The sequence below is a fragment of the Cydia strobilella genome, chromosome 16, assembly GCF_947568885.1.
Source record: "Cydia strobilella chromosome 16, ilCydStro3.1, whole genome shotgun sequence".
NCBI classification, from domain to species: domain Eukaryota; kingdom Metazoa; phylum Arthropoda; class Insecta; order Lepidoptera; family Tortricidae; genus Cydia; species Cydia strobilella.
The window spans coordinates 4,047,549-4,988,950 of NC_086056.1; the positions used below are offsets into that span (position 1 = coordinate 4,047,549).

The 941,402-nt window shown below is 38.0% G+C and overlaps 28 protein-coding genes, 2 long non-coding RNA genes and 1 pseudogene across 43 annotated transcripts; 19 read left to right on the forward strand and 12 right to left on the reverse strand.

The window, feature by feature from the left end:
• The first annotated feature begins 322 nt into the window (after positions 1–322).
• LOC134748369 (homeobox protein prospero) lies at positions 323–126,968 on the forward strand. Its single transcript, XM_063683154.1, has 7 exons — positions 323–850; positions 7,553–7,609; positions 48,793–48,851; positions 94,936–97,440; positions 99,472–99,633; positions 120,610–120,754; positions 122,278–126,968. The coding sequence occupies exons 4-7, from the start codon at positions 95,006–95,008 to the stop codon at positions 122,455–122,457; spliced, it is 2,922 nt and encodes a 973-aa protein (XP_063539224.1). The 5' UTR covers positions 323–850; positions 7,553–7,609; positions 48,793–48,851; positions 94,936–95,005; the 3' UTR covers positions 122,458–126,968.
• A 14,939-nt stretch (positions 126,969–141,907) lies between these two features.
• Positions 141,908–158,320, forward strand: LOC134748511 (fatty acid synthase-like). Its single transcript, XM_063683304.1, has 21 exons — positions 141,908–142,058; positions 142,543–143,309; positions 143,390–143,620; positions 144,027–144,654; positions 144,749–144,942; positions 145,180–145,408; positions 145,487–145,737; positions 145,841–146,068; positions 146,170–147,025; positions 147,624–147,721; positions 147,869–148,057; positions 149,856–150,257; positions 150,604–150,780; positions 150,931–151,667; positions 151,740–151,882; positions 152,233–152,353; positions 155,324–155,523; positions 155,916–156,323; positions 156,513–156,826; positions 157,366–157,758; positions 157,961–158,320. Exons 1-21 carry the CDS (start codon positions 141,908–141,910, stop codon positions 158,318–158,320), a joined length of 7,077 nt encoding a protein of 2,358 aa, XP_063539374.1.
• An 866-nt stretch (positions 158,321–159,186) lies between these two features.
• Positions 159,187–160,835, reverse strand: LOC134748120 (protein UXT homolog). The gene is made up of 2 exons (XM_063682819.1): positions 160,185–160,835; positions 159,187–159,418 (listed from the first exon to the last, which is right to left on the reverse strand). The coding sequence occupies exons 1-2, from the start codon at positions 160,622–160,624 to the stop codon at positions 159,397–159,399; spliced, it is 462 nt and encodes a 153-aa protein (XP_063538889.1). The 5' UTR covers positions 160,625–160,835; the 3' UTR covers positions 159,187–159,396.
• Positions 160,836–162,499: 1,664 nt separating this feature from the next.
• On the forward strand, positions 162,500–170,904 carry LOC134748350 (NAD-dependent protein deacetylase sirtuin-2-like). Its single transcript, XM_063683128.1, has 7 exons — positions 162,500–162,774; positions 162,846–163,097; positions 164,462–164,668; positions 165,279–165,428; positions 166,141–166,333; positions 167,021–167,213; positions 167,886–170,904. The coding sequence occupies exons 1-7, from the start codon at positions 162,660–162,662 to the stop codon at positions 168,117–168,119; spliced, it is 1,344 nt and encodes a 447-aa protein (XP_063539198.1). The 5' UTR covers positions 162,500–162,659; the 3' UTR covers positions 168,120–170,904.
• Positions 170,905–177,023: 6,119 nt separating this feature from the next.
• Positions 177,024–187,214, reverse strand: LOC134748357 (DNA repair protein RAD51 homolog 1). Its single transcript, XM_063683136.1, has 8 exons — positions 186,859–187,214; positions 186,489–186,688; positions 185,810–185,957; positions 184,481–184,588; positions 183,576–183,676; positions 181,266–181,395; positions 179,667–179,804; positions 177,024–178,598 (listed from the first exon to the last, which is right to left on the reverse strand). Exons 1-8 carry the CDS (start codon positions 186,946–186,948, stop codon positions 178,491–178,493), a joined length of 1,023 nt encoding a protein of 340 aa, XP_063539206.1. The 5' UTR covers positions 186,949–187,214; the 3' UTR covers positions 177,024–178,490.
• A 1,593-nt stretch (positions 187,215–188,807) lies between these two features.
• Positions 188,808–195,166, forward strand: LOC134748122 (kelch-like protein 8). The gene is made up of 5 exons (XM_063682821.1): positions 188,808–189,120; positions 189,212–190,224; positions 190,858–191,024; positions 193,279–193,458; positions 194,638–195,166. The coding sequence occupies exons 1-5, from the start codon at positions 188,983–188,985 to the stop codon at positions 194,874–194,876; spliced, it is 1,737 nt and encodes a 578-aa protein (XP_063538891.1). The 5' UTR covers positions 188,808–188,982; the 3' UTR covers positions 194,877–195,166.
• Positions 195,167–195,621: 455 nt separating this feature from the next.
• On the reverse strand, positions 195,622–208,103 carry LOC134748512 (sodium channel protein Nach-like). Its single transcript, XM_063683305.1, has 10 exons — positions 207,909–208,103; positions 205,577–205,783; positions 204,020–204,197; positions 203,494–203,639; positions 202,025–202,160; positions 200,962–201,111; positions 200,526–200,718; positions 199,591–199,777; positions 198,425–198,540; positions 195,622–195,753 (listed from the first exon to the last, which is right to left on the reverse strand). Exons 1-10 carry the CDS (start codon positions 208,094–208,096, stop codon positions 195,629–195,631), a joined length of 1,626 nt encoding a protein of 541 aa, XP_063539375.1. The 5' UTR covers positions 208,097–208,103; the 3' UTR covers positions 195,622–195,628.
• An 11,880-nt stretch (positions 208,104–219,983) lies between these two features.
• LOC134748360 (protein doublesex) lies at positions 219,984–476,404 on the forward strand. Of its 6 annotated transcripts, none has more exons than XM_063683142.1 (6): positions 219,984–220,532; positions 309,148–309,288; positions 400,672–400,865; positions 464,753–466,715; positions 467,085–470,387; positions 470,516–476,404. In XM_063683142.1, exons 1-3 carry the CDS (start codon positions 220,037–220,039, stop codon positions 400,842–400,844), a joined length of 810 nt encoding a protein of 269 aa, XP_063539212.1. In that variant the 5' UTR covers positions 219,984–220,036; the 3' UTR covers positions 400,845–400,865; positions 464,753–466,715; positions 467,085–470,387; positions 470,516–476,404. The 6 variants fall into 6 exon arrangements, with proteins under 6 accessions (XP_063539212.1, XP_063539210.1, XP_063539211.1 ...); XM_063683140.1 differs by lacking the exons at positions 464,753–466,715; positions 467,085–470,387; positions 470,516–476,404 and adding exons at positions 313,518–313,599; positions 317,734–317,787; positions 319,385–319,552 and having other exon boundaries at positions 400,672–400,809; XM_063683141.1 differs by having other exon boundaries at positions 464,753–470,387.
• LOC134748374 (uncharacterized) lies at positions 335,270–358,668 on the reverse strand. Its single transcript, XR_010128406.1, has 2 exons — positions 358,564–358,668; positions 335,270–335,324 (listed from the first exon to the last, which is right to left on the reverse strand). It is a non-coding gene; the product is annotated as an uncharacterized LOC134748374 (long non-coding RNA).
• On the forward strand, positions 447,214–447,594 carry LOC134748513 (uncharacterized). The gene has a single exon (XM_063683306.1). The coding sequence runs from the start codon at positions 447,214–447,216 to the stop codon at positions 447,592–447,594; it is 381 nt and encodes a 126-aa protein (XP_063539376.1).
• A 158-nt stretch (positions 476,405–476,562) lies between the features above and the next one.
• On the reverse strand, positions 476,563–539,799 carry LOC134748345 (unc-112-related protein-like). Of its 2 annotated transcripts, XM_063683118.1 has the most exons (12): positions 539,523–539,799; positions 490,268–490,499; positions 489,242–489,471; positions 488,450–488,673; positions 487,617–487,830; positions 487,310–487,497; positions 484,829–484,967; positions 483,452–483,550; positions 480,743–480,964; positions 479,708–479,944; positions 476,837–479,558; positions 476,563–476,797 (listed from the first exon to the last, which is right to left on the reverse strand). In XM_063683118.1, exons 1-11 carry the CDS (start codon positions 539,670–539,672, stop codon positions 479,358–479,360), a joined length of 2,136 nt encoding a protein of 711 aa, XP_063539188.1. In that variant the 5' UTR covers positions 539,673–539,799; the 3' UTR covers positions 476,563–476,797; positions 476,837–479,357. The 2 variants fall into 2 exon arrangements, with proteins under 2 accessions (XP_063539188.1, XP_063539189.1); XM_063683119.1 differs by lacking the exons at positions 476,563–476,797; positions 476,837–479,558; positions 479,708–479,944 and adding an exon at positions 480,371–480,441.
• Positions 539,800–540,497: 698 nt separating this feature from the next.
• Positions 540,498–544,755, forward strand: LOC134748348 (uncharacterized). 2 transcript variants are annotated; one of them, XM_063683123.1, is made up of 3 exons: positions 540,498–540,742; positions 540,898–541,926; positions 543,178–544,755. In XM_063683123.1, exons 1-3 carry the CDS (start codon positions 540,685–540,687, stop codon positions 543,747–543,749), a joined length of 1,659 nt encoding a protein of 552 aa, XP_063539193.1. In that variant the 5' UTR covers positions 540,498–540,684; the 3' UTR covers positions 543,750–544,755. The 2 variants fall into 2 exon arrangements, with proteins under 2 accessions (XP_063539193.1, XP_063539194.1); XM_063683124.1 differs by having other exon boundaries at positions 540,901–541,926.
• A 345-nt stretch (positions 544,756–545,100) lies between these two features.
• LOC134748361 (ATP-dependent Clp protease proteolytic subunit) lies at positions 545,101–794,747 on the forward strand. The gene is made up of 2 exons (XM_063683146.1): positions 545,101–546,079; positions 794,731–794,747. The coding sequence occupies exon 1, from the start codon at positions 545,324–545,326 to the stop codon at positions 546,062–546,064; it is 741 nt and encodes a 246-aa protein (XP_063539216.1). The 5' UTR covers positions 545,101–545,323; the 3' UTR covers positions 546,065–546,079; positions 794,731–794,747.
• On the reverse strand, positions 548,366–552,338 carry LOC134748366 (peroxisomal multifunctional enzyme A-like). The gene is made up of 3 exons (XM_063683151.1): positions 552,256–552,338; positions 549,706–549,871; positions 548,366–548,598 (listed from the first exon to the last, which is right to left on the reverse strand). Exons 1-3 carry the CDS (start codon positions 552,256–552,258, stop codon positions 548,396–548,398), a joined length of 372 nt encoding a protein of 123 aa, XP_063539221.1. The 5' UTR covers positions 552,259–552,338; the 3' UTR covers positions 548,366–548,395.
• On the forward strand, positions 554,282–556,950 carry LOC134748575 (ribosomal RNA processing protein 36 homolog). The gene is made up of 4 exons (XM_063683368.1): positions 554,282–554,483; positions 555,065–555,309; positions 555,481–555,761; positions 556,662–556,950. Exons 1-4 carry the CDS (start codon positions 554,412–554,414, stop codon positions 556,799–556,801), a joined length of 738 nt encoding a protein of 245 aa, XP_063539438.1. The 5' UTR covers positions 554,282–554,411; the 3' UTR covers positions 556,802–556,950.
• Positions 557,818–572,997, reverse strand: LOC134748358 (uncharacterized). The gene is made up of 8 exons (XM_063683137.1): positions 572,847–572,997; positions 569,078–569,101; positions 568,547–568,752; positions 566,847–566,976; positions 566,475–566,639; positions 565,637–565,815; positions 559,354–559,460; positions 557,818–558,846 (listed from the first exon to the last, which is right to left on the reverse strand). Exons 1-8 carry the CDS (start codon positions 572,890–572,892, stop codon positions 558,738–558,740), a joined length of 966 nt encoding a protein of 321 aa, XP_063539207.1. The 5' UTR covers positions 572,893–572,997; the 3' UTR covers positions 557,818–558,737.
• LOC134748339 (papilin) lies at positions 610,382–697,428 on the forward strand. The gene is made up of 24 exons (XM_063683109.1): positions 610,382–610,534; positions 673,596–673,675; positions 674,182–674,325; positions 674,692–674,885; positions 675,665–675,896; positions 676,134–676,274; positions 676,555–676,876; positions 677,088–677,374; positions 678,075–678,277; positions 678,545–678,728; positions 679,107–679,311; positions 679,976–680,169; positions 680,775–680,943; positions 681,294–681,441; positions 681,966–682,172; positions 689,214–689,406; positions 689,764–689,940; positions 690,754–690,882; positions 691,660–691,800; positions 692,410–692,622; positions 693,473–693,613; positions 694,283–694,497; positions 695,288–695,422; positions 695,900–697,428. The coding sequence occupies exons 2-24, from the start codon at positions 673,618–673,620 to the stop codon at positions 696,152–696,154; spliced, it is 4,287 nt and encodes a 1,428-aa protein (XP_063539179.1). The 5' UTR covers positions 610,382–610,534; positions 673,596–673,617; the 3' UTR covers positions 696,155–697,428.
• Positions 698,627–730,439, forward strand: LOC134748470 (egl nine homolog 1). Its single transcript, XM_063683271.1, has 7 exons — positions 698,627–699,541; positions 702,657–702,776; positions 711,160–711,240; positions 721,702–721,841; positions 722,481–722,597; positions 723,434–723,498; positions 728,734–730,439. Exons 1-7 carry the CDS (start codon positions 698,675–698,677, stop codon positions 728,760–728,762), a joined length of 1,419 nt encoding a protein of 472 aa, XP_063539341.1. The 5' UTR covers positions 698,627–698,674; the 3' UTR covers positions 728,763–730,439.
• Positions 734,430–741,152, forward strand: LOC134748137 (dynein regulatory complex protein 9-like). Its single transcript, XM_063682841.1, has 10 exons — positions 734,430–734,587; positions 736,238–736,377; positions 737,462–737,532; positions 737,958–738,126; positions 738,355–738,501; positions 738,961–739,066; positions 739,471–739,581; positions 739,976–740,059; positions 740,351–740,482; positions 740,921–741,152. The coding sequence occupies exons 1-10, from the start codon at positions 734,486–734,488 to the stop codon at positions 741,107–741,109; spliced, it is 1,251 nt and encodes a 416-aa protein (XP_063538911.1). The 5' UTR covers positions 734,430–734,485; the 3' UTR covers positions 741,110–741,152.
• Positions 741,722–825,157, forward strand: LOC134748346 (serine/threonine-protein phosphatase 2A 56 kDa regulatory subunit delta isoform-like). Of its 3 annotated transcripts, XM_063683121.1 has the most exons (12): positions 741,722–741,960; positions 742,091–742,138; positions 767,374–767,554; positions 810,494–810,693; positions 811,021–811,224; positions 813,432–813,562; positions 818,374–818,491; positions 818,980–819,092; positions 819,778–819,940; positions 820,762–820,991; positions 822,134–822,335; positions 824,988–825,157. In XM_063683121.1, the coding sequence occupies exons 2-12, from the start codon at positions 742,091–742,093 to the stop codon at positions 825,138–825,140; spliced, it is 1,743 nt and encodes a 580-aa protein (XP_063539191.1). In that variant the 5' UTR covers positions 741,722–741,960; the 3' UTR covers positions 825,141–825,157. The 3 variants fall into 3 exon arrangements, with proteins under 3 accessions (XP_063539191.1, XP_063539192.1, XP_063539190.1); XM_063683122.1 differs by lacking the exons at positions 741,722–741,960; positions 742,091–742,138; positions 767,374–767,554 and adding an exon at positions 767,899–767,912; XM_063683120.1 differs by lacking the exons at positions 741,722–741,960; positions 742,091–742,138; positions 767,374–767,554 and adding an exon at positions 805,309–805,821.
• On the reverse strand, positions 773,696–780,172 carry LOC134748365 (uncharacterized). Its single transcript, XM_063683150.1, has 3 exons — positions 779,706–780,172; positions 777,876–778,076; positions 773,696–774,470 (listed from the first exon to the last, which is right to left on the reverse strand). The coding sequence occupies exons 1-3, from the start codon at positions 779,815–779,817 to the stop codon at positions 774,334–774,336; spliced, it is 450 nt and encodes a 149-aa protein (XP_063539220.1). The 5' UTR covers positions 779,818–780,172; the 3' UTR covers positions 773,696–774,333.
• Positions 825,158–825,577: 420 nt separating the features above from the next.
• On the forward strand, positions 825,578–832,430 carry LOC134748372 (uncharacterized). Its single transcript, XR_010128404.1, has 2 exons — positions 825,578–825,675; positions 826,007–832,430. It is a non-coding gene; the product is annotated as an uncharacterized LOC134748372 (long non-coding RNA).
• A 574-nt stretch (positions 832,431–833,004) lies between these two features.
• Positions 833,005–845,829, reverse strand: LOC134748106 (protein phosphatase 1 regulatory subunit 21). Its single transcript, XM_063682801.1, has 8 exons — positions 845,647–845,829; positions 845,385–845,579; positions 844,998–845,132; positions 843,140–843,370; positions 842,585–842,668; positions 841,623–841,949; positions 840,386–840,481; positions 833,005–839,707 (listed from the first exon to the last, which is right to left on the reverse strand). The coding sequence occupies exons 1-8, from the start codon at positions 845,710–845,712 to the stop codon at positions 839,564–839,566; spliced, it is 1,278 nt and encodes a 425-aa protein (XP_063538871.1). The 5' UTR covers positions 845,713–845,829; the 3' UTR covers positions 833,005–839,563.
• Positions 845,830–846,281: 452 nt separating this feature from the next.
• LOC134748467 (DNA polymerase iota) lies at positions 846,282–848,463 on the forward strand. The gene is made up of 2 exons (XM_063683265.1): positions 846,282–846,451; positions 846,541–848,463. Exons 1-2 carry the CDS (start codon positions 846,441–846,443, stop codon positions 848,351–848,353), a joined length of 1,824 nt encoding a protein of 607 aa, XP_063539335.1. The 5' UTR covers positions 846,282–846,440; the 3' UTR covers positions 848,354–848,463.
• Positions 848,464–848,872: 409 nt separating this feature from the next.
• Positions 848,873–854,554, reverse strand: LOC134748414 (conserved oligomeric Golgi complex subunit 2). Its single transcript, XM_063683199.1, has 6 exons — positions 854,330–854,554; positions 854,013–854,240; positions 852,996–853,842; positions 851,898–852,103; positions 850,427–850,866; positions 848,873–849,166 (listed from the first exon to the last, which is right to left on the reverse strand). The coding sequence occupies exons 1-6, from the start codon at positions 854,405–854,407 to the stop codon at positions 848,893–848,895; spliced, it is 2,073 nt and encodes a 690-aa protein (XP_063539269.1). The 5' UTR covers positions 854,408–854,554; the 3' UTR covers positions 848,873–848,892.
• A 1,913-nt stretch (positions 854,555–856,467) lies between these two features.
• On the forward strand, positions 856,468–860,306 carry LOC134748415 (odorant receptor Or1-like). The gene is made up of 8 exons (XM_063683200.1): positions 856,468–856,869; positions 857,510–857,644; positions 857,913–858,081; positions 858,292–858,404; positions 858,682–858,781; positions 858,920–859,024; positions 859,572–859,727; positions 860,184–860,306. Exons 1-8 carry the CDS (start codon positions 856,523–856,525, stop codon positions 860,262–860,264), a joined length of 1,206 nt encoding a protein of 401 aa, XP_063539270.1. The 5' UTR covers positions 856,468–856,522; the 3' UTR covers positions 860,265–860,306.
• Positions 860,307–863,227: 2,921 nt separating this feature from the next.
• Positions 863,228–883,538, forward strand: LOC134748486 (uncharacterized; annotated as a pseudogene).
• A 968-nt stretch (positions 883,539–884,506) lies between these two features.
• Positions 884,507–907,312, reverse strand: LOC134748472 (spastin). 5 transcript variants are annotated; one of them, XR_010128413.1, is made up of 11 exons: positions 906,727–907,312; positions 905,870–906,040; positions 904,399–904,557; positions 897,332–897,513; positions 895,912–896,097; positions 894,915–895,029; positions 894,408–894,550; positions 893,396–893,586; positions 892,784–892,983; positions 892,232–892,559; positions 884,507–891,594 (listed from the first exon to the last, which is right to left on the reverse strand). XR_010128413.1 is itself a non-coding variant. In XM_063683273.1 (11 exons), the coding sequence occupies exons 1-10, from the start codon at positions 907,178–907,180 to the stop codon at positions 892,396–892,398; spliced, it is 1,977 nt and encodes a 658-aa protein (XP_063539343.1). In that variant the 5' UTR covers positions 907,181–907,312; the 3' UTR covers positions 884,507–891,594; positions 892,386–892,395. The 5 variants fall into 5 exon arrangements, 1 of the variants encoding a protein (XP_063539343.1); XR_010128412.1 differs by having other exon boundaries at positions 895,912–896,109; XM_063683273.1 differs by having other exon boundaries at positions 892,386–892,559; positions 895,912–896,109.
• Positions 907,313–907,812: 500 nt separating this feature from the next.
• Positions 907,813–915,320, forward strand: LOC134748161 (tryptophan--tRNA ligase, cytoplasmic). The gene is made up of 9 exons (XM_063682868.1): positions 907,813–907,983; positions 908,199–908,343; positions 908,661–908,729; positions 909,270–909,429; positions 910,198–910,380; positions 911,113–911,290; positions 912,123–912,329; positions 913,294–913,425; positions 914,534–915,320. The coding sequence occupies exons 2-9, from the start codon at positions 908,217–908,219 to the stop codon at positions 914,693–914,695; spliced, it is 1,218 nt and encodes a 405-aa protein (XP_063538938.1). The 5' UTR covers positions 907,813–907,983; positions 908,199–908,216; the 3' UTR covers positions 914,696–915,320.
• A 4,091-nt stretch (positions 915,321–919,411) lies between these two features.
• On the forward strand, positions 919,412–923,251 carry LOC134748487 (uncharacterized). Its single transcript, XM_063683287.1, has 4 exons — positions 919,412–919,746; positions 920,346–920,537; positions 921,776–921,908; positions 923,131–923,251. Exons 1-4 carry the CDS (start codon positions 919,470–919,472, stop codon positions 923,249–923,251), a joined length of 723 nt encoding a protein of 240 aa, XP_063539357.1. The 5' UTR covers positions 919,412–919,469.
• A 2,647-nt stretch (positions 923,252–925,898) lies between these two features.
• Positions 925,899–937,832, reverse strand: LOC134748437 (uncharacterized). The gene is made up of 5 exons (XM_063683221.1): positions 937,597–937,832; positions 935,930–936,060; positions 935,203–935,358; positions 927,295–927,370; positions 925,899–926,011 (listed from the first exon to the last, which is right to left on the reverse strand). The coding sequence occupies exons 1-5, from the start codon at positions 937,751–937,753 to the stop codon at positions 925,899–925,901; spliced, it is 633 nt and encodes a 210-aa protein (XP_063539291.1). The 5' UTR covers positions 937,754–937,832.
• Between the last annotated feature and the right edge of the window lie 3,570 nt (positions 937,833–941,402).

Sequence of the window (941,402 nt, forward strand, 5' to 3'; positions counted from 1 at the left end):
CGCGTTCCCATGTGTACGCGATTTTTGTTTTTATTTTTTTTGCTGAGTTGAGACAATATTTGTAGTTTGACAGTATTGAATGATTAAGTCCTAAATAGTTCTTATGAATGCTCATGAAATATGATTTACGACGTCGAGTGATGTGATTTCCGAGTAGAGAAAATGTAGCACGTAAGGCGGCAAACGTCTTAGCGGCAAGAAAACGCCCAAACGCTCGAGACGGTGGGGCGGGCGGCTCGGGCCTAATTTGTCTTAGGCGGAAAAATCGCTCGGCGATTACAAGTGGCTCGTAACGAAGTCGGGTCGGGCGGGGTGGGGCGGTCGGGGCGGCGGGCGCGGGCGCGGGTGGCGGCGCGGCCGGTCGCGGGGCCGTCTCAGTCGTCCGTCTGGAGTCGACGCGGCCGGCCGGGCCGCGCGGCGAAATATACGTTCCTCGTGCTCTTGTGATCATAAAATTTAAAATAATAACAAAATTCAAAATAAATTAACCGCGTCTAATCGAAAATATTTTTAGGCTAAAACCCTCGACCCTAAATTTTTTGACCTAAACTGTTGGTGGAAAAAAGTTTTTTGCAAAATTTTTAATATTTATGTCGGTTATATTTGTAAAGAGAATTAACGTTTGGCAGTTATCGAGAATATTTTTATTTGATATTTTATTTTCTTATCGGACCGAACTCGAGTGAACGATTGATAGCGTAGTTTAGCTTAAGCGTTGAATTAATGTTAAGGACTAGTTTGTAATTAAGACTGACACAAATATACTCGTCTATAGAGTAAGTTAGTTATTGGGACTCATGTGATACTTTGTGCGGACATAAGTGTTATACGTCATCATCTTTGGACCAAGGTTGTGATCTAAAGATTGTTTAATTATTAAATTGTTTTTAGCGTAGTTTTTTAGTGTTATTCTTTTTATGTTGTTGATATTATTTTGTATTTTTTTTGTTCGCTAGGTTATTACTTAAAGTGTAAATAAGTAATTCTTCTGTTTTTGTGATCGCAAAAAGAGCGGCTGAGCGCTAAAGTTAGCATTTTACAGAATCCGACGGGTTACTTACTTTACTACGATTTTTCTTAAGTTTGCTTTAGATTTTCTATAATTTATTTTTGTTTGATAGTTATAAGAATATTAATTGTAATGTGTGATTACGTGTACGCTATATTTATTGTACCTATATTTGTTGTTTCAAATGTTTTAAATAAATATTTTTTATTTTGTTTTATTTTTATTTTCTGTAGTCTGTAGGTGTGATTTTAGTAGAATCTTAGAAAATGCCTTATTTTTTATTCTAGATTAATACAGACATGCACACTGATAGAAACGTTAATGAAAAATATCAATTACAATGTCGTTATAGTATTGGTATATACTTATGCTAAAAAAGACGTTAATCCTAAAAAAAATAGAATATTTTTAGTTTTCTTTTCTTTTCTTAAGTTGTTTTAAACATTTCAAGTGAATTTATTAAAGGAAAAGACACTAAGAACCTGTTTTGGACCCTAAATGGAATAAATCACCACGAGAACTGGTTAGCGCACCCCAAGCCCGTCGGGACGGATGAATTCTTTCCAGAAAGCGCTCCGCAGCTATCTGGCTAGAATTTTAAAGATGGCTTCTTTTAGGTTTAGTTCATCACTTTACATTAAAAATAATGATAATTCTGTTTTACAAACAGGTATAGTGAGACGAGTATATTTTTCATGAAAACTAAATATCCGTTATTAAATGTTTTTAAGCGAAATCCGCAGAAGCTATAAAGACGTTTGCTGCTGCGATTGCTTGGGATATTTTGTTAATTTTTCTAGAATAAAAACTATTTTAGAGTAATTTAAATAAAATATACTTAAATTCATAACGTTGCTTGTCGTAAAACTAAAAAAGTTAGAAAAATAGATCAAATATTTAATACATTGCAATTTAATATATTTTAATTTGCATATTAAGGTATGATACAGGTATTCTGAACAAAAAAATTGTAAACCGTGTCTACTTACAAATACCTAAAATCTGATTTTCTTATTCCTGTTTAGTAGTGCTCGGTTTTTTTTTTGAGTAGTTAGTAGAATTTGATTGCTAGTACAATTTGACATTTTGTAAATGCTGGTAAGTTGTGTTTCCAATCTGTATGTACCGTTTTTTTTTCGTTCATTTCAAGGGTGCATTCCTGAGCTTAAATCAAGTTACTTTCTCAAAGACACCGGTATTCTAATTATTAAACTCCATTTCGGAGATTGGTTAGTGGTTAGTACGAGTTCATACATTTGCTAATAAACTTAAGTACAACAATTGATGTCCGAAATGACATTGATATGTCACAGTTTTCAAATTGTTGTTTGAATTAAATGTAATGCCCGTGTTACAACAACGCTACTGCAAATTGCAACATTAAATTACTATTTATGAAATAAAAATATAAAAAATTGTTTAAATAAACTATGCCATTTAGTTTTTTAAACGAACTTACCCATACCCCGAAGTTAACGGAATTAAATAAAAACACGATGTATAGAAGAGGAATCACTTGCTATCAATTTTACTGGAAGTCAAAGGATTTTTAAAACGCCCAAATGCAAAATTATAACAGGTACCGAGCAAACAGGTATCGAATATTTGGATCCTACATTTTTAAATATGGCTTGTCTCCTAACGAGTCAAATCAGTTACCCCTTATGAAACGTCAGAAGAATTGCTATTATTAATAAATTATTAATAAAAAATAATTATTAATAAAAAAAGAATCCACGTCATTTATGTTTTGCTAATTTTGTAATCGTTGAAAGCTCAATATTTGACTGAAAGTATTAGTCATGAATGTTCGTTAAATTGGTTTTACGATTGCTGTGGGATTCGGTCTGTGTTATCTCACCTCTCCCAGCGTATGAATTACAAAGACAAGTGATAGTGACCTGTTTTCATCCTTTGGTCTTTCTAAATTGCAAATTTCATCATAATCGATTCAGAAATAAAGTCGTAAAACAGTAAGATACGAGTAGATAGACAAAGTAAATTTTGAATTACAAAATATAATGTTCATAATATATTTGATTTATAAAGATCGATTGAATACTAGCGACCCGCCCCGGCTTCGCACAGGGTGTAGTATATTTAGTATCAACATTGCACCCTTGCGAAGCCGGGGCGGGTCGCTAGTTATACATATAAACCTTCCTCTTGAACCACTATCTATTAAAAAAAACCGCATCAAAATCCATTGCGTAGTTTTAAAGATCTAAGCATACATAGGGACAGCGACTTTGTTTTATACTATGTAGTGATTATTAATAATACGATAGGACTTGACTGACCAGTTATAGTAACAAAGGTAGATTTTAAAGCGTAAATAAAGCATTTTCAGCTCTTAGACAAGGTTTTAAAATCATAAAACTAGATGGCGCCATTAAATAAGAATATGTTTAAAATGCTGTTATTATGCTTTATTTATACTTTTGTGCATCATGCCATAAAAGCAGTAGGTGACAAATTTTATACCTACGTATAAGGCTAAAAATTAAAAATTTAATATATTAAAAAGCCACGCGAGGACCGCGGTATTGTAAGGAGATTGTTTGTCTGAACATTTACTAGTCTGTGCCTCTACGAAGCATTTTTGTTACATACCAGGAAACCCACGCTCTCGGCTACGACGTAACGCTATGACTGAATGAATACCAGTAAAATAAACGGGGGGCTTCTGTGATGCCCCCTACAAATTTAGCGAGCTCTAAATTGTGACGTTTTCAACCAAAAGGTACCACATTGTCGCTTGTCGATAAGGTTGATTTCGAATTGAAGCTATATGGAAATAGCGCCTTATTAACAACCGACAATAAGTACCCTTTTGGTTGAAAATGACACCTATTATCACATAATATTCTTACTCAAATCTCAATATACTCAGACGTTACGATTGTTTCGCAAATTTGTTTCTTTTTTATGCTTTAATAAATATAGGCGTATAATAAATATAGGTTTATATTAATTTATTAAAATAATTAGAACTTTATTTTTCTACTGAATCCTGGCGTCACACTGTTTTGAAATAAATATGTTGACATCGAAACCGTGCAAGTAAGCCATTAGGATAACTTTGAAAACGGGGTAATTTAGAAAATCGCAAATATCAACTAAACGAGAAACACTTCAGCAATAGCAAAGAGCGGTACTGTCATAGTAAATTTTGTAGCCACAGTAAATTCACTCCCATCTATCGACACACGATTAAAACTAAAAATAAAAATACCAAAAAATGTATATATACATGGATAAATGTTATTTTTATTTGCATTAATTATTTTTATATGATTTCGACCCATGTTCTTTCACTGATATGAATTAAAATTGTTAAATAACAAATAACAAACAAAACCGTCAACGCCATCTGTTTGAGCATCAAATTTTCTTGATTTTTGAGGCACGTTTCTTCCTTAGACGGTATCCATCTAATTCGGAGTTACATAGTTTATGGCAATAGTAACGCTGCGTCTTGCGTATGCGAACAACTCGCGAATGCGAAGCGAAGCGGCGCGGCGCGGCGGGCCCACGGCGTTCGCGTTCGCAACGAGATTGCCCACGTAGGACACTTCTATAGGTATCAGAGGATTGATTCACACCGCGCCGCATCGCTTCGCTTCGTAGTTCGCCTACGTAGTACGCTGCGTAAGCATGATTTGGTACCATGGTAATCATGGTAGTTTAAGTGTTGCCTAAGTACCCTAATGCACCTTACGGGGTAAAATGGACCCCGTGTCGTAAACGTCAATTCTTACAAAATGATTTCCTAGGACGGCTATTAATTTTATGCTCTAAACTAAAACTCGCACTCAATTCGCCTTTGTATACGAAATTAACTATACAGGGTTTCTAAAAAATTAGTGCATTCCCGTTGCCAGGGAGGTTTTGGGATTATACTGAGCAACTTTTACTATGGGATCAACCACGAAATCGCGAAAAAAAGATTACCCTCCCATAGAAAATGGACCAACCAAAATGTATGAAACAGCCAAATTTTTTTTCGCGAATTCGGGGTTGATCTCGTAGTAAAAGTTGCTCAGTATAATCCCAAAACCTACCTGGCAACGGGAATGAACTTATTTTTAAGCCACCGTGTACAAGTACTAAACTGTTTTTTTTTTCCTTTACCTTGTCTTATCTTTTTATGCGTAGGAATATTTTATCTATCATTATTTATCTATATCCCATATCAAAATAACTATCAAACTCTTTAAAACGGCATTATTCATCACTACATACGAAAAAATCTCCACAATTACAAATGTAGCATTTACTTTATCTAGAAAGCGTTTAAACTAAAACAAGGATTTTAATAATTAAGTTTACTTAAAAGCGCCACCTATAGCCGAATAGCGGAACTTGTATGGCAGGGTTAAGTATACCATCATAGTTAACGTTCATGCCCACTGCGTTTCCGTGGTTCGGGTAAGTTCACATAGATGGCGCTAATAGCAAAGCCGCACGCGCACCATTGATGTTTTAGGTTCATACTGTAGATGTCGCTTCTAGCTTCTAGTTAACATCTTACTTAAACAAATTCAGTCGAATTCTTCATATCAATCAGTTTACTGAAGATTATTTAGATTTTTACCCAATTGTCTTGATTTAAAACACAAATTATATATTTGTTTAGGTGCAGTTTTAAAATAAGTGATAGGCTAGTTTTAATATTGTATAAAATTCAGACCAATTCAGACTGATTAAAATTTATAAGTAAATAAAAAAGATAGCAACATAGCAAGTGTATACAAAACCCTTTGAATAGGAAAATGTGGTCATATATTTTGTGTGATTTTTATGCCATCTACATCTGAAATAATGAACAGAACAGAAGTAATAGTGAGCATATTCATTCATAGATGGCGTCACCGGTTCTCGCTGGGTGTATATTTTAGAAGCACTTTGGTTACAGTCGATATTAAATACAGACACGGACAAAGTGTCAAAAATATGTACACACGACCTTATTGCCCGTGCAATAAGATAGTGTGTACATATTTTTAGTCTTAGTTGCTGTCCGTATCAGCAAGTATCAGTACATATTTAATGCCTTGGTCATACTTAAATCTTTAATATTATGTACAGTTATATATAAATCATTTATATTTTTTGCTTTCATAAGTTACTAATCAGTAAGTTACTAATAAAAAAAGCGTTTTTAAATAACAAGACACGTCAATATTGTTTAACTTATTTTTAAAGGCAAAAAATAACCGGAAATAGTCGATCGCAGCCGAAGTTACCTAATGTCATTAAATAATTTCACTCGCACGCATGACTAAAACAAGTGAGTCTAAACCGTGAAATTATTTAATGTTTGTATGTCTCACAACAGTTTAAATTCGATTACCTAATGTCAGTAGGCGTCTAAGAAGTTTAGAGGGAGGAGCCTAACTACTAAGAAAGGGGGCGTGGTGGCAAGACGTTATTGGGCGCTCGCAACTTCACTTTTACGAATAAAATAAAAGCGTTTCTTTGCATTTTGTGAGATTGATCAATTTATTGTTGCAATTGAGTGTTTTATCTGTTTACGGAAAAGGCAAAATAAAGAGTTTATAAGTTATTTAACCTTTTCGACGCCGCGTCAAACACAACATAAGACTTTGTTTATTGTTAACCGCGTCAAACATGATGTTAAAATGATACATAGTACCAACGCCTACCGTTTTCGGGTATTATATTAATAAATTAAATATAAATGCGATAAAAGTTACAATTGATTTGGTGTGCTTTCTGATTTGCATGGCCCGTGTAAAGATATATTTTCTGTGAATTTATTTTATATTTGTATATTTTTGAATTCGTAGATTTGAAACACTGACAATGTCAACATACACTTATAGATATTTATGCAGCTGTCGTAACCTCCTTTCTTTTTTCCTCAGTTTGAAACGTAATAACAGCATTTTCCACAGTCCAATAACAACTTGAAACGTAATAACAGCATATACCCCGCCCGCGTCTCGCGACGCCCACGCGGCACACCCACTTTCTTACAAGACGTCGCCGCCCCTCTCCGATCATACGCCAATATTATAAATGTACCTTTGTAGCATCAAAAGTAGCGGATCAAACTGCGCGCCAAAAGTATCTACTCATTTCCTAACAGCTCGACAAAAAAAGATAGGTATATCTCTATAGGTATGTAGAACAATTATGGACCATTTTTAAATTTTTTAGTCGATGATTTTATTTGTCACATTTTGATAAAAATTGGTAGGTATGAAAGGCCCCTAATTCTGGTCGGAATAAATACGAAATCCAAATTTGGGACAAAAAAATGTTGTTTCTTCCGCTACTATTTAGGTATGCTGACTGTAGGTTATTTGATTCTCAGAAATTACGTAAAGTAAAGCTGAACTGATTTGGATTTAATTAGCTTTACCAATGATTTTAACCCAGAACTTAGATTTTGTATTACTTGTTGGTGCATTCCTAGACGTCAGGGGGTTATCTGTTATGCAAAGATTTCTTTGATTGTTAATTAACATTTCGTTAATTTATTCGCATGACATTGACAGTTCCGTTTTTTGACAGATAACCGTCGATCGGCATCCACAGGGCGACTCCACACTACGTAAATTAAAAAAAAAGGTAAGTGGATAATTAAATATCTTCTTCGGTAAAACCGATGCTATTAATAATATAATTATATTAGATCTATTGCCCTTAGATGTTACACGTATTTTTCTTGACGTTTCAAATTTCCCACTATGCCCATGGGCTTGAGATAACTTATTATAATTATGGCTATAGTGCGTCTAAGCTTACTTTGCATCAACTTTGACGTGACAAACTGTGGGAGTGCCATTATATCGCCATTTTGACGTTTATTGTAACTTTTCCACGGTCACTGCATAGTTTGTACGACTTAGAGTTAGCCAAGCTAAGTTGACAGCGGTTTTGATAGTTAAGACGGTGCAAGTGTAATGTCTATGCAGTTTTGCAGCTGGCAGTACATACTAACCTTGGCTTGTGCTGTAGGTACTTGTGTAACTGAATTATATTTGATCTTTGTATAAATTTTTTAAGTGAAAACCTGTTAATTGGCGCTGTAATTCTATTGTAGTTCATAGAAATATTTATAGCTGTTGGTTTTCCATTTAAAAATAAAATAAATAAAATAATCTCATAGAAGTTTGACGTTTAAAATGACACTTGCACCGTCTGGGCCTGCATATACCTCTCAAGTAGAAATTGAAAAAAAATCTGAATTGAATTGAATTTTGGAGGGAAATTGTATTTGGAGAGAAAATTTAACAATCTACTGCCAGTGAAAGCGAATCAATCGAAAGCCAACTCACCCCGTATCTGCATGTCGAACAGCTGGTCGGTACCGACACTCTCCAACGGCGAGCTGATGCTGTATAGTGGCTGCGGCGAGGGTTTTGAGCACACAAATCCACAGTTTTAACACATTTTGGATTTATCACGACGAACGAGCTTGCGCATACGAGAATGAGCGGCCATCAAATCTGTCTACGTTCAACTGGCTTTTAATAAACGTAAAAAATATTCGAAAAGCTTCCCTACCTACTGTCGCTAATAAATGTGTTCCATTTTAGATATATAGAATGACATTTCTCAACAAAAAAAAAAACAAAAAAAAAACTAAACTAGATAATAGATATGGTGCCCGGAACCATCAATAGTCTCTAGGACATTTCCTTCAAGTATATTTAGGTTGGGCTTAATTTAAAAAATAATTGAAGTAATATGTTTTTACCGTATATTACTTAAGTGTTACATTTCTAAATAAATTAATGTGCTAAATTATAAACTGAAATAGATATTTCTGTGGATATCATACACTAAAGAAAAAGTGACCAAGTCCACCGGTGGCCGAGGCGGGAATCGAACCCGCGTCTTCAGCTTACGCGGCTAACGTCCTGAGTCCTGACTATAAGACCGCCGGCCGCCAGTTGTTGGTCGAGTGGCAGAGGGTCTCGGCCACCGGTGGACTTGGTCACTTTTTCTTTAGGTCAGTTTATAATTTATATGTATATAGTAGTGTGACTACTAAAAAACAAATCAAAAACTATTGTTCCCTAGTTGGATCAATGTGCTAAACTTCCGAAAAACGTTAGGCACCTAAATAGTAGCTAGGTCTAAATCTAGCTTATTTTATTATTATTAATTATGTATTTATTTTAATTTTGATACATATACAATACAATACATAAAAATCTCATATTATTATAAATAAAACTAAATACCTACTACTTTGAATCGTTTGTTCTTGAGTCGGATCCATCTTCTTATGACCAAGAGCATACGCATTTTCGTATTTAAAAGTTTATCATTTGATATATATAGTTGGTCAAACCAATTTCTCAGTCAGTAACAACCAGGAAAATTATATTCATCCCTTTCTTTTGGGCGCTAGTACTAGTGTAAGACAAAGATGGTATGATTATCTCTGTCTATGTTTGAAATGAGACAGTCCTTTCACAAACTATAGTTATATTTAAAAAAACAGTCTTTCTTGTTTCCTTGCGCTTTTATCGTCTCGGGGCTGTGGTATACTGGTTAGATCTGGTGTTAGTTTTCGAAATTCAAAAGTAAGTGTAGTATGCCCAACTTTCAGAACTAATAATATTGGATCCCTTACAAAATGAAGCGTTTCCAGATCGTTTTCTCGTCCAGAGTGGATCTTTTCTTTTCTCTTTCCCCCAATTCGCGCACGCGCCATCTGCCGGCGCCACCTGGACACACAGCACTAGCATAAACAATTATACAGTATATCATCTTGGATCTGACCCCTTATTAATTAGCGCGACTTGCGTTGTCGCGCGCGACTCCAACTTAAAATCGAGCTTTACCTACGTATGCAGTCGCGGACGGCAACGCATTGTGTTTCTTTAAAACGAATGGTATCTACAGTTTTTTAAATCGCGAAAAAATATTTGCCTGTTTCATACATTTTGGCTGGTCCATTTTCTATGGGAGGGTAATTTTTTTTCGCGATTTCGTGGTTGGTCCCATAGTAAAAGTTGCTCAGTATCCGAAAACCTCCCTGGCAACGGGAATGCACATATATTTATGTTTTAATGTTTGACTCTCACAGAAGTTTTATAGTTAAAATGTCAGAATACTGGTTACCACTGTACTGTGTCCCCTCTCGTGCAAGACGCATTGTTACCCACATTACATTATTATTATTATTGTAATTATGACCTTTCACAACCCCTGCCAGTGACATCTTGCAAGTCCATTTTGACGCCACTCTGAGTTTGATAATTCGTACGCGTGTGTACTATAGACATCTAAAATTTACCTTTCATCATCATCATCATCATGTCAGCCGATAGACGTCCACTGCTGGACATCTGCCTCCCCCAAGGCTCGCCACTCCGACCGATCCTGTGCCGCTCGCAACCACCGAATTCCCGCGACCTTCACCAGGTCGTCGCTCCATCTTGTCGGAGGCCTACCGGCAGTTCGTCTTCGTAATTTACCTTTATCTTATTTTAATTCATATTAGTTATTAATTTCGTTTACGTAGTACCACTGTATATATCTTGTATGTAAATAAATTAATTATTTTTATTCATATTTATTTTATATTTTATTATGTATTCATTATTTAGTTACGTACATAATTATACTTAGGTAGCACTTTACTTCGAGGATATTTTATTTCTAATATCATTTCTTAAAGACGAGTATGCGTACCATTAACACTTTCAGTGCCCAGCGCCCATTTCCAATAATAAACGAACACACCTAGCGTGTTCTTGATAGTGAATATATATTAAAAAACATTAATAGTATAAATACCTAACCTGCTCTCAAGAACAAAAAAAATGCGCCACTTTTCTATGGAAATTCGATTAACATTGGCCTGTTTTGTTTGCTTATTCTGTTCTCGTCAGAAAGCGTGCGGAAAGCGTCAACTTTCGGCCCGCTGCGCTAAACGAAGTTGCCGCTATCCGGCTCCGTTAAACAGAAAAATAGTATACACATTACACACCACAGCCAGTAAATAAGAAAGCCTCAAATAATTTCATGTACTGACTGACTGTAATGTACCTGTTATTGACTACTTACCTTATCTAATTGATTATCTACTAAACTGCTAATAAAACTAAAATCCCGACCGGATCTTCACCGTTGTATGTAAGTATGTATGTGTGTAAGTCCGAACCGTGACGCCCACCATTGGCTCACTTCCGCTTCCTGAAGCCACGGCAATTACCACGTTAAGGTTTGTACACCTGAATGTATGGAAATGTAGGAGGGGTCAACGGCTTGTCATTTGTTTACTATTTATGGAAAATACATAGTAGAATTAGGGAATCATTGATTGTGTTGATTATACTCGTATTCAAAGAAAACGAAATAAAGATCGTGTATTTCATGAAATTACCCAGTTATCTTATAAAATTATAAATCATATACTTTAATCATAATCATATAAACATAATATGTGACTTTTTCAACCAAAAGGTACCACATTGTCGCTTGTCGATAAGGTTGATTTCTAATTGAAGCTGTATGGAAATAGCGCCTGACAAGCGAAAATAAGTACCCTTTTGGTTGAAAATGGCACATAATTTATTTATAAAACCAATTTACACGTCAATTTACCTATACCTATAACATAAGGTTATTTTTATTTTTATTACTACTTGCCTTCATATTTTTTAATAAATTCTGGATATCAGCGTTACAGTTACAGCGTATTAGTGTGTCAAGAAAACTAATATATAATATTATAAATCCGAAAGTGTGTCAGTCTGTTACCTCTTCACGCTTAAAACGCTGAACCGATTTAGACAAAATTTGGTATGGATATCTCCATACCAAGTTTAGGCCCCGATAAAGGACGTAAGATAGTTTTTATCAATCATCATCATCATTCGCGGATGTTGCGGGCAGAAGCTAGGAAGGTGTTTTTTATAATTTTAAGTTTTCTATAAGCCAAAAAATTGGCAATTCACTAACACATCCAAACAAACACATTAAGCTCTTAAACAATACAAGATGCACAAAAGAAGCGCACAAACAAAGCGCCAAGTTGTCGCAAATTGCTCGCGAGGCGACGCAAATTGAATGCGGAGGTGCAAACAGGCGGAGGGGCGCGCGGTTGGGGGGAAACGCGGCGGCTTAAAAACGCAGAATAGAAGACAAGGATTTCAATTTAATATTCGTTTGAAAAATAGGAGAGGGCATATTTTTATGTGTGTATATTTTTGTGTGTGCTTTATTAAGGCAAAGTAAAAAGAAACAACAGGTCGTATATTAAAAAGTGACCTGCTTCAGGCAACGTTAGTGTAGTAAAAATAACTTACAGAACATGCTGAAAAGGTTACGCCTATAGTAAATTATAAAAATGATTTCACTTATACATATAAGCATAATTAAATCAATAAATAAAATGATAAAACCGTAATCTTATATCGTATTTATTATAATGTCGTTTGTAACGTTAGGACGTAAAATTGTAGCAATTTAAATACTAACAGGAATAGAGAATTCTAACATTGCAAAACCAAACCGGCTTGACAAAATTTTACGCCTATTCCCGAAACCTGGCATCTATCCCGTTTTTCAAGATTCTTATATTTATGTACATTTGTGTCACTCGATATGCGCCAAATAAAATGATTTTAACACAAAAAGATTTACGCGGAGCAACAATACACGACGAATTCGAATAAATAAAAAAGTCGAATTTCAAGAAACGCTTAGCCCAGTATCCGAGCGTTCCCGTCCAAATCGGCCACTCGTGTGTCCCCACCACAAGTGTGCTTACACGCCAACTTGCCTGACACTTCCGCGCCGTCACCCGCGAATAAACGCTCATAGTTGCTAACTTTTCGCATTACCCTCAAATGCCTGCGGCAAAAACCTAATTAACAAAGCGTCTTGGTTCGCAGGAATCTTAAAGTTTTAAGGCAATTTGTGCTTGAATTTTATCACATGTGTAAACTTGTGAAGATAGGGGGCGCCGATACGTAAACTACGCAAAGTATTTGGTAAAGTTACTTTCAGAAAGCGCGATCCAATTGGAGCAATTTTAACACCTACCACAAAAATATTTACAAAAGTTAACTTAGCTCACGACCAAGTCATTAAAAAAAAGCAAAAAATTAAAAGTGCAATTTAAGATATAAAAATGAAATTCCAACGATAATCAAATGACCAAACCACTATTTTTCAAGAACTTGGCGCTGCACAATAAAAAAATGTATTACAACCGAATTCTCTTTTCAAAAACCCAAGTCTATTCGTACGTTCCAAAGCATAGAAATATCTAGTTCACATTGAAATACATAAAGCGCGTTCCGTTCCACGTAATGATCGCTAAGATTCCCGCTCCATCGCGCTCGGTTCTTAATTCGAACGCTCTTTAATGAGATCCACCTTCGTGTCTACGTACAATGGATTATGATGCGTGAGGTTTCTTTTTTTATTCCTTTTTTCGACGTTGACTCTATTCACGCAGCGTTTTAAAAGATGGAGTTTAAGTAATGATTCTCGACTGAAAGGTTTAATTTTGTTAGTGCTTAGGTACGACTCGTTTAACCTAACTCTTAATTATGAACTTTTTTAATGCGACGTGACGAAATAAGAAATGCAAGGTGTTCTTACATGGGAGTTGATGGAGCTGCTAAAATTAAAAATAAAAACGCATTAAACTGATTTGCAAGACCGAAGTGATCCCAAAATGTGTCCAAACTGTAGTTTTTAGGGTAGTAGTAGGGTAGTAAAACGGGACCATATTACTAAGACTCCACTGTCCGTCTGTCCGTCTGTCTGTCACCAGGCTGTATCTCATGAACCGTGATAGCTAGACAGCTCAAATTTTATTGAAAATGGAGCGCGATTGTAAATAAACACATTGCATTATATTCGTAAGACATAATCAGAGTGACTTTTTTGTGGTTCGACTTTTCCATTGAACATTGTTTTAAAAAGATTAAGTACTAAACTTCGTCTTATTTTCTATTGCTTCTATGATTAATATATAAATTGATCCATTATCCATGCTATCTAAAATTAAAAAAATGTCTCAACTGCCTATTTCCTGCAAACTTCAGTAACTGAAGCGATCTACCTCTCCGCTTACTTTTAAAAGGTCTTAAAGACGTTCAGCGCCCACCGCTTAAAGTTTCGTATCTGATTGTACCGTTAATGTAGATTCTTAAGAATTCCTCACTTCAACAATACATCCTTCCGGATCTAAGTGTACTGTTCTACTATTACTTCCAAAAGGGCTTAAGAACGTAGGTTCATCATAAGTTTATACGTCGTTCTGGTTGTAAGCGGGCCGTTAATGGAGAGGTCTCTAGTCTTTGACGGGGGCCTTTCACGTTCCTTTACACGCGATGACGAGATAAAACACTCTGTCTTGCTTCCCATTGCTCTAAAAGTCTAACGCTTATAGTTGAACCAGTGTAAAGATCTGTTTACACCGGATGCGTGTATGCACGGGCGCGTTGTTATATATAGACGATTATGAGACATGGCACACCGCTTGCTTCACGTGTGAATGCACGGCTCTAATGTTTTAGTGTACTTACGTCTACGCACACGCAGTGTGCTCTGACCTTAGTCCTAAGATTTTTTGATTTACATTCCATTACTATTTTTAGGGTTCCGTACCCAAAGGGTAAAACGGGACCTTATTACTAAGACTCCGCTGTCTGTCTGTCCGTCTGTCACCAGGCTGTATCTTATGAATCGTGATAACTAGACAGTTGAAATTTTCACAGATGATAGAATAGAATAGAATAGTTTTTATTCGTAAACACACAGACAATAGACATACATTAAAAGAACATAGTGAAAATAAAGTGTCACGAAATGGCCCTGCTGCTGCTGCTGGCGACTTCCAGCGCTGATCTTCCGATGAGACCATCAAGTGAGAATTACGGAAGGATGGTATTTCTATTGCCGATATAACAACACATACTAAAAACAGAATAAAATAAATATTCAAGTATTTAAGCGTAATGGTACGGAACCTTTCGCGCGCGAGTCCGACTCGCACTTCGCCGGTTTTTTCATACTTAGACTTTGTACGACGATAACGGAATAGAAGAGACGAAATATGTAATGGAAGTTCAGCTTCTGAGTATCGACTTCGATCCTGATTCAAAGTAAAAATAACATAAAAATTCCCAAATCTGAGAAAAAATTGCCTCCTCCTTTTTGGTACGGACGGCTAAGGAATGGAATGCGCTCCCGCCATCTGTATTCCGTGATCAATATGACCTCGGTCTCTTTAAAACAAGAGTGAATAGGCTGTTACTGAACCGGTGAGCTCTATCTTAGGCCCTGTCTTCACTTTCCATCAGGTGTGACTAGGGCCAATCGCCGATCAGTTTATAAAAAAAAAAAAAACAAAAAAAAAAGTATAGTATACAACTTAAAATAAAACGGCTCTTATACTGATTGAACTGAGGGAGCGACTCGGTGAGCGGTTGGAATAGGAACACTCAGAAGATCCGCTCAGCCCGTCCTGGTTTTGAAGATTAAAATTTAGTTTTAGAAATAATTTCATAACGAGCTTTTCATGGTAGCTGTAGTGAAGTTGTTCGCGGACAATTTCACTTCTTCACTTTTTATCTTATAAGAAAAATCAGTACCGACAATAACTGCATTTTCATATGAATATGAAAATGCGGTTATTGCCGGTGCTGATTTTTCTTATAAAAAGTACAAGTTGGTTATCTTTTTTTGCTTGCTTGATTATGTTTAATCATCTTCTTCCTCGCGTTATCCCGGCATTTTGCCACGGTTCATGGGAGCCTGGGGTCCGCTTGACAACTAATCCTAAGAATTGACGTAGGCACTAGTTTTTACGAAAGCGATTACCATCTGACCTTCCAACCCAGAGGGGGAAACTAGGCCTTGTTAGGATTAGTCCGGTTTCCTCACGATGTTTTCCTTCACCGAAAAGCGACTGGTATAAATATCAAATGATATTTCGTACATAAGATCCGAAAAACTCATTGGTACGAGCCGGGGGTTTGAACCCGCGACCTCCGGATTGAAAGTCGCACGCTCTTACCGCTAGGCCACCAGCGCTTCTATTATTATGTTTAATGTCAGGCTTTATTAGAAATTAATTAAACTACATTATTGAATCTGCAGGCAAAAGCACCTAATTCAGTATAATAATATTGCTATTTTCTGGCTGTCGCATCGTAGCAAAGCCAATAAAACGAAAACGACACTGGTAATATTAAGTGTCATTTCGATCAGTATAGCCTTTTCGCAATTTGTCAAAAAATTCAGTTTTTTTTTATTCTCGAGTCAAATCGAAATGAAACAAAGATTTAACTGGCAGTTGAAACTTGTATTAATATTTTAAAAAATAATTTATCAGCAAAATAATATTAACTCGTTTGAATATACCTTTGATATTAAAAATACAATAAACGTTTAATCTTATGCAATAATAACGAGTGCGATTATACACGCATGAATATCACCCTAATCACCCACTTCAGATAATAAATGGCTATTATTATTTATTATTAAAAGTCTTATTAGAATCACACAGGGGCGCGTGCCTTGTTAATTGTTTAATAGTTCGTGTAACAGTCTTATTATTATTAATAATAGTGTTGTCAGACGGAAAATCACAGTATTAGAAAATTGTAGTAGGATAGAGATTTTGGAAATAGGAAAGTAGAAAAAAACACTAAATACGTACCGTAAGATGTGACGTGCCTGAATTGCTCCGAAATTTTTAATTTAATTTAAATTTTAATTTTTTTTATATTGTGGTAGATATGTTAATGTCCCTAAATGCCAATTTGTAACACTTAAATGGGGTTGTGACATAGTTTTCATATATAAAATCTGTTGGAGCACAATTACCCAGTTGGGAGCAAAACAGGCACATTTTAAGGTCTATTCCAGTTATTCCCGAGTCACTTCCGACTGCGTATAAATCCGGAAATCGCGCATACTTCTATCTTATCAGTCTTCATTTGCGGAATTACCCGACATCGACATTCAAACGTGATTTGGAATTACCCGTGCACACCACAAAATATGAATACTATATGTTTTCCTTTTCTTATAAGTAATTAAATATTTTTATATAGATATGAAAACAGTTACAGTTTTTGGAGGCTCATAGTTCCTTAAAAAATCTAGTTTTTCAAAATATTTAAGTAGGTATGTACATAAAAATTGTATTTTTTTATTGTATAAAACTATTTTCCATGATGACATTAAGTATATAGAGAAACGGGGAACTACGATTGCAAGTACAGGTTCCTAAAGGAAAAATATCCGTTTACTATTTTGGTATTTACGGCGCACTAACACGTGTAAATTAGTGTAAACTGTCTAATTTGCTACAAATATTTGTCAATACTTACGCGTCTTATTATTATTGTCTCTGGTTATAGCCACCGTCACCAGTTGCGTCACTATAGTATTATTCCTCGCGGCATATCGGTATAATAGTACATATAATTAAATCGTATATAATAGTGACTACATATCTAATTTGCGGCTACGATATTTGGCAACACATACTTCTTATTATTTTGTCTCTGGTTCCATCGAACACCAGTTGCAAGTACATTATTATTCCTCGCGGCATATCGCACCTCGGCAGCAGAAGCGCGCCAGGTGTGAGCTCCCCCTAATGCAGCACAATACAGTAGGGCATTTCTTCTCTTACTTAATGTTTGCTTGTAAAGCGAGTTTTAATTAGGAATATAGGAACAGGATTCTGTTGGTTTAATGAATGTCAATTATCTAAATTTAAAGGAATAATTTAGTTATATATTACTTCGATACAGACAGACATCTCACATCAATAACCACTCTTTGAAATTAGAAAAAATATCTTCAAATGTTGTAGAAATCTTCTAAGGAATATTTTTGGCAATCATAAGGCCCACTTGCACCATTCCACTAACCCGGGGTTAGCTTAAAGTACAATTTGCCACTGGGTTAAAGGTTTAACCGCCTAACCCCGGGTTAGTGGGAGGGTTCAAGTGGCGCTAAGGGGTTAAAATGGTTAGAAGCCGATTCGAATAGGTATTATACTGGCAGGTGTCAGTTTGGTCAATGAAACCAGATTTGGAATTGATAAATTAATTTTACATTTTTATTTTTACTCTTACCATAGACTTATGTAACTCCGTGTAACTCAGTATAAAATAAATAAATACAGTCTATAAGGAAAAAGCGTGCCTCGAAAATCAAGAAAATTTGATTCTCACACAGATGGCGCTACTAACAATATCAACCTTTGGCCTATTCTCGGCTAGATGGCGGTTCCGTTTGTTATTTAACAATTTTAACACATATCAGTGAAAGATCATGGTTCAAAAATCAAAATCTACATACATTTTTTGATATTTATACATTTCATATTTATACATTAATAATAATATATATACATATATACATTTTTGATATTTTCAGTTTTAATCGTGTGTCGACAGATGGCAGTAAATTTACCGTGACTACAAAATTTACTAAGGCTTTATCCTACATATACTCCTTGCTCTACAATAAAATTATTTTACGAAAAACACATCTACTGTTATTTTCCCAACAGCGATGAAACTTATTATAGCAAACTCCTTATTATTTCTTGTTTTAATTGTGCCCTTACCTTTTCCTTTTGTTTTCGTTTAATGGCCGTTATTGTTCGCTCTGCTGTCTGCAAGATTGCTTTAAAAGAGGTTAATTTTTTATTTTCCCGCGATTTTTAATGTCACTGGCAGTTTTTGTTTTTTCAAATTGGAATGTTGACTTTTTGCCGTAAATGCTGGCTATTTTTTAAAGCTGATTTAATAAAGTTGCTGGTCGTTTATAGATTTTTTTCTTTTAAAATCTGCTTCTAGTTTGCAAGCTTATTTTTGTTTTAATAATAGAAATGATGGATAAATATCAATCGTATTATAAAGATTTCAACATAATGAGAATATTCTAGTTTCACTATCTATCAAAGTGAGTTCATGAGTCTGTGCGGGCCAGATGGCCGGGTGTGGGGTGTCTTGTGTTTGTCCGTCTGTCCCGGCTCTGATTACATTACATTCCAAACAGGACAAGGAAGTTTTAATTAAAAACTTCTCTTTGTATTAAGTGAGTCATTAAAAAATGCTACGTGATTTGGAAAGCGGGGAGGAAAATTGTATTAATAAGGGTTAATGCATCAAAACAGGACTGTTGAGATATTACACAGATATATGATGATTTCAGTAGGTAAAATGTACCAAATCTACAGTTGTCGGTAAGCGCGGTAAATATACATAGTAATCGAAATATAAGTGTGTCTTCTTAGTTCTTACTTAATACAAAGATAGATATAACTTCGTAATAGATGGATACAGTCTAAGGAAAAAACGTGCCTCGAAAATCACGAAAATTTGACTCTCGATCAGATGGCGCCACTAGTTTTGGCCTACACTTGTATAGAGGGCGTTGACTGTTTCGTTTGTTATTTATAATTTTAACGCATACAAGTGAAGGAACATGGGTCAAAATCATATAAAAATAATTAATGCAAATAAAAAAATAATTTATCCATATTTAAATACATTTTAACGTATTTTTTTAAATCTTCATTTTTAGTTTTAAAGTATGTCGATAGATGGCAGTGAATTTACAGTGGTTACAAAATTTACTATGACAGTACCGCTCTATCTTATTATATCCTCATTGATGTAAACTAACTTGAAAACGCGATACACGAAAAAATATATCGTAAAATGTTTCCGAAACGAATTTATTCTAAATAATTTGTACCTATTTTAATTGGTATTTGGATCATTTGCAAGAAAATATAAAAAAAAAACTTTTAAGAACACCTTTCCTATCTACCCCTCTCTACCCAAATTTACTTAAAAAATAAAGTTCATCGTCCTACAAGGGCCGCCTGCGCATCTGTTTGTTGACAAATACTTCCATATGACGGTTGGCGTTTGAAGGGTTAAAAGCATCATACTTAACATAACTTATAAGCATTTAATTGATATCAAATTGCGTATTGTCCCGAGTCTTTCGATTTAATAAAACGATATTAAAGGACAATCTTAAAAGGTACAGCCTTGGTTTGCCGATAATTATGTACCTAATAGACGGCAATATAAATAAACGTTGAAATACATAAAAAACATAAAAGCAAATATTGTCAGTGTTGAAACTTGTTTTTTTATGCAGTGATATTGATACTTAATACTGTAACCTGTATTCGATGAAAACTGAACGAGATTATCGCTTTGGTCACAGAATAAATTATAGTACTAGGTACAGAAGTTTCACTCTCTAGCAAAACGCGTCTATTACGACAATTATGACCGCAAGATGGCGCAAGCGCGAGCAGGCATCCGTTCCTTAGCGGTGCGCGGCAACTACTATGACTAGACACCAAAATTGGTGTAGGCCGCATGTACTTTGGTCTACTAGCATGTAACGATTAGTCTGTGCGGAAAAAGAGTCGCGGAATGTATTCGTTTTCATACATTTCACGACTCTTCTCTTGCACAGACTCTATCATCTAGAACTTTTTTTATAGTAAGGAAAATTAACTGAGTAGCTGTCTAAATATATCAATTGTTTTTGTTATTCTTTTGTCTTCCTTTTTTTTAATAAACATATAACACGCCCACCGCACCATCCTATAGAGGGCTATAGATCATCGCAAAAGGTGTAATTTTGCAGCGCGGGCGCCATATGTTCTTTTTTTAAATTGACTTGCGCCGTCATGGTTTATGCCAGTAGCAAATGACGAGTGTTCGTTTAATATTTTCAAACGTATGAATGACAATCGATTCCTACCGACCCAGGCCAAATATATCACTTATCAGTTATCACTTATCAGATAGACAAACGCCAAACTAAAAGTAATAAAAAAACCGGACAAGTGCGAGTCGGACTCGTCCACCGAGGGTTCCGGAGTTTTTAGTAGGTATTTGTTGTTATAGCGGCAACAGAAATACATCTGTGAAAATTTCAACTGTCTATCACGGTTCATGAGATACAGCCTGGTGACAGCCAGAAAGACAGACGGACAGACAGACAGACGGACAGAGGAGTCTTAGTAATAGGGTCCCGTTTTTACCCTTTGGATACGGAACCCTAAAAATGTATCGAGTTGACAGATGCAACGAAAAGTGACGCGATCGTTTCTGTACGTTATTGAAGGGTTCGATTTGCGTTTCCTGTAAGCACTCGTTACTTGGCTAAGCTTTCTGTCAACATAACGTTATCAAACCTAACACGAACTTACGATCAGTTAATCATCACCCCGCAAAATATTTCTAAGTATCCATACTAAAAGCGTGTGATAGTTAAAATGAGTTTCCTCACAAAAGACCCCAATAAAGTAATGTCGTTCTTTAACAAGTTAACATAACCTAAGCACCAACATTAGCCCTCTCAAATCCAACCCTAAGTGTTTATAAAAGTAACCACAAAGGGCGCCCACGCCTTAAGGTTGCACATGTCACGCTCCGTGGGGCGGAAAAGGCCCACTTAAGGGTTTGGGTGGGGCGCCAGTGTTGGCGGTAAGAAAATATAAAACAATAACATTTTCAGCCAGTTCAGACTGGCACTCCACAAAATGTATGATAAATGATAAGATGAGGTGGGGAGAAACATAGTTTAGTTTGCTCGGGGCAAGAAAAACCGTATGAGAAAAGTCCTTCTACGTAAGTATTTTTAAGTTAAATTTTATTTATACATTCGTTTTATTTTTAGTATTATCATTTAATTCGTTAACGTGAAATAGGTCGTTAATAATAAAAACAACTTAAAATTACCATTAATCTAAATCATCAATCATATAATTTAGTTTTTAACATCTTTAAAGGGGCCCACTAAGTATCAGTCCGCCGGACGATATCGGCCTTTCAGTTAGAATTAGAACAAAAATTTGACAGTTCCGAGCAACTGACAGGCCGATATCGTCCCTTCATATCTCTAACTGTTTATTTTCCCTACAAGAGTTCCTCTTGCCGCATACTCTCCGCTCACACTGTCGCTTTGCATGCATGAGTTTCCCTCCAACACTGGCGCCCTACTCCTTCTTCAGAGGGCCCCGCCGACACTAGCGCCCCACGTCTTTCAGGGTAATCGCCGACAAACTGTTTACCGTCTTGTGCAGTAAGACGTTAGGGGAGCTAGGGTTGCCGCTAACAACGTGTTAACATGAACGCTTTCGGTGTTGGTTGATTTATTGAGACATGAATCACATGAACGTTTCATTCGTAAACATAATGATCATTGATGTGATTTATTATGAATTTGTGGTTAATTTTTTTTTTTTTTTAATTTTTTTAGGAAACAAACAGTCACATACAGATAAGTTTAAACTTGCAGATATACAATAAGACCTATAGTTCCATTAAGACGATTCTCGCGGATTTGGCCTTGAGCGTCTCAGCGTCTCTGTACCCGCACCCCGCTCACTGCGATCGTACGTGAATTTCGTCTCGGTGCGGCGACTGCGGCGGAACGAGGTTCAAAGAATAACCTACAGCCCAGAGGCGCGCGGCATTTGGCGCTATACCTCGTATTTGTGTATCTTTTGCAGATATTTTGTTGTTTGACTATGAGTAGATCATGCGTGTAGAGGTCGTAAATTATAATAAAAATATATTCCCTTATGCATTATACTTTACAAGCCTCAATTAGTTAATTTGTGTTTTGTCTGATTCTTACAAATAAATATCTAAGTCAAATTGACGGATTAAGATTTATAGCTAAAGCTTGGTATGTACTAAATTGAGGCGTACAGTGCGTTTATTTTATACAGTTTTTTTTTATCCGTAATAAATAAATATAAATAATGCCATTAATAGTTAACTTATAAAATTAAAGTACCTACTAGCTTCATATACTACTACAAATATGTTATAGTTCGAAGTTTTCTCAATCATTACGTGGAAATATCATCATTATTAGGGTTCCGTACCAAAAAAAAAACGGAACCCTTATAGGATCACTCGTGCGTCTGTCTGTCTGTCTGTCTGTCCGTCTGTCACAGCCTATTTTCTCGGAAACGACTGAACCAATTAAGTTGAAATTTGGTGTATATATGTAAGTTTGTGACCCAAAGACGGACATGTAACGTAAACAAATTAATTTTAAACACTTTTGGGGGGTAAGAGAAAATAAAATAAAAAGTTTTTCAAACTATATCGTGTTACATATCAAGTGAAAGAGCTCATTGTGAGAATCTCAAACGTATATTTTTTATAATTTTAGGATAAACAGTCAATTCAATTCAATTCAATTCAATATATTCTTTATTCAAATAGGCCTAGCAACAAGCACTTTTTTTTTATAATTGTTTAGAAGTTATTCAAGAAAGTAGGCAAAAAATGAGCATTCCCCCCCTTTATCTCCGAAACTACTGGGTATAAAATTTGGAAAAAAATACACAAAATAGATCTTTACCTATAGATCACAGGAAAACTTATTAGAAATGAGCAGTCAAACGTGAGTCGGACTTAATTAAAGACATTTCACGCACGTTTCACATAAAAAATAAATTGTTTAATTTGAGTAATGTACGGAACCCTTGGAACGCGACTCCGACTCGCACTTAGCCGGTTTTTATTACAAGCGCGCCACAACCAAATCAGCGCTTTGCAGTTATTTATTTTTTAGTGGTTAACGGCTATGTATGATGAACCCCTGTGGACGTCAGCTGCCGCTCCGTTGATGGGTTGAGGAATGGCAGCCACCGAAACACGCAAAAAAAATTGTTATCGCCTCCCGCTTGATACTGTGTCAGATGATAGTTTAGATGCTATTGTGAATTAAAAAAATGGTCAGCCGGTTGTATCTCGGTGGACCGTCAGCTGGTCACATGAACATGTAAAAAAATCTTATCAGTCATCGCATCCCATTTCATACTTTGTCAGATGGTAGTTTAGATGATATTGTTAATAAAACAAATCGTCGGCCGGTTGTATCGCGGTGGAAAGACCGTCAGCTATTAAAACATTATTGTTAGTTTAAAAATAATTTTAATTGATTTAGCCGTTTAGTAAAAATAACCAAAGTTAGCCGCAAAATGGCCTGTTTTATTATTTTTATTACGGTAAAACTATAAATATCAGGAAAAAAGTTTAATTTTATAATTGTTGAACAATAAATGAAGATTCATATATATTTTTTTCATAATTTATTGGCCGGGATTTATAGGCCCGTGAAATCCAGAAGACAAACAATAATAAAATAATAAAACGTTTATTAACAGGCAAGGATCACCCATGAAAAATTTACAGACATAACTACAATTACACTATTTAACACTAATTACTACTTAACTAAACCTACAATAAACTTAATAGTAAGTTTTTCCCTAAATAAAAATACGATAGGCCGTTTTGCTAGTTCTTAATCGATTAAAATTATTTTTAAACTACAAAAACATTTTTTTAACAGGTACTATTCATACATACAACGTAATAGGTAATAGGTAGCTTATGTTAAATCAATTATTTATTGTTTCGAGATGGAATGGAACATTATTCAAAACGTAAAACTTGAATGACATTATAATATGTCGGTTAGAAAACATTTATTTATTTATTTCAAATGAAGTTTTCTCAAACATACGTATATTATAGTATAATATATACGGATATTATCATTACATTCATTGTAATAGACCGCAAAATACCGTGTTGCGCTCGCTAATGCGCGTCGCAACCAAATCAGCGCTCTGCAGTTATTTATTCTTTGGCCACAATAACTTCGATATTATAGCACTTTGCTTGTGCATAAGCGAACATAGTGCAAGGAAGGCACGGAGCGACGAGCGACACAGCCTCCTTGTCTCAAAGCTAGCACACGACTGCCGGCCACGCCATTTTCAGGCTGCATACGCATGAAATGTGGAAAAACGTTCGATTTCTTAAGAAAATATTTTTTGATTAAGAAAAGCTATGTTGCATTTGTAGAACCTGTTAAAACATTTTTGTTAGTTTAAAAATAATTTTAATCGATTAAGCCGTTTAGAAGTTATAAGCAAAGTTAGCCGCAAAACGGCCTGTCGTGTTATTTTTTTTTCGGTGAAACTACAAATTTCAGGAAAAAAGTCAAATGTTGCGATTGTTGTCCATAGAGTGAAGATACATATATATTTTTTTCATAATTTTTGGTTGACTCATTTAGAAGTTATAAGCTCTAAAAAGTAACAGTTTTTGGCTAAAAACTGCGCGAAGCGCCTTAATTATAACATACTGATATTGATAACAAGTAGAAACAGGGCTTGTTCGGCACTGCCTATAAATAGTATAAATAGGAAGATACACAGAAGTAACAAATTGTAGGTTTATTTCTTTAGTGTAAGGTTTAAAAAAATATACATACAGGTCCCACTGCTGAACATAAACCTCTATGAAGAGGGTTTGACAAATATCATAGTAACATCTTGAGGCGTATTCTGATTGTAATAACGGGTTATGAATTTTATCTGGATACGTTATGGATATGGATATTATCTGTCAGTGTCAAAAGTGACGTTTCTGGTTGAAGTAATGACACTTGACACTGACAGATCATATATTATCCATAACAAATACAGGTCAAATTCATAACCTGTTATTACTATCAGAATACGCCTCCTTGACACATTACGTGCTTCATTTTAGTGACAGTACATTCAGTTACTTATATGTAACTGTAGAGCGTTTTCACATTGTCCGATCCGATATCGGATGTCGGATGACCTTTTGGAGACACGCAGCTGCTATAAAGAGTACCCTATGAGATTAAGTAAGTTCTTCTGTTTTAAAGTTTTATTTTCTCAATAAACACTTATCAATGAATAAATAAACATAAAAACAATACACTCCTTTTTTGGGCAGTCGTGTAAAAATTGCACTTTTTACTATTTAGTTCTTTATGAACGACCATATGGAACAAAAGTGTGTGCGTGTAATCTTTACGCGCGATTGAAGTAAAACTTCTTTGACGATGACGTTTATCGCTATGTTGGTACATTGACGTGTGTCCTATTGTGCGTGTCACTACTGAGCGTTACTTCCGTCCGGAAAAAATCTGAGTTACCCTCTAGTCGCGCCTAAAGATGTTTTAGTTCAAAAAATCCGACATCCGCATCGGACAGTGTGGAAACGCTCTTATAGTAACTAGTTAAACTTGTTACACAGAACCATTGACATTACAGATCGTAAGACACTCACAGCAAGCAAACGTGTTGCATTCGATCAGTATTACTCATGGTACTATGGTACATCCACATCCATGAGTAAAGGGAGGCACCCGGCGCTCGATCTCGAGCCATCAAATATAGATTCCGGAACCTATATAGAGTACTTAAGTCGTACGGCTAACGCCAATGTGTCAAGATTGTCACAATCATCTAGGTACTAATTATTGCCTGCATTTTAGTTTTGTCAACTATGAACGTCACGCGTCTATTATTAATAAAAGGTCATTCGTATTACTTATGATTTGGTGACAACCCTAGGAGTTTCTTACCCCAACGTGCTAAGATCCACCCCTTGAGATTAGGGCGATCGAGATTGCTGTTTTTGTGATTTTTACGTCTAATTACACGTTTTATTAGAGTTAATTTAACTCAGTAAGTAAAAATCGCACTTAAACTATCGTGAGACATATTTCAAAATATTTATCAGTGCACGACGTACAACCGCCGCGGACACTCGTGCCTGAGGAAGGATTCCCAAAGAATCCGAAACATGTCGCCAAAAGGGACTAAAAATAATAGTGAGTAAAAACCGTACTGATAAATATTTTCAGTAAGTAAATTTGACCTATTTGAATTAAAATGAGAAACTAAAAGTTAGTTTTGAGACCTATCATGTCAGTCAGAAAGTGACGTGATTTTATGATCAAGCTTTGTATAACTAAATTCTCCAATATATTGTAAATTAAATACCTAATTATCTAGTATATTCAATAATGTTACCACCTAAAAAATAATTCTACAAAAAACTACCCCAAAAGTAATTTAAATGATTCCAGACCTTATAAACTTTCGATCAATAATATTACATTATACTTCCGGAGAAAGTGTTTTATCTATAATAAATCTACATTTTAACCCTTTCACCTTTCACTAGGTTCCTATGAGAGTAATCTCACCCCCTGAGTTCACACTTTTACTCCATTAATAACAAAGTGAAAGTTCTTATGTTATTAAATAATTTAAATATCAGCAAGATATTTATTAAAGCTTATCAATTATCAAAAATATATTTATTAAGAAGGGATGTCCAATTTGTCCAATAGTAATGTCGCTAACTCGGAATTGCATACCGCATACCCCGTAATGTCATTTTGACTTTACTTAATAGTTTACACAAATTACAATTCGTTAAAAATGTTAACGGCGTCATAGTTTTTCACATGGGTTTTCCAATTTTAGGCTAGAACAAGCTTCTACCCGCGACTTTGTCTGCGCCGGATGATGATGATGATTGATAAAAACTATCCTAATTCCTATGTCGTTCCTCGGGACACAATTTCATGTAATGCAGCGTCTTAAGTAAGCGAACAAATCGCGAACGCGAAGCGGCGCGTCGGGCCCACGGCGTTCGCGTTCGCAACGAGATCGCCCACGTAGCACTGTTCTATAAGTATCAAAGGATTGAATCACCCCGCGCCACATCGCTTCGCTTCGCGTTCGCGTGTTGTTCGTCTACGTAGTACGCTGCGTAATCGGGTCAGTGGTTTAAATACCTATGGAGAAGTTACAGACAGACAGGTAGAGTTACTTCCGCATTTATATATTAGTAGGGATTGTTAAGTTTTTTTTATTGTTTTCACATCATCATTCATTCATCCATTAATTTTTTCATTTAATAGATAATAGATATGAGTACGATACGGTATTACAATTTGTACATTAGATATATGCACAAAACTAGGTTAACAACATAACTACTCTCAATACGAAAAATAGATACGATACAAATATAGTGAAAATATCCAATGGTTGACCGACAAAGCTTTAATCACCAGCTGAGCAAAAAACGGCAACGTGTCAAAAAATAGCTAAACAAAAACCACAATGGCCACATTACAAGATCATAAAAACGCGAACAAAAAAACAAAAGGCATAATAGAAACAAAAACATGCTGGGAAAGTTTCGCGTGTGTGTAACATGCCGCTAGAGATGTGATACTAGTATCCGGTCAGCATTAAAACGGTAAAAAAGCACATTCACATATTTAAAATAGGGTATTTTAACGATTAGCAATAAAAACACTAACTTAACCTAACCTACATAATAATTTCACAGCAAACCAGCATTTTGATGTGGGAATTATTCTGCTGTACAAATTAGTATTTATTGATGAACTATTAAAAATATATCTTTAAAATACATTTTTTTTAAGTAAAACTTCTTTAGGCTCGACTAGAGGGTAACGCAGATTTTGATGGAAGTGACGCTCAGTAGTGACACACGCACAATAGTGATACACGTCAAAGTGCCAACATAGCGATAAACATCAAGAAGTTTTACTTCAGTCGCGCGTAAAGATTACACGCACACACTTTTTTTATTATTTCTAGCCTATTTTGCCAGAGCTAGATCCTAGGATTAGCTCTGCCGATAGGATGCTTCCTAATATCAGAAATGGAGGCACTATTTTGCACAAAAGCAACTCCCATGTCCCTCTCATTAAAGTGGAATCTACTGGTTTCCTCGCAATGTTACTACAAACATGTGACCTACACATCAAATAAAATTTCGTACTTATATGTATTAGGTGTTCGGTTAATATTGCAGGTGTTATATACGAGTTCGTCGTAAAAATAGAAACTGCCACCAACATACAGTAAGAGAATAATAGGCTATTAACTATTAGAATTAAGCCCAATTTACACGGCGCGAGAGCTTGATTACAATACATATGAATCCAGTCGTTAGACCAAATACCGCAGTACGTGTAACGAAAATATAACGTTATTGATCCGTCTAAATGGGGCCTTAGGCTGTGGCTCCTAGTTTTTAGGACGCATTTGAATTTATCATAGACATAGTATAGTCGTTATAGACATGAAATAGAGCGACCAGGGGTAAGAGAAATACATATTCATGTATTGACAGGTTAATGAATGGCCGCATAATCCTTTTTCTCACTCACTCTTATAAATTTTGGTATTTCGCCATCGCCTCCTACCTATGCTGCCATAACCCGACCATGAAAAAAAACCCGGTCGGTGATAAGGACAAAGCATGGCACTGTTTTCTTTTTCCTCTTATAGGAATCGCAATAAGACTATCTTTCTCTATCAAAGAGTGTCAGGCCCTTGGAATTTATGCTAGAATTATAACAGAACGTTGGCTCAGCACATCCCTACCAAAGACGGGCTCCGAGAGACAATCCTCTTAATCAGCGACAGACATTGTGTGGAACGGGGCCACGCATGCGTTGATTAGTCGTCACCATTGTGCGCTGGCTGTACCGAGTAATTAGAAACGAATAATTATATCATTAATATCTTTTAAGATGTTTATAAACACTGATATAAAAACACAGTTTAATTGCTCAATCTGCTACCTAATTTTCCCAATTGCTACCTGTTTTAGTATTAAACCAGATAAATTGGTTTAGGTAAATAATTATGATCTATGTAATATTTCTACGGCGTCGTATTATCCCTGTAATGGCTTTAAGACAACTCAGTTTTGCATAGACTTTCAAAAGACTATTTCGTTTTTAATTTTGTAGTTAAAACAACTACTGTAAAATCTAATCTGACCTAACTACAGCAAGCTCCCAACCCAACTATAGTTCAAAACTAATTCGATTTTTTTCGTTTACGTGTAAATAACGAAATTGATTAATATTATTAGAATATCGAAATAAAACAAAGAAAAAACTCAGACAACACCAACAATAAATTTGGTATTGATATGTTATTTCGTTTTGAACTTACGGACCACAGTTGCCGTACTTGACTATTTGTGTAGTTTTACAGTATTACGATTTATAGAATGAAGTAATCACAATTTTCTTTTTAATACAGATATTTTATGGAGTATATTCTTATTATGAATCTTATTTAACTACTCTATAACTAATAACTATAACAGTGAAGAAGATCTTGCGGCTCCTATTTCAAAACAAACATGAAAGCGGAATTATCCATTCATACTTACTTAAAGTTGAATAAACAATACCAAGCATAAAGGTAATACATTAAAGGTCAACTATAAAATAGCTGCACAAAACAAAGCCTCACATTAACAAACATATGAAGAACATCTTATATCAAAAGACATACGCAACGCACACTCAAAGGCCTCACAGCCACTAATTAAAAATAAATCACCAAAGACAAAGGGAGCTTTCGTTTTATTGCGCAAAAAAGAAAAAACCGCAAAAATACACAATAAAGACAATGTAAACAAGTTAGGGTACTTGAGTAGCTCATTATGAGTCAGATACGGTATTAGCTGTTTGAGCGCTCTGCCTCAACCATGGTTGAGCTTGTGCTCTGCTCTGAGCACGGATGGCTTGAAACAAAAGACATTAGTTGAGTCTTTGTTTAACCTATTTCGTCTACGCTTTTATTGTGATGAGTTGATTAATTAAGTCTTTACAAAGTTATTGTTTTAATGAGGCTGTTGTTACACGGTTTAGTTAGCGATAGTAGCGGGTCTTCAATTGCTAGATGCATTAACCATTTATAAATATAATAAAATTGTATAGTAAATTTTATTTGTATTAGGTAGCGTTTAAGTATGTATCAAAGCATACTTGTAAGCTTTGCAAAAGCTTTACCAATACATATATGTATAACAAAACGTTCGTAGACTCGTATTTTGTAATATTGTCATTATAGAATAAATTAAGCCTTAAATTATTAAAATGATAACAATTTTTTTATTAATACAAATACATGCTTGCGAGCGCCACTCGATTATCTTACAATCACATTTTATGCGTCTGAATATGCCTTTTAGATACACTAGGCATAAAAGCACAAGCAGTCCATCCCTATGCATAAACTACAGGAATACTCCAAGGGTCCAATTTAGGAACGTTACAATTATTTTTTACAAGTTTCTGTTGTTCTGTATTAGTTTGCCATGCCTACACTTGTCTCAAAAATTGTGCCTGGATCGGGCTCAAATTGAATTGATTCTTTTGTTTTAGACAACGAGCCTCGAGTGTGTTTTGTTTTCCCGAAATAGATTATGTCATAGGCTTCAGTATACTTCAGATTTGTTGGTTGCTTCGGGTTTCGTCGGGTAAAATCGGGAATGCATGGCTTGTTTGTAGTGTTGTACGTAGGTTAACTTTACAGGCTGATGATATTTTTATGCCTTAAAACATTATACCTTGGAGTTTCATGGGTTTTTAGTTGGCTATATGAATATAGGATTTAAATTGAGTTGATCTTGTTATGTATAATGTCCTTTTATTTTTTTATTGTCTCTTATTGTTAGCATTGCTTATTGCAGTTATTGTCTCTTTTATACCTACATTTTCTAGCACAAGATGTAAGGCCTATACTATACATATACTAAAAGTTTTAAAATATAACATATTCTCTTTTTGGGAAACAACAAAAATACACAACAACACAAACAGAAACAACAAAAACAACACAACACAACACAAACACCAACATTGTTGTTTTTAGTAACAAGAAAAAGTTTTATTCTCAAATAAAATATCGATAAAAGTGCTCGCATTTTGCAAACATATTTACGGACGTATTTTAAACGAATTTTTCAATAAAACCCAAAAAAAACACGCTAAAGTGGACACGAAATTCTCAGGAAAATTCGAATTACTCTATATTGTTTAATCTGTTAAAACCGTGTCAACACGGCGAGGGTGTGGCCATGAGGAAGCGGACGAACGGGCGCCGTAGAAAGATCGCGCAATGTATAGAGTCGAAACTTTCATTTAATAATGATTGTATTAAAAATATAATTTATTCCTTAAGTAAGTTAATAAGCGCTCTTTATAAAAAAACAATAAAGCAAAAAAAAGGTTCAAGCAAATATTTCTAACAAGAAAACATTTGATGCAATAATTTTTGCATTCATTTGCAGTATTTGTAACTACATAATATTAATAAAAAAAAGTCATCTACCAAATTAGTATTTTATATTTAAATACATACTTGGAGCACAAAAATAAGGTAGACCAAAACCATGTCTAATCATTCCTATTCTACGAACTAAAGACCACAGGATGTGCGCAGGACCATATCGCCAGTCTCATTCCAAATACCAAGCAAGCAATAAAGACGTCAAGCGAACCAATATAAGAGACATCTCCGCTTACCCATATTTGTCAACCATCTCAAGGTCAAATTTGACTGGTTTCGGAGAAGGTGCGCTTGCGCAAGGTATGGTTAGCCAGTTCCGCTTGTCACGGTAGGGCACGTGGGTAATGTGTTCCGCTGGAACCGGTAGTAAATGTTACAAAGGTTTAATTACTTCGGAACAAATGATGACTGGTTATTTAATTAAGTATATATCTGTTGCTAGTCGTTTTTTTGGTCGCTATTAGTTACAGATAGAAATATGCATTTTACTATGTTTTATTTAAATGGTGTTAAAATTTAAATAAATAGAAAACAACGCAGGAATCCAAGGAGCTAAGAAACAAATAGTCGAAATGTAGAGTCATGAATAATCACATCAAAATGGCAAAACCTAACCTACCTCAAATATAGTTTGTAAATGTTGATTAAACAAGAACATCTAGCTATGTAAAACCCCACACAATGTACAATTTTCAGGTTTAGTTTTAAAATATTTAAAAACCTATTTTAAATTTTTTTGATTTTCAATGCTGCTTTATCAGTATTTTTACTTAATTTCTACCAAAAACTTCTAAATGTCAGTGGTACAATGCTAAATCATCATCATTCAAATTAATATTGAATAAAAACCGGGATCGTATTATCAACATTGAAAACGCGTACAAACCCTATTCAATACTACCTTAAAAGGAAACAGCAAGTGTAAGTAAAGGAAATAGCAAGTGGCATCACACTTGCCATTTTCTTCGTATCGAGTGACAGATCGTCCGGTTATCGCGCGTCGCGTAATTATATGTTATCCGGTGTTTTGTGGCGCGTGCGGCGCATCCGGCGGGGAATCGGTATGTTGCTGGATGCTCATTGGTTTTCATTGTGGTTAATCTTATGAATATAGATAAAAAAAGAGGGAGGAATCTTGTATTTTCTTTATAGAATATTCTTTTTTGTGTTAGGTATTTGTTTTGAATTTACTCGGCTTTTAGCTGTTGTTTGTCGCATGCTATTATAAGTAAAATACTCTACAACAATGCCTTTATAAGAACGTTATTAGTAGGTAATTACTAATAATATTGAATCACTTTGCTAGCTGGGACAGGTATTAGATGCCGTTGTTCCTCAGCCTTTATCGTGTTTTTAATGTTTTGTGTGAATTAAATATGTACAAGTGTAAAAAATCTAAAAATCTAAAATCTAATCTATTAATAATATTTTGAAAAATCTTCCGCTTCCGCTCAACGCAAAGCCACACCTCACAATCACGATAGGTGTCATTTAGGGACAGCGTTTGGATTTATTGCATTATTAAATAATCGTCACTTAACACATCATTTGTCATAAAACAACAAAATTAAACATAAGCTTGAACTTTCTATCAGAGTCCACGATAATTACTAAACAAAATATTATCAATCTTTAGCCAGTTTTAAACATTATTAGGCTAACTTTTATAACTTGTTAAACAATGTGTTAATCTTTAAAACTTAACGATACTCATTCAATTCATTTAAAGGCGTTTATTATAATTATGAAGAGATAATTGATTTCACAGAAGACTAGAATATATAAAAGTCGCAAATAAATTAAAACATTCATAACCACGGAGTCCACGGAACCGATTAAAAGGCCCTTACACCACAATTAGAGCCCACCAAATGTCACTATGTTCTCAACAGATGGGGTCGAAACTTAGGGGTTGTTATCATCCCTTAAATAAAGCACTAACTGTGTATGACCCACAAATATACTTAGACCGTTTTTCTTTTAAAGTTAATAGAAATGATACTTATAAGAATTGTGCGATATTGATTCTTATTCGAAATAGTTATTGATTTCTTTTGAAGGGATTGTGTTGAGATTGATTATTATGTGATCATGATATTCATGATGCATTTGTGTTAATGCACACTATGCTGTATGAGAAAAACGTACTCTCCTCTTTCATAGAATAAAAAAAACACGTGAGGGATTTTAAAAGACTTTTGGAAGGTAAAAGACACTAAGTTACCTTCTTTTTTATACGTACCTTTAATATGTAGACCTAGGCATCAATTTATATTTAGGTAAGTACTCTATTAGTTAGATATGGTATTTTATACAATAGACTATTAATTAACAGAGTATGATTATTTCTTAAATAGGCAAAACTACACAAAAACAAACATGTAGCAAGATTTTATCTCTCCTTTGCAAGAAATATTGTACATAACACAAATGTATCCGTCAGTCGGTCACTATACTGTTTTATAGTAAAAAAAAAACTATGAATGACATACAATACCCTGAACAATTGAACATAGCGGGGTTGCGTCGATCGTCACCCATTCATTTAATTAGTAAGCAGTGACCTTGATATAATTAGCTGGGCAGTGCAAGGATATGATCAAAAATCGATGTACTTCCGCATGAATTTTCATTACATCATACTTCAACTGATAATTCCCATCGATATTATTTTAGTTTTTAGGAAATACGTTCCTTTGTCATAATAGGAGTTTATGTGACTGCTACATAATAAAAGGCATTAGAATACGAGTGTCGGTTTGTAAAACCAATAAAACGAATTAAATTGCTTGAAAAAAATAAAAGACAATCGCGGTGTTAAAAATATCCAAAGTAATATTTTTTTCAAGTAGCCATTACCAACATGGACCAACATGCTTAACGATCGATTATAGACATGAATCGATAGTTTACGCCGATTAAACTTACATAAATAACTTATCATTCACGCTTCTGCGTATTTTTTCAATCAAATAGAATGCCCCAATTTCTTTCATAGCAAATGTTCAATCAAGAATTGCAGGGCAAAAAACGAGAGCCCATGCGGGCAGCATATGTTCGCAAGGTGGAAGTGCACAATGGAACTCTTTCGAGAAAGGTGCAAATCTTCGAGAGCATCTTCAGTTTTTTCTAGTTCCGTTGTCATTTGTGAAGATAGCTTGAAGATTGATAAATGGTGACTTTTGTACTTTTCCCAACACACAGATACCTACAACTTGACGACAAAACACAAAGTACAAATTTAGCTAAGTCGGTCGTACACAACAGTAACAATGTGTAATATTTCTGGTAGGTAAATGCTTACCATAGAAATGTTATATCCACTGGTAAGTTACCCCAGGTAAGTATATAGAAATTCTAGAGATCTGCTCTGCTCGGTTGAGTAATCGCTAATCCCTTCTTTCACGTGCCAGTGTTTGATTTTCTCATAAGACGATCTTTTTCTGACGATTCTTTTTTTGACGACCGGTCTGGCCTAGTGGGTAGTGACCCTGCCTGCGAAGTCGATGGTCCTGGGTTCGAATCCCCATAGTACCCATAACACAAGCTTCCTTGGGCTTACCGTGGGACTTAGTCAATCTGTGTAAGAATGTCCTATAATAATGTTTATTATTTATTTTCACTTGGCTGAGATGTGTATAATTCTAAGCTTTTGTAGGAATGTCTGCTTCTCGTCTCTTCAATCCTGCCTTCCTTCTTCTTGTCGTGCCGTATCAGGTGTATCGAATAAATATTTAACCTAAGAGAAAATGGACCTCCTCTAAGATCGCTTAAAAAAATTAAAAAGCTGTTTCACAAGAAAACCGGTTTTCTTGTCACGAACTTTTGACTTAGCCTTTAGGCCCTTTAGCGCCCTGCCCGCGCAGCATGGTTTTCCCTATCACTAAGTCCGTCACTTTCGCACTCACATACTTGTTAGAACGTGACAGGCATGGTGATAAGCGTACCGTGCTACGACTCCTGCACGTAGGTATTTTTATTGTTTCGACAGGAGTCGTAGCACGGTACGCTTATCACCATGCCTGTCACGTTCTAACAAGTATGTGAGTGCGAAAGTGACGGACTTAGTGATAGGGGAAACCATGCTGCGCGGGCAGGCCATATACAAAATCAGTCAGTCAACAAATAAGCTCACGGTGACACACAATACTTTCACTAGTACAGTTATCACAAGGTGTCAACTCCAAAGCTCACATCTGCCTGCGCACGAGTCTCAACTCTCAAAGGTGCACCCTTTCTCCAATACATTCGATGTTTTTAAGTGTGTGTAAAGAAGGGCCTAAATGACGTGTTTTCAGTACTGATATAAGCCATTTTTTTAGATGCTGATCTTGCTGGAAGCTGATCGATTAGATTTATTTAATAGGGGTTTGTTAGTCTTCTGTTTCTATTTATTGAACCGTGAATTGACTATATGGCAGTTATTTATTTATATGTTGCTTTTTGGTGAAGGAAAAAGCAACTTGCAGACATTTGTAGAGGTATGTGTTGTTCCCAATTCGTACAAGTATGAGGATATAGCGTGGGGAAAGTTTATCTTGTTCAATTTAGTAAATAAATTATAATTTGCTCCAATAACTTAATGTCGTATTAAAAGTATTGCATACCTACGTTTCTCAATAAAAACACCTTGTCACGATGTAACCTAACATTCAAATATTAAAATCAACGCCAACAGACAGAAAAAAACACGAACAAAAAGTAATGCGTCCTTTTACCGCTGCACATTGTCTTCGGTTTCATACGTTGTCCACCATGCTAGGCCAGAACGTCGTATCTCATACAAGCCCGTTGGATACAAATGCCTTGTTGCCCATGACCATGGTCGCAGGGGTAATCAAAGGTACACAAAGCGTATCTGGCTCAAAGTCCTTTGCTTCCTTTTGTGGAGTAATTGGCTTTCGATTTGCGAACGCTTTTTCGGTTGTAAGATAATGATTTTTGGTTGAGTGTCTGGATTTAGTATTGGGGGCGTAAAGTCAAGAAATCAGAAGGAACAAAACTTTTTTAAGATATAGTAGGCAAACGAGCAGACGAATCGCCTGAGGGTAAGCGATTACCGTCGACTATGGACACCTGCAACACTAGAGAAACACCAGAGAATTTATGGGGCGCCGCGCGAAATTTTCGACGAAAGATGGCCGTCGCGTGTGTTTTTACCTTTTATCCCAATTACTTTTCTAACAAGCCAACTTTTACCTTTTAAGGTTTTGGTTAGATTCTGCCCTTGCCAAAATATACTAACTTAATATGAAAACTACATTCCGTTAGCGCCCAAGAGGGCCCGTTAAGAAACGGTGAGCCCTGTTCATGAGAAACTAAAAGTTTAGCTACAGGCTAAATTGTGATGACGTCACTGAAGTGGCAAGAAGACATGAGTTCTCGAGACTCAAGTGATATTAAATGCGCTCTAGACTGAATTATCTACTTACGATTTTTTTTAGTATTCTAGTCTGTTTACAAACTGCATCAACATAAGTATCTTACTCTATCTCTTCTTGCGTTGCCGTAATAGGTATTGTTTGTACGTTAGGTATTAGTTTCTTTTATCGAAGTATTCAATAAAGAGTATTTGTATTGTATCTTAATTCATTGAAACGATAACTTATTACTAAATCGTCTGTACCTATTTTACAAACAAAGCCACGTTTTACTTATATTATGATTAATTAGCAATTATTATGTAACTTTATAGATCGCAGTGTCATTGATGTCCAAGAATCGCTTTATCCAGCATCAAACATTCATGAATCAACGAATTTGCAAGACGCGTTCCAAAATTTTGAACGCAACCGTCAACGCCGACGCTCCCCTAGCGGCGCGGGCGCACGCGACGCAAAGGTGCGCACCAAAGGGGGCGAACCTCCCCTATTATCTTACCATTCAAGTCTGTTTGCAAGATAAAGGCAGGAACAGGGGGTGAAATTCTTTATTCCTCACCCGGATTTATTATTATTTTTTAGATATTATTACTGGTCGCGTGCGCATATGCCCCGCCACCCTACGTTTGTTTTGTTCGGGGATTATTGAAGGTTACATTAGTGGTTCGGGAATAATAATATTGATTCTGATGACAAGGTATCCTCTCATTCCTTTTTAAAATCAATATGTTACACATATTTAGCAGAAGCATGTACAAATGACTTAACCTATAAATCTCGGGGTAAAAAAACGGCAATCGCATCAAAACACCTTGCGACTTTGTATCAAAAGATCAATCCGATTCTGCATTAAAAAAAAATGCCTTATGTATTCATTTTCTTGACATTTATTGTCAGGAGATTAAAGCTCAAAATCGCACGACGGAACACTTTTAAGACGGCAATGGTGTCTTGAAAAAACCGAATTGCAACATTTGCAATATTTATTTTGCGGCGTCAAAAGCTGTGGTGTAAAGAATTAAAGTTCACTTTCGCGCAACCACGCATCGTCTTTAACTTTGTATCTCATCAAATGGAACATCCGCTCAGCTGATCTTACGCTCGCACCTACACTATATCGTAGTAAAAAGTCCCTTAGACAAAATCGAGTCATACTCTCAAGCATTTAAGATCTAAAACATCTTGAACGTATTCTTAAGACGGCATTAACTTAAAGCGCTGTTGTGTACGATTTAGAATCTTTTCACGTTTAAATTAGAGTTGAAATTGTGATGGTTAGCGAAGGCACGTGGATGATAAGATCACTACACATGTTGTTTGATCCGGTGTCAGAATGGGCGTATCAAATGTCTACGGTTTCATAACATGGCGCTTAAGACAATTGAATGGACCAGGTGGGTCTTTTTTCTGGTGTTACCTTCTGTGGTCTGGTTGTGGTTATCAATTTGTGTTCCGACGTTTGAATTTGGTAATATGTAGGAAGCTTTAAGATTAACAGTTCTAGGACTCGTATTCAGTAGTTTAGCAGACATACCTACTCGTACATCTGTTTCATTTTCTCTTAATAAAAGCAATTGCTCTCTAAAAACAAACCTAATATAACCTGTACTGTTTATTCTTTTGAAGTGCAAAACTGTAACATGTAGGTACCTAATATGCTCTATGTATCAGTGATTCTTAGACATTCTTTTCTGCTGTTTTATTTTATTTTCAATGTTCTCAATGTCTCCTGAGACCACAATATCTCAATTCAGAGCTGGATTATCTACAGGCCCTTTTAAATTCTCTGATGTCCATCTGGAATCTAGATAAACATCATACATATCTAAATTTATCAAGCGAATTGTCCAATCTGATTTTAAATTTTAGGCCAGACCGGTCTTGAATCGATTTCATTGCTACCAAGATTTCACTGGCTTCACTAGGTGGCCCTAAAACACTCAAAAATCGAAGAGTATCTATCCAATATGGCGGTAATCCGCTCGTGCCCCTCGGACCGGCGCGGGCGCAGCTGCAAGGCGCAGGCGCGGATCGATACGGCTTGAGGGTGCGAGGAGAAAGGGGATGCTATGCTTCTGTGGCTTGTTCGAGGGTACTTGTGAAAATACTATTAAGTACTTTATTGAGCACGATGTATATTCCGAGGAATAGGTACGTAAGAGGCAAAATATATCCCTAGAAGAAATTGATCTGTCTATATCTTAGGGTAATAATGGAGAGCGTTTTTGTAATGAGCCACATTCCTTTAAAATATGTAAATGATCAATTTTTTACGTAAAAAAGCAAGTAATATTTGATTTTGTAAGACGTAAGTTTCAATTGACAAAACATTAAGTAGACACAGGTACCTACCTACTAATCTACATAGTTACTTTAGTATAGCCTTAATTTATGAGAAAGGAAAGTACAAAAATATACCTACACTTAGGTTCTCAAATTTACCTAAATTAAATAATAAACACAAATATAATGAGAATTGTTTTTCGAATACGTACACTGTAAAAAATCTATAACAGACAGTTGTCAGACCTCTTCGCATTTTAATAATTCGCTAAAAAACTATTAAAAAAAGGAACAAGGTGTTAAAAAAACAAACATCAACAAACCATATTGGCACTACCGTATTCCAAAACCATTAATAACAGAAACCTGATCCAAAAACAGACATCCATCGATCATCGTATGCGCATCTTTGCAAACCGCGATCACTAAACATCCTATCTTAACTCGAAAATCAAAATAACATATGTCCTCGTATACATACACGCGATTCCAGACTATAACATCATCATAATAAAAAGTAATATGATGTAAAAAAAAACAAAAGCAACTCATGTCCGTTCTCGCGAGAATAGAATCGGAAAATTGTGTCAGTTAAGTCGTTTTGAAATGAAAATATGTGCGCACGCGTTGCAGATGCGAATCGCAGCCTTCGATTAGCCGTTTCGAATTTAAAAAGTTAAGTGGGTTCATTCATGCTTTGTGGCTCCTGTGTCGGCAGGGCAGGCTATTGTTTTGGTAGCATTTATTGTTTGTTTGGCTTGCTTGGTTTAAAGTAACACCGGTTAAATTAGTGTAGAGGTTGGCAAACTTAGGACTTTATGCCTAACGGGCTTTGCCAATCTAAATATCTGAACTGTGACACACTTTTATTGCTGACTGAACTTCTCATTTTCGTGAAAGATGTCCACGGCTGTTCACCAAGCCATTTCGAAAATCGGTTGCGTTTCCTTATCCAAGCCAATCTTACACCAGACCAGACAGACCGACCAGATCTACGAGATTTTAACAAGCTTTAACAAGAACCTACAGAATGTTACCTAGCTTTAACAAGAATCTACAGAATGTTACCTAGCTTTAACAAGAATGTACAGAATGTTACCTAGCTTTAACAAGAATGTACAGAATATTACCTAGCTTTAACAAGAATCTACAGAATGTTACCTAGCTTTAACAACAATCTACAGAATGTGACCTAGCTTTAACAAGAATCTACAGAATGTTACCTAGCTTTAACAAGAATCTACAGAATGTTACCTAGTTAGCTTTTAACTGATCCTTTGCCAAATTAAGACACTGATTAAAACATGTAGCGTTCTATTTCATTTAAAAGCCTTAGCCTAATCGGTAGTGCCTACGAAGCAGTTCCTGGTTCGAATTCTGGCAAGTACATTTATTTGTGTGTTCATCACAAATATTTATTCAAAAAAATAAGTGCATTCCCGTAGACATGGAGGTTTTGAGATTATACTGAACAACTTTTACTATGGATAGGACCAACCGCAAAATCGCGAAAAAAAATTTGGCTGGTCTATTTTCTATGGAAGGGTAATTTTTTTTTTCGCGATTTCGTGGTTAGCCCCATAGTAGAAGTTGCACTTATTTTTAGTCACTGTATAAGTATGTTTATCGTCGCCTAGTACCCATACTTAGTACAAGCTTTGCTTAGTTGGGGCTAGGTCGATCTATGTAAGATCATCCCCTTATATTTACGAGTATTTAAGTATAGCCTTAGGTATTTCAGAACATCGCTTCGCTTATGCTCAAAACAGATAGTCCACAGGTAACGAAAAACGTTACTCCCAACTGTTCAATACGACCACACTTGACCGCTCCTAGAACAATTGGACTTGAAAAACTGTCAGTCATTTCCGAATTTTAATGACGCGTTATCATTAATGACGGGAGCATTGGACCTTGTGCCAAAACCATAATACACGGAACCCACCCCATTTAAAAACCAACCTTATTTGTGACGATTTAAAGTTGGGATTGGCGTGGTAGTAGTTGCTAAGGGGAGGCCGGGCAGGTGTGAGGACAGATGTCTTGGAACTTGGTGCCATAAGGCCCAACGCCCTTAGCTCTGGCGTGTGCCGACGTTAATTTTATGCTTGATTACTGGTATTAATGAAAGATGAAGGGGATTAGAAATTAGATGGAGAAATGTATCGTATGCTGCGCATTCAAAAATACGAGGCGGGAATTATTAGGTTAGTATTAGTAAGTCAATGAAAACAGTTTTTTTAGCTTCTCTATTTACTAAGTATACTTCCTTTCTTACTGTGGTATTTCTGGTATTTATTCCTTACATTGCGGTAAAACGCAGCAGGAAAATACCCACAATAAGATGATCCGACGATCTGGTTAAGGTCGCGGGGAGCCGATGGATGAGAGCGGCGCAAGACCGGTCGTTGTGGAGATCCCTGGGGGAGGTCTATGGCCAGCAGTGGACGACTCTCGGCTGATATGATGATGATGATGGCTGTGGTATTTACTGTACCTACTGTAATTTAAAGACAATGTATAGATTAAGATTATCGAATGCGCATAATTTTTCTGTTTTTTTTTTTTTCAAATTAGAGATTTTATAACCTCAAAAGTAGTGGTAACTTTTTCTCTAAAATTAAATCTGAGTAACTATGTACTGAATTAGTGTAGTTTACATATTATTGTATCGCAATATTAGAGATCCCTAGCATTTGGGAAGAAAAATTACCAGTACTTTTTAGGTTAGAAAAAATCTAATCTTAAATAAACGGGGTAAACAAAATCAATTTGGGCATTCGTGAACATAATAGGTTTAAGTGACCTCAACCTTCTAAAATTGTTTTTTAAAGAGTTAAAAGAATGTGGCCAGCAGATACATAGTGCCCTAGATCTATCCTTTAAAGTGTCACTCTACTTATACCTACTAAAACGAGACTTGTAGTAACAGACAATCGTATTCGAAATCAACATATACACGAACCTCTAAAGCCTAAGATCAAATCCGCCTGTCGTGTTTGCCCATCTTACTCACATTGTAAACGTGACGTTTGGCCATTCACACACACACACACACACACGCACAACACAAGAACGTGTACGTTCATTCAAGAAACGCGTAGTGGGTAATGGTGAGACAGTAGTCTTGTTGTATTTCGTTGTATTGTCTCAAGGAGTGATACGAAAACTTAAACACTTATAAGGCAAATGCAATTTTATTTGTCAAAAAAAGCTACACTTTCTTCTTCTCCCTAGCGTTTGACCCGGCTTATTGCCACGGCTCATAGGAGCCTGGGATTTTCTTGGCAACTAATCCCAATAATTGGCGTAGGCACTAGTTTTTACGAAAGCGACTGCCATCTCACCTTTCAACCCAGAGGGGAAACTAGGCCTTATTGGGATTAGTCCGGTCTCCCCACGATGTTTAGCTACAGTTTAATAACTTTAAATGTTTTACAGTCGATTTTGCCTACAGCTTAGAAATCAATGTTACAACTCTTTAATTCAATGAAACATTTTTTCTGTTTTCTGACACAATTGAGCCTTCTGAGCGGCAGGCGACTAAATTTTATTAAACTTTTTAACAATTTATTGCAGTACCGGGACTGAAAGATATAAAACACAGGTAATTAGTAAGCGTACATCAAATTAAACATTAACTAAATAACTTGACTTGCACTGTCAGATTTTGATATAACATTACACAATTGATCCTTCTATTTTACTGTGTAACTCTGTGTGCTAGCAGTCTTACGTCAGTTCCTGTGACGTCACCGTCTTAAGTGGTCGTGGGACCGCCGTGAAGCGTCATACCTATATAATTACAGGGTATGATGTCATGTGATTCATGTTGCGTACGCGTTTGAATTACGTCTGACTTGTTCGTGTACAGAATTAATTGAATCAACAGACTTATGATTAACGTAATTATGTAATAGATTGTGTTTGCGGTTTTTTGGTATGGTTGTATATTTAACCTTTCGATAAGGATCCTGGCAATTTTTTTAAATATTTTTTTTGCTTTTTTCGAAAGCAATTTTTTTGACCGTTACACACGATTGTAAACCATCACACGCAATACAAAGATTCAGGATCAAATAGTTCCATAAACTTAACTGATTTTATCCCAAAAAATACGATTCTCATAGTTAACCGGGCATATTTTTCTGTAGTGATGCACTGGACTTTTTTTTTGGATATGTAAATTTAATGTTATTTGTGCCCAGAATCATGAGCTGATTCCATGCTCCTAGGAAAGAAACAATGTCCCAAAATTTTCATAAATTTTACGTACTTTCCATTTCGTTACCGCCGTACTCGGCCGTGCAAAGTGTTTGAAAAATGGTAACGGAATGGAAAAATAAACTTGGGACGCTTTTTTCCTCTTAGTAGGAACGAAGGAGCTCGTGATTCTGAGTAGGAAAAACATTAAATTTACCTATTTTGGAAAAAAAGTCCAATGCATCACTACAGAAAAAAATGCCTAACCACCAGACCACCACTTAGATGGTTGGCAGTCCTCGACTGTGCATTTCTCCAGAAACTTTCAGTCTCGCCCAGCTAAACTGTAGAATGAACTGTCGACTGCGGTATTCCCAGACCGAGACGATTTTCAAACCTTCAAGAAAAGAGCGTACTCCCATCTTAAATGCCGGCAACGCACTTAAAATACATCTGTTTCCATGGGTTCCATGGGGACGGTAATCGCTTACCATCAGGAGATTCAACTGCTCGTTTGCCTCCTATATCATGGAAAATTAAAAATTGTGGAATCATATTTCGTAACAACTCAAGGGCGTACCTTTTATCAATGAAATAGCACTATCACAGACACCCCAAACTCCGAAACCTAATGTTACATTCACAAGACAATATTATGACTACCACTGAAGGGGTGAAGATACCCTATAATTTGCCGGGTTACTTGATCAGGTCAAACGCAAGTGATTCACCGTCAGTGTGACTACAAATTGGTTCTTTCCGGTGGAAAGAAACGAGTCTGCTTGTAAACATCCGTAGTGCTAATACTGCTTTTGTGGTTGGGATTACGTTTTTTTTTTTGTAATTTGATGCAGTTTAGTTTGAATTAAATTGTAGATAGGAACAAGAACGGATCGGAAGACAATTTATAGGGCACAATAAGATATTAAGTGATATTGTTCTTGTAGTTGTATCCTTGAGAAGAATTTTTAGGACTATAAATAAAGGTAGCGTAGCAATGAGACTTGAATTGATGATTTCTTGATTTCTTATGATCTGGTACGTCAAAGGGGTAACTAATACATATTATTCTAGAGTAGATAATCCATAAAGAACATAGAAATCTAAGTATTGTTACTTATTTATTAACTTACCATAAACAGAATATGAGCAAATGTGTTCACATATTTGAAATTTGGTTCGATTTTGCTCATTTCATACAAAAGTTAGCAGTTTTCACACAAGACAGTTGTACCAATTTCGCCCGTTCACTATTAGGCTCCGATATATCTGAGAGCGACTGATGTTTTTTACTATCCGCGCGATGTGTAACTGCAACAGTAATGTTAACTGTTTATTTATTATTTCCTGACACACAAGTCGCGTAGTATGCCATTCCGCACACCTCGCTGGCTCCACAGAAAACCAGCGCCGTTGACAACGCTTAGTCGTGCCAACTGCATTGCTGAGTGGAGACCATTTCAGCCTCACATCATCCTTATCTGTTAGTTTTGTATTTTTCACACTTTCACTTTTTCTTTCTTGTTGTTATTAATGTATCTTTGTAATGTAATAATGTTGTGTTGCCTGAATAAATATTATTCTATTCTATTCTAACGCAACTGCTGTTGACATCCGAATGTCACCTTTAGATTTAATCCCTCCTCCTCCTTGCTTCGTTCTCCTCAGTGCTGAGGGTCGTGACCTCCTACGTGGAGCACATGATTCCGGATAGCAGATTTCCAGGCATTTCGATCTCTTGCGACTTCTAAGGCATCATGGACCTTGATGGATAGCGATATGCTATCTTGGTCGGACCTTTCCTACCGAACCAGGTTTAGATTTAATAAAAATAAAAAAAGCCTTTATTTCTTACAGAATTAATTAATTATACAGTTTCCAAAAGTAGTCTTGTAAGTAATATCATGAAAAAAGAGTGTAGCTATTTTAGTGTTAGTAAACTATGAGATAACAAAAAATATTATTAGAATATTAGAATATTATTATTTGATTCTTTTTCCCGTGAGTTATTCTGCAAGAACCCCTCTGCAGGTAAAGGCCTCCTCCAAGGTGAACCAATCGTCTCTGGATTTTGCAGTTTGCATCCAGCTTGGACCCGCTGTATGTTTGATTTCATCCTCCCACCGATTTCTGGGTCTCCCTTGCTTTCGTTTGCCTGGTGGTCCCCTACATTCGGTTTAGATTTAATACCGAACTAAAAACAAAAGTAGGAACATCATTCCGCACTCGTTTGTGTGCAACTGTATCACTTCAAACAATTCCACATCAATCACTCCCGCGTCTTGAGCTGTCAACGCAATTGGGCTAAAATTAAAGACATTTTTTTGGCCTGCGGGGGGCCAAGGATGCGGGAAGTATGGCCAATTTGGGCCAAGTAGTCCAATTCCAAGCTATTGTGTTGCAAGATCTCCTCGGCCCGCATGTTGGCGAAATAAATATTAATGTGTGCTTTGTTGTTTCGAGTGTGGGTGATTGGGTTTGAGACTGTTGAGTCTCTATTTGAGACGCTTATGGTAATAGGATTAGTTAGTTATTGTATTTTATAAATTTAATCATTATTTATTTATTCGATTATATATATATGTTTATTTAATATTTTTTGCTCAATACATGATGGTACAATGGCAGATCTAATGCCTTAAGGCATATATGCTCCACTATATATTAAACTAAATACATGCTTGACTTACACCTCTTTATATATATTTTTACATATTCCCAAACCACTCACTTCCACATCCACTTTCAAATTTTTCCTTGTATATTGTTTCTAATTTGTCCTAATTATTAGTTACTGCCTTTACTGTTCTGAGCTATCTTCTTGCCCTGGGCTCCACGGAAGACCAGCGCTGTAGCATATACCTATATGTTAGAGCATATGCTGAGTGGTGTCCATTTGTAGCCTCTATAGCAGCATCAATATTGTAATTATTGCATGTTAGTATAAGCTACTTGTAATTTTACGTGTTAGTGTATAAGATCTTCTTCTTTTTAAATTTGTATGGTGCTGTATGTAGATTTTTACAATAAACGTTTTCTATTCTATTCTATTCTATTAGAAAATAATTAAGGAGCGCGTAGCTTTCGGTGTTAGATTAAAATAATTGGTGTTGGTGAAAATGAACCTGAGCTTAGAAAACAAAATAGTGTAATTAGTCAGAGACAAAAATCTATTAAAAAAATTGCATTTATGTACCAGAAAGCTCCTATGAACAGAGAATGGCAGTGAATGTGTTAATTATAAAATAATTACCTACTGTTACGAAAATAATGATTTTATTTTTCCCCCTTATTCATACTTTACAAACCTCAATCAGTTAATTTATATTTTATATCTTACTTACAAATACATAAGTCAAAATTACAGATTAAGACAAACGATTATTAGCTAATTGAGGGTGTAGCGCGTTTATTGAATAACGCCATAAGTGTTCACTATTGCTTTAACATCATGCCATTCTTAAGATGTTTTCTTCAAAATTAACATTTTGCGCAAAATCCATCAGAACGCATAAAAGTCACCTTACGAAACGGTGTGTGCCTGCAATAAATTATTTAATCATAGATACTTAATTTGAATAAAACTTTTAAACCTTTATTATGTTTTCTGGAAAATGTGCTTAGTAGAACTAGTGCGTATCCACGAAATGTTATATAATTTTAAGGTATGGTGATTGATAATATTTGTTATATTAAGTTACTTATTAACAAATAATTAAACGGCAAATACGTACCATTTAAGTACCTATTACATATAAATTTAACAACATCGAGGCATATTGCACAGAGTAATAAACGACGAGCACACATTTCGCACTCCAAACCTCATAAATCAGCGTAAAAACGATACACTTACAAATTACTTCCGCTGCACAAGGGTTTCCTTTATTACCTAACCTCTTCTAAACGCAAAAAACGCAATAAAAGGTCAATGCGTATACGCACCTGGTCAGAAACATCTTTCGGTTTGTAAGCTGCGTATTGTTAATTTGACATAATTTTTATTGATTTCTTTTATGATGGTTGAGATGAAGAAATGGAATAAAGATGGTCAATTCAATAGTGTTTACTTAATCGTAGCCTTGAGTTGTGTTTGACACCTTGTCGTTGCCGCAAATATTAGTTTTTTCGATCTTGGACCTTAAAACCTATATTTTAAATGGCACCGAACAATATTTTTACACGAAAAACATTTCCGTATTTTTTTAATAATCTGATCAGATTTTCTTAGAATGTAACAATTTATTCTCTATATTTTAAAAGATAAATGAATTAGTACAATAAATAAAAAAATTGCAATTTTTTTTTACTTTTTCTTTTTCATACGGGCGAGAGGCCTACCTGACCTTTATAATCAAAAATTCTAATCTAAAAACAATAATTCCCTAAGATAAAACCTTTACAAAATTAACTATGTAAGAAACAAAAAACGGCGCACGCGCCGTCAGCGGGTGGTCCACACGTGCACCCCTATTGATCGATAGATCGATATCGATAATGCTAGTCGATAAAGGGTGAGGTGGGGTGAAACTTATCTTAGAGTTAACAAAATGTATTTATATCAGCTTTAGGTACTTGTTTGCCAAAATACTGATTTAAAGTGCTCATTTCTCTATTTAGTCATATCATATTAAAGGCCAGTCCAGACGGGACCATTTTTCGCCCAATCTGATTAAATTGTCAATTTAATCAGGTGGTGTGGCGTGGTGGCTCGCCGATTCCACCATGAAATTGTATACGTGTGAAAGCTTAATGAGATTGATGATTGATTTTTTTTTCTGATCATTTGTCAATTTGACCATTCCGGTCCTTTAGGCCATCTATCTAATACACATCTTATTCTATTGCCTAATATTTGTTGTTATATTTTTTTTATAAACAGGTTTTTCTTCTTTTTTCAGATCCATCGGAGGCCACGGGCATATTTTGGTCTAGATAAGTCTCAAAAATCACATTAATGGTAAGTTCTGTTTACATCTATACATTATTTAAGTAGCAACGTTCCAATACCTAAATCTTATTTTTTATATAAGCAACATACATTACAATCTATTCTTTGTACAAGTACACGTGAGTCGATCGTTCAGCTAATGATAGGTATAAATATATTAATGTTATACCTCATTGTTTGAATGACCGGATCACGTGTTGTTGTTTAAAATTATAGGTCCCAATGGACCATAGTTTATTTAATAAACTAAAGGTCTCCAAGTCAGCATTCAGCAGCGAAGGTAACTACGGGGCAAACGTACCTACATTCTAAAAAAACTTCGTAAAAAAGTAAATGTAAAGCAATTAGAATGAGAAATGTCGTGGCCAGATCTTAGAATTAATCATTTCATGATGTAGCTAGCAATTATTTCAGAAAAAGTCAAAGGTAACCTGCTAACCATATCATGTAGTGATATCAAATATTTATAGTAAAAAAGGGTCACTCACGTATTTTAAGTCGAAAACGCCAGTGGTTTTTAATATATTTAATATGTCTGTCTCACGGAAGTTTTGTTAATAACAGTGATATCAATTCTAAAATGGCATTTTATGAATCAAAATCTAAGATCTGGCCACGACAGAAATACCTATATATTTATTTGTACAACTATTAGATTAGTAGATACTTTTGCCACGTTATTTTAGTGTAAACTCAGCCTAAAGTGCAAAACCGGCCAGTCCCAGCGCTAACCGGTTTCGTCCACTTTTGTCCAGTTTGCAGCGGGATAAAATGGATCGGGTTTGTCTGTGGTCGGCAGGCGGGGCATGAATTTTGGAATAATCACGGGACGTGCTCATGGCGTAGGCGTGTGTGTAAAAAGCTATCTAGTACGCTAGTTGCTAGTGTACACTGTGCATAGGAAACAGAAACAAATTTGAAACGTACGTACGTCACGCTTTATGTCACTACGATGTCGATGATAATGGTGTTCAATAGTAAGTCAGAAGACTTCATAGCATAAGGAAGCTGTCAATTCTAGTATTGATTGCTAATATTTTTACCTGTTAACAGTTATTTAGACAGCAGGAGGAAAAACTAACCAATCATATAATCATGTTCTAAGCGATTTTAATAACAAAACTTCCGTGAGACACAGACATATTAAATATATTAATAACGGGTCACTCACGTATTTTAAGTCGTAAAACGCTCGACATGTTTCACCGTACCGAGGAGTGGCATCAGGTGCGGAGGGCTGCGGCCCGCTGTCTGCGCCGGTCCGTCACCGTCAACGCAAGCTCCTGATGACACTCCTCGGTACGGAGTGAAACATGTCGAGCGTTTTTCGACTTAAAATTCGTGAGTGACCCGTTATTAATATATTTAATATGCATGTTCTAAGCGTTATATAAATAAGACAAAGATAGGTAGAGTCCGTCCAAGCTAACTTTGAACAGAACAAAGTGAGGGAGTGCCATTATAAACGGCATGGTAGCTTATACTCTACAAAATTGATACAATTTAAAACTTTTCGCAGTTACAAATGGAGGTGGGGGAACGTGAGAAATAAATAAAATCGTTCAACCCTAACTTAGACGTCAGACGAGATGAACATACTGCTTTTATGATTACCTGTACGATATCAAATATATGTATACAAAATAAACCCTACTACAATCTAGCAAGGCACAAAAGTGTATAGTGTAACCATATCTTTGACGTCGATCGTAGGCTAGGGATGTCCAAAATTTCACCGTTTTTCATTACGCCTCCCCATTCGTAAAAGTTGTGAATATTTGAAGTCGAATTTTCGCGGCAACCTACCGCGGGCAGTAACTACATACATATAAATGTATGTCCGTCTGCACCTATTTTACTCGTGTATACGGAAGATTATCCGGTTATGTATTTTCACCGTCGTTGATGAACAGTTGAACACATGCAGGCTTTATTTTTGTAATTTCGTAATTTTATTAAAAAATTATCAGATTTTTTTTTAATACCTAGTGCTTATATGCTTTATTTATTTGCTAATTCCATTAGAAAATGCATTAAACCTAACATTTTATACCCAGTTACGTCAAGTCCAATTAGCTTATTATAAGTGCAAAATTGTGATGCATTTTAAATTCGACATTCAAAGTCAGCTGATTTGTTTTGTGAAATTATCAAAACTTTTAGTACAGCTATCCGATATGAATAGCTAACTATTAGACTGCTTTAGAACACAATACCAAACACATATTATTATAGTGATCCAGATCTAAATGAAATAAGATTTAATCAATTTTTGATAGAAAACGTCAAACAGTTAAAAATTCAAGAGATTCAAATCGGCCAACATTACTGGCTGGTAATCAATCAGTTTAAAATTCGAATCCCGAATTTCGCAGCCAATATTTTTAATCCGATAAGGCCAAGGCACGCGAACGTTCGAATTCCGAACGAAAACCGAACGTTGCAATTCGTCTATCTATGGTCTCCGATAAGACTTGACGCGGCCGTTATGAGTTTCTGATCACGCCTACAGGCCAGAATTAACGATCGTTCTTGTTCCCTTTTTGAATCGATTTTCGTGGAAATCAAAAATCAGTTTTACCACAGAATAAATAATAGTACATACTACGTTTAATTAGTAGTACTATGTCTAAAACCTATATTTTCTTTAATATATCTATCGATAGGTATTAGGTAGTTATACAGATGTAGGTATTGACTATGACTAACCATCTACATATATCAAAAGTGTAGAGTTATGTTGTTTATTAACTAAAAGTAGGTAGTCTTTTAATTAAGGGCACGATGGTAGGAATGGGAGGCAACCAGTTTACAAAATAAAAATATACAGACTACTGAAGCTTGTAAAAGATTTAACAATTTGCAAGCTAACAAAGTTCCAGCTCAGTCCGTTAGTGCAAATATTGATCCGTCTGAATGCACTTGATCCTGTAAGCAGTCTAATCAATATAAGTAGCCGGTACTTATCCCGAACGCCATAATTCCTTTAATAAAAACAGTGAAGCTCAAAGGGGGGAGGGGGGTGCAATGGGCTCAGAAAACTCACCCGTTGAATAGGAAAACGCGGCAATAGACAAATACGCTCGGGTCAGCCTACTCCCCTCACCCTCCCCACACATTTTCAAATAGTTAACGTTTTGCGCATCTGCGTTTTCGAAAATCGAACTTAGGTTCCAAATTTAAATTTAAACGGCAAATGATACTGGCATGAAATAAAGTCCTCAACTGTCAGATGCATACAGTCTTACTGGAGTTAGCAACGCAGAGGTTATAAATCTTGTCGATACGGGCTGACCAGCGCTGCTATTACCACCACTAGTCGACTCGGCCATCCAGTGTTTAACTGACCCAGAGAGATCGCTAAATCATTCGTCATAAAATATCATATTTAAACTGGTTTTGTTTGAACCCCGGTAGGCTACAGGAATACAGTGCCTCCCCCTGTAGTGGTATAGCTGAGCCTCTGCAAAAGTGTGCACCATAAATTTTATACAGATACGCGCGTGTGGTAAAACTGTGCGAGTGTGTGTGCGAAAATTCGTATTCGTAAGAGCAGTGGACATTGCCGCTTTGTATGCACCTAGAGTACCTAGCGTACCTAGGTCGGGCTAGGGTTCAGCACTAAATAAATTGATTGTACATACGTAACGCGTTTTATTGGCTGAGGTTAGTTACGTAGCCATTTTAAATGAGGTTTCACTTAATTACTTGAATCAATGAAGTCTGTCTATTGACTGTGGTTTTGAAAGTGTAAATGTCGATTGTTTTCGCGGTTTTGCTCATGTGTTTATTACAAACTAATCCAGAAACCAATACTAAAATCTTGTTTATAAGAATCTGTACTATTACAATATTTTTATAAGTAAGTAAATTATAATTTGATGATGATTGAAAAGACTTATAAGATCATTCATCCCGAACTATGTAGAAATTAAAAGAAATATATTAGTTAAATTATGACAACGAAAAATCGAAACATCGCTATCTACCCTTTATAGTCGTGTTTACTTTCCTCTAACAGCGAATCGGGATATATTTGGCTTTTTTTTCTCAGCTACCCTTGATGGTGGGTTTCCGTGCGGGTAGGTTCGAAAGAACGGGCCAGCGAGGCGTTCACGCTTGGCCGACGCCATTAAGTCTGCCAATAAAAATACTACCTTGTTTTATTTTTAAAGCCTTCCCTTACGCATAACACTACGCTGTCTACATTACACGACCAGCCTTAAGAGTAAATTAAATTGTGTCTATGCACAAGCTACTAAACCCCTTTCACAGAAGTGCGTATAATACGTAAATACGCTCGTAAGGGCGGTTTCAGACTAGCTCGTAATGCTCGTATATACCAAATGTAGGGAAAAGTAACGCGCGCGTAAGCTTGTAAAAACGCAATGTATGGAAATGCAACGCGCGTGTAAGCTCATACTGCCGAAACGACCGTATACGCGCAGAACACGCACGCACGTGGTAACGCACGCACGGACTAGAGCCTGAAACCGCCCTAAGGCTTGTCCAAATTGAAACAGCAAACTCAAACAACGACAAAGCAAATTTCAAATTTATCGCTGTCACTATGTGGATTGAAGTCTTGTCGTTTGCAAAAATGCATAAGAAGCAAGATGCAATAAATGTTACGGGTTAGAATTTTTTTCTCTAGATGCACGAATCATAAAAGACCAGTGTTCCGTGCGCGTAAGGCTTATGGTAAAGATATATCTACATGAGCGTGTTAGCCTTTTACAACCAGATATAAAGCTAGGTCTAGACGTGCGAGCAGTTTCATGAATTCAGCTTTGCGAACTTTACATGTAAAACTACTCTTTATGAGAGTTCTGTAGAACCTAAAAACTAAAACACTCAAAAATTCACCACCAATTCTTAATCTATACAAACTCCCAGCAAATAAGTCCTTTAAAATTCGACGTATAAAGTTAGCTGTAGACATGCGTCCGTTGTAAGCAAAACTAGCTCTAGATATGCGAGAAATTACAGCACTCACGGCCTATGGATGCGAGTTCGTCCTTTACGGCTAACAAACAAAGCGACTGCACTACGATACGAACTAGCCTTTTAGGGGCGAACGGAAATTACTGGACAGGAAGGCGTAGCTTTTCAGATTCCTAAATTAAAATCAAACGTAATAACGTCTAATAGGATGCTTGAGCAAAGTTAACAAATGTGAATAATTATTTTAAAAAGTTTAGACGTATGTCTTTTATTTTGATCGATGCAAAGAGGCTTAGTCTTGTGACTCTCGTGACATTTTTGTGTATTAACATTTTCTAAGATGTGTTTAATCAATATATCGATACCTGTTGCTGTATTTTTATACCTACGATAACATCGATTACCTAACTCAAATAGATTATCAGTGTGTCATGCAGGTGGTCATCACCAAGAAAATATAATCATAATTATTCACAGAATTTATTATGATTTTAGAAAGATTATTAACCAAAACAACAAAACCAACACAACAAAACCTCCCTAATAATCTACGAAATTCGTTAATCCCAATAGAATATCGACTCACGCACTTTTACATGCACTATATGCACAAAAACGCATCTCCAACCCCACCCCCCACCCCACGGCGGGCGGCTAGCCGTTCGCAATACCTACAGTACCACGTGTGTGTGTGTGTGTGTGCACACATGTAACTGCGTTTTAGCCGTGTATGTACAAGCTATTGGTTTTCTGTACTGGGCTTTAAATTTTGAATTCACAAAATGGTGATTGGTCGGCATTTTGTTTGGATAAGCAGACTTTGGTACGGTAATTCGTTCATCATTAAGGTGTGATTTGGATTTCATTTTTATAAAAGACAAAGATCAATTACCAATAAAAATAAATATAAAATAATTCCTACTTCGACAACACATTAATCATTGATACTATTTCATTAACATCATGATTAGATTATTAGATAGTTCTTATACTGAAAATAGTAAGTCAATTTCTAGCAAAAATAATACCAATCCTTTCTTCGGTATAATATTCAGTTGACCATTGCTTACGTTACTAGAAAGCGTCCCATAACTTTCAGTATAAATATTCGTTTACATTCTATATTTGAAATCGCTTGTTAAGTTTGTAACGAAAAATAATAGATAACTTTTACCCGTCGAAATATTACTGCAATTATCGACCTTTCCAAGTAATATAGTCATTATCTTGTGATAAATTCGATCATTACCACCAGACCAGAACACCTCAAGACAAACAGAAAACGATCGCTCTTCCTCATTATATCTACGAATGAAGTTATTAACAACGCACACTTCACTGAGCAACCGGACGACATACGACGTAATAGCCACCTAAGATCCTAATATCAATTTCGAAAGACAAGTCAAGCGAAAATTTCACATTCGAAGTTCGAAACCCGGAAGTGAGCCACAAAAAGTCAATCAACCTAAGAAATTTAAACTTGTCAATTCACGGTTCCTTTTCGGCCAGCATGACGAGCAATTTGAATTCGAATTTGGAACAATCGAATGGTTTCCTTTAAGACGTTTAATTGGATAGGGAGTTTGTAACTTTAGCAAACTCTGTTCTCCTTTTAGCATTTGGTTAACTGTAAACTTTATTGTGTGAAGGTAAAGGTTGATTTTGTCTTACACGTTAAGATTAATATGGAATTGCAAACATAGGTAATGAAAGTGATCACTGATCAGACAACACTTTGTTGTGAATAGAATTAGATATATGAATGAAAAAGCTATGTCATGGATAAAACATATGGTTACTTTTTAATGTTAATTCCAATTAGAGAATCAAAGATTCATTCTCGTTTCACCCCTTTCTGTTAACATGATTGTCCAAATTGTTTAAGACCAAAAGTATTTGTTGTCTGATAATAAATTGATTTAAATTTTACAGAATACCTACTAAAAACCAAATTAGAAAAATAATATAAAACTCTATATTCATTTGTAGAATCCTAAGAAATACACAAAATACTGTTTGGCATACAAAGTCACAAAGAGCCGTTTTAAGGTAGGTATCTAGATAATGTTTTCAAAGAATTTGCAACGCGAAAGTAACACCCAGCCCTGAAGTTGTAAGCGTCCTTAGACGTATGTCTAAATGATGAAAAATGAAAATGAAAATATGTTTATTGGTTCTTTACAAGTAGTTTACAGCATGGGATGGGATCTTCTTTTAAGCATTAGATATGCTTGTGAATGATAAAAAAGCTTAGTCCAAATTTGAATTTTTGATACGAGCTTTTATTGCTGACTGTACGTATATTTCAACAGGCAACAAATACTATGACTACTATGGGTGTGACTACTTAAGAAAACACAAATCAAAAATATCTAATAAAATAATTTGATTTGTTCCCAAAGTTGTGTAGGCAACTTATATTCATCGAGCTATTTGTACCAAACCCAAACACCGTCCTTGCGTTGTTCTATCACGCATCCTACGGCCACCTCCGGTGTTCATCATCAGATCAGCTCGATGGTATCATAATATTGCATTGTCACCCAACTTACATATTATATATGCATATGCGAAGTCTCAGCTTAATCGAATAATGAGAATTGAGTCTAATTTAGATTGTATGATACTAACATTGCTAGGTAAATTAAAGCTTGTAAAATTTAAAAAATGCAATTAAAACCGTATCCAAAGACGCTGCGTGCTCCAGTTTTGAACGTAAAGTAACGGCCAAGCAAGCTGTCGTGCCGTACCGGCCGGCATCTGGCGGTTTTCTGGCCTCGTGCAGTAACCGACTTTTTCTACACTACTGCCCCTAGAACGTTATTAGTACAACTTTATGACCTGAGGCCCATAAAAACCGTATTAGACTAATTATTAGGTACTTTACGAATTGTTAAATCCGTGGCAACACATGTTAGTCGGAAATCGTTTTAGAAATTGGTTCTAGAAAGCTTACAGGTTCCGATCTTCAAATGGGCTTGATTTACTCGTATACGGGCTATCTTGGAATATATGTTTAAGGTTCATTTGGAAAATAAGTACCTAAAGAAGGCCGTGCCGTGCCTACTTAGTGTGAATGGGTTCAAATTTTGCGTCCATGTTCGCTAGTACCTACCATAGATAAAACTGAACGTTCATATTAAACATAAGAAAAATAATAAAAACCGGCCAAGTGCGAGTCGGACTCGCGCACCGAGGGTTCCGTACTTTTTTAGTATCTGTCTAGCTATCACGGTATTCACGGTTCATGAGATACAGCCTGGTGACAGACAGACAGACGGACAGCGGAGTCTTAGTAACAGGGTCCCGTTTTTACCCTTTGGGTACGGAACCCTAAAAATAGAAAAACTATAAGCCTTCTTTAGCGCAGGTATAGTCGCCATCATATATATAAGAGCGGCCAAGATGCTCAAAAATATCTGAACAAGCACTTTATCGACGACAATAGAGGCGTGTAGAGGTGTGTTGATTTGTGAGGGCCTTGGCCGCTCCGATATATCTGATTGCGACTGTACCTTACATTTTAATGTAGGTGGTAAGGTTGTCATTTCATAAAGAATCTTAGAGAATCAGAAAAAAAAACATTCGATAATTTTCCACATGCTATAAGTATTAAGTACCTATAGGTTCGTAGAGCCGATGAAAAAAAAAACCCAATCCTTGTTCATGACACTAAATAAAAAATACTTATCACTTACTAAAACAAAAAAAAAGTTAAGCCGGACATTTCCTTGTAATTAAACATAAACATACATAAACCTTGTTGGCGCAACATAAGTACCAGCGAAGACCAGTTGACGGCACATGACGTCACACGCATACGTCACGGCTCCCCGTTCCGCGTACCTACATTTTAGACTGCACCGTACAGCCGAAGCGGCTACACATATCAATTATTTTATATAGATATATCGAGTACCTAAACGTTACTTGTACCTATTAGTTGTTAAGTTAATTAAAAGAAGATTAGTACTATCCTGGAGTTCCTTCATTCTACATCAGAAGAGCTTAATTGAGGAGTACACCGAACAAACCTAATTTATTTATTTACATATAAACATAATTGTATAACATCACACTGAAATTCGCTACACATATCCTAAAAGCAGCAGTCATTTATTATTTTTCCTTTTTCTTGTCTATTCAAAGCGTAATTAAATATAATCCAAACTGGGTTCACGTGTGGACACACCCTAATGACAAGCAAGCACGCGACCGGTAATCTTTAGACGCATCTTTTGCATTTATAATTATCTCTACGGAAATTTTATGGTGACGTAAATCATAAAAGATATAAATATGGCTTCAGGGTTTTCCATAATTATATGTTAAACAGTTCCGTGACTGATTAGACTAGTGACAAAGTACACTGCTTTTAAATCTCGCTGGTTAAGAAAAAAAAACTTATAGGACAGCATATTTTTTTGGTAAAACATTATTCTATATTTTATTAGAAGCTTATGGGAAGATTCCTTTCACACGATATTAAGAAATTAACGTATGTATGTAGGTATGTACATACCTACTTTTATACGTAAACAACAAAATATTACGTTTTTTAGGGTTCCGTACCCAAAGGGTAAAAACGGGACCCTGTTACTAAGACTCCGCTGTCCATCTGTCTGTCACCAGGCTGTATCTCATGAGCTTTGATAGCTAGACAGTTGAAATTTTCACAGATGATGTATTTCTGTTGCCGCTGTAACAACAAATACTAAAAAGTACGGAACCCTCGGTGCGCGAGTCCGACTCTCACTTGGTAGGTTTTTTTATCTAAAAGTTGTTTTTTTTTATATATAAATATTATTTGTGGTTAATATTACTTAAAAAAACTGTAAATACAAAAGAGAGAGAAATGTCAATAACTATTTAACTATAGATAGACCAATAAACAAAAAGACTACACGGGTTATTTTTTGTCGCCATTCTCGAAATAACATAATAATTCCCAAATCTCAAAAAAAAATAGTGTAAAACTTTAAATAAGAAGAAATAGTCATGTAGGTGTCCACAAAAATATGAGACAGGAAATAAATTCGGCAGCATCGTTAAGACACACGATATGACAAACAATATCCCCTAATTCCCACGGTACCCAGTTCAAATAACGTTAAAACAAAAGCCGACCTAAGACACGGCGACAATGGAACGTTAAGCGGCGAGAAATGACAAAAGAAACGTTTTCTGTAAGAAATGTAGCTGCTTGCGGTTTTCTGGGAGTTTAAGAAAATGGGTTAGGGGGAAAAGGTTGAGTTTTAAATCTGTGTTCAACATATGCTATATATGTGTCAAAAATGTATCCTTGAATAAAACGTGCATTTTGTATTCCAAGTCATACCAGGGGTGCGAAACTCCTTTCGGGTATTCTCGGCTCCGTTCCGCTTAGCATTGCTCCGAGCAATTATTAGGGTTGACTCACCTTAACGTTCCTTTGAGTGTACGACCACAGATAAGATAATGACCTGAATTTTGACAACCCTAAATAGCCGAAAGGGATAGTACCATGCATAAGAAAGGCACAGCATGATTCGTCCCTGAATCGCTGTCAAACTTCGGCTTTGTAAGAAGTTTCTTTTCTGTACGTTAGTACTATTACTTATTCTGTGGTCATACCTCTGGCGTGGAATGATAGTCCCTATGACAGTTAATTAAAAAAAAGCTGCCAGTCAAAATGTGTGTATTGTCCAGTCAAGGCATTAATAGACGACACACTTCACACACTAACATACATATACAGGACAGGACTATTATTCAGTAATCTTCGTCAAAATTATAGTGTCATCACTACTTCCATCTTCCTATGAATCATAACGTCACTTCCCATAACTTGACAATACCTCAAATCACTTACCTCAATCACCCACTCAATACTTCCTTCCTCAACGTCCCATAAGCCATGTCCCGGAGTTCCCAGGCGGTCGCCCGGGTAACGATAATGAGGTGTCACTTACAACCACTGTATGACCCTCCAAGATCATACGTTCGGATACTGTTGTAAAAGTAACCTGGCATGAAAAATTATGTTAACTGCAAGAGGTTATTCTATGAGTAATATTTAAAAAAAATTGTAGGGCAAGAAGGATTTTACTTTTTAATTTTTATGATGTCAACAACAAAATATCAATCACTCGTTACTTTTATGGTAAACCAACAGGACAGTTAGTGAAAGAGCTAGGCAAATTTAGGAAAAACCAAAGTAATTACGTAAAAGTGACAGTGAACAGTATATACGAAATTACTATATAAATATTTTGTAAAATGTATTACGTATATGGATATGTTAAATTAGTTTTAAGTAGTCCGATACTAAGTTACCACCTACTAGGAAATCAATACTGAACTATCTGACGAATCATCTGACTTAAGTGGTATAATAGAGCTAATAATCAGGTGAACATTTCGGTTGGGCTGATGTAGTGAAAAAAAGTTCATCTCATCATCTGACAGCCCACTATATTAAATCAGTTCGAGGAGACAGTATCCGAACGCAACCTGCGTATACGCACAGGAAGGAAGCGTAAGGCAAGCGCGTGTGAAGCGCGCATACGTCGTGAGAACCGAGACAGGTGGCTTGTTGTAGGAACTTAGTTTACTTTGACCACGAGGAAAATTCGAACGTACATTAATCAAAATTATCAGGGCCCGGAATTTTCGCGGCAATACTAGACTGTCGCAATCTTGCTAGAGTTAGAAACATTATTTTATCGATATCGATAGTTGTGTAATAGAAGAAAAAGACGGTCAACCAAATAAAAAGAATATTTCAACAAAATTAAATTGTGAGGTTTGTATAAAATTATATACAAACAGATACAATTAGTAGGTATACATAATTTAATAATATACATAATTGGCTTTATATTGATAAACGAGACTGTTTACTTCCATAAAGTTTGAGAAATTAATGATAATGATTTTCTACTCCTATCACTGTCAATAACCAAATATAATGTCATGTGCTGCTTTGTGCACTGACGTAGATTTCGAAGACGAAATTGCATCTGTTTCTATATAATATTATGAAAACCTTACGTAAATTTACTTATTAAATATATTTTTTAAATTAGTGGTGGGCCATTTTTTTTCTTCAATTACCCAACATATTTTTAGCTTCTTGTATAAAGCCGTAAAAAGTAAATTGATAATTAAGAAGACAGATTAAGGAGTTCTAATACTTGCTGGAACTAGTTATTTTCATATCAAATTAAATAACAGCACAGTTAAATATATACTTTAATATATTATGTTGTTAATAACAATAACGTTATTTTACGTAAGCCTGTTAGTACCTACTTAATAATTATAAATAAGGTATTTATTTAACATGTTATTCAACGTTTATCAAGGTTTGCCTTACCTTATTTGTGTATTATTAATTAAGTTGCATCGCAAAATGTTGACATAATAACATGTAAGTAGGTAATGTCAATCAAAATTTGCAATAAATAACTATAGGTTTAAATTGAAAAGTAAAAATGTAACGGAATGACAGATGCGGGACGATATTTATTTTTTTGTCAATTTTTAGTCAGAATTTGATAAAATTTGTGAATAAATATAGTTCCCTAATTATTAGACATAGACATAGACATAGACATAATTTATTGGTAATAAGGCATTACAGGTCACAATTTTTTGTTACTATTACATTACATGTGGTATTATTACATTGTACAATATAACGCTGCGTCTTACGTAAACGAACAACGAAGCGGCGCGGCGGGCCCACGGCGTGGCATTCGCGTTCGCAACGAGATCGCCTACGTAGGACACTTCTATAGGTATCAAAGGATTGATTCACCCCGCGCCGCATCGCTTCGCTTCGCGTTCGCGTATTTCACCCTGTGTCCTAAAAAACTTTATCTGAGTACGAAAACTTATGGTATTTATTGCACGTTGGCTACACACCCGTTCAACCTTTTAATCAACAGAAAACGCGAAAAGTCGTGAGTTCAACCCTCCTCGATGCGCAATAGTTGTAATAATTCTGGGTACAGAAATTTAAAAAAATGCTCAAAGATATCACAGTATCTTAGAAGTTGTTGAGTTAAGTGTTGAGACTCGTGTTTGCCATAGACGTAACCGTTTACTATTTTTTGCCACCGACGCAGTACATAAAAATCTCAGCCCAATAAAACAATGATTACCAGCATAGTGGAGGCCCCAGGATGATACATCACGATCACGAGGCAATGGCCACGACATCAATAAAAAGATCGCCGCGCCCGAAGATCGGGGAGCGACGACCTGGCGGTCCAAGGGAGGGGAGTACTCGGGATATCGTCATATTGAGGGCTCATGCAAAAATAGGAAAATGTGTAAGAAAATAAAACTTTCAAAAATAAGAACAAACAAGAAAAATAATCAAACGAAAACTAAAAATCACTCGTTGCCCGTAACATTAAGAATCTCAATATTTTCTATATTGATTTTAGAGAGCGCGCAACTCGCGCAAGACGTAGTCATCATGGTTAAAAAAAATCTAAATAATCACTGACCTCTGCGCGTGCGACTTACGCGCCGCCGGAAGGAATCAGGCGCACAATCTCGACGTCCGGAGCGCGCTTCCGGCGCGCTGTACCGTGTCCTGCGCGCGCGCCGGTGAAAGCCGGATCGAAAGCGTACGGAATAGGGCATCGGACTGCAATCTATATTATTTAACATATAACTATAGTTTTTTTTTAGCAATCTTTTTATTGAAAACGCTTATATAAAATATGTAGTAACTATTACTTATGAAACGAAGAAAATGTAAAGGATCATCTGTGATCTGAATAGGCAGAGGTATAAATATCTAAACTTAGTAGAATATATACAAAAAGTGGAGACTTCCTTACGACTACAATTTTTTGCTGTATAATGGTTACATATATTTGCTGTAACTTATTTTTCAAAAGTGTTTATCAATAAAAAGACACGTCAAGATTGTTTACCCTTTTTCTAATGCTAAATAAAACGAAGTATAGGAACTGAATCAAATTATTTTATTAAAATAAATAAACATTTATTTTATTGAAGAGCACCGTAAGATTTTAAGGATTGCATATACTCGGGAAATTAAGACGGGCATCTACCGTCGTGAATCGTGATCCAGGTGGCTTAGGGGTTATGTCGCCTGCCACGAATGCAGAAATTATTATTGATTTGAATGCGGAATGACTTATTTATTCATCAAAGAAATTAACAAGAAATTATCAATTAATTCTTGTATAGAAAAAACACAACACTAAATAAATAACCGAAAACGAAGCATCTAATAATTATAAAAATTTATTACTTACATTTCCAACAGCTGACGTCTTCGAATCACAGTACGAAATGAAGTAAAAATAGCTATTTCACCTTATAAATACCGGTACCGGTGTCCATTCTGCCCCGGTCTACCCCCACTAAGAGGAGACGGGACCGCGGGAGACGCCGGGAATAGACGTCAACAAAGCATATGGCAGTCCTTTGAGAAGGTCAGTTGTAGGTGGAATTAATTATAGAATAAAGTTTTCATAACAATGGAAAGTGATGGAAAGAGAGGGCGTCAGTTTGTTAAGAAGAAACTGTTCCTAGAAAAGGACACGAACGTCAGTTATGAAGAAACTGATACAAGGAGGAGGAATATATTATATTGAGTTTCACTCACACGATTTTCACTCATAATTTTATAACTAACACGGGACTTAAACGTAAGTTTGTACGCGATTAAGTCCCATGTTAGTTTGAAAATTATTAAGGAGGAGTATGTATGAACAATATGTACTTACATCAGGGTATACACGTAGTTCGGGCGCGCTCGGTTCATGATTGCAGGAAACGTTGAATTACAATATAAATGTCTCGTAAAATTACCTTTTTGAAGGTTTCTCCAGCAATGCAGTCAATTTTGTTTTGATTTGAATTAAATTTAATAGAAGTTGTACAGTGTACACTCGAGTTAATACACATCTTTACAAGCCAACTATGTCATGTTGGCTTGTACATTAATGTTTATGAACTCGACCGTACCTAAATTTGTTTTCAAAAACTAACTTAATTGATACATCATAATTATAGCGTAATTACCAATAACACATTCGTAATTCACAACACTTGTCCTATATACAGAACAAATCTCAAACTTACTCGCAGCAAAAAATCTGCATATACATACGCGAAATCCAAATATTTCAACGTATTTCAAAAAGACGAAAGTTCTAATAAACTTTTATGACATACGTCATTTGAGAACAGTAACGATAATGCGCGTCAATTTCTAAAAAGTCCCAAGTTACGTTAAAATCTCGGGACTTAATTCATTTTAAAATTAAGTAATTACGGCCACAAACACCTCCCTAATTGCTTTCCTTATAATAATAATTGGAGGTGTGAGCATTAATTATTCATTAGTGTGGGGCCTCAACTTGAGATACGCTAGTTTGGCGAAGAGGGCGTTTTACCGATTGCGGATAAGGTGGTGAAATTACCTGTATTTTTTTGCTAGCGAAACAAATTATCAAACTTGCTGTTATAGTTCTTCGAGTTTTTATACAGTGTGGTGGTACCATCGAGCTGATCTAATTAGTTGCCTGTTGAAAGAAAAGTAGGTACAGTCAGCGATAAAAGCTTGTATTAAAAATAGCATTTTTGACAAAAAACTTATTCTAACTCTGCACATACTTTGAAGTGACAATGTGTGGAAATGTCTCTATAAACTTCATATTTTTACATGAATTTCTCGTGTGTATGGTGACGTTTCCATACTCTGCCACTGCAATTTCGGTTCAGAGTTAGATAGGTCCGTCTAAGCTGTTTTAAGAATACTCGTATTAAGACATGTTTATATTCAATTTGGGCGGGGCACATTGCTCGCAGAACTGATGGCCGGTGGGGCCGGAAGGTTCTGGAGTGGCGTCCGCGTACCGGAAGACGAACTGCCGGTAGGCCTCCAACGAGATGGAGCGACGACCTGGTGAAGGTCGCGGGAATTCGGTGGTTGCGAGCGGCACAGGATCGGTCGGAGTGGCGAGCCTTGGGGGAGGCCTATGTCCAGCAGTGGACGTCTATCGGCTGACATGATGATGATGATGATGATGATGATATTCAACATATTCAGATATCTTGTAAATGATTCATTAATTCAGAAAGTAACGATTTTAAGGTTTTTTTTTACTCTTCAACACTGCAAAGTTAGACTACCATATTGTTAACAACAGTACTTTAAATGTCATGGCGAAACGAACCCATATTTACCAGAACTTTTCTCCTCTTTGAGAACCATCAACAATCTTAAAGTATAACAAAAAGTTAGCCCAAAAACCACATCGTTAGGGCTTCTGAGAAACACCGGTATAAATACAAATTTGTTTTACTGGAAGACGTGGAAATGTGTAAATTAATTGCCCTGGGTCTGAAACCGGGTATTTTCGTAAATAAAAGTCCGAAAAAGTGATCCTCTTGATTTCTGTACTTTGGAGGTTTATACCAATGATACAAAGAAACAGAATCGACACGAGGCAAAACAATAAAAAACCGGCCAAGTGCGAGTCGGACTCGCGCACCGAGGGTTCCGTACATTACACAATTTAAACAATGTATTTGTTATGTGAAACGTGAGTGAAAGGTAAATTGCGGTTTACGATTTATGACGTATTTAAAAAAACTACTTACTAAATCTCGTTCAAACCACTTTTCGGTGGAAGTTTGCATGGTAATATAATTTTTTTAGTTTTATCAATATCTTATTTTAGAAGTTACAGAGGGGGGGGGACACATTTTACCACTTTGGAAGTGTCTTCCGCGCAAACTGTTCAGTTTAGAAAAAAAAGATATTAGAAACCTCAATATCATTTTTAAAGACCTATCCATAGATACCCCACACGTATGGGTTTAATGAAAAAAAATTTTGAGTTTCAGTTCTAAGTATGGGGAACCCCAAAATTTATTGGTTTTTTTTTCTATTTTTGTGTGAAAATCTTAATGCGGTTCATATAATACATCTACTTACCAAGTTTCAAGAGTATAGTTTTTATAGTTTCGGAAAAAAATGGCTGTGACATACGGACGGACGGACAGACAGACAGACAGAAAATCACGTTTATTGTATGGGAGCCCCACTCAAATATTTATTTTATTCTGTTTTTAGTATTTGTTGTTATAGCGGCAACAGAAATACATCATCTGTGAAAATTTCAACCGTCTAGCTATTACGGTTCATGAGATACAGCCTGGTGACAGACGGACAGACAGCGGAGTAATAGGGACCCGTTTTTACCCTTTGGGTACGGAACCCTAAAAATACTTTGATTATAACTAAATAGTTACCTAAACAATACAGCCTTTGTCATTTCACCTACCAAGACGAATCGAGCGTCACTCATTAGTTAAACTCAGTTAATGTTTGGGCTATAGGAGGTGACAAATTACAGTAACATTTATAAAAATACAGGTATAAAAATACACCCAAAAATAATAGGTACGCTTTAAATACAACTTATTTATTTAAACTATGAATATAAATACGAGTATTTCACACGAACAATTATTCCAAGTCGAATTTAACTTTTTAGGTGTCCTTTTTAGGGTTCCGTACCCAAAGGGTAAAAACGGGACCCTATTACTAAGACTCCGCCGTCCGTCTGTCCGTCTGTCCGTCTGTCTGTGTGTCACCATGGCTGTATCTCATGAACCATGATAGCTAGACAGTTAAAATTTTCACAGATGATGTATTTCTCTTGCCGCTATAACAACAAATACTAAAAAGTACGGAACCCTCGGTGCGCAAGTCCGACTCGCACTTGGCCGGTTCTTTAAACTCCAATTTTTACGTGGTCTTAAAAAATTTTCATCGACATCATCACGAAGCGTCAGTGTCTTTATTTTCCTCATAATTTAGCAGCGGGTGGGGTGGTCGAGTGCCCCCCCCTGCAACCCTTCTCAAGAACAACATCGGGTTTTAATACAGTTCGCAGGGAGTTGCAGGGTTACGTGCAAAATTATATGCAGTTCTGTTTTATAACTGTAGATTTTGTGAAATAGTTTGCCGAACGATAACATAATTGGGATTGGGAATTTAGTATTTTTAATTAAGGAAATTGAATTAAAGATCAGATGGACATCGTAACATTCATAGGTTGGAATATAATGTCTACGTGTCGGTATCGGCATGTTTTTAACGCTTTCGAAAAAAAAATTTGGTACCTAAAAATTACGATTTTAAAAAATCTTGATACTTGCACTACTTTCTTTCTTAACTAGCATTAGAATGTAATAATGAAAGTTTTCGTGAGTATAAAAATCAAATTATATAATATTGTCTTCGGTTACCGCGATAGTTACTCATGAAATAAAACTATGAAAACGGATTATATCGCGTATATTGAATTTATAATACATCCCGACGTTTCGAACCCTTTACAGCGTTCGTGGTCAACGGGTGACCACGAACAGGTATAAACTGTACGGGTCACCCGTTGACCACGAACGCTGTAAAGGGTTCGAAACGTCGGGATGTATTATAAATTCAATATACGCGATATAATCCGTTTTCATAGTTTTATTTCAAATTATATCTTTTATTTTTCAAACAAAAAAAAAGGTTCTTACTTTTTATAAGCAAAATTAGCTGTACTCCCAGCAAAATGACTCATTTGTTAAAAAACCTTAAAATAATCGTCCAAAATGTCATCCAAGTTCAAGCCTCTTAGCAAAATTAAGGTACACAATGGCAACAAAGAACCGTTTACCGCTCCGGCTACAAAGGGCCGTGTAAAAGATATTATAGCCTAAATAAGAAACTAAGAAAGCGTATAGCTGACAAAGGAGCTCGCAAGGTGCGTGAAAAGGGCACAATGTCATGTATCAAGTTCACACCTAGCCGAGCGTGGGTACAGTCGGGCTACAAGGAAATAATGTTACTTTCTGTGTATTGCTTGGAGTTTTATTTTGTATAGGATCCGTCGTCTAACACAAAACGCACTTAAACATGTAAAAAATTATCGAATGTAGTGTTACTCTACATTTTGCATAAAAAGACTGTGTATTGCTTGGAGTTTTATTTTGTATAGGATCCGTCGTCTAACACAAAACGCACTTAAACATGTAAAAAATTATCGAACGTAGTGTTACTCTACATTTTGCATAAAAAGACTATTTGGCGGCACTTAAAAACAGGCAAGCCCTTTGCAAATTGGCTGTATATGTACAGTTAGAAGTTTTAAGAAGTTAAAATGTATATGTATGTATTGTATGTACCTAGTATGTACGTATGCATATATGTGCGTAAATAAATAAATAATAAATAAATATTATAGGGACATTCTTACACAAATTGACTAAGTCCCACGGTAAGCCCAAGAAGGCTTGTGTTGTGGGTACTCAGACAACGATATATATAATACTTATACAAATACTTAAATACATAGAAAACATCCATGACTCAGGAACAAATATCTGTGCTTATCACACAAATAAATGCCCTTACCGGGATTCGAACCCAGGACCATCGGCTTCACAGGCAGGGTCACTACACACTAGGCTAGACCGGTCGTCAAACGTGTGTATGTATGTAGTAGGAAGAACTCTTAAAAAAACCGGCCAAGTGCTAGTCTGGTTCGCACACAAGGGGTTCCGTACCATTATTTATTGTTTTTAGTATTTGTTGTTATAGCGGCAACAGAAATACCTACATCGTCTGTGAAAATTTCAACTGTCTAGCTATCACAGTCCATGAGATACAGCCTGTGACAGTACAGTGACAGACAGACGGACAATAGAGTCTTAGTTAAGTAATAGGGTCCCGTTTTTACCCTTTGGATACGGAACCCTAAAAAGCGTGAAAACGCTTTGCATATCTTACATACTGTTTGTGCGGAAAATACGGTAGCTGTACGGTATCTTATGTGGAATTACTGAACCCACTTAATTTAATAATATAATAATTATTGTATAACAGAGCATAAGGAACTCTCCTGCAATAGTTTTATTTATCTTTAACTTAAATATCGTGGTTTTCCTATAATTTATCCCAGCAGGATATTGGTTGGTAATACCCAATTAAATATTGCTAACTTAACTATTAAATTACTACATACTATACTTATAATATAAATCTCAACTTAATAGACAAAGTAAAGAGGGCTATCAATTTCCTCTCGCTTACATTTAAAAACGCTACAACAATAGTTTTTTCGATCCACCAACAGGAAAGTCTCTCTTTATTCTTCAAAAACAGATAGCAAGGTTGAATTTTATCCTCTGCAATTTGATGCAAATTCTGAATTGTTTATTTTACTGCACTGTACCTGAAAGCGACTCCTTCGCGGTAAGATTCCGAAACAAAGGAAAAGACAATACAAGTAATACAATATTGGTGGAGTGTGGGAAACAGAGCATTCCAGCCCTTTCCTTCAATTTGAGGTGGCAAGAAACAATGGAGACGCTTGAGGTTTTTTTTAATTGTTTTAAATTTTTGGGCTAGCGCAATTGTGGAGCGGTTATTGACAAAACTGACTTAGGATCAAAGACTTGGGCACTTTAAGGATAAAATTCAAAGAAATTTGACGACATAATTTGACCAAACGGTTTTCCTATACATGTTGGCTAAAAAATAAGTGCATTCCCGTTGCCAGGGAGGTTTTGGGATTATACTGAGCAACTTTTACAATGGGACCAACCACGAAATCGGGGAAAAAAATTACCCTCCATAGAAAATGGACCAGCCAAAATGTATGAAACAGCCAAATATTTTTTCGCGATTTCATGGTTGGTCCCAGAGTAAAAGTTGCTCAATATTTTAATCTAAGTATATTAGAAACGGCCTCCTAGCTAGGGTAGTGACCCTGCCTATGAAGCAGGAGGGTTCGAATCCCGGTCAGGCCATTTATTTGTGTGTTTATCACGAATTTGTTCCAGAGTTATGGGTGTGTTCTATATACAAGTATGTATATCGTCGCCTAGCCTAGTACCCATAGTACAAACTTTGCTTACAAGTAAGTAGCTAGGTAGTTTGGACCTGGGACCAGGTCGATCTAATTATCCCCAAATATTTATTTATATATTATTTAAAGTAATGAACTAGTCGTAATTAAGATGTATGTTCATAATTTTGTGATAACAATGAACGATGTTCCAGTATGAATGCTTGAATGCATCTCCCAGAATATAAAAACGCCTTCCGAATACGAAACGCAGAGCGCACTTTCCCCCAAATCGTTAGTTTACAATCCATCGCCGTCCCTTGCTTTTCTTTTTCCTTTTACAACTCTACTTGGGGGGTGTCTTACCCCTTTTGGGGGGTACTTGAGGCCCTTTATCTGTTGCAAGTTTGTATAGCGCAGCGGATGGACCCCTTCGGTGCATCTTGAGGGTCGTGGCGGTGAATACGGGATCTGGGCAGTTCGGTAAAAATCTGAAAGAATTATGTTTCTTAAATAAGTAGGTAAATGTAAAATATCGAACATGCATAATACACGCTTGGATTAGATTCAACGAATTGACAATTTTATTTCTTTATTGTACAACTTAATATTATTTTACACTCACCGTAAGTCATCGTGAAATTACTTGAAATTGTCAAATGAACGGAGATTCTGACCGACGTTTTATAACAAAAAAAATTTCGCACATTATTTACAAATAACGTCACTTTGACACAATTCCGTGATGTCAAGGGGCTTCAATGACCTAGTTGTTTGCACCTGCCAAACATTGCCACTGACAAAAATTATCACAATTTGTGATGTTCCTAAGTTTTTTTCCGTGTCATGGTATTTCACTCAGTCTCAGTACAAAAAGTACTGACGTTGGCTGAACTAGCATTACAAATAGGTACGAATGTTTCCAAGAAAATACGATGGTAGAAAATTATGCATTACAATCTGTATCTTCTTATTATCAAAAACGACGATCAATCCTCATTCCTCTGTCTTCGCTCCTAGTCATTTCAGAAAAGTCTGAGACCGTGTTTCCATAGTTTGCCCGCAACTTGCTACTACTTATGCGTGTATGCAAGTTAAGGGTATATTTTTTTTATTTCCTCCCCCTGGTCTGTCTGGCCATGGCCACAATACGTTGATTAATACCTACGTAGGCTGTTGAGGACTCTTTTCTTAAAGTTTCGCGTCTAGGTGCGAAGTAAGAAAAAAAATGGCGGTCGATCTTTGTGTTTTTTTATTTGAAAAAAAAATGTTTGATATTTATTTATGCCTTCGGGTGTTCAAATATTTAAGTGCATTTAAATTATTTACCAATTAGCAGTAGTTATTGAGTACGTGATTACATTGCTAAAAATAGACACATTTGTTATAGATAACAAGTATTATAGGTACTTACTACATAGATACCTACTTAAAATGTGTTTAACCTTACGTAGGTATAGAAAATACGTGTAGGTAAGAAGGTAGGTATTATTTACTCGTTATTGATTCTTAGATACACATCGGTGTACCTACACAATTATAATACATACCCATTATAATAAATAATAATATTCCTCATAAATTACTTTTATTATCTCAAGAGCCTAACTTGCGGTGAACAACCTGTCTAAGATATTCCACCCCATAACAAATAACTAAAACAATGAGAAAATATAATTATAAGCAGTAAAACGTCTCACTACAGAATGAAGTCGCTTACGCAAATAAAGGAGTTCATTAAGCGTGGTTACGCAGCTCTTTAACTATCCTCGGCTCTTTAACCATCGATTCTGCGAATTCCCGGCCGCGTCCTATTAAAACGGTGAAACTGCGGGAAATACGACGATCTTACGTTGGGTTCCCGATATTTTTGACTTTTTATTTCAGTACGCAAAAGTTACTTGTGCTGAGAGGACTGTGAATATTCTAATGCCTTGAAAACATATAATATTCTGTAATTGATACTTTAATAGATACGGATATATACCTATATTTAAAAAAAGTATTACGGACAAGGTGTAAACTTTTTTTTCTTATTTTTATTCTATCCGACTGAGCAGTTTATTTATTCTTGTTTCTTGCAAAAGTCCTTAACACATTAGGGCCCGAAACCCGCTCGGCGGGTTTTCTGTTCGTAGTAGATTTCCTCTACAAAGCGGGAAACGCTGGGATTGGCTACGAGCGTAGCGCTGTGAAAATATTGGCAGTGAATACGTTAAAATTACTAACAACACCACTCTAAATTGAACGTCGGTGGAACGTATGGCTTTGCAATTAAAGTTTACAAACTGTCAGTCATTGTTATGTGGATGATGATATTAGCAAAATTAAAATAAATATAGTGGACGATAAGATAAACCTAGTGTCAACTAAAATTTAAATCTCCCTGATAAAACCTGTAAGTTCTTGAAAACCTCCCGACCCCTAAATCGCAGGCTGCAAATAAAACTGTATGCCCACTAGCGTAACGGTAAGATTGACGGGGGGGTGGGTGGAAATTGTACGTGCGACGCGTCTTCAGGATGAGGTTTCATTTCATTTAGGAGACGAGCGACTTCATTTTGTAATTACTGTGACAATTAAGAAAAATAGAAGGTAGTGGCTTTTAATAGAAGTATTTAAAATGTCAGTAGATAGTGCGTATGTGTGGTACATTTTGGTGTAATTAGGTAGAGTACCTAAATAGCCTTATCGAATCGATAATGAAAAAATTATAAAACTAATATCTTAAATGTGTAAATACTAAATAAAATCCATGAACTAATGGCATAAAACATTTTAGCCTACATATATGAAAGATATGAGATGAGCTATATTAAAATCATCATAATATAACTTGGCTTTAAATAACAGCTTTTTAATGAAAAAAATTCCCATAACTATGAAATAAGTACTTCATTCGACTTCGTCCTTTTTGAAGCACATTCTCAGTTACGGCCTACAGCAAGTACTTATGAGCGTAGACTTTGCCGGGGAAGTTTCAAGCAGTTGTAGGCAAAGTGCGTTCTGAAATGGTTATTGCTATAGCAGCTTCATCGATTATGTTTGTGACACCATTAACATAATGGATTATCATTGCATTTATAAACACAAAATTTTCTCTCAATATAAATAAAAATTCATCGGGTCATACAAGCTGTTAACTATCGTCCAGAGGAGTTTTTTTTGGAAACTATGTATTATTCTTGTACTTTCGACGTCTACGAAGATACTCATGAGTTGCATGAATTATTAATTACTTAAGCTAATAAAAGTTTGAATGTTTTATTATAACATCAACGAAAATAAATATTATAATTATGTTACTTACCTACCTATGTAGCGGTACGTCACTAAATAATAAGATTGGAAAGAAAAATCCAACCACATGTTTTTTGTATTATTTCTTATAGCCAATATAAATAATAATGAATAAAAGGTCTTTTGACCTTAGTCACACCTGATGGAAAGTGAAGACAGGGCCTAAGATGGAGCTCATCTGTTCAGTAACAGCCACTCTTGCCTATTTCGGACACACATCCATAGTTGTTAGTTTTTACATCATACTTTCACTCGTAAAGCCTCAACTACTTAAAAAACATCTTAACCATGAACACTAACATAACTTGCAAAAAAACCTCCATGTCAACTCCTTACAGTTTCCTAAGTATGAATTATACCGCTCGGTTCGCTAAGGGGCGGATCCATTCATTCTTTTTGTAAGTACGATGAAGTCCACCCTGTGGGGGCACCCGACTTGAGAGGGAATATTTTTTTCTCGGATCGGCCTTGGAGGCTCGGCAATGATAGTTCGAGTTTCATTTTTTTTTTGTGTGTCGATAATGAGTGAATGGAAATCGGCAATTTCACGTTTTCTGTAAGGTGGGTAACTTCGAAAGCGGGATTATTTTGAAAATGGCGAATATCTATAAGAAGCACCTCATAATTTTGTAGTATTTATCGCTATAGCAACGCTTACCTAGGTATCTTGCTTACTGTTGCACCATAATAAAGTGCTTCTAGTTTAGTACATATTTGCCATATTCAAAATTACCTCGCTTTCGAAATACCCCAATGCACTTTACTTGTTAATGACAGTCAATAAAAACTATCTATTCAAATACAACGTTTATTTTATCACTTGAATGATTCAATCGGGTTGCAATTTCTGTGCAGATAACTTTATGCTCTATGAGACAGAACGAGCATGATATGGAAAAAAATGTTGCTATAAATGTTTTCTATAAAATTAAAGCTTATAAAAATAGATTGCGGACAAAAGATTAAAATAAAATAAAAACTTAAAAAATCGATAATTGTCATAGTGTCCCATCCCTACTCTCGCGGGCGGTAATGAACTGAATCTCTTAGAGTTCTTCACAGTTTCTTGAGGTGCATCTCTTAATGCAGCTTAGTTAACTCACATTCATCTTTTATATAACGGTTGAAAGATCACGCTTTTATGAAACTGTAATTATTTGCTGGAAAATACTGCCTGGCCGGTAAAAATAAGTCTTGTTATTAGTGCAAAGTGATAATTGTTGATAATTGGGGATATTACTGCAATGTTCTGCCACCAGAGTGCAGGGCTAGCCTTTTTAGTAAACCATAGAGTATATAACTTATACATACTGTACCTTTAATAGGTTTTTGACAAGTTTTCAGAGATAATAAAATATGACATTGATGCATCAAGGCGGTTTTGCTTACAGAGGACCTACCGGGAATCGCGAATCAGAAAATTCGCTATCTGCCTCTTTATCACTCGAATACGCACGAGTGACAGAGATGTTAGATAAAGAAATTTTCTTGTTTCACGATAGACCCTCAGATTATGGTAGTGGCGCCCTGGCGCCCCCTATGCAGAGTTTCGCGTAATATTCCCTGTTGGTGACAAGGCAATGTTGATTATATATGTATATGTTGAAGCATGTGAAAATCAGGACCATGAATAACAATTATTTGTAGTTTTAAACTGGTTTTGATACGACCTTGACAATCGTCTTGGTGATAGGCGCGTATCTCACGCCCGACTTTCACTTCATTTAGCATTAGCATGCACTAATCACTTCAAGGTCGTATCAAAACCAGTTCAAAACCGTAACAAATTGTTAAATTTGAATCGGATTCCAGGTTATTTTAGGAAAGAAAATAACATGAAGTACCTATGTTAGCATGTCTGACAAGTTTAACATACGTAAGTCGCAACTGCAGACGGGGGTTAGAACTTATTTAACCCTTAATCTGATGCGCTAAACGTTAGCGATCAACCGCCTAATTTGGACTATAGGGGAAATGTGGCCGTTGACATAGACATTAAACTGACAGCTAGTGTACATTATAAACAGACATATGTCTCATATATTAAAGAAAAAGTGACGAAGCCCTCCAGTGGTGAAGGCCGGATTCGAACCGGCGTCTTTAGCAATCCGGGCTAACGCCTTGAATCCGTAGGCCACCTCGCCACGGCGGTACCCTCCCAACTTGTAAATTCGTACGTAAGTGTGACAGGGAGGCAACACGTCGAACGTGGTTCGCGGTAGGCCCTCCTGATTTAGCAGTAAAAATCTATGGTAATTTTTTTTCTATCTGTCATTTTGACATGTGTTTGTTACAAAGAGACAATCTAAATTAAAAAATTCCAAATTTTACGATAATGACTGACGATGATGATGATTTTTTAATGTCAAGTAACTTGTCTGTAATAAGCTGTGCCCCAGGATCGCGTGGTAAGATAAGTGGCTGTTATCTTGTATGGTGCACTTACATCGGAGTTTAGTGTTTCCATCACGGCAAGTGCGTTTACAGGGTGTTTTCCCATTTGTCCCCGCCTCATGTATGACAACAAACAACTAACAATCAAAAACTAAAAATGTAACAACCTTCAAAGAAATCCATTTTTATATTGATTTAAACTAACACGATGTTCACTCATAATTTTTAACTAACACGGGACTTAATCGCGTAAAAACTTACGTTTATTTATGGCCTGACGTTTCGAACGTGACTTTACGTTCAGGCCATAAATGAACGTAAGTTTTTACGCGATTAAGTCCCGTTTTTGTTTAAAATTATAAATCCATTTTTTGTCTATTTTTTTAATTTATCTTGTAAATAATTATTTGAAAATAAAGTATATGTTCTGCTTCAAATCAAAGCAAATCTTGTTCATCATCACCATCACCATCAAAACAATTGTCAAATCTTGTAACTAAAATTGTCTACAATACTTTTGTGCCATTTCTGTTGACCCCAACTAAACGACTCTACGTATTGTACGAGTATTATATCACTAACTCTAGCTATTCTTACTAGTTCTAATCTAAACTGTCTCTAAATAACAACTATTACCAAGTCTGACCCAAGACAATCGCTCGTCTTAATCTAAGCACCAAACTTTGCACTTCTCTAAACTTTACCTGAGGGCTAAGATACCTTTTAAGTAAAGTCGCATTTGACTAGGAAGGTCGCATGTACATGCGACTTTTTGCCCTAACACGATTGTAGCAGAATTGTTGTGATAAGCTTCTTGTAAGTTTTGCATGTGTACGAGTACAACAGACATCGCGAAATGGTGTAAACAGACGAATGCGATTTTCAAAGCAGATCCGGCAAAGCAGTTATTTTTAGGGAAATTTTGTTAAAAATGTGGGATATGTAGTAGTAACGTCTTGCGTTACTTGTACCTTTCCCACATGATTAACAAAATTTTCCAAAAAATTTGATGTCAATTATTTTTTTACTTGAAATGAAAACGCTATTCGAAACATATTTTTTTTTTACAATTATGGCCTGGATGCGAGTCCTTTATAGCAAGACAATAATGGGAATGAATAGATGTTTTTCGTCGCATCTTTTTTTGCGATTTTTAATTTTTCGATTGTCGTTTGTCGATAAAGGATTTGTCACTTTTCTACAGTTCTAACTAAGTTCTAACTTTAACCTATTTTAAAAAAAAAGTTAAATTTTGATGACAGCTGTTCATAACAATGTGTTCACAAGATTTATCACCAGTAAGTAGTACCTAGGTGATTCATCACACTCGCATATGTGTGCCATATGACTTTAGTGCGTGGCCCAGACACCACAAGTAAATACGAGTATGACACATTAGCGCACGCAAATAGATTGTTCTTGGCTTAATTGTTCATTAAGGATATTTCCTTTTTACCAATTGTGAAATTTGTGACGCGTGTGCCGTGTTTACGACACTATAGTCTAGTCAATGAAGTTGCTGGTTTGAGATAAATCTAATCTTGTTCGCGAAATTGTGCAGTTAAAGTGTTAAACATGAAACATGAAAATGAGGCTTTATAAATATTTAAAACTTAATTTCAGAATATTTTTTCACTTTCATTCTTTACTGTATCATTACTTTCATTCTTATGGTCCTAATTTGAAAAACTATTTCAAAGACATATTTTAGGAGCAACGGGGCAATCTTTTATCATTTTTTCATTGTAAGTAATTTTTAATTAAATTACTATGAGTACATAGACACCCGCCGAAGCTGATAAAATTTTATTTCACAAAGAAAACCTGATTTTTACTTTATCTGAAAATCATTCCAATTAATCGCATCTCCTTAAAATGCATCAATCTTCAACTAACGAATGCCACAAAGCACTTAACACTTCAATTAAAATATGGGTCAATTAAAGTCGTCAAAGACGACGGATGTTGCAAAGGTTAAATCCATATCGGAGCGCGCGCGGCACAAGGACGTATCTGATTCGAGTGTGAAATGCAGATGCGACTTTTTTCAGCTAACGTTGTTGGGACATCCTCTCGCGTTTCCTGCTTACTGCTAATTGTAGCAAGTGTTTAATTCTCTTGGTTAAATTTGGCTAGGTCCGCATACGCTTCTAATAAAGCCGCGCTTTTTATAGCGAGAAATTCGAACTACATATATATACTACGGGATATGCCTGTTTTTGATATCTGAAATCTAATTTCAAACGTCTTCAGTGTCTTCGTTATTTTTTATTTAATGTTTTGGCTTATGCCGAATAGACAATTTTTAGCGCAGATTTTAATTAGAGAATTCTATATTAAAATGCAAGATTATACATATCCAGGTACTTAGATACCTACGTATATCAAAACGGTTGGTTACGTCACTATTTTTATAACTAACCTAGAAAAATATAAAATTTTGTTTGCTTTTTCACAATTACAGCTGACAAAAAACTCAAAAATTGTATAGAATAGTGGGGAATTAGCTCTAATTATCCTAATACTAACGGAACCTAGGTCACCAAATAACATCTAAAAATAATCGTCCTTGCGACTAGTCGCGCGACCGGTCGCCCAACTTCCGTTCTACTTAAATACTGATATTACTGTTGAAGCAAAAAGACATATGTAACAGTGAGACTTATATGGAGAAACGTCTTTATGCCTTAGGATGGAAGATACTGCCGAGGTGCGCGCATTAATTCAAGGAAAGTAAAATGCGACAATTCAGACGGTTTAGCTTTGTTGAAACAATTAGCTGTTAAGTTTAGAAGACAGCTGTAATAAGCATTTTAGTGAAACTTTTAACCTAAAAGCTTCCATATACTTAGAGGTACATGGTTATCCTACGCATTGTTGAATAACTTGAATAATAATGTATTCTGTCTTCGGTTACCGCGATAGTTACTCATGAAATAAAACTATGAAAACGGATTTATCGCGTATATTGAATTTATAATACATCCCGATATAATCCGTTTTCATAGTTTTATTTCATGAATAATGTATTCTGATTAATTTATTTTGGATTATTTTTTGTGTCAAAGCCTGCGTGTTACCCGGGTATGTCCTTTGGACCCGGGTATGTCCTTAAACTGCGTCCGGACCCGGATATGTCCTTAAACTACGTCCAAAAGAGAGGTATGGGCACTGTGAATGACATCTCGCTTTGTGTGGTAGGGCACAGGATAGCGGATGTCATTCCAGATCTAGAGCAGAGCCAAACTGGGGAAGTACCTCCACCTTACAGAAAACCGCAGCCAAATAACACTAGACCCTACTCATAGTGTTGTGTTCCTGCCGGTAAGTAAGGTTGTCAGAGCTCAACGACCGAGAGGAGTGTTAGGGTCGGCAACGCGCGTGTAATATTTCCGGTGTTGCAGGCGTCCATAGGCTACGGTAACTGCTTACCATCAGGCGGGCCGTATGCTTGATTGCCACCGACGTGGTATTAAAAAAAAAACCTCTTAAAAAGAAACGACTATGGTCCTACCAGTTTCCTTCACCCAGTAACCTCATAGCTAAGTTGTAGATACATCTTTTTTGCTAAGTTTAAGTATGTCTGTAATATTCAAACGTTCAGTAACAAAACGCATTAAGTTGCAAGCAATTTAACGCATAAATCGCCCAACATACCGGCCAACAACACAACACTAAGCCGCAGTTATTACCAGATATTACACTTACCAACAAACTACATTAAAACTGCAACAGAACTTGTGCCGTTATCCTACTCCATATGCATACGGTCATTTGAGACACACGGGCTAGAAGATATCAGGGGGCCTAGCCATCATGACAATCGTTAATAGAAAACGCCAATCAAAACTTAAATAATGAATGGAAATAGTCATGTGACTTTTCGTAAGATCTCTGTCATACCGATACATTTTTTTCTTTTCGTTTGGCGTCACCTTGGCTAGGCCCTATGTTCCTTTAAATCTCTTTTGGTTCGGAAGCTATAATATATCACACTATGTAGTATCCGATATAATATAATACACGGTTGCACAAGATCATAATTAAGTCAGCAATGTTTTATGAATTTTTTTTGTATCCTTCCAGTAATGCCAAAATTTCCGCATTTGAGAAAGTTCTGTAATCTCATTGGTTGAAAATGTCTATGTTAACAGTGATGTGTTTTCTCATATCCCTTGAACTGCATGTATTCTTACGCCCGTACACTTCAGTAGTTTGGACGGCGGCCAGGGATTTTGGCTTGAGGATGTCGTTCGCACCAACGTTTCAACTCAGTTAGTCCGCAGTTTGAACTTATGTCTTCATATTTTGCCAAGCGACGGTGGAATGGTTTTAGAAATGCGAAGCTATAAAATATGTAGCTTAGATAATACCTACTACAAGAATTGAGGTAGATGTCTGCAAATAGAGATTTTATTTCCTGATAGGTTTGATCGGACTAATCTGATCTAGAGATGATTCTTTACGGGTTCACAACATCGTGAATCACTGGGATAAATAAACCCAATTTGGAGTACGTATGCGTACTCTACGTTAGCTTTTAGATAGTAGTAAGGATGACTTACGTTAGAACAGGCCGGGTCCGATCCGGTTCAGCACGTATCTTTTGTCCCCTTCTAATTTCACGACTTAACGTTTATCCAATTGTCCCAAAAAACAAGTGACTAATTTGACATATCATAAAGACTCACAACATCCCGCGATCCTCAACTCACCAAGGATGTACGTCTGTTTAATGGCTCAATTGGTCTAATAGGAGCATCCTAGCGGCAGTCAAAACTTCCCTAACCCATTGCACTTGCACTTAGGACACTTCCATGTATGGCACAACAAATTGCTTCTTCCTTTCAAACAATCAATGTAAGGTGGGGATACACTGAAAGATATTTACGAAGTTTGAATTTATTTATTCAAATCCTGGTAAGGTCATTTCTTTGTGTGTTCATCACAAATATTTTACCTGAGTTATGGATCATTTCTATGTGTTTAAGTATTTATTTATATCTTTCTATAATATAGATCTGAGGCCGTCTAGCCACAAGCCTTTGTGAGCTTCTTCTTCTTCTTCAGTCGGTCCCTCAATGCTGAGGATCGTGACATCATGTCCTTCTGTTGAAGATCAGGTTCCTCCATAGGCTTTTTGAGCTTACCGTTGGTCTATCTCGATTTATGTAAGATTACCCCATAATATTTATTTATTTTCAGGGAAGTGTAGGGAAAAGTAGACGGGTGGTGCTTATGAAATTGCTGTAAAGCAAAAAAAAAATAGAAAAAAAGGAAAAAAGAAAAAAAGAGAAATTTTTGTTTTATTTTGTTTTGGGTAAGTACATTGACGCTTGGGGTAGTAATAAACTAACTTTTGGATTATATTAACTTAAAACTTACACAGATATATATAAAACCATTACACGCGGTAAAATATAAAATGTCTTTAATCCTCTTTAGAAACGGCTTATTTTAATTTTCCAATGTTTCGGCCTTGGTCTCAATAAATCTTATTTCATTTCGAAAGCCTACAAAAGAATAAATCGTGCGGCAGAATAAATCTTTTCCCTGTCGAAAATAATTAAATTCGTGAAATATGCTTATTTCTGTTAATGTTATATGACAACTGATACTGGTTCGTGCAAACCTACAGGAAACGAGTAAAATATCAATAGCAGATTAAGATTTTTTTCTCGAATTGGGCTCCAGGCAGTCGAACACACATACAGACATACACACGTACGTTTGTCTACATGATGAACTGTTTATTATAGTCATACACATCTTATTGTATGCTTAACTCGTTCGAGTCTTTCCTATACACATTGCAAAGTTAAGAGAATCAACAGTAATTTTTATGCTGCACCCATACACGTGGGATACATTATTTCAGTACTAAAGACTCAAATCAGTATATATGTATTCGAGTCGTGTAACTCGTGTATAGTCCACAAAAGAGACTTTTTTCTTTTTTTAGGGTGCCGTTAAAATTTTTACAGATGATGTATTTCTGTTGCCGCTATAACAACAAATACTAAAAACGGAACAAAATAAATATTTAAGTGGGGCTCCCATACAACGAACCTAATTTTATTGCCGTTTTTTGCGTAATGGTACGGAACCCTTCGTGCGCGAGTCCGCTCGCACTTGGCCGGTTTTTTTTTATACAGGAGGCAAACGAGCAGACAACAACCTGCAACATCAGAGGGGTGCCGGCCTTTCCCAGCTAGCAGTGACGTTAGCGACGTCATAATGACGTAATTATGACGTTGCTGACGTCATAATGACGTGATTACGACGTTGCTGACGTCATAATGACGTATTAATGCTACCTGAGTAAAGCTGTACGCTCTTTTCTTGAGGGTTTGAAGGTCGTATCGGTCCAGAAATACCGCAGGCGACAGTTCATTCCAATGCGCTTGAACCCTACCGTCTAGCATGAGTTGCGTTCTCGCGCGCGAGTTATGCTAGCAGCGGGCTGAGCACGGTAGCATTTTTATCGCCTGTCACCATGCCTGTCACGTTCTAACAAGTAAGTGCGAAAGTGACAGGCATAGTGACAGGTGATAAAAATGCAAACATGCTGAAACCGCAGGTCATGTGTCCCCCGCCTAACTCGCGCCGAGATTGACTAGAGTTCCGTCGCAAGCGGAGCGCGTGCAAGATTGTTTCCTCGTTAGGGGCCAATTGCGGCCCAGTTCCGCTCCTTGCGGGGCCCGAGGGAGATTGATATGTGACCAGAGATTTTATTTCATAGGTACATATAAACTAGTCGCTCTGTGAGCTGTAGACCTTGCGATAATTCGTAAAAAAATGTTACGACAAAAAATACTTCGTTGAGTCATTATCACAGCTTACTCTCAATGTTCTTAGGTGCCGTAGACCCTAATGACACTTAAGTCCGTCATACCAATTTCTACCATTTTGAACATTTTCAAATAAACGAACCGATATAAAAATATATTTAAATACTGAATCTGCTCACAAAATTTCACGAGAATCGGCTGAGAATTGCGACCTGTAGAGGAGAACATCCGGATACAAAAGCAGATTGCCCGAGTCAAAACGAAGACCTTCGCTAACGCTTCAATAAGTTGTTTCCAAAGTTCTGCTTCTTGCGGTGCTCTCGACCCTGGTATGTGACCACAAATTTTATTTTATAGGGACAATAGATATGTCCCGAAATCTGCCCATTGTGGTACAGTCAGGGTATTAAATATCAACAATTCAACATGGACAGTGCCAAAAATATGTATATACATATAAAACCCTATTGCCCGTACATTAAGGTGGTGGGTACCAGGGTACATATTTTTGGCACTTTGTCCGTGTCGATATTTAATACCAAAGATAGATATAACTCCGTAATAGATGGATACAGTCTAAGGAAAAAACGTGCCTCGAAAATCACGAAAATTTGATTCTCGATCAGAGGGCGCCACTAGTTTTGGCCTACTCTCGTATAGAGGGCGTTGACGATTTCGTTTGTTATTTATAATTTTAACGCATATCAGTGAAAGAACATGGGTCAAAATCATATAAAAATATTTAATGCAAATAAAAAAATCATTTATCCATATTTAAATACATTTTAACGTATTTTTATAAATCTTCATTTTTAGTTTTAAACTATGTCGATAGATGGCAGTGAATTTACAGCGGTTACAAAATTTACTATGACAGTACCGCTCTATCTTATTATATCCTCCTTGTTAATACCTTGACTGTACTCTTGACCTGTTCTATTGATATGTGGCCAGAAATTTTTTGTCTTTCTGATCTTTTATTTTGTCTAGTCACTCTAGACCCACGGTGCGACATTTTGTCCCTTTTTAAAACAAACAATCTATCAGCTCACACCGTCAGATTTTTTGCATACATAGATCAAGACAATCAAGGCAATGAAATTAATTATCTTCACGCATCTGCATACTTTTCTTAGGACAGCAATAACTTTTTACGGTGTCATTTTCGTATGCGTCAATCATCCCAAACCGGACCCAAATAAATATAGTTAAAATTTGACAACTGCGACCAAAAAATCTTTTGTGACATCGTAAACAAATATTATGACCGATAATGATGGGTTAACGAGTTGCAATAACAATAAACAAGGGTTATCCTTCAAAATAACAAAAACTAGCTGTCATTTCATTTCTAGGTTTTTACTTCACGATCGTTAACAAGAACGCCCAAAGTCCTATGAGACTTAAGTAAAGATACGGCTTTTTAGTGTGAAATGATAAAGTGATGAACGGAAATATGAGTAATGAGATAAAAATGTTTTCCTTCACAACAATGGCTGGTGTTACTGTCTTGATAAGAAACCCACCAGATGTGGTGTAGGGTTGTGTCGCGTGCGGATATAAGTCATGAGCGACTAGCTGTTTGCTTAGAAATAAAGTATGGTATTCACCAGCCTATTCCAGGTCCCCAAGTCACGAGTTCGAATCTCGCCAAAGACAGTGAGTTTTCCACTTTTTCTTTATTTCAAAGCATTGCAAACGTTTTTCCTTAATACAAAATTAGATTAGATATGTTTTCTATCTACTGTCGAGGAAACTAAGTAGGCTATATATGTATATATTATGCACGGGCGTGTATTGTTCCTAATTAGACATGATATTACCACGTAATAGTACCTATCTACAAATCAGCTGTCAGCTGTCAGCCATACATATAATTCTAGATACCTCTTTAGAGTCCTTTAGTTTAAGATTGGTTACTAGCTGTATTGTTTTTTGCCCGATTTTTGTATAAGACAAACTATACAAACAAAAAAATATATATTTATTTGAAATAGCTTTGAAAATCGATAGTATCTTTATGGAAAAAGTGCATAATTTTTTTGACAATTAGTACTATATAGTATAAAATATTAATTAGATGGTATAATAGCAGCTAGCTAAATCAGCTACCAAATTTCTTTGATTGTAGCTCTCTCTATACTTGCTGGTCTCTCATGTTTTATACCAAGCACCATGCAATATTAATTTGTAACGAGATATGTTTTATCAATTTTCTGTGCGACAGACGACGATAAGAAACAGTGTTTCGCAACAAATGATAAACATTGAAACGAGCTCGTAAGTGGGCGTAGTTAGGATTTTAATGGTGTTCATTATAGCCTTGATAACATTTGTGGGAGCAAATCTTTATTGGCCATTTTTATGAGTTTGTTGGAAACTTATTATAGGTACCTACTTAAAACACTTGTAGGGTTTAAAAAAAAGTTCGACTCGCAGTAAAAATACTAAAAGTTATGACTACAAAATGCTGTAAACTTCAGTATTTTTCCTGGATATTATATTTAAAATTTCTTCTGTTTTTCTTTTCAATACTTACGTATCAAACGACCTTTTAGGTATTTTTTCTTGAATATCCAATGCAAGGGTGACATAATTACTATATTCTGTTTTTTTATTCCGTAGACTAAAATGACATTTCATGTGGTACTAAGAAATGTCATGTCTTTCACATGAAACGTCATTTAGTTCTACGGAATAAAAAAACAGACTTTGGAGCTGTTAATCGGATTAAAAACTGAAATGTAAATGTATTTTTTGACTTCAATAGGTCGTGAATTATGTTATTACTATTTGAATTATAAAAAAAATGAGGTCGATGGATAATATAATCAGAAGATAACCTATTTCAAGGTATCATAATTATTAGGGATATAACATGCGATAGCATTTGTCTACCTCGCAGCATACCTTCTTACCTTAAAAGGGCGTTAGTACACCTAAGTTTACTAAAAACCCGCCATTTTCGCCTAACAAGTCTCCATGGCATGTCAAATAGCAAATAGCGTAAGTATGTACAGTAATTAGGATCGCATGTCGGCAGTGTCGTGGCCGTTCGTGGTCATATTCGTTGTATTGGCCATATGCCGTGTGATACCGGGTAGATAATGACGGCTAATAAGTGCCTGTCTTCCACGGGCCGTACGGGTGGGAACCTACCGATATCGATGCTCGATGAACTGATACTTGTTGCCGAACAGGAGCAGCCAAGTTGACAATCGATAAACGCCAAACGAAACGAACAAATGTATCGGGATGACAGATGCTACGAAAAGTCACGTATATTTCCATTCGTTATTTAAGTTTCGATTGGCGTTTCTATCAACGATTATCCTCTTGACTAGACTATGTATCAGGTTTCCTTAAGGGGCTACCCGAGGTTTTCATCGACTTTTGACAAGTTTTGAATCGTATCTCCTACTTTTGCACTACATACAGAATTATAAGACAAACGATTATCGGTTCTTTAATTCTTTATTTTGATTTTGAAAGAAATTAATACTTATGTATTTATGATTTTTTTAAGCATTGTCAAAAAAACACTTTTCGTATCTCGATTGCTTTGAAAGATCTTACATATACGAAATCTACATATTTGGGTTCGTATTAGACGTCTCTAAAAATTTGTCTAAGGTTTTAATTTTAAACTAATTATAATTAACACAAAAGTAATGGCCAGAAAACCAGTTTTTTGGCCTAATATTGTTCAACTTTGATGCCAAATATCTCGGAAACAATAAACTTTGAAGTAAATATGGGATGTGTATGGGATACTAGTTATATTATTTAAAACCGTTACTGTTAACATGATAAGCTACAAAAAACATTAGAAAACTAAGGGATTATTGGGTCATGGGATCCCCTTAACGGCCTCCTAGCCGAGCCGGTAGTGACCCTGCCTACAGAGTAGGAGGTCCCGGTTCCCTAGGTAAGTAAGTCTAATTTAGGTAGTTAAAAGATTGGATTTTTGAACACGATTTTTACACGGATAAAGTCGCGAACAAAAGGTAGCTTGAAGTAGGTATATTGAAACGGATCGCTTACGTATTTTAAGGCGAATCTTCTTAAAAAATCCTCCTCTTAAATTACGTGAGTGTCTCTGGTTTAAATATATTCAATGTGGCTGTGTCTCACGGAAATTTTATTATTAAAAAGCTAGCTTTTCTATAAAAAGCGAACTATCGACAAAGTGAAGTCCTGGTACATCCCTAGCCGATCTTATCGCCGGTTTTATTCTGGCGATACAGCGATAAGCCGGACTGTCCTTTTTCATAGAAGCCCACAGTAATGGCGCGGCACGAACACTTATAAGTTATGCATGCTGATTGCCGCTTCACCCTTTACTGCTCGTGTTTTGTCTGAATATTGATTTGTAAAGGTATCATATTAAAAATATCTACAAATAAGGAAGTAGAAAACGTTAGGAAAATTATGTGACACAAGAAATTTGTATTCATTTAATTTTAACAGTGCGCTTTTTCTTACTACCATTTTTATTTACTACTAAGCTTGAGCTAGAAGACCACCATTCTCGCATATGGGCCATACACATTTTATATTAAGCTTAACTCGTTCGCATCTTTTCTGTAGACATCGCAAAGGGAGTCTAAAGCTAATTTTAAGACTCCCAAATATAGAGAGTATTGGGGGTCGATTCTAATTTAACAATTTGTTATGGTTTTGGACTGGTTTTGATACGACCTTAACGATCGTCTCGGATCTAGACTCTATTTCATTTCGCATGCACCAGTAAAGCAACCAACCTTCCGTTCAGATTCTTGAAACAATGAAAATGTCGCGTTTTCATGCAACAAGATGGAAAAATTTACCATTTTTGTCAAGACTTAGAAATTATTCAATAAATGACTTGTTATTCAGAATACTCTTAAGGTCAGTAGTTCATGTCAAGTAGCTACCTATATCTACTTACGACGATTCGTATCATAGATCCTCTGTTTAATCAAAAAACGACTATGATTAATGATATATCCATCTCATACCGTTACAACAAACATCAATAAACTGTTTACATTAATACTGACGAGAGACCAGACCTTAAATTTTACAAAGCAATTAATCCAATATTTACACGATAATTTATGATTCTTCGCCGCCACGACTGTCAGCCATTTTGATTTTCGTTCGATTCTTCGCGCGCTTTATCGGTAAATCTAGCATGTCTAAGCGCTATTACCGTCCTGCGACCTTTGGCTTATTAAAAATGTAATGGTCACTTTTAATGCCCAGATATAATGATAGGGTAAAAGAACCTTTGTTCTATCTAGGTTTTTAACTTTACGTTGTCTAACTTTTACTAAGGCCGTTTAAGTTTATATACGATTATGTAACTTCCATTTGTGTATTACAATTCATTTGTTTTCACGATGACTCTATTGTGATTAATATAATACTTAAGTAACAGTCAGCAGCAGAAGTTGCAAAGCGGGCGAAGTTATCAAAATGAACTAAACGCTCAATAACAAATTATATCTACTCCCATAAAGAAAACTTGCCACCCGTTAAGACAATTTGCAATACCAATAATAATACAACATTGCACCACATGGTACCGAAAGGGGAAGTGCAGGAATGCGTGGGAACTGTTCACCCCCACAACCCCTCAATTATTCCCTTTACCCTCTATAATGACGTATGTACATAGTAAATTTAATGAGGTACACTCCCTTTCGAAGTAGAGTAATTTTAAAGACCGGTGACTTATGGTAACTGACCATATGGTCACAACGGTAGCGACGATGATTATCTATAGTAATTCTGTAGAATAATAAATGTGTGTATTTATTTATGAGTACTTGGCCGGTCAGAATTTAAAAACGAGTTTAAATTATTTAAAACTGTCTTCCAGATATATATCCAAATTTCGTATTGTTTACAACGTCAGTAAAAATTAAGCAACTTAACAGGCCGATATATAAATGCAGTTCACTCGATAGAAAATAACTAAAATACCACAAAATCTGTACCTCGCCTTAAAAATGCCTGTTGAAAAATCTTTTCTCATACTAAACCTCCACTTCCGCGCTAGCACCTGGTTTGCAAAGGGCAGGGAAAGCATTTCCGTCGTGCTGTCGACATCTCGTCACGCCTAATTACATGTCAAATATATTTACCTAGAAATTCTTCGCCTCATTATAAGGGAGTTCAAAAGTGAACATATATTTAATATTGATGTGGCTGTGGTTGACCACCGTCGACAGTGGTATGTCAAAAAAGTATGTATGTTCATTTGAGATTTTTATCGACATACTTGACGCCGCTTGAGGATTAGTAGTGCTTGATATGATGAAAGATTTTTCTTATGGTTTGATAATAAGACATTTTGTAAAATATCGAATGACAAATTCAAAGTAGGTTATCAGTTGTTACTTTAGTGTTAGTATTGACAAACCAATTTACGTATATTATCAACTGTTAAAAAAACAACATCAAGAAAGTCTGTATTACAAATTTTGCTGAGCAGGTTATTATATTAAACAAATTTTTATTCTGTCACGTAGGTACGGGAAGGCCGTAAATCTTAAAAACTTTTTCTTTTATCTGGCCTTGTCTTAATATTTTTCCCGCCAAACCATCGATATGTCGATAAATTCTAAGCACCAAACACACAACACTAGTGGTGCCCTAAGGGTGGATATCAACAGGTCGCAGGCCTGTGTGCCCGCTTTAGACAATGCTGGCTATAGTCTAGTCAACCTTTGGGAGCCAGTTGCTTAACCTAACATCTTAGGTTTTCTAACCGGAGGATGTGGGTTTGAATCTTAGCGCTTATAGTTTAGCTGCTAAATATAAGGAGAACTTTTTTCACTCACCATCGCCACCATCCCAAGCCGAAAAGTTCATATAATTTGAGCTAAACTATACGAATTTCTTATAATTTACGTACAATATATAATTCAATTGCCAGTTCCTAAGGAAAACATCGTGAGGAAACCGGACTAATCCCAATAAGATTTACATTCCTAAGTTGAAAGGTTTACCTATCGCAACGTGAAAATATTTTTTACCCAATGGTTCATTTGATCGGACGCATTTTTTTTTACGAAAACCGTCAGATTTTCAAAACGGTGGCAAAGGTAACAACCTACCTAACCCAATTGTTTCTCCAGGATGCCTTTTTCTAAAGTTTAGAAAATATTACGACTTTTGAGAAAAACTCGTTCGGTCAGAAAATAAAAATTTGGCAAATTTAACATCGGACAAACACTTGTCTGGGTGGACCCTAGGTACGCGTCTACTATCTTTGGATTTGAAATTTACTTTTTTTATGTCAAAATTGTTATGACGATTTGCTCATTTTATATTTATTTAACTGTACTTTTTTTTTATAATAAATACAAACACTTTATTTACATACAATATATATACAGTGGTACTATATTTGACTGTACTTAATTTGTTTTCAAATTCAACATGTGTCATCATCCCAATTGCGTGCACAGTGTCACGGGGACAAGACTATCTCCGAATATTTACGCATTTAATTTACTGGCCAATACAAGCAGCCGTTAGAAGTCCTCCACATTGTTGAAAACTAAATTATACCCTACTTAATTACGACTTTGCGTACAGGAATTAGTTGCAGTAGGGTCAGACACATTGCTTATTCATGGTGCCAAATCACCGGAACACACATTGCGATAGAGGGGAGTTGTTTTTGTTTTATGGTGCGATATGGAATCCATACTGGGGCTACACCGTTTTAAGTTCCGCACCTTAAACATTTTGTCATTTACGTGCTTAATTTTTGATACAAGTTTTCTCGCCGACTATAACAGGCAAACGAGCAGATGAATCATCTGATGGTAAGCCCTCGCGTCGCTCATGGACACCTGCAACACCAGAGGTACCTTTAAGATAGGGTTACGCCGGAAATACCGCGGGCGTTCATTCTACAGTTTAGCTGTGTGAGCCAGGAAGCTTCTGGAGAAACGCAGTTGAGGACTGCCAACTGAAGATGGAAATGTTCTCGCGTAGAGCAACGGCAGAAGGAACCGCCTTTATGAAGTTCATAACAAGGCAATGATAATATACCTAACTAGTACCAACATTGCAATATCAAGAATTGGCTATGTGTCAACAAAGAGGAAATAATAGGATAGAGCGGTACTGTCATAGTAGCCAAAATAAATTCACTGCCATCTATCGACACACGATTAAAACTAAAAACAAAGATGTATAAAAGCACCATAAAATCAATTTATATATGGATAAATGTGTTTTTTAATATTTGCATTAATTATTTTTATATGATTTTGACCCATGTTCTCTCACTGATATGCGTTAAAATTGTTAAATAACAAACGAAACCGTCGACGCCATCTATCCGAGTGTAGGCCAAAGATAGTGGCGCCATCTGATCGAGAATCAAATTTTCTTGATTCCGTGGCACGTTTTTTCCTAAGACTATATCCATCTATTACAGAGTTATATCTTATATCTTAGGTGTCAAGTTGGTGATGGGAGAAATACAAGAGACGCTGACGCACGACATGATTAAAATATGAACTTTTGTGATACATCTTCATACTATTGGCAAGCTGCCAATTGTCAAATAAGCAATATGTTGCAAACCAACTAGAGCGGCCCCACGGTCTTGCACGAAGCGAATAAGCGCATGCATTTTATCCTCAATCTGAAAAGCTAGTTAATACCTTCCATAGTTTTGCAACCGACAGTCCATCGACCTTAATAGAAACCTGAGCATAAAGCACCGGAAACACCGGAACAATATGAGACGCTCCACCGGCCATTTTGTTCAATCTCCACCGAAATGACCACAAATTACAGGCAAAGTTCATTACAATCACTATCTCGACACGCTGTATACTTCAACCGGCTTACACCCTAATTTAGACCTTAAGATTGAGCTGTTTAAGTTTATTTTTCGTTGACGCGATGAATTATGTTACGAGTATTCGATAGTTAGATGGTGATGGTATTATTTGGTTAAGCTAAAGTGAGTCATATTTGTATGGGGATAAAGAATGCCGTTTTTCGCATAGATCTAAGAGTACCTGCTCGTTTGCTGGTACATAATAGGCGTAGTGTGAGAAATGTAGTGGCAATATGATAAACTAGTATTTTTGGAAAACGGACAATAACAGATTGTAATTGTAAATTGTAATTCATCATTTAATTTGTACAGCTGTTCAAAAAATAAGATTAGTATTTAGTAATCCTTTTAAGATAGTATAAGTAAGGATTACTTTTTGAACAGCTGTACAAATTAAATGATGAATTACATATTGTAAATACTATTTACAAAATTGTGTATATTCCAGAAAATACGGACTACCTACTTATAGTACCTACTGATTGACTTTTAGCAATCATGATCTAGGCCGAACCAGATGCAATTGCGAAATTAAGTTAATTTCATTTCAGTTCATTCATTTAATGAACTGTGACCGTACTCCCATCTTAAAGGCCGGCCACGCACTTGCAACCCCTCTAGTGTTGCAGGGGTTTATAAACGTCGCTAATTGTTTACCAATTTTACCATCAGGCAATTCATTTGTTCATTTGCATCCTGTTATCCTATATCATAAAAAAAACCGGCCAAGTGCGAGTCGGACTCGCGTTCCAAGGACTCCGTACATTACACAATTTAAACAATGTATTTTTTATGTAGAAATGTCTAAAAAACCCGTAGGGGTCGGATCAAAAACTAAGTAATTAAGTCCGACTCACGCTTGACTGCACATTTCTAATAGGTTTTCCAGTGATCTATAGGTAAAGATCTATTTTGTGCATTTTTTTCAAAAAATTTGACCCAGTCGTTTCGGAGATAAAGGGGGGGAATGGTCAATTTTTGCCTATTTTCTTGAATAACTTCTTAACTGTTTATCTTAAAATTATAAAAAAATATATTTGAGATTCCCACAATGAGCTCTTTCATTTGATATGTAACACGGTATAGTTTGACAAAATTTATTTTTTAATTTTCTCATTTACTCATAATATAAGTGGCCCCCGTGTTTAAAACTAATTTGTTTACGTTACATGTCCATCTTTGGGTCACAAACTTACATATGTGTACCAAATTTCAACTTAATTGGTCCAGTAGTTTTGAAGAAAATAGGCTGTGACAGACGGACAGACAGACAGACAGACGCACGAGTGATCCTATAAGGGTTCCGGTTTTTCCTTTTGAGGTACGGAACCCTAAAAACAAAGAGGTGAAAATGGGGTTGACAATTCTGTTGCGGAGCCTAGTTGTTACATTTTTTTTATAATGAGATGTTGTTCGGCAACACAAGCAAAGCCCGTGACGGCGGTCGCAAGTGGCCGGTCACGCCATCGGAAGCAGCCCCATTGATACCATCTCATTGTCATCTAAATTGCGGATGTTGCCAGAGACGCGAGATGATGGAGTTTCCACTGTGACACGTTTTTCAGTCGGATATGTCCACTGTGTCACGTAATTTTTCAATGGTCCATTGGAGGAAATAGTGTCCACTGTATCACTAAAAGGTTGGTAGATGATGACAAGAATATAGGTAGGTATGATATGGTTTATTTATATGCATTGTTTTTTTCTTATTACCTTTTTTATTGAAACTAAAACCTTTATCCAAAACCCATTTAATACAACGGAATTCATTGATTCAATAGTTACGAAAAATGTTATTTTTTATCAGATACATTTAAAAGTCCCTTGATTTAGAATTCTTCATTATAATGATCTTATTGATAGGTAACTTATGCTATTAACAGCCCACTGTAATCAAAGCGCATTGGGTGTCCAGTTGTCCACTGCGTCACGCTTCTTTGAGGCCATACGAACGTAAGTACACTGACATCAGTATGTTATCATTTGGTACATGTACAAACAAGTACGAGGGAAATGCACGATAAGTTAATGACATCATTTGGATGTCAGTGTACCTACTTTCGAATTGACTTGTTTGTCAACGCGGGTATTTTATTTATCTTTTTTCTGTGGTGCTTGGGGGAGGATTTGTCAATAGAGGCGACTAGATAAAACCTTACCAATGGATAAGAAAATTATATTATCATACTTTTAAAAATGCATTTGCTATAACATATGGCTATTAAACGCTTCTGGTTTAAATTATTTCGCTTCCGAAGTTAACCCAATGTACCTTGCGTAATTAAGTATCGACACCAATTTACTTTTCGGATTTTTCTCTCATTTATAAATACATTTCGATCCACAATTTGGTCATCCAAATTATAAACAAATACACTCGAGTTAGTTGTGGACAATAATTGGATGATTTTGGACTATAGATAGATGCTTGGTTGGTTAATTACTTAGTTTTTCTGAATCTAGAATTTAAAAAGTGTAGTGGAAACACGGAAACACGGCGTGTCTCACAGAATTATTTCTGACATTTTTAGCTTCATTGTCCACTGGCAAACGGAGTCACGCTCCAAAAGGAATTAATGTCTGCTTTGTTAGGTGTGTCCGCCATTATCTGACATCTACTTACCTAGCACATAATATGGTTTTCATTGGTCGTTCATTTTAACACGCACGGGAGACTTTTTATAGTTTTTAAGATTTTATGCGTCGTGAATAGTAAAAAAACTGCCTAACATAAATACTGACTGAGTTTACTAATACAAGTCGTTCCTTCTAGATACTTATTTATACAAATCTAGGTATGGTCAAGGAAATTGATTTCTGTGTCAAAGTGCCAATAAGGGTGATGTTCGGATGGCAACTGCAGAGCTGCATTACGTTCAATCTGTCACTCATTTTGTCAAGAATATTGAAAGATACAGTGCCCGAGTCAAAGCCGCACCAGTAATGTCGCAACAGTAATGATTTCATAAATAAGGCAAGTAAATTAGATATATTTTGTTATTAAAGTACACGAATGATAAAAGTTATAGTCACAGCCAAAAAAGGGACGATTTTGTAGTCATTAGAAGATGACTCGATTTTCGTAACCGGTTATTCGAGTTGCCAATAATCGGTTATGACGAGCTTTGGTCAAAATAATCGGTTATAACCAATTATTTTGGTTACGGTTATAATCGATTCGCATTCTCTAATCCGAACGTCACCTTAACAGGAATGAGATCCCTAACCTTCCTATTAATTATCACTCCGACAAGACACAGAAATCAATTCTTTGACTGTACTTCCAATAGGTATTCTCGGTCTTATAGGAAAATCCAAGAAATCTTTCAAAGAAATATATCATAGTTTTGGCTTCTAATTCAAAGTAATTATACTTACCTGGCTACAATTCATTCAATATTAGTGTATTTCAAATTACAAGTCATTAAGAATTATCGGAACTATTATATGTGAATTGGTATCGATAGCGTGCAGTTTAGATCGCTTCGATAATAAAACGAATCTTTCTATGTAAATTTAACCACGATCGATGTAAGAACTATTTGAGAATATTAGTGATTCGATTATATCAGTTTATAAATGACTGTAATTTGTTGTTGGTACCTACCTACTTTTGATAGGAAAATGAATTTTCGATATTATTAATCCGCTTATTTTGCCATATATTGTAGGTATACCTAATAGGACTACAGAAAAATTAAGATGTTTTCTTTAACCTTCTTCAAAAATCTAGATTAAACACATTACTTAAGTATGGTTACTGAATGTACTATTGGAACGTTGCTACTTTACATTTGACTTAATACTTATAATATTCCTACTAATTCTACACCGAATGCATATTGCACGCCTTTTATAAAGTAAGACATTGTTCGGTGCGCGTGCGTCGCAAGGCAGGTGCTCATCGCTCCCCTCTCTTACAGAACGGGCAATGCGGCGCAAGTAGCGCGGTGGGGCCCAGCCCGCCGCCCGCTCGGCCAATCGCGGCGCGTCATGACATCGGAGGAGGAGGATACCCCCTACTCAGATAAGCTCCTAAAGAAACAGAAGCGCGCCAGACAGCGCGTGGACGCCGGCGAGCCGCGCAATTCTTACTCGACTCTCGCGACGAACGGTCTCGCGCCCGCGCGCTCCGCGATGAGTGGCGGTATTTACGGCGCCATTTTCGAGGGCCGACAACACTTCGGTCTGTTCGGTCCCGGCTACGCGCAGGCCGAGATGCTCAACGAGCTTCTCGGACGCCCGCCTAAACAAGAAGATGGCAGCGACGAAGCTGCAGGCGGTGGCATCGCTCACAGAGTGCTGCGAGATATTCTACAGAGCCGCAAGGAACTCATGCGGCTCTCACCGGACAACAATAACGTGATAGCGAATAATAACAATGACGAACCGAAGAATGAGAAGCGGTCGCCCGAGCGACCGACTTCCAGAGATTCCCGGCCGGATCTCGACGATGCTCTGCTCGCGTTGGACAGTGCCGGTGATTCGCGGACGTCGCCGCCGCCCGCGCAACCTCCGTCTGAACCCTTGCTGGCTCCTAAGTCGGAGCCCGAGGACCGCGACAGCGACGCGCAGCGCTCCTCCCCGCGGCCGCAGGATGTGAAACGTGCCCGTGTTGAGAACATTGTGTCGACCATGCGCGCAAGCCCCGCGCCGCAGCCACAAGTGAACGGATGCAAAAAGCGAAAACTGTACCATCCGCAGCAGCACGACGGTGCGGCTGAGCGGTACGGCACCAGCCACGGCAGCAGCGCGCAGACCGTGTCCGACGACTCGGAGGACGACGGCGACCGGCCCCCCATACAACAAAAGTTAGTAGAAAAGAATGCTTTAAAATCACAACTTAGAACTATGCAAGAACAACTAGCTGAAATGCAAGAGAAATATATGCAGTTGTGCAATAGAATGGGCCAGGACTCCGAAACGGCCGATAACGATGGCAGTGATGTAGAACAGACGGAAGATCCCGTTCCTAAATCGGAGCCGGCTTCGCCAGTGAAAGAGATCCCGCCTCCGATACCGACCAGTGCTCCTCCAAACATGCTGTCACAGGTTATGAGCAAGATGATGAGTGCGAAAATGCACGCACATGCGGCAGCGCACTTCCCCCCGGGTCTCAATGGCACGCTGCCCATGCTGCCGCACCTCCCAACCGAACATATGCATCCCCCACACCCGCATCAGCTCAACAATGCAGCCGCCATGTACCTCAACGTCAGCCAGAAGCTGTTCCTAGAACAGCAAGAGGCCCGTATGAAGGAAGCGGCTGAACAGCAACAGAACATGCAGCAGCAGAGGCCACAGTCCAACCAGCATTCTCCTCAGCAGCGGCAACTCGGCCAGACGCCCAAGCCTCCCTTGTCTTCAGAACTAGCTGAAAGATTAGACGCAATACGTAGCAATGCCGGTTCAGTCGGACCCGTCACTGGTGCCGACTTGGAAGGTCTAGCTGATGTCTTGAAAAGTGAAATCACGGCGTCACTGGCAAGCCTCATCGACTCCATCGTGACTCGCTTCGTGCATCAACGCAGAATCATGGGCAAGCAATCGGAAGCGGCGGCGGCGGCGGCGGAGCAGCTCAATAAGGACCTGATGAGGGCGACGCGACTGATCGAAAGAAAGTCTCCACAGCCGAAACCCCCAGAGAGACCCGCAGGACCGATGCCAGGTAATCCACCCGTCCATCCACCGCCGAACGGCATGCCCTTCCTGACGCATAACCCAATGCTTATGAATCAAATAAACGGTTCCCGGCCGCCCGGAGCGTTCCCGCTCCATGGCGACGGGCCCGGACACGGCTCTCACGTGCGGCCTCCGACAGGCATGTTCCAGACGCCGCCGAAGCCGATGAGCGCCATGTACCCGATGAACGGCCACTTCGAGCGCGAACCGAACCCCGAGCAGAACGAGGCGCTCAGCCTCGTCGTGACGCCGAAGAAGAAGCGTCACAAGGTGACGGACACGCGGATAACGCCTCGCACCGTCAGCCGGATTTTGGGAGAAGGCGTGGGGCATTCGCCGGAGAGCAAGTTTCCGGAGTCGCCGTCGCCGAGGCCATACCACGGAGGGATGGCGCTGCCGACGTCGGTGGCGATACCGAACCCATCGCTGCACGAGAGCCAGGTGTTCTCGCCTTACTCCCCGTTTTTCGGGGCGGGCGGGGGCCTGGCGCGATCGCCGCCGGCGCCCGAGCGCGACTCGCCGCCGCTGCCGCACGCACCGGCGCTACTGCACCCGGCGCTGCTGGCCGCGGCACACCACTCCTCGCCGGACTACCTGCGCCACCACCACGCACACGTGCCGCACCACTTGTCCATGCCGCACCATCCCCACATGGATGCTCAGGATCCTCACTCAGACTGCAACTCTACAGACCTGCCTTACGACGGAGTTCAGCCTACTATATCCTTTTCAAATAGAACAAAACATACTAACCATGTATCTTTCTTAACCATTTACAGCAAGAAAGTTTATCTCAATAGATAAAATATTAGTCACTCTATGTAGCTATAAAGAACTATGAAGTCTTAAATTTACTTACTAGAAGAAAAAAGTAGGACTCGACCATTAATTACAAGAGTAGTTTTTCTAAAAGCGGCTATAACAAACTAAATAAACACAACTATCATAAAACCTTTAGTAAATCGTACAATTAAAAACCGCACATAAATAGGCCCTAAAAACCAATTGTTTCAAAACTTGAGTACCTAACGTTAAACATTTATCCTTCTGATTAAACTTACGTACAAATGGTACAAATAATATGACGATAGATTGCGTTTTCCTTCAACTACACATATTAAATCACATTTAAAATCGGGTCTATCGCGAATTTATTTTGTTACCTTTATTTGCCGACGTTTCGACACAGGTTCCTTCAACTAGTCACGTATCGCTCGAAATTTCCTCAAAAGGCCGGCTGAAACTCGACTCTAAATACACAGTAATATCTTATTTCTTCACGAGGTATTTAACCTTTCGCTTCCTACTTAGCTCAGTAACCCCACAAATGCTGCGGTTACGCGTATTCTACGATTCCCACACAATTTAATTCAGTTTCAATTCTGCTTAGCACGCTAGAAAACGCAATACTTATTCACAATACCATATTGACATTTTTAAAAAATCAAGCAAAACTATTTAGCCAATAAAATTTGACATTTCACCACTAATATTCCTAAAACCCTTGATGTCCTTTATAAAGTACATCCTTAAGTTAAGTCTCGCCAAAAACTCCCAAAACAAAAAAGGCGTCGAAATATGACTGAATTGAGAATGCAACAAAATTTCAACAACTTGTTTTTTTTTTGTAAGTAGGTAGATGTATTTGTATAAAATAGTTTATCCTCCATTGCCCGTAACGGGCTAAGGCACATTATAAGATTAGATGCAAATGGATTAGGTATTTGTGGTGCTTCATCAGTACGATACAGGATAGGCCATTTAATCAGATTTAACCGCGCTAAGGAACTACGCACACACCGGCCTTGCCAGTCGAAGAAATGTTACGTTATACAAATACTGTCCTACAAGATCTGTTATATTATTTGACTGAGGAAAAACAATCATTACTTCTACTTATTATTTTTTTATAAAATGTCCATCCTACTGAACAATTTTTTTAAAAAAATGGAAAAAGGCGCGAATTTAAAAATTTACATGGGAGATCAAATCTTAGCGCCTAAATTTGCCGCCTTCTTCGATAGAAAAAAATTAAAGAAAGACTATAAATGTTTTATTAACTTAACCTATGCGATAAACTCCAGATTATTTAAGGTTTTTTAATAGGAAACGGACACAGTTGCGCAATGCCACCATTATGTAATCCATTTACAGTGGCTATTTATTTCGTGAGACTTGTTTATTTAATCAGCACGATATAATTATAACGATCGCTATTGATGGTCTTGGGTTATCTGGGGTCGGTACAAAGAACTGATGAACACATTTTAAATGCCACTTAGAGATTTAATTATGTATAATGTTTAAAAATAACTTCACGGTAATAAAGTGATAAAAAGTAATTTATCATGAACTATTAACATTTAATTAAACCACATCCTGTGATGAAAGTTTACTATTTTAAATCATACAGCCGAATAATTCTAATATATTTTCCTTCTTGCTGATGATTTATTGAGTTATAATATATACCTCCTATAATCTTATATATTGACATGAAGTATATAAACTGTGAATTAAAAAAAATATGATTTTTAGTACATTTTCCCATCACTGCCAAGTTTTTACTTGTACCCAATTATAAAAAGTGAACGTTGGGATTTTTGACGAATTCGTTTTGGTATTTTTTTGATAAAGGAATAATAGGTGAAATATATCACCGCGCTTCGGGCAATAGTCAATATTCGGTATTTCCTTTATTAAAAAAACATTCGAAAAAAATTTGCATGTACAAAATGTATGTTATAACGAACATTCCCGAAAATTCCTTTAACTCCACTGCACTCCTCAACGCTGACGCCGATGCACCTGCGGAAGGCGAAGCTGATGTTCTTTTGGGTGCGGTACCCCAGCTCCGCGGTCCTCAAGATGTACTTCCCCGACATCAAGTTCAACAAGAACAACACGGCTCAACTAGTCAAGTGGTTCTCCAACTTTAGGTAAGTCTCATCATACATTTATAACTTTTAAAATATACACTGCAGTTCTTATTTCTGCTTTCAGTATCCGAGGGCCGACTTCTATTTATTAGTCCATTTTTGCCATTTTTAGATAAATATGGTTTCTTATTTATCCCGCCCAGAATGAGCTCTTCAAACCAGTCAAATTTTATCCAAATACAACGAAAAAAATCTACAACAAGATAACAATCGGTCCATACATTACCTAATGCGTTTGTAACTAAATAAATATATATTTTTTTAATAAATGCTATATTAAGTAAACAAATCTTGAAAGTGTTCGAAATCTACGTTTTTAATGCCATAGAAGTAGATAAATAACATCTAACATCAGTAAATAGTAACTTAACTACATTTTGTACTTTCCGTGCTATTTCTGATTCTTCTGGGTTTTCCACACTTCCTTCTTTAGTTAGGTAACAATAAGATATATTTGTAACGGAAAACACTGAACCCAGAAACCGTTTTCATTTCAAGTGAGGATATGCCTACGAAACATGTAATAATTTACTTCTTTAAAACCGCATCGTATGTATTTATCGACATTACTCATGCGTATAATACGATAATCCACATAACAGGAAGGAGAAGTACCTAAATGTATGAAGTATTAACTGTACCTATTAATTATCGGAAGGGAATAACAAACTAAAGTTGTTTGATATGTCATGTCAATTGCCGATTTAGGTAATAACACTATATAATAACTAAACTAACTTTAAACACAGTTACAGTAACATACGTAACAAATTTCTAAGAAACGACCTACTTATATAAATCTACAATTAAACGCAATCCTAATTTCTAACTAACACTCACGAAAAACATCATGAGGCCTTTAACATCTTGACAGATGGTTTATACAGCGTCTGTATGCAAGGAACAACGTCTCTCGTGGCTGTATAAGCCAATGCGGGACGCCATTTGCTACCGTATTTATGGCAGCTAAAGTAGGGAGCCATTTCGGCAGTAGCATCAGGTGGATTGTGCGGAATTTGTGCATTTTTGCGCGTTTTCGAGCAAGGTCTTGAAACCATGTTGTCGTGAATTTCGCGACCTTTCGCGACGTTACCCCTCCATCCATCGCGATCTGACGCGAGCTACTCCCAAGTGTTCCTATGATGTCAAAAGTGACAATCCGGTCAATTCGAACAACGTAATAATTACTAGATACGAGAACAATACGAGATCTAATAGAAACGTTATAGTTTAGTTCTCAACTTATCTTTTGCATTTCTATTCGAGAAACCAATTGTCATTTCACGCTACAATTATTGTGACGTTTTGGGATATCCATTAGATGTCCATTGGATGTCTAAGTAATATTTTAAGCAAATCTTAAAGAAATCGTTCAAGAGGACATTCGGAATAGCGGAAATGTCAAATTTGACATGACTTTCTTAAATATCTCGTTATCGTTTCTGTTTCAAATCTAGTGGTTCATTAGATATGAGTTCAGTAGTTCATTGTTCGAATTGGCCCGCATGTCGCTTTCACGTAGTCTTTGAATCGCATCAAGGGACGAAAAGCATATTCTTATCCTAATTACATTAAGCCAAACTTATTAATTTTTGCTCATACCTACCGGAAAGCAGATATCTGTATAGAGACCGTCAAAAAGTTATTTTTTATTCCATTAAACATAGCATTTACATTCATAACAAGTTACTTTAAAGACTGACGTAAAAGTATTAGTCCCAACTCCTTTTCTTACAAATTAAACTACAGTATTAAAGCCTACACCAAAATAATATTTTTTCTTTTCCCCCCTTATATTAAAGTTCATAATTGAGTGATTTCTCCGAATCCCACGTGCAAGCTAAAATTTGTAAAATATTACCCCTTTAATAGGGTAAAACGATTGATTAATCCCAATCTGTGTAGTTTGAATCTAATAATAATGCTAGGGTTGTCAATTCACTATTTCCTGTTTACACGCGGGGTGCCACCCCTGGATTGCGTGCAAGTAAACAAATTAGAAAAGGAAACGGTTGTCTTAAATGGTTATTATGGAGTGAAATGTTAGAAAAGTTATGACATAAACTAAACGTTAACTAAACGGTAGGTTAACTGGAAGAGATCCCTGAAAGGGATAAGTTCGCCTTTGTACAAATGATGCGTTTTTCTCTTGTTTTATGTTTCTTTTTGTACAATAAAGAGTTTTACTACTACTACTATTACATAACGTTAATTGTGGGAGGAATATCGATCTTCATTTCGCTTCGGTAATATATTCTAGCGACGCCATTAGTCATACAAAATAATTATGTAAAGAGAAAAATATATAATTAGGAACTCATAATGTCGATTTAGATTTTACAAAAAAAACATTTTTTTTTTCTAAGATTAATAGCATCTTTCGCAGACGTTTCTGCTTGATATTACTTGATAGGGATGTCAGTTAGAACTTTGATCCAACGCCAACATTTTTTGTGATCCTTCCATAATATACTAAACACTTGCTTAGCACTCGTAGCCTCTCCATAGCCGTAGCTGTCGTAGCATTTCGTAGGTCTGCTACAAAGCGTAGACCATTTATTATAATAGTGTTGGTACTATTTTAGCTACATAAAAAAACTAGTTTTTTTTTTCATTTTAATCTGAATAAAAAATCTACTTTCTTTCAGATATTTTAAACGATTTAAATATTGTTGTTTGTTTGTTTTTCTTTGTTTTACCTAATTAATAAATACATATTTAAATATAATAAAATATTATTTGGAAGTTGCTAAAATGTTACTAGCTTTAGGCAAGTTTGTATTTAACCCCTACATTGTATTTGTCCATCATACGGTACATTTCGAAAACTAGTAAAAGGGTGAAAGCTTAAGTGTAGGAAAAATCCTATGTATTGATTGTGAGCCAATTTCCTCGTTATCAGAGATAAGAGTCACCTGGCCGACACGTGCCAGATAAGTCACCCTTCTTTGTATCAGTATGTACACAAACATATGGATTATACGAATTTATAATTGCTTCATTTGTTTTGGTATTTACACACTATTTAATGAACGGGGTATTTTTATGGCTTTATATTCAGTATATTGTGGCCTGTTTGATGTAAATCAATAAAAAAACAATGAACCACGTTTTTATTATATTTGCGTAAATCGAATGTCTTGGCAAATTATAACTATCCAACTGGTACCAAGGAAATAACTTGCTTATTAATACATATTTTTAATTTGGAAACCCAATTTATACAACAGCTTCCCAGGTAGCATTTATACATCATTATGACGTCGGCGACGTCATTATTACGTCATAATTACGTGACTATGACGTCGCTGACGTCACTTTGCTACCTGGGTTTGTATATTGCTGTTTATTAACACCGGTTTAAACTCCCTTATCCGCAACGTTTGTTTAAAATACTTCGTGTGTTGGGAAACCGAAAACTTGATGAAAAAATTTATATATTTAAATTTTTGAGTTATGCGGTTTACTTATTTATATTAATAGATGTATGTTTTCCGTTCAAAAGAGGAAAATATCAGAGATAAAGTGTTTATTTTCAATAAAAAGGTTTTCCCATTTATTCAAATTTTAGCCTGTATTATTTAATAGAATGTAAATCACAATAATTAAATAAACGTCTCTTAAATAAATACAAACAAAATTAGAAATGACAGATAACAAGTGTAAATGAAAATTGTACCACCAGATGGACATCAACATCATAAAATAATGGGCTAAGTTTATAGACTATATATTCATCAAACGACTAGTCGTTTTTAGGGTTCCGTACCCAAAGGGTAAAAACGGGACTCTATTACTAAGACTCCGCTGTCCGTCTGTCCGTCTGTCTGTCACCAGGCTATATCTGATGAACCGTGATAGCTAGACAGTTGAAATTTTCAGAGATGATGTATTTCTGTTGCCGCTATAACAACAAATACTAAAAAGTACGGAACCCTCGGTGCGCGAGTTCGACTCGCACTTGACCGGTTTTGAGTTAATCGCGAACATACACGCAGACAGACGAGGCGGGGACCTTACTTTATAAAATGCAGTGATAATTTAGTCATCGGACCGTGTATTTAAATTTATCAATGACAAATACATTGCAAAATAGCTCTGACGTACAAACAGCAACACTGTTAACTGTCCATCGGTGGACTTTATGCCTTTTGTAATAAGGTCCATCTATGAACAGCAGTGTGGGCGATGGTACGTGATCGTTACGATCAACTAAATCAGTATCAGTATCAGTAATGTCAAAAAGAAGTATCCACTTAGGGCGGCACATACTGCAACCCTGTGAGGTACAGAACATTACGGCCCAAAGAATCTGGAATTTTCTGGACTCAACGGGCATTAGTAACGAACTTTAAAGGGCCGTCACAATAGATCACTGCTTGGTCGACGTGACACTCACAGGCCCACAACACCCCAACAATAATAATAATAAAAACTAAATCAGTGTGCGATGTAACTAACGTATACATTTAATTTAGGTGCGTGTCAACAAGATGCCAATATCTAGTTAGGGTATAAAAGTACGATATCGATTGTAGTCTTTAGCAAACACTCGAAGCTCCGTTATCACCGACATTTTATATTAAAGCTTTCTGGTGCTATCTCAAGCTAGTATTATCTTTATCTAAGTGCGATATAGGGAACTTGGTAAAAGCATTGATAGCATATCTCCACAAGTGCCACTATCTAAAGTAACGATAATATTAATGAAAAACTTAGCTGTATTGCGAAATACGTCTGAAATTATTAAACATATAATGTCCTTTAGGATGGACAGTAAAAATATCTGTATTCCGTGATCAATATGACCTCGGTCTCTTTAAAACAAGAGTGAATAGTCTGTTACTGAAAAGGTGAGTTCCATCTTAGGCCCTGTCTTCACTTTCCATCGGGTGTGACTAGGGCCAATCGCCGATCAGTTTATAATAAAAAATATATATATATATATATATCATAAAACTTGCTTTAGAAAGAACAACTTAAGATATATTCGGGTAAATCGGAATGTTTAAAACGTCGAATAATAAAGAGACTGTACAAATAATGAAGTGAAAATGTTTAAATTCTCCATAAAATTTAAACTACTAAATTTAAGGATTTCAAAAAATTCCGTACCTTCATGACTTTATTATCTTTATTTTAAATCCACCTTCCAAGTCCACGATGGCGGACTTAGTCCATTAGTATTGTCCTCTAATGGCGGTATTGTGGACAACGGAAAACGGTCATTTCCTTCCCGATAACATCTCTGAAAGAACTGAAAGGGCGAGGGTAATTCTACAATCGCACGAACGTAATTACAAACTGAGGTGCCCGGTGCAAACTTACCCGATGGGGTTATTTTAAATTTATGACATCGATTTGAAAAAGTGGACATCGTCGTTTGTTTATTTTGAACTTTGTCGTAGATACCTACTACGACGAAAAGGAAAAAAGAAGGAAAAAAAAGGAGGAAAAGGTAGATGGACTGTGTGAAAGATGATATGAAACTAACGCAAGTGAATGATGAGATGACGGGTGACAGAGAGGTATGGAAGAAAAAGACATGCTGCGCCGACCCCAAGTGAATGGGACAAGGACAAGCGAATGATGATGACCTACTAAAATAAGTGCGGACTTGATGCCTGCAATTTCTTTTTTTTTTAAATAAAAGTATTGCAAGAATAAACAATCCAGTGAGTTTTTACATTTACAAACATACTACAGATATTGACAAAGGAGTTTCAAAATCACAAAAAAATGGTTGTTATCAAAAATGCTTCAATTAGGTAAAACGGCACCATTTATTTATAATATTACCCAACCGATATGGTATCGATCTTCTAATTATTAATTAACTAAATTAGCAGCACTCTCACAGATTACAGAAGTCAAACCTTTCGATAGCCTTCGATAAGGCACGATAAATCGTAACAATTAAAACGAATCCGTTAAAAACGAGCTGTTAGCTTTTAAAACGCTCGATTCCAAATTCAATACTTAAACAGTTGACAAACACCTAAAGCCCTCCACACACGACGCGACTGTCCACTTGTTAATGAGTATACGTGAAGAGTACTACATCAAAGTGCTCTTCTATCGTCTTACCAAGTAACGCCTCGTCGCGCCGTCTACCTTTTAAAAACATTTTCCCACCTAAATCTTTTCCAAGTTTTAATACGATTAAAGAAAAATATGACAATTTGGTAAGTACCTCAAAGGTTAAGAAAGGCTCAAAAGCGAGTACCTATTTAAATGGCGGCCAAATTCTTTCGTTTATTTACTCATCTTAAATATTAAGAATGTAAGCTTCAAAGTGAAGCAGCCGCCCTTAACCGCAACGCGAACTTTTCTCGGCCGCTTCCCGTCAAAAGTCTCTGGGGAGAAACAAACATCCTTTACGCAAAAGTCTGCAAAGACAAATTCTTTTGGCGTGTAACTCAAAGAAGTGCAGTGCTTTAACAAAGAGCTACTCGTAGAATTAGCCAGTAGCACTAATTAGTGAGTCGTTTAAGTTATTTCACTTAATTAAGTGGTGAAGTGGTCTAGGCCGGCCGGGTACGGCCTGCAGCTAGCGCTACAGTAAATTGTTAGGCACTCCAATTAATCTTTTTTACGTGCAAGTCGCGAGGGCGCGCTCACACGATCGACAACGCGTTTAGAACTGTTTAGTAACTTAATGCATACCAGACTTTACTTATATGACGTTCAAATAAAAAAAACCGGCCATGTGCGAGTCGGACTCGCGCACGAAGGGTTGCGTACCATAACGCAAAAAACGGCAAAAAAATCACGTTTGTTGTATGGGAGCCCCACTTAAATATCTGTTTTTAGTATTTGTTGTTATAGCGGCAAATCATCTGTGAAAATTTCGACTGTCTAGCTATGACGGACAGACAGACAAACAGATAGACAGATAGACAATATAGGGTTCCGTTTTTACCCTTTGGGTACGGAACCCTGAAAAGTAGTCATTTAGATTTCCTTACTTATCACATTTTAAATGTTATTTATAAATAACATCTGGGATGTTGTCCTTTTTGCTCAATGTTTACCAAAGAACATTTTTAGTGTGTAGGTATTATTTAATATTTATAAACTGAACTAGATATTTTATGTAAATCCTTACTTACGTGAGTTGCAAGTCCAAGGGAAACTTTATTAAATTTGTCATATTACTTCGGAAATATGTAAATGTACATTCACATTTACCCTTTTTAACCGATAAAGTTAACTTGAATTAAAAACTAAGGTAATTTCTGATAAGCGGTTGATTTCGTAAAAGCGAATGAAACCTCCAAGGACTCTTACAGAAACGTTACAAGCCGTACGTCGCAATTGCCACACGGCTTTTTAAGTTGCCATGTTTGCTTAATGCTAGTTCAATCATTTTAATTTAAAAACTGTATTTTACTAAAGCACGCTTTTTCACGCTAGTAAAGATACAGATACATGTACGTTTACTTTGCTTTCCTCACGAGAAACTTATTCTATAACCTCTTAGATTTAATTGGTTGGCTAATACACACTAAAACAGTCTTAACTAAATTGCAACCACATATTCGTGTTAAAAAGTGCATTAGAATTTCCGTCCTTTATAAAGGACATTTTTGATAACGTATAAGTGAGTAAGCTTTAGCGTGAGATGTGCCGTTTTTAGTACAGGTGTGTCAGAGTCTAATTTACGTGTTAACATTTTTAATAAGGCCGTAGGGCGGGAAGTGGCCGGCAGTTTTTACACCACGCTCGTACGAGCGCCGTAATTGCTGCGGCCCTCACGAAGGAAGCTTATGAGTAGTTTTCCTTCAAATCTCTGCTAATTACTCACAAGTTGACACTTCTTATTAGTAGTTTTTCTCGTGTACTAATTAAAGGACAAAACGTACTTCATGTTTCCTCCTTAGGTAATGCGTGATGGTTATTTATATTTTTTGGGAATTCTACCTTTTCGTACGTGTTAGGATTGGAATAATTGCTACAAAAATATTTTTAAATTAAACTTAAGTTAATACTATTGATAAGATTGATAAGATTGATAAGATTGATAATCAATTGAATTACGAATTTCCACGTGGTGATATTTTGTGAAGTAATTGAATTGAGACATTTACTGTACTTAGCATTTACCCGTTTTCATTTTTGATTACGATTAATCAAATTGAGAATTCTGTAAATGCTGAAATAATGAAAACAATTATGTACTCATTTTCACTAAAAAAGAACCAATTTCGCTAAGAAGACTCCAATAGCGTGAAGAACGTCACACCTCACCACTAAATTCCTGCTCACCTCCGAATTAAAGTTCAAACTCACGCGAGCATTGTCTAATAGGAGGGCGCGGCATATTTACATATCATGGCGATATACGCCATGATAAAATATTCTTTCACCAGCCTTTGCCGTTAATAATATAATTAAAACGACGCGCCTTACTTATCACTGTCATCAAGAAGCGGCCATATTTTTTAGTTCTAATTTTTAAATTCGGAACCGTTTCGAATCTCCATTTTATTGCTCGTGTCATTTTTATCACAAAATCATTTTATACCTGCCTAAAACAAGTTTATTTTTATACACTAGAATCTATCTAGAAATTCAAAATTTGTAAGGGAGATACATATTTTAAACTTTCCGCCTTTTTCTACTGACAACGGTTGCCAGAGTACATATATATTATATTTCTGATTAGTATGAGTAAGCGAACTTTTAAAGTAATGCTTAACATACCTGCATCGTCACAATCACAAATTACGATACGTTTGACTAAAATTACCTAATGGTTATTAATACTATATTCCTATTTAGATATTAGTAAGTGTATCAGCAAATAGAATCGCTTTGTCGATTGCAAACTACGCTAAAACGCCGTAAGTACATTCATAGACAAATATCCATTTTGTCCTTTATTTAGGACATAAACTGCTTACGTGCTTTACGTAGTCATGTTCATCAGCTAATGAAAGTGTAATTAGAAGAGTGGTGGTTTCTTCCGGCTTATCTTGTCTTCGGGGCATTACGTTTTTTAATTACCACGCCCTGGGCAATTAACTTTAAGTAGTTACACTACAGTTTTATTGCGGGCCCTACTTTGTGTTTCAAACGTGAAATGCAAAACTTGTTCATAATACCTATCCTATACTAAACTATACTACTATACTATACACATACAATGTACATTCGACACAATATTATTGTTTATAATAATAAATAATAAAAACAAAGACAGGAGGATCTGATCAGAATACCTACAATTTATGTATACCTACGAGATAATGGTAGAATTGTTTATTTATGAGATATTTTTAATACAATGTTTGGAAATGATGGATTCTAAGCAATATTTTTTTTTATATCTAGGCTAATTCTGAAGTCGTTATTATAATAGAAATCGTAGAGTATATATATGTAAGATTAAACAGCGGCATAAAATAATTTAATAGAAAAAATATTAACAAAATAATAGCATACCTACAAACTCACAATAATACTTATGTCCTATAAAAAGGCCACAATCATAATCATCTATTTAAAAAGAAAACTACATATAACCATCGAGTTATCACACATGCGAGGCCGCGCCTACAGTCTCGAAGGAGCGGGCTTCATTAGAGCTAGTGTACCGCGTACCTTAAAAAACTTAATATTGTTCTAATGAACACACGTTTGGGCGTGTTCGTCACGCGACTGGTCGACTCAGTGTGGGTAAGCCGCCAATTATATATATTTTTTTGCAAAATCTATGGTTTTTTTTTTGTTTAGTATGATTTCAAGTTGTTCTTAATCCTTAAGCTATATATGTACTTTAAATAGTTCATGATTTTTAGTTAACTACATAAATTTCAGTAACAGTTTGTCAAAATTCTAGCAATATATGTTTTTATGTTTATTATCGTTTAATTTTTTGTTATACGCTGGCAAACCCACCTTGTCAGTAGAAAAAGGCGCGAAATTCAAATGTTTTATAGGGAGGGCAACCCTTCGCGCCTCCTTTTTTTAAATATCAGCCTTTTTCTACTGACGGAAATGGCTTGCTAAACTATAGTTCAGAACTCTATGACTGGCAAACCAATTTATCAGTAGAAAAAAAAGGCGCGAAATACTATGAAAGATCGAACCTAAATGTAGGCAAACATATTTTTTTTCGCCATACTCTACTGAAAAAATGGTGAGTCAACATAGAAAAAAAAAACCAGACAAATACCAAAGACAAGTTCACAAACAATATTTTTCTACATTCTTAATAACCATAGCCGCTATCAATATTATCCTTGCCCACTGACGGAAGTTCTCTTATCTGTGGCACAGAAAACTGACCAATCACAGGAGATCTCTTACAGACCATCGCACTTGCAACATTCGTTTGTTCTTTCAAGTTTAAACAGGTCACGTTACGTTGGCGAAGACGGTTATTATTATTTTAATGTGGTTTGGTTTCCTTTTCTGATATGTCCTTTTTATATGACATTAGCGACGAATATGGTTTTCGTGATAACACTTTACCGTTAGAATAATGTGTATTTACCCTGTGATTATGCTAAGAAATAGTTAATTGTTACTTTAAAAGAATATAAAGACATAGAATTAAAGAATTACATAAAGGCATCACAGACTTCGATAAAAATGGTTCAAAAAGTAAATTTGGATGCAATAACACTTCACAGCAATGACATTAAACTACGTCAAAATGTATTTAAAGAACTGGTAAACTGTCTAAATGGCACTGACAGCTGTCATCGCAAGGAAACACCACGGAAAAACTGTAAAATTCACATACCATCAAATTTAGTACGGAAATTTTAAAATCAGCAAAATTAGCCAAAGCTAACTTGTATTATATATATTAATAAGGGGTCACTCACGTATTAAGTCACGTATTTTAACTTTGGCTTAAGACTAGTATCCAGATGTTTAAAAAAGCTTGTATAGCCGATCAAACAAGCAGTAGAAGGCGCGAAATACAAATTTTCTATGGGGCGAAAACCCTTCGCGCGTACATTTTTAAAATTTGCCGCCCTTTTTACTGGCGGAAATGGCTTGACAGACAATAGCCCGTTAAGAAGGGATCTTTGGCTTAAAAGACTAGTATCCAGGCCATCATGTTTAAAAAAAACTTGTAGATGCGTTCCGAAATCATTTTTTTTACCTTCATCGGTCTCGCGTATCCACATTAACTCATAACGATTTGATGACATCAACCTCCTTACGAATCAGCAGTAAAAGGCACGGCACGGGCCACATGGGAAATTATTCCAAGTGCCACGCTAACTGTCTCTCGGCCCGCCCTAAGACGTAATTAATTAACGCATGTGTACACACCTTTACTTCACGTTTTTGTTAATGTACACACGCCTTTATATTTTTGTGTCATGCACACATATGAACAGTTCTGTTGGAGTTTTTTATAGGGAGTTTCTGTATATATTAGGGATGTGTATAATTATGTTCTGAGCCTGAAGAACTTTATCAGTGATGTTTTAATTAGTACCAAAAAAGGTCGAGATTCACTTAAAACTGTCTCATAATCAGCCAACTAATACAAAGTTCAGGCAACCATGAATGGTCAGCTATGGCCTTAAAGGGACGTTTTAACCCTTTTTTCGCTTAACGCTGGTTGGGGTAATAAAATCTCGGAGGCACTCCAATGAGCTCAACTTTTGAAGCGCGGTACAAGACAGCGGGTCAGCAAGGGGGAGGCGCAGGGACGGAGTCGGGCGGGATCATTATTAGCCAATTATTATGTCTGTTTTTATAAAGCGATTAAAAATTAAAAATTAAATACGTGAAAGATTTTCTTGCTTGAGTAGGTACTTAGCTAATAACACTACCTACTCTAAGGGACCGACCACACCGGAACTAGTAATGTGTCTTATGCGTAGCGTATTTGTCATATACATATTTTGCTGAGTGACCGGTGCGTCAACGTTTTTTAAGGGGCCCACTGATTACCAGTCCGCCGGACGATATCGGCCTGTCAGTTGTTCGGAACTGTCAAATTTTTGATCTAACTGACAGGCTTATATCGTCCGGCGGACTGATAATCAGTGGGCCCTTTTAAGCAGCAGCGTGCCTGGTTTTTTATTTAACATGCATTTTGATTAAATACAATAACACACAATTTATATAAATACCGTAATAATATTTTTTAAACCTGTAAAAGTATTCCGCTGCTCTGCAGAACCATTTTTATCAGCGACCCCAATAAAATAGAATGCATAATACTTACAAAATATAATATGTCTATTTGATCGATATTTCGTTATGGTTACATCATTCAATACGCCGTAATTTCCTGAAACTGTAAAGAATAACTACTAATAAGCATAGTTAATATTAACTACGAAACATGTCGCCGATAAAAAAACAAAAATTTACCTGGAAACCTTAATCATAAGGTAAGCACAATATAAGCAGGCGGGCCGTATACTTGATTGCCACCGACGTGGAATAAAAAAAAAAGCAGGACGTTATATTAACCGGTTAATTTCATACGTAACTTGTACTAAAAGTGACTAAGATTGACAATACGAGTATGTAATATTTAACCAGATACGACTTGAGATTGAACAACAAATGTTATAAGTAATATTAGTCGTCTGATTTTCCTTTTATATGATTTCTATTCCGCGTTACTTTTTTAGGCTGACTGAACATTTAAAAATGTCTTATTTTACGATTCCATTAATCATCTCATATTATATTAATACCGTAAGTGTATTCGCGAAAGTGAGAATAATGCAAAGTACCCGCATTCGGTTGCTTAGAACGAGCGACCGACCGATAAGAAAGCAAAAGGTGTTTATGTGAAGACAAGTAGGTCAATAATGGCACTTTATCTTTTTTATAACTGTTAAGGCTTGAAAAAGCAGCATAACTGTGCATGTGTTTAGTCTTCACTGCAAGGCAACAAGTAGGTACACGAAAACTATGAAGATGTTTAATATTTAATAAAAAAATATTATTTTGAGGGATACAAACATTCTTCATAATCAATTCATAAAAATAAAAATTAACAAATAATTGCCACTTATAGTACTATAGTTACTATAACCATCCCAATATTAACCAATTGTATTGCCTTAGGAATTTTTACGAAATTTAATAGTGTTTGTCGATATGAAAATTTTTAAGCATTACAAATCAATGAAATGAGTCAGAAACGGTTATTTATTGCATAATGCAGCATGATTTTTGACGAATATGAAAATAGGTGGAAGAAATAACTAAGAAAAATGTTCACGCCATGATAAATGTACAAAAAATACAACTATAAGTGTAGACGCGCCAAAACCTGTCCGCAAAGGCTAGTAACGTGTCAATATAAAAAACCACCTCAGTCCACCCCTGGATCGGACGATGCAGTCTGAAAAAAAGTTTTTTCACTAACTGAAGCATTAATCCGCCCGGTATTAGTTTACTCGCTTTTACTATGCATGTGTGTGTACGTTGTGTATGAGTGCGGCGCGCCGTGCAACTTTCAGCACAGACTGAAAAAAAAAAACAGAGAGATCAAAGTTGCCGAAATTAACTTCTTTAATAACGACGAATATTTGGTAGTTGGATATGCTGGAAGTTTTATATTGAGGTTGATTTGACCGCTGAGTGTTACGTCGGTATTTGGAAGTTTGAATGTGGCAACTTTGTCGGTTGATGTGCAGCTGTTAACACATTGGGATGAAGTTTATATCGCTGTCACAGTGTATTTGCGTATAACGTAACTTAACAAAAAATAAGAGACACACAGATAACATCACAGTTTTCCTTTAAAACATTACAAAGCCTTTCCCTTCACGAATAGATACCTAATTGTACCAAGACAATGTTACACTTACAATTTTAAAAAAAATATTTCACCAACCGTCTATATTAGTTTTATTCCACTAGTAATTTGTATATCTCCTTCACCTTCCACATAATTATACTCTCAATTATTTCGGACGTACAGTGAGTTCATAAACATCTATACAAACCAACGTCCGAAAATATATTTACACGCGTCTAAAACACTGACAATAATATTAGAGGAAGTCTCTTTCTAATCAAAGGAATTGGAGAGAGACTTCCGCTAATATTATTAGTTACAAATTATCATGCAATCGGCCCATGGTCGTGTAAATATATATTTAGAACATTGGCTTGTAAAGGTGTTTGTGAGCACATAAATATAAATCCGTAAAAAGGTAGAGACTACACCTTACATACTCTATCCATTGCAGTCATCGGCTCTCCTCGAAAGCTGGACCGTCCACTCACACACACAGACGCACACACACAGGTGAACTCGCTTTAATAACCATTGTATTTGGGAACGATCGAAATGAGTGTTTCGAAATTCAAAAAGTCAGTGGTGTTTGGAAACTATTGCATTGGAACTAGAAGGGCGTAAGTTGGTTCGAATTTTGAAGTTATAACGCGTTTCGTTTTGAACGGTTCTAAACAAACGGTTATGAGTTTTGACGTTCATTATGTTCGGTTGGTTGGTAGGAAATAAGATGATATTTATAGGTTTATGTATCGTCAATTGTTCTTCTGCAATCACGTTTTCGTGTGTTTTGATGGTAAAATATGGCTGGCAAAAAATTAAAATTGGAAGATGGTTAGGACTATGCAAAATATAGTTTTCCTTAAGTTTAAAACATTACCTATAGAATAGGCCATACCGCGATGGAATGAAATAATGATTTATGACAATTAAATACGAAAATGAAGTCATAAATAGGTGGAAATATTAGCCGGAATCGGGTAGAGCGGTGCCTAGCCAAGGTAACAATCGCTTGCCTACGACAACGAAACGCTTTGTGTCTCTCTATCACTCTTCCATATTAGTGCGACAGTGACATTTGCGTTTCGTTCGTGATAGAGCATAAGCGATTGGCATGTTGGTTACGCACCCAGAGCCGCCAAGTAGGTACCTACTAATCCCACCCGAAATTACATTTTATTAAAAAAATTGTAATTTATTTATCGGCATTGCACACTAAACGTCCATTCCCTAAAAGTAATGTGTTCTTAATAACCCACAAACTATTTAATTCTTCGAACATTATCTCAGTACTGCGAATGCAACGCCCCTAATGTTATTATTAATAGTTAACCTATTTACGAAATTCCCACATCTCCCATCTCCCAATGGCGGTAAATCGGGTTCTGAGTGTAAGCAAGTCAACAATGAGCATTGTCCCCTAACGTCTTGGGGAAGACACGGGAATCTTAGAAGCGGCAAAATAAATTATACCTCTAACTTACACTCGAGAGCAGTGAAAACGTGTTACTTTGTATGTAAATTTCCATTGAGTGTACTAGTTGATTGTAACTGATTATTTGTAGGTTAAAATTGCTTCAACTACCGAATATAGAGTTTTGTATAACATTGTAACTTCGCATTTGAAAGTAATAAATACAAAAAAAATTTTGTTCTATTAAAAAAAGTTTTTTAAAGTTTGGTAAAACGTTATTCTCATACGTTTTTATTTAAGATTTATTTTAATCGTTACTGTGATCGGTTGAAGACGTTGATATTTACTGTAATTAATTAGCTTAGTACCGATAGTACCAACTTTACTTAATTCGGGATATTGATTCATGTAAGATTGTCCCTAAATATTGATTTATTTTATCTGATTTCTTCCCATATGATAAGGTACCTAAGGTACTTCGTAACTTCGTAACTCTATGGTCCCTTAAACGGAGTTCTCACGGGAATCGAATGCCTTGAGGGGGACCACAAGACGGTCTCCCCACTTTGCACATTGTGTTTACTTTTTTATTTTCTTTCTTGGGCATACATTATCAATTGACTTTAAATTTGCAATGACTCAAGATTTGGTTTTAAACGGATGGACTGCTTACAGTTACTAGGTACTCAGATGTTAATAAAATAGTGTCAGACCAAGATAACTCTACATGATTATTTTTAATCCTGGCCATTTAGAAAATGTAAATAACAATTTAAAGAGAAAAAACTGTTCTAATTTTAAAAACGGTCTATCAAAAATCGCGTCCGGATTCTTTTTAAAATTCGAAGGAACACAACTGTGACCCACCATCGTCTTTCAACTATAGTTTTTGCAAACGGCCAGCATCAAACAATGTTCCCCAAGACGTTGGCACATGCAGGTAGCAAGATGCGTTTTCTTAAGAAATCCCCATACATTTTTTGCACCAAAATCGAGTAAACTCCGAAGAAATTAAAACCGTAAAACTATATGATTAGAGTTGAATTTTAAGAACCGCATCAATTACGAGCGTTGACAATTGTTATATTTTATTTCGCTATATTGAATCCATCGAGCCATTTTAATTTAGACTATATAACCAACTATCAAAGATGATTTCACCTTGAACTTAGCTTTGCAAAGTCGTTGGATTTGAAAAGGTTGAATCGCAAAACGAACAGCTGATTCGGAATGTAACGGTTTTCGTTAAAAAAATACTTAATCAAACCAGCCAAACCTTGTGTAAGATTATTTTATTTGTATCTTTAGATACATTTTATTTGTATTTATAGTAAATGTGGTATTTCAAGATACGGTTTATCGTATCTTGAAATACTAGATTTACTCCGTTTTATATTTATCGAACAGAGATCCATGAGTCCATGATGCATAACATACGCTTTGGAGTTTATCTCCAAATCTACCATAGGTCCATAGAAGACCTAATGCTAGCTGAAAACTATGAGAGTACGTATTAATAATCTGTTTAAATGAAGAACTAACTTCAACTTTTTTGGAAAACAAAAGGGTTGTTCCACTTTAAGTCCCGTATCGTAAAATTGGGTACTTCTTTCAGCCCGCATCGGCCATGTGGGCACGCGAACGCTACTTGCTTACAAATTGCTTGAACGATCGTTATCTTGGTTTGTTATTATCTGAGTAGAAAGTTTGCATTTCCATACGAAGTTTGTGAAGGTGAAATTTGCAGTTTTCGCAATGCAAAGTCAATTTTACACGACGGGCGACTGATTGTGAGTGAGTCTAAGTGTGGTCTACGTAGACTGATGGGATACGATTTTTTCTTTATAGCTTATAGCATGGATCTATTAAAATCTACATAAAGTATTCTGGTGGGCATTAGTAGACTAAATTTAGACATAAAGACGAGGCATGTACGAGGGGCGTTCAATAAATTCTCGATATTGATATCTTACAACCTTTTTGAGTATTTCTTTTGTTACTGGCCACTAAGAGTCATTCATAGACTTTTAAAAAAAAAGTAAAATTCAAACCGATATGTTCTTGTTTTTCTGCAATTGCCGAACAAACGTGAGCACCATGAGCGATTTAACAATGTTAATTAAATTAGAGCATCGAGCCGTAATAAAATTCTTGACCAATCAGGGTAAAAATCAAAAAACTATAAAAGAAGAAATGGATTGTGTTTACCGTGAGTCTGCTCCTTCTTTATCTACCATTCAAAAGTGGTCAAGTGAATTTAAACGTGGGAGAGAGAGTATTGAAGATGATCCTAGACCAGGCCGGCCTGTAGTAGCTACTTCACAAGAAAATATTATCAAAGTGGAAAAACTTATATTGGAAGACGGCCGAGTGAAGGTAAAATCAATAGCTCAAATAACCGGTCTTTCTGTTGGTACCATACATGATATTATCCATTACCATCTTAATATGTCAAAAGTAAGTGCGAGATGGGTTCCGCGAATGCTGACACCGGTTCAGAAAGATATGCGAGTAGCTTGTTGTTCCGATTTTATTGACCTGTGCGGTGAAAATCCTGATGAGGTGCTGCAAAAGATAGTTACTGGAGATGAAACCTGGGTTCATTATTATGACCCAGAAAGTAAACAGGAGTCCATGCAGTGGCACGTTAAGGGTACAGCTCATCCCAAGAAGTTCAAGGTCATCCCTTCAGCTGGCAAGGTCATGGCCACAATATTTTGGGATTGTGAAGGAATATTACTGATCGATTACAAACAAAAGAGTGTAAATATCACAGGACAGTACTACGCTAATATTCTACGTCAATTAAGGGGTGCAATCAAAGACAAGAGGCGAGGAAAATTAACCAAAGGTGTTCTGCTTCTGCATGACAACGCCCCTGTGCATACTGCTCATATTGCCAAGGCGGCTATTCTTGAATCTGGGTTTGAAACTATTACTCACCCACCGTATAGTCCGGACTTAGCCCCCAGTGACTTCTTTTTGTTCCCCAATCTTAAAAAGGATCTGCGTGGAAATCGATTTTCTGACGATGAAGCGTTGAAGGCGGCAGTGGAGGAGCATTTTGACACCAAAGATAAAAATTATTTTTATGAGGGATTAAAAAAAATAATAGATCGATCTTTTAAGTGTATCAACATAGGGGGGGAGTATATTGAAAAATAAAAATATTAAACTTATCGTATTTGTTTGTTTTCATTCACATACCGAGAATTTATTGAACGCCCCTCGTAACAATACAATGTATAAAACGAGAAGAAAAATCAAAATGGAAAATCAAGACAGGCAGACACCAAAAACCCGACAGGTAACTATATAATGAACGTTGACTCAAAACTCAAACTATGCGACGTCAAACAATTAAATTTCAACTGACGAAACGCGAAACGAAGGCTAATGAACGATATCACTAGACGTGTGTCTGACACTTGAGTCACAATGAGAATAAAAAGTAAAAAGTACCAGGCTCAGGGGCGTCGAGGATTTGATTAGCCAGCTTCGCTTCGCTCAACTCGCTTCGCTTGCTTCGGTTCGCTCTTCGCTATCTTCGCTTCGCTTACGAGGGCGAATCGAGCATTCGAGACTCGCGAGGCTAATTACTTACGAGTTCGCATTCAGCCTTTTTCACTTTTGAAACTTGTGACGCGTAGTCTCGTGCGGTTTGTAATTGATTTGTGTTGGCTTTATTAAATTGTGCTCAGTTTATTAGCAAAGAAAAAAAATCTTATCGCGCAAGGAATTTAAGTTACAGAGCGGAACAAGGAAAACTTAATAAGTATTTCATTACCCAAATGTTTAATGTAGGTAATCTTGTTTAAAAGTATATTTTACACATGGCCACTAATTATTTTGTTTCATATTAGTCATTAAAATTCTAAAGTCCTTGTGACGCACGAAATTATCAGCATATTAGAATCATATTTCATTTTTACTTATGACGCACTTAGAGCCCACTTGAACTTTGTCCGACATCTGTTTATCGGACAAATAAGCTGAGACATCTGAAAGTAATTATAGTAAAAGATATCGAAGTATTACGCTTTACACTCGATACAAAATAAAATCAACTAGCGACCCGCCCCGGCTTCGCATGTAGTAAAAGCGTGATTTTTTCCGATATCAGTAGCAAACATATATTTCAACCAATTTATACAAAACCTTAACAAATTATACACCTAAAACCTTTCTTAAGAATCACTCTATTGATAGGTGAAAACTGCATTAAAATCCTTTCGGGAGTTTTTGAGTTTATCGCGAACATACAGACAGATGCAGCGGGGGACTTTGTTTTATAAGATGTTGTAGTGATGATATAGTTGGTCGAGCAAATGTTGTCAGTAGAAAAAGGCAGCAAATTTAGAAAATGTAGACGCGTAGGGATATCGTCCCATATAAAATTTTGAATTTCGCGCCTTTTTCTACTGACAAGATTTGCTTGACCATACATAATGTGACACATTAAATAATACTGCCCAAAATAAACAAATGACAAAATGCATGCAGTTTTTCTTATGAATCTTAAATACTTGAGGAGACTAGATACGAAAAGTGACGAACAAAAGAACTTAAAAAAAGATGTATGTATAATAAAACGTAAAAGTCTAGTTTTTTTAACACCAATTATCCAAAAGGCACATAGCACAAAAACGTCCAAATATAGTTCTATCAATGCGGTTAATCCCCTAATTAGGGCGGAACATTTCAACAGCGAAAAGACATCTAATTATTTAGGCACTTCATTTACTTAGTCAATTAGTGCCTTCGTCAAGTGCCAATTAAAAAGATAAGTGCGAGCGAGAGGTTCGAGCATCGACTCGACTCGACTTAGAGATACACGTACGGCTCGATAAACATTCGAGTGTTATTGGATCATGTGTCATATGATTGAGAGTGAAATGGTTGAGATTTTATTTTAGGTGATACAAATATACCCTTTTGTGGGTGGCGAATGGTTATTGAAATTCTGTCTAAAATTGTTAGTCATTGCTATTGTATTAAATATTAGGTTTTCCTTCTAATTTAATTTATACAAACAAAATAAATATTAAATACCTTCCTACATATTTCTGGGCGTTATTTCGGTTAGTAAAAAATAATCCTACCTATCCTTTATAGGTTATGGCGATTTTTTATTTATTTATTTAGATTTAAATCTTTTTTCGATTAGTTGTATACCTACGGTGGTGTTCGATTTAGACGATTTAGAAGTAACATCGTTTATAGATGAACTGCCTATTTTATCGGAATCAGTTGCAATAATATTTAAGCTTGTAATATATACTTTAAAATTTCAAATAGTTTTTGTCGATATTATACATTGACTTATTAAGATAATATATTTACACTTAGTAGACGTATGTTTCTCTTTATACATATAAAGTCCTCGAGGGTGCACGGAATTCGTGTTCATACCTACTGTATCTATATGTTAGTGTACGTTTCTTCAATAATAACGGTTTTTGCTATAAGGAAACAAATTCATATTGTTTTTATGAAACTATCACCAGAGGGCGCCATAAGCTCTTAAGGGATTACATATACCTACTTGAGAAAATTAGGCTCAGGCCGCCGTGGCCCGGGTGGCCGAGCAGTCTAGGCATCTGCCGCGAAGGCAGAGGACGCTGGTTCGAATCCAACTCTAGGCACTGGGCACTGTAAAATGTATTTTATATATGAAATCTATTTAATCGAATTTAAACTATCGTGAGACATATTACCTAGATTCTCCGAAACATGTCGCGCGAGTGACTAAAAATACGTGAGTGAAACCGCTAAGTTAGTTAAATCTATTTAAGTTAATAACGTTTTTTTTTCTTGTTTCCAGGGAGTTCTACTACATCCAGATGGAGAAATACGCCCGGCAGGCGATCAGCGAGGGTCTGAAAACGGCGGACGACATCCATGTCGCCGGCGACTCGGAGCTCTACCGGGTGCTCAACTTGCACTATAACAGGAATAACCATATTGAGGTGAGTTTTACACCAAATAATCACAGATACAAAAAAATCGGCCAAGTGCGAGTCGGACTCGCGCACGAAGGGTTCCATACCATTACGCTGAAAAACAGCAAAAAAAAACACGCAAAAAAAACACATAAATATTTATTTTATTCTGTTTTTAGTAATTGTTGTTATACCGGCAACAGAAATATATCATCTGTGAAAATTTCAACTGTCTAGCTATCACGGTTCATGAGATGAGACAGCCTGGTGACAGACAGACAGACAGCGGAGTCTTAGTGATAGGTTCCTGTTTTTACCCTTTGGGTACGGAACCCTAAAAACGACTTGACAAAACAGTTGTGTAATCGGGTAATTCCGAAAGGAAAAAACACTAAAAAAGTGGCGGATACTTTCGAAAAGGGACTTACGAGTACTTATTTTTAATTTTTATTATCGGGATTATGAAATTCCTAAATTACCAGAATACACTTGTCTTTACCTTCGTATGCCGTCATACGAAGGTAAAGACAAGTGTATTCTGTACAAAATAACAAAATCATTATAAAAATAGTTAATAGTTAAATTATCAAGCAGAAACGTCCGCAAACGATGCTATTATTAAGAGGCTCATTGGCTCATATATGGTGGAAATATTCGCTGTATTGAGTTAGGTCTTGGTAGCTCAGATGGCAGAGCACTGTACTAGTGATCCAGTGGTCGTGGATTCAAGTCCCACCCAAGACAGTGAATTTTTCCACTTTTATATTATTTAGTTTAGAGTTATCTCGATTTGCTTTCCTTCGGTTACTGAAAGTTTTTGACCACACAACGCCGTGTCATACCTTGGACTTATCTTCAACTAAAAAAGTTATGATATAAATAGTAAAGATTACATATGCCGGCACTATTGCAAATAACTTAGTTGATTGTAACCCTTCTGCAGTGTGAAAATAAACGTTCTGAGTTAAGAATAGGTTAAAAATATGAAAGGTTAGGGAACAGAGTTGAATGACATATTTAGAATATCACGTTAAATATAGTTGGTCAAACCAAATTGTCAGTAAAATAAGAACAAAAAAACTATACTCATCCTTTTCTTTTGGGTGCTAGTACTAGTGTAAGATAAAGATAGTATGATTCTATCTGTCTATGTTTGAAATGAGATAGTCCTTGACAAACTATAGGTATAAAACGTGGAAGGGTTGGATAAGAGTATATTAAGACAGCAACTTAAAACCAGGCTCCTATCCAAACCGAAAGACAAAGCGAAAATTGTAACAAAAAATGGAAAACTCGAGATTGCACACTTTACGTACGAGTACCAAAAGTCTTAACAGCTCAATTAAACAATAACAATTAGGAACATAAACGTGGCCCAGAGCGTATCTTTTGGGCGCCTCCGCCTCTCCGTCCCTCTGCGTCTGTTGCAAACTGAAAGAGTTCTCATATACAAACGAAAAAGTGACAAAGGGCTTAATAATTTTGTCTGTAAATTATATTATCTTGTACTAAATATACACATGCTAATAAGCACATTGTTTTATTTCCAGGTTCCGCCCAACTTCAGATACGTGGTGGAACAGACGCTGCGCGAGTTCTTCCGCGCCATCCAGGGCGGCAAGGACACCGAGCAGAGCTGGAAGAAGTCCATCTACAAGGTGATCTCGCGGCTCGACGACCCCGTGCCCGAGTACTTCAAGTCGCCCAACTTCCTCGAACAACTCGAGTAAGCCTCCCCGAGGCAACACGCCTCGAGCGGCCAGCTCGAAAAACAAAACAAAACTTTTGGAAAAAATGTTTCGCACACCAAAATTATACGACACTCGCATTTAGGCCTTCAGAATCAAAATTATTAATAAAAAAAAGTTAAATTAAATTATAAATTTTGAAGTTGGACGTGGGACGCGCGCAAGCGCTCTAGACAATTCATTAGGTTATCGAGTAAGAGAAAATTTAAGTCACCTAGAATTTTATTTCTGCACATAATATATTTCGCTATATATAATTATTATTATATTATTATTAAGTATTATCTTAAAAATGGTTTTATAGTTGTGTATATTATCTTAAAAATCATTTATTGATTTATTCTTTAAGAAAAAAAAAACGATTAATATATTAATTGCTTAAGTTTTGATTTTGGTTGTTTTTATTTTGTTTTCTATCCTTTTCCTTTCCTTCGGAGCAAGTTCCAGTTGCGTTGCATGTTGCGTTGGTTGTTGGCCATCGGAGGCACAAAATTGTCAACCCTTACCTCGTCTTAATTATTTTAGGGATATTTAACGTTAACCATAGTTATTAGTACAATAGAGCAGGGTTATTTTTCGATCCACAAATAAAAATAATATTTAACAAATTATTTTTATACTGATAGCCGGTTTTGTGTTCTTGCAGAGGATTTTACGATAAAATAGACAGACACAGAAATTCAAATAACATTACACATCTTTCGTTGATATTACAGTAAGCATCCTTGTTTGTATTAAAGTCTCGGCAGGTCGGTTCAAGTTCAGTTGTCTGACGACAGATAGGGTTAAGTTTATATTTGTTAGAAGAATAATCTTTTCCAAAAACGCGCCGGGCTTTGCGACGCGCGCGTCTTCCCCTCGACACTCAAATATACAATATGCTAATCCAAATCTTCATATCTATAACAGTTAACTGGGTATTCATGTAGTTCAGGTATTTACGTTTCCGAATTCTGTATTACATTTAGGAGTTTTTACAGTCAAGAGGGAAGCCGTCCGCCTCGCAGGCGGGCGCCTCGCGCCGGCTCTCACGCACTCATAGACATTCGAACCACACCCAAACAGAAAACAATAGTTGAAGGCAACACACAATAGACCAGACCCCATCAAAAACAATACAAAATCATACTACACCACTTTCGGCTGACATACACAAAAATCCACTGGGCCACCTCGTCCGATCAGAAGTGCCTTCAAAAATGTTGATTTTTTACAAGAAAAACTAATAAAATTAATTGAAAAGGGCCCTCAATAGTACCTACTGCCCAACCTAAGCCGGCGCGCGGCGTCCGCGCGACTTGCGCGTTCTAACGAACAGTATACATACACACACTATTATACTATAGAAGATTAATTAGTTTGATTCGTAGATATATGTAGCGCGGCGCCACGAGCGTCGCGCGGCGCGAGCCAGTCAAATACAGAGTCTGCCTCGCAAAGGCTAGCAGCAGTGCGAGGCAGCTCGGCCTCACCTGGCGCGTGCCGCGCGAGGCAACCAGCCCGCACAACTCGATGTATTTGTTATAACATGTAGATGCCGGCCGTCCGCCCCACGCAAGGAAACACTTTCCTTTTCACATCCTTGTTTCGACAGAAGACAAATTATTTTCACGCTTCCTATAGATATATTGATAGATAGTGTACAGAGATGTATAGCCATGTACATATACGATAGTTTTAATACAGATGACAATTATCGAGTTAACTATCTAGCCACAGTTTTAAGTGAACCACAATAGAAACGGGAGAATTGCGAATTGATTTGCGGAATTGTACAAATGTTATATCATCCTGATTTTCGAGTATGTAACCCGAGTCAGGCAGGCGGCCGGCCTAGCTAAGCAGGTGTAAGCATTTTTCATTTGATATTGACACGTTTGTTATCGTTTAATTTGTAACCATTTGAACTATTACAATAATATAAGAGTACCTCAGTTTAGGACGGACCAGGCGTCGACTGGTGTGCTTAGAATAGCGTTCAGGTTAGGTGAGAGATACGGATACTTTAAGACATCACATCAAACACGCAGACTCCTCCTTTTGGCAGCCGGTTTTAAGTTCCAAATTTCCCTAGTTGTCCGAATTCGAAGTTCGAATTCCCACCCATCAAACAGGCCAGCAATAGCCCGGTTTCAGTTCCCTTGAGGTTCTTCCCGTCAGTCGCCGCAGGGTGTCATATGTTACGTTACGATGTTTTTGTTAAATGTTGTCTGTTCCGTTCTTACCATAAATAATGACAATTTAGAGCTAAGAAGAATTTTCTAAAAGCTGACTGACACATCTTCAGCCATGAATTGAAGAATGGAATTGATTACGTTTACTCTAAAGATTTAAGTACAGACGCATTAGATTTAACTTTTTAGCTCTAAACTGTCAGCCGGAGTAATCCTTTAGTAAATAATGAATCCGTTATTCCGATCTCTCCATAGACTTCATATGTACTAGAAATATTCGCAGGCTACACACACACATTACAATAGAATATATTGATTTTCCATCGACAGTACTCAACCGAAACCGTATTTTCAGACTAGGAGCCGTGAACTTTTAGGATAGGTTTATAAGACAGAGGAACCATTTGAAAAAGTTTTCAAGCATGTTTTATCCGGATTTTTTACTTGAGCGATACACTGCGCAAGACCACAACGGATCGCGCGGTTCTTTATATCTAAGTTATTGGTTGACAATTTTCTAAATTAGTGTAAAGACTCAAGTTTGAAACATCGAAATATTAGTCCACAGTGATGCTGGGAGCTATCCCACGGAAAAAGTACAAAATTCGGTGTTGACTTTAAAACTCATGTTTGTATCTATAATGTATGTAGATTTATTGAAATTGCCCTTTCGGCAACGTCAGTTGGTTTGGAAGCTTTGTAATGTAGAGATAGAGTATTCTGTTTGGTATATTGATGTATGGGATATTTATGTTACTTACTCTTTTAGTACTTCGATTCCGTCTAAAGGTGTCGTTGGGCTATCATTATGAAAGATATATGTAATTATTTTCAAAATTAATTATAAATAAAAAACAATATAGAATGTATTTGGTTTCACGTTTGGGTATTATGGTTCCTAAATTTTCGAAAATTGTAATAGACTCTATTGTATGTAGCATTTCATTTTTGGAAGTTAGAAGACATATAGATGTACCAAATAGTTGTATCAACTTTTCTATACTTGAACAAATCATTAAGAAATGCTGAAATTTAGGTGATAATGTACTTAAGTATCATTTGTTTGTATCAAATAAACGTTTTCAAAATTGAGCACGGAATACTATTAGATCTCGAAACTGACACTGCCGACGCCATGTAGCGAGGCGTGTCCTCTTAATGTTTACACGATTCGTCGTAAGCAAAGATAATTTTGTAATGAAATTAAATTTAAACGAGTAAATGGAAACATATTTTCAATATCCTTGTGGTCTTCATCGACAGCGATCCACGTTTTGTTCGGCGTGCGCGCAGGCGGCGGGCGCGGACTCAGTGATAAATTAAAAATTAGTTACAAAATTTAAAAAAAAAACGAAATTATTTTAGTAGCGGCGCTCGGCGTACGCAAGTTTGACTAGTGTTTAGGCGTTCTTTCGGTATCCTCGCATTTCGGCTAAGTGTGGGCCCGCGGCCGCCTCGCCTGATATATTTAGTACAAATTTCATGATGTTAAGGTAACGAGGCTCAAAGCGTTTCTTTCGGGCGCCCCCGCCCCTCCGTCGCTCGACGTCGTGTATAAAATTTTATTCAAAAAGAGTATTTTTGTATTGAATATTTCTAAAGTGGGTGTAAAGATCAAAAAATTCATAAATTATAGTGTTGACAAAAATACGTTAGGTAAATTTAGAAAGTCATGCGTTTTTTGTATTTAATTTTAAGAATAGCGTCGGGATATTAAAAGTTTAGGAACAACCATTTGTAAATATGGGAGAGACGGGGCGAGGGGGGGCGGGGACGCATTATAGATAAAACAAATATTATAAATAACTTAAAGATGTTTATATGGTTCTGGATGTAAAAAAGATAAATTTAAAGGCGATTTTAAGATGGAATAATGTCGGTATTGGTCTCGGAATGGCTACCGGTCACTATTGTAATCTGTGGGCCTCAGACTCGAACCTAGTGTAACGACAAACCTAACCTAACTACGCATTAATATTACGGTTCTTAATACAATACTTATACATTAATATAATATCACATTGTCATAATGCTTTAGTTACGAGCGTGTGTCTTTTGTCCGTGAATGTTTAGCTAACCACTGTTGGTGTAATTTAGAGTAAAGTGGATCATTGTGGTTGGAAATTGTATCAAAAAGTCTAAATTGTCCCTCGGGGCTATCGCGAATTGCGACTCAACATTGGAAAACAATTGGCTATACTAAATCTGATCAAAATTCTGGAAGTAACGGTGATAGAGCATGGTGACTTGTTGATACCAGAGGGGTGTTTCTTCGTCAATATAACGAGTAATAACTAATAAAGCTAAGCTTTTATTTGACTTCTGTATTTTATTTATTGTCCTTCCCTTTTTACTGCTAAGATAAATCATATTATTATGAGAACTTTACACAGGAGAATTAAAAAGAATACGTATGTGAATACACAACTTTGGGAACAAATCAAATTATTTTATTAAGTACCTAGTCACACTACTATAGGTATATAAATTATAAACTGAAATAGATGTCATAAATATATTAAAGAAAAAGTGACGAAGCCCTACAGTGGTGAAGGCCTTCACTTTTTCTATCTATTTCAGTTTATAACGTATGTGAATAATAATGAAATTGAAAAAAAGCCTATTGAGACCTCAGTCAGTTTAGCCGACGATAAATGGAATCAGATCAACATTGACTGCACGAGCTGCCTCACGGAGCTCGTCTAGCGGGGCAAGCGATTGCCACTGACCCTGTACCAAGGTTGCCACGCAAGGCAACGGCCTCAGCGAGGCAACTCACTTGTAGTCACTCTGGCGTTTGGGGCTTGCAATTCGATTATTCTAATATGTCGAATGTTCGACCTGTTTTGATATTCGAATATTCAGCCGCTAAGTTTTCGAATATTCGAATATTTTTTTATTATTAGAAAATAGTTATTTGTTATACAAGGGTGCAAAGTTGTATTTTACCCGCGAGTGTGGAATTGAAACACGAGCAAGCGAAAGGATTCTATAGTTGAACCACGAGCGAAGCGAGTGGTTCTAAAATAGAAACCTGAGCGTAGCGAGTGTTTTAACACACGAGGAGTAAAACACATTTGCACCCGTGTGTAACACAAAACTTTTCACCTCACTATAGCGAGGAAAGTGCAACATCCACAGGCGTTAGATCATCTTTATCACTGGAATCACTCATTTTTTTACGATATTATAACAAAAACTCTGGAAATTCTGTATTTTACGTGAGAAGTTATTAAGTAAAAAATTTGTTGACAATGTTGACATTTCTGACGTATTAAATGTCAATGATGCGTTTTGAAATTGCATCGACTCAACTTGTGCGTTCAGAATTATACTTAACATCATTATTAAAAAACAAACATTTCTTATGGAACTTTAAGGTTTATGACATAGAATCATTAAATAAAGCTAAATTTAGATTTTTTTATTAGATTCTCAAACTATTCGTTTAATGATAATTAATATCGAACGAACCATTATTATGAGCGTTTTACGTTTTGTTATCTGTCAAGCTACTTAAACACGCTCCATCCAAGGTCAAATTACTTTCCCCACTAGTGGATAAAATGCGTTTTTCCGCGCTTGTTTTAAAGGATAAAAGACAACTTTCCGAGCTAGTGAGGGGAAAAATATCTTTCATCCGCTATAGTTATAGTTGATGTATGTTTTACCGGGTATTTACAGTGAATAGGGAACGGTAGGTACCCAAATGCGAAGAAAATAATATTTTACTGTGTTCCTCTCGATAGGCTTCGTGATATTACAGCTAAATCTAATAGTTTAACTACTTCTACCTGTGTGTGGTTACGCGAAACTATGAAAACTTGAGATAACTAGATAGGTATCCGGACGAGGTAAAAATAACTGCGAGGAGTTACGCATCTTAACTTCAGTCATAGAGTAACTTATACTAGAGCGGTACTGTCATAGTAAATTTTGTAACCCCAGTAAATTCATTGCCATCTGTCGACACACTATAAAACTAAAATTGAAGATTTGTAAAAATACGAAATATAGATAATTTTTTTTTTTTATTTGCATTAATTATTTTGATGATTTTGACCCATGTTCTTTCACTGATATGCGTTAAAATTGTTCAATAACAAACGAAACCGTCAACGCCATCTATACGACTGTAGGCCAAAACTAGTAGCGGCCTCTGAACGAGAATCAAATGTTCTTGATTTTCGAGGCACGTTTTTTCCTTAGACTGTATCCATCTATTACGGAGTTATATCTATTTTTGCTTGAGTTGAAAGAGATACGCATAGCTCAATCTCAAAAAAATCAAAAACGTTTATCTTAAAATATGGAATATCTCAGTTACTAGACATATTTTGTTTTTTTTTAAATAATTATGTTAAGCGTAATGCCTAAATTCTTTTTGCACTGGATATGCATATCTGTTATCTAAAGCAAAGATACCAAATATACGTCTGACACGCCAGTGTCGTTATGACAAACTATTATTTTATCATAACGACATAGTTCACGCTTTGCATCACAGATGGCGCTTTTATTAAAACTTATTATTGCCACCTGGCGACGGTTCGACAAACTAAATAGAACGCCCAAAGACAACGGTTCTTAGTTCTTACTTAATACAAAGATATATAACTTCGTAATAGATGGATACAGTCTAAGGAAAAAACGTGCCTCGAAAATCACGAAAATTTGATTCTCGAGGGCGCCACTAGTTTTGGCCTACTCTCGTATAGAGGGCGTTGACGGTTTCGTTTGTTATTTATAATTATATCCTCTTTGCTTAATATAATAAAATTAAAACACTTGTTTATTCAAGTTTCAAGTATGTAATAATAAATCTAGAATAAGAATCTTATTTTTCGTCATCTTATCCCCAATATTCTATCGTACTTATTCATGCAAATTTTAAGTTTCTTATTCTCATTAGGCAATAACTAGTCACCCCAAGTCCTTGAGTAGGTACTTTTGAAAATTCAAATGAACCAATTTGCCTAAAGGCAGGTTTTCAGCTGACAAACCTTCAAGGTGATCGGGCAATTGAGATTCACTACTTGAGGGTTGATTACTAATTTAGAAGGGGGAACCTAGGTACATATTAATTAGCAGCTAATACAAACGGATCGAAATATGTTGAGCGATTATGCGCTTAAAATAAATTGAGCACCTAAAACAGTGTGTAAATCCAATACGGGCAAAAAATAAACCAGAAATTAAAGATGCCTGCGCCTGCACAGCGTTCTTGCCCTGACGCGGGCGCTGACAAGACGCTGGAAAGACGTTGACGTTCGAAAAACGTTACTGACGTTGCATCGTCGCTGCGTGGCGCTGGTGAGACGCTGGCCCTCGATAAATGCTGCTGCCATCGCGCCGACGTTGACGCAACGCAAAAGTTGCGTCGCCGTCGCTGGCAAGACGACGACGCTCGAAAGACCGCCGCAGTTTGTGCGATGATAACCTCTTCTTTTGATTTTGTAGCCCCCATGACGAAAGGTGAATCAGCAACAGCGTAACTGCCCGCACGCGCGACACCGTATATGGCAGGATCGCCATGTAAGGTGAGGATTCGGAGTTAAGTAGAAACGAGTGTTCAGCTTAAACGATGCTTTATTACTGCACTGAATACATGAGTAAATGGTCCTTATATATATCCTATAAGCTACATACATAACTATATCTAGTATACACTACACGTTAGTGTGGGGTGGCCCTTAGTTCGTAGACACAACGACCTTCACGAAATAAGACGCCAGTATTCCAACAACCCCATAATGACTGACTGTATTGTATACTCTTCCTTAATTAAATCACGAAATATGAATAAGACGCGAGTTGGTACAGTGGCTGTTAACAGCCACTGAGTAGAAAGCGGTGCACACCGCTCGACACCCCTGAGCCGCTATACACCGGTGTTGCCCTTGAGCCATCCTCTATGTCGCTTTTTGTGGGGGCCCATCTTGTGAGGGCGAGTCACCGTCTGCCGGAAATAAAATTGCATTGCCATTTTATCTCAATTTTGCTTAGATGGCATTTCTGGTAACATTTTCACAATAAAATGTGCTGTCGGAATAAATACGAGGGCTGGGTGGTCAAACCCGATTAGTCTAGAACGTCTCTAACTAAGCACGTCACATGTAGTTCTAATTTCAAAAACCCATTTACTTATCGGGTTTTACCTTCGGATAATCGGGAATTGAGTGACGCTCGGGGTTAGCGGAGGCGGGGGAGGGGCGCGCTCACCTATCTTATGATAAGATAGGTGAGCGACTAATTGCAATTTGCATTGGTCAAGATAAGATTCTTATCTCGACCAATGCAAATTGCATTTAGTCGCACGCGCATCTCCGCATGACCGGTCGTGCGCTTCCGTGTTGCATTAGATCTCTCGTACACGCACGATCGCGAACGTGACCGTGACACACAACAATGTTTACAAACCGGGGGTACTATGAAATGGTGCGGGTATTCGTCAGTAGTGGCAGACCTCGCAGTGTACGTGAGGCTCAGAGACTTTACGAAGCAGACAGTCTTCCTCGACTGCGGAACGCTGGGCTACGAAATGTGTAGGTCTCTTGATAATCACAATAATGTGGGTAGGCCAAGCGATATATAAATAAAGTAGTCTATATGCTCGGTAATGGTCGTTTGTGTTTCTCCTGGCATGGCGCAGCCGGTTTTTATGGTTTAAAGTGATTAATTTCGTGATTCTGACTACTCATCAAGTGCAAAAAATAAACTGTGAGTGATTTGCGATGGAGTCGGCACAAATCCCATCACAGAATAAGTAATAGTATTATCATACAGAACGGCCACGCACCGCCCCGCCCCGACTCGAATTACCTCGCCCCGCGACAGCAGATTGACGGCCGTTTGCCGGCCGCTCAGTACTGTTTTTAAGCAACTTACTCAATGACGCAAGCCGCGTGTACAGACGTGCCGTTCACACATAGAAACGCAAGTGATTTTTGATGTATAGCGTGTCCGCCCTGTGCCTCCATCTCCGTTTTGTTTTTAGAACGGTATCGCGAGTGTAACTACGGGCAATCTCAGCAGACAGTGGTCAAAATGGCGGAAGTCCTTTGAAACATATTCAAAAGCATGTGAATTCGGCAAAAAGAGATGTACAACTTGACATATTATTGCATGTTATCGGGGAATAGTGCAGAGAAGTATATGACCAATTCACAGAAACGTTTGCAACAACAAAGGCCCTATTAGACAGATTTGATAAATATTTCTTACCTGCGAAGAACTTAACAATGGAGCGACAGAAGTTTTTTATGCGTAATGAATTTGACGGTGAATCGACTGAGCAATATACGTTTGAGCTAAAAAGATTGAGCTATAAGAAGAAGAAAAGATCACTGACTGCCGCCGTCAAAAACGACTCGGTTACGGCTACAATGGCACAATCAAGGCCAGCTTGAAGAAACTCAGCTTGGTGTTAAAACCGCCCCTTACATTTTGATAAATTAGATCCAGTTAAAGTTTCGAATCAGGATTCCGGCTATTACCTACTAGTTGGTTTTAGGTTGACTCTCATTAACGTTTGATTTGCGAAATGACCACGGTCGAACGCGAGCATTAGCGAGCCACATAGTTGGACATAAAAAGGATTCATACATTGTGGCGGGTACTCCTATTTTGAAAGACTTGTAGTCCCCTTTGGGCTTAAGTTCGTCCACAGTGCATGCTTGAGTAAGAGTAAGCAGATATGCCCGTATGTCCTCCGATCCTGAAGCCAATTCCACAGATGCTCTTGAACTTCCGATGCTCCACTTTGAATAGTATCCGGCCCGGCAGTGCAGCGGACGGAGGAGAACCGCTTTTTACTGCTGTTATCATCAGTTTTCTGAGATTTATCAGCAGACAGATCCTCGTAGTTTGCGACCTACCTTGATTTCTGGCCCGCCAGCAACAAGCTTGGGTAATTTAGTGACTTGGATGGCACGTCGCAAAGCGGCATGGATTGGGAATTGTCGCTTTGCAGTATTCACTCCGATGGCGGAGGGACTATTATTGTCTATGTTCCTGTAGTTTCTGCCTCTCATTCCAAACATTTGCCCCGTTCTCTACCTTATCATCGACCAGCAGCGACGCCGTCAACCTTTTATGGCCACATGGACAGGTATCAGTTGATTCCCACTCACTTAGTCTTCTGCGATAAAACTCGCAGCACATTCCTTGAGAGTGGTATAGAATTACATGTAGAGCGGCAGGTTATGTTAATCTACTTCACTCGAGTAAATCTAAAAAATCCCTAATTGCGCTCCCCTAGTCATTCATACAGTTTTAAATGGGTTTATAATATTTATAATAAATTATCTTTCTATTAAACGCACTGCTTTGAATATATTATCATTACCTTCTTAATTCGTTCATTACCTTCCCTAGTAAAATTGAAAGGAAAATAAATTAATGAAACAGATATCAATAATCATAATCATTTATTTGCACATAAATAGTAGATTGTTAACCAAGGGATGAAAGGCACTCATTTTTGCCGAGGTATTTTGGTGCTCGAACGCAGTGAGAGCGCCAATAGTCCGAGGCTGAAATGATGCCTTTCACCCGAGTTAAACACTCTACTTTTCATTTCGAATACGAGAAAAGTAAAGTGCATGTGTTTTTTTTTAAACATGAATAAGTATACATTTTTATAATATTTCTTGAAGGTACTTTCAATTAACAATTAAGGCAAAAGTATCGTTATTTATGGAATGAAAAGTCAAATATCGGAATGGAAATTGTATAACAAATCCATTTAAACTCTAATTTCAATTGTTTATCGTACAAAATATTAAAAAAATCGTACTTCGAACGTAAAATGCTCTAGTGCAGACACGTATCATTTTCTGCACACCTTTTAGAACAACAATGACCCTCTTTCAGAGCATGAGAAATGAAAAAGAGTTTTACATAGATATTCGAATGAATGAATGAATGGGAATGAAGTTTCGGAAGTTTTTGTCACCTAAGTCGGTTGACATCAGACCTTGATTTTGCAGAATAAACCACCTGAAAGGCAACACTAAAACACCTCATTTAAGTATAATTATAATAATGTACACTTGGCACGGCATCGGCACTTAGTGTATAAATCACTGGATGGCGATGAAGATTTATCTGAACCACACTCCTTTCCGACACGAGAGAACGTAGCTATTATATATAGTTATTTACGATACAAGTGCGAAAAAGAGGACATTCGAAACGAGTGGCGATAAATTAAAACACGACCGCCGGGAGTGTTTTAAATCGACACGAGTTGCGAATTACCTATTCGCACGTGTATCGTACAACGTTTTACAGTACATATGGCCCTTTAAACTTTCGACATATGCACGAAAAGTGCTCATTCCCGCACTAGTGCGAAAAAGTAGCACCATATGAACTGTAAAAGCTATTTTCGCCAACGCTCTTCACTGTCGTCGTCGTCCATGTTGACTTTATACCCGCAGCATCCTCAAGTCCACGGTCGCCATGTAATAGGAACTCAGTGGTACTTGGCTATAGTTTATGATGACATTGGGTACTTCACACTAGTCACGTAGTCACTTCCAATCCCCTCCATAATGCTAATAGTAATATATAGAGAGAGGAAGTCCCTTATCGGATGGAGATGTGTTTTATCCATTTATTAATCTATTAATCTGTAAATCGCTTAATACGTGGTATACGAGCAGGTAAGTACGTGTAGATAATGTAGATTGTCTACACGTGTACGTTTGCCTATCACAATGCGCAGTTAATATTAGGTATACTTTGAAAATTTATTGATACAGTCAATTTTAATCAATCCAGGGGCTCAAAACCCACTTTCCGAGTGGGTTTATAAATGGTGGTGGGTATTGGGTAGGTATGTAAGGATGAATGATAAAGAAAAAGTATAGGTAAGTAAAATAAAATCATAATTGATCATTACCAAAAAATAAAAGTTACTTTAGATTCTTACGTAATAAATAATAAATAGGGGGAGGGGGCCAGCCTGTTCTTATTTTTTCTTACATAGGGGCGGGAGGGGGTCAAAAACTGGCAAAAATCGTCTTACGTAATAAATGAAAGGCGCCGGAGACTCACAATGTGGTGTACAAAGAAATATTGTAAATTATATGTTTTAGTTGTGGATACATAAACATAACTGTAAATAAAATGTAAACGACTCGACCAACTCTCGCTGGGTGGTTGGACCAAGGGTCAGATGCAGAAGGCGGTAATTTTGGAGACGGCGCGTATAGTACGTCGGTTCCTCACTCTGCCTGCGGCCCTGATAGCGGAAGCCGCTCGACCCCTAATTACAAAGAAATACCGCAAATCGATGTACAGGTTAGCCGTTTGGCACACGCATACTAGAGGTCAAAGCAAAATTATTGACCCGCAGTTCCTAAAAAAATTTCCCCGGGGGTGGGAGTGGTAAAACATTATTTTTTTGTATGGAAAAAAAATCCAAAACCTATCGTGTGTGGTATCATACGAAAGGGCTTTTTGAGGCGATTCTAAAAATATATCACATCATTACATTTTGCTTTCTTGGGTTGGATATGAGGATATCACGTATCATTTGTGGTATATTGTACAAAAAAAATCAGCCATATCGTATCTGGAGGAGCCCAAACTTGGTATGTTTCGAAAATTATTTTTGTTTTAATTTAAAAAAATGGCCGAAATGTAATTCCCCGGAGGGGGGAAATTCTTTTAGGAACTGCGGGTCAAAATTTTTGTTTTGACCTCTAGTATGCGTGTGCCAAACGGCTAACCTGTACATCGATTTGCGGTTTTTTAATTCGAACGGGTTACACTATGACCACCGGCAGCTTTGGCCCTACTCCGCTGGTGGCGGCACCCATAATAGGTTAGGTTTTTTATAATGTCTTTATATGTTTTTAGGGTTCCGTAGGTACCCAAAGGGTAAAAGCAAGACCCTATTACTAAGAATTCTCTGTCCGTCTGTCTGTCTGTCCGTCTGTCTGTCCGCCGATAAATAAAGAGAATATTAAGTAATCAAGGTTAATCATGGTAAGACAACAATTTAATAATTAATGTGTAAATGTAATAATTATGTTATGCATGTTAAATATAATTATGTACCTGGATTGATTACTCATTATGGAAATAAAGAGGCTTATTATTGTTATTATATTTGTCCTCGGATTACATGGGCCTATGAATCCCGGTCTTTTGATAGGCTTGCGTGGGGATATAGATCCAACACGTAGAGGCCCCTTGGAGAGCTTTAATGTCATGTAGAACGCCTGCTGGAACCCGTTCACAGGTGCAACAATAGACACCCATGAACCGGTCGCAACAGGCATTGTGACTATTGTAGAAAAAGTGAACAGTATACCGGTCTATGGATTGAAGTTTGGGTGGACAATGAGACTGGGCTATTGTAAAGAAGTCCGGACACCTGCCATAACAATGCTAACACACGTTATCGAGGCAGGTGGTGACTTTTGCCGCTGACTAGATGGGCCCCTGAAACTGCCGTCGTGAAGACGACCAGGAGCAACACCGGTGTGAGCGGCTCAGGGGTGTCGAGAGGTGTGCGCCGCTTTCTACCCAGTGACTGATGTTAACAGCCACTGTGCCAATTCGCGTCTTATGCACCTTTCACTTCCACCCCTGGAGCATATAGCTCTTACGACTCCCCTCTGGACGGCCAATGAAGGCAAGCCAGAGCTGAGAGTCCTGCGGGTCCCCTTGGGGTCCACTCCGACCGACGAAGACATGCCGGAGACGGAGACCCTGACCGACTCTCTGGAGCACTCGGGTCCGTGGGGTCGTCACTACCCATCAGCTCGCCACGAGCTGCCCTGCAGGTTTATTATTATTATTATTAAGTAATCAGATTAAGCATATCATTAGAGAATTAGACGATAGGGATAAGATTGCAAATTGCAATACTGTGGAAATTGTCAAAGGCATTTGTCATCATTAGCCACGAATTACTGCTCAATAGATTAACCTTTTGGACGCCAATGACCGATTAGATATATATAAAATCGGTCATAGACCACAAAGCAACATAGACCTACATGCGTATGCATAAAGTTCAATTTCAGTTTTGACACTTCGGTGACGTGGCGTCTGGATGACAGCTTTTGTGTTTGACGCCATGGAGACTGTCATCCATAGTTTGACGCGGCGTCGAAAACGTTAAAAATGTACGGAATCGAAATCACTGCCCATGAACTATTTACCTCATTCTTGTCAGACCGTAAACAACAGAGTAAGTCCATTTTGACACAAATTTATCTCCCATTGAAAAACCTCTGTCAGAGCTATAGGTCCATAAAAGAGCTAATGACCTTCCACTGTCACTTAAGCGAAAACTCGTCGACATGTATATACTGCCTGTCCTAACCTATACGGCGCTCAATCTTGGTCACTTACAGAAAATCAGAAGTCCAAACTAAAGGTTCCAATCCAAAGCCCAAAATCGGGAGTTATGAAGAACCGGGAGAGGCCTCTACCCAGCAGTGGGACACTCAAATAGGCTCAGAAAAAAGGTCTATATGTATGTATGTATGTATGTAAACACTTTATTGTACATAAGACATTGCCCCCATATCAACTACAAAATCTGTATTTGCTAAGAGACAATTTGGAGCGCAATCTGCATATGTGTACAATAAAATAAACAAAATACTAAATATATACAATTTACAACTATATAAATGTAAAAAGTATTAACCGAGTGGCTTAAAATACTTAACTACGAGGAGACAGAGGCTCTGATATATTAAATTAAGTTGATATTAACTTAAACTCTAAAGTACCTACTTATCAGTTTTAATATAATAAGTAAGAAAATATGACATTTTACTTTACAGTACCTATTGTATAAGAAAATACCTATTGTGTAAGAAAAGTACGATATATAGTTCTATGCTTTACAGTACCTATATATAAGAAGTGCCGATTAGTACATCACCTCACCACCTGCACTCACACGATCTCATACACCTACACACACACATACACACTCACACACACACTCACACACACACACACACACATTTAATGTAGATAAAATTGTATTAGCTTAAGTTTTCTTTCTGCTTTTGTTAAACTAAAAACTACTTGTTGCTACGGAGGAGCGGGGCTTCCTGATACAGGTATAATATACTTAAAAGGAAGTCCCAACCTACTACCTTGTAATGTAACTTTTTATTAATGAAATAAAATATTTTCATTTTCATTTTCAAGACAGGTTAAGATACAATGTACAAAGGCGAATATAAATTAAGGGATAACCCTGTAAGGCAGTGTTTTTCAAACTGTGTACTTATCCAAAATTAAGGGGGTCGCGAAATTCAGCTTCGATAGAAGATTAGATTTTTGTAAATCCTAAAATTTTAAAGGATGTAAATGTACTTACAACAAATCATTTTTAGGTAGGTACATAAACTGAATTTATTTAATTATATTCAGTGTCTGTATTCAGAAAGAGCTTGTTTGATTTACATTTGTTGAAAATGTCAGCTCGCATAAATAAGAAGTAGCAAGGATATCAAAATTTTAAGGGCTTATTTTGCTAGATTAAGATATTTAGCCATTCTTTAAACCCAGAACGCACCAATCGAGATGGATACAAACTTCAATTTCAGCATCCTTCCCTTCCTGCAATTTCCAAAAGTATTTTTTTCAGTCGAGTTGAGATCAGCCACCTCAACGTACCTATTAAAAAATCGTATTTGAAATAGTCATGGTAATTTTTTCTAGTTTTTATTTTGTTCTGGGCGAAAATGTGGCTTCAAAATCTAACTTGCTTAACAAACATAGCGAAGAGAACTAATCGCCAAACGTAAACTATGCGTCGTTGCAGAATTCCGTTCGGATTCATCAGCAGCAGTTCCGCTTCATCAAATGTCACTTTTTTAATGTAAGTGTGTAACATGTATATTAAGCTGTGGACTATATGTAGGTTCTCTCGGAGTCGTGGGCCTCGACGCTGCTATCACAATACACGTCTGGCAGTTTCCTAAGGTGTCTCCAAGTAGATAAAGTATGTTAAGCTAAAGAAAGACTGGGCGCCAGCACACATAAAGCGTGCAAAAGAAGGAAGATTAATATGAGATGAAATAAACTATTGGTTGAGCTCAGTTACACATTTAATTACAATCCTTAAATAAATAGATGACGGGCAGTAGGCCTGATACAGAATCTACATACTTATGGTAATTATACTAGAGTGAACTATGCTATAATGAAACGTTAAACGTGATAAAGTCTATGAAGTTCCGTTTCTACGCTTAACACTTCACACTTGAAATCAAATCTAAGAGGCCACTATTATGTGTTCCTTGCTAGGTTAATTAAGTCTTAAAAGATCACTAAGAGAAATTAGAGTTGACCACACCTGAGACACGTGTTGCTACAGAGGCAGCAGAACTGTGGCCACGTGCCATCCCAGCGGCGCGCAGCAGACGGCAGGAGTCGCGACGATACGAAGCGAGACCGTCGTTGTGTATCCAGCCAGCCGTTCTACTGGTACGCCACAGTCGCGATGAACAGCACGGAGTCACAAGGACGATACCGCAAGAGCAGGCTGCACTAGCACGTTCCAGAAGACAAAGCCAGGTGTGCAGGGGCGTAAGAAAGGATCCCGTGGGGAAGGACCGGCTTTCAAGCTACAAACAAAATTACACATTGAAGCACATGTTGGCAAAATTGCATGGCCATGTGCACCTCGATTTCATCTTCCACGAAAACAGACCAGACAATAATTAAAACTCCTACATTACTCTACTACTCATGAGAAAACTATTAAATTTGACCCATGGTCATTATTGCCACGTATGCACAAAGACAAAGGAAAAAAACTACACTTTTCCATATTAAATCACAGTTCCTTACCCGGACTCTTGATGAAATTGTGGGTATCAACCTCTAACATGTTGACCCGAAGCCCATAAACCCTCCCTCGGTGGACTTGTTGTAAAAAGTAGTACCTAACACAAGTCTTTCAAATTCTGAGTGTCATTAAGGGATTGTCCAATTTGTCCATTTGACAGCAACGAAACGGCCAAGCCGTACTGTACGTTTGACCAAGATGTTGGCTTTATACAGTTAGAGCTTATAAAGTTAGGACTTACAGAGTAAGTCTTGGTACCTACTACGGGATCTGATAGCTTTTTAGTCTAAAAGCTTTATGCGCCTAGTCTTGGCATCACTTTACATGAAATGTTTTTGGTGGGATCGTATAATCCGCCGGATTACATTATAGCTAGCCTTTCAATAAAAAAAAACTTCAAAATTTTAAATTAAAAAAACAACTGAATTTGAGAACCTCCTTTTGAAATCTTGAAGCCAGTCAAAAATTGGTATGCGTATGCGTACCAAAACGCATATGTAAGTTATGTAACTGACTGAATAATAGAAAGGTGCGTTCCAGATTTTTTAAACAAGGTTTTTTGAAACAGTGTTGGGGTCGCGAAAGAATTTTAATGATCATAAAGGGCCGTGGCACCGTAGTTTGAAAAACACTGCTGTAAGGGATCTCTTCCAGTCAACCTTTGAGCAATATATATACAGATTACTAAAAAATAAACTGCCTCTTAATTAGCAAAAGATAAAAAAATATACCAGATAATTCAATGCTACTGTTTTACTGAATCACTCTTTATCAATCTATCTACACTTTATCAAGTTACTAGGTATATAAGTCTTGTTGTTTGCAAATCTCTCACAATTATTAAAAAAAAACTGGTATAGTATCAAACTATTATGAATTAAGAATTAAAAAAAAATACTTATATTATTTTTAATGAGATTTGAGTTCTTTAATTTAGAGTTAGTTGTGTATTTTGAATTATATTTATTGTAAGTTTTGACATTATCGGCCTGTTCTGAAAATAAGGTATGTATAGTATTTGACTGTATTTAAAATAAATTATTTTACACCATGCATGAAATAAAGCACCAGAAGATTAATAGAGGAACGTACACAGCTGTTATTTTTAGACACAATTTTTATTTTAAAACCCGTATAAAACTATAAAGAGTAGGTAATTTGATTGTGACGTCACATGCTAGTGTTTCATATAAATTCCATAGTAAGAAAATCGATTTGACAGTTCGAAAAATGAAACTGATTTGACTAGTAGTCAAATACCCTATTATTGTGGTATGCGTTATGCAAGCTATATCTGGTTTGTATAAAATGCTTTTTTACTCCCTTCTTTTTTTTGTATTCTCTTTTTTCCACTTAGTTATTGCATGTTAATTGTACTTTTGTGGACATCTGTTATTAGCTATGTTTTCTGTTCACTATGCTATGTATTACTTTTTCTATTGCTGTTGATTCCCCAAATAAATTAAACAAATAAACAATAATTAAATTACATTAGTAGCATAACATTGAAACTTTTTTCGCCGACTGTACCTACGTTTTTTCTACAGTCATCTACTACTTTTTGAGACGATTTTAATAAACCCAAACTCAACGAAGTAACGCTATTTTATCATTAATTTTCTGGGGCCATTTAAAGGGTGTAAACATGAGGAAACCGAATAATTTTAACAGCGTATTCCTGATCATGTTTAAAGACTACAATGTTCTATAAACTTTTCTGTAATTCACCTAGTTTCAGTTAATACCAATAAAAAAAAACAAGTTTTTATTGTTACATAGTGCAAAAGGCAACTAGGTTTTACGAAAAAAAAGTTAAAGTCGATTAAGTGACAAGTTTAAATTTACTTTTCATGTACATTGAAAAAATCGAAAAAACAAAACAAAAAAATATTTTTGCGACTGACCTAAACTCTTATTACATTTTTTCCTTCTTTTGGCCTTAGAAAAGCGTGGTTAAAATCTTTCGGGTTCCTCGTGAACACCTTGTATATGTCAAAATACCTACCACAATATAGTAAATTCATTTTGTATCAAGCAGAAACGTCTTGAAATAAATTAAAAGTGAAATAATTCACTGTCTTGGGTGGGACTTGAACCCACGACCACTGGACCCCCTGGACCACTAGTACTGTGCTCTGCCATCTGAGCTACCAATACCGTTACTGGTGAATTTCTAATTACTTATAGTTTCAACCCTTATAGTAAAGTTTCGCCATGTCTGTCTGTTCGAGGCTTTTCTCCGTGATCGTTACTGTAGTACTGTAGCCAGATAGACATACATACACATGCATTTTTAGTCTAAGCTGAAATGGAGACTATAGTAACTATAGTAATATATCCGAACCTCACGGAGTAAGGTACTATTTAAAATTAAAGTCCAAGCTAACTCTGTACTGAGAAATATTCCAGATCGTAAAAGATGCCAAGTGCGATTAAGGACGTCGCATCGGAAGTTGTGCTGACAGGACTGTCAGGCCGGCTGCCGGAGAGCGGCGACATAGAGGAATTCGCGCGGCATCTCTTCGCGGGCGTCGACATGGTCACCGTCGACGACCGCCGGTGGACGCCAGGTAACCACTCCGAACATATTAATATATTATTAAACCGGGTCACTCACGTTTATAAAGTCTATGATAGCTCGACATGTTTCGCTCCATAACGAGGAACATTTTCATAGAGCGCGAAAACGAGAGCAGTTTCTCGTCTCCCCTGCCGCCGCCGCGCGCCGAGTAAGCGGTCGCGGACATGCCGCGGAGGGCTGCAACCCGCAGCCTGCGTCGGGCCACCAACGCGGCCGCTCTATGAAAATAATCCTCGTTATGGAGTGAAACATGTCAAGCAATCATCAACTTTATAAACGTGAGTGATCCGGTTAATATATGTATTAACATGTCAGTGTCCCACGGTAGTTTTGTTATTTATTACAATAACCACTCCGAACTCGCCAAAAAGATTTAGGCACGTGAGAAAAGTGGGAGATCCGAAGTGTGTTTTTTTCTATAAAATTTCACTCTAGGTAGTTGTAGTGTTGCATCCACGAGCGTAATGTTTCAGGACTCTATGGATTGCCAAAACGGGGCGGAAAACTAAAGGACTTATCACACTTCGACGCGGCGTTCTTCGGCGTATCCAACAAACAAGCTGATCTTATGGACCCGACACTGCGGCTGCTCCTGGAGGTGACCCACGAGACCATAGTGGATGCAGGGCTCTGCCCCGCCGAGCTGCGCGGCACGCGCACGGGCGTTTACGTCGGTATCAGCCGCTCGGAAACTTTAAGCACATGGTGCATTGACTTTGACAAGATCAACGGCTACGCTATGACTGGCGGTGCCAGCGCTATGTTCCCCAACCGAGTTTCCTATGCCTTCGACCTGAAAGGGCCGTCGGTTGGTATAGATGCTGCCTGTTCTAGCTCTATGTACGCACTGGCACAGGCCGTGCACGACGTTCAGACGGGCCGTTGTGACGCCGCGATAGTCGCTGGCATAAACATTTGCCTCGACCCGGCAACGTCATTACACTTCCTTCGGTTGACCATGCTCTCACCGGATGGTCGTTGTGCCTCTTTTGATGAAAGCGGGCAGGGCTACGTACGTTCCGAGGCGGTGGTGGCCGTGATGTTGCAGCGCCGTCGCGACGCGCGCCGTGTGTACTGCACGGTGCGCGGTGCGGGCGTCAACAATGACGGCTACAAGCCGCAAGGCATTTCCTATCCCGCCGGCGCCATGCAGCGCCGCATCGCGCAAGAGACCCTTGAAGACGCCGGCCTGCACCCGCATGATATCGTGTATGTGGAAACGCACGGCACCGGTACCAAGGTGAGAATAGGATGACTTCACTCCAGTACTACATTATTACCTCGTAATAGGCGTTTAGTTATTCTGATAATACATTTCAGGTGGGCGATCTAGAGGAGGTTAACGCAATTGCGGAGCTTTATTGTAAGGACCGGGAGAAGCCGCTATTAATAGGCGCGGTCAAGTCCAACATGGGGCACGCGGAGCCGGCCTCCGGGCTGTGCTCCGTCGCCAAGATGGTGTTGGCAATGGAGCGTGGCGTCATCCCCGGGAACCTGCACTACAACAGCCCCAACACCGGCATCCCCGCACTCAGTGATGGCCGCATTAAGGTATATTATAATTATTATGAATGAATGATATCTTAGTCTAGGTTAAAGGTAATTGAAATCATTAGTTAATTGGGAGTAAATTAATTAAAACGATCATTTTGTTTTTTTGTTTTCATGCCATTAGTTTACGTCAATCAATAAGTTTTGTACGTATAATTAAGGATTATTAAACACTAATATAAGGATCAATTTATTACAATACGCCAGCTTTATTCGTTTTCAAGATACATATTTATTAAAGTAAATGCTAGACCGGGAACTTTTGCTCTCGAGGTATGAATTTTTGACTAAGTCGGATCGTAAAAAGAAGCATACTTAGGTATTTCTTTTGTTCATGAGTATTCTATGATACGTGTAGTATATGAGCAATATAAAAATATGCTATTGAATCCTCCATGTGATGCAGGTGGTTGACAAAAACACAACGTGGCAAGGCGGACTGGTGGCAGTGAACTCTTTCGGGTTTGGCGGCGCCAACGCGAATGTGATCCTAGAAGGAGGGCACGGGGGGCGGCCCCTGCCCGCGGAGTACCCGGTACCGCGCCTCGTGCTGGCCTCGGGCCGCACCGACGAAGCCGTAGAGAAACTACTCCGGCTAGCGGTGGATCATCCACGCGACGCAGAACTACACGCTTTAATAGACGCCGTGCATGCACGCACCATCGCTGGCCACCCGCGCCGCGGGTACGCCGTGTTAGACCAGGCGGGGCCTGTACTTGAGGTGCTTGAAAACGAAGGTGAACAGCGGCCGGTCTGGTTCGCGTTCAGCGGCATAGGCTCGCAATGGGCCGGCATGGCGCGAGAGCTATTACGGTTGCCGACATTCGCAACGAGTATCGCGCGCTCGGCTAAAGCGCTAGAGCCGTACGGCGTGGACCTGACGTACGTGATCGCTGAGGCATCGGAGGACGAACTCCGCAACCTTATCTATTGCTTCGTGTCCATCGCCGCCGTGCAGGTGGCTATGGTCGACGTGCTGCGTGAACTTGGCGTACAACCTGATGGCATCATTGGGCATTCCGTTGGCGAAGTTGGTCAGTTCCTTGCTCACAAAGTTAATTATTGTAAATTTTATACACTTAACTTTGTGACTTGATCCCGTTGACTTCCATTTATCTGTATAAACAGCTTGTGCGTACGCGGATGGGACGCTGACGGCTGAACAGACGGTGCTGTGCGCGTACTGGCGCGGGCGCTGCACGCTGGATGCGGCGCCGGTGCCGGGTGCCATGGCCGCCGTCGGGCTGTCCTGGGAGGAGGCCGCGCGCCGCTGCCCCGCAGACATCGAGCTCGCTTGCCACAACTCCCTTGACAGTGTTACGGTGAGCACGAACGACAAATCACGTTATTTTAATAATCGTTGAATTGACCAATAGCCGGGCTAAAAGACGTCCGGTACTGGACAAAGGGTTTTCATAACGATCGATAGTGCGCTGGCCTTAATGGTTCTCTGTGATTTTGTCTTTAAATCATCTTGTAGGAGTCTTATTGAATACTGTACCTACTGTGACATTAATAGTGTTTAATTAAAGTATTACATAAGAATATATTTGCAACAGATCTCCGGTCCATTAGCGTCTATGGAGAGATTCATAGAGCAGTTGTCCGCTGACGGCGTGTTTGTACGGATGGTCAACTCTTCAGGCGTGGCATTTCACAGCAAGTGCATCGCGGGTGCCGCGTCGCTGTTGCGCGACCGCCTTCAGCAAGTAATCCCTAATCCGAAGCCGCGCAGCACCCGCTGGCTTTCCTCATCTATACCACCGGACCAGTGGAACTCAAATTTAGGTGAGTGTCTAAATATACCTACCGCATGTGCCAGACCACAAATTAGAGAGTGACGACTGACCTCGGACCGGTTTACAGCTCGGCTGAGTGACGCAGCATACCACGTGAACAACCTAGTGTCGCCGGTGCGGTTCGCCGGCGTGCTAGCTATGGTGCCGAAACACGCGCTGGTAGTGGAGGTGGCGCCGCATGCGTTGCTGCAGGCAGTGCTTAAGCGCGCGCTGCCCGGCGCCGCGCACGTGCCACTCGTACGTCGCGACGCCCCGGACACGCTGCTCCATCTGCTGGTCGCCGTGGGCAAAGCCTATGCCGCCGGCGCGCAACCTCAGGTAACAGAAGCTTGAATTCTTTTCGACACTGTAGACAACGTTTTGGCTGAAATTGTACTTATATCAATATTAAAGTAAAATAACGATTTTTTTACGTTGTAAGGTATCGCGTTTATACCCGCCTGTGTGCTGGCCGGTGTCGCGCGGCACGCCCGGGCTCGCGGCGCATATCGGCTGGGACCACTCCGCCGAGTGGTGCATCGTCGACTTCAAGACCCCCGCCCGCTCTGGGGAGAATATCATTGAGTGCGACCTCAACAAGCCCGACGACGCATTTCTTGCTGGACATAACGTCGATGGTCGGATTATATTCCCCACCGCCGGATATCTTGTGAGTTTTGGCCCACCTGTTTAAGTACTACTAAATAAGAGTGTTTAAGTGAATCTAAACTGGTAGAAGATTGACTGATATTTTTTATTTGTTTGAAACAGACATTGGTTTGGCGTACGGTGGCAAAGATGAAGAATCTAGATATGGAGCAGGCGGCGGTGGTATTCGAAAATGTGAATTTCCATCGCTCTACCATCTTGTCACGCGAAGCGCCATTGCGATTCCTTGTCTCGCTGCTGGATGGCACGGGGGAATTTCAGGTCTGCGAGGGCGGGGACGTGGTGGCCACGGGCACGGCGAGACTCACCGCCGACCCCGCCGCCGAACGCCTGACTACAGCCGCGCTGGCCCAGGCTGAAGAAAAGCAAAACGATTCACCAGATTTTGACTCTGAAGACATTTATAAAGAATTTCGCCTCCACGGTTACAACTACAAGAGCGTGTTCCGCGGGATTAAGTATTCGAACGCACGCGGCACACGCGGCTTGCTCAAATGGGAAGGCAACTGGATTTCGTTTATGGACACGGTACTGCAAATGTCTTTTATTGGCGCGTGCACGCGTGACTTGCATTTGGCGTCACGTATACAGCGTGTAGTCATTGATCCTGTTGCGCATCGCGAGGCGGTGGCGACTGCAGAGGCCAGTACTGTGCCTGTTAAGCGTTACCCGACAATTGATGCCATTGTTGCTGGTGGTGTAGAGTTCAGAGGTTTCAGCACGTTATTAGTGCCACGTCGTACAAATATTCAAGCCCCTCCCAAGCTCGAAAGACATGCATTTGTACCCTACATCGGTGCGCGTTTCGATGACGGGAACGAGGAGCTCTCCAAAAGACATGCGCTCACTGCCACAATACAATTGGTGATAGAGAACTGCGGACTGCAGCAACTCGAGCTAACGGAGCTGGCGCTGCAGCGACCCGTGGACGCACTGCTGCTGCCGCACGCTTTACAAGGTATTAAAAATCAGATGCTACTCGTATATTAGGTATATCTTTTAGTTACATTACCGTTTAGTGACGTCACTTAGGATGCGTTCTGCACACTCGTGTTTTTGATTTATTTTTTTGTAAGTTAACAAAAAAAGTAATCGATGAGTTAGATCAAACATAATATTGCACATTTTTAGAAGCAATATTTTTAGTTTTTGTGCAAAAATGGTTAAGTACAACATTTTTTAAGTGCAAATATCTGCAAATATCAAGAATTTTTTTCTGGCAAAAAATCATGTAACTCGCAGTTAAGTACATTATTAAGTTACAAAATGAAATTAAATGTAAATATGTGTCTAGATTAAAATACGGCAACATATTTGTGTCAACCGTCTAAATAAGTACTATGAACAAAAATAAAATTATATTGTTTATTTAATATTCAAAATACAAAGATTTTGAAAGATCTCACGTTAAATTAGGGATGGGGGGAGAGGATCAAGGGAAATCTCGCGGCATCTCACAAGAAGGGCGGGATGGTCAAAAATCCTCAAATACACCTCACGCAATTAATGGACGCCCCTAATATTTATGCATTTCCATTGTTTCCATATTTGCGCAGTACTGGAGGTTCAGCCAGGTCTGCGCGTGAGCGCCACGCTGGCGGCCGGCGCCGACGCGCCGCAGTACGCCGCCGCCATGGACCCGCTGCGAGTCAAGGTACTTATCGATTTTCCAAAGATTTCAAAAGTAAAGATATAAGTTTCGTTTGACTTTTCTGTAACGATTGTCACTTGTCTTCTCAAACATTAACAAGATTTTATATCAAACATAACGTAGTATTCTATATGTGCAAAATCATTTCAGCTGTCGAAAAGGGATGCGGTGGGCCTAGAGAAAAGCCACTTGGTGCTGGGTGCTGACGTATTGAAGCGACACGGGACCGTGCTGGGCCCGGTCGCCGCGAGCTGCCACTTCCTGCTTCTGGATGAGGCCAAGCACTCGCTCGACTACCCTGCACAACAAGCGCTGGTCGCCGCCGCTGGCCTTTCCCTGGTGCTCTTTCACTACATTTTTTTTTTTACTTTATTGCACAGTAAGAATATACAGTGACAAAAGGCAGACTTAATGCTACACGGCATTCTCTACCAGTCAACCTTTAGGCCAAACAGAGAAACATAGTTGGTGCGGGGTATGTAAAGAACACTAAAACTAAATGCTTTAATAGACACAAATATAAATGTAATATGTAGATAAAATAAATATATAGGTACAACAATAAATATATAAATATAAATAAATATGTATATATATATATATATGTACCTGCTACTAACTTTACTATGCAGATACTTAATCGTGAGACTTTTCAAATAGATACTTGCGCAGCTTGCGCTTGAACGTCAACTTAGTCTCGGCTTGTCGTATGCTGAGAGGCAAATCATTCCAGAGACGGGTGGCTTGCACGGTGAATGAATTGGTCGTAGCACCAGAGCGGTGGTGCGGGATAGCTAAAATAAGTTTACGAGCGGTGCGAAGTTCGCATCCTGGTCGAGCAGTTACAAATTTAAATTTAGATCGCAAGTATTCTGGCGCCACTGGGTCAAAAAGAATGGAGAACAGGGTGCATAAAATTTTGAGACTTCTGCGCTCACGAATGCGAAGCCAGTTGAGTTGTCGGCGAAAGGCGGTTACGTGGTCATACAAGCGAAGGCCATAAATGAACCTAATACAGTTGTTCAATACTCGGTCGAGCTTGTCCAGTAATCCTTATTGTCAAAAATTCTTGTAAAAATAAGCGACTTCTAAAACTTTTAATGTCTAAAACTAACAATCCTATTCTAAATGACTATTATAAGCGATATGAAAAAATACTAAAAATATTATAGTAACAAAATCAAAAAAGCTGCACCATGCTTATGCCCATTCCTTGTTCCGCTACGGCATATTGCTTTGGGGCAACAGTACAATTGTAAACAGTCTGTTTATTGTAGTAAAAAAGGTGTAAATTATTAGGCTATAGCAAATATAAAACAAATGCAGAGCTGCCGTTCCTATTACAAAGAATCTTGACACATGCCTGCTTATAAATCTTTGAAGTATGTATGTTTGCAAAAGCCCATAGCCGTTTTTTCTTACAAGCCAAAGAACGACACACAAAGCCGCTAAACCTGCGACAGAATAACATCCGCGATATCCTCATCCAACCTAAAGTTATATCACTCAGGACCTCACATGATGTACATTAATATATATATATAAGTAACAAAATTCCACAAGCAATAAAATCAATAGAAACCCCCAAATCATTTGAAACCACCTTAAATAAATACTTATTAGATAAAAGTTATAACTCTCTGCAGGAGTTTTTCGATGATACTTCCCGAAAAAAGTAGAATGTTAGTTTTTTTTGCAATTAATTTTAAAATAAAAATAAAAATAAATAAATAAATCATTTATTCAGACGAGATAAACCCTATCTTACATTAATTTCTTCTGCCAAACTGCATGACAGTTTGTTGGCAGAGGGGACTCCCTTAAAACAGGTGGGTAGTCTTATCTAATTACATACTAAGTTAAACATAGCCTACTTAGGTACATCTTAGTGTTTACGGTAACTTCAATTTAACTTTGTCTAACAGAAACATTTTTATTTTACGCTTAAACATCCTAAATGACTTACATTCCCTTATATCATACGGTATATCATTATACAATTTTAAATATAAGTATGTATAAAAATAAATTGCTGTGCCCTTACAGGGTCTGTATTCCTGTAATACTATGAGCAATAAATATGTTTGAATTTTGAAACCGTGTAGCCAGTCCCCTATTAATGTATCATGTCGCGCAGGTATCACGAGTGCACGCCGGGTCGCGCGAGTACGTGCTGCTACGACGCACTCCGGCCGTGCCGACGACTAGAGTGGTGCTAGAGGTTCGCGATGACGACTTCGACTGGCTAAAGCCACTGCAGGATGCCATGAAGCGCGCCGAAACCGAGGACATGCGCGTGTATTTGTGGTCACGCGCGCCCGGCTCCGGCGTGCTGGGCCTGGGCAAGTGCTTGAGGCGCGAACCCGGCGGCGACCGACTCCGTGTTTACTACTTGCCTGGAGCGGACGCGTTTGACCCTGACTCGCCGGCGTACAATGAGCAAGTACGACGTGACCTAGCCTTCAACGTGCTGCGCGATACCGTCTGGGCCACTTGTCGTCATCTGCCGCTGGACGGTATTGCCGACCTCCGGGTACAGGTATGGCCAAAATTTTATCTAAGATTTCAAACCTTTCCTTTATCGAGCTACTTTTAAATTTAGTTATTGGGGGTCATCTATAATTTATTTTCTGACTAACTGTCAAAGTAGAACTTAATTACTTACTTAACGATTGAAATCGATAACTCATATAGATATTAGATACTTTCAAATCAAATGCTTTAATGTTTAGGTTTACATACATTTAATTAAGGAAACTGTAAGTCTACAATATTACTAACTACCCTTGTACCTAATGTTACATATACGAGACTGTTTGTTTCTTAATAAATAAAATAAAAATTAATAGCTTGTATTCAAATACTTACGACAAGTACATCTATAGGTGGAGCACGCGTACGTGGATACACTGACGCGCGGCGACCTGTCGGCGCTGCGCTGGATCGAGAGCGACCTGCGACACGCAACCGACCCTTGTCGCATATATTACTCGGCGCTCAACTTCCGCGACATCATGATCGCTTCCGGCAAGCTATCGCCCGTAGCAATAAAGGGGACGCTGGTTGAAAAGGTGAATTTCATAGTTACATGCCCCTTTTGTATATTTTTAATGTTGTTCTCCAGTACCAGTGTTGTTGTCCAGTTTGTGTTGTGTTGTCCTGTCCACTTCCACCATATATACCTTGACTTACGACAATAATTGTCTTTGCAGCAAAGTTGTATCCTCGGCTCGGAGTTCAGTGGCCGCTTGTCTACTGGCAAGCGCGTCATGGGCGTAGTTGTCCGAGGTTTGGCGAGCTCCGTAGTGCCTGACGTGAACTTTATGTGGGACGTGCCGAAACACTGGTCGCTGAAGGAGGCAGCCACCGTGCCGGTAGCGTATGCGACGGCATACTACGCGCTGGTAGTGCGCGGTCACATGCAGCGCGGCGAGGCTGTACTGGTGCACGCGGGTGTAGGCGGAGTGGGGCTGGCGGCCATCGAAATCGCGCTTTACGCCGGCTGCACCGTCTTCACCGCCGTGGACTCGCCCGACAAGCGCGCCTTCCTGCGGCAGCGTTTCCCGCACCTGTCGGATGCCAACATCGGAGACTCTCGCGACTGCTCGTTCGAGCAGCTTGTGCTACATCACACGCAAGGTCGGGGCGTCGACCTCGTGCTCAACTCACTCGCGGGCGACCAGCTGCAGGCGTCGCTCCGATGCCTCGGGGAGGGCGGACGCTTTCTCGAAATTGGCAAGGTGGACCTGAGCTCCAACACGGCGCTCGGTATGGCCATGCTGCAAAACAACACTACAGTACACTGCGTATTACTAGACGCATTGTTTGGCCGTGATCACCCCGAGAAGGCGGAGGTGGTGCGCTGCGTGGCTGACGGCATTGCCGCCGGAGCTGTGCGGCCGCTGCCTTCCACCGTTTATGATGACACCCAAATCGAGCAAGCCTTCAGGTATATTCAAACAAGCAACGATATATGATTACGGACCCACCCAACCCTTTTTAATTAATGTTTGCCTCGCAGGTACATGAACACGGAAAAACACGTCGGCAAAGTGTTGATCCGCGTGCGCTCGGAGGAGGTGAACAGCGAACTGGCGCCTGCGAAACTGCTGTCCGCGATGCCGCGCACCTACATGAACCCTGGCAAGAGCTATGTGCTCGTCGGTCAGTACCACTACTGCTAGTGGGTGTTGGTATCGTAACGATTTCCGCAATTTGGCCCGAAAACGTCATGCTATATGTTATAGCAATTAACTATTCTAGATTATATTAGCCATCTTACCATGTTAGAGATTTAGGGGCCCTTGCAAATACACTTCGTGCTTGTTCGATTCGATCATCAACATGTGTCGAATGATGGAGCTCAAGGGCAGCGCTTTAGATTCCTTTGGAGCCAGGTACTCTGTGCCAGTGTTAATTCTCTGTCTGGCGAGGGCGTAACATTTACCCTGTAGGTGTTGTACTGTCTTTCCCACGCATCACTTCTATAATTCGTCGTCTCATACATGTTGCAGGCGGGCTTGGCGGGTTCGGTCTGGAACTCGGCAAGTGGCTCGTACGCCGTGGCGCGCGCACACTCGTTCTTAATTCGCGTAGCGGCGTACGCACAGGATATCAAGCGTTGTGCATCTACAAGTAAGTCACGCTCCGACCCTTAATTCAAATAAGTAGGTATACAGTTTGAATTAACTTGCTAAAGGTGAAGTAGGTTCAGAGGTAAAAATAGGCGTTGCAAGTATTTTCATTTGACCGAATGCGATTTTTCTAAAAGACCGTTGAATTTTTAACGGGGTCACCAATCTAACCTGACCTAACCCAATGGTTTCTACAGGATGCCTTTTTCAAAAGTTTGGAAAATTTAATGGTTTATGAAAAAAATGCGTTCGATCAAATGAAAATTCGGCAAATGAAATATCGAGCAAATATAATTTGAAGTGCTTGTTGCTAGGCCTACATGAATGGATTATTCGACGTTCATGCCAATATCGTTTCTTCCTATTCGCAATTCTGCATTTCTGCACAATCTGAATTCGACACAATAGTATTTCACCACATTAGCTACTGTGCACAGTCATTATTTGTGTCAATTTGTGTACGGTAGCGATTCTTCCTGTTCGCAAATCTGCACATTCTGAATTCTACACAATAGTATTTCACCACATTCGCTATTGTGCACAGTCATTATTTGTGTACAGTAGCGATTCTTCCTGTTCGCAAATCTGCACATTCTGAATTCTACACAATAGTATTTCACCACATTCGCTACTGTGCAGTCATTACTTGTGTACAGTAGCGATTCTTCCTGTTCGCAAATATGCATTTTCTGAATTCCAGTAGTAGTTTGGCGCTTGAACGCAGTGAGAGCGTCAACAGTCCGAGGCTGAAATGATGCCTTTCACCCGAGTTAAACACTACTTTTCATTTCGAATACGAAGAAAGTAAAATGCATGTGTAACACGACTAAGAAAACACAACACACACATGTGGGAAACATGACTAAGTATACATTTTTATAGTATTTCTTGAGGGTACTTTCAATTAATAATTTAGGCAAAAGTATCGTTATTTATGAAATGCGGAGTTAAATATTAGAATGGAATTTGTTTAACAAATCCAATTAAACTAAAATTTCAATTGCTTATCGTAAAAAAATTAAAAAATCGTACTTGAAACGTAAAATGCTCTATTACAGTAACGTATCATTTTCTGCACACCTTTTAGAACAATAATGACCCTCTTTCACAGCATGAGAAATGGAAATAGTTATTTGTTATACATGGGTGCAAAGTTGTATTTTACCCGCGAGTGTGGAATTGAAACACGAGCAAGTAAAATATATTTGCGCCCGTGTGTAACACAAAACTTTTCCCCTCACTATAGCGAGGAAAGTGCAACATCCACAGGCGTTAGATCATCTTCATCACTGGAATCACTCATTTTTTTACGATATTATAACAGAAAACTCTGGAAGTTGTGTATTTTTACGCGAGTCGGTGAGAAAAGTTTTTAAGTAAAAAACTTGTTGACAATGTTGACATTTTTGACGTATAAAATGTCAACGATGCGTTTTGAAATTTCATCGACTCAACTTGTGCTTTCAGAATTATATTTAACATCATTATAAAAAAACAAACGTTTCTTATGGAATTTTAAGGTTTATGACTTAAAATCATTAAATAAAGCTAAATTTGGTATTTTTTATTAGATTCTCAAACCATTTATTTAATGATATTTAATATCGAACGAACCATTATCATGAGCGTTTTACGTTTTGTTATCTGTCAAGCTACTTAAACACGCTCCGTCCAAGGTCAAATTATTTTCCCCACTAGTGGATAAAACGCGTTTTTCCCTGCTTGTTTTGAAGGATAAAAGTCAACTTTCCGAGCTAGTGAGGGGAAATAGTTATTTACGATACAAGTGCGGAAAAGAGGACATTTGAAACGAGTGGCGATAAATTAAAACTCGACCGCAGGGAGTGTTTTAAATCGACACAAGTCGCAACTCCTCCTCCTCCTCCGTCGCAATTACCTTTTCGCACGTGTATCGTACAATGTTTTACAGTACATATGGCCCTTTAAACTTTCGACATATGCCCGAAAAGTGCTCTTTTACGCACTAGTGCGAGAAAGTAGCACCATATGTACTGTAATAGTACATTTTACAACTAGTGTGAAAAGAATGTCTTTTTACCACTAGTACCGAGGTATCTTGCCACGAGCTGAAACTGAAACTATTGGTATTGAGCTATTGGTCCATGAAACACCTCATGAAGGGAGACCTACCTCTATCACTCAAACGTAGGCTCATGGACATGTGCATACTTCCAGTCCTCACCTACGGTGCTCAGACTTGGTCTCTGACGGAAGCTCAGAAGTCCAAACTCGGGGTTTGTCAGAGAGGTATGGAGCGCAGCATATTAGGTGTGAAACTCGGGGATCGCATCCGGAACACCACGCTGCGCTCTAAAACCCAAATAATAGATGTAGCTCGGAAAGCGGACAAGTTAAAGTGGGACTGGGCTGGTCATGTCTGCCGCATGCCGAATGACTTGTGGGCCAAAATAACCACAGAGTGGGTGCCCCATGAGTCAAACCGGGGATCCGGCAGACCTCGTCGGCGATGGCGGGATAACTTGGACTCCTTTTTGAGCGACTGGCCAGATGTAGCTCAAAACCGGGAGGAGTGGAAGAAGAAGGGGGAGGCCTTTGCCCAGCAGTGGGACACAATAGGCTCGTAATAAATAAATAAAATCATTAGTAGAATCATACCACCAAACCAAACCAAAACCAAAAGTACCTATACAGCCCGCGATACGCGAGCTGCCGCAGCCCGCGATACCTTCATACTCGTGCGCGCCCCGGCCGCGGCCGCCGCGGGCCCGGCGCGGGTTGGTCAACGACACCTCCTCATAACTCATGAGGCCCTGGTACCTGCTCCGCGCTAAATTCAATGTTAACTGCGTTTCGAAAGTATAGTTTGGAACTAAAAAGTAAAAAGCACTAGTTCGAGAAATTGAGCTTCTCACACGCTACGCAGCCACAAAAAGTACCACTTTTTGAGCAACTGTATTAAAAAGATCTTTATCTCTATCTCTTGTTGTAGATGGCGTTCTGAGGGCGTGCACGTAGTTGTGTCATCGGAGGACGCGACGGCGGCGGCGGGAGCGCGCGCGCTCCTGCAGGCGGCGGCCGCGGCCGCGCCCATCGGCGGGATCTTCAACCTCGCCCTGGTACTGCGGGACGCCTTCCTCGAGAATCAGTCCCCGGAATCCTTCGAGGCCGTCGTCAAGCCCAAGATTTATGGTTTGTATCACGATATGGCAGTACTATAACCCTTTAAGGACCATGAACCTACGGGAAGTTCATGGTCTCACTGAGCGTGAGCGAGATTGATGTGCGTGCTCATGAAAGTAATCGATGAGTTTCCTCGAAACTGAAATTGCGCATTTTTAGAAGCAATTTTAATATTTTTTAACTTAATGTGCATAAATTGTTACATGTAACCAACTGGACCAATGTTCGTGATTTTTCTATGGATCGAAAGTTAAAAAAATAGTATTTGTGGAGTATTTGTCGGTTATATAGTACCAGACTACTCCTTCGTCCATCTTGAGCGTCCACCTCGATAATCGAGCTTGGACCCAGGTCTCCTTGCTAATTCGCCATGGCAGCTTGTATAAATAATCTACTTACAGCGACACGTGCGTTGGACATGGCGTCGCGAGAGCTGGCACCCGAGTTGGAGCATTTTGTGGCATTTTCATCGGTGACTAGCGGGCGCGGCCTCGCGGGCCAGAGCAACTACGGGCTCGCGAACAGCGCCATGGAGCGGCTGTGCGAACAGCGGCGCGCGGACGGGCTGCCGGGGTTAGCCGTGCAGTGGGGCGCTGTGGGCGACGTGGGGGTCATGACGACCATGCCGCACATCTTGGAGGTAGGCGGTACCGTGCCGCAGCGCATCGCCTCGTGTCTACAGACATTAGAAGCGTTGCTGGCGCTGCCGCACGCCGTAGTCTCGTCCATGGTGCTGGCCGATGAACTGCGCGCGCAGGACAAACCAACGCAGGCGCAGGACCTCGTGCATGCCGTTGCCGCTATAATGGGTACTTTTTTTATTTCAATTCAACTCAAACAAGAATTTTGCTTAAGTGCGTAATTCAATTTTGCTCCAAGCGTGAGATAAATTTACCTTGATTTTAATCATTTAGAGTGGAGCCCAAAAACTAAGCACAAATTTAAGTTCTATCCACGATTAGTTTCAAAGATAAAGGTTTAGGTTTTTTCGTCCGCAGGCATCAGAGACATTAATAAAGTGTCGGAAACGGCGACTTTAGTCGAATTGGGGATGGACTCACTGATGGGAACGGAGATTAAACAGACGTTAGAACGAAACCACGGCGTTGTGGTCAGCGTGCAACAAGTTCGCACGTTTACGTTCGGCAAGCTCCGCACTATGGCCGATGCAACCGCGCCCTCTGACTTTGTAAACCCGTCTAAACCTGAGAACTCGCTGGAATTAGGCTCTATAGAGCTTATACCCAAGCGAGTGCTCGTCAAACTTCAGTCGCAGCCAGGAATTAGTCCAAATGACAGGCCGGTATTTATGGTAAGATTTCGTAGGTATTTTAATCATTCGTAGTATATCTATGAGGATGGATACATAAAAAAAATGTACCTAAAACTTGTTAAATTCACTTATGAGATGCATTATTATTCCAACCTGCCTATTCCATACAAACATCAGCAGTCAACTTGTTTAATATACTCTCACGAATACAGTACAGACACGTTGGGTTGTCAAACGACAACAGTGATGGCTTCCAGAATTTAGTACTTTTTTTTATTTTTTATTTATTCTATATTAAAATCTTACATTACATCAGACAGAAAAGTGCCGTGAAACCCTGTCGGGTTTGTATCGATACTGCATTCGTGGATACATTTTACATTTAAACATTGTTGTGGTACATAGGAAAAACAAAAATTATATAAAGTTAAAAATGAGATTACCTAATTACAATAAGAGTTAACTAGGTACACTACGAGTAACTGGAACCACATACTTAAGCAAGCCCAGGATTTGGAATTGGAAAGCGATAAAATAAAAGGTTGAGCTGAGGAGGTAACAGTTATATCTGTCGGCAGGTACATACGACCGAAGGCTCAGTAAACATTCTCCGCCGGGTGGCGGCAAACGTGCGCGGCACAGTGTACGGGCTACAGTGCGCTAAACCAGCTCCATTGGACAACATGGTCGCTCTCGCAAGCTTCTACTTGAAGCAAGTACGCGCCACGCAGCCGCAGCCGCCATATTTTCTACTTGGCTTCTCTTTCGGCTCCAGCGTTGCCTTCGAGATGGCGCTGCAGCTGGAACAAGATGGTTGCGCAACACACCTCGTACTCGTTAATGGCTCACCTGCTTTCGTCGCCATGCATGCCACTAACGCCATAATGAAACGATCGATCTTGCTGCAACCAGACGACGCTGACATGCTTGCTTATATGGCAAAATTATGTTACGGCCTCGACTTGGCTGAGGTGGGTATATGAAATGGTAAAAGTTTTGCCATAAGCAACCTAATTCTACGCTACCGTACCTATAATACGAAACGTAGTAGACGCACTTATTATCAGCCGACGGCTTATTATTCACTTACTGCATAGCGTTACTGAGGTTCTATTAAACTTTTTTTGCTAAGTATATATTAATTATATGTGCATTGCATTGTGCATTTGGCAGGTGGCGAACGAGTTGGAGGGACTCCCTGATGGTGAGGCGCGTGTGTGCCGTTTATCGGAGATCATCACCGCTCGCGGCGTGCGCGCGGATAAGGATACGCTACGTATTGCGGCGACCAGGATACATCGCAGGCTGTCAATCGCCTGCCACTACAAACCTTCGTCGCGTCTGCGGGCGCCAGTCACACTCTTCAAAGCGAAAGGCTACCACAAGTCGTTGGGCGAGGAGTACGGGCTAAATGCTGTATGCGAGGAGTTGAATGTGCGGAAGATGGAAGACATCACGCACGACAGAATCCTTACCGGCGACTCAGCTGTCGCTATCGCGGATCACGTGTCCGAGCTACTTGCGCAATACTAATACCCGTAGTCCCGTATAGATTATAAAAACCGGCCAAGTGCGAGTCGGACTCGCGCACCGAGGGTTCCGTACTTTTTAGTATTTGTTGTTATAGCGGCAACAGAAATACATCATCAGTGAAAATTTCAATTGTCTAAATAATAAATAAATAATTGTAAATTGAGAAACCTTTTGTTGGATAACCCTCTGTACTCTATAAGTGAGTTCATGGAATTGAATTTGTAATGATATATGTGACGTTTTCAACAAAAAGGTACCACATCGTCGCTTGTCGATAAGGTTGATTTCAAATTGAAGCTATATGGAAATAGCGCCTTATTGACAATCGACAATAAGTACCCTTTTGGTTGAGAATGGCACATATGTAATTTTATTTGCTTCAAATGATTTTTTGTATTTTAAAAATGACATTTACTTGTTTTGCGATATTTTCACTATCACGGTTCATGAGATACAGCCTGGTGACAGACGGACAGCGGAGTCTTAGTAATAGGGTCCCGTTTTTACCCTTTGGGTACGGATACGGAACCCTAAAGAAAGCCGACTGAAGACGATTAGATCCCCTGAGTGTGTATATTAACATATGTACCTAGGTATTTTTGAGATGTGGGTCACAACGGCTCAACTACCTACATAGATTTACCTACTAAAATTGGAAGGCTAACTTAACAAGTTAACCTCGAAATTCTATATTTTTACACATAAAAAATTTCGATTTTGTTGAAAGCGTTGTTTTGTTAGATATAAGTATTTTATTTTTTATTCTAATATGGTGCCATTTATTTATTACATAAGACGAGTTAGGGGGTGAGGAGGGGGGTCGAACATGTCTTATTTTTTCTTACAAGGGGGTGGGAGGAGGTTTTCGTAGTTCTTACATAAGATCACAAAGATCACTGGACATACATTTTTTACAACTCTTAAGATAGTGATTGATTTTGTTTGCATAAAACAAAACTTTTCTGAGCTAAATATATTAACATACTTTTCACCACGCCAGCTTGTAAAGGCTGTCTTTATTTTTCAAAAACTGTGCAGAAAGTTGCATTTTATCCACAAGAGTTGTTTTTGTTTCCTCATGTTGGCTGATGGAATTGCCTGAAATAAATGATTATTTAATTTAATTTTATTTTATTTTTAATTTTAAGTATTCTGATTGATAAATATTAAAGCATTCATCGATTTGATTTGTAATGTTTCACAACTTTTACAATTAGTATTTTCCTTGGAATGGTGTGGTGAAATGTGCAGCAAAGTTTGTTTAACACTTATGCCTTGAAACCCTCACAACAGTCAAGATTTCACTTTTCAAGTCACTTGCTATAGTTGTGGCTTAGTCAATTTTAGACTTTTGATTGCTCAGGTATCACTAATACAATATTAGCGTAAAGGTTTAACGAACAAGTTTGTCCCCTTGTAAAACAAATAATAATAGTCTATGTTAACCTTTTGGCTAGTATTTATTATTATTCTAAAACACTATTTAGGCGACAAAAAGGTGTGGCTCCGTTGAATCATCCAGTCTTGTGTTGTGTTGTGTTGTGGTCCGGTGTTGTGTTGTGTTGTCTTGTGTTGGTCTTGTGTCTGGTGTTGTTTGGCAATGTGGTTAAGTCGGCCCATTTCTACTTAAAAAGTATACAGTCACTTTGAAACTCCTAGTGTTCATTGTGTTATGGCTCGACAACTACAAATACTACAAAGATAAAGATAAAGTGTAGTAGTGTAGTGTAGTGTGTAGTAGTAGTAGTAGTGATAAAGTGATTACTACTACTACTACTACAACTTATTGTAGAACAGCAGTTAGCTGTTTTTTGTAAGTAAGCTCTCGGCAAAGTGGTTCTATGAAGAAATGTAACTTAATTACTTTTTAGCTGCTTTTTCCTGCAGCTCCCCAATACCAAACAACATCAGCTTGACATGAGCCTTAGTCTTAGCACTCTGGTCTTTCAACTCCTCCGCTTTTCTCTCATACGCCTTTATTCTCACATCTAAATATTTCACAGCCTCTTCCGCAGGAAATTCTAGAAAATGATTCAATCCAACGTTTATTAGCATTCTAGAAGTGTCCGGAACTGAGGCCTCCATAAAAAAGTTGCATCCTAAGTTCACCTGAGTCTTGAAACCTTCAGGATGTTTTTCTTTTGAAGTCACCACCTCCAATGTGTGTTTTTGTTGAATCAAGTCGGTGATTTCAGCGTTGATTTGCTGCAGCCGCCAATCCACCTTTTTTAGATCTTCTTTCAAGACGTCGTTGATGAACGCTTCGTACTTTGCGATAGATTCGTCGATTTGTGTAGTGGCCATGGCGTTTAACAAGTTTTTAAGTACTGCTAAAACTTTTAAAATACTAGTTATTCTTTTAGTAACAACGCATTTTTAATTTCACACATTGCACCAAATGAAGATATCAGATTCAGATAGTACTAAACGACCATAGTAAAACTGAAACTATTAATTTTGAATATTAAAATGTACTAAACTCACTGCCTCAACAGACTTCACAAATCATAACACGGACGACATGTACAGTAGTGACACTAGTGACAGACAGTGACGGTTAATGACGTTTCTTGTTTTCTGACATTGTGACAGGTGTCGCTACGTGTGCGTACTAGCCCATAAGGGCCCTCCACACTCATGCGCGAATCACGGCGCGAAACCGCGAACGCGAATGTGGAGTCTAGTTCGCTATTAAGCGAAATCGACTCCACACTCGCGTTCGCAGCTACGCGCCGTGATTCGCGCATGAGTGTGGAGGGCCCTATAGACTTGATGTAAGTGACAAAATAGTCGCGGCGACAAAAGTTGCTCATGCGCGCATACCCCCTGTCGTCTACCCAGATTAAAACCCAGACCCAGACCCAGAACGGATTGTTTGTTGCTAATTGTTTGCTCCGGTTGCTCCGGCCAATTTTTTGTTGCCTAGTCTCCCGCTCCCCACCCGCGTGGGCGACCCCAGATTTGTTAAAACCAATTTTTTTTTGCACCCGAGAAAATTCGCAGTTGAAAAGCAGCTTTATTTTGATTTAAAAAAAAAACAGCTTTTCGACTGAGGTTAAAATGGCCGTAAAATACGGCGCACAAAATACTGGACGGAGATCTCCGGCCGAGGTAGATTTAGGGGTTTAGGGGTCTCTCTTACTCTCTATACCACGGATATAGAGTTAATAGTGTCGACATGAGAAGTCAAACTTGAGCGCTGCATCTCGTTCTAATTAGGGTGACCATAAGTCATATGTATATGGAATATAAGGATAACATGGAATATATAATTTGTCAAAGGACTGTCTCATTTCAAACATACAGAGAGAATCATACTATCTTTGTCTTACACTAGTACAAGCACCGAAAAGAAAAAAGTTTTTTTGTTCCTATTTACTGACATTGGTTTGAGTTTGACCAACAACTATATTAGTAGGGTGTGTCATTTTCTAAACAAATTGAAATTTTAAGTGGTCACGTTTTTTCATTTGTAGTCTCCCTCTTTCGCACACTCATGGTATGTTCATAAAGGAGGGCTTCCCTTTTGCACACTTCAGCTATTTTTAAGTGCGTCATTGTAGATCTGTAGTTGCAAATTTTTCTAATTTGCCAGCATTTTCTATTGACAGAAATGTGTCCTACCTATATAGAATCGATTACATTATATATAAATAGTTTGACAAACAGTTTCCGTAACAAAATATTATGTTAAAAAGAACGGCCCATTGACATTTTATTCACAATTTCTAATACCGTCAAACAAGCTAACTGCCTACAGGGTAATCGCCCCAACGTGAACAAATATTGAGGTAATTTTTACCGATATTGTATCCCCACGTTTATGACGTCATCTATGCAAAGAGTAGTATAATATATATCTATGTATATCCCTTACGGGCACATGCGGTAGGCCGCATCTATAGAAATATACTAGATCTATGGTTGGCCCAATATCATATAGGCAGACCAAAGGCAGAGTTTCTGTAGATCAGCCTTTTGTGCTTGTGTGGTGTGGAAAGGCCCTAAATCTATAGCCCGCTCCAGAGTGTGGAGTCTAGTTCGCTAATCTGCGAAATCGACTCCACACTCGCGTTCGCAGCTTCGCGCCGCGTACACGAGTGTGGAGGGCCCTTATTGTAATTAATGTTTACGAAGTTGGCTGAGATATTGGCGTACAGTACATTTAAATTAATTATATTATGTATTTAGAGCGATATCAATGTCAAAAGCATATAAATAAATAAGAAGTAAAACACTTATTAGGTTACATTTACACCGTCCGAAACTTTACAACATTACGTAATCATTGCTGAAAGGTGAAAACGTAAACATTCAGGAATCGTAACCATTTCCGAGAATGCGCTACGTTTATCTGTCAAAGAGGCCGTGGTTGAAGTGGACAAAGATTTGGAGTCGTAATTTACAATATTTACCAACGATGTCTGCCAATTCGCCACCCGGGACTAGCGATGGTAGCTATTTTTTCACCTATTTCTTGCCGGTACGCATAGGTTGAAGATTTAATTATGTTATTGACTTTCAGGAGAAGATTCTTTAGATGCGTCGACCGTCCCGCCAAATCATATAGAAACTATGGGCGCCCGCCTTCGGGATTTGGATGTAGACTCTATCCGTAGATACTTGGCTCAAAAACTCGGTTTCTATGAGCCTACGGAGCCGGCAGCGCCGGTAGAAAAGGTTTTAGATGAAGTCAACCTAGACGGCATCGTGAAATGGATCAAAGGATCGCGATGCAAAAACATTATAACATTGGCGGGAGCGGGCATTTCTACGTGTAAGTACCATTTATATTCAATCTGCATAACTAATTGAAGAGAATAATTTATGTAAATAAAATACATCATGTTTACAATCAGCTACTAAAGTGGAATATTTTGGTTACATACTGTTTATGTACAAAACAAATTCAAGGTCAATCAGTCTGCGCGTCAAATATGGAATTGTCCAGTTAGATTAGATTGCAAGCATTTAGTTACTTATTGAAGTATAGGTGATATACAACATTTTATTTGAAGGTTTTAATTTATCTGATATTTACTTGCTTACTTTGAGTCATGTTTTGTTTATTATTTTGGTAACTTCAGGGTTCGAAATTATCCAGATAATTATAGTCTTTGATAATTATCGCGATAATTATCTGATAAATATCCCAGGTATATTTATTTTCTTTGATATTTTTAGTAAATCTTCGTAAAGTTTAGGTTATTATCAAATCGATAATATTCAGGTATAAAAATCACGATAATTATCAAGATAACTATCATTGATAATTATCCTTTACTTTCATCGAATTTGACAACCCTAAATAGCCGAAAGGGATACTGCCATATATTAGAAAGGGATAGCATGATTCGACCCGCTGTCAAACTTCGGTATTGTAGGAAGTTTCCTTTCTGTACGGTAGTACTACTATTTATTCTGTGGTAATGCATCGCAAGTCGCAACCATGATGTGTTTTTCAGTTTATAGTTTTAAAATATATTGTTTGTAATATGTATGCTAGTTTTAACCTCGTAAGGCCCAATGTGCATTACTATGTACACTTTGTTTCAATCTAATTTAAACCTTACAAAAACTACATAAAGTAGTATTTCTTTTGTTTCATTACTTTGTAAAACAAACCAAAGTCACCCTAATATATTATACAACAAGGTTCAAATTATAAATAGGGAAACTGTGTATGGTGGGCCTTACGAGGGGTATTTATCTATGGGCCACTAGTTGCCTGGAATAAAGTTTTTTATTTCAATTCAAAACTATATTTAAATCTGCCTAGTAGTTTTTTAAAAGCACTACAAGTTTAAAGTCTAAAGCCAGCAAGAAAGTAAAAAAACGGCCAAGTGCGAGTCGGACTCGCGCACGAAGGGTTCCGTACCATTACGCAAAAAACGGCAAAAAAAAAACTGTTGTATTTGAGCCCCACTTAAATATTTGTTTCATTCTCTTTTTAGTATTTGTTGTTATAGCGGCAACAGAAATACATCATCTGTCAAAATTTCAACTGTCTAACTATCACGGTTCATGAGATACAGCCTGGTAACAGACGGACAGACAGACGGACGGACAGCGGAGTCTTAGTAACCCGTTTTACCCTTTGGGTAAAAACTATAAATTTTAAACATACCTATTTTCTTCCAGCGGCTGGAATCCCAGACTTCCGGAGTCCAGAAACGGGTCTCTACCACAACCTGCAGAAGTACAACCTCCCCGAACCGCAGGCCATTTTTGAAATCAACTTCTTCCGACAGAACCCCAAACCTTTCTTTCTGTTAGCCAAAGAGTTGTTTCCGGGAAGCTTCAAGCCTACTGTGTCTCACTATTTCATCAGGCTTTTACATGAGAAAGGTACTCATACTCATATACTGATAATTCCGCTACTTGACGCTAGATGTTGACTACGAAAATAATAGTCTTTCTGGTAACAAAACTGATCTATGGAGTGACCACTCTATGTCTACTTAATTCTCTTTGGTCTCAGACGTCTCAGTACAAAAAGTACTGAGGTTGACTGAAGTACAAATACGAACGTTTCCGAGAAAATACGATGGCAAAGGATTTTTTACTACATCTGAACATCTTCATCATCTTCCTCGCGTTATCCCGGCATTTCGCCATGGCTCATGGGAGCCTGGGGTCTGCTTGACAACTAATCCTAAGAATTGACGTAGGCACTAGTTTTTACGAAAGCGACTGCCATCTGACCTTCCAACCCACAGGGGGAACTAGGCCTTGTTAGGATTAGTCCGGTTTCCTCACGATGTTTTCCTTCACCGAAAATAGACTAGTAAATATCAAATGATATTTCGTACATAAGTTCCGAAAAACTCATTGGTACGAGCCGGGGTTTGAACCCGCGACCGATTGAAAGTCGCTCTTACCGCTAGGTCACCGGCGCTTTTTTTGTTCACTACATCTGAACATACAAGTGTAACTTAAAAGATAAATAAAATTCCAGGTCTTCTCCTCCGCCACTACACTCAAAACATTGACACTCTAGAGCGCGGCGCCGGCCTCCCAGAGGAGAAGCTAGTGGAAGCCCACGGGACTTTCTACACGTCCCACTGCATCGACTGCAGGAAGGAGTACCCTCTTGAGTTCATTAAAGGTACAATACTCTTCAAACACCACACGTACAGTATCAATAGTAGCGATGAAACAATTAAAAGATGTGTCCCGCCGAGTTTGTTGCCGGTCCCATATCCCCCCGATTTAAATCTTTTCGGGGCGGAGGTGTAAAGTTATGAACCGCGAGCCAGGCGCAAATTTCGTCAGTCATCGCCTCCCGGGCGAAAACTCGTATATAGTGGTTAACGGCTATGTATGATGAACCCTCGTGAACGTCAGCTGCCGCTCCGTTGGTGGGTTGTGGAATGGCAGCCACCGAAACGCGTAACACGGTCTTTCCATCGCGATACAACCGGCTGACGATTTGTTTTATTAACAATAGCATCTAAACGGCAATCGGTAAAATTTGGATAAAAGCTCTTGAAATTCTGTGAAAAATGTGTAAAGCAACATTTGAATAACTTTAATAACAACTTACTTGTACATAAAGTATGTACACAAATCCCAATGCCACTCGCCAAAGATCTATACCGACCAATTATTTTATATTATGCAATAGTACCGACAAAACGTCTCTGATTCACCCAGCCAGTTATGTTTTCATTTCTTATCACTGATCAGGGGCCTACCGCCAACCTTCTCGGTACGTTCGTGTTTTTGTTGCCATTCTATTCGATGATGAGATGATTTTCATGCACTGCTATTGATTGTAAATGAAGACTTAGGCTCTCCGAAACATGTTATTTCCACAGAGCATATATTCTCGGACCAAATCCCCATCTGCACCGCCTGCCCCGGCGTAGTTAAGCCTGACATTGTGTTCTTCGGGGAGAGCCTGCCAGACCGCTTCCAGGACTGCCTGCAGGAGGACTTCCAGCGCTGCGACATGCTCATCATCATGGGCTCGTCACTGGAGGTGCAGCCGTTCGCTTCCCTCATCGACATGTGAGTGACAGATCTGTAGTGAGGACATAGATAGATAAAAACTTTATTCATTTCCACAACATACATGGTACATAGAAAACATAGTGTTTGGAGAGAGCCTGCCAGGCTTCCAGGACTTCCAGCACTGCTAAAGGTCGATTTATATCTACAGAGTGTGCCCGGCACGTTTCGTGGCAGTCAAAACAATATTTTTCTATACAGGTGTCTGTCGGCGTCTGTGCGGCCGTGTAACGATAGATATAACATCCTTTCTTTTAAGATACTATGTTACTTAAGAAGAATTAATATTTTTTGTCCATTCTTTCGATCGGCATCATAAAATACGGGTGATTTTTTTTTCACATTTAAGTCGGTTCGATTCCCAGACGAAGCAAGTAATTTTGAGAAAATCTTTGAATGCAGTATTGCTAACTTTTAAAAATAACATAAAGTATTTCAGCAAAATATCCTATCTACGATATTTAAGGTACTTTTCCTTCATGTCCCATAGTTTTGGGACGCCCCGTATACCTGGCATTATTTTTCGTAAAATCGTATGTCGCGCATTATGTACGGTCGGTGCCCCAACTTAAGTAACCAAGTTGCCATACTAATTGTATAGAAAAGTGGATACTCATGTTAGGGAACCGACGTTCACATTCGGCTCATAAAAAGCACGCAGTTTATGAAACCTCCCGGCATCGGCAGGGTCCCCGACTGGTGTCCGCGCCTGCTCGTGAACCGCGAGAAGGCGGGGCTGCGCTCGCCGCTGCTGCGGCTGTGGGGGCTGGCGGCGGGCGGCCTGCAGCTGGACGGCGACGGCGACGCCACCAGGGACGTGGCGCGGCTCGGGGACTGCGACGCCGGCTGTCGGGAGCTGGCCGTGAAGCTCGGGTGGGGGGTGAGTGCTTTTTACATTTTAACTACGGATTGCAAACCGGACTGATTTTCAATTCAGCCGGATTTTGGCCATAATCCACAATAACAAATATACATGGTTCCTCTGTCTTTAATAGTATTTATGAAGTAAAGGATTTTTAAAATAAAATTTGCAACTACTACAATAAATTACTTTTTTTTTTTTTTAATAACCTGTATTATCCCACTGCTGGGCAAAGGCCTCTCCCTTAGATTTCCATGACTCCCGTTGTTGAGCTGTTTCCGGCCAGTTATTAGTGAAGGTGTCTAAGTCGTCCCGCCATCTCCGCCTGGGCCTGCCACGTCCGCGCTTCTTTTGCGGCATCCACTTGGTGGCTATACTAGCCCACCTATCCGGATGCATGCGGCAGACGTGACCTGCCCAGTCCCACTTCAGCCTAGCGGTCTTCTCCCCTACGTCAGCTATGCCTGTTCTGGAGCGCAGTGTAGTGTTTCGGATGCGATCCATCCTTGTGACACCTAGAATGCTGCGCTCCATTGCTCTCTGGCAAACCTTCAATTTGGACTTCTGACTCTCGGTGAGACTTTTTGTTTACGAGTAAATAATGTTAAGTGGGGTAAAAGAAGTTATGGGGCACGAGAAACACTTATAGGGAAAATAATTGTTAATGCTAATGTGTTAATTTGTTTCCAGGAGGAACTCCAAGCCCTGGTAGCCTCCGAGCACGCTCGGCTAGAGCAGGCGGGCTCGCTGTCCGCGCCTTACGCCCCGCACTCCCCGCACGCCGCGCACGCCTCGCACGCCGTGCACGCGCCGCACGCTGCGCACTCCCCGCACGCCTCGCACGCCGCGCACGCCCAACACGCCCCGCACGCACCGCACGTGTCGAAGCCGGGCGTCAGTTCACCGCTAGACCCTAAACTGTGAGCGTAAAGCTAAGGTCTGATGTATATCGAATACTTTACCGCAGCCACAATGTTCGTTTGCTCCTGAATGTGGATGTGTGCGTGTACATTTTCATATAGTTGAAATTCTCTGAGGTGATTCTTTGGCCTTAAGCCTTCGTCTGTTAAACTAGAGGCATTGTTTATTTTAAGCGGCGCGGTTAGCTCAATCCGTCAAGAGTGAGGAGCAACGAGCCCGTTTAAAAAGCAATTTTGCCTGTTTTTTTGGTTTAAAATCATGTAACAGCTCATTCGGAGATGACAACACGGATACGATCTTGGACAAAAAATTTTTAGCATGTGAGGTATTTTGCGAAGAAGCGCTGGTGGCCTAGCGGTAAGAGCGTGCGACTTTCAATCCGGAGGTCGCGGGTTCAAACCCCGGCTCGTACCAATGAGTTTTTCGTAACTTATATACGAAATATCATTTGATATTTACCAGTCGCTTTTCGGTGAAGGAAAACATCGTGAGGAAACCGGATTAATCCCAATAAGGCCTAGTTTCCCCTCTGGGTTGAAAGGTCAGATGGCAGTCGCTTTCGTAAAAACTAGTGCCTACGCCAATTCTTGGGATTAGTTGCCAAGCGGACCCCAGGCTTCCATTAGCCGTGGCAAAAATGCCGGGACAACGCGAGGAAGATGATGATGTGAGGTATTTTGCGATCGCCCTATCAATTTTATCGCTTTTGCGCAAATACGCCATCTACAAAAATATGAAAAATAACTGACGCACTTCGATTTTAATAGCGGATAATGGCGTTTAAAAGCTGAAAAGCAATTCATTCTGTCAATAAACAGTGCTTGCATAGAAAAAAAAGAAGTACTGTCTAATAAATACTTACTTACTTACTGCTGTGGCGCGACGACCCGAAGTGGATCTTGGCCTCCGACACCAAAGACCGCCATGCTACTCTGTCCAAAGCCGTTTCTGTCCAGTCGACGGCGCCGAGTTCGCTGAGGTCTAATAAATACAAAAGTTTAAGAGTGATCACAAATCGTATAATACGTCATATGAAAAGAATGACCAGGAAATTAAATATTTGAGATATGGCAATATGGGAAAACTGACCCCATATCAACCTATGGAAAATAAAATACACAAATGCAATGTTAATTTGGACGTTTATGATCACAATTTTCGCGTCTGTGTTAAGTAAGTTCTTGTTTATTTTAAATACATTTATTTATTTTTTGACTTGACCATGATTGTATCAATAAAATCAAATTTATTTTCGTATTTGGTTTGCAGTGTGGTTGCGCTTTCACCAATATTTAGACAAATCCCGGTAAAAAACCAAATAGTGATTGATTGAGTGTTTTTATTAATTGAGTAATATCGTCACTTTGTTGAACTGAATTTAGAAACTTTTTTACCTCGAAATATGCTACAAAACTAGCCAAAAATGAATTCAGCGCAACTTTTGTTTTAACTTAAAATTATTATTTTTAGCAAGCATTTTATTAATTGACCAATTTTACGCCTTAATACGATGGCATAAGGTTTATTTATGACCAGTTAAACGTGTCTTCATGGACTGGTAGACTATTAAAAGTCAATAAATGTATGATTGATTTATATAAAAAATATTAGAATTAAGTACTTATTTAGTCACCTTTGCTTAGCACTAGGACGTTATTTGGAATAGTTTTTTGATATTTCTCGACATTAAAATCATAAAACTTAGGAACAGTCTTACTTTAAAAATAGGTATACAGATGTAGTGTATAATTGTTTTCTATCCTATTTTCTCGGAAACGTTCGTATTTGTCATGCTACTTCAGTCAACCTCAGTACTTTTTGTACCGAGACTGACTGAAATAGCAACTATAGCAAGACATGTTCGTACGTTTCCGTGAAAATACGATGGAAAATAATTAGGCACTAAATCTGTACATAGTTTACTTAGCTTAGGCACACTGTTAAATATGTAGCTTCGTTCGCCATGGTATATCATAGTGTGTGAAAAGCCTTTCTTTCATCTTAGCGTATATCCCGGTTGCATCCCAAGCTACTGCTTTGCAATCCAGGGATCGCTGTGTGATTCGCCTATATCATGATAATAGTGCATCGTAATATAACTTTAATTTAATCGAAATTAAACTATCGTTAGACATATTTCAAAATATTTAGATCACTACGGTTTCACTCACTATTATTTTTAGTCGCTTTTGGCGGCATGTTTCGGACTCTTCTGGAGTCCTTCCTCAGGCACGACTGTCCGCGGCGGCTCTACTCCGTGCACCGTAGTGATCTAAATATCTTGAACTTTAATTTATTTTATTTTAGGACATTGTTTAAATAAGCGTTGTGTCAGTTTTAATAATGGATGAGAAAATAATTAATTTTATAAAATATTAACATCGAATTGGGAGTTTGTAATAACACATTCGCTGCCAGCGCGAGCGTAGCCGATACGTGAAAAACCGTATGTAGCGAAAAGCGCCTACGAACAGAACGCACCCATAATTAAGAGCGAGAAAGAGATATTGCTGTCTCGCTCTTAATTATAGGTGCGTCTTACACGCAACGCTTTTTAAGCTCTCGTGCGTATGGGGCCTAACGTTCGCTAAATTTTATCGTATGGGAAGTGTCATAGTTTTAATATAAAAACTTCCTTGAGACACAGACATATTAACCTTTTCGACGCCGTGTCAAACACAAAAGCTGTCATCCAGACGCCACGTCACCGAAGTGTCAAAACTGAAATTTAACTTTATGCATAATGCATGTAGGTCTATGTTGCTCTGTGGTCTGTGACCGATTAATCGGTATTTGGCGTTGAACCTACGGTGCGTATATATCGGTCATTGGCGTCCAAAAGGTTAAATATTTTAAAATGGATCACTCACGTATTTTAACCTGCCGCCTACGTCTACCAAATGCGGAAATTACCGATCAAAAAAGCCAAATACATTTGTCAAATTTTTTAAAATAAACGTATCCTCTATCTACCGCGGCCGGAGATCTCCGTCCAGTATTTTGTGCCCCGTATTTGTTACGTACGGAGATTACCAGTCTTGATACCCGCAGTCAAAAAGGGGCCCACTGATCACCAGTCCGCCGGACGATATCGGCCTGTCAGTTCTTCGAAATTTTTTGTTCTAACTGACAGGCTGATGTCGTCCGGCGGACTGATAATCCGTGGGCCCCTTTATAAGCATCAAAATACGTATATACGGTACGCTAGTCTCCGTCCTCGGTAAATAAAGGGGTGCTTTTTTTGCAGTTTGTAGATGACAGGTTAAGTCGAAAATTGCTCGACATGTTTCACTCTATACCGAGAAGATCATCGAGAGCTCGCGTTGGCGGACCGGCGCAGACATGTCGAGCGATTTTCGACTTAAAATACGTAAGTAACCCGTTTTAATATATAACCAACCTTCTTGGAGGATATAACCAACGGAGACGCCTTGTCTGTAATTTTCTGTACAAAAAAGTCTGCCAATTCTTGCAGGGCAGGGGAACGTCAAATCATAGAGTAACTTATACTAGAGCGGTACTGTCATAGTAAATTTTGTAACCCCAGTAAATTCACTGCCATCTGTCGACACACTTTAAAACTAAAAATGAAGATTTATAAAAAACGATAAAATGTATTTAAATATGGATAAATGATTTTTTTATTTGCATTAATTATTTTTATATGATTTTGACCCATGTTCTTTCACTGATATGTGATAAAATTATAAATAACAAACGAAACCGTCAACGCCCTCTATACGAGAGTAGGCCAAAACTAGTGGCGCCATCTGATCGAGAATCAAATTTTCTTGATTTTTCGAGGCACGTTTTTTCCTTAGACTGTATCCATCTATTACGGAGTTATATCTATCTTTGGTCAAATGTATAATTACATATGTAACGTCAAAATAGCCATGTCAGATAAACGTCAGTCCATATATTGTGTATGACCATTGGCCGACTATTTTCGACAGAGGGGAACGCCTGTTAATGGCTTCCCGCGTTTGGTTATATCCTCTTAGTATTTAATAGTCATAGTTCACTGCGGATGTGGTTAAATATCCAAGGTATATTATAGATGGCGCCAGCATAGATTTCCCCTGTTTCTAGTTTTGTTTGATGGTATTTGGGTTAAATATAATACTATTCGTTATTCGTAGGATTGACAGGTAAAACCTATGCTAGCGCCTCTGTGAAATACTTTTACCGGCCAATTGTGGTTGGTGCAACTTGCCTTTACAAAAATATTGTTATTATTCACAACGACGGGACTTAATCGCGTAAAATAAGTTTTAAATTTTAAATTTACCTACGGAAATATTGTTGTTTGTCAAAACGCTTTGTTTTACTTTTGTTGTTTTTTGTCTAAATTATATGTAATTGATCTGCATCATAAGACATTTGATGTAATCAAATGTCTTATGATGCAGATGTGTATGTATACTATTATAATTATATCTAAGATTTGTATAATTTATATTATTACGTATTATGAACATGGAATTGATAGTTGTATTAACTGTATCCTGGCCCTTTTAAATTAGTAGTGCTTAAAGTCATACCTACTTAGATATAACTTTGTATATATTCCCTGACTGGTACTATACAAGTTGATTTTTTTATGTCTGACTATATTCTGAGGGTTTGATATGTAGGTGATATATGTATACTGAACAACTTTTACTATGGGGCCAACCCAGAAATCGCGAAAAAACATCTGCTGTTCCATAGAAAACATTAACATGTAATAGGGAATATTACGCGAAACGCTGCGTAGGGGGCACTACTACCGCAATCCATCACAATCTGAGGGTCTACCGCGAAACTAGAAAATCGAAATTTCGTTATCTAACCTCTATCACTCTCGCGAGCGATGTAGAGGCGAATAAATAAATTTCGATTTTCTCGTTTCCCGGTAGGCCCTTTCTAAACGACTTTCTAAATTATCTGTGAAAACTTGTCAAAAAACAGTTTGAGGCACAGTATGTATAAGTTACTCTATGGTTTACGATAGGTGCTAGTGCTGCACTCTGGCGACAGAACATTGCAGTAATACCCCTCGCCGACATGTATGAGCTTTTTTTTCGCGATTTCGGGGTTGGCATAGTAAAAGTTGTTAAGTATGACCTACCCATTCACCCCTCAGTATCGTCAAACAAAATCAACCTGCAAGATTTAAAATGAATTATAATAAAATAATGAAAAATATTCTACGATACATTTTCGTTTGATTAAGAAAAACGTTTATTTTTATGTACTTGACTGTAACTTTTTTGTTGGTATCGGATTTTTACTTATACAGGGTGATTTTGTTAAGTCTATCATACTCTGAAAGGAGAACTTGTGGTACATACCTACTGGTCAACCTTGAAATCGAAAAAAGGGGCATAGCCAAATGAAAATCATTTGTAGTATTTAAAAGCTAATCGAAATTTAAATTATGTATGGAAATTGTGACTCGCCAAACTAACTAGATATAGCAAGGTCACCCAGTATATTTCTAGGTATATTCAAGATTCGAGTTACCTGGGTGCATAGCCAACCTGCTCTTTTACGCTCGGCAGCGAACGATACGCAACTGTCACTGTCGCACTAATATGAAAGAGTGATAGAGACATAAAGCGTTTTAATTTCGTTGTCGCAGCGCAGGCGAATGTCACCTTGGCTAGGCACCCTGCTTATGAATTAGGAGCCACTAGGCCAGGCAAATTTAAGTGATGTTTATATTACTATTTCTAAACAATATAGAGTATGTGAGTGAAATAATTTTCTCACAAAAATGTGTTCGTTCGTCACGGATAAAGTGCCAAAAATATGTGCACAATGTATGGGGAAAAAGGTCGTGTAGACATATTTTTGGCACTTGGGCCGTCGCGATATTTAACACCTTGACTTGACTGTACAGTCGCTATCTGAGATATCAGAGCGGCCAAGGTGCTCTAAATAATCTGAACATGCACTCTAAAGACAGCCTTAACAATAGGGGCATGTTCAGATATTTAATTCAGTGAACCGTACTTATAACAAAACAAGGTTGATTTTTGTGCAATAGGGAATATTACGAAAAACTCTGCGTAGAGGGCGTCACTAGCACAATCACACGGTCTACCGCGAAACACGCAAAAACGAAATGTCGGTTTCTGCCTCTCTTTCACTTGCTTATTCGATCGATAGAGAGGCATATAACGAAATATCGACTCGTCGCGTTTCGTGGTAGTCCATCTGTAAACAAACCGCTTTGGTGAAAACTTGTTAAAAAAACTGTTTAAGGCCTAGTATGTATAAATTACTCTATGGTTAAGTATGTGCACTAGTGCTGCACTCTGGCGGCGGAACATTGCAGTCATACTCCCCTATTAGTGAGTTTTGTCACCTGGCGATATAACTGTAATTATATTCTCATTTGTATATGTAATAGATGTGATTGTGTATAATGGGCTAGTTTTGCTATTTTTCCTATCTTCCAAAAAGGGTCAATCAATATATTATAGTTATTAGCGTATTGTAAATTGATAAACTGGGGAATGCTCGACCATTATGTTATGAATCTTTGTCAAAAGAATGTTAACTCGGCAAAACAGCTGAGCGGGTGAGATATGTTCAAAATGATCTATACAGCCAAAGACTTTTATTTTCGTAGTCGACATCTAGCGTGAAGTAGCGGAATTATCATTACTGCTACTCTCTTAAGATCATTCTGAACAAAACCCGCCAAGTTACTTTTGCTGCTAACTATAGTTGTGTGTTGAAGCCTAGTCAAAAGTCCCACTTTGTCGCTTACCATAAGGACGAGATTTGCTTATATCTTTTATATCTTAATACGAATAACCTGTCAAAGCGTCCTCATGGCAAGCGACAAAGTGCAACTTTTTGCTTGGAAAGATACTTTTAGACGTTATATTGATTTATATTTATTTCTTCCTCTTTTCAACCTTTTTGATTATTTTTGTGGCACATATAAATCTTGAATATGGAGGCAATTGAATTGAATTGGAGCCAGAACGTAATATTTTTAATTTTAGATGATTTTATTTATTACAAACGGTCGAGTATAAATATAAATCCCTGTAGGCATCTTAAACTTTTTATAAGCAAAGATGAATTGTTCGCTCGTTAGTCACATACGCATCGCCGATCCTTTAACCTTTTCGACGCCGTGTCAAACACAATAGTCACACTGACGCCACGTCACCGAAGTGTCAAAACTGAAATTGAACTTTATGCACATGCACGTTTTTTTTTTTCAAGCATACGGCCCGCCTGATGGTAAGCAGTTACCGTAGCATATGGCCGCCTGCAACACCGGAGATATTACACGCGCGTTGCCGACCCTTTAAAAACCTGTACACTCCTTTTTTGAAGAACCCCATACTGCAGCCCCTCGGGAAAACCTCGGCAGGGAGCTCATTCCATAGCCGAAGGTTACGCGGGAGGAAATTCCTCTTAAACCGCACAGTACGCGACCATTTAGGTGCTAGGGTGTGAGGATGAACACCCTGCCGATGGCGAGCGGTGCGGTGATAGAAAGCGGCCGTTGGCATCATGTCAAACAGTTCTTCAGAGCACAGCCCATTGTACAACGTAGGTCTATGTTGGTCTGTGACGGATTAATCAGTCTTTGGCGTTGGACCTGCGGTGCCGATATATCCGTCATTGGCGTCCAAAAGGTTAAAATATGTACAGTCAGCAATGCAGCTTAGCACCTTTGCATACAAACATCTATGCAGGGGGGTACCTTTTCTCTGCAGCTGACTATACACTCCTTTTTAAAGAACCCTATTTAAGCCCATAAAGAAAACTACCCCTTAACAGCTAGTTTTCGATTTTGCTTATAAGTTTACCATGACTAGGGCATAGGGTCTTATACCATATTAGGATTAATGGTTATAGAATTATTTATTTATTGTTTTTGATACTATTTGGGTAATGATTAGAAGCAATCTTGGTTGAGATATACGCCTTGTGCTTTATTTACTCATAAATGAACTGAATTCCACTACCATATAGGCCAATTGAGATTATAACGAAGTATAAGGTCAATACGGGTGTGACTGGCCATTGGAGCATTGATTAGTGTTTATTGCGAGTTCATACATAATATACATTCGCCGCTAAACGCAGTAAATGTATGAACTTGCAATATATACTAATCAATGTGTAAACAGGGCACAGTGTGAGGGCCCTAGTGAGTATTATATTCTTTGGTGAGGGGCCCGAGGGCCAGTCACACTTACCCGTTAGGAATCCGTATTGACCTTAGGCCTGAGATACACTTGTAAATTGTACTTACGTAAGTAGGGACACAGCTATGGTACATAATGAGAAATGAATATTATTACCTCATTCTCATTAGAAAAATAGCTTTGTCCCTACTTACGTAAGTAAAACTCAATCTTAGGCCAGGATTACACTTGTAAGTTTTACATACGTAAGTAGGGACAAAGCTATTTGCTAGAATGAGATAACGATATACATATCTCATTCTGTAGTATAGCTGTGTCCCTACTTATGTAAGTAAAACTTACAAGTGTAATCCTGGCCTTAGGCCTTAGTTATTATTTCGTTTGGAGCTTTTGTGCAATGGACTAATAGATAAAAATACACGATTAAAAGTATATCTCAATCAAGAGGAACTAGAAGTGTATTTAATTTTAGCGTTTTTAACAATACGAAGATATAAAATATTTTTTCATTGGATTATTTATTCAATTCTAATGAAATATAATGCTGAATGCTTCCGGCTTGTCATTTATGATATACACTTGTTGAAATATAGAAAAGCAATAGAAAATAAAGTTCAATTTATTGTCATATTTAAAATGTGTAAATAAAGGATTAATTCGTAAATACTTGTCACTTTTTATTACCTTTAAAACATCGATTTAGTCAACTTAGGTATATTTGTAGGATATAGAAATACCAGTGTATAATTCATATTTTTATTTGTCTAGCTGAGAATTACAATTACGTATTTACAATAAAATTAAAACGAGAAAATGGGACTAAAATAGCTAAATAATCAATATAGTTTGCAGCTTAAATTACAGTTTGTCCATAAAAAACAAATACCTACTACATTAAATGTTGTAGGTATAATTTTTTTATCAAGTGTCATCGCGCGAGTGCGCAGATAGACTCATGGTCAGCCTTTTGATTTTCTTTTCATACGCATAAAATGTCTTAAATTTTATCTTGAGAAATATAATTTAACTTATAGTTAGGCACTTCAGACAGTCTGTTTTGTTACACTTGAGGTACCGACGCGTTTGGAACATAAGAGGTAAAAGCCCCATAAGGGTTCCAAATACATTACAACCTCGATTATCCGAACCCTCAATCATCCGAACTCTGACTTAGTTTATCCGAACATTTTTTAGGTGTTTTATATCCCAACGTTAATTTGTACGTCAAATATTATTATAGTGTACTGTTTTTATGTAAAAAAATAGTTTTTGTTTCATGTCATCTCAAAAACCCGATTCTATTATCCGAACTGGTCTCGTTCCCAATTAGTTCGGATAAAGGTTCTACAACGACGAAATGTCTATTATCATTGCTTCTCAAGCTTTAAGAGCGGCCGCACACTAGCGTTTCCCGAGCGTCAGCGTCTAGTCAACTATGGCTGCTGCTCGACGCAACGTTGGCGCAACTGCGCAGCGACGCGATTTTCCATAACGCTGACTTGACGCCGACGCTAGAAAGACGCTAATGTGTGTGTTGGCCCCACAGAACACCTATTTCTAAAGAACTCGTATAGAGCAATGAGGGCTACCGCGTTTAATTTCGCCGCTAGCGCTAGTGTAGATAGAGGTCTTTCAAAATATCAAATGCATAAAAGTTTTGGGGGTTTCAAGCTTTTTTATCGGGAATTTTCACTCCTTATTCATAATTGTGGTACATCTTTGTCCATCTTCTATTTATCATGGTAAACAATAGATATAGCTCAATAAATGTTAGTGGTTTAAAAAAAGTGCCAACTAAAATATATGCAAAATAAAACAGGTTGAAAAAATTACACATTTAGACGTTAAAATACCTTTGCGTATATTAGAACGTATTGATTTTATAAAAATAAGCATAGAAGAATTTTGAGATCTGATTTTCTGGACCTCCATCTACAGTGGCGCCAACTGGTGAGCACAAAAACGGTAGCCCTCATTATTTCATGAAACCGATGCTGCCAAAAATACAGGGGTGCGGGGGACGTGAGCGAGTCCCGTGCCGTGATTGGTCCGTTCAAAGAAATGTGGTCCGCCGACTGAAGTAGGATTGGTGGCGTGATTCGAAATTTGAAAATTTATCGAGTAAAGCTACAGTATGCGTGGCAGAGGGGTAGCGGGACTATGCTATGTCTTTAGAACGTGGTCTGTGGTTGGGCCTATGGGCCTTCATCTACTCCTTGGCGTCCGTGATGCCCTCGGTGCTGATGCCGAACATGGCCTCCGTCTCGGGCAGGCACGGGCTGTCGTAGATCTTGCAGATGCGGTTGTCGCCGCGGCCCTGCATACACCAAATATTATAATTAGTGTACAGTCAACACTTTATACCTCTCTCGAATGATGGTTCCTATGGTTCTTTAAAGTCTCTTTTCGTTGGGATTAATTAAAAAAATATTGCAGAAATATGTTTTACCGTATTTTTATTACTTAAAACATAATGTTCTAAACTTCCAAAAAATATCTCCAAACATTTTATGTGACAGCTTGGGGACCATTATTCCATAAAAAAAAACGAAGACAATAGCTGTGTGTGTGTGTGTACATCAAATTACTTCAAATTGTATAAAAATATATATTGTAGATTTATCAGTAGGTAATCTAGTAATCTGTGGGCGATGTTGTTGGTTTCACACTTCATTATTCTTTGTACTCTATATTTTTGGGCCTAAACTACAGGTGTTACTGTTTTTGTGCCCCACATAAATTAAAAAAAAAGCGTAAAAATCTTGTAAAATCGGGACAACTTTGGATGGAGAAGCGGTCACGTGACTTCGTCCCCTTTCCGAACTACACTACTGATTTGACCCCCCCCTTCTCTTTGAAGTCTGCCTCATGTGACAGGCGGGCAACTACGGAGCCCGCACGGTCCGACATGCACTTGGCCGGTTAGTTTTTATATTTGAACGGGGTTTCTATTGTTTCCCATATAGTTTTCAGTCATAATACAAATGCGATCGTGGCCCACAAATGGACTCGCCGGAAGATCAGCGCCGACACTTGGGTCGGCATTATGCTGAGGCGAGCCCATTTCGTAAACACTACAAATATGATTTTTTAATTTTCCTTGTAATGCTAGTATGTAAGTTTATCACGAAAATAAATGATTTATGATTTATAATGTATTGTTTGTCCACATTTTCGTTAGTCATAATTTGGTTTTTCTCAGAAACGCGTAACTTTTCAGGATTGCCATGGAACAAACCTAACCTAACCTATCTATAGGATAACCTGAGAAAAATCCTGAATAGTTAACGGTTTCAGAATTATGACTAATGATAATATGACAATCATTATATTATGACTTTCAATAATTATGTCAAACAAAGGGACCCCATTTGAACGACCTCACCTTCCGCAGGTAGAGCCTGGTGGTGGAGGCGTGGGCCAGCACGTGCCCACCGATGGGCTTCTTGGTGTCCGCGTTGAAAACACCAACGCTGTCCACTTGAGCGACCACTTGATTGGTTATTATCACTGCTACGCCGAACTGTAATAATTATTACTATTTATTATTACTCATAATGACGGGACTTAATCGCGTAAAATAAGTTTTAAATAAGGTTCAACATTAGCGCCCCTGCTCTTTAATTTGTACACCAATGATAGCTAGCCATTACACGCACGGATTGGCCCGTCGGATCTGCCTGAAAGATGTCTGGCGGACACATCCGTCAATGTGTGGCGAGAAATAGACACAGATGGGCAGCGGACGGGCATCCGGCGGACAAATCTGTGTCTATTTCTCGCCACACATTGACGGATGTGTCCGCCAGACACATCTTTCAGGCAGATCCGACGGGCAAATCCGTGCGTGTATGGCTAGCTGATCTTCCCGATACCGTGTCACCGGGCGGACACGCTATACATCAAAAATCACTTGCGTTTCTGTGTGAACGGCACGTCTGTACACGCGACATGCGTCATAGTGTGAGTAAGTTGCTTAAAAATAGTACTGAGAGTACGCCAGAAGTCCGCCAGATTTGTGTCGCGGGGCGAGGTAATTCGAGTCGGGGCGGGGCGGTGCGTGACCGTTCTGTATGATAATCAGGCATCGTAAACTGCGAGCGAAATCCATTGAAGTACTAGGGTTGTTACTTAGTCAAGTGAAGTCAAAGTTCGTCATTTCAATGGATTTCGCTCGCAGTTGACGATGCCTGATGATAATACTATTATTTATTCTGTGACGGTGTCCAGGAAGTTTGTTTATGCCGCCGACATCGCCATTGCGCACCAACACGTGGGATTTCAGGTGTCGGAACAAACTAGCAAAGACCTAGAAGAGCTAACCCACTACTTCAATATATGGCGTCTGCGGCCTAATGCCAACAAAACGGAAGTGTCCACTTAAACAATAAGCTGCCTGCATACAACCCCAACGTTATTTTTGAAGGGAAGCTCTTCGCTACAACCCACACCCCAAATATCTAGGTGTTACCAGTCCTATGGAACTCTCCGCGCGAGATCGGATTTATACCTTCGAATCGCGTCCCCTTCACGGTACCAAGCCAGTTGGTTGCCACATGCGCTAACGCACGCACGTCACCGCGAGCTTTGGCTAAACAATGCACACACTGAAAAGGTCGATGTCCAACTGCGGAATACCATGAGGTGTATAACGGGGACAGTCAAATCGGCGCCTATCCGTTGGCTGCCAGCTTTGAGCCACATTCCACCTCCTCACCGATGACATAAATCACCAACCAATAGGGTTGGCAACCGTCAAAGGTTTGCATAGATGGCACCAGCATAGATTAAACCTGTTTCTATGAGATTTGGCTTAAAGGGCAATACAGGTCATAAAAAAAAAGATAATTTGACAAAATTCACAGGTAAAACCTATGCTGGCGCCTTCTGTAAAATACTTCGACCGGCCAAACCCATAATCAGTAATAATCCATGTTTTTAAACCAGTTATATACAAAATATATTTTATCAAAGCTGACATTACCTCATCAGCCAGACGGAGCAGCATCCGCATGAAGCGGCCCAGATGCTGCTGTCTCGGATTTAGCTCTCCCCGGCCTGAATAGTCGGTTCTGTAAAGGGCTGTGGCGCTGTCTACTATTATGAGTGAATATCTGTAACAACAGGCAAAATAATAAATGGTGTCCTCTTAAGTTCTCTCTTTAGTAGGTGGGCGTTGCCTAAAATAACACTGTATGTGCCGTGTGCGTGACGTGGTGGAATGTGCTCTAAAGAATTGTTTGACATGATCCCAACGGCCGCTTTCTATCACCGCACCGCTCGCCATCGGCAGGGTATTCATCCTCACACCCTAGCACCTAAATGGTCGCGTACTGTGCGGTTTAAGAGGAATTTCCTCCCGCGGACGCTCCGGCTGTGGAATGAGCTCCCTGCCGAGGTTTTCCCGAGGGGCTACAGTATGGGGTTCTTCAAAAAAGGAGTGTACGCGCGTGTAATTTCTCTGGTGTTGCAGGCGTCCATAGGCTACGGTAACTGCTTACCATCAGGCGGGCCGTATGCTTGATTGCCACCGACGTGGTATAAAATAAAATGTAAAATTTTCATTAAAAAAATTCGGACATTTTTTTTATCATCACGATTGAATATGCTAGTAATTCTGAGTTGAAAGAACCCAAAAACACCAGAATCTGTGAGAATCAGGTTTTCAATATTTACTTTAGAAAACGCCCAGGTGCACGTCACTATTTTTTTTTTTGGGGGCGTCCATTACGTGAGGCGCTTTTAAGGATTATTCGATCCCTACCCCATCGTGACTTCAGCATTTAACGTCGCTATCGCTAGAAGTTAGAAGCCGTGGAAAGCATGGAAAATGCGATTTTGTCGGTGAAATATTGCGTTTATGTATTTTGTTGCCATACAATTATTTTTTAAATAAAATGTAAGGAATCGAATGGTTTCATTCTTTTTTTCCTATTTAGAACTTAATTTTTTTTGTCTTGTATTTATTTATTAAACCCATATATTTTTTAAGTCTCCAATTTATTGTGATAAATTGCTCATTTTCTATCTATTTAGTTTTAAAATTCAACATGTGTAATATACCCTATTGTTAGCGACGTGCTCATATTTTATTATTTTGTATTGCTAAATGCTATGTTAATATATACTTAGGTAGATTAAGAAATCTAAACTTAAAAAGGGTAGTTTTAACGGTGGCCGCGAGCCGCCATTCTGGTTTTGTATGTGCGCTGTATGACGATTCAGTCGGTCCATGCTATCCGCGCGAGCGCACGTACACACACTGTCATTTTGAGTTCTTATTTTGTGTACGTATTGTGTGTGCTTTTAGAAATATAAGCTGTTAAAAGTTCTACTGTGTTCACCATTTCGCCGCGGCGAGACCCTATACCCAACACCTATTGTAACGTAATCTAAAGTATTCTATTAAGTCTTGATCAGGGACCGGACAACCCTTTCCGCGATAAAACCCTTTCAATGGGCGACACTTAAACACGGCTAACACATTGAAAGACTTTCCCTATTGAACCTTTGACTAACCCTTACCGAAAAGCTAACCAAAAATAAGGCTAGCTCTTAATCCCCTTTTCTTACCCTTATCTTTAAGCGCTTTTTATAAAGGTTTCCCTTTGCGTGAAAGAGACAGGATTAGTATATATCTACGCTACGGTAGTGTATGAAAAGGAAAGAAAATACGTGTCTAGTCAAAGAACGCCGCCGTCGCCGCCGACGATCGCTCGGATTCGAAGTAGTGTGTGCTTTATGAACAAGGTAGACGACTTAAATTAGCACGCTTATATGCTAAAAGGGAAGCCCTTTATAAGGCTAACCCTTATAAGGAATATGCAAGGTGTTGGTGAGCGGATGATAAGGGTTTTGTAAGGGTATTTAGGCTACCGATTACTCAAATGTGGTAGCTTTATATAAGGGTTTTTAAAACCAAAACAAAGGGTTTCGTCTGGCAAAGGGTATGGTGAGTTAAGCCTTATGCAATACCCTTATAAAACCCCGATAAGGGATAGCGGGCCGGTCCCTGGTCTTGATGACCTGTCTGGCCTAGTGGGTAGTGACCCTGCCTGTGAAGCCGATGGTCCTGGGTTCGAATCCCAGTAAGGGCATTTATTTGTGTGATGAGCACGGATATTTGTTCCTGAGTCATGGGTGTTTTCTATGTATTTAAGTATTTATATATTATATCGTTGTTTAAGTACCCACAACACAAGCTGTATTGAGCTTACCGTGGGACTTAGTCAATTTGTGTAATAATGTCCTATAATATTTATTATTTATTTATTTATTAAAGTACAGCAGGTACCTGGACTCGGCCATCATGGCGCAGGCTTGCAGCAGCAGCTGCGTCTGGTGGTCGGTGTTGTAGGCGCGCGCGTACGCCACGTTGTCCAGAACAGCGCCGCCCTGAATAAAAACCACAAATCGGTGTATTCCCATTTGTCCCCGTGGTGTAAGCTATTCGAATAAAAAAAACGCAAATCGATGTATTACAGGTTAGCCGTTTGGCACACGCAAAAGCAAAATTTTTGACTCGCAGTTCCTAAAAAAAATATCTTAGGTGCTGAAACATTTTTTTATGATTTTTTTTTTAAATCTATTGTGTGTGGTTTCATACGAAAGGGCTTTTTGAGGCAATTCTAAAAATTTCAGCCATTTTTTATTATTAAAACAAAAAGAATTTTCAAAACATACCAAGTTTGGGCTCCTCCAAATACGATATCGCTGATTTTTTTTGTACAATATACCACAAATGCTACGTGATATCCTCATATCTAACCCCAATTTTGAAAATAATTTCATTGTTTTTTTTTTTTTTTTTTTTTTCAATATTACAAAGTGAAACAGTTCTGCTTCAATACCAATTTTACGAGACTTATGGAACTATACTGCAGATACACGGTACATATTAATCATAAAATGATACGTGATATCTATATATCCAACGGAGAATACCTGTTTAACCCTTTAACTGCGCCTTTTCATCAGTTGGTATAGTTTGTTTAATTTTGACACAAAATATCAAGGTTAGGCTCAAGATGTGACGATCCACCTTATGGCGGTCGGCGCTTACGTCACTTAGCACCGCATTAGTATTGGTGCGTCGTTAATAATGGTGTAAGTGCCAACCGCCATAAGGTACCTTTACCCATGGAACGTCACAAATACTTATTATAGATTTATTTTAAGTTAGTAAACCGGCACCCTTACCTCCATGCCGTAGCGCTGCGCCACGGCCAGCAGGCGCTCCGGCCGAAACGTGCCCTCCGTGTCGATATACATGCACTTGCCCTCACCGCCCGACTGCTCAATCGGCAGCTAGAGAAAAGACAAAAATTTACAACAATAGGGTATTTGACTGTATTTAAAATAAATTATTTTACACTATGCATGAAATAAATCACCAGAAGATTAATAGAGAAACATAGACAGCAGTAATTTTTAGACACAATTTCTATTTTAATACCCGTATAAAACTATAAAGAGTAGGTAATTTGATTGTGACGTCACATGCTAGTGTTTCATATAAATTCCATAGTAGCGAAATCGTGTTGACAGTTCGAAAAAAGAAATTGATTTGGCTAGTAGTCAAATACCCTATTAAACCAGTGATATTTCATTTAAGTAATAGGGTAGTTGACAAATTTTTAAGTAATAGGGTAGTTGACAAATTTTTTTTAATGGTATCAGTCGATCAGGTTTGTTTTGAGGATCAAATGTCTGTATGGGACCTATTGTCTTAAAGCAATACAAGTCACAAATGATGGTCAAAGTCTGGCATTGCCACTTTACAGAGCAAACGCTCTAACACAAATGGCAACACATTGTGACGTCATTGTGTCACTTTGCTTAGAAGTCGTTCCGATCTACGGAAAACAAGGAAATTGCGATTTTGTCGGTGAAATGTTGCATAGATTCTACTGCTCACTGTTCTGTTGCTACTCACGGAACACTTTGCTGCCGCAGTTGTGACTACGGGCTTGGCCAATTTTTTTGTTTAATACTTAAAGCAATGTTTTACTGTAAAAGTGTAAAATTCCTGTTAGCATTTGAGTTACACTATATGTAAGTGTTTAAAATAATTGTATGTGTAATATTTTTTTTACAGATATTTTAATGTTGAGGACATTTCTGATTCTGGAAAGTACACTTTTGGCATTTCACTCATAGGAGTTCCATACTAGTGTGATACTGGGGCAGGAGTAGAGGCCCGTGGAGGGTTAAGAAATATTTTAAATATCATCAGATTTTTTAGTCTGATCAGATTCGCCCTGTGATCTGTTTTGCCTGTCTACTATACTTCTTCTACCTCCTTCCCTTAGTCCAAGTTTTATCTGGGGTCGGGCCTCCTTGTACGGCGGCGCCAGGACGCTCTATCCTGGGTTGTCATAGGGGTAAGGTTCTGGGCTTTCATCTCTCGCTTGATATTGGACCACCATGTGTCAGGAGGTCTTCCTCTTCCCAGGGATTTAGTGGGGATATTTCTCCTCGGTCTACTATACTTAAAAATGCAAAATCGTACTGTTTGCATTGTATTACCTGACAAGTGACTGCCAAAGTATGGCAGATCTGTGTTTTGCCCGTGCGGAACTCTCCAAATATCTCCGTGATGGAGCCCGTCTCAATACCTCCACCAAGCAGCCTGTCCAACTCTTTGGATCCTGTTGTTAATTGTATAATTTCTGCCCTGAAACATTTCGGTTATATGTTTAATTAATTACTTAGCTAGAAAAGTATACTTATCAATGAACATGGGGAAACAAACCCTGAGTAACTTTAAGGCTGATCAATAAAATAGTTAAATGGGTGAATCAACTTTTTCTTGTCACTCGTTGCCACGGTTACATTCTCCTGGGTCACTCTTTAAATTCCGATTTTATGGTAATTAAAATAACCAACCATCCATTTTTGTGGTAGATATAAGGCCTTTCCACTGAGCTACCACTAATAAGCATGTTTGTGGATCGTTATACAACATTCCGTCTAACAAACTGTGCTAATATTGTTTCCTGCCTGACGGGACACAATAACAACAAGAAATTGTTGATTCACCCAAATACCTAAAGTATTTAAATAATTCAACAATCACGGTTAAAATTCGGATTCAGGTACATAGTTGAAACTGCTGTTTGTATATGTACTTTTTTCTAGGTTAGTTAAATCAATACTTAAAGTAAATAAATCATAAATTACACATAATTAAAGCACATCAAAATACCTTTTCTGATGAAACTCTGTAGCAGTAGTAAAGCCCATGGGCACAAGTTTAGAAGCCTCTGCCAGTATTTTGTCCGCCTTTTGCTCCGAGATGCCTTTGATGGTAATCAGCCATTTCTTCGGTGCATATGCCACTGACTCAACCGTGTGGTACCCGGCTTCCTCCAGTTTTTTTATGTCTCCCGATGTGACACCATTGCCCTGAAAAAACATTATTATCCTCCTGAGAGCCAGGCGCAGTTGTTTTGATTTCGAATTTGCACCCATTTGCTAACTGGCTGGCTACACAGATTAAAGACAAATCTAGAGAACATCATAAGATCATAACAGATACTCAAGTCGTAAATGTCAGAATAATTAACTAAATATACCTCTAATTTAGATATCAACTGCGGTCCACACTCATCGGCATCTTCGTCCACTGACACAGTGGCGGCGGAGGCCGTGGCTATTGCAGACATCGCTCCAGAAAATACAACTAAACATCGAAATAAGTCCAGCAGCTGCTTGTTTCACTGTAGGACCCAAATGTATCAAATATCACGTCCACATGCACATATTATTCACAGAATTACGACTATGTGATAATCTGGCGATTTTGCAGTCAACTTGTAGTATTCCTGATATTTATAACACGTTTTCCACTATTTAAGTATTTTTCTTCGTAGCTATTGTTTAGTTCTGTCAACTATGTAGTGATTATATGCTCTTTGGCCACTATGGTCGATTATGGCATTTTTGGATTTTTTGGCCAAAAACATGTTCCAACCGATTAATCCAGAAAATATTGCAAAAAATAAAGTGTCAAAAGTTTCCCTCCAAAAAAAATCAAAGCCGAATGTACTTTAATTTATTTAAAAAAAAAATTTTCAGTTCAATAAAATTCAACCTTAATACACTGTATTAAAGCTTATTCTAACATAAATAGAAAACTAAAGTGGAAGATTTGTAGCAAAACTTTATTAGACCTGTGCTTTTTATTTTTATTCCAAATGGTACTAAAAAGTTTATAGGAACTCGCTAATCAGCGAACCAGGCTTCACACTCGCGTTCGCGGCTTCGCGCCGCGATTCGCGCATGAGTGTGGAGGGCCCTTATCAATTTACATCAGGTATAGTCGGTCAAACCAAATTGTCAGTAAATAAGAACAAAAAAAACTATTATAGTTGGTCAAACCAATTTGTCAGTCAGTAACAACCAGGAGAATTATACTTATCCCTTTCTTTTGGGTGCTAGTACTTATGTAAGACAAAGATAGTATGATTCTCTCTGTCTATGTTTGAAATGAAACAGTCCTTTGACAAACTATATATATTTTTATATTTAAATAAAACAACGAATTTGCTACACATGCTCAAATTTGTATAGTCAAAAGCTCGTAGTATACACATATAGAAATTGTCACACATTTATTTTAAATTTTATTTTATCTTTTATTAAATTAAAAAAAACTTTAAATAGAACGGACCTTGTAAAAAAAAATATTTATATACTATGTCTATGGAACGGACCCATAACGGACCCTCAACGGACCACTGTTAACATACTGTTAAAAATATTATCTTTGATTAGCCAATCATTAGGGACTTCCGGTTCGAGCGCCATCTTGATAGTTAGCATCGTGATTAATTACTTTGTTTTTTGCTTATTAATATTGTTTAAAGTGTAATATCGATAGCTTATTATACAGTAAACTAATGTGGTAGTGTGCAGTGAATGGAGAATTAATTTTGAAGCGCGTTTAACCACCATCTTGGAGTCAACGGCCGGTGGTCCACGTGCTTCTTGTAAAGTCTAGCTATCGATTTACAAGAGCTAACAAATCACCGTACACTGTCTTGTACAACCGTACAATTTTTGTCGTTTGTAAACCTCTCAATACCTTGATACTGGCGAAATAGTCCCACTGGGCTGAAGCCATAATTTTAAAAGAAGAAGAAGAAGAAGAAGCCAATCATTAGTGACATGGAGACTATATAAAGGAGCCAAATCTCTATGTATGAAAAGTGTCCATCAAAAAACAGTAATTAGGCGGCGCCACTATACACCGAAATACTACCAAAAACAACCTACGTAATTTGGTCGGGTTATTTCTTGCCTTATATGTGGTTCATGACGTTCATGTTATACTCATGTCCCAGAGCCTAACTAGCGCCACCGGAGAGATTATGAACTATTATTTAAAGCTGAAAGCGGTCACTTTTGCAACAATTCTGCCATAAGAGATTGGCGTCCTTTCTATACCATCCATAATTAGGGATCTTGGATGTCGTTAACGTAGTGATTATATGCTCTTTGATTTTGATGTCGTTGACGTTGACGTTTACCTAGTCGGTCGATTTGCAATTTTGCATATTTGCGCTGCATTGCATGTTGTTGCCGATGTTATCCTGTTTTCAATGAGAATTTCGTGAATTTATCCCAGTTTAAAGAACAGGAGTATTCTTTTGTCCCAAAGTAATATTCGTGGTTTAGCAAATTTATCTTAATAAGATATGGGGGAAGTTTCTTTGCTCATCGACGGCCAGGTGTTTAAAACGAAAAAAGAAGTTTTATCTGAGCACAGCGATTATTTTCGCGCTATGTTTAGCGGTAACTATGTGGAAAATGAGAAAAAAGAAATATCCATAGACGTAAGTATACTCACGGGACTTAAATAAAATAACAAATCTTTGATTCATCTTGCGAAAAATATTTAATAATATTTTAAGTATTCATTTGCAGGTGATTGACGCTGAATCTATGAAAATAATATTGCATTACATGAACATAGGTTTAATAGATCTCACAGAATATTCCTTATCCACTATTGGTGAGTTAGTAACTGCTGCAAACTTCTTACAAATCACAGAGTTAATTAAGCAAATAGAGTATACTTTGGAACTCCAAATATCACCAGCTAGCTGCATGGAAATCATGAATATCGCACAGAGTTCAGCATTTACTCAGATAGAACAACTATCCGCCACATGCGGTTTAATTTCATTTAAGTCTATGAAGCCAGATTACATTCCGAACTTAACCAAACTTTGCTGGTACCTGTCACACCCATATTTAAATGCTTCAAGTGAACTGGATGTATTTAACTTTGGCCATAAATGGCTTTTACAAAATGAAACTGGTGGTGATGCTTTACTAATTATTCTTGGTTGTTTAGACATTAAAAAACTCAATCTTTCCGATATAGCACAAATCAAAACTTGTATGTTAGAATACCAGAACAGCTTAGCTGCTAAAGTTGTTGAATGTCTTCACAATTTGGCTGTTCTTGACATGGAGTTGTCTGTAGTCTCAATACAATCGCAAGAAAATATGTTGACGCATACATATACAGAGAGAGTTTATAACGAAACCTTGAATATGGTTAAGGAAAGCCGATCTAGATCTTTAACTTACACTCCAGCTGTGCCAGTTTGGGCGATGAAGGACTCTAAGTTGGAGATGGTACCGCACCATATGTATACATTTAGGGAAAAAGTTGGTTTTGAGAACTGGTTGGAAGTTGCGGAGAAGAATCTTTGGGGTTGGAGCGTTGTGGGCTGGGGGCCGACGAAGATTGTGGTTGTTTGCGGAGAACATGGGCGAGGCACAGGGTTATTCATGAAGGATGTGAAAGTTTACGATGTGTTGAAGAAAGAGTGGGCTCGGCATGGAGTGGAGTTGCCTGCTCGCAGACATGGAGGAGTAGCCATTGTGGAGGATTCCCTTTATCTTATTGGAGGCGTAGGTGGGTTTAGGTTAGTTTTTGATAAATTAAAGTTTTGTGTTGTCCTTTATTTACTATCTGGATGACTGTCATTGTTGTTGTTGTTGTTTCTGTGAGTAAGTGAATCTTATTATATTATATTTTCCCAGAAATGAAACGCTGGAATATAATGATTTCTTTTAAAACTCCAATTAAAATAGTAAAATAATAATAATTTGTTTATTAAGAAATCTAGTCGAAAAAGGGACACCCCCCCACTTGCCTAAACCTTACTTTACTAATCTTCCTAAATCCAGTTGTTGTTTGCATTCCAAATGTTCCAGTTCAGACTCGTACTATGTTTTTGTTCTCTGGTCCACCATTCCTTACTGCAATAAAGTGGATTTCTCAATGTTGAACTTATGTAGAATTATAAACTGTAATAGATGTCATATATTAAAGAAAAAGTGACGAAGCCCTCCAGTGGTGAAGGCCGGATTCGGCCTATATATAGTAGTGTGACTATTTAAAACACACAAATCGAAATATTTAATAAAATAATTTGATTTGTTCCCAAAGTTGTTTATGTAGACTTCCGCATGTGCGGAGTTCAGTACACAAATGTTGATCAAATTAGACTAAGTGATACTGATATCACATAAAATATATGTAATTACAATTTCAGGGTGACATTGGATACTGCAGTGGTATACAACTTGAAACAGCGCTCACACAGGAAGATCGCTAAACTACCGGACGCCATACAGAACCCAGCCGTGTGCGCTCACGAAGGCACCATATACGCCGCGGGACACAACAATATATATAAGTACGAGGACTTGGGAGACACAGGTACTAGTTATAATTATATTTTACCCTAATTAAAGTCAGTGAAGTCAGCGGATGGAACAAAGCTCCAAAAGTATCTTCCATCGTGGAATACTTTTGCAGACAACCGTCTTATCTATTTGAAAAACTTAAGTTTTCGAAAGGTCATTTACGTGGTGCTCTCAGACTTCGGTACGCAACACAGTACGTCCGCTTTTCGTGGCAGCTTCCAAAATGCTGCAACGAAGTGTTGGAACAATTTACCGCCACCAATCAGAAACTGCAAATCCATTACCTCTTTTAAGTACAACCTTTAAAAGTATTTACTCACAGCCCAACAAGTTTATGTTCCGTTTCTATTCTGTTCTGTTTGTGTTTAGTTTAAATTTTTAATTTTGGGTGCCCTGAAATCCAGTGCCATGTCTAATAGACACGGCCTATGCTGAGCGGCATCCTTTATTGGTGTACTTTGTTGTTTTATGTATGTTTTTATTATTCCAAATAAATATTGTTCTATTTATCAGTACGGTTTTTACTCACTATTATTTTTAGTCGCTTTTGGCGACATGTTTGTGTAGGACGTATAACCGCCGCGGACACTCGTGCCTGAGGATGGATTCCCAAAGAATCCGAAACATGTCGCCAAAAGCGACTAAAAATAATAGTGAGTAAAAACCGTACTGATAAATATTTTGAAATATGTCTCACGATAGTTTAAGTGCGATGAAATATTGTTCTATTTCTATTCTATCTCTTTTACAGTTAGGGATATATCTCTACAGTTCGCGTTACAAAGTATCTGTCATAGTCATAGTCCAATTGTTAAGTTATTCGAGAATGGTAGGTGAGGGTGCTTCATAATCGCCTCTTTCTCAAATAACTTTTTAGCCTCTAAATTGCTATAAAAAATCAAACGAACAATTTCATTTGATATGTCACACGATATAGTTTACAAATTTTTGTCCTATTTTTGTCGCAAAAAGTGGCGCCCATGTTTAAAATTACGTTACGGACGTGTAACGTAATTATCCTTATACATATGGGCGCCACTTTTGGCTGCACCAACTCTCATATTTGTATCAAATTTCATTTCAATCGGTCCAGTTATAAATAAATTAATATTTTATACTTCGTCGGTGGTAAACAAGGATACGGCCCGCCTGATGTTAAGCAGTCTCCGTAGCCTATGCACGCCTGCAACTCCAGAGGAGATAATCTTACACAGATCGACCTAGCCTCAAACTAAGCAAAGCTTGTATTATGGGGAGTAGGCGACTATATACATACTTAGATACATATAAAACCGGCCAAGTGCGAGTCGGACTCGCGCACCGAGGGTTCCGTACTTTTGAGTATTTGTTTTTCTAGCGGCAACAGAAATACATCATCTGTGAAAATTTCAACTGTCTAGCTATCACGGTTCATGAGATACAGCCTGGTGACAGACAGACAGACGAACAGCGGAGTCTTAGTAATAGGGTCCCGTTTTTACCCTTTGGGTACGGAACCCTAATAATAAGATATAAGATAAGATAATATTTATTCATTTAAAACTTATGCTAATTGGTTTTATACAGTGGTAAATATACAATTTATACTAGTACATTCATAGATTCAACTCAAAATAGGTACAGGTCCCGGGTATGTCCTTAAACTATGTCCAAAAGAGAGGTATGGGCACTGCGAATGACATCTCGCTTTGTGTGGTAGGGCACAGGACAGCGGATGTCATTCCAAATCTAGAGCAGAGCCCAACTGGGGAAGTACCTCCACCTTACAGAAAACCGCAGCCAAATATCACTAGACCCTACTCATAGTGTTGTGTTCCTGCCGGTGAGTAAGGTTGCCAGAGCTCAACGATGGAGAGGAGTGTTAGGGTCGGCAACGCGCATGTAACTCCTCTGGAGTTGCAGGCGTACATAGGCTACGGAGACTGCTTAACATCAGGCGGGCCGTATGCTTGTTTGCCACCGACGTAGTATAAAAAAAAAGGTCAAGTTAAAAACTTTAATACCGAACGAATTTGTATTTTCTGTCGCTCATGGAAATTTGATAACAATACCTAAACTAAGTAAACAAATAATATCCATAATTCAAGCAAATATTCGTAATGAGATGAACATTCGATTCGAACCCGGGACGTCCTGCTTTGTAGGGTCAAACTGGGCTAGGAGCCCGTTAGGTTAGGTTAGGAGGGAGGGAATTGGCTGAAGTGATAGTGATACCCATACGGGTTTTGTTTCATAATTCTAATATCTACATTTTGTTTTTAACACAGATGGATGGATAACGGTAGTCGGCACACAGATCCGATCGAGCTGTATGGCGTCGTTCAAGGGCTACGTTTACTGCACGCAGAGCTACTTCAGCCACCTTTACCGCTTCAGGCCCGGAGTGGACGACCGGCTGTATGTGGTCACCCAGTTTACCAATCCACCGGCTACTTTTTGTAACTTAGGTAAGAAGGGTTATTCCCAGTAGTTATCACCAAGTTATTACTAGAAACAAGAGATAGTTGTTTGAACGGATACCAGATATTCGGCCTGACCGTCGGCCGAATATCCGGTATCCGGCCGTCGAATGTTCGGCCAGCGGAAGCTGTTGAGTTTTGCAGGTGTGCGTCGTGCAGGTTTTGACCTTCGCGCGGACTCATTTCTTTCTGGGTTCGTAACGAGTTTTAATATGATATTACGGAGTAACTTTGTTTATAGTAGGTACACGTGCGCTCGCGTATTTTGCTATAAACAAATAATACGTTGGATGTGTTGATTGAAACGTGTGGATTTTTAAATTATAATTAACACTACGATTATGACTGGGACTGTTTTTCATCTAATAGATCCAATTTGTTTACCCCAAAATCAAGCAAAATCACTATTCGGTATCCGGCCGGATAATAAAATAAGGGCCGGATACCATAAAGTAACCGAATATCCGGTGCATCTCTAGTTATAACCTCACTTTGGTCGAGCGCAATGTATGAATTTGCCAATCCTTGATTTGCCACTCGTCGCGACGCGCGCCGCTTGCATCCAGTCCGCGACCTTAGGAATAGGAACAAAGGTTTCTATGAATTCCAATGGGTCCATAAAATAGGTTTTTCACCTCACTCGCTCGCAAAACCTCAGTTTATAGCGCGAAATCTGCGTGCAAAAGTCTATTTTATCCGCTAGCGTGCAAAAGTCATTTGAACTTCGAACACGATGAATTACGGCAATATTACTTTAAATTTTTAATATGTGTGCTTTTCTTTTGTTTATTTTGTTTGGATTTGAGTGTGTTATGTCTTAAGTTTGATATGTTAAATAGAGGGCAAAATTAAATATAATTATTTTTATTGTTTTTCTTGCATCTCGCATTTTCCTCGCTGTAGTGAGGTGAAAAGTTGTGTGTTCCGCACGGCTGCAAAATTATTTGGCGTCTCGTGTCTTGAAAGCCTCGCTACGCTCAGGAATCTATCTTTGAACCATTCGCTTCGCTCACGGTTCAATCTTAGATTCCTTCGCTCGCTTAGCTTTCAGTTTTAACACTTACGCCAAAACTATTTCTAGCCAAGGAAGTAATTGACTTAATTTTATTTCATGAGTAACTATCGCGGTAACCGAAGACAATATTAATTTTATTTACTTTCTTTCAGGAAACCGTCTACTATTCTTCACTCGCTCCATGTGCGGTCAAGCCGACGTCCTAAACGTAGAAGAATACCTCGGAAATAGCACAGAAGAGAAGCCAAAGGTCATCTGGCGACAGAGCGAGAGCGCGATAAAGCTGAACGATGTAGCTGGCTCCTGTTCATTGGTGATGGCTGTACCACCATTATGGCCAGATAGTTCGAATTATACTAAGAAGTATTTAAAGAGGTATGAAACACAGTAATGTAACTGTTTAACGTTATTAAAATGTACATACAACTCATACAAGTCACTTCATACTAGGGTATTCTAATTGCTCACATAAGAGGATAGTGGACGACGGCTTCTACATACAAACGTAGTCCTCATTTTCCTCCCTGGATATTGACATTAGGGAAAATATTTTTACACAATTCATTGTGTATTAACCACAGTCATGTTTGGACGTTTGGATTTTTTAGATTTTTTTAATTTTTATAAGAGCGAAAAACTAATTTTATACAAATTATTAAAAGCTCTTAACTCTTGTAAAATAATTCTAACGAAGGGGCATAGCTGTTGTTAATATACATTTACTATGTTATACCTAAGTATGTAAATAAATAAATTTAAACTTTTTTGTTTTTTCGTTTTTTTAGGGTTCCGTACCCAAAGGGTAAAAACGGAACCCTATTACTAAGACTCCGCTGTCCGTCCGTCTGTCCGTCCGTCTGTCCGTCTGTCACGAGGCTGTATCTCATGAACCGTGATAGCTAGAGAGTTGAAATTTTCACAGATGTATTTCTGTTGCCGCTATAACAACAAATACTAAAAACAGAATAAAATAAATATCAAAGAGGATATAATAGGATAGAGCGGTACTGTCATAGTAAATTTTGTAGCCACAGTATAATGTATAAAATTTAATGTTTTTGTTGTGTAGGCTTCCATCACTATGCATTTAAGGATCTTAAGGGTTAAGAAGAAAGAGAGACCAAATAAAAGTATTACTCTTATTTAATAATATAATTTCCAATTCGAGCACAGAACTTGAATTAACCGTACGACGAAATAATAAACGATTTCGACTACGCTTATTATAGATAATCCGACGAGGATGCCTGCAAAACCGCCGACGTTACCTGAAGCAGTGCAAAAATACAATTTACATTTAGAAAAAAAAGAAAATCAATTTATTCAGGACGCTTACAGTATTGAATACAACACTTTTATTAATATAAAACATAAACACTGAAAAGGTCTCCCCTCAGCTTGATGTCAACATATATACAGATATACAGATCGTTATTGGTAAAATAAAATACATTTTGCAAGTCACTCAATTCTTAAAAATAAAATTATTATTTACAACCTTTCGGGTATCTTGACGCTGGTCTTCTGTGGAGACCTATCCAAGCGATCGCGTCAGTAACCGTAAACTTAACTAACTAACATTGGTTAAACTAAGAACAAGTTTGGAAACAAATCAAATTATTTTATTAAATATTTTGATTTGTGTTTTTTAAGTAGTCACACTACTATATATAAATTAAAAACTGTAATAGATGTCATATATTAAAGAAAAGTGACGAAGCCCTCCAGTGGTGAAGGCCGGATTCGAACCGGCGTCTTTAGCTATCGCGGCTTACGCCATGAACCCCTAGGCCACCTCGCCACGGCGGTACCCGTCCCAATTTCTCGACTATGCCAGCTCTAAGGGCAAGCAGTGCGCGCTTGCACCTCCTAAACGAATTCCTTACGTTGTAGCGAGAGCTTAGAGCTGGTCAAAGACGCCTAGTCTTACTAAGATGGCATATAGTCGTGAAATTGGGACGGGAACCGCCGTGGCGAGGTGGTCCCTAGGCCATGGCGTTAGCCGCGATAGCTAAAGACGCCGGTTCGAATCCGGCCTTCACCACTGGAGGGCTTCGTCACTTTTCTTTAATATATGACATTTATTACAGTTTTTAATTGGTTAAACTAAATTGAGATCAACAGATATTACAAATAAATATTAGGTACCTATTTCAATTTGACTTATTAACTATATATAATGTATGGCTTATTTAATAACATATTTGTAACTTGAGTTTATCACGTATTGCCAGGGGGGTGTCACTTCGCAGTTTAGGTACCTTTGGCCGGCGCGCCTCCCGGGCAGGCGTAAGGCAATGGGCTGCCACTCGACTCGCGCAAAATTTAAGATACATATAATGCCTTCGAAACCTAAATCTATAGATATTGTTCTGTTTACGGATGTCTGAATAAACGGAAGAACAAGGAAGCAGAAATAACATTTTTTTAAATTCCGAACTATATTGACCGACATATTTTCAAAGGAATAAGTACTTCTGTGGCATACCTACTTCCGTGAGAATCAGACATACTATCTCCGGATAAAAAAAATATGTTTACAGAATCAACGTTTGTAATTCCTACATATTTATCTTAAAAATAATAAATCAGTAGGTATAGGTACATAAACTTGTCAAGTGACAACCCCGTGCCGACACTCGCAGCTCGGTCATAAAACTGCGGCGCGCAAAGAAGATTCACGGTTCGTGCGCGGTTATAAGTTTCTAATTTTGCTTGCAGGCGGCGAGTATAGGTATAATATTATACCTAAATCTGACTTTTGTGAAGGAGTGAATTTTCTGTACGGTAGTACTATTAGTTATTCTGTGGTATTGCATTAAACCTTTGACTGAAGTCAGACAAAACTTAAAGTAAAGGTTGGCACTTACGAGTGATCTACTTCTTTGAACATGAACATTTCACAATTGCAGCAAGATTCAGTCAAAAACAGAAAACAACGGCACAAGCCCTCGAATGATGATCCATATGACAGTTCATTTTTAGGGTTCCGTACCCAAAGGGTAAAAACGGGGACCCTATTACTAAGACTCCGCTGTCCGTCCGTCTGTCTGTCACAGTCTGTCACCAGGCTGTATCTCATGAACCGTGATAGCTAGACAGTTGAAATTTTTACAGATGATGTATTTCTGTTGCCGCTATAACAACAAATACTAAAACCAGAATAAATGACCTTCAAACCTTCAAGAAAAGAGCGTATTCCCATCTTAAAGGCCGGCAACGCACTTACAACCCCTCTGGTGTTGCGGGTGTCCATGGGCGGCGGTAATCGCTTACCATCAGGTGATCCGTCTGCTCGTTTGCCTCCTATTTCATAAAAAAAAAAAAAAAATTAAGTAGGGCTCCCATACAACAAACGTGATTTGTTTGCCGTTTTTTGCGTAATGGTACTAAACCCTTCGTGCGCGAGTCCGACTCGCACTTGGCCGGTTTTTATATATGGCTTAGCTGTCACGTAAAATGTTTGTCGACGTTTTTTTGAAGTTTAACTCGCAAAGTTTAGAAATGTAACATTCACGTAATAAACTACGATGGAAACATATTTCTTCCATTATATTTTTTCTTTACCAACCAAAAGAGACTGGAAGGAACTGTCATAGGAACCATAATGCGAGAGGTACCTATAGTACTGTATTTAGCTGTGTGTGTAATCATTTACCTATACCACAGAATAAGTAATAGACTAATAGTATTATCATACAGAACGGCCACGCACCGCCCCGCCCCGATTCGAATTACCTCGCCCCGCGACAGCAGATTGACGGCCGTTTGCCGGCCGCTCAGTACTGTTTTTAAGCAACGTACTCACACAATGACGCATGCCGCCTGTACAGACGTGCCGTTCACACATAGTAAAACGCAAGTGTTTTTTGATGTATAGCGTGTCCGCCCTGTGCCTATACTATACTTTATAGCAGTTCTATATCTATGGATACGTACTCAGTATTTCATACCAGTAGGAGACCACATCGAGTCGGTCCAAGACTCCATCGTTGGTCGGTTGATAGATATACACAATCGCTAGATTACTTGATTGTGTGACGTTCAAGCCTTTCCTGGGGGTATGATAAAAAAATGCAACTTCAGGGACAGTCTTAAATCCTGGACTATTTTAGTCTAGCACCGAGCTTTCTTCTCCATACAAACGTAGTTACGCTCTCATTTTAAAACGACTAGCTAGATTGATTTGATACTTTGTACTTACAATAGGATAAGGTATGTCTATGTCCGTAATTATAATTTATGTAGCTTCAGATAGTTGAAAAAAATACAGCGAATTTAAGTTTTTTATATAAAACTTGTTTTTGCTCCATTTCGTTTGTTTTATAAACTAATTACAGACCTAGATATACCTCATGTCAGTGTATGTGCAAAGTTTCATTACCATCCAACACGTAGTTTTAAAATGAGAACGAAACTCTTTGTATGGGAAGGTGAAATTCGGCTGAGCTTGCCGGGGACTCTTACGGTGAGTAGAAGCGAGTTTTTTTTCAGTGAGTCTGAAACGACCCACTGAGCAGTCATGTATGGAGACTTTGACTAGTGGAGTTTAGCCAAAAGTTGAAAAAATACTCTGTATACCTAGTCCGCTTTTTTTAAAATGACTTTTTCGTTTAAGACGGTAATCTGTTAGTTAAACAGAATCCTTTGTTTCTTTTGTGCGTGCGGTCGCCCATTGTGTACCATTGAGTCTGAGCGCGTGCTACGGCGCGTGCCATTGTCAGAGACAATGGTACACAATGGGCGACGCACGCACAAAAGGAACAAAGGATTTTGTTTAACAGATTACCGTCTTAGACGAAAAAGTCATTTGAAAAGATGCAGACTATATCTCTATGGATAGATAAAGTTTTTTTGAATTATCTATTGCAAACAATTTAATTGCCGCGAAATCTGTGGCTGAACTTTCTGCGGTTTTCTGAACTATACTATAGGGTTTCTTCAAGAACGGAGTGTTGTTAGGCTTTTAAAGGATTGGCAACGCTTATGTGACGCCCCTGAAGTTGCAAGCGCTATCGCTATCTCGTTAATTTGCTCTCGAAAGAAGTCCATAAAATGATGGCATTTTAAACCGAAGGCGTTTCTTTTGGCCGCAATCTACTCACGCAATATTCGGCAGCACTGGCTGGTCTCCGAGTCCTCGATCCCTGATCGGAATCACGGAGGACTTGGTGTAGTGCTTCGTCAATTCGCAGTCCGGCAGACACTCGGGGCAGTAGAGTGAGTCTAGGCGCTCCATCTCTAGCCCGAACTTGGCGTTTGAGTTGAACGGGTAGAAATAGAGAAGTTTTTCTGAAACGCGTTTTGCAAATTGGGTATATCTTAAACCGAAATAAATGTATATGATACAAAGAAAAAAGTGACCGAGCCCTCCAGTGCCTAGGGGAATCGAACCAGCGTCCTCTGCAATCGCGGCAGATGCCTAAAACCGCTGGGCCACCCGGGTCACGGCAGCATGGGTCGAGTTTTCCCAAGTATATGCAATTCCTTAAGAGTCCCTGGCAAGCTCGGCCGAATTGCACCTTCCCATACAAACGGAGTTTCGTTCTCATTTTAAAACTACGTGTTGGATGGTAATGAAACTGCACATACAATGACATGAGGTATGTCTGTAATTAGTTTATATAGCTCCAGTTTATAAATGAAACGAAATAGAGCGAAAACAAGTTTTTCGAAAAACTTAAATTCGCTGTATTTTTTAACTATGGCATCTGAAGCTGCGTAAACTAATTAGATATACCTTATCCTATTGTAAGTACAAAGTTTCAGAGCAATCTAGCTGGTAATTTTAAAATGAGAGCGGAACTACGTTTGCATGGAGAACCGAGCTTGCCGGAGACCCGGGCTTACGGTCCCAATGGTCCCATTAAGGAATGTAGGTATGTTGTGTTTCACTTTGGGAGCATTCCATATGAGTGTCGCTTTTGAGAGTCCCAGGTAGCAAAGTGATGAGTGAGTAGCATAATGACGTATAAATGTTACCTGGGGTATAGTGCTGTGCTCGTTTAAATGCAAAGATCGAATATATGGGTATTGATACCTCTGTACTTGTTGAGGCACCACAGATCCGACAGTGAGCAGACAATCTCGCCATTGTTGCCGGCAGGCAAGAAGTAAGGCGTGCACTTGCAGAGAGAGCGGATGGTCTTAATCCTGCAGCGCGCAATGCATGCGCTATATGAGTACATGTCCCCGAAGTGTTCGGGAACCTCGTCGTGGAAGAGACATTTCCTCTGGAAATAACAATACAATATTTATTGTACCTATACCTTTTAAACCTAAAATATCTATACCTAAAAATAAATAGGTATAGCCAAAGGAAATGAAAGGTAAAAGTAACAACAGGCGGTCAATTTCTTTCAGACAAAAGTGGCACGACGTATTAGAAAGAAGACGTAGCGTAGAAAGTTCCCAATAAGGTGAAAAAACTTAAAACGCAGTATGCATGCTTATAGACTACTTGAAAGTTGACTCACAGTGCTAAGGGGGTACTTCCTGACTTCAGTCGTGGCGACCTGCTTGACTGATCGCAGCTCTAACACCATTACTTCATTAGGCTGGGACACGCGCTGCAGCACGCGCCCACCACTTGGATCCGCGAAGTGAGTTGGGTCGAACAGAAATACCTAAAACAATCAAAAATCTACTTTGTTACGGTGACAATATATAATATGAGATATTAGCGGCTCTCAGTTTGCCGACGTGACAAGGTACGAAATTGCACAGAAAAAACAAATTCCTGCACATACCTATTAGACAACAAATAAAATGTTTAGGCTCCATCAAGCACGAACTTAGTACGCGTAAGAATTATTTTTGGAAAAATAAGTACGTCATACGTTAAATCCTTCGATTCGTCCCAGAGCTACTCTTAGTCTTCGCGGAGGAGATCTAAACCACGATGCGTCCACATTTCCGAACAGATTCTAATAGTCGCTGTCACGAGATGACCAGACTACAATCTTACATCAAAACCTTCCACGCTCCGCAGAGGATAGGTATAGTCTCCCAGCAGCGGGTCTAACACTACGATGAGCCCGTGATACATGCCCGCCTGCTTCTCACTAAGTCATTGTCGCAGTCAGAAGATAACCAGACTACAATCTTACATCAAAACCTTCCACGCTCCGCAGAGGATAGCATAGTCTTCCAGCCGCGGGTCTAACAGTACGACGAGCCTGTGATACATGCCCGCCTGCTGCTTCTGACCAGGTTCTAGTCGCTGTCACAGGATGACCAGACTACAATCTTACATCAAAAACTTCCACGCTCCGCAGAGGATAGCATAGTCTTCCAGCCGCGGGTCTAACAGTACGATGAGCCTGTGATACATGCCCGCCTGCTGCTTCTGACCAGGTTCTAGTCGCTGTCACAGGATGACCAGACTACAATCTTACTTCAAAACCTTCCACGCTCCTCAGAGGATAGGCATAGTCTTCCAGAAGCGGGTCTAACACTACGATGAGCCCGTGATATATGCCCGCCTGCTTCTGATCAGGTTCTAGTCGCTGTCACAGGATAACCAGACTACAATCTTACATCAAAACCTTCCACGCTTCTCAGAGGATAGGCATAGTCTTCCAGCAGCGGGTCTAACACTACGATGAGTCCGTGATGCATGCCCGCTTGCTTCTGCCGCATCGCATTCCCGATCAGGTTGTTGCTTTTGTCTGGCCTGAAATAAAGGTCTTTGATAAAAAACCATGCAGTAGGTAAGAACTTATATCGCCGGTTTTCTTAAGTCAGTTCTTTACTCAATGAGATATTGTATTTGCAGATTGAAGCTAACTCTGCGTGGCATTCGTATTGACAAAGTGTGGCTATGTCATGCCAAATTTCTGTGATTATATATTATGATGTCTATAATGACACTGTTTCACTTTGTTCTATTAAAATGGATGCAAAGTTAGCTTGGACGAACTCTAAATAATAAACGATTTCAATGACCGATTTATAATTTTGCTTAACTTGTCTGTTGTAGTGCAAAATCAGTCTCTTTTTTTATGACAATTATGACGAATAAAGAAGAGCGAATAATGGCTTGTATTCTTTCCAACTTAAACGTTTCAGTTTTTGCGTCAAAATTCAATACCTAGGTAGGTACAATACAACTCAGTCAAACACGTTGGCACTAAAATACATTATAATAAAATCACCAGAGCCCGTATTATCATTATTTTAAATTTTCAATACCTTTTTGTAGTCTTAATGCTTCGGCCACGAAAAACGTACCAAACGAGCAAATCCTTGACGTGCTGGCAGCATCGACCGCAAATACGGCAGTACATTTTTTTCACAAAAATATGGTGAACGATGCTTCCGACGTTAAGCTGTTGAGCATATTCGCTTGGAGCGTTTTTCGTGGCCCTCGCACGAGTCTGTGAAAGATTTTACGAATAACAATAACCGTATGCGCATTGCTTGGTCGACGTAGCACTCAAAGGCCCATTATTATTATGTTCGTCCTTTACATAATCTCGGGACCATGAGGTCCCGGACGCGGTTTCGGGGCGTTCGTCCGCTTTCGTCTTAACAGCAATCGGTGGGTTCACATGGTTATGTGTGGCTACCATAAATATCAAATTTTGTAAACTTTTTTCACTCCACCAGCCCAAGCCCACAAGTTCACTACTACCAGCTCTATATACTGTAGCTTAGACTGTAAACGGATTCTAATAGAAGACGACACAACACAACACACATCGGATGACGCCAACACATAGGCACGACGCACACGCCAGCCTAAGCTGCCGGTCGCCTTCACTGCGGCCCCGAGACCTGGCCCCGCTCAATCGGTATCCCCAGGCGGTAAGGGTCGTGGAGTTAGATAACGGCCGGTAGCGATAAAGCTGGCCTACACCAGATCACACAGCCGTCCCCACAATGACGGCGAACTCATGCGGTGACTACTCATGCATGCTCCACAGCAGGGATGCGAAAGAGCCCCCTCACACCCTCCCAAAAGGGTGTCGAGAGAGAAACTCTGACTGGGATTCTAATATATATACCTGCCCATAGAGTTGTACTTAAGCACGTAGTTGAATGCGCAACAGTGCCCCAGAACAGTGCGCCGCATGGTGAAAATATGGCTGCAGTTCACTTCTTGTCCGTTCCAGGAACAACGCAGGAGCATTTCCTCGCATGATGGAGCCAGCTGTCAAATGACAACATAAATTACCAGACGTAGAAATATTCGACGTTACCTTAACTTAACGTTATAGGGATGAGAGGGGGATAATGTTATAGGGGGTTATATATTAACATTATAAAGTTAACTAGCGTCCCGCCCCGGCTTCGTACGGGTTACCAACAAATTATACACCTAAACCTTCCTCAAGAATCACTATTGATAGGTGAAGACCAAATTACGATAGAGAAGAGATATTATACATACACCAAATTGTGTAAACATATTTAATAATAAAAAAAATAAAAAATATTTTGTATAATGTTAATATATCCAGAGAGAAAAATGGAAAACGTTTGTATACATGGAGGTCGTTTACTATCGTCTTAAATAGGTAAATATCTTACCCGTTCCATTTCCTCTATATTTTTTTGTGAGTCCTCCGCGGTCTGAGCGGAAAACTTCAGGAGACGTAGTCTAAGAGATTCGTTGTAGGAATAGTCCAAGAGCCGACCGGCTTCCAACAGATACCATTCGATGTCTTTCAGGGTGGCGTTTGGTTGTTTTTGCCTTTGGTTTTGGTAACTGAAACGTGTCATAAGTATCTTAATGAAAGATTTCAATTAACAGAGTTTAAACTCCAGCGCAAGCGGTAGATGGCTTAATTTAAACCGGATAGGTGAATGCGTATGTGTGTGTTTATTAAGCATCGGTTTAACATGCAGTCACAATTTTGTCTTAGGCCTAAGAAGTTCACTTGTAAGTTTTACTTACGTAAGTGGGGACAAAGTTATTTAAAGTTTTCGTTAAGCTCGTTTTACTCAAAATCATGGGGCCTTTCGATCGTTTTAAAAGAAAAAAGTATACGTTTTTCTCATTCCGTTACCATTACTAAAGGGGCCCACTGACTTTCAGTCCGCCAGACGATATCGGCCTGTCAGATGTTCGGAACTGTCAAATTTTTGTTCTAACTGACAGGCCGATATCGTCCGGTCCATGGAGACTGTATATAGGAGCCAAATCTCTATGTATGAAAAGTGTCCATCAAAAAACAGTAATTAGGCGGCGCCACCATGCACCGAAATACTACCAAAAACAACCTACGTAATTTGGTCGGGTTATTTGTTGCCTTATATGGTTCATGTTATACTCATGTCCCAGAGCCTAACTAGCGCCACCGGAGAGATTAGGAACTATTATTTAAAGCTTAACGCGGACACTTTTACAACAATTCTGCCATAAGAGATTGCGATCCTTTCTATACCATCCATAGTCCGGTCCGGAGGACTGATAGTCAGTGGTCAGTGGGCCCCTTTAGTCTAATATGGTAAATATTACTTACATTTAGGCCTAATAAACCGAGAAAAATAAGTAAATAGCCATATTCTAAGCTAGAGTCCGTCAAAGTTGAACAGAACAAAGTGAGGGGTGTCATTATAAGACTAGAAATTTGACATTAGCGCTTTACCACAGAATAAATAATAGTCCTACCGTACAGAAAGGAAACTTCCTACTATCTTCCTACAGAACCGAAGTTTGACAGCGGTTCAGGGACGAATCATGCTGTCCCTTTCTAATATATGGCACTATCCCTTTCGGCTATTTAGGGTTGTCAAAATTCAAGTCATTAATCTTATCTGTGGTCGTGCACGCACAGGGACGTCAAGTTGTGTCAACCCTAATAATTGCTCGGAGCAATGCTGTGACGAACGAAGCCGAGAATACCTACCCGAAAGGAGGAGTTTCGCATCCCTGGCTTTACCATGCTTTACAAAGAGGCAAAGCTCGAGATATCGGGTCAGAGACATTGTCTTTGCAAATGCCATGCAGAGTTAGCTTAGTGCAGCGACAAATTGTGGCATTTCTATTACAAAAGTCACATTTTCAATGGACGATTATTGTGGCACTTTCACATTCTGATGCTTGCTAAGTCGGTGCATGGCTTGAATTCTAGCAACGCTTACATCTCCACCGCACGCTTCTTAACGGACTTCATACTAATCCGGTTAATATTGCACACGGCGACGGCAGGGAAGTCAATCTCGGCGATGGGGTACGTGGAAGAGTCCATGGTCACCAGCAGGGGGTTGCTTAATGTGGCCTTCCATATATTCATCAGCATGTAGATGAGAGCGGCGTAGGTGAGGCCGGTTAATATGGTCCAGAAAATTCTACAGGAAAGAAAAAAAATGTTAATATATCATCCTGTCTTGACCGGCTATGGCGACTGGATTTGTACTGGTTAGGCTTCGTCAGTCAGCTCTCAGAGGTCGCTGACAGTCTATTTTAGCAGCAACGAACGACCGCAGTCAACACATCAGCACTCCTCCGAAAAAATTGTAATTGATCATCAGCGCAGGTGGTCGGGCCTTTCACCTTCATATGGTATCAGTGCAGTGCAACATATCTTTATGAATCAAATCACGCTAAAAAGGAAATTGGTTTACGTTGGTTATGATAGGTAGGTTAGGTATAGGTAGGTAGGTTAGGTAGGCTTCTTTCGTTAAGAAAGTTTATCTTGTTCCTTTACCACCACTTTGGTTTTACCAAAGATAGATATAACTCCGTAATAGATGGATACAGTCTAAGGAAAAAACGTGCCTCGAAAATCACGAAAATTTGATTCTCAATCAGAGGGCGCCACTAGTTTTGGCCTACACTCGTATAGAGGGCGTTGACGGTTTCGTTTGTTATTTATAATTTTAACGCATATCAGTGAAAAAACATGGGTTAAAATCATAAAAATAATTAATGCAAATAAAAAAAATCATTTATCCATATTTAAATACATTTTATCGTATTTTTATAAATATTTATTTTTAGTTTTAAAGTGTGTCGACAGATGGCAGTGAATTTACTAAGGTTACAAAATTTACTATGACAGTACCGCTCTAGTATAAGTTACTCAATGGTTTTACCAAAGCACCGCACGGCATCACGGCCTTCTTTTTAGTTTATGGCCGGTGAAGGACGTGAAAAGAAAACAAACATCACGACACGCCACTTCAGATTACTTTAAAATGACATTTAAAAGATACAAGCACATCTGAAAATAAAATATAAAATTAATTACAAAACAAACGTTTTTTTAATATACTTTTAACCTGATTATAGTGAATCTAGTGAGAAAGGCCTGCTCAGTTGTGTCGCAAAATGCACAAAAGGAGAAGGTTCTAAGAAGAGCAAGGAAACCTGATTGGTAAGTCCGTATTTTTTTCAGTTATATATATTTGTCCTAAAGGTTAAAGTGACCAACGTGGACCACAAAACGGTGGACGGAAATGTTCTCAACTAGAGGATCAAATCAGATCTGGGGAATATTGTAACTGAAAAACAAAAAAAAACTGGTGGATATTAAACCTTTTGAACGCTTTTCCTTAAGCGTCAAGATGTGGCCTGTACATGCCAATATCTAGACTAGTGAATAACGAATCTAAACCTTCTCTGTCAGCAGGACAATTGCTTTGACAGCGTCCGCCATGACCACTTTAGTGGTCGCTGGCGTGCCGGGCACGCCAGCACACGACCTATTTAGAGATTCTTGGCGTCCAAAAGGTTAATACAACGCACAGTCTGTCGTCATGGAGATCGTCAGCAGGGAACGTGTTTAATGCAGATGTCTTTTTTTTAATAAATTTTAGTAAATTGTAATAGGTAGAGTTAGACCGTTCTGTGACTACACCAGCCAGCAGTTACTGGAAGGACTAAGAGGCGTTGGTCACAGAAGAGAGGGAGGGGAGGAGAGGCTCATCGAGCTTGCTTAAATGCACGTGCTGACACGATCCAGGCCGTCGGTCAGAGGCGTATGTCGTATGTGTCATGTCTGTCGTCATGGAGATCGTCAGCAGGGAACGTGTTTAATGCAGATATCTTTTTTTTTTACAAATTTTAGTAAATTGTAATAGGTAGAGTTAGACCAAGAAAAGTCTGCAACGATTTTGATAGCACACGCAGTGCAAGTGTTATTTTAAACGTCAAACTTCTATAAAATTATGACATGACGTACCTATAAATAACACTTCACGTGCACTGCGTATGCTATCACAAAATCTTTGCAGACTTTTCTTGGTCTACCTAGGGGCCTAGCTAGAGGATATGGCGCCCGGGGAGTCGTCATCAAATTTGCGCCCCCTTTTGCCCATTTCGGCGCCCCCCCCCCTTGGATAGCGCCGGGGCACTTGCCCCCTCTGCCCCCCCCCCCCCTCGTTACGCCACTGGGTCTAACTCTATATACTTGTAAGAGTTGTAAGTATAGACAGTTTGAGAATTAACTAAATATTTGTTTCGAATCCTTACCGATGCTTGATCGGGATGTCCCGCTCGCACACCTGCTTGATGCCCCCGAGTGAGCAGTGCTGCACATAATCCCTCAGCACCTGCGCAAAGCTCCGGCGCAGGACCATCTCCATACTCAGCCGGTTGGGATGGTTCTTGGCGTGTCTGTATTTTTGCCACCACGCGGATTTCATGTTGAACTTTTCCATGTTGATGCAGGTCCTGTAATATAGTTGAATCCGACCACGTTAAGTTTCCACTGACTTCGTAGTGACAATGCATTTGGCATGCCCAGATCATAGATTTTGATCATTTCATGAAATGCCATTTTAGAATTGATCACTTCATGATACGGTTAGGTTAGGTTTGACTTATTCATGATGTGGCCAACCGATTATTTTATGAAACGATATCTACATCATGAAATGATCAATTCTAATATCTGGCCCACAGATCTAGATTTTAGAATTATGCCTCGCCCCGTATACGTCGCTGACAAATTTGGACTGTGAGTAATTTACAGTTTCAAGGTTATTAATTCAGTAGCAAATTTTTGAAAAAGGCATACGAAGGGTTAAGTTTATACATAACTAGCTTTTGCCCGCGACTTGGTCTGCGTGGAGTTGGTAATTTGGGTAGCTTATTTTTTATCCAATCTGCTTTTTATCGATTCCCCATACAAACTTCCACCCCCCTTTTCACCCTCTTAAAGGATGACTTCTGGGATAAGTACTACCCTATGTCCTTTCCCGGGACTTAAACTATCTCTATACCAAATTTTAACTAAATCGGTTCAGCGGTTTAAGCGTGAAGAGGTAACGTACAAACAGACAGACAGACACACTTTCGCATTTATAATACTAGCTTTTGCCCGCGACTTCGTCTGCGTGGACTTAGTAACCCAAGTTAGAGTAAGAATAGCGCCTGGAGAAAGTCTTATAGCAATTATTCAATTTGAGCATATTATGCACACAAATTAGCAGACACTTCATTAATTATCTCAATTCCACCCCGCTTTTTACTTTCTTAAGGGATGATTTTCGGGATAAAAACTATCCTATGTCCTTCTCAGGGACTCAACCTATCTCTATGCCAAATTTCATCTAAATCGGTTCAGCGGTTTAAACGTGAAGAGGGAACACACAGACAGACAGACAGACTTTCGCATTTATAATTTTACTAGCTTTTGCCCGCGACTTCGTCTGCGTGGACTTAGTAACCCCAGCTAGAGTAAGAATAGCGCCTGGAGAAAGTCTTATAGCAATTATTCAATTTGAGCATATTATGCACACAAATTAGCAGACACTTCATTAATTATCTCAATTCCACCCCGCTTTTTACTTTCTTAAGGGATGATTTTCGGGATAAAAACTATCCTATGTCCTTCTCAGGGACTCAACCTATCTGTATGCCAAATTTCATCTAAATCGATTCAGCGGTTTAAGCGTGAAGAGGGAACACACAGACAGACAGACAGACTTCCGCATTTATAATACTAGCCTTTGCCCGCGACTTCGTCTGCGTGGACTTAGTAACCGCAGCTAGAGTAAGAATAGCGCCTGGAGAAAATCTCATAGCAATCTAAATTTGAGCATATTATCCACACAAATTAGGAGGCACTTCGTTAATTATCTCAATTCCACTCCGCTTTTTACTATCTTAAGGGATGATTTTCGGGATAAAAACTATCCTATGTCCTTCTCAGGGACTCAACCTATCTCTATGCCAAATTTCATCTAAATCGGTTCAGCGGTTTAAACGTGAAGCGGGAACACACAGACAGACTTTCGCATTTATAATATTATAGTATGGAGTATGGATTAGTTTAGTATGGATTTAAATGTCATGTATGCAGTATGACAATGTAAACAGTATGACAATTTCATGACTTTCATGTTTCTAAAAGAGGCAGACTACAAATGAAAAAACGTGACCACTTTTATTTTACTTAAAAAGTCAAATTAAAATATTCAATAAAATAATTTGATTTGTACCCTTGTTGAAGTTGCACATTATTCTATGAACTTACACAGTTGACGATATGACGATTAATAGAGAATCATATATTCCATCGCGTGTACAAGCGCCGGACTATTTTAATTTTTTAATTTCGTTGTTAATGATAAAATCAATTATAAACATTTAAAATTCTATGACATTCAGTTAAGTGGGGGCTAACGCATAATTGTATTTTTTCTACTCGTCGAGTATACCTATAATCTGTGCATTACAACTTCACATGCAACACTACAACCGTACTCTTTTCAACGTTGGATAGTCTATGGCACTCACTCAAGCATAAAAAATCATTTATTTATTTAGGGACTTTTAATCTTAACATTGCCTCTTCTGAGCTTAGTGCCGCCAAGATGCTTTGAAAAGCCTATTAATTAAGCCTATTAAGATTTAGTGACTTCATCAACAAACAACAATTCGTTCCGCACACATTCCATTCCACCGGTAACCGGTACATTGAACATCCTCTACAATATTACAAGCTTCGCAGTTCGAGGATTGCGCTTTTTCATCATAAAAGCGAACTTCTTTAGAGGAATGTGTCCTGGACGAAGTCTTAATCCTATCTCTTTTGAAATCTTAAAGTCGGTTAAAAAGTGTGGCCGAAGCAGTTAGCTGGGCGCCGAATGCCAAGTGGCACGTGCACGTTCCATACATTTTGCAAACAAATTTGGGATTGTAAAAGGCAAATTATGACAAAAAAATTATTTTGTAAGCTGTCGCTCTGTTTGGCGTATGTGTGGCCGCCTTTAAAGCGAGGCCGACCGCATCATTCGCATAATTGGCACTTACGTTGACAGCTCGATGTCTAAACTATGGATGGTATAGAAAGGATGCACATCTCTTATGGCAGAAATGTTGCAAAAGTGACCGCTTTCAGCTTTAAATAATAGTTCCTAATCTCTCCGGTGGCGCTAGTTAGGCTCTGGGACATAAGCCATATAAGGCAACAAATAACCCGACCAAATTACGTAGGTTGTTTTTGGTAGTATTTCGGTGTATGGTGGCGCCGCCTAATTACTGTTTTATGATGGACACTTTTCATACATAGAGATTTGGCTCCTTTATATAGTCTCCATGGTCTAAATTATATATGTGAGAACGACGAAAAAATGTATGAACACGATCTTTGACGTGATACTTTTTGAACAAAATGATGCATGTGCAATTTACTTACTGTACATAATTTCAATAGTACAGTGGAGCTACTTAAATTGTATTTTTTTATTAAATGCATATCAGTTATCACCACAGTCTTTCTGAAGGGCTAAATAGTGAGAAAATATTATACCTATACGATTTTCATTTTTCTTGCACTAGACTTATATTGACCGGGATATAGACCGTGATTACCTTTTGTATTATTTGTGAGCTCCCGATATTTCGACGCAGTTACATGCATCATGTTCACGGGGGGTTTTTCTTGCACTAATCCGAATTTTTCGTATGAAAGGTCCAAACGCTGTGTCTCGCTCCAACCTATGGCTGCCACTCGCCGCTGCCCCCGCCGCGCGATGTAGTGGCCGGGCCGTGTGGCTGCTACCCGACGCAACGTTGGCACAACTGCGCAGCGACGCCATTTTCCATAGCACTGACTAGACGCCGACGCTCAAAAGACGCTAGTGTCGTCTTTCTGAAGGTGACATTCGGATGGCAACTGCAACAGTACTATTGTGACAACTGGCGTTGATGCCGCCGCTGTATTTGTCAATTTTTTTTGATCAATTTCCTTTTTGAGGTCAAAATAGTGGATCTAGTGCCCTAGTCTACCTAACCCTTTTTTTTGTTATGAGGGAAAAATGCATTACGCATACCACTCGGGTGCGGGGGGTGTCCCAAATGGTTATGTGGGACTCCCGTCTAGGCTAATGAGGCCCACGGTGTATATACCCACTAAAAAACCCCTCATATGCCGCCTCGCCGCCCTATTGGTGGGGTTACGGGAACGCTTACGTACTCATCCGCGACTCCACCGGCGGCAGCCGCCCACGAGCGGCTCCTTCTCGAATGCCCGAAGGCCCTTCACGCTAGGCGTGCCAGATGGTACGACGCGCCTTCCTCCTCGGCTTCCGTTCTGTATTGTAGCGGACCCCCCCCCCCCCGAGCCCGCCACAAGGAAGCCACGGGCGCCAGAAATTTCCCCGGCGCCCGGCGACAGATCAGGTCTATGGTTCTGCCGCAAAACCACAACTCGGCTGCAGAGGTCAGGGAGAACGGCACATCGTAACACTGACACTCCTCTTCCTCTGCAGCCCCACCAACGCCGCTACAGCGGAACGGCCCCGCCAAGTTCGCAGGGGATAGGGAGAGTGGCGCATCGAAATACCATCACTCCTCTTCCCCTGCGATCCCACCTCGGTCGCCGAGGATAGGGAGAACGGCTTACCGCAATACCGACACTCCTCTTCCTCGACGGTCCACCTTCGGCGCATCACAAGCGGGCTAAACCGGCCCACTTGGAGCGTCCTCCTCGGGCCAGCCCGCGACCCAAACAGGCCGGAACCTAGGTGGGAACCTATGGCCGCCGCTTGCCGCTGCCGCCGCCGCGCGATGTCGTGGCCGGGCCGACAGAGTTGACTAGACGGCGACGCTCGAGAGACGCTAGTGTGGGGTGGCTTTTATAATGGTCGTGGGTGACCATGAACATTCTTTTACACTTTACCCCGCTTTAGATGCATACAACAGATAAGCTAAACCGTTAATTAGGTACATGTTGATGTAAATCTCTCCCCTTTGGCCTTGACATTGCATGCACGAGTACCTGTACGTACTGCATGGATTTATAAAACAGTAAGTTTTAACCTATACAAAGAAAATTACCATTTGAATTTAAAATCAATAATTAAGGGAATACGGTTGAATTTTGTTTTCACCACACCAGCTCGTACAGACTCTTTGTTTGTCAAAAAACTGATGAGGGAGTTGCTTTTAATCTACAAGAGTGGCAAAGTAATTAGATGTTTGTTTCCATGTTGAATGGTGGACTCTTTTAAGTGATGATTTGCCTTTAAACCCTCGCAACGCTTAAGATTCCATTTGTCAAACCACTCGCTACACTCATGGAATCAACTCAATTTTGGTATCTTTCGCTTGCTCGTGTATGAAGGTTATCAAGGAGTCTGTTATCAATGAGTCGCTAGCAATAGGTGTATGTGTGCAATGATTAAATTTCAGAGCCAACTGCTGTTTGGTGTTTATGTCCCATATCTTTTTCCGACTGGTTTATGGAAATGAAATCTAATATTTTAAACTAGTTTTTTATAATATGGCTACGATATTTTTGAACATGAATATTTTCTAAACCAAATGATATATCTGAACTGTACATTTATTAAAAATGAATTAGTAGTAACAATACAAGTTAGCTTACACAGTCTATATTACATAATTAAAAATTACATAAAATTACAATATTAAAATTTAATTAATAATTAAATCATTCAAGTATCCTTAAATGACTCGCATATATATGTATATATCTAGTTAAACATAATGACATCAGTTTTAACCTCTAACCTGATGTACCCTTCTTGTAAATGTAATTTTCAGTTTTTGCATGTTGGCTTTATGTCGACTCTACTGACTCTAAAACTGTAATTGTAACGTATTCTGGCAAATAAACATTTCTATTCTATTCTAGCTGAGCCGCCCAGAGGCCAATAAAAGGTCTCCTATTGCATTATATTTTGAATCTTTATTTTGACAAATCAAAATTGCATTTGTCTTGGCAAGTTTTGACTTTAGGAAACTAGAGGTTATAGGAAAATTCTTGTGACTTTCGAATCCATCATTTTACTAATGATTCATTATACGGGTGTGGCCTGTAATACGAGCAAATGGGGCATTTTCTATGAAAAGGGACCTTATTGTCGGTGCCGCTTACGCCGCACAACGTCGCGCGGCATTGTATTTATATCGGAGAATCGTTTATAATGACGTAAGCGCCATCGACAATAAGGTCCTTTTTTAAAGAAAATACCACAAATAATTAAACTGTAGGCTGTACTCCTCATACTGACCAACATTTGTTTAGCGACTTTTTAAAATAACTTGTTTTGATTTTTAATACACTAAAATTTATTCTAAGACGCAATGTTTTGCGAATTTTGTTATGTTTAAGGCGTGACAAGCGTGGCGTACACTAAAGATAATATATATATTTAATTTGTAAAAAAAATGGAAAGTCCAAAGACTTCATCATTTTTAAAAGTTATACCGAAATACCGGGATCCCGTCTTTTTTTGGCCATTTGCAATACCAGTATTTTTAAATGCAATACCGGGATCCTGGTGTTTTTAAAAACGTGCGAAATGGGCAATATAAACCCTCTATATCCATTAAAATAATCAATTTCGGCACACGTCAGTCGCATCAAACTAGTATCTCACTCTCATTTGGGACATTTTCTATGAAAAGGGACCTTATTGTCGATAGCGCTTACGCCGCACAGCGTCGCGCGCAGCATTGTTTTTATATCGGAGATTCGTTTATAATGACGTAAGCGCCATCGACAATAAGGTCCTTTTTTTAAAGAAAATACCACATTTAATCATTATTGAAACGCGTACCTATCTGAGTAGATCGTCATTCGTCGTGAGATAAATATCTGGCGATGAATATTTCTGGAAATCATGATAGTGATATGAATATAATTAGTTACCTATTTAAATATTGGCAGATACGGTAAACAGTAGAAAAAGAGCAGAGGACTGTATTAAGTTTTAAATTCATTGTAAGAAGTAAGAACTAAGCAATATCTTCTTTTTATGTAAAACATATCTATGTATTTCGTATTTTAACCAAATTATAATAATTTGCTAAAATTGGAGCTATGAAACGTTTCAAGCTTTAAGAAATATGTTTTGCCGACCACTATGTACACCAATAATTATTGCATTTTTAATTGCAAATATATGCGTTTTTTATAAATTATATATACTTTAAAAAAAACTAAATGCATAAAATAAGTCGTTTTAACGTTTTTCTGTTTTATCAAAACATGTGTTTAATAAAGTACACAAGCAACGGCATTGTATTATTCTGTATATTTCTTTGCCACCCATTGTACCGACTAATAGAATAAACATGTAAGTGATGTAACGTGTGACATTAAATTAGTTATAACAAAGACAGATATAACTCTGTACAGTAATAGATGGATGGGTACAGTCTAAGGAAAAAACGTGCCTCGGTAATCAAGAAAATTTGATTCTCGATCAGATGGCCCCACTACGTTTGGCCTAGTCTCGGATAGATGACGTTGACGGGTTCGTTTGTTATTTAACAATTATACCCTCTTTGGTTATAACGTTGAACTAAAAATCCGTAGCAGGCTAGGAGGATATAACCAAACGGAGATGCCACGTCTGTAATTTTCTGTACAAAAAAGTCTGCTGATTTTTGCGAGGGAGGGGGTGCAGATAGCGACATTATCTGATTTGATTGTCCATTGTCCTTTAAAACTATTAGAACTTATGTGGTGTAATATTTATCCTTTTTAATTCCCAATTTTTAATAAAACTCCGAATTCATAATAAATACCGGGATCCCGGGATTGATGAAGCGTTTCGGTATTAATACAGGTATTTCGAGAGGTGCGGTATTTGGAAGCCCTAGGCCACACCCGGTATAGCCATTGCGTACCTAATCTCATCTCAACTCACCCAAAAACATCCGAATAATCCCAGTACACCTTTAAAAATAAACGTAGTCAATTTAAAATCTTTTCATGTTTACTTGTAGCCAAAGATTATGTTGTAAAATTCAACAACCAGGCTCAAAATAGGTTCACAGTTTTTACCAGTTGTCATATCGGTATTTACTTTGACGGTACCGTCGTCGATTTTTTACTTGTCGATTGTTTCGCATGGTAATACCATGATGGGTGCTGTCGCGAGATGATTTGTCGATGGCGACAGCGATAAAAAATGTTATATCACGTATTCAGTGAAGGTAGACGGAGAGCTAGTAGAGAGATTAGCCGCAAAAAGATGCTATAAGTTAGTTGACTAAGATTGAGACCCAGGCCCAAACCTCTACTTATTGCACACCTTCAAATGTGACAACCAAAAGGTACCACATTGTCGGTTGTCGATAAGGTTGATTTCTAATTGAAGCTATATGGAAATAGCGCCTTACTGACTAGCGACAATAAGTACCCTTTTGGTTGAAAATGGCACAAATGATTTAACAACTCTGCCGGCCCGCCACTCTGAAGGTTTACCGCGTAAATTGCAAAATGAAATAGTTTGTTTAGTTTTTCACACAAAATATCAAGTTTGGGCTCCTTCATGTGATATATTTTTAGAACCGGCTCAGAATGCCCTTTCATTGAATACCACACACGATAGGTTTCCGAACAAAAAAATATTTTTTCCATACAAGATGACGTCATAACTCCTATCCTATTTAGGATTCCGTACTCAAAGGGTAAAAACCCTATTACTAAGACTCCGTTGTCCGTCTGTCTGTCACGAGGCTGTATCTCGTGAACCGTGATAGCTATACAGTTGAAATTTTCACAGATGATATATTTCTGTTGCCGCTATAAAAACAAATACTAAACAGTACGGAACCCTCGGTGCGCGAGTCCGACTCGCTCTTGGCCGGTTTTTTTATAAATTTTTTGGACTAAAGATTAATCGTGCCGATTTTCATAGCTTTAACGCCATTTGCAGCGTTTTTTGGCTATTAACCGCTATCACTATATGTGCCATTTTCAACCAAAAGGGTACTTATTGTCGCTTGTCAGTAAGGCACTATTTTTCCATATAGCTTCAATTAGAAATCAACCTTATCGACAACCGACAATGTGGTACCTTTTGAATGAAAACGTCACATATGTATAACTCGGTATAAGTTAAATACATGTCTAAGGAAAAAGCGTGCCTCGGAAATCAAGAAAAAAATATTCTCGGACAGATGGCGCCTGCACCTTTGGCCTATTCTCGGCTAGATGGCATTGCCGGTTTCGTTTGTTTAAAAAAAATTAACACATATTAGTGAAAGAACATGGTCAAAATCGTATAAAAATTATAAATACAAATAAAAAAATCATTAATACATATGTATATACATTTCATGACTCTTCAAAGTTAAGCACACCTGTAGTGATTTGGGTATTTTTTATAGCAATAAGTACGAGTAGATTTGTTCCCGGTTAACACTATTTGGTGAAGCTAAAGAGCATTAATCATTTTAATAACAAAACTTTCGTGAGACACAGACATATTGAACATACTAAAACGAGTCACTCACGTATTTTGAGTGGAAAATTGCCCATATTTCGCTCCATAACGGGGATCATCAACGGGAGCACGCGTTGGCGGATGCTCGTTATGGAGCAAAACACGTCGACATTTCCGACTTGAAGTACGTGAGTGACCCGTTTCAATATATTCAATAAGCATTTAATAATAATGGAATTTTAAACTGTTTACTGAGGTCGGTTCTTTATTGTTAAATAAAATCTTACAAAATGTTTAAATGACTATACAAAACCGACTTGCACTTACACAATTTAGCTGATTGCTATTAACAAGAAACGTGAAAATGTTATAATGTTTAAAAAGTTTAAAAATAATTACGCGCTAACGCACACATGAATGGGGACACATGCGATAGTGCGTGTGCCCGTGTATTAATACAGCAATACGCTTGTCGTTTTTTAGTGAACCTTACTGCGTCGTAATACGGTTTAGGAATGGGCAATTAATTGTGCCCACTATGGTACGCGACGGCACTTCACGCGCCCGCGATCCGCGTAGAGTGCACGCGGGAGCATTTGTTGCCGTGCGCGTTGCAGATGCGAAAAATCGCAATTATTTGTGTTTTTATATGTGTCTTACGCGCTCGACAGAAACCGGTGGAAGCATATAATACGCTCCAGATGTAATCCTGATGATGTCCTTAGACATGAGGGACCGACCCAGAGAGAGAGAGAGAGAGAAATGTGTTTAAATATCTTAATTGGATTCTAAAAATGGTAGTTCGATTGGCTTATCAACAACTCAATTTGTCTGGTCTTGAACTAATATGACTTAGACGATATTGGTTAGTAAATTGACAAATCGAACTGTTATTTTACTATCTGCTCAGTTAGACCAAGAACAGTCTGCAACGATTTTGATAGCATACGCAGTGCAAGTGTTATTTTAAACGTCAAACTTCTATGAAATTATGACGTATAAATAACACTTGCACTGCGTGTGCTATCAAAATCGTTGCAGACTTGTCTTGGTCTAACTCTACCTATCTACCTACGTGTGTCAGTGTCATCATCATTCGCTTGCCCTTGTCCCATTCACTTGGGGTCGGCGCAGCATGTCTTTTTCTTCCATACCTCTCTGTCACCCGTCATCTCATCATTCACTTGCGTTAGTTTCATATCATCTTTCACACAGTCCATCCACCTTTTCCTCGGTTTTCCTCTCCTCGTACCTCCCTCCACATTCATTCTTAATACCTTTCTCGTCACATGACTTTCATCCCTCCGCATCACATGCCCGTACCATGCTAGGCGATTTGCCCTTACCACCTTACTTATTTTTTGTGTGTCAGTGTAACATATTAAAATTTTATAAATAGGTAATGGTTTACCTACCTTTTATGAGTTATGCTAAGTTGGTGGTCAGTTTTTATAACCCAGACACCAAAAAGGACAGATTTTGGCAATCAGACTATTATTTTAGTATCTGAGGTATAAAAACAAGGTTAAGTTGCTATGCTATACAGCGATGCGTATTAAAAATGGCTCTAGAGTTGCGTAAGTTTACCAGTTCGCTAATTTGCTCGCGTGTATTAGGTAATACGATGTGCAACATGCGTGTAGTGCGTGAGATTCTCGGATGGCGCGCCAACGGTGCATTTGCTAAATGGGGATGCACCTCACGCGCCTTTACGGTTTATTCGATCGTGTGCAAACAGAACATCGCTATATAATGTTCATGGCGCTTTCTCGCTTACACAGCGGATTCGTAAGCGGATCTGCGTCCGTGTGACCGACGCCTTAGAGCGTCTGATTGTGACTCCACTTTTCAGGCGAGTGCTATCCTAGGTAGCTAACGTGCCAATCGTTTACGCTCTATAGCGAACGAAACGCAACTGTCACTGTCGCACTAATATGGAAGAGTGATAGAGAGACACAAAACGTTGCGTTATCGTAGCGCAAACGATTGTATTGTCACCTCGGATAGGCACCTTGTACTATATGACATTATCCTGAACATGAAACTTCCTAGCGTTGTGCCAACAAATGCTACTGCTCATTGCTAGTTGGGGCACTAGCTTTACGAAAGCAACTGCCCTTTCAAACAAAATTGGGATTAGTCATAGTCATAAATCCTTTACAATTACATATTATTATATCCAGTAAGCAATGCAAGCATGCATTAGTACGTATAATGGCGAATGGCCAACTGAACTTTGTGTATGAATGAATGCATGTACCGCATATGCGTACTATTTCCTACTCATATTCTCTAAAATAAGCTTATTTCATGATTTTTCTTATCATTTTTTTTTAAATATTTACCGATAATTTAATATAATATAAATATGACGGTTAAAAAGGTGGTTTAAAAACTTTGTTATTTCTTGCTTTTTCTATTTTCTATTGGAATTCTAAGTGCAATTTAAGCATGTTACCAACACTGACCGTGACCTAGTAAATTTCTTAGTGACAAGTAATGATTTTAAAGCCGACAAAAACAGTGTGACAAAGGGGATGGACTCCGGTTTGACACAAAACAAGCCGCAATACAGCTTATTGTTATAAAATATTAGATATTGAGAGATTATACCAGAGATTATCTACGTACCTTAAAATGCAAATGTGTGGAAGAAAGGGCACGGATTTATTTGCATGACAAGAATCATTAAACCCAATATCGGAATAATGACTGAAACGATTTCTCAAACTTCCGCACCCTATAATTTGTGAACACGAAATCCGCCGACCGCGTAAAAAAGTCGTAACTACATATGGATTCCAAGGGCGCTTATGGCGTTTTTCTTTTGAAAACTAAAGTGCATCTGCACGGGAGTAAATGCTCCGCAGACGGGGAGGGGCGCGGGGCGGAGCATGCACGGCAGTCACATTGTGGCCGCGCGCCGGGTCGCACGTGTTTCGCGTTATGGTGTCCGTAGGGCCGTGGCGGCGCCGCGCGCCGGACGACGACGACCGGTCGGAGCCCGGGGCTTCCAGCTCCGGCGTGCCGCGCGCCCCGCCGAATTGCGCGCGTTGCCGCAACCACCGGCTCAAAGTGGAGCTGAAGGGGCACAAGCGCTATTGCAAGTACCGGTACTGCAACTGCGAGAAGTGTAGACTGACGGCCGACAGGCAGAGGGTGATGGCGCTGCAGACGGCGCTGCGGCGCGCTCAGGCTCAGGACGAAGCTAGAGCGCGAGCGTCGGACTCGGGGCTCCACCCTCCGGGGATCGAGTTAGATCGGCCTGAGCCTCCTGTTGTGAAAGCGCCGAGGAGTCCCGTGATCCCGCCGCCGCCGCCGCGCTCCATGGGATCGGCGAGCTGCGACTCCGTTCCGGGATCGCCCGGGGTATCGCCGTATGCGCCGCACCCGCCGTCCGCGCCTCCTCCGCCGATGCCGCCGCTCCCGCCTCCGCAACCAGGTCTGTACGAAATTTAACTTTTTATGGTAGAGCTGGGTGACGCGTCCTAATTCAAAATAAGCGCAATAAACAAAATAGAGCTGCGACATGACTGGTTTAAAAACTTTGAATAATAAAACAATAGAGTTACAAGGTCCAATTTTCTATTGGAACTCCATAAGCTGGGTGCTGGGTTGGTGAATAGTGACGTAACCCAATTCAAAATAATTCTAATGTGCAATGTGCAACATAAAAATAATAAATCCAGAAAGAATGTTGATATTGGGGTAGACCATGTAAGTACAATGTATAGACAAAAGTGGAATTCATATTCCTTCAACTTTCCTATTAAGAGAATGTCCCCTGAAAGGTTATAAGCGCTAAATCTGGATTCAGCAAGTATTTCTTTTCTAAGAACATATATTTTTTCCGCAAAAGTGTTGAAGACTTTTTTGTGTAGATTTTAATCGACTAATATTGTCATAAAGAACTTTGATTCCGAGTAAAATGCAAATTTCTCCAAGATGGGACACATTTTCCAAGATGGTAGAGCGGTTTCCAAAATGTCAAATAGTGTGAACATGCAAAAGAGACCTTTAATTAACATACTTACCAAATTTAAGGACTGTTCTAGAGATTTCGAGGTTAGTCCTAATCCGATTGTGCTGAGCTGCGAAACAACCGGTTTAAAAATATCGAATAAGTAATAAAACAATATCGAAATTAATGTTTAACAACGTCTGCGAACGAAGCTAACGATGAACGGTGTCTCGCACAAGGCAGTAATTTTCCACTTTTAAATTTATTCTAAGCTTAAAACAATATCGAGTCTTAATCACCTTCTTATTAGACCACCGTATTAATTCCGAGTTATGGGCTAAAATTCGAGATTCGTAACAATCGTTTTTCCTCTCTGAATATTGACATTATGGAAAATATTTTCCTATTTTAACGTATATTAACGTTATTAACCCATAAATGCATAGTGAATGTATGTACACAACAAAAAACTTATAATTTTATGCATATAATTAGATAAAATATATTTTTCCCCTCACTAGCTCGGAAAGCCGTCTTTTATCCTTTAAAACAAGCGGGGAAAAACGAATTTTATCCACTAGTGGGGAAAGTAATTTGACCTTGGATGGAGCGTGTTTAAGTAGCTTGACAGATAACAAAACGTAAAACGCTCATAATAATGGTTCGTTCGATATAAATTATCATTAAATAAATGGTTTGAGAATTTAATAAAAAATACCAAATTTAGCTTTATTTACTGATTTTAAGTCCTTAAAATTCCATAAGAAACGTTTGTTTTCTAATAATGATGTTAAATAACGCGCAAATTCTGCACGCACAAGTTGAGTCGACGCAATTTCAAAACGCATCATTGATATTTCATACGTCAGAAATGTCAACATTGTAAACGAAATTTTTACTTTAAAACTTCTCACGTAAAAATACAGAATTTCCAGAGTTTATTGTTATAATATCGTAAAAAAATTAGTGATTCCAGTGATGAAGATGATCTAACGCCTGTGGATGTTGCACTTTCCTCGCTATAGTGACGCGAAAAGTTTTGTGTTACACACGGGTGCAAATGTATTTTACTTCTCGTGTGTTGAAACACTAGCTACGCTCAGGATTCTATTTTAGAACCACTCGCTTCGCTCGTGGTTCAACTATAGAATCCTTTCACTTGCTCGTGTTTCAATTCCACACTCGCTGGTAAAATACAACTTTGCACCCTTGTATAACAAATAACTATTGTCCTGTCTAATTATTTTGATCGTAAATTAATACACTTTCCGTTGTTTTATTCAAATGTGCGCAGTATTTAAGTTTAAAAAAAATACATTTCTTTTAAGACGAAATGGCAGAAAATTGGGAAAATTTGGAAAAGTTGATGATTTTTAGTATGTAATTTAGGCGGTTTTTTCGGGGTTTGCAATTATTTACATTTAAAATCTTTATTATAGGTATATTACAAATAGTATAATTTTCTAATGGTAGTAAGTATTTTTATATATCTTTTACCAATAATTGTATAAATTTACATAAATTATGATTTACCGTATGTAAATTCTAACACTGGTTTAGCAGTAAAAATCGATGTTTTAATTTTTTTTCTCAGAATCAGTAATCAATTATGTAAGACATATATTAATTTCAGGCAAAAAGAAAAAAACATGCAATTAAGGGCCATTTATGCATAGGTTCGTTTTTTCGATTAGGATTTTTTCATGATTGATTTTTTCTTATAAAAATTTGGCGCGAAAAACAAATTCCGTGCAAAATTTTAAATGTTCCTAACTCTTATAAGTAAAATTCAATCAAATTGTGCCTAATATTTTCAAAAATATTAATACCCGGAGAGGAAAATGTGGACTACATTTGTATGAAAAGGCGATTTCACGCGGCCGTCCACTTTCGTTTTAATATTAATACCTACGAGTAATTAAGGAATATGAGACAACAAAGAACAAAACTTATAAACTATTATTAAAATTAAGTATACACTAAATAAATTAAAATTTATTAAGTACCTATGTATAAAACTATATTATTTTTAAGGGGTCGATAATAGCGAACTTTTCTCTCAGGCAAATATAATTCAACCATCTTAAAATACACCTTTGGCAACGTCAATGTTTTTACGCTCTACATTTTTTTTTTTAATTTAAATAGGTATATGTGGAATGTGAATTGGTAATTATATATAGTTTGTCAAAGGACTGTCTCATTTCACACATAGACAGAGAGAATCATACTATCTTTGTCTTACACTACTACTAGCACTAGCACCCAAAAGAAAAATATGAGTATAGTTTTTTTTTTGTTCTTATTAACTGACAATTAATGGATGACCCCTTTAGCTACGGTGTCCCACCGGTCGGCCAAGGTGCACACCTTTCAGCTTGGGCAAAAATATATGAGACGTTTTCAACCAAAAGGTACCACATTGTCGCTTGTCGATAAGGTTGATTTCGAATTGACACTATATGGAAATAGCGCCTTATTGACAACCGACAATAAGTAACATTTTGGTTGAAAATCGGCACATATATGTTTTCGTATGTCCGGATGTTCTCCTATAGTTGCAGGTAGTGAATCTGAACCGATTCTTGTGAAATAAGGGCTACCGCGTTTAATTTCGCCGCTAGGGGCGCTAGTGTAGATCATGTAGATGGAGGTCTTTCAAAATGTCAAATGCATAGAAGTTTGGGGGGGTTTCAAGCTTTTTTATCGGGAATTTTCACTCCTTTTTCACAATTGTGGTAAATCTTTACAATCTTTCTTCATCTTTGATTAAACATGGTAAACATACTCATGGTACATCAATCAATAAATGTTAGTGGTTTGAAAAAGTGCCAACTAAAATATATGCAAAATTAAATACGAGACGGGTACGAGAGGGGAAGTTAATACAGCCCCCAGCGGTCAACTATTATGGAAGAAGGTTAAATAAATATTTAGTGCCTAGGCTGTTTAACGAAATAGGGTGGTTGAGAGATAAATCTAGGTTTAGTAAGCCGGTCCTTAAAAAGAGACTAAAAACATACCTTTTAGAAAATTGAACATTGGGAAAATTTATTTACTTATTAGGTATTTGTGCATGTTAGTTTTTAGTAGTAGTAGTAGTAAACTCTTTATTGTACAAATATACACATTAAAAATTACATGGTACAAATAATAAGATGTACAAAGGCGAACTTATCCCTATGAGGGATCTCTTCCAGTTAACCTTTGAGTAGATGAGAGGAGAAAGTGAAAAGAGGGTGACAAATGTAGCAAAATGTACAACAAGGTACCAGAAAGATAAAGGATATAAATACATACAAAATTAATAGGATAAACATATAATATATTACACAAAAAGGAATGGGGAAAATACACTAAAAATTGGAAAGAAGTAGAAAAATATAAAGCAACATACAATACAAATATAGGCATAGGTATATTTTTATGTTATATATAAGGATTACTGTCTCAGCTGTTAATTATTTTGTTCAGGTGCATGATTCCATTTTGTTATTGAGCGCTTCAATCGCCAACAAACTGGTTACAGTTTGGCGATGCATAAATTTTGTTTGTAAGCATGTACCCTTTGTGTAAATAAAAAAAAAAATAGTTTGAAAAAATTGCACATTTAGACGTTAAAATACCTTTGTGCATATTAGAACGTTTTTTTTTATGAAATAGGAGGCAAACGAGCAGACGGATCACCTGATGGTAAGCGATTACCGCCGCCCATGGACACCCGCAACACCAGAGGGGTTGTAAGTGCGTTGCCGGCCTTTAAGATGGGAAGACGCTCTTTTCTTGAAGGTTTGAAGGTCATATCGGTCCGGAAATACCGCAGGCGACAGTTCATTCCACAGTTTAGCTGTGCGAGGCAGGAAGCATTAGAACCTATTGATTAAAAATGAGCATAGAAGAATTTTGAGATCTGTTTTTCTGGACCTACATCTACAGTGGCCCCAACTGGTGAGCACAAAAATAATAGCCCTCATTTTGTGAGCAGTATCGATGATTAATTTATTTTTTTGTCGATTCAATTTTTGGTAATTTTTCAAAATGGCGGAGTCATAGATATTATTTATTCCGTTTTAAGCTGTGCTTGCGAGGTCTACAGCTCACAAAGCCTGTGTTTTATGGTTAATATTTTTCTCGTATCGGTGTGGTTTTTGTGTTTCACTCGGGCGGGAGCAAAATTTGTCGTAGCACGAGGAGTTAAGCAACAACTTTGCCCCCTTGTAAATCTTTGTGGGACACACTTATCCCACGTACGCAACGTATGCAATGCATTATGACAATCTGAACCCTGAAATTTGTATGCTTTTTCTTAGAAATATACTTTATACGCACAAATTTCAGGGTCCAAATTTCATATTACATACATTGCGTTGCTGGGGCTCAGTTTGTCCCTGACTGAGGTCCCTTTAAACCACTGAACCGATTTAGTTGAAATTTGGCATAGAGGTAGTTTGAGTCCCGGGGAAGGACATATGATAGTTTTTATGTCTGAAATCATCCCTAACGAGAGTGAAAAGGGGGGTGAAATTGAGAGATTTAATAAATTGCCTGATAATTGATGTCAAGCAATTAAGCTTATGCTCAAATTGAATGACTGCTATTACACTTTATGCAATAACTTAACTTACTCTAGCTGCTGTTACTGATGCCACGCAGATGAAGTCATTTAATCATTTATTTATTTATTTCTTGAAGTCGCGGGCAAAAGCTTAGTCATATAATAAACAGAATTTGGATCGACGTCGTTCACCCAAATCTTAGGTATAATATATTCAAATGACCTACCAAGGACGCTTATCGTCGCTTAGTTTATGATAAATGTAGCCAAACTTATCTGCGCGACCTGCCTCATTGACTCCCGAGTTGTGTCGCATGATATCAGAACGAGTACAATTACCTACTTTGTATTTATTTACTACACGGTATTTTACAAGATTAAATATTTATAGTGTCGGATCAAGTCTGCACACAGACATTGCGGTGACAGTAATCATCATCATCTTCGTGTTGTACAGTCGCCATCAGATGTATCGGAGCGGCCGAGGTGCTCACAAATATCTGAACACGCACTCTTCACACCTTGACAATAGAGGCGTGTTCAGATATATGTGAGCACCTTGACCGCTCCGATATATCTGATGGCGACTGTACCGGCTTTTTGTCACGGCTCATGGGCCCTGGGGTCAGCTTGGAGACTCCCAAGAAATGGCGTAGGTGCTAGCTTTTACGAAATCGATTGCCATCTGATCTTTCAACCCAGAGGGGAAGCCAGGCCTTATTGTGCTTAGTCCAGTTTCCTCAGAAATTTACACTATCTGTTATATACCTATAATAAAGATTTTAAACATATAATAATTGCAAACCCCGAAGAAAACCGCCTAAATTACATACTTAAAATCATCAACATTTACAAATTTTCCAAAGTTTCCGCCATTTCGTCTTAAACCAAATGTAATTTTTTTAAACTAAAATACTGCACAAATTATAATAAAACATCGGAAAGGACCAAATTGATTTTATTTAATAATGCATAAAATTATATATTTTTTGTTGTGTAGGGTGCATTCATCACTATGCATTTAAGGGTTAATTCGGTTACTTACATCCAAAAATGGGGAAAACATTCTTTTAAACGTATTTCTCACAAAACAGAATAATTAATAGAGTACTTACTGGAAGCTGGAGCGTTACTTTGTGGAAATCCATATTATGGCTGCTCTACACGATGGCCCAACGTAGGCTATAAGTGACGTAGCACGCAGCTATGCGGTGGAATGAGATAACATTATCACTTGCTCACTCTAACGCATAAATGCGTCCATTAGATTGGCCTACGTTGGCCATCGTGTAGAGGAGCCATTAATTAAAACAAAAATATTACTGTCCATTTTGGCGTCCGGGACGCGAGACCGTCAACATCTCCAGCATCTTCTGGCCCAAGATACACTTGTAACTTTAACCATAGAGTAACTTATACTAGAGCGGTACTGTCATAGTAAATTTTGTAACCCCAGTAAATTCACTGCCATCTGTCGACACACTTTAAAACTAAAAATGAAGATTTATAAAAATACGATAAAATGTATTTAAATATAGATAAATGTTTTTTTTTTATTTGCATTAATTATTTTTATGATTTTGACCCATGTTCTTTCACTGATATGCGTTAAAATTGTTAAATAACAAACGAAACCGTCAACGCCATCTATACGACTGTAGGCCAAAACTAGTAGCGCCCTCTGAACGAGAATCAAATTATCTTGATTTTCGAGGCACGTTTTTTCCTTAGACTGTATCCATCTATTACGGAGTTATATCTATCTTTGCTTTAACTTACGTAAGTAAGGACACAGCTATGAATGAGAGATGAATGTCGTTATCTCATCTCATTCTAACAAATAGCTTTGTCCCTACTTACGTAAGTAAAACTTACAAGTGTATCCTCTTAGAGAAACGAGACACTACGTGTCGAGTTTTGTACTTTTGGTACTGGTTATATTTATTTTTGCGGTAGGAGGATGGGAACTAATTGTACATATGTAAAAATACGCAAGTTAGTATAACGGATTGACACTATTGACTAGCACGTTTTTATTTCGCGGATTAGCAAAATAATGTTTTTGTTTTAACAAAACATTGAAAAGAGTCTTATAAATGTTATATTTGTCTACAAGATGGTATAACAAGAACATACAAACCTTCACGTATATAAATGTGACTTGTGTACAATGAATGTAATAATCAATAAAATTATTACACTGCAGTGATAAGAGGTGATAAGATAGTGTTGCACGAGCAAGGAGAGGAACTGACAAAGATGACATGGATCACATGGACAAGGACGGAGTTTTTATCTGCCCGTTGTTTTTTTAAAGTCCCTTATTTTCAAGGGTGCATTCCTAAGCTTAAATTAAGTAACTTTCTTAAAGAAACCGGTATTCTAATTAACTCCATTTAGGAGATAATCAATGATTTATTTCTATCTGATAAGGCCCCTACTAGCGTGTACACTTGCCTTAGGGCCTATTTACATATTGAATTAGTGTACATCTTAACCCTTAAACAGGCTAAGGGATATATATATTTCCCACATTACGGCACGACAAACATGTGTTCTATTTTCGATGAGTAAGACTGACATTCGATTGTCATTTTTGAAATTTCAGCCTGGTAAAGGGTTAAATGGACGCCCATTGAAAGGCTTTTATCGAGGAAAGGGTTGTCCAGTCCCTGGTTGGGGCCGTCTCTTAAAAACAAACTACGGTTGCATGACATGCGTGTAAAAGTTTTTACTTCGAGAATTCGGCAATGCCATAGACAATCAAATTGACTTTTGCCTTTCCCATTACCTGAACGTGTACTGTACACCTAACAAAACTGAACGCACGCCGCACTAATGCGTCATTTCTGATGGAATCAAAGCGGTGCCAATAACATTATACCCATTATCATTACCGGACTAGATCGCTAAACCGTTGCCAGATTAGAGTGCCAGTACCATTAGTTTCCGACGGATCCTTCATTCAGCGGGTGATCAGGAGGGCTAAGATGGTCGACTCTTTATCATTTGTCACCATGCTTGTCACGTTCTAACAAATATGTAAGTGCGAAAGTGACGCATGGCATGACAGGTGATAAAAATGCGACCATGACACCGCTGCAGTACGCAATTGATGTTCTTATTTGTCTACGTGACAGCGTGATAAAAACAATGTCAGTTAAAAAGTGCCACTTATTTTATCACGTGGATAAAGCTATCTTTAATTCGCCTGCTGACGGTAACCCGACATCTTAGCTTAGATTGTATTGTAGCTAAAAGTCACAGATAATGGTACAAGAGTTGCGCGGTTCAGAAACTGGTCGGCCATTTTGAAATGGGATTCATTCATTAAGTTGATATGCACTTTTGCAACTGTTTGTACATTATTCGGTAACTCTATCTGTCAAACTTGGCGGGATAATCTTTCTTAAACTAAATATCTTCGAGACACTTTTTCTCAAAGTTCAAGCTCTTTGGTATAATAAATGAATCACTTTATAAATTAAGTAGGGTACGCAAGCCGTCGGGAAAAGAGCGTCTTCACATTGTTCGATTTGTGTTTTGCATATCGGACTGTACTAATGTACATTAGCTGTACCTATACCGGATGTGGGATACGACGAGAAACAACTAAAATTTAAAAAGTGCCTTTATATTTACATATTTATCCATTTCATTAATAATTATTGTTCAAAATAAGGCTGTTTCTCTAGCGCGGCTGTTTTTTTCCATCCATCCATATTGAATCGGACGATATGAAAACTTACTCCTCAGAAATCTGTTTGTAATCGATTTCAGTTTCTAATTTAAGTATATATTTACCTAGTAGTGTGACCACGGCACACAAATCAAAATTCAATAAAAATAATTAGTTTTATTCACTAGCTCTGTAATCTGTGTTTTGCATATTGATAAGTATATTTACCTAGTATGTAGTGTACACAGAACACAAATCATAATTCAATAAAAATAATTCGTTTTATTCCCTAGCTCTGTAATCTGTGTTTTGCATATTGATAAGTAGTTCATAGCAACTGCAAACATTTACAATAATTATCAATTGGTGTAAACATGGATGTGTGTGTGATTCGAGACCAGTCTGCAAGGTAATCTGGAAGATAACGGCTCACTGCTGATAACAATGTTTGCGAATGCATTTATATTTGCTATTAGGTATAATTTTATTCATCTCTCGACCTTTATGTGGGTCAATTGTGACGTTGCACGGGTAAAGATACCGTATGTTGGTTTGAGCTTTCGTCGCGTAGCACCGCGTTAGTAATGATAACGGAATGGGAATAAACGTATACTTTTTTAGGGTTCCGTACCCAAAGGGTAAAAACGGGACCCTATTACTAAGACTCCGCTGTCCATCCGTCCGTCCGTCTGTCACCAGGCTGTAACTCATGAACCGTGATAGCTAATAGTTGAATTTTCACAGGTGAGGTATTTCTGTTGCCGCTTTAACAACAAATACTGAAAACTGAATAAAATAAATATTTTAAGTGGGGCTCCCATACAACAAACGCGATTTTTTGCCGATGTTTGCGTAATGGTACGGAACACTTCGTGCGCGAGTCCGACTCTCACTTGGCCGGTTTTTTTCCTTTTAAAAGGATCGAAAGGCCTCGTGATTCTGAGTAGAACTATCAGTTTTCAAAATTTAAAACATCAAAAACACACAACAAAAGAACAACAACAAAACAAAAGTGATAAAAACAGCTTCCAGTAAAATAGAGCAAGAACACCGTTTTCTAAAACACCTCGGCCTTTCTGACATATGTGTGTATGTATTACCGTCAGTATCAATAGTAGTAGATGTGAAACAATTTGCCAAAAGTATCTGCCACAATAGAATACTTTTCTAACTAATAAAATCTCTACGGTTCGTCTTCAATAGTTATTTGTTTAAAGGGGCGATATTATCAGTCCGCCGGACGATATCAGCCTGTCAGTTAGAACAAAAATTTGGCAGTTCCGAACAATTGACAGGCCGATATCGTCAGGCCGACTGATAGTCAGTGTCAATAAATAGTCTAATAGTCAGTGGGCCCTTTAAAAACTGACCTCTGGCGTTCCCCGCCTCGAACGATCTCCATATCCAAATTTCATCTAAATCAGTTCGGGTTCGGCGGTTTAAGCGTGAAGAGGTAACAGACAGACAGAGTTACTTTGGCATTTATAAATTTAATAATACATAGAAGGGATTTATTGACGCAACTAAAATGACATGAAAGTTAATTAAAACTGGGTTAATCTAGAAATAAAGTCTTATTTATTAACACCCTTTCAGTAACATTAACAATTTAAAGAAAGCTAATGCAGCACTCAAGACATTAAAAAAGCTATAGCCGCCATAGTTATAAACTTTACCCTTAGTCTCGCTCGCTCCTGTATCCCCGTCTCGCTCTCTTAAGGGGTGTAGGCCGGGGGTGGGGGCTATAAAAACGCGCCTATGGGGCGGGTTTATGTAAGGTAGCCGTTTATAGTAACCCCCGCTTATGTGGGATGGCGAGGAGCTGTCTTAGTATACAATGGAATATATAGGTACAGTGTGGAAAAAAATTATGGGCCCTGGAGGGAACGTAGCTTAAAACCTTCAGTTAGCTCATTATACTTAAAGGAAACAATCTTTTATTTTTACAAAGAAATAAAACTACATTCTTTTTTAGCTTTTTAAACATCATAATTACCTCATAGGTGATTTAAAATGCAGTAAGTATGTGTCACATGGTAGCAAAATTATTTCCATCTTGGGCGTGGCACACTTGAATCCCTCACTACGCTCAGTATTCTACTTTAGAATCCCTCGCTACTCTCGGGATTCTATTATAGAATCCTTCGCTTCGTTCAGGATTCAATGTACGCCCTCGCCGTAAATATGAAATTTTGCTCCCTTGTGACACAATCTACTATTTCTTCGCAAACGCTCTCTCTAGTTTCACAAGAAACAAAAACCTGAACCAGTCGCGACTGTTTTTAGATAATACCAGTAAAGCATTACCAACTATACCCCTATAAGTTTAGAGTATAAACTTGACTGTCACCGCATATCGAGGAAATGAGAGATGGAAAATTCTGGAAAACCAACGTTGCATTTACAAACTAGTTCTAGATGTTGAGGGTTTCCGTATTTTACCGATATTATGGCTAGTGTTATTCGTTTTCCTAAAGGGGCCCACTGACTATCAGTCCGCCGGACGATATCGGCCTGTCAGTTAGAACAAAAATTTGACAGTTCCGTACAACTAACAGGCCGATATCGTCCGGCGGACTGATAGTCAGTGGGCGCCTTAATGAACTCTTTAGGGCACTACTTAAACATGGTTCACGAGGAACCCGAAAAAATTTAACCACGCTTTTCTGAGGCCAAAAGAAGGAAAATTTGTAATAAGAGTTTAGGTCAAACTAGGCGAATTACAGAAAAGTATATAGGACATTTTAGTCTTTAAATATGATCAGGAATACGCTGTTAAAATTATTCGGTTTCCTTATGTTAGAATCAGAATCAGAATCAGAATCAAATGTTTTATTCGTGATAATCTTAAAACTAAAATTACATACAAAAGTATAACTAAAACATGGGAATTTATAAAATAGGTAGGAGTTGAAGTTGATGTTACACCGTGTATTGAACGAGATATGGACCGTAATTACCTTTTGTATTGTTTTCGAGCTACCGATATTACGCAATGTTACCCGTGAACAAGATGCATGTAACTGCGTCGAAATATCGGGAGTTTGAAAACAATGCAGAAGGTAATAACGGTCCATATGGGGGTTTTCAGAAAAAATGACTTTTTTTCAAAAAAACATCAACTTTTGTGTTATTAAGAAACTCAGAATCACGAGTACTATTGAATCAGACAAAGAAAAAATTGTCCCCAAACTTTCCCTTCCCATTTTCACCCCCATAAATGATAATTTCTGCGATAAAAACTACCCTTTGTCCTTCCCCGGGACTCAAACTATCTCTATACCAAATTTCAACTAAATCAGTTCAGCGTTTTAAGCGTGAAGAGGTAACAGACAGACATACTTTCGCATTTATAATACCTATTAAGTATGGATGTATGAACTCGCACAGCACGCTGCTTAAGGTGACATTCAGGTGACGACTGCAACCTGAATGTCAGCTTAAAGTAAAATAGGGGTTGGATATACAGGGTGATCAATCCAAATGGGTCAGTATGGAGGTCAGAAACTATGAGAGATAGCGAAATCTTTTCTTAGGAACCATGGCGTCGATTTTAGATGTAATAATAAAGACATTCAATCTTTTTTTTAAACTCTCATACATAACCGGGAATTCAACCTGGTCAATATGCTTTATGTAATCGCTTGTAGTATTTGTTTGTATAATTTATCCTGAAATTTAAATAAAAAATTAGAAAAAATTGAATGCCATCATCATCTTCGCGTTGTCCCGTCATTTTGCCTCGGCTCCTGGAAGCCTGAGGTCCGCTTGGCAACTAATCCCAAGAATTGACGTGGGCACTAGTTTGCTATCACATAAAAAGGCCTTATTGGGATTAGTCCGGTTTCCTCACGATGTTTTCCTTCACCGAAAAGTGACTGGTAAATATCAAAGATATTTCGTACATAAGTTTCGAAAAACTCATTGGTACGAAGCCGGGGTTTGAACCCGCGACCTTATTGCAAGTCGCACGCCCTTACCGCTAGGCCACCAGCGCTTAAAAACTGCCATTATTATTAAATCTAAAATCGAAGCCATGGTTCCTAAGCACAGATGTCGCTATCTCTCATAGTTTCTGACTTCTCCCTACTGACCCATCTGGATTGACCATGCTGTATAAAATTAAATTTAAGAAAACTACTTAAACGTGACTGTTTGTTCTTTTTACGTTATTTGAAGATATAGGCGGCGATACTCGATTTAAATTGTCTCAGAAGAAACAAATCGCAAAGTTAGATTTGACTGCATTATTTTGCCTAAAAACTTACACCATTTAATTATTACTATGTCTAATATTAATTTTTCTATCTTATATTTAATTATTGTACGAGATCCATTGAGTTATTATTACTTTAGAGACGACATACCAAACAATGAAATTGTCGCAATCGCAACATGTACCACGCGACTAAAATAAGCGTCGTAAGTGCCCTAAAATTCATGGCGCTTACGCGTTTAGGTCGCGAGATTCACGCTCCGCTTGGTGGTTTGTTGTCAAAACAACAACAGCTCAAAGATTTATCCATAATTTTTAGTCAGTGCGGAATGCAGCCTTTTAAGGGTCCCCCGCAAACTCGGTTCTCCATACAAACGTAGTTCCGCTTTCATTTTAAAACGACTACCTAGATTGCTCTGAAACTTTGTACTTACAATAGGATAAGGTATATCTATGTCTGTAATTAGTTTATGTAGCTTCAGATACCATAGTTAAAAAAATAGAGCGAATTTAAGTTTTTCATACAAAACTTGTTTTTGCTCTATTTCGTTTGTTTTAAAAACTATATAAACTAATTTCAGACCTAGGTATACCTCATGTCATTGTATGTTCAAAGTTTCATTACCATCCAACTCGTAGTTTTAAAATGAGAGTGGAATTACTGTATGGGAAGATGCAATTCGGCCGAGCTTGCCGGGGACTTTAAGTAAAATGTGTCGGTGTGGAATGCAGTCTTAAGACTACTTATTATTGACTTGTCTGCCTTCATTCGTTCATCCATTCCTTCCAAACATCGTCTTATCTTTGCAGTTTTTAATTCAATTAACGTTTGGCAACATTCGTCGTTCATTCACGAACCGATTTCCACTCTACCGCTATTACCAGTACAACCTGACCCATAAGTATTTTACAAACAGATATTATTTAGGTTCAGAGATATACTGGACTCCATTTGGAAGTTCTCTCAGCTTTACGACTGTGCCATTTAAAAATCACTTCTCGTGATTGCGGTTCCCAATCTTTGACAGTAAAAACTTAATTTGCTGCGCCAAATGCTGCGGTGCTTAATTCGCCGAATTCTGGCTGATTGTGATGTAACCAAATACTAACCCTACCACCATTTATAACCACTCACATTCAAACAATAAATAATTTGTATTGTATTGTATTGTATTGTATTGTACCTATTGCGGTAGAAATGTTTTGGTTACAGTTTTTAAGGCTAAGAGCGTTTTCACATCGCCATGTCGGATATGACATATGTGTTTTTCTTTATTTATTTATTCATTTCATAAATCATTTTTATAAAAAAATTATACCTATATACGCCAAAAAAGGCGAACTTATGCCATATGGGACTCTCCTGCAGCTGTGTTTTTCAAATGTGCCTTCCGACTTCCGATATCGGAAAGGTGCTTCCGATAATTTCAGCATTTTCAGCCATGTCGGAGCCCCCCGTCAGCTGTCGGACCGATAATATTTATTTGTGTGCGTATGTGTAGGCATAATGTTGTAGTGTGCGTGACCACTAAAGATGGCGCCCCCGCAGCCTGTCTACGCAGATGTAGGATCCTACATCCGATATCGGATCGAACAATGTGAAAACGCTCTAAGCCCCTTACAACAATGACTCGCTAAAAACTTAGCTGTCGAGTGAAATTAATTGACAGGTGGGACTAATAAGTACGAGCGAGATCCCGTAATTTTGTATCACACCAATAATAAATCAAGTTGGCATTTTTGGGGTTCCGTACCTCAAAAGGAAAAAACGGAACCCTTATAGGATCACTCGTCACCTGTGAGGGGGAAGTTGGAGCTTAAACACGACCCAATAGTAAAAGTGTCTTAGACAAGCGAAACGGCGGGCCGAATCACACAGTCGGAAAGGAAGAGCTTTAATCCTTGTGCTCTGCTAATTAGACTGCAAAACATTCTAAAAATTACCTACTTAGGTATATGTATTATGACTTAAATTGTAACTTTCTTCTATAGATAGAGATGATGTAGAATTGTAGAGTTACAACTCTACATCATCTCTGTAGATTCTATTTGTGCAGTGAATGTAGGATTACTAAGGTTAGTCTAGAAACTATTCTGGAGGCAGCCCTGCTCGCGCCCCGTTTACGACCACTCGTCATTAAAGCTTCCCTGTTCTGGGCGATAGGGGTGGCGCAAGGGCTGAAATTATCATTTATTTTAAGTTAGATATATAACTGTCAGAACTTTAATTTATTTTTTTACGATTTTTTCAGAACGTTGAACGTTGGGTGGTGGGTACGTAAATCGTTATAACCTATCCGAAGATAAATTTTGTTTTCTGCTGTAACTATTAATAATTTTCAATAAAGAGAGACGTCAAGATTGTTTTGTGTGACGTAAAAAGCGAAGTATAGGCTAGGAGGCAAGAAGACCGTCAAGTAAATAAAAAATGAAGTGGAAAATAGAAGTGACAACCCTAGCAGTAGGGTTGAGTTTTATAGCTCATAAAAGATTCGGGAGCGCTGGCGGGCAAGGTTGCTGCAACCGGACGAATGCAACCCTATTTTGTTTTCATCGCAGGTCGGTGCTGTCATCTTAGTACAATTTAATCTTACAACTAGAAATTGGACAGGTAGGTATATATATATATAATATATATATTATGTATGTATAAGTAGTTTTAATCTGTAACTTTTGGCTTAGAACTCATTCATCGCACTTCTGCCTGCCTGTTCCCCCTTGGAGGATGAAACCGCGAATCTAATGATACTTATAATAATTAATGAATATAAATAAAACAGCCCATTTATTCTATAACCAAAAATTATATTAATTTAACATATCAAGTTAAAACCCGGACAAGTGTGAGTCGGGCTCACCCACCGACGGTTCCGTACTTTTATAATTAATAATTTTTTATTGCATGAAAGTGAGTACAAAAGGTGTTAGTATATACAAAAGTCCATCACTATCTGCCGAGATCCAGCACACAATATATCTTAATTCTAAAACTACAACTAAATTAATTTAGCTATAACTTTACGATAGAAAATTAATAAATAACAAAACAGTCATTAAATTATAAGAACATGCTACTACAAACCTTTACATGCCAAACATTTTTTAAGGGAGTAAAATTGCTTGTTCATAAGCCATTCATGTAATTTTCTAAGGAATAGTGGTATTCTGTTCTTTTTAGTATTTGTTGTTATAGCGGCAACAGAAATACATCATCTGTGAAAATTTCAACTCTCTAGCTATCACGGTTCATGAGATACAGCCTGGTGACAGACAGACAGACGAACAGAAAAGTCTTAGTAATAGGGTCTCGTTTATACCCTTTACCCAAAGGGTAAAGTGACCTGTAACGCGCACTACAATTGTATTGCGGGTTACAAATACAACATTATTACTTTCCAGCGACGATATGTATGACAATAATGTGGGTACCTACGTATAAAACGTCAGTACCATCATGTCAACGACCATTTTCGATGACTTGATCGACATTGTCTTTTGGAATGCTACGCAATCCTTCGGCCTTTTTTGATTAAATATTTTTTTGTATTGATAATAAATTTTCTTGTATCTTTGGGAATCTTTTGGCATTTTTGTGGTAGGTAAAATCGTTCATAATTACGAAATTTTTTCTCCTTGTTTACATCGGTGAAATTCGATGACATTCAACATTTCTTGTCAAAGAGTACCTTGCCATTACAATTAGTACCACTGGAAATCCGCAACATGGCGAAGGGTATAATTTTCATCTTTATTTTGACAAATTTGAATCTGTTTTAATATGTACGAATACGACCGGTCTGGCCTAGTGGGTAGTAACCCTGCCTGTGAAGCCGATGGTCCTGGGTTCGAATCCCGGTAAGGGCATTTATTTGTGTGATGAGCACAGATATTTGCTCCTGAGTCATGGGTGTTTTCTATGTATTTAAGTATTTATATATTATATATATCGTTGTCTGAGTACCCATAACACAAGCCTCCTTGGGCTTACCGTGGGACTTAGTCAATCTGTGTAAGAATGTCCTATAATATTTATTTATTTATTTATTTATGTGTTGATTTGTGGGCGGCTAGACTACTAACTATAAACTGTGTGCTAAATTGCAACCAATCCGGTCTGCTGTTTTTACGTCAAAGAGTAAAACACATAATTATACCCATTCATTAACAACCTCACAAACATTCACGTTTGTTTCACGTCAACCGGGCCAAATCGGTGCGTATTAGAGTTAAAGGAAATTAAAGCTTATCTACTCTTACATTAGCTACAGTCCATATTCCATCGGAGTCTATCTCGCCCAGTGTTGTCAACTTAAAAAATAAATAACATGAAATAAATAAATATACGACAGACGAAAAGATAAAACCGGCCAAGTGCGAGTCGGACTCGCGCACCGAGGGTTCCGTACTTTTTAGTATTTGTTGTTAAAGCGGCAACAGAAATACATCATCTGTGAAAATTTCAACTTCCTAGCTATCACGGTTCATGAGATACAGCCTGGTGACAGACAGACGGACAGACGGACAGCGGTGTCTTAGTAATAGGGTCCCGTTTTTACCCTTTGGGTACGGAACCCTAAAAATGGTTACTCACTCACTGGAAATCTCAAACGAAGCGCAGTAATTTTTTTTTAAGTCATTCAATCAATCAATCTTTTATTGATAACAAGCGTTACACGTCATTTAACATTTTCATTCGTTTTTACAAAAGCAATTCCCATCTAACCGTTTGGTAATTTGACGTATTTTATGTAGCTAATCTTGACATCCGCGTCCGCGGATGTCCAGAAATCTGCATCCGCAACATTTGGTTTGTACGTATTTTTAGCACTTTGTCCGTGTTGATATATAAATTACAAGATGTTTTTAAGGCGAACGTTTTACCGCTAACCCATCAGATAAGCGTTATAAAAGTGAAAGTGAAAAGTTGCTAAAATATTAGAGGACGGTCTTTTGTTACAGAAAAAGTTGCCAAGTTGCCAAGTTCAAAAGTTGCTAAAAGCATCTAAGCTCTAAGCTGGTGGCAACCCTAGCGCTAGGATCGAGTTTAACGATTAGTAATTCGGGCACTGTCTCTATCGGGCAAGGTCGGTGTATTCATATTCCGATTGCTACTCAGCACAAGCGAGACGAAGGCCAATTAAAACTTGCATTTTGACACTAAAAATGTTATTTTGTTATCATATTAAATTATATCACATGAAGTTATTGTTACCATACTTTTAAATACTAACAAAATATGGACAACAATGTTCTAAAATAAAAACATTTTTTAGTTGGGGAAAAAAGTTGCCAAGTTGCACATTCCGGTGCTGTGCCTTCAAAAGTTGCTAAAAGCTACGCTGGTTTCAACCCTAGCGCTAGGATTGTGCTTGAGGTTTACGATAGGGAATTCGGGCACTGTCTCGGGCAAGGTCATTCATATTCCGATTGCTACTGAACATAAGCGAGACGGAGGCCAAATCAAATTTACATTTCGACATCAAAATTATACCTAAATGATGTCCTTTTGTTATCATTCGTCCGTGCGTCTCGCTCGCGCTAGTACTCGTACTTACATGTCCCTACGGATAAGTACGAGCGAAATGCACACGCGAACGATAGCATTCATTTGTGTCGTTTCAAAGCAAAAAGTCCCACTTTGTCGCTTGCCATAAGGACGCATTGACAGGTTATTCGTATAACAAGCAAATCTCATCCTTATGGTAAGCAACAAAGTGGGACCTAATGACTAGACTTCGACACATTTAGATATCATTTTCATTGCAAAATGTAAGTTTGATTTGGCTCCACGGACTCAGAATAACTGGCATTGTTATTTGCAAACTTTGTTGGTTGCAAGCAAACAACAACAAAAAGTTAACTAAAATTCGCCATTGAATAATAATATTTATTTATTTACATTAAGAGTCGTATATGAAGAGTCATATGTAGAGTCGTCAAGTTCCTCAAATTCATATTCATGGATATCAAAACTGAACTTTTTGTTTGGATAGGAAAAAAAAGTGTATGAGTTCTTTATGTTGGTTCTTTATGCTGGCATACGTGACATGACAAGCCTGGAGAATACGGTCTCATGTTGCGAATGGTGTTTTTCTCGGTGCTGCAACTTTGTAGCCCGGCAGTGTAAATACACTACGCACACACAAATGCGTTGCTAGAGGATCTTAGCTTTTCGAGAGTTGCTACATAAATATTAAAAAATATTATATTTTAGATACATTTATTTGTCTACCCCGAACATTTATATAAACTAATGTCGGGTAGTTTAGTGTTGTTTACCAATATCTCAATTACATTTTGGTGGGACGTCGGTCTTCCGTGACCACAGCTAGTGCAACCTAGCTGAAACGTTGGAAAGAAGGTAAAATAATGAAATTTAATCGCGTTTTAATTTTATTATGTGTACAAAACGCGAGAGTTTAAAGTGTTAAATATTAAGGTTGAATGTATGGGGACAATTTTTTTGGTTGCTATAATATATGAAATGGAAAATCTTCATGCTAATATACGAAAAAAATGCTGTGAATATGGACAGACAGACGGGGGTCCGTAGCTATTTCGGACCCCTTAAACTTCTGGTACGGAACCTTAAAATCAACGATGCATGACAAGTCAACCGCATCAAAATTATGGTAACCGAGATATACTTACAGACGGACAGACGTTACGGATGGTATCTCGTAAGGGCAGCGTAATGAGATAAAGATAAATTATGTGAACAAACTATTTTACTTAAGAGGGGGCTAGGCTAACGCTAAATTGTAGTTTTTATATTGAATCTTTACATGTTTCAATTTAACCTCGTGAGTCTAAATGTACATATTCGTTGCAATCTAATTTGAACCTTTCATGAAACAAATAAAACAAAAACAATTTCTATTGTTTCACTGCGTTGTAAAACAAACGAAATTCGTTCCAATTTATAGAACAAGGTTCAAATTAAAAATTTGAAAACTTTATATGGTGGGTCTTACGACAGGTTGAAAAAAATCAATCGAAAAAATCACGAAACGTCTAATTTTCATTTTCGTTTTAGTTTTATATCGTTACCCTATCGTTATCGTTGCCCATAGCAGTATAATTTGAGTATAATATAGTTAGTTATATTGCCGAGCGATCTGACAAGCAAAATTTAATACAAAAGTATATTTTCAAAGTAATTGAAATAAAAGGTAGAAAAAAAACCCCGCGCAATTGCCATTTCTTCCGTCGCAAATTTCGTGCGACGCGCCATATCTTTTGTCTCCTTATACTTTCCTGGCTTTACGCCCCCTCTTAAGGCTAATAAGGTCCTTTTCCCTTTGTTACCCTACACGGACGGTACCCTAAATATCCAACCTGTATATTTTACTTTAAATTACGGATGTTGGCAGAAAACCAATGAAGATAAAGCGACCACACGCGATCTAATTTTAGACTTTACGACTTTGGTGACAGGTTTTAGAATCGTTTGGCAATTCCGAACACCTGCTACGATACATTCAGATCGCGTGTACATTTGCATTATTTTATTATAAAACGTGTTTATGCAATCTTAGTTCTGATAACCTTTTAAAATGTATTGAAGATTGTAAAGAGGCTGGGACGAGGAATGTGAGAGTATTATATCTAAGTGTCTTTATTTAAAACAAGATTTTAGCTAACATTCCTTGAAATGGGTTTGAGAACTATCAATTGCATCATTCCAGGGCAGCTTCTTCAGCTTTACGTAGCTCAAGTCCGGTCGTGTACTGCAGCCACCTTTGGGATGGATCCGTCAGCCAGCCGCCTTAGATTCCATAGACAAATGCGCTAGGAAGCTTATTGGAGATGCGGGATTGCTAGAGGCTAGAGTGCAGAGCCTTGAACACCGTAAAAGATAGCTTGTTTATCGGTATTCTACAGGATACATTTCGGGGAGTGTGCGATGGGATTACATAATCTAATCCCTCCATCTCCAGTCTGCCACCGTGGGACTAGAATCGGACTTGCGTTTCACCCTTACGTCGTTACTCTGCCACTGATTCATCATGCGAACGGATAAGGAGTGGAATTCACTTCCTGCAAATCTATTCCCAGTCGACTTTAACTTGGATCTTTTTAAATCGATAGTGAATAGACATATTTTAGGTAATCATGATCCATCCTAGACTGCATCGGCACTTACCGTCAGGTGAGATTGCGATCAAATGCTTGCCTTTTTGTAATAAAAATAAAAAAATGCTTTCTTTAAGGCTGTTAGGGCATATATATAGACTCAGTTTTACAAGCTTTTATTTAACTAAGTAAGGAAAACGATGTATGAGTGAGCACTATAAGCTTACCAATTTTTTTAAAGTTATATTTGTCAGTTGTTGACAAAGAGCCCTTGCTATGGATAGTATGGATACGGGCGACCCTTTGCCCGCAGTGACTTAATGATAATTTTGCGTGGTTTTTACTTTTTACACACCATAATTGGGCATCACTATCACAAGAATAGAGATGCTCGGTTTGACAATTAGGCTTTATATTTGTGATTTACATGAAAGACATAAGGTCCCCGCAAAGATACGGGCGGCCAGTGTTGGCCGAACGCTAATGCCATTAACCATTAAAAATTAACAATTAAAAAGGTTAATGGCCATTAACCATTAGCCATTTAATTCGGATTAAAGTTAATTCGGATTAAAGTTAATTCGGATTAAATTTTTGAGACATTAATGGCCATTGAAGTTAATTCGGATTAACTTTAATTCGGATTAACTTCAATGGCCATTAAAGTTTCAAAAAATTTATTAGAATTACTCTCAATTGCATCAACGTCTAATAAAATTACATTCGTGATATTTTAAAATGAGACAGCAAAATGACCCTGACTGAACCCTGGCAGTAGCAGCAGTACCTACCTACTACCTAGTAGAATTCTGGTTTGGTGCAACACAGACATACGCGGTTTTGGTCATTTAAATCGTCTTGATGAGCACTTCGGAGAGCCGTACCCACGATAGAGCTGATGCTGAACCCTGGCAGTACCTAATGGATCTAAGGTTTGGTGCAACATAGGCACACGCTGTTTTAGTCATCCGACTCGTCTTGATGAGCACTTCGGAGAGCCATACCCATGATAGAGCTGATGCTGAACCCTGGCAGTACCTAATGGATCTAAGGTTTGGTGCAACATAGGCACACGCTGTTTTAGTCACCCGACTCGTCTTGATGAGCACTTAGGAGAGCAGTACCCATAATGGAGGTGATGCTGAACCCTGGCAGTACCTAGCGGAACTAAGGTTTGGTGCAACATAGGCACACGCTGTTTTAGTCATCCGACTCGTCTTGATGAGCACTTAGGAGAGCAGTACCCATGATAGAGCTGATGCTGAACCCTGGCACTACCTAGTGGATCTAAGGTTTGGTGCAACATAGGCACACGCTGTTTTAGTCACCCGACTCGTCTTGATGAGCACTTAGGAGAGCGGTACCCATGATAGAGCTGATGCTGAACCCTAGCAGTACCTAGTGGATCTAAGGTTTGGTGCAACATAGGCACACGCTGTTTTAGTCACCCGACTCGTCTTGATGAGCACTTAGGAGAGCAGTACCCATAATGGAGCTGATGCTGAACCCTGGCAGTACCTAGTGGATCTAAGGTTTGGTGCAACATAGGCACACGCTGTTTTAGTCACCCGACTCGTCTTGATGAGCACTTAGGAGAGCAGTACCCATGATAGAGCTGATGCTGAACCCTGGCAGTACCTAGTGGATCTAAGGTTTGGTGCAACATAGGCACACGCTGTTTTAGTCACCCGACTCGTCTTGATGAGCACTTAGGAGAGCGGTACCCATGATAGAGCTGATGCTGAACCCTGGCAGTACCTAGTGGATCTAAGGTTTGGTGCAACATAGGCACACGCTGTTTTAGTCACCCGACTCGTCTTGATGAGCACTTAGGAGAGCAGTACCCATGATAGAGCTGATGCTGAACCCTGGCACTACCTAGTGGATCTAAGGTTTGGTGCAACATAGGCACACGCTGTTTTAGTCATCCGACTCGTCTTGATGAGCACTTAGGAGAGCAGTACCCATGATAGAGCTGATGCTGAACCCTGGCAGTACCTAGTGGATCTAAGGTTTGGTGCAACATAGGCACACGCTGTTTTAGTCACCCGACTCGTCTTGATGAGCACTTAGGAGAGCGGTACCCATGATAGAGCTGATGCTGAACCCTGGCAGTACCTAGTGGATCTAAGGTTTGGTGCAACATAGGCACGCGCTGTTTCCGTCATCTGACTCGTCTTGATGAGCACTTAGGAGAGCGGTACCCATGATAGAGCTGATGCTGCACCCTGGCAGTACCTAGTGGATCTAAGGTTTGGTGCAACATAGGCACGCGCTGTTTAGGTCATCCGACTCGTCTTGATGAGCACTTAGAAGAGCAGTACCCATGATAGAGCTGATGCTGAACCCTGGCAGTACCTAGTGGGTCTAAGGTTTGGTGCAACATAGGCACACGCTGTTTTAGTCATCCGACTCGTCTTGATGAGCACTTAGGAGAGCAGTACCCATGATAGAGCTGATGCTGAACCCTGGCAGTACCTAGTGGATCTAAGGTTTGGTGCAACATAGGCACACGCTGTTTTAGTCACCCGACTCGTCTTGATGAGCACTTAGTAGAGCGGTACCCATGATAGAGCTGATGCTGAACCCTGGCAGTACCTAGTGGATCTAAGGTTTGGTGCAACATAGGCACGCGCTGTTTAGGTCGTCCGACTCGTCTTGATGAGCACTTAGGAGAGCAGTACCCATGATAGAGCTGATGCTGCACCCTGGCAGTACCTAGTGGATCTAAGGTTTGGTGCAACATAGGCACGCGCTGTTTTGGTCATCTGACTCGTCTTGATGAGCACTTAGGAGAGCGGTACCCACGATAGAGCTGATGCTGAACCCTGGCAGTACCTAGTGGATCTAAGGTTTGGTGCAACATAGGCACGCGCTGTTTTGGTCATCTGACTCGTCTTGATGAGCACTTAGTAGAGCGGTACCCATGATAGAGCTGATGCTGAACCCTGGCAGTACATAGTGGAAGTAAGGTTTGGTGCAACATAGGCACGCGCTGTTTTGGTCATCCGACTCGTCTTGAGGAGCACTTAGAAGAGCAGTAACCATGATAGAGCTGATGAACCCTGGCAGTACCTAGTGGATCTAGGGTTTGGTGCAACATAGGCACACGCTGTTTTAGTCATCCGACTCGTCTTGATGAGCACTTAGGAGTGCAGTACCCATGATAGAGCTGATGCTGAACCCTGGCAGTACCTAGTGGATCCAGGGTTTGGTGCAACATAGGCACACGCTGTTTTAGTCATCCGACTCGTCTTGATGAGCACTTAGGAGAGCAGTACCCATGATAGAGCTGATGCTGAACCCTGGCAGTACCTAGTGGATCTAAGGTTTGGTACAACATAGGCACACGCTGTTTTAGTCACCCGACTCGTCTTGATGAGCACTTAGGAGAGCAGTACCCATAATGGAGCTGATGCTGAACCCTGGCAGTACCTAGTGGAACTAAGGTTTGGTGCAACATAGGCACACGCTGTTTTAGTCATCCGACTCGTCTTGATGAGCACTTAGAAGAGCAGTACCCATGATAGAGCTGATGCTGAACCCTGGCAGTACCTAGTGGGTCTAAGGTTTGGTGCAACATAGGCACACGCTGTTTTAGTCATCCGACTCGTCTTGATGAGCACTTAGGAGAGCAGTACCCATGATAGAGCTGATGCTGAACCCTGGCAGTACCTAGTGGATCTAAGGTTTGGTGCAACATAGGCACACGCTGTTTTAGTCACCCGACTCGTCTTGATGAGCACTTAGTAGAGCAGTACCCATGATAGAGCTGATGCTGAACCCTGGCAGTACCTAGTGGATCTAGGGTTTGGTGCAACATAGGCACACGCTGTTTTAGTCATCCGACTCGTCTTGATGACCACTTAGGAGTGCAGTACCCATGATAGAGCTGATGCTGAACCCTGGCAGTACCTAGTGGATCCAGGGTTTGGTGCAACATAGGCACACGCTGTTTTAGTCATCCGACTCGTCTTGATGAGCACTTAGGAGAGCAGTACCCATGATAGAGCTGATGCTGAACCCTGGCAGTACCTAGTGGATCTAAGGTTTGGTACAACATAGGCACACGCTGTTTTAGTCACCCGACTCGTCTTGATGAGCACTTAGGAGAGCAGTACCCATAATGGAGCTGATGCTGAACCCTGGCAGTACCTAGCGGAACTAAGGTTTGGTGCAACATAGGCACACGCTGTTTTAGTCATCCGACTCGTCTTGATGAGCACTTAGGAGAGCAGTACCCATGATAGAGCTGATGCTGAACCCTGGCACTACCTAGTGGATCTAAGGTTTGGTGCAACATAGGCACACGCTGTTTTAGTCATCCGACTCGTCTTGATGAGCACTTAGGAGAGCAGTACCCATGATAGAGCTGATGCTGAACCCTGGCAGTACCTAATGGATCTAAGGTTTGGTGCGACATAGGCACACGCTGTTTTAGTCATCCGACTCGTCTTGATGAGCACTTATGAGAGCAGTACCCATAATGGAGCTGATGCTGAACCCTGGCAGTACCTAGCGGAACTAAGGTTTGGTGCAACGTAGGCACACGCTGTTTTAGTCATCCGACTCGTCTTGATGAGCACTTAGGAGAGCAGTACCCATGATAGAGCTGATGCTGAACCCTGGCAGTACCTAGTGGATCTAAGGTTTGGTGCATCATAGGGACACGCTGTTTTAGTCACCCGACTCGTCTTGATAAGCACTTAGGAGAGCGGTACCCATGATAGAGCTGATGCTGAACCCTGGCAGTACCTAGTGGATCTAGGGTTTGGTGCAACATAGGCACACGCTGTTTTAGTCACCCGACTCGTCTTGATGAGCACTTAGGAGAGCAGTACCCATAATGGAGCTGATGCTGAACCCTGGCAGTACATAGTGGATCTAAGGTTTGGTGCAACATAGGCACGCGCTGTTTAGGTCATCCGACTCGTCTTGATGAGCACTTAGAAGAGCAGTACCCATGATAGAGCTGATGCTGAACCCTGGCAGTACCTAGTGGATCTAAGGTTTGGTGCAACATAGGCACACGCTGTTTTAGTCACCCGACTCGTCTTGATGAGCACTTAGGAGAGCGGTACCCATGATAGAGCCTTACCACCTACCTTAGATCCACTAGGTATTGCCAGGGTTCAGCATCAGCTCTATCATGGGTACTGCTCTCCTAAGTGCTCATCAAGACGAGTCGGATGACCAAAACAGCGCGTGCCTATGTTGCACCAAACCTTAGTTCCACTATGTACTGCCAGGGTTCAGCATCAGCTCCATTATGGGTACTGCTCTCCTAAGTGCTCATCAAGACGAGTCGGGTGACTAAAACAGCGTGTGCCTATGTTGCACCAAACCCTAGATCCACTAGGTACTGCCAGGGTTCAGCATCAGCTCTATCATGGGTACCGCTCTCCTAAGTGATTATCAAGACGAGTCGGGTGACTAAAACAGCGTGTCCCTATGATGCACCAAACCTTAGATCCACTAGGTACTGCCAGGGTTCAGCATCAGCTCTATCATGGGTACTGCTCTCCTAAGTGCTCATCAAGACGAGTCGGATGACTAAAACAGCGTGTGCCTACGTTGCACCAAACCTTAGTTCCGCTAGGTACTGCCAGGGTTCAGCATCAGCTCCATTATGGGTACTGCTCTCATAAGTGCTCATCAAGACGAGTCGGATGACTAAAACAGCGTGTGCCTATGTCGCACCAAACCTTAGATCCATTAGGTACTGCCAGGGTTCAGCATCAGCTCTATCATGGGTACTGCTCTCCTAAGTGCTCATCAAGACGAGTCGGATGACTAAAACAGCGTGTGCCTATGTTGCACCAAACCTTAGATCCATTAGGTACTGCCAGGGTTCAGCATCAGCTCTATCATGGGTATGGCTCTCCGAAGTGCTCATCAAGACGAGTCGGATGACTAAAACAGCCTGTGCCTATGTTGCACCAAACCTTAGATCCATTAGGTACTGCCAGGGTCCAGCATCAGCTCTATCTTGGGTACTGCTCTTCCAAGTGCTCATCAAGACGAGTCGGATGACTAAAACAGCGTGTGCCTATGTTGCACCAAACCTTAGTTCCGCTAGGTACTGCCAGGGTTCAGCATCAGCTACATTATGAGTACTGCTCTCCTAAGTGCTCATCAAGACGAGTCGGGTGACTAAAACAGCGTGTGCCTATATTGCACCAAACCTTAGATCCACTAGGTACTGCCAGGGTTCAGCATCAGCTCTATCATGGGTACTGCTCTCCTAAGTGCTCATCAAGACGAGTCGGATGACTAAAACAGCGTGTGCCTACGTTGCACCAAACCTTAGTTCCGCTAGGTACTGCCAGGGTTCAGCATCAGCTCCATTATGGGTACTGCTCTCATAAGTGCTCATCAAGACGAGTCGGATGACTAAAACAGCGTGTGCCTATGTTGCACCAAACCTTAGATCCATTAGGTACTGCCAGGGTTCAGCATCAGCTCTATCATGGGTACTGCTCTCCTAAGTGCTCATCAAGACGAGTCGGATGACTAAAACAGCGTGTGCCTATGTTGCACCAAACCTTAGATCCATTAGGTACTGCCAGGGTTCAGCATCAGCTCTATCATGGGTACTGCACTCCTAAGTGCTCATCAAGACGAGTCGGATGACTAAAACAGCGTGTGCCTATGTTGCACCAAACCTTAGTTCCGCTAGGTACTGCCAGGGTTCAGCATCAGCTCCATTATGGGTACTGCTCTCCTAAGTGCTCATCAAGACGAGTCAGGTGACTAAAACAGCGTGTGCCTATGTTGCACCAAACCTTAGATCCACTAGGTAGTTCCAGGGTTCAGCATCAGCTCTATCATGGGTACTGCTCTCCTAAGTGCTCATCAAGACGAATCGGATGACTAAAACAGCGTGTGCCTATGTTGCACCAAACCTTAGTTCCGCGAGGTACTGCCAGGGTTCAGCATCAGCTCCATTATGGGTACCGCTCTCCTAAGTGCTCATCAAGACGAGTCGGGTGACTAAAACAGCGTGTGCCTATGTTGCACCAAACCTTAGATCCACTAGGTACTGCCAGGGTTCAGCATCAGCTCTATCATGGGTACCGCTCTCCTAAGTGCTTATCAAGACGAGTCGGGTGACTAAAACAGCGTGTCCCTATGATGCACCAAACCTTAGATCCACTAGGTACTGCCAGGGTTCAGCATCAGCTCTATCATGGGTACTGCTCTCCTAAGTGCTCATCAAGACGAGTCGGATGACTAAAACAGCGTGTGCCTACGTTGCACCAAACCTTAGTTCCGCTAGGTACTGCCAGGGTTCAGCATCAGCTCCATTATGGGTACTGCTCTCATAAGTGCTCATCAAGACGAGTCGGATGACTAAAACAGCGTGTGCCTATGTTGCACCAAACCTTAGATCCATTAGGTACTGCCAGGGTTCAGCATCAGCTCTATCATGGGTATGGCTCTCCGAAGTGCTCATCAAGACGAGTCGGATGACTAAAACAGCCTGTGCCTATGTTGCACCAAACCTTAGATCCATTAGGTACTGCCAGGGTTCAGCATAAGCTCTATCATGGGTATGGCTCTCCGAAGTGCTCATCAAGACGAGTCGGATGACTAAAACAGCCTGTGCCTATGTTGCACCAAACCTTAGATCCATTAGGTACTGCCAGGGTTCAGCATCAGCTCTATCATGGGTACGGCTCTCCGAAGTGCTCATCAAGACGATTTAAATGACCAAAACCGCGTATGTCTGTGTTGCACCAAACCAGAATTCTACTAGGTAGTAGGTAGGTACTGCTACTACTGCCAGGGTTCAGTCAGGGTCATTTTGCTCTCTCATTTTAAAATATCACGAATGTAATTTTATTAGACGTTAATCCAAATTGAGAGTAATTCGGATTAATTATTTGACTTTCATGCCCATTGAAGTTAATCCGAATTAAAGTTAATCCGAATTAACTTCAATGGCCATTAACGTCTCAAAAATTTAATCCGAATTAACTTTAATCCGAATTAACTTTAATGCAATTGGTTAATGGCGGAACTAATGGTTAATAAAATTGATCAATGGTTAATTAAAATTAACAATTACGGCCAACACTGCGGGCGGCCATATAGTTTACCTACTTATTACTCTATGCCCTTGGGTGAAAAAGTTTGGCGACATCGGGTCGGGATATCTCTGCTAGCATGCGTGAAATACACGCCCGCAAATGTCAGGTTAATTATAGACGTTTGTAATTATTATTTTAATTAATTGTTGAATGCGATGCCTCGGTCATAATTCATAATGTATTCCCGGCGAAAATTACCACTTGTCTACTTCGTTAGACTTCATTGGAGTAACTATAAATGTATATGCAATAGTTGTAGACTAATTCTGGTATTTTCTATAAAAAGGGACCTTATTGTCTATGGCGCTTACGCCATTATAAACGATGCTCCGAAATAAATACAATGCCGCGCGACGCTGTGCGGCGTAAGCGCCATCGACAATAAGGTCCCTTTTCATAGAAAATGCTTCAATTACAGTACCTAAGTAGATACTCGAAAACTCACGTAGCTAAAAGATGTTGATGTCAACTTTAGCCAATCTTCTCCGAGACCACGGGACAATGCCGACCTCGAAACGTCGGAGGTAGTTTTAAAAATTATGTATACGCGATGAAGTCCCGTTTTCGTAAATAATAATGTGTAAAAACCGACCAAGTGCGAGTCGGAATCGCGCACGAAGGGTTCCGTAACATTACGCAAAAACGGCAATAAAATACGACTTGCGGCTCTTTGGATCTGCAATTGCGGCTCTTTAACACACCCTAAGTACTTTTGTAGCCGCTATAACAACAAATACTAAAAACAGAATAAAATAAATATTTAAGTGGGGCTCCCATACAACAAACGTGATTTATTTTGCTGTATTTTGCGTAATGGTACGCAACCCTCCGTGCGCGACTCCGACTCGCACTTGGCCGGTTTTTGTTTTTATTTAAGCCCAACTAAAAGAGAACTCGATGAAGGAACTATCATTAGGCGCGAGGGTAGCGGTACCTAAACTCAATAATTAAAGGCTTGTGATGACGATGACCGTTGTGTACCTACAACGTGGCCGTTGGCACACGTGTTGATGTTAAAACAAAATTAAAATTTAATGTTAATTATTTACGACTGTTTAAACTTACTCATTGTAAAGTTAATATCTGACGCTATCTGTTAAAATACTCGTATTGTATAGGTATTTTTGTCATTGTACTTCTATAATCCGCTTACCAACTTCACATTCCTCACCTATTCATTGTAACAAAACACGCATACAACAAGATTGGGAAATCGTCCGACGCAAACTCGTAGCAACAAATAAATCATGTAAGGGCGATGTAGGAAGCTAAGAAGGTCTTACCAGCCTAGGGAATGCAAGCGGTACATTAAGGTGCAGTAATAGGGTCATTTCATTTCATTTATTTTGTTAAACATAGGTTACATGAAAGATGGTAGGGGAGACCGAGGTGAATTGTGACATAGTAGATCTTTTGGAATCTATTAACAAATAACAAGCTCGCGTTTGTTAGTTCAAGTTACTAGCTAACAAACACGTACTGTTGCGAGCTCGCTAACAGGTTTCAAAAAATCGACAATGGCACAACTCTCCTCTGTCACAAGTTACCTCGGTCTCCCCTAGAAACATAAATCGTTTGATCTCCATGTTTTTACCCACTATGCAGGTGTACAAACTTGTCTCGTGCGGTTATCAAATAAATGTATGCTTATGTTTAATGTCCTAACTGAAAACATAGTCATTAATATTAATACTAAGATTTTTTAAATGAGAGCGGAACTAAGTTTGTATGGGAAGGCGCAATTCGGCCGAGCTTGCCGGGGACTCTTAAATCGGCCCTGCAGTAGCCATCAGTAGCCAACTCGTAAAACCTACATTGCATTGGCTCACTGCGTTTACCGTTTCGCTTATGTGACTACTAATCACTGTTTAGTGTCTCTATGTTCATTTGTTTACTAGTAATTACCAATTACACGTAATAACAACACAAGTGATACTTTGGACGTATTTTGAATTATGTAGTTGCAGTTTAGTGCAGTTTGCCGTTGCACAAATGATAGTTACCGTCTATTGTTAAGTTAAACTTAGAAACAAATCACAAGTGGAAAAATTCACTGTCTCTTAAATCTTTGTCTGTATTTTGTTTCTAAGCTTAATAAAGTTAGACCAAGAAAATTCTGCAGAGATTATGACAGCACACGCAGTGCCAGTGTTATTTATACGTCATAGTTTCATAGGAGTTTGACGTTTAAAATAACACCTGCACTGCGTGTGCTGTCAAAGCCTCTGCAGACTTTCCTTGGTTTGACTCCTAGCATCGTTCGCAGACGTTTCTGCTTGACACCAAATTAATATATTATATAATCTATGGATTATAAATATTATACAAAATGCAAATATTATATAATATTTATAATCCATGCAGGGAGAGGTAGAAACGGGAGTTGGAAAGGCCAGACCTCGGCGGACTTTCTCTGATCAGATCGGGGAAATCCTGAAGAAAGGTCAGGTCAAGAGCACCCTAAACCGGCGAGCGTGCATGAGGAATGCTATGAAAGCGAAGGAAGTGAAAGAGGTATGTCAGGATCGTAGCAAGTAGAAATCCGTGGTCTCTGTAATCTATGCCCCTCCTTAAACGAAATCCTGGATACGCGCCTGTGTAACTGCTGCTGCGGTCACTAGGCGAATATAACTTTGATTTATGAATTCGCAAATTTTGACAGCACATTTATTATTTATTTATTTAAACTTTATTGCACAATACATGAAGGTACAAAAGGCGGACTTAATGCCATAAGGCATTCTCTACCAGTCAACCAATGGGTTAAATCAGAAAGATTAAGTACGTGCAGTGACTTTTAAAGTAAATGAATTTGTAACCACGACTAAATGAATATAAACTTATACAAATAAACATACATACATAGATACTAAACATATTTATGTACCTAGTGTGAATCACTAAGTTGACGAAGAAGAAAGTTTGTCAAGGAAATACTTGCGCAACATGCGCTTATATGTGAATTTGGTTTGCGCTTGTCTGATAGAGAGTGGGAGATCGTTCCAAAGTCTGATAGCCTGGACAGTGAAAGGATTGGACATGAAACCCGTTCGATGTTGGGGGACAATGAGCTTAAGGCTACGGGAAGAGCGAAGATCTGTGCCTAGACGAGGGGTAACAAATTTAAATTTTGAGCGGAGATAATCAGCACATTCTAGATCTGCTAAAAGAGAATAGTTGAAAGTGAACTTAATTAACTCATTACTGCCACGCCTCAATCAATGTGCAAATCACTAGATAAAATCAGTTGCAGCATATTTAATCAACCGTTACCTACTTCCGATTTTTAATATGATATTTTCGATCTCACTGTCCAAGGCCCTAGATCATGCAGCCGCGGTAGGCCTAAGAAGCGCTCGTCGAAGTCGTGATAGCGGACATGCAAGAGAACAAACCTGAGGATGCCGAAGACCGGGCAAAGTGGAGAAGATTTAGTAGGAAAGCGGACCCTGGCGCTAGGCCGGGAAAACACTAGGTTGAAGAAGAAGATTATAGCTGGTCATTTCAAAATAATAACTCAAAAATCCTCGCCATGCAGACTAATAAAAAAAATTAATACCTTTTCTTTGTAACCGAATAAAAAGCAATAACAAACACGAATAAAAAGGTTTCATTTCGCATCGCCCAGAAGTTACAAATCAAGGGTTATGTATTGGTTATAAAATTGCAACAAGTATAGTACGCTCGTAGGTATCTGCACTTGGTTTTATAGGTCATAAAAGACGTTTACGATTGGCATAATACCATCCGGCTAAAAGGGTTCGGGCGAGCACTAAAGTTGCATCGCGTACGTTAATTATAAAAGCAGACTTTATAGTTGCATATCTGCCATTCTCTTTTTTTAATTGGAAAATAAACTTTCGTTTTGCTGTGTGAAAAATGCTTTTGTGCCTGAAATTCTTAAGGACTCGTATACTTGAATTTTTTTAAGCTGACCGTATAGAACTATGAGCTCATCTCATGGTCCTAAACAGTCAGCTTAAAAAAAATCAATTATTTAGTAAAACTGCTCGATTTTACGTTTCTTGCAGTGGCGGAGCGTCATACTCATCTAAACGCACGCTAAATCTGATTTGTGATAAAAAAAAATTAAGAGCATGTAGAATAAAGTGAATAAACCTTCTTATGGCGTCCATTTAGTGGGTACTTCAGCCCACCGGTCCAGGTGCATTCGGCAGACATCTTACCTAGTCCCAAAAAAATCTTCATAGTCAGATATTGCCCATTGATAAATACCTTAAAAATGCATACATATCATTAAGAAATAATAACTTAAAACTAACAAAGAACTTGACACGAGTTTAGCGACCAGAAGTCCACATTCTGAATCGTCGTCTTACGTATAGAAAATTAAATAGAGCAGTATCCTAATGAGCCAACTAATTTATTATTTTTGTCTAAAGTGTCTGGGGGCCACTGACTATCAGTCCGCCGGACGATATCGGCCTGTCAGTTAGAACAAAAATTTGACAGTTCCGAACAACTGACAGACCGATATCATCCGGCGAACTGATAGTGAGTGGGCCCCTTACTCATAAAAACGTACGTTGTGACCTGTGATGTAACTACGTGCTGCGCCTGCGGTCCTCGATCGGCTAATCAGAATTCGTTGTATTATTAAATATCTTTTAAAATATTGATTTATTCAAATTTGATTGCACAAAATATATAAAACAATGTACAAATGGCAGACTTGATGTACCATTCTCTAGCAGTCAACAGTAGGATCAAACAGGAGAAAAAAAATATTGTGAAAGAGTGCCTATTTTACAAGAATTTATTTTGTTTCAGGTATGTTTCTAAAGTTACCAGAGTTCAACCATTACAGGTAAGTAGTGTGCTCAACGTAAAGCAAAGTAAGTGTGTAAAATAATAATTTACTAAAATAAAACAGACTGCTTTCACAATTGTATTGTACACACAACACAAGCAATGAATTCAGTACGACAATAAGACACGTGTTCTAAGTTACGAGTTGGCAGAAGTTTTAAACGTAAAAGTTTTCTCGTAAACGCGATATTCCTTAAACACACCTCGGAAATATGTACACGTGTTTCGCCGTATTGCAATTGCATAAGGTTGAAAAATGCATACATATTGTTGATGTCAACTGTTCCTAGATAAAGCTAAGGACGAAATTTCCGAGCACATAAGAAGTGTGGATCACTTCTCTTGATATTCATTAGACTTGTAAGAGAATATAAACGTACTACAAACAAGCCTAGTTTACCCCAAACAAGAATGTTGTCTGACGTGATACTATGGAAATTAAAAAAAAAAAAGTAATTTATTGTCGCAGTAAAAAAAAATAGTAGTAGGTACAATAAGCTTAAATTACTGCAGTATACAAACATACAAGGAACTAACTATATATATGACATCAATAAAGGTCAATATTGAGAAGACCGGCATATTAAATTTATTGCAGGTAAGACCGTAATAGGGCAAAAACTTGTATACTTACATCGCTTAGTCCAGTCAGAAAGGAAGAGCTTTACTTCTGCTCTTCCTACCTTCTGTAAGTGGAGTATGTGTACAAACGCAGGAGTTAAATGCGATGAAAGAGCTTGTAGACGGTCTTCCCTTATAGACGGTCGTCCCCACATTACGTCACTGTAATATTATTAACCCAAACGTCTCAACATATTCAAATGTGAATTTAACGAACTGAATTACAGTTTTTCATTCATAAAAAATAATTCTTCGACTACCTAGCCTACCTAGAAATAGTATAGTAGGTAATATATAGGTAATGATGAATGAGACGACATATTCATCAGAGCGTTGATCTTAGCGGGCTCGTTGTCTGTGGCACAGCTGCCTAAAGACTCGAACGATTGTTCCGTTTTAGGGTTCCGTACCCAAAGGATAAAAACGGGACCCTATTACTAAGACTCCGCTATCTGTCTGTCCGTCTGTATCTCAAGAACCGTGATAGCTAGACAGTTTTTAATTTTCACATATGATGTATTTCTGTTGCCGACGTAACAACATATAATAAAAACAGAATAAAATAAATATCTAAGTGGGCCTATACAACAAACGTAATTTTTTTGCCGTTTTTTTGCGTAATGGTACGGAACCCTTCGTGCGCGAGTCCGCCTCGCACGTGGCCCGTTTTTTTTTCATTACAAATCACGCCATTTTTGCGGAATCGTGAGCCGGGGACCGTCAACTGTCAGTTAGGTATTTTAGCCCAAGGCGTCGGTAATTTGGTGGTAATTTACCTTCACATTATTATACTAAACTAGTTATTTCTTTAAGTAGGTTGGGATTCGCTCTGGGGTATTCACAATTGTAATTTATACGTCTTTGCGATTTTTAAATACTTCTACTAAGTAATGGTAGAGAGACCTATTAAAAAGTTTGAGGACAGTGAATTTTTTTATTAGCAATAAAATGACATAATTATGTACCTACCTACATAGAGTACTTACATAGAGTCGGTCTAACGCAGCGTACTAGATAGGCGAACAACACGCGAACGCGAAGCGAAGCGATGCGGCGCAGGGTGAATCCATCCTTTGATACCTGTAGAAGTGTCCTACGTGGGCGATCTCGTTGCGAACGCGAACGTCGTAGGCGCGCCGCTTCGCTTCGCGTTCGCGAATTGTTCGCTTACGTAAAACGCACCGTTAGTCCGTCTTTGCACCGATATAAATAGAAAAAACCGGCCAAGTCCAACCGTCCACATACAGCATGCAAAAAATAGGTAATTTTTTTTTAAATACTACGTCGGTGGCAAACAAGCATACGGCCCGCCTGATGTTAGGCAGTCTCCGTAGCCTGTGTACGCTTGCAACTCCAAAGGAGTTACATGCGCGTTGCCGACCCTAACACTCCTCTCCCTCGTTGAGCTCTGGCAACCTTACTCACCGGCAGGAACACAACACTATGAGTAGGGGGATTTAGAGTTATTCTAAATAATCATCGAGTAAATAAAACATTTTATTATATTTGTAAAAAAAACATGTAGTGTTTTCATATGGAATGACACGTATTTAATGTGAGGTGTCAACTTATTACTTTTGACGACCGGTTTGGCCTAGTGGGTAGCTGGGTAGTGACCCTGCCTGTGAAGCCGATGGTCCTGGGTTCGAATCCCGGTAAGGGTATTTATTTGTGTTATGAACACAAATATTTGTTCCTGAGTAATGTGTGTTTTCTATGTATATATAAGTATGTATATCGTCGCCTAGCACCATAACAAGCTTTGCTTAGTTTGGGGCTATGAGGTTGATCTATGTGAGATGTCCCCTAATATTTATTTATTTACATTTCTACACATATTACAGTGCAATTTTTGTTTTGGTTTTGTTTTGTTAAGTATTATCTCATGCAACAAAAAAACTTATTTCTGACCCAACAACTTGGCATCGCCTAGACATCGTAAACGCGCGTGAATTATGATAATTGCAAAATTCTTCAATATATTACGTTTTAAACATTGGAGATCCCGACTTTTGTAGGGCCATAACCGAGTTCGGAGAATGTTGCGTCTCGCTCGCACGCGCACAGGCCGTAGTGCTCACGCGCACTTTAATTGCGCGTGCGTCTGGCATGTCATATTGACGTTTATTATTGCAACATTTTCTTATTGGGACTATTAGAAGAGGGTCTACGGGTCTGAATTGCTTAATTCAAATAAGGTACCTACGCCAAAGAGAAAGAAAAGGAAAGAAGAAGAGAAGAAAAGAGAGAAGAGAAGAGAGGAGAAGAGAAGAGGGGGTTCTAAACCCCCTAACGGACAAGATTTAAAAAAATATACGATTTAAGCCCGAAAAAAATACAAAGAGATGATGTTATAGGGTGGTCATTTTTGTCATAGAAAATCTAAGTGCCTTAGCGCCACTTGCACTATCCCACTAACCCGGGGTTAAGCGGTTAAACCGTTAACCCCGTGTCAAATTGTACTGGTAACCATGGTAACTCCAGGTTTAACCGGTTAACCCCGGGTTAGTGGAAAGGTGCAAATGGCTCTTTTAAAAGTTTTAAAAGGTTAACCTTGCCTACTTTCAAAATTGTATACTTTGCGTCCATGTTCGCTAGTAGTCGTACAGTCACCTGCAATAATATGTTACACAACTAAGGCTTCGAAAATGGCTCTGCAAATAAGATGGTGTCAGATATTTTTGCGGCTAAACAGTTGAAATTTTCACAGATGATGTATTTCTGTTGCCGCTATAACAACAAATACTAAAAACAGGATAAAATAAATTAAGTCGGGCTCCCATACAACAAACGTGATTTTTTTGCCGTTTTTTTGCGTAATGGTACGGAAAAAAATGGCAGCTTACAGGGTCTGTATTCTTGTAACTTGTAATACTATGAGCAATAAATATGTTTGAGTTTGAGTTTGAACCCTTCGTCCGCGAGCCCGACTCGCACTTGTCCGATTTTTTATTTCCAAACGTTTCATATTATCATATTTCATATTTATTTATTTGCAACCATGGTATTATAGATATTATATTACAAAGTCTGGATAGTTCCACATGGACCCTGTGAGGGCATAGCAATATTCATGCATACTTAGAATCTAATCTTAAATCTATGTTTGCGCTTACTACTGTTAAAGTAATACACCAATCATCATCAAATAAAGGATTTAATACAATAAAAACAGACATAACTTGGGAAACTTATGTCTGTTTTTATTGTATTGTAAAAACCAATATGTAAGACCAGTATTTACAAATGAACATGATTACAATGGAATAAATGATATTATATGATAAAAAAAAATGATATGATATGAACTCCACTAGGCGACGCCATTACGGCCCGGCCACGACATCGCGCGGCGGCGGCAGCGCCGAGCGGCGGCCATAGGTGGGAACGAAAGATCCGATCGCTGTGTCTCGCTCCAACCTATGGCCACCGCTCGCCGCTGCCGCCGCCGCGCGATGTCGTGGCCGGGCCGTTACTGCGATGCTCATCTGTCCAGTCCTTGCCGCGCTGTACTCGTAGTGATGTATCCATTTCCAATACCGATTGTATAGCTGCACTCGCGAAACTCATATCGGTTATTACTACAAAATCAATTGTAACTAGTACACAAACAAACAAACATTGAGAATAGTAGTTGTAAAGCAATCAGGCCAGGTTTCGCGACGTCACACATAATTTGCTGCGATACAATCGCTGCTCTACTAATTGCAAACATGCTCGTAAAAAATTAATTAACGCTATCGCTGGACTTAATGCGAATTACTGGCATACACCGTGGGCCCGAATAGACCGCTTTAAATTTTGATTAGATTTTGAAAGAACGAAAGAAAAATATTTTTCATTTCTCATGCTCTGAAAGAGGGTCATTGTTGTTCTAAAAGGTGTGCAGAAAATTATACGACACTAGAGCATTTTAAGTTCGAAGTACGATTATTTTTTTTACGATAAGCAATTGAAATTTGAGTTTAAAAGGGTTTGTTATACAATTTCCATTCGGATATTTGACTCTCCATTCCATAAATACTTAACGATACTTTTGCCTAAATTGTTAATTGAAAGTACCCTCAAGAAATACTATAAAAATGTCGTATACGTAGTTATGTCTTAAAAAAACATTCATTTTACTTTCCTCGTATTCGAAATGAAAAGTAAAGTTAAGCAACTCGGGCGAAAGGCATCATTTCATCCCTCGGTAAACAATCTACTATTTCTATTCTCATGCTCTGAAAGGGGGTCATTGTTGTTCTAAAAGGTGTGCAGAAAATGATACGTGTCTGCACTAGAGCATCTGATATTTGACTGTTCATTACATAAATAACGATACTTTTGCATAAATTGTTAACGAAAGTACCCTTAAGAAATACTATAAAAAATTATACTTAGTCATGTTTTAAAGAAAACACATGCATTTTACTTTTCTCGTATTCGAAATGAAAAGTAGTGTTTAACTCGGGTGAAAGGCATCATTTCTTCATCTTTCATCCCTTAGTTAACAATTTACTATTATTTACGAGCACGCGTAAACCAATTGGTTAATAACGTGTTAACAACAAATTAACTGAGCGAATAAATTTTTGTTCTGATTATATTAACAAGCTATTTTTAATATGATCTGTCAGCTGTTAAGTGAGATTTCTGGTTGAAGTAAATTTAAAGCTGACAATTGACATCATATTCATAACAAATGCAGATCAAATTCATGACCTATAATTACTATCAGAATAAGCCACTGGACTACATTTTTGGTCCTTAAGGCTCGCGGCCCGGCGGCTAAGGGCTCGCCCTGAAGGCTTGTTGTTCCATTCTTTGCAACCTATACAAAAAGTATTGTGAAATATTCAGTATTCAGTTTCCGATGAATGTCAACAATTACCTACCATGTGACAAGAGGGGCGAAAGCCTTATGTCACCTGAGTGTCTCTTTTGTCATCGATACAGGGTGAATTTTTAGACGACACACAATTTTTAATACTTATTTTCATTGCCATCGTCCACACAGTCAACACATTCACTGCGATTTCGTAGCGCTACGCTCGTAGCCGATCCCAACGTTTTCCCGCTTTGTAGAGGATAGTGACTACGAACAGAAAACCCGCCGAGCGGGTTCCCGGCACTAAAAGTGTTACCGACAATTCGTAAAACTATAGGTATTAAAGATCTATGTAACTCCGAAGAAGATGAATACAGTCTAAGGAAAAAAATGTGCCTCGGGAATCAAGAAAATTTGATTCTCGCGCAGATGGCGCGATGGATACCATCATTTGGCCTATTCTCGGCTAGATGGCGTTGACGGTTTCGTTTGTTATTTAACAATTTTAACACATATCAGTGAAAGAATATGGGTCAAAATCATATAAAAATACTAAATACAAATAAAAAAATACATTTTTTGATATTTTTATTTTTAGTTTTAATCGTGTGTCGATAGATGGCAGTAAATTTACAGTGACTACAAAATTTACTATGACAATACCCCTCTATCCTATATATTCTCTTTGCCTTTATGCAAACATAAGTCACACGAACGTAGCGTGGTTCTCCATACAAACGTAGTTACGCTCATTTTAAAACGGCTAGTTAGATTGTTTTGAAACTTTGTACTTACAATAGGATAAGGTATATCAAGGTCTGTAATAAGTTTATGTAGCTTCAGATACAATAGTAAAAAAAATACAGCAAAATTTATTTTTTCATAAAAAACTTGTTTTTGCTCTATTTCGTTTGTTTTATATACTAGAGCTTTATAAACACATATAATTGTATGTGCAGTTTTATTACAATCCAACACGTAGTTTTAAAATGAAAACGAAACAATTTGTATGGGAAGGTGAAATTCGGCCGAGCCTGCCGGGGACTTTAAGCAGAGCATTTAGGTCATTTATAAATCGTGTGCTGTTTAAATTCCCACCCTGTATTGCTACCTCAATGGTTTTTGCAGTTAAATTTGCCTGGTGGACAATTAAAAAGGACACCGTAATTTTACTCCAGAATTACGGAAAATAGGGCGCATGCCTGCCCACCAGATGGTCTTTAAATTTAAAGCTTTGTCTGACCTTACGCCATTTATAATTAGTCTCTGATAATTCAGCCAACATAATGTTTATTTGTCCTTATAATATGCTGTAGTTATCTTGTTAATGTGTTAGTTAATTAGCTTTGAGAAAGGGTTGTGAAGTTTAACGGTAGCAATAATTTCACATCCCATAACCTTTTTTTTAAATATGTAGTACATATTTATATCTTTGACAACGACATTGCCGCTTAACCTTTTTTTATTAAGTAGTTGTAATATCTACGAAAAAACATATTTTAAGAAACTGCAGTCATTTTAAATTATTCGGAATTAAAGTATGAAAATCACCGGGATCGTTACTTTTTAATTTTTTACTTTTTCGTTCTAAAACTGCCAATAGTCAACGGCATTACAATTATTTTCTTTCAGAGCGATTATTTCCCAAAATATTCACGTTGTCAAAAAATGTTTGTTTGTCAAAGGACCTCTATTCGTTTTGACAGACCTATCCAACGATATCCCACTCTGTTGAATTAAAGCGAAAAAAAAATCACACCTCCACTTTACGCGTAGGGCCTCCCCTACCTAAAAAAATTTTTTTTATTTATTGTACGACTGTCGGATTAATTCATTTATATATCCATGCCAAATTGCAGCTTTCTAGCACTAAGGATCACGGAGCAAAGCCTCGGACAGACAGACATACACAGATAGACAGACAGACGGACATGGAGAAACTACAAGTGTTCCTAGTTGACTACAGAACCCTAAAAAATAACCAAACCTAACATTAGAATTGAGATGTCAAACATTGCGATGTAATCTTAGTTCAGCTAAAGTTCAGATACGAGTAGATAACAGAAACTGACCTAATCTTCGAAGTTAGTAGTGAACCGTTATTATTATGTAGCTACCTACTGATCCAACTGTTTGGATCTATCAACCGACTTTACCATTTAACAGTGGTCAAATTACCTATAACAATACAATTATTATTTCCTAGGCTATCTAACAATAGAATCCATACTATCCATACTAATCCATACTAATATTATAAATGCGAAAGTGTATCTGTCTGTTACCTCTTCACGCTTAAACCACTGAACCGATTTAGTTGAAATTTGGTATAGAGATAGTTTAAGTCTCGGCGGTGAAGGACATAGGGAAGTTTTTATCCTAGAAATCCTCCTTTAAGGGGGTGAAAACGGTGGAAGTTTGTATGAGGAATCGTTAACGCCATTATGCGTAAAAAGATCATGTCCATCAGAAGCAGAATACAGGGGAGTGCCAACAGCATACTAAATATGTTAGCGGACAGGCCAGACAGTCTTTTACAAAGACATTGGATGTCCTCACTTATAAACCCCCATTCAGGGGATATATATTTAATAAATTAGTGTGTAATAAAAATAGTTTTAATATAAATAACCTAGCTTTTAAGTAACAAACTAACAAATTTGGAACACCGTATCTGAATAAAGAAATTATTTATTATTTATTTATTATTTATTTATTATTATATTGTCTTCGGTTACCGCGATAGTTACTCATGAAATAAAACGGGTGACCACGAACGCTGTAAAGAGTTCGAAACGTCGGGATGTATTATAAATTCAATATACGCGATATAATCCGTTTTCATAGTTTTATTTTATTCTCTTTATTTATTCTTTTTCTTATGTTAGGTTTTTTATAATATGCATATAAAAGTAAAATATAAAAACACTTACAAAACAATACAAAATACATATAAACAAATTATAAAAAACCTAACCTAGGGTGCCGCCAGCAGCGGGGCAGGGCCCAAGCTGCCGGTGGTCAGGGCCGCAGAGAGAGGAACCGGCGGACTATCCGCGCCGTGTCCAAGATCACCGCCTTCTGCATCTGACCCTTGATCCAACCACCTAGCGAGAGTCTCTCAAGGTGTTGGTCGAGACTCTTCGCTATGAGACCGTTCGCTGAAACGACTATCGGGACAATGATCGTCGAATCAACATCCCACATGGCGGTTATCTCGTGAGCCAAGTCTAGGTACTTACTGGACTTGTCCTTCTCGGCTTTCACGAGATTCTCATCATGGGGGATGGTGATGTCGACGAGCACGGCCCGGCGCTGCGATCGATCTATTATCACAATGTCAGGCTTATTGGCTACAATAGTCCTGTCAGTGATGATAGATCGATCCCAATAGAGCGTGGCACGACCATTCTCGAGAACTGGCACAGGTAAATACTTGTAGTACGGTACTTCGCAGTCCACAAGGCCGTATAGAAGAGCAAGCTGCTGGTGAATAATCCTGGCTACGAGATTATGTCTGTGCAAGTACTCGCCGTTAGCAAGATGAGAACAACCGGAAATGATATGCCTGAGTGACTCTCCGGGACGGCGGCATGCCCGACAAATGTCGACCGTACCGTCCTTCAGGATATATTTCCGATAGTTGTTCGTCATCATAACTTCGTCCGCAATTGCACAGGCAAAACCCTCGGTTTCTCCGAAGAGGTCCCCGAATCGTAACCAGTTCACCGACGCGAGCAGGTCTACATCGGGTCCCGTGAGGGCCTTGTAGAACCGCCCGTGTAGCACCTTACTCTCCCATACCGCCTTGCGGCCCGCAGCACTTTGTACCACAGGTTTGTGCCAGTTCTCGTTTGCCAAGGAGAGCGGCGTGAAGTGCCTGTCCACTGCCACCACATCACGATGCATCCCACACTCGTTGTTAAGGAAATAATTCCTGAGATTGCACACCTCGCGGTTGTGGAGATCTTTGGCGTTAAGGAAGCCTCGACCTCCACACTTCCGTGAGATGTACAATCTCATAACTGACGAGCGTGGGTGTAGCATACGGTGTGTGGTGAGCAGTAGACGGACCCTCCGATCCAGGGCGTCCAGCTCGGTCTGAGTCCACCTTAGTATGCCAAAGGAGTATATGAGTATGGGCATTACCCAGGCGTTGAAGGCGCGCACTTTATTGCCTCCTGACAAAAGACTGTTAAGGACTTTTGTGAGCCGACTGAAAAAGCGCTCCTTCACCGACCGTCTAATACCCTCGCCCTCAATACCCAACGACTGTGACATACCAAGGTATTTATAGGTTTCTGATTCAGAGATAGATCTGAAAGACATTGTCTCAGAAAGTTGTAAATTTGTTGAATTTACAACCTCCCCCAGCTGTACATGCATAACTGCACACTTATCGACACCAAACTCCATTCTGATGGCGGTACTGAAAACTTCTGTGGTTTTCAATAGCACCATCAAGTCTTGGTTATTTGGCGCAAATAGCTTGAGGTCATCCATGTACAGAAGGTGAGAAATGACTTCACCCTCTCTCCGAAGCTGGCAACCTAACCCTGAATCCTTCAGCAGGGTGCTGAGGGGATTCAGAGCTAGGCAGAACCACAGGGGACTCAGACTGTCACCCTGAAATATTCCTCGCTCGATCCTTATAAAGTCCTGCGGGCCAGGGCGGTCATCTCCACCTCCTGGTTGACGAAGGACTGTGATCCACTGCCTCGTACACGCACTTAGGAAGGATATTAAAGCTGCATCAAGTTTATACAGCTCCAATACCCTTCTCAGCCATGAGTGAGGTACCGAATCATAGGCCTTCTTATAGTCAATCCAGGCGGCCGAGAGGGCCCCCTTGTTCCGTCGAACTTGCTGGCATATGGTCATGTCTATGAGGAGGAGCTCTTTAGTACCACGGGACCCAACCCTACATCCATTTTGAGCGGAGGCCAAAATATTGTTAGCGACAATGTGCGCGTTAATTTTTGCTCTCAAAATGGATGTAAGGAGCTTGTAAAGTGTAGGCAAGCACGTGATGGGTCTGTAGTTCTTTGCTTCCGTGGTACTACCGGACTTGTGGAGCAGGAAGGTTACACCAGTTGTTAGGGAAGGTGGGAGGGAACCGAGCTCTAGGGCTTGTTGGAACTGCGTTGCCAACCGTGCGTGCGAGCATCGAAACCATTTTAGCCAGAAGTTGTGCAATCCGTCCGGTCCAGGACTTTTCCAGTTCTGGGTCGTACGGATGGCACAACTTACGTCATCGGGGCTGATGGTGATAGCCCCCATAGGTTCGATGTTCTCGCACTCACGTTCGACAACGTCTATCCAACCGCCCTCCGTGTGTTCCACAGGCACTGACCAGATGCTACGCCAGAAATCAGTCATGGCAGTAGCATCCGGTAGCCGCACGCCGGACACACGAGAGTCGGCTTCCTCCCACCTTCGGTACACCTTCCTTTGGTCACTTTGAAAAAGACGATTCTGCTGGAATCGATCCACACGCTTTCTGTAGCGGCGAATACGGTTTGCCCATGCATAGACTTTCTGCTTTAGAAAGTCGATGCGCTCTGTGACATTGGCCATGTAGTCGCGGGGCCTGACATCCGTCCCCGCGAACGCCTGGTTCACAAAGCGCATTACTCGGGGGCGGTTGTTGCCCCCCCTAAAGCAGATCAGCTTTGCAATGAGAGTCCTAAACGAGCTGATACGTCGCTCGATCCGCGCTTGCCATGCAGGGACACCTCCGGCGGTCCTAGGTGCACGTTCAGCGTCCGGAAACTTGACTCGAGCAACACGGCACGCCGCGATGGCTCCGCAGTACATGATCGAGTGCGTATCATCTAAATCTTTACTAGTCCGTAAATGTGGCTCTAGTAAAGCGTTTAGGGCTCCCACTAGCGCTAGATTGCGTCTATTTATAGGCAGACGTGGTAATCGTGGCCTAGAGTTGGTTGTGGCGCGATACTGCGTAATCGCCTCTTCCAAAGTCCTCCTCAGTTGCTCATTGGCAGATGTACTCACGCTCTGACTCGCTTATTTTATTTATTATTATTATTAAAACGCAGATTGGAAAAAAGTAAGCTACCCAAATTACTAACTTGTGATTCCCTAATAAATATTTGGTTAAATGGTGCTCTGGTGTTTTTACTCTTACAGTAGAAATATGATGATGATTGATAAAAACTACCCTATGTCTGTCCCCGGGTCTCTCTATACTAAATTTCATCTAAATCGAGCATTATTATTGTTTTAATTGACACCAGATTTCCGCAAACTAACATCGGATACAGTATATTGCTTCCTATCGAGTTGTGTTAGTAGCGCCTGTTTACAATGCAAGAATGGACACTGGTTTTGATGGAATTGCGAACTCAATCCCCGACCGAACGTATCACGGACACGGACACTGGGTCACTGCCGCCTTAATTGTTCAGGGACTCCCCACTCTATTGCCTACGCGCACACTATTCGCAACTTTCTGACTACGTGATAGAGTTTATATTCAAATTTCTATGCTCCTTGTATTTGTTTCGCGTAGCTATCATAATAGACAATTATTATTGTCAATTTGACGACATATGGAACATGGATGGTTATGACGGTTAACAATATTGTCGTGAATTTTAAATTGCGTTGTTAAGGTTACCTATGCACTTTGCTTTAATTATGTTTAAAAGGTTATGTGAAGTTTTCAGGGAAATGCCACCACATTGTCGGTCGTGTATAAAAAATGTTTTTGTTTTCGTGTTTTTGATGTTACTCCTGTTTGTCACATGGGCGAATTATTGTACATATTATGTATGTTTCATGTCGCCAATTTTATAATAAATAAATATATATATACCAGTGGCTTTGTGTACCGTAGACCTAGCTATAGGCTTCATAAGCTTAAAAAATGTAAAATAATTACGTCGGAAGTAGTCGGAATAATTGCGTTGCGCCAGTAGAGTCTACGTGAGTTCGCTTAGATTATTATCACAGCGAACTCACGATAGTCTTAAGTGCCATAGACTACTGGCACTTAAGTCCTTTATGACAATTTCCGTCATTTTGAAAATTTTCCAATAAACGAAACGACAAAAATCCTACCGAACTACCGAACCTGTTTACAAAATTGAGAAATCGCCGCTATACTTACTCACCCTCGTATCTGCAACACTCATTTGATGACAAAAACACCCGTATTCCGAATGAAAGAAAAGCGACATTTCCATCAAATGATTGTTGCAGATATGAGGTTGAGTAAGTATAGCGACGAAATGCGACCTGCAGATGAGAACATCCGGAACGAAAGCATTTTTGCCCATGCTGAAACGGAGACCTTCGCTAACGCTCAATTCGGTCAATTAAAAACATGCATTTAATAAAAATGAGTTATGGCGTTTTCTTGAATCTGTATGTACCTCAAATAAAATATATAAATTCTTATTGTAGTTGTTTTTATCACATTGTTATAGGATCGTATAAATAAAATGGAGGTGGTTCGTTTTACAGGCTCTATGTGGTCTGTAAGCACAAATAGGTCTCTTTAATACTTACGGTTCAACAGTCTGTTAACAATTGAATTCGTGTAACAGACCTCACCTCAACAATATAAGGTCCATAATAGGTCACTGAAGTGGGTTCCTTATCGCTACCTTCGGACTTAAAATACACTTTACGATTCATAAATTCACTTTTATATGAACATTAAATTCAACACATACTTTTATTTGTGATATATTTTACTCATTAGGTTCTGTGGGATTTAATTACTATTTTTTCTCTAATTAAAAATGTACATACTTGTGTTTTTGTTACTTTCTTGTAGGCGTAACGAAGAAAAGTAGATTAATTGTAATAATTTGATATTAAACGTTATGTCGTCTAACTCGTTAAATGAAAAATGCCTGTTTTTATTAGTACTACTGCAATTATTTTATGAACCTATATTATTTGCTCCGTGCCTTTTTATTTTTTGTTAACAATGTCTATATAGTCCTCCTCGACGGTTTCGATGACGGCGACCTCAGCAATTATGGATTACGCCTATTATGGGCTCGAATGTGGCTGGCCAGGCCGAACTTGGTCTTAAAGACTCTATTGCAGGTGCCACAATAGAGTTGGCCAGACGCGTTATACGTATACGCGTACGAGGGCTTCGGTCTTTCTTTACGTTGTTGGCGTTTGACATCTAAGGTATGTCTAATAAGAGTAATAAGGCTATTGATATACATAAGTATATTATAATTAATATTTTTATGTTAATTGTTGTTTGCTTACCAATAAAAAATAGCAATTAAAATTATAGTCAATAAGTATACTTTACTCAGCTTTAAAATGGTCGTTATTATACTTAGGTAACAAAGGTTTTTAAATCATTAGTTTGAAATTGCGTATTTTTAATATTCTACTTGCGTTCACAATCAATCAATATTTTTCTCTTAGTGTTTTTATTTCCTGTTGACTATGTCTAATTAGCTATTAGATGAATATAATATAAATTATTCTTATGGTTAATTGTTGTTTGTTTATTGTTAATAGTTTATTTTTATTGTAAATAGGTAAGTACTACGAGTACGACAATTAACAGTTTATTGTTGCTTAACCCCTTTGAATTAACTAAATAAATATTATAGGACATTCTGACACAATTGACTAAAGCCCCATCCCATAGTAAGCGTATTAGGCTTGTGTTGTGATTTGATAATATGGTATTTGACTGCTAGTCAAATCAGTTTCTTTTTTCGAACTGTCAAAACTATTTTGCTACTATGGAATTTATATGAAACACTAGCATGTGACGTCACAATCAAATTACCTACTCTTTATAGTTTTATACGGGTTTTAAAATAGAAATTGTGTCTAAAAATAACTGCTGTCTACGTTTTTCTATTAATCTTCTTTCCTATTCATGCTGAGTTGCTGTCTGTACATTCGCTATCAGATATATCGGAGCGGCCAAGGTACTTAAAAATATCTAAACATGCACTTCACCATCTTGATAATATAAGCTTTGTTCAGATATTTGTAAACCTTGGCCGCTTCGATATATCTGATGGCGACTGTACGAGGGTGACACAGACACACTCATATTTAATTTGTATTATATTATTATTGATTTTTCGTTCTAAATACGGCCCCAGGAACAGTTTTTATGGCTTTTTTACTGATTCCGCAAACTTGACATTTATTGTCCAAATAAACATGTTTCGTTTTGACGTATAATAAATGTGCCGTGAATTAATCCCCTGTTCGTTGGATACTGACTTCTGCTTGAATAGTTTAACTGTTTTTTTGGACTCGAAGTTAACAACCCTCAGGTTGATTTGTGGTATTTTTCTTACTTTACGCAAACACTTGCCCGTCCTACCCCCTCATTCATAAAACTTAAAATACTACTGTCCTTGATAAAAATGTGGTGGATAGAACATTCTAATCGGCACAGTAATGCGGCAACGAACGTCACTCATTTCATGAAGGAAATTAGTAGTCACAGCGCCCGCGCCAACGCAGCGGCAGCACGTCAGTACGAAATGTCACCTTTACGGCAGTCATAACAGCTGATTCAGAAGAATTTATAAAACTGGTGTGATATTTATATACATCACTTAATTTTTATTGACTTTTAACGTCAGCACTGTTGCACTATCTAACCAAAACAAAATTATACTATAACATAAGTATAAATAACGAATAAGACCAACAAAACATGAAGTAATAAAAAGGATGCGAATTTAACACCGGCAACTATTTAGGCATTTAGTTAAAGTTATCAGTAATGTTCGGATTATTGCACTTTATCACTGAATCACGGGGGTTTATGTCGCATTTGCATTTTATAGGTTCGGCGGTGAAATTAAAGTATTATAAAATGCGATTCGTTGCATTGCTCGTAAAATAGTTGGCGGTCGTAAAAATATTGGGAATAAAAAATATGCGTCATGCGGTTAAGGGCCTCGCAGTTAATATTATTATAAGTTTTAACAAAACAAGCAAAACTACATATATACATAATGCGGAAAGTTTCCAAAAAGTTGGAATAGTTTTCAGATATTTCTGGAAAATTTCGCAAGAAAAGAAAAGTTTCCGTTTACTAAAATGATTGTGGTCAAAATTATTCCATACGGAAAATTCGTAATTTTGGACACTTTCCAACGACACATCAGTAAGCAAAACGTTTGATAAACATATCATACCAGCCGGGCTAACACATGATTGGCACGAGAGTATCTCGCCGCGACATAGACTTCCCGTCCCCCTTTAATTCATTCAGTAAGTAAAAGACGGATGTGCTTGGCCTACAGTTGGTGTAACGCAAATACTTCAATAAGATAATATTGTATCCTGTTTGAAGTCGGTCTTCTTTTGTTTCTCTTTTTCTAATCTTGAATAACACTATACAACCCTCGCATAAAACTACTCCTAATTAGCTATTGTACCTCAAACCTTAATTGTGTCCATTAGTTCCAAAGCAAATTGATACTAACAATTGCCTAAGCCCACTTACCCTGTCACAGCTTAGAACAGTGAGAGCGATGTTCTCGTTAAATGCGGCGTCGTAAATCGTACAGCACGGTTCCGCAGTAGACTTACTGAGCACTTACTCTGTCGGGCTGGTCATTGTGCCGTCGTTGCGCGTGATTTCTTGGATAACCAAAGTTACTTGATCTCAGAAAACCGTAAGTAAGTAAGTAAATATTCTTTATTGCACCAAAATTATACATTTTACATACATGTAAAACTACAAAGAAATATTTAAAGAAAAAATAGAACCAGGTAACAACAGGCGGTCTTATCGCTAAAAAGCGATCTCTTCCAGACAACCTTTGGGTAGCAGGAAATGTAGAACTCATACAAAAGTCAACAGGTAGTGCAAAGAGCTAAATATGGAGACTATTAAACACAAACACATACTACAATTACAACTTATACATATAAGTATTAAAACAAAACCTAACACACAAATAAATATACAATACAATATATATATATATATATATATAATATATATATTATATATATGATCATTTACATTTTTTTGGTTTCATATGTATATGGTTCGAATTCATTAAACAGGCCATTCGGAAATAACACGTTTTTTTTACCTTCAAAGTAAAGTCTACCCTGATTGTTCTCTGAATGAGCTTTTTTGGAGTAAAAGAGTAAGATTCCCGCAATTTGCGAATTTCGGTTTTCGCGGTAGACCAGGTAATTGTGCGCAGGCAATTGGAAGGTCTGAACGAGTAATTGAGCTGGTTATTAAGGCATGTTTTATCTTTGTTAAATCTATATTTATTGTACTATTGTGTAAACACAAGTTTTTAAAGGTACCCTTTGACACCTGTCAAATAGCGAATGTATCCCATAGGGACGTTAGGGACACATATTAATTCTGAATTTAATACTTCCATTTCCCATTGACACTTGAAATAATTCTGATTTACGTTGCGTTTTTGATCGTTGATAGGAAATATTGTACATTTTACACCTAGTTCTGTAGTAGCACACAGTAAGGGAATGCAATCTCGCACTCTAAATCGAGATTGGGTATTTCGAGATATCTACCGTCAGACTTTCGAGATCGAAATTAATCTCGCCGAGATCGAGATTTGCCAAAGTAATTAAAAATGTGTTATTTTGATCAGGAATCTCTAAGAATTCCGTATATATTATACTACTTAATTAGGTAATGAGTGGAGCCAATCCTTCTAATCTAGGCTGTCATTCCGACATTAATTGTTTGTATGCGCGTTGACATGGATACGTCAAAACATTTTCAAACATACAGCGACTGACTGCCCTCAGCAAATTACACACATTGATACGTAAAGAGACATAAACCCTGTAGGCCGAGCACATGATTGACGCGACTGTATCTCGCCTTGAGGAAGACTACCCGACTTTTACTAACTGTATGAATTAAAGGGGGACGGGTAGTCTATGTCGCGGCGAGATACTCTCGCGCCAATCATGTGCTAGCCCGGCAGGACAGTTTGAGTCAGCAAAATCCTAACCACTTGGTTTCGTGATATTATACTTTAAACTTTGTCAACTTGTTCAAAAACCTGAATACTGAATATTACACCCAAACCATGCATTGCACATACACGTGTGGGGTTTAAATAAAAGCAGATTAAATATACATACACTCTCTTATAAAATACACTACAGTTTAAGAGCTGCCTACTTACAAATAAATCAAAATGATGTTAAAACATGTTTTTTTTTTGTGTTTTATAACCAAACCAAAAAGTCTGATTTCAAAGATAGTCAACTAATATCTTTAGGGGGTCAATTATCTCTGCAGCTGATTGTACTACAATATAAACAAAAACTTGTCAAGCAATATATTGATACAGCAAAACAAGAAATTGACCAAAATGTGGAAATTATGCTGACAATGTAAAAGTACCTTAGAGTAAAAAAAATCTATTTTTTTGGAAAATCCGTATAAGCTTCTAGTATTATTCGCAATATGGCCTGGATCCTAAAACTGTCAAGAAACCATGTTTATAGTGTCTGAGCACATACAAATGACCACTGCCTAAAATTGGAAAAATGTAAATTATATCTATACCAAGAGTCACACATACGAGTGTGTTACATCAAATGAAAGTTTATTAAATGTACTATGATTTATTGATACAGTATATATACAGCAAATTGCAAGCACGTTCGCACACATGCACGCACGCTCCCACGAACAGTTTGATACTTAATAAATAATATTTTTAATTACCTATCTCTAATTCCGTATTTTTCTTGCTCATCGAGCATAGAGTTTCGAAAGTATTACTATACTGTGGTTACGATAGGTTAGAAGTATTAAAGCCGTTGATTGAATACGTAAGGGGTCCACTGACTATCAGGCCGCCGGACGATTTCGGCCTGTCAGTTGTTCGGAACTGTCAAATTTTAGTTCTAACTGACAGGCCGATATCGTCCGGCGGACTGATAGTCAGTGGGCCCCTTTAGGTTTTGCGTTCTACGAAGCGTTACTCTACAACATAACTAAGCCAAACGGTTAGGAAAATAATAACTTAAAACTCCCCGTGGCTAAGTAATGATGTAAAATACTGACAAGTGTGTGGGGAGATTTTGGAATGTCATGACCAAACTGGACCGAACGTTGGAATGTCATGACAAGTATGCATAATAGTGTCGGACCCGTATAAGCTTTATAACCTTGCGCCGACTTGAACAGAAAAAAGTGAGTATAATACCTAATAAAAGTCATTTTTCATAGATATTTTTGATATTAATGATGAAATTGTCACATTTTGTCTTTGCAAATGCCAGCTTAGCTTAGTCCGACTCTATAGGTACTTACAGGCAATAGAAAACCTTATTGGAATGAGTTAAGGTTCATTTTAAACTACAATTGTTGACATGTATACAGTTCAGTGGCGGTCAAAATGTCGAGAAGGAAATAAAATTAACATCTAAAGTGCAATATTAATTTATTCGCCGGTGAAAATACGAGTAAAGTGGTATTAAGTAAGTGCCATAATGGGATCAGTTAAATGAGTTAAATTATAAACGGTATTAGATCTGTTGACCGTACAATATTTGCATATTTTCCCTATAGAAGCCCTAAAGGGTGAATCGCAATTTATTGACCGAGCGATAGCGAAGGTCTCCGTTTCAGCTTGGGCAGAAATTCCTTCGTATGTCCGGATAAGAACATTTTCGCTGTGATAATGACTCAACGAAGTAAGTATTTTTTATGTTTACATTTTTTCAGCTTAATTCGAGGTTGTAGACACTACCACAGGGCGGACACGCTATACATCAAAAATCAGTTGCGTTTCTATTTATGCGTGAACGGCACGTCTGTACACGCGGCATGCGTCATTGTGTGAGTAAGTTGCTTAAAACAGTACTGAGCGGCCGGCAAACGGCCGTCAATCTGCTGTCGCGGGGCGAAGTAATTCGAATCGGGGCGGGGCGGTGCGTGGCCGTTCTGTATGATAATACTATTACTTATTCTGTGAAACTACTACGGCTTACTATGGGTGACAACGGTCGAAAAGAGGACATTCGAAGTTTTGCGAAAATTAAATATTGTATACGTGTTTTCGAAATAGGGCGTAAAGAAATGTTTGTTTTGTTTCATTGCCGACAGGCGGGCGCCACTGTCGCACACACAGCCAATTAGGCCGCGGACTGGACGCGTGCGTCTTATACCATTAGAGCGTTTTCACATTGTTCGATCCGATGTCAGATGTCGGAAGGAAGTAAAATGTAAGCTATATGTTCTTCTCTGTATTGATTTATGCATTTAATATATCATTATTACCAAAGATAGATATAACTCCGTAATAGATGGATACAGTCTAAGGAAAAAACGTGCCTCGAAAATCAAGAAAATTGGATTCTCGTTCAGACGGCGCTACTAGCTTTGGCCTACTGTCGTATAGATGGCGTTGACGGTTTCGTTTGTTATTTAACAATTTTAACGCATATCAGTGAAAGAACATCGGTCAAAATCATAAAAATAATTAATGCAAATAAAAAAAATCATTTATCCATATTTTAAATACATTTTATCGTATTTTTATAAATCTTCATTTTTAGTTTTAAAGTGTGTCGACAGATGGCAGTGAATTTACTGGGGTTACAAAATTTACTATGACAGTACCGCTCTAGTATAAGTTACTCTATGTTATTACTAAAAAACGATAAATTACGCAAAAAAGGCGGACTTATTGGCACTCTCCTGCAGCTGTTTTTGTCATAGGCGCCTTCCGACATCCGATATCGGAAAGGAAAAGGCGCTTTCGATAAATTCACCCATGGAGCCCGTCAGCTGTCGGACGGATAATATTTGTTTGTGTGCGTATAGGCATAATGCTTGTTATAGTGTGCGTGACCTTTAAAGACGGCGCCCGGGCGCTCACCCGCGGCCTGACTACGGGGATGTAGGAACCTTAGTGTTGTGGATTTAAGCTTTGAGGCGTAAACTACAAGACTTGAGTCGCGACTGCTGAGCCTTGAAGCCTCGAACCTTAAAGCCTCGGAACCTTAACGACTCGAACTAAGAGTTCGTGTTGCTGCTTACGAGCAAAGAAACCTCGAGTCTTTTGGCCTCAAGCTTTAAAGACTCCTAAGCTTTGAAGGTTTAAGTCTGTAAGGTTTTTATTATAATATTCGTAAATTCTGTACACAAAAATAATCTGCAAAGAGAGCTCAACGTATTAGCTCTAAGCTTGACACAAGCTTTTAAGGTTCGGGGGCTTGAGCTTAAGAAAGCTAGAGTTCCCTATGAGGCCCGAGTCTTAAAGACTTCATTTTGACAAGTCATAAAAAGTTTGAGTCGTTAAAGGTTCTAAACCGCTTTGTGAGCAAACCTTTAACGCTCTAGCTTTCAAAGCTTGAGCCTTAAAGGTTCGCGAGTCGTTAAGGTTCAAAAGTCTTAAAGACTACATCCTGGATCCTACATCCGATATCGGATCAGACAATGTGAAAACGCTCTTACTTATAAACTGTGCATTTCAAATCCATAAATATATCTAAAACATACCTCATCCGAGTGTTCGTCAATAAAACTGTCAGTGTTTCCGTCTGTCCGTCACAATGTAACGTCTCAATGCAATTGGCGGGGATCTCGTAAATCCGACAATTAGGGGTAATAAGGGCAGAATTTGCGGACACACGGACGGCAAGTGCGGTCAACCACGTAATAGCCATGGTTACTTGGAATGCACCTTTTTAGGGTTCCGTACCCAAAGGGTAAAAACGGGACCCTATTACTAAGACTCTGCTGTCTGTCTGTCCGTCTGTCACCAGGCTGTATCTCATGAATCGTGATAGCTAGACAGTTGAAATTATCACAGATGATGTATCTCTGTTGCCGCTATAACATAATATACTAAAAACAGAATAAAATAATTATTTAAGTGGGGCTCCCATACAACAAACGTGATTTTATTTGCCGTTTTTTGCGTAATTGTACGGAACCTTTCGTGCGCGAGTCCGACTCGCACTTGGCCGGAAACGCACAAATATCAATATCAGAGATTCATGAGTTATAAAAATATTAACTCGTTTCAAAACTTGTCATATTTAGTGCCGCTCCAGCCAATCCTCAAGTAAATCTCACAACAAACATAAGTGCCTTGAGAGCGGCTCTGAAATTTCCTTCGCCAGCCTATTTAACCAACACTTTCAAGCTAACCAACCTAAGCTTAAACTCAAGACTCATGTATGTTGTACGGTAACAGAGATCACTATTAAATGGGTTTTCTGGACACAGCTGGTGGCAATAGCAACTGTTATCAGTTTATCACCTATCAGCAAACATAAGGGTACGATTAAGTACCTTGGTGAAATACACCGGTAGGAAATGACATTCTAATACCTAGTGATGGTATATTTTACTTGTTATTATAGTGAAGTAATTTATTTTAAGAGACGCCATCGTCAGCGTCATCCATTAAGTTTGACGAACATTTTCGAGCATACGGGGAAAAAAGTTTTATTATCAAATCAAGACATAGCTGTTTTAATCGATTCGGTCCGTGTGTCACGATTGGAATCCTTTGCGGCGTGGGAGATTCGTAAATCGCACAAGCATTCGCACTAAAGAAGCGTGCTTGGAGCTGTCAAACAGGCCTATTCGAAAGTACGCTGACATCAGAATGATATCCGAATCATGTTATTTAGTTACCCTGCATTTCGCTCGCACTTATCCGTACATGTATTGGCGCGGGCGAACGAAACGCACGATAACTTAACATGATTCAAACATCATTCTGATGTCAGGTTACGTTCGAATTGGCCTGATAGGTCTCGCAATTTAGAGAGACGAGTGGAAGTAAGACGCTAGTGGAGGACGCGTTCTCCACACGAACGTAGTCCCCGTTTTCCTCTCTACATTATGGAAAATATTTTTACATAATTCGATAGGGAATTTTCACTTAAAAGTGTACCATTTACTTTTTTTCGATAATCCACCAACTCAGAATTACTAGGACTATCGATTTAAAAAGAAAAAAAAAAGTCCCCAAAAAAAGTTTTGTAACGCATTTTCACATACATTTTGAATGGACCGTTACAAAACTGACACCCAAAATTTTTATAAAAAACTGGGGACACTTTTTCTTTGTCTCATTCATTAGTACTCCTGATTCTGAGTCAAAATAACCCAAAAGTTGATGAGTTTTCGAAAAAAAGTAAATGGTACCATTTACGACGGGTTAAACATCAACTTTGCCCCCTTCAAAACCATATAACTTACACAATTTGATGTAAACCAAACCAACCATTGCTATTATCGGAGCGGCCAAGGTGCTTACAAATATCAGAACACGCCTCTATTGCTAGAAAGCGAGTTTAGATATTTATGAGCACCTCGACCGCTCCGATATATCTGATGGCGACTGTACTGGACTATAGTTGGGTGGTTTTACGATAGGTACATGAGTCAAGTGTATAAATATTTCTCAAAAATATGTCCTATGGCCGCTATGGGACATATTTTTGAGTATGATGTGTGCCAGTGACGTAGCTAGGCGTCGGCGAATGGGGCCTTCGCCCACGGCCTCGCACTCAGGGGGGCCTCGCAAAGCCAACCTTTTTATTACCTTGGGACCTTTCCCAGGCCTCGCAGATGTGGTTTTCGCTCACCGCTAGATTGGTTCACGATATTGTGTGTGTATCTTTATACTTGACTATAGAACTATTATATAATCTGTGACTTTATAAACTACGGCGTTTGCACACGAAGTTACCTAAAATAACGAACTACGTTACGTAACTTGTAACGATTATTATTAATAAACTTTCATTTTAATTTTTTTAAGCGTGTTAAAAAAGATTTAAGCCATTTTACATACATGAGTGAACTTACGATTAACATGTCTCATTAACTATATATATTATTAATTCTCATTACTCAGTGTTAATGGGATTATTTTTGTTCGATATGTTGAATTACGTGGACTGTATTTTAATAATTTTTTAAGACGAGAAACGAGAAGTTATATCGCGGAACTTAGAGGATAGGCTGGGTCAACCGTTAGAAGCACTCACCTTGCTGAGCTGTAGATGATGGATCAGCTCTCGGCGATGACTGGCTTAGGATCCTCAGACTCGCGGCTTGCCCGGACTTACCTTGAACCCGAGTTACCTTCACCAGTCCAGCGTCGATGCCGCAATAAGCAGGATCAGCACTTCCTCAATTGAGCAGCCTTCCACAATGTTCCCACACGATTTGCACATAAAATTAACCTTTTACGTAAACGATACTATATTATTCCACGAGATAATTTAGCGCTGCACAATGCGCGATCCGACATGATACGTTGACGAAACGAGAAGGGAGGAAATCCTTTTTTTTTTTTTAAGTTTAAAACGATAGTGTTGCCATGCGAATTATTTTGAAGCTACAATCCTTAACATTTTCCGCTCACCAAAATACAATGTATTTTCCACAAGTTCGTACTGTTATTGACAACTGAGGATGAGATGGAAACGCTATGGCTTAGGGTTTATGTTCGTATTACTATTATTATTTTTTTACTTTGATCTACATCTAATTAAAACTAATATTTATAACTATGCAATAGTGAATATGCACTTTAGTTTTGCACAGGTAAAGGACACAGTTTAACTACCGGACGTTTAAGTTCGCCCGATTCTGTGCGAATTGTGACAACTCGACAAATCCCGTCACTCCCTGGATGGAGTTGAACCACCCGGCCAACTTTCCACTTCATGGGGCTACATTGCTCATTGACAATGAGCACGAGCGTCCCGACGACAATGTTTTTTTGGCTATCGAACCACTTGTGGCGCTGCTGCAATGTGTGCAGATATTCGAGGTGCCACTTGCGCCAAAAATCTTGATGGATCTTTTGCAACAATTTCCATCTCTGAAGTGGACCTAATTTCGCATCGACCATGTTGCTTTCAGGCAATATGGTGAGCGGCTCCAACGTAAGGAAATGTCCGGGGGTCAAAACTGACAGGTCGTTGGGGTCTGAGCTAATTGGGGACAAAGGCCGTGAGTTCAGCATCGCCTCAATCTGGGTCAAAATAGTATAAAATTCCTCGAATGTAAGGCGCTGAGAGCCCACGACGCGAGCGAGATGTGTCTTTACCGACTTTACACCAGCTTCGGCTAACCCAGAGAAATGTGGGCTGCCGGGCGGGTTAAAAACGACATTAATTTGTTCTGCACGTGAAGCCTTAGCCATGAAATCTTGGAGCATATTGGCTGCGCCAATAAAGTTTCGACCCTGATCGGAGATCAGCCTTGAGCATCGGCCGCGGCGCGATATGAAACGGCGCAGCGCTGCAATATAGGCCTCTGTCGTAAGCTCTGAAGCCAGCTCAAGATGTACTGCTTTGGTGGCAGTGCATACAAAAACGCAAATATACGATTTGAATGTGCGTAGACCACGGCCCCGAGCTAGGCTTGTGTCAAAGGGACCAGCGTAGTCGACTGCCGCTGACGAAAATGGTTTGATTTGATTGATTCGAAACGATGGTAAATTGCCCATTATTGGAGGAGATGCCGCTTTAGGCCGAGCGCGAAAGCATTTCATACAAGATGAAATAACCGTATTTATAGCCCTTCTTGCCGATAGAACCCAGAATTCTTGGGCTAACAAATTTTGCAACGTTTGCAATCCAGGATGCATAAACCGGTGATGGTAATCCTCAATAATCAGCGTGGTCAACCTATGATCACGAGGCAATAACAGTGGATGTTTCACATCGAACGACAGGTCTCCTTTAGAGAGGCGACCGCCCACCCTTAGCAATCCACGCTCATCCACGAACGGCGCCAATTTCCGCATGGGTTTCGATAGAGAGTGGGTGGACTTATCTGTCAACAAGCACCGCAATTCTGAAGCGAAGGCTCGCTCCTGGGCATGTTTCACGAAGAAATGAAGAACCTTCGTAATTTCTTCAGCCGACAGATTCGGATCTGTAATTTTCGACGATGAATTTTGCAAGTTATGCATGAACCGAAAACAATAAGCGAAAATACGCAATATGCGTTGTAAAGACGAGAATCGATTCAATATGTTATCGATCAACGATATATTAGAGGCTGTGAACAAACTGTAGATTTTTTGCTCGTTCGAAGCGGCTTGATCTGAAAAGATCTCAGATTGTGGCCAAGATTCTTGAGGATTAGACAGCCAAGTAGGCCCCGCCCACCATAGCGTATTCTGGATTAAATCAGCAGGTAACAAACCGCGGGAGCCGCAATCCGCTGGATTATCCGAACCAGACACGTGGTGCCAATTTTCAGGGGGGATGTTTTCCTGTATGTGTGCAACCCTATTAGCCACAAAAGTTTTCCACTTTGATGGACACGAACGAATCCAAGTCAGCGCGACAGTAGAATCTGACCAAGCGTGGATATCATCAAAGGTGTGAAAATCTTTCAAAGCTTCTGTAAACGAGACAACTAAATCCGACAACAAGACAGCAGCTAACAGCTCACATCTCGGAATGGAACATTTACGAAGTGGGGCCACCTTCGTTTTAGCGCAACAGAGACGCACGACAACGGATCCGTCATTTTGAACGACACGAAAATAAATGACAGCACAGTAACCCTTCTCCGATGCGTCACAGTACCCGTGAAGCTGTAACGATACGAAAGATACAACCATTCTACGGGGAATAGACAACGAACTCATTTCCGCCAATTGCAATTTGAATTTACGCCATTCTTGATCGATAGCTATTGGAACCTCACTGTCCCAATCGACACCAGAAACCCATAGAAGTTGAATTAAATATTTTGCGAAAAATACGACAGGCGACAATAGACCCAGAGGATCAAAAATACGAGCGATGTCCGAGAGGATCGATCGCTTCGTACAGCGACAATCATTCAAGGAGGTCTTGAATGTGAAAGTATCTTCCTTGGGAAGCCACGACAAACCGAGGATTTTTAACGATAGATCATGAACGTTTTCGAAATTGTGAAGTTGATCTGAATAAAGCTCTGAACCAGGCAAGCTTCCTAAAAATTCAGGGCTATTAGAGGTCCATTTGCGCAGGTGAAGCTGAGCAGACGATAATATTTCCACCAACTGTTGACGTAACACGACCGCATCCTCGACAGAGTCTGCACCTGAGACAACGTCGTCGACATACGCATCCCTAGCCAACACTACAGCACCTTGAGGAGCGCGAGACGAAAATTCCTTGGCTAATTTGGATATGCACCAGAGCGCCTGATATGGAGCACAGGACACGCCATACGTCACTGTGAGCAAACGATAATCTTTCACAGGGTCATCAGGTGACGGACGCCACAAAATGCGCTGGTAGTCGCAGTCCTGCAAATGGACAAGGAACTGCCGGTACATTTGTTTGATGTCACCGGTGAACACTACTGCATGCCATCGAAAGCGAGCCAACAAGTCAAATATGTTATTTTGCAATTTAGGGCCGGGCAGCAGTGTATCGTTCAAGGATTTCCCTGAAGAATCTTGGGCGCTGGCGTCAAAAACGCAGCGAAGAGGAGTAGTGGAGGAGTCAGGGCGCAAAATTCCGTGGTGGGGAATGTAGTAAAACTGCCCTTCAGACGACAAGGGAGGATCAACTTCCACCATGTGACCACAACTAAGGTAGTTGTCCATGAAATTGACATAAGCTGTCCGAAACTGAGGATTCAATTTGAATTTCCTCTCTAAATTAAAGAGACGCTTGAGAGCTATCTCACGAGAATTTGAAAACCTTGGTTTATCCTGAGGGTCGACATAAGTTAATGGTACTACCATCCTACCCTCGGGATTGCGACAATATGAAGTTTCCATTTGGTTTTCACACGACAATTCTGATTTCGACAAAACATTATTTTTGGGAGGATCTACGTTTTCCAATTCCCAAAAGCGCTTGATATTATTGTCTAATGAAAGACTCGACACGAGAAAGCACCTCTCCGTATCACCTTCTGAACCCTTATGACAATGTGAACGAGAAGTGTTAACGTTTATAGGGCACTCACCCATCACCAACCAGCCGAAAACAGTGCGGACAGCTATGGGCTCATCTGCGTTGCCCTTGACAACGCCAGATTGTAGTGCAGAAGCGAAAAGATTGACGTTAACCAACATGTCTATTGGTCCAGATTTGTGAAAAGACGGATCAGCGAGATCTAAATCCTTCAGATGCCTCCAAGAAGACACATTCAGTGGTTCTGGTGGCATATCAGGGCAGATCTGGGGAAGCACGAACGCTTCAAACGAAAATTTGCATGAGGAGTCCCCATTCGAAGGGACTATCTCACAATCGACAATTCCAAAAGTGTCAGTCGACGATAGACCAACACCGTTCACTGATGGTGAATTATTTCTAATTGGTATTCCAAGTTTTTTAGCGCACTTCAGTGTTACAAAGTTACAAGCCGAGGCATTGTCCATCAACATTCGAATCGGTACAAAATTATTAAATTTATTTTTTATCAGCACGATAGCTGTCGAGAACAAACTTGGTGCATTTGCATTATGCACAGCCAATGCCAATTGGGTCGGCAGAGTTGATGGTTCAACCTCTTTATCCTTTTCGAAATGCAATAATGTATGGTGTCTGTGCTTACAGATGCCACAAGTCACCAACGATTTACAATTTTTAACTGAGTGGGATGGCCGACAACAAAGTATGCAAAGTCTCCTCTCCTTAACTTGAGCGAACCTTTCCAATGGCCGCAGCTCCAAAAATTTAGTACAGTTATCCAATCTGTGTCCCGGTGCGGAACACATGACACAGTTGTTTACATTAGACACTGGCGGCACAAGGAGAGAAGGCTTAGCCTTATTCGACACTGGCTTACTATACACTGGTTTACTAGACAATGTTAAAGACTTACCACAGCTGTTTTCCAACGCCTGACTCCGCTTTTCAATAAACGACATTAATTTTTCAAAACTAGGAATTTCTGTGTTAGACTCCAGTTGCAACTCGAATGCTTCCTTAGTACTAACATCTAATTTTGACCAAAGTGTATGGAACAACATGAAGTTATTATCAGGCAATTGATACTTTGATAGAATTTCTAAGTTTTCCTTAAATGTTCGACATATTCTAACTAACTCCAATGCATTCTTGGACTTCGCTGCCTCACAGTTTAATATCCTTTCATAGAATATACCCGCAATGACCCTTTTCTTCTCAAAATGTGTTTTTAGTGTGTTATAGGCAATGAAATAATTTTCATCACATAATGGGTAATTTTTAATTAAGTCAAAAGCATGGCCGGTTACACTCGACAACAAATAGTGCAACTTTTCTACTGCTGGGATATTTTTACTGTGTATTAGCGAGTCAAAAATCTGGATAAACGATACCCAGTTTTCAATTTTCGAATCGAAAGGAACTATATTAATTTTAGGTAATTTAACACTCGAGCTTGAACTACAACTGTCACTTTTGTTTACTATATCTGGCTTTATTTCCGAAAAACGTATTTTTATGGACTTTACCATTTGTTCGAACTGTGATGATATTTCCAATTCACTTGACCTATCACCATTTGGAATCGCAGAAAGCAATTCAATTTGAAAGGCGTGAAATTCACTTTCAAGTTTACTTACATCTTGTAAACAATATCCTTGCAAATCGGAACTCTGTATATACTCCATCCGCACAAACGCATAATCCCGACCTACACGGCTCTTGTCGAAACTTTCGGTAGAATTCGCACCATTTGCCATGTTTATTTTGTAACAATATTTCTTATTTTGTATATTAATTCACTAAACTGATAGGTTATTTTGATTGGTAGGTTGTCAACAATGAATGACAATGACAGCTAAAAGTTGCGTTCAGAAATGTGACTAATTCGACACAAAGTTTTAGTCTATGAACTACACGCTCGCTAGTTTAACCACAGAGTTTAACTAACAGAGAAACGCCCGAGCCGAGTTTTCCAATCTTACCCTCAGATGTTTTTATATTACAATGAACAATTTATTCACAAAATTGGTTTTTAAAAGCGAAAATAACCACGGTCACCTTACAAATTATCCGGGTCGTGGACCAAAAATGTTAATGGGATTATTTTTGTTCGATATGTTGAATTACGTGGACTGTATTTTAATAATTTTTTAAGACGAGAAACGAGAAGTTATATCGCGGAACTTAGAGGATAGGCTGGGTCAACCGTTAGAAGCACTCACCTTGCTGAGCTGTAGATGATGGATCAGCTCTCGGCGATGACTGGCTTAGGATCCTCAGACTCGCGGCTTGCCCGGACTTACCTTGAACCCGAGTTACCTTCACCAGTCCAGCGTCGATGCCGCAATAAGCAGGATCAGCACTTCCTCAATTGAGCAGCCTTCCACAATGTTCCCACACGATTTGCACATAAAATTAACCTTTTACGTAAACGATACTATATTATTCCACGAGATAATTTAGCGCTGCACAATGCGCGATCCGACATGATACGTTGACGAAACGAGAAGGGAGGAAATCCTTTTTTTTTTTTTTTTAAGTTTAAAACGATAGTGTTGCCATGCGAATTATTTTGAAGCTACAATCCTTAACACTCAGCAACTGCCGCAAACATATCAATCCATAATAGTGCTTTTTTTTTTGTTACATGTGCATTTCACGCAAATATGCAAATATCGATCGGTTACCGTTACGGGCATTTTCACTTAAGGCGGTTCCCTGAGCCAGAAGGCGAAAAATCTCCTTATATGATAATGTTTTTCTAAGAGGCGCTGATATTCGTAGACGTGGAAAAAATATATGTAGTTCTTGACTATATTATTATCTTTAATATCATAGCTTCCGATACACGAATTATGACACTTCGCTCGATACACTTAATTCCCAATGTAACCTCTAACTCGGACTTTTAATCCAACTTTACTCGGTTATTAATTATACTACTATAAACAAAAAAAGAAGAAAAACCAATCTTAACTTAATTAGTAATTTCATAGCTTTCGAATTTCGATATTGTAAGGTAACGTTTATTAAATAAATAAAAATCGACAAAATTCGATCAAAATTGACACTTGGCGCGCAAGATCTTTCCCGTTCTTTCTTGCGAAATGTGACAGTGACAGCGGCAAACCGATGGAACAGCCTTAAGTGTACCATTTACTTTTTCACGAAAATCTAGCAACTTTTGGGTTATTTCTATCACGAGGACTATCGATTTAAAAAGAAAAAAAATATGTCCCCAAAATATCAGTTTTGTAACGCATTTTCACATACATTTTGTTTGGACCGTTACAAAACTGACACCCAAAATTTGTATGAAAAACTGGGGACACTTTTTTTCTCTGTATCATTCAATAGTACTCTTGATTCTGAGTCTAAATAACCCAAAAGTTGATGATTTTTCGAAAAAAGTAAATGGTATTTTTTTTCTGAAAACCCGCGAAAATTTTTACCGCGCCGAGCACACTTAGAAACGCACTTAGTTATCTGGCGACAAGGTTCAAAATGAATTATACAATTTATACATAAATATTTGTTACGCGCCGACATAAGTTTTGCTTCCAGTATTTTAGAAAAAAGTTATCCAGCCGTACAATCGGCGGCCAAGGTGCTCACAAATATCTGAACACTCCTCTATTGCCAAGGCGCTATAGTGCGTGTTTAGATATTTTTGAGCACTTCGGCCGCTCCGATGTATCAGGATCGTATCAAAACAGCGAAAACTAACAAATTGTTAAATTTTAATCGGCCGGTGTCTGGCCGGCATAAGGTTTCATTCATAATTTTACTATGTATACAGGATGTCCCAAAAGTACCACGTCACAGTGACAGCGAGGTAGGTCAACTCAAGGGAATCTAACCAGCCTAACATGACCCCAGTAAAAGTTGCATGGTTTTCGAGTTATTACCGAAATTAAAAAAAAATATTGAGAATTTAACATTTTTAGTACCTAATAGTAGCATCGATCACTCGAAAACCATGCAACTTTTACTGGGGTCATGTTCGGCTGGGCGGAATGCCTAACTGGATTACTCCGCGTAAAAACGCTGGTTAGGTTCCTCTTCAGTTGACCTACCTCCGGTGTCACTGTGACGTAGTTGTTCTGGGACCTGTATATAGCTAATTTGTCGCACCTTCGCTGCAAAAATTGGCTATGTCAGTCACCTGAGAGCGCACCAGCGGTAGAACACAGTCGCTGTGGCCGAAATGCGGCTAGGAGGAAAAGATGATGATTATGATGATACCACAGTTTGGCCAGTGCTGTTGCTGTTCATATCGATATTTTCAAAAAAGTTTGAATTAGAGAATATCACGAGAAATCACCGCTAGTGGCGTTACTGTTGCGCGATCAGTTCAAATGTAACTTTTAGTAATTTTATAGTAACAAAGACAAAGATTGGATAAATATATTTGAATTAAATAAACGTTTTTTCTCCTGATTCGGTCGGTAACGTCAAATCTTACAATCGAATCACCCACTTTTTTGTGACATTCATAAATCGAAATCGTTGACCCCTTTATAATTCTCACATGCGTAGTAATTGCAATATCTTACTTATTGATATCATTTTACCGATATATACTCGTGTCAATTTTTGCGTTGCTATAGGGAGCGTGCATAAACTGTAGGGGGCAGCACAGGAGACGTCAGATTTTTGGCGCGAGGCGTAAATGTGTAGTTTTTGCTTTCAAAGTAGCCCACAAGATGGCAGCACTTGCTTTGGCGTGAAGTGTCAATGTACATATGATGTACATGTTTATGGTTCCGATTCAGGCCACAAGATGGCAGACCCTCCAATGCGCACGGTCCCTATTCCTGGTATCATTTTATCTGTCAATCTCATGTCAATTTAGTTTGCCTGATTCTGGAGGCAAGTTTGACTTCCGGTTCGAGCGCCATCTTGATAGTTAGCATCGTGATTAATTACTTTGTTTTTTGCTTATTAATATTGTTTAAAGTGTAATATCGATAGCTTATTATACAGTAAACTAATGTGGTAGTGTGCAGTGAATGGAGAATTAATTTTGAAGCGCGTTTAACCACCATTTTGGAGTCAACGGCCGGTAGTCCACGTGCTTCTTGTAAAGTCTAGCTATCGATTTACAAGAGCTAACAAATCACCGTACACTGTCTTGTACAACCGTACAATTTTTGTCGTTTGTAAACCTCTCAATACCTTGATACTGGCGAAATAGTCCCACTGGGCTGAAGCCATAATTTTAAAAGAAGAAGAAGGAGGCAAGTTTAGTTATATAATTACATACATATATGTAAATACATATGTCATATGACGGTTCATCCGTTGTCTCAGGGCCATCCGGTGTAGAATTCGTGTTATAGTTTCAAAGAACCTATATTAGGTGCCCGTAATGTTTTGAATGTAAATTAGAGTCGGATTTCGCATAAACACAGAACAACGACTCTTGATACGGTTGAGACTTGCGAGAAATATGAATAAAAATATACTTTAATTTTTATCGGTGTTTGTAAGTATTTCCTTTAGGCAATAAGCCGGGTACCATTTAGGTTTTAACCCTTAAATGCATAATGATGTATATATGCATCGTAACAAATATATGTTTTTTTAAATACTATGATTTTTTTCTTTATTTTTCCCTCAATCTATACAACATGACACATCTATTTCAATTTATTAAAAAGTTATACAAAAAATCATGCATTTAAGGGTTAAATGAGAGGAATGAAATTCGGCTTAGTAAAAATTAGGCTATTTTAAGAATACACGATTCTATGTTAAGTATAGGTTAAGATACAATGTGATATGCAATAAAGATTATGAGTATGAATATATAGGTATCCAGGGTGGGCCCGGTAACACAAGCAGTTTTTTTTAATAGGCTTTAAGACAGCTTGTATTATTTGTGATTATTTTCAGATATGTATTTACAAAAAAAAAAAAAAACGAAAAAAGATTTATTTTATACCAACGTGCTGGATGTCAAAATATATTAGTGGCTTTATTTATTTATTTATTGAGAAGTTCCACAGCGTTTACATTAAATAATATCCAAAAAACATGAGAACAAGCATAGCCAATGAGCATTTCCATCACAGAAGGGTCCTTTAAAACAAAACAACAAAACAATTAGAGTTTTGAATGATTCACGGTTAGTTTCACTAGACTTATATTGACCGGGATATAGACCGTGATTACCTTTTGTATTATTTGTGAGCTCCCGATATTTCGACGCAGTTACATGCATCATGACCCGTGACGGGTGACCCGTGAACATGATGCATGTAACTGCGTCGAAATATCGGGAGCTCACAAATAATACAAAAGGTAATCATGGTCTATATCCCGGTCAATATAAGTCTATTGACAACAAAACAAATTCTTATTCTTTTTCTTCAAGTGCAATGAGGTCCTTTTTAGCTGAAAATTTTCTTGTTATTAGGGTTCCGTACCCAAAAGGTAAAAACGGGACCCTATTACTAAGACTCCGCTGTCCGTCTGTCTGTCACCAGGCTGTGTATCTCATGAACCGTGATAGCTAGACAGTTGAAATTTTCACAGGTGACGTATTTATGTTGCCGCTATAACAACAAATAATGAAAAGTACGGAACCCTCGGTGGGCGATTCCCACTCGCACTTGTCCGGTTTTTATTTTTAATGTTATTATGTCACTATATCACGTCACCCACAGTTAGTATTAGTTTTCTACTAACACGCTTAAAAGATGGTCCTTTATGGCCCCTTATATGTAAATGCAAAAACCGGCCAAGTGCGAGTCGGACTCGCCCACCGAGGCTTCCGTACTTTTTAGTATTTGTTGTTATAGCGGCAATAGAAATACATCATCAGTAAACATTTCAACTGTCTAGCTATCACGGTTCATGAGATACAGCCTGGTACAGCGGAGTCTTAGTAATAGGGTCCCGTTTTAACTCTTTGGGTACGGAACCCTAAAAACGATGATTCACCCGAACCAAACCTATATAAAACTAAGCTGCACAGACTTGGCGCCTGTACAGTTACCATCAGATATATCGGAGCGGCCAAGGTGCTCACAAATATCTGAACACGCCCCTATTGTCATGGCGCTAGGTGCGTGTTCAGGTATTTTTGAGTCCCTCGGCCGCTCCGATGTATCTGATGGCGACTGTACACAGGTGTGATCGAAAAGTTTCCCGGCACCGTTTAGCATGGTAATGGGCGTAATGATCCACTCCCGCGCATACGCAGTGCGCAGGCGTGCGCGGAATGTTTAACGCCCGCTGTGGACACTGTGGGTGGCTGTCACGAGTTATCGTGGCTGTAAGGTTCGATTAGTTTTTTGGCACATTTTTTTATCTTTATTCAAATATTGTAAGTTACAAGGATCTTTAAAGGGTAGAATCGTCACAATCACAATCAACCGCGATGCGGCGTATAATGTTATACTATACTAAAACTAGAAACTGACCCCTTATTCATACATACAATTGGCTCCATGCATGAATTTATTTTTATTTTTGGATTCATAATTTATATCGTTGGAACACCGGAAACCTTAACATTATTTTATTAAAAAATATTTAAAATGTTGAAAATTTTTGAGCGGTTGAAACGCTCATAATTTTTGGCGCGAATTCGACAGAGCGTGATGACGTGACACGTTGGGCGGCCCAACTGACGTTTGCTACTAATGACACTAATCTGTCGAACGCGTGACGTCACGTGGCGTTTCGAGCGTTTCGCTCACTAGCTTTTCGTGGGCAAATTTTTGTACTTTTTATTTATAATTTTAAGTAATTAAATGGTAATTTAAAAACGGAAATGCATTTGTAACATGATATAACGGTAACAAACATCCGAATAAAACATATTTCGTTCAAATATAAACTTCATGCATGAGGCTAATTATACAAGCCGCATTCGTTATGTTTTATTCCTTTCTTACAAACACATAAGTCAAAATGACAAATTAAGTTAAGACAAACAATTAATAACTAGGTAATTGACGATGACGCGCGTATACCTTAATGTTATCGAATAACGCCATAAACGTATTGTAACATCATGCCTTTACATGTTATGTGAACTCTTATTTGATACAATATTAGTAAATTATTAATATAAATATGTCCTTCTAATCGATGCTCGGTGACTTACCCTTTATAATAATATTTCATTCAGATTCATAAAAATTTGCAAAACTTTGTAAAATGTTGTCCCTTTCTAACAAACACAAATGGCGAAATGACGGATAAAGATAACAAATAACGAAAGCACAAACGATTATCAAGGGCTTGTTAGAGTTGCTAGACTTGATGAATAGGGATGGCTGGGGTGAATAAGGACAAAGCTTAAAATGTGATTTACCTGACAATTTCTTAAAAAATATCCACACAAATTGAATGATTCGATTGAAAATAATAGTAGATTTAATATGATACAATCTTTGTCGGTATTTTTTAAGAAATTGTCGGGTAAATCACATTTTAAGTTTTGTACCTATTCACCCCAGCCATCCTTATTTACCCCGGTTGACGGTATTTTAATTTAATTTGGCAAGTGGTTAAATGTGTTAACAGACATTTAACCACTTGCTAAAGGTGTTACAATTTGTCATGAAAATCATTAGTACAAGCTGTACGAGTCGGCGTTCAAACCCGCGACCTCTGGATTAAAGGTCGCACTTTAACCGCCAGGCTACCAGCAATTAGCAAATTAGCAATAAACCAGTATACGTACATAAGGCTTTATGTACCGGTTTATTTGTATAATAAGGTCAAACAAGAAATAATCATACAAAACAACAATTACTTCTTCTGTCGCAGATTGTTTAATTAAAATACAATGATAATGAAATAAACAATTCGAAAAGAATTGAAAAGGTAGGAAAATTTTTCTCATTCTCAATACAGCATTGTACTGAAATGATAACATTTTTACACAATACTTGGTTAAAATAGACAATTCCAATAAAAGGTAGGTTAGGTAATGATTCGCTCACTCATTGTTATAGTCCGAGGGATAACAATAGGAATTGCGACATCGTCCTTTTTTTGTTTACAAATATTGTAAGTAAGTTAGTACGCGTGTGCAAAGTAGTAATCAGCGAGGCCTTTCAAGGATAGCATAGATCATAGATAGAGTATAAATGTTGTACTATCACAGAATCAGAAATAGTATTTTCATAAAAAATGGCCACTAATCCGCCCCCAATTGAATTATCTATTAGATACTCAAATAAATAAAATAAAATAAGCCTTCATTGCTATTATACAGTAGTAACAACATTATTTTTTCCCCTCACTAGGTCGGAAAGCCGTCTTTTATCCTTTAAAACAAGCGGGGAAAAACGCATTTTATCCACTAGTGGGGAAAGTAATTTGACCTTGGATGGAGCGTGTTTAGTAGCTTGACAGAAACAAAACGTAAAACGCTCATAATAATGATTCGTTCGATATTAATTATCATTAAATAAATGGTTTGAGAATCTAATAAAAAAATACCAGATTTAGCTTTATTTAATGATTTTAAGTCATAAACCTTAAAATTCCATAATAAACGTTTGTTTTTTAATAATTATGTTAAATATAATTCTGAACGCACAAGTTAAGTCGATACAATTTCAAAACGCATCATTGACATTTCATACGTCAGAAATGTCAACATTGTCAACAAAAATTTTACTTAAAAACTTCTTACGTAAAAGTACAGAATTTCCAGAGTTTTTTGTTATGGTATCGTAAAAAAATGAGTGATTCCAGTTGATGAAGATGATCTAAAGCCTGTGGATGTTGCACTTTCCTCGCTATAGTGAGGGGAAAAGTTTTGTGTTACATACGGGTGCAAATGTATTTTACTTCTCGTGTGTTAAAACACTCGCTACGCTCAGGATTCTATTTTATTTCAACTATAGAATCCTTTCGCTTGCTCGTGTTTCAATTCCACACTCGCGGGTAAAATACAACTTTGCACCCTTTGTATAACAAATAACTATTACCACACCATCTGGTAAAGGCTCTCTTGATTGTTCAAAAACTGAGAAGGAAGTTGCATTTTGTTCACATGCGAGGCAAAGTAATCAAATGCAAATTTTGAGTTGTTTTCTTGTTTGCTGGTAGAATTGACTTTTAAATAATGATATTGAATGATAAATATTTAATAATATTCATTTTGAATCGATTTGCTTTGATTTTGTTTGATATTTTACAGTTAGTATTTTCCTTGTGTTGGTGTCGTTAAAACCGGCCAAGTGCGAGTCGGACTCGCGCACGAAGGGTTCCGTACCATTACGGAAAAATAGCAAAAAAAATCACGTTTGTTGTATGGGAGCCCCATTTAAATATTAATATTATTCTGTTTTTAGTATTTGTTGTTATAGCGGCAACATAAATACATCATCTGTGAAAATTTCAACTGTCTAGCTATCACGATTCATGAGATACCTAATAGCCTGGACGGACAGACAGATAAACGGACAGCGGAGTCTTTAGTAATAGGGTCCCATTTTTAACCTTAGGGTCATAGGGACCATCAATTGACACGAGAGGTATGAAAGAAAGAAAGAAAGAAAGAAAAGACATTTATTGTAAAGACCTTCTACAAACAGCGCCACTTCAGTTACAAAAAAGAACTTACTCACTAAACACTTAAAGTTAGGTACAATGGTAGTTATAGAAAAAGGAGTAAGGTAAGGGTTAATGAATAACAACAAATTTTGGCGCCGCTATAGTGGCTACAAAAGGACGCCACTCATCATATGCTCTGGTTTATACCACACACAACATGGTTTATATATAAATACCACAGCGCTGGTTTTCTGTGGCACCCCGGGCCGGAGGGTATCTTAGAACTATTTGGTATAGTAATAATATAAAAAAAAAATGTTTACTTCTCTGATATTAGCGATATTATATTTCCCATGGATTGTCCTATTAGGCTCCGCTAAAATGTGAGAACATTTTAATGTTTATTATTAATAAAACAATTAATTTTATTCTACTTGTATAATTTACATGTTAATGTGCTGGATTCAACAATTAATATACTTGATTGCATATATTATAATGGAGTTTGTCATTCTAATAAGATTTATTACGTTTTCTGCCTAGGGTTATTGCGATTTTTGCTATTAAATATAGTTTTTAATTATAACTCTTATAACGGGTCTCGGAAGTAATTACGGTACAATCAAGTGTTAAATTGCTCTTTGAAATTAACAAAAAAACTTAACATTCCGAAGATTCCATCTTAGGCCCTGTCTTCACTTTCCATCAGGTGTGACTAGGGCCAATCGCCGATCAGTTTATAATAAAAAAAAAAAAATTCTAACGGCATAAAACGTTTCAATAAAATACTCTACTTGTTTGCACAGATTTTGTACGACAGACAATATTCTGTGTGCTGATTACATCAATTTCAATTTCCTAAACCCTACCCTACCCTTATACTATAACTAAGAAAAGCTGTAAAAAGTAATGAAATAAACTCATTTGTATTTGTATTTTTATTTGTAAAATCGATCGAAGTTACCCCAACGCACCTCTCTGTGTAGTAAAAAATATAGACTAGAAATTTACAAAGCAACCCGCTCAATTATCGACCTTAATATTTAAACATGAAGATTCAATCTATGTCTACAACTATCTCGATCGCACAAGTTGCAGTTTCTACGCAATATAGCGTGCGTAAATGTTAATAAAAGTTTTTTTAATATCCGCCTGATTAGCAATTACAGACATAGTATGAGTCGTTGAAAAGCGCATAAACATTCCATATTGCCCATGTTAAAGATGGTAGTTTCATTAAACGCATATAGATCGTAAAACATTTATTAGCATTGCCTATAGCTTGTAAGAACCCTCTACCAGCTATTATTTAAGTAGCTACGAGTATTATACGTGTGTAATCAACATCAGAAACTTTTATTGACTTTATGAATAGTAATGGTCAGTAACATAAAACCAATTCAGTTCTTTTATACATCCATACTTAATATTATAAATGCGAAAGTGTGTCTGCCTGTCTGTCTGTTACCTCTTCACGCTTAAACCGCTGAACCGATTTAGTTGAAATTTAGTATAGAGATAGTTTGAGTCCCGGGGAAGGACATATAATACTTTTTATCCCCGAAATCATTCCTTAAGGGTGTAAAAAATGAGGTGGAAATTTATAGAGGGACCAATTTGGGGGTGAAAAAAGGATGGCTTTAAAAGCAGATTTGTTTAAAAATTAAGGTAAGTACCCAAATTACTAATTCCACGCAGTCGAAGTCGCGGGCAAAAACTAGTATTTAATAAAATCGTCAATTTATGTATAGGTACAGTCAACAATACTATTCGCTTAGCACCTTTGCATGCAAACTTCTATCACAGGGCGGACACGCTATACATCAAAAATCACTTGCGTTTCTATGTGTGAACGGCACGTCTGTACACGCGTCATGCGTCATAGTGTGAGTAAGTTGCTTAAAAATAGTACTGAGCGGCCGGCAAACGGCCGTCAATCCGGTGTCGCGGGGCGAGGTAATTCGAGTCGGGGCGGGGCGGTGCGTGGCCGTTCTGTATGATAATACTATTACTTATTCTGTGCTTCTATGCAAGGGGGTCCTTTTCTGACTGTACATATAATGTAAGTACTAACCCCCTCAATCATAAAACTTAGTAACCTCATACTAACATTAAGCTAATTTTATGGTTTAACTCGCGTATTTTTAGTCACTCGCGCAAGTTGAACAGTAAAATTATACAGTTCGTTGAAATCCCTGAGATCCACCCGCCATCATCTTGACGCTCACGATTGCTTAGGCAACTTTCGCAAACTCTAAGGTGGTCAAACACATTTAAAAAAAGTCTCTTCTGTCGACAATACAATAAAAGTTAACTACTCGTTTATGTTATTAACTAAAGCCAAGAACTAAAAAAAGAACTGAAAAAATGTATCCCGCCTGTAAGGGAAAAAATAGCTTTTGATTTTTTTTGCGATGTCTACAGGAAAGACGCTACCGAGTTAAGCATACTATAAAATATGTATGACCAAAGGGCGAGCGGTACACGCTTAAACAAAGAATTATATTTCCGACCTATTTCATTGTCACAGTAACAACAAATATGAAAGTCGCTAGAGACAGTAGAGACATACTATTGTCACTGTGACAAAGAGCAAAATGTGTAGGAAATTAAATTATGTGACTGTACCTCCATCCTAATCAACTTAGGGATTCTGGTATAGCGAGAGACGGATCGTTATTAAAGCGTGTGAAATTGCCACAGTGTCACGGCTTCCAGGTTTCCTGGGGTTATAAAAAGGCTTTACCGCCGAGGCACTAAACTCAAGTTTATCCCGCTTTTACGACGCGGGCAAGTGCCTCGGGACGAGGCAACTTGTCGAGGCAGGGAGAACAGACGTAATATTTAGAGCACGAATATTCTTTATTGCGCATTTGTAAAAAAGTGAAATAGCAGTGTTTGCATATCCCTACTTGCATAGGTACATCACTACATCAGAATCTAAACACAACCGAACAAACAGAATCTAAAGAAATCACAAAAAGTGTGAGCACCACGGGCTGCGTGGCCCTGTATTAAGTTTGATGTTCGACTTTTTAAAGGCAGGCCATTGTCTCTTTCGCTTCAACACGGACTCTTCTAGCTAGTAAGAAAAATTTAACTGATCTCCGATTAATTTGATCGAGGATGCATCCTTCCATATGCTAGTCACGTCCCTTTCGTACAGCTTCACTAATGCCTATGGCTATAATACACCAGATTGATTTATTGTATCCGAACCCTACTTACATAACCTTTGTAAATGCACATACTGCACATCCCATGCTAACCAAGTATTAGCCAGAAAGAATCGTAATAAAAGCAGTATAAGGTTGTTTTCTGTACGTTCTCAGCCGCGCTATGGGCGGGCCGAGTCTGACAAGTATTAATGATTATTATCTCTTAGTAGTGGCATCGTGTAAGTTGGTTTTTTATTTTGTCCTTGGTGTTGTTAAAGTAACTGTAATATAAGGTAGTTGTAGGAGTCAACACAGTTTTAGTTAAGAGGAAAGAGGACGGCCCGTTCTTCATCTTTTTCTCTGGATAATTTCTACACAATTTGAAGTATAGCTAAGCCCTACGTATGACGTTTTTCTATTTTTTGATTATTGTAAAAATTACTATTTGAAATTACCTTCAATGAAATTTAAAACTGTATCAAATGGAACAGAAATTGCTTTTGTTTTGTTTCTTTCGATTTTAAAACGAAACAAATTGAATTCTATTCTAAGACCATTGATTCAAATTTGACTGCCGAATTTTTTTGTATGGTGGGATATAGAGAATAAGTTATTGTGCTAATTGCTTAGCTATTGTATCGACCATTTATAAACCTTACTGCAACGAGATACGGTCCACCACCGGTCAAGCTGATTACATACTCCATTAAAACTGTGCGTGATTGTTCTAACCAGACGGTCATAAAGGCTAGTTCACACGTCCGGTGATAGCGCACAAGGGTCCGTGTTGGGAACAAGGATACAATGTGTAACAAGTGCTATTCCAATTGATTGCTAATGAGTGCGAAGACCAAATGCTTAGATGAAACAAACAGTTCATGTTTACATAAGTTACGTATTAGTTTCATTTTTCTTGTACAAGTAGCGGATAAGATTACGCGTTAAAATATCTATCTTTCTCTATTAACAGCTGAACAAACAGATATGTCTCTATATATACTCGTATGTAGAACAATTAGTCTGTAACAAATACTTTTACACGCGAACTGTAGAGATTTATCTTTATTTGGGTAAAAAATTAAATGTGGTAGATACTTTTGACGCGTTGTATCATAATATTGATACTGACTCTACCTACAGTACACCCTGTACAAGGTAAACCTGTCTTATAGGGATCAGGGAATAAAATATATAAGCAACATTAATAACACATCACGGCGGTCATTCTACGATCGTTTTACTACTTTATTAGACAGGTAAGGGCGGTTGTTTATATAAAATGGCTGAAAAAACATCGAACGTGGTGTCCTAACCTTAGTGTAAGCAAGTACGTCAAGCCAAAATCTCGAGGACACTAATACGGTTATAGGATTTTATGTTACATTTACCCCCCTAACTTCCAGTCATTATTGCAGTTCTGAATTTGGAACCTTCAAACGTTCCATTTGAATTTGTTCTTTTAGAAGGACATTGGGACTTGGAGCTCGTCCAGAAATCATGTGATCATATTTGGTCTACTTTTAATAATAATAAATAAATTTATTTGGCAGGCAAGAAACCCAATTTTTACAATTTACAAAAAAAACAAAAAATACAGTGCAAAATACTAAAACTTACAACCTAAAACAATGAAATAAAACATTTACAAACTTATGGTCTAAAGATGGCCGTTCTCGGACCGGTGCAGTTTTCGCCAATGTTTGTTAAATTCCCCGGTTTTAACCCCGGTTTGGTGATATTTGGCAATTGTAACGATGTAGTTTTTGGCCCACCCACTCCCACTCCCACTGTAGGTATAAAAAAAATCTTCCGCATCTTCAAGACAAAATTTGGTTTTGCGAGCTACATTAGGGCATTTCATAATCTGGATATGAATTGTTGATGGGGTCGCTATTGCTGGATGCGGCAAGGAAGATTGATTGATTGATTGCTAAGTTACACGTGATATCTTCTCTGACTCACCCCTATCCTTCATGATATTTTTCTAACCCCCATCCCCCATAAACAGTCACATGCCCTCAGGTTACACTGGTTCGCCTCGCGTCCGACTCACGCGCACTAAGCTTCTAGAACACTTGGCTACGTGACCGGCGCGCGCGCAGGATGCGATAACCGAACGAACAGGCCATTGTTTACCTTGTTTCCGATTTGCTGGGGATACTTAGCTTTTGCACACGTCACGCAGGAAAGTAGGACATTGCTGATTTCAGTGCTAAAAATCGCATGTACTCTATAACTCGCGTCGTATGATGAACCTATGGCAGTTCATACAAGTATCTTTTGGTTGTGCTTTATTAAAAAAAGTGGGCAATATAAGTTTTTACCGTATTTTTATTACTTCCTCCTCCTCCTTGCTTCGTTCTCCTCAGTGCTGAGGGTCGTGACCTCCTACGTGGAGCACATGATTCCGGATAGCAGATTTCCAGGCATTTCGATCTCTTGCGACTTCTAAGGCATCATGGACCTTGATGGATAGCGATTTTAAATGTTACATTTCTAAATAAATACATCGTGAGGAAACTGGACTAATCCCAATAAGGCCTAGTTTCCCCTCTGGGTTGGAAGCTCAGGTGGCAGTCGCTTTCGTAAAAACTAGCGCCTAATACGTCAATTCTTGGGATTAATTGTCAAGCGGACTTCTTGTTCCCATGACTCATGCTAAAATGCCGCTTAATGTTTCGCGGTAGGCCCTGTGATTGTGCTAGTGACGCCCTCTACGCAGAGTTTCGCGTAATATTCCCCATTTCACTTCTCACAAATAGGTAAGTAAAACCGCAATTAAACCAAATACCTTGTTATCTTTACAACCAATGGGAAGGGAAACTGAACGCGTTCATAATTATAAATGTAATTATATTACTTTGAAGCATAAAACAGTGTCTGCATTGATGAAAATATCTAGTCATCTATTTTGACGCTTAAGCTATTTTGAATAAAGTGTTGCTGTTATCTAGGCAGCGAAAAATTATAAATGACGTATGTTCAATTTATACTAGTCTGTAGTCAGGTTGTTTCAGTTTGTTTTCTTTAAAAAGACGTAAGTGATTGTTAGATCCATGTGTAGATACGTCTTTTGTGTATAAAAGTTGTAGTGACCATAAAATTCCAATTAGAGAGTTTATAACTGGGCGTCCGCTTTCGTTCAATAAAAGTGTATGAGAAAATGTGCATGTACGAGATAAGCTTCAGTTTATTGCGCTAAATTGGAATGGGAAGCTGCAGAAATATCTACAATGCTGATGCTGCGAAAATATCTACACAATATCGTTAAAGAAAAGCGTAAACGTTGTCTTTCGTTAAAGTAACGTCCAAACGTTGACTTGTGGATGTTTTTTAACGATACTATTGTACAACTGGAAACAAATCAAATTCATCATCATCATCATCATCATGTCAGCCGATTGGAGTCCACTGCTGGACATAGGCCTCCCCCAAGGCTAGCCACTCCGACCGATTCTGTGCCGCTCGCAACCACCGAATTCCCGCGACCTTCACCAGGTCGTCGCTCCATCTCGTTGGAGGCCTACCGGCAGTTCGTCTTCCGGTACGCGGACGCCACTCCAGAACCTTCCGGCCCCACCGGCCATCAGTTCTGCGAGCAATGTGCCCCGCCCACTGCCACTTAAGGTTTGCAATTCTGCGAGCTATGTCGGTGACCCTAGTTCTACTGCGGATATCATCATTTCTGACTCTATCACGCAGCGAAACCCCGAGCATAGCTCTCTCCATTGCCCTTTGCGTGACCTTGAGCCTTCTTATGAGGCCCATCGTTAGCGCCCACCCCAAATCAAATTATTTTATCAAATATTTTTATTTGTGTTTTTTAAGTAGCCACACTAGGCGCTATGTGTGAATTATAAACGGAAATAGATGTCATTTACTACTAAAGAAAAATTGACCAAGCCCTCTAGTGGCGGAGGCCGGATTCGAACCGCCGCCGTTTTTAGGGTTCCGTAGCCAAATGGCAAAAAACGGAACCCTTATGGATTCGTCATGTCTGTCTGTCCGTCCGTATGTCACAGCCACTTTTTTCCGAAACTGAGAACTATACTGTTGAAACTTGTTAAGTAGATGTATTTTGTGAACCGCATTAAGATTTTCATACAAAAATAGAAAAAAAACAATAAGTTTTGGGGGTTCCCCATACTGAAACTCAATTTTTTTTTTCATAAAACCCATACGTGTGGGATAGGTCTTCAAAAATGATATCGAGGTTTCTAATATAATTTTTTTCTAAACTGAATAATTTGCGCGAGAGACACTTCCAGTGGTAAAATATGTGTGTGTAGAGAATGATAAAACTAAAAAAAATATATGATGTACATTTACATTACCATGCAAACTTCCACCGAAAATTGGTTTGAACGAGATTTAGTACCTAAGTAGTTTTTTTTTAATACGTCATAAATCGTAAACCGCTTTTCTCCGTTGACATTTGGCTGGGACGTCACGAGGTCACGACGTCAGTCATCCGTGACCACAGCTGGTGAAACCCAGCTGAGACGTCGGATTTCTGGTAAAAATAATGAAACTACTTATAGCGCGGTAGACCCGTTCGTATCACTAGGTAAATGTGTGTACCTACACCCGTTCATACGAACGGGTCTACCTAGGTAAATGTGTGTACGAAACGCGAGTTTAAAGTGTTATTATTGTAGTTTGTAGCCTGGTCGTAACGTTAAGTTTATTTATGTTATTTTTACTTACTTATTATCAAGATTATCTTGGTACAGACTTTTTAATAAGATCGTTTTATTACAAGATAATTACTTAGGTAGGTACATATTCTCACACTTTGTGGAACCAGTTTATGGTTCTCTGCGGAATGAGCTGGCTGTATTTATCATTCAGAGGAGGACTACCGCTTCTCCTTAAAAACGTAGTCCCCATTTTCCTTTCTTGATATTGACTATGTGTATGGATTTTTTTTACTCAATTAGATGTATCAACCATAGCTATATGACCCTTCATTTGACTTAATTTTTTTTTATGAGAGGAGCAATAAAAAGAATCACACAATTTTTTGTAAGCTTTACACTCTAATAATAATTTAAAAATGACGTAAGCTGTACGTTGACGTCGCCTTATAGTTAGGTATCTATTAAGTTTGTGCAAAATAAGTAACCGTTACCTACTTATAAAAATATTTTAGAATCTTGTTTTAGTTATCATTTTAGTTGGCATTCTTCAAGAAGCGGTTATTTAGGGTTCTCAAGGGTCGGCAACGCTTAAGTGGCTCCTGTGATGTTGCTTATGTCCATGGGCGACGATGACCGCTTCCCATCAGGCGGCTCGTCTGCTCGTTTGCTGACTATCACATAATGAATGATCCTTCCGGCCGATTTCGACCATGGCGACCACTTCGACTCCTAGTAACTAGGAGCTAACTGTTACAGTTAGCACGGCGCTCGTGCGCCCGAATATGGCTGATGTAGCCGATCTTCGAGACGAACCCCCGTGCGTCCTTTTACTATCACATAAAAATAAGTTATTTCGACTATATTAAGAATATGACAGAATACAAGTTCAAAACTATAATAAAAGATACTTTAATAAAGAAAGGCTATTACAGAGTAGACGATTATTTAACAGACAAACACGTATAGTCTGATACCTTATCTACAGTTAAGCGTGGCATATATGTAATAATTTAAAATTTATAGACCTATATAAATATATAATTTTAATAGACCTATATATTCAATGTCAATTATTTTTAATTACCTGTTCTCTACAATTTTTTGACTTTAATAAAGTATTCTGTCATCAACATCTTCCTCGCGTTGTCCCGGCATTTTGTCACGGCTCCATGGGAGCCTGGGGTCCGCTTGGCAATTAATCCCAAGAATTGGCGTAGGCACTAGTTTTTACGAAAGCGACTGCCATCTGACCGTCCAACCCAGAGGGGAAACTAGGCCTTGTTGGGATTAGTCCGGTTTCCTCACGATGTTTTCCTTCACCGAAAATAGAATGGTAAATATCAAATGATATTTCGTACATAAGTTCCGAAAAATTCATTGGTACGAGCCAGGGTTGCAAGTCGCACGCTCTTACCGCTAGACCACCAGCGCTCTCTGTAAAAAAATATTCTGTAAGAATCTATTTAAAAAAAAAATTGATTATGATTGCACCTACACTGCCTACAGGTGGCCCAAAAACAGTACGTTGACAAATATTTTTACTGCGGCATTTTGTTGATGACTTAAAATTAAATTTACGCAAAATTAAATTAAATTAGAATATTATTGAGAAGATAATACGTTTTGTTTTAGTTAAATAATTGTAATTTTTAATGACATTTTGATTATGATTAAGTAAGAAAATTATTTTTTCAACGTATTTTTGGGCCACGCTGTAAAACAAAATAACTAATGTAAATCTGAACCTATTTGTAAGTAGGATTTTAAACGGTGCGTGGATCGTTACGGTCCGCTCGGCGCGGAGGCGCACCTCTCCCTTCCGCGCAAGCTGCTTGCCTTGCCGCAGCCGCGAAGGCGTTAGAAAAAAAAGCGGTTCTATATTCAAAGTTACACGTACGACCAATCGCGGCCGCGGTAGGCGTGACGGAGCGCGCTCATTGGCCGCCGCGTAGCACGTAGTGATGCGAACTCGCTCCATTATTCTGCGTTCTGCGTACTACGTAACGACTTATTGTGACGTTGTAGCTTTCTTTAATTGCTGTTAAGTTGTTAACGTTACGAATGTCTTTACAATTAATAAATATTTTGGTTATTAACTTAATATTTATTATGTTATAATGGTTTTTAAATTAGATAACGAGCTTTTTTTAAATTTATAACGTCGAAGCGGAAGGTTATTTTATAATAATATTGGCAATTTAAAATTGATAAATAATTAGCCATACGTAGATACTTACTAGACTCGCGTAAGTAATAATATTAAAGCGGTTTTTTTTCTGCGTATAAAAATCTTAAAACATATTGGCACTTGCATCTCTTATAACATTACGAAGTAGGTACTAATAGTATTGAGAGCCAATAATAAACAGTAATTTATATCCACGTTTCCATTTAAAATAAACATATAAACGACATTTTAAACTACAAGTCGAGATTTACGACCACATTAATTTTCTTGGTCATGGCTGCACTTTATTTTATACATTTTCTAAGTCGTAAATTTCAAATACGTTTTAATGGTAATTTTAGTTTGCACAGGTTATGACTTGTGGGTATCAATCATTTTTAATATTTTTTGCGGGTTGAAAAAATTGTGACATTTAGGTACCTCTGCCTCTAAGTAAAACATTTTTAGTCCGTGTTTATTCAGCTCCCAATCCGAGCCATTATCACCGATTAGGAAAAAATATCACAAGCCACTTCTCATACAAGATTACTTAGTGCGCTGTTTGCTGGTATTGGGTGGCCTCAACGGTTTTTGAGAAGAAAAGTCACATGGGAAATAAAAATAAAACATATACTAAAAGTAAGAGTTAATTTATGGCTATCTGTCCTGTAATGGTATGGTCATAACCCATTTTGTATGGGAAAATTTCTCGCTCGGAACGGCACAACTCTACTCCCGGACACTTCGGGAAAGATGGACAATTGTAAAAAAATTGAGACTTTTCAGGCTAATCTCAGTAGAAATAATTTTATATTCGTTTCATTTTAGAAAGTCAACTGTTCGAACTTTATGAAGAAATAAAGATTTCTTTAAATACATGTAAACTTATTTTTTTATCGTGTTCTAAAAAAAATCTAACTACCCCGGACTTTCGCTTGTTCAGTAATGTGTTATTTTTCAATTCCTGCTGATCTTTTTCGCAACTTGGCTAAGTTTTATTAGATATTCCCTGCTTTCGATTGGATTTTACCAGAATACATCCCTGTCGTGGCTAAGGTGGATATGACTTCACAAAAGATTGAATATGATATTATCGTTTTAGACTATTTTAACCGCATTCAACAAGGAATAAGGTTAAAAATTCAATATACATGTACTTCTAACTTATTTTGTAAATAAGTAACTGGTTGGCGGCTACGAGAACAAAAGCAGATAATAGGATTGTAATAATACAATGCCATTATTAGTACAGGTAAGTGAACAAGCTCAGTTCAATAATTTTTGACTATACCCTAATATTGCTAGCTTATTGCAGTGAACTAACGTGGAAGTGCACAGCTCATGAAAAATTATTAGTCTTGAAATGCGTTGTCAATTTGTCATACAAAGAAAATAGAGCAAGTAGAAGTTTTGTAAGTATATAAAATTGTTGTTGTTGTGTTGTGTGTTTGTTGTGTGTGTTGTGTTGTTGTTTGTTGTGTGTGTGTGTGTTGTGTTGTGTGAACCTTAAGTGGCAGTGGGCGGGGCACATTGCTCGCAGAACTGATGGCCGGTGGGGCCGGAAGGTTCTGGAGTGGCGTCCGCGTACCGGAAGACGAACTGCCGGTAGGCCTCCAACGAGATGGAGCGACGACCTGGTGAAGGTCGCGGGAATTCGGTGGTTGCGAGCGGCACAGGATCGGTCGGAGTGGCGAGCCTTGGGGAGGCCTATGTCCAGCAGTGGCCGTTTATCGGCTGACATGATGATGATGATGATAAAATTGTTTGTATTAATATTTCTAGCAACGAAAACTAGTACCAGACATAGATATATGTTACTTGAATGTTCATGTCACAATTCATAAAATTTCAGAATGTCGTTTTAAAATGGGACAGTAACTTCCGTTGTATGGCAGCGGCAGAGTCGTGACTAATTGCTACTACAAATTATTCAATAATAAACTGGAACTTTATTTAGCAAGAAAATAGAATATCATGGCAACAAAAAATATAAAAAAAAAAACAACTAAATACGCAATTAGGGCTAAGTGGGCTAACGCGTATGAATTCGCCGCTAGGGGCGCTAGTGTAGATGGTGGTCTTTTCCATAGTTCGAAATGTCAAATGTCACTTGTCACTTCAATGACTGATAGCTGTTCTTTAGTCTTTTGGACCACCATCAACAGAGGCGCCAACTGGTGAGCAAAAAAACGATAGCCCTCATTGAGACATCACGAATGTCACGATACTCATAATTACATCACGACTCATACGGGTTATTAAGATAAGATAATTTTGTTAGATAATTGTTCAACTCTGTACAATAATATTGACAGTTTCATAATTAGAACCAACAGTTCGTCAATGGCGGACATAAAATATGTCCCCTTTCGTCATAAAGGATAGTATTAACAAAGTCCGTAAAATGGATTACTTACTTTGCGTCCGCTATGTGGTGAATAACTTCAGTTTTCTACAAAATGCTTAAACAAGTAAATGCGTGAGGTTCTGAATAGGTACAATAAGTATAGTGCGCATACCTATTCAAAAATGTATTTAAAAAAACTCATACCGTCTAGGTTCCAACTTCTAAAACGAAACAATTGCCTCCGGAGCTTAGAAAGCTACCATGGTTACGTACCTATCTGTGTTACAATATGACATTCTTCTTTGGGGCATTCCTTTGTTACCTAGTGGAGTAGACGGTCATTTTCTGAGAATATGTCTGCGGTTGCGTCTAATTACCACGACTCTTTTCATACATTTTGTATGGGTCGCGTCAATTAGACCGCAGACACTTTTTTTTTTTTTGAGACACTGGAACATAAGTTCTTGAGCATATTAATATACGACAGGCGTGCTATACCCATGTTAGTACATGATTAATTGTACATAGAAAAGAAACACGAGAAACACAGTTACATATTCAATTAAGTACCTACATCAAAAAGAGAAACTTATCCGTGTATGGCAATGGGATTTATGGGATACATATGCATATGAATATTCAATGAAAATTATTGAGATATCTACGTGTTTGTAGTCTTTAGTTTTAGTACCGGTAGTTAAACAAACATTGCGCATCCAACGTGTCTAATACTACATTTGACACGTTGCTATAAACTAGAAACTTCGCGATTAGTTCCATAACCATAGCTAACTTTATATCCTTTGCCATTGAAGTGAAACATTTTAAGTTTTAGCCACAGAGTTGAGATATAGACAGAGGATCGCTTAAGACAAAATCTTCACCACTTAGATGGTTGGCAGTCTTCAACTGCCTTCCAGGCGCTTCCTTCCTCGCACAGCTAATCTGTGGACTGTGGAATGAACTGTCACCTGCGGTATTTCCGGACCGATACTGCCTTCAAAGTCTTCAAACCTTGAAGAAAAGAACGTTCTTCCATATTAAAGGAAAGCAACACACTTGCAACCCCTTGCACGGCCGCTTATTTTTGTAGGAAACACAAATCTAGAGGCGGTGTAGGCATATATTCAATTTTCCCCATTATGTAGCTCTTGATTGGATCTCTGCTTTGTCAGGCGAAATAGATTTTGAAGTTTGTGGTATTATTATTCCCGAAATAAATAGTATTTTTGTTTGTATTTATAGATTACCAAATAGTAATTTTAATGTATTAATGGAAAAGCTACAACTTCTGTTCAACAAACTAGTTTTACGTAACCGTAGATTAAATAACAAATATTTTATTGCAGGTGACTTTAATATAAATACGCTAAAACACGATAGCATGATGTACTGTAAACTACTCAAACAAGTTATTCGTTCATCAAAAATAATAAGCAACAATAGGTATTAACCTACGCGATTACGCAGCACTAATAAAACAGAAGCTACTTGGAGTCTGATTAAGCAATACATCTCCTCAACCAATTCTATAACAACTACAGTTGAAAAAGTTAAACTAAATGTTGAGGTTACAGACCCTTTAAAAATGGCAAAACTATTTAACGATTTTTATATATCACGTAACTATAATAAAAATATATCAAATAATAACTTCAAACCAATTTCGCCATCTATTTGTAAAAGTATATTTTTAGATCCAGTTGATGCATTTGAAATAAAGAAGGTAACGAGAGCACTAAATAAAAACCGGACAAGTGCGAGTCGGTCTCGCCCGCCTAGGGTTCCGTACTTTTTAGTATTTGTTGTTATAGCGGCAACAGAAATACATCTGTAAAATTTTCAACTGTCTAGCTATCACGGTGCATAAGATGTATCTCATAGACTAGCCTGGTGACAGAAAGACGGACAGCGGAGTCTTAGTAATAGAGTCCCGTTTTTAACCTTTGGGTACGGAACACTAAAAACACAAAATTCGGGTTACGACAAAATACCTGTAAAAAGAAATTAACGCATCACTAAATATATGTATAGCTGACCCATGCACTTGCTCATGTGATTAATCTGATTTTGCAAACTGGGAGTTTTTCAGATATGAAGACATTTTCCAGACAGAAACTAATATGAAATCCCAGCTATTGTACCTCTGCCCATCTTTCGACTCTGTGATTCTAACACATTTCCATGGCTTAAGAGCGTGACCAAGTGTCTGTTCTGACGTTGAATAGGTTTTTAGAGTCTGACAAAGGCACGTCGTAAAACGTCAATGTCCGGCGATGCGCGACCTCCTGACTCTATTTTATGACTAGTGAAGATCATAGCCTTTCCCCCGTAGACTGCGCATTGTGCAGCGTTTGAAGTCCAGGGTGCGTAGCCATCATGCCAATCTTTTACGGTCCGTAGCGAACGAAACGCAACTGCACACCGCACTAATATGGAAGATTGATAGAGAGATGACTTACGCTACGCTACGGAGCGTTAACGAATGACATGTTGGCTAAGCACCGAGCACGCATAGGTGTTATAAATGCGAGTCCTCTGCACCTTAGTTGAATCCTCCAGCATTTTATGTTACTGAACCGCATGTCATAGTAATAAGTAGTACTTTGTTTATATGCTTAATCAACGATGAAAAAAATTATCTTCATAAAAATCCTACAGAAACAAAATTTGTAATAGCCATACATACCTGAAGGCATATATTAACGATATTTTGTTGGATTCTAGTTTGTGTATAATACTAGAATCATGATATATTCGTTTAACTAAAAACATCAGCTAATAAAATTTATTTCCAATGAGGGCTATCGTTTTTTTTGTTCACCAGTTGGCGCCTCTGTTCAATCAATCAATTTTTCAAGTAGTATGGCTCCATCGATACTGTCGATGATTTCGCCAACGTCAAAGTGGGATCCACGTGGAATCGAATTAATATTTCTTGATTAAAACATATCGGCCATCGGCCATAGCCAGTGTACGGTAAACAATAAAATTATGGGCCTCTAGGGCTCTAGCCAGACACGGTTAGTGGTAGAAATACCAAATGCTCTTAGAGCACGACGTTGTTCGGTGGTTGTTGTAGTTGTCTCGTAAAACCGATAGCTGGATTTTACGAGAAGCACGTGGACTACCGGCCGTTGACTCCAAAATGGTGGTTAAACACGCTTTGAGATTAATTCTCCATTTACTGCACACTACCACATTAGATTACTGTATAATAAAGCTATCTATATTACACATTAAACAATATTTATGAGCAAAAAACAAAGGAATTAATCACGAGGCTACTATCAAGATGGCGTTCGAACCGGAAGTCCTCGGCGCCTCTGTTGATGGTGGTCCAAAAGACTAAAGAACAGCTGTCAGTCATTGAAGTGACAAGTGACATTCGAGATTTCGAACTTTGCGAAGACCACCATCTACACTAGCGCCCCTAGCGGCGAATTCATACTCGTTAGCCCTCATTCGCCATACTTCCGGTCATTAAAATGACTGGAGTATCATTGTAGAATATCTAGTGGACAAGTTATCTGCGCTTGTGATGTGCCGCGTCGATTATGTTTCTTAATCCTTGTTTATGGTCGTCTATTGTCGATATCTTTGTTTTGCTTTGTGTTGGCAACTGTGTGGAGTTCTTTCAGTTATTTTATGGACTTAGTGTCTCTGTGAAGACTTTTAATGCTTCCATGAACCGAATTGTCGGATAGAAAGATATAGTTTAGAGTATCCAGTTATTTTATTTTACAAAGTAATCTTTGATGGGTTTAAGTTATAGACTCAGTTACTGCAGTATGACGACTGGTCAAGGGGGATACCATGAACATCGATATTCGAAGATAGTCTTACTTCATTTCTAGTTTTTGCTGTGATTGAAGAGCATGGAAACAACCAGCTATTTTGTTTGATGTTTGAGTTGTCACAAACAACCTACAACGGCCATTTAATGTTCGGCAGGTACCTAACCTAGCGAAGGAAAGTGGGGACTGCGTTTGTAATGTTTATATGGAGAACCGGTCCTCCAGTATCGTCTTAACAAAGTGCTCCCAGGAACAATTTGAGTGTTTATTTTTATATGAATATACAAGTGGCTCTGTTTCACAGTCACTTCATTTTGTTTATAACAATTAACATAAACAAGGCCTTGACGTAAGTTTTAGTGACGTATGACGGTTCTACGAAATATTGTAAGGGCCATGGCGTAATTTGGAGCGTTACACTTAAGTCATTGAAGTGTTGGGTTGGGTACTTACCACTACTTACTTACTACTTACTAACCTAACCTAACCTAACCTAACCTTAACTTAACCTTATTGGATATATCCTATATCATTTCCTATTGATTATATTAGAAATGGATCGGACAGATGTGTTTTTAGGTCCGATAGATACTTATGAAAAATGGTAATGGAGATGTTGTAAATAAAAATAAGAATTAAAAAATAGTAAAATTAATAAGAATATTTCATTGTTCTAGTTGCTCTGGACTCCTTGGTAGAAAACTGCCACAAGCTGCTGGAAAAATTCCACTACAGCTGGGAGATGATGCCTCTCGTGCTGGTCATCCTTAACTATGCCGGCTCCGATCTGGAGGAGGCCTCGCGGAAGATTGATGAAGGTAAGTTTAAGTTTAAGTTTGCGTACAAATTTACCGACATTATAATGCTTACAAAATGTGCATGTGGAGCAGCTAATCCACCAGAATATACATAGAGATAGTGCGCTAAGGACTACTAGCAACGGACGCTGTTATTCTGGCACCGCCGTTGACGCCGCAGTCTTCTGGTAGTGATAATTTAAGATCCGTAATACTACGCTCACTTCCATTCGCTTATGTCGTACGGAGTATTGATATGGGGAAACTCGACGATTACGAAAACACAGAGTAGGTACTTTAGTCGGAGAGAAGTATTTGTCTAGCAAGATTGATAAAGGTAAGGGGCAAGTTGGGACCGGGTTCCACTACAGTCATCCTCAGGCCGGCTCCGACTTCGAAGCTTCATGCTATGAGGTACGTAATAAGCAGCTGGAGTTCCACTACAGATGGGATGAAGCTGGTGCTGGTGATTCTCAAGCTGGCTCCGATCTCGAGACCTCGCGCAAGATTGACGAAGGTACACCCTAGTTGTAACGAGGGACGGATGGCACAGTGGTGAAACACTACTACCCTGTTTATCAAAAGCTTGTAGCTTATAATACAAGCGGAACTCACTTTGTAACAGTCACTTTTTGAATTTTTTCAGCTTTTGTTAGAAAGGGACTTCCACTTGTATTACAAGCTACAAGCTTTTGATAAATAGGGCATAGGTATGTATAAGCTTTTAGTTATATGGTTATTTGTATTCTTATACTTTACTTTTAAATGCTGTGTTAAGCTGTAATGGCCAATGTCTTTTGTGGTTATAACGACTATGAAACAACTTGCACACTTAGATATGTCTTTTCGTTTAGCTGTGTCCTATGCATTTGGTTTTACAATGGGCGAACACTTCACGAAATAGACGTAATTCTAAAGATTATGCTTCTGACAGAAAACAGACATCAGCCCTTATTGTTTAGTACGGTGGCACTGTAATGTAAAACTGACAAGCCAAAATGTCAAGTCGATTTCAATATCCAAATCAACGAACTAGAATAACCCCAAGGGAATTGTGCCGGGAGTATTTAACAAATATTGTAAAGCCGCACAAGAGGTTTGACATATAGAATTTTATTTTAGCCAATCAAAACATTTATCGACCAATCACGATTTTTTTTTAAATAGCGGCGGGATATTCTATGGAGAAGGGATTGATTTCAGTGATATGTTATATCAGCTAATTGTCAGTCATATGGTCAGTCATAAGTCAAAAATGCACTGAGAGCTTCGTCTATATTTATTCCGTCACTGGTCCAAATGTGTAAATACAATATTTGTTTTTTTTTTATTACGTCTAGGACATTTTGGCTTCTTACTTTTTCACTATGTAATATAAATATAAGTACTACACATAGATGTATTGCTGCGCGTGCGAATGTCGGAGAAATGGGTTCGGAACATTTGAAATTGTGATTTAAGGTCATTTAAGGACGGTTACAGTAGAAAGTATAGAGCAGGGGTCAGTTTCTCAAAAACTTGTAACTTGTAATACAAGTGGAAGTCCTTTTCTAACAAAAGCTGTAAAAATGTGACACCCGCTTGTATTACAAGTTACAAGCGGTTTCACTTTTCGACAGCTTTTGTTAGAAAGGGACTTCCACTTGTATTACAAGTTACAAGCTTTTGAGAAACGGGCCCCAGGTAGAATACGTTCATACACAGAGAAGAAGTTCTTGAATTGAAATGCTTCAAGACAATCATAATTGAAAGTGAACTGGTTATGTGTCAACTTAATAAGGCGATTGAAACGTTAAATAAATGAGCCGGCATCCCGGCATCAGTGGCGAGGTGCCAAATGCGTAATTTATGTAAATATCCTGGTGCTTCACACTGAACTAATGGTCGCCACCTGCAATATTAATTCATAATAATCGTGATAAAAAGTAAGAAATAAGCTATTATCTAATGGAATTAGGCTGTGTCAACACTAACACCTCGCGTCGAATGATGGTGCCTATGACATTTATATCCTCTTAAGTCCCGCCGTCCATTTAAAGCTACTGTTACACATGCTGATTACTAGCACGAAAGCATGCTACTATTAAGCAATTGCTACTTAGTAGCATGTGTTTCTAAACGTTGCTAATAATGAGCATGCTCATTTTGAGTTTGCTAAAGAACTATAAAACTACAATGAAAGAAAGTTTCAAGTTAAAAAATGCGAAACTCAGGTTATATGGAGTAGCTGTCACGTAAAATGTTTATAGATATATTTTGGAAGCTCATCACATTAAAATTATTTGGACTTGTAACATATTGAGTAATAAAAACACGGTAAATTAATATTTTTGCCATATATCTTTTTTACTTATTAATTAAATCACTGAAATTATAATAATTAAGAGTCCACAACAAGCTCGGCCCAATTTCACCTTCCCATACAAACGGAGTTTCGTTCGAATTTTATAACTACGTGTTGGATAATAATGAAACTTTGCATATACAATAATACTTGTTTATACACATGGCTCCAGCTTATAAAACAAACGAACTAGAGCAAAAACAAGTTTTGTATAAACAACTTAAATTCGTTGTATTTTTAAACTATGGTAAGTATCTGAAGCTACATAAATTAATTAGAGACCTAGATATACCTTATCCCATTGTAAGTACAAAGTTTTAGAGCAATCTAGCTAGTCGTTTTAAAATGAGAGCGTAACTGGGGGTTTTCTGAAGAAATGGTACGTACTGATTACTTTTTTTTGCGAAAAACCATCAACTTTTGGGTTATTTATACACAAAATCACGAGTTCTATTGAATGAGACAAAGAAAAAAAGTGTCCCCAGTTTTTCATACAAATTTTGGGTGTCAGTTTTGTAACGGTTCATACGAAATCTCCGTGAAATGCGTTACAAAACTAACATTTTTCTGGGTTTTTTTTTCTTTGTGATCTTTATGATTCTGAGTAGAAATAACCCAAAAGTTGATGGATTTTCGAAAAAAAGTAAATGGTACACTTTTAAGTGAAAATGCCTAACTACGTATGTATGGAGAACCAAGCTTGCTGCGGCCTCTTAATTGCAGAATATTGAAGATTCTTTTAGCGGTTGTAGCGATAGGTTAGTTATCTTGGACCAACTAGAGATGTTTTTCTGTGTATCTACCCTTCATTAAAAAAAAAAAATTTTCTGTATATCCTTACTAAAGTTAGGTTAGGAAATTTTTCTCTAGAGTGGTCTAGACCAAGATGAAAAACTGGTACAAAAAAATCAACTCTATATTATATCATATAATTTAACCTAGGTACTAGGCCCCGTATGCACTAGGCGGACGCTTAGGCGGTTCGTTTGAGCGGCCAGCCGCCTGATGCGGTTGTCATAGCGGCTGACCGCTATGGCGCCAACCGCGATGAAACCGCGTTAAGCGGCTGGACCGCTCGGCGTTTTAGGTCCATTAAATTATTATTAGTTATTTTTTGCTTTACTATAAAAATTAATCACAATATTTTATTCTTAATCATTAATAAATTATTCTATATCTACTTGCTTAATAATATTGTAGTGGACGGACACGTCGGCGTCGACTACAAACTCATCGGCGGCTCGCCGCACACTGAATCGCCAGTGCGTATAAACAGGATGGCGGCCAGCCGCGAAGCGGGCCGTAGCTCTTTATTCAATCGCCGCGGTTTTGTGGCGGTTAAGTGCGTACGATTACAAGCGGTCGCATATTAAACTGGAAAAGTGGCTAGCCGCGCGGTTAGCCGCCTCCGCGGTTAACCGCTAGTGCGCAATGGCCCTTAGTTATAATACAAGGTTACATAAAATAAATGTTCCCAGTCCATTTCTTAATTTTTGTTGTGTTTATTAAAATTTTAAGGCTGCATTTTGTAATCATTAAATTTAATATAAAAAACATATTGATACAACTTTTTGACTATTCAAAAATTATGTAGAGTCAGACCAAACTATCACTGCATGGCATTTGAAATGGCAAAGTGTGGCGATGTCACCATTACTGTCAAATTTCTATGAATGCCGTTTATAATAACACTCCCACACTTTGTTCCGTTAAAATCGGTGCAAAGTTAGCTTGGACGGACTCTATGTAGCAAAAAAAATCCTACCTTAATCTGTCATGGTCATAAATGAACGAATTACAAAGTTTTTTTATTGTATTGACAGCTTATTACAATATGGCTTCTCCAAAATGCAGTCTCCGCGCCGCCATGCGAACGTTCAAACTGTGCGATTTCCATTGTCCCCAGGCAAAATGATCATCAACGATTACGCGAGGAAGCACAATCTGAACATCTTCGACGGGCTTGAGCTGCGAAACTCGACACGCCAGTACGGACTTTAATACAGTAATATTAGTTGTTTCCAAGACAAACATGGAAATATTGCTGGAACAATACACACACACTAACACTGTTAAACTGAAAAAAAAAAAAAAAACAAAAAAAAAATAGACCGACTTCCAAAAATCCATTCTCAAAAAAATCTAAACCGCTTAAAGAAACAGATTTAAAAAAAATTGTTTAAAGATTATCATATATCGTTTTTACGCAGTAATCGAATAAATTACTTTTATAATTTTGATATTTGTGAAAAATCATGAACCTCAATGAGATAAAATTAAAAAATAGTTTTTAAAATGTGAACTTAAAAATAACATTCCGTTTAGTCATTAAATTTATTTGAAAAACATATAGAAGAAACCTCTACCTATCTAATCTATCTATTTATCACCTGTAGCATCACTCAAAGTTAATCTGAAAAAGCTTTGGCTTTCCCACGAACTGTGATTTGGTTGAGTACTAATATATATATATATTATTTATATATTATATATATATTTATTTAATATTTATTTAGTACTATATATTTATGTATGCTAGTACATATTTATTTTATTGCATAATGCAATTGATGTATTTTAGTTATTCGTAGACGTTAATATTGTAGTTTTCCTTCTTAAATATTATTGTACGTTCTGTAAGTTTGTCTATCTATCTAATTCGAATTTTCCACTCATTTACTCTAAGGTTAGCTGGAAGAAATCCCTTATAGGGATAAGCTCGCCTTTGTACCTAAATTTATATGAATTTCATGTTATCAATTTTTGTTTTGTACAATAAAGTGATTTACTACTACTACTACTACTACTATTTATTTGTATATTATATGTATCGTTGTCTGAGTACTCACAACACAAGCCTTCTTGAGCTTACTTTGGGACAATCTGTAAGAATGTCATATTATACCTAATAAATAAAACATAAAAATTAAGAAATATAGTCTATATGTATTTGTAAGCTAAATGATCTGGTACACGCAATAAATCTTTCTATAAAAATATTGAAAACGAATTTCTAATAAACTCAATCATAAACCCTAGCATAAATCCAAAAATCAATATTTATTTTTTGATGAATATAAATTCAATTTCAATGTTATAACGATAATTTGTGATAATTTGATGCTCCTAACTATAATTTTTAATTTTTTTATAAGTTTTATTTGTAATTAAATATTTTAAAATTCCTTGTAGCTGTGTTGGCGTAAGCTCTAAACTTATAAAAGTATCTTCCGCAATAAACAATAAATAAACAGTGATGCGTTTATAAAGACAACTGCAATAAATACACCAATGTATACAACAAAACAATATAAACAGGCATTAATCCTCATGGCATTAAGCCCTTTTGTACGTTTTGTGCAATAAAGATAAAGTTGCGGGCGACTAGCGACTAAAGCCACTAATGACACTTCATAGACGCCATTTTATGAAACGTGAAGCTTCAACACTCAACAGTTTATGCTAATAATGACAGCTGGCACCTTAATATGTACGAGGAAGTAATTATCAGTAGATTATCAGCCAATTTGTATGAAAAATGTTTGTGTGGTTTCAAAAGGAATGTCGATCGGGTTGAATTTTATGAAATAGAATTGAATTAGATACAATTAAATATCATACAAACTAAAATACACCTAAATTATATGCTAACATTTAAAAATATAATACAATATACCAAAAATGTAAGTAAGTAAGGTATTGTAGGAGATTTATTTGCTTTAAATATTTATTATTATCTTTTGCTTTTAAATGCACTCGAGTCACTGCTAAATTGACTTGTTTCTAAGCCGCTTTCTAAATAGATTTGTATATAAAACTGTTTTTTTTTTTAAATGCATATTGGTCATAATATCGTTACGTTTCGTGTTACATTACTATAACATTATCCTAAGCACTGTAATGAGCATCTTTAAACGATTATTTAAGAACACACAAAGTCACAACCGTCCTCTGGCGTTACGCCAGCCCAGCCGAGTCACAATGTGATAAAGATTCTATACAGTAAGAACACACAAAGTCACAACCGTCCTCTGGCGTTACGCCAGCCCAGCCGAGTCACAATGTGATAATGATTCTATACAGTAAGAACACACAAAGTCACAACCGTCCTCTGGCGTTACGCCAGCCCAGCCGAGTCACAATGTGATAAAGATTCTATACAGTAAGAACACACAAAGTCACAACCGTCCTCTGGCGTTACGCCAGCCCAGCCGAGTCACAATGTGATAAAGATTCTATACAGTAAGAACACACAAAGTCACAACCGTCCTCTGGCGTTACGCCAGCCCAGCCGAGTAACAATGTGATAAAGATTCTATACAGTAAGAACACACAAAGTCACAACCGTCCTCTGGCGTTACGCCAGCCCAGCCGAGTCACAATGTGATAAAGATTCTATACAGTAAGAACACACAAAGTCACAACCGTCCTCTGGCGTTACGCCAGCCCAGCCGAGTCACAATGTGATAAAGATTCTATACAGTAAGAACACACAAAGTCACAACCGTCCTCTGGCGTTACGCCAGCCCAGCCGAGTCACAATGTGATAAAGATTCTATACAGTAAGAACACACAAAGTCACAACCGTCCTCTGGCGTTACGCCAGCCCAGCCGAGTCACAATGTGATAAAGATTCTATACAGTAAGAACACACAAAGTCACAACCGTCCTCTGGCGTTACGCCAGCCCAGCCGAGTCACAATGTGATAAAGATTCTAATGATTATATACAGCTACAAGTAAATTGACTCAAGGGAGAAGAGACTCAAAGTAAATATTCGAGCATCAAATACGATACGTCTTTTTCAGTTAGTACTATAAATTAAATTTACTACTAGATGAAACGACGCTCAGAGTACGTTGTGTTTCAAATTTCAATCAATGTATTAGATTGAGATATAAAATAAGACATGCGTGCGAAACGGGCTAATTATAAGAGGTTGATGACGCTGAGTTGATTATTTCAGTAGGTAACTAGCTAACTTGTTTCACTTAAAGGCAACACAGAAAAAGAAAAATGTCTGTACCAATTTGTAACAATCAGTTTAACTCAAAAATATGACCTACTTCGTCGTTAGTCGGGTAAATATGAGTATTTCCCTGCTGCATTGCAATACGCTCACGTTAAATAACAAAATTGCTATTAGATTAATAAAAACAAGACAAGAATTTAAATTCTTTAAAGACTTTTATTAAATCTTTATAGATATAGATAACATTATAACAACAGTAAGATGTTGGTAAAAAAAATACGCAACAGTCAATAAGTTTTTCTTAAAATAATATTTTTACAATCTACAATACTAGTAAAGCTACTTAAAAAATACGAGTCAGGCCAAGATAAGTGTGCAACGATTTTGATAGCACACGCAGTACATGAATACAAGTGTTATTTTAAACGTAAAACTTCTATGAAATTATGACGTATAAATAACTGATACTGCGTGTGCTATCAAAATCGTTGCAGACTTAACTAGGTCTAACTCTAGTTACAATTTAAAAAATATTTAAACGTTTAAAAAAGTTGCAATCGTAGTTCTGAGGTAAAATTACGTATCTTTTTTTGAAGTCGGTTAAATAACAAATATGGTAGGTATATATCTAAATCTATCTCGCTCCATATCATATAAAAAAACAATCAAAAAAATAATATTGTCTTCGGTTACCGCGATAGTTACTCATGAAATAAAACTATTATAAACTATTAACCTATTATATTAAACTATTATTAACTATTATAAATTCAATATACGCGATATAATCCGTTTTCATAGTTTTATTTCAATCAAAAAAATAATAACATCATGGAAGTCGGTGTCAAATCGGATAAAATAGGTAGCGGCAAAGCTTATAATTTTTAGGTACACTTTCACCAATTCATTTATCATGTTTCATATACTTATTATACCTACATTGTTGTCAATATCACACCTTAAATGTTAACCAAAATTCATCACACGTTGGATTTTAACCAAAATTCGACGAGAAACTTTATAACTTCATATTTTCACACACGTTTCTGTTTTAAAGCTTTTTTAACTTATGTTTTTTTTTGTTTGTATCAACCTATGTTAGTTTTTTTTTGCTTTTGCGAATGTTGTATAATGTTTTTGTTAATTTCAGCTCCATTTCGGATGGCGATGAAAAACGCCCACCGCAACCTAAGCAAGTTTCAAAGTAAGGTTCCATTTAAATCATCCAAAAATCGTTACAAAACACAAAATAATAAAAACGTAAATTCATGTTCCGAAACTGACCTTTGGTTTCTACACACACAGACCGAATTTGCAACGTTTTACCCCCTTTTTCCTAAAACTAATAATACCAATCAATCAATGTTAGGGCAATATATGATGCTGGCCGATGATTTAGCCAACGTCAAAGTGGGATCCACGTGGGATCGAAGCAAATAATCCAGGTTATAAATAAATTTCAGCCAGCGTACGGTAATATATCAACATTAATATTTAAAATGTTAAATCATGGTCTCTAGGGCTTTAGCCAGACACGCTTAGAGGTAGAGAACACCAATACAAGAGTAAACAAGTATACAATAAACAAGCACGGGTAAATTAATTTCATTCATTCATTCAAAACGACGCGAAAAAATCGAAATTAAACTATCGTGAGACATATTTCAAAATTTTTAGATCACTACGGTTTCACTCACTAGTAATTTTAGTCGCTTTTGGCGAAAAATACTAGTGAGTAAAACCGTAGTGATCTAAATATTTTGACGCGAGAAAAATTAAGTTTTGTCTCTTTTTAACAAAGGGGCAACAGCATTTTATAAAGATAAGGATTATTTCGCGTTAACGAGTATTTCACCTTATCGACGTTCCATTGTATTATAAACAACTTTCATTTATCCTTTAGCCGCCCAGAGACCTATAAAAAAGACACTATAATTAGATTTTTTATTCTGCCAAATTAAAATTGGCTACTTGACAGTTTTTTGTAAATAATGTCAATCGATCTTGATTTTCCTGAGGATCAAATGTCTATATAGGACTCATGGCATTAAAGCAACACTAAGGTCAGACATGAGAGTTAAAGTCTAACGCTCGCACTCGACGATTGAAACGCCTCTATCATGATATTGTATTGTGACGTCACATTACTGTAGTCTGTCCTAAATATATCAGATCAAGAAAATTGCTATTTATTTTTCCATAAAATCTAAGGAATCGAATGGTGCCTTTTTTCTATTTGGAAGCTTAAAAAAAACTAAAGTTTGAGACAGGAGCCTTGTATTTTTTTATAATCTCAATATCTTTTTAAATTTCACTTTTTTTGTAATGGATGGCTCATTTTCTATCCATTTGTCTAAATCTTGTTATAATATTCAACATGTGTCAAGTACCCAATTGCATTTGTCTTGACAGAATTTTAATTCGGGAGCGGCTAGAGGTTACAAAGACTTATAATTGATAAGAAATATGAGTCACGCTTATATCACTTGCGTACACTACGTATAGTAGCGAAGCGTTTACATACAATGTACCGAGGCTACAACGTTGCAAGTTCGGTCCACACAACACAATGTGTCATAACACATTAACAACAATGTTACACACCCACACATACTAATTTGCTAAGTTGATAAAAGAGTGGTGTGTCAGCCGACGAATCAGAACATCACTAACCCAGTCGTGATTTCATTTCCACAGTGACCGGACGAAGGTGGAGAAATTCGAAATTTAAAAAAAAGTGACCACATTTTATTTATAGTGATGTGCAAGTGATACAATTTTTATTTTGTTTTCTCTTGTAGGAAAATGCTGAGCGAGATTAATAATTTTAGTGGTGTGCTATCTTCATCGATGAAGTTGTTTTGCGAATGATACTATGTTTTTCAAGTGCTGTGTTTTGTGGACTGTGCGGTGACTGTACCTGTAAATAAGCTTCGTTGGACATTATGTCTTACAAATTGGATCTCATGGTAAGTGCTAGCATTACAACTTAACTCTGAGCGAATTCCTTTGACTCTTATGTCACATGAACCTATCCGCCGCCATTCACTCCAAGTTACGCTCTCGTAGATATAAACATTAAAATAACGTATATCTATGTCTGGTACTAGTTGTCGTTGCTAGAAATATTAATAAAAATAAATTAGAGCAAGTAAAAAAGTTCCACTCGCTCGTTTTCTTATATAGGAGCTTTTTGGCGGTTCGTGTGACTGAGTTATTAGTTTTTACGCTCAACGTCAGCGTCAAGGTAATTCGCTTAGATTTTCGTACCTAAGTCTACGTTAAAGCCTCGGTTTAAATCGACAAACGTGACAACGCGATACGACAGGTGATTTGACAAAGCAAGACTTGTCAATGGTATGAGTCGTATTCGCTTTCGTCGCTCATTTAGAAGAACGAGGCGTTTTCACTATTAACTATCTTGATAGTATCATTTACCCTTATTTATAAAGAAAAAAGTTAAACTTGTACTTTTTTCCCATTTATTGTTTTTCAGGTACCTATTTGAATAAAATACGATTTATCTGTCTATCTCTAAGTTACATATAAACTTTTAAAAAACTAGGATATTATGGTGGTGTATTGCACTGTCATCAAAAACAGTATTAAAAACACGAAGTCTTGAATCTTGTGTAAAAAAACTTGTAGTCTGGCAAGTGGCAAACAAGTTTTTCACTAAGTAGAAAAAAAAAAACTATAAATACGTAATTTTTTTTGAGTTTATAATACTAAGAAAAAATACAGTAAGATTCTCTTTACTTATGCTCTGTTGACAAACGACTCTTGCTCTACCTACCTACTTATAAATTTGTGAGAAACCAAGCCTTACTTTTCTTTATAGTTTATATACATAGGCCGGTTTTTTTTGGGGGGGGGGGGGGAGGGGGGGGGGGGCAAAAACTAACCACCCTGTAACGTCATTTTTCTGTTCTGTTCTCCTTAAGTATTTTAGGACTGGTGGTGATGGCATTATGGCTTGAATTGAGGATTTCTTATATTCGTAATATGGTCCGTAAAGTCCCCGGCAAATTCACCTTCCCATACAAACGGAGTTCCGTTCTCATTTTAAAACTACTAACGAAATTTTGCATATACAATGACACGAGGTATATCTAGGTCTGTAATTAGTTTATATAGCTCAAGTTTATAAAACAAACGAAATAGAGCAAAAACAAGTTTCGTGCGAAAAACTTAATATCGCTGTATTTTTTTACTATGGTATCTGAAGCTACATAAACTAAGTACAGACCTACTTTATCTTATTGTAAGTACAAAGTTGCAGAGCAATCTATTTAGCTAGTCGTTTTAAAATGAGAAACCTACCTACCTAATAAACACGAATATAAAACATATTTATATTCGTGTTTATTAGGTACTGATTATTAACAAATAACAAGTTACATTAATGAAACAATGTTGGAAACCGACGGTAACCGGCGCTATTAAAATTATCTCTTTAATTTTAATTACGCACACATATACATCGTTATAAAATATTTACGACTAAGCAACAAATAAAAATTTATAATTGCGAGCGTAGTAGTTATTTAATTAAATTTTGGGTTTCTGGACGTATTTTGCAAATTGCAAAAACAATTGTACTCAACTTTTTTGTGGGCAATTAAATATGAAATACCTTTATGAATGACAGATATGAAATATTGTTTTATTTTGCTTTTCAAAATAAAACTATTTAATATTAATAGGGCATCGTCCGTCCAGTGGCGCCCTCATTAGGGGATTGTGGTTTCTAATATACTATCGTGCCCCCGCCAAGACGAGCCAAGCGAAGCGCAACCTACCTTTTCTCGAAACGCTTCGTCGTTTTTTGAACCCTCATAACTTGGGTTTGGATTATACCAGATTAACAAAATTCTCGAGATATGATGTCAATAGTGGACTTATTAATCATAAAAAGTTTCAATTGCATAGCTCTTATATTTGAGATTTTATTGATATCTAAACAAAACGATTTCGTCACTCACTCACTGATGATCATTCATTAAAATTCTTAGGGTACTTCCTGAAGTCCTAGAAAGCTGAAATTTGGTATGTAATCTAGTATTAGGGCACAAACAACAGGAAAAACCCTAAAACATGAAACTTTTACCTCCCAAACCCTTAAACTAGGAGATGGAAGTTTGTATGAGACTTCCGCAAATTTTGATGCTAGAGGTCTGAAAATTGATATAGGGACTCCTTGTTATAAACAATAAAATAGATATTTTAGGATTGTTATTAAATCACCCCCCTTCCTTTAAATTAGGGGATGGAAGATTGTCACAGTAACCTACAAAAACTTGTGTAACCCTACCAAAAACATTTTCATGTAAAATATTGCCAAGACGACCTCGGCTCGACGATATGGCTCGCACCGGCAAAAATTTCGACTGGTACCGACGCGACGCCGCGATCTGGCCGCCGCTTGCCGGGTGGTTATGGCGTTTACCGCGAATGCAAAAGCTTTGGGTTGGCACCCCATCACTGGAGGATTTGGTCACTTTTTCTTTAGTATACGATATCTGTTTCAGTTCTGAATTGGCAATTCACGATTTTTTCTTATAGCACAAGATATAGCATGTAATACTCGTAGTGTATTATACTGCCCTAACCGCTTCTAATTATATGCAAGAAAAGCAAGACTAAATACATCATGCTTTTTATTTTAATACTTCATTTCACTGGTTCACACGCAAAATTGACGGACCGTAGAATTCATCAACAATAAACATCAATATATTATTATATGATTATGAATTTGAATGCAACCGATGCGTAACTTTAAATCGTTGGCACTGTTTCAAAATGAGTTACTGCTCTTATGCTATAAGCGCGGCAGTTTGTACGCGCTATTTTTCCTTTGACATACATATATAAGCTCATTTAATTAACATTTATTGACATTTGTAAGTGTTACATTTAACGGTGTTAAACGTACACCACGAAATGGGCAACTCAGCAAAATGCCGACTTGGAAGCCAGCGCTGGTTTTCTGTATCACAAAATACTTTACAATTGTACAAATCGACAATATTGTTACGTTGTAGATAATGTGTTACATGTACAATTATTACATACATATCAAAATACATACATAGCTCATTTTAATATGCCTAAATTGAAAAAGAAACCGGCCAAGTGCTAGTCGGACTCGAGCACTGGGTTCAGTACCATTACGGAAAAAACGGCAAAAAAATCACGTTTGTTGTATGGGAACAATATTTATTAACTTTTATTATTTGTTGTTATAGCGGCAACAGAAATACATCATCTGTGAAAATGTCAACTGTCTAGCTATCACGGTTCATGAGATACAGCCTGGTGACAGACAGACAGACGGACAGTGGAGTCTTAGTAATGTGATACCATAAATGAATTTGGCACTCCCGATTTATACGAAAACGATACCAAACCTGGCCTAGTAGCTTCACTGATGTAGATATCAAGATACAATTGAGAACCTCAAATAAACTTTCAATTGATGATATCTCGAAAACTATTCAAGACATCGAATAATTTGACTAAATTAAACTTGTATCTAATTAAATTAGATCGATATCGAATCGAACCGAAATCGATTAAATTTTAATCATTAGGACGCAGAATAAACGATACCAAATAGGTAACATTGTGATTGTGGCCCTATTACAGACAGACAAAATTTTCTTAGTGAGGCTATAGGTACTAATAGCCCTTAATGTTTCATTTTATGCTCAAACTATAAAGCTATGAATGAAACAATTTTACAACAGTTGTCATTTACTACATATCACTATATTATTCGATTCAGACAAGGACAGACAGAAAACAATAGTTAAAGATGCAGACTTTTTTTCAAACAAGTTATGCCCGCGGCATCGGCGATGTGAATTTGGGACTATGCCATGTTAAGATGGACTTCTTAAAATAAAATAGCCTAGATTCATCCTTAGAACGTTTTCACATTGTCCGATCCGATATTGGATGTCGCATACGACCACAAAGGTGCCAAATTTAAAAGTGCCTTTTTATATCTGTTTATCCACTTAATTATTACCTAATTATTGTTCAAAATATAGCGTTAATACAAAAAATTACGTACTTGCCGCCATAGGATGCTCTCTAGCTGCTGTTTTTTAAGGGTTCATCCGGCGTCCGATATCTGATTGGACAGTGTGAAAGCGCTCTTAGGGTTGAAGATTTTCATAGATTAACCGACCAAGTAACGAATTAGCTAAACCATCATATTTAAGAAACAAATTTATGACGTTTTGTAACCTTTTTATTTTGGCAAATATATTCCGACACACCCGGGCATGCATATTGCGAAGGGTGGTATTCCATCTGTCCAATCTTGGTCCAACGTGTATTTGCGTTTCACATTTTGCTTAATGAGAGAGTGAGACGCAATGCACATTGGACACAGATTTTCAACAAGTGGAATACCACCCCAAGAGCAATGGCTTGTCAGGAGGCCCCGGGATGTCAGGCCTTTGCACATAGCATGACCGGCCCGGGCCAGTACCGTGCCCGCACCGTCGCACTCCCGAGCCCCGGTCATGACGTAATGCTTTCCATAGAAAACAACGCGCCGGAAGCTCCGGCCCGGACACGGCCCGGTCTAACGTGAGTCATCCTTTATGCAACAGACATATAGTAACTTTCGTATTTTTCTTATATTCTTATACAGCACATTTTTTAAATACTTTATAAAATCAAATCAAATCTTTGTTTGTTTGCAATTGTATTTTACTGATCCGTACGAAATTCCAGAATCTCACGCACTCATTTACCGTTTCTTTACTAAATTAGCCACTTACTACATTGACCTTTTATCATCAACATCATAACTTAAAAGCTTTGCTCTTGTCGGTGGAGTAATTGCCAGTCCTTTCTTTCCTAAGCCAATCTTTTGATTTGCTCGTACGATGCATTCTCTTTTACTTGGCTCAGATATGAGATTCTAGGCTTTCCACTGCCTCTCGTCTTTTTCAATTTTGCCTTCCAGGATGTTTAGGAAAAGGTTGTCGTTTCGTATTAGGTGTCCTAACATCTTGCCTCTCCTATTCTTTATGGTATTTAATAAGCTTCGCCTTTCTCCTACCATATTCAAAACCTCTTCATTCGTCTTTCTTTCAGTCCAACTAATCCTTTCCTTTGACCTTTACAACAATAATATCTTTTAAATTATTGAAAACGACAACGAGCCTTATCAAGCCCTAAAATCATAAATCGAGCGCACTGTACCACAATTAAGGATTGTAAAAATGTTAAATCGTACCTTTTAATGGTCCAAGTTGTAAAACTGCAATAATACCGTGTGGTGCAGACTTCGCAGAAATGCTATAAAAAATTGCAATTTATGTTATGGCCCGTAGTATTGTTAGTTTTGTGTTGCCAACGTAATCCCTACTTAATATTATAAATGCGCAAAGTAACTGTCTGTATGTCTGGGCCCACTGACAATCAGTCCGCCGGACGATATCGGCCTGTCAGTTAGAATAAAAAAATTACAGTTCCGGACAACTGACAGGCCGATATCGTCCGGCGGTCTGATAGTCAGTGGGCCCCTTTACTTCTTCACGCTTAAAGAGATTAGTTGAGACCCAAAGAAAGACATAGGATATTTTTATCAATTATCATCCACGCAAACGAAGTTGCGGTCAGAAACTAGTGTTATAGGTTACTTTGAGAGCTGTGGATATACGCTAATACCCGCTTAATAAGATTCTGAAGGGACTACATCAAAAAACCGTTTTAAGCGGGAAAGCGTAGGTATAACCGTGCAAATAATTATTTGGTTCCGGTTTCAGCGTAAAATGGCGTATTACGTTGGAAATCGTATTCAACGTGGTCGTATTAGGCGGGTTCTACTCTATCTTATGAGTACCTCGTGAGTCTAAATGTACATATTCATTGCAATCTAATTTGAACCTTTCATGAAACAAATAAAGTAGCATTTCTTTTGTTTCACTGCGTTGTAAAACAAATGAAATTCGATCCAATTTACTCATAGAACAAGGTTCAAATTAAAAATTGAATAACTTTCTATGGTGGGTCTTACGAGGTTATACATATAAGAGAGTAGACTAAATTGTAATACCTATTTTGATACAACACAAAGTCGGGATACTGAAAAATGGACTTTACTCGTCGGTAGACTATCAAATAAAATTTATTTTTGTACAAAAATACAATTGAGCATATTCATCGTTATTTAGCTTTTCCTAATGCGGACATCACTTAAAAGTAACTAAGTAACTATATCTACATTACAATTTAGTTAAGTATTTATATTGGTCTATTATTGCCATAGACAATTAGATAGAGATGTGTGAATGAGAGGGTGGCCTTTGCTCAGATGTGGGATGTGGGACATCATAGGCTAACACATAATTATATTTTTTTACTATTTTACACTATATGGGAGTATTGGGAGAGATCGATACAAATACTCCAAATAAATGGTAGCTGTAACTGGCGAAAGGACCTGGCCTTAACACTGATACATTGTTTCATACCCCATCGAAGCATTCCAATTAAGACAACAGAATCGTAAAACTTAATTACTCGCCATCATACCCGTGGCCGCCATATTCCTACGTTTTAAATGTTAACAATTCTTCAACCAATCAGCGTCGTACGCGCTCGTAAAAACTACATCACTGCCTAGAAAACTGTACGGTAATGTGAACATTCTGATGATAGTTTGAATATGTCTGGACTTAGTGCGTTTTTGAAATGTGTGATTTGTGGGCGTTTAATGACTTCGTTGTTATGTTCTAAATGTTATATTTACATGTAGACACGTATCCTTTATTTTTACCTTGCTGCTAAAAGGGATAGAGAAAGTACATACATATTATCCTTTCCTGTCCCTCTCAGCTCTCACAGAAAGTGTTTTAAAAAGGATAGACGTAATAATAAATGATTTTTAAAATACCGGCCAAGTGCGAGTCAGTCTCGCGTTCCAAGGGTTCCGTACATTTTTTTTAATGTGAAACGTGAGTGAAATGTCTTTAAAAAACCCATAGGCGTGTGATCAAAATCTTACTAAGACTAGGCGTCTTTGGCCAACTTTAATGGCAAGCAGTACTTGCTTGCACTTCCTATACGAATTCCTTACGGAATTACGATATAGCTAGAGAGACTGGTGCTGCCATCTATCTAACTTCGGGAACAAATCAAATTATTTTTATTAAATATTTTGATTTGTGTTTTTGTGAATTTATGTATAGATGGCAGCACCAGTGAGAGCTGATACTTTTCAAATGCTGGAACAATTTCTATCAAATATCTAAGAACCATCGCAAGAAAACGTAAAAAACCGCACCGAAATCGGTCCATCCGTTGGAGAGCTATGTTGCTACAGACAGACAGACATTGGCGTCAAACATATAACACCCTTCTTTTTGCGTCGGGGCTTAAAAAGAGGTCCGAAATGGCCTTTTTTGCTTTGCGAACTTGGCTAACACACGATAGTGTACTGTACTAGATATTTGTACAAACCGCAACGTTGATTACCCGTATCCCCCATAGAATACCATTTGCCTGCGGTAGGTCGCCATAGGGATCATGACACATGTTGAATTTCATAACAAAATGTAGTTTGAAGTGTGTAAAAGTCCCTTCTTTTTAGTTTACATATAGGTACATGCATACATATAATCACCCCTATTACCCGGAGGGGTAGGCAGAGACCACGGATTTCCACTTGCTACGATCCTGACATATCTCTTTCGCTTTCTTCACTTTCATGACATTCCTCATACACGCTCGCCGGTTTAGGGTGCTCTTGAACTAGCCTTTATTCAGGATTTCCCCGATCTGATCAGAGAAAGTCCGCCGAGGTCTGCCACTTCCAACTCCCGTTTCTACCACTCCCTTTTACACTCTCTTTGTTAGGCCTTCTTTCACTCATTCTTTCCACGTGTCGAAACCATCTCAACATACCATTCTCAATTTTTGTCACTACACTTCGTTCAGTCCACACTTTTTTTTTTTTTATTAAAAAAGGCAAGCATTGGACCGCAATCTCACCTGATGGTAAGTGCCGATGCAGTCTAGGATGGATCATGCTTACCTAAAAGATGTCTATTCACTCTTGATTTATAAAGATCCAAGTTATAGTGGACTGGGAATATATTTGCAGGAAGTGAATTCCACTCCTTAGCCGTTCGCATGATAAAGCTGGATGCATAGCGCTTAGTACGAATCAGTGGCAGAGTAACGACGTAAGGGTGAAACGCAAGTCCGCGTCTAGTCCCACGGTGGCAGAATGGAGATTGGGGGGATTAAATTATGTAATCCCATCGCACACTCCCCGAAATGTATCCTGTACTTTTCCCTTCTTCTCCCTTCATCTTTTTTGTTTTTCATATATAACTCCTAAATGGTGGCCAATAGGGCAAGAGGCATAAAATGTTGTTATAGGTACATATAAGTAATCTACATAAAATGTTCTACGAAAGAGGTACGAAAGGTGTACACTTTGTCGCTAGGATCAATAGTCACAGCCAGAATTTGAGTTATATTAGCTGTCAAATTCGAAGCACGAATTTGTCTTAGACTTAACACATTTAATTTTCATTAGAGTTTGAGACCTCTAATGTCAGAATACTGCATCTTTTTAAACGGGTTATACAACTACATTAACTTTGTAGAGACCAGCACTTATCTCAGAAATTAGACATTTAAGTAGGTTATACCACACCTAAAATTATTGTGTACTGGCTTTTGACAGCGACTTCGTCTGCGTGGAATTAGTAATTTGGGTAACAAAATTTTTAAACAAATCTGCTTTTAAATCCATCCTTTTTTTCGACCCCAAATTGGTCCACTCTATAATTTTGCACCCCATTTCTTACTGGGATTATTTCGGGGATAAAAATCCCCATACTAACCTATCCCCATACCAAGTTTCTAAATCGTTTTAGCCGTTATTGATTCCCCATACGAATTTCAACCCCCTTTTCACCCCCTTGAGGAGTGAGTTCTGGGATAAAAAGTATCCTATGTCCCCGGGACGCAAACTATCTGTATACCAAATTTCAACTGAATCGGTTCAGCGGTTTAAGCGTGAAGAGGTAACAGACACACAGACAGACAGACATACTTTCGCATTTGTAATATTAGTATGTATTAAGCAGAAACGTCTGCGAACAGTACCACAATGCTTAGATTTATAGGAAAAGTGGAAAAACTCACTATCTCGGGCGAGACTCGAATTCGCGACTCCAGGATACCAGCCCTCCGGTACAAACTGAGCTACCGAGACACCCGTTTATAGCGGACATTTCAACCCAATCCATACTAATATTATAAATGCGAAAGTGTGTCTGTCTATCTGTCTGTCTGTTAACTCTTCACGCTTAAACCGCTGAACGGATTTAGATGAAATTTGGTATAAGAGATAGTTTGAGTCCCGGGGAAGGCCATAGGGTAGTCATTTAAGGGGGTGAAAAGGGGGTGGAAGTTAGTATAGGGAATCGATAAAAAGCAGATTGGAAAAAAAATAAGCTACCCAAATTACTAACTCCACGCAGACGAAGTCGCGGGCAAAAGCTATAGTACTTAATATGCGTCTTAGGGGTGCCTGGCTACCCAATTAACAGTAGGCGCTTAATATAAGGGTTAAAACAGATCTACATAAGCGCTTGTTTACTCCAGAGGTTCTATTGATGTTCTAAAAATAGAACTCCGTAATATTCCCGGATTGGGCACAATGGGCACATATCTTTCCGACGCTCTCTCTTTCGATACAGTCGAGAGTGATACAAGAAAGTAGCGATTGCGATACAAGGAACTATAAAATACTTTTTATGCCCTGTTTAGAAGCTTAAGTAAAAATTTCTGCTGCTTATTACTTTTATATGTAGATGTTAAGATTTTAGAATTCACTTAAGATGCATTATAGCGACCTGTTAAAGACCTTGATGTCACTAGAGCCTGTAAGCTAAGAATATGTAGCTAATCTACAGCCGTTCTATGTCTTTAGGTGATAAAATAAATGCTAAGTGTCGCCTAATTGTTTGTTAGGTAGCTAGGTTATACAGCTATGCAAATGTTAAGTTATGTAAAAGAGAAGCGACCGTAACAATAAGGTGATCTGTAAGCATGCATGATTACATGAAATACCTAAGTAATGGAAAGTTGATTATTACTGGATCGAATAAAATAATGCCTTTGTCTTCTAACGGCAATCAACGGCACCCTATGAGCATAGGCAGACTAGTAAATATTTAAGACGAACAAACCTTCATACAACAAAGCGTTCCGCGCCTCTCTTTTCACTAATTTACCATTTTAGTTTTAGGTATATGTACTTACGTTTAAAATCTGTCACTGATTTTATTCGTTTGTTTTTGGTCGCTGTGTAAAAACATAGCCTTCTAGGCATATTTAATCATTTAATGGCCATTTAGATTTCGAAACCATTTTTCTAAGGGCTTAAAATAATTTATGCTTTTTATCTAGTTTTGTGACTATTAATAACTGAGGTCAGTTAAGGTCAATTTTACGTTTAAGAATTATAAATGATGATGATATAGATGGCAGTTTTCATACGAAAATACATTGACTTGCACTTTTCTTAGACAATGTACAATGACTTAACAAGATCTTGACATTCAGTGATTGGATTAGTATATGCACCTCCCCTAGTAGCATTTTGGTACGGCATATGCACAGTATATGCACCTCCCCTAGTAGCATTTTGGTACGGCATTTTGTTGGGCCTATGTAAGTAAACAGAGGCCCAACAAAATACCTTTTTTTTGACGCAGGGGTAAATGCATTTACGCATCTCACCCCCGGGCTGGGGAAGCCCATTGGGGGGTGGTATGTGGGACTCGCTCCTCCTAAAACTTCCTCTGCTAACCAGAGGAAGAGGAGGAGAATACCCACTAACATCCCCTGCGGCGTTTCCGTCTATGCCGTTGAGGGGGGTGCTACTAGCGTCTTTTACAACTTTCTTGGCCACCTCCTGTCTCCATCATCAGATGAGCTACCATAATATTGCATTGTCACCTGACTTACATATGTACGCAAATTTTCAGCTTCATTTGAAGTCGGGAAGTGGGTCAAATTTAGCTTGCAAGTTTTGACCCGTAGATACATAGGTACATTGCAAGTTAAATAAAAGCTTGTAAAAGCGTAACAAATTGATCAGGAAAATCTATCTGAGAACGGTTGCTAACCAACTTTAAAATTGTTATAGATCGAGAGCAATGCGATGGGGTCATTTTGTGCTGAAATGTAAAAAAAACTAATTTTCATTACTATCAAGTGTATTTAGTTAGTTATGCTGGGCATTTTCCGCAAATCGACATCCAATGTGCCTATTTTGCGTGAAACGAGGTAGCGCTACTCTAACCACCCCAGCTCCTCCACGAAGCCTAGCCTAAGTCTTCAGGTTGCTAGTTGCCTCTTTTAGATTCTTATGGATTGCCTAGGTATATGTCTTCAATTCACTCCAGTACTTGTTGTGCAGTTGTCTGTGATGTTGTTCTAGCTGGTTGTGTATGTAGGATATTGGTAGAGGCATAATTGGCTCGGGTCAATATGGTGTTTCTGAACCTTTCCTGGCCAGTTCATCCGCTGCATCGTTTTATCAAGTGTATTATGCTATTGTACAATTAGATTGATAAAACATACTTCGTTTCAACTACTTATTATGTACATGATTATGTTAATTACTTGGCGTCTAAGTGCTTATTCATATACACGTGTAAGTCTAGGCCAATAAGTTATCAAAGATACTACACGGAAGGTCTTTTAGATCATATTGTGATTGTGGGACAGAACAGCAACACATATTATTTACCAAACCCCTTTATTGTTGTAATAAGGGATTTTTCCCGGTACTGGTTTTCTATACAAATAATACCAGGAACATTTTAGTTTCCGTGTAGGGGAGCCATATTATGGCTAATCTACACGATGGCCCAACGTAGGCCAAACTAAGGGCCGCAGCTACATATGCGGTGGAATGAGATAGCAATATCACTTGCTCCCTCTAATGCATAAATGCGTCCCTTACATAGACATAGTATATACAAGTAGTTATAAACGCGCCACCGAGCGACCGAGGGTAAAAGAAAGAATATTCATTATACAATTTGGGCAGCATAGGATTTTTTCTCTTTCACTCTTATAAATTTCGGTATTTCGCCATCGCCTCCTAGCTATGATGCCACCCGGTCGGTGATAAGGACAAAGCATGGCACTATTTTCTCTTTCCTCTTATAGGAATCGCAATATGACTATCTTTCTCTATCAAAGAGTGTCAGGCCCTTAGGCCCTTAGATTGGCCTACGTTGAGCCATAGTGTAGAGGAGCCATTACACAAACCGACCAAGTCCCACAGTGAGCTCAATAAGGCTTGTGTTGTGGGTACTAGACGACGATATAATAATTATAATGTATTTATAAAAATATAAACATACATATACCTACATATGTAGTTAGGAAACATCGATAACTCAGGAACAAATATCCGTGATAAACACACAAATAAATGCCCTTACAAGGACTCGAACCCGGGACCTCCTACTTCGCAAGTAGCGTCACTACCAGGGATCGAATACCGGTATATTTTTCATACAAATTAACCGGTATTCAATTTCGATATCTCGGTTGCTTATGTATATTTTTCCATTTCATTTAGGTGATCTGATAACTCATTGTCCTTACCGAAATACCATTCTACAATATCAAAGATATATTTCGAATGTTACGTGATATTTTGATTTTAAGTTATACCGGTAACGATCCCTGGTCACTATGACTGACTAATAAAACCGACTTGACTTTGACTTTGAAGGCCGTTCAACAAGTATTCTAAAATTAATTTTAATAACAAAACTTCCGTGAGACACAGACATATTAAACATATTAAAACGGGTCACTCACGTATTTCGGTCGGAGTGAAACATGTCGAGCGTTTTCGACTTAAAATACGTGAGTGACCCGTTTTAATATGTTTAATATATTTTAAAATTAAGTTAGTTATCTTTTAAGTACATTTGCCATTCAATATCACTTCAATTAATGTTTCAATTTAATTGCAATATTGCTCTTCGCAACCGTGTTGACCTGAGATAAAATATATCTCTGTTTACAAAGATAGTTTCATTATAACTCATTGTAATCTTACAGTCAGTTAAGTAGGTACAGTAAGCAGCAGAAGTTGCTAAGCGGGCGAGGTGTTCAAAATTACCTTGACACGCTCTTATTCTCGTAACAATTAAGTCGCGTCAAGATCATTTTAGAATAGACTACTTTATATTCGTAAACACACAGACAATAGACATACATTAAAAGAACATAGTGAAAATAAAGTTTTACGAAATGGCCTCCTCAGCATGCTGCTGGCGACTTCCAGCGCTGATCTTCCGGTGAGACCATCAAGTGAGAATCACGGAAGGTAATAGACAAAAATAAAGATAACATAATGGAAAGAAACATAAAATATGGTGAAAAATAAATTACACACAGTTTACACAAACTTATACAAAAAACAGATACATGACGACATAAGTACATGACACTAAATTAAAGTAGAATTGCACAGATCAACCGATGTACCGGTCCGGTCGGACCATATCGTGGCGCGACATTAAGCGTGCATAACTAGCGCCAGTGGTAGCTACACGACATTAAATTCAATGACAGAATTGATAAACATAATAAAGTGAGTGAATCTAATATTTTATATTTTGAACACCTGGTCCGCTTAGCAACCTGCTGCTGGCTGTACTATAAAATATTAATTACCCTTGTTTGACTGATGTTCTTCAAGGCAAGAATACGAGGAGATAAGATAACGTACCAGTTAAATATGTAGTTACAAAAATCGTCCTTTCAATATTTCAGTAAATCACATTTACAATCGGGTCTATCGCGAATTTATTTTGTTACCTTTATTTATTTACTAGCTTTTGCCCGCGATTTCGTCTGCGTGGAATTAGTAATTTTGGTACCTAAAATTTTAAACAAATCTGCTTTTAAATCCATCCTTTTTTGCACCCCCAAATTGGTCCACTCTATAAATTTCCACCCCATTTTTTACACCCTTTTAATGATTTCGGGGATAAAAATTATTCTATATCCTTCCCCACCTCAAACTCCTCCTCAAACTATCCCCATACCAAGTTCCATCTAAAACGGTTCAGCGGTTATTGATTCCCAATACAAATTTCCACCCCCCTTTTCACCCCCCAACCTATGTCCTTCCCCGGGACTCAAACTATCTGTATACCAAATTTCAACTAAATCGGTTCAGCGTTTTAAGCGTGAAGAGGTAACAGACAGACAGACAGACACACTTTCGCATTTATAATATTAAGTATGGATTTACCGACGTTTCGACTCAGGTTTCACTGGTCGTGGTCGCGGCTAACTGACGTCCTAGTCGGGCTAGCACAAATGATTGGCGCGAGAGTATCTCGCCGCGACATAGACTACCCTTCCCTCTTTAATTAATACAGTTAGTAAAAGACGGGTAGTCTATCTCGCGGCGAGATACTGTCGCGCCAATCATGTGCTCGGCCTACAGCAATAGCCCCGACCCAGCGATAGCGATAGACCCGATTGTAAATGTGATTTAGGTAATATGTGTTCAAAGTGCGAAGGTTTCAAATGTTATAGTATTTCAACTGGTTACGGTGGTTACGAAATCAAAATGCTGTAGTATTGTACCAAATATTGCTTATCAATTTTAAATAAATAACAACATATTCTGTTCCAAGTTGCCATGGTAACGCCAAAATATTTTCAACTGACTGCCCCAAGGAGCTTACACACACATTGAGGCGCAAACATGACGTGCGTAGATGAAAAGGACAATTCGACATTGATTGGTTTTTGTGGAGTCCCCAATCCGCATTGTGCTAACGTGGCTGCCTGTTGCCACGTGCAGTGGGACGTAAGTATATATATATATATATTTATTTATTTATTTAATCTTTATTGCACAAAAGAAAACCTTACAGTACAAAAGGCGGACTTAATGCCATAAGGCATTCTCTACCAGTCAACCTTAAGGCATACATATACATATATATACATATATATGTATATATATATATATATATATATATTTATATATATATATATGATCGTGATGATGATACAAGTTTAATATCACGAATTTTCGAATAAATGTCCGCAAGAAAATAGGAATAAAAAGCCACTGTACCCAGGCTATTTTTTCCGAGCCACTGTTTCCTACCCTACCCTTTTAGTCTTAGTAATCCTGCTTAAAAATAAAAATAAAGATTTTCTCTAAATCACATTTGACACTACATACATGCTAACCACACTGACACTTCTATGTCACAACTATGTGCAAGCATTAAATGTCTCTATAGTTTAAACTGTGTCACTAGTTATTTATTAATAATTAATTAGGTAAGTACTAACTTTCGACTATTTCATTATTTTCCACTGTTTTTTGTTGACGTGATCAGGTCCTGGCAGAAAATCAGTGCTTTTCCTAATGGGTGAAGCGTAATACTGAGCCAGAACCTTTTTGTTTTGCTGCGACGCACACAGGATTTTTATTTGTATAAAACAGTATTTTTATGTATTTTTTTCCTTTTCCTCTACATATTATGTAAAAATCGGTGTGACTTATTTGTTGTTGTAATTTTTATTTATTTTCTGGATTGTTCTGTGTACCTATGTCATTTCTGTATTTGAATATTTTGTGTGTATTGTGGCAAACAAATAAACAGTTTATCTATCTATCTATCTATCTATCTATCTACCCTACAGTTGAGTCGCTCGCGGCACAATTCCCGTGGGGTTATTTTTGAGCTCTAGAATAGAATAGAATAGAAAGTTCGTTATTGTTTATCATTTTTGTTACATACAAATATGTCCGCCAAAGGGGTGTGTCCTTAATGTAAAAATCTATACATTTATTTTATGTCGTGTAGCCAACTTACGGCTCACAAGAAAGTGTTATGTATGACCTACGTTAGTAATGTAATTACACTTTTTATTTTATTTTTATTAATTGTTATTTAGTTTTATTTTAAAAGATGTTCCCTCGAGGGTAGACTCCTTTTACTTAGCTCTAGAAGACTTCTATTAATTATTCTAATTCGTTGAATAAAAAAAAAATTGTATGTATTAACTTTCAGTGGAAACTGTTTTGGATGTGTTAAAATATCTTTCTAGACTAAGAATTGTATATGCTGTTTGTTTCCCTAATCAATAAAAAATAAAAATAAAACCTTATTCGGTGCAAAAGCAAACCCTACGTTTTAATTACGCGTTTTTTGTACGCAACGCAGAAACGGAATCATTGTACTACGTCCGAAGCCGTCCTGAATTACGCATGCTTTGTGGAACTCTTTATTGTACAGAATACGCAGATACAAATATGGTAAAGAATAGGCAATATAAAAGCGAGCTTTTCCCTTAAGGAGCCACAAGAGTACATTTGAGTAGTTGAGAATTGATAATGAATGGTAGACAAGTACAGTAGACTACTGTTCAGCGGGCGCAGCATGGTTGCATTTTTATCGCCTCAACTTGTCACTTTCGCACTTACAACTTGTTAAAACGTGACAGGCATGGTGACAGGTGATAAAAATACGACCGTGCTACGCCTGCAGTAGACTACAGAAATGTCGATAAAAAAATCAATACAGTACAGCCTCGCTAATCCGATGACCCGGTAATCCGGACGGCCTCGTCGTGGGCGCATCGCCGAAATTGGCTGAAGATAATGACTGTTAGTCCCGAAACTACGTTTCGCCGTTGACTAAAAGACCGTGCCCTCAAAATAAAGTGCGAAAATGAGAGCAAGAGTATTTATGTACTTAGTTTCATTATTATGTTAATAGGCTAGACCAGCCATTCTCAAAGTGTGCTCCGCGGACCCCTAGGGCTCCGCTAAGCCTCTGTTGGGGCTCCGCGAGAATACTTGACGAACACTCCACAATGACGAACGAAATTTTATAATTTGGGGCTCGGTCAAATATTTCGCTTTCCAAAAGGGTTCCGTCACCAAAAAAGTTTGAGAACCGCTGGGCTAGTCCGAAGCGAATCGGATTAGACTACAAATTTGTTGATATTTACAATTTTTCTTATGACTCGCAAAACAGAATAAAAGGAGAGACGTGTACCTACGGTGTCATTTTAATATAATTTATTCCAAAAAAAAACTTGCCTCGTTTTGGATATAATAAATTGTGGTGACGTATCTTCTACATATAATAGGTACCTATACAGTATACAAATAATATATATTAAATTTTTTTTTCGAGATTTGGGCGTTGGTCCCATAGAAAAAGTTGCTCAGTATGACCTAAACATTAACGGGTTTGAGTCATGTTTGAGTAAATGCTTTTCGTTCATTTACATACTGTATATGTATTGCGGAACTCTGTAGTTGTTATTTTTTTAACCCAATCACCATTAAAAACTTGTGCAAACATGATTACAGACAGACAAACAGACAGGTGACGGTGAAGCGAAGCAACATGCAAATTTTAAAATAGCAATCATGGACTTCGCTTTTACTGCTTAAAACTGGTACTGTAAAAAACTTTATTATTTAACCTTTCTATATCCTTTAGTATTGGCGTAAGGCTATAACATACAATGTAGGCCGCATTCTCTTTCTCTCTTAAATAAACTGTGGTAATGTAAAAGAGACGGCGAGATTTTACGACTTAGCAGCGAACGACTTTATGTTCCATTGATCGTTTTGCTGTGACTAATTTTATAATACCAGTCCTTATAGGCATTCTGAGAAACTATATTAATGTTATTTTATTACGCACTTAGATATAATAAGCATGACTTTGTAATATGTATGTAGGTAACATTAGTACTTACAAACTTGATAAACTATATTATTTCCTACTTTAATTACATCGATATTTTGAGTGGATAGAAATGATGTTCATAAACTTTATGCATCAAAACTATAAACATTTCTTGAAATAAAAGAAAAAAGAAAAATTCACATGCGCGACACAAAATCGCGGCTCAGAATTCAGCTCACCAACTGAGCTACCAAAGATTCGTGTGCGGGGAATATTTCAATCATATTTTTTTTACACTTACAGCATAGTGCGCTTTGAACCTATGTTCGTATTATTTTTTCTATCTATCTAATAAAAAAAAAAGAGCTACAATTGTAATTTGTAATGTACATTGGAGAGAGTTACGAGAATAAAGTCCGTCTAGTCTAAGCTATCTCTGCACCAACTTTGACAGAACAAAACGTGGAACTGTATAAACAGTTTACAAATAATTAATTTTACAAAGAACTAATCAATAAATAAACATTGAGCTCAACATTCGGTTAAAAATATTCATGATTTTTGTTGCAATTTGTATGACAATAGTTATTTGTTATACAAGGGTGCAAAGTTGTATTTTACCCGCGAGTGTGGAATTGAAACACGAGCAAGCGAAAGGATTCTATAACTGAACCACTAGCGAAGCGAGTGGTTCTGAATTAGAATCCTGAGCGTAGCGAGTGTTTAAACACACGAGAAGTAAAATACATTTGCACCCGTGTGTAACACAAAACTTTTCCCCTCACTATAGCGAGGAAAGTGCAACATCCACAGGCGTTAGATCATCTTCATCAACTGGAATCACTAATTTTTTTGCGATATTATAACAAAAAACTCTGGAAATTCTTTACTTTTACGTGAGAAGTTTTTAAGTAAAAATTTTGTTGACAATGTTGACATTTCTGACGTATGAAAAATGATGCGTTTTGAAATTGCATCGACTTAACTTGTGCGTTCAGAATTATATAAAATAACATAATTATTAAAAAACAAACGTTTATTATGGAATTTTAAGGTTTATGACTTAAAATCATTAAATAAAGCTAAATCTGGTATTTTTTATTAAATTCTCAAACCATTTATTTAATGATAATTAATATCGAACAAACCATTATTATGAGCGTTTTACGTTTTGTTATCTGTCAAGCTACTTAAACACGCTCCATCCAAGGTCAAATTACTTTCCCCACTAGTGGATAAAATGCGTTTTTCCCCGCTTGTTTTAAAGGATAAAAGACGGCTTTCCGAGCTAGTGAGGGGAAAAGACATTTGTTTATTTTTGATCGCGTGATGTTGTTTTATTTACCTTATATTAATAGTATTAATTTATATAACACTTAAAACTCTCGCGATTTGTACACATAATAAAGGTAAAATAATGAAATTTAATCGCGTTAGACCCGATAATGACATTAATTTTGTATTAATTTAATTTTCCACTCACGGCTAAGGAGTGGAATTCACTTCCTGCAAATATATTCCCAGTCCACTATAACTCGGATCTTTTTAAATCAAGAGTGAATAGACATCTTTTAGGTAAGCATGATCCATCCAGCGGTGAGATTGCGGTCAAATGCTTGCCTTTTTGTAATAGAAAAAAAAAAATGTTCGGGATCCCGCAAATACATTCGGCCCGCAATGTAAAGCAACGCACAAGTTACGAGATTTTCATTGTAACTGTCAACGCTTATTGGCAGTTACTATAGAAAGCTCGTATTTCGTAATGACATGTCATGTTTATAAGTCTCGTAATGTTTGCAGTACATTATTACTGCTCGATAAATTTTCAAAAAACAATTACGATAATTAAGTGTAACATAAAAAAAATCTTCTTAATTAATGATTACAAGGATACATTCTATATCTGGTTTAATTTAATTGCCCGTATTGAATTTTGCACACTGTGCTCGTACAAAATTATTAATAAAATAAAATAAAGATACGGTAATTGCGATTCCCTTAATTGCCATAAGTCACGCATGATATGCAATGCATGCAAATTATTAGCTGTTTCTATAACTATTTAACTAATTATCGATATTTACATGACGCAAAGGTTATCTAAGATATCAATAATAGCGGATATAAATCTCACCAAAAGTATCTGCCACAGTATCTAATAGTAACTAATAGTAATTTAGGATCACCTGATGGTAAGCGACTACCGCCCATGGACACCCGCAACACCAGAGGGGTTGTAAGTGCGTTGCCGGCCTTTAAGATGGGAGTACACTCTTTTCTTGAAGGTTTGAAGGCCGTATCGGTCCGGAAATACCGCAGGCAGTGTAATTTTATCCTGAAATAAATAAATCTAAATCTATAGGACATTAAGCTTACAGTTTAACTTACGTATTTTTAGTCACTCGCGAGTCTCGCGACGCGACATGTTTCGGAGAGTACATTTATTTATACGACATTCTTACACATACCGACCTACTTAGTCGTAAGCTCAATAAGTATTGTATTGTACTAGACGACGATACATTACAGTCTGGCTAAAAAATAAATACATTCCCGTTGCCAGGGAGGTTTTGGGTTTATACTGAGCAACTTTTGAGCCAACCAAATGATCGCGAATGATAGAACCCTCCCATAGAAAATGGACCAGCCAAAATGTATGAAACAGCCAAATTTTTTTTCGCGATTTTGGGGTTGGTCCCATAGTAAAAATTGCTCAGTATTATCCCAAAACCTCCCTGCCAACGGGAATGCACTTATTTTTTAGCCAATAAATACTTATTTATGTAGAAAACATCTATAACTCACGAACAAATATTAGTGATAAACACACAAATAATTGCCATTTCCCAAAGATTTCAAAAATAAAGATAGGCTCATATAATGCTGAGAGAACATACGCACCACAACGAACATGTGCATAAACGCGATTTGCGCGCCAACGAACTAGCCCACTTCGTAGTGCCCGTAAGGCCCGTCTTTACGAAGTAATATATAAGTCAATGCCCTTTCCAGAATTCGAACCCGGGACTTCCTGCTTTGTAGGCATGGTCACTATACCTCCTAGGTTAGAAGGTCGTCAATATCTAGATATACACAATATTTCTACAGTTCACGTTTAAATATTTGCCACAGTATAATTGTTTTACATATAAATACATACTTATTTATTCTTGCAAATTTATTAGATAATTAATTTGTTAATTAATTTTGATGCGTATAATTGCGATTTCGTTTTTTCGTATAACACGCGCAGTTCATGAACATTATTACCCGGCTCTAAAATATTATCAGTAATTACTAAATTACCGATTCCGATTGGTGCGAAGGTTGGGTAATCAGTGGGAAAAAGTTGTGATTGTGATTTTAGAATTTTTATACAAGTTCCACACACGGCCGAATTTGAGCAATGGTTTAAGAAGTCATCGATGTTGATATATGTGATTCCATACAATTAAACTGTACACCTAAATACTTTCTTAAACATTTTTACTACAATATTTACACTAATGTCCCTTTTTATTCGGAGCGCCACATGTACCCTTCAGTTAAACGGACATGTAATTAATCAGTGCGGTGACCACCTCTCGTCCTGTGTCACACACAAGCTACGCCGGTAGCAGAATTAGATGCACTGGATGTGTTTCATGCCTTAATAGTAAATGCAAACGAAATATATATAAAAAAAGAAGATATTTATTCGTGACGATCACAAAACATGTACGAACATGTACAGATAGCAACAGCAAGAAAAGAAGAAATAATTAAGTGTGCATCACGAAATGGAACCAACTCAGCATAATTCTAGCTATAAAGCCAGCGCTGGTCTTCCGTAGGGCCATTATAGTTATGTAACCTGAAGGAAGAGCGGCGCCACCCAACACAGGCATTTTGCTTACCGGGTGGCTCCATCACCTTACTCGTATATTATGGAATAAGTGTGTCTTACGCAATAAAGAATTTTGATTTTTTTTGAATTTTTGAATAGAGTAACTTATACTAGAGCGGTACTGTCATAGTAAATTTTGTAACCCCAGTAAATTCACTGCCATCTGTCGACACACTTTAAAACTAAAAATAAATATTTATAAAAATACGATAAAATGTATTTAAATATGGATAAATGATTTTTTTTATTTGCATTTATTATTTCTATGATTTTGACCCATGTTCTTTCACTGATAAGCGTTAAAATTGTTAAATAACAAACGAAACCGTCAACGCCATCTATACGACAGTTGGCCAAAGCTAGTAGCGCCCTCTGAACGAGAATCAAATTTTCTTGATTTTCGAGGCACGTTTTTTCCTTAGACTGTATCCATCTATTACGGAGTTATATCTATCTTTGGTAGGGCCCATTCGATGGTGCCACAAAAATCACAGAGCTAACCTAACCTAACACCACACGTATATCAGCACGGAAATTAAATGGTTGTCGCGCACTGACGCATGGCTTGTCAGAAGCGACAGCCACGGTGATGAAGTGACGGCCATTCAGCCCTCAGCATGCGTATAAACAGATAGATATAACTCCGTAATAGCCATGGATACAGTCTAAGGAAAAAACGTGCCTCATAAATCAAGAAAATTTGATTCTCGTTCAGAGGGCGCTACTCGTTTTGGCCTACTGTCGTATAGATGGCGTTGACGGTTTCGTTTGTTATTTAACAATTTTAACGCATATCAGTGAAAGAACATGGGTCAAAATCATAAAAATAATTAATGCAAATAAAAAAAATCATTTTATCTATATTTAAATACATTCTATCGTATTTTTATAAATCTTCATTTTTAGTTTTAAAGTGTGTCGACAGATGGCAGTGAATTTACTGGGGTTACAAAATTTACTATGACAGTACCGCTCTAGTATAAGTTACTCTATGGTATAAAGATGGATGGCGTTGTCCATGTGTAAAGATAAGTATCATTTTGTAACATCGTCGAATAAAAAAGATAGTAATTCATTACGCTGACAAGTACGACCATTTATCAGTATTGAATAACAAAATAAGTAACTTGTCGCCACGCATTGTTTGCAAACTAAGGTCTGTTTTTTTATTCCGTAGACTAAAATGATGTTTCATGTGTAAGACATGACATTTCTTAGTATCACATAAAATGTCATTTTAGTCTACGGAATAAAAAAACAGAAAGGTGCTATCACTAACAGTATTCCATGAGTGATTAATAGATGATGATGATGTCAAATTCTTATTAAAAACATGATATGTATTTATAGTGGCACTCCCACACTTTGTTTTACTAAAGTCACTGGAAACGTACATAGCTTAGACGGACTTTTTCTGCGTAATACAGGGTTTCTTAAAGGGGGTCATATTTTTATCACAAAACATGTACGAACATGTACACACAACAACAGCAGAAAGAAAATATAACATTTTTTTCACACTGCACCCACCTTAGGTAGCAAATTTCTGTTTGGCCCTGTGGTTGACAGGTAGAGAATGCCTCAAGGCATTAAATCCGACTTTTGTACTTTTTACTTGTTTTTGTGTAATAAAGTTTCAAATAAATAAATTGCCACATGTTTATTGCCACATCTAGAGCATGATGCACAGGTGCACTCGTATATCTTCGTTCCGAGGTTCCGGGGTGTTAAATTTATGCGGAAAACGATTTTAATTGATTTAGGACTAAATGGAACATTGTTGTAATGAATAATGAAAAAGGATTAGTTAAAGAGATTAGGGATCTTTTACTAATAAAAATAACATTTGAAGTAGCATCATACGATACTTTTGTTTAAACTTGACATATCGAAAAATAGCAACGCTTCGCTTCCCTTTCTATACCTTTCGTGTCGAAATCATGGTCGCTATGACGTCTTGGCCACGACATTGCGCGACATTGTAATACCTACGTAGTACGCTGCGTGTTGAACAAAGATAGATATAACTCCGTAATAGATGGATATAGTCTAAGGAAAAAACGTGCCTCGAAAATCAAGAAAATTTGATTCTCGTTCAGAGGGCGCTACTAGCTTTGGCCTACTGTCGTATAGATGGCGTTGACGGTTTCGTTTGTTATTTAACAATTTTAACGCTTATCAGTGAAAGAACATGGGTCAAAATCATAAAAATAATTAATGCAAATAAAAAAAAACATTTATCCATATTTAAATACATTTTATCGTATTTTTATAAATCTTCATTTTTAGTTTTAAAGTGTGTCGATGGCAGTGAATTTACTGGGGTTACAAAATTTACTATGACAGTACCGCTCTAGTACAAGTTACTCTATGCCATTATCTCACATCATCAATTTGGGGTTACCACAACAAGTTGTGTTTTTTCCCGTTTTTGACATATCAAATAGAGTAACATCGCTTGAGAAATTAGATTATCTCTCTATCTATATTTCAACTTTCTCTGTTTATAACTTTATTTATTCATTTCGAACAACAATAATATGTATAGTATGTATATGTAAAATAAAACTATGAAAACGGATTATATCGCGTATATTGAATTTATAATACATCCCGACGTTTCGAACTCTTTACAGCGTTCGTGGTCAACGGGGGTCACCCGTTGACCACGAACGCTGTAAAGAGTTCGAAACGTCGGGATGTATTATAAATTCAATATACGCGATATAATCCGTTTTCATAGTTTTATTTCATGAGTAACTATCGCGGTAACCGAAGACAATATTATGTATATGTAAGTTTATTTTCGGTAGTGTGTATTATTTATCGCTATATTTTTTGTTTTAAGTTACCTATTCTGCTTTTTTTTTTCAATGCCTGCACCTATCACTGTTTCTGTTTAGCCTGGTGGTTGACTGGTAGAGAATGCCTTTAGGCATTAAGTCCGCCATTTGTACTTTATTTGTTATATTGTGCAAAAAAGTTTAAAATAAATAATAAATAAATAAATAATCTAATCTGTTTTTTTATTCCTTAGACTAAAATGACGTTTCATGTGTAAGACATGACATTTCTTAGTACCACATGAAATGTCATTTTAGTCTACGGAATAAAAAGACAGAATATATTTCGTAGCATCACCAAATTCACCACGTCATTATTTTAAGGTTACCACAACAAGATGTATATAGTATAGTTTTCCTCTCACCTAACATTTGCATGTTCTGAAACTTCTGAAACCGCATTAATAAACAAACTCGGCAACAGTTGTTCCTCTGTCTCAAACTAACTTTTATCTGTGGTCTCAAACTTTTCACAGTATATTACAGTCAGTCAAATTTGAACCTTTCATCGTAAACATACAGTCTTAATTCGCTTGGCATAAAAAGGTGTGAACACAGTGAAACGGGCAACAGAAGGTCGTTTGAAACGAAGACTGCAGTTAGTACCAAATAAACTGTCTTTATATGTTGTATTGTTTAACAGTCTCAAATTAAAAGGGTGTATCTCCTTTTATTCTCGTATAGAGATACGGCTTTTTCGTTCAGTACAGTGAAGTGTCTAACTAACTCATACGGAATAATGGCAACGTTTGAGGCGGCGCATTTAAACCTATACGGATGGGAATTAATGATCGTAATAAAGTCTTTGATGTCTTTATAACTCGGAGACTTATTTCAAATTTCTAACTGTTATATATGTAGGTACAGAGTGGTAATTTTATACGGGCGTGTTTTGATGACAAATGTAACTATAATAACATTAAATTATATCCAATTGCAATATAGGCGCGAGATCAGAGGAGTTGGGCGCTGAAGAATTTGTGCGTTGGGCTTGGTCACCGCTTTCCCACGAAAGTGGCGTCGTCCACAAAAGTGACCGCTTCCATACAAACGTGGTCCGCATTTTTCTCTGGAAACTCTGGATATCAACATTATAGAAAATCATTTGATACAATTAGCACAATTAGTAGTGGAATTTGTTTTTCGCTTCCAATTATTATAATAATAAAAAAATCGAAAAAACTGAAATGAAGGGGCAATGAAATGATGGGGAGATGGTTAATAAACATCAGTTTGCAATAATAATTTCCATAATGTCAAGATGTATCCTCTTAATAAAAATTTGATGTAAGTTAACAGCTGTGAGCTGTATGATAAATCACTGTTCTTTCATGCCAGGCAATGTTACCTCGTTTATGTTATGTTTCAATGCACTGATCTCATTTTCTTATTTAAAAGATGTGGCCTTGACAGTCATAAATCAAGTGTAGTTTTTTTTGAACCCATACACACTTTTTAACCCTTTTTGATATATTTTTTATATTATTTGTTACACGGGACACCAATAGAGTACGATAAAGTGTTTTAATGTGAAAATTGTGCGAAGTTTAAGGACACTTATATCAGCAGTTACCAGTGAACACTTCATCTTAAAATTAAGTTTGCTTAAATTTACAAAAACAAAGCAGAAACATCTACCCTAAATTAAATTAAAACTTAATTTACACTATTACAAAAATATATAATTAGGTTTGCATCTACTATTAAACTTGGGTCAATAACTATCTTCTATTTTCAAATTTAGTAATCTGTTTCAAGTATGCTATCAGTAATTAAATATTAGTAACCCAAAAACCTGACCTACTGTAGCTCAACTGAGTACCACTGTGAAACGCACGAAAACAATCACGCTCGGACTCGTCGCCCCTCTGTCTTATTATGCTGTTGTAATTGTTTGTGGTCAGAGGCATATTCGTATTTTAAACACATGATACTGATAAGATATTTTTCTTATACAGGGTGGCTAAAAATAATTGCATTCCCGTCGCCAGGGAGGTTTTGGGATTATACTGAGCAACTTTTACTATGGGACCAACCACGAAATCGCGAAAAAAATTTTTCCCTCCCATAGAAAATGGACCAGTCAAAATGTATGAAACAGCCAATTTTTTTTTCGCGATTGTGGGGTTGGTCCCATAGTAAAAGTTGGTCAGTATAATCCCAAAACCTCCCTGGCAACGGGAATGCACTTATTTTTTAGCCACCGTGTATACTTGCAGTAATATACTGCCTTGGGTTAGACTCTAACCTAGTTGAGATTGAGAATGTACGAGAGCTCTCCACTTTTCCCGATCCAGCACCGTTTCCTGCCAATTATCGGCTTGAAGCTGTCGCAGATCCGCACACTGTCTCCCCAGCGGTATCTAGGCCGACCTACCGGGCGGCCACCAGTCGGTCTTCCCAAGTACGCCCTTTTGACAGCCTGATCCTCTCCGACGGCAAAAGGAGCAGAGGAAGGAGAAAGCTAACCTGGATAGACAACATTAAAAGCTGGTCCAATATTAATGACACTGCCAGTTTGTCTAGACTGGCACAGAACCAAGTTCCGTAAGATGGTCGCCGACATCCGCTGAGGATATGGCACAACAAGAAGAAGAATCCTCTCCCATTCAAATTAAGGTAATATGAGATCAAAGAGGATATAATAGGTTAGTGCGGTACTGTAATAGTAAATTTTGTAACCACAGTAAATTCACTGCCATCTATCGACACACTTTAAAACTAAAAATGAAGATTTATAAAAATACGATAAAATGTATTTAAATATGGATAAATGATTTTTTTTATTTGCATTAATTATTTTTATAATTTTAACCCATGTTCTTTCACTGATATGCGTTAAAATTGTTAAATAACAAACGAAACCGACAACAGAGAGTAGGCCAAAGGTAGTGGCGCCAAAGAATCAAATTTTCGTGATTTTCGAGGCACGTTTTTTCCTTAGACTGTATCCATCTATTACGGAGTTATATCTATCTTTGATGAGATTAATATCAAATATACCAAATTTAAACTCGGAATCGTCTTCCGAATGTCCCGTTCGGGACGGGCAGGTTTTCATGTCAGTGCGTAATTGAGAGTCTGATGAGACTTTTACGTTGATTGGAAATTTACGCCTCGTAGGGACGATTTAGTAACAAGTTTGAGCAATTAAAATTTTGTAATGACCCCTTTAGCCGCTCACACGTCAAACTTGCCAAGACATGTGCATTTGTACTAAAAAGACAGATCTGTCAGACAAATTAGGGCAACCGAACCGTTTTTTTGGTATCTGGGATGAAGTTGTTTCATTTTAAACCACAATTTCTAAACAAGTTTTATCCTATCCAATCTAGAATCTAGAACGTTTTACAGGCAGAAGCCATACGCAATAAAAGGGTTATGTAATAAAATCGGAAATTTTAAAACTACCATAAAGCCACGATACAGGCACAACAGTAAAACCCCGTAAGTCCGATATCGCGAAAGCCGGGTATCAAAACTTTTATAGCACCTTTTGTCTCGCTCGCTCTAACCCGGTTATAAAGAGATGACGATTCGCTGAAATTCATTGTTTGGTTTATGGTTCGACGGAGAATATTTTTATGCGTCTAGCGAATTGAATAGGTTTGCACGTAATATATGTATATTGTATTGTAACTAGTATCCTTCAATTATATATCCATGTTTAAAAATATTATGAGACGGTAAGCAATATATCTATTAAGTTCATGACACCTGACCGCCTATTATATGTCTTGCGATTTCGCGCGCGACTCCATATGTCAAGCGCTTCTTCAAGTATGGAGTCGCGCGCGACAACGCAAGCCATGGTAAGCGATTCTACTGATATGATGGTTGCACTTGTCTACGTGATAGCCTGATAATTAAGTATTTGTCTCTTTCGCGTACCTAGATAACGAGAAAATAAATTATCCGTACCGTACGTGAGTGGGTAATTAAACGTACTTGTAGCTCTCTTTGATTTTTTGTATGAAATTTCATATTTTTATCTTAATATTGTCTTCGTTTGCCGCGACAGTTATTCGTGAAATTAAATAGTTCAAAGGGATTATATAGCGTATAATGAATTTAAAATACATCCCCGCGTTTCGAGCGTTCGTGTCATGTTAAACGGGTTGTCTGAGGAAAAATAATATTCTCTGTCTAAATTACATTGTGTTAAACCACCCACATAACAACAATCATCACAAAATTAAGGCTAGTTACGCATGAGAAATGGACTTATAAAGCAAATTACACGACACACTAATTTGTTTGATGAGACTATATTATACTAAGAACTATATTGTTCCTTTATCAGATCACAACTGCCGGCCTATAGCCAAGGTGACAATTGCTATCGCTTCGACAACGAAACGCTTTGTGTCCTATTACTCTTCCATATTAGTGCGACAGTGACAGTTGCTTTGCGATCGCTACGAAGCATAAGCGATTGGCATGTTGGCTACGCCGCGCCGGCTACGCGGTCTGGATCGCATCTCTAACCTTTCATCTGTGGCTTATCAAAGATGTGCTATTTAAATAGTGACCTTGAAGTTCAATTTTTGAATTTAAAGTTGCCGCAAAAACTGATGCCCGATTCGGGTCACCCACAGATGAAAGGCTAAGCAATTATGATTAAGAATAATGTCATCAAAAGTTGGCTACTATTTATACACCAAGATGTTTGATTCTTCGACTAAATTCTATAGACTAATATTAAAATAACCTTTATTTTCACTGGACAGGACACACTCGCAAATCGAAGTAATTCCTTAATGCAACCGCCCAGCAAACCCATATCGTTAATTAAGTGCAGTAAAAAGTTCACAATATTTCAAACTGCAGCGTCTAAAGTAATGAAAAATGCTTCTGCTGAAATTTACGTTCAGGAGCGAGAATCTCGTAAATATATTCCGGGCCATAAAAGTAAAACGGGCGTATTGGGTTATAGGGTTTTTACACTGGGCGTACCTAACTCGATAGCGTACGATGCAATGCATTAGGAATTAGAGCAGTGCTTGCTAGGATTATTCGAACGGTTAGGTAAACCAGTATTCAGTAAAGTTGGTCAAAACTGGAGGTCCTGGGTTCGAATCCCGGTAAGGGTATTGTGTTTGTAACGAATATTTGTTCGTGAGTTATGGATGTTTTCTATGTATTTCAGCATGTATGTATCTACTAAAATATGTATGTACTCATTAGCGTCACCTAGTATCCCAATAACATAACTCATAGTTCGGGGTCGTCCATTAATTACATCATACGTTTACGGGGGGGGGGGGGGGGGGTCACGAAAATGTGACATGTTGTGACAAGGGGGAGAAGAGAGTCACAAACATTGTGACGTCACTTTAACTTATTTAAATTATTTTATTCGCTGTACAGTTAAATAATAAGTTTTTGGAACAATAATCGTTTTTAATCATTTAATTTTCTTTCCTACTCTGTTTTGGGTTATACAATTACTAATCATTCTTTTGTCAAAAATATTTTAATAAAATATTAATATACGTGACGTCACATTGAAAAAAATGTGACGTCACGGTTTCCCAAATGTGGCCAAGTGTGACAAGGAGGGGTTAAAAAATCTTGAAATTTGTGTGACGTAATTAATGGACGAACCCTTCGATCTGTCTAAGATTTTCCGAATGTTGGAAAAACAAAAATTCGAAAGCTTTGGTAATCGAAAGTATGGAAATCGAAATTTCCGTTACCAAAATGAAAATTTTCCTGAAATTTCCATGAATTTTCCAACTTTTTTGAAACTCCGCAACTTGCACATCTGCTACCTGGGGGACTAACTAAAATACAATCGTCGATAGAAAATGACATTCGAACCTTAAATAATGTTAAAAAAAGGGCACAGGCTTTTTGTAGCACATGTCGTCCCGATAAATATTTTCTTTTCGTAGCATATGTCATCCCGATAAATATTTTCTTTTCGTAGCACATGTCATCCCGATAAATATTTTCTTTTCGTAGCACATGTCTTTCCGATATAAATTTATTTTCGTAGCACATGTCATCCCGATACATATTTTCTTTTCGTAGGACATGTCTTTCCGATACAAATTTCTTTTCGTAGCACATGTCATCCCGATACATATTTTCTATTCGTTTTGCGTTCGTCGATGTACGATTGTCATTTAGGTAGTTGGTCAAAACTGGAGGTCCTGGGTTCGAATCCCGGTAAGGGTATTTGTGTTTATCACGAATATTTCTTCTTGTGAGTTATTGATGTTTTCTATGTATTTCAACTTTGTATCCTGGACAAAAAAGTAGAATACATTTAAGTCCACCTTATAGCCTCTACAACTTGGCTAAGCCCCCTGTAACCTGAGCGATTAACTCGCGTGCTCACGGTAAGCGATGGGAATAAGCTCAATCCGATCGGTCCAATTAGGTAAGTGGTTAAGTTGACTGTAAGAGATCGCTCATTAACGATAAGACCGTCTGTTGGTTTGCCTTTAGGTTTGTGTTTTATATCTTAATTCTCTGTCCATTTTATATCTTATATTTTATTGGGAAATAATGAGTTATACAGTATTGTGTTGTATAAGTAGGACAAAACTCCCAAAATTTTCATAGATTTAATTATTATTATTATAAAACCACCAACCTTATTATACAACCGTAATTTACGTTACTGATTATTACTATTTTAATTGTTATTGGGGTCCACTTTTTTCCCAATCTTAATCTAGATAATAGGGTATTTGACTACTAGTCAAATTAGTTTCTTTTTTCGAACTGTCAAAACGATTTTGCTACTATGGAATTTATATGAAACACTAGCATGTGACGTCACAATCAAATTTCCTACTCTTTATAGTTTTATACGGGTTTTAAAATAGTAATTGTGTCTAAAAATAACTGCTGTCTACGTTTCTCTATTAATCTTTTGGTGCTTTATTTCATGCATGGTGTAAAATAATTTATTTTAAATACAGTCAAATAGCCTATTGCACGCTAAACTAATACTAAACAATAAGTAGCGATTGATATTGGGAAATGGTTAATGGATTGCTTATATCACGCCAGCCAATAAAGTAAATGTCAATCTAATTTTCTTTCAATTCATGAATCTAGTATAACTGGATCGGGCATGAGGGGCGGGGGGAAATGACAGAACGGGATAGTCTCATGTATCTTTCAGTAGGAGTAGCAGAGAAAGCGGTGTTATTGTTTGTCCTTGTCACAGTCTCACTTTTTTTTTTATTCCCCACCGTAGATTTGTATAGTTTATGGTGGGCAACAGATCTAATCGACCAATCATATTGTCGGATTGCGTATGTTTTGTCCCTCACGGGCGCACGCGTATAGCTCATCTATGTAATGCTAGGTCTATGTTTCAATTGCTTTTCATCACGCTGCAATATTGGTACAATTAAATCAATCGGTTTGCAATATAACATTTAAAACTTTCGCGCACAGACCAAATAAAATGTGCAAAATTCTATGAAACTATGACGTTTAAATAACACTTCCACGTGTGTGCTATAAAAATCGCTGCAGATTTATCTTGGTCTAACTCTAATCGCGACAAAAATACGTTAACGACATCAACGCAATTTATCAAGGAAATTGACAAATTGACATCTCCCGCATCAACCTTGCAACCTTAAAGGGGCCCACTGATTATCAGTCCGCCGGACGATATCAGCATGTCAGAACAAAAATTTTACAGTTCCGTACAACAGAACTGACAGGCCGATATCGTCCGACGGACTGGTAATCACTCCCTTTACGATTACATAAACCCCAAGTTCACAATCATCCTGTAGATACCCAAGCTACAATCTTATCGATCAGCTAGTCCGTCATAGTGTTGCCATGGCTCTTATTGAGTCACAAGTTACGTTTAATGAAAAGTCACATTTTTATTGCAAAAGTCCACATTTTTGTCCTCGCATTCGGTATAAAATAGTAAGAAACCCGACCAAGTTCGGCCAAATCACAAGTCACGCATAATGTCGCACATGTCACAAAATAGGGTCAATAGTCACGAAAAATGTGACTTGACCGTTAAACGTAGACAATGTGAATTATACTGGTATTTTAGTTTCATGACGTCCCTTCAATAATAAAAATATTCTATCAATCGCCTTTCACCATTCTTGTTTAATCATGATTTGTCAGTCGCGATTTATTGAACAACAGAAGCCCTAAGATTTAAAATTTTCGCATTTTGAACACATTTTAAAACATCTTTAAACCGGGTCTATCGCGAATATCGAGAGGTCGTGTTCAGTTTTCCGCGACCACGACCAGTGACACCTGCGTCGAAACGTCAGAAATACAGATAACAAAATAAATTCGCGATAGACCCGGTTTAAATAATAATATGTTTTACTATTGTCTTCGGTTACCGTTTGTTTTTTTTTGTTTTTTTATAATATGTTTTAAATTTAATACAAGCCCTAATCTCTCATCAGATGTAGTCTGCATCTTTTCAAATGACTTTAAGACGGTAATCTGTTCCTTTTGTGTGTGCGGTCACCCATTGTGTACCATTGAGTCTGAGCGCGTGCTACGGCGCGTGCCATTGTCAGAGACAATGGTCCACAATGGGCGACCGCACGCAAAAAAGGAGCAAAGGCTTTTGTTTAAGAACCGTCTTAGACGAAAAAGTCATTTGAAAAGATGCACACTACCCTGTACCCAACCAAGCTACCTATCGATCAGCCAGTCCGTCACCCGTCCTCGCACTTTAATTAAACTGCGCCAACGTCACGACCGTTAAACGTAGACGGCCATTGTAAATTCCGCCGGAGTTTCAGTTTCATGGCTCCAACCGGAACCGGGCTTTTATGGGCTATTTCGGTTCAGACGTTTTGTTATAGCAATGCTTTTAAGGCACCGGTAAACATATGTGCTTTACGGTTTATGGAATATGCAGTAGTTAATGTTAGCTGGTCGTTCATGCAGATGTGGCTTGATTTGTTATGTGTGTGTTATTGGGAGTTATCCCATATTTTAAGTCGTTATGGGTTAGTTGGAATAGGCGTGGGAGCTCGGGAAATTATTGATGGTAAGATAGATCTACCGTTTATCTCAAGCGATCAGTAAAAAGTGTAATTTACTTGTACAAAATAGCTGGGGTTTGGGACTAAAACTTGTTTATATACTTATTACATTTTTATTTACTCAACGTAATACGAATCATCTTCATGCAGCGAAGCCTTCAACTAGTCCGCAGCTGACCATAATAACTGCTTACCAACGGCCTCAGTTAAACATTAGACTTATAGTAGGGGAGACCGAGGTGAGTTGTGACAGAGAAAAGTTGTGGCATTGTTGATTTTTTGGAACGTTTTAACTATTAGCGAGCTCGCAACAGTGCGCATTTGTTAGCTAGTAACTTGAACTAACAAACGCGCGCTATTGCGAGTTCGTTATTATTTAATAGATTCCAAAACATCGACGATGTCACAACGCTCCTCTGACACAACTCACCTCGGTCGTTTTTTAAAGCCTTATGACAAAGTTAACCAAGAACTCTGAAAAATAATTTTGGTATATAGTAGTCGGTTAGTTAGGTAATTTTTAGGTAAAGACTCATTTTGGGTCATCGCGCCAACCACGTCACTAAGTCATATACTAGGTATAGGGGCCGTCGTCAACGGAGTGTCGGGTGATCCAAATTCACTGAGGCGGAGGTGAGAGGAAACGTGCGGGAATCAACCTTCACTTTTTAATATGTTTTATTAGTCCCTTCTATATGTGGTTATCATGCGGGTCAAACTTACTCATTGTTGGGTTAAAGTAACCCGACTGAGCCCCAGTAGCATTTATACGTCATTATGACGTCCCTGACGTCATTTTGCTACCTGGGAGGTAACTTTGTCACCCTAAATCCAAAGCTACCCTGTATCTGAAAAACGGTTCCGTAGTGTAATCAAAACTTATTAATTACCTTGAACGGAACGGTTTCACACTGAAGTCGTAAACAAGTTTTTCCCATAAAATCTCACGGGACGTGCTAAGTCTAGCTTTTCTCGCAGTACTAGATGGACCTAAGAACCTTTTTACACTGCCAAAGGATATTTTCTTCGAGCGTACGAGTATGTACCTATGTATACACCGTATATACCGTTTTTCGGATTCAAATGTAGGTATGAGATGTCATTATACAACACTATACAACAATGAGGTCTACCGCATTTAATTTCGCCGCTAGGGGCGCTAGTGTAGATGGTCTTTCAAAATGCCAAATGCATAGAAGTTTTTGGGGTTTCAAGCTATTTTATCGGGAATTTTCACTCCTTATTCATAATTGTGGTAAATCTTTGTCCATCTTTGATTAATCATGGTAAACAGTGCCAGCTAAAATATATGCAAAATTAAACAGGTCGGAAAAATGGCACACTTAGACGTTAAAAAACTTTTGTGTATATTAGAACGTATTGATTTTATAAAAATAAGCATAGAAGAATTTTGAGATTCGTTTTTCTGGACCTACATCTACCAACCAACCAACCGGTGAACACAAAAACGGTAGCCCTCATTAGTCTCATTACATAAACGCAATAGTGCGTAGAGTACCTACGACTGTCAGATTTTGACTGTAAATCCTGACTTTTGTATTGCTCCAATGCAATGGGTCCCTATAGACATTTGATCCTCAAAACATTCAAAATTGATTGAGCAAAATAACATGTTTCGCGTTTCACTTTCTCCTAACCTAAAACGGCGATGTTCCCAAGACTCACAGTACAGATACGGCCTTTATGATACGGTAATATCACTTCATGTTTGCTATTCATAACGAGAGACGTGCTTCGGCATCGGCGTCCATTATCTCATTCACGCACGACAGAGACTAGTTAATAATTAAGGCTGTCTATCACACGATCCCCTTCGATATCTTTTCTCGTGACTACTAAGGTCGTGAAATAAATATACGGCACAATCGACTTGTTTTTAGCTGTTGTTCTGTCTCTTAAGCCGGGGGATAACAGTTAAAAAGATTTAAAATAGCCGTAAGCTGGCTCAATATTGCCTATACAATGGCAAACATTGCCTTGACTGAAGAAACGGAGATTAACTTGTACTTATACAGTTGCCTTTTTATAATCTTATAGTTCATAATAATGATTGCCTTATTCAGCTATTAAATAAATATATGGTGGGAAATATCGAGTGTTTACTTTTAATGTACCTATTCTATAATAAAATAAAAATTATTTACTTTCAGACAATTTCATTCCATATTTGTTATTACTCTGCCCATGTCACATATACAACAACACTGAAATTGACAGTTTTTATAATTTACTAGTCTCTGTAAATAAATACACATTCACCCCTATTCATGACTGTTTAACATACAGACGCTAAGATAGTGTATTGTATTGTAAGGTAAGCTGACCTCTATAGTCATAGCAATAGTATGTATTTGGAGGTCAGTTATTTTGGTAATTGTTTTGTAAATTGCTTGTTCCTGTCGTGTCATTTATTCAGAATGCAGAACTTTTGCTTTCTTCAAGAAAGTGCTCGCCTCTAGCTAAACTAATACAATGCATTTTATATCCGCCAAGTTTTTGTTCATGGTCACTGAAGTGAACAAAAACTTGGGTAAACTAATTTTCACAAAACCTAAAAAGAAAACCGACCTCAAAGAGGATCAAATATATTATTATCCCTTTTATATGCGCTAACAACTGATATGTTTGAAGTCGGCGCCAAAAGCCAAATAGTTACAATATTACAATATCGGTCAATACTACCAAAACTACAAAATGAACAGCTTTCTTTCTTTACGAACCGTGTCAGGGTCGGCAGTGACAGTATCTTGACGCTTTTAAGATTTCGCACTTTACTCAATAAAACATAGCAAAAACATTAAATATATTTGGCTAATACTCGAAAAATCTGCAACAACTTTTTAGACCAAGTTTGCAAGCCAAGCAGTTACTTGGTTTTCTATCCTACATACTGTTAGATATTTTCTAAGACTGTTCCTATTAGTAATATAGACTGGTTCAGTTGTAGGCTTGACAGCCTACATTGAGCCTAAAGTAGTAAAGTGAGTTAGACATATTATAGCCCTCTGACGTTGAGTGTATCTAAAGAGTTTATGGTATTATTGTAATTGAATCTTTTATAAGACATTATCAACGTTGTTATAAATATTGTTAATGTTTAATAGTTGATTAATACCAGTAAATGTCTAGTATTATATATTAGCATACCTAAAACTGTTGATTAAAACAAAACGCCATTGATATGAGGAAGAACGAAACGCAAGTGTCAAGAAGGGATATATAATATAAATGAGAACATTTAGAACGCTTTGTAAAAATAACATTAAACTACATATCATTCAGCAGATAAATATAGTTTTAATTGGTGAATCCGCCAGCTGTTATTAATACTACGAGTATAAACATATAGATCATAAACTAGAGACATTCCTGTAAATACATTAAATTAAATAATCGTAACTCAAGTAAATCGTACTGGCATTAAAATAAAAAAACCCTAATGCCTGGCGCATTCTAAACACGTCGGCGTAATTATGACTTAAATACCTGCTCTACTTCAAATGACTGAGTTGAGACGTTTTATTCTTAATTTATTGATATTGCTATATGGCGCCATTCATTTCCTACGTATTAAATTGCCAGTTTTTGCTAAAAACTCCTTCCTAACTTAATCGTGTTACTTAATAAAAAATGGCACCCGAATATGTTTATACTGTTGTATATCTAAAGTTTACGCAATAAAATAACGGCCTCACATTAAACGTACAAATGTCTACCAAATTTTTACGCACATTATACGGTGAGAATGAGAATGAGAAATTTATCACACAGCATACACATCATTATCACAATCGGTATCAGTTCGGTTCAGTTGAGTTTCTATGGTAGAAAATATTTCGCAGGTCACACAGTACATTTGGAATATGATAGTTGTATTACATAATTAAATATGATAAATAAAAAATACATTGGTCAAAATTTACAAATGTAAATCAGATATTCAGAAAATTGAATTCATTCTTAATTGACCTAAATAAATTCCTCATAAATTACGTCCCATTAAACAATTCTAATTCATCTGGAAGCTTATTAAGTACTCGAATGGCAGTAATATATGTGCTGCAAGATCGATAAGAACAGACAACAATGTTAAATATGCAATGTAAAGTATTAATTACTAAGTGTGAAACCACAGAAATTTACGTCATAGTAAAAGTCAAATAATACAATATTTAAACTCGATCAACAACTGGCCATAGTAACCGGAAAATTCCACATGTAACCACCGGAACGATTACATACACTGTACATACACACATGCAACAATTAATGTGATGTCGGAAGAGCATCCACGTGGCGAGAGCGGGACGGCGATGTAGTGAGCGAGATAGGTTATGAATGTTATGAACGGTCGGCGTACGCGCAGACGTTGAAGAACTTCGCAGAATAAATAACTACGTACAGAAATGTGGACATGATGTCCCTCCCTAATGGTAATATTCGGATACAGACTGCACCAGCGTTTATCGAGACTTATATCACAGATTATATAATTCAAATTGAAGTTTCCTGCAGCATTACAGCTGCATTGCGATGCAAACGTGCTGCCATCTGCATTACCACAGGAAAAGAAATTTAAGACGAAAGGGGACCACCGCCTCGAAACCGTTTTTCCATAGAAACGTATTTCCCATTTTCCTCTCTGGATATTAACATTATTTTTACATTATTTGATGTATTTTAATTATATGGTCGGGCCGTTTGATTTTTTTCGATTAGAGTTAGAAGCGAAAAACAGATTTGAAAGCTAACTTATCACACACACACATTTAACACTATGTTCTAGCAATAAATATATTTCATTTCATTTCATGTATATATAATCAAGCAAAAATCGAATAAAATCAAACGGTCGGGCAGGGCAGGTCTGATTAAAATTCATCAAATTCTGCATACATATTTTCCATTATGTCAATATCCTGGGATGAATATGACCAGTCAATTCGAACAACGTGATAATTACTAGATACGAGAACAATACGAGATCTAATAGATACGTTATAGTTTAGTTCTCAACTAGTTATCTTTTGCAGTTCGATTCGAGAAACCAATTGTCATTTCACGCTACAATTATTGTGACGTTCTGGGATATCCATTAGATATCCATTAGATGTCTAAGTAATATCTTAAGCATATCTTAAAAAGGTCGTTCAAGAGGACATTCGGAATCGCGGAAACGTCAAATTTGACATGACTTTCTTGTATCTCGTTATCGTTTCTGTTTCATATCTAGTGGATATCTAGTTGATATGTAGATCATTGGAATTGGCCCGTGAGGACTACGTTTGCATGGAGATTCGATTACATAAATAAATAAATAAATATATTTTTTTAATTAAATAATAAATAAATAAATATTATAGGACATTCTTACACAGATTGACCAAGTCCCACGGTAAGCCCAAGGAGGCTTGTGTTATGGGTACTCAGACAACGATATATATAATATATAAATACTTAAATACATAGAAAACACCCATGACTCGGGAACAAATATCTGTGCTCATCACACAAATAAATGCCCTTACCGGGATTCGAACCCAGGACCATCGGCTTCACAGGCAGGGTAATTACCCACTAGGCCAGACCGGTCGTCATTGCATTACATGCAGTGACTTAAAATTTTGTACCGGGATAGTAAGTAAGTAAATATTCTTTATTGTGCACCATAAAGTTAAAATAAAATACACAGAAAGCGAAATACAAGCTTAAGACTAGGTAACACCAGGCGGTCTTATCGCTAAAAAGCGATCTCTTCCAGACAACCTTTTATTATATTGAAACTTCGTGCCTATATTTTTCAAATTTGCCGCCTTTCTCTATTGATTTTTCTTTACCGCCTTGCCAGATACATCGGTATTATATGTACTCAAACTATGTCTGTACTGTACTGTGCTGTGCCCGACGTATGTCATTACAGTTACAAGATCATAGTTGATACTTAGTGTGATAGGTAATTATGCGCAAGGACATAAATAGTTCCCAGCTATTACGGCTCAGAGTAGATGATCTATAATTGATCTTAAATAGCGCAGCGGAGGCGCTTAGCTAATAAAACAAACTAGAGTTGCGGTGTCAGCATGGTTGCATTTTTATCACCTGTCACTATGCCTGTCACTATCGCACTTACATACTTGTTAGAACGTGACAGGCATGGTGACAGGCGATAAAAATGCGACCATGCTCAGCCCGTTGTCGTCTATTCATGCATAATTTGCGTTACCGTAAACCAAAGAGGATATAATAAGATAGAGCGGTACTGTCATAGTAGATTTTGTAACCACAGTAAATTCACTGCCATCTGTCGACACACCTTAAAACTAAAAATGAAGATTTATAAAAATACGATAAAATGTATTTAAATATGGATAAATGTTTTTTTATTTGCATTAATTATTTTTATGATTTTGATCCATGTTATTTCACTGATATGCTTTTAAATTGTTAAATAGCAATCGAAACCTTCAACGCCATCTATACGACAGTAGGCCAAAGCTAGTAGCGCCCTCTGATCGAGAATCAAATTTTCTTGATTTTCGAGGCACGTTTTTTCCTTAGACTATATCCATCTATTACGGAGTTATATCTATCTTTGCCGTAAACTTAGGTAACTATATATACTAGATACAGTATACTAGTCCTATACTAGGTACAACACAACTGATGATCTAGATTTTAACATTGGTTCGTAACAAGACTATGATTTGTACTCGTTACATTAATGTTGGAGCTATACTATATACAGAATACAGAATACAGAATACAGAATACAGAACTTTATTGGTAAAAGCAAATTTTACAGGTCATATTTTACATTTGTAAAAAAATATATGTACATATTTTCGTTAATATAATGAATTACATATTTCATAACATTTTTAAACTTAAAAAAACATTATTAGATTTAAATATAGTTAACATGAATTTTTTTTTTTAAATTACCATGCAGAAGTCAACGACCTCATCGAGTATTTATAAATTCGTCAATGCTGTAGAATGCTTTTTCTATAAGCAGCAGTTTAAGTTTAGATTTAAATACTTGGTTACTATTTAAGTTAAGTATATCTGAGGGTATAGACTATATATAGTCTGGAAGAGATCGCTCACAGCGATAAGACCGCCTGTTGCTACCCTTATTTACATTGTAAATCTGTTTAAAAAAAAATTGTTTCTCTGTGGTGCAATAAAGAATATTTATTATTATTATTTATTATACAATAATGCTTTTTCTATATTATATATTCAACTACGTGGATGACCAACGTCCAGGACATGAAGGAAAGTGGCCTGTCTGACGACGATGCTAAACAGCGTAATACTTATAGATGTTTCGGTTTCGTTTGTTGTTTAACAATTTTAACGCATATCAGCGAAAGAACATGGGTCAAAATCATATAAAAATTATAAATATAAATAAAAAAAAATATCCATATACTTAATATAAGTATATACATTTTTTGATATTTTTAGTTTTAATCCTGTGTCGATAGATGGCAGTACATTTACTATGACGGTACCCCTCTATCCTATATGTTGTCCTTGATAGTACCAAAGATAGATATAACTCCGTAATAGATGGATACAGTCTAAGGAAAAAACGTGCCTCGAAAATCACGAAAATTTGATTCTCGATCAGAGGGCGCCACTAGTTTTGGCCAACACTCGTATAGAGGGCATTGACGGTTTCGTTTGTTATTTATAATTTTAACGCATATCAGTGAAAGAACATGGATCAAAATCATAAAAATAATTAATGCAAATAAAAAAAATCATTTATCCACATTTAAATACATTTTATCGTATTTTTATAAATATTTATTTTTAGTTTTAAAGTGTGTCGACAGATGGCAGTGAATTTACTGGGGTTACAAAATTTACTATGACAGTACCGCTCTAGTATAAGTTACTTTATGATAGTACACAGTTACGTGATAACGTCCACTTACAAACATGAAAAATTCAATCCTAGTTGACCATAAAACAAAAAATAATGTAACGGACTCGCTAGGAAACTTCTACGAGAATTTATCGCTTTTTTTATTATTAAATATCGTTTATTACGCAACTCAGGTCCATAGAGATACATTACATAAGTACCTTGCAAACTAAACATACATACAATGTAAAAATCTTAAAACCTAAAAATCATTTCGACTCAGTTTTCTGCTATACGTGCATAGCGCTGTCTCTCACACCGCGTCAGCATGATAACTGCATAAAAGATAAGTGCATTGTGCATGTACTTACATTGTAGTCTGCTTACATAACATTAAGCAACGACGATGCGCGCAATCAGTCGGCGGTCAAGGTCAGTGGCAGCGGCAGCACGTGCATGTGTGCTTAATTTACGAAACGGCGTATATCCAATCAGTGTTGCCAGGCGTACGATAATTATCGTACATGTACCGACCGGCCTGGCCTAGTGGGTAGTGACCCTGCCTGTGAAGCCGATGGTCCTGGGTTCGAATCCCGGTAAGGGCATTTATTTGTGTGATGAGCACAAATGTTTGTTCCTGAGTCATGGGTGTTTTCTATGTATTTAAGTATTTATATATTATATATATCGTTGTCTGAGTACCCATAACACAAGCCTCCTTGGGCTTACCGTGGGACTTAGTCAATCTGTGTAAGAATGTCTCCTATAAATTAAATATAAAATATAAAAAAAATGTACGATAATTTGGGCTCCGGTACGATGTTCCAAAGGGCATTATCGTACGCAAAAATACTATAATTCCAGCCATTGGACGACACCACCAAAAACTGTAGTAATCCTCAGAAATAGGCTAAACTTAGTACCTTTTGGGTGTTTGGCTCCTTTGTTTGACAAGTTTGACATATCTATAATAATTCAATGTTTTTAAAAACAATAAAACTGCATCAGTGAATTGCTCTGATATTTAGATTAAGGTAATATTTTGTAATACTTGACTATTTCAAAGTGCTTGTTGCTAGGCCTATTTGAATAAAGAATATTTTGACTTTGGTATAAGTCAAAAACTGGCCAAGTGCGAGTCGGACTCGAGCACCAAGGGTTCCGTACTTTTTAGTATTTGTTGTTATAGCGGCAACAGAAATACATCATGTGTAAAAATTTCAACTGTCTAGCTATCACGAGATCCTGAGATACAGCCTGGTGACAGACAGACAGCGGAGTCTTAGTAATAGGGTCTCGTTTTTACCCTTTGGATACAGAACCCTAAAAATGTTGAAATTTCCTGTAAAGCGTTTGGATCTATCTCAAAAATACACAAATATAAAACTGATTTTTAATCAAAATACAGTATATTTTATATATAATTACAATAAATTATATTATTTATATTGCAAGAGGCAGATTGAAAAAATCTGTCTACTTTTAAAGCTTTGGACGGATGCTGCATTTCTTACTGTGCCTGGCAACCGATTATACACGGAAGGTTCCAGGTAGTATACTGATCTTTCCGTTTTGGTTTTGTGGTCAAGCTTGTGCGAGATTGTACTTAGCCTATCTTCGTTTATTGCTTCCGCAAGCTGTATTTCGGATTCGTACCCCTGCGCTTGAATTCATCGATGTGTGCATACGAGTAAGTGAACATGGCCACTTGGTTTGAACGCCACCCTTGTCATGTGCGGCGCGTCATCATGAACCTTCGGTATACACGATGATTTGATATTGGGCTGAAGCCGCGCGCGTCAGTTGACGTCTTCGACAGTCAAAGGGAATATAAAAAAACCGGCCAAGTGCGAGTCGGACTCGCGTTCCAAGGGTTCCATACATTACACAATTTAAACAATGTATTTTTTATGCGAAATGTCTTTAAAAAACCCGTAGGGGTCGGATCAAAAACTAAGTAATTACGTCCGACTCACGCTTGACTGCACATTTCTAATAGGTTTTCCGGTGATCTATAGGTAAAGATCTACTTTGTGTATTTTTTTCAAATTCTTTGACTCAGTAGTTTCGGAGATAAAGGGGAATGGTCATTTTTTGCCTATTTTCTTGAATAACTTCTAAACTGTTTATCCTAAATTATATAATAAATATATTTGAGATTCTCACAATGAGCTCTTTCATTTGATATGTAACACGATATAGTTTGACAAACTTTATTTTTTAATTTTCTCATTTACCCCCCAAAAGTGGCCCCCGTATTTAAAATTAATTTGTTTCCGTTACATCCATCTTTGGGTCACAAACTTACATATGTGTACCAAATTTCAACTTAATTGGTCCAGTAGTTTCGGAGCAAATAGGCTGTGACAGACGGACAGCCAGACAGACAGACAGACAGAGGCACGAGTGATCCTATAAGGGTTCCGTTTTTTCCTTTTGAGGTACGGAACCCTAAAAAGTCATCTTTATATCTTGCGCGCTACTGACAAGCAAAGATCTCCCTTCCACTCGTCAGCGTCACGGCTGTGCCCCCGCCAGCTGTTGACTGCTATTTGGAATACATTAATATGTAATACGAATAAAACACAGAACGCGCATACATAACTTATGTACTTGGTTGCGTTAGAGTGAAGCATACGCAAATCATAAATCGATATTTCAATTCAATTCAATTTTTCAGGTAGTATGGCTCCATAGATACTGTCGATGATTTCGCCAACGTCAAAGTGGGATCCACGTGGGATCGAATTAATATTTCTTGATTAAAACATATCGGCCATCGGCCATAGCCAATTTACGGTAAACAATAAAATTATGGGCCTTTAGGGCTCTAGCCAGACACGGTTAGAGGTAGAAATACCAAATGCTCTTAGAGCACGACGTTGTTCGGTGGTTGTTGTAGTCTCGTAAAACCGATAGCTGGATTTTACGAGAAGCACGTGGACTACCGGCCGTTGACTCCAGAATGGTGGTTAAACACGCTTTGAGATTAACTAAATCGATATTTAATTTTTGTTTGAAAGAACGTCACTTTTGACACTGACAGATCCGATCAATATCGTATCGAGATCAAATTTTTGACGTTTATTAAAATTAGAATCAGGCCGATAGTTTCGGTGATGGATGATGACAAATGTAGAATTTTATTATTGTGTGTCTTTTTCATATCTCGGGACCGGACCTTTGGGAGGCATGCGTGGGGCCAAAGCCAACAGCGCAGAGGTCATTTAAGACATCTATCTAAAAGCAAAGATAGATATAATTCCGTAATAGATGGATACAGTCTAAGGAAAAAACGTGCCTCGAAAATCAAGAAAATTTGATTCTTGTTCAGGTGGCGCTACTAGTTTTGGCCTACAGTTGAATAGATGGCGTTGACGGTTTCATTTGTTATTTAACAATTTTAACGCATATCAGTGAAAGAACATGGGTCAAAATCATAAAAATAATTAATGCAAATAAAAAAAACATTTATCTATATTTAAATACATTCTATCGTATTTTTATAAATCTTCATTTTTAGTTTTAAAGTGTGTCGACAGATGGCAGTGAATTTACTGGGGTTACAAAATTTACTATGACAGTACCGCTCTAGTATAAGTTACTCTATGCTAAAAGCAAGGGAAACACGTGGCTGATATGATACGCAAAATATGATACATCCGGAGATGGTCCCCGCCAGGTGCAGAGACTATTGCAGTGCAGCACTTTTGTGCTGTGATGGGATCTAAGGTCATAGGCTGTTGATATGCAAATTGGATGGACTGGATAATGGGCTATGGGAGGAGACTAGCGGACACCTGCCGAGACAATTAGTCTCAAAATTGTGAAAGACAGATGGTGACTCGCCGTGGGCCCCACAACGGCCTACCGGCCGGCCACAATATGCACGCACAGGGCGACAATAGGGCAACGCTTTAGAGCGGCTGTGAGGTTATCGAGAGGTGAGTCTGCGGTAGCCAGATCCCGGTAATCCGTTCAGCAGGCCGCCGGTTTTATGACATTTTACACTTCCAACCTGGAGCATAGGTCCCGCTCTTGCGACTCCACTCAGCTCTGGCCGGCCGGTGAATACAATCACAGAGGCGAGAGCCATGAAAGGGCCTTCTGGAATAGGGGTCCGCGGTGTCACCACTCGCCACTCACCGTCAGCTCGCCACAAGCTGCCCCCGCGGGGGAATTTTATTATTATTACACAATCTAGTTACAAAGAAATGCAGCTACATCATAAGAAAGTAAAAGGTAAAACAAAATTAGAAAATATAACATTATTTTTTTAGTTTTAACAACCCTAATAATTGCTCGGAGCAATACTGAGCCGAACGGAGCCGTTTGCCCGAAGCGAGGCATCCGAATGGCAACTTCACTTTGTCACTTTGGTATTTCCTCTATCCAATATTATTGTCGAAGCCAAAGTGCATAATGTCATTAAATTATGTTATCGTACTAATGAATTGACATCATACGAGTATGTGCTTCGTATTTTGTCGCATACCTTTATCTCATTGGATTGTGCGACATTAACATGGTTATTTGCTACCGCAACAATGTATCGTATAATGCTGTGCTATTATTATTTAATTTTATGATTATGACTACTAGAATAGTAACATTCCTGATCATCAGAGGTGGCCATCGCCGACTAAAGTAAAGGTCTTAACGGGGGTTAAGAGTCCCCGGCAAGCTCGGCCGAATTTCACCTTCCCATACAAACGGAGTTTCGTTCTCATTTTAAAACTACGTATTGGATTGTAACGAAACTTTGCATATACAATGACATGAGGTATATCTAGGTCTGTAATTAGTTTATATAGCTCCAGTTTATAAAACAAACGAAATAGAGCAAAAACAAGTTATGTATGAAAAACTTAAATTCGCTGTATTTTTTTACAATGGTATCTGAAGCTACATAAACTAATTACAGACCTAGATATACCTTATCTTATTGTAAGTACAACGTTTCAGAGCAATCTAGCTAGTCGTTTTAAAATGAGAGCGTAACTACGTTTGTATGGAGAACCGAGCTTGCCGGGGACTCTTAACGCATAATTGTAGTTTTTATAATGAATTATAAACACTACAATTATGCCCTGCCCGTGAAGCCGATGGTCCTTCGAATCCCGGTAAGGGCATTTATTTGTGTGATAAGAACAGATATTTGTTCCTGAGTCATGTGTGTTTTCTGTGTAAATTCTATGTATTTAAGTATTTGTATATAGTATATCGTTGTCTAATAGAATGTCTGCTGTATGTGTACAATATGTTGTACAAATTTAACATTTTATTGAATCACTACATAGTATAAAACAAAGTCGCTTTCCGTTGTCTGTCTGTCCCTATGTATGCTTAGATCTTTAAAAGTACGCAACGGATTTTGATGCGGTTTTCACCTATTAATAGAGTAATTCTTGAGGAAGGTTTTAGTGTATAATTTGTAAAGGTTTTGTGTAACCCGTGCGAAGCTCGCTAGTTAAAGATAAATTTGACATTTTCATAGATAATGGAACATGCAAACTATAAACTACTATACTTAATAATCAAGGACAATGAGTGCACGCACTTATTTCTTTTGCTGAAAAGTCATAACAGTGCAATTTTGTATCATTATCATTAAATTGTAAAGTGTTTTTAATGTTTTATGAATAAATGCATGGTGATCTTTCACCTACCTTGTATTGTATAAAACATAGACATATATATTACTTCGTTAAGACCGGCCTTACGAGCACTACGAAAGGGGCCGATACATTGGAGTCTAAATCGCATTTAGTTACACCAGCGCGCTCAGTCGTGTAGCGAATTGCGCAGTGAACAGGCGTCAGTATTGGTGTAAACAAAGTTTAAGCGATTCCGACCGAACACAGACGCCTTTCCACTGCGCAATTCGCCACACGACTGAGCGCGCTGGTGTAACTAAATGCGATTTTCACTCCAATGTATCGGCCCCATTCGTAGTGCTCGTAGGGCCGGTCTTTACGAAGTAATATTATATGTCTATGGTATAAAATAAATAGGTTAAGTTTCCGCGGAGACCTTATTTGCAAGTAAACGACTTCAATGTATCGCTAATGCATTGTTAATAGTTAATTTATACAGGTGTAATACTAATGTGTGAGTTAAAAACTTATCTACGCAGTATATCCTGTTTTAAGGGTTCCGTACCTCAAAAGGAAAAAACCGGCCAGTCAGACTCGCGCACCGAGGGTTCCGTACATTACACAATTTAAACAATGTATTTTTTATGTGAAACGTGAGTAAAAGGTAAATTGCGGTTTACGATTTATGACCTATTTAAAAAAAACTACTTACTAGATCTCGTTCAAACCAATTTTCGGTGGAAGTTTGCATAGTAATGTACATCATATATTTTATTTTATCATTTTCTTATTTTAGAAGGGGGGGGGGGGGGGGGTTACAGGTAACGAGTCGAAAGCTTAAAGCTGTGAAAAAATCAAATCTCTAAGTAAACGTAAAAAAAATTACGGCCGTTTATTGTAAAAATTGTAATTGTATGTCACTAACTTAATTAAATTTTAAGTTTGATTGTTCTTACTAACACTATATGGATCGAAATGATTTGAAATAAATCATCATCATCATCATCATCATCATAATCATCATGTCAGCCGATAGACGTCCACTACTGGACATAGGCCTCCCCCAAGGCTCGCCACTCCGAAATAAATAATTGAATTGAATTGAATTATGCCGCAAAAAATGTTATTACGACACTTAAGGGAATCAAAATTTATAGGGTACTTTCCGTAGGCCTAGAACTATGAAATTTGGCAAGTAATATCGTCTTACACTAGAAGTACAGGGAAATATCTGAAAACTATAAATTTGTAAAAAAAAAGTTAAATTTGTATGGAACCCTCGGTGGGCGACTCCGACTCGCACTTGTCTGGTTTTTTATAAATATTAACATCTCACTCATCGTCGGTAGTGTAAGCCGTTCAAATTATGTCTACGGGACTACGGGTACTTATTAAAGGTCAGACGCCGGGCAGAATACGCTGTGGTCCGTCGGTACCCTTCGTAAACAAATCAATAAATTCATTGATTTTATGATTTTATTTATGTAAAGTTTTATCTTGAGTTTGACAGCTGAACATGATGTCGCTGTGGGACGCCGTGTTTTGTTGTCACTCGGTCTTAGAACAACAGAATAAGTAATAGTATTATCATACAGAATGGCCACGTACCGCCCCACCCCGATTCGAATTACCTCGCCCCGCGACAGCAGATTGACGGCCGTTTGCCGGCCGCTCAGTACTGTTTTTAAGCAACTTACTCACACAATGACGCATGCCGCGTGTACAGACGTGCCGTTCATACATAGAAACGCAAGTGATTTTTGATTGCCCTGTGGTTAAAACGTCAACTTTTGACAACTATAGGTAATAACCTCATAATCACACGGCGGTCCATAAAGGTGACATTCGTGTTAGCTGCAGCTGCATTACTGTTGCGGCGTCGTTACAACTGCCGATGCCGCTGTATCTGTCAGTTTCAGGATTCCGTACCTCAAAAGGAAAAAAAGGAACCCTTGTAGGATCACTCTTGCGTCTGTCTGTCTGTCCGTCTGTCACAGCCTATTTTCTCCTTAACTACTGGACCAATTAAGTTGAAATTTGGTATACATATGTAAGTTTGTGATCCAAAGACGGACATGTAACGTAAACAACTGAATTTTAAACATGGGGACCATTTTTGGGGGGTAAATGAGTAAATTAAAAAATAAAGTTTTTCAAACTATACTGTGTTACATATCAAATGAAAGAGCTCATGAGCGGCCGGGAAATATCTGAAACGCGGCTCATGACTGCTTCCCATCAGGCGGCTCGTCTACTCGTTTGCTAAAATAAAATCCTTTAAAACAGTTTTTTCTCTAAAAACTACTTCCCTATACAACCTGATTCAGTATGTCAAACGTAAATAGTCAATATTACTTACCATTACCATAATCACATTCCCGCGCCCATCTGTTAATTTGGCATCACCGCAATATCATTTCATAATGTCTGCGGTTGAAGTCAACCAGACCCTTTGGTGTGTAATTGTGTGTAAGTATACTTTTTTGTCAATTATTATAAATGCTTCATTATGTGTGGGATAAAAGAAACCTCGAGGTGACATTGTGACTGTATAAAAATAGTCTTTTACATTGATATTAGCGTTTGCATCTGCCAGAGCACAAGCCAGAGCCAGCCGGAGTAAGCCAGAGTACTGACGATGTGTCGTAAATGACATTTTTATGTAATTTTCTATTTTTTTAAATAGCTTATTATAGTGTCCCACTGCTGGGCAAAGGCCTCTCCCCTAGATTTCCATGACTCCCGTTGTTGTGCTTTTTCCGGCCAGTTGTCTAAGTCGTCCCGCCATCTCCGTCTGGGCCTGCCACGTCCGCGCTTATTTGCGGTATCCACTTGGTTTCTATTAAGCGAACTTAATTTTATTCGTGTCACCATGTCTGACCACGTTGTTTTCGTGCCAAGTGCTACGTCAAGTATGGCGTTCCTTTGAGTTATGTATATAGAGGTTGTCTAAGTTAACTTTGCATCGATTTGAACAGAACAAAGTGTGAGTGAGTGTCATTATAAACGGCATATTTTCAAAGAAAATCAAAGTTTGGAGGGGGTCGGGGACTCTTAGAGATGAAAATCGCTTTATAAATGCCTTTATACCCTCAGTTCCTCGTAAGGTATTCAAAAATATCTGAACATGCACATTAACGCCTTTAATTTGTTTTGTTAAGATTCGCCGCTCCCCTATATCTAATTGCGACTGTACTATAGGTACAGGTAGTGTATTTTTATATGAATATTATATTGTATGTAAATATATGTATTTACGTATTTGTATATTATTTCCGGACATTTGGGTGGCGTGCGCGGAGCCAAAGCCAACACGTAGATGCCCTTTGGACACTTTAATGACATGTAAGGGGTAGGTACACCGAGCGGGTGCTGCCCTTGCCCGTGTCATGGGACGCACGCAGAGGGGTGTAAGGACTATTGAGAGTTGACGGGAATCTAAAATTAACTAGGCTATTGGGTGCAGGCGACGCCTGCCTAATAAAACGGATTGCAATTTTATTTCCGGCAGACGGTGACTCGCCCCCAAAAGATTTGCCCCCCCCCCCACAAAAAGCGACATCTAGGATGGCTCAAGGGCAACACCGGTGTGAGGGTAGAGAGGTGTCACTGGACTTTAAACATATAGCCAATTTACCCTCGAGAACGTAGCTCTCGCGACTCCACTCTGGATGGCCGGCTAAGGCAAACCAGAGGCAGAGATTTCTGTGCCACCCCCCCCCCCCACCTTCGGGTGACTGGGCCAGGAGGATCGTGGGGTCGCTACTCCCCAACAGCTCGCCGCAAGCTGCCTTGTATATTATTGTTATTACTAAACTTAAGCAGCTTCTTGTTGTTTTCACTTTCTCTTGTTTTACCCTCGTATTTTACCGCATCTATATATCTTTGGCCTGATGGCTGTCTGGTAGATAATTCCTTATGGCTATTAAGTACTTTATTTACTGTGAAGATTAAAATAAAATCACTAGTTGCAAAAAAATCCAAACACGTTACTGAATCGACAAAAATACCATTGAAATCGAACTTGCTCACAAAACTCCACAAATGATTGAGAAATGCAATCTGAAGGGAACAGCCGGAAATACAATAGCGTTTTTGCCCTCGCTGAAACAGATACTCACCTCGCTCGGTCAATAAATATCCCTCCACTGTCCGAAGTCTTAAGAGGATAATGGACGACCGATTCTCCATACAAACGTAGTCCTCATTTTCATCCCTGGATATTGATATAATGGAAAATATTTTTACGTAATTTGTTGTATATCAATCATAGCTATAAAAAAATCAAACGATGGGGATCGTTTAATATTATAAGAGTTAGGAGCTTTTAAAAAAATGTATGGAATTCGTTTCTCGCTCCTACATTTTATAATATAGCCTAATCTGTTAATCAAAAGCCTTTGTTCCTTTTCTGCGTGGGCGTGCCCATTGTTGGTGAGCGCGTGGCCATTGTTGGTGAGCGCATGCCACTCGCTGATACACCATGGTCACGCGCTCACCAACAATGGGCACGCGCACGCATAAAAGGAACAAAGGCTTTTGTTTAACAGATTAGGGTCTTTGGCGAAAAAAATCATTTGAGAAGATGCAGACTATACCTAAGTAATCAAAAATCGAAAAAAGTCTAAAAAACCCCTTAGTTTGCCCACTTCTTCGTTTGTCATAGCTACGGTCAATATACATACATTAAATCGTGTAAACAATATGTCAATAACAGGGAGAAAAATGGGGACTATGATTGTATGGAGCAGCGGTTTTCCACTATCCTCTTAACTAACCAACGCCCAGTTTTTGCCCCCCTACCATAAAACGACGCGCGCGCACGCATGCCTCATAAACATCACGGCGTTTTTCCAGAATACTTTCTAGCCTAACTGCATAAAACAGACACAATTTGACCATATAATTCTTCCGTAATTGCGTCGTTTTTTTATTACCAATAAAGGTTTTGTCCCCGGCGTAATGAATTGTCTTGGCCATTAATTAAATAGGTTATTAATTAAAGCCCGACCAGAAATATATGATCATTGTCAAGAGGGCGCTGTTATTCTCATGTATGTGGTGACAGTTCAGATTAGTATGAAAAATTTAGTTCAATGAAATTCCGCAACATGTGGCGCGTGATATATTCCTGGTCAGGCTTTAACTTTACGAGGTTTTTTAGGTGATACAAGATATACGCGATTGTTACTCATTAATGTGCTACTTTTGTTGAGAGCAACCCTGAAATCGCAGAAAAAATCTGATGTTCCGTAGGTACTGTTCAATTCGACAGAAGTGTATGGAGAACAGGATTTTTTTATGATTTCAGAGTTGCTACGCCCTCAAGCGACTCCCGGCCGGCGCAAGATGTTTAAAATGTAGAATTTTATTTTAGCCATTCAAAACTTTTACTGACCAGTGACCACTGAACTTTTTTTCATTAGCAGGATGTTGTCTTTTGAGTAATATTCAACCAATATGGAACCGGACAAGTGCGAGTTGGATTCGCCCACCGAGGGTTCCGTACTTTTTAGTAATTGTTGTTATAGCGGCAACAGAAATACATAATCTGTGAAAATTTCAACTATCTAGCTATCACGGTTCATGAGATGTTATGGCTGCCTGGTGACAGATAGACGGACAGTGGAGGCTTAGTAATAGGGTCCCGATTTTACCCTTTAGGTACGGAACCCTAAAAAAGGGATAACTGTTAGTGATACGTGTCAGATAGGACCGATATGATATGTTGCGTTGTCACCCAACTTACTGCATGTGAAGTTTCAGCTCAATCGAATTATGGTAATTGAGTCTAATTTAGCTTGCAAGATTTGACCCGAACATACATTCATTCAAATATTACAAGTTTAATAAAAGCTTGTAAAAATCAAGCTGATTTGAATTGTTATTACAACAAAACCTATAGTCGTTTCAATGGCTCTACGTCGTTGGATCGCAACTTCGCATGCGTTCGCGGCAGCGCTCAGCTCGAGACAATTAATTGACTAATCCTAAACCTTAATACAACGGTGTAAGGCCTACTATTGGTCAGGTATATAACATGTGTGTTCAGTGTCAAGGCCCCGCAACAAACTTGCATATTGTTGGCCCACTGAGCGAGTTATGCAATGTGAATCGATTTCTTCTTCAATAAGCGTGTCTTGATTATACGGTTTGTAACGTGCTATTTTACTTGTACAATGTTACACCCCCAGCATTATTGAGTGTATTTCATATTAAATATCCCACCAAAAACATTTCATGTATAATTGGCGGCCGGCGGCCAAGACTCGCTAGCTTTTACTGTAAATAACTTACTGTCAAAAAAAAATTTGTGACACACTTTTATTGCTGACTGTACTTCTGATTCGCATGTCTATCAAGAAATTCTCGAGATCTTAGAACCCAAACTCGATGCGTATGAGTTTTTCCATCAAAAAGGTTCCTTTGGCTACCTTCGGACTGCATCATCAGATGAGCTCCATGTATTGCATTGTCATCGGAATTACAGATGTACTCCAAATTTCAACTGAATCAGACACCGGCAAGTGGTTCAAATTTAAGTTACATGATTTGAAGCACACACAATACAAAGATAGTTTTGGTATATACCGGGTCAAGCTTAATAAAAGTGTGTAAAAAGTTACGAGATCTCAGCAAAACCAAGGCTAAATGCCGCTCTTGCCTTATAGTTTATTCTCTTACCGCACCTAACCTTAGTCATTTCAAAGCCTCTACGCCGTCGGTTCGCAATGTTCGCATGCGTTCGCGGCAGCGCTCAGCTCGAGACAATTAATTGTCTAATCCTAAACCTTAATACAACGGTGCAAGGTCCTACTATTGGTCAGGTATATTGCACGTGTGTTCAGTGTCAAGGCCTCGCAACTCGCAACAAAGTTGCAGATTATTGGCCCACTGAGCGAGTTATGCAATGTGGTTCGATTTCTTCAAAAGCATGTCATGATTACGGCTTGTAACGTGCTATTTTACTTGTAGAATGTTACACCCCCAGCATTTATGAATGTGTTTTTGAAATTCTCATTCCTTGACATCATACACGATACTAGTAAACAAAATATGGAAACAGATTGACAGAATCTGAGCCCGATTAGCAACGTGACTACGGAAAGTTCAAAATGCCGGAGAATTGCGCCATGTTTGGGTCATGTTAACTACAATTACCTAATTATATAAATAAATATGAGAACAACGAGAAAAGAAAATTAGGGTAAAACCATAACTTGATAACATAACATAACATTAATTCAAAATTAACCATAAAGTTTACTTAAACAATATTAAATACCTAGGTTAAAAAAAATATGATCATGATAACCGGCGTTTTTACTTCCCAGCGGCAATTCTTATAAAACTGGAAAACCTAGTGAAAAATATATAATTAAGTATGTACAATTTATTATCTCAATTTATTATCTTGTCATGCTTATTATTTTCAATCGGAGCTTTAAATGCACACCCATCTCATCCAGAAAAAAATAAACTTCTATAGGACGATTTTCATCGCAGGATTCGCAGGGTGTACTAATAATGGTATGGACCATTCTGACTTTGTTGTTGATTTTCAACCGACTACTTGGTTTTTGCTTGCTTGCTTGACTACAGCCAGTCATAGTACCTACTGACGACAAACAATATGATTGTCAATAACCTATTTTTAGAAATTATTTACTCAAGTTACCTGCTCTAGTAAAAATAAACTGCTTCGAGTATTAAATTGCATACTACTGTATGCCTGTCCTCCCCTCCGCTAGACCTTCGGTGATGTCAACTTGCCCCTCCCCCCTAGTTACTAGTACACGACGCCATTGGTCTGTCTGTCCGTCTGTCTGGCACCAGGCTGTATCTCATGAACCGTGATAGCTAGACAGTTGAAATTTTCACAGATGATGTATTTCTGTTGCTGCTATAACAACAAATACTAAAAACCTAATACTCGTAAAATAAATATTTCAGCGGGGCTCCCATACAACAAACGTGATTTTTTTGCCGTTTTTTGCGTAATGGTACGGAACCCTTCGTGCGCGAGTCCAACTCGCACTTGGTCGGTTTTTCTATGTCCGGTGCTAGCTACGAAAACTAGTATAGTACCAGACATAGATAAATATGTTACTTGAATGCCATTTTAAAATAAGAGCGTATTTTCGATCCTATGCCGCGGCTATGTTCACGATTTTAGGTTGGTTAAGTGACAAGATAAAAAAAGCTAATAAATTAACGATACCTTTATATTTTCTTGGACACGCCCACCGCCCACTAATTAATGACCATTTGTATGGCTATTTAATTAAATGCAGTTGTCTATGAATGGTCAGCTAAGTGTCGACCATTAGATCTTACCTCGTTATAATAAGGCTGGTAATCAGGTAGTAATAAGAATGATGAGTCATTAACGTAACGCTATCGTGCTCATTACATACTCATTAGTCATAACATAACATATACGTGTAAATATATACTTACAGTCAAGTGTAAAAATATGGGTGCATAAAACTTACTCAAGAATGTGGCCCATATTATATTACTAAGACTTCACTGTCCGTCTGTCTGTCACCAGGCTGTATCTCATGAACCGTGATAGCTAGACAGTAAAAAAATTCACAGATGATGTATTTCTGTTGCCGCTACGCTATAACAACAAATACTAAAAATTACGGAACCCTCGGTGGCAGGGATCAGATACTGGTATTTTTTGTATGGGAACGAAAACGGTATTTTTTCCTTCTTTGTTAATTCTTTGATTTCTAATTGGGAAATCTAATAATACGAAGTCATTACCTAAAAACACAACTGAGCTACATTTCGAGTATAAAATAATTCGAAATATATGGTTATCGGTTTTTGCCAAAAGCCGGTTCCGGTCCCTGCTCGGCGGGCGAGTCCGATTCGCACTTGTCCGGTTTTTTACAAGAAAACCCTAATTGAGTCGAGCTAAAGTTTTTTATACGTTTTACTCGTATGAAACCATTTCTGTTCGTTTTATTATATGGGACATTTTCTATGAAATGGGACCTTATTGTCGATGGCGCTTACGCCGCACAGCGTCGCACGGCCGTATATCGGAGCATCGTTTATAATGGCGTAAGCGCCATTGACAATAAGGTCACTTTTTATAGAAAATACCACATATGTAGTACGAACATAACATTGTCTTTCAGTTATCTCACGGTGTCACGGTTGATTGTAGCTATTATATCTTAATCGCCGTAAGAAAGATCAATCGCTATGACATTATAAGACATGTAAACTGCAATTACACTGTTGCTTATTACGTGTATGTACAGATGTAGTGCATCATTATTTTCAACGTACGAACGTGTCTTGCCATTTCTGTCAGTCTCAGTAAAAAAAGTGCTGAGGTTGACTGAAGTAGAATCAAGAATCAAATGTTTTATTCGTGATAAACTTAAAACTAAAATTACATACAAAAGTATAACTAAAACTATAAGCATTCATAGAATAGGTAAGAGTTAAAGTTTACCACGAAAATGGTCTCGTCTCAGCATAATGCTGACCCGAAAGCACAGTTACTATGAAAGTCAGCGCTGATCTTTCGGCGAGACCATTTTGGGCCACGATCGCAGCCGTACGACACGGCCCAACCATAAGCTGAACGCAGCCTTTGCAGCAGCGACCAGCGCCATCTTGTCTACTGTCTATGGCAGTACTTGACAATACGATGGAAAACAATTATGCACTACATTTGTACGTAGAGAATGGAGGGCTTTGGAGCTGGCTATCTGGAACCAAAGGAATTCAAAGCATTGAGCTGCATCATCCGACACATGGAGATGGTAGAAAAAGCTCTTGAATAGTCAAAAAGATTCATAGGTTCATTTATTTCGTGATCATGGGATATATAAGGTATCTGTTTAGGTAATAGGTCCATGGTCCATGGTGTGCCTTTCGGCGTACGACATAAAATATAAATATACTAAAGTCAAAATACCTAAGAGTACATGTAAAGTTGATCTTAAAGGGGCGATTGCACAAAAGATCCCGATGGGTCAAAATGTAGAGCAACGGCCCCTGAAAAAAATGAAGATAAGATACAAGTGTGTCCGTAGGTCATTACTGAAATAATTAGTTGACAGGATCATTCGTAAACTCTGACGACGCTAAGTCTGCCTCTTTCGCACTGAAATGTTTATAGGTATACGTGATGGCTTCCCTTTTACACACTTTAATTATCTTTATGAATGAAACGTAAGCGTCATTCTACATCTGAACCCCTAGTGTAAATTTCATTCCATAGCGTGACGTGACGTACGCGTTTGCTTTTAGTTTCATTGTGTAGGGGATTTTGAGTTTCCAAAACGTCCCGCTTGGCGCGCTGTTCAAAATTACATAGTAACAAAAATAGACATAACGCAAACGAGAACGCTCGTCACGCTATCGAATGAAATTTACACTAGGGGTTCAGATGTAGAATGACGCTTACGCTTCATTCATAAAGATAATTGAAGTGTGTAAAAGGGAAGCCATCACCTATAAACATTACATAAGTGCGAAAGAGGCAGACTACAAATGCAAAAACCGTTACTTTAAGCTTCATGAGCATAAGATATAATCGAAACGACAGCGGCCATTATCTGACGTGCCCAGAGGTACTAAATTACCAAATGGAAACATTAATCTAATGACCAGTCAAACGAAACGCATATATTAACTGTTACATGTGTAGCGATCATGTTGTTTTGCCAATATGGCGGCCGATTGACAGGTATAATCAGCTCCTTTTTCTATCTATACGATAACAATTTAATTTATTTTCTTTAACCCGGAAAAAGGTGTCAATCTCGGAATAGTGCAATAATTAACATTACGTAACTATATTTCGAAAATTTTAATCGTCATATGTACTGTAAACTGTGTGTTGTTTAATACAAATGGGTTTATAATGAAAAATCCACAATACTTTACTAAAGCAGATGGCAACGGGCAAATACGCCGTTACCTGTTATTAGGTGTGACGTTCCAACAGCTTACATACCAAGGGTCATTCGGCCTGATTAGAACTTTAATATACGTCAAAAATTTGCTAGAGATACGATATGGATCGGATTTTGATACTGACATATCCGATCCATGACGTATCTAGCAATTTTTTGACGTATCTTGAAGTTCGAATCAGGCCGCTAGTTTGGTCATACACATTTTATAGTATGCTTAACTTGTTCGCGTCTTTCCTGTAGACATCGCAAAGTTTGTTTAGGGAAACTAGAGCTGACTTTATTATTTTAACACTGCACACTTACATCTTACATTTCCTCGAGAAATGCCTCAAGATTACTAATTAAATTTATGGACGCCGTATTGGTAAAAAGCGCTACGATTTTTTAAAGAGGCCTAGAGGTCACATTCTCACATAACACCGAGGCCACACCGAGGCACAGGGCTGACACGCCATAGTATCTTCGGACATTTTAGTATATAGATGCATCAGATCAGATAGATCATGCAGACATGTCGTGAGACTATAGAGTCTATGTCTGTGAGTGCCAGTTGCTAAGGGCAGTCGCTGTGTGTTTGTAAATATTTTGGCTAACTATGGCTATGGCAACGAGTTACAAGTGTGACAATGTGCAGTTCCCGACTACCCCCTTTCCAAAATCATAACTCACGCTGATCGTTCGGGAACACTTCGGGAACGCTCGGCAGAATGCGATCTGCCTCCGAGCTTTACACATATCGCGCGTGTGCGTCCCGGACTCTTAAAAAAGAACTCAAAAGGGTGAAGTTCTACACCTTCCGTGTCGCGTGTGCCTTCCGATACCAAAGACCCTCCGAAACGCGTGAACAGTCCACTGTAATTTGGACAATTGACAGGACGAGCTGTGAGTACCAACCCTTCACCTTTCTCTCACCCCTTCACGTTTTCACACAAGAAATAGTTTTTATACCAAAAACTAGACGTACGTAATTTACATAACATTTTATAAAAATTATTTGGTAAAGGTAACCAGGAAACGAACTACTTTACCAAGAATTGTAATTATGTACTGAAATCGATAAGCCTTCATACAATGCACCGGTATTTTGAATGTTCCGTCAAGTACCGTGTTGGGTCTAAGAAAGTTACGAGATTGAAAAGCTTGATTATGTCACTATTGTATAAGTATAATTATTTTTCTATGAGTTGACTAAAATAATACTTGTTCTACTATACAATCTAAATGATTAAACAAAATTAGGTAAGTATGTCAGTTGATAAAAGGTAACAAAAGCCATCAACGACTTCAACGAGCTTTGTTTTTCAGTAAAAAGAAGCTCATTGATGTTTTTGTTCTATCGTTTGGTTTTATCCTCTTGACCGCGGCGACACGGGATTGGTCAAATTCATTATAGTCCACTAAAGCGTTTCGTAATGATGTCATTATAGTTGAGTTTAGCCCATAGTGAAAAGTATGCAATTATACGAGTAGTTTGGTATACGAAGTATTAACCCTTTCGACGCCGTGTCAAACACAAAAGCAGTCATCCAGACGCCACGTCACCGAAGTGTCAAAACTGAAATTGAACTTTATGCATGTAGGTCTATGTTGCTCTGTGGTCTATGACCGATTAAGTGTGGTCATTGGCGTCCAAAAGGTGAATTCAACCATGAAAGTCGACGAGTAAAAAAAGTCATCTCAGCCTAAAGATGTCCACTGCTGGACGAAGGCCTCCCCAAGGATCCACAACGAACGGTCATGCGCTGCCCTCAACCAACGGTTGAGATACTCTATGCGTATGTGGCACGCCACGGCTCCCCAAACGATGAGACACATGCTATCCTGCCCAGCGAACCCGCACACATGTTCCGAGCAAGATCTACGGGATGCAACAGAATGGGCGTTAAGCGTCGCTACCTACTGGTCCCGCTTAATATGAAATACGAAACCATCGACACGAGAAGAAGAAGAACCAACAGTAGAAAAAGTAACTCTTTTCAGTGCGATCACTCGACCCGCTGGGAATACAGATACTTTCAATACCTGTTGCATCTAACCATGTGTCGGGTGCAACGCTCAGCAACATTGTTGCACAACCTTGACTCGCTGGTAGTGAGTTACTAACCGACTCACGCTATCTATAATTAATAGGCGGTAATTTCTTAAGGCCAGGTTCTTCCAGTCAAATTACTGGTCGGACTTGGAAACAGGCAATTTTTAGTAATAGGACTATTTACCGGTAAAAACTGGGATAACCTTAGAAATAACTGGATAAATTGTCTAATGCAAATGTAAGTTTTTTAGGGTTCCGTACCTCAAAAGGAATAAACGGAACCCTTATAGGATCACTCGTGCGTCTGTCTGTCCGTCTGTCACAGCCTATTTTCTCCGAAACTACTGGACCAATTAAGTTGAAATTTGGTATACATATGTAAGTTTGTGACCCAAAGACGGACATGTAAGGTAAACACATGAATTTTAAACACGGGGGCCACTTTTGGGGATAAATGAGAAATTAAAAAAATGAAGTTTTTCAAACTATATCGTGTTACATATCAAATGAAAGAGCTCATTGTGAGAATCTCAAATATATATATTTTTATGATTTTAGGATAAACAGTTTAGAAGTTATTCAAGAAAATTTGCAAAAAATGACCATTCCCCCCTTTATCTCCGCAACTACTGGGTCTAAAATTTAAAAAAAAAATTAACAAATTAGATCTTTACCTGATCACAGGAAAACCTATTAGAAATGTGCAGTCAAGCGTGAGTCGAACTTAATTACTTAGTTTTTGATCCGACCCCTACGGGGTTTTTAAAGACATTTCACTCACGTTTCACATAAAAAATACATTGTTTAAATTGTGTAATGTACGGAACCCTTGGAACGCGAGTCCGACTCGCACTTGGCCGGTTTTTAATTCTCATTTCGAGAAAGGTTCCTTTTAACGTTTGAAAGTTCGTTAAAAAAAGATCTCCGAAGGAGCTTCCGCGTGTATTTCAAACATTAATTTCACCGATAAGTAGTGATTGCGTTTAGATCCAGCAGTCAAAAGCACCTGGTGCTCTATAAGTTACGGTCGAAACAAATAAGTTTTTTTTTTCTTCGAAAAATTAATACTTTTTTTTATTCTAAAATCAAAATCATGTTTACAAGAATCTCAGTAAAATGTGATTGTTGTGACAAATCAACTATGTTTCGCCTTTAGTTTCATTTAATTTAATTTCTACAATTTCCTGTTAATAAATAAGCATTATAATTTATAGTTTGCCTTGAACAGAGACCTCGCGCTATATACATATATAGGTATCTCTCTAACTCATTAACTTCAAAGCCGGTTGTCCTCATATATTATACTAGCGACACTCCCCGACTTCGCACGGGTTAACACAAAACCTTAACAAAGAACATACCTACCTAACCTTCCTCAAGAATCACTATTGAAATTAGGGATGTAACGAATGTAATGATACCGATAATTACTTATTTATTTGATTTATTAACTAACTACTATGGCATTGATATCGGTATCTGTATAGGTATTGCCGATTATTTAGTTCAAATCGGTATCGGTATCATATCGGCAAAATCATGTATCGTTACGTCCCTAATTGAAATATGAAAATCACATGAAAATCCTTTCAGTAGTTTTTGATTACTAAACATGATTCTATAGCAGCGGTTCCTAACCTGGGTGTAATTACCCCCGCGGGAGTAAAACTGGCATTTTACGGAGGTAACACTGGTATTTTACGGGGTTCAAAATTAATAAAATGAAAGCTAACAAAGACCTATCTATAAGAAATAATATTAATTATTATGGAGGAGGGGTAAAATCAAGTTCCCTAGTTAGTCAAAGGGGTGACAGTACTGAAAAGGTTTAAAGGTTTAAACCACTGTTCTATAGACAAAATCTTATATATACTCTCCCGGCCGGTTTCGGTCACGGCGACTGTTTCAGCTCCGTTGTTGTATACGTTCGTGTGCACGCATGTGGCTCGCGTAGCCGATTTTATTTGCGAAGACCCGTGCACATTGACGTAATTATACGTAATAGCCGCTGGTGGGCGGGCCTTCAGCTCATCCCGTCTGATATCAAGTTCCACATGTCGACGGGATTCGGTCTCTAGTTTGCTTAGAGACGGTTCATGAGATACAGCCTGATTACAGACGGGCAGATAAACAGACAGCGGAGTATTAGTAATAGGGTCCCGTTTTTACCCTAAAAAGGGTTACGTCGGCCACTTTAGTTTTGGAGCGCAAGATGGAGTTTCGAATTCTGTTACGCCCCAATTCGAACAATGCTTATAATATGTCACAGCGATACGATACCGATCAGTCAGTATCAAGAGTGACGTGTTAGGTTGAAGAAATGTCACTTTTGACACTGACAGATCGGTATCGTATCGCTGTGACATCTTATAAGCATTGTTCGGATTGGGCCGTCAGTCAGTTTGACTCCATCGCTCTCTGGCAAACCAAATCAAACATAACATATAGAATTATAGATCAATTTAAAGTAACCGCGCCTTAATTTAATAGACTATTATTGTGTATCCGATTGTAAGACAGATAGAATTACCTGCAATTAAAAACTTTATTCTGATTACAGCAAAAGTAAGAAGCCTCGTTTTTTTACGGAAGTGGCAAACAAGCATATGGCCCGCAATGGCTACTTGTAAGTACCATGCGCCTTGCAGACTTCTAAAAACCTACATATTGACGTATTCTTTGCAATTATTTTATATCGAGCCGATTTAGTTCAATCATGAAGTACCACGGTCTTTGAAATTATATTGAATGTTAATGTATTTTTTTTTTCCTAATACAAATAGTTTCTCTTAAAATACTGCTTAAGTAACATCAATTTCAAGGACATTTGGTGTTGACAGCGCCTTAACGGGAGTCGAACCCAGGGGCCCGTTTCTCAAAAGCTTATAACTTGTAATACAAGCGCATGTCACTTTACAGCTTTTGTTAGAAAGGGACTTCCACTTTTATTACGAGTTACAAGCTTTTGAGAAACGGGCCCCAGGTCCTCGAGAACTACCGACTATCCTAGGAGACCGTTAAATGAATAAGATCTGTTTTTAAAACCGTATGGTTTAGTTTTTTCGCCTTTAGTTCACGGTAGTGCAGCCAGGGGCCTACCGCGAACCACGGTCGACGTGTTGCCTCCTTGTTACACTTACGTACGAATTTACAAGTGCGACAGAGAGGCAACACGTCGAACGTGGTTAGAGGTAGGCCCTCAGCAGTAGTGCAGTTTCGTCCGCTACAACGAAACAACGCGCCAAAAATATCTGTTAGTCTATTTTTAGGGTTCCGTACCCAAAGGGTAAAAACGGGACCCTATTACTAAGACTCCGCTGTCCGTCTGTCCGTCTGTCTGTCACCAGGCTGTATCTCATGAACCGTGATAGCTAGACAGTTGAAATTTTCACAGATGATGTATTTTTGTTACCGCTATAACAACAAATACTGAAAAGTACGGAATCCTCGGTGGGCGAGTCCGACTCTCACTTGGCCGGTTTTTTTATGATATTGGAGGCAAACCAGCACACGAATTGCCTGATGGTAAGCGATTGCCGCCGCCCATGGACACCTGCAACACCAGTGGAGTTGTAAGTGCGTTGCCGACCTTTAAGATGGGAATACGCTCTTTTCTTGAAGGTTTGAAGGTCATATCTGTCCAACATATAATTAATTAATTGTTCTACATATAGACAGATATCTTTTTTAGTTAATCTGTTAGAGAATGAAACAGCGGATGAGACTACGCGTCGAAAGTATCTACATATTTTGGTGCAACTTTTGGTGCTGACTGTACCACGGGTCAGAAATGATAACAAACATTAATTTTACTTTATTTAGTAATTAAATACAATGTTTTTATTAACTGTAATTACTGTACTTATTAATTATCGGACAACGGACAGTCTGTATGTTGACTTGTCGTCGTTATCATAAGAACAGTGGGGGTCTATCATACAATTTATGTACAATTATTATTCATAACTTGTATAGGTATCTCATTTGTCAGATATATAGGCATTAAATTGATTGCATAGAGTGTCCGATGAAGTTTCGGTTTCGACATAAAAATCATGTTTAGGCCGAAAGTTCGGTTTCGGTGAAAAAGCAGCCGAACCTTTCAGCCGCGCCACGCCGAAACTTAGAACATTGCATTTTCCCGTTCGGCTAATGTTCTATAATGACAAGTGAATTCTAATTCTTAAATAAAATAGGCGTTGTCGGTTTTTTGTACCACTTGCACGAACGGTGATGTCTAAAAAGGAAAGCCACACAAATTTTAATAAGTATATAACCCGTAGTCACCCGTGAACATGATGCATGTAACTGCGTCGAAATATCGGGAGCTCACAAATAATACAAAAGGTAATCACGGTCTATATCCCGGTCAATATAAGTCAAGTATATAAAAGTTTCGGTTTCGGCCTAAACAGAGTCAAAACCGAACCTTCGGTTTCGGCGAAAAATCCGGTTTCCGTCGGACACTAGTTGCATTTTCGTCTAAGACGGTAATCTGTTAAACAAAAGCCATTGTCTCTTTTAAGCGAGCGGTTGGCCATTGTGTGCCGTTGTGTGTGAGCGCCGCACGCGCCGTGGCACGAGCCAACAGAAGATGATGCAGACTATAGCATGAGTTGCGTTCTCGCGCGGACTCAGTATGGACTCGCGCGAGAACAAAACTCATGCTAGAGTCTCAGGGATCGACAAACGTTTGAAGAGAAGAGCCAACCCCGTAGAAATCATCAGTTTTAGGAATTTTCAAGAGCCATAAAACTTGATTTGAGTGGTCTAACTAATCCCTATGTGGTTTAATATTTTAAGTGTCTTGGAGAGCCGCAGTTAGCGTCGTAATAGGCGCGATTGTCAATTAGGACACCCATTCGAGTTCAATAATGTTTTCATTTCTCATGCTCTGAAAGAGGGTCATTGTTGTTCTAAAAGGTGTGCAGAAAATGATACGTGTCTGCACTAGAGCATTTTACGTTCGAAGTACGATTTTTTGAATTTTTTTACGATAAGCAATTGAAATTTGAATTTAAATGTATTTGTTATACAATTTCCATTCTGATATTTGACTCTCCATTCTATAAATAGAGACACTTTTGCCTAAATTGTTAACTGAAGGTAGGGTACCTAAAAATACTATAAAAAATTATACTTGGTCATGTTTTAAAAAAGACATGCATTTTACTTTCCTCGTATTCGAAATGAAAAGTAGAGTGTTTAACTCGGGTGAAAGGCATCATTTCAGCCTCGGACTATTGGCGCTCTCACTGCGTTCGAGCGCCAAAAATACCTCAGCAGAAATGACTGCCTTTCATCCCTTGGTTAACAATCTACTATTAATCGCGCGTTCGCACGAGTAAAATTCGAACGAGCTTGCGATAATCGAGTAGTCGCGTTGTATTAGGACGACCTCACAAAGTACTGTCCGCGCGCGAATTCCGTGCATGGTTGAGGAATGTTAGGAGTGTTGGGCGTCATGACAGAGTGATGGTGACTGGTGTCATTTTGTACGTACGGGCGCGGCGCACACCCCCCCACTTCCTCGACCGAATGCATGGAATTGGTGCGCGGACAGTAGTATCATAACAAATATCAAAACATGATCAACTTTTAACACAAATACCGCTCTAGAGTGACATAATGCTGAAAATCAGGACAGCCAGAAGCGTGAACATAGAACTATACAGTAACTAGTGACCCGCCCCGGCTTCGCACGGGTTTCACAAGATCTTTATAAACTAAAACCTTTCTCAAGAATTACTTTATTGATAGGTGAATACCGCATCAAAATCCGTTGCGTAGTTTTAAAGATCTAATCATATATACATAGGGACAGACAGACAGCGGAAAGCGACTTTGTTTTATACTATGTAGTGACGTACGTTATGTATACCACTTAAAAGTGTTATTATACAGTCTGTTATGCTAACCTAACCAAACTAGCGGCAACAATAATAGACAATGTCTATAATTGTGTCTAATGAATAATGATGAGCGCCATAAATCGGCTGGGCTGGCAGCTACTTGTACAAAACAACTACGAACACACAGACAGACTAATTACATGCTGTCAATCGATGTCAACTGTGTCAAATCACCCGTTTACGAGCTTCAACTTCAAAATCCCTAGATTTATAGTAGAGTTTATACCAGGCGAAGTTTTTGTCTTGAGCTAGGTGAAATTTCATTGATATTAACTCGACAAAGTTACTCGAAAGTTAGAGAATAGTAAAGGAAAGATGCTTGGACACCTGCTACGACACGACGAATTTAAAACATAATTGAAGGGAGAGTTGAGGTAAGGAGACGGAGGGGGAGACCAAGGAGAACATACATAAAATGGTACTCGTATAAATATTACAGGTACATTCAGAAGAGTTGGCGCAAGATTTGAAATGAACTGTTGAAATAGCGCACCCGGTAGACCGTGCGACTTTCAATCCGAAGGGTTCAAACCCCGGCTATTACTAATTTGTACGGAACCCTCGGTGCGCGAGTTAAATGAACTCGCACTATACGGTTTAACTGCTATGTATTTCTAATGATTATCTGGTGATGGATGATTATGGTGTGAAATAATTTATTTTTAAATACAGGAAACATACCTATTGGATGATAGAGTCGATAATCCGTTTGACCTTAAAGATAACTACTTTTTATTTACTAATTGGTCTAACCTTAAGGCCGTTCCGTCGGTTTGCTTTGTGAAGTAGATGGATCAAAAATGAAAACGAAACACTATAACTGGCAACACTCCCACCTGACTGAGAAGCATATCACCCATCTTGAGCACATTTCTATATAAATAATGAACTAATTAAAAGCTGTCAATGATATTTATAAAATGCAGCCAATTATCATAAAAACGCGTGACATTCTTTCCCTCTACCGCCGCACCGTAGGCAATAAAAATATACATTATGTGAATAATATTGAAAAGAAATCTATAAATGTGCACTTATTTAAAAATAAATCAATTAAAACAAGACATACAGTATAAATACGAGGAGACAAATAAATATTCATTCAGTGTCGTAATTTTTTACAAATTTTTCCTCTAGGGACCTATAAAAGGCCAATCCATTCCATTGCATTTTGAGTCTTAACTCTGACAAATCAAAATTGCATTTTGTCTTGGCAAGTTTCGCGAACGAAGTTGTCACGAACCCTCCGCCAAAAAGCCGCTCCCATAATCCGCTCTCTGCTTAGCCTTAAGGTTGACTGGTAGAGAATGCCTTATGGCATTAAGTCCGCCTTTTGTACTGTAAGGTTTTTTCTTTTGTGCAATAAAAATTAAATAAATAAATAATCGAAATTACGCTCTCATTTTTAAACGACAAGTTGAAATGACATGAAACTTGGTATGAACAATTAAATAAATCTCATAGACTGCTTTTAGTTCCTGTTATTAGTTTTTATTGCAAAAAAAAATAATACATACATACAAATAATATATTGTCTAAATTGGGTCGACTTAACTTAGTCCATATTAACCCTACCAAGACACAGGTTTGCGCGTTTACCGCAAAAAAGTTAGTTTGTCGTGTCACCTCGTTTTGAGAGCACTCCCCTGACTGCCGCAGCAAGCATCGGAATCCTTGGCGTCGACATTTCGAGTGAAGTCCAGTTCCGCGGCCATTTAGAGTGTAAGGCCAAATTAGCCTCAAAAAAGCTCGGTGTGCTCAACAGATCGAGACAGTATTTCACGCCGGCGCACCGCCTACAGCTGTATAAGGCGCAGGTTCGCCCACACATGGAATACTGTTCTCATCTATGGGCAGGGGCACCCCAATACCAGCTTCTCCCTCTGGACCGCATCCAACGAAGAGCGACTCGAATTGTCGACTGCCAGCGTATTTCGGAACGGCTTGACTCCTTGGCGCTGCGTAGAGATGTGGCCTCGCTCTGCATTTTCTATCGCGTGTATAACGGGGAATGCTCCGAGGAATTGTTCGGATTAATCCCTGCCGCTTCTTTTCGCCATCGTCCTACGCGACAGCATTGCCATCCTCACCACTTAGATAGGTGGCAGTTCTCAACTGTGCGTTTCTCCGGAAACTTCCTGCCTCGCACAGCTAAACTGTCGACTGAACTGCCGCCTGCGGTATTTCCGGACCGATATGACCTTCAAACCTTCAAGAAAAGAGCGTACTCCCATCTTAAAGGCTGGCAACGCACTTACAACCCCTCTGGTGTTGCGGGTGTCCATGGGCGGCGGTAATCGCTTACCATCAGGTGATCAGTCTGCTCGTTTACCTCCTATTTCATAAAAAAAAAAAACAGAACGTGTAGAAGTTTTGTATGGTAAACGTGCACTCACTCTAATTGTTTTTTATTACAATTCATAGCAATATTAGCAATTATTAAATTGTGAAACGGGACTTAATCGCTTATTTAAGTTTTAAGATTTACCTCTGAAGTTTCGAGGACGGCGTTGTCCCCGTGGTCTCGGAGAAGACTTCCAGTCCAGTCCAGTCCAGACCAGTCTTCTCCTCCAGGGGTGTCACATTCGCGTTACCGACCGTTTAAAACCAGGACCACACCTTTTATGAAGAATCCTACATATAATAGTTTTCATTTAATTTCATATACAAAAGAAAATGTTATCAAACCTTCCATAATTAAATTACATACTTGTTACAGCATATTTGTAATTTACTCACAAAGCCCTTTCATTTCACACCCCATATTTAAAGGAAAAAAGTAAAAACAAATTTTCTTTGTACCGCCGACTTTATGACGTCACAGATCCACCCCCACCATTTTTGCGCTTGTCATCTGATATATTTGTGTTTAGGACATCATGCTGAATGCATTGATAACAAATATACCGATATCCAAGATGACATGAACGAAAACCGATTTATAAAACTTCTAAACAAAATACCGACTCACCATAAGGGCGAGCAGTACGTGCTTGCACCTCCTTTATGAATCTCTTACGGAACTCGTATGAATATGTGCTATTTTCAACCGAAAGGGTACTTATTGTCGGCTTGTCAGTAAGGCGCTATCTCCATATAGCTTCAATTAGAAATCAACCTTATCGACAAGCAATGTGGTACCTTTTGATTGAAAACGTATTATCTATATAAACGTAAAAGTCCTGACTCACTTAAATCAACGCCCAGCCCAAACCGTTGTACCTAGAGAGCTGAATTTTTCACAATAGGTAGCTTTTATGACGTTAGTATCCACTAAGAAGGGGTTTTTCAAAATTCATCCCCTAAGGTGGTGAAAAAGGGGTTGAAAGTTTGTATGGAGATCAAATATTTTTGTGAGTGTGGGACTTGAATCTTTGTATAAAGGCATATTAGTAGAATACAAGAAAAGTATTTCAGCGTTTTTAAAAATTCATTCCTTAAAAGGGTTAAAAAGGGGTTGAAAGTTGGTATAGGGTCCAAATTATATTTTAAGCTAAGAGTTTGAAACTCCAACACCAACATACAAATCCACGCGTACGAAGTCGCGGGCAACAGCTACTGATATATAAACGTGTTATGGTTGGTCAAATCAAACCAAATTGGCAGTAAATAAAAAACAAAACAAAAACTAGTGTCAGACAAAGACAGTATGATTATCCGTCTATGTTTGAAATGAGACAGTCCTTTGACAAACTATAGTGAGAAAGATGGTGCTGCCATCTATGCAACTGTCCATTCACCTCTAAAAAACCTCGGCAGATTAGTACATTCCATAGTCGACGGGTTCGTGGAAGAAAATTCTTCATTAATTGCACAGTGCGTGAATGAGGCCATATAGATTCTAGCCTTCTGCCGATTTTCAAGTGAATTTGAAATCAACCGTGCAGGAAATATGGTACAATTTTTTTTGTTTCGAAAACGAACTCAGCAAAAAAATTGCAAGTGTTCAAATTGAAAGTGGTTTGATCACATTGAAGTAATTAGTAAGCACTAAATATAGGTAGGACTGTCGTTATCTGCCTCTCTATCACTCTTGTTTATTCGAGCGATAGAGATGCAGATAAAGAAATTTCGATTTGTGCGCTGGTAAAAATCAAATGGAATGGTGGTTCCAGAATTTCTGTTTTGCCCTATGGTTGACTGGTAGAGAATGCCTTGAGGCATTAAGTCCGCCATTTGTACGTGTTTTAATTGTGCAATAAAGTTTAAATTAAATAAATAAAAAGTAGCTGTTTAAATCTGTACTTCAGTAGTTTCAGTACTAATATAATATTACAAATGCGAAATCGTTATGTCTGTCTGTCACCTTTTCCTTTACACACTTAAATATTATTACAAAAAAATGTATTATTTAAAATACATATAATAACATAAATAAATAGTTATTAATATACGAAATCATTCTCGCACCTAAAACCCCGGGGTATGCTCATTATGTATTATGTATTTTATGTATTTATGAGATTTGATGAAAAAGTAAGCCCGCTGAGTTTCTTGCGCCGGTATTTTCTAAGGGCTATGATGGAGGTTAATTAAACTGGTAGTAGTTTTTGATATTCATAAGTGTATAATAAGATCTTATGCCGAAATTGAAGAAGAAAGATTATCATTGTCAAATCACTGAACGGATTAAAATGAAATCTGGTTTAGAGATAGTTTGAGTCCCGTAGATGGGAAAAGGATAGTTTTTATCGCGGAAAAGTCGTGGGCAGTAGCAATTATAGAATATTATTTTAAACTCAATACTAAAAACAACTTCGCACCAGACGTGTCGCATGAAATTCCAACAACAACTATCTAACTAAGGAAGCTATGTCCATAAAATGCAGTATCGTATAGATCGCAACAATGTTGCAATGCTAATTTAGTATTAATGCACCGATATCAAACTATCTATTTTTATTGCACCCACACATGGCAAAACGGGGTTTACGATTGAGAACTGTACGCTGTAATCTTAAGGCTCAAAGTTGGTTGTTCTTATAAGAGTTGGTTAGTAAGTGTGAGTCAATACTGCGCCTGAGTCGATGTCAATGGTTAGCCCTGCCAAGTCTAGTAACGTATAATACCACGTGTGTCCACTTATAGTTATAGCTCGAAGCGGCGTCACCTGTCAATTTTAGCACAGAAAACAAAAGAGTATTCGTGGGATTATTCGCACAGTAAATTTCAAATAGAATATTTAAAGGTATCAGTGAAATATAAGAAAATCCTCCAAATTTTCTACAATGTTTGATAATTGAAGCCGTAAATGACAATTACGCACGCATACGCACAGTGAGCAGTTGAGCACTCAGCCTCGAGTTATGAATTGTGTGCGTGCAGCGCGTACGAAAAAATCGGCATGTTACGTAGTCACATTTTTGTCTTAGCGACCTTTCCTGTTTCTTTTTATCCTATACAAAATGTTTTTGATGTATAGAGGGTTCAAGAACTTGCATGCAATATTCAATACATTGCAATTTACTACAGAGTACGATTAATTCAGTCGATCTACCAAACACCGCAATGTAACGAAAATCGCATGCAAGTTCTTGATCCGTGTAAATGGGGCTTAAGCACAGAATAATTACACTAGGTACAGAAGGTTCACTCACCAACAAAACGCGTCTATTACGACACTACAGATATGACCGCAAGGTGGCGCAAGCGCGAGCAGGCGTCCGTTCCATAGCGGTGCGCGGCAACTACTATGGCTAGACACCAAAATTGGTGTGGGCCGCATGGACTTGTAGCGACGCGACGAAATCGCGGAGTGAGCCACGCCTGGCTTTAGTCCATTTGTGTAACAATGTCCCATAATATTTACTTTAAATATACATAGCAAGTGAACATTGCAAGTTATACAAATCTTCTTTAGTTTAGCATACTTTCTAGTGCAAAAGGTGTATATTTTCATAAATATGACTACATTTGCATACGTTACCCGGCGAGGTCCAACGATACTGTATTTAATACCATCTAATGGTTAACCAATAGCTAATGCGTCGCGTGGTAATAGGTCATAAATTTATAATTAATTGATTGGAAACTGCATGCATTTGGTACAATATCATCGTAATCAAAGACGAGTTAATGATAAAGGCTGGTAACCCTGCCCCGCTGATGGCGGCACTAGATTGTTTATACTATTTTCATTGATTTTATAATTTTTTAATTTTATGTTTAGCTTTCATAAGAATATGCGCTCGTATACGGATCCGAGGAAAATATTAAAAAAAAAACGCGGAACACGAGAGGATGACATCAATCCTTATGGCCATATTGATAAACGCGCTACAAGCCTCAATCAGCTATTAATGATTAATAGCTGATTAATAATTAATCCGTTGTCTTAATCTGGCGTTATTGACTTCTCTTCTGTACTATAAATCAACTACATAATTGAGACTTGTAAAGTGTCTGTTTGTTTAATTAGAATTAAAATTTGCGTCCATTTATGTAATTAAAATTTTTATAAGTTTGAATCAGTCTAAAAACAATTGTTTAAAAAATATTAGAAATTAGGTGAGGGGCATATTTACAGACAGCAATATTCGTCTATGGACAGTATTTGACAGCTTATTCGCACGCGAGGTATGTATTTATAAGTTTTATAACACATTAAGAAGACGTTAATGAGTCCAATCAAATATTAGGCCAGGGGTTCCCAAACTTTTTTGTAGCGTGACTCCATATAATTGTAATTATTTTGCGACTCCCTTATAAAATCGACAAAGTGAGCAATAATGTTTAAACCGGTTCGTAGACAACACTGCGAAGCCCCGGGACGCCGGCACAGTTTGGGATTGGGAACCTGTATTAGATTAAGCTCTAACTTTGAATGACTAATTGACCTACAACAAAGAAGCAATAGGCGTCATCCAGGTATTAAATTCAACCATTCAAACACGCAGGGCGAATAATAACGCAGCGTATTACGTAGGCGAACAACACGCGAACGCGAAGAGAAACGATGCGGCGCGGGGTGAATCAATCCTTTGATACCTACAGAAGTGTACATGTTCCTTCCAGGGTACATGTTCACAAAAAATGGTGTAAATACTTAATATGTTGTCCATGTGTGCAAATAAATGAAATGAAGTGTCTTACGTGGACGATCTCGTTGCGAACGCGAATGCCGTGCGCCCGTCGCGCCGCGCCGCTTCGCGTTCGCGAGTTGTTCGCTTACGTAAGACGCAGCGTAAAGGCACGAAACGAATACATCCAACCCTACCCAACCTCTCCTCCTGATCCTATTCATTAACTTTATAATAGGCAAAATTATGGCCTTCAATTTCCTTCAGAACAGCCGCTATTGTGACTTGTTTATCACCAATTATCATTGCATTCCTTATGCTGCGTACGTACATCGAGGCAGGGGTTCCCAATCTTTTTGACCGACTTCAATTCCAAGGAGATTTTTTATTTATAGTGCGTTTAGCGTTTGCATTTCAGACATTCGTCCGCCATATTGTTATTTTTTGACTGGCTAAGCATCGAAAGCACAGACCCGTCCGGCATTCAGTCACGACTAAAAATCGTGTAAAAATATTTTAAACGGCTATTAAATTAATCAAATCAAATATTTTTAAACATAAACAAAACAATTACATTATAAACGTTAGTCAAGGCCCTAGCTTAATTTTTGTAAACATTTTAATTTACGCGAGTATAGGTGGGCTAGCTAAGGTGGCGATCGCCTGCGCTTCGCCATCGAATCGCTTTGTGTCTCTCTATCACTCTTCCATATTAGTGCGACAGTGACAGTTGCGTTTCGTTCGCTACGTAGCGTTACCGATTGGCATGTTGTCTACGGGGTCTTGTCGTAACGTGCGGGCGCGTTTCGCCCACAAGCACAAGCGTAAGTGGTTTCGCCCCCATGCTAGATTTGTATGGGAGCGCTGTGTGGTGACCTGCTCAATTGACACGGAGCACATAAGCCAATTGAGGTCACCACACAGCACGGAGCCTCCATCTAGTAGTTGAGGTGGTATGTGGACGTCACCGATGAGAATTATGAGATACACCAGAACTCGTACAGCTAAAAATACAAAGGCTAACTTCGTCAAGAACAGAAACTACAATGTGTTGAAACAGAGGTATTCGATAAGTGCGTGTTGGTCGAGCTCTTATCTTCTCAATATTTAGCTCTTATCTACGCAGTAAGTGCCCTAACTCAAGTACCCACTCCGCCATAATAGTTGTACCTATAGAAGTAAATTCTAATGTAAACCGACTGAACTATACAGTGCCAAAACTTGAAAACAGAAAAGCTATGACGTAGATTTAGGGGCCTATTTTTATTGCTTTCGATGTGCAGATTTCGATGAAATTTGATGGAAAGATAGAGGTCCCTATTCTGTACAATACTTATATACTTAAGCACTTCCTAAAAAAAACTTCCTCTAAGTAAGTTATGAAAACGTGTGGTATTTTCGAAAGAATTCAGCTTTAAACTACCTACATCAAGAAAATTTTCTCACACAACCATGTCTGTAGGTACTTAAGTCACTGTGATTCATGAACGAGCAGTTGTAATTAAGAGTTTAAATTCATTGAGTGTATCTTTTACGAGATTCAGCCTTAAAAACGTAATCGACGCCATTACGTGCGCAAGCGATCTCTGAGTTCCCACGCTGTCAATCGTGAATTGACAAGCGCTATTTGTCGCACGTCGCAATTTTTTTCTGTTAAGTAATAATACATTTCATTGATATTGTTACTGAACGTAAACCTTATCTCAACGAGATAGGGTCTACGCATGGACAGTTGATACTGTCTCGCATGATAGATTTAGGATACCTACGTATGCTATACCTACTTAACTGATTACTTAATTTTTAGTGTACCTATTTAGCTTAAGATTATTTTAGAGCGCACCGCCAACAAACTGTTTCACAGTTTGGCGAACATTAGATCAAGGTGCTTATAGTGTTGTAATTCTTGTTAAATTTTTAATAAAAAAAAAAGAAGTTATATATATATATATATATATATACATATTTATTTATATTTATTGATATTTATATATTTATTGTTGTACCTATATATTTATTTTATCTACATATTACATTTATATTTGTGTCTATTAAAGCATTTAGTTTTAGTGTTCTTTACATACCCCGCACCAACTATGTTTCTCTGTTTGGCCTAAAGGTTGACTGGTAGAGAATGCCGTGTAGCATTAAGTCCGCCTTTTGTCACTGTATATTCTTACTGTGCAATAAAGTTTAAAATAATAAATAAATAAAATAAGTTATGGAGCGCGCGATGCTAAAATTTTTTTTATTAAACTTACGTAAATTATAGGTGTCTACCGCTATCTCAGATTGGTAAAGAAATTTTGCGGTGATTTCCAGTAAAAGGTAGCTGAGTTATGAGACAGACTAGTTTATATTTATATGTCACATTTTTACTTACTTAACATAACACAACTCGGCTTCATGCAGCCTAATATCCTTCAACGGGCCCGTTTCTCAAAAGCTTGTAACTTGTAATACAAGCGGATGTCACTTTTTGACAGGTTTAGTTAGATAGGGACTTCCGCTTGTATTACAAGTTACAAGCTTTCGAAAAACTGGCCGCAGCCCGCAGCTTACCATAATTTCTTCTTACCGACTGCCTCAGTTAAATGGCATATCGATACAACAGTAACGACATACAGCGAATTATTAACGTGGTCCGAATTACAAGACCAGGGGCCCCTTTCTCGAACGGTATTAGTCTAATATTATTAGTGTGTTGCCATGGTAACCCATACCATTTGACAGTTTGTGGACTATTGTTATTAGTCTAATACCGTTCTCGAAATGGGCCCCAGTTAGGGTATTTTCCTCTAATATTGAAAAACAATAAGATCATCATTTCGAATTGATATGTTATAAATTACGGATGATATAGACACCGATACGAACCATTGAAATATACCTACGTTTCAAAATTGAACCTCATCTGTACTTCTGTGCTGATACTTCTCTACAATTATTTGTGCAACAATCACAAAAAAAAACAGGATTCACACCAATTAAGGGTGCTTTATTAGTTTGTTTTCGAATTCCCTTTATCCACATATAAGGAAACCAGAGCGGCCGAGATCCATTTTTTGTATGTTGGCCATTTTCATGACCAATTTACTGTGATTTACTGTGGCCGCTTTTTGCCTATTTCGCGGTTATCACACTGATGTGTGAACGAGACAGTGCTATGCATGCTTATAGCGATGTCTCGCTCGCACACCGGGACAATGTGAAAGTCCGTAAGCTCGTTTACCGAGGCTTGCCTAGTTGACATAATTCTCCAATTAGGATGGCACATTAGCTACATATATATCGTCAAGTAAGGTAAGCGTTTGAGTATCTATGCGCGCATGTCATGTCTGTATATGCATCCATGTGGCCTAATTATGGCAACATTGGCAACGTGGTATAGGTAAATGAAAATAGTTATTTGTGCAACAAGAGAGGAAAGTTGGTTTTTCTTGCGAGTATTTATTTTGAGTGTCGAGAAAGCGAAAGATTGTATAATTGTATCACGAGCGAAGCGAGTGATTCTAAGTTAGAATCTTGAGCGTAGCAAGGGACTCAAAAACACGAGATGTAAAATAACTTTGCTCTCGTGTTGCACACATAATTTTTCACCTCAGTAGTGAGAACATATTAAAGGTTAAAATGTATTTCGAATTACACAGAATAATAAAGAAAAAAAATTGCAATTAAATTATGAAGTGGCAGTTCATGGCCTTCACTAATTTAAGAAGCTACTTTGTTTCACTCCCTGGAGTGAGGAAAGTCGCACGTTCTTCACTCCCTGGAGTGAGGAAAGTCGCACTTTCCTCAATCCAGGGAGTGACGAAAGTAGGCTTGTTCGAGCTGCTGAGGTGAAAAAGTTTTTTTTCTTGGTACGGACTTGAGGGCGGATTAAAGGAATTAACGAAATTCGAAATTTGGAAAAAGTGGTCAGATCAAGTAGGTATATAGATAAAATACAATGTGATAATGATATTATAAAAGACTATACTTTTATATTATTATGGGAGATGAAGCTAAGATGTTATATAAGTCTAAGCAAGTAAGCGATGTCTATTTTATTTATTGGAAAGGGGATATGTTTACATTGTAAAGTTTCCATAAAGAAAAGGCTGTTTTCTTGAAATTGACAAGCACCATTCTTGGCACAATACACCGCCATTTTGAACTTTACATCTTTGCGATGCTAACCGAACTGAGATTATGGCAATATCTGTCAATCTGTGGACGCTGAGGTAATTACATTTGGGGCGGGGTAGAGCGTGTCCGTTCTATGATGATACGAACTATAACTTATTCTGTGATGGTGACTGCACATACCAACAAGGGACTGGCAAGAATATGTTGCGACTGATGGTCTTAATCAGGGATGTTGCGAATATTCGCATCCGCATCCGCAACCGCGAACTTCCGAATTATTTTCAACATACGCATCCGCATCCGCCATAAATCGATGCGGAGCTTAATGCGGATGCGGATGTGGAACAGGTAGGTACAGGAACGTCTTAGCGGCGGCGTAAGTGCTAGGTAATTTCGTCATTAGCCAATAGGAATCTCATTTCGTTTTTGTGATTCGTCGATCGAGCACTTTTAGCCTATGACAGACAGCGACAAGAAGTGAAAAGTTTGTTTTATTTGGACTTTAGTATAGTGATGCGATTGGTCCCACCTAGCTATATTCTTGTTCAAATACTAAGTTTCTTTTTTTTTAAATAATTACTAGTGTAATATTTGACGTTTTTATGTGGCTAATCTCGACATCCGCATCCGCATCCGCGGATGTGAGCCTTTAAAAATCCGCATCCGCGGATGTCAAAAAATCGGCATCCGCAACATCCCTGGTCTTAATCTCATATAATTAAGCTATATAATTGCCTCCGACGTTTCGAAGATGATATCCTCATGAAGAAAGAAAGAATTCCTACAGTGGACATCGACACATTGTCATTCCAACTGCGCGAGATTTTAGAAATGCTATTCTCGTGACGAGTTCGCCATTTAGAAATTCAACCGTAGAATCATGATGATGACACACAATACTGATGATGTCCTGTTTTTCAAGCAATATTAGGTTATCCTTACATTTAGCTCCATGCATGAATTTATTTTTATTTTTGGATTCATAATTTATATCGTTGGAACACCGGAAATGTTAAAAATTCTTTTGTAAACCTTAACATTATTTTATTAAAAAATATTTAAAATGTTGAAAATTTTTGAGCGGTTGAAACGCTCATAATTTTTGGCGCGAATTCGACAGAGCGTGATGACGTCACACGTTGGGCGGCCCAACTGACGTTTGCTACTAATGACACTAATCTGTCGAACGCGTGACGTCACGTGGCGTTTCGAGCGTTTCGCTCACTAGCTTTTCGCGGGCAAATTTTTGTACTTTTTATTTATAATTTTAAGTAATTAAATGGTAATTTAAAAACGGAAATGCATTTGTAACATGATATAACGGTAACAAACATCCGAATAAAACCTATTTCGTTCAAATATAAACTTCATGCATGAGGCTAATTACTAATGACTGGATTTCATTTGGATGAGATTCTAAAACCATAGTCCCAATTGGATTGGGATTACCTATACAGGGTTTTTTGTCTCTCAATGGAAGTGTTTACGTAAATAATGGGCTGTTGACGCAACCAGTACGGTCTCTTATCAGCTAATATGTTGAACCACTCAGTGCTTTTCTGGCCAATCTTGATGGCGTTCCGCCAATGGTACAGTCGAGTTCACGAACATCTTTACAAACCAACGTTCCAAAAATATGTTTACGCCTCTAAGACTAAGAGCGTTTTTACATTGTCCGATCCGATATCGGATGTCGGAAGGAAGGAAGTAACGGAAGTAAAAAAAGTAAAATGTAAGATAATATATATGTGTTGCACCAACGAAATTTGACAGAGTGATCAACATAACTCGGCAGAGAAATATGAAACCTCTCATACAATAAAATTTTGCGAACGCTTTAATGGTGACAGACGGTTTGGTGCAACCGGCCCTTAATCATTATTACTAAAAAACGATAAATAACGCAAAAAAGGCGGACTTAATGCCAATGGCACTCTCCTGTAGCTGTTGTCATAAGCGCCTTCCGACATCCGATATCGAAAAGGCGCTTCCGATAAATTCAGCCGTGTCGGACTTGTCGAAGCTCCCCGTCAGCTGACCGATAATATTTGTTTGTGTGCGTATATTGCAGGGTTTATTTATTTATTTATTTAAACTTTATTGCACGGTATAAAATTGTACAAAAGGCGGACTTAATGCCTTAAGGCATTCTCTACCAGTCGACCATTGGGTCAAACAGAAACGTGTAGTTAGTGCAGGATTGTAGAAAGCGAGAGGAAATGAAACACAAATCATGATAGGTAGACTCGCACTTGGCCGGTTTTTTTATAAATATCGAATTATCTGCGATCAATTACGATTGGTTGAATATTAGAAAAAACCGGCCAAGTTCGAGTCGGACTCGCCCACCGAGGGTTCCGTACTTTTTAGTATTTGTTGTTATAGCGGCAACAGAAATACATCATCTGTGAAAATTTCAACTGTCTAGCTATCACGGTGGATGAGATACATCCTGGTGACAGACAGACGGAGTCTTAGTAATAGGGTCCCGTTTTTACCCTTTGGGTACGGAACCCTAAAAAGAACAGTTCAGAACGTAATTCGTAGTTTTTAGTTTTCTTTGTCAGTTGTCGTTATCATTATCACACTAAAACGGTGTAAGTTAGGTCCAGGCTTTAACTAGGTTAGATAAGTCCAGGACAGTTGCGCCTATATCGGATTGGACAATGTGAATACTAGGATGTTGCTTAATTCATCTAAGTAAAGTAAATCTACATTGGTTTTTAAATGGTAGAGACTAGGTTAAGGGGCTGAGACGTAGAAATTTTTAACTTCGACGAAATAAGCAACACCCTAAAACGCGATCTTAAATCGGAATCGTATAACGTTACGTCTTTATTTTTTTTAGTACCACGTCGATGGCAAACAAGCACACGGCCCGCCTAAGCGGTCGCCGTAGTCTGGACGCCTACAGCTCACGTTGCCGAGTCTAAAAAAGCTGTCTACGTTTTTGAGGAATCCATATAGTCTCTCGAGAAAACCTTGGCACCCGCTCATTCAACAGCCACGTTGGTTGTGGGACAACCATGCAAATATCATAATCACATCACAATGGCAGCTGAATGGCACATTAATGCATTTGCGATTAATATTTTATCACTGCTCTGCAATGCGACTGCAAATTGGTACTAATTGTGTTACTATAATTAATGAGATTAGCTATTATTGTAGCGATCTGCGAATATTATGTTATGCTTAATTATTTATTTTGTTAAAAGTTATATACAGGATGGCTAAAAAATAAGTGCATTTCCGTTGCCAGGGAAGTTTTTTGATTATACCGAGCAACGTTTACTATGGAACCAACCTAGAAATCGCCAAAAAAAATTTGGCTGTTTCATACATTTTGGCTGGTCCATTTTCTATGGGAGGGTAATTTTTTTTTCGATTTCGTGGTTGGTCCCATAGTAAAAGTTGCTCAGTATAATCCCAAAACCTCCCTGGCAACGGGAATGCACTTATTTTTAGCCAACCTGTATAGATGTAGTGACCTGAACTTACATTGTGAATTGTGATATGCTATGTAAGTTCAGGTCATTTAAAATTTCTGGAACAAAACATTTTACCACGAATATTATAAAGATATTGTGTGCATGACATCAAGTTAAAGTTAAAAAACGCTCCAAGTGAAATCGTTGCACGCTGACTCTTGTAGCGTCGTGCGTAAATACCGATTATTATCACAATCGATATCCCTTGTTCCACCATTAGCAGCGAAATGTTAATTCGGTCATGACGCTGCAAACGCCAGTACTACCCAACCACATATGACAGTCGAAACAGTCCAAATTCAAACTGGAGGCCAATTCAAATTTACATTGTGACAACAAAATGATGTTATTTTGTAATCATTCGCCCGTGATTTATGCTGGCGTACGATCAAGCAAGAGTGAAATTCACGCGCTATTACTTAAATTAGATATCAAAATGTAAGTTCGAATTGGACTCCTGGTTTTCTCAAATCACGTTAAAATGCTTAGTGGGCAAGTAGGCGAGGCAGGGAATTTATTTAAATTTGTTCGGATTTTATTTAAATTTGTTAATTCCAGCCTCCTGGGTGGTGCACCAGTGGCGGCTGTACGAGCGCTCGCTGTGCTCGCTGCTGGAGCTGCAAGCGCGCAAAGAGTCGTTTTGCTGCTCGCCGCGCTACGTGCTGTCGCGCGAGTACGCGCCGCACCTGCCCGTGCCGCTCATGCGCTCGCCGCCGCCAGCGCACTTGTAGCCCCACACTGCGCCGCGACAGGTATGTACATATATTAGCTGTGTAAGCGGCAGCGGCGAGCGGCGGCCATAGGTGGGAACGAAAGGTCCGATCGCCGTGTCTCGCTGCAACCTATGGCCGCCGCTCGCCGCTGCCGTCGCCTCGCGATGTCGTGGCCAGGCCGTAAGACCGCGGCGAGCGGCAAATCAAGGCCGTTCATACATTTGGTCGGTTTGATTTATTTGCCGCTCACCGCGCCGCCGGTCTTAACTAAGTATAATTAATATTGTCTCCGGTTACCGCGATAGTTACTCATGAAATAAAACTATGAAAACGGATTATATCGCGTATATTGAATTTATAATACATCCCGACGTTTCGAACCCTTTACAGCGTTCGTGGTCAACGGGTGACAGGAAAAACTACAAAGTGCAAAAATATTCACATACTAAAAATAATGAACCATCATAGACTATAAAACTTTAAGGCTGGTTGTACATGCAAAATCAGTTCATAAGGCTAGTTATACAATACAACTATTTACAAGTATTAATATTAACCAAACCCCGTTATCAATGTTGCACTTCGATAAAAAGGGTTGGCAAAAATATTACCCTAAATTCGCCAGTATGTTTACAAGTACGAGCAAAATGCACGCACAAATGACATCATTTAGATATCATTCAAGACGTACGTTCAAATCGGCCGCCGTTTTGTGTTGAATAAGGATATAAAGTTAAAAGGCTATATATAATCTATAAGACACTGTTCGTCACATAATGCGCCAATAACTTTGTTCTAAAATGTCGACAAGCAGAAGTCTTTAATTTAACGGCTATTTAACGGCTACCACAACAGCTCATGGCTTATAAAGCCACTATACGACCACTACTAAACATATTTGAAGACGCAATTGCCTTTAAATTATGTATCTTAGGATTTCGATGGTTTAAGAAAGAAGTTACATATTTGCGGGTGATTTCTTTTTTATATGGTCAAGGTCTTAGGGCGTCCGCTAGATGGCGCGAGTGCACGTAACGGGTGAGCGGGTTAACACATTTAGTGCCAGCCCGAGCTACGCGCTACGAGCGTAGCCGATAACACCGAACACGGGAAAAACCGTATGTAGCGAAAAGCGCCTACGAACAGAGAACTCCTCTGGCGAGTCACTGGCACTGAATGTGTTAACGAAAAATAGTATCAAATCAACGCTGACGCGACGCCTTTTAGAGAATATGGTATGTTACTTACGACAAGTCCGACTTTGGCATCCAATATAACTATCTTGGAGCGTTTAAATCGACCCGGTCTAGTGATAGTTCACCGCCATAAATGTCCCCCTCATTTCGCTAGCATCAGAAATTGAAGGGAATCTAAAACGTATAGGTGAAAAATCGTATTTATATAAAAAGTCATCACATTTATTCCGCAGCTGGCTTAATTGAGCAATCATGAAGAGGATACTTAGATAAGATGTGGATTGTGGACGCTTATTAACTTTTGTTTCTTTAAATCGTACCAAGGAGTCAGTGAAATAGTCTCTTAAAAATACTCTCAGATCAAACCCCTAGAACATAGTAATACAAAATAATACACATTCTATAGTCCTGAAGCCCTATTCAGATAAAGTAAGAAACTATTCAGATTTGGACCCGAAGGTCTACACCTACAGCTCACACAGCCATTAGGTTAAAATAAACAAAAATAGTTTTAAAGTAGAGATGGGCCGAATATTCGGTAATTATTCGGTATTCGGCATATTTTTCAATGTTATTATTCGGTTGAATAGTTCGGTTCGAAATGCCGAATATTTACCGAATAAACATTTTTTTTAAGGGCGTCCGCTAATTAGCACGGATGCACTTCGCGATCAGGTATGAGACGTTTCACGTTTCCGTTTCTTTTCATAAACATTCCCGGTCGGTCGGGAGGAGAATGGTCAAACTCAAACTTGCTCAAAAAGTGCTACTTTAGCGTGCGGAAAGTTGTTTTCGCGAACTAGTGCTTTTTACTTTTCCAATTTTTTTAACTTTACTCTTGTTCCAATTCATGACTACTTATTACTGAGTGTTAATATTAGTTTCCTTTAAACGTTGTAATAAACATAAAACCTACTATTAATGTAAGAGTACGAAAAATATACATATTTTATTACTTACCTCTTCATCATTATAACACGTCTATTTTTTTTATATTGAATATTGAAAAACCGTTCTTAATAAGTTGTCTGAATAGAACGGAACGCCTGTCAAAGAAGAGGCGTTTTTTCTTTCTGCTTTAAGTTTCCAAAGGCAACATTCGATATTGTTTTTATAAATGTACGATGCACAAATAATCGTAATTAACGATATTTGGGTAATAATAGTACAATGTTTTATATTTATTTATTTATGTTAAGGAGAACCAACAGTTATACACTTACAATAAACAACAAGATTAAAACAGGAAGCCAATTACAGGAACTCACAGGTAGTTACAAAGTATTCAATTTTAAACTAATGCTTGCACTTACCACACACATGCGTACAAAAAGAAAAAAAAAGCATACCTAATTGAAAATTAATGGCAATTTATTACAATTGTTTCTGTTTTATAGAACATGCATTTAAAAAAAAATCTTTCATTGAAGTGGGTTCAATAATAATAACACCCAGCTAAAAAAACACCTCTTCATAATGTCAATGTCAATGATGTCACAGATTTAATAATATAAAAGTTTCGAATTCCTTACTTGTTGTTTTTCTTATTTTTTCGCAACTGTATTAAAAAACGTCGTTCGATACACGTGCGGAAATGTCATTCTTCACTCGTCCCGAGTCTTGCCACTCGCCTGCGGCTCGTGGCAAGATATCTCGGTACTCATGACGTGATGACATACTTTCCGCACTAGCATCGAAATGTATTATTACAATGCATGTGCTCGAAAAGTGCGTTTCCTACTGAGCCATATCATGCGGAAAGTACTACTTTTCCGCACTAGTGCTTTTTGTTTTCAATTTTTTTTACAGTACATATGGTGCTACTTTCTCGCACTAGTGCGGAAAAGAGCACTTTTCGTGCATATGTCGAAAGTTTAAAGGGCCATATGTTCTGTAAAACGTTGTAAGATACACGTGCGAATAGGTAATTCGCAACTCGTGTCGATTTAAAACACTCCTTTTAATAATTAAACTTATTTGCCATGATATGTTTTTTTATTTACTCGCACAATGCATAGTAAAACATTTTTTTATTTATTTATTTAATAAAATACAGAGTATTCATACAATAATCGTAGCCCCGCAAAACTCAATAACGAGTTTGACTGTGGGGTCATCAGTCTCTAGTTACATATGTACTTAACTTAATTTTATAGTAGTGCAATTACTACAAAATAATGATACACGTGCGTAAAGATGATTTCCGCACTTGTTGCATAAATATCTATTTCAGTGCAGACCGCGGACCTGAATGAACTTGTTTTTGGCGTTTTAGGCAGTTTTAGCCTAACCGAATATTCAGTTCGGTACCTATGATCTGAACCGAATGTTCGTCCGATTTTTAACCGACTTCAAGATTTCAAAGAAGGAGGTTCTCAATTCGGTTGTATGTTTTTTTTTATGTTTGTTACTCCATTACTCCGTCATTTCTGGACCGATTTTGAAAATTCTTATACATACAGATTGGTCCCGTTTTTGTCAAAAAGCAGTTCTGATAATGGGATCCATGAGGAATCGAGGGAACTCCTCAAATGTTAAAGGCATACATATAGTGATTTTAGTATTTTCATCAACAAATCCAGCATTTCCATTTTAAAAAGTGACATTTGATGAAGTGGAACTGCTGATTATGATCAGAATGGAACTCTTCAATGACACATAGTTCACGTATGGCGATTTGTTCTCTTCCTTATGGACCCAGACCCAAACTTGGACCCGGACTCGGACCCGGACCCGGGTCTGGACATGGACCCCAACTCGGACCCGGACCCGGACCGAACTCTGACCCAAACTTGGACCCGGACAGCCGGACACGGACTCGGATGCGGAAATGCTACTAGAAAAGTGGGTTAGGTGGGTGGGTGGGTTTTGAACTGCAATTCTCACAGAACAGAACTGCTATCAGAAAAGTAGGTTAGGTTAAGTTAGAGCTGTGACCGTTACAGAAACGAAATGCTATCAGAAAAGTAGGTTAGGTTAGGTTAGAACTGCGACCCTTACAAAAACCAAATGCTACTAGAAAAGTGGGTGGTTTTACCTCCTTTTCTACATAATTAGGCAAAAGATATGCTGTCAATTTCATTTCATTGTCTGGAATCTAAGAGTGCACCATCAACAATAAGTGAACTTTCAGCGGCATCCCCCATTGAAGTCAGTTTTTTTTCTTAAAAATGATTATATATATATATACATATATATATTGGGGACAATCTTACACAGATCGACCTAGCCCCAAACTAAGCAAAGCTTTTACAGTCACCGTCAGATATATCGGAGCGCCCGAGGTGCTCACAAATATCTGAACACAACCTCTATTGTCAAGGCGTTAGATTAATACATATATACATAGAAAACACCCATGACTCAGGAACAAATATCCGTGCTCATCACACAAATAAATGCCCTTACCGGGATTCGAACCCGGGACCATCGGCTTCGCAGGCAGGATCACTGTCACTACCCATTAGGTCATTTTTTTAAATCATATTCGGCAAAGTCGATATTCGGCCCATCTCTATTTTAAAGTAAACTAAGCAAAACATTGCAGTTCCCGTGAGCTCGCTTCCAGGTCATAATGCAAGCAATAAAAACAGCGCAATATATAGCTGTCTCGCACTTCCACGCCCATAAAGACGGGCGAGAAAGGGACGGCGCGCTTTAACGACGGCCACAAAACGTTTATTAACTACCCACTCGTAAATTACGTAGTCTTACTGCAGTTTTTAAGTTTTTTAACGATGCATCGAATTTGCTTACTTAGGGCCACTAACCCGAGGTTAACCGGTTAAACCTGGAGTTAAAATGGTTACCAGTACAATTTGACTGGGTTAACGGTTTAACCGCTTAACCCGGGGTTAGTGGGATGTTGTTGGTGGCTCTTAGCAGTGGCGGAGCGGCCATAGAACTCGGTCTCCTCAGGCTTGCCCATCATAAAAAAATGAGGTCTAGTGCCTTATTCCACAAGTCTTATTCTACAACTTGCAGGCGTATTTTGAAACAATTTACGAATTAGATCTGGGTGCCTAGCCAAGATTCCAATCGTTTGCACTACGACAGGGAAACGCTATCTGTCTCTTTATTCGCACTAATATGTAAGAGTGATAGAGAAACAAAGCGTTTCGTTGTCGTCAACAACTAGATATCCACTAGATATGAAACAGAAACGATAACAATATATTTAAGAAAGTCATGTCAATTTTGACATTTCCGCGATTCCGAATGTCCTCTTGAACGATATCTTTAAGATTTGCTTAAGATGTTACTTAGATATCCAATGGATATCTGCGGGCTCTTGACCTCTGCCTGTAATATTCTGCGAGGAAACTTGGACTGCCTTGAACTGGTTGCACAAGTTGTACGCGTGTTCGTCCCTTTTATGGCTAAGGCCCAATTTAATTTCCGACCGCGAAGTCGTCACTTATTAGCTGTGCCTAAAACACGCACTAAGTCCGCGCTCTTCAATATACCTATATTAACGCGCTCCTCGCATCAGCACCGGAATGTGATGTATTTGCAAGTAGTTGGATGGATCTGTGTAAAGAGTGCATGAAGTTCTGTGAGAGGATGGATAAACGTGAATCTTCTGTTTTGTATTAGTTTTTCATTTTTGCATTTGTACCTACTGTTTGTCCTCTACTTAAGACCGTATAATGTACCTAGTCTGTATGATACTGTCTGTTTTAAATTTCACAGTGTATTAGTTCGCTGTAATGCTGTGTAATTTTTTGCATCAATAAAATAAAATAAATATCTAACGGATATCCCAAAACGTCACAATAATTATAGCGTGAAATGACAATTGGTTTCACGAATCGAACTGCAAAAGATAACTAGTTGAGAACTAAACTATAACGTATCTATTAGATCTCGTATTGTTCTCGTATCTAGTAATTATCACGTTGTTCGAATTGACCGGATAGTCAATTTGTGTAAGAATGTCCCTATAATAACAATAATATAATGTTTTTTACCGAAAATCTAGCTTAAATATTATTACCACGGACTTCCCTGAGAAGGTGAACTGAACTCTAATTATCTTACCATCATGATTTAATAACAAGGTACCTTGATGACAATGAATATTTTTTTTTATTTTTACTAGCCTAATTTAGAGTCCTACTGCTGGGCAAAGGCCTCCCCTCGTTTCCTCCACTCGACCCTGTCGTTTGTAGTGTCCCACCAATCCGGATAAAATGCGTCTAAGTCGTCCCGCCATCTCCTTTTCGGCCTGCCTGCACCCCGGCCAGCACCATCTATGGTGTTCCGTGGGTCCCACTCGGTAACCATTGAATTATATTGTAATGTAATTGTAATGATTCGCCAATGTCAGATTTTTATGACAGTTTAACATGCAATTCAAGACACGCAAAATACGTTATGTGATATGCGATTTGAACAGTAAGTGCCAGTTGCACCATCCGCACTAGACAGACTGATCAACGTCACCCGGCGCGCCGCGGCGGTTTACTATGAAACTATCCATACAATAAAATTTTGCGAACTCTTTAACGATCACAAACAGTTGGTGCAACCGACCCTAACTGACTAATATGTAATGTACGGGGGCATTTCACGCCAAGCGGGCGGCGAAAAAATGTCAGGTCATACAATTTGCTGATATTCGGAATAATTATATGTAGTACTCGTATATGTACTAGGTACTCGATGTCCTGAATTTATGTACTTACGACCCGCCCCGGCTTCGCACGGGTAGTTTAAGTAATTTACACAAAACCTTTACAAATTATACATATAAACCTATTCCTCTTGAATCACTCTATCTATTAAAAAAACCGTATCAAAACCCGTTGCTTAGTTTTAAAGATCTAAGCATACATAGGGACGGACGGACAGACAACGGAAAGCGACTTTGTTTTATACTATGTGGTGATATGTATTTATATTTTACTTTTATTCGGCACCGACAGCAAAATTTGTATTGCAACTCTCAAAATCGTTCACACGGCGTCTATGCATGCGGGGGAACGCCGTCTAGCCGCGTGAACGATTTTGAACGTTGCCATACTAATTTTGCTGTCACTACGGTATTCGATAAAATACCGTATACGGTATACGGGAAAAATTAACGCCGTGTGAATAGAGACACACACACACACACACACACACACACGGGTCTAGAATGTACAATAAGTTGCAGAGATAACTGGCCCCTCTGCATAGTAACTTGTTTGCAGGGGGTCAGTTATCTCTGTAGCTTACTGGTACATTCGTCGCATTTTTTATATTTGACAGGCAATCTGTCAAATATCAAAAATGCGACCAAAATCGGAATTATATCAAATGTCATTGGAGGTATTGAATTCAGAAATATGTGATAGTGTTGAAAATTTGCCTTGGTAACAGTAGGTACTAGGTATATTCCAAGATAGAATCACCCACTGGTTTATACTATGCCCACTGTATCTCTTGAATACAGTTGTGTTTACCAGTCCGCTATCCCTACAATTTGCGGTAGGTACATTGAAGCGGCCGCGGCCGCTAATGAAGCACGAATGTGGTCACGTTTTTCATTAGGAGTCTGCCTCTTTCGCACTCATGAAATCTTCATACGTGATGGCATCCCTTTTGCACACTTCAATTATCTTTAAGCGTAACGTCATTGTAGACAATTGCTCAGAACAATCGTGAGTGAGTACCGAGTAGCAATGTGCTAAAGAAAAGTTTCAATAAGATTTTGGCAAAAAAAAAACATTTTTGGTACAAGCTTTTATCGCTGACTGTACTTTTCTTTCCACAGGCAACTAATACTCATCGATTCTAAAAACCCCAAACACAATTAGGTTTCGTTGTTTTATCACAGAGTTCCTATAGCCACCTCCTGTCTCCATCATCAGATCAGCTCGATGGTACCATAATATTGCATTGTCACCCAACTTACATATGTATGCTTTTCAGCTTCATTGGAAGTTGGGAAGTGGTTCAAATTTAACTTGCAAGATTTGACACGTACAACCATGCTTACATACATAGTTAGGACATTGCATGTTAATAAAAAGCTTGTAAGTAATTGTAAAAATTGCAGTTTCCATGAAATGTGCACGTTTATTGCCAAACCATCTTAGGGCCACTTGCACCATTCCACTAACCCGGGGTTAACCGATTAAACCTGGATATACCATGGTTACCAGCAATGTTGGCCGAAACGTTAATGCAAACCATTAACCAGTACAAATTGAACCGTAAACTGTATAACCGTACCAATTTGTACTGGTTAATGGTTAATTGCAATTAACGTTCGGCCAATAATGGTTACCAGTACAATTTGACACTAGGTAAACGGTGTAACCGGTTAACACTGGGTTAGTCGGATGGTGCAAGTGGCGCTTACAGTTTCGATTTCTATGACACTTGAAATATACACCAATGAGTAACGTAGGTACATATTAAGTGAAAAAGACATCAAGAGTCTAGTACATTAAGTAATACCTAATCCTTAATCTGAACGGGAACTTTCTAAGTGGAAACTTACAATATAATTTTCTTATGAAAGTTTCCAGAAATTTTGGAAATTTTGAGAATGTTCTGTAATTTTCACATTGCTAGTCGTGACCCGAACGCGCTCAAATAATCAGCTGACGACTTTTGTCTGATTATGATTATAGCTGAACGCTGAACACAGGTGATTTCGCCATACAAAGTTTCTTTTCGGGATGTCAAGCGTTTTTCCAACCGCGATAACGATATATGTTTACGACATTATAAACCAAATTCACACCATTAAAAATGCACATAAAAATGCTGGACCCGATCCCCATACGGATATGGCCGTTGAGCGACCTACCGCAAGCGAAGACACATTTCAAAAATGGAACGCGGTGCGAGACGGTCGTAAAATGAACCTCTGAGTGATGGGGCGGTTGGAGATATATATTATCGATTTTTCGTTCAAGGTTGAGGTCGGGACGAGGAAGATTAACTGATTAAATATGGAGTTTTTTGATTGTGTGTCGAGGCAACTTCGTGTACAATTTAAGTGAATTAATGTTATGAAACACCTGTAAAGTGTGGGTCGTACTCGCGATGTGAGGGCTACGTACTATTTTGTTATGACAAACTGGTTATTGCCCGGCTTTTGATATAGGTTGTTATACAATACCTATATGTTTCGTATATAACCACGGTTATCGAAACAACAAACAGCAGTTATTAATGTGTGGTTAGATAAAGTAATAAATATACTTCCTACCCGGATATGTTTTTAAAAAGTCTTCATAACTTATAAGAAAATATGAAATTTATATCGGTACCTACGTACGTCACAGCCTGAATATAAATATTGCCTAAACGTCTTAATCAGTTTCGTCATCGTCCTATACATAGTTGTCTAAAAACATTATACGTAATTTATCGAATTGTAATTTCAGCCACAGCAGCAGCAATATATCGACTACAACAATACCTGTCACATCACTGTTCGACGCGCCGCGACGTCTGCTGCTCGTAAAACTTTTCGCGCGTAAACGTCAAAATTGACACCACCCAACAGCTGAAGCGCTGTACAGCGCCTAGCCTCCACGAACTCGTCTAATAACAACGTTGATTTACAGCGGCTTAAATTGCGCAAAGGTCGACGACCGGCGAAATTAGATGCGTGGTTTGCGATATTTTTTTAAATTTGGAACGATTTCATGTCATCATGTCAGCGTTGCAGTTTTTATGTGTTTTAAATGGTATACACTTAGTTTTATTGAGATTTTTATTACATGTTTTTTGCGCTAATAACCTAGATTTATTCATTGAATGTTATGTTTATCTGGTATAGGAAAAATACAGCGGTCAAATCATACAAAAAAAAATCCTAAAAACGCAAAGCGAATATTGGCTGTTTCATACATGTATGTGATGTATGGGAGAGCCATTATTTTTTTCGCGATTTCGTGGCAGATCCCATAGTAAAAGTTGCTTAGTCTGACCTATATATTCATCTCGCTTCTTACTTGTTATGTATAAAAATAAGGGAATTGGAAAAAACTTGGGGCTCTTCTACCTTCATAACAAGGTATTCTCCTACTAGTCAAATCAGTTTCTTTTAGCATTTAAAAATTTGTTTAAAATCATAGACATAGAAGAAGACAAGAATATTTTTATTCAACATCACATGAAATTGCAGTTAACAGATAACATAATATTTTTTTTTAGATATACCTTAAATTTAGACTTAAAAACTAAGAGGAGCTTGCCTCAGCATAATGTTGCAGTGTATTTACGCTGGTTTTCAGGCAGACCCTTGATACATTATCCCTTACTCGCTGTTAGTCGAAAACTAAATGGCTTACAACTATGTTAATATGAATGAGTGTAAACTATATGTATTAGAGTTTTATTAGCATTAGAATTGTATTAGAAATCAGTTTTTCGCTCCTAATTTTTACTATATATATTCACTTTACTATACTAACTTCTACGTTTGACTTTTAACATAGCTATGGTTCATATACATACATAAAATTATGTAAAAATATTTTCCATAATGTCAATATTATGAGAGGAAAATGGGGACTACGTTTGTATGGAGAAACGGCCGTCCCCTTTCCTCTTAAGAAACGGGCCTTCTTTGGTACAGGTACCTTAGTATAGAGACATACAATAATATCTTGCAAAAGGAAGCACGCAAACATATCTCACACTATGTTATTTGTAGTGTCATATAAAACAGATCTTAGAACTGGTCATTTCATGAAATGATCGTTTAGCCACATCATGAAAAAGTCAAATCTAACCTAAAACCTAACCATATCATGAAGAGATTCTAAAATGGCATTTCATAAAATGATCAAAACCTATGATCTGGCCACGACATATACCAATGTAAGCCAGATCGTTTTATTTTATACGCTTGCTAATCTGTCTTTAACAAGTTATCAAAATTCATCCAAATTTACGACTCGCAGATAAATTATACTCGCTCAAATTTTATTACAATTAGCAAGAAAAGCTTCTCCAGGCTTGGTTGCTCAGATAAATTTAAATGCTCAGACAATATTTTATGGCTTATTTTAGGTACGTTTTACGACCGAAGACGGGTCTGGGTGAATGTCTGGCTAGGTTTATGTCTCTGACTAGTGGTATTTCAAATATGGCAGGCTTAGGGATTGTATTTACACGGTTTACGTACTTATAGTAGGGAATTTATCGCATTGCTGTCAGGAACATCAGACATATCGACAGACAAACCTTTACCTGGAAGAATCCAGTAAATTATTATAATATTCTAATAGTATTTTGTGCAAGGGTTATTAAAATTCATAGGCCAAAGTTAAAAAACGAAACGAAGTTGAGTTTTGTACAGACAGGCCCGAGAATTTTAAGACCTAATTATGTACCGTTTCACACAATATTTTTTCTAAGACAGCGGCAAAAAAAATGTTAGCTTGTAGATATTTGCCTAGAAGTCAGAATAAAAAAAAAGTTGCATGATATTGTAAGAACACTGCATTTAGTATCCTTATAACACTGCGCCGGCCGGAGCCCCGCGCGCCGCAAGTTGATTTCGATCTCACTGGCAGTCATTTAATATACAAATAAAGAGTGCTGGAGTAGAAAAACATACTTACACCTTTCACGTTTATAATATTAACTCATATGTACACATGTCACCGTTCATAGTTCATGTTCATTAACTAATATGTGTACGTCACAGTTCTTGTTCAGTTGGTTGAAAAATACCTGTATGTTGCTTTCCTACAGCATCGTTTTAGGTATGAGGTATGAAGTAAAGCGGCGATAAACAATAAAGTTTCATACCTCGCTACACAATTTCCTGAAACGGGGTAGGCAGTAAAAGGTGGGGGTGGCTCATACATGAGAATAGAAACATATGCACATGTCAGTACTTACGTACATGTTAGTACAGTCAGCGTCAAATAGATAGTGACGGCCAAAGTATAACATTTCTCCAACTAGGGAACAAATCAAATTATTTTATGAAATACTTAGATGTTTTTTTTTTTAAGTAGTCACACTACTATATATAAATTATAAACTGAAGTAGATATCATACACTAAAGAAAAAGTGACCAAGTCCACCGGTGGCCGAGGCGGGAATCGAACCGTACGCTTTCAAAGATAGCATACACCAGAGAATTTGGGACGGGTACCGCCGTGGCCGGGTCGTCTAGTGGCCGGGTGGACTAGTGGCCAGGACGTTAGCCGCGTAAGCTGAAGACGCGGGTTCGATTCCCGCCTCGGCCGTGGACTTAAGTGACCACACTTTTTATTTAGTGTATGATATTTACTTCAGTTTATAACATTTCTTCTATTCTAACAAACTATACTATTATTGTCGCCATTGAACTGTTATTACTAACGTATAGAAACGACACACAGAACTTGTATTTTGCGCCATGAGTTGCGACGTTTTGGCATCAAACCATAGAAGTGGAGCGTGAATCTCGCGGAAAACGCGAGCGTCATGAATTTTACGGCGCTTACGACGTTCTGGTCGCGTGGTACAGGTTGTGATTGCGACAATTTCATCCGTTTGGTATGTCGTCTCTATAGTAATAGTGTTTTTTGTGTTTTTTTTTTGTGTTTTTTCGTATGGTCGTATGTAAAAAAACAAAGTTAATAGATGCTTTAGAACATGCACAAAAGCTTAAATGGAAATGGGCTGGTCATGTGGCCCGAATGGACAAGACTAAATGGACAAATATAGCCACCTTCTGGAAAGGCCCTGAAGGCCAGCGAAGGTCAGGCAAACCGACAGAACGATGGGTTGACGCGATCAGACGGACAGGCGGAGACAGATGGAGAAAGGAGGCGCAAGATAGAGACAAATGGAGACAACTGGAGGAGGCCTTCACCCTAAGAGGGGTCCTTAAATAATCAAAATAATTCAATGATAATAAATAAACTAATAATTAATGCATGAAAAACTATGTAATTCAATTTTCTTAATTAAAAGGCTTTTTATTTTTATTTATTTATTTATTATTTTATATAGTAATAGTAACTCAATGATTGTAGCCTGGCTGACGGGACACAACACAACATAAAAAAGATAAATGTCTTTAGCTTCTTGTTTTGTCTGCCATACAAATAAAAGCCATATGGCACAGATACAATAATGCCATTGCAGACATGCCGCTTTAAAAAAACAATGTACTTAATTGTTTTCGCGTCAGTTCCACGTAACGGAGGCGAAAGATACGGTAGATTATAATATACATGCGTTTTGCGTTCCTATAAATTTGTCCATGAGTATATTATAATACATTTATGGTGGCACCCAACTCAGACTCACGGCCTGATTCGAACTTTAAGATACGTCAAAAATTTGCTAAAGATACGATATGGATTGGATATGTCAGTGTCAAAAGGGACGTTTCTTCAAACAAAACGTCACTTTTGACACTGACATATCCAATCCATATCGTATCTTCAGCAAATTTTTGACGTATCTGAAAGTTCGAAATAGACCGTTAGACTTTAAAAGTGTTTTGGAGACTTTTTACGTTCATATATTTTCCCTACTTAATTATTTTCTCTTTGTGACTTGAGGACCAACTCTAAATACGAAATTTTGCGGCTTTCGCGGGCCGAATTGGCAAGCTCGGTTCTCCATATAAACGTCCCCATTTTCCTCTCTGGATATTGACATTATGGAAAATGTTTTTACATATTTTGATGTATATGAACCATAGCTATGCCTCTATGTTAGACTTTTTTAGATTTTTTTATTTGTGTAAAAATTAGGAGCGAAAAACAGATTTCATACAAATATTTAAATTCTCCTAACTCTTATAATAATTAAAGATTCTAAGAAAATCTAAAGTGGGGTATAGCTGTGATTGATATACAAGAAACTGTGTCAGAATATTTTTAATAATGTTAATATCCAGAGAGGAAAATGAGGACTACGTTTGTATGAAAGGGCGATTTCGCGCGGTCCTTAAGGGTCCCCGGCAAGCTCGGTTCTCCATACAAACGTAGTTCCGCTCTCATTTTAAAACAACTAGCTAGATTGCTCTGAAACTTTGCACTTACAATAGGATAAGGTATATCTATGTCTGTAATTAGTTTATGTAGCTTTAGATACCATAGTTAAAAAAAATACAACGAATTTAAGTTTTTTATACAATACTTGTTTTTGCTCTATTTCGTTTGTTTTATAAACTAGAGCTATATAAACTAATTTCAGACCTAGATATACCTCATGTCATTTTATGTGCAATGTTTAATTACAATCCAACACGTAGTTTTAAAATGAGAGCGGAACTATGTTTGTATGGGAAGGAGCAATTCGGCCGAGCTTGCCGGGGACTCTAATTAAGTTATTAAGCTGTCAAAACATTTTTACTTTAGTTTATGCGTAGTTAGTCTATGGTACAATCAACTACGAAATATCTTTGACAAGACTTTTCGACTAAATAGCAGTGTGGAAACGCTCGTAAATTTTATCTTACGCAGTGGATTGTACTTTAGTTTTAGGGGCTCGTAAAAATACTGGGTATACCTAACAATCTAGACTGCTGTCACTCTCGCGTAGAGTAAATCTGTTTGTGTAAATAGTGGGCAAACTTTTTTCATGGGGAGACAGAAAGTTTAAGAAATTTCAGAGGGCCATAATCGCGGCATTTGCATTTTGATTTGAAACAGTTAATTAGTCTAGCTGTCTCCTTTACTTACCTATTGAAGTTTTACGTTTTGATGAAATTCCACGTTGGAATATCCGTCTTTTTATTGTAGGTAATTTTCTCTTGAAAATGACTGTTTTTCGGAGAAGAGAACCATAAGCTCATATTATTTCACCGTAAATAATTAAGTAAGTCCGCCTTCTGTACGATGTCTTTTCTTTTGTGCAATAAAAATTATATACGTATATAATTATATAAATATAGTCTGGCAAATAAGCTCATCATCATCATCATCATATCAGCCCAGCGGCATACAAGCTGTCAGTCAGTAAGAACCAGGAAAATTATACTCATCCCTTTCTTTTGGGTACTAGTAGTAGTAGATACTAGCGTAAGACAAAGTCACTATGATTCTCTCCGTCTATGTTTGAAATGAGACAGTCCTGGGCGAAACTATAAAATATCTCTCACATGAATATCCATTCTAGAGTATGAAAAGTTGACCACAAACTTGCAGAATCGTGTCGCATAAAGCGGCTGTTTCAATTCAATCGGAGATCGTGTGGTGGCCGATATAGTGGGATAATGAATTGAACGACATTCGACGACAATAATGAGCCAATTGACCGAGCGAGCGCGAAGCGTCTGCGTTTCGGTTTGGGCGAGCTTTCGTAGTCTGTCCGGCTGTTCTGTACTGGGTGCGTAGACAAGATGCCAATCGTTGACGCTCCGTAGCGAACGAAACGCAACTGTCTCTGTCGCACAAATATGGAAGACTGATAGAGAGAGATAACTACGCTACGCTACGGAGCGTGAACGATTGGCATCTTGTCTACGCACCCTGGGGCCCGTTTCTCAAAAGCTTGTAACTTGTAATACAAGCGGATGTCACTTTTTGACAGCTTTTGTTAGAAAGGGACTTCCACTTGTATTACAAGCTACAAGCTTTTGAGAAACGGGTCCCAGGTCGCGTTCTTAACCGATTCTCGTGAAATTTTGTAAGATTTTTTTGCCGTCATTGTTCTCTACAGTCATATAATGTAATAAAAACAGCTTACAGAGCCAGCAGCCTCTTTTTTCCCTGAATGAATAAATTACTCTGTACAATTCAAATAAAAATATATTAAAATTTATTTTGACTCAAAAATAATGATGTACAGTCAAGAGCATAAATATATATACATTCCCAAAGTTTCAAAAATATGTACGCTCTTACACCTTATACAATAAAGTCGTGTTCACATATTTTTGAGCCATTTGTCTGGATCGATATTTTTGCCTTCGACTGTACCCTAGATACGTAAGTAATATTTCATTCAAAATATATGAATATTGTGTTTCCCATTAGCTGTAAGTATTGTACTGACATGTAAAATATTTACTTATATTTTATCAATAAAAGATTGATTGATTGAACAATTAAATTCTCTGGAAATATTTAAAAGCGCGCAAAGGTCGCAAAACACGCGGAATCGTGTCGCATAAAGCGGCCGTTTCAATCGGAGATCGTGTGGTGGCCGATACAGTGGGATAATGTATTGAACGACATTCGATGACCATAATCGGACCAATGGGCTGCTACAATGTTGCACGCGTGTGGCTTAAGGTGGAGGCGGCGGCGGATTAAATATTAGTTTCCATCACACTTGGCTCGTAAAAGGTGTTAATTACGTAGGCGATGCGGTCCTAATCCTAAATTTCGACCTAGGGCTGTAATGTACATCCGAAATTAAGCAGAAGTTTATTTTTCTTTTTTTCCTCACAAGTGTGATGAATATCATGCCACAGGCCGTACAGGAATTACGAACTTCGGCTTCGGGCTTCAATTTACACTCGTTCGTAAATTCTTGTTTACACAATGTACTATTAACTATTAAATACTCTCGCACAATCGCTGACTTGAACCAAAAAGGGCGCCGCGTTCGTCATTTTGTGAATAAAGTAAGTACCTGCACGAAAGAAGGCCCGGTTTAAAAATTTCATACTTTTAAATAAGTGTGAAAGGGTTAAAATTTTGCGTTCATGATTGCTCGTACCATAAACAAAACTGCAAATACGTACAACATTACTGCATACAACATTACTGCAAATATGTTCTGTTGTGCAGCCCTGTTTTGCAGGTTCCTAAAAGTCCAATGCGGTTAGAATATATTACGACTATACGTAGAAGTATGCCGGTTTCTCTGACGATGTTTTTCTTTGCCAATGCAAAGAGATCAATCAAATGATCTACGGTTTGACATGGCACGCCTTACCGATCTATTACAGTCGCGTGCACGGGCTTGCACGACTTAATTCAACTTAATTGTACCTACCACTGCAACAATTTGCCTCGTTTTGTAATGTGAACTACGGAAATATTTATTTGTTTTTCAAGGGGGCAAAGTTGTTGTTTAACCTTTCGTGCTAATATGGATACCCGAGCAAGCGAATGATTCCAAAATTGAACCACAAGTGTAGCGAGTGGTTTAAAAACTGGAATTTTGAGCGCTGCGAGGGTTTCAAGGCACGAGGGTTAAACAAATTATGCCACCGAGAAACACAAAATTTTTCACTACACCAGCGCAAGAAAAATACTGACTGTAAAATATCAAACCAAAATCAATTCAAAATGAATGTTTTTAAATATTTATCACTCAAAAATTATCATTTAAAAGTCAATTCTACCAGCCAATATAAGGAGAAAACTTAACATTTGCATTTGATTACTTTTCCACACACGTGGATAAAATGCAACTTTCTTGCCATTTTTTTACCCTCAAGAGAGCCTTTACCAGCTGGTATGGTGAAAACGTCTTTATTCCCTAGATAATATAATCTAGAAGGCGTATTCTGATTATAACAGTATGTTTTCTTCTATGATTTTAGTTTTTTTAATAACTATTGAATAGCTTACTCTTTAAAAGAAAGTAAAAACGTGAAATAAACTTTTCTCCAAAATGTCTCTTGCCAGAGATATCGTAGTTTAAAATATCAACCATCAATGGCAGTTTTGCGTGCACGTTCAGTCATGCAATGCAGGCCTTTGCCGTCTAAAAACTTGGAAATTAAATTGATTAATTATGACATCTATCAACATTATTTCTAATCAATGAATTATTATAACAGTTTTATTTAATATTTACATACTGTAAGCTCATTGTTGCATGTAAAATTATTCATTTTCCAGTTAATTCTAGTAGTAGTATTGTTTTTAGGGTTCCGTACCCAAAGGGTAAAAATGGGACCCTGTTACTAAGGCTCCTCTGTCCGTCTGTCCGTCTATCTGTCACCAGGCTGTATCTCATCAACCGTTATAGCTAGACAGTTGAAATTTTCACAGATGATGTATTTCTGTTGCCGCTATAACAACAAATACTAAAAATTAAATTTGTAATTTGTAACAGTACTATTTTTAAGCAACTTACTCACACTATGACGCATGACGCGTGTACGGACGTGCCGTTCACACATGGAAACGCGAGTGATTTTTGATGTATAGCGTGTCCGCCCTGTGGTAATAGGGTCCCGTCTTTACCCTTTGGGTACGGAAAATAAAGGTTAAAATAAAAAGATCTCCTATGACTTGTGCCGTGTTGTGGTATGCCCAACAGGTGCAGGTCTTTGCCCTCACATTGTTCTGCCAATAGCGCGAGATCGGAACTCTCGGGAATGACACTTTTATAACACACTAGCGTGCGCGCGCTATAGCGTGGTACGGACATGTAATGCGGAGGGATGAAAGTCATGTGACTAGAAAGGTATTACGAATGAATGTGGAGGGAAGTATCGGGAGAGGAAAAGGTGGATGGACTGTGTGAGAGATGATATGAAGCGAATGCGAGTGAGTGATGAGATGACGGGCGAGAGAGAGATATGGAAGAAAAAGACATGCTGCGCCGACCCCAAATGAATGGGATAAGATAAGGGGTACATCTGGTGCTCCATTACGACACCCTATGCTATAAATAAGCACATTACGTAGCTTCGTCGAAAATTTAAAGAGCCATATCTGCAACGCGACTCTCCCTTCGGTCGTGTTTTAAAATTCGCCACTCGTTGTTGCATATTTCCTATTTTTCGCACTTGTATCGTAAATAACTATTAATCACACTCGTTTACAATATCTCACTTACCTCCTTCGTTGATTGTCGCCCGTATTTAGATGATTCCCAGGATAAAAAGTTAACTTCAGTTATGCCTAAATTTTACTCATTACCACATTAGCGATTTGAATAAATAGTATTGAATATCAATTCGTTGTCATTTTATTAGTAAACTGAGTCCGCCGATACATCGTTATCGGTATCGTTACATCGCTAATAAACTCCATTACCACATATTATATTATAACACATAATATGAAATTATAACTAGTGGTTCTTAGACTTCTGTAGTACTCGTAATCCCGCATATATGCATATATGGCTCTGTCATATTGAAAAATTTTCAAAAAGTTAATCTACAAAAAAAACACCAAATTTGTAGACGAGAATATCCGGAATACGGAAACCCTCGCTTACGGTCGCTCAATAACGTGTAGGTAGTTGACAAGACAAGAAACAAAAGAACATCATTGACACTGACAACTCTGTCAATTCAGAATTAGCTTAAACTTAAGACGATTCTCGCTGGTTTGGCCTTGAGCGTCTCAGCGTCTCTGTACCCGCACCCCGCTCACTGAGATCGTACGTGAATTTCGTCTCGGTGCGGCGACTGCGGCGGAACGAGGTTCAAAGAATAACCTACAGCCCAGAGGCGCGCGGCATTTGGCGCTATACCTCGTATTTGTGTATCTTTTGCAGATATTTTGTTGTTCGAGCTACACTACACGCATGATCTACTCATAAGTAGATCATGCGTGTAGAGGTCGTAAATTATAATAAAAATATATTCCCTTATGCATTATACTTTACAAGCCTCAATTAGTTAATTTGTGTTTTATCTGTTTCTTACAAATAAATACCTAAGTCAAATCGACGGATTAAGATTTATAGCTAAAGCTTGGTATGTACTAAATTGAGGCGTACAGTGCGTTTATTTTATACAGTTTTTTTTATCCTTAATAAATAAATATAAATAATGCCATTAATAGTTAACTTATAAAATTAAAGTACCTACTAGCTTCATATACTACTACAAATGTGTTATTTTTCGAAGTTCGAAGTTTTCTCAATCATTACGTGGAAATATCATCATTATTAGGGTTCCGTACCTCAAAAGGAAAAAACGGAACCCTTATAGGATCACTCGTGCGTCCGTCTGTCTGTCTGTCCGTCTGTCACAGCCTATTTTCTCGGAAACGACTGAACCAATTAAGTTGAAATTTGGTGTATATATGTAAGTTTGTGACCCAAAGACGGACATGTAACGTAAACAAATTAATTTTAAACACGGGGGCCACTTTTAGGGGGTACAAGAGAAAATTAAAAAAAAAAAAAACGTTTTTCAAACTATATCGTGTTACATATCAAATGAAAGAGCTCATTGTGAGAATCTCAAATGTATATTTTTTATAATTTTAGGATAAACAGTCAATTCAATTCAATTCAATTCAATTCAATTCAATATATTCTTTATTCAAATAGGCCTAGCAACAAGCACTTTTAAATTGTTTAGAAGTTATTCACGAAAATAGGCAAAAAATGAGCATTCCCCCCTTTATCTCCGTAACTACTGGGTATAAAATTTTGAAAAAAATACACAAAATAGATAGATTCACCTATAGATCACAGGAAAACTTATTAGAAATGAGCAGTAAAGCGTGAGTCGGACTTAATTATTTAGTTTTTGATCCAACCCCTACGGGTTTATTACAGTAATTTCACGCACGTTTCACATAAAAAATTAATTGTTTAATTTGAGTAATGTACGGAACCCTTGGAACGCGACTCCGACTCGCACTTGGCCGGTTTTTATTACAAGCAAATCAGCGCTTTGCAGTCATTTATTTTTTTAGTGGTTAACGGCTATGTATGATGAACCCCTGTGGACGTCAGCTGCCGCTCCGTTGATGGGTTGAGGAATGGCAGCCACCGAAACACGCAAAATAAATTGTTATCGCCTCCCGCTTGATACTGTGTCAGATGATAGTTTAGATGCTATTGTGAATTAAAAAAATGGTCAGCCGGTTGTATCTCGGTGGACCGTCAGTTGGTCACATGAACATGTAAAAAAATCTTTTTAGTCATCGCATCCCATTTCATACTTTGTCAGATGGTAGTTTAGATGATATTGTTAATAAAACAAATCGTCGGCCGATTGTATCGCGGTGAAAAGACCGTCAGCTATTAAAACATTATTGTTAGTTTAAAAATAATTTTAATTGATTTAGCCGTTTAGTAAAAATAACCAAAGTTAGCCGCAAAATGGCCTGTTTTATTATTTTTATTACGGTAAAACTATAAATATCAGGAAATAAGTTTAATTTTATAATTGTTAAACAATAAATGAAGATTCATATATATTTTTTTCATATTTTTTTGTTTACCCATTTAGAAGACATGACATAATACACCAAGTTGACCCAATGAAATAATTACTGAAATCCAGAAGGAGATACAAATAATAATAAAATAATAAAACGTTTATTAACAGGCAAGGATCACCCATGAAAAATTTACAGACATAACTACAATTACACTATTTAACACTAATTACTACTTAACTAAACCTACAATAAACTTAATAGTAAGTTTTTCCGTAAATATAAATACGATAGGCCGTTTTGCTAGTTCTTAATCGATTAAAATTATTTTTAAACTACAAAAACAATGTTTTTAACAGGTACTATTCATACATACAACGTAATAGGTAATAGGTAGCTTATGTTAAATCAATTATTTATTGTTTCGAGATGGAATGGAACATTATTCAAAACGTAAAACTTGAATGACATTATAATATGTCGGTTAAAAAACATTTATTTATTTATTTCAAATGAAGTTTTCTCAAACATACGTATATTATAGTATAATATATACGGATATTATCATTACATTCATTGTAATAGACCGCAAAATACCGTGTTGTGCTCGCTAATGCGCGTCGCAACCAAATCAGCGCTCTGCAGTTATTTATTCTTTGGCCACAATAACTCCGATATTATAGCACTTTGCTTGTGCATAAGCGAACATAGTGCAAGGAAGGCACGGAGCGACGAGCGACACAGCCTCCTCGTCTCAAAGCTAGCATACGACTGCCGGCCACGCCATTTTCAGGCTGCATACGCATGAAATGTGGAAAAACGTTCGATTTCTTAAGAAAATATTTTTTGATTAAGAAAAGCTATGTTGCATTTGTAGAACCTGTTAAAACATATTTGTTAGTTTAAAAATAATTTTAATCGATTAAGCCGTTTAGAAGTTATAAGCAAAGTTAGCCGCAAAACGGCCTGTCGTGTTATTTTTTTTTTCGGTGAAACTACAAATTTCAGGAAAAAAGTCAAATGTTGCGATTGTTGTCCATAGAGTGAAGATGTATATATATTTTTTTCATAATTTTTGGTTGACTTATTTAGAAGTTATAAGCTCTAAAAAGTAACAGTTTTTGGCCAAAAACTGCGCGAAGCGCCTTAAAAGGGATTTCCAGTTGAACTTGAAAATGGCGAAGTCGTCTCGAGAATATATGGGGCATTTTCTATAAAAAGGGACCTTATTGTCGATGGCGCTTACGCCGCACAACGTCGCGCGGCATTGTATTTATATCGGAGCATCGTTTATAATGACATAAGCGCCATCGACAATAAGGTCCCTTTTTATAGAAAATACCACATATTTTGTTTTGTTGTTCAAAGTGTAATATTGATAGCTTGTTCTTTGGTCAACATCAAACAATCCATCGTGGCTATTGTAAACTTGATGAGTTAGTTAGTTTTGCTGGGCATTTTCCGATAATCGACAACCATTGTGCCTATTTTGCGTTGAAACGAGGTAGCGCTACGCTACTCCCTACAGTATTTAATGTACCCATACTTAGTTAAGTAGGATGTCTGCCATTTGCTCATTAGTGCTAACATTATAAATGCATTTATTATGTTTTACTTGTATTTTGTTAATGACGATAAATAAAATACATAATCTGGTTTAATTCATATTAGATAATAGACTTATCATAACAAGGTTAAAATTATTAAAAAAAACATATATCTATGATTTTCCTACAACAATTTCAATGAAAAAAAAGCTGATTCAAAAACAATATTTCACTTGGCACGGAAAATATTTTGTATAAATTCTTATCAGCCTTATGCGCGTAAGTTTATAAAAGTGTAAAAGCCGATACCCCTACCACGAGTAACTGCGTCCAACGACGACTGCGTCAACTCACTCGCAGCTCGCAGCAATCTTTCGTGTATTTTCAACCCTAAACTCCCTACTAATGGTGACGATCGCACTGACATTCTGAGCAGCATACTTGACATACTTGGAACACAAATATGTCATTATTACCCTCCGGGTTGTATACCCAAAACCCCGGTTTTGGGTGCGGGAATGTTTTACACTAGACAAATAATAGGTAAATACCGGTCAAGCGCTAGTCGGAGTCGCCCACGAAGGGTTCCGTACCATTACGCAAAAAAACGGAAAAAAAATTGTTTGTTTATTGGGAGCCCCAATTAAATATTCTGTTTTTAGTATTTGTTGTTATAGCGGCAACAGAAATACATCATGTGTGAAAATTCAAACTGTCTATCACGGTTCATGAGATATGGCCTGGTGACAGACAGACGGACAGACAGCCAGACAGACAGCCAGACAGACAGACAGACAGACAGACAAAGAGACAGACAGACAGACAGACATACAGACAGACAGGCAGAGAGACAGACAGACGGACAGACGGATAGTGGAGTCTTAGTAATATGGTCCCGTTTTTACCCTTTGAGTACGGAACCCTAATAAAAACTGTATAAACAGAAACTATTTATCATTATTGAGCTGATTTGGAGCTTACCACATACCTATTTTTAATTCATAGTTTAATAATTATTTTACAATAAACAAAATTAAATTATAAATACAGGAAATCAATCCCGAAAATTCAGTCAAGACGGGACCCTATTACTAAGACCCCACTGTCCGTCTGTCTGTCTGTCTGTCCGTCTGTCTCTCACCAGGCGGTATCTCATGAACCGTGATAACTAGACAGTTGAAATTTTCACAGATGATGTATTTCTGTTGCCGCTATAACAACAAATATTAAAAAGTACGGAACCCCGGTGGGCGAGTCCGCAACGCACTTGTCCCAGTTTTTTTGCAATAAACAAAGTTATAAATACACGGTATACAATATACATATGGACATTGTAAACGTCTTATTTTCATAAAAAAATTACATTAATCATGTCATTCCCGTACTTTGTCATTGCAAATGTCATGCAGAGTTAGCTCAGTCCGACTCTGTCGAATTCGCCCGCGTAAACTCGTGGTACGGCTACCGCTCACGGCTATAAACCAGTACCCGCGTTTACGGCTAAAACTTTGATTGAATTGTTTCCTGATACATTACCTTTTGACTCCAAAACGTCGTATGTCACGCACTGTCAAATGACACTTACGACGTTTTAGTTTGGATTTGGAACTTGCTGGTTTCTACGGACTTCGTTGCGATTTGTTTGGAAAGTTGGCTAGAGGACGGAATCGTCATATAAGTCCTATTCAGCAACAAATCCTGGTTCCAGCTATTCAGTGTTCAGGGATTTTCCAGCTTTTAAGACTTAAGGTGCAGTAGCAGAGATAGGATACCGGTATTTTTCGTATGTGAACGAAAACGGTATTTTTTCGTTCTTTGTTAATATTTCATTTCTAATTGGGCAATCTAATAATACGACGGCGTTATCTAAAAACACAACTGATTTGGAGTATAAAATAAGTCGAAGGAAAGGAAAAAATTTGTTTACTGTTATGCAAAGAATTCTTTCATTGTAGTTTTTCTTACTATCGTTTATCATATTATCATACAATATGACATTAATTTATCAAGCCAAGCTTTTGACATCTTCCACTAAATTATCGGGTAATCGATATATTTGGTTGGAGAGCTTGACCTTAATGGTTTTGACAAAAATGGCTGTGACTAATGGCATGTGTCAATGTCAACGTGCATCATTGTTGGTGCATCTATAAAAGATAGTCATTTATAATTAATTCATTCAACATTTTAATTCGCCTGTGTGGGCTTTTTGTAAAGTTCGCATAATGTCAAATTTTTGTCGAAAATTACGAATCATCCATACAAATTCCAATCATTTACTTTATTTTATTGATTTAAAATAAATTTGTTTGTAAAACAACGCTTAGAGTTACACCAAGAAAAGTCTGCAGATATTTTGAGCGACCGGGGGTAAGAGAAAAAATATTCAAATAAAATTTGGGCAGCATAGAATTTTTCTCTTTCACTTATAAATTTCGGTATTTCGCTATCGCCTCCTACCTATATCGTTGATAAGGACAAATCATGCCACTATTTTCTCTTTCCTCTTATAGGAATCGCAATAAGACTATCTTTCTCTATCAAAGAGTGCCAGGCCCTTGGTCAAGATCAAGATACTCGCGTCAGTCGCGTCATGGAGACTATATAAAGGAGCCAAATCTCTATGTATGAAAAGTGTCCATCAAAAAACAGTAATTAGGCGGCGCCACCATACACCGAAATACTACCAAAAACAACCTACGTAATTTGGTCGGGTTATTTGTTGCCTTATATAGCTTATGTCCCAGAGCCTAACTAGCGCCACCGGAGAGATTAGGAACTATTATTTAAAGCTGAAAGTGGTCACTTTTGCAACATTTCTGCCATAAGAGATGTGCATCCTTTCTATACCATCCATAAGTCGCATCTAATGATGGTCCCTATGACAGCTAGTTCATCTATGGAGTAGCTGTCACGTTAAATGTTTTGTAGACATTTTTGGAAGTATAGCACAATTCATTTATTTACAAATGTAACATGTAAGTAATAGTAGTAATAAAACATGTTCCCTCATTTATTTTTTAAATTGAGTCCAACCATAAGAGGACTGAACTGAGAAAGAACTGTCATATACTTACGTAGGGATCATTTTTCGACGTGAGAGTGAGAAGTTTGGTCACTGACGTATTAAGTTGTAAAACCTGTTTTGTCGAATAAATCATTTTGTATTTCAGTAACTAGCACTTTTTACTCTCGAATATATGTGACGTCCTCAAGCAAAACGTACGACATTGTCGCTTACCATAAGGATGAATTTCGCTCGTGTCTTCATACGAATAACGTGCCAGAGCGTCCTTATGGCAAGCGACAATGTGGTACCTTTTGCGTAAATGTATAACGCCAACACGTGGTAGCCGTGTAGGACGTAAAATAATATCGAGAGGAGCTAATTACTTAAACACAGCAGCATCAGTCAGTCTTCACCTTTTATTTAGTGTGGAGCACTTATTTAACCAATTACGGGTAAAAGCGGTCATTATCCTTGTCGTGACTTCTTTCTCCGTTCAAATCATTAAAAAAATTCACCTTTGTTTAAACTACAATGTCGCGGTTAGGGTCGATGACCTTTTGACAGCCAGAGGATTTCGTAATGGAAAGTTTCGCAACAACAACAAAAACATACGACAACATACATACATATATTACATACACATCCAATATATGTATAAATATATAAAGACGTTTTTTTAGATTGAAACTCCGATTCCAAAATATAAATTTCCAAGAAATTTTCCATACATATCTGAAAACATTCCAACATTTAGGAAATAGTTTTAGGCTGGCGTATACACCGTGTTTTTAGGGTTCCGTACCCAACGGGTAAAACGGGACCCTTTTACTAAGACTCTGCTGTCTGCATGTCTGTCTGTCTGTCCGTCTGTCACAAGGCTGTATTTCATGAACCGTGATAGCTAGACAGTTGAAATTTTCGCAGATGATGTATTTCTGTTGCCGCTATAACAACAAATACTACAAACATAATAAAATAAATATTTAGGTAGGGCTCCCATACAACAAACGTGTTTTTTTGCCGTTTTTTGCGTAATGGTACGGAACCATTCGTGCGCGAGTCCGACTCGCACTTGGCCAGTTTTTATTTTTATTTGGCTAGATTTATTCACTGTCCCACCGTCCAGCGTCCTTTCTACTGCAAATCGGTAATATATAATATTACATTGAAGTTTATTATCTTGATTCCCTTGTATTTAAATCAATGTCATTATTCCACAGTATGATTCACTCCAAGCCTAGTTGTCATGTAAAAAACGGCCAAGTGCGAGTCGAGTCGCGCCCCAAGACGCAAATTGGCTGGATCAGGCGGCCGGACAAAGAAAGACGAAAAGACAGACACAAGTGATCTTATAAAGGTTCCGTATTTTCATATTGAAGTACGAAATCCTGGAAATGAAATGTTAGGCCACAGAATAAGTAATAGTATTATCATACAGAACGGCCACGCACCGCCCCGCCCCGACTCAAGTTACCTCGCCCCGCGACAGCAGATTGACGGCCGTTTGCCGGCCGCTCAGTACTATTTTTAAGCAACTTACTCACACTATGACGCATGACGCGTGTACAGACGTGCCGTTCACACATAGAAACGCAAGTTTTTTTTTATGTATAGCGTGTCCGCTCTGTGGTTAGGCCTTTAGTAGTAAGCTTATTATTGTACCTACTTATTTCCCTATGATCTTACACAGATCGACCTAGCCCCAAACTAAGCAAAGCTTGTACTATGGTAGTATAGTAATAGTACATTATTGTCGAGGCTCGGAAGTAGCTACTTGCTGGCTGAGGATTCGTTTTAAACGGACGACCTTGGGAGTCCGTTTAATTGAATCCGAAGCCAGCAAGTAGCCTTCCAGCCGAGTCATATATAGTGCTTTTCTCAAAAATGGCGCAATAAATATAAATATAATATAAATATTTTACAGAAGCAACGTTCTTATGTATATATTTTCACAGAAAAAAGTCAAAAGATTTGCTTTGCCGCCTTTTTATTTTTAAATTAAAAATAGAAGTGTATTTTTCTGCTGAATATTTTTGCCAACCTATTTGAGACACCTAAATAGTCGCGGTACCAACATTATAATAATAAGTACTGATCATATGTTTGGCTGTTTAATGGACCCATGCCTTCATTTGATATGGCCACTTCAACTTTTAAAAAGTTTGGAACTCGACAAATAATGGAATTTGTATGCAACATTGCAGTCCCGAAATCGAGACTGCAATGTTTTTAACTTTTTAATTTTTTGACTCACCATAAACTACGCACTTCGCGACCTACTTTTTAACCGGCAACGTCGACTTTGCCGTCCATTTTTGAGAAAAATATATTATATGTATGTTTACATAAAGTAAACTAATTAAATTAAATTATATTTAATATTACAAAATTAAAACTAAAGTTAAACCTAGTAATAAAATAAAAAACACAAACTATAAAATATACTTACCTACAAAAAACAAAAGCAATTACAAAGAGAATACCCCTTCTAACAAGTCGGACTGCGGCATGGACCCCATAACACTGGCGGCGTTACCTCTTTGTATTGCAAGGGAAATACGTTGAAAGAGGTACGCGCCAGCCCTGGGGTCCCCTGAGGTCTGGACCAGCCGCGCCGACAATGCTCCCATGAATATTTTCATGTCGGCTGACCAGGGACTGCATGTATATAGTAATACTTGACGCGGCGAATTATGATGCCTATGACAGGTCATTTTTGTATTGAGGAACTGTCAATGTCAAATATTTTTACTTCTTTTTTTTGGTACTTTAACACATTTTTTTATCTAGAAATGTAACAATTGAGTAATATAAATTGGTAAAAACCTGTTTCTTCGATTGTTTTAGGGTTCCGTACCCAAAGGGTAAAAACGGGACCCTATTACTGAGACTCCGCTGTCCGTCTGTCTGTCCGTCCGTCTGTCCGTATGTCACAAGGCTGTATCTCATGAACCGTGATAGCTAGACAGTTGAAATTTTCAGAGATGATGTATTTCTGTTGCCGCTATAACAACAAATTCTAAAAACAGACTAAAATAAATATTTAAGTGGGGCTCCTATACAACAAACGTGATTTTTTTACCGTTTTTTGCGTAATTGCGTAATTAAGTCTATCCAAAAGCGAGCTGGAGGTACTGTCATATTGATAATTATTCACCGCGTCAAGTATAGGCGACGATATACATACTTATATATATACTTAGATACATATATATAGAGTTAGACCAAAAAAAGTCTGCAGAGATTTTGATAGCACACGCAGTGCCAGTGTTATTTATACGTCATAATTTCATAGAAGTTTGACGTTTAAAATAACACCTGCATTGCGTGTGTTGTCAAAATCTCTGCAGACTTTTCTTGGTTTGACTCTAACATCCATAATTCAGAAATAAATATTCGTGACACACAAATAAATTCCCTTACCAGGATTCGAACCCGGGACCACCTGCTTCGTAGTCTCACTACCGACCAGTGCAGGAAAGCTGTTAAATGTATGTTGCAACTGACTGTACGTCCGTACACTTCAAGTAGTTATAAATTTTAAACCTTTGAGTATAAATTACCAACGAAAATAAAACCTTACCGCTGTATATTCAGGGTTCATATTAGATACGAGTTTCTTACACGGGTGCTGCCAGTTTTGCTTTTGTACTATAAAGCGCTAAAGTGCTTGTTTTGCTATTTTTCCGACTGGCTGCTTTTATTAGTCTAGCTGGGATGCTATTTTATGATATTTTTTAACAGGTGACATCGGAAAACATTATAAAATATATATGAAGTTACCCTTAGCCATATTTTGTGAGTTGAATAAATAGGTCATACTGAGCATCTGTTTTTACACACTTTTTATAGGATAAACCCCGAAATCGCGGAAAATTTTCATAAATTTTGGGTGGTATGTATGAAACAGCCATATTGTTTTCAAGATTTCGGCCCATATTCCCATAGTAAAAGTTGCTCAGTAAATTAAAATCACCTCTTAAAACTTGGCTTAGGGTAAAAAAATATATAACGTTCATTTGGATTTGGTTTTTTATGTTTTACAGTTAGTATTTCCCTCGCGGTGGTGTGGTGAAACATGTTGTGTTTCACTCGGTAGCAAAGTTAGTTTAACTCTCGCGCCTTGAAGCCCTCGCTGACTTCTAAGCTATTTATTTCAACATTACAAAAAAAAACATTTCAGATTCTCAAAATGAGCTTTTTCATTTGAAAAACTTTATTAATTTATTTGTTGTTTATTAGGATCACCAACAGAAGATACAATTTACATACTAGAATTGACATACCAAAAAATAAAAATAAAAATAATTTTCTCATTTACCCCCCCCCCCCCCCCCAAAGGTGGCCCCCATGTTTAAAAATGATTTGTTTACGTTACATGTCCGTCTTTGGGTTACAAACTTACATATGTATACCAAATTTGAACTTAATGGGTCTAGTAGTTTTGGAGAAAATAGGCTGTGACAGACGGACAAACAGAGAGACGCACGATCCTATACGGGTTCCACTATTTCCTTTTGAGGTACTGAACCCTAAAAAAGGCAAAAAAATCACGTTTGTTGTATGGGAGCCCCACTTACATATTTATTTTATTCTGTTTTTAGTATTTGTTGTTATGGTGGCAACAGAAATACATCATCTGTGATAACTTCAATCTTCTGGCTATCACGGTTGTCCTGGTGACAGACGGACAGACGGATGGACAGCGAAGTCTTTGTAATAGGGTCCCGTTTTTACCCTTTGGGTAAGGAACCCTAAAAAGTTTTATTAACGCCTCACTACGCTCAGTGTTCCGCCGTCGCACTCGGTTGCCGCTTTTTAACCAAGCCAGTCCAAAAGCACTTAAACTCACACTTCGTCACAGAACAGGCCATAAACCAAATCCTAATACGTATTGAAAGGAGACATTGTACCGACTACAGCTTCTTTTAATAGTGCAGTAACATCCGTAACCATTTCTGATTGAAGTCTTAAAAATGTATGACACTATTACGAGTGTAAAAACGCTTTGAGTTTTGAGGATTAAACGTATTTTTACTACTTATAAATGCGCATCGGCATAAAACAGTTCCATTGACTGTTGAAAATAAAAAGATTGACAGCTGTATGGTGTAGTGATGGCGGGAAGTGAAGAAATATGTTTTGAGTTTTGAGGTTATGACTATTAAAAAGTTCCCACAGTTTCCTAAGTTGTTTTTATTTTAATAGCATATTTTTTTTATAAAAGAATTTTGCTGATAAATATTGATATCTAATTATTTGTTAGTCTCAGAAGTGCATATTTTTACATCGATGCTCGACAGTAAATTATGCGTATCTAAGAAGAAATTAACATAAATTATTTTGTTTACTTTACAATGTTTGGCATAAGTGGGTTTAAATAAGTAGGTATTAGCTATTACGAAATAGGTATCTTAAATACAATTGGTTGAAGTTGATATCTAAAATGCAACTAGTTGAATTTTAAAAACCTGACTGAAATAAATATACTACTTAAAAATAATACTTAGATGATATTTAACTTGCCTCTATAAATCTCTAGATAATTATTTTATTTTCACTGCATGGTTATGCTTTGGTTAAAAACCATAAAAGTAAATGTTGCGGACATTATACCCCATTCAAATAAGCTTGAGAAACTCGAAAATAGACGCCATCAAGGGGCCGTTTCTGAAAACAGAATTGGAATATAATGAAAGAATGATAATAATATTATTTAACCTCTGACATATACTGAATTATATTAAAATGATATTACATTATAAGTTAATTGTATTAAACTAATAATAAAAACTTAAGAGTCCCCGGCAAGCTCGGTTCTCCATACAAACATAGTAACGCTCTCATTTTAAAACGACTAGCTAGATTACTCTGATACTTTGTACGTACACTAGGATGCCTGATATTAGTTTTTGAAGTAGCTTCAGATACTACAGTAACAAAAATACAGCGAATTTAAGTTTTTCATATAAAACTTGTTTTTGCTCTATTTGTTACAGACCTTGATATACCTCATGTTATTGTATGTGCAAAGTTTCATTACAATCCAACACGTAGTTTTAAAAAATCAGAACGAAACCCTGTTTGTATGGGAAGGGGAAATTCGGCCGAGCTTGCCGGGGACTCTTAACTAAAAAAAACTACATACATACATACTTATAAAATAAAACCACTAAAACTAAACCTAATTTAACCTGTCTGCGTATGATAAGGATCCTGACCGAATTTTTTCACCTTTTTGTAATTTTATCAAGAACGATTTTTTCTGCTCTCTACAGCACAACCGAGGTTAAAGCCCACGATTTTTGGCCACCCAAAGTTGAGTTATGCTTTCTGATAATACTTTACACTTTACAGTACTTTTGTCAAAGACCGCAACAAAAGTCAATTAGATGTAATGTTGAAGTGAAATTCTAGTTTGGCCTATCCAACTTTTCTTTAAAAAAAGTAACTACTTATATAGACTTGGACAATATCAATTGACACAATTGCTATTTTTAGCGATGATTCTGCTCATTGTATCTCTACTTCTAAGCTTTATGATCTGTACTGTGTTATTTTATTGAAGTGTGCAATAAAGAAAAGTGCATTGTTATTATGCTTAAAAAGAAAAAACTTTTAAAACAAAAAAAACGCCGAAAAAACTTAGGTATACTTTACATTAGTTTAAGAACTTAAGTTATTAAGGTTAAATAAAAAAGGTTTATACTTTTTGTGGCTATAATCTACTCACCCCTATTAAATCACCCCTATTCCAACCTTAGGGGGTAGGATTTTTTATTTTTTCATTTTTCATATTTAGTTTTATCCAATAAAAAAACAATTATCAAAATCGGAGTACTCTGTAAAAAGTTATGCGTGGTCATACATTACAATCAGTGAGTGGAGAGTTAATCATTCCCTGTTTTCCTACCCTTTAGGGTTAGAATTTTTTTTTTCTAAATTTATATGGGACCAACTTCGGGGTATACTATACCTTTTCCAATAAAAACAAAGAATTATCAAAATCGAACTAAAAATAAAATAATATATCCGCGTCGACTGGAGAACCTGAGTTTTTTCTTCGGTTAAAAGAATGGACTTTGTTGTGATATGATATCCAACCTAGTCAAATGACAATAATAATGAAAAAAGTAGATAAGTTTGTTAACAAAAAAATTCTTACAAAATGTTGCTAGAATTAAAACAAATTACCTATAGCTTCTATGGCGCTTAAGAACTTTCATTGTGTCTTGTGGCTCATAATCCAATTCTTAATATTTTTTTAAATTGTGGTTCCTTACCACAAATCATTTTGAAATAGTTGTCCAATTCGTTCTAATAATGAATGTCAACGGTATACCGTATTTTTAAGTGCTACGACAATGGATCAAACGCAAAACCACCGAAATATTAACGATGAACCTATAAAAACCACCCAATTCCGCCACCCGCGATTGCACATAAAAACGTGCGACATTTTTAACTGCTCGACATTTCGTGACCTGAGAATAACCCCTGCAACACGAACCAAAGTAACTTCAACTGTATTCTAACTGTGTTAAGGTTCATATTAGGAATTATTGTAAATGTTGCGTATGACGTTTTAAATGTCGACTTGATTTTGACAAGAGCGTTTACGACCGGACACACAAGAAATATGGCGACTGGTAGTCCCCCTCGTAAATATGAAACTAATAGTGTTGACTGTTGTATTATTGTAACATAATTATTAAAGCGTAAGCAAAGGGGTTGAATTTATAAGATGACTTGTTTATCATTTAAAAAAATGTTTATGCTTATACCAGGCGTGGCTCACTCCGCGATTTCGTCGCGTCGCTACAAGTACATGCGTCCCATACCAATTTTGGTGTCTAGCCATAGTAGTTGCCGCGCACCGCTACGGAACGGATGCCTGCTCGCGCTTTCCGGTGTCGCTTTCGCGCAAACCAAACAGTGATCTATTGTGACGGCCCTTTAAAGCTCATTACTAATGCCCGTTCAATCCAGAAAATTCCAGATTCTTTGGGCCGTAATGTTCTGTACCTCATAGGGTTGCCGCTCTGTCTGCAGTGTGGCGTTTGTCTCTGACGCTCTGACGTTATTCTGTCCGCCCAACGCGTGGCCATACTTCTATCCCTACCCTTCCTTGCCATTCGGCCAGTAATTACGAGTTAAATAATATTAGGCCTTATATTATTCTAACAGTCATATTTTTATAGGGTTAATGGTTGATAAGATCAGCACAAAGGACGAACATGTTTATAAACATAAAAGGGAGTAAAAAAGTTTTCAATTACGTCTGTAACACTTACATATTTCTAACTTCTATTATGAGATCCCGGACGAGTTATCTTTAAAAATTGAATGTAGCTCCTTGACTATAGCCCTTCAAATCTTGTTCCATAATAGAACTATTACACGTTTATTGAAATTCAACTTTATGTAAATGTACGTAAAGCTTAAAACAGAAGAACAAGAGTATTGCTTGTGTTCTTTTTTCGCTAGTTTGAAACGTTTTACATTATTCAGAGAAGTAATATTTCAAGTTATTAGAAATACTCAAAAGAAGCGTCGTTAAAGTTTACGAGCGTGTAAGCTTGAAATATAATTAACTGTGCCCTATATTAAAGTTAAGAGATGAATGGAAACATAATAAGTATAATAGGGTTATACACATAGCTGCGAAAGTGCATACCCAATATATCAATTAAATTCATTATCTTAAAAAAAGAAAGTTGGGATAGGAATAAATAACGGAAAAATGTGTAATTTTCATTTATTTTTAGAATAAAATAGCTAGTGATATTGCCGAGGTATGTATAAGTTTTTATTTCCGAAGTACAGTCAAGGGCATAAATATATATACATTCCCAAAGTTTAAAAATATGTGTACGCTCTTACACCTTAGACAATAAAGTCGTGTTCACATATTTTTGAGCCATTTGTCTGGATCGATATTTTTGCCTTCGACTGTACATTATTTTTTCTACTTATACAGACGACCAATCTCACGAGCCAATCGACGTGATTGAAACAAACAAAGTTATAAAAGTTGTAAGTAAAATGAATGTGGCTTTTATTTCAATTTCAGTGGGACGCGCTTGCACTCATATTATGAGATTTATGAGATTTTTGATATAGGTATACTCTGTAACAGATTCAGATTTTTATTGGTAAAAGAATACAATTACACGTCATATTTTTGCATGATTTAAGATTAAACTTAAATGCACGGTAGATATAATTAAATACAATTTCAATATGTCAGTTATTTGTAAGTACATGTCAAGTAAATAATCAGATAATAATGTTATAAATTGATTTAGAATTACAGAATGTCAATTATATATCACTTGGGTATGGGTAGGTGACCGGAAGTAATACTGTTTTTGCTTGTCGCTTTTTGTTTTTGTTTCACTAACACTTAGTTTTTTAGGGTTCCGTACCCAAAGGGTAAAGAGACCCTATTACTAAGACTCCGCTGTCCGTCTGTCCGTCTGTCTGTCACCAGGCTGTATCTCATCAACCGTGATAGCTAGACAGTTGAAATTTTCACAGATGATGTATTTGTATTTCTGTTGCCGCTATAACAACAAATACTGAAAAGTACGGAACCCTCGATGCGCGAGTCCGACTCGCACTTGGTCGGTTTTTTAATATTAATTGTTACTAAGCATTATGGGCCATTGTTGTCTTTTTAAATAAATTAATTAAAATATATTAATAAATTGAAATTGAAATACTAGCAATACTAATTTTACCACGAAATAGATATCCATTGAATCCACAATAAAGCTGCGTAAAAATAGATTTAAAAGAATAAAAAAATCTAAAATTATCTTACTTTTCCATCGGTCCCCAACTTTCCCTGATATTTTTTTTTGTGAAATAATTGGCTTGTTAGACTATATTTTATATTTCTTATAATATGTAAGATTTTTTGCCACACTTTATAAGTATAAAACAATCTTTTATTTTTTAATTATTATTTGTTTCAATAAACACCATTGGACACTAACGCACCTGTCATATATTTTTGCGCACATAGTTGTGTAGATATTATTACAATTCATCACGCCACGCTTACACTGTCGTCAGGCGGATGTGGGAATTGTGGGGAGCCAACACAAGCTTAAATCAGAGAAAAGCGCTTAGGGCGCTTCCACATACTCTTTTAAAATTTGACCGTTTATACAGAAAAGCTAGTGATATAGCAAAATTAAAAAAAATATATATTTTCTGAGTTATTGAGATTAAAGGTAAAAACACTAACAAACCCGCACGACGGCCATATCTTCCGTCGCAAGTTTCGCGTGGCGCGCCATATCTTTTGCTTCCTTCCAATTTCCTGGATTTACGCCACGTCTTAACTTAGAACAGTTAAATACAACACATGTAAGTGCACTGCTGACCAGACAAAAGTACCAATAATACCTTTGCATTCCGCGACTACTTATAACAATATGCACTAGACGATAATATCTTATTTACTATAATTAATTGCAAACATTCAAGAGTAAGACAATAATAAATTGAGTGTTTATTTTGACACAAATGGGTAATTTTCTTACTCCTCCCAAGCCCTGAGTCATTACTATTACAGTACTAAACAGCATTCTCGTTTTATAAGCCAATATTTCTTTTATATCTAACCCTGTGCGTGTGCCATTAGTTTTTATTGGGTGCTGGAGACACTGGACCTCTAAATTTATTAATAGGATAGTGAACGTTTGCTTCTCCATACAAACGTAGTCATATTCCTCTCTAGATATTGACATTGTGGAAAATATTTTTACACAAACTCCATGCATTTTTTTTAAATCTTGACACTTTAATAACCTAAAAGTATTTTCCTCGCGTTGCGGTGTGATGAAAATTGTTGTGTTTCACTCGGTAGCAAAGTTTGACCACCCTCGTGCTTTGAAGCCCTCGCAACGCCAGATTCCACTTTTCGCATGAGGAGTTAAACAACAACTTTTCGCCCGTGTAAAACAGGACTTTTTTTTTGGGATCGGTCAAATTAAGATAAAGGACCCGTTTCGACCGAGCAATATTAATAATTATCAATACAAAACTTATCAATCTATCAACTGTAATTTTCGTGTGGAGCCACTCAAAAGGCGTGATCTACACACAGCCTTACCACCCTTATGCGCAACATGCGCGATTGTTTAAGAAACAAACGCTTTGGTCTGGTCACGCGCGCGTGATTTTAAAGTAAACAGCGCCCGCGCAGCTCGAACAAAAGAAATCTGTCATTGCTGATCGGAGTCAACGGAAATATGTAAAAAAAAATAAAGATATCTAATATTGATACGGTTTTCAAATAGGTAAGTCGGTTCGACCGAATAATTCTGTGGACAACCGCCGCCTGCACTAACTAAAATAATCGACTTGGTTTAACATTACATCTCAAACCTTTTTTTGTAGTAGAAGAACTGCGTTGCGAGACATGCATCTTTTTACATGTAATGCTTTTGATGTATTGTTTTTTATCTTGATCCAATTCGACCAGCGAGCTAGGTACAATCGAGGACATTCCCGGTGATTCCGGTAAACCACTTCAGAGAAATTTTACCTCGATCCTCACGAGCGCGCTAAACCCCGCCAGAAATAACCCATTACGATGCATTTAGGATTCTTCAGCTCAATAATGAAAAGAGTAAAAGCAGGTAATGAGACAAACAATAGGTAGGTAGTAAGGACAGTTTATTAGTTGCAGTTGTTTAGGCTAACCTCCCCATAAAGATAATCAATTAAGATGCATTCTGGATTCCTTGTGTTAGTTTGCAAATGCCGGCCGAGACAGAGCCAATGGACGGCAATAAACTTTACCTGAGCTAATCTTTTTTTATCAGCAACCACATTTTCAAGTGCCATGTTATTGGTTATCACTTTTATGATATCGCCTGACCGTCTGCAAGACGTTTAAACGATTTTTGCCCTTAAGGTGGTTCACCGGGAATGTCCTCGATTGTACTACATCGACAAACGCCAAACGAAAAAAATTATGGAATGATATGTGCTACGAAAACGTGACAATTTCTATACATTTTTTTTATACTACGTCGGTGGCAAACAAGCATACGGCCCGCCTGATGTTAAGCAGTCTCCGTAGCCTATTATTAGTAGCCGTAGTTATTTGTTTCTATTGGAGTTTTCTATCAACGATTGTCATCTCGACTAGGCCCCCCCGGCCTAGCCAAAGTGACAATCGCTATCACTTCGCCATCGAATCGCTTTGTGTCTTTCTATCACTCTTCCATATTATTGTGACAGTGACAGTTGCGTTTCGTTCGCTACGGAGCGTTAGCGATTGACATGTTGTCTACGAGGCCTGATTCGCCTGGTTCTACTCGTAACCTAGAAGGTTACTGTAATCATACTTAATTCAGGTCTCCGTAGTGAAGTCATCGAGCTAAATATATACTTGTTATGCAGCAATGTTGGCAATTTGTGCCCCACTCGTAAACCTAGGGTCAGCGGGATTTAGTGCCGCTCTGGACTGAAATGTCGTAAATTAAAGAGTTAGATGCACTAGTGCACTACGCCTTAGTGGATTAGTGTTGTGGTGCTATCGATAGTTTATTTCGATAATCTTTGGCAACGTAGGTGAGGCGCGCGAATTTCAAAGGTGTATTCCACGAGAATGTCCCTTACGAAATGCCGTTCTTCTAATAACTTTTGAAAAGGCTGAGAAAATGATATTGGGTCTGGTAATATTTCATGACTTTGCTAACAAATTGGCAGTATTTTTTCGAGCTTTACGGATTTGATTGAATTAGCTGCCATACAAGACAAAAGCATTTCGTAAGGGACATTCTCGTGGAATGCCCCCAAAGAGAAAGTCGCGGATGAAAACTAATAAAAGAAACAGTAAAACTAAAATATGACAAAATCAAATCTAAAATTAAACCAAAATTGCCCTTATGGCATAGTACCGCAGACGCTGGCAGCATTTCCTCGCTGGATCTAGGCTGATAAGTTGAGCGAGGAAGCTGCTAGTTCTTCGATCTCCTATGGCATCTCTGAGTATCTTCGATAGGTCTTTGAAGACATATTAAATCACATTTAAAATCGGGTCTATCGCGAATTTATTTGTTAGGTCTTTGAAGAGACTCAGATCGCCAGGACCCCACGAACCAAGGGTCGACGCCAAATGGAATAAAATTATACTCGGCACTAAGACCTCTCACGGAGGTTCGGTGGAGGTGTGACGGGGCTAGTGTGTCTACGTACATTGCATCCCACACCAGCGCTTTCGTAATAATTACCTAACCGTTTGTTTTATGAATGTTTTTACCGAGACAAGTGTCGAAGTTGAACATCAACAGGCGTATCATGGATGTCGTTATTCACGTGATGAAATAATTATCCCTTTTTAACGCGCGAATAAAAGTCATTACATTATTGGGTATAGTGTGTGCAATTAATCCTTATCACGCTGTCACTTTAAGTACGGCCACACCAAGTCTTATTTAACGGTACGTTATATATCACCAAGATTTCTTACATATTGGCAGGGTCGTTTACAGACATGAAGTACTTAACTATAAAGACATTTTACGGCAATTCTAATAATGACTGCGGTGTTATTGTCATCAGTTTAATTTAGATATTTAGAGACTCAGGCCAGTTCAACAAGTACGAGCGAAATGCACGATAACTGAGTGAAATCATTTAGATGTCATTTTGATGTCAGTGTATGTCGATTGGCCCGTTACTTACATCATACGTATTGCTTTTATCTTATTAATTAAATGTAGTCCGTTAGACGTTTTACTTAACCAGCATCGCAAGCATCGCAGCCATAATTGGGGGTTTTTATCTATGGGTCAATAGTTTCCTGAAAATAAAGATTTTCATTTTCATTTTTTAACCTAAGGGTCCGGAGTCGTCAACTATCCCCGACCAATTTTAACTTTAGCACTGCATGTACAGAGTCCTAACCCTAAGTAATTATACGAGTATGTCGTGGCCTGTACGGATATGATGGTCGTTCTTGTCTACGTGACAGTGATAAAACGGTGTGCGTAACTTTCTATCCCGCGGTGTTAAAAAGTGACAGTTATTTTTATTACTTGGATAAAACCAGCATAATACGCATGCCGACCTTAGTATTTCTCGATAAACTTATCATGAAGTTATCAATTCTAAAATGGCATTTCATGTAATAATCAAAATCTTTGATCTAGCCACGACATACACACGGGGTTTTCTGTCGATATATCGATACACGTTATCGATATCAATAAATCACTTTTACCTCTAATCTAAAGCAGTTTATTAAGCGTAGGTACGAGTTTAAGCTGACTTGAAAGCGTTCATTCAGCCAGTAAAGATCTAAACAGTGGGTTTAGAACGAATGTTTCGAGTTACGACTTCTGCCTTACGTGGGGAGAGTCTTAAACGGAGAGCTATCAACCAGGTTCCTGATTTACTTTAACTCAACAGTACTTTACCTGACTGTGCAAAATCAAAGATCGGATAGAAACAACCGACAATAAATACCCTTTCGGTTGAAAAGCTGAAGCTTGTGTGTTGTATAAATAAACAAAAACCGGCCAAGTGCGAGTCGGACTCGCGCACCGAGAGTTCCGTACTTTTTAGTATTTGTTGTTATAGCGGCAATAGAAATATATCATCTGTGAAAATTTCAACTGTCTAGCTATCACGGTTCATGAGACACAGCCTGGTGACAGACAGACAGACGGACAGTGGAGTCTTAGTAATAGGGTCTCTTTACCCTTTGGGTACGGAACCCTAATAAAACACTAAAACAATAAAAGGGCACTCTCAATACTCGTATTATAGGTACCTACGTTGTGGGTTTTTAAGCTTAAGGTTCTTAGTCCAGATTGTATGAAATTCAGGACCCGACGAACATCCGTACATTATACAATTTTAATCCATAGGGGAAGGTTGCGGCTTTCGTTTGGGATACTTTAGTACGCCATTAATGTATGTAGATTAAGGTTTATTAGATCATTGTGTGATAACATCATCCGTTTCATTACTTGATTGCTTAATATATAATATATAACTAGAGATGCCCCGAATAGTGGTTTTGGCCGAAAACCGAATATTCGGCCCCTTTCCCAGCCGAAGCGCCGAATATTCGGCATGTCATGCGAACATTTTTAAGTCACAACTTTTATGAAAACTGTTCGCCAACGTTTGCTAAGATATACACGGTGGCCAAAAAATAAGCGCGTTCTCGTTTCCAGGGAAGTTTTGGGATTTTACTGAGCAACTTTTAGGTACTATGGGACCAACCCCCAAAATCGCGAAAAAAAAATTGGCTGTTACATACATTTTGGCTGGTCCATTTTCTATGGGAGGGTTATTTTTTTTGCGAGTTCGTGTTTGGTCCCATAGTAAAAACTAAAAGTTACTCAGTATAATCCCAAAACCTCCCTGGCAACGGGAATGCCCTTATTTTTTAGCCAACCTGTATGTTTTGTTGAACAGAATTAATGAATGTAGTTAGTCAATTAAATCAGACCCATATATAAAACTAAAATATATTGTAATCAACAAAAATGCTCAAAAAAGGGACTTCGTATTTCCAAACGTCGTATTTACAAACAGAAACAGAAGAATACATTTTAAATATTAAATATGCCTAGTCTTTGGTTATTATTATTGTGTAATTTTCCTTTTTAGGTAGGTGCAACAGATATTCGGTATTCGTCGGAATGTTGCCTACTAATTGGCCGAATACCGAATATCTGAATATTCGGCTAAGTGCCCGAATAGGCCGAATACCGAATAGTTGCCGAATATTCGTAGCATCTCTAATTATAACTATCTTGTTCTTATGACCGCAGTTACTTAAGAACAGACGTATTTTTGCAAAGAAACCTCCACTCACAGCATAATTTTCACCAGGCTGGGTTTAAGCACTGTGTTGCCTGCCTGGAGTAAGCCTTTAAGCCATAACCTCGCCAACACTCGATCGTAAACTTTATCCAAGAATCCTAAAGAACAATGTGCTAACTATGTGCACGCCGCGTGTACTTACTACTGATTACTTCTGAGACGTGGAACAGTAAATGTTAGAAAATAAATATATTTCACCCAATTTCCTTCGCTGCGGCAATTAGACAGTATAACTCTACAATAACCTATATAATTTCATACATAAAACATACAGTGTATTTATCTATATAGGTACCTATATAAAAATCAATCCCTATTTCCCTTGGTCACGGCATCACGCGTGAACGGGTGGACCAATTTCGCTAATTCTTTTTTGTTGTGTTTGTTATTGTCAGGAGAAGGTTCTTATGAAAGAAAAAATTAAGACTGAAACGAAGTTCGCCGGGTCATCTAGTATAAAATTAATTAAAAACTAACTTAAGACGAAAGGGGACGATGTTACGTGGCCGCTTCTCCTTACAAAACACCAGATATAGAGTTGCTTTCGCATTAATAACATTAGAAGAAGAAAGAAGAAAGAAAATACATTTATTTGACGCCACAACATAGTACATAAAAAAGAAAAGCATACAGACAAAAAACATTTGGACGCCAAAAAGGATCCCCACTAAGCATAGTGCCGCGGCAAACCGTGGCACTGGTTTTCTCGGGGGACCTGGCTTAATCTAAAAATAATGGCGACACGTACGCCAACGCCGAATTAGTAGGGATTAATATTAGTAGCACTAATAACATTAGTTTTCACCCGCAACATTGTCCACGTAGGTTTTTAAAAACTTTCAATCGCTTTCCAAAGGGTGGAATCGACTTAATAAAAAAAACTTTCATAGTGGAAACCAATATTTTAATATTTCGTTGTCTGTTCTTATCAAAGCAACGGATCTATTTGATCGCATATAGATTAACACGGTATAAAATAACCTGTCCATTGTATTTAAATGGATACCAAAACGGAGTAATAGCATATATCCGAAGGAATAATATTTGCGTTTGCACCCTACAAGCCATTCATAGACTTTGCCTTTTATATGAGGACAACGGAACATGTTAAGTGTCTCAAATGCATAAATTGGGCCCTTTCTCTGCTCTTACTTTAAGATGTTGTAACAAAATATGAATATATCAAAAAGAATAGAAGAAAATAGTGAATAAGTAATACTGATTTAAAATAGAACACACTGCGAAAGGAAACGATTATCCTACTTCTTAACCGGTTGGTAAAGAATCGCGGTGATTTTCTAGTAGAAGTCAGCAGATTTTTGGGACTAATATTAGTTTATATCAGGGCTCGGAAGCGGTTTTTTGTAAAACCCGAAATAGCGCAATATTTTTAATTATTTTGTGCTCTTTACATAAAACTGAATCATGTATTTAAGTAACAAACTCGTTATTATTAGATTGTCCCATTAAAAATGAAATAATAAACCAAAGAACGTAATAATACCGGCATTTTTTGTATGGCCAAACAAACCGGTTCAGAGCCTTGGTTTATATGTATACCTATTACATTTTAACTAACAACGTAATAATCATTATTAGCGGCCTCCTGGTCGGTAATGACCCGTCTACGAAGCGGGAGGTCCTGGGTTCGGATCCTGGTAAGGGCATTTATTTGTGTGTTCATCTGCACAGATATTTGTTCCTGAGTTATGGGTATTTTCTATGTTTTTAAGTATTTATCTATATTATATGTATTATATATATTTATTATCATCTAGTTCCTACAACACAAGCTTTATTTTGCTTGGGACTAAATAGGTCGATTTGTGTAAGATTGGCACATAAAATTTATTTATTTATTTAATACAAATCATGCAGTCTGTCCCACAGTGTTACACAACAACAAAAACAACAACTAAAGTAGAATTCAAAAAATATGAAAATAAATTATATATATTTTTACTAATTGAATAACACAATATTTATTAACAAAATTTTACAGTTCATTGGATACCTACATTATTTTTTAAATTATTATCTTGAAAATATTTTAAAAAATTAAAAATATAAAAAAAATAATATTAAAACGACTTATTATTGTTACTAAGTTTATTATTAGGGGTTTCAAGATGTTGTTTACCTTATCTAATCACTCATTAGTGGAAATAAGATAATGGATTTTGTCCACCTAACATGTTCTAGACGGAACACTGTGAGTCCATAGTTGACTACCTATATAATTGTCACCAAGTTAAATCGTAGACGTATAATTCCGAGGAAAACCCGTTTTCAACTTTTCAACGCCGTTTTTTGTTCGTGTATTATGCGTGTAGGCGCGTAAGCCTGCATTGTGAGCAGTCCTGCATGATTTTTTTGTTGTCAATTATCGTCATTTGTCGCCATACTATTTGGACTTCTCGTTTCTGTTCTCAGCGACGTAATAAGTCATCTACAGTCACTCATTACTCTTCACTCTTGTTATAAATTCCCTTTTTAAATAAAGACAACCATACTTTAAATACGTTCAGTTTTGTGCACCCGTTTTTGATAATAAGCGTGCCGGCAATTTATAATGGTCTGTAAGTTTGTGTGTGTGTAACTGGTTTTATCTGCTCAAATGAGAAGGTACTTTTCCAGCCTACAATAATTCATTACCAATGCCTTTTTTTATTTTAACAGGCAATGGGAGTAATTTTATTTCCGTATATCCTTGTCACAGTGACAATAATATGAGATATTTTAGCGCCATTCATGATGATTTTGAAGGAAGTATAACTACGGAAAAGACCAAGGGTAGAAGGGAAGATGACCGAACGGGATGGTTTTATGGAACTTTCAGTAAAAGTAGCAGAGAAAGCGCTATTATCGTTTACCCTTGTCATAGTCTTAATTCCATTTTTGCCTACTTCTAAAAAGTCCTAAGGTAGATGTCTCGTTGTTCCCCACCAAAGCTTGGTGGGCAACGATGAACCCTACTAAATTACATATCGTTTTTGGTATGTTGTCATACTTTTCTAACGACTCAGACTTGGCGCTCATGAGTGCAATTTTACTTTTAAAATGCTACGACTCAAGAGGCACAACTGAGTTAGATTCGACACCATTTTATACTATAACAGCCCAATACACCTTCATTTACTACATTTCTTTTAATTTACATGAGTTAAGTACTGGGGCCCGTTTATCAAAAGCTTGCAGCTTGTAATACAAGTGGAAGTCCCTTTCTAACAAAAGCTGTCAAAAAGGGACTTCCACTTGTATTACAAGCTTTTGATAAACGGGCCCCTGGTCGTAACTTTTGGCGCAACTGAAATAAGCGGTCGCGCTCCCATAGTAGTCCGTAGAGCTATAAGCTATAAGTGTTAGAAAGAGATATGACTTTCTAGCATGAATCTAGTATATAACAAGATCAGGCATGAGGGGTGGGGGGATATGACCGAACGAGATAGTCTTATGTATCTTTCAGTAGGAGTACCTAGCAGAGAAAGCGCTATTATTGTTTGTCCTTGTCACAGTCTCACAGTTTTTTTGTTCGGGGTCCCTTTGACATAATTATTGAAAGTCATAATGTAATGATTGTCATATTATCATTAGTCATAATTCTGAAACCGTAAACTTTTCAGGATTTTCCTCGGGTTATCCTATAAATAGGTTAGGTTAGGTTTGTTTTATGGCACTCCTGAAAAGTTACGCGTTTCTGAGAAAAACAAAATTATGACTAATGATAATATGACAATCATTACATTATGACTTTTAATAATTATGTCAAACAATAGAGACCCTTTTTGTTCTCCACCGTAAATTTAGTATCCTTTATGGTGGGCAACAAATAAACTCGACCAATCATATTGTCGCATTGCGTATGTTCTGTCCCTCACGGACGCACGCATATAGCACAATTAGCACAATTAGCACATCTATAGGATCCTACCATCTATGCTTTCTAGAGACATTGCTAGGCAGCAATTATGCACTTATTTTTTAGCCACCCTGCAGTCTAGCCAGGCGGCTAGACTATACAGGGTGGCAAAAAAATAAGTGCATTCCCGTTGCCAGGGAGGTTTTGAGATTATACTGAGCAACTTTTACTATGGGACCAACCGCGAAATCGCGAAAAAAATATTTGGCTGTTTCATACATTTTGACTGGTCTATTTTCTATGGGAGGATAATTTTTTTTTCGCGATTTCGGGGTTGGTCCCATAGTAAAAGTTGCTCAGTATAATCCCAAAACCTCTCTGGCAACGGGAATGCACTTATTTTTTAGTCACCGTTGAGTAGGTCTGTGCTTACACTTACACTTACACCTTTCATAATCCAGCTCTCGATCCATACACGGAGCACTTAGTTCCCGGGTTTTACGAGTGTTCCCCGAATATGTTATAACTCAATAGTTGTTATTAGGTTTCGGGCAATCGGAGAACGATTCGGCTAAAGCTTTTACGACGGCTGACTTGTTCTGGTGATGTCGATACTTGATGTGAAGGGGAATCCAATAAGCCTTAAAGGTTGATATTTCAATGTAAAAATAGATACATTGATTTATACAATTTGGCATACATATAGGTTATAAACTATATTCTAGACAGTTAGACATAGGGTTGTTGTCAAACAGAAGTCCGAAATATCCGGGCATCAGCGCAAGTGGAAACACTTCGCCGATGGAGGGCAGAGCTCGACGATGCAAAATATGGGCTGATAACGGTAGACGCAGTACTGCCGCATCTGGAACGTTGGGTGGAAAGGAGGCATGGTACGCTAACTTTCCATATGGTGCAGATACTTACTGACCATGGATGCTTTGGTAAGTACCTGCGCCGCATAGAGAGGGAGGAATCCCCCATGTGCCATGAGTGTGGCGCACCGGTAGACACGGCGCGTCATACTCTCGAAGAATGCCCTGCATGGGGGCCCCAGCGGGCCATCCTTCAAACTAAAGTAGGAGCAGACCTTTCGTTGGCGAGCATTGTTAAGGCCATGCTCGACAGCGAGGAGGCATGGAAGGCGATGGCCTCCTTCACTGACGAAATTATGTCGCAGAAGGAGGCAGCGAAGCGTGCGCGTGAGAACGACCCTAACGCGCATCCACTCCGCCGACGACGGGCTGGGGGCAGAGCCAGGCGCTATGCGCGCCTGCTGCCTCCACCGTAGCGGGCTGCGCAGGGCTCCGGGGGAGTCCCTGCGGTTCTTCTAGCTCACAGGACGGGTCACTCACCAAGTGGCACCCAAAAATGCTCACGGCCTGCGGGCCGCCCGCCGGGGCGCTTGCGGTCGAATGCTTTTAGCGACCCTGCGGCACCCCATCTAAGGCGGATTCGGCACTCGTTGGTGGTTTTAGACGGTAGTCCTCTGGTTAGTCCGTCATCCCTCCTGGTTCCCCCGGACCAGGTGGCATGCGTAAACGCATTTCCCCAACGTTAAAAAAAAAAAAAAAGGGTTGTTGTCAAATATCGTCGCTATACTTACTCAACCTCATATCTGCAACAATCATTTGATGGAAATGTCGCTTTTCTTTCATTCGGAATACGGGTGTTTTTGTCATCAAATGAGTGTTGCAGATACGAGGTTGAGTAAGTATAGCGGCGATATGGCAGTAATACGGGGTGATGGGTTGGTGATTGGAGGGGAGGTGTGAGATTAGGGCAGGGAGGGGGTTTTAAAGTTACGTGATCAAAGTCGCGGACAAACTAGTAATACTAGTATTTAATTAAATTTAAAGGAGTCAAGGATCCTAAGAAAAAAAAGGTCTTCTAGAAGCCTCCATAGAACTCTATTCTCATCGGCTTGCAAACGCCTTGACAATAGAGACGTGTTCAGATATTTATGAGCGCCTTGGCCGCTCCGATGTATCTGATGGCGACTGTACCTACCAGATTTAGCAATCTAAGTCCAATAATTGGCGCAGGCACAATTTTTAAGAAAGCGACCGACACCATCTCATATTATTTAGTAATGAGTGCTCAAGAGAATAAGTTTCTTATGAGTTTAGTATCCTTAATTCAGGCTACACACAAAAATAAATGACGTGAACTTATTTGACCATCGCCTAAGCCCATCAGAGGGTCGTAAAGTCCAAAATCATCATTTCAACTCGTAAATAGCTTAATATATGCCTGGAAACGACAATTCGCTTTCCCGGAACGATTTTATGATGAGCCCTTTGACTACCTCATGTAGACTCTGCATTCTCCTTCTTCTTCCTCGCGTTATCCCGGCATTTTTCCACGGCTCATGGGAGTCTGCACGGGGTCCGCTTGACAACTAATCCTAAGAATTGACGTAGGCACTAGTTTTTACGAAAGCGACTGCCATCTGACCTTCCAACCCAGAGGGGGAACGAGGCCTTGTTAGGATGAGTCCGGTTTCCTCACGATGTTTTCCTTCACCGAAAAGCGACTGTTAAATATCAAATGATATTTCGTGCATAAGTTCCGAAAAACTCATTGGTACTTATTGGTATGTAGACTCTGCAATATAAAGATTTAACTCTACAGGCCGATTCGAACGTATACACTTGACATTAAAACGATATCTATATGATGACAGTTAGTTAACATTCGCACGTTCATTTCGGACTCGGACTTGTGGTAAACGAGACAAGTGTACGTTCAAATAAGCCTCATAAAATTATTTAGTAATAAGTAGTATTAAAGTATGGAAGATTCTCTTGCCCAATGTAGGTATGTTACACACAACACACACACACTACAGTATGGGGTTCTTTAAAAAAGGTGTACAGGTTTTTAAAGGATCGGTAACGCTGCTTGTTAGCCACCGATGTGGTATAAGTTTAACGTTTATCTTTCATTAAGTTTTGCAATATAACTCTTCCAATCAATCTACATTAATTGTTTTGACTGTACAAAATTTCTTGTCTTCTTCTTCTTCCTCGCGTTATCCCGGCATTTTGTCACGGCTCCTGGGAGCCTGGGGTCCGCTTGACAACTAATCCTTAGAATTGACGTAGGCACTAGTTTTTATGAAAGCGACTGTCATCTGACCTTCCAACCCAGAGGGGGAACTAGGCCTTGTTAGGATCAGTCCGGTTTCCTCACGATGTTTTCCTTCACCGAAAAGCGACTGGTAAATATCAAATGATATTTCGTACATAAGATCCGAAAAACTCATTGGTACGAGCCGGGGTTTGAACCCGCGACCTCCGGATTGAAAGTCGCACGCTCTTACCGCTAGGCCACCAGCGCTTGAAAATTTCCTGTACAAAATTTCTTGTCACAAGAAATATTTTCAAGGCTTCTAAAACAGCTTCCTTTTGTCTCGGTACAAAAGGTACTGACCCTACTCATAGTGTTGTGTTCCTGCCGGTGAGTAAGGTTGCCAGAGCTCAACGAGGGAGAGGAGTATTAGGGTCGGCAACGCGCATGTAACTCCTTTGGACTTGCAGGCGTACATAGGCTACGGAGACTGCTTAACATCAGGCGGGCCGTATGCTTGTTTGCCACCGACGTAGTATAAAAAAAAAGTGTCATGACAAATACGAACGTTTCCGAGAAAATACGATGGAAAATAATTATGCACTACCTACATCTGTACCGCGAGTTACGTTGGTTCATAGTGAAGTGGTCTGTGGATCCACCTTAATTAAGTCTTTTTTTATTTCAAGGTGACTAAAATTATACAACAAAATTTATTATTTCAAATCAAGTTGTGATTGTTAAAATTTAAATAGGGCCCCTGATTAAAATAAATGCTAAGACTGAACATGCATTTTCGTGGCAATTATTATCCCTTTCCATAATGAGTTTTTTACCAAACATGTTTGTAGAACGTTTTATAACAGTTCATGTAACAAACTTTGCTTAGGCACTGTCGTCCCCTGGCTGACAGGACAGAATAACAACGAGAAAATACTTGATTCAACCAGTCCTACTTTAATTTCCTTTTGGAAGTCGACCTGTCCCATGACGCGGGCAAGCGTAGCATCCGCTCGGTGTACCCCTTATATCTCATTAGTGTCAAAAGGGCCTCTAACGTATTGGCTTCGGCTCCGCGCACGCCTCCACAATGTCCGGAACACCATTGTTCCGTGATGAGTTAAGTTGTACATTAAAATAAAACTATTGCTTTATTGTGTCGTATTAGCAAATAAAATTTATTGTTTCAATTAATATGGATTTCCGCATGTAACGCATGATTTAATAAAATATTATTTATAGCAACTTCAAACCCTCTTTGATATAATGTTCGTTGAATATTCATGAGCTCGCGTGATTCCATCGTCCGTAATGTACTACGAGCCGACTCGATATTTCTAAATAATAAATATACATATCCTTTCGCGATGTTTTCGTTTCGCACGATACGAATTTGGAACCTTCCTGGGTTGGTTTTTCAATTTGTATTGTATATAGCCGGTATATGTTTATTATAATACATTTGCTACTTGCGTTTAGTAGCAAATGTATGAACTCGAAATAAACAGGAACTGGCCCTAATGTCAAGGCTAGCCACACTTATCCCTCAACCACACATATCCATATTGACCTTACCAAAGAGCTCAAATCTAAACAGTTCGTAACTTAACTCAAACATCTCGTAACTAGTCTTGTGGATCACATGCCCACTTCAACTTTTTATGACTCAAAATTAGATGTAGGTTTTAGGATTAGGTACGGATCGTTGGTGACATTGCCAGTTTTCACAATACTGTCAATGATACAATTTAAAAAGTCATATATAAATTATAGACTAGATGTCATACATAAAGAAAAAGTGATGAAGCCCTCCAGTAGCAGAGGCCGGATTCGAACCGGCGTCTTCATCTATAGCGGCTAACGCCATAAACACCTAGGCCACCCCGTCACGGCGGAAACCGTCCCAATTTCTCGACTACCATCTTAGAAAGACTAGGCGTCTTTGACTAACTAAAGGCGAGCAATGTGCTTGCACCTTCTATTCGAATCCCTTGCGGGATTACGATATACATAGATGGTGCTGTCAATGTGGTGGTGGTGTATGCATAAATATTATATCTTCATAAAGTCAATAATGATCCCGCCTTGAAATAAAACAAGTCGAATGTATCTAAGTCTGTCTTTTCACAACATTCTACCGTATTTAACCACACGCCACTCCTGATTATTGATATTCATCCAATAACACCAAATAGCGTTACGTGCACAAATATTTGCATTTAATTTCGAACTCAAAGCCTTGCAATTACGTCTCAAATTGCAACGTACTTTGCTTTATGTAAGTTCGTTTATTTTTGAACGTACACTGTGTTATTATTAAACATAAGTTAGCAGATATTTGAGAAACATCGTCTAATGTTACTATAGAAATGGAAACATGGATATCGTGAGGGACATTGTGTAACAAAGGGGTGTTATTGTAAATTTTACCATAGAATGAAAACTATTTCATGAACGACAGACGGTCCACTCTCGTACAAAACAGATTTGACAGCTGAACATCAATCAATCAAACTTGTATTGATAAAATAGAAGTATTATACATGTCAACACATTATCCCTAATATTGTCTTCGGTTACCGCGATAGTTACTCATGAAATAAAACTATGAAAAACGGATTATATCGCGTATATTGAATTTATAATACATCCCGACGTTTCGAACTCTTTACAGCGTTCGTGGTCAACGGGTGACCGGGTGAAATTCAATATACGCGATATAATCCGTTTTTCATAGTTTTATTACATTATCCCTACTTTTATGGCGTAATTTAACTCATTCATAAACGCGCAGCGCTACAAGCCTCAGCCGGCTAGCACATGATTGACGCGACAGTATCTCGCCGCGAGATAGACTACCCGTCACTCGACGTAATAGTCAGAAAAAGACGGCGCGATTTTTACAAGCTTGTATTTAACTTGACATGTAACTAACTTATTTTTTTCAAATCTTGCAAACCATTTTTCAACCACTTCCTAATATCCGATGAAGCTGATAATTTGCATACAAACATAAGTTTTATGGATGTAATATGTAATCCGAAATAAAAGCTTTTTTTTTTATAAGTACACAAGTTGACTCACATAAGTCGGGTGACAATGCAATATTATGGTACCATCGAGCTGATCTGATGATGGAGACAGGAGGTGGCCATAGGAAATGTGATAAAACAGCGAAACCTAATTGTGTTTGGGGTTTTTAGAACTGTCTCGATGAGTATTAGTTGCCTGTGGAAAGAACAGTCAGCGATAAAAGCTTGTATCAAAAAAGAATTTTTTGCCAAAAACTTATTTTATTTCAATTCCGCTAAGTGTATAACTTTGATCATGAAAACTTGAAAAAATACGCGGCTAGTTGCATTCGACGCATACATTTTTACGTTCAAGTTTATGACAAAAGTTCCACTGCGAAGCTCACTTCACATTGTATAACTAATAACAATGCAGAAGCTCGTAAAGCTGCTCATAAAGCTCTGGACTTCGGCGCGCTCGTAAAAATGGCAATTTTTAAGGAAACCCACTAAAATAAGCATTAACCGTAATGGGAACTTTAGTAATTTAATATCGACGAGTTTTAATTCTGAAGGTAAAACTACGTGTTTAATTCGAGACAGTCGGCTGCAAGTCTCACTACCCCTAGTGTAAGTTTGATTCGATAGCGTGACGTGATGTACGCGTTTGCGTTAAGTGTTATTTTGTAACCTAAAATGTCAATCTTAAATATAAAAAAAATAACATTGCCGGCGTGTTTCACTAAAACGCCCGCAGTACACGCTTCACAGCATATTATCACGACCATTAAGTATAGTTCGATTCGACTGGATTCGACTGGAGTGGGGTGTTTCGACTGGAGTGGGGTGTTGGAGGCTGCTTCAGTAGATGAGAAGGTATCGCTCTTTAACTCTGCTCTAACTCATCTCTACGATGTTCACGCCCCTATACGCCCGGTAAAAATTAAGCACCTTCCTGCTCCCTGGCTTACTGAGGACATTAGGTTACTAATAGCAAAAAAGAATTTGGCTAAATCTAGATTCAGGGGATACCCTACAGACAAAAATAAGGCTAAGTACCATGCTTTACGGAATCGTTGCAGTACAATGTGCCGAGATGCTCAGAGGCGACACATTCACAATTCCGTAGAAAATGGGAACCCCGCCAAAGTTTGGAAGTTCTTAAAGTCACTTGGAGTTGGGAAGCAACCTCAAAACTCAATCAGTGATAGCGTTGACCTCGACCAGCTTAACCTGCATTTTTCTTCTTCTGCCACTTTTTCTGGGTCAGTTAAGTTGGACACCCTTAACTTTCTTTCAAATATCCCAACTCCTGACTATCCCCCTTTCTCTCTTGCTCAATTTACTGACAGTGACGTTAAGAAGAACGTAATAGCCATCTCGTCTAATGCCGTTGGAGTCGATAATCTGAGCCGAAACATGATCCTTCCCCTCATTGACCTCATAGCTCCTATTATCACCTGTATCCTCAATAGCTCCATTTCTTCTAATGTTTTCCCGTCGCTTTGGAAAGATGCCGACGTCATTCCTTTGCCTAAAAAATCCAGTCCCTCCGCCTTCTCAGACTACCGTCCTATTTCCATTCTTCCTTTCCTCTCTAAAGTTCTAGAGCGTCTAGTACATCAGCAACTTACTTCTTTTTTGAACAGACACGCGCTCATGAACCCATACCAATCCGGATTCCGTACAGGCCACAGCACAACTACTGCTCTTGTAAAAATTACTGACGATATCCGGGCCGGTATGGATAATCGTAAGATCACGGTATTATCGCTTCTGGATTTCAGTAATGCTTTCAACACGGTTGACTTCGACATCTTGTTAGGCATATTGCGTTCACTTAATGTATCTCCTGCGGTAGTTGACTGGTTTCACAGTTACTTAGTAGGGCAGCGTATAAAGGCGGATTCCTATCGATCTTCGTGGTGCAACACGCTTGCTGGTGTCCCACAGGGCGGCGTGTTGTCTCCTCTTCTTTTTTCTATCTTCATAAACTCTATCACTTCCAATATTTTGTCCTCCTACCACCTTTACGCTGACGACCTTCAAATCTACTCTCAGGGCTCTGTTACCGATCTATCACAGACTATCTGCGCCATGAACACTGACTTGGAGAGTATTTTAAATTGGAGTAAACGTTACGGTCTCAAGGTTAACCCTACTAAAACTCAGGTTATAGTCATAGGTAGCTCAAAGCTCACTGCCCGGATTGATTTAGGTTCTCTACCTGCCATTGTGTTTGACGGTATTCAGATTCCCTACTCTCTCCAGGTAAAGAATCTCGGTGTCATGATGGACCAGAGTCTCTCTTGGGTACCTCAGGTGAATGAGGTTAGCAGGAAAATGTTTGCTGCAACTGCATCACTCCGCAGACTCCGTAATTTCTTGCCTTACGCCACTAAGATTGCGCTAGCTCAATCCCTCTTATTGCCCATATTAGATTATGCCGACATTTGCTATCTGGACCTTACGGAGGACCAGCTGAATAAGCTCGAGCGCCTCCAGAATCTCGGTATAAGGTTTATATTTGGTCTGCGCAAATTTGACCATGTGTCACAGTTCCGTTCTCAGCTCAAGTGGCTTCCTATTCGTCTTCGCCGTGACTCTCATATTCTCGCCCTTCTCTATGGCATTATCTTTAACCCCGCTACACCACCTTATCTCAAAGAGCGTTTCAAGTATCTCTCTTCTATCAGATGTTCTCAGACTCATATTCTTGCTTCTCCCTCATCTACTTCTAAATTTTATAATAGCTCTTTTACCTTCCGGGCTGTTCGGCTGTGGAATGCTTTACCAGTAGAATTAAGATTAGCTAAATCTCTCCCCATATTCAAAAATCAGCTAAAACTATACTTTCTATCTCTGCCTTAAGTTGCCATTTTATATATTGTATATATGCTTGTATAAATATATATTATATATATATATATATATATATTGTATTGTATATTTATTTGTGTGTTAGGTTTCGTTTTAATACTTATATGTATAAGTAGTAATTGTAGTATGTGTGTTTGTGTTTAATAGTCTCCATATTTAAGCTCTTTGCACTACCTGTTGACTTTTGTATGAGTTCTACATTTCCTGCTACCCAAAGGTTGTCTGGAAGAGATCGCTTTTTAGCGATAAGACCGCCTGTTGTTACCTGGTTCTATTTTTTCTTTAAATATTTCTTTGTAGTTTTACATGTATGTAAAATGTATAATTTTGGTGCAATAAAGAATATTTACTTACTTACTTACTTACTTACTATAGTTAACGCTATCTCTACTGAGCTCGTTCACTTACCTGTACTAACAATGGCATTCTGTTAAACAAAAGCCATTATTTCTTTTGTGTAAGCGCGTGGCCTTTGTGCCTGCGCGCGTGGCCAATTGTGTGTGAGCCTCAGGCACAAAGGCCACGCACTCACACAAAAGAAATAATGGCTTTTGTTTAACATAATGCCATTGTTAGTACAAGTAAGTGAACGAGCTCAGTAGAGATAGCGTTAACTATACCCCCGCCACACTTTGCGTCTCACGCTGCTTTGCCGTGCTCCTGCTGGCGCGATGTTGCCCTCTCTAGCCACACACTGCTCTACTCGCGCATTTAATCGCAACGCTCCGCACGTCATATAAGTCATATAACCACCATATAACAATACAGTGTGGAAAGAATGAATGGGCCCTGACGGGAAAGTACCTCAAAACCTTAAGTTAGCTCATTTTGCTTAAAGGAAACATTCTTTTATTTTTTTAAATAATCAAAACTGCATTCAAAGATTTTTAATTTTTTTTTTTTAATTTTGCTTGTCTAAAAATATTTTTGAATACTAAATATTCGATTTTATGGATATTTTGTACGACAGACGAGTGGAAGGCCCTGTGGTAAGGCCTAATGTTTCTTGGAGAAATGTTATCATTAACATTAATTGTATCGTATAGTAGAATAAAATAGCGAGTGTTTTTTTTTATAGTTGGGTCGATTCCCTGGTGAAACAAGCGAATTTCAAAAATCTTTGAATGCAGTTTTGTTTCTTTAAAAAAATAAAAAATGTTTCCTTTGAGCAAATTGAGCTAACTTAAGGTTTTAAGGCACTTTCCCTCCAGGGCCCATTCATTCTTTCCACAATGTACCTACATTCCTGGTCATTTGACTGAAATAAATAGGGAGCGACGCATGACGTTGACGAGTAACGTCCCACACTACGTCTGGCTGCTTTCCTCGCTACTTCCCACGCTAAGAGTGTGTGGCTGGGGTATAATGGCAATATTTACGCGCATGTTTCAAAAAAAGCGGTTCAAAATAAAAACCTGCATTGTCAGTATTTCTTTGCCTACTCATTGTTTCTTGATGTCAACTGAGTTTTTGTTAGTACGTGCAACAAAATAGTATTCTGATATTTCTGCGGCAATTTCCAAGAAAAAATCGGAGATCGGAAATATTTAAACGTTCTAAATATTAAATTAACGTTGTAAATATTTAAGTGTTCTGTAGAATAGATGAGAATGATGAGAATAGGGTATTTGACTACTAGTCAAATCAGCCTCTTTTGTAGGGTTCCGTACCCAAAGGGTAAAAACGGGACCCTATTACTAAGATTCCGCTGTCCGTCTGTCCGTCTGTCTGTCTGTCACCAGGCTATATCTCATGAACCGTGATAGCTAGACAGTTGAAATTTCTGCTCTATACGCGGCACGACCGAGGTTTGAACCCACGAGTTTTGACCACCACACACATACGAAAGGTTAATAAAAATATATTGATTTATTAACAGTAAATAAATACTTAAGTATCTTCATTTACAGGAATTATTTATTACAACTTGTGTGTAACACTAGAATGTAAGCAATGTAAGCATACCGGTTCCACACGCCACGGGGCGTCGCGCACACATAGGGAACCCCAGTCTTACCGTTTTTAGGGTTCCGCACCTCAAAAAGAAAAAACGGAAGCCTTATAGGATCACTCAAATATTTGTCCGTCTGCCAGTCTATCTGTCTAGTCTAGTTATCTAATTTTTTTTTAAATGAATAGTATTGTTATTTAAATAATAAAAAAGACAAAAATTTGCCATACCCACTTGCTTATTTCCGAAACAACTGGACCTGAAAAATATTGGAAAAAACATAAAAAAGTTCTTTACTAATAGATTACGCGAAAACCTATAAGATCTCTACGGTCCAGCATGACATAAGGGTCGCCGGCAAGCTCGGCCGAATTTCACCTTCCCATACAAACGGAGTTCCGTTCTCATTTTAAAACTAAGTGTTGGATTGTAATGAAACTTTGCATATACAATGACATGATGTATATCTATGCCTGTAATTAGTTTATATAGCTCCAGTTTATAAAACAAACGAAATAAAGCAAAAACAAGTTTTGTATGAAACCTAAATTCGTTGTAATTTTTTTACTATGGTATCTGAAGCTACATAAACTAATTACAGACATAGATATACCTTATCCTATTGTAAGTACAAAGTTTCAGAGCAAACTAGCTACTCGTTTTAAAATGAGAGCGTAACTACGTTTGTATGGAGAACCTAGCTTGCCGGGGACCTTTAAGAAGAAATCGTTGTTAAAAAAATATGAGAAGTACGGAACCTTGGGGCGCGAGTCCGACTCGCGCTAGGTCGATTTTTTCTGTTTCTTGTTTCTGTCTCTAAAAACCCTTGGACATGACATTGACATAACATATCAACAAATTACAATAAAATATAAATAAAAGTCCTTATCGCGATGCTTTACAGCAGGATTAAAATAGTATTTTGTGCACACAATATATTTTTAAGACAGCAGCAAACACCTAAAAATAAAAGATTTTGTATGTTGTACATCAGTCCTTGACTTGATGACGACGGGACCACTAGAAAGCATAATCTTTCAAAATAGTCTCTAAGGAATAGGTGAACATACATACAAAAAAGATTCCGATGAATTGAGAATTCCGGTTAAAATGTAATATTTTAAATAACTACTATTAATATAAGTTTACCACTTATCTGAGGCAGTTGAAAAGAAGTTATTATGGTTAACTACGGATTGCTTGAAGGCCTGGTTGCGTGCAACTGACAGGCCAATTCGAACGTGCACCTGACATCAAAGCGATATTTGAATCATAGTGGAATCATATCAGTTAGCTATTATTTGCGCGGGCGTCTTGCTCGCACTAATAAGTACATGTACCTTACGCCTTTCAAATTGGAAAGAAACCAGATGCGACATGCAGGTTCTCCCAGGAATCAGAGGAGACTGCAATATCAAATATCAAATGCACATTATCTGTTCCTGTGGACCACTAATGTCAAAAAGAAGTACCTACTTAGGGATAGGGCGGCATGTATTACAACCCTATGAGGTACAGAGCATTACGGCCTAAAGAATCTGGAATTTTCTGGACTCGACGGGCATTAGTAATGAACTTAAATAGATCACTGCTTGGTCAACGTGGCACTCAAAGGCTCACAACACCCCAAATTTAATCCATACTAATATTATAAATGCGAAATTGTGTCTGTACTGTCTGTTACCTTAAACCGCTGAACCGATTTAGTTGAAATTTAGTATAGAGATAGTTTGAGTCCCGGGGAAGGACATAGGGTAGTCTTTATCCCAGAAATCATCCTTTAAGGGGGTGAAAAGGAGGGTGGAAGTTTTTACGGGGAATCGATAAAAAGCAGATTAAAAGAAAAATTAAGCTACCCAAATTACTAATTATTCCACGCAGACGAAGTCGCGGGCAAAAGATAGTAAATAATATTACGCCTCGGGCTAGTCAGAAATGAACGCGCGAATAACAGCTAACCGATATGATTCCAATATTATTCAAATATCGGTTTGAAATCAGGTGCACTTTCGAATAGGCCTGTGATTGGTATTATGTTAAGTAAAAACTAAACAGATGTAAGTACTCAGGAAACTGAGCTACCTTCTACTAGACTCGGCACATCCCTACATTCCCTACTATTATTATAAATGCAAAGTAACGTCTGTTTATCTGTCTGTTACCTCTTAGCATGGATTTAGATGAAATGTGATATATTGTCACAAAATAAATATTGTGTAAACGTGACACATTCTTCGATTATTACGGAATACGGACGTCCCGGCCGCCGCGTTGCCAGAGTACAGACCAGGGCCAGATTTGGGACCCAAAATATTTAAGACGAAAGATTGCGAAGTAACGAGACCACTTCTCCATACAAATGTAGTACCCATTTTCCTCTCTGGATTTCGTTTCTAACATTATAAATATTTTTACGCAATTTGGCGTATATCGTCTTAACAAACCAATTACGAATGGCTGCGGCCGCGAACCATTTATTTCGTTTGTCTATAGAGTAGTAGTAGTAGTAGTAGTAATAGTAAACTCTTTATTGTACAAATATACATATTAAAAATTACATGGTACAAATAATAAGATGTACAAAGGCGAACTTATCCCTTTGAGGGATGTCGCTATAGAGATATCGCTCGATGCAAGAGCGACAGAGGCAGGCGATTTTCGATGTTGGCGGTAGGTCCTCGGGCCGCGTACGATGGACGCATAATTTATCCTTACAAGGCAGGTGTTAATATCCAGGTACAGCCGCCTCTGAAGTTATTGCTTAGTATAACGAATACTGACAGTTATAGTTTTGGTATTAATAGGATAGAAATTACACTTATAGTCTGCATCTTCTCAAATTATTTTTACGCCTAAGACGGTAATCTGTTAAACAAAAGCCATTGTTTCTTTTGTGCGAGCGGTCGGCCATTGTGTGCCATTATGTCCGACAATGGCACGCAACGTAGCACGCGCTCACACAAGCACACAATGGCCGACCGCTCGCAGAAAATAAACAATGGCTTTTGTTTAACAGATTAGGTGACACTATCCAGGTATAGGTGCAACAGCCTGTTTTTGACATGTAGGTATAACGGAGTAGGATCCGATAGGTTAGACAATAATACTGATTTATTTTCCGCATTATGTAATCGTATTAGTAAAAAAAATAGGATTCATGCGTTGGCATTGCGTAGTAATTATAATTTCGGCATAAATTACACACACACGGCTATAAACAAAACCTCTAAACGTACATAATAAACTATCATTTTATTGCCTTTTGCAATTAGTGAGTATAAATTAACGTAATTCAACCTTTAAGTTCCTAGTTGTTAAAGTACAGTGCCGAACTGTGCACCATCATTATTAATAAATAATTAAAATATTGGGTCCGTTTGTTAGGCATAATTATTGAAAGTCATAATGTAATGATTGTCAGATTATCATTAGTCATAATTCTGAAACCGTTAACTTTTCAGGATTTTCGTAAGGTTATCCTATAGATAGGTTAGGTTCGTTTTATGGCAATACTGAAAAGTACGCGTAACTTTTCAGCAGGATTGCCATCAAACAAACCTATAACAAATATATTCGATCACAATACAGGTAGCCTAACCAAGTGACAATAGCTTAACTATGTTAAGCTATGGCTTAATCCAATCGTCAGTTGTATAGAGAAGACCACTCGTTACAATTGTCATGGCAATACATTTATACTTTTCGATTGGTATTTGACGGTAAACGATTTTCATCTTCCAGGCTCCCGTAGCAAAACCGGCACCTGTCAAATCCTTTTTACTAACCTATAATCTAAGGTATGTATGGTATGTTACCCTCAAACCGGATTAAATAACGTGTCACCGTACAGGAACTGTCGGTTTAAAATAATGACGGCCGAGTCCGTCCCCCGCGACTGGTTTGCAACATTGTTGCAGCGGTTAATTGTTTACTTTTTATTTTGCGCGCGATCCGGTCCGGTGTCGGGTTGTCGGACATTGGCCTACTGCGCGATACGGAACGGATCGTCTGATAGTAGATGGCTTTAGGGTTCATTCTCATGGATGTAAGTAAAGGGAGGTAGATATGGCACCCGGCGCTCGATCGTGAGTCATCAAATATATTCCGGAACCTATATTGAGTAAGTCGTACGGCTGATCCCAATGTGTCAAGATTGTCACAATCATCTACTAAATATTGCCTGCATTTTAGTTTTGTCAACTATGAACGTCACGCGTCTATTATTAATGAAAGGTCATTGTTCATCCTTCATTATTTTGGCGTTAATTAATCACTACATAGTACAAAGGTGGATGGAAAGGTGGGTGGTGTGGTGGATGGTACAAAGTCGCTTCCTGCTGTCTGTCTGCCCCGATGTATGCTTAGATCTTTAAAACTACGCAACGGATTTTGATGCGGTTTTTTTAAATAGATAGAGTGATTCAAGAGGAAGGTTTATATGAATAATACATTATCATTGCACCCGTGCCAAGGCGGGGGCGGGTCGCTAGTAATAAATAAATAAATAATATTATTATAGGATATTTTTTTACACAATATTGACTAAGCGCCACGGTAAGCTCAAGAAGGCTTGTGTTGTAGATACTCAGACAACGGTATATATAATATATAAATACTTAAATACATAGATAACAACCATGACTCAGCAACAAATATGTGTGCTTATCACACAAATAAATGCCCTTACCGGGATTCGAACCCATGACCATCGGCTTCACAGGCAGGGTCACTACCCACTAGGCCAGACCGGTCGTCAAAATAATATAATTTGATTAGTTCCCAAAGTTGTGTTAGAAAGATTAGGAACCCTTCATATATGGAAAGATAAGGCAATGAACCCTAAAGCCATCTGCTTTAGGGTTCATTCTCATGGATGTAAGTAAAGGGAGGTAGATATGGCACCCGGCGCTCGATCGTGAGTCATCAAATATATTCCGGAACCTATATTGAGTAAGTCGTACGGCTGATCCCAATGTGTCAAGATTGTCACAATCATCTACTAAATATTGCCTGCATTTTAGTTTTGTCAACTATGAACGTCACGCGTCTATTATTAATGAAAGGTCATTGTTCATCCTTCATTATTTTGGCGTTAATTAATCACTACATAGTACAAAGGTGGATGGAAAGGTGGGTGGTGTGGTGGATGGTACAAAGTCGCTTCCTGCTGTCTGTCTGCCCCGATGTATGCTTAGATCTTTAAAACTACGCAACGGATTTTGATGCGGTTTTTTTAAATAGATAGAGTGATTCAAGAGGAAGGTTTATATGAATAATACATTATCATTGCACCCGTGCCAAGGCGGGGGCGGGTCGCTAGTAATAAATAAATAAATAATATTATTATAGGATATTTTTTTACACAATATTGACTAAGCGCCACGGTAAGCTCAAGAAGGCTTGTGTTGTAGATACTCAGACAACGGTATATATAATATATAAATACTTAAATACATAGATAACAACCATGACTCAGCAACAAATATGTGTGCTTATCACACAAATAAATGCCCTTACCGGGATTCGAACCCATGACCATCGGCTTCACAGGCAGGGTCACTACCCACTAGGCCAGACCGGTCGTCAAAATAATATAATTTGATTAGTTCCCAAAGTTGTGTTAGAAAGATTAGGAACCCTTCATATATGGAAAGATAAGGCAAGAGTCAATCCACAATGTCATTACTACATTGCAAACCGCTCGGTAAAAAATATGACTAAACTAGGGTGTGTGCGTGCCACTGGACGAACTAAGAGGAACTGATGAGCATCGATAGACCTTATCTCATCGTGATAAGGTATACGATTGGTCTACTAATTACTGATGGTACAACAGCAACGCTCTTCACTGACCTTAGTGAACCTTAAGTGTTTGCAATAAGATGCACGGATTAATAGTTAACAGTGTTAAAGATGGTACACCGTAACGGTTATCCCCAAGTTATCCCATTTAGGAATCCACGTTTGTGTTAAATCTTGAACGCGTGTCGCGTTTGTACCTAAATTTATGTAAATTTAATGTGAACTTATTTTTGTACAATACAAGTTTTAACAACCTTAGCGCATGGTTCGTCGATATATGCCAAATTTTAGCGGGCTAACTTTGTAGAGTCCCTCTCGTCTAAGCTGTCAACTTAAATAACATTTAGATAAATATGTAAACTAACTTATTTAGAAAATGACACAAAATTTAAACTAAACTCTAATACTAAATAAATTTAAAATACATCTAAAAAATTGGGCCCCTTTGGCATTGTGCCGAGGATGCTGGCAGCATTTCCCCGTTGTATTGCGATACTAATACGTTGTGCGAGGAAGCTGCCAGCTCTTCGGTCACCAGTGAAGTCGACCAGTCTTTTAGAAAGTTGGAGAGCGTTAGGACCCCACGGGTCAAGGGTGTCAATCCCCAATGTCATAAAATATACTCGGGACCGACACCCCTGTACTTTTTAAGTTTAAGCTTTTCGGCCACTTTAGGCATCGCACCTGATGCTTGATTTTCTACTGGTTACGGTGAGGTGTAAAGGGGCCAGTGTGTCTACACAGGTAGCATCGCACCTGATGCTTGATTTCCTACTGGTTACCGTGAGGTGTGAAGGGGCCAGTGCGTCTACACAGGTACCGTCCCTACCCTTCCCACACTCCACGGTACTAGGGGAAGGGGACATACCGTCCAGGGCGTCCGGTCTCCTGCCGTCGTCTCTAGCTATGCCGGTCGGCTCGGTCGGTCGGATAGGTAGACACGTTGACGGTTACATTACAAGAGACCGGCAGATTTTGTCATTCACTGCGGCGTGCCTAGAGAAGCAGCCGGCACTTTTCTGACAGGACAACCCGTGGTGTCCTAATTTGTCGACTTCACTGCTGCAACAGACATGTGTGGAGTGTGGAGCACAGATACAGACTCCAAGCCGAAGACAGGTCGCGATGTGGTGTATGTGTAGAGTTACTTATGTATCGGGTTAGTCTGTAAGTTGTGTTTGACCAATAAACATATGTAATCAATAAGTATTTATTTTATTTTATTTATTAAAAACATCCATCCGTACAGCGATGCGGAGGGTGTCTGGCGTGATGAGGAAGGTTCCGGTGTTTGGTTCACCAAAGCCTATATATATTGTTATTTATTTAAGAAACAAACAGTCGTTTACGTAAACAAGTTTACAAATATTTCTTAAATTAAGACCTGGAGTTTCATTATTGTATATAAATTGCAGTCTATAAAACAACAAAAACATAAAGTAGGTAGGTACTAGGTAGTAATAGCTTGAAGGTAGGTATAAGGGATTTTACTGAAATTTGGCACATGATGTCGTCCCAGCTCCTTTGGCAATTTGAGCGAATCGGGAAATCCTATCTCGGGCAAGCACTTGTTTGTATGAACCGAAATTTTCCATTTCCAAAATGTGCTGTGAAATTTTCCTGAACTTTCCGAGAATTTATCGAAAGCTTCCGTCTTAGCTTTCTCGTCTGTAACCATGACTGCTTTACATATTTAGACTATGGATGTTTTAACCTATTTTTTTTATTTTCAGACGGCGCACGAGCCCACTGAACCATCTACTTCGGCCAAACCCGAGTAGGCCCGACGCCGACCCGAGCCTGACCCGAGAGGACCCGAGCAGACCAGAGTGGGCTATTCCGGACTTTACCTAGTTTTATATGTGCTATACGTGTTAACACGCATATTTGTATATTATCACGGACATTAAGTTAAAATTGGAGAGTGGTTACCTTATGTTGGGATCCCGGTCCTTGATTAATTATTCCCAGATATATTAAGAAAACCAGTGAATACTTTGCCGGGGCTGTTGTTAAGCAACCATGAAAATGATGGTATTTAATGTGGACATGTTGCAGCGAGAAATTTCATATTATCGGTGATTAAATTAAACCACACTGTGGTTTGGCAGAAAACCACATTTGTAAAATTGATTAAATATTTAAAAAAGGAAGTAACTATAAGAGCATTTTCACATTGTCTGATCCGGTATCGGATGTAGGATCCCACATCCGCAATGTCGGGCCGCGGGGTGTAGGTAAATTGCAACGGCGCGCCGAGCCTGCTTTAGCCGTCACGCACACTACAGGAAACATTATGCCTAGTGCCTACACATACGCGCACAAGAAAAAATTGTCAGTCCGACATGTTTGAAATTATCGGAAGTGCCAATCTAATATCGGATGGCCCCAGATGAAAAAGACAGCTGCTAGAGAGTGCCCTGTGGCATGCAGTGCGCCTTTTTTTTAGCCATAAAGTCGCTAAGGTATTTTTTAGCATTTAAACACATAATATGTCTTATATTTTACTTCCAACCGATATCCGATATACTCGTAGGATTAGACAATGTGAAAACGCTCTTAATGGTGCGGTGAAGTACGGCTCAGTTAGCAATTTTACGACGAGCCGAAGGCGAGATACGTGGTATTGAAAATTAGGTATAAGGTACGGTCAACACTGTAGTTATTAACAAAACGCCCTTTAGAAAAGGTTGTTGTTAATAGTTGACGGCCTAGTTTCTAGAATTCATAGAACAAACAAGCGCAGTTTTAGAAAATATTTTCTGTATCAGTAATTAAAATAGTTATTTGTTATACAAGGGTGCAAAGTAGTATTTTACCCGCGAATGTGGAATGTAAACACGAGCAAGCGAAAGGATTCTATAGTTGAACCAAGAGCGAAGCGAGTGGTTCTAAAATAGAATCCTGAGCGTAGCGAGTGTTTCAACACACGAGAAAATACATTTGCACCCGTGTGTAACACAAAACTTTTCCCCTCACTATACCGAGGAAAGTGCAACATCCACAGGCGTTAGGTCATCTTCATCACTGGAATCACTTATTTTTGTACGATATTATAACAGAAAACACTGGAAATTCTGATTTTTACGTGAGTCGGTGAGAAGTGTTTTTAAGTAAAAATTTTGTTGACAATGTTGACATTTCTGTTCTGACGTATGAAATGTCAACGATGCGTTTTGAAATTGCATCGACTCAACTTGTGCGTTCAGAATTATATTTAACATCATTATAAAAAATCTAACTTTTCTTATGGAATTTTAAGGTTTATGACTTAAAATTATTAAATAAAGCTAAATTTGGTATTTTTTATTAGATTCTCAAACCATTTATTTAATGATAATTAATATCGAATGAACCATTATTATGAGCGTTTTACGTTTTGTTATCTGTCAAGCTACTTAAACACGCTCCATTCAAGGTCAAATTACTTTCCCCACTAGTGGATAAAATGCGTTTTCCCCCGCTTGTTTTAAAGGATAAAAGACGGCTTTCCGAGCTAGTGAGGGGAAAAATATATACATAATTACGTTCAAGGAATATTTAAAAGTACCTAACTCAATTCAAAAAAAGAACGTGGTTTGCCAACCACAGCGTGGGATACAGTATTATCACCGATTGTATGAACTATTCAATGGTTGTCTTTCCGAGTCGGTGGAAAACTACGCGAATTGCGAGTAAAGAGAACATTAAAGGCCTGTGCACACCGGCTGCGTGTGCGTAGACATGCACATGCACGTGCGCGTTGTAATCTACAGATCTTTATGAGAGACGGCACACCGCTTGCGTGACGTGTGCGTGCACGGCTCCAACATATTTGCGCACGCACTGCACCTCTACACACACGCAGCCTCAGTGTGCTCTGGCCTCAATACCATGTTAACCTTTTGGACGCCAATGACCGATATATACGCACCGTAGGTTCAACGCCAAAGACCGATTAATCGGTCATAGACCACAAAGCAACATAGACCTACATGCATATGCACAAAGTTCAATTTCAGTTTTGACACTTCGGTAACGTGGCGTCTGGATGACAGCTTTTGTGTTTGACACGGCGTCGAAAAGGTTAAATTTTCTATAGTATTTTTTTTATAGCAACACAATGTCGAGACACCTGTCAAACTTACATTAACTACTTTTTCCAATTCGTAAATATAATACGGCGACCACCAGTTTGATACTGACATATTCGCGTGTGCGTAATTTACTTTCTTTGCATTTCGCTCGTACTCGCATATGGGCGAATATGCCAGTTTGGCACTGCTAAAGCCCGGTTCACATTTGTCTGTCGTGTCGTGTTGTGTTGTGTCGTGACGCATATCGGTTTCGTACATTTAATATGATTGCGTGCACATTTATCTGACGCAGCGTGCATTAGACAAATGTGAACGCAACCATATTAAATGTATGAAACCGATATGCGTCACGACACAACACGACACGACAGACAAATGTAAACCGGGCTTAAGGCAGTCGTGGTTAGCCCATGTATTGTATTTTTGTTATAGCAACAACAAAAGGTACAACCTTTTCACGAAACTTGTTCACGAATTAGAAACGGAAATCTGCATGGTTTCGGGTAATAAGTGTTGAATTTGTGTTATGTTTGTCACATTATTTTAGGTCTTAATACCATACCAATCAAAGAAGTGGAGCCAACAACAATAATGATTTCTTTTAAATGTTTAGTTCTTATGAAATTATCGGGAAAGTCGAAGTATACAAATCGATCGATGAAATGTTTACAACCGATAAGTAACTTACCCACATACTATTTATATTGATGAAATCTAAACCCTATTTAATCTAATATTTCATGTTAAATGCATTGTTTTATCATAAATACATGAAATTCAACAAGTTTCACTACAAAAAAGATTACATAAATCACATACAAACATGAACCCTGAACAAGTGAACATATTACACTCCATTTTGGGATAGTCGTGTAAAAAATTATAGAATGTACATATTTCCTCTACATTATTTGTGTTTATAAAAGAAGAAACTCTAAAAACCGTACACTGAAAACAATATGAACCGAACTCGTTGAGTACTTAATTCAAAAAATATACGAGTATCAACTTAATTTTGCTCAATATCCTAAAATCTATTCTGTAACAGTGTTAACTTAAGCCCGGTTCACATTTGTCTGTCGTGTCGTGTTATGTTGTGTCGTGACGCATATCGGTTTCATACATTTAATATGATTGCGTGCACATTTGTCTGACGCAGTGTGCATCAGACACATCACTATCATCAACATCAGACAAATGTGAACGCAACCATATTGAATGTATGAAACCGATATGCGTCACCACACAACACAACACGACAGACAAATGTGAACCGGGCTTTAGTTCGCAAGTCCCATTTTGTGTAAGTTTAGTAACAAAATATACATTATTACTGTTATTCATACATTTCTTTCAGTGTAGTTTTTACCGAGATGCACCACAACATACAAGGTGTAACAAAAATAAAGGGGGTCCGTTTAAGGGCATATTCGATATGGTGTTCTGATAAGGAAAAATTAGAAGCCTTCCAAGCCGGCAAAACCCTCCATACAAAGGCCAACGATATTTAGCTAAAATAAATGTTTCTTCTACTTTTTCCTGATCAGAACATGGTACCGAATATGTCCTTAACCCGTGTAGCGCCCTAGTATCACACGTGTTATAATAGTTAGTATAGGAGTTCCATACTACTGTGATACAGGGCCACGAGTTAAACGGATCCCCACTATTTATTGTCATCGTATAGATCTTACTCCAGCCAAGAGCCGTTAAGCAATTAATATAGCCATTCCACACCCCTAATGTAATATATAAAGCATTAAATAGGGGTTGGAACGGGCGGGACCCGATACGCTCCTCCCACTTGTAGTCCGCTTAAATGTAGTGCCAACAATAATCCAGCTTGATTTTAGAATAGCCATTTGAGTGAATTGTAAGATTGTGAGAAAAAATTTCTTTCTAATATGTGGAACTATCCCTTTCGGCTATTTAGGGTGGTCGTGCACGCAAAGGGACGTCAAGTTGTGCCAACCCTAATAATTGCTCGGAGCAATGCTGAGCCGAACGGAGCCGAGTTTTCCCGAAGCGAGGAGTTTCGCACCCCTGACAATACTAACAAATAGTTGAAGGTATTAAAAAATGTATTCTCTAACGAAAGAAAATACTACTCGTAAATGCCACAAATCATTCCATCCAGTGTCGTCCCTTTTTGTAGTGTTTTAAGAAACACACTTTTTTGCCACCTTTTACCTTTGGCGTGTATTCGTGTTTATTTTTAACTGACTTCCAAAAAAGGAGACAATTTTTTATGGAACCGCATTGAGATCTTCTTTTATTCGCACAACACAGTTTTAAATGAACACACAAACTAAAAAAAGATAAGCGGTCTGTTTAAATATAGTTTCGAAATCGTTTCCCTAACTTAGGGAAGCCTAGGGAAATTGGAGCCTATTAAGAATAATGTAATCAATGTTATGTTAGCTATGTTGTCTGTCTACAGCGAGACAGTTATTTCATTTCAAAGTTTGATGTATACATGGGCGCCTATTTTATAATTTTATACACTTTTCTGCAAACTAAACTTAGACAGGCTTTAAAGAATCTGAATAATTTAATCATTATTGTACATTTTTAGATTGGTGTGGTACAATGCTTAGGTACCTAATACATGGCGAAACTGTCAAATGTGAATCGTTACTGTGTCCAACGTTATATATATTATGAATTTATGATCTCTGATTGAAAAAATTTGTTTTTTTTTTAAAGTACTGATGTATGTAATTTAAGGAAATTTTGAAAGATATTTTAATAGTTATTATTTTTATAGAAGTAGGCGACTAGTCAAAATTTGGACTATAAACCATGTTTTATATTATGTTGTCAATCAGTTGCGACCGGAACTAGAAGCACGAAACATTTACATAATATTTTTATATTGTTACTATTCACAATTACGAATACAAGAGTTTTCAAAAACGTTTACTCCTATATGTATTTGCTATATGTATTTTCCAGAATTATATTTGTAAATTTTAGTTATATACACATAGAATTTATTATATGCATAAATGGAAGCTATTTGTACAACACCGATATCCAGAAATAAAAAGGCGTAAACTGACGAGTCCCTACTTACGTAAAATTTACAAGTGTAGTATCGGCCTGTAACGTACCCAAAAAACCGGCCAGTGAATGTATGGAGCTACCGTCCAGTATATACTTTTAATATAACTGAATCGTTGTTAAAAATATATCTACTTAATTTACCGTATACACGAAGAATTTGATAATACCCACAGTATTGTCATAGCGATAGAATTAAGTAAAGTTATGGAGGAGTAAATTACTAGTAGTTATTTACGATACAAGTGCGAAAAATAGGAAATTCGCAACGAGTGGCGAATTTTAAAACACGATCGAAGGGAGTGTTTAAATTGACACGAGTTGCTAATTTCCTATAGCACCAGATGTACTGTAAAGATTATTATGTACTTCTTTTAATTGCTTAATTCGTAAGTCTATTCCTTACGGGATAGCGCCTCTTAGTTTTTATAACACTGAGGCTATACTCGTAATAATTTACTCCTCTCAATAAAAGCTACATAAGACAGCCAACCGGAATTGTCGGTCATAATGTAATTATGCATGTATTGGGTCTCGCATTGAACAAAATGAAGATGAGTAGCTGGTTTTACACACACATTTCAAAAAAACGTATGGATTTCTTAATTTAAAATGACACTGGCGGTTTTATGTTACAACTAGTTATTGTGTGCGTGAAATCGTCTATAGCGCCACGGAACTATGTGATGCTATAATTTCGTCACTTTGACATCACTCGAATGCCTGTTAACTCAAATTGACCCAAGCATAGTTGGGTAATTAACATTGCATGGTTGACGCCGTTGATGAGAAAAAAAGATAGTTCATCTTTCCCGACAGTCCAATTTGCCCGGTTTTCCCTTGATCTTTAAATATCGATCTTTTACGCCTTATTTTGGCAGTTGAAGTGTGTTTAACACTTATTGTGACATTAATTTACTATCAATATGTAAATATCGTGTACATAAGTATATGTAGTATTTATAGGTGATATAATTGGGACTATGTGTTTTATTATTGGTAAGGACTGAAGAGTAGATTTATCCATTCATAGTTTTAGTACTGTAAAGAACAGAATCCTAATAATTTATAAGATTTCCGGTAGTTATAAGTCAGGCAAATAGTTATACAGGGTGGAAAAGTCCTGGGACGGGAATATTTTAAATGCTTAAGAAATAATAATAGTTTTATTCATTTTGAAAAGGCATTTAGGGTGATTCTCTATCGTCGAATTTATTTCTTTATCATTCATGTATTTCCACCTTGTATCCAACTATTTTATTTTATTAGTGTATGGTTATTGTGACATTTTACGGTTTATATGGTCACTTTTCACAAAAGTATCTTAAGATGGATGCTTTCTGGTCAATTACATAGTAGAGTATCTGATTTTTCACATTATTTACCTACTAAATGTTTTTATGTTATTACTGTCTTATTTTGTTAATCACTAACTTATTTGCACCAACACTAAAAAGGCGCGAAAACCAAATTTCCAAGTTTGACGCCTTTTCTTATTTGTCAAAATAGTTGACAACACTAAATATCTAAAAATCTACAATAAAAAATTAAAATAATTCTCCGGTTCTATAATAAGATAAAGTTAAAGCTTTTTGACATTGTGTTCGCTCTTTATTTGTAGCGTTTGCCGCCTAAGTGTAAGGCCTGAGTGGACGCTCGAGTTAAGCGTGCAGCGGGGCGGGGCGTGCAGCGTCCATGTTAAACAAATGCAAACGTATAGGAGCGGCCTTAGTGCACGCTGCTCAAATCACTTGTGAGCCCGACGCCACGCTGCACGCCCCGTCGAACGCTCTGCTTCTAGCGTCCACTCAGGCCTTACACTAACCCGGTTATCTTATCACATTGGCGAGCGAGGGTGACAGCGCTACTTACATGCATACCGCTGTCTCGCACGTACACTGAAGCGGCGTGCAGTTTCGCCCCCAATGTGAACTACCGCCTAACGGCCCGATTAGAATAATGCTTATAAGAAGTCACTTTCTTAAAGAAATGTCACTTTTGACACTGACAGATTGGTATCGTACCGCTGTGACTTCTTATAAGCATTGTTCGAATCGGGCCGTAACACTGACTTACATCCACTGACAAATGTATGAGAATTGGTGACCGTGCACACATTGTTGGGTCGCTTTGGGTCCCAATTTAACATTTTTCAGTAAAGTTTTCATTTGAAGACACCAGAGACATGGAATTGGAATATTCTCTTATTTAAGATATTTAATGACTACTCAATCCGGCCAAATAAATACATTGGCGTCACAAATATTGTGATATTTTTCCTAATATAAAAAAATGTCCTTTGTCCAATTCGTCAGTCCATTAGGGTTTTAAAAACTAATTTTACGCTAACATTAATACCTAAAAGCCAAAGTTTCTAGTAGCGCTTTCCTTTATGGAGTATTTTGTAAAAAAAAAATCGTCCGATAGATCGAACGTATTCGTCCTAAAATTAAATTTTAATCTTCTTACCTGTAAATTTAACTAGTATAGTAATCGTAGCATGTAATTCAATTTTAAGCGAAAGTCCATCACAGTAGATTATGTAATTTAATTTAAATTATAAGTGTAAGTTAGTTTTAAGTGTTTCGGATAGGACAGCGACATCTATTTAAGAGAGAACATAACATTTTGTACATTACCTGTATTCCGTAGCTAATCGAGACTTTCTTCTCATTATGTTAAATAGTTCCTCTGTACCCATTCTTTCATTCATTCACTCACTGTATTATAGTACATTATTGTCGAGGCTCGGAAGTCGGAAGTAGCTACTTGCTTTCGTTTTAATTTAAACGGACGACCTTGGGAGTCCGTTTAATTGAATCCGAAGCCAGCAAGTAGCCTTCCTGCCGAGTCATAAATAGTGCTTTTCTCAAAAATGGCGCAATAAATACAAATATAATATAAATATTTTACAGAAGCAACGTTTTTACGTATATATTTTCACAGAAAAAAGTAAAAACAATTGATAAGATTTGCTTTGCCGCCTTTTTATTTTTTTTAATTGAAAAACGAAGTGTATTTTTCTGCCGAAAATACGCCAACCTGTTTGAGACAGCTAAATGGTCGCAGTACCAACATTATAATAATAAGTACTGATCATCTGTTTGGCTGTTTAATGGACCTATGCCTTCATTTGATATGGCCACTTCAACTTTTAAAAAGTTTGGAACTCGACAAATAATGGAATTTGTATGCAACATTGCAGTCCCGAAATCGAGACTGCAATGTTTTTAACTTTTTAATTTTTTGACTAACCATAAACTACGCACTTCGCGACCTAATTTTTAACCGGCAACGTCTACTTTGCCGTCCATTTTTGAGAAAAATAAGTATGAGCAAGCGAATACAAGTGTGACAGGCCAATTCTGATTTTAGTTATTAGATTTGTTTCCAATATGATACTGATCTGTCAAGAGTGACATTTTTTCAACCAAAAACGTCACTTTTGACACTGCCAGATCAGATTGGATACACATCTAATATGTAACTAAAACTAGAATTGACTTTAGAGTCTCTTTCTAAAGCTCGGTCCAGACTACGCGGCGCGAAGCCGCGAACGCGAGTGTGGAGGGAGCTTAACATAAGTTGCTGTTATACTCTGACCAACGAGTCGTGTCTCCAATTTTTTTAATTATTTATATGGCAACATTTTTGCCTATCAAATGAGCTGTTAGATTCAAGTTGTCTTTTCATAGTAATTTTATCGCCAAGAACGTCTTATTTTTGATTTAACGTATTTTTTGTGACACGATTCTTGCCAGTCTAGAACAAGATTAGAGTCGGACCAAGCTAACTCTGCATACCTAAGCGTTTTGCAGTCACAGAATGTGAAAGTGCCACAGCCAATGTTACACGTCACGTCAAATTCCTATGAAAATATGACGGTTATAGTGTATCTCACTTTGTTCGTCAGTCTGTGCAGAGGTAGCTAAAACGCTTCACACTTACTTAATTCAGTAAAACTGATTCAGTAGCTATACATTAGACGTACTACGTATAGCTGCATATCTGTCGTCAGTTACTGAATTAAGCAAGGTGTGTGAAGCACTTTAGACTGACTCTACCGCCATGACACGTTACAATCGTTTTTAATCATTTAAAAAATGGCCTCCAAAACTGTGCGAAATAGCGGAGCGGTGCGTGGCCCCGTTCCCATTGGTGCGCACGTTTCTATTAGCGTTCTCATTGGTGGATTGTTTCAAGGCACCGCTCTGACATCTCGCTTAACTAGTGCAGGGGTCATCAAATGGCGGACCGCGGCCTGGATCCGGACCGCCGACCGTTTTTGTGCTGTACATTTGCTTATTTAATAAACTCAAGTAGAAACGGTCCGCGATGGTAATTTTATTTTAAAAACCGGACCCTGAAGAAACTAATTGGTGACCCCTGCTCTAATGGACAGCACTGGTACCTATCCCTAATATCCCTATAGGTGCATAGTTCAGAGGGTCTACCGTGAACATTTTAATTTCTTTATTTGCCTCTATAACTCGAGTACTCATGAAAGTTGGATAACGAAATCTCGATTTTCGATGTAACTTTCATAACGCGATGGAATCAATTACAGTGTACCTAGACCTAGACGAATTTAATTCGTAACTGTATACATTTTTCTTCCATCCATAATTTTGTTATGTAGCCTAACCAGTTGGCCGTGATAAAACGAGAAAAAAATAACATAAGATGGTCACGGTGCATTCCACGAGAATGTCCCTTACGAAACGCCGTTCTTCTAATAGTTCTGAAAAGGCTGAGAAAATGATATTGGGTCTGGTAATATTTCATGACTTTGCTAACAAATTGGCAGTATATTCTCGAGTTTTACGGATTTGATTGAATTAGCTGCCATACAAGGCAAAAGCATTTCGTAATGGTCATTCTCGTGGAATGATATTGGGTCTGGTAATATTTCATGACTTTGCTAACAAATTGGCAGTATATTCTCGAGTTTTACGGATTTGATTGAATTAGCTGCCATACAAGGCAAAAGCATTTCGTAATGGTCATTCTCGTGGAATGCCCCTACGCGCTTATCGTCTGTCAACGTAGTTGTCACTTTCTTAACACAGACTACACAAACACCGCAATTATGAAGCGTATACATACAAAGAGCACGAGGTCACCACATACAGGCATTGAACTATTCTTACTAGTTTTTGAGAAAAGGGCCCCTGGAGCCCGTTTCTCAAAAGCTTGTAACTTGTAATACAAGTGGAAGTCTCTTTTTAACAAAAGCTGTCAAAAGGCCTCTGGGGCCCGTTCATCAAAAGCTTGTAGGTAGCTTGTAATACAAGTGGAAGTCTCTTTTTAACAAAAGCTGTCAAAAGGCCTCTGGGGCCCGTTCATCAAAAGCTTGTAGGTAGCTTGTAATACAAGTGGAAGTCTCTTTTTAACAAAAGCTGTCAAAAGGCCTCTGGGGCCCGTTCATCAAAAGCTTGTAGGTAGCTTGTAATACAAGTGGAAGTCCCTTTTTGACTTCAAGCTTTTGAGAAACGGGCCCCAGGTCGCAATTGTGGGCGCAACTTTGTAGGGAGCGTGCATAAACTGTAGGGGGCAGCACAGGAGACGTCAGATTTTTGGTGCGAGGCGTAAATGTGTAGTTTATGCTTCCATAGTAGCCCACAAGATGGCAGCACTTGCTTTGGCGTGAAGTCTTAATGTACATGTTTATGGTTCCGATTCAGGCCACAAGATGGCAGACACTCCAACGCGCACGGTCCCTATAATCCGTCGCACTCCCATACTGTACGGTAGCGCTTATGTGTGGTGACCTCGATTGTCTTATGTTCTCCGCCTATAATATTATAGCAGTTGAGAATGGTATCAAGTGAAACTATATCCGTAGAGCGTGACAGCGATAAGAGTTAGAAAGAGATTGCTGACTTTCTAGTGATGTTGCTGCCTGGCTACACTATACAGCAGTGCTGCCATCTCGACGAGAACATTCATCAACATTTCATCGGTTGACCACAAGAATTCAGTAGAGTTTTAGTTGTCAATCGATGATAGTGTTTACATTGTATCATACTTTCTTTTTTAAATAAATAGCATAGCCAATCTGATATTATTGCTAAGTATGTAGCATAATTTATAGGGTAAATGTGACCAGCATCGTACCTATCTCAAGTAACCAACAAGTCTAGTTGTACGAAGTTTCATTCTGGTAAATTCTGGTATTAGGTACAAAGAATGTGAAAATTATATTTAAAATGTTTTCTCTTATTCAATAAAACGATTTTTTCGTTTGTCTGTCTTTTAATTAATTCCACAATGTCACTCCAAACTCGATATCCATTTTTTTAGTTTTACTACAAAGAAAACAAATATGTCATTTCGCATTTCGCTTGAAAATTCGCATTTTTTAACGTAAGTCGCGGGAGCGGTTGCTAATAATTGAAACACAATTTGTTACTTAATTTCTTACATTTATTTAATGTTTCAGTAATATTATAAACGGTATTATTTATTAAAGTGTACATACAATTTTTGTACAAATTATTCTAATAAAATAACTATCGTTATTTGTCACCATTTGTACACTAGAACATACAAAACTAAAAGCATTATATGCTCAAAAAGATCATTCAAAGTGCATTTTTCCTATATTGCCTTTCTCACAGATCTGATGCGGGTTGGATACTTGGATCTCAATCCGATCCGATTCGTGATCGATTGAACATTTTGCAATAAGAACAATTCATTAGTCAACGATAAAAATAGAGACTAGTTCCACTAAAGTACCTTTACCAAAAATATTTTACAGTACATATGGTGCTACTTTACCGCACTAGTGCGATAATTAGCACATTACGTAACTATGTCGAAGATTTAAAGGGCCATGCCATATGTACTGTAAAACGTTGTACGATACATGTGCGAATAGATAGTTCACAACTCGATTTAAAACACTCCCTTCAGTTGTGTTTTAATTTATCGCCACTCGTTGCGAATTTCCTATTTTTCGCACTTGTATCGTAATGTACTATTACAGTAAACGGGGTTACTGTGTAAAAACGGGTCAAGAATTTAGTAGAACTAGCCACAACACAACATTAAATTAAAAACTAACATACCAAAACAATGCAAGGTAACTTGCTATCGGTATTTACAACAGGTAAATCATACAATATATATGAATAATTTCAAAAAGTTAAGGCCACATTAGTACCAGACCTGGTTAATTAAAATACATTTCAAAATTGGTTTTAATAAGCAAATTGTTTATAAATTTAGGCACTGCTAACCCTTTGAACGCTTTACGACATAAACATAAACGTCACTCACATGCCAACGTCACGGGCGCCAGCGAGCTAATGTAAACCTTACTTGAAAGTGTGAAGGCTACTCTGGACAGCGTACGCCATAAGTTTTCATGGCGCTGTGGGCACGGCTAGTTACGACACCTTTAGCTGTTCTTGCGTTCAAGCGGTCAACTATTTAACTACAATGGGTTTTTTATACTATTGGCGTTGTCACAAATATCTGACATAGAGAAAAATATAATAAAATCTGGAATATTACACATATAGGCTATTGAGGCACTGATTGACTTAATATTAGAGTAAGGCCAGCATTCAGACAATTGTGTCGTTTTCAAACAAAAGGTATTACTTACCACATTGTCACTTGCCATAAGGACGTTCTGACAGGTTTTTTGAATAAAGATAAAAGCAATTTTCGTCCTTATGGTAAGTGATAATGTGGTACCTTTTGATTGAAAACGTCACATTTATTACATTTTACTGATTAGTTAAATGGCACTTTGTGAAAGACATTGTTGAATATTTATTACATTATAAATATTAAAGTATACATACATGACATGAAAGTATAAAGGCATTAAGTCATTTAAACATTTGCATAAATTATAAATTACATCTATTAAAAGCTCTTATCCATCGCATTTCAACTTAAAACTAAAATTGTATTACATACTGTAATGTAATGAATATATGCTTCAATATTATTTGGCATTTACAAGAAAGCTATATTTTTATTGGAAGCACTAAAAACAAGATCTAAATATATGATTCAATTAGTTCATTTACTACAAAAATACATTCTTATACACATTTGTAATACGAAAAAGTAACATAAATAAGAAATAATATTAACTGTCGATCGTTTATGTCAAGATGCTAAAAAAGCGAAGTTTAAAGTTATAAATATTGGTGCTATCTACTTATTTTTTATATTATTATCATCATTTGGGGACTTTGCCACACAATGTCGCCATATCTTTGCCGAGACTGAGCACCAATTCTTCAAATTCTTAAAACTATATCATTTAACATAATTCTTTCCACCAACAGTTTCAGTATATATCCTCCTAAGGCCCAGCTATACAAATGAAAAATCCAAAATTTGCCACTGCAATTTGTACCTATAGTGTAGGAAATAGAGTTGATTAGGCGTTGTTGGAAAATTTAATGAAACAAAGCAAAAGCGACTTCGAATTCCATTTAAATTCCATTGAACTAATGATAAGTAGGACCTTGGGCCTTAGGCCTATGACTTGAGGTGAAACTATGTAAATAAAACCGCGAAAATGATGGACACTTCGGATCGCTATTAAATAAAAAATAACTCAATATCAAAGATTTATGGATTGTATTAGATGTGGACTTAAATTCTTGCTTTGAATTTGACAGCTAATTTAGATGGCGTGTATGGCTAATTCTTGACATTATGCCGTGCGGTTATTCTGCTCTCGTTGCCAAAACTTGACGTTTAACAATAGGGTACTTTAATACTAGTCCAATCAGTTTCGGCGGTCAAACTCAGTACAGGATTTTTTCATCTTATATAATCAATGAATCCTTGCTCAATAGGGGATATTACTGCAATGTTCTGCCACCAGAGTGCAGCACTAGCCTTTTTAGTAAACCATAGAGTAACTTATACATACTGTACATTTAACAGGTTTTTAACAAGTTTTGTGAGACAACAAAGAACGCATCAAGGCGGTTTGTTTACAGAGGACCTATCGGGAAACGCGAATCCGAAATTTCGCTATCTGCCTCTTTATCGCTCGAATATGCAAGTGATATGTATATGAATGTGTTAGTTAACGAAATTTCGATTTTCTTGTTTCGCGATAGACGCTCAGATTGTGGCAGTGGCGCCCCCTACGCAGAGTTTCGCGTAATATTCCCTATTAAAATCTGACTGTAGTTTTTATGTTTTAAGATAAATCAGTTTACGTCCAACCTCCAGTGAGCTTATGGAATAGTTCCTCATCAAGGTTCTGGTTGGCGTCCTTGGAGCGCATGGAGAGGAATATGTAGCCGCCGATAAACTCGTGCACCACCTTGCAGTCCGCCGACTGAACCGAAAAGATGATGTTGCCTTCCTCGAATTGTACCATCATGTGCTTTATCTCCCAATTTACGTTCCATGCCTGGAAGTAGAAACAGTTTGTTAATAGGTGACAATTTTTTTATGCTGATGACTTCCTTTCCTTGTGGCACATGAAGCGAACCACGAACAACAGGCCTTAAGCAGGTTCTGCCAATTCTTGATGTAATACAGAAGTAAAAGTTGACTTACCTTCATAGTGCTATACCGCCAGGTCTTCAAATGGTCTCCTGTGCTCGGGTCGAGCCTCATGATGCGGTTATTGGCGATGCTGATGACTTCGTCTTTCCTGTGCCCCATGAAACGGACCACGAACAGGGTTTGGCCGTAGTCGGGCAGGTTCTGCCAGGTCTTGATGTACTGGAGTTTAGCTTCGAGCAGCGGGAGGTCTTTCACGTTCGCGTGGCTCTCCAGAACGCGTTGGGTGAACTGGAAAAAGATTGTGTTGTTAAGAAGAAAGTCGTCGGTTCAACAAACAGATTTTTTTATTATTGAGATTACAATAATAGTAAGTATTAATTATTCTTCTCTAGATGATAAAATCATGCTCTGAATTAGTTTAACAGAATTATGAGGAGGTATGGGACCTCCTATATCCCATACAAAAGGTAACATACATAGACTTGTATTGACCGGGATATAGACCGTGATTACTTTTTGTATTATTTGTGAGCACTTTTGTGTTATTTGTCACAAATAATACAAAAGGTAATCACGGTCTATATCCCGGTCAATATAAGTCTAGTGAAACTAACCGTGAATCGTTCAAAACTCTAATGGTAACATACATTTCTGAATATCATACATTTCTCCAAATGTAGAACATTGTGTGGGGCCACAGCAGATGGTTGTGATTTCTGCAGGCGCAGCAGCGCGCGCACGTTGGCGGCCTCGGCGGCGTAGTTACTCTACCAAAGTGTACATACCTTCCCTTTGAGTAGATACTCAAGGGGAAAAATTTCCGGCTGGAGTCGTTTCAAGTGCGGCACATTGTGTTGTGCCACGGCGGCAAGCTGTGGTTTCTGCAGGCGCAGCAGAGCGCGTACGTTGGCCGCGTCAGTAGCGAAGCCGACATAATTCTCTGCAGAGCGACATTATTCTCCGGCTGCAGTCGTTCCAAACGTGGCACATTATGTTGGCCCACTGTGGCATGCCGGGGTTTTTGCAATCGTCGGCCGCTTCTATGGCAAAGCTAGCTTTAGTTATCAAAGTTTTGTAACAACATACCTTCCCTTTGAGTCGTTTCAAGACCCTAGGAGCGACATAATTCTCCGGCTGGAGTTGTTCCAAGTGCGGCACGTTGTGCTGCGCCGCGGCGGCGGGCCGCGGTGTCTGCAGGCGGAGGAGAGCGCGCACGTTGGCGGCCTCGGCGGCGAAGCCCGCGTCGGCCAGCGAGCGCCCGCGCGCCCCCAGCCGGCACGCCGCCACCCACTCCGCGTACTGCTCCTCCTGTTATTATGCAAAATAAAACATTATTCATTATTCACCTGTACGTCACTACCGCTCAATAGTATTTTATACAATCGTGATATAATAGAGAGCTTTTCAGTCGAGTACCGTGTTTAAGCAACGAAGCTTGCTGAGTTGCTTAAGTTAAGGTACGAGATTGAAAAGCTTGATTATATCACTATTGTATAAAATACTATTGAGCGGTAGTGACGTACAGGTGAATAATGAATAATGTTATCTTATCGATGTACTTGGAAAACGCATGTGGATAAGGTATGCTCAAAAATTAATAGATTTGTATATGTTTTATGGCGATTGACACGCATAACTGATATGAAAACCGCTATAATGGCATATCATGCTTATGTTGTATCCAATTTAAGGTACGGTATATTGATGTGGGGAAATTCGTCATATGTAAATCATGCCCTTATAGCACAAAAACAATGCATTAGAGCAATATGCAACATGCGTCAAAGAACATCTTGTGTAAGTTCTTTTATTAAATTGAAATTGTTAACTGTACACTCGATTTATATATACGAAGTTTGTGTATTTGTTAAATTGCACCCCGATATATTCGTCAAAAAAAGAGATATAACACATTTTAACACTAGATATCCTGACAGACTAGTACTCCCTAATATGCATACAGTCATGAAAAATAAAAGTTGTTATGCAATGTGCGTTAAAATATTTAATAGACTGCCTGATGAGCTTAAACAGCTACCACTCAATAAATTTAAAAACAAACTGTACTCTTTCCTTGTCGACAAATGTTACTACAGTCTGAAGGAATTTTTAGTTAATTAACTGTCACTTCATAATTTGTTAGTAACAGTCCACGTTAATAACTAATGGCTTTATAACTAGGTTAATAATGCATGTTTTGATTAAAATAATGATGTCAATTAAACTTAAATTTAGTATAAGTTTTCAATTTGCATGGCTTTTTAAAGTCTAAATGTGTATGGCTCTATAAATAATAATGTAACACCATTGTATACCACATTTAATGGCAAATAAATATATTTCTATTTCTATTTCTATACAATATTTTTTCTACGAGACAAAAAAATAATACTTTCAACTAGTAGAATCATATAAGTAAACAAACCAAAATATACAGCTAAGATACGCGAGCTGCCGCAGCCCGCGATACCTTCATACTCGTACGCGCCCCGGCCGCCGGGCCCGGCGCCCCCGGCGGGTTGGTCAACGACACCTCCTCGTAACTCATGAGGCCCTGGTACCTGCTCCGCGCTAAATTCAGTTTTAAGACAGTTTTTTTTTCTCGATTTTGGCCACCGTAGCCTATGGAGACTAACAAGCAACGCTAAGCGGTTTTCGTAGGGTATGGATGTTGCTATATGAAGGGTGTCACATGCGCGTTTCTGACTTAACAAGCAATTATTTCTACTACAACATAAAATAAAATGTTTTTGTTGGCCAACCAATCACAAAGCAGATGCGACGCAGCAGCGTGTTTAAGTAGGCTAATTTGCATTGAATCGAGTCTCCTTAAACAAGAAACATTTTATCGAAATGTATGAAGTTCTATTTTCAAAATTTTTATAATTGACTAAACCGTATCGATAAAATTCTTATGCTTGAGTCGGAAGTGCCATAGACTATCCTAACGTTGAAAAGAGTAAGGTTGTAGTGTTGCATGTTAAGTTGTAATACACAGATTATACTCGACGAGTAGAAAAAAGTATTTAGGCACCCGCAATTTTCACCATAGAATTGTATACAAAAATTATTTTCAATATCATACTGTTCGGTCGCAGGCAAATGACTGTCTTACATGTTGGATTGAATTTTTATTCAAGTAAATATATTGAGCCTCAAATTGTTGCCAAAGACATCCTTTAAAATTTCGAGTTTACTTTATGCAATGATTTAAAAAACCCTTATGTACTGGTTCATACAACTGGCTACGTTGATCACCTGAGAGCGCACAGGCAATGCTAGAACGCAGTCGCTATAACAGACATTGAACTATTATTACTTCGTATAGAACCGTCACAGACAACATGTATATTGCTCCATGCGTCGATGCTGGGCGGCAGCAACTCGTTTTGACAGATTTTTGCGGCGGCTGTATTCTGGACATTTTTTTCTGTAGTGATGCACTTGACTTCTTTTTAGGATATGTAAATTAAATGTTATTTGTGCCCAGAATCATGAGCTAATTCCATGCTCCTAGGAAAGAAACAATGTCCCAAAATTTTCATACATTTTACGTACTTTCCATTTCGTTACCGCCGTACTCGGCCGTGCAAAGTGTTTGAAAAATGGTAACGGAATGGAAAAATAAACTTGGAACACTTTATTCCTCCTAGTAGGAACGAAGGACCTCTTGATTCTGAGTAGGAAAAACATTAAATTTACCTATTTTGGAAAAAAAGTCCAATGCATCACTACAGAGAAAAATGCCCTTCTACCAACAACGTGAAAATAAAAAAATACTAAGCAACGACTTACGTTTTCGCACCGGAGCCAGATCTCATTCATGGCGTCTTCCGATGGCACCTCCAGTTTGATGCTGTAGCGATTGGATGCCGGGTGCGCATCTGGAGTCACCTGCAAATCAAATATTAAAACATTTACAGACAGCAAATAAAATAAAAAATACTTAAACTAAGACGCATCCTTTACAAATATATTGCTGTCTCACATACGACCTTGACAAATCTCCTATACTTGTCAGTGGTGGTAGCTACTATACTTGCCGCAAAACTAAGTGGCGACTGAGATCATAATGCTATCTCCGTTTACCCTTAAGACCAACCAAGAGTGAAAGAGATGGCATTATGACCTGACTCGCTATTTAGTTTTGATTTGTGCCTTTACGTTTGTTTTTTAGTTAACAGTCTTTAAAATACGTTATATGTATTTATGTTATCTTCTGAGTTTAACTACGTTTTGATTTATTCATTTTGATGCTTCCTATTCTTTTCTTCGAAAAATAAATAGTTTGACACAGAACTTTTTTTAAATAAAAAATCAGTTTACAAAAAAAAAACCGGCAAAGATACGATTTTCGTGACAAGTCAGCTGGTCTTATGTTTTGCCTTTAGTTCAATTTTATTTGACTTCTACAATTTCATAAACGAACATTCCCGAACGGCTAATATTTTGTCTACTGTGAAGTAAAACCGCAGATGCTGCTACCTGCAAAAAAAGGGTCAGTCATTGGCGTATAATCCTAATTGGCACCTGAGCGCGGGCTAGTCCAACGCTCAAAAAACCAGTGTAAGTGCGCTCTCCGATAACGAGTCAAAGTTACTCATCTCAATGATACATTTTAGACTGGTCCTTAAAGCGTTCGACTCGCTGGTACTCAGTAACCGTAGACGCGTAGAGGGACCACAAGAAATCGCTAATAATTTTATGTTTGTTCATTTTGAACCTTATAGCAATCTCCATTAAGGTGTTAATTGTATAACCGGTTAAAACGGCTCAACCATTTTTAGGGTTCCGTACCCAAAGGGTAAATACGGGACCCTATTACTAAGACTCCGCTGTCCGTCTGTCTGTCTGTCACCAGGCTGTATCTCATGAACCGTGATAGCTAGACAGTTGAAATTTTCACAGATGATATATTTCTGTTGCGGCTATAACAACAAATACTAAAAAGTACGGAACCCTCGGTGCGCGAGTCCGACTCGCACTTGGCCGGTTTTTTTTATGCAGGTAAGTAGCACGTGCGGTTTCATTTACAATAGACAAAGTGTTACCCTTAGGGGCCAGCTTGAAAGCTAACGACTATATGGTACTGTATGAACGGGCTTGAGCTTGCGTCCTTGTCCAGCGTTCCAGCCCGCGGCGGTACTACGGTAGTGCAGTACTGGTACTGACCTCGGCCCCCCTGAGCTCGCCGCAGTAGGAGGGCGCGTCCCCGCGCGCGGCCGCGTCGCGCGACGCGTGCACGCGCAGCACGCCGTCGCGGCACGACACCCAGCCGCGCTTGTACGCCTTCAGGGTGAACCGACGAGGCCTAACATTTACAATCAACAATAATGGGTTATGTTTCATCAAAAATAATGCATATCAAACCAAATAGGTGTCTATGTCGTAGCCAAATCATAGATTTTGATCATTACAAGAAATTAACATTTTACAGTAGTCAAATCAGTTTCTTTTTTCGAACTGTTAAAACGATTTTGCTACTATGAAATTTATATGAAACACTAGCATGTGACGTCACAATCGAATTACCTACTCTTTATACGGGTTTTAAAATACAAATTTGTCTAAAAATAGCTGATGTCTACGTTTCTCTATTAATCTTCTAGTGCTTTATTTTATTTCATGCATGGTGTAAAATAATTTATTTTAAATACAATCAAATACCCTATTATGGTTAGGTTGGGTTTGACTTTTTCATTGGGTGAACATAAAATGATCAATTCTAAGATCTGGCCCCGACATCTGTACAAATTATTTATACAAACTTTACAGAAAAAACAGATGTGCCCTTTTACAAATGACATGAATGTTTCATTTCATTTCATTTCATTTATTCGTTGCAACCAGATGTTATTACAGATGTTCTTAAAATAAAGTGAATACAATCATGGACCCTACTATGTTGATGTTTTTGAGAATGAATTTTCTCGACATCTGTAAACTTCATAACACAACTTACTAGCAAATAAGTACTTGGTAACTTCCCTTTTACTCCCAATTATACATATAAAACATAATTATAAAGTTTAAACCCAGTTTACGATAGTTTAAATGCATAGTCAATTAAATATATGAAAAAAGGATGTTTGTTGCCTGAAAGGACTCGGTGATCAGGTTCCTCTAGGATGCAACCAGCCAAGCGTCAAAATAAGGATGAAAATGTATGAAGACATTTTCTTTTCCAATTAATAAAGTATGGTAAGATAAACATCGCATACGCAAATATATTTGATATATAGGTAAATATACAATTAATATATTACATACAAATTGTGAAAATGAAAAAATACAATAATTTACAAATAGTTTTTTATAATAGTAAATATCAAATTAAATTCACAACAAATTACATAACAGAGGAACATTAAATAGAATATACAACATTAATATAATTAATAATTATCTCGTTAGTATGGAATATCATACAAAAATAAATAAAATAATTAGTTTGCAAACTAAGTTGTTACATTTTCTAAGCAAAAAACAATCTATCGATTGACTTTCGCGTACTTATGTTTATTTTTAGTGCTGATAAGTTACATTTTTTAAGCCGTTTTATGTACAAAAGCAAATATTCATGTAAAAAAAACTACATAAAAAAGATTTCTTTAAGAAATCTTTCATGAAGCCTGACTTGAAAGTATAATTCAGTCAGTCGGGATAAAAAAATACCCTTTTTCCCTTTTTACACTTACATTATTATTGTGTTAGTTTTTGAACACATAACGGCTTTAGTAAGACAACATACGGGTTGGTAAATTAAAAATGTCTTACGCAACAACACAGAATTCGTTGTGACACTTGCTTTGGTCGCACGACGACGGCAGATGAAAGAAGAAATCATGATATTAAATGTATGCATATGGCTATTAAGAATACATAGTAATACAATAGTTTACACATAATATCTTAAAATTAATATTCAGAAAAAAATGGGAAGTCATAAGAGAAAAAATAAACAGTGGAGTGGATATTAAATTATTCTGAAAGAAAAGTATGAAAAGATGAGAAAGCACTTTTAGAATAAATGATAGGGAACGTGCATGAAGTGTAGACGGTGGCACAGAAGCCCTATTTATAGGCGCGGAGCATAATGTCAAGTTTCCATTTTTAGATTTAAGCCACTAGGTGTCCATATGTAAGTTCACTAAGTCCTCTAACCTCATTTACTTTAGCTGTCCAGTAAGTTCAGGGACCTGCATGATGTCCGGTCTGACCGAAGGGCCGCGTCCAAACTGAGTTTCTAGTCCGTTGAGTGTTTATATCATCACACTAAGACATATGTCCATTAAGTCTGTAATACGTTCCCTAAGACCACTGACTGTACTTGAGACGTCCAGCTAACTCGGGGACTTGCATGATGTCTGGTCTGACCGGAAGACCGCCTTCCAGTTGAGTTTTTAGCTCGTTGAGAACATCTATGTCATCTGCCGCTGCGTTGGACGTGTCATTTATGTCCATATGTGTGCCTTACGTTACTCACCTCATGTATTTAAGATGTCCACAGCGAGTTCAGGGATCTGCATGATGTCAGATCTGACCCGCAGGCCGTCCTCTAGTTGTGTTTCTAGCTCGCTGAACGAGTCTATGTCATGTGCCGCTGCGTTGGATGTGTGTAATTTATGTTTACAAGTTCTTTAAGTTACTCACCTCATGTACTTGAGATGTCCAGCGAGTTCAGGAACCTGCATAATGTCAGGTCTGACGGGCGGGCCGCCTTCTAACTGAGTTTCTAGCTCGTTGAGCGCGGCGTCGATGTCGTCGGGCGCGGCGTTGGAGGCGTGTCCGTCGGCGGCGTCCACGCTGCCGCCGGCGAGCGTCTGCAGCTCGATTTGAAGCTGGGGAAGAAGGGTAATAATAAGTTTCAACAGGCAATTAATACTCATCGAGACAATTGAGAAATATATATATAAACTATTCCTAAATAGATTTTACATATTTTTAAGATATTGTTTACCTGTAATGCGGCGAATAGCAGCATCTCCTCCTCGGTACAGTGCACCTCCTGGTTCAGTATCTGCCAGCGTGCCTGCTGGTACAGCTGGTTGAGGCGCGACGCGTCCTGTGCACGCGCAGTCAAGTCGAAGAACGAGTAGAACTTGAACCGGAGCTGCAGGGTGTCCCATTCTCGTATGCACTGCTCCATGATGGAGAGAGAGGAGTCTAGCCAACTGGAATAGAAAATGTATAATCAATGTTTGCACTCATGCTCAAGTATTTAAAAAAGGTGTTGGCAAAAGGGAAGTGTGAAGTCGAAAACTCGACTTATTTATAACTAGCTTCTACCCGCGACTTCGCCTGTGTGGGATGATGATTGATAAAAACTATCATATGTCTTCCCTCGGGCCTCAAACTATCTCCATACCAAATTTCATGTAAATCAAATCAGACAGACAGAGTTACTTCTGCATTTGTAATATTATTAGGGATTTATTAACTTATTTCTTAGTACAGCAAATATAATAGGTATGATTTTGACATTAGAATGGTTTGCCCTAAGGAAAACCACAAGGATACAGACTCATTATCTGTAATGCAACGAAAAACATACCTATGACGTGCTTCAACATTTATTAAAATAAATATGTGTATAAATATAATAAATATATAAAGCGATTTGCAACTTGTGACACCACTAAAGTTTTCATCCTAGCTCGTTTCACGAGTGACGATGATTGATTGATTGTTTGTTTGTGGTTTTGTGACGAGTCAGCCAATGACAAACCAGCGAGGGCATCTATACCGTTCAGTAAGACGCGCTTTGTTGAACTATAGAAGAAAAGTTCTTACCCAACGTTCATCCTAGCCCGTTCCACGAGTGTCTTAGGCGTCAGCAGCGACTCTCTTGACTGACTATCGGGCTCTAAAGGCGAGTCAGCCAATGACAGGTCAGCCAGGGCGTCAATGGCGTCGAGCGAGGCGGCGCGCGGCGGCGTCCCGCAGTAGCCACCGTCGCTGGATCCGTCGCTCTGTGTGCTGTAGATGTGGGTGCCGTAGCGCCTGAGGGTGCCGTTCTGAAAGTTTGAAAGGTATGGTGTTAGCAGCAGAACGTTTAAAAATGAACTGGGCGATTTTTCTTGGATTAGAAATTGGGCATAGCTTCATCAAGTGGGTAAAAATGTAAAAATGACCGAAACGGACAATAATCTTAGGAGTGAAATATATAGTGAAAACTAAATGGATCAAGTAAATATAGATTGATGCAGAGATTTAAACAACCGACATAACTCGGACCCTAAAGCGGCCAACTAAGTACTCATGAAACTAATAGCTGTACACTCAACTTTGTTACAAGATTAATACTGAAGAAACGTCGCGTCAAAGGCACCCTAGACAGACTAGCATGTATGAGGAATATTATAAATAAATAAAGGAAGTGAAAGAGATCCAGATCCAGGATCATATCAAGTGGAAATCCGTGCTCCCTACTTCTATCCCTCCGTTCATAGTTATGTAAGTAAGACTTGTCATCTTCCTCGCGTTGGCCCGGCATTTTGCCACGGCTCATGGGAGCCTGGACCCCAGGCTCCCATGAGTAAATTGGCGATGTAAGTAAGACTTGTATGAAAAAGATGTCCTTACCGATGCTACAGGTGTAGCCGACTGTGACCTCGGCGGTGGAGGCGTGGCCGGACACCCGTTAGACCTGTCCAAGCTGTTAGACGATCCTCTGGTAGCGGCGATGAACGTGTTCGTATCCGGAGGTGCCGACGGCCGGAGTCGCTTCGCCTCTTTCAGGTTCTGGTAGTTCTGTTTGAGGTGGGACTGCTCCAGTGGATAACAGAGGGATAGTTCTTCTGGGTGCCGGATACCTGGAAAGATTTGAGGATGATTATTTTTGTGTCATAGGTGGCAATTAGCTTGTGTTCGCCGTGCAACAAGATGACCTGACTAAATCCGAATTCTAAATCCGCACAACCCTGAACACCAATTTGCACGTAGTTGCAAGACCAGAATAAGTGCCGGGATCCCTATCTGCTTAACCTTTCAAACAGAGCTATCAAGCTTCAATTGGACGTTAAGTTGCTTAAGGTATAATGGGCATTTTCACTTATGTGTACTATTTACTTTTTTTCGAAAATCCATCAACTTTTGGGTTATTTCTACTCAGAATCACGAGGACTATCGATTTTAATAGGAAAAAAATGTCCCAAAAAACATGTCAGTTTTGTAACGCATTTTCCTATACATATTTTGTTGTTTGGACCGTTAAAAAACTGGTACCCAAAATTTGTATGAAAAACTGGGGACACTTTTTTTCTTTGTCTCATTCAATAGTACTCGTGATTCTTAGTCTAAATAACCCAAAAGTTGATGTTTAAAAAAAAAAGTAAATGGTACCATTTTTACTGAAAACCCCCATATGAGATGGAGCTAAAGGATGGAGGAGAGGAGGACTTGCGTCTTAATCAGCACTCGTTATTGTTATTGAAAAGTTTACAGTAATTCCAAATGAGTTATGAATGTTATGATAAAGGGTTGATGAAGCAACAGATGCTACAGAAGCTCCTAAATTTCTCCAAGACTTGCGAAGTGAAACCACCGCACAAGTCTGGCAGCTGGATTCTCAGTATATGTAGATTCAACGGCGTTCTCATCGGTACTCACCAAGACTCTTGCAAAGTTGTACCACCGCGCTGAACGTGTCAATAGAGAAGTCTATCTTGCAGTCGAGGTATCTCAAGTCCGGCAGTTGGATCCTCAACGGTTTGTGCATAGGTGTGAAGTGTAGGCATGCGTCGGCGTGGACACCGCATTGGTCGAGGGTCTGACGGGGTTTGGAGAGCCATTTGTTGCGGGTTGGCCACCAGAGGGCGTGGTCGGACCAGTCTTTCTTGAACTCTGGAAAGAAGAAAAGAAAACGTTAAATATTATACTTCTGGAAAGGTTCGGAATGCTCTTGTCCGTCGTGTTTTCATTTACATCTTAGAGGAATTTATGGCTACATCAAGAAACAGAAATAAGATAACGTCGGCGGACATATTTTAAGCTGCCTACATCTTAAACATTAGTCCTGGGATCGTAACATTCGTAACCCAGCGACAACAATTTTGTCCTGAGTGTTCTTTTTATCCAGAGCTAAAGCATACTCGTATCAACATCTGGTACAAACTAAGATTATTTGTTCAGGGATTAAATTGAGTGTCCCAAAATAATTATTTATTTATTTATTTATTTCAATATTTGTATGAATCGCACCATGTTTACTTTCGATGATCAAGGTCTCGTTATATTTTATTACCGTTCAAAGCAGTTACAAGTGGTTACATAGTATATCAATTTACACATGTAAATGAAATCATATCCTGCTGAGTCAGTGCGTTAGCAAGCACATTATCGTTATTCCTAATCTAAAAACTTATATTTATACTAGTTTTATCCTGCGAACTTGAAATACGTTATGCTAATCGCACTTCTATTGAAAGCAAATCATCCACATTTCTCCTGAAAATATCCTGAATGTTAATTCTGAGTAAATTCGATTAATAGTTTTTGGGTACATAAATAGCAACGTTTATCATTAAAATATCCTTACAAATTTTCCCGCTTATCATTAGTGGAATATTATAAAACACGTGACAATCGACGTAATATCCGACCCAACAAATCGTTAAAACAATAAAAAAAAGAAAATCACAATAAGAAAAGCACGAAACTTCCATCCTTCTTCGCTAAGTCATCTCGCGATCAGTCACCCCATGACGTCATACTATACGATGAAGCTAGTATATACTGATCCGTTATGAAGATAGAACCAGGTTTATTGCCAGAGGTCGAGTGACGCTGGTTGTCTCGGATACGCTCTTATGCTTAAAAGGTAATTTTTTGCTAAGTAATTATTGACGGTTAAGACTTTTTGGTATGGATGGGATAGTCGTGAGCTTCCGTTGGTTCATGACTCACGCGCCTTGAGGGTATACTGTTTGTAGTGACATAAGGGCTTAAGAGAAAGTGAGATTGCGATCCGTCTACACAAAATTTTCTATTTCGAATCTTGATTATTGTCTGTTTTCATGTCTAAAATTTAAACTATTTCAATTATTTTTACATTATCAATAGGTATTGAAAGACTTACTATGCCGCTGTGTTAAAAATGTTGTTTGAACAAAACTATGCAAAAGAAACTTTCGAAAGAACATTTAAGATTTATGTATACTGAATACTTCAATCTGTCGGGTAATTGCAAAATTGGACTAAAGTTATGGAATTATGGCTGATTTTCGAAAGTATGCGACATTCAGACCCAAAAATATTTTGAATGATTTATAAATTCAGTATACGCTGTATATTATATATACTAATTCGAAATAATGCAAATTACTGGGGCAACTAAAATTTTTAAGCATATTGTAAGTTTAATTCTGAAATTTCAAGGAAGAAGCAGTGGCAATACTAAATAGACGTTTTGTAACTTTTGTATGGACCGACCGCCATCATACATAGGACTTTCTGGATTTAACAGACCAATCGAACGGTAACATTTAATTACTTATACCATCGTAGTATAACATGACTCATCGGAATAAATCTGACTGCAACTAGTTTAGTTTTTATCTGCGATCGAAAGGTTTTTTAACAAAATGACTAATGATCAGCGAGTATAATGTAATCGGAAACCTCTTTTTTTATTATGGTACCATCGAGCTGATCTGATGATGGAGACAGGTGGCCATAGGAACTCTGTGATAAAACAACGAAGCCTAATTGTGTTTGGGTTTTCTAGAATTGTCAGTTGCCTGTGGAAAGAAAAGTACTGTCAGCAATAGCTTGTACCAAAAATGAAAGTTCAGCCAAAAATTCATAAGTTTTGAAGTAGATTAGAAGTTAAGAAGTTGGAATTGAACCAGTCTTCTGCATTCGCAGAAGACGCCATAACCACTATTAGCCCACCGGATAATCCTGGTCACTAGTGTGAGTTCTTAAATAATATAATCAAAAATATTTATGACGTCCCAGAGAGGGAAATGGTGACCACGTTTGTATGGAAGTGCAGTCGTCCATTATCGTCATAAATATTTTTGATTGTGATTTTTAAGAAGTCAGACTAGTGACCCGGATGATCTGGTGGGCTAATAGTGGTTATGCAGAAAACTGGTTTAATCCTAACCCCGAGCATAGGAGGCCTTGGCCATTTTTTCTTTCGTATTACCTTTTCGAAATACATACAAATACATACGAGGGTTCAGAGTATTAGGGTCGGCAACACCTCTGGAGTTTCAGGCGTCCATATGGTTTTACGGAGACTGCTTATCATCAGGCGGGCCGTATATGCTTGTTTGCCACCGTAGTATAAAATACATAGTAAAAGAGTAAGTACCTACATGTTGTTTTGACAAGTACACTTACAATGTTTTAAAATCTTGTTAGTACCATTCCCAGAAATCCCAAGTAGCCTTAAAATCATGTCAACGCACTCTAAACGTGTGACACAGCCATAAAATATGTAAAAGTTTAATGGCTGCTGACATAGCCGTCATTCAACAAACAAATGGACATAAAATTGATGACGTTTAAGTGACTAGCGTAGTGCAACTCAGGCGCGTTCATATTAATCTTATAGAGATGGATGGGAAATTGGTCGCTGAGGCAGATAAGTTAAAAGCAATGAAACTGGTAAAATTTGCCTCATTTGCATGGAATATTATATAGGTGGTGAACCGTTGAATAATGAGAGGTAATGGGAATTGGTTAAGTGTTTTATAAACGCACTAAGTATAACGCAAAAAGTTGCAATTTTATTGATCATGTATATCTCCTGCTGAGCCTCGGTCGTATTTACGCAGATGATTTCAATTTTCAATGTCATCATCAGGTCATTACTGCACTTCTGAAAACATCTTCGCCCCGTGACGTCATCGATTCCAGTTTCCTCAAGCGAGATGACTCACGAACAATACGGAGCTTCAGTAATAATTCAGAGTACTTGTTACAAAATAATTTCACATATATATACGATTTTGAACTTTACTGCAGTGAGTTAAATTTCAAAACGCATGAACACGAATGTGCCGATATTTAGGCAATACATTTAAATCTGAAAATGGATTAGTACTAAGAGACAAGCTGGTATTATAATATACCTACTTACAGCCTATATTATAGGCTTCTCATCTTTTAAATTAAGATTTAGCTTTAGAAATGAAACTGAAATAATAAGCCAATAGCGAAGTACAAAAGTTACTTATACCTAATACATAAGCCAACCCGTTAGCAATAGAAAGGACATATGAGAAAGTAAGTAAATGAAATACATACTTAAATTTAAACTCAACACTTGTTAATCAATGTATTGTAGGTATCGTTATTAGGCCGTAGCCATCACTACATCCTCTATACCCAATGTCATTGTAAAAAGTATAATTTCATGGTAAAAATACTAAAAATACTTAGATCTTTATGGGAGTGTTCCACAACCCCATTTAAGTAATGATCAATATCTATCTCAGAGTTAGATCTATTGGACATAAACAGATTTATGTGAACCCATAACACTAACTTCGTCTAGAATCCTTTTCCACAAAACCAAACCAACATTTTACGCAGAAGCTCAAATCTACCTGCATAATGTATTCGTCATTACCTCAAACGACACCGTAGCGGTAACAATGTCCGCATTCCTTATTCTAAACGACACCCTTTACGCACAAAAAACTAGTCACTTACGTCGTTTTACTTTTGAAATGGAGATCGGCGTCCGCGCACACTGACCATGTTTGTCTCGATACGCGATAGACGCGTTTGGTCCGGCTGGCGCGGATTAAATAATGCAATAGACAGATACGCCAGTACTGTTGATTTTGACGTACAGTCGGACTGTGGAACGATGCCATACTTGTGGTTGGACATGGGAATTTTCTTTTTTCTATGTATATACTCGTATATATTTTATATCTATTTATATCTATCTTCTTTTTATGGTGTTGACGAAGAATCGTCAAACTTGGGAGGGATAGTCCTGAACAGATTCCCAAGATCCTTACAAAATTTCATCATTTTTTGGTAAGACAATAAAAGAATACAGAGAACAGAACAGAAAGTTCTCATGTGCAACTACAAATTTGGCGTTGTCCGACAGGTACTATAATTACTAATGCAAAATGGAAGTGGGTAATAAGACTAATAAGATTTTTAAACGAAATTCCTACATTTTTATTCTCATTATTTTTAGCCGTCGCTTTTCTTCTAATAATTTGAATGTATATCATTAACATGTATAAAAGTACGATTACGATAACGAACATTACGATTTAATTTATAATGCAGATGTTGAAAACGAACTGGTGTACAAGACGAACAAAAACGTTATAACTGTTATAATTAGTGCCCCTCCACTCGACTCTCTCGTTTGCCTATTGAAATCATCCAAGTCATCTCTTTTCCTGTACACCCTTATCCTGCACCACCCGTGGTGTCCCGTGGGTCCCAATCTTCCAATACCCGATAGATGCGTTTGAATCCTACTATGCGATTCAGATCGAATCGAAGCGCCAATAGTAAAAGGAACTTCCTCCATCTAGGTATGTACCTCACAAGTCTCAATATATCTCTCGTGACGTATCTCCTACACTACAGTATTATTGAATCTGCTTCACTAGCTAAACAGAAAAACGTCTACAACTACATATGAGATAAGTAACATAGTATGTTCTGCAGTAGTCCCGTGTTCAGAGATTTTGCCACACGGATCACGTATGGCGGTTTCTTGTTCTTGACTTGAAAACTCCTTTGTTGGAAGCTTAGTTTTATCATGTAAATGAGAAAACGGGATGTGTTTACATTTAGAAGCGTGTTCCTAATAGTATTAGATAAGAGCTAGTACTAGCACACCAAGAGTACGTTTACTTCTGGGTAGTTAAAGGTATCATTTAAATCATACATGTATAACAAAAATTGTTTTGAACATGATCAGTTACACCGTTTCTGAGTTATGGTTTAAAAATTAACCTCCACACTAGGATTTGACCCCATGGAGTCCCAGCAGGGGTCTAAATTTTCTAGCAGAAACACGACCTTGAGATTTTAAATAAGGATTTTAATTTGATTCAACCCAAGCGGTTTAGCAACTTATTTTCACTTACATATTGAAATCACTCTCGTTTCGTAATAAGGCGCCGAAAGGTGTGATAATGTTTCAACATAATTGGACTCATTTTATCTAAGCTAACAAGCTGTGTAAGCAAGCAGTGTTGTAATATCCCTATTCTGATCTCGATGTCAGCTAACCAATGTTAGTTAAGTTTGAGTACTGACGCGATCTCGCGATGGACGAGACAGATCTCCACGGAAGACCAGCGTCAAGATAACCGAAAGGTGACTTAAAACACGATTACTTAACACACAGTTCGATATCTACGAGATCCTTATGACTTTGAAGTATTTCCAAACGTCAACATCAAAGCTGTCATAAGTACAAAATTAGCTCCGGACGATTGAGTAACTAATATAATAAATTATAATAATTAGAAGTAGTAATGGGCCCCATTCGGACAGGTGGTAATACTATAACTGTCTAAAATAACATTAAGTCACGGCTCAGATAGCGACGGGATGCAACCGGGTGTAGACAACTGATTAAGTTGTTTTTAATGCTGGGTGGAGATGTGTAAGAGCCAACGCAGCGTGCGGAACGTAGAGACGCGATTAGGCTGTATTTGCTTGTAATTCTTGTCGTGTTTTTAATTCGAGTATTGTTATTGCAGAAACATTGTAAGTATTGTAACAGATAAAAAGTCAAGAAGGTTGTAAAATATTTACACCATCAATGCTAGAAACAATTGAATCAGCATTTTTAAATTTCCTTTTTCTATAAATTGGTGTGGGTGGAAATAACAGAGTAATTTTATTAAAACGTTAAGAGGCCGTAGTCGATTTTGGAGCAAAAATGTAAAATTGATAGATTTAGTCGTTGAAATTATACACGTTTTGTTACGTTATATCTAAATAACAAGTATTGATTTCTATTAGCACGTCTTCTCATCTTGCCTTTTAATAATGAGGTCGCGAGCGTGCGTCACCGGTAATGCATGAAGAGAAGGGGCAGTTTTTAAAAATTCATCAAAAAATCATGGTGGTAAATTATACAAATTGATGTATAAGTATAGTTTCAGCAAATGTTGTAGATTGTTTAAGTATCAAAATTACGTTAAAATTTAGTCGATTTTCAGAGAAATTGTCACTTGTTTTGAAGTAATTTCTGGAGAAAATTGATTTCGTCTAACTTTCATTTACACTACTTCAAAGTCATAATAATAAAAATGTAGTCTGATAAACGTCACGTACAGGATATGTGTAATACAAAATTACCATGTTTAGCAGTCCAAACTTTACGAAATTTACAAATAAGAGCGACAAAATCAGTGCTTTACGCGCGTTTACCTAAACGTCCATCAGAAAAGCAAACATTACTAATTTAGTGAGTCTGTTTTCAAAAAACTGATCTGATAAAAGGTAAGATAAGAAGACGTGCTAATAGAAACCAGTACTTATTGTTTCAATTAGGTAACAAAAGGTGTAAAATTTCACGGACTAAATCTATCAATTTTACATTTTTGCGACTAAAATCGACACCGGCCTCTTAAAACAACCCATCGTGAACAGTAAATTTATTTGACTTTATAAACGAAATAAAATGTATTAAAACAATTCATATATTTGAAACTTAAAAGAATACTGCTGAAGGAAGAATGCGGTATTCACAAACAGATATACTATGGACCACATGCTGTGGAGAAATCCCGTAAGTAGAAATAAAAACTAAGTTAAAATAGTAAACTATGAGTTGACATTGACACAATGCTGAAAGATACGAGGATGTAGGTTGGTATAGTCGTAAATGTATTAGACTTACACGTGCAACCTTTCCTGTCCGAGCGATACGCTCGCCAGTCTATACTCAGCTTAACTGCAACGAATAAGAAATCGACCGATTATCGTGTCGTACTCGTACCAGGGTTACAAGTAGCAATTGTAGATAAAACTGTTTATTGTATAGCTCAAATATTTATAGAACTGATAAATCCAAGTCATGAAATTTGTTTCAATATTAAACGTCTTCGATATAGCATCGTATCTGTTATAATTCAATGAATATATTAACTGGCTGTGTTCTGATTAATTATAAATGTAGGCCATCTGGTGAATTTATTGCTCGACCTGGCTCGCAAATTGATCTGTGGTTGCGCTCATCAAAACCGTTTCAAATGGGATGGAGTGATGCAAATTAAACGAAGATTTAAATTAATCTGATAATGTAACATCAAAGGATTTCATTTAAGCTGAAAAAAGATAACTAAAGCTGGAAATATGCGTCAAGATCTGTCATCTGATATAAAATGTAAGACTAACAAAAGTAATGCGAAACACAAGAAGCCACCCCACGCTAAATTCGGCATTCATTCATTCGGCTATCAAATCATCGTTAGACAATAGTTTTCTGCGAGAGAGACGTTACGAAATAAAAACCAAATTTATCCTATCTCAGTTAAGATGTTTAAAGAATACGAGGAGCTCAAACGAACCGTGATCATAATAAATGACATTGCACACATCGTTGAGCGCGTCAATCAAAATCGTATACTCATCAACGGAACTGGAGCATCATTACGTATATTGACCCCAAGCAAGGGAATTGGTTAAATTGTTTTTAGTGCTGCGGGACACGCAATGACCCAGTTCGAACCGAACCTAGTGCAACAGGAAACGTTGAAGCTACAATGTCCCCTAAGATCGTAAATGATGTAATTTGGTCGTTAAGTTTTACCGATAACGGTCACAAACTGACGATAAATCGGATCAATGTCAATAAACGCATACAGATTAAACGTTATTTACAACCTGTAAGAAACTTATACCGTTTCTTACTAGAGCTGTCAGAATTCAGTGAGATTTAAACCTTTTAAGTACTTAATTAAAACTTAGAAAAGAAGATACCCAAATCCTAATTTGCGTATACAAATTCTGACAAACGAACGTATTAAACGCTTGGATTACGAGGTTAAAGACCAATCTTTCAGAATAAACAAATTGATATTTTGAAATAATAGTAGTGCACATCACGTAGTCGCAGTTTGCCTACGGCCCCGCGAGTAGCAGAGTTTACATAAACAGTATGCATGGTAAATATAAAACAGGCAAGGTAATTAAACTAACCGTTATCTTTAGTAATAGTAAATAAATTTCCAAGAGGCGACTCGTAAAACAAACAGGGGCAAATAAGCAGACACGTTGAACTATCGCAATGTTTAGTTTAACAAGTTCTAGTTCTCCGCAATAATTTACTATCGTATCATACTGTATAACATTAAATCAATATAAGGTATTGAAATGTGGAAAAGCATCTATTCATCAGATAATAACCGCCATATCTATTAATGTAGGTCAATCAGTAGGAACAGTAGTGGACGAAAGGGCGTACCCTGCGGCACAACTTTGATCTCGTGTATTCACAAGCCGAGATCCGCTTTCAGATTACGATAGCAACCATATTCATCTCACGCCTAATGATACGCTTGTTTGAAGTAATAGTCAGAAACTGAACCTTAAGATTTGTACATAAAGTTCATACTTCACGCAGTCGAAAGCTTTCTTCGGGTCCAAATCTGAAGTTGCTTCCGTTGTTTGTTTACTACAGACCGCTACTGTTGGTTAATGTATGAAGCGTGCGCCTCTGTTTGATGCATATTAATAGCAAGCCTGCTCTCCTGGGTAAACATGTGTTACATGTGTCGTGGTCGCAGGTGGTGTATTTTAAACTGCTGTTTTGACAATTATTACATCATAAATCAGGGACAGCGGGACTTGTGGTTTAATCGGAGGGTCATTCAATAAATTTCGGGTTAAACGACTTCTTGGAAACGTCTGATCATAATGGGTTTAATGGTGTCCGAGTCGTAAACTACGTGTTGCCATCACGTTCCATGGTAGGAAGATTTCAATGATAATAAATCACGAATGGCTTTAAATTATGCACTTAAGTGCCTCAGCAACCGTCAATTCAGATACAGTTACACTCGTTAGTTAAAAGCATGAAATTTATCGTCAGTACGAAGCTTCGCTAAAAGTGCTGTCATACTGATCCATTAATGATTTGATATCATTAATAATCTGAAAGATTACGCACGCCAATCAAAACTCGATAAGCATTATTCTAATCTGTTCATGTCATGGATGATGATTTTATCACAGCTGACGTGACATCTAAATTAATGACATAAGAACTAAGATAACTAATAGAGAATAAATAGACTTGATTGAAACTTAAATAAAATATAATACAACACAAACCATAAGCACAACTTATTAATTTAGTGTGTTTAAGGTTTAAAGGTAAGACTATGTATAGTTTTTTTACTCGATTGCCGATGCCGTACTTAAGTAGGTTACGATTTTAACATTTTCTAATGACGCTTTTGTCATATTGCAAGTATTTGACGTTACAAAGTATCCTTATCTGTTTAACATTTAATACACTGCTATTATCAAAATTTGACACTCTCGGTGATATATATTACCAAGTGTTAAAACAGTAACAAAATATAGGTAGTAGGTTAGAGAATATATAAAACAGAAATAGTCTTGTTTATTAATTATTACATCTTAACCGTATTTTCAGTGTTCATTATATCGATTGATATCAGAAACTGGCAAATTTATACACGATTATATAATAGGCCAGCCGTTGCAGATTATTTAAGGCGCTAGTCGCTATTTTTGGCCGTAAACTCTTACTTTCTAGAGTATATATCTTCTTAACGGTTCGACAAAACATTATGAAAAATAATAAAATAAAATATATATATGAATCTACATTTCATGTACAACATTCCTAACGTTTGACTTTTTCCCTGTGACTTAGATTCTCCATAAAAGGAACATTACGCCAGGCCGTTTTGCGACTAACTTTGCTTATATCTCCTAAACGGTTTATTCGATTAAAGTTATTTTTAAACTAAAATAAACGTTATAACAGGCACTACAAATGCAACGTTTCATAATGTTAAAAAATCATTTTTTTAAAAGCAATCGAATAATATTCAACATTTCGTGCGTATGTAGCTCGAAAACGGCCCGGCAGTCGTGTGCTAGCTTTGGGACGGGGAGGTTGTGTCTCTCGTCGCTCCGTGCCTTCCTTGTAATCTGTATGCTTGTGATGAGCCCAAGTGTAATGAAATTGGAGTTATTGTGGCCAAAGACTAAATAACTGCAGAAAGTTGATTTGGTTCTGACGCGCTTAACACGGTGTTTTGCAGCCTATTATTACGAAAATAATGACAATATTTCAACTTATGTTTGAGAAAGCTTCATTTGAAATATAAAAATAAAAGTTTTCTAACATGCGCGGACATATTGCCATTTTTACGTTTTTAATAAAGTTCGATTCCTAACAAAATAATAATTAATTGATTAATATAGGCTATCAATTTACGTTGTGAGTAGATATTTATTTTTAAGTTTAATTTTTTTTAATTGTGTTGGGTGATTGGGTAATCTCCCATTGATTGGTGGTGCTTGATGATAAAAACGAACAGTGACAAGTAAGAGTCAATATTCTTCTATAAGCTAATCATAAATGAATGTAGGCATAATCCAAATAAAAACTATTTATAAATAATGACCCTTACAATTGATTAAGCCGTTTAGTAAAAAGACCAAAACGGCCTGTCGTATTTTTTTGGCGAAACTATAAATTAAGGCGAAAGGAAAAAATCTAACGTTACGTAAACGTAATTATTTGTAAGAAACCAGATAAAACACAAATTAACTAATTGAGGCTTGTAAAGTATAATGCATAAGGGAATATATTTTTATTATAATTTACGACCTCCACTAAACGCATTATCTACTCATACTCAAACGACAAAATATCTACAAAAGATACACAAATACGAGTATAGCGCCAACCGCGCGCCTCTGGGCTGTAGCTTATTCTTTGAACCTCATTGTGGTGCAGCGGACGAAATTCACGTACGATCGCAGTGAGCGGGGTGCGGGTACAGAGACGCTGAGACGCTCAAGAACACATCAGCGACTATCGTCTTAACAGTGATGAGTATCAAGTAGTGACACAAGCGTAGCAGCGTAGGCGCAGGCGACGCCCACCGCTTCCGTCGCCCGCGCAACACCTGATCGAAGTGAGCCGATGTTAGGCAATCGCTGGCTGAGCAAATTACATATACCGCAAATGATAAAGGTAGTTAGAAATAAAAGGGTTCAGAAGAATGATTCTGCAGAAGTTTGTGCAGTAAAATCGAGTAGGGTGACTGCTAGTTATTGGCCACTACATAGTAATTGGCCTTTCCTAACAAATCAGAAAGAAACAATATAACATTTAAAGTACAGCTAACAAACTAGTACTAGTTCAGTACGACTAGCGAAACCTGTGTCGAAACGTCGGTAAATAAAGTAAAGGTAACAAAATAAATTCGCGATAGACCCGATTATAAATGTGACAGAAAGAAACAAGCCAAAAGAAGTCTTATTGTTAAGAGTGGCCAATTACTATGTAGTAGCCAATAACTATAGCAGTCACCCTAGTACATGAAAGTTCTGACTGACTTATAATCAATGCACAGCCAAAACTTCTAAATGTAGATGCTCGTTTTTTTTTATAGGAGGTTACTTGTAACGTAAACATCCACTGAGAAGGGATTTGCAACATTCAACCTCTAAGGGGGGTTAGAAAATTCCTCGCGGATGAAGTCGCAGGCAACAGCTAGTATAAAAAAATCTATACGAAAAATCGTAAAGGACATCAACTATAGAAAAATTGAATGCAGCTATAGGACATTTATAAAATTGTCTACAGAGTTACATCTGGTCAAGACGCAATAGCTGCAAAAGCGAAATGATGCCACCGATGATATAATTAGAACGAAAAATAGGTTGTAAATTACAATTAGTTCAATTTAGGAATGAGTCAGTAGCGCTAAATGTGAAAGCGATAAAGTCGATAGTAAAAATAGACGGAAGAGCTAAATCGAAATTCTTGAATGCATTGCCTGTTGGTGTCAGATTTCAAAGAGTTTGTACATTTGGTTGACTTCACAACAACAAGCACTACACTTCATCATAGTACCTTCTCGAGACTGTGGTGTGACTTAAAACCGGTGGTAGTTTTTGACATTCATAAGTGCATTGTGATTTGTGATGTACCTAAATTGAGCAATACATTTTTGTTTTATTCTGTATCATCATAATGTTGATATCGAGAAACTGTCCGAGATTGAGATATCCTCCATCTGTACGCAAAAAACTAAATGCAGACTGTTCAGTGTGCAACCAATCATAACTCCCGCTCTTGTTTATTAAGTGTCATTACTTTATAAAACTATGAATTGATTTCCTATTGACACATCTATCAGACACAATTAATTGTACACACGATTCTAAAATAATATAACATCATACAGTACAAACTGTACATAGGACTTTACTGCAGTGGCAAATGCTTAGCTTCCTGCCTTTATAATGGCAAGCGTAATCAATCTGGTTCGAAGAAAGGTTTGATTGATTGACGAAACAACCGACGTGGGTGTACACAAAACTAGAGTTAACATTTAATGCGTTCCATTTTACTATTCTTGTTCTAATGCGTTGTTTCGTCACCGTCTGTAACGGTTCTCGTAAATGCGACTATTTGGACGGTCCAATCCAATTCAATTTTTGATGAGCATCATTTACCTAAAACATACTTATTGGTACATACTTGGTATATATATATATATATATATATATATTATATATTATATATTTTGACATTATTGACCTTTAAAATAGCGAAGGCTAAACGTGACTACAGATAAAAAAGGACATATTTCATTTCACACTCTGTCTCTCTATTCTGGCAATGATAACAGTAATAATTCAAAGACATAAATGCCAAAGTACTAAACGGATTTCATAATTCAATGTTCAATATCCTTTCAACTTAAATGTGTACTAGCAATCTGCAATCAAACAATTCAGGCTCAACATTGCCAATAGTATTTATACAAAGGCTAGCAAGATCTAATTTATGACGTCTAGTATTAAGCTATTGTGCATTCATAAGTGGTATTGCTATTATAATTAGGTGTTACTTAACTCTGCAGCCGAGGCACATGCGACGTACGTCAATCATCCTCATTATTCATTATATTGAAATCACGTGGCGGTTATAGCTGCAACATTATATTTAATATTACTCATTGTTTTTAGATAAGCCCTTAGTCATCAGCTTCCACTATGATCCATTGCGTCAATGATCATTAAAATAGCCAATATATTCCTTATAAGGCAATAAGCTGCGATTTCCGTCATGAAGGCTAACTTGTCTATTTATACGGTAGCTTACCGTGCTTCGTTAGGGACATTAAGGAAATAAATAAACCTATCGTCAAATGATGCAATTGGAATTACGCTGTCGGCAGCTGCCTCAAATAGTTTGAGATCAAAGAATTCGGGACACGTTGACAAGCGTTCATAAATGAATTCGAATTGGAACTAGTCGGACGGTAAATTCAAATCGGCTAATACAATTAGGTGGGGCAGTGTTCCATCTGGAGCCGATGTTACTGGAGAATTCGGAAATAAACGTGGGTTTCGCGGTATTTAGCGCGTAGGCGACAATAATATTGGTAGAAATATGCACAGTCTGACAGTTTCGATCGCACAAGTAGTCCGCCATAACGAAACGAGATAAATATGATATTGGTAAAGCAGTAAATGACAAATCGGAGAGCGACAGCAATAAAATGCAACACAATCGAACGGTAATCATGGTACAAATAAATTTAACTTATCTCAGAACGCATCGAAATAACGATCAAAGGAAATACGAGTTTAAAGTGATGCCATTTGGGTTGAAAAACGTTCCGGTACCCTTTGATATGATCGCACATCGCACTACTTATTCGAGACGGTGTATAAATATGGAGTTTTATGGCTGTGACTTCAAGACCGATTGTCCACTGAATGCCGTTTGCGAAGGTTGTGTGACGACGTAGCGGTGCAGATACAACTTTATACAGCGACTGGGATCGGTTTAATCGGTGCTAGCGGCCTATTTCGACTACGGGTTATGCGATCCGGTTCGGCCCACGATCATTCCAATTACGATCATGCCAAATTGATCAATAAATTGAACGACAAAGTGGAATGGTTTGCAGCTTTAACAGAATTCGATAACGTAGATTAACGCTTTATCGAAGTTTGTATTTAAAATACAGTTGCATTATCAATAAGTGATTATGAAATTATACAATAAGAATGATTTTACTAAAACAAAAGAACACGTGGAGAATGTTGAAAGGCTAGGAATTATTTTAGTCACTCGTTACGCTAACAAGTCATCTGAAATAACAGGAAGCTTGTCATTATGGTAGCTTTGCATACCTTTGAACTGCCGAAACGACCCTCAGACTACGTAACACTAATGTGTAACGCAAACACGAAATGTAAACATTAAAGCGATGTTAGGAAACGTTACGATGTCAACGCATCTACGCCATCTGTGCAAATGTCTGAATATTTTAGAACTAGGCTTCAATGATGAATATTCTAATAGTTTCATGGAACTGCAGAAACTGTCTAATCATTGACTTGTCTTGTCAAGCGTGTTCACGGTTTTTAAAATTAGCATGTATTAGCACCTAATTTTAGGTCAAAAACTTCAGCATTATCTCTAGTCAATGCATGGTAACCTATAACTTCATGGTCCATTTTTTTCATGTTCATAGCTGTGGTTGGTTGGCTTGTAAGCCCAAGGAACATTACCCAACCTAATATTTCAGATTCCACAATAATAACATAATAAAGATACAAACGATAGTCAACAAAATGGCGGCATCGAATAAAACGTCCGTAGGACGTACGACACGGCATTGGCAACAATAGTCATTCATTGAAAAGATTCTTGAATGGCGGGTTGTAGTAGGCGTACCCCGATCAACATATAAGATTAGATAATGTTTTACTACAAGCTACTTTACCGCCTTGAGGATTCAAGTATCTACTTCGTCGTCGTATTTTCCGCGATTATTTCTCACTTAATGTTCTCATCGGAAGATCAGCGCTGGAACTGCTGGAAGTCGCCAGCAACATCATGCTGAGATGAGGCCATTTCGTGATACTTTATTCTCACTATGTTATTTTTAGATATATAAAAATTGTCTGTGTTTTTACGAATAAAAAACATTCTATTCTATTCTACTGTATTCTGTACCGTTTCTTCAACAACTTGGTTATCCTTTCTTCATTTTCTTCTGTATTTAGGAATAAAAACTAAAAGCAGTGGCAGAATTATAAATAAAAAGATGAAGAGAATTCTGAATTTCAAATGCCACTAAAAATGTCATGTCCATATACGACACATTGTTGTCTGCGTCGCCGCTTTCTAAATGTCGAGCCTATCATCTCATATAGGTACTATATATCATTCACAAACCAAAATATCAGAACACAATTTGAACGTTCGCAACATTTGATTAAAACGTTACTATGGCATACAATCATAGCATGTCCAATGCGTGATTTCATGCTTAAACTGATTGCTTCATACTCCTCATACAGACAAACCACATGTTTGAGTTTTACCTTATTATACTCGTACCTTCCTAGTAGAAGTACAGTATTTACTCGTAAATGTGAGGTGTCTTTGTAAGTTTTTAGTAGCTATATATGCTTCTATAGTTCCAGTTTCAAATACCTTCAAAATGTCACAAAAATGTCACGTTGCTTACTACGATAAAGTTCTAAAATAAAGTCGTATTTAACAAAATTGCTTTTATGTTTATCGTGTGTTATTGTGTTTATAATTAATTATGACGTTTCATGTTAACGCTCGGATGCAATCAAAACTAAACTTAATTACTTAATGGCTGAAGCAATTAAGATTATTAACCATTTTACGCTTATCAACGAATTCCAATTCTACATGTACGTTGCCCGCTTCTATTTTCTTTTTTTTTATACCACAATGGAGGGCAAACGTACGTACTGTCTGATAATAATAGGACATGCAAATTAATAATTAATAGATGCTTGCAACTAATAGGGTTTGCAATCCGGATCCGAAATGTATGAAATTATCCGGATCAGGCGCCGCGGATCTTCCCATACATTTCGGATCCGTCGTGCAAACCCTACTTGCAACTCCAAGGGAATCTGATACTTGTGACCATCCCTTTAAAAATTAATTTAGTAGCTTTGCCTGCCCAAATGGGATTCGGTGTGCCTTCCCTCAAATCGTAGTAAAATCAGTTCGGTAGTTTGCAATGAAATGGTAAACTACAGATAGTGTTCCTTTTCCATTTATATAGTAGTGTGATATTGACTTGACATCTAAACTTTAAAAAAAAAATGGGAATGATCAACCAATAACTTCCTTTGGCAACCTTACTCACCGCCACACTACAAAGTAGCAACATTATTCTTGTCAGCTCACCTTTACCTAAAACAGAAAAAGAAAGGTTAGAAACCATCAATTACAAACAATCTTATATGGTCAAAGATAACATATCTGTTTCTAGTGTCATCCAAGATTAGCATATCGCTTTAGCTAGTGGGCGAGCAGTGAAAGTGGTATTAGTGGTTACGTTGTTGCCTTGTCATGGGGAATTATGAACGCGTGTTTTATACTAACAAGTTAACAACAACTGACGTAAGGTGAACCCTATGTCTTTGCAATAAGATTCGAAAATTGTCAAACTATGTGGAACATAGAAACTGTTGGTTGTTTAATAAAATATATTGGGTTTCATTTTCTTCGAGCAATGATTTGCGTGTTTTTGCTGCTCTTAAGAGGACTTAGCTAAAAACTCTTATCTAGTAAAATATTCGGATAGATATTTCGAATTTGAAATTTGTAGCATTACATAAGGTTTGCAGACTCATTATTTGTATAGCTACAAATACAAATAATGAGTCTGCAAACCTTATATTTCATGAAGATACAACAAGAACAGTGGTCATGTAGTGCCATGCCAAGTAATGCGTTTTAAACTGTAAACATATTACAAGGGCATTCGCTACGTTTTATACCTATTATTCAATTCAATTAATTTATTTCAGAATAAAAATTCCATATACAATTACATTTACATTTTAAATTAAATAAAATAACTAATCCTAAATTAAAACTAATTATGTAGTGTCGTTTGCTTTCAAAACTGTTCCCTTATTTCATTAATATTACTTAAAATTCTGAATTAACCACAATAATAAATAGTTACACTGTAGGCAACAATAACCATAACAAGGAAGGATAATGTTCGGTGAAATTATTAAAATGGCGACAAGGTCAAACATTACGTCAGTTTTGTTTACGGTTGAAATGTGAAAAATTGCATGTTGAATATTGTGTGGAATTATTTTGCAAAAAGCGAATTGTTCATTAAAATCATTAAACTTATTGAAACGCTAAACTGTTGGGTAATATTATATACGTTAAGTTTCAACATGGTTACAACATATGGAAACTATAGATAAAAGAGAAGAGGAGCCTTTTTAAAAACATAGACCGTAAAGACCGTAGTAAGAAAATAGAAAAGGAAAGACTATAAAAATATTATAGGAGAAAAAAGGAAGGAAGAGAGTGAACCTAAAACTAAAAAAAACTTACACTGGCCTTATAAAAGTATTAGGTAAGCATCATGATCAGACTGTCAAGTGTCAACACACAGATTATGCAATGAATAATTTTGATTCTGATTCCAAAAGAAGGTCCAGGATCCAGGAACTATTAAAAATTAAAAATTAAATAAGTACCTTGGAAATTGTTCCACCGATAATTTAATGAGTTGGAAGAAATGGATAACGATGAGGCAGATAACCGTGATATTTTGAAGGCTACTCAATATTTTATTTAAGTAAATAGGTGCGAAAGGGTTGGCATTGGGTAGTTTAAAGGCTACGGACAAATACGTATATTTGGAATACAAAATAGCATAAATTTCGTATCTAACGGCCAAAGCAAGACCTCGTAAACGCTTTACACAATTCTAGAACATACAATGCTAGCAATAAGCAGTATATTGGCGTGAAAAGTAAAATAGACTCGAGACATTTAGGTCACGGAATGAGAATGCAAATACGTAGTAAAACGCCATAAGTGCATAGGTTTTTGTATGGTGTTAGGACAGTTTAAATTAGGAAGTATAATTAACGATCGTAGAACAATTAGCGAGGCGCTATCTGTTCGGGCTATTAGCAATGTCTGGCTAAATAATTACAAGTGAAACTTCGTGCCCTACATGTGTCTAAAATCTAAATGAAGCAAAGGTTGGAGGTTGGTTTTTAAATCAGATTTTAATCTTATAAAGCAAAAGGTATGCCCAAATTTTTTTAAATATTTGGTTCCATACATACTATAGCCGGTCAAACAAATTTGTCAGTAGAAAAAGGCGCGAAATTCATATTTTCTATGGGACGTTAACCCTTCGCTAACCCTTAGCGTCTACATTTTTTAAATTTGCCTGTTTTTTCTACTGACGGAAATGGCTTGACAGACTATAGATAGGTACATTGTACAACAGTAGCAGAGCATCAAAAATATTTATAGGGGAGCCATAGTTAAGTAATATGGCAGCCTTAAATATTTAATTTTGCAAAACAAAGCTGTTTTTCTCACTTTTGCCTTCAATCTATATGCTATATAGTCTTAAGTCCACAGATCATTTAAATTGTACTTACCACCGAATATCGATATATGAATTATAGGAACACCCTGTCATTTAATTTTGCCCCCCAAAATCCAATGCCTGCTAATATCTTATTGCATGTTATAGTACCCAGGACCCAGGGCTCTTTCGGTTGCAAATATTGCACTAGGTATTGTGTAACCTAACACATGACACGATGCTTAACAAGAAATCCCCGCTAAGCAAATGTTTGTCAGGCGATGAATGCAATCAATATCACAAACATCTATACAATTTTGCACCTTACCTCGTTGGATTAAGACGAGCGAATGTATACATATTTATAACTCGAGGCTAGAAAGCAGCGAAGATAAAGCAATCTAATCTCTTCTATACACGTCGACGGCATTCTTTCTCACGACTGGGAACAAGGAGCATTCGCAGTAAAAGCTATTTTGGAGTGTCGCATACCTAACGCTCTTTTAATACATATAAAAAGCCGGCCAAGTGCGAGTCGGACTTGCGCACGAAGGTTTCCGTAACATTACGCAAATGTTTGTTGTATGGGAGCCCCACTTAAATGTTTATTTTATTTTGTTTTTAGTATTTGTTGTTATAGCGGCTACAGAAATACATCATCTGTGAACATTTCAACTTATTTATTTATTTTATATGTGATGTAAGTAATAGAATAAAACCAAGGGATGGCAATTTTGTTGGTGGCATTTATACTGCGGCCTTGTTTATTTTTATTTACATTATATCATTGTCGACTGCCTATACCAAAGTACAAAAAAAGCATGCACGTATATGATAATAAAATACGGACATAACAATTGATTGAAGTATTGCGTAATGCGTATTCAGTATTCATCGATATTATTCAATGTTAATTATCAAAGACTGAATTACTATTACCGGAAAACGTTGCTGTGCCTTATCGCTTTCCTTCTAAATAATAGCAGTAAACATTATTATGATGATATAATACTGATGAAATGCTATATGACATAAAATACTTTCAATTAAAAAAAAGAATACGTCAAAAACAGAGTCAATTTTAGTAGTATGTATAAGTAATAGCTATCTTTTGCAAATGATTGTGTGAAAGGAATTTAAAACGGAATACGAGTATTAAGGCAGCTTAGAAACATTTTACTGAATACATGAACAAATCTTATATAATTATTAACTATAAATAACAGGTGTTGTAGGTAATTCCAAGAAAATTCCCAGCCGCCGCGGACACTCGTGCTTGAGGAAGGATTCCCGAAGAATCCGAAACATGTCGCCAAAAGCGACTAAAAATAATAGTGTGAAACCATACTGATCTACATATTTTGAAATATGTCTCACGATAGTTTAATTTCGAAGATTCCCAGTACCAACATTACATACTACATCTATAAGCATTTCTAGGAACCCTAGTAACCAAAATTGGCAACAACTAAGCACTGGGTCATCATCCACTTAGCACGTCCCGCCATCTTCGCCAATCAAGTCGTTAACCCCTGACTGTGTTACTCACAAAACCTTTACTCATCAAAACCAGCTAACATAGACCCTCAGATTCGAAATAACTGTGCACAATGCGGGCTAAAGTTATGCCGGTTTGTCGTCAGAGAAGTACTAGATATTTTGAGAGTTGCTCATCAGTTGGATTGTATATAACTGTTTAAATATATTCGCGCTTTGCCTAAACAACTTTGCACGTTTGATCAACCAAAAGTTTCATTCATACAAAACATATCTATTATAATTATCTGAAATTAAGACATACGTAACTACTTTTTACTTTCACCAAATTTCGATGGCGTTTTTGGGCTCACAACAACATTGTTCAAATTTTTCCATGTCACTAAGTATGTACGTTTTGTAAACTAAGTATATTTAGGTATCACATCACAACACAATCAAGCCGAAAATGGGATGGGACTGACATGCGCTCCTGTTTTGTTCTACTTACTTTAATTATTTTAATGAAAAAAGCAATTTATTCCGTAAATTAACTAGTCTCAAAAATTACAATTAAACTATACATTCGAGGGCATTCTCCATTTTGTACACAAATCGACCTCAAATTATGGGATAAAATGAAATACATACTTCTGACTTATCAAAAATGACAAAATGACCGTAAATGAATTAATTGTACAATGTACAGTCAGCAAAACTATTAGCTTAGCACCCCTGCATACATGTTTATATGAGCAAGCCCGATTTCTAGACCAGAAATGTCACTGTTGACAGCGGACATCAAATCCATAACAGTTTCAGGACAAGAAATTAAAATCAGAATGATGCTTTTGGTTTTTGCCCGTACGTATTTGTTGGTAGGTACGTACAGCCCCTGCTAATGTAGAGTTCAAACGGATACAAAAGATAATGCATGCTGACGTCAAAGCACGACAAATAAATAGCGAGGAATATGGCGCGACCATCTACCTTAGTGATCCACTCCTGGCACTCCTGCGCAAGCTAATGAGACAAGCGCCGGGAAATCAAACATTTCTACAATTAGTTTTGTCTTGGTTCCTGTGTGAACAGTACGCATGGCACTTGTTAATTTAGTTCAAACGGATACAAAAGATAATGCATGCTGACGTCACAGCACGACAAATAAATAGCGAGAAATATGGCGCAACAGTGATCTACTCCTGCGCAAGCTAATGAGACAAGCGCCGGGAAATCAAACATTTCTTTAATTAGCTTTGTCATGGTTCCTATGTGTGAACAGTACGCACGGCACTTGTTAATTTAGAGTTCAAACGGATACAAAAGATAATGCATACTTCACGGCACGAATGGCGCGAGAACATATAGGTACACAGCGAGAAGTATGGCGCGGGACATCTGCCATTGCGAACTCTTGCAAGCACACCAGGAAATCAAACTTTTCTTTAATAAGCTTTATTTTACGTTTGGAGGTCGTTTCGATACAATTTTATGCACTTTTTTTCATTTAGTTATCTTTCGCCCGCAAGACTAAACTGTCCGTCTGTCTGTCACCAGGCTGTATATCATGAACCGTGATAGCTAGACGATTGACATTTTTACAGATGATGTATTTTTGTTGCCGCTATAACAATAAATACTAAAAAGTACGGAACCCTCGGTGGGCGAGTCCGACTCGCACTTATCCGGTTTTTAGAACGACGGTTCTTTGCAATTTAAATACTCTAGCCTTTTCTTTACATTAGATTTTTATTAAAATACCTCTCGATTACACATTTTTCGGTAGGTAATATATTATATTATAATAACATATTTGGTAACATATTTGATGCTTCAAGTGCTAGCTAAAGTCAGTGATCAGTGCCATAACTTATTATTTACTTTGTTGCTACTTGTATTAAATGCTTAGGATCGGCATACTCAAGTATCTCAGTTCAGTTCAGATGAAATATAGCGTCTCCCCAGTGACATCGCTTACATAAATACTGGCAATTAACATGTCAGCTTAGCTCTCTCTCTGTAAGTGATATTTCTAGTTTGCATAATTACAGAGAGGGCTCTAAAGGGATTGCTTCAAATTGATTGGATAGAAATTGCGAAACAAACCTTTACTCATGTAAGTCATGTAGTTGGCGTATTTATTTTTCTTCTCACTTCAATTATGTCCAAAGACAAACCCTAATAATGTCCCAGAAGCAGGTTGTGTGGGTGCTGGGACTTGTGTAGAGGTTCTCGGATCACTGCTTGTGGCACCGAGAGGTACAAATTTGGGAGCATCCTCCTTGGTTTCAGTAAGTCTTTCTTCTTTAGGTTTTTCAGTTTCATTGTCAGCGTTGTCTTTCTCTTCAGCCTCTTTTCTTCTCTGTCAATGAATTTAAGGAATGGATTCCTGCCTGGTTTCAGCTGGGATCCATGGACATAATATGGACCCAAAAGTACAAGCCCAAACCCAGAAGAACCAAGACGAGGTTTTTCTTCTTGGATTTCTCGCAATTTTTTTTAGGTACGCGAAACAAATCGGTATTTACACACAAAACTACCATTCTTAAGATCTTTCTTTTAACTTTACTACAATTCATAGTAAAAAAATCTTGTCTAAAAGCCCCATTTGCCTACAAAAACTCGAATATCTCGAGTGTAATCTCCGATCACGAAAAGCAAATTTTCCTAACTGCTGTCTCCTTTTAGAACTGTGGGAAACACGCTCCTATAATTTACCATGTGCCGCGCGAAAGCTAAAAGTCACGAAGATTCAAAGAACGCTAAAGAAACGTACAAACACGTTATTAACACTTAGATAATCTGAAGGCGATTTCATATGTATTTTTCTTATAATCCCTGAATGCTATCAGTTTTATGTGTTTTTCACATCAAGATTGTGTTGAAGCCAGACGTGGCTCATTCCGCCGCATTTAGTACAATAAGTGACCTCACTAGTTATTTTATTAAGGTCGCGTTTAAAATCTCTACTAATAACATAAATGCAAAAGTAACTCTTGACAGTTCTTCACGATTAAAACCCCTGAAACGATTTAAAAGAAATTAAGCGTGGAGATAGTCTGCCTCCCGGGGAAGGACTATGGATAGTTTTTAACAATGAAATGATCATTCACACACATGAAATGGCGAACAGAAGCTAGTTGGCAAGATTTCAATAAATCATTAATAAATATTTTTATATTATACGTATTACCTACACGAGTATTATCTAACAAGTACCACACAACCCACAACACAAGCCTTCTTGAGCTTACTGTGGGGCTTAGTCGATTTGTATAAAGATGTCCTATAAAGTTATTGATTTATAATTTTTTCATATGAAGATGGTGTTAACACCGAGAATTTCTTAGAATAACCGATGAGTTCATGCGTAAGTTCCGAACGGGATCCGCAGACCGTGACCCAGATCGTGTTTATTTGTGGCCTCAAATCGCGACGACCGAACCATGCATAACAATATCGCTACAATAATAAACAGACATTGTAATTTGTGGTTTGTATTGTTGGTAAAGTCATCAGGAGTAGCTAAGCATCAAGCTAAATTTTGCTAATAATACAAGAAAGTCGGATTTTTTTACGATTGCATAATACGCCAGATACTTATTTTTTAACATACGAAATTTTTGAGAAATTTATATTTTTACGAAGATCAATCCTCATTCTCAACACAAATCCTCGAGCGCTTTTAAATATGCAGCATGTTTACATGTTTACTTCAGCTTCTTATATGATTACTCGATGAAGAGACGTTTCTTGGGTGGTTTAGGAAAGTTTAAAAAAGTTAAATGCATCATATTTACTGTTTACACAAAAAAATAGCTCTAATCAAAACGAATTGCACTGTAATTCAACCTTCCATTCGGTCGTGTTGTGTAACTCTAAACCATCACAATTAGTGTTAACAGTTCATTAATGTCAATGTCATCGTATTAAACAGTATGACAGTTTTTAACAGCAATATAAATAGTACCAGATCGCGTCATAGTTACATCATCGACTGTTTATTTTGCCTTAAGAACGTGTTCGAAACATTGTCCACCTTGAGAATCATTATGATTGTAATCATCTTTATACATAGATTCTGTATTTGTAAGATGATTCCAGTTTGCCTTCTGTGTACCAATACGCGTAACGGTTTGAAAAACCAGTTTGAATTTGGAATGTAATGAGCGAGAATAAGGTTAACAGTTGAATGTTTTCCAACGGCTGTTACTGCTGTTTATTATGCGAGGTGGAGTTCTTCGAGATTGTTTGGGTTCTTTATTTGATTTGATTATCTAGTATAGGTATCTATAGATATACATGGTCCATATATATGGGCCATTTAATTTAAGGTAGTACACTATACTTTTTTTAATTTGGATTTTTTTTCAGAATCAGGGGGCTCTTTCGATCCTAATAGGAGAACAAAAATTTGTCCCACATTTCATTCCTTCATACAAAGTGTATGAAAAACGGAATGGAATTAAAAATCTTGGGACACTTATTCTTCTATTAGAATCGAAAGAGCTCGTGTTCTGAGTAAAATAACGAAAAAATTCAAATAAAAAAGTCAAGTGCACAACTTTCAATAAAATGGCCCATTAATCCATAGACCAAAAGTACGTAAAGTGACCACTAAGGGAAGTCTGTGTTCAGCAGTGAGAGAGTGAGACCTACTATATTAGTACTGATAAAAATTATGAAAATCATACGGAAACTTCTACGTAACTATCATCATCATCATCACTTCATTCCATTCCTTTCTTTTCATTCCGCTTTTCATTTTTTGTTTTGTTTTTCTTGTACCTGATACAATACATTAATCTGTCAACTATCAAATGACATAAATAATGTATTATGTGGGTAAAGATGGGGTAGTTTTAAATTAAATACATGGCCTACAAACTTACATGCTTTTTAAATAGGTAACAGTAAATTTATTACACGTCGAAGAAACCCTTTCAGCTGCTCAGGATATTAAACGTCAAATCTATCGTGAACCCGTTAAAAGCATGGGGTTTTTCTCCTACTTCATGAATGCCATGATTGATGTGTTTTCACTATAGATGCGTATCTATCGATCTATGGGCTTCCGTTGCAGGCTACTTGCAGAGCTAAAAACGCGAGTTCTAAGCAAATTCATTAATCATTGACAGTTAGAAAGGGCCATCACATCACCTAAGTTGCCGACAACGGACAGTTTAAAACCCCCGGACGATTCAGTCAAACAGATTTTTTACAACAGTTTTTTTTTACAAAAATATCTCTGATCACTTCTCTCAATATTCGGGTGCTTGATTCGCGATTTCTCAGAATTGAGGCACAGTCTGGAATCACAGGGGTCACAAAACTAGGGCCCGCGAAAATACTAAATTCCATACAATCCGGCCTAAAAAAAGGAAGCAAAGGCCTGTCCATGACCCCTGGGTCGAAAAGTTTGTAGACGCCTGGTCTAATCTAGAAAAAGATTTGTCACCTTCCGCTGTCAGACACCGGATTTGTTAGACAGTGAGATTTCTGTATTCTCTTATCTATTCTGTGTTCTGGCGTAAAAATATCCTGATTTTACCCGGAAGCCATTGAAACCCCTATTATGTAAACGCTATTGATAAAGAGGAGGAAGCTTGAATATCTAAGCCACATAATGATAAGTCAAAAGTACGCGTTATGACAGTTGGTAATACAAGATTTACGGTAAAAGATTAAGTACGGAAGAAGAATAAGTATCGTGGCTTAGAAGTCTGCGCCAATGGTTCCAAAAAAGTACACGGTCAATTTTCAGAGCTGCTGTGTCGAAGGTTCAGATTGCTATGATGATTGCAATAAAATTTAAACCCCCATCCAGACGCTCCCCGGACATAAAAGTAGGACAAATCCTACAACCCGGACAGATGGCAGCCCTATGCGGGCATTGCGACCTATAAGTTCAATTGACAGTTTAATTCCGTTCCATTGATTGACATTGGAGCGGGAATCGAAACATGGTACGTGTTTAAAGACATTTTGATTTCACGAAAGGAGAGGGGAATTGCCGCTATGTTATAAAAACCATGTTAGGGTGGTTGTCTATACTGATTAACCTACAAGTTTGTGTTAACTCGAAGACATGATTAGCGTAGTATTATAACTATCAACGTAATTTGTCTGTGACTCAGTTCATGCAAATATTAAAATGTCTCCACAGTATATCTGTGTATGATCATGGCATGAAATCGTACTGAAAAGTACGCCGCAATATACGAATTTGTCTTGACTTTCTACATACCCCTAAGAACGGTCGGTGCCCCAACTTAAGTACCCACGTCACCATACTAATTGTATAGAAAAGTGATGTTAGGGCACCGACTGTAGAGTACCTCCGCTGTCTTGCGCGGGTGCACGTTGCGGGGGAGAGGGTGAACGAAAAATTGTATAAGGAACAGTAACTGGCGCGGACGTGTGCGACGGATTTTACCCACGATGATACGCGGGTAAAATCCGTCGCACGCGTTCGCGTAAAAAAAACCAATGAATCCTCAGTATTAGTGCGTGCTCTCACTTCGCTCGCTCTTGTATTCATATTGAATTGACATAATATTGGTATCGAATTGATCCCGAACGCGGCCGGCGCCACATTCCCGCGTCCTGCGCGCGCGCCGGCGGATACGCGGCCAGTAAAAATAGCCAGTAGTTCTATTTCTGGACCACGCCGGCGCCCGCCGATGACGGAGGGGATACTGCTCTAGTGTATTAATCATCTTTGACTTTAAACAAGTAAAAAAAAATATTGTAAAATTGAATCAAGCTCAAACTTAAGTACCTAAGTAGGCTAAATACGAAATTAACACTTTATATTAATTGAAAGTACAAAGGCGAACTAATCCCTATCTCTTGGATCTCTTTGCAGTGACAGTGTGTGAAAGGAAAGTCGTGTCAAAACATTGGCACGTATACAAGTTGAGTATGACATAATACAAAACTTTAAAGTATGCTGTCATCTCACTTCACCACATACGTGACTTCTAGCCGTTTTGGCCAAATTAAAGTAATAAATATTTAAGCAAGGTCGCTCACAGTAGAACATACTAAATATACAAATATTTGCCTCCTAACTTACCAAGTCTACAGTCTACACTCATGAGTATTTTGTACCATTTTCTACAGCAGCCCAAGTATACACAGATATGAACGTGACATAAGACCTTTATTGGAGAGTTGTAGTTTCGGCGTGGGAACTATATGTATACTGAATATGAGGAAGTGTCAGTAAAAAAAAGTAGCTAAGAGCGAGGCGGGCTGTAATGGGTTCCGTGTGGTTCCGTACTTAGCTTTTTCAAGAGCTGAAAATGAGAAAATGTTTTAGACATCCATCTTCTACACGCCTACATTTATTGAAAACGCCGTCTCTTTGGTGACGATTTTACCATTTTATTACTTTTAGTCTTGTATAAAGACTTTCCAACCATTTTTGTGTGCAAATTGTTGATAATTTTAACAAAGCTTTGCGTTTCTGTATCAACGCCAAAGGAGAATATTTTAAAGATATGTTTTGTTTCAGTTAAACTTAAAGAAAGTACTTAGTTATAATTAATGACATTTTGTATGAAAAAGTTTTGCCATTTTTCAATAAACTGCCCGTAACTCGGAAACTAGAATCGACAAAGTGGGAACTTTTACTGAACGTTGACACAAATTTATCCAAAAAAAAAGTCACCGTATTTTTGGCCATAATGATACCTTTCTACAACTCTAGCAGCAGAGGAACTCTAATAACGTTGCATAACGCACACATTCCAACATTCTGTCCAATTGGGAACTGGGACGAAGGAAGCAGTTCCCAGAGAATATTTAGCATGTCTCCGAGTCGTCAAACTACTTTCGATTTCGACGAACTGGTATATTTGTGTAAGTAATTCAGATGGTGAGACAACTTGTATATGTTATTTACTTAGTAGAGAATATCCGATAGGACTGATATAGAGTGTATCTGACACGCTGACAACACCGATTGTCGTATGTGTGGCGAAGAGGAAGAGACAGTAGAACACCTTATGTGTGAATGTCACGCCCTCGCCAGACAGAGAATGAAGGACTTTGGAACAGGCTATCTGGAACCAAAGGAATTCAAAACGCTACCCATAAGGTCCATCATCCGGCATATGGAAATGGCGGGGAAAGCTCTTGAGTAGCGGACGGATCTTTCCTAGGGGGTAACTGCACAAAAGATCCCTATGGGTCGAAGTGTATCCGCAAGGGCCCCCGAAACTATAAGATAAGAGTGTATCTCAGCATTCTCAGCCAACTGAAAAAGAATACGTCGTATGAGGAAAAGACTGGCCCATGAAAGAAAGGATTGGCGATTACTCCACCGACAAGAAAGGGAGAGTAGAGCTCTTAAGTTATGATGATGATCAGGACTGAACGTGAACTTTATAGTGCAACTCCACAAGTATATAATGCTACTTTATCAACCGCATTTTCAGTAACGCCTTACTGCCAATGCCAACCGATAAAATGTGACCGTCTTTCCTTTGGCCCAAGGGCTTTTTTAATTTGCCAAGCCGATGGCAAACATGTCTACAGCCCGCCTGATGGTTGACAGTTCCTTTAGCCTATGGAAGCTTGTAATTTATAAACCTAATTTACACACTTTTTGAAGATCCCCACATTGTCCCTTTGAAACCTTAGCAGGGAGTTTATTCAACAAACTTTACATTAATTCATTCCTTTCTTTAATAAACTAGACAATGCCTAAATAAAGTGTGTTTAAAATTTTATTAACCATAACACCATATCTACATAATTCATAATTTATAATTCGTTTATTGTCTGTAGAACATGGGTATAGACAATGATGGAACATAATGATATGGAATCACCATGGTCTTGCCATTAGGCGTACAAACAGTTAAACTTATAACTACTTACTACTACTTAAAACATAAGTCATGCAAATTACAATATATTTACAAATAATTTAACAAAAGCGGTCTCATATGTAATATTACAAGGATTTAGATTCACCCAAGTACGAAGGGATTTCAAGGGCGAAGGTTAATTCCATAACAAGCGTTAATGGTTTCCACATACGGGTGGTCTCACTACTATATCTTGACCCCCGGATTAGTGACTATTAAGCCCACCACAGACGGAGCAATAATATACCGGCAGATATCGACAGATACGGCATCTGCCGATATTTATTACGTACTAATTGACAGAGCCCACACACGAAGCTGTAATATATATTTTGGTATCTGCCGATATCTTATCGCAAGATTCGGCGATGTATCGGTCTGTATTATATTTCGTCTCTCTCACAATGTAGGTGCTTGACAGAAAGCGATATATATTTTGGTATCGTTGCGTGTGTGGTGCTTAACGATACTTGCAGGTATCTGTCGGTATCTGTCGATATTGGCCGATTATTATCGCTCCGTCTGTGACGAGCTTTAGCATCCGCAAACCCTACGGGTCGTAAAGCTTCTCCTTCACACTTGAATGGCCCTAGCAAGTGTGAGAGAGATAGTGATATCATCGGTCCTCGGTTTGGTTTGCGGTTAGGTACTGTATGAAATGAATTCGAAGACCATTTTGAAATGGTAGGGTTGGTGCTACGCAATGCGCTTCTTCTGATTAGACGCGTGACTGGCAATTTAGTGCTGCGGTACTTTTAGTCGGATTAAACCGGTTAATTCTGGTACAAACTAAAATTGATAAGGAATTTTAAGAGTTCACTTTTCTCTTAAGGTAATAAGGTTATATATTCCATGTACCATGTAACTTCACCAACGAATGCGAACACGGGCGATGACACTGTCAATCTCCTTGAAAGAACGAGCGACGGATTGAACGGTTTAATCGCGACAGTAATGCGGCAACGTTAGCAACGCAGTTTATCAAGGATAATAGCAGTAACGCAAATCCCGCTGCTGCAGTCACAATTCGAATTTGACCTTAGAAAGCCACAAAGACGAGCGATATATGGAGATTACTCCTAAATGAATAAAAAAACGAGAGCCTAAAGCTGACGAGGAATTCTGCCCCACTACAGAACACTGACAAATTATATCGCACTATACTCAACACACTTGTAGACCGTATCTCGTTGCAATAAGATTTTAAATTGGTCATAACGACGATCCATACAAAGTTCCTTGAACCGATATTTGCCGACCCTTACACTGATCAAATCCAGAAGGGCTTATCAGGCAAGAATTTTCACTACAATTAGCACTTTTGAGTTTCACACATGTGAATTCTCATAGCTTGCAGAGTTCAGTCAAGACGACGAAAGAAAAAGCCATTATAAGGAGGTTAGAATGAGAAAGTATTGTAGGTAGTTATTAGTGTTATTACCATCTCACTCTAGTAGATTGAGCGTATAAGTACCTACTCAACTTAAGAATTTCCATTTTCAAAATGCACATATACCTACGCGGGTCAATATCAAAGCGTTTTTCTCCCCCACTTTTTTTACATATTTATGGCAAAGTGCTTCGAAAGTATGATTTTACTTCTGGTTATCTGGCATGTATACCTATACTCCCAATTCTCCCAAATCACCAAATATCATTGAAATGTAGAGACATTTCGACAAAAATGTGTCCAAAGAAATCAGGCGATTAAAACGCTCGTGAACCGTGATGTTACCGACTCCGTTGAGTTCGGTAAGCTGTTTTAAGAATACCCAAACCGTCTGATGGCCCGCATATATTCTTAACCTTTTATTTTAATCACTCCCATTCAAAAATCAACCTCAAAACGTACAAAATAAAGTACACTTTTGAAAACGCCAGCGCGAGATAAGACGTTGCAATACTAATCATTGTTACAAAGTGTTCCAAAACGGGCATAAAGCGGTCTCCGTTTCGCGATCATTTAAATTTAGAACTTGGAAGTAGGTATGCACCAGGTCAAGAAAGGGAGCAAAGTTCATGTTTACAAATAAACACAACAGTTGTAGCTAAGTTTGACATTTTATTATACAAGCTTATGATTATATGATGTCGCCGACTAAGGGTCCGGATTAGCGAGGCTCTACTGTAATCAAATTAACTTTCAACATTTACACTGAAACAAGGGTATCATGGGGTTAACGTAGTAAACAAACGAAAGAATGTTTAAAAACTTCAATTAAAGTTTTCCTGAAAGTCAGTAATCGTCAACACTCAGTATAATTTTGTTAAAACTTTTTCACGTAAGAAACTGTTCCATTCTAAAGCACCATCACATTGTAATAAAGTTATTTATAATTTTTATCTTCAGAATTCAACGGCCGCCATAACCGTTATAAGCGGATTACGAAGTAATCGTTAATATATCAATAGCCTGTTCTAAATTCTCCTGAAGTAGTCAGTTGGGCAACCGACATTCTATATAAATCGATCAGTACTAAATATATCTATGGAAAACGTTGCTACTAATTACAATTAAAAAAAAAAACACATAAATGCGCTACAATTAGCTATTATTCGTTTGTCTTAATCTGTCATTTTGACTTAGGCATTAATTGGTAAGTAAGGGGTAAAACATCAATTAATTAATTATGGCTTCGAAAGTTTTATAAATAAGGGGGAAAGTTTATAATAACACTGAACCGGAGGACCTACCGCGATCATCGAAAACTGAAATTTCGTTATCTGGCTCTCAATCGCTCAAATATGCCCATTATTTAAAATACTAGGTACTTAATGTAGAATTTTCCTAATGGGTGAAGCGTAATACTGAGCCAGAACCTTTTTGTTTTGCTGCGACGCACACAGGATTTTTATTTGTATCCAACAGTATTTATATGTATTTTTTCCTTTTTCTCTATTATGTAAAAATCTGTTGACTTATTTGTAGTTGTAATTTCTATTTTTTTTTCTGGATTGTTCTGTGTACCTATGTCATTTTTGTATTTGAATATTTTGTGTGTATTGTGGCAAACAAATAAACAGTTGACTTATATTGACCGGGATATAGACCGTGATTACCTTTTGTATTATTTTGCCTGCAGAATTAAAGAACACATTGCTGCGGTCAAGAACAATGACGTTCGCAAGTCAGCTATTGCTCAGCATCTCCTTGAGTCGGGTACAAATCACTGGATCGAGTTGCATAGTCCCAAGGTCATTTCGACAGAACGCCACTATATACCAAGATTGGTAAGAGAAGCCGTTGAAATTCACAAATACAAAAATTTTAATCGTGAAGATGGGTTTAAACTGTCAAATGTGTGGAATCCTGTGATTTGTTTGTGTAAAAAACCAGTGATATCCGAATCAAACACGCGTAGTGACACCGTGAGAGTAGTGTGTTTGGACAGACCAACGAGTGTGAACGCGACCGGACCAACAAGTGTGAATGCGACCGTTGGTAACGTTGAAAGTGAACGCAGCCGACGCGCAAGAATGAGGGTAGACAGAGCGCTGTCTACACAACTTTGACACCCACCCGCTATCTTCAGTCACCCGTGAACATGATGCATGTAACTGCGTCGAAATATCGGGAGCTCACAAATAATACAAAAGGTAATCACGGTCTATATCCCGGTCAATATAAGTCTAGTGAAACTAACCGTGAATCATTCAAAACTCTAAATAAACAGTTTATCTATCTATCAATTGTGGATACTTTTTTAGAAAAAAATATAAGAATCTGCGTTACATTACGTTAAAAATGTTAAAATAGTTAAGAAATAACCGGAACACGGTTTTAATAACTTCAGTCGTCAATAATATCAATATGAGTATTTTTTGCATGAAAGGGACGATTAACATGACGTAAGAAACTTAAGGTATTCATATTGGTATCAGTCCTAAAGGTATTCATATTGCATAAGTAAATAAGTAATTATCCTACAAATGTTGACGAAAATTCCCAATATCTTTAACAATGTGGTAATGACTTCATAACAATAGTACTTTGCGTAGCATCAACATTGACTAATTCGAAAAGAATTTATGACAAACTGTATTACACAGTGTGGTATCGAGGATAAGACCGGTACAGAAAGAGGTGCATCAACGTGTGTAGGTACCTTGTCTGTTACTCATGAATATTAGCGTTTTGACCTGAGCAATTGAGCATTGGCAACATCACTAACACCTACAGGGATTTTAACGTCTAGCGTGTCTGATTCTGTGAGGTGATTGTACCGCGACTTCGGAAGCTGCAAAATTGCATGAACGCATTATGAATGAATGCATTAATAAAGTGTAAAAACAATTTTGCAGTTGGTACCTAAGTCGATCTGAACCACTTTTACTATCTATACCTATGAACATGAACCTAAACCCGAAATCGCTAAAAATTGACTGTCTCATAAAACCCGATTTGAGATCAAACAGTCGAAAGGAAACTGTAATTTTTTTGCTATTTAAACGCCAACAATAATACAAGTAGGTATGTATCTCGATACCTACCCATTTATTAGTGTTTATACCGAGTTCGAAATCAATTGCCGACCGTTAATGTTAATAAAAAAAACCGGACAAGTGCGAGTCGGACTCGCCCACCGAGGGTTCCGTACTTTTTAGTATTTGTTGTTGTAGCGGCAACAGAAATACATCATGTGTGAAAATTTCAACTGTCTAGCTATCACGGCTCATGAGATACAGCCTGGTGACAGACAGACGGACAGCGGAGTCTTAGTAATAGGGTCCCGTTTTTACCCTTTGGGTACGGAACCCTAAAAAACATTTTGTACTAACGCACATCGTCCGTTCGCCAACATTAAAACCCCAGGCTTGAAGCATAATATTGCCTTTTTTTCAGTGTAATTTAAAATATTTCAGATGCATTAGATAGATAGTTTTGCAGCCGCCTCTACTATTTACGAGTAACTATGCCAGAGTTTGATTCCCAAAGCATTATCTTATCGCCAAGTATCCGCGGCCTGTAAAAAATTATTCATGTTTACTACGAATAAACACCATTATGTACCCTAACGAAGAGCTTATGAGAAGACAAAGTCGTTTAATGGGTCAGCAAATAGGAGCGGCGACACACCCAGACCTTGAACTGATGTACTGAATATGTTTACACGTAATAATGTAGTTTGTGAAAAAAGGTTTGGCACAGCTGCATGTCTGGGGAGTGTTGTGTATATATTTTAACCTTGAGACCTGATTTTCGTTGTTGTTTTTTTTATCGCGTTACGTTCTATTTTTAAATTTATCAAGAGAAAGATATTTTTCGAACTTCATTTGTTTTAACGTTTATTTTCCATAATAGCATTAGTTGTAATTTGTAATCCAAGGGAGCAGAGAAGAGATGTGGATTATTATTAGCTATTAGAATTTCGAAAACATCAAATAGTTATTTTAAAATCAATGATCTAAATATCAGGCTATCATCTATGTTACACTTTTAATTTTAATAGTACAAAAAGGTTTAACCTTCGCCTATTCTCTAAATTCACCGTCGGTCGGTTCTTTCGAAATTAATCTTCGCTCACCTGGCTAACGGTTTTCCTTTGGCAAAACATCAACAGTAACCTCGACGAAGAGTATACGCGTCGAAACGTATTCCAATTTCAAAAATTAGACACTAATCTCAGCGCATCTCGCTTGCACCCGTGTATCTGTCAATTAGAGCAAGCAGGAGGCACTGATTTTGGTTTAGTGCTTTTAAAATCGGAATACGCCTGTGTTTCTAGCACGGCTACCCCGAATGAAGTCAGACGATTATAAATAGAAGCTGAATTGGAACGGGTATTATAGTTTTCATAGCACCATATAGATTTATGGGTTTTAAAATAAACAAAGGAATGTAACGGAGGAGAAAAAGGAATTCATTGCAATAGTGTTGGTATGGGAATGTTTGAACTTGTATTTGTATTTGAAACGGCGAAACGGGTTTGGAAAAAACTTGGCACACAGGTCGTTTTTTTAATAAACTGAATTACAATAATATCTAATACATTTTAACAAATTCGAAAGAAAGAAATGGGGGTCCGAACTTTTTACGCCACTGGATGGAATATAATATATCGGCCGATCATATATGACATAGGTAATAGGTATTATGTCGATGTTTTCTGGACAGTTTTTTTTTTATTAAGTACTATTTATGGTATGGTCCTGTAACAAAGTTGTTGATTATGACCTGATATATTCAGCTCGTAGAGTAGGTATACCTAAATATGTATGTAAAAACGCACTCTAACTACTTTTACGACAAGTCACGGGAAAAACTTGATTGATAAACTCGAGTTCAAGGATATTCTTATCGTTAATTAAGGAAAACCTTGAAATTCTAACTAATAAAGTAGCGTACCGATAATGTTTATCGAATTGTATTACTTTAATTTATGTACGTTTTCACGTTATCGATACAGTCACCTGCAATAATTAATATGTTACATAACGAAGGCCGCTAAAATATCTGACACGATCTTATTTGTAGAGGCATAAGAGCGTGTCACTTATTTTTGCGGCCTTCGAAGAGTAACATATTAATTATTGCAGGTGACTGTACATGATTGCGAATGAAAATATTTTGCATGGAGGTCTTTAGAATAGAAGTCAGTATTCTGTAAACATAAGTAATCTACAAGTCGGTACGCTTGAAGAAAGCGTACTTGGGACAACCAAATGGGAGACGCCCGCGGTTGGACGCCCTAGGTACCGCTGGAACGACGGAGTTGCTCAAGACCTGCTCAACCTCGGCCATGGCGACTGGCAAGAGCTATCGCAAGACCAAGAGGCATGGCGTGATCTGGTGTTGGAGGCCAGGACTCACTTTGGGTCATTGCGTCACCGTAGTAAGTAAGTAAGTAAGTACGAGTCGGTACCTAGTCTAAAGAAAATACAGATTTCATTCTAGAATTTACACCAGTGTCAACCTATTAGGTAAAGATATTAAAATTGTGTAAGTCTTTTACGTATAAAATGTCACGTTCATTCATTCGCAAATATTAAAATTTTATTTTGCTTTTTCGTAGTGTTGAGAATTAAACTGTTACTTCCTATTCATAATTAACGAGCATTTGTATTTAATATTGTCTTCGGTTACCGCGATAGTTACTCATGAAATAAAACTATGAAAACGGATTATATCGAACGGGTGGTCACCCGTTGACCACGAACGCTGTAAAGAGTTCGAAACGTCGGGATGTATTATAAATTCAATATACGCGATATAATCCGTTTTCATAGTTTTATTTCATGAGCATTGTATTTATTAAGCTCAGAATAAATTTAAAAGTGGAAAAATTACTGCCTTGGGTGAGGCTTGAACTCACGGCCTCTGGATCGATACTCCAGCGCTCTGCCAACTGAGCCACCAAGACCTCATCCATAGTCAGCAAATCTTTTCCACAGCTTAATAGCATCGTTCGTAGACGTTTCTGCTTGTTAAAAAATAATTGTATGTTATTGGTTGGTGACCGAATGGAAGCTGGACAGTCTTTAGAAACCATGAGATTGAAGACCTAGTGGCTGGACCTAACATCATGGGGGAGACTAAAGCTCACAGACTCTGTTGGTTGGGCCATCTTGAGAGAATGGATGAAGATCGGAACGTGAAAAGAGCATACCTGGGCCGCCCAGCAGGAAGACGTCCTGTCGGACGCCCCAGGTATCGCTATTGCGACATGGTGGAGGCGGATCTGCGCGAACTTCGAGTCATCAATTGGCGAGAGGTCGCACAGGACCGAGAAAGGCCAAGTCTCATTTTGGGTCGCTGAGCCAACGGAGTAAATAAGTATTGGTTGTATACCCTTAACTTGCAGCTTGAAGACCGGGGTTTCCCGACACAAGTATTGAAATACTTACTTTCTATGTGAAAATAAGCAATAAAGATATTGATTGATCATGATGATGATTTATTAGGATGCCCGGGATGCCACCCTTTCTCGATTTGTAAACGCAATGATTGTGACTAATAAACAATTTTTCATTGTCATTAATTTCACAATATAGAGATTATAGAGCTATAGACATTTAGTGATATGATACGATTTCAGTGGTTAGTGTTTGTTTACTATTTGTTGATGTTCTTCACAGAAGACAACAATACAGTCTGTTCCCTCATTACGACATATTTAGCGTGGAATGCGTTTAAAAACCACACTGGAATCACCTTGTAAGGTCCATCTGACGTCAGATGACTGCTCGGCAAAACCGGTCCGAATCATACTCACGTCGCGATATGGAGTCATCCGCAATCTTGAATCACTCTTGAGCTGCGGTCTTGCGGTTGTGCCATGGACAGTTCGATATATCGGAGCGGCCGAGGTGCTCAAAAATATCTGAACACGCACTCTAACCCCTTGACAATAGAGGAATGTGAAGATATTTGTAAGCACCTTGGCCGCTCCGATATATCTGATGGCGACTGGACAACGAGTATTTGAACAACAGTGAGTCGTATTGCGAAGAAATAAGGTGTAATTGTGAACAGTTAAGTGTTAATGACAGAATATTAGAAACATGTATGCATTTGCCTAAGAGTTTCATAATTTCACGTGGGCATATCGTTATCAGTTACGTAAAAAACGCATGAAAATCGGTCACTGTTTAGAATTTCATTGCTCTTGAGTGTTATAGTTTTATGGAAGCGAGCTAAAACGTTTTACGTTATAATATAAAATATTCTGATCCCTTACATTTACAAACACTTGCATACATATTGTAATTGAGTAAATATAAGAATAAAACGACAATCCTCGATACTCTTTAATAAAGCAACTAGCATGTTGAAACCTCGACTGCATTTACAAGTCATTAAGATGATGCAAAGACACATTAGCCCCAACTGCCCCAAGCCAAGTCTATCATTAGTAGCCATAACCGTTCAGCCCCCAACGCTTCATATGTACCTATATACCTATTACTTAATGTTTCGACACATTACGTGATGGGGTCATTGAACGATCACCAGAGAATATCCCAAGTGTTTCAATTAAATTAAATAAAACTATATGACAAAAGCCACTTCCATAAACGCGAAAAGGTATTCATAAGACCATAAGGTGAATTCATAAGAGCTGGCGCGAGATTTGTACTGAAATGTCCACATTTTCATACACCAGCTTTCTTGAAACTACCTATTGTGTAAGTCCAATACAGGCGAATATTTAAACGGTGGCTAGAATAGGACCTAAGAAGTATATTGAGATAAATTTTGCTTTAAGCTCGTCACAGACGGAGCGATAATATAAAGGCACATATCGGCAGATACCGGCAGATACCGACAGATATCTTAGAGTATCGCTAAGCACCACACACGCCAACGATACCAAAATATATATAGCTCTCTGGTGTAGCACCTACATTGTGAGAGACGAAATATACCGAGCGATATATCGCAAGGCAAGATACCAAAATATACATTACAGCTTCGTGTGTGGACTCTGTCGAATAGTACGTAAAGATATCGGCAGTTCTTCACAGTGTTTAGCTGAAATATCGTGCACTAAAGTCGCACATTATTTTCCTCATTTAAGTACCTTTTTCTATATAAGTTGTAAGTATAGTATGTAGCTTTGTGTAATCATTCACCTCAACTCTTCTGCCGACAATACCAGTTTACAACTAACAATTACAGCCTGAAGCAAGACGCAACCTTTTAAGGCGTCGATTGCCGCACACGCGTGCTTAAAGTGACAAGTGAAACATGGAAAATGCAGTTTAGGGTCGCAGCACAGAATCCGAGAGAAAGCCCAAGGAAAGCAAGCATTAACATAGACATTCGCAAGACTAAGCAATTAGTCGTGTGGCAGAGAAGTGAGAATGCGCGCGACCGTTAGTGTCCGGCTGCCTTTACGGGATGGTATTAAGTACACTGGTCTTATCAGTTTCGAGTCAAAAGGGTATTTCTTAGCTCACTTTTAAAACTCTTGATAGCTTTATACATATGTTGGTAATTAGTGATAATAATTAAAGCTCTTTATTCCAAACGTTTTACAGTTTATATCTACATTAATTGATGCTATCTAATTTACATATGTTATTTTTTGTAGAATTTAATTAATTTGTTAGTAGTATTAAAGTTTAAATCTATGTTAATTTCGTTTGGACGCCCAGTTTTGGGCAAAGGCCTCCTCCATATCACGCCATTTGTGTCGGTTTCCAGCTGTTCTATGCCATGTTTTGCCTGCCAGTTTTACTATGTCGTCTTTCCAGCGCGTCTTCTGCTGGCCACTGTTTCTTGTGCTTTCCTTTTAGCGTCTCTTGGATACCATTGTATGATGCGTTCGCTCCAACGTCCGTCGTTTGCTCTAGCAATGTGTTCTGCCCATTTCCTGCCCTGCCTGGTCATTAGTGATAGACGTGTACATTGATGCAAGTCAAATCAACGTAAACGCATTCCAAATTTACCTTTTGGTTTAGCAAACTGAAGTGATATCTTGGTGACATGCTTCGTGGCAATTGAGCGAAAACACAACTCACAACTCATTCTCGCCATTGCAAAATGGCGACCAGACGAAAATTATCTTATGCTTCTTAGCGCCACTTGCACCATCCCACTAACCCGGGCTTAACCCGTTAAACTGTTCAGTGTCAAATTGTACTGATAACCAATTCTTTTGAGAAAAAAGATTTCTTTAAACTAAACTCCAGGTTTAACCGGTTAACCCCGGGTTAGTGGATGGTTCTAGAAAAACAGCTCTAATGCGTTGGTGCAATTAAGAGAATACATAACTCGCTCTGAGCTTTTCGGCTAAGTTGTTTCTTATTCTCTCTATGAGCGTTTTTAGGGTTCCGTACCCAAAGGGTAAAAACGGGACCCTATTACTAAGACTCCGCTGTCCGTCTGTCACCAGGCTGTATCTCATGAACCGTGATAGCTAGACAGTTGAAATTCTCACAGATGATGTATTTCTGTTGCCGCTATAACAACAAATACTAAAAACAGAATAATATAAATATTTAAGTGGGGCTCCCATACAACAAACGTGATTTTTTTTGCTGTTTTTTTTTCCGTAATGGTACGGAACCCTTAGTGCGCGAGTCCGACTCGCACTTGGCCGGTTTTATTTTTTATTCTTCGAGTCTAACATTTTACGGCACCCTAACCTAGTCGGTATTGACCCTGCCTACGGTTAATCGGTTATAGATGTTTTCCATGTAGGTATTTAAGTATTCCATAATATATATTGTATTTTATCATGCCTGCATAAATATTTTTAACTTTAACAACAACGGCTTTCTTACCGCGATTATCACTACATTTATACGCTACTTGTTCCCTGTCCCCGATAACGTGAATACTTCGAACCCGTCTGTATTATCAGCACTTTTACTGATTATTAGTGCACCTTATCTAGTTGCAATAAAGTTTATGATTGGCTAGTTAATTTTGTCAATGATGCTACTGGTTTCTAGATAAGGATTAATTCAATGCCATTAGTTTGCCTAAAGAATCGTCACAATAGCTTTAGTATATCCCTTATTTGTCCAGTTTAACTAAGTTTGTTGTATTACGTTCGCTTGGCTACTGAATATAATGACTGCCTATTTGGAATAAATGTGCAATCCGAAGACTTGTATGGGATGCCTGGCATGGCATTATGGTGTTAGGAATTAATGACATCTTTGAGCAACGGCAGTTGGATAGGTTTTTTGCTGTTTTAACTCTTCATAGGTATAATAAATTAGATACGGATTTATTACAATAGAATTTGCATATTGGGGACAATAGTGATTAGAATACATTTAACTTTGTAAAGACATTTTCAAATTAGTCCGTTTTACTTTTTACTGATAGCCGACGGAAAGTTTTTAAAACTACGAAACTTTCCATATCAAAACATCTGTGAGACTTCTTAAAGTTCTGTTTTATGGGGAATTTTTTTAACCCGTTATTGAGCACAATATTATAAGGAAAAAATGACCACCCTATAACGTCATCTTTTAGTTTTCTTTTAAGAAGAATTTTTAGGACTGAGGCTCGCAATGTGGCTTGACTTGAGGATTTCCTATAATCTTGCCCGTTAAAGAGTTAATTCCTGTGAAATCCCAGAACCATCCAAAACTTTTCCAACTTATTGAAAACTTTCTGCTTTTTCGAAAAAAAAAATTAAATTTTAAGTGCATTTGATGCCTGGTACGGCACAATTAATGTACACAATTACCCGACTTCACTGTATTTTCGATGACTCGTAAACGTGGGGTCCGTTCACATTTCCGTGTTTCCGCTCGCGGCCGCCACTGATAAGCTATCATCCGCTCATTGTCTCGCTATGCAGATGAGGCGATCAGTTATAGAGGTTGATGACCTGATAACAACACCCGAAGAGACGTCTAAATACATAACCCACAACAACAACAGCAAATGTAAATAACGAGAATCGGTTGAGCCATGCGACCTGTAGAGGAGAACATCCGGACATACGATAGCATTTTTGCCCAAGCTGAAACGGAGACCTTCGCTAATAATAATAACGCTCGGTCAACAATGTTACGATATTGTAAAAGCAATGGTGGGACCGCATCGAATCAAATATCGACACACAACACACAACGAACGAAAGCTAATTTTAAAAAATGGGGCATTTTCGATGAAAAGGGACCTTATTGTCGATGGCGCTTACGCCGCACGGCATTGTAAATAATGGCGTAAGCGCCATCGACAATAAGCTTCCTTTTTATAGAAAATACCTCAAATTATTTTTGAACAGTTCGTTGACTCAACAAGTTAACACCCTTTGTTGCTGACTGCATACTTCAATATTGTCAACGTTGCTATCTTCATGCATATTTACGTACTAACTTACGCAAACGGATTTCATTATCTTATCTCTGCCAAAGCCGTTGTGTAACAAAGCAACTACATTAACTATTCAGCATTATTTTTGGTAGCGCTGCCCAAGTAGCTTGGTGTATTTACCGTTTTACAAATTTTGACATAAAAAATTCCCATTATTATTCACAACGACGGGACGTTCCATCGGTTTGCCGCTGTCACTGTCACATTTCGTAAGAAAGAACGGGAAAGATCATACGCGCCAAGTGTCAATTTTGATCGAATTTTGTCGATTTTTATTTATTTTAAAAACGTTTACCTTACAATATCGAAATTCGAAAGCTATGAAATTACTATTTAAGTTAAGATTGTTTTTTCTTCTTTTTTTGTTTATAGTATCACATAATAAATAACCGAGTAAAGTAGGATTAAAAGTCCGAGTTAGAGGTTACTTTGGGAATTAATTGTATCGAGCGAAGTGTCATAATTCGTGTATCGGAAGCTATGTTGTTAAAGATAATATAGTCAAGAGCTACATATATTTTTTCCACGTCTACGAATATCAACGCCTCTTAGAAAAACATGATCATATAAGGAGATTTTTCGCCTTCTGGCTCAGGGAACCGCCTTAATCGCGTAAAATTAAGTTTAATAAGTTAATAAACAAGACCAGGTGCGGGTGCGGGTAGTAAACTCGCGCGCCTAGAAGATGTTGGTGTAAACTTTACGTAACGTCATACTACTCGTCCCGTCGTTGTGAATAATAATGAGTAAAAATGGTGAAACTTTAAGTTAGTGTTTTGTATCAAAAATTGTAACATATCTTCAAAAAGCTCTTCTTATGACAGTGTTTTTAAACGTATGCAAATGAAACAATCATGAAGGTAACAGGTACAAAAGTGTCGCCGGCATTGGATTTCTTTAAAAAGGCAAGACCCGAAACCATTCAAGGTTGGATTACGCATACTGCCTTAAATCTGAGTATGGCTTGAAGGGTGAAATGTTAAACACTTTAAACATCGTATCGAAAAGACTGATTCATTGATCCAACGAAGTTGAACGGAAAAAAGTAATTTAACGAGGAATATAAACCAAACAAACAAGCTCCAAAATGAGGAGAAGATTCATAACTAAATACATGCATTGGAGGCTAAATAAAAGCTTGCGATATATTTACTTAGTTATTAGTTTATTACACCAAAAGAAAGTCATTACGACGGATATAAGTAATTTCCTTTCCCCTTTAATTTCGAATATATTGTTTTATTTACTGTTATACTGTTAATAAATCAATGTTTTTATATTTTTAAGGTTGTACACTTTTCAAATCAACGTATTCAAATGTCGCTAGTGACGTGTCCAGACCGGAGTAGATCACAGTAAATTTTTAGGGATCCGTACCCACGGATGTCTGTCTGTCTGTCTGTCTGCGGGCTGCATCTCATGAACCGTGATAGCTAGACAGTTGAAATTTTTACAAATGTATTTTTGTTGCCGCTACAACAACAAATACTAAAAACAGAATTAAGATTAATATTCAAGTGGGGCTCCAATACAACCAACGTGATTTTTTTGCCTAATGGTACGGAACTCTTCGTGCGCGAGTCCGACTCGCACTTGGCCGGTTTTTCATTCTGATAGACATCTGTATTCTGTATCCAATTCATAAATGTTCTATCTTATCAAATGTCAAAAAACCCACCCTCACTGCTTCTAAGCAGTAATCTAAAGAGGTATACATTAGATAGCAGTATTTTCGGCTCAAAAGGGTTGAGATTAGACTGTTGAGAGACACTTGAGATTGGAGGGAGTTCTAATACGGCACTTGAGTCTTGTTCATAGCCTTTTCTTCAAATCAGGGCTTTAACCGCAAGCCACGTCGATCTTTCTTTCGTCTGTGCTTCTATCGTTTGAATGAGCAAATACACGATTTTCGAATTCCTTTTTGGCATGGTAATCCCTCTGACCGAGCACGTAACTCTTAATAGTGAAATTTTCAATCCTTACTTATTTCGAAACAATATGAATAGCAATCTGGAGGCCTTTCTCTAGTAACTTCATCAGTCATCTATTTGAAACCTGATTAAACAACTTTCGCTCAATAGAAAAAAATCGCGAACACAGGTCGCAAAACGCACCATTAAAATTTTGTAACTTTTTTTGCACAAATGCTATTAAAAGTAAAATGTTTTTTTTTTATTTCGTTCGAACATTTTTTTTTTTGTTAAAACTAACTAAAAACAACAATTCAATAACAATAATATCCGCGATCCCGATCCCGGGCACGCACGACCGTCCGCTCAGTGCTCAGCGAGCTGCCTTCAAAGAAGAACCTGCACTCCCTGCACCTTAAGTCTTTGGTCAAGAAATAAACAGAGCCACAAATATACGTAAATCCGGAACACATAAGTATGTTATTTGTCTTTAAGCTTTCTTGAAAAAGCGGTTTGCTCAATGACAGAAGCAATGAGGTGCTAAAATGCGGCGACTCTTTGTAGTTAATTAAAGAACGGAAAGACTTCCTCCAGACAGGGTCAGGACCTCAGATACACCGATAATTAACGATTATTATTGCGTCCAAGAAACACGGAGTTGTGACACTTGTGACATGTGTCATAAATGGTCGTGTAGGAAATGATACAATTTAATTTATCGTTTTAATGATTACTTGAGCAAAATACGATACGATGCAATGTTTGGTTTCAAGTAGCAGTTGTTTATATATATAGTTTAAAGGCAAAATTGTAGTTAATATATTAATTTTTTACACGTTTTAATCAAGGGCAAATGCCATAAAAAATGGACACGGAAACTAGACTATAATTGCAAGGGCAGACTCCAACCAAAACCTTAACAGATTAAAGTTGGCTCGATAGAAAAAAAATCACGAAATCATGATCCACTACAGGCTTCTTTTTTTTCATTTATTTATTAACACAAAGAACATATACATTCTAAAAATTGTGCCGCTGTAAACTGCTGTCTGTTACGCCACAGCAGTAAGTAATAAGGCAAATAGACACAAAATGCAAGATTTTAACGTTTTTAATAAAAGTTCTTTTAATAGATAACCATTTCTACTTCAACTGCTAAAGCGGGCGGCTAACTGACGTGACGTCCTAGCAAACCACGACCAGTGAAACCTGTGTCGAAACGTCGGTAAATAAAGGTAACAAAATAAATTCGCGATAGACCCGTTTGTAAATGTGATTTAGTAGTTTTCATAATTTTAGCTTATGTGCATAAATTGTTACAAATTTTTCAAATGCGTTTTAGACCTATGTTCTTGATTTTTTCTATCAATCGAAACTCAAAAAATCATGATTCGATTCGATGTAACACTAGAGAAAATCCTTAAGATTACTTATTAAATTTTTGGGATCTAAAAATCTAAAAAGCTGTAGGTACGATTTGTCAAAACTCCGGTCTCTGAACCTACTGCACCTTAAGTCAAGATTCCTTTACTCTCTATCTCTTTGGATTCTGCATTGTTACTGTATCCCAACAAATGTATTATCGCATATAAAATGTTGATGCAAACTTGAGTTGCCAATTTGGTATTTTGTATGAGTGACAAGGAACCTGTTAGTGTTAGTTTTGCTCAACAAAATAGATGTGAAATACGAAGCTCAGGTATCTAATAATACACTTATGCAAGTGTTGACTTAATATGCAATTTACTTGCAAAACAGAATTAGCATGAAACGGGATATTATTGTTATTAACCGGTCGCAAACTCGCAAACGAAAGGATTGCAAAACTGTTTCAACAGGAATATTTAATTGTACCTGCTTCGGTTCGTTCGATAAATGTTTTCGGTAACACCGGATATTTTTATATTGAAGTTTTTTTTTTATTACAAAAAGGCAAGCATTTGACCGCAATCTCACCTGATGGTAAGCGCCGATGCAGTCTAGGATGGATCATGCTTACCTAAAAGTGTTTCTAATGTCTCAAATACTTTGGCCGACATATTTCTAAAAAAATAAACACAATGTCAGCCAAAAGACATCAGGGATACCGACATTTACAGCACCTATGTACGGAATATTGCTCAGTAGCTTTTCCGTGAAGATTTTCTTTGGACCTGCATATACAATCTGCGTTGAAATTTAGCTGCTAGTCGGACCAGACTTTCTGAGGACTATGGGGTAGCCATAAACCAATGCTTTTTGTCAATGAGAGAAGAGAATATTTGGAGTAGTCGATCTCCAAACAAACTTATTTATTTATTTAGTTTTAGCCCCAAAATTTTAAGGTCGAATGTTGTCGTCGAATTCCTTTATTTTCGGAACCCAGGTGATGTGTACTACAGTAACATTTCTTACAATAAACAATACCATACATTTTAGCGAAGTGGGCGAATAGCGACCTCCATTCCGAACTTTACCACGTAGCGTAGGTGAGATATTTAATAAATTGTTTGTGGTTTTTCTAGGCGTTGCGTGGGGACTTACATGGCTCCGAATTGATATGGTAACGGAGCCCATAATGGAGCATTCCACGAAATTGCATACCGTTGTCCCGTACAAACGCGAATTTTCTAAAGATTTGCAGGTATAGGAGTTTTTTTTTTCAGTCAGAATGGATGTGATAAACCGGCTAAGTGCGACTCAATTAAGTATCAAATTGAATAACAAAATTTTATACATAAGTATTATCGGAGTTTACCAAATTCTACCCCAGGTTCGAATGAAAGGCAAAAGCTATTTTAAAAATCCATTACAAATTGTTATCGTGTTGATATGTCATGATCAGAATGTTATTTTTACTTTTTACCCCTTTTCCAGGCTGTTTTGATTAAACTGCAACATCCTATAGGGGTTAGTCCGATAGCCCGCATAACTGATTGGTTCACCTGCGGGCAAAAAATCCCCCCTCCACTTATAGCGGGCGCGAAGGACGCGTGCTTGCTTGCGTACGCGCATCTTCCCTCTCGTTCTAAGCGGGTTGTCTCATTCTGCCGTTTATAATCAGGTATAGATGGTACAGTTGGCTTTAGCGACTTTAGAGAGGGTTCCGTACCCAAAGGGTAAAACGGGACGCTATTAGCTATTACTAAGACTCCGCTGTCTGTCTGTCCGTCTTTCACCAGGCTGTATCTCATGAACCGTGATAGCTAGACATTTGAAATTTTCACAGATGATGTATTTCTGTTGTCGCTATAACAACAAATACTAAAAAGACAGACACCTGGTCTGGTGACAGACAGACGGACAGCGAAGTCTTAGTAATAGGGTCCCGTTTTTACCCTTTGGGTACGGAACCCTAAAAACTGTACTGTTCTCCTTTAATATGGTATGCCTCTGTGATCTGTGCAATAAAGATTAACTATCTATCTTTTTGATGATGACTGTACAAGGGTACAGTCGGCAGCAGAAATTGCTAAGCGGGTGAGGTGTTCAAAATGATCTTGATGCGACTTTATTGTTTAGAGCAGGGGTCACCAAAAGGCGGACCGCGGTCCGCATTCGGACCGCCGACGTTTTTTATTTAATTGCTTAATTAATAAACTCAATGAGAAATGGACCGCGATGGTCATTTTATTCTAAGAACCGGATCCCTGAAGAAACTAATTGGTGACCCCTGGTTAAGAGTGTGTCAAGGTAATTTTGAACACCTCATCTGCTTAGCAACTTCTGACTGACTGTACTAATGTATCCACCAGTTGACTTCCTACAAATGATGAATTTTATGAATATTGATAAAATGTTAATGCAGTTAGAACCAGTTTCAAACGCCAGTGGAATACAAGTGGATATGAGGAGGGAGATTGCAATTATAGCCAAAGATGACCATTTGGAGCAGAGTGGCTTTTACTTCTCAGAGAAATAGACTGATATGGCGTTATTCATAAACATTTGTCATATATAACAAGCTGTTGATAATTGTTTGTCCCTGTCTGTCAAATTCACATTTATGTTTGTTCGAAAGAGGCAATATTTAACAGTTTTGTAAGAGGTTACTAAGGTTTATGAATAACGGGTTGAGTATTTAAAGAGTGTCCGACCGAAACCGGATTTATTGGTGAATTCGAAGATATGGTTTTGATCTAAGAAAGGCCGAAACCGAACCTTTGGGTGAAACGTGATTTTTGTGCCGAAACCGAAACTTGACTTCAGCAATTGTCAAGGAAATTGTTATTGTCCAAAATGCTATGGAAAATAAATTGAGGCTAAAGGCTTAATTATATTATTGAATACTAATATTATAAGGCTACATATTTTGATATCCTTGTCATTCTAATTGGTATACTCATACATTAGGTAATTATTTAAAAATATAACAACGGTTTAGAACAATAGGAATAGAATTTTGTAGACTTATATTGACCGGGATATAGACCGTGATTACCTTTTGTATTATTTGTGAGCTCCCGATATTTCGACGCAGTTACATGCATCATGTTCACGGGTGACTGAAGATAGCGGGTGGGTGTCAAAGTTGGGTGTCACCCGTGAACATGATGCATGTAACTGCGTCGAAATATCGGGAGCTCACAAATAATACAAAAGGTAATCACGGTCTATATCCCGGTCAATATAAGTCTAGTGAAACTAACCGTGAATCATTCAAAACTCTAATAGAATTTTGTAGTCTCACAGACCAAGATTTATTTGTTAATAATTGTTATTTGTAATTATACTTTGACTTTCCTTAATAAAATTTATTTTGGAACTGTTGGAAGTTGTAATCGCAAATATGTTTACTTTGATATTGATATGGCAAATGAAATCACACACACCTGTAAACATAGTATGATAAGATTTCTTTTTAAATGAGCACAGTCAGTTTGTTGCAAAACCCATACAATATGCTGATTTTGAATGTATGCAGATTGCAGCAGCTAATACCATAAGACTTAATTACTACTAATACCAGACTGTTAAAAAGTTTAATACAAATATTTTATATTTTTGGTTAGTGATTCACAATATAATACATGCATGCAAGTGTAGGTCACTTTTTATAATTAAAATGTATATGACTCAACCAATTTTATGTTCCTAATTTTTTATTAGTGAACTGAATCACCCAACATAACACAGCTGTAAAAGACACAAGATACTTAACATACACACTAAAGTTATAGCCCATAGCGTATGACTCATTGTAGAAAACAAATCAAGGACTCCACTAAAGGTTACAAAAACAATCTTACCGAAGAGTTCTGTCAATTTCAGCATCACTCCTCCAATGTGCATGTCACCTTTTACAACCAAGGTGCGTTTCTCGTTCAGATCGGTCACGTAAACCATGAGATTCCATGATCCGTCGCCCACTATTTCTCCGTCGGCCAACATTTTGGAAGGATTTGTGTTCACTTAGCACTGAAAATGTCACTTCCGAAGCATCGCGGTTTATAACAGTCACGAAATCACCCAAGAAGCTCGACCGAACAAGCTCTACTGTCTACTGAACTGAGGGAGGAGGAGGACCGGACAACCGGAGTGCCGACAGAGGTAAACGGAGTGAGGGGAGGGCTTGTTTGTTTGACGTTGACAGTGGATATGCGCGGGACGTGAGTATTTTGTATCGGAACGTTACTGACCGCAATATTTTAATTTTAATCGCTCCAGACTACGTGGCGAGAAGCCGCGAACACGAGTGTGGAGTCGATTTCGATGATTAGCGAACTAGACTCCACACTCGCGTTCGCGGCTTCGCGCCGAGGTTCGCGCACGAATGTGGAGGGCCCTTAACCAGTCTTTTGATAAAGTTGGTCAAACCAAATTGTCAGTAAATAAGAACGAAAACAACTATACTCATCCTTTTCTTTTTGGCGCTAGTACTAGTGTAAGACAAAGATAGTAATCTATGATTCTCTCTGTCTATGTTGGAAATGAGACAGTCCATTGACAAACTATAGCAAAAGAAAAGATATGAATAAGTCAAATAAGTATAAATTACTTTACATCAAAATACAACGGTTATAAAAAAATGTATTGTGAATTAGTTTTTTTATTTGTCTTTATTTTATTTATCCTTAAAATACACCATAGCTTCTATGCCATAGCTTACATAATGCTTACATAACTCTTTTGGTATTCGAACAAACATGAAAACATCAAATTGACACTGACAGTATTTCGTAGATCCATGCATGACAGTTGCCGAGTTGCCGACTGTGTTGTCAGGTTGTCACTTTTGTGCCTTGTAAGAACGTTAATATTTTGTTTTGTGATGATATTTTATCAATAATTGTTATTAAAATACATTTGCATAAGCCCACGGTTTTGTATGTTGCTAATACGTACTGCTAATTTATTATAAGCAACCTATGATTTTATTAACTAAGCCATTTGTGATCACCATATGAGCAAGCGAAGTTTATCAACGGGGACGATGGTAGCTACAAAGCATAAAAACAAAGGTATATACTTTTTATAGTATAATAATTACTATTAGTAGCCACTCGGCATAGAAATTTCTATATCTGTGCCAGCCATACTGTTTTACAATTGTTTATATCATATGATAAAAATTGACGATTATTTTTATTTACAATGTAATTAATAATCATTTCAGTAGCACCATGTTCAACCCCCCCGCCCCAAGCAGATTCTCCATCAAGAGACAGTGATTCAGTGTGTGATTCTGAAGCAGCCAGCCCCGTCCCTTTCCTCTGCACTCAAGATGGAGCGGAAGGCGAAACAGATGTTGTCTGGAACTATTACACACCAAAAGCTGAACAAACAGCTGTGTCCCGAATCAAAAACTCCACACCACTCAGTAGAAAGGCAAGAAAAATATCAAAAACGAAACTAATTGACCGGCCAACAGCTAAACGCAAAGTTGTCAGTAAAGTGTCACACAAAAATACTGCATTATTCCAAGAGCTGATGGAATTAAACCAGAATGTGCATGAATTAATTACAAAGAAACGGTCCAGTGAAGTTATTGATGAAAAACAATCCGGAGGTGAAGAAGACATTTTTAGTGATTCCTCAGGCCAATCTCCCAAAAGCTGCTTTAAATCATCAAGGTGTCTTAGAAAAAACCTCTTAAGTTCAAAATTTGCTAAACCTGATACAGAACTAGCTTTGGAATCTGACGATTCAATGAATGAGTGCCTTATTAAAGCCAGTCAGGTTATTGAGGAAAACATACTGAAAGTAACACCACCGAAGAAACCTAGATATGAACCAAAATCAAAGAATATTAAGTCAAGTATAAACTTCCAAATGGATCAAGATTCTATGGATGCCATATTAAATAGCATTAAACTGGACTCACCCTTACTAACACGTACAAAAAAGGCTGAATCACCATGCCTTAATAATGATTCTTTTGATAACTTAGTAGGGAATTTAAATGACAGTACATTAGACAGGCTAACACAGGCTCCAAACAGTAAAAGTAAACTAAACAGCTCAAAAAGCACAAGCTGGATGATAGATGATATAGTTTTGCATGATGACAGCATGTCTAAGTCATTTTTCGGGCGGCATAACACGATGCCCGAGTCACCGTCAGTAGATAACAAGCCATCCACAAGCGGTATGGTTATTACGCGGTATAGCTCTATGCCACATGGAAATACTGAAAAAAGTACAGGTTTGTTAATTATTTACATTATTAAACCTTAGGGGTTACCAGGGACCGGACAACCCTTTCCGCGATAAAACCCTTTCAATGGGCGACACTTAAATACGGCTAACACATTGAAAGACTTTCCCTTTTGAACTGCAAGCCCATTCATACCCTTACCTTTGACTAACCCTTACCGAAAAGCTAACCAAAAATAAGGCTATCTCTTAATAAGGGTTACCCTTATCTTTAAGCGCTTTTTATAAAGGTTTCCCTTTCCGTGAAAGAGACAGGATTAGTATATATCTACGGTAGCGTATGAAAAGGAAAGAAAATACGTGCCTAGTCAAAGAACGCCGCCGTCGCCGCCGACGATCGCTCGGATTCGAAGTAATGTGTGCTTTATGAACAAGGTAGACGACTTAAATTAGCACGCTTATATGCTAAATATGCTAAAAGGGAAGCTCTTTATAAGGCTAACCCTTATAAGCAATATGCAAGGTGTTGGTGAGCGGATGATAAGGGTTTTGTAAGGGTATTTGGGCTACCGATTACTCAAATGTGGTAGCTTTATATAAGGGTTTTTAAAAGCAAAACAAAGGGTTTCGTCTGGCAAAGGGTATGGTGAGTTAAGCCTTATGCAATACCCTTATAAAACCCCGATAAGGGATAGCGGGCCGGTCCCTGGGGGTTACACAAACAACTTAATTTTGCAACTAATTGGACAACATAAAGCTGAAATAAGCTGTTTGAAAAAGCATCAAAAAAGAACGCCATATGTGTCGTTCTCAAGTAAAAGGTACCACTTTGTCGCTTACCATAAGAGTGAAATTTGCTTGCGTCTCTATACAAATAACCTGTCAGTGCGTCCTTGTGGTAAGCGACAATGTGGCACCTTTTACTTGAGAACGACACATATGAACAGTATACTTTAGAATTTATTTAAAATAAAAATAAATAAAATAAAATGCGCCGGCTGTTTGCCCAGCAGTGGGACACTAAATTAGGCTAGTAAAAAAAAAAATGCATGTATTTCAGACAACATGGTCCATACTTTGTTAGTAAAACTTAAAAAAAAAAACTTGTAACTAAGGTTAATTTAATAAAACTATCTTAGATGCTAAAGATAAATGCAGAGAGGACCTTATCAGGCCACTGTCCTATCTGACGATTCTGACGGCGACAACAGTCAGAAGACTGTTTATGGTCTTTTATTGTTAACTTAAAATGCTCCTAAACTTCTAAATTATGACAACAAAAACATTTATACCATTTCAGATCCCAGTGACTCTCCGATCAGATGTACTCAAGATGAAATCAAGAGGAAACATCAACTAGCGCGAGAGAAACTTCTCGCAAAAAGACTTCTACCATTCACTTCACAGTCCAGTCAAGTTCCACAGCCAACGGAAACTAAGAAAAAACAATTCCAGCCTAAATTTGCCAGTACAGTTAACAAGGTTCCTAATTCTACTAACAATGTTGGCAATGCAGTGAACAAGGTCCTTAATTTTACTAACAATGTTGCCAACACAGTGAACAAGGTCCCTAATATTACTAACAATGTTGTCAACACAGTGAACAAGGTCCCTAATATTACTAACAATGTTACCATCACAGTGAACAAGGTCCCTAGTTTTACTAGTAACATTACTAGTAAAACTGCCACTGCCAGCACAAATAACAAAATACCCCCAAAAGATAATAGTTCTTTAAATCAGGCTTCCAGTATGAATTTTCAACAATATAATGCTATGATTAGTGATAAGTCTAAAGATATAAAATTGCTTATTGAAAAGAAAAGGCAAGAGGCTCTGATGAAATTAAGACGCCGGCAACCGCAGAAATAAATTTACACATTGCTTGTTTTTATATGTTATATCATAGAAAAATAACTATAGAAGACATACACTGAGTCTGTCTGAACTAATTATGTATCAACTTTACAGAACAAAGTGTGGGATGTCATTATAAGCCAGTCTAATCTTACAAAAAAAATCTCTCAAAAAACGCAAAGCTCGATGTTAAGCTGTATTTTTGATATGATATTTGGACTCCTTGAAGGAATGTGAAACTATGTTTTGCAAGTTTTTTTTTTACTGTTATGAAAAAAAATGAGTTTTTTTTTATAAAATTCAAAACTAAATTTTATTTAAAAAAAAAACTCATTTTTTAAATCAGCCACATTCATCTTTTAAATATACAGCTAAAGCATCACATTTTGCGTCACATCTATTATATAGGTACGTCATAGTCTCATAGGAATTTGACGTTTATGACGACAGTTTAGTATGGATTTTTTTTAGTTCCATTTTGTTTAATTCCAATTTTTATGTCGCATGCTACTGGCATCCTATGGCTATGGGGTAACTGCGCCTGTTTGACCAATACATGTATAGAGTCGGACCACGCTAAGTTTTCATGCCAAGTAAAGTGTTACGTTAATTACAATTATTACCTCTAGATTTTTCGCTATACGGAATGGAAGATACATATTATGGTCTTAAATCCTCAATAGTCATTATTTTAGGCAAGGGTTCTCCAAACTTTTTGACACGAGGGCAGGGAACCGCTACATTTTCACGGACCGGATTGTATGAATATTGGCAGTTTTCGTTGTTCGGGTTGTTCCTCATTTCTTGTTTGTTAATGTTATTCACTTATTCCCAGTGGTAACAGATGAGAAAAAAATCCCACCTGTTACCAATAGCAACAATTTGATGGTAACATCTCGAAATAACCCAAAGGAGCTTGCCTTAAAACGGGTTGAGAACCCCTGGCTGAAGTATTTCAACAATTATGTTATGTTATGTGTTATGTACCATTGTGATAAGAAGAGTGACTAAATTATAATTAAATGTGTATAAGTAACATATCTATTATACTGAGTTTGTAATCAATTTTTTAATTTGTGTTTTTTTTCACCTTTAAACCAAGCCCAAGCCTTAAGGGCCTTCCACACTCGTGCGCGTGAAGCCGCGATTGCGAATGTGGAGTCTAGTTCGTTAGCGAAATCGACTCCACACTCGCAATCGCGGCTTAGCGCCGCGATTCGTGCGCGAGTGTAGAGGGAGCTTTAGAGTGGAGCAGTCTATACTACTCTTTCAGCAGTCTGGAGCGGCTAAACGCCGCTATACGTATTTTAGTTGTCAATGGCTTAAAGGACTCGCATCCAGGCCATAATTGTTTAAAAAAAAGTAGTTGTCAAAACAGTGTCAAAATGAAATTGGAAAATTAACATAATAGTTTAATAGTTAATAGCTACGAAACTCGAAAATCATAGAGAAAGTATGATAATTTGGTAACTTAAATTATCATTAGACACAGTGCAAGTACCGTAAATACGAATTTCCAGAAAACAATAAAAACATAACCTACACTTCGAATCAAAATTGCTGATAAACTTAAATACGAAATCTTGAAAATGGCTTTAAAATACTCTCGGCTACTTGTGCAAGCAGTTACTACAGGCGTAAGCAGGTGTAATGTAAATATGCATCGGAATTTAGTGACCAGTTCACCTGCAAGACTTGGTATGGTGCCTATAGTTGTTGAGCAAACCGGCAGAGGCGAGCGTGCGTACGATATTTACTCTAGACTTCTTAGAGAGCGGATTATATGTCTTATGGGGCCTATAAACGACGATATAAGCTCTCTAGTCGTCGCGCAGCTGCTATTTCTACAGTCAGAGTCAAGTAAGAAGCCAGTACATCTTTACATCAACTCTCCTGGCGGGAATGTGACTGCGGGACTCGGTATTTATGACACCATGCAGTATATAACACCTCCTGTTGCGACTTGGTGCGTTGGTCAAGCTTGCAGTATGGCATCTTTGCTTCTTTCCGCTGGTGCTCAAGGAATGAGACATGCTTTGCCAAACTCGAGAATAATGATTCATCAGCCGTCTGGTGGAGTTCGAGGACAGGCTACTGACATACAGATCCAAGCTGAAGAAATTTTGAAGCTAAAAGCACAAATCAATCAATTATACGTTAGACATACAGGTTTGGCTTTAGAAAAGGTTCAAAGTTCTATGGAGCGAGACCATTTTATGTCTCCAGTAGAAGCTAAGGCCTTTGGTCTGATCGATAATGTTCTGGAACACCCAATGTCTCATGCAATGGATAAGGAATGTGCTACTGGAAGTCAAACTCCTAAATTGTGATCTGTATAAATCTATGTGATATGTGAAGCATATACTTATTGATTAAATAATTCCGTTAGTTGCAAGAATTGTTTTATTGTGTATAATGTAACTGTTAGAATCACGTTTTCTTTTTGATGGGCTGCAGCTATAATGGAATGGAAGGGCTTTTTATAGGCTTTTGAGTGGTTAGATGCTGGACCAATAAATACATTTTGAGTGAATGTAATGCTTGCAGTAGGACTACAGTTATTTAGTAGATATTTATTCAAGCTGCACCCTGACGAGATTTGTTTTTTTTTTTGCTTTTATTTATTACTAGCTTTTGCCCGCAACTTCGTCTGCGTGGAATCAGTAACAGAAGCTATAGCACGTTTTACACCTGGATAGTGTTTTTTTTTTTTTTCTTTTTTTTTTTACGTGATATTCAGCAAACGAGCAGACGAGCCGCCTGATGGGAAGCAGTCATCGTCGCGTGTAATAGTAATAATTAAATTTGAGCATAATTGATATCAATTATCAGGCATTTTATTAAATCTCTTAATTTACCTCCTTTTCACTCTCTTTAGGGATGATTTCCGACATAAAAACTATACTATGTCCTTCCCCAGGACTCAAACTATCTCTATGCCAAATTTCAACTAAATCGGTTCAGCGGTTTAAGTGTGAAGAGGTAACACACAGACAGACAGACTTTCACATTAATAATATTATTATATTTAGTATGAATTATTTTTTTATCTAAAAATTGCCACTTGAATTCTGACTGTGAACTCAACTGGATGATTCTTTAAAGTTAATTGAATAAATAAATAATTTGCCTAATAGGTACCTCCTGCAAATTAAAAAATATTTCAACTTAAAAAATACTTCAGTTCTATGTGGTGGTAGACACACATATATAGTTTGGTTGGTGTGAATAAAAGAACACATTCTTAAAAACATGTTTATTAAATTACCTAACTAACTTAAAATAACATAATAAGGGGTAACCAAAGAGTGAGTATTATATCCTCTTTGGAGCTACTGAAGTTACTGAATTAACTAGTGAAGTAATTCACAGCGTACGAAATATGCATATATAGTTTAATTAGCAATAATTAACTTTTATGTGTAGTGGGTGGTTTGAAAATGTGATGTCTACCTCGAACTTTAAATGCACTTTTCGTGGGGTAGTCACACAAATCTCTGTTTTGACATTTTGCTGGGACGTCAGTTAGCCGCGACCACGACCAGTGAAACCTGTGTCGAAACGTCGGTAAATAAAGGTAACAAAATAAATTCGCGATAGACCCGTTTCTAAATGTGATTTAACATATATAGTTTGTCAAAGGACTGTCTCATTTTAAACATAGAGACAATCATCTTTGTCTTACTTTGTCTAGTACTAGCACCCAAAAGAAAAGGATGAGTATAGTTTTTTTTGTTCTTAATTGGGTTTGACCAACTATCTATATCCATCTTTTCTTTTCAGTGATACATTCTGCGCATGACTACGACTGATAAAAATAAAATTAATAAAAACATATTTTTATAGTAAAAAATAGCAACTGATAACAATATTATCTGATTTATCAAAAATTAAAAATCTATTTTGGGATATTGTTCTGATTTCTGCGGCATGTAACTGATTTCGGAATGCACTGATACTATTCATTTCTCGTAAACTTGACTCAATAAATGATTACTTGTTATCGTAATGCTAGGGTGTAGTTAAGTAATTGTGAATGTTTATATTTATTGTAATCAGATCTGTGATCTAACACGTAATAATGATTACACTTGTTTGAGGAAATCATTTTCTGATTGTGTGAAATGAGACCACTTTACCACTTTCACTTCATAATAAAATAACAGGCGTAGTGACCGCGGCCTAAGGCCTCATACGCACAAGCGCTTTTTCGACGCGCGTTAAAAAAGCGTTTGAATGACACAAATGCATACATGTGTATTTATTATTTTATTCACACGATGGCGGTGGCGCTTTTTATCAAGCGTTGTTGGACTTTCGACTAATATCTTATTTACTGTTTGCATGTGCTAAAAAGCATTCTATACTGTTTAACATAAGGATGAAGTTGCATCGCGCATGTTTTTGCCAGTGACGAGTACTGGGCTTCTCTCTCAATTTGTATTTGTATTTATTTATTTGCATAATCATGTACATTACATTTACAGAGATGGTATTTGCAAAGTAAGAGGCACTGATACCCTGGTAGGGCATAGCAAAAAATATCTTACACACTAACATAAAATTTACATATTAAAATACAATAATAATTTATCAAAACATTCATATAACATTCAATGCAATTAAATTAAATTTAGCTTTTGTACGTGCCAAAAAGCGCTCTATTCTAACTTAATATACGGTTCAAGTTGCATCGCCCGCATGACATCGCCAGTGACAGAGCACCGACCGGACTGAACAACGTGGCGGGCATCCTCTTTGCCCAAGACCAGGGTCTTGAAGTTAGCTTCTGTGAGGGTGAAGGTGGAGTCAGGGTCGTCTTCGGGCTCGCCTTCGTAGACGGACACGTTGTTGAGGTCCAGAGCTGGAAGGTTAAAAGTTGGCTTAAGATTGGGTGTTCATGGACATGTCGAGGCTAATTGCGCCTATAGATGAGACCCTACCGCTAAAAACCAAAATCGATATGTCTATCTGCCTCTCTATCGCTCAAATATACAAGAGCACTAGAAATAAGCTTATTGTACCTACTACTGTTTTTTTACTGCGCCGGGCAAGTGCGAGTCGGACTCGCCCACCTAGGGTTCCGTACATTTTTTTTTAATATTTGTTGTTATAGCGGCAACAGAAATACATCATCTGTGAAAATTTCAACTAACTATCACGGTTCAACGGTTCAACAGCCTGGTGACAGACAGACAGACGGACAGTGTAGTCTTAGTAATAGGGTTCCGTCCTTTACCCTTTGGGCACGAAACCCTAAAAAGCATAATCTGCGCCTTGCTTTTAAACAGTGGCGTAGTCACGTGGCAAAAGTAGCACATCCACGGGCGCCACGCGTTTGGGGGCCCCGCGCAGGTCTACGCATTGTGGCCGTAAAAAACCTAAGTTTCACTTAGTTCACTTCGTCCGACAAAATTAAAACGATACATGGGCCGCATGCAGGGCCGGATCTAGGGTAGAGCGAGTGGAGCGGCCGCTCTAGGCGCCGGATGGCAAGGGGGGCGCCAAAATGGCAAATGAGAAAAAAAAAGTTTTGAAAACGACGCGAGTGTGACGCGGGCCTAAAATACGGTTCGTTTTGCTTTTGGGTAAAAATCTTCAACGAACGGCGCCAAACCCCGATTTTTCTCTACCCTGATCAAGGACTCGGGCCGGCACTGACCGCATGATATAGTTTGCTACTGGGCCTACGCTGGCTTAATCCGGCACTGCTTTTAAAGAGGCAAAAACATCTCCAGCGCGCTACTTCTTCTGCTTAGAATAGAGCGATGGCAAGGAAGCGTAGTAGGGTTGGACGTATGGCCACGCGTTGGGCGGACAGAATAACGTCAAAGACAAAAGCCAGATTACAGGCTAGCATACACCGGGCCCAAGATAGAGCGGCTTGAAGAGCTGGTAAAAACTGCCCACAGTCGTCATGCCCCTCAGCCATGAGGATATGACAAAGAAGATACATAATATGTATACTCACTCCAGCTATAGACACTGGTGCCCTTAATAATGTTGAACAAGAACACTCCGCCCAGCGCCCGCGCCTTGTTTTTATCCACCGACGCGAGTCTGGCCTTAATCCTGCTGACTATGTCTGCCTTGCCCGAGTCAGACTTGCCGGACGCGATTTCGCTCTGATTGGCTCCCTGGAATGGAAAAAATATTTTGAAAACTTGACTTGCATGGCAGTTGCCAATAAGTTCTTCTTCAAGCACGGCGCTCCTGTGCTGTGGGGTGCTCGTGTGGGATATGTAACTATAGTTTTTCAAAGGACTGTCTCATTTCAAACATAGACAGAGAGAATCATACTACCTTTGTCTTACACTAGTACTAGCACCCAAAAGAAAAGTATTTTTGAGCCATTTGTCTGGATCTGGATCGATATTTTTGCCTTCGACTGTACCTACTATACCTAGTTGATGGAAAAAGAGTCGGACCACGCTAAGTTTTCATGCCAAGTGCTACGTCAAGTATGGAGCTTATAGGGATATGCATTTTCACTGCAATGTTTGTGCGAAGTTAGCGTGGTCAGTCTAATTGCCTAGAAATTTCTAAGTCCAAAGTACCTAATACCTATTACCTACTTAGTCATTCGAAATCGGTGTCACATGCTATGCTTATATTGTTAAAAGGCACCGCCTTTACGTTGAAACGTCTCGAAGTTCGTTTGTTTCTTACGTAACTAACGAAAACGGGTTAAGTCATCCGTCAAAACAAAGAGACACTTGATTTAACCTTTTGAAGACCCTACAATGGTTATGTAACTTATGTATGTGTGCGTTTTGAACAGCCAGCATCAAAAAAATGGCTGCCTACCAGATTGACCCCCATCAGTGGCCATTTACATGGCAACGCGCATGGGAATATACAAACTATACAAAGTAGATAGGTAACTCATGATTTAAATTTTTACATTCTTGTAAATTGTTTTAATGATAAGGGACTTAGGTACTTAAACTGTAAATAATACTTAATATTGTCTTCGGTTACTGTATGAAGTACTGTGAGGCTATGGATAAGCGTGTATCATCTGTTTTGTATTAGTTTTTCTTTCTTACATTTGTTCTGTTGTCCTTTCTAGACTGTATCATGTACCTAGTTTGTATAAATACTTTCTATTATAAATTTCTCAGTGTATTAGTTCGCTGTAATGCTGTGTAAATTTTTTGAATTAATAAAAATAAAAAAATAAAATAAAATAAAGGTGTTTGAAGTCGAAGAGAATATAACTTTGCCCGTTATCTCTCATCTCTTACGGATTCGACGGCTCGTCAACCCGACCCTTTTTATGCGTCGACCTAAGAACCTAGTATTTGCTGCCGAGCATTATTCCCTCATTTGATCGCATTCTCGTATTCAGAGGTTTCCATTTTGGTCCTCAGGATTATTTATTCGTAGGACGTATGTTATTTATATTGTTGTAGTAGTTTTTAGGAATTTGATACATTTTGGTGGACAGATAGAGTTCCCTGTTCTATACAATATAGGTAAGCGCAATTTGACCGTATGTCTTTAAACAATCGCTACCGTCACATGGACTTAAGGTAAATATTATTCACTATTCATAATTTTTTATTATACAATATATCTTGTAGTAACGAAACGGCCAATATTCGGTTAGGTTAACTCAATATGAAGCCTATGAAATGTCACTTCGAAATATCACTTCAATAAAGTAAATAATAAAATTTTCACTATTCTGTGATTGTAAGGAAGTACCAAAGTTACTAGATATTCTTGCCTGCTATATTAGTTCCTTATATTACATACAGATTGTAACTTTTAGTGCAAAAAAAATACATGATGGAATTATTTCTCGAAGATATTCTCTGCCAGTCAACCATTGGGCCAAACAGAAACATTGAGTTTGAATGTTTGGAGCAGGTGGCTTTGTGGTTGTTTGTACAGTGGCACGACAATTTTTTTTTATTCATGTCATTGAGCCCCTTCCACACTCGTGCGCGAATGCGATTAACATTTGTTTTTAAGAATAATTTAGATTATTCATGGTAATGTTACGGCTTTGGTATAGAATATACTTACATGGTATGACCTAACTGCTGAGGCAAGTTCATTAATTAATAACGAAATTCGTAAAATAAAGGTACATATAAGTAGTTTATCAAAGGACTGTCTCATTTCAAACATAGACAGAGAGAATCATACTATCTTTGTCTTACACTAGTACTAGCACCCAAAAGAAAAGGATGAGTATAGTTTTTTTTGTTCTTATTTACTTACTGACAATTTGGTTTGACCAACTACCTATATCTACATATTGCACAACTGCACATACACCAATGACACTTCCAGAAGTTTATGCCAGAGTTAAGTATGTTTATGCTAGAAAAGCATACGGAACACACTTTCTATTTCATCACAATAACAATAGCAAAACAATAAAAATAAAACCACTCTCAAATATAAAAAGCAGGCAAAAAATAAAAACCTACTTCGATAAAAAATTAAAATATAAAATTGAACTGGCTATTAAAATAAAAAAAATAACATTTTTAAATTTGGAACTCACCATGTTGTGTGTCGGGTCCCGTTGCTCGAAACGTTGTGTGGAGATTTGAGCTTTCACTCTCGATCATACTTCTTGACTGACCATTCAAGAAACAACCATATTGCTCTTGAAATAAAAACTCTACTGTTAACTTTTGAGTGATTTGCACCGATGACTTTTTGAAAGATTCCATATGCAGCCGGTTTATAAGATATCAACCTTTATGCACTTTGAATAGAGATCAAACTATTGTATCATATATTTTGTTCAGGGTGTCTAAAGGTGGGACAGACATTGCAAAATGAAGATGACGGCGTTATGGCGTTATGGCATATTATATATTATATGTTCGTTAGCTTACGGCCTAAGCGATTATGAATATTTATACAGAATTACGGGCTCGAAGCCCTTATATTAATACCAAACACTTAATTTATACGTTTACAGTTTACCTCCTCTACCGGGCACTAGTCTACTTTATAATCTTAGAACAGATTTCGCACGCAATAGGTCCTATTATGGTTCCTCTAACACGATGGCCCAGCGTAGGCCAGTCTAAGGGACGCAGCTATGCGGTGGAATGAGATAGCAATATCACTTGCTTCCTCTAACGCATAAATTGCTATGCATTTGCCAGCGTCCATAGCTCCATAGGCTAGGTAGCTATATACATTAATATAGGTTGGTGTCAAATCTATATCTACACGTGGTACAGTCAGCAATCAGCATCAATAGTAGCGGATGAAACAAGGCGCCAAAAGTACCTAATCTGCCACCCAGTAGGCCGAGCACATGATTGGCGCGACAGTATCTCGCCGCGAGATAGACTACCCGTCTTTTACTAACTGTATGAATTAAAGAGGGACGGGTAGTCTATGTCGCGGCGAGATACTCTCGCGCCAATCATGTGCTAGCCCGGCTGGAATACTTAACCCGGTAAATAAGGTTGCCAGAGCTCAACGAGGGAGAGGAGTGCAACGCGCGTGTAATATCTCCGGTGTTGCAGGCGTCCATAGGCTACGGTAACTGCTTACCATCAGGCGGGCCGTATGCTTGATTGCCACCGACGTGGTATAAAAAAAAACTTTCCCAAATAAAGATAAATTACAATTACAGTTCGCGTTATCTTTATTGTTAAGTTCGAAAATGGAAACAAAAAAAACTTAATAAAATATAGTTGGTCAAGCAAGTCTTGTCAGTAGAAAAAGGCGCCAAATTTACAAAATGTAGGCGCGAAAGGATGTCGTCCCATAGAAAATTTGAATTGCGCGCCTTTTTCTACTGACAAGATTTGCTTGACCAACTATACCTACCCACTAGTTTACATTGTTGTTCACTGGGTTAAGGATTAGATACTCGCGTTAGACCGGGCCGTGACCGGGCCGGAGCTTCCGGCGCTTCGTTTTCTATGGAAATCATCACGTGTTCACCTGTCATGTCATAGAAAAATAGGCGCCGGAAGCTCTGGCCCGGTCACGGCCCGGTCTAACGTGAGTCACCCTTTATACATATATTATTATACTCTTTGACTGGGTTACATAAAAAACAATTAAATTGCACTCAGCGACTACTATACGGATACAGAGAGAAACGAATACAGACAAAAAATGGAGTCTGTTGTGAATTGGCAGTTGAACTCCATTTTGACCTCATTTAAACTAGGAGGATATAACCAAACGGAGTAGCCATTCACAGGCGTTCCCCTCTGTCGAAAATAGTCGGCCAATCTGACATGGCTATTTTTACGTTACGTATATATTAAGGGCCCTCCACACTCATGCGCGAATCTCGGCGCGAAGCCGCGAACGCAAGTGCAAGTGCTTCGCGCCGCGATACGCGAATGAGTGTGGAGGGACCTTTTGACGTTCCCCTCCCCGCAGAAATCGGCAGACTTGTACAGAAAATTACAGATGTGGCGTCTACGTTTGGTTATATCCTCCTAGCATTGAAACGTTTAATATTTTATGTTTTTGAACGCTACAGGCCGTGTTGTGGTTTCTAAACGCAGCTGTCATGCCGCTGTCAAATCTGTCAACTGTCAATAGCCATTGGATGCGTGTATGTCATATCATAACCTCAAAACAAAATATAATTGAACATGTTACGTTTGTTTTGATTCATTGAGTTACTTATTTAGTTGATTGTATTGTCGAACATCAGTTTTATTCTATGTAGAAATGAGTAGCAGCGAGAGCGAAGATGATTATGATAACCCCGAGAAAATTGAAGATTTCGACGACGGGGAACGAGTAAGTTGTTTTAATACTTTACGAACATAGACCTAGCATTACATAGATCAGCTATACGCGTGCGCCCGTGACAAAACATACGCAATGCGACGATATGATAGGTCGAGTAGATTTGTAGCCCACCATAAACCATACTAAATTTACGGTGGGGAATTAAAAAAATGTGAGACTGTGACAAGGACAATCAATAACAGCGCTTTCGTTTGGTCATTTCCCCCCACCCCTCATGACCGATCCAGTTATACTAGATTCATGTTTACGAACCACTTCTAACTAGGGCACAAATCTATTTATTTTTATAAAATATTTTGATTTGTGTTTTTTAAGTAGTCACACTACTATATATAAATTATAAACACAATTATAAACTGAAATAGATATTATACACTAAAGAAAAAGTGACCATGTCCACTGGTGGCCTAGGCAGGAATCGAACCCATGTCTTCCGCTTACGCGGCTAACATTCTGACCACTAGACCGGCCGGCCGGCCACCGGTGGACTTGGTCATTTTTTATTTAGTGTTATATCTATTTCAGTTTATAACCAAACTTCTGTTAAATAAATATACTTTTTTGTTTAGACTGTTATTAGGTCTGAGTTATCGACTCTATCTTTTGAAGAACTACAAAAGTTAAAGGAAAGAATAGGAGCCAAAGTGTACAAGGAAGCGATATTTGGAAAAAAAGATGGCGAGGTGGAATCCGTTAAAACAAAGGTGTTTAAGAGGGAAAATAAAAACAGACCCCGAGAAATGAGCTCCAAAAAGCCTGTGTCGATGATGATCGATGTGCCAAAAGTGAGGAAGAAGGAAATTCGTGATCCCAGGTATGGTGTGTATTGTATACCAGTCATTGAATTTTGCCACCTAAAATCCGATGTCTGTTATTTAATCTCATTGCTATTGATGTCTGATGCCTATTTTGTTGCCAACTCTTGTCTATTTCACTCTAAATATGTATAATGTAAGGTAGTTAACCAATAAATTTTTAATTTCAGATTCGATCCTCTCTGTGGAGAATTCAACAAGAAGCAGTTTGCCGATGACTACAATTTCCTAACAGAAATGCGCATGAATGACATCAATGCCACCAGGGCCGAGCTACGGCAGACCACAGACCCAGAGAAGGCACTCAAACTGCGCCGTCTCCTGCAGAGGCTGAATGAACAGCACAAAGCTAGCAGAATGAAGAAGATGGAGAGAATGGAGATGGAGAAACAGAAGAAACAGGCTGAAAAAGAAGTTAGCGAGGGGAAACAGCCATACTATAAAAATAAATGTGAGTTTATTATTAAGAGTACCTGTAAGAAATATATGATGTATTATTTATGAGTTCCCGATATTTCGACGCAGTTACACGCACGACGTCGAAATATCGGGAACTCATAAATAATACAAAAGGTAATCACGGTCTATATCCCGGTCAATATAAGTCTAGTGAAACTAACCGTGAATCATTCAAAACTCTAATATATGATGTGTTGGGTCTTAATGCATATATGTACTATGAGATGAGACGTGTTGATGCATGAAACTTACATTCTCCCTACTAGTTATATAAAAAAAATACATACTTGTCTTCTTAAATATTTGGAGATGCATTGACACATGTTATGATAGCCATATAGTTATAGAATCGGTAAGATGCAGATGTAACTCTTCTGCTGATCTTTTCCTTGTTGTGGTTAATATTAAATAATAGTGGCTAATATAATATTTAATATACATATGGGGACCATATATATATGGGGGGAAGAGCGTCCTCAAAGTAGACCCCAGATGCGTTGGGACGACGACATTAAGAAGACTGCGGGGAAACAGTGGCTCTAAGTCGCACAGAACCGCGACGAATGGCGCAAAATGAAGGAGGCTTACACCCAAAGGGTAGAAAAAGGCTAAAGAGAGAGAAGAGAGATACTTACTTAATAGTAGTAAATGAGTAATAGTGGACAATTCAACATGCATGACCTTTGACCGTCCTTTTGCATTTTTTTCCTAGAATCTTTCCAACTATTGAGCGCGGAGGTGTTTTATGTGTGTCAGAATTTATGCAAAATTGAACCCTATCACTTTGAAACAAAGTTCAAAATCATGTGGGAAATATATTCCCTGCGTTGCTTAAGCTTTTTTTACAAAAATTTGGAAGTTGCTCATATATGTACTTTCTTTTCGGTTACAGCTGAAAAACGCGTGGAAGACCTAGTGTCCCAATTCGAAGAGCTCCGCAAAGAGGGCGCCCCCCGCGTGCATCGACACATCAAGCGGCGCCAGCAGAAGGTCAAGCGGCGCTCACACAAGGCCCCGACCGGCGTCAGCTGATCATGTCCTTAAATTGTCCACTTTTTTGTATGTTTAGTTATTTCTCTGCCGTTTAAGTAAGAAGTTATTATGGTTAGCTACAGATAAGTTGAATACTTGGCTGCATGAAGCTGATTTGCATTATTAAGTAAATATAAACAATATCTATATTTAAACTAGTTTTACTTCCAAAACTCAGCTACTTACTAGTATATACTGCGCAACTTCTTTACCTTACCAACCACCTGAGATAAGAGGTAGACCTGTATCAGATTTAGGGCTAATAGGGGGGGGGGGGGGGGGTTATTACTGCAATGTTCTGAACCATAAGCCATAGAGTAACTTATACATACTTGTTTTCACAGATAATAAAATATTATGACATTGATGCATCAAGGCGGTTTGTTTACAAACGGCCTATCGGGAAACGCGAAAATAGAAATTTAATTATCTGTCTCTTTATCGTTCGAATATGCAAGTCTCTATCACTTGGTTAAGTAACGAAATTTCGATTTTCTTGTTTCGCGTAATATTCCTTATTGCACCAACTATACTTTATAACAGACTGATCAACGTCACTGAACAGTACATAATTTTTTCCACACTGTACACCTTCGACCATTCTTAGATAAGGTTTAATCCACTAATAGACGGCGCTGCTTCCGCTCACATGTAAATAGGGGTAGTTAGGGTTTACGGGTTTGTTTGGATGAAATTACCCGGGTATGAAATTAACCGGGTATGAAATTACCCGGATCTGGATCCAGATCCAACTGATCTTCCGTACAATTTCAAGCTGAATTCCAAACTGGAGGCGCAGGGTCAAAAACTCTTTTAGTATGAGTTATGTTTATGCGTCTTTTCTGTGGACGTCATCAAATAACTGGTCTCTGGAGCCTAATTTTCTTACTTTATCCTTATAGACACCTTCAGATATTACTGCATTTGTTAGTTACGCGGTATTAAATGTCCACAGAAAAGACGCTGGTTTTCCCGAACGTTGTTGGATATGACCATATTTATGTAAAAAAAACAAAAACAGGTATAATATTTATTGATGTGCCGTCGGAAAGTTTCCAAAATTGCTAAATTACCACATGGAAAATATACGGAAACTTCCGATATTTTTGATTGGGAATCGAAATTTTACAATTCTAAAATGAAAGTTTCCTTTGTTTCTTGTGATTATTTTCTGAAATTTCCGTGAACTTTTCCAACTTTTTGGAAACTTTCCGCAACTTTCACATTCTGTAATAATAATAATATTGGTAAGGTTTTCTAGCATCCGAAAGGCACAAATTTTCAGTGCACAAATAAATATATGCACAGTGAATAATTAAATGTTCTATCGTTAAGAGATCGGTAAGATTAAAATAAAAGTTTACAATGGTGTTTTGTTTTATCATACACTCGATTTAGGATTTTCCAAGAAACAGATACCTACTGATTAGATAGATACAGATTATTCGTAATCCACTGGAAAAAAATGAAATTACCTAAATGATTAAGGGTCTCCCACAAGCTCGGTTCTCCATACAAACGTAATTCCGCTCTCATTTTAAAACGACTAGCTAGATTACTCTGATACTTTGTACTTACAATAGGATAAGGTATATCTATGTCTGTAATTAGTTTATGTAGCTTCAGATACCATAGTTACAAAAATACAGCGAATTTAAGTTTTTCATACAAAACTTGTTTTTGCTCTATTTCGTCTGTTTTAACTATAAACTGGAGCTATAGGTATAAACTAATTTCAGACCTAGATAAACCTCATGTCATCGTATGTGCAAAGCTTCATTACAATCCAACACGTAGTTTTAAAATGAGAGCGGAAATACGGGGTTCAAAATCAAAGATAAGCAAGATTATGGAGGAGGGATAAAATCGAGTTCCCTAGTTAGTCAAAGGGGTGACAGTACTGAAAAGGTTAGGAACCACTGCGCTATTCGAATAGTTATCCACTGAAGAGCTTCTTGACCTCATCGGCAACTTGGCTCGCGTACCGGTAGCCACTGAACATGAGCCGGTCCAGCGCCGGCGCAGGTTTCACCGAGTCACCTGTCCTGAAAATCGTAAGTGTGGGAATCAGATATTAACGTGGTAACAATCATATTATAACTCGGGCCCGTTTCTCAAAAGCAATACAAGTAGTAGCTTGCAATACAAGTGGAAGTCCCTTTCGAACAAAAGCAGCCAAAAAGTGAAACCGCTTGTATTACAAGTTACAAGCTTTTGAGAAACGGGCCCCTGGGATCCATTTCTCGAACGGTATTAGACTAATATGATTAGTCCACGAACTGTCAAGTCGTATGCCATGACAACACACTAATAATATTAGACTAAAACCGTTCGAGAAATGGGCCCCAGGGGCCGATTGCATAACAACATGTGACTAATAATATTAGCGGAAGTCTCTTTCTAATTCATTTATCAGTACATATAAGTAACATTTCTAAAATACTGGCGCAGCTATGCTACGAGGTGCAAATCGGCGTAGTCAGTGGTAAGTAGGCGCACTTACATAAATTATTAGCTTTGATTATTATGTACAAAATGAAAATAATAGTTACTGGCATTTAATCGTCCAAGGTTTGTCGACGTAATAGATGTGCATCGACACGATGCCGTACGATGACACCCACTCGTACAGGCACGGAGGGGCGAACGGGATCGTGAGCTGAAATTAAATTAAGTGTTGAATTAAGTGTCGAGCCAAGCCCATGTGCAGAGCGTGCACGGAAGAAGAAGAAACAACAAAACATATTCTCCTTGACTGTAAACAGGTAGAAGTGTATTATATAGGAGCAAATACCTAGGGAATCCATGTACACTGAAGGAGGCAACTAGCAACCTGAAGACTGCTAGGCTTCGTGGAGGAGCTGGGGTGGTTAGAGTAGCGCTACCTCGTTTCACGCAAAATAGGCACATTGGGATGTCGATTTGCGGAAAATGCCCAGTAAAACTAACTAACTAAGTGTTGAGCCGAAATTTCAGTTTAGGTTTCAGTTGGTTGCGGCATAAAAGTTCTGTTTCGGCTGAAGGTTCGGTTTCGGCTTTGGCAAAGAATCCGGTTTCGGACAATAGATGAAATAGAATAAACTATACAACATAAAATGCTCAGCCATTTTTTATCTTATTTAAAGGCAGTAATTCCTACAAAAATAGGATTCAAGGACAGTTCTTAAAGAGCCACTTATTAAGGAATCTACCCTATTTGGAAATTAAAAAATTATCTAGATGATAGGTATGTTACGATTCTATTTGTCTTTCCTATCCAGAGGTAATGGACATCGACTCTTAAAAAAACGATTGGTCTAAGATCTAAGAAAAGTCTGCCCTAATCTGGAGCAGGAACAATAGTACAAAGTACATTTCGATGCTAGTGCGGAAAGTATGTCATGTCATGTCAAGAATGACATATCCGCACGTGTATCGAACGACGTTTTTTAATACAGTTGCGAAAAAATAAGAAAAGCAACAAGTATTAAGAAATGGAATTCGAAACTTTTTATATTATTATTAATTCTGTGACATCACTGACATTGACATTATGAAGAGGTGTTTTTCTAGCTTTTATTCGACTAGAATTTTTTTAAATTTATACTTGTTCCAAACAAGTATAAATTTAAAAAAATTGGAAAAGTAAAAAGCACTAGTTCGCGAAAACCAACTTTCCGCACGCTTAACAGCCACGAAAAGTAGCACTTTTTGAGCAACTGTATTAAAAAATCTTTTTTAGTGTTCCGTAGCTCAAAAAGAAAAAAACAGAACTATTTTCTCCGTAAGTTGAAATTTGGTACACGTATGTAAGTTTGTGACCCAAAGACGGACATGTAACATTAACAAATGAATTTTAAACATGGGGGCCACTTTAAATGAGAGAAGGGGTTAAATGAAATTGAAATAATTAAATCCGGCCAAGTGCGAGTCGGACTCGCGTTCCAAGGGTTCCGTACATTACACAATTTAAACAATGTATTTTTTATGTGAAACGTGAGTGAAATATCTTTAAAAAACCCTTCGGGGTCGGATCAAAAACTAAATAATTAAGTCCGACTCACGCTTGACTGCACATTTCTACTAGGTTTTCCTGTGATCTATAGGTAAAGATCTATATATTTTGTGTATTTTTTTCAAAATTTTAGACCCAGTAGTTTCGGAGATAAAGGGGGGGGGGGAATGGTAATTTTTTGCCTATTTTCTTGAATAGCTTCTAAACTGTTTATCCTAAAATTATAAAAAAATATATATTTGAGATTCTCACAATGAGCTCTTTCATTTGACATGTAACACGATATATTTTGAAAAACTTTATTTTTTAATTTTCTTATTTACCCCCCAAAAGTGGCTCCCGTGTTTAAAATTAATTTGTTTACGTTACATATCCGTCTTTGGGTCACAAACTTACATATGTATACCAAATTTCAACTCAATTGGTCCAGTAGTTTCGGAGAAAATAGGCTGTGACAGACGGACAGACAGACAGACGCACGAGTGATCCTATAAGGGTTCCGTTTTTTACTTTTGAGGTACGGAACCCTAAAAAACAAAGTTTTTCAAACATATTAAATGAAAGAGCTCATTGTGACAATCTCAAATATATATTTTTTGTAATTTATAATATTAAACCTAACCTTTTAATTGAACCCTTGCAACGCGAGTCCGATTCGCACTTGGCCGGCTTTATTGCCTAAATTAGCATTTCAGTAATTTATCATTATCTGAGAAGTATTTTTATTCTCTCTCTCTTCCAAGCTATATTGCACCCAATCATATCTTTTAGCAATCTTTCCATCTTGTTTTCGGTTTACCTCTGTTTTCGGTTTACCTCTTTTTCAATCTGTTTTTAACCATTTTATCCTTTTATCAATTATCCAAAGCGGATTTGCTGAGTTAGCATTCGGGGATTTTTGCTAGTTGACCAATAATGGGTCTTACAGGTTACATCGTTGCAAAAAGCTTTACAAATAGTAAATTTATTCGTCAAAAATGTATAAAATAAGACGACTAAAGTTGTGACTTACGACTTTTAGAGGATGCTTTTTTTGGTTAAATCTCCAGCTTTGCAAAGGGCAAAGGGTTTTCCTTTAATTTTCCATTTGTAAAGGTTTTGTCGTTCGTTTGCATTGTGCCCTTGGGCTTAACGTGTCCCTAATTAAGGTTCTTTTATGGTGGGGTCCTAAGCTGACATTATTATTTGAATGTGGAGATAATTCACAAAAATGTAATTTTATCTACAGGAAGTTATATCCAGATGTTTAACTTCTATATTTTGTTTAACGTTATTTGTTTATTTTTACTTTAGGAACATGTTGTAAGTAATGTTTTTATTAGTATGTAAAATATAGGCAATCTCATCCTTGTATTATAAAAACGGTAAAAGTTTATAAAAAATTGTTTTTCACCAGATACCATTAGTAAGAATGACATTAATAATAACATAATTCCTTTGTTCCGTTCCAATTTTCATATTATTTTATCTCCGCGATTGATCTGAGTGGAATGATGATAATGATTGATAATAGTTATTTGTTATACAAGGGTGCAAAGTTGTATTTTACCCGCGAGTGTTTCAACACACGAGAAGTAAAATACATTTGCGCCCGTGTATAACACAAAACTTTTCACCTCACTATAGCGAGGAAAATGCAACATCCACAGGCGTTAGATCATCTTCATCACTGGAATCACTCATTTCTTTACGATATTATAACAGAAAACTCTGGAAGTTGTGTATTTTTACGCGAGTCGGTGAGAAAAGTTTTTTAGTAAAAATTTGTTGACAATGTTGACATTTCTGACGTATGAAATGTCAACGATGCGTTTTGAAATTGCATCGACTCAACTTGTGCGTTCAGAATTATATTTAACATCATTATAATAAAACAAACGTTTCTTATGGAATTTTAAGGTTTATGACTTAAAATCATTAAATGAAGCTAAATTTGGTATTTTTCATTAGATTCTCAAACCATTTATTTAATGATAATTAATATCGAATGAATCATTATCATAAACGATTTACGTTTTGTTATCTGTCAAGCTACTTAAACACGCTCCATCCAAGGTCAAATTTATTTCCCCACTAGTGGATAAAACGCGTTTTGCCCCGCTTGTATTGAAGGATAAAAGACAACTTTCCGAGCTAGTAAGGGGAAAAAACTATACCCTATATCGTGTTTGCTTGACTGGACAGATGGGTAGTGCTTTTAACACATGCAAAATATTGCCTTTCGAGCTATCCAACTTCGATGTGGTTCGGCGTTTGGTCTTGCGGTCGGACTATCGCCGGTTAGGGCGGTTAGGTAGGCTTGCATAATATTTAATTATTGAGAATTTGAAATTTGCGGCACACAATATCGGACCTCAAACTATCTCCACACCAAATTATATCTAAATCAATTCATTGGTCCCCCTCGCTGTCGAGACTTCGGGATCCTGGTGCTCGTAAGTTTTTCCTCCGGGAGCTGGGTCGTCGCCTACTTGAAAGGGGCATTGACCCTCGCTCCGGGTTTTTCCTGATGCAAAGGCTGTCCATCGCAATCCAACGCGGCAACGCAGCGAGCGTGATGGGCACCATTGCGTCGGGGGCAGCCCGGGACGGGTTTCAGTAGGTAGTTATTTATACATATTTAGTTTATATTTATATTTAAGTGTAGATAGATACATTTAGGTTTAGTGATTAAGTTTAGTTTTTAATTAGTTTTATGTTAAGACTAGGTATGTGTTATTTCCGTTTTCATGTAATAAATATTTCATTTATTTTCAGTTCAACGGTTTAAAAGTGAAGAGATATCAGACATACAGACTTACTTTCGCATTTATAATACATTATTATAATAGTAGGGAATTCTAGCCTCAGAACTTCCAGAAAATAGAAATTCAATCTCCGGCTTTCCATATTCAGGTTAGTTTCCCGCGAGTGTATGGGAACATTCCTGTATTGTCAATGTTCATCCCTAATGTTTATGCAGGAGGGCTTTGCCTAGCTTTGACTCTGATTATGCCGAAAGCGTACTTGCGGTATTGTCTTTCGGTAAACCAGTGTACAGTCGAAGGCAAAAATATCGATCCAGACCAATGGCTCAAAAATATGTGAACACGACTTCATTGTCTAAGAGCGTACATTTTTGAAACTGGAAATTATTTATGCCCTTGACTGTACACATTATGAATTATATTAATGTTATGAGATTTCGATTTCGATTCTGATTTCACAGGCCTCCCGTTCAAAATTAAATCAAGTACGTATGTGTTGACATATTTATATATGTATTTGTAATTTACGCACAATTACGTATTAATATTATCTGCTTAAAGCAGTTCAGTTTCATTTTCAGATAAAAAAGTTGCATTATTTTTTATCGAAAAACCTTAACTTAACTTTTAACTTTTGGGTTATTTAGACTCAGAATCACGATTACTGTTGGCAAAGATAAAAGGTGTCCCCAGTTTTTCTTACAAATTCTGGGTGTCAGTTTTGTAACGGTTCATACAAAATGTATACTGTGAAAATGCGTTACAATTACAACTGTCATTTTTTGGGAGCATATTTTTTTTCTTTTTAAATCGATAGTCCTCGTGATTCTGATTAGATAACCCAAAAGTTAATAGAGTTTCGAAAAAAAGTAAAAATGCCCTTAATATTCTGGCAGCTAGCGAAGCATCTCACTGATGTTACGGGTGATCAGAGGGCTGGTTCCTTCCTTGCCTAGTGAATTGGTATCGCTATACAGCTCGGTAATGCTACCAGCCTACTGGGCACCCTTCCATCTAGCGCCGAGCTAGCCCCCATTTTTCAAGTAAAATTTTTTTTTTAATTTAAAATTTAAATCTATTTATTTCAAGAAGAAAAAGTGCTTAGATCTATTATACATTTGTGTGCTAAATCTCTAACATGAGATTACTCGTATGTGCGCGGTCACTAAACTCGCGCGTTTTGTTGTTAATATTGAGTAATTTAAAATATAATTACAACTACATAAATTAAGCTAATGGTTATTCTTTAAGTTTTGCCAGTATATTTCCTAGATCCTTTGTGAAGTATTCTTTGTTTTCGTTTTTGTCTTTTTGTGTTTTTTGTGTACTTAATTGATACCTAATACCTACAGCAATAAAGTACATACGCAGTACCGTTAAAGAAACAATATATTTTATTTTTGGAAAATAGATGGTCCGACAGTAGGTAATATTTAAATATTGTGTATAGTCTATGGCGTTGATATTATTGGTCCGAGCGGTCAAGACGCCGAACTCTGTAAGTGGTTGGAATGTTCAAAGAATAGTTTCCGCACAATCTAGCACGCAGTCGACGAGAAAGGATCATTTTTCTTCACATAGAGTATAATCCCTGATTGCTGGCCCGTCCTACGCTAAAATAAAGGATAATGTAGAAAGCGGTTCTCAATCTGTATTGTGACTTAATTTTCAAAGATGATATGCGTGACGCGTGTCACGTTCTTGACTCCCACACTTTAAGAACCTGATGTACAATAATGTGGTGATATTCAGATATCATGATATGCGTGTCATGATATTACGTAGGTTAAGTTACTGTTCATAATGTGTCGTTTTTACCTAAGTGTGTTGACATACCTTTCCTAGCGCTCTGTTAAGCGTGCGACGCTGGAACCAGTGGCAATACTTTTGACCTCACAATCGTTCTAAAATATGGAAGACAGTACCTTTCACACTAATAGGATGTTTATACCTCAGCACCCTGCTTCGCGTCGAGCGGGCGCTCGAACCAATCCTGGTACTTATGGCGTCCTAGTCGGCCGAAGATCTGGAAGCCGGTGTCAGCTGGCCCTGGTTTACAAGCCTCACAACCTTGTCAGGTATACTAGTCTTTACCTCAGCACCCTGCCGCGCGCCAGGCGGGCGCTCGAACCAATCCCGGTACTTCTGGCGTCCAACTCGACCGAATATCTGGAAACCGGTTCCGATCAAATCGCCCTGGCTTACTAGCGCGAACCAGGGTAGAGTGTCTTCGCATTTCATTTCGGGCGTCATGTTGTAGTAGTAGTGCGTACCTGTGGGAGAAAGGTTATTGAAAATTTATGGTTCTTATTCAGAGCTTATGGAGAGAGCAGGGAGAGAGAAATCATAACCTGCATAAGAAAAAAAGCCATGTTGCTCAATATTTAAAAAAGTGATGAAATCTGAGCCCAGATTATTTGCTTACGCTTTGTGGTTCACATGATGCTGATTGTGAGCTAAACATGGATGGAGCATATGGCTCGAATATGAAGCGTTTTGGTCTTCAATAAAAATATATGAGCACTAATAATAAGCTCAGGCGACCCAATTCTAACTTAACTGCTGTAAGCATCTATGTTACAACGCCATTTTACAGGTATTAATTTTATGTTGTTACTCTACTAAATTTATGCTCGACTGCACGTCAATGTAAGGGAATGGTGGAATTTTCATAAAAGCAATACTCGACTCGCTGAGTTCAACGTAGCGTAGGTACCTGCTACGGCATCCGCCTAGGTACAATAAGCATTGCAAAGTTACTTTGCAATGTATGAAAATTTGATAAAAAATTAAATAAATACTCAATTCATACTAGTGCGGCGACCGTGTGTTAGCGGGTCAGCCCTACAGACATACATAGCGTTATCTTGCTCACATACGCCTGCGAGACATTAGGTTCGAGACATTTAAAAAAAAGACATTAGGTACTGACCCATGTTAGGAATGCAGTTCTGTTTCTTAAAAGATGTGCTGTTGAGCTCGGCCTCAGTGCTGGGGATCCTCATCAGTCTTCCGTCCAGCCCTGTCACCCACACGCCGCCATCTTGGAGAGTCGCGCCGTTCTCCACTTGTGGGCCTGCTCCGGCTTTCAGAGACTCTGAAAGTAGGTAAATACATGAGTACCTGTATTGACATATCCAAATTTCATCTAAAGCACGTAGATAATATTAATTTAACGAGTTTGAAGGTACAATTTGTGGAAGTGCTGTAGAAGTAATGGCAGATAATTAGTATGGCATTTTCTTCTCGCCACTTCATCAGGCTACAGAGGAGTTCGTCTATTGGCACATACAGTTACTAGTACCTTCAGAGACGAAGTACTGCGTGAGGGTCCAGTAGTCTCTTGAGGGCTCGCCCTCCAGCGCGGGTGCTCGCCACTTTACTAGCCTCTTCTCAGGCTTCATTGCCAGAGACTCGTACTCGTCCACTGGCAACTGGAACGGAACATAGTCATTAGTTTAACTAATGTAATGGCTCCTCCTATCCTATGCACATTCCCTGTTGCTTTTATTTGAATTTAAGTTTGTCAATAAATGATTATCATCTTGGGTCCGGCTGCACGAGCGATATCTGCAGATCCATTAATGTAATCTCCATCCATTAATGTAAGAAATCTCTGATTGGGGTCGACTAAACTTAGTCCGTTTTAACCCTACCAAGACACAGTTTTGCGCGTTTACCGCAAAAAAGTTAGAGTTTGTCGTGTCACCTCGTTTTGAGAGCACTCCCCTGACTGCCGCAGCCAGTATCGGAATCCTCGGCGTCGACATTTCGAGTGAAGTCCAGTTCCGCGGCCATTTAGAGGGTAAGGCCAAATTAGCCTCAAAAAAGCTCGGTGTGCTCAACAGATCGAGACAGTATTTCACGCCGGCCCACCGCCTACAGCTGTATAAAGCGCAGGTTCGCCCACACACGGAATACTGTTCTCATCTATGGGCAGGGGCACCCCAATACCAGCTTCTCCCTCTGGACCGCATCCAGCGAAGAGCGACTCGAATTGTCGACTGCCAGCGTATTTCGGAACGGCTTGACTCCTTGGCGCTGCGTAGAGATGTGGCCTCGTTCTGCATTTTCTATCGCGTGTATAACGGGGAGTGCTCCGAGGAATTGTTCGGATTAATACCTGCCGCTTCTTTTCGCCATCGCCCTACACGACAACATTACCATCCTCACCACTTGGATGGTTGGCGGTCCTCAACTGTGCGTTTCTCTAGAAACTTCCTGCCTCGCACAGCTAAACTGTGGAATGAACTGTCGCCTGCGGTATTTCCGGACCGATATGACCTTCAAACCTTCAAGAAAAGAGCGTATTCCCATCTTAAAGGCCGGCAACGTACTTACAACCCCTCTGGTGTTGCGGGTGTCCATGGGCGGCGGTAATCGCTTACCATCAGGTGATCCGTCTGCTCGTTTGCCTCCTATTTCATAAAAAAAAAATGTAAACAATTTTGACATCGATATTTTAGGTGTTTTCTCTTCGTATGACGAAACGTGTTTAAAACTTAAATTTATTATAACATGATATCATGTGAACAACAAAGAATGTATATTACTATCCTCTTAGAATTCAACCCACTCTCGCATTATCTAATTCACAGAATGAGCCCTGACGCGAGGGTCAGTCTGTGTAAGGAAGGACACTAAGGACTGATGTCATTACATTATGTTCTTGCCCTTGGTGAAATATATCTAAATGTAATGTTAGCCGGCTATAAAAAGGTCTTACGTTTTTAAATTACAAAGTATTTATTTGGGAACAATAACAATAACAAAATATAAGATGCTCCCCAGTTTGCCTTCATGCTTTATGGTGCCCAGAAGACAAGCCCCCAGCATCAAACAGCGGGCGAATTAAGAGTCCGACCTTGAGGACAGTACATCCTCAGCTCCGGCAGCGGTTCTGGTTTGGTCAGTACATCTCCAACCTTCGAAACTCGTATCATGTAGTAGGCTTTTATCTATATCTTAATTTTTTTTTTTTAATCTTATCAAGTTATCACTCACAGAAATCTGTAGCCCAGTAACGAACCCCCCCGCGTCAAACAGGGGGCAAACAGTCCGGCCTTGAGGACAGTACATCCTCAGTTCTGGCAGCGGTCCTGGAGGACGCTCCGTGCGTCTCCAACCTTCGGTCTCCGCGTCCTTGCTGGTGCGAGGGATCTTGAAGAAGTACTCCATGTCAGCCAGCGCGTCTGACCAGCCGAATTTGACTGTGTAATTTTTATCAGTGTTAGTGAAGATGCATTGGTTGCCAAGCGGTATAATGCAGAATTTTCGATCAAAAATTTCAAATGTCAATGCTAATATAGCATAAAGATGACGCTCGGATCTCAGTGCATTACTGTTGCAGCGTTGTACTGCCGCCCCTATGTCGTTCATTCCGTCATTCATTCATTAAAGAAATTGTCAGATACAGAGTTAGCAACAACGACGCCGCAACAGTAAAGCAGCTGCAGTTAAATTCCGAATGTGATCTTTAGGCGTGCGAATCCTGGCTGTCGAAAATGACTAAGGATTTTGCTACACCACACTTACCGCGAAGACCATCGTATTCAATACCTGTAACAAAAAATGCAGTTTTTAGCTAACTATTATAAACACGTTATACCTGATATAAATCCGCGGGTTCGATTCCCGCCTCGGCCTCCGGTGGACTTTTCAGTTATCAGTCACTTTTCCTCAGTGTATGATATCTATTTCAACTTCATAACGTAATATAAAAAAATACATAAGGTCAAAATTACTATTTTATCTCGTCGCGTCGGTTCCTAGGTATATCCACTTTTATGAAGTTAAGGTATTATTTTGTTTACATAACTATTTATTTTGGAAGAACAACATGTAGGAGCCCGATTCAGACTAACAATTTGTTATGGTTTTGAACTGGTTTTGATATGATCTTGATGATCTCTCACGCTGATATGTTTTGTTTGGTGCATGCGTAAAGTGAAAGTCGTGCGTGAGACACGCGCCAATCACCAAGACGATAGTCAAGGTCGTATCTAAACCAATTCAAAGCCATATCAAATCGTTAAATCTGAATGGGGACGCCGACTTATAAGTATATAACATATCTTTACTTTTGTAAACTTTGCTTAAAGCGAAAGCCGCTCGGCCCCAATTTCAAAGGAATACCGCAAATCGATGTACAGGTTAGCCGTTTGGCACACGCATACTAGAGGTCGAAACAAAAGTGGTAAAACATATTTTTTTTGTATGGAAAAAAAATAATTCCAAAACCTATCGAGTGTGGTATCATACGAAAGGGCTTTTTGAGGCGATTCTAAAAATATATCACATCATTACATTTCGGGCATTTTTTTTTAATTAAAACAAAAAGAATTTTCGAAACATACCTAGTTTGGGCTCCTCCAGACACAATATGGCAGATTTTTTTTTAGTACAATATACCACAAATGATACGTGATATCCTCATGTCTAACTACAAGAAAGCAATTATGAAAATAATATCATTAACAATTTTTTTTTTTTTTTTCAATTTTACAAAGTGACACAGTTCTACTTCAATACCTATTTCACGAGACTTATGGAACTATACTGCAGATACGGTACATATTAATCATAAAATGATACGTAATATCCATATATCGAACGGGAAATACCTCTTTAACCCTTTAACTGCGCCTTTCATCAGTTGGTATAGTTTGTTTAGTTTTTGACACAAAATATCAAGATTGTATCCTTCAGATACGATATACCATATCGATTTTTCTTTGTACAATATACCACAAAAGATACGTAATATCTTGATATCGAACCCCAAGAAAGCAATTTTGAAAATAATTTCATTTAGATTTATTTTTAAATTTCTCAATATTGTAATATTGAAAAATTATACACATGAAAAATATTTAAAAAAAATCTTAAAGAAAAAATTTGGGGGGGGGGGGGCAGCGAAATTTTTTTAGGAACTGCGGGTCAAACATTTTGTTTTGGCCTCTAGTATGTGTGTGCCAAACGGCTAACCTGTACATCGATTTGCGGTATTTTTATACGAACGGGTTAGACTATTAGTGGTCCTATCAACAAAATTTTGACAAACATGAAGAATGTTATGAAAGTGAAGGAAACGAAAGAGGTATGTCAGGATCATAGCAAATGGAACGTGGTCTCTGCCTACCCCTCCGGGAAATAGGCGTGATTATATGTATGTATGTATCTAATTAATGTTCAGCAGGCTTAACACAGGAGCGACAGTATCTCGCCCACGCGATAGACTACCCGTCCCTCTCTAAATAATACAGTGAGAAAACGGGTAGCCTATCTCGTTGCCGAGATTCTGTCGCGCCGCTCTTGTGCTAGGCCTGCACCCAATACTTTGTTTTATTACGAATAGGTAGTTCTACGCTCGTATTTACTAGCCTTGAGAAGGGTAACCAGTGAACTGATTGATTTCTTTTGTCCCTTTTTGTCAAATCAACGGTCCATTGCGCAATGATTGTATTTACCTGGCTGATTAGTTAGTAGGTAGTTAGTTTAGTTTCCGATTGCCAATAACAGAGAGAACAGAGACAGTCAACGTCTAAAGGGGCCCACTGGGCACTGACTATCAGTCGGCCGGACGATATCGGCCTGTCAGTTAGAACAAAAAAGTTAGAACAAACTTCGTGCGCGAGTGCGAGTCGGACTCGCGCACGAAGGGTTCCGTTACGCAAAAATTACGTCTGTTGTATGGGGGCCCCTTAACTTAAATATTTATTTTATTCTGTTTTTAGTATTTGTTATTATAGCGGCAACAGAAATACATCATATGTGAATATTTCAACTGTCTAGCTATCACGGTTCATGAGATACAGTCTGGTGACAGACAGACGGACAGACATACATACAGACAGACGGGCAAACGGACAGTGGAGTCTTAGTGTAGGGTCCCTTTTCTACCCTTTGGGTACGGAACCCTACGAACTATCCTATTGTACTTTTTCGGGCATCAATCTATTTCCATAGGTACTTGTACTTACTATATTTTATCTAAATTGGTTTAGCGGTTTAAGCGTGAAGAGGTAGACAGACAGATATACTATCGCGTTTATAATATGTATTTTAGTATGGATTTTTCTGCGAAATAATGGATGTACCATTTATCATCCATTGTGAGGAGCGTGAGGAGTCAGGTGTATGCCAGCTCGATTACATCGTTAATGTAACAAAAGACTGTGGCGGGCTTTATAGCCATAAAGTTTTTGTCCGGAAAAATCTCGTTTTGGGTACGTATATCCACTATTATTTAAGTACCGTAACCACCAAACTATAGTCCTATAATATAACTATGGTCCACAATAGGGTGGTTCACGTTTGTATGGGAAAAATTCCTCGCAACGCTCAAGGTTACATTTTTCGAACCACTCACTACGCTCGTGGTTCAATGTTGGAATCTTTCGCTTGCTCGGGTATCAATATTAGCACGAGTGGATAAACAACAACTTTGCCCCTTTGTAAAAAACTATTGCCCCAGAACCCCGTCAAATAAAAATCAATCAAGTTAGTGTAGGACCATAGCCACAGGGTGGACACGCTATACATAAAAAATCGCTCGCGTTTCTATGTGTGAACGGCACGTCTGTACACGCGTCATGCGTCATTGTGTGTGTAAGTTGCTTAAAAACAGTACTGAGCGTTCGCCAAAAGCTCGTCAATCTGCTGTCGAAGGGCGAGGTAACTCGAATCGGGGCGGGGCGGTGCGTGGCCGTTCTGTATGATAATACTATTACTTATTCAGTTCCATAGCTGAGAGTTTGTTGACTATACGGGGTAGTTTTATGGTGCATCGAAGTTTTGAATGATTTGAAATATTTAATCGTTGCGTCTGTGAGGAAATAGCAATGATTAGTGTTTTTATGACACTTGCGGGTTCTGTCACTGAAGGTTCTACGACAGGTACTTTAAGACGATGAGCGAGATATTATTTAGATTTTAAGAATCCCTTTCTTGAAATTGTCTAAAACCCAATTGATAAAAAGGGTTGGCAGGGTCAATAACATTTTAGAAAAAGGTCACTGTTGTGGACAATACTATATAATAAAAAGTTAACGACTCTGCATGGTAGGTACATAAGGGTATATATCCTGTCTCTTTTGAGTCTCAAGTACTGAAAAAATGTTTCCCGCCTGTAAGGGTGTAGCGATAAAAATTAACTTTAGATTCTACAGGAAAGACGCGGACGAGTTAAGCATGCTATAGTAATAAATATTGCAGAGGCAACCAAAAAGGTTCCGACGATGTATTTTGGATTAAAAGTGTCATTATTTATTCAGTTGGGTGTAAATAATACGAGTAAACTTACCACGAACCAACGACACCGACGCCAATACGGCTAGTAACGTTCTCATTTTCGATTCGATTTACTGATTTTTATTACTTGATTGTTCGATCGAATAATTGAAATATCCGTACAGACCGTCCCGTTCCGCGAGAATGGACGAACTGACGCGCAGTCATAATGGGATAAAGTGACTAAGTACACTACAATAATAGCACTAACTGTCGTATAAACATCTCTATTGTGACGCTTATGTGACGTTTTGGCTTGGAATCTAGGGCTGGCATTGAGAGACAAATTGAGCTTCCTAGCAGTTAGTGATTTCTTTTTTTGAGTTGGGAAATCATACTTAACTGGGATATGGAAGCTAGTAGATGATGCTAGATTTTTCCATAAGTGGCTTACCAAATAGGAGTAAAGCAGTGGTGAAGTAGAGTTGTAATAACACCAACAATGTAAAAGTTTTATAAGCGTTGTATTACCGTTACTTTGATCTGTGGGTCGACTTTGATAACAACTTCCATCCATTACTAAAGTGCTTGTTTTAACGAGTTGAAAAACACCTTAGCATTTATTATATTTTCTTTATTGGTAACACTGATAATTGCTTCACTGCATAGAGAGCGGGTGCGCAAGTAATGTTTTTTTTCGTCCAGAAATAAAAATATAAATGGTAGGTCCGCTTTTCTTCCTGATTTTATTGGCTGAAAAACTGACTGTACTTGTGTCTATGTGACATGTAACTTTATGGTGTCTTACGTTAATCAGTGCTTATTCGTGAGTTTAAAAAATAAACCTAAATGCGACAACCTATACATGCGCACATAGCCGGGGAATCCATGGGTATTAGGGAAGTCTTTGATCACTTATACGTGGTGAAATTGATCAAATGATCAAAGTAACAACAGGAATTATTTTTGGCAACTTCCGATGTTTTCACGTATATTTTCAATACTTATATAATAAATAGGTACCGTTTGTGAGTCTATAGTAAAGGTAGTAGAATTGAAAGTTTGTATGTACCTATAGGGCTTGATCTCCGGTACGGTTCATCCGATTTCTAAAATTATTTTATTATATAGAATGAACTTTCTGGGTGGAAATTGTCTTTGTTTAGTTTTTATTATTATTATACAAGTTTGAAGTCACCAGGGTAATAATTTTATAAAAAAAAATGTACATTGTCTTTTATAGAAACCATGCCAGATATTACAAAAAAATGATCGTGTCGCGAGACTACAAAAAAATACCAAGAAGAAGAACTTGATGACACAGAATAACTAATAGTACTACCTCAATGACGCACTCGCAGCACAGAATAACTAATAGTACCTCGCAGACATAGCGGCGGGCAAAAACTCTGTTCGTGCCGCATCGAAAGCATACAAGATTTCTTATAGAACATTATACAATATTTTTTAGAACATTATACATTATACAATAAAGGGCAAAATATCAAAAACCCGGGTACACAGACCATATTTACAGAAAAGGAAAAGCTTGCAATTCATAAACCTGATGCTAAGTGCGATGGTAAGAAAATAATTAGAAAAGTACTAATAATTAAAAAGTACTTATCCGATTTAATATGTTTTATTTTATACGGGCTTTTTAGCGGGTTTACTTTAGAATCTTTAGATTGTCAGTAAAAAAGTGGTGTTTCAAAGTACCCCTTTTCTTAATATAACTTTGATCGCGTTGTTTTTATTTATTTTTGGGAAAAATATGTCCATATTTTTTTTTATTTGGCAGGCTGAAAGTAGAGAAATTTATTTTTACGTTCATTAGGATCGTTAAAAAATGGTGTCAAACTCTAAAATAGATTACCTAAAGTAACCCCGGTTTACGGTATGCATTTCTTAATTCACAATGCTTTAACTGGGTTTAACCCAGTGGGTTAGTTTTAAACGGGCATTCTCCTCCCGTAACAACATATATTTTTATTTTATGCGTTTCTTAACTTAAACTTAGTGGTAATAGATAAATTGAGTAAGCATGTTATGTTATTTTTATAAGATAGGTAATTAATTATTGTAAGTATCCTGAAGAAAGGCCAGGTCAAGAGCACCCTAAACCGGCGAGCGTGTATGAGGAATGTTATGAAAGTGAAGGAAGCGAAAGGTATGTCAGGATCGCAGCAAGTGCCTTTCTGCCTACCCCTCCGGTAAATAGGCGTGATTATATGTATGTATGTAAGTAATACAATCTATTGCCGAATGGAGTGTCGAACCAAACCTAACCGGTTTAACAATACTTTTGTAATTTAGGTAATGGTAATGACAACAACAATATCTAATGTTGTTGTCATTACCTGAAAAATTAAAAAACTTCTATACCTGCAATATCCAGAATTTCGTGTTTGTACGGGACAAAGCTACTCAGCTATATCCTAGGATAGCATATCATAATACGACGAATCCTGCGCTGGATTTAGGTCATGGTTGGTGTTTTAGATTTATGTTTTGGTTTAATAAAGGGATCTCATTTATCATAATATTCATAATACAATAATATTGATATTAACGACGGCATGTAGTAGTAGTAGCACAACACGTGAGGAAAAATTGTATGATTGGCCGGTTAGCTCGCAGACGATTGCGCCACGGAATATTACTTGAATGTAATAGAGGAAATTTACTAACAACAGCAAATACAGCAATTTCAAACATTTGAAAAGATTACTCGTGCAGTTGTCATCTACGCTTCAAAAATATTAGCCCCTGTTTCACCACGCTGACAATATTGACGTCTGACATTGACAATTCACCTAAATATTGACGTATGGAATGTAGAGTTATATTGACGGTACCGGTCGGTCGGTACTAGAGGTGCCGTCGTTACTTATCGACCCAGAAATGGATAGGAAATTGCCACTGTCAATTGTCACCGTGGTGAAACAGGCCTCAGATCACTAGCATTGATATGTGTTCTGACTTTTGGAGTTTGTTGATACTTACTTGGAAAACTTATCTTAAAATAAAGTACTTAATCGAATAATAAAACTACCTAATCGAATTATACAGTCGCTGATTGTTTCGCACGAAAGCAATGCGAGTCGTATGATTAGGCATCTCACTCGCATTTATTGGTGCGCGCGATATACATTACGAGTCGTGTCAAGGTAACATATACATATAATATAAAGGTTATATTGGCTAATTAATTTTTACATAACTTATAGTAATTATTACAAATAAATATATTTGAAATATACATTTATAACATAATAATTACATGACAGATATAACTTCCAAATTATACATACTAATTATGATCATACATTTAACAAATTAAATTAGTAGCTATTGCCGGTTGTTCTTTACCAAAATAGGTCTCCGTTAGGTACGACGATGAGCGAAGCGAGGAGGAGTGTCAGGTTGAACTGCGTACAAACAGCGCGCGAGCCGAGCGAGCAAAGCGAGATAATTATATCTATCCCAACATCACGTTGTCAATCCGTAAACACATTCATTGCCAGCGACCCTCTATGCGGATTCTCTACAAAGCGAAAAAATACGCTGTCGTCCGCAAGCGTAGCGCGTAGCTTGCGCTGGCACTGGCAGTGAATGCAACAAACATGCATGACTGCGATGTCGCCATAGCCATACTGCTTTAAGTGCTTTATATTTAAAAATAAACGCCTGCAAAACATATTGCGGCAACGAGTGCCCGCAGTAAAGTGTCAGGCGCCGCGCGTCCGTGGATTGCTCGGCGGGGCGCGTTATATAATGGATCTGCTTTATTTATGTGCAGACTGCGGGGATTTTATGATTTACAGCCTCATCTGCGGGTTGTCGTGCGGATATATGGTATCTCGGGTTTGTGAAGCCCGTATGAAAATCTGGAACCTGTGCCGGTTATAGGTTAGGGTTTGCAAGACTTAGTTCGACAGAGGCCACCACTTATTACGTGTTGATGCTGGAGAATGTTATTGAAACGCCGGTGAACAATAGGTACATAAACTAATAAAAACAACAAGTACACTAAATGCTATATAATTTTACACTCAATGCTATATAATTTTCTTATAATTGAGTTAAAACTAAGTGTTGCACGCCAAGAGGAGTTTAAACTGTGACGATTTGGGATTCGTTAATCCGAAAGACACGCCGGCTAGCGTTAATACCTACCTATTTACTGTAAGCTAAACTTAAGGCGGTGTTTAAAACCGAACCTTGAATGGCATGTCTATAAGCTAAAACAAATGTTAGACAAAGAAATGTGTGTGTGTGTGTGTTTTTAGAATGTTAAAGTGAAGTTTGTATGCTATTAGGTAAAGCTATAAGTTTTAGAAACTCATAGCGCGTGATTCCTGGTTCTCGATGAGACTGCACTTAATAGGTACTTAATTTAGGTACTTATTCAACCATAAAACAAAACAACACAGAAAAACTTACCTACTTAAGTAAGTTTGTGTGTTTTGTTTCATTGTGTTTTAGAATACGTACCTACGCTAGCGTAAGACCGTAACGTAACGTACATAAGTACCTACGCTAACGTAAGATTACAATGAAAGATATAAATTTACATTTCACAATTGAGGAACGCAATTTCCCTTGGGAGGAAGAATGGTAAAAAAAGGTGCCCTTCATTTGTATCACTCAATTTTCCTTTTGAATGGTATCAAAAAAAGTAAACCCTATACCGGAGTATTTAATACATAGGTAAAATCAGCATCAAATAGACAAGGATGATCAAAGGGGCCAAATATATCGTAAAATACATTTTTTACCATAAGGCTGCCCTCCGATATATTAGGACAGATTGGCCGTCACTATCTATTTGATGCCGACTACGCACAGTCCTTTGTGCCTTGTCTTATTTGGCAATTACGAGTAAGGAAAGGACAAATTACCGATCAAATAATACGTTTGTATTTTTTCCAAAAACGCGTCTGAATAAAATAATAATAACAAAGAAAAAAAAAACAGAATATAATGTAAAATAAATGCAAATCCATACTAATATTATAAATGTGAAAGTCTGTCTGTCTGTCTGTCTGTCTGTCTGTGTGTTACCTCTTCACGCTTAAACCGCTGAACCGATTTAGTTGAAATTTGGTATACAGATAGTTTGAGTCCCGGGGAAGGACATAGGATACTTTTTATCCCAGAACTCACCCCTCAAGGGGGTGAAAAGGGGGGTGGAAATTTGTATGGGGAATCAATAACCGCTGAACCGATTTAGATGAAACTTGGTATGGGGATAGTTTGAGCTGTGGGAAAGGATATAGAATAATTTTATCCCCGAAATCATCCCTTAAGGGTGTAAAAAATGGAGTGAAAATGTATAGTGTGGACCAATTTGGGGGTGAAAAAAGGATGTATTCAAAAGCAGATTTGTTTAAGAATTAAGGTACCCTAATTCCACGCAGACGAAGTCGCGGGCAAAAGCTAGTATATCTCTAATTTTAAGTCTCTTTAAAAATCTCCTAGCGGGGCTGGTGAGTGATAACCCATGGAGTTTATTACCACGCCTCCTTCTCCCTGAAGGAGAGGCCATTTTAAGTCTTAATTATTTCGTCAAATACAAATTCAAAATCAATTAATGTAAATACTGAAACAATGTACCTAATTAATACACCGTTCCATTTTCGAGTTTCTATACTAAACAAATTAAATTATTCTGTGATGCCAACTGTAGTCACTATGTGGACCGGATATTACTCCGGTATATTATCCTCCAGGGGTTCCAAATTACGGAAGTCTCGAAATAGAAACATTTAAATGATGAAAATTATTCATTCGTACAACTGCGTCCTTTCGGAGTGTTGTGAAATACTGCCATTGTTTTGTTTCTCGCTTCGTCAGGATGTTAAGTAATTTGAACAAGAAATCCTGGATAAGCTTGATGGAGTTTTGATGAAATTTTATAGGATGTTTCGACAATTTGAGCGCTTCTAGTTCATAGCAAGTCCCATTGTTTCTCTTTGATTACCGAAACGATTTCCTTGAGATATATATCATTTAAGGTTGCTTTTATAGTAAAATTATTGCAGAAAAGTGATGTACAATCAGCTACGGAGATAGTTGACCCCCTTCAAATAAATTTCTATACAGGGGCGGGAAGGGGAGGGGGGTTTCAGTTATCTCTGTAGCTTACTGTACCTTAACGGTAGGCCTATAACTCCAAAAATGCGGTATAAATGCTTACGCGCTTATGGCGTATGATGTCAAAGGAAGCTTGAAGCTTTTAAGTAATGGAAAGTATGCTTGCTAGATTGTTTTAAAATATTTTTAGACAGAGTAGGTACCTACAAACATAAGTGTGGCAGGGATTAGCAAAGAGAAAAAACAAACAAAAAAGAGTGATTAGTCTAATTTCTTATAGGTACTCCAGAAAGCCATTAGCCATTCGTATAATAGAGGTATATTTGAGCACGCACTATGTATAGTCATTATTGTTAATTTGGCAAATCGCCACCGCCCGCGGGCTTGGCACCGTTGACTGGATATTGTTGACTGCAACATATGCAATGGACGGACGGCTATAAGGGCTATTTACATGGTATGAGTTTTACGCCAAAAACTTAAGATTAGGTATCGTATGTAACTCAATAAGAAAATATCTCGTTATGCAAACTAGACTATGTTAGGTATGAAATAATCAAAGCCAATCATTATCACCTACGATAATGTCATACGATTTTTCGCCCAAAACGTGCTAGAAAATGTTATGTAAGTAATACCTATTACTATCAGGTTGTCTGGAAGAGATCGCTCTTTAGCGATAAGACCGCCTGTTGTCTACGATAGTTTAAGTGCTTAATTTGTATGTCATGTCTTTTTTATATTGGTGAGCAATAAAGATTTGTATTGTATTGTACTATTAAAGACGTTGAAAAATATAATTATTTAAATATGTGCTCTGTTTACTGGATTGTAGGTCGATGTCAAAATATCTACTAATGAAAAAATTCAGAAGAGCCCTTTCATGTGGTGTTGGAATGCAGCGGAGTGGCTCCATACAGGGCAAAACATCTCGGATCTCGGATATCCGAGAGATCATCCCGAGGTCCTACCAACATCAAAGGTTTGATAGGATTCCTTGAGGAATTGATCTGGTTGCACTACCCACCCCCCACCCCCTTCATGCAAATTAGACACCAGTTGTCAAGTTGCGGAAACCAGACCAACTAAATTACCAATGTGTACCTATGAGCACAAGGCTCCGATGATTTAAGGGTCTCCGGCAAGCTCGGTTCTCCTTACAAACGTTAGTTCCGCTCTCATTTTAAAACGACTAGCTAGATTGCTCTGAAACTTTGTACTTACAATAGGATAAGGTATATCTATGTCTGTAATTTGTTTATGTAGCTTCAAATACCATAGTTAAAAAAATACAGCGAATTTATGTTTCTCATACAAAACTTGTTTCTGCTCTATTTCGTTTGTTTTATAAACTGGAGCTATATAAACTAATTACCAATAAATGATGTCTATGTCTAATTTCAGACCTAGTATACCTCATGTCATTGTACCTATATGTGCAAAGTTTCACACGATCACAAATATCACAATCCAACACGTAGTTTTAAAATGAGAGCGGAACTACGTTTGTATGGGAAGGTGCAATTCGGCCGAGCTTGCTGGGGACTCTTAAATTTTATTTGAATTAAAATTGAGACACATACTGTAGCTTTAAGGACAGTTCTGTTTTCCTCATGACATGACGCACTAAAGGAAAATCCTAATGGTACTTTGTAGACCAGCGGTGGAACAAAAATGGGTTTTGATAATATTAAAGTTTTTTCTTTTTCGATATGTCATTGTTAGCATGTTAAATAAGGCTTTCGTAAAAAGTTAGAAATTTTTAGGGTGAGCGTTCGGATATATTGAAATATTTTAATTTCTGCTAATAACTTTGTAAATATAGAATTAAAGTTACAAAAAACTTTAACATATTCAATACCACTTTAATTTATACACAATATTCGGTTTTTAGAAATCTGGAACATGTGCTTTCTGGTGAACTTAAAAACATGAATTATTTTGTAAATAAAGAATTAGAGTAGCTGATATTGCAAAATTACGATATTATGGATCAGCTTATTATACTTGTAAAAAATTAGAAATGTAGACAATGTGCTTCTCTAGATATTGATTTCTGGTTAAGCAGTATAGCCAATATTGAATTAAAGTTTGTAGAGTTAATATTAAACGGTTATGACAATGATCTTAGTTCCCACACAAAAGATTAGAAATATAAAATCTGTGCGTCACTAAATACTGATACGTATGCATTCCGTGCTTATATTTACGTTACATTTCAAACGCGCGGCATGCTCGCGCGCGCCGCGCTGTGCGCCGCCGAGGCAGCGATCAAACGGTATTGATATATAGGTAGATCAACGGTATATAGATCAACGGGCTAGCGGGTAACCTAACCTTGCTAGACGCGTGCAAAATAATATTTCACAAAATTCAAAAAAATGTTCTAAAAGCAATCTGTATTTTTAACAGGTTAAAATTAAGTATCTAAATAGTCATAAAAATAATAAACCAGAACATTTGGTCGTGTCGTGTCTTTAACCTTGCCAGGCGATCTAAAAAGTATGGCACTTACTTGCACGCAAAATTAAGTTTGTTTACTATACAAATTGTATGCATTACAAAGTTATCTTTGCACACAAAATTAAGTTTCTCTACTATACAAAGCGTATGCATCGCAGTTATTTTTGCACGCAAAATTATGTTTGTCTACTAAACAAAGTGTATGCATTACAAAGTTATTTTTGTAGTAAATTAAAGACCACTAGGTAGGATGTACAGTCAGCAATACTATTCGCTTAGCACCTTTGCATACAAACCTATACAGGGGTGGTATCTTTTCTCTGCAGCTAACTGTACAATGTGATTGTAACATGAGGATGGTGTATATTTATGATGTATGAGGATATTTCTATTAAAAGTTATGTTAGATTTTGAAATTTTTATATTGAGTATATCTACTTATATAAAAATTTTAATTTTTGTTTATGGAATTTTATATTATATAACATACAAAAAAAAAACAAAAATAAAAAAAATATATATAGGGCTGTATCTCCTAAACCGTCCGTCGCAGCGCAAAAATAAAAAAAAATTCGTTCCCTCTTTCAATATACAAAAAACACAATAAATAAATAAATAAATATTATATGACATTCTTACACAGATTGACTAAGTCCCACAGTAAGCTCAAGAAGGCTTGTGTTATGGGTACTCAGACAACGATATATATAATATACAAATACATAGAAAACATCCATGACTCAGGAACAAATATCTGTGTTCATCACACAAATAAATGCCCTTACCGGAATTCGAACCCAGGACCATCGGCTTCACAGGCAGGGTCACCCACTAGGCCAGACCGGTCGTACAATGAAACACAAAAAGAAAAAAAATCTTTGTACGGCTGTATCTCCTAAACCGCGCGTCGTAGCACAAAAACAATCATCAAATTTTCGATCCACTTTAAGAAACCCTCAATTAATATTTAAAAAAAAAAAAAACAAAAAAAAACGAAAAAATCTTTATAAGGCTGTATCTCCTGAACCGTGCGTCGTAGCGCAAAATAATAAAATTTTCGTTCAACTGCAGTGGACCCTTAATTAACATTAAAAAAAAAGAAAAAAGGAAAAAAAATCTTTAGAGGGCTGTATCTCCTAAACCGTGCGTTGTAGAGCAAAAATAATCTAGTTTTCGTTCCCCTTTGAGAAACCCCTAATTAACATACAAAAAACACAATGAAAAACAAAGAAAAAATCTTTATAGGGTTGAATCTCCTAAATCGTGCGACGGAGCGCAAAAATAATCAAATTTTCGTTCCACTTTAAGAAACCTTTAATTAATATAGGTATAAAAAAAACACAAAAAATCCGTATAAGGCTGAATCTCCTAAACCGTGCGCCGTAGCACAAAATAATAACATTTTCGTCCGCCTGCAGTGGACCCTTAATAAACATTTAAAATTTAAATTTAAAAAAAACAGAAAAAATATTTACAGGGCTGTATCTCCTAAACCCTTCGTTATAGCGCAAAAATAATCAAATTTTCGTTCCCCTATCAGAAGCCCCTAAGTAACATACAAAAAACACAATGAAAACATAAAAGAAAAAAACAAAGAAAACAATCTTTTTATAGGACTGTATCTCCTAAACCGTGCGTCGGAGCGCAAAAAAAGTAAAATGTTCGTTTCCCTCTAAGAAACTCTTTTTTAATATGAGAAAAAACATTTTTTTCGTTTTTTTTTTGTTTTTTCGAAAAAACAAACAAAAACAGACAGACAGACAAAAACATTTTTTTCGTTTTTTTTTTGTTTTTTCTCATATTAAAAAAGAGTTTCTTAGAGGGAAACGAACATTTTACTTTTTTTGCGCTCCGACGCACGGTTTAGGAGATACAGTCCTATAAAAAGATTGTTTTCTTTGTTTTTTTCTTTTATGTTTTCATTGTGTTTTTTGTATGTTACTTAGGGGCTTCTGATAGGGGAACGAAGACGGGAGACAGCCCTCTAAAGATTTTTTTTCCTTTTTTCTTTTTTTTTAATGTTAATTAAGGGTCCACTGCAGTTGAACGAAAATTTTATTATTTTGCGCTACGACGCACGGTTCAGGAGATACAGCCTTATAAAGATTTTTTCGTTTTTTTTTGTTTTTTTTTTTTAAATATTAATTGAGGGTTTCTTAAAGTGGATCGAAAATTTGATGATTGTTTTTGTGCTACGACGCGCGGTTTAGGAGATACAGCCGTACAAAGATTTTTTTTTCTTTTTGTGTTTCATTGTACGACCGGTCTGGCCTAGTGGGTGACCCTGCCTGTGAAGCCGATGGTCCTGGGTTCGAATTCCGGTAAGGGCATTTATTTGTGTGATGAACACAGATATTTGTTCCTGAGTCATGGATGTTTTCTATGTATTTGTATATTATATATATCGTTGTCTGAGTACCCATAACACAAGCCTTCTTGAGCTTACTGTGGGACTTAGTCAATCTGTGTAAGAATGTCCTATAATATTTATTTATTTATTTATTGTGTTTTTTGTATATTGAAAGAAGGAACGATTTTTTTTTTATTTTTGCGCTGCGACGGACGGTTTAGGAGATACAGCCCTATATATATATTTTTTATTGTTGTTTTTTTTTGTATGTTATATAATATAAAATTCCATAAACAAAAATTAAAATTTTTATATAAGTAGATATACTCAATATAAAAATTTCAAAATCTAACATAACTTTTAATAGAAATATCCTCATACATCATAAATATACACCATCCTCATAGTTACAATCACATTGTACAGTTAGCTGCAGAGAAAAGATACCACCCCTGTATAGGTTTGTATGCAAAGGTGCTAAGCGAATAGTATTGCTGACTGTACATCCTACCTAGTGGTCTTTAATTTACTACAAACTACTTAGGAGATACAGCCGTGTAGAGTTTTTTTTTCTTATTGTGTTTCATTGTGTTTTTTGTATATTAAAAGGGTTTTTAAAGGGGAACGAAAATTTTATTATTTTTGCGCTACGACGGACGGGTTAGGAGATACAGCCCTATATTTCTTTTTTTGTATATTTATATAATATAAAATTCCATAACCAAACTTCAACTTTATATATAAGTAGATATATTTAATATAAATATTTCAAAATCTAACATAATTTAATAATAGCGTCGTAGCGTAAAATAATAAAATTTTCGTTCAACTTAATTAACATTTAAAAAGAAAAGAAAAAAAAAAAATTTTTTTTTAGAGGGCTGTATCTCCTAAACCGTGCGACGGAGCGCAAAAATAATCAAATTTTCGTTCCACTAAGAAACCCTTAATTAATATATTAAAAAAAAAACACAAAAAACCTTTATAATTCTGTATCTCCTAAACCGTGTGCCGTAGCGCAAAATTATAAACATTTTCGTTCGCCTGCAGTGGACCCTTAATAAACATTAAATAAACAAATAGAAAAAAAAACAAAAAAAAAATTTACAGGGCTGTATGTCCTAAACCGTGCGTTGTAGCGCAAAAATAATCAAATTTTCGTTCCCTTAACAGAAGCCCTTAAGTAAGATACAAAAAACACAATAAATAACATACATCATAAATATACACCATCGTCATAGTTACAATCACATTGTACAGTCAGCTGCAGAGAAAAGATACCACCCCTGTAAAGAAGTTTGTATGCAACGGTGCTAAGCGAATAGTATTGCTGACTGTACATCCTACCTAGTAGTCTTTAATTTACTGAACTACAAAAATAACTTTGTAATGCATACAATTGCTATAGTAGACAAACTTAATTTTGCGTACGAGTAAGTGCCATACGTTACTTTTTAGATCTTCTGGCAAGGTCAAAGACCCGACCAAATGTTCAGGCTTATTTTTTTGTGACTATTTAGATACTTAACTTCAACCTGTAAAAATTACAGATTGCCTCACGAACTTTTTTGGAGCCCTAAAAAATCTTAAAAAATATAAGGGTTGATTTAGCCCCACTACCCTGCAGCCAGACCTCCAGTGCTGAGTTAGGGTATGATAGGAGAAGTATCAGGCAAATTTTCAGCTTGCCTCAAGGACCTACTCCAAAATGTCTACCAGCTCTCGGACCACTAAGTAACTACAAATAATCAGTCCACATAACAAACATTTTGTACTCATTTTAAAGTCATAATTACATTAATTTCACGTAATATCGGCATCTAATGTATGTGCACGGTAAACAAACTAATGAATGACAAGAAAAGTCAAGCAGCGCTTACAAAGCTGAGCGGGGGACGGGGCGACCGGGCGAGGTACCTATAGGTATAGATAGATACGAATGCTGCGATAGGCTCCCGCGTGCCGCGCCGGCACCTTGACGGACCAGCGCGGCTTATGTATGAATTTTGCGCCTTTTTAAATAGATTTGGCTATAACAATGGAAGCTACACACAGAAATTTCTTACTTTTCATAATATGGTTGCATATATTATTTTATAGTATGAAACTTATCTTTATAGACTTTAATTCAATATTGGACCTTACAGGACAAAAAACGCATATTAAAATTTAAGCAGCAATCCTATTTTTCTAATTTTTCGGCTTTGTCTATTAACTTAAGAATTTAGAGATATTATTGTGGATTTTTAAAATTTTAATTCAATATCGACAAAATAATAAGCTAATTTTAGTTTGACAAAGAAGCATGTTAAATTTTTTTCTAAAAATGTAACAGTTTAAAGAGTCATACATAATTTAAACGATGAAGCTTAAACTTTGCACTTTAATTCAATATTCAAAAAGCATCAATCAAAATATATAAATACCTAATTTATACCTAACGCTCGTTCTTACTTTTCGTCTTAAATTACAAATATGCTTAAAAACATGTCCCCTGCCATATAAGCATCACTTTTCCTTCTTTAGAATTATCATAACTTTAAGGTCAAAAATATGGTCCCACTATCGGTCTATTTGGTAATGCTACCTATAATATCACAGAAAGTTACACATTGCGCTGTTACACAGCCGAGTATCCGGTTCGTGTTCGTCAGCTCGTGAATATTTCATTCAGTTACATCCGGACATCCGGGTTTATGTGTACCTGTACCTATTTAAGCTATTACGGGGTTGAGATACAAATACCAACCGTCGCGTATATGTAGACATTAACCTCTTGTCTGTCTATGGAATCCTGACCGAATTTTTAGTCAACTTTTTGCATTTTTTTCAAGAACGATTTTTTGTGCTCTATTTCTACTCTATAGCACAACCGAGGTAAGAACGCACGATTTTTAGGGTTCCGCACCTCAAAAGGAAAAAAACGGAACCCTTATGGGATCACTCGTGCGTCTGTCTGTCTGTCCGTCTGTCACAGCCTATTTTCTCCGAAACTACTGGACCAATGTCCACACATGTAGGGGTGGACGAGAAGATCTTGGGGTCGTGGATGAGGTGAGGTAAATGACACTCATAGTCCAATACATGCACGTATAATAACTTGGTGATACAGAGGTGGTATAATATCACGGTACGCGGACGGGCTCGACCGTCCGTCGCAAGAATGCTGAGAGAATGCCAGAATGGCCATTGGCGGCCCCGCTGCCCCGCGCCCCGCACTATGCATTGCGTCTGCGACGGCTCCCGAAGATGCCTGAACAAAGACGAGGCGTTAACACCAATTAAGTTTAAATTTGGTACACATATGTAAGTTTGTGACCCAAAGACGGACATGTAACGTAAACAAATGAATTTAAACATGGGCGCCACTTTTGGGGGGTAAATGAGAAAATTAAAAAATAAAGTTTTTCAAAATATATCGTGTTACATATGAAATGAAAGAGCTCATTGTGAGAATCTTTTTTTTTGTAATTTTAAAATAAATAGTTTAGAAGTTATTTAAGAAAATTGCCAAAAGATGACCATCCCCCCCCTTTATCTCCGAAACGACTGGGCCTAAAATTTTGAAAAAAATACACAAAATAGTTCTTTACCTATATATGACAGGAAAACCTATTAAAAAGTGCAGTCAAGCGTGAGTCGGACTTAATTACTTAGTTTTGATCCGACCCCTACGGGTTTTTTAAAGACATATCACTCACGTTTCACATAAAAAAATACATTGTTAAAAGTTGTGTAATGTACGGAACCCTTGGAACGCGAGTCCGACTCACTCTTGGCCGGTTTTTGACCACCAAACACATGAAAGGTTAAACTGCCAGCATAACATTTTACATTTTGAATTCTCATGTCCATAAGTAATTCTTTTTGTTATTTGAAATTTAATTTAGAGATTTAATAAATATTTTTTGTTGGTCATACAGCCGTGGCCCCGAAAGCCTAAACTTTAGTGGTACTTCTTTTCCATTAATTAATGTCATCAAAATAAAAACATAACTCTATAGTTATAGTTGTGTGTAGTATATGTGAGTAGTGAGTAGGTGTAGTAGAAAAGGAGATAGGTAAGGGTTATTTTATGGAGATTAGGGGTCAAACAGAAAATTAGGCTTTACAGCCCTTAGCTTTGGGTGTGAGCGATGTGAACCTGTGTGACGCTGTGCTTTATTTTTATGTATTTATTATTATGTAGAGTCAGCTGCAGAGAAAAAGTACCCCTCCTGCATAGAAGTGTGAAGCAAATAGTATTGCTAACTGCACCTTCTTAAAAGATATTGTATATAAGAGTGTGTTTTCACATTGTCCAATCCGATGTCTGATGTCGGATTCGACCACAGAAATACCTAACAATTTAAAAACACCTTTTAATATTCATTAATTAATTGTTTAAATTTTTACTGTTCAAAAGATAACCTTAAGTCAAAAAAGAAGGACTTGATGCCATAGGGCACTCTCTAGCAACAGCTTTTCTCCAAGGATAATCAGACATTCGATATCGAATCGGACAATGTGAAAACGCTCTAAGGAGTATAAAAGGCCCTGTAAGGTCCTTGGCACGAAAACTAAACGACTCACCAAGCAGAGGCGATTGGGTTTTACCATAGCGAAGATAACAAAGGTGTAACCAATCAGATACCCTCGGTAATACATGCAGGCCTTGCTCTGGTAACGAATCGATGTGCCGTGGGCCTTTCCAGTGCGTGATGCATACGGATTTTAACTTGACTTGAGTAACGAACGTTGGTTACGCAACTAGATATACCTAACTTATTTTAAGTACCGTAAAACAACCCAACCCGTCCACAAGTTCAAAACAAAATTGGAGAAAGCAGCTGCTAGAGAGTGATATTGGAACATGCAGGGTGAAATTCATGTCATAGGAGATTTATTGTTCAAAGGGTCAAATTTAATTGTTCCAAAGTCCATGCAAAAAGAAATATTAAATAAATTGCATGAAGGTCATCAAGATGTCTAAGATTAGCTAGAGATTCATTCATTCATTATATTGGTCTAACATGTCTGCTGATATAAAAAATGTAGTGGAACAATGTGACACCTGTGCCAAGTTCAAGCCATGTAATCAAAAGGAACCCTTAAAAAACTATGAAATTAGCAAATATCCTTGGCAAAGAGTTGGCATTGATCTAATGCACTTTGATAACTTAACCTACATTGTAGTAACTGATTATTACTCAAAGTACATAGAGACAGCATTGTTAAAAAATAATAGTACGGCTCAAAATGTCATAATAAATTTAAAGTCAATATTTGCCAGACATGGGATACCTATGACATTAGTGTCAGATGGTGGTCCTCCCTTTCAGTCATCAGAATTTAAATCATTTCTATATGAATGGGACATAGAACATATAGTAACAGCTCCTTATCATTCAAACTCTAATGGCCAAATTGAAAGTGCTGTGAAAATTTTAAAAAATATGTTCAAAAAATGTAAGGAAGATGGATCAGATCCTTACTTAGCATTATTACAGTATAGAAATACAGCTAAAAATCATATGTTATCACCGGCTGAGTTATTAATGTCTAGAAAATTAAGAAGTAAGATACCAGTAAACTTTAACAAACTCAGACCTAAAGCTGTGACATTTAAGGAATACAAACAATCAGCTGTTAAAAATAATGAAGATATGTCTAGATATTATAATAGGAATGCTAAATCAATGTCCATTTTGTATCCAGGAGACCAGGTTTATTATAAGAAAAATCCACACAGTACTTGGGAAAAGGCTGTAATTGTTAAACGGTTAAGTAATAATAGGTCATATGTGATAAAAACTAGTAATGATGTAACTTATGTAAGAAATAGGATTCATCTTATTCATAACTATAGTATCTTGAATAGTGACTTGACACAATCGTCTCCCATGCGATCTTGCTCACCACGAAGGGAAAGAAGTATGGAAGTGGCAGAGGCAAGACAGGAGACGGGTACTCCAGCACCAGTAATAACTGATCACAGAGTGACGAGATCAGGACGTATTGTTAAACCTCCAAAGCGTTATATAACGGAAATTTAGATATAATATAATTTAATTAAGTCAACTGAATGTAAATGTAGTTTTGCAATTAAGCTATTTCATAAAATGTAAACTAAATTGTGTAACTGTAAAGACCAGTTAATGAAAAGACTGTATCATAATTTGTAGAATATTTTATTGTTAACTATAAACATAAATACATTGATTTTAGTAATGACCATAGAGACCAGTTAAAGGAACAGACTGTCATGTTTAAATGTGAAGATTATTTAATTGTTAATACTTAGGTAACTGAAAGACTTTAACATAACATGTTGTAAAGATGAGTTAAATAAGAGACTGGTCATCAATGTAATTATAATATAAACTTAAGGAAAGGGATGTTAGGTTGGTAATAACATCACTAGTTTAGTTTGACATTTAGTGTTATCTATGGCAACTCTCTCTTCTACCCAAGATGGCGTCGCTGTACAAGTGTTGAGACTGAGCTCCACAAATATATTATAAGAATAAATTATATAAGTCAGTTTGTTCGTCTTTCCTTCATCACCATTATAACACCCTATGGCATCAAGTCCTTCATTTTTGGTTTAAGGTTATCTTTTGAACACATTTTGAACAGTAAAAATTTAAACAAAATTAAGTATACATATATGAATAAGGTACTAATTATCTTTTTGGTTTATCTGAGTGTCTATGTACAGTCAAGGGTATAAATATATATACATTCCCAAATTTTCAAAAATATGTGTACGCCGTTACACCTCAGATCAGACAATAAAGTCGTGTTCACATATTTTTGAGCCATTTGTCTGGATCGATATTTTTGCCTTCGACTGTACCTATTTTTCATTAACCTCCTGAGTCCCCCACGTCATTATTGCAGTTTTGAATTTGGAACCTTCTTATATATATTCCATTTTAATTCAACATTCCATTTGAATATTTTGAATTAAATCCTTTATCAAGGGGCCCACTACCAGTCCGCCGGACGATATCGGCCTGTCAGTTGTTCGGAACTGTCAAATTTTTGTTCTAACTGACAGGCTGATATCGTCCGGCGGACTGGTAATGGGTGGGCCCCTTAAAGGCCTCAGGGACTCAGATAGTTAAATGATATGATGGTGGGTCATTTCATTTAGAACTCTTTGCTACGCTGTGGTTCTTTCCCTACCGTTGTTATCGCTTAGTCTCGGCTATTGTGAAAAAAGAAAAAACTGCCGGTTGAGTAAAAACGTTAGCAACGTTTGCAAGAGTTTTTGTAAACAAACAGAATCGGCCGCTCTGATGTAACGTGTTAGGAGAGCGACGATTGATTCATTACGAGTAGTGAATACCGGAATTCCGATCAATCGGACCGATTTTTACGATATTGCAATATCTAATTTAAAGATTAATCCATGGGGTCCTAGCGCGCACAAGTTTTTTGCAGAAATCGCGAAGCGTCTGGTTCATGTAACTGGTGACCGAAGAGCTGGCGATGGCGGCTTCCTCGCACAACGTATCGATATTATATACGATATTGCGATACAATGAGGAAATGCCGCCAGAATCCTGAGTACACGAGTAACGAGCGCCATAGATGTGGTTGATATATTTACTCGTACATCAAATTGTGTCAAAATATATTCAATTTTTAATCCAGATAGGAAAATGAGGACCGGTTTGTACTTTTTGGCGGCAGTTTTACGATTAGATAGGTTTTAAGTATAACTTTTATAAGCTCATTCCATCTCTCATCTGCTACATTTATTCAACAGTATAAAAAATGGCTGCTTTAAATGACTATCCCAGCATCACCTTACTTAAATTTCAGACGCAACCTTGAAACGCCCGAAATGGAGATTTATGGCCCGGTGTCTGTTTTCTTTATAATTATTGGCCCGTCGCTCGATTGTTTAAATTAACCATTAAAGCTTACAAAATGGCCGCTATATCTCGGCCGTATTTCTCAGAATTTATGTCTTCTTTTGTACAGTAAAATATTATTTCAATTTTAGTTTAATTTATACTTAGTTAAAAATATACAAAAATTAATTTTATCTATAGATACTAAATAAATAATAAGATTTAGCACTTAAATGGTAGGTAGTAGTAAACATTTTACTGTAGGTACAACAACACAGCAGGTAAAATACCTATAACTTCATTTAATATGGCATAAAATGGCAAGTACAAATGCCCTTCAATTTTCCTATTAAAAATTCAGCCACTCATTTAACTGAAAACTTCAGCATTTTTTTACTATAACTTAAAACGTCGCGTGTTGGCCGCCATTTACAACTTTCAATGCTTTATTAAGGCGAAATGATTATAAGTACTGAACTTGACACAATTTCCATTCAACTATGTTGTGATTATTTTAATTATATAATTTTCATGGCCGCGCTGTAAATTTGCTATTGTGACAGCGGACCCAATGAATAGTTTACACTTACCTCGAATACACGTTTCACGTGTATCTCTGTTCTCAGTCTGTACTCTGTATTAAGCACAGATATTTGCGTACCTAATACTGATGATGATACTTGTTGAATGTTATAACAAAATCTAGTCCAATAGATGAGAAAATGAGCAATTTCTTACATTACATTGAACACAAAAAAATATGGAAATGATCAAGTAACTTTTAATTAAGCGGCGTTTCGCGCCTATAGTTTGGTCTTGACGTGTCTGTTTTATTGAAAAATATTGAAAAACGCTTTTAAAAAATTAGTTTAAATTACTTATGAAAGCAAAAGCATGTAAAAGATCGTATACGATTTATAATTGTAACATGCTGTGACTTATTTATCAAAAGTGATAAATAAGTCACAAGTGAAGTGACTCGCTACTGGGTGGAAGTGGCGATTGGCAGGGCCAAGTAGAGCAGGTTGTCTGCCTTGCTTGCTCCTGCCAAATAATTTTTCCTATATCGTGTAGGTAATATATGTAGTTTTTATATTTGTATTGTTAAATTTTAATTATTGTTGTTTTTGTATTGTGCCACTTACATAGTTATTAAGATACTCTGTAACTAACAATCTATGGATCAGCTCGGTCTGAAATAAATTATTTTATTTTATTTATTTATTTATTTAATAAAAATACACGTCAGTATCGCTTACCTTCTTTCTAATGTTAAAACGAACTACTTATAGGTAAAGTAACGGCTTTGACTGTAATTTATGACTTTTGCGTTCCTTGATTGCAAAGCGTTTATATTTATTATTAATTTATTGTTTAATGTGAATGGGTCAAAACCTGCCTGACTGAAACCATTAAGGCCCCTTAGGTTCGTGTCTTCTTGTGTAGCAGGCAGATAGATTTCCGAATAATTTTGCGCTCGAGCTCTACTTAAGGTTACGCAAGGTGCTACGAAAAGTCACGTCACTATTGCCATACCTACATTATTTAAGTTTCAATTGGTGTTTTCTATGAACTATATTTTTTCCATACAAACGTAATCCCCATTTTCCTCTCTGGATATTGACATTATGAAAAATATTTTTACGTAATTTGATGCATACTAACTAACCATAGCTATGCCCCTACGTTTAACTTTTTTTAGATTTTTCGATTATTGTAAAAATTAGGAGCGAAATACAGATCTCATACTAATTTTTAAAGGCTAACCTAACCTAACTCTTATAATAACTAAAAATTCGAAAAAATCTAACGTAGGGGCATAGCTGTGGTTGATATGCATCTAACTGTGCTAAAATATTTCCAATAATGTCAATATCCAGAGAGGAAAATGAGGACTACGTTTGTATGGAAAGTTGATTTCGCGCGGGTCCTCCATTTTCGTCGTAATAAATATTTTTTCCCGTCACATCAAGAAATTCCGTTATAATTAATGATGAGGTAGTAAAATTCCGTGACCACTGTGCGGGGTGGTACCTACTCGTATCACGGCAGTTGTTAACTTCGGAGCTTTCCGTGCAAAAAGCGGTGGTTGGTAATTAAGTGGGGGCATAGTCAAAAATAATAGAGTAAGGTAGTTTTTATTTTTATGTCAGTGTAGAAGAAGTTAATCTGCCTTTCTCTTCCTTAGTGCTTTAATACTAAATTGTAACCCTTGTCATTTAGTTTATAAAGTAGGTAGGTAGGTGTTGCCATTATCGAAACCCGTTTAGCTGTTGGAAGAACAAACATCCAAAGATTTTCACACTTTCACATAGTAGGATGTGTTTTTTGTTTTATTCAGGTCACACGAAGTTAGGACATATATATTTTAAATAATAACAACCAAAAGTGGCATTCGAATCTGAAATCAAAAAAACCCCTGCCTTGTTGTAAGACTTGTAAGGGCCGCTAAGCGTCCTCTAAGCGTCCGCTAGCTGGCGCGGTTGGAAGAGGTGAGTAACTACCGCTCTCGGGTATTTACCCGGTATATTACTCGATATTTACCTACCCGCGGGTAAATACGCGCGTATTTTCATTTATCTTCTAAATTTGACGTGTTAAATGGTATTTGAGTTTAAATAATATTAATTGAAGCAGTTTTTTGTAATGTTACATAAAATGAATAAATAAATAAATAATAAATAAATAAATAAATACATATTATAGCACATTTTTACACAGATTGACTAAGTCCCACGGTAAGCCTAAGGAGGCTTGTGTTATGGGTACTCAGACAACGATATATATAATATATAAATACTTAAATACATAGAAAACACCCATGACTCAGGAACAAATATCTGTGCTCATCACACAAATAAATGCCCTTACCGGGATTCGAACCCAGGACCATCGGCTTCACAGGCAGAGTCACTACCCACTAGGCCAAACCGGTCGTCAAATGAATGAATGAATGTTTAAATTAATTACGAAAAGGTAGCTATGAAGTGAAGTTCGATTTTAGTGCGCGACGCGTGCGATGGATTTTACCTACAATGGCGCACGCTCCGTGCACCCGCGCCAGTTGCCGAACGCGGACGTCCTAAAGCAAGGATTGACAGAAAACATACCGCAGATAATAGTTCTACTTTTTTGTTTCTACTCTGTACAAACGACCCCGATAGTAGGTAGGGGCTGGTATCGAACCCACGACCTCACGCAATCTGGGGCACATTAGGGGCTCGCCAAAGTATTTGATATCGAATTGTAACGGCGAAAAGCGGCGATAACGCAGTTTTTAAAATTAAGTACCGGCTTCCTATAGCCCGATATCTACAGCAACTACACTCCATTAATGAATGAGAGTAATCCATCAGGTCCACCGTTCTTATCGACTTCCGCCTGTCAGGCAGCGAGCAGTACAGGGCCAGTATCTACCTACAAACCCTACAACCTTCGAAAACCACCAATGAAGTATTTTTACCCATCTCTAAAAAAGAAAAATCATTGTATATAATATGTATAGAGAGAGATATAACTGTGCCCTAGGCATAATCGACATATTCATTCTTTTTGAAATTATGAAGTTACTAAATTTAGGTTAGGGTTCACTACAAGAACACAAATCGTTGATATCTTCGCTGAACATATATCCCCATGTGACCCCGTGAAATCGGCAGGTTTTAAGGTCCTACAAGGTTCCGTAAATAATGTATTATTATTTTTTTATATTTATATTTCTTTTTATACTTTTGTATGTTATAATAGTTTATCACGAATAAATGCGATGATGATATATGAAAATGATATATAACTTACCCTAGTTGCTAAGAGCAGGAAGAAATATAGCATAGATTGGACATGAGGGGGAGCCGACCTCCCCCCCCTTTTTTTGAGGGTAGGCACGGTACGATGTCGTGGCTACCGGGCCAAATTTTGGCCAGCTTTGTTTAATCTTAGGAACAATTGTGTCACTCTGAGACGAAAGTGCATACTCACTGCACTTACTTAGCCTACGAATTCAAGTTCGAAAAAATTATAAATTTTGAAAGGCTAATCTCGGAAACTATTAGATCTACAGAGACAATTTCTAGTCTCGTATTGTAGCAAACTTAGTCTACCTACTTTAAAAACGTCCTAGAAAGGTACTATCAAAAACGAGTCCTTTAGGGTTATAATCGAACATAAAAAAACGATTTTATAGATCAGATTAGATTTGTTAATTTCATAATACAGATGAAGATTTAATTTCCACAATAACAATTACATCACATACAAATTACATTTAAAATACAATAACTAATCTTAAATTAAAATAAAACACACACACATACAGATTACATTATAAATTGGGGGCATTTTGCGTTTTTTTTTTCGATTTTTGACAAAGTTGCGTACGGCGCTTGAGGTCCATTGGGCCAACATCTACAAGTCTGCAAAATGTTCTTTTACAGTTCTTAATATTTTACAACCTAATAATTAATTAATACAATTATGTTCTACAGTAAAATAAAATTGTCTGGCATAGGTACTTAAGTGAAACCCTCATTTTGAGTAATTTTTGTAGGTACACTAGTGTCATTAAGCTGTGTTCTTGTATGCTGTTGTCTACTTACCTATTTGTTAAAGAAGTATGGGTATTGCTTACTAAGAATTCCCTATATAGAAGTAATCGAAATAAATAATATAATATTTTCCCCTTTCACATGAAAGTGCTGAAAACCCGAAGTGATCGGACCCTAGTTAGGACCGATTTGTCATTGTCCCCGGCACGATACGCGTCACAATGACAGGCGAGAGAAAAAGCATTTCAAGTCGTATATTCCAAAATGATGCGAATGCGCGCGAGTCTAGTTCTCTTGCAAACCAGTGTATCATGATGACGAAATCCGTAACCTCATTATTATTTACTAACTTGGGACTTAATTGCATATAAATAAGGCTGCTTTTCAACTGAGGCGGAGATGAGCGGAGGTAAAGAGCAGATGAGCGGGAATCCACCAATAGCATTGATTGTACCAAATTCAAATCTCTTCACCGCTCCGCTGAATTAAAACCAATGTCGATATCCGCACGTCTACGTCTATCATCTCCGCTCATCTGCGCTTCAGAAGAAAGGCGCTACGTTTAAAAACCGGCCAAGTGCGAGTCGGACTCGCGCACCGAGGGTTCCGTACCTTTTAGTATTTGTTGTTATAGCGGCAACAGAAATGCAGCATCTGTAAAAAAATTCAACTGTCTAGCTATCACGCGGTTCATGAAATACAGCCTAGTGACAAACAGACAGACAGACGGACAGTTCTTAGTAATAGGGTCCCATTTTTACACTTTGGGGACGGAACCCTAAAAAAGGTATAGAATTATAGTCACGTGACTTTTCGTAGCAGACTTTTTGTGGAGGAGTTATTATTACATTTCGTTTGGCGTTCGTCGATATATGTTTGTCATTTTGGCTAGGCCCCCAAGTATCCGGAATTAGAACCAGCGACGATATTCACTTACGCTTAATTTAGTAATAACTGGAGGAATCCATACGTGAAAATGTACCAAATTATCATAGTTATTGTTAACCTGATCGAAAAACGTACGATACAGATTCGGCTTAGACTTCTACTCGCTTATTTGCTCGATTTGCCATAGCAATGACACAGCACTCAGGAGTACGATCAATAGTACTTTACTATCGGTTTCTACTCGAAAGCTCGTTAATCGAATAGTAGTCGGTTCAATCGAGTTGATTGTTTTCTGTTGATGGTTTTTGCTTGGTTAGGAACACAAATCCTGTTCAGATCGCAGATCGCAGATCTGTGTTCTTGATTGAGCTAATTTCGACTAACTACTGGCACAGATTCCGATACATAATTGCAAAAAAACTTATATTTACAGACTGGGCATCTTCGGAGGAGGCCTTCACCTGCGGAGGGGTTCTTGCAGATTAAGCATTTTTTTATAATCTCAAATAACTTAATTATAAATGTAAATCATAAGATAGAATTTAGTAATACGTATTTTTAGTTATGTAAATCTGTAGTTGCAAGAAATAAAAGGGTTTTTTATTCATTTATAGGTTAAAAACGCTCAGTTTACGAGACTATTTTTATTTTTCATAATAGTTGTTTATATGTAGATAGGTACCATGCCACCAACAGCTCTGATTCCGATATTAATTCAAAACACACAACACACGAAGCAACTTCCCTCATCTATTGCACGGAGTTCGACAGTTACAAACAAGAGTTACACTATTATGCATGGAATTTACATTCAAACCCGATTCCATATACAATTGAATAGGTAGGTACTAGTAAAAACTAATTACCTACTATATAAATTACAAATCGAAATAAACAGTGTACAGAGGGCGCTATAAGCCCTTAGGAAATTGGATACCTATACATATAAAGATTCGACCCATGCTGCCGTGGCCCGGGTGTCCTAGGGGCTTAGGCACCTGCCGCGATAGCAGAGGACGCTGGTTCGATTCCAGTGCTAGGCACTGGATGCCTTGGTCACTTTTTCTTCGTGTATGACATTTATTTAGATTTGGAATAGGTACTAGTAGAGTGGGACCAAGCTAAAGGTACCGTTTGGTTTCAGACTACACCATCACTGGAGCAGTATTGTCGCCCTGCAATACCGCTGCAGTAATGCTGCCGACTGCTACTGCCGCAAATGTAAAATTTAGTATAAATTTCTCGATAAAATTACCTTCTTGACGTTTCCTTGTATTTTTGGGCCAACAACCTGTACATTTGTATAGGTACCTGTAAAAGTACCTACTCACAAGAAAAGTAAGATTACCAATTGAATTCTGGACTTCGTTACATCAACAACGATCGGAAAATTTGTATAGAAATTCATAACAATGTGATTCTGATACTGTCCAAAGTACCTTTTCAATTTGCCTCTCCGTGTTACACGTAAATAGCGGCCAGAAATATGTATACAAATTTTCACCTTACGCCGTTACAATAAAGTGCAATGGTGCATACATGCTTATGGCCATTAAAAGTTCTGGAATCAATGACACACCCAATACGTCCCGGGATAACTCATTTATCCCTCGCCTCGGTAACAAGATTCATACATACATACTTACTCGTATACAGTTATACACATACATTACATACTCTAGCTCTAGGCACAGTGTAAAAAAAACGACGCCTTTGATTTTTGCGTAAATGCCGACACCGTACAAGAACACAGTGGGGTTGTCACAGACTTTTACACAACTGCCCAAAAAACTGCACATTTCAAATAAGTAGTACCGAACTACTAACAATGGCGATGTATGCAGCTCGGGTGCGCGAAAGAATCAAATAACTATTTGTGGCTTTCCATCAGAGAAGGGTCCTTATGCTTCATGTGCAAAAAAAACGTTTCTATCACAATGGCTGTTGTAATTTCTGATGGAATGGCCCTTATTGCACTTGAAGCATAAGGACCCTTCTGTGGTGGAACGCCACATTTATTCATAGCCTTCATAGGATTACATTTCTATAGGATTCGGCAGGTTTTTCTATAAGATAAACCAGTCGAGTTAAGACACTGCATGTTATACTGCTTGTGTTGGTGGTACAGTCACCATCAGATATATCGGAGCAGCCGAGGTGCTCACAATCACAATATCTGAACACGCACTCTAACGCCTTGACAATAGAGTCGTGTTCAGATATTTGTGAGCACCTTAACCGCTCAGATATATCTGATGGCGACTGTACACGTGGCTAGGCAGACCCCTGGGACTCGTGGGAGCCTTTTGTAAAATGTATGAACTGACAGCACTGTGGTAAAGTGTCGGTGTTAATATTAAAACTTTCAGGCGAGTAGCTTTTATCAGCGACGAAATTACATAAAGGAGGATAACGCACTTTAGAAATCATATCTTGATTTGGTATTGGTCTGATACGATATAGAAAACGCTAATCGAAATTTATGTAAATAGTGTACTTTTTGTATGAGTTTTTCGGAACTTATGTACGGAATATCATTTGATATTCAGCTTTTCGGTGAAGGAAAACATCGTGGGGAAACTTGCATACAAATGCAAAGGTGTATGTGAAGTCCCCAACCCGCATTGGGCTAGTGCGGGGACTATAGCCCAATCCCTCTTGCGCATGAGAGGAGGCCTGTGCCCAGCAGTGGGACGTATATAGGTTGAATTATTATTTTATTATTATAATGTACATAAAGAACTATGAAGAATATTACTAGGTAACCCCAAATTAAAAATAGGAACCTTAAAAGAAAAATTGAAAGAAATATTGTTAGATAAATTCGATAACTCCATAAAACAATAGTAGTAAGTACTTATCCATAATGTATACAGCGCCACTAGCCACCTGTATTTTTACGAGTTGTTAGTTTAAAATAAAACATAGTCATTAGTGTAAGGTAGATTTTTAAGCACCGCTGTACTCCTGTCCCGCGCCCGCGCCACCAGCGATGGCTCACTTATCCAATGTCCACTTATAATATACCTATAGGTACTTGATAAAAAAAAAAAGGACTACGCTGGGACGGTAGGACAGTGCAAAAATTATGTACCTGCTTTTGATGTATAAAAGAGCGAGCTCATCGCCAACAAACTGCTCCGCAGTTTGGCGAAACATTGTATTATGGTGCACATGTTGTATTTTCCATGTTATTATCAATAAAAAAAATAAAAAATAAAAACTGATGGCGTGTCTATCTTGGCTACGGTTCCAGTAAATAAATAAAATAAATTAATATTTGGAGATAATCTTACACAGATCGACCTAGCTCCAAAATAAGTAAATAATAGTAAGTTAAGTAATACTAAACACTAAGCGCCACTTGCACCATCCCACTAACTCGGGGTTAAGCGGTTAAACCATTAACCCAGTGTCAAATTGTATTGGTAACCATGGTAACTCCAGGTTTTACCGGTTAACCCCGGGTTAGTGGGATGGTGCAAGTGGCCCTAAAGAGTCCAAAACAATGTTTTATTTCCCCAGCAACCGTTCATTTTCCATTGTCTCTCTAGAGTTATTTATAGGTTTAAATGTTTAATATTCTCCTTCACAACACATAATAGCCGTAACAGGCAATGGGAACACTCATTCAACTGTTTACCGTATTTTTGAGCAACAAATTCTAAATTCAAACTGGTTTTTCAGTGGCTGTTATGGCTGTTATGCGTGTACCCTGCAAATGTTCTAAAGTGGTTTTAAACATTTGAGTGTTTTCTGTAGGTACTTAATTTGTTAGAAATTCGGTAGCAATTCTAAGAAAGTTCTTAAGTACTCGGGAGAATTCCAAATTAAAGGAAACATACTTATATGTTTTGACTGTTGCTTACTGCTTTGTGTTTGGTTTTGTATTTGTGTTTTTTTTTTTATATTAAAATATATTAAGTATTGTTGATGAAATTGTATGTAGTTTTTTTTTAGATTTTAGGTATTTATTAATATTTGACAAATACATACATACATATTTGTTCCTGAAATATGCAGGTAAGTACTTCATAAAAAAAAATCCATTTATTTTAGGCGTTCAAATTCAAAGGGTTAAGTTTTGCAATTCTAACATGGGCACCGATAAACCCTTTTATTGCATAATAACACGTTAAAGAGATGACTTGCCAAATATTTGAGTTGAGGGAATATCGACGTTCTTGGATATTGTACATATTCCCATTTATTTGGAAACGCGGGCGAATCAGATTTTCGACCCGCCAGTTTAACGTGATCTTATAACCACAAAATAAATAACTAGGTACAGAAGGTTCACTCTCTAACAAAACGCGTCTATGACGACAGATATGACCGCCAGGTGGCGCTAGCGCGAGCAGGCATCTGTTCCGTGTTCCGTAGCGGTGCGCGGCAACTACTATGGCTAGACACCAAAATTGGTGTGGGCCGCATGTACTTGTTTTTACATGATTTTGACCCATGTTATTTGACTGATATGTGTTAAAATTGTTAAATAACAAGCGAAACCGTCAACGCCATCTAGCCGAGAATAGGCCAAAGGTGTAGACGCTCTATCCAAAAATCATTTTTTCTTGATTTCCGAGGCACTTTTTTTTATTAGACTTTATTCATCTTAATATACGGAGTTATGCACTACATGTACTGTACTGGCGCAGTTAGTGTTAATATAGAAGTTTTAGTAAACCATATAGCCGCGAAATGTGCAGTTTCGTTGTTATCTAGCAAGTTTCCGCGCGAAGAGACAATTCGGCAGTTTCGCGCGAAGCGGCATAGTTACTTAGCTATAAACTGACACAGTCAATATGTTAGAGCCCAGTGAGTTTAAAAGTACAAGCGAAAACCTTGTCTGAAGTATTTTTAGAAAGTGGAGGTTGAAATTATTTGAAAAACCAACTGATTTTGTTATAAATATATTAATATAATAATATAATAATATTATTTAGTTTTAGTCTTAGGCTAGGCTTTTTACAATATGAGTATAAAACATTACAAAATTATATAAACACATTATAAAAAACCTAACCTAGGGTGCCGCCGGCAGCGGGGCAGGGCCCAAGCTGCCGGTGGTCAGGGCCGCAGAGAGAGGAACCGGCGGACTATCCGCGCCGTGTCCAGGATCACCGCCTTCTGCATCTGACCCTTGATCCAACCACCTAGCGAGAGTCTCTCAAGGTGTTGGTCGAGACTCTTCGCTATGAGACCGTTCGCTGAAACGACTATCGGGACAATGATCGTCGAATCAACATCCCACATGGCGGTTATCTCGTGAGCCAAGTCTAGGTACTTACTGGACTTGTCCTTCTCGGCTTTCACGAGATTCTCACCATGGGGGATGGTGATGTCGACGAGCACGGCCCGGCGCTGCGATCGATCTATTATCACAATGTCAGGCTTATTGGCTACAATAGTCCTGTCAGTGATGATAGATCGATCCCAATAGAGCGTGGCACGACCATTCTCGAGAACTGGCATAGGTAAATACTTGTTAGTTACATATTATTATTATTATTATTTGTATCTCCTCGGATTTCAAGGGCCTATAAATACCGGTCTTTTGATAGGCTTGCGTGGGGATATAGATCCAACACGTAGAGGCCCCTTGGAGAGCTTTAATGTCATGTAGAACGCCTGCTGGAACCCGTTCACAGGTGCAACAATAGACACCCATGAACCGGTCGCAGCAGGCATTGGGACTATTGTAGAAAAAGTGAACAGTATACCGGTCTATGGATTGAAGTTTGGGTGGACAATGAGACTGGGCTATTGAAAAGAAGTCCGGACACCTGCCATAACAATGCTAACACACGTTATCGAGGCAGGTGGTGACTTGCCGCTTATTAGATGGGCCCCTGAAACTGCCGTCGTGAAGACGACCAGGAGCAACACCGGTGTGAGCGGCTCAGGGGTGTCGAGAGGTGTGCGCCGCTTTCTACCCAGTGACTGATTTTAACAGTCACTGTGCCAACTCGCGTCTTATGCATCTTTCACTTCCACCCCTGGAGCATATAGCTCTTACGACTTACGACTCCCCTCTGGACGGCCAATGAAGGCAAGCCAGAGCTGAGAGTCATGCGGGTCCCCTTGGGGTCCACTCCGACCGACGAAGACACGCCGGAGACGGAGACCCTGACCGACTCTCTGGAGCACTCGGGTCCGTGGGGTCGTCACTCCCCAACAGCTCGCCACAAGCTGCCCTGCGGGCTTATTATTATTATTATTAAAGCCTTTATTATACGAACTGTTGACATTTTATGTAACAATTATTAATATTTATTGTATGTTTCTTCCATATGCATATTCGTAAGGTCTTTTTGACCTAGGCCTCTTCCGAATCGCCTTTTTCTATTATATTTAAGTATTTGTCCAACATTTTTTTCCATTTTTGTCTGTCTGTTGCCATTTTTTTCCAGTTTTTTCCTATTGTTTCTATTAGGTCTTTTTCCCATCTTGTTTTTGGTTTGCCTTTTTTTCTCTTACCAATCTTTGGATTCCAATTTGTTGCTGTTTTTGTCCATCTGTTATTTTTCATCCTCGCTATGGGCCCTGCCCAATTGTATTTTTGTTTCAGTATATGTATATAGGTATATGATATATGAATATAATAATATTAAAGGACGAATATTTGTGTATACAGGGTATTTTTATAACATTGACTTTTCGAGGTTATTGAGATTCTGAACAACTTGAAAAAAGTGTCCATATCATACATAAATAATTTTACTATTAGTAATATATAGAATATTATAGGCAAGATAGTAATGAGCTTTCAGTGGCGAATTGTCCATAGAACTAGATTTCCTATGTCACGTTTGACGTTACCAAGCGATCATGACCTAGGCCAACTTTTTCTTTGTAAGTTTTTAATGTAAGTATTTTATTTAATAACGTTTTTATGCACTTATATTTTGTTGCACCAAATAAAACATAAATGTGAGCACCTGGCCGCATCGATATATCTTATGGCAACTGTACTTAAGTTATAATATCTTTGTAGCTCCAAAGATATATGTAACTCCGTATAAGATAAGTAAAGTCTAAGGAAAAAACGTGCCTCGGAATATCAAGAAAAAGTTATACTCGAATAGATGGCGCCACACCTTTGGCCTATACTCGGCTAGATGGCGTTGACGACACCGTTTGATATTTAACAATTTTTACACAATATCAGTGAAAGAACATGGGTCAAAGTACAGCGTTAAAAAATATATTTATATATATATATTTTATATTTTTATACATTTTAATTTTTACTGTGAATTACTATTTTTATTGTAAATTTACTATGACAATAACCCTCTATACTATCTATTCTCTGGTAGCTCATAACAGCTCTAGTTTCGATGTTTTGTCCATTACCGAGAAGACAAGAAAACGTGCGTGTAATGAAACGTACTTACTGTGTAGGTAAGTGTGCTGATTGATGCCGACGCGAAATATCTTACGTACCGACTGACAGCTACCGTTGTGCATCCGAGCGTATAATCCACTGGAACTAGTGCCGAAGTTGCTCTTAACTTGTGTTTATTTTTCAACGCTTCAAATTTCTTAAAGACACTTATATAAAGGCGCCCGCTTACTATCAGTCCGCCGGACGATATCGGCCTGTCAGTTGTTCGGAACTGTCAAATTTTGTTCTGACAGGCCGATATCGTCCGGCGGACTGATAGTCAGTGGGACCCTTAAGTTTGTAGTGGTCCTGCATACAAAACTGGTGTTGTTGCTGGGTTATTAATGTTAGGATCCCGACAAAAAATAACATGACCAATTTTTTATGTCTGGCAGTTTTCTCTGTATTTCAGTCATGTTATTTTTAATATACCTTTATCATAACTCATAACACATTACGGTTTTTACTGCAAGGTTAGGTCGAGTTAAGTCGTATGGACCATTCTCACCTTTGAAAATGTCTACATAATAATTGATAATAATTATGATTTAAAAGATACCAACTAGAACTGAAATCACTGCAATGCAACGCCTTCATTATACAAAGCTGCAAGAGCAATAATAAAAAAACGGGTCACTATGTAAAGAAATATCCATGCAGTGTTTCTTTTTCATGCACTTGATTATACAAAAGGTCACCGGAAATTGTAAGTGTAACGACATTATACATAATATACTTGCCAGTTACAAACCTGAGAATTCGGCGTTTTGTCCGCCGTGGGAAACCGGGTCAGTGTCGCTGGTTAATCAGGAACGTGATACGAGTTTTTGTCGTTCACTTGCTTTTGCTTTTAGAATGTCGGTGTAGTATAAAGTGTTAAACTATTTTTACAAATTATAGTTTGATGTGTAACGCTGCCTTAATAAGTCATGTAGGGCAAACCTTAGCTTTTGCGGTGATACTTGGTAATTCGGTGATACTACGTTATTATCTTACACAGCTCTCACCATGATGAAATACAAGCTATAAAGGGCCTATAATATTTTGGCCTGTCCGTTAGAACAAAAATTTGACAGTTCCAAACAATTGACAGGCCTCTATCGTCCGGCGGACTGATAGTCAGTGGGCGCCTTAAGGTCGATGGCAGCTATCAGTTTTGATGCTTGCAATCGGGTTGGCAGCGTTTGAATTGCTTACAATTCACCATTGTGAGCTTAGCGTAAGATAATAACGCAGGATCACCGAATTACCAAGTATCACCGATAAGCCAAGGTTTGCCTACAGTCTAGTCCAGTGGTTCCCAAAGTGGATTGGGCTCCGACGGACATACCCGGGTACAAACTTGATGCCATAGGGCACTTTCTAGCAGCTGTTTTTCTCTAAAGGTCGATATTCGATATCAGATCGGAGAATGTGAAAACGATTTAAAGTGCAAAATCTTACTCTCAGTTTACGCACTTCTCTCATACCCTCTAATAAATCTACCACAAACCGCTCTTTCGATCATCCTTTATTTTACCGCATAAGGCGGCTGCAACTTTCAACCAGACTGGCAACCAAATTTAAGTTTTATACCTTGGACTTAGGTACGGTTGTCGTACTTGTCGTATACTTGATCCGGGTGAATCTCGCACATTGGTAGGATTCCTTTGGTAACTGTAAAAAACTACATCGCGTTATTCAAAAGCTTCGAGCTGCTTTTTAGAATAAAGACCCATGCCGATTTGATGTAAACTTATGTATTAAGATTAAATCATTTTACGGTTTAGACTCACTTGTTGTGTTGTGTTGTGTTGTTGTTGTGGAAGCCTGTGATTCCTCAGCAGAATGCCGGTGAGTGTTGTGACAGTGTAGTGGACATAGTGAGTTCGCGCTGTGTGGCGCTACAAGTGTTGGGTGACCCAAACACAAACACACCACTGTGCCCGCCTACAACGATAGCGCAAGACCTCCCCCAACCGGCTTTCTCAGCACGCGCGCAGCGAGCGACGCGGCGCGCGACAGCGGCAGTACGCAATAAACGGTCGTCGTGAACGCTGCTCGCACTATTAGTGCTTGAGAAAGGAGACCTAGGCTCTCCGAAACATGTCGCGCGAGTGACTAAAACAAGTGAGTCTAAACCGTAAAATGATTTAATGTTAGTATGTCTCACAACAGTTTAAATTCGATTATGTATTAAGTATGGGTGTATGGAGTCGCTAGTCAAAATGTAAAGCGTTCTAAATATTTCGTGGCATCATACACAACAGCTACCAGTAGTGCAGTATAGTTTTTGACAATTCGTAGCGCTTTTTAAGGCTCCGAACCCAAAGGGTAAAAAAGGGGGGTCCCTTTTTCACTATTACTACGAGTAAGACTCCTCTGTCCGTCTGTTCGTCTGTCTGTCACCAGGCATCTCATGAACCGTGGTCTAGCTACAGTTAAAATATTCACATATGATGTATTTCTCTTGCCGCTATAACAACAAATACTAAAAAGTACGGAACCCCGGAGCCCGACTCGTATTTGTTTAGATCACATACGGTTGCCAAAAATGTAATTAGCAATATTTAGGACTTTCTCTAAATAAATAAAATAAATAAAAATACGTTTATTACCAGACACAAAATAATACAGCAATGGAAAAAAAACACAGAAACATTATGGTGTACGTAACTTAAACTAAAGTTAGTAGATTTTTTAGTGTTTGGTGAAAGGATACCAGTCTCAACATATGCTAGGTCAGCTGGTGACGCCCAGCGTTGATTTTAAGACTGTTACACACTGTTCTGTTCTAGTAACTTCATCGATTCGAAACTTGATTTCTTGACTTTCGTTCACCTTTCGTTCAATAGGTTTAAAACACACCTTAAAATGCATCACAAATATCACAATGTATTTCGTAAAGTAGCAATGACCGTCGTAAGTAAGCTTCGTCACTACTACGTCAAAGGTCAGACCTTCGGGTTTACGCACGCGTCATTTCTTTCAACACTCTTTTCTAACAGCAACATAATACTGACCTATTAAAGACTTTATTTATACGCCATAAGGTTCACGAATTGTTAAATGTGACTACCGGATCTGCAGCTTTCGTAACGACTGTAACAAAATGCTAACTTTAGACTTCGTCATCGTAACGCCTTTTCTTGAAAGCGTACGTCATAGGTTTCGAAATTAAATTATACAAGGTAAAGGCCGTGTGAGTCCTGGGGCCCGTTCATCAAAAGCTTATAGCTAGTAATACAACTGGAATTTTGACAGCTTTGGTAAGAAAGGGACTTGCACTTGTATTACAAGCTACAAGCTTTTGATAAAAGGGCCCCTGTTCAATAGGATAATGTGCGTTCGTTATATTAGCAAGCATTCAACTAGCAGTATTATAAACGTGTAACTCTGTAATACAGCATATTCATACATACATACAGACTCTGTATGTATGTATGAATATGCTTTATTGTAGGTACAAAAAAGAAACACAAGAGACATAGTTAAAGAGAAAATTAAATACAACAAAGGCGAACTTATCCCTTAATGGGATCTCTTAAACTAGAAAATAAGTCAAAATTGTATATGCTCTATAAACATACCTATATCTATGCGTGTCAGGTACACCTGAACATCCTACAAGAAACCGTAGAGCTTTTTTCTGTTTTATGAGCACATCTTGTATTAGATTATTTTAAACCGGGTCACTCACGTATTCACGAATAGTTCGACATACTACTACTACTAGCTTAATAATACGTGAGTGACCCGGTTTAAAATAATCTAATATTTTTGAGTCTCACGGGAGTTTTATAGTCACATCTTGTATGTTTATGCCATGTCTGTTTTCCTAGGATAGCGGTGCCATCATATAGCGGCCGTTTCCATACAAAACTACGGCTAAATATAGATGGTGTAGTATTTTGTATGCCGCTACCTATATTAGCTACCTACCGCTACCTATATAAAAATACCTAAGTTACTTTGTTTTGTAATTACAACGTGATGTTGCACCGCCTACAAGTTATCTGCTTTGCCCGAAACTTGACTGGTAGAGAATGCCTTGTAGCATTAAGTCCGCTCTTTGTACGTTTGTATTTTCTTTTGTGCAATAAAGATTAAATCCACCTTCCATTGTGCATTGTGCATGTATTGCATTGTGCTTTTTCCATTTTTTCCTTTAATATAAAAATTTTAAGATTAAATAAATAAATAAATATATGACGGCACCGCCATCCTAGGAAACCAGAGCTTTACCCCAGACTTCTACGCAATACCTCATAATCGAAATATGCATAATAAACCAAACCATTTTTAGAGTGTCACTATTGGAAAACTGGAAAGGTTCTTTAAAGCATAACAGGCACTGGCCATCCATTCACCAAATCCACCATATATCGAAAAGGAAAGAGAACAAAATAAAATCGGCCCAAAAGGTTTACCATTCAAATTGGATTTCTAATCAAAATAAAATACCGTACCGTAACTAATGTCCGTGGTTTACAAATTATATATGTGTAACAATCACATATATTTTCATTAGAATACGTCTGTCGAAACCTCAGGTCGAAACATACGACAATTTGGAGTGTTGAAAGACTAGATTACATCTATCGTTGCCCGGTCAACGACTCTTGCACCGAGATGACGACTACGAAAAACCCAGCTAACTTTATAGTAGCCCAAGTCATTTGGTTACTTACTGTGGTACAGTCAGCTTCTTACAGATAATTTTGAACGCGATAGAGATATTTGGAATAGTATTCCAAGGTGGCAGATACTTTTAATGCGTTGTTTCATTCGTTACTATTGATGCTGACTATACGTGGTACTTTACTGGACCAACCACACAAATTACTTGAAATTACCAGCAGGAAAATTTAAATGCGAAATATAGTAATTTTCCAAAAGGACTGTTTCATTTACCACGTTTACCTACTCTCGTCTAGCATCTTTTATGCAGGTGTTAATAATTGTGCAAGCATCAAAAGTAACGGATGAAACGAATACGCGTCAAAAGTATCTTCCATACCCTAATAGCTTAAAAGAAAGACATCAGTCTCACTATGAAGAACAATTAGACTTTGACAGATAATTAAGAACGTGAACTGTAGAGATAGGGAACTTGGAAAATAATTCTAGGATGGTAGATACTTTTTGAGCAATGTTTCATACGCTACTTTTATAACAGGTGTTAATTGTGGGCTCGAATCCCAGCGTCGAGTTTAAGTGAAAGAGTGAGATATTTATTAAAGATTAGATAAGTGCATGCTTAGGATAAATTATAGTGCTTAAATAACTTAATAATTAATAATCTCTTGATTAATTATTTGGAAATTGTTAACATAGCTCCCAAATTCTCGAGACCAATACCTACCGTGTAAATATCTGCTTTAGATTAGACAGTCTCTATGTACCTACATTGTATAGATTCTTCAGCAAACCACTCGTAAAAGTTTGAAACGTTTCTTTAAATACAACCATTTAGTTTACTGACAAGTTGCAGACGTGGAAATACGAGAAATTCGCCAGGTGCAAAGAAAAGTATCGCCTGTTACGTAGAAAATTCTATACAGTAAAATCTAAACGCACTTTAAAAACGTCTTTAACGAAAATCTCCTTTAAATACGCCTAGTAAACTGAATTCAGTTTTCTTGCTTAATGAGATGTCAGCGCCAGAAGTAATTTTGTGAACATAGGTTACGTCGCGCCTTTAGTGCTGTTAATTATCACCGATTTATATTTATAGAAACCAGAGGTCAAAAATTGAATGGATATGTTTGACCACACGCGCCACTTTTCCTTTCCAAACAAATCTGGCGCCTCCAAAACCGGTCCTGTCACTTTCCTCCACAGATAACAAGCGAATCATCTGGCAGAATGACTCAGAACGATAAGTTTTTTGTGTGCTTTCTCCCCACACCTGTCCGAAAGGGGAACGGGCGGATCACGGATACACTTTCCACTGAGGAAATGGGAGCAGAGTTTTGCATGACCTTGATTTGAGCGGGCGAGCGGTTGTGCCTTGTGCCAGTCTACTCGACTCGACACACTCGGCTCGACAGTCTGCAACTGACGCCCGGCCCAGCCACGCGCGTGTTTGTGTCAAGATTTAACGCCGCGAGTGATCGTCTTACCGGTGTTGTGCCAAAGTGACTAAGTGATTTGTGGAACGTCCAGGATACCAGGAAAACTGGAGCCAAATAAAACCCCAAGGTTGTTTATGTTTTTGTTTGTTTTATGAATGACTTGGTCGAATTCGCGGTAAAAAAATGTGAAAGCTGAGTAACGTAGTGCCGTGATATGGTTACGGTGGCTGGTTAAGCATTAAATGATTCATTGGTTTATTTAGAAGCATGTCTGGTTGGGTGTAATGAAAGTCCTGATGTTTGCTTGTCGCTTTCGCTTCATTGGTGTTAAGACAAGGCCTATCAGTTTAACCATTTTACTGCTAATTAGATACTCGAACCTAACTACACTTAATTTAGTGAAGTATTCATAAAATTACTAGCATGATCCATAAAAAAAAGCAATAAGAATTGTGAAACGTTGGTGCGTTTGTTAATCCAAAAGGAAGCCGTAAAATTTCATTTCCGTTTATAACACGATGGTGGCAAATAAATGTAAGGTTTACCATCAGGTAGAGACGGACCAAGCTAACTCTGCATGTCATTAACAATGACTAGTGTGGCAATGTCGTCATTAATGTCAGATTTCTATGAAAATATGACGTATAGTCAGGGGTGCGAAACTCCTCCTTTCGGGTATTCTCGGGTCCGTTCGGCTCAGCATTGCTCCGAGCAATTATTAGGGTTGACACAACTTGACGTCCCTTTGCGTGCACGACCACAGATAAGATAATGACTTGAATTTTGACAACCCTAAATAGCCGAAATGAATAGTGCCATATATTAGAAAGGGACAGCATGATTCGTCCCTGAACCACTGTCAAACTTAGGTTTTGTAGGAAGTTTCGTTTCTGTACGGTAGTACTATTATTTATTCTGCGCTATTACCTCGCAATGAGTCAATCGTCGCTTAGCGCTCCTAACACGTTACATCAGAGCAGCCGATTCTGTTTGTTTACAAAAACTCTTGCAAACGTTGCATTATTATTTATTCTGTGGTCGTGACACCCCTCACTGATCTATTCAAATCGGTGCAATGTTAGCTTGGACGGACTCTAGGCGATTAGGTCAGACAGATAAGTGAACATTGTAGCCTATACCACCGAATAAGTGATAGTACTACCGTATAGCCCGTACCCGGAGCGCCCCACAGGATAGCCCAAGCGTCGAGGCCGAAGGTCCGGAGCGTCTCACAGGATCGCCCAAGCACGCGAGGCCGAAGGCCGGAGCGTCCGTCCCACAGGATCGCCGGCAGGATGCAGTGTTTGAAGAACACGTCGGTTAGGGTTGCTCATACTATTCTTCGTTAACTCGCTCACCCGTGCTCCGCACAACCGGGCCAGCTAGCGGATGCCCTAACAACTGTAGGCTTAGCACAGGACCTACGCGCAGGTACTTGCGCGCGAGATAGACTATCTGTCTTTTACTAACTGAATGAATTAAAGAGGGACGGGTAGTCTATCTCACGCGTGGAATGATAAGCGAATTTTCAGCGCAAAATACTGTAATCTAATTGTAAATATGACTCATTTTTCGTCCTTAATAAGATAAATAATAATGTAAACATGTTGTGTAAATAGGTACGTCATGGGGGTGTGAAATCTTTTGAATAGACAACTAAGGACTTTCGTCTTCGCCTTAAAATGATTTAAATTCCATAATTCGCTCCGATTATGCGAAAGTAAACTTAAAATTAGCTTTATACCGAAGCGATAAAGCTCTTATTTTCATCGCCGCCACATGCGGAATTCCTATATCAAGTGGTAAGACAATTAAATAGGACAGGGGTTCCCAATCTTTTTTAGTCTGCGGCGCACTTGCAAGTTTAAAATTTAATTTCGGCGCCCTAACCTACGAGAAGCCTGAATGCTGTTCTAGTAACTATTGGAGTAATTAGGTGCACAAGTTAATCAGTTCAATGATTCACTTCTGCACCACACTCTTTTTTCACAATAACTTTCTGCAAAATATATTTGATCCAATCTGTTATTTACTTATTGTATATAGGTATTCATTCCCTGATTTAAGAATTTTAGGCATTGCCTTTCATATAGAAGTTGGGTCATTATCGGGGTTATATAAAAGTTAGCAGTTTAGCCTTTAGCTGCTACACTAATTTGTAAATGCTAACTTTTAGCAGCATGATACGTAACATAGATCATTTGTGAACTGATTGTGAGAGCTTTTCATCACTACATAGTATAAAACAAAGTCGCTTCCTGCTGTCTGGATGGATGTCTGTCCCTATGTATGCTTAGATCTTTGAAACTACGCAACGGATTTTGATGCGGTGTTTTTAATAGATAGAGTGATTCAAGAGGAGAGTTTATATCAATAATACATCAGCATTGCACCCGTGCGAAGCGGTCGCTAGTAATCTATGTTGTATTTAAAGCATTTAAGTCATGCATGACAATTTTTTTTATATTTATACTACGTCGGTGGCAAACAAGCATACGGCCCGCCTGATGTTAAGCAGTCTCCGTAGCCAATGTACGCCTGCAACTCCAGAGGTGTTACATGCGCGTTGCCGACCCTAACACTCCTCTCCCTCGTTGAGCTCTGGCAACCTTACTCACCGGCAGGAACACAACACTATGAGTAGGGTTTATAAATATAATCTGCATATTACTAAGGTTGGTATTCCATCGGTCCAATTTCTTGTTCCAATGTGTATTTGCGTCTCACATCTCGTAAATAGGTTATTAGAAATAGATGGGTAACATGGTGAGGAGGGTTGCCTCAAGGCGCCCCTATTTACTGTCTACGGCGCACCAGGGCGCCGCGGCTCACAGTTTGAGAACCCCTGCAACAGGATGTTTAATCACGGTTTGCAGCATCGATCTTGTATTTGTTGAGAACAATCATTGCCTTCCCCGTATCCTGCTTGTTTTGAATCGTTCTGAAGGAATCCGACGTGTTCAAGGCGATCGATTGTTTCTATCAAACAAAGGTAATCACGAGAATAAGTGTTACTGCAAATATCCTTTCGCCGAACACTTTGTTATATTGCTGCTAAGGGGGCCAGAACTTAAAAAATGTATAAAAAATGGTCTGTAATAACTGTTCTCAGTATTTCCAACTGTAGTCAGTATTTTTCATTATAAATGGATTATTTTCGTTGACCACACTTGGTTGTTGGAACGACAAAGGGTCTTGTTTAGACATGTTGTTGACTCTGTTCCCACCGACTCCGCGTTTCCAAGCCTTAAAGGCTTGAAACACCTCTTTGGTTCCATTCTGGAGCGCGAAAAATAACACTGTAGCAGAAAGTGTTTCAATGTCAAAATAGCAAAGTTACTGAGAATGGTAGGTATTTTTTATATTAAAAATATCGCATTTGAAATGCGGTATGGTTGATACTATAGATAAATTTTTACTGCCGTACGCATAGCTATGTATAGCTTTACAATGCAATGTAAAAAAAGACTTATATTGACCGGGATATAGACCGTGATTACCCTTCAGTCACCCGTGAACATGATGCATGTAACTGCGTCGAAATATCGGGAGCTCACAAATAATACAAAAGGTAATCACGGTCTATATCCCGGTCAATATAAGTCTAGTGAAACTAACCGTGAATCATTCAAAACTCCAATGTAAAAAAGTTGTTATTTGAAAAGTTGTTGTTTCAAACACACTTTCAGAAATAGGTAGGTCTCTTTTGTAGAAAACAATAAAAGTTAACGACCCAGCAGGATACATATTAATCATGTTTTTTTATTTGAGTTTATACTCTAGGTGAGTTTAAACTAAAATTGTATCCCGTTTGCAGCGGAAAAAATAGCTTTTGATTCTCTTAACTTTGCGATGTCTACAGGAAACAATAAAATGTGTATGACTGCCCCAAGTACGTTCTCCCTTGAAAATGTTACAGCTCAAGAACTGATACTGATATGTCATTTTTAAACATATTTAACATTAGTTTACGTTAGTATATATAGTAGGTACACTATAAAGCTTACGAAATAAACGAACGCCTTTAATACTTAATGAAGTTTTTTAAAATACTTCAGATAAAGTGGACGCTATGACATCATGGTGATTAACGTTATAAAGTAAACAATGTGGTCAGAGTCAGCAGCAGAAGCAACTACTTAAGCGGGTGTAGTGCTCAATACTAAGTTATGATCATAGCTTTGTTGTCGGGAATATCACTAAGTTAGTGTTAGTTAGTGTTTATGGGAATTTTCCGCAACTCGACAACCATTGTGCCCTTTTTTGCGTGAAACGAGGTAGCGCTAATCTAACCACCCCAGCTCCTCCATGAAGCCTAGCAATGTATTTAGGTTGCTAACTGCCTCTTTTAGTGTCCACGGAGTTCCTAGGTATTTGCTTCTGTATACTTCTACCTGGTTGCAATCTGGGGTGTGTTTTGTTGTTTCCCCTTCTTCCATGCACGCTTTGCACATGGTCTGTTTTACCCATATTGTGGAGGTGTTTGTTTAGTGTGTTATGAGGCCGGTGTCGATTTTAGTCGCAAAAATGTAAAATTGATAGATTTAGTCGGTGAAATTGTACACCTTTTGTTACCTAATTGAAATAACAAGTACTGGTTTCTATTAGCACGTCTTCTTATCTTACCTTTTATCAGATCAATTTTTTGAAAACAGACTCACTAAATTAGTCATGTTTGCTTTTCTGATGGACGTTTAGGTAAACGCGCGTAAAGCACTGATTTTGTCGCTCTTATTTGTAAATTTCGTAAAGTTTGGACGGCTAAACATGGTAATTTTGTATTACACATATCCTGTGCTTGACGTTTATCAGACTACATTTTTATTTTTATGACTTTGAAGTAGTGTAAATGAAAGTTAGACGAAATCAATTTTCTCCAGGAATTACTTCAAAACAAGTGACAATTTCTCTGAAAATCTACTTAATTTCAACGTAATTTTGATACTTAAACAATCTACAACATTTGCCGAAACTATTCTTATACATCAATTTGTATAATTTACCACCATAATTTTTTGACGAATTTTTAAAAACTGCCCCTTCTCTTCATATATTACTGGGGACGCACGCTCGCGACCTCATAATTAAAAGGCAAGATGAGAAGACGTGCTAATAGAAACCAATACTTGTTATTTAGATATTACGTAACAAAACGTGTATAATTTCAACGACTAAATCTATCAATTTAAAATTTTTGCTCCAAAATCGACTACGGCCTCTTATGTCCTTTAATTAATACTACTATTTTGCGTAGTTGGTGTCTAGGTGTTTTCAGTAGAGTATATAACTAGCTACATATTTTACATAATACTTAAATTATACTACTATGGTATTTACTTAATTACAATAGTTATTTAAATGATTATGGAACTCTATAAAAGCTTTCATTAATAATCGTACTTTAATCGTGCCAGTTTTCAACATCGCTTGCGGTAAAATCTCTACCTTCTATTTACAAGACCGTAAGTTCATACAACCGAGTATGTAATTAAATTAAACTTTGTGTACCTTATTCTCTTGCTTATAAGGTTTATCAGTGGTCAGTTAAGTGTATTGCAAATTGTGGTATTTTCAGTGGCGCATAAGTCGTTTTGTAAGTACGGCGGAAAATAAAACTAGTTTGAAGCGGTTATGGTCGACAGTGGACGTTCCCGATATTCCCTAAATGTAGGAATTAAGTGTTTCTATAGCCTGGTTGGCGGATGTGAAATTGTTCTGTAATTTGCATATAAGTACTTGTGTACAGTTAGCAAAACTAATTAGTAATACTAATTAGTAATAGTAATTAGTAAATCACATTATCTACATAGTTTGTCACTATACATGAAACTAGCTTCTACCCGCGACTTTGTCTGCGTCTTTAAAATTTAGCTCCGGGGGTAAATAAATTAAACCTATTCTGGTCGCAAGTATTTATCACGACCAACATCAAGTTACATAACGATCGACTCGAATACAAGATCGACTTAAAAACATAAAAAAGCATTACTCCCCCTATTAATTTAGGAGGTTACAAGGACAAATTCCTTAAGTATCCTGTAAGTTCAGCCGAGCCCTAACATTCTTGACACAGGTAACAAAACTGGGACGAGACATTAGACGAAACGAATTGAATTTCCATTAAAATCGCTCACATTTTGACATGATACTTTAAAGCTATTGATTCGATCAATTGGGCTTCGATTGATTCTCGAATCTAATTCGATACACACCCTCGTTTGACGACAGAGGGATTGGAAAAGATGACGAAATTGATGGAATGAGGATAATATTCCGGTAGCGATTTTTGTCTTTTTTGTGGGCGGTGGATTGATTCAGGAAATTGGAAATGTCTGGGTATCGTTATTATAAAAACCGGCCAAGTGCGATTCGGACTTGCGCACAAAGGGTTCCGTACCATTACGCAAAAAAAGGCAAAAAATCACGTTTGTTGTATGGGGCCCCACTTAAAATTTATTTCTGTTTTTAGTAGTTGTGGCAACAGAAATACATCATCAGCGAAATTTCAACTGTCTGCCTATCACGGTTCATGAGATACAGCCTGGTGACAGACAGACGGACAGCGGAGTCTTAGTAATAGGGTCCCGTTTTTACCCTTTGGGCACGGAAGCGGCAACGCACTCACAACCCCTCTGGTGTTGCGGGTGTCCATGGGCGGCGGTAATCGCTTATTACCATCAGATGATCCGTCTGCTCATTTGCCTCCTGTATCATAAAAAAAATATTTATAATGTTTTGCCCAACAGTCCATTTATACAATATATCACAAGCTTCTTTAGTTTATTGAAAGAATGTGCAATTTTTATTTCTTTATGGATTTTGTCTGTCCGGGGTGCGTAGCCAACATGCCAATCGTTTACGCTCTGTAGCGAACGAAACGCAACTGTCACTGTCGCACTAATGCGGAAGAGTGATAGAGAGATACAAAGAGTTTCGTTGTCGTAGCGCAAGCGATTGTCAATCTTGGCTAGGCACCCTGTAATAAATAAGCCAAAATGTGTTGTAGGTACAGTCGAAGGCAAAATTATCGATCCAGACAAATTGTTTAAAAATATGTGAACACGACTTTATTGTCTAAGGTGTAAGAACGTACACATATTTTTGAAACTTTGGGAATGTATATATATTTATGCCCTTGACAGTACCTATTGTTAAGTAACAAAAATGTTGACGCTGATACCAACTTTTATCAGGTTATTTTTATAATAAGTATACATTTTTATGAAAGATTTTTCTTCTTGAGTATTTTGATTTTCTTCCCAAATGGGTTAAAAAAGAAACATTGCGGTTTACCTCCAAAGGCGTGAATTAAAACATGAAACGAAAGAAAAGAGTGACAGCGGGCGACTTGGCGGCTAACGAACATATTCGGAATTAGGGCACGTCTACAAGAATGCTTCATCAAGAATTCAAGCCCCATTGTGCACCTGCCGCGACAATGGGGCTACAGTTCTTTCAGTGACTCTTGTGTCTAAGGTAGACAGCTTTTTGGGTTTAAGAATTTTTTGAATGGAATATAACAAACACAGGAGAGAAAATTATACATAACAGAAAAACATAGGAGGAAGAAAAAATATGGTTGTCTTGTCTGTAAAATCGGTTTACGGACGATAATTTTGCGTGATAACGTCATAAGACTAATAAGAAACGTTACCATGGAGATCTGTCCACAACGTGACACTTTTTCGTGCATGCTACCGGTGTTCATCGATTTATAAGACGTTATCATGTCAAAAAAGTGTGTGCGTGTAATCTTTACGCGCGATTGAAGTAAAACTTCTTTGACGATGACGCTTATCGCTGTTGGCACTTTGACGTGTGTCCTATTGTGCGTGTGTCACTACTGAGCGTTACTTCCGTCAGAAAATAAATCTGTGTTACCCTCCAGTTGCGCCTAAAGAAGTTTTACTTCAAAAATCCAGGGAATGGTCTCATCTCATCGAATTCCAGCGCTGAACTTCCGATGAGATATCAGTGAATCAATGAAACATTTTTTAAGATTAGCCAAATCCACTAAATTAAAAATGTAAGGCAAGATAATGACAAGTATGGGACCAGTAATGTGGTTCAATACTTCTTAGTTCCTTTGTCGTAGACTAGACAATCAAATCGGCTTTGTCTTCACACGGGTAACTCTTCGGGCATGGTACCGACTTCAAACATCACAGGTAACGCATATGTCATCATAAAATATATTACCCCAACCTTATTAAATGTTATGTATTTAATTCCCTGTCAGTATGCACCTAATGAATCCCTCACGAAAATATGTCGATAAATAAACATAATCCTATTCAAACAAATTGCATTTCAGCAAGAAGCTCGGAAATCATTATGGACTCCGTAAAAAGCTAAAAAGTCGTAAAACGTCCGCGCTAAACTCGCCTTTCTACCCCAGCCTTTTAATTAACTCGGGAAGCAAATTGCCTTGAAGCGGTAACAACAAGCATCTGTAAGGGAATTAGTTTTGTTCAGCCGCTGGCTTTTTCATTTAGTAGAGAATTTTATCAGCTGAATGTAGGTAAGGAACTTTAATCGACTCGTTCATCTCATGTATTAGCACTTAAGCAGTGCATTCTATCCAGAGATTATTACGGCATAAAATATTTCCTACATTCTGGGTCCGAGAGGGATACTTATTATGTCATCAACATTGTCGATTAAAGATTTATCACTTCAGGGAGTACTGGGGGTCTAGCCAAGATGACAACGGTTGACAGAAAATGCCAATTAAATCTTAAACAATGTATGGAAATAGTCACTAGACTTTTCGTAGTATCTGTCATCCTCATAATTTTTTTCTTTTCATTTGGCGTTGGTCTATGTACGATTGTCACTTCGAATACATAAAATGTGTAGCGTCTCGCTCGCACTAATATACATGTACGACAAGTCAGAGCGGAATGAACGCGCGAACGACGAGCTAACTGACATGTTTCCAATATGATTCAAATATCGGTTTGATCTGAGGTGCACATTCGAATTGGCCTGCTAGTATTTATAGCTATTAACTGCAACACTAACATTGAGCAAATGTGAAAAAAAAAGTACATAGATATGAATTTCATTGGTTTTCGCATAGTTATTGTACAACACCCTATAAATATCTGAAAGTAGGTAATCCGCTCAACCGGATCAAAACTGTCAGAATTTTTGTATTTTTCTTTTATTTATTTATTTCGCCAAATAGCGACGGAGTAGTCATCCCGGAAACGGTCGTAAACGGACCTATAAAATGCCATCCACTGGCGTCCGTCGAATTCGGTTTGAGCTTTTTCAGAGGATTATTCGATACTTTCCAAATGACTTCTAAAAAAAAGGTTTAAAAAAAATCTCCAAAGAAGCTTTTCCGAAGGGTTTCGCTTTTTTTGGGTGTCCTTTCATGTATTTCACACATGATACAGGCCAAACGGTCAGGCACTATTCACATATATCAATACATGTTCAAATACCTTTGAAGGACATTAATCTAAACTAAAAAGAATATTACTTAATTACAAACACCTTATGTAGTAGTGCCTACTCTGTCGAGTCGGTCGATAAACTCTATTTCGGCAATTCTACAAGAATACGTCTTCTGTATTTGTAACTAAGTATATATATACACTGTAAAATTTTCATACCATTCCAACCAGCCAAAATTTTGTAACATTATAGGCAGGTAAGGTACTTTAGAGCAGTTTAAAGCGGTATTTAAAAGTTTATTTAAGGACATCTACGAGTAAAGGCCTCCTCCATATCCTTCCAAGTATCTCTATCCATTGCCTTTGTAATCCAGTCCTTTCCAGCAGCTCTAAATATCTCGTCTGCCACCTCTCTTTCGGTCTTCCATCAGTTCGTTTACCGAGTGGTCTTGGCCACGTAGTAACTTTATTTGCCCATTTGTCCTTGCTCATTCATGCTACATGGCCTGTCCACTTCCATTTTACTTTTCTACAGTTGTAAGGCGTCTATTACGTTTGTTCTCCTTCTTATGTCTGTATTACGTTGCCTGCCCCTCCTGTTTATTTTTAATTTTCGTTCCATGGCTCTTGGACATGTCTGTATTCTATTGGTTGTGTAGTTACTGTAAATCCATGTTTGGCTGCCGTATCAGAGGCATGGGTGGGAGTAGGTATACAGCTAGAACCTTGTTCTCGAGCTTTACTGGGAGGTCTGACTTAAGTATTTTAATTCTTTATAGCTCCAGAATTTGTTCCATGTTAAATTTATTCGTCTATATATTTATTTCGTCTATGTGTCTGGATTTATTAAAAGCTATTTGTTTACCTAAATAGATGTATGTCTTCGTATTCAAGCTGAGTATTATTACATATATGGGTATTTTTGAAGCATTAGTCATGACATGACTTTCGTTTTAGCTGTATTCAATTCCAAACCAATATTTTTGCTGACTGTATCAAGCTCAGAAATCATTTGTTCTAGTTTGTGTTCCAGACTCCGAAAATAGAATTAAATCGTCGGCGAAACGAAGATTATTTGGAAAGTCACCTTTTATATTTTAAATTAAATTAAGAAATGATACTGTGAATTATGTATGTATATATATATATATATATTCTTTATTTATTCTGAATTATGTTTGTTTATTAAGGAATAAAGATGCTATATTATATTATATTATAAAGCGGTATTTAAGCTGTATAAGTACTCCTCCAGCCGCCTTTTCCCGGGTTTACGGCCTATATAGATATTGATATAATATATAGATATTGAAGGTTAGACTAGCCCATTCCGTAGCCAGCTCGCTATTACCTGTACCGCAAACAAACGCAAGATCTTTCAAACCATTATATAACCATCTTCGAGTACGCAATGTTATTATGCATCTCGATGTCACATTTATACTGGCTAGACACGAAGCGCTCGGTAGATAACAGGAGCATAAATTAATGTACACAATACCTACGTGTTTAGACATACAAATGCAATATAAACAATAACTGCCATTGTTGCCCGTAAGGCAGACATGACGTAGCTCCGGGAACAACTGAGTTAATGAAACGTTATAATGATTATGACATGACCCTTATTTATGTTTAATTAAAATAAATCAATTATTCAACAGACACATTCCGTTTACTGCCGAATTTTATGCCGTATCTCTATTTTGAGCCTTTATTTTTAATCTGGTGTAATATAATAGCTAGGGATATAGTGTACGTACAGATGTGTCCGTCAGATCTTTCTGGCAGATGTATTTGGTGGACAAATCTGTCGATGTATGACAGGAATTAGGCAACAGTGTCTGTGGGCAGATTTCCGGTAAAAACATCTTTAGTTTCTAATTCCATACATTGACAAATTTGTCCGTCGTACAGACCTGACGCGCACATCTGTGCGTTAGATTACATTTTATATTCGATCGAACAGTTACATTTCATATTCATCTCTGATACGATCCTCTCCGGTACAAATTTATAACGAGCATTTTCTCTTATTACTTTTTATTTCTAAAACACAGAATATCGTGATTTAATAATTTCGAGCGCCCTCTATCTCGAAAACTACCAATTGATCTATGAAAATTGAGTTACATTCTATTGAAATTCAAATGAGTTACGACGAAAAAGGCTGCGTCATGAATTATTGCTTGAAGGTAATTGAATGATTTGCATTGCATATTAGACTCATAGAGTATTAAAGGTTTACACAAAAGGGCTACTGTTACTACTACGATTATTTTGACTGGATTCTATTCACCTACAATACACACAATACAACGTTTAAAAAAAACTGATTTGAAGTACTTACCTACTTTACAAGACTTTTAAGATTTTTACTGTTGTATGTTGTAGTTTGTAAGGTATGTAAGGGCCACAGTTGCCTGTTAATAAATGATATTAAATTTAATTATATCTGAATTCTACGAAACATTGAATTCAACCAGTTTAAATAATAAAGACACGGTTAATTGTCCCGGAGATGAACCGTTTAATCTAGCTAAGAGCCTGAACGTGATTTGCGGATGAATGATTTGAATTTAAATTAAGATTCTTATATTTTAGCCGTTAGCAGTTTAAGCTCCGACTTAAAAAGAGATTCTGAATTTAAATTTTGTTTGAATAAAATATAATTTCAGCAAAAGATGATAAAAATGTCGTTAGTAAAAGAGAATTTAGTTAAATAAGCCCCAGCCCCAGGTGGTTTATATGGACTTTATAAAATTATTTTTTAAATCGAGAAACATGAAATGTCAAAACGAGATCGCTTAGTAATGTTGAAATAGGCCTGTCAGGACCTAATTTAACACATTCACTTCCAGCAACCCGCTAGGCGGGTTCTCTGTTCGCAGGCGCTTTTCGGCAACGTTGTTATTGGCAACTTGTGAAGGTTTCTCTACTGAAAATTGCCAATATTAAGTAAGTAGCAGTCCTACTTTTTAGGGTTCCGTACCCAAAGGGTAAAAACGGGACCCTATTACTAAGACTCCGCTGTCCGTCTGTCTGTCTGTCACCAGGCTGTATCTCATAAACCGTGATAGCTAGACAATTGAAATTTTCACAGATGATGTATTTCTGTTGCCGCTATAACAACAAATACTAAAAAGTACGGAACCCTCGGTGCGCGAGTCCGACTCGCACTTGGCCGGTTTTTTTTTGTTAAATTTATTTGTTTGTTTCCACGACTAAATTCCAAGTAATGCATAATATATAGGTACGTTTCCTCGGTTTATTTGTGTTTCGAATGTTCCGAATGTCCCGTTCACATTAAATATTAGCAATTTCTATTGAAAACCACTTTATAGATATCTACTTAAAACTGCATCTCGTAAGCATAGAGACAAAAAGGAGTCAGCAATCCGCAATACACGTATTTATTACATTGAATGTAGGTATAAAGTACGTTAATATCTTGAGTATCTAATGTACTTACCTACTTGCCTACCTTATCATCGTACCTGGGATAACTCGGGGCACTTATACTAAAGTGACGTAGCAAAACATTTTATCGACAATTAAATATATCGATGTTACTGTCAACATTTAAATGTTATTCAACATAAATAATAATTCAATTTTTTCAATTTTTTAACATGCAGATACGTCTGCGAGCGATACTCCAAATTTTATATTAAAGGAAAAAAAATAATTATTATTTTATCTGGACTTTAAAATAATTACACTTAACAAATTAAAACGTGTATTATTGTTTATTTTAAAATTGATTTCATAGTGTGATTATTTTGATGGAAATTACAACGGTATACTTTTATTATCTTAAGAGACTATATCGGACATAATATCGAACCTATTTTTACTAATGGAGGATTTTTCAGTGAGCACATATGTATAAATAAATATCGACAATTCGACATCTTATTTATCGTCATCAAATCCCTAGAACGTGCCCCGAGTTATCCCAGGTTTGCTTATCATTTACATAGAGTAACTTATACTAGAGCGGTACTGTCATAGTAAATTTTGTAACCCCAGTAAATTCACTGCCATCTGTCGACACACTTTAAAACTAAAAATGAAGATTTATAAAAATACGATAGAATGTATTTAAATATAGATAAATGATTTTTTTTATTTGCATTAATTATTTTTATGATTTTGACCCATGTTCTTTCACTGATATGCGTTAAAATTGTTAAATAACAAACGAAACCGTCAACGCCATCTATACGACTGTAGGCCAAAACTAGTAGCGCCCTCTGAACGAGAATCAAATTTTCTTGATTTTCGGGGCACGTTTTTTCCTTAGACTGTATCCATCTATTACGGAGTTATATCTATCTTTGTCATTTATAATACTGTTTTACTTACTTCTGTTCTGTTGTTTCTCCAATAAAGGAAATAAAACAAAATAATAAGATTGATAACTGTGTCGATGGAAATCTAGGCTACCGACACCTACTGTAATGATGGCAAATGGCCTAGTTTGGCTGCATTACCAGCCGAACTGGTCGTAAATAAAGATTTAAGCAGACTGCAACTGCGCTGATGTGATCGAATCACGCAACTGTTGGCTTTTGTAGCTTCTTTAACCTCGTGAGGCCCCGCGTACTTGTACAAGTACAAATTATATTCGAGTTTTAAGCTCTTATAAAAATAAAAGAAGGTTCTAAATTCAAAAGCGTAAATATTGGGATGGGAATTAGTGTTTTTACATTGTCCGATCCGATATCGGATGTAGGATTGTACTACATACGCATAGTCAGGCTGCGGACGCGCCGGCTTTAGCGGTCACGCAGACTACAACAAGCATTATGCCTACACAATACGCACACAAACAAATATTATCGGCCCGACTGCTGACGGGGGGCTCCGACATGGCTGAATTTATCGGAAGCGCCTTTCCGATATCGCATGTCGGAAGGCGCCTATGACAAAAACAGCTGCAGGAGAGTGGCATTGGCATTAAGTCCGCCTTTTTTGCGTTATTTATCGTTTTTAGTAATAAATAATAATGATTTATTAAATGCATAAATAAATACAGAGAAACATATATCTTACATTTTACTTAATGTGAAAACGCTCCAAAGGTGGCGGGTTAAAACGTCATTTTATTTCCGTGTAATTTCTAGATATTATATATTTCTAGATAGATATAGTTTGAGATGAATAAGGTAATCAGAGTTTTTACTGGTAAATGAAGATATAAGCAGACTGCAGGCACGCTGATGAGGGTTAATCACGCAACCGTTGCCCGTTGTAATTCCATGCTTTTGTAGCTCCTTTAACTTTTAGCCATAAATTGTGTGCAGCTATTTCAAAGTTATTGCTTGACAAATGGTTTAAATCCATTGGAGTTTCTACCTTAACACAAACGCAATTAAGTAATCACCAGTCAAACGCAAACCAAAGATAGTATTTTAAGTAACTACAGTAAAGTTGATGATTTGCAATAAGATGTAAGTACTTGTGCCGTATTGAATACTTTAAAATCTTTACTTAATTTGATATTTATGAGAACCATTATACTCACACGGTTCGTTGTGAGATAACAACTTTTTTTAAATCCAATTTTACAATTTTTTTACAAATACCTATTCGAATTTGGTATACTTAACGTGTTTTTGTTGAGATTAATAGAGGTAAAATACTTAAAGTTTGTAACATAGAGTGAATAAAATACCTCCGAGACTTATTTTTGCAGCGGCGATCGGTCTCAATCCATCATCTTAGATGTTAGTGGTTACCTAGAATTCCCTTTTGTTTATTGTTTATTTCACAAGTTTCTTCCATACTCGTAAGTTTACAGCTTACGCCAACACACTTGCAAGGAATTTTAAAATATTAAATTACAATGGACAAACACTACACAGGGGGACACTTCACTGAAACTTAAAAACTTTACTATGTACTACGTCTTTGGACGAATAAAACATGTGAAAAAAAAACGCCCTCGAAAAGTTCACATTAATTCCACGCTGAGCGATGAGCGCCATGAATAATGTTATTAGCGCTTCACATATGGCCAACATCTCAGGTTATTAAATTCGCTAGTCGTAGTGGCTTTTAGCAGGCGCAGAATAATACTTAAAATATGTGGCTGATTAAACTGGTGGAGATAACTGATAAAATCCTTAAACTGCATACAATATCAATGTTGTTCAGTGAAGAGGACGGACTGAAAATCAGCGCTGCGCAGTCAATTTGTAATGAAACGGCTGACGCAGCGTATGCGTGTGCGCGCATGCCATTGCGTTAATGCTTTTGCCTTAATGGTGGGTAAGTCTATTACCGGGGTAAGACTATCACTTGTATTGAATCCTCATACTGTTTGTTTTGCCCCGAGCAAAATAAACTATGTTAGTCTTATCCCACCTTACATTATCTGAGTTTTTTTATGTAGCAGTAAATGGTTTCTTATTATTATTGTTCTTATTCTTATAACACAGAGATGTAGACAAACCTCACAAGTTGTAATAGAACCAATAACAAAAAAAAAACATTTGTCAGTTAAGCTCGAAAGAGGCTTTAGTGTCACTTAAAAAAACAACCAATATTTTTCCCGTTTTCCTTAATCGCCGGTTATGTTTCTCTTTTCAATTTCGTACTAAGATTAGAGACACGCTACATGTCATCGTGCTAAGCTGGAGCAATTTGTCATAGCTATATAATCGGCAAATGTAGCTACGAGGAACTGAGAAATTACATCGTCTGTGTGATCCTTAATTATCTGGAAGATATATTGAGGCCAACCGAGTACGATCTTTGTTCCAGTATGATTTAGAGAACATATTTGTTAGTAAGCTTCACGATTGCATGGACGAATAAACTAGAAGCCCTCATAAGCACAGAATAAGTAATAGTATTATCATACATAACGGGCACGCACCGCCCCGCCCCGACTCGAATTACCTTTTTTTTTGCCGGCCGCTTAGTACTATTTTTAAGCAACTTACACTATGACGCATGCCGCGTGTACAGACGTGCCGTTCACACATAGAAACGCAAGTGATTTTTGATGTATAGCGTGTCCGCCCTGTGTCCTAAGACCAGGTGTCCTTTAGTACAAAATCCAATAGAATTTTTAACTAAGTATAATGGAATAAAGGAAGGTTCAAAATTCAAAACCGCAAAACAACTCTGGAACTTAGGAGGCTATACAAAACCGCGTAAAGGTAATATTTTGTATATATAATATCGTTGGCAAGATTTTGGAGCCATCGCCTTTAAGACTGAAATAAGTTTAAATAGTTTTTTTCTTATTCGAAGCTTGAGTTTTTTTACTAATTGTATTTCCAGACCCGAGCCATACACCAAAGTTAATTCATTTAGGCTACTGGCCAACCTATATAAACCTAAGTACCTACGCAGTGAGATATAGGTTAACTATATCCCTTCCAATATTAAACGGGATTAGGCACGCGTGTCATCATATAAAGCCCATTGTGATTAATACGCATACCGCAACATATACATTGGTATATGTATTGGTATGTGTTCGTATGTTTAATATCCGAAGTGATATATGGAATGGATGATATTAAATTACCCATCTCATGATTAAATGGCATATTAATAATATTTAAATATATATCGACTCATAAGTATATGCATAGTATTTATTATCTAGAATTAAGATCATTAAATTCAAGACGGGTCGCTTTGTATGGAAAGTGCCTCACAAAGTAACCCAATTTATTTAGTTTTCGTGTAGTATTAATTAGCACCCCACGCACCCCACGTGTGAAATTGAAACCATAAAAGATACAAAGGGACGCGTGATGAATAGCGGTGTTAATGACCCCTTTAATGTATATTCGGTCTCTAAACATGGCTAAATGACGGTAAGAATTAATTAAAGTCATTTAAGTATTGCGATAATAAACACGTTTTTTGCTGTAAATGATGTGGTTCTTGTGGTTCATTAATCATGGTTCATAAACCAGACAAGTGCGAGTCGGACTCCCCCACCGAGGGTTCCGTACTTTTTAGTATTTATTGTTATAGCGGCAACAGAAATACATCATCTGGTTGATGAGATACAGCCTGGTGACAGACAGACAGACGGACAGACGCACAGACGGACAGAGGAGTCTTAGTAATAGGGTCCCGTTTTTACCCTTTGGGTACGGAACCCTAAAAACATGTTATTCAATAAATTGTTTACAAACTTTTTCGCCTGGCAACACTAAACCAGTGTGTTTTTATTTTACCGTGTGGTGGAAGTTAACTTGGACAGACAAACGAATTTGCTTTTCTCAGCCTAAGTATAGTTTCAATACAATCATTTATTGCACATGGAATATAATAGTAGTTTACAACTGACACACAATGAGAGGCCTTAAAGCACGAGTGTTTTAAGCCTAATTATGTACAGTGGAATACACTAAAACGCCTAATTACAAACCACTTTTTACAATTATATTTTCATAACAGCAAAAAACCAACAAACAAATGACAACAGTAATGGCGGCAATTCGATCCTCCGTCAAGGCGAATGTTTTTTTTAAATTATAGGCAAACGAGTGAAGTCCCTATTCTCATATCACTCGAGATCAAATGTCGTGCGGTTTATATTAAAAAAAAGCATACTGAATAATTGACGTATCGTCACAGAATAAGTAATAGGTATCGTATCGTTCGTATCGATAACTGTTTTATATCTATGGATAGGTCTAGGTATTAGTTACAAATTCTTCTAAGTATTCATTTAGAGAATAATAACATTTGAACAGTAGAAATTGTTTTAGCTTGCGGATAAATGCTGTTTCACTTGATTCTTCTTTTAATTCTTCCGGCAATTTATTGTATATTTTTATCGACATTAGGACATTACAAAAGGTCCGTTTGAGAGCATCTTAAGTCGTGAGGCTGGTAGCAAGAGTTTGTTCTTATAACGCATTTCACGGATTACATCTTTGCCTTTTGTATATAATTTAGGGTAATTTTGGACTAAATATTTAGATCAGTACGATTTTTACTCACTATTATTTTTCGTCGCTTTTGGCAACATGTTTCGGATTCTTTGGGAATCCTTCCTCAGGCACGAGTGTCCGCGGCGGTTGTACGTCGTGAAAAACCGTACTGATCTAAATATTCTGAAATATGTCTCACGATAGTTTGTTCAATTTTTGACTAATTTGCAAATGTGTCTGTATGTTCGCGATAAACTCAAAAACGACTGAACGGATTTTCATGCGGTTTTCACCTATCAATAGAGTGATTCTTGAGGAAGGTTCAGGTGTATAATTTGTTATGGTTTTATGTAGGTAATAGGACGCAACTGGAATTAATAGTCGCACATTCATAACTGAATTAACTAGTATGCGAACGCCAATGTGTGGTGACCCCGAGCCTTGTAAAATCCAATCAAGCTAATTCTTCATGGTATTTGCAATAATAAACTGCGGCAATCATTAATGCCTAATTTCTATGATAATATGACGATAATAATGACACTTCCCCACTTTGTTCTGTTCAAGTCGGTGCAAAGTTAGCTTCGACGGGCTAGCTCCGTCTAATATAGTTGGTCAAACCAAATTGTCAGTAATAAAGAAGAAAAAAAAATATACTCATCCTTTTCTTTTGGGTACTAGTAAGACACTAGGTAGGTACTTACACTAAGTAAGACAAAGATAGTATGATTCTCTCTGTCTATGTTTGAAATGAGTCCTTTGACAAACTATATTTGTGTCGTTTTCAAGCAAAAGGTACCACATTGTCGCTTACAATGAGGACGAAATTTGTCTAAAATCTTTATATGAATAACCTGTTCTGCATTCTTATTCGCAAGCGACAATGTGGTACCTTTTGCTTGAAAACGACACATTTAAGTGATCATTCGGCGCTGTAATCTTCTTAACAGCTTACGCCCGAAACCGGTGATTCTGCTAATTGATGAACTTAATTACTTTAATTAGTCTCGCACTTGCTGGTGATTAGGGTATTGACCTACATTCCGTTTTATTGACGTATACATGACGTATACAGAATGTTTGCTAACTTATGCAGTAAGGTCGGATTTATTTGATTCTGGAGCGTAACTTTGGGCATCAGGAGTTGAGATTAGCTCGTTGTGGGTTTTATTGTTATATTATTTATTAGATCCTTTTTTCTACATGTGTTTTTCATGTCTTTCATCTTATTGTTCGCAATATATAATTAGTGGCGGGTGCTGTCGTCAACGTAATGGATGGCATTCTAACAATTCTGTATTACATTAAATATAATTAATAGTCCAAGTAACTTTGTTTTTGTACCAGGATTTTTGTGTAGGCAAGTTCTTGCTGCAATGTCATAAATGTAAACAAAAGAGGGTATCAACTATTTCCTGGCAAGTTGTATTCAATAATTTAATTCAATTTTGTGAATATTGCCCATGTGTAAATTCTTTGGTGCAATTCTTGAATACTGTTATTGAACCATAATAATGGGGTTGGCAACTGTCAAAGGTTTGCAGAGATGGCGCCATCATAGCTTGCCCCTTTTTCTATGAGATTTAGAATAGAATAGAAATCATTTATTCAGACAACACATCAATACAACACATATATAGCAAATACAAGACAAAGATAAACGAAACAGTAGAAATAGAGATGTGAAGCCGAAATGGTCTCCACTCAGCAATGCAGCTGGCACGACTAGCGTGGTCAACGGCGCTGGTTTAAAGATTTGGCTTAAAGGGCTGGCATCCAGGGAAATAAAAAAACAAGAATTATACACAATTCTAGGGATTGACAGGGCAAGCTATGCTGGCGCCATCTGCTAATTATTTCGACCGGCCAACCCCATTGCATACAATAATTACCGATTCTCGTATAAGAAACTTGCATAATCTAAATAGACTCTAATACGTATCTATACGTACATCAAAAAGCAACTTATGGTTGCCACTACCCTCTGAAATGAGGATTCGTCATACAAGAGAAGAGAAGATACAAAAACATACATACAATACATAAATTAATAAATAAGATGTAGGTATTTAGTTCTTTTTTTTTTACTTTAATGCACTATTAAAAAAATATGTACAAATGGCGAACTTAATGCCTTAAGGCATTCTCTATCAGTCAACCATAGGTCAAAATAGAAAAAACTCGAACTTTTCGACTGCTGGAACGACATCATTCATCACAAGTTTCATAACAATCTGAAATACACCCACCCACGCTTGAACACTGTATCTTCGACACGGGAAGCATTATATTTCCAAGTTTTCCTGGCCAGAAGGCTATGTATAATGTACAAATAAATCATTTATCTATCTATCTATGTACGTTCGTTTACATTTTAGAAATTAGTAGAAATCTGTATAATATCATTAAATCTGTTAAATGTTAAGATAGACGTCCGAGAGGACGATCCTGATTTAACATATTTGTTAAAAGTACGTATCTCTCGCACAATTATGAGTGCGAGCGAGATGCCTAATGACACTATTTTCATTTCCACCAATCAGCGTGAGCGAGTGTCAAGGTCGTATCAAAATACACGACATGACATTGTACAGGTTGAACTAAAGTATAACAGGGTACAGGGTGTCATCCATTGGTCATTATCATGTGGAGCACTAGGATGTTACAGGTATTTAAAAAAATTAAAAAAAATAATTGTTTATTGCTTTCAAAAACTTTACAGATATTACACTGGCTGGTATCTCCTTTTAAGTTATTTACAAAATAACCTGTGCTAGGAGGCACCGCTCTTCCATATCTAATTACAATTATTTAGTATTATACTATTCTTAAAACTATGTTCCTTTATTAATTGTGTGTGTGGGTGTGTGTGTGTGTGTATTGTGTAGTTAATATAAGTGCTAATTTGCCTAATGCAATAACAACAGAAGTTCGCATTCCAAAACTATGTCACATTAACTAACATTACATCACAGTGCCGGAAACAGGTACCTACAGGAATAGGAATCAAAATACCAAATTATCATTAAAATATCGCGTGTTTCACGGCATAAATGGCTTGCCTAGCCACGTCGTCACGAGACGCGGAAACTTTGCCTGCTTTCAGGCTACAGTTCAAAACTACTTACAGTAAATCAACTAAAAAGGGTCGCATTACGATATGAAACTGTTTTGCTGACGTTCGTGTTCTTCTCTCACTCTTACTGAGCGTAAGCGTGAGCGAGATGGAAGTGCGGGCGCGGGAGGGCGGATATCATGTTTTGGTTTGATTTTAATTTTTGTACGTTTAACTAACTAAAAAGAAGTAATCGATACGTTCCCTCAGTATTGCGTGGTATTGCCGATTTTTAAAGGGAATTTTCATTTTGGCTTTTGCGCACAATTTGTTACGAATTAATAAAGTGCATTTTATACCTATAGTTGGTCAAAGGACTGTCTAATTTCAAACATAGACAGAGAGAACCATACTATCTTTGTCTTATACTAGAACTAGCACCCAAAAGAAAAGGATTAGTATAGTTTTTCTTTTGTTCTTATTTACTAACAATTTGGTTTGACCAACTATATGTTTGTGATTTTTTTCTCTCGAGCGAAAGTCAAAAACTCAGGATTCTAATCGATAGTCTCTCGAGAAAGGCCTCAAGACTGCTAATTAAATTTATGGCAACCGAATTGTGATCTAAACGAGCGCTACGACCTTTTAAAAACTCCGTTTTCTGTACCTGCTGCACCTTAAAGCATGGCGGGCTTAAAGCGGAAACTTTGCTGTGTGTGTGCACCACATAATAATGATTACTCGCAGAAACTTACTTGAACCCGGGTATGTCCATAAACTACGTCCGGACCCGGGTCTCTAAACTATGTCCAAAAGAGAGGTATGGGCATTGCGAATGACATCTCGCTTTGTGTGGTAGGGCACAGGACAGCGGATGTCATTCCAGATATACAGAAATACCTTACAGAAAACCGCAGCCAAATAACACTAGACCCTACTCATAGTGTTGTGTTCCTGCCGGTGAGTAAGGTTGCCAGAGCTCAACGAGGGAGAAGAGTGTTAGGGTCGGCAACGCGCATGTAACTCCTCTAGAGTTGCAGGCGTACATAGGCTACGGAGACTGCTTAACATCAGGCGGGCCGTATGCTTGTTTGCCACCGACGTAGTATAAAAAAAAAGAAAGCAGCCACCACTTTTTAAGGGTTGTCTACTACTTAGTATAAACTGAAATAGATGTCATTTAGTGACCAAGCCATCCAGTGGCGGAGGCCGGATTCAAACCGGCATCTTCAGCTTACGCGGCTAACACCCTGGGCCTCTAGGGTACCCGGCCACGGCAGTACCCGTCCCCAATTCTTGAGTCAATGCAATCTTTGAAAGACTAAGCGTCTGACTTTTATAATTTATAAATACTAGTGGGACTACCTTAAATAATCAAAATAATTTGACTTGCTCCCTAAGTTGCTGCCCACAAGTTTTCATCAGTGGGTTTTTACAAACCTGTGCCTAGGTACAGTCAAGGGCATAAATATATATACATTCCCAAAGTTTCAAAAATATGTGTACGCTCTTATCCTTAGACAATAAAGTAGTGTTCACATATTTTTGAGCCATTCGTCCGGATCGATATTTTTGCCTTCGTACTTCACACTATTTCGTTCGTAGATGAGATGTGTAACTGCTATGTTCTGTGTATAGAATGAAATATGGCACAGCGAGAAGCTACTAGAAGATTAGAGTTGTGCCGTTCCCGGGAACGGAACACACTAGACACGGGCTAGATACACGGAATTTGAAACAATGACGGGTTAAATACATTTTGTAAAATACAAAGTGTAAAAATGTGCCTTTAAATGTAAAACATATTGAGTATTTCTTGCAACGGCTGCGCATTTACTTGAACCTGCAAGGTTTCTTTATGTCTTACGAGTGTAATCTTTAAAGTATGAGTAATCCCCAGTTGTTCTACATTAGTGTATAAGTACAGGCTGGAACCTAATTAATGGTCGCGCATAAGGTTTCAAAAAAATTTAATTAGTATAGTTTGTCAAAGGACTGTCTCATTTCAAACATAGACAAAGAGAATCATACTACCTTTGTCTTACACTAGTACTAGCACGCAAAAGAAAAGGATGAGTTTAGTTTTTTTTTGGCCTTATTTACTGTCAATTTTGTTTGACCAAACTTTGACCAAATGAACTCCTTAAAAAAATATTTTAAGGAATTAGAAAAAAAAACAGATAAGTCGGAGAGGAGGAGGAGGAGTCGTCTCATAAGTGCGACGGTCGTATCAAAATTAGATGAAAAATCATATAAAATTATTAAAACAAAATTGGCCTTATTTCACTATACCTCATTCTAAATACGGCGCAGTTATTATATAAAATGCAAACGCGACATATCAGATTGATATCATATTTTACGTCTCTGAATAAGTACCTATTCGGAGCGAAATTTTTTATTTTATTTTTAGTGGTGCACTCATTTGGCACGTTCGTTCGTTATTGCGCAGCATTCCTCGTTCATTTGCTGAAAGTATTGAAACTGCAATAATACGGTGGGTGGATGGAATTCGCATTCGATACTTACTTTTGTTTTAACTATACTTTTGTAGTTACTTTGATACCTACTCATTAAAGGGAGCTCCTTGCTAGAAAGAGATTACAATAGCAACGTACATATAACTATTACACTCTTGCTTCAGCAAATACTATCTGGCTCCTACTCTAGTAAAACTGCGAATAGGGGCAAATTTATATTTAACGATTTGTTACGGTTTTGATCTCATTTTGATACGATCTTGAAGATCGCTCACGCTCTAAGAACAAATTAAACTATTTTCTATGAAAATATTTTAACTTGTGCTTTTTCAAGTAGACACACTACTATTTAAACTATAAACTGAAATAAATGTCATATACGAAGGAAAAAAAAACCGGCCAAGTGCGAGTCGGATTCGCCCACCGAGGGTTCCGTACTTTTTAGTATTTGTTGTTATAGCGGCATCTGTGAAAATTTCAACTGTCTAGCTATCACGGTTCATGAGATACAGCCTGGTGACAGACAGACAGACGGACAGACGGACGGACAGACGGACAGCGGAGTCTTAGTAATAGGGTCCCGTTTTTACCCTTTGGGTACGGAACCCTAAAAACTACCAAAGCCTCCAGTGTACAGTGTCGCTCACGCTCATTGGTGCATGCGAAATGAAGTGAAAGGTGTGCGGGAGATTCGCGCCAATCACCAAGACGATCGTTTTCGTCGTGTCATAACCAGTACAGAACCATAACAAATTGTTAAATTAGAATCAACCTCCTGGTTGCGTACTTAACTATTGCGTCGGGATCCAAAAATCACCATATCTTGGTACCTGCGCTGGTTAAAAATCACTGAAAAATGTTTGCTTATAATATAATAAATGAGATACACATATTTTGAAGAGTAGAACAAAGAGTTTAAAAACTTACAAACAGTCGACCCAAGCTTTTCTAGCAAACATTTTATGCGATTGCGCGATGCTTATAACAACCTTGAAATATTTTTAAGTTCCATAATAATAATTTCACACGTTCCCAAACAAATGTAATTTTCATATCTCGGTAATAAAGTTACAAAGACCCAACTTAACCCAGTCTCCTCTTTTACTGCACCATTTTATGTTTGCATATTTAAACAAGAACAACTGACAAAACATTTTCGCAAGAAGAGAGTTGTTGAAGAAATAAGTTTAAAATTAAAACGTTCAGAAACACTCGTTTCACTAACGGCTATTAAAATAAAAGTTGCAATGTTACATCTTCTTTAGCTACGAGTGAACCTTAAGTCTATTCGTATTTAGGGTTCCGTACCCAAAGGGTAAAACGGGACCCTATTACTAAGCCTCCGCTGTCCGTCTGTCCGTCTGTCTGTCACCAGGCTGTATCTCACGAACCGTGATAGCTAGACTGTTTAATTATGCAGGACTTACTTACAGTTTAGCCAAAATCCTGTATATAGAAATACGGACGGCTGCAATGAAGGTTTTTGATGTTCCGTGAATTCTTGAAAAGGCTTCGGAAGCTTTGCCGGTGTATCCGGCATTAGTTAATGCTTGCTGAAAACGCATAACATGTTAAAACGTGCTATTCAATTCAATTCAAAGCGATATGCGAAGTTTAAAATTCGGATTACTAGTAGGTGCAGTACTCACGAATACGATGGTGTACTTAACTCTATCGTTGCGGCATATATTTTTCAGCTGATTACTGTCCGTCTGTCTGTCTGTCTGTCCGTCTGTCTGTCTCCAGGCTGTATCTCATGAACCGTGATAGCTAGACTGTTGAAGTCTTCACAGATGATGTATTTCTGTTGCCGCTATAACAAAAGATAGTAAAACAGAATAAAATTAATATTTAAGTGGGGCTCCAATAGAACAAACGTGTTTTTTTTTTTCATTCTATACGTAATGGTACGGAACCCTTCGTGCGCGAGTCCGACTCGCACTTGGCCAGTTTTTCACACAAGAGCTGAATAGCGTCGTTGTATTCACGTCGATACACTTCATTCGAGAGAATACAAACTAGTATACCTACTTATTTAATTTCCTATATACCTATACTACAAATAACAATAATTACCTATAACAATGTCTTCATACGCTATAAAAGTTGTGATGTCACGAGCTCTCAAAAAGCCATGTGGAACTACTTTCAGCATTAATAGTTTATCGGTGGAACACCCTGGTATACTTTTACAAAAAAGGATTGTCACGTGTGTTTTCCTTGGGGTAAGCCCTCAGCCGGGCAAGGAAAACTCACGTGACAATTTGGCGCCCAACGTGGGGCCCGCACCCACGACCCTGAGATTAAGAGTCTCATGCTCTGAGCTAGCCGGGCTGTAGACCCCGTTATATATCTCTACAGTTCGCGTTTCTAAAGTAGTTATATATGTTACAATCTAATTATTCAGACATACTTCTTTTTGTTAATCTATTGGAGAATGGTAGATAATTTTAACGCGTAGTCTGATCCGCTACTTTTAATGCTGACGTCTCAGAGGGATGTCTTTAAAGTATCTCCGTCTACGTCGCCACGCGTCAGGTCATAAAACACAGAAGATCGCAATTCACACGGTATATTATTCCGTAAGGGCTGGGGCACAAAGGGCGCAATTATATTACACGCTTTTATTTTACTTGCAATGTTCGTTTGTAATATGTTTGTTCGAATCAAATCTTGCAAGTTTTATTTTAACCCGACGCGAACTAGTTTTAGCATTTAGACTACGTTCCGGACACATCCCATTAAATAAATTTGCGTATCTAATGAAAAAGGTGCCGTCGCCAAACTGTGACGAATGTGACATTATGGAAGATGCATACCATGTCATCATGGAGTGTGTCCGAAACGAAAGTGAGAGAAAGGATATGAACGTAACCTTATTTGAAGTTGGGGGTTGCAACCAAATTTTGGGGCATCCACTATCTGAGGATGCAAAATGTTTATACAAACTTGTTGCGCTTGGACTAAATAGAAGATAGTCACATTTTTGTATACGCACAGAGCGACATCGTCACAAAAGTGACAAAGCTCTTTAAACAAGGATTAAAAAAAACCCGCTTCGCATTTGTCGATTGAGCTGAAATTTCACATACATATGTATTATGTAAGTTGGGTGACAATGCAATAATTATTATTGTTAATGACAGCTAAATATGGTACCATGATGGATACAGGAGATGGCCGTAGGAACTCTGTGATAAAACAACGCCCGCTGTTATATATTGTGTAATTAAGTACAAAATGAATAATGAAATAAAGGCAGTTAAATTCAATACGATTTAGAGTAAAAGTCCTCTACCCTTTAATTAATATTCTGATTGAGAATTGTATTTAATTGAAAATTGACTAAAGGCTTTCATAACCTTACAGTTGCCACCCATCCATCATTCTGAAGTAAAACATTTCATTGAATGTAATAAAAAACCAGCAAAGTGTCCAGTAACCGAACTAATAAAGACCAAATTTGCTATTAAAATCATTATACATAATTCTGATTATCTGTGGGACTTAGTCAATCTGTGTAAGAATGTCATACAATATTTATTATTTATTTATTCTGATTTCTTTGTAAGCGTCAAAAGAGTCAAAATATGTGGCCGTTTCGCTACCGTCACATGCGCGTAAGGTGAATTTTTTTTTTTATAGTTCTTGTAGTATCGAAATGGACCCGGATGGCAACAGTATGGCAATAACAATCCCCAAGTAACTTTAAAGAGGGGGAGTATAGTTTACAAACTCGATGCGACATTTTTGGATCCGCAGCTTTTGTGTGTTATTGTTTTCATTAATAGTTTTGTTTTTCTTTGCAGGTAAGAAACGAAGTCCGAATCACAGTGACACTACAACCAAAAAACCATCAAATATAAATACAGTGAGGTGAGTGACATAAACAAAATATTAAATATCTAAACTTCGTAAGTACACTATAAAATTTCCGTTACTTAAGGTTGGCTGGAAGAGATCGCTTTTAAGCAATAAAATCGCCTGTTGTTTGTATCTTCGTGAGTTGTTGTATTCATTGTATTGTACCTATACACATGTGTAGTAGAATAGAGTGTAAATATTGAAGTAAAACTTTATTAGGCGCGTCTAGAGGATAACTCAGATTTTTTCTGACGGAAGTAATGCTCAGTAGTGACACACGCACGATTGGACACACGTCAAAGTGCCAACATAGCGATAAACGTCATCGTCAAAGAAGTTTTACTTCAATCGCGCGTAAAGATTACACGCAATCACTTTTTTTATTATTGGCCCATTATGTCCTACTGCTGTGCAAATCCTTAAGTTTGACTAGTGTAATAAACTATATGCAAACTTATCGAAAACTTAAAAATAGTAGATACAAAAGTCCCTAAAAAAACTTGAGTCAGTAACAATAAATAAAACACAGAATAGTGAAACAATAAGTGCCAGTGCAGTTGCACCATCAGCACGTCATCCAGCCCGCTGCGGCGGTTTACTATGAAACTTCCCATACAATTCAATTTCAACCGACCTTAAGTACCTACTTTTCTGTTAAGCAGTTGAGTCGGTATAAAAGCTTTCAGTCTTTTAATTTTTTTCTTGTATGAAAATCGCTAAGCAGACGTCGCTTGACTTTGAACAAACATCTCGGATTTTCCGCAAAAAACCGTTCAACCAACAAACTGAAGAATTCTTCAGGGTCTCAAGGGCATTTTGAGTGGGCTGAAACCTGAAATCTGATGTTTCGATGGTTTTACTTTTAAAACAACTTCGAGAAGAGGTTTCGCCGTGTGGTGTTTCTTAATATATTACTTTTAGCGTACAAATGCGTGTCATACTAAATTCGACAACAATACATATTGTGTACTTAATAGAGGATGTACAATACAACTAATACCTACCTATTTACTTGATTTTGACCCGTCTGTGCCGGATATTATTTTTAACAAGACTACATGTCATTTCACATGTATTCATAATGTCTAAGTAAATGCAAAAGTAGGTGAATTCCTCGATGGTCAAGTTAAAGTAGGCGAATTCCTCGATGGTCAAGTTAAAGTTGGTCAAGTTAATGTAGATGAATTCCTTGATGGTCAAGTTAAAGTAGGTGAATTTACCAAGACGTCCAAGACGATCGCCAAGGTCGTATCAAAACCAGTACAGAACCATAACAAATTCTTATATTAGAATAAACCTCCTTGTTACGTACTCAACTATTGCGTCGGGATCCAAAAATCACCATATCTTGGTACCTGCGCTGGTTAAAAATGTTTGCTCAACTAATGAGAATCAAATATTTCGAAGAGTAGAACAAATAGTATAAAAAACTTACAAAACACGACCCAGGCTTTTCTAGCAAATATTTTACGCGATTGGTGGTACTTACCTGCGCCAAAGAAGGCCCATTGTTATTTTTATTTTTTAGTTTTCTGATGTTTAATATGTACTTTCAGTTTTGTCTATGGTACTATCGAACGTGGACGTAAAATTTGAACCCATTCACACTTATAAAAGTATGAAAATTGAAATTAGGCAAGGTTAAGATCCGGGTCTTCTTTGGCGCACGTACCTTATAACAATCTTGAAAAATTTTAAGTTCCATAATAATATTTCACAAACAAATGTCATTTTCATACCTCGGTAATACAGTAACAAAGACTCAACTTAACCCAGTCTCCTCTTTTACTCCACCATTTTATGTTTGCATATTTAAACAAAAACACGTAACACTGACAAAACATTTTCGCAAGAAGCGAGTTGTTGAAGAAATAAGTTTAAAATTAAAACGTTCCGAAACACTCGTTTCACCGGGCATTAAAATAAAAGTTGCAAAGTTACATCTTTAGAAAAGGCTACGAGTGAACCTTAAGTCCATTCGTTTTTCTCTTCTCTTTCGTTTACAGCATGTATGGAGTGCCCACCATACTTTAAGTAAGTAGTAGTGAATTTTAAGTAGCAGGTCACAAAAAATACACCCAACGTTCTAAATTTTATAAAAATATAAAAGTCATAGTTTACGAGTAAAATGGCTGTGACATACGGACAGACGGACGGACAGACTACAACTTAAAAATTAGAAACTTTTGCATGATGAGCTTTACTAGGTTATGCACGCCGCCTGACTCAAACTTGCCCGGAAGCCCATATTAAACCTAAAATCCCCTGCCCAGATACGACCTTTCACAACACAGTAACCACCAGACAAAGCTTTTTGCAACCGGTTTGCAGTCGGACCGGTTTCGCGTGCCCCACTGACCAACTGCACTCATACATTATGCACATATTTAGATAATTTATTGATATCAATGGCAGTTAATTAGCTGCTGACGGTTCTCATGACCTGTGCAACAATAAAGGCATAGATAAATAAGTTAGTATGATTAAAATTTAGTAGGAATTTAATGTGAATTTAAGTGGTAGCTTGAAGTCAATTATAGTCTTGTAATTATTTAGAAATGACTATACTAGAATACCTTTGATAAGTTTGATGATGTTTTCTTGGTAAAGCAGCTAAATAATTATGACAGTTATTTTGCTGCTTTACCAAGCTAAATACTTATGTACGCTTACACAATGGCCTCGTAAGGCCCAATGTGCATTACAATGTACACTCCGATTCAATCTAATTACAACCTTTCATAAACCAAATAAAGTAGCATTTCTTTTGTTTCATTGCTTTCTTTAATATAAATAGAATTTTTTTTTCCGTTGGGCATACGAGGATAAGATACAACAACTGACAAATATCAACTATTTTTACCTATTAACACTTTGCATTTGGGTGTCCATAAGTATTTAACTTTTTATCGTAAGCTAAAATATCGTATCATATTGTACTACTATCGTTAATTTTGGAAAACATTTAACGGTAATTAAAAATAATAAAGTTGTACGATTCGTTCATTAATTCACATTAACGAACAAACTATTACAAGTTGCGCACTGAATAACATTTTAATCTCTAAAGGGGCCCACTGATTATCAGTCCGCCGGACGATATCGGCCTATCAGTTGTCCGGAACTGTCAAATTTTTGTTTTAACTGACAGGCTGATATCGTCCGGCGCACTGATAATCAGTGGACCCCTTAAAAGCGTATGTTCATTCTTTAAAAGCAGTAAAATTGTATTGTAGAACACAAGTGTTCTTAGAAGCTTTCCTTTCCTATTTGCAGCGATACTTCAACATTCTCAAGCCTCTCACTTTTACATATCTATACACTCGTACAGATACAACTTCATAAGGCGGCATACATAGGCTGAATTTATCAAAAATTCAGCACCGAAAAAAACAACATGTATAATGTCAAGGTAAACATGAAGGAGCTAGGCCTAACTTCCGACGCAGCTTATCAGCGGAGCAAGTGGCGCCTCAAGATTAAGAAAGCCGACCCCGCGTAACGGGAAGTGCCGAAGAGAAAGAAGAAGAAGAAGAGGTCTTCGCCACGTTGACCTTTCCATAATTTCAACCCATGCTGATTGTGCTGCCTTAGAAGTCGCAAGAGATCGAAATGCCTATAGAAATCTGCTATCCGGAATCATGTGCTCCACGTAGGAGGTCACGACCCTCAGCACTGAGGAGAACGAAGCAAGGAGGGGAGGTGGTGAATCTACAGTAGAATCCGCATATAATGCCATCAAAGGGAAGTGACAAACACGTCATACTAAGCGGATGTCATATAAAGCATAGTGGATTAACTTCTCACTTTGGTTAACTTTTCCAAATTAATCTCAAATTCCATTGTTAGAGAAGACCTTGTACCTATTACCGACTTGTCACTAAGAATAAAAACTAAAACAACATACACACCACGTACGCACCAAATGTCCTCGTAGGGAAAGACATGGGGACGGCCACGACAACCAGCGAATGTTCCATGTTTATAATTTCATGAAAATAGGATTTATAGTTAGGTCATAGTAAGCGATTTGTCATTATAACTATAAGTGACTTATCCGACAAAGAAATTTATATGAAAACCAAACTTCATACAGTAATTACGTCACAGCATAGAGTAACTTATACTAGAGCGGTACTGTCATAGTAAATTTTGTAACCCCAGTAAATTCACTGCCATCTGTCGACACACTTTAAAACTAAAAATGAAGATTTATAAAAATACGATAGAATGTATTTAAATATAGATAAATGATTTTTTTTATTTGCATTAATTATTTTTATGATTTTGACCCATGTTCTTTCACTGATATGCGTTAAAATTGTTAAATAACAAACGAAACCGTCAACGCCATCTATACGACTGTAGGCCAAAACTAGTAGCGCCCTCTGAACGAGAATCAAATTTTCTTGATTTTCGAGGCACGTTTTTTCTTTAGACTGTATCCATCTATTACGGAGTTATATCTATCTTTGGTCATAGTAAGCGGTTGGTTAGTATAAGCGGAGTCATAATAAACGGATTCCACTCAAACAATAACTCCATTCTGCTTATAACCTAACCGATTTTCCAATTTATTAGTCGACTAAGTAAAGTGTTTATTTGTCATTTATTTAAAATCTAGTTTATACTCGTATATATGACGTTAGGTAAGTATAACTTTCTCTATTAGGTAATTGTTTCAAAACATACTTACATCTTACACGTCTCGCTCCGTGATTTAAAGTTTTAAACCAGGGCGTCGAAAATCATAATTTCGTTATTTGTGTCTCATTCACTCGAATTATGCAAGTGCGATAGAGAAAAAATCAACGAAATTAGATTTTAGATGTTCTATAGTAAAGGACCTAAGAGATAAACCATAGAGTAACTTATACTAGAGCGGTATACTGTCATAGTAAATTTTGTAACCCCAGTAAATTCACTGCCATCTGTCGACACACTTTAAAACTAAAAATAAATATTTTTAAAAATACGATAAAATGTATTTAGATATGGATAAATTATTTTTTTTATTTGCATTAATTATTTTTATGATTTTGACCCATGTTCTTTCACTGATATGCGTTAAAATTGTTAAATAACAAACGAAACCGTCAACGCCCTCTATACGAGAGTAGGCCAAAGGTAGTGGCGTCATCTGATCGAGAATAAAATTTTCGTGATTTTCGAGGCACGTTTTTTCCTTAGACTGTATCCATCTATTACGGAGTTATATCTATCTTTGGTTATATCGATATATTTCAATGTATGTATAAGTATTTGTATAAGTATTATATATATATATCGTTGCCTGAGTACCCACAACACAAGCCTTCTTGAGCTTACCGTGGGACTTAGTCAATTTGTGTAAGAATGTCCTATAATATTTATTTATTTATCCTCTAAGCCGTGAAATGATAAAAAATATGGCGTAAGAAACATGTTTATCGTAACCTGTTTTTTTTTTTCGTATTTCGTGTTACAGGATTATTCACAAGTTGCATATTAGCTTAAAAAAACGTTGATTATCACTATCGTTTGGCAATTAGGTTAATTGATCGACTCAATGTATTATAAATGTAAAATAAAATTAATATGCAGCTCCTTTGTAGTATACGATAGTCGATGTGTGAATTTTTCAATACCTATATCTTTTATTGTAAATAATTTATTCACTGGCGGCCATCCAAGGACTACCTTCTCTTTCAGAAACCACTCGCACATACAGATGAACAACTAAAAACCATTCAAATCTAGACTTTATTTCGTAAGCTATAAAGATGTCAGTATTTTCGTTGGCAGGAATGTTTCTAGCTGGCATGGGTTCCTATATGGAAATCAGTTTTTGTATTAGAAAGTCGATTATTTATGTTGTATTGTCTTGGTTTTGGTATTTGGCCTATTTAAATCTGTTAAGAGATGTTAGAGAAACTACGCTGGGGGATTAAATGTTTACAAAAACCCATATTTTCGGCTACTTCAACAGTTACATACATTACATACATACTTACATAAATATAATCACGCCTATTGCCTGGAGGGGTAGGCAGAGACCACGGATTTCCACTTGCTACGATCCTAACATACCTCTTTCGCTTCCTTCACTTTCATAACATTCTACATAACGCTCGCCGGTTTAGGGTGCTCTTGACTTCAACATTTATAATACTTATAATAAAAAAATATAAACTATTTTGACTATTAGAACGACTATCCTTTTATCGTTATTAAAATTCAAATAAATATTCAAATAATCATGTATTTACATGTGAAACCGTCGACGTCAGATCTAAAATGTGTACAACCCGCATCCTTTTTCATTAAATGTATACAAAATATTTGCCAGAAGCACCAATATCAATATTATTCGGCACTAAATATAATGACCACCAAAAAATACTCTGGTACACTAAATTAAGAAATCTCTTTCACCAGAAAAAAATACTAAACACCAAAGAATAAAGGTCCTTAATTACAAAAGTACCACCTGTTTAAATCACGACTGCACTTCAAATTGTATAATGTATTCAAACACCAAAATCAAATATAATTAATGATCAGCAAATCTTGAAGAGCAAATTAATGCGATATTTTCACTAAAATAAACCACTATGATTACCAAAAAATTTATACATATTACCAAATAAAGTAAAATGATGCCAAGTGTTCGTAAAGTGGTTGTGCACTTTTGTAGTTCGCTGTACATCTTATCTTAAATTATTCCTTTCAATATGCTCTCGAAAACCTTTTCTAAAAGTTACTTTAAAGACTTTTCGCATGAAGTGAATTGTCTCAAAGTCGGGAGCCACTTGAGAATTCCCTCGAATTCCCAGACACACATCTCTTCTACATATTTATGTGCAGTGAAATGTACCGCTGCACAAAGTGCGCCAGCTGTTTTCTTTGTAAACATTGTATGTTTTAAAACCTTAAAGCATGACTCACGCTGGAAGGATCCGGGTCCGATGCGAGACGTCAGACACTTTGTTTTACTACGCCACAAAGAATTGCGTATAATTTGAACCTTCCCAAGTAGCAGTGACGTCAGCGACGTCATAATGACGTAACAATGACGTCATTATGACGACATAAAGAAGTCCCTGACGTCATTATGACGTATAAATGCTACCTGGGTTACCGCACAATTTTGGACTTATTGCAATCCTTAAATGTCTAGCATAGCCCCATACTCGCTTGGACTTAGTTGAGATCAGTTCTGTTCCTGATAACGTTCTCATTTGAAAAATTATTTCGCAATCAGGTACAATAATCCTTAACTTAAAATCTAAAACAAACACGCATTGTATAGGTATATTATATATGTCTCTGTAGGTACATTATCCGTGGTATGTATGCTGACCCGATTCGGGCTCCCTTGCGTATTGCCTTTGAATGTTGTTGTTCTAAATTTGAATTTATGGTTGGGAAGTTGCATTTGTTTTGGAACTTCGCAAGGCGACTACGGAAATATTGTAGGCCATTTTCAACCCCCGATGTTGTTTTCGGTTTGCAATTATTTTTATTATTTGTTGTTGTAGCGCAATATAAATAAATAATTTGTGTAAATACTATTATTGGTCACAAGATAGAGCTGCAAGGCCTCCAGTGCCCAAGCATTTGCGACAGATGGCAGATGCCTAAACCTCTCGGCCACCCGGGCCACGGCAGCATGGCACGAATTTTCTCAAATGTATGCAATCTCTTAGCGCCACTTGCACCATCCCACTAACCCAGTGTCAAATTGTACTGGTAACCATGGCAACTCCTTATGGCAGTTTCAATATCAATCATGATCATTAAGGGTACAGAATAACAAATATTTAGCGTATTTGCTTAAATACGAGCAAATGAATGTGCAACCTTATATGTTCGAACCCGGAGCTGTACGTGCAACGGACCGTGCAGCCTAACCGTGTACCTACGTATTCTATTCGCTATTGGTTGCTGAGTCTAGTTCTTGAGTTAACCATACCAATGTAGTGCCAAAGAGAATTGATATAAATTTCAAAGTTATCATGAAATGTATTCGGTATTTTTTCTGCACGTTAATTGCCAAACCTTCTTACAGTTAGTTTTTATTTCTATGACATATGAAATATGAAATAGACGCATGAGTTACGTAAATGCACAGAATAGGTAATATACCTATAGTTGGTCAAACCAAATTAGCAGTAAATAAGAACAAGAAAACTATACTCATCCTTTTCTTTTGGGTGCTAGTACTAGTGTAAGACAGAGATAGTATGATTCTCTCTGTCTACTTTTGAAATGAGACAGTCCTTTGACAAACTATAGTACTACCGTACAGAAAGGACACTTCGTACAAACCTGAAGTTTGACAGCGATTCAGGGTCGAATCATGCTGACCCTTTCTAATGTATGGCACTATCCCTTTCGGCTATATAGGGTTGTCAAAATTCAAGTCATTATCTTATCTTGTCGTACACGCAAAGGGACGTCAAGTTGTGCCAACCCTAATAATTGCTCGGAGCAATGCTGAGCCGAACGGAGCCGAGTTTGCAAGAAAGGAGGAGTGTCCCCTCTGGTAAATATAAAATTAAACAGTCGTCAGGTCATTGAGTAATAATCTCTACTCTGAACGGGAACTTTTCCAAGTGTAAAAACGGAAAGTTTCCAGAAATTCACGGAAGTTTTGAGAATATTCTTTAAGTTCTTCCTTTGCTAGTGAACCAGTGCAACGTAGACAGAGGCCAGACTCGTGCACTCACAGAAATGTGTGTATATCAGTAACAATATTTTGTTACTACCTACACAAAAATTGGGACTTGCGAACTATGTGTTACATTCACCAGCCAATGCTAAAGTGGCAATCAATATCGGCAAACGCTGATCAACAAGTAAGTAACTCCTGGTATAAGCGGTTAACTCCGGGTTAGTGGGATGGATGCAAGTGGCGCTAAGACTGGTTATCTTTTTAGCATCTCTCACTTGGGGCTGGTAAAGCGTGGAATAACTCCAGTTACCGGTACCGTGGTAACGGCTCGGTCCACTGTTCCAGTCTCACACATTGCCTAGGCAACGTAATCTCGATTGCGGTATATGTCTGTGAAGTTAATTTAACGTTTAGACGAATAAATTAAGTTAAATAATCCACCAAAATACGTGGTGTTTTTTTTTGGTGATACAAGATATACTTATGTCACTGTAAAATTGTAAACACTCATTCACGTCATTTTTATAATCTCGCTTAGTTAAATTATGTACTGACGGTAGGGAGATTACAAACTCCTTACAATTAACCTCCAAACAATTAATAAATCATTATTACTTCACGTCATTTTTATAATCTCGCTTAGTTAAATTATGTACTGACGGTAGGGAGATTACAAACTCCTTACAATTAACCGCCAAACAATTAATAAATCATTATTATTTCACGTCATTTTTATAATCTCGCTTAGTTAAATTATGTACTGACGGTAGGGAGATTACAAACTCCTTACAATTAACCTCCAAACAATTAATAAATCATTATTACTAAAAAACGATAAATTACGCAAAAAAGGCGGAAGCTGCAGGAGAGTGCCATGGTTAATGCCCATGGCACTCTCCTGCAGCTGTTTTTGTGATGGCGCCTTCCGATAAATTCACCCGGGATGTCGGAGCCCCCCGGTCAGCTGTCGGACCGATAATATTTGTGTGTGTGCGAATGTATAAGCATAATGCTTGTTATAGTGTGCGTGACCGCTAAAGACGGCGTCCGGGCGCGCCCCCTCGGCCGGACTACGGGGATGTAGGATCCTACATGACCTACATCCGATATCGGATCGAACAATGTGAAAACGCGTTACATTAGGGCAAGTTCTACGAGTCTATGAAGTAGCAGTACCTACTGAAAAACAAGGGGTGGAAAGACTTGAAGGGACACATACAAATTTAAAGTACACACTGTAACGTCGCAAGCTTTTTTTTTCGCATTTGGCCAGATATGCTATTCTAGATATCTTTCTAAGACATGGTAATCTATATCTAGATAATTTACTCCGCGGCTTTTTAAGTTGCATTTCTGTCAGTTTCATTAATTTTTTGTCATTCGATCTTTATTTTCTATCTAAACGATAGAGAAACATAGCTGTTTTATATTCAAATTGTTTTCTTCTGAACGAAAACGCCGGGCTAACTAAAAACTTCTTGAAATTCACCAAAACTTTTCATTCTCGGGATGATAAGATTTATCCTGACTAAAACATTAGCATATATATGAACGAAGTTGGGCGAAATAAAGCGACACTAAAGCGCACGTAGCTCTCGGAGTACCGGCTTGTTATATTAGGAATTTTACAGTGTTGCCAACTCGGAATTTGAAAAAATGCCAAACTTATGTCTAAATTATGCCAGAAATATGCTAAATAATTTTGAAATGTGCTAAAAAAGATGCTAAAATATTATAGGTAACAAAAAACCGGCCATTATGACATATGACATGACATTGACATTGACTATACCATAGATAACACAAAAAGATTAGTCGGTGTAGACGAGACAATTTTTCGCACAATCTGATTGACAATTTAATTGGTAACGCGTATGAAAAAAAGGTCGCGGTGCGGTGCGGTAGTCTGTTACGGCTTATTATAATTCCTCGTATGTATAAAATTTCCTTTGACGGTTGAGCCATGGATTGTCTATCACTGCCGAGTAGGTTTCAAACTTGGCTTAGGGACATAATCACTTGATTCACTAAATTATGCTAAAAAAGATGCCAGATGCTAAATGGAAATTTTCGATGCCAGAGAGTGTGAAATTATGCCATATCTGGCACCAATTATGCCAAGTTGGCAACACTGGAATTTTATATATACCTACGTATATCCACAGATCTACGATGATGCATACGCTTTAGGCCGCTTCCCCACTCGGCGGCGCGGTAGCGGTGCAGTACGCAGTATTTCTTCCTGATTGGCGCGAAGATCAATCGGGAAGAAATACTGCGTACTGCAACGATACCGCGCCGCCAAGTGGAGAAGCAGCCTTAAGATAATTATTTTGAAGTGTGCAAAAGGGAAGCCATCACGTATTTGAATATTTTATGAGTGCGAAAGAGGTAGACTACTTTAAATGAAACGTGACCACTTTTGTGGTCCATAGCGGTCGCTTAGCGGCCGCTTGAGTGTTGTACACTACACTTAGGTCTTCCCGTAACTCCGTCCGCGTGTGCATTAAGCATTTTCGATTAGGTACTCGTAAAAACATAACCCGCTACGTTCTGGTGCGCAGTCGGCTAATAAACTGCTTCATTGTTAACAGTTATCCTACTGACTGCAGTACCTGCAGTAACTGTTACTGAGGTTCATAGAATGCAGTTAGCCATTATTTTGCCAAGAAAATTTTGTCGCATAAAAGTAAATATTATTTCTTTGTTTGAGACTTATTTTAGTTAAAATAAGTTTTAAACTTACCCGACGTTTCGAAGACGGCGTTGTCCCAGTGGTCTCGGAGAAGACCGACTAAAGTTGACATCAACATCTATGCGCGCGAGTTTTTCGAGCTACCCGCACTTGGTCTTGTTTATTAACTTGAACGTTTTGCGCACTAGGGATGTCACCGGATCGACACACAACACTCACGATATTCGATTTTTCAACTTGCGATATTTGTTTACTTTTTTATTTGTTGCTTCTTTGTAATCGTATCCGACATCCGATATCGGATCGGACGACGTGAAAACACTTAAGCTGATTTTTATTGTGATGATAATTTTATAGGACTTTATAAGTTTTATAACACCCGCGATTATTATAGATTTTTTTGGAAAGGGTGTTTCAAAGTATAGTTCTCATTGGTGAAAAAGGGAGGATAATAATGTCTTTAGAATAGGTATTCGTTATTTTGTTTAATATAGTATGACAGATTTTGATTCAATCTTCAATCCAAAAAAGGAAAGACGTATCGTTAAGCGAGGTTTAGACTAGCAAGAATTTGCATGCAATTTAAGTTAGATTGCCGACTACTAAAGTAAACTGTATTCAAAAGTTTGATCAGATACCGCAATGTAACGAAAATTGCATGCAAGTTCTTGCTATTAGTCTAAACCTCGCTTTAGACTAGATTCAACTTAGTTTTGGAAGTGACATTAAGCTGCTGTATAATGTATCTGATCGTGAAGCAAAGCAAACTGGCTAACGTATAAATGGATGCTAAATGGAGTATAGCGTAATGGCATGGTTTGTATTACATTTGCAGCAGTTTTTTTAAATTTAATTAATTAAAAAGTACTTGCTATTTGCAGTCGGTTACAATTATGTTGTAACATCCTGTGAATATGAATGTTCAAACGTCATTTTTTTACACAACGACACAACAACAACACAACAGAACAGATACAACTGGAGAAAATTGATTAGGAGAGCCGACCCCAAATAAAAATGGGATAAGGCCTGAAGAAGAAGAGAGAAACGTCATTTTTGAACATAATCAACAAATCACAACAACACGGATTATCACATTTCAACTACGACGGCGTAAATTTTTGTATTCATCCATTTTATAATTTTTATAGCATAGCCGCGTGTAATTCTACGCGCCTACTGATTTGTAAATAATACATTTTACTTGGATATTCCGTGATAAAAATAAATATCTGACATTTAAAATTTGTCATTGTAATCATGACAAGTAAGTAGGTAATAAAAACCTTTTTTGTATGCCTCTAAAGAGGTTTAGTTATGCCCATGAATTACTTTTTTTCGTCAAACCTAAATTTGAAGTGTCACGTCAAATAAATTTTAAACAGATTTTTACTGCGAACCAAACTACAGGAACTTGTTTAATTTTTACTGTGAATGAATTTGCCTCTGGCTCATAATGTCCAGACCTGGTACCAGCCGGATGGTGCACCGCCTCGTATCGCTGGGAAAGTGCGAATCAATTACGTGAAATGTTTGAAAATCAGTGGATTGGCAGATTTGCAGAGACCTTGTGGCCCGATTACCCGATCTCACATTACTTGATTTTTTCGTTTGGAGGTGGGTAAAGCAATTTTTTTTAAAAGAGTCGAGAACTCATGAAGAAATTTAATAAAATCAATCGTATTCGGCAAACATATTAGATTATTTTAAACCGGGTCACTCACGTATTATTAAGTCGAATAGCTCGACATGTTTCGGCAAAACTTAGACATTTCAAATGACATGATGATATTTCTATTTGTATCGTTCTTGTCATTGATAATGATAAGATGGTAAACAAAATAATACAGGGGGTTATACAAAATAATTAAATTGTGTTTTTTTTACTGACGGTAAAAGTTAATGGATTTCAATAAATCAGGTACCGTTATCTTATTTGTGATCTAACAATTGTGTGGTACATTTCTTTGCTTCACGATCAAGATACATACTGTATACTTTTTTTTTACTTTACTAGTTTACAATTAAAAGACTGACATATAGGTATTTATATCTATATTATATCTTATTTTTTTTATTATTTATATCTTATATTTTATATCTTAAATTATACCTTATTTTTTTGGTATCATATTTGGGTTTATATCTTAAAGCTTTGAGATTGACTATCATCATCATTGGATTTGATTGATCGGGCCAGGGTTTTAACCGCGAAAATCGAAGTTCGTAAATTGCGGGCATTTTTCTCTGTTACTCTAATTATGCCTTCATTGGAGTAAAAGAGAAAGATCCCCGCAATTTGCGAATTTCGGTTTTCGCGGTAGACCCCAGGTTTGTTTTCTTCACTTCGTTTTCTATGACTGGTAATCGGTGAACACGTGATGTTTTCTATAGTTTCCTATAGTCTGTATATCTTTAGGTAGTTAAATAAATGTAAACAATGTGTTTTAACTAAAAAACTCCCGTGAGACTCACGTAATACGTGAGTGACCCGGTTTAAAATAGTTTCATAAACAATGTGTTTTTACTTTTTCGGGTACGTAAAACATAGAATAGATAACTGCCTGGATCTGTTTCTTATCGTTCTGGCTTTAACCTATTTCATTTAATCGTGTAATGTTTTCATACCCTCATATGGCTAAATATTCGATCTGGTTTTAGTTTCTTTATGGGGGCGAAGTAATATCATAGCAAAACAAAATTACTATTGATTAATCATTTCATCCCGATATATTATTCCTATTAATAAAATAGCACGATTATAGCAGCTTCGTTGTTACGCTGAGTAAGTAATACATAATACATATATCGTAGTACAATTTCTGTAAGTTTTGACACATCGAGTTAAATTGACTAAGAATTTTTTGCCCAATAAAATACCTTATTGTGGTTTATTTACATTATTTTAAATGCCTAAAGATACAGACTATAGGTTGTCCTCCCTTAATGAGGGCTATCGTTTTTTGCTCACCAGTTGGCGCCTCTGTTATTTTTTTTTTTATCCTATCTGGCTTTTACTCCCCGCAATTTTGCACGGGGTGAATTTGCCAATGTCGGTTTTTGGCTTTCACACGTGAGGAGAATGTTCGGTAGTCTGGGAAGGCGCCTCTGTTGATGGTGGTCCAAAAGACTAAAGAACAGCTGTCAGTCATTGAAGTGACAAGTGACATTTGACAATTCGAACTATGGAAAAGACCACCATCTACACTAGCGCCCCTAGCGGCGAATTCATACGCGTTAGCCCTCATTGATCTTGTTAAAACAATGTTTAACCCTTAAATGGATGATTTTTTATTTTTGATTGGAAAAAATGTTTTTATTTAGTTATTTGGATGTAGGATCTGTGAGCTGTGTGAGCTGTCCAATGCTTTGTATACATTTGGCAACAATATGCATTTAAGGGTTAAGTAGCCTTAACCATTAGGCCTCAGGTGGATGGCGGTTTATAGCATTTGATTTATGTCTCCGTAACTCAAGGAGTTTCATCGCTTTTTACGACCGTTTTAGAAAGCTAAGCCAATTGGCAATGACATTTACTTGTAAAAGGAAATATTATAACATTTTAAAATACTATAAAATTTTAACATATACGGTTAGACTTAAACCAAAAAGTCTGCAGAGATTGTGACAACACACTCCGTGAAAGTGTTATTTTAAACGTTAAACTTCTATGCAATTATGACGTACAAATAACACTGGCACTGCGTGTGCTGTCAAAATTTCTGCAGACTTTTCTTGGTCCAACTTTATATTCGAGTCATTTTTGTGAATCGCCTGGTTTATATGCTTATTACATGAATACGTCTGCCAAAACGTTTTGGCTCCAAAACTGTGTCATAAAATAAAGTTGTCAAGCTTAATCAAAGTTCACCCGACATGGTTAATCAAAGTTCTTTCACTGTTTAGTATTCCATGAGCGACTAGCACAAATGATATGATTTGTGCACATGTACAGTCGGCAAAAGTATTATCTTTGCACCATATTTTGACGACCGGTCTGGCCTAGTGGGTAGTGACCCTGCCTGTGAAGCAGATGGTCCTGGGTTCGAATCCCGGTAAGGGCATTTATTTGTGTGATGAGCACAGATATTTGTTCCTGAGTCATGGGTGTTTTCTATGTATTTAAGTATTTATATATTTGATATATCGTTGTCTGAGTAGTTGAGTACCCATAACACAAGCCTCCTTGGGCTTACCGTGGGACTTAGTCAATCTGTGTAAGAATGTGTAATATTTATTAATTATTTATTTATTTATTTATATTTGTATGCAGGGGTGTTAAGCTAATAGTTTAGCTGACTGTAGATGTAAGTGCTATGCAGCGGGTCCTTCTTGGTAACTACTGGGAACAAGTGGGAATAACCCGAATCTGCGACCTCCGACCGAGCGCCGAACGAGACATGTCATAAATCTTGCGGGCCACTCGATAAACCTTCGGGGGCCAGATCCAGTGCCAAGTGGGCCATGCCAAATTAAATTGAAACTTACAGCTTTGCTTTCATTTGGCAATTTTCACTACTAACTGTTATTTGTGGCAGTTTGTCACGAGCTATATCATCTAGTCCACACGCCAATAATTGCCAAGAAAAATGGAATTTTGATTTGTCATAATTTTATTAAAATTCAAATTCAAATGGAATGGGAGAAATTTTTAAAGGTTTCTGGGCGGGCACAGGGTACGAAATGGGAAAAGGGTGTATTTTTAACCGACTTCATTTCAAGGAGGAGTTTTTATATTGGATATGCTTTAGGTTTTTTGTTCGGGATATATTATATGATGTTAATTAGATTTTGATATTGATGCGTCGCACTAGCACAAAAGTTTTTTCTAAATTTAATCTTATATGGAAAAGGCACGTACCTTACTGAAATACTCTTCTCCGACCTACTTTAAGTTACTTTCAGAAGCTTAAAAGTAAAATGTAAATGTAATAATAATAAGAGTTAGCTTTAGTAATATAATAAAGTCATAATTAAAGTCAAAACTGTCAAACTAATTTGATTATGTTATAAGTACATCAATTTTAAAAGCACATTTTAAAGCAGCTGTACAATACAAAATTAATACGCGAGCAAAAATACTCCAGCTTTTATAAAGTACTCCCCCTTAATGCCTCCCTCGCGTACAATTATTTCGTTTAATAAAAGCTTTTACTTCTACATTTTATACTACCATTAAGAGAATTATGCCAACGAACAACTTTCCAAACATTCGTATCTATATATAACTCGAATTTCAAATAGCAACTTTATCAAATGGGAATGAAATCGAAAATGCGGTAACTTTAAATGAGAAATGTGTACTTTTGAAATTGTAAATCAGTTTTCAGTTACTTAACTAAAATTTAAAGTGTGCGAACATCTATGAAGTAAGTAATGTATTGCAAAGCTTAATTAAAATGTAGGTTGTGGGTTAATTGTGGTATGACGTTTTTAAAAAGTATCACCGTTGAAACTATGTGCGTATTCCACAAACTGAGTCCTGCAAGGAATACTTCATAAACCTTAAATTACTAACTGTCCCGTGTCTGTACATCCTTCTGCTCCTCACTGACCTGGTCAAAAGTCTAAAGGAGTACGAGACTAATGAAGAGAGGGAGATACGTGTAAGTACTAGAAGGAAATACCTACACTGTAAACTGTAACCTAAACTTAATATAGTCACCCATTGCGCAGAATTTCAGAGTGTGCAGCTCTACAACAAGCTTCCCAGTGAGTGGATGAACATCGATAGCCTTGTCATCTTTAAAAATAAATTAAAAACACTGCTGCTGAAAGAGTGCTTCTATTCTATAGAGGAGTTCACGACCTACTTTAGTGATTTGTCTACGTAATGTTGGTAGTAATTAATTTAGATTAATTTAGGTAAATACGTCTGATATTGTTCTGCATGTTAGATTGTATAATTCTTAGATTTAAGGACCTAGATTTAAGGAACTTAGCATGTAATTATATTCAAATACAATTATATTGTTCATGAATAAATACCCCTGGTGGCGGGGTGGCCTAGGGGTTCATGGCGTTAGCCGCGATAGCTAAAGACGCCGGTTCGAATCCGGCCTTCACCACTGGAGGGCTTCGTCACTTTTTCTTTAATATATGACATCTATTACAATTTTTAATGATTGAGTAATTTTGGCCTAGTGGATATATAGTGACCCTGCCTATGAAGCTGACCCCGGGTGCAGATCCTGGTAAGGGCATTATTTGTGACGTTTTTAACCAAAAGGTACCACAATGTCGCTAGTCGATAAGGTTGATTTCAAATTGAAGCTATATGGAAATAGCGCATTATTGACAACCGACAATAAGTGCCCTTTTGGTTGAAAATGGCACATTTATTCATGTGATGAGCACGGATTATTTCTGAGTCATGGGTGTTTTCTATTTATTTAGGTAGGTATTTACAAATATTTATATTCTTATTATAAATATTTGTAATTATTTTAATTTATTTTATGTTTTTTAGTATGTAATGTTTGACGATCATGATAAGAAGATAAGCATAATTTTGACATTGATGCTTTATAGTGTCATTTTTAGTCTGAAATAAATAAATCTTAATCTATGTATTGTTGTCTAAGTACCCACAACACAAGCCTTCTACAGATACAGATATTAACCACCGTTTAAATATTCGCCCGTATCGAATTTGTACACAAGAATGTATAAACCAGAGGGTCTACCGTTAATATCAAAAATCGTCAGTCACTCGCTGTACCTATCGCAAAATCTTTGTCTGTATCGCTCTTGCATCGAGCGATAGAGAGACAGAGAACGGAATTTAAAATTTCGCGGTAGGCGTTCTGTACCTACCCAACGATTTCGATTTTTCTAACAATGGCGTGCAGAGCGTAATAAAAGGTGAAGTAGGCTGCCAAATCCGCCTCATAACCGCTTTATGTACGAACATACGTACTTAAATGATCTGCATGATATTCTACGCTGTTTACTATTCAGTTTATTCATTTTACTTAAATTTGTTTACTCTTTTTTATATTTGCAAATTTTTATGTTATTTCCAATTACTCAGAATAACGAGCTATAAAAGAGGAGAAAGAGCCCCCAAACATTTCCTGACATTTTTCGTCCTTTCCATTTCGTTACCGTCATACAAAGTCTATGAAAAACCGGCCCAGTGCGAATCCATTACGCAAAAAACGGAAAAAAAATCAATTTTGTTGTATGGGAGCCCTACTTAATTTATTTATTTATTCTGTTTTTAGTATTTGTTGTTATAGGTAGTTAGCTACATCATCTGTGAAAATTTCAACTGTCGCGGTGTATGAGATACATCCTGGTGACAGACAGACAGACGGACAGACAGATGGATAGACAGACAGACGGAAAGAGGAGTCTTAGTAATAGGGTACGGAACCTTCAAAAGGTAACGGTATGGAAACAAAAATCTTGGGACACTTTTTTTCTTCTATCAAGACGTGGAAACCACCCATGCATGACGCTTAATTCGAGTAAATCAAAATTATGACCGTGTTATCTATTTCACTAAATAATGTTCTTAGGTTTCGGAAATACAAAGTTAGAACCTAATTCATGTAATTTGAAGCGCTGGTGGCCTAGCGGTAAGAGCGTGCGACTTTCAATCCGGAGGTCGCGGGTTCAAACCCCGGCTCGTACCAATGAGTTTTTCGGAACTTATGTACGAAATGTCATTTGATATTTACCAGTCGTTTTTCGGTGAAGGAAAACATCGTGAGGAAACCGGACTGATCCTAACAAGGCCTAGTTCCCCCTCTGGGTTGGAAGGTCAGATGACTAGTGCCTACGTCAATTCTTAGGATTAGTTGTCAAGCGGACCCCAGGCTCCCAGGAGCCGTGGCAAAATGCCGGGATAACGCCAGGAAGAAGAAGAATCTAATTCGTGTGTACCTATGACCCTAGCATGTCCTGAACTTAAACACTTATCCTCAATAACATAAAACACACTAGTCTGAAGTTAGTAAAGTTAGCCATGCGTAAGATGAGCTTTAGAACTAGCGTAATGAGTACAAACTTAGGGCTAGCTCGACCCCGGGGGACTGAGACCTAGAATAAGGGGTAATTATGACCAAAATCCACCGGATACACGTTGTTTATAGACCAAACCGGCGAAGGAGTTTTCCACGTTACACACAAACGGAACCTCGGGGCACTGAACCGAGCGAGGTTGCCTAGTCCGGTAACTACCAATCAGACAATAGTTAACGAACTAAACGGAAAATACAAACAATTGTCTGTACCAATAATAGAAACTCGGATTTGCACAAATAATCTACTTCAAATATTTAGATCAGTACGGTTTCACTCACTATTATTTTTAGTCGCTTTTGGCGACATGTTTCGTATTCGTCGGGAATCCTTCCTCAGGCACGAGTCCCGTACCGTACCGTACCGAACCGACCGAACCACCGACCGACCGACCCACCGACCGTACTGATCTAAATATTTTGAAATATGTCTCATGATAGTTTTCGAATAATCTACTTACTCCTAATAGGAGATGCTATACATTATTTGGTTATTGTTGATATATATATAATATACTGCTGGTATCCGCTAAAATTGCGCCGATTTGAACCTTCCATCCATCTTGAACAAATAATTCGGAATTTTTGCAATGTGTATAATGTATAACTACAAGTTTCCGTTTGACCCACTGGTTTGACTGGTAGATAATTGTTTAAAGCATTAATTCCATTTGTACAGTAAGGGTAATTTATTAATGCATAATAGGTAGGTACATAATAGGTAATAATAAAAAATAAAAAGCTAAACTTATTCACTAAACCTAAATATAAATATAAACTAAATGTAACATTTAATTTTAATTAACTATTGACAATAATTAACATTTATGTGTAGTGGGTGGTTTGAAAATGTGATGTCTTCCCCAAACTTTAAATACACTTTTCGTCGGGTAGTCACACAAATCTCTGTTTTGAAGTTTTGCTGGGACATCAGTCAACCGCGACCACGACCAGTGAAACCTGTGTCGAAACGTCGGTAAATAAAGGTAGGGGATCCGTTTAAGGGCATACCGTCAAATGGGGACTGGGGACAGATGGGGTAACTACCTATATTAGACAACGAATATTTCCTTTGTCTACTGTTACTCCAACTAGTTCTCCCATTGGACGGTATTCGTTATCGTGTTTTCGTGTTCTAATTAGGAAAAAGTAGAAGATTTTTTTACTTAAAAATATTTTTTTTTCTATGGGGCAGATCGTCTAAGTCCAAGTCGGCCAAACCCTCCATGTAAAGGCCAAAAAATTTTAACTTTTTCTTCTAGGTACTTTTGAATATGCCCTAAAGGGGCCCACTGACTATCAGTCCGCCGGACGATATCGGCCTGTCAGTTGTTCGGAACTGTCAAATTTTTATTCTAACTGACAGGTCGATATCGTCCGGCGGACTGATAGTCAGTGGGCCCCTTTAAACGGATCCCCACTATTTTTGTTACATCTTGTATTAAGTACCTATTATATTACACAAATATGTTTAAGATCGAGAACCCCGGTGTGGACACGGCAATGCGCTCTCTCTCGGTTTCACACGCGGTATGTCGCATGCGCGGGCGCACGACACCGACGGTGAAAGTGCCGGCACTATCGCACATATCTAATTGTCGCGGCAAACTTACAAGTGATATACGGAAAAGGATTTCTGCGATTAAGCCCCATTTAAACGGTTCCATAACTTGCATGCGTATTTCGTTAGTTACTATACGCAAAGATAGATAAATAGATGGATACAGTATAAGGAAAAAACGTGCCTCGAAAATAAAAATAAAATGATTCTCGAACAGATGGCGCCACTACCTTTGGCCTACTCTCGAATAGAACACATATACACGTCCATTTTGACTTTGTTTACATACATATTTAATTAATAACGAATCACGAGTAAAAACGTAAAGCTATGAGGCGGAGATGAGAGGAGATCAACAAATAGCATTGGTTTAATTGGTTGTCTTCTCCGCTGCGCTGTATTACATTGCAACCAGTGCTAATTTTAGATTCCATCAATTTCAGGTTGATTCCCGCGTGTCACCTTTCATCTCCGCCTCAGTGGAAAGGCAGCCTTAAACACAACCAGTGGCATGTTCGAAATCTAGTGTTTGTTTAGTGTTTAGAAATGGCCGCACACGATAGTCGGTAAGTGATAGTTGTGAAATCGAGAAAGCGGCATCAATGACCTCCGTCCGTGCGGTTTATTGAGCACTTAAATGTTGTTCAGCCTATCTTTCCTAGAAAATTATTTATAAAGTTGGACTAACAGTTCTAATCTAACTAAGTCAACGCTGGCCATCGGCAGGTGTTCATTCTCATATTAGTTGGGCTAAAGGGTGGTAAACTTTTTGATCTGGACCTTAATTATTATTATACCACCACTGTAACTACAGTAAATTAATACCCACTGCTATAATGGAAATGAACGTGGAATAATCCATATATAAATATATATACACGGTGTAACATGAGGATACCGAATAATTTTAACAGCGTATTCCTGATCATCTTTAATGACTAAAATGTCCTATAAACTTTTCTGTAATTTTCCTGGTTTCAGTTAAGCCCAATTTAAAAAAAAAACAAGTTTTTATTGTTACATAGTGCAAAACGCAGCATTTTTGATGCCGATGTGCCACTGTGGGATGTAGTAAGTAACCTTATTGATAGATGTCAAAAAGTGACAAGTAACACTTTGTAAAAGTTTACCAATAATATTTACTTTTTATGTACAAATACATCTGAAAAATCGAAAAAAAAAAAATTTTTTTTGCGAATTTGACCTAAACTTATTACATATTTTCCTTCTTTTGGCCTCAGAAAAGCGTGGTTAAAATCTTTCGGTTTCCTCGTGAACACCTTGTATATGCTTCATGTGCATACATTTCACATTTATGCTTTTGATGATTATACTGTACAACAAGTTTCTAATAGCCTTTAATTTTAAAAATGGACCGGTAATTCATGATAGCGATACGGTAATCGTTAGTTACTGGGATTGGGTACTATTAGCGCTATAGCGACGCATTCGGGCGTCACTGATGTGCGCCAGTTGCTCAAATGCCGAACCACCGGGAACTCGTAATGCTATTTATGTATACCTATTTCTTACGTGCTGGTACATTTACTATTTGAGGAGTGTAGAAGGAAAAAAACCGGCCAAGTGCGAGTCGGACTCACGTTCCAAGGGTTCCGTACATTACACAATTTAAACAATATATTTTTATGTGAAACGTCTTTAAAAAACCGTAGGGGTCGGATCAAAACTTAGTAATTAAGTCCGACTCACGCACACGCACGCTTGACTGCACATTTCTAGTAGGTTTTCCTGTGATCTATTTTGTGTATTTTTTTCAAAATTTTAGACCCAGTAGTTTCGGAGATAAAGGGGGGAATGGTAATTTTTTGTCCATTTTCTTGAATAACTTCTAAACTGTTTATCCAAAAATTATAAAAAAATATATTTGAGATTCTCACGAGCTCTTTCATTTGATATGTAACACGATATCGTCTGAAAAACTTTATTTTTTAAATTTTCTCATTTACCCCCCAAAAGTGGCCCCCGAGTTTAAAATTTATTTGTTTACGTTACATATCCGTCTTTGGGTCACAAACTTACATATGTATACAAAATTTCAACTTAATTGTCCCAGTAGTTTCGGAGAAATTAGGCTGTGACAGAAGTACAGACATACAGAAAGACACACAGACAGACAGACGCACGAGTGATCCTATAAGGGTTCCGTTTTTTCCTTTTGAGGTACGGAACCCTAAAAAACACACAAAATGATAAAGACACTTTTTAAAACGCCACGTACGTTGGTGCCTGCTGCACTGCACTGGCTCCAAAGCTGCGCTGGCGAATGATTTCTGAATTGATGCTTGCAGAATGACTTCGTAAGTGTAATACAAAACACAAAAAGTTTACGCGAATTGAATACCGTCATAGAGTAACTTATACTAGAGCGGTACTGTCATAGTAAATTTTGTAACCCCAGTAAATTCACTGCCATCTGTCGACACATTTTAAAACTAAAAATGTAGATTTATAAAAATACGATAGAATGTATTTAAATATAGATAAATGATTTTTTTTATTTGCATTAATTATTTTTATGATTTTGACCCATGTTCTTTCACTGATATGCGTTAAAATTGTTAAATAACAAACGAAACCGTCAACGCCATCTATACGACTGTAGGCCAAAGCTAGTAGCGCCCTCTGAACGAGAATAAAATTTTCTTGATTTTCGAGGCACGTTTTTTCCTTAGACTGTATCCATCTATTACGGAGTTATATCTTTGATACCGTTAAAACGATTATTATTTACATGATGAGCGCAAAAGCCCTTAGTATTATGCTACTCATAGGACTCTGAGATTGATTTGTGTAATATCCCATAATTTATTCCAGAACACACTCTGAATAAAAATGCCGGGCACAAACATTACGAGTATTCATGCGCATGCAAGCATGCCGGCGCATAAAAAATAAAAACCCTTTGTTTAAGGGCATTGTTTAACCCACGCCTTACAGGCTGTGTACTGCAGACGCTTTAAAAGTCTATGAGAAAGCTTTTTTATTAACCTGCAATGTACCTATGTAAGTAAGTATGTATGTAATAATATGTAACTATTTTTGTAAGGGTCAAATCTTGCAAGTTAAACTTGACCCACTTCTCGGTTTCCGATAAAACTGAAAATTTGCATACATATGTAAGTCGAGTGACAATGCAATATTATGGTACCATCGAGCTGATCCGATGAAGAAGATAGGAGGTGGTCATCAATTGTGTTTGGGGTTTTTAGAATTGTCTCGAAAGAAATTGCCTGTGGAAAGATAAATACATTCAGCGATAAAAGCTTGTACCAAAAATGAAATTTTCGACAAAAACTTAATTAATGGTTCGAACGTAATACAACATGTTTGTGATGTGTTTAATTGAAATAAACAACTGAGAAACAGAAAGGTCTTATTTAATAATCCTATAATATATATTATAACGTATACCTATGTATAATACTCCCGTGGGATTTGAACATTACACCTACGCACCAGGCACTCGCTCTCGCTGCGGATGTACCTTCGCTGCCATTTTATGTAGGTTAGGTACTTTTTCTACTCGTCGACTTTAATAGTTGAATTAAGATTTCGTATACCAAACTATGTATAATTGCATACTGTTCACTATGGGCTCCCGACTCAACTATAATGACTTCTTACGAAACTCTTAAGTCAACTGTAATGAAATCGATCGACACGTGTCGCCGCAGTCAAGAGGAAAAGACATCAACAAGCCACTATTTCATGAATAAGCAGTGCGTTGATGTCTTACTATCTTTTTATCAATTGAGATTCTTACCTTTATATATCACAACCTCATTTAAGTGCTGAAACATGATAGTAGTGATAGTCTTCTTTAAATCGACGTATTTAATGTATAACATAATAATTTAAGAAATTAAATTAAATTTTGGAGTAAAGTAGGTACATTTTACGGTACATTACAAAAGACGTGACTTCTCTGGCCTGTCGCATTTGGCCAATTTTTATATAACCGAACAGCAGCACGCACTGCGTTGGTTGATCGTTGTTTTGTATTATATAACAGACATTACACACTAACATAAGCAACAGTTGCTTTAACTTTATAACTGTTAGGCTACTGTGTTTGGAATTGGCAGACTCGGTCTATGGCCTATCAAGCTATGGCAGAACGTATTAAACGTATCTACAAAGAATGTTATGATAACATTGATAACCAACTAAACCCATAGACCAAAAGACTCCTTAAAACCAGTGTCATGTAAGATCGAAACTAAGTAAAGATTTACTTATAAGAAAACAAAAGCAAAAGAAAAATAATTTCAGAAAATATAAGTCATAATAAGGCGTCACCACTGCATTATACCTATAGAAAGTTGACCCTTATAATCCAAAATAGAATACGCCTACATTCTCATTCAACTTAATTGAAACATTTGAAACATATGAAAGTTGCTGTCAAATGTCAATCCAAAACAGTATACAAAGTTCAATTATTGCAACAATACATGCAGCGATGTATGATCCGATTACATCAGACAATGCCAAACTAATATCGAATCTCTGACATTCGAGATTAGACTAAAAATGAAATGGCAACTATTGTTAACAAAAGCAAAGCTGAATGCGGCCATTATAATTGTAATTTTAATTTGCATAGCAAGTAAGCCGCTTATAATATTAAATTAATGTTTACTTTTCGTTTCAAAGGTCGGCCGTTTATATTGTAATCAGATTTGAACCGGGCGTGGGAGTAATAAGTTTGAAACCCTTTTGAACTTCACTGCGTCAGTGAATAATTTTATAAATGTAAAAGTTAAATAGTTAAGCAAGAGAGCGAAAAACACAACAGTGTTTTTAGTAACAGTTTTTAACTTTTACATTTGTAAAATTAATCTTTTTGTAAGTATTGCAGCGCGACCCTGTACCACCCAGTATTGTTGTACTGGGTGGTACAGTATTACTGCTGTAATCATACTGCACACTGCACATGTCGCGCCGTCTGCATAAGGGTCTCCCTTCCCTACATATGTTGACGCGGAATCGAAAAAAGCCGATAGAAAAAACCTTCATGTCTGCGCAATAAGAACGAAAAAGGCGTCATCACGTCGGCAGGCGTCGGCCGATTTTGCGAGCAAAATTTTGACTGTAATTTCTATGTACCTATACAGGATATGTGTTTATGTGTTCACCAACAAAGACTTGTACGCGGAACAGGGTGCGACCATTAACCATTACACACTGCGAATTAGAAATAGGTTCCTCTTAAATAAAGCACATTATGTAAATTTTGATAAAAGCTTAAATAATACTGCCATAAGAGTATACAATTTATTGACTAACGAAATTAAAAGTATAGTAGATTTTAAAACTTTTGACAAAGCAGTTAAAGAATATTTCTTGAGCCGTCCTTTTTATTCCATAAATGAATACTATGATAAGTTTTTTGACCAATGTACCTGACATCTCTTTTATTACTAATCTAACGCATTTTGCTCTTCTATAATAATTTGATATTTGATTTGACATTATTTTATTTTACATAGTTTTTATTATTTGTGATCCTTGTATTAATGTTTTATTCTTTAAACTTACCTGTCTAATTTTAAGATGTGTGTGTGTATTATTATTTCTAATATGTATTGTTGTGATCTGTTTTTCTTTAAATTGTATTTGCATGCATTTTTATGTGTTTGACGCAAATAAATAAATGAAATGAAATGAAATGAAATGACGATTTTTTCTCTCTTATTGCGCATACATTAAAGTTTTTTCTATCGGTTTTGCCGATTCCACGTCGAAATATGTAGGGAGACCCTTAGTGACGCAACAGTCAAAATCGATGTACTGCCCGGATTTTTGACATTTGCAGCAGCAATGCAGCTGGCAATAATGACGCGCTGCAATACTGCTGCAGGTAATGCTGGTGTATATAGTAGTATGAATGCGAACGGTAGGTACGTTTAAAGCCACAAATGTGTTGTTAACTTTCAGAACAAATGAAAACCTGATTCTAAGTAACTTACTTAAGTAAGTACCTCAACATCATCTTCATCGCGTTATCCCGGCATTTTGCCACGGCTTGCCTAGGGTCCGCTTGACAACTAATTCTAAGTATTGACGTAGGCATTAGTTTTTACGAAAGCGACTGCCATCTGACCGTCCAACCCAGAGGGCGAACTAGGCCTTGTTAGGATTAGTCCGGTTTCCTCACGATGTGTTCCTACACCGAAAAGCGACTGGTAAAAAATATCAAATGATATTTCGTACATATGTTCCGAAAAACTCATTGGTACGAGCCGGGGTTTGAACCCGCGATCTCCGGATTGAAAGTCGCACGCTCTTACCGCAAGGCCACCAGCGCTTGTCGCATGTCGCATTGTTGCATTCTAAGTAAGTACTACGACCCGAAATAAGTTACGATTATAAAGGCGTTTGTTTCTATTCTACATTTAATAAAACTGCGAAGTGAAACGATTGTGCGCGGGTCATTTAATTTCGCCGAGTGTCGCTAACTCGATTCGTCATCGGCATTCGGCATTCCTTAAAAGTCAGTGATTTCACTTTCTTCATTTCATTGTAATTGAAACTGTTTTACTTTGTCTTTCTTTCCTTAGAAGGTTGCGTTTATATTTTAATTACTGCGTTTTGTACTGTCTTGCTTTTAGAAAATATTTATATAGGTACTTAGACTTAGTTTTTCTACATTCTTATATTTAAAGATAGGTACTTAGATAGTGACTGCTCTTGACGATTATTCATTTTCCTTGTGATTTTACTACATCCTCTTGGTGACACTCCAACACATTATTTTTATTGTGTGTGTCTATTACGTTAACTTTTATAAAGTTTAAAATGACAAATCGATTACCTATTCATATTCATCTTCTGCGCAATCTTTCAGATTTCATACTGAATTGACAGTTTTATTAGGCAGAATAGTAGTAGATCAGGCAATTAAATGCCGATCATCCCGGTAAGGTTGTTTATCTCGAATATTTTTTTGTGAGTTATGGATGCTGTCTAAGGATGCTGAAGGTCGATCTGTGTAAGATTGTGTCCCCATTAAATATTTGTTTATTTATGAGTCCCCAAATATGTATTTGTTTCAGTACATGAGTGATGAGATATAAAAACCGAGGTTTTAGACATTATGGATATTTTGACTCCCATAATAGATAAGGACTTCAAAATCACCATAGGCTAAGCAAATTTCCATAAAAGTTCTCCGTAAGGTCACTGATTTGCATGGGACGAAGAGAAGGAACTGTCAATATTGTATAATACTCGTAACTCATTTAAATTGTTAAACAGAGAGGAAGTGCTACATAATCGTAGGCATATTTCTTTGCCATTATTGAATATTTATGCGATGTGGTACATAGTTAAGTGGTTTGTTACTTGGTAACTTAACAGTACCTACATGCTTATACAAATACTGTTGATGGATAGAACAGATGAAATTATTTATAAAACATTTTGATTCCTGTTGTTTTCATGGCATTAACGGTCAACCATGCCGCAAAGGGTCAATCACGATCACCCATCACCCATAGCAATTTTGAATTTCGGCTTTTTACTATTGACGTCATGGTAGCAGTGCAGCAGTGCAGTAACAAAGAAACGTGTCAAATGTGTAGTGCAAATTGAGATTTGTTTTTGCTATTTATAGTGACGTTACTCATGAGAAAAAATGGTTGGTGGCGTTTGCGGTCACGTGATATAAATATAAAATAACACTACGATTTTAATATTGAAACTAAAAATAAATCTCATGTTTATAACAAAATAGTAATAAACTCGTAGGTTTTCTTATGGTAAAAACTATATAAATAGGTATCATATACTTTCATAATTTAATTTTAAGGGATGAAACTCCCCTTTTTTCCGTACATGTATTGGCGCGAGCGAAACGCACGGGCGCCTGACATTATTTAGATATAATCTTGTAATGATAAAATGACATAATGTACGTTTGATTTGGCCTCATGATCAACAGCAAGTGCGCATTATTTACAAACAATGGCGCGTGACATCGACTTCCTTCTACAAGCGGATACTTGCCCAAGCTATTGGGAAATTAACGGTATTGAAGAAAATCTACGAAGGCTGGCATTGTGTACAAACATTTATAATTGTTATTAAATAAATAAGCGGTGGTGGCCGAGTGGATCAGACGTCCGACTTTCAATCCGTAGGTCGCGGGTTGAAATCCTTGCTCGTACCAATGAGTTTTTCGGAACGTATGTACGAAATATCATTTGATATTTACCACTAGCTTTTCGGTAAAGAAAAAACATCTTGAGGAAACCTACATATACCCACAAAGAATTCCCCAACCCGCATTGGGCCAGCGCGGGGACTAAAGCCCAATGCTTTGCTATATACATATAAGGCTTGTATTGTGTGTAGGTACTATAAATTCATATACAGTTTATTATAATATAGAAAGAGCATTATACAATACAATAGGTATTAATAGTAAATAACATAATAATTAAAACTAATATAATAATAAACTATAAGTCTAACATGCGGCTCCACCCTGCATCGTAATAGACTATAATAGACGACAATATATATTAGGTAAGTACGAGTAATATAGTTATAGCAATTATGATATTAATTCGTGCAATCTACAATGATCAAAAACCTTCCTTTTAGCTTTGCCGTTGTAGCATAAAAACAGGGGTGATGAACTGATGACTGACATGTTGACTGAAAAAATACCCACCAGCCCACCAGAATACTTATTAGCAGCATATATGATACCATATTATAGGTATAGCAGTAGTACTTTTCATGGTTATTTTTCCCAATTGTGTTTCAAGTCCCATCCATTCATATGGAAACTAAGTTACTTGGTCTGGCTGCTCTTGTACTCTTTTTCTCTCATACTTACACAATGCCCAAAACCCAAACATTAGCATAAGTTACATACATGTGCCTTTCACCGCCGACACGGCGCGTGCGCCTTACGTCACATCGCTAGCTTCATGTGAACGTCACTACGTGTTTCACGCCTACGAAAACTCGCATAATGAGGATAAACGCGCAAAACTTGATGCAGATGGCGCATCAATTTGTGTTGATAGAAAACGCTAATCGAAAGTGAAATAATGTATGGAAATTATCACGTGACTCTTCGTTGCATCTGTCATCACGATATCGTTTTTTTTTTTCGATTTGCGTTTGTTGATATGCGATTGTCATCTAGGCTAAGCCCCCACTGCCCGCAGTTTTAAACCTTAGGAATAAAAAATACTAATTTCTTATTTATGGAGATCTCTAAAAATTTTATGCTTTAATTTTTTTATCAATGTTGCTTAAGTTGTGCGAATTTATCTAATAAACAAGTGGAGCGGAAGATGTAAGTATCGGAAGACATATTATTGATTAGTTGGTTACACATTTTTTAGGGTTCTAAAACAATAAAATCATTCATTGCAGAAACTAGCATTTTGCAGTGGGCTAAATTCTGGTTTTCACCTTATGAGTTCTATATTACTCCCTCCATCCATCCAAATAAAACTACTGCTGTTGTTCCTTATGAAAATTGTTAAGCTTCCGAAGTTTGAAAACTTTTAATGATGTCTCCTGGAGTGTAAACGGACAGTTTTTCCTTGTTACAAGTTTTCGTTTTAACTTTTAATCAGTTACTGCTAAATTACTTTTCACCACACCGGCTGGTACCTAAAGGCTCTCTTGATTGTCCGACTTTTCACCACACCAGCTGGAGAAGACTCTTGATTCGAGAACTGATATGAAAGTTGCATTTTATCCACATGTGCGGCAAAGACTTTTAAATGATGATTTGAAATGATAACGATCATTTTGGAAGATGGATTTGATTTTATTTGATATTTTACGGTTAGTATTTTCTATTTTCCTTGCGTTGGTGTGGTGAAATATTTTGTGTTTCACTTGTACACAGTATTACTTGCCAAATTTCATAGTTCTAGAATCTTGGTCAACGGGAAGTACCCTAACCCCCCTCCTTAAGAGTCTCGAAATATACGTTATAAACGGTCGTATCTTTTTTTACGTTAACTTCAGAAGTTTGATTTTTTTCACAGCTATAAGCTGTAGACCTGAGTATAATGGTTTTATTATCAACTCGATACCTCCACCCGTTCTCGAGGTAAAAGGTCTTGACAGACAGACAGACGGACAACAGTGATCCTATAAAGGTTCCGTTGTTTCCCTTTGAGGTAGGTACGGAACCCTAAAACCTAATGTTTTACTTCAATAGAAAATACAACATACTTATAATAAAACGCATAAGATATCCATATATCTATGTACAAAACTATGTTTACAACAATTCATCTAAAATACATACAGGAAAGTTGCCATATTGCCGACTTCCGTGGTTCTTCCGTTTTTCCTTCAATAGGGAAAACTAAATCGTGAGAAGAAAACACGGTATGGATCATTCACGCGTTCAGGAAGCCATTAAAAATCTTAACGTACGCAACCTCTTATCTCAGTCTAACATTGGTGTTCAAAATAGAACTTTAAGACACGTACGTAGAGTTTATAATTTCATAGAAAATCATGATGTGATATGAGTGACTTTGATGAAAATGTCGTGGAAAGAAATGACACAAACATACGCAATCTCTTAATTCCATACGATATTGTATACAAAATTGAGCTTTAAGTTATATACGTAGAGTTCCCAATTAAATGAAAACGATGATGTGATACAAGTGATAATGTATAAATTTAATGAAATTGAATGGAGAAAGGAATGAGTCACAAGTAACAAAGCGGTGTGTAATGTAAAGCTATGTTATATGTACGAGTATAGGCGTGATATTCATCGTACGGGCATAACAGAGTAGGTTTTCTTAACGATATTCCCATTATAGTAAAGTGTCTGCAATCATGTTTAATCTAGTAACAAACACAATGAACAACATTTCTCTAGAAACCTAAGTATAGGTACCTAGTTAAAAAACTTGGTAACTATTAAGGTACCTACTTAGGTTTCTAGAGAAATAAAAAGAAACTTCGCTTACTATAAATTTTCGGCTACCGCGTCCCTACTGGCAATTGATTGAAAAAACCGGCCAAGTGCGAGTCGAACTCACGCACGCATGCACGCACAAAAACGGCAAAAAAATCACGTTTGCTGTATGGGAGCTACACTTAAATATTTATTTTATTCTCTTATTAGTATTATTTGTTATAGCGGCAACAGAAATACATCATCTGTAAAAATTTCAACTGTCTAGCTATCACGGTTCATAAGATACACCCTGGTGATAGTGGTGACAGACAGACGGACAGTGGAGTCTTAGTAATAGGGTCCCGTTTTTACCCTTTGGGTACGGAAACCTAAAAATGACGTGTCAATAAAAAAACAGAGAATGAACATCGAATACACACTCATAAATAAAGTAGTCGTGACAACATCACAATAGACTAGTTCGTCACGTCGGGTCAACGGCCGCGGTGAAAGTGCTTTCAAGTTAGGTCATCGTCGGTTCAATGTCAGGATTTTCATTGATTTTTGGCTGTTAGCTGTTACGTCTGGTTGGGGAAAAATAATCGATTATTGAATGGGGGAAGATGGTTTTAGTTCTTTTCGATCTCTTTTACCTACTTTTGCTGAGGTTTTACATTATAAACAGATCGAGTTTCGTTACGCGATACACTTACGAGCGATGAAAATGGAGAATTCTGTAGTACAACATGACCAGTTGGATAATTCGATGTTTATGCCATTATTTTTTCTTTCTATTCGCGATTCTGCACAATATGAATTCTACACAGCTGAATTTTATTACATGCGTTATTCTTCACAGTTATTAATTCGTCACAATCTTGTTTCTTCCTATTCGCGATTCTACACAATATGGATTCCACGCAGCCGAATTTTATCACAGGCGTTATTCTTCACAGTCAGTTTACTTCGACTCTAGGTGCTTAATAACACATCCCTCATATTTCCTTGACAGCCTATACACACAGGGAAATCGTCCATCAGTCACGGTTGATATTACGATCACGTATGATTGAGTGGTTGTGGACGTTGTGGTTGGTCATCGCGCCAAACGTAAACGCGTGTCCTCGCGCCACTTGCGGCGGGCTTTCCCGACCAGACGCTATGCATTCAGAATAATTGAATACGTGTTTAACAACCTCTAAGAACTATAACTACGCCTTTATTGGACACCTTCTTTCTTGTCCGCTTAAATTGAAACCTAGTGTCGAAACATAAAAGGCCCTTCACATTTTATTCACATACTGCCCTTATGAGTAACTAAAGCAAATAACTCGCGAAAGACCCGTAACATGTTACTTAATTAGTACCCATGCGTTCAAACTGTTTCAAATGCAAATGTTTATCTTACATATATACATAAACTCACGCCTGTATTCCCAAAAGGGGTAGGCAGAGCAAATGAAACTGCTAGTTGGCACTTTTTTTAAACCACTAACATTTATTGAGCTATATGTCTAATGTTTACCATGATTAACCAAAGATGGACAAAGATTTACCACAATTATGAATAAGTAGTGAAAATTCCCGATAAAAAAGCTTAAAACCCCCCAAACTATGCATTTGACATTTTGAAAGACCTCTATCTACACTAGCGCCCCTAGCGACGAAATTAAACGCAGTAGCCCTCATTACATGATGAATTAATGGTTTAAATAATGACCAAAGATTACGTGTGGTTTTTAACGGTCTGATGCAAATGTAATTCCCAATTTAAACGTCCTCGAGGCGTTCATTACATTCTAATCGTATCTTCAGTGGTGCGTGAGTTCATTTGCGTGTTTACTATCTGCGTATTTTTTATACACGCACTGCCAGCGAACAAGTTACTGTAAAAGTTTAAATCGAGCATGCGATTAGGGAAAACTGACAGATTGGCGGGATAATGTTATATCTAATCTACCTATCAGTGACAGTTTCTGGGTGGTTTCACGCGATCAGAAAAAAACTAGTCCTTCACTGCTAGTCCGGCTCCTTTCCCTAACTTTCGAAGGTATAGTCCCATCTGGAAGAATAAAGCATGAAAGGCATGTTTGTTGCTTAAGTAGGTAAGAAGAAAATGGAAGGGGAAGTAACTTGTCAAGTGGGTGCTTCTCCCCCATTCCCCCACTTTTTTGTCTCATTTTCCAGTTTCTCATTGTTTTGGTTTAACCACAGATCAAAAAACTTTCGATGAACAATACACTCTTCACTAAATTCCCTACAATAGGTGCCTTTGAAGTACCTACACGCATTACGATAAATATTGATTATCAAATTCCAATCTGTAAAATCCCACACAAAACACCAAGCTTCAAATAAAAACAAACGACAAGCAATCTTACGCGTTTCTAAATAGTTTTACAATTTAATGACAGATAGAACGAATAGAACACATTGACTGCAATCCTCATTACACAAACAACACCTGTAGGATGGCATCACAATAGCCACAAGGCTGGCCCCTATTTGGTACAGTGAGTGATTAATTTGCGCTCGGTGTGCTTCGTAATTTACTGATGGCTTGTACAGTCAGCAAAGCAGCGAGCGTTGATCGTATACATGAACAGTGTATCTTTATATCCTATGATGAACGCCACTCCGTTATTTTTTTACAATCACTTCTTAATAAATGATAGCGTTTGCAGTTCGGATTGCAGCATGGAATTATTCAAATCTGGAGCCGGAATCGACGGACCTTTCTCACAATTTCTATCTGAATCTTTGCAAATTCTGATTGTGACGCCTTTATTTTATTTTAAGATATTTTGCCTGCCTCACTGCACGATATTTAAATTGCCTGTCAGGAAGGACAGGAAGGCAACGACTTCGCTAGCCCAACACTGGTCTTATTGAAAAAAAACTATATTCATTTTACTATCGGACTTATTGCAACCTTCCTTGCTCCGATATGTTTGTAGTTTTGCACGAACAAGATAGCATTTGTGAGCTAGTAATAGTAGTGAATGTCTTTTAATATGTTAGCGGTGATCCGGTAAAAAGTAAATGCCGATGAAAAACAATCTTGCAATATGTGAAATATAATTTGTTTTTTATGCTGGCCGTACACGGAACGTGAGGCGTTTGCGATGCACCGTAGCACCGCAATGAATAGCTCTGGTTGGGACAGGGCTTTGTGCGGCGGGTAGGAAATATCACGTATAAACTGTATCGGGGAATACCGGGATTTTAGGGTTAATTATCGTGATACACCGACTGATATGATTAAAGAGCGCTGATAAAATAGACACATGAACGAACACCAAAATGTATAAATACTGTCGTTTGTAAACCTAACTTAAATTTTACATCACCTCACCAATCACATATTATTTGTACGATTCCCACCGACCGGCTGAAATCGGGCCGCGCTGGAGCGCATTTTGTATATACATTAGTTGTACATACATTTATTGTACCTATGGAAAGTTCTAATTTTCTTTTAAGGACTGATCTTCTATTGTGGTTTGTGCAACTGGCCCTTTCCTTAGTATTCTTTCGTATATGATATCAACCTCTGAACCACAGTAAATAAAGTTCCAAATGTCCTCTAAAGTAGGTTTTGTTATTGTTGCAGAAGTTTCGTGTGTAATGCAGCAATGTCGGCGGCGGTGAGGGCGGCGCTGCTCTGCGCGTGCGCGATGCTGCTGCACCACGGTGAGACACGACACGACAATTAATTGAAAGTGCGATTTTAGAACATGGGTGGACCCTATCACGTTGGGATAAGGTTTACGAATGGTCGGGTAGATACGTAAACGCCATCTTACCGCCATGGTATTACCAACAATACATATAATCAAGGCCAACAAACATTTAAGTGGCAATATGCACGACTGAAAGGTGACACCGTCCCGCCTGGAGGATCCATTAACTGCGTTAATATAAGGGTCAATTCATAACTGTCAAAATTAACTTCATAACTTACAGCGGCTATAGCTTGTGCATTAATTATTTGACTATAAATCGCGTTATGAAAATTCGGTTCACAAGAATATTAATAGGGCTTCCATAAATGTGTTATTAAAGGCATATGTATGTTTAGTCTTCAAAAAAATCCTGAAGCTATCTTTGTCGTCATCGTCAAAGGGTCAGGGCGACAAAGGGTCTTTTGCTTATCAAAACAATACCCATGCCAAAACAATTCATTCTTTTGTTTCCAGCTCGCGCGGAGCTGATCGGGCGATGTCCCGACAATGCGACATGCCCGGCGCGGGCGTCGCCTTGTGCGGACGACAACGAGTGCGGCGAACAAGTCTGCTGCGACACTTCATGCGGAAAGTCGTGCGTAGACCCGCTGTATACTGGTAAAACCATTTCCTTGGTCTCATGTTAGTTTAGTGCCTAATACATAAAGTACATTCACCTACCCCACGTGGGAGATAATCGGTGAGGCCAGCAAGTGTGGTGCAACACCTGTTACAGGAAAGCGTGGACTAGATAACTAAGCTCAGGCTAATCGAGCACATTTTAGCAAGTCACCAGTACAGAAAAACAGAATTCAGTGTGGTTCACTCACATTCCTCGCGGTTCTAAGATTTAAGAGATTAAGATTTAAGATAACTACTCTTATTAAGCCTCATACTTGAATAACAGTGCGTGTAAGTTAAGAATCATCTGGTACCTAGACTACTTCTCACAGATGGTTACTTAAGAATCCCTTCCTATTCCAGGGTGTGAAAACATCAAACTGTCTTCCGAGAGAATATCCCGAGCCCTAGTGGCTGAGAACAGCCGCGGAGGACGAGGACTCATCAAATCAGTCCGAGCTCCTCGGTGTAGGACCAGCGATGGGGAGTTCGAAGAGATCCAGTGCGATAATGAGATCGTCAGCTCTTGCTGGTGCGTCGATCAGGCCGGGTTTGAGGTAAGACTTGAAACAAGCTATCTTCTAAGATGATATCCTGGGTATTACGAGTAGCTACTAAGAATAGCCGTAATAGTAGAAAAGGCCATCAAATTCGTACGAGATCCAATGCGATAATGAGGTCGTTAGCTCTATGTTGGTGCGTCGATCAAGCTGGGTTTAAGATCTAAACCTGCATAAATGACTTGACTCTTTTTTGACAAAAACTCTCGCTATCATCCGTAGTTTGTACGTTATCTTGCTGACTACGGCTTGTCGCATATTGCGCGGTGACTCGGACTGCCCGGAACTGGTAGCTGGAGTCTTGAGGTTGTACGTCCCGGATATTCCTCGAGTCTGCTTGAGGCCGCGAACGCGTCCACTATTGTCTGTGCCGGCAGCGCGCACAGTATCGCACAGAAACTCGCCACTCCTCCGCGCGTTATCGCTGCTCAATGCACTCCTGACATCAGCACCAGAGTGCGACTTGTTTGCGTGGAGATGGGCGAATGTGTGCCAGGAGTGTCTGAGGTTTTATGAGATGAAGGATGATAGGCTTTCCAGCACTTGCATTTGACTTGACTATTTGTATTTTACTTTATATATATTTTGTATTTGTAATTTGTATACCTGTAACTAGTTTAATTATTCGGTGTATTGGCCTATGCTGTGATGCCGTGTAAATAATTTAAATAAATAATAAATAAATAATAAATAAGTTATACGTCTATTGTACGTTAGGCGATTCGCCTCGGCGAGCCTAGTGGACGCCAGCCTTTAAAGTGTTTCTGCTTTCTCAGGTTCCCGGCACCCGCGCCCCGGCCGCCGCCCTAGTCAACTGCACACGTAAAGCTCCCTGCGCGGCCCACACCTGCCGCATGCTGTGTCCGCTCGGCTTCGAGCTGGATGCTAACGGGTGCCCGCTCTGCAAATGCCGAAATCCTTGTAATGGCATCACCTGTCCTGGCCAGTTATCATGCCAATTGGATGAAACTCCGTGCCTTCGACCGCCATGCCCGCCTGTTCCTAACTGTGAGTTTCTATAAAAGTATGGCTTCCCTTGGCTTTCAGCTGGATTGTAAACGATGCAAGCTTTCCTAATTCTCAGATGTCTGTACTCTTCAGTATCACTATTACAAACTATACGGTTGATACCCAGGCCTTTGCACACGTCAATATTTTTACAAATTTTATATTGTTAACTAAAAAACACCTGCCTAACTCTCTTCTTATAAACTAGAATGTCTATGAAGTCTACTTTTTCCACAGGCAAGAGAGCAAGAAGCCTCCAGAACATCTGTCCAGCCGGCGAACCTCTGCTCATATCAGAAACCAGCCGTCCGTTCCTGTGCGGGACTGATCCTGGCAAACCGAACTGCCCACCTCTTTACAAATGTCTGGTTGAGTCAGGCAAGTAACCACTTATTAATAATAATTTCATCGTACATATTTAGTTCATTCTTAAAAACTTTGAATTTGCACATACATCTCTGGTGGTAAACACTTAATTTAAGAAAAACCATCTATCCAAGCAAGAAACACTTAGGTATTGAAGCATAATCCGCAGAGCAACAACATCTTCAGTGTGACAGACTTGTCGCCCTTCAGTTTGCAATCTCTTTGAGTAAACCAGCCCGGTAACATCAAGTAAAGACGTCCATTACCCATTAACCATGTTTTTAAATTGCAGGAAACGACTACGGAGTATGCTGTCCAGCATCCCTAGCACTACGTAAAGCCGGCACCTGCCCCGCTCCGACTACATCCAGCGACGAATGTGGAACCCCTTGTGCCCACGACTTAGAATGCCCTTCTATGGAGAAGTGCTGCGACTCCAGAGAATGCGGCAAGCACTGCGTCTTACCACAGAATGTCACCATGTGTCACCAGCAGAAGATGCTGGCTGAACTGCTGGTGGTCAGCGAGAAGGAGGGTAGAGGCTATGTGCCGCAATGCGCGGCGGATGGGTCGTTCGAGTCCAGGCAATGTTCGAGGAATGGACTTGTCTGCTGGTTAGTATGTTAATAATCTATTCTGTTCGTCATTTTGAAAAACCTTTTTTACTTCTGGTCTGTAAGCGAGTAAGATTTGATAAGACTAAAGAAATTGTCTCAAATGGCGATGAGCTTGATCATATTTTTGTTTTTTTTTCTTCTTATGAAGTGCTTTAAAAAATATAAAATCTTTATTGTTCTTACTCGTAATTCAAATAATCTTCACCAGGTGCGTAGACACCGAAGGCAACAAGCTCCGCGGCTCCATGGGTCCGTCTCCCTCCGTCCAATGCTCCGAGAAACCCGGCCCAGTCCGCGAAGGTGGCCGCAGCCTTAACTCCTGCCCGAGAGCCCTGTGTGCTGGGGTCTGCGAGTACGGATACAAGAGCGCTAACGGATGTCCCACTTGCGAATGTGATGATCCATGCGAAGGATATCCTTGTGGGGAGGGCGAGGAATGTATTAGAGTCAGGGATGCGGATTGTACAGGCGAGCTGTGTACTGGATACCCTGTATGTGAGTATTCATAAGGGTTGCTGAATCTTTACACTTGTCTTACTGTTTCGAAGAGTGCTCAACAAAGCATCCCAATCTTGTTTGTTGTCTGTGCCTAGGTATAACAGGTTTGTTTAAACAACGACGATTGGTAACAAGCGTACGTTCGATCTAATCTTCGGCATCAGCGGTGTTACAAGCACGTTGCCGTAACATGTTTGCTGTAAGGGTCAAATCTTGCAAGGTAAATTTGACCCACTTCCCGGTTTCCGATGCAGCTGAAAATTTGCATACATATGTAAGTCGGGTGACAATGCAATATTATGGTACCATCGAGCTGATCTGATTATGGAGACAGGAGGTGGTCATAGGAACTCTGTGATAAAACAACGCAAACTTATTGTGTTTGGGGTTCTTAGAATTGCCTCGATGAGTATTAGTTGCCTGTGAAAAGAAAAGTACAGTCAGCGATAAAAGCTTGTACCAAAAATGAAATTTTTGTTACAAACTTATTTAGTATACGTATCAACATTGCAAGAATTAGTTAGGAATAGACGCAAACTCATTATATAAATTTCCGGATTCACCAACATTCGTGGCCTCTATCTACATTATTTACCTACTCGTATAACATAACTCCACTGCAAAATGGACTGAGACAAATGGCAACTCATATTACGAGTAATAGATAGTAAATAGTTTCTACCTTACATTTTCCCAGGTCGCCCTCGAGTAACCTACGAAAACCCCTGCGAATCCGGCACCCCATTCACCGACATCACCGACGGTACCTTGGTAGGCTGCGGCAGCGACCAAGACTGCCCGTACGCACACGTGTGTACTAGGAGCCGACGAAGCGGGGCTGCTCTGTGCTGTTTGGATCCTAAATACGAGTCAAATTCGACTGAGACGGATCTTACAGAAGTAAGTGTGAATGTAGTTCTCCAGAAGACGTTTCATTTTAGTAGCTTTTTTGATTAGTCTTAGTCAAGAAAGCATTGCCACCCGTACACCCTCCTGATGTACCTACTTGGAACCCTAGTTTGCATTTCATCGGGTAAGATTTGTATGTGGTGGCCGTGATAGGTCGTTGAAATAAGGAGAGCTCACCACACCACACTGCGCCGTCAAAACTTCGTATTATTTATGACTTTTGAGAAGACAACCCAATATTACTCTCCAATCTTCCAGATAAACTACGAATCCTGCGGCGCCGAGGCGGAAGCCGTGTGCGACCACAACTCCACCATCAGCTGCGGAGACGGTAACTGCGAAGACGGTCTGGTGTGCTGTTCCACTGTCAATTGCGGGCCGGTGTGCGTGGACCCGGCCAAGATGAGGCTGCAGACGGACCGTGTTGATGACACGCCTACTAGTAAGCGATGCCCATAATTAAGTAACACGTTAATAGAATTTTTATCAGTGCCTTCAAAACCCAAAAGAATCTGTAATTATCTTTTCGGCAGCAACAGCAATTCGTTGAACTAACCTTGTTATTTTGAATATCACGTCCGTGGAAAAAAATATTCAGTCCACCTTGTGGTAAACTATGGACGATCCCTTCAGTACTCTCACATGAGCGTTGCCGACCTTTTTATAATACTGAAAGCCCCATATTATAGAAACCTATTTTGAAGAACTTTAGTTTTTTTAGAAAACCTCGGCATCGAATTCATAATACTATAATCGGAGATTTCGCGTTCGTTTTTGACTTCCCGATTCCAATATTCTTATATTGAATGTTATCTTTCAGTGTGCGAATACCTCCGCGACTTCGACGAAAAGATGGAAGGCACGGTAGACGGGATGAAGCTAGCCCTCCCCGCGCCCACATGCACCGCCGACGGTTCCTTCTCACCGCAGCAGTGCGCGCACGGCCGCTGCTGGTGCGTGGACTCCTTCGGCACGGAGATACCGGAGACCAGCACCAACAACGCTTCGACTGTGGACTGTGAGAAGTAAGTTTTTGTGGTTATCGAAGGTTCGAGTTATTGTAGCTGTTCTTACAAAGAATATTATATAGGAGTATTGTACTAAGGAACAAAGTATATATAAAAGGCAGGGAAGAAAGGGGATATGAAGTTCATATCCCTTTCTGTCCTTTCCTTTTATTTTGTTTCTAAAAGAATAAAGGATAATGAGAGGCGGAGGGTAGTAGGGACAACTTACTAAGTTAGAGAGTTTATTATGAATTTTGAGCTACATTTGTAATATGAGGGAATTCCAGCAATGAGTAGCAAACTACGTTGGCGGATGATAACCAAGGCCAAATTCGTACCTTTCTGAAAAACTTTTAACCCTAATCAAAGAAAAATAATATTAGACATGTAAATATTACAAAGACTGTCACGAATGCAAACCAGGGATACCGGTATTTTTTGTATGGGAACGAAACCGGTATTTTTTCGTTCTTTGTTAATTATTTCATTTCTAATTAGGCAATATAATAATACGAAGTCGTTACCTAAAAACACAACATAGTCCTACATTTGGAGTATAAAATAATTGGTTATTTCGAAGTTTTTGCAAAAAACCGGTTCCGATCCCTGATGCAAACTGTACGGAAAGCAGGCGTTTTGCGAAATTTAATAAAGTTATTTCATATTACTATGTTTCTTCCAGGGTTCGCGAAAGCCTAGCCTGCCTGGATCTAACGTGCCGAATGGGCTGTGACTACGGCTTCGAGCTCGGCAGCAACCACTGCCCGACTTGCCGCTGCCGCGACCCTTGCGCCGGAGTCACTTGCCCTGAAGGCCGCGCTTGTGCTGTAGTCGATGTAGCGTGTGATGCGGAGTACTGCCCACCAGTGCCTGCTTGTAAGTGGCCTTTAGTAATTTTATGTTTTCAGTTAGTCATATCATATGATAGCCAGCTAGTAGGTATCTGATTTGTCGCGTCGATTGCGACTATTGATTCGAGTTAGGTGCCATTCACTGTTGAACTTGCGGTAATCCTCGCGCTGGGGTTAATTACCCTGTGTTCGCGAGCCTAACGCCACCTAGCGGGCATCCCAAGAAGAGGCGGAGTTCCAACCACGGCCGCGCAGGGGCGCGGCGATAGCTAACACTTTACCATCTACACGGCACGACACACCAGCCGCTCACGCGATTATTTTTGCATTTTATATAAAATCGAAGTTCAAACTTTTTGTCAAATTCATTTAATATAATTTAAAATAAAAACAATTCTGTAAAATCACAATAAGAAGAAGTAATTGAAGAGCCCCGCCTGCTGCTCCTGAGACCTGAATCGCTAACCTCCCAAACACCCTGGTTATTTTTTCTAACCGTCAAAGCTCCTTCCTCAAATTACAGATGCCTCGATTAAGGCTTGTTAAATTTTATTCTCTATTGCAATTTAACTTCCATCAATCTGAAGCATATACCTGCATATTACAAACAAAATCTTGATATATTTCCAGGTTTACCCCGCAAACCCGGGCAGTGTCCGTTCCTGGTGCCCCACACCGGGGCGTGCGAGTGGGCGTGCCGCGGCGACGCGGAGTGCGGCGCGGGCGCGCGCTGCTGCGCCACCGGCTGCGGCACCGCCTGCGCCGCCGCCACGCACCACTCACCGTGCCAGCAGAGGAGGTAGCTCCTTCAATTCTAGCTGTATTTCTCGATTTTTTTTCGAGACTTTACATTGGCTTGCGGTTTGTGTGAAGTGGGCTAAGCTCGTATCTATCCGAACGAGTTCGAACCTCGGCTGAAAAAAAGAACGGAGGATGCTTTTACTCGCTATTCACTTAATGGAAAGTCCCTAAAAGTTTGACGTTGCGAACATTGCCACACCACGCAGTATCAGCCATATAATGCAAAACCAGTTTAAATTTTGAATTGGTTGCACAAATGTACGGTAAATAATTAAATCGATTTTGCAACGGTTGTTCCAGCTAGGTTGACAGAACACTCCTGTTATCCCATTTGTTTGGTGTCAACAGAGCTCTCGCGCTACACACGGCCGCGGAGAGCGGCAAGCCGCCCTCCTCGCAAGACGTGCCGGACTGCAAGCTGGACGGCTCCTACGACCCCGTGCAGTGCCGCAAGGCTGAGAACCTGTGCTGGTGCGTCGACAGCGGCGGCAACGAGGTAAGGACAGCTTTTGTATGTCCACAAAGACTGAGACACAAGACGTGCCGGACTGCAAGCTGGACGGCTCCTACGACCCCGTCCAGTGCCGCAAGGGCGGGAACCTGTGCTGGTGCGGTGACAGCGGCGGTAACGAGGTAACGACAGACATTAGTAAAGTTTTCACTAACTATTAGAACTACAGACGAGGCTGAAGAGTATTAATTAGTTAGTACAACTACATCTTCATTCAAAGACGTAAAAGGGTGATACAAATTCCCACAATTTTGGGCGATGAGTACAAATTAGGCTAGTCCTCCAGTGTCCTTAACTTTCAACTGCAGGAGTGTCATTTTTAGTTTTTCTTGCTGTGAGGCTCAGACTAAGTTTTTCCTTTACCTATATCAGATATTAAGGCAACATTATAGCTGTTATAGGTCAGCAAACAACTCAAATACCTACTTTAAATATTACATTTCATGCGTACAGAGGATCTTAGGACTAAGTACAGTCTCGACATTTTTACATTACATATTTCATTCTAGATCCCCGGTACCCGAGCTTTCAACTCCACGCCCTCATGCGAAGCGCCAGCCCCCTGTCCCGAAGTCCACTGCAACGACGAAGAGATCTGCGCTCACGGACGGCTATTTGATGTTAAGGGTTGCCCGACCTGCGAATGTAGAGATCTATGCGCTGAAGCCAAGTGCAGACCTGATGAAACTTGCGAGATTGTGCCCTTGGAATGCGAGGTTAGTGGTCAATCATCCCAATCTTCAACACTTTGCCCTCATATAAAGTCTGTCCCATAGTCCGCTGCACCGAGGACGCGATCTGCGCTCTCGAACGTCAGTTAGATACACTGGGTGATTTTGGGGTCCTGATGCCGAATGTCAAAAATGTATTAAGATGGTAATACTGAACAAGGTTTCCCATGGGACCGATGTGGGCCCATATGCTTCGTCTACTTCAGGCCCTCAAGGGGTGTACAACTTTGTACTCTAGGGTCTCGAAAAGGAGCAAGAATTAAACACCGAGTTCTTAAAGAAACTGACGTATGTTTATTCTAGCCAAATATCTCCACACAATCTTCAACTTAAAAACACAAAAAAGATTTACACTACTAAAATCTACGGCAGACAAACGTTCGCTAGTTTCACGATAGGAACAGCGCCATCTGCCATGACATTGGGTAAACAACTATGTTAAGCGTTTTATACATGCCGCCCACCAAGGACAACATGTCCTTCACCATGGCCGCCCACCATGGAATGTATACGCCACCAACGATTACTGGAATATAAAACAATATGGTGGGATTAACAATTTAACAAAAATCTCAAAAAAATGGTGGGGTCTTGTTTCTACAAAATTACACCACCATGCCTTATAAGTGTATACGGCTACAGTGTGTGAACTTACTATTTATATTTATAACTATAAACTATTTAGCCACTGGCAGAATACAAAGTTTTGAGGTTGGTCGCTTTATCAAAGAGTTTTTACACTTGATAGTTACCACTCTGGTTAAAAGATCTGAACCAGGGTGTTTTAGCATGATTCTGCCGAAAAGCCACTTCGAAGGAGGTAGATCGTCCTCCTTCACCAAAACGACGTCCCCAACTTTAGGCTCGGGTACCTGATGTGCCCACTTGTATCGTTGCAAATAATGCGTCAAATATTCATTTGACCAGCGACGCCAAAAGTTTTGCAACATACGCTGGGTCAGTTGCCATCGTTTGAGAGTACTAAGAGTAGAGCGTTCATAGTTCATTTCTGGAACCGTAACTAAAGGCTCTCCTATTAAAAAGTGACCCGGAGTCAACGGGTTGGGCTCGTTAGGTTCATTGGGTACAATTGAGATCGGCCGTGAATTTAGGCAGCTTTCGATCTGGCTGAGCAAAGTCGACATTTCCTCGTAGGTAAGTGTCGAATCTCCAATAACCCTCTTAATATGGTATTTGGTGGACTTAATCCCTGCTTCCCACAATCCCCCAAAGTTTGGGCTTTTAGGAGGGATGAAGTGCCACGTGGTACCATTCGAAGCTAGACTTTCCGCTACTTCTTGAACCATAATTGATCTCTCAGCGTTGAATAAGTCTTTTAACTCCTTTGCCGCTCCAACAAAATTTGTGCCGTTGTCGCTATAAATTTCTAAACAGCGGCCGCGTCTTGATACGAATCGCTTAAAGGCTTCAAGAAATCCGCGAGAGGTCAGTTCGCTTACTACCTCTAAATGTATGGCTTTCGTAACCATACAGATAAACAAACACACGTATCCCTTGTACGAGTGATGTCCTCGGCCCTTTGATGTTCTCAAATTAATGGGTCCTGCATAATCAACTCCGCTGCGTATAAAGGCTCGGTCTGGAGTGACTCGAGCCGCAGGTAAGGCGCCCATAAGTTGAGTTTGTATCTGTGCTTTGTGACGAATGCAGCGTACACATTTGCGAATATGATGCTTTACTAGATCCTTAGCCCGTACTATCCAGTAAGCTGATCTCAAGTAGTTTAGCATAGCTCGCTGTTCACCATGTAGCGTACGCTCATGGGCATCTGCCACAATCAATCTAGTCAGATGCGCGTCGTATGGCAAAATCATTGGATGTTTTGCTGCTTCTGATTCCAATGCGTTTTCCAGTCGACCACCAACACGCAAAACACCGTTTTCGATAAACGGCGTCAACGAGCGAATTTTCGAGGTTTTGGAATTAATATATCCGCTTTTCTTGATCTCTTCTATCTCGAGTTTGAATTCAGAACCCTGGCACATTTTCACACAGGTTAAGGTAGCCGCATTCAGTTCCCACTTTTGCAGATATGGCGTGTACACTTGGCCTTGGGGTGGTTTCCGTTTTCTTAAAAACCGTCTGCAATAAGCAACGACACGGATGAGCTTGTTGAAAGAAGAGTATTTACTCCAAAACGGTTCCTCCACCACTGCGATAAAAACCCTTGCTGACTGCTCTAGATTTGTGTCATTATTCTTGGGCTTTGAATAACGAATGGTCTTATCGTGCAGAAGTTTAGGCCCAAACTTCCACAGGTCGTATTCTCTTAACTCTACCGGCTGCATCCCACGCGAAGCGCAATCTGCTGGGTTTTCTTTTGTAGGAACATGAGACCATTGCACTGAATCCACGGTCGTCAAGATCTCCGACACTCGGTTCGCTACAAATGTTTTCCAATTACTTGGATGTTTATTAAGCCAGGCTAAAACCACCGTTGAGTCAGTCCAAGCCCTTATGTTTTCTTTGGGGATCTTCATGACTTCAGCGACCTCCGCTAAAAGTTTAGCCACAAGCACGGCTCCACAAAGCTCCAATCTAGGAATGCTAACCTGTTTGACGGGTGATACTCTGGTTTTAGCTGTCACCAACGCCACATGTACGTTCCCGGCTGAATCAATCGCTCTCAGATAAACAACAGCGGCGTACGCGGCGTTTGATGCGTCACAAAAACCGTGCAGCTCCTGAAGGGTGTCACTCGACTTAGTGTGAAGCCATCTTGGAATCCTGAAGTCTATAAGGTCTGCCAGCTGTTCTCGGTAAGTGAGCCAATCCTGTAATATGTCAGCGGGTGGTTCCTCGTCCCATCCGATTCCTGCTAACCATAACCGCTGAATAAACATTTTGGCCTTTATGACACACGGTGCTAACCATCCTAATGGGTCAAACAAACGTGAGACATCCGATATAATTTTTCTTTTAGTTGCAGGTGGCGATAGCGGCGGCAGCTTCACCGAGTACTGAAATTCGTCTTCATCTCTGTTCCAGGTAAGTCCTAGTATTTTAGTTATGTTATCTATCTTTATTTCCAGGTTTCTCTTTCCTTCTTCGTCTGCTATATTTTCTCTTTCTCTTTCTGTGATCTGCGTTGACAATTCCTTTTTGTTACTAGCCCACTTCTGCAGTACGAACCCTCCCTGCTTCAGCAAATCTGTCATTTCGTGGTACAGTTGTAGACCTTCTCCTTCTGTTTGACAACCGGTCATCAGATCGTCCATGTAAAACTCCTGTGGGACACGTGATGCAGCTGTGGGATACTGTTCTTTATGATCGCATGCAACTTGATTTAGCGCTTTTACTGCTAAGTAGGGCGCCGAGGCAGTGCCGAAAGTTACGGTCAGCAACTTGTAATCTTTGATTTCATCTTCGGTGTTTTCTCGCCAAACTATACGTTGAAAGTCTGCGTCCTTTTCAGCAACTCTTACCATCCTGTACATCTTGACGATGTCCGCAACGAGACAAACGGGGTACTGTCTCCAACACATAATAAGATGACGGAGTTCTGGTTGCAAGGTAGGGCCTGTCATGAGCTGATCGTTTAGTGATATCCCGTTGTCATACTTGCAGGAGGCATCGAAGACGACCCGAACTTTCGTGGTGCTTTTATCCTCCCGGATAACAGCATGATGGGGCAAGTAGATCGCTTCCTTTCTTTTGGGATCAGGTTCTATTACGGGTACCATGTGACCTAGTTGTCCGTACTCTCTAATTACTTCTGAGTACCTAGCCTTAAGAGTTGGGTCTTTTCCAAATTTTCTTTCTAATGTGTGTAACCTTTTAACTGCTATCTCACGTGAATTTCCTTTACAGGTGGGGTTAGTGTCCCGAAACGGCAACTTAACTACGTACCTGCCCTCTGTGTCTCTCACAGTCGTGGATGCAAAAAGGTCTTCACACCGTTGCTCTTCGGTTGTAAGCAGATTGGTGTGACCTGACGGCTCGGATTCTATCTCCCAGAACCGTTTTAACATATCGTCTTCATTGACTCGTACATGGAAGACCGTTAAATTTTCCTGTACGCTTGGTGAGCCTACTGAACCAGACAAAATCCAGCCTAGTCTGGTGCACTGTGCTATCGGCGCTCCTTCAGGACCCGACAGCAATCCGGCGGTTACAATCCGACAGTAAACTTCACCGCCCAACAAAATGTCTATTTTGTTGGGTGTGCTATAAGTTGGGTCTGCTAACGTGAGCTGCTGTAGCTTCACCCAATCTGGAACTACTACCTCTTCGCTGGGAAGATCTGGAGTGACCTTGTTCCAAACGAAAGCCCTCAACCTGAGATTGAAAGTTGGATCCGTTAGAGATTGAATTTTCAAATAAACTTCATACTTAGGTGTTACAGGTAGTTTGCACCCACCTAATCCTGAAAGTGAACTCTTGATGGGAGTTTTCTTTATCCCTAAAGCTTGTACCACGGCCTCAGTAACAAATGAAGCCTGTGAACCTTGATCTATAAACGCCCTAAGTACCTGATAGTCTCCTGTTTTCGACTCAGCTTTTACAAGCGCGGTGGGCAATAATACCTCACCTTGACCTACATTTTTCGTAAAACAGCTTACTATCGGTACGTCCTCTTTGTTCTCCGTCGCGACTTGTGTGGCTCCCCCAGACCCAGTATCAGCTGCCTGAACTACGCTCTTCGGATTGGCAGTTGAAGTTGAGACATCCTTTGGGTGAAGCAAAGAGTGATGCTTCCTCTTGCAAATTCTACAACTAGTGGCTTTTTGGCAAAATTTTACAATGTGGTTACCTCCTAAACAGTTGTAACACATGTTATTTTTAGTTACAAACTCGTGCCTTTTGTCAAAATCCTCACCAGCAAACTTTTTACAAAAACAAAGTTTGTGAGGCCCGGTACAAAATTCACACGCGAGTGCTGGATCGGTTGCTACGTATAGTACATTTGCTTTGTTTTGATTGTAACTACTATTGGACGGCTTCCCGTAAGCACTTGGGGTCTTACTGGCGCTTCTCGGTTCAAGGAATTCCAGTGCTCTATATCGACTAGATAGAAATTCTTTGAACTGGCTGAATGTAGGCAAAGTGTCTGAGACCGAGTTAGTCGCCACGTTAAGTTCCCATTGCCTGCGTGATTCGGGGTCTAATTTTAACGACAGAAGATGAATAACAATGATATCCCACGTAGACACGTCAATACCTAGGTTTGATAGCGCACTTAAACAATCGGTCGACGTATCCATTAGATCCTTAAGGAACCCTGGGGACTCGGTCGTTGCACTCTTTTGACTCAACAATTGTTTAAGTATACAATGCGATAAATATTTTTTATTATTGTATCGTTGCTCTAATTGACTCCAGCACCTAGCGTAATTTGTGTCTGAAACGGGTATGTTGCGAAGCAACTGCTCAGCTTCCCCGGTTAGGTAACTTTTTAAATACTGCAACTTCTGAACACTGTCTAGCGAGTCATTGTTATGTATCATGGAAACAAATAAATCTCTGAATGTCGTCCACTCCTGATACTTCCCCGAGAAACTAGGAATACATAACTTTGGAAGTTTAACTACATTTGATCTAAATGAAGAGTTAGCCTCATCATTGCTCCTTGACTGATTACCCGAAGCAATAGTATACTTATCTAAACCATCTTTTAATTCACATCTATAATTGGTATACTCTTCTTCGGTTTTGTCATAAGTATCCCCCGTAATATACGACTTAGCTTTCAAAACGGCATGATCGCATGTTCGTAATAAATCCTTGTGACCCGCTCTAAACTCAGACCAAAGCTGTTCTAAACCCTCTAATCGACTCTCCAAATAATTTTTGGTTATGCGCTCCTTAGGCGATTTTTTAAAATTAACTCTTGCCTTAAAGATACGACTGCATAAGTCGTCCTGATAGTTCAGTAAAGCGTCCATTATGTAAACAAAATAGCTACTTGCAATTCAAAGAAAATCTGTGGTAACACCGAATACACTTAGAATAAATTACAATACAAACTCGTAAAATTTTACAAGTGTTTGAAACTATGTCACACTTAGGCCAAATCGGGCATAGGTTCCCCGTTCCAATAGGATTTCGCTTAAAAATATAAGTTAATACTAGCTACAAATTATTCTATGTTAATATCCTATACAATCTCTAAGGCAATTATTCTAAGTTGAAAGTCGATGCTGAAATTTTCTAAGTCCATTTAAACAAACTGATTCGTCAAAGTAAATGTGTCTTTTTAATTAAAGTTCAAAATTCCTTAGCAAATTCACTAAACTGCTCGTTGTTAATACGGTTGAAACTCGCGTAAATATGAAATTCAAAGTACTCACGATTCGCACTTGTTCACTCACTATGTGACGTCACTTCGTTGACCTTCCTTACGGCACCCCTCTGCCGTTTGCTTCCTCCAGATGGCGCCACTCTCGCTCGTCCACGGAACTGCTATCAACTGCCTCCTGTATCTGCTCTGCTGGGTGTTTCTGGCTACTCGTCGCTAGATGGCGCCACTTGTATTGATTTTCTTCCGGAAACCTTCAGCTATCCGACGCTAGATGGCGTTGGCAACCTCGGTTGACTGCAACCTAACCCGGCCTTTGAAGCAGCGATCCACTGCTAGCTCGGGCACGAAGTGTAGTCCACATAGACTACAAGCCACTTTCAAAAAAAGGCTGTCCGATTCGAAAGGACCATGTACAACTTTGTACTCTAGGGTCTCGAAAAGGAGCAAGAATTAAACACCGAGTTCTTAAAGAAACTGACGTATGTTTATTCTAGCCAAATATCTCCACACAATCTTCAACTTAAAAACACAAAAAAGATTTACACTACTAAAATCTACGGCAGACAAACGTTCGCTAGTTTCACGATAGGAACAGCGCCATCTGCCATGACATTGGGTAAACAACTATGTTAAGCGTTTTATACAAGGGGTCCATTTTACACCTTTGGACCTCACAAAAATCAGGTCGTTTTTTGCACCATATAGTCTCACATTGGGTCGAGTGGTCCTTCAAAACCGTTGATTAATGTGTACACTATTTCCAGGCGGAGTCGTGCCCCCCGATAGTCCGCTGCACCCCGACCCCCCGCTGCCCCGCGGGGGCCCCGCTCCCGGTCCCGGGCGGCGCCGGCGCGGACGTCCTGGTGTGCGGCCCCAACGCCGCCGCCTGCCCCTCCACGCACGCGTGTCGTTTCGCGCCGCACGACACCGGGGCACCCGTGTGTTGTCCTAAGCCACGTAAGTCAAAAAAATTTGCTACCAAGAGCTGAACATGTGATAGATAGTCAAGAGGTCTAATTGGACCTCATAGGTATTCAAAAAATCTTTAATGCAGAATCACTTTCGGGTGTAGTCTTTCTCAATCTGATTTCACTAATTACAAACACACGATATCACTTTTAAGTGAATAAATCGACTGATGAGTACTCGAGTTAGATCGACTTGACCATTTTAATTGTAGGTACCTAGTAGATACTTTACCTCGTAAAAGGACGTCAAAACACTTTTGGTTTACCAATGGCATTGTCTTTTGAAATTCTATACCTTGTGTTTTGATGAAAGTAAGGTTTTCATATAGGTCTACTCAATTTTCAGGAACAGTATGCTTCGACACAAAAGACGAAGGCAACTGCACGGACACCGCCGGTTTGAACGCGACGCGGTGGCACTTTAACCACGAACGCAACCGATGTGAACGATTCAAGTACAACGGTTGCTCTGGCAACCACAACAACTTTAGAAGCAAAGATGAGTGCAACGCCGTATGTCCTGGTGAGTATCTACTACTGTAGTCAGTAACAAAGATGCCCAGAGCGCAATGTGATGGCCTGATGGCACTGTAGTATTTATAAATATGGTATGCAAGATACAAAGTTTATTATCAATTTTTATTTTCCCAATACTTTACCGACCTACATACTATTTTCTTGCCTTCTAACTTACCCTTCTTCATTATATCCTATAACAGCTGAAGGTGAAGGCTCCAAACTGACCACGCTGAAGAAATCCCGCATACAAATTGACACAGAAGGCACGTAATGTCTTATGTTCGATTCATGTTTAAAATTGTATAATTTAATATGTACTTACTCGTATTTATGCACTATACTTGTTAACTACTATAACATAATTATAAACACCTAAAAGTATGCGTCATATGAAAGTCAAATATTTTGGACTTATTTTACACATCATTAACAACCAGCGTTTCTTAACCCATGACAATTTTCTTGATGCGAAACACCTGAGTACCCACAACTCCCACAAGTGTTCAGATTGCAAAAGAAGAGGCTATTTAATAGATAAAAATGGCAATACCCATTCTTTTTAACTTTCTTAAGCTAGCTGTTAGCGTTGCCCGAGGATGTTAAAGAGGTTGGGTACCTTACCTACTTGCTCTTTCAGGATTACAAATAGTAGGTACCATGGGTGCTAGGTTTATAAAATCTTCAATAATTTCTCCGTCTTAAGCGTTGTATTCTTTCTGTTGTTTCCTAAACAGTGTGATTAACATGAGAGCATGTTAAATGTTTTGCACCATCTCTACATACTTTAATAGGTCATTAATCGCTATGTGTCTTACAGTATTGAGCCCTTGCGAGCGACTGCGTGAGAAGAACGAGGCGGCCGAGAAGAAATACGGCAAAGGCACGTTCATCCCCAAGTGTGACGTCACTGGAGCCTGGGAGTCTGTGCAATGCATGTCACATATCGGTGAGAAATCTTTTCAACCATACCAACAATACTAGTAGGAAGAGGAACTTATAACAGGAAAAAAAGCAGGGTCTACCGCGAATCACTCAATGTATTGCTTAAATATGTGATAGCATATATGCCATCACACCGCTGATATACCAGCGAAAACTACCTGCGTAAGTAACAAACACGATTTACGCGTGCGACCGGAGCAAGTAATGGTTGCAGAGCAGTAGCTCACTTCTTTACGAGTACATGCTCCAATTATCTGTATTGTTTCATAAAGCCCGCTCCAGACTACCCGGCGCGAAGCCGCGAACGCGAGTGTGGAGTCGATTTCGCTGATTAGCGAAAAAGTAACTACTTAATCGGGTTTTTCCTGTTGGCAAGGCAAGGAAGTATCGTTCGCGATACTAGTCGCGCCTTTACTGGCTCCAATGAGGGCTATCGTTTTTTTGCTCACCAGTTGGCGCCTCTGTTGATGGTGGTCCAAAAGACTATAGAAAAGCTGTCAGTCATTGAAGTGACAAGTGACATTTGACATTTCGAACTATGGAAAAGACCACCATCTACACTAGCGCCCCTAGCGGCGAATTCATACGCGTGCGCCGTGTGCAATCACGTATACCAAAATATTGCCATAAATTAAGCACTATATTACGAGCAACCAACTTAAGCATCAACGATTAAAGATTACCTACTTACTAAGTACATGGCTCTAACTCATATTCTAAGTCATGTTTTGGATTCCCAGGTTAAAAGCAGTATTTGAATCGGTATTTTCCTCATTTTCAGATGTGTGCTGGTGCGTGAGCGCCCGCGGCGAGCCGCTGAAGGGCTCCCTGGTGCGCGGCGCCAAGCCCTCGTGCAACTTCCGGCAGGCGCGCAAGTGGGCCAAGCGGACTGGGGACGACGAGCGAGCGCGTGCCGACGAAGGTATTACATACAGGGCTCAGTGGGCTAACTAAGAAGACAAACGCCAAACGTAAAGAAAAAACGTAGTAGGATGACAAATGCTATGAAAAGTCACGTGACTGTTTCAATATATTATTTGCATTTTTGTATCAGATATGCATTTTTCGTAAGTTGATATCCTGTGGCTACAGCCACCCACACAGCCACACATACAGGTATGGTCGTGCCTGTTTTGCGCGTTTTGGGGAGAGGTCTGATCAGCTCAGCGAAGCCCAGAATTTTTTTAAGCTTTGAGATTGTTTACCGTTGTGGACACCCAAGATTCTTCACTCTATATACTAATATTTCTACTTATTTAATTCACAATCTAGCAAAATTTGTCTGGTTAAACTGTTTGATAAAATTTTGGTACCCACCTAAGGCGTCTAGCTAGCCAAACTCACGTAACGTGGCCAAATGTATACCTAGCCCGCTCCAGACTACGCGGTGCGAAGCCGCGGACGCGAGTGTGGAGTCGATTTCGCTGATTAGCGATTAACATTATTATTAGACTCCACACTCGCGTCCGCGGCTTAGCCTTTATTACCTTAGAAAAAAGGTTATGTAACTAAAGTAGATACTTTTCAACAGTTCTAGAAGAGCTCATCAGGCAAATGACTGCGTTCCGCGTCGAAGACATGGAAGATTACGATGAAGAAGAGGTACTTCGCGACGAACCAGTCGAGCCCAGGACTCTGGAGACTTTGAAGCCGATAGAGAAACTCGAGGTTCAGCAGAGCGAGCCGAAGAGCAAGACCATCTTCAAAACCAAGTGCCAGAGGCTACAGGACGAGGCTGAGAATGGTAAGTGATTCGGGGTTACCCGATGTATTTTAGAGTTTTTTTATTCTAAGTACACGAAAGCGAGGTGAAAAGACCACTTCAAAACCAAGAACTTGGAGCTGAAAGAAACTATGAATCATTACATAGTATAAAACAAAGTCGCTTCCTGCTGTCTGGATGGATGTCTGTCCCTATGTATGCTTAGATCTTTAAAACTTACTTAAAGCAACGGATTTTGATGCGGTTTTTTTAATAGAGAGTGATTCAAGAGGAAGGTTTATGTATCACATCAGCATTGCACCCGTGCGAAGCCGGGGCGGGTCGCTAGTATTAAATGAATTGTAAAATGCACGAGTATTCCTTGACATTCTTGGTCTCGGTCTCCAGTTAACGCCGTACGATGCAAACTGTGTCTTTATTAAAAGTATGCTTGTTGCAAAGAGTGTAAACGTGTTGTGTTTAGATTTTGTCTTCCTATTAAATCTGTACTGCGTGTAAACAGAGCAAGACCTCGTGTGGGTATATTACTTAGGTGCATGTAAAGCCTGACCAGGAATATATGATCACGCGTCATTTTGCGAAATTTCACTGGAACTAATTTTTTCATACTATACTGAACTGTCACATGAGAATAACAGCGCCCTCTTAACAATGATCATATATAATATTGTCTTCGGTTACCGCGATAGTTACTCATGAAATAAAACTATTAAAACCCGTTGACCACGAACGCTATAAAGGGTTCGAAACGTCGGGATGTATTATAAATTCAATATACGCGATATAATCCGTTTTCATAGTTTTATTTAATGATCATATATTTATGGTCAGGTTTTATTTGTGTGTTACTAAGTTTACCTCTCGTGTCCAGGAGACGGCCCCTCGGTCCGCTGCCTGGCGGACGGGTCGTTCGCGGCGCGGCAGTGCGCGCGCGGGCGCTGCTGGTGCGTGGACGCGGCCGGCCGGCGCCGCGGCGCGCCCGTGCCCGACGCGCCCGCCACGGACACTTGCTGTGAGCTTACTTGTCTTTTGAACCTTTTGAGCTCGGTGCCTACTATCTCAAACATGCAATGAAATTATTATTATTAATTCTTTATTTCAGATAAGTATTTTATCCATAGAATTGTTAGTTTGGCTTATGACTACGTTAGTTACTTACTACTACTAAATTATTTACACACAGTTCAATCCAGAATTTCAGGAAGGTACATGTATAATCCACCCTGTCAGCTATGACCTTGAGTATACTGTTGTGTATAATGTCGCCCTTACGTGTGTCAGGCTTCAAAGTATCACGTGTCGGGCGGAGCAACTCGAGAGAACTGTAAAGGAATTTCATACAAAATTTAAGGCCTATAGGCACAAATTAGGCTAACCGCAGACGCACGGAATTTTCATTCGGTTTCCGTACGGAATGACAAGGTGTGAACGGGACGTCGCATTCATAGTGCTGTCTCGCTTGCACCTGTCATTCAGGACCGAAACCGAATGAAAATTCCGTGCGTCTGCGGTTAGCCTCAAAATGTATGTTTTAAAAACAGAAACATGCGCGATAGCGTACTACACAAAAAGCTGGTGTTGATCACATCTTTACTAAATACTTATTAGATAATCTACCATTTTATCCTCCGTGTGAGCACCGCCTGAGGCTAATCCAATAAAAATGCCGTTATCTTTCCAGTGCCGACCCAAATCGAATCAGCGTCCCTAGAGCTGGAAATCATCGGCACAGACGCCGCGGCAGCGGAGCGAGCGCGGGCTGCCTTACAATCACAACTCGCTTCCCTCGGTGCTCGAGTGCCGGTCACAGTGTCTCAAGATCACTCTGCCATGAAGCTTAGAGCTGTGTTGGCTGGACCCAGGGCTGTAGATGTCGTCTATCATGTGGAGAATGTGGTAAGTCGAGATTAACTTCTTTTGTATCTCTAATTAATGCTTTATTTGATAGCTCAATCAATAAGTCAGTAAAATTATGCCATTGTCTTCTAGTCATAGACATCTGAACCATGAAGGCTAGCAGCTACGCTAGCAACTTAGTTGGAATGCATCCCTTCGGCAAGCTAGAGCTGATTTGTCTTGCACTTTTTTTCGAATCACTAGTTCAATTCCCGAAAAAATTGACAACGTCTTGTAATGCCAGCGTTAGTCTTAGCTGTTGTTGATCCCATCTCATAATCCAATGATTGTTTGTATTCTGTGGATTCTTCAGTGATGCGAGCGTCACGTTACTTTATAAAAGTTTTTTAACTATGCCCATGTGACACCTCTGGAGTTTGGACCTGGGTATGTCCTTAAACTACGTCCAAAAGAGAGGTATGGGCACTGTGAATGACATTTCGCTTTGTGTGATAGGGCACAGGACAACGGATGTCATTTCAGATCTAGAGCAGAGCCCAACTGGGGAAGTACCTCCACCTTACAGAAAACCGCAGCCAAATAACACTAGAGACTAGACCCTACTCATAGTGTTGTGTTCCTGCCGGTGAGTAAGGTTAATGCCAGAGCTCAACGAGGGAGAGGAGTGTTAGGGTCGGCAACGCGCATGTAACTCCTCTGGAGCTGCAGGCGTACATAGGCTACGGAGACTGCTTAACATCAGGCGGGCCGTATGCTTGTTTGCCACCGACGTAGTATTAAAAAAAAACCTGTTAGAAAAATGCAGTTCTAATAGTGTTCGTCCTCACAGATGAAACAAGAGAAGCTGTCAGGCGTAAACAAAACATCGGCTGGCGCGCTGGGCGCTGACGTCATCCGCAGCGAGTACCGTCTCGCCGCGCAGGCGCCGCTCATGCAGCAACGGGAGATACTCAGCGAATCCACGGTATGCTCAAACTACCCTAATACTTACCTACCCATAGTACAGTCGCCATCAGATATATCGGAGCGCCAAAGGTGCTCACATATATCTGAACACGCCTCTATTGTCAAGGCGTTAGAGTGCGTATTCAGATATTTTTGAGCACCTCGGCCGCTCCGATATATCTGATGGCGACTGTACATGCGCATGTAATGAGAAGTTTAAACGAACGGTAATACGCCTTTGAAACACTTACGAAGACTATGAATGTCAAACGATAAGCCCCCTCCACACTCGAAGTGGAGCGCGCTATAGGGACGCAATCGTGGGAACTTTCTCTTTTGGTGAGATGAGATAGTAAACTTCTGTTAGCATTTGTCGTTTGTTGCGTGACAAACATTTGTTTGCCCTTGTAGGTATGTTAAACAATTTCTCCCGTTTTGTTTTTTAGTTGGGCTATTTTGCAATAAGAATTTGATCAATATATCTATTATTCCGCAGGTGTCAGCAACGACATCATACCACACCGCGCTGATCGTCCTTGCAGCGTCTTCCGCCTTCATCATCAGTGTGCTCTGCGTCCTGGTGATGCTATACCGAGGCCGGCTACAACGAGAGCCTCAAAAAGCCGAGCGTTTCTTACCCCCCGCTCCCCCTGTCTACGTTCTATCAGCTGATGAAAAAGCCGAATTAGCGAAGGCTTTACATGCCCCTCCACCGCCAATACCCCCTCAAAATGATCACACTAGAATTTAAGTGCTAAGTCTCTTGTTTTTGTTTTTGGGTTGGTTTACGATTGGTACGGTAGAGGTATCGTACAGTACTGAATATAAGTAGTACTTAGGTAACGTTAACATTATATAATAATGGTAAATGATACACGAGCGTACACTCAATAAATAAGCATATTGTATTGTAATAAAAGTTTGATTCAATACAACGCGGGCAGTCCGTGTAGCGCTGATCCAGCCCAACGCATGCGAATCAAGGGCGTTTTTGTTAAAGGTGCGTGTGTTTCGCGTGCTTTCTGCGCACGCATGCCTAAAATACGCACGTGTATCGTACCTGATATTTAAGGAATCAATGGTGTGACGTTACTAAATAAAAGACAAATTTAAACGTTATTATTCTTCAAACGATTGTAATCCACTTGGACCATTAGTAACTTGGTAGATTTTTTCTTGCTCGCTAGATATTGATTAATCTGTATTCGTAATCTGTGGTAATATGAAAACTCAAACTGTCACTTGTCATTTCGCGCTCTTTCATTTCAAGTGCAGATAAATGAGATAAATAAAATGGGGTCCAAAAAACATGTCTAGAGCGTCTATTGTATCGTTTTCTCCGATGCCAAGTCGATTTAATCGAGATTCGGCCTTGCATTGATAGTATTGTAGTTTTAAGTTTATTTTAAGGTACTTTAAGGCGCATCGCGCATGGGCGTTCGTCGGAGGTTCGACGCACGCCTGTACGCATCTTAGTTCCGCTAGTTGAGTCTCGCTCTTTCTTAAGGCACAGCTATGGCATCGATATTTAATATCTACAGGGTCACAGGGGCACACAGCACTAGTTTAACAGAGCACTTGCTGATTTAAGCCCCATAAAAGGATGTTTATCGTTTACCCAACTCATTAAATAAAGTTCAGAACATTCTAAAGTGAGATGGGTAGGTGTTATTTCATATTAAACGAATTCTTCCACCTCTTTCATTCACCAGTTGTAAATGCACCAATTGAAAAGGATGGCTGAATTTATTTATTGCCGACCAAATTAAAGATCGTGGCTCGACGTAGAACTAATCTAGTCTTTTTCTTTCTTCATCACTTTTACTGTTACGAAAATGACCATCATGTCTTGCACCAATTTTGTAAATAACTGTAGTTTAATCATCAGAATCGACATGTCTGTAAATTGGTTGTTGGATAGAGGGAATTCCCAGTTGTACTGTTTTTATTGAGAGCAATTTAAGAGATTATAAATCATGAATTTATTTGAATGTATAAGTACTTAATAAAGAAATAATTTTGTAACAGCATTTTTTTTACAACGCCAATGCCTATATAAAATTAGTTACTTATAGAAAAGAATCTCATCGGTGCATGAAAGTTCGGCGTGGTTCGGAGAAAGAAAACAAGGTAGAAGAGGTAACTTCCTAGGTTTTGTGGCTAGTGGCTCAGCGTGAACTAATCTAGCTGTGGGTGAAGTCGCATCTGCGAGGTGCCGAGGCCCTTTTCTTTCAATGTGTATTCCCAATTGCATACAAAGGGTTGGCTTTGCGATGCCCCCTTAAGAGGCCGGTGTCGATTTTGGAGCAAAAATGTAAAATTGATAGATTTAGTAGTAGTAGTAATAGTACTCTTTATTGTACAAAAATACATATTAAAAATTACATGGTACAAATAATAAGATGTACAAAGGCGAATTTATCCTTATGTTTTTCATTTTTTTTTTCATGAAAATATAGGACACGGCAACACTGGCGCACGTGTGCGGCAGTCTGTGAGGTAGGATCGCACCGTTTTGACGATTCGGTGCGATAGTGTGGAAGCCCACGCCAGTACTATAATACCTATTCCTAGAACTGCTCCAAGGTCGCGGTGCGGTGCGATGGTGTGTTATGCCTTAAAGAAGAAGAAAAAAAAAGCATGGCACTATTTTCTCTTTTCTCTTATAGGAATCGCAATAAGACTATCTTTCTCTACCATAGTATCAAAGAGTGTCAGGCCCTTGATGGAAATGATGGAATGCGATAAAAAAAAAATGTTACCTATGCAAGGGTTGCCATAGAAAAACCTGTTTAATCGTGAAAATGTAATAATTGTCTTATTTCATTTAATCAAATAAAAATGGTGTTCTAAGCTATCTTATTACCGTATTTTGATCCTTATGACTACATGAAATAGCAAATTACAATAATATAATCAGAAATCATAAAAATATTTCAAATTTCATTCTTTTATTAAGGTAACACACCGTCGCACCGCACCAAGGTCATTGTGCGACGCGATATCTCTTTCTCGCTCTTACTTATGGGTGCGTCGCACAATGACCTTAGTGCGGTGCGTTGGTGTTGGTGGATTACTACAAGCAAGTCGAATGAAAAACGCCTTTAGGTATGTCAGTTCAATGGATTTGGCTTAAAGGACTCGCATTCAGGCCATAATTGTTTAAAAAAATGTCAGTTCAAACGTCATGTGTGAATGACAGTGACACTACACTGACAGTCCCAATCTGTCCTAGGAAAGTAAGGCCTTCGTTTTCACTTCTCTGTTCAGAATGAATCAAGAAGGCGCACTGGCTTGTTGCGCCGTTTGCAATCAGCGTACCGTTAGGAGATGTTCGCGTTGTCTCAGTATTTACTATTGTAACAAGGACCATCAACGCCAAGATTGGAAAAGACACAAACCCGAGTGCGTGCCAAGAACGCCAAAACAAGGTTCGAGAAACGAGAAAATTGGCGGTGTTTCGACATCTACGGCAGAAGCAGTGCAAATAGTGGAGGTGAAAGACGAAGCGTCTCACGGCGGGGCTAGCTGTGAGCCGCAGAGCGCTTCGACACCCGACGGAAGTGCAACAAGTGATACAAGACGTTTGAAAAGTTCAAAGAAAAAAAACGCGAATAAAGAAGGTAGTGTTAGTGTGAATAAACAAAACGCTGTGGGTACCTCAAGGGTGAACTCTGGCGCCGTACCTAAGAATCGGAGCGTGATATCTAGTGTTTTCTGTGCTAGCAAGGATAAGGACAAAGTAAATAGTGCCATAACTTACGAAGGGTCGTCAGAGCAAGAGATTCTAAGTGAATCAGCGCAGCAACTTAGTGCTGTGGAGTTTTCAACAGCCAGTACAACAGTGAAGACTCTTAAATCTGAGCCAAACATGTTGGCGGTGGCCGGTTACTCCGGGGAACAAGCCCCTATGAAGGAATACCCTGAAGGGACAGTGAGAAATAGTAGTGCGCCGTTTGGACAGCCACAGAACAGTTTCTACATGGACCCCAGTGACCGGTGGTACAACATATGCAAGCAAGTGATAAGAGACATGACACAGTTTGGAGTGTGTGTTTTGGACAATTTCCTAGGGCAAGAAAGGGGACATTTGGTGAGAAATGAAGTGTTAAAAATGTATAGATCAGGTATATTTCAAGTGAGTATGCATTTTTTTTATTACACTTCACAATTTAACTGAAATTATTTTTCTTGCCCAAACATTGTTGTTATGTTGAACTGATTGGTATAATTTACTTTAAAATTTGTATCGAAACTTAAATAGTGTGGGGCTGACATTTTGCTAGGCAGAAAAATGGCAGTGAACCAAGATTTCAACTCGCATGGCTTTCACATACACTATTCATTGTATTTTATTTATTTATTCTATATTAAAATCTTACATTGAATTGAACAGAAAAGTGTACCTATCAGGTTTCTATCAATAATTTGTCAATACATTTTACATCAATAAAAATTGTGATACATAGGACAAATATCCATACTAATATTATAAATGCGAAAGTGTGTCTGTCTGTCTGTTACCTCTGCACGCTTAAACCGCTGAACTGATTTAGTTGAAATTTGGTATAGTTTGAGTCCCAGGGAAGGACATAGGCTAGTTTTTATCCCAGAAATCATCCTTTAAGGGGATTGATAGGGGGGGGAGTTTGTATAGGAAATCGATAAAAAACAGATTGGATAAAATATAAATAAAAAAGCCTTATTTCCAAATTTGCAATTTTTACATTAGAAGTTTTTGCATATTGGTTAGTAAGTTTCTTATAGTTAGTAGTTAGTGTTAGGTTTATGTATACTATTTACTATTTATTTATTTAATTTGGACCCCTCTTCGAGTGTAGGCCTCCTCCAACTCTTCTCTGGATATAAAGTAAGCTACCCTAATTAGTAACTCCACACAGATGAAGTCGCGGGCAAAAGCTAGTTAATTATAAAATTACAAATGAGACTAGTTTATACAAGAAATAAGTCAGTGTGTAAAACAATATAGCTTCATAGTAACAAATCATTTTGATGTCTCATTAAGAATATCTGATTTGACTGGTTAGTACTCTATAGTATTTTTTTTTTCTATTTGGGTATTTAGTGAACTATGAGTACGAGTATGTTATTTTTGGTTCTGTTTTGCAAACTTACCTCCCACTTGATGCAAATATTGTTATTGGAAAGTTTGCTAATAACACTTATCTTATCAATAGCAGTTACAAATGAATTATTAATGTCATTACCGGGTCTAACGTGATTTAATTTTATTATTTTACTACAGCAAATTTATTATTTTTCCGTGACCACAGCTAGTGCAACCTAGTTGAAATGTCGGAAAAAAGGTAAAATAACGAAATTTAATCGCAAACGAGAGTATTAAATTAAAGTGTTATAAATGAATTATTGTCTGGGATTCTATTATGTTCAAAATATATTATGCTATTGTTTTTAATCTTCTTGAAAAGAGAAAATATTTTTAAAAGTTCATTACTTACCCTTCAAGTTATGTACTTTTTTTTTCATTGGTTCAATATGGGACACTTACAGTGCAGTACATAAGATAAAGTTTCAAATGTTAAAAACTGTGTGATGTATAGTGTATATGGGCATGAGCACTTATAGGTGAACACATTTTTTTTCTTATTTATTTTATGTCATTCTTTTTATCATTTAATAAAAGTTTATATTTTGATTGTCTTATCAACCATTTGCCGGCTCCTATACCTGCCACTCCAAGGTCTATGTCAAGGGGTTTACTGTTTAAGCTATCTACTAGTACTAGCATACATATGTACATACATTTAAATAAATAAAATCAAATAGATAAAATAATTTTACGGTTTAGACTCACTTGTTTTAGGTTTTAGGTACTCGCGCGACATATCTCGACGGCCGTTCGACCGCGTGAACGCTGCTCGCACTATTAGTGCTTGAGAAAGGAGACCTAGGCTCTCCCAATCATGTCGCGCGAGTGACTAAAACAAGTGAGTCTAAACCGTAAAATTATTTAATGTTAGTATGTCTCACAACAGTTTAAATTCGAAATTACATATAATATATAGTTTTATACATATAAATACTTATATACTTAGAAAACTCAGGAACAAATACATAAATGCTTACCAGGATTCAAACCCGGGGCCTCTTGCTTCATAGGCAGGGTCACGAGGCCATCAAAACATTTATGAGAGAGGTATTTAATTGAATACGAAAATAGATACAACGGTCTTACACGTTTAAATCAAGGGCATTTTGCAATAAAAAAATTGACACGGGATACACTTATCCCACGTACGTAACGTATGCAATGCATTATGACAATCTGAACCCTGAAATTTGTATGCTTAGAAACATACACATACGTTGCGTACATGGGCTAAGTGTGTCCCTAGCTTGAAATCACTAAAACATATCCATCATCATCATCATTAACTTAAGTTATTCTCTTGTCGGTGGAGTATCTTCCAGCTTTCCCTATCCCGCGCCAGCTCTGACTTTTTGATACGACACGACCCCTACTTTTTCTTTCACTTGATCTAAAAAGCTGCGTCTGGGTTTTCCTCTACCCCGCTTCCTTCCTATCCGCCCCTCCAGGATAGTTTTAAAGAAGTAGTCGTGTCGTATTAAGTGTCCAATCATTTTCCCGCGTCTATTTGCAATAGTGTTCAGAATAGCTCTTCTTTCACTCACTCTTCTTAGCACCTCCCCATTCGTTATCCTGTCTCTCCAACTAATGCCTTCCATTCGCCTCCAGCACCACATTTCAAATGCTTCCATTCTCTTTCTATCTCTTAGGGTCATTGTCCACGTTTCACTTCCATAAAGGGCTATACTCCAGATGTACACCTTAATCAGATATCCATTTATTTTATTTTTATTTATTTAATCTTTATTGCACGAAACAAAAACTTATCGTACAAATGGTGGACTTAATGCCAAAAGCATTCTCTACCAGTCAACCTTAAGGCAAAGCAGAGAGATTGTGGGCTGGTGGATATTTTCAGTTATATATCGTTACCCTGCATACCATAGAAGTATAATTTTAGCATAAAATAGCTAGTGATATTGCTGAGGGATCTGACGAAGAAAATTTTAAACACTATACTTACAAAGTAATTGAGATAAAAGGTAAAAACCCGCGCGATTGCCATTTTATGCGTCGCAAGTTTCGCGCGGCGCGCCGTATATTTTGCCCTCTTCTGTTTTCCATGTGTATGTCCTTGTTGCAGATTGCAGAATGGTTACTAAATAATGTATGTTTGATACAGGCAGGTGAACTGGTAGCCAACCCTGGTAGCACGGACGCGCACACGGTTCGAAGCGATCGAATCACCTGGATAGACGGCAAGGAACCACATTGCTTCTACATCAAACAGCTTATCAACCAAGTAAGTTTGGAACACATTACTGAGGTCCAGAGACTCCCGAATGCTCGCGGTACTAAATTTGTATAGCGAGAATCGAAAAATCCGGGAATTCCCGGTTCCGGTACAGTTTTTGTGTATCAAACTAGTACCGAGAGAACATGCTAGTCCCGAGACGATCAAACGCGCTTGCCCATAAGATTGACAATCGCGATTGATCGTTTACGAACTAGATTGAAACGATTGTCAAGCACAGTTACGTGAAAGATGATGGACAGAAGACTTGGTTTGGTTGAGGCCATCGATTGATAATTTCGCTATGTGAAAGATATAACCAGTTGAGCTTCATATTGCCAATCCTAAATTGGTATGAGAGCGGCTAATCTGTGGCGATGTCTTTCAAGCAACATTTGACCCAGTTCCCTATGTCCGATTGAGACTAATGTGATTTTTGTAACAATGTGTGGACTTGGTGACTAATGTAACAATGTAATGTTACGGTAGATACTCGTACCACCCGGCTGGCCTAGATGAAGTAAAGACTGAAGGTAGCCATATTAACTGTGTAAAAAATAATCTCGTTTATTTTAGGCTAATGGAAAAGTTCTAAAGAAAACTACAGTCGACGAAACAAGCTTGTATCGAAGATGCTTATTTTTTTGTTACAAACTTGGTGAAAACATTTTCTATATCTATGAATATTAGGTTAGGTACTTGCAACCACCCACTTCACACGTAGACTCCGGTATTTCCCCGAGAAGGCACGGGCGAGGAAAATCTAATGTTTACTCGTGTCAATACTATTGTTATTGTTTACCTGTGACTGATACTGTACGTAAACAACTGCAGTACATACATCTTCTAGATACAGTGTAAACAATAGCGATACTCAAGGGACCGGCCGTTTTTTTGACGCTATAGAGAGTTTTCGTTATATAGAGAGAAATTAATATTAAAGTAAAGCAACTATAGCCAACAAATCGCTGGCTCAATATTACAAGGTTCTATGTTACATTTTCGAAATAGTTGAAAATCGACTTAATGTCACTATGATAATGTTCAAATTTCAGTTCGATAAAAGTGAAACATAGAACCCTGTAATATTGGGCCAGCGAAATGTCGACGTTATAGGGAGTGAACCGTTATATGGAGTTTACACTGTACCTATATGATTACAAGAAATAACTTAGATAATCTTTAAAAACATTTAAGAGCCCGTAGTCGATTTGAAAACGCGCGAAGATACGACTTTTACACAGTAACCGAACGCCGGCCGCTGCTTGAAATAACGCGACCGCCTAAACAATATTGATACTTTCGCAACATTATGCGTCACTTTTATAACTTTAATTAGGTTAAAATAAAACTTTCGGTAAATTTGATATAATCGTTTATTACTCTTAACAATTTACCTATGTATTCATATAATACATACAAATTATATAGCATGATGATAATGATTTGCACTAAGGCAATATCTTATATATATATAATCATCTTACTCGCGTTATCCCAGCCTTTTTGCCACGGCTCATGGAAGTCTGCTGGGGTCCGCTTGGCAACTAATCCCAAGAATTGGCGTAGGCACTAGTTTTTACGAAAGCGACTGCGATCTGACTTTCCAACGTTCCAACCCAGAGGGGAAACTAGCCTTTTGTTGAAATTTGGTATACAGATAGTTTGAATCCCGGGGAAGGACATAGAATACTTTTTATTCAAGAACTCACCCTTTAAGGGGGTGGAAATTTGTATGGGGAATCAATAAACGCTGAACCGATTAAGATGAAATGAGGTATGGACATAGTTTGAGTCCTGGGGAAGGACATAGGATAGGTTTTACCCCAGAAACGGGGGGCAGGGGGGGGGGGGGGTAATGGAAATTTGTATGGGATCCAATAAAACCGATTTGGATGGAATTTGATATTATGGAGATAGTCTTAATCGTTGGGAAGGGTGATAATAATTTTTATTTCCAAAGTCATCCTCTTCTCTTCTCCACTCTTCTAACACTCGCTCAACGTGTGGTTGGTTGTACGATGAATACTGCTCAAGACCTGGAACACCTGGAGTGCTTCTGGGTGCAAAGGGTCAGGGGTAACACTCGCTCAACGTGCCGCTGGTAGAGTATGATGGGGAAAACTCAAGACCTGGAACACCTGAAGTGCTGCTGGGTGCAAAGGGTCAGGGGTAACACTCGCTCAACATGCCGCTGGTAGTGTGTAGTGTACGATGGATACAGCTCAAGACCTGGAACACCTGGAATGCTTCTGGGTGCAAAGAGTCAGGGGTAACACTCGCTCAACGTGCTGCTGGTAGTGTATGATAGGGAAAGCTCCAGACGTGGAACACCTGGAGTGCTGCTGGGTACAAAGGGTCAGGGGTAACGGATAACACTCGCTCAACGTGCCGCTGGTAGTGTATGATGGGGAAAGCTCCAGATCTGAAACACCTGGAGTGCTGCTGAGTGCAAAGGGTGGGTAACACTCGCTCAACGTGTTGTGGGTAGTGTATGACGGAGACAGCTCAAAACCTGGAACACCTGGAGTACTGCTGGACGCATCGGATCAGGGGTAAAACTCTTTTAATCTGAAGTTGGTAGAGTATGCTGTAGGCAGGTTAAGTTCTTCAAGACCTGGAACACCTGGAGGGCTGCCAGATGAAGCAGGCACCTGACCAGAGCTACCACACGTTTAACATGCAGTAGGTACTGGGGGTTAAAAGGGGGTGGAAGTTCTGATAACAATAAATGAACCTGAGTTTCACTAAGTACAGCCAGGGTTCATCATCAGCTCTATCTTGGGTACTGCTCTCCCATTTGCTCATCAAGACGTGTCAGAAGACCAAAACAGCGTGTGCCTATATTGCACCAAACCTGAGTTCCACTAGGTACAGCCAGGGTTCAGCATCAGCTCTATCTTGGGTACTGCTCTCCCAAGTGTTCATCAAGACGTGTCGGAGGACCAAAACAGCGTGTGCCTATGTTGCACGAAACCTGAGTTCCACTAGGTACAGCCAGGGTTCAGCATCAGCTCCATCTTGGGTACTGCTCTCCTAATTGCTCATCAAGACGTGTCGAATAACCAAAACAGCGTGTGCCTATGTTGCACGAAACCTGATTTCCACTAGGTACAGCCAGGGTTCAGCATCAGCTCCATCTTGGGTACTGCTCTCCTAATTGCTCATCAAGACGTGTCGGAAGACCAAAACAGCGTGTGCCTATGTTGCACCAAACCTGCGTTCCACTAGGTACAGCCAGGGTTCAGCATCAGCTCCATCTTGGGTACTGCTCTCCTAATTGCTCATCAAGACGTGTCGAATAACCAAAACAGCGTGTGCCTATGTTGCACGAAACCTGATTTCCACTAGGTACAGCCAGGGTTCAGCATCAGCTCCATCTTGGGTACTGCTCTCCTAATTGCTCATCAAGACGTGTCGAATAACCAAAACAGCGTGTGCCTATGTTGCACGAAACCTGATTTCCACTAGGTACAGCCAGGGTTCAGCATCAGCTCCATCTTGGCTACTGCTCTCCTAATTGCTCATCAAGACGTGTCGGAAGACCAAAACAGCGTGTGCCTATGTTGCACCAAACCTGCGTTCCATTAGGTACAGCCAGGGTTCAGCATCAGCTCTATCTTGGGTAATGCTCTCCCAAGTGCTCATCAAGACGTGTCGGAAGACCAAAACAGCGTGTGCCTATGTTGCACGAAACCTGATTTCCACTAGGTACAGCCAGGGTTCAGCATCAGCTCCATCTTGGGTACTGCTCTCCTAATTGCTCATCAAGACGTGTCGGAAGATCAAAACAGCGTGTGCCTATGTTGCACCAAACCTGCGTTCCATTAGGTACAGCCAGGGTTCAGCATCAGCTCTATCTTGGGTACTGCTCTCCCAAGTGCTCATCAAGACGTGTCGGAAGACCAAAACAGCGTGTGCCTATGTTGCACGAAACCTGATTTCCACTAGGTACAGCCAGGGTTCAGCATCAGCTCCATCTTGGGTACTGCTCTCCTAATTGCTCATCAAGACAGACCAAAACAGCGTTTGCCTATGTTGCACTAAACCTGCGTTCCACTAGGTACAGCCAGGGTTCAGCATCAGCTTAGCTCTATGTATACTAAAACCTTCTCCAGAATGTAACAAACACTTTTCTAAAAACCGCATCAAAATCGGTTCAGCCAAATGCGAGATAATCGCGAACAAACATACATACATATAAGTACAAACATACGGGTCAAACTGAGAACCTCCTTTTTTTTGAAGGCGTAATAAACAAGTACTTACAACCCAAGGATTAAAGTTTCTGGTCGCAGTTTACACGCACACAGTACAGCCAAACACGCAAACAAATATAACTTTTTACACGGCGAGCGACGCACACAATGATAAATAACTTCGTCGTCGTCGATGCAACGTGCGGAGCCGATCAACAAACGTCCTGCCTCTACCAGCTCCCGCGCGGGACTGAGGCCGCGAGCGCGTGTCACCGATGTTATGCCAGAAAAAGGGGAAGTTTTTAAAAAATCGTCAGAAAATAAAAGTTGCAATTTAAATAAAATGAAGTACAGCAACAGTTTAAGTAAACATTGCAGATTATTTGAGTATGCAATCTACGTCGAAAATAAGTAGATTTTCGGAGAAATTGTCACTTGTTTTGAGGTCATTTCTGGAGAAAATTGAATTCGTTTAACTTTCATTTCCTCGAACTCTAAGTCATATAACAACAATGTAATCTGATAAACCTAGAGTACAGAATATGTGTTATACAAATTTACCATTTTTAGCAGTCCAAACTTTACGAAATTTACAAATAAGAGCATCAAAGTCAGTGCTTTACACGCGTTTACCTAAACGTCCATCAGAAAAAAATTCATTACTAATTTAGTAAGCCTTTTTTCAAAAAAATGATCTGATAAACCTAGAGATAAGAAGTCGTGCTAATAGAAACCAGTACTTGTTATTTCAATTAGGTAACAAAAGGTGTACAATTTCACAGAAGAAATCTATCAACTTTACATTTTTGCGACTAAAATCGTAACCGGGCTCTTAAGTATCAATCTCAGTTAAGAAAGTTCTCATTCTTTAATTCCGCAGTAGCAAACTGATTTCGGATAGGTAAGTTAGAGATATGTACGAAACATCATGTGATATTTATTAGTTGCTCTTTCATCGTGAGGTGGGTTTGTGCAATGTGAAATCCCAATTAAACTAGAATGGGGACTATAGCCTAAAGCCTCTTGTAACGTGTGACTAATACCTAAACATAAATTAGTTTATACAGAGCTTTAAAATGTAGGTAGATTCCTATGTATTAGGTACTTATTTACAAAGGCTAAACATACGTGACAAAACGACGGTATGCATATGTACCTACCTGTACAATAATTTCCGATTATTTATTTATATTGCTCTCGTGTCACAAGCTAGGCTTTGTCACGTAGACATTCGCGTTATCTAAATCCTAACTGATATTGTAAGAGAATTGAATAAGGTCATATACCTACCATCAAAGAAAAAGTGTCCATGGCCTCCTGTACCCGAGACTGGAATCGAATTCCGAAACTTTCGAACCACGGTAGCCATCGTCCCGATTTCCGGAGCTTTTGCAATTTTGTAAAGCTTTTGCTTTAACATACTTTTGTCTTGCTATATATATTGCTAGCTTCCGTGTATATACATTAATATAACATTAATTAAACTATTTACAGAAAAATAATTTGCTACCAGGTTTTGGTCCATTGCATTCCACATTACGTATATTCATAGACGATTTCAAAGAAATCGGCACATTTACTGTTTATTTTTATCTCAAGTCCATTGACCGACCTATTCTGCACATATGTATATAATATTAGGTTCGTCTTATCTGCAAGAAACGATAAACATAGTATGCTATTAGCTAGTTATTAGCAATCTAAATCATTAATTTTGTGACGTAACTATTTAGTAACTTAATACGACACGGCACGACTACTTCTTTTTAAACTATCCTGGAGGGGCGGATAGGAAGCAAGCGGGGTAGAGGAAAACCCAGGCGCAGCTTTTTAGAACAAGTGAAAGAAAAAGTAGGGGTCGTGTCGTATCAAAAAGTCAAAGAGCTGGCGCAGGATAGGAAAAGCTGGAAGATACTCCACCGACAAGAAAATAACTCTTAAGTTAATGATGATGATGAACTATTTAGTAATCATGCATTCGTACGACTGAGTTGATAAATAAAACAGTTATTTTTACCGGATCTAATGAGTTGCTCCAACATTAAAGAAGTGTGCCAATTTTCGCGACTCCAACGAAAAAGTGCTAAAACCTGATTTTAGTTTGTCTCTTTAATCTATGGGTCGTCATGTCTTTTATTCTGTCCATCAGTTCGCCCTGTCTGTCTTGCTTGTTTTGCCGCACTGTTTTACTCGCAGTTCAGCTAACATACTCCTCCTCGCTTCGCTCGTCGTCGCACCTATCTATTTTCTGTCTACCGTGATTGTAAACAAATAAAATATATAGTGGGAAATTTTGCGATTGGTTAGAAAACCTAACAGGAAAAAAGCTATTGGAAAATAAAAAAGTGTCCAGGGATGTCACCAAAATATCTTAAAAATTTTCGGTGTCGATCATCTTCGGCGACTTTAGTAATGGAATGGCCCTTTGTGTAATGAGTATGATTTTACCGATACCCGCCAAAATCTTAATTATCCCTTGAAGTGGAAGGAACCAGCTCCCGGGCAACTTACGTCATTTAAAACATTCAGTACATGGCACACAGAACACAAACACCTTTTACCGGTCTTCGTATGTCGTAGGTAAAATTACAAGTGCATTTTAACACTTTGTCTTTATAAATGCAGTTGTCCCACTCCCATCTGGCTGCCTAAAATACCTTACAACTTTAATCATCGCGGTGATGTCAGATTGTGTGCACTTCCTGATGAATCAACTATTGTTAGCCGCCAGCTGTCCGCTACGTTACGTTACACGTATGGTAATCGGTTAACGAAATACGAAATTGAACCGTCAAAAGAAAATGCGACTTGTTCTTGAGGTGTATTTGGCTATGACGCCTTCAATAGGGTATTCTCCTACTAGTGAAATCAGTTTCTTTATGAGAACTGTCAAAACGATTAGCTAATATTGAATTTATATGAAACATTACGCAATGATGTCACGGTCAACTCACCTACTTTTTATACCTACTTCAATCCGATTGATTAAATAGAAATTGTGTTTAAAAATAACTGATATTTATGTTGTTCTAGTAATTATCTGTGGTGCTTTATTTCATGCATGGTGTGAAATAATTTTTCCACCTCAGTAGCTCGAACAAGCCTTCTTTCGTCACTCCCTCGAGTGAAGAAAGTGCGACTTTCCTCACTCCAGGGAGTGAAACAAAATAGCTTTTTAATTTAGTGAAGGCCACGAACTGCCACTTCATAATTTTATTACATTTTATTTTGTTTCTCTGTATTATTCCGTGTAATTCGAAATACATTTTAACCTTTAATATGTTCTCACTACTGAGGTGAAAAATTATGTGTGCAACACGAGAGCAAAGTTATTTTACATCTCGTGTTTTTGAGTCCCTCGCTACGCTCAAGATTCTAACAGAATCACTCGCTTCGCTCGGGATTCAATTATAGAATCTTTCGCTTTCTCGGGACTCAAAATAAACACTCGCAAGAAAAACCAACTTTCCTCTCTTGTTGCACAAATAACTTATTTTAAATACAGTGAAAAACCAATTATACGCCACAGTAAACAGTAGGCGTGAGACATTATGATGACATCGTCACGCTGAAGTAGACAGCCTGCGCCGCTATCTCCCGGCAGTTTTGAAGTCCCAATACCATGCCCAACAACATACCTACTAAAAGTTGGGAGCGGTTACCGGCTCTGAACTATGTTCTCACTGTGAGTGAGGGCACTAATACTCTGAATGGCGAAATTCTCAAGAGCAAGGGCTATTATATAATCTGTGGCGAGGGTGTGTTGTGAAACTTGTTTAATACGAAGTTGTTACTACGTGTTTTACTGTTTTAACCTTTTTGACGCCGCGCCGGCGCCGTGTCAAACAGAAAAGTCATCCAGACGCCACGTCACCGAAGTGTCAAAACTGAAATTGAACTTTATGCATATGCATGTAGGTCTATGTTGCTCTGTGGTCTATAACCGTTTATTCGGTCTTTAGCGTTGAACGTACGGTCCGTATATATAGGTAATTGGCGTCCAAAAGGTTTACCTTAGGAAGGTTCGACACAAAATGGCAAGGAATTATGGGGTATGCAATATCTGACCAAAATGTGTGTTCTGGCGTATAAAAAATATTTCGCATCCACTGACTTTATTCCTTTCTTGATAATTTTCTAAATAAATTGAGTGTGTAACATATTAAGATCTTTATTGAACGTTTTCATTTCAGGTGGACAACATAATCCTGAGGGCGAACAAGATGCCTAACAACGGGAAACTCGGAGACTACACGATCAACGGCAGGACGAGGGTAAATATATCAGATTTATAGCGTCGTCGACACTATTTACTGATCAAACGTTAACCTTATCGAAACGATATAAGGTCTACAAATAGTAAAACACATTCACCAAATTCACATTCAAGCGCATGTTGCGCAAGTATTTCCTTGACAAACTTTCTTCTTCGTCAACTTAGTGATTCACACTAGGTATATAAATATGAATCTATGTATGTATGTATGTTTATTTGTATTTAGTATATGTGTAAGCTGTAAGTTTATCAATATAGTTTATATTCATTTAGTTTTGTTTTGGTTACAAATTCATTTACTTTAAAAGTCACTGCTACTTAATCTTTCTGGTTTAACCCATTGGTTGACTGGTAGAGAATGCCTTAAGACATTAAGTCCGCCTTTTGTACCTTCATGTATTGTGCAATAAAGTTTAAATAAATAAAAGTGTCTGTTAGCGCCTATTTTACTCGGCTTTTTGATATATCGGTGCGCAAATGGACAGCATAATATGGCTCGTCATCCATTTAAATACGATTTTCTTTTACATGCGATTCGACGGTTTTTAGTAAAGGCTGTGTTGCCAGATCGTACCTTTTAGTACGATTTTACGTACTTTTTGAACAGCATACGTACTTAAAACGTACTTCGCCCAAAACCGTACTAAAATCGTACTTTTTGGCTAAACCGCACATTTTGAGTACGATTTTACGTGCTTTTCGTATGAGCGGTTCAAAAATATGCTAAAATGGCGTAGAAATAATAGTGACAGACCAAAAAAGTACGATTTATTTGCGTAAATATTTGTGACTTTTTTTGTTTTGGTATTTTCGTACATTACTATTTTGCGTAAAAATGTAGTTTTTTGTGGATTATCAGTTTTAAAAAAAATCACCCGTTTCTAAAACACTTCTGCTGTTTATATTGTTTTTTGGAACAAAAAATGAAATTGTACTTTTTTTGGTAAAATCGTACCTTTTTTAGAACGGGGTCGTATTTTAGATTTCAGTGCTCTGGCATCACTGAGTAAAGGATCCAGTTACGTTTAGTTGTTGCACATTATTGTTTTCATGCAGGTATTTAAAGTTATTTTGGATTAAGGGTAGGATGATCTAAGGTCAATGGCACCAAGATCATGGCTGACTGTTTATCATTATTTAATAATTATATGTAGGTAAAAAGGTACGTAGGTAAAAAGATTATAATGTAGCTCAAACCACAAATAGGTATCAAAAAGTGAAACAAGGTTAGATTTGTGACGATGTTAAAAATAAAATGCATGTATGTCAGTGATTTAGCATAAATGAAATGAATAGTGAATTTGTAGTCTTTCTTAAATTTCTTAGTCAACGGTGTATGTTGATTAAGAAATATGGAAAACTTCAGAACTTTGCTTGTTTTAACTTGTAACCTACATCTGTGTCATCAAAGAAAAAACATTAAGTAACTAGGAAAATCCCTGTGTAGCTTTAACAATAAAACGGTTCTTTGGCAGCGTTGTCGGATAGGGTAGATAAAAATCGATATCCGCATCTAACCCATGGCAACAAATCATTACGGGGTCCCCCACAAAAATGACCGTCTGTTTTCAATTTAAGTCATTTCAACAAATTTCCTTGCCGGTTTTTTTTTTAATAAATAATAAATAAATAATAATAAATAATAATAAATAAATAAATATTATAGAATTGTAGCGTTTTGTGCACGGTTCGTGTGTATTAAGTAGCTTAGTTGCTAATAAGCTAGATGGTGTAAGAGTTATGGGTAGAAATAAAACAATTGAATACCTATGAGTATTTAATTTTTTAAACACCTAATAACATTCTGGTACTAGACGTCTTTTAAAACCTATCCAAAGCAATACATACATAGCAGAGCAATGTTCAACAATAATTTTACTCGCACATGCCGTTTCTTAAGTTTCACTGCGAAAATCGGAACGAATTTATTACTATAGTAAAAAGCGAAACAATGCTACAATTATACATATAATTGCTTACCAGTATTGAATAGAAATAACTAAGTAGGTAATTAAGACAAGTATATCACCTCAGTGACCTAGCTGTTGTTCACTCTTGTCTAGTCGTGTTTATTCGTTTATCCTTATGGATGAAATTTGTATTGTGTCACTCTCGCACTGTTTTTATGTGATTTGTCTATCTGTAGGTACACAGCGAATAGCGATAAACGGCAAAACGATCAAAATACTCTTGAAAATAAACAACTTATACTCGAAGTTGTCCAACCAATATCCACCTAAAACCACACACATTCTTTAGAAATACGCACTTGAAATATCCACTCTCAGTCTCGTATCATTATCTTTCCATCAAGTTATCGCATTAGAATGGCTTTTTCGCGATAATAACCAAAATAAAGCAGACGCATGCGCGCTTAGGGTTTGCGTACGTGACATCGGGCATGGCCGCCGTTCGGGGTGGTGGGGGACATTGTAAACACGGCGCTGCCGTGCCGAGTCCAATGTGTAGTAACTACCTTCGAAAACTATGCATTCTGAACCTTATGCTGTGAGAACAAGGTATAAAATTAAATGCGTTTCAAATGTACTAACAGCAAATATTCTTATAGTCCTAGTGAGCGAATCCCACGCGGCGCTGTTTACAAACTTAGCTTACGTTACATCCATTATACATAGACATCCGTTTACTCGCAAAAGTCGCAAATTCGTGTGTATGTCAAACGGACATGCCTCCTGTCAAATGTCAAAATGGTTCGAGATTTGTAATATTGACATTTTCGGCGGGTTTTTATTTTAGGCCCTAAAATTGTACACTAAGACGTCTTTTATTCGTGTTTACCATTCGGTGGAATGTATTAGGTAATCCAGATAAAAATGCGAATCTAATCATAAAATATAGCCCTAATAACATTCCACTTACAATCTTGTAATTTTAGCAATACATATTTCTGTCGATTAATTTCACAGTCACTTATGCCTACCTACTCAGAATGTGTTAACACAAATGTAATCTTTATTCCGTTTTGGTACCTACGTGCAATTTTGTAGCTGAATATTCATATCTTATTCTGACACCAGCTGACTTCTCAGGCGTTTGGCGCCGCCATTAAAAACAGAAAAAAAAATTTGGCGCGTGCTGTGGTCTGCGTTCCATTTCAAAGAGCATTCGTTGTCGTCGACCGGAAACAACGTTGAGGCAGGTCACGGACGAAGGTCCTTGTAAGTAAACAGCCTCCGATTTAAAAATAATTATACTGATACGAGTAACTGGCATGCGATAAATCTTATGACGGTTAGTGTAGGTCATGTTTTAAGCCCCCACAGTCTCCACACTCGTGCGCGAATCGCGGCGCGAGTTCGCAGATCTGCCTGGAGGGGGCTTTATGTGTAGCTTATTTTATATGCGCTCCAGATTTTATATTGTTAGTGGTTTATGGTTTTAAAACACTAGATGAAAGTTTCACAGTTGGAATATCTTGAGGTTCCTTCATTAGATACACCTATGTCACCTATGCATGTATAGCAATTTACTTGTCAACGTCGCGTCGTCCACGTGTCCACGATGGTACAATCAAATGCAGATAAAACTAAGGCCAGGATTACACTCGTAAGTTTTACTTACGTAAGTAGGGACAAAGCTATTTGCTAGAATGAGATAACGATATTCATATCTCATTCTGTAGTATAGCTGTGTCCCTACTTACGTAAGTAAAACCTACGAGTGTAATCCTGGCCTAACATTAAAAAATTTAACAGACGCGTATCGCACTCTATTGTGTCACTCTATCTGTAAGTACTCCTTGTTGACTAGGGGATTTTTGAATGTCGATCGCTAGATTTCGTCACTCGAAAATCGGTGGAAAACGAAGAAATGCTAATTTTTGAAATACGAGCGATAGAAATTCTGAGTCTAGTGGTGTTGACCACTCGTTTTCAATTCAATTAGTAGAATTTATATGCCTAGTAGTGGAGACATTATTGAACGAAATACACGAAATCGAGCAGTTGAAATAAAAAAATCGGCCCCCAGTCCACACAAATAGTGTGCGACCGAAATTTCGGTTACGGCATAAAAATCATGTTTTGGCTGAAGGTTCGGTTTCTGCCAAAAAACTGCGGAAACTTTCGTCCGCGCTTAAACTATATTTTCGCTAGTGTCAGTCCGAAGTAATTTTTTCGGTTCCGTTAGTATTCGGCCGAAGATTTCATGATTTTCATGTTTCGGCCGAAGGTTCAGTTTCGGCCGAAACTAGAGCAAACGGAACCTTCGGGTTCGGCTTCGACCAAAAATCCAGTTTCGGACGGACACCTTAAATAACCGTCAGTCGGTTTCAATCTTGACATAACATCATGTAATTGTATGAGCCAATCACTTGATGATGATGATGTATTCCTGTTATCCCTCATTAGGGAGATAGGGCTCGCAGAAGAATCCTCCATTTATCACGATCTTGAGCGGCTACTTCCAGCTCTTTCCAGTCGAGTCCAGTTGAGCCAGCATATTTCTCATCTCAACTGAACGCCTCCATGTAGTACACGGCCTCCCCGACCGTCTACTGCCAGCCTACTTATATGCTACAAAGTTACGTGACACCGATCGCGGCACGTTAGTTTTGGAATAGGTACGAGTATAAACATCTTGTCAACGTTCAAGGACAGCGTACCTACGTGATGCCACACTCGTATACGAAATTTCGTATAATGTAGGTAGGTAGGTACTACGTTCCTTTCCGATATACATTAGTTTCCGTGTGTGTTCTACATTTATTACACGTAATCTTAGTCCTTCAGTGGCATTTTAGTATAGAATAAAGATGTTAAATTGGATGAGTATTAAATATCCCACAAAAATGCCGCTTACTTATGTAAAAAAAATTAATAGGTTAGGTGGACCGCTTAGAAGAGCTTGCGTTGTCGAGCGTAACTCCATGCTTGAAATTGCGCTTGGCATATGGAGTAGCGCGCGACAACGCAAGTCATGCTAATCGGTCTTGAAATGCTAGAAATTTAGAAGTATTAAAATATCAACGTTAGCTAAGCGATACTATCTAGAATGCTCCATTCACTGAAAAAAAATATTAGCCGAACTCATAAAATAATTCAAAAAATCGGCTAAGTGCGAGTCGGACTCGCGCACGAAGGGTTCCGTTCCATTACGCAAAAACGGCAAAAAATATCACGTTTATTGTATGGGAGCCCCACTTAAATATCTATTTTATTCTGTTTTTAGTAATTGTTGTTATAGCGGCAACAGAAATACATCATCTGTGAAAATTTCAACTGTCTAGCTGTCACGGTTCATGAGATACAGCCTGGTGACAGACAGCGGAGTCTTAGTAGTAGGGTCCCCTTTTTACACCCTAAAAACATCTGTCATCACTATCAATATCCTAAAACTGATTTTGTTGTTACAAACCGATCTGTTGGCCGGTTACACCGGCCATAGTCCTATTTTTTGTGTAGATAAGTAGTAATAAAACATTTTGTAACTGTTCTTTAAACATATTTTCTTTCAGTGTTTACAGCCGACAAAATGGTACCTATTGCTTCCGCCACAAATGCTTTCTCGTCCTACAAACCTTCACGGCCAAGCCCTAAAGGGCAAGCCTACGTGACACCGCACTTGTAAAGGCATTATCTGCGGTTACACCTAGCTACCACGCTAAATTACGTTAGGCGTTAGGTACTTCCTGGTATCTCAAATAGTAGACTAATGATTGTAAATTACTACGGTTTTATCACTTTGTCGGTATTCGAAGTGTAATGATGTAATCGTTTAAAATCCATTGAGAGACGATTAAGTATAATGGTCATTATGTTAGTGGTCGGTCCCTTTTGTGTTACATATGAAAAACATGTTTTAAATAATATTGATTGATTGCCGAATACCATTTCAAATTACTTAATTGATTTCCCTGGGGGCTAGCCAAAATGCTAATCGTATGCGCCGTACTAATATGAAAGAGTGATAGAGTGACATTAGCGTTTCGTTCGCTACGGCGCAAACGATTGGCATCTTGGCTAGCCCCCCTGTTATCTACCTAATATTTATCGTTCATTTAAATGGCGTTTAATGTTTATTTTTACGACTACTACATGATACAAGGGCCTGACACTCTTTGAAAGATAAAGATAGTCTTATTGCGATTCCTATAAGAGGAAAGAGAAAATAGTGCCATGCTTTGTCCTTATCACCGACCGGGTGTTATACCTATGTCCTTCCCTAGGACTCAAACTATGTCCATACCTAATTCCATCTTAATCGGTTCAGCGGTTATTAATTCCCCATATAAATTTCCACCCTCCTTTTCATCCCCTTAAGGGGTGAGTTCCGGAATAAAAAGTATCCTATGTCCTTCCCCGGGACGCAAACTTAAAAAAAAATCCACCAATACCAAATTTCAACAAAATCGGTTCAGCGGTTTAAGCGTGAAGATGTAACAGACAGACAGACACACTTTCGCATTTATAATATTATAATGTGGATATTATGGATTTCCAAATTTTATTAAAAACAGAAAAATAGGTATCAGAACTGTAGAATCTAATCTAAATAGGTACCCTTTGACACGTAAATCCCTGTACGAACTCTGTGATAAAACAACATAACCTAATTGTTTTTGTGGTTTTTGATGATCGGACACTCTTAACACCGGATTATCCTCGGACACGTGTTCCACGTGTAGTGATGGGCAGCGGTAACATTCCCGCTACCAGTAAGTTTCCATTTGGGAATGTTACTAGTAAGTTACCAATGTTACCAGTAACATTCCCAAAAGCCGGTAACATACGAAACTGATGATAGTGATGACTTATATGAGATAAAATAAGGTTCAAAACTTATTTTTTTAGTACAACTTACTCAAAAATATGTCCCATAGTTCTTAATTCGCTGACATAAGAGCTATGGGATCAATTTTATAAATTTGGTATACAGATAGTGAGTACCGGGGAAGGACATAGGATACTTTTTATCCCAGAACACTCCTTAAGGGGAAGTTAGGGGAGTTGACATTTGTATGGGGAATCAATAACCGGTGAACCGATTTAGATGAAGTTTGGTATGGAGATAATTTAAGTCCTAGGGAAGAACATAGGATAGATATTCGCGAGCTTGGTTTCCGCAACTAGACGTCTTACTATTGCGCCTATTTTGCGTGAGGAACATAGGATAGGTTTTACCCTAGAAATCAACCCTAAAGGGGGTGAAAAGGGGAGTGGAAATTTGTATGGAACCCAATAAAACCGATTTAGATGAAATTTGATATGGAGATAGTCTTAATTGTTGGGGAGGATGTAGAGTAGTTTTTATTCCCGAAGACATCCTGTTCTCTTCTCCACTCTTCTAACACTCACTCAAAGTGCCGCTGGTAATGTATGATGGAGGCAGCTCAAGACCTGGAACACCTGAAGTGCTCCTGGGTGCAACGGGTCAGGGGTAACAATCGCTCAACGTGCTGCTGGTACTATACGATGGATAAAGCTCAAGACAATGTGGAGTGCTACTGGGCGCAAAGGGTCAGGGGTAACACTCGCTCAACGTGACGATGTTTGTATATGATGAGGAAAGCTCAAGACCTGGAACACCTGGAGTGCTGCTGGGTGCAACGGATCAGGGGTAACACTCGCACAACGTACCGCTAGTAGTGTATTATGGAAAAAGCTCAAGATCTGGAACACCTGGAGTGCTGCTGGGTACAAAAGGTTAGGGGTAACACTCGCTCAACGTGTCGTTGGTAGTGTATGATGGAGATAGCTCAAGACCTAAACCCCTGGAGTGCTGCTGGATGTATCTGATGAGGGTAAAATTCCTTTAATCTGAAGTTGGTAGAGTATGCTGTAGGCAGGTTAAGTTCTCCAAGACCTGGAACACCTGGAGGTCTGCCAGATGAAGCAGGCGTCTGACCAGAGCTACCACACGCTTAACGTGCAGTAGATACTGTTTGCAGACGAAGTCGCGGGCAAAAGCTAGTATTTTATAGGAAACTGTGATCATTATTTATTATCCCTTTACTACTACTACTCTAATTTCAAATTCGATTAATTAATATAAAATCGAAATGTTTCCACTTGAAACGTTATACAAAACTTTGCCCGCGGCTTCGCCCGCGTGATTTATAAATCTATGTCGTTTTGTCTGATGTACAGGGTGCAGGGGAGGCAGGGGAAGGAGAAAATATGGTTTTATAACGACTTACAAAAGATGGTTTATATGGTTCGTAGGTAGAATACATATATATGTACTTACGATGTTTTTTGCATTTTACTTAGAATGGAAACCTAAACTTATAAGAAGCAAAATCCGTAATGAGTACATTCAAGGTGCTACCTTCTTGTAGCACCTTGAATGTACTCATTACGGATGCAGGAAGTTTCCCGATGACTTACTCCTCCCGCCCCGTCCATCCCGCCGCGCCGCCCGCACTCGCCTAGGTACCGATTGACGACGATCGAGATGGCACCAAATACAAATTTAAAAATCTATTAGGATAACGCGGGTCTCCATACCTCAAAAGCAAAATTAGAACCCTTATAGGATCACGTGTGGCTGTCTGTCGGTCCGTCTGTTACAACCGATTTGCTCCGAAACTACAGGACCGTTTGAATTGCAATTTGGCACAAATACGAGTACTTTCAAGAATTTTTATGAGCACATTATTCAATTTCAAAATCGATGCGATTTTCGTAATTAACGTCCCAAAAAACCATAAAAACGACACCTATATTGATATTTAGACATTTCAACCCCATTGCACCCTAACAGGGGAGATGGTTTTTTCACGTCCGTCACGTTGGATTTTAAAATCGTTCTTGTTTTCCTAATTAGCGACCCGATAAACCATAGAAACAATACCCATGTTGATTTTCAGACTTTGTTACCATATTTGCATAAAAACCTGTAACACGTGTTTATTCATTTATCGTTAGGAATACTCCTGTGAAGTTTCGAATATAATAGTCTAACTAATCTTGTTTCCCCATACAAACTTTGAACCCCCATTTAACCCCCTTGGGGGGTGAATTTTGAAAAAATATTTCTCAGTGCACCCCTAGAGCTTATAAAAAACCTACGTGCCAAATTTGGAATCTCTAGAACCAGCGGTTTGGGTTGTGTGTTGATATGTCAGTCAGGCAGTCAGTCAGTCAGTCAGTCAGTTTCTTCTTTTATATATTTAGATGTTGATTGGTTTATTCTAATAATTAAACTGATTTATACACATATTTTCTTTTACTTTATACAGTTAAGCATTATTTTAATCATTATTTCCAGATAGTAATGTTCCCAGTAACTTTGGAAAAATACCTGGTAATATTGGGAATGTTACCGGTAACATTGGGAATTTACTCTCTCAGAGATTCCTTGACTGTTTTATGACTGTAAATAATAGCATTATTATTTACTTAAGTATTTAACACGAAAAAAGCATATACAATTCTAATAATTTTTTCAAAGTTACTCAATGTTACCGATCTGGGTAATGTTACTGGTAGCATTACCGGGAATATTCCCACTTTAGAGTAAGTTACTGGTAACGACCCATCACTATCCACGTGCAATTGTCATGGCGAAATCTATTTCAATTATTCGTTAGAAACCAAAAGGACTTATTTAACCTATGATAAGACGCTCTTATGACTTTTTACTGATAGAAGACTTTTTACAAAACGACGTATGTGCATTGACCTAGAAATACCTTTAGGTCGTTTTAGAAATAAACAGTTTTGTATCTGTGGGTGGTCTATTACATATCAATGACACAGCTGCTGAGGTTATAAATGTCGATAACTTGCGATAATAGCTCTTGTGATTTAATGGTTTAGTTTGAAAATGGTTTGCAGATGATCGGTGTATAGTATTGTTAGCTTGTGGATTAGTTTTAGTTAGAACTGATTGGTGATCGAATCGATGAACTTTCTATTATCTATTGTGTTTCGTGGATTGTGTTATGCAAATACATATCTGAATGTGAACATCTAATCATGTTAATGAACTAGTATCTCGTAGGGCGTGGTTCATCTTATGTATTCAGCCATCCATATCGATGTTCATGATCATTTGCTTATAAATACAACTCAATGAGATGGAACACACATGTTTGGGCTTTACATAAACCCTTATCTTTAAGTAAGTACTTTTTCCGATGATATGTCATATGTCCTTCCCCAGGACTCTATCTCTATGCCAAATTTCATCAAAATCGGTTTAGCTCATAGCTATAAGCTTCGTGTTCCTATCGATGAGGGGCCAATAGATGGAGCTATTAGCTAGGTGCACGACAGGTGCTGCCCTCATTTTGTGAGTTTTTCCAATACGTTAAATATTATGGAGTAAAATATCAAAGCTGCCGCTAGCATTTATGTGCGACAGTGGCGTCATTCCATAAGATTACGTGTTTGTGACAATCAGCGCCACTTCTCCCTCCTCCTTCGCACCATGCCAATACGTTTCTGCGTTTATTGAACAGCTATATAGTAATGTTTATTATGTTTGTCTCCAGGGGATGGTGGCATGCTACCCCGGCTCGGGCACGCACTACGTCAAACACGTGGACAACCCCAACAAAGATGGCCGCTGCATCACCGCCATATACTACCTGAATCTCAACTGGGACAAGGAGCGCTGCGGCGGCCTGCTCAGGTAAGTCAACCTTATAACTTGTCTCCAGCGGTGGCTACCCAGGCTCGGGCATGCACTACGTCAAACACGCGGACTACACGAACAAAGATGGCCGCTGCATCACGCCATATACTACCTGAATCAGTGAATCTCAACTGGGATAAGGTGCGGCGGCTTGCTCAGGTAGGTATTTAAATAGTCCAAAGTTACATCAAATACGTGGACAACTCCAGACACCTTGGACAAGGAAAGCTGCGGCTTGCTCAGGTGGGGAGTCAACCTTATAACGCGTGCATGTGATTTTCGTTACATTGCGGTATTTGATCGAACGACTGAATTCATTGTACTCTGTAGTTAGCAATGTATCAAATATAGGGAGCATGTATGAACTATAGGGGGCAGCATAGGATCCGTCAGATTTTTCGCACGAGGCGTAAATGTGAAGTTTATGCTTCCGATGTAGCCCACAAGATGGCAGTACCTACTATGCACAAGAAAACGTACGAGAACGGTAGACGGCGCTTGCTTTGGCAATTTTGGCATACATGTTTATGTTTCCGATTCAGGCCACTAGATGGCAGACCCTCCAACGCGCACGGTCCCTATATAAATGGGGCTTTAGTACCTATTTTGAAAACACTTTGTTATTATGCTTTTCAGGGTGTTTCCCGAAGGTCTGGACGAGGTAGCGAACATCAAGCCGCTGTTCGACCGAATGGTGTTCTTCTGGTCGGATCGAAGGAATCCTCACGAAGTTCAACCCGCCTATGAAACTAGGTAAGGACTTTTTTTTAGCAATCCCATCATTCCATGCAAATAAAGTGGGCGCCCGCTTTTCCATACAAACGTATTCCTCCTTGGATATTGGGCGTTATGGAAAACATTATTACTCATTTTTTTGTAGTAACCATAGCTATGTTTCGTATATTATATTATTTATATTAATCGTTTGACTATTTTAGATTTTTAGTAAAACTTTGTTCACGGAGCAGGAGCACTTATGGATCCCATATCGATCCACTTCAGTCTTGGAAATCCGTTAAATGCATGATTTTATTATTATAAGAGTTAGGATCAGAGAACAAATTCCATGCAAATTTTTAAAAGCCACTCAAAAAAATGGGGATTACGTTTGACTGGAGAAGCGGTCCCGTGGCGTCGTCTCCTTTCATCTTACTCATAAGTACCTATACTTTTACTTGAAACCAAAGATAGATATAACTCCGCAATAGATGGATACAGTCTAAGGAAAAAACGTGCCTCGAAAATCAAGAAAATTTGATTCTTGTTCAGAGGGCGCTACTAGCTTTGGCCAACTGTCGTATAGATGGCGTTGACGGTTTCGTTTGTTATTTAACAATTTTAACGCATATCAGTGAAAGATCATGGGTCAAAATCATAAAAATAATTAATGCAAATAAAAAAGAACATTTATTTATATCTAAATACATTTTATCGTTTTTTTAAAAATATTTATTTTTAGTTTTAAAGTGTGTCGACAGATGGCAGTGAATTTACTGGGGTTACAAAATTTACTATGACAGTACCGCTCTAGTATAAGTTACTCTATGCTTGAAACCATAATGCCATAACTTGATTTTTTTATATTTCAGATACGCCATCACGCTGTGGTACTTCGATGCCAAAGAGCGGGCTGAAGCTTTAAAGCGACATCGCCGTAAGTTAAAATTACAAGCTTTTGTTTAACTTGCCCTGTTAGTATGTATGTTGGTGAGTTAGTTAGTCTGAGTCAAATTTTGGAAGCTAAATTTGAACTACTTCCCGATTTCTACTCTGAAGAATTGTTTGACATGATGCCAACGGCCGCTTTCTATCACCGCACCGCTCGCCATCGGCAGGGTGTTCATCCTCACACCCTAGCACCTAAATGGTCGCGTACTGTGCGGTTTAAGAGGAATTTCCTCCCGCGTACGCTTCGGCTGTGGAATGAGCTCCCTGCCGAGGTTTTCCCGAGGGGCTACAGTATGGGGTTCTTCAAAAAAGAGGAGTGTACAGGTTTTTAAAGGGTCGGCAACGCGCGTGTAATATCTCTGGTGTTGCAGGCGTTCATAGGCTACGGTAACTGCTTACCATCAGGCGGGCCGTATGCTTGATTGCCACCGACGTGGTATAAAAAAAAAAAAAAAATCCGATTGAGCTAAAATTTGGATATGTACATTTGGAAGTCGGGTGACAATGCAATATTATGATACCATCGAGCTGATCTGATGATGGAGACAGGAGGTGGCCATAGGAACTCTGCGATGAAACAATGCAACCTAATTGTGTTTGGGGTTTTTAGAATTGTCTCGATGAGTATTATTTATGCTATTCATCAACTACAATAAAAAAAACCGGCCAAGTGCGAGCTGGACTCGCGAACGAAGGGTTCTGTACCATTACGCAAAAACGGCAAAAAAAAACACGTTTTTTGTATGGGAGCCCCACTTATTTCATTTTTTTGTTTTTAGTATTTGCTGTTATAGCGGCAACATAGAAACATCACCCGGGGGATCTGTGAAAATTTCAACTGTCTAGCTACCGCGGTTCATGAGATTACAGCCTGGTGACAGACGGACGGATGGACAGCGGAGTCCCGGTAATAGGGTCCCGTTTTTACCCTTTGGGTCGGAACCCTAAAAAGCAGGGAACAAGGCCGTCAGGCCCTGAAACTAGATGAGATGTAATTTTTTTTGGAAATTATGTTCTAGATGCTAGTCTTTTAAGTCACTGTCATATTCTTTTTATTTTTTACCATGGAGACTGTATAAAGGAGCCAAATCTCTATGTATGAAAAGTGTCCTTCAAAAAACAGTAATTAGGCGGCGCCACCATACACCGAAATATTACCAAAACAACCTATAGTCATACTTGTTATGGCCATTTTTTGCCCGGATGCTGCACTTCATGATAAAAGCAAGCCGCTTTGCACAGTGCTAGTAGGGACCAAACTGAGTGATTTGACCCGCAGCAGCGCAAGTTTCACCCCTTAGGAACAGAGATGGCGCCACTTCTTTAAAAATATTTCAAAAAATTCTACAAGCTAAACCAATGAACCGATTTAAATGTTTAATATCTCAAATGAAAGCTCATTATATACATTACTTTCAAAAAAATACTAAAAAAATATATACTGATTACTTTCGACAAAAAACGGCATCTTAAGTTTTTTTTTTACTCGATTGATATTTTTTACTTGGTTTCTCAAAAAAAATGTATGAAACATGAATAGCTTAATGCATGTATATATAACTGAATAAATAACAAGTATTATAAAAAAAACCCGACACCGATACCTCTCACACTTCACGAAATATAAAAGTTTGAATGTGAGTGTAAATTTCTTCAAAATATATTTCAAAAAATTCTACAAGCTTAACTATTTGACCGATTTCAATGTTTAATATCTCGAATAAAAGCTCATTATATACATTACTTATAAAAAATACTCATAAAACATATACTGAACCCTTTTGGCAAAAAAGGGCATCTTAAGTTTTTTTTCTTACTCGATTGATAGTTTTTACTTGATTTCTTTAAAAAAATATTATTGAACATGAATAGTTTAATAAATATATATATAGTACTGAGTATATAAAAGTATTACAAAAAAACCCGACACCGATACCTTTCATTCTTCACGAAATATTTAAGTTCAATTATGCACGTTCTTACAAATAAATCCTTTAAAAGAAATCTTCAACCGCAGTAAGTGCATTGATTTGAATATGAAATGTGTCATATGAAAATAAATCACCCAATTTATTTTAATAAATAAAAAATTTATAAATAAAAACTGAATAAAGTTTTTTCCTGGTGGTGAATTACAAAAAATATATAACAAATCTAAAATTAGGAATTATTTTTATTTAAAGTGACTACATTTGTAAACAAAAAACTTAAATGTCCTCTTCAGGTTCATATTAAATTTCATATTTATTTATTGCAACCATGGTTTTATAGGTATTACAAATTCTTGGCAGTTCCACATGGACCCCGTGGGGGCATAGCAATATTACATGCATACTTAGGATCTAATCTTAAATCTATGTGTATAATATAAAAGTAGGTCAATTTAGTAGTTTTTATACATATAAGCCGAATTGAATCAGATAATTGTCAGATAATTGTCAGTGTATTAAATACAAAAATAAACGGCCAACTAATTATTATTAGGTGATGTCAAATTATATGGTTCACCGGTAGATGTAAAACTGAAAAAGAAAAGTCGTTTTGAAGTACTCGTACCATTCCAATACTACAAAATCACTGATCATACATGAACTGGTTGCTGTAGATTACTGTTGAATTATTTACCATTAAACCTATAATTTTGTGCCAGACCTATAATTAGTGGTCAGCATGCAAAATAACCCTGGATTGAAAATTACATTAACCAACTTTTGATTTGTACAGCCACATTTGCATGATTTACACTGGGCTGTGCATGGCCAGCTGACGCGACGACACCCACAATGCATAGTTTCGCAGCCAGATTTGCAGCCACAATGGTCCAAGAGGCTTAATTGAGACCAAATCGCTGTAACTGCCGACCATTCCGGAGTCCAACTCTCTTTTTCCTCAGTCCATCCCCGAAAAGATGTACATGGTATGGAAACTTCTGGTTTCAGAGCGTTTCCCCATATATGGCCCTCTTGGTAAGCTGCTCGAAGTGCATGCTGATGTAGGTTGGCAGGTTCTAATTTCTCGGCCAAATCAGATTTGTTCCCTGAACGACGCCCTCCATTGACTGACAACGAAGGTGGACAAATTTGGTTTTCGTACTGGAAGAATTCGTTCAGATCAAGCTGCCTTTCTCTGGCCACTATAAAAAGACGGGAAAATAGGAGTATGTCAACTTTTAAGTTTTGATTTTGTCAGTTGTCAGGTGTGTAACTACATATTTTAATTTTAGTATAAAGTTACCTGTAGATTTGTGTTATTGTTTGGCCAAACGGAACACATAAACGTAAATGAAGTTCACAAATATTTGTTTGCTTCAAAAAACAAGCTTGTGATAAGCCTGCCACCTACATCAGCTGCTCTCTATAAACATGCACTTCGAGCGGCTTACCAAGCGGGCCTTATATGGGCAAACGCTATGAAACCAGAAGTTTCCATACCATGTCCATCTTCTTGGGGATGGACTGAGGAAAAAGAGAGTTGGACTCCGGAATGGTCGGCAGTTACAGCGATTTGGTCGCAATTAAGCCTCTTGGACCATTGTGGCTGCAAATCTGGCTGCAAAACTATGCGTTGTGAGTGTCGTCGCGTCAGCTTACCATGCACAGCCCAGTGTAAATCATGCAAAGGTGGCTGTACAAATCAAAAGTAAGTTAATGTAATTTTCAATCCAGAGTTATTTTGCATGCTGACCACTGATTATAGGTCTGGCACAAAATTATAGGTTTAATGGTAATCAACTAGGCACAAAAATAATTCAACAGTAAATCTACAGGCACAAAAATTATCCAACAGTAATCTACAGCAACCAGTTCATGTATGATCGGTGATTTTGTAGTATTGAAATGGTACGAGTACTTCTCAAAACGACTTTTTTTTTTCAGTTCTACATCTACCGGTGAACCGGAAGAGGACATTTAAGTTTTTTGTTTACAAATGTAGTCACTTTAAATAAAAATAATTCCTAATTTTAGATTTGTTATATTTTTTTGTAATTCAGCACCAGGAAAAAACTTTATTCAGTTTTTATTTATTAATTTTTTTATTTATTAAAATAAATTGGGTGATTTCTTTTCATATGAAACATTTCATATTAAAATCAGTGCACTTACTGCGGTTGAAGATTTCTTTTAAAGAATTTATTTGTAAGAACGTGCATAATTGAACTTAAATATTTTGCGAAGAATGAAAGGTATCGGTGTCGGGTTTTTTTGTAATACTTTTATATACTCAGTACTATATATATATTTATTAAACTATTCATGTTCCATAATTTTTTTTTATGAAATCAAGTAAAAACTATCAATCGAGTAAGAAAAAAAACTTAAGATGCCGTTTTTTGCCAAAAGTATTCAGTATATGTTTTTTGAATATTTTTTTATAAGTAGTATATATAATGAGCTTTTATTTTAGATATTAAACATTAAAATCGGTCGAATAGTTTAGCTTGTAGAATTATTTGGAATATATCTTGAAGAAATTTACACTCACATTCAAACTTTCATATTTCGAGAAGTATGAGAGATATCGGTGTCGGGTTTTTTTCTATAATACTTGATATTTATTCAGTAATATATACATGCATTAAACTATTCATATTCCATACAATTTTTTTGAGAAATCAAGTAAAAACTATCAATCGAGTAAAAAAACAAACTTAAAATTCCCGTTTTTATCAAAAGTATTGAGTATATATTTTTGAGTATTTTTTTAAAAGTAATGTATATAATGCGCTTTCATTTGAGATATTAAACATTTAAATCGGTTCATTGGTTTAGCTTGTAGAATTTTTGAAATATTTTTTAAAGAAGTGGCGCCATCTCTGTTCCTAAGGGGTGAAACTGCCGCTGCTGCGGGTCAAATCGCTCAGTTTGGTCCCTACTATCACTGTGCAAAGCGGCTTGCTTTTATCATGAAGTGCAGCATTTTGTTCATAACAAGTATGACTACTACGTAATTTGGTCGGGTTATTTGTTGCCTTATATGGTTCATGTTATACTCATGGCCCAGAGCGTAACTAGCGCCACCGGAGAGATTAGGAACTATTATTTAAAGCTTAACGCGGTCACTTTTACAACAATTCTGCCATAAGAGATTGCGATCCTTTCTATACCATCCATATTTTTTACATTTATGGCCTGTCATATTTTCTTTTTTTTTACATTTATGGCTGTCATATTTTCATCGAGGAGCGTTTTTCACATTTTAAATTTCCATATTTTTGTTTCAGAAAACCACGAGCCGAATTCGAGCCAGTGATATTCGGACCCGCGCTCGTGCAGAGCGAGCCAGACCTTCCGCCCTCCGGTGGCGCGTTTGACACTTCGCTGACCTGACCAAGCGAGAGATGACTTAAGACCTAGACCTACATGCAGGGATTTTTCTATTCTAATGACGTTATTCACAAATGCTTGTCAAGTCTAACAAGCCCTTGATAATCTTGTCCTTATCTGTCATTATGACATTTGTGTTTGTTAGAAAGAGACAAAAATAACAGAGGTTTTATGCATAGTTTTATGAATAATCACGAATTCATTGTACGATTAATTATTTTGTTTGGTATTTTTGTACCACATTTAGGATCTTGTTGTGTAGTAAGGCGTGTTACGTTTCATCTGTGATCCCCTTAAACTCCTTAAAGTATTAATTATTATTGCTTTGGCTCATAATCAGAATTAGATAAGAGCACATTATAGCATACTTAAATCTAAAAGTTTTTATGAGTTACAATTTCATTTATTTTCTTTACTCTTACGCCTATGTCCATTCTATATTTTCTTCTTTCATATTTATTTTTACGCCTGGCTAAATATGTAGTTACTATAATATTAAGTTCTTTCATTTAGCCTTATCTAATTCTGAGTAGGTAGTAACCACCGCTAAAAATCTATTTTTATTTATTATCTAAACTAAATAGATAACAACCATCCAGTTTCAGCACCGAAACCATACACTTTTTCGTCTGATACAAACGCAGCCCTGCTAGATAGTATAATAAATTTTTATAAATCATCACTGCTTTATTTAAATACGCATAGTTAACAAATCTACCATTTAGAATGCGAAGGATATCCGTGGATATCTTTTACGCATACGTGACCTTTGTGCTACGTACACATAGGATTACAAGTTAAAGACAAAATAAAAACGCCTCAGAAACGTCATATGACAAAAATTCGCTAGTGATGTGGCGATGTCATCGAATTAATCGATTCATAACGTTTGTTAAACAATTATGGGGATTCGATTCGTGATAAGATGAGGCATTTTTATTGCTTGAAATCAAAAAGTGTAACGTGATTATTTTACAAAACATGTACGATGGTAAGGAAAAGCAGTATATTTTGTAATACTATTACGTATAGTTTTAATATTAACTCTGTCAATGGGCAGAAAAGTCATATATTATTACCTAGCTTAGATGTAAGTAGTACTTTTTTGTCAATTTTGAGTGTTTTTAATTAAAGGCCTTAAAGTATTATTTTTTATTGAAAATGCATCTACTTCATTATTTTATTAACATCCGCTGGCATAATTTTACTTTGTAAATGTGCAATATACTTAAGTAAGAAAAAAGAAAAACAAATAGAAAACATATTACTTATCTGGGTATTGGCCACATATGAAAATGTGGTTACCTTCTTCTGTTTGTAGAATTTCAGCGGATACTATATGCCTAAGACTGAATTAAATTCTACCATTCAAATATTTAAAAGAATTGTCATTTGAATAGTTCTATTTAGGTATTTCTATTTTGTTCCTGTCAATATGGTACTCCTGAGGTTTCAATATACTTTTAGAGATAATAATATGTAGGTAAAGATTGCAGTTTTGAATGATATGTTACCTCATTAAAATAGTCACATATTGTCATATTCTTAATGTAAATAATTACAAAATGTAATATTAAAGTGAATAAACGTTAATACATCAATATATACACTTGTGTTAATTCCAAAACTTGTTGCAAATGGCCCGAGCCCATATAGTCCGATAAAATTAAAAAGTTTTTCTTTTGTATGTTCAGTTGTTATTATACATAATATATGTCGCAGCCAACTGGTTAAATTAGCCAGATAATTAGTTGGCTGAAGAACAACCAGCCAAGTCATTGAACGCAACGTTTAACCAGATGGCTAAACGTCGTATAGTCGTTTAGTTAATTTGGACATTGATGAATGTGATGGTCAGTTTTATTTCATTTCTATAATTTTTTAGGTTACATTTAAATCACGTGACCGAGTGAACCAGTCGTTTTCAAAGAGCTGACTTTCAATACGCCAAGTTGTTAAACGTTGTGATTTTCTATCGGCCTAGTCGATTAATTAGCTGGCTAACTAATACAGATGGCTGCAGCATATACATAACAAGCTTTCTAGTACATATACCGTGTGAAAGAGATAAAAGATGTTCTGGCGCGACTTGTTGCAGAGTTGGCGCCTTTCTGTAGTAACATATATAATAGATTTGTAGTAACATATTGATAAATTATCTTATAATAGGTATGATACCATCGATCGGAAGGTCCCTTATTAACCGACTTCCAAATCTCAAAAGAAGAAGGTTATCAATGAGGGCTACCGCGTTTAATTTCGCCGCTAGGGGCGCTAGTGTAGATAGAGGTCTTTCAAAATGTCAAATTCACTAGAAGTTTGGGGGGTTTCAAGCTTTTTTATCGGGAAAATTCCCGACTCCTTAAACATAATTGTGGTAAATCTTTGTCTATCTTTGATTAATCATGGTAAACAATAGATATAAGCTCAATAAATGTTAGTGGTTTAAAAAAAGTGTCAACTAAAATAAATGCAAAAAAAATGTTTGCAGCAAAATTTGTGAGCAAAGTTTGAACATGAACAAGTGGTTAAAAGCGACACCGATTGCCGCAATCTTCACATAGATAATACGATCCGGTTTTTTACATACTTATGCCTTGAACTTTTTCTTATTTTTCCCTGACCTCTTGAAATTCCCTGACTTTCCAAGACCATCATTTCCGTTCCTGACTTTCCAGAAAGTGGACACCCTGAATTTACAAGTAGGGACAGTCAACCCTATCCGCTATCATTCGTAGGATGCTGTTGGGACTGTCACGCACCCGGCGCACCAACCAGGGATGCTGCGCGTGCGTGCACGCATGGTAGTATAGAAACAGTCCACGCGCGCCGTCGCGAACATCCCTGATGCGCTACAGAAACGAGGGAGGAATAGTGTAGTGTATTTTTTTATTAGTTTTAATTTAAAACCAATTTTACATTACAAATAAAGTCATATCATCCCTTCATCCAAAGAAGAAGAAGAACACGTCACGTCACTGGAGGGTACATGAAGAATAATTTTTCTGTAGTTGGGAATCCGCTGCATTTTCATATGGTTTTTTAGAATTTTTCCGCTTTTTACAGTTTTTACACACAGTACCATTTTCCCATCTAAGTTTTCTTTTACGAAGTGAGTTGTTACTTTGTGTTGAATGATCTGAAATTTTTGAAGCTGCCGCCTGTAAGTCTGTATCTTGGGTAGAGATCTGTTCAGAGTCTTCAGTTTGTGTAGACTTCGTTCGGGTCTCATAATCCTGTGGCAGATTCTGTGTTGGAACCGCTGTAGTTATTAAATTCTTTTTTAGGCGGTCCGTTTTCAGAAAGTGCAAATCACAAAGGTAGTAACTTGAATATAGAAACTTAGCATCTTTATTCGCTAAATCATATCGCCCAGAAGCTATGACCCATTGTCTGCACCTGCAAAAAACAAAAATTATAATGAATAAAAATAAAACAAAACCACAAAAAAGTCCCCAATGTCACCTATATGTAGATTTTGGAATCGATATTCCAACTTCAAAATAAAGTAAGTTGCACATAAATATTTTGTTCTTTCTTTGTTTTGTTATTAGTAGGTATATCTTTTTTTATAAGATGCTAATCATTGAAATATATTACTCTTCAATATTTGAGACAAATTCCAAGGTTAGGTTAGGTAAAGGCACAAAATCAAAAAATCCCATAAAACGCTCGTCGCTCCGCTGACGTCTAGTCCGTGGCCTTACCTCCGTAATCAAAGTTTCTGTGGCGTGATTAGTGTTAAGCTCCCTCCACACTAGTGCGCGAATCGCGCCGCGAAGCCGCGAACGCGAGTGTGGAGTCTAGTTCGCTAATCAGCGAAATCGACTCGACACTCGCGTTCGCGGCTTCGCGCCGCGTAATCTGGAGCGCGCTTTAAGCATTAGAGCGGTACTTTGTAACCCCAGTAAATTCACTGCCATCTGTCGACACACTTTAAAACTAAAAATATTTTTTTTTTAAAATACGATAAAATGTATTTAGATATGGATAAATGTTTTTTTTTTTATTTGCATTAATTATTTTTATGATTTTGACCCATGTTCTTTCACTGATATGCGTTAAAATTGTTAAATAACAAACAAAACCGTCAACGCCATCTATACGACAGTTGGCCAAAGCTAGTAGCGCCCTCTGAACGAGAATCAAATTTTCTTGATTTTCGAGGCACGTTTTTTCCTTAGACTGTATCCATCTATTACGGAGTTATATCTATCTTTGCTTTAAGTGTGAATTCATAAGCCGCTCTGGACTACGCGGCGTGAAGCCGCGAACGAGTGTGGAGGGCCCTATACATTTTGTATCATGTTCATACACTTCATAGTTAAGCAATGCGTTTTGGAACGCACTACGGTCACGTGACAGTCACGTGGCCGCCGCGCGACATGGATGGAATACACGCGAGTTCTCAATAAAATTATGTTATTATTTTATTTAATAATTGTCTAACACGATACACATTTACCACTAACTAAACGCAAGTAACAAAAATTGAACTGGCAGTAATCAAAGTGTAATTGGCCAGACGAAATAAATAATTGTACATTGTACCACCCATTAGAAATCCAATGTTAGTGTTTTGCTTACTTACCTATTTTCGTTTTTCGGGAAACGAAAAAAACTCCTTTCTTTATCCTTCGAAGTCGACAAGCATCCATACAAGGCACAATATGCGGGCATTTTGCGCGGCGGTGGCAATCGAACTGAAAGGTGATATTTATTCTGTCAGTTTTCAGTCAGACGTAAAGGAAGGGGTGCGGTAACTCATCATGGTGCGGGGTGGAGCGTCATCCGGTATGGAGTCCTGTTTTATTATCTGTGCATCTGTGCTTAAAAAGTGAAAAAACTGCAGAATACTAATCTGAAGGACGCTCCACACTCGTGCGCGAATAAGGCGCGAAGCCGCGAACGCAAGTGTGGAGTCTAGTTCGCTAATCAGCGAAATCGATTCTGGAGCGGGCTAGAAGAAAAAACAATTATACACACAACAACAAATTAATCTTAAATAATATCTGTAAAAAATTAAGTAGGTACTTAATGAGGGCTAACGCGTATGACTTCGCCGCTAGGGGCGCTAGTGTAGATGGTGGTCTTTTCCATAGTTCGAAATGTCACTTGTCACTTCAATGACTGACAGCTGTTCTTTAGTCTTTTGGACCACCATCAACAGAGGCGCCAACTGGTGAGCAAAAAAACGATAGCCCTCATTCGTTTCGACTTTTAGTAAAAAGCTCCTTTTTATCGGCAATGAATAATCATATAATCAACCATGCATCGCACAATATGTGACCATCTCGAATTGCGCCGCGAATCGAACTGACACTCCGCTCAAAGAGTATAATTATAACCCAAATATAACCACTACGTTTACTCCGCTGTTCGTTCTGGCAATTGTCCGTCACTCGGTGGCCGCGGGGAGGGGTAATTTATTTCGGTACGAAGTGTACGTGCAATTTTCTGTAATATCATAAATTCACTATGAAGTACTTATTCGGTGTCTATACCTATAGTACTGTACTCGCGATGCCATTAAACAAAAAAAAAAGCACTGTACTGTTTAAGTACTGTTGCACTGAGCTTGTCACTATTTGTCAACAGTGACATTTTTGGCGACATATTGTAGTTTTAATATCTTAGTAATTTTACAACATGAATAAAAATAGGATTATGAGCGTGGCAGAGGGCCCCTGGGGCAGAGCGACTATTTATTCAAATGAACCAATAGAAGAAAATAACACCCAGAAAGTCAAGGTATACCCACCTAACTTGTTATTCAAAGTTAAACTTTCAATCTTAATTATAGATAGGTACGTTGCGCTACCCCGATGATGTTAACTTATTGTTAACCGTTAATATGACTTTGAATTACTGATGATAGAATTGATAGATTATGTCTACAAAAGCAAAATGTATCGTACAATTGTAAACATGGTTTGTGGTTTGTATGGACAATATTCCATAAAATCTGGGGGCACGGTAGTGCCCCCGCCCAAGACGAGCAAAGTGAAGCGCAAGGGCACTACCTACCTTTTCTCGAAGCGCTTCGTCGTTTTTTTGAACCCTCATAACTTGGGTTTTGATTATACCAGATTTTACTTTAGATTTTCGTCACTCACTAACTCACTCACTGATGATCATCAAAACCTTTAGAGTACTTCCTGAAATCCTAGGAAGCTGAAATTTGGAATGTAAGATAGTCTTAGTACACAAACAACAGAAATATTCAAAAACTTGAAATGTTATCCCCTAAGAGGGTGAAAAGAGGGGTGGAATTTTGTATGCGGAATTAATAACCCCTGAACAGGTTTAGTTGAAATTTGGTATGTAGATAGTTTTTGTTATGGAGAAGGATATAGAATAGTTTTCAACCCCAAAATCACCTCGTAAGGGGGGTGGAAAAGAGCGTTAAGGGGAAAAGGGGGTTGAAGTTTGTATGGGGAATCAGTCAAAAGCAGATCGTGTAAAAGATGCCTCCAGATACGTATTTCAGGATTTTTAATAGTAACCCTTTAAGTTTAGGTATGGAAGATAGCAACTTACAAAAAGAAGTGAAATCCCACCAAAAACATTTTCAAGTAAAATGTTGCCAAGACGAAACCATAAGGCTCGCACTGTCAAAAAGTTATCAGATCTCTTGTAGAGCCAAGCTTCTAACTCTACGAGCCCTAACTTCACAAACTCTACACCCTAGTCAAATTATGTGGCTTAACCGTTTCGTTACTACAAGGACTTGTATAATAAAAAATAATGAATAGTGAATCAATTATTCACCTTACGTTCATGTGACGGTAGCGAAACGGCCATGCCACATATTTTGACTAAGGTGTAGAGTGTTAAGTTAGGGCTTGTAGAGTTAGAAGCTTTGCTCTACAAGAGATCTGATAACTTTATGACAGTGCGTGCCTTATGGTTTCGTCTTGGCAACATTTTACATAAAAATGTTTTTGGTGGGATCTATATTACTAAGCCTAGAGTCGTAATTCTGACTCAAGTCTACTCATCATCATTGGCCTTCGAGTCTATTACAGACTATAGATACAGTGTCAGGGAAGCGACAACGGTTTTCAACGGGAGTTGCAAACACGACCTCAAGCCTGGCAGGTTTAGTGTGCCCTTGGCGAACAGCGAGTTGCGAATGTCTTGCCTCCTCTACACTCCTCCTCCTCTAAGCATCATCGTTTATCTCCATCTCTTTCGCTCTTATTATCACTGACGGGTCTTCGCAAATAAAATCGGCTACGCGAGCACACGAACGTATAGTAACAACGGAACTGAAACAGTCGCCGTGACCGAAACCGGCCGGGAGAGTATATATTATCACTGATCGTTCTACGCGCTCGCAATATATATATATATATATATATATATATATATATATATATATATTGGTGTAATTTCTAGGCACAGGAACCAGAGAGGCCGATAACATTTCTCATGGAAAAGAAACATTCAGAGACATCGCAGGAGACTGTCGTTTCTTGTTACAAGTTTCAAAATATCTCAATTAAGAGCTCTATGACCAGTACTGACGATATTTATCGGTAAGTAAGCCCAAAATACCAGCAGAATTGTCATTATTATCGATTACCAGGCCGATTTTGCACCACATCATATTAATATACCTACCGGGTTTGAGCCATTGCCGCTCGCCCTCGAGTTATGAATGTGCTTGTGTCATGCGTAAACACGAAGAAATTAACGTGTCATTAAATCAAAGTACCTAATAATATTTTTTTAATTTTTATTTAATATCATCCATGTATGGTCATTTTATTAAACACTAAGTATAAAAAAATCCTAATTACAAACTAAATTAAAAACTAAACTTAAAAATAAACTATAAATAAAAAAATTGCCCCAAATCAGTACCGTCTATTGGCAGCGTGCCCAGAAGGCTAGCAGCATTGCCACGTTGTATGGCAATGCTGATCCGCTGTGCTAGATATGAACCAGCCCTCTGGTCACGCGTCAACTCTACTAACCTGCGGCTACATTCCTTAAAAACTCTATGGGCACTTTCCCCCCAAGGCCCCATAGTTTCAACCCCAAACGGCTCAAATATGCAACCACTATTTATGGTTGCATACTTGCGCCGCTTGAGGAGCTCGGCCGAATTGGCAGCCGAACCAGCCTTCACTGCGTTGCCATGGAGATGGGATAGCGCTAAGGTATCGGCACAGGTTGCGTCCCAAACCAACGGCCGTCCCATCTTCCATGGCACGAGGGTCATGCCGTCGGGCCTTTTACCGTCATCGCGGGCGAGGCCGGTCGGTTCCAAAACCGCCGGTGCTCCCGCACTGGCTAAGGCCCGACGGATGATATCATCAAAGTTATTACGTCTGTAGCGACCCTTCTTTAGCCGATAGGCAATTTCCAACGTAGATCAATCTGATTTCTTTCAAGCGCCCTCCACACTCGTGCGCAAATCGCGGCGCGAAGCCGCGAACGCGAGTGTGGAGGCTAATTCGCAGATCTGCGGAATCAACTACATACTCACGTTCGCGGCTTGGCGCCGCGATTCGCGCGCGAGTGTGGAGGGGGCTTAAATATTTCACACACCTATGTACCTATAGTTAGGTACCTACGTAATAAAAAAAAACTTAAGATAGATTATTATAATTTCAGATTACCCAACTTCGAGGCGTCGTTATTTGCTACTGTCTTCGAGGACACCATCACAGAGTTGCGGATATTAGGTACGCCGTGCGAGTAACGCCACAATTTGAACAAGGGTCAAATGAACCATACTTTTTACCTACGCATAAATATTAGGAGGATTACATGCTTTTGCATGTAAACTGCTTGCACTTTTACATTGCATGATATTTTACTCGTACCTGTATAGCTAGCTGCATACGGCTATTGCTTACTATACCCAAAGGACCATCGACACAAACTGTCTAATTAGAATTAAGTTTTTTTCGCAAAACAATATTCTAGGTATAACTTAATAGTTCTTAGCTAGGTACGGTCGGTGCCCCAACTTAAGTAACGAAGTTGCCATACTCATTGTATAGAAAAGTGGAGTGGAGTATGTTAGGTTAGGGAACCGACAATACAGTACAGTCCATCAATTGTCTTCGGCACTGCCGGACTAAAGTATCCATATAATCGTTCACAGTTGAGTGCAACACAGAGATGCGCATAAGCAAGCTACAGTCGGACATGGGGTTACTGCTGGCGATAAAGTTTGGTGTGAAGCAGCCCTTGTTCAAAGATGTCCTGGACGGCATCGACCCTAAACACTTGGACTGTAACGAATACAAGCTCAACAAGCTGGATGCAGACAGGTACTATGTAAAAAAACCGGCCCAGTGCAGGACAGACAGTCTTAGTAATAGGGTCCCGTTTTTACCCTTTGGTACAGTCAAGTTCATAAATACATAATGTGTACCTACAATCCAACAACATCTGCAACTTTAGTCTTTTATTCACATCGCCCAAGAAGTATTTGAGGAGGCAGTAATGATAAGTAGATATTTTCGGATATCTTGTCACTGACGCTGTTTCTCCCCCAGGAATTATCTAGCGGAAGTGCTACAGACCTCGTACACGGACTTAGCGCTGAACAAGTCCTACGGAATCCTCGCCGAGCATGTGAAGAAGATCGTGGACCGGGACAACTACCGCGCAGAACTCCAGGAGGCTGAGGCTAGGCATAGAATGTACGTTTGCAATATATATGTCGGCGACCGATCGTAAGATCAGGCAGATCGTGAAATTCCTAGGCATATCGTGAAACGTGAAAATCTTTGTCTTGTACCCTGAGTCGACGGAGCCCCGCATGCGGGGGCTCTTATTTCTGGACAGTTTACTCTTCCTTCCTACGGTACCTATCTATAAGTTTAATGTGACTACTCTCATCTGCCCGATCTTACGATCGGCAGCCGACATATACAATACACAATACCTATTGCTGTTATAATCCGCTTCCGTAATATCATTTACTTGGGCGTAGCGCGGCGTGTTTTTCTTCCATACTTCCTTGTTCAACCATCATGTCATCATTCCCTCACTACTTATTCCACATAGTCCATCGACCTTTTCTTTAGCTTTCAGATTTTATTGAGAACCTATTTACTAATATCTACCCAAATGTGATAATGACATTTTGGTTTGTGTAGACTTCGACGAGACACGAACCGACAACTGCGACAACAGCGGAACCACATCAAGTCCGTCACTTACGATACTAACGCTATCATCGACGATCTGCGCACACAAGTGGAGGTAACGCATAAACTAGTAAAAAGTCCGTGTTCCTCTCTATCCTCCTGATTGGTTATGGGTTATAGGTTTGTAGGTTAGGCGACACCGAGGAAGCGACGATGGACTATATTCTCGCGCAAGAAAAATACGATACGTGAAAATAGCTGTCTAGATGTCTGGTGCATGTAAGAAATAATAATATTGATATCTGACCGATTTCAATCCTAGCGAGATCATTTTCTGAAAAAACTCTTCTGTAAAGTGAAATTTGTAACTCGCCCATCAACTCGCTAATCGTAACTATTCGGATAGCTGACTTAGGGTCCATACAACCATAATAATTTATCATAACGTTTGTCCCGGGATTCTGCTACGGCTGATGGTCCGCTGTGTGAACACCATATCAAGAAATATTTTCTGTCCAGGATTTCACTTTAAACGCCGAGACGTGCACACGCTACGTCAACAACTGGGAGCGCGCGCGCACCGAACAGCATCTCCAGACGATCTACGACTCCGAGTATACGCCATCACAGGTCTGTTTACTCACCCGCGACTCGCCTTAAAACAACAATTAAAAAGTAATACGACAAAATGCCCATGAGTCAAGCAGATCTGAGGGCCTACCGCGAACACCGAAGTTCGCAAATGGCGGGTATCTTTCTCTGCCACTCTAATTACGCCTTAGCTGGTGTAAAATATAAAAATGCTTGTAATTTTCTAACTTCTGTGTTTGCGGTAGGCCCTCTGATCTAGGTGTATTTATCCTCATTTTAACATGTAGGAAACTCAAATAAGAACGATGTAGCATACTAATCTAACTAGAGTCCTGATTCCCCTTATTCCTAATAAGCTCTAACTTTATACCGTCAACTTCATGAGAGACTTTCTACACTTAAACAATATGTACATATTTATTTTTATATACAGGTGGTTGAGTACTTCAAGCAACGCACTGATAACGAGCAGCGTGTGCATACTGAGGTGGAGCTACTCATCAACATCGCTATTAACGTGTGTTTTACTTTCTTCTTCGTTATTTCTTATGACCGAAAGTCATAGCCATATGGGGTATGGTTTGAAATGGGTTTGAGGCACCAAGGTTTGCCAAATGCGAAAGATTTTCCTTTTTGGCAGGTTATTTTTCATGACATCGAGCCAACGGGTTGGCGATTTTACACATTTTATTTTCTTACCTAAGCCCCATATTTGTGAGCTTTTCCAATATTTTGGTTTTTTTCCGCAACTTGCGTACTCCCATCTTAACCGTACACGAAAAATCTGACAATTTCATATATGTTTCAGGAAACATTGGAAGAAGTCGAAAGGTGGATGGAAAAATATGACAAGGACATGGAAAAAATCGATTTGAAAATACAAATAAAGAAGAATGACTACCAAAACGCACGTGACGAGAGAATGGCATTGGAGGACACGGTAATACCGTTAGGGCTGGCTATGATGTTCGAGGCCATGCCTTTTGCGAAGGCCGAAGACCGTGGCCCGCGAAGGGCCCAGAGCGTCCGAAAACAACGCACCGACGTGCGAAGGCCGAGCTGTAAAAAAAATATCAACTGATTTTTTACACCGCTCGACGAGTTTCCCGGACTAAATTGAACCCATTGTTGTGCAACTGTTACATTTTTTATCTTTAAGCTCCCTCCACACTCGTGCTCGAATCGCGGCGCGAAGCCGCGAACGCGAGTGTGGAGTCTAGTTCGCTAATCAGCGAAATCTACACTAGTACACTCGCGTTCGCGGCTCCGCGCCGCGTAGTCTGGAGCGGGCTTTACAGATCGCTTGTGTTAAAGAGCATGATCTTATTTTCCGGAGACTAAAGTTCCCTCCTAATTAATTCTTTCTTTTATTCCGCAGATCGAAAAGCACGACAAACTCATGAAAGACTGGATCCACTTCAAGGATGAGCGCGAGAAGGAGCGCCAGTACCGCGAGACCATGAACAAATCGGCTATCACCGTGCAAGCTTGGTGGCGCGGCTTGCTCGTCCGAAGGCAACTCGGGCCGTACAAGCCACCGAAGAAGCCACCCCCGAAAAAGAAGTAGCAAGTCTTTAGCTAATAAAATTGTTTTTGAAGGGATTATTCAAGTGGTGTTTTATTTGCAAAGGTTATACGAGTTTTCAGTGACAAACTTACTTTGAACTATAAATATATGTAGTACCTATGTATTCATTTATGTACCATATATATTTCCCGTGCGAGGTTTCCTGTCATGTGGCCTACATAGTAATAACATATACTAATCTATGGCCTACATCGGAATTTATGATTATTGTACCCTACAATGCACGCACATACCCTTGAGCTTTCGACTTGAGTTTCGAGGGTCTGCTATACTAAATTGAAATGAATAAGCTACATTTAAATCGACCAACACGTTTGGGAATTGGCCTCTGACAAACGGACGTCAGGGACTTAATATTGAATAATTCATTACAATCATTACAACTACCTTGTTGCCTTGTAGACAAATATATATTATACTACTCTTTGAGACAGACATTATTTTCCTTGTATCTTGCACAACCAACCACCAATAATCGATAGAAAATCGATTCAACGAGTCGACTTAGTTTGACGTTACATAATTTGCCCACATCACTACTTTCCAGCATTGCAAACGTCAATGGAGTCACGTGATCATTTACAACCAATCATAACGCGCGTTTTGCAAAATTGTCTTCCTATATGTGTCTGTTTATCAAAAAGTTGAATTTTTAGCGTTATTTACTAATAAAACATGCCACAAAATGAAAAGGTGAGTTCGAAAATAATATAGAAGACTCACGGAACAAAGTACCAGCCCGAAGTTTTCGCATGACTGCGTAGAAAAATATAAAATTATAGTGCTATCGGCATTTTGCTACGGTCTCCGTACACCTACCAAACGTAAGTGTGTACATGCCAAGTCAGTCAGTTCGTTGATGGTATTCGATTCCGCATAACATAAGTTTATAAATTCGTTTTGGTGTTCAAAATATCGGTGTTTACAGTGAGTTTGAGTGAGAAGTGTATTTCGCAGGAGATGAAGACGAAAACGGACAAAAATAAGAGCGGAGACAGTGACTCTGAGGTGAGTTGTTTATAATGTAATTGTAATACTAATAATCTTGAGACGGCACGTCGGCGGAGTTTACGGTGAAATATTTACAGCATTCTTATTATGAGCTAATTGTTAGTGAAACTTTAACCTTCAACGTTTTATTTGCGCCAATCTGTGAAGTATTAGAAAAAACGCCCGACCAAATTATTCAGTCGTCAGGCAACGAATGCTCAAAAAAAGTTATAGAGGGAAATGCTTGTAACACAGTGTTTGACTTCGTAACTTTGGACTAGTTAGGTGAACATATCAAAAGTCCCCAGCTGTTGCCCTTGAGCCGGGGGAGGGGGGTTTGAAAGTCCCATTTTTCGATTATATCGGAAACTATCCCTATACAAACTTCCACCCCATTTTTCACACCCTCAAAAGATGATTTTCGTTATAATAACTATCCTTTGTCCTGCTCCGGGACTCAAACTATCTCTATACAAATTTCACCAACATCGGTTCAGCGGTTTAAGTGTGAAGAGTAAAAAAAAATGTTTTTAATTTTGTTTTTACTTAGGACGGGTGTCAATGTGATAACATAAATGAATTTGACACCTGATTTATACGAAAATGTTATCAAACAGCCTAGTAGCTTCACTGATGTAGATATCAAGATAAAATTGCAAGCCCCAAATAAATTATCAAGAGATGATATCTCGAGAACTATTCAAGATATCGAAAAACCGGACACAAATAAACTATATGTTCATCTCCTAACTACCCCAAACAAAGTTACATTCTTACAAAGATTGACTAAGCTCCACGGTAAGCTCAAGAAGGCTTGTGTTGTGGGTACTCAGACAACGATATATATAATATACAAATACTTAAATATATAGAAAACATCCATGACTCAGGAACAAATATCTGTGTCATCACACAAATAAATGCCCTTACATCAGCTTCATAGGCAGGGTCACTACCCACTAGGCCAGACCGGTCGTCAAATTGATATATATTAGTAACCAGTTTCAGTCTTTGAATTGGTGTCCGATTGTGTTTTTGCGTGTAAACATATAATTGTTTCCTATTGATATTATCCTTTTACACCACGCTTGAGAAACTAGTCAGAATATTCCTGTTCTTTGTGAGAATCAGTATGAACTACTGGAGATAATATTTATCTATATTATCTCTATAATAACTTATAACTAATCAATTTTTCAAATCTGGTTTCAGTGGTTTCCTTTTGATTTGATTAACCTAGGAAGCTCATTCACACTCTCACTCTTTAGAAGCTATCAAAGTGATAGGAAACTTAATAAGGACTTTGATTGAGGGGTATTTTTAGGGTTCCGTACCTCAAAAGGAAAAAACGGAACCCTTATTATAGGATCACACTTGTGCGTCTGTCTGTCTGTCCGTCTGTCACAGCCTATTTTTTTCGAAACTACTGGACCAATTAAGTTGAAATTTGGTATACATATGTAAGTTTGTGACCCAAAGACGAACATGTAACGTAAATAAATGAAATTTAAACATTGGGGCCACTTTTGGGCGGTAAATGAGAAAATTAAAAAATAAAGTTTTTTAAACTATTGTTACATATTAAATAAAAGAGCTCATTGTGAGAATCTCAAATATATGTTTTTTATAATTTTAGGATAAGCAATTTAGAAGTTATTCAAGAAAATACAAGGCAATTCCAAATTCAATGATGCATGTTTTATTACATGTTTTCATTCAAGGTCTGCATTGTTACAAATGTACCTGAAGTGATAGTGATATTATTGTTCAGTATAATCATATTACAAGCACATTATACCAAATGATATACTTATGATATACACTTCACGATATACACTTCACGTCATGCAATTACAAACCTACTGCCAACAACATAGTATATATGTAATATATTATATTATGAAGGGTCTTGTCTAGGTCTTAAATCAAACTCGCTTCCAGTAGCTTCGCTTATTTTTGTATATTATTATTATTAGTGAAAATTAACTATGTAATGAACATGAGATACAGCCGGGTGAAAGACAGATGGACAGCGGAGTCTTAGTAATAGGGTTTTTACCCTTTGGGTACGGAACCCTAAGAACAAAAAATAGTATTACCATATCAAAATGACGTTACCCAGTTTGATATAGAATTGCCAGATCAAAATCTAATAATACCCTTGAACATACAAAGATACGGTACAGAATTAGTACCTATTAAGCTGATATACATAGTGTTATCATTATAAATGACCTTACAATCAGTTTAAACACTTCACAGTTTACCCAAGTATTATTGTTTAGAGTATGTAAACACAGAGATTTGGCACCATGGATGATTTCTCCGTAGTGTACGTTACGCAGTTTTGCGATAACGCACGCGTTTGCGGTATTCGAAAAATTCGCGGTGCTAAATTTGAATTTTTAAATTTAAATTGTATGTGTGTGTAAAGTGTAGGTGTGTTGTTCGGTGTTACATGACTGCATTAAGCTTTATTGGACGTATAGGTGTAATGGTTAAACTATGACCTCTAGAAACGAAATAATCATGTCAATTCACATCTCAGTGCTAACCTGGTTGCAACCTGAAGGCTCTTGGGGTCCTCTACTTAATTCTAAGAGAAAGTATGTTTAGTTGGGAAAACATACTTAGTCTTAAAAATTACAGACTGCATTGGTGTCTTTTGAAGTTATAAGTGGAAGTGTATTGAATTATGACCCAGACCCGTAAAATCCAAAATCTTATGTAAAACCTTATCTTAACACTCTTCCAGTTGCCTTCTAACTAAAACTAGGGATGCACTCGTCTGATATTATTTTAAAATTAGGGAAAATGCGTGCTTAGTTTAAATAAGTCTAGTTATGAACCAATATTTATGGTATATACTATATACTATATTGCATAGAAAAAAATAGAGACATATTGCATAGATGAAATACCTATATGCCAAATATGTTTATCAATATACACAGATAACTAAATAACTGCATTGAACTATTATTTTCCGCAATGATGAACTTTTTAAATTGGAGAGATTTTCTAACGAGTCCAAGGGTAAAAATGTTAAATAGGGCTTTGAAATTCCTAGAACTCTCCTTGCCTTCCTATTTTTTTAGCGTAAATATACTATATAGGATCAATTCTTCCATAATAGGTATGTATGTAATCACATTTTTTTTTCAATCGCGGGTTTTTTTTGACTTCAAATTTTATTAAAATTCTTAGTATTCATACTTGTGTCTTAGCGCTTTGGTAGTGCCGTCGCGCCCCATTGCGTAAATCTAGCTACTTACCTATTTATTTATTAGTTAATATCAACATAATACAGAGCAGCTGCATTGTCATTTGATATAACTTCCTCGCGTTGTCTCGGCATTTTTGCCACGGCTCGTGGGAAAAAAAAAAAAAAAAAACAACAGTTGCATAATATTGTATGAATATCCCTAAGAACACTGCTGTTAGGATCCTTATAACACTGCGCCGGGACCCGGCTCGCCGCGCTTCTTATGAAGTTGATTTCGATCTCACTGGCAGTCATTTAATCTACAAATAATAGTGCTGGAGTAGAAAAACATGTCTAAAACACTTCTAACTCTTGTGTTTGTACTTGTACATGTACCTATTCCAATTTCAAAAGGTCGGTAGAGCACAAAAAAGCGTAGCTCTTCTTTTCTGACTGTGTCTGAGCCCTGAGCGACGTATATACGTATTCAAATACGAGAATTATTGCCCTGTGACGACCTTAGGTTTTATCGTATCTTTAATAGTACAGTATTTAATACCAAATAACGCTCCAGTTCTGCATGATCTCTTCCGACTTTCATAACCTCGTTTGTAAACAAACATATTGCATGGCACGCGTAACATGAGAGCACTCGGATGTAACTCGAGACAGTGACCTGCTAACGATTTGCATACCATGTGCATTGTTATCGTCAACACGTGCTCGCACACATGACATTTATTAGGAGTGACATTCGACAGTATAATGTCAGTTCAGCTTGCAAACTGAATTGATGGCGGCGCATCCATATTAAACAAATGCAAGCGTATGAGAGCGGCCTCGGTGCATTGTTCATAGTGTTCAAATCCCTTGGAAGCTCGACGCACGCAGCACGCCCCGCCGCTGGTCGGTCGCCACTGGGGCCGTACACTTGGATGTCAATAGAGTGGATCCTCATAATCATAAACGCTTTGAGCTAAATAGTAACGCTTGTCTGACACGTTGGGTGTTGCAAATGTTCATAGGTGTCCACTTACAAGCTTATATAGAAGCAGCTTTGACTAAAACGATCCTGACTGAAAAAAGGGCTCTTGCAACTCCATTTGTTTGAAAAGGTCTCCCGCTTGCGCTTGTCGCAGTTTCTGCAAAAACTACTAAGTACGTCAATACGGGAGTTGATTGAATGAAACTGAGAATTCCTCGGAGTCATTGCGTGAAGCGAACTATACATACCTATACTACACTACTATTTTTACCCATACTTTTATACATATACTCGTAGTAGTTTCAGTTTTAATCTGAGAATCCGATGCAACCCCTACGCGATAAGCACACTACAGAGATTAGTATTATTAGTACGGACTACGGGTAACAAGGAGTGGGCGTCCTCGTGCATTGAAATTACTTCACGTAGTCGATTTAAATTCACTTATACTACGTGTACAAAATGATGCCAACTCTATACTGTATCATATGCAAAAACATGGGAGCACTTAGTCATCTTCATTTTAGCCTCTTGTCGCCCACTGTTGAGCATAGGCCTCTCTTCGTGTACGCCACTTATCCCGGTCCTGGGCTAGTCTCATCTAATAGTGCCCCGCGATCTTCCGAACGTCGTCCACCCAACGAGCTAACGCACAAGCCAGGCGCTTCTTTAATCCAATAGCGCCCACCCACCAATCCGTTAACATTTTGGTCCACCTGCCTTCACTCTGCCTGGCAACACGTCACGCCCAATTCCATTTGCTTGGTAATAACGTCACTCAGTACCTATTTCAAAATGATTCGGACTCTCAGCAGATGTTCTGTTCTCATAGTTTCTGTCCTTTAATTAGTATCTGTACCTATAAGCATAAATTGTGTCATTAAAATTATAGGTAGGTTTTACCTACTTTAAGAGACCAGAGGACGTCACCATAACAACTAGCGCCCTTCAAATTTAATTAACCCAAATACGTGTGGGCCTGAGAGGCTTCAGAGTTATAGGGGTCAGACAGGACCTCACCGAACCTTCACGCACTTAACTTGTCAGGGAAACTATTTATAGCTAGCGGTGTCCCGCGCCATTTACTGCGCAAGATATTAATTGGCAATAATAGCTACAATGTATTAATCTAATATCAATTAGGGGTGTCGTACTGTCAAACGATAGAATGGGGTAGTTGACTCTTTGTGTTGTCGTGTCGAGAGATTTTATGACGTGAATGGGACAATAAACCTAGGCCAATCGGAAATGAAATATCAAATACAATTTTAAATATAGAAACAGTAAGTAGTAAGTTTACATATTTTTTAATTATAACCAAAAAAGCTGCGTTTATGAAAGAACGTAGGTGCCGCGAAGATACACTGTTATGATGGTTAAGTGTTATTTGAAGTTACAAGCCGAAGCACAGGAAATAAATAAAGCACATTAAAAATAATTCCCAGTGATTTTGGAGTGTGCACAAAAATTGCACGACTTAAGTTTACCTTCCCCTTTTCATCACTGGACGTCCAAAGTGTAGGGTAAATGCAATCCTTACGTTGTTAATTATGTTAACTTATCATTTATCCGCGAGACGTTGCTTCGTCATTATTATTGCAAACTGCTCAGGAATTGCCGTCATTTTTATTCCTAGACAAATACGATTTAGGTCTCTTGTAAGCAAAATCTAATAAGATATGACCGAACAATTGAGCTTTTCTAGTCTCTGGCCACTTTTCATAAGGTATGGCTGCTACAGTCAATCGCTCGTCAGTAAAAATAAATAAAAAAAAAACATTTATTTCAGACTAAAAGGTCCATACATGGTTAGCAAACATTACAATCTTATTATTATCCTATTATATTGCACAATTTGCAAATCTCTGACAACACTAGTAATTCCATCTATTCCGGGAAGCTCGTGTGCGCGATCGATTCCTCAAATAAGGATTCCAATTAACACGTGTAGGCTAGTTTCCACTCTGACGCGTTTCTCGTCTGTTCTCTTTGTAGATTGTAGGTTAGGGGATGTGGCGTGGGTTGCCAGACTTTCCACCAAGAGAATACCGCGACGCGAACATAGAAGAATTCGGTTATCTGCATCTCACTGCATGAGTGATTGAGATGGAGACAGATTATCTTTGAACTTTGTTCGTAACTGCCCCATGATATGATTACCCAGACATTTTGGTTTGTCGGGATTGTGACTGAGATTAATCTACTGAAGACTTGTAGATGGAAGGAATAATAGATTGAGGATCAAGGAGTTTTGTGCCTGGGGAGAGTGGGGACCGAATTTCAGTGTCTGTTGGTTTAAAGGTGTTATATGCAACTCACATTCAAAACTTCGTAAGAAAGAAAAGAAGTTTCGAAGTAAAAGATTTAGAAATGAATTGAAGTTCGTCGCTTGTTGTACTCGTTGTATTACGAGTCAAACTTTTTGTAATACTTGACAACAAAAAATAATCTTAAATGAAGAAGAAAATGGGCTACATTGTCCAATTTTTTATTTAGTGCAAATCGCCACACTGTCATTGTAACAGTCAAAATTGGCCCAAAAATTACATAACATTTTAATTTTTTATACAATTTTTTTTGTATGCATAGGTAATAGGTATGTCTCACAACAGTTTAAATTCGATGAATAGGTGTATAATAATTATTTCAAAAATGAATTCCTCGTCCCTAAATTATACTAAAATGATATATAACTTGCCCGAGTTGCTAAAAACAGGAAGAAATATAGCATAAATGGCCGACCCTCTCACCCCCCTTTTTGGGGGTATGCACGGTACGATCTTGTGGCTACCGGGCCAAATCAGCTTTGTTTTACCTAAGAAACAATCGTGCCAAGCGGCATCGCCTAAAACAAAAATGCATACTCAATGCGCTGCCTTGCTAAAGGGTCTTGTATGTCATCTCTGGAATTATATCAAGATTTTGAATTTTACATCTGATAACCCTAGCTGGGGCACATACATTGAACTATAGTAGTGGCACTAATTCCATCCAATTTATATACCGTATACTATAGTAAACAGAGCTGCACTTCCGGCCGAGTTCCAAGAACAAGCTGGCACTGCTGCATGTGTATGTACGTATACTATTATGTAGTTGCGTCAGTTCATTCAGTTTCACATCCTCTCCCTCCCCAAGGGGCGGCTAAAAATAAAGATCTCGAGTCTGTAAGAAGATAAGTTTATGACAAGTTTAATTCAAGTAGCCTCGATGTCGACTTATAATAAGTTATACTATTGGCATATATTGCCTACAATGTTACGCCATACGCTTAAATAAATGTAATGCCCTAGGTAATTGGTGGAATATAAAAAAACTTTGTGGAGTCACAGAGAAGACTCGGAAGACTCAATGAAGAATGTGAACTTGGTTTTAGCTGGAAAATCACAAATCAGTACCGTATAACCACCCATAGTCTAAAAGTTCCCAACTATGGTCCAAATTGTAAGTGTAATGTCTTGATGTCTTCGTTCAGGGCCCTAATGCATAATAAACTACAAGCTAATGCTATTAGGATTTTACTACCACACTCACTAAATACAGTAATTACACTAAAAGTTGTAGCTTGTTTATGCAATAGGCCCCAGGTATGACTATTATTTGAATGTTGCAGTTCTAAGGCAAAATATTTTCATAGATGGAAGAACTCAAGCTACACCAAAAAGACGATGAGTACCTGTATCAGGATTTTTAGTAGTAAATCACTCCCCACCCTTTAAATTAGGGGATGGAAGATTGTCATAAGCAACTTACAAAAATAAGTGAAATCCCACCAAAAACATTTTCATGTAAAATGTTGCCAAGACGAAACCATAAGGCTCGCAATGTCAAAAAGTCTTGTAGAGCCATGTTTCAAACTCTACAAGCCGTAACTTCACGAACTCTACACCTTAGTCAAATTATGTGGCTTGGCCGTTTCGCTACCGTCACATGGGCGTAAGGTGAAAAATTTATTTACTATTTATTATGTTTTATTATACAATAGTTCTTGTAGTACCGATACTTAATTACGGATTGAACTTGTCAATCAATACTTGTCAGTAGTTGTATTGTAGCACTGGAGTAGGTACTGGACTATAATTGGGTGGTTTTACGGTGGGTAGGCATTACATTTTGACGTTCGCGTTCAAGCGAAGTTCCAATCAAAGACTTGTCAAAATATTCCGGACATATAGTTCTGGCAATTACATGTTACTAGTAGACTCGAATCGATAGACGCCTGAACTGACGTCACATAGTTGGCATTTGCTTTCAATGACGTAATCACTTTGCATCGTTCGCATTCAGGATTGTAAGTATTCCTGAAGCTATTTAAAAATGCATTATAAAAAAGTAAAAACACGCGATTCGCGACATCCATTAGGTAGGTATATAAATGTATATACCTACTACCTATCGGGTTGGCTGGTCGAAATACTTTATAGATGGCGCCAGCATAAAAAGTGATTCCGGCAATTTTTTTTTTGTAAAAACATTAAATGATCACGGGTACCTATAGGTATAGAGGCTTGAGAATAAACACTAATTTATATACTGCGTCGGTGGCAATTTGACCTTTTATTTTGTAACAAATATTGGCATTTATTTACTCCATTCAGCAGCTCAATATTTATCACTAAAATAACATGTTATTCTCAAGGGTTGTACTTACCCTGTAAATTGTGCATGGGCGTCTACTCCCACACAATACAATTAAATGAAGCTGATATTGACGAGCATTAGCAAATAACATTTGCAGAATATTTTATTTCGAATCGAAGTAGCAATTATATTTGGCCCCGGGCACTCCAAGTGTTAAGGGTTGTGTTTTATTTAATGGAATACTTATCGCTATTCGTGAAATGCTACAATTGAAAATTTTGTTTAATTTTATTATTTTGTTGTTCCGGTATCGGAAAGTTCGATTTTTAAATCGAGGAACCTACCTCTTTGTGGCCTGGTTACAAATAACTGAAATAGCAAACCTTAGAAAACGCGATCGGCAAATATTTAGTATGAAAATTACCGGTAACTTCTATATTTTTTAGTGCTCCGTACAAAGCTATGTTCGCGTAGCACTTATTAAATAACTTCAATCTTGAACATCGGTTAAATTCGCTTTACTAGGAGACCGTTTGACGTAGATACTTAAAATTTGGAACAGTTATAGCAACTATCATTATTTTGGTTAGTAGTTGAGAGGGGTAAGCTGAATTTATTTTTACACAAATAGAATCGCACGTGGAACATTTTAACCTTCCCATCTCGATAAAGGTGTCAGTTCGCCAGCTACCCCGCAGCGCACCCACAATCTGCACTTTCCAAACATAAACAAGTCTATAAATACTTTGTTTGCCCCCCCGCCTAAAGTGGGCGTGGACCGGCGTACGCGCAGTGTCGCGTTCCAAACGCTTACATTTATACAGTTTGAGTGACGTACACCTCGCGACAAAGTTTACACCAAAGCATTCTTCACGGCTCGGCCACGACATTGCACGAATGGCGACGGCGGCGGCGACAACCATAGGTGGGAAGGAAAGGTCCGATCGATGTGACTCGCTCCAACCTATGGTTGCCGCCGCCGCCGTCGTTAGTCGCGCAATGTCGTGGCCGAGCCGAAAGAGTCACACGAATCTTGTCACACTTGCTTAAATGATATGAAACTTAGCATGATGGACATTCAAGTAACATACAGTGACTGTGATACAGTGAATGTGTTGAGGCACTTTCCCTCCAGGGGTCCAGCCTGGAGGGAAAGTGCCTCAAAACCTTAAGTTAGTTCATTTTGCTCAAAGGAAACATTATTTTATTTTTGATTTTCTTTTAAATTTTGCTTGTCTAAAAATATTCTTGAATACTAACTATTCGATTTTATGGATATTTTGTACGACAGACGAGTTTAGTAAGGCCTAATGTTTCTTGGAGAAATGTTATCATTAACATTAACTGTATCGAATAGTAGAATAAAATTGCGTGTTTTTTGTCGGTTCGATTCCCGGGTGAAACAAGCTAATTTCAAAAAATCTTTGAAAGCAGTTTTGTTTCTTTTAAAAAATAAAAGAATATTTCCTTTGAGCAAAATGAGCTAACTTATGATTTTAAGGCACTTTCCCTCCAGGGCCCATTCATTCTTTCCACACTATACCTATGTCTGGTATTAGTTTTACAGACAAACTTCTACACGGTCTATTTTATTTGTATTGTATTCCGGATATATTATGTTACTTGAATGTCCACGCCAAGTTTCATGTCATTTAAGTTTGTCGTTTCAAAATAGGAGCTTATCGTTTGTAACTAAAGTCGCCACAAGCCACAACTAACCTGTCGCCAATTTTCTCACTTGTGTTCGGATCTGTAGGTCACACAAGAGACATTCGGTCTACTCGCTGGACCATTAGGAATACACAAGCAGTGTAGAAATTTTGGGAGAGCCACGTGTGCAACGATTCGGGACGGGAATAAATCGCTTTGGATTTATGTTGACTTTGATGAATTCATGCGCGAGTTCGTGCATATAATTGAATAGGTAACCAAGAGTCCAAGAATCACAAAACTCAGAGATATGCAACGTGAGTCAGTATGTGGCGTTTCATGCCTAAAGGGTTCTTACGCTCCATGTGCATAAAGACCCTTCTCTGATGGAAAGCCACATATAATGTAAACGAGCATAGTACGGTTTTCTCATAGTACCGGACAAAGCTGACTCTACACGGACTTTGCAATACAACGTGTGGAATGTCACCGTAAACATCCAATTTCAATGAAAATAATAATTTCATGTTGTTTATAATGACATTACTACTCTAAGAACAAATTAAATTATTTTCTCTGAAAATATTTTTAATTTGTGTTTTTTCAAGTAGACACACTACTATTTAAACTATGAACTGAAATAAATGTCATATACGAAGGAAAAAATGACCAAAGCCAAAGTGTCGGTAAACGGGGGACGCTGGTTCGATTCCAGCTCTGGACACTGGAGGCTTTGGTAATTTTTTCCTTCGTATATGATATTTATTTCAGTTTATACATTACTACACTGTGTTCTGTCAAAGTCAGTGCAATTAGCTTAGCATAGGTACGTAGACGGTCTCTAGTATTTTGCTCTCGAGAGTATGTAATGTATTTAGGTAAATACAATTTGATTTATCAGTGAAATTAAACAATTTTTCCCAAAAAAATTACTGACTGCAAACACGAGTTTGTAATCTCAGCTGTGCGAAAAGTTTACATCACAATTTAAATTTGGAAGAGCCTCGCTGAATGATGTCATGTCCGTTGTAAATATTGGGCTTGCTCTAACGCCGACAGCTTAAATGTGTGCAAACTTCACAATTGGCCTTCCAAATTTAGCGTAAGAACGTAATAAAATGAGTATGCTTCAGGTTCCAGTGTTGCGGCCGTAAGTTTCGCGGCTGTCATGTAATTCTCGACAGGATCTCTAATATTCTCATTAGATATTTTCGCCGGTTTGTAGGAATTGTAGGATATAATATTTTTTACCACGCCAGCTCGTAAATGCTCTTGTTATTCCTCAATAACTAATGGGAAAATGGCATTTTATCCACAAGAAGGGCAAAGTAAGTTGATGCAAATTTTGATTGTTTCCTCATGTTGACTGCTATAATTGACTTTTAAATACTTAATGATATTGAATGATAAATATTTAATTTTAATGGTGTTCATTTGTTTTTAATTTTTAGAAGAACAATTTTCCTCGCGTTATTATGGTGGAAAATTTTGTGTTTCACTCGGTATCAAAGTGTGTTTAACCCTCGTGTCTCGAAACACTCGCAACGCTCAAGATTCCACTTTACAAATCACTCGCTAGCTCTCGCTCGTGGTTTTAGAAACTTGATGGGAAACAATAGAGACCCGTTTCCAACGCACATGCTCCGAAACCTTCCAATCAAATTATTCATAAATGACTCACTCAATCGAATGTTTATTTTGTAGAGAAAGTTCGTGTGTTTTTGCCCAAATGAGGAAAGTGATAGTTTGTGCACTAGACGCGAAAGTTTTGATGTTATTGAATTTTTGCTATTGATCGGAATGCTCTGAAAATAGCACAGACTGTTTGTGTCGGACTGAATTGTTTAAAATGTTCGTGTCTGCTACTGCGGCGGCGAATTTTGGCGGGCGTACTCTGTCCATCATGTTCAAGAAAGCTCAGGTGAGTTGTGTTATAAACACGGCGCTTAACACGTTGTAAATCTCTACGAATGTTAGCTTGTTTTTTATGGTTTAAACATAGACTTAAACACAGTAAGCGAACTGTGTATACAAACGTGCAAAAATAATAAGGTCAATGTGGAGAAGACCGTCTGTAAGGGTCTCCCTACATATGTCAACGCGGAATCGGCAAAAGCCGTCATTCGGCTCGGCTCGCATCGGCCGACGCCTGCCGACGTGCCGACGCCTCTTTCGCTCTTATTGCGCAGACATAAAGGTTTTTTCTATCGGCTTTTGCCGATTCCGCGTCGACATATGTAGGGAGACCCTTACAGACGGTCTTCTCCACATTGACCTTATTATTTTTGCACGTTTGTATACACAGTACAGGTAAGTCGAGCAAAACAACTCGAAGCTATTCAGGCCATTTTCGACGTCTAGTTATTTTGTGCTGGCTAAAGCTAGAACCCTGAATTTTCAGTGACATATAGGGCGTGATATGGCTTACATATATTCCCAAAAACATTTAGTTTTGAACTTGTAGTTTAAGAATTATTGCATGTCAAAGTTCTTTACTTTTGTCACTGACACTCACTCACCGATCACATAATTACTTCTAGGTTGCAAAACTAAGTTTAATTGTCAAGTTACTGCATACATATATATACACTGTGTTCTGTACGAATACTGCGGTCTATTTTAAAGAAAATTAACGAGTTTGCTCAGTTTGGCCTAGGGAACTATTTTCAGTAGATTTTATTATCGCTATGTCCTTTCTCTACCCCGTCTGGAATTAAAGCTCTTGGCACTAAAGTGTATGGCTCTTAACTCCTGGTTTAAATTACTATCTTATTGCTGAGGACTTAAGAATCTTTATTGCTAATCTACATTTTTAGAGTTCCGTACCCAAAGGGTAAAAACGGGACCCTATTACCAGGCTGTATATCATGAACCGTGATAGCTAGACAGTTGAAATTTTCACAGATGATGAAATTCTGTTGTATATCGCACTTGTCCTTAGTTAGTAGTCCTTGTAGTTAGTCATTATATTGTAAAAATAGTTTTGATAAAGAACTCATTATCAAAACTATTTTGACAATATAATTACTAATGGGCGGCTGACGGATGCAAAATATAATTATATCTACATCTTTTTTATCGATATCAAATCCCTAGCTAAAATGTGCCCCGAGTTATCACAGGTTTGATCATAAGCCCACGAAGTCGCATATTGCGTTATTTACAATTTATGATGGCAACTAACGGTGCCCCAGCGTCACCGGGCACAATTTGCATACGCAGCGGCTCATGACCCCAACTTACAGCGACAGAGTCCCATCTTCACACGGCTCCTGTATGACATGCGACCTTATGCCCACTGACATACTGACCACATCTTCACTGACCATAGGTGAACCTTCCGTATTTGCAATAAAGTTAATGAATTATTACCAGTGTGAGTTAACAGTGTGACAAAAAATCTCATTTACGAACCGAAATAAATGTAATTAATATTCTCATAAAAAGTAATTTAATTTGTTCTTAGAATCTCATTTACGTTATAGCAGTGGGGGGGACACTCCTTTTGGGTATTCTCGGCTCCCTTCGGCTCAACATTGCTCCGAGAAATTATTAGGGTTGACACAACTTGACGTCCCTTTGCGTGCACGACCACAGATAAGATAATGATTTTGACAACCCTAAATAGCCGAAAGGGATCATACCATACATTAGAAAGGGACAACATGGTTCGTCCCTGAATCGCTGTCAAACTTCGGTTTTGTAGGAAGTGTCCTTTCTGTACGGTAGTACTATTATTTATTCCGTGGTAATAGTCTTAATTGACATTTAACTTCAGTCGGTGTCATAATTTCATTGCGAACTTCTAGTGATATGTGACATTTTGTACTTGGGTTGGATGTACTCCAATCTGCATAGGCCTGCTTTGATTCCGATGCGCAAAACATTTACGATTGGAATTCGAATGAAGCGATGCGATAGCACAGAAGATTCACTCCCTAACAAAACGCGACTACTACGCGTAAGGCGGCGCAAGCGCGTGCAGGCGTCCGTTCCATAGCGGTGTGCGGCAATTACTATGGCAAAACCTCAAAATTGAGGCGGCCGCAGGTAAGTACTTATAGCATAGTATAAACAGGGCAAAGTATGTTATCTTCATACAAACGCACCGCGCGCGACTTGTATGTGTGCGCCATAGTATCTACGCGTCGCCGCACGCACACTCAAACAAAATCTCGACCCGTTTCTCAGTGCGCCAGCCGGGGCTAACACCGCACAAGGTTCGCGCGTCACGGCTTTTCGGCACCGCTAAATAAATGAAAAATGTGTGATAATCGCAGGAGAACTTATTTCTCAGTATTGTAGATAGGTATAGTAACTAAGTACCTACTTACTGTTATAAATCGTAATCCATACTAATATTGTAAATGCGAAAGTGTGCCTGTCTGTCTGTCTGTTACCTCTTCGCGCTTAAACCGCTTAACGGATTTGGATGAAATTTCGTATAGAGATAGTTTGAGACCCGGGGAAGGACATAGGATAGTTTTTATCGCAGGAATCATCCTTTACGGGTGTGAAAAGGGGGGTGGTAGTTTGTATGCAGGTATGATATAAACGAGCTCCACGCGGACGAAGTCGCGGGCAGAAGCTAGTTTAAAATAATACAACACAAGTAAAAAAATACTACTTCCCGGCCCTTGCCAATTTCTAAGCACTGAATTAAAATTTAGCTAAAAGTGACAACCCTGAGACAGGCAAGTACGGTAGGCAATTATATCGCGGATTGGGCCGGAGATAGCCTACTGCCCTCTTTCTTTATTCTATGCTTATAGCGACGCGACGAAATCGCGGAGACACGCCTGGCGATAGCATTTTGAACCTGATGGTAGAGAGTAAACCTTAAACTATTCAAATTAGGAAATGCCAATAGTTATTTAAAAGAGCGTACTCCCATCTTAAAGGCCGGCAACGCACTTACAATCCCTCTGGTGTTGCGGGGGTGTCCATGGGCGGCGGTAATCGCTTACCATCAGGTGATCCGTCTGTTCGTTTGCCTCCTATATCATAAAAAAAACCATCTTCCTCAATAAAGGTTTTATTTAAAGCCTTCTTGAGCCTAGTCAATTTGTGTAATATGTCCTATAATATTGATTTATTAAATCTATCTCTATTAGAGTTCGTCTAAGCTAACTTTGCACCGTCTTGAATATAACAAAGTGAGGGGTTCATAGAAATTTGACATTAATGATTACAATGCCACACTTTGTCATTGCAAATGGCATGCAAAGTTAGCTTGGTCCAACTCTACAGATCCGTACAAGGTGGTGGTGGTACTTATTTTATGTGACGTAAATGTTTCAAAATTTCATAATATAGACTTTAATTATGAGGTCTGTAAGTACATACTAGGTCTGTAGCGTGTACCTATATACAATGTACACTGTACACCTAATACGAATCTCAAAGTGACATTTGACATTTTAGTTCGAGACGGTGGGATCACATATCTGCAAAGTGCTGCAGCAGATTTGATTTCGTTGCGGAACTATTCAGAATCCGTTTGATGCGCCACCACGAGTATTTTATTCTTATTCCAACGCATTTTGAGCTAGCTGCAATGATCGAAAAAGGTACGAGTAGAGCTGAAGTTGATAAATAGGTTAACAGATTGGCGACTGGTCCAAATAACTTATCTGTTTGTGTTGACCGTCCTTCAGATTGATGGACTGACGACAAAAGATATGTTATCCGTTCATCAATTTAATGTACTTATGACATTCGAAAAATTAATTTCTGCGACTAACTCAGAAACATCACTCATACGTAGATTTGAGCCATCCACGCGACCAATTACGTTTTTGGGTCTTATCTTCTTTAAAATCGTGTATTTAATTATAAAATTAATGAATAAAAAGATGACCGGATGCAAACTTTTTTTTGTAAGAGAGTACCGCGAAAATTGAAAATCACGCAAGTGATAGAGAGGCAGATAACGAAACCTCAGGTCTATCTATATTCAACGTTATATATGTTTCACACAATTAGGTATTAGAACAATGACGTATACAATACCGTTCCGGGCACTGACACAAAACCAATTTAACGCGCTCATCTATCGTAAGTGCCTCTAAAGACTTATTCAAATATGTACCTTATTGTATATGAACAAAGTATACAATCGAATGAGTTTTCATATGCATATACTGTGGAAATACTAAGCACAGTACGATGACGTCATTGTTCCGAGGTGCGATATGCCATTAGACTATTCAGACTATTGAAATAAATCTTTGTAATTGATCGTGGCGATTGGTGGAGTGTTTTCTGATGCGTTATCTTTATTAATGGATGCTCTATGCATACCAAGATGTATCACCCGTATTTCTAACTGACAATAAACCTTATTCCAAAGATATAAGGTTCAGCATTATTTAGTTAATGGTGTTGCGGTAAGTAAACCCATCGCCATATAGGTATTATTTAATAATATCTGGGAGACCGAGCTTTGCTCGGAAAACATATAAAAACTGAAAAATGCTCGTTTTCCTAGAGTTGCCTACCTACTAGACCGATTTTTCGCCCCCGAAAACCCCCATATAGCAAATTTCATCGAAATCGTTAGAGCCGTTTTCGAGATCCCCAAAATATATAGATATCCAACATTTGCTCGTTTAAAGGTATAAGATTATTGTCTAAGTTTGCGTGTGATACTATTTGAAATTAAATCGATGGATCCGTTTTATTTCATGGAATGCACCCTATCTCCTCATCCTACATCCTTAGTTTTACGGGATCGGAACGAAGGGTTTTGAAACTTTTAAAATAAATAAAAACTTTGTTTATTGACTAAGACCCACAAAGAAATAAGTAGATAAATACATTTTAAAGCAACTACTTAGGTGTACCACCACCATCGCTTTCGGTTAGAAACGGCCGGACGGAAGCCGTAGCCACGGGCGCCCGGTACACTATTGGCAGCGGTCCGTCATGATCATGAGTGAGCTACGAGCGGTCGGGTTGAGCTAGAGCGAGGCTAAAAGGGTCGCTGAAGAGAGAAGAAGAGGAAGGCGTGGCGCGAGCTTGTGAAGGCCCTTTGCACCTCTGGGGTGCCATAGGACAAGAGCAACAACAACTTTGGTTTAGGTTTTAGGCGACTGTAGACCTCGCAAACCCCCATGGCAATGCCATTTTGAAAAAAATTTAGAACCTGAATCGACAAATTTTTTTATCGAACCTGCTCACCAAATTTCACGAGAATCGGTTGAAAAAAGCGACCCGTAGGTAAACATACGGACATACGAAAGAACCTGATCGGTCAAAAACAAATGTAACAGCCGATAAAACAGTTAAGATTTTAGGACAGTTACAAATGTTATCGACTTAACTACTGAAATCTGTTTAGGTATACTCGTATGTGATAATGTTTATTAACATCGTTAAAATGTACACCATACACGTGTCACTCTAGTTTAATAACGACCTTCCCAGAGTAGACACCAAATTCTATTTATTATATTCTAATGTATCGACGTTACCGCAGATGTGGAGGCGTGACGACATACACATTATTATAGATATCGGCCTTATCTCTATATCATTAAGATTCGTATATTACTTAAGAATATTCACAAGGCATTGTAATGTTAATTAAATAGTGGCTTTTTTGTTACGCAATTCATGTTTTACAAACTGCTAAGACATTGAGAAATGCGATTTTCACCGTATTAGGCCCTCTGGTTCTCTTCTACGTGAGTACCTACAGTCGCTAGATATTTTTGACTACCGAGGCCGCTCCGATATATCTGATGGCGACTGTACAATTCGATTCGGTGGCGTTGATCCGCCGGTTATAATATCGTAGCCTTGACATTGGATATTGAATTGTTGATAATGTTTATTTGATTGGTTGAATATTTACGTTTGCGCCAGTAAACAATCTTTTCAATAACGTCGGGTCAATCGATTGGATTTCTTGACTTAGGTACCGTTTTCCCGGAAGGAATCAACTTTAATAAACGACGAACTATGTAGGTACTGTAAATGTAATGCTCATAGGCTTCCCGCAATGTATAATTTGTACAGTCATCAAAACTATTAGCTTAGCACCCCTGCATACAAATGTCAAGTCGAGTTAGATAATGTCATTAAAGCCATTGAAGAATATGGCTGTTTAGATTATATATAATTAATCCAATAGCCCTAATAAATAAGAAATATCAAATAACTTTACAAAAGAAAAACTACCGGTCTGAATATTACACCTGAAATAAGACTGGATTACCGTATTGTTGTATATCCATTTAGCCCCTAAATTTTAGGGCATTTAATAAATAATAATAATAAATAATAATTAACTTTGTGTTCATCATGAATATGATATGATATGATATGATTTATTTATCTCACAATATACAATTGCACTTAAAATTACACATGGTAGATTCTTAGGAATCTATATTGTGATTGTCGGTTTTTTACATTACGAATAATTGAATATGAAAAATAACAGAGACAATTAAAATTACATTCAAAATTATTAAATTACAATAGTATGTCAGCAGTTTCGTTAAATATTTCGTACATAATAGATTAAAAAACATTCAATAAATTAAACAATTATCTAGAAAATAAATTCGCCAGGAATGGGTCGTTATTAACTCTATAAAATAAATAAACAAAATTGAGCACTTATGTCACAGAAATTAAGGTCACCATTAAACTAACAAATAAGTAAATTACAATAAACCTTACAATTCCGATGTCAGCAAAGTACTATTTAAATAAATCTAATTAGTGATTTCATAAAACTCCTTTATGGAATACAGTGGGTTATCCAATAAAAAGTTTCTCAAACGGCTCTTAAATTTTCTGTCAGAGAAATACTTGTTTGTTCCTAAGTTTAAGGATGTTATTTAATGTAAGTATTTATTTCTTTATTTGTAATATTTCTTAGGATAGGATTTTATAACATGAATATAAAAGTAAAATACAAAAACACGTACAAAAACAATACAAAAAAACATATAAACACATTATAAAAGACCTAACCTAGAGTGCCGCCAGCAGTGGGGTAGGGTCCAAATTGCCGGTGGTCAGGGCCGTAGAGAGAGGAACCGTCGGACTATCCGCGCCGTGTCCAAGCTCATCGCCTTCTGCATCTGACCCTTGATCCAACCACCTAGCGAGAGTCTCTCAAGGTGTTGGTCGACTCTTCGCTATGAGCCCGTTCGCTGAAACGACTATCGGGACAATGATAGTTGAATCAACATCCCACATATTTAGCGGTTATCTCGTGAGCCAAGTCTAAGTATGTATTTATTTTATTTAATCGTATGACTTAGGAAAACAGTTATAAATACAAATTTAGTCCAATCAGCCACTCGATGGCCTCGTCGCTAAAGACGATCAGGTCTTCTGGAGGGCCATTGGCATAGCGCGTTATGGGGCAATCCTCTATTATGTTTGATTGTTTGTGCAGCCTCGCCACAACTGCAAGCCGTGGAAGTATTTATTTATTATTAGTATCAGATTAAACAGTCTCGGTCATGTAAAATCTATTGAACTTACCGAAGCATACCTGACATCTACTCCAAACATTCCACAGCATATATAATATTATGCGAGTTTATATTGGCATAGACTATAGAGTAACTTATACTAGAGCGGTACTGTCATAGTAAATTTTGTAACCCCAGTAAATTCACTGCCATCTGTCGACACACTTTAAAACTAAAAATTAAGATTTATAAAAATACGATAAAATGTATTTAAATGTGGATAAATGATTTTTTTTATTTGCATTAATTATTTTTATGATTTTGACCCATGTTCTTTCATTGATATGCGTTAAAATTGTTAAATAACAAACGAAACCGTCAACGCCATCTATACGACAGTCGGCCAAAGCTAGTAGCGCCCTCTGAACAAGAATCAAATTTTCTTGATTTTCGAGGCACGTTTTTTCCTTAGACTGTATCCACCTATTACGGAGTTATATCTATCTTTGATATTGGTATCATATCAACTCGATATATTTATTGCACACGCTTCACTGAACGTCGACAGTTATTGATTTACAAGTAGGTGTAGGAACGAAAAAATGCGGAATTAATTTACAAATGTAAGCCTTTTTATAGCTTCTAACGTATCGATTTGGTCGGAATATTCTTTCGGTAATTCCTCTGCTTCCGTTTCATAAGCATGTGCCTGATGTGCCGAATAAATTAGCAAATTTAAGTGGCTTATTACACCTAAGGTTTTCTTTTATGGTTGCTTTGCGACGAAGTGTTTAACTATTGTGAGATGAAAAGCGCTAGAGGCGGGCCTAGCTAACTTGGCATGGTATTTGTAGTGACAAAGTGTGGCAATGTCATCATTAGTGACAAATTTCAATATGACGTTTATAAATAACGATGTTTGAAAATAGATAAATAACGGTATTGTTATGTTTAGCCCATTCACGCCGATAGCTTATCTATAATAGATAAGCGCGCAATCAGATCAATATAGGATATCGATTGGCTTTGCTATCACGAATCTAGACACTAGCTCTTTTCTACGACACAAGCCGTTTATTCGATAATCGAGGTTGTTGATAACAGAGATGGGCATTAATCGATTAATATTTTAGTTAACTAATCAATCGATTAAAAATATCAATCGTCATTTTTTAATCGCGATTAATTTAGTTGCGATTAAATTAGTTGTGAGAATGTTCGACTAACAACTAAATTAGTTTTAGTTTCAATCGACTAAATTTCACGATTAAATCTATATTAAAACTACGTAGTCGCCCGTTTTTGCATTTTTTATCTTGCAATATGTAACTACAAGTACGTATGTATGTAACATACGGAGGTACTCGTATGTTGTAACTATGTTAGTTTGGGTGGAATTTTGCGACTTATTTTGAAGCAGATATCTTCATCCGATTGAGCTAAAATTATAGTTTAACTTTAGTTTAACTAAATACATATCATGGTTGCTTTTATATTTAATATACAAAGTTTGATTTATATAATTGTGTTTTTTTAAGTGTTATTTTACTAATGCACAAAGTACCCAGTTCTTATTTACCCTTAGATAAGAGAAATTTAATCCAATTTCAGAGAGATGCACTACTTTAGTAGCAAAATAATAGTGAGAACAGATCTCACTCCTTAGAAACGGTGAAAATATCGTAAGTAATACATGACTATTTTATTTTTAAACATCCGTTAAGATGTCCTAATCAGTCTGTCAACATAGCCATACCGAGGTATTCTATTCAATTTGCTTCTAACATTAGTCGCGAGAAAATAGTCTAACTAATTAGTCGATTACAAAATTTAGTTGTCCGAAATCAATCGGCAACTAATTTAGTTGCAACTAAATTAATTGCACTCTATACAACTAAGATTGATCAATAGTCGTTTTCAATCGTCAGTCGCAATTAATTCTCGTAATCTTAATCGTTAATCGTTAGTCGATTACATTTTGCCCATCTCTGGTTGATAATAACTTTGCTTAAACAAATTTTGGTTGAAAATGTTGGAATATATATGTCCGCGGTATGAAACCTAAATTATGCTCCGATATATATTTTCGGGACAATCTTATACGACGACCTAACCCCAAACTTAACAAAGCTTGTACTATGGGTAGGTACTAGGCAACGATATACCTACATATTTACATAAATAAAGAAATACCTGCATGGAAAACATTCATAACTCATAAAGATCAACGCATACGATATTAGCACACAAATAAAGGCCCTTACCCGAATACGAACTCCTCCTGGGACTCTAGCTTAGTAGGCAGGGTCACTACCGAGTACCGACTAAGCTAGGAGGTCGTTATATGTAAAGGGATAGGTAAGTTGGCTATGATAGTCTTTATTTTAATTATATTCTGGTTCTGCAAAGAAACCCTTTTCTCTCCATATAATTTATGAGGGTATAATTTATGAGCCCCTTGAATCGGTCATCTTTACCAATTTATAAATTTTTCCTTTGCTCATATTTTCCTTAGGCTTTCGGTACCTAAAACCTGAAATGTCTAAAGATTGTTCGACGAGAGTAATAAACACATTTTATTGAAAAGGATGTTTAAACAAATGTTGCTAATAGAATGGCTTAATAAAACCAACAAAAATAAACGTTTTGTGAATTTAAATCCTTTCAAAAGTGTACCGTAATAAAAACGAGTTTTATGGAATCTAATTCACGTATTCTCTCACGCCTATACCTGTTTTATTTAAAGACCTGGATAAAAATATTTCCCTGCTTTCGCATATTCAAATCAGAATCTTTTTTAAAATTAATCAGTTATAAAGCTCGTCAATCTCAATAGAATGTTGTAATTTCATGCAAATTATATGACGCGGCAAGAAAAAATCTTTATGTTTTCATTCATAATAAGCGAAATGCGAGAAGCGATACGATGCATGAGGCAAGGTTATAGAGAGGTAAAATAATATAGCGTCCTAAACAGAGCACTCAATGGACTTTTTAATTACATTTCTATACAGGTCACCCAGAAAAATAGTAAACTACCACGAAATACATATATACTATTATATATGCTACGTACAGAGTTCTCACTGTGACCTCACGAATCAACTCGTCCCTCCACAACGCATGACGTGTTCTCTTTCTCACTTATACACAATTACGGCTCGGAAAAATTAAGAACCTATTCGGTCTGTGTATGACTGTTGCGCCGCCCTGACGGGCATGGGAAACATTAGTTATAGACAGTTTACAGCTGTCAAATATATGAAGATTTAATATATGAATATTTTTCTCACCCCGTGCGTTGTCATCGTTTTTATTTCCCCCACCACGTACTTCGCACATAGCCAATTGCCAACCAACACATTTACCAAAGATAGATATAACTCCGTAAGTTATATCTATCTTTGCATTTACCAATGACGCTACTTACAAAAATAATCTCTAATAATAATCTATGTCTATGTCTACATATGAAACCCAGTCACATCTGGAAGCTGTGCAAAGTAAGGTCAGTAGATAAGTATTGAGCAGTTCTAGCCAAATGGTTACGCATGCAGCTACCACACTGGAGGTCGTGCGATCTTGAAACTTGTGTTTTAAATATCTTTTCGCACTTATGACTTTCTTCTCATTCATGGAATAAATCGCGAGGAAACTGAATGTGGGTCAGATAGCACTGCACCGGCAGTAATTTTTTAAACTCTTAGTACTTTTTAGGGTTCCGTACCCAAAGGGTAAAAACGGGACCATATTACTAAGACTCCGCTGTCCGTCCGTATGTATGTCTGTCTGTCTGTCCGACTGTCACCAGGCTGTATCTCATGAACCGTGATAGCCAGACAGTTGAAATTTTCACAGATGATGTATTTCTCTTGCCGCAAAAAAAAAAAAAAAACAGAATAAAATAGATATTTCAGTGGGGCTCCCATACAACAAACGTGATTTTTTGCCGTTTTTTGCGTAATGGTACGGAACCCTTCGTGCGCGAGTCCGACTCGCACTTGGCCGGTTTTTTATATCTACGCGTTAGTATCGACGTTCTAAAAAAGATGAACAACATTGTTAACAGTCTTCGAGGAGGCGTACATTAAATGCTGGTACATACGTGCAAATGATCTCCTAGCCCACGCATCGCAATGTTCCAGCCGGTCTAAATATAAGACCTGTCTCTCGACTCAATCTGCTTATCGTCCGTTCCGGTCACCGCGGCAACATTGACATTGAATCCCACATCTATTGACCTAAATACGTAGGGCTGCCTCTACAAGATAAAGATCTTATTGTATCATAAAGCCCATAAAGGCTTAATGAATGTCGATGGTCTACGTACCTACTTATCATTATCATTAAAATGGCTATTGGTCCTGTGTTCATCAGACCGGCTAGCATGACTTGCGTTCTCGCCCGCGACTTCATACATGGAGCGCGACCTGTGCGACTTCTAGATTGTTTTCATGTCTATAAGCCTAATCATCTTGTTCATACAAACTAAGAAGCCTCTATTAGTAAATACATCAAATCCTGACTTTTCCAAAAGAACTAAAATAGTTCCACAAGGCATAGTATTTTTTAATGTTTACACTTTCTAAATAAACTGCAAGAATTAGACAAGGTTTGCGCAGTAGCTACAGACACATCAGACGAAACAGACAATATTGAAAAAGGGTGTCTTTATAAAATCGTTAAAAAAATTACAAATGCCCATGAAATATCAGAGAAACAGCGGGTATATTTACCATAAACAGTTCTTATTTATCTCATAAAAAATGATATAATACGGTTGGCAACCCTTCGTGAACATGCCGTTTTATTGCGTCTCATATCGTAAACTACCGCTTTATTGATATCCTGGCGACCATCTTTGATGGCCTCCATTGTTCCTTTATTGCCGATCGATATTGTTTGTGGATCAAGTAAAGTGTGTCAATTGAGCCCAATTTGGCCAGAGATATTTGGCTGTTTAATTTGTGATGTGGCAAAAGAAGTACCTGGAACAGCTCGAGTTTTGTAAAAAACCATTTCACCAACTTGATACTCGTCACCTGAAAATGACGATTTCCTACAGGAACACCTTACCTTGGTAAGGTACACCTTACCTTGCGTCAACATTTGTCCAGGGATGTGTGGTGAATTGTCATTATCAGGTGGCAATTGTCAGCATAGTGAAACAGAAGCCAGGTCGTGCTTAGTTTTACATGTCTTCGCGTGCAATCGCGTGACTAAACGTAATTATTGTCCATCTTACGGGTCGGTCTTAGGGACTGCTTACTGCTTGATCATATCTCTTCAATTTATTGCATTTATTTTATATTACGTTTGATAGCCATTTTAAGCATATCTCTAAAATGTATTGTTTTCTGAATCATCTGACCGATCTCCCCATCTTTGCCCACAGGGTCGTCCAGAAAAGCCGTCGTCCATAGCATCCGGCCCGCCACCGCCGGCTGCCATCGTACCAAAGTCTGCCGATGGACCAAGGCCACCAGGATGGAACGGGCAGCCCAGGCGGCACGGCTCCAGCCGGTTCAACATACACAATCATAACCAGGAGCTGGTGAAACTACCACCCATCAAAGGTTAGTGTATTTATCCATCATCAGGTCAGGCACTAACGGTAGCTATTGTACCAAAGTCCGCGAACGGACCTAGACCTCCAGGATGAAACGGGAAACGGGCAACCCAGGCAGCACTTCTTAAACCGGTTCAACGTACACAAGCATAACCTGGAGCTGGTCAAGCTACGACCCATCAAAGCTATAACCGTAGTGCTTATGTTCGCCGAAGGACCGCGAAAGTCTGTTGAATGTACAGCGAGCGGCAAAAGTGCATCCTGGACACGTGAATAGAATTAGTTCATAAAGTGGCCATGCACTTCTCTGCAGCTGATTGTACACAATCATAACCAGGAATTGAAGAAACTACCACCCATCAAAGGTAAGTTCGAATAGAATAGAATACAAAATAATGTTTTTTATTCGTAAACACACAGACAATAGACATACATAAAAAGAACATAGGAAGAATAAAGTGTCACGAAATGGCCTCATCTCAGCATATTGCTGTCGACTTCCAGCACTGATCTTTCGATCAAATACAGAAAGCACTCGATCTTTCGATTTGAAAGCAGTAATTTTCCCAGTGACAAAGATTTTAGGAACTATTAATAAAAATCTCAGGTTATCATTATTATAGGACGTCCATTATTAAACGTCCTTCGTACAGACCCATGTTGCTTTCAGAAGGCTCTTCGGACAGTTTCAGACTATCGTATTTTTCTGCGCGTAATATACGGTCGTTTCGGCGTTACGAGCTTACACGCTCGTCACATTTCCCTACATTTGGTTTTTACGCGCTTACACGCGCGTTACTTTTCCCTACATTTGGTTTTTACGCGCTTACACGCGCGTTACTTTCCCCTGCATTTGATCTATCGCTAGTCTGAAACCACCGGCCTTAGGCAGGGTTGTCTACCTAAGTATTTTAACACGGTTTTGACAAGAGTGGCTGTGCGGGGTCACGAGGACTTCAAAACGGAAAGTCATGAAGGTTTTTTGGAGCCTCACACCAATGTGACTTACGAACGCTGCTTTTTTAATGTTTTTCAAAAGGCTAGCTTATTCCTGGTCGGTTAATACGAGTAGATACCTATTCCATAGCTTGACTGTGTACCTAGATACAAAGATAGATATAACTCCGTAATAGATGGATACAGTCTAAGGAAAAAACGTGCCTCGAAAATCAAGAAAATTTGATTCTCGTTCAGAGGACGCTACTAGCTTTGGCCTACTGTCGTATAGATGGCGTTGACGGTTTCGTTTGTTATTTAACAATTTTAACGCATATCAGTGAAAGAACATGGGTCAAAATCATAAAAATAATTAATGCAAATAAATAAAAAACATTTATCCATATTTAAATACATTTTATCGTATTTTTATAAATCTTCATTTTTAGTTTTAAAGTGTGTCGACAGATGGCAGTGAATTTACTGGGGCACAGATTATATAATACTATACTAGTACAGATACCCAATCCCATAGTAAAAAAGCGCACCGTCCTAAGTAGCATATACTTGTAGGCTATTTTTTAGTTCACAGTAACGAACTAGATGGCGCACGGAGCTAATACAACTCTTACGACTAACATGCGTTGAAACACCTCTCTTGCGACATCTGTTGTAGCTTCCACGCAATAAACCAATACGTCACATTCACTTTTAAGGTAAATTATTACTAGATGGCGTTTCAGATATCAGCGACAAAATTAAAATTTATTTGCATGATTTTGAAGTTTGATTAGGTACTTTAGTAAGGCGTCAAAGTTTCGTTACAAACACTAATTAATAAACTAGTGGATGCGAAATGACTGCTTTTAGTATAAAAACCAGTGTCGCTAAACTCACACATTCATAGCCACGTTAAAATACGTTACACACTTACACAATTGCTTTGATTCGTAGCAACTTTCCATACCAATAGGTTATTACCGGTTGACATTTCTCGAACGGTTATCAACTGTAGGCTACACGAGCGACGGTCTAAGATATAATGTCAAAGTTATAAGACATACGACTCTTTAATTATCTCATTCATCTCACAAAAGCTCGCTCATCGTTCACCTAATACAACTACTGAACACCAGATGGCGCTATTTTTTTAAATATTTTAAAATCACTTACTTATTATAGGCGAGAAAAGGGCTAAAGAAACCAGTATAAGTAAGATCTAATTACGCATGGTTTGTTACGGATCTCACGGTCACGTTACACTGGTGTTTTCGAGATCTCTACACGCCTGCGAGTAGCTAACCGTTGGGAACTTCTTTCATTCGATGTAGGGAGGGGACAGTGTAATCCGAGTGTTTTATCGATATTTGTGTGTTCGGTTAGGAATTGATATTTCATTACCGTATGTTTTATAACATTTAGATTATATTTTATTTATGATTATAATATAGGTAGTGATAATCGTGATTGTATGAAAAATAATATGTAGTACAGTACAACAAATATCTAACTAAAAATTTGTTTCTTATTTATTGACCAACTAGGTTGTTAATGGAAACATTAAATATATCTTAAGGTTAAATAGATAAAATCATAGTTCTTTAAAGTCTATTAACTCGGTATTGTTGTTATTTTGCAATCACAAATCTGCAATTACCTATGTCAGTATTCGTCTTTAATAATTTGTAGCAGCATTTAAGCGCAATCTAGACGGGACAACCTAATTCAATTGTCAAATTAATTGTATGGTGTGTAAGCAAACATTAAACTGGATCGTCGATCCCATGCCTATCAAATCAGGAAGGGGCGCTGCAAAATTTCAATATTTGACGCTAGTTTGCGTGGTAAGATACACTTTTTATTAATTTAGTGAGCCCGAATGTCACTAATAATTACTAAATTAATAATTAAGTTTTAGGCGTGTGGACGCTAGATGAGATCAGATGTATGTCAATTTTATCCCCAGAAATCTTTCTCTAAGAAATGCTGCGAGCAAATGGTGCTTTATTTTTGGGGAAACTAATTTTCTTGCCCAGGAGAATTAATCCATTTATTTTTAATATCGGCATCTTTTGGAAATCTAAAACATTTAATAATAAAGAAATGGAAAATATAAATCGTTTATTCATGGCACGTTGCATGCATTGTACGCATAAGTACATTAAGTACCTAGTCTAATTATATTAACGATGAAAATATGATGGGTGTAAAAAACAAGAACAAATAAATGTATATAAAGGAATACAAAGGTTTGAAAGGTTGCCATGAAATGACCCCGACTTAACTTAGTGCTTGATGACCAGAGCTGCCATATTTACTTATAGACATTGATTATCCCAAATAATAATTTATTACCTACTAACCAAACATCAAACTTGAAATATCGTAACAGTAAGCTTTAACTTTATCGATATAAATATCGACATTGCGCAGCATTTAAGTAGCGAAGTTATTTGACATTTAGGATAGCGAATATTCCAGATAAACGTAAAGAATAGTGACAAAGGATTATGAACTCTAAGTTCAAACAAATAAAATATAGTTTTACTTACATTCGTAAATAATGCAAAATAAACAGATTTTTCGTATTTATCGGATTATATTGAAAGAAATAACCACCGGTGATAGGAAATACCTCCACGTGAAAGATTTTTTTAAACCGCTGTGATTTCTGCAGCTTAAGACTGCACAATATGGCATTTTAAATTGAATTAGGTATAAATTTTTGTTAGACGAGCGTACGTATGACGTGAATGTCATTCGAGCATGAAGTTTACACAACAAACTGAGCATAGTCTGTGCATAAAGTGAGTCGGCCGCTCGCTACTATTACAATTGTGGTATTTTCTATAAAAAGGGACCTTATTGTCGATGGCGCTTACGCCATTATTAACGATGCTCCGATATAAATGCAATGCCGCGCGACGCTGTGCGGCGTAAGCGCCATCGACAATAAGGTCCCTTTTCATAGAAAATGCCCCAATTATCGGTCGATGTCGGTACCTACTACCTAGTACCTACCCATCGTTTCATCGTCTTAATTTGTGCAGTAGACACGCGAGAGTCAATTAGCGTGACTCGCGCCATAGAATATTGTGCTAGCCTCGGGCCTCGCCGCACTTGCCGCTCTCGCTCTCGCTGGGCGACTGGACGAACGGGTGTTGCTTTGCGTGGTTTTAACTCTAAGATTGCATTAAAAAATGAAACGCAGAAAACTTTTTTTTAGGATTTATGGATTTTATGGACTACTACCTAAGCGTGTTTTGTGGCTTATTCAGTGCGGCTACCATGAGTTGACATTAGAAGTTTATGCCGATCGCAGTCTATTAAGCTCGTACCCCTATAATATATTTTTTAATGCAGTTGCTCAAAAAGTGCTACTTTACGTAGCTGTTTAGCGTGCGGAAAGTTGGTATTCGCTTCGCTTTTTACTTTTCCAATTTTTGAAATTAATACTTGTTTTAATTCATGACTACTTATTGATGAGTGTTAATATTAGTTTCCTACGTCGTAACCAACATAAAAACCTACTGTTAATGTAAGAATACGAAAAATATACATATTTCATTACTTACCTCTTTATCATTATAACACGTTTATTTTTTAATATTGATAATTGAAAATCCGTTCTTTATAAGTTGTCTGTATGGAACGGAATAGCTCTGGAAGGTAGAGGTAGGAATAGCTGCCGAAACGCCTGTCAAAGAAGAAGCGTTTTTTCTTACTGTTTCCAAAGGCAACATGCGATATTGTTTTCATTCCTTACTTGTTGTTTTTCTTATTTGCACTTTCAACCAAAAGGGTAGTTATTGTCGGTTGTCAATAACGTTGGTTCTTCCCATAAAGCTTCAATTTGAAATCAACCTTATCGGCAACCGACAATGTGGTACCTTTTAGTTGAAAACGTCACATTTTATCGCAACTGTATTAAAAAACGTCGTTCGATACACGTGCGGAAATGTCATTCTTCACTCGTCCCGAGTCTTGCCACTCGCCTACGGCTCTTGGCAAGATATCTCGGTACTCGTAATGACATACTTTCCGCACTAGCATCGAAATGTACTATAAAGGCTCCGTCACACACGCGCGTTTTGCGGACGAAGCGGACGCCGGCGCGACGGGAGCGCTTTCATTGCGCTCCGCTCACGCTCCGCCCGCAAAACGCGCGTGTGTGACGGAGCCTTTATGCGGTTTTCACCTATGAAAAAGTAGGGTGATTCTCGAGGAAAGTTAAGGGTGGTTATGGCGTATAGTTTGTTAAGGTTTTGTGTAAATTGGTTGAAATATGAAGATATTTGCTAATGCAGTCAGCTTTCATTGGTTTATCTACTAAAAAGTCCGCGATGGCACGCGATGATATATGTCTATCTTTTAAGGATAACTTACTAAGTATACCCATTCTTATCTTCTACAAACAGAAACAGATTTCATAGTATGTGGTATTTGCAAAGCTATTTACACGGATACAGTATTAATAATTATCAAATTAAATACGTTAGTTTTATTAAGCATTTCATACAGATTACAATGGTCCCTTACAAGATACAATTAAAATGAATATCTCAGGAGTAATCGTAAATTAAAGTTTCATTTCGACCCATAAGTATAACTTGTATGAAATGTTAAAGACGCTAACGTCCGTTAGTTGCCAATTTTTACCACCTTATGCGCTGCGATCGTTTTACTTACCCCCACCATAATCTTCGCACGGTGCCAGTTAGCCAACATGAGGAAACAACTCAAAATTTGCATCAAATGCTTTGCCACTTTGCTCAGTAGATAAATAAAATACAACTGTCCCATATGTTTCTTAAATATATATAGAGCCTTCAGAACTGGTATGTCAAAAAAAATATCCCTACCTACTTTTAAAAAACCGGACAAGTGCGAGTCGGACTCGCCCACCGAGGGCTTCGTACTTTTTAGTATTTGTTGTTATAGCGGCAACAGAAATACATCATCTGTGAAAATTTCAACTGCCTAGCTATCACGGTTGATGAGATGCAGCATGGTGACAGACAGACGGACAGAGGAGTCTTAGTAATAGGGTCTCGTTTTTACCCTTTGGGTACGGAACCCTAAAAAAGCAAAACATGATAATATCAGGTTCTGTGTGATTCTATTTCTTAAAGATAAACACAAATTGTATTCCTATAAGTAAATTGCTAAAACATAGAGTTAAATAAAAACAACAACAAGAAGTTAAGGAGGATATGTTTATTTTTGATAGCTAAAGATAACCGTGGAGAAGACAACCTGTCATTTAATGCCTCAAATCCCTTATAAGCATTTGATTACCTTATTTGTGTTATAGGCTCGCTCGCTCACTGAATACATTGCAGGTTCAATATAATGACGCATTCAGGGTGCTGTTGCGGCTGCCGCGGCAGCACCCTGAACGTCTGGCATGTTTGCGCACGCGCACGTGGACGGCTGGACGGTTTCCATGCGACGCCACACAAGCGCTGCGCCGCGACGCTCTACAAAGTCTGCGTCAGCCGCCACACTCATAGCCTCCTGAGCGTAGTAGCGGGTAGGTGGGACAGTGGCATAGTCAGGAACTGGGCCTCGCTTCACAGACGCACAGCTGTCCATAGCCAAGACACGACAACGGATGATCGCCCTACACGGTGAGGCGCGACAGTCTCCAAAGCAGAAATGCGGACGAGAACTCTCACATGCACCCTTCCACAGGAAGGGTGTCGAATGATTAGGAATAGATTTAGCGCTTAAATTTATTAATTTCTTATTCTGAATTTTTTTCTGCAATCGCCTATGCTTCATTCTTTCTTTCTTTGGTATCTTCAATAAAAGTTTTTAATCTTTTACAATTCGGTGTGTCGCTATCGGCTAGTCGCTTGCGTTATTTCGGTGTCGTAAATATTTCTGTGTCATATAAATCGCCTTCCTCCTCATTTTTTTCTTGATTTTTAACACCAGGGTAAACTTTTTTGGTGTTAATACTTTTAATTCTGTCGGTCCTTGGCCTAGAAAAAAAATAGGTACATAATATTGTAACGAACTGCTTTATAATAATATACCTACTATTTTTTAGGGTTCCGTACCTCTAACGGAAAAAACGGAACCCTTATAGGATCACTCGTGCGTCTGTCTGTCCGTCTGTTACAGCCTATTTTCTCCGAAACTACAGGACCAATTAAGTTGAAATTTGGTATACATATGGAAGTTTATGACCCAAAGACGGGCATGAAACGTAAACAAATACATTTTAAACACGGTGGCTTTTGGGGGGTAAATGAGAAAATAAAAATAAAAAGTTTTCAAACTATATCGTGTTACATACCAAATGGAAGAGCTCATTGTGAGAATCTGAAATATATTTCTTTATAATTTTAAGATAAACAGTTTAGAAGTTATTCAAGAAACGACCATTCCCTCCCCTTTATCTCCGAAACAACTGGGTCAAAAATGTTGATAAAAAATACACAAAATAGATCTTTACACGCGCATAGGAAAACCTATTATACATGTGCAGTCAAGCGTGAGTCGGACTTAATTACTTAGTTTTTGATCCGACCCCTACGGGTTTTTTAAAGACATTTCACTTTAAAAATTCATTGTTTAAATTGTGTAATGTACGGGACCCTTGGAGCGCGAGTTCGACTCGAACTTGGCCGGTTTTTTTTTATTAGCGTAATTTAGTGTCCCACTGCTGGGCAAAGGCCTCCCCAAAACGCTGCAAATTGTGTTAAAGTTATGAAAATCGGCAAGATTGATCTTTAGTCCATATAAATAAATTTGACCCGAAGCTCCAGAAAAAAAAAACAGGAGTAGAGTCCTATCGTAACGTGTGTAGTATTCAATAAAAGGGCATCTTGAGCCGGTTCTAAAAATATATTACATCATTACATTGCAGTGACGATAATTTTCAAAACATACCAAGTTTGGGCTCCTTCAGATACGATAGCGTTGAATAATTTTTTTGTAAAATGTATCTCAAATAATACCTAATATCCAAGAAAGTAATTTTGAAAATAATTTCATAACTTTTTTTTTAAACTGGTATGTCAAAAAAATATCCCTACCTACTTTTAAAAAACCGGACAAGTGCGAGTCGGACTCGCTCACCGAGGGTTCCGTACTTTTTAGTATTTGTTGTTATAGCGGCAACAGAATACATCATCTGTAAAAATTTCAACTGTCTAACTATCACGGTTCATGAGATACAGCCTGGTGACAGACAGACGGACAGACAGACAGACAGCGAAGTCTTAGTAATAGGGAACGAGACTTTTGGCACAGAATAACTAATAGTACTACCGTACAGAAAATTCACTCCTTCACAAAAGCCAGATTTAGGTATAAAATTATACCTACACTCGCCGCCTAATGTAGGTATAAAATTATACCTACACTCGCCGCCTGCAAGCAAAATTGAAACTTATAACCGCGCACGAACCGTGAATCTTCTTTGCGCGCCGCAGTTTTATGACCGAGCTGCGAGTGTCGGCACGGGGTTGTCACTTGACAAGTTTTTGTACCTATACCTACTGATTTATTATTTTTAAGATAAATATGTAGGAATTACAAACGTTGATTCTGTAAACATAAAATTTTTAGCCGGGGATAGTATGTCTGATTCTCACGGAAGTAGGTATGCCACATAAGTACTTATTCCTTTGAAACTATGTCGGTCAATATAGTCAGGAATTTAAAAAAAATGATTTTTTCTGCTTCCTTGTTCTTCCGTTTATTCAGACATCCGTAAACAGAACATTATCTTTTATACAGATTAGATTGCGATTTAGGTTTCGAAGCTATTGCCTATTTTCAAATTTTTCAACTTTGCGCGAGCGCCAGTTGAGCACGTGACACGACTATCGTGCGAGCCGAGCGGCATCCCACTGCCATACACCTGCCCGGGCGGTGCGCCGGCCAAATATACCTAAACTGCGCAGTGACATCCCCCCTGCTTATGGAAAGTCTCGTAAAATAGGTACTGAAGTAGAACTGTGTTACTTTGTAATTTTGAAAATAAATAAAAAAATCAATGAAATTATTTTCAAAATTGCGTTCTTGGGGTTAGATATGAGGGTATCACGTATGATTTGTAGTATATTATACAAAAAAAAATCTGCCATATCGTATCTGCAGTATCGTATCGTATCTGGGAGGAGGAGGACTTGGTAGGTATTGAAAATTATTTTTATTTTTATTTAAAACACGTGACTAAAATGTAATGAGACATATTTTTAGAACCGGCTTAGAATGCCCTTTCATTTAATACCATACACGATATAATAGGTTTCTAAACAAACACAAATTTCTCCTGTTTTTTTTGGTGCTTCGAGTCAAATTGATTTATACAGGGTGTCCCTAGCCATTGGACACAGCCGAAATATACATATGCATTAGGGTATTTAGAACCAGTATACAAAGTAGGTATCATAACAACCGGTGTAGCAGTTACGAAGAAATTAACAAATTACGATTTTTTACTTTGGAGCAGCCTGTATGTGTTAGTAGCTCCTGAGGTAATAAATAGTATGAAACCTTCTTCGACCTTTGTGATTATCTTTTTTATTTATGACACTAATACGATTCTGACTTTTGACAAATGTCATCATTGCCGCACATTTTCGAACAAATTGGCAACAGCACTGCCAATGATTAATATAATACAGTATGTTTATTTTTGTTGTCGATTATTGGAAATAACTTTTGTTTGAACATTTTTTTTTTTTATTTTTGTTCTAATTAAAAAAATGTTAACGTTATAGAGCATTAACAAGTTTTGGGAACAAATCAAATAATTTTATTAAATATTTTGATTTTGTGTTTTTTTAAGTAGTCACACTACTATATATAAATTAAGAACTGTAATAGATGTCATATATTTAAGAAAAAGTGACGAAGCCCTCCAGTGGTGAAGGCCGGATTCGAACCGGCGTCTTTAGCTATCGCGGCTAACGCCATGAACCCCTAGGCCACCCCGCCACGGCGGTGCCCGTCCGAATTTCTCGACTATATGCCATCTTAGTAAGACTAGGCGTCTTTAACCTGCTCTAAGGGAAAGCAGTGCGCGCTTGCACCTCCTAAACGAACTCCTTACGGATTTACGTTGTAGCGAGAGAGACTGGTGCTGCCATCTATGAACAAGTTTTGGAAGTTATAGAGCATTCCTGAGAAGTAACCCTACGTGGGATTTCAGGGTCTGTCGAATGGCTAAGGTCACCCTGTATAGACTAAATATCAATCATGCCGATGTTCATAGCTTTAACACCATTTGCAGCATTTTAACCAGCATCCGAACACCGAAGTTCGCAAACGGGCATCTTTTTTCACATCACCAACAAAGACACTGAATATATACATACGATAGGTATAGGTAACGACATGCACGATCTAATTAATTATAGGTAATCACATACCTTCTGATGTTGATGCAACTGGTGAATCTGGGAAGTTCTCTGTCGATTGATCTCCTTTGTAATGGACAGGTACGGCTAACTTATTCAATCTTTTATGTTTACCATCTTCCTGTTGAATGAACCGCTTTTCAAAATGATCAATGCAGATATATTTGTGTCGAAGAGCATCTCGAGACAAGTGGGCAATGGTCATAATGTTACCTGAAAATTATATTCATTTAAACTCTATTTTTAGTTTTTTGTCAAAAATTTCATTTTTGATACAAACTTTTATTGCTGACTGTAAGTACTTCTCTTGCGTTGCCTGTGGAAAGCCCAAACCCAAACACAATTAGGTGGCGTTGTTTTATCTCAGAGTTCCAATGGCCACCTCCTGTCTCCATCATCAGATCAGCTCGATGGTACCACAATATTGCATTGTCACCCTTCTTACATATGTATGCAAATTTTCAGCTTCATTGGAAACCGGGAAGTGGGCCTGGCCCTAAGCCTAACTTGCAATACTTGAATACAGACGTCCACCAGACGTCTGTCTGTGTCTACACTACACAGGCAGCAACAAGACAGGTGAAACTAAAAGCTTGTATTAAAGAGGATTTAATGCAAAAAGGTATTTACTACTACTTATGCAAGGCAAACATTGTGTCAGCAAACAATTATTAAATTATAAGAACAAGAACTTTTCACTGGTATATGTAAATATCAATATAAACCAACTAAAATATGGCTACATACTTTACATATAATATACAAAATATCAACTAATATTATTTCCATATAAATAACCGCTGGTAGCCTAGCGCTAAGAGCATGCAATTTTCCATCCGGAGGTTGCAGGTTCAACCCCCGGCTTGTACCAATGAGTTTTTTATAAGTTATGTAACTAACTAGCTCTTCGTTGAAGGACAATATTTATGTGATCTGTGACAATATTATGAGAATCAGCGGGATTGGAAAATCAGCGGGAAATCACTTTCATTAAAACTAGTGCCTATGCCAATAGTTAGAATTAGATGCCAAATGTACATAATTTCCATTGTTTTTAAGGCTAAATTAGATGCTTGTAAAATGATGTAGGTGGGTATTTGGAAAACTTGATTTCCTAAACATCTATCCATGTTGAATTATGTTTCATACTTAAAGTTTAACTGCCCATAATTAATACTTTCCAAGACAAAAGACAAAACTAAAATTTCAAAATGCAATGGATTGGAACACAACGATACACTAGGATTGTATGATCTGTGACAATAACATTATTTGTCACTGTATCTCTGTAATATGTAACATACCTGTTACACAAAAAAATATAATTTATTGAAACAAAATCTGTTTAGGTATATTTTATATCAATAGACAAATATGTACATTGTCAATACAACATACCTAAACTGCAAACACTTTTTAAGAGAAAAGGGGATGGCCGTATCTCCATACTATGTTAATCCCCATTTTCCTCTCTGGATATTGACATTATGGAAAATATTTTTACATAATTGGATGTACATATGTATATTAACCATAGCTATGCCCCTATGTTTGACTATTTTGAAAATTAGGAGCGAAAACAGATTTCATACAAATTTTTAAAAGCTTTTAACTCTTATAATAATTAAAAATTCCAAAAAAATCTAACATAGCTGTGGTTTATATACAAAAAATTGTGTCAAAATATTCTCAATAATGTTAATATCCAGAGAGGAAAATGAGGACCGTTTGTATAAAAAGGCGATTTCGCGCGGGTCCTCCACTTTCGTCTTAAATCAATTATTGAATTGGTTAGAGGAAAGTTTAATGTAAGAAAGCTTTAAGAAAGTAGTAAAGACTTACCACAGTTGTCAATCCAAGTTTGCAATCGAGCACTGTCGCCAGTTGGGAAGCGGAACATCGACTTCTGACCGGTCATGGCCTTGCATTGGTAATACGAACACGTGGGCGGCATTTTTCTGCATTACTTCTGTTTTCGAAAGCGTACGGTACGGCGTATCAAATCGTAGCAGATTTTCGAGTCCAAATCCAAGCCAGGTCGTCGTGAGTGCTGCAGTAATTGTCGGAGTCCTATTAATTGCCAGTCGCGTATGTGGAATGTCCGTCAAAAGTCCGTTTGAATGCCAGGTCGTCGATTGCAATTATTGGTTGCAGGAAATTAGTAAATAAAAAGGTACCTAAGGTGCGCGTTTGACTCGGAAACCAAGCGAAGTGAAAACTCCAAAAACTTGGATTCTGTTTACAAAGTATTCTTGCGTTTTGATAATGCAGTTGTGAAAGACATTGCGCTTTGCGTTTTTAATTTGTATTTTAACATCAGGCCTACTTTAAAACACCCATTTAGATTATATGTATTCACCGGTCCCTTTTTTACATTTTGTGATAATTTTCGTAATTTATAACTTATACGTAATTCTTTGAAATCAAACATAACATCACACCTTAAAAAAGAGAAAACGAGAAACAAAACGCAGGCTAGATGGATGAAACGGAACGCACACACTCGTCCCGTTTTGATGAACATAAAAAGAGGGCCTACCGCGAAGCACGTTCGACGTATTGCCTCTCTGTCGCACTTGTAAATTCGTATGTAAGTGTGACGGGGAGGCAACACGTCGAACGTGGTTCGCGGTAGGCCCTCAGGGCAAAGTATGTTATCTTCATGCAACGTGATACAACGCACCGCGCGCGGTTTGTATGTGTGCGCGACTTGTATCTATGGTCGCCGCACGCACACTCAAACAAAATCTCGACCCGCGTTTCTCAGTGCGCAGGTCGGCTCCATCTAGTGACAATATTCAATATTATTTGGAAAGCCCAAAAACTGTCGCGTGCTGTTACTTATGTGTGTTTACGTCGAAGACGGTCGCCATATAGTTGTGATTTATAACTTTCTAAAATAATGCATTGAATTCGTGCTTTTATTGATGTTTGTATTTAATTTATAATGTTTTGAATTAATGACACTTTAAATACCATTAATTAAGTCTTAATCTGTAGGATAAAAATTTCGTAATGGTCGATCGTGACAGTTGGCGCCATCTATTGATATCGATTTGAAAATAATTATAACGCCTTCGGGATGGGAGGGCATGACTGGGGTTACAAAATTTACTATGACAGTACCGCTCTAGTATAAGTTACTCTATGCTAGATCTAAAACTCCCCTAGCAGTCTCAGAAAAATCTAAAGAGTAGTGTTCGTTAGCAATGTTAATTTACATCAAATACTTGCATTGAACACAAACAAAGAGGACAAGCAAACTCGACGGGCGCTAATTAACGCTAATAATAGCTTTAATTGGCACCTGGGGCTACGATAATAGGATAGCGCTCGTTTTCTTTGGCGTTTAATATTTTTTCCGAACCGAATTAAATTTACTTCTATTTACTTTGCTATAAGGGCGGACTTTTATTCTGTTGTAGTTTTTAGGTTTCCGTATATACCCAAAGGGTAAAAACGGAACCCTATTACTAAGACTCCGCTATCCGTCTGTCTGTCACCAGGCTTGTATCTCATGAAACGTGGTTTTTCACATATAATGTATTTCTGTTGCCGCTATAACAACAAATACTAAAAACAATAAAATAAATATTTAAGTGGGGCTCCCATACAACAAACGTGATTATTTTGCGTAATGGTACGGAACCCTTCGTGCGCGAGTCCGACTCGCGCTTGGCCGGTTTTTTCCTTAATTTCGATAAAATTTAGTGTATATATAGAGTTCCCTATAATCCCTATGCGCTGGTGCCCTAGCGGTAAAAGCGTGCGACTTGCAATCCGGAGGTCGCGGGTTCAAACACTTCAAACCACGGCTCGAACCAATGAGTTTTTCGGAACTTATGTACGAAATATCATTTGATATTTACCAGTCGCTTTTCGGTGAAGGAATACATCGTGAGGAAACCGGACTAATCCCAACAAGGCCTAGTTTTTCCCGTCTGGGTTGGAAGGTCAGATGGCAGTCGCTTTCTTAAAAACTAGTGCCTACGCCAATTCTTGGGATTAGTTGCCAAGCGGACCCCAGGCTCCCATGAGCCGCGGCAAAATGCCGGGATAACGCGAGGAAGATGATAGAGTTCCCTATGTACAACTAGCTTTTGCCCGTGAGTTAATATTGTTTTAAGGAAAATGTATCTTATCAAGTGACCTATTTTACCTCGTCTATTTTCAATGGTCCTCAATAGGTATATTATATTCCTCTTATTTCCAAAAATCCGCTGCAACTCCACCGACGAAATTATGAGGATAATATTGATAATGAATCTGTTATCAGATCCCTCTTTCTCTGTCCACTTGTCAAGATCACACCTGAAATGTTCTGTGACATTTTTTTTAGTGCGGAAAGCATGTTTATTTTGGGATTTTCTGCATCATTCATTCTACAAATTCTTTCCTGTATCTTTATTGCATGAATGTTTATCGTTATTCGTTTATGGCTTAGTAACTGTTGACGTTGGCTGTACCTATCAGTCTATAAATCTAGGTTAAACTAAAAATGTGTGGACGTTTACTTATATGATTTTTGTATGCTCTGTATGTATTTTCCTGGATTAATCATGTATGTTTTCCATGCGTTTAAGAGTTCTTTTCCAGAAATTTCATATTCTAGAAATCATAAAAAGTATAAAAATTGTCCAATCCTTGTAATCAAAGTAGATTTTTTAAATAGCAACTAATCAATTTAATAATCCCGAATTCAAAACTACGCGAGTATACACTCGAGCGCCGAGGGGGTTAAAGCGTTGTAAATACGTGGAACCAACCGCTAACAACTACTATGCAAGTATATCACACCGCGAATATTGAACAATTTATCAATAGAAGACGAATGTGCTAGTAAAAACATCTTTAAATCAAAAATTATGAAGTTACTATTAGGTACAACGCATGGCTAAATAGATAAGATAGGTAAATATTGTATATATACAACTTACACTGTGTTAATGTGATATAAATGTATGTATTAACGTAATATAAGTTAATCATTAAGTTTAGATTAACGTTGAAAATGAGTGCATCATTTCGCCGTTAAACGCAAGTTTGGCGAACCTAGTATATAAGTTTAAAATGTACCATACTTTTTTGAAAAAACATTAAAAATTAAAAAAAATATATATTTTTCAGGGTCAACTTTCATTAACCAGACTCTATCTTTGACGATGCACAGCCTGTTTAACTTTAAGTAGAACATTGAAGTTTGAAACTCTTCAAATGTAGAATTTCATTACGAAAGGACTTTTTTTAAACAACCCCTATTTAGGGGTGAACATTGGGTATGTTTAGAACAACTTCTAAACGGTACGGTAACGGTAGAGGTCGCTATGTGCCTCCCTAAGGCGTGTAAACAAAAGGAACGAATGGAAAAAAATCGCACGTCTCTGGTAAGCTTCGGTAGCTCAGTTGTTTAAGAGCGATTGGACCGAAAGGCCGTAAATTGGGGTTAGCGCCACTTGCACCATTCCACTAACCCGGGGTTAACCTGTTAAACCGTTAACCCAGTGTCAAATTTTAATGGTAACCATGGTAACTCCAGGTTTAGCTGGGTTAGTGGTAGTGGGATGCAAGTGGCGCTTAGTGTTGTTATCTTCTTCTAAGTAGGTACTAACACAAACTCATTTGAGTTTTTTCAACATCCTATCAACAAAACTCAAGAAATGTCAATATCTAATAGTTAACTAGAGTCCAACGACATAAGACCTTTGTCCACTTTGATTTGATGACTGCACGTTTACGACGTGACGAGGCATTCACGGCATCAAAGGGTATTTTATGTTCGATAACATTTTTCACGACTGGCTCTAGTTTGCAGATTACACAATGCAGAGACTCCAGTTTAAACTTAAACAAGTTACTGTAATTTTTTTTGTGACATCTTTTAATGCTGACTGTTATAATAATTCTCATTTGCATGTCTATGCCTAACTTACCCTACCTTAACCTTTCCAATAAGCCTAAACTCGATGTTTTTATGTTTTTCCATCGAGGTGTTCATCAGTTAATTTTGCCACCTTTATGACTGCATCATCAGATCTCAGATCAGAGTGCGTAGCCAACGTGCAATCGTTTACGCTCCGTAGCGAACGAAACGCAACTGTCACTGTCGCATTAATATGTGATAGAGAGAGATGACTACAATACGCTACGGAGCGTTAAGGATTGGCACGCTGGCTACGCGGCCAGGATCATATTAGCATATTATTGCATTGCACACCGGAATTAAGAAATTACTCCAAATTTCAGCTGAATCGGATAGCAGGAAGTGGTGAACCGCATGAAATGAATATTTAAGTTAAATAAAAGATTTGATCGAAGCAAATAAATAAATAAACAAGGCAAGCTACATAAAAGTGTGTAATTTTGAATATGATCGGTTGAGCCATTAATGTTAAGCGATAAAGCGATTAAAGCGATGTAAGTACCTCGAAGATACACCCTTTTGCTTGTATGGCTTGTTATAACGCATGAAGGTACGGAACCCTCCATTATGCGTGGTCCGACACGCACTTGGCCGGTTTTTTATTTTGACTGACGTATCTGCAGTATGATGTAACCTGTGCCGCAGCGGAAACCGTGGGCGCGGAGGAAATTGGAAACCCAGATACGACTCGAAAAGCGCTATCTTTCAGGAAAATTCATTTCTAATGTCGATGGAGAAGCTGACGGTATAAGCCTTGATAACAGTTTGGACAGGTTTCAAATTCGCTTTATAAAGTAAAGCGCTTATTACAGTTATCGGGAACTTCCGAAAGGGGGCCGGTCAGCGGGTGCTAGAGTTAGACCAAGCTAAGTTAGCAGCGATTTTGATAGCCTATTAGACTGTACAAATGTTATTTTAACCGTCTAACTTCTATGAAATTATGACGTTTAAGAGGAAAGGGGACGGTCGCTTCTCCATACAAACGTAGTCCCCATTTTGCTCTCTGCATATTAACATTATGGAAAATATTTTTAGATATGCCCCTACGTTTGATTGCCTTTTTTCGATTTTTTCATTATTGTAAAAATTTGGAGTGAAAAACAGTTTTCATACAAACTTTTAAATGCTCCTAACTCTTATAATAATTAAAAAATAAAAAATAAATTAACGTAGGGACATGGCTGTGGTTTATTTGATATACAAAAAATTGTGTCAAAATATTTTCAATAATAACAATATCCAGAAAGGAAAATGAGGGGACTATTATACTGTATCAAAAGGCGATTTTGCACGATATTGTTAACGATGTACTGATTTCGGAAACGGAAAACTTAGCTCGGCCATCGGAAATCCATGATGGGCCGATGCCACGTCCGCGCGGCCCCGGCGAACGTATAACACTCAAGTAGGTACTAGGTACCTAATCTAACGCGCGTTATTTTTAAATGGCGCCAATCAAATCTAAAACGCCGTTAATAATCGTTTGTATTTGTGTTTGTTGGAAAGATAAATTAAGGCGGTTCCCTGAGCCAGAAGGCGAAAAATCTCCTTATATGATCATGTTTTTCTAAGAGGCGTTGATATTCGTAGACGTGGAAAAAATATATGTAGTTCTTGACTATATTATCTTTAACAACATAGCTTCCGATACACGAATTATGACACTTCGCTCGATACAATTAATTCCCAAAGTAACCTCTAACTCGGACTTTTAATCCTACTTTACTCGGTTATTTATTATGTGATACTATAAACAAAAAAAGAAGAAAAAACAATCTTAACGTAAATAGTAATTTCATAGCTTTAGAATTTCGATATTGTTAGGTAACGTTTTTAAAATAAATAAAAACCGACAAAATTCGATCAAAATTGACAATTGGCGCGTATGTTCTTTCCCGTTCTTTCTTGCGAAATGTGACAAAGACAGCGGCAAACCGATGGAACGGCCTTAACAGAGGTTTTCTAATATGAATAAGGGGAAAGATTCATTAGACGGAGTCACTGTCACTACCAACTAGGTCGGTCGGACGATCAGTCTCGTCAAATATCATTAATAAAATGATAATGATTACATTACAACTGCAATAACTTCTTTTAAAAGAAGAGTGAAATGCCGAAAGAATGCGTCGTTCTCACGTACCTGTAATAATGTACATTTATCGTACAAGTATGATAATTGCATCTGCGACACTTGTTTCGGTTTCTTGTGCAGAAAGAGCAATTACATAGTTGTTTGTACGCTGTCTGTTATCACGCGAACATGCTTAGGCATCTAGTTTTTTATACAATGCACTTACTTAAACTTGATAAAGTCGTTTTAATGATTTTTTTTTATTATTAAAAAGAAAAGTACATTAATTATTGCTACTTATCTGCTAAACCGCATAGCAGTTTATTGGCATAAAACTTATTCTACCCTCCACCGCTGTAAATTAAGTTATATTAGCGTTATACATAATTATACGTTTTACGGTAACACGTGCAAAGGTATAGTTGGTCAAACCGAATTATTAATTTAATTCATTTAAAAAAATACTTCAGTATAAAATTAAAACAAATTCCATAATAAAATACAATTCAATTAAAACGTGTTAAATAAAGTTCTACGTCTCGAGTACTGGATACGGATTACGGACTCTGGGTTTGGAAACATTTTAACTATCACATTGAGTGCCGGAAACCCGCTCGTAAGCGCTTTCCTCTAATACAAAGCGGGAAAACGCTGGGATCGGCTACGAGCGTAAAAGCGCTACAAAAATGTTGGCACTTGGCAGTGAATGCGTTAAGTTTTACCATTGCCGACAATTCGTCTGCGGCGGATGATTCTTATTGCGGATAACCGCAATAAGAATCATTAAAATGCTGCATTAATCAAAACGATTGCCACCCAATTCTTATCAGTATTATCACAAATACATAGAGATAGGATGAATGAATGCGAACTGATACTGGGCCTCACATCTATTCGTTAAGAAAAAGATAGTCAGAAATATTCGCAGATTGCAAAACTGATACACGTACGGCAAAGCTAAGCTACACGGCTACCACGAGTTGGTATTTGACATTTACGTAAACTCGATCGCATTCCCTCTCTATCGCACCAATACATAAGTGCGAGCGAGATGACTGCGATCGAGTTCACGCAGTCGCTAACGTAAACGTCAAGTGTTAACTCGTGGTACGAATCGTAACGTTGATCGGCCGTCTAATTTGACATGAATTCCTTTTTCGTTCGCAACTTGCAGTACGTTTACTAACGGATTAAAAAGCGGGACGATTCTGACGAAATGTAAATATTTGTTAGTTCCTAGGTTGTAACGCTATTATTATCTAACCTCAAATATACCGCCATGATTTCAGGGTTTACAGACATACTCGTAAACATATGCCAAGCTGTTTGATCTCTGGGAACCGGAAAAATCTTGGCATTCATTGTTCTGAGTTTTTTGTATTAGCAAACGGGAGATCTTTCAAAATTATGAAAGTTTTGACGTCAAAGGTTCCTTTAAACGTATAATTTTAAGTAGGTATAAATAATTAGCTGACCACCTATCTTCGTATAGGAAAGTGACTTGCAAAAGTTGCAAAGAAAATTCGGCAAAAAAGAACCGTATTTAAGGGAGGTTAGGAGTGATAATATGTACTGTATTTATCATTTGACATTAAGCAAGTTGACTTACTTACTATACAAGGTGTTCACGAGGAAACCGAAAGATTTTAACCCAGCTTTTCTGAGGCCAAAAGAAGGAAAAAATGTAATGTTTAGGTCAAATTCGCAAAAAAAATATTTTTTTTTTCTTTTTTTTTTTCGATTTTTCAGATGTATTTGTACATAAAAAGTAAATATTATTGGTAAACTTGTCACTTAAAATGGACTTTCTTTTTTTTTTTTTTGTAAAACGTAGTTTTTACAAAGTGTTACTTGTCACTTTTTGACATCTATCAATAAGGTTACTTAGACTACGTCCAACAGTGGCAACATCGACATCAAAAGTGCGTTTTGCACTATGTAACAATAAAAACTTGTTTTTTTTTTAAATTGGGTTTAACTGAAACTAGGCAAATTACAGAAAAGTTTTTAGGACATTTTAGTCATTAAATATGATCAGGAGTACGCTGTTAAAATTATTCGGTATCCTCATGTAACACCGTGTATATTAAGTGTTTTTTCCATAAATATGTAATTTTCGAATGAATGGATGGAGGATGATTTTTTGTTGAATTTTTTTGACCGATTGGGCCAGCGAGTACTGTTCTGGAGACCTCGACTGGGAAGCCGAAGGGACGGAAAACCCACGAGCCAGATGGTCGGACGAAATTAGAAAGAAGGCAGAGCCGACCTGGCATAGAACCGCTGCATTCAGAACAACATGGAAATCCATGAAACAGGCATATGTTTAGCAGTGGACGCAAATATGCTAAGAAGAAGAGATGAATTTTCATTACATCCGACGTCTCCAATATAAAAACGGCCAACCAAGCTTTGTTTTCCCTCGCAAATTGTCTTGACATTGGTTTGGTCGCAAATAGCAAAATAATCGCTGGCGTAGTATAGAACATTATTTCCAAGGGCACTTGACGACCAAACATAACGACTTTTTACAAGCTTTTTATTAACTTACAATGTACCTATGTAAGTACGGATTAAATCTTGCAAGTTTAATTTGACCCACTTCCCGTCGTCGTAAGTCGGATGACAATGCAATATAATATTATGATACCATCGAGCTGATCTGATGATTGAGACAGGAGGTGGCCATATGAACTCTTGTGATAAAACAACGAAACCTAATTGTCTGGGGTTTTTAGAATTGTCTCGATGAGTATTAGTTGCCTGTGGAAAAAAGTACAGTCAGCGATAAAAGCTTGTACTTACCAAAAATTAAATTTTTTATTTATTCTAGTGTTTTCGTTTAAGCACCGCGTTAAGAACTATTATATAATCTGTGACCGCGTACTATACGAACGGTCCAATCTACTCTGCCTTATATTTCCTAAATCACAAATGAACAATTTTAAAGAGCGCTACGGGTCAATAAAAAAAGTGCTCACAAAATAAAGCTGGTTGTTTTTTAGGGTTCCGTACCCAAAGGGTAAAAACGGGACCCTATTACTAAGACTTCGCTGTCTGTCTGTCTGTCTGAGGCTGTATCTCATGAACCGTGATAGCTAGACAGTTGAAATTTTCACAGATGATGTATTTTTGTTGCCGCTATAACAACAAATACTAAAAACAGAATAAACTAAATATTTAAGGGGGGCTCCCATACAACAAACGTGATTTTTTTGCCGTTTATTTGCGTAATGGTACGGAACCCTTCGTGCGCTAGTCCGTCTCACACTTGGCCGGTTTTTCTATTCATACAATATTACGAGAGGAAATTCAAAGTACATACATGACTGTGCTCTAAAAGTTTATACTCACAAGTTTGCGTAGCCGGTGTGAGTAAACAACATCAAATCTGCATCTGCAGAGGATAGTCTAGCCACACACGAGTTTAGCTCGTGTAATCTACCCTTTGATACAACTTTGTAATCGACCGAGCCTGCGTTGGCGGCATATAATTTCCATGTCAGTACGCTCGGCGCCATACTGAGAAACGGAAATTATATATAATATAATACCATTTTAGTATGAATCCCACTGTGTCGCTGGCACTGGGTTTTCACTTTCAATTTAGTAGGAAAATGCTAATTCAATAATGCATCAAATGCTTTTTTTTAAATCTATTTTCAAAAAAGTATAATACATTTTAAACTTTTACTTGGTTCGCCAAACTTGCGTTTAACGGCGAAATGATGCACTCATTTTCAATGTAAGTACCTTAATCTAAATTTAATGATTAACTTATATTAAGGTTAATACATACTTTTATATTACATTAACACAGTGTAAGTTGTAGATATATATGTTGATTTTCTTTAAAAAATTCTTTGTAGTTTTACATGTATGTAAAATGTATGATTTTGGTGCAAAAAGAATATTTATTTATTTATTTATAAACAATATTTACCTATCTTATATATTTTTAGACATGCGTTGTACCCAATAGCAACTTCTTAATTTTTGATTTAAAGATGTTTTTACTAGCACACTCGTTTCCTATTGATAAATTGTTCATTATTCGCGGTGTGATATACTTGCGCGTCCTTTTACCATAATAGTTGCTAGCGGTTGGTTCCACGTATTTACGACGCTTTAACCCCCTCGGCGCTCGGGTGTATACTCGCGGAGTTTTGAATTCGGGATTTTTAAATTGATCAGTTGCTATTAATACTTAATATTATCATGCACTGGCAGGATGTTCAATTTCTTTGAGATAGATAAGATCGTGTAATCGTTACTACAGTTTGCTCTAGTTTTTTTGTCTATTATATTTTTTATCAATCGTAGTTGTAAGTTGTAAGTTTAATATTTTATCCAAATAAGTTTTGAAGGTGCGTCCATAAGCTATTAACCCGTATCCAATTACAGCGTCAGCCAGTGCATTTACAACATGGTAAAAACAAGAACAGAGTGAATAAGTTGCTAAATGCTTCGACTACGCGCAATATGACTTCCCTATTGTTGCAAGCGTTCATAAATTAACAAATTGATAGTGAAAAACGGGAAAGGGGGAGAAGAAGGATGAACTGGCTCGACAACATCAAAAAACCGGCCAAGTGCGAGTCGGACTCGCGCACCGAGGGTTCCATACGTTACATAAATTTAACAATGTATTTTTTATGCGAAACGTGAGTGAAAGGTAAATTGCGGTTTACGATTTATGACGTATTAAAAAAAACTACTTACCAGATCTCGTTCAAACCAATTTTCGGTGGAAGTTTGCATGGTAATGTACATCATATATTTTTTTCAGTTTTATCATTCTCTTATTTTAGAAGTTACAGGGGCGGGGGGGGGGACACATTTTACCACTTTGTAAGTGTCTCTCGCGCAAACTATTCAGTTTAGAAAAAAATGATATTAGAAGCCTCAATATCATTTTTGAAGACCTACCCATAGATACCCCACACGTATGGGTTTGATGAAAAAAAAAAATTCGAGTTTCAGTTCCAAGTATGGGGAGCCCCCAAAATTTATTGTTTTTATTTTATTTTTGTGTGAAAATCTTAATGCGGTTCACAGAATACATCTATTTACCAAGTTTCAACAGTCTTATAGTTTCAGACAAAAGTGGCTGTGACATACGGACGGACAGACAGACAGACAGACATGACGAATCTATAAGGGTTCCGTTTTTTGCCATTTGGCTACGGAACCCTAAAAATGGACAAACATCAAGGACGCGGCCACGCTAACAAGAATAGAAAATACTTTGCAAAGATGGCTATACCGCCGCCCGCTAGGGCATGGCAGCAAAGGAATCTCTTCTTAGTGAAAATGTATTGTTTGCTTTCGCTACATATTTTTTTTTATACAAAGTGATCTATTTTCATAGCTCTTGATATCGTCCACGCACATGTATGAGCAATATTACGTAATTCTAGAATAATCCTCGGAATGGCCCGCGAACAGCTTGCGATTTGATTGTTGCACTATAAACGGTACTAGCGCATTGGGAATTGTGCACGCCGTCTGGTACGTTAGACACGCTTTGTTTGATTATTCTTTCGGGGAAAAACATTATACGGTTCGTATGCGTGTGAAGGCGCTTTATACATATATGTACAGTATTGTACAGTCGACATCAATAGTAACGGATCGGATAGAAAACCTGCCTCCTCTTAATAGTTACCAATAGAGATATATCTACAATTTGCATGTACAAATAGAAAAAAAGAGCAGAAAATTATGTTTAGACAACGACACTATTCCCACACTTTACTACCTACAACAGTTATCGAACATGATATGTCTTGTCCACGGCGATAAGCGACTAATAAGCGACTAAACTTGACCATCAACTATGTAGATACGGAACCGTAAAATGTGATAGTAACTACGCTAAGAACTCCTCGGCACTGTTAAAGCCACCCAGTGTAAAGTGGCTCACGTCCGCTTAGCTTTTTATGCAACAACCCTTTCTTTGTACTGTGTTCCGGTTCCGGAGAAACGCTCAGGGCTGCGATGTAGCATACTTGCTACTAGTTTAGTAGATTATTTCCTTTAACTTATAATTTACTTACCTTCCTGAAATAGTACAGAACAGAATGGTAAACAATGCGTTAGATGGATTGCCTCTGATGAATGTCAGTGTTGACTAATACAAATATCTTGCTACAGTTGCTACCTGCATGTGTACACTTGATCATGATCAATCAATGACAAGCCGCACATTTCTCTCATGTGTTTGCCAAAATCGATCATAGCACACATTTTCTTCTAGTGTTGTTACTGCGTCTCAATCAAACACGAAAGAGGAAACAAACAGACTCATTGGATATGTTCCAATAAGATTCTAAATTGACAAGTCATTTGTCTAATTCTTGTCACATATCATAGGATATGGGTGTCAATGCAAAATGAAATTTCATATGCCGCCGCGTAAGATCAAAAGCGCGACCAAAGTCGGAATGATGTTAAGTGTCACAAGTATGGAATTCAGAATTAATATGTGATTGCGTAAATTATTTGCTTTTGTAACAGTATATTTTCCAAATCACCACCCACCGTATCTGCTAAATGCAGCTTTTCGTATTTTCCAGTCCTCTAACATTACGTTTTGTACTTTCATTCTATGAAGCTCAGAAGTGGTCACGTTTAAAGATAAAAGTAAAGATAGTATTACAATGCGCTTATGAACGTCAAATAAAGCTACGCCGGCTCTAACCCCACACCTCTGCCTCAAGAAGATTTAATTCCCCCCTCAATTGGATTGGATTGGTTTTTCTTATTTGTAGTCCGCCTCTTTCGCACTCATTAAATTTTTATATAAGTGATGGCGTCCCTTTTGCACACTTCAATAAAATTATCTTTTAGCGCCAGCGTCATTCTAGATCTGTGGACTAGCTAGACAGATGAAGGGGTTGCATGGCGTATGACGTACATACATTGTAGGTAAGTATAGGTACTGTAACTACTGTACAGTCGAGCTGTGTGGGTGCATGCATTGTGCTCTGATAAAAGGAATTTATTAGCGTAGGCCTTTTGTTTTGATGTACAGTCGCCGTCAGATATATCGGAGCGGCCAAGGTGTTCACAATATCTGAACACGCACTAACGCCTTGACAATAGAGGCGTGTTCAGATATTTGTGAGCGCCTTGACCGCTCTGATATATCTGACGGCGACTGTACAATGTCGTACGATAGGCAATTTGTTGTTGTTTTTTTTGTGATAGGGTTTTGTATTGATTCGCTGTGAGCGTTATTGGTTGGCCGTGGTCGTGCCGTATTTTTGCACGAACACGCCTTATTACTAAGTTGTTAAATGTTATTGTCTAAGGGGTCATCCATTAATTACATCACACGTTTAATATGGGGGGGGATTGGGGGGGTCAAGAAAATCTTAGTAATAGGGTCCCGTTTTTACCCTTTGGGTACGGAACCCTAAAAAATAGCAATTAATATTGCTCGAACTATTATTAAATAAAAACGAAAAACACAACGGTGCTAGTTCAGCACGAATAGCTATTAAATTAAATTCTAAAAGTTTTACCGAGTCTAGGGAAGTATTTTAGTAAAACTGCCGTTTTGTTCTTTTCATTCATGAACACGGACCCTCTCTGATGGTAGTTTGTAAAGAACGCAACTACTGTTTTAAAACAGTACTTTTATATTAGCTCTAATACTGAGCGGATCGGTACGAGTGGCGTACTCGGAGAGAGGCCTATCCTGAGGGCGATAACAGGCTGACATGATGATGATATTAATGATGATGACTTTTTTTGCAACACAGTATAGCTTAGGCCCGATTTGTACAGTCGCCATCAGATATATCGGAGCGGCCGAGGTGCTCAAAAATATCTCAACACGCACTTAACGCCTTGACAATAAAGGCGTGTTCAGATATTTGTGAGCACCTCGGCCGCTCCGATATATCTGATGGCGACTGTACACATTGATTAGTGGTAAGTGCGAGTTCATACATTTACTACTTGCGTTTAGTAGCAAATGTGACACAAAGGATGGGACACATTAATTATCTGACAGTTGATAGTTGTGAAATAGTATCAAGATATTGTCTTCACTTTGCATTGACGTCGTTTGACCCCCAACACCCAATTTGCTCATAGTCAATATATGTAGAGTTTTAGATTGCGCGTAAGCGCAAATGAGATGCTCAAACATTCAAAACGATTTGGATCTACTCATTCAAAACATGTCATTAGGTTACATTGCAAATATGGCATATCACATACATATTCGGTGGTAGGTATTGTATAATATCAAGACTCGCCAAAGAATTCACGAACATCACATATCGGGAACGCGCGGCAATCAATTTAGAGTCCCCATACACTGCCCATGCACTTCCCCATTCTCTTAATACATTGTCTATAATAATACACTTTGGTTCCCCTTAAAATAAAGTTTAAAATTGTATAGCAGTGTTCTACCCAAATTGGTATCGATTTTGGGTAGGACTTATTTATTACGTTGAGTTACGGTCCTGAGTCAGGAAATGCCGATGATCCCAACATTTTTGAAGATTGTGGAAATGATTGTAATACGAGTATAAACGTATAATCGAAAAGCTTGCTTTGTCCTTAACTGCTTATCAAAATCTTGTTTTAAATTATAGGATGGTGCCATATAAAATTATAGAAGTTACGCTGCGACCACTGACGATTTTGTTGTTCCTCTAGTGGTATATAATCATGAAAAACTAACTTAAGCTGTCTGGCAACGCACTATTTTTTACAGATGCGACTGCCCTCTTACCCCGTAAAGCTAATATGATTCGACTTTTCTATAATCTCATTTTGTTTACGCGTGTCAAACAAATATATGTTTACGTCAAAATCAGTCCACGCGAAAAATAGTAGATACATTAGCCTCGAAGCTAATAAAATGTCCACGAGGCCTGGATTATTCCAAAATAACAACCGCTTTCACAACAACAAAGGCAAAATCAGGACAATGACGATAAAAGCTTGTTGACAACTAGACTTTATGCCTATATTAGGTCTAAATGGTATTTTCCATTTCGCTACGTTACAGTGACCTCTATAAAAACAGGCCTCTTATTTTATGGAATAAAACCTGCCATATCACGTAACGCAAAGACAAATACATAATAAAGGCGGTTAACCACTCGTCTGTATACGATAAAGGGTCCTGACCAAATGATTAGTCAACTTTTTGCGTTTTTCGAGAACGATTTTCTCTGCTCTATACGGCCTGCCGATGGTCAAAAACTGTGGGTTCAAACCTCAGGAGGTTCACACGTACGAAAGGTTAATACATATATCCAACAATATCTTGAGTTCGATTGCGAGTAGACAGTCAGGATTGTCCAGTTACATAATGATGTGGCATTTTAAAATTTGGTGGTTCCTTTCCGTTGCTACTAGTTTATAATAAATTATTATTATGGGTAACTTACACCTGTTTTTTTTAATGCCTCGTAGTAATGATATGTCTAATTTATATTTAATAATATTTATGTAATGTGAGCGCTATCTATAACCTCGTACTAAACAATCTAGTAAGTACAAAGATTAACATAACATTACGAAAACAAAAAAACGTGGTACAAACGCGGGAAAGCGGTATCTTGCAGCAATCAGCAGTAGAGCAGTACAAAGGTTGAGTATCCGTGCCAACAGGCATTACCTATATGCCAACACCTGCGGGAAATGGGTCAGTGGGGCCGCTTGAGCGAACTCTGACCTATACCTGTGTAACATACAGGTTAAGCAATTCCAATTGCGCTATGAGAAAACCTGAGAGATTTTCAGATTCAGAACAGTGGTTGAAAATGCCGAAGAGTGGGGTATATAAAATCCTACGATAGATGGATCAGTGAGGCCGCTTAAACGACCTCCTTTAGCAATCCAACTTATCCAATAGGGCGCATGCATTGGCAAAACGTAGTAATAACTGTGGAATGTGGGGTATCTGACAACACTAACTGAAAAAGAAATAATGCTAAGTCCACCAAGTCAACCAAGTTACCATTTAGACAGCCGAACGACAATGTTAACACATACAGCATCACGTGACCTTCAGCTTTTAACCATTACTTTTGTTGGACAGTGAGACATCTATTCTTTCTGTTCCAGTTTCCATCAAACGATACCCAAAAACCTACAGAATATTCGATTTATCCTTCCTTCGAGGCAATTTATCCCAATATTGTATGTGGCTTAAGTTTTTTCATTTATAGTTTCTCAGTAACTTAGGCTATGTCTAGATAATTTGAAATGTTAAGGTTATCGTAGGTCGTAGAAACTCTTAAGTTCTATGATATTTCTAGTGAATTCAAATGTTATTAGAGGAGTCCAAAAACAAAATTGCTTTTCTATTATGTTTAGTGCTATAAGCAAGGTGACTCTGATTACGGTTAAATCCAACGATGTAAAGCTTTAATATTCGATATTAATGACCGTTAAGAAATTGTAGCTTATTATATTGTATGATATATATGATTAAAGTTAAAGACTGTACACGATTAAACCCGGCCCCACAAGATGTGGTAAATCTTTTAAATGAATGTACATTTTTAAGCAGCACTTCTCCCTTAATAATTTGTGGTTATCAAACTACATAATAAAATTAGAAACATAATATAAAGTTAGGTTGTCTGTGACTGAGCGTTATATATTCTACAGTGCCTATATATTTTTTCCACGGTCTTCTAGTAACAGTCTTTACCAAATTTTCCAGTTAAAAAATTTTTTTTATTTTTAAGCCAAATTATTTAGGTATAATGCAGAAAAGTTGAAAAAGCTATTGCGCGGCACTTTCTATGAGTAGGCAGCAATACTATTATCAAAGATACAAAACGAAACAGCTTTATTATCCGCGTAAACATTAAAGCAAATACATAGTATATATTCTCTTAAATACCAATTAAACCTTGAAACGGAGCGGTCATCACACATCGTTGGCTGCGGACTAATCTCCCTTATTTACGAGGTGCCTTGCGGGCTTCTGTGTAACACAGTCTTATGTTGTTTGACAAGGATACGCAAGGCCCCGGGAAACTAGTATCACAGTGTAATTAATGCCAGTAACCCTAAGCTCTGTTTTTACACTATTAATGACAGTTTGATTGACCAATTTACCACCTAATCATTCTGCTTTTGTACATTTTTTTCACGTTTTTACGTTTGGTTTTACGTTTTTTACAGATCGAAGATTTTTTTACAGATGCCAGCATAGTATATGTTTCTCCTGTCAATCCTGAATACTGTTTGTTTATGGCGTAAATCTCATAGAAACAAGAGGAATCTGTGTCATTTATAAAGCCTTTTACAGTTGCCATTCCGATTAAAGCAATCGGACTGTAAAAAAAATTAAACTGTTTATTTCATAAGAGGTTAGGTACAAACATTCGTCTTAACTCAGTTACAATCTCTGTATTTTGAGATTATTTTAACTAAGCTTAGCCTTAATTATGTGTTATTTGTTTTAGTTAATTAGTGCTTACATGTTATTTTATATTAGTTTTAACTAACATTAATAGTTAGTGTTAATCAGTGCTTTATTAAGTGTATTCTTTGCTTTATCAGGATATTTTTCTAACATTTCTACTACTTGTTTGGGTAAGCTGTTCAGGATTTTAGGTAGGTATATTGGCCAGAGCCTATGTAATTTTACTATCTCGGATACAAAAACAAGAATTATCTACAAACGTAATTATAGGAATTCCCCATGCAAATCGCAACGCAGACGCAACTAGTTCTCGTTCTTACACTTTGAAACATGTAACGGATCGGTCACCACACATCGCTGGCTACAGATTAGTAATCTCCCTTATCTACGAGATGTCTTGCGGGCTTTAGTGTAACATCGTCTTATGTTTGACAAGGATTCGAAGGCCCTGGGGACCTACTACAGTGTAATAGTTAAATGACAGTAACCTATCTCCTATCTCATACATTTCACGAATTCAAACTTTTGTGGAGTCAGCCATTTTTATACGTTACTTGTTTATTTGTTTATTAGGATCACCAACAGAAGATACAATTTACATACTAGTATTAACTTACAAAAAGGGTACATTTTTTATTGATCCCCCACTTACAGGCAATCACAGCATGCATTATTATATTAATTTAAACATTAAGTCAACAGTAACACCTAGAAAAAGACTTAGTATACATTACAATAATTTAATTAAATTAAATTTAATTGAATTTACAATAAAATAAAACTATGAAAACGGATTATATCGCGTATATTGAATTTATAATACATCCCGACGTTTTGAACTCTTTACAGCGTTCGTGGTCAACGGGTGACTGAGGAAATTTATCGCGTATATATATATATATATATATATATATATATATATATATATATATATCTTTACTTAAAATAATTGTAGTGTATAACTAGCCTTATGAACCGATTTTGCATGTACAACCAGCCTTAAAGTTTGTAGTCTATGATTGTTTATTATTTTAGTATGTGGGTATTTTTGCACTTTGTAATTTTTCCTCAGTCACCCGTTGACCACGAACGCTGTAAAGAGTTCGAAACGTCGGGATGTATTATAAATTCAATATACGCGATATAATCCGTTTTCATAGTTTTATTTCATGAGTAACTATCGCGGTAACCGAAGACAATATTTTGAATTTACAATAATTAAATAACTTGTCTTAAAATATTGCAAATCAATGTTTCACATTGTTTGTATCCGATTAAGCAGGAGATGCCAACAATTAGCGTTATCACTTAAGCTTTATAAGTTGGAAAAAAAAAACTAATTTTGTTTAAGGGTAAAATTATATAAATACAGAACACCTACGTAATATAGAAAGTGAAGAGTACAAAGCGGAAGATAATGCGAAATCGCCAACCATGGTTGTTAAAATTACCTGACCATTTGTAACCTTTATTGCAAGGAGGTAAGTACTGACTGATGGTCAGTTAAGTATGTTGCTTTTGGTACTTTACTATATTACTACAAGAGGCATCGATCTTGCATTAGTTGATTGATGCTCCGCTTATGACGAGGCAGTAAATTTCAAAACCCATTAATATCGCATTTTTGTTTAGGCCTTGCTATGTGAAAAATATGTATCGGTTATTTATGAAGGACGCACAAAAGCGATGTTAGCGTGTGCCTCTAATATTAGTTAAAATAGGTAAATAAAATCATGTTAATCACTAATCCAGAAAAAAACTTCTGAAAATTGTATAAGACATCAAATTAATTTTATTAATATAAATCCTAAGCGGGGTGTTTACCATATTTATGTTTTGGCGTGTTCCCGATATTTCGGCACGATAGCACATGCCATCTTCGAGGAGTAACTGTGCCGAAATATCTGGAACTTGCCAAAATAAATATATACGGTAAATATCCCGTTTTCGTAATATATAATATTAAAAATGACCATGTTAGCTTGAAATCAAATTATAGAAATAACTTCAATTTGAATCCTATTAGACATTCCTTTGATTAGACGGAAAATATAATCCAATCCGGCCAAAACGCAGACAGTGATTCCGGGAAAACCTCCAGAAGGGGATGCGAACCCGTCTGAACTATATCGTAAAAATATGGATAGCATAGCTCGTATTCCCATTGGCTTACGCGAAATCGCGGGCTACGAGAACTCGAGACCACCAGTATATTATGCCTGCCCTCGAGGGCTCTAATACCAACGCCTTATCGGAGTTCACGCAATTAAACTGGTTCAAATAAGGCAAGTATTTGTTAAGCATAAGGAAACAGCGCAGACAGGGGCGACTTCCTAGAAACGACAATATCAGGGGCAAACTTTGTTTGGGTGGGGTGCGTAAGTTATTGAAACTGAAACGTCTTAAGAGAAAATGCGAACTGACAAGGGTCGAACTATCGATTTTTCTAACTCAAATATTTCCTCCACTAAAATGAATATTCGGTCCTTTTAGATAACGAGAAATGCCATCAAAATCTACAGCCAATTCGTCAAAAATGTGTTCACAATTGGGTAGTCGACTGCTTAGTCACATCAATCTCCTTATTTTGAACTGTCAAAACGATAAGCCACTTTGGAATCTCTATGAAATACAAATGAAGTCACAGTCAAGTTACCTATTCTTTATAGTTCTTTCAGATTTATTAAAAGAAATTGTGTCTGAAAATAACTGCGGTTTAGGTTTTTCTAATATATTTCTGGTGCTTTATTTCGTGCATGGTGTGAAATAATTTATTTTGAATACAGGAAACATCCTTATTTAGGAACTCTTACTTTTACTCTTTATTTTTCTGGTGCTTTATTTACGGTACGGTAACGGACGTAACGGTTTAATAATGACGCTCATATGGATGTAGCACCATTTTACATTGCTCTCAAATACACTTGCTTTATCCTTTAGGCTGTTCGACTTGACAAGGTAAGAACATAATAAAGGCTTATCTGTTGAGTATAGTTCGTAGTTTTCAAACAGTCCCCTTTCGGCTTATCCTTTGTCTATTGTTAAATGAAACCGCACGTGCTACTTACTAGCATAAAAAAATGGTATGGCCGTTTTAACCGGTTATTCAATTACCACTCTATGGAGATTGCAATAAGGTTTAAAATGAACTAATGGGAAAACATATTCCTTAGCTGTGTGGTCTTTGCGGTTACTGAGTGCCGGCAAGTCGAACGCTAAAGAACCAGTCTAAAATGTGTCATCGATATGCGTAACAAAGGCGCGTTATCGGAGAGCGCACTTACACTGGTTTTTTTAGCGTTGGACTAGCCCGCGCTCGCCACGATGCACGAACCAGGTAAGAGACAGGGTCGGATTGCGATTAAAACATTTTGATGGATTCATGACAAGTATGTATTTACATATTTAAAACAAACAATAATAACATTTTTTTACTAATCAGTTAAATAATAACATTAGATAATAATCCGTTTTACAAATAATCAACTATTAAAATATTCCTCTCTAATGTTACAGACTAAAAACTAAAACTATATTTAACAAAATGAATACATATATGCCCTTTTTAAACAATATCGGCTTTTTTACAATATATAGGTATTACAGACAAATTTGTAATAAACTAAAATAACGTTTTTTTATACAATGTAAATAATAAACAACCAGCCAAACAGTAATGAGTTATACATACATACAATATAAATTACTAACTAAAAATATAAATAAACATGCATTGGTACAATATAAATAAAGATGTAGATATATTCAATTAATAAATAACAAAAATCACGACTACTTTTTTTAACTAGTTTCTTCATCTTCGGAATCTTCTGTCACATTCATTATGACAGAGGGGTGCCCATAATCTCGTTTCATTTTCTTTTCAATCTCTACAACATGCCTGCAGCAATTTTTCCATTGGCCACTAGTGCTGTTGACGATGTCTCTGATGTGTTTTAGCACCGCCTCGCTAAATTTGAACTTTACAATTATTTTCTTTCGCCATTTCGTCTACATAATAAACTTTTTCGAAATTATGTTTCTTCAAAATAGTTAATAATTCTTTTTTAGTGGCTTTAGCAGGGTAACTAGCATCAAATTCAAACCACAAAAATAATAATTGGGATCTTGAAATGATAGTAGACGAAATGGCGAAAGAAAATAATTGTAAAGTGCTAAGATTACCCCCATATTACTGCACACTTAACCCCATAGAATTAATGTGGGGTAATCTGAAAACAAGTGTCAGGAAAAGAAACACTGATCCCAAATTTAGCGAAGCGGTGCTAAAACACATCAGAGACATCGTCAACAGCACTAGTGGCCAATGGAAAAATTGCTGCAGGCATGTTGTAGAGATTGAAAAGAAAATGAAACGAGATTATGGGCACCCCTCTGTCATAATGAATGTGACAGAAGATTCCGAAGATGAAGAAACTAGTTAAAAAAAGTAGTCGTGATTTTTGTTATTTATTAATTGAATATATCTACATCTTTATTTATATTGTACCAATGCATGTTTATTTATATTTTTAGTTAGTAATTTATATTGTATGTATGTATAACTCATTACTGTTTGGCTGGTTGTTTATTATTTACATTGTATAAAAAAACGTTATTTTAGTTTATTAAAAATTTGTCTGTAATACCTATATATTGTAAAAAAGCCGATATTGTTTAAAAAGGGCATATATGTATTCATTTTGTTAAATATAGTTTTAGTTTTTAGTCTGTAACATTAGAGAGGAATATTTTAATAGTTGATTATTTGTAAAACGGATTATTATCTAATGTTATTATTTAACTGATTAGTAAAAAAATGTTATTATTGTTTGTTTTAAATATGTAAATACATACTTGTCATGAATCCATCAAAATGTTTTAATCGCAATCCGACCCTGTCTCTTACCTGGTTCGTGCATCGTGGCGAGCGCGGGCTAGTCCAACGCTAAAAAAACCAGTGTAAGTGCGCTCTCCGATAACGCGCCTTTGTTACGCATATCGATGACACATATTAGACTGGTTCTGTAGCGTTCGACTTGCCGGCACTCAGTAACCGCAAAGACCACACAGCTAAGGAATATGTTTTCCCATTAGTTCATTTTAAACCTTATTGCAATCTCCATAGAGTGGTAATTGAATAACCGGTTAAAACGGCCATACCATTTTTTTATGCTAGTAAGTAGCACGTGCGGTTTCATTTAACAATAGACAAAGGATAAGCCGAAAGGGGACTGTTTGAAAACTACGAACCATACCTAATACACTTGTATTACATATGCTGTTTTGTTTCTAAAGACTGTGCCAGACGCACCGCTGTATAAGATTATCGATCGCTTTAATTGCGCACAAATTGTCTGAGGAAGTGAATGCTTCGTGACAGGTGAGGTAATGAAATTACGAGCATGAGGGGCTGTGATTCATTTTATTTCGCTGAGGTTATTTTAGGGTTCTACAAAATTCAAATGGAACTGGGTGGGAGAACGATAATGACATATTTACATAGAAAGACAATGACATCAATGACCACAATCTCTATAACTTTGAGGATAAATTCGTTGTTTTTTGCTATCGTATCGGTGACTAAAATATGCGATACATGTAAATCTTTGACATATTTCTTCTCGGTCATATCGTAGTTATTTTCATGTTTGAGGGACTATACTGATGGTTGACTTCCCTTACCATTGCTGTCCAGGCTTTTAGGTCTTTAGTCTTTTTTATGCTCCCCTGTATTGAAGGGCCTGATACTCCTGGACTGCATCTCCTTTCAAAATCTCTTATTAAAATTGATTTTTGTTGTCTCCCTGTTACTAAACTACGTCCTAAAAACACCGTAGACCTTAACATTCACCATGTTATTTTACTTATTTTGTTATAGAATAATGTGCATTCTACGCCATTCGTTATTATACAAAACACCGGATGTTTTTCATAATCTTATACAACCACCATTTGCAATTCAATTAATCATATTCTATTGTGTTTTCAATACTTTATGCAACGTTTGCATCTTAATCTTTACTTGCAAATCACTGCTTACACTTATCTATTTCTGATACCTTCCTTCCTACCATACAAAGTACTTACCGCCTGGTTTCTCTGTTGGTTTACTCGTATCTAACACTTGTCATTAGTCAGAATACAAGTCAGTTATGAAAATTTAGTTCCTCTATCCAGCCGAGAGTTTCGCACACAGCCAATAGTTTTTAGAAGTTGAGCAAAACAACAACAATATTTGTGCTACTTTCATCAGGTATTGTTTTGAATAGTTCAGCTCGTTAAAATGACACGACATCTCCTATTACCGCCTGAGTGGAGACAGTAAACATTGTATCGGAAAATATTTATACCGTGTTTATTCGAAGGTAGAGTTACACGTTCAGTGTTCATTGATTTAAATTAATTGGAAGTTTGAATTAGACTCCGCGTCTTTTTGAGATAAACCGTGAAATGTGCTTGTGATGTGAAGCAACAATCTTATGATCATACAAAATTTATGAAACATTCATTTTAACGCAAATGAGATTTGAATTAGTTTTTTTAACGCAATAATATTTTCTCAAATAGAATTTTTTTTTAGCTGAAAGTGATTTAATCCTTTCATCATCTTTCTCGCGTTGTCACGGCATTTTGCCACGTCTCATGGGAGCCTGGGGTCCGCTTGGCAACTAATTCCAAGAATTGGCGTAGGTACTAGTTTTTACGAAAGCGACTGCCATCTGACCTTCCAACCCAGAGGGTAAACTAGGCCTTATCGGAATTAGTCCGGTTTCCTCGCGATGTTTTGCTTCAACGAAAAGCAACTGGTAAATATTAAATGATATTTCGTATACATAAGTTCCGAAAAACTCATTCATACGAGCCGGTGTTTGAACCCGCGACCTCCGGTTTGAAAGGAGCACGCCCTTACCGCTAGGCCACCACCGCTTATGTGCAGCAGCGCTGTGATTTAATCCTTTATAGGGCACAATAAGATATTACAAGGAAAAATTACTAACGTGAAACGTCATCCATCTCTTTGTGTTTTATCTTAAGCAGAATTTTTAGGCCTATGTAATAAGTTGGCAATGAGGCTTGAATTTAGGGTTTCTTAATAATTTGGACCGTTGAAAGGTTAAGGGGTGGACTTTATTAACCTATTTGATATAGTTGCATATCTATCTGCTAATTATCCCTCGGTTTAGTGTAATCAGTTGAGTGGCGATAGGCGCGGGGTGTAAAAGCAGTCGGGTGGATGCTCTGACCCGCGGCCAATGTAAACCCGCGCAGGGGTGACGCCGTAAAGTGGCTTATTATAACTGATTTGCGGTCAGTACGTATTTCTAAATATGATCTATTCCTAAAACAAAACGTTCCCTTTGTATTTTCATGGAATCGTCGACACAGTAACTGTGATTATTATGCGATTATGTGTTATTATAGCACTTCCCCGGGTCTTTGTTTCCCATAAAGTTTTAAGGTTTAAGTTATTGTTTGTCCACATTTTCGTTACTCATAATTTGGTTTTTCTCAGACGCGTAACTTTTCAGGATCGCCATAAAACAAACCTAACCTAACCTATCTATAGGATAACCTTATGAAAATCTTGAAAAGTTAACGGTTTAAGAATTATGACTAATGATAATATGACAATAGTTATGTTACACAAAGGGACCCCCACATCCCCATGTCATATTTTCTACTTAACCGAATGTGCCGCACAAAAAAGTTTATGTCACATGTTTACTTAATATTAAAGACCTCATTCGGAATTCGGGTCGATATAAAATAGAAGTGTAAAAAATATTGTTTTTACACTTCTGTTCTTAGTTTTAAACCGTCATATATCTGAGGAACAACACGTGTTGATGTTTAAAATAGGTTTGCGTTGAAGCGAAATTACGTGCTCATTGAAGCGCACAGTAATTTGAGATGCACTTCCGCTTCATCCTTCTGAGAAGCGATTATGTAAATCGCGTGCGACACGAGTCGACAGCCCTAGCGCGTACACTCCCATGCGGACCTATAAAGTTGTATCGGCATAATAGTGTCGTAGTGAGATAAGTCTTTACGGAAGGGAAGGCAGTATAGAGCGGCGATAGGTGCGCGCGCAGGGCGGCGGGCGCGGCGCGGCCCGTCAGTCCGGCCGCCCCCGCCGCTCGCTCCGGTCCCGGCACCGCCGGGTGCTGTGCCGGATGCCGCTGCCGGCCGCCGCCTGCGATGGTCCACACCGGGCTGGTGCGCGCTCCTACCCGCGCTATGTTCACCGCCGCTGAGACCAAGCCGCGTCGCGCCGTCTCCCCGCTCGGTATTCCGAAATCCCCGTCGTTCCATTCGGGACTCGATCTGGTCGCTAGCCAAACTACCAAGCGCTCCGAAAGCGTGTCCGACGTCGCTCGTGCGTTCCGTTTTGCGCTTTTCTCTGGTGGAATGGAGACCCCGGGTCCGCCGCAGAAGGCGCCGTCGCCGCCGGGCGCGCGCAGCCCGCCCGCAGCTGCTGCGATCACGCCCGAACGGCTCGCCGTGCCCGCTGATAAAGAGAGCCTTATGGTCCAATTGCCCATACTTAAAGGTTCGTCGATCTTATAATCTTGAAAATTCCATGTTTACAAGCTGATAAATATATAGCTAAAGCGATATTCATTTATCCGCCACCAAGATAAATAAATTTAAAAATATTATGAATTAATGTCAAAGCATAAACGAATTCTCATGCTAACAAAATGCCGCAAGTATCTACGAATTCGATATAAACATGCGTCATTCTAATCGTAACCGTTAGCCGGCACAACATGCGTAACCCAAACTCGCCTACGCCTTAGCCTTGAAGAGGTCAGCTACGGCTAATGTGTTCGTCCATATACCTACGCTACACTAAATGGCGAAAATGCCGCAGAAATATATCGACCCGTTGTCCGACCGGCCCATTAAGTATGCCATCGGAAAATGGAATGCGTCCTTGCTGGCCTGCAGTCGGTTCCCATTGACATTATTCATGGGCCGATAGCTGGGGCTAAACATAAATGTTGTGTCGCTAACGTGCCTAATAATGGTAATTAGTTTGCTAAGGTTATGTGCTCGTTTCAGGGAGGTAAAGGTGTTTGTGGTTGTGTTTCAACGTTGTCTGGAAAACACTGAAGTTTCAGAGTTACCAGTAAGAGATGAGTTTGAAAACGAGTGCGATTAATATAGAGATTCACCAAGAATAAACACACTAGAGATTTTCAATGAAAATATTTGGAAAAAGGACCCACTCATGAAATATGGTCCCTTGTTAGGGTATCATGAAAGAGTAACTTTTTAGCTACTTTCAAGGGAATCGTCCTTCCAAAGAAGTATATATTTTTGTTCTATAATCTAAAATCAAGTAAAACTCAAAGCCCACGCATTGTTATTAGCTGGTTGGTTGATAGCAGGCCTTCTCGCCGAGATCCCGCAGTGCATAGGTTTAATAACACCCACGTAGCCAGTAGCCACCCCTATGAATAAACATACCTATACCTGGTTCTAGTACCTAAATAAAGTAATAAGAGCCACACTTTACAAATCTTGGAATTCTCACGGTATCATATATATTTTCAAATTGTGTAAATTTGTAAAAGCGCACCCTGATTCTATTCTAAACTTATGAGGGAGATATGCCGCGACAATTTGAATCTCGTTTCAAAAATAATTTGATCCAAACCACGTCGAAATTAATAATTCATAAAAATGGTCCCTACCCAACCCAATGTCAATTAGAATTTATAATAAACTAACCACATAAAGAATGAGCTAAATGATAATAAATTTAAAGGCATTTCTCGTAGACAAAGCATTCTACTCTGTAAGTGAATATCTAGACTCTTGAGGTAATGTTTAATATCTACTCGTGTCGACCTCTCTGACGGCAGCTATTAAAGTCACAAAAGTAGATTTATTTAAGGTATAAATAAAGCATTTTGACGAATCTTAAAACTAGATGGCACCTTTTAATAAGAACATGCTTAGAATGCTATTATTATGTACTTAAAGTACTGGTTTGTGCATATGATAGCGGACAGTCAATCATTCTGAAATTATCTGAAAATTTATTTTTCTGAGGCGTCAACACAACACGTCAAACCCTTCGGTCGCAATTGTGTTGTTATCTCACTCGGTAATGACAGCGGACATTATTTTAATGCTTACTGTTATTATTGTTTGTTATTATTTTAAATGATAAGTCTTTAAGAAGATGGAAGTGGTCATATTCCAATAATTTTGCACATTTTATATATTAATGTGTTGTCTAACACAAAACATAAAACGAATAAAATGTGCTTAAGATTTCCTTAGACCAGGGGCCCGTTTCTCAAAAGCTTGTAGCTTGTATTACAAGTGGAAGTCCCTTTCTGCCAAAAGCTGTCAAAAAGTGACATCCACTTGTATTACAAGTTACAAAGAAAAAAGAATAATAGAACATAGTACATAATATGTTTAATACATGTGACAAGAAGCCCCGCTTTTCCACAGTTATCTAGTACATTTGTACACAGTTATAAATATATAAAATTCTAGTTAAGTACATTGACAGAGCTGCGCTCAGACTCCTATTGTCCGGTTTCCATGGCAGCCCCTTGCTGCTGGGATTTTCCTTTCATCGACCGAACGAGTTGTGTGCCGAGCTGTATATTTTAGCTTAGGTTCTAATTTGGAAAATATAAAAATGTGTCAGACAATTTTGACGCTTAGCCTTAGATTTTCATCCAAATGTTAGTATTCAGATAAAAATTAAACAGATATTTTTACCTATTTGAAGTTAATGTTAATGCATACTCGTAAATGCAAGGTTTAGTATGTAAATTGTTAATAGGATCATGTTCATATTAAATATATATTAATAACGGGTCACTCACGTGTTTTAAGTCGAAAACGCTCGACATGTTTCACTCCGTATTGAGGAGCGTCATCAGGAGCTTGCGTCGACGGTGACGGACCGGCGCAGACTGCGGGCCGCAGCCCTCCGCGCCCGATGACTCGGCGCGGGCGCCGGTGGCGGCAGGGGGGGCGAGAAACTACCCTCGTTTACCGCATTATTGTCAAATGATGGGTTGCACACAACACTCACTACGTCATTCGCTAATGGTTCGTCCACACTGTCCACCGACGTAGTACCCAAAACAGTTTTCCAGCTTGGAGGCACTGACCAACCACAATCACGGTTAAAATTCGGATGACGACCAATTTCGATAGCCTCCCGTACTTTTCGCTGAATCACAAACTTTTCTTTCGCCAGCACGGTTACCTTATCGAAACTTATATAGTGAGTCGAATTCGAATCCAATACGATCATGATCATGATCATGATTGATGGATCATGTTCGTTCTTTAAGAGGGGAGAATACCACGTACTCGTCCATACAAAAAGAGAAAATGTTTTTCCACTTCTAAATATTTTCCGTTTTCCATGATTTTTTAGTACGTTATTGACACAATGAAAGACTAGGTTTATACGTTATCCTTTTTTCAAAATTTGCAATAAAAAAAGAATATATTATGCTGAAGCGATCCACATAAAAATCAAAGTGATTAGTCAAAATTTTGTTAGTGGGAACCTCCTCCCGAAATGGAAATTGTATGAAAAAAATACCTATTGTCAGTAGCTATTCTTCCCTCTTAAGTGCTTGATTAGTTAATTACGAAGTACGATTTGTTGTCATCATCATCATCATGTCAGCCGATAGACGTCCACTGCTGGACATAGGCCTCCCGCACTCCGACCGATTTTGTGCCGCTCGCATCCACAGAATTCTTGCGACCCTCACCAGGCGATTTGACGTAATTTTTTTCAAATTATTGCTGAACCATGGTACAATAGTAGGATAAAGATTTTCATTTGTGTCGTACACGCAAATTACATATTGTACCTAAATGTTAGATTAGAATCCAATAGGTATATATTTTCCCTAAAGAACAGTTGTGCTAATGCGTTGCATACGGAGTTACATACTTTAATCCCGGGTAATAGGATGAAGATTGAACTGTGGAACCGTTCTCACATATTTGTTACGTTACAGTCGATTAGAATCTGTAGGTACGAGTACTTACGTATATTTATTTTAATCTGTTTACTTTCTTGACTTGTTCCTGAGATATTCTGGGGTGAAATTTGACTAGAGCCGCTTGATGTGCCAATATAGACGAGAAAACTGTTAAGTTTTCGTATTCGTAATGCATTAGCCATAAAAGTTATAAATGGACATGACGTTTACATTAAATTCAATCAGTCGAAACAAGGTTTCTAGATGGTAACTATACTAGTGCAAAAATAAATTCACACTAATACTTAGTTTTTGATTCTTATACACAGATTGATGAGGCCCAAAATGTATACCATTTTCTTTAACATTTTCGAACCTCCTCAATTTTCATTTAAAATTGGGTTGCGCCGTTACTAATGAGTATAATCGTATGCAGACGGAACAATCTTCGGTATTTTACTAGTTTCACTGCGGCAAAACCTAACCTACCGTAATAGGAACGTAATTGCGGCCGTGGTTATAAAGAAGTTAGCGACCGTGTGATTTACAATTTTCAGATTAAGTAACATATTCGGAAGTTTGCATGTTTATGCAAACTTCCGAATATGTTGCATATTTATGTACGTTTACTCTCGATATGCAATACGATACTCGTATGCGATCCATATACTTATATGTATCTGGCATTCTAATAAGCATCATCAATTTCTCACTTCTGTCGTAATCGTAACTTCCACGATAGCTTTTCAAAGATCTGCCCGCTACTACCAGAGCCGGCAGACCTAGACGGATGAAGACTACTTTGGGAGATGGTGCTCCCAAGGCCGGGGGCATGTTCACGCACCTTCTAGCGACACCTAGCGGCGCTGCGACGACAACTGCTGCTGCGCCCCTCCGCGCTCATCTTGTCTCGTTCATTCGCCTCGATATACGGCACGATAAACACGTTACTCGTTACATTTCAAATCTAAGCTTATATAAAGCCACTTTTCGTAATAAACGAATTTTCTACATGTTACAATAAACGTCTTCATTGAATGGACCCTGGAAAACCACCGAATCCTGCACATAATTTGGTATTTTCAGATTACATGATTACCTATGTTCCAATGTTCGACTTAATATTTGTAATACAATTGTATATGCCCCGATAATTGATATCCCATATGTGGTATGTGTATATTATGACATCTGACATTTTCAAAAGCCTCATAGATTTCTCATAAATGTCCTCTCTTACAGATGCGCCAGCCGCCGAACGCGAGCAGCTCTTCGTGCAGAAGCTACGACAGTGCTGCTTGCTGTTCGACTTCGCTGATGAACCCCTCTCCGACTTGAAGTGGAAGGAGGTGAAGCGCGCCGCGCTGCTGGAGATGGTGGAATATGTCACGTCGCAGAGGGGAGTCGTCACTGAGGCGATATACCCCGAGGCGGTCAATATGGTGAGTGAGATGATCCAAGTCTTCGTATAGAGACTGAGATAATACTGCTTGTTGACTTGTCACTGATGAAGCGACAAAGCGCTTCATCTTCCATTCCATTCAAACTGGACTACCGAACGGTTACAAACGGACTATTTCTAAGCCTCCGCTGTCTATCCGTCTGCCAACTGCTTTTTTTATGGCTGCTTTAAAAACCGATAATATAAATTAAATTAAATTAAAAACTAAAATAAATCCAATAAAAAACTGTGAACCGATTCATCCGATTGTCACGCTGCCGGTTTTAATATATTATTGTATTGTAAATCCGCTCTTTTGTTTTCACAGTTTGCCATAAACCTCTTCCGGACACTGCCGCCGTCGTCCAACCCCAACGGCGCAGAGTTCGACCCCGAAGAGGACGAACCCACACTCGAGGCAGCCTGGCCACATCTTCAGCTAGTCTACGAGTTGTTCCTGAGGCTGTTGGAGTCTCCAGACTTTCAGCCCAATGTAGCCAAGAAATACATTGACCAGAAGTTTGTGCTATCGGTAAAACGAGTTTAAAGTCTTTGTTTGTTTGTACTCCAAAGCAAAGGCGCAAAGACTTGAACGTAAAAGAGGACGAACCTACACTCAAAGCCTGTCTCGCTACGCTCGAGTCTACGAGTTATTCCTGCAGTTGTTCGAGTCTCCAGACTTTCAACTCAACGTGGCCAAGAAGTATATTGACCAAAATTAGTATCGATAAGACAGACAGTCTTCCCTTGTCCAACTTCCCACTTCAAAGGTGAAGGTTTCCACTTAAAAGAAGACGAAAGACGATTTTAACTTCGAACACCCACCCCCTGTAGACACCCGTTCACTCAAACCTTTTATCGGTAAAGTGACAAACTCTTTTCCAATTTCCAGATATATTACCACAAATAATTTGATAACATCAAATTACGTTGACCGATCATTTTGAATAGGACGCTAGTAGTATGTCAGTGGTTCGGACATTAACTTCCGATATAGATTGATACGGGATCGATCGCAACTGAATGCTGCTAATGGAAATGTTATCAGAAACCGGGTATTTGTGTAGCATTGGCTCGAATGGCCTTAACCACGAACTTAAAAGTGAGAAGTTTGTAACAGGAAATCGATAACTTAGTCTTAGACGTTTGCACTAATATTCTAGAGACTGATGCCATTATGACTGTTGTTTTCATCAGACTTAAACGAACCTTGCCAAGGAATAAGTTAACAATAAATATGTAGGTATTTATTTATTTAATTTCCAGATCGGTTCGGCTTCCCGATGAATTTGATAGCATCAAATTATTTTGACTGATAGGCTAATAAGTCTAATTCTATATGGGTAAAACTTTGTTATTACATATTAAGCTCGTTTATCATAACATAAATGGTGGTTTATCTGTCAGGCGGATTGTAAAAATAGTGACAGTTGCTTTGTCACATCCATAACAACGTCCACCATAAGCCTGCAGGATGTTAGGAAGGACTTAAGTTGAGAGAAACCATTTGACATTTAAGTAGGTATAAATATGAAGGCCTTGGTCACTTTTTCTTTCGTATATGACATATATTTCAGTTCACTACAATCGATACTAACTGTGCCTTGACAATGGAAATGTAATTGAATGATTCGATTGGCCTTAACCAAGAACTTAAAGGTGAAAACTTCTGTAAATCGATAGCACACGGCATATTTTAGAGCCCCGTGGCCGACACCGCCCTTAACCGTACATGATTGAACGATTTAATGCCTTTTTGATTTGTTTGCCTTCCTATTACGGCTTCATTCCATTTCAACCGTTCAATTATACACCTTTTTGTATAGTTTTTCTTTGTCCTCCGATTATAAAATAAGTTGTGTATGTGTACCTACACAATAAGAAAACGAACATAATAATAGCTTGAGTTTCCAAGCGGGTTGAGTTCCTATTTAGATTATAACATTTATAACGCTCCCCAGAGGGGGTTCTTTCCCTTCCCTTCTAGCCTATCTTCTGTTTCGCCTGAATTTTTGGCGTAGAAAGTACGTCAGTAATTATCTACTTTTAAGGGCCAGTTGCACCACAAACCAGCTGTCGGCGTTAAAACGTTTACTATTTTTTGTATGTGCAGTTTCGTAGTTCACTGCTGAGTGACGTTGATCAATCCGTCAAGCCATCAATAGCTTTTTACTGCAACTACATAACAACTTGTTCCACCATTTCCTCATGTATCGGACAACGTCGCCCAATGGTGCTGGCTTTGCGAAACTAATTCATTATTTCTCTATACCGTGACAACCGCACAAAAGGTGCTTTATTGTCTCGCCTTCGCCACACATCATAAATCTGTAATCTGTTTTACGTTCTATCGTTGACGCTGTTAACTGACCGTCAGTGCTTAATGTCTATGCAATAATCATTACGATTGTCAGTGTACAGAGTTACTGAACTCTAAAAGCAAAAAAACACTTGACTGATCATATAGGTTGAAGTCAGGCACACAAAAACAAAATCATGTAATGACAACGAGATTTTGAAATTATTATTATTATGGGGTCTCTATTGTTTCCCATATAGTTTTAAGTCATAATGTATTGTTTGTCCACATTTTCGTTAGTCATAATTTGGTTTTTCTCAGAAATGCGTAACTTTTCAGGATTGACATAAAACAAACCTAACCTAAGCTAACCTATCTAGGACCTTATCTCGTAGCAATAAGGTTTCTTTTCCGTTACTAAGCTACACGTTTTGTTGCAGTTACTAGACCTGTTTGATTCCGAGGACCCACGCGAGAGGGACTTCCTTAAGACGACGCTGCACCGGATATATGGAAAGTTCTTAGTGCTGCGCGCTTACATACGGAAACAGATCAACAACGTCTTTTATAGGTAAGTTTATACCACATGCAGGATATTTGTGGTATTTTCTATAAAAAGGGACCTTATTGTCGATGGCACTTACGCCATTATAAACGATGCTCCGATATAAATACCATGCAACGCGACGCTGTGCGGCGTAAGCGCTATCGACAATAAGGTTCCTTTGCATAGAAAATGCCCCAATTTTCCAACCCTTAATAATTTTTGCTAAGTGAATTTATATACAGGACTATTGTGGCAAGTTTTACTATGGCATGGCACTAACACCGAAATCACGCAAAAAACAATTGCCCATTCATTAATTTTGGCTGATCGTTTTATATGGAAGAGCCGAATAGTTTTTCGCAATAGCGTATTTGATTGTATTTAAAATAAATTATTTTACACCATGCATGAATAAAGCATCAAAATATTTTAATAGAGAAATGTAGATAGCAGTTATTTTTAGACACAATTTCTATTTTAAAACCCGTATAAAACTATAAAGAGTAGGTAATTTGATTGTGACGTCACATGCTAGAGTTTCATATAAATTCCATAGTAGCAAAATCGTTTTGACAGTTCGAAAAAATAAAACTGATTTAACTAGTAGTCAAATACCCTATTTCGGAGTTGGTCCCATAGTAAACGTTGCTCAGTACCTATACTCGTAGTTACCAGCAACTCTCCTAACTGACCGTCTGTGGATTGTATGTATTTGCAAAAAAAAATACAATTTGACAGTGACAGCATACTCAGAATTGATACATCAAGCATCAGATCGAAGTTTTTGATTTAAATTCTGTCTCCTTTTACGTTTTTTGTCATTTAAATTACAAATCTCAAGAAAAAAAAAACGAACTAACTAGAAAACTAAAACTCTGGTACCTTGTTGTACACTTTGCTACATTTGTCACCCTCTTTTCACTTTCTCCTCTCATCTACTCAAAGGTTAACTGGAAGAGATACCTCAAAGGGATAAGTTCGCCTTTGTACATCTTATTATTTGTACCATGTAATTTTGAATATGTATTTTTGTACAATAAAGAGTTTACTACTACTACTATACTACTACTAGAGTTAAAGATGACTTTTTCAGTTATAAAATGTGCGTGACGTAAGATGCAACGGAGACGTGTGGCTCGCGCCTTAGTATTTCCAATTAAGGCGGTTCCCTGAGCCAGAAGGCGAAAAATCTCCTTATATGATCCTGTTTTTCTAAGAGGCGTTGATATTCGTAGACGTGGAAAAAATATATTTAGTTCTTGACTATATTATCTTTAATATCATAGCTTTTAATCCAACTTTACTCGGTTATTTATTATGTGATAAACAAAAAAAGAAGAAAAAACAATCTTAACTTAAATAGTAATTTCATAGCTTTCGAATTTCGATATTGTAGGGTAACGTTTTTAAAATAAATAAAAATCGACAAAATTCGATCAAAATTGACACTTGGCGCGCATGATCTTTCCCGTTCTTTCTTGCGAAATGTGACAGAGACAGCGGCAAACCAATGGAACGGCCTTAACGCCTCTATTTGGTGATATTGCGGTCGTCTTAACCTGTCATGTGTGTGTGGTGGTCAAAAATCGTCGGTTCAAACCTCGGGTGTGCTGAATAGTCCAGAAAAAACCGTTCTCGGAAAATGCAAAATGAGACTAAAAAATCGGTCAGAATCCTTATAATATCATACACAATCAAGAGGATAAACGTTTTATCATTCAAGCGGAGTATGCATTGAAAGAAAAATGAAAAAAAAAATAACGAAATTTGTTTAGTTTTTGAAGTTTCCTGAATAGAATTATGCATATGCATGATGTATGTATATATAACCTGATATGCCGAAGCTAATTGTCCTATTAGCTTAAACCCTTTGTATTGTTTGTGTTTTTGTTTGTTTGTTTGTGTTGTTTGTTTTGTTTGCTAGTTGTTTTGTTGTTTGTGTTATTAGCTTAAACGCTGTTTTATCTTTAACGCGGTTTACCACAGTTGCGGTTTATTGTAATTGAGCTTACCCTAGTTATTATATTTCGAATTGTACAACATATCTGTACGGCTACCGCCAGTTTGATACTGACATATACATACGTACTCGCATATATTAGTGCAAGCGAGATGTATAGAAAGTAAGTTACGCGGACGTTAGTGAATGTCAGTTTGACACAGGGTGCTAAGGCAGGCAGTCGTGGTCGTGGTAAGGCTACTGGTCAGCCCGTGTCGTCGTTTTTTAGAAAAGGTTAACACATTAAGTGCCGCGCGTACTTTGTTCCTAGTCACTTTCCTCTACAAAGCGGGAAAACGCTGGGATCGGCTACGACAAAAACGTTTTCAGTGAATGCGATAATATGCATTTTCCGACTGACAACAAACGACATCCTTAAGCCTAATCACAATTTGTCCTTCCTCGCTCTTTACAGAAACTAGAAGGAAAACATCTAGCAATTATTCTATAAATAGCGGGATTGTCGCAAAAACCGTTCCCATACGACAATGGAATAGTTTCGTCGGCTATGACGTGGTAATGACAGATCTGGTTATTGATCGGCTGATCGGATAGTTTGCTGCGTATTTCTTACTGAAGGAGTAAGGACTATCCCGACTATACACACCAATTAAAATACATAGTTGCATGCAAATACTTAACTAAAGAAAGAATATATTGTATGAATAAATTATACAATAAATTTAATTGTCGAATGTCGGTAAAATCATTTCAAGTTCATAATTGCGCGTATTACAAATTCATATTTTATTTTTTTCAAATCTATTCATATTTTTATGTCAATAAGTCATGCATATATACAATACAATTACTTACAAGCAAATTTAAAGTGTCACCAAGAAATTCTGGCAACGAATAATACCACTTAGAAACTAATAATTTATTCAATTCATTTTTAAACAAGATACAGACACACACAGAGATACAGATGTCAAAACACGTTAAACGTTTAAATGACGTTTAAGTATAGCTCGTCCGGCGATTTAATAGTAAAGAGCCATAAAAACATAAAGATAAGCTAATTAGTTATCTATTGTAAAATAGTAAAATTTACGTAACTGATTTCTTATACATATAAAAAAAGCGAACGTAATAATACTTAATCACTTAAAATTGCAAATACAATAAAACATATTGGAGGGCAGTGTTTGGCGCAATTAATTACTTGTGTAATTTAATTACTAATTGAATTACATGTACTTAATAGGGTAGGGAACAAACTGATTTTTGCACTAAAATTTAACAAACTGTATTTAAAAAAATATTAACGTGATTTATAACTAAATAATAAAGTACGTAGCCTAAACAATTCCCCGTTTGCATAAAAGTCCCTCATTCTGTTAACAAACTTGATAGATGCGACGAGCCTTTCATCCAATATACCATCAATCCGGTTGTTGATATTTTTCGGCTAATTGATGGATGCAGCTTCTAAAAGCGCATTTGTGACGTTTTCAATCAAAAGGTACCACATTGTCGCTTGTCAATAAGATTGATTTCTAATTGAAGCTATTTGGCAATAGCGCCTTACTGACAAGCAACAATAAGTACCCTTTTGGTTGAAAATGGCACATTTTTGTACCTAAACTAACCTACCTACAATGAAACTCGTCCTTCTCTTAGTAAAAAGGCTGATTTTTGTAAACATAATGTGTATCTTATAGCATAAAACAATCATATTAAGTGTACCACATATTTTTATTGTTGCCAGAAGACTAATATTACAACAGGCGAAAAAAATATTTCAATACCTAATAAATATGTCTTACTATAGTTATTATGTATATTACATTTAACATTTTATTCCTTTGCTTAGCAAAGAATTCAATCAAGGAAAGAGTTAATTAAAAACTACGCATCGCGCCGAGCCCACATCCTAATTAATTATCTCAAGTCAAAGGTGGCCGTTACATGTGTGAAACGAAATGGTCTCAAGGTGACAAACTGGAGGTATTAAACGATGACGCCAACGCCATACAGCGTACCTAAACATATTGTTGTATAATAGTTTTTGTATACACATAAGAGACGAACGAAAATGGATAGGTACACATTTTTTTCATTTAATCGATACAACACTGATTGCAAGAGCATGTGTTTAAGCATACCATTTGTATGTGTATTTGAAGATACATTCAATTAATTATATACCTTATTCTCTCACTAAAGTACAGTGTTGGCCGAAACGTTAATGCAATTAACCATTAACCAGTACAAATTGAACCGTAAACCTTCCGTTACGGTTTACGGTTCAATTTGTACTGGTTAATGGTTAATTGCAATTAACGTTCGGCCAACACTGCTAAAGTACACGTCAAAATAAGTTTTCAAATGCATGCAAGGTGTAGTTATGCGTATCAAGGCAGAATAGATATATCACAACTTAAAAAAAAACTCGTGTTCTAAGTTGAAACGCGGTAACTCTGCAACTCATAGTTACTAAATTTTTTTGAGCATGTAGGAGCCAAATTCGACATGAGAAAATGTTAGAGGTGACGTGAAAATCATATCGCTACTTTTATTGGCAGACCAGACTGTTAGATTTTCCAGTTCAGCAATAAAGTCGTTATCGTAGGTAGGTTAGCCTCATTGAAGTATTGCAAACCAGAGATGGGCAAAATTTATTCGAATGACGAATAACGAATAAGAATAACAAAATTATTCGCGAATGACGAATACAATTGTCGAATGAATTTTATGTTTATTCGACAATTGTGAATTATTGTTTATTCGAATGATTATTCCGATAAAAGTTTATACGAATAATATAATTGCCTGTATCAATCTTTCGAATCATTTCATATAACATATATACAGTAACTTTGTATTGTTTCAGGTTTATATACGAGACGGAACACCATAACGGAATAGCTGAATTACTGGAGATCCTCGGCTCCATCATCAACGGCTTCGCGCTGCCGTTGAAAGAGGAACACAAGATGTTTTTACTCAGGGTGAGTGCTTATTTCTATCGAGATAAAGTTGATTTTACAACAAAGTTAAAGCTTTAATCGCTTTACCCACTTAACCACTTAGGTGGTTGGCTGTCCTCAACTGTACGTTGCTCCAGAAACTTCCTGCCTCGCACAGCTAAACTGTGGAATGATCTGTCGCCTGCGGTATTACCTGACCGTTACCTTCCTTCCCCTTCCTTGACCTTCAAATCTTCAAGGAAAGAGCATACTCCCATTTAAAGGTCGGCAACGCACTTGCAAACCCCTCTGGTGTTGCGGGTGTCCATGGGCGACGGTAATCGCTTACCATCGGGCGATTCGTCTGCTCGTTTGCCTCCTATATCATAAAAATAGGAGTTTTTTCTCAGTGTGAGTTCACCCTATGTATATGAGGATAGAGTGTATTTTACAACAAAACTGAAGCTGTACTCGCTCTAAAAGAAAACTTTACATGGTGACAATATATTAATATATTCGTTTGTCAACAGGTGCTGCTACCTCTACACAAGGCGAAGTCTCTATCCGTGTACCACCCACAGCTAGCTTACTGCGTAGTACAATTCCTGGAGAAAGACCCCTCCTTAACACAACCCGTAGTCAGGTAAGTTTGTATCTATTAAATTTACTAGCGACCCGTCCCGACTTCGCACGGGTTACACAAAACCTTAACAAATAAACCTTCCTCAAGAATCACTCTATTGATGGGTGAAAACCGCTTGAAAATCCGTTCAATGGTTTTTCAGTTTATCGCGAACATCCGAACATACATACTTAGGTGTAGTGAGTAGTGACGCGGCGTGGGACTTTGTTGTTTGATAAGGTGTAGCGATTATTAAAAATGCTTGCGAACGTATATATTAGTTGTAATGCGTTTGCGAGGGTTTCAAATTAAATATAAAATACTTAAAGCTTTAGTGAAGCGGTTCTAGTGACACATTTAGAGGTATCGGCCGCTACTTGATGTCACGCTCACAACAACCTATCATATTGTTTACATGACAATGATAGTTCGATTTTTAAGTAAGTGTTCTTTTTCCGTATCGACAGCAAGTTTAACTTCAAGATTGACCTAGATGTTTCTTCAAGATTTTAAGTTTGTTAAACATCGTTCATTTACTGTTTTGTTTGCTATTAGTTCTCGGTTTAGCTGTGTCCTATGTGTTTTATCATTTACCTCAGTTCTTCTGCCGATACCTATAAGATTTAGGAAGAAATTATACCTCAAATTCACATTGTACCTATTTGGTATTTTGCTAACGATATTGTATACTGACTATTTATTACAGGGCATTATTAAAATACTGGCCAAAGACGCACTCGCCCAAGGAGGTGATGTTCCTAAACGAGATGGAGGAGATCCTCGACGTGATCGAGCCCGCGGAGTTCCAGAAAATCATGGACCCGCTCTTCAGGCAGCTCGCTAAGTGCGTCTCCAGCCCGCATTTCCAAGTGAGTAGTAATCATTACTTTATTATCATTATCATTACTAGCCTATATGCCCACTGCTGCGCAGAGGCCCTCTCGTTGTAAAAGACGCGCTCGCACATTAGTGATGTTCATGTACGAGATGAAAGTTCACCACGTCGTGCGTTTGCGTCGCTTGTATTCCCCACCGTCAACTTCGCACATAGCCAATATGCCCACTGGTGCGCAGAGGTCCTCTCGTTGTAAAAGACGCACTCGCCCAAGGAGCTGATGTTCCTAAACGAGGTGGAGGAGATCCTCGACGTGATCGAGCCCGCGGAATTCCAGAAAATCATGGACCCGCTCTTCAGGCAGCTCGCTAAGTGCGTCTCCAGCCCGCATTTCCTAGTGAGTAGTTTTTTTTTTTGCTTTTGTATCCCCGTCTTATGTACAGATGTAGTGTACAATCCTTTGCCATCGTATTGTCTGGGAAACGTTCGTATTTGCAATAGACCACCCCTATATTTCTAACTGTATCAATTCGAAAGGGACGGATAGTCCTCGCGTTCGAGATGCTGTCGCGGCGCACTCGTACTGAGCCAACAGATGAATAAAAATAAAAATAATAATAATAAAATATGTTTTATTGCTTATACCAGAAAGAAAAAAAATATAAAAAAAACATTGCACAAGAGACAAAACCAAAAAAAACACAATACACTTAAATTTCACAAAAAAACATTATAGAAAACATGCACAGAAAGAAAGAAAAAAAAAAAGGTTCAAATCTCCTTGAATCGTAAGACGAGATTGAGGTCAGTCCAGCCGTTTATGTGAATAGTTTATAACATTCCAAATAATTCCAGGTGGCCGAGCGCGCTCTCTACTACTGGAACAACGAGTACATAATGTCCCTGATCTCGGACAACGCGCACCACATCCTGCCCATCATGTTCCCGTCGCTGTACCGCAACACCAAGAGCCACTGGAACAAGACCATCCACGGGCTCGTCTACAACGCGCTCAAGCTGTTCATGGAGATGAACCAGAAGCTCTTCGACGAGTGCACGCAGCAGTACAAGCAGGAGAAGCACAAGTGAGTGATACCAAAAATAGATATAACTCCGTAATAGATGGATACAGTCTAAGGAAAAAACGTGCCTCGAAAATCACGAAAATTTGATTCTCGATCAGATGGCGCCACTAGTTTTGGCCTACACTCGTATAGAGGGCGTTGACTGTTTCGTTTGTTATTTATAATTTTAACGCATACCAGTGAAAGAACATGGGTCAAAATCATATAAAAATAATTAATGCAAATAAAAAAATCATTTATCCATATTTAAATACATTTTATCGTATTTTTATAAATATTTATTTTTAGTTTTAAAGTGTGTCGACAGATGGCAGTGAATTTACTGGGGTTACAAAATTTACTATGACAGTACCGCTCTAGTATAAGTTACTCCATGGTGATACATATGACGACACTACCATCAGACGGCGCACCATATCCTGATCCTGCACATCATTTTCCCGCACCGCAACACTAAGAGCCAGAAGCACTAGTGAGTCAAGGAGATGACGATACCACAACAAAAGAAAAATCTATTCAACACCTTCCTAGTATTTAGTGAGGGTACTGAGGGTTGTAGTCGCAATGACAATGACCAAGTCAAAGCTAACTCCATGTATTTATGGCATGGATATGCTACATTCACTGTCGTGCGTTAGATAGCTCTCCCGCGTGCAACTGATTTCACGAGCTGTCAACTCGTGTCCTTAGAAATCTGCGAATCGTGACTGCTTTCGGTCGCTCACCATGACCATTCCCCCTTGATCTCCGAAACTCTAAAATTGGATTGATTGAATTGGATTGGTCTACAATTTTGAAAAAAAATACACAAACTAGTACTTTACATCACAGGAAAACCTATTAGAAATGTGCAGTCAAGCGTGAGTCGGACTTAATTACTTCGTTTTTGATCCGACCCCTACGGGTTTTAGGGTTCCGTACCCAAAGGTAAAAACGGGACCCTATTACTAAGACTCCGCTGTCCGTCTGTCTGTCCGTCACCAGGCTGTATAGCTAGACAGTTGAAACTTTCACAGATGATGTATGCCGGTATAACAAACAACAAATACTAAAAAGTACGGAACCCTCGGTGCGCGAGTCCGACTTGCACTTGGCCGGTTTTTTTTTTCAAGACATTTCACACGCGTTTTTTTTTTTTTCAGAGAGCGTGAACGCCTCCTCCAAAGGGAAGAGCTGTGGCTGCGGCTAGAAGCCAAAGCGGCCACGGCGCCCCCCGCCCCCGCCCCCGCGACCCCCGCGCCCCCCGCGCCCCCCGCACTCGCCCCGCGCCGCGACGACACCATACAGTTCGCGGACGACGCGCCCGACCTCAGCTACACTAGGATCGAGAGAGAGGCGACGCAGGTATGTCTGATATAATTACTTTAATGAAATTAAACTTTTTATTTTCAGGCAAATATTGGCCCATAGATTAAAACTAGCATACATATTATTATAAAATATATATTAAAACTAAAGACACAATTATGGCTGCGATGCAGTTCGCAACCCCGCAGTGTCTGAGAGCCGGCCTCGGAACCGCCGGTACTTGACACTCTTACTTTTTCTCTAATACTGAATGTAAGTGTTGTTATATTGCCTCCAAAGGGAAGGATAGAGACAGGGATGTTGCGGATGCCGATTTTTTGACATCCGCGGACGCGGATGCGGATTTTTAAAGGCTCACATCCGCGGGTGCGGATGCGGATGTCGAGATTAGGCACATAAAAACGTCAAATATTACACTTTAGTAATGTTTATTTGTTCGGTATTTGTAAGTATTTGTTCGGTTACTTTGAATGGAACTCTGGTAGGAAGAGCGGGATCTCCTGCCACAAGTATAATTTTACTTACTTGGAGATTCCAACCATAATTTGCTGTACACAATATTGTAACCAATAAACGCTTTTTTTTTTTTTTTTTAAAAACGAAACTTAGTATTTGAACAAGAATATAGGTGCCCCACAATCGCATTACTATACTAAAGTCCAAATAAAACAAACTTTTCACTTCTTATCGCTGTCCGTCATAGGCTTGTGGGTTCCTATCTATATGATTGTTAAATCAAACGCGAACTCCACGTATAAATACAAACTATAATCTTAATCTTAATTTCTACAAAGCGCTATGAATTTATAATGAATTATTATTATTTTTATTTATTTATGAATTTAAAGTGCTCGATCGACTAATCATAAAAACGAAACGAGATTCCTATTGGCTAATGAAATTACCTAGCACTTACGCCGCCGCTAAGACGTTCCTGTACCTACCTGTTCCACATCCGCATCCGCATTAAGCTCCGCATCGATTTTATGCGGATGCGGATGTTGAAAATAATGCGGAAGTTCCGCGGTTGCGGATGCGAATATTCGCAACATCCCTGGTAGAGACTAGAAGCCAAAGCGACCCCGACGAAAACATACAGTGCCATTTATATACGAAACAGGCCTGATGACAAATTTTTATTAATGGTATCAATCGATCAGGTTTGTTTTTGGGATCAAATGTCTATATGGGAGTGGGACCCATTGCATCAAAGCAATACAAAAATCAGAAATGATAGTCAAAGTCCGACAGTAGTACTTCACTCGCGAAACGCTCCTAACAAAACGATAAGTGAACGTGACGTCAAGGTCACTGAGAGCCCATCTTGAATGTATGGAAAATAAGTACAATTGCGATTTTGTCGGTGAAATATTGCGTTTATGCATATACAATACCGCTCAAAAGTATTTAGGCACCCGCAATTTTCACCATACAATTGTATACAAAAAATATTTTCGAAATCATACTGTTCGATCGCAGGCAAATGACTCTCTTACATGTTGGATTGAATTTTTATTTAGGTAAATATATTGAGCCTCAAATTGTTGCCAAAGACATCCTTTAAAATTTCGAGTTTACTTTATGCAACAATTTAAAAAACCCTTATGTACTAAATCATACAAAAAAAATACGGTCGAATTGATAACCTCCTCCTTTTTTTGAAGTCGGTTAAAAACGATTTTGTACTGGAAAACGATTTATGGATTTTTTTACGCTTGCCATTTGGTAAATAGGCAATGTACACGAATATTCTGCACATGATTTTGAAGCTCGATATGTCTGTTAAATTAAAAAAGTAAACTGCTCAAAAAACTGTTACCCGACTGCGACTTAGCGGTATAATTCTGAAAGTCGATTTTGTATACGTTTTGTACACGTATTTGATGTATAAAAATTACGAGTGCCTAAATAGTTATGTGTTGTAAGAAAGAGCCTCTAAAGGGAAGAACTATGGCAGAGGCTAGAAGACAACAGAACAGTTCGCGGATGACCGACCTCAGCTATAGTTCGTTATTTTAGCATTAGAAAAAAGTGTCATTTTATTTTTAAATAAACACTTGAAAAATACGTCACAGCAAATATGTAATAATTATAAATCATATACGATTATTTACATTCTTTTGCTTTCATAAGTAATATAAACTAATTTTTAAAAAGCGTTTTTCAATCATTTTCAATAGAAAGACACGTCAAAATTGTTTACCTTTTTTCTTATGCTAAAAAAACGAAGTATACACTAAGATCGAGTGGGAAGCCACCCAGGGTATTTACGAATGGAAAAGCGTGGGTTTAAAAGTCGGGTTTGGGTGGTGGGCGGGGTAGGAATCAATACTATTTTTTTTTAATCCGCTAGACACAAAAAAACGCGCGCTTTTCGCCCACGCTTCAGATTGCGAGCTTAATTAGCGCAACTCCTGCAAATCTTTATAGAAATAGAAATTGTATTTTTGGTGTGAAATAAAAACTTAACCTATACCTAATCTTATACATAACACCTAACGGCACAGCATATGCCGATGACTAAGATCCTAAGAGACCTAAGACATGGCGCTTTAAATGTACAATCTAAAAGGGAAGCGCAAAAATACGGGCGCGCAACGACCGCATTAGGGCAATATGGGCGCTTTTTAATGCAAATACTTAATTGTTAATATTCTGCCTGCAAATATTGTTACTTATCTTTCACAGGCTCGCAAGCAAGGTCTAACCTCCGCCAAACCAGCGCCCCTGCTCCGGAAGAAGTCGGAGCTGCCCGCAGACTCCAGCACCGTGGCCGCGCTCATCCAGCACCAGCGCGCCGACCAGTACCTGAGCACGCCGCCCGAGCCCGACCAGTGCTAGCGGACGTGAGTACCTACCTACCGACTCCAGCACCGTGGCCGCGCTCATCCAGCACCAGCGCGCCGACCAGTACCTGAGCACGCCGCCCGAGCCCGACCAGTGCTAGCGGACGTGAGTACCTACCTACCGACTCCAGCACCGTGGCCGCGCTCATCCAGCACCAGCGCGCCGACCAGTACCTGAGCACGCCGCCCGAGCCCGACCAGTGCTAGCGGACGTGAGTACCTACCTACCGACTCCAGCACCGTGGCCGCGCTCATCCAGCACCAGCGCGCCGACCAGTACCTGAGCACGCCGCCCGAGCCCGACCAGTGCTAGCGGACGTGAGTACCTACCTACCGACTCCAGCACCGTGGCCGCGCTCATCCAGCACCAGCGCGCCGACCAGTACCTGAGCACGCCGCCCGAGCCCGACCAGTGCTAGCGGACGTGAGTACCTACCTACCGACTCCAGCACCGTGGCCGCGCTCATCCAGCACCAGCGCGCCGACCAGTACCTGAGCACGCCGCCCGAGCCCGACCAGTGCTAGCGGACGTGAGTACCTACCTACCGACTCCAGCACATCATCCAGCACAGCCAACCAGTTCAGTACAAACCACTTTCTAAAAGTTGCTGACGATGACGTCACAGCCCGCATATACTGTAACACTGGACACCGTCATTCGGCCACTATAACCTCGAACTAACAGACATTTGTGCTCATTGCTCACTGGAATTTGAACCCAAGATCATCGGCTTCGGTGGGTCACTACTGACAAGGCCAGTCAGGTCGTCAAATTTCATTGAACTATTGACCCTTGCATTTGTGGTGTAACTATAATGTAGCAAATTCATTCAGATATTTATTCAGATATTTCTTCCTCAGATCAACATAAAACGGGCACCAACGCTCCCCGTGACCGTGATCACCATGGTGGCGGACAGTGACCAATGATCATCGGAACAGTGATCTATGATCATCGGAACAGTGATCAATGGTCGTTGGAACAGTGACAGCGGCAGGACGCTCTAGTGACTACGCCTTGTGGTATATATTGAAACCGATCGGCGGTACTGAGAAACTACTGTCCTCGCTTCGCTCGGCGTCATATGTCTGCGAAATAAAGTGCTGGTATGGTTTAGTCTGTATCAAAACATCTATATCCCAGTAAGTAACGCAACATAACACAACATAATCTAATCGAGTTTTGAGTTTTAGTTCGAATCAAGTACAGTAACACAAAAGTCACTGTAGTGTTACGAAGGGCCCTATTTAAGTATGAAGATTCGGTAATTTAAATTATTCGACCATTTTCTTCCACTGATATTATCGCACTATATGTGATGTTTTCAACCAAAAAGCACCACATTGTCGCTTGTCGATAAGGTTGATTTATAATTGAAGCTATATGGAAATAGCGCCTTACTGACAAGCGGCAATAAGTACCCTTTTGGTTGAAAATGGCACATATTACCGAATTTATATGGAAAAACTGCAATTTAGATAAAATGTAGGTACCCGGGGGCTTACCGCGAAAATAGAAATTTCGTTATCTGCCTCACTATCGCTCGAATATGCAAGAGTGATAGAGAGACAAATAACGAAATTTAGAATATCGCGGTAGGCCCTCTGTGGGGACGGGTGGACGAAATTTGTATCGCCGAATGTTTGATGAAACATAGTCAAAATATAGAACATGAACAATATCGACAATTTGCCTATAAAGGTGTTTCTTACTATCCGCTAAACACCTCTAGAAATTACAGAAACCACCGAGATAGTTAGTACGCATACTTATATAAAAATGTAGTTCTGTTGATGTTTTTATGTGATCTGTAGCCTTAGCGCAGGAGCGCCGCGACAGTATCTCGCCCGCGAGGTTGGCTATCCGTCCCACTCTGATTAATACAGTTAGAAAAAAGACGGGTAGTCTAACTCGCGCGCGAGATACTGTCGCAGAGCTCCAGTGCTAAGCCCACTGTGGTACGGCAGTTGAACGTTTAACATTAATATGTCACTATAGTATATATTGACGTGTTTATACTTGGCAAATTGTATTTTGTTTTCATACACATAGGTCTTGTAAAAGTAGTTATAAAAACGTTCAGCTCTCGGTCCATTAGTACCTAAATAGTGATCTAAGGGCCTGTTTCACAATGTCCAAGTAAAGTCCTGAATAAGCTACTTGCCACTAATCTGACGAATAAAGTCATCGTTGGCGTTTCACAATCTCCAAATAAGCTTTATCTGCCGGATAAAGTGCTTTTTTTGTAGGAAATTTTATCTGGCAATTAATTTATTTGTTAATTAGCTATTCAATACTTTACTTGGACATTGTGAAACAGGCCCTAAATGTTGCGAGAATGACGTGTTTATAGATTTCAATATGAATCACAAAGCGCCAGCAAGCTTGTATTACTTAAATTATTTTTGTATTAATATATATAAGTATATATATAAATCACCATTCCATTTGCGAAACCAACTGACATTGCGGTATAGTATAGTGAAAGAGATAAAAAACATTCTAATGCATTTGAAGCATATGTTGATAGTCTATTTCAACCCTGCACTATTATAGTACAATCATTGTATGACTAACTAAAAAAAAAAAATATTTTTTCTTAGTGTACCGTAAAAATAGATTACCAGATCGGTCTGAGTTATGAAAACGATAATGTTTCTACCCAACGACAGCAAAGCCAAAAGTTGAGCTTTTTGATGCATTCTATGTGGCTGAGAAGATACCCTAGCTATATCCTAGCATATACCGCATTTGAACGAATGCCGCTTACCGCTTAGCATGAGTATACCGTGACAGAATACAGGTAGACTACCCGTCTGTTTGTAACTGTATCAATTAAAAAGCGGCGGGTAGTCTATCTCACGCTAGAGATAGTTAATGTCGCGGCGTACTTGTATTAAGTCTACGGAGCTGAAGGCCAGAGCGATATTCAATTCATTAAAGGTTTTTCTTATTTTTAAAACTCGAATTGACAAAATCGTTTTACCTTTCGTATGTGTGTGGACTAAAACCGTGGGTTCAAAGCTCGTTCGTGCTGTTTAGAGCAGAAACAAATCGTTCTAAAAAAATGCAATCAGATGACTGAAAAATTCGTTAAGGATCCTTATCAAATACACGGAAGGTTGACCCTTTGACCGCTAAAGTAGGCCACAAACGTGCACGGTTAAAGTTTAATATTAACCTTCGTTCATTCCAATAAGGTTAACGATGGTGTGTTATATGTAATAGGCGTAACGGTCAACGGGTTAAACGATCCTAACTAATACGAATGCTATCATATAAAACCGTACAGAATTATAAATAAAACCGCACAAACTTTTGGCCGACTCGCTTCATTCATCTAGCTATTCTAATCATATTTATATGAAGCCATTTTAATGTAGTTCTATTTATTATTTACGAACCAAATATGCATTGACTTATTTTTAACTTTGTAACAAGTTACTCATAAGGTCAATACGGGTAAGTGTGGCATAGGGACAAGTGTGGCTGGCCTTCACATTGGCGGCTGTTTAGACATTGATTCATGTTTATTACAAGTTCATACATTGGCTACTTGCTACTTGGGCTCAGTGGCAAATGTATGAACTCTCAATAAACACTAATGAATATGTAAACAGTCGCACTTAAACTATCGTGAGACATATTTCAAAATATTTATCAGTACGGTTTTTACTCACTATTATTTTTAGTCGCTTTTGGCGACATGTTTCGGATTCTTTGGGAACCGCCGCGGACACTCGTACCTGAGGAAACATGTCCCCAAAAGCGACTAAATAATAGTGTGTAAAACCTTACTGATAAATATTTTGAAATGTGTAAACAGGCCCAATGGCCAGCTACACAACTGACTTAACCGTATGCCACACTTACTCGTATTGACCTTATGTGTTTGTGCTATTTGTTATATTATAATACATCGATATTGTGCATCTCTCAAAGGAATACAGTAAAAAGTAAAACGGGAAATTCATTTTCTCGTACAATAGGTCTCTATTGTGGAAGAAAATAAAAATATTGTTATTTACTGCATCTATGAGTAAAGAGTTGGATCGCATCAAAATAATGATCATTGTCAGATTTCATGGGTTAAGCCCTGATTATTTGGTGAGAAAAACCGTATGTCATATCTGACGATAACTTTTCCATGGTTTTATAATGAGATTGATCAACTCCTCCACTTTAACAAATTCCTTAAAAAACTTTAAATTATGAGTCCACACAAACCCAGTGCCAAAAAGCCGCTCCCATACAAATTTTAAAACGACATAGGTACTTAAATTATATGAAATTTGGCATAAACATTTACGTTAATATATCTGCCTGGCACTTGTATTTCTAGCAACGAACGCTAGTACCAGACATTGATATAATATATGTTACTTGAATGTTCATGTTATTTTAAAATGAGACCATAACTTCAATTGTATTGCGGCGTCTAGGTTCGTGTAACATACTTGGATAGCTTTTACAACAAAACCAAATCTAAGAAGGGCCAGTATTATGTTCACATGGACTTATTTATATTGATCAATTAAATATTTGTTGAAGGCTCAAACTATAGTAGCTTGTTACTAAGAGGAAATCATGAGGGACTAGCCATAGTATAGTTTATGCCTTAACTAATACATGTAACATAATAGACTTATCTGGTTGACTACACGGCACTCAGTTTAAGAGTTTTCTTTAGTTTAAATTAATAATTTACTTCAATCGTCGGGCTAAAACGCAGACACTCGTATAGTTTTCGTGCTTAATTTAACTAAGTGTGCTATTTTTTAGTAAATGTATACAATACAGCACTGGTTGCTTGCTACTCTAACTTATAGCTGCGTCTCTTACCCGACGGTTGAGTAAAATGTAGAGCCTATCATTAGTTGCGTGCTTGGCGTGCCAAAGGTGACAAATAAGTGTCCGTTTCGATTCACTGTTAGACGCCAAAATGATTTAAGGTCAATACGGGCTAAGTGTGGCTGGCCTTTATATTGGGGCCTGTTTACACATTAATTAGTGTTTATTGCAAATTCATACATTTGCTATTTGCATTTAATGGTAAATGTATGTACTCGCAATAAACGCTAATCAATGTGTAGACACCCTAATGTGAATGCCAATTCTACACTTACCTCATAGCTACACTTACCCGTTATTGATCTTACTACTTTAAAAGTCTATTTGGAGTGATTTGAGTATAAAAATGTGTGTTTTCAACATTATCACAAGTATGACCACCTTATAAAAACATTGTTATATATTTTTGAGATGTTGATTGAGACATTTTTATACTTGTCTATAGAATATAGATAATATGCATCATAAAAATCATGATAAAATATAACATTAACAAGACAATTTGTGTAAATGAAAGTGTGTAGGTAGTATATATGAATGTAAAGATTGAATGAGCACCTTTTTAACATTATTTATTTTATACATATTTTTAATCCAACGTGAATGTCTAAATTTTAAATTAACTGAATATAATTATACAACTTACGGTTATGGATAGGTAGGTATGTTAAATTAAATGCATTCTTTTTTATTTATTGCCTTATGAATCAGTAATGTTTATTTTTATGTACATGTTTAGGATACAAGTTTATGAAATAAGCAAGTGACTTTTGGGGAAAACCTTTGTTTTTATTTATTCTCCATCTAACTAAGATTAAACGAAATATGCAAATAAGTTTCCATAATGACCTGCATATATAAGAATGTTAAAGTTCAATATAACTCGCATCGCAAGTACAAATGGTTATAGGCGTAGATTTTTTACGTGTAGGTGCCTAAAAGTAAATAATTGGATTTAGATAGAATTAACAAATTTTGGAGAGCGCATCAACACATAATACTGCGAAATATGAAGGCAGGCAATTTGCCACGGTGCAAAATATTTTTTTAACAATGCTCTGAACTGGTGCAAAATGCGAAAACATACGTATAAGTAAAATACAAGGACGGAATTATTGTTTCTTATGAGGATTTTTTTATTGAGAAATGAACTCTAGCCATCTTGATCCTGTAAAATATGAAAGTATGATGGATAGATAGCATTGTACAGTAAACTGCCATCTAGGTCTAAACTTGTAACGAATGTGTTTCCCCATAGTACAGCTAGCCTTCCTAACTAACAAAATCAACTGTTTTATGGTGCTTTCATGTAGTTCACATGACCAGTATAGGTTAAATGATGGCCTAAACAACTGTGCCAGAAATCGTTTATCATATTCGCTAAGGGCACAAATAGTACATATCTATGCAAACACATTGCGTTGCTTTACCCTCCCAAGTCTTAGCTAGCTGTAGTACCTATTCAGTTCGATGAAATTTAAATCCTATTCAAATGGAACAGTTGAATTTGTTGTTTCATTTTCACACAAAAATATACTCTATTTCCTACACTATAGGTTCAAATTAGACAAAGTGGCGACCACGTACCGGAAGACGCAGCGTGGGAAGGCCCCAGACTAGATGGACCGACGATCTGGTTAAAGTCGCGGGAAACCGTTGGTTGAGGGCAGCGAATGACTTGTTGAATCGTTGTGGAGATCATTGGGGGAGGTATTTGTCCAGTAGTGGACGTCTTTCAGCTGAGATAATGATGATGAGGTTCAAATTTCAGTAACAATTATTGGATTTGTCATTTGTATGACTGGATTGACTGAGCTTTAGGAGGTTACTACTTTTTACAAATTTAACATGACACTCCGTAGCGCACCCGGATCAATTAGGAAATTGAGACTTGTCTCATTGTTAAAATTCAAGTTTCTAAGTGGACGGACAACCTATCCTAACTTGGTTGGTCTTCCAATGGGTTCTTTTATCAAAGGAAAAATTTGCTGGGCTGCGGCATATTGCTGTTGTTACTACACATAATAATTATTTGTTCACATCTTTCATTCAGCTTATTGTTGTCAGTCTCTGTCCGCACAGAGACAAATTATCTGTTCAGGCTTTGTATACATTCCTTACTTTACTATTTATTCGAATAACGTTTATTTTGAGAATAATGCGCCATAATTCTGACTTCTCTCAAAATCAATGTTATTTCTGATGTGTTTAATCTTTCGTTTTGTATGTATGTTTGGAGTCCCCAAAAGTCGCTTGCCAGTATGTTCGTGGGTGTTGCACGTATGGAGACACTTAGACAATCATTTGCCACGCTGTTCGATAAATTGATAAAATTTGTATAAATATTTATAACGATAATGTAACTGTTGATTAAATGTAACAGAAGATTAAGGGTGCTTATGATTATCGTTATAATACAAAGTTGTGCATATAGCCATGTGTTTTATTTGACTTTACCAATAGGATATTTACCAGGATTCTTATTTCACACCAATCTCTGTGTTAGAATGACTACGATATAGTATTACAAATTCCTCCTATTCCTAGAATCCTTCAAAGATTACTCTTATAAGGCCTCAAACTAAGAATAAAGCCTAAAAGGCGAGTCTTAGCCACCATGGTGAAGCCAGTACATACACTGCCAGCGCTAGGCACACGCTACGAGTGTAGCCGATATCGCATGTTATCCGCTTTGTAGCGAAAAGCGCCTACGAACAGAGAACCCGCACCAGTGAATGTGTTAAAATACTATTCTTATGACTAAATCATATACGAATTATTACACAGCAATATCGCTATTTGACTAGATTATTAAAATAACGAAATATACATGTGGAAATACTAGTAGGCAAGTATGTATTTTTGCTTCACTTTTTAACACGTCGATCTGTGGAACTACGTTTTCAGGCTTTATTAAGTCCTTAAACTCTATTTGAAGATGCGTCACCTACTTTACCCCCTATCTACTTGCGACACATAAAAAGAAGTTTTTTTTAATAAAAGCATATTTTGTTCAAAACTATTTAATCGTTATTTCATTATTCTTACAATATAACATAAATACAGTGTAAACAGTATAATTATATCCTTTTATACACTTAATGTAATAAATAATTACCATAATAAAATTTCATCACATTTATACTTTATTAGGTATTGAGGGACCAAATTATTCTTACGTTACATTTTATACATATGTATTATGTATATACACATATTTGTTGAAAAATCTCTTAGCGATGATAAGTGACTCCTAGTCTCCATACGCAGTTTGCGTTCCCATATACTCTAAATTTAGTTTATCTAGCTGGATGACTTTATCGTGATTTCAGTTTCATATATTTAGTACAACCAAATAACGGTAGGACCTAGCATACATTACGCCATCTAGTGAATATCTTAGTGAAATCAGGATATTCATTGCCCACCCCGCCATTTCCGATCTCTATCGCACGTGCACATAGATTAGCTATACGAGTGCGCCCGTGAGGGACAAAACATACGCAATGCGACAATATGATTGGTCGAGTAGATTTGTAGCCCACCATAAACCATACTAAATTTACGGTGGGGAATAAAAAAAATGTGAGACTGTGACAATATAAATATAGGCCTTTGTCATCTGTGTCAGATGTTTCAAGCAGCATCGCGGTTACGAGTGTTACGACACTTGCGTTCGTGGCTGTAAAGCCCTATACGAGAGAGGATCCCTCGGCCACACACGCAGCAGGTGTATGCTCCCCCAGGTGGGCGGGGGTTGGAGGCCTGCTCGTGGCGCCTCGTGCGTTTCTCTTTTAGTAAGGAGAACCAGGCATCGTCGTGCTTGGATTGACCCGGACTGGCTTGGTGGCTTGGCCGGCGGCTTGGACTGTGACAAGGACAAACAATAACAGCGCTTTCTCTGCTACTCCTACTGAAAGATACATCTATCCCGTTCGGTCATTTCCCCCTACCCCTCATGACCGATCCGGTTATACTAGATTCATGCACGTGCATAATTATATTACTATCTATGTCATCGGCGAGATAGCAATATAATTATATGCGCGTACGATAGATAGGAAATGGCGGGTCGATGTATGCGAAATTATTCGTGCTTAGCGTCTTTAGAAGGTCGCCATATTTATTCTAGTCTAGGTACACTCGGATGACAACTTTATGGAGAATAGCAGTCTTTATTACATAAATCGTCACTAGTCTTAAGAAATACATTTAAGTTTACAAATGACTTCCATCAAAATTATTGATGTTAAGCTAAATAGGATAAAGAAAATACAATCCTTTTAATTAAACTCTGTAGACAATCTAACACTGAAACTGAAAGAGATGAATCCCATAAAAGGCGGGAAGAAGTTGATCTTGCGGGAAAAAAATTGAAGAAATTTTAACCTTCTGTAATTATATTTTAAGTTCAAATTTATTTGAATAAAATATCTCGAGATATCAACTTCTTCCCGCCGTGAACCGAATTAGAGATGTAACGATACATGATTTCGCCGATGCAACAGCGATACCGATTTTTAAAGTAAGTAATCGGCGATACCGATATCGATGACTTTAGTTGCTTAATAAATCAAACTAATAAAGAATTATGTACTTAATATGCATAAAACGTATGTTTTAAACATTCGATTTTGTGAAGTGTGAAAAACTGCAACCTGCAAAAATGCAAAATGAAAGCAAAAGTAAATCAAAAACGGTAATTAAAGTTCACTTGAGGACCTTTTGATACATTTTAGTTAAGGAAACAAAGTTTATTTATATTATTTTGATTTGATTATAATCTGTTGCGCAATTCCTTTTGCATTTGCGCTTTTCAAACTATCGACCTGCCGGCCGATATATCGGCATCGATATCGTTACATCGCTAAGGGCCACTTGCACCATTCACTAACCCGGGGTTAACCGGTTAAACCTGGATATACCATGGATGCCAGTACAATTTGACACTGGGTTAACGGTTTAACCGGTTAACCCCGGATTAGTGGGATATTGATACAAATCTAAAAAAAATATTTTTTGAATTGCAACGCCTAGCAGATTCTAATTTTAAAGGCGAAAATTAGGAAAAATTTAAAAGTACGTCCATGATTTTGTTTCAAGTCTCTCAATATGAAAAGCATTCGTATTATTATTTAATAGATAACTAGCAGACTGACACGAATTAGGCCCAGATTAAGGCCTCACTGAGCAGAGGATTTATTTTAGTCAACCTTTTGAACGCCATCGTCACCTATAGCACAGTCTATAAAACGATAGTCATTAGACAAAGCCGTCTAGACAGGGCAAACGTGCGGGGTGCGAGGGGTGGATGGCGCGCACCCGAGCTGCATACATCGCCATTGTTAGTAGCTCGGTACTACTTACAGGGCTAGCGTGTCTTATTAATTGTCACAAATTATTTTGGGCAGTTGTGTAAAAGTCTGTGACAATCCTACTGCGTTCTTGTGCGGTGTCGGCATTTACGCAAACATCAAAGGCGTCGGCCCACTGTTACTTTTTACACTGTGCCTATAGATTGGCAAACTGTCAAAGGTTTTTATTATAGATGGCACCAGCAGACATTTCCCCTGTTTCTAGTTTCGTTCTATGGGATTAGACTTAAAAGGCTAGCATCCAGGCCATAAAAAAATGGACACTAGTAAGATTGACAGGTTAAAAAAGGCAGTATGACTTAGAGCTTTAGCCTGTCCAGATGGTCGAAAAAAAAGAGGTAGAACCTATGCTGGCGCCATCTGTAAAATACTTCCACCGGCCAACCCCATTAAATACCCCACACGCCTAAAGAAAAAAAGTTGTACATTCGGTAGTGAAACAGTAGTTATACGTACAGTCAGCAAAACTGTTTACTTAGCACCCCTGCATAGAAACCAGGGATGTTACGAATATTCGCATCCGCATCCGCAACCACGGAACTTCCGCATTATTTTCAACATCCGCATCCGCATAAAATCGAATGCGGATGTGGATGTGGAACAGGTAGGTACAGGAACGTCTTAGCGGCGGCGTAAGTACTAGGTAATTTCGTCATTAGCCAATAGGAATCTCGTTTCGTTTTTGTGATTCGTCGATCGAGCACTTTAGCCTATGACGGACAGCGACAAGAAGTGAATAATTTGTTTTATTTGGACTTTAGTATAGTAATGCGAATGTGGGGCACCTATATTCTTTTTCAAATACTAAAACATTCGTTTTAAAGTGAGTGTAAAGTGAGTGACGTTTGACGTTTTATATGTGCCTAATCTCGACATCCGCAGATGTGACCCTTTAAAAATCCGCATCCGCATCCGCGGATGTCAAAAAATCGGCATCCGCAACATCCCTGATAGAAACATGTATACAGGGATGCTACGATAATAGTTTTGCTGACCGTACTTTAAAAGTAAGAATCACTCTATTGATAGGTGAAAACCGCATGTAAATCCGTTCAGTAGCTTTTGAGTTTATAAACACAAACACACAAACAGACAGACGCGGGGGGGCCTGGGGGACTTTGTTTTATATAAGGTGTCTTGAACTCCACCGATAGAAACATGAGAGCGATATTGATAAAGAAATCCGGTAAATGTTTAAGCTACTTTTACACTATATTTTTATCTGGAGGAAGTCGATAATAAATTACATTGTATATCGACTTTATTTAGATAGAGATACCAAGAAAAGTGCAACGATTTTGATAGCATACGCAGTGCGTGTTATTTATTTATACGTCATAATTTAATAGAAGTTTGATGTTTAAAATAACGCACTGCGTGTGCTATTAAATTCGTTGCAGACTTATCTTGGATTAACTCTAAGCATAATTGAGAACTATAACTTGACAAGCTAAAATAGATCACATACAGTTGAAAATAAAGTCCAATTTCGTACTTCTGTTGGGCCAAGAACTATTTAAGACAATCTCATAATTTTACAATAAACTTCAACTTCATTATAACATCTTTTTTACATTTATACATGTCTTATATATATTACGTTATACTTATATAATGTTGACTTGATTATTACAAAGTTTGGACATTTTACTAAAACAATATTTGTAAAGATGACAATACATCTTTAAAAAGATTATTGATTTAGTAAGAGAAGAAAACTAAAATATATTGTCATTATTAGGGTTCCGTACCCAAAGGGTAAAAACGGGACCCTATTAATAAGACTCCGCAGTCCGTCTGTCACCAGGCTGTATCTCATGAACCGTGATAGTTAGACTGTTGAAATTTTCACAGATGATGTATTTCTGTTGCCGCTATAACAACAAATACTAAAACAGAATAAAATTAATATTTAAGGGGGGCTCCCATACAACGTGATTTTTTTGCAGTTTTTTTGCGTAATGGTACGGAACCCTTCGTGCGCGAGTCTGACTCGCACTTGGCCGGTTTTTTACTACAGACACAGACAAACGCTTTACCTCGGCGATTAACATTAGACTAAACCGTAGTATAATGTTAATCGACGAGGTAAAGCATTTGTCTCTTTCTAGTTACCAAGATTGAGCGAGAAGGGCGCTTTACTTCATCGTCGATGTTAGTAACTCCTAGAGTTAGACCAAGAAAAGACTTCAGCGGTTTTGATAGCATACGCAGTACAAGTGTTATTTTAAACGTCAAACTTCTATGAAATTATGACGTATAAATAACACTTGCACTGCGTGTGCTGTCAAAATCGCTGCAGACTTATCTTGGTTTAACTCTACCAACCAGCTCCAAACTAATAGGGGGCATTACTGCAATGTTCTGCCACCAGAGTGCAGCACTAGCCTCTAGTAAACCATAGAGTAACTTATACATACTGTACCTTTAACAGTTTTTTGATAAGTTTTCAGAGATAATAAAATATGACATTGATGCATCATGGCGGTTTATTTACAGAGGACCTACCGGGAAACGCTAATGCGAAATTTCACTATCTGCCTCTTTATCGCTCGAATATGCAAGAGTGACAGAGATGTTAGATAACGAAATTTCGATTTCCTTGTTTCGCGATAGACCCTCAGATTGTGGTAGTGGCGCCCCCTACGCAGTTTCGCGTAATATTCCCTATTCGCTTAGGTATATAAATTAAATACATATATTGAACGCACCATTATTGCACATCGTTTTAATTTTACTAGACATATATAAGTAGAAAATAAGCGTAAGCTTAAAAAACAGGAAAACACTTAAATGGAATGCACCGCGTGTTAGATGTGTGTTATTTGCCTATTTCCCTTTCCCCTTCAACCCTAGGTTTTTCTGAACACAACAAGGGGCCCTAAGCCATGAGAGTCTATTCATTGACCCTATAAAATGTTGACCAGCAACTTCAAGCTCTCTCTGCCCTCGTACAGCCGCTTTGAAATATATCGCAGCGGCCAAGTTTCTCAAAAATATCTGAACAGTGGAGGACCCGAGCGAAATCGCCATTTGACACAATTTGTTGTATTTGTTCACTGTAATTGTGTGTAAATGTAGGCTTCATAACGTTTTTGCAACACCTACTTTTTCGATTAATTTCTCTGTTTCCGCTACTACCCAAAGGTCGTCCAGAAGAGATCGCTCTTTAGCGATAAGACCGCCTGTTGTCTGCCTCTACATTTAATGATTTTTTCTTTTCATTTGTATCTTTTTACTGAGATGTGCAAATAAAGAGTATTCTATCTATCTATCTATCTATCTACCTATATGAACCACAGCTATGCCCTTACGTTTTTTTTTTCGAATTTTTAATTATTATAAGAGTTAGCATTTAAAATGTTGTATGAAAACTGTTTTTCGCTTCTAATTTTTACAATAATCAAAAAAATCTAAAAAAGTTAAATGTATATGGTTAATATACATCAAATTATGTAAAAAGATTTTCCATAATGTCAATATCCAGAGAGGAAAATGTGGACTACGTTTGTATGGAGAAGCGGCCGTCCCCTTTCCTCTTAACATGTTGACTATAGAGGGGTGTTCAAATATTTGTGAGAACCTCGGCCCATGTTATATATCTGCAGGCGACTTTACCTTACAAGAAGCCATAAGTATCCAATGCCTATGGTTCGACATCCCCCTTTAATTCATACAGTTAGTAAAAGACGGGTAGTCTATGTCGCGGCGAGAAACTCTCGTGCCAATCATGTGCTATTACCTTGCCCAAGTCACTCTTTTTCTTTTCTAGTCAACTGCCAATTCTGCTTCAAATTTCTTATCAACGTAAAGTTAACTCCAAACAGGTGTGTCCTATAATGTCTCTCGGATAGCGTGCCTTGCCCGATCGGACGGTCCCGAGAAAGTCTGATTCCACAATACTCTAGGGAGGATTCTATAACGATCCCAGGAAGGCCTTAGGACTGCTCGCAAATTGTCCCAGGGAGATCCTATGTCCAGATAGCGGCAAGTCCCGTGAAAGTTTTAGTTCGGTCCCGGGAAGTTCACAGAGAGAACCTAAGATGCTCCCGGGAAGGTTCCATAACGGTCCCGGTAAGGTTACAAAAATGTCTCGGGATGGTTCAAAGTTGATTCCGAAAAAGTCCCGTGAAGATACTAATATAATCCTAGGACGGTCCCGAAATGGACCCAGGACGGTCCCGGAAAGGTCTATTTCCTCCTACTCATCTGGTGTTTGAGCTGGTCGATCTGGTCGTGCTGGCGCGCGAGCTGCTCGTTGAGGCCGGCGACGTGCTCCGTCAGAACCGACATCTGCTCTTCGTAGTTGTGGGATGTAGAATGTAACTCTTCCTCCTGAGATAACACAATTTTTATGTGTACTGTGAGCATAAAAGCAATCACGAGGCTATTTACATCATAGAAAATAATATCTGGGAGACCGAGCTTTGGTCGGAAAACATAAAAACTCAAAAGTGCGCGTTTTACCAGAGATAAGACCTAGGTTAGATTTTTCGCCCCCGAAATATATAAATATATATACAAGAATTGCTCGTTTATAGGTATAAGAATAAGAACAACGAAAAATATATGCGAGTTTCGTTACATTGTATTGATCAATCGGGAATGTAACGAAATCCCGCAAACAAAGATTATACAGGGTGGCTAAAAAATAAGTGCATTCCCGTTGCCAAGGTTTTGGGATTATACTGAGCAACTTTTACTATGGGGCCAACCACGAAAACGCGAAACAACAATTTACCCTCCCATAGAAAATGGACCAGCCAAAATGTATGAAACAGCCAAATTTTTTTTCGCGATTTCGGGGTTGGTCCCATATTAAAAGTTGCTCAGTATAATCCTAAAACGTCCCTGGAAACGGAAATGCACTTATTTTTAGCCACTTTCAAGTAAAGTTTATATTGATGTTGGCGTATCGTATGTGTGATATTTATGGATATGAAAAATGGTAGAAAAGACTATCCCGTCACGTCAATAGTAACAACAGTTTTTTTTTCTCAATATTAAACTTACCAATCTACTAATAGTTTTATGTTTGTCTTCTATGGTACGCGCGTCCGTCTCTCTGTCACGCTCCATCTCCTCGAACCTCGTCCTCAGCATCTCACACTGTCAACAAATAATAGTACCGCAAAGGCAAATAAGTATTTACCGACCGAGCGTGATATAAATCGGCGAGGGAAGTAAGGTTGTTAGGGTCAAAAACGTTCAGGAAAACCGGCTTCTTTTTTGTGGACATTCCTGTTACTCGCGTTGTCTCGGCATTTTTGCCACGGCCCATGGGAGCCTGGGGTTCGCTTGGCAACTAATCCCAAGAATTGGCGTAGGAATTAGTCCGGTTTCCTCACGATATTTTCCTTCACCGAAAAGCGACTGGTAAATATCAAATAATATTTCGTTAAAGTATAAGTTCCGAAAAATTCATTGGCACGAGCCGGGGTTGAACCCGCGACCTCCGGTTTGCGAGTCGCACGCTCTTACCGCTAGTCCACCAATGCTTTTTTGTGGACATTACAAAAGTAAAATATGTGGATAGATTTTTCTAAGACTTACTTACATCTTACAAATTTTAAGAAGTAGAAGATTTTAACATGTCTACAAGGAAAGGAGGATGTGTACGAAAATTAGGCTTTAAAGTCCGTTTATTTTATGATGTCCACAGGAAAGTCGCATAACCTTAGCTCATACGTGGTTTTCAGAAAAAATGGTACCATTTACTTTTTTCGAAAAACCAACTTTTGGGTTATTTAGACTCAGAATCACGAGTATTGAATGAGACAAAGAAAAAATGTGTCCCCAGTTTTTCATACAAATTTTGGGTGTCAGTTTTGTAACGGTCCATACAAAATGTATGTGAAAATGCGTTACAAAATTGAATTTTTTTTTTGAGAAATAAATTTTTTCTTTTTAAATCGATAGTCCTCGTGATTCGGCAGTTCATCATGGCCGAATCACCATCGAAGGTTTTACAAGGGTAATAAATAACGATATGGAGCGGAGCGACTAATTTATACACCTCGTGTATACGCGATTTCGAAGGACCAGCGGGAGCGCAGCCCGAAGATAAAGAGGGGCTATGGCTGAGAATGAATCTATGAATTAATGGTGCCAACCCTACCTGCTCAGTAAAATTCTGTCCGGTTGCGGCGGCCGCCGAGTTATATTATTGTGAGCGATATGGATGAAAGTGAATGACAAGGAATGAAAAGGGGCGCGAACATCTCGTATAAATTATCATTAAAAAACTAACCTCTTTCACATAATGTTCAGTCTTACTCTTCAACTGGTCATTCTCAACTTTCAGTTCGCTAATCTTATTCCTAAAGTACGTCTTCATCCTATCCTCCCTTGTCTGTATCTCGTGTCCCAATAAAAAGGGTACTTCCACACTGCCAAGTAGTCCTGTGACCCTGCCTTCTCCGTCCACTGAGGTCTCCGAGTAAAAGTTGAAGTCTCCGGAGTCATGACCGTCCCCTCTCCGTCTTTGGGACGCTGATACATGTTTGCTAATTTCTAGTTTTAGGCTTTCATTCTCCATTTGGAGGAGTTCGTATTCCATGCGGAGTTTTTGATTTTCCTGTTAAAAATCACAGAGAATAAATAAATGTTTCACTACATATTATAAAATAAAGTCCCCCGCCGCATCCGCCTGTCTGTCTGTATGTACGCGATAAACTCAAAAACTACTGAACGGATATTCATGCGATCTGTCAATAGAGTGATTCTCGAGGAAGGTTTAGAGATGGGGTTTAAGGGTGGGGGTTTAGTTTGTTAAGGTTTTATGTAACCCGAGAGAAGCCTGGACGGGTCGCTAGTATAGAATAAAAAGAAGTATTATGCCATCAAGCGTCATCGTTCTTGCTGGTAGAAAAAGATTAAAGAGGAATAATAAAACACGTCAGGTAGTTCAAAATATCGTAGCCAGTTTTGGCTTTGTTTACAATTGAAATTGGTTTTTTTTTTTGTTTTGGAATCGAACGAAGTTAATGAAATGCAACTTTGTTCCAACTGAAAATGGAACAAAGCCTTGATTATAGTCGGTCAAGCAAATATTGTCAGTGGAAAAAGGCGCGAAATTTAAATTTTCTATGGGGCGATAACCCTTCGCGCATACATTTTTTAAATTTGCTGCCTTTTTCTACTGACAAGATTTGCTTGACCAACTATAGTTGGCATTGTAGTGAACAAAAGTAGTAAGTAAAAGACGCTCACCTGTTCGGTAGCATGCGCCTTCGCACTGATCTGCTCCACGGCATTGAGCTCGTCGACGGAGCTTAACGCGTCTTCGCTGCCGATCTATAAAACAAAACAATAATTATCTTGTCATTACATTTATTACCGTAAATTAGAAACCATAAAAGGACTTACACCCCAGGCCAAAAGTATGGAAACAAGCTTGTATTTCAATAGAAAAGTGTGATCTTTTTTTAAGCGATGGATTTTATACTACTCATTGACAATTTGGTAAAAATAATAATAGAACATTTAAAAAGTAAATTACTCTGGCTGTGATAGTTGCCAATTCAACATTTTGTCATGTAATTAAAGGGTAGGTATAATTATGTAACTTTTTCCTACTTAATTTTTTTAGCTTTTTGACAATATTTTAGGATATTTTGATATTAAGTGTGTATTTTTAATCTTTTGGGTTTACCCAATGTAAGTCTTAGTTTACAAATATATACAACAAAGATAGAAACATGAGATATTAAAGAAAACAACGTTGTTTCCATACTTTTGGCCTGGGGTGTATGACTACGTAATTACCAAGCTGCCACCCTCTGACAGAAAATCCCCATTACAACTTGGCTGGCTGGGCTGTTTGTTCGGCGTGCCGTTAGCTCTCTGCGCCTCCTCCAACGCGAATTGAAGCTCCTGATTCCTGTGCCGCAGCTTGGCCACTTCGCATTTGTACCGGCTGTCGCTCTCGCTCAGGTGGCGCTGGTAGTCGTCCAGGGCTGCTTTGAGCTGGGACAGCTCGAAAACTTTGTCTGAAAGCTGGAAATTGCAAATAATCTTGTGTATACATATACATATTTATGATCACCTCAGCCACCCTGATATATCTGAAAGCGACTGTACGACGCCAAGCGCTTGGCGGAGATCGAACTATGGATAAAACTGATCTTCAAAATAATTATGTAATGCCACCAATCATAATCCTCAAAATTGAGGGAACAACTGAATTTAGGGTTAATTACGGCATTCAAATAAAAATAAAATGGTTAAACTCACGTTTTCATACACTACTGCACTACCATGTTAAAGTGTTTTGGCATGAACTTAATTAATAAAGGCACTAAAGATGATTGGCTTTATTTATTCATTATTTATTTAAGGTAGTAAATCCTTAATGACGAATGGTGTACGACGTAATACGGAACAATTACAGAAAATCATATAACCATACGTAATTTAAATATGTAACTAGAAAAATAATTAAGAATATACCCTCAACCCAAAATTTATTATCTAATAAGTAAATTAATAAGATCTCCTTAAAGGCTCAAGCCATTGCACAAAAGTGAAGACTTGACATCTATAAGATAGGATTTATAATCAGATAAACGATAATGTTAACAAAATAAAAATATATACAATATACATAAGTAATCAGTAGTTATTAATCACTATCAGACGCAAAACAATTTGCAGATTGTGGGACATATTTATACAGGTACTTAACATTAGGTAAGGTACCTAAAAGTAACCCTAAGTATATATTTTATATCAGCGTGAAAAATAAAACAATTGGTCAGTGTACATAGGACATACAACTTTAGCCTTATTGATATAAAAACATAAAATAAATGATCATTTATTTCAATAATTTAACATTGTGATTTCCCCTAAAAATGTTATCTCTTATGAAGCCTATCTCATTATTTACAAAAGACAATCAAAACTAAAATTATATTTACGCGAAAGATAATGTGGAATGATTCTCACCACTCTTTTATTCCATTAAAGATAATAAAGCGGCATATGGTGTTAAACTCAAGTTCAACCATATTTCTGTTTATAGTCTGCATCTTCTCAAATGACTTTTTCGTCTGTTAAACAAAAGCCATTGTTCCTTTTATGCGAGTGGTCGCCCATTGTGCACCATTGAGTGAGCGCGTGCTATGGCGCGTGCCATTGTCAGAGACAATGATACACAATGGGCGACCGTTCACACAAAAGGAACAATGGCTATTGTTTAACAGATAATTTGAGAAGATGCAGACTACAATTGTAGTCGTGACTTGTGACTACTGCAAAAAATCTGTTTATTTAAGTTTTGAATTTAAGAATATAATCTACCTGTAGAATGAAACTGTCAAGATCACACAAATAACTGTAACTGTATACAGTTTTTATTTTTATTTTGATATTTTGATGGAATTGAGTAAAATTATTTTAAACAGGTTACTTACATATAAGTAAGTAAGTAAGAAATAAGTAACTTACATGTTATTAAGTTGAATATACACTCAACATGTTTTGATTGAGGATTGTGTAAGGACAAGACATAGTGTCAAATCATGAGCTCAAGTAACTTGCATTCAGTTAAACATCAGGGCGTCCACTGCCTGCTTTACCAAAAGGGAACTCTTAAGTTTAAGTGAATGAATGTTCCAGCTACCTGTGAAGCATACTGCGCATTTTCCAAGATCTTCTTCTGGAGCTCTTCCTGGAGAACACCAGTGTCGAGTGCTGGGGCACTGCTGGTAGCAGCAGGCTTGTCATCTTTACTCTTTGCCTTCTTTGTAGATTTTATCTATAAATACCAACAATCTGAATATTGCTGTAAAATGATAACAGGTACTACTTTTTTCTTGACACAAAAAATGTTAATTGCGAATGCATTTTAAAAACAATTGCATGTAGTAAGAAGAACTGATGTGCTTGTATTAACACTTTAATTTTATTATCTGCTACATTTGCTTGTATGCTTGGTTGCATTCATTTTAATTGAATATTTAAATTTGATTAACATGTTTGGCCTTGAATGAGTCTTTTGCCAACTGACCTGTAACAGCTCGAGCTCATCTTGCAACACAGACACGCGCCGCGTTAACTGCTGATTCCTAAACGTGAGTGAATCTATCTCCAACTCCCCTTTCCTCAGTGCTTTCTCTTTCTCCTTCAAACTCTCCCTCAACTCGTTAGACTTCGCTTGCTCATCTAGCACGCCCTTCTTTAACACTTTAACGTGAACTCGCAACTGTAACGGAAACAACAGATTTACAAATTGCCGACTACAGTGTCTCGCACGTAAGAAACAACTGTACCTTCGAATATTCCGTTGCCAACTTTTGGTATTTAGCCTGGATGTCACCCGTAGGTAACCCCTCCATGGCTGTATTTCACGTAGATGCAGACATTACTATTTAACAAATGATTAAACAGCGTAGTTGCTTAACAAAATGTTGCTAAAACACCCACTTTCCTGTGAAAGAAATGATAAGACACAACATGACAACACATGAACACATACGCAAATTTGACATAACAAAGTAGCGAGTATTAATCATCGTTTTGTGAAATCGATTCTTTTGATGGTGAGGTTAAACTGTAAAAAGCTGCGAACTAAATGATGAAACCTGGTTCCTTGTTACAAACAAATTCAGCTATAAAAAAGCTTTATCTAATGCTAGAACCACAATATTTAATTACACAATGCAATTTATTTCACATAACCCACTATCGAATAACTTCTAATGTTTTTCTTTTCTATTGCACATTACTATGCATGTCATTAATATTTACGCATGATGCATTTGCTCCGGCAATTAACTAATCGACTATACACATAAGGTACAAAGTTTAATAAAAATTATGCTGGCTTTTAAATAACTAAAATCTAGTTTTAAAACGCCGATTAAAATACGTGTGAAATCGTAGAATTCACAAACGGTCCAAATGCTATTTTTTTATAATGACAACACTGCGTCTGTTGATGTGTCGTGACTGTCTCATTGGAAATATCAATATTTAGTATTTTATGAAAGAAAAACAATAATTTCGGAACAATTTTTGATATTTATATACTCCAAAATATACAGCATCTTTCAATGTAAAAGTCATGGACGACAGGTTAGTCATTGTCGAATGACTACATTGCAACAGGTACTACTAAGTCCGGAACAATGCAAATTATGACTAAACTACTTGTTATTCCACAGAATCATGGATTGCAGCAGTTCCAGTTACACCGAGGGCGAGCACGAGCACCCGCGTACAATTATACACATCGACATCGACTGTTTTTACGCTCAGGTAGAGATGTTGCGCTGTCCGGAACTGCGGTCGGTCCCGCTCGGGGTGCAGCAGAAGAACTTCGTGATCACGAGCAACTACGAGGCGCGCCGCTGCGGCGTGCACAAGTGCATGCTCGTCAACGAGGCGCTCAAGGTGTGCCCCAACATCAAGCTGGTCAACGGAGAAGATCTCACGAATTACAGGGCAGCTTCTAACAAAATATTCGAACAGTTATCCAGTTGGAAATGTCCCGTCGAAAAATTGGGCATGGACGAAAACTTTATAGATGTCACAAAGTTAGTACAAGAGAAGTTAAAAAGTGCAGATGTAAACAATATTACTGTGCCTGGACATGTATACGAGGAGCCGACGACGGAGTGCGCCTGCGGGTGCCACATGAGACTGAAATTAGCATCACAAATAGCAAATGAAATGAGACAGAGGATATACAATGAAATAGGTTTCACAACTTGTGCTGGTGTTGCACATAACAAACTGTTGGCAAAGCTAATCTGTCCACTTCACAAGCCTAATGACCAGACGACCATGTTCCCAGAACATGCAGAGGGCTTCATGTCCTCACTTCCTAGTGTACGCTCCATTCCAAGCATCGGTTCTAAGACTTCAGAAACACTTGTGACACAGAAAATAATTACAGTGGCGGACTTACAGGGAGTACCATTAGACTTTCTAAAGAAGCATTTTAACAGTGACATGGCTGTCAGATTGAAGAGCCTAAGTTTAGGGAATGACAATACTCCAGTGAAGCAGTCCGGAAAGCCCCAGAGCATAGGGTTGGAGGACAGTTTCAAGACTGTTAGTGTTAAGAGTGAGGTGGAAGATAAATTTTCTGCTCTGCTCCAGAGACTCCTGGTGCTAGTTAGGGAGGATGGACGCATTCCTGTCTCGCTGCGAGTCACTCTGCGGAAAAAGGATGCCAAGAGACTTAGCAGTCACCGGGAATCCAGACAGTGTCAGATCTCACCATCCATCTTCACAATATCCAATGGCACAGTATCCGTCACTCCAGCGGGGCAGCAGAAACTCTTAAGTATCATTATGAGATTATTTAACAAACTCATTGACTTGTCCAAACCATTCCATTTGACATTAGTAGGGCTGGCGTTTACCAAGTTCCAGGAACGAATGACAGGAAGGAGTTCCATAGTCAACTACCTGATGAATGACATATCCGTCCAGTCTGTACTAAACTTGCAAAATGACTGTGACACCTCGGTCTCATCCATGGACTATTCTGCTCCCTCTCCGAGCAGCAGCACAACAACTGACTTGTCTGACGCGGAAGTAGAACCCTCGCCTAAGAAGCCCAAAAAAGTGAATTGGATAGCAAAAAAAAGATGTTTATCTAAAGGGGAGGTAGCATCACCAAGCAAGCTGAAAGTGGGAGAGTTACGACTGAACTCTAAAGAGTTAGAGAAAGTTTCAGAGCTCAGACTAAATTCTCGAGACAGATCTTTAACTCCTAGAGTGAGTCCAGCTAAAGACAATATGTCTGACAACTCAGATACTATGAAAGATGTCGCAGAAGGAGGCTGTGATAACTGTCCCAGCGACGTAGACAAGGAGGTGTTCAGCGCGCTGCCGTACGAGATGCAGCAGGAGCTAAAGGCTATGTGGAAGAACCCCTCGGGCTCCGGCATGGCCCGGAGTAGCCCCCGGACAATGAACAAACCTAAACCGAACACAATCTTAACATATTTTGTTCCACACAAATAGTATTAGTAAGATTTTATCTTGTTAATAATTTAAGTGATAAGTGAATGGTTTCTATTTTTTCAAATCATACATTTTTATTCTGATCAAATACATGTTTATGTTAAAAGAAATAGTTTTCTTCTTCCTTTAACCTTTTGGACGCCAATTACGGATATATCGGCAGCGTAGGTCCAACGCCAGAGACCGATCAATCCGTCACAGACCACAGAGCAACATAGACCTACGTGCATTCACATAAAGTTCAATTTCAGTTTTGACACGGTGGCGTGGCGTCCGAGTGACAGCTTTTGTGTTTGACACGGCGTCGAGAAGGTTAATCTAAAATGAAACAAAAGCATAAAGATAAATTTGAAATGTTCAAGGGGCTGAGAAGGTTGAGATAGCCCTCAAGGTACACCAAGAGCCACACGTAAAATTATCAGATCAGCGTCAATTCCATTTTTAAATAAAAAGTTCCTAGTCTTTAACGCATTTCAAATTTTCTTTCAGCTTTTAGGGTTATAAAATGAAAATCTACGATTAGCGTATAAATGTGCATATCATTTAATGTCTATACTTTTTACAGCTTCCGTGACCATAGAGTTAAGTTCTTTATACTTTTGCATGGCGTTGACATCGACCTGCATTGCCCTCGCTAGGGCACCGTAGGACATGACATCTACACTGAGTTGAAGGCGGATTTTCTCCCCATCAGTGGGCCCAGAACTATCGCTGCTCTGTTGGGCAGTCTTCTCGCGTATTTGCTTCAATCTTCTTAGGGACTCCTCTGTTTTCTGAACAGACGTCAGGACATCTTCTACGTACTTGTAATATCTGAAAAAAAAATCTTTGTTACATCAACAATAAGTATATTTTAAGGACTGCATGTGTATGAAATATTTTTACCTGTGTGCGTAATTCCTTTCATTCATCATTCGTTCCATTCGCCATTCGCCTATTTCTAAATTGCGACATCTATACATAGATACATAACATACTAGGTACGTAAATAGAAAGAAAATTAGTACCATACTCATGACCAAAATTATATGCTCTTATGGGATTCGAATCTGGGGCTAAGCTTTTTACTACCTTACCTACTAACGGATTGGCTTGTCAAAACTAGGCAGTACATAACGTAGGTACCCAATAAAATGAGTCAATGACGTCAGTGCTTCCTTATTCTGAGTCATTCATTTACATTACTATGTTAATGAATGACTATTCTAAGTAACATTTAACGTCTAGTCGAGGAAAACCTTCACAATTAAATAAACTATGCTATTCCCTAGAAACAAAGATAGATATAACTCCGTAATAGATGAATACAGTCTAAGGAAAAAACGTGCCTCGAAAATCAAGAAAATTTGATTCTCGTTCAGAGGGCGCTACTAGTTTTGGCCTACAGTCGTATAGATGGCGTTGACGGTTTCGTTTGTTATTTAACAATTTTAACGCATATCAGTGAAAGAACATGGGTCAAAATCATAAAAATAATTAATGCAAATAAAAAAAAACATTTATTCATATTTAAATACATTTTATCGTATTTTTATAAATCTTCATTTTTAGTTTTAAAGTGTGTCGATAGATGGCAGTGAATTTACTGTGGTTACAAAATTTACTATGACAGTACCGCTCTAGTATAAGTTACTCTATGCTAGAAATGAACTTTTCAGCGAACGGCACTTACGCTATCATTTAACTAGACTTCATGAAGGAAAATCCCTTTCGGCCACTTTCGAAGGCAAAGTCACCGGTCAGTCTCGTAACCAGTCGAGAAAACAGAATTATTCATATTTTTCGGAAACCATTTGACGTCTGAAGTACCTACTGCATTTATGAATGCCGAATTTCTAAATTGTGGGGGCTACAGCAGATATGAGGGTAATGATGGACTTCGAAAAAGGAGTGTACAGGTTTCTAAAGGGTCGGCAACGCACATGTGACACATCTGTAATTGATGGCGTCCATAAGCTAAGGTAACCGTTTCCCATTTGGCAAGCCGTACCTACTTGGTATAAAACATAAAAATGCTACTCCTTTTTACGGAATGACACAATAACAATTTACCTATAACACTGGAATACTTACGACTCCGTCATAACATTGAAAAGCGTCTCGAATATTTCCTGCATAAACGCATTATCTAATCGCTTCCTGCCACTCTCATTGAACTGGTGGACCTCTCTACTGACCACATCTATATACGTGCAAGGTTTCGTAGGCACACTCCTATTCGTTTTCCTATACAGACGTGGTATATCGCTGACTTGCTTCAACTGTATGTTGAAATAATCGAACATTTCGTTGACTATCGATTCTTTTATCTTGTGTCTCGTGCCTTGGAGGGTTTCCTCAGTGGTTTTCAAGCTCTGTCGAAGTAGGTCTTTGTTCTGGCAAGGTACTTTTGGTTCGACGGTTTGCAGGAGCTGGGGTAGCCTTTGGAGGAGCGTTTGAGTGTCGACGTAGATGCTAATACTGTTTTCTATTAGGGTCCTATTTATACTTATGGGTTCTAATTTTGGCGTTCTCTGTAAAAAAAAGGTAAATTAAAGATTTGCATTCCAATACCAAGAGGATTCTGTTGCCTTCAAAGCCAAAGGAATGAAGAACGCGTAAAGAAGTGAAACATATTAATTTTGAGCATATTATTTTTGTTTATGTATTTTGTAAGTAAATTTCTAAGTAGGTACAGTCGAGTTCATAAATATGTATACATTTCTTCACCTTACTCCATTGCAATAAGGTGAAAAAATGTATACATATTTATGAACTCGACTGTACCTATCTATAAGGCGCTATATGACCCCGTAGATATATTAGGAATCAAAAAACGTAAGTTTAGCAGGTGCCAAAATGGCGCCAAATATATAACACCATCTACTTTGGCCTTAAGGGCATTCGCGAAATTTTTGGACAGAGGTATGACGAGCCGGTCTGACAATGAATTATTTCTCTCCTTCAGTCGGTCCCTCAATGCTGTGGATCGTATGTCCTTCTGTTGAAGACCAGGTTCCTCCATAGGCTTCTATTCCTCGCCAAGCGCATGGCCCCGTGCAGTTTTAATTGCATAGGTGCAGTTTATTATTTAGAAATGCATAATTATGATTTTAAGCATGAATAATTAGTTTAATTATACTGCTGACGAGTATTGGGAAGGCAGTAAACTGGTTAAGTATAAGAAGAAATGATGATCTTATCCCAAGTATAAGTTAATTACCTACCTAATATCTGATAAATTATAAAAAAATATATCCTGCTTCTACGAACGGCATAGAAGTTCCCCTTTTCGTCCTTCTCACGCCTTATCTGTAGGCTTGGAGTAGGAGAGAGCCGCAAGCCGCAACAGTATCTAGCGCGAGAGACTACTCGTCTTTTCGTAGTAGTCTATCTCGCACGCGAGATACTGCCGCGGCGATATCGAAAAATGTTCTTCAAATTATGTAATGGGTAGTTAGGTAGCCAAGGGACGTCGACAAAGGTCACAACAATTACCGTTTTTTATTTTTTATTAAATAGTTACACATTGAATACAAAGAGAGTTAACTAAAACATGACTGACCTGTGTACAGATGGTGCAACACCAGGTGGAATACCGGGCCAGCAGCTGCAGCGACAGCTTCCAGAACTTGTGGGTCAGTGCCTCAATGTAGACCCCGTCTGACCAGCACTGCTGCAAGGCAACCCAACAGCTGTAAGTCTCTTTTAGCACCAGACCGTCTTGGTCTTGTTTTGTTGGGGTACTTTGTAGAGTTGCTTCAAAACCACCTGATAATGAAAGGTTCATTTAATGACTATTATTTTTTTAATTCTTAACAATATACATTGTGTCGAATTAATTCATGCATATAAAATGATTACATACATTAAACACTTGAAATAATCATATTAAAAATAATAAATTCACAGTACAAAGACACAAAAAATTATTCTAATACTAAATTAATGACTTCTACGAATAAAATAATAATAATAATGTCAACAATTGATATTATAGGTATGTCATTCACAATGCATAAAATAGTCAACTAAAAGAACATAATTATTAATTTTAATAAAAAGGTAAATATTGCGATACAAATTAAAATATGTCCTTTACAAATGCATTGATAGAGTAGTAACATTTTTCTACAAGAAAAGCCTTTAATTTGCGCTTGAATACCTTACAATCAGAGATCTGTTTATACTCTATCGGTAGTTTATTTAAAAGATGAACTGCCTGGTAGCTTGCTGAATGTTGTACAATTTTGAATTTAGGCACTAAACTATTTTAAAGGTCTTTTCTTCTCATAGCAAGTCTCAAAGCTCTGTCGTAATCGCTTTCAGTTTCCTCCAAATTTTTGACTAGACCTGATAGGAGAACTAAAATATACAGGTAAGGCACAGTCACAATTTTAAGTTTTTTAAAATGCTTCCTGCATTTAATGAAGCTTGTCTAATATAAGTAACATAAACATTATCGTCTCCCTAGTTTTGTCCCAGATTTATGCAAGGACTTACTAGGGGTTCTCTCAGCAACCTAATTTTAAGAATCAGTTTATGTAAGTACTAGATTCTGACCTTTTAATCCGAAGGGGAAACTATGTAGGTCTTGTTGGGATTAGTAGTAATCTGTGAAAATATCAGGTCACTTAAATAAAAACACTTAAAAGAAAGTTACCTGCAATCTCTTGAAACCTTATCTGAAAGTACACAGGCAAGTTCCATCTCTTCTGAAAGCTCTTATACTCGGCTGTCTCATGCAGCAGCCTCACCATATCCTGGTCTCCGCAGTACTGCTCCAGCTTCCTCACAAACTGAACACTCTCATTATACCTCCTGTAGAATATCTTAGGGTTGCCAGGCGCAAATATAGAAGACAAATTAACTTCCAGCCGACTCTCTACCTCGCACCAAAAACAATTGACTAAGAATCTATACTGCTTAACAAGGAAAGACATCTTGGAATGTTCCATTACAGAGTGGAGAAGCTTAAGTTTTGTATCTAGTAAAGCTAGAATTCTTTCGTAAACTCCTTGGAGACCATCTTTGCTTCGTTGTAGCGCTGGCTCACTAATAATGTCCTGCAGTAAAGGAGCTATAGCCTGCTTTCTTACAAGCATTTCTGTTTCTGTAACTCTATCTAAAGATGCCAGTGTTAATAATGCTTTAAGCATGTTATTTTCATCACTATCATTCCAGAATTGGAATAAAAGATCATTTAAATGCTGTATGAGCTTTCCTCCAATATTGTTGAATTGTTTTTTCTGATCAGATTTAATTAAACTGTCACATTTAGAGATGGAAAACTTCAATTGGTTGTACTGCATAGCTGCGCGGTCAGCTAATGCTATCTGTTCATGTTTTGTCTTATTGGAAATGTCTTGCAGAATGTTTTCCAAGGTGGACAAACCGTTGATAGTTTGACTGTAGTATCTTAAGAGTTGTTTTTTCTTCTGTAGACCGTGCCTTTGGTTGAGCCACATTGATAACTCTTTCATGGCATCATCTAGGCATTGTTTTACACCCTGAAAAACAATTAAATAAAAATTAGATTTGTTAAAGAATGTCTATGTTTAACAGACAAAAAATATAGCTCTATGTTAATTTAACAAATTCAGTACACATACAACGATGCTAAGTACTAATTTATCGCCATGGCGTGCTCAATTCAATTAAGATAAGACAATTTCCCTACCAAAACTTCCCCATTGAGTTGCGTCAGCGGAGTCTGAATTTTCGCGATGGCTTTGTCGAAGCCGATGAGCGTCGCCGATAAATTGACGAAATTAGCGTAATCCTTGTTAATTAACTCTATCATCGCCAGCCTTAGCACCTTTAAATAAGCGCCCAAATCATCTCGCATAGTCTCCAGAGAAGACACATTCTGGTGCTCCGCGAGGAAGCTATCCACGGAAAAATTTGTCTGAAACAATCCCAAATAAATTCCAGATACACTCATAACACTATTATCATTTTACTGGAATTTATTACTGATTAAAAAGGGAAGTGTACCTTGACGAAATCGTTTCGATCGAAGCACAACCCCCCCGGCGCCGGGGGCAGGGTAAACCCCGCAGTGTCGTTTTCCATGTTATTAGTTTGCTGGCATTATGTTTAAAAAGGCACTACCATTGAGAGGAATCATTGGAAAATGTTTTAATTATCTATTTAGATCGCTTTCTTCGGCGATCATTTTGACACCACTGACGTAAGTCTGACACATCACACGTCAATTGACAGAGGTGTTCGAGTCATCTTTTCGCGGCTTCTTGCCGTGATTCGCGCATGAGTGTGGAGTGCCTTTAGGGTTGACACAACTTGACGTGCACGACCACAGATAAGATAATGACTTGAATTTTGACAACCCTAAATAGCCAAAAGGGATAGTGCCATATATTAGAAAGGGGCAGCATGATTCATCCCTGAAGCGCTGTAAAACTTCAGTTTTGTAGGAAGTGTCCTTTCTGTACGGTAGCACTAAAGTTTGTCAAAGGACTGTCTTATTTCAAACATAGACAGAGAGAATCATACTATCTTTGTCTTACATTAGTACTAGCGTCCAAAAGAAAGGGATGAGTATAATTTTCCTGATTGTTACTGACTGACAAATTGGTTTGACCAACTATATGTATTATTTATTCTGTGAAACTAGTTTTTTTAAATATAGTTGGTCAAGCTAATCTTGTCAATAGAAAAAGGCGGCAAATTTAAAAAATGTAGGCGCGAAGGGATATAATAATAATAAATCATTTATTTCGAGGAACTTTTACAGACTCATAGCTTGTGTTAGTAAGTACTTATAGGTATGTTAATGCTTACATCTATCACTATATATACAGAATAATTATTATCACAAAATTAACATTACAATAAATAATAAAAAATAAACAATATTGAAATAAACTTAGTTATGTTTCTAGAAGTACATACCCAAGTATATCGTCCCATAATTTTTTTTTTGAATTTCGCGCCTTTTTCTACTAATAAGATTTGCTTGACCAATTATATTTGTACAGATAAGGCCTGAGACACACTTGTAAGTTAACTTACGTAAGTAGGGACAAAGCTATTTGTTAGAATGAGATATCGATATTCATATCTCAGTCTGAGGTGAAAGGGGCGAAGTGCGCCTGCCGTGTAAGTGCGCCTATATAAGTAGGTAGATAGACTTAATTATGCATTACATATATATTACTTTCTAAGTATAGGAACTTTGTTTACAATCATAATATTCATAATAGATCATCCTGCATAAATTCTTCGATGGTATAGTATGATTTTTAGGGTTCCGTAGCTCAAGAGGAAAAAACGGAGCCCTCATAGGATCACTCATGCCGCTCATGCGTCTGTCTGTCCGTCCGTCTGTCACCATTTTCTCCAAAACTAGGTACTAGACCAATTAAGTTGACATTTGGTATAGATATGTAAGTTTGTGATCCAAAGACGGACATGTAACGTAAACAAATGAATTTTTTAACTTTTGGAGGGTATATAAATGAGAAAATTAAAAAACAAAGTTTTTTTAAACTATATCGTGTTACATATCAAATTAAAGAGCTCATTTTGATAATCTCAAATATATATTTTGTGTAATTTTAAAATGAATAGTTTGTTATTTAAGAAAATAGCCTAAGAATTACCATTCCCCTCCTTTATCTCCGAAACTACTGGGCAACTACTGACTCTAAAATTTTGAAAAAAATACATAAAATAGTTCTTTACCTATAGATGACAGGAAAACCTATAAGAAATGTGCAGTCATGCGTCAGTCGGACTTAATTACTTAGTTTTTGATCCGACTCTTACGATTTTTTAAAGATATTTCACTCACTCACAGAAAAAATACATTTAAAAAATTTTGTAATGTACGGAACCCTTGGAGTCCGACCCGCACTTAGCGGTTTTTAGTATAACCTTCTTTCGTGGTTCGCGATATCCCTCCAGTTAGCATATTTAGTGAGATACAAAGTATGATTTAAAAGGGAGGGTTACAAACGGAGTGTACCTATTATTTCTGTAAGTACTCGTATAGTTAATGAAAACAAAGCATAATCGACTCTCATTAGAGAATGTATCATTACACCATTATGTTTTCGGTTTGATTTGGGTTTGATACACTTATCGACAATTTTCCAATTTTCTTACCAGTTGTAAAATATCATGGCATTTTGAAATTAGCCTCAGACATTTACAGTCTTTTCAATAATGGTTAAAATTAAAATAAATATCGGAGATCTGTATTTGAGCAGGGCCAAATTTGTAATGTCCTTTTTAGGGGTTTGGATGCCCCCTCCAAACGAGTCTATTATGCGTAAATGCTATAGGTTTTTCATGCTGTCCTTGCAACATAGTTTCCTTGTATTCCAAGTGATATATATGTGTCAAGTACTGGGGGACCTCGAGGAAGTTTCTCAATCGTCTTTCCTGCTCTTCACCCAGGCTTGTCTGTGTTTCAAGGTCACCGTGTTTCACGCTAATATGGAATCTTTCAGAGAACTCCTGGCTCAGATGAACTCTGAAATTTTTATGCCTCAAACTGAGGGGCACGTTAAGTAAGTTGAAGTTGACCTCGTACCTACTACTTCTTTTAGTTACCTACCCAAGTTGGCTGACAGTACCTACTTAGAAATGCAGTGGCGGATTAGCAAAAGTAGCAAATGCCACGGGCCCCGCGCGTTTGGGGACCTCGCGCACCTACGCATTGTGGCAGTAAAAAACCTAAATTTCACTTCGTTCACTTCGTCCGACAAACTTTAAACAATCCATTGGGACCCATGATCGAATTTGCTACAGGCCCCGCGCAGGCCTAATCCGGCACTGCAGAAATGTGATAGCAGTGGGTTATACACATTTTTTTTTCTGGACAGTGGCTATCGTGATTCTCTATCCGAAAGAGGTTTTAGAGACTACCCACACTTATTTATAGGTACTTAATAGGAAGTCTTCACCTTATTGTCATATTGTCAAAAACTTTTTAAGAAAATAATATATTTTGATTTTATTTTATTTTGATGGGTAGAAGGTAGATGTTGGTGTGTAATGTGTAATCATATCACCGTAAATACCATGCTGTTCCTGAATATACTACTTATACCACTATATAATTCGAATTTTAAAACGATATGATATAACTTAATATTTAGGCACAGTAACAGTATCTTAACATTCTTAACTGCAATAATTGTCCTTCAGGATCTTGAAGCTGCAGGCTTCGAGGATCAAGAGACTGCTGTTGGGATTTATGGTCTGCTCTCAAACTACCTGTACCCTGTTCGCTCTTAGACCACTGTTTGATGATGCTAATAGAAATTTTCCGTTTAAAATGTGGTAGGTTTTGTTAAAATTTTGTTTTACTGCGTGTAGTGTGTTCATTTCGGAAAAGTACCTATAGTCTGGCAAACACAAGTAACACAACTTGTCAGTCAGTAAAAACCAGGAAAATTATACTCGTCCCTTTATTTTGAGTGCTAGCGTAAGACAAAGACAGTATGATTCTCTCTGTCTATGTTTGAAATGAGACAGTCCAGGGCCACAATTAATTTCTGCTCACATAGTTCTCACTGAATGTTACAAACAGTCTGGTTTCTAAAAACAGGATGCCGGTCAGTCCAGAACACTCGCCGCAGTACGAGCTCGGCTTTCTGTTCCAACTGATGACCATCTCCATGAGCGCGTTCATGTACTTCGGTGTGGACAGTGTCTGTCTTTCCATGGTCATCTTCGGGTGCGCGGAGATTGACATTATTAAGGAGAAGATTATGAACGTAAGCTGATATATGCTACAGAAATGAACATCCTGAAATGTGCAACCGGGCACAAATTTTGACTAAGCCGTGCAGAATTTTAAATGAGAAAATTATCCCCTTAAAACTTTTGTTTTTATTTGGAACTATTGTCTTATTTTATTATTGTTAAAATAAAATTAAGAACAAGTTCAGGTTTAGGGTCCCGATTAATGAAAACAAATATTCCAGGTTAAGCCAATAGCAGAAAGACGCGTTAATCGGTCCATTACCGTCAAGAACATTTTGAACGAGCACTACAAAGTTCTGATCGAGTGTGTGGCGCATCATCAAGCCATACTCAAGTAAGTAGTTCCGTCAGAAGCGAAGCTAGGCGTGGACGGCGTGAGTGACCGTCGCATTCCCCGGGTCCTTGCGTCTGAAATATTTTACCAGTACCATAAGATTACCAGGAGGGTTGCCGTAAGTAGGCAGTAAAGTAATGAAAAGTAGTCGCAATTGTCTCCCCGACCTCTCGCTTGCGTCCGGTAATAAACGACACCGTGTTTGTGTTTTCAGTTGTTTCGATTAATCTTCATTGCTGTCGACGTGCTGTTTAGCTAAGAGATGTTTGTTTTTCAGGTTCATTAAGCAGGTGGAGGACACGTACCATTCGTACTTGCTCTTTCAACTCAGCGGCAGCGTCGGGTTGTTCTGCATGTCAGCTATACGCATACTAGTGGTATATGCTCTGTTCTCACCTCGCTTTGTTTATTCGTAATAACAAGCAAAATATTTGAAATCGTAACTCGACTGCGAGTTTTTTTTTATACAGCTAGAGCCTCTTTAAATTAATGAGGTTTCGTTCGTATATGTACAGGTTGACTGGAAAAGTGTCCAGTTCATGTCGGTGGTGATGTACCTGCTGGCGATGATCAGCCAGCTATTCGTCTGTTGCTGGAGCGGCCACGAGCTCACCGCTACTGTGCGTATGCGTATACACCTGATACACCTCCGCAAACCTAGAGCCTTCCGATGCGATGTATTTATTAGGAAATTGCATCAATGCACAAAGTACTATAGAGTTATGTCATCATCACCCAATCGACGGATTAATATTTTGCACAATAACCTTGTCTAAACACATTTTAGTTACATTGAGTTAAAATGATATGGCAAAATCACGCAGTATCTACAGTACTCGCAGAATATCCGGTTCGAAGGACCAATACCAGTAGAAACATCATTTCAAGGCTACGGCTGTTTCTGTTGGTGTCAATGCTTTTTATTTGTAATAAATGCTTTCAAACATATTTTTTTAATGGTATTATTCTGCACAACACCAGAACCCGTAACTCATTCTCCTACACCAAAAAGTTACAATGTTATGACAGGTCAATACAATAAGGTATGTGTAAACATACGCTAACATACCTACCTAAGATAAATATGTAGTTACATTTACGCTGTACCTGCAATTGTTCCTTCCATCCACCTACCTTCGAACTACCTTAATATACTGATATCGACAGAGTTCAGAGCTACACACGGTGCTGTACGAATGCTGCTGGTACGAGCAGGATGTCCGCTTCAAGCGCGCTCTACTTATCACGATGCAGCGCCTGGGCCGGCCGATGGTGTTCCGCGCCGGGCGTTACGTCATGCTGTCCCGGCAGACATTCGTTACGGTATCTATACTACTTGATCCTGGTACAAAGGTAGACTTAAATATGACGGACTATGGATGACTGACCAGGGAAATATTCTGGCTGATGATGCATATAAAGAGCATTTAATTTTAGATCTGGCAATGGTGCCTCCTACTCTTAGTAACGTCATAACGTGCGACGTTTGCGAAAGTGTTGGTAATTGTGAAGGTACTAGGTAGTAGGTACGTATGAACTTTGCAGCGCGCGTGCAGTGCGCGTGCCAGTGTTGGCCGAACGTTAATTGCAATTAACCATTAACCAGTACAAATTGAACCGTAAACCGTAACGGACGGTTACAGTTTACGGTTCAATTTGTACTGTTTAATGGTTAATTGCATTAACGTTTCGGCCAACACTGGCGCGTGCAGTGCGCGTTAGCGCCGCATTTAAGATAAACTAATAGTTCTATTTACTTATTTATTTATTTTGTTCCAGATTCTACGCATGTCCTACTCGTATTTTGCTGTATTAAAGCAAAGTAAAAGTCGAAACGAAGTTGAAGATATTGAAAACTAAACTAGATACGAACTCAAGCTATTCGTACACAAACAATAGTTAAACATTAAATTAATTGCTTGTATTGTCAATTTACATTAGATACGCGTATAAACTCATAAATTACAATTGTCATAAATTTTCTTTTTTATATATTGTCACGTTGTATTGTATCAAATTATTATGTAAATAATGATAATATAATTATTTTCAAAGGGTCATCTTACTTTTTTTTTGCTTCTTCTTCTTCTTCCAGTGCCATCTCCTACCGGAGGTCGGCTATCATGAGGGCTATACGAACTTTAGACGCAGCCGCGCGGAATAATGAGCGTGTGCTCTGTTTGAACCATGTTCGGAGATCTTTGAGCCATGAGTTACGTCTTCGTCCGGATGATCTTTTACCTTGGATCTTTCCTTGGATAATGAGTTGAAGGAGTTCATATTTCTTGTTTCGCATGATATGACCAAAGTACTGTAGTTTGCGTTTTGCTTAGTAAACGTCAATGCAGTAATCAATAAAAAAGATAAAAAATAAATTTGCTAAACCCCAATGCGGTATGCTTTACCACGTACGACGACGTGGCTGTTGAAGCAAGTCGAAGGCTACCCGTTAGTAAATCAACTGCTTAAACCACAAATTTGTACAATAACTTACCATTTAAAGTAATGGCATATGCTAGTAAACTATTTGTGGTTTATGATTCAATATCTACTCATAAGAATTGCAGCGTAAATAGCATCCACATATCTATTGGTAGGTGCTTTAAAATATTGTAAACATGAGTATTGGCATTACAGACTTGTAATTTTTATGCTTAGTGATTGGCAGTGTGTATGTGAAGGTAGTGCAAGCCGTTTGTAACCTTGTCTTATAAATAATAAGCACAAGGTCTACAATTAAATTGTAGTACCTAGTCTAGTTTAGGTGGTCGATTTATGAATTTCGAGCGCTCGATTTCATGATTTTCCCTTCAATATAAACGATGGAAACGAGTGGTCAATACCATTAGATTGGATTTGTATGTTGGTGGTTATGTAATGCCTTTTTACCAAGTTTCAACGTCTAGACCCTCTTTAACCCCCCTTAGGGGTTGAATTATCAAGAGCGTTGAAATATTTTTTTTTTTAAATCTTATATAATGCCATTCTAAGAAGTTTTGAAGCATTTGCAATGAATTCAAATTTTCAACCCCTTTTTAACCCTTTTAGGGGATGATTTTTTAAATAGGCTGAAATTACTTTTCTTGTATTCTAGTAATATGCCTTTATACGAAGATACAAGTCCCGCAATCACAAAATTGTATGATCTCTTCACAAAATTTGAACCCCTTTTTCACCACCTTGGGGGGTGAATTTTCAAAAGCGCTGAAATAAGTTTATAAATAACATTATCATATTTTATTAATTTATTTACTGCAATCGATGGTACATATATTATTGGTTATTAATTGTAATTTGAATTAATTATACGAACGAACAAACAAATTAGTAAAAAACCGACTATTATATGATACTAACCAGTTAGGTAACTACTATTGAAGTCGTTTACAAAAAAAAAATGGGACCATACTGATTGACACCTAAAATCACTAGAAATGTTTCTTTGTAAGTCAACCACTGTACTTCGATACTTAGACAAATTAACTGCAACACACTGCGAAATTAACTAATTTATTTAATAAGTTACCTATAATTTCCGTAACTACTCGTAGTTAATGAAAACAAAGCATAATCGACCCACTTTAGAGAATGTATCATTACACCATTATGTTTGTTATACGTTATACTTAGTTAACTTAGTTAGGTCATAAGTTGTGTCCCAAAGATTTTTACGGATAAAAAAGTTATTACAGATCCCTTATTTATTATTCATATATATGGGTTGAAAGCTTATTTAATGAATTACTTACAATTAAACGTAATATGCTGTCTCAGTTTTGCATAATTCTGTGTAATATTCGGAAAAAAATATAAAAAAACGTGCAAAAAATTGAAAAAATACGCGGCCTGTTCAAGGTGATTTAGATTAGATTCCTATTTATTTATTTGTCTTTTTTACATGGTTGTATCTTACATAAAACAAAAGCTGGGTCTTTTGTCTTTCTTTAGATATATAATTTATGTGTATTGGACTGCCAAAATTGCAACTGTACAGGTTTTACCAAACCTACTCGTTGGATGGCAGTATTGGCAGTAAAAAATAACCGTGTTGCTGAAAAGTACCCTAAGTTTTAAGGGTATTAGCTGAAGTACAGACGTGTCGGAGAACTTAATGCTGGTGATAAAATAACATTCTAATAAAGTAGGGTAAACTCGCATTATTTGGCGACACGCCTGTGATACAAGTTTTGCGCTTACCTGGGTGTCATGGTTCAAAACTTCTATCACCGAATTAGGCGTGTCACCAAATAATGCGAGTTTACCCTAGGTTTTTAAAAAAAAAATTGTACCGACTTTACTCGCTTTTGTGAAGTATAATTTTTCACCATCCAGCTGCGTATTCGCGTCTAACGACAAACCCAAAGTAAACAAGTAGCATGAAATAAAACTATGAAAACGGATTATATCGCGTATATTGAATTTATAATACATCCCGACGTTTCGAACCCTTTATAGCGTTCGTGGTCAACGGGTGATATAATCCGTTTTCATCGTTTTATTTCATGAGTAACTATCGCGGTAACCGAAGACAATATTATAAACAAGTAGCAATTAAATAAAGTCACGATCTAAATTTTTAACTACTTAATTATACTAATTTTATTGTATAACATTTTGATAAGTATAAAACAAGCTTTCAAATCATTGTAAACTTTTTTTTATTAAAATCTTTGTAATACATTTTCTCAGTCAAAACCTTTGTGACAGAACTTATGACCTGACTTAAGTGGCTTAGTACTTATCGGTAATTTTCCAATTTTCTTACCAGTTGTAAAATATTATGGCATTTTGAAATTAGCCTCGGACATTTACAGTCTTTTCAATAATGGTTAAAAGTAAAATAAATATCGGAGATTTGTATTTGAGCAGGGCCAAATTTGTAATGTCCTTTTTAGGGGTTTGGATGCCTCCTCCAAACGAGTCTATTATGCGTAAATGCTATAGGTTTTTCATGCTGTCCTTGCAATATACTTTCCTTGTATTTCAAATCATCTACATGTGTCAAGTATTGGGGGACCTCGAGGAGGTCTCTCAATCGTCTGTCCTGCTCTTCACGCAGGCTTGTCTGTGCTTTAAGGTCACCGTGTTTCATGTTAATATGGAATCTTTCAGAGAACTCCTGGCTCAGATGAATTCTGATATTTTTATGCCTCAAACTGAGGGGCACGATAAGTAAGTCGACTTTGTATTAAACTACTACTTACTTACTTACCTACTCAAGTTAGCAGACAGTACATAGAAACGTGATAAATTAAATACTGATAGCTGTGGGTAATAATATTATTACTTTCTGGACAAAGGGGGTATCGTGATTTTATAGCTCAAATTGGTTTTAGAAACTACCAAATGTCAATTTGAAAATGATACGATAAATTTAATAGACACGGTCAAAGTATATCTTAAAACTGCAATGTGATTGTTCTTCAGGATCTTGAAGCGGCAGGCTTCAAGGATCAAGAGACTGCTGTTAGGATTTATGGTCAGCTCTCAGACTACCTGTAGCGTGTTCGCTCTTAGACCACTGTTCGATGATGCTAATAGAATTTTTCCGTTTATAATGTGGTAAGTTTTTATAGATATTTTTACTTGAATCCATAATCCTAAAGAATCCCCGAAAATCGAAATGAATTCCCGATTGCCAATGGGGACACCCATTAGGCACAGACGTCGGGCTGATAAAGTTAACTAGAAATCAGCCTCTATTTTCCGTAACAGGATCAGAAGATATTATTTTGTTAAAATTTTGTATTACTGCGTGTAGTGATTGATTCATTTCGGATAAGTACCTATAGTCTGACAAACACAACTTCAGTCAGTAAGAACCAGGAAATAGTTATTTGTTATACAAGGGTGCAAAGTTGTATTTTACCCGCGAGTGTTTCAACACACGAGAAGTAAAATACATTTGCGCCCGTGTATAACACAAAACTTTTCACCTCACTATAGCGAGGAAAATGCAACATCCACAGGCGTTAGATCATCTTGAAATGTCTATGACCCGGGGATTGAGGTGTCACAGAACTGTTGTGAGCAAGGCCACAATTATTAATATAATTTAAATTTAAAAATACTCAAAATTATGAAATATACCTACGGCTAGATGAGCATGTGAACAGGGTCGAGGTTCAGGCCACTTTGGAGTAGAGACTTCAATCCAGTATTTTAAAAGAGGACGCCCTGGATTGAAGTTTCCAGCAAACGCATGACAGGTTCCAAATGAAAAGGCAAGTTACTTAAAATATACACTGTATTCTTCTTCTTAGCAAATACACGAAATTGTTATACCGATTACAATATTAAATTTAAGAGAGGCTTAAGGTACTATTGTCTGTGCTATTAATATAAAATAATAATTAATTTACTACAGGCGTAGACATGAGCGAGGTTGGAAACCATTAACTAGGTAGATATATACATTGCCTTCTTTACATTCGCCTTAATCTACTTCATAAAGTTGGCCAGACATAATAATAATAAAAGGTCACCTCGCTCGGTCACCAGGCATCTGGGAGTACGCTGCTACAACGTCCCCACCAGGTGTATAAATTAACAGCTATCACTAGTACGTTTTCGTACAGGGAGTAGTATCGATCCCATCAAACCCAACTACTAATATATGGTACTCATACGTAACTCGAAACACTATTCATCCGAGATCTTGTAGTGCCTCCAGGATATGAGCCGGGAACTAGCCACCCTGCTCAAGGCTTGCGACGGGATGTGTAACTACCGCCATGACTAGAAAGTCCAGAAATTCCAAAAATTCCAGAAAGTCCAAAAACCCTGAGAACAAAATTCTCAGTCAAAAACTAATTTATTTCAAAATATTAGATTTTAATTTTATTTATTTAGGATTCACTTCTCAAGGCAAAATGCTTAACCAAAAGGTGTGTGTACGTGTCTAGTTGTACTTACGGGTTTATTTCCCCGGTTTCTATAGAAGCGCCGGGAACACGTGCTTCTCCCCCTCGGCTTCGATCGGCATTCTCGAGACGGGCAGCTGAAATCGTTTACGACAACGTAGTTAGACACTTGTTAAACAAACTAAATGTTCCCTCGTCCACATCGATAATGATTTCACAAGAATACATACCACATGTACGACGAAATCACAAAATGAATCCCCGCTTGCTACAACGGGGTTGGGCGATTAAAACACCTTGTTTTACACATCACGCTGTAACAAGAATACATTTTATCACTATACGCACTAATCACACAAAAAGAAAAAGAACTGAGTTTAGATTTCTTCAGACAAAGCTACTCACCTCCATTTTGGCAGAACGCACCGACCTTTAATGTCAAGATGCTTCCAATTCTCCAATTGAACAGCAAATGAGCAAATGACTCGACAAATGCAAGTTCATTCTGACTGACACATTTCTGAGTGAATGCATCGAATGACGTATGCCCGCGACACACACTCGCTCTTACCAAATGAATGTACTAACAAAACCAGAAACTTCATCAACCTCAAACATGGAAATAATTATATATTTAGAAAGCCAAAAATATGGACAACATTTCCAAATAGAAAGTTTATAAAGGCAATGATTATGTTATTTTACCAACGAGTGTGGCTACCACACTTCATCGACCGCCATCTTGAAATACAGATACAAACGTACATGTCACTTGTCATTGCTGTCAAGTCGACATGAACTCCAAATGTAGTTTGTTTATTTGTTCCCAAATTTTGTGTTTTTAACCAAAACTAATAGTGGAGAGGAACCATTTCAATACCAAATATAAGTGCCGTCGGACAAACGGAGTGTCCGGGCTATAATTCTTTGCCGGAACGAGAAATATGCGCAGGAGTACAAATGTTGAGTTGTATGATTTATCTCACCGTCAAGGTAAGTTTTATGTTCGAAATATAGCTAAAAGCAAATGAAAAAGGTTTAAAATGAATAGTATGAGTCTTGCCCAAGAAGTATTTACCATATAACCGAGGTAAATAGATATGAATTACTGAGTTTTCGTCAAATAAACATGTAACAATTTCTCCTACCAAATATCTACAGACTGAGCGTTTAACTCCAATTAAAACACTTGGAGCAGACTGCAAAGTGTTACAGTTCATCTTTAGTTGGGTTAAAAAAAATTTTTTGAAACAAAAATTTTTTTTTTTTATAAACTAAGCCTATCACGAAATAAACACCTTAACTAAGAAAACACTGATAATCTGTAAAGAAATACTAACCTTACGATAAACCTTAAACCTATGACTTGGTGAATCTGCAGCTTCAACCAGACAAATACTACTACTACTTTTGATACGTATCTCCTTAATCCTAATGCGCGCTTATCTAAACCTAAATCTAAAAGAAAATGTCAAAGATGGCAACACTAACAAACTTTCCCTTTATTAAAGAAATTGCCTATCACTGACAATGGTGGAACTATGTAAAAAGCTACTACCCAGCTATCACACAATTCCTATTTCACGAACAGAAGTTCTTTCAATGTACAAAGTATAGGAGAACGCAGTCCCTTTATAGATTTAATATCGTCATAGCAAGTAGTCCCATTTAAGGGTTTGTATGTAAATAAGTTTCTGTAGTTTATTCAGATTACATAAGTTTAATTCAAGGTTATGTCTTTATAAGAACATAATAAAGAACAGTTTGGTTCGTATGCATCCGATACCAATATATATAGAATTCAAATTATAGGGAACGACTACCATATCAGAGGAAAACGAGCTTGCGACAGGCTTCGTTCAGCTCAGAGAGTAGGTTCTAATATCAAGTATCACCGAGGATAATTGAATTTTAGGTATTTGTCCAATGGGCGTACAGACGAGTACCGCTACGAGGACGGCTCGGCTTCACCGGGTCGAACAATATCCTTTATATGAAAGTTACCCAGAAGTTTTCCTTCTAAGGATTTTAAGGAGTACACTAGAGGACTCAATTTTTTATGGACGACACACTTGTCGTATCGGGGAGCTAATTTAGCTGAGAAATGTTTAGCTGCATTTGACAATGGGAAACATCTTTTATAAACGATTTGCCCTTCTTTTAATTCTACGTGACGCTTCCTCATGTTGTAATACCTAGCATTACGTTCATGTGAGGCAGTCAACAAGCTACGCACTTTTTGAAATACAGATTTGAGCTCTTTAAGTTTCTCTGAAAAAGTACCACTGGTATCTAGTTCGAGCGCGTTTTGTTCTATGGGACCTTCGCTATTATAAAGAGAACCGTCTAGAATCATTTGACGACCATGTGTTAGAAAGTACGGTGTCTCTTTAGTGACTTCGTGACGAGCTGTATTTAAGGCACACTGAATTTCCGCTACGTTCTTATCCCAGTTACGGTGATCAGAACGCACGTACGAGGCAATAGTTCTCACTAGTTCACGGTTCACTCGTTCCGTCTGATTCGTCTGAGGATGATATCTAGGGTTATAGAAAATATGAGGGACATCATATTTGGACATTAAGTCTCGAAAATCTTTAGAAATAAATTGAACGCCATTGTCGCAGAATATATATTTAGGAACCCCATGTACAAGGAATATTCCTTTTTCCATGCACTTAACTATAGCTTTCGCAGTTATGGTGCGTAGTGGAAACAAAGTCACATACTTACTAAAGTAATCAGCACATACAAAAAGATACTGATTCCTTAGATAAGATGGAGGAAAAGGACCAAGAATGTCACAAGATATTGCTTCGCCTGGTGACGATATACGTCGTGGATTACCCATTAAACCAGGACGAGCTAGATTAACAGGCTTATATGTTTTGCATATTTCACAAGAGTCTACGTATTCTTTGACGTCTTGAAACAAAGTAGGCCAATAATATAAGTCAACTACTTTGGAATGGGTTTTAGCCACACCAAAGTGACCAGCAGTAGGATCATCATGATACTTATTTAATATTTCATTTCGGTGCTCATAAGGGAGTACCAGCTTCCAGTCAAATTGAGCTGTCAGACGGTACTTATTCTTAGAGTAACGGAAAAGTTTATCATTTTCAATTTTAAAGTTGGGAAAGAGAGAAGGTTTTTCAGATACCTTTTTATATACATCAAGATACCATGGATCCTGAATAGTCACAGAATTTATAGAACTGACATGTATACGCGAGAGACAGTCCGGTATGACATGTTCTTTGCCCTTCCGATGAATTATTTCAAAGTTATATTGACTCAATCTACACGCCCATCGATTTAAACGTCCTGTAGGGTTTTTTAAGTTTTGGAACCATTTTAAAGATGCATGGTCCGTTACAATATAACACTTTCTACCTTCTACATATGCTCGATATTGCTCGAGACCATAAATCACAGCTAAGAGTTCGCGCTCGGTAGCCGAATAGTTCGTCTCTGGTTGGTTAAGAGTACGGCTGCAATACGCTATGGGATGATCTATCCCCTGATACGATTGTGTCAAAACCGCGCCGACAGCGTAAGAAGATGCATCTGTATGAATATAGAAGCTTTCTTTAAAATTGGGGCATTTAAGAATAGGAGAAGATACTAAGGCAGACTTAAGTATGTTGAAAGAATCGTTAACTTCATCTGTCCATTCAAATTTTACCTTCTTACTCGTTAAGCGAGATAAGGGTCGAGCTATTTTAGCGAAGTTATTTATGAAACGCCGGTACCACCCGCACATTCCTAGAAAACGTTTAATATCCTTAGCATCTTTAGGAGTAGGAAAATTTAAGATTACATCAATTTTAGCAGGATCAGTTCTTAGACCGTATCTATCAACTAAATACCCCAGGTATTTAAGTTCACTCCTACAGAAGGACGATTTTTTCATATTAATAGTTAAATTGGCTGCTTTCAGTTTTTCAAAAACTGCTCTCAACAACCTTATATGTTCATCAAAATCAGAAGTGCAAATAATTATGTCATCAATATAACAGAAAACTTTATGATCAAAATGGGAAGTAAAGAGATTATCCATCAAACGTTGCATAGTCGCAGAAGCGCCTACCAAACCAAAACACATTCTATTGTAGTGGAATAATCCTTTCCCTGGTACGGTAAAACTAGTTTTCTCCTTGGAGTCTTCACTAAGAGGGATCTGATGATATGCCGCACTCAAATCAAGAGAAGTAAGAAATTTCGCATCGCGTAAATTATCCAGAATATACTGAACGTGTGGCACAGGATAAGCATCAGATTTTGAAACTGCATTTACTTTTCTACTGTCTAAACAAAGTCTTAAATCCCCGTTAGGTTTTTCTACCATAACGACGGGAGAGTTCCAAGGAGAGTGAGAAGGTTCAACGATTCCCTCTTTAAGCATGCGATCAACTTCCTTTGCTAAGGCAGCTTGTTTATATGGACTAAGTCGATAATATTTTTGTTTTATAGGGGGAGTATCCCCAGTATTTATAACATGTTCAATTAAGTGGGTCTTTCCCAACCCAACCTTATCAGTATCAATTTGATCAAAAAGAGATTTAGTATCCTCAAATTGGGATTTCTGTTCAGCAGATAACGAGTCATAAGTATTTAGTCCGGTCTCTGACGGTAAAACGTCAAGACTAGCTATATAATGAGAATCAGTCTTCTCTACATTAGTAATGAGGCCTGGAGCTAAGCCATAGGCTCTCCAAAAGTTTAAACCAAGTACCATCGGAGTAGCGATCTCCGGTTGAATATTAAAATGAATAAGTTTAACTTGACCTTTATAGTTTACAGGTAAAATCATGTATTCAGTAGATACGATACGATGATCGTCCGCAACGTTAACCATAACAGGTTTTGTATGTTTTTGAATTGGTATCCCACCTGTGGCGAATACTAAATGGCTGTTGTGACCCAGGAAACTAACACTGGCTCCACAATCTAACAACGCCTTAAAATTTAAGTTGAGTATGTTTAATAAAGCATATACTCTATTGTCTCCCTTAGGAGGATTAAAGAAGATTGTCTTTTCAGCACGGCAGGGAGCAGAAGATCGACATTTATTACTGGCAGAAAAGACCCTATTTAGTTTTTTGGAAGAGAGTTACATTTTGAACACTCCGGAGTACGAACTCCTTTTTCTCCACACCTGAAACAAACGATCTCTTGAGAGACCCTACATGACCTAGTAGCGTGGTTGACTCTACCACACCGGAAACATTGTACATTAGAAGAGCTTTGTGCGGCAGCGGCAACAAAAGCTTTTGAAGAATTAGGTGAGCGCGAAGGGTACGCCCCCTGACGATATTCTACACCTTTCTTAGGAATATTCGAGGAAAAATTTCCACCCTTATTTGACAAATCCGGTTCACGAAATTGTTTGGCTCTGACTTGAGCTAACTCTATGCGTTTGCAGAGCTTTTTCAGCTGCTGAATTGACTGCACGTCATGCAACGCCAAATCTTTCGAATATTCAGGACGGATGTTGCGCATCATTGTGTCTAACTGTTCCTGCTCCGGAACCTCTTTAGAAAGACGTTCGTACATCCCTAGTACCGTTGAAACGAAGTACACTATGGTCTCTGACTTAGCTTGTGTCCTAGCACGAATCTCTTGTAATAATTGATGATCCAAATCCGGAATATCGAATTCTTCCCTTAAAGCGGCGATGACCTCTTTATAAGACGAGAGCTTCGTTCGTTGTGACCGGAACCACGATAACGCCGGACCCTCGAGAATTTCAGGAAACCCTCTATATATTCTATTCTCTGAAATTCTTCGGGCATCCCGTAACTCCTCAAGTCGTGACAGAAACAACCGAACGCAAGAGTCACCCCTAAATTTCAAGTTCAACGAGTTTATGTTAAAAGTCTTTTCCGGTTTATACACTACCTCCCTAACTACTCGGGTTTCGATAGCGGAATGATTTTCATCTTCGGAATCAGATGATGATGCTGGAGGATCTTGATCACCCAACCGTTCCATCATAGTATTAATCTTGGCCTTTAATAATTGAACCTCTCCGGATTTTTGCGACAAGCGAGATATACGACATAACAGATACTTGCCTCTAGAAATCAATCTATTTACAGTGGACGCAGACAAATCCTCAGTTACTTCGGATTCTATCAGGAGAACCCCAACCTTTTGTTGACAAATTGCTAATTCGGAATCGGGATCACTCGGAGTGAGATCCTGGAATTTTAAGCTACCCTTTTTAGCAAGATCAGCTGTTTGTTGTAACGCCTGGCATAAGCTAGGTCTGCGCGATACAGGATTGATCGGAAGTTTGCGAATCGCTAACTCATGTGTTATTTCATCTTTATGTAGGTGTGCTATTTTGCACCCTGCCTCAAGAAAGTCCATTTTTAATAGTTAAATGTAATATCAGAATATCAAGAAAGATAATTTCAGTTGATTATTTGTAGTTTTTCAAGTTAAGTTAAAATTTGATAAGATTCTAACCTTTTTAATCATTCATTAAGAGTTACTGTCACTCTTTCTCAGTTTAAGTACCGCTAATCATTTAACATAAGTAGCATAAGTCTTAGTTTTAGTTTAATTAGATTAAATTTATAATTAATTATTTAAGTTCACTTGGAATTGTCACGCTCCAAAGGCCATACGTTGGGCACGCCACTGAAATGTCTATGACCCGGGGATTGAGGTGTCACAGAACTGTTGTGAGCAAGGCCACAATTATTAATATAATTTAAATTTAAAAATACTCAAAATTATGAAATATACCTACGGCTAGATGAGCATGTGAACAGGGTCGAGGTTCAGGCCACTTTGGAGTAGAGACTTCAATCCAGTATTTTAAAAGAGGACGCCCTGGATTGAAGTTTCCAGCAAACGCATGACAGGTTCCAAATGAAAAGGCAAGTTACTTAAAATATACACTGTATTCTTCTTCTTAGCAAATACACGAAATTGTTATACCGATTACAATATTAAATTTAAGAGAGGCTTAAGGTACTATTGTCTGTGCTATTAATATAAAATAATAATTAATTTACTACAGGCGTAGACATGAGCGAGGTTGGAAACCATTAACTAGGTAGATATATACATTGCCTTCTTTACATTCGCCTTAATCTACTTCATAAAGTTGGCCAGACATAATAATAATAAAAGGTCACCTCGCTCGGTCACCAGGCATCTGGGAGTACGCTGCTACAACGTCCCCACCAGGTGTATAAATTAACAGCTATCACTAGTACGTTTTCGTACAGGGAGTAGTATCGATCCCATCAAACCCAACTACTAATATATGGTACTCATACGTAACTCGAAACACTATTCATCCGAGATCTTGTAGTGCCTCCAGGATATGAGCCGGGAACTAGCCACCCTGCTCAAGGCTTGCGACGGGATGTGTAACTACCGCCATGACTAGAAAGTCCAGAAATTCCAAAAATTCCAGAAAGTCCAAAAACCCTGAGAACAAAATTCTCAGTCAAAAACTAATTTATTTCAAAATATTAGATTTTAATTTTATTTATTTAGGATTCACTTCTCAAGGCAAAATGCTTAACCAAAAGGTGTGTGTACGTGTCTAGTTGTACTTACGGGTTTATTTCCCCGGTTTCTATAGAAGCGCCGGGAACACGTGCTTCTCCCCCTCGGCTTCGATCGGCATTCTCGAGACGGGCAGCTGAAATCGTTTACGACAACGTAGTTAGACACTTGTTAAACAAACTAAATGTTCCCTCGTCCACATCGATAATGATTTCACAAGAATACATACCACATGTACGACGAAATCACAAAATGAATCCCCGCTTGCTACAACGGGGTTGGGCGATTAAAACACCTTGTTTTACACATCACGCTGTAACAAGAATACATTTTATCACTATACGCACTAATCACACAAAAAGAAAAAGAACTGAGTTTAGATTTCTTCAGACAAAGCTACTCACCTCCATTTTGGCAGAACGCACCGACCTTTAATGTCAAGATGCTTCCAATTCTCCAATTGAACAGCAAATGAGCAAATGACTCGACAAATGCAAGTTCATTCTGACTGACACATTTCTGAGTGAATGCATCGAATGACGTATGCCCGCGACACACACTCGCTCTTACCAAATGAATGTACTAACAAAACCAGAAACTTCATCAACCTCAAACATGGAAATAATTATATATTTAGAAAGCCAAAAATATGGACAACATTTCCAAATAGAAAGTTTATAAAGGCAATGATTATGTTATTTTACCAACGAGTGTGGCTACCACACTTCATCGACCGCCATCTTGAAATACAGATACAAACGTACATGTCACTTGTCATTGCTGTCAAGTCGACATGAACTCCAAATGTAGTTTGTTTATTTGTTCCCAAATTTTGTGTTTTTAACCAAAACTAATAGTGGAGAGGAACCATTTCAATACCAAATATAAGTGCCGTCGGACAAACGGAGTGTCCGGGCTATAATTCTTGGCCGGAACGAGAAATATGCGCAGGAGTACAAATGTTGAGTTGTATGATTTATCTCACCGTCAAGGTAAGTTTTATGTTCGAAATATAGCTAAAAGCAAATGAAAAAGGTTTAAAATGAATAGTATGAGTCTTGCCCAAGAAGTATTTACCATATAACCGAGGTAAATAGATATGAATTACTGAGTTTTCGTCAAATAAACATGTAACAATTTCTCCTACCAAATATCTACAGACTGAGCGTTTAACTCCAATTAAAACACTTGGAGCAGACTGCAAAGTGTTACAATCTTCATCACTGGAATCACTAATTTCTTTACGATATTATAACAGAAAACTCTGGAAGTTGTGTATTTTTACGCGAGTCGGTGAGAAAAGTTTTTTAGTAAAAAAATTGTTGACAATGTTGACATTGCTGACGTATGAAATGTCAACGATGCGTTTTGAAATTGCATCGACTCAACTTGTGCGTTCAGAATTATATTTAACATCATTATAAAAAAACAAACGTTTCTTATGGAATTTTAAGGTTTATGACTTAAAATCATTAAATAAAGCTAAATTTGGTATTTTTCATTAGATTCTCAAACCATTTATTTAATGATAAATAATATCGAACGAATCATTATCATAAACGATTTACGTTTTGTTATTTGTCAAGCTACTTAAACACGCTCCATCCAAGGTCAAATTACTTTCCCCACTAGTTGATAAAACGCGTTTTTCCCCGCTTGTATTGAACGATAAAAGACAACTTTCCGAGCTAGTGAGGGGAAATTACTACTTTTCTTTTGGGTGCTAGTGCTAGCGCAAGACAAAAAGACAAACACAGTATGATTCTCTCTGCCTATGTTTGAAATGAGATAATAGTTGGTCAAGCAAATCTTGTCAGTAGAAAAAGGCGCGAAAGTCAAATTTTCTATGGGACGATATGCCGCGCCTACATTTTTTTAAATTTGCCGCCTTTTTCTACTGACAAGATTTGCTTGACCAACTATATACCTAATTAATTTCTACTCACATAGTTCTCACTGAATACTATAAACAGTTTGGTTTCTAAAAACAGGATGCCGGTCAGTCCAGAACACTCGCCGCAGTACGAGCTCGGCTTTCTGTTCCAACTGATGACCATCTCCATGAGCGCGTTCATGTACTTCGGAGTGGACAGTGTCTGTCTTTCCATGGTCATCTTCGGGTGCGCGGAGATTGACATTATTAAGGAGAAGATTATGAACGTAAGATGATATACGGGCACTTTTGTATTTTACGTCCATGTCAACGGTAAAACATATCGTTCACGTGGACGTCGATGGTAAAACATTAAGAGGAAAGGGAGACGACCACTTCTCTATACAAACGTAGTTCCCATTTCAGCCCGTCTCTAAGTTTCAGCTCTGGTAAATTCATGATGAAGATTGATGGTGAAAATATTTTCTAGGTTAAAAGAATAGCAGAACGACGAGTCAACCGGTCCATTACCGTCAAGAACATTTTGAATGAGCACTACAAAGTTCTGATCGAGTGTGTGGCGCATCATCAAGCCATACTCAAGTAAGCAGTTCTGTCAGAATCAGAAGCAAAGGCGTGGACGGCGTGAGTAACCGCCCGACGCGGTCCCCGGAATAAGATAAGATTACCCGGGGTTTGCCTTAAGTAGGTAAGTAGTAAGTAACAGTAACTCTCAACTTGCGTCCTTGGTAATAAACGGTATTGTTTGCGTTTTAAGTTGCTTCAATTATCTTAAGTGCTGTTTAGCTAAGAGGTGTGTTTTTCAGGTTCATCAAGCAGGTGGAAGACACGTACCACTCGTACTTGCTCTTTCAACTCAGTGGCAGCGTCGGGATGATCTGCATGTCAGCTTTACGCATAGTAGTGGTATGCTCTATGCTCACTTCGCCACAGATTAATAAATAGTTACTACGTAACAGATACATCATTCCCATTCAAAAGCGAAAATACCTACGCTATAATAGCCTACAAAATCTTAATAATAATACCTGCTGCTCCGGACGAGAAGAAATATACCATAAGTACGCGCACAAAGAGTCGAGACTGCCTTGCTCGCCGTGCAAGTCACGTGCCAACGCGGCATCGTAAGAATGCGCTAGGGTTGTACTTATGTTATTATTGTAATAAAACGAATGTTGCGAATCAACCATATTTTTTATTAGTCAATCAAATATTTAAAAACAACACTTATAATACCTGACTCAAAAAACTCCTTAATTTACGATTTACCTACTTATGTTCAAAGAAATAAATGATGCCAAAATTCATAAAGATAGATTTAAAATACTACTCACCTTTCTTCGTCTCTCGGAAATGAAAAAAACGACAAAATTTTCCTTTGTTTTTTGACTTTTACACCCATCTACTGCACAATAATTACGTGGTTTCGGCATTTCGAAGCGTAGGCGCGGATAACGTGCGGTGCGAGCGCTCAGGCGGGCGTTCGGCGGCCCTCTGTCGGTTGTATCGTCGACGATACGCCGAGCGGTAGGCATATAGCGCGTGGCCTTGAGCCAGTGAAGGAGGCCTGACTTCGTTTTGTCTATTCCTAATAACAAGCAAAAAGTTTGAAATCGTAACTCGACTGCGAGTTTTTTGTAAACAGCTAATGGAGCCTCTTTCAATTAATGGGGTTGCGTTCGTATGTACAGGTGGACTGGAAGAGTGTCCAGTTCATGTCAGTGGTGATGTACCTGCTGGTGATGATCAGCCAACTCTTCGTCTATTGCTGGAGCGGCCACGAGCTCACCGCTACGGTACGTATTTACACCTGATACACCTCCGCAAACCTTGAGCGTTCTAATGCGATGTATTGAAGAATTGGATAAATTCATAATACTTAATTAGTCAGAGTTGGGCAAAAAATATCTATTTACAAATAATCGGAAAGATAACTAAATCATCTTTTATTTTAAATAACTGAATAATCCGTCATTAGTTATTTTCAATTTATCTAGATCAGTTTCATTTTTATCTAGATAACTTATAGTTGGCATTTTAAACAAAAGATGAATGTCAGTAGTACAGTCATGTAGAACTAGAAGTTGTCGGGCATGAAATTGCAACAATAATTTTCTGATTTTATGAGCAATGTCAGTGTGACTGTTTGACCCGACGTGACATTCTATATAAATGTATTATTATAAGTTTACTTCAATACCTAACAAACGAGGTCAGTTATCTTCATCTAGATAATTTATCTAAATAAAAAAGCTTATTTGAAATAATTATCTAGATAAGAAATTATCTAAATAACGCCCAACTCTGACTTTAGTTATGTTATCATCACCCAATCGACGGATTAATATTTTGCACAACAACCTTGTCTAAACAACGCGTACAGGGTGCTGATGCCCAGATTCTGTAGCGCGTCAGGGATGTTCGCGGAAGCGCGGGTAGACTGCTTCTACACCACGATGCGCAAACGAGCCACGTCCCTAGTGCGCAGAGTACGGGCCAGCTCCAACAGCATCCTGACCATGAATGCGGACAGGGTTGATGGCCTGTATATAAATAACTGCGGCATGATTCATGTGCCCAGGAATAAGTAGGCAGATGTTCTTTAAACTGGTTTTTGAGAAAATCTGATTATTTATTTATTAGACACAAGAATTGTAGTATAGTTAGCTATATGCAGTAAATAATTATGTATATTAGTTATACTAACATTAGCCTTAAGATACAAACTGTTACCAAAGATAGATATAACTCCGTAATAGATGGATACAGTCTAAGGAAAAAAACGTGCCTCGAAAATCAAGAAAATTTGATTCTCGTTCAGAGGGCGCTACTAGCTTTGGCCTACTGTCGTATAGATGGCGCTGGCGGTTTCGTTTGTTATTTAACAATTTTAACGCATATCATGCAGTGAAAGAACATGGGTCAAAATCATAAAAATAATTAATGCAAATAAAAAAAATCATTTATCCATATTTAAATACATTTTATCGTATTTTTATAAATCTTCATTTTTAGTTTTAAAGTGTGTCGACAGATGGCAGTGAATTTACTGGGTATTACAAAATGTACTATGACAGTACCGCTCTAGTATAAGTTACTCTATGCTGTTACTAACACAAATTGATCCAAGTTGGTCGTAAATAGGCACATTTACGCTGTACCAGCAATTTTTCATTCCCTCCACCCTCCACCCACCATCGAACTACCATAATATACTGTTATGGACAGAGTTCGGAGCTACACACGGTGGTGTACGAATGCTGCTGGTATGAGCAGGATGTTCGCTTCAAGCGCGCTCTGCTGTTCACGATGCTGCGTCTGGGCCAGCCGATGGAGTTCCGCGCCGGGCGTTACGTCACGCTGTCCCGACAGACCTTCGTTGCGGTATCTATACTACTTGATGCTTATGCTTTCCTGGTACAAAGGTAGACTTAAATATTACGGATTATAGATGACCGACCAGGGAACTATTCTGGCTGATGATGCATATTCATAAAGGGCATTTAATTTAGATCTGGCAATGGCGCCTCCAGGAACGTGCGACATTTACGAAAGTGTCGCTAACTGTACACGTCAACTTTGCAGCGCGCGAATAGCGCGTTAGTGACGCATTTAAGGTAAACTTCCTAGTGCTCAGCACGCTAATGCCCAATAGACGACACCCTCCTGTCACCTGAGTAAAGATGACACTGTACTGTGGGATAGTAACGAACACTCGTCTGCCTTACCAGATGGACTTTTTGGTCGCACCTTAGAACATTCATTCGCATGGGCGCTAATAAAAACTTGTGGTTTTCTCTTTTAAGTAAGTACCAGATGAATAGTTCGTTTTACTTATTTATTTATTTTGTTTCAGATTCTACGCATGTCCTATTCGTATTTTGCTGTATTAAAGCAAACTGCCAGTCGAAACGAAGTTGTAGAATTTGAAAACTAGATTACACACAACTACAAACAACACACTTACAAACTGTAGCTCTTCGTACATAACATAAACATAGTTAAACATTCAATTAACTGCTTTTTACATTAATTATTTAGTTGGCTGATTAAGACATATTATTATTTTTTATTAGACACGCGTCACACACATCCTCACACATCATTACATTTACACATACATGCATTTTTTAAACATCATTACATACATACAGTTACAACACATTACACATTATATTACACATGCATACATACATACATACATACATTACAACACACATTTACATACATACACATACATTACATTTACATACACAATACATACATTTACAACACATTCCATATACACACATTTTTTTAAAAATCAAACTCATAAATTGTTAATCGCCTAGCAATTAGTTCGTCATTTGTACACTGTTATTACAAGTATTAGAATTGTGCTTATAATTATCAATCTTTGTCAATTTAATTGCAATTAGCGAGGTAGCTAATTCGCACCTTGGAGTTGTAAACAAATCGAATTACAGTTGGAAGTTTTGAACCAAGTTTAAAGTTTGTTCCGTATACAGTATGTTGTGTGCCGAGCTAATCCACCAACCTATTTAAATAACTTTACACCTGCTTACTAGGTATCATACCAAAAATTTTATATTTAACCATTAACAATAATAACAAAATGTTTATATTTATACAAGACCGAAAAACATAAAACCTGGACGTGATGTTGCCCGAACTTATTGATGAAAATACACAAAATATGTTTGTTTATGGAGACCAATTTAACCTGGCTCCATAACCTACTGTAATGGCGCTTATGGAAAAATCAACTAAGTAGCAATGAGATCTAACTCTGGCATTTGGGCTATCAACAATAAATGAATTCATAAAACACCCTATAGTTCTTCAAACCGTATAAAATCGCCGCATAAACAATCATCGCAAGCTCACATCATTCAACATGGCGGTGAGCACGGTAAACAATGTAACTATCTTCCTAAACCGACCCCGAAACATCCTTTTATACCTCGGAATATGGCTGCGACCTGCCAACTACGTCTCCTTATACGTCGCTTATGCCATCATAGTTATGTTCACCCAATATTCCTTTGTATTCTTCGAGTTTATATACATAGCTTTAGCTTGGGGAGACATGGACGCGGTGACAGAAGCTTCGTTTCTGCTGTTCACACAGGCGTCCGTGTGCTACAAAGTTACAAGGTTTATGATCAATAAGAATAACTTGGTTTTTCTCTTGAGCTTTATGGAAGAGGAGATTTTTCAGGAGCAAAACGAGAGACATGTTAGGTGAGATGTTTTCCACTCATTCTTCACATAATATATTTCACTTTCAACTTCACGGGCGTAACTTCATAGTTTTTCAGTATTTTACAAAAGCAATTGTGACTAAACTTAAAAAATAAACCATTTCTTGTCTTATGCGTTGCGTTTTTAAATTCTTTCTGATGTGTAAACGGTGCAACAATTTTTTAACAGCGGCCTGGCCGATCCGGTCCTTAATCCCGATTTTGATTAACAGATGTCTCCTAAATCAGTCTATCATGATAAGACGCCTGTGCCTGTTTTTCCTCGGAAGTGCGCTGACTACTTGTACTTTGTGGGGACTTATGCCCATTGTTGACAGCAATGGTGGAGAGCGTATCTTTCCTTTTTTGATCTGGTACGTCAAAGCGTATAGAATATTATATTTTGTATTGAACGATTAGCCATAGCTGACGTGAAGATCGAATCTACTATATGCTTTTTCTCATGCACTGGTCAATGTTCATATAGACGCAAGCAAAATGAGACTTGGAGCCATCTTGTTACAAGATGCTGATCGGTATTGTGCTAACTACATTACTCAATCAATAATTTAATTCGAATACCGCATGAGCTGGGCAAATTCGCTAGATAGTCTTGAGCTTTCTGTATTCAGAGACCCTAAGCCCTTTTTACAACCGGCTTGGTTTTTCACGAAAATAATTATGAGAGATTCCATTTAATTTATATAATAGGTGATGATTGCAGTGTATTTGCAGGATGCCAGTAGGTCCCGAGAAGTCTCCCCAGTACGAGTTAGGCTACTTTTACCAGATGGTGGCCATCTACATCAGCGCATTCCTGTTTATCGCAGTTGATAGCGTCGCTTTGTCTATGATTATGTTTGGGTGTGCGCAGCTGGAGATTATTATGGATAAAGTAGAACAGGTAAGTGTAGGTTATACAATGGTGGTATTAAATTATGTTTTATTAGTGAAATTGTCGGCTAACGAGCAGACAAGCCACTTGGGATGGACGTCACTGTCGCCCATTGAAGTAATCTTGTCATAACGGAAAGGAAACCCATCTTCTGCGACTAGGGCTATTGCTTAGTAAGCTATTTCTTCCAATTAAATGGTGTGGTAAAGCGGTAGCATAAATATTTTTATAACTGATGATAAAATTTGTGTAAATTATCAATGTTTTTTTGAGAATTGTGACTTTATTGTAGAGATAGTAAACAAGAAGGTATATTTTGCAGATAAAAAGAGTGCCAATGTCAGGCAAGCTCAAGAAGCGAGATCGAGAGCAGCTCATCCAAGAGAATCAAGTTTTGTTCGTGGAATGTCTCAAGCACCACCAGGCGGTGATACGGTCAGCAGCATATGTTTTCCGATAAACGTCTTTTGGTCATTAGTCATGTAATGACGGGTAATCTCAGTTGAAACAATTTACTACAACAAGTAAAGTTTATTTTAATCAAAATTGATGTAGCTATTTACCGACCGATTCATGGAACTCAACAATTATGCTGCCATAAAAATGAAACGAGATTTGGTAGAGAGAGTTCAATTCTTTAAGAAATCACCTTGGGCTTATTTTCATCGTTTCTTCAGTAATTAATATGTCATTGTAAGATATATTTCAGGTTCATAGAGTCGGTAGAGGACACGTACCACTCGAACATATTCTTCCAGCTAAGTGGGAGCGTCGCTATCATCTGCATCATTGGACTTCGCATTACAGCCGTTAGGCCACAATTTTACATTTTTGCTTAAGTATCCTAGATCTGCTTTACGATTCCTTTATTTATTCCTCGCTATTTGACACCGTTTTTTCTTGTACAATTGCTGGATTGAAAAAGCTTTTTAACAAAAATTCTCGGCACCACGAAGAATACGATGATAATTTTATGTTAGTCTTGATGTTCCGCAGACAACGCCAGGCAGCGTGCAGTTCATCTCGATGCTGAACTACATGGTGACGATGCTGTCGCAGCTCTTCCTTTATTGTTGGTGCGGGAACGAGCTTACAATACGAGTATTATCTTTATTCAAGTCAATCTTAGGTTAAGGCAACAGGGTTACATCATCATCATAACTATCATAAGTCAGGAAGGTGGTTAAAATGAGTCCTTGATAAAATTACAGCGCATTAACTCGATGAGCTTTCTCTGCTACGGCCTGATATTTATGTCATGACGACGCTATCTAATATTTTCCCTCGCATTAACTACTTGGTTCAAGTATCTTCTCATGTGCATCTAGCATGACCTGCCGGGCTAGCACATGATTGGCGCGAGAGTATCTCGCCGCGACATAGACTACCCGTCCCCCTTTAATTCATACAGTTAGTAAAAGACGGGTAGTCTATCTTGCGGCGAGATACTGTCGGCCTACAACTGCGAAATTACACGAGATAACACATCCCTTCCCTATCATAACTTTAGCACAGTACTAATTAGAAAAAGCTTGGTATATTAAACTATCTTGCGTCAATGAGATATGCTAGTTGTGCTTGGGCCGGCCTAAATCTCTTCTCTTGTCTTTCTTGTTTAATTTAAGCACAAAATGCATCTAAACCCAATTAATTTGACTCGTAACAGTATTAAGTATTTATTTCCAGAGCGAGCTTCTCCGGGAAGTGATGTATTTGTGCCCGTGGCACGAGCAGTCCAATAGTTTCCGAAGACTGCTCTGGGTGGCCATGGAGCGTATGAAGCGGCCTATCATCTTCAAAGCTGGACACTACATACCGCTTTCCCGGCCAACGTTTGTTGCGGTAGTACTTTTTACGTGATATAAAATACACAAAGGTTTTCTTTTTCAAAACCTTGGCCTTACCCAAATTTTCCGAGGTTATAGGTAATAGTCGTCATACTCGGAAACTTTTTTGCTATTAGACCAGCTTCTAAATCGCACAAAAATGTTGGTTCTCCCATAGAGAACATCGAAATTTGATCAGCCAAATTATATGATTTTTTTTTCGCAATTTCGGAGTTGGTCCCATAGTATAATGACCTATATATTCACCTAGCAAAATATGACTGATGGTTGTAAAAACACGGGATGAAAAAAATACCTCAAATATCAGGCAAAAATTTTATACGAAACCACCAACTTTCATATCGATGATTGCATCTTTTCAGATTCTACGGTCGTCATATTCATACTTCGCCGTGCTCAACCAAACCCAGAACAAGGAGAAATAATAATTGATACAACCATCCACAAATTATTTGTTTATTTATAAACCGCGTATCACATATGCGTAGTGTACAGTTACGACATTTTAGGCAAAAGTGTGCTTAGTTTATGAAAATTATGAAAAATACACTTTTTTGTAATACCCAACGACACTTATTTATAATAATTTAGACGAATAGATAAATTCGTGCGCTTAAATTAAAAACTTCAACAATAGCGACAGCGAAGTGAAACAATTACAACCACGGTTTAGAATTTTATTTGCGATTCGTGTTGGTGAGCAGAACGCTTGTATGTAAAAGGTCTCCATTCAATCCAATATCTGTGTTGGCCTTTAAAAACTATCGCTTATCAAGACAGTTGACTTGGTAGAACGCTTGGAAGCACTGCACTCCCGCAGCTCGGCCGTCGGCTTCGCATTAGATGACTGAATCTGAATCTTTACAAGCAATCGTCTTAAAAAAATATTTATTCGACCTTATTATCAATGTCTTAGAGCGTGTAAATATATTTTTGGAATGTTGGCTTGTAAAGATGCGCGTAAAGAAAGCGTTTAGCCAATCTATAGGATACATACCTACCTAATGCGTTAGAACAGCCAAGCGTTTTTGCGATTTCGTCGCTTACATCAGCTATGTGTACCCCTTGTGAAAAAAAATAACATTAAAGTCCGCACATTCGAAGTAGGTATTTATACCTAGCGATAATCTTAATTAATAAATTGCTACCACGACCAATAACACAGATATTATTAGATTGAATAAAGTCACACGTACAAATGCGTGCGTACATAAAATAAAAAGCTAAGTATCAATAAGCGTATGAAAAAAAAAACACTGTTATTTTTCCTTAATATATCCTAATCGAGCACAATAAAGCATCATTCACAATCTTGAATTTCATTTAACCTATACTTTAAAAACACAAGGAGTAAAAAAGCCTTAAACATCAGGAATTGTTGATAAAGGTAACAATCAGTCGATTACACTTATGTAATAAAATATGATAAGTTTCAGTAAATAACGAGACATTGTGCAACGAGGTTACGCACAATGTGTTTCATCACACTTGCGAGGAAATATTTAAAACAAAATTGGCAAATATTGGTACGTCACCTGAGTCACCTCGTTAAGAAGTGTTCATACGTTCGCACTTAAACTATCGTGAGACATATTTCAAAATATTTATCAGTACGGTTTTTACTCACTATTATTTTTAGTCGCTTTTGGCGACATGTTTCGGATTCTTTGGGAATCCATCCTCAGGCACGAGTGTCCGCGGCGGTGGTTGTGGGTGGCGGGCGCGGGCAGTGCACGACGAACAACCGCCGCGGACACTCGTGCCTGAGGATGGATTCCCAAAGAATCCGAAACATGTCGCCAAAAGCGACTAAAAATAATAGTGAGTAAAAACCGTACTGATAAATATTTTGTTCATACGTTCATAAAATGTGTAAAAAATCTTTAAGACAGGCATTAATTTAGTCTGATTGAACTTTTATAACCACAAGTCACATGTTTAGTTTTTTATAGGTTGCTTGATAACAAAAAAAAATGGACTTCTTGACGAAATTATAATAAACGCCTTTGGGAGTAAGTCCAGTTGTTACTCCCTCTACGCATACGTCGCAATACATCTTACAAGCAAGGGTGATGAAAAAATTTCTGGCCAGTAACACCGTTGCAAATTATTATTTCGCCAGTCAAAAGGTGCATATGACATACTGGTTGAAAATATTTAACTACACTCTTTACGAATATTTGCCAAGTGAAAGAGGGATGGCTAAACTTTCTTAACTTTGTATTCATTGCCACTTTTGACTAATTACTTGGTCAATACTTACATTTAAATAAAAACTAAAAAAACATTATTACATGTCAGATCAGAACATACTTTCACATAATTTTATTGAATTAAAATACAAATAATTATATAAATAATTAATACCCGTTAATAAACAATATTTAAAATTAATAGATTTTTAACGGTGTACCAGCCAGGATCTAAGCGCATTTTGCAGAAGCAAAATTGACTTTAAAATTATCATTATCATTATAAAAAATGTGCGTAAAACAAAAATGCGAAAGTGGACTCCCAAGTATCACAGCGATACGTTTAAGATATGGGAATCAGTACATTTATATTAGTATATCGTAATTAATCCAATAGCCCTGTAAGCAAGCTCGTTTAAATAAATGTTTCAGAGGAAAATGATAGGTTACAGAGGCCGCGCGCAATCTCTGATATTCTTGCCAACCACGTATATCACTAACAAAGGGCCAAATTTCAAAATCTTATCTTAGTTGACCTTGCATACCAAAAATTTCCAAATTTGCGTCCTTTTTAGTCCTGAAATGGTCGGCCAACCGGACTATACGGGCATTCCAGAAAAGTGTCGGGTACGTGGTTTTTTTGACACTTCTGATAGAATTAAGAAGCCGATATTTGTGTCGCTTAACTTCAAACTGGTAAATCCATTCGACCCTCTCAGCAAATATCTACTATATTACCTCTTCTTAATACCAAATTCACATAATCTGACAGATGGATTTACCCGAGTTTGAAGTTAAGCGACTCATTTGGCATAATAACGTTTGATAACTTTAGCTTTAAATTCGATGTTAATACAGATTTCTCCAGGTTATTAAAGAAGCTGACATACGCGTCAAGTCCCCGACAAAGCAGACGTTTTTGTGGAATGCCCTTATAGGTAACTGGACAATTACAAGTCGATATTTTGTTTCTAACTATAAACATGTTTGATATAACTTTGTGACCACAATGGTGTCAAGGGTTCAAAAGCACCTTGTTGACAAAGAATAAGCGCACTTACTCGTACATACATACCGTAAGATAAAATTGATTTTACCTTTTGCTTTATAATTTCGATAACGTGATACACAGAACTCTATTCGCTAATAAATATTAATTCAATAATAAATATAATCAAACAAATATCAGTTTATTTAACTTCGATAGTCACAATCAACAGATTCAAACAAATTTAAATCACGAACGTCGTCTAAAAAAGAAACAACCGATTCCTAAAACGAGTTAAAATCACAATTATAGGGCATTTGCACACTCGCCCAAATTTTCATCAAACAATCGCGTTAAGCGGGGTATGTACACTAATTAAATTAAAGGTTTTTTCTACACGATCTGACAGCTTATTGTTTGCAGACGCAGAACAGATCCTAACGTCTGAAACAAATTCCTTTATGACAAACCATAAACGGAAGGAAGCCAGATTTAAAACACGGTTTGTCTGTTATACTGTGTAAGGTAAGGTACATGATTATTCACTCAGTTTTAAGGGACTTCTGAGCAAAAGGTCCTTAAGATATTTAAGCCAGATGTGTACACTGGATAGCTCAAAATATGACCCCGCTTTATAAAAAACTAAAATTAATCTATCTAAAGAGCTATCGCTATGTCACTACGTCTATGTCTAGGAATGGTAGGAGTTAGCACTAATGTCCGCTTCATTATGTGTTGCCTAATATACTGCTGTTCTAATACGTTTGGCGTCAAAGTATTTTCAACTCTCACAACAAGACGTAAGGTCTATATCACGCCGTCATACACGCCAAAGGTACAGAATGATCTATAATTTAAATGTAAATATATGCTACCGTAAAAATATAACTACTACATTTAAACAGCACTAAGTTGCTATGTCGCTGTCTTGTTAGGAAATTTGTTAGTAGCTAGAGATAATAAAATATTTTATATTATTTCGGGCAAATGCCGGTTCTCCACTAGAGACCCTTGGGATTCTTATAATTTGCGGTATAGGTTTCATAGGTCGATCATGCTAGCCAAGATGACACTCATTTGCAGAAAACGAAATGAAACTTATTCCCATTCATTACTTACGTTTATCCTAGCGATTCGTTTTGTTTTCTGCAAACGATTGTCATTTTGGCTAGCCCCCCCTGCGTTTCTCAAGACAGAGATTGTATATGTAAAGGTATCCAAACTCAACAGTACAGTAACTGCCCCCACCTTACTAAATTTAAACCAATTCAATGTAAACACGCCTTTATTATAATTAATTAATTTTCTGAGTTTTCATTTGTAGGTATTTAGTGGAGAAACAGCCTTATAGTGCACCGAAGAATTTTTATTAATACCACAATTCTGATGCAAATAAGGCGTAATTTTCTTATGATATTTTCGAAAATGCCAGAAAGATTCGCATTCTTATATTGTACATTTTCTTTAGTACAGTCGCCATCAGATATATCCGAGCGGCCAAGGTGCTCACAAATATCTGAACACGCCTCTATTGTCAAGGCGTTAGAGTGCGTGCTCCGATATCTTTGAGCACCTCGGCCGCTCCGATATATCTGATGGCGACTGTACTTATGCAGAATACTTTAAAACCTTGGCTTTGAAGCGATTATGCATTAATAACTGAGGAACTCGACGTATTTATTTGAAATTCTCTACCAGTCAAGCTGTGTACAGTTGACGTCAAAGATATGTTTACGCTTTTGCACCTTTCCTTTATAATAACTATAATAAGGCGACTGTGTAAACATATTATGTTTGATGTCGACTCAGCGGTGGCAGCATGGTTCCATTTTTATCGCCTGTCACTATGCCTGTCACTTTTGCACTTACATACTTCTTAGAACGTGACAGGCATGGTGACAGGTGATAAAAATGCGACCGTGCTACGGCTGCAGATGTGTTTGCAATCCGTTTTGGTCGTAGATGTTTTTGTACGAACGAACGGTGAATTTACGCATTTTAAACATCACGATAGATCATTAAATTGGCACATTTAAACGACATTTACGCCTTATTTCATAACCGAATTGCCATCTACTTGTAAATACATTAAGAAGTATACGAAATGAATGCATTCTACATCTTGCACCAGATAGTGACGCTATGGCACTACACTAAGCGTGGTCCAGTTGATATCGTCACGTTGTATTGTAACAAACTATTATGGAAATTATGAAAATATTATATTCAACGGGTCATCTTACGTAGTAATTCCTCGGTCGATATTAGTAATTTTTGGCAAGTAAACGTCAAAGCATACCAATCAATAACAAAGAAAATCAACAAAATGCCATTGACGATAAAAGGAAAGTACTTAAATAATCATCGAAAACATCTCAAAGATTTAAGATTGAACTTAAACGTAACATTCGATTACATAATCGTTACCAGTAAACGCATTTTAACATTTTATTATACATAAGTATAAGATTAGATTATATTGGATTATATTATTCATAAAATAAAATTTGCTGAACTTCAATGCGGTATGTTGTCAACTTGCAAGTTATTGTATAATTTGTGCATCTTAGTGAAAACTATTGTAAACACGTGTGACTTTTAGCATACAAATTTATCAATGTAAACCTTTAATTGTAGTGCAAACAAACGTTTCTTTTAATTTTTTCATCATTAAAACCGTTAATTGATTGATTTTTACACTATCTACCGGAATTACCACGTACGACAGCCCGGTTCGCTCGAAACCGATATATTTGAGCAACTCACTATATGCGTGGCTAAGTCGAAGGCTACTCGTTAGTAAATCAACAGCTTAAACCACAAATACGTACCATAGCTTGCCATGAAAAATAATGGCACTTACTAGCAAACTATTTGTGGTTTATGACGTCGACATATCTACTCATAAGAATTACAGCGTAACGTAAATTGGTAGGTGCATTTAAAATGTTGTAAACATTAGTACTGGCACTGTTTGTATTAGAATGTAGTGGAAGCCGTTTGTATACTTGTCATTCGAATTTAAACCTTGTCTTATAAGCATTAGGTCGACAATTGAATTGAAGTAGTCTAGTTCAGTATTTATAGGTAATTACGGTTTATTTATAATTAAGAGTCATCAAGTGTTTATCGTCAGAATCTCAGAATTATATACAGACAGTGCCGCTACCCTACAATTTTCCCATTATAGATACTTACCAAATTTAATAAGCTAAGTAATCAACAAATAAATTCAAATTTTATAAGCTGTCCTAACAATTGAGAATACCATAAATATTTGACGGAAAAGCTATATCTATACAATTTTAATCGTGTTAGTACATTTACCAAATAACCGTATATAAATAATTTAAAAACATTACCAGCTACGTACTACTAATTTGCAACATATACATTACATACCTAGATATACATAAAGGTTCTACGTAATAAAATGGTAAACATATTTTGTACAATGATTTCATTATTTGTTCATCGGTATAAGCAATAACGGATTATATTTTCAAACTATAAGGTTTAAAATCGTTTGTAGTTTTTTAATCATAGACAACTAAACTAATAGATGTGCGGAAGTAGTCAAACAAGAATTCGTGACGTAAAAAGTAACTTCTTAAAAAATGCAAAATGGCGTCGTAGGCATTGGGACATTGAATATGTAGTTGAAGGTAGTAACTACTTTTAGGGTCGGTTGAAACAAACCGTCAGCCACCTTTAAAGCGTTCGCAAAATATTATTGTATGGGAATTTTCATAGTACTCTGTTGAGTTATGTTGATCAGTCTGTTAAGTGTGGTTGGTGCAACTGGCCCTTACTATGGGGTTGAACACGATATTGTAAATATAAATTCGGCTGTTGTATGGATTAATATCGACATTCACCACTGTATTTTGTAGCAATTAGATTTGTTATCACTATCAATTTTAAGCGCAACTTAATCGAGCATTCGTCATAGACAAATTGTTTTGTGTTAGCTAGTCATATTGTCAAAAAGCCAACTTCTTAATGCCACAAATTCTTATTCAATTAAGCTCATCAAAAGTTGTCGTCTATGGTATATTTAGTAAAAAACTTGGCTAACTTCATCTCGTCTATACACAGCCTTATTATTTAGAAATTTGAATACAAGCCCTTAAGTCGAATGCCGCAACCTAGTCAAAAAAGCCGAACCGGAGTATTTAAAAATATACCTTCTTCCCATTGCGTTAGACACCATTTCCTTCGACTGGACGGGCTGCGGGCTAATAAAGCCCGTGGTAGTAAGCGTTATATATATCGAATAACATTGAAAGCTGTTTAGGGTAATACTAAAAACTTTTCTGAGGGCAAAAAATAGTATCATTTAATCGCCAAACATTTTTCATAGTTGTACAATTTGTACTGTAAGCTCCAAAAGTAGTTGAGCGAGCGAAGTATCCAAAATGATTTCCACAAACTTTTGTTCTCTAAACAATAAAGTTTTGGAAATATAATGTACACCTCACCCAGCTACTTCTGATGTTGACTGTACGGAATTCAATTTCCGTACCTTGTCACAGTGACAATAGTATGAGGTCTATAGCGACTTTCATATTGATTGTAACTGTGACAAGGTACGAAATGGTACGGAAATTAAATACTAGACTGTACATTTTAAATATGTACGTATAAAACACCTTATTAATTGGTGCTAAAAATTATACACCTCAGTAAAGTTTTCAATATTTCATTAATATTATAGTAGGTTACAACATTGACAGTGTTGCTAGTTGTAAAAATTGGGAAAAATACATTTACGTCTCATAATTGTAAAGTTTTTTTTTTCACTTGCACCATAATACTTTTTAAGACTTAATATAAAACTGTAAGGATAGCAAGTACCGTTTAAAAATATTACACTTTCAAAACAACACATTTACAACTTTGATACATTATTTTTTCCATACTACAACGAGAAACTTTATTTTACACATCATTTTTTATGCATTTAATGAAATCCAAAGTCACTCAAGAAGATGTCTTATATTCACCATACTAAAATTCGTTTTCCCATTTCTTCCTACGAGAATGGTACAAGCTAACCCCACAGTTGCGTTTTATTCGACAGTTTTAATGGCAAGTATATTTGAGGATTGGTATAAATGTCTTAATTAGTCTTTTAAGCCCTTTCAGCGTCACATTAAACTCGTAACACTTGTTCTTCTATGTTTTAAAAACAAAACCAATTTAACAAATTATATTGGCTACTTGCGACGCGTAAACGTGACCTTTCGTGAGTCCAAATATTTCAACTATTTTACATATGAAAACCGTCAAATAAGCCAATAGCTCGAGCCTCAAGGTAAAAAAAAATCTCCAGGTAATAAATTTGGATCATTTTTTTAATGTAGCTCCCTTGAGTCCCACGGACGCGATATCTTAGCGTCACAAATGACAATAAAAATTAAATTGTAAACATCAAGGTCGCTTTTCTGACAAATTGAGACCCGTGGGACTCCAGTACAAATATTATTATTTCAAACAACAGTCCTTGTGTTAAAGTGAATTATAAAAGGGCCTAAACGACATTATTTCTATACACGTTTAAAACATGTCAGTGACAGTTGAAATCTGACTAGATGACATTCAGAATAAACATAAAACGTCAATAGAACTATGAGGGAATATTCGAGTGGAAAGTTTAATATTTGAGCGTAGTGTTGTCTCGTACTTGCTTACAATTACTGACTCACCCTTTGTTTATTCAACCTTGACAATACCTAAAATAAAATATTATTTCATTATTTATTAATTTAGCGGAGGTGTCTGTTAACGAAATTACAATTTTTGAAATAAAAAACTGAGTGCGATACGGACGGCCGGATGCATTTCAATATGTATTTAATGATATTAGTGGGTCCTACTGCGATTAAATTTAATTACTTTACCTTATATCCGACGTTTCAACTGGCTTGCACCAGCTGTGGTCACGGATATCAAAGTACGTGAGTGAAACCGCAAAAATAGTTTAAAGTTAGTATGTCTCACGATAATTTAAATTCGGATATCAAAATATGTGTACAAAACGCCGTAGATATGGTTTTAATTTTGGTTCATAGCCCGAGATCCCCATATTACACGGACCACTTCTCGTACCCCACTAGGCTGTGCGGCGAAACGGACGGACGGACCATCACATACGAAATTCAACCTTATTTAGAGGAAATAAAGAACAATTACTCTTAGGATATAGTTTTATTTACCTGTATTGGTTCATAGCCTGAGATCTCCATATTGCACGGACCACTTCTCGTACCCTACTAGGCTGTGCAGCGACACGGACGGACGGATCCGTCTCAACGCGTCCATGTTATACCGAAATTCGGACTTATCATAAGGCTCTAAGGTTCAATTTACCTGTATTGGTTTACAGCCCGAGATCTCCATATTGCACGGACCACTTCTCGTTCCCGACTAAGCTGTGTGGGGACACGGACGGACGGATCCGTTTCAACGCGTCCATGTTATACCGAAATTCAGACTTATCATAAGGCACTAAGGTTCAATTTACCTGTATCGGTTCATAGCCCGAGATCTCCATATTGCACGGACCACTTCTCGTACCCCACTAGGCTGTGCGGCGACACGGACGGACGGATCCGTTTCAACGCGTCCATGAAGTCCTGGAACGTGATTGGCCGCACTAGCGACAGGTCCAAGCATTTCACCTCCTCAGGGTCAAGTTCTGGGGACAAACTTTATGTGTTAAAATTGTTAAATAACAAACAAAACGTCAACGCCATCTAGCCGAGAATAGGTAAAAGGTGGAGGCGCCATTTGTCCGAGAATTAATTTTTCTTGATTTCCGAGGCACGTTTTTTTTTGGCCGGTATTCATCTTATACGGAGTTACATAGGTCTTCGCTAACATCTAGGTCCAGTCTCGCCCACAGCTCGGCAGCCAGCTCACCTCTGATGGGCTGCAGCGCGGCGTCCCGGCACAGCGCGGTGAGGTCGCTCCCCGAGTACCCGTCCGTGAGCGCCGCTAGTCGGGACAGCTCCTCGGGCGTCAGCGCCGCCGCTGCTGAACCCCGCGCTAGGACCCCGCGAAGCAGCTGGTCGCGCGTCCGTACGTCGGGGAGTGAGACGTACACTCGCTTGGGGAAACGTCTGAAAGAATCGGGAAATATTATTATCGAGTATCAAGACTAATGAGTTAAAAGTCCCCGGCAAGCTCGGCCGAATTTCACCTTCCCATACAAACGGAGTTTCGTTCTCATTTTAAACTACGATAGGTTTGTAATTAGTTCCAGTTTATAAAACAAACGAAATGGAGCAAAAACAAGTTTTGTATGAAAAACTTAACTTCGCTGTATTTTCATGCGGTCTATTCCGCCGGTCGGCACCCGCGGCTGGCAGACCGTCCAACTCCACGAGGAACTCGCGTCTTGAGCCGCCGCGAGGCTTCGTGCTCGCTCGACGACCGCTCGCAGAGCAGCGAGTCTACCTCGTCCAGGAGTATTGGGGACCGTGAACATTGTAGACCTTATCTCGAAGCAATAAGGTTCACTGTTAACAGTACCTGAGCGCGGCTTCATCTATTTCATGCGGTCTATTAGTAGCGGCCATCACAATGAGCCGGTCGGCGCCTGCGGCTGGCAGACCGTCGAACTCCACGAGGAACTCCGTCTTGAGCCGTCGCGAGGCTTCGTGCTCGCTCGATGACCGTTCACAGAGCAGCGAGTCTACCTCGTCCACGAATATTATTGAGGGCTGAAAAAATAAAGCAAGAAATAGGGATGTTGACAATTTTTTTGAACTGTTTTTATTTTATAGATAGACACGTAATTATTGCAAAAAAAAAACATTATATATATATATATATATATATTTTTAATAAAAAAATCGACTGATTAGTTTAGTGTTTAAATTTCGCGCAAAAATGCTCCAAGCTGCTACGTGATCTGGATGACGTAACGATGTGATAAACAAACTGCTGTCAGTGCCAGAGGACCACCGTTTGACAACTTGTCTGTGCGTGTTTCTCATACCGTGACGTCACGCGCTCCGATTTCCGTTTGCAGTCACGTGATGCTGGGCATTATTTTAAATACTTCTAATTATTTTTAATTAATTTATTACGCATATTTACACTTACAAAATATGATTTTCATCATTCTAATATTCCCTGCTATGGTAAAAACATAACATTTTATATATTCCCGATTCATGTCAAAAAAAAGTGCCTAATAGGGATGATTAGGCACTTTTTTTTTTAAATATTGTAGGAATGAAAGAAAGTGGGACAGTGTTAAAAGTTGAAAGCGAGTAATGAGCAATAAGCCACGAGAATTTCTGGATAGTGGTAATACTCCAGTCGATATCTTTGATCGATTGATAGTTTTAGCACATAGATTAGTTTAGACCTAGATCGTTTCTGACAAAACGGAGGGCTTAACATAATAAGATATCGATTAACCTTTTATCGATAACCATGTAAGTAATTTGAATTGAATTAAATAAAATGCGAAGTTACAAGAATGCAAATATTTAAACCTTATTGCAATGACATAAGATCTATGGTCTGTTGTTACCTGTAATTCCCTGGCCACTTGAAACAGCGCTCGCACCATTTTCTCTCCATCGCCCACGTACTTGCTGGTGAGAGTGGCGGCTGATATAGAGAAGAATGTGGCTGAGCATTCTGCGGCCACACATCGGGCGAGTAGGGTTTTCCCTAAAAAAAAAAAAAATGGTTGAAAATGTTGTTAGTGTCACTTTACTCACTTTATTATCAGGGAAATGGAAATTAGCTGTGTGCGTGCCAGTGCGGAGCTGATGCCCATATTTTTCACGCTTCGTTCTGCGTTTTTTTTTGTCTGTTTTCTCCACGATACAAAAGTGGAAACTTATAGGATTGCCAACGTGCACGTGTTAATCTATACGTTAAAACGTAAAAATACTAAACGTAATGTAAACGTAATACTCGTATAAATGGCGAGTCTGACAGGCAATATATTAGGCAGCATTATATTTAGGATAAAAACCGTAGTTGTGTTAAAGTTGTCCAAATGTTTTTCCTGTGAAATAATTTTTCTTACCATTCCCCGGAGGTCCGAACAACAGTAACCCTTTGGCCGGCGACCGGAGGCCCGTGAATAGTTCTGGCCTTAGAGAAGGCAACACTACCATTTCTTGAAGCGCTTGCTTTGCTGCCTATAAAGTAAAATTTATGATCTGTAAAGGCAAGATTCGAGAAGAAAAATGAACTAAAGAAGGTAAAAGGGTAGGTTTCGTGTGAATTTAAAATTTACTGTGAAGAGTGTGTATCCTGGCTGTGATAAAACTTATAGTTGCATTCACATACACACACACACACACTCGTACAATAAATACGGATTCACCTTTAACAATAAACATAAAGATGAAAATTTGTTTGATAGAGTTCCCTTAACAATTTTGAGTTCCAAATAGGGGAAAATAATATTTAGTGGAAACAATAAAAAGAGAAAAGGGTAAAATTTCGAATAGTCCCGTAACATAAATTTTATTAGTTAAAATTTGCAAAAAAATCAAGCAAATATGACCCAAGACCCAAGTTCACCTGATATTCAGCTCTAGCATTTAACTAACTTTTACAAATTTCCCATTTATTGAACTATTGTCTTGTTTGACGACCGGCCTGGCCTAGTGGGTAGTGACCCTGCCTGTGAAGCCGATGGTCCTGGGTTCGAATCCCGGTAAGGGCATTTATTTGTGTGATGAGCACAGATATTTGCTCCTGAGTCATGGGTGTTTTCTATGTATTTAAGTATTTATATATTATATATATCGTTGTCTGAGTGCCCATAACACAAGCCTCCTTGGGCTTACCGTGGGACTTAGTCAATCTGTGTAAGAATGTCCTATAATATTTATTTATTTATATTTATTTATTGTCTATCCATCATTTGTGACGTTCTCAACTAAAAGGTACCACATTGTCGGTTGTCGATAAGGTTGATCTTAAATTGAAGCTTTAAGGAAATAGCGCCGTATTGACAAGCGACAATAAGTACCCTTTTGATTGAAAACGGCACATTTATAAATCGAACTCACCTCCTGCCCAGCGATGTCATCCCACTGCACCTTCGGCCCTCCCTCCACAATTTCATCCAGTATCAGTTGCACCAGCTTCGGATCCACGCCCCGGACCGTGAGCGTCTGCTGCGGTGTCCGACTTCGTGTCGGAGTCCCTCGGTTGGATCCCACTGCGCGCCGTACTGGGGATCCGTTGACTGGGACCTGATACGCGCTCTGGCGTTAGTAAATAGAGAGAACGTGATGTTAATGGATGAGGTGCAATGTGAGTCTTATGGTCTAGCTGTTATTAAGGGTGGTAATAGTTTAGTCAAGAGTCCCTCGGTTAAAGCTCACTGCGCGCCGTACTGGGGATCCGTTGACTGGGACCTGATACGCGCTCTGGCGTTAGTAAATAGAGAGAACGTGAAGTTAATGGATGAGGTGCAATGTGAGTCTTATGGTCTAGTTGTTATTATGGGTGATTATAGTTTAGTCAGGGTCCATCGGTTAAAGCCCAAGGCGCGCCGTACTGGGGATCCGTTGACTGGGACCTGGTACGCGCTCTGGCGTTAGTAAATAGAGAGAACGTGATGTTAATGGATGAGGTGCAATGTGAGTCTTATGGTCTGGCTGTTATTAAAATTATTAAGCTTAAGTCACCACTTTGACAGATTGGAGTATGAAATGTCGAAGGTCAGGTTGGAATATGAAATATTAAGATAAATGAGAATATGCATATTACACGTATTTTAAGTCAATGTTATTACATGTCTAAAGAAGATAGCTAAGAGATATTGTGAGGTGCATTTAAAAATTATACTTATTATCTAAGTGATAAAATCCATTATATTGTGAGTACTCGTAGTCTTAATAAATGTTTGGTCGACTCCGTCGATATTTATTTATATTTATGTTGAACAACATACTTATGTATAGTGCCATCTTTAGGAGCTGTGTAGATAATGTAATATACGAATAATACGGAAGAGCACCGATATTCGTTCTTGAGTAGATGATGTTTTCTACGTAATTAATTAATTTTCATCAAGAACCCAAATCACAAATCTTGTCGAGCTTACTACGGGACTAGATTGATTTGTGTAAGTCGTCCCATAGTATTTTCTTTCTTACTTTATGGTATTTGGAACTCGCCAATGACTTCTCACTCGCTTAACTGCAGGTGGCGTTGAGGCAAGTTTCACCGGTGTCTAGTAACTCACAAAATGTCCTAAACTATGATGTCTAGTATCTCACAAAGAGGGACTCACTGATAACTGCCGCTTCACTGCAGGCGGTGTTGAGGCAAGATACCGGGTATATGTTGAGCTGTTTGATTGATGGGACTTGTACACATAGGCAGAAGGTTTCTAATATTTCACTAAATGTCTCATCTACTTAGATAAATAGATAATACGACACAGTAACACATATATGTTAGATAGGATCTGGGACTCACCGATAACTGCCTCTTCACTGCAGGCGGTGTTGAGGCAGGTTTCACCGGATATCGGGTATATGTTGAGCTGTTTGGTTGAGACGACGACCGACCCATGGATCGTGGTAATGTCTGGGACTTCATTAAAGGCCCGGAGCCGCTGGGCAGCCGCCGGCCGCCTGTTGTCAGCTTACGGCCTGCCACTGGTGTCAATAATGCGTTATCAATTTGTTATTGAAAACATAATTAAATATTGTAGATTGGATATTAACGATGTAAAGCACTTCAATACTGTTAGTTACAGATTATTTATTGTGTTTTATAATTTAGTTTATGGAATGCGTCTAAGCTAATTCTGCACTGACTGAGCTACTACAAACGCCATATTTTACTGTAAATTTTATGTTTATGTCACTTCCATACAGCCGCTTGCTAAGTCAGTGCAAAATAGTTGGTCAAAAGACGTACCTATTACCTATCGTTTGTTATAAAGATGAAAGTCGAATCTTCTAGTTTTGAAAGATAACGGGGCTATTGGCAGATGTAATGTGTTTTACAATGAATTCGTGAAAAAACTAAGTTTTTGCACTGGCAAATCATTATCCATCGCACAATAGACGAAGTCGTGCAAATATTTGGTCACGACGCATTTTTTACAAGGAAAGGCTACGCTCACGGTCTTGTTCAAACGAGATGATCACTTAAATGGACTAATACTTTTATCTAACCATTGGTGGGCCTTATGTCGTTACAATAAGGTTTACGAATTGACAGTTAACAGTTAGGACGATTTTCTGCTAATATATGCACACGACAGATAATTTGAGTCAAAGTATAACGTGCTTGAAATCGAAAGTGAGCCTGATTACTGATTTTTGACACTTCCATAACGGGTTCTAGTTCACTTTCGAATTATTGTTTTGTAACAATTATGGCATTGATGCGAGTCTTTTAAGCTATTTCATTTTCGAAGAACATTGAAGTAAATTAAGGATTTATAAACGCTGTCGTGTCTCGGACGAGTCGCCTTAGAAACAAAAACAGCTGAATAAATGTATGGTCATCAATTTGGGTGCTAAGATTTAGATGTTACCATGACACCACCTGCGGGAGATACCGTCAGGTCTGCGTCATGTATTTGAATGTCCCATACATAACAGGAGAAGGGATTAAAACAGAAATCTGACGTTTTCAGCTAAAATATACCACGTTGTCGTATGTGTCGTTTCTCATTGCATCTCTATGATAATAGCGCCTTATTGAAATGCCACAAAAGAAAATGGTAACTGGGGTTAAATAGATTACAGCCCACGATGTTGCACACTAAATGACTTGTCGTTTGTCTGATGTCAACTATCACATAATTAATGTGTCCCAAAGGCGCCAGGCGGCGTGACTGTCACGGTCACGCAAATTATAGCCAATGTGTCGGGGTTGTCGTTTGGTCTAATATCAAAATAAATTTGTGTATATAATAATAACAACGTAAATTCTTTACTAAATTATTGATTCACGAGTGACTCGAATCAATATCTACATTTCATCCTCCATTCTCAATTTTTTTGGCTATCGAGTTACATGAGAGTTGCTTTTCTCAAAGTTTCGTAGGTAACAATAATTACATAGATACTTACAGACAATAGTACATTACGATATTTACGATACAAGTGCGAAAAATAGGCAATTCGTAACGAGTGGCCATAAATCGACACGAGTTGCGAATTACGTATTCGCACATGTATCGTACAATGTTTTACAGTACATATGGCCCTTAATTTTTTTGACATAGTTACGTAATGTGCTAATTATCGCACTAGTACTGTAAAAATGATTAGTCGACTAGAGAACTTTTTATCAAGCTGGTTGAACTGTAAGCTAAAATAAACGTTCTATTGAATATTAGCATTCCCGCCTTGCAAGCCACACCTGTCATCGAAAATGGTATGTGTCTGTTGATAAATTCCATTCCATTTCGGTGTTGGCGCTGCACCTCAACGATTCCATGTTGCATTTGCATTTCTATATGTAGTATTTCAAAATTCAACTCTATTCCAAATGATATAAGATCGACAAGCGCAACATCGCCTAAAGTGAGACACAGTCCTAAAAGAACCTAAGAATGTTCGTTGCTCAAAGTTAATACACCCTTACAGTTGTTCGTTTGATTCCTAATTGATTTAATATAAACAATGGAATAGCCGGAATACCTTCAGGGGAGCAGGGGTTCTAATGAGTAAACATTCCCGAATGACTAGCGAGGACGAATGGGAGGATTGGTCGATCTGCGACCAAAATCAAGCCCAAAGGAAAACAAAAAGACTATTTTCTAACCTTTTGAGCAAGGTCACTTTTAAAGTTTTCGTAATGTACTATGTTCTTGGGTGAATCTATCTGGCTCACAATGGGTCTCAGGGGCCAGTCGTTTTTATGGATACAGTATGTGATACAGCCCAATATTCTCCTTTTTCAAAGTTATAACAATGATTATGATATTTGTGGTACAAACAAACATGAATATATCAATTAAGCAAACGGTATCTAACTAAGTGGCTTAGTCAACTGGATTACCACGACACTGAATTCCTCCTATATGTGTTAAAATAATTAAATATTTATATATTACATTCACATCACATATGTTAAATTTTTTATACATTTTTATAAAAAAAAAAAAAAAAATTAAGAAGTATAATTATCCTCTTATTATAAACTTTAGTATGCATTTTTACACACTAACACACACACGCGCGCACACACACACACACACACACACACACACACACACACACACACACACACACACAAATACACATACATACAAACAAACACTCGCTCACACGCAGCAACATATATGTTAAAGTATGCACAGCTATCTGTAAGTTTCAAAGTAACTCTCTGTACAATTTGTACCAATATATACCTAGATTAAGAAACTAGTATAACGAAACTGGGTCCTGTAACACAGGGTTTCCTAGCTCAGGACACAGGGTCGTGATTTATTGTATACTCAAATTTGCACAATAAACTTTTTTTCATTTTTAATTTTTTTTTTTTTTTTCAATCAAATTCGATCGCTTAGTCCTCTATTTACCTCTATCACTCTTGTGTAGGTAGGTAAATACCTAGACTATTGAATGATCGAAGATGTTCGCGGTAGGCCCTCTGGTTCCACCGTGAAAGGGTAAATATTCTAACACGAGTATTTTTAAAAACGTACGCATCGTAGTCATGCTCCGCATTGTTAACTGACTCGCAAACCTTAAGCTTTAGAGTGTCACGTTAGTAGATAGGTAAATCGTTTGTGCCTACGCCCTTTTATTTATTTATTTATTTATTTTATACTTTATTGCACATAAAATAAGTACAAATGGTGGACTTAATGCCTTAAGGCATTCTCTACCAGTCAACCACTGGGCCAAAAAGAGACGTTTGTTGGTGCAGGCTTTGTACTGTATTTGGAAATAATTAAACGATATCACTACCTACTATTTACAAATTAAATACTAATTATAGTATACCTATTATATTTAAATCATAAACTTAAACATATACTTTGTATGATACACTTACATACATATCTACATATATACTTATACATGTACCTACTGTGAAACATTACTTACATCTTTCAGACAAATGCTTGCGCAGCATACGCTTGAACGTGAATTTACTTTGAGCTTTTCTGATATTGAGTGGAAGGTCGTTCCACAGGCGTGTCGCCTGAACAGTATAGGAGTTGGTCAGGAAACCAGTGCGATGAGGGGGAATGGAAAGCTTAAGGCTACGGGAGGGACGGAGAACACCACCAGGGCGAGCAGTAACAAATTTAAATTTGGATCTGAGATATTCTGGTGTATTGGGATCAAATAGAAGAGAGTAAAGTGTACCTAACAGTCTCAAAGATCTTCGCTCACGAATAGGAAGCCAATTAAGCTGCTTACGATAAGCTGATACGTGGTCGTACTTCCGAAGACAAAATATAAACCTAATACAGTTGTTGAGCAGTCTGTCCAGTTTGTTAAGTGAAGTTTGAACTAGATTAGAGTAGCACACATCAGCATAACACACAGCAGCCTTTTCTGTCAGTAATTGCCATAATTGACTGGCCAAATACCAGGGGATCAGGAGCACCGAAGCGTGAACATTTCCGAATGACTGCCGGTTCATAGATCGGCGCACCCTACCTTTCCGCTCTGTAGGGCCAGAGAAATAACCTATTGATTTCCAATGAAACCCAATACTTCACGGTTTGAGGGTTTCTCTGAAGAAAATTGCTATCGATTTCGGAAGACGGCTAACACTAATTATAGCTGAATGCCCAAACTCCCATTCTCAATAACAAGTCAGAAGATTAGAAAACAAGTCTATACTTACACATAATTTGTACTTGAATTTCATGACGACGATCACGATGATCCCACGGTTTAGTCAAAAAGCCTATCCTAATCTAGCTTAGCTATTTACTGACACAAGGAGAGAACTGTCTTAACATTCATATTTGATCACCACCACACATCGCCAACATGGCGCCGAAATCTTTTATATCTTATTCAACTTTTTTTGACGTTTGAATTTTTGTTGCGGGATAGCAAACATAAAATTCGTGTTTGAACTTTAGTGCCGATAGCTTTAGTGGTCGTTCTCTCGAAAGTGTTTTAACGATAAACATTCGCCTGGATAGAAAACATTCCAATAAAAGTTGCTTTTCTAAATTTACAATCAAAATATTTCAGACATGAGTGATCACGTCATCTAAGTTGATTATCACTACAATCAACAGGATCAACAGGAGCTTTATTTGCGAATAGTCTTACCATATATTATGTAATGTTTTTCATGGGATTTGTCGTTACTTTATCCCTAAGATCCCTTTAATTTTTGATCTGTGTCTGATATAGCGTCGGGAGAAACGCTTACTAAAACTTCCGAGGAATATTAACTTTTAGCCCGGCGTCATGTAGTTGATGCCAGCATTCCTACCTGATTAAAACCTGGAGAATATTGCCTGACAAAAGAGTGTGGTCACCACACACAATCAGCAACAAATCAGCAAACATTAAATATGATCACCCCATAGAGAAATTTCTAACTTTTAATAAAAGCAACATTTATCGAGCTAGGACTGTGTTGACGAATGGTTTGTTGCAACTTGCAACCGACTTTAAATATTTCAATGGCCGAGTATCAACAGTAGGTATCACGAGAGTTATATTTTCAGTTAATAATATTTATTATTAAGATGTCTTCACCCCGTATTTACCTACCAGCTAAACGTTCGTAGTTCAATATTTTAAATAACAAATGAAACAATACATTAAACTTTAGACCACAAAAAATTCCGAAATCACTTCTTTTGTTTTTGTCTATTGTCCGACAGATTTGCAAATCATTTACAACTGAAACTAAATATCTGTAGAAACAATCAGCAAACCAAATGTATGCCAAATACAGCCACGTCCAATATTATGTATACATTTAAGCCTTAAGTCTAGAATGTAAGGTCTCAAATTGTATACACACTTTTAAACTAGGCGTAACCAAAACGTCATTACATAATTCTTAAATAATAACTATTTTTTTGAGTAGGTGTTATTAGCAACGTCTCCAGTTACACTAAAACGCCGTATGTCCAAAAGGAAATTAAGCACATACGCTTTTTTGCAGTCAATGAAATTAAACAACAGTTAGTTACATCAAGACGTATGTCCATTCAAGTCTTTTGACTTGCGCTTTTGCGCATACGTCGTGTTAGAGATAAATTCAAAGGGCAGTGGGCGTCATTAGAACGTAAGTGAAGCAAAAAAAAAACTTAAAATCTGTGTCAATGACATCCACATGTTTCAAACGGAACCATGATAATATGTCACTTAGGCCAAACAAAAATAGTCTTTACTACGCACAGATACGGATGTTTGCGTGTTCTGGACTGGGTTTTGCTATACAAGGATGGAATTATGTAATGTCGTCTTGTGCTTGTGTCATATAAATCGCGTACAGAAAAAAAGCAAGCACAGTGAACCCACATGCAAATAAAATATACGCCAATTGTTTTGTAGTTATGGGATATATGTGAGAGAGAGAGTCGCTTTCTCTTGCTTACAAACGTTGAGGTAGTCCATTTTTATTCTAAAGGCCAGAGCACACCGGCTGCGTGTGCGTAGACGTGCACATGTTGAAGCCGAGCACGCATACGTCACGCAAGTGGTGTGCCGTCTCTCATAATGATCTGCATATTGCAATGCGCAGGTGCACGCATCCGGTATGCACAGGCCTTTAAAGTATTACTGTAAATATGTTTCTGACTACCTCTTAAAAACACGTGAATGTTAACGTCACACGAGTTAGAAAAATCTTCTATTCAGAATTAGGGTGTACAAATTTAGTTTTTTTGCAGTAGGTTACGTCAAACGAAGCTAAGCATTAGTCCGCATTATCGCCGATAACCCGTCCTTGTCGCACTGAGGGTGAAAAAGCGAGACGCCTTTAAATTTAATGATGGTGCAAAAGAGAGCTAAGGACATGAGGTAAGGTTTAACCATTTATAAGGCATAAGGGGTCAGGAATTATGCAAAATTGAACAATCAATTCGAAATGAAGTTCAAAATCAGGTAAAAAATATTCCCTCTGCCTTATAAAGGCTTAAAATTCAATGGAAGTTATTGTCAATTATGTTTTATACATATAACTTAGAAGCAGCATACAGCATAAATGTTTTTGTTTGAAGCTATTCTATGCAATAAAATAAGGTATATTATTAATTGTTCAAGCGTAATACTCGTAACACAAAGTAATGTCCTGAAGTCCTTAACAATCCCAAATTTAATGCATCTTTGTAAGTTAATGTTAAATTTATGTAAAGGTACGTCCACAATTCCACATGTCAAATGTGCCGTGAGTGCCATTCGTGCACCTGTGAGCGATTCGTAAATAGCGCGCATTTGCTGGATCTGGACGCACCTTTGGATGTATTCAACACATGCAATGAAATTGTAGAAGATGCTGTTAAAAATTAATCCTTATCATCAACACATTTAAGTCTCTTTTTGCATGTTATCGGTGACAATGCAGCGGGTATATTCGTGTTCTACCTTCACTCGTTGCCTTCGTTTGACCACTGTTACTTTCAGTATGGGCGAGTAACGTCGTCTTAGCCTTTTCTAAAGGCCTCCTCTTAACAGGGGACTCCGCTTTTTTGTCTTTGTCGCTCCTCTCTTCGACGCCCAACTGACTGAGCGCGACTAGGTTAGCTATTCGGGAAAATATCTAATTTTAACCTTATTTGTAGGAGGGTAGAGTTGGTATTACAGTGGAACTTGGATAAATGGAATTAGGCACAAGTAATGCTAACATTAATTTAAATAGTTTAGCAAACAATTATATTCCAAACATTTTTGGCACATTGTATCTTTATTTGGAGCTTTTTATTATGAACTGAAATATTGTTAATATCAAGTGCAACCGTAAGGCGACACGTGTTTTTGTGACTAATATGTTAGGTGACGCATTTGCCCGTAGCGCTACAACGTAGTTTGGAGTGAGATATGTCTGCCAGAACTTAGCATTTATCCATTTATCCAGGTTCTACTGTATTATGTGTGGTGTGTAAAATAAGGCTACCATGCAATAACAACACGTTGTACATAAGAAGCGTTCAAATACGACAAGTTCAAATTATAATAGAGAATTTGAGCAGGTGGAGTTGATTATACTGGGTTTTGGGGTCATTATGAACATGTGTTTTGTAACGTTTATTTAATATTTCGAAATAATAATGAAGTAGAATTGGGAAAGTATAGAAGGAAAGCAGAACAATTTGTGGTAACAATTTGTTTTTAATCTTTTTTTTTAAATTTTTTGAAAAAAGGACAAGTTAAATACTACTAAAGATAAATTCACTAGGGCCCACTTGCACCATTTCACTAACCAGGGTTAACCGGTTAAACCTGGAGTTACCATGGTTACCAGTACAATTTGACACCGGGTTAACGGTTTAACCTTAATACTTTTTTAAGTAATTTCACATCACAACAACTTATTAACTTTTTCTTGGCCTTCCCCTACCTCTCCTTCCGTTTATTTTCCCTTCTATGATGTTCCTGATGAATTGGTCGTGTCGTAGCAGGTGGCCGATCATTTTTCCTCTTCTATTTTTAATAATGTTCATTATACTTCTCTTTTCCTTCACTCTTTTTAGGATGTCTTCATTGGTAACTTTTTCCGTCCAACTTATTCCCTCCATCCTTCGCCAACACCACATTTCAAATGCCTGTATATACTTTTCATCTCTCTGCATGCATGCATGCAGCAGGCAGGGGCCGTGTCATACCAGGATACTAAAGGGCTGGCTTCGGATCGACCAAGGTGGAGACAACTTCATCACGCTGCACCGACAAGAGCCTACAGCTCTTAAATTGAATGATGATGAACAACTTAATAAGAATGGGGACAGAATGTTTTACAAATGCAGGAAAAAACTATAGCTCTCACTAGTATAACAAATAACCCCAAATCCAGTACAATCAGCTCCTCTACGAAATAATACCCTCCCTCCCTCCATACCAAGAAAATGCAGCCTGTCCTTAGCCATCCCGAGATTGGTCTTCATCTTGTCATGCAGCCGCTGCGCGCGCTGCCAGGCGTCGCCGCGGCCGCCCCAGCAGTCCACAGCAATGCCTCTTTCCAGTTCATAGATGCCCTTCTTATAGAGTTCTATTGCTAGCTCTTTCTGACCTGTGTACGAGAGTTTTTCAAATTGTATTTATTATAACTCTCTTCACTAATCTGATATGATGTGGGATGAATACAGTTAAATGACAATTTTAATACATGTCACTAGAATTCATTAATAAGTTAGCTAATTTCAATTTTCAGGTTGAAAAGGGTACTAAAGTGTGTTTAAATAAACTTGATATAATAAGTTTGTAGTAGGTTATCATTAAAGTATGTAACAGTAAAATGGCTTAAAATTAATAGGTATTTGGTTCAAAAGTTTTAATGCTTTATATCCATATTATAAAAACACTTAATAATAAATAGGAATAAAAGTAGTTGAATTTTAAGGTCGTTAACATTTTTTAAGATGGTATTTAATGAGTTTAGGGAGCTCTGCTATAGCATTTGTCTGGGCTTAGTGGAACAACATAAAAAGAAAAGATTTTCATTTTTTAGGCCAAATATTTAGGCCAGATTTTGGCTTTTTGCCATCTAGGCCACCTAGGAGATGAGTAATTACTAATTAGATATTTCAACCCATAAGAAACTTTTGCTAACTCTATTAAAGTAGATTAAAAAATGTTTAGCATTGAAGATACATTTCAGATTTTCTTTTATTTTTAATGTTTAGATTTAGCACTCCCACTAAAATTGTATATAAATCTAATTAGACAACTATTACACAGTTTATATATTTGACTCACCCTCATTCTCCTCATCAATCTTCAAAGCTTTTGATATGTACTCAAAAGCTTTCCGATGGTGATGTTTCTGTTTGGCCAGCAGTGGGTCCCCCGGCCCCACATTGTGGCTGTACGCCATCTCGCCCGCGATCTCCGTCGACACCGCTCCGTCCTTCACTACCACCTCTAGGTTATATTCACCATTCTTACACGGTTTACGCATAAAACGATGAGACGCCGAATACAAATACTTAAACACTATAAATAACTGATAAAGCAATGATCTTAGAACATTAAAAAGTATAATAATGGGAAAAGAAACAACGTAAAGGTTCCTCTTGTGAACAGAAGGCGGCGGGTCATTTCGCAACGCAGACCCCTTCGCTAGGTCCGCATCAGCCTTCTTCGACTTTCGGTTCGGGGACCTCGTTGTTTTACGCGATAAACGACCATTTGAATCGTCACCCGAAACCATCAAGAACACTGGTCACGTAACAGTCGATTAACACCTAGTCTCCATACAAAGGAAACAAAGAAACGCACGTTATTGTACTACTCCACTATTCTAAAAACAGCAACAAAAATTTCAGACTGAATTTGTATTGACAATTTTTGACGTTTGCGGGTAGCCGGTGGTAAAAAAAAGTATATAACACGGGAAATCACTTGTTTCTATGAAATAAATTTACATCAAGACTTATATTTGCGAAAGTTATAGATAAGTAAATTAGAAATCTAATAAGATGTATTCAATAGCCTTTTCTCCTATTAAACCTTAGCAAATGTAAGTTGATTAGTCAGTATAGTATTGAGTTTTTAATCGCGACGATAGGGAGTAATGATTTGAAGCGCTGGCAATACTTGCCTAAGTGCGTTTTGTTACTTCATTGAAAATGATTAAACATAAAAGCATATCAACACAAACAAATAAATAATTTATTTTATATTTTACTCTGGGAAAATAACACTACATTATATATTATTAAATCAAAGCATGTTATCAAAAAAGCATGTTTAAACCTTTATTTTCATATTGATTTATGTAAGTATTTATATTTTAGTAACGTACGAACAAAACGTTTTGACAACACATGACGTGACGTGAAAGGTGTTGCGGTACCTCGTACCTCGGCGGCAGCTGTTCGTCACCGTATCGGCAGTGATTTGGATCGATGTTGCTTTTTCAGGAAATTGCATCATATTTTGCAGTGTACAATCACAGTATTCAAAATATCGAACCTTATCAGTATCACCCCAAATATCGAGTTATTAAGATAGGTTAGTACATTCTGTAATTATATTTCACGTAACCTAACATTATTGTTAACTAATCACACTTTTTTTAGTTTTATGAGTGACACGCTCTCGTCTTTTATTTACAACGTACGTATCTGGTGGTTCTGTTCAATAGAATGTCTTTAAACACCAAGTAATAGTTAAGGAAACCTGTGGAAAAACCCAACTCTTGATAAGAAACTTAATTAAGATTTCAGTGTGTAGCCACCTTAATCATGGCAGAAGACAAAGCACCAGAAGAACAGATGAACAACCTGGCTGTGAATGATGATGATGATGTGGTGGATCCATGGAATGTCTCTGGAAAGTCAGAAACTGGTATAGACTATGACAAATTGATAAGTAAGTACCATTAATTATATTTGGCTTAAATATATTTTTGGTTGAATTTAACACATTCACTGTGGTAGGGGGTCGACCCCATGCAAAGTATGGTTATTTATGAGTTACACAAATTGCCACAGCATAGGTGTTATAAACATAAACTGGCAAAATGTATGAAAAATCACTTATCTTCTAAAGTAGTATGTATTACTTATGAAACCTATCAGCAAAATGTGTTTTTGGTCAAGCAACTTCTCAGTGAATATAATATATAATATCGATATGAAAATCAACTTTACCATTGTTTGTTCATGATTTTTATTAATTGTTTTCAGAAAGATTTGGCAGTTCCAAGATTGATGATGAAGTCATACAAAGATTTGAAAAGGTTACTGGGAAAAAAGGTAAACATTTCATTAAGTACATTATTTTAAATGTAAAAAAAATATTGATATTTCATAATTTAGAATTAGGCTGCGTTTCCACCAGATTATGTGCAGGGATGTGTACATATCTGGTGGAAACTGCTCTGCTGCTGGCTCTGAATCCAAAAGTTCCTCGAGTACCTACTATTGTGATTTGAACTCTATTCTTCAATATATTGATTTAAACTAACACGATTTTCACTCATAATTTAAAACTAACACGGGACTTAAAGCTATTCTATTCTTCAAGCTGTAAACTTGTTATCTGTATGAAATGAATCTTGTTATTATAGCATTTAATTATGCTCAGGTAATTAGCGGTTTGTTTTAACAAAAGATAACAATGCCATGCATTGGCAGATATTCTCTCTAGTGGATCCTGACATTATAAAACCATACGACTATACAAAGGGTAACTGAAACTGAATACCTACTTGACATAGTCTACAATTATATTCTATTTAGTTAATCTATTACATTCTCTTCTGAAATTATTAAATCCAATATTATTACTTTCAGCTCACCACTTATTACGGCGTGGCATATTCTTCTCCCACCGTGACATCCACAGCATCCTCAACCTTGTCGAAGCTGGCAAGAAGTTCTACCTCTACACTGGCAGGGGGCCATCATCAGATAGTATGCATCTTGGGCATATGATACCATTCATGTTCACTAAGTAAGTCATCTATGTAGTCTACTGTGTTATCCACAATTGCACAGCATCCTCGACATAGAAGCTAGCAAGTAGTTTTACCTCCACACCATTGAAGGCCGTCATTGGTGGTCTTGACGGACATAAGTGTATCTTTGTATCCTACACGGCAAAAAATAAATAAATAAATTCAGCAGCATGCTTCGGCACAAAGTCAGTTCAGTCAGTAAGTTTTCTAGTGGCATGGAATGGAAAGGGGCTATTGTACAGTCCACAGCAGAAGGAGCTTAACAAGTCACCACTGCTGTCTTAGAATAAGCTTGAAGGAGCCAATCATTGGATGGACTGTGCGACATTAGTATTGTTAATTTTAAAAGAGGAAAAATTACTGCCTTGTGTGAGACTTGAACTCACGGCCTCTGGATTTTTCCATTTTTGAAAATTATTCTGAGCTTAATAGCATTGTTCGCAGACGTTTCAATTAAAATTAAATTACGAGTAATATAGTTGTCCTCTACAGTTTATTTACAAGAAAAGAAAAATTACAAACTTGAAGTCGATAGATCATCTTCCTGGCGTTGTCCTGGCATTTTGCCATGGCTCATGGGAGCCTGGGGTCTGCTTGGCAACTAATCCCGTTTCAACCGGCGACCTCCAGATTGCAAGTCACACGCCCTTACTACTAGGCCACCAGCGCTTTCTTGAAGTCGATAGATATGTTATTAATATAATTTTAGTTTGGTTGCAGCGATACTGCTTTGCATCAGAAATTAATAAATTGCTTGTTTCCAGGTGGCTTCAAGATGTATTCGACGTGCCTCTCATCATCCAGCTCACCGACGACGAGAAAGTTCTGTGGAGGGACATTAAAGTGGAGCAGGCGCGGCAAATGGCGCACAACAACGCGAAAGACATCATTGCTGTCGGTTTCAGCCCGGAGAACACTTTCATATTCAATGATCTGGACTTTATTGGGTAATAACAAAAAACAAAAGGTTTTCATAATATTGTCTTCGGTTACCGCGATAGTTACTCATGAAATAAAACTATGAAAACGGATTATATCGCGTATATTGAATTCAATTTGAAGGTCAACGGGTGACCACGAACGCTGTAAAGAGTTCGAAACGTCGGGATGTATTATAAATTCAATATACGCGATATAATCCGTTTTCATAGTTTTATTTCAAAAGGTTTTCAATAAAATAACATTAAATTCACCAGAAAGTGCTGTGTGTATCATGTATCTCCTAGTGCAGCTCGTGACATATGACAATTAGCACTGGAGGATAATGTTTCATTGCTGAGTTCCTTTGATCGTGTGAACATACGTACTTACAGGTTTTTTTCTACTTGGTTCAGCCATCTTTTGGTAATCGGGGAACAAACATAAAAAAAATATCTCGACGAAAACCTCCCTTTAGATTCTAATGAATTTTAAAATTTATACATTTGCATTGCATCACAGAATAAATAATAATACTATATAAGTACAGAAGGTTCACTCTCTAACAAAACGCGTGTATTACGACAGGTGTGCCCGCAAGGTGGCGCAAGCGCGAGCTGCGTCCGTTCCGTAGCGGTGCGCGGCAACTACTATGGCTAGACACCAAAATTGGTGTGGGCCGCATGTACTTGTAGCGACGCGACGAAATCGCGGAGTGAACCACGGCTGATTGCATTTAAAAGTTCATTTTATAATTGCAGCCAGTGTCCAGCATTCTACCAAAACATGCTCCGCATCCAGAAGTGCGTGACCTTCAACCAGGTGAAGGGCATATTCGGGTTCGGCGACTCTGACGTCATCGGCAAGATCACCTTCCCCTCCATCGAGGCTGCGCCCGCCTTCTCCACCAGTTTTCCCTTTATATTCGACAATAAAGTGGTAAGTTAGACCTAAATGGTTAATTACACCCAACTTCCCGTCAGTCGAGGCTGCGCCCGCGTTCTCTACTAGTTTCCCCTTCATATTTGTTAATAAAGTGGTAGGTTGTAAGACGAGTGTCAAAACAATTTTTAATATAGACTTCTCACATAAACATCGAAAAGTAGAAAGATCGAACCTCACTCTTCCACGTAACATTAGAAAACGTTTGATCTTCGTAGAACTCTAAATTATACTATCGAAGATTACAAAAATAAAATCAAACTTTTAAAAAGTTACTAGATACTATCTAAGCAAACTTCACAGCGACAAAGTGTGTCAGCGCCACTATAAATGGATTTGATGTTTATGGTATTACTTCCACACTTTTTCACTTCGTCGATGCAGAGATAGCTTAGACCAGTGGTTCCTAACCTCGTTAGTACTGTGACCCCTTTGACTAACTAGGAAACTCGATTTTACCCCTCCTCCATAATCATTAATATTTTTTCTTATAATTAGGTATTCTTTGTGTGTAGCTTTGTAATGTTTTAATATGTATCTTTGTGTGTTATCTGTCGTGGCATCACCGAATGGGCCCTACGGAAGACCAGCGCTGGCTTTATAGCTAGCATTATGCTGAGTTGGGTCCATTTCGTGATGCACACTTGATGATCTCTTCTTTTCTTGCTGTTGTTGTCTGTACATGTTCGTACTTGTGTTGTGATCGTCACGAATAAATGTCTTTTATCTTTTATCTTTATCTTTAATGCACTAAATTGAAAATTGGGAGACCTTATTTCGTTACTGTAAGGTTTACAAACCGTCAGTTAACAGTGACTTCATTTTCCAGGTTCCTTGCCTAGTTCCATGCGCGATCGACCAGGACCCATACTTCCGTATGACCCGCGACGTCGCCGCCCGTCTCAAGATGCCCAAACCGGCGTTACTACATTCTTCCTTCCTACCGGCCTTACAAGGGGCTCAGCACAAGATGTCCGCCAGCGACCCTAACGCGTCCATATTCCTTAATGACACTGCTAAGCAGATTAAAAACAAGGTAATCTTTAAGGTTCAATAATATCTAGTTGTATTTAGCACAACCACCTTAGCTAAGATTTTAAAAGGGCCTTAGATGTGAAGACTTACCGACCCTACAGAGATTCAGATCAAGATGCGATTAAGACGAAAGACTGGGATTCTGTACTCAAATGAATGTGGCCAACAAAAACGGATAATTTATTGGCAATGGTTCTTAGATAGATTTTATCTTTTAACTAAAATATATTACATACACTAAAGAGAAAGACCAAGTCCACCGGTAGCCGAGGCGAAAATCGAACCCGCGTCTCCAGCTTACGCGGCTAACGTCCTGACCACTAGAGCACCCGGCCACCAGATATATTAGATAGGTTAGATTTTATCTTATAAGTCGATGCTATGCTATACGATATTCGAAAAAGCTTGTTGCTAGACTTGCTAGGCCTACTCAAATAAAGCATATTTGAAGTATATGCTGTATATTTTTTCGGGAGATTTTAAATTACATAATTAGCCTCATGCATGAAGTTTATATTTGAACGAAAAATGTTTTATTCGGATGTTTGTTACCGTTATATCATGTTACAAATGCATTTCCGTTTTTAAATTACCATTTAATTACTTAAAATTATAAATAAAAAGTACAAAAATTTGCCCGCGAAAAACTAGTGAGCGAAACGCTCGAAACGCCACGTGACGTCACGTTAGCGTTCGACAGATTAGTGTCATTAGTAGCAAACGTCAGTTGGGCCGCCCAACGTGTGACGTCATCACGCTCTGTCGAATTCGCGCCAAAAATTATGAGCGTTTCAACCGCTCAAAAATTTTCAACATTTTAAATATTTTTTAATAAAATAATGTTAAGGTTTACAAAAGTATTTTTATCATTTTTGGTGTTCCAACGATATAAATTATGAATCCAAAAATAAAAATAAATTCATGCATGGAGCTAATTACTTACTAAATTTGGTCCTTAATTTCAGATCAACAAGTACGCGTTTTCGGGCGGCCAGGCGACGGTAGAGGAGCACAGAGAGAAGGGCGGCAACACTGAGGTGGACATCTCCTACAAGTACCTCACGTTCTTCCTGGAGGACGACGAGAGGCTGGCTGAGGTAAGCTTTCTTTTCTTATAAAGAATTAGAGGTCGTCCTAATATAACGCGACTACGCGATTATCGCAAGTTCGCGCACATTTTACTCGTGCGAACGCGCGATCAAACGTTGAACTTGAATAGGTATCCTAATAGATAAACGCGCGAATATGTTTGACCGCGCGTTCGCACGAGTAAAATTCGCGCTAACTTGCGATAATCGCGTAGTCGTAGTCGCGTTGTATTAGGACGACCTCTTACGACATGCACGCGCAATGCTTTTTGTCATCGCTTACGGACTGTGTCTTAGCAGCAACACTCTTAACTGACCATTAGCACAGGGCGGACACGCTATACATCAAAAATCACCGTTTCTATGTGTGAACGGCACGCTTGTACACGCGGCATGCGTCATAGTGTGAGTAAGTTGCTTAAAAATAGAACGGCCGTCAATCTGCTGTAATTCGGGGCGAGGTAATTCGAGTCAGGGCGGGGCGGTGCGTGGCCGTTCTGTATGATAATACTATTACTTATTCTGTGCCATTAGTTAAGAATGGAAATGTTGGTACATACACTACATACCATAATTATAGGGACCGTGCACGTTGAGGGTCTGCCTGCAAGAGGCTTCTATGTTGCCCCTTATGGTGTAGAGGTTATACATATTGATTTTAAACTTATACGTTTGGATATAAAGTTATAGTCTAAACTGAAAGGCCTAATTAGACGCACACATTGGTACAATATACATACATACCACGCCTATTTCCCGGAGGGGTAGGCAGAGATCACGGATTTCCACTTGCTACGATCCTGGCATACCTCTTTCGCTTCCTTCACTTTCATAACATTCCTCATACACGCTCGCCGGTTTAGGGTGCTCTTGACCTAGCCTTTCTTCAGGATTTCCCCGATCTGATCAGAGAAAGTCCGCCGAGGTCTGCCCATTCCAACACCCGTTTCTACCTCACCCTTATACACTCTCTTTGTTAGATTGTAGGCATAGATTTAACAGCGGAACTATGAAATGCTGAAATGGGTGTTTTGTACGTGGTAGATTTCTTTCTGTAAGTTTAACACCGAACACACACAGATTATACACTGAAGAGCTGACAACATCTCTATTTCAGATAAAAAAATCGTACGAATCCGGTGAGATGCTAACAGGCGAGCTGAAGAAGATCGCCATCGACACAGTCACCCCCGTCATCACCGACTACCAGGCGCGGCGGGCCAAGGTCAGCGACCAGCTCATGCAAGACTTCTTCCGGATCAGGAGGATCAACTTCTGAACTCTTATGATACCTGTCACAAACTCGAAACATTTTGTGTCCGATTTTTCAAATCTGTCGGATGTTCAAATGGGATGAACGCGGGAAGCTCAACGCAGATGGCGCTGCGTTCATTTAAAAATAAAACATGTCATTGTATATGCGAAATCCAAAGAAACATAAACCTATAATGACTTTTTACAGTACATCTGGTGCTCCATTACGATACCCTGTGCTATAATAAGCACATTACGTAACTACGTCGAAAATTTAAAGGGCCATGTGTACTGTAAAACGTTGTACGATACACGTGCGATTAGGTAATTCGCAACTCGTCTCGATTTAAAACACTCGTTGCGAATTTCCTATTTTTCGCACTTGTATCGTAAATAACTATTAAAGGACGTCTTTTTAAAAACTAAGTAATATCATTGTATTTTGAAAAAAAAAAATACATTCGGTCAAATGAAAGTCTGCCAATTGAGATATCAGACAAAAAAAATCGAGTTTGCGATCGGATTCCGTACACAAGATATGAAATAAGCATTTTTGGACCTTATATAGATGTAATGAGACTAATGAGATCTGGAAATGGTTGAGTGTGTTTGATGGTAATACTTAAAATAAATATTTATTTATTGTTCCATGTTATTTTTTTAATGCTTGTGTATCATTACCATTTATAAATTTGTTGTGCGTTGTTGTAAATTTACACTATTTACGTTGAAATAATGTATGATGAGAACATAGGTATATGAGGAAATGCTAATGGCAATAATCTTATTTTACAGTACATATGGCGATACTTTTTTTTAACTACCAACTAAACTTTTTTTTAAACTTTACCGCACTAGTGCGATAATTAGCACATTACGTAAACATGTCGAAAATTTAAAGGGCCATATGAACTGTTAAACGTTGTACGATACATGTGCGAATAGGTAATTCGCAACTCTTGTCGATTTAAAACACTCCCTTTGGTCGTATTTTAATTTATCGCCACTCGGTTCGAATTTCCTAGTTTTCGCACTTGTATCGTAATGTACTATTATGACAGTGTTCCTATAAAAATACAGTGTATGTACTCGTAAGTTTCAGAATTATAACTATTTTTATCATTATAAAAAACTACAGTTAGGGCCACTAACCCGGGTTAACCGGTTTAACCATTTAACCCCGGGTTAGTGGGATGGTGCAAGTGGCGCTTAGTGAGCATTTCGGAACTGAGAATTAAGGTACCTCTAACTTAAATGTTCTTAAACGGTTCTGGGTTCTTAATCCCTTTAATCTTTGATTAGGTTATCCTGTTGTAGCATTTTGTAATGGCGTGGGTGCCATTCCATCTGTCCAATATCTTTGTCCAATGTCATTGCGTCTCACTCTCTAATGAGCAAAATGTGAGACGAAATACACATTGGCCAATATATTGGACATATGGTATACCACACAAACCAATTTAAATATGGGGCATTTTCTATGAAAAGGGACCTTATTGTCGATTGCGCTTACGCCGCACAGCGTCGCGCGGCATTGTATTTATATCGGAGCATTGTTAATAATGGCGTGAGCGTCATCGAGAATAAGGTCCCTTTTTATAGAAAATACCACATATGTTGTTCCCCGCACCTAAATCTAGATCTAGGTTAAATATCTTATTGTTTTTGATAGTTTTTCCATGAAAGTACTCCTTAGTGTTGGTACATTATTAGTATTATATTTAAATACATTGTAACCACTACTTTGCTTAGGGTGGTATTCCATCTGTCCAATATCTTTGTCCAATGTCATTGCGTCTCACTCTCACATGAAGCAAAATGTGAGACAAAATACACATTGGACAAAGAAATTGGACAGATGCAATCATCCTTAGATATTAGAGTATGATCTCTAGTTTAATGGTTAATTTAAATAAAAACTGCAATGTAAAACAAGCCTTATTTATAAAAGCTGTGCTTAAAGCATGACAGTATCTAGTTATCAATAAAGTGATTTTTGCATTTTAATAATATGGTATTCTTAGTTAAAATGTTCCCTTTAATACCTACCAGTGGCGGCGCGTCAAAAATATTCGCTGGGTAAGCTTCTAAGAGTTTATTTGAGGCATTTTCTATGAAAAGGAACCTTATTGTCGATGGCGTTTACACCGCACAGCGCCGCGCGGCATTGTATTTATATCGGAGCATCGTTAATAATGGCGTAAGCGCCATCGACAATAAGGTCCCCTTTTATAGGAAATACCACATTTGGCTTGCTGTTTGTACGGTATTTTTAAAATAAAGCTCCTTTCAATGGGCAAGCCGGTGGGAATCGAGTTGTGTGGACGCTCCGCCACTGATACCGACTAACCTTACGTCTTTACGGTAAGGTTTACTATCTGTCAACTGTGTGGTGAAAATGGTATGACCCGGTTATCTATTTACTTAATTCAAGTTATAAATTGATTCAAATATATCAATATTTGACGAAATATTCAAATGTGTCGTTTTCAAGCAAAATGTACCACTGAATCATTTTACGGTTTAGACTCACTTGTTTAAACCGTAATAGTACATTATGATACAAGTGTGCTAAGTTGGTGATTACACACGAGGCGATCTTGTGCGCGCGAGCTGTAAGCGAGCGCGCAATAAGAAAGCCGATGTGTGTAATGACCAATGCACACGCGTTTCATACGACGTTTTTCAACACACTTGCGAGAAAAAAAAGAAACTCATATTAATCAAATTTTAATAGTTAAAACAGTATTGTGTGTTTCATCTGTCATACTCGTACCGCCCGCGGCCGGGGCGAGCGAGGGCCGGCCGGGCCGCGCACTGCGCAGGCGGTCGGGCACGCCCGTGCCCGCCAGTCCGACCAATTAAAGAAGGCTCCCTTTCCATGCATATTATTAGCAATCAGTTAGCTTCTTAACTCAGTCGGATAATATAATGAAAAAGCACGAGTGGAAAAATACACTGAAAGAGCACGCATGTTTAATATCTAGGATTATGAGCCAAAAATCGGTGGAATAAAAACGTCGTTTTGAGCAAGTGTGTTGAAAAATGATTTAATGTTAGTATGTCTCACAACAGTTTAAATTCGAAAATGTACCACATTGTGGCTTGCCATAAGGATCCTCTGACTGGTTTTTCGTATAAACATACAAGCAATTTTCGTCCTCATGGTAAGCTATAATGTACCTTTTGATTGAAAACGTCACAAATAATGAAATAAATAACACGCGACACTTTTAAGAGTCCGCAGCGGGACGGGTGCCACACGGCGCTTGGCAGTCAAGGTCAACCGAAGCGGCCATTTTGTTCGATGGCTGATAGTATGGATAAGACGTTTGGAATTGGATTTACTTTTTGTTTTTAACTTGGGGCATGTATTTCTACACTCAATTGAATAAAGGTTTAGTATACCTAACTTTTTCACAGATGATGTATTTCTGTTGCCGCTATAAAACAATAAATACTAAAAAGTACGGAACCCTCGGTGGGCGAGTCCGACTCGCACTTAGCCGGATTTTTTTTTCTGAAACTTCTGATAAAAAAGTGTGTGATGTGTTTTATTCAGTCTGTTTTGAATTGAACTTTATTATTGTAAATAAAATGCATGTTTTGCCAAAAAATATTGCAACTTATTTTATGTAACCCCCCCCCATCCCTCTTGCTCCGGGAATTTAGCATACGAAGGGTTAAGATCTTTGTTGTGGAAAATATGATAATTGCGCTATCATCGACTGTTTGATGGACTGATGGAAAGAGCGGGATAGGTACTATTATTTAAAAATGCGAGAGAAACTCTCTGTCTCCCTGTTTTATCTGATAACTCTACGGTTAAGCTACTGAATCGATTTTGATGAAGTTCGGCATTTTAAAAGCCAAAGACCTGGGGTTGGCATAGGCTAAACTTTCTTTTGGAGATTCACTCCGTAGTGGATAATGGTACAAATCGAATTTCATGCGGGCAGAGCTGCTCTCACACATGAAAAAAAAAATTCTATGTTATTTTTAGGGTTCCGTACCCAAAGGGTAAAAACGGGACCCTATAAGACTCCGCTGTCTGTCTGTCTATCTGTATTTCTGTGGCCGCTATAACAACAAATACTTACTAAAAACAGAATAAAATAAATATTTAATTGGGGCTCCCATACAACAAACGTGATTTGTTTGTCATTTTATGCGTAATGGTACGGAACCCTTCGTGCGCGAGTCCGACTCGCACTTGGCCGGTTTTTTCATATCTAAATATGGTAAGTAAGTAGGTAGGTAGTAAGTACAGTAAGAATACCCATTTTATAAAACTTCCTATCCTATACAACACAACACACTATAAGTATTCTTAACTATACAACCAACTCGAGTAAAATACGAAACGAAATCAAACATCTTATAACAATAGATACAACAGGCCCCGTGAAAAAGAATTCTGTACACTTGTGTCCACACGCAACTTTGATCGGATATGCATGACAATAGCACAGAAAAGTGGATGACACAGTCTACATTTGTAACAGGTAGCTTGTGGTCGTTAATTAAAGTTTAAATAAGTATTTTTTATAAAACAACCGCGAAATAAAACTTATTTTACGCGCTTAACAAAGTTCGCGGTGTTAACTTCAAACAGTGCTATTCTTGATGGAATTTAATATCGAGATTACGTCGAAATTAAAGGAACACTCTAGAACAAAATTACGATTCAAGTTTAGTAAAAATAAGCGACTTTTAGTACTAAAGCGAATCGCTTTACGAGGCCGAGTCCAAACAGAGTTCTGATACGAAACAGCCTTCTAAAGAATCTCAACTGCAATATGTATAATCAAACCTACGACGATGAAACGCCTATACCCCTAATCGCAAACTACAATGTAGTCAAAGAAAACCAAGAAGATAATAATAGAGAGACTGAAGATCGGGTTATTCTAGAAATAGGGAAAGCTGATGATAAGCCGAAGGAAGAATTGACGTTCAGCCATAAGAAGTATGATAAAACGACGTCGCATCACAGGTCCTATGTGTTGGAGGATTATTCTGAGACGAGAAAGGTGACATACTTTAGGCCGCATGAATTGGAGACTAGTCAAGAAGGTATGATTTTCATAATTTACTATGTATTTCTTAATTGTCTATCGCTAATCATTTCATTTAAAAGTAACTACCAGACTTTTATCACCCCAATCCAACTAACTGCCTACTAATAAATAATAAGTAATTACCGACCGATTGAAGTTGCTAATGAGGCAGTGTTAAGCACTGGGACATACAGGTAGGTAGAGTTCGTCTAAGCTAACTTTGCACCTATATGAAAATAATAAAGTGAGGGAGTGTCATTATAAACGTGATCTTTACAAGATAAAAATTAGAACATAGACATTTGACATTAATGATGACATGGCCACACTTTGCCATTGCAAATTCCAGCAAACAAGCAAGTTAGCTTGGTCCAACTCTACCTCAAAGCGAAGATAATCTATGACTTCTTAATTCTCTTTGCTCAAAGTAAACAAAAAACGCGAACCCTAGGTTAGCTTCTAAGTAAAAATAGCACAAAACACCCAAAATTCCGGTTAATACCGGGGGCTTCATACAGCGTCGCATTATTGTCAAGATGTACCTATGTCTCCCCAGATATTTAATGTATTAAGTACTGGATTATCAATCAATACCTACTTCTGATCACATTTCAGCACCACCACCGACCTATGGGGTCAGCTACGCTCCCTATAAAGAGTACGCTCCTCCCAAAGACTATGCCTCATCTCTCACCTCCCTGCCAGATACGGCGCACTCTGAGTCCTCACTGGACTATTCTCATGAGGATGTAAAACCCGAAGCAGACGAGAAACACTGGAAGGAACGTGCGCTTCAGCTTGAAAAAGGTATGTCACTTCTTTTTTTTTATCCAGGGGAAATCCGTTATGGATCTCACCCGGCCCGGGAAAAACCGAGTGGGTACACGGACTAAAACCCCTGGGGTGTTCCGACGCTCGCTTTTGGGCGGGGTTACAGGAACAACTTTGCAGACCTCCGAGACCCCGCCGGCGTTGCCCTTGCGGGCCCATCAATTTGGGGCTGCTCCAGCAGCCTACTCCGCTGAAGGCACCTCGGAACACTTGAGGGTCTTCCAGCTCGGAAACCTCTTCAGGCGAGTGATGGAGCTCCCGACCCCACTATTGTCACTTCTGTCTCAACTCAGCGCAATGGGGTTTGCCGAGCGAAGTATTTTACAGATGGCGCCAGCATTGGTTTTACCTGTCAATCTTACATAATTATATAGTTGGTCAAACCAAATTGGCAGTAAATAAGAACCAAAAAAACTATACTCATCCTTTTTTTTGGGTGCTAGTACTAGTGTAAGACGAAGATAGTATGATTATCTCTGTCTATGTTTGAAATGAAACAGTCCTTTGACAAACTATAGTATAGTATCTTATTCACGTTTTTCTTTTGGAATTGTATGGCTTGGATGCTAAAAAGTTTATATGCTCTTTAAGCCAAATCCCATAGGACAAAATTAGAAACTAAAGTCTATGATGCTAAAACCTTCGACAGTGGCCAACGTCAATATCGCAAGAAAAATCTTGATAGCGCGATTCAGGACTTTAACGACACGGAACAGCGCCATCTAGGTGGGGTATGAGTACAAAGAGTACTCCCGACTTTTACAATATTTGTTAAATTAGACAAAGCACTCTAAAAGTAGGTATATAACCTTCTCGCAACGCCGCCCGTTCTACCAAATGCCCTGCCGAAGCTTATTTGAATCCGGCATTATTATTCTATCATTACCCTTTATTGAGGCCGGTTCTGAATTATCAATTTGTTATGGTTTTAATTTTGTTTTGATAAGACCTCGCTCGCACTTATTGTACCTACTGCTAAACCTGCCGTAAAACTAAGTGGCGAGTCATTTCACTCTTGGTTGGTCTTAACAATGGTAAAGGAGATAGCATTATGATCTCAGTCGCCAGTTGGTATTACGGCAAGTATAGTCGTGCCATGGTAGAGACAGAGACAGGTTACCGTTTCGTTCGACAGAGCGAACGATTAGCGTCTTGTTTAGGCACCCAGATCTGCTTAATAAAAGTATTTCATGGACTACCTATATAATTTACAGAGTACAAAAAGACGGCGTGCGATCGCGAGCGCACGCGCATGCGCGACATGAACCGCGCGTTCGACCTGCTGCGGTCCAAGTTGCCCGTCACCAAGCCCACCAAGAAGAAGTACTCCAAGATCGAGTGTCTCAGGTACACGCACGTTATTTAAAATATATAAAAAAAACTTCTAAATCTATTCTAAGCTTAATAGCATTGTTCGCAGACGTTTCTACTTGTTAAAAAATAATTTAGAATTGGTAGTACATCGTAACTGGTGAATTTCCAATATGTCTTGGAACTCCGGTGGCCGTTTAAGAATTGTAACGCTCTTACGGTAGATGTCGCTAGGGTCCCCTAGACCCATATAGTAGGAAGATTTGCTAACTATGGATGAGGTCTTGGTGGCTCATTTGGCAGTGCGCTGGAGTATCGATCCAGGGGCCGTGAGTTCAAGTCTCGCCCAAGGCAGTAATTTTTCCACTTTTTTAACTGTTAATACTTCAGCATACCCCCAAAATCGAAATTGTGGCGCCCCCATATAGAGTGGGCCTGAGTACTTCTTCTTCTTATCGTGCTATATCCTATCGGATGTCGGCGAGATCCGATAGGATATAGTACGACACACGACACGACACGACACGACACGACAGCTTACTTGGGACATATCTATGTCCCAAGTAAGCTGTACTGTCAAAACCAAATAGATAGTGACGGCCGAAGTGGTCACATATATTGGTACGGGGTCCCTTTTGTTTGACATAATTATAGAAAGTCATAATGTAATGATTGTCATATTATCATTATCATAATTATGAAACCGTTAACTTTTCAGGATTTTCGTAAGGTTGTCCTATAGATAGGTTAGGTTAGGTTAAGTTTGTTTTATGGCAATCCTGAAAAGTTACGCGTTTCTGAGAAAAAACAAATTATGACTAACGAAAATGTGGACAAACAATAAATTATGACTTAAACCTTTATGGTAAAAACAATGGAGACCCATATTGGTACACGTTCTTATTTCTATTGCTAACAAAGGTGCGATAATTTGGCCACTTTGGCTGTCACTATCTATTTGAGTCTGACTGTACTGTTGGTCAATTTTCTTAGAAAAAGTTTTAGCCAGGGCCGTGAAGGACAATCCGTCAATGATTATGCACGCTACGAGATCGGTATTAAATATCGCCGCTATACTTACTCAACCTCGTATCTGCAACACTCATTTGATGACAAAAACATCCGTATTCCGAATGAGAGGAAAGCAAATTTTCCATCAAATGATTGTTGCAGATATGAGGTTGAGTAAGTATAGCGACGATATGTAGGCTGGGCCAAATGAATTTGTTCTTTAAACTACACAAATTCTTGTTTTCAGGATAGCGATTTGCTACATCCGCCATTTGGAGGTCATGCTAGCAGACGGCGCCGACGCCGGCGCAGAGGACAGTACCTACTTAGAATTGAATGCTGACGCGCGACGGCGGCATAGGTTCTGATGATAGGGGTGGGATTAGAAAACAACCTTATCGATTTTTCAAACTAAGAGTTACATGAACCCGCTACAAAAAAGCCGATTTAGCGTATCTATGTCTGCCGGGCTAGCACATGATTGGCGCGACAGTATCTCGCCGCGAGATAGACTACCCGTCCCCCTTTAATTCATACCAAAGAGAATATATAGGATAGAAGGGTACTGTCATAGTAAATTTTGTAGTCACAGTAAATTTACTGCCATCTATCGACACACGATTAAAACTAAAAAAAAAAATGTATTATATATGGATAAATTATTTTATAATTTGAATTTATGATGTTTATATGATTTTGACCCATGTTCTTTCACAGATGTGTTAAAATTGTTAACTAACAAACGAAACCGTCAACGTCATCTAGCCGAGAATAGGCCAAAGATTGGTATTGGTGGTAGCGCCATCAGAAATCAGAAATCAGAAATTATTTATTTGCATTGATACAGTATGGGGATGTTACAATACATAAGGTTTACAGTACATGTATCTAGCTTGCATGCATTATTTGCATCTGTGAGAGAATCAATTTTAATTGATTTCCGAGACATGTTTTTTCCTTAGACTGTTAGACTTAGATTCATCTTGTATACGGAGTTACATAGGTCTTTGATTCATACATTTAGTAAAAGACGGGTAGTCTTTTTCTCGGCGCGAATCATGTGCTAGGCCTACTGGTACTTATAGTTTTCGTAGATCCCGTAGCGAGTAGAAATTTTGTACCTATGTCAAACTTAAAAACTAGGTTTCCAAAACTAGTATCAATACCCGTACCATGAGTCACTGACAGTAACAATGACACTGACATATACGTCAGCATCTACGTAATTTACTTTATATACATCTCGCTCGCACTAATATGTCTGTACTCGACACTAGATGTCACTTGTGTCGCGACTGACGAAAAGTGTATTGTTTAACAATTTACAACTAATATTATAAGCAGAAGGAGTTGCAAATAGAGTTCCGGTTAATCCGGTTATAATATTTATTATTTATTTCCACTTTATTGCACAGTAAAAATTGTACAAAAGGCGAACTTAATGCCAGAAGGCATTCTCTAACGTTAACCCTTGGGCCAAACAGAAAAATCAGTAATATGTGCAAGAAATATTTAGTAGTAGTAGTAGTAGTAAACTCTTTATTGTACAAATATACATATTAAAAATTACATGGTACAAATAATAAGATGTACAAAGGCGAATTTATCCCTTTGAGGGATCTCTTCCAGTTAACCTTTGAGAAGATGAGAGGAGAAAGTGAAAAGAGGGTGACAAATGTAGCAAAATGTACAACAAGGTACCAGAAAGATAAAGGATATAAATACATACAAAATTAATAGGATAAACATATAATATATTACACAAAAAGGAATGGGGAAAATACACTAAAAATTGGAAAGAAGTAGAAAAATATAAAGCAACATACAATACAAATATAGGCACATTAATCAATCAGATAACCATAGCTTCTTTAACCTCTCCTTGAACGACGCAAGCGATTGCGCCTGTCTGAGCGAAACTGGCAGCTCATTCCACAGCTTCACTGAACGCACTGCGAAGGACTTGTTGTGTCCACGAGATTTGGGAGAGGGGACATTTAAGTACGAAAAAAATATTAAATATAAATGTTTATGTAAAAGTATAAGTAAATGTTTTTTCTTAATTCGTATACGACATTTATTTCGGTTCGGTTTATACCTTATATACTAGTGTTTCTAGTAGAAATTAAAATATCTTCATAAAATAATTCAATTTGTCCTAATGGTTGTAGCAAATAATGTCCCACTGCTGGGCAAAGGCCTCCCACCCACTTTTTCCAGTCTTCCCGATCCTGTGCAGTTTCTGACCATTCTTTTAAAAAGGAGTCTAACTCGTCTCGCCATCGACGACGTGGTAACGGCATAACATATAACTTAAATAATGTTTGCTATCAATAATTGTCATTATAGCTAGGCCTCAGGCTCAATCTTCCACCGTCGCAGTTGAATGCTCACCGCGATCTTGCGCCGCCCCTTTAAAGGCGTTTTTAGACGGTAGTAGGATCCTCGTCCTTTAGTCCGTCATACCCGTCTCGCTTCCCTCGAGACGGGATACGTGAAGGCATTTTCCCAACATAAAAAAAAGGCTCAATCTTCCACGATTCATAGTTTCAGGACCTAGGTTACGGATAAAGACTATAAAGCTGTAGGTAAGAAGTTTTATTTCAAAACACTGGTTATAAATATAGCTAAACAAAAGGTTTTTCTTATATTAGCTGAGCTTACCTACATGTTACATTACAATTGAAAGCGTAAGGGTGAATATTTTTTTATCAAACCAAACTTCACAATATTTAAAAAGACAGCGCGTGTACAGCGTCCATTTTTTTGCCGATTTTTTAATTTCTTACACTATAACAAATTGAAATGTAACTAACAAAATTAATACTACAAAAGTGATTTTAAAACAAGTCGTTCTTATAAAAAAAGTATACACTTGTTTGACAATTTTTTTTATTATCCCATGAAATTATTAAGTGTAGGGTGCCAACAATAGGATTACCCTTTAGACGTAAGCAACAGATTATTTTTGTAAAAAACTAAACACCTATTAAAAAAAATTACTCACAAATATCTTCATCCTTGTTTCCTGAGTTTTCTTTCACGTATTTCGTCCAATTTTTTCTTATGAATGGCTTTTAGGTACTCTAAGTATTGGCATTTGAGAATTTGAGGGAGCTTCACAATACCTGCGAAGAAGATAGTCAGTCAACGTTATATTTCCAGTGGAATTTGTCGTTTATGATGGTTTGATGGTACTTCCACACTCTGTCACGGCAAAGTCTGTACGGAGTCAACTTAATCCTATATTTTGTACTGTGCTCGCGATTTAGTACCTACCTTTTACGACACGACACGAGCACTCTAAATCATATAACATAACTGCTGTTATGGTTATTTTGGGTCTCGGTACAGTCAAGGGCATAAATATATATACATTCCCAAAGTTTCAAAAATATGTGTACGCTCTTACACCTTAGACAATAAAGTCGTGTTCACATATTTTTGAGCCATTTGTCTGGATCGATATTTTTGCCTTCGACTGCGACCACAATACAACCAATTCAGTGCCGAATGTTGGCGTAATTTGCGAGTTTCCTGGCAACTATGTACCGGTGTTCAACGCAAAATAAACTGACGACCGGGGTCGTTAAAACTTGTCATATCATTCACTGCACACTCGTGTGGTCGTAGGTAGGGTAAGATAGACAGTTATTTGACCCCGGACAGTCAGCGTTTGGTTTGCGTCTACTAATGTGTACAAAGTTTTTTTTTCTGAGAATAATATCGTGAGCAGTTTTTTTTTCAGCCTCCCGTCTGTGTTTGCTGAAAAAAAACGGGTTTCTATTGTTTGACATAATTATTGAAAGTCATAATGTAATGATTGTCATATTATCATTAGTCATAATTTGGTTTTGCTCTGAAACGCGTAACTTTTCAGGATTGCCATAAAACAAAACTAACCTAACCTAACCTATCTATAGGATAACCTGAGGAAAATCCTGAAAAGTTAACGGTTTCAGAATTATGACTAATGATAATATGACAATCATTACTTTCATTTACATGACTTTCAATAATTATGTCAAACAAAGGGACCTCAAAAGAAACATAACCTAATTATATTGGAACTTAGTAAGGGAAGGAGGAACTTAGGAAGGGAAGGTGAAGTGATGCTCTTCATCAACCCCAACTTCATTTGGCTTGTACTCCTAAACTATGGTTCAATATATTTCAACTAAGTACAAATTAAGTACCAATTGTGTACTTAAATCCTCAGGAAATAAAAATGCCAAAACCTAATGTGGGGTTGCCAAAGAGTATGACGTCCCTCGTTTTCGGACACTTGAATATGTAACTGATGTTATATGTTAGTGTAATTGGTATAACGTTGGTATACTCATACTCATACTCATATTATTTATAATATTTCTAATATTGTTTTTTTTTTGAATATATAATTATCACTTGCCTGCAAAACACAATGTGACAAAGTGTTTATACAACGCGTAGGCTGGAGCGATGATACTCTCCGGATTTTCTTTTTTCTGAAAATAAAAAGCAAATAGAAGATTGACGAACTATATTTTTTTATAGGTCGTCCGCTTTGAGATTTAATACAAAACAAAATTATATGGTTGTTACCCCTTTTCCAGGCATAAAAGTTGACTAAAAACCCGATTTGGATCATTATCATAGGTACCGTAAACTGGGGTGGGGGTTACTTTGATTCGCGGGGTAACCTTGATCATCGATTTTTGAGGAATAAGCAGTTGATTTTTGAAAGCGAGTTTAAGAATTTTATGTTGTGGTTGGCAACCTTAACAGAAATACATGATAAAAGTGTTCAGAAACCAACTCCTTATAGTTTATAAAGGGGCCCCCTGGTTATACCAGTCCGCCGGACGATCCGAGTTCCGAACACAGGCTGATATCGTGCGGCGGACTGGTAATCAGTGGGCCCCTTAAATCGTTACGAGAGGTTAAGAGGCCACTTCCACCATTACAATTCAATCACATTACTTCAACGCAGTGCTGTCAATGATATGACCCAATTATACCAGGGCGTTATCACTACAAAGGATATTGCGTCCTTTCCGCATGAAACAAGGCCTATTGTTGAAACCATTTAATCCTTGTCCACCCTGCCCCTCTCCCGTCCTACAAACTAGGGCCTTAGAGGGAGATTGAGCTTCTGCGAAAGTTTGCAAAAATGTGGGCAGATATCAACATCCGCATGGCTGACTTTGGCCTTCTGGATTAAGCGAGTGCTAAATGTGTTACGGTTACAATAGTTTAGCGATAAGCTAATTTGTAACAAATTACTCATATATATGTAGGGGCAAAAAAACCGGCTGTGCGAGTCGGACTCGCGCGCGAAGGTTTCCGTACCATTACGCAAAAACCCGGCCAAGTGCGAGTCGGACTCGCGTTCCAAGGGTTCCGTTCATTACACAATTTTTAACAAAGTATTATTTTACGTAAAATGTGACTGGAATGTCTTTAAAAAACCCGTGGGGGTCGGAACAATAACTAAGTAATTAAATCCGACTCACGCTTGACTGCACATTCCTAATAGGTTTTCCTGTCATCTATAAGTAAAGAACTATTTTATGTATTTTTTTTCAAAATTTTAGACCCAGTAGTTTCGGAGATAAAGGGTGGGGGGGAGGGGGGAATGGTCATATTTTGCCTATTTTCTTGAATAACTTCTAAAATGTTTATCCTACAATTATAAAAAAAATATATATTTGAAATTCTCACAAGGAGCTCTTTCATTTGATATGTAACACGATATAGTTTATAAAAACTTCTTTTTTTAATTTTCTCATTTACCCCCCTAAAGTGGCCCCCATGTTTAAAATTCGTTTGTTTACGTTACATGTCCGTCTTTGGGTCACAAACTTACATATGTGTACCAAATTTCAACTTAATTGGTCCAGTAGTTTCGGAGAAAGTAGGCTGTGACAAACGGACAGACAGACGCACGAGTGATATAATATAAAGGTTCCGTTTTTTCCTTTTGAGGTACGGAACCCTAAAAACGGCAAAAAATCACGTTTGTTGTAGGGGAGCCCGACTTAAATATTTATTTTATTCTTTTTTTAGTGTTAGTTGTTATAGCGGCATCAGAAATACATCATCTGAGAAAATTTCAACTGTCTAGCATGTTTTATGAGCCTATCTATGATGAGACGGACAGACAGACGGACCGAGCGGAGTCCTAGTAATAGGGTCCCGTTTTTACCCTTGGGGCTCGGAACCCTAAAAACGAGTTTGGTTACCTACCAACAATTTCCCATCCTCGTTTGAGCGCAAAATAAGGGGTTTTGGTTTATTTCATTTTTGCTTTCAACTGAGTTTCAGAAAAACCTACGTTTCGAATAAAGTCAATATGGTTTTTTCACTACACAAGCTTGTCAAAAGCTTGCCCGAAGCTTAGCCGATGAAAGTTGAACTTTGCATTTATTCACAAAAGTGTCAAAGTAATAAAATAAATGAAATATCGGGGTTTGCTAAATTTAAAACGTCGAATTTTTTTGGCATCAAAAATTTGATTGGCTCCCCTCCTTTAATTAATGTATGAGTCAAAAGGACCAACTCTGTAAAAACAAGTTCCATCATCATCATTTGCTATATATCGCACACTTGTTTGTTAGTCAAGACTTGCAAATCTGTAAAATGTAAGCTCTTCCAGAACTTTTCAAGTACTCTCTACCATCACGTTACGTTACGTTTTCCCGTTGTCACAAAAACACATGATGAGACGGCTAAAAACTTCCCGTCTCTCCTACTATCCTCTGACTGCAAACCAGCTGCAAACCCTACACTCCAGTCCTATCTACTGGGTGCTCCGGTGTCTCGGGCAGGCTGCGGGTGCCTACAGCGGGGTGACAGGGGTTGTTGCGTAATAAGCCGGTTTGCGCGCGTACTTTGTTTAATTTCGCGTTTAAGGCTTAGCCGGTGTGAGGTGACGCTGACAAACTCCACCGACTCGGTGGCGATGCGACCGCATGGCTATGCGAGCTTACAGTGCTATCTTGTATCAACATCGCCTCCCCCTTGTAGTCTTCTCTTCCTAGTCCTTGCTGCAGGATCTGCTGGCTGGAGTTGTTGAATCCATAGTGTATTTTGATTATTTAGAGTGTTGAAAATTGGTGTGTAAGTCTCTTGCCTTTTAACCTGTTTGTTTCTAGGTAATTGCCTAGGAAACGATTTATCTTTAGCTGCTTATGTAATTGCAGCATTTCCAAATGATATTAGAATGATACAGTACCTACAGGTGAACCGAATAATTCGGCCGAATATTCATTCGTATTCGGCAAACTCCATATTAGGGACATCTCTACTTTCAATTCAACCAATTATCTACTTATGAAAAGTGAATTTTCTGAACAGGATAAATAAAATATAAATTAAATTTCGAATGATCATCTTCCTCGCGTTGCCCCGGCATTTTGCCACGGCTTATGGGAGCCTGGGGTCCGCTTGGCAACAAATCCCAAGAATCGGCGTAGGTACTACTTTTTACGAAAGCGACTGCCATCTCACCTTCCAACCCAGAGGGTAAACTAGGTATCAAATGATATTTCGTACATAATACATAAGTTTCTAAAAACTCAATGGTACGAGCCCGGGTTTGAACCCGCGACCCGCGACCTCCGGATTGAAAGTCGTACGCCCTTAGCGTTAGGCCACCCCACCAGCGCTTATAAATTAAATTTTGAATAGAGACTAAAAAAAGGAATCTAGTGCAAAAGATGACGCCTCCTTCTCGTCTTTAGCAACACTACATTCACAATCTGACAACAATGTATGAACATAACAACACACACACATTACTTATATATCTGCCTCTAAAACTCGTGCGTACACGCCTACCTGTGTTGTATGAGAGTGTACGTACCTGTCCGTGTTGTATGTGTATGTATGGCACCCACCCATCTCTACGCGTATCGGCACGAGAGCAGACAGATAACGCTCCGGCGTCCCTCGTATGTAGGCACCTTGTTGCTACCAAGGTAGCATGAGTTTGAGATTGGTGGCTAAACATTGATGCGTCAAGCGCGATCTATTTATGTCTTTGAAAATTCTGTAGAGGTATTCAAATTTGATGTTTGCGGGCGTTAATATTCCTAGTTGCACTCATAAATCCTTTCTTGTTTCTTATAAATATTTTCAAGAAAAAATGCCTAAGCAGAAAATAGTACATTTCGATGCTAGTGCGGAAAGTATGTCATTACTTCACGAGTACCGAGATATCTTGCCACGAGCCGTAGGCGAGTGGTAAGACTCGGGACCAGCGAAGAATGACATTTCCGCACGTGTATCGAACGACGTTTTTTTAATACAGTTGAGAAAAAATAAGAAAAGCAACAAGTAAGGAATGGAATTCGGAACTTTTATATTATTAATTCTGTGACATCATTGACATTGACATTATGAAGAGGTGTTTTTCTTCTAGCTTTTATTCGACTAGAATAGATTTTGTTATTATTATTGAACCCACTTCAATGAAAGTTTTTTTTTTCAAATGCATGTTCTATAGGTATAAGACAGAAACAATTGTAAATATTAAAACATTGTACTATTATTACCTAAATATCGTTATTTACGATTATTTGTGTATCGTATATTTATAAAAACAATATCGAATGTTGCCTTTGGAAACTTAAAACATTCTTGCAGTAAGAAAATACACCTCTTCTTTGACAGGCGTTCCGTTCCATTCAGACAACTTATTAAGAACGATTTTTCAATATTAAAAAATAAACGTGTTATAATACTTATAATGATGAAGAGGTAAGTAATAAAATAGAAATATGCATATTTTTCGTATTCTTACATTAACAGTAAGTTTTTATGTTGATTACGACTACGACGTTTAAAGGAAACTAATATTAACACTCATCAATAAGTAGTCATGAATTGGAACAAGTAAAAATTTAAAAAAAATTGGAAAAGTAAAAAGCACTAGCTCGCGAAAACCAACTTTCCGCACGCTAAACAGCCACGAAAAGTAGCACTTTTTGAGCAACTGTATTAAAAATACTTATTCAAAGTTCCAACTACTGTCATTTTACTCTTTCCAGTGGTGTAACTAGGGGGGGGGGCAGAGGGGGCAAGTGCCTCGCGCGCCATCCAAGGGGGGGGGGCGCCAAAATGTACGCCCCCTGACTCTTTCTTATTCTGAATTTCATTATAGTACGTTAACTTCTAAGTGAACCCTCCTTTAGAATTTAGAATATGTTTTCTATCAAGACATACAGAAAAAAGAATGGAATCAGAATTTCGGAAACAATATTTCACAAATAAATGTAATGACCAATAAAGGCAAGTTTAGTTACTCTATCTAGAGAAGTCCAGAGAGGTTTAATACTCGTATCAGAGGTTCAAGTTACACCCACCTGTATACTGTGTGAAAAGAAAATCTTTTTGCTTAATTAATAGTGGAATTAAATTAATTTCGCAATACCTACATACCTAAATTGAATTGCATTTAACATGATTTTGGAATAAACTGATTGTGATTTGACTCTATAGTAGGGATGTACCGACTAGTCGGGAAAGCCGTCTATCCGGCTACCTTTGTAGTTGGCGATTAGTCGGCGTATTATTAGCTACAGAAAAACAGGACATAAAAGAAATAAACAACCAATACTTATCAAATGTTATGTACCCATTTTACTCAAATACCTATTTAGGGTGCAAACGAAAACTTTTGTTCGAAAATTGTTGTTTTGTTTGTTCTATTGTTGTGTTTTGTTTTGTTCGTATTAAATTCATGTGAAGGTAGTATGTATGTCGTTACAGTCCGTATAATATTTTGTATAAATGATAATATTACAACAGGTAATTTTTATTATTATTTCTATTAATTAGGGCATCTTATACTATGCTGCTAGGACCTACTAAGATGTTAACACCTCACAAAACACGGGTTTCTTAAGGAAAGTTTATGTTGTTCAAAGCGCTCCAATGGCAACAAAGAGAAAGAGAAGTGAGAGTTATACTTGGCGTTCCCTGCGAGAATGAATTAAGAATGAGATAATCCGCATTAACTCCAGAAAATTAAAAAAATCTGCGGATATAATTCGTGTAGTTTTGAAAATTGGTATAGTTATACCTTGCGGTGTCCAGATAAACATAAAAGTCCTCGAGGGTGGGGGGTATACTGAGGGTGTAGGAGGGGGTTGAATGTACCTTTTTCATATTTTTGCTCGTATCTCGAATATCTGTACGAATAGCATTATAATTACTTTGGACAAAAGTTTTAACATAACATTTTCTACAAATTTGGTTATGTAAGGCTGTTAAAGTATTGATCGTAGAGTAAAAATAAACATAACCATATTTGTAGAAAATTTTATGTTAAAACTTTCGTCCGAACTCTAAAGTAATTATAATGCTATTCGTACAGATATTCGAGATATGAGGAACACCATAAGGTATAACTATACCAATTTTCAAAACTACACGAATTATTTCCGCTGATTGCCCAAATGCCCATTTACGGCTTAATTTCACGTGGCTACATGGGAATTATTAATGTCGTTATGTGTAATTGCCGAGCACATTGATCGTAGAGCCGATATTGATTGAACACAACGTGTACCTACTGCTAATCGGGACAGAGTCACAAAAAGTAGTTGAACTGGGACACCACACAACTAGAAGTTACGTTAGGTCTTTGAATCAGCACGGAACATCTTTCAGTTGATATTAAATAGCGCGACGCAAGGATCAAAACAATTGTTTTCCAAATGCATCCGAACTTAAACGAAGCTGATGCAGTGGCCATACGAATGTAACCTTTATCGGGAGGTAACGATTATGAATTTGCCGATCCGAGCGCCGATTAGTCGGCTAGTCGGCCAAACCCATAGTCGGAACATCACTACTCTATATCTTAGACAATGTGCCTACGTGTACCGCGCCGCTTCTAGGTATGCACGTTTTTTTTCAATGCTGCGGTATTCTAAAAAAGTATCAACGTAGGCGTGGCTGACACAATTGAATTTGACTGTTGAGCTTTTAATACGAAAACAAAGTACCAGGGCAGCATCATTTCTCGGTTACAGGGTGTCCAATAGAATCCATAGGATTGAGGAGTAGCAGAGGAATGTCATGGAGGCAAGGTGCCGCGTAGGTCGATACGCATGGCCGGCATCTTTTCAACTCTATTGTATACTAGGGTCGCAGAACTGCCAAGGAGCTTTTATATCCGGAAACGGTAATGCATTTTGGATTTTAAAAGCATAACATTAGAGCTTAGATTTGTTAACAGGAATTGAGGATAGAAATAGAATGAATGGATAATTTAATTGTAGACTCCCTCTTTTACTTTTGTCGATTGGACTGGCCACTGGCCCGCCTAGAGTTAATTTCTGTGAGCACTTCGGTTTTCTCTTTCTTATCTTTCTTTCTTCTCTTTTATAAATTATTCCAAAAACAAGGGGAGGGGGAGCTGTTGCGGCAAGCTAGAGTGTACTGGGCAGCCAGAGAAGTTGTGTTTTAATAAATTTTGAATGTCAGTAATTTTCAGGATTATTAAGAACTATTTTTTGCTTGAAATGGTATGAAGTAACGGTTGTAGGTTACACCTAGTTAGCCAGATTTTTATGGTCATGAAAATGAAAAACACAAATGGTGGGGCGGTGTGCTTACGGTAAAGTCAACCGGGGTAAATGCGTTACTGTTTTTTTTATTTTTTTTACTCTCCTTTAATCCCATATTATGAAATATTTAATAAATGTATTGCAATATGATTTTGCTGTGTGTGTGTGTCGTAATATGTACCGCTCGCACCTAATGTGTTATAAATCCAACCCTCACATCTGCAATGCACACGGTACATTTTCTTCGCAGTCGTGTGTGTGCAGCAGCGGGCTAACCTGTCTTGCATTTTCTGCCCGCCTCGATTTTTCGTCCACGGTAACCTTAGCGACCAAACTAACTGATGACGTAACTGCTCGCACCAGGGTAGCATAAGTGTCGTGCAGGTTAAAATAGCATGCCGTTGGCAAGGGAGACAACCGAGGGATACATTGATAATTTACGCAAACTTTTAATACCGCTTAGCTTTTCATTGAAATTGTAACTATATGTTTTTAGCAGTAAGGTCTAATATAGCATACACCGATCGATTTCACTACGCTTAGTAGTAAACGAGTTAGGTTAGGGTAAAAACTGAGGGACAACGCTGATAACTTTCGCACGATCGTCCTCCAGTTTTACATTGTAATTTAAACTTTACGCCCAAGCATCAAAGTTCAATGTTGTATAATTATTGCTTATTACAATGTAACGCGGTGGCTATTCCGTGCTTTAAAGCATTTCCGATCTTAATTTGTTAGGTTTAAAGTTGAAATTCACTTACGATAACAAGACCGCACTTGTCGAACACGGGAGGGCGGCGGGTGTTCATACTGCGTATGTACTCCTGCCATCGCGCGATCGCCTCGGTGACGTCTCGCTGGTCGCCCCACACTCCTTGCGTGTACGTGAAGTAAACTGCGCCGACTAGGAGCCCAGCCTGTGCAGGGAGATGATGTTTTGTGTTTATGTAATTAGGAGATGATGAATTGTTGGAGAGGAAGTGAATACTGGGTTAAAAGTAAAACATCTATGTCCTAAACCTCTCCACGTAGGTTCCTTATTATGAAAATCAGAACCTGTTTTTGGTAGGTACAGTCGCGTTTACAACCATCTATACAAGCCAAAGTTCTAAAAACAATATATTTAATTTACACGCCTTTTAGACACTGACAATAAGGTCGTGTAAATATAATGCTGTGTAATTTTTTGCATCAATAAAATAAAATAAAATAAAAATAAAATATTTTCTGACCTCCGACCGGAAAGCCTCAAGCGTAGCTCCCGTATTATTCGCGCAAACACCTCAATATCTAGGGCACACTCTTATGTGGGGTTTATATGGAGTTATGTGTAACAAAGTGGGGCTTCTCACCTTGGCGGCATACATCAGTTTTCCATGACCGTAGAGTACGGGAGCACGGGACACATTTTGGGCGGTAGCTCTCCTTTGTCTAAGGCATACTCTATGGTGGGGTTTCAAATCCAAGAGTGACAATTAGAGTTTTTACCTTGACGGCATACATCAGCTTTCCATGACCATAGGGCACGGGACACATCTTGGGCGGTAGCTCCCCTTTCATCCGCGCAAGGACTTCATGTCTCGGGCACACTCTGATGCAGGTGGGGTTTAAAGGGAGCTCTGTGTGACAATAGTACGGTTAGTAATGAGCAGAAATGTATGGAGCAGTGTGCACTTTAGTCTCAGGCGATGCCTCTTGGCACGATTGTTCCTTGGGTCAAACAAAGCTGATTTGGCCCGGTAGCCACGAGATCGTACCGTGCATACCCCCCACAATGGGGGGTGAAAGGGTCGGCTCCCCAGGTCCAATCTATGCTATATTTCTTCCTGTTCTTAGCAACTAGGGCATAGGCAAACTATATATATCATTTTCGTATAATTTAGGGACGAGGAATTCATTTTGGAAATAATACAAACCTTTTCATACAAATTACCAGGCCAAATCAGCTTTGTTCAAACAAACCTAAAGAACAATCGTGCCAAGCGGCATCGCCTGAGACAAAAGTGCATACCTACTCAATGCGCTTACGAACCCTCTACTCACAAAACAACAAAATTAAGAAAGGTAAGGGTAAACAGTTCACTTCATTTTAGGTATAGACACACAAACAGGCATGTTCCAACAGTAAAGTTGTGTATGCTAAGGCAAAGTTTATATTGTAAAATTATGTATATTTAAAAAAATACTACTTATACTTTATTATGTAACTCCTACCTTCTAGTTTTAAGAACCCTTATCTACTGCATAAAATACAAATATGTAAGATGTATATTAAAACATAAGAGCCTCTCAGCTAAGCGCCGTATAAAATCGTCTAAGCAACGGCCACGTGAGGCATTACATAATTTGTAATAAATACTAGGGCGAAAGAAACCAAGAGCAGACACGATGTAATACAAAAGTGCCCCGTTTTGAGGCAAGGGGAATTAGAGGGAAGAGCAGCATGATATAACACATCTCATTCACTCATTGGTTCATTCATAAATTCCTGTGATTATAGAATGAGAAATGAAACACAAATAATGAAATGTATGAAGACGAATCCATTGTGGTTCAATTGTAACATAGTAGCAGGTTGCAGTTATACCAGGGTAGCAAGATTTATAAGCAGCTGTTTACAGGCCTTACAAACGTAAGAAAATTAGGTACACATATTTGTTTTTTTTTCTACTCCGAATCGTAAACACCTTTGATCCAGATAATAAGAATAATGTCCCAAATTGTACAGTAAGCTACATAGATAACTGACCAAACAACATTCTTTGGCTTTCTCTCGTTTTAATTTAAACTTTTTTATTTAAATGTGTAAGTACACGACTATAAAACTAACATGATGCTAAGGAATTTAATTTTCATACAAAAACGCCCCGCGCGTCATTGCTTAGATCGCAAAAGCTAATGATTATAGATAAGAAAAGGAAACCAAGGAATTGTACAGCGATAAACTTTATTGCAAAGACAGGGCTACCGTTCGGGTGTCCGTTTGTCCCCACCCCACTTGATCGCCGCCATACATGAGGTGGAGACAAATGGGAATGAGTATTTGTAAACGACTATTTTCAATTGTTCCCAGGGACAAATGGGAATACACCACCGTCACCACCCGTTGGTCAGTTTAGAACGTGGTGGGGAGTGTTCGGCTGATAAGTACTTACCTGTGAAGCGTCCGCCGCAGTCCGGCTTCCGCACGGGGGTGCACTTGTTGTACAACTCCATGCTCGGCTTGGGGTTGTACTTGTCCGTCGCCAGGTTTATGGTCCGACATGCCTCGCATCTTATGCGATCAGCCTTCACGTTTTGATTGTCGCACATTTTACAGAAATTTCGACCTGTTTTTACAGAAATTTCGGTAGTAAACTGTAGATTTTAACAGGAGGCCATAAGGATTTTAAACCGAAGCGTTAGTTTTGACAGAAGATACTTTGGTAATTTTCTTTTGACGTTGACTGCCAGAAATCTTTTACGAAATTTTCTAAAAAGGACAGTCCAACCAAAGACACCGCTTATAGTTTGTCAAAGGACTTTCTCTTTCAGACATAGACAGAGATAATCATACTCTTCTTTGTCTTACATTAGTACTAGCACCCAAGAAAAAAGAATGAGTATAGTTTTTTTTTGTTCTTATTTACTGACAATATGGTTTGACTAACGTTTTTTGGTTGATTTACTTAGCAAGTACCTGTATTAGCAATCTAGCGAAGCGAAGACCTATGTTTAAGTTACAATAGCTACTACAATACAAGATTCCTCCATTTTCTATACTTCGTGTTTAGTCCAAAGTACTTGACATGATTATCAAAGCAATTAGTGAAGACTGAACTTTTAGATTATCCAATAACAATAATTTCCAGATCATCTAAAAGTTCAAAGTCTTCACTAATTGAAAGAATGCTTTGATAATTATGTCAAGTAGTTTGGACTAAACACAAAGTATAGAAAATGGAGCAATCTTAATAAATAATAATTGATGGTAGCAAAGTCTAGAAATTAAATTGTAACACGTGTCTAACTCATCCAGTACATTTTCCTTCATTCTTGCTATTACCTCTCGCGTCGGATGATGGTCCCTAATATGCCAGTCCCATCAAGTATCATTTGGTTGAGTTAGTTAAAAAAATATGATGAAATACGCATTTACCGTATTTATACCAGATTTATACGTCTACCATTAAACTTGTAAAAGGTGCTCGGTAAAGAATTAATGCAGTGGTTTTCGAGCAGTTTAGGTTTGCGAACTAGGTATATCTTTGTTACAAATCAGTCGCATGCAACCAAACCTTCTGCTAGGCCGCAATTAATCACAATAACTTTTTATATGTGTTAAATTTATAAATGCAGTTCCAATAGCACACAGTTGTTAGACGTTACTATTTTCCGCACACAATACAATACAATACAAAAATACAATACAAATCCTCCTCACAAATAAAACTTGAAGATAGAGGTAAACAACAGGCGGCCTTATCGCTAATGAGCGATCTCTTCCAGACAACCTTTAGGTAGTGGCACACGTTTATAAGTTTCCCTGTCAAGTGCTACGTCAAGTTATGGCACTTCTGACAAGTGTGAATCGATCTAGCAGCAACAGCGTGGACGCGGCGGTATAAACGGCATGTATAGGTAATTTGACGGAAGGCAGTGACGCTTGGATTAGAGTTAGAGTATGGAAGGTAGAGGTAAGGAAATGAATCTTCATCTATCAAAAAGTGACCGTAAAAAACAGTAAATAGGCTGCGCCACCATACACTGAAGTACCTAGACCATACACCTAGTATTTTATATAGATGTGCACCCGTGCGACCGTGAGGGACAGAACATACGCAATGCGACAAAATTTAAAACACGTTTTAACATTCCTGACGACATACCAGAAACAACCTACGTAATTTGGTCGGGTTATTTGCTGCCCCTCCCCCATTTCATCTCTACATTATTATGCCTCTATTGTTCATGTCATGTCATAGAGTCTCCTATATATTACAATACTCTTTGGTCTCAGAGCCTATCTAGCGCCACCGGAGAGATTAGGAACTATTATTTAAAGCTAAGTTTGCATGCCAAGTGCTACGTAAAGTGAGGAGTTTATAGGGATATGTGTGCAGTCTTATTGCCAATTTTGTGCAAAGTTAGCGTGATTAGTCTAGGCTGACTCTAGCTCGTAATTAGACTAATTCCCGCTCTTGTAACTAAGAGCAAAATAACAACTTTACAAATATAAACTTGTTTTGACATTACTCGCAGTTCTTCCCGCTCGCACTAATAAACTGGTTCATCTGAAATGCACTTCAACTAATTTAAATCAAGTTGAAATTCTAAGGTTCGATACTTCAAGAGAACATGAATGACATGTGCTCCTGCGTTGCTACGCGCGGAAGCGATATGCGCCCACGCATCCGCCCCCGCGTTGCTCTAGGATAGATAAAGCTTGCGAAACATTGCCAAAATGCGTGAGGAAGTGCCGTAGGATGTGGATCAGATTGCCAATAGTATGGTTTCCGGCCCTATAGTTTTAACCCTTTAGACTTCTGGCGGAGAGGGAATTAAAAAAAATGGTCTGTAATGTCTGTATCTACTCTGCCTAGCGTGCAGGTAAATAGGCAAGCGAGCATGTCACTTTTCTACGTTCCTACCAAACCATTACCGTATAATCATTCCAACATAGGTTAGGTTTTAATATATATAATTGAGTACCTCATCCTAAAGGCCTAGAAGTAAGAAGTAGGAAGGCACTCCAGCTTGCCCAATGAGATCATTTTTTAATGAGTATATAATTAGTTGGAGTCCGGTTAGCTCTGATAAGACGGATTCTATAGGTATAGCTATATGAATATTACTAATATTGATAAGAGGGATTCTATAGCTATATGAATATTACGAATATTCTTACTTATTCTTTTTTTAACATTCCTTAGGCATTCCGCCTAGCTGGGGAACTAGGACGGATATATCGTGGTGGCCACGAGGATGACCACCTCTATAAAAAGTTGTTAAGGCAACCTGAGGGGGTGGAAACCGGGGTGTCTCCATCTCCTCCCGGCATGGAGGTTGTCATGAGTGACCAGTGTGTGGAGTTGCTGTGCACTCTGCCTTCGGGAGGGGGCCGAAGCTCCAGGGCCTGCTGCCAGGCGATGTTCGTGGTGGAATGCTCTGTGATCACGTGTTCACCGCTCTTTGGTTCACCGACACCATCGCAGCGAGACAGGCATACTGTACCGTGGAGGGTTTAGCCGGTATTCCTATTTATCCTGCATGCAGGCCAAAGATATTCCGTATAAGTATATTCCGTGTATAGGCTTTGGATATTGTCATAATGACACTTGTCATATGTATGATAAAGCGGATATAGTTGAGGATATAGTAGCCACTGCTAGCCATGAACTTATAATTTTTCCTGTTCCTGTGGATATGGACCGTGATTACCTTTAAACTTATGTAAGTATAAGAATACTTTAAAAGGTTCTCGTTACGATGTATTCACGATTGAAAAGCGAGGTCTGCGATAAGGCTATTTTGCCGAAGCGAAGTAGTTGTGATTACTTGTTGTACTGAAGAAGCTGAAATCTTCTAATCTGCTTTAAATATGCTAATCTGCTTCACGTACCTATGTTTCATAAAAGGAAGTTCAAACCTTCTACTTCTTAACAGCTGTACCTACTTATGATAAAAAGCAATCGTAAAATGTACCCAAATTGTTACCTGTAGGTAATAGGTAGGTAGGTATTACCTAATACGTACCTATTACGGTGTTCTATTTATAGGACATCAGACGCCTGTTTTGAGGCACGATTATGACAAGTAAGTAGGTACGTTTCGTAATTTTTTTTAATTGCTGAAATACCTATCGGGAAAAAATAGGATAAACAGTTTTTTTTAAAGCTATGTTGTATAAATTTCTAAGTAATTACGTTGGTTTCAGTAGGTTTGCAAAACATTTTCATATTTCGAGTCTACTCATGTACTG

Coding starts and splice junctions, on each gene's coding strand:
- LOC134748369 (XM_063683154.1), top strand. CDS start 95,006: ATGACATCGGAGGAGGAGGATACCCCCTACTCAGATAAGCTCCTAAAG. Junction 99,634..120,609: donor AAGTGGTTCTCCAACTTTAG/GTAAGTCTCATC, acceptor TCTTGTTTCCAG/GGAGTTCTACTACATCCAGA. Junction 120,755..122,277: donor ACAGGAATAACCATATTGAG/GTGAGTTTTACA, acceptor TTTTATTTCCAG/GTTCCGCCCAACTTCAGATA.
- LOC134748511 (XM_063683304.1), top strand. CDS start 141,908: ATGCCAAGTGCGATTAAGGACGTCGCATCGGAAGTTGTGCTGACAGGA. Junction 145,409..145,486: donor CCAGTGGAACTCAAATTTAG/GTGAGTGTCTAA, acceptor ACCGGTTTACAG/CTCGGCTGAGTGACGCAGCA. Junction 151,668..151,739: donor CAAATCGAGCAAGCCTTCAG/GTATATTCAAAC, acceptor TTTGCCTCGCAG/GTACATGAACACGGAAAAAC.
- LOC134748120 (XM_063682819.1), bottom strand. CDS start 160,624: ATGGCCACTACACAAATCGACGAATCTATCGCAAAGTACGAAGCGTTC. Junction 159,419..160,184: donor CAGGAAAAAGCAGCTAAAAA/GTAATTAAGTTA, acceptor CATTTATTTCAG/GCAATTCCATCAGCCAACAT.
- LOC134748350 (XM_063683128.1), top strand. CDS start 162,660: ATGCGCTACGTTTATCTGTCAAAGAGGCCGTGGTTGAAGTGGACAAAG. Junction 163,098..164,461: donor GGGAGCGGGCATTTCTACGT/GTAAGTACCATT, acceptor ATTTTCTTCCAG/CGGCTGGAATCCCAGACTTC. Junction 166,334..167,020: donor TTCGCTTCCCTCATCGACAT/GTGAGTGACAGA, acceptor CGGCATCGGCAG/GGTCCCCGACTGGTGTCCGC.
- LOC134748357 (XM_063683136.1), bottom strand. CDS start 186,948: ATGTCTGCAATAGCCACGGCCTCCGCCGCCACTGTGTCAGTGGACGAA. Junction 185,958..186,488: donor ACAGAGTTTCATCAGAAAAG/GTATTTTGATGT, acceptor GAAATGTTTCAG/GGCAGAAATTATACAATTAA. Junction 178,599..179,666: donor CCAGGCTCTACCTGCGGAAG/GTGAGGTCGTTC, acceptor TGGTGTATGCAG/GGCCGCGGCGACAACCGCAT.
- LOC134748122 (XM_063682821.1), top strand. CDS start 188,983: ATGGGGGAAGTTTCTTTGCTCATCGACGGCCAGGTGTTTAAAACGAAA. Junction 190,225..190,857: donor GGAGGCGTAGGTGGGTTTAG/GTTAGTTTTTGA, acceptor TTACAATTTCAG/GGTGACATTGGATACTGCAG. Junction 193,459..194,637: donor GGCTACTTTTTGTAACTTAG/GTAAGAAGGGTT, acceptor ACTTTCTTTCAG/GAAACCGTCTACTATTCTTC.
- LOC134748512 (XM_063683305.1), bottom strand. CDS start 208,096: ATGGAAAAGTTCAACATGAAATCCGCGTGGTGGCAAAAATACAGACAC. Junction 202,161..203,493: donor AAGTACAACTCTATGGGCAG/GTATATATATTA, acceptor CCTTTATTTCAG/GCCAGACAAAAGCAACAACC. Junction 198,541..199,590: donor CCAGTGCTGCCGAATATTGC/GTGAGTAGATTG, acceptor TCATACCCCCAG/GAAAGGCTTGAACGTCACAC.
- LOC134748360 (XM_063683140.1), top strand. CDS start 220,037: ATGGTGTCCGTAGGGCCGTGGCGGCGCCGCGCGCCGGACGACGACGAC. Junction 313,600..317,733: donor CTGCGAAACTCGACACGCCA/GTACGGACTTTA, acceptor TGTTAATTTCAG/CTCCATTTCGGATGGCGATG. Junction 317,788..319,384: donor CAACCTAAGCAAGTTTCAAA/GTAAGGTTCCAT, acceptor TTTCTCTTGTAG/GAAAATGCTGAGCGAGATTA.
- LOC134748513 (XM_063683306.1), top strand. CDS start 447,214: ATGGTGCAGATACTTACTGACCATGGATGCTTTGGTAAGTACCTGCGC.
- LOC134748345 (XM_063683118.1), bottom strand. CDS start 539,672: ATGTTGGCCGACGGAGAAATAGTGGGCGACGGATCATGGAATCTCATG. Junction 490,500..539,522: donor CAGAACTCTTCGGTAAGATT/GTTTTTGTAACC, acceptor TTCTTTCCAGAG/TTCAAGAAAGACTGGTCCGA. Junction 484,968..487,309: donor GGACATCTCAAGTACATGAG/GTGAGTAACTTA, acceptor TGTAAATGTTAG/GCCTCGTCGGTTCACCCTGA.
- LOC134748348 (XM_063683123.1), top strand. CDS start 540,685: ATGAGCAAGCGAAGTTTATCAACGGGGACGATGGTAGCTACAAAGCAT. Junction 540,743..540,897: donor TACAAAGCATAAAAACAAAG/GTATATACTTTT, acceptor TAATCATTTCAG/TAGCACCATGTTCAACCCCC. Junction 541,927..543,177: donor AAATACTGAAAAAAGTACAG/GTTTGTTAATTA, acceptor ATACCATTTCAG/ATCCCAGTGACTCTCCGATC.
- LOC134748361 (XM_063683146.1), top strand. CDS start 545,324: ATGGCTTTAAAATACTCTCGGCTACTTGTGCAAGCAGTTACTACAGGC.
- LOC134748366 (XM_063683151.1), bottom strand. Junction 548,599..549,705: donor CACCAGTGTCTATAGCTGGA/GTGAGTATACAT, acceptor TTAACCTTCCAG/CTCTGGACCTCAACAACGTG.
- LOC134748575 (XM_063683368.1), top strand. CDS start 554,412: ATGAGTAGCAGCGAGAGCGAAGATGATTATGATAACCCCGAGAAAATT. Junction 555,310..555,480: donor AAGGAAATTCGTGATCCCAG/GTATGGTGTGTA, acceptor TTTTAATTTCAG/ATTCGATCCTCTCTGTGGAG. Junction 555,762..556,661: donor GCCATACTATAAAAATAAAT/GTGAGTTTATTA, acceptor TTTCGGTTACAG/CTGAAAAACGCGTGGAAGAC.
- LOC134748358 (XM_063683137.1), bottom strand. CDS start 572,892: ATGAGAACGTTACTAGCCGTATTGGCGTCGGTGTCGTTGGTTCGTG. Junction 565,816..566,474: donor GAACTGCATTCCTAACATGG/GTCAGTACCTAA, acceptor TTTCTCCCACAG/GTACGCACTACTACTACAAC. Junction 558,847..559,353: donor CCTTGGACGATTAAATGCCA/GTAACTATTATT, acceptor TACGATTTTCAG/GACAGGTGACTCGGTGAAAC.
- LOC134748339 (XM_063683109.1), top strand. CDS start 673,618: ATGTCGGCGGCGGTGAGGGCGGCGCTGCTCTGCGCGTGCGCGATGCTG. Junction 676,275..676,554: donor CAAATGTCTGGTTGAGTCAG/GCAAGTAACCAC, acceptor TTTAAATTGCAG/GAAACGACTACGGAGTATGC. Junction 695,423..695,899: donor AGATACTCAGCGAATCCACG/GTATGCTCAAAC, acceptor ATTATTCCGCAG/GTGTCAGCAACGACATCATA.
- LOC134748470 (XM_063683271.1), top strand. CDS start 698,675: ATGAATCAAGAAGGCGCACTGGCTTGTTGCGCCGTTTGCAATCAGCGT. Junction 699,542..702,656: donor ATAGATCAGGTATATTTCAA/GTGAGTATGCAT, acceptor TGTTTGATACAG/GCAGGTGAACTGGTAGCCAA. Junction 723,499..728,733: donor AGCTTTAAAGCGACATCGCC/GTAAGTTAAAAT, acceptor TTTTTGTTTCAG/AAAACCACGAGCCGAATTCG.
- LOC134748137 (XM_063682841.1), top strand. CDS start 734,486: ATGAATAAAAATAGGATTATGAGCGTGGCAGAGGGCCCCTGGGGCAGA. Junction 736,378..737,461: donor AGTACTGACGATATTTATCG/GTAAGTAAGCCC, acceptor TTATAATTTCAG/ATTACCCAACTTCGAGGCGT. Junction 739,582..739,975: donor CCGAGTATACGCCATCACAG/GTCTGTTTACTC, acceptor TTTTATATACAG/GTGGTTGAGTACTTCAAGCA.
- LOC134748365 (XM_063683150.1), bottom strand. CDS start 779,817: ATGCCGCCCACGTGTTCGTATTACCAATGCAAGGCCATGACCGGTCAG. Junction 778,077..779,705: donor AACTTGGATTGACAACTGTG/GTAAGTCTTTAC, acceptor TATAATTTTCAG/GTAACATTATGACCATTGCC. Junction 774,471..777,875: donor AGTTGCATCAACATCAGAAG/GTATGTGATTAC, acceptor TTTTTTTTCTAG/GCCAAGGACCGACAGAATTA.
- LOC134748346 (XM_063683120.1), top strand. CDS start 805,470: ATGGTCCACACCGGGCTGGTGCGCGCTCCTACCCGCGCTATGTTCACC. Junction 818,492..818,979: donor ACAAGATGTTTTTACTCAGG/GTGAGTGCTTAT, acceptor GTTTGTCAACAG/GTGCTGCTACCTCTACACAA. Junction 820,992..822,133: donor TACAAGCAGGAGAAGCACAA/GTGAGTGATACC, acceptor TTTTTTTTTCAG/AGAGCGTGAACGCCTCCTCC.
- LOC134748106 (XM_063682801.1), bottom strand. CDS start 845,712: ATGGAGGGGTTACCTACGGGTGACATCCAGGCTAAATACCAAAAGTTG. Junction 842,669..843,139: donor TGTCAGAGGGTGGCAGCTTG/GTAATTACGTAG, acceptor TTTGTTTTATAG/ATCGGCAGCGAAGACGCGTT. Junction 841,950..842,584: donor AGGCGCATGCTACCGAACAG/GTGAGCGTCTTT, acceptor GATTTTTAACAG/GAAAATCAAAAACTCCGCAT.
- LOC134748414 (XM_063683199.1), bottom strand. CDS start 854,407: ATGGAAAACGACACTGCGGGGTTTACCCTGCCCCCGGCGCCGGGGGGG. Junction 852,104..852,995: donor AAGGTTTCAAGAGATTGCAG/GTAACTTTCTTT, acceptor TTTCATTATCAG/GTGGTTTTGAAGCAACTCTA. Junction 849,167..850,426: donor TTCAATGTTATGACGGAGTC/GTAAGTATTCCA, acceptor TTTTTTTTTCAG/ATATTACAAGTACGTAGAAG.
- LOC134748415 (XM_063683200.1), top strand. CDS start 856,523: ATGGTTAAAATTAAAATAAATATCGGAGATCTGTATTTGAGCAGGGCC. Junction 856,870..857,509: donor CAAACTGAGGGGCACGTTAA/GTAAGTTGAAGT, acceptor ATTGTCCTTCAG/GATCTTGAAGCTGCAGGCTT. Junction 858,782..858,919: donor CAGCTATACGCATACTAGTG/GTATATGCTCTG, acceptor GTATATGTACAG/GTTGACTGGAAAAGTGTCCA.
- LOC134748472 (XM_063683273.1), bottom strand. CDS start 907,180: ATGGTTTCGGGTGACGATTCAAATGGTCGTTTATCGCGTAAAACAACG. Junction 904,558..905,869: donor GGACAGGCTGCATTTTCTTG/GTATGGAGGGAG, acceptor TTTCCCGAATAG/CTAACCTAGTCGCGCTCAGT. Junction 895,030..895,911: donor ATGACATCGCTGGGCAGGAG/GTGAGTTCGATT, acceptor TTTACTTTATAG/GCAGCAAAGCAAGCGCTTCA.
- LOC134748161 (XM_063682868.1), top strand. CDS start 908,217: ATGGCAGAAGACAAAGCACCAGAAGAACAGATGAACAACCTGGCTGTG. Junction 908,344..908,660: donor AGACTATGACAAATTGATAA/GTAAGTACCATT, acceptor AATTGTTTTCAG/AAAGATTTGGCAGTTCCAAG. Junction 912,330..913,293: donor CTAAGCAGATTAAAAACAAG/GTAATCTTTAAG, acceptor CCTTAATTTCAG/ATCAACAAGTACGCGTTTTC.
- LOC134748487 (XM_063683287.1), top strand. CDS start 919,470: ATGTATAATCAAACCTACGACGATGAAACGCCTATACCCCTAATCGCA. Junction 920,538..921,775: donor TGCGCTTCAGCTTGAAAAAG/GTATGTCACTTC, acceptor TATAATTTACAG/AGTACAAAAAGACGGCGTGC. Junction 921,909..923,130: donor TCCAAGATCGAGTGTCTCAG/GTACACGCACGT, acceptor TCTTGTTTTCAG/GATAGCGATTTGCTACATCC.
- LOC134748437 (XM_063683221.1), bottom strand. CDS start 937,753: ATGTGCGACAATCAAAACGTGAAGGCTGATCGCATAAGATGCGAGGCA. Junction 935,359..935,929: donor AGCTGATGTATGCCGTCAAG/GTAAAAACTCTA, acceptor CTCCCTGCACAG/GCTGGGCTCCTAGTCGGCGC. Junction 927,371..935,202: donor ACAAGTGCGGTCTTGTTATC/GTAAGTGAATTT, acceptor TTTTATTTTCAG/AAAAAAGAAAATCCGGAGAG.